The following is a 1,153,433-nucleotide window of genomic DNA, read 5'->3' on the forward strand; positions in this document are numbered from 1 at the left end:
GATTTAGTGCTTCTCGCTACAGTGCTAACATTTGCACGTGTACATGACTCTCATAGAAGCTGGGAGTGGAAAGGAAGTCATGGTCAGATTCAAACTTTCCAGGGCTCTCGTAATCATGGAGATGGAATTAATTAGCTCACCTTAAGCAGCCTTAGTGGTGCCTTGTAAAGTTCTTAGGAATTGGAGATACATTGGTCCCTATAGGCTTGATATATTTTCATGTGTCTGTACATGTCCTCCTTATTTTCTCTGCACTTCCAATATGCTTGCATGTTGACACATTGGCTTCTGTGTGAACACGCACACTGTCTTTCCCTCTTTTCTTAATACGTGCGCTCATGAAAGCAGGAATTGTTTACTGGCATCAACAGAGAACACTTTTTTCTTCATTATTTTATTGACTTCCCAAAGTCTTGGCAATAAAGTTGTCTATAGTACCTCAGCATCCAGTGGCACGTTTCTGGAGGAATATTTGTGTGTGTGTCACGCTCTCTCACATAGTAAACTCACGGGTTATATTCAGCTGCTGACCCATGGGGGGCAATAAGAAATGATTTATAACCATGGCAACAGTTGCTGTAGGAAACTGGGATCAACAAGAATCTTTCATGTCCATGTCAATGAGTGTATTAAAAATCCTCCTACTCTGAGTCAAACAAGACCATTTGTGACACTTAAAAAAAAAAAAAATTTATAGAGGTAAGTGAAATTGAAATCATATCAAGCAAAATCTCTAGGTGTGGGACTGATGGCACCCTAAGTCTTCCTGAAATGGAGCTACTTGTTATCAGAACCTAACCCCCCTTCCCCCTCCAACCTTCCTACCCCAAAGTGAATGTGTCTGATGGATGATGTCAGCTAGAACTGGTAGGATTCTGCTGTTCCTTGTTTTACTCAATTTGTGTGTTTGTGTGTTCAGTGATTTCTGTAATGCAAAATGCTTTTGATTGAACTCTTGAATACAAGCTGTATGAACTTGGTTGGTATTTGTAGTAGCTGTTTCAGTTGATGGGGTTTCCAGTGTTTGCGGGTTTAAAAGAAAAAAAGTTTGGTGATCATCCAAACTTGTGCATATGTGAAGTTTTATAATTGTCTTACATACAAGTTTCTCAGAGCAATGTATGGTTAATGATATAATTAGACAATCAGTTGGGAATTTTATACATTGGATGAAAGGCATTGGAAAGAGACAGATCAAAAGTTTGGAAAAGAGAACTGCGAGGAGTGAGGGGAGGCCAGTTTGAAAAGAATTGATGAGACCAAATTCCTGAAGAGGCCCTAAAACAGATTTTCATCCCTATGGAGAGAGACCTTTTAAGTCAACTTGTGACTCTTATGCAAAATTCTCAATTTCAATTAAATTCTGTTTTAGGTGGTGGACAATTTTCTCTTTTTAGCTGTCAATATTTGTAACCATTTAAAGGAGGTCACTACACTGTGGTTTCCCTGTGTAAGGAGCTGAAAGCCGGAGGTGCTGCAGCTTCTGGAAGGAGTTTTCTGTGGAGATGGGGGTTCCATAGCACAGCTGATGCTCACCCCTCCCTGAGTGCTGGGGTGATGATTTTGCTTACACAGATCTGTTCATTCCGACCTGGTTGTGTCCACCTCTTGTCTGCTTGATCAAACTGTCCTTATGGATTGGAACATAGATTCTGCATTCTGATACTTCCTTCTACAGCAGTGGTTCTCAACCAGGGGTCTAGGGCCCCCTAGGGGGTCACGAGCAGGTTTCAGGGGGGCCGCTAGGGTGATAGACTCAGTAGGGTCCAGGGCAGAAAGCCGAAGCTCCACCGCATGGGGCTGAAGCCTGGGGCTCTGAGCTCCACCACCCGGGGGCAAAGCTGAAGCCTGAGCAATGTAGCTTCACGGGGGCCCCAGGCAGTTGCCCTGCTTGCTACCCCCTAAGGCCGGGCCCGACTTTTATGTGCAGAAAGCCAGTTATTGTGACACAGGTGGGCTGTGGAGTTTTTATAGCATGTTGGGGGGAGCCTCAGAAAGAAAAAGGTTGAGAACCCCTGTTCTAGAGAACATAAAGGAAAAAGACAGGCAAGAGCTGTTCAAGTCCATCAGCTGGCTTTTCCTCCAGGTGCTATGTGCTCATGAGCAAACACTGTCAGGAGGAAGAACAGGTTTTTGTGCTAAATTCTTGTGGCTTTTCTAGTGGGATTTTGCTACAGAAATAGGAGGCCAGCCTTGATACGTGATTCATTGAAACAATAACAGATCAGGAAAACTGCACTGCTTGCACTTCTATGCAATTAAGAGCCTTGATGGTTATGGAAAGGACTAGGTGGCTCCTAGGTTTTTCCTAATGCTGGGAGATTGGCCTGCTAACAAAAGGGGCTGATTTATACCATTCTCCTGTGTAATGGCAGGGCTGATCTCATTATCTCTAACCCATTCTTCATGGATGGGTCTCTGACAGAACAATGACTACCTCCAGTGCCAGCTTATTGTTAGTTTTTATCTGAATGTGTTTGTGGGCTGATAAATTGTCATGGGCATGGGGTTAATCCCTGCTGACTGGTTCTGGCTTGAAAATTCCTCCTCTTCAGAACCCACCTCTGTTACTGACCTGCTGGGTGACTTTGGGCAAGTCACTTCATGTTTGTGTGCCTCAGTTTCCCCATCTGTATCATGGGGATAACGATACTGATCTCCAAGAGCTTCAAGATCTACTGATGTAAAGTGGTTCCGCGGTCCGACTGCAGGCTGCTGCTCAACCCTGTGTGGCGGGGTCCCACGGTTCAGCCCCACGCAGTGCATCCAGGTCCCGGCTGCCCGGCCCATGCCCAGGGCTCCGCTCCTGGCCCTGCTTTGGATGGTCATGTTGGGCATAGGGGACTGTGGGTGGTTTTGAGGAGGGGGCACAGTGGTTTTCAACCTGCAGCCCACATAACACATGTTGGGCCGCATATGCAGGCCACAATGATAAACAGGTTGAGAACCACTGCAATACAGTGTGTGTGCAAGGCTTTGCAGCAAGACTTGGATATACCATCAGCACTAGCAGTGGTGGCCCAGCAGCCCACTCCCATAGGGAACAGAAGGTCCTTGGTGCTGCTGCCTCACCTGTAGGGGGCAGGAAATGAAGATTCTGGCATGTCTTAGCAGACAGTGTCCATCTTCCCTTTCACCTTTTTGCTTCAGAGTGGAAGGGACCCCAGGAGTGGGGTGACACAGAGCTGGAAGATGGCAGTGGTAAAGTGGCTGGAAAATCTATATCTTGGGGCTGAGGAGGGACAGTGGAGAAGGGGCAGAACAGGGTTCAACACATGTTTGGAGTGGGCCCAGGGACCCCTGCGTAATTCTTGCCCAGCAAAAAAAAGTCTGACTGGCAGTGAGATCTGAACAAAGCTTAGCAGAGCTGTTTCCCTCCACATGCACCCAGAAGCCAAAAGGTAAGTAGTATAAAAGTCCAAATGCTGATGACCGATGATGACTTCTTCCCACCCTACAGTTTAAGGAGAAGAGACCGACTCAGAAATTGTTCAACAGCGGGAATTGGCATCTGGTTTCCCTCTGCCACCCAAAAGTGGAATTGAACCAGTTTTTAAGTTGGAAGTTCAGTTGATGTTTTCAGCTCTCTTCCAGGGGTCTTTGTTTTCTGGTTCCACCAGGGGCTGGAAGGAAAAGTGCCAAAATAACCATCAAAGTATGTTCTGTAGATTTTGAGCCTAGCTCTGCAGTCATCAGGCTTTCAAAGATCCTTAGCTGATGTAAATTGCCATACATCCATGTCAGTTACACCAGCTGAGGATCTCCCCCCCGCCCCAGAACTTCAGGGTGCTCTGCACAGTTAAACCCCTTCCAATGCGGCTTTGGCTCCCACTCTTGTGCAACATAAATCTTTCTCCTCTGGGGGGAGGATGTTGCTATGTTCTCAGAAGCCTGGAATGTTAGAAAAACAAAAAAGGGAACATAACAAGAGTGTTCAAAAATGAAAGCAGTTTTGTGGATATTTATGTGCACTCTGGAGCCCAGGAAGCTAATCAACTTCCCACAAGAGTAGGTGGGGCAGGGCAGGGGTGACAAATGTATGGACTGGTAGCTGGATCCAGACCATAAGTCATATTTATGTGGTCCACAGGACATATCCAGACTGAGCAGAATCTCACTGTTTTCATTTTAAAACAAACAAAAACTCTTCCTGGCTGCAGAGAGCACTTTCCACACATGAACCAAGTTTTGCTTGAGTCTGCAGACAGCCTGAAACAGAGTCTCAGGGAGTGGACTTCAGTCAGCCTTGGAGGGGATGCGGAGTGTCAGCTCTAAAGCCCAGTGATGACACAAACAGCAATGAACTAGGTAAGTGTGTTTTAGCAGGGGGGTGAAGCTCTTGGGAACTGGGAGTTGCTGCAGTGAGGGCAATGCAGAGGAAAGAACAGATGTGACTGTTAAATAGGGCTGGGGGAATGAAACAGTGAAAGGAGGATGAGGAAGAAACAAGGGGCCGGAAGAGCAGTGGACCTAAAAAAGGGCGTGTGTTCTCAATGAGTGAAAGTATCAGTAAAGCATGGGACAAATAACTACATCTAGTTATTACATAAAGGCAATATTTCCCCATCCCCCAATCTCTGCACAAGTCTACCACTGCCATCAGTGAACATTCTGCTGTGCACTGGGAGGAGTGTGTATCACAGAGCTTATACCCTGGCCTACTAATTAAACATGGAATTCAGCCTGCCCTTTAAATGAGTTTGACACTCCTGCTGTAGGGTGCTCCTGTGACTTGCATGGCTAATCTTAATTCCACTGCAAGTAGCGGAGAGAGAAAACAGAGGCAGACAAAAGAATGAAATCCAACTGATCTGCATGATCAATGGCTGCTGGAAATCAGCCGTACTCCATTGAAGGCAATGGAGTCGCTGGAGGGGTGCTGATTCACAAAAGCTGAGGATCTGCTCAGAGACAGAAACAATCATGAGCGAGTGACACAGAAAAGAGGGGGAAATGGCAGATTAGGCAGTGAGCTCATTTAACTTTGAGGCTAAGGTTTTTTTTCTCTCAAGGATTTAAGATTAGAGCCCTAATTACAGTTGATGAGAGATGCACTGATCATCAGAAATAGGGCTCATTGGCTTGGGTTCCAAGTGTTGTTACATTATACCCGTTGAAGGATTAGATTAGAGTAGATCCACCTGTACAAATCTTCCTTCCATTAACTTCCCCAGTTAGCTTGACTCTCTGTTGCCAGATTAGCCTCTCTTAAGGATGCTCTCATTTCTCTTGGCATCAATTCCTTCGTCAGTCCTTGCTTTATTTATTGCTTCAGTGCCAGTAGCCAAGCTGCTGGCTTGGGGAGGCAGATAAATGGCACAGACTAGAAGCTAGCTTTTAGCAGCACTTTGTACTCTAAGGTGCTTTACAAAGTAATAACTTAAGAGCTAATCTATTGGGAAGGGGGAAGAGATTTGGATTCTGCTCAGTTCCAAGTGTCAGAGCCATGAAATTCAGATCTAAATCCAGATTTCCAGAGTTGGGGCTGGGGGGAGGTTAGCTCTGTGGTTTTGTTGGGAACCATTTCAGCTCAATACCTGAGAGCAGAGCTGGCTGGCAGAGTGAAGGGGAGATGTAAGCTGTATAAGACAAATTACCTTGGATGGTGGGGAACGCAGAGATGAGAAATAGCTTAGCTCCAGCTCCACTGAATGCCTCCGAGGACGTGCTCCCCACATGTAGCCCTGTTCTTCCCTTCCTTTCAGCAGGACTGTAAATATTGCTGGAGCTGATGAGAAGTCTTAAGCAGCTGCAGCTACCTGCCCATAATTTCAAGCTCTTGTCAACAGCACCTTATTTCACTTTGGTGTAGGGACACCTGCCTGTGAGCATGATTATTTATTTACTAGGACTTCCTCATGCACCCTAGCTCATCTACACCAGCCCTAATAGGATTCTGGTGACATGCTCTGTGCAGGGCAGACTGGTTCCCCTCAGCAGCGATTAAAGTTCTGACTCTGGACCCTTGCCTACTCTTTCTTTTTTCACGCTACCAAGTGCATAGAGTATGGGCCATATTCTGCTCTAGTTACCCTGTGACTTCCTCCTCCCCCCATTAGAGATCACAGAGTGAAGCTAACAATTGGCTCGGTGGCCCTGTGATGGCAGCAGCCCCCCAAAGCCTGGAGAAGCAAGCTGCTCCTCCCACTTCTTTCTTCAGAGTGTGACCGTAGGACCATTCTCCTCTTTTCAGCCCTGCCCCCGCTCTGTTTTTCGGTTGCTCCTTCGTTTATGTCAGGTGTGAAATGTCGATTGTACATTCTTAGGTCAGGGATCTTGGGATCTGTACTGAGAGTCACCTGGTCCACTTCTGGGCAGTCTAAGGAATTATAACTGTCTAGCTAAGCGTCTTGTGCTGCCACCCATCACCCTAGATGAGCATATCTCAAGGCAACTAGTTTGGCAACAGCTGAAGTTCCTAGCAGATTTCCTGGAGTCTTGCTCTTCTCCCTTTGTAGATTACAGTACAGATAGCTCCCAGCAATTTCACCCATGCTGGGATTTCCGTTACTGTCCCAAGTGCAGTCCCGCTAGTAACATTTTTTTTTACCTGTCCGGCCTTTGGCGGACTCCATGCACTTGGGGTAATTCATTAGTCCTTTCCAGCCAGTGCTTAATCCTGACTCCTAGAGGTTTATTCACCCTTATGGCTTTGCACCTAGAGATTGTGTTGGTGTTAGATATGGCAGCTGCCAGTCAGTAAATCCCCAGGACAGCTCTGGTTCATTGCACGAAGTGGACACTACAATTATCCTGCCCAAGGATGGGGAAGACATCCCTGTGTTTTTGTACTTGGTAAGAAACAGAGGGGACAGTTGTCTCTCTGATTGTAAACTCCTCAGGGCAGAGGCTGTTGCTTTTTAATGGGCCAAACATATTGTGTACTCTTAGCAAACAGTGTCTTGATTGTTACTTATGTAATGAATGGGCAATCACCGATAACTTTCTGTGTGCAGTCCTAGCTCTGCCTTCTCTTTTAATTAAGAATGAAGATGCCTCACTTTGCAGGACTCCAAGTTCACTGACCAGAAGAAGGGTGTCTTTAGCACTGAGTAGCCATGAGGGGTTCACATGAGGGAAAGACTGCTGTGCCCATGAACCTCTGTACAAGACAAACATTTATGCTTCCTGCTGGGAGAATGTGAACTTCTTATTTCATATTTGAATCGCCATAGCGCTCAGAGGCTCCAGTCAGGAGTGGGCCTCGTTTGTGCCAGACAGGAAGATCTGCTCCCTGCCCTGAAGAGTTTATAATCTAGGCACACTCCATATGGAGGGAACTTTCACTACTAGGCCCCCCCCACTAGAAACGGGGAGACATGAGGTCTCTGTCCAAGGTTTCTTCACCCTCCCGTTTAGACCTCCCTCCCCTGACATCTATGTGGAGGAGGAGCTTCCAGGAATCAGTTGGAGATGAATCCACCAACAGCCTTGACAGGAACAAGGTCCCTCTGGAATCCTTGGAGCCTGTATAGATGCCAGTTTTACAGAGCATATTCTAGTAAGAAGATCTGCATGAAGGGGCATCTTTGAACACACCAATATCCTGCCAGCCCCACCACTACAACCCTCTGGAGGAACAACATCTGGGAATTGAGGAAGAGATGGCAACTTCTAATAAGTCCTCTTCCTCCCTGGGTAAGGTGGTGATGCCCTCTCCCACATCCTATGAAGAGGGTAGCTGAGTCCTTATAAATCCCTTGGAGGAAGTAGATGAAATACCCACCGAGCTGTGTTGTATCCTCCATACTTCTTCTCAAGGCAGGGTTGCCTTACTGATAAATAAAGCCCTATTGACACCAGCCACGACAGCATGGCAAACACCAGCCATTATTCCTCCCACCTACAAAAGGGCTGACGCAAAGTACTGTGTCCCTCCTAAGTTCTCTTCTCCCACCCCCCACCGAATTCTCTCATGGTGGATGAAGTAAACAAGAAACACAGACAACATCGCTCCAAGTCTATGCCACATGAGAAGGCGCTCAAACAGTTAGGCTACCTTGGACACAAAAGTTACTCTTCAGCTTAGGGTAGCTGGGGCTTCCCTGACACAGACCTTTGCACAACCCCATCTAACATGAAATACTACAAATTTTGTTTGAGGGTATTTGGCTGTGATTCACTGGAAGATGCTCTGACCACCTCTCAACCATGAGCGCTGCTCTACACTGACAACGTAACTTTTCAAGATCCTGAGTAGAGTAAAATGAGAGAGTCAAAATAATCCTCATACACCAGCTTGACTGAGGAAGATATGGTTCCCAGACCTGATTTGCCTGTCCCTGAAGCCAGCTCTTCACCTGCCTCTAACTCTGGATCCTCTGACACAGGAATTGGGGAAACTGCAGCATCCCAACCTTTCCCAGCTACACCTCAAGGTCTGGCTACTGGATGGCTCAAGTTTAGCAATGGACTGCTTATCCAAGGTACTGAACATACTGCTGAATAGTACGAAATAGTCCACAAGAAAGACTTCTTTGCAAAAATGGAAGAAATTCCACTAATGGTTGGATTTCACGGTGGGTCCGCACTTCTCTGTATGCTCTAGTATTGGACAATGTGTAACATGCCAGCATGGACTGGACACATTGCTATCAAAAATCTCTAATTGAAGGCACAGTGGTGTGTGTGCACACCTGGAATGGAGCACCCATAGGGATAAAACATCTCAGAGAACTCCAATTACTGTACAAGTAAGTAACCTTTCCTTTCCAGATCTGAACTCGGCAGCTCAGCCCCATCTCTAAAAGTAGTTTACAGACTAAATTTACTTCAGACTAGTTTCCTGTTTCCTGTGATGTAATGCTTCCATCATGCCCCCTTTACCAGCATTAAAAGGAACACTTGGAAGATCTCACTCCCAGCAGCAAATGAATCCATGCTACAGTGGCAAGAGATATGCCATAAAGCTGGTTACCAGATCCAAAGTGAGAGGGATAGATGTAGAACAGGAGATATCTCCTTCTTTCACTTTTGTAAGTGACCATTAATGCTAGTGAAAGGTGTCAGGTTTGACAATTTTGGAGTCTGAGGTCCTCTATCCACTGAAGAGCTGCAGAACAGGGAAGGCAGTGAAAGATTCATCCATGTGTCCCTGCTCAGATGCACGATCTGTGACTGGGAGGAACAACTGCTAGGAGCAAGAGGAGAATGCAGACTCCATGGCCCATCTGAGCTTAACCTGCCTGACAACAAGAGACCCAGTGGTGCTGGTGATTTTGTGATAGGGATACTGGTTCACCAGCAGTTTGAGGCTAAAAACTCTTTTCATACAGGCCACTGAACAGCCATCAGATGATGATGACTTTGCTCAATCCCATGACAGTAGTGAAGAAATCTGGAGAAGGAAGGCTCTGCATGCTATCATTAACCCCCTGAGCCATCCAATCCTCTGGACAAACAATATTCAATTGTAAGTCCATAGTACATATCCTTGTCATTTAATACTCCAATATTTGTGGTTCCCCTCTCACTCCTTCCCTTCCAATTAGTCCTTGAATAGTCTCTGCCTGACACCTGGTGTTTTACACTCTGGGCCCGTAGTGATTTGTTGACCACACTGAAACACCCCTGTCTAATTCCTGGTAATATACTGTTGAGCTTGTTGTAACATGCTGTGTATTACTGATTGCAGCATAGGCTGGAATGTATATCTATCCATCTCTGTATTTGGGGTGTTTATCTGATCTTGGAGTCACTGCTGTTACATGTCAGTATTGTTTATGAAGCCTGAAGGAATTAAACACCTTATTGTTTACAAGGCCATGAGTGAATGTGAAATCAGCAAGTTGACTTTTCGATAAAAATTCTTCAAAGGAATGAAGTGCTGCTAAAGTTGCACTTAATTGGTTAGGTGATGGATCTGTCCCACAAAGACCAGACATTAGGTGTGCTGAATTAGGAATATAGGACTTGCCAATCCAGATCAGACCTGAGGTCCATTTAGTCCAGTATCTCATTTCTGACAGTGGCCAGCACCAGATACTTCAGAGGAAAGTGTAAGAACACTGCAGTAGGCAGATATGGGATAATCTGCTCCCATATTACATCTCATCCTGACCTCTGAGACTGGCTTAAGCCTTGAAGCATAAAGTTTAAAATCCCTTCCAAAACCTGTTAGTATTAACTATTGTAGGCAGTGTTGTTGTAGCCATGTCAGTCCCAGGATATTAGGGAGACCAAGGTGGGTGAGGTAATATCTTTTATTGGATCAACTTCTGTTAGTGAGAGAGACCAGCTTTTGACCTACACAGAACTCTTCTTTAGGTATGGGAAAGGTACACAGGGTGTCACACTTAAATACAAGATCAAATAGTTTAGCAGAAGAAGTTAGCACATATTCTAAGGAACCAAGGTGAAGTGGCCCGTTAACACCTCTGTAGTCATAGGACAAAAAGAGGGGGTTAGTGGGGTTCAGATTGTTGTACTAAGCCATAAATCCAGTGTCTTTCTGAAGACTGGTTTTTAGTGTCTAGCAGAATAATGAATTTAAGCTCCCAGTTCGTCTTTTGGAAGTATTGTGCATGTTTCCTTTGAGGATGAGGTCAGATATAGAGTGATTGTTCTGGCCACACACCCCTAGTTGTCACCTACCACCCCACTCTGATACCCCTACAGGGTATCATCAAACTAGATCCCATACTTGATGGGAACCCCAATCCTGAAAGAAGTCTTTCCTGACCCTCCTCTTCTGGCCTTCAAACAACCCCCCAACCCCTCTGAGCTCATCACCAGAAGCAAGCTCCCCACAGAACAGGACATACCAACTCAAAGCAGCACCAGACCCTGCCAGAACAACATAAGCAAAGCCTGCAGGCATATCTCCACTGCTACAATGATCAACAACCCCCCCACAACACACCTTTCAAGATCCATGGGTCCTACACGTGCCTATCACAACATGTGGTGTATCTCATCCCTTGCACCAGATACCTTAACAACAACTGTGGGTGAAACCAGGCAATCACCATGCTCTGGAATGAACTCTCACAGGAAAATGTGAAAAGTGTTCACCCTCCGGTGATAGTGTGTTTGTCTTTTTCAAAGTGATCACTATATCTGACCTATTCATCCTCAAAGGAATAATTATTAAAGGAGTATTAGCTATTATAATTTTTGAGAGTCAAACAAGGGCTTGTTTTCACCATAGAAACTGGCTAGAGGAAAATTAGTCATGTGATTAAGGCACCCCACTGGGCGTGGGTCTAGTTTTGTTGTATAGTAGCTGGAGACTGCCTTTGTTCTCTGAGTACTGTATCTTTATACTTTGAAGAACTCTCTGTCTGTACAGACAATGGCTCTTTTGTTCTCTGCTCTTTGCAAGGAGCCCATCACACCATGCTATCTCTCCTGAAGATGACAGGAGTTTTGCTTGTTGGCTTTCTAAAATAATGATTTTAGATGAGAGTATATGTTTCACCCTTTGTACAGGAAACACAACAGGTTGTATCTCCCAGTTATGGTTGTTCTGAATGCTGAATTTGACTGTGGTCAGTAAGAAGTCTGAAACTAGATTCTTTATTTCTGCTAACTCACACATTAACAGCTTTCACCACGGTCCTTTGTTCCCTTTCCTCATGGAAGGTCCCTCTACTGTTCTGAAGCACATGCTGCACCTTCTCTCTCCAGTTCTATTCCATCTGCCTCGGGTACAAAACTGAAAATAGCAGGTATTGGCCTTTTTGTGGTATTTCTCATGGAGATCAAGAAGGGCAGAGGTGTGACTTTTTTTCTAGTTAACCAAGGTATTTTCCAAACCTCTAAAAGGTTCAGGTTTGAGACTTTTTTGGTGTGTGTGTGTGTGGGGGGGGCACAAGAGGAGAAGATTCTGTTCTTTTCATCCAAACCCATTTGCCCAGTCCTAGGAAAATCATGTACTTATATACATGGGGGAGAAAAAAATCCCCAAGAAATTTGGTGTCCAGTTGGTGCTTTGGTTCAAGTCTTTTTTTATGCTTTTTAGAACTCCTGCTTGGAGTGTCAGATGCTTAAAGGAAACAAACCCAAATCCTGACCAGATGCTGCCCATTTGCCTTATTCTCGGTTGGGTCATCCAAAGGGCAGGCTTTTAAAAAATCAACTATATAAGCTTTTAATTACAAAGCTTATAAAAATGAAGAAAGGGCCAGGTGTGAGAACAGAGCTAGCTGCTGGGCTCAGCTCAAGGAGAGGTAGAAGGAGATTGTATATTAAAATGTACACACATGTATTGAATGACTGGGTTCCAGGCAAAAATCTGGAAGTTTCATGAACATCTGAGAGAAGGACTCAAAGTGTGGGTTAGGTTTCTCCAAGGGTTCTATACAGGTCAAACTGCCTCTGAAGCCAAATCCCAAAGAAGGAAAAATACAAGTGATCTGATGGTGCCACCCCATTCAGAATCCATCTCGTCTCCGTGCAACTCTCGTATTGTATGAAAGCCAACCAAAGCAACAATGAATAACTCAGTTTAATTACACCCTCTTTTATGAACTGACTAGCATGTGAACATTTCACTACCCTTTAGGGGCTCCTCTTGGGTGCTGTGGAGTACTTGCTGGTTTGGGGAGTTGATTGGCTTATTTGTGAATAACTTATCTGACAAATGTAGCTCATTTTGCTGTCCACAAACCAATTCCAACTTTAGTGAATGGATTGATTATTCACAAATAGGCACCTGATATTTTAGATAGATGATTTTCAGCCTGTGAATTATTCTCAGGTTCACTACAACTGCCTGTTTGTTGTTCATGGTGTATGATTGGTCCCATGAATGATGTTTCTGCTTCCTAACCGACTGACTGAAACTTCTGCAACGGAAGAATAACAAACAATTAAATATCATACTTGTGGGTAGAATTTTTTGAGCAAGTAATTATCTATAGAATAAGACTCCAGTATTGTCACACTGTGTAACCCTGAAGCCTAGACTGTCTGTACAGTCAGTTTGAAGTGACAGAAACTACTATGAGCATGATTAAGAGCTCTTTTTGTTAAGAATGTTATCAGGTTGAATTATCACTGGGATTCACAGTCTGTTACTCTCCAGTTTGTAAGTTCCCAGATATTTTGATTTTATGAATTATACCCATGTGGTGTATAATTACAGTAAGGCATATATCTGTGCCATGCAAAGGGTTCTAGGTCATAGTTACATCAGAGGTAATTCAACCAATTGCCACGCTTACTCTACAGCTAAGTTGTGTGCAACAATTACATTGGTTAAATGAGGGAGAGTAGTGGATTACTTAGCCCGTTTGCCACAGTTCTTCAAAAGCACCCACACAACACAGCCAGCACAAGCAACCCCAAAACACACAGAGCCTCTCACTGTAGCGCATGCCCTTCATTCACCACCTGCACAAACCAACACAACGCTTCCAGTGTGTCACAACAGAAATAGCTGGGAGCATGGCTGAGAGCTCTCTCTGTTCAGAACATCACCAGCTGGGCCCTATGGAACCAGATGGAATGTTGGCACACAAAGGTTCTGTGGCAGTTGGAATGTGACAGTTGATCAGAGGAGGTGGGAGTAACAGCTATTGGGGAGGTAAGGGGGGGAGGGACAAAGAGGTGGTGGTGCCTGCAGCCAGAGGGCAGCTCTGTCACAAACCATGGGGAACATGCTAACTCAGCAACATTGGTCAGTGCAACGCAGCACACGGAAATGAGCCCCGAAACGCTACCTACCTATGTGGCTGTACTGCTTCTATCATTTCCTGGTCTCTAGCACACACCGCTTTGTTACTGTGTTAGCGTGGTTACTGCTGCGGTGCTTTGTGACCGTGTTTGATGAAATAGTACACAGGCGCACTGGGGTGAAGGCCTGCCACAAAATAATCTGACTCCATGCCGTACCAAAATGGGCACAAGTGAAAACCCTTCCCATAGCTACTGGTATAGGGTGGCACCGTTACCAATATCACTCTAAGCTTTGACCACCCACCATGCCAAGAAAGAAAGCTCCCCACGCTGGCCAGAGAGAAGCTACAAGAAGAAGAACATTAAGGAAAAATAAATCCGATACAGCGCACAGATGATGGATTACTTGGCCCAACTACCACACCTGTGTAACGGCACGGGCTTTCATCCTCTATTTTGCACTAAACTTCTTGAAACTTTAGGCTTCGCCAGCGTTTTCATGAACATACCAATGGTTATCCAAATACTTGCAAACAAGGAATGACAGAACATAGCCCTTCTCCAGCAATGACATCAAAGTGAGCTCACCCTGTTTATTCACAAAATATAAACTGATCTCTCTTGGTACTGTTCAGCCAGCTCTGCTGGCTTGTTATGGTTTGGTTGCTAGTAAGTGTAAGGCCTTGTAAACTGGTTTATTGTTGTAGAGTTGCTTATGAGAGATGGGCAGTGTCAACTAGGTTTAATTAGGGTTGTTTGTGAGGCAGTGTGGGCTAGTGGCTAGAGCACTGGATTAGCAAGCAGGAGGACCTGGGTTTTATTCTTGCGTCTGCCACTGCTTTGCTGGATGATCTTGGGCAAGTCACTCTTCCCTCTGCCTCAGTTTCCCCAATCCAATAAGGATACAATATTGACCTCATGTCATGTGAGAACTAGGCACATTTATTATTTGTGGTGAGATTGCTCATGTATTAAGCTGTGCACGCTTATTTTGTATTGGAGAGTTAAATGTCAGCTAAGGGGTGTGCACACTGGTTTGTTGTTGGGTTTCATGGAACTGTGTGATTGGCATTGATGGGGGTTATTTTGAGAATTTAAACACAACCAAAGCCCCAACATAAAGAAATGAATTTTGTACAAAATATAAATGAAAAAATACAAAATAGTTGATTTATATATAAAAGGTTGTCATTTTGAAGAACCCCAAAGAGCTTCACAAATGATCTGTGCTATATGGAAAATTGCTGCACATTCCACATAAATGTTGCCACTTTTTAGGTGGAACATGGCGGTTGTAATCATTATCCAGCAACATATCACAACTGTTCAGCACAGAAACAGAAAATGAAGGATAATACAATAGTGCTTCCAGTGGAAACTGTTGGGGGTATGTAGGCCAGCAGAATGTAAAGAAACATATTTCTGTTTGACCAGATTCTGGGGCTAACCTCTTTATACTTGGGGAAAGGCCATGGGCTCTTTAATGGTCACAGCAAGTTAGTACCTTAATTCTACTTCCTCACCTAAAAGGGGACACTTTCAGCACCACAGGCCCCTCAAAACATTCTGCTGGGCTTATTGATTAAGCGTTGACTCCCAGAAGAGTGCTGCCTACTGAATCACCAGCACTGCTTTCTGCAGTACTCTGGTTTTTCCTTGGAGGATTCCCAGCCAAGTATTGACCCAGCTTGACCTTGCTTCGTTTGTGAAGTCACAGCCCAAAGCAGAAGCGCTAGAAGCAAATTGCCAGAAGGGTGGTCAGATTTTAGGCCTGCTAATCATGTCACTTTCCCTTTGTAGTATAAACCTTCTACACCTTGTGAAACATAACGTCGAAAAAACATAATTTTTCCATATGGCAAAGGCAGCTTCTGGCTTTACTGTATTGAAACAATGAGTGGGTTGTAAATTCTTTTGGCTCAGCCTTAGGGAACTGGAACTTTCTTTCCACCCTTTTAAGCAAGTAAATTGGCAGGTCGCCTGGTCTCCCCTGGTCCCGCAGATCAGTTTGCCTTCTGTTTGTCAAATGCCTAAAAAAAGGAACCAATCAGATCACATTTGCCTAATGGATTTATGAATCTCCTTAGGTGCCATCAGGTCTAATTTCTTAGTGAGCTGTGACAGTTTAACACCTGGGCAATGACTGCAGAGGGGTGATGGATGGCTAGGGGACTGCAGAAACCTGGAATCATTACTATGCTACAGTAAAAGCCATAACCAAGCCCTGTGAAAATCTTCCCCAAGTGTTAATGGAACCATGTAAATAAGGATGAAGGTAGGTTTCCCTTGTGATAGTTGCAGCAAAGTTATTTGCTTTGTGGTTCATTCATTTTGCCAGATGGCCTGGAACTGTTTGTCAAGCTGAACTTGAATAGGTTTTATTTACTACTGGGCTTTATTGAACTGTGGTTTCAACCATTTTTAAAGGGATCCTTTAAGGAGGAAGGAGCTGGAGTAAACTGTTACTTCACGCAGAGTGCACTTGAGTCACAGCAATTCACTATGTGCTATGGTGGTGCCTAAATACTGTGGGGACGGCGCATTAGAAATTCCTTAATTAAAGGTACTTATTTCCATGCTAACTTTGTAGCAGATTAGGTTTTGTGTGATCAAAGATTGGAAGGTGCGATTGCATCCCTGAACAAAGCTAGCGCTAAGCAATAGCACTGATCCTGTGTGAACTAATTTGCTATGGCTCTCTGTCACTAGGAGAGGACCATGTTGTTGGAATCTGGAACAGAAGCAGTTGCCATATGGCCAGGTTTCGGCATATCAATGGATCCTTTTGTGGTTCTGCTGGCAGTGGTAAGGATAGACTGGTTCAGGAAGTAATACTGATTTCATTTCTGCTGGCTTGACTGAACCTAGGATGGACTGAAATGTACTATAAGCAGGGCTTACCTGTTGGATGCTGCGCAAACATGGATAGCAGACACCTATGTAAGACTTGTAGGGTAAAACCTGCTAAGAGTGTTAGGGGTTTCTTTTTAGAGCTTTTTTATGTTCCAATAGGCGAAAAGAGCTTTATTTAAAATAAATTAATTTGCCATGCCCTTCATCTCTACTGTACAGTCAAGGTCTCGGTATGTTTTAAAACTATAGGTGAGGCTGAGATTTTGTCATGGTTATTTTTAGTAAAAGTCACCGATAGGTCACGGACAATAACCAAAAATTCACCGAAGCCCCTGACCTGTCTCTGACTTTTATTAAAAATAACTATGACAAAATGAGGAAGGAGGAGGATCCAGCACCCACTGCTACTGGGGCTCCAGGGTTCCCCCCACCCATGGTGACTGAAAGCACAGGGTCCCCCCGCCTGTCTGCCGGCAGCAGCTTGGAGCTGTGAGGTCTGCCCTGGCAAGTTGGGAGCTGCAGGGTCCCCCCACCCACCGCCCCTGGCAGTGGCTCAGAGCTGTGGTGATACCCCTGCTACCCGCAGTGCCAGCTGGGGCCTATGGAGGGGCTCCTGCCTCCAGCAATGGCTAGGAGTTGCAGGGGGGGGCCGCTGGCTGACAGCTCCAGCCCCATCGGCCCGGGGCTGAAGTGGATTCAGTGACTTCCATGACCTTTGTGACAAAATCTTAGCCTTAACTACAAGCACTTATCACTGCAGTGTTAGAGACACTTGGAAAATGGCAATTATTTTTAGTGGGGATTTTTTTCTATATTTCCTGCAAATATTTTTATTTTCTGATCTGAATCTGAAACTGAAAAATGTTTGGTTTTCAAAAACAGCTTTTCTTTACAAAATTAAATTTGCAGTGCAACTTTTCAAAAACCAAATCTTGAATTTTCTGTTACCAAATATTGTTTGGTTTTCAATTTGTTTTTATAGAAAAAATTTAAAACTTACTCCAAAATGAAAATGTTGATAGAAAATGTTTTCATTTTGATTGAAAGGCCCTTTGTCATCAAAAAAAGTTTTGACAATAAGTTTTCTAAATTTCTAGGGCTAAATTCCTCCCTGTTGTCACTTCACTTTCATTGGAACTGCACCAGGGATTAATTTTGTTCACTGTCTTTCAGACAAAATGGTAAAGGCCACCATCATCCACCACTGATGGTAGTGGAAGCTTTGCCATTGATTTCAGTGCCCATGCAGAGCGCTGGGTCTGATCATGTCTTGGCCAATATTTCCTCCTCTGGGTCTAATATCTGAGGCTGTGCATGAGCTGTTGTGAGAGCCAGTGGTGCCATAGTTAGCTTGTTGTCATATTCTTTGGGATTCCCAGATATAAATTCTGTTCTTTGTTTGGATGAACTAGCTATTGCTCCTAGACATAAAATTGCAGACCTATACTAACCTCAGCCATATCTCACTGACTGGCCGGGATCTACTTGATTTGACTGCTGATGGACGCAGTCAGGGATGTGCTGAAAAACACTTTCAGTGCTACAGAACAGCAGCTGCCCCATTACGATCCCTGACTTGACTCAGACAAAACTGATTTTCCTGAAACTTTGCTTGATCTTGTCAAGAAGTTTGGTAACTACTAGACAAAGCTTTTAAAGTTATGTGGTTAAATCCTGGCTCTATTGAAGTCAATGGCAAAACTCCTGTTGACTTGAATGGGTCTGGGATTTCATCCATGGGGTGTTGAAAATTCACCTCTAGTTGAATTTTGAATATTTTTCTAATTCTTCTTAGCTCATTGCTCCCAAATAATTTGATCCATGAACTACAATGTTTTTGTTTTGCTGGCAGGAGGTACCTCTTAGTATTTGTGGGAGATAACAATATTAAGAGTTATAAAGAGCAAAGCTTATAGAACAATCATTTACAAATATAAACTGAACTTCAGCTTCTGGCTGAGCCAGAGATTTATTGGGGATAGCTGGGTGCCGGAGCAGCAGGGTGGAGAGAAAGGAAGTATATATTATTATACTATTTTACAGATGGGGAACTGAGGCACAGAGAGCCTCAGTGACATTCCCAAGGTTACACAGAAAGTCACTGGAAGAGCTGGAAACAGAACCCAGCTTTCTTGCATCTCAGTTTAGTCCCATCATTCTAAGACCATTTGTCCTCTTGTATATGGGTGTGGGTTTTTTGTTTTTTTATTTGTTTTTGGGTTTTTTGCCTTTTAACATTTGAGTTTAACTTGAAGTTTACAACACATTTCTACCTGATTAGATAGACTTGTTCTTTAAAGGGGGTAGATTTTATGCATGATAATGTTGATTCATCCTAGAATAGGTGAAGTTAAAATGGACTAGATAAATTAGCCAGGGTAGACAGCAGCCCCTACCTGTTTATCCTTTGCTTTTTTTTCTGGAGCAAACCTAATTTATCTAAGCCACACGAGACAGATAGTTTAATAAAACAGCACACTGTTGAATGACCAATTCCCATTGCATACTGCCTTTTCCTTGCCAGCTACTTATGATGCGATTGTTGTTAATCTACATGGCCTCTTCAAAGCATTAATATAGCTCCAGAGTCCTACATGAGGATTTCCTGCTCTGAAGGGTAAATGCAACTGAAGAACATGGGCTCTTGCAAAACAACAACAAAACCTCACTTCCTGCAGGAGAGGTGGGATTTTAAAGCCCCAGAACTGTAATTCATGTTAATGCTCACTGGTGACTCTCACCTGGGCTTCAGTGCAGTTCTACAGAAAAATAACTGACTTCACTCTGAGCAAAAAGAAAAGGAGTACTTGTGGCACCTTAGAGACTAACCAATTTATTTGAGCATGAGCTTTCGTGAGCAACAGCTCACTTCATCGGATGCGTACCGTGGAAACTGCAGCAGACTTTATATACACACAGAGATCATAAAACAATACCTCCTCCCACCCCACTGTCCTGCATATATATATATAAAGTCTGCTGCAGTTTCCACGGTATGCATCCGATGAAGTGAGCTGTAGCTCATGAAAGCTCATGCTCAAATAAATTGGTTAGTCTCTAAGATGCCACAAGTACTCCTTTTCTTTTTGCGAATACAGACTAACACGGCTGTTACTCTGAAACCGTTCACTCTGAGCAAGTTCCTCTGCATTCAGCACTTGTACTGCTGGACAGCAGCTTGCCCAGCCACCTCAAAGGACAGTCTCCAATGGCCCATCTACACTACAGAGCTGCCTAGGCAGGGGAGCTGGGTACAAGGCAGTTACAATTTGTAGGGTACATTGCACTATAACAGTGTTCCATAACCAGGCTAAATAGGCCCATGCACATAGGCAGTGCCTTGGTTAGTACTGTGCTTGTAGCTATGGCACCAGCCCTGAATCTGACTGTCAGAAGAGTATGCAATCAACCCAAGCTTGGCATTTAGGGGACTGAACATTCATATGCATCAAATGAAAACCAAAAGAACTAAATTCTGTTTTAGAAATTATTTGGAACCAAATCTTGGGAAACAGAGCCAAGCTTTGGCCTCCATAGTCCTCAGAATGAGCTGTGGGAAGTGAGAGTGTGTGTGAGAGACTACTGTTCCTCCCTTCCGCATGAGGTGTTGGCCTACTGGATCTGTGCTGTGTATACATGCACTGGCGAGGCTCTGGACAGGGCCGGCTCTAGGCACCAGCTAAGCTGAAGGGGCGGCACTCTGGCTGTTCTTGGGGCGGCACTCCTGCAGCAGCCACGGCTGCAATTCGGCAGCAGCTCCTCTCCGATGTTCTTGTTCTCTCCAGCGGCGGCGTATTTGGCAGGGATTTTTTTTGTTTGGCTGCTTGGGGCAGCAAAAAATGTGGAGCTGGCCCTGGCTCTGGACATGCTCATGTTCCCCCACTTATGAAGGTCTCCTCTGCTTTTGCTCCTAGATGGCCACATGTTTCAATTGTGATCAGACCTCAGACCCTTGTATAAGATGTCCTGGGATTTGTTCTATACGTCCATTAAAATCACGCCCACTATGATGGTTTTCAACATGAAAACCAGTTACTTTGAGACCCACTGATACTTCCCACTTATGCTAACCAGCATTCCTGTGTTCCCCAAACCAGATAAACACAAAATCTCATGTGGAATATAACTATTCTGTTATCCAGAGTGAATAAACCATGAGTAGCAGCATTTGGATCTCAATGCAGTTGACAGAGAGCTGAAGTATACAATTAGCTAATATGCAATTAACTGGATTAGCAGCCCAGGCAACCAAATGGGGTTTGCTCAAGACCATGTGATTTTCATGTATGTAAGTGGATTAGGTAGCAAAGCACTGAGCAGCTAGATAGAGTGCACTGAACCACTAAGTCTGTGATGGATGGCCACGTTCAGCGGGGCTCACATCTATCCTGGATTCACTCTCATCTCGCTGCCTCACTATTGCATCTGGTCTGTTTAGTGGTGAGTGACCTCTCCTTGGGTGTGATGGATGCTCACATGGTTGCCATTTGAAACACACACACATCTCAAAGCTGTATTCCTACTTGACTTCCCTTCCCCTTTACACCATGGTGTCCAAAGTATGGCCTGAAGGCCTATTACAGCCCAAAGGAGCATTTTAAAATGTTTGCCATGGCTGCCCTATATGATCAGGCAAAGCTCATTAACTTCAGGAACTCAAACAAGCACCATTTTCTGTTCATCTGCTGCATGAAGAGGAGAGAAGCACAAGGAAATAGGCTTATGTGCCTTCAGTGCCAGATCTTGCAGAGTGTCTAGGGCCTGCAGCGCCCATTGGCTTCAGAGGGCATGAGGGGCACTCAGCCTTTCTCAGGTTCAGACCCTTATTTTGGCAGAGAGCAAAATGGTGTAGCTTTGAGACAAATTAAGTGCAGGCCACCAAGTTCTTTGCATTTGCTAAACCAGCCCTCAGTATCACTAGTGCTAGGCACTATTGCTTGATGTGGCCAAATTAGTCTTTTACATTGTTCACCATTCAGGATTAGAGCTGGTCAGAACCCAGAATTCCCATTCTACAGGAAATTACACAATTTTGGATCTTTTTCATTCTAAATCAGAATGAAAAATTGAAACTTCCTGCAGAATGAACTCTGAGATTTTGTTTAGGGAAAAAAATCAAAATGACATTTCATTTCAACCTTATTGAAACATTTCAACTATAATATATTATAAATTATAATAAATATTTTTATTAAACATAAAAATCCAAATTGAATATTTTGACCTTATCACAATATTTCAATATTTTTTTCATCAAAAAATTCAAATAAGCCAACACTGTCTGCAGAAGATGACAATTTTGTGAAATTGAAATTTTCCTGATGGACAATATCAATCCGCTCCACTGAGCATACTGAATGGGATGCTCCTACAATTGTCCCAATCTTTGTAGCATAGAATAGATAGTGCAGACTCTGGGCCTTTTATCCCAGTACTCCTTTAAATAAGAGCAGTATCTATAAAATCTGTTTTACCTTAATCACAGCATGTTAGCATCTCTGCAGCTTCTCACCCTCCCAATCTGTCAGTTTGTGGACATTCCACAGAGAGGGAGTGTTGTCTAGTGGTTGGACGAAGAGGAATAAGGTGCGGGATGCCTAGGCTCTATTAAAACTAACTTGCTTTGTGACTTAAGGCAGGTCACTTAACTGCTCCATGCCTCAGTTTCCCATCCATATAATGCATACCGTGCATGATATCTCATGCAGGTATGGTGATTAATTATGATGATGTTTGTGAAGTGCTTCATGATAATGTTTGTAAAGTGCTTCAGCCCCACGGGAGGTGCTGGGGTTTGGGGCTTCTGCCCTGTGGGATTTAAAATATTTACCGGAGCACCACTCTGGACAGCTCTGGCTGAATTTAAGCCCCGCCTCAGGATTACTGAAAGCCACTCTTACAGATTATTGGATTATTTTGGTTTGTTCTTGAGGGTAGGGTTCAGAGAGGGAATAAATAGATGGTGGAATTCAGCTATAAACCTTCAGGGCAGGACTGAGCTGGGGAGCAGAGCATAGGGGAGACATGGACAGTGTTGTGAGCCAGCAGCCTTTTGCTCACTCTCTCCAATCACTGACAAATTCCCTCTCATTGCATAGAAGTGATCACTAGGATGATAATAGTGGAAATATTTTAAAAATAATATAAGGTTTCTTTAATCAGTTTTCCTTTTATTATTATTTCCACCAATATTTTTTCTCTTATTCTGTTTTAGCACTGGAGGCTGCTTTGGACCTCTGCTCCTACTTATTACAGAGATTGTGAGCTCTTTCCTATATGTCTGCAAAGCCCATTCACACCTACGATGCTGAATTAATAATATCATTCTGTTACTCTTGATTATATAACCGGGGGAGAGGGGGAAGGGGAAGGGGTGTCTGCATAAGCTAACCTGCTCTGGATGTGTCCACTGGGCTCTAATTAATGCAGATGTTGTGCATGCTCCCATTCCTCATGGACTCAGTTGCAGCGGCATTTTGATCACCCAGGCGCCTGTCCAATGCATAGCAGAAGTTGCTATGGGGAAAGCCCAAGGGTTCCCAATTCAGCAGAGCTTCTTGTGAACAAAAGATGCCTGTTAGAGTGCCAGGAGGTGGCTGCTCCAGCAGCGAATGGTTCTGCTGCCAAATGTGCCTTTTGTGTATGTGTGTAGGATGCAAACAATACGAATGCAAATGCAAACAATACAGTACAGCAATAGCTAAGCAGGTGTCGGGTTACAGCCATGGAAGCGGGTGTGGAGAAGGTGGTCTGTCTCCTTCACAACTGGAAAAGACCCCTCACACAGTGCCTCTGACCCAGAGCAGGCCTGTTTCCTAACAGCTCCCCCTTCTGCCTGTGAAAATGTAGCTCAGGGACTACCTGACGAGAACGTTCAAATGTTCAGTAAAAAGAAAAGGAGTACTTGTGGCACCTTAGAGACTAACCAATTTATTTGAGCATAAGCTTTCATGAGCTACAGCTCACTTCATTGGATGCATCACGAAAGCTTATGCTCAAATAAATTGGTTAGTCTCCAGGGTGCCACAAGTACTCTTTTCTTTTTGCAAATACAGACTAACACAGCTGTTACTCTGAAACCTGTCAAATGTTCAGTGGAACTTGTCCACATTGCCCACCATGAGGCGGAAGCAGTGTTCATCCATCACTGGAATCTGGATCAGGGAATATAAATGTAGCTGATCTCCTTAAACAGCGGAGGGATGTTCAGTTTGATTTTTCTGTCGGGTTGGGCTGAGGTCGATGGAGGCTGTACAAGTGGTAGAGCTAGGTGGACAGATTTGAGATTACTTTTGATCTCCTAACACTATTTGTTCATCTTATTATGAACCCTTTCTGTGGCTGCAGATATCACAGGACAGACTCCTAAGTAGCTCTCATCCATTTTCCTTCCCTTGATGTGCCAAAGGGCTATGGACGCAGGACCTTCCATGTGGAACTTAAATTCAGCATCTATAGGATCTCCTTTGTTAGGGTGTATCTATATGGGGGATTTAATACAAATCTTTTTGATACACATCAGGTATCTCACATCACACAAGTCATACCAACAGTGTGTACACACACCACCTGTTCCGTTTTCAATTCACCTTGTGTGGAGACACAATAGCAGTTTCCTACAAACTGAGAGCATAACATTCTCCCGGGGTATCCAATGGTCCTTTGCTTTGCTGTTGAGCAGTGTCCATCTTGGGACTGTTTTCACTGTGAATTGTGGGAAGCCAGTTGGGGTCAAATATTTTTTTTAAAATCCCATGATTCTGCTGTCTGCCCCATACTTTCTTTCTGGGTGGGTCACACCATTTTCAAGTTGCTGTTGGCCAGCATTGACCCAACGATGCTCCACAATGCTATGGTAACAAGTGTGAATACTCACAGGCATCTTGGGCTGTATTACCACATTTGAAACTGACGACTTCTGCACTGGCATTTGATTGTTGCATCAACAAACAGATGATGCAGGAGCAGGAGAATATTCTACAGCAGCAGCTCCTCTGGCAGCAGGAGGTTACTCTGAAGCAGTGGCAGCACGATGAGGCAGAACAGGAGGACGTTGAGTTGTTGGAACAAGAAGACGGGTTCCTGGCTCACTAGCAGAGCATGCAGCGCCATTTCTGGGCCCAGGAAACCAGCATGGGTTGGTGAGAGAGGATCATCCTACAAAGTGGGGATGACCAGCAGTGTGAAAAAACTTCGTGTTGGGAAGGGCTACCTTTCTGGAGATCTGTGGAGAAGTGACCCCTGGAGATTCAGCAACAGCAGACCAATGTGCGTGCCCCATACCCATGGAGAAACGGGTCACCATTGCCATCTGGAAGGTGGACAACCCAGAATGTTTCCATTCTTTAGCCAACCAATTCAGCATGCGGAGATCAACTGCTGGGGCAACTCTCATGCAGGTCTACTATGCTTTTGATAAGGCGCTGTCTAATGCGGTGATGAAGCTGGATAATGCCCAGGAGGCTATTGATGCCTTTGTATACATGGGGTTACCAGACTGTATGGGGGCAGCTGATGGAATTCATATGCCTGTCATTTGCTCTTCCCTCCCTCAAGCCCTTCACCAGGGTGCAGAACTTATAAATAGAAAGGGTTATCTCTCCATGGTGCTCCAAGGACTGGTGGATCACTGCAGTAGGCTAACAGACATAAATTCAGGGTGGTTTGGGAGGGTCCACGATGCTATGATTGTTCAGAACTCAGTGCTATTTAAATGAATGGCGAAAGGACTGTTTGCCCCCTGGGGTCTGTACTGGGACCAGTCCTATTCAACATATTCATAAATGATCTGGAAAAAGGGGTAAACAGTGAGATGGAAAAATTTGCAGATGATACAAAGAGATAGTTAAGTCCCAAGCAGACTGCAAAGACCTACAAAAGGATCTCACAAAACTGGGTAACTGGGCAACAAAATGGCAGATGAAATTCCATGTTGATAAAAGCAAAGAAATGCACATTGGAAAACATAATCCCAACTATACATATAAAATGCTGGAGTCTAAACTAGCTATTACCACTCAATAAAGAGATATTGAAGTCATTGTGGATAGTTCTCTGGAAAAAAAAATCCACCCAATGTGCAGTGGCAGTCAAAAAAGTGAACAGAACGTTGGGAATCATTAAGAAAGGGATAGATAATAAGACAGAAAATATCATATTGCCTCTATATAAATCTATGGTACGCCCACATCTTGAATACTGAGTGCAGATGTGGTTGCCCCATCCCAAAAAAGATATATTGGAATTGGAAAAGATTCAGAAAAGGGCAACAAAAACGATTAGGGGTATGGAACGGCTTCTGTATGAGGAGAGATTAATAAAACTGGGACTTTTCAACTTGGAAAAGAGACAACTAAGGAGGGATATGATAAAGGTCTATAAAATCATGACTGGTGTGGAGAAAGTAAATAAGGAAGTGTTATTTACTCCTTCTCATAATGCAAGAACTAGGGCTCACCAAATTCAATTAATAGGCAGCAGATTTGAAACAAACAAAAGGAAGTATTTTTTCACACAACGCACAGTCAGTCTTTGCCAGAGGATGTTGTGAAGGCCAAGACTATAACAAGGTTCAAAAAAGAATTAGATAAGTTCATGGAGGATAGATTCATCAATGACTATTAGCCAGGATGGGCAGGGATGGTGTCCCTAGCCTCTGTTTGTCAGAAGCTGGGAATGGGAGACGGGATGGATCACTTGATGATTACCTGTTCTGTTCATCCCCTCTGGGACATCTGACCCAGTATGGCCACTCTTACGTTCTTATGTGCACTGTGGACGTTACTGGTGTGGAGGTTTGTCTGGTAATTCTGGGACACTCAGCTTATCCCCTGATGCCCAGGCTAATGAAGCCATACACAGGCTGCTGCTTGAACAGAAGGAAGGAACATTTTAACTATCACCTGAATAGTTGCAGAATGGTGGTTGAGTGTGCATTTGGCCTTTGGAAAGCAGGTGGCACTGTTTATGGAATAGGTTGGTGTCATAAATGTAGAGGGAAGGGTAAATCCCTTTAAAATCCCTCCTGGCCAGAGGAAAAATCCTCTCACCTGTAAAGGGTTAAGAAGCTAAAGGTAAACTCGCTGGCACCCGACCAAAATGACCAATGAGGAGACAAGATACTTTCAAAAGCTGGGAGGAGGGAGAGAAAAAAAAGGGTCTGTCTGTTGGTATGCTGCTTTGCCGAGGATAGAACAGAAATGGAGTCTTAGAACTTTTAGTAAGTAATCTAGCTAGGTATGCGTTAGATTATGATTTCTTTAAATGGCTGAGAAAAGAATTGTGCTGAATAGAATAACTATTTCTGTCTGTATGTCTTTTTTGTAACTTAAGGTTTTGCCTAGAGGGATTCTCTATGTTTTGAATCTAATTACCCTGTAAGGTACCTACCATCCTGATTTTACAGGGGTGATTCCTTTACTCCTATTTACTTCTATTTCTATTAAAAGTCTTCTTGTAAGAAAACTGAATACTTTTTCATTGTTCTCAGATCCAAGGGTTTGGGTCTGTGGTCACCTATGCAAATTGGTGAGGATTTTTACCAAACCTTTCCCAGGAAGTGGGGTGCAAGGGTTGGGAGGATTTTGGGGGGAAAGACGTGTCCAAACTACGTTTCCCAGTAAACCCAGTTAGTTTGGTGGTGGCAGTGGTTATTCCAAGGACAAAGGATAAAATTAATTTGTACCTTGGGGAAGTTTTAACCTAAGCTGGTAAAAGTAAGCTTAGGAGGTTTTCATGCAGGTCCCCACATCTGTACCCTAGAGTTCAGAGTGGGGGAGGAACCTTGACAGTTGGAAGCAGCAGGAAAAAAGTTCCAACTGTTATAGCAGCATGTTGTGTTTTGCATAATATTTTTGAGAGCAAGGGGAAAAGCCTTACTGGTGGGTGGGAAGCTGAGGTGTGAGGACTTGCTCAAAGGTTCAGTCATCCAGTAAGGCATTCCACAGAGAACACAAACACCCATGGGCATCCTGTCAGGACTGCCTACTGTTCGTATTTTGAGTCACATGCCTGAACAGGTTAGCCTGTGGGGGTGTATTGGTATGTAGACATTGTGAAAGCTGGGGTTATTGTGTGTGGGTGGTTGAGGTTTAACATTCTCTACATGCTTTTGTAAAAGTCTGTGCATTATTTCCACTTTATTTAATGGATTTTCTGTGTTAAATGCAATGATGACCCATAAAGGTTTTACTATGAAAGAACAATTAAAAAAAAAGTTTTAATGAAACCAATAGAAAAATAATATCTTTGAATTTGGAAACACATTTAACAAACCAATCTTCTTAAGCAACCAGCTGTACACAGACCTTTAATTACTGCAACAGTGCAAACAAATCGCAAAGTGCAACTGTAAGAACATTTCAAATACAGCAATTTGGGGGGTGTGTGTGTGCATGCATAAAGTTCAAGGTGAGTATATGCCTTGCCTCTGGCTCTTGTCCACGTGGGTTCTGGGGACGAGTGCCTTGGCTCAAAATTCTCAGGGACACTGTAGGACTCTATAGAGCTGGCCTCCCAGGTGAAGGGTTCTTGGTGCCCAGAGGTTGGACCGGAGAGGTAAATGGGAGCTGCTGGGAGCCCTGTTGTGGGGATGTGGAGGTTAGGAGTTGCTGCTGATCCCAGAAGCCAGCATTGTCCAGAGGCTGAAGGACATGTCTGCATCCTAAATTACAGGACTGCAGGGCCAGCTGGCCTAGCCAGGAGGGCATTCTGGTTCAGGATAGCGTCCATAAGTTGCCTTTGCATCTCTGTCTTTTTCCATGCTCTCCTTTGCCATGGTGATGCTGTCCACGGCGCCAGCCATGTTTTCTCTGGTCATTGTGTTGCTGTCCTGGGCCACTGCCACGATCTCCTGGGAGATCTTTCTCTCTCTGGTCCTCATGTCCAGCATCCACCTCCCAGCAGCTTTGTTTTCCCTCTGTGTGACTCTGCCAAGAGCTCTGCAAACATCTGGTCCCAAGTCTTCCTTTTTCTCCCCTCAGGTTGGCCAGCCTGCCAGCAGTACATAGATGCCCCGTGCTTGAAGATCTTGCTGTTGCAGGTGCTGTGGCTTGGGAAGTAGGGAATAAAATTTGCTTTTTGTTTGTATCACAGACAAGTCATCATCGTTGGTTTTTTTTACTGTGTATATATGACTTTACCTCCCTTAAACTCTTTCTATTCTTGGGAGAACCTCAGAGCTGGTGAGTGGTCTGCATTTATGGAGGGTGCTGGGTACGTTTGGATTTCAGTCCACTGTATCTGCTTTCATGATGTTAAGAGTGAGGCGGGGTGTTTGGAGCTATATTCCAGGTTGGTTTTTGCAGTTATTTTTGTATGCTGGAGGTGCTACGATCACATTGGCATTGTAAAGTTGTGGGATTTGGGGGCAAGCTGGATAGTAATTCCCTCTACGTCCCCTTCAGGCTGTCCTGTCTTGATGACATTATGCTGAGGCAGGTGTCTAGGAGGCAGAGAATGGCCTTATTCCAAAAGACAAAGGCAGATCAGCAAGATATGCTGTGCAGTTATTCACCAGGTTGTCCCTCCAGCAGTGCTGCAGGAGTGGAAGGGGCTCTCAAGCTATGCTGGCGCACATGGGCATGTGGCTGTTCCTTATAACGTCTGAAACAAAATCAAGCTATTTCTCAGTTTTAAGTTCTGTCTCCCCTGCAGATGTGGAGAAAGTGCAGAGAAAAACAGATAAGGTCCTGCAATGATTGTCAGCTATGATGCATGTTACAGGGCATTTGCACCTCAGTGAGGAGCAGTAGAGTCTGTGCCTTGACCGGGTGTGTAGTGTGTGCACTGATATCTGATGCAAACTACGAAAACTAACCAAGTTTCTTTTCCTGTAAGCGCTGTCTCAATACACTGCTGAGTTTTGCAGAAATGAATGCTTTCCTCGTTTGAATCTACTAGTGGAGGGGGGCAAGCACAGACTGTGCCATGCTGGCAGGCGCGATTTTGAAGCATCACAAGGTGGGGGGGGGGTGGAGTTGGTGGCTCCCAGCTCACATCAGCCAATAATAATAATAATTAATAATAAAGAATAAATTGTAAAGATAGGTACTTACATACTAAAGATCCTTCCAGGGAATCTCTTTGGTCCTGACCTGGGTTTCTGGCTGTGACCTGGGCACAGCTGAGGCAGAGCAGGAATCAGGGTGTGTTGTAGCTGGGCAGGACTGGAGATGGCTTTCCAACTGGCTGTTGTCAGGGTCTTGAGTCACAAAAAAATCCTGGGCTTTAGGGAGTAGCTGTTTTCCAGCATCCTCCTGCTTCTCCCCTGATGGGTCATGCTACTCGTTCTAAGTGGTGTGGAGTGCAGGTCAGCAGGCTGCGAATAGTGTCTGAGGGGTTGTACTGTAATTGGGTAGAATCCTGTCCAGTTGATCAAAACATTGACAAGTCACATGTCTCCTTTTATTCCTCGTTTCAATATACTTTCTCCTGAGCTGTTTTCTCTTTATCCGGCACTGATCTGCATTCCAGTCTTGACCCCTCGCAGACGTCTGCTTTGCAATGTCCACAGTATGTCCCTATTCCTGTGGCTGGCCACAAGAGCTTTTTCCTGAACCAACGCTTCTCCCCAGATGGCAACGAGATCCAGGGTCTCGGCACAGCTCCAAGCAGCTATCTGAGACATGTTGTGGGGCTTCTGGGGTGCTATCATGGTTGTATAACCAGAATAGTGATACACTGGGATCCAGGAGCAAAATCTGGCTCTGCACTACCTAAGGGTCATTCTGGAAACTTGACATCAGGACGGGGGGGGACACAAGTAAACGGACAGGTTGGTAAAGGTTGACCTGCAAAGCGCTGTGGGATAGCTGTTAGAAACATGCAAAAGTGGTGGGCTGCAATTGTGTGCACATGAAAAATAGACCCAACTATTTCAATTAGAAGAAAACTTAGTCCACTTTGCAAGAGGACTCCAGAGTTAGTGTGCAGTGATGGGTTGCATGGTACATACGCAACTGTTTTAAAACTGGATTAGCTTGATTTGATCTGGTTTAAAACCTTCATGTAGACACGCCCTTAGTCTTAAGTAACACACAACAGCTAATACAAGAAGTGCTAGTTGCTGAGCCACTAAGTAATCGTGACTGCAATATGATTAGGTTCAAGGGACAAGGCAGGTACTTAAAAGTGACAGTAAACTTTAAAAAGGAAGATTTCAATAAAATGACATTAGTCAAAAAGCCTTAATGTTAAAAGAAAGGGAAGTAAAATCCTTGAAAGTGGCATGGGTGCTACTTAAACAATATTGGAGACTCAGAAGGCATTTGTGCCTGTGAGCAAAAAGGGAGTCAGGAAGACAAGGAGTAAATCAATATGGCTAAATGGCAAGGTTCGAGAGGCTATTTGAGTCAATGCAAATCCTTCAAAATCTGACCCTGGTGAAATCAATAAACAGGAGCATAAATTGCAGTAGACAGTGTGTAAGAAGGAAATTAGAAGGGCTGCAGTGGAATTCAAAGAACAAATAGCTAACGGTATAAAAGCAAACAACAAGAGATTCTTTAAGTCTATCAGAAGCAGGAAGCCTGTGAAAGAATCCGTGGATCTTCTGGATCACCAGGAATTCAAGAGAGAAATTAAGGCACAAAAGGACACTGCTGAGAAGTTTAACAATCAGTCTTCACTGCTTAAAATGTCAGGGAGATTCTTACCCTGGACCCATTCTTTTCTGCTAATGAAGATGAGGTACTATCAGAGATTGCTTCAGAACCTCATTTTCTGACACCGCAAACTGGTAACTTAAATAGTAGTAAATCACCAGGCCAGATGGTGCATCCGAGAGTTCTGGAGGCACTTACAAAAATATACAATATCTCACTCAAAACAGCCTCTGTTCCACAGGACTAGAGGGTAGCAGTTGTTGTACCTATATGTGACAAGTGCAAGTGAGATGGGGAAAAGAGAAGTAAGTTTTTCATCTGTACCGGGTAAATTGATTAAAATGATCATTAACACCCTCCCCCCATCCCCCCGCCAAAAGCTCATGATATGCTAAGGTCTAACCAGCATGGATTCTGCCAAGGTTAGCAGATGAAAGTAGGCCAAAAGACTTCTTATCACTGAGTATATGTGGGATTGGCACAAAATATTAAGAATTATTTTAATTCACCTTGTTGATTCCTTTGTTTTGAGGGAGTATACCCATGAAAAGCATTGGTCCTTTGAAGATCGGCTGTTGCTATCATTTTAATAGTATTACGGTACCACCCCTAACCAAGATCAAAGCCACAGGGTACAAAGCACTGCACATACATATAGCAAGAGACATGCCCTGCCCTGATGAGTTTATAGTCTAAATAGGACACACAGTCAAAGGATGGGATAGAGGAAGTATTGCTTTGCCCATTTTATAGTTGGGGAACTGAGGCACACTGTGAGATTAAATGACTTGCCCAAGGTCACACAACAAGTCTGGCAAAACTGGGAACTGAATTTAGGTCTTGTGAGGCTTACTGTAGTGTCTTAACCACAGAATGATCCTTCCTTTCTGTTCTATTTCAAACAGTGTGAATCTTATCGGGGGACTTACTTAGCTGGGTGATGTACCTAACAAAATACGTTTTGAGGTTAGTTTGGGGGGATCATCTAATTTTCTGGCATTCTACAATATAAGATTTTTTTTTTAAATATAGCTGGATACCAAACAATAGAGAAACTGTGGGACTTGGATGGTTTAGGGTGGTAATGTGAGATGGAACTTTTTACCTCTAGATCACTGGTTCAAACAAGTTTAGCAGTGAGAGGAAGATATTATTTGGTGTCTGTTTCATGTCCTATATCAAATGAGTTGGGGGTTGTCTCTCCAAAGCATAATAGGTAAGTGTTGTAATAGACGGGTTCTCCTGTTGCTGTATGTGATTGGAGAAGGGCTGGTAGCCCCAAGGGACAAATTAACTGTGTTGGTTTCCTCTGTTCTCCTTGTGGTGTGAATTATTGCACATCACAGAAATCACTACCACTATTCACCCCCTTGCTGGCAGTCTGAGCAGAGAAGCTAGGGACTGAATGAGCTATGGAGCCTGAATTCCCCTCTGACTCTTGGTGTAGTCCCTCCTGGTCCCAGACACGGTGGGAGAAGCTTGTACTGATGTTGCATGTATTTATACCTGGTCTGTGGATAGAGGGTTTCAGTGTCCAGGGGTGGCCAATCAGGTACCTTTCAAGAGCACTAAATTCAGCTACACATAAGTGTGTGTGTGCATGCATGTGTGTGTGTAAAAACCCAGCAGAGAAGCTATTTTGAAAACATTTCAAAGCTAGACACTGATGCGTTGCGCATGAATGAAAAAATCATTATTCTTTAGCATTAGTACTTGGCAGCACAGATGTGCCTGGCATTGTACAGAAAGAATAAAGACCCCAACTCTGATTCTGCTTTATACCTTGTGTAGCTACTGACAATCCTGCAACTGGGTGTAAAGTGCCATCGCAGGGCAAATGGAGGAGTCTGATTTAGTAGCACTTTGCAGAGGTGTCAGTAACTGTCCAAGGTGCAAACCACGGGGGAATCCAGCCCACAGTGATTAGTTAGTTCTACTCTTCCACTGATTTTTACCTTGGTGAGACTCCATTCAGTGGAGACATTCCTGATTTACACAGATGTAAGTGAGAGGAGAATCAAGCTCACAAGCCTTGTTCTAAAGAATTTACAACCTAGATAAGTCACTTGCAAATTGTATTCTGTAGTAAGTGGGGGTCTAAACCTTTCCCTCTCATTCATGAATTCTGAAGACTCCACTGCTTGACTGGGTATAACACAGCCTTTGTGTGTGTGTTTTTGGGAATCAATCACAGGCAGGCCAGGACTCTGAGCACACGTGGCTATTCAGAGCGTGTCCCTGTTCCAGAGTTTGGGTGCTGTCAAGGTCACTCAGGTACTCTCCATTCCAGCACCCTGGGAGACAGCCGACAAGCCCTGCAGGCAAAGCCTTTCCCTCACACCTCCTGCTCAAGACTACTTTAGAGAAGTCGTTGCTATGCAGCCTTGTTTGTTCACGGTATGTAACACTGTTTGCCTGCTGTGTGTGTAACCTGTAAGTGAGAGCCTGTTATCCTCACACAGAAGAGGGCTGGGCTACAGAGCTGCCATCCATACCCACAACTTTCAAAATCCCAGAGTCTGGAGCTGGCGGGGAGCTGGGATTCATTGTCGGAGGCAGTTGGGGTTTGTAGCTCCCTGAGGGATCACAAATTTAACAACATGGAAACTAGGCATCCAAAGTGAAAAGGCAACCCTGTTTGTGAAAGAGGTTAGTGAACTGCCCTGACTAATGCTTTGCTGCACTCGTGTGGGGGATGGGATGGACCATGCTGCTGATCTGTTGCATTGTGACCTGGGGTCGGGGGGGTGTGGGGTGGGGGAGCTTGCTTGGTGTGAGGGTTCTTTTCCCCGAAAGCAGCAGGTGCTCTGAAGTGAAAGAGAATTTGGGGGAAAAGTTTGGTTGATGATTTTTCCCAATAGCTTATTAATGTAACAGGAAAAAATGAGTGTCATGGAAATTTCTGGTGGGCGAATCCTTTTGGTTTAGCTGAGAGTGGGTGAAGCTAGGACACTTTTTAGGAGAGGGAGTCCTGAGATGAGTGGAAGAAGATCAGAGCTTGGATCACTTTGCAGCAGGAACTACTGTCTGATAAGCCAGGATATTTCATGCAACCTGCTGAATGAGAACAGGCTCTTCATAGCTTGGCATAGTTGTGGCTCCTGGCAGGCGGAGTCTAGCACTATCCAGAGAGGGGTAGGGAAACGCCATTAGAAGCAGGAGAATGCCCTCTTCCATTCACAAGCTGCAGAGTCAGGTCTCTTGACTAAGAGTTTTTTCGGTGGTGTTAGGTCATTATTGTGTGTAGGCAAATAGGAGAGCTTGTGTCTCCGCTTCTGACCCAACTTGATTGGTCTTTGTGGGGCCATGGAGCATCAACTGCATTTCAGACATTTGATAGAAGCATGCTGCTGTTTTCTCAATAGAACTGAGCCAGGCTCAAGCCAAATCCTCCCCCAAATCAGACCCTGGCTGAAATTCAGAGATATTTGGATCAAGATCAGGGCTCAGTGTATTTCTGGTCAATCCCAGGAAGACAGTATTAAAATCCTACCTGGCCAATAGTATAACTTGCTAGGTTTCAGTAACAGTAACCTTCATACCCCCAATGAGAAGCTGGAGGGGAGTGGGGCAAGAAAGAGGAAGCATTTTGTTTTTCCTCTGAATAAATAGATGATAGAAAATCTAGGTAAGCTTGCAGCATCTCTGGTATATAGGTGCCCACTCCAAGGCACAAGCTCTGTGTAGGAACTAGCCCAGCTCACGTTCAGCCTTTGTTTGCAAATGAGTGTATAATCAAGGAAATAAGGATCTGTAGAAACCAGAGCTGGGAAAGCTTCAGCAAATAGAAGAAGGGAAGAGACTTGCTCAAAAGCAGCTTCTTTTCCATTTGAAATCCAGAGATGTCAGCCTGTCAGAGATAGCAAATGAAGAGCCACTCAACCTCTCTAAGGGATAAGATGCAGGACTCCCTCTGCTCATTATTAGAGATGTTTGCCAGTTTCTCTCTCCCTCCCTCCCTCCCTCCCTCTCCAGAGAGAAATCTTTGCTTCATGTTTCTTTCCTTTCCTTCTTTGATAGTGTCTATGCCCCTTTCCTGCAAACTGCAGCTCTGAGCTAGGCAGTGTTGCTGGGATGATGACAGTATTACTTAGTACTTATCCAGAATCTTTCATCCAAGGATCTAAAAGCATTTTGCAAAGGTGCGTGAGTACCATTTCCATTATACAGATGGGGAAACAAGTCACAGGGATGAAGTGGCTTACCCAAATTCTACGGTCAATGTTATACAGGAGATCAGACTAGATGATCATAAAGGTCCCTTCTGGTCTTAAGATCTATGAATCTAGGAGACCATGGTGTGTCCCATGACAGAGTGGAAATTAGAACCCACTTCTGCTGTCTCCCAGCCCTGTGCTGTTAGCACTAGACAATGTTGCTTCCTTTGCCTTATCATTTGTTAGTTTTGATGCTGTGCAGTTTCAGATGACAATAGTTTGAATGTCTTTTTTTCCTGCAAAGTCTGTAAGTTGAATTGTTGAGAAGTCCAGCATTTGAAGCAAGAGCCTGATCCCTAACTTCTGCCACTGGGCCTTTCCCCTGCATTAGCTCCTGATGTAAGCTGAGACAGAGTTCAGGGATGACCCTAGGAATGTACAGAGCACATAGGGTGCAAGGTTCTGTGCTTTTGGGACTCTGACTTTCCAGGACCCCCATCCTCAGAGCGTGGGACGGAAAAGGTCTACCCTAGCTGTCAAACCTTCCCTATTCCTCACCACCACCCCCAGTGACAAGTGACCAAACTCTCCCTCCATGTTGTCAAACCTCCTCTCCTAAGTCCACCTAACAGAGGTTTCCATGGAGTCCTGGACACCAGACTTTGCAAGGTTCACTTGAGTGTTTAACTTTCTCCTGGAATTTTTGGGAACCTTGATTCCTATCATCGCATGAACTGCTTGTACCCTGTGTGATCTGTGTTGCTGAATTTCAGTGGCCAGCTGGTCGCTAAGGTGAAGAAAAGTTACCTTTGTGTCCTCCCCCTGCCCTCCAAACTTTTACTGAGTGCAGTTTGGCTGCTCTGGAAGTTCTGTGTCTTTATTCATTTTGTGTATCTTTTCAGAGGCCAATCAATACAACTAGCCACTAGTCAGTAAGGACTGCTTGTGTGAGCAAGGCTTGTAGGACCAGACCCTTAGACTGTAATTTCCTAAGGGAAGGAACTGTTTTCTTTTCTGATTTGTGCACCACTAAGCACAGTGTTGAGATGAACAAATCATATAATAGTAAGAAGGGCTACTGCACCTTCCTAATTACAGTAACATGAGGTCTGATAGACCTCTCGCTTACACTAGTGAGTGTAACTCTTGGCTGCTGATTTTACAATGGTGTAAGAGAGAGGAGAATCAGGCCCCATGCTTCACACCTGTTAACATATTGTTTGTAATAAGGAATCTCTGTTATGAAACTAAAATTTCACTTGGTTCTTTCTAACTGAATGAAATCTCTTCATGGGGATCATGGGGATTTCCCACACTTGATTATTGTTTAGGAAGGTGGAGAGCGCTTTGGGAAGTCACTTGAAGTTATCTTGAATTTACATGAGTAGTCAGAGCTTGAGAAAATACATTTAGGGACTGACTGACGAGATCGCTGAGCAAATATTAGCGACTCTCTGAGAACTCATGGAGGATGGGAGAGAGAACTGAGGACTGGAAAAGGGCAAATGTAGTACCTACCTATCTATAAAAAGGGGAATAAGGACAACCCAGGGAATTGTAGACAAGTCAGCTTAACTTCGGTGCCCAGAAAGATAATGGAGCAAATAATCAATTTGTAAGCATCTAGAAGATAATCGGATAATAAGTAACAATAAATATGGATTTGTTAAGAACAAATCATATCAAACTAATCTAATATCCTTCTTTGACAGAGTAACAAGCCTTGTGAATGGAGGGGAACCAGCAGATGTCATGTATTTTGACTTTAGTAAGGCTTTTGATATTCTCACATGACCATCTCATAAACAAACTAGAGAAATATAACCTAGATGAAGCTACTGTAAGATGGGTGCACAACTGGCTGGAAAACCATACTCGGAGAGTAGTTATCAATGGTTCACAATCAAACTGGAAAGGCATATTGAGTGGGATGCCACAGGGATCTGTCCTGTATCCAGTTCTATTATCTTCATAAATGATTTGGATAATGGCATAAAGAGTACACTTATAAAGTTTGCGGATGATACCAAGCTGGGAGGGGTGCAAGTGCTTTGGAGGACAGGATTAAAAATCAAAATGATCTTAAACTGGAGAAATGGTCTGAATTAAATAGGATAAAATTCATTAAGGACAAATGCAAAGTACTACACTTAAAGAAGAATAAGCAATTGCATAAATAAAAATGGGAACTGACTTCCTAGGAAGGAGTATTGCAGAAAAGGATCTGGGGGTTTTAGTGGCTCACAAACTAAATATGGGTCAACAATGTACTATTGTTGCAAAAAAAAACAAAACAAAAAACCAAACATCATTCTGGGATGTATTAGTAGGAGTGTTATAAGCAAGACACAAGAAGTAATTTTTCCACTCTACTCAGCACTAATAACGTCACAAATGTCCAGTTCTGGGCACCACACTTCAGGAAAGATGTGGATAAATTGGAGAAAGTCCAGAGGAGAGCAACAAAAATTATTAAAGTTCTAGAAAACATGAACTACAAGGCAAGATTGAAAAAACTGGGTTTGTTTAGTCTGGAGAAGAGAAGACTGAGAGGGGACATGGTAACCATCTTCAAGTACATAAAAGGGTGTTGTTAAAGAGGAGGATGATAAATTGTTCTCTTTAGCCACTGAGGACAGGACAAAATATAATGGGCTTAACTTGCAGCAAGGGAGATTTAGGTTAGAAACTAGGAAAAACTTCCTAACTATACAGGTGGTTAAGCATGGGAATAAATTGCCGAGCGAGGTTGTGGAATCTCCATCACTGGAAGTTTTTAAGAACAGGTTAGACAAACACCTGTCAGAGATGGTCTAGATAGTACTTAGGCTTGCCTCAGTGCAGGGGGCTGGACTAGATGAGCTATTGAGGTCCCTTCCACAGGGCCGTGCCTACCCATAAGCAAAGTACACAGCTGCATAGGGTACCAGGAAATTTGCGGCACCAAATTTCCTGGTGCCCTACACAGCTGTGTGCTGCTCCAGCCCCTGCTCCGCCCCAGCCCTTCCCCTGAGGACTGCAGCAGGGGTTGGGCGTCCTGCACTCACCGGGTGGAGGTAAGTGGAGTGACTTGGCCCCAGCCCACTCCACGCCGCCGGCTCCCAGCCGCGCCTCAGGTGAGTGCTGGGGGGCGGTTCCCCCTATCCCCCAAGGCTGGGAGCCAGGAGAACAGAGCAGAACGGGCTGGGGCTGGGTCGCTTCACTTCCCGCCACCCTGTGAGTGCAGGGTTGGGCATCCTGCACTCACTGGGCGGCAGGAAGTGGAGCGACCTGGTCCCAACCTGCTCCGCTCCGGCGGCTCGTGCTGGGGGGCGATTTCCCCCTTGCCCCCCAAGCCTGCTCCTCCCACTCCATGGAGGCCTGGGGCCAGCCTCCTTTTCCCCCACAGAGGCTTGGGGCCACACACAGCCCCCCTGCGGGGGGTGCTGCATAGGGTACCAAAATGGCTAGGGACGGCCCTGCCGTTCCAATCCTACATGTTTGTGATTCTATGAGTATAACTTAAATCAGAATCTGACCCAACATACAGAAATGGCTTAACTTTCAGGAAAGAGGCACAGCGCATTGTGTGTGATTCCACCCGCCAGGGAAAAATACACATGAAAGTTAAAGTACTTGATATTAGCACTACAACAAAATGGTTTCAGGCAAAAAGATATGGAAAAGGACACATTCTCTTCAGATCAATGAGTGTTTTGCATGAGTAGCGGTTGATGGGGTGGCCCCAAGCAGCAGGATTCCCTAAGAGATTGGTGCTGCTGCTCTCACTCGCACCACTCTTCCATGCCAGGGGAATCCCCAGCTAGGGAGTTATGGCCAATCTTTGTCCCCTTTGCACAAGGGGAGCTGAGCAGGCTGCACAACCTGGCCATGGGGTCTTCAGGCACAGGGTGTTGGTTTGATACCAGCAACGTGTCTGATACTGACCCTGGCCTTTCTTTCACACTGCAATCCATTCCCTTACACTTGAGTACATACCCACCGAGGCTCTCCTCCTGCACTCAACCATTGTGCGAATCCTTTAAAACCAAACGTAACCTTGTCCCCTTTTGGCATGTAAATGACCCAACCTCCCCCCCCCCCCCCCCCAAGATTTCACACATTCATTGTCTGTGCAGATATTTCTAGAACACCTTCCATTGTGGCTGCGCTATTATTTTGTATTATTATTTAATGTTCATAGCAGAGTAGCAGCCAGAGGCCCCAGTCAGGATCAGGGTACTGTCTCTCCCACAAAGAGCTCACAATGTACAAGAAACTACAATTTAGGGGCCCAATCCAAAGCCCACTGATGTCTCTGAGAGACTTTCCATTGATATCAATGGAGCTTGGATCAGGCCCTACGGAAAGAAAAGGTAAAATGTAATCTGTGTGCTTGTCTCTGTTGCCTCTTTGTTTCTTGCAGTCACAAAAGGTTGCAGAACAATCTGTCAGCCACCTTTGAGAAATGAATGTACTTGGCCACAGCTCTTAGTGGAAACAGTTACAGTATGTGTTATGAATACATCGTGTACAATACTCAAATAGCTCTGGTGTTCAACATCATACCTCATTAGGGCTGGCAGTCAGTACTGTTCTAACTGATGTTTGATTACCACTGAAGTAGCGGACAAGGTTTGGCTTGCAAACCAGGCTGCTCCTAACTCTTCATTTGTTGCACTGAACAAACTCCTGCTTGCAATCACTCTTGTTTCAGAGATGAGCAAACAGTTCTGCTGAAGTGAGCACAGCCCTTGCAAGGAGTCTTTTGTGCCATGTCTTTTGATGGGGGTACTGTACTCTTCAGTCTCTTGGGCTGAAAGAATTCCTCGGGACCCCTTCTGGGCATGTAACTGGGGTACCAGAACTTCAAGAAAGCCGGTTACATTTTAAATTGCATTTTCTTTGCTTGTGCTCCTTGCTGTGCTTGTGATCTGTGGATATTCTAGCAAACAAGTTTGCTAGCAGAAAAACTCCTGCAATCAGGGAATTTGATATCTGTGGAGAGCAAATTTCAAACATGTAATTTCAAGAATTTGTTCTAGAAACATTATCTTAAAGGTAGTGCTCATCCAGTCAGGGAACAGGAACATGTCATATATTCTGTGCATCTAATCAAAGCTGCTCAGATATTGACAACTTGCAATGATCTGCTTACTAACAATGACAAAGCCCGTGGGCAGAAATGATTCTGCAGATAAACTGGAAGGGTGAATGAGTTTGAAAAAAACACAAGCTGCTTATGGATAATTAGCAAACAGAAAAAAATGGTAAAACCAGCAGCTCAGCGATCTTTTTCTTTTCTTTTCTACATTGGGAGTTGGCCCTGATTCCAGTAATCGATGGCCAACCGCTTAAGCAACTGCACTGGTTCAACTCTGCAGTGTAGCTAGGGAATGCTTTTTGCTTATCCCTGCTTGAATCCAGAGTAAGCTTCAAATTGTGGGTTTGCTTGTGTCCCCATGGTCTTTGCCCCCATACAGATAAATCAGTGGCTGGCTGGCAGCTGTGAATTTGCCCTGATTTAGCAACAGCAACTAGGTTTGAGAACCTTTGAGTCATCTGTCCCTGTTGGTTTGTTGTCAGCCAGAGCTGTGACTGTCTACATTACAATGAGCAGCATTGCTATAGCTGCATTATTTCTGTTTAAGATGGGCTTCCCTGTCAGGGGAATGTCAGCAGCTGAGTCTTCATCAGATCCTCAGAGCTATCCTAATCCTACGGCCATTAACCTTTGGGGCCCAATTCAAGCCAATTCCAGTTCATAGAGAGCTTTATAGGGAGGTTAAAAGTCAAGTGTATTTTGCAACTGATCCTGTAGACTTGCAACACTGAAAAACCATCACAGAAATGGCTGGTGGGCTGAGAGAGATTTAAATAAAAATAATAACGAAAACATCTCCATTTTCATTTCATCCCAAGGAAACAAGAATCCCAGGAGGATGAACTTTTTAGGTTGTACATAGTTAGAAAGGAGTATAAATTCCTGTTTGTCCAAATGTTAGCAGGGCCTAGAAATGTTCAAATGCTGAATTTTCCTTATCTCTTTAGAAAAGGGATTTTTTAGCATTATTGTTTTGACGTCATGCAGTGCTGTTGCTGGTTGTGCGATGGAGAATGCCATGAAGTTGCTTTGTGTTCATTTTCTTCGTCCTGCTGGGATTGGTTTTATAATATCATAGACCCAAATCCTGGTCCCTGCAATGAGTCCAGTTTGAATGGATTTGAGGTGTGGGAGGTTTTTTCACATTGGACAGGTAAGGGCAGAATCCTACTCCCCGAGTCCTTTCTAAAGGCTGCAGGGCAGCAGTGGAGTCTCACCATAGCTACCGCTCTGGGTTACCCTGGCTTCTGTTGCAATTACCTAACCTCACCTTCACTCTGAAGGGAGGGGTGGATCTGTGTAATTGTGCATTGCCTGTGTAACCTTCACATTACACTAACAAAGTGGTTTGCATTTACTGAACCAGTCTTGCACACTGGTAAACTGGGGCACAGAGAGATTAAGTGACTGGCCCAAGGTTACACAACAAGACAGTGGCAGAGTTGGGTATACAAGCCAGGACCACACTCCTTTCCAGGATATTTTTCAGTCCCATTTTTAAATGCCTCAAGCTATGGGGCATCTTCTACTTCCTTTGGGAGATAATTACAGTCTAGCAGAACTTACCACTGGGACATTTCTCTCATATTCACCCTACATTTTCTTATGTTCCATTTCCGCCCACAACCCCTAGTTTATGCCCTTTGCACCACTAGAAATGATTGCTCTCATTCCTTACACACATTGCCTACACATGTTGGTCCAAAATAGCCTGAATTCTTTGATCTCATGGGCAAGCTGCAAAAGCCATGCATTTGGGTTTGTCTAGAATAGAAAAAGTGGTGGAGGTTAAGCCAGAGTTAGTTAAACATGTTTGTTAACTCTGACTTAAACTCAGGCACTTTTTCTAGTGTACACAAGTGCTTCAATAGTGCACTTAGAGAGAGCTCAGTGTCTGGGCGGGAGAGGGGCAGGGCCTTTGCTCCTGTGTTTATTGGCTGGTCTGTTTATTTTCTATTGTATTGGGCTGCAGGGTGCTATTTTAATTGATTGCAAGTTTAATTGATGGTAGGGCTCCTGGACCTCATGTACAGGCATTCTTTGTGCTATGTTTTCAATTGAAAGAATACGTTAATAAATAAATTACTTTGGCTATCCCCCACACTCCTCCTTTAGTCAGAGTTCAACCAAGCTATATGTATTTAGTTCTTTTAATGAATCGGTTTCTTTGGCTCCTTGCTGCAGTCGGCTTACTATGAGCAAAGATCTTTTCTCAATGCTTTTTTTTTTTTTAATATCATCTAAGGATGACATTTTCAAAAGCATTCGACATTGGCAAAATTCTGCTCCCATTGAAGTCAATGGGAGTTTTACCATCAACTTCAGTGGATAAAATTTAGGCCAATTTATCTTCATTTCACACTGCAATATATTGGCCAAAATGTCTAAAGAAGAGGCAGTAAAAAGTTCTGAGAGATGACAAAGTCTCTGTTATAAACTGGAGAGTACTGTCTGGATTACTGAAGCGATAGGGACCAAATAAGTAAGGAAACAGACTGGAGCAAGGCTAAATAAAATTGGAAAGTAAATCCTTTAAATTACACCACTCTTCCTGCTTCTACACAAACTACCCTTCACCCTGCTAGACTTTGAACACTATAATATTGGCTCCAAGGTGCATTAGCCCTTGGCAAGTGTGTGTATGTAAAGTGTGTGTATGTATTGGTGTGTGTGTGTGTATCTATCTCTCTATCTATCTCTATCTCTCTCTCTATATATAGAGAGAGTGTGAGTATGGTTTTGGTGAATGTGCACACAGAGGTCACCACTAAAATTCAACATGGACTGTGCAGTGGTGGTTGGCTTCACCATGCTATTTTCTACTCCGAAGTAAATACCACAAATACCAGTGGCGCAGCAAATGCTGGGTGGGACCAAGTGTGTGTTGGTCTGTTTTTCTGTCTGCTGTAGTCAGGATTGATGGATTCAGAAGAATTCAGGTTCTGGTTTGGGATCTAGCTGCAAAGTTCAGCACGAATGGGCCAAGAAGGCTGATCTAACCCCAGAGGCAGATCAGGATTGAAGCAGATTGGTGGGGGAGGGCAGGATACGGGCAGCTAGCACTGATGCTGCTCACGCTATAACTAGGTTGTGGATATACAGAAGACTCCAGCCTTCAGCTGTTAATCAGGCACCTTTCATTAATGTTCAAATTCAGTTGAATTAAAGAAAAAGAAAAGAAAATCTGCCACTCTGCCCCTTCTGCCCTACCTTATATTGGGTCACAGTCATTCCTGGTGTAACTCTACAATGGAGTTACACCAAGCATAAATTTGGCCCTTTGCCATCAAGAGTTTGAAAATGTAATTTCTGCTACACAGTCTGCTGCCTGGATGCTTCAGTGGCAACCCTTTCAGAGACAGTGCCCTACCTCTGTGCCCCCTTGCCTGCACACCTTTGGAGAGAATGGCTGCTGGAGGAATTGTACTCCCACCTGTGTGCTGGCTACCCTTTGTTTAGAAGCATTAAATGTTCTGGATTACTGAAGTGATAGGGACCAGAAAAGTAAGGGAATAGCCTGGAGCAAGGCTAAATAAAATTGGCAGGTTTGCACCAGGTGGAGATTGTGGCATTTGAATTTGGCATTGAGCCACTGTGTTAGTACTTTTAAGCTCTCCCTTGACTTTATCAGTTTTCTGATATGTTCCAGGCAAGAACACCATTAGAAAGGGAAATGTGAGGGAAAGACCGTTTGTCACCCATGTTAATGCTGCTGTTTTTCCATGCAGGCCTCTGGACGTTACAAGGAGAAGGTACCACCAGTCACAGCAGGTCAAGTGAAAATCGAAACAGGAAGTAGCCTCTCAGCTGAAAGGAGCCCTTTAGCTCATACGCATGGCAACACACGATGATTTCACAGCAGGTAAAGGACTGGATTAGATGCTAGCACTCTTTGCCTTTCGCAGCTCCACAACTGGGGATTGCTGCAATCCCATCCACTCGCTGGTTACCCAGAGGAAATTAACCGGAGTCTTGTGACTGTGCCGGTAATGCTGTCATGCTCTAGGACGGGCACCATGTGTGCGAGTGCTGTGTTCCAAACACTGTACAGTGAGCCAGATACCAGGGGGCGGTGACTGTGCTCGCAAATGTGGCAGCTCTTTTGCACTCTGCAAGAGTTTATGGTCTGTCTTTGATGCGCAAAGGTAGCGGAGGCTGGCCTGGATGAGGGAGGGGAAAAACTGCCTTACCTAATTTTGAATCTGTGTGAGTATCATGGATTAGAAAGTTTAACTCAAATATTATGGGTTTATGTAGTCTTTAGGAGCCTCTGGAAGAAGGAACAGAGAGGAGAAAGGAGAACCAAATCCAGTGAAAATATAGGGTGGAGTTGGAGCAAAGAGGGGCAAAGGAGGACATTTGAATCAAGAAATAGGTCTGCATTTGGTAGATAGGGTACCCACATGTGTTAGATGAGTTTTGGGGACTGCTAACCTGGAACACAGGCCCCCTCTAGCTAGAAACACAGAAGTTATTAATTGGTCTTGTGCTTTTCCTTTTTTTTTTAATTGTTTCTCTTGGAGGAAAAAAGCCGGGATTTGAATTACAAGGAAAGAAGGAATTTTGATCTAGTTTTGTGAACCTTCCAGATGGTTTGAGTTTTGCAAAAGCTCAACCTCCTTGACGTTCAGCAACCTTAGTCAGGCAGGGAGAGGAAATACGGGGTAGATCACTAACAAGGAATTGTGTAATTTTGCAAGGCAGTCAGATACCCGAGTAATGAGTGTCAGATTAGAGAGGCTGCAGACAATGAAGTTTTTGCCTGAGCCTGGAGTGCAGGGTTTAACCCACACTGTCTGATGTGTAATGTGTGAAAGGGGACAGCTGTTCTTTTTTTTCTTCTTTTCAAGCACCACACACTTGGGTCATTTGTACTGTTCTTAATTTAAAGCTAAGTACCGAGCCCCTGTCGCAGTGTATTGTGGGAGTGTCCCCAAAGTCAAACCCGGATACAGATCACTGCGAGGGGGAAGCATCGATTCAAACTTGCAGCTGTATGGAAGCAGATGGACGACAGCAGATGAAGGTAAGGATGGGGACAGAATGACTATGACCTGTGGCCTAGGCCGCATAGAAACGGAATGGGAGGCACTGTCTGAGCCTGGTGTCCAGATCTACCCTTTTGTTTTTCATTTACTGTGAGTGATGATTCCAGGAACTAGTTACAAGTCAGAGAATGCTGTTGGTAGAGTCCTGATCCCTTCCTCCTGTGGAATTTCCGCCATTAAGTAGATCTGAAGGTCACTGATTAGTAGCCGGGCTTTGACCTCTTGCTAATAGAATTCAGCTGCTTGTGACCATCTGAGGACTGTTTGTTGGTGCATGTTGCACAGTCCTGTTTCTAATGGCCAATATGGTCCATAGTCCTTTGAATAAAAACCACTGCCATTGGGATCCTTGAGGGCAGTCCCAGCAGAGAGGCCATGATGCTCCCTTCTCATTACTAGAGATGGGGCCCTCAGCTTCACTCTCCTGGTCAGTCAATGCAGCACTCTTCACAAGCACTAGGGTCATATTATTTTGATCCAAAATGAAAATAAAATTAAATTGATCTCTAAAACCAGAGAGAAATAAATGTCTCAAATTGACTAATGGATTCTTGATGAGTGAGGTTGACCTATTTGACTCTTGCCTTTAAATTGGCCTGCAGCCTCTCTTCACTCTGTACTGCAAGTCCAGATGAAGAAACAGTCATGCTTGTGGAGTGGAGATGGTGGCCCACCTTATCCCAGAGCTATTTCCTCTCTGGAGGGCTTGGACAGCCCCACCTTGAAACAGGATCTCAAAGAACTGGAGGTGAGCAGTGTGGCCATGGAAACTGCTCAGATCAAGGACAAGCTCAAGAAGAGGAGGATCTCTGAGGGCTTATTTGCATCACACAGAGGTAAAGCTGGGTGCCTACCTCCTGTCCCTGATGAAACAAAACCCTTCCAAGAATAGAGGGGTTAGACTGTGACACTGACAAATACTGAGTTCAATTGCCAGCAATGTCCAGGTTTTACCCAGAGTGTTGGGAGGACATATGTGGCTTGGCTGGACACAGATCCCATTTTATAAGGGGATCTGTATGTGGATGCAGGCGTCAAAACATTCTTCAAGGACAAAAATGAGGAGACTTTCCTTTCCTGTGGAGAAAAAATGACAAATTTCATCCTTGTTTATGTTACTGATTTTTGTAATAGAGCTTAACTATCTGGAGCCACTATTTTTGCTTGGTTTATATATTCATCTTGTCTATATTTCCTTTCCCCGCTTTCCTGTACCTGCTTTAATCTTTCTTTCACAGGGGTTTAAAAGTTTGTTTTCCTAATCCATATGAATCCAGATGTCAGTTTTCAAACAGTAAAGAGGAGCATAGAAAACCATCATGTTATCTGGGGTATTTCTGTGGAATTGGATGGATGTGACTGGCCCACTCAACTGCAGATGGCTGCAGCCTCTCTGTATTAATGTGTGTCTATGGGAACAGTTCTCACCATTTGGTTAACTACATGTTTAGAAGAAAGTTACCTGATTTGGAGTCACATCTCTGTTATCTTGGATCTAAAAGGTAGTATCCCTAGTTCTACATGTTTCTGATTTGCAGGCTTGCTTGACTCCAGTGGCCCCAAGGAGGTTGCCTTGAAGCCAGCTGTTTCCAGATCTGCCTCTCAAAGGCTGCTGATAACTTCCAAGCCCATGCCTCCCATTCAGAGCATCCCTACCTTCCCAGAGGTCAACGGCACAGATGAAAGGGAGAAGACGACCTTGGAGAATGGCATGGTCAGCTGGGGCTCTGGTGAGACCTACACTGAACTGACTCCAACTTCCCAAGAGGTAAATGGGCATAGAATAAGAAAACTGAACCAAACCAAATATAGTTCCTTTGCAGTTTATTTAGTGCCTGGCAGAGCTCTAAGAGATTCCTCTGATGTGGGTAAAGTCTAGGATCCTATTTGAAGTGTGGTTGTACTATGAAAAGTTACTCTGTAAAGGTGGCATCATGGAGGTGCTGTGGTTTTAGTGTCTGTACTGTATAGGAATTGGGTTGTATCTCTTTAAATAGTGCTTATCATGTTCTGTGTTTGAGGAGAAGCCACCAGAAACCAATCAGAGGCACCATATGTATGTAGTAATGTCTTGCATGTTTCAATATAGTTAGTAAACATGGGCATTTGTGACCCAACTGTGCTTCTGTGGTTTCTTATGGTTAATATTGTGTAAAGAGCAAAAGATGCAATCGTGTCTCAATGATTTTCATAGCAAAGCTGCTAAATTTAGAAGTATGAAGGTGTTTGCTTTAGCTGCCTGCCCTGCAAACTCAACCTGGAATCCAAAAGTCCATCATCAACTCAAATAAAGTTTCTAGAATTCAAGTAAGACCCTTCATTAGCTCAGTAGCTAATTCAGTAGCTGCATTGCCTTCAGTGGGATTGCACAGAGGTAACTGACTGGAACTTTGCAAACAATTCTACTAAGGATACCCTAGAAGAGATGCAATCCCGCAACCTTTCCATTAACTGTGTTGACTCTGCAAGGGTGACAGGAGTTATAGCTATGAGACCTCACTACACAGGAGAAGGAAGATGATTAGGAAATGCTTTTGGAAACAAAGGAAGCCTATCAAAAGGCCAGTGCATTGGATTTCAGTTATCTAGATACTGGGCCAGATTCATGCCTAGAGTAATTCTACTCGTTTCACTGGATTGTCATCAGGAATTAATTTGGCTCATTGGCAGTGAAGAAGATAATGGGAGAACTAAGAAAGGATTAATGTTTGCTCTCCATTCCTCCACTCTCCCAGTCACAATATCGATGACCCAGAAGGGGACCCATTCCAATAGAAATGTATGTCTGTTATGGAGATAGTACAGGATGGTTTCATACACAACACATTGCACTGTCATCAAGGTAGGCTGTTGTACTGGAGTTGATAGCTGACAATGAGCCAGATATGATAAATTAGATGAAAATCGGAGCGCACCTAGGATCCGGTGATCACATTATTGTCAGGGCTGAAAGGCTGATGAGGCTCTGTAGAAAGGGCAATAACAGGAAAAAAATGGACTTTAGAGAAGTATATTTTGACAGAATGTGAAATAAGCAGTAGAAAATTGGCTGGAGTTCAGTGGTGTATGGTAGGTGGTTTAGGTACAGCCATGGGACTGTAAGCCAAACTCATCCCAGTACAATCAGAAAGTCTCAGGGTATGTCTACACTACGAAATTAGGTCGAATTTATAGAAGTCGGTTTTTTTGAAATCGGTTTTATATATTCGAGTGTGTGTGTCCCCACAGAAAATGCTCTAAGTGCATTAACTCGGCGGAGCGCTTCCACAGTACCGAGGCAAGCGTCGACTTCCGGAGCGTTGCACTGTGGGTAGCTATCCCACAGTTCCCGCAGTCTCCGCTGCCCATTGGAATTCTGGGTTGATATCCCAATGCCTGATGGGGCTAAAACATTGTCGCGGGTGGTTCTGGGTACATATCGTCAGGACCCCGTTCCCACCCTCCCTCCCCCCGTGAAAGCAAGGGCAGACAATCATTTCGCGCCTTTTTTGTCTGCTGCCAGCCAAAGATGTAAAGGATAGATGGAGTGGGTCAGAACAAGAAATAGACCAGATTTGTTTTGGACTCATTTTCCTCCTCCCCTGTCTAGATCACACTGCAGTCAGTCACAGAGAAGGTGCAGCGAGGTTAATCTAGCCATGTATCAATCAGAGGCCAGGCTAACCTCCTTGTTCCAATAACAACGATAACTTTGGTGCACCATTTCTTATTGGAACCCTCCGTGCAGTCCTGCCTGAAATACTCCTTGATGTACAGGCACACCCTTTGTTGATTTTAGCTCCCTGAAGCCAACCCTGTAAGCCGTGTCGTCAGTCGCCCCTCCCTCCGTCAGAGCAACGGCAGACAATCGTTCCGCGCCTTTTTTCTGTGCGGACGCCGTACCAAGGCAAGCATGGAGGCCGCTGAGCTCATTTTGGCAATTAGGAGCACATCAACCACCACACGCATTATCCAGCAGTATATGCAGCACCAGAACATGGCAACGCGATACCGGGCGAGGAGGCGACGTCAGCGCGGTCCCGTGAGTGATCAGGACATGGACACAGATTTCTCTGAAAGCATGGGCCCTGCCAATGCATGCATCATGGTGCTAATGGGGCAGGTTCATGCTGTGGAACGCCGATTCTGGGCTCGGGAAACAAGCACAGACTGGTGGGACCGCATAGTGTTGCAGGTCTGGGACGATTCCCAGTGGCTGCGAAACTTTCGCATGCGTAAGGGCACTTTCATGGAACTTTGTGACTTGCTTTCCCCTGCCCTGAAGCGCATGAATACCAGGATGAGAGCAGCCCTCACAGTTGAGAAGCGAGTGGCGATAGCCCTGTGGAAGCTTGCAACGCCAGACAGCTACCGGTCAGTTGGGAATCAATTTGGAGTGGGCAAATCTACTGTGGGGGCTGCTGTGATCCAAGTAGCTCACGCAATCAAAGATCTGCTGATATCAAGGGTAGTGACCCTGGGAAATGTGCAGGTCATAGTGGATGGCTTTGCTGCAATGGGATTCCCTAACTGTGGTGGGGCCATAGACGGAACCCATATCCCTATCTTGGCACCAGAGCACCAAGCCGGCGAGTACATAAACCGCAAGGGGTACTTTTCGATAGTGCTGCAAGCTCTGGTGGATCACAAGGGACGTTTCACCAACATCAACGTGGGATGGCCGGGAAAGGTGCATGACGCTCGCATCTTCAGGAACTCTGGTCTGTTTCAAAAGCTGCAGGAAGGGACTTTATTCCCAGACCAGAAAATAACTGTTGGGGATGTTGAAATGCCTATATGTATCCTTGGGGACCCAGCCTACCCCTTAATGCCATGGCTCATGAAGCCGTACACAGGCAGCCTGGACAGTGGTCAGGAGCTGTTCAACTACAGGCTGAGCAAGTGCAGAATGGTGGTAGAATGTGCATTTGGACGTTTAAAGGCGCGCTGGCGCAGTTTACTGACTCGCTTAGACCTCAGCGAAACCAATATTCCCACTGTTATTACTGCTTGCTGTGTGCTCCACAATATCTGTGAGAGTAAGGGGGAGACGTTTATGGCGGGGTGGGAGGTTGAGGCAAATCGCCTAGCTGCTGGTTACGCGCAGCCAGACACCAGGGCGGTTAGAAGAGCTCAGGAGGGCGCGGTACGCATCAGAGAAGCTTTGAAAACCAGTTTCATGACTGGCCAGGCTACAGTGTGAAAGTTCTGTTTGTTTCTCCTTGATGAAACCCCCCGCCCCTTGGTTCACTCTACTTCCCTGTAAGCTAACCACCCTCCCCTCCTCCCTTTAATCACCGCTTGCAGAGGCAATAAAGTCATTGCTGCTTCACAGTCATGCATTCGTTATTCATTCATCACACAAATAGGGAGATGACTACCAAGGTATCCCAGGAGGGGTGGTGGAGGAGGGAAGGAAAATGCCACACAACACTTTAAGCACAGCACTTTAAAAGTTTACAACTTTAAAATTTATTGAATGACAGCCTTCTTTTTTTTGGGCAATCCTCTGTGGTGGAGTGGCTGGTTGGCCGGAGGCCCCCCCACCGCGTTCTTGGGCGTCTGGGTGTGGAGGCTATGGAACTTGGGGAGGAGGGCGGTTGGTTACAGAGGGGCAGCAGTGGCAGTCTGTGCTCCAGCTGCCTTTGCTGCAGCTCAACCATACACTGGAGCATTCTGGTTTGGTCCTGCAGCAGCCTCAGCATTGAATCCTGCCTCCTCTCATCACGCTGCCGCCACATTTGAGCTTCAGCCCTGTCTTCAGCCCGCCACTTACTCTCTTCAGCCCTCCACCTCTCCTCCCGGTCATTTTGTGCTTTCCTGCACTCTGACATTATTTGCCTCCACGCATTCGTCTGTGCTCTGTCAGTGTGGGAGGACAGCATGAGCTCGGAGAACATTTCATCGCGAGTGCGTTTTTTTTTCTTTCTAAGCTTCACTAGCCTCTGGGAAGGAGAAGATCCTGTGATCATTGAAACACATGCAGCTGGTGGAGAAAAAAAAAGGGACAGCGGTATTTAAAAAGACACATTTGATAAAACAGTCGCTACACTCTTTCAGGGTAAACCTTGCTGTTAACATTACATACATAGCACATGTGCTTTCGTTACAAGGTCGCATTTTGCCTCCTCCCACCGCGTGACTACCCCCTCAACCTTCCCCCCTCCCTGTGGCTAACAGCGGGGAACATTTCTGTTCAGCCACAGGCAAACAGCCCAGCAGGAATGGGCTATACTGAGTGTCCCTGAAGAAAAGCACCCTATTTCAACCAGGTGACCATGAATTATATCTCACTCTCCTGAGGATAACACAGAGAGAGAAAGAACGGATTTTGGTTGAATGCCAGCAAACATACACTGCAATGCTTTGTTCTACAGTGATTCCCGAGTACGTGTTACTGGCCTGGAGTGATAAAGTGTCCTACCATGAAGGACGAAATAAGGCTGCCCTCCCCAGAAACCTTTTGCAAAGGCTTTAGGACTACATCTAGGAGAACTGCAAATGCCAGGGCAAAGTAATCCTTTCACATGCTTGCTTTTAAACCATGTATAGCATTTTAAAAGGTACACTCACCAGAGGTCCCTTCTCCGCCTGCTGGGTCCAGGAGGCAGCCTTGGGTGGGTTCGGGGGGTACTGGCTCCAGGTCTAGGGTGAGAAACAGTTCCTGGCTGTCGGGAAAACCGGTTTCTCCGCTTGCTTGCTGTGAGCGATCTACAACCTCCTCCTCATCATCATCTTCTTCGTCCCCAAAACCTGCTTCCGTATTGCCTCCATCTCCATTGAAGGAGTCAAACAACACGGCTGGGGTAGTGGTGGCTGAACCCCCTAAAATGGCATGCAGCTCATCATAGAAGCGGCATGTTTGGGGCTCTGACCCAGAGCGGCTGTTCGCCTCTCTGGTTTTCTGGTAGGCTTGCCTCAGCTCCTTCAGTTTCACGCGGCACTGCTTCGGGTCCCTGTTATGGCCTCTGTCCTTCATGCCCTGGGAGATTTTCACAAAGGTTTTGGCATTTCGAAAACTGGAACGGAGTTCTGATAGCACGGATTCCTCTCCCCAAACAGCGATCAGATCCCGTACCTCCCGTTCGGTCCATGCTGGAGCTCTTTTGCGATTCTGGGACTCCATCATGGTCACCTGTGCTGATGAGCTCTGCATGGTCACCTGCAGCTTGCCACGCTGGCCAAACAGGAAATGAGATTCAAAAGTTCGCGGTTCTTTTCCTGTCTACCTGGCCAGTGCATCTGAGTTGAGAGTGCTGTCCGGAGCGGTCAGAATGGAGCACTCTGGGATAGCTCCCGGAGGCCAATACCATCGAATTGTGTCCACAGTACCCCAAATTCGAGCTGGGAACATCGATTTAAGCGCTAATCCACTTGTCAGGGGTGGAGTAAGGAAATCGATTTTAAGAGCCCTTTAAGTCGAAATAAAGGGCTTCACTGTGTGGACGGGTGCAGGTTTAAATCGATTTAACGTTGCTAAATTCGACCTAAAGTCCTAGTGTAGACCAGGGCTGAAAGAGCAACAGCTTCCCAGACTACACTGGCAAAGCAGGGGGATGACAGGAAGGATAGGCGGAGGGTGCATAGCTTCTGCAGTGATGAGCACAATAATATACCTAGATAGATGTCAAACTCTCCTCTCTCACACTCCACTGAAGCCCCAGTCAAGAGGGGAAATGAAGGGAAAGCAGTAAGAAAGGGGCCTTCATTTCCCCTCTCCCAGCTCGGGAGCATAGGGGTGCCATCAATTCTCCCTCCCTCAGATAGCTTCTTCCTCTTGACTGGGGCTTCAGTGGAGTGTGAGAGAGGGGAGTTTGACAGTGCTAGTCCACTATACAGAGCATGGAAGAAGGTGCACTTTCTTTTGTGATTAGAGTGGAATGCTGGCTGTTACACTCCCTCTAATCCCTATCTCTGCAGAGATCTTCTGCTCTGTAGCCTAACAATGAATTCCTGCCTGTGCTAACCCATGTTACCAGCCTTCCCTTCTAAACCTCACTTGCCTCTGCATAATCACTGAGCTGGATTGAACTGCTTTGTAAAGTTAGGGTGAAGGTTACTTGTTTCAGTTTGAACTTTAACCCTGTGGGCACTGGACTTTTCCAATTCCAGACTTCCCGGCAGTACTTGCATTGCAATGATGAGAAGATGAGGAAGTCATTAGGTTCTGCTTTGATTCCACCTATTCCCAAATCAGTGAGACCACCTGACAGAGACTCTGGCAATGCTCCAATGCCTCTTTCAAGCTCTCAGCAATTGGACCAGGCTGCTCTCACTATGCAGGAGTCTGCTGAGATAAGGTAAACTTCTTCCTGGCATCTTCTTCCCTTCCATTGTAGCCTCATCCTTACAGATCTCATAGATATTTCTACTGAGTTATGTGTATACTATAGATATGAACCAAAATCACTCCAGATATACGAGAGTATGTTCTAGTGGTTACGGTTTAGGAATAGGAGCCAGGATTCTTGAGTGTATGCAGATGTGGTCACGTGCAGATACTGTACCATCTCCAAAAACATATATTAGAATTGGAAAAGGTTCAGAAAAGGGCAACAAAAATGATTAAGGGTATAGAACAGCTTCCGTATGAGGAGCGATTAATAAAACTGGGACTTCTCAGCTTGGAAAAGAGGCAACTAAGGGAGGATATGATAGATGTCTATAAAATCATGAGTGGTATAGAGAAATTAAAGAAGGAAGTGTTATTTACTCCTTCTCATAATACAAGAACAAGGGGCCACCAAATGAAATTAATAGGTAGCAGGTTTAAAACACAAGAAAGTATTTTTTCATGCAATGCACTGTCAACCTCTGGAACTCCTTGCCAGAGGGTGTTGTGAAGGCCAATACTATAACGGGGTTCAAAAGGAAGCTAGATAGATTCCTGGAGGATAGGTCCATCAATGGCTATTAGCCAGGATGGGCAGGAATGGTGTCCCTAGTTCTGTTTGCCAGAAGCTGGGAATGGGCAACAGGGGATGGATCACTTGATGATTACCTGTTCTGTTCATTCCCTCTGGGACACCTGGCGTTGGCCAATGTCAGAAGACAGGATACTGGGCTAAAGGGATCTTTGTTCTGACCCAGTGTGGCCGTTCTCATGTTCTTATGTCTATTCCTGACTGCCACTGACTCACTAGACCTGAAGAAGAGCTCTTTGTAGCTTGAAAGCTTGCCTTTTTGACCAACAGAAGTTGGTCCAATAAAACCTATTACCTCACCCACCTTGTCTCTCTACTATCCTGGGACCAGCATGGCTACAAGTATACTGCAGACTGATTCACTATGTAATTTTTGGCAAATCATTTAAGACCCGCTCTTCAGCTGGACCTGAGTCTGGCCCCTCATTGTGAGGACAGAAGTTTGTATCTGCAAATACTTGTTTCTGTGACAATTTGCTGGTGCACAAATTATCAACTGGGTATCTAGTTACCAAAGTTAGAAGCCATTTCTGTAAATGTAGGCCTTGATCCCTTCTGTGCCTTGGTCTTCCCATCACAAAATGAGTCCCCAGATACCTACCAACTTCTCAGGAGGTTGTGAGGCTTAATTCACTAATATCTGTAAAATGCTTTGAGATCTTAGGTGAAAGACAACAAGTAGTATTGATATAGAAGAATACAGCTTGCTCAGGAAGGACAGGCAGAGAAAACAGGGAGGAGGTGTTGACTTATATATTAAAAATGTATATGCTTGGACTGAGGTTGGGATGGAAATAGGAGACAGACTTGTTGAAAGTCTCTGGGTAAGGATAAAAGGGGTAAAAAACAAGGGTGATGTCATGGTAGGGGTCTACTACAGACCACCTAACCAGGAAGAAGAGGTGGATGAGACTTTTTTAAAGCAATTAACAAACTTATCCAAAGCACAGGACTTGGTGGTAAATGGGGGACTTCAACTATCAAGACATCTATTGGGAAAATAACACAGCAGGGTTCAGATTATTCAACAAGTTCTTGGAATGTACTGGAGACAATTTTTTATTTCAGAAGGTAGAGAATGGTACTAGGGGAGAGACTGCTCTAGATTTGATTTTGACAAATAGGGAGGAACTGGTTTTGAAATTTTGAAAGTGGGAAGCAGCTTTGGGTGAAAGTGACCATGAAATGGTAGAGTTCATGATTTTAAAGAATGGTAGGAGGGAAAACAGCAAAATAAAGACAATGGATTTCAAGAAGGCAGACTTTAGCAAACTCAGAGTTGGTAGGTAAGATCCCACGGGAAGCAAGTCTAAGGGGAAAAACAATTGAAGACAGTTGGCAGTTTTTCAAAGAGACATTATTAAGGGCACAAGAGCAAACTATCCCACTGCATGGGAAAGATAGGAAGTATGGCAAGAGACCACCTTGGCTTAACCAGGAGATCTTAAATGATCTGAAACTCAAAAAAGAGTCCTACAAAAAGTAGAAACTAGGTCAAATTACAAAGGATGAATATAAAAAAATAACACAAGTATGTAGGGACAAAATTAGAAAGGCAAAGACACAAAATGAAATCAAACTAGCTAGAGACATAAAGGGTCACAAGAAAACATTCTACAAATACATTGAAGCAAGAGGAAGACCAAAGACAGGCTAGACCCATTATTCAGTGAGGAGGGGGGAAAACAATAACAGAAAATGTGGAAATGGCAGAGGTGCTTAATGACTTCTTTGTTCCGGTTTTTGCCAAAAAGGTTAGTGGTGATTGAATGTCTAACCTAGTGAATGCCAGTGAAAATGAGGTAGGCTCAGAGGTTAAAATAGGGAAAGAACAAGTTAAAAATTACTTAGATAAGTTTAAATGTCTTCAAGTTACCAGGGCCTGATGAAATGCATCCTAGAATATTCAAGGAGCTGACTGAGGAGATATCTGAGCCATTAGCGATTATCTTTGAAAAGTCATGGACGATGGGGGAGATGGAAAAGGAAAAATATAGTGCCAATCTATAAAAGGGGAACTAAGGACAACCCAGGGAATTACAGACTAGTCAGCTTAACTTCTGTACCCGGAAAGATAATGGAGCAAATAATAATGCAATCAATTTGCAAACATCTAGAAGATAATAAGGTGAAAAGTAACAGTCAGCATGGATTTGTCAAGAACAAATTGTGTCAAACCAATCTGATAGCTTTCTTTGACAGGTTAACAAGCTTTGTGGATGGGGGGGAAGTGGTAGATGTGTTATATCTTGACTTTAGTAAAGCTTTTGATACTGTCTTGCATGACCTCAGTCAAATGACATCTCCTTAGTCAAATGAAAAAAAGTTCCATTCAATTACGTCATGCAGTAGGGGACAGCCAAAAAATGACAAGTTTTTAAAATGCTTATATACCAATGCTAGAAGTCTAAATAATAAGATGGATGAACTAGAGTGCCTAGTATTAACTGAGGATATTGATATAATAGGCATCAGAGAAAGCTGGTGGAATGAGGATAATCAATGGGACACAATAATACCAGGGTACAAAATGAAAAGGAGTACTTGTGGCACCTTAGAGACTAACCAATTTATTTGAGCATGAGCTTTCATGAGCTACAGCTCACTTCATCGGATGCATACCGTGGAAACTGCAGCAGACTTTATATATACACAGAGAATATGAAACAATACCTCCTCCCACCCCACTGTCCTGCTGGTAATAGCTTATCTAATGGGCCATTTCCAGCACAAATCCAGGTTTTCTCACCCTCCACCCCCCCACACAAATTCACTCTCCTGCTGGTGATAGCCCATCCAAAGTGACAACTCTTTATACAATGTGCATGACAATCAAGTTGGGCTATTTCCTGCACAAATCCAGGTTTTCTCACATCCCCCCCACCCCCATACACACACAAACTCACTCTCCTGCTGGTAATAGCTCATCCAAACTGACCACTCTCCAAGTTTAAATCCAAGTTAAACCAGAACATCTGGGGGGGGGGTAGGAAAAAACAAGAGGAAGTAGGCTACCTTACATAATGACTTAGCCACTCCCAGTCTCTATTTAAGCCTAAATTAATAGTATCCAATTTGCAAATGAATTCCAATTCAGCAGTTTCTCGCTGGAGTCTGGATTTGAAGTTTTTTTGTTTTAAGATAGCGACCTTCATGTCTGTGATTGCGTGACCAGAGAGATTGAAGTGTTCTCCGACTGGTTTATGAATGTTATAATTCTTGACATCTGATTTGTGTCCATTTATTCTTTTACGTAGAGACTGTCCAGTTTGACCAATGTACATGGCAGAGGGGCATTGCTGGCACATGATGGCATATATCACATTGGTGGATGTGCAGGTGAACGAGCCTCTGATAGTGTGGCTGATGTTATTAGGCCCTGTGATGGTGTCCCCTGAATAGATATGTGGGCACAATTGGCAACGGGCTTTGTTGCAAGGATAAGTTCCTGGGTTAGTGGTTCTGTTGTGTGGTATGTGGTTGTTGGTGAGTATTTGCTTCAGGTTGCGGGGCTGTCTGTAGGCAAGGACTGGCCTGTCTCCCAAGATTTGTGAGAGTGTTGGGTCATCCTTTAGGATAGGTTGTAGATCCTTAATAATGCGTTGGAAGGGTTTTAGTTGGGGGCTGAAGGTGACGGCTAGTGGCATTCTGTTATTTTCTTTGTTAGGCCTGTCCTGTAGTAGGTTACTTCTGGGAACTCTTCTGGCTCTATCAATCTGTTTCTTTACTTCTGCAGGTGGGTATTGTAGTTGTAAGAAAGCTTGACAGAGATCTTGTAGGTGTTTGTCTCTGTCTGAGGGGTTGGAGCAAATGCGGTTGTATCGCAGAGCTTGGCTGTAGACGATGGATCGTGTGGTGTGGTCAGGGTGAAAGCTGGAGGCATGCAGGTAGGAATAGCGGTCAGTAGGTTTCCGGTATAGGGTGGTGTTTATGTGACCATTGTTTATTAGCACTGTAGTGTCCAGGAAGTGGATCTTTTGTGTGGACTGGACCAGGATGAGGTTGGTGGTGGGATGGAAATTGTTGAAATCCTGGTGGAATTCCTCAAGGGCTTCTTTTCCATGGGTCCAGATGATGAAGATGTCGTCAATATAGCGCAAGTAGAGTAGGGGCTTTAGGGGACGAGAGCTGAGGAAGCGTTATAAAATATATCGGAAGGACAGAACAGGTCGTGCTGGTGGGGGAGTGGCACTATATGTGAAAGAAAGCATAGAATCAAATGAAGTAAAAATCTTAAATGAACTAAATTGTACTATAGAATCTCTATGGATAGTAATTCCATGTTTGAAAAATAAGAATATAGCAGTAGAGCTATATTATGGACCACCTGACCAGGATGGTGTTTGTGACTCTGAAATGCTCAGGGAGATTAGAGAGGCTATTAAAATAAAAAAACTCAATAATAATAATAATTAATAATGGGGGATTTCAATTATCCCCATATTGACTGGGTAAATATCACCTCAGGAAGGGATGCTGAGATAAAGTTTCTTGATACCTTAAATGACTGCTTCTTGGAGCAGCTGGTCCTGGAACCCACAAAAGGAGAGGCAATTCTTGATTTAGTCCTAAGTGGAGCACAGGATCAGGTCTGAGAGGTGAATATAGCTGGACCGCTTGGTAAATAGTGACCATAATATAATTAAATTTAAACATCCCTGTGGCTGGGCAAAACTCCATAGCAGCCCAACACTGTAGCATTTAATTTCAGAAAGGGGAACTACACAAAAATGAGGCAATTAATGAAACAGAAATTAAAAGGTACAGTACCACAAGTAAAATCCCTGCAAGCTGTATGGAAACTTTTTAAAGACACCATTATAGAGGCTCAACTTAAATGTATACCCCAATTTAAAAAAACATAGGAAGAGAACCAAAAAAGAGCCACTGTGGCTAAACAACAAAGTAAAAGAAGCAGTGAGAGGCAAAAAGGCATCCTTTAAAAAGTGGAAGATAAATCCTAATGAGGAAAATAGAAAAGAGCATAAACTCTGGCATATTAAGTGTAAAAATATAATTAGAAAGACCAAAAAAGAATTTGAAGAACAGCTAGCCAAAGACTCCAAAAGTAATAGCAAACATTTTTTTAAATACATCAGAAGCAGAAAGCCTGCTAAACAACCAGCGGGGCCACTGGATGATCAAGATGCTAAAGGAGCACTGAAAGATAAGGCCACTGCGGAGAAACTAAATGAATTCTTTGCATCGGTCTTCACTGTTGAGGATGTGAGGGAGATTTTCAAACCTGAGCCATTCTTTTTAGGTGACAGATCTGAGGAACTGTCCCAAATTGAGGTGTCATTAGAGGACGTTTTGGAAGAAATTGATAAACTAAACAGTAATAAGTCTCCAGGACCTGATGGTATTCTCCCAAGAGTTCTGAAGGAACTCAGATGTGAAATTGCAGGACTACTAACTGTCATCTGTAACCTATCATTTAAATCAGCTTCTGTACCAAATGACTGGAGGATAGCTAATGTGACACCAATTTTTAAAAAGGGCTCCAGAGGTGACCCTGGCAACTACAGGCCAGTAAGCCTCACTTCAGTACCGGGCAAATTGGTTGAAACTATAGTAAAGAACAAAAGTGTCAGATGCATTGATGAACATAATTTGTTGGGAAATAGTCAAGATGGTTTTTGTAAAGGGAAATCATGCCTCACCAATCTACTAGAATTCTTTGAGGGGTCAACAAGCATGCAGACAAGGAGATCCAGTGGATATAGTGTATTTAGATTTTCAGAAAGCCTTTGACAAGGTCCCTCACCAAAGGCTTTTAAGCAAAATAAGAAGTCATGGGATAAGAGGGAAGACTCTCTTAGATTGGTAACTGGTTAAAAGATAGGAAACAAAGGGTAGGAATAAATGGTCAGTTTTCAGAATGGAGAGAGGTGATGTCCCCCAGGGATCTGTACTGAGCTCAGTCCTATTTAACATATTCATAAATGATCTGGAAAAAGGGGTAAACAGTGAGGTGGCAAAATTTGCAGACAATACAAAACTACTCAAGATAGTTAAGTCCCAGGCAGACTGTGAAGAGCTACAAAAGAATCTCACAAAACTGGGTGACTGGGCATCAAAATGGCAGACGAAATTTAATGTTGATAAATGCAAAGTAATGCACATTGGAAAACATAATCCTAACTATACATATACAGTGATGGGGTCTAAATTAGCTGTTACCACTCAAGAAAGAGATCTTGGAGTCATTGTGGATAGTTCTCTGAAATCATCCACTCAATGTACAGCGGCAGTCAAAAAAGTGAACAGAATGTTGGGAATCATCAAGAAAGGGATAGATAATAAGACAGAAAATATCATATTGCCTCTATATAAATCCATGGTACGCCCACACCTTGAATACTGCGTGCAGATGTGGTTGCCCCATCTTAAAAACGATATATTGGAATTGGAAAAGGTTCAGAAAAGGGCAACAAAAATGATTAGGGGTATAGAACAGCTTCCATATGAGGAGCGATTAATAAAACTGGGACTTCTCAGCTTGGAAAAGAGGCAACTAAGGAGGGATATGATAGACGTCTATAAAATCATGAGTGATATAGAGAAATTAAAGAAGGAAGTGTTATTTACTCCTTCTCATAATACAAGAACAAGGGGCCACCAAATGAAATTAATAGGTAGCAGGTTTAAAACACAAGAAAGTATTTTTTCATGCAATGCACTGTCAACCTCTGGAACTCCTTGCCAGAGGGTGGTGTGAAGGCCAATACTATAATGGGGTTCAAAAGGGAGCTAGATAGATTCCTGGAGGATAGGTCCAACAATGGCTATTAGCCAGGATGGACAGGAATGGTGTCCATAGCCTCTGTTTGCCAGAAGCTGGGATTGGGTGACAGGGCACAGATCACTTGATGATAATGTGTCTGTTCATTCCCTTTGGGACACCTGCCACTGGCCACTGTCAGAGGACAGGATACTGGGCTTGATGGACCTTTGGTCTGACCCAGTATGGCCGTTCTTATGACCTTCTCATAAACAAACTAGGGAAATGAAACCTAGATGGAGCTACTATAAGGTGGGTGCATAACTGATTGGAAAACGGTTCCCAGAGAGTAGATATCAGTGGCTCACAGTCATACTGGAGAGGCATAATGAGTGGGGTCCTGCAGGGATCAGTTCTGTTCAATAGCTTCATCAATGATTTAGATAATGACATAGAGAGTACGCTTATAAATTTTGCAGGCGGTACCAAGCTGGGAGGGGTTGCAAGTGCTTTGGAGGATAGGATTATACTTCAAAATGATCTGAACAACCTGGAGAAAAGGTCTCAACTAAATAGGATGAAATTCAATAAGGACAAATGCAAAGTATTCCACTTAAGAGAAACAATCCGCTGCACACATAGAAAATGGGAAATGACTGCCAAAAAGGGAGTACTGTGGAAAGGGATCTGAGGGTCATAGTGGACCACAAGCTAAATATGAGTCAACAATGTAACACTGTTGCAAAAAAAGCGAGCATCATTCTTGGTTGTATTAGCAGGAGTGTTGTAAACAAGACGCAAGAAGTAATTCTTCTACTCTACTCCATGCTTATTAGGCCTCAGCTGGAGTATCGTGTCCAGTTCTGGGCGCCACATTTCAGGGAAGATGTGGACAAATTGGAGAAAGTCCAGAGAAGAGCAACAAAAATGATTAAAGGTCTAGAAAACATGACCTATGAAGGATGATTGAAAAAATTGGGTTTGTTTAGTCTGCAAAAGAGAAGACATGATAAAAGTTTTCAAGTACATAAAAAATTCTTACAAGGAGGGAGAAAAAATGTTGTTCTTAACCTCTGAGGATAGAAGCAATGGGCTTAAATTGCAGCAAGGGAGATTTAGGTTGGACATTAGGAAAAACTTTCTAACTGTCAGGATGGTTAAGCATTCGAATAAATTGCCTAGGGAGATTGTGGAATCTCTGTCATTGGAGATTTTTAAGAGCAGGTTAAACAAACACCTGTCAAGGATGGTCTAGATCAATGGTTCCCAACCTTTGTGTGGGAATAGCATATTCCTATTCCCAGAAGAATGTGGCGGGTGCCAGACACCCCACCGCTGAGAAGCGGCAGCGACAAGACACCCTGCCTCCAAAATGCTGTAGAGAAACGGCAACGCTTCTCAGCAGCATGTCGGTGGCGACATTTCAGCGGCGTGGTGTCCTGCGGGCACACACAACTGGCTCGGCAGGCGCCATTGTGCCTGCAGGCACTGCGTTGGGGACCCCTGGTTTAGATAATACTTAGCCCTACCATGAATGCAGGTGACTGGACTAGATGACCTCTCGAAGTCCCTTCCAATCCTGTGATTCTATGATTCTATTAAGGCACTATGGGATGATTATAAAATTAATATACATTATAAGTATTATCCCCATTTATTAGTTTAACTTCTGTGCTTGTGAAAAACTAGCTGTCAGCCTTATGTTTGATATAATAATAAATAGTGTTAAGCTACAATTGCAATTTATATACTTCACTAAGATATTGTATATACATGTCTAGTTGCATCAGAATATACTTATTAGGTTCTTACTCACAAATTTATTTGAAGATAATTTATTTATTTATTTATTTATTTAAGAGCAGACGGGCCTAATTCTTTCCTGAGGGGAAGTTACATCAGTGGAACTGAGAATCAGGTGGATTCTCTGTCACTGGCAATTTTTAAATCAAGATTGGTTGTTTTTTAAAAAGATATGCCCTGGTTCAAACAGGAATTAATTCAAGGAAGTTCTATGACCTGTGTTATACAGGAGGTCAAACTAGATGATCACAATGGTCCTTGTTTATAATCTATGAATCCATGAATCTGTGAATCACAATCTGATCTAAAACTGGAACAGACAAAGCTTGATTCTTTTCTCTCTCACACTAGTATAAATGTGGCTGCTCTAATTTGAGCTGTAGGACCAGCCTAACATCTAGTGGAACCAAGACCATGGACTATAAAGATGTCTGAAAGTCACTAATGTGCCCCTCCCTCCTGAGCTGCATTGGGGGACACACTGCTTTCAGTCGGAGCAGGATTTGCCCTTCATGTGGCTTTACTTACTGATGGACCTAATGACCATTGTAAAGCAGTTGCCAGCAGACTGAGACCTGTGGGTTACATTTCCTGCTCTGTGATGGTGATTCTGACAAGGAACCCCTCCTCCATTAAAGTGCTCTCTCTTCCTCTATATTTCCTCATAAATTCTTTTCTCCTCAATTGTTTTAAGGTCAAGGCTAGACAGCAATGCTGAGGAGAAGATCCTTAAATCTCTGGGTATGTACAGGGCATGTATTTATTTTGTCATAAAATGAACACAGTGAGTTCTCCCCCTCACCCCCCCCATAGGTGAAATTATATAAATGTCTTACTAGAAAAACATTCCACAATCCTTCATTATTAGAGGGAGATACTTTAGAAAACTAACCCAGAGTCCAGACACTCAGGAGGAAGCAGTGAGGTGTCCTTGCCAAATGTGAATGGATCCAATAGATGACATCACATGTTTGATGGCACAGATTGAAAAGTTCACCCCCAACATCTCATAAATAAAATGGAAAGCATTTCCTCAGCTCCTTCATCTCATACACTTTACTAGATGTGAACTTGCCTCTCTATATGACCATGAGCAGTGCTTAATTTGTGCCTTAATGCTAAGCCCCAGCACCTTTGGCAGTTCGTATACCAGGCACCTCTGGGCTTGCTGCATCAGTTATGAAAGTAAAATATTGCTTGAGCCCTGGCACCTAATTGCGTGAGCGGTGTTACCTCTTTAATTACAAATTAAGCACTGGCTGTTAGTGCCACTGAAGGTTACAGACACATGAACCATTTCATACAAAATAAGAAATGCCCTCTAAACCTCCACTCTAAACTTGAACTGAACCCAGACTGAACCTTTTGTGAAATCTATACTAGTCTGAGCCACTTTGTTTATTTTTGCACTGGTAATTCCAAAACCCCATGACAGAGGTTGTTCTTGCAATCTTTCCAGCCCAGTTTTACTAGACCAAGAGGTTCAGATATGGATTCACACTGTGGAGTGATCATCTGAACTGAACTTTTCAACCTCCTAAAGTATAGTTCTAAAAATTTCATCTGTAAAAGAGGCATTTATTGTTTATTTTATCAAAGGCATTTATTAAGTCACCTCTCAGTTACTTCAGATCAAATGAGATCAGTTGACTCTTAAAAATGTTTTGTTCACCTAACTACCAACCCTGCAAACTCAACCTTGGTTGAGAGTCCTGCTGAGGTCGTTCTTTCTCATGCATCATCACTGAGAATATTCTGCGAGTTAAATTAGGGCCTCAGTTACAAGTGTGCAACCCCAGTATTTTTAGGTTGAGGCCTGAGTGACACCTTTGCTACCCCATTGCCTTCAGTGGATTTACACAGATATAACTACTGGCACTTAGTAAATAATTCTGTTGATAATGTTTGAAAAATAATAGAATCCAGCTTACCTCTCCCAGAGCTGTGTGGACTCTCCAGTGGTGCCAGGAGTAAAACATAGTAAACGCTTAATTTGGTTGCTGACATACAGCTATGACTATTAATGTAATCAGGGAGCAGATTTGCTGAGATACGAAGGTGATGTTTTTACATAACTGTTTTTCAGAGAAGAACTGCCCTTTAAAGTTAATCCATCTGTTTAGTTGATAAGACTTTGGCCTGACCAGTTAGTGAAAAAAAGTCCTGATTTTAAAAGATATCTTTTTTTTTTTAGTTTAGTTTATGGTATGATTTGATGACTTGTGAAGCAGTGCATGGAATTATTAGTTCTATGAGCCTTAGCAGCTCTGTAGGAGAGTAATTCAACATCAGGTGCCCTGTGCTATACATATAAAAGGAAACTTTGCAAAAAGAAAAGGAGTACTTGTGGCACCTTAGAGACTAACCAATTTATTAGAGCATAAGCTTTCGTGAGCTACAGCTCACTTCATCGGATGCATTCAGTGGAAAGTGTAGAAGATCTTTTTATACACACAAAGCATGAAAAAATACCTTCCCCCACCCCACTCTCCTGCTGGTTATAGCTTATCTAAAGTGATCACTCTCCTTTGTGCTGGAAATGGCCCAACGTGATTATCATACACATTGTAAGGAGAAAAGGAGTACTTGTGGCACCTTAGAGACTAACCAATTTATTAGAGCATAAGCTTTCGTGAGCTACAGCTCTGTAGCTCACGAAAGCTTATGCTCTAATAAATTGGTTAGTCTCTAAGGTGCCACAAGTACTCCTTTTCTTTTTGTGAATACAGACTAACACGGCTGTTACTCTGAAACCTGTCATTGTAAGGAGAGTGATCACTTTAGATAAGCTATTACCAGCAGGAGAGTGGGGTGGGGGGAGGTATTTTTTCATGCTTTGTGTGTATAAAAAGATCTTCTACACTTTCCACAGTATGCATCCGATGAAGTGAGCTGTAGCTCACGAAAGCTTATGCTCAAATAAATTGGTTAGTCTCTAAGGTGCCACAAGTACTCCTTTTCTTTTTGCAAATACAGACTAACACGCTGTTACTCTGAAAAGGAAACTTTCACACCCAGTCCCCTACAGTGTGTATCTGGACAGAGGTACTAATTTCAGGGGTTGAGCTGCTAGTTTTGATAATGAATCCACTTGTGGGAAATTCATTGCAGTAACCATTGTTTTATTGTTCATATTTCAACAATCCAAAACTTTTCTCTGAAAGCTTTTAATTTGCTAGTAGAGAGGAGGAATAATTGATTTTACCTAATACATGGGTGTCAGAAGGTGGAAGGGTCACATGAACACAAACTCTGTAAACTCGGGGAAGGAGGATGATTTACTCATGTCTGAATAGCTGGGAAGATATAGGAAAATGTTTCCTTTTTCACAGGGAAAATCTTAATTTTCATCCTTCTTTAGCAGTCACAGCTTCTCACCAATGGCTGTAGATTGAGCCTTCTCCCTCACTCAATAGATCTGTATTTCAAGAAATGTCATTTCTACAGCAGATGCAAAAAGCCAGAGTCCCATCAACCTGTTGGCACTGGTGTGCTGCTTGCTGCACTAATATATGGTATGTGTCTTTGGCTTATCAGAATTCAGAACTCTGGAACCCATTTTGCCTGCTCCCAAAAATGGCTTGACCAGTAGCATGAAGCCTGCTGAATATTTACTGCCATTAACAACCCTCTCCCTCAGCCAGGCCAAGGAGACAGGACCCCTATCGAGCCCTCACCTTTTAAAGGGTGATGATTGGAAGGAGAGCAATGGAAGGGTATGTATGTGTTAAGGTCATTGGAGCAGGGATGGCCTTTTTTGTTTGGTGATTGTACAGTACCTCCTACAATGGGGTCCTAGGTGCTACTGTGATACAAATAATAACTAACAATAAAAATAATGAACTTCCTCTGTCAGGGACCCTCTTCCCAGTTTGATTAGGTTAAAGAGTCAGGCATTCACAGTGTATTTTCTCTGAACAAAGGAGAAGCAGAAATTATTGTCTGGGAAATAGTGATAAGATTAAGTAGGATGAGTTCTCTGTTTCTTACGTGAATTCAGAGGTGGTGCAAGTTACCCACTGGTGAGTGTGAATTACATGTTGAGAAGGTGGAGGCAATTTCAACAATCCAAAATAATATTGGATTGTAATATCGGAAGGAACCGAGAGGGTGTGTAGGATACTGGCCTGTCTACCCAGTCCAGGAAGGAGTGGCTCCCCGGAGTCTGGGTCAGGTCCTTTTCTCAGGGCTTCAGCTTTATTTCCTCCAAATAACATAAATCCAGCATCTCAGTTGTCCCTTCCCTTCTAATGCAGGGGCCTATCCATTCTCCGCAGGTTCCCACTCTACCAGCCACCTTGTCTGAGAGTCACCGTGCTCCCGGGCCTGCAACAGGAACCAACCTGCTTCCTACAGCTCTCTCCTCTTTACTCATGGGCTTCCTGCCAGAATCTCCCTGCTCCTTGCAGCTCTCCACCCTAACGCAGCTACTTGCTGGCTTTTATAATCACCTAATCTCTAGCTTATCAGTCTGAGCTGAGAGGTAGCTGACTTCACCTGTTCCAGGTGATGCAAGGCCCAACAGCCCTTTGAGGGCCAGCGAGGATGTAAATTAAAACAGAGGAGCTTGCTTTTCCTGACATCTTCCTGTTAGCTGCTTGTCTTCCTGTGACCCCTAACCGTCCCACCCACTTGCTTTCCATCCACTCGCAGTAACTTAAAAACATGAAAATTACACCGCCTATGAATCTGGCCAAGTACCTTTTCTGTTTAATTATATGTGGGGAGGGCAATTGCTTCTGAAACTATTGGGGTGTATATTGAAGTGTATCAGTGTTTGTGATGTACCACAGTGTTTCCTGCTTTCTGTATCATTTGTGTACCTTGGTGTGTTTGTGTTGTGTCCAGATCCATGTCACAATATCGAAGTCAGCTCAGGAGAAAATGCGCCAGAAGCAAAAGAAAGAGATGGAGCTTTTGCACAGCGAGAGGGAGAAGGAAAAAGAGAGAGAGAAGGAAAGGTCCCTGCAGCTCCATGAGCAACTGCAGAACGTTGACCCAGGTGTTATTGCTCAGGAAGGTAAGTGGCTGCTAATGGCTATAGACCTGGTTCTCCACTGCCTCACACCTTGTTTGGGCATTGACACCTGTGCAAAGTGAGTGAAAAATTCTGCTCACTCCAACTGGTAGCATGTTAAACCTACTGTTCACAGGTGTAAATGAATAGTGTGTGAGGCACTGGTGTGTCTGACCCTATGAATTAGGGTCACTATATTCCATGCTTATAACCTGAGCTGCAGGGCAAGAAGATCCCTTTAGAGCAGGGGTAGGCAAACTTTTTGGCTGGAGGGCCACATCTGGGTATGGAAATTGTATGGCGGGCCATGAATGCTCATGAAATTGGCGGTTGGGGTGCTGGAGGGGGTGAGGGCTCCAGCTGGGGGTGCGGGCTCTGGGGTGGGGCCAGAAATGAGGAGTTCAGGGTGCAGGAGGGTGCTCTGGGCTGGGACCGAGGGGTTTGGAGGGTGGGAGTGGGTTCAGGGCTGGGGGTTGGGGCGTGGGATGGGGTCAGGGGTGCAGGCTCCAGATGGCTTTTACCTCACGCAGCTCCAGGAAGCAGCAGGATGTGCCCCCTCCAGCACCTATGCGGAGCACAGCCAGGCAACTCTGCACACTGCCCCGTTCGCAGGCGCCACCCCTGCAGCTCCTATTGGCTGCAGTTCTGGGCCAATGGGAGCGGTGGGGGCAGCGCTTGGGGCGGGGGCAATGTGCGGAGCCCCCTGGCTTCCCCTACGCGTAGGAGCCAGAGGGGGGACATGCCACTGCTTCTGGGAGCCATGCAGAGCCACGGCATGCTTGGAGCAGGACAAGCCCTGGACCCCGCTCCCCAGCGGGAGCTCATGGGCCAGATTAAAATGTCTGAAGGGCCAGATGTGGCCCCTGAGCCATAGTTTGCCCACCCCTGCTTTAGAGAAATAACCATAATTTCCACAGGGATTTTCTATAGAGAAATCCCACACAATTACCCCTCCCTCTAGACAACATTGCAAATTTCCCTATTGCTGAGGAGGCTGGATGAAACTCCGGTCAGATCCTGTCAGGACTGCTGGCTCAGTCAGCTGGAGACATCACTCTAAAGATATGGGAGACTGTCTCTCTACCAAGGTGTGGCTGACTATTTTCCTGACAAAGTGCTCCCAGTCTTGCTGCCTGAGCCAGCTTAGACACGATGATCTCAGGTACTTACATACCTCATCATTGTAGTATTTGAGCGCTTCACAGTCTTTAACAGTCTGAATAAAGACTGGGAGTGGATGGGTCATTACACAAACTAAAAACTAATTTCCCCATGCTAATTTCCCCCTACTATTACTCATACCCTGTCAACTGTTTGAAATGGGCCACTCTGATTACCACTACAAAAGTTGATAATAGCCCACTTCAACTGAATTTTTTTGTTAGAATTGGTAAGGCAACCCCCATCTTTTCATGTACTATCTCTGTCTCTCTCTCTCTCCTGTATTTTCCACTTCATGCATCTGATGAAGTGGGTTTTAGCCCATGAAAGCTTATGCCCAAAAAATTTGTTAGTCTCTAAGATGTCACAAGTACTCCTTGTTGTTTTTATTTATTTATTTATTTATTTATTTACTTATTTTATTTTCACTCCTATAAGGAGTTATTAGCCCCATTTGATATATGGGAGAGACTGAGGCACAGAAAAACTAAGTGACTTGCCTATGGTCATATAAGAAGCCTGTAGCAGGGCCAGGCATTGAATCCTGATCTCCCAAGACCCAGACTAGTGTCCTAACTACTGGACTATTCTTCCTTTCTAACAATAATGACAATGATACTACTAAGCACTTCTGTAGTGCCTTTCATCCAAGACTTCAGATCATTTTACAAAGGAAGGGGGAATATTATTATTATTCTTTTGCAGATGGATAAACTGATGCATGAGGTGACTTACCCAAAGCCACACAGTGAGTCAGTGGCAGAGTCAGGAACAGAATGTGGAGTTCCTGTCTCCACAGCCCCAAGGTCTATCCAATGCTGCCTTACAGATCAAACCTATGCCTATCATTGTAGCACAGCCTGCCATAATGAAGACAAACTAATTGTGTCCAAAAATGCTTTTAATCATGTTATGATCCGGAGGAGTTTTAATAGAATTGTTTCTAATTACAATACGAAGAAAGATCCTGCTCACGCAGTAACACAAATCACCCCCTACACGCACTCCTGAGAAGCTTATGTTTTAGAGGAGCACTGAAGCTGTTACAAAAGTAGTTCACGTTTTTAAAAAAATGTACTAGAGCATGGCTTACTGACTCTGATTTAATTGTATCTGATAGGCTCTGATTGTGCTGCGGCACAAACTCTAAAGAGTGCAGCAGCAGAGAAAGTTGCAAGTCAGCACTGAGCACAAGGGCATTATAAAGGTTATGTTTACTTTTTATTATTACTATTTGGTGGAGTGAATTTAATGCTGGTGAGAAGTGCTAGAATGACAGCCCCAGCGGCATAAATCCTCTATTCATCCCCAAAACAAGTGGAGGAGAAGAAATGGAAAGCTTAACTTCCCTCAGCTCTGGTAGAAGGTACTGCTGTATTTTAGTCATTGTTCCTAGTAATGCAGTTTTCAATCATGTTGTTTCTGCGTGGGGGGGCAATTAAGAACAGCGCTGTAGTACTTTTAAATAAGGGACACCCCTTCACCAATGCGCCTGCCCCCATTACCAATCCCTGGAGCCATCCAGTGCATCACTCTAGAAAAATGCTGACACCCCAAGTGCTCTTTCAGTCCCCACAGGTTTTGGCCCACTTAACACCAATGGGATCATCTCCATTACACCCAATGTGAGCAACCCATGCAGAGCCAGCGTTGGCATGGCCTTAAAGAAACGGGTCAACAGGCCATCTCTGCCTAGCATCCCCATCATCAATCATGACAGCAGCTTCATGCGGCACTCATCAGGTGAGACTTGCTGTGTCAGTGGGGTCACAAAGCTGTCATCACAATCTCAGGTGTTCTGTTCCCCTGGGAGTGAGGACTGGATACAGTTTAAAGCACAAATGGACTGAATTCTGCTCTGTTTCATTGGTATAAATCCATAGTAACCGCAGTCTAGTCACTCCAGACTGAGTGAAACTGAAGTGGGCATTACTTATGTAGCCAGTGGGAGTTTTGCGTGAAAACAAATTTAATAGGGGCCTCAGGATATGGCGCTTTACCCATTTTGAATTTCTAAAGTGTAACATTGTTTTTGGTTGTAAGATGACATCATAAAAGGGAGATGAATGTATAAATCCAGAAAAGCTGTTGTTCACTTCCTCCGAAATCACTGAGCTCAACTGCAGCCAGTCAGGATGAACTCATTTGCATATGTGATCTGATTGGTTGCTCATTGTCATTGACCTCTGAGCAGCTGCCTATCACACTGCATGACTTTTCAACCAATCATTATCCAATCACTCTCAGCGGTGGCAATATTGCCTAATACCATTGCAGCCAGAGGTGGTTGGAGACACTCAGCTTTGGCATCATGCCTAACGCACCACAAACTGCACAGTATTATTATGTCCTATAGCTTAAATATAACAGGTGATGTATGTGGGATGCTGCAGGGTGATACTGAAATTGTTTTTTCCCCCTGCAATTAATGGATAACAGACAGTGGGGGTACATAGTGACTCTGTTCTTTCTTTGTTTGATAGGAAGCTTTTATTTTATTTAGCCTACAACCATAGGACTCTATTGTGATTCTATTAAATCTTGCAAGCTAAGAAGGGATAGGCTGGGTTGGTACTTGGAAGGGAATCTTTTATAGAACACCTTTCTATGTAGGAGGGGATTTTTTAAAATGGTTGGCATTAAAGTTAATGGGGTTTTTACCGTTGACCAGTGGGAGCAGAGTTAGGCACAGAGTGCTTTTGAAATTCTCAACTTTAGTTTTTGTACCGTATATATCCTACAAACCCTAAGGACTACATATAAACTATGAGATCCTATATTTCATATATAGATATCCCCTTCAGAATCTACATTCCACCTAACCTCGACACAACATTTGCACTTTTAGAAGTCAAAAGTTTTCTCATATACAATTTAGAAGAGAAAATTTTGGCCTAAAGATATTTAGGCGTGAAATTTTTTTACTTCTAGCACTTCGGATGACAAATGGGCTTTGTGACAAAATACATTTATCATGTAAAATTTAAGATGACTAGTATATTCATCATCAACCACATTTGCTAACACTGAATCTTTTTACCTACAGTTCACATTTGGAAGGTTTTCTTTGAAACTGTAAGGGTTAGAAATTGTTTCCTATTAAAAGAAAGCTTAGATTCTGCACAGTCTATGAACAAATATATTTGATAAGACAAATGTATTCTACCCCACAATCCCTGATGTACAGTCAGTGGATAGCTCCTAAAGAACAGAAATATGTACAAGACTCAGACATTTATGAAAATCCCTGAATAATCACATTCCCAATGATATGTTAAAATATACATATATGTGAATTATCAGACTTCCATAACAAGCTGCTGTCCAGTGATAAGTTGTTGAAAAATCATTAGGATAGTATTATTTAATTTATTTGTATTACTATAGCACCCAAGAGCTCTAGTGATGGACCAGAATCCCACTGTGCTAGGGGCTAAACAAAATACTGTGAAAAACCATGGGCCAGGTCCTCCATTGAAATCAATGAAGCTATGCTGATTTATACCAGTTTAGGATGTGGCTCATATTTTTTGGTCTCCTTGTCATTAAAACAGTTATGATCCTAAGCTTCTGAAACTCATTAAAAATGAGACTGCCCATTTTAATGGTAGAAAAATTCAGACCAATAGCAATTTCAGCTAAGAAGTTAGAAGAGGCAGAAGACAAAATAAGCCCCACAATGGAACCTTGGTTGCGACCTTAACTGTGGACTTGTGACCAGCACCTGCCATATTGATATCTGTGTGTTTGATTTTTCCATACAGCTAACTCCCTGCCAGCAAACACTCTGGATCCTCCAGAGGGGGAGGAGGAGTCTGAAAGTGGGGAAGCCTTGGAGATGAGACCCTTCTCTCACCCAGAGCAAGGGCTGGTTGATGCTCTCAAGTGGCTCAATAGCAATGACTGGTAGGGAAACACTCCACCGTCAACTCCCTCCTTCCCCTCAACATAAAGGTGTGAGTGGTTGCCTCCTCCAGAGCTATGCTCAGTTTCTCTTTCAGGATCAGGAGCTTGGAGGGAACCAAGTAAAGCCAATCTTCACAATGCAATTGCTTTCCAGTAGATATAAGCAAGGGAAAGCTCTCCAGCCTGGTTCTCCTGCCCAGGCTGTAATGCTGCTATGGCTAACAGCAGGTTAACTTCATTCATTAACCTTCTCCTTTGGCCATTTGTGTAGCCACAAATAGTAATTACAGAGAAGAGATTAAAATTATAGGATAATCAGAAGATACTCCTGCCAGAAGCCTGTGTTCCCTATGTGTCAGATCCCTGCATTGACTCCCAGCCAAAGGAGATGGAGACCACTTCAGTAGTCATAAAGGCAGAAGTAGGGTTGGCCCTACAATTTGCAGGGCCTCAAGCTGCTGGGGGAGGTGGGATTGAGTCATCATGAGTTGCCTTCCACTCTGGTCTCATTGCTGGAAGCATAGGGAAGAGAACTGGGACTCTTCCCCTTAGCCTTGCTACTGGTAGCAGGGTGGGAGGGTGTTCATTTCAAAAACTGCATCCTCCCCTAGCTCTGCAAGTTATAGATCTGTGAGTAGGGCCCAAGCAATCAGTTGCATTGCTTGTGATTAAGGTAAACTCTAGGATTGCAATGCATACTGAGAAGGGAATTGCTCTGCCTATAGTCTCTCTAGGGCAAGATTTTTGGGGAGAGGAGCATGGGGTGAGAGGAGTCATTTATTAGGAAGCCAGGATCATCAGAATAAGAACTTTCCTCACTGACTAACAGGGGCACAAACAATGATATTTAACTGATGATCACACTATACTGGAATTAGCCATAGAGAGGGAAGAGGGGAGGGGAGAGGGAAGAGGGGAGGGATAGCTCAGTGGTTTGAGCATTGGCCTGTTAAACCCAGGGTTGTGAGTTCAATCCTTGAGGGGGCCATTTAGGGAGCTGAGGCAAACACTGGGGACTGCTTTGAGCAGGGGGTTGGACTAGATGACCTCCTGAGGTCCCTTCCAACTTTGATATTCTATGATTCTAAGAGAACATTCATGGATTCAGAAGCTATAGAACCAGATTCTGATCTCAGCTACGCCAGTGTAAATCCAGAGTGAATCCATTCAGTTCAGCGGAATTACTCCAGATTAACAATGGTGTAACTGAGGTCAAAATCTGCCACCCTGCATATGCTTGTATAAACACAGTTATTTGATTTTATTTTAAACCCCTTTACTTTAAACTTTCTCTTTCTCATCTGCTTCTCTTTCCTTCTCACCTCTAATCCTCCACTACTTTCTTCTTCTTTTCTTTAACAATTCCCCCCTATCCACACACAGAAAAAATGAAGGCTTTCTCTATTAAGTTAAATCCATGTACCCCATTTCTGCTGCGGCTGTCGGAGGAGGCTGTGCTTCTTGTCATTCACCAATAGGTGGCACTGTTAATTCAGTGAGCTGAGTCCTGAAACAAACTGGCAACATTAATAGGGGTTATAGAAGAAAAATGCAAGTTATGTCTCCTGAGTCTAAAGGGAGATGGAAAATCCATAGTCTGCCATGAAAATCTCTAGTTTTCTCCAGGATTGAGTCTATCATGTGGAACTAGTAAATCAATCGTACACCTTCCTCCGGCTTAGGTCACTGGGGAATTGCACACACAGGCTTCTGAAAGCATTTTTTTATTAGTAGTTTAAAAAATTAATAGGGAGTTTCTCAAAAATCCAGCACCTTTGCTTTTAGTGTCCTACTTGTGTGGGTTCAAGGGTCTATCCCCAGGTTGCAGGTGTGTGAAAGTGTGTTTAGCACAGTGCTATGCGAGACCAATGATTTGTCTCTTCTGTGTCTGTCTGTTTTGTAATTGCTTCTCAGGTCACTGAAGGAGAAAGGACTTTTCAGCATCAAATGCCTGGCTATCTGCCATTCAGAAGTCCTCTTTTGTCGACTTCATGATGTTTCCTTGGCAGTTACCAGAGAGGTAAGAAATTTGTTTTAAATGTATGTCCACACAGTGTATAGAATAAATGTGTGTGTGTGTTTTATCTTTATTTATAAATTTGCAGGAAACTGGACTAGATGTCCTCTTGAGCTCCCTTCCAGTTCTATGATTTGCTCTGTGTCTCTCTCTAGCTATTTTTATATCTATGTCTTTAGATCTCTGTCAGATATCTACATCTATATATACAACATCTATCTATCTCTATCTATGCCTACAACAGAATGCAGTGTCTCTCTCTCTCTCTCTGTCACCTCTTTGAATTAGGTATTACCATTATATATTGTACAAATGGGGAAACTGAGGCATGGAAAAGCTGATTTGCCAAAACCAGGCTGCATCATTGTCAGTCAGGATTATTAAACTCTGGCATTTTGGCTCCCAGGTTTATGCTCAGTCCACTAGACCATGTTTCTCTTTCTCTCTCTTTCTCTCTCTTTCTCTCTCTTTCTCTCTCTCTCTCTCTTTCTCTCTCTTTCTCTCTCTTTCTCTCTCTCTCTCTCTCTCTCTCTTTCTCTCTCTCTCTCTCTCTCTCTCTCTCTCTCTCTCTCTCTCTCTCTCTCTCTCTCTCTCTCTCTCTCTCTCTTTCTCTCTCTTTCTCTCTCTTTCTCTCTCTCCTCTCTCTCTCTCTCTCTCTCTCTCTCTCTCTCTCTCTCTCTCTCTTCTCTCTCTCTTCTCTCTCTTTCTCTCTCTCTCTCTCTCTCTCTCTCTCTCTCTCAGGGGTCCCTGCTGACCTTTTCTCCCTCTTCCTTCCAGTGCCTGTTTTTAGTGCCTTGCTCCATAGAAATGTTTCCCCTCCTGCTTAAGACACAAATATCTCCTTGCATATCTAGAGCTCTGGAGCATGTGTGTTGGACTCCATGAGCCAGCCAGCCTTGGGATTCCAGGGCAGTCATCCATGACTGCTCTGAACATCTTTACTTTTTATTTGATCAGTTAATTGAGAGATTTTATTGTGCTAGACTCTTCAATGAGTTAACAGCAGCTGCAAGTTCCAATTCAGCACTTGTTTGTGGCCTGCACAGCTGATTGTCCTATTACTAGGTATGGTTTGCCAAGCACACTAAACCTTCTTCCATCTGCAACAAACAATGAGAGTTGGTTCACTTCTGTAAACTCCAATCTCCATCTTCTGTCTGCAATACAAAGATCTAGCAGGCTTGAATAATAGGGGGTTAGAGGGCTACAGAGCTTATAGGTCACTGCGTTCAGATCCGCAGGATTCAAACCCCCTCCCCCCCCTTGAAATTCAGGGATGTGGGAGGCAGATGTTCAGACTATAATTTGCAGCTCAGGCTCTTCTCTGATTCTTACCTCACTGTTATCTTTAGGAAGAGGTACCTTTCTCTCTTCCTTGCAGAAGCTCATATGCAGAGATATGGGTTCATCTTTCATTTCACTCCTGTCCCAGATTTTACTTTCACAGTCCAGAAATTGCATTTTCTGGGGCTTGCATTGAACCCTTTATAGCAGGTGTGCACAAACTAATGGACCCTCCGAGCTGCATACAACAATCTTCAGAAGTTTGAAAGCTGAGGCATGCTACTGGGTCTTGGAGCTTCAGCCCTGCAGGAGGCGCCTGCCCAGGCTTGGGGTTTCAGCCCTGCTCCTGGTAAAGCCCCGGGCCCTGGCACGCATGCCCCGCGGGGCAGAAGCCCCAGCAGATGCTTTCCATAGGGCTGAAGTCTGAGATCCCCCCTTCCTGCTGGGCAGAAGCCAGAGGTGTGTGAGGGGGACACATAGGGGTCATGTTCCCCCCACCCCCAAATTTTTGGCAGGGTTTGCTGGCCTCATTTGGTCACATGGTGCCACCAGGGCCCCTCCATGCACAGTGGCTGCTGCATCTGGAAAGCTGGGATCTGTGCCTTGGCTGGAGGCAGTAACAAACAGCTGGGACCTGCAGGGAGAACTGCTGCTTTTGCTGCTGCCTCTCCCTAAGGAGCTAAAGCCAGAGGCCCTGCCCTGCAACTCCCAACTGTTTGCCGCTGCCTCACCATGCAGAGCTAACACCTGGGAGCTCAAGGGATGAGGCTGTTGAAGGAAAGAAGGGGTGTGTGCCTTGGGGCTGTAACTCAAGCTGTTGGGGGGGGGGCAAACCTTTACACTGTGCCAACCCACTCTCAGCTGGCACCAGTTGTCTTTGGCAGAAGCTTTGAGCTCCCCCCCCAGCTCCCCGCCCAAGTCTAGTAGGTGGAGAATGAGGGGGGAGGGGCCTCTGGGAGCCGCACTTTAACTATAAAAGAGTCCCATGCAGCTCACAAGTCGCAGTTTGGCCACCCCTGCTTTATAGAAATAACATAGGCTATTAAGATGGCTAGAACCATTGGACCATCCCCTGCCTTTGGGCAGCACCAATCTATCTTTCAAAAACAATGCTGTGAACTCTCAGCAGCTGATCCATTCCAGTCTATGGGATAAGGCTTTGTCATTGGGGCCCAATGCACAATAATGCTGAGCACCTGGATGCCCACTGACTTCAGAGGGAATTAAGGGTGCTCAGCATCTTGCAAGATCAGAACTTTATGAAGCTCATTTCTCCAAAGTGCTTTACCAATCCTAATGAATCCTCAAAACATGCCTGAGGGAAAAAGGGGTGGAGAGAGGGAGGGATTATTTTCTCCATTATGCAGATTGAGAAACCAAAGCAGAGACGTTAAGGGCTCAATACTGCCTTCTGTTGTGCTGAATGTTCCTTACTCCACAAGCAGTTCCATTGAATCAGGCCTTAAGTGATTTGCTCAAACCCACAGAAGGAGCTGGTGTCAGAGCCAGGGGTAGTTCTTTGCTTCCAGTCATATGCTTAGACCAATAGACTACATTTCACCTTTGATGTGGTATAAAAATCTGGTTTCCCCTTGGCCCCCTAGATACATGCAGGTGGATCTTCTTTCTAAGCTGACTCCTGTGTCCTACTCATAACTCTTCCTCCTCCAGGTTAGCAACCTCCGCTCAAAGGTGTCTCGCTTTGCTATTAGCACCCTTGGCGAGCTCTTCAGGACCATGAAGAAGCAGATGGACCAGGAGGTTGAGGAGATTGCCCGGGTCCTGCTCCACAAGACAGGGGATTCCAGCGAGTTCATTCAGAAAGCAGCTGATCGATCCCTGGGCATCATGGTGCGGAGTGTGACTCCCATGCGAGCAATGGCTGCCCTCATGGCCGGTGGAGTAAAGTATGTGACTCTTCCCTTGTCTGAGCTCTGCAATCTGACTACTTGCTTTGTGGGGAACGAGAATGGTGAAGAAGGAATTCCTTCTGCTCTGTGGTATTTCACTGCCGCTACCCATTTACATCTCCAATTATCAGGTCACCACATTGTGATGACCTACCTTCTAGCACAGTCCATCAACATTGCCCAGATGCTGTGGTGATGGGGATGTGATAGATCAGTGCAGAGCCCTGCGATGTGCTCCCTCCACTCTCCAGGTGGTGGGACCACAGCAGTTCTGGTGTGTGGCCAAAACCAAGTCTCCTGCTTAATGACCATAGAGCGCTAATCATGGGGCCACTGGGACAAACCACACATCATCAGGGCATTATTAACAAGAGAAGCAGGGACCAGACATATGTATGGCTAGAGTGTACCCACAGGAGAAACGGCATGGTTTGGCAGGGACCTGCCACACAGGGTCAATTCCTGAGAGTCTCCCATCATTGCCTTTAAAAACTTCACTTTCAGTTCAAAATGCACAGCTGAGCATCACCAAAATGCCAGCTTCAGTTCAGTGTGGCATATTTTCTTGGTCTTGAGATACAGACTTTTGTGGGAACCACTAAGCTGGCACCACTTCAAGGTGATGGTACCATACCTGGTGCTTTCAAACAAGTGCTATTCATTCCAGTAAATGAAGGTCTGGCTAAAACTGTTGGTGAGATACATGTCTGTATACCTTCTGCAGCCCTGAAAACATTAAAACACCAAATGCTCTAGGCATATCCAGGCAGAGGCTGTGTTGATGAATATACTATAGCACTGTCCCTCATTGTGGTTTTATGTCTCTGACCATTCAATGGGCTGCTGGATATGGTGAACTAAGTCTAAATGCTAGTGCACCAATATCTGTGTCAGAAAGGCATAATTGCACCTCCTCTCCCTTTCTGGGTTAATCTCAGCAGGAACCCCAAGGACCAAATGTGCCATGGAGACTTAATTCCCCTCTCATCCTTATAGGTGGTCCCTCTGTAACATAGTAGTTCTGTGTTTATAAATGGATACTGTGATCACTAATAGCAGGGTCCAAAGAGAGGATAAGAGACCTGCTACTACCAACAATTAAGGAGCTCTCTCTTGGTCAAGTGGCAGAGGCCTGTGGTTTTGGAGATGAAGGGCCATATAGACATGTACTGGTTTGATGTCTTGTCTTCAGCCATCGTAACCCCCCCGTTCGAAAGTGCGCCGCTGAACACTTATTGACTGTCATGGAACAGATTGGGGCCGAGAAACTTCTGTCAGGTACCAGAGACAACACAGAACTACTGGTCCAGACTCTGGTGAAGCTTGCTCAGGACTGCAATCAAGACACTAGGTAATGATGTTCCGTTCACCGCCAAGATGCAGTAACCTTTTGTGATCAGTAGCTGGCAAATAACAAACCATGACAATGCAAACTAAAGTAAAACAAATATAAGGAAAACAATGTAAAATAAGTATAAGGAAAGCATCCTTCCCAGCGTGTATATTGTTGGCTAAGGAAAGGTGCAGGATCCAGCTCGTATGGGTTATCAAGTAATAAAGATCCATTCAAGCATTTACATTGCATGAGGCATCCTTTATTCAAAAGGAATGCAATAGGACTAGTCCACCAATCAGTTTCATTTGGCTCCAATATGCACGTATGACTTTCTTGGGTATCTTTTGGGTGTTATGTAAAACTGAATCCCTGGCCACTTATGGTCATTGAAAGATCCCAGAGCATTTTTGTAAGATTAGGAGTGCTAGCATCCACTGTCCTGGTCAAATTCTGGTGGTATTGAATCAATGCATATTGCCTCCCTAAAGTCCCCTTGCAGTTTCTATTGGCTGTGATATTTATCACCTTCCACCCTAAACTATTGTGTGCTGTTGAACAGTTTCCATGTTCTACCACAATGGTAGCTGCTCTTTGGTCGTGAAAAACCCTCCTCTGCAATAATTTGTTAAAGCAGGTTAGACTCTTGCAAAATGAAAGCCTTTTTAAGGAACTAACTTGTTATGACCATTACACATCCTCATCAAAGGAAAATAGATTCCTTAATTATTTAGTAGATCTCCATAGAGTGAGAGGATATTTCCACATTGCTCTACTGCTCCATGACCTATTGTATGCAGCAGGCCATATTGTATAGTCATGACAATTTGAGGTAAATCTTATTCTTTATTTATATCTCTTCTGAGGGGATTAAAAATCCTTACAAAGTGCCACTAGCTTGTACTGAACATGGAGAGCATAAAATTTCAGTTTCTTTTTGTAATCCCTATCTGCCTCCTGGATAGATAAATGAAATGGTGATATTTTGAGATAAAATGTTCCTTCATTAATTTCTCCCCCTCCCCATGCTAGGTTTTACGGCCGGAAGATGCTGAATGTGCTGATGTCTCATCCGAAATTCGATGGGTATTTGAAACAGTCTCTCCCATCACATAATTTGCGGGATGTTATGGCAACAATAAAGCAGAAAGTAAGTGCTTAGTAGGAGGTATATCTCCTGTTTATATGTACTGAAAGAGCCTATACATGATCATGTACAACCTCTCTCTCTCTCTATCTCTTTCTCTGGCTCTTCTGGTTCATGGAAAGGAACTACAGATCCTGACCCAGTTTATCAGTTGGCAGTGAGGGAGGTAAAGTAGGTGGAATTATGGACACAAATAAGAAAAGAAAGTAGAAGAAAATGGTCTCCCTCACAGTTAGAAAGAAAAAGAGGGCAGGGGTGGGAGTAGTTCTCTTGAAAGTGTCAAACCTCTTTAATAGATAGGGAAGGAGATGTCCCTGGAAGATTTCCTAGAATAAGAGAGATGTGTCGCTGTCTTAATCGGAGCACATACCTACTCCAGTCAAAAAATACTAGCTCTGCACTCGTGCTGTGGAACGAGAAAGTGCTCCAAGAATCCCTACAGCCAGTAGAAAATCATCCTGATGAGCATGGGCTTTGTATTCATTTCTCTTCTAGAGAAGAACATAGGGTTGTCGAGGAGTTGGAAGAATGCCTCAGGTGGTATTCTCCCAGTATTCTGTAGGCCAGCGGTTCCCAGAGTTTCCTGCTCTTCAGCAGGCATCAGTTTGTGACTAGTTTTGCATGTGACCAGATCTAACTGACTGTCATAGGGTTTTATACTGCTGCCCATCACTGTAGCAGCTGAATGTCTCTCAGCTTGATTAGGATGGCAATGGTGAAGTCTCCAGTGGATTTCAGGGCATCTCTGGCTCTTCTCCCTGTTTGGGCTATAAAATTCTCTACACTCCCATCTGAAGAACACGGATCCTGGTTCTAAGCTGTGGTTTACACTGACTGTCATAAGAAATTATTTCCCATCTTCTCTCGCTTTTTATAGATGCATTTTTTATATATATATATATAGGGGATGGAAGACAATGTATCTGAACATCCTTCTGCCAAAGGCCGCAGGGAGTCTAGGAACAGCAGCTTGACTACTTCCCAGGACAGTCTGCCTTCCAATGAAGGGTACTGAACATTTCTTTGTTACCATTTCATTATCTTTGAGGATGATGTGCATGATGGAGTTTTCAGCCTTATTCATCAATAAACTATCTCTAGTCTAGTCTGAATTTTTTGTAGCTATTTATAAGGATCAGATCCAAAGAGAACATTCCGGAGTCAGGTGGCTGCTGCTAGTCCTGTGGCAATGCCGCACCTGCTGTACTGGGGATCAGTGTTCAAGACAGGAACTTGGTCCTTTGTGCCCAGGGCTGGCAGTGGAGCCACCAGTGTCTTTTTTCTTTTGATAACCCAATGGATTTGTTCCACTGGGTTCAACGATGGTAAGAAGAAAGAGAGCATAAGCCTCACCATTGTGTTTAGAATTTTTCCCAGGTACGTGCTGGAATTAATGAGCCCGACTTATAAGGGCCTAGTCCCCAGCCCATTAAAATCAATAGGAATCTTTCCATTAACTCGGTGGACTTTGTATCAAGCCCTGAGAGAGGAACAGTCTGAGCACAGGACTGGGAGCCAGCACTGCTGGCTTCTGTTCCCAGCTTTGCTACTGATTCTCTGGGTGGCCTTGGGTAGATCACTTTAACCCCCCTTTGCTTCACTTTCCTAATTATAAACTGGAGGTAATGTTAACTAGATGTTGCTTCCTGTAACAACAATAAGCTCTGAGGCTGAGTTATTAGAGCAGGCTCGCACTATAACCAAGTGAGCAGGAAGCACCCTGAGACTGTGTGTGTCATTGTTATACTGAAAACGTTGTTACCCAAAGGTGACATTTAGTTTTTCTGTCCCAACACCAGGTCCAGATCAGACACCCTAGCACCAGCACAGCCGGTGGTTCGTCGCTCATCTCTCCGTAGTGTGGAAGCGATGGAGCAACTCAAGGAGTTGAACAAACTCCTGATGGCCAAGGAGTTTCAGACACGAATGGAGGGAGTGACGCTGCTGGTGGAGCACTGCAGGAACAACCCCCAGTTTGTCTCCGCAAACATCGTCCAGGTCTCAAGAGCCTTTTCTCTTGTTCCCTTTCCCCATGTACCCTGCCCAGGCTGCCCCCAGTACAATCAATTCCAATCCAATTCACTCTCCATCCAATTAATTCAGGCAAGGCTGGCACACCCTTACTCAATACAGTTAATTCAGCCCCTGCCTCCAATACAGTTAATTTAAGCCTGGCCCTATCTTTCTGCAAGGTTCCACTGCTGCTGCCCCCAAGAAGGTCTTTGCAGCTGCTGCTGCTTATGGCCCTGCTGCTTTCTGCCTTCTCCTCCCCTCCAAAGAGCCAGTGAGAGGGAGCCCAGCTGTCCAGAGCTGCTCACTGTTTTCCAGGAGCCGAGTGGGGAGGTTGGAAGGAGTAGGGTGGGCTGCTATATTTTTTCGTAAGAGAGGGCTGGGAGATGGGTGTGGGACCTCCTAGCCATGAAGAGCCCACCTCCAGCTTTGTGCCCTCCCTTCCTCTTCGGTGGATAATGTAGTGGCTCAGCCTGATCACTTCCTCCTCACCTCTCCTCTACCTGAAAAAAACAGTCAGCTCCTGGGCTCCCATACTGGGACCCTCTCTCTGCCTCTTGAAGGGAAGGGGCACGGGGCTCAGAGCTGGAAGAGGAGGGTCTCCTCTCCTCTTCTGCCACCCCCACAGGGAGCTGCTGCTGCTCTCTGTCCCAGGGATCACTGCCTGAGCATGTGGTGGCAGCAGGACAGGGAATCAGAATCTGCTCTAATGAGGAGTGCATGATGCATTACACCTGGGAGGCCAGCCTGTTAGAGAGACTGATCAGACCCTGAACCACTTCTCAGACCCCTGCACTCCACCAACCCCAGGTTTTGTGAGGGTTGGATAAAACGAGACTTGGATCAGAACCAATCCTAGTTTGGTAAAGCCAAAGCTACCCCCAATTTGCCTCAGCTGTCTTCCCAAATGCTGCTGTTAACTGGTAATTGTGATTCTTCTACCCAAGCACTGAAATGACTCAAAGAAAGGCATATGTGGGGACCTTAAAGAGGTTGGCTGGCTCCCTTCAGTAAAAGGATTTCTGAACTTTATTGAGGAGAGATAAGTATTTTATCCCTCCCAGCCAACCCCACCCCAAATCCCCTTTCCCTAACACATTGGAAAATGAGAAGCTATTAAAGAAAGTAGAACCTGATTCTGCAAACAGTACTGTGCATACTGCTTACTATTGTGAGCAGTGCATGGAAGTCCGGGAGACTTCTCGCAGTAGTAAGTGCTGACTTGGAATGAAGTGTTGGCAGGATCTGGCCCATTTTTTCTGCTTGCTGGAAGCCTCTGTTTCTACATTCCCTGCCAGCCCCAACAGTGCTGTACATCCTGATTTTGCTTTTTTATTTTTGAACAGATTTTTGATACTTTTTCCCTGAGACTTCAGGACTCCAACAAGAAAGTGAACCAGCATGCGCTACAGTCAGCTGCCACCATGATCCCTATCCTCAAAGAGGGCTTACACCCAGTCGTGGTCTCCATGGTGACGGTTGTCACGGATAACTTGAACTCTAAGAATTCTGGGATTTATACTGCAGCAGTGAAGGTGTTGGACACAATGATCGCTAATCTAGGTAATATTTACTTCTTCCTGTTCCTACCGTGGGTATCCCATTGTGTGATACCTGTACAATTGCTGTTGCTCCATCTTGGAGTCAGTAAGCCACTTCTGGGCCTCAGATCAAACATTTCAGAGTAGTCCCTTAATTACCTCACTTGGCTGATGAACTCCACTCTGGTTTGAGAGAATGCGCAGCGGCTGTAGGGCTGTCCGTTAGCCTAGCAGCTTAAGTGTCCTGACTGAATTCTTCTAAATGGCTCTATAGATGGATGCTGTTTTTCACCAAAAACATGCATCTGGCTGCATTTCAGTGATTCTTCTCTCTTCTGTTTATGTTCTTAACCATACTCACACTCACAACCATAAACCACACTCACAATCATAACATCTGAGCTCTTTCCAGAAGTGCATGAAGTGATATGACTAACATCTATCATGTCTGCTTCTTTCCTTCTCCCCAGTGAGAAATTGTATAGGGATTTTTATTTTTATTTCATGTAATGTATTACATGTCTGCTGTGCTATGTCTATATTACCTCAGGCAAGATCAGAGAAGTATGTCTTGTGCTTGGAGTGGAAGATGGTGTGGTTTGTGGTGATTCTTAGTTTCTGCCTGACTTTGTTCCACTGTCTTGGAGCAGGCCCTGGAAAAGCTCCATCCTCTGTACTGGTGAGCTTTCCCCTTGCAGTGGACAGTTCAGCTGTACCTGAGGGTGGGAGTCCTGGAGTGGGGTCCTCCTCCCAGAATTTTATATGCTCTTTTAAGGTGTCCTAGGCCCACACCATTGAGTTAAAGATCAGGACTGAGATCTTGAGTTTGACATGTTACTGTATTTTGCAGCAAGCCAGCACAGTACACACAGATCAGGTGATGGATGCCTGGCACAGATTGTGCCTGGTCCTGCATGTGTGTACAAGAGTGGGGTGCATCTTTTGTGCATCTGTACAGGGTCCAAGCACAAGCCCCCTCTTCAAGTGCAAAGACCAGAGGTCTCTAGTGTAATCAGCAGTTCTAGAAACCCAAAACGGGATGGGCAGGACGTGAGGCCATGACACAAGCCCCTTCCCCACCAGTTAGTTAAGCTGGCCTATTGCACGGGATGCAGAGTGCACTTTACAACTTCCGAAGTTGCTCTAGCATTCCCAGCGATATTGCACCTGCCTCACTTTCATTTCCTCCAGGTGCTCCTGCTGGGGTGGTGCACCTCCACACTGCCCCTTACAGCACTCTTAAAGCCACAACGTGCCCCGTAGCTTGGAAAGTGCTGTGAGATCCCTGTACACGAATAAAGCCCTCACCCTATATACATGTAAATTGGTGTCGTCGTTGTTCTACATATTAACCTCTGAGTGTTGAGTTTTTGGGCCATGCATTGGGACTCAGTCTCTTGCACTCTTCCTCTCACAACTGATCTCAGATGTGCAGCCAGTATGTTCATCTTAGACAAACACAAACATCCATCTCATGCTGTCTCCCACCCACCACAGTTCTCAATCTGCCATGGTCCTAATTTTGGGATGAAAACCCAAAATGAAGGAGGAACAAAAGGAAAAACAGTAATATGGAATAATGTTTTAAAATGCTGTGAGATTAACTTTTCACCCTCTCAGCTAATATTTTCTCTCATCTCGGTTTTATAAGTCAGTGTTTCCTGATATTAATTATTCACAACAATAAATGTGAGCATGGAGGTCTGGATATCTGTTGGGGATGGGATATGGAGTTTTTGCCTCTAGGATACTAGTTCAAGTCAAGCCTGAGTCAGTAGTGAGTGAAAGTTGTTACTGTCAGATGGCTGCCTGATTGTCTGGACTGATTTGGCCAGTCTAACCCATTTGCCAGTGGATAGGTGTTTACATCACATTTGGCTTCACTGCTGGTAATTTCATTAGGGAGGGTTAAGACTGAGAGCTGGTGTACACTAGAAAATTAGATTGACCCAGCTTTGTCGCTCAGGGATGTGAAAAATCCACACCCCTGAGCAACGCAGTTATACTGACCTAACCCCTGGTGTAGACAGTGCTAGGTCGACAGGAGAGTTTCTCCTACTGACATAGCTACTGCCTGTTATGGACGTGGATCTTGTCAAGTGTAGAGTAGACCCGCCTGTAGTTAAGCAGACCTGAATCCCCATGTAAACTGTGCTAGGTCAACAGAAGAATTCTTCCATTGACTTGAGCTACCCTCTCTGAAGCAGGAGGATTTACTACAATAAGAGTACCCCTCATAGACTGAATGAGCCATAGAGACTGAATTACCCTCTCAACCGTCTGGGTTAGGGTTGAGACACCTTGCCAGTGGATGGGGGTGGGTTGGGATGACGTTTGTGCTAGCACTGTTTTTGTTGTGCCTGTTCTGTCAACAGAGGCTTTCAGTCTCCAAGTTTGTCACTATGGCATATTATTACCAGCACTAAATTCTCACATGAAAATAAATAAAATATGAGATCAGAGCAGATGTGTGTGTGATAAGAGACGAGTTTGGGTCTGAAATGAGGGATGCCCCTTGTAATGAGGGTCACTAAGAGTTTTATACATTAAAAATCAAGCTGTTTTCCTTCTGCAGAGGCACAGTCTTATACCCTGTACAGGACTCATCTTCACACCTTGGTGGACTGCAGTTTGAGTGAGCTAGGTTTGCAAATCACTCACTAGGTGATGTTCAGAGGTGCTAAGCACCCATATTTTCCATTGACTTCAACTGGAGTGATGGGTGCTCAGCTCTTCTAAAAATGAGGCCCTTAGGCACAGATCCTCAAAGGTATTTAGTCACCAGCTTCCTAGAAGAAAAAGGTCAGAGTGGCAAAGTTTGAATCTGCATCCAAATTTCCCCAACATGTTAGAATTAATTGGATCTGGACTCTTAGTTTGGTTTGTTATAAAAATGGGGTTGAGCAGTAAAACCTGGTACTGAACATCCCTAGAGTGTAGGGCCAAAGGGGTGCATGGATTTTGAGGTTATTTCTGGCCCATCTTGGCTTCCCAGGCAAGTTGCTTTGATGTTGATGTGAAGGGGACCTTGACCCAGCAGAGATTCTGCTGCACCACCTCCTAGGAAGCCCTAAATTATGGGCCTTGACTGGTTCCTTCTCCTCTCTTCAGTTCATAAATATCTTCAACCCTTTCTCTTCTTTTTTTAATCTGAAATTTATGATTTGCCAAGTTCCTTACTAGAACAAACAAGTATAAATTCAGACCTAAATGATGGCTTGTTCCAAATGTTGTTCTGTATAGGGCGAGATTACTATTGCCAATAACTACATAACCAAGGCCTGTTGTAAATTCCCTTGCCATACAGATTTATTTCAGCTATAGAAATACTGCACTGGGTGAATATGCCTGAAATATTTAGCATGTTCAAGAGGCAGGCCTTAGAATGGAATTATTAACTCTCTTTGCACCAGAGATCCAGAGCTCTTGTATAGCTATTAGGATTTGCTCACTGCTTGCCTGTCGCTGTTCCTTTGTGCATGGAAATTGTTTTTAAACCATAAGGACAAGATTGTGTCTGAGTGTAAAGCAGAGAGAATTGTGTGAGGTCAGCACCACTGTGTTCTGGGCTCTCCACAGTAGGTGGTGGACCTAGACCCCCTCTCCACACCAGCCAGCAGAATTGAGGTGAGCATATACCTCACCCTTGTATTGCGGTATCCAGCAGCCATGATCCCTGTTGGTCTTGTGTCAAGTTTAAGCATGTTGTCTCTAGGAGCTTCTCCTCTCCCCCCGCGCACCCCAGGCTATGTCTTAAATGCAACACTATAACCTGTAAGCACTGGCAAGTGTCAGTACTGGAGCTGTGCAATACACATTTGTCTATGTTCATGTAGGTTTCAACTAGAGATGGGTTCAAGCTGCAAAGTTTTTAGTATTTTAGATCCAGGGTTTTGGTTCTGCCCATCATAAAGATATGAGCTATTTGCAAAATTCAGATCCGGAACTGAATCTTATACACCCCAAAATTCAAGGATCGGGGTTTTGATTGGGATTAGGGCTGTCTGTCAATTAAAAAAATTAATTGTGATTAATTTTTTTAATTTACATTTGAAAATGTATTGATTTCAACTACGATACAGAATACAAAGCGTACAATGTTCACTTTATATATATTTTTAATTACAAGTATTTGTATTGTAAAAAAACAAAAGAAATAGTATTTTTCAATTCACCTAATATAAGTACAGTAGCGCAATCTCTTTATCACAAAAGTTGAACTTACAAATTTAGAATTATTTACAAAAAACCTGCATTCAAAAATAAAATAATGTAAAATTTTAGAGCCTGCAAGTCCACTCAATCCTACTTCTTGTTCAGCCAGTCGCTCAGACAAAGAAGTTTGTTTACATTTGCAGGAGATAATGCTGCCCGCTTCTTGTTTACCATGTCACCTGAAAGCGAGAACAGGCGTTCACATGGCACTGTTGTAGCCAGCGTTGCAAGATATTTACATGCCAGATGTACTAAAGATTCATATGTCACTTCATGCTTCAAACACCATTCCAGGCTACATGCGTCCATGCTGGTGATGGGTTCTGCTCTATAACAATCCAAAGCAGTGTGGACCGACTCATGTTCATTTTCATTATCTGAGTCAGATGCCACCAGCAGAAGGTTGATTTTCTTTTTTGGTGGTTCAGGTTCTGTAGTTTCTGCATCAGAGTGTTGGTCTCTTAAGACTTCTGAAAGCATGCTCCACACCTCATCCCTTTAGATATTGGAAGGCACTTCACAGTCTTAAACCTTGGGTCGAGTGCTGGAGCTATCTTTAGAAATCTCACATTGGTACCTTCTTTGCGTTTTGTGAAATCTGCAATGAAAGTGTTCTTAAAATGAACAACATGTACTGGACCATAATCCGAGACTGCTATAATATGAAATATATGGCAGAATGCAGGTATAACAGAGCAGGGGACATATAATTCTCTCCCAAGGAGTTCAGTCACAAATTTAATTTAATGCATTATTTTTTAACGAGCATCATTAGCATGGAAACATGTCCTCTGGAATGGTGGCCGAAGCATGAGGGGCATACGAATGTTTAGCATAGCTGTCACCTACATACCTTTAAGTGCCAGCTACAAAAGTGCCATGCAAATGCCTGTTCTCACTTTCAGGTGACATTGTAAACAAGAAACGAGCAGCATTATCGCCTGTAAATGTAAACAAACTTGTTTATCTTAGCAATTGGCTGAACAAGAAGTAGGACTGAATGGACTTGTAGGCTCAAAAGTTTTACATTGTTTTGTTTCTTGAGTAGAATCATAGAATCATAGAATATCAGAGTTGGAAGGGACCTCAGGAGGTCATCTAGTCCAACCCCCTGCTCAAAGTGCATTTATGTAACAAAAAAAATCTACATTTGTAGGTTGCACTTTCACGACAGAGATTGCACGACAGTATTTGTATGAGCTGAATTGAAAAATGTTTTTTTGATTACAAATATTTGCACTGTAAAAATGATAATCAAAAATAAAAGGAGTACTTGTGGCACCTTAGAGACTAACCAATTTATTTGAGCATAAGCTTTCGTGAGCTACAGCTCACTTCATCGGATGAAGCTCCATTGAAGATCTGATGAAGTGAGCTGTAGCTCACGAAAGCTTATGCTCAAATAAATTGGTTAGTCTCTAAGGTGCCACAAGTACTCCTTTTCTTTTTGCGAATACAGACTAACACGGCTGTTACTCTGAAACCAATCAAAAATAATATATACTTTGATTTCAATTATAACACAGAATACAATATATATGAAAATGTAGAAAAACATCCAAAATATTAATACATTTCAATTGGTATTCTAGTGTTTAACAGGGCAATTAAAACAGTGATTAATCGCAATTAATTTTTTTTAGTTAATCGCGTGAGTTAACTGCAATTAATCAACAGCCCTAATTGGGATTGTGGTGGCAAACCCTGTAGGGTGAATCAGGCCCCTTGTCTTTAAATATTGTCATCTTCACAGTTAAAAAATCGTGCTTTACAACTTTCGTAGCCTACAGGAGGTAAGTTGTGTGCATGCCCCAATCACGCTGCTAACTCCTATATCTTGGACCCTAGATGCAGTTGGGAAACTCTGGTTGTTCACAGGCATCAAAATATGAATTTTAGACAGGATTTTCCCATCTACCACCTTTGATGATCCTGGTAGCAATGCAAAGTGCTTACAAAATTGCTCAGTTGCCTATCGTAAAATCATTGCTCTTGAGACCAAAAATCCACCTGGAAACAAACTGAATTGGCTCTGAATAATCCCCAGCACCATTTATCTACCTTTACTTTGACATCTAGCTTGGAGAGTCCCCAGTTTTTGTCTGAAGGCCATAAGTGGCCCTGTACCTTTTCCTGTCTATTATCAGTGAACAGAACACAACATTCATCACCATTTAAGGACCCAGCATGATAGGTTGGGGGCTAATCAGGCCTTTATGGTGATGGGGCCTAGAAAATGGAATTTGATCTTCCCTGGCGTCCATCTCTCCCCACTTTTACAACACTTTAAACCTTTCTATTCCAGAGGATTTTTTTTGTGTTTGTTTTTTAATTTGATCCCCACTTTGTCCTGTAACCAAGAGACTGTTTTTCCTTATACATGCATTCCGATAGTGCTTAGATATGCTCCAGATGAACTCAGGGCCCCATTGTATTAGGTGCTGTGCAAACATAGCTAGAGACAGTCCCTGTCCCAAAAAGCTTACAGTATAAATAGACAAGACAGACAAACGGTGAGAGAAAGGGAGTATCATTATCTTCATTTTACAGGTGGGCAACTGAGGGCCTTTCTACACACCAGAATGCCCTGATTTAACTAAATCGGGTTCTAAATCGATGGAGTCAAACTGGGACAATTCCTTGGTGTGGACACTTAAATCGGTTTGAGTGGCTAACATTGATTTGGGCTTATTTCACTTTGTTACAGGACATTGGACTGGGGGAGAATTTCAAAGGCACAAATGACAGGTGACTAATTCCCATAGGAGGTCAATGGGAGTTGGGAGCCTAACTCTTCTCTGTGCCTTTGAAAACCTCATTCTAGATGGACCACTGGTCTGATCTGGTGTGGAAAGTCCAGTATATACCTATGATTTTTTTTAAACCCCTTGGCTGGTTTTACTTGTTAAGCTTTTACAGGGAGGCTTTTATATTTGTTTTATATATTTTATATTTGTTTTAAGTCATTTTTACTATGCTTTATATAGCGCCTTGAGCCCTTCTGCCAGGATAAATCACAGGGAAGGACTCCTCATTATACCAAAGAGTACTAATAAGCATCGTGTTAATGATATAACACCAGGTGTCCAAGGGAGATTCCTTCTAAGGAGGCTGGCACTGCTGTACTGAAAATGACATGAGAATGCAAAGGATTCATCTCATTGTGTTTACTACTGTGGCTAACACTGAGCTGCCGGTCTTGCAACCAGTAAACCAATCTAGCATTTATTGGACAGAGTCAAAGCTGAGTTACTGAAAATAGCATCACCTACTGCATTGCTTTCTCACTCCCAGCCTCCATTTAAAGGTGCCCTGTGCTGCAGACAGTTCTGAGGTAAAGCTTGTATAAATTGGTTGTTGACTCTTGCAAGCTTGCACTGTTTCAAAATATACAGCCTGTTCCAAATTTTTAATTCAAAAGAGAGCATTGCCTGTATACTGAGCACCTTACAAAATGAAGGGGTCCCAACAATAGTTTTGATGGTGAATGGAAAAGCTTTATTGAGATCAAAACTAATAACTAATATTTTGCAATGCTAGAACACCTTTCACATCAGGATTTCAAAGCAATTGTTTCAAAGCAGCAACTGACATGTAAACGTCTCTGAGTGGAACGTCGCAACTATTTAACAGCACATATCAATACCACACAACAGTTTAGGGCTGGAAGTGAAACATCTATTTGGAATTTTTGATGGACAAAATATAATTACCAGTGTTGGAATTTAGCCAGAGCTCCAGTGCCAATTACCCCAACTGTCTGCTTGCAAAAAGTACAGAGTGATCATTAATGACCGCGGTGTTATGTCTCATACAAAAGATGGCACCTAAACAATACTGTGCCCTTAAAACTGTGTTCGGGCTTTGGCTCAGTGCTAGGGTGGCCAGACAGCAAGTGTGAAAAATCGGGACAGGGTGGGGAGTAATAGGCACCTATATAAGACAAGGCCCCAAAAAATCGGGACTGTCCCTATAAAATTGGGACATCTGATCACCCTACTCAGTGCTAGGGTGACCAGCTTTCCCGATTTTATAGGGGCTGTCCCGATTTTGGGGTCTTTTTCTTAAATAAGCTCCTATTACCCCGCACCCCCGTCCCGATTTTTCACACTTGATGTCTGGTCACCCTACTCAGTGCTGATACAGAAGGAAACATGTTACCTACCGACCTATCCGCCTCACTTTCTATGGCATCTAGATATTCCATCGAGGTAGCTCATCCAAATACTACCATTCAAAAACAATTCTGCCTAGCTTGGCAGAACTAACTATTGTAGGTCACTTTGTGCAATAGTTTTAAAACAACAGCCAGGATTCTACATCAATCACAAGCTGTGGATAAAGAATTAAAAACACATTTGACAACCAAATATTGGGAAATCAGTTCTTTTAACCTCCCTGCCAAGATCTGAGTTATGGGGTCTTTTTTTCTCTCTTTCTGCAATGGCTCTTGATATCACAAGCACCTAAGACAGTTGCAGATGTCGGTGGTGATCAGATAATTTGTTCTTGCAGAGACAACACAGAATCTTGTGATGAGCTCTTGGCAGGTAAGTGAAGGAGGAACTGATTTTAAATTTTCACAGTTGTTCACTGAGTGTAAAAGTTACCTCTCTGCAGAAATACAACACGAGGCCTATGTGCCACTTACATCCCATTTAAACTGTGAGGGACTGATTTAGCTGTAGGGGGTTGGAGTTGTGCTAGCACTCTACACACTGGTGAATTTCACACATGCTGATGTGGGATCAGGATCTTTTGTTCTGAATTTGAAACCATCCCACGTTAACATCAAGAGAAGATTAAATGTCCCCCATATTCTCTTAAATTTGCTGTATTTTAGAAGGTGCAAATATTTTCTTTGCTTACAAGAAAGAGGAAACAAGGATCATGAATGTCTCTCTGTCCCTTTCAGATAATGCATTGCTTTTACAAGTATTTGCCAGCAGAGTGCATTTCATCAGTGGTCGAGCCATGCAGGACATCACGGAACACCTGTCAGGTAACAAACCGCTCAGCTGAACTGGACTTTTCATGGTTCATTTGGATTAAACTCAAAAAAGACTCTTGGGAAATGACAGATGTGAGGAAATCCCTATGCATTAACAAAGCTATAGCCCGTGGAACAGCAGGGGGCACTGGGTCTGTTCCTGTGCAGTCAATTACACCTGTGTAAAAAGTGCTTGTAAAATGCTCCTGCTCTGATCTGGTCATGTATCACATATGCTTTGCACAGGTGTAAATGACTGTACAAGATGCAAGGCAGTGGAGCATTGGGCTTTCAGAGTCTAGTTATGAATCATTGATGGGAGGTCTCAAAATTCTCTCCTAAGAAAGAGAAACTAAAAATATTCCGGCTGCCTCCTGAATGTTTTTGAAAGGGCAGCAGTGTCAGATCACAGCTAGGCCCACAGCTGCTGCTTCCTTAGGCAAATGTCTATCCCTGACAGTCTACAAACACCCACACCCAGCTATGGAACATTTTGTAGTCACTGATATTTTGCTATTCTCGGAGTCTGTTTTGCCTTTCTCACAAAGAGCTCTGGGGGAGGAGTTCTCTTGTGGCAAACATTTTGGGCTAGATCCCACAAAAGCTGGGACTACCAGCATGAGTGCAGACTGTTCATGTGAATAATGGTTGTTGCAAGGATGTACCTTGCTGGAGGTGTGAGCAGGCAATTCCTTCCTGACCCTGCAGGCTATCGGCTTCTACCCAGAAGCATGACATTGCATTTCCATTATTTCAATGTGTGTAAGTATAGTTTTATTTCCACATCAGCTGAATCCTACAAGCTAATAATGCTGCTATTTCTTGACCTATAGTCACAGCTTATGTCCAGTGGCAGCCAAGAAATGGTAAAATTGATCTTCTCAACATACACTGAAAGCAGCCTAATTATAGCCTTGCTTTAATTAGGGCTCAAACTACTGTTAATTATTCCAGCTTCTTTTAATCCAAGGTTTAATACGGTTTGCTTGTTCATTACGACTCTCTTAAGGGCATCCATATCCATGGCAAACCTAACAGGGCCTTTAAAGGTAATTTGCATAAAGTAAATCTCTCTACACACAGAATTGAATTCTACAGCAATTTAATCTCTTTTTGCAAATAAAGCATTTAAATATAAATTGGGGCCAGTTTAGAAAGAGCAGATGTTCCCTCTGGGATTTATTGGGAACAGGCAGTTCTCTTTTCTAAACTCCATGGTGGCCACTATATTTAATAGCATCTGTGCTCTAATTATCTCTTGTTTAATGAGGGACTGTAACCCTTTGCTGATTTATTACAGTTGTTTAAGTATTATTTAAGGCTGATTTTTTTAAAAAGTGAATTTTTATGCTGGTGAAAGGTGCCAGACTTATGATGCTGGGAATATGAAATCGCTTTAACCACAGAATAGCAATGTATGCTTCCCTCACACTATCACCAGATAATATGCCTCAATTTACCTCTATCAGACTGATGAGAATTCAGTCTCCAGGTCATATCAGTTCTTGGCCTCTCTGTGGAAACTGCCAGCAAAGATGCCAGGTAGTGTCAGGTTTTTGTTTGTTTTTAATGTTGCCATCTATCCAATTCGGAAAGTAAACTGAAATCTCATCTCAGGAAGGGTTAAAAGAAAATTGTCTAGTGGTTAGGGCTTTATCCTTGCATTTGGAAGACCTGGGTTTAATTCCCTGTTTCACTACAACCTTTGTGTGATCTGGGCAAGTCACTTATGCTCTATCTGTGCCTCAGTTTCCTCTCTGTAAAATGGGTATAATAGTACTTTCCTACATCACAGGTGTGTTGTGGGGATAAACCTATTAAAGATTATCAGGCATCCAGACACTGTGATCATGGTGGCTATATTAGTACCTTAGATAGCTAAACATCTTGAAACTTGGAACAGTCATTCATTATGAGTCACTAAGTACAAGAAAAATCTCAAATTAGACCTTCCCATCAGAAGCACCAATAGATCATCCATCTCTCTGATCAGATTTTAGTCCCCTGTAGGCTAGAATTTTGAAGTTTAGAGCAGACATTCATTATGGGCCACTGAGCACAAGGAAACTCCAAATTAGACCTTTGTTTTTTCATCAGAGTTCACCAAAAGGTCAACAGTGTCTCTTATTGGAGTTCAACCATTCAAGTGCCCTTTTGAACTATAATCTTGAAATTTGGTACAGCTATTTTAGACAGCTGATTACTGGAAATAGAAATTTGACACTTCTATCATATGTTATCAAAGGTTCATCTGTCCAACAGTTTACAAGAATTATATTAATTACTTCTTTAGGGCTGTCATGTTAAGAATGAGGCCTCTGATTTGGAGAAATTAAGGTAATTTGAGGTCAATAGTTCTATTTAATGGATAATATCATTTCAGTTTGCTTATAGAGAATTTTACCGTTTGCATTCAGATTCCAGACAGAACTCAGAAATAGATTTGAGGAACTAAAAATAAAGATGGGCTTCCACCTTGATTGTTAAGATGCTTTATCTTCTGTCCTGCAGCGCTTGTAGCTTCTGTATACCCTCGGAAACCCCAGGCTGTGGAACGTCACACCCTGCCTGTTCTCTGGTATTTCTTGAACAACATGATCGGAAATGGGGTGTTACCTGGTAGGAGTGGGAATGTCAGGACTGTGGTCTGCAAGCTTGCTAAAAGCCTGTACAAAGAGATGGGACGCAGCCTAGAGGATCATGCTTCCAGCCAACCACAACATGCAATAAAATCCCTCCGGGACCTTTTAGAACTCCAGTGAAGGAGGCCCAGTAGCCTTCAGGACAGTTTACAGTGTGGCACTTGATGGGGTGGATAAATGAAGTGGTGGACATTATACTGGCAATGATTTTATTCTATGTGTTTTTGGAGAAAGGAATAAGTTTATAGATCCAGATGTATATAGTATATTTTGCAGTAGAATTAAACAAATCATGTATTTTTATAAGGTTTTATTTCCTGAACTTTTGTTCCTGAGAGGTTTTACATAGATTTTTTAAAAACAAGAATTATGTATAAATGTTGTGATTTGTAATTGTGTAAAAAAGAAAATAATGTATTTATACACAGGCACATTTAGGAAGGCAGAGATGGGCCTTAGACACGGGGGGGGGTGGATGAGTGGGCCCCAGAAGCAAGAGTGAGAGGCAAATACTGCAGGCTGAGAAAATAAATTGAGTGAGGAAGAGAGAACTATGCTGCCCCTAGGACACAAAGGGTATGTCTACATTGGAGCTGGGAGATTTGCACTAGTGGGGCTCAAGCTAGCATGCTAAAAATAACAGTGTGGACCTTGCAGCTCAGGCTGGAGCTTGGGATCTGAAGCCTACCTGTCCCTCTAGGCTTGAGAGTCCAAGCTGCTACCCAAGCCACAATGTCAACACTTCTATTTTTAACACACTTGTTAGAGTGTCACTAGCATGAGTTTGCCTACCTGGGCTGAGAGGCTCGCTCTTAGCCATAGTATAGACATACCAATAAGCTTGTGGAAAGGGGGTAAAGGAGAGAGAGAGAGGTGGGGCTCTGGAAGCAGAAAAAGTGACCCGGGTGTATATCCAGATCTGAAAAATTGAGCACTCCTACACACATTCACACAACCTTGAAAGGCAGAGGGAAAGAAAGGAGGAGATATATGGGACCCTGAACACAGGCAGAGTGAGGCACATGGGGCCCATGAGAGCAGATAAATAGAAGGACCTTGAAAATGGGGCCTTGCCCATTAAGTCAGAAGGCCAAAGAGCAGCACAGAAGGACCCAGCCAATGAGGTCCATGAGTCTGAGAATTTTAAATTTCTTTATTTTTTTCATACAAGTTGTCTAACTTGTTGTTGCATTCTGTATTATCTTTCTGTGAATTACCCTTCATCCCCCATCACCGAGGTCTTTTATTACAGTAAAGAATGGGTGAAATGATTCAAACCTTCTGAAGTGTTTTAGATTAACTTAGAACTGCATATGAAATGTAGTGTAAATGTAATGTTCTAGAGCACCAGGAACTCAGAATCTTCTGGAACATTCTAGTGCACTCTCTGAGCCAGGAACCTAGTTCTGAAACATTACGGAGTGCCCTGGAACTGACCATCTTCAGAAAACTTCTAACAGCATCCAGGAATTTAGTATCTTCTGAGGTGTTCTACAGCACCTTAGAACTTGGAATTTTGGAAGATTGTTCAAAAAGTCAGGTGAAAATGGCATAGGCTTAGTGTGGTGTGTAATTGTTCTTTAGAGAAGGAGCAAGGCACTGCAGAGAACACCAAATGCCAAAATGTTGAACAGAGGCTTCTGTGGGGGAGGGATACTGTTAAAGAATGACCTGAGTTAAATAAGCAAAGCCTGCATTACATTTACTCCTTCAAGCAACTTGAGCTTGTTCACTACGCAGAGCTTATTTTAAAGTTTTGGGGGTTTTTTAGGGGTAGCATCTTCTGAGATCCCCTGTTTCTCCCTCCTTCAAACTCAAAGTGCTCTCTCCTCACAGTTCCCCTCCCTTTAGGCACACCTCCCTCTAGAGCCCTTCACTGCTGAATAAATGTTCTTTGTTTTAGCTTCTTCTTCAGCTTCTCTCTAGCCCCTGTGGATATAGTGGGAAGTTTTTGTACTTAAGAGAAAAGAAGCTTTTGTGTATAGCAAAAGAACCCCTCCCCCCCCCCCAGTCAGTTTTATTTGTTCAGTTGTAGGGTTCATGGAGTCCAATTAAAAGATAATTTATGTAACCAGCTCTTAATGTGCTACTGGCCTAGAGTGTTGCTTATGTGTATATTGTTTCACAGGGTTGATGGGAATAAAGTGTTTCCTGTCGGTATGTTGGTTCTGTCTGGTAGGGTTTTTGTGTCAGCTGTTTCACCATATGATGGGAACTCAGAACACAGAATGACCCAGTTTTGCCCCTGCTGACAAGGGGGCTCTGTGCCTTACAGAAGATGGAGCAGGGGTGCTCCCTGGTGAACAGTGGGCTAACTGCAGCTCCGCTTCTCCCTCCTCTTGAACAGGAGAACATGTGGAATACAACTGAAGTGGTTGCTTGGGAAACAGAAGAGACAAAATGCTTTTGGGAAAGTTGGGAATGGGATCCCCACCCAGGATACTAGGACTGGCACAAAGCTAAACGATGTGTTTCCTGTTTCCTTTCTGCATTTGTCAATTTATGCTTATTGTAATTTTATTACAGTAGCACCTAGAGGCCCCAACTAACATCAGAGGCCTATTGTGCTAGGTACAGCATGAACATGTGACATCCCTGGCTCACAATCTACATAATCAAGACCAAGGGTGGGGGAGTAGGAGGTACAAAGAGGTGAAGTGACTTGCCAGAGGTCAAACATCAGATCAGTGGCCAAACTGGTAACAGAACTGGAATCGCCTGATTCAGTGGCCAGGGGCCAATACACTAACCCACCCTACCTTTCTTGTTAGAACATTAATCCTTGAGGAGAAGATCCTGCTGACTGCAAATGCTTTTTCTGCTGAGTCGTTACACCAATTTACAGAACCCTCCCTGGGCTTTAGGGCCAACCTTGAGGCTCTCCCAGTCTATTTCACTGAGGTACATCACAGATGCTAATCCACTGTGGCTCCTGGAGGCTAGATGCAGACTGAATGCCCCACTTTCACCACCCTGCTAGTTCAGCAATGGAGTGATGCATTGACAGTGGCCACAGATAGCAACTTACATGCCATCCTGCTAGCCAAAGGTAAGAGCTGTTGTCATGATAAGGGAGTAAAATGGCTCTAAAAAATAGGGTGAGGAAAACTCCAGTACTCTGCTCTTTGGGTTGGGACCAAGCACAGGGAGGGGCAGGCTAATGTTCAGATGCCAGGGTGGGGATAGAGTTGTCTTGACTCTTTATTTTGTTTGTTTTCTTGTTTGGGGGAGTATTTTTACTCTGTAATAGGGATTTGAAAGACAAAGGTGAATGAATTGAAGACTGGGATCAAGGGATGCACAATATAGTAGTACATTGCTAATCCACTACAAACCTCATCATTCCTCCCAGAAATTGCTACTCTCTCCTTAGCAAACAGCAGCTATTTAGGGCCTGATTTTCAGACAGCTTAGGGTATGCAGTCACATGTCCAGTTTGTGTGCACAGTTACAGTGAAGCTTGTGCTATGCAATTAAGGTAGTGGTGCCCAAATCCATCCAACTGCTTATGAGCCCCGTTACCTGATTTGCACATGCAACTGCAGAATCCTCAGTGCATGTGAGATTTCAACAGTAGAACCTGCCAGAGCCAAGGGGACCTTTGGGGAGCAGAGGAGAAGGCAGATAGAGAGCAAAGTGAAGAACTGATAGGGGGAGGGAAATGAGAATAATGTGTCCAGGCTGGGAAGGATGGTGGGGCAGAGACACGCACTTGAGAGGGGAGTAAATATTGAGGATGTGGTTTGGGGACTTGAGAAGGCTGGGAAAAAGAGGAAAATTTTGAAAGTGTTGAAAGGAGAGAAATGGTAGGTGGGAAATGAGCGGAATGGAGGCTGGTGACCTCAGACAGAACATTTTCATGTCTTATTCAATCCAAATGACGTCTAGAGTGCAGGGAGAGGAGCACAGATGGGCAAGACCTGGGAAGTGGACTTATTTTCCAACTCTGCTGCTGAAGGTGAAGTAGCACCCTGTAAACAACCCCCTGTGCTGCCTCTCTGAAATGCTGCGAGAGCTGGAGCAAATGATTCTGGGGTGCATCAGAATGGGACTGGTTGCAAGTGGCTGAACATGCAGTATCTGTGGAATGGGGTATGTATATAGAATGTACTGGATCTGACTGAAAGCCAGCTGTTAGAAACTTGTCTCTCCACTTGGGGGAGAGACTGCATTGAGCGAGCTATTTTCATCCTTGTTATATAATGGCTGGAAATGAAGGTGCTGTTGTCTCTACCAAATTCCTGCCAGTTGACATTGAATTCTGATACTGCAATAAAGCCTTTGATGTCACTTGATTTAAGCAGAGGTAGGAAAACAGTGACAGATAAAATTAGAGCTGACTGGAATCTTGGAAACGTTTGCCGCATAGTTGAACGGTGCCCCTGTGTTCGGAGCCTCAGCTGAGAAGCCAATAACTCAGTGGGTTTGGACCATGAGCTCCCTCACCTCATCCTCCAAAGTAGTGCCCAAGGAACAGGGTTTGAGCCACAAAAGGGGGAAGTGGGTTATGGGAGGAGCCTGCATTGCCTGTGGTAATACCTTTTCTGTGGATAAATGGAGGCCTTCAGTCCCCCTGCTCCAGTCAGGCAGCACCTTTCACTTTTTAGTGAAGAAAAGAAAAACACTTCCCTGGGTTTTGCCCGTATTTGAAATAGCTGTGAATCTGCAGGCCATCTATTTTTGTTACTACCTGCCATCCCCTTCAGGAAGTGCATGCCAGCCAGTTTGTGGGGCACTTTGTGTTCAAAGCCCTGACATTCGAGTAATTGCAGCTCAGCAATGACAGCTCCATTATTATCATCTTCCCACAATTTACCTTAGCTACAGCCAAGCTGGAAACGTCTCTCTGCTAAGGAAAAAATAAAATCAGGCTTTTGACAATCTATTGACACCTCATAAAAATGAATCCCTAAGGTGTGTGATCCCAGTGTGACACTGTGGCCAAAAGAAATAACGCGATCCTGGGATGCATAAATGGAGGAATCTAAAGTAGGAGCAGAAAGATTATTTTATCTTTGTATTTGGCACTGTATTTGACCTGCACGCAGTATTAAAGGTGTGGGCATACCATGGATTTATATGGTGGCATTATGATATTTTCTGTTTTATTATCGATCCCTTTCCTAATGGTTCCTAACTTTCTGTTAGCTTTTTTTGACTGCTGCTGCACATTGAGCAGAAGTTTTCAGAGAACTATCCACGATGACTCCAACATCTTTCTTGAGTGGTAACAGCTTATTTAGATCCCATTATTTTGTATGTATAGTTGGAATTATGTTTTCCAAAGTGCATTACTATGCATTTATCAATGCTGAATTTTATCTGCCATTTCGTGGCCCAATCATGCAGTTTTGTGAAATCCCTTTATAACTCTTCACAGACAGCTTTGTACATAACTGTCTTAAATAATTTTGTATCTTCTGAAAACTTTGCCCCCTGACTGTTTACCCCTTTTTACCGATCATTTATGAATATATTGAACAGCACTGGTCACAGTACAGAACCTTAAGGGACTCCAATGTTTACCTCTCTCCCCTGTGAAAACTGACCATTTATTCCTACCCTTTCTTGCCTATCTTTTAAGCAGTTACTGATCCATGAGAGGACCATCCCTGTTATTCCACGACTATCTATTTTACTTTTGAGTCTTTGGTGAGGGACGTTGTCAAAGGCGTACTGAAAGTCCAAGAATACTATAGTCACTAGAATCACCCTTGTCCACATATTTGTTTAATGCCTCAAATCATTCTAATAGATTGTCGAGGCATGATTTCCCTTTAAGTAAGCCATCCTGACTCTTCCTCAACATATCATGTTCATTTGTGTGTCTGATAATTCTGTTCTTTAGTCCACTTTTAATCAATTTGCCCAGTACTAAGTTAGGCTTACTGGCCTGTAATTGCTAGAATTGCCTCTAGAGCTTTTTAAAAAAAATCTATCTGCCAGTCATCTGGTACAGAGGCTGAGTTGCATATCACAGTTAGTAGTAGTGCTACAGTTTCATATCTGAGCTCTTTCAGAACTCTTGGGTCCTGGGGATTTACTACTATTTAATTTATCAGTTTGTTCCAAAACCACCTCTATTGACACACCAAATCTAGGACAGTTCCTCAGATTTGTCACCTAAATGGAATGGCTCAGGTATGGAAATCTCCCTCTCATCCTCTGCAGTGAAGATCTATGCAAAGAATTCATTTAGCTTCTCTGCAACAGCCTTGTCTTCCTTGAGTGCTCCTTGAGTGCTCCTCAATCTTCCATTGTCCCCACTGATTGGTTGGTTGGCTTGCTGCTTCCAATGTGCTTACAAAAATTGCAGTGAGTTTGTGTCTTCTGCTAGTTGCTCTTCAAATTCTTTTTTTGGCCCTGCCTAATTATACTTTTATGCTTGACTTTTGAAGTTTGTGCCCTTCTGATGATGCTTTAGCTGAGGATGTTTCAGTGCAAATTACTAAATTGGTCTTTCATCAATAAATAATTTGCCAAATTCATCCCTGATGTAACTCCAGTGAGGTCAATTAATCTGACCCACTATCTCTTCGACTCATTGACTCTCCATCTTAAACTCTCTATCTCTCTCTTGTTTTGCCTATGCTTCTTTATTTCTATCCTCTAGGAATTATTTTAGAGACATTCTATAGCCTGAGTCATACAAGAGATCAGACTAGATGATCACATTGGTGCCTTCTGGCCTTCGAATCTATGAATTTATGTCTCTCTCTGCTATTATTCATTATTTAACCCTCTGACTGCATTATTTATTTGTGTCTTGGAAAAAGTGTACATGAAAGATCGTGCACTGAGTAAAACTATAAATATAGATAAAGATAGATATTTAAAATACCGGCATGTGTACTAGGTACCCAAACAAAATATTCAGATCTGAATCCCATAACATTGGGTGTCCTTCACCCAGTTCCGGATCACAGCCTACTCCTATTTGAATCTTGTACTTTGGGACTACCTCTGATGTGTACATACACAATAATAAACATTAAACATACATCAAAGGTAAAAGAGTATATCATCTATATGTGTGATACATAAAGGGGCGGTGGGAGCTCCCTTTTATGGACACCCAGCCAGCCAGTTAGCTATAAAATTCCTCTTAGTAGCTGTTCTCTATTTGCTTTACCTGTAAAGGGTTAACAAGCCCACAGGTAAAAGGAAAGGAATGGGCACCTGACCAAAAGAGCCAATGGGAGGCTCTTTTTATAATTGGGGGAAAAAACTTCCCTTTGTCTGTCTGTTGTGGCTCTCTGGGAAAAAGGGGAACCGGGAGCAGTTACGCTATGAGAAGCTTTAAGCCAGGTATGATCATAGAGCATCAGATCATACCTAGAACTACTATTTGGAACCCCCAAATGTGTGAGTAGATCATGAATGTTTAGAAAGACGTGATTAGGCTTATTTCTGTTTATTTCTTATGGCTAGTGAACTCCTCTGTGCTAACCCCAGATGCTTTGTTTGCTTGTAACCTTTAAGCTGAACCCCCAAGAAAGCTATTTTGGGTGCTTAATTTTTGGAATTGCTCTTTTAAAATCTAGCAAAAGCCTAAGTTCCAGATGTATTTTCTTTCTTTTTGTTTTTAATAAAATTTACCTTTTTAAAGAACAGGATTGGATTTTTAATTTCCTAGGAAGTTTGTGCATGTTGTTTAATTAGCTGGTGGCAACAGCTAATTTCCTTTGTTTTCTTTCTCAGCTCTTCCCCGGAGTGGTGGGGGTGGGGGTGAAAATGCTTGAGGGTACCCCACAGGGAGGAATTCCCAAGTGCGCCTTCCTGGGCTTCAAGGGGGTTTTGCATTTGGGTGGTGGCAGCCTTTACCAAGCCAAGGTCAGCTGGGCCGTAGTGGAGGGAAGCAGCTGGGCCAGTGGCTGGGTGTGTCTCTGCTCCCATCCCCAGCCTCGTCCCTGGGCTGGGGACAGAGCCGTGGCCCAGGGCCAAGAATGGGGATGGGGGCAGGAGTGGAACCACAGCCGGACTGCTGTGGGGGCCAGCAGCCAGGTGCATGGCCGGATGCAGAACAGCACCGAGGCGGGGGATGGGGCCAGGCACGGGGCCAGGAGCCAGGGCTGCAGCTGTGAGTGGGGCCAGAGCAGAGCTGGGTGGTGCTCCCTCCTTGCTCCCCCATGGGGACTGGCCCAGACCCGTCATGCTCCCCTCAGGGGGTGCGCCTGACAGTTTGGGGACCTCTGGTCTAGTTCCTTATTTTTAAAAAATTGTATTTGGTTTCATATTAGTTTAATTGGTAGCTATTGTTATCCGTATACCTTGGAAAAACCAGTTCATAACCCAGTGTGAACAATAACATCTTAATGCTAAAATCATGGCAGCCAGTTTCTGATGTTACAGGCAGGAGTGTGCCTGTGATATTTATAAATTAGGTTTTTTGAATCGCTCTGTTGAAACCTGTTGTATCTCCCATCAGTTATGGCCTTATCCTGACAGCTGCACACAGCCCAAGCAGGGATCGTTCATAGGTGGCAGAGAAGAATGGAATCCCCCATCCCAAATCCACACCGGTACTGACATGGTCAACATCACCAAGCTGGGAATTTATCTTCACAACAGCCCTCCGAGTCTTCCAGGAAAAACGGGAGTAGACAACACCTGCCCTTAAAAAAAAACAAACTAAGCAGGAAAAAGCCCCTTCAGGTCTTTATTTAATGTATCAGAGTAAAACAAAAATGAACATTTAAGGACTAGATTCTCAACTGGTATAAATGAGCGTAAGTCCGTTGACTTCAAGGCTTTTTTCCTCTCGCTGGGGATATGGCTTTTAGTTTTCAAAGGGGAAAGTGAAAGGCATTCATGGTGCATTGACCCCCTCCATCGATGATAGCATCATGAGTAGTGTTTGTGGAAATAGCAACATGGGTTGGGCTTTAGAGATGCAAAACTGAAAGCTGGGATGGTTTGGACCTGGGTCCTATTTTATGAGGAATGGGGAGAAAAAGAGGGCTTGGGAGGAATGGTTCCGGTGGCCAGTCTCTAGTCTTCAGGACTGTTATCTCTTGGCAGCACTTGTTTTAAGTCCTCTTAAATAGTAAGCCACAGAGCTGTAGCCCCATGCTATAGGGATGTCACCATCACCCCAGGTAGGCCGAGGAACAGTGCAGCCTGCATTAGGAGCAGCATCCCTATGCAGAAAGGGATCTAAATGGAGACCACAAAGGGATCCTGAATGTCTCCAGGATATTGTTATCTAACATTTAGTTAAAGATCAGGGAGCTGATTTTTGCTGGCCCCTTGGAGAGGTCCCTTAAAACAGGTTTTACTGTGTACTGGAGGGACACAGGGTGTCGGGGCACAACTACTCAGTCAAGGGGATTGGGAATTACAGCAACTGCCTAGATGTGCTTCCTGGCTTCCACGGTGCCTGAGATTTCCAATCTTCTTGTATGTCAAAGCCCAGTCCAACTATTTTGACCTTGTGAAGGTCGAGACAACGTGGCAGGGTTGGAAACTGAAAATCCGCTATTTCTCAGCAGAGCCAGTACAGTTCAGGCAGATGCAATCTGATCTTTTCCCACTCTCTCTTGCCAATAGTCGACAGCACAGACTTTTCATCCTTCCTCCTTGTTCAGAGACCCTCTGCTGAGGTGGTAACCTACAGATTACTCCCTTTTGCAGAATGGTTTCTGTGAAGTGAGACTGCTGCTGGGTAGGAGACAAAGCAATGAGGATGGGTTCAGCAAACCTATTTCGAGTAGGACTCTAGGTTAGGACCTAAACCAAGAAGTCTTTAAAATTATAACCACCATCCTTAATACTGGAATTTACTTAAAATATCAGGTGATCCTGGGAGACCATTTCAGTACCATGTGCATTGCATTGTTCCCTGGAGACACAAACCCATGCTTTTAATTGGTATTTACATGGGAGCACAGCTGTTCAGACCTGCCAAAAATATCTTGTATTTTTATATGTGGCACACAAAATGTTTGTATGAGTCATTGTACTTCAGAAGACATCCTTGCAGTGAAAACTGAGATTCCACTAATGTAGGGGAAACTGTTACAGGAGCAGATCACTTACCAGATCTCATAAGAGAAGACAATTTCCAGGAAAAATACTGAAGTTTTTCAATAAGAAGACTGTATTATCCAATTTTTTATTTGCCATATTCTTTTCTGGATTATTTTAGTTTGCCTCTACTAGATCCTCTGTAACAGGTGGCAATTTATTTGCTATGTGGATTGTTGTCCTAGCAGAAAGGTTTAATGATCAGAGTAGAGAACTTTTCTGTGCTTTTGTGTATCCCCTCTTTAAATTGGGGATAATGCTTACTTGCACCCCATCATTTTTGTGAAGTTTAGTATGTGTGTATTGTGATAGACCCCAGGCCAGTTGGGTACAGCAGAGTAGTAGAAGGCAGATATGCTGGCCACTGGATAAGCAGTTTTCTGTTCCCTGACTGACCAGAGAGGGGCTGCTCCAGGCTAGGGTGGACACATGCCTCCAAATAGCCTGCAAGGAGTTAGTTGAAGCCATTAGGCTAATGAGAACACCTGACTCCAATTAACCTGCAAAGAGTCAGGTGAGGCTGTTAAGCTAATGTGAACACCTGACTCTAATTAAGGCCCCTCTGATACTATAAAAGGGCTCACTCCAGTCAGGCCGAGGAGAGCTACAGGAGAGGCAGTGCAGCTGAAGGGCTGAGTAATGAAGACACCCTCAAGCCACTGGAAAGGGAGCCCTAAGGTAAGGGTGAAGAAGGCATTAAGAGAGCGAAGCGGGAGAGCTGTGGGGAAGTGGTCCAGGGAAATGTAGCAACTCTGGCAGTAAAAGGTCGGCTGCCAACAGCTGCTGCCATTAGGGTCTCTGAGCCGGAACCCAGAGTAGAGGGTGGGCCTGGGTTCCCCCCAACCTGCCACTACAGAAACACCTCCTGGGAGGGGGCGACAGGCCCCTGTCAGGACAGGAGGCTAAACTGGAAAAAGGCTAATGTAGTGCCAATCTTTAAAAAAGGGAAGAAGGAGGATCCTGGGAACTACAGGCCACTCAGCCTCACCTCAGTCCCTGGAAAAATCATGGAGCAGGTCCTCAAAGAATCAATCCTGATGCACTTGCATGAGAGGAAAGTGATCAGGTACAGCCAGCATGGATTCACCAAGGGAAGGTCATGCCTGACTAATCTAATTGCCTTTTATGATGAGATTACTGGTTCTGTGGATGAAGGGAAAGTAGTGGATGTATTGTTTCTTGACTTTAGCAAAGCTTTTGACACGGTCTCCCACCGTATTCTTGTCAGCAAGTTAAGGAAGTGTGGGCTGGATGAATGCACTATAGGGTGGGTAGAAAGCTGGCTAGATTGTCGGGCTCAACGGGTAGTGATCAATGGCTCCATGTCTAGTTGGCAGCCGGTATCAAGTGGAGTGCCCCAAGGGTCGGTCCTGGGGCCGGTTTTGTTCAATATCTTCATAAATGATCTGGAGGATGGTGTGGATTGCACTCTCAGCAAATTTGCGGATGATACTAAACTGGGAGGAGTGGTAGATACGCTGGAGGGGAGGGATAGGATACAGAAGGACCTAGACAAATTGGAGGATTGGGCCAAAAGAAATCTGATGAGGTTCAATAAGGATAAGTGCAGGGTCCTGCACTTAGGATGGAAGAATCCAATGCACCGCTACAGACTAGGGACCAAATGGCTAGGCAGCAGTTCTGTGGAAAAGGACCTAGGGGTGACAGTGGACGAGAAGCTGGATATGAGTCAGCAGTGTGCCCTTGTTGCCAAGAAGGCCAATGGCATTTTGGGATGTATAAGTAGGGGCATAGCGAGCAGATCGAGGGACGTGATCGTTCCCCTCTATTCGACATTGGTGAGGCCTCATCTGGAGTACTGTGTCCAGTTTTGGGCCCCACACTTCAAGAAGGATGTGGATAAATTGGAGAGAGTCCAGCGAAGGGCAACAAAAATGATTAGGGGTCTGGAACACATGAGTTATGAGGAGAGGCTGAGGGAGCTGGGATTGTTTAGCCTGCAGAAGAGAAGAATGAGGGGGGATTTGATAGTTGCTTTCAACTACCTGAAAGGGGATTCCAAAGAGGATGGCTCTAGACTGTTCTCAATGGTAGCAGATGACAGAACGAGGAGTAATGGTCTCAAGTTGCAGTGGGGGAGGTTTAGATTGGATATTAGGAAAAACTTTTTCACTAAGAGGGTGGTGAAACACTGGAATGCGTTACCTAGGGAGGTGGTACAATCTCCTTCCTTAGAGGTTTTTAAGGTCAGGCTTGACAAAGCCCTGGCTGGGATGATTTAACTGGGAATTGGTCCTGCTTCGAGCAGGGGGTTGGACTAGATGACCTTCAGGGGTCCCTTCCAACCCTGATATTCTATGATTCTATGAACTGTTCTGGAATAAGACTGTAGGGACAACAGAGACTGTGGGAGTTCTCTCACCAACTCCTTGCTGGCTTATGATGAAAAAGGCTCAGTAGACTGTATCCTGGACCTAGAGAAAGAAGGGCTATGTGGAGGGTTGCCGTGAGCCTCCGAGGCTAGCATAAACTGCCTGGAAGTGCAGGACCCACAGGGACAAGGTCGGAGCTCTGCCACAGTGTGTGTTTGTGTGCATGCGTATATACGCTGTGACAGAGCTCCGACCTTTTGTATATGTTAGAGCTATGTTAGAGCCAAAATATTATTAAAGTTTTATATTCAAAATAGTTAGGAGAGATGCATTCACCTCTTGCCTGGATTCCCCATCCTTATACTAACTATATTTCCAGGCATACACCAAAAGAAAGAAACTTTCAACAGACTCTTTGGGGGTAGAGACGGAAAACCTATTTGATCATTGTGTCCAGCCCTCTGCCATTGTAGGATTTAATTCCCAGTAGAGGATAGACCAGGTATTAAAGTGATATTATGCTTGGGAGGAAGTGAGGCTGCAAGATGGAAACGGTCCAATTAGATTAACTTCTTTGCCTCAGATTTAAAAGCTGTGCAGCTGGTAACATTTTTTAGTTGCAGGCTATACAGTAAATCTCAGCCCTGTTGTATGTAGGATCTTTTGCGTTGCTGGGGGAAAGTCAGGAAAGTTTGGTTCATAGCTTCATAATGATTGCTTTGGGGAAGGCTAGGATCATTATTAGCTGCCCTTTGCTTCAACTGGGGCTCCAGGTCCAATAGTAGTAATTAAGATTAAAAAATGATAGAACTGATGACATCTACAGTGTCCAAAGCCGTTATTTATACAATTGATTAAAGAGCAACTCAGGCCTCATAGAAAACTTTTAGAAAGCACCTTGTCTGCAGGCAGTGTTGCCTATATTTTAGCATACAGGCCCCGTATTGACAAAGCGGTAAAATAAATATGTATATATTCTGTATTGCATCTTTCATACCACTATCACCCAAAAGCCTTGACAGTGTTAAATAATTTGGTCACAGAATTAAATGTTAGCAAAGGGAGAGGAAAAATTAAGAGGCTGAAAGGTGGGAGAAGAGATTTTGAAATGAAGAGTGTCAATACAGTGGAGAGAGACAAGAAGGTTGTTCCAGGGGGCAGAAGCTGAGAGAAAGCTCTTGCACTAACAGTGGTGAGACTGTATGGAGGGACAGAGAGTAGGTAAGTGTGAGATGAGTGCTGGAGACTGGTTTTATTCTAGTATGGAAAAGTTGCAAGGTCCTTTGTCTTCGTCCCCTACTCCTGCCACCTATTCCCCAGCGGAAGTCACAACTTCTGTTTGTGACATTATTCTTATAAGTATTCATCATAAATGGTGGTGGGCCTATGATGAGTAGCTTGGATCCTGATCCAAAATGCTTGATGCTCCAATCCAGAGTTTTGGTTTGGCTGATTATATACTGTAGCTGAGGAGGACAGTGGGACAAGACCCTACTTGTACTAAAAGTGCTATGACAACTTCCATGTCTATGGAGAGGACACACAGGATCTTTTGGCTAGGTACAAAATGGTACTTAAGGACTTAACTGCGTCATTAGGTGCCCAAGTCCAATATTTAGGTACCACTGATGTTCTCAAAACCATTGCTCAGCTTCCGCCTAGCCCCAGAGGTGACTAAGTGTCCGCCAGTTGGCGTGCGCAAAGTTGCCTAAGCACAGAAGCCGCCCACAGCTGAAAAGCTGCTCAGGGCCCTCACTGAAGCCGAAGCACTGGCAGTCCCAAAACAGGATTCTCAAGGCAGTGTTCCCCCACCTAGCTTACCTGTGGGGTCAGCATTTTCAGCACATGCCTATAGGATCGGGCCGTACACAAACAATGGATGGCCAGAGTGAGTCAATTGGGTGCTTTCAGGCTCAGGTGTGTGTGTCCTAGTCCCTGTCCCAGCTTAGAACACTCACCTGGGCTGTGGGAGACCCAAGTTCACGTCTCTGCCCTAAGACTGCTTAATTGTTTATACCAACAGGAGCGCTTGAGACCCACCCCAGAATAACCCATAATCCAGTGGTCAGGACACTTACTTGAGACATGGGAGGCCCAGATTTAGGTGAGTGCTCTAATGGGGTGAATTTTTCTGTGAGACGGTGCTGCTGACCTGGCTTTGGAACCTAACTCCAGGAGAGGGTTCATGGCTGAGAATCCCAACCGGAGATAGGTGCTTCCCTCTAGCCCATCAGTCAGATGCTCAGATCAGTGGGAGTTAGGAGCCTAAGAACCTTTATGAATCTGGGGCCTTTCCTCTGAATTTCTCTCCTGTCTGGCTTAGACAGCTCCCTGGTCAGCATGCTGGCTTCTGTAAATCCCTTTTTTAGATGCCTAAGTCTCCCCATGCCTAATTCAGGGCTGAGATTCCACTAGGTAGCAGAATGCCTAGGGGTTAGCTGTTGCAACACTCAGTATTGCAATGTCGAAGTAGAATGTTGGATTTAGCGCTTCGTTTTTAAGGGCTTGTCTGGAAGGGGGGCACACACAGACATGGTAACGCTGGATGGAATTAAGTTTATCTGATGTGGAAAGAAAAATGGTTGAATCATCTCTAAACGGATTGTTTTTCAGGAAGTACTGGCGATTCCCTAACTGATGACACAGGATGGTTTGAGCAAGTCACTTGGGGTGGCATCCAGAGGGGACTTAGGCATTGCAATCCTGAGCGGCACAGCGCCTTGCTTTTAGGCACCTAGAAAATCACAAGAATACACTGCGATCCACAAAGCCGATTTAGGCACCTAGGCTCCCATACAATGAATGGGGAGAGACAGGCACCATCGACTGCGACCCACAAAACCCAGAATGCTAGACATGGAGCTGCCTACACTGGCCAATTGGAGGTGCTGGTGAGAGGAGTGTGGGCTAAGTCCTGCCTCTCTCTTGAAGATAGGTGCCTATCTCTGCTTGGCCGTTCATGAAAGGGAACCAGCTGCCTGGAGTCAGGTGGCTTAGGTACCTAAGGTGTTTTTTGCAGAAATTAGGTAGACTTCTGCCTCGCTCCACACAAAATAGTAGAGGAGGAGAAAGCTGCTGGGTGTCCACCTTATTTTTAGTCCAGTGGTTAGGGCACTCACCTGGCACGTGGGTAACCAGAGTTCAATTCCCTCCTCTCTGCCACAGGGGGGAGAAAAGGATTTGAGCAGGCGTCTCCCACCGCTCAGGAAGGTGCTCTAACCACTGAGCTTTGGGATATTCTGATGGTGGGGGGTTCCCTCAGTCTCTCCTGTTGAAGCTGATCCACCATAGACAAATAATGAGACAGTGACTGGAGCAGGGGAGCTGGATCCTGGTTCTCTCACCACCTCCCAAGTGGATGCCCTAATCACTGGGCTACAGAGTAAGTCTCTCTTTCTTACCTAATGACTATTTAGGTATTTATCGACATTGGAACAGTCATTGGGGAAGTGGAGGAGGGCGAGAGAAAGAGACAGTCTGTAGTCCACTGGTTAGGGCACACCCCCCATGCACATGTGGGAGATGTTGGGTCAAGTCCCCCTGCTCTGATCTAGGCGCTTAAATCTGGGATTTAGGCACCTAAGTACCTTTGTGGATCTGCGGCTTAATTGCTCTGTGCCTTAGTTTCTTCCCCTCTATAACATGGGGGATAACAACTGCGTCTCAGAATAACTGGCTCATAGGGATGACTTAATGATTATGAAATTCTTTGGACTCTCGGATGGAAGGAGCGCTAGAAATACTGTACAAGTACTGTTGTTATTACTATTTTATTTCATAGGGTATCACTAACTTGAGCAGTATTCACAAGTCTGTTTCTAAGAGGTGAGGTAGTTTTTGAAGCCAAAGGAAGCAATCAGCCTTGTCTATGGTGGTTTCAGGTTGTTGTCTGTAGATGCCAAGGGCCTTGTCATTTCACACTTTAAGATTTAAGCAGTGTCACTGGTTGTTGGCGCTGGACCAGCTCTCAGCCTGCTCAAGGTCAGCAGATGAAATGCTGCACAGAGCACTTACCTCATGGCTATGCAAACAGCAGCTCCCAGCTGGAAAGCTGATACTGTTTGACTCTTCTTGCAAGACAAGTGAAATATGATGAGAAGCACAGGTGCAACTTTACCTTGCATTTAGCTTCACAGAGTGTACAGGAGGGCATGGCGTGTGTCTAGAGTTAATATGGCTTCTTCTGCAATGAGGAGCCGCTTCACTGAACACATTCCGGTGTTAACGCTTTGGCTGCTGCCTCCACAAGGTGGTTGTGTTTGCAGTAACTTTACATAGAATCTCAACTGAAATTAATACAATGTTGTCAGCTGGTGCCAAACTAAGCTTAAATTAGAGAGCAAAGGGGCTAATAGGCCGGAACAGTTATTAGCTATGCCAATCCTCTCCACTCGGGATCTTTTAACCTAGGGGAACATATTTTTTGTTAATGAAGGTTCAATGTAAAATAATTGGTATAAGGGCCTTTTCCACTTAAAAAGAAACCAATATTAACTCACTGCACTTCAAAACATTTCCTTTATTTTTATAGCACAGAGTACATGTTTAACACTCTGGGTAAGAAATCAGCAAAAACCATTTTGAATAAGTATTTACACTCTTAGTATACACATATATACAGAGAGAGAGCGTATATTCACACCTATATACATATAAACTCTGGGTTACTTTACAGCAGTAAAAAATCTTACAAAAGCTAATACAATGTTATAAAACTCTTTGGTGCCAGGAATGTTGGATTTATGTGCAAAACAATAGCCAGGTAGGCTGTCAACACTGTTACTATACTGCACATCATGGCCACTCAGAACCTCATGCAGCAACAAGACTAAGAACATTAGAATGGCCATACTGGGTCAGATTAATGGTCCGTGTAGCCCAGTATCCTGTCTTCCAACTGTGGATGGTGCCACAGGGAGTGATGCTTCAGCTGGAGTGAACAGACAGGGCAATTATCGAATTGTCCAGTCCCAACTTCTGGCAGTCAGTGGCTTAGGGACACCCAGAGCATAGGATTGCTTCCCTGACCATCTTGGCTGAAGAGCCATTGATGGACCTATCTTCCATGACCTTATCTAATTTTTTTAACCCAGTTATATTTTGGCCTTCACAACATCCCCTGCCAGTGAGTTCCACAGGTTGACTGTGTTGTGTGAAGGAGTACTTCCTTATGTTTGTTTAAAACCTTCTGCCTATTAATTTCATTGGGTGACCCCTGGTTCTCATCTTATGTGAAGAGATAAATAACATTTCCTTATCACTTTCTCCATATCATTCATGATTTTATAGACCTCTATCATATCCCCATTCATCATGTCTTTTCTTAGAAGAACAGTCCCATTCTTTTTAATCTCTCCTCATATGGAAGCTGTTCCATACTCCTAATCATGTTTGCCCTTCTTTGTACTTTTTCCAATTCTAATTCATCTTTATTTGAGATGAGGTGACCAGAACTGCATGCAATATTCAAGATGTGGGCGTACCATGGATTTATATATTGGCATTACATATTTTATGTCATATTACCTATCCCTTTCCAAATGGTTCCTAACATTGTTAGCTTTTTTGACTACAGCTGCAGATGTTTTCAGAGAACTAGCCACAATGACTCCAACATCATCTTGAGCTAATTTTGACCCCTTCATTTTATATGTATAGTTGGGATTATGTTTTCCAATGTGCATTATTTTGCATTTATCAACACTGAATTTTATCTGCCATTTTGTCCAGTCACCCAGTTTAGTGAGATCCTTTTGTGATTCTTTGCTTTGGACTTAACTATCTTGAGTAATTTTGTATCATCTGCAACTTTATCACCTCATTGTTCACCCTTTTTTCGAGATCATTTATGAATATGTTGAACAGCAGTGGCCCCAATACAGATCCTTGGGGACTCCGCTATTTACCTCTCTCTATTGTGAAAACTGACTGTTTATTCCTACCCTTTGTTTCCGGTCTTTTAATTAGTTACTGATCCATGAGAGGACCTTCCCTCTTACCCCTTGATGAGAACATAGACTCTTCTTCTCCAAATGCTCATTACCCCACTACGTAAGCTAAAAGATAATCTCTTAGCTATAAGTAGTATAGGTTCTATGACACACACTTGAGCCATCAGATTCTATCCAATAGAGGGCAGTAGTATAAATACACACTAGTCAGTTCATGACAACGCATTCAGGCCAGCTCCAAAATTCTGCATAAGTTGTGTGTGTTTTCATTTGCCAGGGAGTTTCCTCCCTAATGTCCAAGACAGTGCTAGGAAAGCCCCTGAGTTAACATGTCAGCACATGCATCACATTCTCAAGGGTAAGTGGTTTTCAAGACAAAAGGCCTTATTGGTCTTCCTAGCCAGTTAGCACATACACTATACTGCCTCTAGCAGGACATGCATTGCTCCTGGTGAGTGGACTAGCAAAGTGCTCTTCCAGATCATTGGATTCCTGGACATTCTCTGCCAGCAGAAATCTTTTTGCAGAGGATATATCTACCAGCAACTTTTCTCCTCCTTGTTGTGCTATTAATCTTGGGCCAGGCCAGGACATGGTCCTTGGAAAACATAAGTAAACGCTTTTTGATAAACCTGCCATTTGTAGAATATCGATGACAGGAAATTTTAACATAAGGCCTTAAGTGAGAGAGGAAATGAAATTACTTAGTAATAACTGAATGGAATAAATGCTATTATTGAGGTCTTTTGCCTTGTCATTGGTGGAGAATGGCACGGTTTCAGTGTATTAAAAAGAAGACAGAGGAAGGATGTCTTGTGGTTAAGGCACTTGATTAGGACTCAATAGGTCAAGGTCCCATTCTCAGCTTTGCCACCGACTTCCTATGTGATCTTCTACAAGTCATCTAATTTCTCTGTGCCTCAGTTCCTCCTCTGTAAAACTGGTGGGTGAGGATAAAAATCATTTGTGTATGTGAAATGCTCAGATACCATAGTGTTGAGAGCCAGAGAAAAATCTATAAATAAGGGGTAGAATTTTACAGGGTTCTCTCCCCCTCCTCCCACCCCAGATATTACATTGTCCAAATCACAGTTGGAAAGAGGTCCAGTATTAGTTAAAAAGCTGCATACTAGTTATAAAGGGGACCCTAATCCTTTGATCAAAGATGAGTAAATACAGAATGTGTTACAAAACATGAACGAGCTTTTGTGTCAAAACCTAGAGGTCCAATAGTCTGAAAATACCCAATTGTTTTAAAAAATATACATATTGTGAAGGATTTTGGACGAAAGCTGTGGAGTCTTGGATCCAAAAAGAGTTGCTATTTCACTTGATCTAAGAAAGGGAATTCTCATACTTAGATGTTGGCGCTGCCTACCAATATCCTCTAGCTGCTTGACAGTGCCCAATCCAGCTGCCATTTAAGTCAACAGGGGTCCTTCCAGAATCTTCAGTGGAAGTGGGATAAATTCCATCTTAATTCATGGATCAAAAGGAGAACAGACCTTCCTGTGGGAGAATAGGATATGTAAAATGTGCAGTCATGTAGGTGCTCTTGGCTGATTAGGTATTACAATGTTTCTCTAAGAAGGATTAAGGTTCTTGTTCTGGGAACTAGAAGTGATGAGATTACACAATGGTTAAACGTATGTAATAAGATCAAAACCTCTCTGCAGGAGGAATGTATCTTCTTCTATTTTAAAAAAACAACAACTTTATTTTTTTATTAACTGGACTTGATTTTATTCCCTGCATGCCCATGGAACACAGAGGGTAAAGTCCTGGCTACACTTAGTCAGCGGGAGTTTTGATTCCAATGGCGTCAGGTTTGATTTAAAACAGAAGCTTTGAATAAATGTCATGTCACCTAATGTTAATTTCTGCACCTCTGGGACCATTTTAGTTAAATAGTGCAACAAAAGATTTGGCAGCAGGACCCTGTCTTTATAAAATAGTACTAATCTGACCTGTGTCTTTCCAATATTTTATTGTTTCTGGTACTAAATTTAAGTCTTTTAGTAAAATTGTAAAACACCATGAAAGAGAGAAGTAGCTGCCAAGCACCCTGCTGTTATTTAATTAGGAAGTCATGGCCAGTTTGGGTTTGCAGGTGCAATTATATTGTACTTATTTCTCTTTGATATGGTCTGAAGCCATACTTTGGAGCCTGGGACTAAGATATTTAATCACACGAGGATCCTCTGCCTTGAGCCATACCGTCCATCTTCCAAGCAGATTGTATTGTCACTCGCTGTGGAGCCCCTGGCCCACAATGTAGAGTTCAGGATGAGAAGCAGACCTGCTGGATCCCTTGAATTCAGAGAAGCATGTACTGTTCCAGGAATCACTCTCCTTTCTAGGACTCTCCTCCATGCTGCAGATAGAAAAGAGGATTAAGAAAAGAGGCTAATGAACCATGTCCTTTTTTAAAACGCTAAGGAGAGCATGTTAACCCATTAAAACGAAATGCAGCAAGGCATTCTGCAAAGACCTTCCTCCAATTCAGCTGTTTAGTACAGTACAGGTTTTCTTTCTGGTCCCTGTTTCCTGATGCCAAGTACATTGTAATCTCCTCCCACTGAAAATCTGTTGAGAGCCAAACATTGTAATATGTGACCGCATGAAAGCTACTGTGATGTGTTTGAATGTACAGATGGACAAACAGAGTCACTTACAATGAGAGAAGGGTCTGAGCTACAAAGCTGGGATCCAGATCCCCAAAAGGGAAGTTTCTATAGATATCTTATCATAGATACTTATTAGACCTCCCCCCCACCATTATTGTAGTAACTGATTGCCTCATGATCTTTAATGGTGTTTAACCTCTATGCAGCTGGAATTACTATCCTGATTTACATAGGGGGAACTGAGGCACAGGGAGGCTAAGTGATTTGTCCAAGGTCACATAGGAAGTCTGTGGTGAAGCAGGGACTTAGACCCAGGACTCCTGTGTCCTAGGCTAATGCTCTAACCACTGGATTGTCCTGCCTCTCTGTTGTGGTGGAACTAGTGCTAGATTGGTACTGGATGAATAGATTTAGCCAAGTGTATAAATAGAGGATTACGCATGAAGTTCTTATCCAGATCCAAACTTCCCCAAAGTCTGGGAGGATTCATATCCAAAGTTTTGCTTTTGGTCCTGTGTCACTGAATCAGTTCCTCTTCTTTTCTCTGAATTGAATGAAATCCAAATAGCTTTTATTTTAAGCTTCCTTCCATCTCAGCTGTTCCCATGGGGGAGGGTTTTAATCTGAGAGCAACAGTACAACCGAAATACTATTTTTTACTATACACACATGCAGACAAATCCTGCTAAGGATTAACAGGATTTGCCCGAGCAAAGTGTCATGCAAGGTATGCCTTGAAAACATGCCCACCAGGGTTGATTGTTACCCAAAGGTCAGGCTTAGAAAAGACCAAAGTAGCTCTGTACATCTACCTGTCCAAATCACATTGAGTTGTCGTGGCTTGGATACTGAAACCTAAACCCACGACTCTTGGTACTTATAAAGTAACAGTAGCTGTGCAGAGCTCTAGCTGCAGCTGTAACTGGGGCTAGTGACATGTTTAAGATTTTATCTTGATACCCTGCAGAGCTTTAAATGGGAGGTTTATACACTTGGAGGGAAGGCATTCATGGTTTTCTAATGCAACACTGGGAATGCAGGAAGACTAGCAGAGTTTCATATAAGAGTGGCCTACAATTTACAGGGCCCAAAGCTATTGATGCTCAGAATGCAATGGTGTAGAGGTAAAAAAAAGAAGTGAGTAAACTAATCGAAGCTAAACTCCCCATTCCCTAAATGAAAAGTGAGTACACTCCATTTACGTGTATTAACCCTCATCCTCATCTATATGACTGGCAGAATGTGATGAAAGTTACCTCTCCCTCTGGTCCTGCTGCTGAACAGGGAAACTGGGCTGTCGAGATGAATTGCTGGGTCACCACAGGATCCCATGTGGTTGTTTGTATTTGCTTCTGCCTAGGGCCAAGCCTGGCAGCCTAACTACAGCAAAAGGAAAATTACCAAAGTGCGGAGAAATGGAAGGAAAAATCCCCAAAAATGCATAGAGGTCTCAGAAATGGGGTAAATCATTGATTTTCCAACGCTTTTGTGTGGACTACTTAATAAGAGAGAAATCTTGTGGATCCATCTCCCCCTCTCCTACCTAGTTCACCAACTAATTAGTGATAGCAACCTCTAATAATGTAAAATATCTCTTCCCAACATAATAACATTGTGATTTTAATATCCTATGGGCTCTCCAGGACAAGAGGCATGCTCTTATTAGAAAACTGAGGCTCTCTCCTTTCGACAGTAAAAGTTCCCCCATTTCTGTCTCTCTACGATCTCAAGATTTCACATGTTAAGCCTGTTGCTGGTCCAGCACTTTACTGTCTGTCTGGGAATCAGGACAATGTAATTCTGGGGAGGAAAAAAAAAACACATTGCTCTGGAGGAGGGAAAGGAGGAACATTTTTGTGGCATGTTTCACTATAGAACCTGGCAATATGTAGCTGCCTTAAGGCTTTGGAATGTGAGAATACAGTATTATATATCCACTGAAATGTCTAATGGTTGAATGATTAACCCTTAGGCCCTTGTAAAATACCTGAGGTTTGATCAGTTTCCTAAATTCAGTGCAGTCAGTTTTTTTTGGTTAATAACAAGCTGGTAGGGGGTGCTGTACTGAAGAAGACAGAGTTTCTACTTGCTGAGAGGCAGGCTGGGTCAGGACTCTTGCCTACAGTGAGCCCTTGGTGGCTCCATTTCCTCCTGGAAAGTAACCCCTGTTCTGGTCTGCACTCCCAATGTGCCCTGCCTCCCTCTGCTGCCACTTCCTGTCCCTTCTCAGAGGCTGGCAGCCATCACAGGAGGTAGCTGTGCACATCAGGAGGCCATCCAGGTGTGGAGAGGAGCTGGCAGATCCCAGAATAAGTCCATGCAGAGAAGGAGGCTGGCAGCGAAAACAAGTCAGCCTGCTGGGAGAAGGCCACTGCTGGTTCTCATCAGGGAGAGGGTGGCCAGGGGTGTGGAAGGGCCCTTGTTAGGCTTGGTGAGGAGAGGAAATGGAAGGTGGAGGGAATGGAAAGGAGAGGTTTAAAAGAAATTTACCCGCAGCTGGGCCTGCAAAATGAACTTCCCCAGAATTTGAGGGTGTTGGGATCCAGGGTATGGTGCAGGCAGATGCCTAGTACTGACATTTGAAGGGTGAAGTTTTTTGAATTTTTTCTTCTGTTTGGGGAATGAAATGAGAAGCTGAGGCAGCCTTGTATGGCTAATGAGCTCTGAGGAGAGTGATGAATCAGAGCATACTGTACTGTTGATGAAAATGTGAGGGCTATGAGTCAGTACCTGTGCCTCAGCATGCCGAGGCTCTGATCAGTGGAACCCATTATATTTCAGTATCCTAGAGCATGAAGTGGTGGGCAGTGATACTGGGTACTTCAGCGGTGGGTAATATTCAGTGGGCAGATTCCTAAAACATCTGGCATCTGTCTGTGTCACCATGCATGCTATTATGGCTCTGATATGTATATTATGAAATTCAAAGCAGTGTCTATAAAGCTGGGGCTGGGCAATTTATTGTATTTATTTTAAACCTAGAAAAAACATTGCATCTTAAATCAGTCCAAGCTGTAAATAATGGGCTACCTCACCCTGGTATATATCTGTAGTAACTCAGTGGAATTACTCTGGATATACATTGATGTAAACGGAGAGCTGAACTGGGCTCAATAAATATTTCATTCTCCCAAAATGACTAAAGAAATTGATAGATAGTTCAGAGTCACAAAATATAAAATATTTCATGAAAAGGATGATTCTTTTAATGGTTTATTGCAGTGTCTTTTTATATTATCATTTGTGCTGTGGCAAACTGGAACACATAGATAATATGCAGTGCTGAAGCAGAAATTAACTAACAATTTATAATAGGCTGTTTTTAAAATTCATCTATAAAACTGCCAGCACTTTCTTCTCATGAGGTTTGACATAAAGCCTTTTTGAAAACATTCATTCCAGCTAACAGACATTGGAATAGACCATGCTGATTTCAAACTGTACATAAAAAAAAAAGGTGTCCTTTAGGAGATGAAATTTGCTTAGAATGTCAGCGTAGAATGTATAATAAAACAGAGTGTAGGATGCAAAACTATTAGCATTTGTGGAAGACTTCGTCATTGTTTTATTTTGGTAATGATAACCTGTGATATCATTCACAGTACAGGAGAGAAGTTGGGAGCTGACTCTGTTTTTCTGGGATCTATCTGGATTCAGTTGCCAAGCTCATTCCTGTGCTGATGACACAGTTGCGTACACACACACAAAATGCAGAGCTGGTCTTGCAAATATTTATTCAAATGAGTAGTCCAACTGACTTCAGGAGGACTGCTTGCATGAGTAAAAACTACTTGCATGAGAGGCTCAATTCTTTTGTGTATCTTAAAGCTTAATTAGCTTAAAGGTACTAAGATGGGGAAAATTAGAACAACATTTTGCACTTACATGCCATTTAATGATTGCAAAATATTTTGCCAAGAGTATATTTAGTGTCATAGGCCCTCTTGTGATTTCAGATAGAGGTTTACCCACTTTGTGGTTGAGTAAATTAAAGAGTAGGGAGGTTAAAGGCCAAATTTTTCAAAAGTTGCCACTGATTATGGGTGACTCAATTGTTGCGTGTCCATCATGTGACCTTTAGGGCCTGATGTTTTTCAGAACAGCTCAGCAATCAGAGCTCCAAGTCCTTGGTAGCCACAGGTGCCTTGTGCCTTTGAAAACCAAGCTCAAATGGTGCATCCATCAACTGAGTCACCCACAATCCGTGACCAGTTTTGAAAAATTAGATGTACATAACTAGCGCAAGGCTTCAAGTAACAATTTTATAAATAGATCTTTACAATTTAAGAGGTCCCCGCCTGCAAATCACCTGTGCTTACTGCTTTGAAATATTTAAACATAGAATTCAACTGCGGAACTGGCTAGTTCAGGGATTGATAATAGGTTGCCAATTCAAATCCAACCTAAATCCTTAGTAATCTAAAGCTGGTACCCTTTGAGGGTTATTTCATATCTTTTGTGAATTGAATATGGTGATCTGCAGTACCCTTCCAAATGGCATTCATTATTACCCTGCTTGCCAGTCTCAGCAGGCAGGACAAACAGGCTTGAATGAGCTGTGGAGAGTGACCTATCTTCTCCACCCTGACAGATGGTCTATTTAGGTCTTGGTTAAAGCAATATTGGTGGGGATGGTGGATGCATTGCTATTCTGCACATAAATAGGACAGTTTTGACTGTATTGAGCGCTCATCAAAAACTGAAAAAACCAAAGCATAAAATACAACCCAAAGTGCTTGACTTAAAGTAGAATGTTTCTCACCTTGCTTGGTTAAGTAGAGGTTCACTGCCAGCTGAGACAGGAGCTGGAAGTCGAAGGTAAACTCCTGGTCTGCGGTCAGAGAAACTTCTCTTTATGAAAGGCTGAGGGTTGGCAGCACTCATAGCCATCCTCCTCTGCTGATCCCCACACTGCCTGAGCAGCACACTGCTTTTCTGGACAAAAGCTGAAACTTCAGGCTGGCCTGCGACCTCTGTAGTGCAGTTGCTAGGTGGTGATGGAGGCTTGGCTTCAAATAAAGAAGGAGTTGCTGGGCAAAATATTGAACGTGCATTACTAGCAATCTTTGATGGAGGAAGCTGTTGCTCATCACCAGAATCCAAACTGTTTTGTCGTCCTTTGTGGGACCGCAATGGAGAGGCTGGTGGAGAAGGGGTAGTGCAGAATGGAGGTGGACTTGCCTCTCTGCGCTGAGCAGGTGGGCTTGACAACTTTCGCTGAGCTGGTGGGCTTTGTTTGCGCCCCACTGGAGGGCTAGGCAGTTTTCGTTGGTTTGGTGAAGAAGGCAGCTTCTTTTGCATTGGAGGGCTTGATACTCTGGGGTTAGCTGTGGGACTAGGTTGCCTGTGAGAAGGAGGAAAGCTTGGTTTTACGTGGTTAAAAGTCTGCACGATGTGTCTGGGATATGCAGGTGGACTTGAGAGTCGTTTCTCGGTGGGTGGAGAAGAAGGGGGTGTTCTTGTTGGGGAGATTCTTCTGACAAAAGCTAGACTTTTCTCATTTCTCCCGAGTGAATCAGGATAAATTTGATTTTGGTTTTGCACTGATGCTAAATTTGTGCCAGGCTCTTTACTTTCTGAGCAGTTTCTGTTCTGTGTTGAAACTCCACTGGGATTTTGAAGAGGTATTATTTTATGCGATTGCTTATACAGATCTGCAGCCTCTTTCATTTCATGGTCCCTTTGGGATGCTAATTTACCCTCTTGGCTGTGGATGAACATGTTAGTAGGATTTAGCTCCAATGAATATTTTCTAAATTTGGGGGAGTCCACCCCAGTGTTTCTTAGTACTTTACTGGCAGTCATGTTGGGGCTGTTGATATTTTTACTTGGTAATAAGTCAATGGAATGTAGAGAGGCTTTTATCTTTGGAGAAATGTGCATTCTCTTTGTAGCATGAAGCTCTGTTTTAGCAGGCTTTTTGGCAACCTCTGAAGAGTTCCCTTCCATTATTGTACTTTCTTCAGACTCAGAGAAGTCAAAAGAACTGTCCATTAACATTTCAGGAGGTGGTGGTGGTAGGTTCTCCAAGTCTTCATCCGTTTCTTCATTTGTGTCAGTTCTGCTTAATTCTGCAACAGGTGGAAAGACAGTTGGAAAGTTACAGTGGGATGCACTTGTGTTTGGAAGGGTCATGTCTCCTACTGGTGAAACACGAGGCTTGTGAATTAAAGGTGCCAGTACTCTCTGAAGGGGAATGGTGGGAGGAATCACTGGAAGTCCAAACTTTCTGATGCATTTTATTGGTCCTAAAGTTCTTAAATGTGTAGGTTTCACAAGGCCTTCGGAAGGACTAAAAGTTTCAATAAGTGTCTTGACAGATTTCCGAGGGGCACAGCCACCACTATTCAATTTCTCTATCCCAGGTGGCTCATTTTCTTTCCTGTACGATAAATCCTGTGTGGATACAGAGGCTTTTATAGGCTTCCGTCCCCTTCTCTCATCTGGATGACTGACAGTGTTTTGCTCGGACTTACGTAAAGGGACCTTATCCTGATTAGGCAATATGCTGAAGTTTTTAGAGAGGGATGCCTTCAGTTTGTTGGTAGACAATCTGGGTGTAGCATGTTCAGTGCCCTGCAAGTAAGCTGCTGCTCTTGGCTTCAGGATCTCCTGCTTGCCATCTGTTTCTTTGTTCCCATTAAGCTTATAAAATGTTTCTAATCTTTTGTTGAGATCTTTTTGGGTCCTTTGAAGTTCTAAAAGGGTTGGGTCTTCTGCACGGCTCCTGAGGGATTCCTCTGACCTGGACCTTCTTTGTTTAACTGAGGTTTTCCGGCTACCACTTGCTGTACTGGGTCTTGCTGTTAGGGCTGCTTTTCCACCTTCATCTTCTGTCCACTCCTTTCGTCCACATTTAGCTGGGACAAACTTGATTTTTTCACTGATTGCATCTTTCATCTTAAGTATCATCTCTTCAGTCTCTGGATTTTCTATCCTTTTGATGGATGGCCTCCTGGTTTTATCTGTTACTGCAGGTGAAGACATTGGCCTTCTAGGCAGGGTATCCTTCCCCATTTCTGATAGACTTATATTATCACTGTCATCCTCCTCTGGTGTACTCTCTTCCTGTTCATTTGCAGAAGGAGAATCTATTGATTCACAGTCTTTGAAATTTTCACCTTCCTGGGTAGCATCAGACTGGAGGGAATTAAAAGGAGGACTTTTGGTCACATTTGAACATTGGAGCCTGGTAGAAACACTTTCTGGTGTTGCCCCCAGGGAAGAAGTTGCTTCTTTGCTGTGTACAGATGGGTAAAATATATCCTTAAAATGCCTTTCAAGTGCACAGTCATGGGATCTAGTTGTAACAGACAACAGTGTGCCATTACACAGATGTTCTCCTGGTATTCTAGTGTGTTTCTGAGATGGATGATCATGTGCACAAGAATCGCAGCTTGTTTGCCTTCCAAGTTTATCAAGGGAATTGAACTCTTTGATAGATTCATTGTCTGCACCAATGCCACTGTCTTCTGAATACAGAGTCCTATCATCATCATGGGCCTGAGAGGAGACCACTGCAGAGGCTTCAAGCAATTTTATTGCCTTTAGCAGGCGTTCATCAAAGCCTTGTTTTGCTTTCAGTTTTTCTTCCAAGTTGCTGGCCGCAGACTGTAAGTAGCTCCATGTCTCCTGCAGGGCACTGGAGGTAAGGGAAGCCACTGTTCCATTTAGCAGCTGCATTTTGTTGACTGTATACTGCAGTAACTGCTGCAACAGGTCTGGCTGCTCTTTTGGATCCCCTTTTCCAGCTGGCCAGGCCAGGTTTCCTCCCACCTCTTTGAGGAGCTCTTCCCCATCATTGGCAATTTCTTCCAAGAGCTGGTTGATTTTATCAAAGTGGAACACTAGAAAGCTCACCAGCTGCTGTAAAAGCAGCTGAGTTTCGGTAGCCTGATTGGCCATACATAGGATAGCTTCATATTTGGAGAGGTTGGGATTTAGGTAGGCATAAGCATTTTGATGAGCCTTAACAAGCTGATCTGGGAAATCTACCTTTTTCTCAGGCTTGCACATAGGTAGAGTGGATTTTTCTTTGGGTTTGCAAAGATGACCCTGTTTCACTGGTTTATGGCTTTTTTGCTTCCTCCTTTTCTTTGGGGTTTGCTTTGCATTGCTTTCATTCTTGTCATCCCAAGTGAAAGCTGTTGCCTCTGATTTGCAGGAGCTTTGCTTTTTGATCTGTATGTCTTCTGCTATATGTTTTTGAGACTCAATCAGTTCAGACATGGCTATTTCAGCCTCTGTGGCTGTCCTCTCAATTTTCTTCTCTTCCTCATAAATCTTGCAAAGAGAGAGATCCTCAGATGATAAATGGAAGTTAACATTTTTGATCAGCTCTGATGTTTTCTCCTCCTTTTCCAGCTGGTGATCTTTCCCCGGAGACCCTCTCTGAGGGAACTTGTCAATATCATAACAAGTGGAGCCTTTGACCAGCAATGGAATTGAGAATGCTTGGTCTCCAGGATCAACAGGCAGGATACCTTTGGGTTTATTCAAAGGATTAGTTCCGGTTTTTGCAACATGGTTAGCAATCTCACTGTGGGAAGGTGTACAGCCCATCCTGTGTCTCTGTCTGGATTTATTTTCTGTTAAAGATATCCAGATGATCAGGTAAAGAATAGAAGACAATAAAACTTACTGTTTCATCCTGTACTGGAACATGTAATTTTTCTCCCAAGGTTTCATCAAGAATTCTCCCAGTTTTGTAGATAGCCTGGTTAATTACAATGAACTTTTCCTACTTCCCAGGATCCTGTCTTAAAAGAGCTACACACTGTCCCGGTGTATTTTGTTTCCTTTAAAGCGTTCTTCTATTGGAAACAAACCATGTGAAAGCTGTGTTGGGTTAGTGCTAGTGGATTAAGGGGATGTGCGTACCTTGTTTCTGTCTTGACAGATGTCATGTATAAATAAGATTTTAAGCTCATTAGGTTAATCCGGCATCAGCACACATGCTGCATGTGTAACGGAAGACTTTTTAAAAATACTGTATTGGTAGGCAAATTTGTATTGACGTACTGCAATAGATAGAGTGGAGGGAAAGAAGCTTTCTCCCCTCTCAAATGTTCTCCCCCCACCCCCCAAACCCTCTACAACTGGAACTTTGAAATCCAAAGGAAGAGACTGTTTCAGATAATTTCTAGAAGAAACACACTTTAACGGGGGAAAATGCCAATGCACAGACCTTTGCCAGGAGGAAGGGTGACTTTGACAGAATACAGAAGAGCTGGGAGGCACAAGACATAGAATCAAAAAGGTTAGAGTTGAGATGCCTATTAGGTTATCTCATCCAGAAATTCTCAACATTCTTCTACCTGCAAGCCGCAAGACATATGTTCAGAAGTATAATTTGTATGTTCTTACAGAATTGTACATGCCACAATACTCAGTATTCACAGTGATGACCCCACAAGCTAGCAGCATGGCTAACTTCAAGCATTCAAAAATTATGAGTCAGGCCCAAACAATCAGGAGGTTGGCTTAAAAATTATGAGATCTTGAAAAATTAAGAAATGTGGGGACCTTTTAATTTACCTTCCAGTGTCTGAGTGTTTAGGGATCAAATTTTCAAACTTTTCTTTGCAATCATGATGGCTAGAAACTTACTTTTTTTTTTTTTTTTAAGTGAAGCCTGAGATTCTCATAATCACATTACTTCAGGAGACAAGGATTTAAGGAAAACAAACAAGCAAAACCAAATTTCAATACTGGTCTAGAAACATGAGGCCCAATTCTGCAACCCATTTGAGAACTATTGATCAAACCATCTCCCCGGACTGTTCCCTTTTCATTTGTTGATACAATTACAAATAAAATAAAATAAAATATAAAAAACTCCTCAAACTAACAGCCAACCACCACCGCCACCACCATCAGACGAACACCAACAATCCATTTCTTAAAGAGAAATCAAACCAAGAAAGAAGGAATTAAAACTCCATCATAAAACAGCAGATTGTTTAATTTTTTAAAGATGGTTTCTCAAGGGTGCTCTGTAAAGCATAATTTAGAAAGAAAATTCTCCCCAACCTTATGTTAAGACTAAGGCTAAATGGATTAAGATTATTTTTTTGTTTTTACCTTCCAAACACAGCTTTCCTAGAGAAGGCAGCCATCTCCCAGTGTAATAAGGAATGGAAAAGGCACTTGCCACCCACTCTAATTACTGTGTAGCATTAGGCTGCTTTATGCTGACAGAGCCAATCATCTCCCTCTAGCAGTGTGATCGCTAACCGTCTGGATGCAGCTATCTAATCTATCTGATTTCTAATAAAACTCTTCAAGTTGCCAGGTGCATGTAATGCTCTCAGACTTTAATGAATGAGTTGTATAGGATTCACTACTGTTAGGGACAAATGCTTTCAACGTTTGTATCCTTATGGACAGAGAAGACTTTAAAGAGCATGAGCTGTGTAAACAAGCTTTGTTGCAAAAGTCTAAGCTGACCCCTAAAGGGCATAGGAGAAAGGTTCAGGGAGTTCGGAAAAATGAGGGCATGACTTATGCTAAGGTTTCACTTCAAATTAGGGGTTATGTAAGAAAACTGGAAACTGGTTGGGGGTTACCATGGTTGATGAGGCCTATAAATTAATGAATTTAGAACAATTTTATAAACTGCCACCCTTACCTAAAATCAGGGTGAGCAGACAAAGATCCTAGGCATTTAACGATAACAGGGTAATTGGCAGACTGATATGTGCATAGTCAGCCAGGGTTTGATAGAAAACTAAATAGGGATGAAATGGAATCCGAGGACAGGGATCAGGCCCATGCAGAAACCCATGACTAGAGGGAGGGAAAACACCTCTAAGAAGCATTTTTTGATGGGGAGGAGAAAGCGGTGTTCCGTATGTGGCCGGTGGGGTTACTTTGCTCGGGATTGCCCTGTCCAGGCCTTGAGGCCCAATGCAGTGCTGGAAAGGTCAGCTTCTCCCGACCTCAAAGAGTTACCTGTGTGATTAAACCTCTGGAGGGAGGGAGCCACCCGCCCAGTGCACCTGCCCAGTGCACCCAGGGCATATAATGTTCCTGCTGACACATTCACACCCCAAACCACTGCCCACATGCCATGCTGCACCCTCCTGGGTACTGATCCCTCAGATGGCCAATGAGAGTGGAAGGTGGTGGTCAGTGGGGAAATGTTTATTGGATGGAGGGATACTGGCACTGCTAAGACTATGGTTAAGCCAAGCCCCATGTTGTAATACCCATCAAATGCTCTGTATGTGAAATCTGGGTTATAGTTCCTTGTGTAAAAGCCTTCACTTTACCTACAGCAGCACTTTCTATACAGACACAGGAAGGGTCAGAGGTGCTGGCTGTAGGTGTATTGTCAGATTTCCATATTATTTGCTATTATGGCTTTAAAAGCAGAATGGGTGAATCAATACCCCTTCGCTCCAGACCGGCAAGGGACTGTGTCAGCCAAAATGCAGATGGAGTAGCTGACAGGGAGGAGGGGGTGGGAGGCTGGGGTAGATTCCCCTGCCAGTATCCAAAAGGAAGAGTATGCAGACAAATACATGAGGAGAGAGGGGATGAGACTGCCTCCTTCTCCTGGGAAGTGCCAAGAGCTACTGACTTAAAGGGAAATTCTCTTGAATCCTGAAGCACAGGCCAGGGGTGTAAGTTTGCTGCCAGTGTCTACCCTTCCCAGAGAACTAAAGGCAGTATAGAGCATGGTGAGGACAATGTCTCCAGCCAAAAGTAGAGATGCTGAGGAAGCTGCGTTGCACTGCCAAATCTATGACACCCACCCCAAGATGGGAAATGCCCTAGTAAAGGGTACAACTGCTGCCTGGGAGATGACTAAGGTAACCACAGCCAGGAAGGAGCGGGGACGACTTCCCACAGTCTCTGACTGCCTGATAGCCTGCAAAAATGTAAAAGACCCTAATCCGAGTCAAGCCACACACCTTGACTCTGTGTGTGTGGAGCAAAAGGCCACCACAGTGGGGTGGGTGATCAATACTCTTCTTCCCCCAGAGAAGCTGGGATTAGGCCACCCTCTATCCACCCTCTGCCTTCCAGGCAGCCTTGAAAAACCCTGGTCTGTGTGGAGAGAGAAGCAGGTTTCCACCCAGGACAGGTGACTGCTGGGAGCCAAGGGTGGGTGCCCTTGCTGAACCACAGAGGGGAAATACAGGCGCCGTTGCCCTGAACTGTGACCACAACATCTATATTTAGGTGCCTAACACTTTCAGTTATAAAATCTGCTTGTAACCTTTCTTTGAGAAGCAGTAATGGCGCCATTGTTTGCAGCAGGCATTTGATATTTGGCAAGGAGAAAGCGCTGGGGCCAGAAAAGAACCTTTTCTTAATCTGGTGAAATTCCATTCAGATTTGGCCAAGATATAAACTTTTAAAAGTAAAAAGTTACTATTTCCCTTCCGTTGCTTACTTTCATGATAATTTTAGCAGCATGCTAAAATAAGAGCTGAAGGTGGACATTCTAATCTGGGCTCACGCTGAAACCGTGACTGCTATCACAGCAACACACAGTTCTTAGGTTTCAGAGTAACAGCCGTGTTAGTCTGTATTCGCAAAAAGAAAAGGAGTACTTGTGGCACCTTAGAGACTAACCAATTTATTAGAGCATAAGCTTTCGTGAGCTACAGCTCACTTCCTCAGATGCTATCGGAAGTGAGCTGTAGCTCACGAAAGCTTATGCTCTAATAAATTGGTTAGTCTCTAAGGTGCCACAAGTCCTCCTTTTCTTTTTACACACTTCTTAGTAAGGTAACACCAGGAGTGCAAGTAGGGTGGTACTCTCCAGTACACAGTACCAGCAAGAGATTTTTAGCAGGTACGGAGTACTGGAAAGAGTTGAGGGGAGGCTAATTGTCTCTCCCCACCCCTGGCCCGAGCTGGGGTGGAGCTGCACTCTGCTCCTTAAAGGAGCAGAACGTGCCTAGGGAGGGCATTCATTCTTTATATGGGTTTAACAGCACAATACCTAGGCTAACAAACTTAAACAAAGGCTTTGTTTATGTTTGTTAGCATATATATTGTGCTGTTAAGTTGATCAGGAGCCCTCAAGAGGGGGAGGGGGGACAGAAGGTGTTTATACAGTGTTTTTGATTCCTGCTCCAGCCTCTGAACTATGAACATATGCTGATGGCAGCATTCCAACCAAGGGACTGAGGACTTTAAGGTAATCTGGAGCCTTCATATTTTCTTGATCCTTTGCAGATGGACTTATGAGTTGGATATGGTACAAAGACTGTTCTAGCCTCATTGATTGCTCATTTCTCCCTTGCAATGGACAAAGATCAGATGTCTGCTGACTTTCTCACAAGAGTCAGCAGCCTTTGATATCTGTGATATAAGCAGTGTAGCCCTTGCTTGAGTGGTTTTGTTCTTTCCTCACCAAATGTCAAAGCCTGTTCCCATTGAACTCAATAGCAAAACTTCATTTGATTTCAATGGGAACAGGATTTGGCCCCAAGAGATCACAGCATGTGATTTTGGTCAATTGCTTATCTGTCCAGAGACAGTTCTCAGGCACGTTCTGCCAGGCTGATTTTGATTGCCCCTCCTGTATGTTATGCTGAGGAAAATAATAAAACACTTTGGGCTGTAGTTCTATCAAGATGCACATGGCACACACAGTTCTATGCCTCTTTTCCATCAAACCCAGATGGCGCAGCATCTTTGCTTTCCTAGTGCCTGGTGGAGAGCAATACTTAGGCCTTGTCTATGCTGCCACTTTACAGCACTGAAACTTCCTCGCTCGGGTGAGGGTAGCTAGTCCCCTCATGGGGGTGGTTTTTTACAGCGCTGGGAGAGCAGTCTCCCACCACTGGTGCCGTGACTATACAGCCACGTTAAAGCACTGCCGTGCTTGTGTCCCTCCCATGAGTGCAGTACCATCAAGAAATGATTTCTGCTTGCACCACTGGGTAACACCCAGGAGCTGACAGCTTCTCCAGTAGTGGGGCAGTAGGAATTCAGCCAGGTTACCCCTCAATAAGCTCTCTCCAAACCCTTCACCTGGTTGCAGTTGCCCATCCTCCACTGGAGGAGCACCACATGGAGAAGGAACTCTAGCCACCTACCAGAGAGGGAAGAAAGAGAGTGAACTGAGCCAGGCTGCCCTGATGGCCTTCCAGAGCGTATCCCAGTACAGGGAATGAGATGCTGGGGGCCAATAGTCTTTGGCCTTCTGACAGCTAGTGCTGCAGTGCTGAAGAGGGGGGGTGTGGACAGAAATGAGAATAGAAATGTTGGCAGAAGAGAGATTATGTAACACCTTGAAGATGAAGACGAGAAGCTTAAATGTGATTTTACTCTGAAATGTGTCTATGTAAAACAACTCCTTACTCAACAGAGCAGCTCACTCATATCTGCTGACTTTGGTGACAAGTGTTCACTGGTTTTTATTTCTAAAAGTCCTGTAGAGCCAACACAGCTCTGGGAGATGGAAATAGATTCTATTCTTTCTTGCACATCATCATCAGCATTGTTTATTAAGTTCCAATCCATTCCACCTGTGCAAACCCAGTTAAAGTGTAAGCAGTGTCAGGATGAGCTCCACCCTGACATCTGGTGGTGAGGTGTGGCAAGTTGTGGAAAAGAACTTCAGGGGCCGATCTCATTTGCATAGGCACACCCACCACGCCTAGAATGAGACCATAGCTGCCCAAATGGTCACTTTGGCTGCTGTGGGATCCCCAGTGTCTCTGTTATTGGGGCAGGAAGAATAAATTGTTATTACCCTGATTATGGGAACTGTGCTTGGAACTGTACGTGGCCTTTTGTTACGATGGAGGGATTCACCATCATCTAAGTAGCACTCGCTAGGCAAGGGTCATGGGTTCCAAAACTGTGTGAAGGGAGAGAGGCTGGGGACAAGTATTAATACTTGGTGGCATGGGCCCCTTGGTGAGGGCCTTACATGCTGATTGCACTTCCTCCTCTCTCCACTGTGGAATATCAGAGCTAATTTTGATTTCATTAGAAGTCTAGTTATAGGCTGCTGAGCTCACTTTGGGCTGACAGTGCACCAGCACTGGGGCTCCCCTACTATAAGCTGAATTCACCTAAGAGCTGAAATCACTGAGTGTTGTGTTAAGTAGTGGGGGAGCCTGAAGATATATTGTGGAGCAGTTTGCGGGACGGCTGGTGAAGCAGTTCGACACGGAGCAGTGTGTGGATGGCAGGAGCTGCTTGTGGGCCGTGGAGCTGAGTGAAGGAGTTCGTGGGGCGGCTGGCGGAGCGGAGCGCAGCTGAGCGAAGGAGTTCGTGGGGCGGCTGGCGGAGCGGAGCGCAGCTGAGCGAAGGAGTTCGTGGGGCGGCTGGCGGAGCGGAGCGCAGCTGAGCGAAGGAGTTCGTGGGGCGGCTGGCGGAGCGGAGCGCAGCTGAGCGAAGGAGTTCGTGGGGCGGCTGGCGGAGCGGAGCGCAGCTGAGCGAAGGAGTTCGTGGGGCGGCTGGCGGAGCGGAGTGCAGCTGCGCGAAGGAGTTTTGTGGGGCGGCTGGCGGAGCGGAGCGGAGCGCCGCTATGGAGCTATGGGGCGGTCAGCTTCAGATCACGTAAGGTGCCTCTTACCCCCGTCCCATTTCCACCCAGGTTGGGAGGTAGAGCTCCGCCGATAAACTTTCGAACTCTGGGGCTGCCCTGACCAGGGACAGAGACTTTTGGGGCATTGGACTTTTGGGGTTGCTGGACTCAAGAACCAAAGGGAAAAGGGCATGCCCCAATTTGCCTGGGGTGGGGTTGTTTTTGCTCATGGGTTGTGTTATGAATCCGGTTGGTGGTGTTTCCCCAACATAATGCCACATTGTTTCTCTCTGTTATTAAAAGACTTTTGCTACACTCAGACTATGTGCTTGCGAGAGGGGAAGTATTGCCTCTTGGAGGCGCCCAGCGGGGGTGGTATATATTTGTCCCAGGTCACTGGGTGGGGGCTCGAGCCGGTTTGCATTGTGTTATTGGAATGGAACCCCTAGATATTGAACCCGGCCCTTGTTGCTGCCAACTCTGACGGGCAGAAGGGTTACAAAAGCAATAGGATAGTAGAGGTACCATTGAGGGCATTATATGAAGAAAATGGAGTTGCACAGGTTTAACTGAAGACAGCTTGTCTGTACAGAATCTTTACTACTGGTGATGGTGCATGACAAAGAAATAATTCATCTTGACTCTCAGATCCTAGGGTGAATTTTCCAGGCTGGCAGCCTGAAACCCACCTCTATTTTTTTTACTTCTAAGCTGAGGAAATTTGATCAGGTACCATTTAGAGACCATAAAAAAGCACCCACTCTTCTATAGAGAATGGCATTTTAACAGATCTGCTCTTCAGAGTAGAACCCAACTTTAAAAAGTTAAGAGAAGGGCATCAGAAAACTTTTAAGAAATCTTTCTCTCTCTCATCAGTAATGTTTTATGACCTTTTTAGGGAATTAATTGCAAAGGAAAGACAGTGGTATATAGTGGAGCTTATGTGATTTGCTTGCAGAAACTTAAAGGCTACATCAAATACATCTTTATTAAAATAATAGGTTAACAAAATTAGTAAGCATACTCCAAATTTATTTGGTAAATCTACAGAACTGTTGCTTCTTTCCCTTTTGCTCTTCAACTTTTGTAGCAATGTAAATGTGGGGCCTGATCATAGGAGGTATCAAGCACGCATATATCCTATCGTCGTCAAGTGGAATTGCAGGACGATAGCCTCCACTCAGAATCCAGCTTTGCACTTTGCTACCTAGGAGGTAGAATTGCAACCTCGGGCAGTTAGAGAGCTGCAGTACAGCGAAGGTATCACGTTCTGTGGAAGGTGAGTTAAACATCAAAATTGAAAATAATTTACATGTATCTTTATTACCTTTGGATTGTTCATTCTGTTTTCTTTCTCAGAGCTTCTGGTTGCTAAGCCACCTCTGTGTATTTAAAACCTCCCGTCTATCATAACTAATCTACGCTTTCTGCTTGTTCCAATAGTTAAAACAGTAAATGATGATGGTGGCAGAAACGGAAGTTTCAGGTATTAATTGCATGGAATTGCAAGAAGAGATTAGCTTTACAGATAGACTTCCATGTTCATGCAAATTAAAAAATAAATAAATAAAAGGGCACATCCATATCACCTTTGGTTGTGATTGCATCAGCTCTCACAAACCTAAGCAGGTTTGGGAATCGGAATGTAAGGCGGAAGATTTCCAAGGAAAACCCAGGTTCTGTAGGAAGAGATATTGGTGATTCAACAAATAGCATTCTTCTAAGTACTAAACCAGTGTCCTAGCATGAAGTTAGGGAACACAGTTCTGGTGATGGTGCCATCTTTTGAATATGGTGTAAAAATAAGGTCCTGACTTCATGTGGCTGTGAAGGATCCCAGAGGTCTGTTTACTCTTACGTCTTCACCAAATTCCAGTATGAACAATTACCTATTGCTTCCCTAAGTTCCCCTGGAGTTTCAAATAAGTTCAATGTTGTTCTTCATTTCCTATCCTAAACTTCTATGGAGAGTGGCTGTGCTTGGTTAAAGTTACCATATTTTACCCCATATAAAGGTATGTTTCTGTAATTTAAGTTTTTCTTTCACGTAGATACTAGCATTCATGGGAGCAAGGAGTTCGGGGTAGAAATACCCAGATTCTGCACTGTGAGAAGTAAAGTAATATTTTAATTAACAAAATGCAGTGGTAAACAGAATCTCTCCTTTATATTCCCAGCCTGTTCCTTCTCCTCTCTGATGATCAATGATTCTGCACTCCATTGTTTACAACATCACAATTCACCAAGTGGTAAGCAATTATGATGCTCCAAGCATCAGTCCATAACATCACTAAATGAGCGAGGCAGGAGGAGGCAAGATTGAGAGGGCTTTTATTTGACTACACATCCTGATGATAAGCAGTGACTGGAAAAGATATCCTGAAAAGGTACATATAGCTAAATAATATTTTTAAAATTATTTAAAATCTTGCTTCTTTTTGCCTGGCTCATATAGTGATGCTATGGCCTGATGCTTGGAGCATCATAATTGTTTACCACTTGGTGAATTGTGATGTTGTAAACAATATATATATATATATATATATATATATATATATATAGTGCTGGCCCAAGTTAAGCGTGGATTCTGTAAGGACTTTATCCTGCTCCTCTTCAGGTCTATGGAAAGATTCCCATTGACTTGAATGGTGCAGGATCAAGAGCTAAGAAAGTAGGTTTCTTGTTGCATATGTAATTTAGAGATGACCCAGGATTTAGACTGAGTAGGTTTACAGTGCTGGGTAAGCACCCTTATTCTCCTACTTTCTCTCTTCCAGCTGGTGTAGTGATTAGCAAATGATGTGGAGTCAGGATTCCTGCCTTCTACTCTCATCTCTGCCACTAATTCCTGAGCAATCTTGGGCAAATCACTTTACTTCCCTGTGCTTCATCTTACCCATTTAAAAGTGGTTATAATAATGTTTATGTACCTCACCAGGATGTTGAAGCTTAATTCATTTATGTGTGTAAAGTGCTTGAGATCCTTGCTTTTAAAGTATGATCTAAGTGCATTCTCTCTTCTCCCTTCCCTTTTCCTGTCTCTTTACTTCCTGCTTGCCCCTATTATCCATCTGTCCATGTCTTTTTCTGACTCTTGATATTTATTTTTTTAGGTCTTTAAATATAGAACATTGGTATCAATTCCCGACTTGTCCACAGCTCCAAGCTGTCTAATATGTAGTTATTTAGTGGCTTGTAATTTTCCACTGGCTTTACTTCTCAGCACCAGATCACTGCCGTATACAGTAAGCTCCTTGGTGCCAAAGTACTGGGTGAACCCAGGCAGGTGCAGTTGATTAAACTGACTGAAATGTCCTCGAAGCAATTTTGGATGGTTTCCAACCAATCCATGTCTAGTGTAAACAAGAGACATAATCTGTCTGCGTGTGGAACAGGCCAACAACATTCTAGTGCAGGCTCACACAAACGCAGTAGATGAAACAGTATCTCACGTCATATTCAGGAGAGCATATTTGCAGATGTGACTTCCAACACACAGTGATATGAAGAGTTGTCTGTAAATATCTTTCCTTTTAAAAAATACACATGGGTATATTTTGCAAATGTTAATACTGTTGAAAGATACAGGCTGAAGACACTGTATACAGCATGTCCTCATGCCATGTATTCTAGGTTAGTGCACATCAGTTCTAGTTAGCAACACTAGTCTTTTAGTAGCTACAGATTAAAAAGGATGCTAACAGTGCAGAAGTTGTGTAATGTGAACAAATGTACATTATAGGTTGATTCAAGATATCAGCAAACTAATTTAACTTGTGACTGCTTGTAAACCAGGCTTGAATTTAGGACAGCAGAGGAAGAAAGCAACTCCACTTACCTAGTCTAACATAAAGTATGGTGCTTTTTTCACTTAGTAATAAATCAAAGACTTAATTTTAATGTAGATTATGCATAACAAGAAAATCAACTGTATTTTGTAACTTCTTTCCCCCCTTCTAGCTATATCTCTAGTCTATAATTATCTGAATCATCATGGCTCACAGGACATGTTGACAAAGGAGCTGTAGCAATTTTTGTAATACTAACAGTGTTGCCTGTTAATATAAAAGGGAGTCAGGTTTAAAGAACAATTTTGGCATTGTTACTGCAAAAAGCAAGATTTAGTCCATAATAAAGAACATAAGCAGTTTGTGGTGCCAAACAATATCCCCCTGAGCCCACAAATTTAATATTTTACATTTATACTGACTTCCACCCATGTATGTCAAGGCACTTTTACAAATATTGAGTCATGCACTTGGGAGGAAAGAAGGGTGAGATGAGAGGTATTATACCTTTCTTTACAGATGGAGAAACAAACACAAAAAGTTGTTTCTTGACCAAGATAACAGGCTTCCTAGGTATATGTCACAACCAAAAATTGTAGCCCATTTCCTGGGTCTAGTGCTGTGATGTAAGTCATTCCTCTTTGCATCAACACAACCACACTGGTGTTGGCCTTAGGACCTAACAATCTTCCTACTGATGTTTGACTTCTTAGGGCTAGGTTTTAAAAGAGCTCAGCATAATGGGAGATGCTGGGTACTTTAAAAAAAAATCTAATCTCAGTTGTGTGTACTGAGCACTTGAAAAACTGGCCCTTAGTTTTGCTATCAAGGAAACCTCCAAGTAAGTCTTTGTGTATACACTGGACCACAGGTGCCAATATCCACCTCTTCCTTTTTTTAATATCTTTCCTTTCATACAGTGCCACCAATCTTGTCTGAGTTAACCTCTTGCTTCCTCCCCAAACCTGGAAGGATCATAAGCCAGGTGTGACTTTGGTTTAGCAGTGTTTATATTACAAAGACAGTGCTTTCTAAAATGTGAGATCTCACAGTACAAGGCTGCATCTTATCTGTGTTTCTTAAATATGTGAATCACCAGGCTCGTCATACCCGCCCCCCAATACAAATCTTTGACGTGCCACACTACACTCGCAGCTCTAGCACGTTTATGATTTTCTTCTAGCCTCTGTCAGCTGCAGATAAAATTCCAGCTGGGCAAATGATTTTAAAATCAGCCTGGGATGAAAAAGCTTGCCCCATGCACGGCAGCTAGTTCAGGCTTCGGAAAGGTGTCCCGTAGTTACTTGGTCTTAACATCAACTTTGTGTGTGCGTGAAAGCAGGGTCTCGTTGTGTAGCGTTTCCATGACTTCTTGTCATTCAGCGAGGAGGAGGAAGGCAGCACTTGGAAAACACATGTATGTGATGGGCATTTCAAAACCTAGAGCCAGGGCAGGGACTCCCCGCTGTGTAGGCACCGCACTGCGCCAATGGTCCAGCAGGCTCCAGCCAGCACAAACCCTTAACGCTGGAGTTCAGTAACGCCAGCTGCCGCTCCTGCCTCCGCCGTACCCCACTATCACTCCCCCGAGACTCAGGGGCACCCAGCTATCCCCCCAGCCCCCTACATAGCCCCCCCCCGTTGGAGGCGCCCAGCTCGCCCCCCCCCCCTTGGGGGTGCCCAGCTATCCCTCCCCCCCCTCCACAGCCCCCCCACCCTTGGGGACGCCCAGCTACTCCCCCCACCCCCTCCACAGCCCCACCCCAGGGACGGAGACGGGGCGGGGCGAGGGCACGTTGGCGGGCGGGGCTGAGCGTCGTGGCGCAGGGGGCGGGGCGAGGGCACGTTCGGGGGGGCGGGGCCTGTGGCGCCGGCGTCGGGCGGCCGGGGGCGGTGCGGTGCGGGGGCGCGCCGAGCGGGCTGGAGCCGAGCGAGCCGGCCGGGGTGCTCCCCTCTCCCGGTGGCGAGGGTGCGGGCCGCTGCCCGCGCGCGGCGGGGTGAGCCCCGGGCTGCGAGTGGGAGCAGGGAGACGGGGCGGGCGGCGGGCTGGTGCGTGTGTAGACGCGCTGGGGGGCGGCCGGGGGGCGTGTGGGAGGTCGGGTCCCTCCGGGTCGGTCCTGCGGGTGGTGGGGGGAGTTTACTGCTCCTCGTGGCAGCAGTTCAGTGACCAGCTGGACAAGTGTCCCCAAAGCGGGGGGTGGGGGCAGGCAGAGGTAGGTCCAGTTTCCCTGGTCGCAGTAATTCCTTGCCCGCGTAGCTCACCGCAGGTGCGGAACAGGAGGGGACAGGCGCTGGACATGCCTGGTCTCTGGCTGGGTCAAAGCGGGGCAAGGTGGATTTCCCTGACGCTGCGGTGGGCTCGCCTCCTCTGCATTCTGCTGCTGGGCTGTCTCTCCAGTTAGGTTTATTGATGAATTGCTGAGCCACGTTATTTAAAAAATGAACACCCCGCGAACACTCTCTCCTCTCGTTGTCCTCCCACCCTATGCAAGAGACTGGGCCGTGAAATGGGCTACCCGGCGTGTGTCGGGTCACAGCCCCGGAGTCCCCGTGCACTTCGGTTTCCGTAATTTTACGGGCGTGCTGGGTAGAGCTGGGGGAAAGGTTTTGGGAAAATTGTTTATTGAATGAAAAACGACGTTTTGGTCAATGTGAAGCTGATTGTCCATGAATTCCACACACACAGTTTTGGCTGTTCAAAGCAGCCAGAGGAGAAGGAAGTGGCGGTGGTGGTGATGCTGCAGTCCCTTTCTAACATTCGGACCTTTTAGTCGAGAAGTTAGGGCACACATCTGGGATGTTGGAGACCCAGGTTCAAATATCAGTTCTGGAACAGGCCCAAAACCAATACATTGAAAATTCTGAAAAAGTTCAGATTTGGTATGACCCAAACGAAACTTTTTTTTTGTTTTTGGAGCTGCCACTAAACACAAACAAACAAACAAAAACAAAAAATCAGTTATTTGTTTAGCTTTAATAGTGAGACATACAAGTATTAATATATTAAATTCCACTAAGTATCTTTCTAAGACAGGACTCACTCTGATAATGAGGTTTTATACAGTGTGTCTAGTCATATTGTTAGAGCAGCAGATTGTGTGGGCAACCCTGCCTCCTGTGGTCTCATTTTCCTTTGGTTGCAGGCTGTAAAACAGGTTAAGAATAGCTGAACTTATTCTAATTTGATTGTAGAGTTGCCATTTATGAAGGGATACATACATGTGTGTGGGAGAGGTTGGTGGGAATTTACTAAGGCAGAAAGTGTGGTATTAGAGTGATCAGGGTTTTTTTACTTGGTGGTCTGTATTTCAGCTCACTTTAGAGACCATCCAAGAAACAGTGACTTATTTCTAGGAAACAAAGTAGGCAAACTCTCTTCCTTTATAAAAAGAAAAGGAATACTAGTGGCACCTTAGAGACTAGCCAATTTATTTGAGCATAAGCTTTCGTGAGCTACAGCTCACTTCATTGGATGGTTAGTCTCTAATGTGCCACAAGTACTCCTTTTCTTTTTGCGAATACAGATTAACACGGCTGCTACTCTGAAACCTCTCTTCCTTTATAATTAATCTCTTCTCTAGCTCTAAATGGCCAATAACTTTCGACCTAAGGAATATTGTTTCCCTTATATAATGTGGCTTGCATTTTGGGGTAAATATATTACAACGTGCTCTGTTTACGTCAGTGTATGCATTTTGAGATCTTTGCGTAGCTTCCCCCAATTTATACAAATTTTACAAATTGCTAAAGTGAAGGGATTGGGGGAGTTTCAGGGAACATGTCATACTGTAGGTAAAGTAGTAGGTTTAAAGCATCAGGCTGGATTTCATATTAAAGAGGACACTTTTTAAATTTGAGAAAGTATTATTCCTTGCTACTTTATAAACCCTTTCAGGCTGCATAGATTTCGCCTTCCCATGTTTACATTGAGTATGTAGTAATGTAACATAAGATACTACTATGACAGGTTTCAGAGTAACAGCCGTGTTAGTCTGTATTTGCAAAAAGAAAAGGAGTACTTGTGGCACCTTAGAAACTAACCAATTTATTTGAGCATAAGCTTTTGTGAGTTACAGCTCACTTCATCGGATGTTCCGATGACAATGGCTGTAACTCACGAAAGCTTATGCTCAAATAAATTGGTTAGTCTCTAAGGTGCCACAAGTACTCCTTTTCTTTTTGAAGATACTACTATGTAATTCTTATACTTTATTGGATTTGATATGCACTTGGCTCTTGAAACATTATCATGTGTCTGACCTCTGCTACGTAGAAACTGCTGGCTGCTGTTACTTAAAATATTTGCTGTGTACAATACTGTTATCTAACTCTAGAGACCTATGTGTAGCAGCATTTAAATATTACTTGTGTGCATTTTCTTTGCCCAACTGATTTCTGTTGGATTTTTGAGAGGAGGAGATGAACGGCAGTTTAAAGCAACATTGTTAAGGTTGGCAGGCCCAAAGCTTACAAAATTTTTCTGAACTTCTCAGCTACCCAAAATGAAATATTTTATTAAGATTTTTTAAAAAAAGTGAATGGTACAGAGTTTAAGTGTAGAAGTTTCTGATTATCAGGGAATAATATAAAGATTATCAAGAGGTGAGAAGTTCTGTTTAAAAGTGGATGGTGTAAGGAATACATAATCTCCAATACCCCGATTGGGGGTAAAAGGTTAACGGGTCAAAGTACAGACATTGAGATATGAGGTACTACATTGCAAGAAGGCCCAGCTTCTTGGCTTGGAAACCAGTTAACATCCAAGGTGTTGAGTTTTCACATGATGGCTTTCTGCACTGTACTTTTCCCTCTATTCTTCAGAGAGCAGGCAGGATTTTCAAGAATCTTGCTCCCTGAAGTGCTTGGATATCCTGCCTGCTCACAATAGAAGAATTCTTAGGCAAAGGGATGGTTCATTGTGTACACTTGCCATCACAAATAAAAGCACATGTAGTAAGTTTTGCCTGAAAAATCTCTAGCACCATTCTAATGTATCTCCTAACCAATTTCCCCCTTATAAATGCTTTCAGTTACCCACCTTTCCAGAGGCCCACATCCAACAGGTACTTTTGAACCTTTAGGATAAAAGATTGTCAACTACAGAAGCACTGGTGCACCAAAAATCTCACTCTTCAGTGTAAAGACAAGGTCTTCTACCTGACCCTCCTTTGATTTGCAAAGACACTGTTCTTATTCTTAACCTGCAAAGGTTAGGAAATCCATGCTTGCTTTTCAACGTTCAAGGCTCTCCTGTAGCCACCTGATGACTCCTTAATTCTTCCTATCATATGCAATGATATTTCCCATTGTCCTTTGAAAACTTTCTTCAGCCACAACTTACATTGTGACAGCAGTTCTTTCCTCATTTCCTCAACTGTCCCTCAGAGTCTTTAAACCACGATTTGAGGACTTCAGTAGCTCAGACATAGGTTAGAGGTTTGTTACCGGAGTGGGTGGGTGAGATTCTGTGTCCTGCGTTGTGCAGGAGGTCAGACTAGATGATCATAATTGTCCCTTCTGACCTTAAAGTCCACGATTCTACAGACCCCCAACTTTCTGATCCTACCAACATCTTTCACTCCAGACTTTATAGGCCATCATGATGATGTAAATATGAGATTTGCTTTTCTATCATGTTCTTGATGGTTATAAAGCAGCCTCCCTCTTAAAATGTGTTCTGACTTATTTGCCCTTATTGGCTGCTGATAAATGTCTTTAATGGTGAGTCCACTTCAGATCTAAGTTGAGAACATGGCAGCCAGCAATGAACTGTGCTTGGTGCTGAAGGAGAAAAGGTTTTTACTTGGTTTAAGGTCAACATCTTCAATCCATTTTAAAAACTTACAATTTAATATTTTAGAAGGTGGATTGGTCTGAGAACATTCTGGCAGTGTGGGCCTCTCAAACAAGGCAGTGACTTTATTTAGGGAGTCATCAAAAGAAGCCCGACTAGCCTGATGCATGTGTGGTATGCATAAAACAACAATAGATACATTAATAAATAATACATTGTCAAAAGTGACCCCCCACTTGTTCCTTCTCCATTCATTCAGGAAAAAGCCTAGATAAATAGATGAATCTTAATAATAACAAATGGGCCCGGAAGCTCAACAAATTCTAGCTCTGTCAGACAAACTGAATAAGTGAATTTCTGAGTCCAGTGCCCTACAACCAGTCTTCATAGTAGAGATTGCATTAGAAGGTGCACAAACATCAGTGATGAATACATTATAAATAAGGCTATGATTTAATCACGGGTATTTTTAGCAAAAGTCATGGACAGGTCAGGGGCTAGAAACAAAAAATCCCATGACCTGTCCACGACTTATACCATAAATACCCCTGATTGAATCGTGGGGGGCCCACAGCACCAGCGGCAGTGGTGGGAAGCTCCGGAGGCCCCGCTGCCACTCTGGCTGCAGCAGAGGCGGGAGCCCCGGCCACCCCAGGACTCCTGCTCTGGGATCACTGTCCTGGCCGCCCCGGGATTGCTGCTGGGAGCCACCAAGTTGCTCCTGCTACCCCTGGGACTGCTGCTCAGGTGTTTCCCGGGGCAAGCTGCACAGGCTGCTGCTTAGGTAGTCTCCGGGGCCAGCTGCCTGGGGCTGCCAGAGCAGTGGCCAATACAGCTGGCCCTGGGGCCAGCCACACTGGCCACTGAAGAAGTTACGGAGGTCACAGGAAGTCACAGAATCCATGACTTCCTCAACCTCTGTGACAAATATGGAGCCCTTATCATAAATTCCTATATAAGAGGTATACACATTGACTTCCAAAAATGCATAGAATACTCACGGAGCTGACTGAGGAGATCGGAGCTGACTGAGGAGATATCTGAGCCGTTAGTGATTATCTTCAAAAAGCATGGAAGACGGGAGAGATTTCAGAGGACTGGAAAAGGGCAAATATACTTCCAGTCTATATAAAGGGAAATAAGGACAACCTGGGGAATTACATACTGGTGAACTTAACTTCAGTACCTGGAAAGATAATGGAACAAATAATTAAGCAATCAGTTTGCAAACACCTGTAAGATAATAAGGTGATAAGTAACAGTCAGTGTGGATTTGTCAAGAACAAATCATGTCAAACCAACCTAATAGCTTTCTTTGGGAGGGTAACAAGCCTTGTGGCTGCGGGGGAAGCAGTAGATGTGGTATATCTTGACTTTAGTAAAGCTTTTGATACTGTCTCGCATGACCTCATAAACAAACTAGGGAAATACAACTTAGATGGAGCTACTATAAGGGGGTGCATAACTCGTTGGAAAACAGTTCGCAGAGAGTAGTTATCAGTGGTTCATAGTCAAGCTGGAAGGGCATACAAAGTGGGGTCCCACCGGGCTCAGTTCTGAGTCCAGTTCTGTTCAGATTTTCATCAGTGATTTAGATAATGTCATAGAGAGAACACTTATAAAGTTTGCGGATGATACCAAGCTGGGAGGGGTTGCAAGTGCTTTGGAGGATAGGATTAAAAGTCAAAATGATCTGGACAAACTGGATAAATGGTTTGAAGTAAATAGGATGCAATTCAGTAAGGACAAATGCAAACTACTCCACTTCGGAAGGAACAGTCAGTTGCGCGCACACACACAAAATGGGAAATGACTGCCTATGAAGGAGTGCTGGAGAAAGGGATCTAGGGGTCATAGTGGATCACAAGCTAAATATGAGTGAATAGTGTAACACTGTTGCAAAAAAAGCAAACGTCATTCTGGGATGTATTTGCAGTTTTGTAAGCAAGACATGAGAAGTTTCAGAGTAACAGCCGTGTTAGTCTGTATTCGCAAAAAGAAAAGGAGTACTTGTGGCACCTTAGAGACTAACCAATTTGTTTGAGCATGAGCTTTCGTGAGCTACAGCTCACTTCATCGGATGCATACCGTGGAAACTGCAGAAGACATTATATACACACAGAGACCATGAAACAATACCTCCTCCCACCCCACTGTCCTGCTGGTAATAGCTTATCTAAAGTGATCATCAAGTTGGGCCATTTCCAGCACAAATCCAGGTTTTCTCACCCCCCCCTACCCCCATACACACACAAACTCACTCTCCTGCTGGTAATAGCCCATCCAAAGTGACCACTCTCCCTACAATGTGCATGATAATCAAGGTGGGCCATTTCCAGCACAAATCCAGGTTTTCTCACCCCGCCACCCCCATACACACACAAACTCACTCTCCTGCTGGTAATAGCCCATCCAAAGTGACCACTCTCCCTACAATGTGCATGATAATCAAGGTGGGCCATTTCCAGCACAAATCCAGGTTTTCTCACCCCGCCACCCCCATACACACACAAACTCACTCTCCTGCTGGTAATAGCCCATCCAAAGTGACCACTCTCTTCACCTGCGGAAGTGAAGAAACAGATTGATAGAGCCAGAAGAGTTCCCAGAAGTCACCTACTACAGGACAGGCCTAACAAAATAACAGAACGCCACTAGCCGTCACCTTCAGCCCCCAACTAAAACCCCTCCAACGCATTATTAAGGATCTACAACCTATCCTGAAGGATGACCCAACACTCTCACAAATCTTGGGAGACAGGCCAGTCCTTGCCTACAGACAGCCCCGCAACCTGAAGCAAATACTCACCAACAATCACATACCACACAACAGAACCACTAACCCAGGAACCTATCCTTGCAACAAAGCCCGTTGCCAACTGTGTCCACATATCTATTCAGGGGACACCATCACAGGGCCTAATAACATCAGCCACACTATCAGAGGCTCGTTCACCTGCACATCCACCAATGTGATATATGCCATCATGTGCCAGCAATGCCCCTCTGCCATGTACATTGGTCAAACTGGACAGTCTCTACGTAAAAGAATAAATGGACACAAATCAGATGTCAAGAATTATAACATTCATAAACCAGTCGGAGAACACTTCAATCTCTCTGGTCACGCAATCACAGACGTGAAGGTCGCTATCTTACAACAAAAAATCTTCAAATCCAGACTCCAGCGAGAAACTGCTGAATTGGAATTCATTTGCAAATTGGATACTATTAATTTAGGCTTAAATAGAGACTGGGAGTGGCTAAGTCATTATGCAAGGTAGCCTATTTCCCCTTGTTTTTTCCTACCCCCCCCCCCCCCGACGTTCTGGTTAAACTTGGATTTAAACTTGGAGAGTGGTCAGTTTGGATGAGCTATTGCCAGCAGGAGAGTGAGTTTGTGTGTGTGTGTGTGTGTGCATGGGGGTGGGGGGGTGAGAAAACCTGGATTTGTGCTGGAAATGGCCCACCTTGATTATCATGCACATTGTAGGGAGAGTGGTAACTTTGGATAAGCTATTACCAGCAGGAGAGTGAGTTTGTGTGTGTGGTTTTTGGAGGGGGGTGAGGGGGTGAGAGAACCTGGATTTGTGCAGGAAACGGCCCACCTTGATTATCATACACATTGTGAAGAGAGTGGTAACTTTGGATGGGCTATTACCAGCAGGAGAGTGAGTTTGTGTGTGTATGGGGGTGGGGGGGGGTGAGAAAACCTGGATTTGTGCTGGAAATGGCCCAACTTGATGATCACTTTAGATAAGCTCTTACCAGCAGGACAGTGGGGTGGGAGGAGGTATTGTTTCATGGTCTCTGTGTGTATATAATGTCTTCTGCAGTTTCCACGGTATGCATCCGATGAAGTGAGCTGTAGCTCACGAAAGCTCATGCTCAAATTAATTGGTTAGTCTCTAAGGTGCCACAAGTACTCCTTTTCTTTTTGCGAAGACATGAGAAGTAATTCTTCCACTCTACTGTGCACTGATACGATCTCAACTGGAGTATTGTGCCCAGTTCCAGGCACCACATGTCAGGAAAGATATAGACAAATTGGAGAAAGTCCAGAGAAGAGCAACAAAAATGATTAAAGGTCTAGAAGACATGAGCTATGACGGAAGATTAAAAAAATTGGGTTTGTTTAATCTGGAGAAGAGAAGATTGAGAGGGGACATAATCAGTGATGAGCTGCCAAAATCTTAACAACTGGTTCCCTCCTCTCCCCACGAGGGGGTCGTTGCCCACTCCCGCCCCCCCAGTACTCCTGCCCCATCCAACCCCCTGCATTCCTTGACGCTCCCCCCTCCCCGGGACTCCTGTTCCATCCACCTCCCTCCCCTGTCCCCTGACTGCCCCCAGAACTGGGCAGAAGGGTCTCGTGGGCCACCGTAGTGGGTGCCCACCACGCCCCGCCTCTAAGAGCCAGAGAGACCTGCGGGGAGGCGAGGTGGGGAGCCCTGGCAGTGCTTACCTGAGGTGGCTCCCAGGAAGCATCCGGCAGGTCCCTCTTGCTCCTAGAGGCCGGGTAGCATAGCTGCGGGGGAGTGGGGGGAGCGGCCACTACCCCATTGATCACATCAAAAGTGGTGCCTTCGGCACCGACTTGCTGGGTGCTCCGGGGCTGGAGCCCCCACAGGGAAAATTTGGTGGGTGCAGAGCACCCACCAGCAGCTCCTCGCCCCAGCTCACCTCTGCCTCCTCCCCTGAACGCGCTGCCCCACTCTGCTTCTCCACCCTTCCTGGCTTCCCGCGAATTAGCTGTTCTCGTGGGAAGCTGGGGAAGGCTGAGAAGCAAGCAGTGGCTTCGCGCTCAGGCCCAGGGAGGTGGAGGCAAGCTGGGGCGGGAAGCGGTTCCCCTGCGTGCCCCCCGAGTTACCTGCTGCGGTGCGAGCGGCCCACCTCGCGCCTCCCCCCCTCCGCCCCAGCTCACCTCCTGTCCGCCTCCCTGGGCCTGAGTGCTAAGCCACCGCCTGCTTCTCAGCCCTCCCAGGCTGCCTGCGCAAACAGCTGATTCGCAGGAAACCTAGGAGGGGGCGCGGAGAAGCAGAGCGGGGCAGTGCGTTCAGAGGAGGAGGTGGAGCAGAGGTGAGGTGAGGTGAGCTGGGGCTGGGCGGGGAGCTGCCGCTGGGTGCTCTACACCCACCAAATTTTCCCCGTGGGTGCTCCAGCCCTGGAGCACCCATGGAGCTGGCGCCTAAGGCGCCACTTTTGGCCGGTTGTTAAATTTAGAAGCCCTTTTAGAACCCTCGCGGGACAACCAATTCTAAAAGGGCTTCTAAATTTAACAACCAGTTCCAGTGAACCGGTGCGAACCGGCTCCAGCTCACCACTGGACGTGATAGTTTTCAAGTACATAAAAGTTTGTTACAAGGAGGAGGATGAAAAATTGTTCTCCTTAACCTCTGAGCATAGGACAAGAAGCAGTGAGCTTAAATTGCAGCAAGGGCGGTTTAGGTTGGACATTAGGAAAAACTTCCTAACTGTCAGGGTGATTAAGCACTAGAATAAGTTGCCTAGGGAAGTTTTGGAATCTTCATTATTGGAGATTTTAAAGAGGAGGTTGGACAAACACCTGTCAGGGATGGTCTAGATAATACTTAGTCTTGCCATGAGTGCAGGGGACTAGACTAGAAGACCTCTCAAGGTCCTTTCCAGTCTTACAATTCTATGATTCTGTGATTGTGATCTACTAACTTTATGTAGAATCTACCCTGTTTAAACTTCACACCTAACTATTTAGGCCTTAGTGTTCTTTTGATTGGTATATGTGACAGAACTATATAACTGATGATTATGTTACTCTTTCTGTGAATAGAAGTTTACAGAGTCACTAGCTAGATGTTTTTACTCAATAGCCAGAAGTAAGTGTAGTGATCCATAGGGATGGGATGTCTCTGTGGGTTTTTTTGTTTTTGGAGAAAACACTTTGAAATTGTGGTATTTTAGTAATATATCTAACTTTTCAGGAAGTAAACATGATTGGAAACCATTTCATTTGCATGAGAAGTTTAGGGAAGCAGAAAGTAGTAACCCTTGTGTTATGGCACCTGAATTCTTGTAAAAAGTGTTATGGTACCTTTAAGTGTGAGTGCCCAGGACCTAGGTTTTCAGTTTCTCATCCAAAAGATAGTATTTCCAGTAGCACAGTTACCCTAGCAGAATGATGGTTGTTTTGACTCAGTTCGGAGAATTAGTGCCAGCTCCTATGGTGCTTGCTAAGGTGGGTATTCTCTTCTACATTTACTGACCAAGTCTCATTTGATCCTGTTCAGTTTATAAGATTGGACTAGATTGCAGCCTGGCTAATAGAAACTGTAATTAATCATGCTGTTGACTATTTCTGTATGGCCATTTGATTTTAATCTGAGGAAGTGAGCTGTAGCTCACGAAAGCTTATGCTCTAATAAATTGGTTAGTCTCTAAGGTGCCACAAGTACTCCTTTTCTTTTTCTTTTTACTAGGTTATTCTGGGTTTAGAAAGTTGGCTGGAAGTACTGGAGGTTACAGCACGGTAAGTACACTGTTTTAAAATTTGGGGCAGGCAAGTTGGGAAGGGAACTGATATGGAGGCAGGCAGGGCAGGGAGGGGCACAGGGAAATTTAGGCAAGGCTCAGGAATGAATCAGTCCATGAGAGTTGGCGCTGTCCGTGGGAAGATTAACATGGTGAGAACACTTCCCATATTTGGGAGAGGGAGCAGGTAGATTGACTGGTTTCTTGTTTGTGGGGGCAGGAAAGGGAGGTGAAGCTTGAGATGAGAATGCTGAAGATGAGTAATAATTAGCACTTCACATTTTCATAAGGGTGTACAGACATTACACATTACAGCATGCCTGTGAACTATGGCAATATCTCTTCGACCATTTCACAGATGGAGAAACTGAGACAAGGATTTTAAATGACTTCCCTAAAACAATAAAGCCAATCCATGACAGACAGGATTACAACTTGGGTGTGGTGTTCCCAGGAGCATGCTCAAGCTACTAGTTTGTACTTATTATCACAAAACTTTAATAATTACAATCTTTTGCATGTTTCAAAAAGGAAAGAGATGAACTTCAGTGTAAATCACTGTTTATAGTTGTGTATTGTAATAGAATGTAGCCTACAGTATTTGGAGTGGGTTTTTTCTCTTTGTTTAAGGTGGCTTTCTAGAAGATGACCATAGAGGATCTCCCAGAACCTTCCCAAGAAGGAGATTCATTGATTGAAAGATATCAGTTTTTATTCCCAGGCTCTGAAACATCAGTTACTTTTTCAGTTGCAGCAGCACCAATGCCTTCGGACTGTGGTATGTATATTTATAGAAGGCAAGAGTTTGTGGAACTACTTTGAGATCATGTGCAGTGCCTGAGTTTAAGAGAGGGAAGTGAGATAAAAAGAATACCATCAATATAAAAATTATATTTCTCTTTGAAAATGTATCTACAGTTTATTACAAGTAATACCTGAAATTTCTACAAGTTAAATTAGTGGAAAAAATTATTTTCTAGTTTGTGCATTTCAAAGCACTTTGTTTTCAGTTGGTTTTGCTATTTCTTCTGTACATTCAGTCAGCGTGACCTTTCCCTGGTTTTTGTAGGCTCCTCCCCCATCAACACGGAAGTGAAAGTTGTCAAAATTTAAAAAAAAAAAGTGCTGTAAATCCACAAAAATTGGCAGGTTGACTCGGGTGCAGTGCCTGAAAATATTTTAAAATCACTTTTAAGAATTGACCAGTTTTCTAGTGAATGAGGCCCCATAACTACTCCATTTTCGAAACACACAGTGGGACTTTGTGGGAAAGAAAACTTCCATTGGAAATATTGTGCTCATTACTAAGGAGAACAGTATCACTTACATCAAGATAGTATCTCAAAAAGGCAAATTCCACTATTAAATTGTCTTTATATTCATCCTTTGAAAATAGAGTTATATATTTGAAACAGGTTAAATAAATATCATCCCATTTGATTTAGTGATTAATTGGAAATATTTAAGAAAATCTCTACCCTCCCTTCAGATATCAAGGGTGCTTGGGAGGTGTGAAAAGCTATCTTTCAATTCTGGTTTCCCCAGACATTGATTCCATATAACATCTTTATTTTACTTCCATGCTGCTGAACACTGTAGTATTCTATGTTCAGGAGAATTAATGTTCTTGAGACCAACCTCTGTTGCTGGTGTGAGGATCTGGGATTTAAGGTTTGAAGGATTGAACGTGTTGTATTTTAATATGTGAATATATATCTTTCAATACTTAGTCCCACCCTTTTTGATAGATTTACTTACTCAATGAGCCAATCATTTGTGCGAGTGATGCTGGCCTAGATTGCCTGTTTTTCCACTTCTCCCTCAAGTACCTCCCTGGTCTCTCCCATTCTGCACCCGGTATGTGGGGGGAAAAACTTCCCATCTGAATATGTAAAGGCAGGCACCACTCTATCCTACATCTTTCCTTAGAATCTTCTTGTGATATGGAGGCAGGCAGAGCAGGGAAAGGACACAAGTCACCACCATCTGGCACTAGTTAGGCAAGTGGTCAGAAGCGGGACTTCTGTTGTTCTGCTGAACTTTGTTTAAATGTAACCTCATCTGATCTCCCATACCACCTTGTTTCTGTTTTGTCCACCTGTTGAAGTCTGTCTGTCAAACCCAAATTGTGAGCTCTCTGGGTCAGGAACTGTTTTCTTTGTTACTTTGCACAATGAGGCTGGATCCATGTTTGGGGTTCTAGGCAATTCCCTAATGTAAACAATATGGAGGTTTGCTCTGTTATTTATAGATCCCTATATACGACTTGGTGTTCAAAGTTTTGTTTTTTTGTTATTTAAAGTGCAGTTACATGCTGAAAGGACTCTGTAAAAATTGAGTCGTGGGGTTCATATTTGTTCTCTAACTTTCCATAGACAAGTTGCTCAGTTTACCGGTCAAAAACATAATTTCTTTTTACTACCAGCACCACAAACTCAGTCTGGGATCTGAAAGTTTAACTTGTACCCTTTCTGGTTTGTACATTATTTAACTCTAATGCTTCTACATTCAGATAACAATTTCATCGTGCTTCCAGAGCTGTATGAAGCTATCAGGAATAAAAAGTAATAACTTTTATTTGTATCAAAATAATAAACAGATTTGAATACACACAGTGAGTCTGAACTCTACCGTACCAGCTTTATTCCAGCTTCACTCTGAAACACTGTTTTTAACCTATTATAAAACTGTAATGAAGAGAATCAGGACCAGTGAGCAGAACTGTCAATAATATAGTTATAACTTCTTCTGTCAGAGGATCTCAAAGCATTTAACAAATATTTATTTATTCCTCAACTCTATTGGAGATTTAAGTGTGGCATGTGGTATTTTCATTTTAGATTTTGGGGAAACTGAGGTAGGGGACGATGAAGGGCATTATCCTCTTTTCATTGAATGTGAAGAGACTTTCAAAAAGTCTCACAGGGCATTAGTAGTAAAAACCCAGCCCTGTTGACTTGCAGTCCCATGCTTTAGCCATTAGATTATGTAGCCTCTGTGATGAGTACAATGATACCATTTTACAGTCACCTGTTTAACCATAACCATACCAAAATGATAGTTATTGCTGCTCAGCTTGGGTACTCTCTCTGATTACCTCATTATGGTATCTAGATCTTAGCTTCAGCAATGTGTGTGTGCCTTGAGAGAGCAGGTATTGGGTAAGAACCAAGGGTATTGGATCTGCTTTTTTAGCCTCCTATCAGATCCTTTCTTCCTGAATATGGTGGTGGTTGTGCTGTTTATCTGTCAGGATTATAAAACCTTTTACTGTTTACTGGCATGGATATCATAGTTGGTGAACTGGTATACGCTTTTTATTAGTTTCTCTCCTCAGTATTTGTTTAGAATACTATAGCTTTTTTTTACCCAAATGGTTATTACGTTATATTAAAAAGTTGCCTTCCAGTACATAATAGAGAAACAACTTCCTAGCAGGTTTCAGAGTAACAGCCGTGTTAGTCTGTATCCGCAAAAAGAACGGGAGTACTTGTGGCACCTTAGAGACTAACACATTTATTTGAGCATAAGCTTTTGTGGGCAAAAACCCACTTCACCGGATGCATGCAGTGGAAAAAACGGAAGGAAGATATATATGTACACAGAGAACATGAAACAATGGGTGTTATCATACACACTATAACGAGAGTGATCAGTTAAGGTGAGCTATTACCAGCAGGAGGGGAAAAAAAAACAAACCTTTTGTAGTGATAATCAAGATGGGCCATTTCCAGAAGGTGACAAGAACGTGTGAGGAACAGTCGGGGGGGGGGGGGGGGGGAATAAACATGGGGAAATAGTTTTACTTTGTGTAATGACACATCCATTCCCAGTCTTTATTCAAGCCTAATTTAATGGTGTCTAGTTTGCAAATTAATTCCAATTCAACAGTCTCTCGTTGGAGTCTGTTTTTGAAGTTTTTTTGTTGAAGAATTGAGAGATCTGTACTTGAGTGACCAGGGAGGTTGAAGTGTTCTCCGACTGGTTTTTGAATGTTACTATTCTTGACGTCTGATTTGTGTCCATTTATTCTTTTACGTAGAGATTGTCCGGGTTGGCCAATGTACATGACAGAGGGGCATTGCTGGTACATGATGGCATATATCACATTGGTAGATGTGCAGGTGAACGAGCCTCTGATCGTGTGGCTGATGTGATTAGGCCCTATGATGATGTCCCCTGAATAGATATGTGGACACAGTTGGCAACGGGCTTTGTTTCAAGGATAGGTTCCTGGGTTAGTGTTTTTGTTGTGTGGTGTGTGGTTGCTGGTGAGTATTTGCTTTCTTGCAGTTTAGAGATCTGGAGGAGATGCATGGGAGATAATCATGGCTAACCCACTGCCTGCTTGTGACTTGCTGTGGTAGCTTTCAGCATGAGATTTTCTTGGGCCTAGAAAGAGGATAAATATAATGCGTACATTCTATTTATTCCCAAAGCTATCTGATTTGTTGGTGCAGGGTGGCTTGTGTTAAGAAGCAAGGCTTGAGTGGTGCTGAGAGTTGAGATTTTTGACAGAATTTGGGTTTGAATTAGAATTCCTAAGTGATAAACAGCTTTGAAGCTCTACTCTATTTTCTTCCCTTTGGAGTCAAGGGGACATGTGATGAAAGAAGCTTTAGAATATTGATGTGTGCGCGCCTCATTTGCTTGATCTCTTGACCCAATTGAAGTTGTGATTCTTGCTTTGTGGGGAAAAGTCGTGGCAATGCATCCAGAGGTAGTTTATACCATTTCAACTCCTCCAGTGTCACGCTGTCAGCCCTGTCTCAGAAGTGTGAGACCTGTATTTACTCGGAGTAATATCTATGTCCAGCTAGCCCTATATCTGCAACTGATGGAAGACAAGTTGACATTTGGTGCTTTCATTATAAACCTTTTAGAAGGCAGCACCATAGTAGCCTTTGGGGTGATAAAAGTTCAGTGATTTCCAGTTTCCAATCACTGGCTGAGTAAGACACATCTCGCTTCCATTCCTCCTGCAAATAATCATAGCTATCCAAATTCTTCTTTTCAGGGTTTAAAATTTTTCCCTAATAAACAGCATATTACTACCTTGTGTGCGTCGAGGACATACATTGCCATGCATAGGTTTTTAATCTGGAAGGCTGTATCTTTGATGCCTGCATTTTGGGTTGTATTATAAGTGAGTTTCAAGTTTGCAAAAGAGAATTCTTTCTGAAGTTGGTGGTTGATGGCCAGATTTTTCAAAGGTTCTGGGTACCTGCAGCCCCCATCGATTTCAGTAGAATTTCTGAACATCATGTAATGAATGCCTTTCCCTTATTATCCTGATTATTCTTTATTTCTGTGCTTCTGGATGTCATGTATATGTGTGCATGGTTTTTCTGTGATTTATTTTTTTTTGAGGAGGAAGAGGGCGGGGCGGGGAAGATTCATAACATTGAATAAGCAGGTGCAAGTTCCATCACTGTAGTTGACTCTACTAAGGGCTTGTCTGCACCCAAAAATAGCTTTGATTCAGCAGTCTGTGACCAGCCTGAAGCATGGGTAAATTTTTGTTAGCATAATTGTTGCAAACACTTGCATGTCCTTGTCTAAACTTAAAACTCGGCCCCAGAGCACCAACACAGCTATACTGATTGCTGAATCGTGGCTTTCACAAAGTGTAGACCAGGCCTCCATGAGAAGAAAAGATAAAAAGTTAAGGGAAGAGGCTGAATTTGCTTGTGATTCTGAATTTCAAATCTGCGCATCTCCTCCCTACTTCTTGCCTCAAAAAAGTTTTGAAAAGTAGATGCATTGTTGAAGCATTGTAATACCCAAATGTGCATATAATGCTTCATATCTTTTCTTAAAAAACAGAGTTCTCCTTCTTCGATCCTAATGATGCAGCATGCCAAGAAATTCTTTTCAACCCTAAAACATCAGTTTCTGAATTGTTCGCCATCTTACGGCAATGGGTCCCACAGGTCCAGCAGAACATTGATATAATTGGAAATGAGGTGAGGAATGAAGGAGGATTCCTGAACAGTTTCAGGGTTAAAGAAAAATGGTATAGTGTTGATAATGTTCAGAACTGATCTTATTCAACAGCCGAAATAATAGGTTCAAGAGATTGTTTTTGCCTTATAGCACGTAGCTACTGATCAGCATACCAGTGATACAGGCACCAATCACAGTAGAGGTGACGTTCAGCTATCTTTGCAAAAGAGAAGGAAGATCAGTATATAACTATTCAAGAAAATTGTGAGAAGGAAGCAAGGGAGGGTTGAAGAAACAAATAGAGAAGTTCTTTTTGGAACTAAAATGATTAGGATTTCCCATCTTCCACTTTTCTGTTTCCAGTAACTTTTAAAATTCTGACAAACTAAATTAAAACTAAGTCAGAAGTTAAAGGTAGGACTTCCAAAAGCATCTAAGTCACTTGGAAGCTGAAGCCTTTTTTCTTATTTCATCAGGTTTTGTAGGCTTTTCCAGATATTCCCGACTGCATTCTTCTTACAACATTATAACTACAGGTTTTAACAGGGTACTGGGGGACCAAAGGATTAAAGTGTGGGCGAGGAAGTGAAATTAGTGTTTTAAATAGATTTAGTTTTCCTGGGCTGCATTGCATCTGAACTGGAAAAGTTAACTCTTCAACACATTAAAGCCAAGCTGTTGCTAATGATGGAAAAATTATTTAAAACCTGTAAGCACTAAAGGTTAATAATGATATTTAGTCATTTGTTTCTATCCATTTTGCTGAGTTATGTATAGCCACAGTAGAACCTCAGAGTTACGAACACCTTGGGAATGGAGGTTGTTTGTAACTTTGAACAAAACGTCATGGTTGTTCTTTCAAAAGTTTACAACTGAACATTGACTTAGTAGAACTTTGAAACTTTACTATGCAGAAGAAAAATGCTGCTTTTAACCATCTTAATTTAAATCAAACAATCACAGAAACACTTTCCTTACTTTGTTAAATGTTTTTTAAACTTTCCTTGTATTTTTTTTTTTAGTAGTTTACATTTAACATAGTACTGTGCTGTATAGTGTTTGCTCTTTTTGGGGCGGGGGGGGGTCTCTGCTGCCTGATTGTGTACTTGCTGTTCCAAATGAGATGTGTGGTTGACTGGTCAATTTGTAACTCTGGTGTTTGTTACTCTGAGGTTCTACTGTACATTGCACTGGTAGTCCACTTTAGCAAACTGCTTTGCTAGTCTCCACACAACAAATGCATAAGTCCATGTGTGAAAGCAGAATTTATTCAATAATTACACCAGTCATGTGCTGTTTTTCTGCAGATCATTAATAGAGGCTGCAGTGTGAATGATAGAGATGGACTGACTGATATGACTCTCTTACATTACACCTGCAAGTCAGGGGCTCATGGTATTGGTGAGTAAAGAAAAACAGAAATTAGAAATGGAACTGTTTGCCTCGATAAATCACAGAGTCTACCCCTCTTCCGTTTCAAAATTGTTCCTTATAGTAAATTTGCTAGTGCTTGGCCTTAACTTTTGTAAACATTTTATTTGTATAGTGCCTTAATGGCTATTAGAAGGGATGATGCAGTAATTATTGTATGTATTAATACCAATTAAAAAACCTAAACATAACTGAGAGGTTTCTCACTTGGTAATATTGAAATCTCAGGCTCCTTGGGAGAGAAAAGGAATCTTTGGTTGCATTTCATGCACGTTTATAGGAAATAAGAGTGCCTTTAGCCCTCTCTTTCTTGATGACTCCTATTGGCTTCTATCAAAGTACCTTTTTACACTGATACTGAACCCAGTTCTCCACTCTGCTCCAGCAAAAGGGTGTGGGGTGGCTGATGGAGCTTTAACTTTGCTGGCAGAAGGTTTGAAAATTAGGCATTGTGGAGCCTCACTCCACCACATCCCTGGCCTGCCTCTGATGCCCATGATTCCTTTCTTGCCTAATCCGCAAGAGAGCCTTTTTGTAGCAAAATGTCTTTCTCTAGGCTTTGCTCTGTGTAGCCATAATTTGGAATACAAATGTTTTCTAATGCATTATATGTGATATCTAGGCTGGTATATTTATACCACACTATTAAACTCTTACCTAACATTTAAAACAACTTCTAAAAAAAGCTGCTTTGCAGGTGATGTTGAGACTGCTGCCAAATTCGCCTCTCACCTTATTGATCTGGGTGCAGATACTAGTTTGCGTAGTCGCTGGACAAATATGAATGCTTTGCATTATGCTGCCTACTTTGATGTTCCAGAACTTATTAGAGTTATTTTGAAAAATGCAAAGCCCAAAGGTAGGTATTATCAAGTATCAGTTTTCTTAGATAATATGCCATTCTGTCCTTCTGTTAACCCCACTGATCCATCCAGTAAATGGGGTTGTGTAGGCATAGATGAAGCTGCACTTTCCCATAATTTTTTTTTTAAAGTTATTTCTCATTCTCTTTAGTTTGCTTTTTCGGTCCATTTTCTCTGAACTGAGTTTATGCTGTAGTGCATAGGCCAGGTTGTTTTTAAAGAAGAGAGAGTATGATGGGATCAGACTTCGTAAATAGTGAATGAGAAGTAAGGGAATGGCTGGGGGGAAGGGGGGAGCGGAGGCGGAGAAAGGGTAATAGAGCGTCAGTTTACTCACCTCTAAACATTTGCTGGCAGAGTGAAAGAGCAGATGTGGAGAAACGAGCACAACTGTTCTATTTGTGAAATCTGAGGCTTTCTGAGGTGCCCTTGTGATCAAGATTCAGAAAGGAAGAAGCAGGCTATGGGGTAGATCAGTTCTGGTGAACATAACAGAAGGTGAAAAAGATGCATGCTGCTAGCAATTGGAGCCGCTATTGACGTGTTCATATGTCTCACCTCTACTGCCCATTTAAAAACGAAGCAACTAAAGTGTCATATCTGAGATAGTAGAATGGGTACAGATTGGGATGGGAGACCTCACTGGTAGTTATAAATGCATTTAAAGTTCTGCAAATAATAGTATAAATTAATAATTAAAGTCTAACCCATTATATTAATGCAAAAGGTAACTGACACTGGTTTCTGAAGCAGAAGCCAATATTACTGTGTTCCTAATCTGCGTGAGTATCTACACCAATAAACAGTTTGCGCATTGTACTAAATAAACATCCTTCTGGTTGTGCTGTCTTGTGGAATTGTCAGATGCTTCTTTTTAACTAGCTGTAATTAAAAAGACTTCATTTTAAACACTGAAAAGGTATCCTTTTATAAATATTGACAACTCAGTACCCCATTTCATCTCTTAAAACGTCATGTAGACACACAGGGTTTGTTTACCCGATCTTGTATAAGGAATTGTCAGAGTATTAATCCATAAGCATAGATGCTAGTGACTGCTTTAGCATTTCTCAAAAACAAATGGAGGGTGGGCAGGCACTCATATCTAGGGGTGCAATTAAAAGGCAAAATCCTGACTTCTGTTGTTGTAGGGAGCTCCTTTCTCGCTGAATCCCTGATGCTGCTTGAGGAAAGCCTGGATCTTTCCACAGTGCTTGAACACTAGCCAGAAGTCTCCCTTCTAATGTGCCATATCTCCTGAGAGTGTAAGGGCCACAAACTGTAGCCAGCAACAAGAGACAAACCACTATTGCTCATGTTCAGAAGAGCAGTCAGCATCATGTTGCAACAGCCACCCTCCCCCTGTCTCTTCATGACCTGCAGCATCAGAATGGCTCTTGTGCCAAACACCTGGCCTCATACTTGTTCAGTTCTCCTGCACAGCGGTTCCAAGGAAGGTCAGGGTTTTGTCCAAATAAAGAAAACATATAAACAAATAAATAACTTGCACCTCATCAGCTCCCACATGCGTAACACCCACAACCTAAGAATAATGTGATTGCCCTAAGATGTTTATAAAACAACCTGTCTGATACAGTTTATATTAGTTGACGTAATGTGTCAGGAGGTTTGGATTAGTGTAAGAGATACTCTTAACATTTTGGGAACAAGACTTAATTGGGCAGACTGTTCCATAAGAATGTGGTTGCTCTTTCATTTCAGATCTTGCAGAGAAACAAGTGTGCATGTACAAACAAAACATTTTTTTTTGTTTGTTTGCCGTGAGCTGTATGGAGGGACCCAAGTGTACCTTGGAGGGGTCCCTACTTTACCTGTTCTGGAAAAAAAAGTCACAAGATATATGTAACCTTTCAAGCAAAAGGTGTAATGAGTATGGCATGAATTTAGAGACACTCTTCCAAAGAAGAGCCAGTTACCACATGAGCTTGATTTACTGCAGCAGTAAAATGCCCTGCATGCCTCCACATAACATTCTCAATTCTAAGAATTTTAGAGTGAACCTATATAGAGAACTGGTTTATCCTCAAATTGACAAACGTATTCAGATATGAGAACTGTTTCATTCCTTGGGAATGAAATAATGTTTTTATGTGTCATACTTCTGGTATATAATCCCATATACATCATTCACAACAAACTGTATTGCTACATATTTCTTTCCCTTCAGATAGTTCCCAAGTAATGGTACAGGGCACCCAGTTAAGCTGGAAATGTGTTTAAACATGCCTTCAGGTTTTGTCTATGTACTTTTGTTTTCATATATGTTGTGACAGGTTTCAGAGTAGCAGCCTTGTTAGTCTGTATCCGCAAAAAGAAAAGGAGTACGTGTGGCACCTTAGAGACTAACAAAGTTATTTGAGCATAAGCTTTCTTGAGCTACAGCTCACATCATTGGATGCATGTAGTAGAAAATACAATGGGGAGATTTTATATACACAGAGAACATGAAACAATGGGTGTTACATACACACTGTAACAAGAGTGATCAGGTAAGGTGAGCTATTACCAGCAGGAGAGCGGGGAGGAGGGGGTGGGAAAAACTTTTGTAGTGATAATCAAGGTGGGCCATTTCCAGAAGTTGACAAGAACGTCTGAGGAATGGGGGTGGGGGTGGGGAATAGTTTTACTTTGTGTAATGACCCATCCACTCCCAGTCTCTATTCAAGCCTAAGTTCATTGTATCCAGTTTGCAAATTAATTCCAATTCATCAGTCTCTCTTTGGAGTCTCTTTTTGAAGTTTTTTTTTTTTGAAGAATTGCGACTTTTAGGTCTGTACTTGATTGACCAGGGAGGTTGAAGTGTTCTCCGACTGGTTTTTGAATGTTACTATTCTTGACGTCTGATTTGTGTCCATTTATTCTTTTACGTAGAGACTGTCCGGTTTGGCCAATGTACATGGCAGAGGAGCATTGCTGGCACATGATGGTATATATCACATTGGTAGATGTGCAGGTGAACGAGCCTCTGATCGTGTGGCTGATGTGATTAGGCCCTATGATGGTGTCCCCTGAATAGATATGTGGACACAGTTGGCAACGGGCTTTGTTTGAAGGATAGGTTCCTGGGTTAGTGTTTTTGTTGTGTGGTGTGTGGTTGCTGGTGAGTATTTGCTTCAGGTTTGGGGGCTGTCTGTAAACAAGGACTGGTTTGTCTCCCAAGATCTGTGAGAGTGAGGGATCGTCCTTCAGAATAGGTTGTAGATCCTTGATGATGCATTGGAGAGGTTTTAGTTGGGGGCTGAAGGTGATGGCTAGTGGCGTTCTGTTATTTTCTTTGTTGGGCCTGTCCTGTAGTAGGTGACTTCTGGGTACTCTTCTGGTTCTGTCAGTCTGTTTTTTCACTTCAGCAGGTGGATATTGTAGTTGTAAGAACGCTTCATAGAGATCTTGTAGGTGTTTGTCTCTGTCTGAGGGGTTGGAGCAAATGCGGTTGTATTGTAGAGCTTGGCTGTAGGCAATGGGTCTTGTGGTGTGGTCTGGATGAAAGCTGGAGGCATGTAGGTAAGCATAGCGGTCAGTAGGTTTCCAGTATAAGGTGGTGTTTATGTGGCCATTGCTTATTAGCACCGTAGTGTCCAGGAAGTGGATCTCTTGTGTGGACTGGTCCAGGCTGAGGTTGATGGTGGAAAATTGTTGAAATCCTGGTGGAATTCCTTAAGGGCTTCTTTTCCACGAGTCCAGATGATGAAGATGTCATCAATGTAGCGCAAGTAGAGTAGGGGCATTAGGGGACGAGAGCTGAGGAAGCGTTGTTCTAAGTCAGCCATAAAAACGTTGGCATACTGTGGGGCCATGCGGGTACCCATAGCAGTGTCGCTGACTTGAAGGTATACATTGTCCCCAAATGTGAAATAGTTATGGGTGAGGACAAAGTCACAAAGTTCAGGCACCAGGTTTGCCATGACATTACTGGGGATACTGTTCCTGACGGCTTGTAGTCCATCTTTGTGTGGAATGTTGGTGTAGAGGGCTTCTACATTCATAGTGGCTAGGATGGTGTTTTCAGGAAGATCACCGATGGATTGTAGTTTCCTCAGAAAGTCAGTGGTGTCTTGAAGATAGCTGGGAGTGCTGGTAACGTAGGGCCTGAGGAGGGAGTCTACATAGCCAGACAATTCTGCTGTCAGGGTGCCAATGCCTGAGATGATGGGGAGTCCAGGATTTCCAGGTTTATGGATCTTGGGTAGCAGATAGAAAACCGCTGGTCGCGGTTCTAGTGGTGTGTCTGTGCGGATTTGTTCTTGTGCTTTTTCAGGGAGTTTCTTGAGCAGATGGTGTAGTTTCTTTTGGAAACCCTCAGTGGGATCAGAGGGTAATGGCTTGTAGAAAGTGGTGTTGGAGAACTGCCTAGCAGCTTCTTGTTCATATTCTGACCTATTCATGATGACGACAGCACCTCCTTTGTCAGCCTTTTTGATTATGATGTGAGAGTTGTTTCTGAGGCAGCGGATGGCATTGTGTTCTGCACGGCTGAGGTTATGGGGCAAGTGATGCTGCTTTTCCACAATTTCAGCCTGTGCACATCAGCGGAAGCACTCTATGTAGAAGTCCAGTCTGTTGTTTCGACCTTCAGGAGGAGTCCACCCAGAATCCTTCTTTTTGTAGTGTTGGTAGGAAGGTCTCTGTGAGTTAGTATGTTGTTCAGAGGTGTGTTGGAAATACTCCTTGAGTCAGAGATGTCGAAAAGAGGATTCAAGGTCACCACAGAACTGTACCATGTTCGTGGGAGTGGAGGGGCAGAAGGAGAGGCCCCGAGATAGGACAGATTCTTCTGCTGGGCTAAGAGTATAGTTGGATAGATTAACAATATTGCTGGGTGGGTTAAGGGACCTACTGTTGTGGCCCCTTGTGGCATGTAGTAGTTTAGTGTCCTTTTTCTTTTGTAGAGAAGCAAAGTGTGTGTTGTAAATGGCTTGTCTAGTTTTTGTAAAGTCCAGCCACGAGGAAGTTTGTGTGGAAGGTTGGTTGTTTATGAGAGTATCCAGTTTTGAGAGCTCAGTCTTAATCTTTCCCTGTTTGCTGTAGAGGATGTTGATCAGGTGGTTCCACAGTTTCTTTGAGAGTGTGTGGCACAAGCCGTCAGCATAGTCTGTGTGGTATGTAGATTGTAATGGATTTTTTACCTTCAGTCCTTTTGGTATGATGTCCATCTGTTTGCATTTGGAAAGGAAGATTCTGTCTGTCTGTATCTGTATGAGATTTTCATGAAGTTGATAGAACAAGAGTGATCAGGTAAGGCGAGCTATTACCAGCAGGAGAGCGGGGCGGGGGTCAGAGGAATCTTTTGTAGTGATAATCAAGGTGGGCCATTTCCAGCAGTTGACAAGAACGTGTGAGGAACGGTAGGGGGGTGGGGGGATAAACATGGAAAAATAGTTTTATTTTGTGTAACGACACATCCACTCCCAGTCTTTATTCAAGCCTAAGTTAATTGCATCCAGTTTGCAAATTAATTCCAATTCAGCAGTCTCTCATTGGAGTCTGTTTCTGAAATTTTTTTGTTGAAGAACTGCCACTTTTAGGTCTGTAATCGAGTGACCAAAGAGATTGAAGTGTTCTCTGACAGGTTTTTGAATATTATAATTTAGTCAGTGTAAAATGCAATAAAGGGGTAATGCTAATAACCTCAACATGTGTCACTAAGTTTCGAGGACATGATGGTGGTCTACTAGATATATTTGAAGGCTTTCATTTAAAAAAAAAAAAAAGACTGGATTTTCAGAGGTGCTGAACACCTGTAGGTCTCATTGACTTTCGTTGGTGATATCGGTATTCAGCAACTCTGAAAATCAGGCCATATATGGACATGGAAATGTCTGGTTGATAGCCTAACTAGGCATGCAAATTTGCCTGGTCTTATAGATGGATTATCTTAGATATTTTACTGATAATTTCAAGCTTATATATAAAGGTACATAGTTCACATTGGTGTAGTCCCATTTCAAACAGGACTATGTTAATGCAAAATAGATACCTTTTAAAGTATGTCAGCAGGGTCTAGATGGGACAGTTAGACTGCAACACATTAGAGCACTGGTGTGCTTTGGTGTGCCATGTACACAACCTTTTTGAAGTTAGATAGCTCAGAGTTGAAAAGTTCTGTGTCCATTTTCATGGCTACTGATTCAAATTTGAACTAGATTAGTAATATCTGAAAGTCATATGAAGGTTGCTTGGTACCATAAGTGAAATGAATTGGCGTTGTGGACAAATGTCCACATCCTGAACTGGCACCCATTTTGTTAGCCTCTGTGTTGATGCCAAAGATAGATTGGATATTGAGACTGAACTCTTTTCTATTAGCTAAAAGTTATTGCTCCAAAAGGAGGTTGAGGCACATTGGGGTAATCTAGGGGAATTTGTATTATACTGTACCTGTTCTTGATTGGATTATAACATTTCATTCTGTAATCTGTCAATCTAAGACCCTTTACTATCACTAATTCATTTGCTTTTTATGAAGTAAATAAGGGAAGTGGAGGTGCAATCAGTGTTTGTCCAATAAAAAAGAACACAGTTGGCTGGAAAATACAGCTTTTTCCAAGTTTTTACCTGTTTAAACAATGAATAGAAATATAAATGTACAAGCATTTTTTTACTTACCCAGAATGCTCAGTCTTATGTGCTATCTGCTACTTAGCTATTAGCAGTTAGCGTTATGCAATGACAGGAGTTAACTAAGTTAGAAGACGGTAGTTTGTAAAGAATATATATATATGTGTGTGTGTATATATATATATGATTAAGGAGGGGTGCTACATAAAATCACCATTCATCAGCATCTGGGTTACAGAAGATAGTGCTTATTTATATGTTGAAATGTTTCAAGTAACACCTCTTCCATTCTCACTCGTGATGTTTAATTGCAGATGTGGATGCCACCTGCAGTGACTTCGATTTTGGAACAGCTTTGCATATTGCTGCGTTTAACTTGTGTACTGCAGCAGTGAAGTGTTTACTGGAACATGGAGCGAATCCTGCCTTTAGGGTAAGGTGTAAGATTTCAGATGAACCAAAAGGATGAAAAGTAATTATTTTGACTGTTTAATGTTGCTGTAGCCAGGTTGGTCTCAGGATATGAGAGACAAAGTAGGTGGGGTATCTTTTATTGGACCAACTTCTGTTGGTGATGGGTTCAAGCTTTCAAACTACCCAGAGTTCTTCATGTCTGGGGAAAGAAATCAGCGTTTCTGTGCTAAATACAAATTGGGACACAGTTAAGCATAATGGGTAACTTTAGGAGGTCCCTTGAAATAAAGTGGGCAATAAGGGATAGATTGTTTGTGCAAAAGGGGTTTGATGTGGGCCATTGAGGGTTAGCAGGCTGGTGTGTGTTAGGTTGTTGTAATTAGCCATGTCCTTGGTTTTAGTGCCTAGCAGTGTTACGAATTTAAGTTTCCTGGCTTGCCTTTTGAAGGTGCAAATTTGTCAAGTTTTCTTCAAGGATATAGTGCTGAAAGATCAGATATGCAGTGATCGCTTGTGAAAAGTGGTCCATAGGTGTTAGGGATTTTTTGTCTTTTATGATTTTCCTGTGTGAGTTCATTCGAGAGTGTAGTGATTAATTTGACTGTCATTTAAGAAAACTTGTATGCAGTGGTGTTGTAGCCGTGTTGGTCCCAGAATGTAAGAAAGACAAGGTGGTTGGTGAGAGAGACAAGCTTACACAGAGCTCTCCTTCAGGTCTGGGAAGTGTATTTAGCGTGACACTCTGAATACAAGGCTGAACAGATTGTTTAGCATAAGTAGTTAACACATATTTCAAGGGACCATTCAAGGTGAAGTGTCCAGTTAACACCTCTCCAGTCATAGGGAGGAAACAAAGGGCGGGGAGGAAGCTGGAGAGTGTGGTTATCTGAATTCTCTGTCCTCATTGGAAACCTGCATAACACCTTCAAAGGATGAGTCTGGGAGCTTACATTTGTAATTTTGCTAGATACTAAAAATCATGAACTAAACACATACATTGAATTCATGGCTTTTTACAACAATCTATAATGACCTCCTCTCCTCCCAGCTTTTCTTTTTCTTCCTTTCCCACTACGATTTGAGAGGTGTTAGCTGGTCACTTCACCTTGAATGGTCCCTTGAAAGGTTCTTTGTAAGATGTAAAAAGAACAGGAGTACTTGTGGCACCTTAGAGACTAACAAATTTATTTGAGCATAAGCTTTCGTGTGCTACAGCCCACTTCATCAGATGCACAGAATGGAACATATATAGTAAGAAGATATATATATACATACAGAGAACATGAAAAGGTGGAAGTTGACATACCATCTCTAAGAGGCTAATTAATTAAGATGATCTATTATCAGCAGGAGAAAAAAAACTTCTGTAATGATAATCAGGTTAGCCCATTTCAGATAGTTGAATGTGTGAGGATACTTAACATGGGGAAATAGATTCAATTTGTGTAATGACCCAGCCACTCCCAGTCTCTATTCAAGCCCAAGTTAATGGTATCTAGTTTGCAAATTAATTTCAGTTCAGCAGTTTCTCATTGGAGTCTGTTTTTGAAGCTTTTCTGTTGCAAAATTGCCACCTTTAAGTCTTTTACTGAGTGACCAGAGAGGCTGAAGTGTTCTCCTACTGGTTTTTAAATGTTATGATTCCTGATGTCAGATTTGTGTCCATTTATTCTTTTGCGTAGAGACTGTCCGGTTTGGCCAATGTACATGGCAGAGAGGCGTTGCTGGCACATGATGGCATATATCACATTGGTAGATGTGAAGGTGAATGAGCCGCTGATGGCATGGCTGATGTGATTAGGTACTACGATGGTGTCACTTGAATAGATATGTGGACAGAGTTGGCATCGGGCTTTGTTGCAAGGATAGGTTCCTGGGTTAATGTTTTTGTTGTGTGGTTGCTGGAGAGTATTTGCTTCAGGTTGCAGGGGCTGTCTGTAAGCGAGGACTGGTCTGTCTCCCAAGATCTGTGAGAGTGAGGGATCATCTTTCAGGATAGGTTGTAGATCTGAAGAGGTTTTAGTTGGGGGCTGAAGGTGACGGCTAGTGGTGTTCTGTTATTTTCTTTGTTGGGCCTGTCCTGTAGTAGATTCATAGATTCATAGATATTTAGGTCAGAAGGGACCATTATGATCATCTAGTAGGTGACTTCTGGGTACTCTTCTGGCTCTGTCAATCTGTTTTTTCACTTCATCAGGTGGGTATTGCAGTTTTAAGAATGCTTGATAGAGATCTTGTAGGTGTTTGTCTCTGTCTGAGGGGTTGGAGCAAATGCGGTTGTATCTTAGAGTTTGGCTGTAGACAATGGATCGTGTGGTGTGATCTGGATGAAAGCTGGAGGCATGTAGGTAAGTATAGTGGTCAGTAGGTTTCCGGTATAGGGTGGTGTTTATGTGACCATCACGTATTAGCACAGTAGTGTCCAGGAAATGGACTGCTTGTGTGGACTGGTCTAGGCTGAGGTTGATGGTGGGATGGAAAAAGGTGCCACAAGTACTCCTGTTCTTTTTGCGGATACAGACTAACACGGCTGCTACTCTGTCATTTGTGAGATGTGTATAACTACTTATGCTAAATAATCTCTTTCACAGCTAAATACAAGGTGACACTCTGCATATGCCTACACAGCAATTAAAAACCCATGGCTGGCCTGTATCACCTGACTTGGCTTGCAGGGCTTGGGTAACTGTGAGCCCCAATGTCTACACTACACCATAATTGAACAGTCCCTTAGCCTGCGCCCCATGAGCCTGAGTCAACTGACACGGGCCAGCCATTGGTTTGTAATTGCAGCATAGACATACCCACTGAATACATTTACCAGACCTGAAGAAGAGCTCTGTGTAAGCTCAAAAGTTTGTCTCTCTCACCAGCAGACCTACCTTGTCTCGTTACACTTAAGAAAAATAGCCAAACACACACACACAAAAACAAAAGTAACAACCAGTCCTGGATTTTGGTCAGTTGAAAATGTATTATATTGAGTGGTACTGCCTGAAAATCGTTGGTAATTAATTTTGGAAGATTTTCCTTTTTGGGCAGCTGTGATCTGTTATGTATCCAACCTTAGATTTCTGTCAAGATCCAGTTCTGTCTAAAGGTCAGTTTAGTCACATTCCTCAGATTTTCCCATTACTGTATGTATGCCTGTCTTTTTATTGTTTAGTGCTCCTTTGTCCCCTAAAGTAGCCATTATCACACAGCTGTACCTCTGTTCAGAAACACAGGAATGCAACCTAAGATCATCACAAATGCTGTGTATTAATCGTCTTGCCCTAATCACATGAGCCCAAACACAGTCTCTCTGACAGATCTGAATGCCGCTCGCGTATGGGGAAAGAGTCTTGTGGTGGCTGCTGAACCTGAATCTCCCATATTGCAGATTAGTAACTCTGACTTTGTCCTGAAGGAAACCAGAGTGGCTTCTGCTACAGCGGCTCCTAAGAAAGAAAAGATTTAGAGTTATGGAAATATTAGTGTGGGATTTTGGTATATTTGATATATTTATCAATGTGTACATTAAGAATAGTGCCTTGTTTGCCCTTATACTTCCAATTGTATGGCTTTAAAACAGTTTAATGGGTACCTCCTCAACTCGTGATCCCTGGAAAAAAGGAGAGATTTTGGCCACACCTATCATAGTTAATGGTCTACCACAAGCTCTTGCGTGTTTTCCTTCTACAGCTGTTCTGCTAAAAACAATAGGTCTGTGGCAAAGTATGGGTGTGCCTGGACCACGTTACTAAAGAGAGAAAATGAAAGAGCTGCTGTATTATCTTAAAATAATTCCATAAGCTCTTTGATTTGCTCATCTTAAGAATTGCATAGTGGGTCAATCTTCATACCCCATCAGTTGATAGTGTGTATACTTAAGCCTTGGCTACGCTTGAGCGTTATAGCACAATAAAGCTGCCAAGAGCTCTCCACCTTCCGACCCGTCCACGCTGGCAAGGCACGTAGAGTGCTCTGACTCCGCGGCTGGAGCGCTCCTGGTACTCCACCTCCCCAGAAGGAATAACGTTTGTTGCGCTCTTGCTGGAGCGCAACGGCGCCAGCGTGGACTCCTAATGCGCTCTGATTGGCCTCCGGAAGTGTCCCACAATGCCTGTTCTAGCCACTCTGGTCATCACTTTTGAACTCTGCTGCCCTGTTCTCAGGTGAGCAACTGTCAGACCTGCCCTTTACATTTCCTGGGAATTTTGAAAATCCCCTTCCTGTTTTCTCAGCCAGGCGTGGAGTGCTCTCATCGCGTCCTTCCAGGCAACCATGCCTCCACGCATCAGGCGATCCCCAGTATGGAGCAATGGCGAGGTGCTGGACCTCATCAGTGTTTGGGGGGAGGAAGCTGTGCAGTCCCAGCTGCGCTCCAGCCATAGGAATTACGATACCTTTGGGCAGATATCAAGGGCCCTGATGGAAAGGGGCCATGACCGGGACGCAGTGCAGTGCAGTGCAGGGTTAAAGTGAAGGAGCTGTGGAATGCCTACCGCAAAGCCCACGAGGCAAACGGCTGCTCCGGTGCTGCCCCCGTGACCTGCCGTTTCTACAAAGAGCTGGACGCGATACTTGGGGGCGACCCCACCTCTACTCCAATGACCACCATGGACACTTCCGAGCCCAGCACAGCAAGGGGGGGGAGGAGGAGGTGGAGGAGGATGAGGATGAGGGAAATGCTAGTAAGGGTGCTGAGGCGGGGAGAGACACCCCGGAATCCCTAGATGCATGCAGCCAGGAGCTCTTCTCGAGCCAGGAGGAAGGCAGCCAATCACGGCGGCCGGTGCTTGGGGAAGGACAAACACCAGAGGAGGTTCCTGGTAAGCGGCTTTTTTTTCCGGGAAGGAAGCTCTTTGGGCAAGGAGGGTTTGGGATGTTTGCATGCCTAGATGCAGAATAGCGCATTGATGTGGTCTATCACATCACGGTAATCGGCATCAGTGATCTCTTCAAAAGTCTCAGACAGAACGTGGGCAATGCACCTGCACAGGTTTATTGGGAGAGCCAGCGTGGTTCTTGTCCCAGTCAGGCTATTGTGCTATACTGTACGCTCGCTTTGGGACAGGCAAAGTATGGTTTTGTATGGACTGTGATTGCCCTCCATAAGTACGGGGGAATCATTGCTCTGTCTGGTGTGTACAATGCTTCCTCTGTTAAGTGTTGCATTTTGCCTGTATAGGTGCAACCTTGAGATCTCAGCCACTGGTGTTATCACTGGCCGACAGACTGAGAGCACTCAGGAAGAGGCCCCGTAAAAGCAAAGAAGACATGCTGCAGGAAGTGATGCAGCAGTCTGTGGAAGAGAATCGAAAGGCACAGAAGTGGAGGGAGAGTGAAAGGAGGATCCGCCAGAAGAATGGGGATTGCCAGCAGCAAAACGCGGTGCTCCGGCAGCAAAGCACAGATTGGCTGATCAGCATAATGGAGCGCCGAGCAGACTCTATCCAGGCGCTCGTCGCCATGCAGGCAGAGCACAACTACGCTCGCCACCCCCTGCAGCCCTTGTCCCAAAACTCTTTCCCTTGTGCCCCCATATCCCCTCCAACCCACTTTGCCCCACATCTGGGTTCTTACTGCTCCCAGCTGCCTCCTACACCCCTAGCTTCACCATCCACCCATGAAAACTACGACCCTTATCCACTGCACTCAACCCCCCTCAACATGCCTTATAGCCATCCTGAAGTGCAGCACTCAGTGCACAGCACTCCAGACAGGATTCCAGAGTATGAAATCAGGACATATTCAAGTCTGTGGGTGAACCGGTCCCCACCCCACCCCCTTGCCATTGTGGTATTGCTGTGTTACTTTGTTTTTATTTCAAGAAATGAATTTTCTTTGCAATAAATGGAGTTTTTCACTTTGAAAACATACTTTATTAGTGCATAAAGCAAAATATACCTTAGCCCAGGAAAGCAAAAAGCACTACAATTCAGTGTACCAAACACAGCCACTGCACTTAACTCCCGTGCAGAGCAACAGACATAACTGGTGGCTTTCAGCCTCAGATTGCTCCCTCAAGGCATCCCTAATCCTTGCAGCCCCACGCTGGGCCCCTCTAATAGCACTGCTCTCTGGCTGTACAAATTCAGCCTCCAGGTGTTGAACCTCCGAGGCCCATGCCTGAGTGAAGCTTTCACCCTTCCCTTCACAAATATTTTGGAAGGTACAGCACGTGGATATAACCGTGGGGATGCTACCTTTGGCCAAGTCCAGCTTTCCATAAAGAGAGCGCCAGTGGCCCTTCAAACGGCCAAAAGCATGCTCGACAGTCATTCGGCACTGGCTGAGACTGTAGTTGAACCTTTCCTGGCTGCTGACCAGGATCCCTGTGTAGGGTTTCATGAGCCACGGCATTAAGGGGTAAGCGGGGTCTCCAAGGATCACAATGGGCATTTCGGCTTCCCCTATGGTGATCCTCTGGTCTGGGAAAAAAGTCCCGGCTTGCAGCTTCCTGAACAGTCCAGTGTTCCGAAAGATGCGTGTGTCATGCACCTTTCCGGGCCAGCCTGCGTTAATGTCAGTGAAACGCCTAGGGTGATCCACAAGCTCCTGGAGAACCATGGAGAAATACCCCTTCCAATTAACCTACTCGGAGGCTAGGTGGTCTGGTGCCAGAATAGGAACATGCGTCCCATCTATCGCCCCTCCGCAGTTAGGGAAACCCATTTGTTGAAAGCCAGCCACAAGGTCATGCACGTTACCCGGAGTCACGGTTCTTCTGAGCAGGATGAGATTAATGGCCCTGTAAACTTGCATCAACACAATTCCAGCGGTTGACTTTCCCACTCCAAAATGGTTAGTGACCAATCGGTAGCTGTCTGGAGTTGCCAGCTTCCAGATTGCAATAGCCACCCACTTCTCCACCGTCAGGGCAGCTCTCAATCTTGTGTCCTTGCGCCGCAGGGTGGGGGCGAGCTCATCACACAGTCCCATGAAAGTGGCTTTTCTCATCCGAAAGTTCTGCAGCCACTGCTCATCATCCCAGACTTGCAGAACGATGTGATCCCACCACTCAGTGCTTGTTTCCCGAGCCCAAAAGCGGCGTTCCACGGTGGAGAGCATGTCCGTGAATGAGACAAGCAATTTTATGTCATATGCGTTACACGACTCAATATCCTCGTCCGACTCCTCACTGTCACTTTGGATCATAAGGAATAACTCGACTGCCAAACGTGACGTGCTGGTGAGACTCGTCAGCATCCTCCTCAGCAGTTCGGGCTCCATTCCCACAGACAGAAAGGGAAGACAGAGTGCACCGCACAGAAACCGTTGAAAGATGGCGCCAAATGTGGACGGAAACACAGGGATTGTTGGGATGCGAAGCGATGCATCACGGGGCGTTGGGGCAGGATCCAGAATGCCCCGCACCCCACCCCCTTCCCACAAGCCACAGTGCCAGAATGGGAAGAGGTGCTCTGTGGGATAGCTGCCCATCATGCACCGCTCCTAATGCTGCTGCAAGTGCCGCGAATGTGGCCACAGCAGTGCACTTGTAGCTGTCAGTGTGGACAGACGGCAGCGCTTTCCTTACTGCGCTCTCCAAAGGCTGGTTTAACTCAAAGCGCTCTACAGCTGCAAATGTAGCCCAGCCCTTAGATTTCATTGTCCATTTGGAACTAGACTAAGAGCATCAATGTTTTTCCATGCATAGAACGTCCTGTATTCTAAGGCCTGTCAATACTAAAGTACAGCCATGTATTTGAAGCCAGTTCATGATGCTCTCATTTGCACTTTGGGGCAGGGACTGTCATTTATCATGCTTTTTACAGTGAGTCTCAACCTGGATCTCAACCTGGTATCCTTTAGATGCTCGCATAATATAAATGCTAAATAATAATCTGACCTGGATTACCACAAGCATAGCTAAATTGTCCATGGGGCAACTGTTTTCACATACAGCCATGGCTACCTTGTTGGTGTCTGCTGTAGCTACCAAACAGTCTTTGTATCCTACCTTCTAGGAAAGTCTAGGTAGCCTTTTCATATTGCTTTGAAATAAAGTTTCCAGGCTGCATGCATGCAGCACGTGGACAGTGTGCTTTGGGATGCACCAGCACATAACTGAGAGACAGGAGGACCAGGTAACTGGGCTACAACTATGTGGGCAACTTAACCACTGAGAATGAAGCCTTGCTAGCTCCTTAGTTACGAACCAAATACTAGGCATCCGATGTTGTGAGGAGACACGAGCCATGTTCGAGCCAAGCATATCACAACCTAGTTAAAAACCTCGTCAAAAATTGTAGCATAGACCATGGTTTGGCTCACCATATCAGATTTGGTGCAAGTTGGTAATGATGGAAAGCCATTGCCAGCTAGTAGCTTTTTAGTGGGCTGCTTTTGGTCAACTAGTTCCAGGGACTGTATACGATATACTACTTTTTTAACGAGCAAATATCAATTGTATTAAGGCCACCTGGAGAATCCTTAGTTCGTGTGCCAGCGATGGCGTGGAAACTTTCAGAACATCATTGCAGTCTATTTTCTTAGTCCTTCATAACATGCACTTTAAAATGCTGTATTTTGTCTCAGTCAAATGCCTATTTAATATTTTTATATATGCATGTTTGAAAATTTTGCCTGCTGGTTACTAACAACAACAACAAAAATGGTAGCAAGGGGATTTTAAATCTTATACGTGGACTCTACTTCTGCACAGCCAAGTTTTGGCCTGTCTTTATGTTAAGTCTTTTAATTATTCTACCTTGTTTATATAGAATGATAAAGGACAGATTCCAGCAGACGTGGTTCCTGATCCGGTAGACATGCCATTGGAGATGGCAGATGCTGCAGCAAGTGCAAAAGAAATCAAGCAGATGCTGTTGGATGCAGTGCCTCTGTCATGTGACATCTCAAAGGCCATGCTTCCAAACTATGATCATGTCACTGGCAAGGCCATGCTTATGTCACTTGGCTTGAAACTAGGAGATCGTGTTGTTATTGCAGGACAAAAGGTACGTGAGCAAATTTGAAACTGCACAAGTAATCTCCTGTGAATGGGGCATTTGTAGTATGTTTGAAACTGATTTCTTATTTGTAAATGTAAAATAACTTCTGGAAGGTATGAGATGTGGATGACAGTAGAGATGCGAAAATATTTCCATTGCTGGAAAATAGGTGGAAAGGAAAATCTCCTCATGAGAAGCTGAAAGCTTATGTAGTAGTGAAACTTTTTCACTGTTGTGAAAAGCAGGTTTTGGCAGGCAAAATCTTTTTTTTTTTTTTTTTACCTGCAAACCCTTCCTTAACAGTCCATCATAATAAATAAGTGGGTCTTAGTCTTTATGGGGTATGGATCCAAAATGCTGCCAGGGCTCACAAATACCATCCTGATCTTGTGACAGGAATTTATATTGCTTAGAATTAATCTAGTTTCCATTTCCAGAAACTGGTAAAAGGTACATTTAATTCTACTTAGCAGGTTAGTTGTTTAATTTCATTGGTGCAATGCAGCTAACATCTCCTTTGATGAAACACTGCCGTGTTATAGAGGTAGGAATATAATCTAAGGAGCAATGAGTAGTACTTTAGTTAAATAACTGCAGCTCAAATTTTAATGGCTTTAAACTAGATAAGTTTGGAAACTTGTTGTTCTGCTGGTAGCTATATTGGTATATATGAAGTCATATACTTTTTCCTCTTCTTGTAGGTAGCAAGGACTTAGAAATGATTTAAAAGCAATAGGATGTTTTTAAAGATTGCCATAAGCACACATGCAAAGTTTGCTGAAACATCTATTTATAAGAGCAGAATTCAGCATTTGGGTTTTCATGCACCTGTGACAACAGTACTTGCATATTTGATTTTTCTGATATTAACTTTAGATTTATAATTTGTTCTTTTCAATTCAAAATCTTTCCCTCGCAATGTATGAAGCAGCTTCCATTTTGAATTTGCATTTGACATGTTACTGAAATTGGGTCAGGAAAGGTGACACAATCATTAGCTATACAAAAGGTATGGTAACTGAAATATATACAAGAAACTGCTTGTTCTGACAAGAGAATTAACATATGAAAGTTGTTTAGCCAGAAACTATTACACAATGAAAGCGAAGAAGAAAATAACAGCCATCAAAAATGCTCGAGCTGCAAGTCAGTAAAAGCTTCAGAACAAGAAGAAAGAAGTTTGTACTTATTTCAGTTACATACATAGAATGCTAGTTTTTATTTTGACATTGCACCAGAGCACTGAACATCTTCTGCAGAAAAGGACCTAGAGGTTACAGTGCACGAGAAGCTGGATATGAGTCAATGGTGTGCTGTTGTTGCTAAGAAGGCCAATGGCATTTTGGGATGTATAAATTGGGGCATTGCCAGCAGATCGAGGGACGTGATCGTTCCCCTCTATTCGACACTGGTGAGGCCTCATCTGGAGTACTGTGTCCAGTTTTGGGCCCCACACTAGAAGAAGGATGTGGAAAAATTGGAAAACGTCCAGCGGAGGGCAACAAAAATGATTAGGGGACTGGAACACATGACTTATGAGGAGAGGCTGAGGGAACTGGGATTGTTTAGTCTGCAGAAGAGAAGAATGAGGGGGGATTTGATAGCTGCTTTCAACTGTCTGAAAGGGGGTTCCAAAGAGGATGGCTCTAGACTGTTCTCAGTGGTAGCAGATGACAGAACAAGGAGTAATGGTCTCAAGTTGCAGTGGGGGAGGTGTAGGTTGGATATTAGGAAAAACTTTTTCACTAGGAGGGTGGTGAAACACTGGAATGCGTTACCTAGGGAGCTGGTGAAATCTCCTTCCTTAGAAGTTTTTAAGGTCAGGCTTGACAAAGCCCTGTCTGGGATGATTTAGTTGGGGATTGGTCCTGCTTTGAGCAGGGGGTTGGACTAGATGACCTCCTGAGGTCCCTTCCAACCCTAATATTCAATGGTTCTGTAAACTGTAACACTTTCACTGTCTATATGGATGGAGTTTTCTAGACTTGGAGCCCTTTAGTCTGAAAAGATGCGACTAAAGTGCTGCACCTCCAATAGGCTGTCAGAGGCCAGAGTTTGTGGATATAGATTGTCAGTGGTCCCCAAACTTTCTACCTCACACCCCCTGTCAAGGTTCCTTCCCCACTCTTAACTCTAGGGTACAGATGTGGGGACCTGCATGAAAACCTCCTAAGCTTACTTTTACCAGCTTAGGTTAAAACTTTCCCAAGGTACAAATTAATTTTACCCTTTGCCCTTGGAATTTCCACTGCCACCACCAAACTTTAACTGGGTTTACTGGGAAACATAGTTTGGACATGTCTTTCCCCCCAAAATCCTCCCAACCCTTGTACCCCACTTCCTGGGGAAGGTTTAGTAAAAATCCTCACCAATTTGCATAGGTGACCACAGACCCAAACCCTTAGATCTTAGAACAATGAAAAAGCATTCAGTTTCCTTACAAGAAGACTTTTAATAGAAGTAAAAAAGAATCACCTCTGTAAAGTCAGGATGGTAAATACCTTACAGGGTAATTAGATTCAAAACATAGAGAATCCCCTCTAGACAAAACCTTAAATTACAAAAAAGACACACAGACAGGAATAGTCATTCTATTCAGCACAGTTCTTTTCTCAGCCATTTAAAGAAATCATAATCTAACACATACCTAGCTAGATTACTTACTAAAAGTTCTAAGACTCCATTCCTGTTCTGTCCCTGGCAAAAGCAGCATACGGACAGACACAGACCCCTTGTTTCTCTCCCTCCTCTCAGCTTTTGAAAGTAAGTATCTTGTCTCCTCATTGGTCATTTTGGTCAGGTGCCAGCAAGGTTACCTTTAGCTTCTTAACCCTTTACAGGTGAGAGGATTTTTCCTCTGGCCAGGAGGGATTTTAAAGGGGTTTACCCTTCCCTTTATATTTATGACACCCCCCATTTGCCCCTGTCAGGCTTGCAGCCGGGGCCGGGAGCGGGGTTGTGGCTCCGGGAGAGGGGGACATGGACAAGAGTAAGGGGGCTGGGGCCACAGCTGGGGGCAGGTGTGGAGGGGGGGCAGCTGCTGTGTGTCGCTCCCTCCCCGCCTCCCCGTGAGGGTGGGCCTGGGCCTCAGTCACGCTTCCCCAAGCGTTCCTCCTCATCCCTCTTGGGGAGCATGCCCCACAGTTTGGGGACCTCTGGATTAAGTAATCCTATAATAGTCAAACTTAAAGGGGACAGGTAAAACGGGGGGAGAGAGGAAGGAGGCTCTCTCCCTTTCTTGCTGCTTTCTGATATATAAAGAAGGTTAGTCTGAACAGTTCTGTTTAAATACATTTTTTAAAAGGGGGAGTGGGGAGGCTTCTGTTTGCTGAATTTCTAATGTTAACACTCCCTTCCCCTCCACCCCAATGCCTTATCTGCCCTTGAAATTATAGTGATAAACTAGCAACACAAAAGATTGAAAGCTGAGTAATTGAAAGAGGGAGATTTTTTTATTTTTAGTAAGACTAATTAAAAAACCGTAAGTTTTAAAACTGATTTAAATCCGCCATCTAAAACTGTTGGGAGAAAGGACATCTTTGTTGATGAGTCAGCGCCCTGCCCCTTAAAGTAAGGCTTGTGGGCTTGTAATACACATCTGCTGAGACCAGAAGAAGTCCACTGGCAAAATCAAAGAAGACGGTCTCAATGCTCCTGATCCTTTTTTTAAAAAAAAGCAGGATCTAGATTCAAAACCAAAACAATTTTTTAGGCTTTTTTTTTTTTTTTTTTGCATCAGCAAGAAGGAATAAAGGTCATGGACTCTTTGAAAATAAATTCCTTTGCAGCTTATCTTTAAATTTTAGGGGTAGTCTGAATGTGGTGGTTTGTTTTATTTTATAATCTCCCTCCCTCATTCGGTAGAGGCCTGTATTCTTCAGGATACTTAAGCATGTGCCTAACTTTAAGCAGGTGGGTTACCCTTTGAAGTCAAAATGAATGAACCCTGCTTAGTAAGACGTGCACTGCAGTATTTTGCTGAAGTGATGTCATTGTCTAATGGTACATGTTGTCTGTGACTCATTTCTGTTGTGATAACTGCCAATAAATACTGCTTTTGTTCAATCTGAGGTGACTTAGTCCTGTCTCTTATATCTTACAACACTCACTGGCTGGCATTCTTGAAGGAAAAGGATCTCTGCCCTCAAGGAACGCAAAGGAATGTGAAAGTGGCAATCATAGAATACCAGGGTTTGGAAGGGACCTCAGGAGGTCATCTAGTCCAACCCCCTGCTCAAAGCAGGACCAATCCCCAACTAAATCAGTCAGTGTGTATAGTGATAATGGATCTGGAGATGACTTACTATCTTACATAGTATCTAATGGAAATGGTATTTATTTATTATTCACAAAGTCATTCTGTGTTGATTCTTTTCTTTAGGTTGGTACATTAAGGTTTTGTGGCACAACAGAATTTGCCAGCGGGCAATGGGCTGGTGTAGAACTGGATGAACCAGAAGGAAAGAATGACGGAAGTGTTGGAAAAGTCCAGTACTTCAAGTGTGCACCAAGATGTGGTATAACTTTATTTTCTAGATGTTTTAGAGATACTTTGAAACCTTAATTAAAAAAAAAGAAAAACATTGGTTTGATTAGATGAGGCATCTTTGGGTCGAAAAATACAAATTATTTGTCCCAGATTTTTCTATTTTGTAAATTCCTTTAATTGGTCCTAACTTTATCAGTTCTAAGTGTTGCAAAAGAAGTCACTTCTGATTACTTCCTTGAAACTGCAGTGTAGTATCTTTCCAGTTTTGCCATCTTCATTGGTTATTTGCTTTTCTCACAGCCATATTGTAATTGTTTCGTTTCTATTTGACATTTTCTCTCATAGCTTACCTGGCTTTCCACTTTGAAAGAGATTTGTTTGAGCATTCATACAGTTATGCCCTTCTTAAAATTTCTCTCCAGCATAACCCTCAAAGGAATGTGATGTAGTCTCTTTTCTTTGTTTGTCAAATTGAGGTGTGTGTGTGTTGTAAATTTGCTTGGCATTTCATTTCCACCTGTGGGATGATGCAGGAGTTTGTGCTGAGGGATGATCTGTCTCAGTTTCCAGATCAGCCACAAGCATTCTGTGTGATGCTGGGCAGAGCACTGAGGCACAGGATAGAGCAAATGATTTTCCCATCTATAAAATAGGAATAGTACTTCCCTACCTCACCAGGTGTGAGTATAACAATCCATTAATGATTGAGGCACTGAGGTACTATGTTAAACAGAGTAATCTAAGAGAGAATAGCTAGATTTTTTTTTTTGCACTACTGCTTCTCTTGTTTTACATATTGCATACAGAAAGAGATGCATGTCTTTTTTTTTAATTCTCTAGGTATCTTTGCACCTCTTTCTAAAATAAGTAAGGCTTCAGATCACAAGAAGAATTTTGTCAGAAGTCCTTCCACACGATCTACTTTGGTCAAGTCCAAGAAAATCGATGTAACGCATATAACTTCAAAAGTGAATACTGGTAAATAATTTTTTTTATAAAGCTAGTATCTCCAAAAATCAGACAGTAATTTTGCATATCTTTATGTTAAAATCCTAGCTTGTAGTTAATTCATCCTCTTGGGATAAGAAAGTAGTATGGCATTTATTAATTATGCCTTCTCATTAACTGAAGTTGTTGGTGCTGAGAGGTGTTGAGCATCTGTCACTCGCATTGAAGTAGTTTAAACTGCAGGTGCTTATTGCTCAGGATCAGGCCCTATGGCTCAATCACAGTAAAAATTAATGTTCTACCATTTGGTATGTCATTGTACTATAGCACTGGTGTGTTATGCCTTTTTACAGTCCCCTGCAGCATTATGTAACATTGATTGCTGGAAGGTAAGATATGGGACTAGTTATACCGTTGCCCAATTCTGGTAAGACAATTGTTATGTCTTTTTCTAGGGCTGAGCCAGGGGAAGCTGTAAAGTGACTAAAGGTTCTGTTCTCAGTTAATGGTCACTTTGGTGGTATAATATACTAAGGGGATCTAACATTACATATTGACATACTGTTTGGGAAAGGCTTACCATAGCACACGCTCTGAAGCTTTTAAAGCTGTTTCTGATTGGAGATGATCTCTGAAAATGTCTAAAATTGCTTTGCTTTAATTATGTGGATTTTATTTGACTTGACCAGCAGGCTGTCAAACTGTCGAGGAAAACACATTTATATGCTAGTGTATATACAGCTGTATATAAGTATTAAAATATTGTAAAAAGTATTAACACAATTTCTTCAATAAAAACCCTTCTGGCAAAAATAATTAGAAGCTATTTTAATAACTACATTATGTGTCAAGGCAATGAATTCGTTCACCTGAGAAACAAAGAACACATCTGGAAGGGAGAGATATTCTTGTGTTTAAGTCCATGGGTGGGGGCTTAGGAGATCTGGGTTTAATTCCTGGCTCTGCCACAGACTTCCTGTGTGACCTTAGTTTAGGCAAATAACTTACTCTCTCTGTGCTTCAGGTCCCCATCTGTAAAGTCAAGATAATATTCCTTTTCCTCCACCCTTTGCCTTTCTTGTCAATTTAGCTTCTAAGCTCTTGGGGCAGGGACTCTCTTACGTGTTTGTACAGTGCCTAGCATATACAAATGGGCCCTGATCTTGATTAAATGATGTAAAAATAATGCTATTAAATGGATTGTTCTATAATTTCCTCTCTCTCTCAGTCCTGCCCAGTTGGACCCTTAATAGTAAAGCAGCATGACTTTACAGGTGGAGGGGTATAAATATATTCCTACAAAATTATTAAAATCCTCTAAAACTGTTAGCCGACGGCCAAGGATGTTTGGTGAGGTGCCAGCTATGCCCGTTTATACCATCCGTGACTTTAACCGCTAGGACGCACTGTCCCTTCGCGGCGGGCAGCCCGGGCTAGGCTGACGGATGCCCCAAGGTCCTAACCACCCGTGACTTTAACTGCTAGAGCTCAGAGCTCCTTCGCAGCGGGCAGCCAGGATTGACTGACAGGTGCCCCAAGAGTTTGCCCCGTGGAGGCGGCACAACTCAACGCTAGGCTCTTAGTACTCTCACCTAATGGCCAGGCTTTAGAGCCAAAACGGCTGAGGTTCTTTAATTGTGTTGGCTGCTTTACAGTAAACCAGAGAAAACAAGTCAGGCTTATGCATAAATGGTTACCAAAATTTATTAAGCTAGATTCTAATCATGTGGTTACAAAATTGCTAGTGCCTACTTATTTAAATGTAGAGATGTTACACACACAAACAAGTTACAAAACTGAAGCCACAATCCCAAAGAAAGAAAACAAAGTATAGAGCTCTATTTCAAAATATGTGTACACTAAAGATAGGAGATCAGGTGTGGGTGCTTCTTACCCTCCTTGCATCTCTCGATTCCAGCGGTGCCAAGCCAGGATCGGTCACTCAATTCCGCGGAAAGACGAATAAGGGACAAGGCGTAGGGACCCTCTTAGCTGCAGAAGCCTTGGGAGGCTGTCACTTATCTGACCAGCAGATAGATAGTGAAAAGCACTCAAAAATCATGGTGCTGTAGGTCCCCTACTTATACCTCTGTACTCCTTTATTCTCTTTCTCCTTTCTTATGCCAAATTGAGGCTGGTCTGTCGGGGTGACGCCAGCTTTCGCAAGAGTAGTTTACACTTGCAAAGGAGAGAAACAATAAGTGTCGACTACTGGACATTTCTTTTATCAGGGTAAATATTTTCCCAACTAGGATGTTGGTGTGTGTGCATCACGCTATTTAGTAGGGGCTAAGAGCCATGTCTGTCACAGGGCCTCTGCCTGCTGTGAGCTTAATCGTTGTATCTGTTCCCAGAGGCACATTGTAGCAGCACACCTGTGCTTTCACAGCTTCAAAGGCTGTGCTGGAATATATGTTAAGTGCCCTGTTCCTGTTTCCTCCTGTGTTTCCAGCAATGCTGGTCTGAGAGGGGGGGCTGGCTGTCTGGCTACATTCCACCCCCTGATGCACCAGACTACATCCCAGATTGCAAGGTGGCGGTGATGCCAGCACCTCTTGCCCTCCTTGGGGAAATATAGAAATACCCAACAACCAAATTAGAGGATGAGGGTTCGCGGAATTGGTTAGGATCCCTTTTTAGCTCTAGGTATCTGATTTGCGTGGAGGAAAGAGTAGTTTGAATCAAACGCTTCATAATACATAAAGTTACACAAAAAACAATTACAATAATTAAAATGGTTAAAACAGTTTTCACAACCGAATGTAAAACGGGGAGAGGGAGAATCCCAAGTGTTGAGCTAACCATTGCATCCATGAGGTTTGTCCATTCTCAGCCACTGCATGTAGTGGTACCAATTCAAGTCCCAGTCCATTGGTTGAATCTAGCAAGGTGCACATCCAGCAATTGGTAGCACCAGCAGCTGAGGCGATGGTTTGGATTGCTCCCCGAAGAGGATGTTCTGGTATTGCCAAGGTGACTGGAGCCAACAGAAGGATCATGAGGGCTTGCAGGAACATATCTCTGGTGGGTCGTGTTCTAGCTAAAAAACTTATTTTAAAACCAAAAGCAAAAATTACACCTGCTATTATAAGTAATGGCAAATATATCAACAGTCCATAGTAGTCTCTAGTGATCAAACAGGTCTGCTGCATGATCCATTTTGCTGACAGGTTAGCTGGCAGGTTGCTCGGAACGATGGGACCATTCCTGCAATAAATCACATGGTCAGCCGGTCTTGGATGTGATCCAAGCCTCTGTAATGGTTATTAGCCTTTTATCAGCATTTAAGGCACTCCATACACCTTTCTCTTTATAGGCGTGCAAAACGCAGGTAAAGGTTCCCAGGGCTGGGTGTTTAATCACAACAGTATCTCCGGGAGCATACTTGGAACTGTGCAGTGGTGTTCTGGCAGGGGAGATAGATTTCCCTGTAGGGAAGAATCCCCTGCTGATTGGACTTCCTGTAGGAGTCTGTCTGTTGTTTAATCTCTGCACCACTTCGTCCAGTCTGTCTCCCCATGTGCCATCAGTAGGCTTCAAATGATTCTTTAGCAACCCATTCCAGCGCTCGACCATGCCATTAGATTGAGGTCGATATGGAAGGTGGAAGGTCCATTGGACTCCATGGTTAAGGGTCCATTCCCTTACAAGTTTATTCTTAAAATGCGAACCATTATCTGATTGGATTTCTTGAGGCATTGGGACAATTGCTGTTAAGCGGTTTAGTCCCATAACTGTGGACAACCCTGTTGCCAATCGGGTTGGATATGCAAAACCAATCCCTGAAACAATTTCTACTCCAGTCAAGATGTATTTCCACCTCTGCCTTGTAGTGGGCAGTGGTCCGACATAGTCGACCTGCCAGGTTGCCCATAGTGTTTTTCCATCTCTTAGCCTGGCAAACCTTTGTCCTTCTCCTATATGTTTTCTAGTCTCAGCACAAATAGTGCAGGCTTGTACCAGGTCTCTAGCCTGTCTGTGGGTGATAGGCCACCCCCTGATATGTGCTTGCCGCACTAACTCATCACTTCCTGTGTGTCCTAAATTATCATGTAACCATGAATATAAGCGTTCCCATTCTACTTGTGTGGTAAAGAGCTGGGCAGCTGCATCAGCTAAATTGTTTAACTGTGCAGCTGGGGTATTATTCTTCTGATGAGCTGAGACATGTCCTATAGACAGGGGTTGTTGCAGGGCATGCTGATATAACCACTTCCAGTATTCCAGTCCCCAGACTGGTTTACCTCCTATTTCCCAGTGGTTATTTTTCCAGTTAGTGATCCACTGAGTGGCACCTGCCCATACTGCATAGGAGTCCGTATATACTGCGGTGGCTCCTGCTTCACAGGCCAGTTTAATTGCAGCCAATTCTGCAAGTTGTGCTGACCCATCAATTTCAGCAGTTAGGGGTGCTGCAGAGGTGTCTGCAGGCACTGCTGCAGCTTTTCCCTTCCATTTTCCTTTTACCAGCCTGGCACTGCCATCAGTGAACCATACTCCCTCAGGCTTAGAAGGATCAAATGGGGCAGCATCCTTAATGGGAGACTGCTGTGGAGGCAGGCGGTATTCATCAGGCATTCCTACTTTCCATAGGGATTCCTGAATCATAGTGGGGTTTTGTGCAGTGTCTGCACTCCCTACCCTGTGGTGTATGTAAAGTGCCCATCTTTGGATAGTCATCTTTTGTGCTACACCAGGTGGTAACTCTTTCCCTTCCAATATAGGTTTAATGATTGGAAGAGGAGTGTGAATTGTGATGTCCTTATCCTGAGTTAATTCCTCAGTTTCTCTCAAGGCTGTGTAAGCTGCCAGAAGCACCTTCTCATAAGGCGTGTAGTTAGCCTGTGACCCTTGCCATGACTTGGAACCAAACTGAATTGGTCGTCTGGGAGCAGTGTCACTTTCTTGCCAGAGAGCATAAGACATTCCAGTGGCTCCCACAGTTAGGTACAAATGGAATGGGGCTTCAGGATGTATGGGACCCAGAGCCTGATAGGTGTGTATCTCCCCTATCAGTTGTCTGAGGGCTTCCTCATGGGCAGGAGCCCATTCCCAGGCAGCACTTTTCTTTAACAAATTGTACAATGGTCTGGCTATAATGGCAAAGCCAGGTACATGTTTTCTCCAAAACCCCAGGGTTCCCAAAATCTGTCTCAATTGATCTTTACTTTCAGGGGAGGGTGCCTGATTTAGCTCTTGCACAGTGTCATTAGACACAGACCTCCTACCTCCCATCCATACAGTACCTAAGAATTTTATCTCTTGGGAGGGACCTTGGCATTTCTCAGCTGGTAACTCTAAATTAAGGGCTTCTAGTGCTCCTTTGATTTGATTCATAGCCTCCTGTACCTCTTCTGAGGTTTTCCCACCTATTAAGATGTCATCAATGTATTGCACAGTTTGTACATTGTGTGGCAGTATAAGGTCATCTAGGACCTTTGCCAGTGCCCCATGGCAAATAGTGGGTGAGTGTTTAAACCCTTGTGGCATTCGGGTAAAAGTGTATTGTACACCTTTCCAAGTAAAAGCAAATCTTTCCTGGTCAGCTGGTTGCAAAGGGACCATGAAGAACATGTCCTTTACATCTAATACTGCTAGCCAGGGTTTATCCCAGGTTTGTATGGTGTTTACAATATCTGTTATGCTAGGGACTGCTGCAGTTAATGGTCCAGTGTTACTGTTTAGCTTCCTATAGTCTATAGTGAGTCTCCATTTGCCATTTGGTTTCTTGATGGGCCACACAGGAGAATTAAAGCGAGAGTGGGTACGAATTAAAATTCCTCGCTGTTCCAAATCTTTGATCAGGTCAGTAACAGGGCTTATGGCCTCAGCTGGGACATTATACTGCTTTGTGTTTGTTACTGTTGAGGGCGGGAGAGCAGGCGCGCTGCTAAGTAAGTTTACAGAATAGTGGGGAGGGCTTTCCTCTTCCAGGTGGGTGGCATGAGGAACAGAACTGACTCCAAAAGCCCATCTTTCCCCATTAATCCTTCCCTTCTTTCCTCTTAAAACATCCATGCCCAGTATGTTGGCATTGCCCAAAATCACCTCATATTTTCGGGGCTGATGGTGGGGTTGCAATGGGATATCCAGTTTTATCTTAACTAATGGGTAAGTTATGGTACTGCCATTTACCCCTGTAACAAGTACCTGTTTTCCGCCAGTAGGTGGCGAGCCCTGAAAACTTTCTCGCTTAATCATGGACCTTTGAGCCCCTGTGTCCATTAAGAAAGGAATAATGTGTTTGTCATTTACAGTTACATGTATCCGGGGGTCTTTTGCTGTTGTTTTCTCCTCTTTGGATTTAAGCTGGTTTATTAGGAGAGGAGATTGGCCCCCGCAAGCTAGTTTCCCTGCTCTGGTAACTCTTGTAGTTGCTGCAGCAATGGAGTATACCGGGTGTCTGCAGGTGGGGAAAGAGGAGAGAGCTGCAGAGGTGCACTGGGAGTAGCATTAGTTGTCTCCCAGTCAGCTCTTTTAAAGGTGGTGAATAATTTTAGCCGCTCTGTGGGCAGTCCATTTATCACATCTCTGGGATAACCTAAAGCCAGACATTGTCTCCACAACTTGGCTCTCGCTTGTTTTTATGTCCTTTAGATGGTGCCCCCTTGTTTCCCTGAAGGGAACGCATCTTAGCTTTGCCTGTCAGTGCTCTGATGTCTCCGAATTCTCTAAAGTATGACACCAGAAGGTTTAGCAGTGCCCGAAAGGTACTGTTATGTGCTGCAGCTTCTGATCTAAGGGACAGTGCCATAGCCCTGTGGTTACTCGGAACTCCCTTAAGCAGGGGTCTGAGATCATCTACATCTACCTGACCCTCCCATGGGCTTTCATAGGCTAACTCTTGAGGGTTTTGGCCAAGCATGCTAATAACAGCCACAGTTAATAGAGCTGTTTTTACCTCATCTATGTTGGTCCAGTGCATTACTGTGGGTTCATCTCGGTCTGCTGGGTAAATACCTCTTGCCCATCGACAAGCCAGAGACCAAAGTGTTTTAGGGGTGTTCCCCTCTGAGTGTTCCAGGAATATTCCTGCACCTAAGTTAAGGCGCTCAGTTTCTTGGGCTGTCAGGCGTATATATCCACCCCCAGTGTCCCAGAGGCGGACCAGCCACTCTATTATACCTTCCTCAGGCTTTTTAGCAAAATCTCCCTGGATTGTTTTTAACTCCATGGGAGTATATTGGCGGGTGGTAATTTTGGTAAAGTGTGTTGGAGCTTTACTCCCTTTTCCCTTTTTACCTCCCTTCTTTGTTTTTGAAGAGGTGGATGGATAATTGTCATCCCCTTCTTCATCCAGCTCTGCCCCACTCAAATTTTCCTCATGTTCTTCTGATTTGTGATGTGTGATAGCTGGTCTTAATTTTACAGAGGGACCTTCCTCCTCAGAGGAGGGGGACTCATTTGCTGAATCCCAAATGTCTCCATCCCATTCCTCAGGGTCTAGCCAGAGAGCAGTCTCAACTTTAGCCCGGTTGATACTGCGTGTTTTAGTCTCCAGTTTTTCCCTTCGTTCTATCCCTTCTTTCTCAATTAAGGGAAGTAATCTTTTCTGAAGATGTTCCATATCCCTATTCAGTGTTCTTACTCTGGTATCTAAATTCTGGCATTCCTTGCGCAGTGTGTCCCTTTCCTGTTGCAGCCTATTAAATTCTATTGCCAGACTATGATAATCCTTACAGGCAGCTTGCCAAACGTTAGTAAGCAGCCATATACAAGCACCTTTTCCTTTCCCTTTCTTCATCTTGCAGGCAGTTCTCCAGTTACAGAAATGCTGCCAGATCTCTGCTGGTTTTCCCCAATATTTCTCCAGCAGTTCTTTGCTCCACAGAGGATTTCCCCATCCCTCTTGGGTCAAACTTTTCTCTAGCTCAGGGAATTCTGTGGTGTTTATCATGACTGGTTTCATTGTGTTACTGTAGTGCAGCCTATATCACAATCCTGTTCGTGACGCCAATTTCTGTTAGCCGACGGCCAAGGATGTTTGGTGAGGTGCCAGCTATGCCCGTTTATACCATCCGTGACTTTAACCGCTAGGACGCACTGTCCCTTCGCGGCGGGCAGCCCGGGCTAGGCTGACGGATGCCCCAAGGTCCTAACCACCCGTGACTTTAACTGCTAGAGCTCAGAGCTCCTTCGCAGCGGGCAGCCAGGATTGACTGACAGGTGCCCCAAGAGTTTGCCCCGTGGAGGCGGCACAACTCAACGCTAGGCTCTTAGTACTCTCACCTAATGGCCAGGCTTTAGAGCCAAAACGGCTGAGGTTCTTTAATTGTGTTGGCTGCTTTACAGTAAACCAGAGAAAACAAGTCAGGCTTATGCATAAATGGTTACCAAAATTTATTAAGCTAGATTCTAATCATGTGGTTACAAAATTGCTAGTGCCTACTTATTTAAATGTAGAGATGTTACACACACAAACAAGTTACAAAACTGAAGCCACAATCCCAAAGAAAGAAAACAAAGTATAGAGCTCTATTTCAAAATATGTGTACACTAAAGATAGGAGATCAGGTGTGGGTGCTTCTTACCCTCCTTGCATCTCTCGATTCCAGCGGTGCCAAGCCAGGATCGGTCACTCAATTCCGCGGAAAGACGAATAAGGGACAAGGCGTAGGGACCCTCTTAGCTGCAGAAGCCTTGGGAGGCTGTCACTTATCTGACCAGCAGATAGATAGTGAAAAGCACTCAAAAATCATGGTGCTGTAGGTCCCCTACTTATACCTCTGTACTCCTTTATTCTCTTTCTCCTTTCTTATGCCAAATTGAGGCTGGTCTGTCGGGGTGACGCCAGCTTTCGCAAGAGTAGTTTACACTTGCAAAGGAGAGAAACAATAAGTGTCGACTACTGGACATTTCTTTTATCAGGGTAAATATTTTCCCAACTAGGATGTTGGTGTGTGTGCATCACGCTATTTAGTAGGGGCTAAGAGCCATGTCTGTCACAGGGCCTCTGCCTGCTGTGAGCTTAATCGTATCTGTTCCCAGAGGCACATTGTAGCAGCACACCTGTGCTTTCACAGCTTCAAAGGCTGTGCTGGAATATATGTTAAGTGCCCTGTTCCTGCTTCCTCCTGTGTTTCCAGCAATGCTGGTCTGAGAGGGGGGGGCTGGCTGTCTGGCTACAAAAACATTCCTTTTTTAACTGTAAAATATGCAGCATATACAGACAACATGATGGGATGGTGGAATAAATTTTTTTGGCAGTGATTTGGGATGACCTGCAAAAGTCATTTGACTCTTGCTGTCATGTCCATGTGGTAGACTTGCTGCTCTGTGACCATTAAAAATAATTGAACAGCCAGAATTTTCTACACACTGACATATTTCAGAAAGTTTGAAGTTCTCTGTCTGACCTTTGCTAGAAATGGGGCATTTGTATAGTATAAGTTGCATGGTTATGACTTGATCTGAAAAAGGATATGTTCCACGGAGCTCATCTTTTTTTGAAATGCCTTGTCCTAATCATATCAACTTAGACAATTAACTTAACATCCAGGCAGTTTAACATGATGTGGAAAAACTGACACCTTGCATAAAATGCTACACTTCAGTAAAATAATTACATTTGTTAGCTTAGGCCACCCACTTTACAGTTTTGCTATCTCTTTCTATAAAACAGTCTTCACTTTGGCTGTTTGGTCCACTCATAGTATTGTGAGCTATAAGACAGTTGTTTGTTAAGATTGAGCTCTGATTTATTTTCAAAAGATCTTGACTAAAATGGAAAAGGATTGTTTTCCTCTGAGGCGATGCATTCGTGACAGCAGTTTGTGATTAATCTGTTTTTTGACACAGCTGTGCCTAGCCGTCTATATAAATCCAAAAATTTGACATTTGCTTTAAGACAAAATCAGAGTAAGTTACACCTGGTGCACCGCTAGGGCTTACATGTGTAAGCAGTATGTAGTGAGCTGCCATTGTAAGATATTCTTATGCCAAAGGGCCATTTATCTTAATGTGCCTGGTGGAGTCACTTGGTAGGGTGGGAGGATAAAGTTGCAAATACAGAGCTTTCTTCTGAAACATTTCCTTACATTACTGGAGTAAATTTCTTCATTGCCTTAACCACCAATAAATTATTTGCGTTATAGGCCGTGCAAAATAATTAGTACATCTTCTATAAATATTGTAGATAGACTGCAGAGTTCTGTCAAACCTTACCTTTAATATTGTATATAGATATTTTAATGCTTTTTTTTTATTTGTACTTTTTGATATTTATATTTGTGATAAAAATATTTCCTCTTTAAATAGTCCATTAGATTTCATTAGTAATGGTCACATTAGTCCTGGTACTTATTGTGATCATCAAGGATTTTCTGTTCTAAAACGTATCTCCAGCCATGAACAATGTTCTCACGTGTCTGACTTTTAACGCTGAAATATAAAACACCTTAAAATAGAATACAGTAATAAATAATACCAAAATAATATATCATCTGGGCTAAGCCAATAAATATAATTAAATAAAAAGTCCACTTTGCCCTCATCACTAGTACCAGCAAAATTGTTCGGAAGGTTCTGTTCTCTTTGCCTAGCCTAGTGGCAGACAACCACTTATGAATACAAAATAGCTTGTCCATGAAGCATGTATTTAAGCAGCAATATTAGTTCATACATATGTTATTACATTGTTGCTATGTAGTGTAATAGGCTCTTTAATTAGATTAATATTGGCATATTCAATCCGTTTTCATAGGCTTGAAAACAAAAGTTATGAGGTTGAAACTCAGATTTGTATAAATACGTGCATACATTGAAATTATAGATTTAACAGTTGGTACTCTTATTCCAATAGTAAAAGCAAAAAAGTTTGGTTTTGAGTGTGTTTAAGGAAATCAGATGTTTGTGATTTTAAAGGATTTTTTTGTTCACTTGTGTTAACTCAGATTGCTTCAATATAAACATTTGGCAAGCAATTTGTTTATAATATCGCTTGATTGCTTTGGAGCGTTTTTTAAGTGTCAGTGGTTTAACATGATTGGTAAATTATTTTACAACTAGAAGTTTTATATAAAAATACTGTGGTTTTGTAGTACTTATATTTGAAGAATCCAACGCATTTTACGAGTACTAAATAAGCATCCTGGGCAGACCTTGGCCCCATTTCACAGATTGGTGAAGAGAGGGACGGGAGAGAGCACAGAGAAGTTGCGGCTTGCCAGTGGTCACAGAGGAAACTAGTATCAGTCAGGATTAGGACATTTTGCCAGTACTGTACCGTGTTCTGAATACTAGATATCATACCCTTCTGTAAAGATTACTAGTGTCTATAGTATGTATGTAGATTGAAATGATGGACTTGGAGGTATCATGGTTGGTTCAGGGGTCTACAAACCCAGTACTGTATCTGTTTGCATATGTGGTTTTTTTTGTAAAATTATTTATAGGTAATTGGCAGGGTATTTGTTGACCCTATTTGTTTTTTTGTCTTTTTTTGTCTCCTAGGCTTAGCTACATTAAAAAAAGATAGTAGTGCTGAATCCACCTTTTTGGCTACTGAAGAAGGAATGAAAACTATGCCTGGTAAAGAAGGTAACTAAATTCCCCTTGTTGATTCATTTTGAGCCAATTCTGGGAAGGGCAAAGGAAGTATCACGTCTCTTCCCTTCCCCTACCCCTCTTTATAGTTACTCAGATATGCTGCAAAAGCAGTGCTAATGTATACCTGCATTCTAGTTCCAAGCAGCCCTGTACACCAGTCCGCTAGGAGCAGGATTAATCTGAGTGGGACCAATGTGATGCCATTGTGAAAAAGGCTAATGCAGTCCAAGGATGAGTCAAGCGAGGTATTCCCAGTAGAGTTAGGGAAGAGTTATTACCATTATACAAGGCCCTGGTGAGACCTCATCTGGAATAGTGAGTGCAGTTCTGATCTCCCATGTTCAAGAAAGATGAATTCAAACTGGAACAGGTGCAGAGAAGGACTAGTAGGGTCATCAGTGGAATGGAGAACCTACCTTACGAGAAGAGACAAGGAGGTTGGCTTGTTAGGCGTAACAAAACAAAGGCTGAAGGGAGATATGATTCCTCTCTGTAAGTACACCAAGGGGATAACACTAGCAAGGGGAGGAGTTGTTTCAAGTAGAGGGCTGATACTGACACAAGAACAAATGGACATAAACTGGCAATCAGTAAGCTTAGGCTTAAAATTAAACAAAGGTTTCTAACCAGCAGAGGAGTGAAGTTCTGGAACAGTCTTTCAAAGGGAGTACTGGGGGCAAAAAAACTAACGTTTTCGGAGGCTGAGCTTGATAAGTTTGCTTACAATGGCATATGGCCCATTGTGACTGCTAGTAGCAAATATCTCCAGTTGCTTGAGATTGGACACTAGATGGGGAGTGTTCTGAGTTACTGCAGAGAATTCTCTCCCAGGTGTCTGGCTGTTGGCTCTTGCGCATATGCTTGGGATCTAATCGCCATATTGAGGGTTGGGAAGGATTTGAGTCGTCCCCGCCCCCCGGTCAGATTGTCAGAGACCTTGGGTTGGTTGGTTCATTTTTTTTTTTTTTGGTCTACCTCTGCAGTGTGGTGTCTGGGTCATTTGCTTGTTTGAACTAGAGTGAACGGTGGATTCTCTATAACTTGAACTCTTCAGATCAAGATTTGAGGCCTTCAGTAACTCAGTCAGAGGCTGTGGGCCTATTACTGGGGTGTGTGGGTGAGGCTGTGGCCTGTGATGTACATGAGGTCAGGCTAGATCATGATTAAGGCTGTGTGTCTGTCACGGAAGTCACGGATTCCGTGGGCCAGCTGCACTGGCCGCTGCTGGGGCAGTCTCGGGCCACTACCCCCCATGCCCCAGCAGCAGCAGTAGTTTGGGTGTGGGAGGGGGCTCAGCGTGGCAGGCACCACCCCCGCAGCTCCCACTGGCTGTTGTTCTCGGCCAATGGGAGCTGCAGAGTTGGACCTCGTGGCAGGAGCAGCGCACAGAGCCTCCCTGGCTTTCCCTCCCTCAAGGAGCTGCAGGGACATGCCGGCTGCTTCTGGGGAGCCATGCGGAGCTGAGTAGGGAGCCTGCCAGCCCCGCCAACCCTCACCCCCAGCACCAGCAGGAGTCCTGGGCTGCGCAGTGCCCCGTGGCCCCCTGGCTCAAATTTTAGTTGGGGGTATACAGTACAAGTCATGGACAGGTCACGGGCCATGAATTTTTGTTTACTGCCCGTGACCTGTCCATGACTTTTACTAAAAATAGCCATGACTAAACCGTAGCTTTAATCATGATGGTCCCTTCAGGTCTTAGTCTGAGTGATATGGTCCACTGCCAGGGCAGCATGGCATGGCAGATGCATGTATAACTCTGGAGCCCAGCCCCCTATGCCTGAGGTTCTGTCTAAGAAAACCACATCATGTTGCAGATCGTCTGTAGAACAACCTTTCTGTTGGTTTTGGTGGATCTTTTTCCCCTGTGTTCCTGCTGCTGGTTGCATGTATTCCAGTGGGAACTGTGTTCAACAAGTATCAGAATTTTGACCCTTTTATTACTTGTACGTTTGAGTGTTGAGTAACAAATTATAATGGTGTAACAGCATTTTTAGATTTGTCTTCTGTAATGTAATCATTTCAAAACCATGTTAAGTCTGTAAAAATATTATTTTTTCTTTTAAAATTGGAATCCAGTCTCTAATGATCTGTAGGTTTATAATTGGCTAGTGACTTCTGATGCTTCAGTTTTTGGGTGCTCAACCTGACAATGCAAAGGGGTCTGATTATCAGAGGGTGGATGCTCAGCACTTTATAAAAATCCAGCCCCCATCTAAGGTTTCACAACACGTATTCTATTACTATTTGCCTTTGAAGATTTTGAGTATATGCAATTATTTAAAACAAAACAGAAACCTACCCTTCATCTGACTGAGTATATTTTTTCTTGAGAAAAAAACATCCTTTTTTTTTTCCTCCCAAACGTTTCAGTTCATGAACAGTTACTAGTTTGAGACAGGGTTTCAAGATGTAGGAGCCTAACTTTAGGCATCCGTATTCCTAATGAGGCACCTAAATAATTGGCTTAATTTTCAAAAAGTGCTGAAAACCCAGCCACTTCTGACTTCAGTGGGAGGTGCTTGGTGCTCAGCACTTTCGAAAATTGGGCTACCTAATTGGGTGCCTAAATACGGACTTTAGGCATCCACCTTTTAAAATCTTGAGCTTTGAATGTTACCTTTGCACACTCAGAACCACTATTTTTATACTTTTTTAGGACTTACTATTTTTAGTTCATATTGAGACCGCCAGTATCTTAACTTCGGAGCCTTTGGTTTCTTGTACGCTTTCCTTAGGTACCCCATTCTTTAATCTGTGCTCTGGCTCTGGCTCTCAACAGTTGCACTTCATATTTTTTGACACCCCCGCTTCCCCAAGATAGAGAATTTAATTATATGAATACTGAATGTGTCCTAGCTCCAATCATCTCAAACACTGAATGAATAGAGCCTCACAACATTCCTGTGAGTCAGATAAGCAGTATTATCTCTAACTTCATAGATAGGAAAACTGAGGCACAAAGAGGGTAAAATTTTTCTTCACATTCAGTTGGTACATCTATACTTCGAGCTGGTGGGATCATTTCCAGCTTGAGGAGACATACCCATGCTAGCTCTGATCAAGCTAACATATTAAAAATAGTGTGTACCCTCAGTGTCAGGAGCTGCCCCGTGTATGATCAGAGCTAGCATGGGTATGCCTCCATGAGCTGGGAATTATATCTCCAGCTTGAGGTGTAGACATACCTGGTGTTTCTTTTGGGCAGAAAAGAAGAGCTGAAAAAGAGAGAGAGAGCTAAAAGAAAAAGTTAAAACCAGATAAATCTTATTAAATATGTTCACAAATGGGGATAAAAGTGATTTATCTCCCATTCTTATTTTATTTTAAGGATTTGAATATTAATACAGTATATAATGCATACATTAGGCGCTAGTTCACACACCATTACTCACCCACAAAAATGTCACTTTCCCTACTTCTCATCTGTTTAATAAACTGGATACTGAGTGTGAGGTGATGAGGGCTTATGTTACTAATCCTTCATTCGTTTAACAAATGTACACTAGAACGTTTACCAGCACATCAAGAAGTATTATAAAGATCTAAAAATAATCTACCGATGTGAAAATAAATGGCTAAAGTTCATGCTGTGAAGTATCAACTTTGCCTTTTAATTGGTTGCTCCCTTGCTTGCTTTGTAAATTAATGAGGTTCTTCTGTATCATGCATGCTCGTTTGATCTAGTTGACTTGTCCTTTCCTGCATACCATCTCTGGATAATTATTTGCATTACCTCTGTCAGCTTTCCTTGGATCCAGCAGTTCTTCCTCTTCTACTACCTCTTTAGAGAGCAAACAGAATCATCCCAAGAAATGGAACTCAACTAACAGCAATAAAAAGGCAGTGCCTAAAGTAGCTCCTACCTCAACTAAAAGCAGTGCGGGTACTGTATCTGTTGTATTATTAAAGAACACCTTCACAGGCTGGGAGTAGGGATGGCAGGTCAGTTAACTGTTTGGTCAAATATTCGTATAAATGTATTTGCTTTTACTTTGTCACTATTTGGGGTGATAACTTAAAGGAGGCACTTGTCAGATAGTTAGTCCTTAAATTTAAGTTTTGTATTTTTGTAACATTTTACTATTAGAAAATTTGCAGAAGAAGGTGCTGTTCTTAGTTTCACTTACAGATGAACTGCACTTCAGACTATTACTGCAACTTCTAACAACTAAGTAAACCTTAAATCCAGCATTTTTTAATTAGACTGAATACCCACTGAAGCAAAGGAATGTTTTCTCTAAGCAGCGTGTGTGGAACAGGACCTTTTGTTAAGAGCATATATGAATATTTGACCGGTCGGTTGGCTGACTCCCTGCTGAGCCATCATGATGTACGCCTCTTTTCATTTCAAAACTGCTGTTCTGCTTATTTCAGTTTTTCCCCTTCATTAAACAGGACTGAATAATGCTTCTCCGTCTACAAGAAAAAACCCTTTTGATGAAGGAGAAATTCAGCTTGGAGACAAAGTGTTAGTGGTAGGGCAGAGAACTGGCACTGTTAGATTCTATGGGACAACAAAGTTTGCACCAGGTATTTTATCTGTTCTTAAACTACACTGTAGAATCAGCGAAATGTCCTAGGAACAATATAAATGTTTGGAGCTTAATATTTAAAATAGAAATCCAGCAATTTAAGTGTTTTATCTCAATTTCACTTCATTATAATGGAATATTTGACTTTGACATGGAGCTGCCTAGCGAAATGGAGAAGATGGTACTTTAAATTGTGACTGTCACTTGACATTGCAGTCTTTAGTATTCTTACTATACTTTCTGACATTCATTTTCTTAAGGCTGCACACCTTTTTTCCCCCTGGGCTTTTATATGCCGCTGTTTTTGACCACATTGATGTCTTGCGTTACTGACGCTCTGCTAGAACATTTAGTGCTCTTCCCTTTTTAGATGTGTCATGGTGGTATATTGAGTTTTTGTTTGAATTCAGTTACTTGTCAGGACCGTTTTTTGTATTTTTATGCCCAATGAGGAGTTACCGATAACTAGAGAACTTAGGTGCTGGAAATTCCCCCCAGTATTATATAGTTAGGTGTTTTCAGATGGAGGTGGGTTGTTCTGAAGCCATAGGAACTATAACTTTTGAAAATGTATCCTTTCCAGCCAGGTTATTCTTACGCTTTCCTGTCATTTTTGAGCTCTTTCATAATCCAAACCTCTGCCTAGAACATAGCCATAAGATTGATGCAAAGAAGGTTCAATTACGCAATGTCTGCACTTAGGGTAACTGGTATATTTGTACCTCCCCTAGTTTAAATGGAGGCCCTCTTGCTTGAGATTTAAAGTGGCAATACTCTGTCTTGACACTTGGTGATATCAATATTTTTAAAAAATTGCTTAAGATAAAATGTCAGAATGAACCATCAGCAGGCACAAGCCACATTCATCATCTCAAGAAATATGTTAGGGTAAGCAATCCCCATTTAAGATGTCATTATTCTTTAACTTGACAGACTAATATAGATTCGATAGAACTTAATGGAAAAGCCAAAAGAGTCTGTTAACCTCAAATGATTATGTTCCTGTATTTAACTTGTATTGGGTGAATGGATTTCCTGACTAGCTGAGTGGTCACCATGTAAGGTGTGTTTTTTTTTTTTTTTTTTTTTAAAGAAAACATCACCATTGCAACTCTTCGCCTTTGAAACAGCCATATTTAAAATGGCAAAAAGTAGGCAACGATACAGAACGCTGCTTTCTGAGCAATTGGCAAAAACTTGATTTTTCTCTCCCTGTTTATTTTTGGTGGCAATGCAGATCTTTTTCAAATAGTTTTGTGTCACCTGCCTTTGGTGGACAGGAAAGAAGGAACTTTTGACATACTGATCCCTTGTGAATCATAGGTCACTGTTCTTATTTCTTCAGCTGATAATTAGTATTGCTCTTAAACCTATAGCACCAAATTACTTGTATTTAATTTTGAGTCTTTTGGGGCTGGACAGCATAAGGATTGCTAATAGGATACAGAATTTCTCACCTTTACATAATTAGCTGACACTTTTCACAGGTCGGTAGTGATCAAACTTATTACCATCTGATGGCTGTTCAGTAGCCTGTGTGAAATGAATTGCTGGCCAGTCCTAGTTCCTTATACACTTGTATTTGCATCACAAAATCTGCCTTGCAATTGGTAATAATTACTTCTGATTTTAGAGAGGGAAAAGGACTGAATGAGCATTGAGTGACATTCGAATCTTAGTAGTGGTCATTTGAGCTCAGGATTAAGGCATAAGTGCAGAGGAATGGCCAGTACAGCTTTGTCAATCTGCTGCTTTCAGCAGCCTTAAATTCACTTAAATAAGATGCAAAGCTTTTTTTCTTTTCTGTTTGTATCTAAATAGGCCATTTTTCTTAAAATAGGTTTAAAAGTTTTGAGTAATCAACAGTATTTCTAGGGCTATTTTTAATATAGCACTCGTATCTCAGTGTATTTTAATATAATTTAGTTAACTGTTCTTATTTTTCTTCTGTATTTTGGTGGTGGCATACATTTTGATTTGACTTAATGAGATCACTTCTGGGTAAGGGAAAACCTGTCCTGGGTTTGGTTATGTATAAATTAGTCATATGCGCAACAATTTGAGCATCTGTTAACTATTCCAAGTACAAAATTTTAATGTTACCCCGGGTAAAAGTAATATTGAAATTCCAAATCCCAACTGTAGGCTTTTGGTGTGGCATTGAACTGAACAAACCTCAGGGCAAGAATGATGGTTCAGTTGGAGGGGTCCAGTACTTCAGTTGTCTCCCCAGATATGGCATATTTGCCCCACCAACCAGAGTGCAGAGGTGAGTAATGATATCGTTTTATGTCTGTCACAAAACGTTTTCTCACTTCCTCTCCAACGGGAAACAAAATTCTGAACGAACCAAAGAGGAAAAACAATTATTCCTGCTGCTGGGGAGGTAGTAGATCCCCTTGGCTCTGAGACTAGCTTATTGAAAGAGCACTAGTATGTCACATCACCAGTGCTACATAAACAGGAAGCATACCCAGGTGGCTGTTCCAGCAACCTCACAAATTTAAAAACATTTCATTCCATCCCATTGCCTCTGTATCTAAGTGATTAAATTTAAGGACATAACTAATTAAGTAGGTGCTTTTGAAAGTTCTCATTTTAGGGCCAAATCCTGATACTGTGAGCAGAATTCAAATACAAGGATTCTGCCTGTGGATGCTACATAGCTTCCTGGTGGGTATAGATCTCTCAAACTGCAAACAGGAGCCAGAACACCCACACAGTTGGATCGCAGCCACTACCATTGGGCTTGGGGGAAGGAATACCAGAGATAAACCTGTGCTCTCTAGCCATGTGTGCTTGTGACCAGTGGATGAGCACAATGCCTGTGTCTAGTTACCACGACTGACATACCCATTCTCTTCTCCACTTCCCCTTTTTCTTCTCTTCCAGTCTTCTAGTATGGCAGACCATCACAGTGCGATGCCACACAGCATAACAAGATGATATACAGTTTCCCCCTTTCTACTGTTGAGTTATAGCACGCAGAGGAATCAGCTCTCTATCTGTAGCCTTTAGATATATGTGTGTGTGTGTATATATATATATATAGCATTTCTGTTGCTGCATATGCTCTCAGGCAAACTTTCATCCTGCACCTCAGTAAGACTTAAGATGTCTCCTCTGAGTTTTCTTGATCTTGAGCATACTGTACCTATTTCTGTATCCTTAGATACACACGTACAATTTTATAATACTAGCTGTCTGTTGACAAAAGACTTTCTGTAGTTATGTATACAAGGCAGAGGTAAGGCCTCTGTGGGACTCTGAACTCTGCATTTACTGACTTGTGGGCAACTAAAAGCTCAATCTATTTGGGATTGAAAATTTAACCAGCATGGTGGGGAGGATTCAACTCTAAATTAATCCAACATATTAAGTCTTTTGAAAAACCTTGCAACGGCTCTTCAGACAAAATAGCCCAGCAATATATTTCTTAAAGTTGAAATTGAACAATTTTAATTTGTGAGACTTAACCTATTATCTCACTTTAGATTAACAGGTTCCTTAGACTCCCTCACAGAAGTTTCATCAGGTAAAATGAATCATCCTTTCCCAGGTAAGAGTCTGCGATGTGGGTCTGGATTTGTTTGGATAGCCTGTAGAACATTTCGAGAAATTGCAGCTTCCTGGACATGCCACCCAGGTTCTTTGAATGGCCAAAGCAAAACAGACTTTTAGAGCAACCCAGATGCCCCAAGATGCATTGCTACTTGACTTCTCCCTCCTTTACAAAGCAGCCAGCAGTCACTGTCTGCAAGCAGGATTGGAGTTAGGAGACTGATATGGTATCAGTTCCTTCAGTTGCAGAAATGGAGGAAATAATTGCCTCGGGTGTCGGAATGCAACCCATCAATCCAGTGAATAAAAGTGAATTCACTTCCTTGAACAGTTCCTTTGATCCCTATTGATATATACTGGGGTTTTTGCTTGTACTTAAACAAAACAAAACCCCCCCCCCCCCCCCCAACCCTGGCTTCAGAATGGACTTACTGCAATAAATGGATATTTCCCCCTTTGTCTACTGTTGACTTAAAAAGATGTTTTGTAAAGCTCTGTGTACTCTTTATGCACTCAGTTTTATTATATAAAATACAAGGCATTTTGGCCCATCGGATAGGGTTCTAGGCTGGGACTCAAGAGCCAGGAGTTATTTTCCTGTCATGGCCCCGGACCTGCTGTGTGCCCTTGAGCAAGTGAACTTCCCCTCTTTCTGCATCTGTTTAAGCTGTAAGCAATTTGGGGCAGGAACTGTGCCTTAATATGTATTTTTACAGTGCTTGGTACGATAGGGCCCTGTGCTCAATTGCTACCATAGTACTCTTTTTACTGATGATGATTAAAGTTCTTGCCCAAAATTTTACCATCTAATACAAAAAGAAAACAAAACAGAGGGCAGTGGTTCAGACACAGAAGGGATTGTTGAGGAGATCAGAATAGGGATGATTCACAGATAATTTGGGTTTGATACAAGAGCTAGTGAATTATTTTGGCATTTTTTTCAAGGATGTTTGTTTCAAATTTTTGATTTATTTATTTTTACCTACCCCTTGTTCCTCTTCCTCCTCAAAATTCTTGAAGATTTTTTTGTTCTTATGGAATTTTTCACAACAAAATACTTACCATTTCCCAAGCACCTGTAGTTAGGTGTGGTGGGGAGGGTACTTAGCAAATGAGATGGGAGCAAAGCAAGTGGTTGTGCAAGTTTTATTTTTAAATCAAGCAGCTTAGTCACCTTATTTATTCACTTTCTCATGTAGGTTTTAGACGAAGTTTAAGTACAACTTCTGCATCTTCACAGAAGGAGATAAACAGGAAAAACTCCTTTGTCAAGTGAGTGTTTGTTTAAATATGTAGTAACTGTGCAAAACTGGCAAGCTGTAGTTTAGAATCACAGGAAGAAAGCTCAGAACTTTCTTCTCTTGACATGTGCATGTAATTGCACTGAATGGTGTGGGTTCCTTTTGATTCACATGTGTAATTTCCATTAATGCACAGGACCAGTTCTTGCAGTCTTCTTTCAGACAAAACTCCCACAGAGTTCTGGCTGAGAGGGAACGACTGCAGGACCAGTCTAGGAGAAGTGAGCCACTTTTGCTTGTCCTTGGATCTCGTGCCACCAAAATAGAACAGGGAGTGAAATTTTCAACTGTGAACTCTTCCAACTCCAGTTGACAAACTATAGCTTAAAAGAAATATATCTATCATGGAAAAAAATTGCATTCTGTCCTGTTTCTGAGGTGGCTTTTCACATTTTTTGCTTGTCTTGTTACTTTGCTTCAAATATACCATGTTAATCTAATCTGATCTGATATTTTAAAAATGAAATCTATTTTCTCCTTGGCTGTATATAATTAGATTAATTGACACTTAGATTATGGATTTTTGCAGTGGGTTTTATTATCTTTCATTGTATGAGTCTCCCAGCATCTAAATGAAAATGATCTATTTCTCATGTAGAGGTATAAATGCAGAGTGGGCTGTCATTTTGCACATTTGATCACGTCGCTTTTGTTGAAACAGTTTTCAGGGAGTTTCAGCACTTAAGTCCTAGTTCTGCATTGCAAAGCGCTATGGCCCTGTACCACTTAAATTCATTGGACAGAGCCAAATTTCTCAGTGTATTAACTATTTGTTCAGTTTTTGCACACTGAGCTTTCTGATCTCTGTTGCCATATTATACTTAGACTTACATAAGGAAAAAAGAATATGGGAACATTTCCGTTTGAGAAGGAGAATTCTCTTCAGGTACGGTACCTCACTGGATTCAGTGGAGAATTTGTGTTCTGTTCGAGTAGTTCATTCATTATTCCAAGTGTTTTACACAATTCAATATTAATGTGTTTCTATCGCCAGCATGTGCTATAACCCAGTTTTGACCTGTTAATACTGGCTGGCCCTGCTGTGTCACAACTTGATTTGGCTTAACCTGTTCATAAGCACAGCAAGTTGTTTATGCCGCTCTCTGTTAGTGATACGATTGTCTACTATAAAGAAAAGGTTGATCTTAACATATTGAAAATCAGTTCCCCTTTCACTTAGCTGATGTTATGATGTGCTGGTTCTATTTGTAAATAACCACATACACATCCTACTACTGACATAGTCTATTAAAAAGGTAAATTAAAATGCCTTTCAGAAACAGTGCACAATATAATCGTAGGAAAAAAATGCCCTTGTGTGCTCACTGAAAGAAGCCCAATTTCTTTCTCTAACTAGATCTAGAAGCTCGCTGCTGCGGCGTAGTTGGAGCAACACCACTACGACTAACACGGAGGGATCTGTGAAACTACATGAGGGGTCTCAGGTCCTTCTGACCAGCTCTAATGAGATGGGCACAATTAGGTACATTGGCCCTGCTGACTTTGCACCTGGAATATGGCTTGGACTTGAACTCAGAAGTGCCAAGGGAAAGAATGATGGATCTGTGGGTGACAAGCGCTACTTCACCTGTAAGACAAACCATGGAGTCTTAGTTCGGCCTAGTAGAGTAACCTATCGTGGGATTAATGGAGCAAAACTTGTGGATGATATTTGTTGAACCAGAATGCTTACAACCTGTGCATCAAGCGCGAGTGCAATGATCTATAAGCATTAAACCACATCCAATAACCCCAACATCATCTGCACGGAATGCTGACTTAAATTTTATCTGAACTATGAAACCTGCTTTTTTTGGTAATCTCTCTCTCTAGGCTCTAACCACCTCAAAGTCATATTCAGGAGTGGAAATCATATACTCCTATTTGGACACAGTCCCTGCCTGTGAGTTTCTTGTAAAAGCATTCTGGGTTTGATACTGCATTATTTGAATAATGTCCCACTCCCAGAAGGCCAGTATATTTGACATTCTTTTAAGTTGCTTTGTGATTCAAAGTATTTGGAAGATTTTCTTCCCTGTACTAATGAACTGATAAATCATGCTGCTGCCTTTTCATAACAAAGGAGATTGTTAAATGAGACACATTAGTCTATGCAGTATTGGTCCCAGGATATTAGAGACAAGGGTGAATGCCTGAATATATCTTTTATTGGACCAACTTCTGTTGGTGAGGGAAACAAGCTTTTGAGTATGCAGAGCTCTTTTTTTTTTCTTCTTCTTCTTCTCAGACCTGAAGAAGAACGCTGTATAGCGTGAAAGGTATTCCTCCTCCACCTTGTTTCTCACATTAGTCTGTTTACTAGACACTTTGTCCATCTCCCTGTGAGCTAGTAGTAATAAGCAGGAGAAATGACTTTTTTTTTTTCAAATCAGTTGTGAAACAATTAAGAATTTTATCATTCAGAAAAAAAACCCATCCCCAAAAAACGGTAATTGGAAGAATTTGCTGCTACAGTGCTATGCCTGTGAACAGCATAAATGAAACAGAAAAAAGACTGTAAAAAGCACAAATACACTGTTTCCGGTTTGCACTTTTCTCTGTGTGGATTTGTAAAAAGACAGCCGCATGCACTTTTCAAAATATAATGCACTTTCATCTCTCTCCTTGGGAGAGCTTTCCCCCACTGTTTGAAGATGTTCTTTTGTTTGCTGTTGTTGCAGGCTACAAGCATCATGTTCCAATGCTTATAGAACTTAGGTGGCACCACACATAGATATTGGTGACCTTATTACGTATGGTCTGCCGGAGGTACAATGCAGTATATATATGTTTTTTAAGCAAAGGTTTTTACTTTGCATTTGATATATTTCTTCATTGTCCTTCAGAGCACAGTTTCTTCTTTGCTACATTTGCCATTTATAAAATTCGTAAATTGCCTGTGAATCTTCTTAGATGTAGCATGGTAACACTTATTTAGATGCAACATGATTTATCTCAGTCTTTTAAAATAAACGCAGTGCTTTCAGAATTTTCCATGTACATCTTGAACAGCTAAAATGCAGAACATGTTTAGCATGTATTAACAATACCTTTCTTAGTGCAAGTATACAGGTTTCAGAATATCTCACAGTAAAATGGTTTGCCACTTCTGAATGAGCTGTTTCACTTAGTTGAGAAGTGTACAGCGCTTTAAATTACATTTGTAGTATCCTGTTTTTAGACTGACTTTGTGCAGCTTTTACAATGTATTTTAAATATGGCTATTTTTTCTGGGCTATTAAAAAAGGCTGCATAGTGTATTCTCATCTATGGAAGTTTTTAACTGAAGACAAAAATTGTAAATTTTGAATGTACACATTTTATTGTAAACTGTCTAAATTATAGCTTTGTATTTGAAGTTAGCAAGGTTCTGAACATCTGTATCTTCCATGTTTTATATCTATAGATATCTTTTTTCTATAATTAACAATATTCACTGATCCTTGATCTATTAATACCCATTCTTTTAAAGATAATTTGCTTTTGGGGGGAGTGTGTCACAAAACGATTGTCCTTTTTTTCCCCTTACAAATTATGTAAATAGAACAGGGAAATGGCAGCTCTAATATATAAACAGGTTTTATATCTTCATGTAGTTTATCATAATGCTGTATGGTATAGAATTGCAAGCTGGTAAACAAAGTGTATACAACTGGTCTTGTTTTTCTCCTCCCCCAATTTTGGGTAGTGCAATGTCTGTAATAACTTTAGGGCCTAGGCCACTGCTGAGACCAGAGACATTCCTGCTTTTTAATTCAAGATCTGCCTTAACCTGCCTGAGCACACTTATCTGTCCACTCTTTTCATGGCTAATGAGGATAATGCTCTTTGCACAGCTGAACTATGGCACCTGAGGTAAAGGCACAGCTACTCCTGGTTCCCACTGTTGGAGGGCCTTGCTTTCCTGTTCTTTATGCCAAAAATGATCAGCAGTGGTGATAGTTAACCTTGACACTGCAGTGAGATTAAAGAACAGTGATGACAGGAAGACTGAGATCGAACCTGGCTCTGTGATTTTTAGGCATGTCACGTTCCCTGTCTTGCTCTAGTTCCCAGGCTCTACAATCAGGGGATGATGTTTAACCTTTTCTAAAGCAATAGGTGATCTTCAGCCAAGGCTCTCAAGATCTTCCAATATGACCTTGGGTGAGTCATTTAACCTCACTATCTGTTTGGCTTGTATAGCTTTTTCCACAGCTCATTGATGACTGAGATTGAACCTGGCTCTGATTTTGTCAGTCCTGTTGCCATTAGAAAAGAAACACCATGAACTTTAAAACACATTTACTTTGCTAAATAGCCACTGCAGCTCATCTGAAAGGAGATTAACAGGACTTGCTCTTATTTTTAGGTAGGAGTTGAAATATTATATGAAATTACTTCTACAGCTTAGTGATGTAATAGTTCGCCTCAGACTACAGGCCAGGTGTGATGTCCTGCAAAGGAATTGATGATGAGATAATTATTGCAAAGATTTCAATATATAACCCAACAGCTGGAATTAGTCAGTCATTTTATTTATCTTCATGCCTTTTGATTCACTACACTTGTTTACAATACAAGTACACTATTCAATACAAAATACTCAATGACCATATATTATGTTTTTAATATCCCTGAAGTGCATAGGCCCTTCCTTTATACATAATGTTGCATAAGCTGCTGTACCTGTGATAGACAGTCGAATGAAGCATTGTTACAGACCAGAAAAGCTGGATGCAGATACTTTCCTTTGGGGAATATGGGGTAGGCAACATGTGATGTCTTTACAGGGATAAAAGGATTTTTATACGATTAGTTTTTCAAGGTTCTTTTACCAAGATGATGGTGGCAGCTCTAGGGCCCAGTTTGCAAAATTAAACTCTTCTTAACGTACAATCGACTAGTCCTGGCGTGCATTGTAGAAAGAGACCACAGAGGCTTCTGTGACAATGCACCACCTGTGCCCAGACGCAGCAAGGGAAGCAGGTGCTGCTACAGTTGGATGCGCCACTTGACTGGTTCATTACAGGCTGAAAACATCACCATTTTTAAACTGAAGACAGCTACCTTCAAGTAACCCTACCCATGAGCTCCGTGCCAGTCCCAGCAGGAAGTGGAACAACCTAAACTCAGATGGAGGCCACTGCCTTATGCTTCCTGGCCCACGTCCCCCTCTCACACAGCCACAGCCACAGCCACTTCCTTTCTCTGTTGTAATTCACCTTATAGCTGCCTGAACCTACAACACTGATGAGGTACATGGGCGGGGGTGGGCAGGGGTAAGGCTGAGCAGGTGTCCTCTCATTCCCCCTTACACACACAGCTTAGCACCCACCTAGCACCTACTGAAATTCACCAAGGAACCACTCCTTCCTAGGTCTAGTCCACATGGGAATTAGCCAGTTTCAGTGTTAAATGACTTACAGCTATGCCATAGTTATTTTTCCATTAGACTGGGTGTCTTACAGGCCCTCATGCTACCCACATTTCATTGTAGCATAAAGGTAGCTACGTATGAAGACATCTACAATGAGATAGTTTATAGTAGAATCACAAGGCCCACAATGGGGGGAATACTATGTACATGAACATTTTATATAAAACTTACTCCAAGACACACTGACTTTTAAAATACCAGTTCTGGACAAAAGTTTGTTACAAGCTTAAAATAGCATCTAGTGTTTTAGTTAGGACTCTCTGGAGACATGATGTGTCAAAGTGTTACGTAGGCTCACATGATCAGGCATTTAAAACTGAGCCTGTTTGAAGCAAGCCCTCAATTTCCTCTTCTACACACACTAGTGCTTTTGTTATTGGTATACAGCTGGAGGAACTTCAGTGAAAATACTGTGGAATTACACTGATCCTACTGCATTAGGCTTATGAACACTGAATAGCTTCAGATCCTCCAAGGGAGACTGGGGGTGCAAATAGCTAAAATAAAAGACTTGATAAATAAAAAACCTGAATATCCATCTATCAATCACTGCATGACCATGCAGATACGGAGCTCTCCACCTGTTTTTCATCCCATTCACTTGTTCTGCTAACTTCATCCCTGCTCCTTTGTAGTGCTATGTGGTGACAAAGGCAACAAACCAAGCAGCTGTTAAGTTGCCCTTCCCACCCGCTTTTAGGAAAAACTTGTTATGCATCTCTTGATCCATCGCATTTTTAATTCCTTGTCTGAACTGATTTCTGCAGAGCATTTCACAAAGCATAGCAGTGATAATCCAAGTGAAGCAGCGCTCTTACCACAGCATCTCTCAACCCCTTTAGACAAGACTATTATTAAACATTTAAAGTGACCAGGCACTGTGCAATACTGGGAGTGTGAAATGCTATTTTAGTCACAGCACAAACAGGCAGCAGCAGGGAGAAGTTTCCTTTCGTTACCCCACTACTGGGGTTAGTGTGCAGGGAAAAAAAGCCTCTTATTAAAGCCCTGATCCTGCAAGGACATTGTCAGCGGGACTACTCAGACGCTTACAATTAAGCAACAGGCTAAAAAGCATGCGTATGACTCTGATGGGGTGGGGGTAGTATATGTGTAGCAGAGGGCAGAATGTGGTCCACACAGTACTAAGCTGGAGGTCACTATAACTGGTAACAGGCACTGCTCCATGCAGAATACTGCAGTGCATCAGAGGGCTCCCAAAGACGATGATTTGGTAAATGCCTTTATACACACTGGAACAGAGAAATAGAGCAATGCCCAGAGTTTTCACTAACCCAGCAAGGGGGTGGGAAGTGAGCACAGACACACTGAAATGGGGTCTGCTGGTGTAACAATCATAATAGGAGTGGGTGGGGGGCTCAGATGGGTTGCATTGTGTATTAGCAATAAGCCACAACTCCATGTTCTGAACTCTGAATTCCAGGAGAAGTATGTCAGGAGCTGAATTCAGACCTACCTCTGTGGTTCCATGTCTTCATTGGCTCCAAAAGCAGCTCATTTCGGGTCATGTTTTGGATGTGGCTGAAACCGCTTATGGAAACTGCATGAGAAATGCTGACTCAGATTTCTGACGTTTGGGCCAAAATCTCATGCTAAAATCTTGCTCCACCCCATTCAGCCTCAGCCCTAACCCTAGCCTTGATTCAACAGATCCCAACCTCCTCCGCCTAAGCCCAGTGCCAATCTGAACATCACTGTTCTAGCCCAAAGCACTTTGCACAGAGACTATCAAGAGGAAGATTTCATTTGAGGTTTGTGCGTCTTTGAAGATCTCATCCTACCCTACAGTCTCTCCAAGAATGGTAGAAGAAAATATTGTCAGGAACTTTAAATTACAATTCCCCATTTTCCACTGACCAAAACATGCTGTTCATGTGGGCCAGCTGTAAATGGTAGTAATGGTTTTAGCTCTCATTGTGAGACTCACACATATAAGGTGATGCCCCTCCCGCAATAAAATTATAGATGCACACCACAAGCGAGAGGCAGAAAAGAAATCAGTATGTCTCCTTGCTCTTCCCCTGAATGGGGAGGAGGGAAAAAGGCTAGTCAGGCATCTGTTCATCTTCCTTTGCTGATGTTCTAAAGCATCTTTAAAAAAAATGCTACTTTTAACAGAAGCAATTGGAAAACTGTCAATAACTGGAGTTGCAGGGTCAGGCAGTCCCAGGCCTGTAGATCAATATGCTTGAAACGGACAGTCACAGTTTATTAAAATTTCAGCGACGCTCCTTTAAGGCCATACAACTACACAGACTAGGTTCTTCCCTCATCTATACACGCTGGTAGAGCAGTAAAAACTCAGAGTGGTTTCTTGTCTTGAAAGGAGTGAAAGAAAGCAGTAAGATCATATAGCTTTCCCTTGGGGTCTGCTTGAAAAAAATTCATCTGGACCCTTTTTGAAAAAGGAAAAGAAAGCTGACATGTCTAAAGAAAATTTCAGTTCCATGTGGATAATATTGCAGTGCAAACAGCCTTGATGGTACAAAGTAAAGCTCAGTCATTGGAACACATGGTCTTTCCTGAGACAGTAGAAGAATTCTTCACTTCTTGTAGTAGCAAGAGTAGTGTGAATGCAACAGTGCTAAGCTAGATGTTCCAGTGTCTGTAAGCAAGTCACTCCTCTAGTGGCTGGTCCACAGAAAGGATTAGAAACCCCAATACTCTTATAGCTCAGAAACATCCTTTTAGCTCAAGTGGAAGAGGCCTCTGTATTTGCCACCGACGGTCCTGAGTTCTGGCCCCCACTACAGCCATGACATCCATGCAGCCATGACATGCGACAGACCAGTAGCAGATGAGTGAAGTCCAAAGCACCCACAGAATCATTACAGTTCACAACTCAAACCTGCTAACATAAGCTTCATTTAAAAAAAAATTGATGCACAATTTCAACATTACACTACTAAGACTTCAGCATTATTTACCAGAGGGGTGGGGGAAGGCAGAGCAGGGACAAGAACTTCACTGCACCCATACTTTAAAGGGGGAGGTGTGTCTCAGGTCACAGTCCTCAGATATGGATCCTTTTCTGACACCCCAAAGACTGGGGTGTTTTGATCTGGGGCTCTGGTTTCTTTTGTTAGAGAATTTACTGCAAAGTGTGGATCCAAGATTGGATGCTGAACCACTCCCCCAAAGTTAAAGGTCTTGGATCGAGATCCATCTCTTCTATATTCCTTTGCTGCTGCTCCCATAGACCTATTTCTATGGAAATAGGCACCATGTATTTTAGGCAGCACGGCTGCTTCAGCAGCCCCATCGGAGTATATTGTAAATTGTTAATGTACATCTTTACAAATTAATTCAATTCTTATGTGTATCTTGTAACCACACACGTTTCATGCACAAGGTGTACAGAATGCATCAGTGCAGCTTTGGGCTTTTAACAGACTAGCAGACAAGAATTCTGTTAAAGGAACAAGGGTAACGAACCCGTGAAATGCAGACACTGCCTAGAATCCCGATGGGGGTACAAAGTCAAGCCTTCTGGTTGGAGTCGTTAGTAAAGGGCATGTCAAAGGGCATTTCAGACCTTTGTATTTCCATCTACTGGTGACTTCTCACTGCAAAGGCCTTTTCAACTTCTCTCTCACACAAGCCTGGCCCTGTAAAATTCCACCTGAATTCCACTGAACAACAAGAAGTTCCTGTAGAACACAATGCTTCCTTTCTGTAGCACAGAAAGAATTTTAAAGGGCCAGTACCGTCCTTGGCTTTGGGTCTGAAAAAAATATAAACCATCCTCCTTTTGCAGTTCATTCTCTTCCTCTACAGTTAGTTAACTTCCCATCTTACTCACAAACCAGACAGTGTGACTGGCATCTTTCCATTGCTCTGCCAATGATACTGTAATTACCGCATATTCAAGGGCTGCTGCAGACTATGTTACAGCTGTAATGCAACTTGGGAATGTTCCCCAGTGTCTTCATTCAAAGACGTTTTATCCTTTTTGTTTTGAATAAATGGTTCTTTCCCTACCATTGCCATCCGTAGGGGATTTCAAGTGTCCCATTCCACAGCAACCGGCAGCTTGGCAAGGAAAACCCCAAACATGAAACACTCAGGCAGTGAATCCTGACCATACATTTAAGCGGAGCGTACACAATTGAGAAGAAGCGCACACGGAAGGGCACGACACGACAATGACCATGCATATAAGTTTATGCAACCGAAAGCTGGGCCTTATAGTTAACGTTAATATCCCCCCTTTTTCTTAGTAGTAGTAGAGGCTCCGATGAGTTGAAGCTTCTGGGTTATCTGAAAACACAGCTTCAAAGGGTGGCACTTCAGAGCTAGTTGGCACATAATGAAAGTTAGCGCTGTCTGCTCTCTCTTGGATGACAAGGACAATACTCTCCAAGCTCAAGAGCCACACAGAATGAGAGTCAGAGTGCAGAGGGCTCTCAAGGCCCCTGATGGGCTACGTGGCTCTTGTTTCTAAGGACAGAGTCCTCATAATTGCTAGCGCAAGGTGGGGCAGAGGCTTCCAGGGGTAAGCCCTGCTGTTGGTATCCATAGTTGACGTTCCCACAGGGGAAGTGGCGGAGCCTGAAGAGAGGCACTTCCTTCACGCTGGCTGTTAGTGAAGACGGTTCTAAGAGCAGAGAGGAGCCTGGCAGCCTGCTAGTCACAACACTGGGCCCCACAGTACAGTTTCCTTCATGCCCCAAATTCTCCCTCTCGGACACCTCTTTCTCCAGCAGAGAATTGTTTTTGACGACAGGCTTCTCTGCAAACCAGGAGCCGTATGTTGGATTCCAGAGATTGGTGGGCTTATTTCTGGACCCCCTGCCTTTCTGAAGCTCAGAAGCTAGGGTGGATTGCGCATATGCCATGTTGATGTGTCCCCCTTCCAGGGCTGGTCGCACATTAACAGGGACCGGAGGCTCGGGGGCTGCCACTTTTGCCAAAGGTTTTCCAGCTGTGACGGCTGAGGGCAGAGGGGGTGGAGAAGGCAGGGCCTGCTTGTCACCCTCTCTCTTTTGGTGTGGGGAGACCACCAGAGGAGGGATTGCTTTGGGGTCTTCTGGGCGCATTGGAACCTTCTCCTCCTCCTCAATGGATGGTCCATATTCCACAGGTAAAGCGGTGGTGATAACATCGGGATCCTACAGGGGAGAACAATGAGATTCTTTCAAACTCTTTTGCCACTGCTGATATTCAGGCATTGTCGCCAATTGCCTCCTGTTTATAAGAATTGTCCTGTATCCATAGAGCATCTTTTGCCACAGAGGAGCGCAAACTTTATAAAAGGAATCTCAGGGAAATGCAACTACCACTGGGGTGGAACGTGATAGCTTTTTTTACCAGCACAGAGAAACATGGCACATGGACTTTAGTGAAGGAGGATTCCCAGGTGCAACTGAAACTGCAAGGAGAATGTTGGGATGACACAGATTGGAACACAGAATTCATACCATTCGCTTGTAATGCAGAAGCAGTTACAGCTGTGAAAATGTAGCAGCAATGTGGAGGAAGGTGGGGACTCTAGGCATGCAGGATAACATTTTCAAAAGGACCTAAGCCACTTAGGAGCCTAAGCCTCCATGGAGTCGGGCCCCTAAGTAATTTAGGCATTTCAATGGGACTTAGGCACTTTTGAAAATGTTTTGAAAATGAAGCTGTAAAAGTGTGAGAAGCTGGGTCAACTGCTTACTATTAATAGACAACCAAAAAACAAAAACGAGTTAACATCTCCACCTAATGATCTAAAAGCACCTTTCAAAAATTAATGGATTAAACCTCACAATGATCCCTCTAATTTTTCCCATCCATGTGCAGAATGAATTTTGTTATGTGCACCAATATGAAGGTGATGTGTGGCGGGGGTGGGGCCAAGGGGTTTGCAGTGTGGGAGGAGGCTCAGGGCTAGGGCAGAGGGTTGGAGTACAGGGGGTGAGGGCTCTGGGGTGGGGCCGGGGGGATGAAGGATTCAGGGTGTGGGAGGGAGCTCCAGGCTGGGGCAGGGAGGTGGGAGGGGGTGAGGGTTCTGGCTGGGGGTGCGGGCTCTGGGGTGGGGCTGGAAATGAGAGGTTTGGGGTGCAGGTTGCCCTAGAGCTGCGATGAGGAGGGAGGACTTCTCCCAGCCCTCTCTTGCTGCAGCAGCTCCATGGCTGGGGCCAGGGCCGGAGCTGGAGGAGAGGCGTCTCACTCCACCACAGCCCCGGAGTTGGGAGGGGGAGGCACCTCGCCCCGCCGCAGCCCCAGGGTTGGGAGAGAGAGGCACCTCGCCCCGTCACAGCCCCTGGGTAGGGAGGGAGAGGCGTCTCGGGCTGGGGAAGATGTGTCTCAGCCCGTCACAGCCCTGGAGCTGGGAGGGAGAAGCGTCTCGGGCCGGGGGAGAGGAGTCTCTCCCCACCACAGCCCCCGGGCTGGGGGGCAGAGATGTCGCTATTGGCCATGCCACAGCCCCACACGCCCCAAGCTTCCCTATCACCATCCCACACCTCACCCCACTGCCCCCACCTACCCCCTATTCCCCACCTCACCCCACTGCCATCTTCCATCCCACACCTCACCTCACTGCCCGCACCTCACCCCACTGCCATCTTCCATCCCACACCTCACCTCACTGCCCGCACCTCACCCCACTGCCATCTTCCAGGCCCACCTGTGTGCAGTGTGCACACCTGTGTGGCTCTGCTAATTAAGTGTGTGGCCTTTGATGGCCTCTTGCACAGCCGCGAAGGAGTGCACCTTCGAGGGAACGTAGCTCACAACACCCCAGCGGGTGGATCAGTACCAGCCCTATTTTACACATGGGGAAACTGAAGCTCAGAGTGGTGAAATGACATGCTGCCTGGCCTTGTGCAGGTCTGTGCCAAAGCTTGCAAGCCAACAGTTTCTTGACGGCTTCATTTGCGAGACCACTAGACTGGAAGAGCTGGGTTAATGAGCTGTGTACTAAAAAGGGAAATCAGGTTCAAGTCAGGAGACCCAATCCCTCTGCTTGACCTTAGAGCTCCTATAGCACTGCAGTACCCAAGAAATGTAATCTGAATCTAGATCCAGACTGCCCCAGAGTTCATCACTGCATCCAGTGTTCCAGTTCAGATCCATCTTGGCTCTAACCAAGAAATTTCGGTCTGGATCCAAATCTCTCCACAGTTCAAGGGGTCTACTGGAACTGGTGCCCTGGGTCAGATCCATCCCAGCTCAGTACTGGTCAACGTCTTAAGAATTAAAATGTGCAAAGTGGCTGTTACCTGGCAATCCTCTTGTAGCACAGCTAGGGAAGAAAGGAGTGAAAGTGCTAGAGTGCAACCTGGTGGAGTGGCTCAGGCCTTTGGCTTGCTGAGGAACTGTACCTTGATGTAGAAACAGCAGTCACAGAGTTGCTATGCCTGTGTACAGCCTCTCCTCCTGTGGGGTGTGTGCATGGGCAGTGAGGGGCACCCCGCTCTTTGGGCAGTGAGATGGAAGCATGTGTTTCTGAAGGGCAGAGAGAATCCATCACCTCCGTTTACTACATGACACTGATTTCGGGCTAACACAACATACATGTTTAGAGCTCACTGAGGTAGTGCAGTACTGCCCACTGGTTGTCTTATGCTGCAAGATGAAAAAGCAAATACCTGCGTGCAGTATTCAATCCTCTCCAGTATTATGGCAAAGTTTGGCCTGTCTTCAGGCTGGTGCTGCCAGCACTGGGTCATTATACGATACCTACAACAGCAGAAGGAGAGAAATCATGACAAGCAGGAAGGCAAAAGGAAGATTCGTTTGGTAGTTAATGAACTTCAGTTCACCATGGTCCATCAGTACCCACCCGCCCACCAAGTGTTCATTGTCACCTTCCACGAAAATTGAAAAAGTCCATCCTGCTGTGGCTTCAAGTGTAGGGGCCTATACCACTCTCCATCTGCACGCAGATAGTGCACCTCAAGGGCCAAATAGACCCTTAAATGCTGCTGGTAGGAACATGTCGTGAAATTGACACCACTGGTGAAAAAATCAGGCCTTTGCTACATATGGGGAAGACCTAACAAAGTGGCTATTTCCATCCAATCCCCTCCTCACTTCCCACAAACTTGAAACATTATGTCTGGTCCTGGGGGGAAAAACACCTTTATGGAGAGGGAAGCTGCTCTAACTGCCATTTAGAAATCAAACTGATACGAATGGGGGTATGGATTCAAAGAAGTGGTTTGGGAATTCCCACAGAGGTGCCTTGCCAGGAGTCTCTTCTACCATACATCCTTTGAAAATATTCCTGCCAAACCATGATGTTCCTTTTCCACACAGCCTTAGGTGGACCATTCAGATGAAGACAGGATGTTACTCGATGTCATACACTGCCCTTGGTGGCTAGTCAGGGAAGTATCGCCTTGAGAAACTAAATTGGAAGCCATGCTGTACTGCAGGAGATCTAGTGATAATTGTGTGCTACCTTTTATTCCAAAGGGTCCCAACACCATTGAACTGATTTTCAAAGGCACCGAGCCCCTACAGCATATTTGAAAATCAGGCCATCCAGGTAGATGTACTGCTTCACCCACCACCTGTGGGGTGGAATCTAGTGACACTTCAGAAAAATGACCTGCCCCAACTGAAACCATACAAGGAATTCACTGTAGGCAGGTTAGAACATAATTAACTGAGCCAAGGTTTTGCTACTTGTGAGCAACATCAGGGATCTTTCATGGCCACAGGTGGTCAGAACTTGCAGTTTTACATCTAATCTGAAGGACAGAGCTATTGACCAATATTTGTTAATACACTAGCCAATGGTCAATACTTCCCAAGAAGGCATCGACTACTAACCTAAAAGGGCTGACAGATAACATTACCAGTAGGGAAAAAGTCTTTGGAACTTGAGTTCATTAAGGAAGGTCATTAAATATATGGTAATAAAGCTAATAATCTTCTGGCCAGAGCAGAGTGTTCATGCACAAAATGAATTAGTCTCATACACAGGGCCAGGGCAGTTTTTGGGTGGATCCATCCTTCCTCCATTAGTTACGAACTCCAGAACTTCCTGGTTACTTTTGCTAGGATAAGGCATGTATCCAAGAGAGAATATCTCCCACAGCAACACACCAAAGGACCTGGACACAGAACAGAAGGAAAGAAGGTCAAGGACACAAGCACAAAATAGTATTGCAATTCAACGGCTATGCACTTAGAGCCATTAAAACCAGTATTTGCTTTGTGCACCCTACAGTCAGTCAACCTGCAGAATTCTCAGCTGCAGGAGAACATGAAGACAAAGTGGCTGATGTAAAAGAAGGGCTGGATGATTTTATGGGCATCAGTAACAACAGTTATTAAGCAAGCCAAGACTGTGATGTGGGTAATTAAATGTCATGCTTCAGAGTACAACTACACTGTTTGCCCAGCAGGGTCAGGAAATAATCATACATACTTTGTGTCTAGCATGTCATAATTTGATACAACAGGTGTATTATTGTGAGAGGACTTACATTCTTTTGAGGCATTGGGTATTAGCCGCTGCCGGAGGCAGGACTGTGGTTTGATCCTTTATGGCAAATCCTGTGTTCCTGAATAAACAACAATGTACTTTGCTCTTGTACAGATGACACAAGTGACCCCTAGCTGCAGAGTCCTAGCCCCATATGTTTCAGGGAATTAAAATTAGAATATTCCCTGGGTTACATCACAAGCTGTGGTCTTTGTGGCTGGGCATGGAACACTCTGAAGATTGAGAATACAACCTCCTCAGCGTTCATTTGACTGGCAGCTTGGAAAATGCCAACATTTTATGAGTTAAACACTGCAGTGTGGTTGGGAACAGAATAAAACAGCCCAAGGATCACCACATTGGTGCTGATGGACAGCATACAAGGCTACTGTGTCCTTGGGAGGATTTAACTTGTTCCATCAGCTGAGAAACAGGCTTTATACTCTCACTCCACATCCTGGGAAGGCAGCTGGTGAACATTAGTACTGGTGGCTTCACAGTCGCCTCCTCTCCCCAAACATTCTCCTGCACTCCGGGCTTCCTGACCCAGCTTCGCCTGAGCGTTTCTTTCCCAATCAGCAGTACCCCTGCTCTGTCAACACTGGCCCTCTGCTTCCTGACACGAGAGACTGCCAGCCACAGCAGAGTGAGCAGGGCTAGGCTCAGACACAAACAGTTCAAGTGACTGCTCAAGACCCTGCACTTTTGGGGGTATCCACAGCCCTTCATTGACTTGGCCAGCCCAATCTCCCTCCCACCTTCCCCTGGGACCTGGAAACACATGGCTTAATGTGCTGCATTGGGCCACGGGGAGGTGGCAATTCAGGGCGTTTCCACTTGCTCCTCTGACACTGGCTGTGTCTGTCCCTGCCACTGAAAGATGGTTTGCTCCTACAAAGAGGCTAGACTCCTTTCAATAGCATACAGCTGACACCTTCCTTCCTAGATCACCTGTTCATAACCAATACAGCATCTAAGCCAGTTCCATTGCTCTCAGGAGAAAGTCTTCATGTTGCAAGGATCCGGCTATTCGCTCCTTCATCCCCTCCACTAGATCCCTGGGTTTCAAACCTCCATCTCTTCTTCTTTTTTTTTTTTTTTTGGGGGGGGGCGGGAAGGACGGGAAAGTGTTCCTTTTACAGTGGGAAGTAGACAGTGAGTCATTTGTAAAAACAAATTATGAGAAAAAGAAGCCCACCATGTATCAGTTTTTGATGTAAATATTCCTTCCATAAAGGCCTCGGGTGGCATCCATTTGACTGGCAGCATTGCACACCCTCCCTTTCGATAATAGCTGGCCCTGCAGAGGAAAAACAAAGTGAACAGTCGGCCCAGGATTCAGAAAGAAAGTGGCATTACTATAGTACTTTTCTAATTAAAGGATTACAGTTACCAGTCTGGGGACTGGCTCGTTTAGTAAAGAGCTTGAATCGGGGCTTTTCTTATAGACAAAGGAGCATGGCAGAGATTATACTGACAAGATCTTTTTCTATTCATAGTAACAGTGGGAACAGGCATTTAATGTAGGGACAGTTCTGTGCTGTCCCTCACTTTGTGCCTGATCCCGCAACTTGTGAGTAATCCTGTGGATAGTTCCACTGGAATTACTCACACGCGTAAGTGTCTCAGAGCAAAACCTTCCTCTTTGGAAAAGCTTTTTCACTGTAGCAGGAATGACATTTCACAGCATTGATACCCACATCCAATTAAGCACCCCCCTCAAAAATAATAAAAACCTATAACAAACAAATCAACCACCAGAAAACAACTCTGCTAGGTCAGATTGGCCTGGAGTTTTTCACCTTCCTCTGCAGCATGGGGCCTGGGTCACTTGCAGGTTTAAACTAGTGTAAATGGTGGAGTCTCTGTCACTGGAAGTCTTTAAACCATGATTTGAGGACTTCAGTAACTCAGCCAGAGATTAAGGGTCTATTACAGGAGTGGGTGGGTGAGGTTCTGTGGCCTGAAATGTGCCGGAGGTCAGACCATGGTGGTCCCTTCTGGCCTTAAAGTTTATGAGTCTATGAGAATACCCCAGGCAGCATTCTTAGCATGGTAAGGGAGAAAAGCCAGAGTGCACATGAAATCCACTAGGAATTTTGCTATTACCATCAATTTTATGTAGATGGTACCCAGACACTGCGGTGATGGCTGCCAGCATAAAATCCTAACAATCTTAGCTAGACATCAGGCCCTTTGTGTCAATATCATTTAAAATTAAATCCATCAAGATCAAACCCTTGTACTGGCAGTCACAAATGGGAGCTGGTGCATGCAAACTACAGTGTGCACACAAAGTGAATGTCTGTGCATGGAGAAGTGTGTAAATTTCATAGGCTCCTTTGAAGAGGAGTAAAGAGTACTAGCAGTTAGTTGTGCCAAGTGTGCATGTGTGACAGAGGCTGTTTTGCCATATCAGAGTCCTCTTGTATTGCAGGGCTTCATGGTAGTAGGGTCTTGTTTGGTAACAAAAACCTAAGAGCTCAAATGCACTCACATCTCTAAGGGAGTGCTACAGTCCCATCACCTCAGGCTGTGAGATTCCCAGAACTCAAGATAAATAGGGTCAGCCCTGCTCAGTACTTGCATGGGTGACCTCTTAACAGAAAAACCCCAAGGTACTATAAGAAATTGTGTTGGTGATTCAGTAAGTGGCTTTCTTTCCACTGAGTCAGGAGTGAATCAATTCTCCAGCACTGTGTTAGGGGGCGCTAAGGTTCTGAGTTGCAGATGAGCTGTAAACTGATGTCCTGACCACTTGTGATCATTAAAGATTTCCTGGCACTTCTTGCAAGCGCAGCATCATTAACCCTAGTGGCCTGGCTAAATTCCAGTTTGGGTAATTACAGTCTCCTGATCTTTCCTACTTTATATGCAGTCAGTTGAGTAGATTTACTAATGACAAAAAAACGGAAGGGAACAGGGTCAATACCAAGGAGGAGGGAGATTAAACTCAAAGTGATTTGGAGCCACAGAACAAAAGGGCACACCAATGACTTATGCCAGTTAGTGCTGAGAAAGTGAAAGGAAAACAACTAGGGATGGAATCCAAGAGAAGGGGAAAATGTTCTCTGGCCATATGGAAAACTCCTCCCAGGAGAAGGCTCTGAGAAAGCAGTGAGCAGCCTGTCAATCCACAGCTTGAAAGCAAAAATTGCATCAGACAGGGAGTCATATGGGAAGGATTTCAGAAATATCCCTTTACTGGGGTTAAACAGAGCAGCACATGATGACACTTAACTAGGCACATAATCTCCCGTTCTGGTAAATTTCTGCTTAGTGACGCCATAGACTGCGTTCTATTACCTGTATATGTCCCGGGCCATTCCAAAGTCTCCAATTTTAGCTACTCTCCCAGACCCTTGACAAGTAAGGAGACAGTTCCTGGCAGCAATGTCCCTGAGAAAGAGAGAAGGAAAGCAGCAGAGAGAGAGGGAGAGAGAAAAGAAAAAAATCATTTAACCTTTCAACAGTTTTGCAAAAGCCCAAGGAAATGACAAGAAAACATGGCCTGCTTTTCTGAAGGGCTGAGACCCTTCAAATCCCAGTAAAGTCAATATCTGCAGATAACAAGCTATGTCCCACTGTTTTAGAAAAAATCTTTTGCATTTAAACATTCCATTTGCTACTTGTAATAATTCTTTAATGCCTTTTATCATCACACACACATTACTCAGTATGGCAGGAGCTGCCTGCTAACACCCCATCCTCGCAAGTGTTGTTGAGACTCTAGAAAGTTGGCAGTAAAAGATCTGAGTTGGACAATCCACCTCTTCCAACAACACACCGTCCCAATCATGAGTACTGCCCCTATATCTAGTACATCTTTGTCATGCGTAGTCACTTCTATGCCAGAGGCAGGCAGAACAGTCAGTGCTACAAGGAAAATGCTCAAACTTGGATTTCAGAAACTAGACAGACACTTGAATTACTAGAATGAAAACCGAGAGCACAAGCCTGGCAAAATCACCTCAGAGAAGTGAACTAAAAAATTGCAGCAATAAGTTTGTGGCTCCCCTGCAAAGCCATGCAACTCTGCTCCATGTGGCTGCTGAACTTTTCCAATGACCGTTCATGACAGTGGGGAGAGATAAGGGACTAACATGGCTGTTACTCTGAAACCTGAGATAATGGGAAAGCACTGATGGTTAGCACCTCGGACTTTTCAGCCAGAAGGACCACAGATTTGGCTATTCTTAATCATGCTGGATGCTACAAAACTCTCAAATTATTTCCTTAAAACTAGAACTACTGAAGATATTGAAAAGGTCTGAAGAATGTGGACTAGATTTGCATTATTTTTATGAATATTTTGTGTACCTCTATATGTTTGAGTATTGTTGTGGGGCTTGCTGTATAGAACACTATGGGTTAATTCTTAATGTACCTCTCAACACACACACAGGAACCAGGCAATGACTCTAACTCAGCTACTGGTGCCTAATGGACAGTACAGTGCTGGAATTCTACTTCCAACCCCTCTGGCGAGATGCATAAACCAGACCGACCAGGTTCAGGTGTCCCAGGACAAACAAAGGGACTTTTAAATGAATAAAAGAGTGCCTGTGAGCTCTAGGAGGAGACTGAAGGTCAGACTGACACAGAGGCAGATGCTGCAGTCTATCTCATCCAGGCCCAATGCCAGCGGAGCCTGGGAAAAGTGGGACCTATCTAAACTGACAAGGAAAGATTAAGGCATAGGTATGATAACATGCGTACAGGCCTTTTATTGTTGTAACCCTTTTAGAACATAAGAGCGACCATACTGGGTCAGACCAAAGGTCCATCTAGCCCAGTATCCTGTCTTCCGACAGCGGTCAATGCCAGGTGCCCCAGAGGGAATAAACAGAACAGGTATTCACCAAGTGATCCATCTCCTGTCGTCCATTCTCAGCTTCTGGCAAACAGAGGCTAGGGACACCATCCCTGCCTGTCCAATAGATATTGATGATCTATCCTCCATGAACTTATCTAGTTCTTTTTTGAACCCTAGTCTTGTTCTAGTCTTGGCCATCACAACATCCTTTCCCTCACTGTTTGTTGTGTTCCTTCGGTTAAATAAATAATACTTTGTTTGGAACAAGCTGTTCTCCATCACTACACTTTCATACTGGTCACAAGTGCCAAAGAGAAATCTACAGCAGCGGGCAAAACACAGCTGGAGCTGCTGACGATTCCCAGTTGGTGAATAGGGGACCCAGTGTAATAGTGGGGTGAATGGTGGAATTTCATCCTGAGAGAAGTGCAGCTGCTGGGCCTGTCTCTTGGAAAGGTACCCAGGGGGAAACTGAGCAAAGGGTCAAAGGTACAGCTGACCCTGGAACCATAACAGAGGGGATTTAAGAAATACTCCTGGAAAGAGAAACTCTGGGCCTTCAGGTCATCATTAAATTATTGATGTTTGGAAAATGTGGAGAGAGTATTGCTGTCTTAACCACATATCTGAGGCCTGGATGGGAACAACCCCTACTGAAAAGGGGACAGGTGAGTGGCTCTCTAGCCTTGCTTGACTTTGTGGCTAGAATCAGGCCCATCTCAAACATCTTACACACTGGGAGCAGTCAGTCATATGGTGCCATTTTTCATTCCAGGTCTGAACTTTAACGTGTGTGTGTCCAGGGCCAGGATGAGAACAGTGAGGAAGCACAGGATGCAAGAATGAACAGAAGGGCAATAATCAAAGCTTGCTGGAGGGAAGGCCTGCAACCTACTGTAACAAATTCCAGGTTGCTTTTGTGCAGATGACAAATAAACTGCATGCATATTGTGGCCCTGGGGATAGAGCTCAGGTTCTTTGGCACCAGGAATACAGGCCTTCCTCACTTGAGATAAAGTAGAGTCCCTGTGAATTATTACTATTTGTTGGGCTTTTGGCTCTTATATTCTAAAAACATCCAACCACTAGAGGGCAGTGGTACACAAACATATTCACTACAAGAATTACCCATACATGCTAGCCAATATATTACAATACAATACACACCCACACATACAAAGGGCAATGGTAAATAGTCCTTAATAGCAAATGGTCTTACTCACCTGTGAATGAAGTGGTTTTCTTCCAAATACTGACAGCCACATGCAATGTCGTGAGCCACATGGAGCAAGTCCAGCATGCAAAGGGAAGAAGGTTGGCTCTACCAAAAGACAAGGTACAAAGTGGAGTTAAAGCAGAAATGCTGCATGGTTCATCTTCAGAGCTATGAGTCACCACTGAGTTAGGGAGATCTCAAATGAGGGACGTGAATCAAATGCTAACACAAATACACAAGGGGATGTAAATTACTTCATACATGGCTTTCCAACTAGCATAAATGTTTCATATATGGTGCTGGCACTTAATCATACGCACAAATTGCACTAATAGAATCAGAATCACTAAATCTGATGCCTTACTGTAGTAGGTCACCTAATTCCCCTCACAGCTGCGGTAGGATTTTTTCTTACAGTGTATTCTCCACTGCTTTATGCAGTTTAGCTTTAAATGCGCTTATACTTCCTCTCGTGGGAGACTATTCCATGGTCTCAGTATTATAAGTATTTGGGTGATATTTAACCTGAATTTATCTTTGCTCAGTTTCATCCCATTATTCATACTCCCTTAAATCACCCTAAACAATCAGCCCATCCTCTTCTACTGCCCCCACATATTATCTGAGTTTCTGAGTCCCATCTTGGTACTTGCATCCTTCACATATGTGTAGATTTTTATCAATTGCCCCTTTAGTTATTTAACTTAATCTCCAGGAGCTCATCAGTGCAGGGAGCTGATGTCCTGTGATAGGAAAGGGAGCATACATTCATGCAGAACAACATGATGTACTTTGGAGAGGAAGAATTGCCTTTAAGTGACATGACTGATAGGCGGGCATGCCACCACTCTCCACACCAATCAAGCAGTTCATCTTCATGGCACCTATTAAAGAGCAGCATCTTTTAATGCTGTATACCCCACTCACTGATACACACAGCAGTACTGGTTCATCAGCACCTAGGACTCTAAACGCCCCACTCCCTTAATGAGGAAAGGTCACTAGGGTCCTGGTATGCTGCTTCCTGCCACCCTCCAGCTCTGAGCCATAGTGGACTTTAGCCTAACCAGCTCCTAGCCTCCCTGCAGTTTGCAGAATGCACAATTGAACAAGAAACAGCGAGCACTGGCTGTTAATACAGAGGTCTTAGTCTTGGCTGAAAGGGTTGGGGTAAACCCAGCCCCAAGGTACCTGAGTCTAATGAAGGCAGCACCAAAGAACTGTAAAGCACCCGGCATTATATATTGTCTGAGCAGAGGCTTACCTGCACAGCATCACGCACACAGTTAAGCAAAAGGGACAGTGTAGACTCATCTATCCTGTCTGTGTTTTTACTATACACATGGTTTGTTTAACATGCACATGTAATCACTGAAGTGCCCTAATACATAGGAGAAAAGGGCTGGGCTTTTATTTATTTGTGCATAGTGTTGTTCCCTGAAGCCTTACTTTTTGATGGAGGATCTCTTTTAGTCTTACACTGCTGATTACTGAGTGATTCATCAGCACTGAATATATGGCTAAAATGATCAACAAAAGGGTGCTGGTGTCTTTTCTTAGGGGTTTGAGCAGGGGCTGCTTCAAACCTTTCAACCCATTTAATGGCCTTTCTCCTGTGATCACGGTTCAGGAGCCAGTAGCCAACTCAATGGCTACACAGTGAATAAAAAGTCCAGTTCTTCAGGGTGCAGAAACTGACCCCTGGGCTGAATTGAGCTAAGACACAAGGCAAAGGGATGAAGGATGAAGGACGAGGGATGAAGCCACAAGCTGATTCTAATTGTGACGCTTTTCCTTCCTTGGTCAACTTTTGGCTAAATTGAAATTGTAAAGCAGATGTGACTTATCAGCCAATGACAATTTATCTGAGTAATTTGTCTGAAAGACAGAGTTTTCAGACCGTTTTGTGCAGTGAGCAATCTTGACACACTAGAGAATCCGCTTTACAGCTGTTTACCACTTTTGCTCCCCAGAGGAGAGAAAGAAACCAGCTGGAAACTGTAGCTCACGATCAGCCTTTAGAGCGAGGGGTGCATTGGAAGCGCTAAAGCGACATCTTCTGTCCCCCCGCCCCTCCCCTTTAAGTCCAACCTCTCTAAAGGTGAAGGTGACGGCAAAACAAACTCTGACTATTGTTCAGTATAATCACTACTCTGAACAACAAGCTTCAGGATACAAAGGAAAGGAAATTACTGCTTATCTTCTAAAGCCATCCTCTGATTGCTTTGCCACGTGAGAAAAGGACCAAACAGATAGGGCTTTGAACTCCACAGAAAGGAGAATTTTGCAATGTTCTCAAAAAAAGAAAAGAAGGACTTGTGGCACCTTAGAGACTAACAAATTTATTTGAGCATGAGCTTTCGGGAGCTACAGCTCAGTTCATTGGATGCATTCAGTGGAAAATACAGTGGGGAGATTTTATATACACAGAGAACATGAAACAATGGGTGTTACCATACACACTGTAAGGAGAGTGATCAAGTAAGGTGAGCTATTACCCGCAGGAGAGTGGGGTGGGTGGCGGGGAACCTTTTGTAGTGATAATCAAGGTGGGCCATTTCCAGCTGTTGACAGGAACGTCTGAGGAACAGTGTGTGTGTTTGTGTGTGTGTGTGGGGGGGGGAAATAAACATGGGGAAATAGTTTTACTCTGTGTAATGACCCATCAACTCCCAGTCTTTATTCCAGCCTAAGTTAATTGTATCCAGTTTGCAAATTAATTCCAATTCAGCAGTCTCTCGTTGGAGTCTGTTTTTGAAGTTTTTTTGTTGAAGAATTGCCGCTTTTAGGTCTCAGAGTAACAGCCGTGTTAGTCTGTATTCGCAAAAAGAAAAGGAGTACTTGTGGCACCTTAGAGACCAACCAATTTAAGCTGTAGCTCACGAAAGCTCATGCTCAAATAAATTGGTTAGTCGCTAAGGTGCCACAAGTACTCCTTTTCTTTTTGCACTTTTAGGTCTGTAATCAAAGTGACCAGAGACACTGAAGTGTTCTCTGACTAGTTTTTGAATGTAATAATTCTTGACGTCTGATTTGTGTCCATTTATTCTTTTACGTAAAGACTGTCCAGTTTGGCCAATGTACATGGCAGAGGGGCATTGCTGGCACATGATGGCATATATCACATTGGTAGACCCCACTGTATTTTCCACTGCATGCATCCGATGAAGTGAGCTGTAGCTCACGAAAGCTTATGCTCAAATAAATTTGTTAGTCTCTAAGGTGTCACAAGTACTCCTTTTCTTTTTGCAGATACAGACTAACATGGCTACTACTCTGAAACCTGGCAATGCTCTCAGTATTTTCCTGGCATTTGAGCAGCTAAGTACCACCCAAATCTATTGAGCTTATCTTACTGCTGAGAAGCAGGGAAGTACAGCCCCTAAATAGACACTGATCTTCATTAGAGGTGGGACAGAACATCCCTGGGACATCACAGACATCCTTGGGTCCATGAATCCCTGAAATTTGGGAGAATTTGGATCTGAACTTTCTGGCTTGGGCTCACCTCTGATCTTGATAACCCTCAGCTAGTATAAATTGGTAATGCTCCACAGAAGTCAATGGATTTATTCTTATTTATTATAGGCTATTTTTCACCAGCTGAGGATTTGGCCTATGTGTATAAATGTTACATTTCTTGTTTAGAGTCCAATGGAATGCTTATTTTGTTCAGCCCAGTTGAATGTTTCTTTTATTGTATGTGGTACCTTGATGCGATAGTGACAGGCAAATTGTAAATGATAACAATAAGGGAAGGACAGGGAAAGTAGGAAAAAAGGTGAAGAATGGAGAGAAAGAGTGAGGAGGAAAAGCAAGAAGGGAGAGACAAAAGGGGTAGTTATGCAGTAGGCAGTAAAGCATTACCACTGTACCTGCCAAAGCTGATTTCTCTTTGTACTTAATTTTACCTAGGAAGCTAAACTCCCTTTTCTCCGTCAGTGTTTTTTTAAAAAAACATCATTGTCTGGCTGGGTACGACATGGTTGGTGAGACTAGAAATCTGCGTGATCAAAGGGAAAGTCACTTTTGCTACAGCCTGCCCTCTGAGGGCTGGTCTACACTGAAAAAATCACACCCTGAGAGAGATAGTTAAGACGACCTAACTCCTGGTGTAGATAGTGCTAGGTTTACGGAAGAATTCCTCTGTTGACCTAGCTCTTGCCTTTTGGGGAGGTGGATTAACTACAGCAACGGGAGAACCTCTGCAGTCGCTGTAGTGAGTGTCTACATTGAAGTGCTGCAGCCATGCCGCTGCAGCCTTTAAGTGAGGACATACCCTCAGATTGTCTACTTTGAACTTCAGTTTGGGGTCACGAGGAGCAGGATTGAGTAGATACAAGCTGCATAGCTGCAGGCCAGAGCAGTTGTGCACAGGATTGGTCAAACTCCAGCATATGGGAGGGAGCCTACCAGCCAAATAAGTGAGCATCCATATTTCCAGCCCAATATTCCCAACTTTAGCATGATAACTGTTAGCCATTTGAGCACAGCACACTGCCCATCTCTGATATCACCCCAATGAGTGCAATCCCTGGCTTTGTACTTCCCGAGCCAGCAAGTACAGGGTGAACAACGGAGGCAGCATTCTCAGACCCAGCGGGTGTCTCCGGTCACCCGAAAACCACTCTGACAGCTAAAGAATGAGCTGCACTGGGACTCTTGCCTGGCAGTCCTCAAACAGGATGGTGACAGTGATACATGGCCCCAAGGGTGAGGATGGGTTCAAAGTAGAGCTGGAATGTTTGGATCCAACGTTTGGAACTTGCCCAAAGTTTAGGGATGTTGAGAACTGGAGTTCTGGTTCGGCCCAAGCCACCAAGTTCAAGTCAGTGTTTGAGCCTCCTCTTTCTCAGAGTTTGGTGGGGGGTGAGATGCAGTATTAGTGGAGGGTCTCTAGTTCAGGGGGACATGGGAGCTCCTGAAGTTGCCAGCTGGGCTACCCTCTCAAAACAATAATCCCCTACATAATATCTGATGATGTTATTCCTGAACCACCTAATGGAGCCCAGGAAGGGCAGAAGGAAGGTCAAGGAAGAGATTGGGAAGGAAGGAGAGGGGTAAAGGGAGAAGTAACTAGGAAAGAATACTTGTTACATAGAGCACAGGCACACAGAAGCTTTCCACATTTCCTCATTTGTGTGTACATCACTCTTAACTCTGTGTTTGCCACTAGCTGTCAGAGAGACTGAGCAGAACAGCTGCTGACATGGGGAGATGAAAGCACTGATGCATGGGGTGGTACTTACAAACAGTAGAAGGGCAAAAAAAAAAAAAAAAAAGAGAAAACCCTCAGCTCAAGCAATGTCAGTGATTTCATTCTATGAAGATAAAGGACCTTTTATCCTCAAAAGTGTCTGGTTTATTTTCCTGTAAGAAATAGGTCAAAATGTCTGCAGTTCACAATGAATATCCTGGGTGCTTCTCCACTAGGGCCCAGGGCATTGCAGTCTTGGCTTCTCTCTCTCATTTAATGAGCTGAAACAAGCACTACATTGTGGAGCGATGGTGGGCCCGGCCACACACCATTCCTCAGTTTCCTCTGACAGTCAGCACCTCCAGCAGCCTGGCTTGCTCTGGCGTTAGGGCTGTGGATCTGTACCGACTCAGCGGGAAACCACAACCTGCTGCTCCACTATGCTGCTTCCTGTGGCACCATATCAAGAGCAGAGCCCAGGTTGTAAAGTCTAAGATACCTGGCCTTGGTTCTGAATTACCCCTGCGCCCGGCTCTTCTTTGAGTCGAGTGCTCCAGTGTGGGCACACCTCCAGCCAGACGCCGCTTCATTGTGATGTCTGACAGGACCACAACACAAGGTGTTGCAAAGAACCAAACTCGATTCTATCCTAGAAATTGTCTGTTGAGATGTGTATTTCAAACCCGCACAGTTCTGGGTGTTTGGCCCCATAGTGTGGTCAGCAGAGACTTTCATGAGCGCTTAATCCAGGCCATGGTTTAGAGAGACCCCTTCTAGTGAGATTAAACAGCACAGGCTGTTTTTAGTCACCACAGAGTCTGTTTGAGTCCAGCAGTCTCCATAAGGAATCCCCTTTGTATGCATTACAGCCAACTCCTCTCTCTTCTCTACTGCAAGGGTCCTACAAGATCCAGAGTTTTGCTCTGGGCTCAAAGAAAGAGACAGACAATCTGACAAGTTTGGTGCTAAGCTTCCCCAACATCTAGACCTTTGCTGATCCAGTGGTTTGGCTGGACTCGAATCTATTTTGCTTAGCATCAGTAAACTTTGGCAGGCACTTTCTAGTTATCATTATACAGCATTTCCTGGTGGTTCTGGTTTCACCGGGAAAGGCTCTAAGAACACAGGACATTTTAAATAACATAGCAGCTTCTTGAACCCACCAATTCAAGGAATGAGTCTCCTCTAGCTTACATCAGTTTTATGCTTGTGTAACTCCACTGACTTAAATGGAGCTACTCCTGATTTACACCAGTGCAAACAAATCAGCTCCAGCTCACCAATGTCTTCTTTTTGGAGTGAGCGCAGGCCTAAATTTCTCCTCCCCCTTTTCAGCACACCGCTTAATCCCCTCCTTTTCCAGAAAGGGGCTGAGGGCTTTGGGACCTATTCATACTCTTTCATCCAAACTGTCTTTAGTTCTTTTTTTTTTTTTTTACTAATGTTACCAGTGGTCTGATAAAGACCTCCAGATTTTATGGGTGCTGGGATTTTAGAAACAGTTGCCATAGGCAATGAAAAAGCCACCACATTTTTAAAGGGGGTAAACACGGAGGAAAGCTCACAAGTGAAACTACTGACTCTTTCCACCTCAGCCACTGAACTCTGCTTAAATTTGTCAGCTTATTGGGGCAGGACCATCTTTTTGTTCTGTGTTTATACAGCACGTAGAACAGTGGGGTCCTGGTCCATGACTGGCGCTCCGAGGGGCTACTGCAGTTCAAATAAATAAAACAACAACAACAGCTTTTAGTCCCTACTAAGTGGTATTTGAACTAGTGATCCAGCGATGAAAGGCTCTGCTCCCTTAACCAACCCTCTACACAAGAGGGTTGGAGACTTTTTAGCGAGATTATCTGGTGGACACCTCGCCTCCCATTTGCTGTCACATTGTAGCCTTGTGGCAATTGCGGACATGGCAAAGTGCCATTGGGGAAGTATTTATGTGATTTAAGGGACTCTGGTGTGATAAATGTTACATATTTTAAAAAAACAGTAAACCCTACTCTCTGCTTTTCTTCCCCCTTCCCATCTGATCTGTTCCTCTTCCTCCCCCTCCTCCACGGACATGCTGCTCCTTCACCAATTGGCCCATCTCCCCGGTCCCATGGGTATATTATCTGGCTGCCTTGTGTCCCCCTCTTCCTTACATGTTCCTCTCCTGGAGTTGTCTGGCAGCTTCAGACCCACTGGTGGCTCAGGTTCCTGACTCAGGGTGGCTTCTCTTTCTCCTCCTTTCATAGAGCAATGGGCTTTATCAAAGGCTAGCTAGACTGGCTCTGCCTCCTAGTACTCAGAGAGCCTGGAGACCTGTAGAAGTGACTGGAAACTAGGAGAAGGATTCAGCACGATGTGACCAGCCAGCTCTCTGCAGGCCACCAGCAAGTGCTCTGTGGATCACACATGTCCCTGGAATACAGTTTGGGAACTGCTGCTCTAAAGCATCCAGTCTCTCAGAAAATAAACAGGTTCTAATTATGTGGACACAGCATGTTATTAGGGAAAAATTACTGGTGGCCATTCCCAATTATTAATAGATCAGTGGTGTGAGCGTGCTTTAGTTTAGCTACTTGTAATGCTTGGAGAGCTCTTAGGAGAGGAGCCAGGAAGAACACCAGTGCAGTTAAACAAGGAAGAAATGGCAGGGAGAGCAAGGCACAGGTTGCAAAACTAGTGGAGAAAGATAATTTCCCCCATCCCACCTTACCGGTCGAGGCCGCGTTTCCCTCAGGAAGGATTTCAGGTCCCCTCCAGCCATAAGCTCCAGGAGGATGAAGCGTGGCAGTGCCTGCAAGCTGACCCCCACGCAGCGCACAATGTTCTGGTGGTTGAACTTGCTGCGGAGAAAGCGAGACTCAACGGAAGGGCAGCTTTGAACCAAAAGGCACCTTGATGTGGAGAGTCAACTTGCCCTCCCACAGAGAAGCTGGTTATCCAGAGGAAACAATGTAGCTGAAGGGGTGCTGAGTCAGTCAAATGCAGGTATGGTCTGTGATGCTGCCAAGTCTAAGGTATCACCGTTGGTAGACCTAATTAGCAACGCTACTGGTTTGAAGACACTGGCCCCAGGTCTCTGTTAGCCTGCCTCTGTTCTTGGAGTGGGAACGGAGCATGGGAAGGATGCCCCCTTTCAGTCCCCTTTGCACTCCCTATATTCTGGGTCTGGCACAGCCTATGGGCCCTGGGAAGCAGAGAACAGCCACAATTCACTGTGCTGTGGGCATGCGCCCTCCTCACCCACGTCTTCTACCTCCCCTCTGACTTCCCTATGCCTGGACTGGGAGTAGGGTTGTTCCAGCAGCAATACACAGACATGGGAGTCAGTTATGTAGGGGGTATTACCCAGGGTCCTAATACCACCGTTTTCAATGCCGCTTTGTGTCCCCAGCTCTTAGTGGAATGGAAAATTGGCTGTCTGGGATCTGTGACTCTGCCACTGACTCTGTGTGGTCTCTGTGTGGCCCAACCTAAGACAAACAGGGCTGGATCTTCTCGTGTGCTGAGCTCCAGGTGAATGGGGGAGGTAATTATGCTTGAAAACTAGGGCCTTGGTGTTCCAGGTTGGGCACCCAGACCTTAAAGCATCTAAATTCAATGGACCGTTTTAAGAACATTAGCGTCAACCTTTCTGAGCCTCAGTTTCACAATCTGATTTTTAAAAAAGAGAGAATAGTGCCCACCTGCCATTGTCAAGCACTTTGATAGCTTTGGGTGAAAAGTGCAGTATGAATGTTTTAACATCATTATACATCACAGAACACTTTTCATCTTATAGGACCCGTGCTTTGCCATGCATAGCCCACATAAGCCCTTGGTTACCTTTTATTAACACACCTGATAATAAGAGCTTCCATGAGGAAATCCAGCTCATCTTGCTCTGAACACATCTCTGGCAATGTCTGGAAAAGACCGGATAAGAAGGGAGAGAGAGGTTTTAGTCTCATGATTGTAGAATCCCAGAAACATACACAGTCTGCAGCGATCCCCTTCTCCTCACAACAAACTCTCACACCAAGCTAACTAACATGCCATTTTCAGACTGGGTTGTGAAGCCCTGTTGGCAGGCATGGGGGATTGGCCATCAGATCAGAACATTGGTCCATCAAGCCCAGTATCCTCCTCCTGGCAGTGGCCTATAGCCAGATACTTCAGATGAAGAAGAAACACCGCATAATGCAAACAGTTAATTGCACAATGTTGTATATATTGGGGACTCTATTGTGTTGAGTGTGATATAATGCCTAAACAGATTCTTTCCCGACCACTACAATCAGCTACTGCTGTACTGGAAATCTGCATTTGATGCTAGTCACCTTGATTTCAAGGATGACGTCAACAATCATAGTTTGTACTAACGGGTCTTCGGGTGACTCCACAGACCAATTTGGGAAGAACAACATTTACCACACTGGCCACAGAGCCATTTGCCTAGTTGTGCTGCTTGCTGTTTCCGTGCTTGGTACTATGCTTCCAGCTACGCAAAGTGATTCTTCTCAAAATTGTGAACACCCACCCTTATGGCTGTGGCACCATGCAATATGATCAATTGCCAGTTGCTCAAAGGTTGAGTCAGAAATGTTTGTTTTGGGGCAGATTTGGTTTGAGGGTGACTTTGAAGCGTTTCATCTGCCCTCCATGCTTACAATTCCTGGAGCTTAACTGGGGATATGCAACTTGTTATAATAAATGGGTCTCAGGCATATGAATTACATGGACAGTCCATCTCAAGTGTGTGCAGATCAAATGAGCTCAATACCAGCCGAACCAGCTTTTGCCAGGAATTCTATATTAGAAACCCAGTCCTGCCATTTGATGCCCAGCAATCCTCACTGGTGTCATAAATGGAAACTGTCAAGATTTTTATGTGCCATTGATAACAGGTCCATGTTTTTCAATCGTAGCGCAAAGTTTTGAGGACAACAGCATTATAGACTTTGATTTTTATCTGTAGTCATGCTAGCGAGATAAGTAAACTGCTTGATGGCTTGGAGTGTGGCACCTTCCAAGATCATTGATGGGGCGTGGTAAGGTTGTTGAGGAGCTGGCTAGTATATAACCTCGCTTTTCGTTCTCTGACAGTGAGGCCAAAGTTACAAGCCACCCCAGCAAAGTGCACTGGGCTCTAGTAACCCCGCTGCTGGAGCTCATCATTACCAGCTATGTGTTAGCTTCATTTACAGCTATGTCAGACATCACACAGAACATGGTCAGATGGTAATAGATGCAAGCTGACAGCTTGGAAATAAAGTTCTCTGTAATGCAATTTCTCATTTGGATAAGGTTGAATCAGCTGGATTAATTTCTCTGAGATTCTAAAATAAACAATCTTGTTGATGGACATGATGAGCATGGCTAGTGGTCGGGGCAGGGGATTGTGAACGATGCAACATGGCCCAAGGCAAAGATAGGGCATTGGACAAGGGAGTCAGTAGATCATGTACAACAGGCACAGTGATACCTACTGTCCTTTGTAAAGGGCTTTGAGATGTATGGATGAAAAACGCTATGTAAAAGCTAGGTATTATTACTCTGCCCAAGTGACCCAACAGAAATCATCTCACCTGTTCTGTGCCTTAGTGTCCCCATCTGCAAAACAGGGACAATACACACCTATCTTCTAGAGGTGTTGTAAGGCTTAATTTATCAATGTTTTTATAATGCTTTGGGGCCCCTGGATGAAAGGTGCACAAAGTGTTATTATTGTGATTACTCACATATTGTCGCTTACCTTCACAGCCACCTGTAAGGGACTGGGGTCACTCGGGATCCCCACCACCTGACCTTCATATACTTCGCCAAAGGCTCCATGGCCCAAACCCCTGGATAAACCAGAAAAGATAAGGAGGTTTTAATGCAGAGCATGCACACTGTAATGTTCTGATCACAGGAAACGGAACATGGGTATAGCTTCTATGACAGTAAAATATGAAGAACTGAAACTTCATTCTTGGCCAGGCTATTGGTAGCACCCTGCACAGCCATTTGTGGGAACATGGCTTGATTTCCAGTCTCGATTTTGTCTATCTTTGACCTACACTGTAAAAACTGCTAGGGGAGGTGGCCCTCAGAAGTAACAGCTTGTGGATCCTTAATGTATAATAACCCATTTCCAAGTCACTTATAACTCAGAGGAAAATAATTTTGAATGCTTATGGATCAATGTCCTAAAAGATAAAGCACAAGATGGGGTATTAGTAAGTGTCTGCTACTGAGCACCAAATCACACCAGGGCTTCTTATATACCATTCTACATTGTGTAGGAAAAAATTCTACATGATCACGAGAGATTTCAATGTGAGTGACATATGCTGGAGGAATTCTTTATTAGACTTTGTCTTAACAGATGAAGAAGAACTGATCACAAAATTAAAATTAATGGTAGCTTAGGTACAAGTGATCATGATTTGATCACATTTATCATGTACAAGCAGAAAAAAGTCCAGACTAGTAATATAATATAATATATATAAACACACACACCTACAAACACTATCTATGTGTGTGTGTGCGCACGGGCGCATGTGCTCTTTAATAGGATCAGTTTTATAAAGGTGAAAAGAATACTAAATCAAATTAGCTGGGAGGAAGAATTTAATTTGAAAAACATGAATTATAATAAAGAACACCTTACACTAGATGCCAAAATAGCCAAAATCACACAATTGAGGAAGAAAGCTGTACTGGTAAAAATTTTGACCTGGTTTAGAAAGGAAGTGAAGGCAGCTATAAAAAAATAAATATAATATATATAATTACAAATGGAAGAAGGAGGAAGTTGGTAGTAATGAATATACATCTGAAGTTAGAAATTGTAGAAAATTGACAAGGGAAGCCAAGGGACACAAGGTGAAATCTGTGGCCTGCAGAGTTAAGGACAATAAGGATTTAAAAAAATATTAGGAATAAAAAGAATCCTGACAATGATATTGGTCCATTACTAGATGGAAATGGTACAATTACCAATAATAATTCAGAAAAGGCAGAAGTGTTTAATAAATATTTCTGTTCTGTATTTGGAGAAAAAACAGATGATATAGTCTCATCATATAGTGATGATAACACTCTTTCTATTCTACTAGTGTCTGAGAAGATCATTGAACAGAAGCTACTAAAGTTGGACATTTTAAAGTCAGCAGCTCTGGATAACTTGCATCCAAGAGTTTTAAAAGAGATGGCTGAAGAGCTTCCTGGACCATTAACATTGATTTTCAAGAAGTCTTGGAACACTGGGGAAGTTCCAGAAGACTGGAAGAAAGCTAATGTTGCACCAATTTTTAAAAAGGTTAAAAAGGATAGGTCTGTCAGCCTGACATCGATCCTGGGCAAGATAATGGAGTGGCTGATGCGGGACTTGATTAATAAAGAATTAAAAAATTAAAGGGAGGTAATGTAATTAATGCAAATCAACATTGGTTTATGGAAAATAGATCCTGTCCAACTCACTTGATATCTTTTTTTTTTAAATTTGTTATGCTCAAATAAATTTGTTAGTCTCAAAGGTGCCACAAGTACTCCTCTTTCTTTTTTTTTATCAGATTACAAGTTGGTTGATAAAGGTAATAATTCTGATGTAATATACTTAGACTTCTGTGAAGTTTTTGACCTGGTACCACACAACATTTTGATTAAAAATTAGAATGATGTAAAATTAACATGGCATACATTAAAGGGATTAAACACTGGCTAACTGAGAGGTCTCAAAATATAACTGTAAAAGGGACATCATAATTGAAAGGGTTTGTTTCCAGTGGGGTACCACAGGGCCCTATACTATTTATGTTTTTTGGCCCTATACTATTTAACATTTTTATCAAGAACCTGGGGGAAAAAAAATAAAATCATCACTGATAAAGTTTGCAGATGACACAAAAATTGGGGGAGTGGTAGATGATGAAGAGGACAGGTCACTGATTCAGAGCAATCCAGCTCAGTTGGGAAACTGGGCGCAAGCAAACAATATGCATTTTAACATGGCTATACAGTATGTAAATGTGCACATCTATGAACAAAGAATGTAAGCTGGGGAACTCTATCCTGGGAAGCAGTGACTCTGAAAAAGATTTAGGGGGTCATGGTGGGTAATCAGCTGAACACAAACTGCCAGTGTCACACTGTGGCCAAAAGAGCTAATACAATTCTGGGATGCATAAATAGGGAAATCTCAAGAGGTGTGTTTTACCTCTGTATTTGGCACTGGTGCAACCACTGCTGGAATAGTGTGTCTGGTTCTGGTGGCCACAGTTTAAGAAGGATGTTGATAAATTTGAGAGGATTCAGAGAAGAGCCACGAGACTAATTAAAGGGTTATAAGACAGGTTTTCTAGTGATAGACTCAGAGAGCTCTCTCAAACAAAGAGAAAGTTAAAGGTTGACTTGATTACAGTCTATAAGTACCTACCTGGGGAACAAATATTTAATACTGGGCTCCTCAATCTAGCAGAGAAAGGTATGACATGATACAGTGGGTGGAAGTTGAAGCTAGACAAATTCAATCTGGAAATAAGGCATACATTTTTGACAGTGAGGTTAATTAACCACTGGAACAAGTTACCAAGGGTCATCTCCATCACTGACAATTTTAAAATCAAGATTGGATGTTTTTCTGAAAGCTCTGCTCTAGGAATTACTTTGGGGGCAGTTCTATGGCTTATGCTATACAGGCGGTCAGACTAGATGACCACAATAGTCCCCTTCTGGCCTTGGAAACTACGAACTATGCCCAATGAAGCCAATCTACTGGAGTTAAAGTGTTGGCACAGTAGTACATAGCATTGTCCTCTTACGCTAGTACAAGAACAGGTTTTAATTTCAGTTTACTTGCTGTGTATCTCAAAAGTGAGCTAGAAAAGATGGGCCTATCACGGATACACTGTTCATTTGATAGTCATACTCTAAATCTGCTAACAACTCCTCATACAATTATATATCTCACTTAAAGAAAGCATCAAACGAGAAGCTGTGTAGTACAGCGCGCTATGTAAGTGCTAAAAACGATTACTATAGATGTTAACAAATTATGAAGAAGGTTTGAAGTTTAATTATGAAACAAGATAGAGAAAAAAGCAAATAAATAAATATTACACTCCACTCATGCACATTTTCTCCATTGTGCTCATTATAGAAGTTTTGTGTCACCGCTTATTCTGGTTTTCAGTTAATGAAAGTTAAAGCACTAAGTGCAACAGCCGCCACATCACGTGGGCATTATGGGCTCAGCTACACAGCATAACAACACCACGGTGAATGTAGCGGAGATGGAAGCTGCTGGACTGACAGCGCTGGAATCCCCTCTTCAACCACGGAGGGGTTCAGCTTTGGCAGAGGCAGTGCAAGCCCTCCCCCGATACTCCTGTTCCTCAAAGCTGACATGGAGGGGGCTTTCTAGGGGTGCTGTCTTGCAGTGGGATGCCGAGTCATTCACTTATATGGCACTGGCTTGAACCAGGCCCAGACTGATGGCCAGTTCGAATGGCTGCTGGGTGGTCTGCATTCCATTAAGCAGGTGGCCTCATTCCAGTTCTAAATGACACCTCTGTGGATGGTCTCAGCAGATCATAGAGAGTGAACTCCCCAGATCATGGTCCCTACTAGATAAGGTGACGGTACATGCCTTGTGGGCGAGGGTGGGAAGCTTATGCTATTGTTGTCCATGCTGTACCTGTTCTGTAGATACAGTTCAACTTAGAGTGGCTTTACTCTTTGCCAGGATAAAGAACATTACATTCTCTGACTATCAGGTGTCAGCCCTGGCAGCTCACCCACACTGCAGAGTCAAATTGCCTGTGGCTTGACTGAAAATATCAATTATTCCCAATAAGTGTCAGCCTGAAACATTGTTCTCTGCAACACTTACTCACCCTTTGTAAAATGGGGATATAAAACCGAGCTCTATGGCTCATAAACCTATCCCTCCTCCCCCATCAATTCCCAGCTGCTTCCTTTACCCTCTGTGGCTTGATACAAACTCAGTGATCCCATCACAGCCTGTGTGACAAAAGCATTTGGCAGCACACAGTGCACTGGGAAGTCCTAACTTGTGAACAGTGAGATATTAGATATGACAGAAGAGCCCTGCAGTACCTGACAACACAGTGAGGGTGGTAGTGGATGTTGTGGGCTTCATCTGTTGTATCTCAGGGAGGATTTTGGAAATACAAGCTCCTGAATCTCCCACACCCTCCTGCTTCTTAATCCTGTCTTTTGGCTTTGTGTCTAGGATCATGTAATATCAGAGTCACATCATATCCTCTATGGGGGAGGACTATCCTGCAATAGCAGCGGGGTTGGACTCGATGATTCTGCAGGTCTTTCCTAGAGATGATCCCCAACCCAAGTCCCCCTAATCTTTTTAAAAGTTCTGTTCCAGATCTTAATGTGGCCCAGGCCCATGGATAGACTTCCCCATCTCTGGCTTTTATAGTCCAAATGCCACTGTCGGGTAGCATCTAGATTCTCATCACTCACTGCCAGGAATACAGTCACAGGCTTCTAAGGAACCTCCTCCAAACCTCATGCTCCCTATATTACATCAGTTAATATTTGGTCTAAACACCAGGGGTATGCCACAAAGTGTTTGAGAGCCTGGAAGAAAGATGTCTGGGGTCTGAATTACTGGGCTTCATGGTTATAGCTCTTCAGTTCCTTCTAAAAGACAGAAGATGAACAATGAGCCTATGAAAGGCTAAGGAGACCAGTCCCCACAATGGTCATGGAATACCCTACCCGCCATAGCTCTTTTGTGTGTCCAAGAGTAGGGACAGGTGTGTGAATGTATAGAAAGAATGAGAATGTGAGAGAGAGATATTGTGTGTGTGTGTGTGTGTGTGTGTGTAAGAGACAGAGTGTATACGAGTGTATGGGGTGAAGTATGGGGAAGGCAAACAGATGAGCTTACCTTATGAGGGAGATATTTTTCCGAGACACCTCTTTGAGATCACTGATGGAGGTGGTCTTTCCTGCAAAGCAGTAGTTAGGATTGTAGTCCGTCATAATAGTGGAGGTGCGCAGCCTGCTCAGTTTGTACTCAGGGCTCTGTAATTCCAACTGCATAGCTTGCAGCTCTTGATGTTTCCGGCGATACACTAGAAATAGAGCACAGTGAATCAGAGAGGCAGACTGCCCTGTGAACATGAAGGCAACCAATACAGAACATATGTGCTGAGGAACTGGTCTAGTGTTTAGACTCCAATAAATCAAAATAAATGGGGGCATTGTCAACCATCTGTACTTCGCGTACATGCAGAAGTCTAGGTGCTTCTCCAAAGCTCAGGCTGAATTTATCCAACTTGTTCAGTTTAGAAATTAGGCTAAGAACAAGCTCACTTATGAGTCTTCCAGTATTTCTTGATTTGAAGAATAGGGTGAAATCCACAAACAGTGAACTCTGAAGTAACAAATCTGTTTTGTTAGAGATTGTCTGGGCTTCAAAGTATCCAGATCCAACTTTCCCAAAGTTCAAGGGCATTTGGATGCAGGGTTTTGGTTAAGAGCCTAGCTTATGAGGAAGTTGAATAAAAGTCCATGCTTAGTTGCGTCGTATCACAATGTTCACACTGAAATCTCTTTAGAAGTAAAATCTCTCCCCTCACAATGAAGTTATGTAAATAAAATGACTTCAGTTTATGAAACTCCCTCTTGATTCCCATAAGCATGAAGAGAATCTAGCGTGTAAGTGTAAAATTTTTAAAGACATCCATCCACTTGATCAAATGTTTCTAAACCTCAGGCATGGTTCAAATTTGGGGGAAAGCTGAAATCAGTTCTTATAGTCTCAGAATCAACTCACTTAGCTGTTACGTTAGCTTTCCATGCCTGTGAAATACAGCATTTCTTAGGAAATCACAGACCAAAGCTAGTCTTGCTGTGAAAGTAATTCGAGTTGCACATGTAAGTTTACAAAGTAGGGCCCAAGCATGGACAGGCCCAATAGTAATTTTGCCACTGACTTCAATGGGAGCGAGACTGGGCCCAAAGACTGTGGCTGTACTGGGTCCTATGTCGGCTCTGATAGATAAGTCACTGAGAGGAAGAGTTTAAGGGGAAAACATCCACTAACAAAGGGGGATGGGTTTAATGACTTATTATCAAGCCCTCCTAGTTCTCCTTTCACCTTATCATTGCTCTTGCTTTGATTGCTTGTGCTCTCATTCTGCTCATGAGAATGATAGGAATGGCCAGAAAGAATTTGGTTATTCTTCTATTCATTGAAAAGTAATTAGATCCTTAAGGGGATACTGTCAGAACAGAAATTGTACATCTGAAACCATGTGTATGTATTAATAGCAACATCTGAAATTCTTAAACTGAAATAACTACACAAATCTAATTTACTAGTCACCATCTGACCTTCTCTGTGTGTGTATTTTTAAAAAGCATTTCCCTCAGTGTGGACAATGGAAAGACTGGCTAGTTTGAATAACTGGTTCTCACGCATTAGCACAATAATCCTGGTAAGTTTAGAGTAGGAATATAGGCATGGGATTGTTTAAATAAAAATTTAAAAAAAGATGTAATCAAAATTCTAACAAAGGCCATGAACATCCATGTCTTACTAAACCATAATTTGTAAAATTGGAATCTAGGCCAAGGTTTTCAAACTTGGGTAACTAAATGTAAGTACCTAAATACATATTGTCGATACCCTAAACTAAAAGAGGACTGATTTTTTTTGAAAGTGCTGAGCACTCACAGCTCCCTTTAAAATTAGTGAAAATTGGATATTGTGGTCTGACATTTTTACACCCCCAAACCACACAACAGTCTCTCTTTAAGGATGCAATCATGAGAAGTATTACAATGCTGCAGTCAGTCACTGGAAGGACCTTGCCACTAGCTAGTAAAGAAAAGGAAGACAAAGATGGTATTTTAATTATACCTGGATATCCATTTGCTGCCTGGTGAAATATAAAGTGTAAAACTATTGCTCAAACTAAATCCCCCCCCGACACACACTTTTTCAACTTTCCCTTCACAAGGAAAAATGTCCCTAAATTGGTTGTTTTGCTTAAAAACATTTATCAAAAAAGAAAACAGATAAGTTTTCATTAAAAAAAAACCCAACACAGCTTAAAGCCTGAGTCCTCATGCCAATGTTCTTGGCTCTGCTAGAAATGGCTCAGGTGAGAAGCACAATATGCTGCAACTTTTGCTGCTCTATGCACATTTCGCTTTATGAGAAACTCACCTATCATGATCCCGGAAAAAGCCAGAATGAGGGCAGCAACCAGTGCTGAAGTCACGACAGACAAAACCAAGGAGAGGGGGAGATGAGCCACGGGGTCAGCTGAAAGAGATGCATAAGGAAGGGGGAGTTACTTGTTTTAACTGATCTCCCTATGGTCAGGCCAGCCGACAGCAATTCCGGGCCTCAGGGCAGGACAGTCAATGGGCCCCCATGGATGCACAAGCCCCAGATGCGGTCCGCTTTGGGCGCTGCTGCTCCTGCGCCGGCTGGTGCCCAGCAAGCTGCCGCAAACACTGCTATGCGCGCTCTTCCGGCACGGCCAGGGATTGCACATGCCTGCCTGGTAGGGCCGCCAACTGTCTAATTGTGCAAACCCAAAGAACCTTGCCCCACCCCCTAGCCCGCCCCTTCCCTGAGGCCATGCTCCTGTCCTGCCCCTTCTGAAGCCCCACCTCTTGCTCACTGCATCCCCCCTCTCTCTGTCGCTCGCTCTCCCACAGCCTCACTCACTTTCACCAGGCAGGGGGTTGGGGTAAGGGCTCTGAGAGGGAGTTTGAGTGCAGGAGGAGGTGAGGGGTCAGGCTCCGAGAGAGAGTTTGCGTGCGGGAGGGGGTACAGGTTCTGGGAGGGAGTTTGCGTGTGGGAGGGGATGTGGGGTGCGGGCTCTGGGAGGGAGTTTGGGTACAGGGTGCTGGCTCTGGGCTGGGACAGGGGGTTGGGGTGCAGGATGGGGTCAGGGGGTTGGTGCTTACCTCGGGTGGCTCCCAAAAGTGACCTGCACACCCCTCTGGCAGTGGCTCCTAGACTGAGGGGTCGGGGGGTCTCTGCGTGCTGCTGCCTGCAGTTCCCGGCCAATGCGAGCTGCGGAATCAGCGCTCAGGGCGGGGGCAGCGCGCGGAGACCCCCTGTCCCCCCAGGGGCCGTAGGGCCGTTCCATCTGTTTCCGGGAGTGGTGCAGAGTGAGGGCGGGCAGAAAGCCTGCCTTAGCTCCGCTGTGCTGAACTGCTGGCCGCGGCTGGGGGCCTCTGGGCCCTTTTAAATCGCCCAGGCCCCTGGGCAATTGCCCCCTTTGCCCCCCCGCCCCGTCAGTGGGCCTCCTATTGTCATTTTTTAATGTAATATTTTTTTCTGTCCCTCCTCCCATTCACTCCATCTGTCGCTCTTGCACTGTGGGAAACAGAGGAGAACCTCTGCTGCAATCAAATTCCAGATCTCTGACTTCCAATGGCTCATTGTTTCACTTTCCTCAGTTAAGTTTGAACCATAAAAACAGATGGTTTCCTATCAGGAAATTAACACACACACTCACTGGATATGAAAGCAAGGCCATAAAAATAGGGCCAGGGTAGTGGTGCGGGGGTAAAGTTAAATTGTCGAGCGGCCTGAGTGGCACCATCAATGCGAAGTCATAGGGAAAGCAGGATGAGGACGAGTGCAGTATATCATCTGCTAAATGCACCCATTCTTAGGCAGAAAGAACAGCTGACTATTGGTGGGGAAAATCCTACTACATGGATGCAGTGTTAGATGGTTTGTAACACCCCCCCGCAATATCTACCATTTAATAATACTTATGGAGCACTTTCCAATCAGGGATCACAAAGGCAAATGATGACCATCACCACACCCATATAAATACATCTGACTATCCCCATTTTACAACTGCAACATAAAGGAGGCTGCAACATAAAGAGGATGAACAATTTCCCCAACTCAGTGGCAGAACTAGGAATAGGACCAAGAACCCTGGCTTAGAGTTCCTCGCTCTACCTGCTGGACTCAGTACCTCTTCTGAACGTACATATGTGGGGAAAGCCCAGAACTGGAGCTCTGAGTGTAAGCAGGGCAAATATACTCCACTCTGCTTACCTATGCTTTGCATTCAGCTCTCAAATGAAGCACTGACTGGGACTCTCCTCATTGCTTTCCCCTCTCCCATGATGTTTGCTCCTCCCTCTGCCTCATGCCTGTGACATGTCATCTTTGGCTCTTGGGAAACCAAAGCTTAGGGTTGAGTTTGACTGGAAAATTCAGGAGTGCCATTTCAGATTTCAATGGCGACGGGGCAACTTTCAGCAGAGGCCATGGGGCCACTTAGACCCCTGGAAGTTCTTGGGATTTTTGAAGGATAAAAAGTAAAAATCCAAAATCAGTAAGTTCCCTTCACAGTTGCAAGGGTAGAGACCTCACTATTCTTTTCCTAGGAAAAGCTGAGACTCTGAAGCACAAGACAGCAGCCCCCAATGCACCGTTGGGCCAGGGGCACTTCAACACCCCTCTAGGAGCCGATGTTCTGGCCACCTTCACCAATCACAGCATCTAGCCCAAGCACTGGGGCCAATCAGCAGTGAGGGCGTGTAGCACCACATGAGGTTGGAGCAGAGCTGCAGTTGCTTCAGCCCAGGGGACAGGTGGGTCCCTGGAGCTGGGTTGGGTAGGTCAGGGAGCAAGCTCTAAGCTGCCTGTGGGTCTCTGGCTGCTGAAGGTTTCAGGGAACAGAGCAGGTCTCTGGGCCTGGAGCCCGAGCTACTCTCCAGGGCAGCCCCAGGTGCAGCCCACAGGACAGGCCCTAGGGGGCTCCAGCCCCCTGCAGGTACTTGCCTTCCTCCTGGGCCATGGGCAGCACCTTGAAATTAACACGTGGCATGAAGCATAGGTGGGGAAAAAGAGCAACTCTCCCCCCACCCCCATACACCCCTAAATAGCAAACTTGGGGAAATTCCTTCTTTGTTTGGGGTGAGTGAGTGAGAGTTAATTTCAGATCAGGGCTTCTTTCTCTGATCTGTGCCAGACACAGTGTCAATGTAACCAAAGGCTCTTTAAGGGGCACTCACACCCCCAGATCACATATCTTGCCCCTTCAGTGCAAAATATCACTTAACTGCTTTGAGCGCTGCCCAGTGACCCAGGTATATAAGGCAAAACACATCAGCAGTGCTGCCCCATGTGCCAGCTTCCTCGCCACTGAAGTGCACTGCATTTTCACTGCAAATGCCAGCAACAAAGGGGATAATTAACCAGGTTGCCTTGCAGTCCAGGTCATTAAAGAGACTTTCACTATGTATTCACTCATAGACCTACCCATCCCAAAGGAGCCCCTTCCTCCCTGCACCTTCTTACCTACACAAGAGACGCCATCGTCAGCCAGGTCTGTCCCAGGCTCACAGAAGCAAATGACCTTTTGAGTCTCCAGATCAACACGGCACTCATCAAGCTCACAGTGGCTGCAGTTGAGGTGCAGCTTAATAGCCACCTCTCCATGCCCCTCTGTCACTAGGGAACAGATGAAAGAGGCTGAGTTGTTATTGTAGAGATGACCCAAGAGCTTTCCGCAGACAGCGACAGGAGAACTGCCGCATTATGGGATGGGAAATGCACAAGTGTATGGTGCCCACGTGCCCCATATCGGGTGGAATGGGCCCTGTGTGAAAAACCTTTCCTGACTGCCATTCACCCCTCTCTGCTGACTGTATTCCCACTTCTCACTGGTACCTGCATTAGGGGAGAGGAGACTGAAGGAATCTCAGCTAATAGTTTTCATTTACAGAAAAAATCCCTCCGCTAAGCTGTCTTGGACACCTGCACTGTAGCCATGTTGAAGCAGCTACGCTGGTGCAATGTGGCCACACAGCCCCACCCCCTTCAGTGAATCCTGCAATGCAGCAAGGCGTCCCGCCAGCTTTGTATTGCCTCTACAGAGCACAAGGGGCATTGTGGGGGCAGGCCCAGGGCATGCTGAGGCCAGGAGGAAGTGTTGCTGGAGCAGTCCTGTGCTCTCCATGCTACAGCAAGCCCCACTGGGGTTATGGGAGTGGGGGGGAGGAGATACAAGTTAGGTCAGTCCTCAGAGTTTTCTAGTCTGTGCTGGGGCTTAACCATCCACAGCATCCCCTATTGACCCACTGGGGAAATCAAGTTCACATCTCAACTCTTGGGGCCAGCACAGACTGGGAAAGCTGCCACGGTAGCACACTCCATCTGCAGGAACTGGGGGAAGTGCCTCACTGCCCTCTCCAGCAACTCTCTCAGTCTGACCTAGGAGAAGCTTTAGTGAGGGAAGAGCTGAGCACCGAAACATTTCTCATAAGCTCGCTCTCAGCTTCCAGCACTAGCAGAAGCACAACATATAAATCACAGGCTGACGGCTGGGGGAGAGGGGCCTGCTGGATCATCTCGTCCGTGCTCCATCCAGGACTGGAATGTGGTTGTAGATTGTTGTACACCAGACATACTCCAACTTCTTTGACTAACACTCTTTTATTTCAGGCAGCACACCTATCCTGGCAGTAGCTCCACAGACCCACACTTGCCAACAGCATACAACGCAACACTGGAAAGCCAACAAGTGTCCTTGTTTAACTTTCTGCCTACTCCCCCTACTGGCTGCCTTATTACACACCTTATAACAATTTGTTCCCTACAGTATTTCTTGGGTTCATTGTCCAGTCCAGTTTTAAACGACTTAAGAAACGAAGCTTCCACCACTTCTCACTATTAGGAAATGTTTCCCCAACAGCCTTCATTTTTTTCTTCACTCCCTTTCATCTCCTTTTTCCTCATTGGACTACACTAAACAACTTCTCTCCTTCCTTGGTGTTCACAACCACACTAATCTACATTTTCTACCTAAGGATCTCAAAGCTTTTCCAGACACAGCCTACTCCAAACAGGAAGGAAACTCACGAGAACTGACTCCTGATTGATATCAATACCTTTTAGTGCAGGGGTGTATAAAGTACCCAGTGAACTAATAAAGGACACACCATCCTCCCCATCCATCTCTGGGTCATTGTCCGCTGCAGCATTGCCACCTATGTCAAATCAGAAGGTACCTTAACATACAAGTGGTTCATTAGATCTAAAATACAGTTAAGAATTGCAACATGCAACAAAATTCACAGTATGAAGCATCCAAATGAAAAAGGGCAATTAATCAGTCAAAATATCCAGCTGGGATGTTTAATGGATGGTGGAAAGGTTTAGCGGATAGTGGTATGGACTACTGGCCTTTCACTTCTAGGATTTCAGCTTAATAACGTTTGTGGATCTTAATTAAGCAAATTAATCTTTCACCTCAGTCCCAAGGAGACCATTGCCCACTAAGCCCAAATATCACCTTTAATCATTCAGATGCTGTGAAAAACATACAAACAGATCGTCCTATGCATTCATTGGGCTAGCAGCCTGGACTATGCCAGTGCATAAGGGTTAATTCATCGCAGTTGCTGATCAGGCTGTGTACTCCACCAGCACTGGGAGTAACAATCATCTGATCTGCTCTCTCTCCTCTACACCCTCGGGCCAGGGTGGTCCACCAGCAATGGGGGACAGAAGGAGCTTGGATGGGAAATGTTCAAGTGTGCCTTGGACAAGCAGAGGGTCTCAGAAGTGGAGCGGTAGACCAATATTTTGATCTGTTAACATGCACAGATGCCCTTCCTCCACCCCAAAAAGAGATGGTTGTTTTTCCACTTTCATCACCTTTGGCAGGAGAGAAAATAGCAAACTGCAAACAAAAGTATCTCACATAAGGCATTCTGTTGAAAAAATCGTTACACATAATATCATCACAATCCAGGTGGTCAAGCTAGAAATTCAGGCTAATTACTTCCTTGCAGTATTTTGACTCTACCGCAGCCCTGATTTCACACCACAGTGGTGGATAACCAGGAGTAAGAAGTCCACCACCACTGAAGGGATGGGTGGCCACAGGGACCGATTATGGGTTGTGGAGCTGTTCACCCTCTGATGATGGCTTTCAGTCTGGCCCATATCGGTAGTAATTCTGTGTCGTTACCATCTGGTGGCTGATCTGGAGCCTACTGGAAAGGAATTAGGGGCCTCCGTTCAGTTCCTTGTTGACGAAAGCCACCATCATAGCTGTCATTAATTGGCCTCCCTTGTGGCAGACTTAGCACAAGAGCCAAGGATTGGACTATGGAGACCGAAACACCTGCCTTGCCCTTCGAGGTGATTCCTCTAGGGTTGAGGCATGCTGGTCTTAGGGCAGTGTGGAAGAAGTTTAGATTGCCACTGCTCATGCTGAATCTCCTTTAAGGCTATGTCTACACTGCACTGTTAACCCGGTAATTGGCACCAGGGTCTGAGCGTCTGGGTTAGCCCTGCTTGGGTGAGAGCACCTCCACAGCAAAGCCATATCTGGCTATTTCCACACTTGTCTGTGTGTGTCTGGGGGAATACCCCATGGTTTTTCATGCTGAGACACTCTAGGATTTCTTTCTCAGCCAATTGTGGGAGAATCTGTCTCTCCCTCAGAGGGAATGGTGAGAAGGGCATTAGAGGACTCAAATGATTTAGCCTGTGTCCTCACTGAACAGTATGTGGGTTTCAGCCTGAGTTAAAGTGGAGTCATGGCTCTCACCACCCCTCAAGCTGGGTCAGCTAGCCTGGGCTTAAAGCACCTCCAGACCTGGATAAAGGGTGTTTTTCCCCCCTACATGGATAGTAAGTGGGGTGAAGACTAAAACCCGGGTTAACTCTGCAATGTAGGCATACCCTAAGTGTAAACACTGGCCATCAGACTCCATGGCAAAAGCCCTCAGATGCTGGTTTTGACCACAGGAATGCAAAGCTTATGGCTCCTGCTTCTTCAGCATCATGGCCAAGAAATGAAAAGCTCAATATACAGTTATGAGTCAAGAATCACAGCAGGATCTTGATGGCATAGTTTTCCACAATGCAAAGCCAGAATTCCAGCTGAAGAACTGACATCCGGCTATTTGCTTAAAGGCTAAACAACATAAGTTCATCCAGAGCTAAAAAGGCAACACACAGACATCCTATTACATAACAATCATATATGCTAGCTATAGGAGAATTTCTGATCAGTGTTTTGCTGACTATTAGCACTAAAGGAGGGGAAGGGACACCTTGAACATGAAGCCACTTTACCTATATATCCTCCGCCTCCTCCACCTGAGGAGCACCCCCCTCCACCCCCTCCGAAACCCCCTCTTGTCTCCCACCCCCACTTCTTCATGGCCTGGGGGCAGGATTTTCCTCCAGTAGCACCTTCCAGCAAGGACTTTCCTGACCACAGGAAGGAAGTGTTATCATTCCAGCCACCTCCACCACCTGCAGTTAAGAAAAGAGAAAGCATCCCACGTAAGTTTCTGTTACATCCAAAATATATATATCAGCAGAATGAATGCTCATTCCAAACATGTCAGCTGCAAGGGAGATCACCATATAGTGGTTAGAGAATGGGACGGGAGTCAGGACTGCTGGGTACTAATCCCAGTCTGCCACTAACTGGCTGTGTATGACTTGTGACCACAAACTCTCTGTGCCTCTTTTCATTCATCTATAAAAGAAGTGCAATACTGTAATGAGATCTGGTCAGGAAATGGTATTTTTCCATGAAAAATTTAAAGAGATGAAAAATTTGAGATGGAGGGTGTAGGGGGAAATAGGATTTTTAAAATTTTTTTTGGAGGAAATTTTCCAGTATTTTCATGAAAAACGAACCCAAAAATTTTTTGGTTTTCAAAAGGTTATTGGTTTTCAAAAAATACTGAAATAATTTTTTCACTAACCCCCCCCCCCCGAAAATGTTAAAAGAAACATTTTTCTGCAAATAAATTAATTAAAAATGCAATTTTTCTTCACCACTTTTTTTGACTAGCTCTAACTGTAATGGGCCATTTTCAGAGTAGCAGCCGTGTTAGTCTGTATCCGTAAAAAGAAAAGAAGTACTTGTGGCACCTTAGAGACTAACAAATTTATTAGAGCATAAGCTTTCGTGAGCTATAGCTCACTACTGTGTAAGTGCTCTATTGCCCTCTACAGGATGAAATCAGATATTCTCAAGTGTGTGTCTTTGGTCTCATATTGGTGACAGCTAACACAGAATCTCCTTTAGGTTGACTCTAGTTGCTAGCACTTTTTGAAGCTGGAGGAAATCATTTAAGCATATCCTTGCTGTTGTTGTAAAGTTCCTGGTGGCCAGAGTGTGCAGCACAGTGAAAATGGGGAAGTTGGACTGACACCACTACAACTCTTTAGTTCGCTATACAAAGCCGGAATAACTTGAGTTTGTGTAGTGGTGGGGGTGAATAGCTTCCTCAACACTGAGAAGTTATATGCAGAAACCTGAGCTCAGGCTATGGGAAGTAGAGTGGATGAAGAAGGAACTAACTTTCTATTACTCCGTCACCAACCTGGGATCTGAAATAGGTTTTTAAAACAAACATTTAATTATCTTTTAAATGAATGGACCACCCAACACAAACCATTTTTCTTGAAATCATTTTTCTTGAAATTCTGACTCACATTTCTACTACCTTGAGATATCTAATTTTCTGATATCAAAGAGTTTGTGCTTATACTCTTTAATAGTCTAAAATACTACAGCGATTCTTACTAGCGCTACTGGTGCCTTTCATTTGAGGAGCTCAATGTACTTAACAAATAGTAAATAGTTAAAGCTCACAACAGCCCTGGAGGTAGAGAAGCATTATCCCCATTTTATAGGTGGCCAAACTGAGGCCTAGAGAGGTTAAGTGACTTGCCACAGGCCACAAAGTAAGTGGATGTCAAGAAGAGAATTAAGAGTCCTGACTTCCAGCCCTCTGCTCTCTAAGCAGTCCCCACTATATAGCATTCAGTTTGGAACATTAAAAAACGCATTTCAGTGCCTCAATTCCCCATCTGTAAATTGGGGATACTAATACTTCTCTCTTTCAGACAAGGATTGGGGTGAGTTAGTTTGAAATTGTACAAACTACCACATCCATAAGCACTCAATATTGTTAATTGTGATTTTGTTTATTTTTGCAGGGTTCATGATGATTGAAGGTTCAAGATTCAAAGTGCTGGACATTACAGAGCTATGGAAGAGGCTTTTCAGTCTCAGGAAACAAAACAAACAAACATATGTAAATTAAAGTGAATTTCATGCTTGGGAAAGGTGCCAGACTGACAGTCTGTAAGACTGAAGTCCACTAACCACAGAATAGTACAATCCGAGAACAAAACTAGACAATGCTCTGAAGGGAACAATCCGGCCTTGGCAAGGAGATGTACTGGATGACAATAGGTCCTGTCTATCTCTGTTTTTTATGATTCTGTAAGCAGAGACCATAGAAGCACAAACTACTCATAGACAGAGAATGCACTTGCCCTGACGTGAGATGGTGGTCCCCACCTCTGTGGCTCATTCAGCTCTTTTTGCAGGGACTGCTATCCAGGCTGCAATATAGCCTTGTCTGCATTAGCCTGGGAATCTGTATTAGCAGCTATGCTGTAGAAATTCTACATGATTTCCATGTCTACAGGGATGTCTTCCCTGTGGTGACAAGTCTCACATTTTCGCAACTTATGTTCTGTCCCTCAATGATTTCCTGAGACAAGGTGGGTGAGGTAATATCTTTTCCTGGAGCAACTTCTGTTGGTGAGAGAAACAAGCTTTGGAGTTTACACAGAGCTCTTCTTCAGGTCTGGGAAAGATTTTCTGAACGGAGTAAATGTTCCTTACCTGCAGCTCCTGAATTTCCATTCAGCCCTGGAACAGATGAATCATTCTCCAGCCTTTCTGGATGAAAAGTATCTGTTTTGGCCCTGTAGGCCCTGCCACCACCTCCTGCTGCAATTATCAAGGGGACTGGCTCTCCATTCTCCATCTTAACAGGGTGAATTGAGAAATGAAGCTGGGGTTTACGTTGTGTCAGACATGCAAATACAAGTTCATCTCACATGCTAGTTACTTTATGTTGCACTAAGCAAGCCCCTAGGACTGCTGAGCAGTCCAAATTACAATTGCATTATTCACGTACCTGCATCCAAAGATAAATGGATACTACTAATCGTACCATGTTCAGTGGAGAACAGCTGCTCCGATGGCTATATGTATTGTGCACGCCAGTACTCATGGCTCTTGTAAAGCACGTAATGTTACCCTGTATGATGTAGTATATCAATTACGAGAGCTCTAAGGTACGCTGCTCTTGTAGTGCAGTACAGCGGCTCCACTTTGCAGGGGATTACCACTTTGGGAGTTACTTGAGTATGCAGAGTTACTATGATATAGTGCAAGTCTATTGATTTGAAGCATATTGAGAACACACAAAATTGGGATTTGGAATGAATGCTGATTGTAGCCAACTTTTGATAAAATGTAAATGATCTGTAGTGGAGATCAATGGCCTTTGACTGAAAAGCTACATCTACAGCAGAGCATAAAGGCTGATCCCAGTTGTTCATATGCCATAGCACAGCAGAAGTCAAAGGCTACAGGGCCTTGTGTATTTTGTAATTCCACAGCTCAAGAAACTGCCATGGAATTTACCCCTTGGTCGGAACTGTGCTCCAGAATCTCAGGTCACGTTAAGAAAATTATATTTATAATCCTCGTGGGTGCAAGGTAAACCTTAAAATGGGAACAGAATGTAAACTGATGCAGAGACCCTGCCTGAGTCAGCAGACAGCCTTAGCAAAAGCTCGAAGAGGTATGAACAGGGTCATTCAGTTCAATCAGGGCTCAGGACCTCTGTGCATATACAGCCATACCTTGTAAATATAAGTTATATTTAAGCTCACTTTAAGGCTTGTTTACACTGTCGGAGCGATTTAAAGGGTCCTTAGTGTAAGTAAAAATCAGGCCCAGAGAGTTCTTGGTGCTCCAGGTACGTTGTAGGGGGCACTTACTAAACCAAGGGTGGCATTCACGTAAAAGTCTAGGCAGTGTGCAGCATTTTTATGTAATAGGATATAATGGCTAAGTTCCCATACCTTAAATATATACGTTGCTCCTCCCCCTCCACCACCTCCTCCTGCCCATTCATGGACACTCCTGTTCACTCGAATCTCCTCTTCAATCACATTATTCTCTCCAATGCATACTTTCTGTATAACATGGTTAGTCTGCAGATAGAACAGCAAGTCTGAGTTCAGACAAGTAGCCCCGCTACACACACAAAGTAAGCTCATCAGCTACAAAGGCCTCATATTCTTCCCTCCCCTGCATTTGCAAACCAATGGCCTAAATGTGCTTCCACCAAAACCAAAGGGAATTTTGCTACTGACTCCAAAGGGAGCAGAAGCAGGCTCACAGTCTCCTACAAGAGTGTCGCCTTTTGCTCTGCTACTGGCCAGAGGAATCTGTGGCTTTTTAAAATTGAGTCCTTTTAAAATGAATCCAGTGCTGTCACAGACGCCAACCTTCCAAAATGCTGGGGGGTGCTCAACCCCCGGCTCTATCCCAGGTCCTGCCCCCACTCCATCCTTTCTCCCAAGGCCCCCGCTCCACTTCCTGCCCCTGTTTTGCCCCGCCTCTTCCCACGCAGTTCCACCCCCTCCCCCGAATACGTGGCATCTTCACTCCCCTCTCCTAGCCTCCTGCACGCCACGAAAGAGCTGTTTGCGGTGGGCGGGAGGTGCGGGGAGGGAGGAGGGGGCGCTGATCTGCAGGGCCCACCAGCGGGCGGGAGGTGCTGGGGGAAGGGGGCGGTGCTGATCGGGGGGCTGCCAGTGGTGCTCAGCACCCACCATTTTTTCCCCTGTGGGTGCTCCAGCCCCGGAGCTCCCATGGAGTCGGCGCCTACGAGTGCTGATCAAAAGAGGCAAATAGACATCCCTAGAAACTGGTGTCCTATATTTATCCACAGGAGAGGTATGGCATAACCTAAGGGCGACTCTACTCTAGTGCTAGGGGGTATGATTTCTCTACTCGTGTGCACGTACTCAGGGATGCTGGAACAATTTGTACAGTGGGGGGTGCTAAGAGCCCTTGAACCACACTGCAAACCCTGTATAGGATGGAAGCCACTTCAAGCCAGGGGGTGCGGTAGCACCCTTAGCACCCCTGCTTCCAGCACCGATGCACAGGTGCATGCCAGCTCCCATCGAGCTAGCTTAAGTCTAAATGGCAGCATAGCTGTGCTAGCCTGGGAAGCGGCTGAGCTGTGCAGAGAAGAAACCTGCCGGAGACCTGGGGGTATGTATTCGGCACAGCTCAGCCACCCTTCCATTGCTGCTGCTACCATAGCCACACAATGCTACTCATGCTAGCTCAAGTACGTGTACACAAGGAGGGGAATCACACCCCTAGTGTGTAACATAGTGCAGATGTAGCCAGTGCGAACCCCTCCCACTTCCTCCTACGCGTAACAACAATAACTTGGTTTTCACCGAGCACTTTTAACCCACAGATTTCCATAGGCTTTACAAAGGCAGGTAAATATTATTACTATCTGCATTTTACAAATGGGGAAACTGAGGCACTTAGCAATGACATGACTTGCTCCAAGTGACGCAGCAAGTCAGTGGCAACCAGGAATAGAACCCAGGTCTCCTGACTCTAAAGTCCAGTGCCCTAGCCACTGAGCCCGACTGCCAACATGTTTCAGTCCTTTGAGGGACCAGCTACCAATCAGTGCCAAATGCCATGACAAGTTTTGTGGTGGACACTTGTTCATTAGGCAATCAGCTGAGTCCACACCAACTCATTTCATACAGACCAACTGAGAGCCATAATGACCATCCTTAACGTAGGAGAAAGAACAGTAATTTGGTGACTAATTATGCATCTGTGGTTCACACCTGTTGTCCCGCTAAAGTCAATCAGAACACTGTTGTGTGTGTCCAGTGAGCATGACTTAGCTCTGGGGATTTACACTAGCTGGAGCTCAGCCATTAGTTATTTTACTTTCTGGTTGTCATGTAAGTATCTGTCTCTCAATTTCAATCTTGTTATTTATACTGGGCTCAACACTGGGGTAATGAGCCTTAATGGAAATATTTACAGATAATATTTGTCTAAATATAATCCTCCCTCTGTATCTTCCAACTCTCGCACACAAGTATTTTATTGCGGGAGAAGAACTTGATGCATGCATCTTTCCAATTTAGAACTGAAGTGTTTTGTTTACCATAAAGTGGACGCAAAACTTGGCTGCCGAGTACCATAGGCACAATTAAAAATCCACTGCAGGCAAGAATTTGATTCAGAGTTGGAAGGGGATGATTAATAAAATGACAAAGTGCAATGATCCAGAGAGACCAGTAAATTACAATTGGATTAAAAAAAACCACACCTTCATTTGCAAAGACATAACTGATTACAATCCAATCAAGTAAAAGTCCCTTCCACAAGTCAATGCAATATCTTTGCTTCGATGAAAGAATTACATTAGCACTCAATAAATCCTCGCTAAGATTACAGTGGCCTGTAATTTAATGACTCCATATATTATATTGCACTGGAATGATCTGATTATACATGCTAAATGAAAGTCTGAGTTAGGACACATCTGATTCTAAAGGGCTCTTACATTAACCGTGTGTGTAAGTAAGTGCATGTGTGTGTGGGAACATTATTCCAGTTTTAGCATTTTCTGCAATATTTGGCTTTGGGGCCCCCAGACCCTTTCACTTTCCTGCCTGTATCTTCCTTCCCTTCCCTGCTCAAAGTTTGTAATGGGCAGCAATGCTTTGGTTTCGTGAACCCCAGCCGCATAACAAGTGCCATCGCCAAGAATCCTGCAGACTACTAAATGCCCAGATCAAAAGCTGTGGTGAAATTTCACAGGATAATGCTTAATTTTCCTCCATCAGGGCTTCCATCTAAAGAAAAGAATTCTCAAAAGTATCTTCGCTACTGCAGCTCTTAGCAGTAGTAATGGAAAGTGATCATCTTGTAAGCAATTTGTAGTGATTCGTAGTAACAGTGGAAGTTGGATTGATTCAGTAGTAATGCATTCAGCCCCCCCCCCCCATGCACAAACAAAGCCTGAGCAAATGGGGTTTGTGTGGTGATCCGTGTAGGATTTGAGGGGCCCATATCAAAGATGGAGATGAGTTTGGAAGGAAGGGAAAACCCCATGAGGCCAAACTTGCAGAGTTTCTCCCAATTAGTCTGTTGGGGAAAGCACGGGTGAGGTTGTCCCATCCTTTCTATAGAATGAGAAAGGGATTTGGTACTTAAAACCAAAGATTACCTGAGATGCACGCAGATCCACTGGGGGCCCCACTATTTCATGGTAGGACTGCAACATCAGGCCCTTACGGGTATGTCTACACAACAATGAAACACCCACAGCTGGCCCAGGTCAGCTGACTTGGACTCAGGCTACAGGGCTGTACAGTTGTAATGTAGATGTTCGGGCTTGGGATGGACCCTGGGCTCTGAGACCCTCTCCCCCCACAGAGACCCAGGGCTCAGGCCCCATAGCCCGAGCCTCATGAACCTGACATGGGCCAGCTACAGGTGTTTAACTGCAGTATAGATATACCATTAATATTAAAGTCACTACCAGAAATCTTGTATCTGTAGTTTGAACTACTCAAACCAAAATCCCTAACTTCAGACAGTGGTAATATTAAAGATCCCAGTGCTGGAAAAAATTCAACACAGGCAGAAATGGCAATCACTTACACTAGGGCAGGCATCTTCTCCTTGCTGGCCCACCAAAATGTATAAGGCATCATCCTTCTGGAGGTCAAAAATCCCCAATACGGACACACCATGGGACCTCACCATAGTATTTTTCCCTCCTTTCCCACCGGCTGCTCCATAGCCTGAGATGCTGCAATGAAAAGAAAAGATAAAAGCCTGATACCAAATTGCTCCAAATGGGTGAAAGCAGTGTAATGGAATGCTAAACCATATTACACTGTTCAGCCAGGAGGTGGTGATGTGTGTAACATACCTTATTTAAGCTAATGTCAGTACATTAGAGCTTACAGTGAACACATCTGGCATGTATCTTTCTGAGAAAGGAAAGGCTCTGTGGCTAGACTGTATCTGGTGCAGATAGTAGCAGCCCTGTAAACCTACTGTGTACCAGGTGTGCATGGCATGGTGTCAGGAGTAAACTAGTGCCAGAGGAGAATAGAAACAGAAGGAAAGCAGCAACAAAAGTTGCAAACAGAAGGAACAAAGCACCAAAGATTGCAGGATCTCATCTACATCCTGCTCTTCGATGCCCAAGAGAACTTCAGCTTTGAGAAACCTTCACAACTGACAGACTAGAAGCAGTATTTTGCAAGGTTTGGAATTGCTACCAAACCCCACAAGGAAACCGAAGACTACGAATATGCTCTTTAATTTATCCTATGGGAAAGCAGGCAGAGCATATCTTTAAATCCTTTGATTTTACTAAAGACAGTCACAAAGAAGACTATGAAAGGATTCTGGCTATATTTGATGCATACTTTATACCCCAGAGATATGTGGTTTATAAAAGAACATGTTTTCACCAGAGAATTCAAGGTCCAGGGAAAGCATTGAATGTTTTATAAGAACTCTGCATGCATTGGCTGAAAACTGCAATTTTGGAACTGCAAAACATGAAAATATCAGGGCTTGTCTCCACTTACTGGGGGGATCGATGCATAGCAATCGATCCACTGGGGGGGTCAATTTAGGACGTCTACTGAAGACCCGCTAAATCGACCCCTGATTGCTCTCTCGTCAACTCTGGTACTCCAGCGAAACGAGAAGCATAAGGTAAGTTGATGGGAGAGTTTCTCCCATCGACCCAGTGTTGTATAGACCCTGCAATAAGTCGACCTAAGGTATGTCAAATCCAGCTATGTTATTCACATAGCTGGAGTTGCATAATTTAGGTCGACTTAGCCCCGTAGTGTAGACCTGCCCTCACAGACAGGATGGTTATTAACAGATAAAAACCGTTCATAGCAGCCACAAGTTAAGAGATTTAACCCTAAGCACAGCTATCCAGATAGCAAAGCAGTCTGAGCAGTGAGACAGCAAAACCAAGAGCAACTTGCCAGACTTGAAAAACAAGAAACTAGCTTCGAAGCAGTTAACAGATGCAGCCTGAGTGCTACAAGTCTTTACCATAAGACTGCTGAGACAAAGAGAGAATTCCCAGCTAAGAGGCACAAATTACCGCCAAACACCAAAGTCTGACAGCCTTAATGCACAAGATGTGGAAAAATTCACATCTCTACAGATGATGCATGTCCAGCCAAAGGCATAAGGTGTGATAAATGCACAAAATTATGGACATTCTGCAGTTGTTTGCTGCATCAAAGGAGTTAGGGAATTCACTCGTATTACAATCAAAAGCCATTATTTCTGGGATCTATCCCTTGTGATAACATAGAGCCTTCCTGGAGAGTGAAACTGAATAGTCCAGTAAAGACTGTTGACTTTAAAAGTGACAATTTTTCATCGATGACAGACACTCAGTTAGAAAAAGGATGGACAACTCCAGCTGTCAAAAAGAGAAGAATTCAAAACAATCAACAAAAAACAATCAACAGAGCAAACTCTATAGATGGCAGATGCAGAACAAGATGGTGACTCAAGGATTCCAGACCAACTACTGCCAGTCATTGCAACTAATGCACAACCAGAATCACGTAATTAGAAAACCAGTGAGATTCACAGACACTTAACAGACTGATCGGATCTGAACTTCAAAGACAGTGTAAATTTGGTAAATGGTAGGAATCTAGAACTTAAAGGGGGAGAAGTAAGGGAATGCTAAACTGTATTATACTGTTAAGCCACTAGATGGTGCTGTGTGTAACATACCTTATTTAAACTAACCTCTGATTTACATGGCAGAACATTAAAGGCATTTATAGTGAACACATCTGGTGTCTCTCTCTCTCTAGGAGAGGAAAGCTTAGGGTTGCCAACTTTCTAATCACACAAAACTGAACACCCCTTCCCCGAGGCCTCTCCCCTACCCTGTCCCTTCTCTGAGGCCCCTCTCTCACTTACTCCATCCCACCTCCCTCTGTCGCTCACTCTCCCCCACCCTCACTGGGCTGGGACAGGGATTTGGGGTGCTGGAGGAGGGTGAGAGCTCCGGGGTGGGGCTGGGGATGAGGGGCTTGGGGCGCGGGAGAGGCCTCCAGGCTGGGGCAGGAGGGGTATGAGGTCTGGGCTGGGGTAGCAGGCTCCAGGCAGGGCCAGAAATAAGGGGTTCAGGATTTGGGAGAGGGTTCTGGGCTGGGGCAGGGGGTTGGGGTGTGTGGAGGGGTGAGGATTCTGTCTGGGGGTACAGGCTCTGGGGAGGGGATGAGGAGTTTGGGGTGCAGGAGGGGACTCCAGGCAGGGATGAGGGCTCCGGCTGGGGGTGTGGGATCTGCGGTGGGTTGGGGATGAGGGGCTTGGGATGCAGGAGAGGATGGGGCAGGGTGTTTGGGTATTGGGGGGTATGGGCTCCAGGAGGGAGTTTGGGTGTGGGAGGGGACTCTGGGCTGGGCAGGGGGTTTGGGTGCTGGAGAGGGTTCGGGGTGTGGGGTCCCAGCAGTGCTTACCGAGGCTCCCAGGAAGCGGCCGCAGGTCCCTGCAGCCCCTAGATTCATGAGTGGCCAGGGAAGCTTCACGCGCTGCCCTAGTACCTGCAGGCACCGCCCCTACAGCTCCCATTGGTCATGGTTCTTGGCTAATGGGAGCTGCGGAGCCGGCCGCAGGGCGGGGACAGCACGTGGAGCCTCCCTGACCACTCATTCATCTAGGGGTTGCAGGGACTTGGCGGCCGCTTCCAGGAGCCACACGGTGCTAGGGCAGGCAGGAAGCCTGTCTTAGCTCCGGGCCCCTGTTGTGGTGCCCACCAGACTTTTAATGGCCTAGTCGGCAGTGCCAACTGTAGCTGCCAGGGTCCCTTTTCGACTGGGCGTTCCGGTCAAAAACCGGGTGCCTGGCAACCCTAGGAAAGCTCTGTGGCCGTCCATATTGGGTACAGAAGCCTGAGCTGCTAGTAGCAGCTCTGCAACCTACTGTGAACAAGAAATACATGACAAGCAGCTTCTAAGAAGAATCACAGGAACTACAGATGGAACAGAATTGATCCCTTCCCCAGTCAATAGCAGACTCCGTGATTACACTTGTAAAGAACATCAGCCAATTATTATTATTTATTTGTACTGCTGTAGCACTTAGGAGCCTCAGTCAGGGAATCAGGGCTTCGTCGTGGTAGGCACTATACGAACACATAACAAAAAGATGGAGTCTGCTCCAGAGAGCTTACAGTCCAAGTAAATCAAGATCCAAAACCTCCTTGGAAAAGCTGGATTGTGAACTCTGAAGATTCATGTTCTCTGCGTATCCACAGAACAAGTCCAGCCAGAGCAACAGCAGTGCAAGCGTCTCTCACTTCTACTCCACAGTAAGAACAACTGATGCCGAGCAAGGGCTCGAAAACACAACTTCGTTGTGTAGAGAGAGTCCTCTCTGGACTGCACACTCCTTGCTAGCTTTAGAGTTGAACACAGGGAGAGAGAGGGCGACGAGGGGCTATAAATATGAGATTCAACAGGAGGAGTCTCGAGGAAGCAGACAAAGAAACTGTTCCAGATGGCAGGGGCTGCAAGGGAGAAGGCTCTTGCACCAACAGTGGCAAGACTGTGTGAAGGGACTGAAGGAGCATAGAGAGAGACTGTGGCTGGAGCAAGTTCAAGTGTATTTTGACAAACAAGGCAGGCAGAGTCATCTGACCTTTATATTTAGTTTGTAATGCACCTTCTCAAGGTGGTGCTCTGTCCCCCTTGAGTGGTGTCTGCTCCACGTATAAAGGGTAAGGAGTAGAGTTGGTCAGGAATTTTTTGATAGTATATTTTTGGCCATTCATTGAAAGTGAAAATTTTTCATGGGAAAGGGTTGGTGTCAAAGAATTTCCTGTTTCGAATTTTTTTTCAGAAAAAGTTTCAAAATCATCAAGACACCCTGATTGGCATTTCCACAATGAAATGTCCCTTTTTTGACTGTAAGAAAAGGCTTTTCATTATGAAATTAAAATTAATTTATGTAAAAATATATTTTTTTTACACAAAAAAGGGTTGAAACAAATGAAATGTTTCAAAATGATCAAAACAAAATGTTTTGATTGACCCAAACCAGGGTTGGTTTTGTTTGTGTCATAAATATAAAGGGAAGGGTAAACACCTTTAAAATCCCTCCTGGACAGAGGAAAAATCCTTTCACCTGTAAAGGGTTAAAAAACTAGGATAACCTCGCTGGCACCTGACCAATATGACCAATGAGGAGACAAGATACTTTCAAAAGCTGCGGGGGAGAGAGAAAACAAAGCTCTCTCCATCTGTCTGTGTGATGCTTTTGCCGGGGACAGAACAGGAATGGAGTCTTAGAATTTAGTAGGTAATCTAGCTAGATCTGCATTAGATTATGATTTCTTTAAATGGCTGAGAAAATAAACTGTGCTGAATTGAATGGATATTCCTGTCTGTGTGTCTTTTTGTAACTTAAGGTTTTGCCTAGAGGGATTCTCTATGTTTTGAATCTAATTACCCTGTAAGGTATTTACCATCCTGATTTTACAGAGGTGATTCTTTTTATTGTTACTTCTATTAAAATTCTTCTTTTCAAGAACTGAATGCTTTTTTTCTTTGTTCTTAAGATCCAAGAGTTTGGGTCTGTGGTCACCTATGCAAATTGGTGAGGATTTTTACCAAACCTTCCCCAGGAAGTGGGGTGCAAGGGTTGGGAGGCTGTTGGGGGGGAAAGACGTTTCCAAACGGGCTCTTTCCTAATAAAATAAACCTGGATAAACGTTTGGTGGTGGCAGTGGAAGTCCATGGGCAAAGGGTAAAATAGTTTGTACCTTGGGGAAGTTTTAACCTAAGCTGGTAAAAGTAAGCTTAGGAGGTTTTCATGCAGGTCCCCACATCTGTACCCTAGAGTTCAGAGTGGGGAAGGAATATTGACAGTTTGGATGATCAGATGGCAATTTTTTTTTTGAGATTCTGGCTTTTTGTCCCATTTCAAAATGGGAAAAAATATTGAATTTTCAGATTAGAGGAAACCTATTTCCCACCCAGTCCTAGGGAAGAGCCTGCTACAGCCTTGGGCTTTTAACTCAATGAGTAGAGCCTCACATTTTGAAAACCAGATGTTCCAGATACAATCCCCACTGCAGACAGCCCACCCAAAAATGTCACATTACAATTATATCCCTCAAATCCTCCCTCTTTTATGCAAAATAATAATAATAAATATGCTCCTCCAGAGCAGCATTCATCCAAGGACCTCAAAGTACTTCAGAAACATTGAACTAAGTCAGGCAACTTCCACTGTGAGACAGATATGAATTATTATCCTCATTTTACCAGTGGGGAGATTGGGACACAGAGAGCCAAATTTCAACCCAGTGTACACAGATGAGTCTCCACGGACTTTAGTGGCATTACAACCACTTACATCAGGGTGGAATTTGGCCCAGCGAGGATAAGTCAACTGTCCAGAGTGACAGCTGATCCTCAAGCAGAGTCAGGAATGCAACCCAGGGGGAGCTCATTCCCTACTCCAACCACTAGATGTATCTTCTTCTAATAAAACTAATCTAATTACTTTATTTAAGAAGGAGAACCGGCTTTCCTTTAATCCCCATTCCTTCAATTTGGGCTCTGAACTTTGCCTGACATGGCACCACATGTAAATGGAGTACAAACAGCACCATACATGGCACAGGACTGCTCTGTACTAGGACTGCTTCCCCAAAGGGCCTTAAGCAGCTTGTGCAGCCAAGCTTCACGTGCTAGTTACTAGTGTGAAAAAATGAGGCTTTGAGATTTTGCTCCGAGGCAGCCAGCATGAAGTGAGCATGATGCTGGAGCAACTGTGGTGCGCCAAGTGCCTCAGAAAAAAGATGAGATCCTTGGAATGTGACATAATTATGTTGGTGCCACTTTTTGTAACCAAACCAACCATTCCTCAACAAGGCCAGGAGAGAAAGTGAGGGACACTCCCTGGGGTCCCCTGAACAGATGCTGCACAGACCAGGAGATTACTGAGCTGATTTGCAGCAGGACATTGTAATGGCTAATGAGATGCACCATGAAGCAAGGCAGACTGGCAGGACTAATCAGCTGCAATTAGAAGCCATATTTTTCTACATCTGAATAGATTTTGCATACAAGCAATAAAGTCAGGAAGTGCGAGAGACCCCATTAGTGGCTCATCCACAGGCTGCAGGCGAATGTGAGCAGCAGATGCATCACCACGGCTGCTCCCCATTCATCAAAGGAGCCAATTGCTGTTCAAATAAACAGGTTTCAGAGTAGCAGCCCTGTTAGTCTCTAAGGTGCCACTGGTACTCCTTTTCTTTTTATTTAAATAAACAGAATGTTTAGTCTTTATAGTATGGATCCCTGCACCAATACAGAGATCACAGGTGCATGACGGGGTGGGTGTTGGCTTGCAGTATAGAGGCCGAAAAGAGACAGACAACAGCCCAGGAAATCCAGAGGAGGGAATAATTTACATTTCCTTCCTGCCTTCCTTTCTTTTGGCTTTTATTATATCATGACTTGTGCACATTGAGGAAGATGTGAGTCTTTAGGGGGATCTGCATGAAAGGACAGGACAGTGGATAAGCAAACTGGGGATGGAGATGCCATTCCACACAAAAGCAGCAGTGTGGAGAAAGAAATGGAGATGATTTGGGGAGAGGAAAAATGATCAGGATGTCAAGGCTGGACCACTGCATGATCAAGAATAGCCTCTGTCATAGGATTCCAGTCCCACATGGGACTTGGAAGTGCCAGGCACCAGTTAAAATGACAGAGTGGGAAATACAGTGAACCTGACTGAAAGGATCTTTTAGGGTGTGGTTCTAAAAATGGGTGAACATGCATGGAGGATGGGAGTGGGTCTTATTTTTTCCTCATCCACTCCCCCATCTTTGATCATAGCCCTGGGTGTGAAGGGATGGAAGATTTCATAGTAAGCTCCAGAAGGAAATTGGATGATAAAATACATATTGTCTTGTTTTGCCTGATGCTGCTGGTCTTTGCAGTGTAAAATCCAACAGGGGCCAAATCCAGCTCTCCTTGCTCACATGGGCAGCCCATTAGGGCCTTGAACTGAAATAGCTCAGGTCTGTTGACCTTCAGGGCAGGCTGCAAGGCTTAGCTGTCTATTCAGAACTTTGGTGAGGGTGGGTTTTGCTGGGGGCTGCTGTTCATGTCAGAGGGGAGTTTTGCTGGGGAATGAACTATCCTTCTGCTACTGTTTTTATTCTGGTAAGTTGTGACCCTGGAAATGCCTCAATGCCAAAGGGCAGAGGGCCCACTATACCGTAACTCACATCAGGCCTGACACACTCACCACTCCCAACACAGTTATCGTAATATGTATCCAAAATATGTCATGGAAACTATCATATGTCAACTGGTGACACGCTGGTCCTTGAAAATCATTTTGTGACGTAAGTACAGGTTGTGTGCAAAGAATTATATCTGTGTTGGAAATATGGTCTTAAAATGTGGTTTGGGAGGCAATGCGTACAGCCAACCTGCCCTAGCCAAAGGAATGTGGGTTTACTTATCTGGCTGGCTTGATTACAGGCAGAGGACAACAAAAGTATGTTTACATATAAGGTAAACAAAGCTATCAAGCCAATGAGCGAGGAAGGAGACAACTTAGTAAGCCCAGCAGGGGATAGAGTCTGCTCTGCAGGACACCTTCCTGGCTCTTGAGGCAGAGACAATGGACTTTGGGTAATATAAGGAGACCAAAAAGACATTCTAGTTATCTATCATGCAGGGAACCTCTGAGCCTGTGAAAGTTGGATCCCCTAGTCTGAGGGCTAGAGATCCTGGGAACTTGATGTAAGTGAGAAAAATGCTTAGGAAAAGATTGTAACTTGCTAAAGCTAAGTTTGTCACTAGAAAGAAAAGGAGTACTTGTGGCACCTTAGAGGCTAACCAACTTATTTGGTTAGTCTCTAAGGTGCCACAAGTACTCCTTTTCTTTTTGCAAATACAGACTAACACAGCTGTTACTCTGAAACCTGTCACTAGAAAGTGTGCTTTGTTTGTAACTATACCTGTCTCTTCTTCTCTTGCTTAATATCACTTAAATCTCTGTTCTTTGTTAATGAACTTATTTTTGTTTTATTATTAATTTATCTTAGTGCTGCTATAATGAACTGAGTTCGTGTTTTCAGCTAGCTTAACAGACAGGTGTATACACTGTCTCTTTGTAGGCAGCGAACTTAACTTCTGTAAGCGTCCTGTGAGAGGGACTGGACACGGCAGGGAGACGTCTCTGGGGAACACAGGAACTGGGGTTCAGTGACAGTGACTATTCCCTGCAAGGCAAGGTTTAGACTGGCAGAGTGTTGAGAATTGGCTGGTGAAGCAGACAGACTGATGTGGCAGGGAGCTGTCTCAGAGTCTAAACTCCAGCAAAGTTCACTCTTATTGGTGCTGAGAGGAAACACAGTTGTTTAGGTCTGGGTGTCTTGAGAACAGAATGTCACAAAAGTATATTTTAACTTGTGTCCAAAGTGCTGAGCGGATTAGATACACCCTTTTTAATATCTATTAGATAGATCAATATCAGGATTGAGGGCCTCAACCCTGCTCCGGCTCCTTCACACTGGGTGAAAGGGCTGGAGTGACAGAAAGTGGCTGTAAAAGCCCCAAATCCAGCAGCCTTTTCTCCCTTGGTGCAGGCTGTGTGCAGACAGCTGTAAGGCTAACTTCTACAGATCCTCCTTGCACAGCGGGCATGCTGGGGGCTAGGAGCAGGAGGGATAAATCAGGGGCAGGGATGTAGCATGCAGTGCTATTCTGGGCAGCCTTGGGAAGCTGTTGTAACTTGACATGTCCCCAGGGCTGTCTAGGTTATGCTGGGGGCCTGTCCAGCTCCTGCAGAAGTCCAGGATCAGAAGGGCACAAAGATGGTTTGAACCACAATCGCACCCCCCACCCCACCAATCCAACTGGCTGCGAGTTCTGTGCTGCATCTTTAAGGGGTGCGGAACAACATCTGACTCCAGTTGTAGATCAGGAACTAAGCTAGTCTGTTAGCCATTAATTACTTACACAGACCCTAAAAGTGTGCCAGGGGTTTTACAGACATGGAAGAAGACAGGTACCTACACTGAAGAGTTGGAATTTTAAATCTACTTGCAATCTGTACTATGCGGCAAAATCAGCCTGTAGTTGCTGCAGACTTTTGGATCTTCCTTGGGCTGTGTGATATTAAAGAAATGTCAGGTTTATGTGTTTAATTTATTGCCTCACCTCTTTGGGGTTATATTTTATATGCATATTCACTGTATGCCAGCCTTGAAAAATTCTACTCACCCACGCACTCAAGGCAAGTCATTTTTTTTGATGGGTGAGTAAAACATCATTAGTTTTTTTTTTCCCCATTATCATCAATCCTCAGGGTAATAGGTGTGCAAACAGATTTTGTGCCTGGCCCAGTCAATTTCACAAGGCTGCCCTCTTGTTATTTTGTTGGTGTCCCCTGACATTGAGGATTGAGATGCGTCCCCAATACTGAAATTCCTTTTCAATAAAAACAAAGAAGTTTAAAAAATAATAAAAGATCTGAATGTGTCAATGAGTGTCAAGCAGAACTCTACCCTTGTCTTCAGAGGGGAGTTCTGCTTAAAAATCCACTGCAGAATAATTGATTTGAATGGAGAGTTCTGCTTAAAAAAAAAAAATCGACAGCACAATATGGCCCAATGTTATTGTTTAGTTACAGTAGGTTCAATTTTGACTGTGCCCTTTTATCAAGGGCCAACAACTTTTTTTTTTCCAGTCGCAGCAGCCTGATTAAATTATTTTGAACCATGTCTGACTATCTCTATTTGTTGACTAGAGTGTCGCCAATTAAACAGGCCTCTGTTAAATTTAAACTGCTAATTTTAGCACTTCTGTAGCAGAATTGCCTGTTGGATAAGCCTGGAAAGGTCAGGCTAACAAGCACAATTTGTTCAGGATAGCAAATACCCATATCAATAAAAATTCACAGAAGAAAAAGAAAGGGACCCAGTTATTAAAAGTATCTGGTAGTAAGTCACTTAAGTTTAAAAAAATTGTCTTTACATTATAAGCTACATCGTAGATTATTAAAATGAAAAAAATATATATTTCTGGCCCCACACCATTGGATATGTTTATTTACCAGTTTGCACTTCTCTCAGCTCTTGCAATGAAAGAAGGAAACTAGATAAGTCAGTTTCACTTTTGTTTCTACTCAATGTCACTTTTGGGATCTCATCCACTAGCACAAACCTGCCATTGCACACATTGCAGGAGAATTATTACTTGTTAAAAAATGTGTGGAAACATTTCTTAAATTGTACATTTCATAAAAACTTGTTTCTAGCAATCAAAAAATTCAGGGCCAAATTTCATCAGTTAGTGTATCGATGTACCTGTTGTGCTGCCCATCATTCCACTGAAATTAGTGGGATGTGCATGTGCTTTGGGTTATTGAGCAGCAGTTCAGGTTTGGTGGAGGCTAGTTATGGGCTCCTGACCTCTGCACACACATTACTGCTCTCAAGTGGATGGGATGTCAGACCTAATCCAGGGTTTATAGGTCTGCTCTACTCACTGAACTAATGGAGCAGTTCCGTTACTTCAGGAAGTGCTACAGAAATCAATGTGAAATTAATGTCATTTAGCTGGCAATGGCAGAGTTTGCATATGTGGTTAGAGCACATGTATGTCAAATGCTTGAGCTGTCAATCTCGCTTTCTCATTTTCTTTTTTATCATCATTGTTTTTACAGGACTCAGAGGTGGACAGACACTTCGCAGATCAACAGACAAACAAACATATGTTTCCTGCCCTGAAGAGTTTATTTAATTTTGGTATGTGCACATCTCGATGATTCTATTAAATTAAAGGTAGAACAGACAGTGATCCATATAGCTAAGGGAAAGGAGGACTTGTGGCACCTTAGAGACTAACAAATTTATTTGAGCATAAGCTTTCGTGAATTACAGCTCACTTCATCTTATATCTAAGGTTGCTCATCACTTCCCATATAAAACCCCTGTTGTCAGTTGCTTATAACTTTACCAGACTGTAATAATTTGAGCTGAAATTTCCCATGCTTGGTCTCTGCCTCAGGCTGATTTTTAAGTTTCAGCAAAACAGTTCAGCTCTTCCTCAGAACAAAGCAGGGAAAACAGACAATTTTGCCGTTATTATTTTTTTTCCAACCATTTATTTGAAGCACTCTTGTGTCTCCATTCTTTGGATCACAAACTTGAAATTTGGCAGGGAAGTACCCCTTGGGTCAGAGATGTGCCTTTTGCTGTCCCCATGAAAATCCATCCACATTTGGCCAAGTTCTACTATTCTGAGAATAGTCATCTGATGTGCTCAGGACATATTTGGAGCTGGGGGAAAATTTCAATCTTGTCAGTGACATGTCATGAAAATGACAGAGTCTCTCACCTGTAGGTATTGGTTGCTGGCACTCTCCAGATCTGCACACCTTGAAGAATTCCTTCAGCCCCCACTATAACACTGAGATTGGAGTTCCTGTAGGCGTCATTGCACTGGGTCTGAGTGGGTCCCTGCGGTCCACTGGCACCACATGTGGTGAACAACCACTGATCTAAAATAAAGATACATGTAAAATACACTTTGAATATATGACAGTCTCACTGTCATTCCCTTTACTTGCTCCTGCTTGGACTGGAACCAAGAGGAGAATCGCGGAATCTGTTTTTAAGGGAGAAAGGATAGTCATTCACAAGACTCCGCATAATCTAGTACATCATAACAATACTTAGCACTTATGCAGTGATTTTCTTCTGTAGACCTCAGCCTCATAATGAGGATTATTACCTCTGTTTTACAGAGGCACAGGAAGGTAAAGTAATTTGTTCGAAGTCACACTACAAGTCAACAGCAGAATGAGGAACAGAACCCAAGTCTAGTGCACTGTCCCCTGGACCATGAATAATGTGTGACCCATAAATAACTAGACCATTGCAATTTACCCCCTGCTACCCTACTGTAGTTTACTAAATAAGGATATACAGTACTCAGTTACTGGGACCTGAATGAGAAGACTGAATAATTCTGGATAACTGAGATTTTGGATAATTGGGGAATTTTCACTGTAATTAATACAAAAGCAATCATAACTCAGTTTCAGCTAACAGAGAGTTTGAGATAACTGAGATTTATATAACCAGACCCTCAGGCACAAATCAACATAGCTCCACAGTAATTATTTTCACCAGCTGGGGATTTGGCCCTGTGTGAATAGATTTGTGCATAGATTTGTACAGTAGAATCTTGCTAATCTTCACATCTCATAATTCACGCAGATGAAATTGCAGTACCTCCCCATTTCTCTGCAAAGTTTCACCACCAGAGCCAGCACTGTTATGCGGCCTCATATTATTAAGACCTCATTAGTTTTGCAAATTATATATGCAACATTCGCTAATGTACTCCAAAGCATTATATATAATCAAAACTAAGTGGACAAACTGCATTTGATGCATGTATCTTTGGTTTCTCGGGGGTGGGGTGTCTTTACGTATATGCTAATTCACAAAATTCAGTAAATTCCATTAGTAAGATTCTACTGTCATTAAAAATGAAAGATTTAAAATATTTTTTCAAAATATCTGCCACTGTGACTTTGGGCAAGCCAATTCACCCTTCTACTGTGTCTGCAGTGTCATTACTTTTCAACATTTCCACCAATTCATTACAACATATGCAGCTGCACTGGTGGTAGCAACAGAGGAAGTGTTAGCTTAGACCGGCTGCTGGCATTTTAACCACTCTGGATCTAAGTCAGAGCTGGACTAGACAGGATAGTCAAAACACCATTAGGTGGTTTATGCCAGCCATTTCACTCTTGCTATTACTGGTGGAGTTTCACTGGGGGCTTGGGGAGGGGGGTGTTTGAAGAAAATGCCAGCATAGACAAGGCATAAGTGCCTCGACTTCCCCCTTGTAAAATGAGGATAATAATAATACTATGGTGAGGCTAAATTGATTAACGTTTGTAAAGCTGTGAGATTCCCTCAGTGAAATAGAGCAACAATTATTTCTTATCACAACAACTGTTTGGGATTTGACATAGAAAGGATCAAGATATATAGCGCAGAAGAGCTATCTACAAATATGGCTTTTTTCAGGAGCACATCACAATTAACAGAATTTATCCTCACACCACCCATATGAGATAGGGAGGTATTATCCCCATTTTACAGATGGGGAACTGAGGCACAGGATAGATTAAGTGACTTGCCCATGCTCTCACAGGAAGTCTGTGACAAAATCTGGAAGTGAATCCAGGTCTCTTGAGCTCCAGTGGTCTATCCACCTGACTATCTTTTCTAGGCTTAAGACCTGTTCCAAACACATTGAAGTCAAATGGAAGTTTTCTATTGACTTCAATAGGCTTTGGACCAGGGCCTTAAGAATAAAGTATCCTTTTTCTTGATGACTTTCTTAATCCAGAGCCTGAGCATCTTCAGGAAACATTGCAAAGCCATCTCTTTGAGAAAGCCTTTCCACCATATGTGGTGCTCACAATATAAACATCCCCTTCTATTCCCAACCTCCTCCCAATTATCCCACCTCCCAAAAAATCCCTATCTCAAGAAGTTTTGACCCTGGAAAGGGAGAAGTGCCAGAGACACCACGAAGTCTGCTGGGGACTTAGCACCTTCCATGCAAAGTCAATAGCAAAGATACTACAGCTATGGGAAGCAGCATAAAACACTTTAAATAGATTAGATAGATCAGAAGATTATATGGATAATGGGGGGAAAACAAAAAACAAAAACTGGGGAAGAGAACCTCAGAAAATACGATCTCAGGGACTAATGGTTTCTAAACAGAATGTTTATCAGAATTTTCACACAATGTTTCTGTGGATCTGATCCTTCAAATACTGACAGTCTTACACCAGAAATTTGTTATGTTCATTTGCTTCATTGCCAGAAAGAAAGCTGAGGCCTCTCCTTCCAAGTATCGTAGTGACTTAACATTATAATATCCCAGTGGGCTAAGCCAGCTGCACTGAAGCATATGCTTAGGAAAATGGGTAGGTGAGCATCTTAGTTTGGAATAATAAGAAACAGCTCTTATCTTGCTGGTGAAAATCTGTCTGCACATGGAATTATTCAGGAACAGGGTAGACAAGCCCTAAAGGTGGTGATTAATGCTATTATGGGAGTGACTCTGGTAATACCTGTGTTCAGTATGGACTAGAGGTTACCAGAGCCCTGAGCAAACTCAGATGGAACTGAGCACTTGTGCAGTTAACTAAGCATTGTGTTTTCTCTCCTGTGAGCCTCCTATTATATCAGTCTCCAAAAAGCTGATGGACTGGGGAATGCTAGATCACAAGAAGTTTGTTTTACAAACCCGATGAATTTTTAAAAACCAGAGACTCAAAAGTTTGGATTTCCGATAAGAAGCCAAAGGTCTGGTGGCTTCTCTGAACTGAGTGGAAGTTCCTCTCTTCTCTTCCATAGTTTGGACGAATATGGATGAAGCCCAAGAAGATACAGTGGAGGCACCAAGCCTGCACTGGCCCCTGAGGGTAGGCTGCTTGGGACAGTATAGGTCTTTTTGCATCTCTAATTTCTATGAATCTTTTCTCTTTCTGAAGAAACCTACACATATGAAGATGAGTTGCACATCAAACATAATGGGTGGCATCCTGGCTCCCTTGAAGTCAGTGGAGGCTTTTTACCATTAACTTCAAAGGGGCCCGGGTTTCTCCTAATATTCACTGCCAGGTGTTTTCAGTATTCCCTCTTAATCACTACCGTCGTGACTTACGAACCACATGCTTCCTCCTAGTTCAGAATCTCCTTCGTGTTTGATACTGAAGGCCAGTCCAATATATTACAATTTTACTGCTGGATCAAACAGGAACAGAATATAGCCGGGGGGGGAGGTAAAGAGTCAATCCTGGTTTAAAAAGAATTAAAAAGATGATGGGTCTCAGAAAGTTTGGATCTAGCCTAAACTCAGACTTTTTCCCCACGAAACCCACACTGATCTAAAAATTTATTAAATATAGCACTTGCCCGAAGTCTTAAATAACAAAACAAGCACCCAAGGTTCTCTCAATGTCTATACAACCTCAGAAATGGTCTTTTTCCAGTAAAAGTGGCTATTTCCTCCCTGTGTGTTACTGATTTCCTCCAGTACCAGAAACAACTGCAACATACTACATGAGCCATTAAAAACTCTCAGAAACCTATTTCCACAGGTTGTTGCATGTCATGGCAATTTAGAGTAATTCAATTTTGAGCACAACTTTGATCTCCACAGATGAAACAGCAACACTGAAACACAACCCTTTAAGCAACTGGGATAACAGCGTAACATTTTCTACCTGCATGCAACCATAACGCGGTCATGTAACATACAGTATAGTTCTCTTTTGTTCTGCAGTGCATGATGGGGTAGTTCCTTCAGCACACCATAATTTTCCAGTCTGTGGCTGCCAAAAAGTAACATATTCTGGTCTAAATTTTCCAAAGTGACTAAGGATTTTGGGTCCCACTTTGGATACTTTAAAGAGGCCTGATGTCCAGAAGGTGCTGAGTACCAATATGTTGAAAGTCAGGACACCCAATAACAGAGGCATGCAAAATCACTAGTCACTTTGGAAGATTTAGGCCTATATTTTTAGGACCTTCTGTTGTACCCTCTGGACCTGATTCAAAAATCTTGGATCAGACCGCTAATTGGGTTAATAATCTGAAACTTTCAATTTAAGAAAAAAATGAAATAAAAAACTGCACTGAGAATCAGAGCCAAGATAATAAATTATAATGAATAATTTATACAATCATTAATCTCTTTTTCCTGTCTGAGACTGGACTTGTCATTTCTCAGACTTATTTATTGTTCAAAATTATTTGCCAAGTAGTTTCTGGGAATAATTCTTGGCCTGTAGCTTGTTTGCTAGCATTAAAATGAATTTTTTGATTGCATGCAAAGGCCACGTGGTATGTTTTTTGGTATACTTGTTTTTTGATTGGATGAGCATTAACTCTTTGAATCAGGTTTCCATTATGATTAATCATGATTACAAATTAAAAAATCTTTTTCTGGAGGACATGATTTTGCTCTACAAAATGGCATCCTCCATGCTCTCTGGACTCCTGAGAGGAAATTTTATTAAAAAGGGATTGTGCCAGGAAGAAGTTTAGGAACCCCTGATATAAACAGATGGCTGGGGGCAGAGGCTAAAAAGATTCTTGACCTGATTTTACAGTGGTGTCTTAGTCTCTCACCAGCTTGGTGTGCATATACACTTTTGGTGTGCTAAAGCAGGGGTGGGCAAACTTTTTGGCCTGAGGGCCACATCGGGTTTCTGAAATTCTATGGAGGGCCGGTTACGGGAGGCTGTGCCAGGTCCCCCACCCCTTATCCGACCCCCCTGCTTCTCGCCTCCTGACGGCCCCCCCGGGACTCCTGCCCCATCCAACCCCCCCAGTTCCCTGTCCCCTGAAGGCCCTCCCGGGACCCCGCCTCATCCACACACACCCCACTCCCTGTCTGCCACCAGACTCCCCGCCCCTGACTTCCCCCAGCCACCCCATCCAACCCCTCCTCTCATTCCTGACTGCTCCCCCTGGGACCCTGGCGGCACAGTGAGTGGAGGCTGCGGGGGAGGGGGGAATAGTTGGGGAGGGGCCGTGGGCTAGCCTCCCGGGCCAGGAGCTCAGGGGCCAGGCAGGAGGGTCCCGCAGGCCGGATGAGGCCCGTGGGCTGTAGTTTGCCCACCTCTGCGCTAAAGCCTGCATACACAGTTGAACTATTCTAATCCTAGCATGTGCAGGCAATAGAATTTTCACAGGCCAAGAACTATTTATCCAAATGGGCCTTGGGTATGAAGCTTCTGTCACCTGCAAATGGAGGGGTGACAGTCTATGACTTGCATATACCAGGGTTAGTGCTCCCAAGTAGATGCACATGTGTGTGCAGGGCAGTCCCTAGACCAAATGGCGTTCCAGGCAAGGTATGTCTTCCGCGGCCCCCTATATTTGTTAAATCTTTGAATACCTTATTTTTTATTGCATTTGTAGCCCATTTCACAACTTTGACGTACGATTTGCATGCATGATTTATAAAAGACATATAAGACAATAATTCATACAAGACAATAAATTTGCAAGCTAGGATCTGTAAATCTGTATTTGTTCATGCCATATATAAGCAAATAAAACAATCATTTCCTCTAAGCTGATAGAAACTTTTTAAATTTTAAGAATAACTGAAATATACTAACATCAAGAAATTGAACTGTGCACCAACACTGGGTGGACCAGTATTAAATAGTGAGTGTTACCGTAGGTGACAGCCTTAGAATGTTAAACCTAGTCCTTTAGTTCAAAAGGTTGCTTTTCCTGCCTTTGACCTTGCCAACTCAAGTCAGTGATCTAGTTTGTCAGGCTTTGCACCTCGTGTCAGATTCCAGTCTCAGCTTTATTCAATTGCTCCAGTTCCCTCAGGGCGTCGTGAACCTCAGTCACTTGGTACCTCCCTGGCCTTACTCTGTCAATGTGGCTCTGCCAGCGAGTGTCGCTTAGCGGCTTCACAGTCAGATTTATAACATTGTCCATGAGGATCTTCCACCTGATAGCTGATGCTGAAAATATGACGTATGTCCTTTGCAGTACTCCGAAGAGAGGTACTGAATCTAAAGATGATGACTCTGCATCTGACAATAACTAGGCTGAGGGAATGGCAGCCACATGGCACGAAGAAAACTCATGGATTCAGCATCAGAATCTTTGCCGGGATGCCACAGTTTCTTCCTTTCATGTTCGCACCATTGTCGTAGCCTTGGTTGCGGCCATCCTGAAGCTTTATTTTACTCTCATTCGAAACATTCATAAACAGTTCTGTTAGGCCTTTTCCAGTAGAGTTGTCCACAGACTGGAAACAGATAAAATGTTCCTGTACTTGGATACAGTCATCCTCGTCATCAATAAATCTTATTGTAAATGACATCTTTTCACTGTGACTCATGTCGGGATTTCAGTCCATTATTACAGCATAGTCCTTTGCTTTGCCAAGCCATATCAATATGTTATCAAGCACCTTCCTTGCCATAAGATCAATCAATTTGTTTTGAATTGCTTTGCTCCAGGAATGGTCCATAGCTTCCTTACGAACTGCTTGACGTAGGTGCTCACGTGTGACTTCATCATATCTCCCAAGGAAATTACCATTATGTTCAGTGAACAACTTATCCAACGAACCCGGAAAACCAAATTATTCTTTGCGAGAAAGAGGAAAATTGAGATCAGACATTCAAGCACATTCCTCCAGTGCTGGGTTTCTACATTAACAATGCTCTGGCTTTCTGCTTCTATGTATTTATTCAGCTTGAGCCTGGACTCGACCTCCATCCATTTGGAGTAGGCCATAAAATGGCCAGGTGACTTTTCATGTTGCTTCAGAACACCAGTTAAGTTATGCCAGTAATTGTACCCAGAAAATGCAAGCAACGATTTGGTATTCTTGTCAAATACTTAGCAACAAAAAACTGAACACTTTGTCAGTTGATTTTGAGTAAACTAGCCAATGCTGATTCAGTTTCTCACCATTTTTGAGCACTCTTTTGCAGTGTGACTTTGAGAAGTGTTACTTCTGCTCATTTACTGGAAACATCATATTCTCAGTTTTGCCTGGCCTGTTCAAAACTGTACAATCAATACTGGCAGAGTTTAGGATTGCTGGCCATAAAGCAGGATCTGATATATCAATTTGTGGTGTGCAATTTTTCTCATTGCTGTTTCTGTCATCATGCAAGGCTGATTCTTATAGTTTCTCTCCTTTTCATGTAAACCAGGTTTTTCTTTGTCATTACTCTCCTTTTCCTGTGAGCCACATTCTTCTTTATCATCACTCTTCTTTATGCTGCCAGAAGAACTGGATGATTCTCCATCACTTTCCTCTCATTCCCATTCCTTATCGTCCAGTAAATCTGCTAATTCCTTAGTAATAGGACTTCCATCATTTACGCTTCGCTCCTCAATTTCTTCTGCACTGGGATGATCGCTACTGCCTAAAGCCCGGTCTACGTTGTTCTGTTTCAGATACTTTCCCATCAATTTTGCCCCTTGCTGCAAAGTAGATTACAATTGAGATTTTTGCTTCCTATACTGAGCTCCTGAAGGCTTCTTCACGGGCATCTTTTATTTTCTCTGGGAGAAACAGACAGCATTAGGGAGAGCAAAAGTCTATGTTCCGTAGCCTTAGAAAGTCATCATACATTACATGTTAAGCATGATAAGAAAAGTAACAGTATTTCTTTTATATTGTTGCATTCGATAGATCTCTGGTATTTCATTAAATATGTCCTTTATTAGTCGCAACTTACACTCTTCAAGTATTAAAACACAAGTACACTTTCACAATTACACAATAAAACAAGGTTCACAATATCCCAGCTGGGCTCTCACTTGGTTTTTATATCTCACTGACTGACTGGTGAAGCCGCGCCCCTTATATACGTGTGTGGGCATGGCTGACAAAGTTCTAGGAGATTCAAGGAAAATGCAGTTCTCAGAAAGTATGGAAGGTTCCAAGAGATTCTACAAAGGTCCAGAACATTTTAGGAAGTTAATGAAAAATGAATCCCCTAACCCTGAAATATGTTACTTCAAACATTCTATTTTCCCTTTTGTCACTAACAACAAAAATCAGTTGCCTGGGTCACCTGCCCCTAAATGCGGACCTGTATGTGCATATGTGCATACATGTGCAGAAAGTGCGCTCACAAGGTGAGGAAAACATTTCAACATCCGTAGGTATATTTGTTTCAATATTTTTAATTTTACATGGCAACAAATATAGCATTTATAATCCCATTTTCTGTCTCTAACAATTCCCGAGTGCTCACTTATGTTTCCATTGGTGTTTGAGTCAGCAACATCCCTAACAATAATGATATATTCCAAGTCTATAGTGCTTTTCATCCACCAGGACCCCCAAATATTGTACCAGTTATTATATGTTATATGCACAGAAATCAAACATGAACCAATGAAATGCAGCCATTCCAGAAATGAAACACTGCAGCTGGTTAAAGGCTCACAGCAAATCCATGCAACTGTTTAGTACAAGAAGTGAAGAAGAATATTGAAAATAAATTGAAACTGCGCAGGGAATGTCTAGGTACTAGAGCTGGTAGAAAATTTTCCAACTGAACAGGTTTTGGACAGAAAACGCTGGTTTGACAGAATCCCCATATTCCGTAGGACTTGAAACTTTCAATGGAAACCTGGCAGGCCTGCCTAGTTTCCTGACAGCTCCCCGACCTCTCCAGGAACCTGCCTGATGGGCTACTGTGGACCTAGGCTCCCTGGGTTTCCAGGCTCCTCAAGAGCCCACTTGGTGAGCTGCTGGGGAGCTAGGACCGGAAAGTTTTGAAAAATTCCTGTTTGGTTCTTTGGAAATGGATTTTTTTTTTGAAAATGTCCTTCCCATGGACAATTTCACATATCTGATTTGTCCAAATTTAAAACTTTTTTGGGGGAGCAAGTAGGGGAATGCAAAATTTTCCACAGGAGGGAAATTCTGGTTCCCACACAACTCTAATAGGTAATGTACTGTAATTAACCAAACTGGAATTCAGCCAGGCTGTGGAGGGTAGCACCCCTGACGCTGGCAAAAAATGTGATGGGATTTTCAATGTTCAGAATTTGTAGGTCGGGCACAATCACAGCTCAAGGTAGCACAGACACAGGCATTCTAAAGAGTAACTTTATCAAAGAACGGGACTCAGAGGAAGAAAGAACAAGGCATATTTGCTCTGCTGGAGTGGAAAGCAATTTCACTGCTCACAAATATGCCAAACAAGTGTAACAAAAATGGCAATAAGCATCTTAGCCATTCCTCAAAGGCATAAATACATTAACTGGCATCTGTTGGCTCAAACCAGCTAAAGTTAAGGGTAAATAGATTTATTCAGCCTTGAGATGATCACAAACTCACTGTTCCCACATGCTCCATATCCTTATTGTAAGGGGACTGTTGCCCCCTTACTAACATTCAGTGGGGTGTTTTGGTTGGCTAGCTCCCAGTACTAAAAGGGGAAGGGTCTATGGGAAATCAGGACCCTGAGACTGATAGTCCCCAGGAACAATGGGAAGAGGCCAATGCTCCAGGTCAGCCTGAATGACAGGGCGGGCAAGCTAATCAGGGAGTCAGGAGGCCAGGGAGGTCCCATCCTCCGTGTGAGCTGGATTTGCCTGGGTCAGACAGACCAGGGCCGAGCTAATGAGAAAGCAGGTGCCCCAGCTAAGCTGGGGAGCAGAGCTGTGCCAGATCCAGAGGGACCAGAAAAGCAGCCCAGAGAGAGCAGACCCTGTCCTGGGAGCAGAGCTGCAGCCCCAAAACCAGAGGCACAGTCCAGAGAGAGCAGCAACCAGAGCCAGAGGGGCCAGAAAAGCAGCCCAGGAAGCAGGTCAGTACTGGGAGCAGAGTCACAGAAGCAGCCTGCAGAGCTGACTTGCCCTGGGAGGAGAGCTGTAGCAACCAGAGGCAGAGGGGCCAAAGAAACAGCCCAGGGAGCTGGAGGCAGAGCAGCAGCAGCAGCTCTGAGGCGGAGTGGTAGAGCTGGGGCTGGAGCAGTCCGGAGCTGGGTGTGGTGAGCAGCTGGGGAGAGTGAGGGAGACCCTGGGCAGCGGGCCCAGCACAGGGAAATGCCTCAGCCAAGAGGGTCTGCAGGCTAGGCTTGTATCGTAACCCCGACAGCGCGGGGCGACACTGGGAAGAAGGGTCCTACCACTTAGAGCCTGAGAGCGTGTGGCCACCACCAGAGCAAGTGTCCAACCCACAGCATCCCTGCAGCACAGCCAGGGCCTGAGAAGGAGGCCTGGGACTTACAAGGAACAGACTGTGAACTGCCCTGACGTTCCAGAGACACTGTTTGTGATGTTCCCTGCCACAGAGCGGGGTGATGTGTTTCCTTTAATCTTCCCCATTTTTTCTTACTCTTTTTAAAATTAATTGTTGATTAAATACGTTACATTTGCTTTAAATTGTATGTAATGATCAGTGGGTCAGAGAAGTGCCCAGTGCAGAGAGAGTACCCCGGAGTGGGGACACCCTAGCCCCTGTCCTAGGTGACCACAGCAGGGTTGGGGGTCGAGCCCCCCAGGAATCCTGGGCCCAGCCTTGTTGGGGTTACAAGGACTTTGCCAGACAGGAGAGCGGAAGGGGAGTCCTCAAGGGCAGGGAGGCCTCTAGGTAAAGGAAGTGGGAGCGAGGACTCAGATCCTTTCGCTAGCCTACTTCACTGAGGTAGTGCAGAAGCCAGGAAAGTTCCCCACAATAGCAGGACTACTCCCCCGCTTACATTATCTGTATTTCAGAATTCAGGTGTAATGCATTACTGAAAGATTTCAATTCTTTTCACACAGTGCATAAGCAGTCCATGGAACTCACTGTTACAACATATCAAGGCCAAGAGACCATCCACACTTAATGTTAGATAGAATAAACACATATAAGGAGTATAAGCTCTCATGCTTCAGGGCACGTCTACATTGCAATGAGGCATTTGCGGCTGGCCAGTGCCAGCTGACGGGCTTGTGCGGCTCCACGGTTGTTTAATTGCAGTGTAGACACTCAGATCCTCCCACCTTGCAGGGTCCTTGAGCCCAGGCTCCAGCACCAGCCTGAACGTCTACACTGCAATTAAACAGCCCCCTACCCTGCATCAGCTGGGATGGGCCAGCCGTGGGTTTTTAAATGCAGTGTAGATATACCCTAACTGAGAAGGGCTAGAAAAGAATTTCACCTGTGGACAGGTAATTTTGTAATTGTCTTTCAGAGATCTTCTTGCATCTTCCTCTGAAACAGCTGTTGCTCAACAAATAACACAATGCCACAAACCACAGAACAACTAATATGCCCCAAGTATTTGTGAAAACATTCACAAATCCCCTCTGATATTTCACCAAGCAACTGAAGGAGGGACTTACAGCGGAGCTGGATTGCCTATCTCAATCTTAACTAACATTTTGCAGCCAGTGACATACCATAAAACATGGAGCGATACATCCTCACCTCAGTGCATGAGAGATTTTTGCTACTCACTCCCATTAATTCCAGTGGTCATTCTGCGCTGAAAGCATCCAGATAAAATATACTGCATCAATTCATAAGAAACATATTTAATACTGTGAAAAGAGGAAGCTTTTCAATTTTGCTTTACATTAAGTGGTTTAATAGTGACTTGGTGACTGGTAATGTGAGACCTGCGGCCATTACCTTTTCTAGCATTAAGAGTGACACGGTTAACATTGGGGGCAAGACGTGAAAAAATGGTGTTAAAGAGCAGTGTTGGCTTTGCTCACATTTTTAGGTTCCTGTATCATTAAGTATGTCTGTCTACTAGCACGTTTGTCGGTAAGACTTTTGTTGATCGGGGTGTGAAAAAACCACCCCTCTGACCAACATAAGTTTCGCTGACAAGAGTGCCGGCGTGGACAGCACTATGTCAGCAGGAGAAGCTGTCCCACCGACACAGTTACCGCCGCTCATTGGGGGTGGTTTAATTATGTCGTCAGGAGAGCTCTCTCCCGTTAGCATAGAGCGGCTACGGGGGAGACCTTACAGCCGAAAGCCAAAGCTGAGCCACTATAAGTTCTCTAGTGCCGACAGAGCCTAAGTAGTGATACATTATTGGGACATAAAAAGACAAGCGAATACTGTGTTTTGCATTACGGGGAAGTAAGCAAATCTTGCGAGTGATGTTGGTATCAGTACAGGAAAGTCTAGACAGCCCTCTTCTTAGACTCTCTCTCTCAACTATTTATATAGCATCAATCTCTATCCATCCATCCATCCATCCATCCATCCACCCTCACCAACCACTCCTCTTCAATCTATCAGTCCTCTGAGGAAGGAGAACAAGGCAGAGGAAGACCTGAAAATACTTCTCAAATCAACAGAGTGGACAGCGTTAAATCATAGGTCTAAAAAGTGTGAACTGCCCAATTCATCTCAGCTGCGTGGGTAACTCTGGAGAGTAGTAATTTCAATTTAACTGCACAGTGATATGTTTTGATCTTTTCAACAGAAGCATCCTGCTGAACTGGCATTGTGGGTGTTGTCTGAGTACAGTGCCTCTACTGTTTCTCCTCAGTTTAACCCCTGGGGGAAAGCAAATGTGAAGGACGAGATAGTGTAAAAGTTTTGTGTCTACAGAGGGTCGGACCACCACCCCCACTATTACTTTCAACACACTTTCCATCACTACTTTGCTACTATTTTCGGGGCGGGGGGAGGCTGCTTGTTCACTGAGTTTACTTCTGCTTAATATGGAAATGCAATTCTGCAGACATCTTTATTGCATTATACCAATGGTGCAGTTGGTATAATTGCATGTGAAGAGCCAACAAATGTAATTTTCTTCTGCTTAATACTTGCTCCGTTGCTCCTTTCAGCTCCTTCATCTGATTAACTAATATGACTCAGAGTTCTTCCGAGAAACACCAGAGCAGTATCCTATGCAGAACTTTCCTCTGATGCAAACTGCAAAATCCCTGTAAACATCAGCTGTCATGGGAAAGACTGAAGCTGAAGGAAAAAGACAATCCAGCTCAAATCACAATACAACCCATTGACATTAGCCAGGGGCGAAAATTGGATCATGCAGTTGCTGATGGACACACAAGTAGTGTGACTTGAAAAAAAGTTCACTTTTTTGTTGTTCAGTGATCTGTCATTTGTGTCTGTGTGCCATGGCACTTCTGAACTGTGATTGGGACCAAAAGAGAGGCTGAAATATTGGAAGAGAGGCTATTTGTATGGTATTTGCAACCTGTCCAGGAGCACCAGAAATCTCGTGATGAAAACCTAACCACTGTCAGTTCTGCCATCAAGCCCTTTTCCTTCTGTCTCTTTTTGCCTACCCAGAGGCCCATTTCTGTTTCTTCCTGTTTCTGGTCATTTGTTTACTGTGCTAATAATTCATCACTGGCCTTTTGCAACCTTCTGCCACTTTCAACTTTGTGTCTCCTCCTATGCCTGAAATTCCCACAATCTGGCCTTGTCTACACAATAAAGTTGCAATGGTTTAATTTAAATTGGCTTTTAGCTGGACACCGATTACAGTTTAAGAGTGATATATTTCAATTTTGCTTAAACTGGTACCTAACTGATTTTAAAGCAATCCAGAATAAATCTGTTTTAAACAAAAATAAGTGTCCACACTGACACAAGTTGAATTAAATTCGTTTAAAATGACACTTTTAGTTAAATCAGTGCAACCTTCTCATGTAGACAAGCTTGCTCTTGGCACCACCCTCTCCTCCTGAGAATTCCTTCTCAAAAAAGCTTCTGCCACAAAGCCTTTCAACAAGAATCTGCCACACAAACAGTGGCCACTTCTTAAATTAAAAATAAAAGGATCTACACTGCTGTGTGATCAACCAACCTTATCTGGTGCTTTGTGTCTGGACTGGACTGTTTGCCTGTGTAGACTATGTGATCTTAGTGATAGGGATTATGTCTCCGTTATATAGAGCTCTGAGCAGACAATCACCATTCATCTAATAACCACCTCAGAAGTACCTGAGGGAGATGAAGCAACAACTCTGACAAGTTCTCTATGAACTTTGTGTCATAAACCTGCCTCCCCCAGGATCATCAGCCATCACAGAACTCTGGGACTTTCAGCACCAAAACAGCCCTTCAACACTTGAGGAAGAGGAGTAACTGCACTAGCTGGTAGCAGTACGGGGTTCTCATCATTTATGTGAACCAGATGCTAGGGTAGGATGCAATGCACTTAGTCAGTGTGTTCACATGATATTGCTGTCATAGACAATGACTGGGTGCTTCAATATCATTTATAGTAATTCTGTGCTACTACCATCACACCCTTGCCAACCCACAGGGTCTAAGGCATGGAGAGGCTCCAGCCATGCTGAACAGGAGTAGGAATTGAGAAGGTCTTTTGCTGTGTACTAGTCTGAGAATGGATAGGGATGGTTTGTGGTGATGAACATTCACTAATTCTGCTGGAACAGGTTTTCCTGAACAAGATCAGAATCAGCAAAGAGTGTGGGCTAGAGGCCGCTCTGAGTTACCCAGGTGTAATCCAGAATAGTGTTGGTGAAGTCAATGGAGTTACTCCGGATTTATATTCATGTAACTGAGTAGCAGCACCTCTTACACTGAGCTTCCTGCTATATGAGCTGGGTCAGTTCAGGGAGTTGAGACTGTAGTTTTATTGTCTCTCTAGCTACAGAAACATAGTTCTTTGTTTTAATCTGACTGGTTAAAAAGGAAATATTACAGTCTGTGATCCATCATACAAGCCAAAGATCACATTAGCTTTAACTACTTTTGGCTGGGCTCATCTTGATCAATGCACTCTTAGGGATGTCACGGTGGTGCTGATGCTGTGGGTTCACTTGCACAACTGTAAACATGCAGTCATCAAACTAATGGCCCCTGACAGGCTCAACCTGAGGTTTCTTAAATGTATTACTGGGATGCAGGAAGCAAGAGATAAAAGCCAGGTAAAATGTAGAGGTCAGGGACCTGCTTCTCTTATTGAACAATGGGACACAGACACTGGAAAGTTCACCCAGAGCAGAGGCTCTGTAACACAAGAAGCTCAAAGTGGCTGATGTTGGGGCACCTGGGAGATGTACTGACTTAGTGCATCTGTGTAAAAATGGTTCCTGTGAAGTTCCTTCAAGAAGTTATTTCTGTTCTCTCCTGGAGGAGCCCTTATAGAAGAAGGGGGTAGTACCACTGTCTACCCTCTCCTGGGTATGAATTCCAGCTCTGGGATAGCTGTTCCCACAGGTGCAAAGAGGTGAAGATTGCCACCTCTCTGCACATAGGAGCTATTCAAGGTCCAGGTGCCAGAAGCCATTGTAAAAAGGGCCAGGAATAGCAATGTTGGTAAAAAGTAGGGACAGGCAAACTGGCTTGGATAACATAAGTGACCTGAACCTGCAGCCAAGACTCAAAACAAACCTTTTCTGAGGTTCAAAGCAGCATGGGTACCCTTCCCCCACCCTCCCCCAGGCTTTCTCCCATTATTTTGAGTTTCCAGGTACCTCTCTGAATTTCAAGATATCAGATGGATCAAGAAGTTGAAGAGTAAGAAGGTCCTATTCTCACAGTATCTTCAGCCCAGAAAGAAGCTGGAAGTAATGGAATTTTTATAGGGAAGCCTGTTGTCATGAGATTCCCGGCTCTATTTTCCAGACTCAAGAGGCTCAGATTAACTCTGGATGCAAATTTTGGACACTTACCTAACTGAACCCGAGCGCCAAACGTTCTGAGGTTCATCCATTGCTAATAAAAAGAACAACAGGCCTTATTGTTGTATTTGTGGAATTGGTTCTTCATGAAGCAGCTCTTTGAGGGCAAGCTTGACTCTCCCCAAAAGGGAGATTGGTAAGAGAGTGGCGATACGGTGGCTGAAATGGCTCCATTCAGAATGGATTGAGTTTTTAACAGTAGGGTACTTGGGCTTTACAGATGAGATCTTGATGTGGCTCATTACAAAGGGAAGTGAGAGGAAAGAACAAAGTGATTATAATACTTGAAATTCTTCTGTACCATAACATCGAATAGTTTCAGTCTTACCTAAAGCACTGGGTACCTGGGGACAAAATGCAGCACCATGTGCCAGCTATATTACCATGCAAGCACTGATATTCCTATGGACAGTCAACCCTGTTGATTCTTATATGGTTTCTATCAGCATAGAATCTGGACACCTCACAAACATTAGTAAGTTATTCTCACAACACCTCTGTGCTGTAGGATAGTAGAATTATCCCCACTTATACATGGGAAACTGAGGCACAGAGAAATTAAAGGTAAAATTTTCAAAGCACCTAAGTGGATTAAGAATCTAAGTCACCTTTTCAAAAGTTCATTTTAGGCTCCTAAGTACCATTGATTTCCATAAGACTTCGTTTAATAAGTGATTAAGTCACTTTGGAAATGCAGCTTAGGCTCCTAAATTGCTTAGGAGCTGCTGAAAATGTTCCCCTTAGTGACTTGCCCAAGATCACACAGGAAGTCTGTGCCAGCCCCAGAAACTGAACTTAGATCTTGAGTCCTAGTCCAATTCCTTAACTCTCAGCCTTTGTTCTTGCATTCTGCTGCTGTACAGTGCTTGCTATAGAGAATAGCAACACATTCCTTCTGTTGATACTACTCTAGCGTACATGAGCTGCCTGCTGGGAAGGAGGAGGTGTGAACAAATCCCAGGGCTTGTTAACAGGGTTTATGAATCGTGTACCAGCTAGGGCCCTGTGTTCCCCAACCTGCATGGGGAAGGGTATCTGGCAGCAGAAAGGATGGCATTTCAAGTTGGCAGATAAATAACTTGTTAATAACTCTGATAGTCAGGGAAGTCAGCTGCCCATGCAATGGACTATAGAAACTCAAATGAATCCCTGAGAGCTTGTCTCTCCTGGGATCTCCATGACCCCTCTGCCAGTGCTCAGGAAGAGCAGGGATCTGTCTGATTTGAATGCAGAGGGGACAAAAGATGGTGAGAGGGGAAAAGGAGTCTGCTGAGACTGAGAATGGAGATAGAGGAGGAGAGAAACTGTGACTATAACAGGCTGGGTTATAAGGAGACTGGGAATGGGAACTGGGAGGAGTGGAGACTGGGATTGGAAGTCAGTGATGGAAATGTGGGGGAATAGAAGCAAGTTGGTGGGCTGTGGTGGGGGGGACACTGAGATTGGACAAGGAACTGTGGAGAAAGGGGAAGACTAGGTCTGGCTGAGTAAGGAAACTGGCACTAGGAACAGGTCTTGGGGGGAACAGGAGTGGGGGGAAGGGAGATAGATCTCACAAGCAGCTGGGGTGTGGAGGGAGAACTGGGCAAAGAGATTGGAACATGGAGCCGGGAAGGGGGTGGGAAGGACAGATGGTGTTTGAATGGAGAGATGGGAGGGACCAGGAGACTGGGACTGGGTTTGGGGAATGGGAGAGACTAAGAGTAGGAGGGAGAGACGGGGCCTCAGTGAGCCTGGAGAAGGAGACTAGGACTTGCTGGGCAAGGAGTCTGGGAGAAGAAGCCTGAGGAGTGGAGACTGGGACTGGGTATGTAATGAAAATGGGACTGGGACCAAGGGACAGGGGCAGAGAAGAGACGGGACAGGGACAGGTTGGAGGGGACAAGGCAAGAGAAATTAGCAGGAGACTACACTCCCTTCCAGAATCTAAAATTGAGCCAGAGATTCCTGAGACTCACCATGCCTCTGCTATCAGCAAATATCGGGGAACCTCACTGGCAAAGTGCATCTCATCCCTCTCTGGTGCTGGTATCAGTACTTGGTTAGCTCAAATGACAGAGGTTAGTGTGGTGGACTTAAAGGTTCCAGACCTACTGAGGGTCCACGTGCATGTCAAGGTGATGCCACATAAAGGAATTAATTTTCTTCCAGTTTGTTTTTTTAAAAAAACTAGCAAATTACGTCGAAAAAAAAATTACCATAAAAGAATATTGTTCTGGTTGCAAAATCAAGAACTCAGAAGTTAGGAAATGCCAGAATTAAGGTTGCCTGTGCAATTTCAGTTACAGTGTCTCATGAGTAAGATACGTTTCCCATTCATTGTACATTTTTCTCCCCCACACAACATAGCCAAGTAGATGAGAAGAATTTGGACCCAACATACCTAACCAACCATGAGAACTGCTGCATCTTAAAACTAGCCTGAGATGATGTCTTTAAAAAATCTCTCACTTTTATTTTAATCTAGTGCCAAAAAGAGGGGAAGTGAAATGAGCTGATGCAGATACATTAACTAGTGAGGTGTGTGACTAGACCAGGATGGATTGGACTAGCGATGTGGACTTCGCTGTATATTTTGCTTTGAGTATGGCTTTTTTCCCCAAACGATCAAGAGTCCAGACAAATGTACAGTTTCAAAGTGACCATTATTCGAGTTTGAGAAGAACCTCCCCCCACCCACGTTCCTTTCTTTTGCAGCTCACAAACCAAATTAATTATAATTAACAACCTAATGATGCTTGATTTCCTCTGATCTGTTCGATTTGCCAGGGGCTTATAAAAGGCTTTATTGTTTTCTTTGATAATAAACTATACTGGATTCCATTGTGTTTAAAATCATAGAATCATAGAATCTCAGGGTTGGAAGGGACCTCAGGAGGTCATCTAGTCCAACGCCCTGCTTAAAGCAGGACCAATCCCCAATTAAATCATCCCAGCCAGGGCTTTGTCAAGCCTGACCTTAAAAACTTTAAGGAAGCAGATTCTACCACCTCCCTAGGTAATGCATTCCAGTGTTTCACCACCCTCCTAGTGAAGAAGTTTTTCCTAATATCCAACCTAAACCTCCCCCACTGCAACTTGAGACCATTACTCCTTGTCCTGTCCTCTTCTACCACTGAGAATAGTCTAGAACCATCCTCTCTGGAACCACCTCTAAGGTAGTTGAAAGCAGCTATCAAATCCCCTCTCATTCTTCTCTTCTGCAGCCTAAACAATCCCAGTTCCCTCAGCCTCTCCTCATAAGTCATGCGTTCCAGACCCCTAATCATTTTTGTTGCCCTTCGCTGGACTCTCTCCAATTTATCCACATCCTTCTTGTAGTGCGGGGCCCAAAACTGGACACAGTACTCCAGATGAGGCCTCACCAATGTCGCATAGAGGGGAACGATCACGTCCCTCGATCTGCTCGCTATGCCCCTACTTATACATCCCAAAATACCATTAGCCTTCTTGGCAACAAGGGCACACTGCTGACTCATATCCAGCTTCTCGTCCACTGTCACCCCTAGGTCCTTTTCCGCAGAACTGCTGCCTAGCCATTCGGTCCCTAGTCTGTAGCTGTGCATTGGGTTCTTCCATCCTAAGTGCAGGACCCTGCATTTATCCTTATTGAACCTCATCAGATTTCTTTTGGCCCAATCCTCCAATTTGTCTAGGTCCCTCTGTATCCTATCCCTGCCCTCCAGCGTATCTACCACTCCTCCCAGTTTAGTATCATCCGCAAATTTGCTGAGAGTGCAATCCACACCATCCTCCAGATCATTTATGAAGATATTGAACAAAACTGGCCCCAGGACCGACCCCTGGGGCACTCCACTTGACACCGGCTGCCAACTAGACATGGAGCCATTGATCACTACCCGTTGAGCCCGACAATCTAGCCAACTTTCTACCCACCTTATAGTGCATTCATCCAGCCTGTACTTCTTTAACTTGCTGACATTTAGCTGAAATCTGCACGACTGTGAAAGCTGAGTGCCCTGGAATGATTCTCAGCCAGAGAAACTCCCTACCTGCAGGACCAGAGATGGGAACAGTGCTGATTTGGAGGCTCTCCAGAATCTTTTGTTCCAATCTGATCCTTTTCTGGCTGTCTCCTTTGGTGAATAGATTGCTCGAGTCTGGAGCCGCATCTCGAGATGTCTTCTCTCCATCGACTAGAACACAAAAAAGCCACAGTCTGGTTTATGACTGCACAAAAAAGCCACACTCTGGTTTATGACTGCACTCCATATCTCGGCAAATGGAGGTAAGATACAGCTGGTGGCCACTCTGCCTGGGTCAAGAGTCTGCCAGCCACAGGGCAAAACAATATTAAAGGGAGGGCAGAAGGGCATTTTATTGCTGCTGTGGGAGTTGAAACAAACGAAGGAGAAAAGGAAGTGGGAGGAAAGCATGCTGAACAAAAAAGCAAAGCAAATGAAGCTAATAAGCTGAAATAGAGAACTGAAAGGGACACAGTCTAACAGAGTGGGTCTTACCAAGATTTAGGTGCTAAAATGGTAGATAGGTAACAATATATATTTGCTATTTAAAGTCTGGCAATCTCATTGTCACATCAGTTCCTGTTCTAGATTGCAGGAAGATACTGGGATAATTTAACACACTTACATATTAAATAATTAGCCACATATGAGGCTAGAGATGGGCCAGTCATAAACGCTGAATCCAAATCTGAACTTACCCAGAGCATGGGGTGATTCTGTAACCTGGTGTTTTGGCTGGGCAAGCTATAGATATTGGGCCAGCCATGAAGTTTGGGTCTAGATCCAAACTTTCTTTGAAGTTTGGAGGACAGCTTAGATCCTGGGTTTTGATTCAGACCTATCTTTGTGTGAGTCAAATGAAACTGCCCTATTCCAATAAGAACACTTCACTTGATGGTCTTACGAAATTAGGGTCAATCACAGAATACCTAGGTTTACCTCTTTTCCCAGGCAGCATCCAATTTCTATTCATTTAGTCAAGTTTATTGTCACAGATAACAAACCAGCTAAGGAGGAATGTTTTGCATCCACAAATTGGCATTTGAGCCATATTGTGTAGACAGGTGATGCCACCATCTGGATTTGTAATGGACACTTCTCCACCGTATGTCTCATTATCAATTCAAATGCAAAGTCAACGCTCAAGAAAACTGATAAAACGTAGTGAAAGAGTCTCTTTCATCTGCACACAGGTACAATTTCAGGGATTTACCCTGATATTTCTGGAAAGATTTAGAAAACAACTGTACCCCTTCACCCGATCACAAATAAAGGCTAACAAGAGGCACACTTACTTGTTAGATAACAGTCCAGGCTAAGAGACACATTGTCAAAAGCAATAATGGCATCGGATTCTTCTTCCCATGAAGTGATGATCTGAAGCCAAAACCTGTACAGATGGGGGTAAAGAAAAGGGATCTAGTTAAGTTAAGGAGATGCGATTCCAGAGTTATCCAAAAATAAAAGGATAAGTTTTAGAAAAGAGAAAACTTCTCCTTTGACATAGGATCATGCAATCTTATAGTAATGGAGAAAGAATAGTGAACCCTGCCTTGCAAAGGTCAATTGGGTACTATGTTGATGGCGACTGTAGAAATACCTAGATAGATACAAAGGGGAGTATGCTTATACTTTTGTTGCAGAAGGCAAAACTGAGGCACAAGGAGAATAAGTGTCTTGTCCAAGCTCAGACAGCAAGTTGGGGAAGAACCATGAACAGAACCCAGTTCTCTTGATTCGCAGTGTAAAATTTTCAAAAGCACTGGAGTGACTTCAGAGCATAGGTTCTCTTTTCAAAAGTGACTTAGGCACTTTGGGCTGGATCCACCATGATGACTTAGGCTCAGCAATGAACTGCCTAATGTTTAGGGGCCCTGCTGCCTACTGGGATTCACAGCCCTAAGTTAGGCTCCCTATTCAATACATGTGGAGAGTTAGGTGCCCAAGAAGGGGATTCACAAAAGCCAGCATGCCACGTGGGGAGCTGCCCACGCTAGTAAATAGGTAATGCTGAGGAGAGGAGTGTGGTATAAATCCCACCCTTCAAAGGCGGTTAGATGTCTAACTTCAGGCCAGAGGGAGGCTTATCCCTCTATTCGAGATTCACAGCTGTGAACCCTTTCCTGGAGATAGGTGCCTAAGCCAGGTCAGGCCTTTCGTTCAAAGAAACCAAGGAGGATGTGATCCAAACCCCTCCTCTGCCAGATGAGGGATTTAAACCCAGGTCTCCCACCTCCGAGGGGGTGTGCCCTAACTGCTGGGCTTATGTACAGTGACTTCCATTCTCTCTCTGGCCCAATCCATATTTGTTATATCTGACCCAAATTCACAAGCAGTTTTGGTTCCCTAAGAAATGCATTTTTCAGCAACTTAACTATTCACTTAAAAAAAAATCATCATTTCTAAACCTGGGTGAGTGCTCTAACCACAGGGCTAACGGGTATAAAAGGAGAACCTCCACCACCGCTCCCTCTGACCATGTTTTGTGAGAGGCCCCATCCAATAGGGGACTTCTGAGAAAGCCTTCTGCTTTGGGCCCCATAGGTACGACAGGCAGGAGGAGGTCTACTTTGAGGAACATGCCGGGGCTTAAACATGAGTTAGCCACTGGGCGTCAAGACTTGGGCTGTCCTCTAAACTGGAATATACATTTACCACTGATTCATCACAAAAGGAAATTCAGAATCTCTAACTCAGATCTTGCAAGACAAATGACAGAAGAATTTGCCACTTGCAGACTATAGGAACCGTAGAACTGTTTATTTTAGTGCAAAAGAGACTGAGCATACATTTGCATTAAATCCTTTCATGCTCCCAGCTGGCCTTCAGAGGGGAGATAGGAAGAAATATCATGGCAAATTCATTTTCAATTATTTTTCAAGCCAACTGATATAGCAAAAATATTAATTTACAATAAATATTTCCAGTTCTATAATATATAGCCAGTGTAATGATATAGGGTACTCATGGGCTTAAACGGACTCTTAGAATCTAAGCTGTGCAATTTCATCTGTTCCTGCTGCTTATCTGCCACCTGGAGTCATAAGCCTTTCCTTAGGACACAAGAATAATTTCTAACGGTAACCAACCATGACACTGGGACAAGATGTTGGTCTCAAAGGTTGTATCAAGGCCACAAAAAATGATACCTTCAGGTGAAGACCGAGTAGCAAGAGAATATGAAATCTGAAAAACAGGAAAGATCTTGAGCCAAATTCTCTGCCACTTCCTGATTCTCTGCCTTATCCCCAGCCCAGGGTAGAACAGTCATAGGGCTGGTCTACCTTGTGCCACTTGTCTATGGTCTCCGAGGGTATATGTACAATGCAATTAAAACCCCATAGCTGGCCAGAGCCAATTGACTCTGGCTCCTGGGGCTCAGCCCAAGGGGCTGTGTAACCACAGTGTAGATGTTTGGTCTTGGGCTGCAGTCAGAGCTCTAGGACCCTCCCACCTTGCAGGGCACTAGAGCGCAGGCTCCAGCCTGAGCCCAAACTTCGACACTGTAATTAAACAGCCCCTTAACTCAAGCCCTGCGAGCATGAGTCATCTGACATGGGCCAGCTGCGGGTTTTTAATTGCAGTGTAGACATACTCAAAGAGACTATTTGCCAAGCTGGGTTTAGCTGGGGTGAAGCCCACTCCACCTACTTCCAGTCCCCACCACTGTCATCCTTCCTGTGCTAGGGACCCTGGGGACAGAGGCAAAGGATCTGGCACAGCCAGGAATCCACAAGCAGCAAAGTTGCTGGTGGTCTCTTTGCACCACCTGAGTGACACAAAGGGAGTGAAACAGAGTAGAAATATCAGCCCCCTTATCTCCAGGCAAATGCCCTGATCAGAGAAGAGTCTATTTATTTCTGTACTCTTTATTCCTGCAAATGCAAAAACTGTAATGCTGAAGTTTCTCCCCTCAGCATGAAGGGGGCGATATGAGCTGTACAGAGAATGTATCAAAAATAGACTTATTTTTAAAATGTTCTGAAAAACCAGAAGCAGCAGCTGTTTAGAAGAGGCTGATTGACACTGGGAATGGCATATATTCTGAAGGAAAAACATTGCTAACAATCAGAGGGAACTCAATCAGATGTCAAAACACAAACATGTTTTCTGAACTGAACTACCTTTATCACCTAGGAAGCAACCGCTCGACCTAAATAACTCCTGAGAGAAATCACAGAAGCATATTCCTTTCCCACCCCATCTTCTGTGCTGCAACAACCTGGTACTGCCAGAAGCTCTGGAGGTTTTTAGTCAATCGCCTGAAGCCCTAATTAATACAGGCACGGGGGTAAATCAAGGGAAAGCCTTGCCCAACATGTTTTGCTTTTGCAGTCCACAGTGATGCAAGCACACACACATAGACACACACACACACACAGGCCTCTCTCTGCCCACCCATCCATATCTTTCTGTTTGTTCCAAAGCTGAAACCCCAACATGCTTTGAATAAAATAATCAAAGTATTCCAGGTACTGGTGTAAAAATGAACACAGTGACACTAGGCATCCCAAATGGCTCACATTCCCCTCACTCAATACTTGGCACAACACATATAGCATTTAGGGCACAGGACTGAGTGGCTGGAGACTTGGGTTATATTACAGGCTGCAGCATTGACTCACTATGTGTCCTTGGGAAAGTCACTTAGAGCTGATCTAAATGGCATGGTAAAATGTTCTAAAGGGGTGTGATTTGGAAAGCACTTTAATGTGTTGTGCTCTAAAAGGTATCTAGTCTGCATTAATGAGCCCACCAGCAGGGTCTACATGGGGACAACTAAAGCACAACGGGTTAGAGCATTTTGTAAATCACACCTCTCTAGAGCACTTTGCTGCATCACATAGACAAGTCCTTTATCATGTACAAATCATCCTCAGTTTTAGATAAGAACACTGCACATCTCTCAAAGGGGGAAGTCCTTAGCTGTCTGTTGCACAGCCACAGGAATCTGCGAGGACTACAATCAGGAGGAATGGAGCATACTCACCACCATTACTGTTGCCTTGGCTGCAGAATCTGCTGCACCCAAAGAAGCCTGCAAAGCTGATTGAGAAATGAGGCAGCTCTCTGTGATGAGTGAGTAACCTTGTTCTCTGGAACCTTCTGGTAGCTTGCTCACAGACTGAGATATTGCCACCTAGCTACAGAAGTCCTACCTTGACAATGGATGGTAATTGCAATGTGAAGTTGTACATTTGCTGAAGAATAAAAGTCTTTCTACCAAAACAGTCAAGCTTTTGGGCACCTTTGTCTCTGAGTTAGCCTTAGCCCAGCCCTGCTGGCTCTCTTCATTCACCACGGCCACTACCAAAGAGTCAGGGGTAGACGGAAATAGTTTTCCGTATTTTCAGTTTTTACCAATTTCCACTGATAAATTACCAATTTCTTTATTAAAAGGAGTTTGGTTTTTACTGATTTACACCCGTTTATCAATCCACTTGGTATTTTTGTGGGTACTTATTTTTGTTAAACACTAGTGCTTTACGCGACTGTTGTTTCCTGCAGTGCTAGGATTGAAGCAGTTCCACAGTGTAAAACGCAGAACACCCACACAGGAGAGGTCGGCAAATCAAACAACATGAATATCGTGCTATGATTTGCTCACAAGGAGATGCTGCCCACCTATTTCTCTTGAGTCCATTTAGTGCGGCACTGAATTGAAACAATCCTCCCCAGAGAAATAATTCTAATGCCCCATATCCACCTAGTTACCTCCTTTAGTGCCAGTCTCCTTACAGGTTTGGATGGACAGGCCTGGGTTCTTCTGCATCCCCACACAGCTAATTCTGCCCTCTCTGTGGCTGGCTCCAGACTACCCCAAAATGGCTTCTCCCCACTGCAGGGTTCCCAGGGGAGGGTCGCGCACTCCCTAGTGGTCAGACTAGTGGTCGAGTTCAGGATCCTGACACAGGGAAGAAAGGAGAGCAGCAGAATACGGACCCTGGACTTCAGAAAAGCAGACTTTGACTCCCTCAGGGAACTGATGGGCAGGATCCCCTGGGAGAATAACATGAGGGGGAAAGGAGTCCAGGAGAGCTGGCTGTATTTTAAAGAATCCTAATTGAGGTTACAGGGACAAACCATCCCGATGTGTAGAAAGAATAGTAAATACGGCAGACGACCAGCTTGGCTTAACAGTGAAATCCTTGCTGATCTTGAACACAAAAAAGAATCTTACAAGAAGTGGAAGATTGGACAAGTGACCAGGGAAGAGTATAAAAATATTGCTCGGGGATTCAGGAGTGAAATCAGGAAGACCAAATCACACCTGGTGTTGCAGCTAGCAAGAGATGTTAAGAGTAACAAGAATGGTTTCTTCAGGTATGTTAGCAACAGGAAGAAAGTCAAGGAAAGTGTGGGCCCCTTACTGAATGAGAGAGGCAACCTAGTGACAGAGGATGTGGAAAAAGCTAATGTACTCATTGCTTTTTTTGCCTGTCTTCATGAACAAGGTCAGCTCCCAGACTACTGCACTGGGCAGCACAGCATGGGAAGGAGGTGACCAGCCCTTTGTGGAGAAAGAAGTGGTTCGGGACTATATAGAAAAGCTGGACGAGCACAAGTCCATGGGGCCGGATGCGCTGCACCCGAGAGTGCTAAAGGAGTTGGCGGATGTGATTGCAGAGCCATTGGCCATTATCTTTGAAAACTCATGGAGATTGGGGGAAGTCCCGGACGACTGGAAAAAGGCTAATGTAGTGCCCATCTTTAAAAAAGGGAAGAAGGAGGATCCTGGGAACTACAGGCCAGTCAGCCTCACCTCAGTCCCTGGAAAAATCATGGAGCAGGTCCTCAAGGAATCAATTCTGAAGCACTTAGAGGAGAGGAAAGTGATCAGGAACAGTCAGCATGGATTCACCAAGGGCAAGTCATGCCTGACTAATCTAATTGCCTTCTATGTTGAGATAACTGGCTCTGTAGATGAGGGGAAAGCGGTGGACATGTTGTTCCTTGATTTTAGCAAAGCTTTTGACATGGTCTCCCACAGTATTCTTGCCAGTAAGTTAAAGAAGTATGGGCTGGATGAATGGACTATAAGGTGGATAGAAAGTTGGCTAGATTGTTGGGCTCAACGGGTAGTGATCAATGGCTCCATGTCTAGTTGGCAGCCGGTATCAAGTGGAGTGCCCCAAGGGTCGGTTCTCGGGCCAGTTTTGTTCAATATCTTCATAAATGATCTGGAGGATGGTGTGGATTGCACCCTCAGCAAGTTTGCAGATGACACTAAACTGGGAGGAGTGGTAGATACGCTGGAGGGTAGGGATAGGATACAGAGGGCCCTAGACAATTTAGAGGATTGGGCCAAAAGAAATCTGATGAGGTTCAACAAGGACAAATGCAGAGTCCTGCACTTAGGACGGAAGAATCCCATGCACCGCTACAGACTAGGGACCGAATGGCTCGGCAGCAGTTCTGCAGAAAAGGACCTAGGAGTTACGGTGGACGAGAAGCTGGATATGAGTCAGCAGTGTACCCTTGTTGTCAAGAAGGCCAATGCCATTTTGGGATGTATATGTAGGGGCATTGCCAGCAGATGGAGCGGCGTGATCGTTCCCCTCTATTCGACTTTGGTGAGGCCTCATCTGGAGTACTGTGTCCAGTTTTGGGCCCCACACTACAAGGAGGATGTGGAAAAATTGGAAAGAGTCCAGTCTGCGGAAGAGAAGAATGAGGGGGGATTTGATAGCTGCTTTCAACTACCTGAAAGGGGGTTCCAAAGAGGATGGCTCTAGACTGTTCTCAGTGGTAGCTGATGACAGAACAAGGAGTAATGGTCTCAAGTTGCAGTGGGGGAGGTTTAGGTTGGATATTAGGAAAAACTTTTTCACTAGGAGGGTGGTGAAACACTGGAATGGGTTACCTAGGGAGGTGTTGGAATCTCCTTCCTTAGATATTTTTAAGGTCAGGCTTGACAAAGCCCTGGCTGGGATGATTTAGTTGGGGATTGGTCCTGCTTCGAGCAGGGGGTTGGACTAGATGACCTCCTGAGGTCCCTTCCAACCCTGAGATTCTATGATTCTATGATTAGCTCTTCTTCTCAGGCTTTCCCTTGTCAATCATTTGACTCTACCCCTTCCCCCAAGCAGGCATACCTGCAATCCTTCCCCAATCAACAGGGGCCCCTGTTGTTCTATATGGTGCCTCTCCTCTCTCCCTCTTGGTTGCTTAGCAGACTCGGGATCTGCCCTTGGCTTCCCCTACCAACCTGGGACAGTGCGCCTTTCCCTGAACGGCCACCACACAGAGTCCCAGGAAACTAGCTAAGCTCCTTGGGAGTTACAGATAGAAAAGGTAAACATGGGGCAAAACCGCAAATCTGTGCCTGAATACGAACAGGAAAATCAGTGCTTAGAAATTTTCAAGAAAAGTAAAGCCGAGAGCGAAGAGGATGCCTTGCGCTGCAAGTACGGTAGCATTGAGGTCAGTGCTCGCGTTGACAGACTAAAGGAGCATGTTGAACGCAAGCAACACAGGAAGCTTAAAGAAGCGAGTGAGCTTCGGGATAAACAGTCAATATCAGGAGCTTTCACCAGGGCTTTAAGGAAAGAGAGGACACAGCACAACTGTGTCAATGAATTTGCACGTACTCTCTGTTTCACTGGACAACCACTGTTAATAGCTGAGGGGCCTACTGATAACTTTGTACGACAATACTGTCCAGCAACAAAAACCCGTGCTAATGCAGACAACCGCACTCGTAAGTATCTGAAAGAAAATGATGCTTTAATATCTAAACTGATGGAACAATTTGATGGAAATATGGTGTCTACTCAGATTTTTGACGAGTCTCTTGAAGCTTTGGACTGCCAATTCTTGGCCTTTTTTTTTCTTTTGCTTTTTGATTTCAAAGAGAATAAACCCTGCATTGTTTTGTGCTGATGTGACATTCATCTCCTCTGCTGATACCTGTTTCATCAATGTAATAACTGATATGTTTGAGATGTACCAGCTAACTTGGGAAAACGTGGCCACAACTAACACAGATTCTGCTTCCTACATGGCTAAATTTGCAAGGGAGATTAAACTCAATCAGAAATTGGAGCTGCCACATATTACCTGTCCAGCTCATCTGATTAACGTTGAGCAGTCAGCAGCTACTGCTACGGAAGAAATGAAAGATGTGAAATCTTGACTAACTGGATTCAGAGCCATTTTCAAGGACTCAGACAAGTTGAAGGCTTTGTTTTACACAGTGTGAGACAAGCACAGAGCCGACTGCCAATTACCTACCCCTGTTGTGCCACAACGGTGCATGAGCTTGTACTTCGCTACCTGTCATGTAAATAACACGTGGACAGTGCTAATGCATCTCATAAATCATCCTGAGTTTATTGGTTCTAAAGCAGAAATTCTGAAGAGACTGGCAAATAACCAAAATGACTGCCAGCTTCTGTGCACCAAGCTAATGTTCATTGTTGAAAATTTGGAATAACTGTGTGTTGCACAGAAAACATAGTTTTCTCTGACCACTGCCAACAGGTTTCCAATACAGATATTTACCGGATCCTGACAATCAGAATCTCAGCTGAATTGAGCACAAAAGCTGCAGGAGAAATATATGGCGAGAAAACCCAGCTGTTTCTGGCAATCCTTCTGACCCCAGAACACAAGAAAACCAAAAAAGCGTTCAAAACCTTCAACCCAATGCTCAACAAGCAATGGGAGATGACTGTGACCCACAGTCTGAACCCTGAAGTGTTTGGTGCCAAAGATTATTTTTGGAATGTCATCCAGATGTTGCACCCCTTTCTCAAAGTGAATTTTGCAATAGACTATGACTGTTATGCCAGAGGGTTTCAACCATTTGCCACTAAAGATGAAATTTCAAATCTGAAAGGCACATTTACTACTTACATGAACATGCCTAACACTGACAATATGAAACTGGATGTGCTGGCTTTTTGGAACAGCCATCAAGACACACTTCCCAACTTCAGCAAAGTGGCATGGTGAGCTTTGAGTGAACCCCCTGGATCTATAGATGCAGAGCACATAATTTCCAACTTGGACTACCTCCAAGACAGCAAGAGGCTCAACATGAGTGAGGATACTGTGAAGAAATTCATGTGGATTTCTGGAAAAATGACTACCTCTGAGAGACAAAAAAAATACTTTTGTACATAAAAAAAGTTTCAATTATATTGTATATTATAAAAGTTTTTTTGGTTCTTTTTTCACCCTAATTTTTCCCAATATTTTTATTTTTAACCTGATTTCATCCTGGTTTTAATTTGGAAAATAAACACTGAAAAATTCCTGGATTATTATTATTATTATTTTACAAATAAAAACTGAAAACACAGAACTCTAGATGTAATAAAACTATTCAAATCCCTGAGATGGAACTTGGTATTTATGTTTCATTTGTTTGGCCACATGGGGAATGGAGGATGGGGTTTGCCAGAGTGTTTTGGCTGGCTGCATAATAGCCTCATTGATAGGTAAGGACTATCTTTCCTTCTGAAGTGGGGTGGAAAATGTTGATCAGTTTGTGGGTATTCGCCTCCACTAGAATACCCAGATAAGCTGCCATTCTCCTGAGGAGCCCCTGATATACCTTGAAGTCATCTAGTACCAGAGCCTCATCAGGCAATGAGGAGGATATCTGAAGGGAAGACAAAAGAAAGAGCTCCTGAGGCTGTTCCTGTGCTACCGTGGCAGGCTGCAGCTCCAAAGTAGGTTGAAGTAAGTCCTGAGCTTGAGAGTCCAAAGGCTGTTCTGTACAGACTTTCACTCCTCAGTACTGTCTGTATGGGTGATGTATGACACCTCCAGCATCCAGATCTACAATAGGGCCACTGAGGGGGCTGGTGCGGTATCAGGCCCCAGGCATATCTGGCCCTAGCATCACAACCCCTGGCTGAAATCTTCTGAAACCCATACCAGGGATTACGAGAATGGGATCAGGAGGAAGTTCTGGACTCTCAGCATTGAGATACCTGAGAGCCTACCTTGGGGTCCAATGGACACTCTGAGTATTCCAAGACCCATGGTGGCACAGTACTAAAAGGGGTCCTAGGTGACCAAGATCTGGATCTGGCTTCCTGGCTGCTGGTAACATACGCTGTGTGGGAGCTGGTACCGGACCACAAGAGGTGAAAGGAGCTGGTACCAAGCCTGAAGCTGGTGGCCCCACAACAAAGCATTCAGGTGCCAATGGTCTTGGCAGCTGTGCTGGTGTTGGAAGAGGGACTTCACTCTGAAGGAATGGGGATGGTGGTACTGACAGGCATAACAAATCCCTGGCCATGGCATAAGCCTCTGGCGTAGTCATACAAACACAGGGTGCTGACCCACAGTGATCAGGAATGATTACTCCATTGCCGCCAAAGAGGTCTTGACAGTCCCAAGAAGGGCACTGCAGTTGATGGTTCAGATCTCTCTGTATGCACTGGTACCAGGAAGTGGCAAGACAAAAGGCACACTGTGGGTATCGGCATGACATTCTGCAGAGGAGTCTGATCTCTGGACTTCAAAAAAGCTGATGCCGACGTCTCCTTATGTTTCCGAAGCTGGGACGGCTCTGAAGTCTTGGGCCTTGAAGAAGACTGTCCCGGTGAAGGGGCTCTACTGCAGCTCCCTCCTGCAGGCAAAGCTGGGCGAACACTTTGAGAAGGAGTCATTTAAGAACTTCCCTTGAATGACCAAGTGGGGTCCGATGCCCATCTAAGAGTGGTCTCCATCAGGATGTAATAGACACATTCCTCCCTCAGCTTCTTTCTCTTGGTCTCAAAACCAAAACAAATAGAGTGCCCTATCTCTAACATGACCCTCACCCAAGCATTTGAGACAGTGCAAACAAGGGTCACTGACGGAGTTGAAAAGCTTTTGTTCAAAGAGAACACAATTGCTCCGACCTTGGATGGTACAAAGGAACTAAAGGTGTGGGTGGGAAGGCTCTGATCTTTATATACTCATTTCAGAGCATGAGGAGTTTGACAATAGTTCGGGCTGCCCCTTCAAGTATCGCTAGGAAAAATATCTCTGGCACCAGTGCCTGGGACATGCACACACCTACAGTGTAATGGGCATATGCAATCACTCGAAGAAGAACTGAACTCTTTTCACTCAGTCCTACAGGAAATATCTGGGCTACCTACCCAATATGTATTTCTATCAGGAAAATGTGTGCGTTAATATGGTCTGCAGTTTGTGTGGAGTTTTCACAAACGTTTAAAAACATTTTGGCATGAACTGAATGCAGGTGAAAGATGTTATATTGACAGTTGTGAGGTGTTCTGCTTGTCTACAGAATAGACATCGCTTAGGAAATGGCAGTACAATCCTCCTCCACAGCACCCCAACATGCCTTGGTACTAAACTAGAGGACTATCTGGAATTCAGTCGCTGTGGCCCTTCACCTTTCTTCTCAGCCTGCCAAATGAATGCCAGTTAGAGAGGTGACTTTTCATTTCACAGAGGAGACAGAAAGGCTCTTCATGCCAGTTTTCAAGCCAACTTTTGCAGACTCAAGAATATTCAGATAGGCCCTTAGGGCCACATTTCAAAGGTATTTAGATCCCTAAAGAGGGAAACTGAAAATCCCACTGAGAGCCTCTCTCCTTCTTTAGGCACCTTTGAATTCTGACCCTTACTGTTTCTGGAGTTTTGGGTGATTGGCAGGGCTGAATCCAAGTTCTTCATCCTTTGAAGTCTGCTCTTCACTGCCTGTTATAGTCATGTCTCATCAGTTTCTCCTGGCAGTACAGAATTGTTCTGATTATGGAGAGAGAACGATCATCTAAGCTGGCCACATCAGAATTCCAGTAAATGCAATAAGTTAATGTCTTTTGTTACACTTCACTGGAGTTAATGCTAACCATCATTGCTAGAACTTGGGCTTCATAGATTTAACAGATGGCAGAATTTGTCCCATTGTGTTCACCAGACTTCCTGTATGTTCCTGTAAATAGGTTGATCGTCTGGTCTCTATTTGTCAGTGATAGAAACACTGAACTTCTTTTATTCACCTGTTCTAGGCCCAGAACTCTTATTTTCTTAACTACATAAGGAGATATGAACAAGACCGGAATTTGTCTCAATTCAAAGGGGGTCTGTGACAGATAGCTGGGAAACAGTAATCGATATAGTACTCTGGTCACTGCAACAACAAGGAGTTGCTTGGAAGTAGCCCTGATTAGGAAGAGCTGTGCCTAACTGCTGGATGGGGAGGGGCTGAGGAGAGCCCAAAAGGCTAATTAGCCCATTACCCACGAGATAAAAAAGACACAGGAAGGGAAGTGCTTGTGGGGAAGACAGAGACTGGCAGGCTTTTGAAAGGCAGAGCAGGACAGATGTCTCAGGGGGGAAGATACTTGGCCAAGGAGGGGGGGAAATGAAGGTGAGCTAAGGATTGTAGGATACGGTCAATACAGAGCTGCTTGAGTTTGTACAGATTGCTGGGCAAACATAATGGAAAAACACATGCAGTGTTTGACCAGAAGGTGATCTCCAAGCAGTTTGTAGCTTGAAAAGAGACAAGAATGGGACCCCACACTTTCACATTTAGGAGCTTGTCCAGGATCTATAGCTGGCTTGAGGGTTTTGAAGCCTTGACCAGGAGAAGACTGCAGTGGCTGGGAAACTGCAAGAAGTGCTGCAGAAGACTCTGTAAAGCTTCCAACAATCCCACTACATAGAGAGCCAGGCCTTGTTTGCAGGCAGAATAGCAAAAAAATCTGCAGGACATTATGAGAGATCAAGCCCAAAGGGCAACAGCAACTTCTAGAGAAGGTGGTGAGTCCTGTGGAAGGGGTGCTAGACCAAGCAAGAGATGATTCCCAGATCCAGATGCAAGGAGTGTGAGTGTATAGGGTCCCAAATGGAAGAACCATGCAAATGTCAGACACCTTCAGATCCACCATGATTACTGTGGGATTATGTTAATCTCATTTATTTCTTTTCTAAAACAAATGGAGCTTCAGTGAAAACTTTGTCCCCTGAGACCAGCATGTCTGCAACAAATAGTTCATCTTTTTTTCTCTCTGATTTAATGTCACTATTCATTTAGAAATATGATGTCTCTCAAATTCCATTGAAACCCATTCATTAGTCAATCAACATTTCAATCATTAGCTTCAGTGGTTTTAGCTTAATGGGCTAATTAAGAGAAATGTAATCAAAACTGAAGACGGAGATGTCATATTAGTGAGAAAAAAATATGGATGACTTTTCTCTCCCCTTTCTGCACAGGAACATTGTCACTAATGTAATACACTCTGAGCCCGATCCAATGTCCATTGAACTCAACGGTAAGGCTCCCATTAACTTTAATAGGCATTGGGATTAAGTCCTAAAGGCAGTGACTGTTGGCATGCTCAAAGGTTGTGGATTAACATGGACTTGTAAAAAGAAAAGGAGAACTTGTGGCACCTTAGAGACTGTATTTGTAACAAATGTATTTGAGCATAAGCTTTTGTGAGCTATAGCTCACTTCATCAGATGCATTCAGTGGAAAATACAGTGGGGAGATTTATATACACAGAGAACATGAAACAATGGATGTTACCATACACACTGTAAGGAGAGTGATCAGGTAAGGTGAGCTATTACCAGCAGGAGAGCGGGGGGGGGAAAAAGCCTTTTGTAGTGATAATCAAAGTGGGCCATTTCCAGCAGTTGACAAGAAAGTCTGAGGAACAGCGGGGGTGGGGGTGGGGGGGGAAATGGGGGAATAAACATGGGGAAATAGTTTTACTTTGTGTAATGACCCATCCACTCCCAGTCTTTATTCAAGCCTAAGTTAATTGTATCCAGTTTGCAAATTAATTCCAATTCGCCAGTCTCTCGTTGGAGTCTGTTTTTGAAGTTTTTTTGTTGAAGAATTGCCACTTTTAGGTCTGTAATCGAGTGACCAAAGAGATTGAAGTGTTCTCTGACTGGTTTTTGAATGTTATAATTCTTGAAGTCTGATTTGTGTCCATTTATTCTTTTATGTAGAGACTGTAAGTGAATTAATGTTCACATTGTGCCTTACAAACAGAGATGCTTTTGAACAGAGATTGCAGATGATATTTGAAAAAAAAAACTAACAACAAAAAAATCAATGCTGACAATTGTGCCATGAGTTTGCTGCTTATTAAACCTGCCTTGGCAGCATCTGCACATGAATTGCAAATGCTAGTCAGACAGTTTTATGTTTGCATGCTGAGTTCCATTACAGGAACAACATGATGGTCGTTAGTGGTTTTAATGGCTTGAGTCCTGGAAAATCTTAGCTTGAGAACAAGAGGAACTTCTTCGTTTCATTAAAGTGCTGGTGTCCTTCTTGTCACTGCTTTTGTCCTGTTCAACCCTAAGGCTATGTTTAAAATGGTTCCTCTGATGCATGGCAGGTGGTGGAGTGTTGGATAAAGATAAATTAATCTTAGCTGATTTATGGGAATATCTGATGATATTCCATGGGATTTGCTTTCTTTCTGAAGCAGACGGGAAATGTTTCACTAGGTGGACAGGAAGACTAGTTCAAATCTCCCTTTTGGGCATGGGCAGCCACCCTGAGCCTGAGAAGGAGCCAGAATTTACCAGTGTATATTGCCAAAGAGTCACACTAATATGTCAGCAGCCCCCCATCAGCTTCCCCCACTCCAACCTGCAGCGCCTCCTGTCTGCCGGCAGCCCCACCAATCAGTGACTCCCACTCTCTCCCCATGCCTTCTGCCTGCCATGATCAGCTGTTTCACAGTGCGCAGGAGGCTCCGGTGGAGAGGGGGGAAAAGTGAGGGCAAAGCAAGCTAGGGGGAAGGGGTGGAGTGGGGGCAGGGCCCGGGGCAGAGCAGGGGGTTGAGCACTGAGCATTCCCCGGCACACTGGAAAGTTAGCATCTATAGCTCCAGCCCTGGAGTCAGTGCCTATGCAAGGAGCCGCATATTAACCTATGAAGAGCTGCATGCGGCTCTGGAGCCACAGGTTGGCCATCCGTGCTTTTGAGCAACATCAGTTGATCTGACTGTAGGGTAACGCTTTATTTAAACTTAAACCACACTCACAGGAGACGATGGTGATAGCTCAAATACTTGAGGGTAAGAGATGAGAAAGGCGATCCAAGACCAAGCTGAATTCATTTTCTTTGGCCTGAGTCAGAAAGTATGGATTCAGAGAATATTTCCCCAAATAGTAGGAGAGTTTGGATCTGAGTTTGGCTGAGCCTATTATAGAAACAGGCACCCATCTATGATCTGGATCCCAATTCCTCCCAAACTCAGGATCTTTAAATCAGGGGTTTCACTTCAGACCCATCAGTATTTGATCTTAATCTTACCTTCTTACTTCCTCCAACCCTGACTGAGTAGTTTAAGGATTCTGTTGAAATCATTTAGACCTTATTTATACAGGGAAGTTTATCAGCACAGCTATGCACGTATAATTATACTGGTATAGCCACGCTGGTAAATTTCCCTGTACAGAATAGCCCTAATTCTCTTTTGCTTCCATCATCTAAATTGAGATCATATTCCACAGGTTTGTTATTTTTTGTGTATAGTAGTTCTGCTCCTCTTTGGGGAGAAGCAGAGAACATTTTATCTGGAGTGGAGAGCTCAGAAAGCCTGCGTTTATATTAAGTCCCCACAGCTCCCTCCTTTTAATAACAACTCAGAATCCCAACAGTGCTTTTAATGTCAGCTCACAGATACAGTACAGGTAACCAACAGCCAGTCTCCTGCAGCTCTCTTCATGCTATAGCCTGGAATGGTTCATAATCATTACTACCAAAAATCCATTCCAGTCAAGGATGTCCGAGAAAAGGAACACATGAAAGTCACTACACGTACAAACATACATTCAGAGATAGAGACACAGAGAGTCAGAACGTACAGATAATGTTTCTTACTTAAGAATGGTATTTCTCTGAAGGCCAAGGTCTCTCTCTAAGTAGAATAATTATTGTTTGTCCTGCACAGAACTGAAGTACCAATGGAATAGCAAACTTTCTTACCACTGACCCCAGTTGCCTTAATAGCTTCCATAGCACAAATGTCACACTGGTAGCACTTACCACAGAGAGAAATACTGGGAAAATGAGGAAAGAGATACCCCCTGGTTGGAATGAACTTGTTTGGAGAAATAGAGGCATCTCAGTAAAGCAAAGCTAAAAAGAATTTTCATTCAGAAAGATTTCAGAGTAACAGCCGTGTTAGTCTGTATTCACAAAAAGAAAAGGAGTACTTGTGGCACCTTAGAGACTAACCAATTTATTTGAGCATGAGCTTTCGTGAGCTACAGCAAGTGAGCTGTAGCTCACGAAAGCTCATGCTCAAATAAATTGGTTAGTCTCTAAGGTGCCACAAGTACTCCTTTTCTTTCATTCAGAAAGTTACCTATGAGCCAACAATAAAAGGGCAGCTGGGATTCAAAATTGTTATTAAAGGGGAAGGTGCTGTAGGGAATAAACATACATGCACCATTTCTATCACAGGCATTGTTAATACACCTATTACCAACTGTGTTTCAAAAGTAGGGCATTAGGATGAGTGAAGAACATTACAAAACAGCAGTGGGTGGGCATTAGAGACTGTCCTTCCTGCCACAAAATATACTGTTCTATATTGAGGAAAAAAAAAGATGTTTCACACCCTGTGCAATAACTGCAGTTCTTGGAGATGTGTCCTCTATGGGTGCTCCACTTTGGTTACTTCAGGGGCATGTGCACCACCATGTGCCTCTGATCGGAGATCTTCATTAGCAGCGTCCGTTTGGCCTGCACATGTGCTGTTGAGATCCTCATACCCCTCGCTGAGGTTATATCAGGCTGTGTGGGTAACCTGCCCTCAGTTGTTTCTGCCCTCAGTTGTCTCAGAAGGAAGCTTCGAAGCAGAGGGGAAGGAGGGTGGGTCGTGGAGCACCCATACGGACACACATCTCAAAGAACTGCAGTTACTGCACAGGGTGAGTAACCTCTCTTTCTTTTTTGAGTAACATCTGTGTTGGTGCTCCCATAAGGAAGAGAGCGCTTTGGAGTTGAGTCCATTACAGAGGAAAGAACTGCATTGCCAACTGCTGCCTCAGATAAAGAGGCATTAACTAAGGAATAGTGTCTGGAGAAGGTATGTTCCGAAGACCACATAAGCAGCCCTGCAGATCTCAGAAACCGGGACATCTTTAAGGAGAGCCATATATGTAGATTGTGACCTCATCGAATGAACTGACATGCCAGCAGGATATGCTGAACACCTACCTGCATGAATGGTTCTTTTACTGTAGAGCTCTCTTCCTCATCATCTAAATTTGACGCTGAGGAGAGGCTGAATGTGTTAGGCATCTAAGAGGCTGTATGGAACAACGGATGTGGGCTTGTCTACACTTGAAATGCTGCAGCGCTGCAAATTGAACAGCTGTAGCGCATCGGTGTACACACAACCTATGCTGCCAGGAGGGGCTCTCCCATCAGTTTAGGTCAGTGGTTGGCAACCTGTGGCCCATCACGGTAATCGGCTTGCGGGCCGCAAGACATTTTGCTGACGTTGACGGTCTGCAGGCACGCCCCCCCCGCCACTCTCAGTGGTCGTGGTTCGCTGTTCCTGGCTAATGGGAGCTGCAGGAAGCAGTGGGCCGCTTCCCGCATCTCCCATTGGCTGCAGGGGGCTGTGCCTGTGGACAGTCAATGTCAGCAAAATGTCTCTCGCCCACAAGCAGATTACCCTGATGGGCTGCTTGCGGCCCATGGGCCACAGGTTGCTCACCACTGGTTTAGGTAATCCACCTCCCTGAGAGGAGTCTTCTGTCTACCTCATGCTGTTTACACTGTTAAGTCAGCTTAATTATGTTGCTGAGGGGTGTGTGTGGATTTTTGACACTTGAGTGATGTAGCTTGACTAACCTAACTTTTTAGTGTAGACAAGGCCTGTGAGTGGCATGAGAAGCTGAACGACCCAGTCAGACAGAGTGACATGAGCTTGCCACAAAAAAGAAATTATGAGCTTTCCTTGTGTTGTTTGGGCTTCCCCCCGACCATTTTCTAAACCCTCTTGAAGAGGCTGAATTAAATTGAGGGAATACCTACTAGACTCAGGAAAATCTGGACAGCAAGAATCAGTGTGAAACATAATAGAATAGCTGGGTGAGCTAACAGGAGCTTTGAGATAATCCCAGTATTGCCAACCCTAAATATTCAAAATCATTAATCAGACGCCCCCCCCCCCAAATCATGGGATTGACTTAAAAATCATGAGATTAAACCCCCTACATTTTGGGGGTTTTTATTTGCCATCTGGCTTCCGAGACTCCAAGATGCACTCTAGTTATATTTTACAGCTTCTCTCAGTAACTCTGAGGTCTAGAAACTTAAAAAAAAGAAAAGAAAGAAAGAAAGTAGAGATTCTCATTTGATCACTTGTCTCCAGAAGTGGAAGCTGTAAATAAAACACCAAATATTGTGAAACTGGTGATAAAATCACAAGAGTTGGCAACACTGTCATTGGTGCTCCAAAATGCCACAATATCCCTGCTCAGCTGCTGGAAACAGGGGTGCTGGAATGTGGGGGGGGGGGGCAGGGCAGGGGGTGATGGCCCCATTACTGGCAGTAAGGGCAAGCAACAGGGGCAGGGGGCAGAAAGGAGCGAGCAGAGGATGGAGTCTTGGGGGAAAGAGGCAGCATGGGGGCAGGGCCTTGGGGAGAAGGGGCCGCACAGGGGGTGGGGCCACGGTTTGGGCACCAGTAGTTCCCCGACTTTTAGGGACCTTCTGTTGCCCCCGGCTGGAAAGACATCCCTTCCAAAGCTGTTGCTCGCAGATTGATTTCTGACAGACAGCCCAATCCAACACCCAATGTTAAACTTACCAGCCTTGCTAATGGCTTTTATCTCTTTGTAATAAACTGAACCGTAAGCCTGGATCCTGACACTAAATATTAGATGGTTAAATCTAGATGACAATTTTGTGGCTTGAACCCATGTCTAATTCTGACAAATTACCTTTAACTCCAATGAAAAAAAGCACATTTTATTTGCCTTAAGGGTAATAAGAATGGGGATATGTCTCAGCCCCTGATAGTTTCATGCTACATTAGGCCTTTAATGGAAAACAGTTATTCCGCCTTCCCCCATTCCCAATCACTTCCTAGCCTTCGATGTGGGGTTAAGGGATAGGCTGTGGCACTGATCTTCTCTAGGAAGGGAAGACAAAGCACCAGTTAGATGATATGCTTCAGTGTAGTTTAATTAAATCCATCTGGGCTGGTGGCACTAGAGTGGTAAATAACCCAGTTTAATGAAAGGTGATAGATTGATTTGGGATGTAGGGTGCTTCTATCTGTAACAAGGAGAGTGCTACTATTATTACTGATAGCTCTGCAGCTTTGCTGCTGGGGAATCAGAAATGAACCCCTCCTTTCCAGAGTCACAGCCACTTAAAACTGACCCCAAATGTAGGTTTTGTAACCCTAAATAATAAGCGATGGTCACATAAACACCACCCTATACTGGAAACCTACTGACTGCTATACTTACCTACATGCCTCCAGCTTTCATCCAGATCACACCACACGATCCATTGCCTACAGCCAAGCTCTACGATACACCCGCATTTGCTCCAACCCCTCAGACAGAGACAAACACCTACAAGATCTCTACCAAGCGTTTTTACAACTACAATACCCACCTGCTGAAGTGAAGAAACAGATTGACAGAGCCAGAAAAGTACCCAGAAGTCATCTACTACAGGACAGGCCCAACAAAGAAAATAACAGAACGCCACTAACCATCACCTTCAGCCCCCAACTAAAACCTCTCCAGCGCATCATCAAGGATCTACAACCTATCCTGAAGGACAACCCATCACTCTCACGGATCTTGGGAGACAGGCCAGTCCTTGATACAGACAGGCCCCCAACCTGAAGCAAATACTCACCAGCAACCACACACCACACAACAAAAACACTATCCCAGGAACCTATCCTTGCATCAAAGCCCGCTGACAACTGTGTCCACATATCTATTCAGGGGACACCATCACATCAGCCATACCATCAGGGGCTCCTTCACCTGCACATCTACCAATGTGATATATGTCATCATGTGCTAGCAATGCCCCTCTGCCATGTACATAATAAATGGACAAAAATCAGACGTCAAGAATTATAACATTCAAAAACCAGTTGGAGAACACTTCAATCTCTCTGGTCACTCGATTACAGACCTAAAAGTGGTAATTCTTCAACAAAAAAACTTCAGAAACAGACTCCGACAAGAGACTGCTGAATTGGAATTAATTTGCAAACGGATACCATTACATTAGGCTTGAATAAAGACAGGGAGTGGATGGGTCATTACACAAAGGAAAACTATTTCCCCATGTTTATTTCCACCCCCTACTGTTGCTCAGAGGTTCTTGTCAACTGCTGGAAATGGCCCACCTTGATTATCACTACAAAAGGATTTCCCCCTCTGCTCTCCTGCTGGTAATAGCTCACCTTACCTGATCACTCTCGTTACAGTGTGTATGGTAACACCCATTGTTTCATGTCCTCTGTGTATATAAAATCTCCCCACTGTGTTTTCCACTGCATGCATCCGATGAAGTGAGCTGTAGCTCACGAAAGCTTAGGCTCAAATAAATTTGTTAGTCTCTAAGGTGCCATAAGTCCTCCTTTTCTTTTTGCGGATACAGACTAACACGGCTGCTACTCTGAAACCTGATGAAAGGATTCAAATTTAAAAAAGCCCCATACCAAGATATGTTCCTATTTTTTATTTTTCCTATTGCCAATGGAAATAATTTAAATAAAACATTTCCCAGCACTGCTTGCAACCCAAATGTTTTAGACTGTGCTAATGCATAAGAGCCAGAATGTGGAAATGACTTGAAACTCACAAAAAAAACAAAACCTTAAATGACTAGTCTTGTCTGATTGGCTGGATCCACAAAGATATTTAGGTGCCTAAATCCCCACCCTTTTTTTGGCACCACTGTAATCCACAAAACTCCTGCTTGGCTGCTGCCTGAATTTGTAGGTGACTAAACCTACTCAGCACTTATGTTTTTGCAGTAAAAATTCCCAGGGTGCCTACTTTTCTACCTCTGAGCATTTCTATCTCTCTCTAGGCATCTGCCTGCTTATCTCCTGCTTAAGACCCAGAGTGGTACACTAATTATGGGAAGATAGGTGGAGGGGAGCCTAAGTCACATGTGGAGTTCAATCTAGTAGGAGTGCGTAGATGCCACCTAACTCCAGACATGACAGCTGGGGAGAGGAGGACCACCACTCTTATAATTGTTAGCCCAGTGGTTAGGGTATATTCATGTGGGAGATCCTCAGTTCAAGTCCCCGCTCTGCACGAGGAGGAGAAGGGATTTGAACAGGGATCTGCCACCTCTCAAGTGAGTGCCCTAACCACTGGGTGACAGAGTGATTCTCATTCTCTCTCACCTAATTAATAAAGTGGAACAACTTAAACTAGAAAGACTGAAGAAGCTGCACATCAGAATATCCAATAGCCCCATGATTAAGGCACTCACCTGCGAGGTGACAGATCCCTGTTCAAATCCCTTCTCCTCCTCAGGCAGAGGGGGCACTTGAACCGAGGATCTCCCATATCCCAGGTGAGTATCCTTAACTACTGGACCAACAGTTATAAGGGAGGTTGGTTGTTCCCCTTCCTAGCTGTTTTGCGTGGAGCTAGATAGTTGCTGAGTGCACCCACTGGACTGGGCCCTACACGTGAGTTAGGCAGCTGAACTCCTCTCTTCCCCAGTTTGTGGATTGCAAGCAGAGATAGGCACCTCTCTGCAGCCCACACTTAGGAATCTATCTCAGAGAGGAGCAGGACTTAGAACATTGTTGACGTCTCCCATTGGCTGGCTTGGGCTGCTCCTTGCCTACCTAATGTGCTGGGTTTTGTAGATTGTATTCTAAGTGGCCATCTCTCCCCATTCATTGAATAGGGAGCGTAGGTGCCAAACTCAGGCTTTTTGGGTTGCAGTATTGTTCCTCATTTTGACACCTCCTTATCTATTGTTCGGAGTGGACTACATCCACCCTGATTGAACTGGCCCTGTCAACACTGGTTCTCCATTTGTAATGTAACTCCCTTCTCTTCATGTGTCAGTATATTTATGTCTGCATCTGTAATTTTCACTCCATGCATCTGAAGAAGTGGGGTTTTTACCCACGAAACTTATGCTCAAATAAATCTGTTAGTCTTTAAGGTGTCACCAGACTCCTTGTTAGTATTGTTCCTGTGATTTTCTAGGTGCCTAAAAGTTAGGTGTTACTATGCTCTGTCCCTTTGTAGATCCAGGCCACTGTCACAGTCAAATGAAATGCAAAAGGCAAACAAAAATCATAAGCACTGAAAAGTAGATTGGATTTTAAACATTATTTCACTTCTTATGAAAAGGTGAAATTTGTAACGTAAGAGATTATATAATTATTTTTAACCTGACAGTCACCCTTTAAATAGTGGGACAGCACATGTGAAAGTTAGTAGGGTTTGCCTCCTTGCAAGGGAAACTGAAGAGGATGGTTGATATTTGGACAATGGAGAGAAGGAAATTCAGACATTTCCCCCATACAACAAGAGGTTTTTGCCACAACCTGTTTCTTTTATTTTTATCATAACTAGGTTGGTAGCATGTATTTCACTAGGACCTTTATTTCCTTTTCTCACACCCAACAGAAGTATCACAGGCTGTGGAAATGCATTTCAGTCCCTCTAGTGCCAATACCATTCTAGCTACTTCTCATACTGTTTGGCCTTGATGTGCCTGACATTCCTCTGCCACAGCGCTTTGCAGCATGAGTGGGGAGGGCAAACTTTGGCTTTATGTCCTTGTCCAATCTCCTATTCTTATGGATAGAGTTCCAGGATTTTTAATGTCCACATGGAATAGATAGGACTTCAGCTGTGAAGGCCTCAACTGGATGATTCCTTAAAATCTAAAAAGATAAGACAAACAAAGGATGGGAGAAAGGAAGTACTATATTCCCATTTTACTCCAGAGATTAAATGTTTTGTCCAGGGTCACACAAGCTGTGGCAGTCTGGGAATGTAAACTAAATCTCTTGAGTCCCAATTCAGTGTCTTCTCTGTAAAACCACTCTTCCTAGCCCAACCAAACCACTGAAATGTCACAGTTATGGTCCTGTGCCAAAGTATATATTTTTTCTGAGGCAGTGTGAGACAGATCAGGCATTTAGTAGATACCTGGATCCAAAGACGGACGTGACCTAACTTCTTGGACACTTTCTTAATGCTTCTTTGAACACCATAAGCCTAACTTTGAGTTTCTTGACTAAGCAATTTTTGAGTAAACATGTTGTCCCTGGTGAGAATTCATGCCTCTGAGCAGTTTTAGGTAGGTATTGTTTAGTTATCAGTAGAAATTTCCATGCAGGTTTCCACACACAGCATGCTCGCTCATGTCTCCTGTACAAGAGGTATACTGGCCTGGTGTGTGCTATTAAAGAAGTAAGCTTCAGTTGGATGTTTAAAGGTGCTGCACCTCCTGAACGATACTATAGGGTGTCACATTTTCAGGTATTCAATACAGACTCCCTCATAGAGACAAACCAGTTAAAGAGACTGAAGATATGTTTACACTTCGTGGTGGGAGGTGTGATTCCCAGCTCAAGGAGATATACTTGTGCTACAGCTGATCAAGCTAGCACGCTAAAAAGCCAGAAGTGTAGCCATGGCAGCACAAGTGATGGGAGGGCTAACTACCCCGAGTACAATCCCGTCTGAGACGCTAGTACGTACTTGGGCAGCTAACCCCTCCTGCCACTGGTGCTGCTGCAGTTAGACTCTATTTGCTGTATCAGAAGTAGCACAGATTTATCTTCTTGAGCTGAAAATTAAACCTCCAGATCAGAGTGTTGACTTTGACATACCATCAGCCAGAGGATGCAGACAGGTTAGATTTCAGCATCAGTTATGGGTTTGTTTCATCAGGTACTTCTTCTGGTTCATTAAATACATAAGTTATACTAAAACCTTCCTCAATCACCATTAAAATACTATATACTGCAGTTTCCTTTAGCAGCACATCTGTATCTTCAGCTGTGCACTTCCTAAACTGTGAGTCTCTAAGCACTTCAGACTTCCTGAGAAGCAGGTCTCAGGTGCTGGGAAAGAAGAGGCCTGCAGGAATTTCTGCAGTCTTTCCAAGCCTCACAGGAACCTTGCATCCTTCCCAAACAAGACTTGCACTGATTTATACTACATCCATTTTAAAAATTGATTTTAATTAGCACAGTATAACTTCTGGGTGTATACAAGGCCTAAGACTTTCTAAGATGCATCAAAACTCTGAAGCCTCCTCAGAGCCCTTGATCTTCCTCTTCTAACCCCTCCCCTCCCATCCCTTCAATGGACTCAACAGTGTTTCCATCTGAACACTGGGATTTGAGGGTGCTCAGCACCTCACAGGAAAAGCTCAGAATTTTGCAAGGACTTATTGACTTACCACTGGACCTGGTTCCCAAGATCAAAATATCCTATCTTATTCCATCTGCCATGAGAGAAAGTTTAAAGCGCACATAGACATAACAGGAGGGTAGAGGTACAGATTAACTCAAGTGGGAGGCATTTCCATGGCAGCACTTAAGTAAATAATAATTCACAGGAATAATAATGGGAAAATACATTCCTTCTTCAAAGGAAAACATAGCTTAAGGGAAGGAAGCAGCCAGGTGTGCCACCAGTGGTGGCTGCACAATAAGGCTAATGTTGATGTTTTAAAAATCTTTAATGCATCCATATTAATTATGCATTTGATGATAAAGTAATGGCTGCGCACTTTTGTACTGGCACCCTACACACATTCCCAAGACCCAGCTAGATAAAAAGACACAACTGCATCATGTTTTTCAAGCTAACCCTTTAATGAAATCTATTTTTCCTAGGGCAGAGAGCTTCAGAAAGGGCAGAGAGTTCCAGAAAGATCAAAGACTTTGATCCTTACCACATAAAAAAGAGATCTATATTGTGTCCTAAAGATCAGAGCAATGGAAGGTGACTATATAGGTGTCTCCTCTATGAACAGCACACGTTGCAGTGCATTTGAAATAAAAGTAAACAAATCAGACAGCATCCCTTTGAAGGAGATCTGCAGTCGACTGATAAAACAATACTCTGTGTCAGGGCCTGCAACTAGCCTGCTTACCTGCTAGCTTAAGCCTCAGACAGTCTAACAAGTGTAACTGGGCCCCAACTGAGCCACCTGAATGACCCATCTGCTCAATAGGCTGAGACGATAAGGAGACCTGCTCTTAAGATCAGCAACAGAGCACTGGCTGCTGAAAGCGTTTGCAAATATTGCCTCAGACCCAGTCCTGCTTCTGTCTTGTCTCATTCCAGCTAATTCAGCTCTGACCCTCAGCTCCGATTCCTGACCTCTGGGTCTCACCCTCGGCTCCAGCCACTAGGCCTGACTCCAACCACTTGTCACAACCCGCCTGTGTCCTAGTCACATGACACTCTGCAATTTAGCACAGGTTGTCATGTGGACATTTTACGGTATAAACGTCCTATTGGTGAGAGAACCAATATGTGAAAGTTAAGCAGAACTAACACCACTGCCAGGAATGAGATGACGCCTTATTAGAAGTAGACTGCTATTGTTTGGTGCAGGGGGGTAGAATTCTCAGTCACATCCAGGTTCTAGTTTTGTGACTGGCCCTTCCACGTTGGACTGAATTAAATCCCAGATCCAAACATGCCCTGAAATTTGGGGAGTTTGAAATCTGGAACTAGAACTGAATTATACAGCCCAGGCCCAACTCTAGTACAATGTCAATAGGGTCTTTCGTCTGAGGATCTAAACATGCTTTGCAAACAGTAATGAACGTGAAATATTACATCCGGTCAGGGAAACCAAGGCACAATTTAAGTGGCTTGCTCAGGGCCACACACTGATTCAGTGGCAGAGCCAGGAATGGAACCCAGGAGTGCTGACACCTAGGACTCTGTATGCAGTGGTGTTGTAGTCATGTCGGTCCCAGGAAATTGAAGAGACAATATCTTTTACTGGACCAACTTCTGTTGGTGAGAGAGACCAACTTTTGAGCTTATGCAGAGTGCTCTGCTCTAATCTCTCACTGATGCATACTCCCTACCCATAACAGAATGTCCCAATGGGAGGCAAAGCACCTCCCTCCCTCTCAGAGCTGAATACTCTGTTTCTAAGAGTTGTCAGGCAATTTTGGATGCTAACCAGCTGCTGCTGAAGTGCCTTCTCATTGGGAGGGAAGCAAAGGATGAGAAGAAAGAGGAGAGGCTCCCACCTGTCTGACACGTCAGGAAGAGATAAAACCATCCACTGCCAGGCTCCCAAACCTTCACTGTTAGTGAAGTGCCAGAACGTCCTGCTCTGTTCCTTCCCCGTTTTGTTCTCGACAAGGACCAGGGAAATATTTCCAAACAAGAAGCCGTGGATGAGCCATGACATTCGGAGCTGCAAGGAAGAGAACATATAAGAAAGCAAGCAAGATACGTTAGTTATCCATAAATAAACTAAATCCCCAATTCTTCTCTTTCAGTTCCTTCTTTCCCTCCCTCCAAATCCTTAATCCTTCTTCCCTGATGTTCTTCTCCCCCTCTTGGCAAAGGGGTATATATATTTGGGGCAATATTGTTGTGCAGAGGTATTTGGTGCAATATGCTAGTAAAGATACAAGAAGTTAATGGAAAATTTGTGGGCCTGATTCACATTTACACTAAGGCCCCTTGTACACCATTCTGATAGTGCAAAGGGGTCTAAAAAGTGGGTTCACATGTAATTTATACCCGTTTTAAGGTCCCTTTACAGTGTGTGGTATAAATAGCGATAGTTTAAATGAAAGTCAGGCCCTTTATACCCATCTATATATCTTAGAATACATGGGTACTTGGTGCAGGATTCTTACACTCAGGTAAGTATTCAGGTGTTTTATATTCAGTTAAAAAATTAGAGCTCAGTAATTCTCAAACCACATTTGGCTCTTTACATGGTTATTTCTCTTATCTCCTCCAGTCTGGCTCTTTGTCCCATGTTTTGGCTTATGAACTATGGTAAAATTTAGTGGTTTAGCTGGAGCCTATGGGTGAAAGCCTGGCCCCACCAAAGTCAATTGCAAAACTCCCATTCACTTTAATGGGCGCCAGTTTTCACCACATCAACTGCTGGTGACGGGGCACTAAATGGGGAGGGTTCCGAATTACTACAGAGAATTATTTCCCAGGTGTCTGGCCGGTGCATCTTGTCCACATGCCCAGGGTCTAACTGATCACCATATTTGGGATTGGGAAGGAATTTTCCACCGGGTCAGATTGGCAGAGACCCTGAGAGTTTTTCCCCTTCCTCTGCAGCCTGGGCCATAGGTTATTTGCAGGTTTAAACTCATGTAAATGGTGGATTCTCTGTAATTTGAAGTCTTTAAACCATGATTTGAGGACTTCAATAACGCAGCCACGGCACGGGTCAGGGGTCTATTCCAGGAGTGGGTGGGTGAGGTTCTGTGGCCTGCAATGTGCAGGAGGTCAGTCTAGATGATCACAGAATCATAGGACTGGAAGGGACCTCAAGAGGTCATCTAAGTCCAGTCTGCTGCACTCATGACAGGACTAAGTATTATCTAGACCATCCCAACAGGTGTTTGTCTAACCTGCTATTAAAAATCTCCAACAATGGAAATTCCCCAACCTCCCTAGGCAATTTATTCCAGTGCTTAACCACCCTGACAGTCAGGAATTTTTTCCTAATGTCCAACCTAAACCTCCCTTGTTGCAATTTAACCCCATTGCTTCTTGTCCTACCCTCAGAAGATGTTAAGGAGAACAATTTTTCTTCCTTCTCCTTGCAACAACTTTGTATGTACTTGAAAATTGTTATGTCCTCCCTCTGTCTTCTCTTCTTCAGACTAAACAAACCCAACTTTTTTCAATCTTCCCTCATAGGTTGTGTTTTCTAGAACTTTCATCATTTTTGTTGCTTTTCTCTGGACTTTCTCCAAATCTTTCCTGAAATGTGGCACCTAGAACTGGACACAATACTCCAGTTGAGGCTGTATCAGCGCAGAGTAGAGTGGAAGAATTATGTCTCGTGTTTTGCTTACAACACTCCTGCTAATACATCCCAGAATGATGTTTACTTTTCTTGCAACAGTCTTACATTGGTTTCAGAGTAACAGCCGTGTTAGTCTGTATTCGCAAAAAGAAAAGGAGTACTTGTGGCACCTTAGAGACTAACCAATTTATTTGAGCATAAGCTTTCGTGAGCTACAGCTGTAAATTGGTTAGTAAATTGGTGAGCTACAGCTGTAAATTGGTTAGTCTCTAAGGTGCCACAAGTACTCCTAGTCTTACATTGCTGACTCATATTTAGTTTGTGATCCACTATGACCCCAGATCCCTTTCTGCAGTATTCTTTCCTAGGCAGTCAGTTCCCATTTTGTATGTGCACAACTGATTGTTCCTTCCTAATTGGAGTACTTTGCATTCATCTTTACTGAACTGGTATCATCTGCAAACTTTATAAGTGTACTCTCTATGCCATTATTTAAATCATTGATGAAGACATTGAACAGAACTGGAACCAGAACTGATCCCTGTGGGACCCTATTCGATATGCCCTTCCAGCATGACTGTGAACCACTGATAACTACTCTCTGGGAACAGTTTTCCAATCAGTTATGCACCTATCTTATAGTAACTCCATTTAGGTTGTATTTTCCTAGCTTGTTTCTGAGAAGATCATGCGAGAGAGTATCAAAAGCCTTACTAAAGTTAAGATATGCTACATCTACTGCTTTTCCCTTATCCATAAGGCTTGTTACCTTGTCAAAGAAAGCAATTAGGTTGGTTTGACTTGACTTGTTTTTGACAAATCCATGCTGACTGTTACTTATCACCTTATTATCTTCTAGGTGTTTGTAAATTGATTGCTTAATTATTTACTCCATCTTGCCGGGTGCAGAAATTAAGCTGACTGGTCTGTAATTCCCTGGGTTGTCCTTATTCCCCCTTTTATAGATTGACACTATATTTTCCCTTTTCCAATGCTCTGGAATCTCTGCTGTCTTCCATAACTTTTCAAAGATAATCGCTAATGGCTCAGATGTCTCCTCAGTCAGCTCCTTGAGTATTCTAGGATGCATTTCATCAGACGCTGGTGACCCAAAGACATCTAACTTGTCTAAGTAATTTTTAACTTAGTCTTTCCTTATTTTCGACTCTGATCCTACCTCATTTTCACTGGCATTCACTATTTTAGATGACCAATCACTACTAACCTTTCTGGTGAAAACCAAAACAAAAAAGTCATTTAGCACTTCTGCCATTTCCACATTTTCTGTTATTGTTTCCCCCCCTCATTGAGTGATGGGTCTACCTTGTCCTTGTCCTTCCTTTTGCTTCTAATGTATTTGTAGAATGTTTTCTCGTTATCTTTTATGTCTTTTGCTAGTTTAATCTCATTTTGCATCTTGGCCTTTCTAATTTTGTCCCTACATACGTGTGCTATTTGTTTATATTCATACTTTGTCATTTGACCTAGTTTCCACTTTGTGTAGGACTCTTTTTTTGAGTTTCAGATCATTGAAGATCTCTTGTTTAAGCCAGGGTGGTCTCTTGCCATACTTCCTATCTCTTCTACACAGTGGGATAGTTTTCTCTTCTGCCCTTAATCATGATGGTCCCTTCTGACCTTAATCTATGAGTGTATGTATGTGGAAACCCCCAGTACCTCATATATGCCGTTGGAGCAGTGCCTTTTTAAAAAAAACAACCCAAAACAACAGATAAGTTTAAAACATGGACCGTTTTCTTATCACTTTTATGTTCAGTGCACATGTACTTTATTATAAAAGGACGACTTTAGTACTTGTGTGATCCATAACTCTAAGGCTCACTCTCCCTTTAGACATGATCTAATAGATACAAGTTAAACCTGACAGCTTTTTCAGTGATGAACTCTCCTATATTCAGGCAGCAGCAGAAACAAGTGCAGAATGACTGCAATAAGAGGGTGTCGCTAGCAATTACATGCTTGTCCCCTAGATATTCCTTTCAAAAATTAGTTTTTCCCTCCTTCTCTTCAGGTTTTTATGGACTTTCCAATTATGATCCAGTGATATTTTGCTTTTTATTAATTAAAGTACTGTATGGAGAACAGTCTCAAGCATTTTGGTTACATCTAATGTAACAAAGTCCCTTAGTGGCTCTTTATCTCTGTAGATAAAATTATTTCCTGGCATTTTCTCGTTTTAGGACTCATTTTCTCTCATTGTCAGGAATGAAATATAAATCTTTGCAATTTGGTCTGGTCTCAAAATCTCTAACATGAACACTGCTGTCTAATTTTCTTTGAAATAACCCCCTCAAACTCTCTGCTTATAAAGAGCTTAATAAGAAAAAAAAATACTGCATGCAGGGGCTGGATTTATGCAGCCATCACAATAATCAACAAATGTGAGGCTGCCCAAGGAATGAGTTTACTGAGGCTACGTTAATGATGGATTTCTGGACACAAGAGAGTATTCACAGCACTGAGTCCTGATTCAACTCTCATAAAAAAAACCCTTCATAATTTTGTAATGCTTCAAATCCAGCACAGAACCTAACTAGGGAGGTTAGGTAATTGCACCTATATTTTTATATGGTAATACTATTTGTTGTCTTGATAATATACATTTTCTCCATTCTCTATTTAGCTAGGTTACAGAATTAGAAAGGCTAGCAGTTATCATGCTTCAGGGAAAAAGCTGGTCAGTAGTTGTTTTACCCCTCCCCATGACTTGACACTGTACAATTAGCTAAGATGGGGTTTGTATGTGTGCATTATGAGAGCATCTTTGCCTGAGGCATCAAGTCTATGCAGAGGTCAGATTTGGGCATGGGGAGGATGAAGTGGTGATGCTGATGATGCTGAATTGAACCTCTGGCCACAGTCCCAGAGCGTGAGGTATTTCACTGCTGATCATCCCAAGGGACCATGAGATCACAGAATCATAGAATATCAGGGTTGGAAGGGACCTCAGGAGGTCATCTAGTCCAACCCCCTGCTCAAAGCAGGACCAATCCCCAACTAAATCATCCCAGCCAGGGCTTTATCAAGCCTGACCTTAAAAACCTCAAAGGAAGGAGATTCCACCACCTCCCTAGGTAATGCATTCCAGTGCTTCACCACCTTCCTAGTGAAAATGTTTTTCCTAATATCCAACCTAAACCTCCCCCACTGCAACTTGAGACCATTACTCCTTGTTCTGTCATCTGCTACCACTGAGAACAGTCTAGAGCCATCCTTTTTGGAACCCCCTTTAGGTAGTTGAAAGCAGCTATCAAATCCCCCCCTTATTCTTCTCTTCCGCAGACTAAACAATCCCAGCTCCCTCAGCCTCTCCTCATAAGTCATGTGTTCCAGTCCCCTAATCATTTTTGTTGCTCTCTGCTGGATGCTTTCCAGTTTTTCCACACCCTTCTTGTAGTGTGGGGCCCAAAACTGGACACAGTACTCCAGATGTGGCCTCACCAAAGTCGAATAGAAGGGAATGATCATGTCCCTTGATCTGCTGGCAACGCCCCTACTTATACAGCCCAAAATGCCGTTAACCTTCTTGGCAACAAGGGCACACTGTTGACTCATATCTAGCTTCTCATCCACTGTAACCCCTAGGTCCTTTTCTGCAGAACTGCTGCCGAGCCATTCGGTCCCTACTCTGTAGCAATGCATGGGATTCTTCCGTCCTAAGTGCAGGACTCTGCACTTGTCTTTGTTGAACCTCATCAGATTTCTTTTGGCCCAATCCTCTAATTTGTCTAGGTCCTTCTGTATCCTATGGCTACCCTCCAGCGATCATCTAGTCTGGCTTCCTGCATATCCCAGGTCCTTAAATTTCACTCAGTTACCCCAATAACTTTGTGTTTGGCTTCAAAATTAACACCTCATTTAAATGAATGGGGGCAGCTCATTTCTTTTACAGCTACCGGGTTTTCAGGCCTCTTGTCTCCACACTTAGGAAGAGGACCACACTGAGAAGACTTCTGTTTGCAATTGTAAGGACCAAAGCCCCAAGGCCCTGTTCTTCTTTCATGCCAATACAGTGCCAAACCTTGGACTTCACATACAAGGTCACTGCCAATCTGACCTGGGGGGAAATTCCTTCTTGATCCCGCATACAGTGATCAGTTAGACCCTGTGCATCCATCTCAGGGGATGTTGTGGCTATTTCCTATTCTGTGATGATTCCAATGGGTTGGCATCACAAAGTGATCTGAATCATGGGTATAGGCCACTGCCAGTGGCAGCACACACCACCGGGCTAGATACCATTATTAATTTTTATTCATAGTTTGTACTACAGTAATGCCCAGAGGTACAGTCAAGATCAGGAACTCATTGTTGTACAGTGTGTAGGACAAAGAAGCAAGAACAGAGTCCCTGTCCCCAGAGAGTTCACAACTTAGAAGCGTGACAAGATGTGATAGGTGGATTAAACTAGAGCTGGGCGAAATATTTTGGATGAATAGTTTATTCACCCAAAAATGAAGTTTGGAGTTGGCCAAAGCTATTCACGAATGTGTGTCAAGTTTGCCAATTAGTTTTGACCAAACAGAAAATGTAAAAATGTTTCAATAATATCGAAAATATTTTTTTGCTAAATGAAACCAAATGTTTTTTAGGCATAACAAAATGTTTCAACTCAGATTTTTTTTAAAACTCTTCTATTCGCTGAAATTTTGCAAAATGTCATTTTCATTCAACCCAAAACAATTTAAGTTTTTTTTAAATGCCAGTGAACCAAAAGGGACGCAGTGTTTTTGTAGTCATATTGGTCGCAGGATGTTAAAGAGACAGGGTGGGTGAGGTAATATCTTTTATTGGACCAACTTCTGTTGGTGAGAAAGACAAGCTTTTGAACTTACACTGCGCTCTTCTTCAGGTGTGGGAAACCAGTGAACTACCTATCCATTATTTGCCCAGTTCCAGATGAAACAGACAAGTGGGGATGAAGGGAGGAGCATGAAGACAAGGTAGCATAAATCAAACATCTCTTTGCATAGGATGTAGTGGCTTCCAGCTTGCCACCTGCCCAGATACTTTTAGCTCTCTAGAGCAAGGCAGGATGTAACACTTCCTGGTGTGGTGGCTGTACTGTTGCTGGAGACGTAATGCCTGTTTCAGGGAGGGATGCTGCAGGAGAGAGGGGCTTTATGTTGGTGTCCTGTTGTAGAAGCCCTGCTGCCATTCCAGTGAAATACAATCATCTCTCTTCTGCTGCATCTTAGTGTCAGGTGAAATGATCCTGCTGCTGTGAAGTACTTAACATTCCTTCAGGTGATTAGAAACTTCAGATTATTATACTACGAAATTGTAATGATAGCTTTCTCTTGCAGCCCATTGGATTGGAGTTTGGCGGTGATGTAAACCACTTCCTTCTTGGCTCATCAGAAGTAAAACTTCTGTGTTGATATTTTTGCATATTAAATGAAAGAGGTGAATTTGAAACTGAATTGATCAACCTTTCCAAGCCAATGATTTTAATCTATAATGGGGAAAAGAGTGTATCTTTGTGATGCAAAGACCAGTTCCTCTGCAAAATACCTTGAGACTTCAAATATGAACTTGTGAAGCCACTTCATTGTGCCATTCTGACTACAACAGTTTCAGGCTCATACACAAAGTCTTGAGTAGCCCAATATACCACCACAGGAGCCTTCTAGCTTCCACATTCTCTGAGGACCAGCCCGGCAACAAGAGTCTGTAGAATCTGAAGTGATGAAAGAGAGCACCTTTGGCTATAGCAAAACTGAAAGCTGAAGCAGTCAGTGAATTGGAATGGATGCACATGTCAGCTGTTTGAACGAAAGGAGTAGTTGGAATCAGATGTGAGAGAAACTCATTGTCGAAGTGCATCATGCAGACTGTAATGGACTGGCTCTGAATGAATTGACTGGCATGGTGCTCAAATGGGAAACTTTGGCTGTGATTTTTATGGTTTCTAAGCTTCACAGCAGGATATTCCAGGTACTTTCACACCTGCTGAAATGAAATGGAGCAGATGATCAGATGGATGCCCTAGTTAAGACTTCTGAATGAGGCTGGCAATCATTTTATGGAGTAAGGCATCAATGATGGCAGATGAGTCCTGACAACAGAATGGTGGCACATTTTGAAAGAGCTGAATCCGTGCTCTTGGTAGCATATCCCTGCATTATTCATCAAATGGCTCCTTGGGTCCTGGACTGGCAGCAAAATATGCTGAAGCCAGAAACACCATTAAGGAACTAATTAACCATCTCCGGTCGACGCTGGCTCATCAGTGTCTTGTATTCTGGATTTTGGAGCCCTGCTTCAGATGCAGATTAGCTGCTCATATGCAACCTCACTGACTCAGTAAATGGAAAGCTCTGAAATGATTAGGAGGAATTAAAAGAACAAGTCTGAGGTTAAAATTTAGTATATTGAGGCAAAATAACTATGCTGCATTGCAGACAACAGGCCACCAGGCAAAAGGATGTCATCAGATAGTCCACAAGTTTCGTTAGAGACAAGGGGGACCTTCAAAATGGTCACGGTAGACACTCATTTCACCTGAGCAATTGCGCAAGATTTATTCCTGTTGATACTAACATGTCCTGGGCCATTACGTAGGAAGACAAAAAGAAACATTGACGGTAGGTTTTGTAAAACCAGATGGTTAATCAGTCCAGGCCAACCAGGAATTACTGATCATGAGGCATGTGCAATGTATTAGCTTCTTAAATGCAGAAGAAACAAACATATTGAGAGTCACTTGGGTCCTCACCAAGACTGTGTCCGCTTACATCTGCGAGACTCTGGTACAAACTACTTCCCAGACAAACTTCTGGAAGACCATGAGAGACAATGCTACATGCTCACAGCACCAGGCTTCTAAAGGGAAGATGGCTCAATGGCAATCTGGAGTGTTGCAGCCCCTTTTTCCATTCTAACTTGCAATGACCTTCAATATCAGCATTATGGCTCCACCAATCAGGGAGGCAAGGCCTGGCATCAGCAAAGATTGTTGAAGAATGGGAGAAAAGAGGGATATACAATGATAGCTAGCAACAAAAGTAGCTCAAAGGCAGACCGAAAGGAATCTACCCATGCCTCCCCTTGGAACTGCAGGAGTTTAATCCCATTGGATGCCACCCCCTCTAACCTCAACCAGCACATACATGCTAGAGGTTGACATATTGTGAAAAAGCAGCATGACTTTGACAGTTGCTGGCAGGGTTTTTCGCTGCCTACAATGTTTAGTGCAGGTATCCTTGAATGTTAGCTATCCTGCACAAATCAACTGCCGATTCTTGCATTTCAACTCTGTGTTGCCATGGCTCTTCTTTTGTGGGCAGGGAACCATGAAAGTTGCCTTCAGATGTGAATGTACTAGCTCACTAACTGGAAGCTAGGTATTAAGGAAGCTCAGAAGAAATTTTATCATGCTCAGGGTGGAGTGGACTTACTGAAGCAAAAATTGAAGCTACAGGCTGAACACATTTAACACAGCCATAGATGAGTATAATCCCATGTGGCAGACACAGCTCTATAAAATCTGAGCAATTTTTGTGCGTGAATGTGAAGCATCACATTGCTAGCATTGGCAATGACAACACTTTTTTGCATACTAGAAATGGAACATATAGAAAGAAGCACATTTCAAGCTATGAGCTTTAGAAAGATAACTATTTGGACCTCAGCACAAATTCTGCTGGGCCTCTTGTGAGTATCATGCAAGTATCATGAAATTCCTGGACTATCATGCTTCTGGTCAGGCCAGTGACTCCGTGAGAGTAGTTTCTTTTGCAACATGTTGGCACTTCTGCTTTCAGTCTTAGATTGGATGTGCAAGCAAAGAGGCTCATGGAAATGACAAAATGATAATCCACCTGCTTTGATTGTTCAATTCTAGTGGGGTTGAGTGGGTCCCCCCCCTTCATTTTATCTCGATCATCATCATTGTTTAAAATACTCCTCAACTTTCATCATTTCATCTCCATGCTCTGGTTTCATAATGGCAAAAATGAAAGCACAAGTTGCATTTGTCCTTGGGAGAGAGAAAGGGGCCTCATTCCACTGAAAACCAAAATGAACAGGGGGAACAATTCCTCTACCAGATCACAGGGCACCCATCTTGTCCTTCGGAAATCCCAGAGATACTGGAGATCACCTGATGAAACAGGGAACAGGCAGCGATGGAAGCAACAAAAGAAGGAAAATGAAGCGTGTATTCACCACTTCCAGGTATTTAAAAATAACACCCTCAAGATTAGAAAGGACTTGGGCAATGTTCTGCAAAATGAAACATGTTAAAGGAAAGCCAGAAGTGCTGGAGACATCTCCCTGTAGCATTTTTCACACTCAAGTGTTCAGAGTCAATGTTATTAACACGTGTCCTGACTTATTTAAAACTCCAGGAGCAAGGGAAAAAGAGAAAAATGCACGATTGGTGCTTCCAATACAGCTGCTCTGGGAAATTCAATAGGAGCTCCCATTATTTATTTACATATCAAAGAAACAGGCTGAAAATGAATTTAGTGCTGGTGAAAGAAGCTGGATCAATGGCATTGGAGGATGGAGCCTTCTTTGTAGCCAGGGAGGATGGATAAAATCAGCACAAACTTCTTCACCAATGTGCCACAGTTCTTCTCTGGACAGTCCACATTTGGGTGTAAGAGGAAAGTTGAGACTTTCTAAAACAAGTTTGGTTAACTCTGGCACCTAAAATTGGCTTCCAGCTTCCACCTCCAGGGAAGGTACCAAAACAGCCTCAGAAAAGGGTTCTCACTACATTACAGACATGCAGGAATCTGTTCTCACTGTCCCACAGCACAATTTTGCTACTTCAAAAGGTTTAGCTCAAAATCAAATGAACAACTAAATTAGTGGGTGCTTATCTGAAGAGACTGGCCCCACTTACTCAGCCTCAGCTTCCTGTAAGAGAAAGTCAGATCTCTTTATGGGACTGGAATACATTTTTCGTACTGCACAGGATGACGCAGTGAGCACAGCAAAGGGAGAGCAAGCAGGACTCTGGAATGTGAGCTGCACTGACAATGGGACAGTGAGCAAGAGCTCCACCTATGGGAGCAAGCAGGACTCTATGGGAGTTTTCTGGGATCTATTGTCCCTCATGTATCATGAATAAATTTGTCAGAGAAATTCTGGTTGCGAAAGAACCCAACCTGGTTGAGGCATGCCAGGTTGAGCTGTCAGCACTGACCCGTAGAACAATTATATCTAATGCCTGAACTTGAGCCAGCCCCATTGGGAAGTGACTGAGAGGGAAAAAATAGGAAATGCATTATGTTATTTCACAGCCACTTTTCTGACTAAAACTCCATTATGAGAAAGATCATTTGCACCTATTGGCGGGATAAATAGGAGGGAACGTCTCCTTCCTCTCCTTATGTTAGGCTGAGAAGTGGCACTAAATTATTCTGATCGCAGAAAGATTGTTCCAGTAAAATAGAATTTGAAGCTCCCAGGGACGTGTTGAGAACAGAGGCTTTTACACGATTTAAAAAGGCAAGAGACAAAACCCCTCGTCAAACTCCTTCACTCTTTATTACCAACAGCTGCAATGCTGCATGTGTCCGGATGCCTTGTAAGTGCCAAGGGGAGTAATGGAGGTGGGACAGCATGTGAGCAGATACAATAGATGGTAGCTTCCCCTCAGCAGCAAGTTTAATTATTTGCACTATCGTAGGCTCAAGAAAAAAAATTATATATATGGGGAAATGATTTCCCCCAGCTTCCTGCAGCAGGCAGGTTATGAAAAATATTCACTCTTGCTGGTTTATGACAAAAGGAGGCCTTTAAATATTCAGATCCCGTACATGCCTTTGGAATGGGGGAAGAAAAGGCAGAAGGAGTCTCCTACAAAAGCAAGAGTGCAAGAGCATGCAGGGAACGAACTAGCGTTCATTTCTCTGCATGAAGTAAGATGCCTTCAAGAAGTGAACCAAATCAAACATTAAATCAAAGAAAACCCCTTCCTCTGGGTGTCCCAGAACATCCCGTCTTCTTTCTTCCTGTATAGGGACTGGAGCACACACAGTCTTTGTTTCATGTCTTACACAATACTTAGTACATTATTAGTGCTTAACAAATACAGAATGATCTATATTTTCAAACATGACAAATGATTTTGGGTGTCCCAGATTTTTGGGTGACCGGCCTGAGATACTTTAAAGGAGTCTGATTTTCCAAAAGTAGAGTGTCAAACCCTTGGAAAATCAGAACCTTTTGTGGTGTCTCGTTGTGCAAGGCACCCTAAATCACTAACTACTGTTAAAAATGTAGAACAATAAATAAACATCACTGCTACTATCATGCACTATATGAGTGCAGACCACTGGACATGTGATGTCTCCAATCTACACGCATCCCTTGGACGTATCATTATCTAAACCACAATTTGAGGTTATACACGATTTACTCAGCAATGCTAGTTACTCTGTGTGACCAAATCCTGCAGTTCTCACTCACTCCTGGCTCAGGAAAGTCTCCCACCGACATTAATGCCACTTTCACCCGAGTGAGGGCTCAGCTCTGAAGTGCAGAGCAACCTCAGCTTCTGTTAACTTAGCACTTGCAAGAACAGGGCCTAAGCAAGGAGTAGTGGGATTGCGGTGGGGCACGATAAAGCCCCGGTTGCCTGAATACTGGATGGCGATTAGGAAAGTGCATTCTGCACCTTCTGAATAGATTAGGAGCCAGTCTTGAACACACTCCTAATGCATATGCATCACTACAGCTGCCTCTGATTTCTGAAGACAGAATGTCTTTGGGTGGTGTTGCTGGCACAGTGCACCTCTCGATCCCCCTTCTCGTTGTTACTTTGGCTGCTTAAGCCACAATATAGCCCTTCATCTCTGTATTAACAAAACACTGGCTGATCAATGCATTAGTGTAAATACATTATACTGGGTTACATCCACAATGTAAGCTAGTCAGGCTTCATTTTTCATAGAGTCCAGTTTGTGGGTGCTTTAAGAGAGCATCCAGATCTCAACGGTGCACACAGATCCACAAAATGGGCATTTGCATGTCTGTGCGCCAATCTGAGCCTCCAAATGGGAGATTTGGATGATCTGCCAGTAGTGGTGTTTGAAAACAAAGTTTGGAAAACATTGTGGGAGAAAGAAGAGATTTTAGGACTTGCCTCACAAGGAGAATTCCTAATTGGAGCTGGAAACACAGCGCTGGTCATGATGGTTGTTTCTGCCACTGGGACCTCACTGGTGTTTAGCAAGAATGCACAACCTAGATAAAAAACAAAAGAGAAGAGCAGACATGCTGTTGCCACTAACTTCTGGATGCAAGGTTTGTAAAAGGCCCATCAGAACATTCCTCTAAGAACCTTATCTAGTCTGGTTCCAATTGTGTTAACTGGTCCCTGTTTCAGGGGGATAACATATGACAAAAGGCATTTTTCAATTTAGTTTGGATGCAGTCAATACAGCTTCCCATACTCTGGGGCCCTATTCGGGAAACATATTTAAGTGATCTGGCTATCTTCTTCACACACATTATTTTTCTGCGTAATTTGGGATTCATTTTCTTTGCTGGATCCACAACAAAATGCATGTTAAAAAAATTAATTTTAAGTGAATCTTCATGTTGGTGAAATATACCAGATTAATAGCAATGCAGTTGGAGTCCTGTCTGTTCCTTTAGGCTAAAGGTCACTCATCGTAACAAGGACTGCAGGAGGAACTGGAAACACAGATACTTTCTTGCAGAGGGCATAGGGAGTGGAGGAAAACGCAAAGGGAAATTCTTTGCTCTCTCTCTACACAGAGCCAGAGAGGGCTGAGTCTGTGGGAACGATCAGTGGGTCAAAAATGCGGACAATGCAGCGGCTGCAAGCTTCCACATAAGCTTTGCTCCCCCTGCCTTGGGACAGGAGTACTTGTGAAAGACGAGAGATTAGGCTGCACTGAACCCTGCCTACATGGTGTGGAGAGGATTCCAGTTCTGTCCTCACCCTCCCAACTCCTATATGCTTCCCCTACAAAGAAACCTAGTTATGTGGCTTGGGTTGAATTTCACCATTGCAGAATAGAGAAATCATGAAGCAGCAACACTTTACTGTTCGCTCCCCAGGGTGCCCTCTCTAGCTCTCAGTTATCTTACTTAGCCATGCCTCTTAATTTCTTTGTTCTCTGCAATATTGTGGGGCAGGTCATCCACTGGTAATGAACTGGCATAGCACCACTGCAGTCAATGACTCTACCCCAGCAAAAGAGCTGGCCCTTAACATTTCACTTTGTCGGTGTATTATTCAACTCTGAACAGCGTTTTTGGGATAGTGTGTACGGCAGACACTACTCTGTCTTATTACTGTTTTCCTTTAGTGGCTCTGCATCTAAGCAATAAATGTCTCCTCTGATTTATACTATTGTATGAGGGAAAATGTTCATGGAGGCAGGTAGTTCGTATGCCACATTTCAGCCTGGTCATAGTTCAATGCCCAGGATATAAACCACTGAATACTGTGGGTTTATGAGAGCAATGTTGAAATTGTAGGGGGAGTGGAGGGGAGTGTTTGTGTGTGTGTGTATTGGGGGGGGGATTGAGAGATGATGGGGCAAAGAGGACACGGGATGAAAAGGAAAGAAAGGGATGGTGGGGAGGAAGGAAGCAGAGGCAGGATTAAGAGAAAGTAAATAAGGAATTGTGGAAGGGTGAAGGATCTGGCTGGCTTGGCAGGGTGGAGGCAGGAGGATGTGAAGAGGATAAAAAGGAATAAGGACTTATCTGAAGTAAAGTACAGAAGCTTGGGACACCAATCTCTAGTGACAAGACAGACAGGACAATGACAGCTCCAGTGGTCTCATGCTCAGTGTTTAAGGTGGAAAGATAGGTTTTGTTTCACTGAAAGCTGAATATAAAGGACTTATGAAAACAAGACAAGTGCAAATCCTGTGTTCTGCACCGAAAAAACCCTCCCTCTCTGTCTTTAGCATATCTCCACCCTCTTTGTTACCTGCCATTCATTCCCTGAATCTCCTGGTACACCCTCATACCTTCTAGTGAAGGGAAGTGGCTGTACTCCAGGTTTCCGATCTGCCATGAAGGAGTGAGAGAGGCGAGAGAGCCCTGGGTCCAGCCGCAATCCCCTTCTTCAAAAGAACAGTAAAAGCCAGGGGGGAGCTTTTCTGCAAGAGGGAGAATCCAAAAAAACACAGGAGAGCTGATGAGTGGATTCCTGGGCACAGCAGAAGGAAAGCAGTGAATGTTCTCCCAGGGTTATTTTGGAGCAGGCTGACTCTTCCCATCTCCAAGTGGCCATTTGCTGTTGCCCATCATGCCATGGGTGACAAGGTGACAACACTTCAAGGTGTGACTGTTGGCTGAAAGAGAGGGGCAAATCCCTGAGAGTCTGGACACTCAGGTTCTAGTTTCAACTCCACCCCTTATTCTGCTCTGATCTCAAGCAAGTCATTGCACTTCTTTGTGCCTCAGGTTCCGCATCTGTGAAAGGGGGATAGTAATACCTCCCCGACTTTGGAATGCACTTAGGGATGAAATGTGAACATTTTATTTGCAACCCTATTTGCAGTTTTGAAGCTCCCTCTTTCATTTTGTTACTGGCTTGTGCTTTTTAACAGAGTTCTGCATTGTAAGTCCCAATGTTTTATTAGTCACTGGCTTCCTGTCTCTATGGTCTGGTCTACGCTACAGAGTTAGATGGATGCAAGGTAGCTTACGTTGACCTAACTGTAGTAGTGTCTACACTTAAATTTCGCACCTGCCACTGTATCTTCCCCGGTACGCTGACCTAATACCTCTACCTCCATGAGCGGCATAGAATCAAGGTTGATGTAGTTAGGTCAATGCAGTGTCAGTGTAGACACTGCCTTACTTATGTCAACAGTTACTGGCTTTCAGGAGCAGTCCACAATACCCCACATTGACAGTATAATTGGTACAAGCACTCCTGGTGAGAGGACAGACAGTCCCTTAGCCCATGCCTTGTGAGTCCGAGTCAGTTGGCACCGGCCATCGCGGGGTGTCTAATTGCAGGGTAGACAAGATATTAGACTACACACACACACACACAAAGGTGAGTAAAGCAGAGTAATAACCCCTTTTAGCAGGAGTGAGAGTGAATAGCAACTACACTTCAAAACAGCACTGGGGTTACACAGGGTGGTTTGATTAGCGGCACAGAATGACCGGATTAGTTGAGTGATTGAATTAGCTGCTGACAAGTTGCTGTGACTCAAGCTGTTGCACCTCCACTTCTTTACTTCAGCCCAGCCCCTGGATAGGCCAGCTAGCTCAATCTTAAAGCACCACTTTGCGTAGCCAATAAGTTCATTTTATCATCCATTATCATTGCATAGCTTTGAGATCTGGGACCTGTGTCTTGGGTTGTTCCTTTACTGCTCCCACTGGGACCATTAGGTCTGAAATTACAACTTGTGATTTTTGTGTGTGGAGACGAATTAGGGGTAATACTCGAGTTACAACTCCAGCCAATTGTGCTAGGAAGACACACCCACAGACACTGAATGCGGAGCAAGGAGTCAGAGGGAAGTGATTTGGTAAAGGTCACTGGCAGTGCCATTAACTCTTGCAGGAGAAACACAGGATCCTGAACATGTATCTTGGCCAGAAAGTGAAGGAAGGATGGATTCTCCATTATGTTGTTTGAAAATGTGATTTCAATATAGCTCACATAATCCTGCTAGCGACTGGGGAGCTGTGAAGGGCAATTGAAAAAACCAAAAGTGAATGCAGTGGTGACTGACAGCCCTGAAACCAAAACTACCTATCTTCTCATGTATATTTATTTAAAGTATCTATGGCCCTCATCACTGCAGTATCTGAGTTCCACAAGATTTAATAAAATGCTTCCTTCTCCCACTTCTTCATTTGCAGGAGTAGTTTAAAAGATCATTTCCTCAATCCACCCCCGAAGTTTTCTGTTTATACAAGAAGTATCATCTTGTCAGAAACTGTACAAGAGGCCTATCATCAAGATGCTGAGCACTATCAATACCCATTCACTCCATAAGGATCACAGGACACAGCTCCTCACAGGATTAGGCCTTAAACTTCTCTGCTCTCCCAAAGTGCCTCACTGCTGACATAGATATGTTAAGAGGGTAGTTCAGAGTCCATGGCCTATTCAGTTTTTGGTCTCTCTCCAGGAGGCCAGTTAGTCAATGCTGTGATGATTGTGTCTGTGATGTGAACATCTGATTTTCTAGGTAGGAATTGGACTGAGAATCACCAACTCATTCCACGTTGGCCACCAACAGTCATCACATGTCCATGGCTTTCAAGAGGGACTGCTCGGGCTAGCTTTGAACTTGGGACCTACAGTGGAAGTGAAAATCTCCTTATCCCATAGCCATCCAATCTACCATAAATCAAACCTTTAAAAGTACATTTTTGGTTTTGCCTTTTAAAGTCTCCAGATTTGTGCAGCCTTCCCTACACTCTCTAACTAAGAGGACAGAAGCTTCACTTGATTATTTCACCATCTCGGCCTCAGGCTGGGATCTAGATAACATGACAGAACCAGGTGTGCCCTGAATTCCTATTGTAACAGCTCAGTGTGGTGTCTGATTGAATGCATTTTCCTGTCTGGGAGACTGTAAACAAGCCCAAGCAGCGGGGGAGACATCTAAGCAACAAACCCTGCCTAGAGGCTAGAAAAAGCTGTAGCTCAGCTCGTGATGCACAATAGCAATAGAGATGTGTAATAAAAGCTATTACTACCACAGTGCATAACTGTCCTCCTCCTCAAATATGTCATTATGAATTGCTGAATGTCCTGCACTCTAGATGTGCTGCATTCTCAACTAATATTGTTTAATGCTTGGTATATGTAGAAAAGCGATGGCACCCATTTATTGCCATTCCAAGGAAAGCTTTCAGGATAGAGCCATTCTAAACACGTTACCCTGATTCTTGGGATTTACACACAGCAGGCTCTCGTTAGCATTACACAGATTAGTGAGGGCTATATGCACTGCGCAGAGGGAAAAAAAAACCTGGATTGAAAAGGTAATATCCACATACACATTGCATGTTTCTGAAGTCCTTAGCTAGGCATAACTCACATTGTCTTCAATGAGAGTTCTGCTTGATTAAGGAGAACAGGAGTTTTATGAGGGTTGGTGAAACCTACTGTATTTGATAGCATTAGAGACAGGCAAACCTCAAAAGGTTCAAACGACAGTGGGTATGTCTACATCACAACGTAAACTTGAGCTTAACCTCGGGCTCAAACCTAGCCCCCCTTGTTTCTACACTGAAATTGTGCTAACTCAGGGCTTGGTCCCAGTGTCTCAGGACGTGCAGGGTTCAAGCACGAGTCAAGCCAGAACCCAGGGTTCAAGCCCTATTGCTTTACAGTGTAGACACACCCCACTTGACTCATGTCCCGGGAGTCCACCAGAAGTATCCCACAATTTCATGGACTGACTTCCTTAGTTCTCTCTATCCCAACAATCTCCACTTGACAACTGAAAACAGAAGCCACCGCCCTTGGCATGGGTGGGGGGTATCGTAGGCCAGGGGAGGCCAAGTCTTCCCAAACAGCAAGGTGTGGCCCCGCCTATGCACCACCCTGAGTCCGCCTCCTGCATCTTGCTCTTTCCCTGTAGCCCTAGCCCAGACTGCTCCTCTTCCCATCTTTGCTAAGATTCTCCCCCGAAGAGGGTTGGGGCGAGAGTGGGCCATCTGGCTGGCCCGGGGCTGCCCAGTGCTCTGACTAGCCAGCCCGGGCGGGATGGCCTGGAACTCGGGGCAGCAGGGGTGGGGCTCTTCTGGCTATGAGTGGGGAGAGGAGGGCAAGGCCAGGGGCTAGCCTCCCCACAGGGGGGGTTCATGCACCACCTATGTCCCTTGGCGTACAGCAGCAACTCAGTGAGTCAGCATTAATCCACTGTCTTCTGATCAGCGAGCTGCAAGCACACCACTGGAGAACCTCCTGGGTTTGCAGTGGAGACCAGACTGAACAAGCCTTTTACAAAGCGTGCTGCTTCATGGTCTTGGGCACACAGCCAGATTTTGGTGAATCTCTGGTGCAAGGCCAATAAAACTGTGGCCTTCAGCAAAAGCACCAGGAATGATCATGTGTACCAGCAGATAGCTAAGAAGCTGGCAGTTTTTCCAGACTGGTGATCAGTGCAGGGAGTGTATTAAGAAGCTGAAAAGCGAGTACCAGACAACCAGGGACAAGAACCGCACCTCGGGCAATTCGCGATCATCATGCCCATTTTATGAGGAGTTGACCAGGTCCTAGGCACTGCACCCAACCATTCATGACGACCTAGTCAGTCTGGATGGTGCTGGGCTAGCCCCTGAATCCAGGCAGGAGACTGATGGGAGCCAGCAGCAGGCTCCAGTGAGGAATATGAAGTGACTCTGTTTATGAAACCAGTCCCAGAGTAGGCTGTGGATCAGGACCAATAGTAAATTCTAGGTCCCTACTTGGAAGAGCTGTTTGACGCATCTCATCCTGAAGAACACTCTGCTAGTGAGCCTGCAGCAAACCCAGTGGAGACAGAAGCTGCTTCAGAGCCCGGTAACTTTCTGACTCCAATATAGTTTATTACTACAGTAATGTGAGAGATTTCTGCTCTAAGAAGCACTGCAATAGTTATGAGAAGCCCTGGCTACCAGCATGTATCTGCTAAAGGTGGATTATATCACACCACCTTAGCACCCTCTTCCCCCACCTCCCCTCTACCATATAGAGTTCAAAATGGCACCTGGGAATTTGAAACATTAAAAAACAGCGTTAAAGAGTATTTTCACTGCAGAGTCACAGATGTTTGCTAGGGTCATTCATGTTTTCCTTGCAGTAGTAAGGGCTTGAAATTGGCAGCTTTGTAATCAGTCCACAGTCTGTGGAGCAGCCTGGAAACAGTGAATTCAGTGTGTGCATTTGGGAAACCGTTTTCTACTTCCTAATCTAGTCCATTTCAGTTAGAGGTAGTCCATGAAGTCTGCAGGTCACAAAATCACTTCTCCCAAGTGTGAGTGGGGTGTCTGTTTTTGTCCAGAACTGTGCTGGGTGTGAAGAGGAGGCAAGCTATAGAGTTTGGAGTGTTTGCATGCAGCAATAACAAGCTAGGCATGTGGAAGCTAACAGAGCATCCTGTTAATTCCCTCATGGATTCTGACACAATCGTGGTTGCGGATAGCTGCAAACTTTTCCTGAAGCTGGAACTCCAGATCGTCAGCCACACTGTAGGGAAGGGCATATTTTCCAGGCCCTCCTCTATAGCTGACTAGCCCACTCCACCCATACAGGAATTACTGGTGAAATCTTATATCACGTGCTATGCACAAGGTCAGACTAGATGATCATTATTGTCCCTTCTGGCCCTCAATAAAATTTATGAATCTTTACTGGCTATGGAAGGAAGTTTCAGATCTGGGTCAAAGAAGCCTCTAAATGTGATAACACTTAAAGCATCCAATAGATCTTTAACACTGTCGCCTACATATTTTTTCCCCGTTACTACTTGGTCTGCCAAGTTCCATCAGAAATGAAGTGCAAAAAGGGACTATCCATTTCACCACAATAAAGAAAAAAAAGATTTTCTTGTAATGCCAAATGGCTTTTTTGGTGGAGATCGGAATTCTGTCAGATGCAACCCTTTCAATGTAAAGAGGGGGAGAAAGGTTTGTAACTTAGCAAAGGTTTATGCAAGACAGGAGAAGGCAGGGCACTTTTACAGAGAGCATTGCATGGCAACATGCCAACTCACCATTTCTTCTCTGGGTAGCTTCTGTTGAGTCATATCCATCACCAATGCACAGATAAATCAGCTGGTTTTCCTCACAGAATTTCAGTTGGATAGCATATGGGGCCCAGTAGAATTACCTATGCTTTGCAGTCATTTGGTCACTCTGACTGAAACCTGAAATACACATTTCTAGTCCTGATGCTAGGAACACTCATTCCCCCACAGACATAAATGCACATTCCTCCACCCACACACAGAGTGGAGTTTGAGTCACCAGAGCCTGAAATGGGACTTGAGCCCTATAACAAACTTTCCCTATTCTTTTATTTAGCAACACAGGAATGTTAATTTAAAAGAATGTCTTTCCCTTATCTCCAACTCCTCTCCTGCTTCTCCTAGAACAGCTGCTTTTCAAACTTCAGAGTGACTCCCTCTTCAGGTATGAGGGCTACATTGTGAATGGGGGAGAGTTTTGATCAGTCACAGGGGTGATGTTACCCTTGGGAGTTGTTTCCCCCACCCCAGGGTTTTCAGGTGTGTAACTGCAGTCCATACATCATAATCCATAGCACACGTAACTGGGTTAGCTCATCTGGCATCAGAGAATCTTCAGCCTTTGATTTGCTATTCCCTCACCCGTGGAACCACGCATAGACAGCACTCTGAGATGAAGGATGCTCTTGAACCAAAACCCCAACACCTCCTGCACCAGAAAAGTACAGATCTAAACTACTGGGGGTAAATTCTTTGCTTTCGTAAAACAAAGTTGTGCCAATTTATGCCAGAAGAGAATCTGGCCTTTCATCTCTGTCTTGCATCATAGCAGCCACATTACCTAACTGGCTGTATTACATCAGGGGGCCAGTGGCTGCCTTTACAGCAATTTCCAATCCTTGTGTATGAATTTGTCAGAGAAGACATAGGATGATCCACTCCCTGAAATCTTAATTTGTTCTACTTCTTTCACTCCCCCATCATGATCCCTGTGATGACCACAAATGCAGAGCTTCAGCCCCCCCCCCCGCCACAATACTATCAAAATAGAGAGAACAAAAGACATAAACCAGCTTGATTAGATGCCTCCAGGTTCCCTATAATCACAGGAAGTTGGTCTTGTAGGATCCCTCTGGCTCAAGTGATCCTAACATGATCACAGGATGACTGGGGGAGAAACCAAGTTTCCTGCCCATATTCAGTAGGGGAAATTCCTTTACAAGCACACTGTTGCCAATCTGTTACATCTATACATATGACCCCAAACCACCATGGTTTGGCATCTGATTCCATTTTGATTCTTTGAGGGGGTGGGGTGGGTCTCTTTTCCCCGAAAGACTGTTTGATTAAAAATCAAACACCAACATTTCTTTTCTCCAGGGGTCCCTAATTCTACTTACTCTACAAAGACTAGTTGGCTGTATGCAGAAGAACCACCATGACATTTTCTTTGGCCATTAATAAGTAAAGAGGTGTTAACAGACAGCAGGCTTTAGGGCTCATTTTGAAAAAAGCAAAGAGCAAAACAAAACACAAAAGAAAAACAAGAAAAGGCAAAATGAGTATCTTCAAAACCAAAAGAAACGGTAGAAAATCACAAGACCTTGAACTTCATAAAGAGAGACACCATCAGTTAATAATTTGGCTTGACCCTTTCTGACAGTTCTTTTGTGTATGTGGCAGCAATGCCCAGGGAAAACATAAAACAAAAACCCCAACAACCTACAACAATGATTCATTTTTTTCCATGCTTGAAAACATTGATGAAAATGTTTAAGTTGTCAGGACTAAATGACAACCTTAATGATGAAAAAGATTTGGTACTTTGTGTGTTGGTCTGATAAACCGATGTAATTGATGTGTAAAATGTTTGATCGTTTTTTGTTCTGCAAAAGAACCTTATGCCAACAATAGGCATTGCCCCATATGGTCAGGGCAGCTCTGCAACAGCAGAGAATTTAATAATAGAACTGAATGGGCTAGTACTCATGAGCTAAGCAGTGAGTCAGTACTTAGATTGGAGAACCCAGTTGTGATGGGGTATACAAAGCCTACATTTGGCCTGAAGGGGCTAAAAGGCAATAGGGGGTTCAGGTAGCCTCCTGAACATGCTTTAACTGGAGGAGTGGGTTAAAAGGCACCGAGAAGCCCAGGCACAGGGGGCGGACAGGTAGCAGGAGAGAGAAATCCTTCTTCAGGAAGCCAGACAGCAGGCTGAGTCTCGAAGAGAACCACAGAGTGGGTAAGGCCCACAGGCAGTACCTTCTCCAACCATTGCCCGCTTTGAGAACCAGCAAATCCTTGGTCCTTTTGACTCTTTAAGTGACTGACTGGACTTCAGGGGCCATGCCCCAAACTGAAGGGTCATATAAGTAGGCAGTAGCCCAGAGCAGCAATCAGACTCGCTGCTTGGAGGACCCTTCCAGTGTTGGTTCCCACCTGGCCCTGGACTGGGACCTGGTGGAGAGGGAAGGCATCATTCCCCATACCACAACCCTTTTGGGGGTCAAGGCCAAGCTACAGGTGAAAGGCCAAAGATTCCCAGCTTACAGTCAGGGACAGGCACATCTAGTGCTCTTTTAGAGAGGGCAAAGAGCTGGAAGTCAATTGCGCTAACCACTAGGTTTTTCCGAAGGCCGGGCAGCCTATCACACCAATGGAAACCTAGGTACTGGAGGAAGTGACTCTAGAGGTGGCACTCTTCTCACACCCTAGAATGAAGGGTCACAGTATTATTGAGGATGCTGTCTTTCAGAGGAGAATACCTGTGTTATGTTGTTGTGGTCAAACCCAAAATTGTCTATTATTCCCTCCCCAAGAGCTGGAAATGGGAACTCAGACATCTTGGCTAAAGTCTAAGGTAGTTAATTATATTCTGCTCATGTTTTACTCTCATGGTATTTTCAGCTGGTCATAGTGGGCCAAATTCTCCGCCTGCATAACCCCATTGACTATAGATGTCGACATTTCAATGGTGGGTGAAATGAGCCATATATGGTGTATGCATTTCATGTCACTGGGAGAGGGGCATTGGCTGCTTGGCCCGCTGACCCACCATGGTGTGGGATCTGGCAGCTAGAGGCACAACCCACCCCCTAGCCAGTTAGTGTGTGCATGCTGTGGCTGGCCAGAGTCGCTAGCCAGAGGTGCATCCTCCTTGCCAGAGAAACAATAAACATAGAATCATAGAATATCAGGGTTGGAAGGGACCCCAGAAGGTCATCTAGTCCAACCCCCTGCTCAAAGCAGGACCAATTCCCATGTTCCCATAGGTCTGTCCTATTCCAGAAGGATGGTTCTTGGATCGGAATAACAGTCGGTACAGCTCTACTTCCCATACTACAATGCTCCTAACAGTACAGACAGGATTTCATGCACAGCAGATACAAGACATAAAACACATACATAGATGATCCATTTATTGGGCTGGGTAAGTAATGTAACATCCTGCTAGAAATGAAGTGAAATATAGTCAATGGTAAAAAGAATTCTAGTAGGCACCATTTATTGTTTTTAATTAAATATTAAAATACAATAAAAATCCCATTACATTTTTTTAAAGCTACACTTGAAGGTTTTTAGACAAAAGGGGGATTTTTTGAGATCTGTAAGTGAGAAATTTTTAGGTGCATTTTAATTTTAATGCAGTGTTTCAGAGAAGGGACTGGATGGCTCAGGAGACTGGTAATGTGAAACACAGCTTTATTTAGGTTGCCAGTTCAAATCTGCTTGAGGTCAGCAGTGATGCTACATACAATGTTATCATGAAGACCTGTTTGCTGTGAACCAGTGGGTATGTGAACAGTGCAGCTGGGTGTGAGCCTCCCAACCCGGGAAGACAGACTCAAGCTAGCATGCTAAAAATTGTGTGGATGTTGCAGTTTGGAGGGCAGCTCAGGCTCTCAAGCCCACCTGACCCCCTAGGTCAGAGCTCGGGTGGCTAGCCCAGGTCTCTGCTGGATCTATAATATCTATACACTGCTATTTTTAGGGCCCTAGCCTGAACTGAACTAGTGCAAGGCTGGTACGCTCACTAACAAATTCCACCTCACATGGTAAAAACTCTAGTGGTCATGTCAAAAGTTAACCATTTAAAAGCTGTTTGGTAGCCTATAAGAGCTATGTTGGTGATCCTAGTTCAGATGCCAGTTATCCATTGCATAAAACTTATGATACCATTGATTTGACTGGCACGCTTGCTAGCAGTAAAGAGGGTGGAATTCTCCATGGTCTCCCATGTTACTCCTAGGCTAGATATACAGTAGGATCACTTTGCCAGTGTAGGAATACCAGTATACTATACCGGCAAAGCATGCCAAGTGTGGACAGAGTTTATATGGGCAAAGTTTCACTTTTGCCGGCATAACTTAGTCTAGTTCTCCAGAAGAGAAGTGAGCTATACTGGCAAACGTGCAGTTTCATCACTATATCTGCAACTACACTAGAGACTTCGACCAACACAGCTATATTGGTCAGGGATCACACCTCATCACACCCTGACTGACCTAGTTATGCCAGCAAAAGTCTGTAGTTCAACCTGGCCCTAGAGCTGGTCCCACCAAGTCAGGATTGAGGTACACAGAGGGCAGCACAGGAGAAGCTTCCCCAGGTTGCTGTCCTTGATGTACCTGTTTTGTGGAGAAACAGAAGAATTCAGTCTCCACGACTGTCAATCCAGCACCTTTCATTAGCACTGAATTCACTTTAAAAGGTTGAGAAGAGTCAGTGTGAAGTAGATACAATGCATGAGGTCACATATTTATCTAGGACTTGTCTTACTACAGTAACAACTAAAAAAAAGACCATGTATGGCAAAGCCCATTATATAGATGTCTCTGGAACAGTACAACCATTGATGAAATATGCAGGAGTGCAGAAATTGTCATCAAAGGCTATGACTATACTGTGAGCTAAGGGTGTGATTCCCCATCTCACATACACATTCTTGCACTGGCTCTCATTGAGCTAGCACAAGTATAAATAGCAGCACAGACACAGCAGCCTAGGTAGGAGCAAGGGAGGCATGGCTAAGCTGTGCCGAGTACATAACCGCTGGTTTTCAAGTTGGTTTCCACTTGGCATGGCTCAGCTATGCCTCTGCTGCCTCTACCCGTGCTACCGTGACTACACTGCTATTTCTATTGTGTTCGCTCGAGGAGCGCCACTGCGAGTATGTGGACAGGAGCAGGGGAATCCCACCCTTAGGTTGTAGCATAGACATAGCCTTAGACTACAGACTGCCCAGGAATGGGGAGGAAGGATTGACTAGTGGTCAAAGCATAGGACTAGGAGTCAGGAAACGTAGGTTCTTTCCCAGACTCACTCTGTGACCTCAGACAGGTCACTTCCTCAGTTATAAAGTGGGGTTAATATGCACTTTTCACGCCTGTATAGCTATTTCCCACCCCCAGTTTTGTGATAGACTTTGAGATCCTTGGATGGCAGGTGCTATCAGAGAGCAGCTTTATGATTCTGTGGGCAACTGGTATAAAAACCAGAATTACCCTGTATTTCTAATCAGGATTTTGGGACTGCCAAAGTAGTGAGAGTGCCTGAGGAATCCATCTCAGGTTTTACATGAGACCTTGTGCATGCCAGTGAAGAGACACTTGCCCAAATAAATTTGTTAGTCTCTAAGGTGCCACAAGTACTCCTTGTTGTTTTTACTTTGAATGCGGATAGTCAATTCTAGGTAGACATCTAGATGTGTCCTACAAGACTGTTGTTTCTCTGCCTATTAGCCTTCATGTGTTCATTCAAAGCTCCTGTGATTTGGGAAGCAACATCTAGCTCCCATTTTCCAGAATGGAGGTGAAAGGATGTAAACTGGGGGTCAGAATTTACTCACTGCACATATCTCCCTCGTCCTCTCCCTCTGCGCAGTCCCTGATGAAATCACATGCCTGTCCCAGTTTGATTACTGTTCCATTCCAGCAGTTGAAGGAACCCTGTAGGGCCATTTTGGAGCCAGAAGGAGATCCTAGAGAGAAGTAAAATTAGTCAATTAAGATTGCTGCACCCTCTTTTCCAGAGTACCCTCTTTTCCATATCCCTACTGCAGTGTCTGCTGGGATCCCAACCACATGGCCACAGAATCATGAAAGTTAGAGATGCAGAAGACTTAATGGATTACCCACTCCACCCCTCTGCAAATACAAGAACGTTCCCAGCAGTGCATATCATCATGACAGAGGATTAGCAGTTCTGCCCTTTCTTACCTTCTCAGTCTTGGTCACCATAGTGTGTTCATTATGTTAGAGCAGCTTCTCATTTGTCCTTATGCCCAACAGTCCGTGTTAAGTACTAGATAGGTACAGTTCTCAAGGCATTTTCAGTGTTTTTATGTGGGGCGGCAGAGCTGATACTTTAGAAAAACGGTTGAATTCCTACTGTCTGTGTTGCTGTACTTCTGAAGAACGTGGTATGTCAAACAATACATGTCATGGATTTTTAATTGTGTGAAAATTTCCTGCTAGCCTGACAGCCCTGAAGATTGAGGTGCTTTCTCTGAAGCTCAGGAACAGCAAAGGGTTGCAAACAGTGCGAGCTTCTTCTACACCATCCTGCCAGTATGCCTAACCTATGACATGGAGGCATCATACTTCTAGGAGTTAGAAGATAATTTAGCATCTGTTGTCCTGATCAATCCTTGCCTCTCTCTTCCCTCCCCCCGACAGCAGAGAGTACCAACAAGGAGGCCAGCTGTGATGTGAACCACCATTTACTGGGATGTGAAAATCATCAGCTCATTTCATATAGGCTAAACAGTGTTTAGCCTATATGAACTAAAGCTTTTTAGTTAGTGCTGAGCTAAGCTGCAAGATTTTATAGCCTAATGATAATTCCCCTTCTGACATCTAGACAATGTATGTTCTGATGTGGGCAACTTGGCCACCACAAGGTAGAACTGATAGTAATGGTGGAACTGGAGTTGCGCATTAACGTACATTCCTTGTTTAAGACTTTAGTTACCATATACCCTACATCCTAGTCAGCAAGCATGTCAAATTATTCTAAAGAAACATATCTCAATCTTCTAGCCTGCTTTAAGTACCCTTACTTTACTGTATCAGTTATAACACCTTGCAAGCAGAAGGGCTCAAAGAGAAGGCCAGACTGTGGGTCAAATTTTGCTCTCATTTATACTAGTGAGTACCTCCAAAATATTACTAGTAAATCCAGAACTACACCTGCAGTTACATTCTATTAACTTCCATGGAAATAATCCTGATTTACACAGGTGGGTGAGAGCAGAACTTGGCCTGCTGTCTATTGGATTCACTTCACTCATTGCTGCAAAGCAGGAACATAGCATGGATGGGCCTGGGGCAACGGACTGGGAGTCAGAAGACCAGGGTGCCATTCCTGTATCTGTTGCTAATTTGCTTTGTGACTTTAAGAAAGTCATTTCCCATCTCTGTGCTTCAGTTTCACCATCTGTAAAATGAGGGTATACTGACCTCCTTTGTAAAGTGCTTTGAGATCTAGAGATGAAATCAGAAAGGCTAAGGCACAAAATGAGTTACAGCTAGCAAGGGACATAACAGGCAAGAAGAGGAGGTTTGTTAAATACATTAGGACGAAGAGAAAGATGAAGGAAACTGTAGGTTCTCTACTCAGAGGGGAAGGAGAGCTAATAAGTGATGACAAATAAAAAAGGCTGATGTGGCCAATGCCTATTGTGCTTCCGTCCTCACTAAAAAGATGAATGGTGACCAGAAACTCAACACAATTAATATTAACAACAAGGGCGAATGAACGTAAGCAAAAATAGGGAAGAATAGGCTAAAGAATATTTAGATAAGTTACACATATTCAAGTCAGTATGGCCTGGTGACATGCAGCCTTGGGTACTTACGAAACTAGCTGAAGCAATCTCAGAACTGCTAGCAATTATCTGTGAGAACTCATGGAGCATGGGAGAGGTTGCAGAGGACTGGGAAAGAGCAAACATATCACCTATCTTTAAAAAGGGGAATGAAGAGGGCTAGGGAATTATAGACCAGTCAGCCTAACTTTGATATGTGGAAAAATACTGGATTAAATTATTAAACACTGAATGTGTAAGAATGTAGAGGATAATAGGGTTATAAGGAATAGCCAGCACAGATGTGTCAAGAACAAATCATGTCAAACCAACTTAATTTCCTTACTGGCCTAGTGGATTGGGAAGCAGTAGATGTGATATCTTGATTTAAGTAAAGCTTTTGCACAGTCCCACATGACATTCTCATGAGTCACCTAGGGAAATATATTGTAGATGGAATTACTATAAAATGGTTGCACAACTGGTTGAAAAACTATATTCAAAGAGTAGTTATCAGTGCAATGGCTTGTTGTCAAACTGGTAGGGCATACCTAGTGGGGTCTTGAATAGGACAATCCTGGGTCTAATGCAATTCACTATTTTCATTAATGGCTTGGATAATGGAGTGGAGAGTATGCTTATAAAATTTGCAGATGACACCAAGCTGGGGGTTGGGGGTTTGCAAGCACTGTGGAGGACAGGATCAGAATTCAAAACAACTTTGACAAATTAGGGAATTGGTCAGAAATCAACAAGATGAAAGTCAATAAAAACAAGTGCAAAGTACTTCACTTAGGAAAGAAAAATCAAATGCAAAACTACAAAATAGGAACAAACAGGCTAGGTGGTAGTACTGCTGAAAAGGACCTGGGGGTTATAGTGGATCACAAACTGACTGCGTGTCAACAATGTGATGCAGTTGCAAAAATGGCTAATATCATTCTGGCATGTTTTAACAGAAGTGCCATACATAAGACACAGGAGGTAACTGTCCCATGCTACTCGGCAATGTTGAGGCCTCAGTTGGAATACTGTGTCCAATTCTGGGCACAGCGTTTCAGGAAAGAAGTGAATAAACTGGGAAGAGCCCAGAGGAGAGCAAAAAATGTTAGGACAGATTTTCTAAATATCTTATGAGCAAAAATTCAGAAATGCTGGGCACGTTTAATTTTCAGAAAAAAAGATTGAGAGGTGACCTGATAATCGCCTTCAAATATGTTAAGAACTATTATAAAGAGAACCGTGATCAATTGTTCTCCATTTCCACTGAAAGGAGAACAAGTAGTAATGGGCTTAATCTGCACCAAGGGAGATTTAGGTTAGATATTAGGGAAAACTTTCTAACCATAAGGATAGTTAAGTTCTGGAACAGGTTTCCAAGGGAGGCTGTGGAATCTCCATCCTTGGAGACTTTTAAGAACAGGCTGGACAAATACCTGTCAGGGATAGTTGAGACCACTTGGTCCTGCTTCAGTGCAGGGGGCTGGACTTGATGACATCTCCAGGTCCCTTCCAGCCCTTCATTACTATGAAATAAGGTATATAAGAACAAAGGAGTATTATTCTGTATTGTAATGAAGCAGCTGTATGTACTGCTATGCTGTAAAACAACAGCTTTCAGAGGACTGAATAACTTCTTCTGCAACTACAAGGGGAACGGATGTTGGCAGGACATTTATTTACCAAAGTGAAAATCTGGCCAGGACACCAAGATCAATACCTCAACTGTTGCAAACGTGCAGTGAGTTCTTTAATGGACTAGAAGTGACCATAACCTATTGTGCCCCTATTAGTACAAGCTCAGAGGGGAAAAACAACCTACTGAGTTAGTTCTTGTAGCACTTGCATTTGGTTGTTGGTTTTTTGTTTTTGTTTTTTTGGTGCGGGGTTGGGAATTTCTACCCAAGAACTGTCTAACCTTAAGCTTCTTGGCATTTGAGAGCTGGCTACCTCATCTGGGTGTTCTGGCTAAAAACACAGTATGCTTATCATGGCTGTTTAACAAATCAATTTATTTCTCATTATTATACAGTATACAACACACACCACCTTGTCCTCCTGTGGCCCTTTTAAAAGAAGCTTCAGATACCATTTCTGTGCATCTTCTTTGGAATCTAAATCTGAAGCCCAGGTCTCCTACCTCCTAAAGAAATACAAGTCTGCAGTTTGTGCTCTCTATGAGTGAAACGTGCAACCCATTTTCCAACTTCAAATACTAGTAGCTCAAAACATACTGGTGCTTCTTTCTGTAAAGGGATACACCTAGACACTTGTATCATACATTTTTTACAAGGACCTCAAAGAGCTTTAAAAAAAAATGGTTACCTAGATGTACTTAGATTTTCAGAAAGCCTTTGACAAGGTCCCTCATGAAAGTCTCCTAAGCAAAGCAAGCAAAGCAAAGCAAAGCAAAGCAAGAGGGAAGGTCCTCTTATGGATTAGTAACTGGTTAAAAGATAGGAAATGAAGTGTAGGAATAAATGGTCAGTTTTCAGAAAGGAGAGAAGTAAATAATGGTGTTCCCAAGGGGTCTGTCCTGGGAATAATGCAGTTCAACATATTCATAAATGATCTGGAAAAGATGGCAAAGTTTACAGATTACCCAAAATTATTCAAGATAGTTATGTCCGAAGCTGACTGTGAAGAGTTACAAAGGGATCTCACAAAACTGAGTGATGAGACAAGAAAATGGCAGATGAAATTCAATGCTGATAAATGCAAAGTAATGCACACTGGAAAAAATAATCCCAACTATACAGGTAAAATGACGGGATCTAAATTAGCTATTACCACTCAAGAAAGATCTCATTGTGGATATTTCTCTGAAAACATCCACTCAATGTGCAGCCACAGTCAAAATAGCGAACGGTATGTTAGCATCCATTAAGAAATGGAAAGATAAGACATAAAATATCATAATGCCACATATAAATCCATGGTAGGCCCACACCTCGAATACTGCATGCAGTTCTGGTTGTCCTATCTCAAAAGATATTTTAGAATTGGAAAAAAGTACAGAAAAGGGCAACAAAACTGATTAGGGGTATAGAATCACTTCCATGCGAGGAGAGATTAAAAAGACTGACTTTTCAGCTTAGAAAAGATATGACTAAAGGGTGATATGATAGAGGTTTATAAAATCATGAATGGTGTGGACAAAGTGAATAGGGAAGTATTATTTACCCCTTCACATAACACAAGAGCCAGGGTCACCCAATGAAATTAATAGACAGCAGGTTTATTAACAAGCAAAAATAAGTACTTCTTCACACAACACAGTTAGCCTCTGGAACTTGTTGCCAGGGGATGTTGTGAAGACCAAAAGTGAAAGTGGGTTCCAAAAAGAATTAGATAAATTCATGGAGGATAGGTCCATCAATGGCTATTAACCAACATGGTCAGGGACGCAACCCCATGCTCTGGGTGTCGCTAAACCTCTGACTGCCAGAAACTCAGACTGGATGATAGAAGATGAATCATTCAGTAATTGCCCTGTTCTGTTCATTCCCTCTGAAGCATCTGTCACTGGCCACTGTCAAAAGACAGAATACAGGTTTAAATGCACCACTGGTCTGACCCAGCATAGCCATTCTTGGGTTTAATGAGAAGGGGTAGAATAAGCTGTTATATGTTAAAGTGGAACAGATCTCTGCTTGTACTGCACTGTCAGTCTTAGGTACGGAGAAAGGGGCAGCATATGTAATTCAATGTACAAGCATGTGATGTGGAAGGCTATGAATTTGAGAAGCTTCTATAAAACAAGGACTGTTCAAATGTTTGTGACTCCCTTACACTCCCAAGGAAAAGGCCTTATACTGTGTTGAAGCATCAATTAATTTCCTACCAATGTTATCGGCAGTTGTGCTATGTAGCCAACAATTACAGCTCAGTCACCAACAGTTCTTACATCTGACAGATGTTGTTATCTTCTGTGACATGGACTGGTGGGTCTCAGTCTAGTTCCTGGTGGATAAGTGCCCATCTGATTTACCGTCTCACTCTTGCAGTTGCTCTGCACATCAGGGTTGGGGCAGTGGTTACAGGAAGCTCACACTGCTGCTTTCTGTGCCTCTCCTATTCTGTGGATAAAGAGACTTCAGTCTCCAGGGCTCTCAATCCTGCACGAGGACTATATTCCTGTATAATGTCTCTAAACAAAAGCTAACTGTTGTAATGATTATATTGTTTCTGATTTTGACTTGACAAGGATTTGTAAACTTGTTAAAACTTCCTAAATAAATCACTAAAAAAACCAACCCAGCAGTGAAGATGTGGTAGCACAGGCTTTAGCATGGGCTGTACACGCCCACCCAGAATCCTATCAGACAGACATTGCTTGCCTGTGCCAGGGTCTACACCCATGCATCTTCACTGGTATTTTTAGCTGTGCTAGGTGGATTAAAGCTAACATGGGTATGCCTACCCGAGCTGCAATCTCACCTCTGATTGCAATATAGACACACTCTAAAAATGGCTGGACCTGGGCCATTTGCTTTTTGCTTCAGCTCTGCCTTCTTTACCCCTGCTCCTCCTGTCTCTGCACAACCTATCCTGCCTTCGAAAAGAGCTGTGTGGAAAGTAAGCCCTGATCCTGCCTGGGGAAAGTCCTATTCTAGTTAAACTACAGTATTAAACAATTACGTAAACTGGAGCTGTGCCCCCAAAAATGAAAAACCAGCTTGAAGCAGCCATGTATGAGTTTAGCAGGCTCGAACAACTCACCACAATTGTTACAGTGAGAGGTCACCTCGAAAGAGCCTACTCTCCAGAAGCACTATGATGGGCAGTTGCTTCCACAGCATAGGAGGGCTGGCTGCTTTCCCAAGAGGCTAACTCTCTCCTGCTACGTGGATTCCAGCCCCAGAGCTGGAATTTACTAGGCTCCTATCACAATGCAATGGCATTAACAGTGAATGGGGTTAGGAATAGAGTGATGCACATAACTGGCTTTTTTGGTTCGCTGGCTGGTCAAAAAATTTAAATGATCAGGGAAAAAAGTTAGTTTCAGGTCAACCCCAAACAAAGTTTTTCAGTGTTTCAATTGAATCCAAACGTTTTTTAAAAAGTAGTTTGGTGTAGAACAAAATGTTTTGTTTGACCCTGTAAATGGACATGCCTATTTTGGAGAACCTCTCTGGCCAGTTATGGCTCTACTGAAACTTACCTCAGTTTCCCCTTCTATAAGGTAACAATGATGTCACTTTAACAGCCCAGTCAAGGAGAAGCCAAAGTCTAATTAACTTAATTGCACCTCCATTTAATAAACCACTCTGAAAAGAGCACTTGAACTGTGGGTTAAGCTCTTACCTTGGAGCCCAGACAAAACTTAAATGTCCCAAAACCACAGTCTCTGAGTCTGGACAGATCAATCCTCAGGAGCTGGGGCCAGGATTCTCCCTTGCCAGTTGTGCAGCTTCTTCCCAGCCCACCCTGCTTGTCTTTACTGGCTTTCAGCTTCCTCTACCAGTGGCTCATTCAGCTGTAAGGTCCCAGGCTTCTCTGCTGCCTGGAGAGCTTTGCAGTCCCTCTCCCTCTCCTTGCAGCTTCCTTTGTTGGGTTTTTGTTTGTTTTTTTTTTTTTTTGGTAATAGGGAATCAGCCCTCTTTAGCCAGCTAATTAAGACCCACACCACCCTCTCAGGTGTGGTGGGCAGGGCTAATGGATTGGGGCAGGGCTGGCCAGCTGCAGCCCTCAGGCCCATAAGGGGCAGGCCACCCCTTTACAGACCTAAAATGAAACATTTCATTTCATTTCATTTTAAAAAACTTTTTACTCTATTTTTTAAGGAAATTGCAGAAATTTCAAAATGAATCATCATTCCAAATAGAAAAAACAAAAAGCTGTTTTTCAAAAATGTTGAAACTAAATTATTCAAAGATTTTTTTCTGATTAAAACCATTTGGTGAATTTGACACATTCTAAATGTTTTGGTTGACCTGAATCTGGATTTTTGGTGGAAAAAGTTTTGCCCAGCTCTAATTAGATTACCAAATATTGCAGCTAAACCCAGAGCCAGGCCTTTTGCAGGTTCTCCCTCTCTTTGAGTGGTTTTAAGATATCAGAAGCCGTCCACGGAGGGGTGAACTGGAGTCTCTCATTTCTTGGCAGAGTCCCTTGTTGGAGTCCCCTTTGATCTCTTTGACAGCTAAGTGGCCATAAGTTATGCAGCATGATAAGCCTGACTTTGCATACTGTAACTCTTCTGGGGAGCTAGCCTCTTGGATTCTGCCTTGGATCAAGGCTGGATGTTTTTCGGAAGATACACTTTAGTTCAACCACAGCTTGTGGGCCTGAAGCAATAATCAATTCAAGGAAGTCCTATGGCCTGTGTTATGCAGGGGGTCAAACTGGATGTTCACAATGGTCCCTTCTGGTCTTAAAATGTCTGAATCTATGAAAGTGGATAGATTTATAGAAGAATGCACCTGCTCTCCAGCGTCTCTGCTTCCTACTTACAACCAGAGACCCTCCCTCCCCTGTAATACCATGCATCACGGACCTGCCTTTCAAGAATGTCACATCCAAAGCAGGCCATTGTTGCAAATTCCCTATTACAATTCCTACCCACTTTTATATAACAAACATAAAATCAGAGACTGAACCCAAAGCCCCTTGGCAGAATGAGCCATTGTTTGCCTGACTCATCCACGCTTGCTAAACAACAAAGCTACATCATGTTCCTTGATACTACAGGGAGTTGAGAGTCGCTGGTGATTCAATTAGATGTGCGCTTGATACTTCTATTTATATTGCCTGCCAAAACTAAAAATTAATGAAGCATGTAGAAAAACAACCCCTACTTCTTGTCAAGCTCATTTTATGGTGCAAATAAATTCAGAAGGGGAAAACAAACAAATGCCAAACCTTTTTAATAAAGGGTCCCAGCTCCTAAACAGGGTGCTCTGTGTTATTGACAGCTCATAGTTTTTGATTGCCTTACAGCAATTCCGGCTTGCAGCACGCAAGCTATGCACTGCACTTGTATGTCTGTCAGAATCAAGACATTCCTACAGACCAGAACTGTACATACAGGAACAAGACAAGTGGGTGGAACTGGACAGCCCTGCGGGTCTATCAGCAAGGACTCCATTTCTACAGTGCATCTTCCTTTTTGCAACATGCTATCCCCTGCAGAATCTACAGTTTGGAAGTTCCTACAGACACAGCTTAGAGCCTTTCCCATGTCTGAATCGAACCCCATCAGATTTCACAGGCTACACTGGCAAGTTTCTGCACCACAAGTTATACCACTTTTATTAAAATGCTGGAATTAAACCGCTGTTGTGTGTCCACACTGTGCTCCTTGTGACGCTGGAGCGCATCCACATTAGCAGCTCTTGCAACGGCAAAGACAGCAGTGCATTGTGGTAGCTATCCATCCCACTGTGCAACTGGCTGCCGGGTGCTTTGGGAAAGGGTTTGCAATGCCTCCTGGGGCAGGCACAGCATCACAGGATGCAGGTTTCTCAATCCCAGTGTTCCATGGGCATCCTACTACATTACCAGCTGCTTTTCAACTGAAGGGGTGTGTGGGTGTGTGTGTGTGTGAGAGAGAGAGTATGGAGCCAGGGAGAGAGAGAGTGTGTTTTGGGGGACAGAGAGCGTGTCCGCATGCTGTCTTGTAAGTTCAGACAGAGACAGGAAGCAACCAGTCCTGAGGCAGGGGGAGGGGAAAACCCTGACAACACACACACACACACACACACACACGTCTCTATGTTCAACAGCACGAGCATTCCACATTCATGGTTTGCTTTGTGTCCCGGAGCAGATCAGCACAGCACACAAAGGCTGACAGAAACGGTACTTCGAAAGCAGAGGGGCACATGTTTCCAGGGCAGCTGAGATCAAAACAATGAGCAGAGCAGTCACTTGAGGCATTATGGGACAGCTCCAGAGGCCAAAGGCAGCGCAGAAAGCAATCAAGTGTCTACACTGGCAATAGATTGCTGGAGCCTCGGCGCAAATAGCCTTATGACTCTCATCAAGGTGGATTTTTTTGCAGCACTGCACCTGAGGAGTTTCTGCGCACAAAGGGGCTTGGCAGTGTGTACAAGTCTGCAGTTTGAGCACAAAAAGCTGCTTTACTGCGCAGAAACTTGCCAGCGTAGACAAGCCCCAAGTGTTGGACTAGGTCAGTATGGAGATCTCTAGGGGAAAACCAAGGTGTTGCAGGAAGTGACTTTGGTGACTCAGTAGGTGGTTCTTCCTGTCAAGTAAATATTAAATCAATGTCCCAGGATGGTGTTATGGAGCATTGTGTTGCTATCTAACTAACACATAAGATGAAACACCAGGCCCTAAGCACTTGCAGCAGCATTAATATTATCTGTTCACATGAGATTTGAATTAGCTCAGATTTGCATTATGTGCAGATACCTGGGCTTGTAGCATAGGTCACAGAACAGAAATAGCATGATCACAGCGGGGTGAGTTATTAGACTCAGTTCAGTGGCACTGCATGAATTATTCCCTTCTGCTATTTGCATATTCAGTGTCTACACGCACAAGGGATGATTGGACGAAGGAGGAGAAGATTTAGGTACCTAGAAAAATATGTACCAAAAAGCATCCCTCCCAAAATTATACCTTAAATGATCTTTTTGTTTGTTTTTTTAAATGGAGGCATTTTTATTTATGTTAAGGGGGGTTAACTAACTTTTAATTAAAATGTCTATTTGATATTAAAAAAGACATTAATTTGGCTTTTCATTTTCCAGCCCCAGTCGCTTCATCCCAGGAGAGCCTTCGAGACAAGGATTGCTGAGTCTTGTGCAGACCCCGACTAACATACAAAAGATGACTGGGGGAAGAAAAATGAATGATATCAAATAGGCATCAAAGTAAAATTTGTGGGAGACATCCTTTATATTATACAGCAATGTTTGTGTAGCTGTTGGTATCCATAAATTATACTAGTCATTAAGCTGTACAACAGCCGGCTTGGTGCCTTATAAATTATTATTTAATCAGCAACATTAAAAAAATGGCACATTTCAAGGAAAGGAGAAAACAAACAATGGCTTGGGGGCCCTGCACAGACTTAGAACCTCACAGGTCCTGCTTCCAATCACTTCCTAATTTGGTAAATATTGGAATCCACTGCCAGGCTCTGGACATGAATGACATGATTTGAACTCATCCCTGATCATACAAATTTGACCTAATCTCTGTGAAGCTGGGCAAGTGAGAATTTCCTTGCCATCTTGGTCATGGGAGTAAAAAAGGAGATGCTGAAATGTATCCAGACATTTATGAAGATGCCCTGAAGTTTATATATCTACCATGGTGCTGCTGCAGGATAAATCCAAGGGCAGCAGAGTCATATAACATGTGGATGTAACACCAACAGAAACTCTTGAACCATCAGTTCCCATTGCTGCCAATCTCTTTTTGGACCAGCACATCCATATGCAGTAGGGAAAGGATTAAATGCAGAAGAGTCTGGATGAGTGCACAGAGTAATAACTATCAGCCAATGGGACCTGCAGATATTCAGTCCTTCTGAAAAGCAGGCCCTTACTTCTCTGCAAACATGAGTAAAGTGTGCAAGAACCCAAAGTGAAGGAACACACTGCTGAACTTTTATGGATGAGCAAGTGCTTGTGTAACGCCGACAAACCCCGGTTGTCGTCAGGCAGGATCGAACCTGGGGCCTCTGGAGCTTAGAGCATGAGCCTCTACTGCATGAGCTAAAAGCCAACTAAAAGCAGACTCATTAATTGCTCTCTCTTTAAGTGGTCTCAGTGCCACTAGATGGGACAGAATACTACACCCAGAAGGTGTGTGGGTTACATACTTCCCCTAGCTGAGGGAGCACGTCCCAAGCTTCAGAGACTTCCCAGTTGAAATCCCAGATGAGCTCCCACTTGTAACGCCAACAGATTCTGGTTGTCGGCAGGCAGGATCGAACCAGGGACCGCTAGAGCTTACTGCATGAGCCTCTACCGCATGAGCTAAAAGCCAGCCACTTGTCTTTTGGCTCATGCACTAAACTCCAGAGGTCCCCGGTTCAATCCCGCCCACTGACGCCCAGGGTCTGTCGGCGTTACACTTGCTAAGATACTCCTCAGCGGGAGCCCCATACTATCCATTTAAGGCAGTGGGAACATAACCATTGGTTTCAGTGGAAGCAGGAATGGGCCCAGCACTTGTTACTGCTTCCATTCTAAGAGGCAGGAGCACAGCTCTGTATCAACCCATTCCATTGTGCATTAATGTGTCCTGGGTAAAAGTTTTAAATTTTATTTGTACGTGTAAGTGGCTTCTGAAACTACCTACATGTGAAGCTTTCCTTGATTAGCTTTCCCCACACTCTTCCCAAATAAAAAGAGAGATTTGTATGATATTTAATTAACGTGTCTTCAAAAATATTTTAACAGGCTAGCTCTGCACTCTAATTTACTTCTCCTCAGCTAAGACATGCCACTTAAAAAGATTTCTGGATTTTGAAGCCCCTACTCTGGTAAGTAAAACTGAAGCCCTCCTTGATTCTCCTTGTGTCTTAGGAGAATTCATCACTGGCTTTTCAATTTCATTTGCTTCTTTCTTTGGCAGTTCAGAGATCTCTGAATCAGAGGTGTTTAAAAACAGAGCATATACGGATTTAATGTTGGCATTAGACATGGAGAGAGTGTGTACTGTCTAGTGCTTCGACTAAATATGGTGTCAGGACTCTTTTCTCTTATCCAGTTCTGCCACAGACTCATTGTCTACACTGTCTACACTCACTGTCTACACTGTGTCACTCACTGTCTACAATGCAGCTGGGTGGTATGATTCCCAGCATGGGTAGACATTCATGCATGATTCTGCTTGAGCTATCACCTAAAAATAGCAGTTTGGCCATGATAACCGTGGCTCGAGCTAGCCATCTGAGCACATACCTAGGGGTTGAGCAGAACTGTACTCTGGCAGCCAGTCACCCGTGCTGCTGCAGCCAACACAGCTAAGTTTAGTACACTAGCTCAAGCAGAGCTAGCCTGTGTACCTGTACCTGAACTGGGTACTCTCAACTACTGTGTAGAAATACCTTGGGTGACTTTGGACCTGTCACTTTATCACTCTGGGCCTCCAATTCTCAACCTCTAAAAATTAAAGATAATTAGTAAAGTCTGGTGGCTGGAGACAGCACATTTGCAATGGCAGGCTCCAAATGCTGGGAAGCCCTAACTGAAGAGATCAGGAGGAGCCCTACTTAAACTATGGTCAAGGCAGAATACAAGACACACCTTGGTACAAACACCCAATGACAAGAGAGAAGAATGACCTGGCAATGTCTCAAAGAAAAGAAAAGGAAAGTGAGGAAAGTAATAGAGAGTGTAGAGGAAAGAATGGATTAGGGAAATAATTATAACCCCCCCCCCCCACACACACACACACTAAGCAATGTCATCAAATCAAATGGCAGAAAGTGGGATGGGAAAAGGGAAGGACGGGGGCAGGAGCTGTGATGAGAGGTATAGGAACAGGCCAGGGAATACATAGGTACAAGAGTCTATAACCACTAAAGAACACAACTCTCCAGAACTTGGAATTGAACCCATCATTGCTGAGTCTCAGCCTTCCTTTGCTGTATAGTAATTATCTGTGAAGACCACTGTTAGAGAGTGCATCTCCCTCATCCTCTAGTGGAAGGTCCACACAGAAGATAACTTCCTACTGCTACCAGTTGTTAAATTAGCTAAAGAAATAGAGGACTGTGCTGTGGATATGAAACTCCTAACCCCGCTGATGATCTATGATTCAATTTTTGTTCATGCAATTTTTAAGTTTTTAAAAAGACGAGGAAATTATACCCCAACCCCTCCCACACCATACAAACAAAACGCCCCACCCAAAACCAGGTTAAAAGATCATTAAATTTGCAAAGTCAAGCACTCAGAAGTTAAGAAATGCCAGAATTAAGGATGCCTGTGCAATCTTAATTTGACCCCTTTGAGCATATGTATTGTGACAGAGTTTTAAATTACACATTTTTTTCCCCACAGGACCCCTGCCTCATTCAGTGAACAGGCTGGACCTACTCTTGGGGTAGAACAAGGCTGTGCAGTAAAGGAGACTGTTGTCTGTAGAACTCCTGCCTTTTTTGTTGCAGAGTTGGAAGGTGTATAGTTAATGAGGCAGGGAACTGCAGGAAGAGAAAGGGCAATTTCATGGTGAAGGCAATTGATTGATACCCTGAAGAACTGGATTCTATCCCCTTCCTCTGCCAAAGAGTTCCTGTGTGCTACTGGGCAAGTCACCTAAGCCAAACTCTTCCCAGGTGATTACTAATTCTGTGTTCTTCATTTTCTGGGTGCCCAACTGGAGACCCCGGGGCTGATTTGCAGAAGTGCTGAGCACTCACAGCTGCAACTGAGATCAATGAGGGCTGGGCTTTGAACATATAAAGTGCTATACAAATGCTTTCAAAAAATCAGGCTTTCGGTCTCTAGAACTGGGCATACAAAATCTGACGATTTGGCATGAATTTGTGAGTCTCAGTTCAGAGTAAAATGGGGAAAGCAATACCATATCAACTCAGAGGGGTGTTGTGAAAAATCAATTCATTATTGTTTGTAAAGAATGAAGTAAGAAACTACAATGAGAGCACCATTAAAGTTCTTTAGATGAAGTTTTTCTGGATGTAATAACACGTAGCTTTCTTAAAATTATAATTAAATAAGGAACTATAACATATAAGTACCTATACTTTACACTTTTCCCTTTTTCAATTAGGAAATTTGGCTGACAGGCTAAATTTATCTTCATTGTTCTTGAGAAAACAAATAATTGAATCTAAAACCACTTCAGAGCATACTTTCCTTTTAATCTTGCACAAAAACTAAGTGGTTTTATTATTTTTCTTAGGGCTCCCCATAAAATACTTCATTTTCTTTTGTCATTTGCTTACTAATCACTGAACTCAAACACCACATTGGAGAATTAATAGTAATCAGCAGCAAACAACAGCAACTGCAACAGAGAGTTCTGCAAAGAAAGCAATGTCCCCCTCTAGCATGTATAACCATTTATTCACTGGCACCTACACAGTTTACAGCTGTGGAGAAATGAATGCTGCTCACACCCACACTCCTGGTGAAATATGGTGTGTGTAGATCTTTTAGAGGAAAGTGAAAGAACCCCATAACAAACAGTTTGGAATTATGGAATTCTAATTATGGAACAGGAAAAGAACGGAAATTATGGAAAAGAACAAACTGGAGTCTTGAATATGACCCACCTGGAACTGTGAACTTTGGTGTTCAGGTTCAAATGCCCAGATCACCTTCCTACAGATTGTTTCTCATTTCAGAGGGAAACAGTTGTCTGATTCCCTCTTCTCTGTAGGACCACTGGAACCCAATTAGCTAACACTAAACACCTTGAATGCCACCAGGCAACTCAGTGCTAACCAAAACAAATCACAGAGCTCCATATTATATAACAAAGGAATATCCTAAAAAAAGTTGGTAAAGCATACTTTTCCCCCTTTACTTTTCCAAAATAGAAACTCCAAAAGATTGGTCCAACTTTCATTAACACCCCTGCCATCCTCTCAGACCTCTCCAGTTCTCCAATCTATTTTACACAGCTGTTAATTTAGCATGGGGTTAGCTCTAATTGAAGTGGTTAATAATCACTGGAAGATAAATGCTGCTTGCAGCGTGGGGCTGATGCTTACAGAAGCATGAAGTGGCCAACTAAGATCTCCAGATTTATTTATAGAAAGCAGTGACAGGCTTGAACACTGGTTTTGTCTCAATGTCAACCAAAGATATGGAATTGCACACAAAATAAAATAGAGCCATGAAGAAAGAAAGCATGAAGCGAACGCTTCAGAAAAGAATAATACAGGCCAACCTACAACTGGAACTAGTAAGGATCTGAATGAACAGTCTGACTGCAGTTGCCTTTGACTCCAAGAGACCTTGTTCAAGTCCTGCTCAGATCATTAATGAAAGTGAGTTTTGTCGATCTTATCCTGGTTGACTGGGGCATCATAATGCAAACAGCAACAACACTAAAAGCTATGTAAGTGCTAAGTAGAAATATCATCCATGGGTCTCAAAGCCTTGTAGAAAGATATTCTAATTTTACAGATGGGGAAATGGAGGCATGAACTGGTTAAATAACTTACTTCAGACAACACACCAAGACAGTGGTTTAACAGTTGCCAGGTCCCTTGACTCCTATTCCAGTGATCCATGCACTGGATCGCAGCTGTCCCGGAAATAAAATAAATTCATAGATAGCAAAGGTCAGCTAAGATTGCTTGTCTCTCACAGTCCTACCCCTGTATTATTCCCTCTATTAATGTCTTTCCCACCTTTTTCTGAACCTTGTAATAATGGCTCCTCAGCCACCTCCCTCAATCATGTTTTTAGTGGTTTCCCATATTGGGACTGAGGTGCATTTTAAGACATGATGTAACAAAATCTACAGACACAGAGAAGCATCTCCATAACTAGCTACATTGAATACAAGCATCTTCATAGATAGAACTCAGCATCTTTTGCTCATAAAATGCAACCTTCTTCTAGCATAATTAAAAGCACCAGCTCTCCATTAGCTCTCAATAGTACTGCATTAAGGTATGCCCTTTGTGCAGATCAGCCCCTAGGGAGCAACGTAATCACAGAAGCTAAAGCATATGCAATTCCATGCAACAGACAGGAGTGGTGTATTTACACAGCATGCAAGGGATTGGCCCTGGAATGGAATACCAGAGGGTGTTACTGGTAAGGACTGATGTGCACCATATAAAACTGTGGAAAGGAAGTTTCCTTCCTCTATGTCTGTATAAACCACCTTCATGGACCCAATTTCCACCTCTCTCTAAAATGGAGTGACAACAGTTAGAGACTCAGGCATGAGTGAAATGAAATCACATATGACCATTTGCTATTAGGGAAGAGGAATGTCTTTGGTCACAGATGGTAGGTTTGCGGCTGGAAGGATGTCTGTCTGTTCTTGCAGGCTGTTCAGCTTTCAGCTCCGTTAATGAAAAAGGAAATCATTGTAGCACATGCCGCCGCTTCTCTGCACTGGAGAATATTGATGCTGTGGGTGGATGCTATCGCTCACTAGTTACACTACCTGTGCCTCTACAATCCAAAGCCAACTGTCAAGGTTCCTCCCCCACTCTGAACTCTAGGGTACAGATGTGGGGACCTGCATGAAAAACCTCCTAAGCTTATCTTTACCAGCTTAGGTCAAAACTTCCCCAAGGTACAAAATATTCCACCCGTTGTCCTTGGACTGGCCGCTACCACCACCAAACTAATACTGGTTACTGGGGAAGAGCTGTTTGGACGCGTCCTTCCCCCCAAAATACTTCCCAAAACCTTGCACCCCACTTCCTGGACAAGGTTTGGTAAAAAGCCTCACCAATTTGCCTAGGTGACTACAGACCCAGACCCTTGGATCTTAAGAACAATGAACAATCCTCCCAACACTTGCACCCCCCCTTTTCTGGGAAATGTTGGATAAAAAGCCTCACCAATTTGCATAGGTGACCACAGACCCAAACCCTTGGATCTGAGAACAATGAAAAAGCATTCAGTTTTTTACAAGAAGACTTTTAATAAAAAAATAGAAGTAAATAGAAATAAAGAAATCCCCCCTGTAAAATCAGGATGGTAGATATCTTACAGGGTAATTAGATTCAAAAACATAGAGAACCCCTCTAGGCAAAACCTTAAGTTACAAAAAAGATACACAGACAGAAATAGTTATTCTATTCAGCACAATTCTTTTCTCAGCCATTTAAAGAAATCATAATCTAACACATACCTAGCTAGATTACTTACTAAAAGTTCTAAGACTCCATTCCTGGTCTATCCCCGGTAAAGACCAGCATATAGACCGACACAGACCCTTTGTTTCTCTCCCTCCTCCCAGCTTTTGAAAGTATCTTGTCTCCTCATTGGTCATTTTGGTCAGGTGCCAGCGAGGTTACCTTTAGCTTCTTAACCCTTTACAGGTGAGAGGAGCTTTCCCCTGGCCAGGAGGGATTTCAAAGGGGTTTACCCTTCCCTTTATATTTATGACACACCCCCCAAATCTCAGCTAGGGTGAAACACTGGCTGGGATTTCTTCCTGGAGCTCTAGGAAAAACAGAGTTAATAAGACACATGCATCTCTAAATATACTACCAAGTACATAAAGACTAACAATATTTTCCACATCTCAAGGACGATTTTAACCAGTTGATTCTGGGAAACTTTCACGGGAGAGTGCATCAGCCACTTTGTTAGAAGCTCCTGAGATGTGTTGGATGTCGAAATCAAAATCTTGGAGAGCTAAACTCCACCGAAGAAGTTTTTTGTTAGTTTCCTTGACGGTGTGAAGCCACTTCAGTGCAGCATGGTCGGTTTGCAGGTGGAAACGCCGTCCCCAAACATATGGGCGTAGCTTTTCCAGAGCATAGACAATGGCGTAACATTCTTTTTCAGTGACTGACCAGTTGCTTTCCCTCTCAGACAGTTTTTGGCTGAGAAACACTACAGGGTGGAATTCTTGATCAGGTCCTTTCTGCATTAAAACTGCTCCCACACCACGCTCGGACGCATCTGTGGTTACTAGGAACGGTTTGTCAAAGTCTGGGGCCCTTAGTACAGGGTCAGACATGAGTGTCGCTTTAAGCTTGTTAAAGGCCTTCTGACACTTTTCGGTCCACTGAACAGCATTTGGCTGTTTCTTTTTGGTTAGGTCTGTCAGTGGGGCAGCGATTTGGCTGCAGTGCGGTACAAATCGTCTGTAATAACCGGCCAAGCCTAAGAAGGATTGAACCTGTTTCTTTGACTTTGGGACAGGCCACTTTTGGATAGCATCCACTTTGGCCTGTAGGGGGCTGATAGTTCCTTGACCCACCTGGTGTCCAAGGTAAGTCACTCTGTTTAGGCCTATTTGACACTTCTTAGCCTTAACAGTTAGTCCTGCCTCCCTTATGCACTCAAGGACTTTTTGTAGATGTTCCAGGTGGTCTGCCCAGGAATCCGAAAATATGGCCACGTCATCAAGGTAGGCGACTGCATATTCTCCTAATCCCGCTAGGAGACCATCTACAAGTCTTTGGAAAGTGGCGGGTGCATTTCGCAGCCCGAAAGGGAGTACATTAAATTCATACAGCCCGAGATGTGTGATGAAGGCTGACCTTTCCTTGGCAGATTCATCTAGCGGTACCTGCCAGTACCCCTTGGTTAAGTCCAAGGTAGAGATGAACTGGGCCCGTCCCAGTTTCTCTAATAGTTCATCTGTGCGTGGCATTGGATAGTTGTCTGGGCGAGTTACAGCATTTAGCTTACGGTAGTCCACGCAAAAACGTATTTCCCCATCTGGTTTGGGAACTAGAACCACTGGAGATGCCCATGCACTTTCAGAGGGGCGGATTACACCCATCTGTAACATATCCTGGATCTCCTGTTCTATAGCAGTTTTAGCTTGAGGAGACACCCGGTAAGGTTGGACCCTAATTGGGTGAGCATTACCTGTGTCAATGGAGTGGTATGCCCGTTCAGTCAGTCCTGGGGTGGCTGAGAATGTTGGCGCGTAGCTAGTGCACAGCTCCTGGATCTGCTGTCGCTGCATACGCCCAAGGGTCATGGAGAGGTTCACCTCTTCCACACCACCAGCACATTTCCCTTCGTAGTAGACACCTTCAGGCCACTCAGCATCGTCTCCTCCCTGGGCTGTAAACTGACAAACCTTTAATTCTCTGGAATAAAAGGGCTTTAGAGAATTAATATGGTACACCTTAGGCTTTCGGTTGGAGGTGGGGAATGCTATGAGATAATTAACAGCTCCCAGGCGCTCCTGGACCATGAATGGCCCTTCCCACGATGCTTCCATTTTATGGGCCTGGAGCGCCTTTAAGGCCATGACCTGGTCTCCTACTTTGAAGGAACGCTCTCTGGCATGTTTATCATACCAGACTTTTTGCTCTTTTGAGCATCCTGTAAGTTTTCTCTAGCAAGGGCTAAAGAGGTTCGGAGGGTGTTTTGTAGGTTGGTTACAAAGTCCAGAATATTAGTTCCTGGAGAAGGTGTAAATCCCTCCCATTGCTGCTTCACCAACTGCAATGGCCCCTTAACCTCACGGCCATATACAAGTTCAAATGGGGAAAACCCTAAACTGGGATGTGGTACAGCTCTGTAGGCAAAGAGCAACTGCTGCAACACTAGGTCCTAATCATTGGAGTGCTCATTTACGAATTTACGTATCATGGCCCCCAAAGTTCCATTAAACTTCTCCACCATGCCATTTGTTTGATGATGGTAAGGAGTGGCAACCAAGTGATTTACCCCATGAGCTTCCCAAAGGTTTTTCATAGTTCCTGCCAGGAAATTAGTCCCTGCATCTGTGAGGATGTCGGAGGGCCAACCTACCCTGGCAAAAATGTCTGCTAGTGCCTGGCACACACTTTTAGCCCTGGTGTTGCTTAGAGCTACTGCTTCCGGCCATCGGGTAGCAAAATCCATGAAAGTCAGTATGTACTGCTTTCCTCTGGGTGTCTTTTTCGGAAAAGGACCCAGAATATACACAGCTACTCGCTGAAATGGAACTTCAATGATGGGGAGTGGTTGTAGAGGGGCTTTGACCTGGTCTTGGGGTTTTCCCACTCTTTGGCACACCTCACAAGACTGGACATAGGTAGAAACATCCTTGCCCATTCCCTCCCAGTGGAATGACCCCCCGAAACGGTCTTTGGTCCTGTTCACCCCAGCATGGCCACTAGGGTGATCATGGGCTAAGCTCAAGAGCTTGGCCCGATATTTAGTTGGAACTACCAACTGTCTCTGAGGATGCCAGTCTTCCTGGTGTCCACCAGAAAGAGTTTCCTTGTATAAAAGTCCTCTTTCTAAAACAAACCTGGATCGATTAGAAGAGCTGAGAGGCGGTGGGTTGCTCCGTGCCGCCGTCCAAGCTCTCTGGAGGCTTTCATCTGCTTCCTGTTCGGTCTGGAACTGTTCCCTTGATGCTGGAGATATCAGTTCCTCATTGGATTGGGGACATAGGCTTGGTCCCTCTGGAAGCGATATAGGGGATGGAGCTGTTTCTGTTGACTGTGAACCGCTCTCCGCTGGTGCACTATGTTGGGATTCAGGCTCCGGCTGAGCCTCTTGTGTAGGGTTATCGGCTGCTGCCAGTTCAGGTTCGGTGGGGCCCTCTGGTGTTGAGGTTGCAAGTACTGGATTCAGTGCTGACACGGGGTCTGGTGTTGGTTGTTCGGCTGGTTCCGGTTCTGGGACTGGATCCACTACTGCTGTTGCAGACATTGGCCTGGGGTCCAGGTCCATCACCTCTGACCGGGTCCTGATAGAAGTTTCCGGAACAGAGCTAGGCCTCACGGCTTGTTTAGCCTGGCTGCGGGTGACCGTTCCCACCCTCTTGGCCTGCTTCACATGATTGGCCAAGTCTTCCCCCAACAGCATGGGGATGGGATAATCATCATAGACTGCAAAAGTCCACATTCCTGACCAGCCCTTGTACTGGACAGGCAACTTGGCTGTAGGCAAATTGAAAGAGTTGGACTTGAAGGGTTGAATCGTCACTTGGATCTCTGGGTTGATTAAATTGGGGTCCACTAAGGAAGCATGGATAGCTGACACTTGTGCTCCGGTGTCCCTCCACGCGGTGACCTTCTTCCCGCCCACACTCACAGTTTCCCTCCGCTCCAAGGGTATCTGGGAGGTATCTGGGCCTGCAGACCTCTGGGGTGATTCTGGTGCAATGAACTGTAATCTGTTGGGGTTCTTGGGGCAGTTGGCCTTTACATGCCCCAGCTCGTTACATTTAAAACATCGTCCAGCTGACGGGTCACTGGGGCGAGGTGGGTTGCTGGAGAACGGGGTGGTGAGACGATAAGGGGTCTGGAGGGTTCTTTGGGAGGTAGGTGGGGCTTTGGGCGGCCCCCGGTAATAGGGTGTGGTCTGGGGTGGTCCCTTCTGGTCTCCGCTCCAACTGCGACCAGTTTTCTTCTTCTCTGCCACCTCCACCCATCTGGCTCCAATCTCTCCTGCCTCGATTACAGTTTTGGGTTTCCCATCTAGGATGTATCTTTCTATTTCCTCAGGAACACCCTCTAAGAACTGTTCCATTTGCATTAGGAAGGGCAAATTTACTGGAGATTCAACACTTGCTCCTGATATCCAGGCATCCCAATGTTTCACAATGTGGTAGGCATGTCGGGTAAATGACATGTCTGGTTTCCACCTTAGGGCTCTGAACCTCCAACGAGACTGCTCGGGTGTTATCCCTATTCTGACTCTCGCCTTGGATTTAAACAGTTCATACTTGTTCATGTGTTCTTTAGGCATTTCAGCTGCCACCTCAGCTAAGGGTCCACTGAGCTGCGGCCTCAGCTCTACCATGTATTGGTCAGTAGAGATGTTGTACCCAAGGCAGGCCCTTTCGAAGTTTTCTAAGAAGGCCTCAGTATTGTCACCTGCCTTGTAGGTGGGGAACTTTCTGGGATGGGAAGTGGTACCTGGAGAAGGATTGCTAGGGTTTGTTGGTATATTCTGCTGGGCCTTTATCCTCTCCACTTCCTCCACATGCTTCCTCTCTTTTTCCTTCTCCTCCTCCACATGCTTCCTTGCCTCCATTTCCCTCTTGTGGGCAGCCTCCTGTACCTCCTTCTCCAGCCGCATGAGTTCTATCTGTCTTTCATGTTCCCTTTGTTTTTCCTCAGCCTGAAATTTGGCTAATTCCAGCTGTAGTCGAGCTGAGGATTTGGTCATTCTAACCTCTCTGTTTTTAACTAACTTTACACCCGAGGTTTAGAAATAAACAAACAAAACGTGGCTGTAAAATTTTGCTGTGCTGGAATAGAATACCTATTCTCTGATAGTGACTGTCAGCCTACAGAAAAAGACAATTCCCTTGTCTCTGCTCTGGGCCCAAATCAAAGCAAAAAACCTCCAACTACTTGGAAACCTGCTTACCAGCAGCCCAAAGGAAAAAAAAATCCTTTTCAAACCTGTGCTCCTTGTAAAACAAACAAAATCCAAATCCTAAAAAAAACCCCTGCCTCTTTTGTCTCCAGGCAAATGGGTAGAACACACACCCCCTATTTACTTTTAGGAAGAAAAGAAAAAAAAAAACCTCTGGGTTGGAAGACTGTGAATTTCGCTGCAGGAGTTAAGTACCCTGCCTCCAGGCAAAGAAAACCTGCAATTCACGAAGATAATCCCCTTTTGTCTCTGCTTGGCCACAAAGCAGAGAAAAACCAAGCTGCTTTCAGTTTCAAAGCTGCTTTCTGGACTTCCTTTCCACAGGGAAAAAAAAATTCCTTTTTAAAAGCTGTATTTCTAGTTCAAAAAATCTCAACTGGATCTCAAAATGATTTCAGGTTAATCCCACCACTATGCCACCATGTCAAGGTTCCTCCCCCACTCTGAACTCTAGGGTACAGATGTGGGGACCTGCATGAAAAACCTCCTAAGCTTATCTTTACCAGCTTAGGTCAAAACTTCCCCAAGGTACAAAATATTCCACCCGTTGTCCTTGGACTGGCCGCTACCACCACCAAACTAATACTGGTTACTGGGGAAGAGCTGTTTGGACGCGTCCTTCCCCCCAAAATACTTCCCAAAACCTTGCACCCCACTTCCTGGACAAGGTTTGGTAAAAAGCCTCACCAATTTGCCTAGGTGACTACAGACCCAGACCCTTGGATCTTAAGAACAATGAACAATCCTCCCAACACTTGCACCCCCCCTTTTCTGGGAAATGTTGGATAAAAAGCCTCACCAATTTGCATAGGTGACCACAGACCCAAACCCTTGGATCTGAGAACAATGAAAAAGCATTCAGTTTTTTACAAGAAGACTTTTAATAAAAAATAGAAGGAAATAGAAATAAAGAAATCCCCCCTGTAAAATCAGGATGGTAGATATCTTACAGGGTAATTAGATTCAAAAACATAAAGAACCCCTCTAGGCAAAACCTTAAGTTACAAAAAAGATACACAGACAGAAATAGTTATTCTATTCAGCACAATTCTTTTCTCAGCCATTTAAAGAAATCATAATCTAACACATACCTAGCTAGATTACTTACTAAAAGTTCTAAGACTCCATTCCTGGTCTATCCCCGGTAAAGACCAGCATATAGACCGACACAGACCCTTTGTTTCTCTCCCTCCTCCCAGCTTTTGAAAGTATCTTGTCTCCTCATTGGTCATTTTGGTCAGGTGCCAGCGAGGTTACCTTTAGCTTCTTAACCCTTTACAGGTGAGAGGAGCTTTCCCCTGGCCAGGAGGGATTTCAAAGGGGTTTACCCTTCCCTTTATATTTATGACACCAACCCATGGTGGGAGCAGCTCTTCATTCTTCTGTGTCATGCTGTGCAGCTGGGGCTTGCTTTGCCCGAACGAAATTCCAGAGGCAAGACCACTGATGGGTTGGTGACCTCAGACATCAAACAAAGTCAAGAAGAAGGGCCCTTTCCTGCACATATGCTCTACATTAAACCTTGAACACCCCTGAAGGACACATAGATCTGGAATGTTTACAGAAAAAAACAAAGTTATTGGCCAACAAAGTGGCAATCAGGTCTGTGTAGTTTTATGCTGAGGTTTGGAGAAAAGACTAAAGGAACTAATTAGGTCTAGTTTGGCTAAGAGACAGCATTAAGTGAGATGAGATGAAGCCTGCAAATATTTGAAGGATCATCAAAGAGGGAGAGGGATCTACCTACCTATATTTATAAAGTACCTATCGCCAAGAGTATCTGGGAGAACTAGGATGAAGCTAAGAGAGAGAGCATTTAGGCTGAGTTTCAAAAAGTACTCCCTGATACAGACCTCTATTAGGCTGTGCAATGGATTCCCAAAGCTGTGGTGGAAACCTCATTGCTTAGAACATTGAGAACTAGACTGGGGAAAGTCAGGGAAGAAAACACTGTAAGGAACATCCCTGCCTTGGGCAGGAAGTGGACCAGATATGATCTCATAGGTCTTTTCAATGTATTTATTCAGTTCAAGACCAAGTCAGGGCTAGGGTTCATTGGCACAAAGATCTCATGAGTTGTTCGGGATTCCAGCCCTGAATAATAGAAATCTTGTGAGATCAGCCATCTTGGGGAACACAGGTCTTTCCTGGTTTAAAATCTGATCCCTAAATGACATCCCTTCTTAAACTGCCCATGTTCCCTCCTCTGGCGTAGTTCACTTATGCTGTGTCCAACAGCAGCAAATACCTGTTATATATTCTATAAAGACAGTAGTTAAAATACCTGACTTCTAGCTCTCCTGTGGTGTTAATTTAATAGGATGGAGATGCAGTTCACTAGCTATAATGAAGGTCTAAAGATAAGTATTCACACACCTGCAATATCTCAAAGCCTTGGAACTTTATCTATAATTCATAGAGATTTTACATTCAGAAAGTTCAGTGAAATATTGGCAAGAAAATTAACTGCCCTGAATTTTGTACTTAACCAAAGAAATGACACTGGCCTCATCATCCCACTTTGTGAGATTACTTTATGAGCAGCAGCAGGATTCTTATGAAGGTGGAGTTGTATTAAAAGCCGTCAGCTGTGTGTCAACTAAACCCTCCCACTCCAACCCCAGTGTAATTACTGTTCCTTTTTCGTGAGCAATATAGTTTAAACATCCGGTCACTGCAGTGTCCCAAAGAAGATAGAAGTGCCTCCTCCTAGCATCTAGTAGGGATAAAATCAGTGAGCCACAGTCCCAAAGCATTAACACATCACAAAGCCCACTGAGCTCAGTGCCAGCAAGTTCTTAATGGGTAATGGTCATTACATTCACTAAAGAGACAAGCTTCCAATGGACCTGTACAAAACCAGCAAATTTAGAGCTTGCAAAAAGCACCGGATTTACAGTCCTGCTGACCAAATCCCTGTCTACAAGGCAGCTACAGTACAGGCAGCAGCAGTGCAAGCTTTCTCTGCACTGAACTCCTCGACTCTGCTTTTAATGAATGCAAAAGCACAGATGCAATGCCCATTTCCATTCAGTCCAGTTTTAGTGCCAGTTGTGACAGCAGTTTCTGTAAACTACTCTTAGAAACTGGATTGAAATGTATAAACTTATTTCATGAAGGCCACTCAACAGCCTGCAGATAAGTCATGGCTTTCAGTCACCACCCGTTTTACAGTCGGTGAGATGCATGCTGGAAATGGGGAAGTGAAAGACTTAGCATCCCACTTCCAGTCCCTTAAGCAATCCATTTTCGTTCTTTGGTAAAACTAAAGCATTAAATATGAAAAGAAGAGAGACAGTGAAAGGGAGTCAACTGCAGCAAGTCTCCATCGCTTCTCTTAGGCACTTCACCAAATTAGCCACCATATATTTTCTCAGCTTGTAATAGGTCAGCTTGTAATAGGTTCTTGAATTGTCACCAAGAGGCATAACTACCGGTTAGGGCATCTGAGAGTCAGAAGTCCTAAATTCAGTCACTTACTTGCTCTGTGACCTTGAGTAAATCAGTTTGCCTCTCTCTGTGCCTCCATTTCTTTGTCTGTAAAAGGGAGATGATATCACCTCACAGGGGGTGATGGGGGGGGGAAGGGCGGGGGTGTTGTTGTGAGGTTTCATTATTGTTTGTAACACAGAGAGACACTCAGATGAAAGGTGTTCTTCTAAAGACTGCAAATGCAAACAATCAGTGCTCAGTATGACATTGTCACCTGAATCCTTGCCACATGCTTACACAGCATCTGTTTGATTAAGTCTCTGGGTCCTTCTTGTTATTGCGTCTTTTGTTTGTAAGAAACACCCTTCCTCCCAAAATCACTCCCACACACACTGACTCAAACACTGCACCAAAAATGCAATTGGTGTACATGTGTCAGCCACCAGCATGACTATGATGTCATTCTCCAAATTACACAAATGTCTCAAAAGTGTAAATATTCACAAACCACTAGTTCAACCGATGGCACCCCCAGGCTTCCATGGCAGAGCAAAACACTGATTATTATTTGTACAGTGCTATGTAAGTGCTGAGTTATTGCTTTCTCAGCAAGCAATGGTATGGAAATTAGAGTTAATGTCAAGTTTACATTAAAAATTACATTGACAATTATTTGACAGATTAAATTGATTTACATGCATTTTGTAAACTGATTTGGTGCTCACTGATTAATGCAATAAATTAGAGGCTTACAAATCCCATGTGTGATTATATAAATCACTGCCATCAGCAATGTATACTGTGTCAAACTTCTTGTTTGTGCATCAAAGAGACAATGACTTGTACAACATCAAAACTGGAATCAAACATCAGAGCCTTTCTATGGAATAATGGACAGAACCCTTGATATGTGATCAGAATTATCCCTAGACTTTGTCATTGGAGCACATGGTGATATGACAATTGCTGAGTTCTGCTCAAATTTTCAGTGAAAATTGCTTTTCATAACAGGAAAATGTAGTGCTGTGGGACCACCAAGGTCAAATCTGGAAACAAGCTTCTCCCAAGATTGTGTGTTTGTATCCAGAGATTTGCTTTGGGATTATCTCTAGAAAAAAGTTATTTCATCTAGAAAGTTCATGTAACAAAAGTGTCCCTCTCTGTGATCACTTTGATGCACAGTACAATACAGGTCAGCTCGCAAAAGCAAGAAGGAACACTGCAGATGTAGGCTAAAAGCTTTTATAAATCATCAGCACAAACACTAGGAGAACTAAGAGGGACATATTTCCCCAGCCTTTTGCCATCCTTTGGATGTCTCCCTCAGTGCAGCTGCAGATCTCATGTATTTTCACACTTGTTCCCTGCAATGTACATGGCTATATCTGTTATAAACACAAGAGCTGTACAAAAGTTGCATGACAAAGCTGAAATTATGCAATGCTCGCCCTGTTCAGAGGTCATATTACAAATTCCGCCAGGCGTCATCCAAAGATCTGATAATGTTCATTTACCTTTCAGGAGAACCTGGTCGGATTTAGTTTTCACACTGGAACTCACAGTTTTGAAACTCCAAACCAGGTGCAAACCTCTGGTTTCACCCATAAACATGGTTATTGGTTTAATTCAAACCCAGAACTCAAAAAAGAACCTCAAAGGGTCTAAATACACATGAATTGAGTTTGATACAAATCCCTGAGAACCAAAACTACTGAGTTTTGCTTGCCTCTGGTAAGCAGCACACAGTATCAGCGATGGCCTAAAGCATACACTAGGTGGCAGTATAGCAAACCATAACAATTTGGCAAAATCTTCTCCCACCTGTAACAGCCCAATCTGCTGCCACCCACCTTCTGTATTTGGTTACAATTTCTCCTTTTCCTGAAATCAATGGCAAACAACAGGCGGTGAAGGACAGGAGGCTAAATGAAGGCAGGAATGTGATCATCCATCATTAATGCACGCTTCTAGCATGTTTATCTCTTGTTAACACACCACCCATGCAGAAACAGCGATCATCATGGTTTACAAATTAAGGACCAGATCTAAAGCTCATTGAAGTCAATGGAAAGACTCCCACTGACTTCAGTAAGCACTGGATCAGGCCTTAAGTGAGGAGGGATCAGATGGCGACAGTCCTTTTGCTTAACATTCTAAATATCTTTGTGAGTAAAACTTAGCATTGTAGGGTACAAATTAGTAACAGGTGACCCTCAAAAAGGGTCCAGAGGTTTCATCATAATGTCTGAATGCTCTTCAAACTGTGACTAGATACCCTGCAATGTAAGGTTTCCCCCTTGGAGATTTCTATAGCTCAGGACTTCTGCTTCCTCATGAAAAAAAACAAAACAAAACTAATTTTAAACAAATTAACAGGTCTTATTTTTTTGCATTAAAAAAGGTCCACAAGGTTTTGCTTGGATTTGACTTTGGGCCCAAAATCTGGGTTGGCTCTTTTATGTAAATTGGTTCACATTTCCTAGTCACGAGTTAATTACACTGAAATCTAAGTATAATTAGGCTTTAAGAAGGAGAAGCATTTAGTTGTTGGCCCCACCTATGTTACAACTATAACTTTGTCAGGGAAACTGATTACAGTACAGGTGCCCCATGGTCTGTTACAGCACAGTTAAAAGTTGTATTCTCGATGGGACATAATGTGTTTCTGTAAGCTGGTTACAAACTGGGCAGCTCAAGACCTTAGTCAGGTTATAAGGACACAATTTGCTTTAGTTAGCACTACAAATTTTAACCAGATTGTAACTGAATCCCTGACTTGGTTATAGCTGTAGCACTGATGGTTCCATTATATATTTATATGGGGAAATGTGCAGCAATCTTTACAGAGTTGGAGCATAGCAGCAAGCTAGCATTTGTGCTCTGTTTCTTAAACTATCACTTTTACATGTCTGATTCCATATTAATTACTTCTCCAAAGTAACTAGCACAGCAGTGGTTCAAGGTCTCCCCCAACCCCTTACTTGAGATGGGCATAGATCAGACCCGAAAACCACCCCCATTCCCTCAGGCTTTGGGAATATTTGTAAGCAGAGCCAACTCTGGACCTGAACTATGTATCTTGAGTCTCCCTCTAAAATGGGCAGAACTGGAATATCTAACCCAAATGCCCTTAAGCTTTGGGGAAATTCTGATAGTGAATCAGAACTTCACAAATGAGGCCCATCTCTGATTAAAGCTAGAGATAAGAAAAGAGCCCAGTTGTATGAAGCAAAGGGTGGCAGCTTTTCTGCAGAGAAGTATTTAAAATTATTAAAGTGTGACTGAGCCTATAAATAAGACACTTGTGACAATTTTATATTTAGATAAACAACGTCCTGCTTTAACTACTACTAATAAAGATGCCACATCAACTGCCACAATGTAGTATAATATAATTTCCCTGTCTGACTCTTAATGGCATATTATAACTAAAATGTCCTGCCAGTTGAAATTTAGGCTAGAACTCAATGATCTTAAACAACTGGATTTGAAATGACTAACTCCTGAATGTAATCAGATATCCACGCAGAAGGAGCACCAATTAATGTCCTCAGCAAAGGCTGCGTATAATAATATAGGTCTTAACATCACTTAGAGACAATGTTGTTAAAGGCTGTATTAGGGGATGAAGTTACAGTCCCCACTTAAACAAAAATGACAGGGTCATTCACAGGGGTATAAAAATAAGCACGATAATGGGAGTGAGTGAACTGCACCTCCCGGTAATGGAGTAATTGGAAAGTGATACAGCTCTTCTCAATGTTCTTTGAAAAGGAGCAAGGGATTGGATATCCAAAGTGTAATTCAATTTATGTAGATTTTTCAAAAAGACTGACAAAGGCTCCCATAAGGGAATATAGTTAACAGAAACCAAAGCTTTTTAGGAGCTTAGTGCTTTTAGGGCTTTCGAGAGGCAGCATAAGCTATGAGACTCGGTGTCAGACATGCCTGAGTCCCTTGGTGGCCTTGGGCAAGTCACCTGTCAGGATTCTGACACAGGCAGTCAGGACCAATGGTCAGAGCAGGGTCCAGCCTGAGGCTGGGAGTAGCTGAACAGTTTGTAGTGAGGTTCCAAACCAGAGCCATACCAAGTGTCAGAGTCCAAGTCAGGGTCTGGGTCAGGAGGCAAAATCCAAATCAAGCGGAGGTCGAAGCCAGAAGTTCAGGAGCAGGAATGATGTGGCAGTTACAGGAAAGCCGCGCTGTTGCCAGGACACATCCTGGAACATCCCTTGGGTTTATATAGGGCGTGGAGCTAATCAGGAGTTATGAAACTGCTGCCTGTGAGACGCCTTGAGGTGGGGCTTCCCATGGCCTTTGTCTGCAGCAGGTCGTGTGCAGGGGAGCACAAGCTGGTTACACCTGCTGCTGGATGGCAGCATGGAGATGCCAGCTGCCAGGCAGGTTTTCAGGCCTGGGTTCTAAACCCTTGGGGCCTTACACTAAGCTATTTATGCCTGAGCAGTCTCATCTGTGAAATGGGAATGTTGCCAGCTCAGTAAAACACTTATGCACATGCTTAAATTCCACTGAAGTCACCCTCCTCACTTGTAGGCCCCTTTCATCTCTGATTTTGTGAGCGGATACCCCAGCTGGAGATCGGGATTCAGTTTCTGGATAGCAGCTGAAATGAGTTCAACAGGTCTAGTTCTTAGACCCCATTTGCACACATTGCCAAACCACCACATCATGGCGCATAGGTAGTGATGTTTAACTCAGGAAAGGTTACAGACTGGAACTGAAGGGTGCGTTGCAGGGCACAACAGAGGTGATCTGCCAGAGGTGTGTGGGACAACCTTGCACAGATCCTGCCATTACTATATGGTGTTCTAAACCAGCACTATTAGTCCTGTACTAAAAAATCATTCACAAAGATTTTATGGCCTTACCCTCAGAGGCTCTGAACACCTCCTGCAAGGTTTATTACTATAAATTACGTATGTAGCACCCAACATGGGGCACAATCACTTTGTTCAAAACTTGGTGCCTGATGTTGTCTATTAAAAGCAGAGAAGTGATGGGCAGGTTTTTTATTCATTCTGAGTATAAAACACCATTGACTTCAATAACAGCAGAACATGGGCAGCGGGTAATGGAGGCTGGGGGTGGCTAAGCCTCCCCAAACCTTGGGCTGCTGCGGGGGGGGCGGGGCGTGCGGTGGATTGACTACTGCACAAGCACACAGGACCCGTGCCCAGGGCTCTGTAAAAATCTCCCCCAGCCATGGCCCCAGGGCTGGAAGAACTCTTGCTCCCTGCTGTGGCCACAAAGCTTTGGGGGTGGGGGGCTGGAAAAGAGTGAGAAGAGGGACAGGGCCTTGGGAGGAAGAGGCGCTGTGGGGATGGGATGGGGGCAGGGCCACGGGGGAAGGGGCAGAATGGGGGAGGGGCTTCGGGCTCTCAGCCCCCCTCTGTGGGCTGGACCAAGCTCTGACTCCCCCACCCCACCCCAGAACAGGGGGCTGAGAGAAGCGAGCGGAGGAATTGCTTCAGCCAGAAGAGGTGGGGCAGGGGGCTAGCCTTCCCAAGAGGAAGCTCCACCCACCACCCAGGGAGCAGAATTAAACCATCCCTGAACACTATTCGAAATTCCACTCTACAGTTCTTCAGCACAATTCTCCTACTCCTCCTGGCTCTCCTTTTGATGGATGTTCAAGGGTGTTTAGGTGCCTAATTCCCAATCATTTAAATGGGTGTTAGGTGCCTAAATACCTTTAAAATCTGGTCCTTAGTCTCTCTGTGCCTCAGTTCTGCATTTTCAAAATAGTATTTCCAAACCTTGTAGTTTTGGAAGAGTAAATATAGTAAAGACTGTGAGGTGCTTAATTAGGGGGCCTATAAGTATCTAAGATGAGATAGATCTAATCTAAGGAGCTCAAAAGCCATAAGTGTGAATGAGATAAATGTCCTTCTATGCAGTTTGGGGTTTATTCCTTGGTAGTTTAGTCCAGGCTAACACTTGTGGTGACACTAAGCCCTATGGACTGTGTTAGCTTCTTTGAGAGTTAGATCCACAGGTGTCCAGCAGGCTATAATTTGACACTGATCTTTGCTCAAGTGCAAACAAACAAAACCCAACTCATTGTGTCAGCAGAATTTGTCCCTGAGCTGATCAAAATGAGGAAGCCTCTGCATGAGGTAAAGATGAATAAATAAGGAGAAAGAGACATCTCTGTTGCCTGGCTGTGTTAGCTGGAGAAGAGATTGTCCTTGTTTCATTTATTAACTCTCACATGCACATTATATGAACACCTGCAGCAATGAAACCCACACAGGTCTGAGGGAAGATGCCTTCACTGGATGATGTAGCTGCTGCTGTGACCAGCTTTACTACTTTGGTGAGCAAATCTGAAAGAGAGCAATTTTCAAATGATGTGTGATGAGTCCCAGAGGTGAGGCATCCGATTATACTTAAACACACTCTTAGCTTAGCCAACGTTTAGTATTAACCTAAGACTCAAACTATTCTTTCCCATTACTTGAGTCAAATCCCTCAACTCATACTTGCTACCTATTCCTTATTAAGGTGTCATTCATTTTTACTGCTGAGAAAAGGCTCAGTTCTGTACTTGTTTCATTTAGTCCCCAAAACAGATGCAAATCAGTGTGGAAAGCCAGGATAAATTTGCACCCACATTGTGGCTATCCATGACCCTAGTATGCATGCACGCACACATGCAGTCCCCTTAAATGACTCCTGCTTCTAGAGGAATAGTCTATAGAGTGTGCCAGTACTAAAACATCTTTGGAATTTCTAAACCTAATAGATGACAATTTCCTAACTCAAGAAGTATTGCAGCCAACACAGGGAAATGGTATATTAGACCAGTGTTTCTCAAACGTGGCCACCAGGGGGTTTTCCTGCAGCCAGGGCAGTTTCCTGTGCAGCATCAGCCCCTCACCTTCCTTCCTGCCTCTCTGGAGACATAGGTGGGACACACAACGCTTAAGGAGCAAGGTGAGGCGGCAAGGATGGGGTGAGAACAGCGGGCGGGAGGGATGAGGAGGCAAGAGGTGTGTGGCGGAGGAGTAAGGACGCGAGCAGTGAGGCAAGCGGCAGGCGTGGCGGGGGCAGATGGGGGAGCGAGGAGGCGAATGGTGAGGTGAGAGGGTGTTGAGGAGACGAGCTGCGAGAATCATAGAATATCAAGGTTGGAAGGGACCTCAGGAGGTCATCTAGTCCAATCCCTTGCTCAAAGCAGGACTGATCCCCAATTAAATCACCCCAGCCAGGGCTTTGTCAAGCCTGACCTTAAAAACCTCTAAGGAAGGAGATTCCAACACCTCCCTAGGTAACCCATTCCAGTATTTCACCACCCTCCTAGTGAAAAAGTTTTTCCTAATATCCAACCTAAATCTCCCCCACTGCAACTTGAGACCATTACTCCTCGTTCTGTCATCTGCTACCATTGAGAACAATCTAGAGAACATCCTCTTTGGAACCCCCTTTCAGGTAGTTGAAAGCAGCTATCAAATCCCCCCTCATTCTTCTCTTCCGTAGACTAAACATCCCAGTTCCCTCAGCCTCTCCTCATAACTCATGTGTTCCAGTCCCCTAACCATTTAGGAGGCAAGTGGACCCTGGCAGAGGAATAAGGAGGCGAGCGGTGAGGCGAGTGGCAGGCATGGGAGGGACAAGGAGGTGGACGGGGGTGTAAGAAGGCGAGGGGGGCCCCTGGCGGAGGAGTAAGGAGGCAAGCGGTGAGCCAGCAGCAGGGTGAGAAGGGCAAGTGGGGGTCTGGCTGCGAGCAGGGGAGTGAGGAGGTGAGCGGTGAACCACCAGCGAGTGGGAGTTTTTGCGATGGGGTGTCTGTGGCAAGGGAGTGAGGAGGCAAGTAGTGGGTGGGGGAGCGAGAAGGGACACAGGAGGAGAGCAGGGGGTGAAGAGGTGAGCGGTGGGCGCATGGGCAGTGAGTGGAGCCCCCCTTTGGGGAGGCTAGTCCCTGACTGCACCCTTCTGCCTGCGCTCCCACCCTTGGCAGCTGGAGCCCTGAGACAACCCCGTGCCCGGAGCCAGAAGCCCCCTGCCTGGGAAAGCCCAGAGTGCCCCCCACAGCCAGAGGATCCCTGGGCTGGCTGAAGCCCTGAGACCTGCCCCCCGCCACCTCTCCGGAGGAGCCCCAGGTTGGCCGAAGCACCCCTCATCCAGAGGAACTCTGGGCTGGCCAAAGCCCCAAGACCCCCCTCCCCCCGCCACCTGCCCGAAGGAGCCCTGGGCCAGCCGCAGCCGTGACTCCTTTCTCCTCCCCTCCCCAGACTCAAGCCTCCCAGATATGTTTTTCATTATTATTTGGACTTCTATTATGTGAAAGCATTTTTAAACTTACTTCAGAATCGTTATACAGAAGACCACTTTTACCAGAAAAGCAAAAGAAATAAAAATAAAAAAAGACAAGAAAGTGCAAAGCATCTTATTTGTGTTTCTATTCCATTAGTTTCAGAATAGAGATAACTGTGCATGACTTTTATTACTGAGTCTACAAAAAAAAAAAAAACCCAAAACCTTACATAAATAAATTACAATGATTTGGATGTATATATGTGCATATTACTTTATTAACTTTAGGAAAAATAAATAATTTTAGGAAATGTGTAAGCACGGCCACCACCACCACATTTGTTGTGAGAACCCCTGTATTAGACCATGTCCTAACAGATATAGAAGAACTGATGACAGAACTAAAAGTTAACGGTAGCTTAGGTACAAGTAATCATGACTTGATCACAATCTCATTTACATGGGGAAGTGAAGGTAGCTATAATATATATAAAATGGAAGAAAGGAGAAGTTGATCGTAATGAATATAAATCAGAAGTTAGGAACTGTAGAAAACCGATAAGGGAAGCCAAGGGACACAAGCAGATATCTATGGCCTGCAGAGTTAAGGATAAGAAGAAGATTTTAAAATATATTAGGGACAAAAAGAATCCTGACTATGGTATTGATCCATTATTAGATGGAAATGATATAATTATCAATAATAATGCAGAAAAGGCAGAAGTGTTCAATAAATATTTCTATTCTGAATTTGGGGGAAAACACAATATAATACCATATGGTGATGATAATACTCTTTCCATTCCACTAGTATCTGAATGGATCAGATACTGAAGTTAGACATTTTAAAATCAGTATGTCCAGATAACTTGCATTCAAGACTTTTAAAAGAGCTGACTAAGAAGCTCACTGGACTGTTAATGTTGATTTTCAATAACTGTTGGAGCACTGGAGAAGTTCCAGAAGGTTGGAAGAAAGTTATTGTTGTGCAAATTTTTAAACGGGTAAATGGGATGACCTGAGTAATTATAGGCCTGTCAGTCTGACATCGATACTGGGGAAGATAATAGAGTAGCTGATACAGAACTCAATTAATAAAGAACTAAAAGAGGGTAATGTAATTAGCGCAAATCAACATGAATGTATGGAAAATAGAGCCTGTTAAGCTAACTCAGTAGCTTTTTTTGATGAGATTACCAATTTGGTTGATAAAGGTAATAGTGTTCACATAACATACTTAGATATCTGTAAGGCATTTGACTTGGAAGCTCACAGCATTTTGATTAAAAACTAGAATGTAAAATTAACATGGCTCACATTAAATGAGTTAAAAAGTGGCTAAGTGATAGGTCTCAAAAATATAAGTGTAAATGCGGAATCATCATCGAGCAGGTGTGTTTCCAGTGGGGATCCATTCTTGGCCCTATGCTATTCAACATTTTTATCAATGACCTGGAAGAAAGCATAAAATAATCACTGAGAAAGTTTACAGATGACACAAAAATTGGGGGAGTGGTAAATAACGAAGACGACAGGTCACTGATTCAGAGCAATCTGAACCAGTTGGTAAACTGGGCACAAGCAAACAATTTGCTTGCTAATACAGCTAAACGTAAATGTATACATCTAGGAACAAAGAATACAGACCATGCTTACAGGATGGAGGACTCTATTCTTGGAAGCAATGACTCTGAAAAAGATTTGGAGGTTGTGGCGGATAATCAGCTGAACACAAGCTCCCCGTGTGCCGCTGTCATCAAAAGAGCTAATGTGATCTTGGGATGCATAAACAGGGGATTCTTGAGTAGGAGAAGAGAGGTTATTTTACTTCTGTAAAGATTCTCTGCAGATCCTTGGTGATGTGAATGGTTAGAGTTCCAGTGACTTAAATGGAGTTATGACTGTTTTCACCCACAGAAGATCTACCCAATCAGCTTTACAGTATGTCCTCAAGGTTAACCAGTTCAAGCTCTTTCAAAACAAAAGACAGTAAGCTCCAAAGCTGAAGTCCCTTTATAGAGAATGCTCTGCATGTAGCGCCCTCTCTTTTATAGAGGGTGCTGCAGCTCAAACACCTTCAATGATCAAAACCGTGGCAATCTGGTCACTCTTCAAAACTTCATGGTTTTGCCTCAACTAAATAAAGTTACTTTAAGTTCAATATTACCTACACTCCCCTAAAATTACTGTGGGGAATAGTTTGCATACTGTAAATACTGGGGTTAAGTCACTTCACTATCTAAGCCATTTGGCTAGTTTCTAAATGGGTTTGGCTATGGTATCACTGTTTATTACCACTGCATATAATAAAAACATCAGATGAGTTAACATTGGGAAGAAAATTTAATCTTGATTTTCCTGATCTTTCAGTGCTTGCTTTCTCAACCTTCATGTTTCATTAATGCTAGTATACATATATCTCCCCCTCTCCCCGCCACCCCACAGACTTATGCAATAAAGGGCTTCAAGGCTTTGCCAGTGGCTCTATATCAATCAATATAACTAACAGTGATAATACTACCGAACTACTGAACTTTAATATTTCATCCTCTATTATTTACTGTATGTTACGACCTCTGTGCTGGTGGAATTATTGCTTGCAGCTGTAAATGACATCTGAACATTTCAGTACACAATTTGTGCCTGAGTGCATGTGTAGTCATGGTTGTGACCTCTGTGAAAATGGTTACTCCAGGTTGTGGCATACACAAAAAAAACAAACAAGGGCAGCTCAAACCTCTTCAGAAATATGACAAAGCTGAAGTATCAGCCATCACCTCCCAAATGCAACCATGCTGCAAACAAATAGCATTTATCCTGTATGTATGTTTATGCACCTCCACTCTCCAAGAATGTGACTACCTCAACTACAACCTTTACAAGATAACTGATTTGTCCACCCCTAGCAGCTTCATCTGTATAAACTAGTGTCCACTACACCTCATAATTTCTTAAGGCAGATAATCATCTCCACAAGTGTTAACTAATGTATCCTAGCAAGACTCTCATCCTTTTATTCTTGTTATGAAGATGATGATGCACCACCAGTTACGTCCCTGTGCACAATCCACTTACATTAGAAATGCCTAATGAATTGGACTCTTACTCCAGCTGAGTCATTCAATTGCACAAGACCTCCTGATTGTGGAAAAATTTGGGTGTTTCAACTGGAATTTAAAAAAGGATTCTTAAGAGCTCTTTCATGTAATAATAGCTGACTGGTAAAGTAAATATCTTTCCACCCAAGTGTGAGTTTTGGATCAATATGCAACACTAGTTGGGGCTTTCAAAGGCTGAATACATAAAAGCACTGTACACATCATTTATGGAGGTGCTCTGTCACAGTACTTCAAGAAAGTATAGCATACACTTTTCTCCCTTCTTACCTCCACAAAAAGGTGTGTGTCATATCGCTATTCAGTAATGATGGAATTTTTAAAAGCTTCTTAGTCAATTAGGAGCTTTCAGAGATCCACTGCACCCCTAAATTTCTTATCTCTTGTGCAGGTTGGTTGCTCTTCCTTTGGGCAGCCATCTCTAAAACCAAAACAAACCCATAGCACAATACATCTCTGATACTAACCAAGATTTTCAAAATTAACAAGTGATTTTGGGTGACCAACTTATGACACCTTAAAGGGGTTTGATTTGCAGAAAGCACTGAGCACTCACCCTCTGAAAGTCTCAGGTTCATCACCCCAAAATCTAGGCATCCTGTCAGTCACTTTTGAAAATCTTGGCTATCTCCCTAATTTCAGAATGCAAAATGAACATATTCATTGAAAACAATGAAAGTGTATGTGTGTGTGTGTGTGGGGGGGATTTAAAGAGCTCAAATTCTACATAGAAAAAATGGACATGGATTTTTACTCATTATTTGTACTGGCACTGAATTCATATTATTTCAGGCAATTTTACATATAGCGCCACAAATGATGTTGTGCCTGAATTGTAGCTCACTGTAATTGCATGTCCTAGATTAACTTGACAGTCTTTGGGGAAAGGATATTGTGAGGATTTTTTGAAAACATTTTGTAAATATCTGTGTACATATATGCTACTTGTGTAACCCTTCTTCCCGTCAGAGTTGGCAGCAACAAGGGCCGGGTTCAGTATCTAGGGGTTCCATTCCAATAACACAATGCAAAACCGGCTCAAGCCCCCACCCAGTGAGTGACCTTGGACAATTATATACCACGCCCACCGGGTGCCTCCAAGAGGCAATACTTCTCCTCTCGCAAGCACAGAGTCTGAGAGTAGCAAAAGCCTTTTAATAACAGAGAGAAACAATGTGGCATTATGTTGGGGAAACACCACCAACAGGATTCATAACACAACCCATGAGCAAAAAACCCACCCCAAGCAAATTGGGGCATGTCCTTTCCCTTTGGTTCTTAAGTCCCAAAAGTCCAACAACCCAAAAGTCTCTGTCCCTGGTCAGTGCAGCCCCAGAGTTCGAAAGTTTATCTGCAGAGTTTTACCTCCCAACCTGGGTGGATATGGGGGCGGGAGGGGTAAGGAACACCTTACGTGGTCCAAAGCCAATTGCCCCACCTCTCCATGGGGCTCCACTCTGCTCTGCCAGCCATCCCACAAATCGCTCTGCTCTGCCAGCCACCCCATGAGCTGTTCCAGCCATCCCGCAAACTGCTCCGCTCCACCAGCCTCTCTGCTCTGCTAACCATCCCATGAGCTGCTCCAGCTGTCCCACGCGCTGCTCCTCAATATATCTTCAGCCCCCATCACTACTTAACACAACACTCAGCAATTTCAGCTCTTAGTAAGTTTAGCTCTTTTGTGATTTCAGTTTGTAGTAGGGGAGCTTCAGTGCTGGTGCACCATTGGCCCAAAGTGATTTCAGCTCAGCAGCCTGTAACTAGACTCCTAATGGAATCAAAATTAGCTCTGATATTCCACAGTGAAGAGAGGAGGGGGTGCAATTAGCATGTAGGGCCCTCACCAGGGGCCCATACAAACAATTATTAATACCTGCCCCCAGCCTCTCTCAATTCACTGAGTTTTGAAACCCATGTCCCTTGCCTAGCCAATGCTACTTAGTTGATGGCGAGTCCCTCCATCATAACAAAATGCCAAGTACAGTTCCAATTCACATAATCAGAATAACACCAATTTATTCTTTCTGCCCCAATAACAGAGAAACTAGGGATCCCACAGCAGCCAAAGTGACCACTTGGGCAGCTATGGGCTCATGCTAGGCGGGGTGGGTGTGCCTATGCAAATGAGATCAGCCCCTGAAGGTCTTTTCCACAACTTGCCACAACTCACCACCAGATGTCAGGGTGGAGCTCATCCTGAGTCTGCTTACACTTGGAAATAAGTAATGATGGTAATCACAGGTAACAACGCTTCGGTTGTAAAAGCAGTGGACTGGATTTTTAGTAAAATTAGTATTAAAGATGGGCCTATATCAGAAATTAGCGCTGAATGCTCCTGAACATCAGAGAAATTTCTGGGTATAATGGTCCAGCAGGTAGCATACAACACTGGAAGGCAGATAACCTAGGTTCTATTCCTGACTCTGTTCCAGATTTACTGAGGTACATTGGGTGAGTCATGCCACCAATTTGGGCCTCAGTTTCTATCTGTCTGTCATATGGGAATAGTTATCTTTACCCCTCTTTTGTAAAACCATGTGTGATTTATTGATGAAAAGTGCCATACAGGCTTAAGGCTGATCTGAACCTTACGACTCAGGTCCAGATTTAGCCATCCATACTCCGGCTGACTAGCGCCTTATTTCACAAGTAATCAGACTGAACTAACAAGGCTACTATGCAGAGTAAGGTACTATTCAGCCTAAATACAGGTAGTGGACTCTGGCCTTTAGTATCTTTTTAGTATTTTAAAGATGGTAATTTTCATAAGGGTCATCTTGTTACTTCTAAGGGCTGTCAAGGATAAAGATATTAATTTAGGAACAGAACCAAAGGGCTCTGAGATACCTTATGAAATTACCTTTTTGACCTATGACCCCGGGTAAGGGTATTGTGGCCCTTCTTGCTATTTTTGAAAGAAAAACAAGATGTACAATTTCAATGGGTTTTGTTACAACTTAATAAAGCGAACTTAAAAATTAAACAAACTTCACTAAAGATAGCTATAAATCCTACTAATTCTAATTCTAAATACTAATTGTGTTTACTAATTGTTAAACACAATTATATCTAAGTTATAACTGACACTCAATTAATAAATCAACAAATTGATAATATGGAATGGAGTCACCAATGGACCAGATCACTGAATGAACACAACTGAGATTTGAATTATGAAGTTAACATATCATATAGCCAATTATTGTACATACTTAAGCCTGGAAACTTAAAGAGACATGGTCTGCTTTGTAGCCCTTTAAAGCAGTACCTAGACTTCTTCAAAGTTGCCACTTTCTGAATGATTTCTACTAGGGCTGTCATATGTCTGTTTATGCTTCAACCACTATTCCAGAGGACATGTATCCATGCTGATGACGGGTTCTGCTCGATAATGATTCAAAGCAGTGCAGACCAACGCATGTTCATTTTCATCATCTGAGTCAGATGTCACCAGAAGAAGGTTGATTTTCTTTTTTGGTGGTTCAAGTTCTGTAGTTTCTGCATCGGAGTGTTAGTCTTTTAAGACTTTTAAAAGCCTGCCCCACACCCCGTCCCACTCAGATTTTGGAAGGCACTTCAGATTCTTAACACTTGGGTTGAGTGCTGTAGCTATCTTTAGAAATCTCACATTGGTACCTTCTTTGTGCTTTGTCAAATCTGCTGTGAAAGTGTTCTTAAAATGAACATGCTGGGTCATCATCTGAGACCGCTATAAACATGCAATAGATGGCAGAATGCAAGTAAAACACAGAGCAGGAGACATAAAGTTCTCCCCCAAGGAGTTCAGGCACAAATTTAATTAACACTTTTTTTTCTTTTTTTTACGAGTGTCATCAGCATGGAAGAATGTCCTCTGGAATGGTGGCCAAAGCATGAACTAGCATACGAATCTTTAACACATCTGGCATGTAAATACATTGCAATGACGGCTACAAAAGTGCCATGTGAACATCTGTTCTCACTTTCAGGTGATATGGTAAATAAGAAGCGTACAGCATTATTTCTCATAAATGTAAACAAACTTGTTTCTTTTAGCGATGGGCTGCACAAGAAGTAGGACTGAGTGGACTTGCAGGCTTTAAAGTTTTATATTGTTTTCTTTTTGAATGCAGTTATTTGTACATGACTCAACATTTGTAAGTTCAACTTTCATGTTAAAGAGATTGCACTACAGTACTTGTATTGAGTGAACTGAAAAGTACAATTTCTTTTATTTTTATAATGCAAATATTTATAATAAAAACAAATATAAAGTGGGCACTGTACACTTCGTATTCTGTGTTGTAATTTAAATCAATATATTTGAAAATGTGAAAAACATCCAAAATATTTATTTTAATGGTATTCTATTATTGTTTAATCATGCGATTAATAATGGGGAAGAGATGGCCAGCCCTCTGTGGAGATAGAGGTGGTTAGGGACTATTTAGAAAAGCTGGACGTGCACAAGTCCATGGGGCCGGACGAGTTGCATCCGAGAGTGCTGAAGGAATTGGCGGCTGTGATTGCAGAGCCATTGGCCATTATCTTTGAAAACTCATGGCGAACCGGGGAAGTCCCGGATGACTGGAAAAAGGCTAATGTAGTGCCAATCTTTAAAAAAGGGAAGAAGGAGGATCCTGGGAACTACAGGCCAGTCAGCCTCACCTCAGTCCCTGGAAAAATCATGGAGCAGGTCCTCAAAGAATCAATCCTGAAGCACTTGCATGAGAGGAAAGTGATCAGGAACAGCCAGCATGGATTCAACAAGGGAAGGTCATGCCTGACTAATCTAATCGCCTTTTATGATGAGATTACTGGTTCTGTGGATGAAGGGAAAGCAGTGGATGTATTGTTTCTTGACTTTAGCAAAGCTTTTGACACGGTCTCCCACAGTATTCTTGTCAGCAAGTTAAGGAAGTATGGGCTGGATGAATGCACTATAAGGTGGGTAGAAAGCTGGCTAGATTGTCGGGCTCAACGGGTAGTGATCAATGGCTCCATGTCTAGTTGGCAGCCGGTGTCAAGTGGAGTGCCCCAAGGGTCGGTCCTGGGGCCGGTTTTGTTCAATATCTTCATAAATGATCTGGAGGATGGTGTGGATTGCACTCTCAGCAAATTTGCGGATGATACTAAACTGGGAGGAGTGGTAGATACGCTGGAGGGGAGGGATAGGATACAGAAGGACCTAGACAAATTGGAGGATTGGGCCAAAAGAAATCTGATGAGGTTCAATAAGGATAAGTGCAGGGTCCTGCACTTAGGATGGAAGAATCCAATGCACCGCTACAGACTAGGGACCGAATGGCTAGGCAGCAGTTCTGCGGAAAAGGACCTAGGGGTGACAGTGGACGAGAAGCTGGATATGAGTCAGCAGTGTGCCCTTGTTGCCAAGAAGGCCAATGGCATTTTGGGATGTATAAGTAGGGGCATAGCGAGCAGATCGATGGACGTGATCGTTCCCCTCTATTCGACATTGGTGAGGCCTCATCTAGAGTACTGTGTCCAGTTTTGGGCCCCACACTACAAGAAGGATGTGGATAAATTGGAGAGAGTCCAGCGAAGGGCAACAAAAATGATTAGGGGTCTGGAACACATGAGTTATGAGGAGAGGCTGAGGGAGCTGGGATTGTTTAGCCTGCAGAAGAGAAGAATGAGGGGGGATTTGATAGCTGCTTTCAACTACCTGAAAGGGGGTTCCAAAGAGGATGGCTCTAGACTGTTCTCAATGGTAGCAGATGACAGAACGAGGAGTAATGGTCTCAAGTTGCAGTGCGGGAGGTTTAGATTGGATATTAGGAAAAACTTTTTCACTAAGAGGGTGGTGAAACACTGGAATGCGTTACCTAGGGAGGTGGTAGAATCTCCTTCCTTAGAGGTTTTTAAGGTCAGGCTTGACAAAGCCCTGGCTGGGATGATTTAACTGGGAATTGGTCCTGCTTCGAGCAGGGGGTTGGACTAGATGACCTTCTGGGGTCCCTTCCAACCCTGATATTCTATGATTCTATGATTAACCTCAATTAATTTTTTTAATCACTTGATATCCCTAATTTCTACAGTTATTTTTTTCCCCACCTCATCTCTCTGTCTCTCTGATCGTATGTCTACACTGCAGTCAGTATGTGTCATTGCAGCACATGCAGGCATACCTGTGCTAGATTTAATCTAGCTAGTGTGAGTGCCAGGAGCGGTGAGGCTGCAGAAGCATGGGCTTCAGCATGGGCCAGGCCACCTGAGGAAGCACCAGGGCCAATGGTGAGCTGGAGCCGGTTCCCACCGATTCGCTAGAATCGGTGGTTAAATTTAGAAGCCCTTTTAGAACTGGTTGTTCTGTGAGGAACAACCAGTTGTAAAAGGGCTTCTAAATTTAACTGGCCAAAAGGGGCGCCTTAGGCGCCGACTCCATGGGTGCTCCAGGGCTGGAGCATGCAAGGGGAAAATTTGGTGGGTGCAGAGCACCCACCGGCAGCTACCCACCCCGCCCCGCCCCACCCCCAGCCCAACTCCGCTCCACCTCGTCCCCTGAACGCGCCGCCCTACTCTGCTTCTCCGCCCCCCCCCCCCCGCCCCTCTCCCAGGCTTCCTACAAATCAGCTGTTCGTGCGGGAAGCTGGGGCGGGCTGAGAAGCAGGCGGTAGCTTCGCACTCAGGCCCAGGGAGGCGGAGTGGGTGGGGGCGGGGGGCGCGAGGAGGGCCGCCAGCACCACAGCAGGTAACTGTGGGGGGGGGCGCGCAGGGGAACCGCCCCCCACCCCAGCTCACCTCCACCACACTTGGCCTGAGTGTGAAGCGGCCGCCTGCTTCTCAGCCCTCCCAGGCTTCCCGCCAAACAGCTGATTCGTGGGAAGTGTGTGGGGGGGGGAGCAGAGCGGGGCAGTGCGTTCAGGGGAGGCGGCAGAGCGGAGGTGATCTGGGGCTGGGCACGGGGTGGGGAGCTGCCAGTGGGTGCTCTGCACCCACCAAATTTTCCCAGCCCTGGAGCACCCACGGAGTCAGCACCTAAGGCACCACTTCTGATGTGATCAGTGGGGGGAGCGGCTGCTCCCCCTGCTTCCCCCCAGCTATGCTCCCCCGCCCCTAGGAGCCAAAGGGACCTGCTAGATGCTTCCTGGGAGCTGCCCCCAGGTAAGCACTGCTGGGATTCCCCACCTTGCCCCCCGGCAGGTCCCTCTGGCTCTTAGGGGTGGGGTGGGCACCCACTACGGTGGCCCACGAGACCCTCCTGCTCAGTTCTGGGGGCAGTCAGGGGACAAGAGAGGGGAGTGGATGGGGCAGGGGTCCTGGGAGCGGGGCGTCAAGGAACATGAAGCGTTGGATGGGGCAGGAGTCCCGGGGGAGGGGCAACGACCCCCTTGTGGGGTGAGGAGGGAACCAGTTGTTAAGATTTTGGCAGCTCATCACTGCCCAGGGCCCTTGGCAGGGCTGTACAGTCCGTGCTGAAGCCAGTGCTGCCGCAGTTTCACTCCTAGCAGTACTTGTGCTAGCTAAATTAAAACTAGCGTAGATGCGTGCCTGCGTATGCACATCACACAGTGTAGACATACCCTACGATGCAACAACCCATAATTTCTCCTGTCAGTACAGTGGTTTGTGCAAACCACTTTTGACACCTCAGGGTTACACAAAGTGATACAGCTAGGATTTATGAGAATTAGGATAAGCACTTGCTGTTTCTTTGACATGCATATGCACATGCACGTGCCCTCTGTCTCATTCACACCTTAAAAAGTGATGGGGAGAGATCTTGCCAGGCAGTCTTTTAAAAAAAAAAACGGGGGGGGGGACACAAAAATGTAGAAAGTTGCTTAGACAAAAACACTGTCTCTTTAGCTTGCCTGGTCTTCAAAGCAAGACCGCAGTTCAGGGATCAGGTGATGTCATTGCTAGCCTGGGTACCTTACATTGGCTCTTGGGCTTCCTCAAGCACTTGGGTTTCATCCTTTCTGTGGGAAGTAGGACTGCAGCCCTCGTTGGTGTTGTGGTGGCCTGGAAGGATCACACCTTCTTCTGCATGTACCTGGATTTTTAAGGTTGCAATTCCAATTTGCTTTATCCAGTGGCACCTCCCTGGAGATCTTCTGAGCAATACATGTCACCAACCACATGTGCTCCAAAAACATAGGATCTACAGAAGATTACTTCATGGATGCGATTTTCAGACCCCTCTTCCTGTGTGTGTGTGTGTGTTGGGGTGGGGGAGCAGTACAGATGGTCAAGTCCTTCTGGTCTCCCACACATTTTGAATGTCTACAATAACCTAGTGATCATTTATGGTTACTTATACATTATCCGTACTTCTAATCCTACATTTAATATCATTCAGCACATTTAAAAATATGTTTTATTTTGTTTTTAACTGGTAATAGAATTGGGAAACCAGAATTTTATCTAGGCTGATGGGATGAAGCAAAAGTGCTCTCTTAAGCTTGATTAGTATAAACCTTATTTGAGCTGAAGATGAGCTAAGAGTTTGCAAAACCAAATTGAAATTTATGCACTAAGCCCAACTCCCCCAAACTGAGGTGATTATTATATACTAAAGTTTAAGAACTAAACAGGAAGAAATTTCTGTCAGATACTATTACATTTCTATTTACCCATACATTACTATTAAGGAGCTAAGATTCTTTGGCCAATCTGATCATTTGATTGCTTGAACATTTGGATACTGACATTTTCCAAGAGTTGTTTCATTCACTGAGTTATCCTCATCCATTTTCAGTGCCTGTTTGTAAGGGACAGCATCATTCTCAGATTCAAGGAGAAAAAGGGCATAAGGCCACTCTGGCAGCTTTTTTTAATCTCAGCTGCTGACATTGCTCTATTTCTGCATCATCCCCTGACACCTGAATTGTGCCTAATAACTCTCTCTTCTGACACATACCCCCTTTCATGTTTGTTTGCCAGCCTGCCAACCTGGTTTAGTAACTTTCTTCACTGATTCATCTTGGATCTAACTGAAACATTCCTGGCATTAGGGACTAACTTTCATCCAAACACCTCATTTATCGTTGCCCTTGATCATCTTACAAACTGACTGATTATCCCTTGTGTGTGTAATCATTTTGCTTAATTAACTTCCCATTGTTATGTATGTGCTTTCCTCTGCATTTTTAATATGGCTGAATGGAAAACAACAATTCCATTTCTCTAAAATTTTTGAGGGTTCAAATATGTTTTCCAAAATCAGGCAGTGCAGGGACTTCAACCTTGTTCTCTCTCATGCCGGGTGAGAGCCCTAGCCACTAGGCTACTGGCTATTCTAGTGTGTCTTTCTTTCCCTGCCACCCAAAACTCCATCTGGACCTGAGAAAATTTCATTGAAGCCAATGCATGAGTCCAAAAAAAAATTAGGTTTTGAAAAATAGACATTTTAAAAAAATTGTCAAAAAATCCCTGACCAACTACTATTTAACCAATAAGCTGCTTATTCACCATGTCTCTCACTGATTAGTCCTGATCAATTTGCTTAATTAATTGCATTTAAAAAGAATTATTGCTGCCTGTGAAGGGGGACTTGCCACTGGAGTGCCTCCTTGTGGCTGAGTGTTGCTCTCCATATCTACCAGTGCCACTTTGGTTCTCTTCCTGGCCGGAAGGCTGAGTCACAGGTCACGATTTAAGTTCTCCCCTTCTAGGGCAATCAGATAACCATCATTGAACATCATTGTGTGGCTCATTAGGAAGGCGATATGATGACACATCATAAGCCATAAGTTACTTGTAATAAAGCAATACACGTTGACAGCAAGGCTTTTATGGAAACCAAAGCCATTGCACTCGAGGAAGCTTCTGCTAGGAATGATGTCGGCTCCTGACAAACACTTGTGCGACCTCACTGACAGAAAACTCATTCGCTCTGTGCAGTGTACTTCAGTTCTGCTCAGGTAATCAATACAGAGGGGGAGTGCACAGCAAACTGGAGTGAACATTTCAGCCAGCCGCTAAATGCACCCCCAATTTCTGTGGATCCTGACATTAAGGCTGCTGCAAAGTTGACCCATTCTGCACATAATGATCCTGGAAAATTCACAGTCAACAAAATCCACAGAGATGTAAGGAAGCTTCAGGGAAATAAGGCAACAGGAATCTGTGGAAATCCTGCAGAACTGGACCAGCTATTTTTCTGTGGCTGCAGATACTGTTCAATATTATCTGGAGAATGGAGTTGATCCCGTCCAACTGGCAAACAGGCATTATTTTACCTCGTTGGGAACTCAAAGGCAGTAAATAAGACTGTTGTTAACTAATAATTGCAGTATTACTCTTCTAATGGCCCTAGGGAAAGTTTTTGCTTCTGTCTTGTTGGCCTGAGCTGCTGATATCTGAAGAAGCAAGAGAAGAACACAACATACTGGCTTCACTCCTGGCCATCCAACAATTGAGCAAATCTTCACAGTGTGTCAGCTTACTGAGAAGGCACGAGATTTCAAGCATCCCTGTCACACTGCATTTATGGACATTAAAGCCACATCTGACTTCGTTGTCAGGGAATTGCTTTGGCTGATCTTGAAACTCATAGGCCTCTCTGACAAGCTCTTTAGAATGTTTCATCTCTTATATGATGATTCCTTAAGCTGTGTTCTCTTAAATGGGGGGGCGGGGGAGGGAGCATCTTCTTCCGAATTAAATCAGGCATTCAGCAAGTATGTGTTGCCACACCAGACCTCTTCAATAGCATTAGAGTACATGCTTGATCAGACACTACTTCAAAGTATTTTAGGCATATGCCGTGATGATAAAAACCTCACTGATGTCAATTTTGCTGATGACATACCTCTAGTCGTCAAATCAATGGATGAGCTAATTGTGGCACTTAAAGCCCTGGAAAGCTCAGTGGCAAAAATGGGCCTGAAAATTTGGATAAAACCAAAAGTCTTCCCATCAGTCACTTCAAATATGTTGTTGGTTCTAGTATCTTAGTGAGAGACCATCCAGTCAAGATTGTTGGTGATTCCACCTACTTCAGCTCTGTTGTCAATAACATGGGTGGCATCAAGAAAGCATTTGAAATCTGCACTGGAAAAGTGACATCAGTAACGTTTTGAACAAACCCAACAGCCTGATAAGTCAAGAAACAACACTGAGGACATAGAATGTTTCAGTGGTCAGTATTCTGATGTATGGGACTGAAACATGGCCCCTCACTGTCAAGATTGAAAAGAAGTTGGACGCCATTCAGATGAAGCATCTCTGAATGATCAAAAACATCAAATGGTACAAATTGAAGTTGAAAGAAGAGCTCTATTTTCTACATAGGTCCCACTCTCTCTCACTCACTCAGTGCTCTCTAAGGTGGTACAGTAATCTGCTCTGAATGCCTATCAACTTACCAGAGAAAAATCATCTTCCACTTGAACCCAATGAAAGCAGGATGTAAAAGACCCCTTGAAGATTTAAAACATGATGGCTGGATGGTGTCAGGCACCTGTCCCTCACCAGCATAGTACACTATAATGTGCCAGATTTTGCTCAGGATAGAATATTTGTGGAGGTGCATAATATGTTTGCTGGCCTCTAAGCTGTCCAACTGACAGCATGAGAACTAACCAACCAACCAACCAACCTAACCCTAACCTTCTATGGTAATGGAGTCCAACAAACCCAAGTCCAAGACCTTGTTTCAGGTTTTCAGCCCTGATTCTGTACCCCAGGGTTCTCACTCCATTTTCTCAGGGCTCTCAGCATTTCTTGTCCCCTTCTCTAGCCTCACTCTAACTAGTCAGTGGCTGGTAGGAGAACCTAGCGCCCTGCCCGCCCCCCCGCACTGGATTCCAGCCCAGGGATCCTGTAACCAGCAGCCAAGACTGTTCCTTCCGACTAGTTGCTGCTGCTTCCCAGCTTCTTCCTACCATGGCCTCTCTCAGGCCTTCTCCTCCACAACCTCTCTAGGTTCATCCAGGACTCTCAAGGGGTCTCCCCTTGAGTCCCTCAACCAAATCTCAAACGAAATGTACAGACACAAATCCATCTTCTGCCCTCCTTAGGCTTGACTTTTCATCCCCCTATAGCTTCCTTTACATTGTTCCTTAGCTAAGCACCTCCCAGGGCTCTCTCCCTGGAAGTCCAAATCCTGCCCTTCTTTCAGGAGACATCACTAGAGTCTGCTCCACCACAGTGGCTGTTCTATGCCTTCCTTGGCTGCTTGCCAGCCTTCTCCACCCAGGTGAGGTCCCATGGCTTACCTGCCTCTGGGTTTTCTCCTCTCTTTAGTCCCATAGAGTGACTGCAGAGTTCATTACTCTCTACCTGAAGTCCTTTTCTGCTTCAGACTTCCTTTCTTTATCCTAACTACCAGTCTCACCTCTGCAGCGCTTCATCAGTTAAGCCTGACCCACTCTCCAGGTGCAGCCAGGTAACACAACTGGCCTCTCAAGTCCAAATTACACTTTTGCAGCCTGTGTGGTGTATGCACCCAATCACTGCCCCATCCCAATCACCTCCTAACTTGTCTACCATCAACTATCTAATCACTCTATGACCGGTTGGATCACAGAAACCCCATTGGGAGTGCCAACTGATGCTCTGGGACTACTTCTGAGCCTGCTTTCCCTGACATCTTGGGACTCCAGAACCTTGCCCGTTTGAGCCAGACATGTTTGCCTGCTGCAAACACAGACCCAGGTCTGAACCACATCCCCTAAAAGCTGCAGGTTTATCTGAAAACAGCTTAAGAAGTGTTCCTGTCTCCAACACTCAGATGCCCAGTTCTCAATGGGGTCCAAACCCAAATAAATTCTTTTTACCCTGTATAAAGCTTATACAGGATAAACTCAAATTGTTCGCCCTCTATAACACTAATAGAGAGGTATGCACAGCTTCCCCCCCACTCCGAGGTATTAATACATACTCTGGGTTAATTAATAAGTAAAAAGTGATTTTATTAAATACAAAAAGTAGGATTCAAGTGGTTCCAAGTAATAACAGGCAGAACAAAGTGAATTCCCAAGCAAAATAAAATAAAACATGAAAGTCTAAACCTAATACAGTAAGAAAGTGATTACAGACAAAACCTCACCCTCAGAGACGTTCCAATAAGCTTCTTTTACAGACTAATCTCCTTCTAGTCTGGGTCCGGCAATCACGCACACCCCTTTGGTTACTGTCCTTTGTTCCATTTTCTTTCAGTTATCCTTTTGGGGTGGAGAGGCTAACTCTTGAGCCAGCTGAAGACAAAATGGAGGGGTTTCCAGGGGCTTAAATAGACTCTCTCGTGAGTGGTCTCCCTTCCTCCCCCTGTGTAGAATCCCAGCTACAAGATGGAGTTTTGGAGTCACATGGGCAAGTCACATGTCCACGCATAACTCAGAATTTTACAGGTGGTAGCCATTGTTCACATGCTACCTTGAACATCTTCAGGTAGACTTCTTATGTGGATTGGAGTCTTCCAAGATCCATTGTCCATTAAGTGTCTCTTGACTGGGCACTTAACTTGCAAATTCCTTTCTAAAGAAGCTGACCAAATCCCTTACTAAGGCTACTTAAAATCAAAGAAGCACACAGCCAATATTCATAACTTTGAATACAAAAATGATACATGCATACAAATAGGATGAATATATTCAGTAGATCCTAACCTTTGTAGAGATGTGTTACATGGCATATGTAGCATAAAACATATTCCAGTTATGTCATATTTACATTCATAAGCATATTTCCATAAAGCATTATGGGGTGCAACATCACACACTCCCCCCTCCAAACCTATTACTCATGCCCCAAGATTCACATTCACTCCCCATTATCTACCTCTGTGCCTCTGGTTTTATTATCCTCTTTCTCCTTCTCTATCTCACCTGTCCTCTTACTTGAGTCAGTTCCCTCCTTTCCCTTTTTCATGTTGCTGTCATCAACTGTTTATATGATCACCATCCAACTTCCATTCTGACTTGGACTCCTGGCTCTCCCCCTTCCTAGCATCACAATCACCACCCTCTTCCTCAGTAACTTCACCTTTCTCCACTGACACATGCAAGCCCACTCAATGCCCACATTCAGCCCCACTGAAGCCAATGGGGGTCCATAAGAAACAGGGTCCATCTGCTTGTACCAGAGTGCAGGGCCAGGGTATATATCATTTTAAAAACCAAGGCTTGCTTGAACTAATCCTTTTATCCAGCCCATTGAGCACTTTGGAGATTTGGATGAAATGAAACAGCTGAAATCTATCCCTGATTTTGGTTTTGCAAAGTCTAAAATCAGGCTTCTTGTCCCACTCTCTGTTTAAAACTAGTAGACTTTTCTGCAAACGTAATGGTTAAAAAGAATAAAAGAATAAAAAAGTGAACTAGATTGTCATCTATTTGTGCAACAGAGCAGATCATATAATTCTTCTTTTGAATGTGGGGCAACATCAGCTTGAAATAAGGGCTTCATCAGCAAGGCATCTCTCTGCTTCCCCATTTCCCAAGTGAGAATGGAGAATCCTACGACCATGTTAATAAATCTGAACAGTTAAAACATCACAGGAACTAAGTGGCAGCAATTAATAGTGATAAAAATAAGTTCAATGTGGGGAAAGCAAATTACAGAGTTAATTTTCTTTCACTGAATCAACAGCTTCTGTGTTAGAGTAAGCTTTACTTAAGGGTGAAAGGTCAAGATAAAATCATATAAACTGTTAAAAAATAGTGTAAGAGGCAATTGTTTAACATGCTAATAAGTACTGAGCACTAACAACTGCCATCAAATACACAGTGGGAGCGGAGGGTCACTCAGTGCTTCTCAGGGAGCTTTCAGTACCTCCCAAGATCAGGAACTATCTTCTTAGGTCATTGAAACAGAATGTTTAGGGTTAGATTCTCAAGAGGGGGGAAGCCAAGGATCCAGTTGTGTTTCCCTGATCCCAAGCCAACTGACCCCAGTGCATGTCAGATGAGAAACCTTACACCAGCTACACCATACCTGGCTTCTGCCCCCAGAATACCCGACTCTCAGCCTTCCCCGTATATGCTGTGGATAAGGAAAGCATTTGGCATAGGAGGGTTACACCAGCATAGAGTTCCCCACATACTGTAGTGATAGGTGCCTGAACACCCATTGTTTCATGTTCTCTATGTATATAAATCTCCCCACTGTATTTTCTACTGAATGCATCCGATGAAGTGAGCTGTAGCTCATGAAAGCTTATGCTCAAATAAATTTGTTAGTCTCTAAGGTGCCACAAGTACTCCTTTTCTTTTTGTGAATACAGACTAACATGGCTACTACTCTGAAACCTGAAAAATAGATGCCTTTTATATACACATTCATAAAACTTCCCCTCTCCAGTGAGCTCAGAAATGTTTTATTTTTTTCTGGTCAATAGATAATTATATTACATAACCATCACTGCAGCCACTAGTTGATTTATAGGGCTGCAGAATCTTTACAATGGTTATTATATGAAATGATGGACCCCTAATTGAGCTATTGTGTTTCCTCTGGCAGTCCATGGAAAAATGTTTTAAGACTGAACTTACGTTTTTTATTGTTCTGGTCATTAAAATTTAACAATATGGAAACAAAAAAGAAAAAGGAAAGGACCACCGGTGTTGTGGATTTACTTTATTTAGCCTAAAGAGACTCAGAAACCACAGTGGAAACTATTCAACAGTTGCAGCTTCATTCCAAATGGCCACTGCATTCTCACAACTACAGAGTAGCTCTGTCCACAGCATGACATCCCTAATGGATCAAAATTCTAGAGTGCTCGAAATTATTACCGGCACAGGACATAGAATCAGAATAATCAGTACTGCTATACTTGGGAGTGAAGGTGAGCAGAGAAGAAGTTGACTGCCAATGCTTTAGAAAGCAAACAAACAGCAAAGACTTTCCAAAGACGTACTTAGGCAAATTAGATCCACAGGAGATCCACTCAATAGAACTATAAGAATAGCTCAGCCCACTATAAGGAAAAAACAGCCAATCTGCCAAATTTCTGTTTTAAATGCAGGAGACCTACAACTCGAACCAAAGTCCATTGAATGCCACAGAAAGACTCCCACTGACTTCACTAAGCTTTGGGTCAAGCCCTTAACTTGATAGTACCTCAGTAGTAAGGGTGAACATCCAGTTAATTCTTTGCTCTGAAAATCCCTTATTACAAAAGGGATGCCACTTTCTCACTTCAAGATTTAGGGCAACTGGATGACACTGGGCAAGGCCAATTCTTCCCATCTTCACACCCATGCAATTCTTTTTGTTTCAGTGGAGCTGCATGGCTGTAAATATGAAGGCAGAATTTGATTTTGGGTCTGTAATAATACATGGACAGAGATGCTGTTCTCAGATGCAGGATTCCCCCTTTCTTCACTCAGCAGTTTGTATAAAAGGCTCACAATATGGTCTGTGCTCATTTGCTCTGTTCCTTATCAATTCTCCTGTCAGATGGGCCTTGAGCAATGGATCTACAGACCATACCAAAAGGGTGTGTCTGCTTCCACTGGAAGCAGGAATCTTCTCTCTCTGTCATATAATTAGAGTTGAGGAAATCATTCACAGCGCATAATTTGATTAATTTAGACTCTCTCCATAAATTTTCTGCAAGCAACTTATAATACTCTCAAGTGAAATTGTTACTAGAAAACAATTCACTAGACACTTTCTATGAATAATTATTGACCCCTAGATTTGTTGCCAGCATTTTGTTGTGAGGCTTTAATATTTACAATTCACACAGTGTAAGTTCTGATCAGACACATTTGTCACATGGTATTGCTTCAGTTCCTGACTGGATAAGGGTAACTCTTACAAGCAGATTTTTCCGGTAGGCATACTCCCATTTATGAGTTAGAATTAACTTTTGAAAAAATGCTCACCGTCATTCGCTTCAATTCACTGACTCCACAAACACCCCTGCCAACATATTCATTTGCTAGAAAATTTGTAGAAAGTGAATGCAAACAGGGCATAAACGCAAGTGAAACAAACTCAGTTTTTATTTGAATGAATATTCATGGAATATACATTGACTTAATAACTCAGATCTGTACTCAATCCTGATTGGATCCAGCCATTATAAGATTATTGTTACTCCCCTTTGTGCTAGACATCCAGCAAAATCCATTTGCCAATTACAGTTTATTCAGAAACCCAGCTGTCAGATTACTTATCAGGGGAAGCATGGATAGTCCCTTCACTGGCTGCTTGTAGTTTTTCATATTGATTTCAAAATTGTTCTCTTGGTTCTTTATTTTGCCATCCTTTTTTCCCCACAGGAATGTCATTCCCTGGGGTCAAATGCTTTTTCTCCTTCCTCTCTCATCTTAAGGTTTTCTACACTGATTTTTTTAGATATATAACAACTTTCATCTTAATTTTTAGAAAGTTTTATTTAATTTAACCTGGAGATCCCTATTTGCTAAGCGGCTGAAGATGTTAACTGAACCACTCTCTTTCCCCCGCGCAACAACAAAAATATATTAATATATTTTTCCAGGTTGATTTCTAAGCATGAAAACTGGAAAGCTAAGTGTTTCCTCCTCTCAGACATGCCATGTATCTGAGGAACTACTTTTAACTGACACTGAATAGAACTAAACATTGCACACGTTTCATAAGCATTTCATCTCCTTCTGTTCTTAAATAAAAATAATTAATAATGTTCAGTTTCCCTGATTAAGAAAAATGTCTTCTCATTTACTTACAATTAAGTACTTTAAATTCATTAAGTTTTTAACTTACCAAATTAATTACTTACCAAATGCAATAAAATATTAGTAGAAAATCATTAAATACCATTAATACATCAATACATTACTCAGGAAATTAACTTTTTTTTATTACTAGAAATTGCCATTAATTACAAAATATTGCTATACCAATTACAGTACACTGTACTCAGAGAACGGACAAGTTCTTTCAGTAGATTTAATGTCAGCTGCTACTTTTCTGCAATTGTAATAGGTAAGTAATTTTTATTTATTTGTTCATGCGTGTGTGCTTTGGAGGCATCTACTGTTCTAAATGGTAAATGTTACTTTTTTAAGATTAAGGGACTGCTTATTTTGCTCTACACACTACCACAATCTGCTTCATATTTAATACAGGATATGGCAGCCATTCATTATTATGGAGAATGCTACCAGTTTCAGGACCTGATCCAAAAGCCACTGAAGCAATGGGCATTGTCTTTCCATTGATGTCTATGGGCTTTAGATCAGAACCTGACACCCTAATTCAGGAAAGCATCCGTAATCAGGAATAGTACTTAACCACGTGCTTAAATCTCACTATAGTCAATGAGACTTAAACATGCTTCAGAGCTCTTCATGAATTGAAGTCAATGGGACTGAAGTGATACATGAGAGAAGTGGTAGTGGTAGTAATAAATACAGGTTAGAACAACAAGATGACATAGTGAAATAGATTTGTTATGTGCACTTCTGGATGGTATGACATAGCAAACTTAAAAAGCCCCCAAACTGTTAGATTTATCCTCTCCCTTGTTATTGTGACTTGAACAAAGCCAGTTAAGTATCTGCATTCTGAGGCTTGAAGGACCTCAAATGCAGTTAAGTGAAAATGCTTGTGGTTTTCTAATGCGTTCTAGGACTGGAGGAGAAGGAGGGTAGGGAGATCCAGAGCACAGTGAAGACATAGTACTAACACAATATGATCCCGTGGGACATCATTAAACTTGAGTTAAACATAGGGTGACCAGATGTTGCGTTTTTAAAGGGACAGTCCCGGTTTTGGGGACTTTTTCTTAAATAGGCACCTATTACTCCCCACCCCCGTCCCGTTTTTTCACAGTTGCTATCTGGTAACCCTAGTTAAACAGGAGTTTTAGTTGATCAGTTTAGAAAACTGGGGTTGTACTCTAATAACCTACTATTGCATTGCTTGCCTCTCCCCATCAATGGTAAAAATGTTGTTCTCTGTTCTGCTAGTGCAAAGCTGGAGTAACTCTTTTGGCTTGCGCCATCTTTTCACCAGTGGAACACAGATCAGAATTTGGTCTGTGTTTCTCTTTTTTTCAATTCTTTTTCTGCCCTTTATCATCTTATTTATCCACTGGACCAGGGGGATGAGGTGGACGAGGCTTTCTTCCGGCAGCTACTAGATCGCATGCCCTGGTTCTCATGGGTGACTATAATTTTCCTGATATCTGCTGGGAGAGCAATACAGCGGTGCATAGACAATCCAGGAAGTTTTTGGAAAGCGTAGGGGACAATTTCCTGGCGCAAGTGCTAGAGGAGCCAACTAGGGGGGGCGCTTTTCTTGACCTGCTGCTCACAAACTGGGAAGAATTAGTAGGGGAAGCAAAAGTGGATGGGAATCTGGGAGGCAGTGACCATGAGTTGGTTGAGTTCAGGATCCTGACACAGGGAAGAAAGGTAAGCAGCAGGATACGGACCCTGGACTTCAGGAAAGCAGACTTCGACTCCCTCAGGGAACGGATGGGTAGGATCCCCTGGGGGACTAACATGAAGGGGAAAGGAGTCCAGGAGAGCTGGCTGTATTTCAAGGAATCCCTGTTGAGGTTACAGGGACAAACCATCCCGATGTGTCGAAAGAATAGTAAGTATGGCAGGCGACCAGCTTGGCTTAATGGTGAAATCCTAGCAGATCTTAAGCATAAAAAAGAAGCTTACAAGAAGTGGAAGGTTGGACATATGACCAGGGAAGAGTATAAAAATATTGCTCGGGCATGTAGAAGTGAAATTAGGAGGGCCAAATCGCACCTGGAGCTGCAGCTAGCGAGAGATGTTAAGAGTAACAAGAAGGGTTTCTTCAGGTATGTTGGCAACAAGAAGAAAGCCAAGGAAAGTGTGGGCCCCTTAATGAATGAGGGAGGCAACCTAGTGACGGAGGATGTGGAAAAAGCTAATGTACTCAATGCTTTTTTTGCCTCTGTCTTCACGAACAAGGTCAGCTCCCAGACTGTTGTGCTGGGCATCACAACATGGGGAATAGATGGCCGGCCCTCGGTGGAGAAAGAGGTGGTTAGGGACTATTTTGAAAAACTGGACGTGCACAAGTCCATGGGGCCGGATGAATTGCATCCGAGAGTGCTAAAGGAACTGGTGGCTGTGATTGCAGAGCCATTGGCCATTATCTTTGAAAACTCGTGGCGAACGGGGGAAGTCCTGGATGACTGGAAAAAGGCTAATGTAGTGCCAATCTTTAAAAAAGGGAAGAAGGAGGATCCTGGGAACTACAGGCCAGTAAGCCTCACTTCAGTCCCCGGAAAAATCATGGAGCAGGTCCTCAAAGAATCAATCCTGAAGCACTTACATGAGAGGAAAGTGATCAGGAACAGTCAGCATGGATTCACCAAGGGAAGGTCATGCCTGACTAATCTAATCGCCTTTTATGATGAGATTACTGGTTCTGTGGATGAAGGGAAAGCAGTGGATGTATTGTATCTTGACTTTAGCAAAGCTTTTGACACGGTCTCCCACAGTATTCTTGTCAACAAGTTAAGGAAGTATGGGCTGGATGAATGCACTATAAGGTGGGTAGAAAGTTGGCTAGATTGTCGGGCTCAATGGGTAGTGATCAATGGCTCCATGTCTAGTTGGCAGCCGGTGTCAAGTGGAGTGCCTCAGGGGTCGGTCCTGGAGCCAGTTTTGTTCAATATCTTCATAAATGACCTGGAGGATGGTGTGGATTGCACTCTCAGCAAATTTGCGGATGGTACTAAACTGGGAGGAGTGGTAGATATGCTGGAGGGCAGGGATAGGATACAGAGGGACCTAGACAAATTGGAGGATTGGGCCAAAAGAAATCTGATGAGGTTCAATAAGGATAAGTGCAGGGTCCTGCACTTAGGATGGAAGAACCCAATGCACAGCTACAGACTAGGGACCGAATGGCTAGGCAGCAGTTCTGCGGAAAAGGACCTAGGGGCGACAGTGGACGAGAAGCTGGATATGAGTCAGCAGTGTGCCCTTGTTGCCAAGAAGGCCAATGGCATTTTGGGATGTATAAGTAGGGGCATAGCGAGCAGATCGAGGGACTTGATCGTCCCCCTCTATTCGACATTGGTGAGGCCTCATCTGGAGTACTGTGTCCAGTTTTGGGCCCCACACTACAAGAAGGATGTGGATAAATTGGAGAGAGTCCAGCGAAGGGCAACAAAAATGATTAGGGGTCTGGAACACATGACTTATGAAGAGAGGCTGAGGGAACTGGGATTGTTTAGTCTGCAGAAGAGAAGAATGAGGGGGGATTTGATAGCTGCTTTCAACTACCTGAGAGGTAGTTCCAGGGAGGATGGTTCTAGACTATTCTCAGTGGTGGAAGAGGACAGGACAAGGAGTAATGGTCTCAAGTTGCAGGGGGGGAGGTTTAGGTTGGATATTAGGAAAAACTTTTTCACTAGGAGGGTGGTGGAACACTGGAATGCGTTGCCTAGGGAGGTGGTGGAATCTCCTTCCTTAGAAGTTTTTAAGGTCAGGCTTGACAAAGCCCTGGCTGGGATGATTTAATTGGGTATAGGTCCTGCTTTTGAGCAGGGGGTTGGACTAGATGACCTCCTGAGGTCCCTTCCAACCCTGATATTCTATGATTCTATGATTTATTTTCAGCTCTCCATACCAAAATTATCCCTAGGACAAGAGATAGACAAGCTATTTTTAAAAGTACTTGCCATGTCATCAATTTGCAGAGATGGGACTGAGCCAGACAGGTCTATCCAAAATCTCTTCAAATTTCAGAGATCCAGCTTCAGTTCTGAAGATTTGGCTCTCAAATGGGAAGGGATATTTTCCAATTCAGGTGCAACCAAAATCTCAGTTCTAGTGATGTTTTTGTCCAAGACTGGAGAAATTATTATTTATATTATCAGAGCACCTTGGAGTCCTAGTCATAGACCAGGACCCCATTGCGTTAGTCTCGTGAGTTGAGATTTGACATTCAAAATGACAGAAACTTCGCAGGAGAAGCATCTCTCTCAAAATATCACTTATTTTGTGGATCAAATTGTTGAGAGATCTCTCTACCATTAAACCCCAAACCCCTACCTTGAGTCAAACCTCACCTTAAGTCTAATTCAGATCCAGATCTTTATCTTCCTCAGTACTCTTCTTAAAAATGGTTTTTGTTTCTTTATGTTTAAATATATGCAATTAAAAAATTATTCTTTAGGGAAAAAGAGACTCATTTAAGTCATTGGACAATTGCTTGTTAATAGTTTTTCTCAGAATGTTATTTTCGAAACACTTCTATCTATAAAGCACACTACAATGGTCATTGTGGCATCTAAGCACCTAAGCTGCTGATTGGATCCAAACAGCTGCAGAAAGATTATATTTAGGTTTATCCTTTCTTATTGCTTTTCCCGTTTCCCCCTTGCCCCAACGTCATCACCCTCTACTGTTCATTGCTGTTTTCTCTCTAGTAAATGGATATGGTAGCAAATGTTAAGCTGCCTATGAAAGACTTAATTACAAGCAAATGAAAAAGAACAAGTGGTCTTATTCCTGGTGGATTGTATACAGTACAGTGTATGTTTAATGAGTAGGGTTGTAGTCAGCCATTCAAAATCCATGCATATAATTGCAGATTCATTCCCCTTCTGGCTCACAATATATATTGATAGCCCCAATGGTAGAAATCAGTCACCTTAAGAAAGGTATCAATCCCCCTTCAAAGCAATTGAAAATGTTTCCTTTGGGTAATACTGTATGTCCACTGCCACTGATATTAATAATTCAGAGGGTCACAATGCCTTCTATTGCCTGATTAGGGCTAAGCTAAGGCTACTTTGCAGTTGTTGCATGGACTGTTAGCTCCAGGAAAGGACAGCTTGTGAAAATATAATCTGAATCAGTACCAGCAGGTTATCATAAAATCATAGACAGATAGGACTAGAAGGGACTTTGAGAGGTCATCAAGTCCAGCCCCCAATGCTGAGGCAAGATCAAGTAAACCTCCTAGACCATCCCTGACAGGGGTTTGTCTAACCCAGTGGTTCTCAACCTATTTACAATTGTGGGCAGCAACATGTTATGTGGGCTGTTCAAAAACCCAGTAATGGGGATTCCACAACCTCTCTTGGAAGCCTATTCCAGTGCTCAACTATCTTTATAATTAGAAAGTTTTCCCTAGTAGCTAACCTAAATCTCCCTTGCTGCAGATTAAGCCCATTACTTCTTGTCCTACTGTCAGTAGACATGAAGAACAGTTGATCACTGTCCTCTGTTTAACAGCCCTTACTATATTTGAAGACTTATCAGGTCCCCCCTCAGACTTCTTTTCTCACAACTAAATATGCCCTTCCTCATAGGACAGGTTTTGTAAACCTTTTATCATTTTTGTTGCTCTCCTGTAGAATCTCTCCAGTTCATCTACATCTTTCCAAAAGGATGGTGCCCAGAACTGGACATAGTATTATGGCTGAGGCCTCACCAATGCTGAGTACAGTGGAACAATTACCTCCCATGTCTTGCATACGTCACGCCCGTTAATATACCTGTGACAGTCTACATTACTCTGGTCACCACTTTTACAAAATTATGATAAACCTTGTACAAAATATGCCTCCTGAGTAACAATTGAGCATCATTTTCCTGTTAAAATGTGTGTATCAACATTGTATATGGTGATATTAGATTTTGCTATATGTTTGTAACTGGAGCAGGTTGTAATTCTGGAGAACACCCACAGTCTAGCTCTTCAGAGACAACAAAGGGGTGGCCATCACCCAGCCAGGTGCTAAGAGACCATTGAGTGCTTAACTTGTCATTCATCAGCAGGAGAGTTGTAAACAAGAAATGTACAGTTCACCTGAAGGACAGCCGGCAGGTCACACATGCTATGGAACTGCCTGACCACATAACCCAGCAAGGACTTTTCCAGTAAAAAGTGTCAGGATATAAAAAGGGGGAACAAAGGCCTCTGGCCACCTCTCTCTCTCCTCCCCCCCGCCTTCTCCCCCTCCCCCCGCCATCTCTAATGCAACAAGAATGCGTGAAAGACTTTGAACTGGGGAGATTGGTTCCAGGCAGGGAAGCGAATCCAGCCTGTGTACTAATAACCAAGAACTGCTTGCAACATTCAAAGTGGTGAAAAAAGCTGTTCACTTAAAATTTTTCTTAGCTTGGTAAAGGTTTAGGAATAAGACTATTTCTTTTGTAATCAGTTCTGACCTTTTATGGCTGTATCACTTATCCTCACTTAAAATCTAGCTAGCTTGCTTCAGTTAATAAATTTGCTTTATTCTTTCATCTAAACCAGTGTGTTTTGATTGAAGTGATTGGGGGAACCTCTGCTCAGTTTAAAAAGGGCTGGTGCATATTCATTTTCTTTGATAAAATGATAGACTTATGAGCTTACACTGTCCAAGGGGGTCTTGAGCAGTGTAAGCAGCACATTTCTGGTTTGCAAGGCTGGGGCTGAGGGATATGCATGTGTTGCCATGTATCTGTTCATGATTGGCTGAGAAAGCATTCATGTAACTTTGGGTGTGCCTTTACATGCTGACGGCTGTATGGGAGCAAAGCCTGGAGAGGCTGCTTTTCACTAGCAAAGCAGTGTGAGAGACACCTTAGTCTGGAGAATTAAGAGGGCACCACTGTTCAAAAGTCCAGTTTGTATCCTGGGGAGGTCACAATACCCCAGAATTATATTAGCATTTTTTGTAGCTGCATCACATTGTTGACTGATATTCAATTTGTGATCCATTATAACCCCCAGATCCTTTTCTGCAGTACTACTGCCTAGCCAGTTATTCCCAATTTTGTAGTTTTGCATTTGATTTTTCCTTCTCAAATGTAATACTTTGCACTTGTCTTTGTTGAATTTCATCTTGTTTATTTCAGACCAAGCTCATTTTGAATTCTAAACATGACCTCCAAAGTGCTTTCAACCCCTCCCAGCTTGGCATCATTCATAAATTTTAGAAGTATATTCTCCACTCTATTATTGAAGTCATTAATAAACACATTGAACAGTATCAGACCCAGGACTGATCCTTGCAGGACTTCACTAGATGCATGCTCCCAGTTTGACAGTGAACTACTGATAATGACTCTTGGAGCACAGGTTTCAGAGTAGCAGCCGTGTTAGTCTGTATTCGCAAAAAGAAAAGGAGTATTTGTGGTACCTTAGAGACTAACAAATTTATTTGAGCATAAGCTTTTGTGACCTACAGCTCACGCACGAAAGCTTATGCTCAAATAAATTTGTTAGTCTCTAAGGTGCCACAAGTACTCCTTTTCTTGTTGGAGCACAGTCTTTCAACCAGTTTTGCACCAATCTTACAGTAATTAAATCTAAACCATATTTCTCTAGTTTGCTTATGGGAATGTCAGGGGGGACTGTGTCTAAAGCATTATTAAAATCAAGATATATCACATTTACAGCTTCCCCCATCCACTAGGCTAGTAAACCTGTCAAAGGGGGAAATTAGGTTGGTTTGGCATGATTTATACTTGACAAATCCATGTTGGCTATTACTAACAACCCTATTACCCTCTTGCTGCTTACAAACAGATTATTTAATAATTTGTTCCAGTATCTTTCCAGGTATTGAAGTTAGACAGCTGGTCACCATTATTTCCCTTTTTTAAAGATAGGTACTATGTTTGCCCTTCTCCAGTCTCACCCGTCGTCAAGGAGTTCTCAAAAGATGACCGCTAATGGGTCTAAGATTGCTTTAGCTAGTTCCTAAAGTACCCTAGGATGAATTTCATCAAGCCCTACCTACTTCAATACATCTACCATATCTAAATATTCTTTAACTTGTTCTTTCCCTATTTTGGCTTGTGTTTCTCCCCCCTTGTTGTTAATATTAATTGTGTTAAGGACATCGCCACAGTTTACCTTCGTGTCATGAAATCATGGGGTAGCTTTTCTTGTTGAAACTAATTATTGAAGCACCTAGGTGTTTGATTGAGCATCAGCCCCCTCTTATTTTGTCTTCGGTGCCTAAAAACACATTCTTTTTAACCTTGACACTGCTGAGCACAGTCCTCTACTTGAACCAGCTGTGCTGCGGTTCTCCATTATCTTCATTGGGATATAGAGTCTATACAGTACTACACATTCAGCAGCACAGCAGGACCATTCCGCCCGGATGTACCTTGCATGTTCAGCACCACGGGTTTGCTCTGCCTGGAACTGATAGCAGTTTACTATGTATTTGTACAGCGCTAACACAACAAGGCTCTAATTATAACTGCGCTTTTGGGCATGGCCATACAAATAATAACCAAAATTATGTACAGTCATAAATAGATTTCTCTGTCCTGGAGAGTTTGAAAAAGGAAGATGTTTAAATCAACTTTCACCAATTTTCCTAATACTTATTTTCTAGACATATTTTAATAAAATCCACAAAGACCAATAGGCTAAGTACTACCACTAATAATACTCCTCATTTACATAGAATGCCTGAGGATTCCAACATGACTCACAAACCGCATACATACAGCTAAATTGAAATGTGGCCACCTCTGGGGTGAAACACTGAAGTGAAGGGCTTGAATTAATGATACGTATTTAATGGAAGTGCTATCATTAAACTTTCCAGAAAACTAAAATATCTTGTACTGCACTGAATGCTTAGGGGTGACTTAGTTAGCTGCAATAGAACTTTCTACTATATAAAGAAGATTTGTATTACTGACAAAAACTTTTTTGCCTAAAAAGGTAACAAGACACAAGTTAGAAAGAATGGAATACTCTACATTACCTGCACTGCAGTTCCTCATTGCAAAGGAGTCCATGGCTGCTACGCTCCTGTTCCCACTAGCAACATATTCCAGAGAGATTCGAAAAGGTTTCTTAAGGTGTCCAACTCTCTTCTGCAGAAGCACCCATCTGGTCTCGTCACAAAGCAAAAGGAAACAACACAGGACAAGAGTGGTAAGAAAGGAGGCTATTTTACAAGAAGCACATGTCCAAACATAGCAGGTCCACCCATGCCTTATCATACTGTCCCCCTATGATGCCCCACCACTGGCCTTTGCTTCCTTCGACTGCAAAAATAAACCTCTAAGAAAAAAATTTCCACAAAGCGGAGATGTCATGACATATGAACATCATCTGCTAATGATGGGTTCTCTCTCTCTCTCATCTGCCACACTTCGCAGCTCTGACATCACTTGCAGATGTCTTGCGGCTGTTTAAAAGGAGCCCAACTTCCTTTGCAAAGTGAGCTGTGAAATCTGTCACACACATGCACGCCTTCTCTAAATACCACTTCTTCCTGCCTTCCACCAACAAAGTCTGTTATACAGATTCAGGCAATAAGTTATTCTCAGGGGCTTGCTGAATAGCTGTATTTCCCAGACTTTATATCTGTTTGATGTAATGCATTTTGCTTCTGTGTGGCTGGTTGGAACTCCAAATGTGTATGAGTTTTAAAATTAAAATGGCCCATTTCCCTGTCTGTACTGTTCCCTTAGTTTGTTCTTTTAACTAGGCTATGGCCCTGGAGACTATGGGTCAAATAGTCTATGTGTAAGGCAATGTAAGTTACATGTTGCTAAGCAAGTGTAAGTGGGAACAGTGGAGTCTGAGTCTATCTTGGCATAATGTATTCACTGAAAGGCTGGAAGAAAATTAAAGACCAACCCCTTACATGCATACCTCTCACCCTTCTACTTGTTGTTTTTGCTCCTGCACCCCACTTTCCCAGCCACTCAGCATCAAAGTTACACTTACTTAGATACCGTGGCACTTACTGAACATGTAACTTTCAGCACCTTAGCACATGACCCCATATTTGGTCCTGATATTGTATGTCTACAGGACAGGTATAAACACCCTTGGTCACTGTGTAGAACAGGGGTGGGCAAACGTTTTGGACCGAGGGCCACATCTGGGTATGGAAATTGTATGGACGACCATGAATGCACACGAAATTGGGGTGCGGGAGGGTTCTGCCTGGGGGTGCAGGCTCTGAGGTGGGGCCAGAAATGAGGAGTTCAGGGTGTGGGAGGGGGCTCTGGGATGGGGCAGCATCAGCAGAGGTGCGGCCTCTGGGTTGAGCTGGGGATGAGGGGTTTTGGGTGCGGGAGGGTGCTTCAGGCTGGGACTGAGGGGTCTGGAGGGTCGGTGGGGGGTCAGGGTGCAAGCTCTGGGTGGTGCTTAACTCAAGTGACTCCCAGCAGCAGCAGCATGTCCTCGTTCCGGCTCCTACACGAAGGTGCAGCCAGGCAGCTCTTCTGCATGCTGCCCTGTCCACAGGCTGAGAACCACGGCCAATGGGAGCTGCGGAGGCGGCGCTCGGGGCGGGGGCAGCATGCGGAGTAGAGCCCCCGGCTGCCCCTACGCGTAGGAGCCATAGGGGAGACATGCCACTTCTTCCGGGAGCCTTGCAGATCTGCCGCTGACCCTGATCCCTGGCAGGAGCACCGGAGTCGGGCAAGCCCCAGATCCTGCTCCCCAGTGGGAGCTCAAGGGCCGGATTAAAATGACTGGCAGGCCGGATGCAGCCTGTAGTTTGCCCACCCCTGGTGTAGAGGTTGCCAATAAAGACACCAATTAATGCCAGTTGCAAAGGATGTTTTGTGACATGAATATCCATACTCTAGGAGCTAGATTGGACCCACCAACTCATTTCATGTGAGTCTGTTCAGTGCCCTCGATGATGGTAACTTTTGGTCACTACCCATTTGGCCATATTCAGACCATTAATACAGATGAGAAACTTTGTAGCCCTGCTGTTTAGGCCTCTAAGCCATCCAGTTTCCCTGGTTCCTTAAATCTCCTTTCACAGATTATTCCAGGATACCAAAACAAAAAATGGATAAAAGCATATAAGATTTTCTTTTAAGCTTATTGTAATTGGTCATCTGGAGACAATCAGAACAGGTGTCCCATAAAGCCTGTTAGAAAATTCCCAATACACTGCAGCTGCAATTGTTTTTGTTTTTTTAAAAAAAGAACAAAAACATATTGTGCTTCTTTAGATCACTTTGAAACAGCAATATTAGGCATTTTTGAGGAACATTATAACTATTTCAGATTAACTTAATGGGGTCAGTGGCAAGAAAGTTTAGAAGCAGTTGCTCTTTTCTAACTGCCTCTTGAAACAGAGAAGTTTCCGTATCAAGATCCCGAATTGCTCCATTGCATGTTGGTTTGTTATTATGGTGTTGTCAAGTGGGCTGGACACAGGAATTTATCTCTCTTTAGTAAAAAGAGAATCAGAGCAGATGGTTTTGAGAAAAGAAACAACGCAATTTACATGCATTCTGCAACCAGATAAGAACTTGCCCAAATGCTGATGTACTTTTCAAGAGACATTACCAGCTTGACAGTATCCCTAAAAGGAAATAAAACCATCTCTCTCTCTCTCTCTGTTACAGTCTTTATTTTAATGAACTCATAATAATGCATGTGTGCAGCACTGCCCCATGTTGTGTAGAATTAGATTAATGGATTAACTGTGTATCACAGGTCCTACATTGTTAATAACTAAAATAAATTTGCCTTTAATTCCAATAGTTATAGCCAGTGCTTTTGGAGCAAGAAGATATGAGTTCTATCTCCCATTGTCACTATAAGGTTCCAGATGGCCATGGAAAGCTGCACAACGACAACTGCAAAGTTCTCAGGAGGTCTTGGGTCTGCTAGAACATCTTAAATTCTTTCCCCTTTTTACTAACACCACTTTAGATTACTGAACTCTGATTTTTTTTTAAATAAGAAAAATCTATTTTTAAGCATTAATGCCATTTAAGTCCTTTTTTGCTCGTCACAGCATGAATAGTGACACTAGACTGGTCAGTTATATTTCTTGTTTATGATCAGTTTCACTTTCTGGTTATCATGCTCCAGCCCAATAGTTTTGTTTTGAGGCTTCTACTATAAGATGACATTTACATCAAACTAATCTTCATTTATTCTCCTGCTTCTGGAATGTAGAGTACACACTTCGGATCACCCATTTCCAGAGAGCCCAGTCTCCTGCCAGGATTGCGTCCTGCTCTATATTAAGGCTGAGGGGGGCAAAGTTGGAAGCCATGACATCCGTCCAGCAAGGCTGTGTGCAAGTTTTCTCCATCCAGCTTTTGTTGGATCAAACATAAAGCTAGAGAATTTGTATGGACTCCGACATATGGAGCAGATGGCCAAACTACCTGAGCCAACACCATCACTTTGGGAGACGCTGGAGGCTGGTTGGTCTGATGCCTGACCTCCTCATTTATAATGTGATGAAGCCACCATATGCCTTCAATACATCATTGCTGCTTCATTTTGAAAGTGCCCAGCTGGTGCATTTGCATCCCTATGGTGGCCCAGAGCCATACAAAAGGACAAAAGCCACTGCTGCTTGATAGATACACATCTTAGTCTGAGCTGATATGTGGTGTTGACACTACACAGGCTCCCAAAAGTGTGCATAACACCCATAGCCTTGCTGATTTGATGTTTCATGTCAGCAAGGCAACTTCCCTCCTTGGTGTCAACAGAGCCAAGATGTTCAAATGAATTGATTAATTCAACTTCTTGTCCATCAATTACGACGGGTAGGATAGAGGTCCATCAGCCACCTTCATCAGTTTATTGTAGAAGACCAGTTGACTTGAAGACCAAGCTTACTTGCTTCTTCCACATATAAATTCAGGGCATTGATCAGATTAATTCATGAGGATGCAAATATAGCCATGTCATTCTCATATTCCAGGTCTATTATGCAGAAGTCATGCAGTACCACCCGGGTATGCAGCTAGTGATGGCTTCCATCGTTTGGTCAATAATGGGGTTGAACAGATCATTTGGGGGCAGCCACACACATTGGACGGATGCTACTGCTGTGCTCAAACCAATTGGACATTCTACAATCTAAGCAGTCACAGCTCTCACTTTGGCAATGCATTTCTACAAGAAGATTGAGGAGCTTTCCAGGTACACCAATAGCTTTTCAGGCACAGCCAAAGGAGTGACAATCAAAAGAGTCAAAGGCAGCTTTTAAATCAATAAAAGCTATATACATCTTATCCTTCCTCCTACTATTCCCTGCAAAATGAATCCTGTGTTCACTGAAATTAAAGAAAATCAAATCAAATAATGGAAGCATTTTTATTCATATGCAGTTTTTTAAACCACCTCTTTTCCCACCCATCCCTTTTTAAAAAAAATATGGAGACTAAAGCCATCTCACCGGTGTCCCTTTAATCTCTAAAAGATAACTAATTTCTCTACAAGCAGGATGAACCAGCTTTGGACATAATTTACTCTGAAAAATGCAGGAACATCTGTATGTCATGAAAAACATTCCTCACCGTTTCAAAAGACTGATGGATTTTAATTCCAAGTACACAGTGGCCTTCAACAATGATTTCCATTTCTGGGCTACTGCTAACCCTCCGGATAAATGTGTCAAGAGTTTTAGGAATTGCTTTTCTGAGTTACTGGTGCAATAACTTCAGTTTGAAATTCTCAGGCCTCCCATAGTTTACCACTGAAACTTTATTAACTTTCAGAGCTGTGGCCAAGCAGGTATTTTATGTCACTGGAATTCAAGACAGGGGAAGGGCAGGCTCACTTGAAGCCAGATTCATTACAAACTGCTTCAGAGTTTGTAGTGCAACTTCCTAGAAATGGATTTTTGAGGTTCAAGTAATCTGTGTAAAAATTGGGTAATTCTCAGTCCACTTCCTAGTAGAGAGGTGGGCACATCACAAAAAAACACTATAAATATGGCAGTAACTAGCAGATTTATCAGAGACATCAAACAAGGAGTGAATGACCCAATGGAAAGAAGTTGTCCTCATGCCTAGAAGTGGATCGTTATAAAGGAACGTTGGCGGATCAGAATGGGAGAAGATTCACTGTCCACAGTGTAGTTGTTCTATAAATACAGGCGAGACATCAGGCTCCAGATCTATCACACTGGTATGTTTTTACAGCACTACATTTGCTCTAAAATCTAAAAAAAAAAATCCCAAACAAATAACCTTCACCCCCACCCTTAACCTGCAGCAGGCTATGCTGTAGGGTAATTTATATCTGCTAGTAGGTTAACTATTTGCATTTCTATTACAGCAGCCTATATTTTTGTGACACTTTAGAAATCATTTTATCAAGGTAGCAGTAAGGGGCTTAAACTATTATTTAGGCAAGAAGAGGGGAAATATCCAAGGTGGAGTCATGCTCAATAACTGTTGGACATGTAACTCTCTCCGCTCCTACAAACAGGATACAGTAAAACAAGATGCAGATTCACATAACACCTTTTATTTGAAGGATATCCTCTGAAGTGCTTTACAAAACAATGAATTCAATACTGGCAAGTCTACAGCTGTATGGACAAAGGCCTCAGCTGCTGGGCACACAGCAATAACTCACATGCAGCAATGAGTATTAAAACCTGTTTTATCAAGAGAGGACACCAGGAGTATCTCCCTAATCTTTATCCTATGAGCTCTTTAGTGTCTACCTTGACACATATCAAATAGCAGAAGAGACCACAATTTAATGTCTTCTAATCTGAATGACGGCACTGTTCACAGGACAGTGGCTCCCTCTCCCTGTCCCGCTATTGCATTGGGAAAAATCCCAAGTCCTGGTCCAGGCTTGGGCTCTGAACATTGTTGCTCAAAGATGGCCAAGCAAGACTGACATTGAGCAATGACTGCTATCCCTCCTTAGACACAGTGGGGCCAAATTCAACACTTTTGTAATTCCAGTAGAGTCATTAGAGTTACACCAGGGATGAATTTGCTTCAGTGGTTTTAATATTTAGAATATACACAAGAGCTCAACGTGCAGATTAAGAGTGTCATGATTTTCTGACATTGCCCAAGAATTTGAGCAGAGCAAAACCCTTGATCCAAATATTCTCAAACTTTGGAAAACTTCAGACCCAGATCCAAACTCTGCCACCTAGGCCCATGTCACAGTTTGAGAGGAGCAAGTACTTGTAGAAGGGCTGGACTGGACTCCACTCCCTTAGAGTTCATTAGTGCCGGTTTTCCATAGTCAGAAGGATCACTGCAGGACTAAAAGAGAACCTCAGTCCTCCACATGAGCCAAACACATTGCCTTCTCTACACTCTTTAGGAAGAAGAGAACAGGCCTGGGAAAAGAATGCTGGGCACTTTCATGGCATTGGTTGCACAGCACCAACCACAGCGTTAAGTCTTTATGGTCACCCCCCAAACTATCCTAAGCGTTCCCACAATCCCAACTGTCCCCAAACCTCACAGTTACAATCCAGCTCTTTTTTAGCTCCCAAGCACTAGTTTTGCTTATACACAGCATCAGTTTCAGTGGACATAGTAAGATTTTTTTTTTGTAAGAACTTGACTTTTGGGAGATATTTATAATTTTAGACTCCCTACAATTGGTTCACAAAGTATTTAATTTGGGGAGGTACATTACTCATTAATTATGACTAGTGCATTAAATGTCATTTTGCTTGCTTCTTTGGATAACATCAGCATCAGGCTGTTTGAGGGCAAGCAGTCACGATACTTTCTGGGAGGCAGAGTGTTCTGAAAAAATGATCAGCTAGAGCCAGAAATGGAATCTCAAGCTAAAAAATGCATGTCCTACATATGCCAGGCTGACTGCATGGTTAGAGAATTTTGATAATCCCTGCCCCAGATGTATGTGCACACACTGGTTTGTTGGGGTATCTGTCCCTCAGTTTGGAGGTGTAATAAAATACTGAACTCTATCAATGATTTTATCCTCAATCCCCCATATATCTGCTCTTCTTGCACAATCACTTCGTGACTCTTCCCAAGACTTCTGTGCATGAAGGGTGAAATTCACTCTTTTTCAGAAAGCCAGCACATAGCCCATGTCACTACTTATGCCCTCAAAAAAGGGGCTTAAGCGTTGCATCGTCCTTGTACTGGCCATTTGAAGTGGATGAGTTTCAACCAGAATGCCCTTCCAGTTTGGGTCTGGCAAGTCACAACTTTGTCATTATCCAGGATAGCATCCCTATTGAGGAAAGCACTTAAGCATGTGCTTAAATGTTTAAGTGAGAAGCACAGGTTTAAGTGCCTCCCTGAATCAAGGCCTCAGATCTCTGCTTATGGCTCAACTCTTCTACCTTGATCACAAAATAAACAAAAATTTCTAAAAAAAATAAAAATCTCCACAGCTAAACTGAATATCAGCAGAATCTTATTTCTGAAACCCATGTCCTTCCTCACCTCAACCCCCACTCTTGTTTTTTAGCCTATTATGTCATGCCTATTAATAGAACCTATGATTTTCAGGACAGGGACTTCACCCATTTCTTTTTCTTTGGTTTTGTTTTGTTAAACTGTTCTGCACACTTTTGAGAGCTGTAAAATTAAACGCAACAACAATACCTGCAGTTAGAGTATTTCAAATCAAAACACACATACAGCATCATGAAGGTACTTTGAAAAAGTTAAAACTTGCTACTTAAAAATGATATCTTGTGAAGGAGAGGATTAAAAAGACAAAATTCTCACCAGGATCACTAAAGAGATTTTTCTTCCCACCTTCTACTAGGGGAATTTGGGAAAGAGATTAACTATGCCCTTCCAACACATGGTTCCATGAACAAAAGTGGTTTATAGCAGTCAATAATCCTCCAGACTCAAGTCAAGCTGTGTCTGCCAACAGATATTGCATTAGGTATGAACAAATTAGATCTATTTGGGCTGCAGCTGAAAGAAAATGAAAAATATTTGCAAGTGATTCCTCTTAAAATTCCAGGAAAGAAAAAATAATATGAATGAACCACAGAAAATTCTGTAGACATTTTTCCCATTAGCTCAAACTGTATGCTAATGTTACCCTGCATTGCCCTGAGATTATTTTAAATGATCCGCATTACATTTATTTCAATGAATTGATCTTAAAACTACTTAAAATACAAGAACCTGTACATTGGTTAGCTATTTTTGGAAAAGAGCTATTTTCTAAAGAGGCAGTTAGTAATATATTGCTGCCTACAGATGCAACATTAACACAGAAGGACTCCCTCCTCCGCAAATCAGAAATAGTGTATCGAACTCTTCCATTTGGAGAACACTTGGATAAGGAAAGGAGGAAAATGGGCATTTATTTCACTATGTTTCAGTTAAAACGACTTGTCTCACTAGCCCCTGTTCCATCAACCTTTTACATTTAAAAAAAGTCATAATGGATAGTGATACCAATTTAATATAGGATTTAATAGCAGGTGATAACATTTTGTAGAGAATTTAAGCCATCCTATAGGATTCTATAGAAGGAATCCTGCTGTCTTCTAGATAATTTTTAGAATATTATCTATAGAGCCCTGCTTAGGCCCTGATCCAAAGCCCATAGAAGTCAATGGAAAGATTCCCACTGACTTTAACAGGCATTGGTTCAGACCATTAGTTTCCATAGGAATCTTTTGTTAGCCCTATTAATTTCTACAGGACTTTTTGCTAAGGGATGTGCTGGAAGGGGTTCTTGGAACCTTCTAGGAGACCTCTGTTAAAATTCTGCCACAAAACTGAAGGAATGGCTGCAGAGATATCCTTGCTTTTGTTCCTTCAAGGAGAAGTCCTATATTATTTTTATAGAGATTAAACTACTAGGGTTCTACAGAAATATAATAGGGCCCGACAGAAATTACTCTATACTCTTTGCTCCTGGTTTACAATCTAGGCCTAGTGCATAGCTCCTTTGCTTTAGAAACTGGGCATGAACAAGATTGTGACTGAGTTGCAATCTAATATTTCCTTGCTTGTGGCAAGGAGGAAATAATTTGAACCATCCCTTTGGAGCTGTCACATTAGACTATTGCCTATAGTCACCTACATGCAAGGAAAGGGGTTCAGCAGTCTGGCAGTAGCTGCTTTCCTTCCCCATGTATGCTCTCATGTTGTGGGGGATCCTTACACCCCAGCCTTGCATGGCTAGGGAGGAGGGCTCACAGTTAAGCCCACAGAATTTAATAGAGAATGACATCCCTTCCACAGGGTTTGTGAACCATCCCAAATGATTATATAGTAAATATAGAATTTTTTTTGTAAATTCTATATGATGACACAAAACAAACAAAGTTCACCTGTAGGAGAACTATCCTTCTCTATTCAATTGTATAGGGCCTTTTTTCACTCCTTTTTTCATGGAGTTTACCCCTTTCTTGAGAGGCTGATGAAGAATCCCTGCCAGAGAGATTACACTAATTATTTTTATTAAAATTACCTACACAGCACCTGGAACTCTACAAAACAGTCTCCTTGCTCTGGAGAGTTTACAAACTATGGCCTCACTACTGCAGAGACTTAATCACATGAGTAACTGAAGAAATAGAGCCTCAGAGTTTAACTCTCATTGAAGTAATTAGGAATATTTTAATGGACTTCAATGGGCAGTGGATCAGATCTGGAGTTAAGATGAGAACAACAAGAAAAGAGAAATCAGGGAGAGAATGAGAGGCCAGAGGGATACGGGTGAAGATAATAGTGGTTGTTCAGATGAGGAACAAACTGATTTTCAAGAAAATAGTTTGGTGCCATTGGAATGGAACAGATTTCACTAAAGGGAAGGTATTTCTAGAAAATGTCCTTGACGAATATTTCAAGACGCCCATACAAGGTCTTTGTCTATGAGCATTCCAGTTTATACAAATTCAATATTGTGCTGCACTAAGCAGAGTACATACATGTCTAGCAAATGTGTTATGTTGGCCAAGTGTGATTGCCTCCTTCTTTGGTTATGAGAAAATATTTTTTTCAAATTCATGAGATTTTAGTGTGTTTCTCTAATGCATGAGGGCTCTTCAGCTCCACCTCCTCTTGCACTCTTCCTCCCATTTACTGGTTATATTTGCTTTAATGAAACAAACACAGAGATCAAACTGAATTCTGTAAACAGACTGCAACAAATTGCTGGCGGTATGTAAGCCAAGACTACTAGGAGCCACACTTCATTTCTATAACCTCTTACATCTTCAGAGTACTGTACAGACATCAGCCAATGATTCCTGACAACTCCTCTATGGAAGGAAGCAAGTATTATCCTCATTTTACATGTAAGAAAATGAGGCATAGAAGGTTGATGGCAAAGATGGGATGAGTATTCAGGAATTCACAATTCCTAGTCCTATGCCTTGGATAAGAGTAATTACATTTCATGCTTCAGGAAATAATTTAATTGCCCTTGTGGTGTCAGAAAAAAATTCCATCCCCTCAAACTAATGGACAGCATTGCATAATTTTCTAGGAGCATTTTTGGCAGGAGTTACACTTTCCTCTGATTCAACATACATTAGACACTAGCAGGACCCTGGACTAGATGGGCTACTGACCTTATCCAGTCTATAAATTCCTATGTTCCTCTACAAAGAATAATTTAGAACCAAGGTTATGCAAAGTATGAGCAGAACAGCCTTCCCTATCTTCCTAGACAGAACAAGGAAATGGGACTATGTTCACATACAAACCATTTTTCCCCATGAGCAGTTAGTCTGGACAGATATTGAAGGGTGTATTTCGGAGAGTGTCCTACTGTTCAGGGCGATCTCATGCTGTCCAAGAATCTAACAGAGTCTTATTTCCATTGATGTAAAAAACAATCTTGCTTTCATTACAGACATGGACCAAAAGCCAATATCAAGGCTTCAGAATGGAGTAACATGAGTCAGACTCCAGAAGAGAAGACCAATGGCAGGGCTATTTTGAAATAATTGAACTCGCGCAGCATCTGGATGACCAATTAAAAGGAAATTGTCATTATTGAGTGCAGAGGTGAAATTTCAGACTGGGGCTAAAGTGGAGTTTAAATGTCACATTAGCTCAGAGTTTATGGGCCAAACACTATAATAAAATATTTTAGTGCTGGAAAGCTGAATGAATGAGAGCAAAGGTTTTTCTTCAGAGAATAGATATTGCACATACCTACTTTGGGTATCCCTTTGGATACATCAGTGTGCAGAGGTTAGTGGTTTTAATAATATAGATTTCAGAACAGTATATCAATGAATTGGATCAGTGATGAAGTGGAGAACTGCTTGGCCCAGAGAATGAGTAAGAGGATAGAGAGTCGTTCATCTCCAGATGACTCACTGAAATCCAGCCCAGATCTGTAAAGAACTCTTGACAAAGCCATTACCGTCTGATGCCATCCCTCCCCAACCCATTACTTTAGATATCTCCCAATGCATAGTTACAACACATTGGCTCTTCTTATGATCTGAAGAAGCACCTTCTGCCAATTATTATTTGTATCATGCTCAGAGATATGCTAGGTATGGTACAAAGAATAAATAAGTTAGACAAAGTCCCTCACAATTGAGAATGTAGATATGATGCAAAGTGAGAGTAAGCACCAACAAGAGAGACCTGGTGGTGGGTGGAGGATGTATATTTAGTATGAACAAACAGTTTTCTTTTTTTAATTGAATTTATTTAGTTTTTGCAGGCTTTGGGGCAGAATTTAGTCTTTAGCATGGCTTTGAATGAAGTGAGGGTTATGGCTTAGAAAGCTGTACATCTTCTTACTTATGTAGAAACCATGCTTTCTATCCTGTTGTTATAGATGACTTTTGTTCGTGTTACATATCTTATAGGAACAAAACTTCAATAAAAATTCTTGGGGAAAGAAAAAGAGGAAATGAGAGAGATGATTGTATAAAATGTCCAAGTGACTCATTCTAAGAGGTAGAGCTAGGGAAGTCAACACCTACTAACCATAGCAATTGGCACACTGGAGATTAGACAGGGCCACCCAGAAAAAGTGAAAATTGGACTCAGATTCCAAATTAAATGCAGAGAGAGAGAGAGAGTGTGTGTGCATGCAAGGCTCTCTGTATCATCCATTCTTCACGGGAGAGAATGTTCTTGTAACTGGCAGTGAGAATATTTGTGATGACAAGACTAAATATTTTAGGCCCAAATTGAAAAATGGCTATTGGTTTTCAGTGCCTCAATTTCTGAGTTCTTAATATGAGACGTGATGGGTTTGATTGTTCAGATGCATTGTTCCTGTTGTGTTGACTTCATCTGGAATTCTGGATGCTTCTAAAATGCAGTCTCAACAAACCTCAAGGTGCATATCCAAAAAACAGAAGGCAGACAAAATCAGGGACCACTTTTGAAAATGTGGGCCAAATTTTTGAGATGTTTCCAAGCCACAAATCTGAGATCTGGCTTTCTCCTGAGTTTGAGAACGTTTGGATCTGGGGTTTTGGTTTGGCCCCATATTTTTTAGTTGATACTTGCTCTGCACACTGTTTTCAGAGTAAACAATATAACCTCTAACTAGTACTATGCCCTGAAAACAGATTCAAAGATGTGAAAGTGCCATTTATTGGCCAATGAAAGTCAGATATAAAGATGTCTGAACTGAGAGACTCATTTCCTCAGGTTAATATTGCAGCTGAAATTTAAGGTTGTTTGGATGGTGATTTTAAAACAACATGAAAAGGTTACGATTGTCCTTAGTGTTTAATGCTAAACCAAACCATTTCCATTCATGCATACCCCCAATGTAGTCATTCCATCAACACTATTTCCTCCTCAGTATTACATCTAGTACTTTTTCAGTTATAATAAATCATTTATTATTACTGAAGTACTTACAACACACAACTGAACACACTGATTGGGATAGTTTGCGTCTTTAAGCACAGCCCTGAGAAGGGATGGTGAATAAGTTACGCTATCCCAGGAGTATCCCCAGAAGGCACTGTGATTACAGAGATACTTCTGATTCCTGGTTCCTCCTCTACTTTCTGCTACCTGCAGCTGTGAGGGATGGCAAGCTAGCCTATATCAGCAGCAAAGTACAACACAGCATACCTTATGCCAGTTCAGCAGCACTAGCCAGCAGGTAGAAGGGATGGAGATACCCATCCTCTGCCCCTTACTCAGGGTGCAGGGAGAGGTGGAAAAAGGAGGCTCTGCCACTGCCGACCTGCGTGAAATTTGAACAAATCATATCACCTCTCTGTACCTCGGCTTGCTATACCATCTGTAAAATGGGGATAATACTAACTACTTACCGTACATGGGTATTGTAAGGGTTTGTCTATACAACATTTGGAGTGAGCCTCCCAGCCCAGGTCAACAGAGATAGGTTAGCAAGGCTCACACTAATGCTCTAAACAATAGCTCTATAGACAGCACGTTGAAGTTTCAGCCCCCATATCCCTTGGTTTCAGACTGAAACCAAGATGCAACTTCAAAGCCCCATCTATACAACTCTTTTTAGAGTACTAGTGTGAGCCCTGCTAGCCCAAGTCTGTTGACCTGGACTGGGAGGCTCTCTCTAAAATGCTGTGTAGACATATCCTAAAGGTTATTCACCGATGGGTAAAATTCACCCCTGTGCAGAGGGCCAGCAAAAGGGCTAGGCAACATTTAATTCCCACTCAAACCCTATTTTGAGTGCTTCAGTGGAATGGTTTGTCTGCATAGCGATGAAGTGCTTCAAGCTCCTAGGATGGAAGATGTCACAGAGATCCAGAACATCAGTGGTGCAAGTAGGGCAGTATGCTCTGGTACGCTGTACCAGTAAGATATTTATACTGGAAAGACACAGGAGGAGCAGAATGTCCCCCTCCAGCGCTGCTGTATTACCCCCAGCCCCACCCCCAGCCTTTCCATGCAGCTGCATCTTCTGAGTCCTGCTTGGGGTCTGTACAGCAGCCCTGCAGGAGGACAGGACTGGGTGTGGTACAGCCGCGCCGAAGGAGCTGCCAGCGTAGGGCCACCCAGTGGCCCCATGTTCTGTTCCTTTCGCCGCTGCGGTTCTGGAGAGCCTTGTGGTTCAGAAGTCTGGTGCAGCAGGAGGAGGACAGAGCACCCCCCCACCCCAAGTAACATGGGATGGATCATGGGGAGGGAAGAGGGAGAGCGCAGGCTCCCGGGCTGGGGTCACGTGGGAGGTCACGTGCCCCTCTCTTTAGCTCGTGCAGCATACCAGTAAGAAATGAATTCTACTTGCATCACTACAAAACATCATGCAGCATGTACTACTGGCTTAACTAAGGATGATATAAAGACAGAGTAATAGCTTCAACTGTGAATTTCCTAACATTTTATCAGCCCCTTCATGTTATCACTAAGATACTTTTGTTTACTATTTCCCAGAATTGCTTCCTTGCAGGTAAGATTCTCTAACTTATTGCTCCCCTCCAGCATAAAGCTACCATACCCTGGATGATCTAGTCTGAAGTGAAACACATCTAATTTAATCTAACACATTAATCTCTGCAGCTCCCCCACCTTATCTCCCACACATTGCTTGCTCAGTACATAGAGGGGTTTTGCCTTTTTCATCAATATTAAAATTTATATTGACTCTAAAAGTCTCATGCTGACCTCTAGTTTTCCTTAACAAACATAACCACAAAGCGCTCAGGTTCTGAGTCTGCCAGGAAGAACAATCAATACTGCTGAATAAAAATTCACCTATGGCTCACAGTAGCCCTTGCCTCTGCCCAACTCAAAGGTTTCATGCATTTTCAGCTCGTTAGCAATTCCTAGATGATGGAAAGTTCAGCAGCCTCTGCACCAATCTGAATACATTTTGGATGGCTACTCTGTGCTGAGAAATACCTCTAGCTATATAGACAGCACTTTGAAGTTTCAGCCCCCCTGCTGCACCTTGGCTTCAGAGCATGAGCCACAATCATAAGGAGCTTTATGCTGACTGAGTCTGAAGGGTGTGGTGGTTTGAGGAAAGGGCCAGGAACAAAAAGACCCTTAGGCCATATCAACATCAGAGCACTGGACTGATTGTTTTGCACTCATAGACGCACCACAAACTGAGTGCATCCCCATCAGCCACCTCTAACTGGATTAGGATTTTGCCTTGTGTCCATGCCAGGGCTGCCTTACACTGATTAAAGTGCATGTAGCTATCATCATGATGGTCAAATTGTTATTTGCAGCCAGCAATCCACAGCTGGCAGGGTGAACAATGGCTAGGGTGGATTTAGTGGTAAGGGTTATGGGGGTAGGGAGGGCAGTTGACTGGCTGAGGACTTCTGAGACTGATGTTCACCAGCTGAGGGAATTGACTGCTCCAATTATGCCAGTGGGATACGTCCACACTGGCACTCAGTCAATTGATGATTTACCTCTGTAAGTTATCATCAGGGTACCTGCCATGGATTGTAGCCTCTTTGACAATCCCAACCCCTGTGCAAATAGCAGTGAGAGGTATAGCCTCTGTTTCCACTCACAAGCTATAGAAGCTGGCAGGGGACCAAGGGAGCCTGCACGACAGCCACACAGCCTGACCCTGTGTTAGGTAGATTTTACCTCCTCAACTATTCTGCTCCACCTACATCCAGCGCTGAACCTTGTGCAATCACTTACATTCATGCAAAGTGAGAGTCAAACACTACTCATCCAATCTAGTACCATTTTACACCCACTTTGCACTAGTGTAGATGACAGCAGATGATGCAGGGCAATGGAGAATCATGCCCTCAGGTTTTGCAGGTGAAGTGAGTTTCTCCCAAAGTGCATAAAGAGGAACTTTCTGGTTTAAGAACAGCATTTTGTTTAAAAAACAAACAAAACGTATAACACATTTAAAACCAGAGCCAAATTCCCCTGGTCAGGTCTATCGTGCAGCAAGTGGCTGTGTTTGAGAATCACATCTATAGAAAGACCACACAGCACACAATGGATCCATCAACATTTTTGAAAGGTGAATGAATAAAGGATTTAGGAACTAGAACAGTTGTTTCAATTATGGCATGGGGAGCACAAGCCCTGGGCATTCAGTACTGCTGAAAGCTCATGAGCTGTGGGGAAGAGAGCTATCTTTATGGATCATAATGAAAAGAGCAAGGCCCTTCATATATTCAAAGCAAACAGATAGCAAATGCTTTGGTGGCAGTGGGTTGTTTTCTAATTCAAGCTTCCAGAGTTTTATTTCTGCTTTGCAAAGATGAGCAAACCCTCTTTCTGTGGATTGCAAAAGAAATCAGCCACCCTAATACTGCGTTTGGCTGTTCCTAAGAAGATTTTGACTTCCTGCTTAGCAAATATGATTTTAAACATGACCTTCTCTGCTTCCTCAGTTGGTAACTTGAAGGGGTTAGTGGATGTGATATAGCTGTCTCCAGCAGGCAATGTCCGGTGTTAATAGTCCCATCATCACATCTAGAGCAATCATGAACCTCTGTAACTTATGAAATATTACATTTCATGCTTACCAATGTAGACCATGTCAATTCAAAAAGTGGCCTTGGAAATTTTGGTTCAGTCAGATATCTAAGCTCCTTAATAGGAAAAATTATACAGAGAATAATGAAGGTGGCTGTACTGAGATACAGGGAAATTATTCCATTGAGGGATTCTGGCTAAATCAAAGCACAAAATATACATTATATACAGAGTAGGTAGATAGATCAACCTCAGTTCACTAAACTTTGGTTCAATAAAGTTTGGTTACCTTCATCAGGTTGCACTGATAAAACTTAACTTACCAGTCAGCCATCTCTGGGATGAAATGTAACAGCTATTAACAGATAGGGTTACCGCCTCTGAGGTACAAAAAAAGGCATCATCCAGGATGATCCAGAGCTCATAAAACTGGACAACTGGCAGTGTGTGCTGAGCACCATTACGGATTTTCTGGCACAGCTCTCTCAAAAAAAGGATGATCCTGGGAAAACCTGGATAGGTGCTAACCCTATTAACAGAGCACAGCAACACTACACAGCACTTAAGGTCAAGTAGTGAAACAGAAGTGGGGAAATTCAGGGAGGGAGACTTTGATTCCCCAACCTATAATTTGGCCAGAAAAAAGGCCTTAGCTCTCCTAAAACTGGCACGGGATCTTTAATTCTCATAAATTATCATATCATAGGGAGGATCTAGTTTTATGCCTCTTCTGATGGATGTTGTCATCCCATTTTTGGGATGACTGTTTGAAGCCCTCAACACACAGCACATCCAAACTCCACAGTGATTGTCTGCAAAGAAGGTGGGGGTTCAGAAGGGCGAGCAGTGGAGTCTATGAACATCACAGGTGCTCTCGCCAAAAAACATGCTTAAGGGGTCACAGCTATTACAGGCTGGGGCGGATGTAGTAAGTGTAGCGATTTGTCTGTGCAGTTGCCTTGTCTCTGGAATGGGAGGGGCAGATCCCATATTCACACAATGCCCCTGCATTGTACCTCCATGCAAATCCCACTTACTCTGGCTCCACACAAGGGATGAGAATTTCCCGCTTAGAGGGACCCTCTGATTCCCTGCAGCAGTGCCATGAGGAACAGCTGCCAGGTACCCTGCTGAGTACATGCTAGATCAATAGCTTAATTAGTTAATGGCTACACAGTACTCTGAAGATGAAAAGTACAATATCATTATTAGAGGTAACTCCTTTGGTCAAAGCACTTTCACCTCCACTGCTTCATTCTTTCATGCACCTTGTTGAATTATGGATATTTCTGGATCAATGGTACTGAAGGTTCTGCAGTATCCACCTCTTGAATCTTTATTCTTGAGCTATGTACTCGCTACTCCAAATAAAATCAACCCCCTGTATGCTGGGAAGCTGACACAGTAATACAAATGCAGAATATTTGAACAATTTATTATAATAATCTATTCTTTGCCCCTTCTCCATGATCAATCCTATTTGTGCAGCCCTTTGAAAATGCAAAGGGCTATGGACTGTTATTAAAATTTCAGTCTAAATGATTCAATCCTTGCTCCTCTCTCTCAAATTAATCTCAAAATGGAAGAACCACTTTCATTGTTAAATGTGCCAAGTTTGTAATGAAGTATCTTGCAGCCTTTGGAATCTCCCCAGAGACATACCCTTCAGACTCAGCCTACTGCTATGTGCATGGTTTATCTCAGAGATTTTATGGATTTAGGCTAGAATTTTGCAGATTTTTTTTATAGCCACTAATGAAGGACAAAACTCAAAATGTTTTTCAAAGCTTTGGTTAAACATCCCAGTGTTTGGATGTTGCTTATCTGAAATTTGTCTGTGACTGGGACATCAGAGAGTAGAATGGCAGATCACACACAAGCCAGAAAGTGTGTGAGATAGCAAGTGAGTGAAAGAACATGAACCAGGGAGAAAGCAAGAGCAAAAGCACAAGAGAGCAAGTGAGCCAGAGAGAGCTTGTGTGGGAGAAAACAAATGAGAGTAGGAGGCCAGAGAGCACACCACAGAGCCAATGGGTCAGAGTACACCAGAGGAAGTGAGTCAGAGTGTGACAGCACGAGTGCACTTGTGAACTGTACAACGTGCTCATAAGCCAGCAAAAGACATGGCAGTGTTCCATCTGGGTCAAAAATACCCCATGTCTACCCTCACTTACTGTATTTGAATACTTCCACTACCAGATGAAACTATGAATTGCAAAGATCTGGGAAAGTGAAAGGACGCAGGCAAATTAAACCAAACATTTTTGAACTTCTGAAATGGTCTGAGGTTCAGTCTGGGCTGGCTCTCTCTTCATCCAAACTCGTTCACTCATCCCTACATCCCCCACCCCCACTCCCTCAACTCTTGAGCATTGGGTTCAGCATTGCAGCAAGGTGAGCCCAAAGCAGGGAAAACTCCTGTGATACTTCACATTCTGTGAAGGGCACTAGAGAACATATGTAGTCGATCATCATGAATAAAGCCATTTAGAAAAAGGCCTGGTGACCCTTCTATGTGGGTGAATAATCAAACTGAGCGAATTATCAGCCAGAGGAGACTGCAGCTATTCTTCTTCTGCCTAGTCTTTATGAGCAGCCTTACACTTACTTGTGACCTTCATGGAAACATCTCTTGTTTTATACCAGAAAGAGAAAATAACCACAGAGTTTCAAGGTCCAAGCCAGAAATCCAATATAAAAACCTATGGGAAAGCAAACACTAAACAAACAGGACTTTTAATAATTCAACATCATCAGTGACTCTGTGGATCCAGTACAGAAATTTCTGGCAAAAATGGAATAAGCAAGCAGGAGATCTTGTCCTGAAATATAATGCATGTCTAGGAGTGGGCAGAACTGCAAAAGCTTTCATTCATTTGGTTAAAGCACCCTGTAGTTGAGAGACCAGACAGCTAGAGGGTAGGGAGGTGCCTTACTTCTAGATCACTTGTTTTAATCCCGTGAAGAGTTGGTATTGAACAAAAATTGTTGACATATGATAGCTCTTTGATGGAAAGAGCAGTGGTCAGAGCCTGTTACTGCCAGATCTCCACATTATTAAAACTGGCATTAGTTTTCACCCTCTTTGAGCAGTGAATGGTCATGAAGGTTGAACTATGCTCTCCCCCCTACAGACAAGTGTTTAAATGCTTTCAAAAGTAAATGCCTTAGAAAACTACTAAACATTGAATGAAATGAAAGTATAACACTTGCCGAGATTCATCAGCTAATCCAACCACCCCTTATCTCTAAAGTTATCCAGAAAAGAATGTGGAAATATTTGGGACATAGGTGATGAATGAAGCCGGTGTTTCTACCATAGCAGGCACGGATAGCTGGACGAACATACAGAAAGGTCCACCTGAAAGAACTGAACATTATTCTGATACAGAAAACATATGGGACTTAACATACAGAACATGTGAAGAGAGGCCCAGGATAGACTGAGTGCAAGCGGGTTTGGGCTTTGTTGGTGCCCTACACACCATCTGAAAGCACACGAAGGATTGAGGTTCAGATCAGGGGTGCTGGAACAATTTTTATAGTGATGGTGCTGAGAGCCATTGAATCAAGCTGTAAACCCTGTATATAATAGAAGCCACTTCAAGTGAGGGGGTGCAGCAGCACCCCCAGCACCTCCTGTGTTACCCGAAATTGGGCCAGCTAGTAAGCTTAGGGAGGACTAATGACCCACCAGAGTTTGGCAGAAAGCAGCACATTTATTATACTGATAGCTAAGCTCAAAAGAAGGGGGTAGGGGTCACACTGCACACACTCATGCTCCCAGGACAGACACAGCACTGGAGATGTCAGGATCCTTCAAGGTAAGTGTCCCACAGCACAGCGATGGACGGTGCGATGAAGGTAAGTTTTCCCGAGGCACGATGGAATGCAACGCGGTGAACCACTGGCCAGGCTGTCCGGGCGAAGGGCCTTCATGGGAGGTACAATCTTGTGAGTGCACTCCTGAGCACATGGCCCCTTCCCCTTTTAAGGACCTGCTCCTTATGGCCTGCGACTAGAGATGACTTGGCCAATGTCTGGTTGGTCACACTCCACCTCGGACAGTGTCCATGCATTGGGTGTGTGATCGCTGCCCAATCAGAGTGCCAGACACCTTGTCTACCTGAGAGCTCTTCTGATCTTCCAGCTGCTTAAGCAGCCCATTCATCCCACAAGCATTCCAGGAGGGAGGGGGAGGGGGAAACCCACTTTACAGGTATTTAAAGAGGGAGAGGAGACAAAAGCTGGGGGAGGGGGAGAAGGAGGTGTAACAGACCCTTTGAGCATACAGGTTATACATAGCATACAGATCACTGCTCAGATTCTCCCCACTAAATATTTTCCCCTCAAATCAGGGTGGAGCCATATTGGCAACCTCATAGGCAGTCTCAACAGAGGTCTGAATGGCTGAATTGACTAACCCACTTTCTTGCCACTAAAAGTAGAAGACTTCAGTCTCTAAAGCAATCAATTCCATGATATTTCAACCACACTAATAATACATAAAAAAAAATAAAGCAGCAGCTAAAGCTTCAGATGTGTATTGGAAGCTCTGAAACCTACAGAACTGTACTTGAAAAGTAAGGAGAACAAAGTGTTGCTTCTGGCGAGAAATACTGTGCTGGGTTGGCCCTTTCACTGACAGCTGCAACCAGGAAGTGCAGAGCCATATGACCATGACAAATTATTAAACAAGTATTAATAATTTTTCAAATTTCCAATTTTTTTTTCAAATTTCCAAGCCTTGAGTGGACCCTTCTCATATTTGAACCAATTCCTCCCTCCTAGTCCAGACCCAGAAAAGTAGATTCTTGATGGGGCCTCTTACTCCTGTGATCTACAATGCTTTCTCCTACAGCATTCTCTCTACGGAGATTCAATTCCCATCTCTTCCATTACAGAGAGCATGGAAAAGCAGCTGATTCATTCACATTCACAAGAGGTGGGTTTTTGTGGGAACAACACATGAAAGCAACAGGCAGCCAAAAATGTTTTTCCAGGGCTTTGGCAAATTCTTTCAGTTAAGCCTGTTAAAAGAAATAATAAGTGCAAGTTGATAGTGCACACCGAAACATTTGGCTTAGTTGACAACTACAGCTGCTGGCAGATCTTAATGTGATGAACACTTAAAGGCTTCCTCTAAAATGCCACCAATGAGCCACTGGAGTTTCCATTGGCCAGTCAGTGAGGGAAAAGTCTTCAGAGGCACCATTAACCTTTACTCTCTGATGTGGAATAAAGACTTTAAGTCATCATTACTAGCAGTCTTTAAGCTTTCAAGGAAAAAAAAAAAATATATATATATATTTAGTTACATGTTAGAAACAGGTTTTCCTTTCAGGGAAAGAAAAAAAAAAGGAGGGAAATTCAGATGAAATAAACACTCCTAGGACACCACAGAAGCGCACACAGGAGCTGAAGGGTGAATTTTCTCACACTCCAAACTTCACTGTGCAACTACTTTAGAATCATAGAATCATAGATAAAGGAGTTGGAGGCGCAAGTGGTGTTCTCGTCCATCCTCCCCGTGGAAGGAAAAGGCCTAGGTAGGGACCGTCGAATCGTCAAAGTCAACGAATGGCTACGCAGGTGGTGTCGGAGAGAAGGCTTTGGTTTCTTTGACCATGGGATGGTGTTCCATGAAGGAGGAGTGCTGGGCAGGGACGGGCTCCATCTTACGAAGAGAGGGAAGAGCATCTTTGCCAGCAGGCTGGCTAACCTAGTGAGGAGGGCTTTAAACTAGGTTCACAGGGGGAAGGAGACCAAAGCCCTGAGGTAAGTGGGAAAGCGGGATACCGGGAGGAAGCACAGGCAGGAATGTCTGTGAGGGGAGGGCTCCTGCCTCATACTGGGAATGAGGGGCGATCAACAGGTTATCTCAAGTGCTTATATACAAATGCACAAAGCCTTGGAAACAAGCAGGGAGAACTGGAGGTCCTGGTGATGTCAAGGAACTATGACGTGATCGGAATAACAGAGACTTGGTGGGATAACTCACATGACTGGAGTACTGTCATGGATGGTTATAAACTGTTCAGGAAGGACAGGCAGGGCAGAAAAGGTGGGGGAGTAGCACTGTATGTAAGGGAGCAGTATGACTGCTCAGAGCTCCGGTACGAAACTGCAGAAAAACCTGAGTGTCTCTGGATTAAGTTTAGAAGTGTGTGCAACAAGAGTGATGTAGTGGTGGGAGTCTGCTATAGACCACCGGACCAGGGGGATGAGGTAGATGAGGCTTTCTTCCGGCAGCTCACGGAAGCTACAAGATCGCATGCCCTGATTCTCATGGGTGACTTTAATTTTCCTGATATCTGCTGGGAGAGCAATACAGCGGTGCATAGACAATCCAGGAAGTTTTTGGAAAGCGTAGGGGACAATTTCCTGGCGCAAGTGCTAGAGGAGCCAACTAGGGGGGGCGCTTTTCTTGACCTGCTGCTCACAAACCGGGTAGAATTAGTGGGGGAAGCAAAAGTGGATGGGAATCTGGGAGGCAGTGACCATGAGTTGGTTAAGTTCAGGATCCTGACACAGGGAAGAAAGGTAAGCAGCAGGATACGGACCCTGGACTTCAGGAAAGCAGACTTCGACTCCCTCAGGGAACGGATGGCCAGGATCCCCTGGGGGACTAACTTGAAGGGGAAAGGAGTCCAGGAGAGCTGGCTGTATTTCAAGGAATCCCTGTTGAGGTTACAGGGACAAACCATCCCAGTGAGTCGAAAGAATAGTAAATATGGCAGGCGACCAGCTTGGCTTAATGGTGAAATCCTAGCGGATCTTAAACATAAAAAAGGAGCTTACAAGAAGTGGAAGGTTGGACATATGACCAGGGAAGAGTATAAAAATATTGCTCGGGCATGTAGGAATGAAATCAGGAGGGCCAAATCACACCTGGAGCTGCAGCTAGCCAGAGATGTTCAGAGTAACAAGAAGGGTTTCTTCAGATATGTTGGCAACAAGAAGAAAGCCAAGGAAAGTGTGGGCCCCTTAATGAATGAGGGAGCTAACCTAGTGACAGAGGATGTGGAAAAAGCTAATGTACTCAATGCTTTTTTTGCCTCTGTTTTCACTAACAAGGTCAGCTCCCAGACTGCTGCGCTGGGCATCACAAAATGGGGAAGAGATGGCCAGCCCTCTGTGGAGATAGAGGTGGTTAGGGACTATTTAGAAAAGCTGGACGTGCACAAGTCCATGGGGCCGGACGAGTTGCATCCGAGAGTGCTGAAGGCATTGGCGGCTGTGATTGCAGAGCCATTGGCCATTATCTTTGAAAACTCGTGGCGAACCGGGGAAGTCCCGGATGACTGGAAAAAGGCTAATGTAGTGCCAATCTTTAAAAAAGGGAAGAAGGAGGATCCTGGGAACTACAGGCCAGTCAGCCTCACCTCAGTCCCTGGAAAAATCATGGAGCAGGTCCTCAAAGAATCAATCCTGAAGCACTTGCATGAGAGGAAAGTGATCAGGAACAGCCAGCATGGATTCACCAAGGGAAGGTCATGCCTGACTAATCTAATCACCTTTTATGATGAGATTACTGGTTCTGTGGATGAAGGGAAAGCAGTGGATGTACTGTTTCTTGACTTTAGCAAAGCTTTTGACACGGTCTCCCACAGTATTCTTGTCAGCAAGTTAAGGAAGTATGGGCTGGATGAATGCACTATAAGGTGGGTAGAAAGCTGGCTAGATTGTCGGGCTCAACGGGTAGTGATCAATGGCTCCATGTCTAGTTGGCAGCCGGTGTCAAGTGGAGTGCCCCAAGGGTCGGTCCCGGGGCCGGTTTTGTTCAATATCTTCATAAATGATCTGGAGGATGGTGTGGATTGCACTCTCAGGAAATTTGCGGATGATACTAAACTGGGAGGAGTGGTAGATACGCTGGAGGGGAGGGATAGGATACAGAAGGACCTAGACAAATTGGAGGATTGGGCCAAAAGAAATCTGATGAGGTTCAATAAGGATAAGTGCAGGGTCCTGCACTTAGGACGGAAGAACCCAATGCACAGCTACAGACTAGGGACCGAATGGCTAGGCAGCAGTTCTGCGGAAAAGGACCTAGGGGTGACAGTGGACGAGAAGCTGGATATGAGTCAGCAGTGTGCCCTTGTTGCCAAGAAGGCCAATGGCATTTTGGGCTGTATAAGTAGGGGCATAGCGAGCAGATCGAGGGACGTGATCGTTCCCCTCTATTCGACATTGGTGAGGCCTCATCTGGAGTACTGTGTCCAGTTTTGGGCCCCACACTTCAAGAAGGATGTGGATAAATTGGAGAGAGTCCAGCGAAGGGCAACAAAAATGATTAGGGGACTGGAACACATGAGTTATGAGGAGAGGCTGAGGGAGCTGGGATTGTTTAGCCTGCAGAAGAGAAGAATGAGGGGGGATTTGATAGCTGCTTTCAACTACCTGAAAGGGGGTTCCAAAGAGGATGGCTCTAGACTGTTCTCAATGGTAGCAGATGACAGAACGAGGAGTAATGGTCTCAAGTTGCAGTGGGGGAGGTTTAGATTGGATATTAGGAAAAACTTTTTCACTAAGAGGGTGGTGAAACACTGGAATGCGTTACCTAGGGAGGTGGTAGAATCTCCTTCCTTAGAGGTTTTTAAGGTCAGGCTTGACAAAGCCCTGGCTGGGATGATTTAACTGGGAATTGGTCCTGCTTCGAGCAGGGGGTTGGACTAGATGACCTTCTGGGGTCCCTTCCAACCCTGATATTCTATGATTCTATGATTAGTGAAAGGGTTAGCACATCCCAGGGGTTTCACACATCTTAGCACAAATGATCTGGCTGAAAATTATTTGCTGTTTCCTGTTTTAAAATGGGTCAGTCATTAAATAAGAGAAAAGAAACAATATGTCAGTGACTTAGGTGACCAAAACAATGACACAAACGGTCATTAGTCAAAGAAAACAGTTTGCAAACAAGCCAATGTGAAAATTATCTGTCCAACTTGTCAGCAAATATTTAGGAATAGCCAATGAGAGCTAACTGAAAAGGAGCTATATATATAATTAATATTAATTATGGCAAATAGGGAAGGTCTCTGAGGGCCAGTCTACACTAAAAGTGCTACATTGGCACAGCTGCACGATGCAGTTGTGCAGCTGTAGCACATCTGGTGAAGACGCTCTATGCCAATGGGAGAGAGCTCTCCTGTTGGCATAATTACTCCAACCTCCACAAGAGGCATTAGCTTTATCAGAGGGAGAGCATCTCCTGCTGACACAGCGCAGTCCACATCGGCACTTAGGTCAGTGTAACTTGCGTCACTCAGGGGGCTGGCTTTTTCACACCCCTGAATGATGTCAGTTATATTGACATAAGCAGTCATGTAGATCTGCTCTTACTCACTTTAGCAGTTTGAGCTCCCATATAGAAATTAACTCAAGCTGCTAATCTGAGTTAAAAGCAGAACCGTCATGTCTCCATTGATATTTTAACCAGGGTTAGCTAATTTGAGTTAAAAAAATCTCAGTTTTTGCGGTGTAGACATACCCTATGTTTTTGTACAGCAGCATCTAGCACAATGGGATTCTAGATGCTACTTCAGGGCAAACAGTAGCCAACAACTAAAAGAACAAAATGTAAGAATTGAACTCTATCAAGGCTGCTTCTTTGGGTGTAGTAGATTAAGGATGCTTCAAAACATAATTAGTTCCATGAACCAAGATTATATGATCCAGAATACAAGGGAGCAGTAAGCAGATATGAGCCTTGCAATTATAAAATGTATTCTGTATAGAAGGTAAAAAGAATGTTACAGAGAACTAACCAAAAGGGTAAAAAATTAATTTAAAATGATTCATTAAGATATTAGTATACAAAGGGCCACAAGAGCACAGGAAATAGACTGAAATGAAAATAGAAAAGGATAAGGTTACTCACACAAAAATAGAAATATTCCAAGTAATACAAAAATATTAAACTTTCTTAAAGCCAAGAGGTTTAAGATATCTTTCTGGGGCAGAGTGGCAACTGGTGACGTGATTAGTAAAATGAGTGAGAACACAGGAGTTTTAATTCAGTTTTTAATTAAGAAAAAGTTGGCTCTGTTGCCAATTTCAGGTCAATTATGGGAAAAAATGATGTTCACTTATGAAATGATACTGGGCCTTAAATATGTATGTATGAAACAGAATGTAATAATGGGGACCTTAGAGTTTGAGAAAGATGGCTAAAGATCCTTGCTCATTTACAGGCCTGTTAATTTGATAACTGTAGTATGCAAGATCTTGGAAAAAATTTTGAAGGAGAAAGTAGTTAAGGACATTGAGGTCAATGGTAATTGGGACAAAATACAACATGGTTTTACAAAAAGTAGATTGTGCCAAACCAACCTGACCTCCTCCTTTGAGAAAGTAACAGATTTTTTAGACAAAGGAAACGCAGTGGATCTAATTTACCTAGATTTCAGTAAGGCGTTTGATATCGTGCTACATGGGGAATTATTAGTTAAATTGGAAAAGATGGGGATCAAATATGAAAATTGAAAGGTGGATAAGGACATGGTCAGGGAGACTACAGCGGGTCCTACTGAAAGGTGAACTGTCAGGCTGGAGGGAGGTTACCAGGGGAGTTCATCAGGGATCAGTTTTGGGACCAATCTTATTATTACTGACCTCAGCACAAAAAGTGGGAGTGTGCTAATAAAGTTTGTGGATGATACAAAGCTGGGAGGTATTGCCAATTTAGAGAGAAGATTTGGATAACCTTGTAAACTGGAGTAATAGTAATAGGATGAAATTTAATAGTGAGAAGTGTAAGGTCATGCATTTAGGGGTTAATAACAAGAATTTTAGTTATAAGCTGGGGACACATCAATTAGAAGTAACGGAGGAGGAGAAGGACCTTGGAGTATTGGTTGATCATAGGATGACTATGAGCCGCCAATGTTATATGGCTGTGAAAAAAGCTAACACGGTCTTGGGATGCATCAGGCGAGGTATTTCCAGTAGAGATAAGGAAGTTTTAGTACCATTATACAAGGCACTGGTCAGACCTCACCTGGAATACTGTGTGCAGTTCTGGTCTCCCATGTTTAAGAAGGATGAATTCAAACTGGAACAGGTACAGAGAAGGGCTACTAGGATGATCCGAGGAATGGAAAACCTGTCTTATGAAAGGAGACTCAAGGAGCTTGGCTTGTTTAGCCTAACTAAAAAAAAGTTGAGGGGAGATATGATTGCTCTCTATAAATATATCTGAGGGATAAATACCAGAGAGGAAGAGCAATTATTTAAGCTCAGTACCAATGTGGACCCAAGAACAAATGGACATAAACTGGTCATCGGGAATTTTAGACTTGAAATTAGATGAAGGTTTCTAACCATCAGAGGAGTGAAGTTTTGGAATAGCCTTCCAAGGGAAGCAGTGGGGGCAAAAGACCTATCTGGCTTTAAGATTAAACTCGATAAGTTTATGGAGGAGATGGTATGATGGGATAACATGATTTTGTCAATTAATTGATCTTTAAATATTCATGGTAAATAGGCCCAATGGCCTGTGATGGGATGTTGGATGGGGTGGGATCTGAATTACTACAGAAAATTCTTTCCTGGGTATCTGGCTGGTGAATCTTGCCCATACGCTCAGGGTTTAGCTGATCGCCATAGTTGGGGTCGGGAAGGAATTTTCCTCCAGGGCAGATTGGAAGAGGCCCTGGAGGTTTTCTGCTTTCCTCTGTATCATGGGGCACGGTTCACTTGCTGGAGGATTCTCTGCTCCTTGAAGTCTTTAAACCACGATTTGAGGACTTCAATAGCTCAGACATAGGTGAGAGGTTTTTCGCAGGAGTGGGTGGGTGAGATTCTGTGGCCTGCGTTGTGCAGGAGTTCAGACTAGATGATCATAATGGTCCCTTCTGACCTTAATATCTATGAATCTATGAATTTAAGGAGACAATCAATTGAATGAGAAATACACAGAGGGCATGTCAATTTCTCAATATATTTCCTACTTTTTTTTTTTAATCTTTTCTGTCGGCAACTAGATATAATTACATGTATAGGTCGTAAAGCTCCCTGGGGCAGGAACTGTGTGTAAGCTGATTCCCAACTGTTCTAACAGAAATAAATAAATACATTAAAATAAATAATAAAATACAAATTAAATATGGTGCCCAGCACTTTAGAAATACCTGGATACCTAGTTATGACTAGAGCTGGCTGGGAATTTTCCACTAAAACAGAATTTTGTCAGAAAATGCCAATTTGCCAAAACTGAAATGATTTGTGGCACCATATCAGGGTTGATGAATCACCAGCAAGTTTCCCTATGAAACCTTCCTAGCTTCCTGACAGCTCACTTGGTGGGCTGCTGGGGAGATCAGGCTTCCAGGATCTGCTGCTTCAGGGACAAGCCCTACATGTGGACGACACTGTGGTTGGGGACTCCAGGCTCTCTGCTGTGGAACCAAAAGCCTGAAAGCCTGGGGATGGCGTTGCCACAGAGCTGAGGAATGAAAGCCCTGGCAGCCTCTGACTGAAATTGACATGATTTTGTTAATTTTGCTGCTGCCCACCATTCATATTTTATTTGGTACAGCACATTTTAATTACAATTAATATGACACACATTAAATGGTTAAAACTAGGTCAATAGGTCCCAAAGTGTAATTGTAAACAGGGAATCGTCACTGAGTGGGTTGTTTCTAGTGGGGTCCTTCAGAAATCAGTTCTCCCCCCTACACAATTTAACATTTTTATTAATGACTTGGAAGAAAACAAAATCATCACTGATAAAATTTGCAGATGATACAAAAATTGGGGGAGTGGTAAATAATGAAGAGGATAGGTCACCGACACAGAGTAATCCGGATAGGTTGGTGAACTGGGCACAAGCAAAAAATATGCATTTTAATATGGCTCAGTGTACATGTATACATCTGGGAACAAAGAACATAGGCCGTACTTACAGGATTGGGGGGACTCTATCCCGGGAAGCAGTGGTTCTGAAAAGGATTTGGGTGTTGTGGTGGATAATCAGCTAAACATGAGCTCCTAGTGCAAAGCTGTGGCCAAAAGGGCTAATGCAATCCTTGGATGCACAAATGGGAATCTGAAGTAGGAATAGAGAGGGGTTTTTACCTCTATATTGGGCACTCATGCAAGTGCTGTGAAATACAGTATCCAGTTCTGGTATCCACAATTTAAGAATGATGCTGATAAATTGAAGAGGGTTCAGAGAAGAGCCATGAGACAGATTAAAGGATTAGAAAACATGCCTTATAGTCACAGACTTAAGGTGCTCAATCTATTTAGTTTAAGAAACAGAAGGTTAAGGGGTGACTGAATTACAGGATATATGTACTTGCATGGGGAACAAATATTTGATAATGGGCTCTTCAATCTAGCAGAGAAAGCAACAACATGATCCAATGGCTAGAAGTGGAAGCTAGACAAATTCAGACTGGAAATAAAACATGAATTCGTAGTGAGGGTAATTAACCACTGGACCAATTTACCAAGAATCATGGTGGATTCTCCATCACAGGCAATTTTAAAATCAAGATTGGATGTTTTTTCCTAAAAGCACTGCTGTAGGAATTATTTTGGGGAAGTTCTCCAGCCTGTGTTATACAGGAGACCAGACTAGATGACCACAATGGTCCCTTTGCTTTGGAATCTATGAATGTATGAACAGAAAGCCAAGAAAACTGTAGGGTATAGACTAGATACAGTTAGAGAGGGAGACTATAATTATCTGGTTTGGAATTTAGTCAGGACAGCAGAAGTAACTCTTCAGATAAGCCTTACACTTGACTTTGACCCTGACCTTCCAATGAGCTCTATGAGCAAACGTGTTTATTCACACAGACTCATTATCTTCAATGGGGTTTTATATGGGTGTATGGGTCCACCCCTGTGGAGCTCATTGCAGAATTGGGGATCTTGTTTATGTCTCACTTGCAAGCTGTGTATTTATCTGTGCATGCTCGCCATGTTTAGAGGTGCTCAAAGTTTGACACAGCTGCTCATCATTTCAGAAGAGGAAATATGATTGTTTCATTAATTGAAGGTTGTTTAAAAAAATATCTAATTTTATGTATCATGGAAACAGATGCAATTCCACTTGTAATAAAAAGGGTAGAGAAAAAGTTGATGGTAACTGTAATCGTGCCTGGTGAAGAATGGGAGAAATTACAATTCTCAGCTCATCATGCAGGAAAATGTGTTTAGAGAAATATGAGATCTCTGATCTACTGAAAATGAAATTAATATTGATTATATTTGTGTTTCATGATTTAATTGAATGAAATCATAGAATGCTCATAATTTAAACTTGGTTTTTAATGTTTTTCATTTCTTGCCTCATGTGTATAAGTGTGCAGGGGTTGAAAGCAGTACAGATGCAACATAAATATTTCAAGCATCAATGTTCATGACCTGTCTTTTTGGCCTGGTTCTAAATCAGTCAGGAAGTTACAAGAGGTTTAGATCATTAAAGTTTGCAAAGTACTGGCAGAAAAGAATATTTAAAAATATTAAACGAATATTTATCAAAGCACCACTTAGAATACACAGGAAATGCATTGGTTGGGTCCAGTCACATGCAATGCACCCAGAGGTCAAAGCTACCGAACATACAGCAAGAGATATTTTACATGGAGTTCAGAGCTAAAATAGAGTGGAATAGATAAAAATACTGTCATCATTATTATTTATTGTTCATAGAACTGCCATGATCAAGACTGGGGCTCCATTGTGACAGACATGTAAAATCATAGCAAGAGACAGTCCATGCCCCTAAAGAATTTACAATCAGACAGACAAGACAAAGGTTGGGAAACAGAGATATTGGGAGGGGGAGTGTCTTGCCAAAAGGCACACAGCAGGTCAATGGGAGAACTGGGAATAGAATCAAAGTCTGCTCTCTTTCAATCCAGTATTTCTCAACAGTATTTATCAGCATTAATCTGCCATTTCTTGTCACATTTTTCTCAGCATTTCTCCCTCCTTTAATCTTTAAATCTATTAAGCTTGTTGTTCTATTTTTCTTAATTTTTAATTAAAGATGGGGCCACATTACAGATTTTCTACTGAAATTGGAATTTTCTCAATTGTCAGTAGTCTTCACAATACAGGTTCCACTTCAGCCTCCTGTGCCAATACACTCAAAGCTGCTAAATTCTGGTCCAAACCTCAACAAAGTACCAGGGGGTTTGGTTCTAGGGTTCTGGCCCATTTCTGCTAACATTTTTAGTTCAATTTGGTGTCAGACTGAGAACTCTGGAGCCTGACACTCTAATCATCTACAAAGCAAGTATAGCACGAGCAGCAGTACTGCAAGTGTTCCCATGTTACCCCATTAAGCTGCCTCAACCGTAACCCTGGAGGGAACTATTCTAGGGTGAGAAGGTAGGTCAATTTCCAAGACCCCTTCAGAGCATGACCCCTCTGCTCAGATTGCCAACAAAGGTGCCAACTAACACCAACACTGATGGTGTTTTTTGGACCTGGACACTAGTGTGTGTTTTTATATTCTTTTGATCAAAACTCTATTAAAATATATGAGTTATAATGAATACATCTCCCTTAAATGACTTCATCTGGCCCCTTCAGCTAACAGTAAAAAGTTATGGTAGAGAGAGAAAAAAAATCAACAACTTTCAGTTATGCTGCATTGCACCAGCACAAATCATTTCTAAACAAACTAAATTAGTTCTAATTGAGCAGCAGATGTCCAATCCTTGGTCTGGAGCTGGTGTACACTAATTCTTTTAATCATGAAAATCACCAGGACAGACTCACTTATAAGGACTCTAGAACTAGCCTAGTATATTGCGCTGTCAAGTGAGGAATAAAACAAATACATCCCATTAAAACCTTCATAATTTATCTTTTGCATGAGGGTGGTCACCTGTTGGGAGAGTGCTTCAAATAGTAAAATTCTGTCCTCTTGTGAGCTCTAGGTTGCTAATCAGTATTAATTAGCAAATCTTTTGTTAACTTATTTCCCTAGGATAAATGAAGAGGCTGTATATTGGTACTATTAAGCTTCATACAATAGAAACATAGAAGATGCCCCACCAGAACATAGGAACGGCCCATCTAGCAACAAGGGATACTGTGGACTTTCACATCATGAAAGTGAAGTTTGCCCCTGTCAAGGTTCCTCCCCCACTCTGAACGCTAGGGTACAGATGTGGGGACCTGCATGAAAACCTCCTAAGCTTATCTTTACCAGCTTAGGTCAAAAAGTTCCCCAAGGTACAAAATATTCCACCCTTTGTCCTTGGATTGGCCGCTACCACCACCAAACAAATACTGGTTACTGGGGAAGAGCTGTTTGGAAACGTCTTTCCCCCCAAATACTTCCCAAAACCTTGCACCCCACTTCCTGGACAAGGTTTGGTAAAAAGCCTCACCAATTTGCCTAGGTGACTACAGACCCAGACCCTTGGATCTTAAGAACAATGAACAATCCTCCCAACACTTGCACCCCCCCCTTCCTGGGAAATGTTGGATAAAAAGCCTCACCAATTTGCATAGGTGACCACAGACCCAAACCCTTGGATCTGAGAACAATGAAAAAGCATTCAGTTTTCTTACAAGAAGACTTTTAATAGAAATAGGAGTAAATAGAAGTAAAAAAATCCCCTCTGTAAAATCAGGATAGTAGATACCTTACAGGGTAATTAGATTCAAAACATAGAGAACCCCTCTAGGCAAAAACTTAAGTTACAAAAAAGATACACAGACAGAAATAGTTATTCTATTCAGCACAATTCTTTTCTCAGCCATTTAAAGAAATCATAATCTAACACGTACCCAGCTAGATTACGTACTAAAAGTTCTAAGACTCCATTCCTGGTCTATCCCCGGCAAAGGCAGCATAAAGACAGACCCACAGACCCTTTGTTTCTCTCCCTCCTCCCAGCTTTTGAAAGTATCTTGTCTCCTCATTGGTCATTTTGGTCAGGTGCCAGCGAGGTTACCTTTAGCTCCTTAACCCTTTACAGGTGAGAGGATTTTTCCTCTGGCCAGGAGGGATTTTAAAGGGGTTTACCCTTCCCTTTATATTTATGACACGCCCCCCAAATCTCAGCTAAGGTGAAACACTGGCTGGGATTTCTTCCTGGAGAAGGTGTAAATCCCTCCCATTGCTGCTTCACCAACTGCAATGGCCCCTTAACCTCACGGCCATATAAAAGTTCAAATGGGGAAAACCCTAAACTGGGGTGTGGTACAGCTCTGTAGGCAAAGAGCAACTGCTGCAACACTAGGTCCCAATCATTGGAGTGCTCATTTACGAATTTACGTATCATGGCCCCCAAAGTCCCATTAAACTTCTCCACCATGCCATTTGTTTGATGGTGGTAAGGAATGGCAACCAAGTGATTTACCCCATGAGCTTCCCAAAGGTTTTCCATAGTTCCTGCCAGGAAATTAGTCCCTGCATCTGTGAGGATGTCGGAGGGCCAACCCACCCTGGCAAAAATGTCTGCTAGTGCCTGGCACACACTTTTAGCCCTGGTGTTGCTTAGAGCTACTGCTTCCGGCCATCGGGTGGCAAAATCCATGAAAGTCAGTATGTACTGCTTTCCTCTGGGTGTCTTTTTCAGAAAAGGACCCAGAATATCCACAGCTACTTGCTGAAATGGAACTTCAATGATGGGGAGTGGCTGGAGAGGGGCTTTGACCTGGTCTTGGGGTTTTCCCACTCTTTGGCACACCTCACAAGACCGGACATAGGTAGAAACATCCTTGCCCATTCTCTCCCAGTGGAATGACCCCCCGAAACGGTCTTTGGTCCTGTTCACCCCAGCATGGCTACTAGGGTGATCATGGGCTAAGCTCAAGAGCTTGGTCCGGTATTTAGTTGGAACTACCAACTGTCTCTGAGGATGCCAGTCTTCCTGGTGTCCACCAGAAAGAGTTTCCTTGTATAAAAGTCCTCTTTCTACAAAAAACCTGGATCGATTAGAAGAGCTGAGAGGCGGTGGGTTGCTCCGTGTCACTGTCCAAGCTCTCTGGAGGCTTTCATCTGCTTCCTGTTCAGTCTGGAACTGTTCCCTTGATGTTGGAGACATCAGTTCCTTATGGGATTGTGGACCTAGGCTTGGTCCCTCTGGAAGCGATGTAGGGGATGGAGCTGTTTCTGTTGACGGTGAACCGCTTGCCACGGGTGCACTATGTTGGGATTCAGGCTCCGGCTGAGCCTCTTGTGTAGGGTTATCGGCTGCTGCCAGTTCAGGTTCGGTGGGGCCCTCTGGTGTTGAGGTTGCAAGTACTGGATTCAGTGCTAGCAATGGGTCTGGTGTTGGTTGTTTGGCTGGTTCCGGTTCTGGGACTGGTTCCATCTGGGTCTCTGGGACTGGATCCACTACTGCTGTTGCAGACATTGGCCTGGGGTCCGGGTCCATCACCTCTGACCGGGTCCTGATAGAAGTTTCCGGAACAGAGCTAGGCCTCATGGCTTGTTTAGCCTGGCTGTGGGTGACCGTTCCCACCCTCTTGGCCTGCTTCACATGATTGGCCAAGTCCTCCTCCAACAGCATGGGGATGGAATAATCATCATAGACTGCAAAAGTCCACGTTCCTGACCAGCCCTTGTACTGGACAGGCAACTTGGCTGTAGACAAATTGAAAGAGTTGGACTTGAAGGGTTGAATCGTTACTTGGATCTCTGGGTTGATTAAATTGGAGCCCACTAAGGAAGCATGGATAGCTGACACTTGTGCTCCGGTGTCCCTCCACGCGGTGACCTTCTTCCCACCCACACTCACAGTTTCCCTCCGCTCCAAGGGTATCTGGGAGGTATCTGGGCCTGCGGACCTCTGGTGTGATTCCGGTGCAATGAACTGTAATCTGTTGGGGTTCTTGGGGCAGTTGGTCTTTACATGCCCCAGCTCGTTACATTTAAAACATCGTCCAGCTGATGGGTCACTGGGGCGAGGTGGGTTGCTGGAGAATGGGGTGGTGGGACGATAAGGTGTCTGGAGGGTTCTTTGGGACGTAGGTGGGGCCTTGGGTGGCCCCCGGTAATAGGGTGTGGTCTGGGATTGTCCCTTCTGGTCTCCGCTCCAACTGTGACCGGTTTTCTTCTTTTCTGCCACCTCCACCCATCTGGCTCCAATCTCTCCTGCCTCGATTACAGTTTTGGGCTTCCCATCTAGGATGTATCTTTCTATTTCCTCAGGAACCCCCTCTAAGAATTGTTCCATTTGCATTAGGAAGGGCAAATTTACTGGAGATTCAACACTTGCTCCTGATATCCAGGCATCCCAATGTTTCACAATGTGGTAGGCATGTCGGGTAAATGACAAGTCTGGTTTCCACCTTAGGGCTCTGAACCTCCGACGAGAATGCTTGGGTGTTATCCCCATTCTGATTCTGGCCTTGGATTTAAACATTTCATACTTGTTCATGTGTTCTTTAGGCATTTCAGCTGCCACCTCAGCTAAGGGTCCACTGAGCTGCGGCCTCAGCTCTACCATGTACTGGTCAGTAGAGATGTTGTACCCAAGGCAGGCCCTTTCGAAGTTTTCTAGGAAGGCCTCAGTATCATCACCTGCCTTGTAGGTGGGGAACTTTCTGGGATGGGAAGTGGTACTTGGAGAAGGATTGCTAGGGTTTGTTGGGATATTCTGCTGAGCCTTTATCTTCTCCATCTCCTCCACATGCTTCCTCTCTTTTTCCTTCTCCTCCAGTTCTTTGGCCCTTGCCTCCATTTCTTTGTCCCTTGCTTCCATAGCTCTCCTCTGAGCAGCCGCTTGGTGTTGTTCTGCCTCTTTCGCTGCCTCCCTTTCTTGTTCCTTCTCCTCCTTCTTCAGCCGCATGAGTTCTTTATATTTATGACAGCCCCTGTTCAGAGAGCCAGCACAAGACCTATGCACTTAAGGTGTTACCTAGAGTGCAGGAATGCGCTCTAAAGAGGTATGAAGTCTAAAGCAAATCAATACTGTGCTGGTCAATTTCTCCAGGTAGAAAAGCCTTCAGTATAGACAAAGCCTATGTCATCTAAAACATGTTAGTTAATAGGTTTTCTAACATGGTGGATTTTCCCAGTGTAGACAGAGAATAAGCAAAAGGATCTTTTTTCTATATACCTTAGAATTTTGAATACTGTGTAGAATTTATATTTATATATTTTTTCTTGATGTTAACAGAATAAATTAAAGTAATTTTTAAAAATAATTTTGGATTCCTTAAGGGAGAAAATGTGCCTTTATCTTTATTTTCATTAAAAAAAATTAAAACAGGAAAAATAAAATGCTGAAATATGCAATGTAAAGAAAACATCTTTTCTTTTTAATGACAGCTTCCCAAACACACACACAAATAGGAACATAATGCAGAAAAATTAAACAGGTTATTATTGGCTTTTTAGATTTTGGGGACCAGTTGCTCTGATTTAATGTTTATTATCTTTTCCTATGCCTGCTAAAAATTGCAAAGCCAGATGGATACTGAATTGTGTTTTGTGTTTCACTGTGAAGCGGCAGGGAAAATACAAAGCATGAATCAAATATCTAACAAAGAGAATGCCCTGGGAAAAAGCTGCTGGTTTCAAAAGTAACTTATTGGATTATGAAGTTACTGGATGAAGAGAATCCTACTGCCTGTGGATTTAACGTGTCAATTTTTGGTGAAAAAATAATTCAGAGGAAAGGCAGGTTTAGCGCAGTTTGCAATTAGTGTTAATTTACCATTCTATTTTCTTAGCGGACTTGAAAATTGCAGAGGGATGCACATGGAGAAGGTGTGTTTGAGAGCCTGAGGAAAAAAGGGGTGAGTCTCAGATGATTTAAACATTCAAACACCACCACTACAAAATGAAAATTTCCATGCTAACTCAGCAAAGGTCAACCTTTTCAAAACTGAAATGTGTGAACCTCCATTTTGGGGTTCAGCATGAGATACCTTGGGTCTGATTTGCACAGAAGCACCCGCAATACCCATTGACTGATTAAATCATAGGGGACAGCTCTCTCCCCCTCCCCAGTTTTCACTATCCTGTTTATCCCCCTCAATGCTGCTGTAGGACTAATGCACTCCAATTCATGGTCCCACTCTCAGTTTGATTTATGTGGCTTCGCAATGCCACCTAGGTGCTTTGACTGTAAAGTTCTGATGGGGAAGACACTAGACTGCCTTGCACTTATGAAAGTGTCAACAGATTGGTGGAATTGGAACTGCATTTTCTCCTCCCTCTCCCCATTTTCTCTCTCTTCTTCATTCCTTCCTCCTCTCTCACTGCCAATGGTCTAGGAGCAGAGCATTGAGTGGATTAACTTTAATTTAAAGTTACTGGGTAGGTGTATTGTTTAAGTTACATCCTAAAATACCCCCAAGCACTAAATGCAATTCCAGCGCCTCTGTTATTAAAAAACCATTAAGATGCTGATTTTGTCGGACTCTTGAGTGGTAGCATAAAGGTCAAGAGCAAAAGAAAAAAGAAAAGTTTATGAACTTTCCTGCCTCTTTGTTAGGCATAAAGAGGCCACAAACTGTTTTCAATAAACTAACAGGAAGAACAATAGAAACCTCTTTTATTCCAGAAATATTAGGTCCCAGCTTTTGATGGAATATTGGCAGCCTAGTATGTTATGACATCACAAGAGACCAGAGTGATAGATTTTCAAGCCCACAGCTGAGTGGGGAAGGGATATTTAGTCAGGTACACTTTTTGTTTATTTTAGCAAACCCCATTTATTTTAAACTCCTGGCAAATAGCAGTGGGGAGAAAGCTCTTGGTATGAGATTTAGGGCCCCACCCCGACTCATTTAAAGGCTGAGGAAGCTACAGTTCAGGTGACTACTGAGATATTGGAAGGTCCTCTAGCCAAAAAATAGAGGGAGGGAAATAAGGGAATTATTTTTCTAAGGCAGTGGTTCTCAACCTTTCCAGACTACTGCACCCCTTTCAGGAGTCTGATTTGTCTTGTATATCCCCAAGTTTCACCTCACTTAAAAACTACTTGCTTACAAAATCAGACAAAAATACAAAAGTGTCACAACACACTAATACTGAAAAATTACTTACTTTCTCATTTTTACAATACAATTATAAAATAAATCAATTGGAATATAAATATTATATAGTATATACAGCAGTTTAAACAAGTCATTGTCTGTCTGTAGTGTTTTTATATAGCCTGTTGTAGAATTAGACAAATATCTAGAGGAGCTGATGTACCACGTGGATGCGCGTACCTAGTGTTGCCAGGCATTCATTTTTTTCCCAGAATGCCCAGACGAAAAGGGACCCTGGCAGCTCTGATCAGCATCACTGGACAGGCTGCAAAAAGTCCAGTCGGCAGCACAGCAGGGCTAAGGCAGGCTTCCTGCCTGCGCTGGCTCCAGGCAGCTCCTGGAAGTGGCAGGCATGTCCCTGAGGGCTGTAAGCGCAGGGATGGCCGGGAAGCTCTGCGTGCTACCCCGTCCTGAGCACCGGCCCTGTTGCTCCCATTGGCCAGGAACTGCAGCCAATAGGAGCTCCAGGGGCAGTGCCTGCAGGTGGGGGCAGCGTGCACCATGTGGAGCCACCTGACTACACCTCTGCCTAGGGGTTGGACATACCGGCTGCTTCTGGGAACAGTGCAGAGCCAGGGCAGGCAGGGAGCCTCCCAACCGGAAGCTGCTTGACATAAGGGCCTCCCGGCTGGAGCCTACACCCAGGTCAGATCCCCCTCCTGCACCCTAACTCCCTCCCAGATCCCGCATCCCAACCCCCTCCCCCAGGTCAACCCCAACCCCCTGCCCCTCTCCCATGCCCAAACTCCCTCTCAGAGGCCTCACCCGCTCCCACACCCCAACCCCAGCCCTAAGCCCCCTCCCGCACCCAAACTCCCTCTCAGAGCCCACATCCCTAACCCCCTCCTGCACCCCAACCCTCTGACTCAGCTCCCGTATCCCTTGGCCCCAGCCCAGAGCCCCCTGATGTATCCCAAACCATTCATCCCCATTCCCAGCCCACACCCATAACCGGAGCCCTCACCCCCTCCCACACCGCAACCTCTGCCCCAGCCCAGAGCCTTCTCCCACACCCTTAACCCCTCATTTCTGGCCCCATCCCAGAGCCTGTACCCCCAGCTGAAGCCCTCACCCCCACCTGGGCCCCAACCCCCTGCCCCAGCCCAGTGAAAGTGAGGGTTGGGGAGAGCAAGTGACAGAGGGGAGCTGGAGTGAGTGGGGGTGGCCTCAGAGAAGGGACTGGTCAGGGGTGGGGCCTCGGGGAAGGGGCGGGGCAAGGGAGTTGAGTTTTGTGTAGTTAGGGAGTTGGCAACTCTACGCGTACCCCTGGTTGAGAACCACTATTCTCAGCTTCTTTGTTTAAAAAAAAAATCCTGGGGTGGAGGACAACTTTGAGGCTGTGCTTAAGGGAACAGTAAGTGACACATACAAATCCATGCTTCCCTTTATTACAGTTCCCATATTCTGGCTCCTACTAGATCTAAGTGAAAGTTTTCATCTGAAACTTTTTTTTGGCAAAAATATTAGATTTGGCAACACAGAAACATTACACAAATTCATATCAGTTTTGCAGAATTATTCATGTTGGAAAAGTCCCCCAAAATTCTGAAAAAAATGCACAAAACATTGTGTTTCATGAGTTTCAAAAGGAAACATTTTGATTGTTTGGTTTGAAATTACTTTTCATTTCAAGATTTCCTTGAATTTTATATTAAAAAATTCAAAGACATTAAAAATGGTCACAATCAAATCAAAATGTTTCGTTCAACCTAAAGTGATTTTTGTGTTTACCTATTCATTTTACCAAATATTTTGGTTTTGGTGCAACCCAAAACTACATCTCCCCTCCAATGTTCTGAAATTGCCAGTGACCTGCAAAATCCATTATTTGCACAACCTTTGCCCCTACCCAGGTGTTTATGTGTTTCTCTAATGGAGAATAAGGGATTTAAAAGAGCCATAACATGCTAGGAGTGGGTTCTCTCGTGCAGTAGTAGTGAAAGGTCAAGGTAAGGAGAGAGACGGACTGAGCAAGAGAGGGGCATGCCTCTATCAGCACAGCCTGTAGACAGCCATGGGTAGGCTACTGTAAATTAGAGCAGCCCCCCCAAGACAGCCCTAGCTTGCATTAGTCTTGGTTTTGTCCATGCAATAATCCAGAATCTTGGTGTTGCAAAAATGGCTAAAAGCCCTCCCCCAAACGGTCCAGATAGCACCTTCTATGCCGTGCCACTCAGGAAGGACAGCACAGATTCTGCCCCATGTTTCATTGTACAATCTTTATTTTCTTCTCTAATGTTTCTAATGTCTTCTCTAATGTCTGAGTGAGAATGAGAAGACAATATGGATGATGTCTGTGAAGCCATTACAGTTTCTGCTTTGATCTACTTCAAGGCTTTTATACCTTCAGTGACACTCACTTTGGCATTTCCTCAAGTTTACATTGATTTCTTGTTTGTTAGTTTTTCTTGTTTTCTTACTGAGAGCTCTGCAGGGCAAATTCAGGCACTCATTTTTTTGGAGTCTTGACACAATCTAACATGCCTAAAGCATTAGCTCAATGGGATTCTAATTTTTTCTATACATAATAATGCAAGAGCAAGAGGATCCATCCTATGTTATGTGCTTTTATATGTACAGAGAAAGTGATCCTATTTCATTCTCTTTCTGAACTTTTCAACTCTGCTTCTAGCTCAACAAAAAGAAAATAGTGTCATCTTGTCTTGTCTTGTGCCGATTGCCAGATTATCTGGGGGTTATAGACTGTTGGAAGGTGCAAATGGGTTCCTCTTGAATGGATGATCTTTAATTGTTTAGGTTTCGTTTGCACAAAAAGACTGAGTTCCAAGAAAGGATGGTCTTTGGGGGGAGCAGAGGCAAGTTAAGAAGTTGATGTAAATGATTTTAAGAAAATCTAAAGGGAATCTAAATCAGAGTAATTTACACCATCCTCTCACTCCCTCAATCTGCACATTATCCCAACTCCGATTCCCTTGGACTCTTACTGATGTGTAACTTACATACTCTGATACTCATTATCACTGAATTTGACCAACTGAGTAAGCTGGTAAAACTCCTATAACAAAGAGCAAGAGGAGAGGAGCGTAGCAAGGAAAGCAACTAACAAGAGGTTATAAGGATGTGTCAATCTCAATTTACACCTTATTACATGTACTGCTCCTTAACATGTAAGTCATACAAACTTACACCCAGTTACCAATGTGTAAGAGAGTCTAAGTTGATCTAAGATAGTCTAAGTTACCATTTTACACCTTACCTCTGGATTTGGCCCTCTGGTACAGATACAAATTATACGATCTGATCCTGCAAGGAGCTGTGTCTTCCACTCCCACTAAGGATGCTCAAAACCTCACCAAATCAGGGCCAGGAGGCATAAAGATTAATCATCAAAACTCTGTGTTCTTAAGAGTTGTTAGTAATTTTTGGATGTCAAGACAGATTTTGATAATGCTGAGGCAGGTCTGTGTAGGTAGGGCCTGGCCTAACAGCAGTAATTAAACACATGCAGGGAGGCCTTATTCTTGGAAGGTAGGATGATGGGGAGAAATGAATTAAGCTGAAAACAGAACATTCGTGCTAAATAAGAAAGTAAATAGGTCAGTAGGCTAAGAAGACAATGTCTGAGCCGGTGTAAGATAAGAGGGAGGATATCCAGGGAACCGTTTACTACGAACAATAGAACAGTGGCCAAGTGTGCAAATGTGTGCAGTATTACTGATGATCTTTCTGTGAAGATAAAGGATATAATACTCTGATCAAGTCATTCATACATTATATAAGAAATTCAAAAACAGAGCAATAATTCACAATGACGCTCTGATTCAATCTAAACCAACTAGGCTAATCAACTTGTTAATTGATCACTTAAAAAAGGTTCTGTTGGCAGGACTAGCAGACTCAGAGGACTGGTATGGAAATAAGGAGACCTGTGTTCTTGGTCACTCGTTCAAATTGTGGTCCAGATTGTTCTCCCCTATGTGGAAAGCTATAGGAGGGGACTTCAAATTCTACATGGAATTCACAGTAGAGATTAAGGGCATGTCTACACACAGACATTATACCAATGTAAGTATTCCCACATAGTTAAAGCCATACATCCCCCCCTACTGTGGATGCAGTTAGACAGGTATAAAAGGGAAGGGGAGTTGTATCTAATATACTGATACAGCTGTGTCCTCACTAGGGATGTTGATCTGGTATAATTATTTCAGTATAAAATCATATGTCTAAATTATATCAATACAAAATCTGTATGCAGATCAGGTCTTAATTGTAGCATAACACTTCTTCCCACACTGCGGCAGATTCTGCTCTCAGTTTTTCTGGTGTAAATACAGAGTCAATAAAATGAAGTCAGTAGTTTTACTCTAGATATAAGCTTGTGTAAACAAGAGCAGAATTGGGCCCAGTTTCTATATAGTTTTGCTTGAGAGTACACACTTGCCGAAGTTAAAATTACATTGTGCAATAAATAAAGTTGCTAAATTGTCTGCCTCTGTCCTTATGATTTAATATTTTAATTCTGTATCTCTCACTTTACAAAACAAACAGGTCATTTATCTCAAATGAGAAGATATGAGATCCAGACTTTGCATTCCTTACTCCAGTAGAATACCAGTTCATCTCAGTAGGATTCCACAGGGCTTACGTGGGAGTTTTGCCTGAGTAGGAACTGCAGGATTTGGCCCATAATGATATAGAAATGGAAAAAGAACATTGCTTTCCAGGCAGCCTAAGGGAAAACCCTTGTTGCCTGTGACATTATGGAATAAAAGGTCAAAATCCATTTGCATGGCCGGTAGCAGTGCCAGAAATAATAAAGCAAATCCATTTAATTTTCAAGACTGACATTCTTAGCTTATACCAAAAGCCAAGGTAGTAATGAATGTTCTTTCTTTTTAGCTATTTCTTGACTTTTGGTGGTTTTTTAAAAATCAGAATACACTGGATTAGGCTGGGGTATTTTTAGTGCTATTACAACTAGAATGTTAGCAACTTCCACAGCAGTAGTTGAAGTTAGCGAAGCACTTCCATTACCAACACCTGTTTTCATTTGGTCACAGCACTGGCTATACTGCCTGAACCATAGGCACTGACTTCCTCTCTACCTGGGGGGTGCTCAATCCCCCGCCCTGTCCCAGGCCCCACCCCCACTCCACCTCTTCCCCCAGACTCCACTCTCACCCCGCCTCTTCCCGCCCCCTTCCCGCCTCTTTCTGCCCCCTCCCCAAGCGCACCCCATCCCTGCTCTTCCCCCTCCCTCCCAGCGCCTCTCTGCATGCTGTAGAACAGCTGATCATGGTAGTTGGGAGGCGCTGGGAGGCCATGGAGGGGAGCTTGGCTGCCAGTGAGTGCTAAGCACCCGCTAATTTTTTTCTGTGGGTGCTCCAGCCCTGGAGTACCCATGGAGTCGGCACCCATGGCCTAAACTACAGAGCGGGCAACTCACTGAAACAGCCTCAGTGGGTTCACACACAGGAAAGGTAGTGCTTGTCCTGGCCCAAGCTAGTCAAAGCTGTATTCATTTGAGATGCCAAAGTGAGATTCCATTCAAAGTGGAGTGTACACATCTCCAGAGCAGATTTTCCTCATGGAAAATTTTGATTTTGCAGAAATTGCATTTTTGGTGGAAAATTTCTGATCACCTTTATTAATTACATTCTGATCCTTCAAAATTACTTGTGTAGTTTAAATGGATACCATTTTCTTCACTTCCTTTCAAACTGTTGCACAGTGTTGCATGTAATTACAGACTGTGTCATAAGGCAAATACACAAGGGGGCTAAATGTACATTGCACAGCCACTCTTAATTCTGACATTTCCTAATGGTTAAGTGCTTGACTTTGCAACCTTAGTCACGGAGGTGAGTGGGAGTGAGAGAGTGTAATGAAATCACAGATAAAGAGAGGAGGGTTCAGAGGTTTGGGGCTGACTCAAGATAATAGGTTTCAAGTTTGGATTAAGTGGTTATGAAATCTCATGAGATTTTGGCCCAAAATGATGAAAATCTCATAAGACTGGGTGACTGCATGAAATACTTGCCACCTTGGGTTGAATTCTAATGAGATCTACTGTTCTCATAAGATTCTGGCTATATCTAAAAGTGGAAAGTATCCCCCTTCTGTGTTTGGATCCGATTCAGAACCAGAATTGTAGAGCTGGGTTGGATTTAGTGATTCTAATACCATCCAGTTAGAGAAGAAACTCTGTTAGCTTATAACAAAGAACTATCTGTTCTAAATAGGGCACAGGACCATAAGGGAAACTGTAAGGTTGACATATTTATATTTCACCTGTCATCCCAAATGATCACAAAGTGCCTTACAGTCTATCTACATGGATCACTTCACTTGCCAGTGAAATACAGCCACCCTGAGTGAAGCAGCAGCCATTCTGCTCCAGAAACACTACACAGCTTCAAAGAAAGTGAAAGATAATTTATTCAACTGAAATCACAGAGTGGATTTTAGGTAGGTCAGAATGTAATTGAGTTTGGAATTTAACCAGGTCATCAGGGACCAAGAGCCTCCTTGGAGCATGCCTACTCTTGAGAAGGGCATCATGGGATCTCTTACCTTCACATATGCTAAAGGCCTCAATTTCATGACTCATCTGAGAAACAGATCATTCCTTCACTGAGAAGCTTCTACCACAAGCGTTGTGAACCATCTGTCACAGCAAACACCACAGCTTTCCAGTGGAAATAAAGGAACCATTGCATAACTAAGATGTGCTTTATAAAAATAACTCAAATGTCTACCTATCAACTAAAATCTCAGAAGCACTTGCTATGATTGCACTAACCAAAGCCTGCTTTTAGAAAGTGTTTCCTTAATCCTTAGAAGATGGTCATCATCAGGCAACTCTGCAGGATCCCTGGTCATTTAGGATCTCGTTCAAATCCTCCTCCTTGTTCTTCAAATCCCATGCAGACTTGCCACAGCCCACCTCTCAGGCTTTGTTTTTCTCTACTCCTTTTCTTGCTTCCCCCATCAACCTAGAACCTCCCAATTCTCTATCCCTCCACCAATAGCGGTACAAGAGCCTTCTTCTGTGCAGTTCCTGCCATCTGGAACGGCTTTCATATTCCAGGACCTCATCAACTCTGCTTCTCATTTGAACTGGCATCCTTTTTCCTTCACATAACCCTTTTGTTACTGCATCACTTAATGCTGTGAAATAGTTTGGAATATAGACGATACTAAGTTAAATAAAGATGTATCAGACAATGAAAACTAGAAAATAGGAGCAATTTCTAAGAAAATATTCATGAGATATGTATTCCTTTATTCTGATAAAATTCAAGATTTCACTGAAATTGTTAATTACATTTTTTTTCTTTCTTTCTTTTTTTTTTTTACCAGCTCCAGTAAAAACTAAAACTCTGGGCAAAACAAGTTTGTCACCCTCTTAAATAAATAAATAAAGCAAGATTCAAGAGCAGATAGCAGGAACAAAAGACCAGAGTCTTAGACAAAACATTCCAAAGAACTCCCTGTTTTTCTTAATGAGCATAACATTTCTGATGTCTTCAATTCTCTGCTCATTGAGGTATTTAACCGTATATGGTATGAGGTATCTGAGCGATCCCCTGAGAGGAGCTGAAGTCAGTGGGAGCTGTGGCTGCTCAGCACCTTACAGGATCAGGCCTAAACCAAATAATATATTATGACTGGACAGGTTGTGGCTAGCTTATGTTGCAAAGTAGGTGTTTGGGGTGAAGGGAAGAAGTAGGAGATTCAATAACTCTGGTTCTTGTACAACCTTGTGGAAATCCCTTCAAGGGTTTGGTTCATGATCTGAAGAATAAATAGTGTAAACGGATATTATCCCTTAAAACGCTGACCTTTTCCTCATTGCTATCTCTGAACAGACGGCGTATTTCCAGAGTCTCCAAATGGTTAACAAGATGCTGCCAACAGACCTCCTCACTCCTTTATGAATGATGTACTGTATATCTAGATGAATAGTTCAATATTTAAATGTGTCCCATAAACATGGAATATAGGTACCATGGTATCTTTGGGGAATGCCAATACAGGCAATCTTCCAGAGACCAAGAGCATTGGGTTGGTGAGAGCTGGGAGTACTTCCTTTGTGTTGTTTGATAGTTGAATAAATTGTGCACATCTGAGGTACACACATAAACCCCCTCAGACAGGATATGGAAGCAACATAGGAAACAGCTTATATTTCCAGCTTTTTTCTATTATTTGTCAATGGTGAGAGGCAGGAACAAGTTAAGCCAATATATCCCAGAACAATGTGATGTTTTGATGCCGTATCACAATGTTGTGCCACTTGCATGCTAGCAACTTCATGCTCTGGAAGTCCCTTCAGAGTGAAGGTCTCAGATCAATAAATCAGCCCTCATTTTCTAACATTTAAAAGGCAGGCCTTCTTGATTGTGCTTCATTCAACTCCAATACCAGCAAAGCACTTTTAATTTCATGGACATGTGTTGTGTATACAGTTGGAGAATACCATCTTCCAAAAATACCAAGAAGTTTTGGTTGGGGTGAACTGCTGGTAAAAAGAATTGAAAAGACTGAAAGGTTTGTGTGTGGAAGGCGGGGGTTGGGTGAGAGACAGATAAAGAACTGACATTTAATTTGCAGAGGCTACTGAAAAACTACAGTGTTGTTTTCAGCTGCTGGAAAAGACAGACGAGCTCATTAGCTGTATTCCCAAGTCAAACATTTGTCTCTTTCCATCAGGCTGGTAACATTATCAACTATGTCAAGAATCTAATAGACATCACATGCAGCAAGGGAAATTAATCACAAGACAGAATGGGACAGATTCAGATCTCAATTACTCTGGTGTAAACCCAAGGGGACTCCATTTAGTTGAATGAAATCACTCTGGATTTATACCAGCGTAACTGAGAACAGAATCTGGCAGGGACGCCGGAACAATTTGTGTAGTGGGGGTGCTCAGAGCCATTGAGCCAAACTGTAAACCCTGTATATAATGGAATCCACTTCAAGTCAGGGGTGCAGCAGCAGCCGCAGCACCTCTAGTTTCAGCACCTATGGAATCTGGCCCATGTCACACTTTTTTTCTCTTTATATCTCTACACTTCACAGAATAATTCTAAACAAGGCTAAAAATTGACTTGAAAAAAATAACATTTTTTCTTCATATTTGTATTTTGCCTGGGACATATTTATCCTTGAAATAGGGGGGAAATGGTGCTTTGCTTTTGATCCAAGTTTATTTAAGAATACAACACCAAGCAAGACTAGGCACTAATGGACGATGATATGGAAATATTCTCTGCACTTGATGATTAATTGTCCTCCAATTTAAAAGATTAATTGTGAAAATCCACAATCTTCCCTAGAAAATTTAAAATGTGTAAATAAGTGAGTCACAAGACATTTTACATTATAAAGCTCTTTCCCAGATAGATATGTGGCTACACAAGTTGCATAAACCCTCGTTGTCAATTTAATATCATATAAGAACACAGAACATAAAAATGCCAGACAAATGATCTATCTAGCCTAGTATCCTGTCTCTGACAGTAGCCAGTGCCAGATGCTTCAGAGGGAATGAACAGAACAGGGAAATTTCAAGTGATCTATACCCTGTCATCCAGCCACAGCTTCTGGCAGTTGGAGATTTAGGGGCACCTGGAGCTGGTGTATTCCTAACCATCTTGGCTAATAGCCATTGATGGAGCTTTCCTCCATGAACTTATCTAAATTCTTTTTTGAATCTAGTTATACCTTTGGCCTTCACCACATTCCCTGGCACCCAGTCTTTTATGGAAGCTGTTCCATACCCCTTATCATTTTCGTTGCCCTTCTCTGCACCTTTTCCAATTCTAATGTGTCTTTTTTGAGAGGGGGTGACCAAAACTGCACACGGTATTCAAGCTCTGGGCATACCATGGATGGATATCGTGGCATTATGATATTTTCTGTTTTAATACCTATCCCTTGGTTCATGGTTCCTAACATTGTTAGGGTTTTTATTTTTTGACTGCCACTGCACACTGAGTGGATGTTTTCAGAGAACAATCCGTGATGACTCCAAGATCTCTTTCTTGAGTAGTAACAGCTCATTTAGACCAAATCATTGTGTAAGTACTGTTGGGATTAGGTTTTCCAGTGTGTATTACTTTGCATATATCAACATGGATTTTCATATGCTGTTTTGTTGTCAAGTTATCCAGTTTTGTGAGATCCCTTTGTAACTCCTCACAGTCAACTTTGGTCTTAACTATCTTGAGCAATTTTGTATTGTCTGCAAATTTTGCCACCTCACGGTTTACTCTCCATTTCCAGATCATTGATGAATACATTGAACAGCACAAGGCCTTGTACAGATGATTTGGGGGTCCCACTACTTACATCTTTAAATGGTGAAAACTGACCATTTATTCGTAGCCTTTGTTTCCTATCTTTTAACCAGTTACTGATCCATGAGAAGACCTCCCCGCTTACCTTTATCCAAGGAAAAATGAACAGGTTTATTCATTTTTCTTTCAAGAAGGATGGTCTTGTGATTAAGGCACTGGACTGGGACTGAGGAGAACTAGGTTCACTTCCCAGCTCTGATACAGACTTCCTATGTGACCTTGGGCAAGTCACTTCATCTCTGTATGTCTCAGTTCCTTGACTGTAAGATACCTCCCTTTCCCCTTCCTTTGCCTAACTTGTTTGTTTATATTGTGAATTCTCTGGGTCAGGGCCTGTCTTATTTTGTGGATGGTCAGCACCTGGCACAATAAGACCCAGTCTCAGGTGGTGCCTCTGGAACTACTGTAATAACGTATATATTATTACACGATGAAATGTCAAAGACTGAAGAGAGAAATTCTCATTCAGTTCAGCTCCTGTAGTCCTTGTTCTAAAGCATCACAATTACCCCACAAATAGAAGAGTAATCTCATTAGTTAGTATGCCCAGGGAGCTCCAAGATTCTTCTACTAATTAATTTTACCAGTATTTGGACAGCTCCTATTACCCGTTTTTCATGACATACTTAAACTCAAAGGCTGCATACATAAGGAAGAAAAGCTGCAGCAATATCTCTCCCTCTCAATCTTTGCAGGGGCTATTCACAATTCCAGTTCTTTTTCTCCTGGAACAAACATTCAACTCCAGGCTAGCTCCACGAGTAGCACTTACCTCCCCAAAGGAAGCTGGAAGAGGCAAGGGTGGGGCCATACCCCAGTGCCACCTCTTTCTCACTTATCAGCAGAAGTGCCTTTTGCAAAGTGTGTTGCAAGAATCACTCGTCTGTTCCCCATTCTGTCCTGCAGTGTTCCTGGAGACAGTGCACCCAAAACCAAGCTTCATTCAGTTCTTAGCGATTATAGGAACTCTCCATGGGGAAGCTTAACCTTCAAGTTGCCCCTTACTATCGCCAGTGGCTTAAAGCCACATTATGGCCTACAGTTTTCATAATGGGGGCTTCTGAGAAGGATCCAAACCATCTGAACTACTAGAGTCTGCAAAACTGAGATGGAATTTTATGAGAAGAGGCTCTCTAATGGGACCCTGTTTCTGAAAGGACCCAAAATATCCCCAAGTACAGTTCTAACAATTTCAACTTCATGTCACAGAGGGACCCAGGTGTCCAAAAATGAAAAAAGTAACTTCTTTAAAAAAATTTAACAAAATATTCTCAAACCTCCATATTGTGGTTTGAGTTTGGAGTTAAGTTTCAAGTCAGTTCTTATTTTACTCGAAACTGTTCAATCATTCCTCCCAATCATGGATCATAATTGCTCTCAATACACTTGTCAAGAATAGAAAAAGAGATTAGTTAAATCACCCGGTGCTTACTTCTCCAGTTACCAAGTTGGTCTCTCTTGTGCAAGACCATCTCCCTTACTACCATTGTTAGAGAACAACTGGGCATAAGGGACATATGAAGATTCAGGCTTAAAACGCTTTAATTTGTTAGTGATTTTGAAAGTAACTAAACATTCCATCTTCCTAAAGCCTTGGGGAGTTGTTGCTCTAGAAATCCCCTTTCTCTCTCAACTAAATTGAAGAGCGTAGATGAGGAATATGGGATGTGGAACATTTTGATGTCCCCCCATAAATCCTTTTTGGCACTTTGATATATCTTAGTACAATCGTACACAAAAATGCATTTCATTGCCTCCAGGCTCTGTAGATTTTCAGTCACTGAGGCTTTTTGTGTCACTTCATAGAAGGGAAAAAGAAAAGGAGGACTTGTGGCACCTTAGAGACTAACCAATTTATTAGAGCATAAGCTTTCGTGAGCTACAGCTCACTTCATCGGATGCATACTAGAAGGAGAAGATCAGCAATATAGAAGAGCCAAATTTTCAGCCACAAATTTTAATGTTGTGCCTGAAAAAGTTCATGTGCTTTGTGGGCACAAATGGAGTTTTCAGAAACAAACATTTTGCATGGACTTCTCTGGGTGCAAACTCAAAATCTGGTCCTAAGACTCGGAAACAATTTAGGTCCTATTCTCGCAAAGACTTAGATACATGTTTAGAATTAAGCACATGAGAAATTCCATTGACTTCAATGGAAGTTGGACCAAGACCTTATAAAAGAGTAATCAGTGGATCTCTTGCAGTTTTTATTATGTGATTTACAATCGCATTTGCTTGGGGCAACCTTACAAGACAGGAGGAACTATAACAAACAGTGAGCCCGGTAGGTCAAGCTTGTCTTAATTATTTATTAAATACAAAGTAAATCATCAAGATCCTGCTCTGAAGGGGCTTAAAAACCTCCACAGAGATGCTGAAATGGGGCATTTTCAACTCCCATTGACTTCGATGGCAGCAGAGGGTGCATATCACATAGCAGGATTGGGCCCCAAATTTGGTGAAGACCCATTTTACATTTTTGGGCCACAATAACCTGGTTTGTTACTAGTGCACCTTCTATAGACAATATTTTGAAAAGTTTACCCACAATCTCTAAGGAACCATTAAAAATTATTGCTGTTCCAAACCTTGTTACAGCCTGGTCCAGTGCAGTAAAACATTATTTTTGTGCTGAGAATTTGTGCCATTTCTGCCTAGAAAATCAAATGAATATTGTATCCTAAAGTTACAGCACCAGGAAGCCTTTGTATATTGCTTTAGTTTAATTAGAAGGCAGTTTACATATTCCTCAGCCTCAAAAAAAATTGGTCCCCATGAAAAATTTAAACACGGCTAAAGTGCCCACTTCCATTTTTATTTCCCCTTTCTTTAAGTTACTGTTTAAAGAAATTACAACAAACTCAGGCATTTTTGTAACCAGAACCTTTCATTCAAAGATCACAGAGCTCTTTACAACCATCAATTAATTCTCAACACCCCTTTTGAGATGGGCGTTGTTATCCCCATTTTCTGGAAAGACAAATCTGAGATACAGTGAGTTGCTCACACCACAAATCACTGGCAGAACTGGGAATAGACCACAAGAATCATGACTTTTAGCCCTTTGCTCTTGCTACACTCCTCCTCTAAACTACCAATCCACTTGATAGGAAGATGGACTTTTATTCTGACTTCCAGCTATGGCCAGTATGACTTTTCTCTTTATTTGGTTCACAGCTTACCTTTAAGAAAAGCTGGTAGGTGAATGAACAATTGATAACACAGCAAAGTAGCAGAAAGAAGCTGCTGAAAAGGCAGAGTCAATTAGGAACTGCGTCTACTTCACCTCCACTCCTTGTCTCCCCCCTCCCCAAACCTTAGGCAATTAAAGGGGCAGATCTCTCTGTCACAAGTCCAACTATCCAAACTCACTCTCAGATAAGCTATTACCAGCAGGAGAGTGAGTTTGGGGTGGGGGGGGCGGAGGGTGAGAAAACCTGGATTTGTGCTGGAAATGGCCCAACTTGATTATCATACACATTGTAAGGAGAGTGATCACTTTAGATAAGCTATTACCAGCAGGAGAGTGGGGTGGGAGGAGGTATTGTTTCATGGTCTCTGTGTATATAATGTCTTCTGCAGCTTCCACAGTATGCATCCGATGAAGTGAACTGTAGCTCACGAAAGCTTATGCTCAAATAAATTGGTTAGTCTCTAAGGTGCCACAAGTACTCCTTTTCTTTTTGCGAATACAGACTAACACGGCTGTTACTTTGAAACCAGAAGAGTAGAGAGTTGCACTGATTTCTGGTACCAGTTATATCTCAAAATGATGCATACAAGGGGAGAGGGGGAGGTTCTCAAGAGAATTAGGATTACTAGATGACTTTACGGATGCTCAAAACATTGTGGCTAGTTACTATATGCTGAATACGTTCCCCCGCCCCTGCCGCCCACTCCAGTAATACATTTAGGTACTCTACTTCCCTTTCAGATCAACTTCAACTGAAGATGGACTCAAACCACAAATCAGATCCGGATGCAGGGTAAAAGTTTGGGCATGTTTAGATCCAGTTTGCTGCTTCCAGCTGCTAAAGTGAGAAAGTCTGTATCTTCATCCAAACTTGCTCAAAGTACAGATGTGTTTGGATCCCAGAGTTTTGCTCTGAGTCCATCTCTGCGTTCAGCAAATTACTTCTGCATAAATAAACTGCTGTGACATTTTCGGTCAAAAGGAAAAATAACTACAAAGAGATCCAGTACAGTCCAATAGAAAGGGCAGGGAACCTGGGCTCTGCCCCCGGCTCTGCCACTTGGTCGTTATGTGACCTCAAGCAAGGTATTTCACGTTTGTGCTTCAGTTTCCCCATCTTTAAAATGGGATTAAAATGCTTATGTACCATAGTCAAACTGCTTTGGGATCCAAGGATGAAAAGTGCTATAGAAAAGTTTTAGGAGCACTTCAGTGATTATTTGAAGAAAGTTAAACTTGGACTTGTGACAGGGAGATCTGCCCCTTTAATTGCCTAAGGTTTGGGGAGTGGGGAGACAAGAAGCTGCCCACCTTGCCCCAGAGAGAAGCCCAGCAGGCAGGTGCTGAGAATCAGCTGATCAGCACTGCATAATTGGCCCACACTCAGCTGGGCTACACAAAGGGGGAAAACAGGAAAGGGGGGTTGGTAACCAGAGCAGGAGGCTGCATGCAGGCAGACCCTGTGAGGCCCCTGCGCAGGGTCAGAGAGGAGTGTCCCCAGTAGCTGCCAGAGGACTCCAGTCTGAACCCCTAACCAGAGTGGTGTTTATGTTACTTTTTGAATACTTTTCTCTCTCGTTTGTGAATAGAGTAGATAGAGCCCTGAAGAAAGGGACAGAAAACTAACCTTGGCATGGCTGATTGTCTATTCCCAGCTAGTGCCCTAGGACACCAATGTACGTGACTTCAACTAGTACTCTTAAATCACACACCTTTTGCATTCGTAACCGAAGTCAGCACATTTTTAGATGGCATCCTAAAACAAACCATTAGAGCACAAAGCAGTTTGAGCTGTTTGAAAGAGATACTGCAGAGATAAGTTTAGCTCACAGAATGAAAATGCAGACATTTCTCTGTTGAACTATCCAAATACCATATTAAAACCAATAAGCAAAGATCTCTAAAGGTTTCATTCAGAATAAATGGCTTTCATAGAACATTTCTCTTGTACACGGATATTCTTTACAGTGGATAATTTACTTTGTCTAATACAGGACAGCAACTTACTAGCCACAATTATACATTGTATATTAAAAACAATATATAGTGGGGAATAATGGACATTTAATTAAAATATAAGTGCTGCAACTGAAATCCAAATAATATAATAAAATAATGAGCTTAAATTTTATTTCCATTTCATTGTAGCCCAAGGTCCAGTGTGCATCAGCAGCCATGGTGGGAGCTAAAAGTTGTGGACTACAAACTGCTGCTTCTTCCCCTCCCCCCGCAAGCCAAACGAGATTTTTTATTGTTCTTTGCCCTCCTAGGCCAGCAGGAAGTTTTAGCACTGAAGCTGGGAGGATGAGGCAAGCAGAGAGGAAGCTGCTGGACTGTAATCTTGTTCTGTGTTTCCTTACAAAATAACACTTTGTTCCTGGTGGTTTGTCTGAGTGCGTCTGGTACGAGGTGAACATGCTCTGGCACACGACGCAGAGCACATTGAGGAACCTTTGGCCTGGTCCCCTCAAGCTGTGTAAAAAGTCGCAAAGGGAGACCTACCCTATCTTGAACAACCACAAACTGGGATGGTGAACATGAGGGGGCAGGGTTATATAATGTTAACAGAAACTAAGGGCAACAGATTTTTATTTAAACTTAAACTGAAAAAAAACAACCTCTCCCCACCTCATATGTATAGACTGATTCATTTCCATACTACAGCGATGCTACGAGAAACAACTCTGACAATTCTTAGATTCCAAAGCCAGAAGGGACCATTGTGATCATCTATTCTAACCTCCTCTATAATACAAGGCATAGACTTTACCCAAAATAATTTTAGAGCATACCTTTTAGAAAAGCCTCCAATTTTGATTTAAGAATGGTCAGTGATGGAAAATCCACCATGAGCTTTGGTGACTGTTCCAATGTTTAATTACTCTCACCATTAAAATTTGATGCCTTATATCTAGCCTGGGTTTGTCTAGCTTCAGTTTCCAACCATTGAATTGTGTTATACCTTTCTCTGCTAGATAGAAGAGCCCATTATTAAATATTGGTTCCCCTATAGGTACTTGTAGACTGTAATACATTCACCACTTCAACCTTCTCTTTCTTAAGCAAAATAGATGGAGCTCCTTGTGTCTATCACTATAATGCATATTCTCTAATCCTTTAATCATTCTCTTGGCAATTCTCTAAACTATCTCCCAATTATAAATATCATTCTTCAACTGTGAACATCAGAACTGGAAACAACATTCTAGTAGCCACCACACTACTGCCAAATATAGAGATGTAAAATAACTTCTTTATTCCTGCTTGAGATTCCCGTTTAAGAATCTATAAATTGCATTAACCAGTGTTGCAGTAGGAGCTCATCATGTTCAGCTGATTATTCACTGCCACCCCCAAATCTTTTTCAGATTCACTACTTTCAAAAATAGAATTCCCCATTGTGTAAATGTAGCCTACATTCTTTATTCTGAGATGTGCACATTTACATTTAGCCATATTAGAACACATTGCTGGTTCCACCCAGCTTACTAAACATTCCAGATTGCTCCGTATCAATGACTTGTCCTCTTTATTATTTACCACTCCCCCAATTTTTGGGTCATCTGCAAACTTTATCTGCAAAAGTGATGCTTTTATATTTTCTTCTTCCAGATCATTGATAAAAATGTGGAATAGTGTAGAGCCAAGAACTGATCCTTGCAGGACCTCATAAGAAACACACCCATTCGATGATGATTCCCCGTTTACAATTCTATTTTGAGACCTATTAGGTTTGTCAGATTTTGATTAATTTCATGTGTGCCATGTTCATTTTATATCTTTCTAGTTTTTTAATCAAAATGTCATGTGGTACCAAGTCAAATGCCCTGCAGAAGGCAAAGTATATTACCTTAACACTATTACCTTTATCAACTGAACTTGTAATCTCATAAAAAAATCAAGTTAGTTTGACAGGATCTATTTTCAATAAACACATGTTGATTGGCATTAATTATATTACCCTCTTTTAGTTCTTATTAATATAGTCCTGTATCAGATGCTCCACTGTCTTGCCCGGGATTGATGTCAGATTGAAAGGCCTACAATTACCTGGGTTATCCCATTTACCCTTTTTAAATACTGGCACAAAATTAGGTTTCTTCCAGTCTTCTGGAACTTCTCCATTGTTCCAAGACATTGCAAATTAACAGTCCAGTGAACTCCTCAGCCAGCTCTTGATGGCAAGTTATATGGACCTGCTGATTTAAAAATGTCCAACATTAAGAGCTGCTGTTTAACATCATTCTGAAATATTAGTGGAATGGAAAGTGTTCAGATGGCTTCATCATCTGTTTTTTACTTACATACAGAACAGAAATATTTATTGAACAGATCTGCCTTTTTGGTATTATTATTTGTATAATTCTACTATTTCCATTTAGAATTTAGAACTATGGAAACTTACCATTCATTGACAAGCAATGTTCAGATTGTTCCTAAATTTAAGCCTCTTACAAAGCAGATGAACCCAAAGTTAGCTAGATGAAAATGCTTCAAGGGTCAGTCTGATACAAGTGTGATTATTAAAAAATTATTATTTGTATTGTACTAGTGCCTATGAGCTCCAGTCATGGAGCAGGACCCGCTTTGTGCTAGGTGGTGGAGTTAAGGGGTTGAGAACCAGTAGTATCAACAGCTTCAGGGATGCCCCACCTTCCATTGTTACATTACACATGAGGAAGCAAAATGCACCGTCAGTGCTGCCCTGTACAAAATCTTTCAGGTATATCCATGTATTGAGAATGATGGAACTAAAGTGCATATCCACCTCTGCTCTATATAGCAGTTAAATAAAAACCAGTGTTTTTGAGAATACTGTTCAGCTACTGCACATGAGGGTATAACCATTGCTTTGGTGATTGTTTAATGAGGCCAGTTTTCTACCCTAAAGGTACAGATAACTTCTGTTAACGTCAATGGCAGTTATCTGCATTTATCATAAGTAATACAGATTGCTCAGGATTTCACATGAATGGATTTCAGCCATAATTGCAAACTTGGATGCCTAAATTGTGCCTGCACCAGATCCCAAGGACCACATTCAAAATTTAAATTTGCATATGCAAATGAATGGCAAACAGATGCTCATGTGTATGACTACTTGTTTATTATGCATTTACAAAGTAGGTTTAATAGGCATAACATAGTTATCCAGGTCTTAAAATTGTATTTGCTGCCACCTCTTGTGATTTTATCACGAGTCTTGCAGTATTTGGTGTTTTTCTCCAAGCTCCATCTTCCAAGTAATTATGTCAGAATCTCAGCTTTCACTTAAAGTAGTATGTGTCCAGTCCTCAGAGTCATGGAGAAAAGCTTGAAAATGTGACCAGAGCTCAGAAACCAGAGACAAATAAAAAGGAGAGGTTATTCACCTCTGACTATAGTTATTTTAGATGTGTGTCCCTGTGGGTGCTCCACTGTAGGTGCACATGTGCCTCGTGCCTTCAGTCGGAGATTTTAGGTAGCAGTGGCATTCAACCCACACATGCATTCTGCACTGCCTCATTCTCTGCACCGTGGCTAGCTAGAACTGCATAGGTGAACTGCCCTCAGTTCCTTCTCTGCTGGAAAGTTCCATAACAATTAACTCCAAAGCAGAGCAGAAATAGGACAGGAAGCGGAACACACAAACAGACACATGCCTCAAAGAACTACAGTTATTATACATGGTGAATACCTTCTTGTTCTTTGAGTAGTGTCCCTATGGATGCTCCACTTCAGGTACTCCTGAGCACTATCCTCAAAGATGGGGGGGCTTCGGAGTCAAGTCCAAAACTTAAAACATTAAGGTAGAGCCAAACACAGAATCAGAAGCCAAGTCATGAATCACTGCATAATGTTCAAAAAGGCATGTATGGAGGTCCAACTTGCAGCTTCGCATATCTCAGCAATGGGAATGTTCTTAAGAAGAGCTACTGAAGTAGAAAGAGAGCTCATTGAATGGGTTAGTACTCTAGAAGGGGTTGGAGATCATGAGACTGATAACAAAAACTAACAGCTGGATTTCCATCTACTTTGTATGGCATTGGAGATCCCTTAGACCTGTCCTCAATAGACACAAACAACCTGGAAGATTTTCGAAGGGCATGTCTGCTCTGCAATTAAAAAGCCACAGCTGGCCTGTTCCAGCTGACTCAAACAGCCCCTTAGCCTGAACCCCACAAGCCTAACTGCAGTGTAGACATTTGGGCTCAGGCTGCAGCCCAAGCTCTGGGAACTCCCACCACACAGGGTCCTAGAACCCAGGCTCCAGCCCAAGCCCAAACATCTACACTGCAATTAAACCACCCCTTCGCCTGAACCCCACGAGCCCCAGTCAGTTGGCACGGGTCAGCAATGGGTTTTTAATTGAAGTGTAGACATACCCCAAAAGGCTTAGTCTTTCTGACATGAAGTCTACGTAACTCCTGATCTTCCTTATTCAGGTGTGGTTTAGGAAAGAAAACCGGAAGGTGAATAGACTGGTTAACGTGGAAATCCAACACCACCTTCAGTAAGAATTTGGAAAGTTATCACAATGTAACCTTGTCCTTGAAAAATACGGTGAAGGAGGAATATGCCATCAGAGCCCCTATCTCCCCAGCTCTTTGAGCAGAAGTAATGGCTACCAAGAAGGCCGTTTTCATAGATAAGTCAAGAAAGGAACAGGTTGCCATTGGCTCAAAGAGATCTCTCATAAGGCATCGAAGCTCCAAGATGAAGTTCCAAAAATGGGCTAGAATGTTTGATTCATGGAAAAAATTCCCCAACACCTTGAGAAACCACACAGTCATTGGATGCGTGAACAATGAAAAATCCTCCGCTGGGAAATGGAAGGCCGTAAGGGCTGCCAAATGTACCTTAATGTAATTCAAAGACAAACCTGTCTTTTTCAGTTTTAGGATATACTCTTGTATATTTGATAGTGAAAAGGATGCAGATGAAAGATGTCTCAGGTCACACCAATGGCTGATCTTGTCCATCTTTTGTAGGTAAGTATTATGAGTAGACTGCTTTGTGCTATGTAATATTACTCTTCTCACTTCCTCAAAATAGGTTGTTTCTAATCCCACGAACCATTGATCAGCCATGCTTTGAGGCAAAGAACCCTACGGTTGGGGTGAAGAATTTGACTGGCATCCTGAGAAAGAAGATGGAGAGTCTGGAGGATGATTGGCTGATGAGCAGCCAACTGGATGAGATAAGGAAACCATGTCTACCTTGGCCATAGTGGAACCAGCAGAATAACTCTTGCCTTGACTTTCCTTATTATCTTGATCAACACCATAGATATTAGAGGAGTTGGCAGAAATGCATAAAACAGACCCAACATCCAACAAAGGAAAAAGGCATCTCCCAAAGGATGGCATCCCAGTCCACCTCTTAGCACAACTGGAAGCACTTCTTGTTTTGGTGAACAGGTCTATCTGCAGGATGCCCCAACACTAAAATTCCATTATACTCCAATGCATATTTATCTCCTATTTGTGATCCTAAGAGAAGTGTCTGCTGAGGGTGTCTGCGGTGATGTTTTGAATGCCCAAAAGATAAGCTATCACGATGATACTGAGACACTGAAATGATTTTGTATGCACGATTCCAGAGTCTCATGGCTTTGGTGCAGGGGGAGGGTGATTTCGCTTCCCTTTGATGGTTGATATAAAACATGCATGACATATTGTCTGTCATGATCTTCACAATTGCCCCTGCCCAATGGCATCAAATGGAGAGAGGCATTTCTGACTGCCATGAGTTTCAGCAAGTTGATGTGTAGAGTGCTTTTGTGAGATGACCACGAATGTGAATGTCAAGATGTGCTCCCCATCCCAACAGAGATGCATCTGTCATTACTACCATTGGAGATGGTTGAGCAAAGGGGACTCCTATGCAAATGTTGTGAGGATCTTTCCACCAGTTGAGGGACTTCTTCACAACAGTAGGAACTGACAGTAGTTTGTTCAAACTTTCTTTGCTTGGCGAATAAACAGTTTTGAGCCACTCCTGGAGGCAGTGCATGTGCAACCTTTTGCGGTTTATCACTTACATACCAACTGCCATATGTCCCAACAACTGAAGATAGCTTTTGACCAATGTCTGGGGGCTGATTTGGACCATAGTGATTAAATTCAATCAGATTGTAAACCTGTGCACTGGGAGGTAGGCTTTGGCCATTACCACATCAAGCCACGCTCCTATGAATGCCAATCTTTGCACTGGGGCCAAGGTGGACTTCTGAATTTTTAACTGAAGCTGGATGCAACCACCGCTGCAGCCCCTGTGTAATCAACCACCCTCCTCCCCAAGTTCCATAGCCTCTCACCCAGACACCCAAGAACACGGTTCAGGGGACCTCCGGGCACACAACCACTCCACCCCAGAGGACTGCCCAAGCAACAGAAAGCTGGCATTCAATAAGTTTTGAAGTGCAGTGTGGCCTTGTCCTTCCCTCCTCCCGCACCCCACCCGGTGCTTCCCTCCTGCCCCACCCCTCCTGGGCTACCTTGGCAGTTATCTCCCCATTTGTGTGACAAATTAATAAAGAATGCATGAATTTGAAACAACAATGACTTTATTAAGAAAAGGAGTACTTGTGGCACCTTAGAGACTAACCAATTTATTTGAGCATAAGCTTTCGTGAGCTACAGCTCACTTCATCAGATGCATATCGTGGAAACTGCAGCAGACTTTATATATACACAGAGAATATGAAACAAAACCTCCTCCCACCCCACTGTCCTGCTGGTAATAGCTTATCTAAAGTGATCATTAGGTGGGCCATTTCCAGCACAAATCCAGGTTTTCTCACCCTCCACCCCCCCACACAAATTCACTCTCCTGCTGGTGATAGCCCATCCAAAGTGACAACTCTTTACACAATGTGCATGACAATCAAGTTGGGCTATTTCCTGCACAAATCCAGGTTTTCTCACATCCCCCCCACCCCCATACACACACAAACTCACTCTCCTGCTGGTAATAGCTCATCCAAACTGACCACTCTTCAAGTTTAAATCCAAGTTAAACCAGAACATCTGGGGGGGGGGGGTAGGAAAAAACAAGAGGAAACAGGCTACCTTGCATAATGACTTAGCCACTTCCAGTCTCTATTTAAGCCTAAATTAATAGTATCCAATTTGCAAATGAATTCCAATTCAGCAGTTTCTCACTGGAGTCTGGATTTGAAGTTTTTTTGTTTTAAGATAGCGACCTTCATGTCTGTGATTGCGTGACCAAAGAGATTGAAGTGTTCTCCGACTGGTTTATGAATGTTATAATTCTTGACATCTGATTTGTGTCCATTTATTCTTTTACGTAGAGACTGTCCAGTTTGACCAATGTACATGGCAGAGGGGCCTCTTGTTTTTTCTTATCCCCCCTCCCCCAGATGTTCTGGTTTAACTTGGATTTAAACTTGAAGAGTGGTCACTTTGGATGGGCTATCACCAGCAGGAGAGTGAATTTGTGTGTGGGGTGGGGGTGGAGGGTGATGTGAGAAAACCTGGATTTGTGCTGGAAATGGCCCACCTAATGATCACTTTAGATAAGCTATTACCAGCAGGACAGTGGGGTGGGAGGAGGTTTTGTTTCATATTCTCTGTGTATATATAAAGTCTGCTGCAGTTTCCACGATATGCATCTGATGAAGTGAGCTGTAGCTCACGAAAGCTTATGCTCAAATAAATTGGTTAGTCTCTAAGGTGCCACAAGTACTCCTTTTCTTTTTGCGAATATAGACTAACACGGCTGTTACTCTGAATGACTTTATTGCCTCTGCAAGTGGTGATCAAAGAGGGGAGTGGAGGGCGGCTGGCTTACAGGGAAGTAGAATGAACCAAGGGGATGGGTTTTCATCAAGAAACAAACAGAACTTTCATACCGAAGCCTGGTCAGCCATGAAACTGGTTTTCAGAGCTTCCCTGATGCGCAGCGTGCCCTGCTGTGCTCTTCTAACCGCCCTGGTGTCTGGCTGCATGTAACCAGCAGCCAGGCGATTTGCCTCAACCTCCCACCCCTCCATAAACATCTCCCCTTTACTCTCACAGATATTGTCGAGAACACAGCAAGCAGTAGTAACAATGGGAATATTGGTTTCACTGAGGTCTAACCGAGTCAGTAAACTGCACCAGCAAGCTTTTAAACATCCAAATGCACATTCTACCACCATTCTGCACTTGCTCAACCTGTAGTTGAACAGCTCCTGACTACTGACCAGGCTGCCTGTGTACGGCTTCATGAGCCATGGCATTAAGGGGTAGGCTGGGTCCCCAAGGATAACTATAGGCATTTCAACATCCCCAATGGTTATTTTCTGGTCTGGAAAGTAAGTCTCTTGCTGCAGCTGTTCCCACAGACCAGAGTTCCTGAAGATGTGAGCGTCATGTACCTTTCCCGGCCATCCCATGTTGATGCTGGTGAAATGTCCCTTGTGATCGCGCAGTGCTTGCAGCAGCATGGAAAAGTACCCCTTTCGGTTTATGTACTGGCTGCCTTGGTGGTCCAGTCCCAAGACAGGGATATGCGTTCCGTCTATCGCCCCACCACAGTTAGGGAATCCCATTGCAGCAAAGCCATCCACTATGACCTGCACATTTTCTAGAGTCACTACCCTTGATAGCAGCAGCTCAGTGATCGCGTTGGTTACTTGCATCACAGCAGCCCCAACAGTAGATTTGCCCACTCCAAATTGATTCCCGACTGACCAGTAGCTGTCTGGCGTTGCAAGCTCCCACAGGGCTATGGCCACTCGCTTGTGAACTGTGAGGGCTGCTCTCATCTTGGTATTCTGGTGCTTCAGGGAAGGGGAAAGCAAGTCACTAAGTTCCATGAAAGTGCCCTTACACATGTGAAAGTTTCGCAGCCATTGGGAATCATCCCAGACCTGCAACACTATGCGGTCCCACCAGTCTGTGCTTGTTTTCCAGGCCCAGAATTGGCGTTCCACAGCATGAGCCTGCCCCATTGCCACCAGGATGGCCAAATTGTCGGGGCCCGTACTTTGAGATAAGTCTGTGTCCATGTCCTCATCACTCTCCTCACTGCGCTGCTGTCGCCTACTCGCCTGCTTTTGCAGGTTCTGGTTCTGCATATAGTGCATGATAATGCGCATGGTGTTTAGGGCAATCACAACTGCCGCGGTGATCTGAGCGGGCTCCATGCTTGCCGTGGTATGGCGTGAGCAGGAAAACACAGTGGCAGTGGAAGCGGCAGGTGGATGACAATGCTGACAGCAATATGGTGCCCGCACGGAAAAAGAAGCAAAACAATTGTCGGCCGTTGCTTTCACAGAGGGAGGGAGCGGGGAGCAAGGGGTAGGCTGGCAGCAGACAGTGCTGCTGCCTGGGAGAGCAGCCTGAGGCAGAATGGCCCCCTCAAGGATTGAGCTCACAACCCTGGGTTTAGAAGGTCAATGCTCAAACCACTGAACTATCCCTCTGCCAATATTCCAGGCAAGACTGACTCTCCATTAGACAAAACTTAAAGAAGAGAATGACCTGAGTCACTCCCATCTATGTGCAGGTGCCCCTGACAGACTTTACCGAGGTCTGCCAGGAGCACGCACGTCAACCCAGGCACCCCTGACAGACTTCACCGAGGTCCACCAGGAGCACCCATGTCTGCCCAGATGCCCCGACCGACCTGACCAAGGCCAGCCAAGAGCACCCAGGAGACGACGAGGATGGCTACTAGTCGTACTGCACTATCTGCTGCCACAAGGCAATGAGCTGCTGCTGTGTAGCAATGCAGTCCCACGTCTGCCATCACCCAGCAGACGTACGGTGACGGTGAGCTGAGCAGGCTCCATGCTTGCTGTGGTACGGTGTTTGCATGGGTAACCCATGAAAAAAGGTGCAAAATGATTGTCTGCCGTTCCTTTCATGGAGGGAGGGAGGGAATGGGGGCCTGACGACATGTACCAGAACCACCCGTGACAATGTTTTTTGCCCCATCAGGCATTGGGATCTCAACCCAGAATTCCAATGGGCAGCAGAGACTGCGGGAACTGTGGCATAGCTACCCACAGTGCAGCGCTCCAGAAGTCGACGCTAGCCTCAGAACTGTGGACGCACTCTGCCAACTAAATGGTCTTAAGTGGGGACACACACACAATCAACTGTATAAAATCGCTTTCTAAAAATTCGACTTCTATAAATTCAACCTACTTTTGTAGTGTAGACATACCCTTAATGTTTTTCATCAGCCCTTTTAATGGTGGGCAGTATTGTTGCTGGAGTATACCAGTTTACTTTTGCAGGATCCAGTAGAGCCTCTTTAATAGATAAGACAATTCAGGCAGATGACTCTCTATGCAAAATATCTAGCAGTTTATGTTAGGATTCCTTAAGCTCCTCAAGTGGTATTTGTAAGGAGTCTGGTATCTTTTTAATAAGATCCTGGAACTGCTTGTTGTCATCAGTCAGGTATGATGGGAGAGACATGATTGCTTCATTTGGTTGGCAGAGAAAGATTTTTGAGGAACACGAGGCTCCTGCTCCTCAAAAATCTCTTCTTGTGGTTCAGGCTTTTTAGAGACAGGATGCGGGAGGGAGGAAATGTCTACCCCATCATGGCAATGAGTGATGCTAAGGGTTCTAGAGAATTGTTGATGGTAGCCCGCCCATGGATCCCAGTACAGCCAATGAGGGGGCCCATATAGAATAGGTGAGGGCATCCAAGAGTGCTCATACACCTGGGATGGAGCTTGAAGGTGTCTCTCTAAAATATGTTCCATCTCCCTAAAAGTGACTGGAAAAATACTCCTGATTGTGAGGAGGAGAGCCCTGAACAGAAATTTAAGAGACCGATGAGAAAGCCCCATCATCTTCAATGTCACTTTGTAGAAAAAAGGTAGTGATTCTGTCGGTAATGGTTCTATGTCTGAAGACCTGGAGGTGCATGGTACCAAGAACGGATTGTTACTTAAAGAGGAGTCAGACATCTCTGTCACAACAAGGTCTCATGAAAATCTGAACTCCTGTAGTACTGACTTGGTGGTTGGTAGCAAGGCAGCAGCCTGAGCAGAGGTTACTGAGGCAGAGAGAGTGGATGGTACTGTAGGCTTTATGTGCTCTTTATGTGTGTCTGCTAAATGATAGTCTGGTCTTCTGTAGTACCAAAATGGTAGGTACCAAGGGCCTGGCTGATTCTACCAGAACCAGCTTAGAAGAGGTAGTCTTCTCCTTGCCACCTCAATCCCCTGATGATACCAATGATCTTATGAAGCCAGAACCCTTAAATTCTTTCGGTAAAATGGTGCTTGCAGTACCTAAGGAACCTGTAGCCTCATGGGTACCAAGTTGGGAACTGACGGGTGCCGAAGTATTTCTCTCAATCAGTGATGAGGGTTTCTTTGAAGTAGATTACCTACCTGGGGAACCTGAGCTCCATTTCCTACAGTCATTTTGAAAGGATTCTTGAGTCTTCCACTTAGAAGCTCTAGGGAAATGCTGCACTGAAGAGGTTGAGGTGGTCAACTTGCTCATAGACCAGTATATGGGAGGGATCCCACTGGCCTGGGTCAGAAGCTAGATGAAGGGTAGGAGGTGCAACTTAGTCTCCTGGTTCTTTTTTGGTGCTCGATAGGAAGGCCAGGCAAAAGTTACACTTCTGGGGAATGTGCGACTCCCCAAGATAACAGAAACACTGGGAGTGCCCATCACTCACTAGGATGGCCTCCCTGCATGAAAAGGCACAGGGAAAAAAACGAAGAGACAACAGTCTTTACAACCATTTTTTAAATGATTTAACTACTGTTAACTACTACTCAAACTGACTAAGCTAAGAAAAACTAAGAAAAAAACTACAGTTGAGATAAGCTCAACTCAGACACTGTTGCAGCTCCATCTTGGATGGAAGCAGTTAAGAAAGAACTGAGGGCGGTTCACCCGTGCAGCTCTATCTAGCCATAGTGCATAGCGCATGTGTGGGCTGAATGGGCACTGCTACTTAAAATCTCCGATCAAAGGTGCAGGCGCAGCGAAGTGAAGCATCCATGGGGACACTACTTGAAGAACCCAACATTTGTTATTTTTAACTAGTCAATATTTTTAAGCCAACATCATGATTCTAAGGGTTTGATTCATGATTTTTTTAATGCCTAGGATTGGCTGTATTGCTAAAATGAGTTTTTTAAAACTAAGAGACACTGCTGTGCTAATCCATAATGAGAAAGTCCCTGTCCTGTACAGCTTACAATCTAATTACTATTAATGGTTAGGTTGTTAGTCATTACAGAATTTGGCACAGGAACACAAGGTGCAGATACCAGCTATTGCAAGGAGCCCTTTTTTACAAAGTCAATTTCCTATTTATACCTACTTTAAAGAACTGAAACTTTTCAAACCATTTTGACTAAGGAAGCAACCTGACAATTAACCTCCAGTTCAATTGTACACATTGAGCAATAGTTACCGGTATTCAGATAGATTTTTTTTTCTTTTTCCTGAGCTACCTAGTTTTCATCAAGTTCACTTTGAGTTTTAACACACGTGTGGCACTTTGTGTGTGGGGATTAATGGTGCGCTTGATTTTACTTCTTGTTGGTTGGACTTTCCCATTCTGCAGCATTTCTTGCATGACACAAAACAGCTTTGAAATGATCTGTTAGACGGTTAGCCAGTACTCAGTGCTGGGGGAATCCACTGACCTACACCTCTGGAACAGATGGGTAACTTTTAACATCTCCCCAAAGCATTTTAATCAACAAAGAGCATTAGTAAATCAAGTCAGATATTTCCTGAAGCCATGGCTGATCAGGCTGGCATCTTGTCCCTCTGGTCAATGAGAACACGGTGAGGTTAGCAGTTGCTCAACCATATTTGCTGGCATGCCAGCATCTTTATATGGCTCATTTTACCACCATTGATGAGGGGACCCCCAGGCATTCTCCTCCTCAGGTTTACCCTCACAGATCACGGTGGTTTATGAATGGGGCTCAATAAATGAGGCAGAAGAGAAGATAAATACACTGCTAGGGGCAGATGTCTTGTGCTGAAGCTGATCAGTCACAACAGAGTTTACACACCCTTATGCCATAGCTTTGCAGGAGGTAAAGAAACAGGTCTTTGCTTCTCCTACATCATATTTGTTTCAAGATCTATAGAGTCTGGTTAATCCCCAGTGCAGGGGGATTCTCTGGTGGCAGAGAGTCAGTGTACAGGGTACGGGCAGAGCATCCAAGAGCTAGTGTAGCAGCTTCTATGCCACACTCTCCCCGAGCTAACAGAGTAGGTGCCATGACCAGAGCTTTCCACAATGACTTCCATCACTCCATGATGATATACCTACGGTTCTGGGGGAGAAAGACAGGCAGGGAGTGTAAGAAAGGGAGCTGGGGAACTGGAAGGTGAAAGCACTCATTTTCTTAATCTATTGAATGAAAGAAACTAAACTTGAGAGAGAATATTCATGACAGGTTAGTGCTCTGAACTAATCATATTTAATTTAATTACCTTAAAGGTGAATTTCAGTCTAGGATCATTTACATAAAACACTAGTACTAATATTTGCAAATTGCAGTCTATTAAAATCTCCTGTATAATCAGATGAAAGTATAATCAGACTAAACACCTATATCTTATGATTAATCCAAAGTGTATAATAAAGGGGAAAAACCATCATCCTTAATTAAACTAGGAAACCCTTCTCCATTGCACAACAACAAGAGTCTAAGGATACATTGGAATATTGAATTGTTACATGAAATTGACAACATTAAACCCACCATGTTCCTCTGTCTCAGGGTGTGAAGTGAGCTTGCCCTCTGTATTGAGCTGCCAGTGTATGTGTTTTAACTTACAGCTCTTTTGGAAATAACTAACATATCAAATAGACATAGATTTTGCCAGGTCATTCATCCAATTAGTCCAGCATTTTGCCTGTAGCACTGACTAATGCATGATGCTTCAAAGTGAGGGAAAAAACCCAAATCTTACAATGCACTAGGCAATTTGTGCATTACTGTAAATGGATAAGAAAAAATCCTTCCTGACACCTGTAGGGTATGAGTTTATACCTTCAAACATGATGTTTATATATCACTATATCTATCCCCTTCACGGTGCCTTGAGAACCTAAATTCTGAATTTCTTGACTTCAGGGGGATCACATTTATGGATGGTGATTTATTAAGTATAATGTTATAAAATAGAGATTGATGCAAACTACAAAACTGGGATTCCGATCTGGATGAAACTTATCCAAAGTTCAGGGGAGTTTGGCTCTAGAATGTTGGTTTGGACCCATCATCAATATAAAATAAAATATCACCTAACAGAAGAACACTGTGCTAAAAAAAGGTGGAGGGGGATGTAGTGAAGTTGTCATCAAGGGATTAGCTGGGTTACTCAGAGTATTTTGTGTGAGAGATACGCTTCACTCCTCCCTTACTTCCTGTGTAGTTTGGAGGGCACTTGACTCCCCTAACCCCGCAGTTTGGGCTGGTCTACACTGGTAATGTTAAAGCGCTGCTGTGGCAGAACGTGGTTTGTGTCGTCACGGCAGAGCACTGGGAGAGAGCTGGTGCATTGTCTACACTGGAGCTTTACAGCACTGAAACTTGCTGCACTCAGGGAAGTGTTTTTTCACACTGCTGAGCGAGAAAGTTGCAGCGCTGTAAAGTGCCAGTGTAGACAAGCCCTCAGTTATGTAGTTTAATAAAGCAACATGTTCCTTGCCTGCAGTACTATAAGTAGTGTTTTTTGCACACTGAACAGTCTCTTTACAAAAAGGACTCACAGTATAGTTGTGGTTAAAACCAAAGATCTAGAATTCAAGAGGTCTGGATTCTGTTTTCAGATTTGCCATGGATTCATTGTGGGACTTTTGCTGAGGTATTTAGGAGAATCTGAATTTGCAGAACTAGCATGGAAAAATCAATGAGATTTCCAGTCCTTTCTGGCTTGGTCAGAGGCCATGCATAACCATTCCTGTAGTATGTCACCACCTCAAATCTTCACCTCTGTTCAGAACCCATGAATGAAAATAATATTTGAGGAAATAATCTAATCCAAACTTTTCTGAATCTCAGTAAAGTATCAGTTCAGTTTTCAGCTGAGGTACATGCATAGGTCAGGTTTCGTTTTCTGTGAACAGGTTTATCTGTTTGTTTTCCAATGAACTCCAAAAGGAATCTGAAAAAAGCATGTCTGCTTTGGTTAAGAGTTTATCACCCTTTTTGCGAATGAAGAAAAAAACAAAAAAGTGAGAAGATTCTAAAAGTGAACTGTTGGCTAGGTAGAGGTATAAGGTAGAGGGTTTTAGTTTTGTAGAGCATTGGTCCATCTTTTATGGGAAAAGAGGGTTGTACAGTTTGGATGGCAGCCATCTCAGTAGGATGGGGACAGATTGGCTGGAGTAGTCAGGGAGGTGTTAAGTTAATAATAAAAGGAAAGGATGAACAGAAGGAAGACATCAGCCCTCATTTAGAACAAAATCAAGATATTGAGAACAAAATTAATCAAGTAACCAAAGGACATGAAGGGAAGAGAGTCTTTAGTTACCTATATACCAAGGAGCCTGGGTAACAAACAAGAGGAATTGGAAGTGCTCATTTATGAGCATAAATTCAATCTAATTGACATAACTGAAGCTTGGTGGGATGATTCACATGACTGGAATGTTAAAAAACAATTGTTTTAACTTAATTAGGAAGGACTGAGTAAGCAAAGAGGGAGATTTGCACTCAGTAACAAAAATAACATTACCTGTTTCACAGTCACTGACAACTTGGAAGAAAATTATGTTGAAATGCTTAAGGATCAATATCCTAACAATATCAGCTACAGACCACCAAATCACACTAGGAACAGGATGGCTGGCTTCTAAGCATCTACCTACCATATAGTGTAGGGAAAAAAAAGAAGTGATCATGGAGGACTTCAATCTGAATGATACATGCTGGAATGCTAAAACATTCACAGAATTTTTAAATATTATATATGACAATTTCTGAACTCAAAAAGAGTTGCATCCAACATGGGAAAATTCTATACTGGATCTTTTCTTGACAGATTAAAAGAAATTGATCACAAACTAAAAATTAGTGGTAGCTAAGGTATAAGTAATGTGACTTGATCACATTTCAAATGGGCAAACATAATTAAGTTTAACCCAGAAATATTTACACTGGGGACTTTAAGAGAGCCATTTCACAAAGCTGAAAACAATAATGAGTTAAATCAGCTGGGATGAAGACATTAAATAGAAAAGTGTTAATGATCACTGGGTATTATTTAAAAAAAATTATATTAAGTGCCCCAAAAAACACAATCGAATAAGGCTGCACTTATTAAAAAACAACCAGGCTTAAACGGGAAGTGAACACAGCTAAAACATAATTAAAAAAACAAAATATAACTAATGGAAGAAAGATGAGGTTAATAGTAATGTTAAATCACATGCTAGGCATTGTAGAAAATTGATCAGGGAAACAAAAGGACACGAGAGAAATCTATGGCCAGCAGAGTTAAGGACAATAAGGAGGAGGGTTTCTTTTAAGTTTATTAGGAACAAAAAATCGTAAAAATGGTTTTGGTCTATTGCTAGATGGAAATGGTAGAACTGTCAACAATAATGCAGAAAAGGCAAAATTGTTCAGTACATACTTCTGTATGTGGGGGAGGGAATATGATGATGTAGTTGTAGCATCATGGTAAGTATGAAACACTTTCCTTTCCAACAGTAACACAAGAGAATATTAAATAGCAACTACTAAAGTTACATATTTTAAAATCAGGTCTACATAACTTGCATTTGATAGAGCTGGCCAAGGAGCTTGCTGGACTGTTAATGCTGACTTTCAGTAATTCTTGAGACACTAAGAAAGTTCCATAAGGCAGGAAGAAAGCTAATGTTGTGCCAATATTTGAAAAGGATAAATGTTATTACGGTTGTACAGATCCCAAGGGCCAAAAGAGTTAAAGGTGTTATACACTTTTTCAATGTCGAACATTATAACAGGGATACAAACGTTTGAGGGATTTTCTACACCAAAAAGCAGTCATTCTAACATTGAAAGAATATTGATCCAACACAAGAACGAAAAAAACCAAAAATCAAAACAAGTATTTATTCTGAAACTGAAATTGAGCGATTATGCAAAATAATCTGGGAGCGGAGATGAGCTGCCAAGATTTTTCAAAGACTCTTTTCAAGAACCCCAAAAAGGGGAAAAAATGGGTGGCATAGTTCATTACCTCATTATTTTGTCCACCAATTAGGCCTAATATCCGCCACACCGATTTTAGTCCATTAATTTCTTGCCCCACATCTTCTTGTTTATTAATTCCAATCTCATCACAGTCCTTGAATCATATGAGTAGGTCTTCTTTGTTTGGAATAATTGAGCCTCTCGGTCTGATTTTCTTGTACTACTTCTTTACATTCTTAATTGAAAATAATTTGACCTATTTTCCATGCTTAATTCCCAAACAGGCAAAACATAGGCTATTGTGACATTTCATATACTTTTTACTGTTGAGCTTACAGTTAAAGATAAAAATTTTAAGCCCAATAATCATAACATGACCAGGATAATTATAGACCTGTCAGCCTGACATTGATCGTGGGCAAAATAACGGAGTCCCATATAAGCCACCCCATTAATAAAGAATTAAAGAGGTTAATATAAGTAATGCTAATCAATATTGGTTTATGGAAAATAGGTCCTGTCAAACAAACTTGACATTAACTTCTTTTATTTAAATGAGATTACAAGTTTGGTTGATAAAAAATAATAGTGTTGATGCATTATTATTTAAACTTCTGTAAGGCATTTGACTTGGTATTGCATGACATTTTGATTAAAAAGGATGACGCAAGCTTACCAAGGCACACTGATTAAAAACTGGATAACGGATAGGTTTCAAAATGTAACTGTAAACAGGGAATCATCATGGAGTGGGTGTGCTTCTAATGGGATCCCATACGGATCATTACTTGACCCTAGGCTATTTAACATTTTTATCAGTGACTTGAAAGAAAACAAAATCATCACTGATAAAGTTTGCAGATGACCCAAAGACTGGAAGACTGGTAAATAATGCAGAAGATAGGCCACTGATACAGAGTGATCTGGAGTGCTTGGTAAGCTGAGTGCAAGCAAACAATGTTTCAATATGGCTCAATGTAAATGTATACATCTGGGAACAAAGAACGTAGACCATACTTACAGGATGGGAGACTTTATCCTGGGAAGCAGAGACTCTGAAAAAGACTTGGGGGTTATAGTAGATAATTAGTTGCACATGAGCTCTCAGTGCAAAACTGTGGCCAAAAGGGCTAATGAGATTCTTGGATGCATATACAGATGAATATGCTGTGTTGCTGTAGCCCTGCCTGTCCCAAGATATTAGCGAGACAAGGTGGGTGGGGTAAAATCTTTTATTGGACCAAGTTCTCAAGCTTACACAGAGCTTGAGAACTTCTCTCACCAACAGAAGTTACTCCAGTAAAAGATATTACCTCACCCACCTTGTCTCTCTGAACAGGGGAATACTGAGTAGGAGTAGAAAGGTTATATTACCCCTGTATTTGGCACTGATGTGACCACTGCTGGAGTACAGTTTTGGTGTCCTCAATTCAAGAAGAATATTGATAAATTGGAGAAAGTTCAGGGAAGAGCCATAAGAATGATTAAAGGATTAGAAACCATGACTTATTGTGATAGACTCAAGAAGCTGAATCTATTTAGCTTAACAAAGAGAGGTTATGGGGTGACTTGATTCCAGTCTGTAAGTATCTATGTGGGAAATAAATATCTGGTAATAGACTCTGTAGTTGTAGCTGTGTCAGTCCCAGGATATTAGAGAGATAAGGTGGGTGAGGTAATATCTTTTAGAGAATGGGCTCTTCTGTCTAGCAGATAAAGGTATTACAATATCCAGTGGCGGGAAGCTGAAGCCAGACAAATTCAGACTGGAAATAAGGCTTAATTTAATAGCAAGGGTAATTAACCATTGGGTCAACTTACCTGGTGGACTCTCCATCACTGGCAACTTTTAAATCCACTTTGGATGTTTTTCTGAAAGATCTGCTACTACAGTTCAAACAGGAATTATTCTGGGCAAGTTCTATAGCCTGTGTTATGGAGGAGGTCAGATTAGTGATCACAGCAGTCCCTTCTGGCCTTACAAATTATGAATTTCAGGATCCTGTTTCATACTTTTGGGAGTGTTGGAGCAACCGCATCTTATCTGCTTAAAGTATTCATTTACAGCTAACACAAAAAATAGAACTACCAAGTTTAGTCTTGGTATTCAAGGGCAGAGCAGCTGTCAGGAAGCTGAAATATCTGGTCTTTGATCATATAAATCTGATTCAGGTGTGGTGATCACAATGAAATCTGGTGTAAAGAAACAACGTAATGTTACAACACCCCCCCCCCAAAAGAACCACCTCAGGGTCCAGAAAAGTTCCACAGAACAAACATCCAGCTAATGTAACTGTAAACTGAGGGAGTTACCTATGGGTTAGAGCTGAAAAGTCCTACTCAAGTACCTTAAAGCACTAATTATGTATGAATTAAACCCTCTGCCACTAATAACTTTTCTACTGCTCTAATTTTACACTTTCAATGCACACAAACTTCCTCTATCTCTGCTATTGCCCCCAAGACAACTTCTGTCAGCAGCCGTGCCTCTGAAATTAACACATACAATTTTATTTTATTAAGTCCATGATTTAGTGATTTTACCATAGCTGTTGAAAATGTACATGATAAAATGTACTTTCTGGTGGTTTCATTTAGAAAAACCTGATAGAAACTGCAGTAAGCCTGGGCACAGTTTCATGTTTCTCTTAAAAATGGGGACAGGGGAAGGAAGGGTTCATATTTAGGTGAAATATCTCTATATTCATCTCCCCCTGAACCTCCATCTGCCACATGCTGTTTACATCAGGGGATGTAAGGATATTACAATACTGGCTTCACATAGTCCCTCATTCCACATATTTCACAGCACATTAGGAAAATGAAATATAAAAAAAGAGGACTGCTCTTCTAGCTGATGACTTGGGGCCTAATTCCAAAGCTACTCAAGTCAATGGAAAGACTATCAAATTAAACAGGTTTTGGATTGAGTCCTGAAAAAGCAGGAAGAAAATCAGATAATAGACCATTTATTTCTATATATTAGTAATTTATGGGCTTTATGTCCGTTGCACCACTCTTCTCGGCACCTCTAAGTGCTTCATAAACATTTCTGACTCAACCTCACAACACCCATATTAATAACTTAAGTATTATCTAGTACTGGGTGGATACATTCATTTGTTTTGACTCTGTTTGCACACTCTTTGCGTTTGCTTTCTCAGAATTTTCTGGCAAATTAGTTAAGTGGCAGGAATGTTCATGGAAATAATTTTAAAGCAAACATTGGAGCACATACATGGAAAGTGAATTTTAAGGCCTATATTTTCAAGACTGAATAGTCCCGTGGGAAAATCCAATATTTTGACATTAATTTTCATCCTGATTTGGGATGAAAGATCAAAATATTGAATGTTTTCATGAATAAAAAGTTCTGAAAATTTTTGATTTGGAAAAGTCAAAGCATTTCTTTTTGGTTTGTTGAATCAAATCCAAACATTTTGTTTAGAGTCTGACATAAAACTCCATCTGCCTAAGAAGCTGAAGTGTCTTAGGGGAGTTGTAGTTCGTGTGTCATGCCCCAGCTCTCTCCTGTGGGACTGGCCCCAGGGCTGGACTACATCTCATGATGCACCTCAGCCACAAGACTCCTATGATAACCTGATCGAGCTGTATGTCTTCATTCAGAGTTAACCCTGGTAATTGACACCTGGGTCTGAACACTCAGATTAGCCTAGCTTGTGTGTGAATGACCACACAGTAAAGCCATACTGAAGTTACTGAGTCCGCACTGGTGTTGTGTGCAGCTATGCATAACTTGAGGACTTCTGGAGTCATATCCCATGCTTCTTAGTGCTACAGTAAGTTGAGCTGCTCTATGACTCTTTCCTGGTCAATTGTGGGAGAACTTGTCTGCGCTTGTGGGAACACAAGGGAATTGTGGGAAGGCACTGGAGGACTATTAGCACTCAAATGATTTAGCCTGCATCCTCACTGCAAAGTTGAGTGTTACCAGCCTGATTGAGAACAGCACTGTTTTAAGCCTATAGCCCCAGATAAGCTGGCTAGGCCAGGTCAAAAACATCACAAAACATGGGTCAGAGGTTTGTGCATGTGGATGGCAGGTAGGTTAGAACACCAACACCACCAGTCATGAGAGGTGAAGTCCATCTAAGGAGCCCAGCCCAGCCCATAGGAAAGAATGGGGGTATGAAGCATCCAAATTACCATACCCAGGAGACACTACAGCACCTTAGGCTAACAAAGTTAAGTGAGAAAGCAACCTGAAGCTGAACATTTTGGTTCAGTTTCCCCTGCAAGAAAAAAAACAATTTTAGCAAAAAATAAATAAATCAAAAATCAAAATGTCTATTTTACAAAAAATCCCCAACCAGCTTTACTAGCTATTTCAAGTGCCTCAAGTTTTGGGTGCCCAGTGTGAGACACCTTAAAGGGTTCTGAATTTCGGAGGACAGATTCTCTGTAATTTTTGAAAACTGGACCCCCTTAGGGGCTCGGAAGTTGGGCACTCAACTGAGATGCAGCAAAATTAATAGCCACTTTTAAAAATTTAAGGCCAAATTTATAAATGCAAGTGATACTATCCGTAATTTGATTTTAAGAATTATCCTCATCCAGTCTCGAAACAGAAACATACCACACAAATTAGGTGCCCAATAAAATTCAACAAATCCGGCTTGAAGAACAAGCCCACTGTTGATTCACAGCGGCATGGAGAGAGGCATGAACATATAACACTCCTGTTCCTTCAAAGCAGCCAGGAGAAGGGTAAAGTGGGTGGGAATGCTGCCAGTGCTGCCTCCTCCTTCCAGCACAGTGACAGTATCCTAAGGCTTTCTGATTGGCCAAGCACACTATTTAGCCCTGGAAGCTGTCTGGGCAACCACTCAGACTTCCAGACTCCAGACCTCACCTTGTCTTCTGATCTGTGGTCTCCAATTCCAGCCTAAATCTGATCCTGACTCTTGCCTCCTGATTCCAGCCTGGTACTACCTCTCATCTCCAGTCTGAACCCGGGCCTGACCCTGACTCTTGTTTATTAAGCCGAGCTCTAGCAGTTTCTTCAACCCCTGCTCACTGACTACTATCCTTGACGCGTGGACCCCAGCCAGCCTCTAACCGCTGCCCCGGTCCCTTACATCAGTTAGTCAAGGTTGACTATCAGCACTCCAAATGGCTGGAAATTCAGTTTAGATAATCACCCAAAAGAGAAGATGCTTGCCAAAGCTCAGCTGAACCCCAGACAAAATTGGGCTTCAAATCTCCCACAGAGAGACTCTGAGAAGGTCTCTCAGCATTTTTGCTTCCTACTTTTTCAACTCAACCTCTTCTTCTCCAGTAAGGAATCCTACAGAAATGTGGGTTCCTCTTCAGCTTGTAAGTCCATAATTACTGTAAAACTGCCATTTGGTCAACAAGATTTACATTTGAATAGTTCTTAGCTAATCGTAAGTAATGGCAAATATACCATGAGGAAAAGAGTATTTTTTTGAATATACGCTACCTCCTGTATTGTAAAAGGGGCTATTCACATAGCCAGCATGATTGGCTGAAGACCAGAGCTGAGCAAATAACTGATTCTTCAGTTCTCTGCAGTTCCAATAGAAAAACAATTGGTTGGGGTCAAAACAAATTTAAAATTTTCAAAAAAAAATTCAGTGAATCAAAGAAATCTGTTTGGGGTCAAACAAAACATTACAAATGATTTTATTGCCACTATGAAGAACAAGCCCACTGTTCTTACAACACCAGAGGACAACAGGGTGATAACTAATATAGATCTGTCAAGAACAAATGATACCAAACCAATCTAATTTCCTTCTTTGACAGGATGACTGGCCTAGTGTATAGGTAGGAAGCAGTACAAATGATATATCTTGATTTTAGTAAAGCTTTTCACACTGTTCCACACGACATTCTCATAAGCAAACTAGGAAAACGTAGTCAAGATTAAAATTATTAAAGATGAGTGCACAATGGATTGAAAAACTGTACTCAGAGAGTAGCTCTTAATGGCTTGCTATCAACAGGGCATATCCAGAGGGGTCCCACAGAGGTCTATCCTGGGTCTGGTACTATTCAATATTTTCATTAATGACTTGGCTGATAGGCTAGAAAGTATGCTTATAAAATTTGTAAATGACACCAAGCTGTGGTTGCAGCCACAAAACACCTCTCAGGGATAGTGTAGGTATACTTGATTCTGCTTCAGCATAGGGGTGTGGACTAGATGACCTCTCAAGGTCCATTTTCCACCCTACATTTCCATGATTCGATAAATGACAACGCATAGTCATCGGGCCTGTGAAAAAGAGCAAGAATGACTCTAGACCTGTGGGTGGTTAGGACATTCCCCTAGAATGAGGTAGTCCCAGATTCAAAGCTGTGATTCCCTCTGAAACCTTTTTCACTTGGCTTACCTACAACACTTTGTCCAGTTCTGGGAGAACCCTCAATACAGTTCTCTGGTCAAGCTCAGTTTGACCACAGCTTGTCACTCAGATTATTTTATTAAGCATGTAACAACTCTTTGCCCACACTGGCCGTGCTCAGAGGTAGGGGGTTTAGGCATAGGGTGATACCACAATTCCAAACCATTTCACACTCCACATAGTTTACATACATCTTTCTTAGCTACTGGTACCTGTACTACTTGAATGTAAAGCTCACTCACTTTGCCCATTGCATAAAACAAGGTTATCAGTTCAAGGTATTTCTGCCTACTTTGTTTACTATAAACATGCCACAATACTTAGTTTAGTTAGTTTCTGCTTCCCTTCTTTACTAAAACATATTCACAAGAGGAGGTTACTCACCCTGTGCAGTAACTGACGTTCTTCGAGATGAGTGTCCCTGTGGGTGCTCCACTCCAGGTGTTGGTGCAACCCTGCGCCTTCACCGAGAGATTTTCACAGCAGTACTCATAGCATGGTTGTATGGGCCATAACAGGGCAATCATAATTACCATGGCATGATCTGTTCGTATCTTTGTCAAAACTCTATGGAGAACCGGTATTGGGGAAAAAGCATACATTAAGCGTTAAGCCCATGAGATCTGGAACACATCTTCTAGGGAATGTTTGCCCAATCCTGCTCTGCAGCAAAATTCAGGACATTTCTCGTTCTTCACAGTTGCGAAGAGGTCCAGGGTTGGATAGCTCCAAACACGGACTATATTGCGTACGATCATGTCATTTATCTCCCATTCATGATCCCAGGGAAAACATCTGCTTAGTTCATTCGCAATGGTATTCAGGGCTCCAGGAAGATAGGTGGCTGATATCTGGATGTTGTTCGCGAGGCACCAGTTCCAGAGCTTCATGGCTTCTGTGCACAGCAAGTGAGATTGAGCACCTCCCTGCCTGTTGACGTACATGCATGCAGTGTTGTCTGTTATTATCCGAACATGTTGGTTCTGAATGAATGGGAGGAAGTGATGGCAGGCATTGCGTATGGCTCGCAGTTCTAGGACGTTTATGTGCAGGGAGGCTTTGGTGGAAGACCATAGGCCCTGGGCCGTGCGGTGGGACATATGTGCTCCCCATCCCGTGAGGGACGCATCGGTAGTCATTATGAGTGATGGGGAGTCCTGAGCAGAGGTTGGAGGGAACTGTCCACCATCGGAGGGAGTCTTTGACTGTGACGGGTCTGGATAGAGGCTTGTTTAGAGCGTGTACACTTGGGTATGTAAACTGTGGCCAACTAAGCTTGGAAGCACCTCATGTATAGGCGTGTGTGTTTGACTACGAAAGTTCACAAGGCCATGGGCATAATAGTTGCAGGCAGTCTCGTGCAGTGACCTGGGGACTGTTGAGAAGTTTTGTAAGCAGGAGTTTTATGGTGTTGAAACGATCGAACGGGAGAGACACTACTCCCGTTCGGGAATTGAGGTGCGCTCCTATGAACTCCAGTTGTTGGGTAGGAGATAGGGTGGATTTGTTTTTGTTTATTTGTAGGCCAAGGGAAAGGAAGCAAGCGAGGGTAAGATGCATGGATCGAAGAGCTTCTTCGAGTGTTGAGGTTTTGAGGAGACAATCGTCGAGGTAAGGAAATATTGTAATTGCCCATTTCCTGAGGTGGGCAGTAACCATGGCTAGGAGTTTGGAAAAAAAGTCTGGGGGCAGTATATAGGCCAAAGGGCAACACCCTGTATTGAAAATGTGTCGAACCGAGGGTAAAACGAAGAAAACGTCTGTGGGACAGATGCATAGTCACATGAAAATAGCCGTCTAGGTCGAGGGCTGAAAACCAATTGCCCTGCTCCAGCACTGGGATTATGGTGGTGAGGGTCACCATTTTGAACTTTTGCTTTTTGATAAATTTGTTTAGCTGCCTGAGGTCGAGGATTGATCGCCATCCCCCGATTTTTTTTTTTCTGTTAAGAAGTAATGGGAGTAGAAACCTTTCCCTCTGTGTTGTTTGGGCATGATTTCCACTGCCCCCAAATGAAGGAGATGATGTACTTCTTGGAGAAGCAGTTGCTCGTGAGAGGGGTCCCTGAAGAGGGTTAGGGAGGGTGGGTGGGTGGGAGGCAGGTAGAAGGATAGCCAACAGCGACGACCTCTAAAGCCCACTGTCGGTCGTAATATTTTGCCATTGATGGGAGAATGGGCGTAGGCGGTGACCAAAAATAGGGGCAGGCGGTGTAAGCCCTGAAGTGGGAATATTGTTTTCTATACCCTCGACCAAGACTTCAAATTTACTTATTGGTCCGAGTGGGTTGAGACGCTGCTGAGGAGTTGGGATGGCGGCATTGGTATCTGGGTCTCTAGCGTTGCTGTTGCTTATGAGATTATGGAATTGCTGGGTGTATGTGGGCTAGCATGGTCACTGGTAAGGCCGGAATCTATATTGTCGCCTTCTGGTCAGAGGGGGTTTGAATTCCTAGAGACCGGAGAGTTGCCCTGGAGTCCTTCATGGAGTGGAGTATGTCATTTGTGATGGAGGCATATAGTTTGTCACCATCGAAGGGGAGATCCTCAATGTTACTCTGGACCTCTCAGGGAAAGGAAGAGGACGAGAGCCATGATTCTCGGCGCATCATGACTGCTGTGGCAGTGGACCGTGCTGCAGTATTGGCCATATCAAGGACAGCTTGAAGAGCAGTGTGGGAGATGATTTGTCCCTCGGAAACTATGGCTGTAAATTGTTGTTTCTTTTCTTCTGGAACGTGATCAATAAAGTCCATGAATTTATTGTAATTTTTGTGGTCGTACTTTGCTAGAATGGCTGTATAATTAGCAATGTGAAACTGCAACATGGAAGCAGCTGATCTTACTTCCGAGCAGATCTAATCACTTACTGTCCTTGTTGGAAGGAGTGGAGTGGGGAAACTGATATTTGTTCTTTTGGTTAACAGCATCTACTACCAGCGAGTTTGGCGCTGGGTGAGTAAAAAGGAATTCCGAGCCCTTGGATGGAATAAAGTATTTTCAGTCTGCTCTCTTACAGGTAGGCAGGCTTGCAGCCAGGGTTTGCCAAATGGACTTGGAAGATTCTAAAAGGGCTGCATTGATAGATAATGCAATTCTAGAAGAAGAGGGCTGCAGGATGTCAGTTAGCTCATGCTGCTGTTTAGGGACTTCCTCCAAGTTAATTCGTAACTCATTGGCAACTCTTTTAAACAGGTCTTGAAATTGAGAAGTCATCCGAACATGTCACGGGAGGAGGAAGCAATGCTTCATCAGGTGGAACAACTGGTTCTACTGAGTTAGAGGCAGGCCATGCTTGCTCTTGCAGTTGTGACAGGGCTGCCTGGTGTCTGGAGTCAGTGGCAGGATCGTCAGCTGGTGGTACCAAGCAGGTCTCACTCCTAGCTGCAGTGGTATAATGAGTGTGGTCCTGAGTATAAGGAGCCCAATACTGCCCTGTGGCAGGAAGGGCATAGATGGTGCCATCCAGGGGTTCATGCACCATGGGGCAGGACCCTCGGGGTAGGACAAGGCAGCTTTTCTATGACCTCTCTTGATTGGGGTCTGTGGACGGGAGATCTGATAAGATGAAAATTCTCCCTGCAGCCCAGATTCCTCATCACTGGAGGAAAGTTGTGCGGACCTTGCCTGAGTGTCCAGAGAGAAGTAGGTGTTAAGTAGGGGTGATTGCAAGATAGGGGACACCAGGAGGTCCCTTGAGTGTGTGAATTGCAGTGCTGCAGTGCCTCTGTGAGGGGAGGGCTGAGCGAGAGGAATTTGTTGTGAGGAGGGATTCCTCTGCACCAGTGTCCTGAGCGTTCTGTCACTGCCGGCTAGTTCAAAGGCTGACGGTGCCGGGAGAGTGAGAGGAGCCTGCGTGGGGTCAGACAAGCTAGTATGCATCGGCACCACTTCTATTGCGGTGCCAAACGGTGAAGTGAGAGAGGCAGGCCACTGAAAGCCTGAAGCCTCGGTACCGGAGGTTAGTGGGGCCACCGCAGCCGCAGGCAGGTTGAGCCCAGTGCATCAAAGGTACTCAGCCAAGGGGGCGAAGCAGTACCCGGAGAAGGCTTCTCCCTGCGAATAGCCTTTGCGGATGAGAGAGATTGATGTTTTTTTGAGGTTTTCCTTTGTCTCTTTGAAGCGGGGGGCAGGGGGCTGTGGTGTACAGCAGAGTCAGAGCCTCGGTCTGAGGCTGGTCTGAGAGATTTTTGCAGCAGGAGTAGTTTTAGCTGCAGCTCCCTGTCTTTGTGTGCCCTGGATTTCAACTTGCTGCAGTGGGTGCATTTTTGGGGGATGTGGGATTCCCCCCACACATTTACTACATTTAGAATGGCCATCTGAAAGAGGGATGGCATCATTACAGTAAGAGCAGTGCTTAAAACCTGGAAAGCCAGGCATGTCGGAAGCGGCTGCACTGACAGGAACAAAAAGGTGTTGTTTTTTTTTAAACTGAAGAGAAGAGAAGGGAAAAAGGGTATCTAACTATTACTGGTAAGCTAAATTAAGAGGGAAAAATGTTGAACAAGGGAGAGAAGAAATTCTCTAACGAGTCTGCTGCACTCCGTCTCAGGCCGGGGACGGTAGAGAAGGAACTGAGTTCAGCAGTACTCATACTGGTCGTGCACTCCTACTATTAAGGTACACTCGGGGGGGGGCGGGGAGGGGGAGGCACAGGCGCTGCGCGTGCATGACCGGTACAAGTACTGCTGTAAAAATCTCCGAGCAAAGGCGCAGGGACTCACCAACACGTGGAGTGGAGCACCCACAGGGACATCTCTCGAAGAAGAACAGGTAGTTCTTTCAGCAATTACTTGTTCAGACTTGTCTTGTCTTAACTTGGGCCTGCTCCTGTCAGCTAAGCCAGCCCCATATTCCACTTCTTTTCATTTTCTTTTATGTTAGCATTTATTTCATTTCCATCATAGTTCTCTTTCTGTGCTTGTTTTTTTTCATTTTATTATCCAGCAACACAATTCCCATGATCACAACAGTTATTATCTGAACTCCCATTAAGACTAAACATGAGGTATACACAAGGGGGTGCTAGCTCACCCCCTCTGGTGTGGCCCACCAGGGTGTTTCCACAGCCTATACAGCATCATGCCCAATTTGTTGTTGCTCGGCTATCAATCAGGTAATGGGCACCAATGGCTGTATGTTTCTCTTTACTAAACCGGTTGTGTTAATGGACAAGGGAGATATGGGTACAAAGAGATTAGTCACTAATGATTCCCATTCAGTGTTGGCCATCACTTTCTCCATCATGTTCTCCTCAATCCATATGCTTGGCCATAGGGCATGGGTCCCAATCTGAGTCAGAAAGGTGAGGTTTAGACAAAACCCATCCAGTTTACCATGGCATGGCTCTGTCCCAACTGAAAAGTGGTAGTGATACCATGTGTGCATTGGGATACCGAGTCATACCAACTCTTTCATTCTCTCCTTGGTGACCAGTTGAGCCCAACCTCCCTCTGAGGTAGATGTTCTTGTATTGAACATTCACAGAACTATCTATGCTAGATTCTTTGACAACATGCAGTGTTTATCTCTCCACTGTCCCTGGTCGCCAACTTAACATTAGGATAGTGCTGTCTATATGGTCCATTCTCAATAGTACCCATACTGTTATCATATAGGTTTCAGAGTAGCAGCCGTGTTAGTCTGTATCTGCAAAAAGAACAGGAGTACTTGTGGCACCTTAGAGACTAACAAATTTATTAGAGCATAAGCTTTAGTGGGCTACAGCCCACTTCACTGGATGCATAGAATGGAACATATAGTAAAATACATACACATACAGATAAACTGGAAGTTACCATAGAAACTGTGAGAGGCTAATTAGTTAAGATGAGCTATTATCAGCAGGAGAAAAAAAACTTTTGTAGTGATAATCAAGATGGCCCATTTAGACAGTTGACAAGAAGGTGTGAGGATACTTAACTTAAGGAAATAGATTCAATATGTGTAATGACCCAGCCACTCCCAGTCTCTATTCAAACCCAAGTTAATGGTATCTAGCTTGTATATTAATTCAAGCTCAGCAGTTTCTCTCTGGAGTCTGTTTTTGAAGTTCTTCTCTTGCAAAATTGCCACCCTTAAATCTTTTACTGAGTGGCCAGAGAGGCTGAAGTGTTCTCCTACTGGTTTTTGAATGTTATGATTCCTGATGCAGATATGTGTCCATTTATTCTTTTGTGTTGAGACTGTCCGGTTTGGCCAATGTAAATGGCAGATGTTAAGGAAAAGTTAGCACATGTGACTCCATTTTGGTTTGGGGCCCATCATTGTTTAAATGCCAGCACATCATACACCAGGAGGAGTAATTCTTAGATACTGAATCCCTGTGAAAATCCTCCTCCTTGTCTCCAGCCTGCCTTGACTCCCAGTATCTGGTTTTTGTCAGTCTCTAACTCCCTGTCTCTTGGCCTTGATGTGAGGCCTCCCATCCTGATAATAAAAGTTACTGATGCATAGCTTTAGGACCATGCTGTGTAATTAACATACTGGTATAGCACGAGGAATGCACCAAGCAGGGATAGGTGGTAGATAAGACAAGGGTTTGTTTATTGGCTAAGGTTTCCGATGCACGAGGGCAACATGCTTTGCTAAAAAGTATATAACCTTTGTATAATTTGCATTCAGGGTCCCCTCCTGGCTAGCAGGGGGGCACCACGCTCGAACGTAATAAACTTAGTGTCTTTTGGGAACTCTGCAGTTGTGGACTTTGTTTCTGTGCCTCAGCCTAGATTCGAACTGTGCGTGTCCTACCAGGTGTAATTCGTAGCACTTGTGTGCGTGTCCTACCAGGTGTAATTCGTAACACAGAGGGGCATTGCTGGCACATGATGGCATATATGACATTGGCAGATGTGCAGGTGAATGAGCCCCTGATGGCGTGGCCAATGTAATTAGGTCCTATGATGGTGTCACTTGAATAAATACGTGGACAGAGTTGGTATCGGACTTTGTTGCAAGGATAGTTTCCTGGTTAAGTGTTTTTGTTGTGTGGTTGCTGGTGAGTATTTCCTTCAGGTTGGGGGGCTGTCTGGTAAGCGAGGACTGGTCTGTCTCCCAAGATCTGTGAGAGTGAGGGATCATTTTTCAGGATAGGTTGTAAATCTTTGATGATGCACTGGAGAGGTTTTCGTTGGGGGCTGAAGGTGACAGCTAGTGACGTTCTGTTATTTTCTTTGTTGGGCCTGTCCTGTAGTAGGTGACTTCTGGGTACTATACTAATTCTCTAAGACTCCCTAGTCATCTGGGAATAGCAATGGCACAGTACCATTATTAATTTTTCATGTTGCTCAAGGACCAGGACCTTCTAGCCTTACAAATTGCAAGTGCTCTTCACAAATATTATACATTCCCTTTTCTACTAGTGTGGTACAGATCAGTGTGCCGTTTAACAATCTTGACCACTCGCACCCCCCCCCACACGCTTTATTTTTCTATTCCTTGAGTTAAATGCATAACACGTTTAGTACCAAATATGATGCAAGCAATTGCTTGAGAAACATTATTAGTCAATGAGTCAATAATAGTAATTACAGATATATTAATCCATTTCAAAATGTGTGCAATGGAGTGCATATTACTAATAGTCAATACCTTCGGCTGAAAGGTTAAAGTACTAATTCCTTCTCCTTTTTTAATGGTTTGCCCAAATCCATCAGTTCACGAGTTAATTTTAAAGTTTAATCCCTCAGTGTCTGCAGAATTCCATAAGGAGACCCCAATTCCTGTTCTACTCAATATAGTTGCCAAAGTATTTCTCTTCTTTCTATTATTTGTAAGCCCTTGTTGTGTGAACGTTCACAATAGGTAGTTTCAGCAATTATTTGTTTGGGCTTGTCTTGTCTTAACTTAGGCCTGCACCTGAAAGCTAAACCAGCCCTATATTCAAATCCCTACTCCAGAACAGGGTTTTTGGGGTTTGTTTGTTTTTTTTGGCCAAAACAATTTGGTGAATGCGTACCAGATTTGTGAACAGTTTTGGCTAAAAACTACATTTTTCAGCTAATAAGTTTCACCCAGCTCTACTGAGGATTATTAAGGGGATATTTCAAACCTTTTTGAGCCCCAAATTATATGAAAAAACCAAAAACAACAAAGAGAAGAGGGGGCAAATGGTAGAAAGAGGAGAAGGTTATAAATCCCAGTAAATTCAGAAAGGTTTCCATGACATTAACATTTTAATATAAACATTCGCTTGCATTGTTGTGAACATAAATGGTAGACATTGCTAGTGCTAGAGAACAAGAAAATAAAAATTACTAGAGCATAAACAGGAAGTGAAACTAACCAGTCTTGATTCACTGTCCAAGCTGAGAAATAAAAAACAGAATAATAATAATAAAATGAAAAGTGTTTAAAACGGTTTCAGTAATCTAAGTTAGTAATACACACACAGTATGCCTCACCTGTATGTGTACGTACATGTACATACACACACAGTGATTTTTATATTTGATAGTCTCCCACTTCTATACCATCAGGGCTATAAATCAAACACATCCAAGTAGAATCTTAAACAAAGATGCCCGGCAAACCTGCTATTTGAATTTCAGACATAGGGATGTATTCTTCCATCCCCACACAGACGGGAAAGGAGAAAGATTTATGCATTTGACTGCTGTTAGAGTTAATGGTAATTACACATGTAAATCCCCTATGTATCCCAAGGACAATAGACTCCTCCATCTGTAAAAGTATGCATTTAAATTTATAGGGTAGAACTGAAATATCCAGACACATAAAATCTTAATTATGGTTACAGAAGAAATACTAAATACATCATTTCCCCCATTATATATACAATTATCATTTGGAATATTAGCTAAATATGTAATACTAATTTGTAACTTGAAATATTGTTAATGCTCTTCCTTTGAGAGCCCTAGTTTTTTAAAATACAGTAAAAAGTACTTTTATTACTCAAGTTTTCATTAAAGAAATGCAATAGCACATATCCCCGATGCACATTGCCATTCAGTGTGGCAGGTTAATGACATGGACTTTTTTTTTTTAAATCAGTGCACTGATATTAAGACAGATTTACTTTGCAGCGAATAGTAGATGACTGGGAAGCTGTTCCCATTTCTCATTTTGATTAATGAAACTGAGACAGTCTCCCCGCCACTCCCCCTTCTTCTGTGGTTGAAAACATATTGAGTTTATGCTTCTTCCACTCTGTTAAAGATTATTTTAAAATTCCATTCTCTAATAGATGGATGGACCCCCTGTACCATTGATGGCTTTTTCAAAGTGGAACACGGATCAACAAAGCCATTTTTCAGCAGTGATTTCAGCATGGAGGAGGTATAAGGGCTCTCAGATACAGCACCAAATTCTCTGCTTATAAAGAATCTGAAAGCAATAGTAAAACTCAAGAGAAGAGACTGTAACAGAGTTGTGAAGGGGGGTGAGGATGAGAGAGAAAGATCTAATTCCTGAAGTCCTTTATTTGAGCAAAACCGCCACTGCCTTCAGTGGGAGTTTTGCCAAATCAGCACTTCAGGATTGGCAAGGGAATATTAAAAGTTGTGAACCCCAGCTCTGAGGTACTGGACCAGATGCTGACCTTACTCCATTTCTACACTGATGTAACTCCACTAATTTATTGGAGTTGTTCCTGATTTAGATTGGTGTACCCTAACAGAACAAGGCCCAATAAGCAGTACAATTTTTTTGCATTTATGTAGTGCTTAAAAAAAAAAAAACTTTACAAAGCATTATTCTTCCAATACTGATGCACAGAGAAGTGAAGTGACATTCTCAAGGTCACACTGCAAGTCAGTGGTCATAGAGTCAGGCTCCTGTTAGCCCACCTTGTACTTTGTCCACCAGACCACAGCTGCACCAATCTGCAATGTTTCCACAAAACGCAGCCTGAACCTTTTGTGGATTTTAACACAGTTGGTGTCTTTCTACATTCTCTTGTCCACCTCCACTTCCTGTGGTCTCTATCAGGATCATCAAAATACTGCAAGAAAGGCTACTTCTGAGCCAGAGTTAAAAATCCAGAGGTAAGACTCTGTGCTCTGATTAAGAGGAATAGCACAGAACCCACAGCCCAAGGAAGGAAGTGTCTTAAGTGGCTTTAAGCCACCTTCGTACTCTCCGGATCCATGGCTGCTTTTCGGGGGCTGGAGAAGGCCCCAGGCATAGCTTAGACAGTCCTGGGAGCCTCTCTAAGATACACCAGGACCAGGAGGTTGATGTATGGGCTGCAGCACTGCCCAGAATCTCTTCAGTGCTATGTTTCATGTCCCTGTCCCCTCTTGCCCTGGGACACCTCCTATGCCAGAGTTTGCAAAGGAGTCCTCTGAGGGCAACCTTACAGGTGTCTTCCACAGTGCCTGTGGTTTGTGGGGGGGGGCAGGAAGAGCTATCTGGCTGGATAAAGAACTTTTAGATCCCATTTACACCACTCCAATTCTTTTACTCGGCTTAAAAAGGAGCTGGAGCATGAGTGAGGCCCTCACCCTAAATCTAATGAACTGCAAAACATGGGCTCTTCAAAACCCAGATCTGAATGAAAACTTTACAACTTGCATCCATCTCTGCTTAAAAAGTTTTAATTAGAGCCTGAAAACTACTGAGGTTTTGAGTGTGTCAGGCAGTTAGAAGGAAGAATTTTATCCTTTTTTAAAGCCACTCGATCCTTAATGCTACTATCCTGTATATGTAAACACCATTTTAAAATAATTCTGTGACTCTCTGGGCCAGACCCTGTCTTCCTGTTCTTTGTACAGTGCCTGGCACAGTGGGGATCCCAGACTAGGTCTGACGGGCACTATGATAAAACTACTAAACAACATTCTACATAGCTGGAGATAGATGAGGATGGGCAGGCTGTGGCCACCAGGGGGAAGATGACTGGGAGGAATTCCACACAGCTAGAAGTTTCAAATCTATACCAGATCCACAGTGTGAAAATGCTGGAAGATACCTCACCAAATGCAGTAGGTGCAAGGGAATAGAGAGATGTCCGGGACACATGAGGGTTGCCAGGCGTCCAGTTTTTGACTGGAACGCCCAGTCGAAAAGGGACCCTGGCAGCGCCGGTCGGCACCAGTGAGCGGGCCGTTGAAAGTCCGGTCGGAGGCGCAGCGGGAGCCCAGGGTTAAGGCAGGCTCCCTAAATGCCCTGGCTCTGTGCTTCTCCCAGAAGTGACTACCGGGTCCCTACGGCCCCTAGGTGCTGGGATGGCCAGGGAGGACTGTGCACTGTCCCCATCCTGAGTGCTGTCTCCACAGCTTCCATTGGCTGAGAACCGCAACCAATGGGAGCTGTGAGGGGCAGCACCTGCAGGCAGAAGGGCAACATGCACCGCGCAGAGCCACCTGGCAGCTCATGCGCCTAGGGGCCATAGAGACCTGGTGGGTCGCTTCTTCGGAGCATTGGTAAGCGCCACAGGGATCCCGCACCCCCCCCCCCCCACAGCCCAGAGTCTCCTTCTGCACCCCAACCCCCTGGCCCAGCCTGGAGCCCTCAGCCTCCCCACACCTCAACCCCGTGCCCAGAGCCCCCTCCTGCACCCCAAACCTTTCATTCCCAGCCCCACCCCAGAGCCCACACCCCCAGCTGGAGCCCACCCCCCCTTCCTGCACTCCAAACCCCTTGGTCTCAGCCCAGAGTCCCCTCCTGCACCCCAAACCCCACATCCTTGGCCCCACCCCAGAGCCTGTGTCCTCAGCCCAGAACCCATACTCCCTCCTGCACCCCAACCTCCTGCCTCAACCCAATGAAAGTGAGTGAGCGAGTGAGGGTGGGGAAGAGCGAGCGATGGAGGGAGTGGGGATGGGGCGAGCGGTTGTGTGTGATTAGACAGCTGGCAACCCTAGACACATGTGGATGGCATTTCAGACCAATCTATAAGAAAATCAAGCTTGCCCATGAAGAGTTCTACAGCCACCCAGGAAGAGAGATGATCCTTGCTGAAGATCCAATATTCAGAATTGTGAGAACATTCTGCAAGAGACAGGTAAACAACAGGACAGTGTGGTGCCTTCCCAGAGCCAAGATATGAGACTTCATTCTAAGATTAGATAGGCAAAGATCCATAGGTGATCATTTATACTGGCACTAATGACCATGCATTTTAGGTTATCTTGCAGAAAGTAGATGACTTCAGGGAACTCGGAAGCATGGTGAAGAAGAATATAAAAGAAATCCTCTCTGATATCCTTCCTGTCCTACAAGCAATGGAAGACAGAAGTCAAAAGATACTGGAAGTGAACTGCTGACAAGGTAAGTGGTGTAGGATTTTGGTTTATAGAACATTGGTCCACCTTTATGGGGAGACCAGACTGGACAGTTTGGATAGTCTCCATTTCATGAGGAGATTGGTCCCCCTTCTATTGGGCAGGTAGGCTAGAGTAGTCAGGAGAAGATTAAACTAATAGCATTAGGGGAGGATGAAAAAGCATGAAGGTATGAGCATTCAGCACAAAATCAAGATGTTGAGAACAAAATTAATCAAAGAACCAAAAGACAGAAGAAAATTTTTTGAATTGCCTATACACCAATGCTAGGAGCCAGGGTAACAAAAAGGAATTGGAATTGCTTATTTATTAGCATAAATTTGATCTCGTTGCTATTACTGAAACCTGGTGGAATGATTTGTGTGACTGGAATGTCAAAAAAATCCGTGGTTATAACCTATTTAGGAAGGATCAAGTGGGCAAAAGAGGAGGGAGAATGACAGTGTCAAAAATGATAACTTGAAAGAAAGTGAACGTTTAGGTATCAATGTCCTAACAGTTAAAGCACAAGATGGGGTAGTAGTCCATGTCTGTTACAGACCACCAAATCACACTAGGAAACAGGATGACTGCCTCCTTACACACTTCTCTATAATGTGTAGGGAAAAAAGCTGCATGATCGTGGGGGAATTCAATTTAAGTGACGCATGCCAGAGGTCTCATGCTACCAGTAGTAAAAATTCTTAGAATTTCTGAACATTATAGAAAACAATTTCCTAACTCAAAAAGTGCTGCAGCCAACACTACTACTAGGACTACGTCCTAACAGATAAAGAGAAATTAGAAATTAATGGTAGCTTAGGTACAAGTGGTCATGACTAAGGCTACGAGTTTGTCACAGACGTCATGGATTCCGCACCCTCCATGACTTCTGCAGCGGTCACTGTGCCTGGCTCAGGGCAGCTCAGACAGCCCCTGCATCAGGTGCACCGGCCGCTGCTGCGGCAGTCTCGGACCACTGCACCCCTGTACCCACTTCAGCAGAGTTTGAGTGTGGGAGGGAGCTGGGGCACGGGACAGGGTGAGGTGGGCTCTGGGTGGCGCTTACCTGGGGAGCTCCCCAGGAGTGGTGACATCCCCCTCGCTCAGCTGCTAGGCAGAGGCGTGTCCAGGCAGCTCTGCGCACTGTCGCAGGCACTGGCCCTGCATTTCCTGGCCAATGGGAGCTGCGAAGCCTCTGCCGTGAATTTTTGTTTACTGCCTGTAACCTGTCCATGACTTTTACTAAAAATACCTGTGACTAAAATGTAGCCTTAATCATGACTTTATCACATTTATAACGTGCAAGCGGAATAAATTCCAGACCAGTTGTGTGTGTGTGTCTGTCTCTATATCTGCACACACAGCACTTTTATAGGGCCAATTTCAAAGCTGAAAATAATTGAAAGCAAAATCAACTTGTGTGTGTGTGGGGGTGGTGGTGGTGGTGGTGGTGATAGACTTTAATCAGAAAATGTGAATGGTAATTGGAAATCATTTAAGGACCCCTTACTAAATGCCCAAAAAGCCACATCAAGGAAGGCGGCCATGCAGGTTAAAAAAAGATCTGATTTAAAGGGGACATGAAAGCAGCTATAAAAATAAAAATACATAACACAAATGGAGAAAGGGGAAGTTGATAGTAATGAATATAAAATCAGAAGTTCGGAACTGTAAAAAATTGGTAAGGGAAGCCAAGGGACACAAGGCAACATCTATGACCAGCAGAGTAAAGAACACGAAGGAGATTTTTAAATATATTTGGAACAAATAGAATCCTAACAATGGTATTGGTCTGTTACTAGATGGAAATGGTAGAATTGTTAATAATAATGCAGAAAAGACAGAAGTGTTCAATAAATATTTCTGTTCTGTATTTTGGGGAAAAAAATCATCTCATCATATGGTGATGATGACACTCTTTCCATTCCACTAGTATTTCTGGAGGATGTTATACAAAAGCTACTAAAGCTAGACGTTTTTAAAATCAGCAGGTCCAGACAACTTGCATGTAAGAGTTGTAAAAGAACTGTCTGAAAAGCTCACTGGACTGTTAATGTTGATTTTCTATAAGTCTTGGAGCATTGAGGAAGTTCCAGGAGACTGGAATAAAGTGAATATTGTGCCAATTTTTAAAAAGGGTAAACAGGATGACCCAGGTAATTACAGACCTGTCAGTCTGACATCGATCCGCAGCAAGATAATGGAACAGCTGATACGGGACTTGATTAATAAAGAATTAAAGGAGCATAATATAAATTTAAGCCAATAAACACGAGGTTTATGGAAAACAGATCCTGTCAAACTAACTTGAAATTTTTTCTTTGATCAAGTTTGATTTATAAAGTCAATAGTGTTGATGTAATGCCTTACAGAAGTTGAAGTACTTTTCACTTGGTACTGCATAGCATTTTTATTAAAAACTACAAGAATATAAAATTAACATGGAATACTTTAAATGGACTAAAAGTTGGCTAACTGATAGGTCTCAAATGTCATTGTAAATGGGGAATTGTTGAGTGGGTGTGTTTCCAGTGGGGTCTTGCATTCATCAGTTCATGCTATGCTATTTCACATTTTTGTTAATGACCCGGAAGAAAACAAAATCATCACTGACAAAGTTTACAGACAAAACAAAGATTGGGAGTGATAAATAATGAAGAGGATAGGTCATTGTCATAGAGTCCTATCCAGGACCAGTTGGTAAACTAGGTTCAAGCAAACAATATGCATTTTAATATTGCTAAATGTAAAATGTTTACATCTAGGAACAAAGAATGCAGGTCATATTTACATGATGGGAGACTCTGAAAAAGATTTAGGAATTGTGATGGATAATCAGTTGAACAGGAGCTCCCCCCATGAGATCCTAGGATGCATAAACAAGGGAATGTTGAGTAGGATTAGAAAGGTTATTTTACCTCTTTATTTGGCACTGGCACGACCACTGCTGGACTACAGTGACCAGTTTGGATAGCCACAATCCAAGAAGTATAATTATAAATTGAACAGGGTTCAAGAGAAGAGCCACTAGAATGATTAGATAAAAACATGTCTTCTAGTGATATATAGATTGAGCTCCTTGAGCCTATCTTAAAGAGATGTTTAAGGCATGACTTGATTACAGTCTGTAAGTACCTACTTGGGGAACAAATATTTAATACTGGGCTCCTCAATGTAGCAGAGGAAGGTCTAATACAATCCAACGGCTAGAAGTTGAAGCTAAACAAATTGAGAGTGGAAATAAGGTGCACATTTTTCATGTTGAGAGTAATTAACCCTTGGAACAATTTAACGAGAGTCATGGTGGATTCTCCATCACTGACAAATTTTAAATCAAGATTGGATGTTTGTCTAAAAGCTCTGCTCTAGGAATTATTTTGGGGAAGCTCCATGGCTTGTGTTAACAGGAGGTCAGAGTACATGATCACAATGGTCCCTTCTATCCTTGGAATCTATGAATAATCATCATTAATAATGTGCCATTGAGAAAACGTTCTGGGAATTTAGAGTGTGTAAAACTCTTCCAAACTCTAGCAATCCATCAAAATCTGTTTTGAAATACAAGGCTTAGTCACACCAAAAACAAAGCAAGGAAATCTCCCAGCAGTGAACTCATGCATGTGGCAACAATGGAGCAGCTAACACAACATTCTTTATTATAAGTAATTAAGAAACACCACAGTAAAGGATGACATTAACCTGCAGAGGTCATTAGTGTGGCAGGCCATGCCTGTACAGTACTCTTATGTTAAAATGAATACAGCTTGTAAAGCACATTATATTATGAGTCAGAGGCTCCTTATTCAAGCATAACCATAGGGTAAATTATTGTTATAAAAGACAAAGGACAAAAGCCATTAAAAAAGTCAGTTCTGTGTGAAAGCAATTGCATTAGTCCTAGAAACAAACAACATTAGGAGATGCAGTAAATTTAATTCTTGAAACCAGGATATTTTATGGACAGCTTTTGTTTGACTCATCAGAAAATATAATGAGGTCCTTTTATAGCAAAATCAGTCATCGTCCCCCCCACCCCACAGAGTAACTTTGCAGGATCTGAAACAACCTGGGACTTTCATTCTTTCCCATAGTGTTTCACTGTATCCAAGTTAATTAAAATAAGCAATTTGCAAAGTAATATCAATGCCAGGCAAATTAATCATACAGCAGATATACCCCAATTTTCCAACATATTCTATCCCTAAGTACAGGAGACGTACACAGACCATTGCTAATGTCTATGGAACATACTGCTTAAAGGTATTTCTACACTAGCAACTGTACATGTATGCATGCTCATGGCTGTGTCATAACCCCCTATTGTCCACATCTAAACTGCAGAAGCACATGCCTGAAGGTGAGCAGAGGGTCAGTAAGATAGCATGCTGTGGGGTGTTGGTAAGTACATGCCTCAGGCTCTGGCACAGCCCCATACTCATGTTAGTTTGCAGTGCAGACGGAGGCAAAAGAGCTCCAACCCTCTAGTTTCAGTAGTCCTCACCTCCCACCCCCACCATCCTACAAAGCACTCAACCCTTTTCTTCCTGACACTTACCCAAACTATAAAGGACCCTGTGATGTTGCACTACATATGCTTTATGAAAATATGCTTATGAATGTGAATATAATTTAACTGGAATATGCTTTATACAAAAGGTCTCTTGTAAGGTATCATTATGAAGCTTATAGTCTACCGAGTGTGTTCATCCTATTCGTATGCATGTATCATTCTTGTATCTGAAGCTAGAAATATGAAGTATAACTCCGAGGTCCTACTGTAACTATGCAAAGTGGGGGCCATTAATGGTGGCTTAGAATCTTGATGGCTCCCATGGACTAGGAAAATTGGTTGTAAATTGTTTATTTACTTGCAAGCCTTCCTATGTACATGTGGGCCAGACAGTGGGTAATGAAGAATGAGGTCTCACAGGGACATGTGACCATGCTACCTGATAATGAAATCCATCTTAAATCTGGTACTTTTCCATTTAGAAGGAGGGGTGGGGATGCAGAGAGACAAAAGATCCCTGCCTTGTGCAAAAGCCATAAAGAGGGGGTGGAGCAGGACAAAGGGGCTGCCAGTCATGAGAAAACCCTTAGTCACCACCTGAGATGGCTGCTGGAACTAATAAGGACTGTATCAGGGGAAAGGATTGGGCCCAGACTAAAAAGGAGTCTAGTCTGTGAAAGAAGCTTATGGGAACATCTCTGACAGTGAGACATTACCTGTAATCAGTTTCTTAATGTATTAGGCTAAGACTTGCGTGTTTTGTTTTATTTTGCTTGGTGACTTATTTTGTTCTGTCTGTTATTACTTGAAACCACTTAAACCCTACTTTTTATACTTAATAAAATCACTTGTTGTTTATTAATGAACCCAGAGTAAGCGATTAATACCGGGGGAGCAAACAGCTGTGCATCTCTCTCTATCAGTGTTCTAGAGAGCAGACAATTTATGAGCTTACCTTGTGTAAGCGTTACACACAAGAAAATGGACTTATTTGGGGTTTGGATCTCATTGGGAGCTGGGTGTCTGGGTGCTGGAGTCAGGTAACCTGCAGAGCTGTTTTCACTTGAAGCCTGCAGCTTTGGGAGCGTGGCCCGGACCCTGGGTCTGTGTTGCAGCAGGCTAGTGTGTCTGGCTCAACAAGACAGGGTTCTGGAAGTCCCAAGCTGGCAGGGAAAACAGGCTCTGAGGTAATTTCAGCACATCGGCTGACATCCCAAGGGGGTCCCTGTGACCGAACCCATCACAGTCCCTGTTACACCGTTTTTACTGAGTAGCAATGAACTGCACAAACCACATCAGAATAGCTTTCCACTGTACTGTCTTGATTAATACAGGTGAACACGGATCCTGCTTGGAAAGCAGCTTCCTGGGCTGCCAATCATTCCGGGGTGCTGATCAATGGGTGGTTGGAGTGCCCCATCCTCCATGACTATGTCTAGAGTGACAAGAACATACACCTGCACCAGGAAATTTCACTGAGGCTGCAGCAGGTGAGCGCTGAGCAGACTCTGGTCCAGTACCAGGAACACAAAGCACTTAAGGTTCCTGGAGGGCAAAAGACTTGAACAATCACTCCAGGAGGACTCATCATACATGCCCTTTCTACAGCAAGCTGGAACAGATGCTCTCAAGGGCTCCCAGTACAGAGCCTGAAGTAGCTCACAACCACCACCCTTAACCCTGCCATCTGGTTGTCTGACAGGATGCAAATGAGGGTGAAGCAGCAGCAAGGACCATGGGTGATGCCCCAACCTGGAGCATGAGATTTTGCACCTATACCCAAAACGAACCCAAGGAGGGCCCTGAGCCTCAGCAGGAGCAAGAGCCTGAGGCTGGTAAATTACAATGGATCTCCATCCTTTCTGCCAATATCCTCTCATTACAGATTTTAAGCCCAGGCCCTGCTCTGCTCCAGCCTGAAATGGTCCCAAAGCTAGACACAGATATAAAAAAAATAAATAAAAAAAAAATCAATGATTTTATTGAGTTCCAGTTAACTATTCTGATGACCCTGGCTGAACCTATGTCTTAAAAACAGATTATTAATGAACAATCATTGTGCCCGTGTGTCTGTGCATTTCTTGGCCAGCAGTCAGGCAGCACAGGCCCAGCACCACACAGTCTCAGGGAAGGTAGGTAGGGAGTTTAGAAAAAAGTCCTGGCTGGGAATGGGACAGTTGTAGAAAACTTGTAGTTTGTCTAAAGTTTCTAAGAGCTGTCTTTTGTCCCTTGGAAGATTACACAGTTTCAGTGCTTCTCTCCCTCGCCCCACTCCACCCTCCATACCCTGACAAATGGGAGCTGCACAGAACAGGGATGTGGGTAGGTCTGGGAAGTGAACATTTTAGTTGTTTGAGGAAAAGTTACTCACAGCAGTCCTTTGTCCCTTCCCCCCCAAAAACCATCACTATCTCTGGTGTCTGGACTCTCCTGCACTGAGCCATGCTGCACAAGCCAGGGGAAATGAGGGTGGGAGAAGGGTCTGGTCTGGAGTGTGGCTAAACAACTAACTGCACTTTATGGCTCTTATGGAACACTAATCCCAGTACTGAAACTGGTCAAGTTTTCAATTAGATACAGTATTCCTCACTTCCTTTCAAACTGTCCCATGGTGTTGCTGTAGTTCATAATCCATTGGAGTTTTCAACCTTTCCAATTTGCAATTCAGTCATAGCTTGTGATTGAATCCCTACAGGAAGAGAGCTTCCAAAACAAGGGAAGAATTTGTTCTACTCCAACCTGTAGATAAAAAAACCACACTGGCTAAGTGCAGGAGGAGATCTATACATTTGATATTCACAGTCTAAGCTTGTAGCAAGAAAAACTAATCAGATATTCACCAATTTAAAAAAATGATTAAATTGAGTACAGATGAAAATAAGTAAAAAAGGCAGCAGGGTTTTGTAACTTCTAATTTCCCTGCTCACTGAAGCTTCCTGTTTTAAAGCAATTACATGCAGGCATCAAAAAGCAGATGAAATTGGTGGTGGGGGATGTGTGTGTGATTAATTTGAGAAGAGAGGCATTCCCCAATTCATTTAAAGGCTGATGTCTGGAGTGGGGAGGGATAAATCCTTCAGAGAGCATTTTTTGGGGAAAAAGGGCAAGTGCAAGGCTGACCAACCTGTGAGGAAGGGAGCGCCATCTAGTGGTTAGAATAAGAAACAGAATTAAGAACTAATGAGTTCTATTGCTGACTTTGCCAATGATTCGCAGTGAACTCGGGCAAGTCACTTTATCTCTGTATGTTTTGATTTATCCTTCTGTGATATCTGTATAACACCTGTCTATCTCAGTAGGGTATTCATGTTTCTAAAAGACTTTGAGATCATTCGATGAAAGCTGCTACTGCATATTACAGGCAGGGCAAATAACACTGCCTGGTAAGATTGCCCAACACTTCCTATTATGAGACCCTGCTTTCAGTTGCTTATAATATTGGCAAACTTTAACCATTTGGGTTGACATTTTCCATGTTAGTTGCCTGCCTTAGGATGATTTTTTGTGGAAAATGTCAGCCTAAATGCTTCAGCAGTTTCTGAGAGTGAGGCTAAGGAAAATATGCATTGGTTTATCCAGGTTAAAAAAAAATGCTGGCAACCTTTTCTTTGAAAAGTTTCCCCCCGTGTTTCAGAGTAGGAACTTGAAATGTAGCAGAGGGGTGGCCTTTGTATCAGGAAAGTGCCTTTTATGTCCCTGTGAAAGTCTGCTCAAATGTGGCCAATTTACAAGCCTTGGGGAAAAGAGGAAATTGCAGTTTGCACATACACAGTAGAAACTTCTCAGCTTTTAGCAGCTAAAAATCTCCAAAGATTCTATGCTCATTGAACATCCTCCATCCTCTCTCAGCATCTAGCAGGGCTTAATTTGTGCCAGGGCTGAAGAGGAGCTGAGGTGTGGTGTAGAGGGGAGTGGGACTGGCTGAGCAAAGAGAAAGACAAGGAATTAGTGGGGAAGCAGAGGTCAGAGATGGGATGAGGAACTTGAAAAAGGAGATTGGGATTGGGGCAACTGGAGGCCAGGGTGGATGAGAGACACAGAACAGATAAGCAGATGGAAGATGTGGAACTAGGATTGGCTGGGCAAGCAGACTTGGGACAATCTGTGGGAGGGAGGGGAAACCTGAGAATGACTGGGAGTCGGGGGAAAGACTGGGCATGGAAAAGGGAGTCTGGAAAGGTGACACTAGGACTTGCTGGGCAAGGAGACGAGGACTGGAATGAGATGCCTGAGGTGTGGAGATTGGGACTGGATAGGTGAGAAGAATGCAATTGGAATAAGGAGCCAGGAGTGGGGAAGAGGCAGGACTGGGACAGGGCCAGTTTGGAAGGGTTGTGGGAAAAGGGGTCACCCTTGGAGGGAACAGGCAGAAGAGTCTTGTGCCCATTACAGAACATGCCTCTCTGGAGCCTGAAATAGAACCCAAGTTTCCCAAGCCCTCACCAGTCCTCTGCTGTCAGAAAATACCTGTGAAAGTGTCCCGTTCATCTTCAGGTGCTGGTCCTCAGAGCTTTCCACACAAATATTAACAAATCTTATTCATAATCTGTCCCAGTTACTTTTAGTAGACCCATTTGTGTTAAGTCAACCTTTTACTACCTGTATATTTATTATGTGAAGTTTCAAAAATGGTAACCACTCAGTATAAAATCTACTGGATTCTCAGATAAGATGGTTTGTGATTTTTTTTCCATTAAAAGGATTCCCCATACGTTATAACACTAATGTTGGAGATCTAGCTCAACAACCACACACCTGGCTGCTAGTAATATTTGGATACATAAATTCTTGGCTTAAAGCTAAATATCCAAATGATACCACCTTTAGCAGCATCTATGATATTCAGGGGAGAAAAACGACAAGGACAGACCAAAGTATAGACATTTAAGTACACAAACTGCTTCCAGAGGGAAGAACCACATCAATTTATTTAACAAAATAACAACACCTAACTCTCATAGATAGTGCTTTAGACATACAAGAATGCTAAAAAGGCTACCTGTTTATATGCTCTAGGTACTCCTGACATGACTCAGAAATACACTCTAAAAGTAGCAGTACAACTCAAGATAAGCTTCACCACTGAGCCACCCAACTGAAAAAGTCAATTCCCTCTCCCTCTTGAACAATTCCCCACTCTGACCATTCCCCTCTCCCCACTTTCAAATGCCCTAGGAAAAAAGATGAACTTATCTACAGTTCTCTGATAATAGAACACTGTGGGGACAAGGAAAGGGAAAAGAAGATGCCCCACAAGCAAACCATTTCAAAGTGATATAGGGTGAAATCCTGGCCCCAGATCTCCCATTGAATTCAACAGGGTCAAGATTTCATCTTTAGTGTTGATGCTGGCTTAACCCTGGAAACTGAAATCTTCTCTTTACCCATGAGCAGGTATAGCAGGGACAGTGTCAGCTTCCCCTCAGACTGCCCAGCCGTGCACCTTAACACTGACGCACAGGGTAGGAATGAAAAGGGACTTCAGACTGTACGGCCCATTGAGTCTTTGGCATCCTTTGTGAGTAGGCCAACAAGGAGGCCAGTTAATGCCAGTTTAAGGTGGATACTGGTCGGTTAAGAACTGAGACTCCTACCATCTTGCTTGACACTGGATGTTAAATGATAACTTTTGGTCATCACTGCCTTTGGATGGTTTTGAACTCCTGACACATGGATGACATTAGTGGAGCCTATCATCAATCCACTGACCCCTTTAGTCTCCTAAAGTAAGTAACTTAAAGGGGACACTGTAGAAAGTTGTTAGATGTGAGAGGACTGTCCTTCTGTTCCTCACAGTCCTGCCGCATTAAGCTTATGTCCAGATGGATCATCTCACATGAATGTTATATATTCCTTATAAACTGTACATTTGGCTAGAGACCCTTAGGATAATCAGTCCCTTAAAATAGTAATCACTCATCCAATTCACTTTGAATACAGGTAGCAATCGTATAATTGAAATAATCTTATAAAATCAGCCAATCACCTTGCACTGAGTTTTTGGATTTTTCCATCTTTTTCTCCAGTGAAAAGGATGAAAATTGTTTTATTCAGGTCAGTTCATTAAAAAAAAGTTCTTAAAATCATTTCTCTCTTTTAGTATAATTTTACTCCACCAAAGAGGTAAGTTAAAACTGGTCACTGTGATCTGTGAGTGGTTGTATCATTTAAAATAGACCATCTGCAACACTATGCTATGCTTTTCTACTGTGTTTCTTACTAGACTCAACAAAGATGTAGAAACTTTTTACAATCTCAGTCAATGTTTAGGTTTGGGGCTGATATCCTGTAGGCTCTCCCTCATGCAGAACTCAGCAAGGACCACATGATGGTACGCAACTGGTTCAAATGCTGGATAAGAATTGTTTTTTTCTAGTTCCAAAAAGTCAAGTTTAGTCTCTTTGTGATCTCAATCCACTAGCATGACTGACACACGATAAATTCAAGGATGATCAGAAAGAGCTCCAGTTATTCTCAATCAGCTAAACATTTATTGCTTCTTTCTCAGATGGAAAATTAGGTTTAATCAAGCTATTACTGAAGGGGACTAAAACAGCTACATTCAAGCGCTCTCTGCTGAGAAAAAAGTCAGAATACTAATTGCTTCTTGTAAATAATGGCAACTATAGTTAGGATTCAGAAAACTAGATACCCATAGAGAAACGATCCTTAGAGATCCTATGTGATCCGTGCAAACAGCTAGTACAGAGGCATATACTTCAGAATGCTAAGGGGATGGACTTCACAATCTCTTACGTTGTTCCTATTTAGATAATGCATCATAAATGCTACTATGCTTTTGCCATACCGATCTATTCTTTGAATAAGCATAATGCAATTTACGGAGCAGAAACGCTTCTATAAATGGTGCAGGGCTCAGAAACTCAACTCACAGGGGAAAAAAGCTAGTGTATAGAGTCAGAGGTTGCTGGGATTTTATCAGCAAAAAAGAAACTCCTGTGCAGTAGCCCTACACAGTTTTAGGACTCTTCATGGCAAACAAAAACAAAACAGTCATTTGACAAAATGTTAGAAAGTCTGTTAACTACAATAATATTGATTTGCAAGCACCCCGTACACATAGTTTTTCATGTTTAGCTCTGAAAACACCTTATAAAAAGGTGTTAAGTATCATTGTCTGCATTCATAGATGGCGAAAGAGTCACAGAGGTTAACAACTTGCCCAACATCATAAAACAAACCAGTAGCAGAGTCTGAAATGGAACTCCAGGTCTCTTTCATAATAGGCTGAATCAAATCCCTGGATTCAAATATTCCTGAACTTTGGGCTGTTCCACTTCCAGGTCAGAACTTTGAAACTTTTGCAAGTCTCTGTTGCAAACTCCCTGCTTCATTTTTTATTCTTTTAAGGATTGAAATTGAATTCTGACCTCTTAAGTATATTTAGTGCTTTCATTACAAAAGATCTCAAAGCCCCTTTCTGAGTCATGTCAGGAGCACCTAGAGCATAAAGTATGTATAAAACAAAAACACTGAATTAACAGCACACTAATTCTTTCAGAGCCACTGCAAGGGGTGCAGGACTTCATGTTTGTCTATTGTCCAGCAGGCAGCATTAACTGGATTATAGTTTCTTGGCTGACTCACAGGGAAGAGTGGTACTTGGTAAATCCTGTACTGTACTCCTTGCAGCATTCCTGGTTTACCTAGGATATGTAGGAGATTTCTATGCATTCAGCAGCCTTGGCCCTGCTAAGATTGAGAGCGCTGTCAAAACCAGAACCCAGGGTTGCACAGCTGCAGAGTTGATTCCAGAGAACCCGGGAGCATATTCTTAAAGAAAAGCTTAGCTAGGAGATAGAGAGCAATTATACTACAGCTGATTATAAAACTTTGCTAATGGTAGAATAAGAAAGAGCTTACTTAAAAAGACAGGAAAAATAATGTGGGAAAAGATTGGCAGTATTAATGAGGAATGTTGCCTAATCTGCAGAACGAAATGCTGGAAGTTGTTTGGCTGTAGGAAGCCAGACTGAGTGTCCTAGAGTTACTGATTGGAATTTTATATGGCAAAGGAACATTTAATGCAGGAACCATTAAAGAAAATGCAACTGAAAATAATCCTAGCTTGTCTAAACAGATATAAGCACAAAAGGGGCCAGTGCAGGGATGTAAAGATTAGTACAGGATGAAAGGAGGAGGGTTTTTTTGGTGTTTTTTTTTTTAAAACCAAAATATAACCCTCAGATAGAAAGGGAGATCTATACAACAGGAAGAATTGAGTTTAAAAAATAATCTTAGAAGAAAAAAAGATACTGGAAAGTCAGAAATATTGCAGTCAAACAGAACTCTGCAAATAATTTTGCTGGACACAAACATTTTTAAAAGGTTAATGAGGGGAACATTTTCATGCACAGTATTTGAAAGTGGGAAAGAAATCGTTTAGAGTGATCTAAGGAGGTATCATTAGGAGTAACAGGATAAAATTAAGCAAAGAAATTTTGGGGCTGAACAGAAAGGACAATTTCCTAGTGGTCAGATCCATTAGAGTATGCTATAGCACAGGGGCTCTCAACCTTTCCAGACTGGACAAATAGATCAATCATGTTTGGTTTGACTGGACAAATAGATCATATGCTATACTTTCTGTTGCCTCATTGGACGAGATACCATAGTGATGAATGCCATACCTATGCAGACAGATTCTCAGAATCATGTTTCCAGAGCAAATCCTCAAATTAATGAGTTCAAAAACTTATTTTCCACTAATATTATTCATTTAAAATTTGCTGTTTCCACAAGCATTCCTGCCAGCAGACTCATTAGCTAAAAAATCCACAGAAAACTAAAACAAACAGTGCAAATACAACCAGCACAAATTCTTTTTTATGCAAGCGAATCATTATGGAACACTGAGGTATATGCTGAGTTCTAGTTAAGGTTAATTGACCAGGTAGGAGGGGAGGACCTTCATGAGCAGTCCCATGCTGTACCAGTTCGAGGAATAAACTGGGATTCTGCCTGCAGGAATGACAATCCAGCATTTTACTTCACCAGCAGTAAAAGAAATAACATATTTAAAGACATAGTTCCAATACTGAAGTGACAACTTAATCTACACAATCTAGTGCTTGAGTCTCATTGGAATTTAATTCTTTCATGGCTTGAGGCATTTGCACATGAGGTTTATGATTTCACACAAAGCTTTGAAGGAGTGCATTTCAACCTAGCAGCTCTCACAGGACTATGAATTCAATCACTTTAGCCACTAAAATAAGCAAGCAGGTAATACTTCCAGGTGCCTCATTAGACATAGTTGTGTCTTTTCCTTTACTAAGGCTGGGATTTTGATAAAAAAATGTTAGATGGAGATGAACAGAGTTTCCAAATCTAAGAATAGGTTATAAAGAGGGTGGATTCCCTAACAATGCCAAGGATTGTTTCTCCTGGAAGGAGAACAAAGTCTCATGATTTTCCTTGGCATTTCATTTCTGAGAGATTGGCTGAGTCTCTGCATAGCCGGTGGGAGGAGACTAGAACTGGAAAAGTTACAGGACTTCCAGTTTTCTGTCTGCAATTGATTGGAATTCACCCATCCCTTTTTAAATCACAAATTAGTAGTGGGTAAACAGGTTAAATTCAACAAACACCCAAATATCTGGATTCTTATCTGAACCTCTTGGTTTGGCAAAATTGAGCTGAGCTTTAAAATCCCAGACTTTAAAACAGATTCGATTGGGGGCTCTGAAAACCACGTTACTTATTTTGGGGTCAAAATACAGATTTGGGTGCTAAAATGGGCACCTAAGTGTGAAAAATTTGATCTTAACCTCTCTGTGGCTCAGTTTAATCATCTGCAAAATACAGAAAATGCTACCTTCCTTCTTCACGGAGTGCTGTAAGGCTCAGTGCTTGTATACAAGGTGCAGCAATGAGCACTACAGGAGTATGATTTCTAAAGCACACTAGTGTTCTAAAGCACAGTCTCCATGGGCCAATAAATGCACAATACGTTAGTGTAGACAAGCCCTTAGTGTGGGGCTGTAAAGTGGTTTGAGATATTTGTGGGAAGAGAGAGGGTGAGACACCAAATAGGTTCGTATTACCACCAATAAAAAAAGGAACTAGCAAGGGGACGTTTCTTTTAAGCTGAAGGGCTTCAAGAATGTAAATTTCTTTCTTCTCAGCTTGTGGAGCTATCAAAGAGACCAGTACAGCTTTTTTTTAAAAAAAGCAAAAAAACTACTACAAGAAATAACCTTCAGACTTCAAGGCTCTAAGGTCAAATCTGGCAGATGCTGGTGGTTCCTTCATTTATTGCTCTTGACATCAGTGAAATCCATTTCAAGTGAAGTTATATGCACCAGAAAGGGAACAGGGGTCGGCAACCTTTCAGAAGTGGTGTGCTGAGCCTTCATTTATTCCCTCTAATTTAAGGTTTCGCATGCCAGTAATACATTTTAACGTTTTTAGAAGGTCTCTCTCTCTAAATCTATATTACGTAACTAAACTATTGTTGTATGTAAAGTAAACAAGGTTTTTAAAATGTTTAAGAAGTTTCATTTAAACTTAAATTAAAATACAGATCTTATCAGTTTAGTGCAGTGGTTCTTGCAAGGTGCCCTTTCTGGGGGTGCGAGACATGCGAGATTTTTTTTTTTAGAAGGTAAATCATCGAAAACACAAATTAAGCACAGGCACATAAGTACAACTACTTTGTTTCATCAAACCTATGTATTTATTAACATTATACTATAACGATTACTGTAATATACAAACCATGTTTTTAAGCTAAGTTTTTAAGCTAATTGTAGTGTAATTTTTGATAAGGGGTGAGAACATATTTTGAGAACTCCAGACTGAGTGGGCTGAGCAGGCCCAGGTGTAGTGTGTTAAATTGCTCTCCAGAGGAATGTGCTACGTACCGTGTACTACTTACAGCTGCCAGTCCTGATGCTCTGAGCAACATGGTAAGGGGACAGGAAACGGGGGTGGGGTCCCAGGAGAGGGCAGTCAGGAGACAAGGAGCGGGGGGGGGGGGTTGGATGGATGGAGGGTTCTGAGGGGGCCAGTCAGGGGGCAGGGGGTCCCGGGAGGGGGTGGTCAGTGGACAAGGGGGGGGGAGGGGGTTGTATGGGTCAGGGGTTATGAGGGGGGCAGGAAGTGGGCTGGCTGTTTGGGGAGGCACAGCCTTCCCTACCCTGGTGTGTGTATTACATTTCTCCCCGTAGGAATGTGCTACTTACAGTGCACTACTTACAGCTGCCAGTCCTGGTGCTCTGCAAGTAGCACATTCCTATGGGGAGAAATTTTACACACTAGACTGGCAGACAGAACCCCCAGACCGGCGGAGGGCTGAGTGGCTCAGCCCACCGCTGGTCTGGGGTTCCGTCTACCGTCCCTGCTCAGCCCACTGCCGGCCTGGGGTTCTGTTCACCCATGCCGGCAGTGGGCTGAGCGGGGGCAGTGGCCGGGACCCCGGCTGGCAGCAGCGTGCCAGTAAAAATCTGCTCGTGTGTCGCCTTTGGCATGCGTGACGCAGGTTGCCGATCCCTGTCCTAGGCTTTTTCAGGCAAGATGAGAAGAGAGGGGAGGAAAGGACGGTTAAATGAAGTTAAGTGAGAGATGGGAGGTGACTGTTGGGGAGATTTATGCAGCAGTTTTCCGTGTGTTTGTGCAAGTCTGTTTAATGTATTTTATTAAATTCTGTGCTTTTTATCATGGGTACACAGAGAGAGAGATCAAATGACTTGTCTAAATCCGCAGAGTGAGTCGGCAGACAAAGCCAGAATTAGAACCCAGAAGTTCTTCACTTGCAGGAGATTCTCACATTGCTAGAATATACTGCTTCGCTAAATATGCTAATATGATTTGAAAGCATAAATGCCATCTTCTCACCTGCAGTATTTAAGAGAAGAAATCCCTCTTTGAAAAAGTTAATGAGAAAGGATTGCCTATAGTATTATGCAAGCAGAAAAAGAATACAGTACCTATGGCTAGTGGCATTTGATACAATCAGAAGCCACAGGGTACCCTGGGGAGGAATTGCATCAGCAAGATGGAATAATGGATTTCTTTATTACAAAGGATCAATAAGTACTGCACAGATTCTCCTTCCCTTACCTTTTGAAGCTGCTTCTTTACCATCAGAGAGACAACAGAGCAGTACAACAGAAGACAGAATAGACTGACATCAAAAAATGAATCCACAAAGTCAAATCAACTAGCTCTCTTACTGCACAACAAATCCAATTCCAACAGTGTACAGTAATGTATCACTCCCATAGAAACTTCCTATAGAATTCAGCCAATACTGTTCTACTAAAGTTACTTCAAAAACCTACAGAATTTAGTGGAGAATGAGAGCCTTTCACTATATGGCATAAACACACACATCCTAGAGTTATGGAACAGGGACGTAATCTCCATTAATTTATAAAGGATGTTACAAACATTCTATAGTGAAGTTATCTACTATTATATTGCATAAGGCTTTTGCATAAAAGGTGAAGAGGCTTCCTTATTCTCAGCCTATTCCCAGCCTCAGAAGCCAAGCTCCATTATCCATGCACTGTTCAAAGTGTCTATCATTCTTGACCCATTCTTCCCACAGGGGCTCTTCCACCCTCCTCGTCCCATCAAAATGCATTGCTATACAAATCTGTTTAGTTTTCTTCCTATGAAAAGGATGACAACTTCAGTCAAACAAAACAAATAAGCAAGAAATACAACAGGCAACACGCATGATAATCGGTGTAATGTAGTGACTCTTATTCTGTGATCCAGCAGTTTGTATGACTCCGCAGTCCCCGGAAGTACACAATCCACGCTAAAGGCAGTGAAAGGAGGTGAGAAGAGCATAATTTACCCTGTCCAGCAGTCTTTATGCACACAGAATACCCATCAAATTCAATGGGAGCATTGTGCATGAGGACTGCAAGGCTGGGATCTTGTTTGCAAACTGCACATTGGATGCAGTGAAGAGGGCAGTTCCTCCCATATAGCGTTAAAAAGGTTTCATGGTTTAACACTTCTACTGTTTAATGCCTACTCCACAACCTGCCAACAAGCAGCTTTGGTTGGTTGGCTCGCCCCCTAATCAAAGAGTAGTATCTGACAGTACTTTCTTCTCCCTCCTGTAAATTTACATGAACTGTGAAGACTTTATCAGATATTAATGTGTGTAATTCAGGCTACAGGGGGGAAAAAAGAAACTAGCTGACATTATGAGTTGCTTGAGAGATAGAAAATCTGACTTGAAATTAATCTATCATCAGGCTGCCCTTCAAGTGCATTAAAACTTGTTTTCTCTACCTATTATGGGGCCCGATTTTCAGGTAATCTGGGGGTGCAGACAGGTAGACAGACACCTAATTACCATCATTTGGTGGTTATCTGTGGGTGAAAAAAACTGGAGGTTGACTACTGGAAGTGAGTGAGCTTTTCCCACTGGTGCTGGAGGATTCACGGTCACTTATAGAGCTGAGATCCTGGCAGCTCATCTCCTTTCTACCCTTGAGGAAAGCAGAGGGGAAATCAGTGCTCACCTACAATGGTGATGAGTAAGGATATGATTTGGTCACGGATTCCATGACTTTAACAGACCTCTGTGACCCAGCTTCAGCCCCCCAGAGCTCGGACAGCCAGCTTCTCTTCCCGCCCCACCATGGGCTTTGGTTTCAGCCTTGCACTGCAGGGCTCCAGCTTCCATGACTTGTGGTTTATTGTTTGTGTCCAGCCTGTGAATTTTAATAAAAATCCCTGCGACAAAATCTTAACCTTAGTGATGAGCATGGTATAAGAACCTACACAGAACAGAAAATCTTAATAGAGCCTGTCCTAATTACTCAGTGCTCCTTGCTCCATTTGATACCAAGGCAATAGGTACTTCACAAACATGAAAGGTAGGTTATTTGATAGCTGTATTAGGAAGAGTGGGAATTTGCTCTGCCTGACGCTCGGGAAAAGGGAGTGGACGGTCAGATACACACACCTTGGGAAAGCTATCTGCGGGGCCGCGCTGGGCTGGCTTCAGCTCATGAAGAGAGGTTTGAGTGAAGAATTGCTGTACTGCTAGCACAGACAAGTATATTATGCTAATACAGTTTAATAAATTGGTAGCCATCTAGGATGCATAACTTGGCAATTTGGAACTTCTCAGCAACAGCCAAGATACTATTCAGATCCTCCTGCTCTAAAGGGACCGTTCCCCATCACTTCAGCAAGATGATGTTCCATTAGCTGTTAGCAGTATAGTGCCTAGGGTACGTAGTTGAGCAGTTCTGATAGTCTCCAGTAGATGCCAGTGACACACACACACATATGGTTCGTTTCACTAGTTCAGACATGCTTTTCCTACCACCCCCAAATTTAATTATTCTCAACATTTTCTTAATTTAAACGGTGAAAATTGAAAGTTAGAGAGCCTACGTGCAGTACCGCAAAGCGCCGTAACACAACAGTATACCTTACAGACGGGGAGCACTAGTGGCATTGCCAACACAGGCTGTACTTCTGCACAAAGCATGTTTATTAGCCATGACGCAGAATAAAAGCATCTTCAAAGAGCCGGGGAAGAAGACAGCTGCTGCAGCTCCCCTAGTTACATTTCCCCAGACATCAGGAGTAATTTAGAAGTTGGATAATATTGCTGGAACTAAGCACGATCTAGATCTGCACACTAGCTCTCCTCCTCAGTTTTAAAGACCATGTATAATAGTAGAAATATAACCATTCAGCCCACTCCTGAGAGTCAGGTTGTCTCCAGTTAGATTTTTTATTGCAAATTCTCCTTTTCTTACGGAAAAGCATTGAGTTTGTTTTACCCAGTAATCAGGCAACCACCATGTCTTGTTACTGGCATAAGCCAGCAGGACTGGATATAATAATCACTCTCTCTAATCTATTACATTAAACAAAGATAGTTTAAGATGCTTGGTACAAATTATGTTTCTTAATGCACGTTCTGGGGCACAGAGGTGAAAATCAATAACTAGAACAGAGGGAATGTTAGCTTCATATATATTCCGATTACATTCTAAATTAAACAATCACCAGCGCATTTAACCATTCAGAATACATTTGTTCAGCTACGGTCCTGCTGTTTTGGTGCTAGCTGCAGCCTAAGAAAATGCATATACAAAGTCTGACAAATTGAGACGTCACTGACAATTAATCTTAATTACACCAGGAGGAAATATTTCAGCCAATTGTAGTCCAGAAAGATCTAAAGCTCTCCTTGACAAATGGCACTGAAATCCCTGGTGTCGCAAGAGCTCATTTTTTTTTTTTAAAGAGACAATTAACGGGTGTATAAAAAATACGCACGTGCACACAATCAAGGGACCAAAAGTGAAAGCAGTCTATGGAAGGCCCTCTGCACAGTCTAAGCACAGTAGTGAAGGGAACGGGGAAAGAAGGGAATAGGTATGGGAGAATGATTGTGCAGGTAGCTCTGAACCTTGGAGTGAGGGAGTCTCCTTGTGTCTCTGCATAGGCCTACTATTACCTGGAACTACGGCACAATGGGTGAAATTCACCCCATACAGAGAACCGGCATTAGGCCTTTGTGTGACCCACAACCACTGAGCGTGGTGCTCTGTCCCGCTCTAGTGGTGGTTGAGCCATCTACAGGGGCTAATCAGCATGGATACAATTGTGTCATGGTAAAATTATGCATAATTCATGACAACAAATAGATAAATTTCAGGCTATGGTCATGACAACGAAAAATTGCATAACAACTGAATGTTACCATAAATAAGCATTTATTGACACAAACTTTATAATGGTTCTACTAAACAAAATGTAGTGCTTGTCTGCAGGAACATTTAGTTCGTCATAAGCTGGGGTGTGAATCTACCCTACAGTAGCCTGCCGCAGACCAACTGTTCCTGTGCATCAGGCTGAAGGCGATTTAGTCCTCTTTGAAATAGGAGGCGATCCAAGCACATTAACAGTTTTTATGTTGGAGCATGGTGTGACATAAGTACCAATTAAGTGCACAGACCTTGTACTGCAATACAACGTTCTTTTGATAATGTAGTATCAAAACCAGCAAAAGCAATATTCCAGTTTAGAAAGGGGACCTACCCATGTTTCTCTTGACTTGGGGCCAACAGGATTTCACGGCTACTTTCGTCAGCAGGGAGAAGCCGAGCAATATAGTTCCCGCTTTGTTGGAGATGCCTGTACACAGACACCTGCATAGTGCATTGCTCACTGTTGCTCCTCAGCCAGGGGCTCAAGATGATGGGGCTCATGCTTTCTGATGTATTGAGGAACAGGAATGAACCTAGGGGAAAAAAAGGGAAGAAGAGTTTAAAAAACAGTGCCTTTCACACCCCACGATAGTCCACACAGCATCTTACAAACTGCTTCCTCTGAAAAAAGAAAAGGAGTACTTGTGGCACCTTAGAGACTGACAAATTTATTTGAGCATAAGCTTTCATGAGCTACAGCTCACTTCATCGGATGCATGCCATCCGATGAAGTGAGCTGTAGCTCACAAAAGCTTATGCTCAAATAAATTTGTCAGTCTCTAAGGTGCCACAAGTACTTCTTTTCTTTTTGTGGATACAGACTAACACGGCTGCTACTCTGCTTCCTCTGAAAATCAGTACTGAATTGAAGCAATGATTGACCCATTGCTTGACATTTAAAATGTATGTAGAGTGGACAACACCATAGAAAATTTTGCAGGGAAAACACTACATTTGCAGGTAATTGGACTAGATTAGGATTTATCAAACATTTGAGAGTTTTCCTAATAGAGAGACTCTCTTGTGGACTTCCCCCCTTCAAATTTCTCATGCATGTGATTTAGATCCAAAGTTTGTGGCTCTGATCTTTCTAGATTATATTAATTATATTATTATATTAATCTTTCTCGGTTATATTAGAGCTCTGTCAGTGGCCCCATTTGTATTCACACCCTAAACAAAGCTTACAGTGATTATGTTTCCTGTATAAATAGAAAGCACAAATTCATCAGCTGTGCTCTTATAAACCATACAGTATATTCAAAGCTATTCATGTCAGGATAAATGCTTGGTATTTTTATTGCTTCAGCCATTTATTCTGACATATTAACTTTATATGCACTTAATCCACATGAAAGGTTTGATTATTATCTGGTACATCAACTACCTTCATTTAATCCTATTTCAATAACATCTCAGACTTACCCAGGGGGACAGAGCTAAATGAACTCTCTGCAGATTAAAGCTCACCTTGAGTAAGCAAAATTACCCTCTTTTGGCAGATACCAAGTTACCAAATATTCCATAGAACAAGCACTAGTCAAATAGAAAAGGGAGCCAGTCTTTGACATAGAATATTTTCTGATTTACCATATGCACTCATTATCCTGTGAGACAACATGGAAATTCTACTTTGCACTAGAGAAGACTCGTATCTCCTGGCAGTGGTGGGGCAGAGCAAGGGCAGCAGCTTCAGCAGATGTAACTGAGCATGCTCAGTCCATGTGAGCATACTCAATACAAGCCAAGCAGCGAATATGGGGGTGGGCACATGACCTCACATGTTCCCCCTGCATTGCCTCTGCTTTGCATTCCCATAAGGCTTTACATCACAGACATCAAAAAGCTTTCTAAAGTAGGCATTAATGTTCACAATAACTCTGCAAGTTCTGTATTCCCATTTAACAGATGGAAGAAACTGAGGCACAAAGAGGCTGAAGTCCTATCGAAAGTGCTCACTAATGTTAGGTCCTTTACTTTCTCAGATGCCCAGAGTGTGACAAGGGCATGATTTTCCAAATGCTAACCACCCATAATACAGGTAAGTACCTCTGAAAATCAGATCCTAACTATCTAAAGTTAGGCACCCAATATCAGTGAGCACTTCTGAAAATTTTCAACTGAACAACTTGCCTAAGGTGACACAGTACATCAATGGAAGAGTTGGGAATAGAACCCAGCTGTCCTGACTCCCAGTTCATTGCTCTGACAACTAGACAACACTGTCTCCAGAGGTAGATTAGCTAGCATATACTTGACATCGATTTTAGCTAGCAAATATCTGTCTTGAAAGCAGCATTGGGCAGTAAAATGTCAGAAATAGTTTCCTCATGACAGAAGATTCCATGGGCAGCAAGTAGAGAGAGAGTGAATCCGTGAATTACTGTTATTCCTTTAGTGTCAGATAGTGTTGTCTAAGGAGGTTCAAGTCTTCTCACTACCTAGACCAAATACATTTCCTAAAGTTTAAGGGAGTTTATTTGGCTGATCAGTAAAGAGATGGTAACTGTATACATCACCCTTGTGCTTCCCCATCTCTCTCTATAGTTGAGAGCAACAAGAATTACAGCATTAAATCTCATAGCTTTATTTTTCCACCCCCACAAGAACACTGGGATCACAGTGACATGAAAGAGAGCAGAGATTTCTACTCATGGCAGAAAGACACTAAACCCTGCAATAATTGCTGATAACTTGCCAGATTCAGGGAGCCATTTGCTAATCTTATTGCCTTGGGATGGGGAGTAGGATTTTAAAGCTATCACAAATTAGAAGGCAATTTTGGTTCCCTCACTGCCTACTTGCAGTAGGTATGGGAAAAGTTCTTCCAAGCAAGCATCACTCTTGTGCCCAGGCTCAAGGCTAGACTTAGAATGTCAATGAGACTCTCAAATAGGAAAAGATACTTACTGGTTGCTCTGAGGTAGATGTTAGGCAGTCACTACTCTCCTTCGTTTGTGCTGTTAACAACAGGAGTTTCTCCCCCAAAGCACTTGCTTATTGTTTCACCTATGCTCAATTCTACCTATTAACTGAAGTGTGCAGTTCTGTTGACATGAAGGTTACAGAGCCGTACCGATGGAGCAGTCCATACACAGCACTATGCGGCGACTGCACTGAATGATCCCATGCTGCACTGTTCCCAAGTGAGGGCTTGAGAGTCATGCTGGAGGACCTCCCCATCCTCCCCAAAGCAGTGCTCTTCTGACCAGTACATAAACGCACTAGGGAAAGCCTCTTAATGTGCTTTTGTGGAGGCTACCCAACAAACAGAGCACAGGAGCTGTAATGTACCATTTTTAGAGGATGTAAACATATCTTGGTTTCTGAAAGCACAATTCCCTCAAGGGAAACAGTGTCTGCTGCACTTACTTTAGTGCTGCTCTTACTGCTATTCTACTACATAAACACTCAGAGAAGCACTCTCAGAATTCTGTTTGGCTGTGGTGCTTTTGGAATTTCCAGAAGGTGAGAAGTGATGGATTTGCTGTGAACACATAGCAGATTCTGGAAGCAAAACGTGTATCCCACTGTAGATTTTAAAGATCCCTGATAACAGACTATACATAAGATTTCTCCATTCGGAACAAAGCATTTGGTCCATCAGCTCCCACTTCCTGCAGTGACTAATACCCAATGTCTCAGAGGAAGACCCCATCTCCCCATAATACATCTAGCCAATTAAGTCTACCCCTTGCTAAGGTTATGTCTACACTAGAAACACAACTGTAGCGTAGACACTTACTACTACAATGAAAGAGGTTCTTCCATCACTTTAGTAAATCCAGCTCTGAGAGGCAGTAGCTAGGCCAACTGAAGAATTCTTCCATAGAGCTAGCAGAGTCTACACTGGGGCTTAGGTCAACTTAATTACATCACACAGGGAGTGAAATTTTTCAAAGCCCTAAGCAATGCAGTCAAGCCAACCTAACTTTGTAGCATATACCAGCCCTTAGACTTCACAATTTTATTATTTATTAATATTATGCAGATCCTTTTCAAAGCCACATTAACACACATGAAGGATAGGTCCAAAAGTTCAGACCAGTACGATTCCAGGTAAATTCAGTAAATCAGTAGGAATGTGTCTAAAATCCTTCTTAGGTTACGGATTATAACTTTTCTGAGGAGCCATTATATAGCAGTGATGTTTTCCTATTAATTGGGAATGAGAGGGAAATATACTGTTTTCCACCTGGTGGGTTCCCAGGCAAAACTGGGTTCTAATCTGTTTATCAGTTTTCCAGTAAGAGGAAGTCCATGTGGCAAGCTGTATCTCAGATTATCGTGTAGGTCTTTAGGGTTGTAAGATTTCATCAGTAATTTTCTTGGACTGCTATTTTCCTTTATCAGCTTACAGCTCTAATGAGGCTCTCGGGGATCTTGCAGGGGGAATTACTAAGAAAGAGCACTGCAGCTTCAAACAAACTTCTACTGACAGTTGGGCACCTAGGGAATATAAACTGAGATGAAAGGCCCCTTCATAGAACAAGTTGTCAGTATCATGGTCTACCACTTGTAGGATTTTAAAAAATTAATAAAGCATGGTATATTGCAGTAACCCATATTTAATACTCAGGGGGTGATGTGAAGAGTTTGCAACTGGTGAAGATGATTAAAACACTAATGCTTCAGAATCTTAGGATACGGTATACTCACTAGTGAAACATTGCAGAAGCATGCATAACTAGTCACCACTTAAACTAGAGTTGACACTAGTTATCATGCCAGCTGAGTGCTGGGATTGAATAGATGTAATCCCCTAAAGAAATATAGCAAATACAGTGTCTCAAATCCAGGGCCACTTAGCTCTGCATGACTCTCACCATGCTGCTCAGTCACTAGGATCACTCAGAACTACCTGGGGGCAGTGGGGACAGAAAGTCTCCTGCACCAAAAGAATGAGCCACAACCACTCGAGCTAACCGAAAATCTCCTCTAGCTGTTGCAATTTAAGGATTTTGACACTTGGTTGAGCCATTCTAATTCTATCCAGCAGAGGGCAGTAGTAGACATCTCACACACTTTCACTACAATACTTTATTATTTAATTGTGCCTTTCATCCAGACAAATTCCAAAGTGCTTCACAGCCTATATCCTACAATCACACACCCACTGCTGAAACAGTGCAATTTTTGAGTTAGAATGATTATATGCTAGTAATATTACTCAGCCGGGTTTCTCTCTTTTGTTTTAAATAGTGAGGGGTCTGCATTGTAATACCAGCTCCTAAACTTCCCCATCTCCAGCATGTCCCTCCCCCTGAGACACATTATCGGAAAGTCCTAAATATCAATTTGCTCAGGCTTCTGATTTGTATCTGCACTATTTCTCCATCTTTCTAATATTTGCAGTCAACCCATAATGGGTTTCTCCATCTTTGTTGGTTATTTCCTTTTACAGTGTCTGTATTAATTGTCTGTCACTCCACACCTTGCAAAAAAAGATATTTAAGAATAAGCACAAGAGAATTATTGCAACTGACATTAAAGTGTATTTATAGCACCCTAATGATTGCAACATTCAATAGAGGAATAAATCTTGCACTAAGAATTACTGCCTAATGGTTGGAGGTTTGTTTTCAGCATTTTAAAATTCATATTGTGAGAAGGAAATGACAGCTCAAGGGATTAGTAATGGCATATTGTTGTCTTCACTGGTTCAAATTCAGCCAGGATTATTTGGGACTGAAAGTAATATTTATTTGTTAAGAATCATCACCGGAGTGTTCAGTGCAATATAGGACACAAACGTTGTATAAACCACAGTACTTATCCCCAGGAGCGTACAAATGAAAAGACTTACACCGATTAGACAAGAATGCACTAGAAGATACAGACCAAATCGTTACCACCTGGCAGTTGTTTGATGGCCTGTGTGAACTGAACTGTTGGAACAGACCTAATCTACCGGACAGAAATTCCACTTTTCCTTTAGAGATACCAATGAGTGATTGTGCAAGGAGTGTGAATTCATTTCTCAAAACTGGTCCCTTCAGAACAGGATTGAGGCACATTGGTAGATAAGTATACACCGTGAGATTTTTTTTTTTAATCTGTAAATATGCGAGAGAGAGAGAGAGAACGAGAACAAACACTCCAGGACTGGGCATTGGGAATCTAACAGTGAGCACGAAATTCATTTTTATCCATGAAGTCTGAAGAGTGCACAGGCTCAGGAGAGCAGAGCAGACTCACAGGCAAATTACTGTTTGGAGCTCTTTTTGCTCACTATTTTGAAGGCATATTGCTCATTGTACAACCGAAATTTACCTAGACCCCATGCTAACCTTCAGGTATTTCGCAGTACTTCATCTTTGCCACTAAAAGGCAACATCAATGAAGCAAAGTTACAGACAACTTTATTTGTGCTAGAGACATTAATCCCACCCCATTGAAAGTGAAATCTTAGTTGGAAAAGTAAATTTTTCCAAAAGGCATTGCAGAGCTCCCCCTCGGTGATTTCTGTATCAAATGTGCACAGGTTGGACAGAAGACATCTGCAAGGTTTGAAGTTAGAAAGACATCTTCTGTCCAACGTGTGCACATGTAGATGGAAGCATTGACATCAGAATCACCTCCTGCAACTCTGACCCCTGCCCTTTCTGGCTGGTAGAAGAGTGTAGAGAACGTTTAGTATCCCTTCTAATTGTTAACACCACCTTTGATGAGGAGAATTACCATCCATTGTAAAAAAAAGCACTGTGGGTGGACTAAAGTAACCATCACTACGCACTTTGCCAGCTGCCACTTAGTCTTCAATCTTTTTTAAAGCAAGCTAATTGAAAACAAACAAACAAACACCAGTCATCAATCCGTCCTCTCAGTTGCTTGTATCCTGGATTCCTCCCAGTCAGTCTTCAAACCAGGATACAGTAGTGGCATACTGGTTGCTCTGGTGAATGATCTCATGTCCATAAACAAGGGAAATATATCCATACCTTCTCTGAGGGACCTCTCTGAAGCAGACACCAAGCATGGAAGATTTCAGCCCAAACAGAAAAAGTTACAGTGGAAAACAAGGGGGTTATAATGAGAAGCGTTATCATAGGGGATGCGAGTTCTCCTTACAATGTATCTGTGGGGCCAGATCCTCAGCTGGTGTAAACAGATATGGCTTCACTGAAGTCAATACTCCATGATGTTTTAAAACTCTTCAGGATGAAGGGGGTTATACTAAATTTACATTTTTAGTTATGTACTTAGGGGACTAAAAACAAGAATTTTTGATATAAGGTGGGGACTTAGTTGGAAGAGACAGGGGAGGAGAATAGGGTGACCAGATAGCAAGTGTGAAAAATTGGGACGGGGGCTGGGGTAATAGGTAACTATATAAGAAAGCCCCACATATTGGGACTGTCCCTATAAAATCAGGACATCTGGTCACCCTAGAGACGAAAGAGTTGGGTGTATTGGTGGATCACAGGATGACTATGAGCTGTCAATGTGATGCGGCTGTGAAAAAGGTTAATGCAGTCCTAGGATGCATCAGGCAAGGTATTTCAAGTAGAGGTAGGGAAGCGTTAGTACCATTATGCAAGGGAATGGGGTGAGACCTTATCTGGAATATTATGTACAATTCTGGAGTCCTATGTTTAAGAAAGATGAATTCAAACTGGAACAGGTGCGGAGAAGAGCTACTCAAATGATCAGAGGAATGGAGAACATACCCTATGAAGGGAGACTCAAGGAGCTTGACTTGTTTACTTAAGCTAAAGAAGGCAGAGGAGAGATAGGATTGCTCTCTATAAATGCATCAGAGGGATAAATATCAGCAAGGGAAAGAAGTTATTTAAGTTCAGCACCAACGTGGACACGAGAACAAATGGATATAAACGCCATCAACAAGTTTAGGCTCAAATTAGGTGAAGGTTTTTAACCATCAGAGAAGTGAAGAACTGGAACAGCCTTCCAAGGGGAGCAGTGGGGGCAAAAAAACCTAACTGACTTAAAGACTGAACTTGATAAGTTTACGGGGAGGAAGATATGATGAGACTGCCTACAATGGCATGTAGACAATCTGTGACTGCTAGTTGTAAACAACCCCAACCACCAGTGATAGGACACTAAATGGGGAAGGCTCTGAGTTACTAAAGAGAATTCTTTCCCAGGTGTCTAGTTGTTGGGTCTTGCCAAAATGCTTAGAGTTCAAATGATCACCATATTTGGGGTCGGGAAGGAATTTTCCCCTGGGTCAGACTGGCAGAGACCCTGGGTTTTTGCCTTCCTCTTCAGCATGAGGCATGGGTCACTTGCAGGTTTAAACTAGAGTAAGTGGTGGATTCTCTGCTACTTGAGGTCGTTAAATCAAGATTTGAGGAATTCACTAACGCAGGCAGGGGTTATGGATCTGCTACAGGAGTGGGTGGGCGAGTTTCTATGGCCAGCAATGCGCAAGAGGTCAGACTAGATGATCATGATGGTCCCTTGTGGCCTTAAAATCTATGAGTCTATTATCATACAGTGATAGCCACTAAACAGGCCAGTGAGCTCAAGGGCAAAAGTAAAAAATAATGGCAAGCATGAGAATTTATAATGAAGTGGGCAGATTGCGTTACTTGAAGAAAATAACTAAACCAATACACCAAAGCCAAATTATATATACACCCAGTGAGTCTCCTTAGACTCAAGTTACATTAAAGTGTCCCAAGTAGCAATTCAGAGACATTTCCTCTCTAATTACCAGAGGCCAGAGTTTTGTTAGTTTAACTTATCGTCTGGAAAAGCAAAGCCCAAAACAAAGAGACTAACTTAATCTGATCACCATTATAAAGCAGCAGTTTTATAACCTTTTGCAAAATTGATAGATTTTTATTCTGAACAAACTCCACCTTACTGCTAAAAGGATTTTATTACCTTTCACATATTAGTGCAATACTACACCAGATTAAATTAAAGCCTTAAAAACCTATTAACAGTCAATGTTTATTGGGGGCTGTACAGAAAAAAAAAATGTCAAGCCAATGAATGGAGCTCTATAAAACAACAGCTTTGAAAAGCAGGGACATGGGAGCAGGCAACAGACATGGAAGAGGTGGAGGCAAAAAAAATCATCTGGGTTGCACCATTGAGAAAAGGCATCGGTATGGATCTCTGTAGTTCTTGATTGTCTAAGGTTAGCTGTGGGATATTTCAGTCACTAAAGCAAACCACTGAAATGTGCTTAACTATAAGTATGTGAATATCCCCACCAACATCAGTGTGATTCCACATACTGTGACAAAGCTCTGTCCTTGCCTCCATGGGTCCCGCATTTCCTGGTGGATTTTGCTAGCCTCAGAGGTTCACTGTGACCCTGCACGTAACCCTTCTTTCTCTAGAGACAAGGGTCACAGTCTACTGAGCCATTTTCATCATAAGCTAGCAAGGGAGGTGAGGAGAAGTTATCCTTCCTTGCACAGTCTCTGTTGTCTCCCAGTCTCAGTGATTAATCAGGGGGCAAAGGTGCAGGGGGGAGCCCAGGCCCACCCTCTACTCCGGGCTTCAGCCCAGGGACCCTAACAGTATCAGCTATGGTAGCTGACTTTTTAGAAACTTGACAGGTACAATTCCCTGGGCTACTTCCCCCACAGCAGCCCTCACTTCCTCAAGCTCCACTTCACCCTTACCTCAGGGCCTCCTTCCTTGTGCCTGATAATGGTGTCTGCTACTCAGCCTCTCCAACAGCACAACTTCCTCCCACAGCTCCTGACATGCACACCCACCTGACTGGCTGGGAGGCTTTTAACTAGTTTCAGCCAGCCCCTGATTGGCTTCAGGTGTCCCAATCAACCTAGCATTCTCCCTGCCTTCTGGAAAGTTCTTAATTGGCCCCAGGTGTCTTAATTGACCTGGAGCAGCTTCCATTTCACTTAACCTGGTACCAGGGATTTGTTTAGCCTGGAGCTAATATATCTCCCACTACTTTTCTATAGCCATCTGGCCTTGCCCCATCACAATACTAAAAGATATGCATGTGCCTACATGTTTTGCTGCATTAGGACCTAAAACACATGATGAAAGCTTGCTATGAATTATTACAAACCACTGAGCAGAGCTATTCCTATTCTTTGAGTAATGGTGAAATCCTGAACCTAATGAAGTCAATGAGGCCTGATGTTACCCATAATACAGTGCTTTGTAGGCATTTACCATGTTTCACATAATGTCAGAGCAATTAATGAATGCCATCACAAATTCATACCAGGTGTAGTATTATACCCATTTTACAAATAGGTATCGTGAGGCACTGAGAGGTTCAGTAAGGTGTTGTATGATTCAAATGAGCCTGAGACTAAAAGTGGAAATGAAATCCTAGAGCCCCAACTGTTAGGCTCTTGCTTTGACTAGATCTCACGCTGACTCTCAGTGAGTCATTTCTAATTATCTAAAGATAAAGATAAAGATTCAGGAATTATTTAAAGCAAAATGAAGATATAAAATCAAGGAGGGCTCTCTTCTCCCATTGACCTTGCAGGGAAATTTCCCTATGTAACATTCCTTTTGTGTACAAGGCAGCTACTCATATAAATCCCTTCATGCATTTGACAACCTATTTGCCATGACCCTTGCAAACTTTGGCAGTGCTCCAGGAACATCAGCTTGAAAAAGTGAGGGGGGGGGGAGAAAATACACTCCAATCTCTATTAAGGCCCCCACCTATCCCCCAAAAGTGAGCCTAAAGCTTGTATACATAAGTGAGAAGCATCAAAACTCAGACACACACACAGCTTCATTCACAGCTTTCCCGTGTTGCCATGCAGTTAAAGAGTAGTGCATGAACTGAATATGAACTCAATATAAAAGCCTGTTTTTACATCCTTACTATTCATGCATTTATGGTTTGTATTGCAGTAGTACCTAGAGTCAGAGACTGAGGTGCTGTACATACATAAAAGAAAGACCACCCTTGCCCCAAAGAGCTTACAATCTGAAAAACGGACTTTAAGACTAAGATTTCTAAAGCAGAGAGAAAGAAAAGGGGAAAATTTAAATTTCCAGCTATTGCCTTCAGTAATAGGAACTAGAACCAGATGCTGTTGTGGCCCAATTCCTAAATAATTCAGTAGCGAGTTTGCTCCCAGCTGAGAAGCAGTGAACTGAAAAAAGTAGTCAGTTAATTAAAAACTTAAAATTCAACACTGAAATTAAACCTTCCTAGTGACTGATAAAAAAGAATTTAAAGAGTTCAGTCTTGCACAGCAGATCAGCTATCATGCATTTTCTGCTTTGTTATGGACAAAGGTAAACACCAAGTCACTCTCAGGTCTGCCTTTCAGAGAACAGATGAGAGGAGAGGTTGCTTCATCTTGCATTGGGAAGAAGAGGCAACAGAGAAAGCTAAGTAGTATGTGTATGTTCTGTCAATACAAACAAAGAGGCAGCAAATACATTTTCTAAAGCAGTGGTTCTCAAACTTTTGTCCTGGTGACCCCTTTTTCACATTGCAAGCCTCTGAGTGTGACCCTCCTTAAAATTAAAAACACTTAAATATATTGAACACTATTATAAATGCTGGAGGCAAAGCAGGGTTTGGGGTGGAGGCTGACAGCTCGAGACATACACCCCCCCCCATGTAATAACCTTGCGACCCCCTGATGGATCCCAACCCCCACTTTGAGAACCTGTTTTAAAGGCTTCACCGTCCCTGTGTGCATGTTAATGGGAGAATAAGAAAGGAAGTCTAACGCTGTACCTCTAGTTATCACTTTTCCTTTGAGAGTGGTTAGTCATTATGCTCAGCAGGCTAAGAGCTTTAAAATTAAGGAGGCTGATGGCAAACCAACACACAGTTTCTGAACTGACTCATTGCTGGAACAGACTGAGCATTGCAACAAGTCGGACTGTGCAGCAATGTCACTATCCTCCTCATCTAATAAGGAGCCGTTATTGTGAGTTATTCCCTTGGAGAATGAGACGTGCAGCAGGAGAGGAGTAAAAATCAATACCATATACTCATCCGCATAGCCTCCTATTTTGTGTTAGGATTTGGCTGTACAAGTAAAGGCTGCAGTATTGTCAACCCCAAGAATTAAAAAATCATGAGTCAGACCTCCTTAAATAATCATGAGGTTGGCCCTAAAATTCAGGTTTTTAAAAAAATCCCTTTTTTGGCCTCTCCTTGTTTTTTGAACTGCCCTATCTACCTCCAGAGCATGTGCACATGCATGCCTCTCTCTCAGTTACAATTACCAAGTTCCCAAGATGTGTACAGTGAGGTGATTCTGTACTCTACTGCAGGCACACTTCGCTACCCTCTTCCATCCCTAGGGGTCAGCCACTGCAGGGTCCCCTTCTCCCCCTTCCCAGGCCTGATGAGGGTACTTCCAGGGGGTTCATCACGCCCTTCCCCAGGCCTAGTGTTACAGGGAGGGAGAGGAGCAAATAGCAGATTGCAGGGCCGCCCAGAGGGGGGGCCAAGTGGGGCAATTTGCTCGAGGCCCCCCATACAGGGTGGGGGGCAATTTCGACAGAGGGTCTTTCAGTCCCTCTCTTCCTCATCGGCGGCACTTCGGCAGCAGCTCAATTGCTTTGCTTCAGTCTTCTGCAGCAATTTTCTTTCTTCGGCGGCATGACTTGGATTTTTCTTTTTTTTTTTCCTTCGCCACTTGGGACGGCAAAACTAACTTTTTTTAAAATGGAAGGGCTCCCCGAAATTGCTTTGCCCCAGGCCCCCTGAATCCTCTGGGCAGCACTGGCAGATTGACCCATTGTCCATGGGGGCTGAGTGTGTCAACTCAAATTGATATTCTAAACATTTAATTTAACCCAAACAAAAGTTGTTTTTCATTTGTTTCAGAGAGAAACACACAAACAAACAAAAAAATCAATTTGGGTTTGAAATGAACCAAATGTTTAGGGAATTTTTCAGTTTGGCTATCAAACTGAAAAAACAATTATTCACTCAGCTCTAGCTGGCAACTCCATATCCACCCTCTCCTACCCAAAACCCCCCAGAGAGCTCTCAACTGCTTTCTGCAGATGCTCCAGTTGGTTGCTCTTCTCCAGGATGCAGGGAGAGCAGCCAGAGTGATTTTCCTCAGCAGGGCTGAAATTCATGAAGCTTTTCCCATTGTTGCGAGCCAGCCTCCGGCCCTGACCAAAATTGTGTTACGCTTGGGAGGGTTGGCAACACTGGGGTTGGGTGTCCACTTTCAGATATAGTAGGATGTGCCTGATGCAAGTCCCCTGCCAAACTTTGGGGGTGTTCAAAGCAGTGATTCTGAAATGAATCTTTGCAGTGAGCAGAACAAAAACAATGGGTCAAAACATACCTGAGACTGTGGGGACTTCTAAATCTATATCTGAATTTTACAGGATGTGCTTATCTTTAGAGAAGACATGACCCAAACCCTCTTCTCAAATTAAACATCCATACTTTTCTGGATATTTGAAAAATCCACACCCCGCTGGTTTTTTTCATGCCATGATATATGGAATCATAGTTCTTCTTAACCAGGAGTTGTTCATTAAAGAAAACAACTACTTCTACAGACAGGTAAGTAGGCCCCACACAGCTTTCTTTCCAGGTTTGTTTCCTTAATTTACCAGGGTCCACGTCCTGTTGGTCACCCTATACAGCATAAATAGATATCTAGTGTCTCTATAATAATCTCTTCAGTTTATCCAAGAGATTTCAGAGAGGAGTTGATCATAGTCTACAAGTATCTACATAGGGAAGAAATTTCTGATAGGTTAAAGTGATGTCTACTAGCAGAAAAAGGCACAATGAGATCCAGTGTTGGAAGCTGCTGTTTGACATATTAAGAGTAGAAAAAAAGGAACTTTTTAACAGTGAGGGTAATTAACCATTGGAACAATTTACACAGGGATGTGGTGGATTATCCGTTATTTGTGGTCTTTAAATCAAGAGTGGATCTCTTTCCAAAAGATCCACTCTAGCGCAGTGGTTCCCAAACTTGTTCAGCCGCTTATGCGGGGAAAGCCCCTGGAAGGCCGGGCCGGTTTGTTTACCTGCCACGTCTGTAGGTTTGGCCAATTGTGGCTCCCAGTGGCCGTGGTTTGCTGCGCCTGGCCAATGGAAGCTGCTAGAAGTGGCGGCCAGTACGTCCAGCAGCTCCCATTGGCCTGGAGCTGCGATCGGCCAAACCTGCAGATGCAGTAGGTAAACAAACCGGCCTGGCCCACCAGGGGCTTTTCCTGCACAAGCTTGGGAACTACTGCTCTAGCGCAAACAGAAATTATGGGCTTGATGCAGAAATTACTAGGTGAGGTTCTATGGCCAATGGTATGTAGGAGGTCAGACTAGATCAGGGGTGGGGGAGACTTTTTGGCCTGAAGGCTGCATCTGGATGTAACCCTTCTGCCTGTCAGAGTTGGCAGCAACAAGGGCCGGGTTCAGTATCTAGGGGTTCCATTCCAATAACACAATGCAAAACTGGCTCGAGCCCCCACCCAGTGACCTGGGACAAATATATACCATTCCTGCTGGGCACCTCCAAGAGGCAATACTTCCCCTCTCGCAAGCACGTAGTCTGAGTGTAGCAAAAAGCCTTTTAATAACAGAGAAACAATGTGGCATTATGTTGGGGAAACACCACCAACAGGATTCATAACACAACCCACGAGCAAAACCCACCCCAAGCAAATTGGGGCCTGTCCTTTCCCTTTGGTTCTTGAGTCCAGCAACCCCAAATCACCCAAAGTCCCAAAAGTCCAACAACCCAAAAGTCTCTGTCCTTGGTCAGGACAGCCCCAGAGTTCAAACGTTTATCTGCAGAGTTTTTACCTCCCAACCTGGGTGGAGATTGGGGGTGGGGAGGTGTTAAAGGGCACCTTACGTGGTCCAACACTGATGGCCCCACCTCTCCATGGGGCTCTGCTCCATCAGCCACTCTGCTCTGCTCGCTGTCCCGCAAACTGCTCTGCTCCGCCAGCCGCTCCGCTTGCTGTCCCGCAAACTGCTCCGCCAGCCGCTCCACTCACCGTGCTGCAAACGGCTCTACCATATAGCTTCAGGCTCCCCCACTACTTAACACAACACTCAGTGATTTCAGCTTGTAGTAGGGGAGCCACAGTGCTGCTGCACCATTAGCCCAAAGTGACTTCAGCTCAGCATCCTGTAACTAGACTCCTAATGGAATCAAAATTAGCTCTGATACTCCAGAGTGGAGAGAGGAGGAAGTGCAATTAGCATGTAAGGCCCTCAACAGGGGGCCCATGCCACCAGGTATTAACACCTGTTCCCAGCCTCTCTCAATTCACAGAGTTTTGGAACCCATGTCCCTTGCCTAGCGAGTGCTACTTAGTTGATGGTGAGTCCCTCCATCATAAAAGGCCAGTTCCCTATCCTTGATTCCCATAATCAGGGTAATAACAATTTATTCTTCCTGCCCCAATAACAGAGACACTGGGGATCCCACAGCAGCCAAAGTGACCATTTGGGCAGCTATGGCCTTATTCTAGGCAGGGTGGGTGTGCCTATGCAAATGAGATCAGCCCCGGAAGTTTTTCCACAACTTGCCACACCTCCCCACCAGATGTCAGGGTGGAGCTCATCCTGACTCTGCTTACATGGGTATGAAAATTGTATGGTGGGCCATGAATGCCCGGTGGGGGAGGAGGACTCTACAGGGTGTAGCATGGGATGCTCTATAAGGGATGTTATCGAGGTGGGGGGAGGAGGGACTCATGGGTGTGACACAGGGGAGGGGAAGGGGGGCTCTACAGGAGGGATACTGGGAACTCTTAGGGGCCCTACCAGCAGTGACACCAAGGCAGCCATACCAGTACTGCCACGGGTGGAGGCAGCCTAGCTGGGACGGGTGTGGCCCCGGGTGGTTTTGAGGTTCTCGAGTGTGGAGCCATAGGATATCGGGAGGGGATTGGGCATCCTGCCACATGGGGGCGGGGATGGGGGTTGCCGCATGGGGGCAGGGTTCCAATCCCAGAAACAACACAGGGAAGTCACACCTGCGCAGTGTGGCTCTGCATGCCGGAAGATGGGGCTCATCAAGGGAATTGTGAGTCGGGTGCTGGGGACTGCCGGACGGGTGGAGCAAGCCCCCTACCCTGCTCCCCGGTGGGAGCTTGAGGGCCAGACAAAAACGTTTAACAGGCCAGAAGCAGCCCGCAGTTTGTCCACCCCGACTAGATGATCATAAGAGTACATTCTGGCTTTAAAATTTAGGAATAATCACAAACAGATAATCACAATGGACTAGGCCAATGCTGAAAATGAAAGACCTTGCCCTTTGAATGTTTTCTAGATTCACCTACCAGAATTTGGAAGTATCAGAAACCCACATGACACCAAGTTCTCTTAGGATTTTCAACTTAATTTTTCTGAGAAACTGTTTGAACTAAATATGAAATACTGGGTAGGTGTGAAGGGGAAAGTTTTTCAGTTTCACTTAACTCATCAACATTTAACCTTAAGGAACCAAAATTAGTCCAAGATAACTGCAAAAAGAACAATGTGATCATGGAGCATTGGTGAAGGGAAGAATGTGGAGAAGGACACTTGCAAATGTTGGGTAGAAGAACTGTATAGGAAAAATTTTCAAAAGCCTCAAAGTGCCATAGGATCCTAAGACCAGACTTTCAAAAGACCTTAGGTGCCTAACTCACTGAGGCACTTAGCCTTTTTAACAGTCAAAATATTATACAATCATTGACAGATTAATCCTCAGAACATACCAAATCCATTTTACAGAGGGGACCACAGACACACAGGTGCAGTGACTGCCTAAAGTCATGCAGTAACAGTAGCACAGCCAGGATTAGTAACAAACCTGGCTCCCAATATTGTGGTTATTCATTCACACAATGTACATCATTTGAGTTGATTAGTTTCACATAGTTCTTGTTGGCTAGCTAGCTAATTAATATGTGTTTTAATTCTCTATGTAGTGGACTGGGGTTGGAAAACCCTACAGAAATTGCACATATGAAGGAAGGGTTGAAAAAGACATCCAATTTACATTTCCATACTGTAGGAGCCTCAGTTATGGACCAAGACCCCTTTGTTCTAGGCACTGTACAAACAGAACAAAAAGACAGTCCCTGTTCCAAAGAACTTGCAATGTAAGTATAAGATGAGAGGTGATACAGACAGATGAGGGAGTACAAGGCACAACCAGACAATATTGGCCATATCAATACTGAATTTTACAGCAAGAGGAATCAGTTCCACAAATCAAAATGTTTGCCCTGTAATACAAAGCTGTATTTCCTGCCCATCAGACTGAGAACCCTGAGCCTATCTTGTCATTGTTCGTTACCCTTATTTGGGATATATCATGACTAAATTAGAAAATAAAATCATTGGGGAAGGGACCACTTTAAAATTCCTAGCACACTTTTGAACTCTGAGTAAAACTAATAACCTCACTAAAATATCAAGGCCACTACTCTTCCATCACAGGACACCACATCCTGCTCTCTTGACACAGGCAAACCCCCTGGGGTTCAATGTGGGTTTTGCATGAGTAAGGACTGCAGTTGCTCAGACCTTTGATGAACACTCTGGATTAAAGACTGTATCTCTTTCACTCTGAAACATAAAAATTTAGCCTTGGGGAGATTTGGCCACCAAATGGGACATGCTGTTCATTTGTATCTGCTATAATCGTGCCTTTAGGATGCTCTTTAAATCAATTCCACTTTTACAAAGTGATTTTTTTCCCCCAATAATGAACTTGGGGGTCATGCAGCCCTGAATGAAAGGACAACCTTCCCCTAGAATCCAATTAAGTAGAATTGATTGTAGTCAGTCCAAACTTTTTTTCCCCCTCCCCTTCTTCCTTTAAATCTATAAAAAGAATATGAAAAAGGAGACACACAGGAAGTCTCCCCACACCAAAGTAGAAAAGACCACTAAGAGTCAAAACTAGAAAGCTGTGGACATTATGTTTGTTTTAAAGATACTGACTCTTCTAACTATACTTAGATAATTTCAGTAAGAATGGAAAGTGACTAAGGAGATACATTCATGTGTCCAGACTCTTCATTCTGCTAGCTTATCTTTCGCTCACTGACATTCTAAGTTTGGCCTCAGGTGATTCAAGATAACAAGAACTGCTGTCTCATTCAAAGGGCCCCTTTAGAAGGGGCATTGCCACCTCCCGAGCACCCCCTTACACCTAAGTGTGGGTCTGCTGTGGCCTGCCTCAGTTCCACCCCCTCCTCAAGTAGGTAACAGTGATGCCACTTGAGCAGCCAGACAAGAAGCCAAGCACTCTACTTTACAGGGGTATCTCTCCCTTTAATTAAGCCTTCTGAATGGAGCACTTGTACAAGGGTTTAAAGACTCTTACCTCAGAGAACCAGAGAAAAAAAGTCCCACAACAAAAGTCTTTTAAGTTCCAGCAGCAGCTCTTTCAGCTGTAAGGCCTCAGGCTTCTCCCCTGCTGGAGAGCTCTGTAATCTTTCCCCCACTTGTTCAGGGTCTCTCCGTCTCCCTGCCTGGAGAACATTTTGCAGGCTTTCCCTTGCTTGTTCAGGGTCTCTCAAGATGTGTCTGCCCAGAGAGCTTTTGCCTAGTACAGGCCACTCCCTAGGAGCTCCCCTCCTCTGGAGATTCTTTTCTCCTCAAGTGCCTTTTTCAACTGAGTTTCTAAGCCTTTTATTAAGCTCCTTACTTAATTAACTGCCTTCCTTCCAGCTGTGTAGGCAGTTAACTATCCCCAGGTGGACCTGGGTTGGCTCATTCCCTTCAGTGAAGCCTGTTCATAGGTAGGCTGGGCATCTGACACCCCTGTGACAGACTCTTACCAAATGGTAGTTCTATACCCCAACTCAGTAATTGTAACCAGCAGATAACAGGACTGACACAAGGTGACTGGATGACAGAGTGGCTTAGACATAGGAGATGAAACCTTTCGCTACTGGTTCAAATCCAGGCCAGTACCTGGTAGAGTTTGAAAGTTGTTTCTATCTGAAAATTATTTTCAGTTAGTGGTCCCATGCCACCTCCATTACCACTGTTGGTACAGGAGCAAGATGCATTGGCAAGGCAGCATAAGTGAAGCTTGCACTACTGCTGCTGTGCTGTTGTTCTGTAGATACACACACAACTTCACCGCCAGATTAGCACCTTTCACCAGGATTAAACTTGCCAACTCCTGTCCTTGTACATAAGGAACACAAACCTGAAGAGTGACTCCTTGGAAATTTAAAGAGACACAGGGTAAAATTTTCAAAAGCAAAGTCACTTAGGAACCTAAATCCCACTGATTTACAGTGCCTAAGGAGTTTAAGTCTCTCTGAATGACAATGAGAATTAAGCTCCTAAATCACCTAGGAGCTTTTGAAAATGTTACCCAGTGTCTTTATTTTTTTAAATAATGTTGTTACTAGCATGATCGATTATTAAAATAGAAGGGATTTTACAATCTAATTTACTTTTACACCATGTATGCTGTTTGTTTACTTTTTGCATTTCATTCAGAAGATGTATTTCCTTTGTCTCTCTAGCCCAATTCACTTTCCTGTTCTGATGCACTAGCACAAGACTACAAAGACTTGGAGCACAATGAGGACATTTAGATCCAAACAAAATGCTATTTTTATTGGCTTTCAAACAAAAAACTTCATGGCAACATTTCTATCAATCATACATTTGCTAAAACCTTGTTTATACAAAGCCTCATTTCTGGGGCTAAATCAATCTGACAGTCTCCCTTTGAGGGTGGAAGAATAAACTGCCATAGGAATAAGCAAGTAGTGGCAGCAGTGATGTAAACTTAAAACACAGCAATGAAGAGTAAATACTGAGTTCTCCTATTTCTTACAATATCTAACCCTGTGGGATTTACCACAATTGCTCCTCGATAAACTCCACTCCGCAGAGTCACATGTTATAGGCTGTTATGCAATTACTGGTAGTGATTCCAGAAAGGATGTCTCCTGCAACCTCTTTCATCTCTGCCCCTTTTTTGCTTTCAATGTAAATGTTACAAGGTCTTATGCAGTAGTCACTCAGTGCTGACACCATGTCACCACTAAGGCACTCAAAACTCAAGAAAGACATTGATCAATTGGAATTATATTGGGGAAGTTTATGGCCTGTGCTATACAGGAGGTGAGACTAGATTATCACAATTGTCTCTTTTGGCCTTAGAATCTATGAACAGGTTTACATCAGCGCACATATGCCATGCATGTCAGCGTGCACATTTTACAGTTCCTGTGGACAACATTTCTTATGGCAACTGGAAGCTTTTCGAGATACTCCATAAGTCCTTTTTTAACAGCATAAGGACAGATCTTGCTGGCTAACTACAACTGCTGTATTAGTGTTCATGTGTGCTGCAGCGTAGTATTAGGTGCACCTATTATCTCTCGAGTGCTCTCCGTTGCTTATTTATGTGTTATTAGTACTATTTCAAACAGGAAAGGCCAATTTGACCAGAATATAGGCCAGAATCCTTAATGGACATGAATGAATGCTAAATAAATAATAGTGGGTGTAGGGAGCCAGGGTGTCTCCCCTCCGAACCAGAGGGTAAAGAGCCACCCTTGCAGCCTGAGTGGGCGGGGCCAGGCCAAGCTTCCGCCAATCCCTGGAAGGGGAAGGGTGGGACAGGAAGTACAAAGGGCGGGGCCCTCTGCCCAGTGAGGACAGCACCAGGGAGGGAGGGAGACACAGGCTGCTGGTGGCTCCCTCGTGATCCTGCTGCTGACCCAGGCGAAGCCCTGGTCAAGGAGGAGCCTGACCGGGAGGAAGGCCTGTGGCAACCAGGGCTGCCAGCCGCTGAATACCCAGAGGACCTGGAGGGGCCTGACGGCAGCTCGGTCCAGCGTGAGTCCGATACCGGTGGGGAGCGGGAGTGGCCCGCAGCGGAATACCCGGACAAGATGGAGGGACTGGAGCTGCCCGCAGTGGAATACCCAGAGAAGATGGAGCGACCCACCTGAGAGACCGGGTAGGAAGTAGCCCAGGGGCCGAACTACACCGTGGGGTGGGAGTGTTTGGTCAGCGGGCGCGGATGGCCCCGCTGACCCAGCGGCGGGACTTTCGCCTCTCGCCACTGCCAGGGCCCTGGGCTGGAACGCAGTGGAGTTGGGTGGGCCTGTGTTCCCCTACCCCGGCGCTCCCCTGCCGGAGGGGCGCGCTACTGACTCGTGCTGGCGCTCCCCTGCCGGAGGGGCGCACTACTGACTCGTGCCGGCACACCTTCCCCGCTAATTCCCCAATGCCCGGAAGGTGTGGCTGAGGCCTGCCATGGAGACCATAGCTCTCCATCGCCCCTAGGGGCTCAGAGGACCGACACCTGTCACAAGTGGTGGAGAATTCAGGCAGGCGATCCTAACCCCTGCCGAAAGGGGTTAGTGCGAGGGCGCCTCTGAAGCTCCCCTACTGGAAAGATGGAGATGGAAAGGCTTATCAAGTTCCTGGCTGAGAGCCAGCAACAGCAGCAGCACCAACTCATGCAGCAGCTGGGCGCCCACCAGCAGCAGTTGCTTCAAACCCTGGGGGCCCAGCACCAGGAACAGCAAACCCAGTGCTTCTAGCAGCTTGCAACCCTGTGGTCGGGCCATGGTGGTGCTCAACCAGAGGGGGCAGCCACCCCGACCCCTCCCGCCCCACCGATCCGTCTGGCCAAGATGGGGCCAGAGGATGACCCGGAAGCCTACCTAGTGACCTTCGAGCAGGTTGCCTCAGTGGCTGGTTGGGCGCCTGACCAATGGACGACACTCCTCGCCCCATATCTGACGGGGCTAGCCCAGAAGGCTTACCGTGGGCTCCCAGATGATGAGGCCCACATTTATGCTCGAGTGAAAGCGGCTATCTTGGATGCCTTCGACATTACCCCGGAAACCTTTCGGCGACGGTTTCGGGAAAAGGTCTACCCACGGGGCGCCAGACCCCGGGCGGTGGCCCAGGAAGTGAAGGACGCGGGTACCCGATGGCTCCAACCCGAGCGTCGAACCGCAGCTGAGGTGACGGAACAGGTCATCCTCGAACAATTCGTGCACATCCTCCCACCCCAGGGGAGGGCTTGGGTGTTACGGCACTGGCCACAAAGTCTAAGCTCAGCCGTCGCGCTTATGGAGGACTTTCTTGAGGCTGAGGCCCCGATAGGACCGGCCGCCCGCCCCCCAAACCCGGTACCCAATGCACAGAAACTTGAAGGAGAGGGCCCACCTCCCAAACCAACGCACCCCACCGTACCTGATGACCAGAAGGCAGCAGGACCGAGTTTTCCCGACGGCCCGAGTCAACACCACTCTCCGGCCCTGGATGCTTAACCCGACCACCAGGCCCCGGCCCACTCTGCGGCCCCACTGGTGCCCCCACGCGGCCGGCGTGCCCAGAGGTAGGACCTTGTTTCCGATGTGGCGAGTATGGGCATCTGCAACGGGGCTGTCCTGCAATGGACTGCAACTTTGGCCTGGTGTGCGCCGGGGAGCGACGGGCCCGTCTGCCCTCCGTGGCCAAACTGACAGCTCCCATGGAAGTCGCCGGGGTCCCTGTGGTGGGTCTAGTCGATTCGGGCTGTGGGCAGACCCTTGTCTGCCAGGCGCTCTTCTCTGACACCAAGCGGACCATCGGGGAAGTACGGATTCAGTGCATCCACAGAGATGTAAAATCGTACCCCACAGTGTGGGTCCCCATCACGGTGCACGGAGTGACTCAGTTGATGAATGTGGCGGTAGCGTCATCCCTCGCCTATCCAGTGATCCTGGGCCGTGACTGGCCAGACTTCGTCGAGGTGCTCCAATCCCTACCCACCAAAGAGGCGTTCGAGGGAGCCCCGCCTGAGAAGAAGACAGGACCTGACTCAAGCTCCGACCCTGGAGCTGAACCAGGCCCCACCCCCGGGCAGGATGGCCGGGAAATGGTGGGTCCCCCTCCTGACCTGGTGGACTTTAGCCAAGATCAAAGGGAGGATCCTATGCTCTGGTTTGCCTATGAGCAGCTGGCCCGGGTGGATGGTGAGGTCGTGGAGGCACAGCGCATCACCCAGTGGCCCAGGTTTGAACTCAACCACGAGCGGCTCTACTGCCTTGACCGAGACCCCCAGACCCAAGAGGTCCGGACCCAGTTCGTGGTCCCCTGCATCCATCGTCAGGCTGTCCTGAAGCTTGCACATGACATCCCGGCTGCCGGCCATTTAGGACAGGAAAAAACTGCGGCCAGGGTCCTGGCCAGGTTCTTCTGGCCTGGCATCCACCATGAGGTGAAGGAGTATTGTGCGTCGTGCCCGGACTGCCAACATGCAGCCCCGGCCGGGGTACGGAAGGGCCCCCTGGTCCCGTTACCAGTTGTAGGTGTCCCATTTGAGTGGGTAGCAATGGACCTGGTCGGGCCGTTCTCAAAAAGCAAGGCAGACCATCAATACATCCTCGTCCTGATGGACTACGCCAACCGCTTCCCGGAGGCCATCCCCTTAAGAAGTATCACAGCCCGCACTATTTCTGTGGAGCTCGTGAAGATCTTCGCAAGGGTGGGCCTCCCACAGGAGATACTCACTGATCAAGGGACCAACTTCACGTCTAAGCTGTTCCGCCAGGTATGTGCCCTATTGGGGATTAAGAAATTGCAGACCTTGGTCTACCATCCCCAGACTGACAGGTTGGCCGAACGGTTCAACCGGACCCTGAAGGGGATGTTGCGGCATTTCCCCACCCAGGACCTCCACCAGTGGGACCAGCTGCTCCCTCCTTTATTACTGGCGATTCGAGAAGTCCCACAGGCGTCCCCGAAGTTCTCCCCGTTCGAGCTCCTCTATGGGCGGTGACCCCGCAGGGTGTTGGGCCTCTTGAGGGAGACTTGGGAACACAACCCGTCCGCAACACAGGGTCTCTTGCAATATGTCTTACAACTGCAGGGGCGGCTGGCGCGGGCAGGCGAGCTTGGGAGGGAGAACTTAAACACCGCCCAAAGAGCCCAGGAGCAACACTACAATCGGGGCGCCCAGGCTCGATCCTTCGGGCCAGGGGACCAAGTACTCCTCCTGCTCCCCTTGGAGGAATCAAAGCTTTTTGCCCGCTGGCAGGGTCCGTATGAGGTCCTCTGCCAGGTTGGGCCAGTAACTTATGAGATTCGGCAACCTGGTCACCGTAAGGAAAAGCAGATTTATCATGTAAACCTCTTAAAACCTTGGTGGGAGCAGGAAGGGCTCCTAGTGGCCCCATATCCCCCGAACTGGAACTGGGGCCCCAACCACCCGAGGAATCGGATAATGGTGAACCCCACCTAGCAGAGACACTCACAGTCGAGCAGCGAGAACAGGCACTCTGCGTAGTGAGGGCATTCCCCAAGACATTCACCACGAAACCCGGGCGGACTACGCTCACCTACCACGTGATCCAGACGGAACCTGGGGTGGTGGTCAGAGAGACAACCCGGCCATTGCCTAGGCGAATGCGGGAGGCCGTAGAGGAGGAAGTCCAGGCGATGTTGGAGCTGGGTGTTATTGAGCCCTCCCAGAGCGAGTGGCGGAGCCCCGTCGTCCTCGTACCGAAGCCTGATGGGAGCCGGCAGTTTTGCATTGACTTCTGGAGGGTCAACGCCATCTCAAAATTTGATGCCTATCCAATGCCCCATGTCGATGAGCTCCTCGACCGGCTCGGGGAGGCCTGTTATATCACCGCTTTAGATCTCACCAAAGGGTACTGGCAGATCGCCTTGGATCCCAGGTCCAAGGAGAAGACCGTGTTTGCCACCCCTTCAGGGTTATACCATTTCACCCGGATGCCTTTCGGCCTACATGGGGCCCCGGCAACCTTCCAGCGTTTGATGGACCGGGTGTTGCAACCACACATGAAATACGTGGCGGCCTACATGGACGATGTGGTCATCTATGGCAATAACTGGGAAGAACATCTTAACCAAGTAGCAGCAGTCCTCTGGGACCTCCGCGCAGCTGGGCTGACGGCCAACCCGAAAAAATGCTGAATCGGGTGGGAGGAAACCACTACCTGGGGTACACCTTGGGCCGGGGACAGGTCCTCCCCCTCATCGGGAAGGTCCAAGCACTCCAGGAATGTCTGGTGCCGACCACGAAGAGGCAAGTACGTCAATTTTTGGGCTTAGCTGGTTATTACCGGTGGTTTGTACCCCACTTCGCAAGCATTTCGGCCCCGCTAACGGAGCTCTTGACCAAGGACAGTCCCTGCCGGGTGCATTGGTCCAACGAGTGCGAGACGGCCTTTCGAACTATCAAAGACCGGCTGTGTAGCGATCCAATACTCTTCAGCCCCGACTTTCATCGTGACTTTATTGTCCAGACAGATGCCTCAGGCGTTGGGCTTGGGGCGGTCCTCTCGCAGGAGGTGGACAGGGAGGAACACCCGATTGTTTACCTCAGTCGAAAGCTGTTCCCCAGAGAACGGAACTACTCCGTCGTGGAGAAAGAGGCCCTAGCCGTTAAGTAGGCAGTCAATGCTCTCCACTACTACCTCCTCAGGGCCCCCTTCATACTGGTTACGGACCACAAACCCCTGAAGTGGCTTAATAAGATGAAGGACAATAATGCCAGGCTGATGCGATGGTATCTCGCTCTGCAGCCCTATGCCTTCACGATTCACCATCGGGCGGGATGAGATGCCAATGCGGATTTCCTATCCCGCCTCGGAGAAGGTGAGGACGCCAGCTCTGAAGAGCGGGAGCTGGATTTGAGGGGTGGGGTATGTAGGGAGCCAGGGTGTCTCCCCTCCGAACCAGAGGGTAAAGAGCCACCCTTGCAGCCTGAGTGGGAGGGGCCAGGCCAACCTTCCGCCAATCCCCGGAAGGGGAAGGGTGGGACAGGAAGTACAAAGGGCGGGGCCCTTTGCCCAGTGAGGAGAGCACCAGGGTGGGAGACAGACACAGGCTGCTGGTGGCTCCCTCGCAATCCTGCTGCTGACCCAGGCGAAGCCCTGGTCAAGGAGGAGCCTGACCGGGAGGAAGGCCTGTGGCAACCAGGGCTGCCAGCTGCTGAATACCCAGAGAACCTGGAGGGGCCTGACGGGAGCCCAGGCCAGCGTGAGTCTGATACCGAGGGGGAGCGGGAGCAGCCCACAGTGGAGTACCCGGAGGAAATGGAGGGACCGGAGCGGCCCGCCTCAGAGACTGGGTAGGAAGTAGCCCAGGGGCTGAACTACACCATGGGGTGGGTGTGTTTGGTCAGCGGGCGCGGACAGCCCTGCTGACCCAGCGGCGGGACTTTCGCCTCCCACCACTGCCAGGGCCCTGGGCTGGAACGCAGTGGAGTTGGGTGGGCCTGCGTTCCCCTAGCCCGGTGCTCCCCTGCTGGAGGGGCACGCTACTGACTCGTGCCGGCGCTCCCCTGCCGGAGGGGCGCGCTACTGACTCCGGCCAGCACACCTTCCCCGCTAATTCCCCATCGCCTGGAAGGTGTGGCTGAGGCCTGCCACGGAGACCATAGCTCTCCATCGCCCCTAGGGGCTCGGAGGACCGACACCTGTCACAGTGGGTTATTAGCAAAGCTCAAGGTCTCAGTCCTTCCTTACAATAAATAAATACTACATAAAATATACGAGCAAGCATTTGTCATGCTGACCCTTGGTCTTTAAGGATGCACTACGAGCGAGGGTACACTTTTCTGATTGGTAGCTACACTGCAGAACTAGTTCTGCATTTCAGCACCCCATGGGCAAACTTTTTCCATCTCCACAAATCAGATGGAACTATCAGGCCAATAAATTTGGTCAACCCAATCGGCTGGCATCTAAATATTGCTGCAGCCCTCATTTTGGACAGTTGATAGACTTTATTCCCTTTCCACAGCTCGGGCAGTTTCCCTTTAAATGCTTGCCTTGAAGGGAAACAGCCTTCCTCTTCTAGCAGCATTAGGCATTGAACAGCGAGAATGGATACGATTCCCACAAGTAAAACAACATAGTTATCCTTGATTCCTGGCATTCTTACAAGAGAATCAGCTGAATGGGCAGCAGAGAAGGATAGTGGCAGATGGAGACAACCTAAGCACTGATAGAACATAAAAGGCACGTTCTATTAGCTGGTTTCCATCTCTTCAGAATTCTATTTGGAATTGGAGGCGAGACCAGGATTTTTATAGATGCCATGGAGGATGGAGAAATCTGGCTGAGATCCTAATAACCCCCACTGAAAAACTGACTGAGGCAAAAATTCAAGCACTCCTGAATGCCAAGCCAAAGATTCTGGCCCTGATGCAGAGTGACCAACTCTTGATATCCTATACTGTTACAACACTGGGATTTCTGAGACTGTAAGCAAAAAGAAGTATGTTTTATATATGTCTACTCTACAGTCATTTTAATAAGCATGCACAGGAGATTGTATTGAGACAAGCAGGGGCTTTTAACCAAATACTCGGAAGGGACATGGGCACATTGTTTAAAATGAGTAAGTCCTCAGAGTTCTCTTCACTAACTGGAAGCCTTGTTGCCAATGTCAGTAGAAAGACCAAGACCTGAATGTACTATAGAGATCTGACCTCCAGATCAGGTTTGAGGCACAATGGCAGGACAGTGTAGGGAAGCATGCACTGTTGCTTCCTATTTTGTATCTGTCTGGTGCACAAACAGATGACTTTGGTTTGCAGAGCTGTCAGTTTGGACTCCCGAGCCCAAGTCATGCATGCACACACCAAAGGAATAACAGCACCAAACACTCTCAGCACCACCCAGAAGGTAAGGCAATGGTGTATATGCTCATTTTTTTTCATATTAGTACATTCTTTTAATCTTAAAAAATGAATTTTATAGTCCTTTGCAAATTAATCACAAACCATGGAAAGCTCTGAAATGAGTGAATGATTTCCCTTAGTCTGGAATAGTAAACAGCTATAATGTGGTAACTGTCTTTCGTCACCATCCAGCATGACAGGCCAAGAAAATTGTGTTCCTTGCTCTCTAAGGAAATACTGTGAGCCAGCCACATACAGCTGGATGGAAATCTGATCACAGGATAGTTCTCATTTCACATAGAAGCAATGACACACTGGAATGACTATTCTATATAAGTATCAACTGCCTGCTTGGCATTGTACAGAATACAGGCAGTGCTTCAGATGCAGTGATGCTGCATAACAGAGGAAGCCAAAGATAGAAGATGGGAATCTTGTCCTGAAGTACTTACAATGTAGACACCCAACACAAAGTGTGCCAGGAAACCCACAGGGAAAAAAAAGCTATCTTGGACCCTCTTTTTGAGGGGGGAAGAAATGAGTTTTGAGGAGGGATCTGAGTGACTGGGCTACCTGAGACAGGAAGAGAGTTCAAGGTGTAAGACAAGAGCGAGAGAATAGTGGGAGGTGAAGAGGGATTCACCAGCAGGAACAAGGTGGACTAAATATTTTGTTTGCTTTATGATGCCGAATTATATCTGGACAGCGAAGGCAAACATCAACAACTAATAACTATGCAGTTAAGGGACTGGGCTTAGCTTGTCACAATGTAAAGTTCTGAGAAATCTGAAGAGACACTTTTTGTCAAGATTGAGCAGTCCAACACAAAGTAAAATTCTAACACTGCATGATCAAACATTGAGTAAGGGATAAGTATTTTTGCGCTCAACCACACGCACAGAAAGTAACAAATGCAGTGGAACCCCAGTTTGACTAAGCTCTTGTAGAACACAAAGTTTGTAAAATTGGGGCAGGGAAAAGGTGGAATGTAAAATAAACCACAAAGATGACAATAGTGGAAGTATTGTAAATTCATTCAGTTAATATCAAGCACAATTCATTCAAATATTCTGTATTTCATCTTGTCAAAATGTATCTCAGCCTAATTAAAATCTAATGAATTAATCTAGTTCAATTAAAATCTAATGGTTCTCTACATGATTGTATATAACTAAAATATGAAATCCATAACAGATGTTGGCTTCTTTTGATCATTTATTTTCTCTGCTGCCTTCAAACAGAGTTGCTTTAATCAGAGAAGCTGTCCCTTTGATTCTTTAGCCAAGAAAAGCATTTCCCAGCATTCAAGGGCATACTCCAGCACCTGCTGAGGTGTCAGTGGCAAACTTCCAGTTCTCGTCAATAAAAGTAGGATCAGCTCTTGATAGTGGTCACCGCACTTAGGATTGTATTCAGCCTATGGTTCTCAAACTTTTTCATACTGTAAACACGCCCTCCCCAATCCCGATCCCAGTGTCTCCCTGCAGCTTCTCAAAATAAAGCACCACTGTGAAACAGTGTTAAGGAGAGGTTTCAGAGTAGCAGCCATGTTAGTCTGTATTCGCAAAAAGAAAAGGCGTACTAGTGGCACCTTAGAGACTAACCCATTTATTTAAGCATAAGCTTTCGTGAGCTACAGCTCACTTCATCGGATGCATGAAGCTCACGAAAGCTTATGCTTAAATAAATGGATTAGTCTCTAAGGTGCCACGAGTACTCCTTTTCTTAGTGTTAAGGAGACAAGATGATATAGTCAGTGTAATGCAATGGGTGGGGCTGGTCAAAAACTGTCAAAACTTTCTCAAGGGAAAGTGAGGTGATTTTTTTTTCCTGAAAGGTGTTTCCTTTCCATGGAAAGTTTGTCTATTTATGTTTGAAAAACTGAACAGCCAAAATCAAAACAGTGGCTGTGATGACTGTGATGCAACTCCCGTGATACAAAGCCTTTCCTCGCCAAGAGAGGAGACCATGTATTTGAGAAGAGATGTAGTTTGACTAGGGAGCCTAGTCTATAGGGGAGAATGGGCAAATGGAACACCTGAGCTACAAATCCCATGGAACACCACAGTGCATTCTGGAATAAAAATATTTTAGATTTAGATTTTTCATTCAAGAGTCAACATTTTCTATGAAAAAAAAAAAACAGAACAGTTCTAGCAATGGGTCACTTGCTTGGTTATGTCCTCACTGTAGTGCCTGCAATACTGTTGGTACTATACAAATAATGCCACAATTCAGTCCTTGGCCTCTTGAGACTTCTGTTAAGGGTGTCAATTATGGTAGTGTGTTTTTGTCATGTGGACACTTATCCATTAGCAACTGGGTTGCAACCACAATTTATTTCACACCATTTTAAAGCCAGCAACTAGCAGATTTGGGTCCTTGTAATTCAGGTTCTCTTCATTTAATCTGTCTCTTTCTCCCCTGTTGCTTCATATCCTACCCACCTTTCCTTTATAACCAGGCTGCAAAAGCCCATGACTTTTAGCTTGATGCTGCTGCTTCAGGAACACAAGCAGCAAGAAATGTCTCTGCCCAGGTGCCAGTGGACACTTCTTTAATTCTGCCAGGTACAGAGAACAATCACGAGGTGCCATCAAAATGTAAAGGGAAAATTGCCATTACCATTTTACCACTCTTCCTTAATGGGACATTTACCGAGGATTCCACATAGAAATCTCTTAGACAATTTGAAAAAATAAAAGACCCCTTCAATCCCTATCGGCCCCCCTTCTCACTCTCTACAATGAACACACCACTCTCCTTCCAACATGAATATGGATCCCTGCTTTTCCATCAGTAAAAGAACTATCTAGACGGCTCCCTCCCTCTCTTCTAACACACAATTTCTCTCTCTCTCTCTCTCTCTCTCTCTCACACACACACACACACACACACACACACACACACACACACACACACACACACACACACCACTCCCTACCTGCCTCTCAGTTAGTTCTCCTCTTGGCCTTCCACTCCCACAACACAACACCCAGTAGCAAGAGACTAACTGAAGCAGGTTCAGATGGGGAGTCTAGTAAAAGGAAGAGTTTTCAGCAGCACACAGACAAGTTGGGGATAGGAAAAAACTCCCTCTAGACCACAGACCTGACCCTCCTACTTCCAGAATAGCACCTCCTGGGGCCATAATTCCAAACTCTTAAATAAAATCATTCCCAGGTATTCCCCTGACAACTAGCCAGTTTTCTAAGGGTTAAACCTTCTCAGTCATATGCATCTTCGTTTAGTTCTCCTCCAGTCTATGGATCTTACACAAACACTGCATTTTAGGCCTTAGGCAAAGGCATTACTTTACCAAGCTATTTGTCAATGTATCTTATTCTATGCAAGCATATACAGATGGTCTATATTAAAAACACCCTCAGGTTTTTCAAGCAAGCTACTGTCTTGCCAGTCAGCTCCTGTTATCTTACTATGCTTGGTACACTCACGTCAACAGGCGATTACTTTGTGCTACCTTGATAACAAGCTGATTATCCAAACATCTGAAAAAATGGCCTTCTGTAAAATTACATTGCAGCTAATGAAGAACAGATGCTTCCCTTAAAGGAAAAAGAATACAGAAACCTGGCTATCAGGCATGCGCTGCTATCTGGCTGGTATCTGGCTACTACTGTGAAATTAAAAGGATTGAAGTCCCAGAAATTATGAGTGTCTTCTTTGGCTGTTGGGAAATTACTCACATAGAAGTCACCTCAAATCCAATAAGCTTTCCTCAAAGTTTGATTGTAATTGAGATTATAACTCTTACTTTAATCACTGCAGGAAAAAATACAAAAACACATGCACCAGACAAAACCCTAATTGGGGATAATAAGAAAGATGAATAACATATGGCTGTTTGTGTAGGTGCAAAGACTTTGTAATTTCTAAATTAAATTAAAGGGGGAAAAAAACACAGAGAGGTGGTCATGAACAGAATACCCAAATTGTGGCAAAAACAAACAAAACCTTTTTAAATTTAGACTAAACTAAAGTCAAGCCTATGACTTTGAACAGCAGCAATTATTTACACAAGATGTCCGATGATTTGGGGAATCTGTACAGTTTAGGAATTCTGGTTGACATTGTGAAGCTATTATGAAATTGCTGCATCATGGAAAGCCCCCGTTTCTATGTGTGTCCACCATCGTTGACAAGATTTAAGTACATCACAACCAGACCAGGGACAATAGCCCATTGTTAAGGACTATCAGCCCCTGGGTATGCCTTACCTGGGGCGAACAAGAGAGTAACTGCATCCTAGGAGAAAACACTTCTCTCCAACTTCCCTCAAGAGGAGGGGTTGGGGATTGAAGAGTGGAAAGTTAGCAGCAGCAGAACAAAACTAAGACATCAATGTGGTGATGCTAGCCTTTAAGAAAGGCTTACAGAGAGAAGACAATAATACACAGGAAGTTTTGGGCAACGGAGGGAGAAAGGCGAGATCAGTCAAGGTCAGAGATGGTGAGGGACTGAAGACTCCATGTTTCAGAATACAAGTCAGACACTGAAGCAGCAGGACTGTGGACAGCCCCAGATGATCCTGTCCCAGTCCAAAGGATGCTACAGGCAGGGACATGCATGTAGGGTGTGTGTGTGTATCATATGATTCAATAAAGAGCAATGAGTTTAGAATACTGTGCAACATCTCTGTGTATTATGTTACACTATTCACGTGCCCCTTGAAGAAGTAAACTGTGGGCCCAGAATAGCCATGTAGCTGGAGGTGTAGGACAGTGTGTTTAAGCTATGAGGGGTAAGGAAGTCTGAGGGTACTCCACTGGTTCTCAGAGCTGAGCAATGGGCTGTGTGGTTGCAGCTCTCAGGAGGAGGTACTAAACAGAGAATCTGCACCCCAAGAGTGTGCTTAGAAGTCCCAAAATAGCTCTGTTCAGACTCTGGAGGCTTAAAAAATCTGGGGATTCAGCAGTTGGATCCACTCACCACAGCCTCATCAGTAGGGCTCAATCAAATTCACAGCCTTGAAAAATGCATCATGGACCGTGAAATCTGGTCTCCCCTGTGAAATCTGGCTATTGAAGGGGGTTGCAGGATTGCCACCCGTACTTCTGAGCTGCCTTCAGAGCTGGGCAGCCAGAAAGTGGACAGCAGTGGCTGCTGGCTGGGTGCCCAGTGCTGAAGACAGTGCGAGCAGCAGCACAGAAGAGAGGGTGGCACGGCATGGAGGTGGAGTTGTCATACCAAGGGGCCAGCCTTATGGGTGGGTGACATGGGCACCCACCCAGGGCACCATGGGCAACCCCCCCACACACACACATACAGCCAGCCCAAGGCCCCTTTAACCTCCAAGTGCTGGGCCCAGAGCCAGAGGTGCCCCAGTCAGGGGCTTCTACTGTGCGCCGGGCTCCAGCTGCTAGTCCTGGCTGGACTGGGGAGGGATGGGACTTCCACTTTCCCTGCATTAGCTGATCCTGGAAACAGGTCAAACCCACCTCTGGGAACTTCCCCCGGCTGCAGGAAACTCCACGGAGGCTGTCTGGAAGCCTACTCTGAAGGCCGCACTGCTGCCAACAGCAGCACAGAAGTAGGGTAGCAATATCACATCCCCACTGCAGCAGCCTTGTGACCACCCCCCACAGTTACACCACCATGAAATTTCAGATTTAAATATCTGAAACTGTGAAATTTAAGATTTTAAAAATCCTATGATTGTGAAATTTACCAAAATGGACTGTGAATTTAGTCAGACCCTACTCATAAGTGACCAAGAGGGAGCATTCAACTGGACCAATGACAGCATAAACCTGAGAAAATTGGGTAATATATAACATAAGAATTAACATTTTGCTCTTCTGTAGCACCCTACATCCAAGAATCTTAAGGAGTGCTTTATAAAACATTAATTCCTCAATACCTCTGTGATGCAGGTGAGTGTTATATAGGGATTTACTTCACCTAGCACTAAAAGGCAGCCATCTCTGAAGTGGAAAGCAGTAGCTAATTAATAGTCCTCAGTAATACTACACAATAGTTTAGGATGTGAAGAGAAGAAGAATTTTGTCTCGAACTGAAATAGAGGATTTACTGGAGATGGGGGAATAAAACTGGCTCCCACTCCAGGATCTTAACTTCTTGCTTCTGGCATGACGGAATAATCTACTGCACAGGGAAAGTTTGTCTGCATGAGAGACAGAGCCTTCTTGGGGGCTGGTCCATGATTGGAAATCAAATACTCAGAAACTAAGAATGACATCGTACTTCATCACTCTACACTCCAAATGCAAAGCCCACCTCTTGTACTGTGCCTCCACAAATAACATGTATTACACTAGCTTTACACATATGCGTCTTTCCCTCTATGGAGAGGATTAGAGAACAAACCACAACAGATGCTCACCACTTTGTGTAGTTTAGCTTCGGAAGGAGCTCAGACACTGTGGTGATGCAGTGCAATGTAAGTACCTGAGCAGAACAAAGGAGAATGAACATCACTAAATTTAAATATAATCTGAATCTAATCACAGAAAACTGAAGTTTGCCTGTTGCTGAGCTCCCCATTCAACAAATCCTAAACAATCCTAATTGTTTAAAGAAGCTTAAACAAATAAGTAACCTGAAATTAATCTTTATGAAACAAAACTGAGATTATTAACAGGTAAACAGCAGCATGCCTCTAGGGCACCATACCGCTGCCAGTAAAAATCTCATTATCCTTCTAAATTCTGTTTACTAAATAAATGAAATTAAATATATGTTAAATAAATAAGTAAAGAACCAATTTATTTATTCCATGTTCATCGATATCATCAGTCACAAACGCACGTGTACTCCAACCAGAGGTAAAAGGGGATGATGGATGAACCTTGCAGGCCTGGCTCTGTTGGGTACATTGGGGAGTTCTTATAGTGGATGCCGTTACTACATTGATCTCACCCTCTATTCTAGCCATTACTGCCCATCTGCTTCTCTTGCTGCATCTACACTCTCCCACACTGCTCATCTACCATCTTACAATTCCTCTATCTCCACCATGAGATTTTCCCAGCCTCCATTTGACCTGGTTTCCCTGTTGCTATTTCTCTATCTACTGATGCTGCTATTTCCTCATTACATCCAACTGCTCAAATTCCTTCATACATCCATTCTCCCTCCTGTTGCTATTTTCCCCATCTATCCTCTCTTTTCATTCCTGCTTCCTGACCTTCTGCGACCCTAATAGCAAAGGGCACACTCTGCACATACTGTTGTTAGAGTATTTAGCCAAACAGCATCTTCTGAGGTATCATATAAAAACCGGCGACACACTGGTCATTAATATTATTGCATGATGTATGTACAGTGGGTGTGTGAAGAATTATGTATGTGTGCTGGAAATATGGTCTTAAAATAGGTTTCAGAAGCAGTGAATAAAAGAAGCTTGTCTTAGAGAAAAGAATGTGGGTTTACCTGTCTGGGTCAAGCTTTGTAAGTTGAGAGGACAATGAAAGTACATTTACATATAAGTCAAACAAAACACTCAAGCTAACAGGTAGAGGAGGAAACAGTTTAGCGAGCACACCAGGATACAGATTCTGCACCTCATGGAAGATTTCTTGGCTCTTAAGCAAAGGCAATGGGTTTTGGAAAATAGAAGGGAAGCAAAAAGACATTGTAGTTATCTGTTCCTTAGGGATAGGGCCCCCATATGTCCCGTTTTGGAGCCCTGTCCCAGCCATCTCAACATTTTTGGCAAAAGCGGGCATTTGTCCCATTTACTGTTGCTGATTTGATCAGTTGGCAAGAGCAAATGGGACAAAATGCTCACTTTGTCAAAAAATTAGGATGCAGAAAAACGTGGGGGGGGAGCAGTGACGCCAGCCCCAGCCTCGCGGGGAGGGAGTGGGGAGAAGGCCTGGGCCAGCCCTGCACAGGGTGGGGCCTTGGGCGAACAGCTGGGGCCAGCCCCACAGGGCAGGGCGGGGGCACTTGGATTAGTCCCACTTTGTGTCCTGTTTTCCCTTTTGGGAAATATGGTCACCTTACATAGGGAACCAAGGGGACAGCACCCTCGGATTCCTGTGAAAATTGGATCTCCTGGCCTTGAGGACTAAAAACACTGGTAACTAGATGTAATTGAGAAAACTGCTTAGGCAAAGACTGTACCTTACACTTCTGAAATGTCCCTAGCCTCTGTTTGCCAGAAACTGGCAAAGGGTGACATAGAACGGATCACCTGATGTTTATCTGGCATGAACCACTGTCTGAAGACAGCATACTGGGCTAGATGGACCATTGGTCTGACCCAGTATGGCCGTTCTTATGTAAATAGATATTCTAGACCACTTGGTCCTCGAATGAGTCCCTCACTCTAAGATCAAGAAGAAGAAACCCTCCACAATTTATGTGACTCTTGGAATTTGAGGGGCAGATGTTCGCTTGGTGTAAATCTGTGATGTTTCATTGATGGAGTTACACTGATTACAGTAGTTGAGGCTCTCTCCCCAGATATCTAAAAACATCTTACATACTGAAGCAACAAGAAAGAGGAGACATCTTTACTACAGAAGATGACCGCAGAGTTGGAAAGATATAATGCTCACAACAAACCCAAAAATATTCAAAATCTGGGCATTTTCCCATATTTCATTGTGAAATCAACACTATTCTCTTCACATGCTAAAATAGCACTATTTCGAAACAAAAATTATTCACACTGTGCAATTCTGCTATTTCACACATTTTTGCAGGCATTTTCAATATTTTTCCTAAAAACAAACGTTGGGGGACAGTGGCAGCAAAAACAAGAGAAAGCAATTTGGAAATAATGGTTCCTACAAATATCTCTAATTTCAGTTTGTTTCCTTCTACAGAAATGGTCTCATGTCCTGTAGTCAAATTATTGTGTGTTAAAATGGTATACAAATTATTGTAGAACCCTATAGTAATTTTTTAAAAAGCTTAGCAGGAAGGTAAACTATAGATAAAGACAGCAATTACATTTCCAGCAAGAAGGCCATTAAATTGAAACAATCAATCCCAACACAGGGTTAGAGTTACACGTGAACTCCAGCCCTCAAGAACAAAACAGACATTAAGGTTGACAAAAGACAACACAATAAAAAACAGATTATTAGAGTCAGACAAGTTGGGAATTGAAAGCTCCTTCAGCAACACCTCAAAATCATGGAACGCTAATGCAGAAGGGATGTAAGAACAGGAATATAAAGGTGCACTTAACAGAACAGAGGTACAGGGGATGGAAAGTGAAGAGACGGAAGAGTACTAAACAAAACAATATTCCAGTGAGCCATCCTTGAGACTCAGTTCTAAAGCAGTTTTCATGATCGCGCACAAACAGGGACAATAAAAGTCTCCAGGGAATTTCTCCCCATCCTCTGATCTGCAGAATGTTTGAACAGGGTAAATTGCTTAATTAATTTTTTTAATAGCAATCATCACTGTAGGACACAAGGAGGTTATAGAAGAAACATGCTCCAATGTTTAAAATTAGGTTCAAGGCCTGACCCAAAGTCTACTGAAGTCAGTGGGAGTCTAACACACATGCACCCCCTCATTTCCTGAAGTCACTCTACGGCACCCTGCCTCTGTTTGCCCCCCTTTGAAAGCCCTCTAAGAACTCACTCATTTCAAAGTTAGTTCAAACATTCCCCTCCTGGGGTCCAATATTGAAGTCAAGAGGCTTTGGATCAGGCCCTTCCAATAGTATCTCTATGTGAAGGGCTGTGCTTCAATGTGCTTGTACAGTGCTCAGTACTATGGATCCCCAGACTCCAATTGTGCCTCCTGGACACTACTGTAATATAAATATGAATAAATATTTCTGGCTCTGCCAGCAACCTGCTCTGCAGCCTCTGTTTTTCATGTATTTCTAAGGTGCACATCACAGGGATGGAATGAATAATGCATAACAATTTATTCCATTAATTTAGCCACGAATTGTCTGCAAACAGATGGAAGATTTTACAAGTATATTCAATGTTGGAAATTATTTGAAGAGTGTTTTGTGTGAACATATAGATTACTCCTCAGTTGTTTGGATAGAGTACGGCTTAGAGAACTCAGTATTCTTAATTCACTGTTTGAGCTGTGATGTTTGGACTTTACTGCATATCTGCACCATGACTGGAGGGAGTATTAACTCTTGGAAGGAAGCACTTCTGTGCCAGGAGCAAACAAATGAAGCCAGCACTGTTTTCTGCTGACCAAGAGAAAAATAAAGACGGCAACTCGCTCTAAAGAGGAGTTGGGCGTGAACAACAGGAGGCAACAAGAGCAGGAGAAATTTTGCACCACTTTACTAAACAGTTTTAGTTAGAAATAAGTAAGTGAGCAGCCAGCAGTCTGAGGGTACATTTTGCAGCAGCACCCTGACTATACAGCCCAGGTGCAAGACAGATCACTCAGCCTGTATGTGAGGATTTCTATTTATTAGGTGTGGCTTTCCCTTTTGTTCTCCGCACAGACACCCCTACAATCCATCTGGACTAAGGGTATGCCTACACTACCTGCCGGATTGGCGGGCAGCGATCAATCCAGCGGGGGTCGATTTATGACGTCTAGACTAGACGCAATAAATCAACCCCCAAGCGCTCTCCCGTCGACTCCTGTACTCCACTGCCACGAGAAGCACAGGTGGAGTCGACGGGGGAGCAGCAGGAGTCGACTCACCATGGTGAAGACACCACAGTAAGTCAATCTAAGTACGTTGACTTCAGCTACATTATTCACGTAGCTGAAGTTGCGTAACTTGGATTGATCCCACCCCCCAAGTGTAGACCAGGCCTAAGACTATAAGGTTCCTTTTAAAACCCATCTTCACTGTGTCCCTAGTTAATAACATGGCATAAGCAAGCATTGATTTAATTTCATTGACTGATAGTAGCTGGGGAGGTGGGGTAGGGGTGGTGATGGCAGGAGCCAACTCTCTCAATTGTTTTTAAAATTTTCGGAAAAGGACTGAAAATCTTGAAGGGTGGTCACCTATATCTAGCTGGTAGGAGGCATTCTGGAGTGAATGTAGCATACATAAAAGATGCCCAACTGCCAGTCCTGAAGATTGAAATTCACTCCTATTCCTCAGAACACACACATGGCAGAGGTAGCAACAATGCTTAACAAAGCCTTCCCACCCACTGCTTTGCCAGCCATTGCAAATGGAGTTTGTGGTAGAGGGATGACAGGGTAGCTTGAAGTACATGACCCATCCAAATCCTTGGCCTCTCTGCTCAGACTGCCAATATGGCAGCCAATTAATACCAACTTAGGATGTGGACAAATGTCCATTGGAAACTAGACTGAGCCCTCCAACTCATTCCACATTGTCTATCAAACATCCTACCAATGGTAATGACACTCAGCCGCTAATGACTGGCTAGATTTGAACCAGCGACCTTGAGCTGAAAGATTCCAAATCCCATTACCTATCTCTTGTCTTGCAAATGCTTTTACTGCTAGGAAGACCGAATGCTTCTCTGATCAGTTTGTCATTCCATTCTCAAGTGCACATCCTTTTTCTGAGGGGGCGGGGAGGAATAAGAGGGGTGCATTCTCTAAGGGCTTTGTTTTCTTTTATGAACCCTACTTGGGAAACGATGGAGGTATCAAATGGAAGCACTGGCTGATCACATAAATCAGACTTCACTTAAGTAGTTAATGTCCACCACGACTGGTGGGAGGGAGGAGAAAGAGGGGATACAAAATTAAGTGTTCATTCCCCGAGCCCAGCACATCTTTTGTGGTCCAGAAGCATTTGAAAGAATATCAATCAACACAGAATATGAACTGACAAAGTTAATTCAGTGACTAGCTGTTTCATTTCAGTTGTGCCTTTCTCAATCTCCTCAGCCAGGTAACATGGCCTTTCCTTGAAAGTTACACAACAAATCAAATAAGTGTGTGTCTTGGGGGGGAGGGTACAAAATTTATTACTGCCTAAAAGGGAAGGTGACTCATAAGAGAGTGACGTTAACAAAATGACAGCATGAGAGAGGGCTCTGAACTGGTTCTAATGATCTAATGACTAATATCGTCCATTAAGGAAAGCAAGGCCAAGATCTCTCTTGCTGATTAACGTCATATCTTATCCATGTTTTTAATAAAAGTTTTAATATATACTGCTCCACAGCAATCTACATGTTTAATTAAAACCCTGAAAGCTCCCAGAGAATGTTCATTTCACTTCACCAGATGAAATACTGAACTGTCTAATGCATACTAGGGTTCTGGCTGCAGCCAGAGGAAGAAGAAAAGAGAATATTACTGTACTAAATATAGGAACAGCACCTGTTTTAAACCTGACATCTGTTAAATATGGAGTGTGAAACCTCTAGACAAGTAAGTAGATGACAAGAATTTTTAATAGTAATATTTTGTGATGTAGATGTTTTATTAATGCTTGATAAAAGTACATTATGCAAAATACAGATTTTAAAATTGCTTTCGGATCTTACTGGTTGCAAAGGTGCTATATAAATATTGAAGGCCAAGTTCTGCTCTTACAGCTAAACAGGTGTAAATCCAGAGTAACACCATTCAATTTAATGGAGATACACCAGTGTAAATTTAATGTAATTGAGAACATAATTTGACCATCAGTTATTCTATATACTGTATATTTATTATTAAAATTTCTTTTTAAACCCTTCAACTCTAAACCAAGGTGGTGAAGAACCTACCTTTTTGGTGTCTGACCAAACAATACACATCATCAATACAACAATACTAGTAACTAGAAATAACTCAGGCCAGCACTCTATCAATGCCTTAGGTAAGGAGATAGTATGCAAGCCATCATAAAATTTATTGTAGCCTAATTACAAAATCTATTTTCAATTAAACCCACTCATAACCTCCTGCACAAATTGAAAATGGAGGCCACTTGCCGAATGCTGTGTGACTGACTTATTTGAATGCTGACAGGCCAGTCAATGCATTCAGAAACATGCCATGACTGTTTTACTGCTACAACGATAACTACACTCTGGTATCTGAGATACAACATTTATTTTCTTATATTATAGGGAAATAGTGTGGTAACAAAAATCATTGTTTGGTAACTGTGATCAAATATTAACATTGCAGTGCTAACCACTGTACAGGACTTTATAAACAGTGGGGGTGAGAAGGTTAGACAATAGGGGTACAGTTTGGGGCAGATCAATATTAACCTAATTCAAATAGGTTTCTTTCCCCACAAACTGAATACAAATCCAAGATTCTACACATCCATAACTAACTAAAACACTAAGGGTTAGTTTCATCAATCCTCCAAGTCCACTTTGTGATACTTAAATAATGTCAAGTCAATGGAAATGGGCCACAAATGGCCAAAGAATTCCCCCTACATAGGGGAGCTTTCTGCTAGTATAAGGCTAAAGGTGGTGGCAGAGGCAGTTCCTAGTCCAGCAGCCCCTCTGGTATAGGTGGAGGGAAAGTGTGCGCTAATGGTGAGGTGGGGGTGTTCCAAGGATGTGGCAGAGCAGAGCTCTGCTGTGCACAATCATCCCCTGGCGAATGGTCTTTGAGGGACTTTATGCCAGTGGCATAACTTAGAGCTGCTCCTCTGTTGTATGCAGGGAAAGAGCTTCCTGAGCTTCTATGCAAGGCCCTCATCCCCATTTTCATGTTCAAGTCCCTCCTGAAGACCCATCTCTGTTGTGATGTCTATAAGAAACTTAATGACAGTGTCATCCTTGCGGTGTAACTAGGGCACATTTTATATATCCTACTTATATATGTACATTATCACAGTTGTGTATTTGTTGCTTCCCTTCCATCTAGTACCTTCCATCTGTGTTTACACTGTGAACTCCTCAGGACTTGGGGCTTCTTCTTCTCTTCGAAAGCTCCTAGCGCATCACAGGTACTACCAGAATTAAATAGTAATAGTAGAAGAGCAAGTCTACGGTAGACATGACTGTGATGCTTCCCATGGTACCCAGGGTTGTGAGGCACCCCACTTTGCTATTGCCTGCCCTTAGCATGAAGAAATCTTGTCCATGCCTGCCATGTATCAGCTCCCTGACTACACCAGCATCTGGCAATGCAAGCATTCCTCCCCCACATTCAGGCCACGGCAGGCCTCACCTCCTCTCTACAAGTTAGTGAGTCCTCCGAGCATTTCATGTACTGTCCAGCCCCTTATCTACCAAATGCTCAGAATTACCAGGCCTGCTGTTCCCAAAGGAACAGTACACACCAGCTTACTAGTTATACCTTAGAATGCAGCTTTGCTGTACAAACAGAACTTAGATATATTTATAGGGAAAACAAGAATAAGTTTATTATCAAAGAAAGAGATTAAAGAGATTTTGACTAAGAATACATATAAAACAAAATCATAACACTTTCTAGAGACTAAACTTAACTAATAAATTATTCTCCTGTCTAAAGAAGCTTACATAACACGAAGTTCTCTCCAGTGTTTTCAACCAAGATTAGCTGAGATCCCTTTTCCATGAAGTAAACTTGCAATTCATTTACTTCCTAGGTGAAGGATGCCACCATGTCTACTTTGCTCCTCAAATATATCAGAACAAACATTTGATGTATACCTTACCGTAGAGATCTCCTCTCCCTCACTGCTTACCTCTGCCTGTTCTGAAGTTCCCTCCAGCTCTACATTAGCATTTGAATTAGAATGTTAATTGTTGCCCATTGTGAACCAGACAATACTCGATTTACTTGTAAACAGATAAATGGATAAACATCTCTTGCCTAGAGAAAAACCTGCTATTCACCTCTCCTGGTTACCAACCCCCACAGTTGCATATCTCCAGAATATAATTCTCAGTATATATACACATAACTCCTTACCCAATATCTATACAGACATACATTTCACCATCTGACAGGTTTCAGAGTGGTAGCCATGTTAGTCTGTATCAGCAAAAAGAAAAGGAGTACTTGTGGCACCTTAGAGACTAACAAATTTATTTGAGCATAAGCTTTCATGGGCTAAAACCCAGTTTCATCGGATGCATGCAGTGGAAAATACAGTAGGAAAATGGGTGTTGCCGTACACACTATAATGAGAGTGATCAATTGAGGTGAGCTATTATCAGCAGGAAAGAAAAACCTTAGCTCACCTTAATTGATCACTCTCATTTCGTGGGTATGGCAACACCCATTTTTTCATGTTGTGTGCGTGTGTGTATGTGTATTATATATATATATATATATATCTTCCTACTGTATTTTCCACTGCATGCATCCGATGAAGTGGGTTATAGCCCACGAAAGCTTATGCTCAAATAAATTTGTTAGTCTCTAAGGTGCCACAAGTACTCCTCGTTCTTTTTACATTTCACAATGATATTGATGACCAGTGACACAGGCTTTTATTAGAGACCTCACATGACACCCTTTGGTGAAACAGACTATAAATACCAGACCCAGGGGATTCCCAGAACCCTTAAACATCTCTTATGCCCTCTGCCAGTTGGTATCAAGAGATCTGTGGGTAAAAGTTAGTTTTCCTGATGTCCTTTCAAAATTACACCAGGGGAGCAGACCAGCCTCTCTGATAGGAAGTGCTGCAAATCTCCCATTAAGAGACACAGGAATGGGGCTAATTGTCTGTCTGGTTCTTGAAACAGGAAGCACTGACATTGTTATAATTTGGTGATGTGCTAAAAGTAAACTCTACAATCAACCTTTGCACTTTGATTTTGGCACCTGAATTTTGTTTCTGCAAAAGCAGACAGAACAGTCTCAAAGGTTGGTTATGTGGTGGCAAATCCAAGAAATGCTATTTTGTTCAATGGCCGGGTACCAAAGGGAAAGATAATTTGGGGAAAGTTGCCTGTGACTGGCTAAGAGGATTTTTTTTTTTTTAAGAGTAGGAGTATTCCATTTGGTGTAGCTCAATTGACTGTATGTCAATAACGGCTGTTTTTTTTGTTTATGTAACATGTCTTTTCAGACTAACTGATACAATGGGTAGGCTTTAAGAGCTTTTATACCTGCCATATCATGCTTTGAGCCCTGGATGAAATAACAAATTTATGTGCAAAGTATTTGTAAGTAATGTAATTGCCACACATTTTAGTCCTGTCTCTGTTTAACTGACTGGATAAATTGTGGATCTCAGGCATTGTTCTCTTCATAGGGAGTGCTTTTCAAGCAATAGAAAATACTCCATTTCCCCAACAAAAAATAAAAATTAGTGTTAGTGAAAGGGTCTGGGTGGACAAGTCCAGGTAACAGAATTCTCTGCCCACTGAAAATATCTCGTGTTGGCACTGGACAGCACCATTACAATCTCCCCCCATGCTGTCCCACCAATGTGTCTCAACACTGATCTTGGCCAACTTCTGGGGACAGGAGTGGAAGTCATTCTCTCTGCTCATTCAAATCCTTGACCTCACTACTGTCGCTGCCTACATGGATGGCAAACAGCAACAATTATGGCAATGGTGTTGCTGTTCTGGACACCATCCCTCACTAACAATTGGAAAGAGACCAAAGACGGATGCTGTCATAAAAATAAAGGGAAGGGTAACCGCCTTTCTGTATACAGTGCTATAAAATCCCTCCTGGCCAGAGGCAAAACCCTTTCACCTGTAAAGGGTTAAGAAGTTAAGACAACCTCGCTGGCACCTGACCAAAATGACCAATGAGGAGACAAGATACTTTCAAATCCTCACCAATTTGTACAGGTGAACACAGACCCAAACCCTTGGATCTTAAGAACAACGAAAAATCAATCAGGTTCTGAAAAGAAGAATTCTAATTAAAGAAAAGGTAAGAGGATCACCTCTGTAAAACCAGGATGGTAAATACGTTACAGGGTAATAAGATTCAAAACATAGAGAATCCCTCTAGGCAAAACCTTAAGTTACAAAAAGACACAAAAACAGGAATATACATTCCATCCAGCACAGCTATTTTACCAGCCATTAAACAAAAGGAAATCTAACACATTTCTAACTAGATTACTTACTAACACAAGTTCTGAGACTGGCAAGAGCATCACACAGACAGACAGACCCTTTGTTCCCCCCCCCCCCCCCGATTTGAAAGTATCTTGTCTCCTCATTGGTCGTTTTGGTCAAGTGCCAGCAAGGTTATCTTAGCTTCTTAACCCTTTACAAGTGAAAGGGTTTTGCCTCTGGCCAGGAGGGATTTTATAGCACTGTATACAGAAAGGTGGTTACCTTTTTGGAAGATATGCTTTTGTCAAACAAGTTATGGGGCTCAATGCAAAGGTAACTGGATGAACTTCAGTGGCCTGTGTTATACAGAAGGTCAGACTAGATGATCTAATGGTTCCTTCTGGCCTTAAAATCTATGAACTAATTCATATTATACAGGCCACCAAGCAGAACTCATTGTCCTCTGATGTTCAACCACTACCAACATGGTTTGGGAGAGAAAAGACCTATTTACTCCCTGCCAGGGCAGCATTGATCGCTAGAGTACATTGAATACCAACTCCATTCACAGGAGCAGTTTGTAAGTAAAACCCTGGGTATGATAGGCAATATCCAATAGAGTACTGCATTACTGACCTCTTAAAAAACATGATGGATGCCCTTGCAAAGATCTGGAAGTGCATTTCAGACAAGCACTCAAAAGGTGTGGTACTTATATAAACCATCTGACCCTTCATAATCTACAATACTGGGTCAGAAACACTCAGAAATGCTCTAAGGCTTAATCATTTCAGCACTTCCACTACTGGTGCTGTCTGGAACCAGAAAGAATAAAGATATGTTAAAAATTTGGGGGAGGAGGCAGGGAGGGGAACCAATCAACACAGGAATGTGAAATTACAATACATGATCTGATCATAGGTCCAGCACTTTTGATGTCTTGCCTTTGGCAGTAGCCAATAATACAAGATGCTTCACAGGAAGGCCAAACACCACCACCACATATAACCCAGCAATAGAATATTGATCATGGGGAAAGAATTCCTTCCTGATCTTAATGAACACCTATTGCCACAAAGTTTGAGACTGACTTGCCCTGATACGACTGTCCAAAAAAAAAAAAAAAGTCATCTTGCATATTGGATCTGATCCTGGACTTCTTATTCAGCAAAACACCCACAGACGCCAATGGGAATGTTGAAGGCACAGGGGCAAGGTCTAGTCCTTTATCTGAGTGAGTTCACCCATTTGTTGCATTTAGTCCCTACATAAACTGCCCTGCTGCTACTATACATAAAGGGATTTATTTAGATTTATTGTGCCTATCAATCCTTAAGCTCTTACAACTGTTTCTAAAATTTTATACACTAAATCAAATATATCAAGACAGTTAGAATGATCTCACTCACAGGCCCTTCCCAACCTTAAAGCAAGGCATCAAAATGAAACATTTACAATATGTCAAGAATATACTCTGCCCAGCTGTAGAACAAGAACTCCCCTCCAACACATCCAGTCTAGATTAACCCCCAACAAGTTCCTTGCCTCTGGAGAACAGGAAGCTAGTGCAGCATGCTATGGTATGCCTAGGTGGTCAGTGAATCTGAGCTCTGGCAAACCAAGAAAAGAAGGGAATGTTAGAGTGAAGGACATCGTACGCAGAACACCCTGCCAAAAATACCCCTTCCTTTCAAACCCAGGGGTTAGCACAGTCCTCTTATGGTCACAGCTGCTGCAGTGTCAAATGTGGGAAAGACACAATCTCTCCAATAGACAGAAACTGAATCACTTGAGATTTTATAGGTCAACAATGATCCAATAAAGTTAACATGGAAATCAACTGGCAACCAGAGCAGAAGTGCAATGTGCTCTCTGGGTGAAATGGCATTTTATGAGTACTCCACCAAATTCTGCACTAGCTGCAATTTCAAGATGTTTTTAAGGTGCAGAGGACAGCAATTATCTAACCTGAAGGGGGACAAAAATGGTGGGGAAAATAGTATGGGATTATGTAATTAAAGACTGTATCACTATGTATATACACCAGGGGCCAAATTAAGGGTGCACAGACTACTGCCATATGCACACATACAGCACTTTCCAACTGAGAACCTCAATGTTCTTAACAAGCATTTAATTTAGCCTCACCGAGTATATAGAGTATTATTTCCTTTTAACGATGAGGAAACTGAGGCACAGCAAAGTTAAAATGACTTGCCAAAGTTCAGTCTGTGGCACACCAAGCAGAACTGGGGTTAGAATTTAGACATTTCTGACCAGCCCTTCCTCTGCCATATTGCTTTCTGTGTACAATAATTGAATCATAAACAGGGTGCTAAGTAAAGAGAACTATACGATATGGTGGACACTATTTTTAAGTAGTGTGATATCTTTCTTCTAAACCAGTTTAGCGTTTGTTTCGGAAAAAGCCTTTCTTACAGCAAACAGAGTCAAAGAATTTTGGTTTTATAAACAGAAAATTGTATTGTGCAAGTATTAGAGAAAATTAAGTCTTTAGATTATGCTTATTTTGTAAGCATTTAAGTTTCAGACTTTATTGTTCTTAGGGAGGGAAATGATGACAAAAGAATAAATAAGGACACAGTTCACTGGGGGAGAAAATATCCCTTCGGCCTCCACAGAATGGGTGAGCAAGCCTGAAAACTTTCACTTTGCAGTTAAGATGCACAGTCTGACCATCTCTAAAACAGATGGCAGCCCATGAAAGTATATCATTTAAGGAGGAAGTGCTGCTGATAGAAGAGGGCTGGGTGTATGGAGACATGGGAACCTTCTTGCTCTGCTGCAGTGATTGGTTTGGAGAGTCTTTGTTGGTTACTTCCCTGTGTGTCTAGCTCACAATAGTCCAGGGATGTGATCCCAGAGTGTGGGTTTTCTGGGTTAGTGCTAGAGCTGATTGAAACATTTTTTGACAAAAACCCCTTTCCCTTGAAAAATGCCAGTTTGTCAAAATCAAAATGTTTTGCACAAATGTATAGGTTTCAATGAAAATTTCATTGGGAAGGTTTCTCAGATCCAGGATATGATTTCTGGTCAAAACCAAAGAGAGAGAGAGAGAGACAGACAGACAGACAGACACCCTGCTCTGCTCCTGGGACAGTGCAACTACTGCTGTACCCATTGCCCAAGGTAAATTACAAGGTGCCAACCTAACCCTGTGGGATTTCATAGAGAATGATATCTCTGCTGTAGAATTGCATACAATCCCATACAGAAGAAAGATGATCATTCTTTGTTAAACTCTAGAAGATTTTCATAAGGTAAATAAATAAAAGAAGATTCTGTTTAAAGTATCAAACTAGCCACATGCAGATTGTGCTACTTCAATGTATTTCACTTGCACCAAAAATAAATCAATCTTGCTGACTGTGCTGTTTTTGTGACTCCATTGAAGAATTTTTTAGAAGTTGCTGCCACTCTATATTGATTTTATATAAAGTCATTTAGAATCTCTATCTTGCTGTATCCAGTAAGAAAAGGATTTAAAAAAAAAACAACCAAAACCACAAACAGGAAGGAATCAAACTTTTTAAAAAGAGACACTGACAAGATGAAAGTTACATGTTAATAGTTACACAGGCATAGATTTTTTTCCCAACACTTTTATTAATTTAAAGAAAAACTAGAATTGAGATCATTTTTCATCATTTATGCCACTTAATCTTTGCACTTCTTTCCCCAGAGTCAGTGAATGTAGACTAAGCAGTTTCACTTTCCCATTAATAATGTGTTTCATCTTTTAGTTCTTTTTGCCCTAGTAAAATGATACTGTACGTGGGTTCCCAAGCCTTGCAGAGTCATGTTTCAATTATTTAAAAATGTTTGTTGAATTAAAAAAATTTTAGATACAGACACACTCTCTCTCATATATAAAATATGTTCTCATACCTACACATGACCTACATCACCCCTGCTGTACTAACCCCCCGCCATTTTATCCTACTGTGGGAAGGGCTTGCACTTGATAGCCAAGTAATGCCCCTAAACCTGGCAGATCCACAGGTATCTATGGATGCCATGTGAAAAACTAGTGTCGCTGTACTTGCTCTTGTCACCAGAATCCCCTTCCCAGCTCCCTTGCAGCCTGACTCCATTGGGATAGCAGATGAGATAATGTGCATCCCCCAGCCCCACCCCACTCATTTCTCCCTTGGCTCTCTGAGGCTCCACCCCCTTGATGCACATACTTCAGGAGGAATGTCTGGTCCTATATTAGGGCTTGGAACTGAGCCCCATCAATTCTCCTACAAAACCTAATTTTTGAGCACAGATCTGTTTGTATGTTAAAATAAAGACAAAGCAACCTCTGCACTGGAGAAAGTGAGCTTTCTGGGAAACAGGCTCTGTATACTGGCATGATTTCTTTCCAAAATAAAGTTTACCAGCAATGATTTTGGCTTTATATCAACATTATATATTGCAAACTAGTGCATCTGTATTGGAAAAACAAATGGTTTTACTTTAGCAGTCTACAACATTTACTAGAAAACAAAATTATCAGAAGTAATTTCCCTCCTTCCCTAGTAACTCAGTTGCTTATTTCTTGTAAACCTGGAGTGTAGACTCTTTCCTTTCTATAAGCCCCATCTTACTGAGCAGCTCCATGGCTCTGAGTAAACACCCAGGTGAAATTCTGGCCCCATTGAAGACAATGGCAAAACTCTCACTGATGCCAGTGGGGCCAGGATTTCACTCCATTTAATTAAGGTCTAGGGCCAGGTTTTTAGAGGTGTGTAGGTGCCTTTGAAAATCCCACTAGCCATCTATCTGTATATTTAGATGCCTAAGTACCATTAAATGTCTGGTTCCTAGTCTATAGCAGAAGTCTGTGCTATAACTTGATCTTGTTTTTCAAACCTACCAGACTGCAGTATAAAATATTTAGCAGAATGTTCTCTTACAACATTCAAATTAAAGCTTTTCTCTAACTTGAATGGAGTGTTACACAATTGCAGTATACATTGTGCTTTTCTTCTGAGGAAAGATTAACTAATGTGATGTAACTCAATGTTACTCAAATATGGGTATAGGCATTTTGTAGCATAAACTATGTATCTGTTTATGAAAGTATTATATATGGGGTAGTTAGATTCACTTTTCAGTTGAAATAATGTACTACTCCTGTTTGATCCCTTTTATCTGTGTTCCCTGAAAGTGGGGCAATAAAAACCTTTAACTGTTTTGTTCTCCAGAAACCTTAGGGCTTGTCTACACATACTGCATTGCAGGATGTCTGGTAAAGATGCTCTATGACAATGGGAGAGAGTTCTCCCATCAGCATAATAAAACCACCTCCGCGAGCAGCGGTAGTTATGTTGGCAAGAGAACGTCTCCCACTGATATAACATTGTTCACACCAGCACTTATGTCGGTGTAACTTATGTCACTGGGGGGGAGTATTCACACCCCTGAGCAACATAAGTTATGCCAACGTAAGCTGTAGTGTAGACACAGCTTCAGATTTCTTGTTCGGAAAGTCTAATAGTGATATGTATGCCATTATAAAAGGTGTCAACCTTTGAGTAATGTGTGCCATAATGAAAGCTGTTGTACTTAAATATAGTTCTAACAAGTACATAAAACATCACAGTAATTAATAAAACTGGGATGCAAATGAAAGGCTTCTTTCAGTTACAGAATTTATCCCACACCTCACAGAGATTTGGAGATTACTGCAAGAGAAACTGGTAGCTTCTCACTATTCCAGATTGGACCTAGAATGAAGGGGCAAGAGGAACAGGAAGCTGCATCTAAAAGGACACTGTCAAATAGTTTTAAATATAAAGGGTAAAACATGCTCTTGAAGGTGCAATGGTGGAGAATCCCCTGGCAATGGAGCTAACTTTGTTCTGCAGAGTAAGGTTGGGGGGGGGGGGGCGGAGAGGCAGGACTGAGTGGTGACATGTAGAGAGTGTTGCCCCGCATACCTGATAGGCAGTTTTGCTGTGTGCTTCAGAAAGTGGGGAACGGACATGTAAAGGGAAGGGTGAAGCAGAGTCCCGAGGATCTGCTACTACTATAGACATCATAAAAAAAAATCCTCATGGTATTTGCAGCCTGTCTGCAAGTGATTACAAAAAAAACCCCACAACACAAGTTTCAAGATTTGTGGGTTCTACACATGCTTACCACAAGATGTTGTGTACCCCATGCAGGTGATCAAATGCCCCATCAACAACTATGTGGGTGAAACCAGACAATCACTATGCTCTGGAATGAATCCACACAGAAAAAATGATAAGACAAAAAGATACCATATCATCTGTAGTTGAACACTTTTCACAAAGCAATCATTCCATATTGTATCTTTCAATACTTTTCCTTAAAGGAAACCTGCACAACACCTTCAAAAGGCAAGCCTGGGAACTTAAAAACTCATAACTCTGTTAAGTTGGTGGGTTTTGGCATCTAACAGGGACGCTGATTTTACGGCTCATTACAACAATTTGTAACACACCACACTGCCTGCTACCCTTAATTGCCCACTTCAAATCCTTCATGCATAACAATCTAATCCCCACCTGCCCACTTCAGGTCAAGTGACTTAATTGAATGCTCCTTACTCCTTTTTGCTTAACAATTTGTTCCAACTTGTATTTAGCTCAGAAACTCTGCTTGCTTCTTTCCCTCAAGCTGAAGAAGAGCTCTGTGTCACTCGAAAGCTTGTACCTTCCAGCCATAGAAGTTGGTCCAACAAAAGATATTACCTTGATTGTCTGATTTCAGAGTAGCGGCTGTGTTAGTCTGTATCGGCAAAAAGAAAAAGGAGTACTTGTGGCACCCTAGAGACTAACAAATTTATTTGAGCATAAGCTTTCGTGAGCTAGAGCTCACTTCATCGGAGGCATTCAGTGGAAAATACAGTGGGGAGATGTTATATACACACAGAACATGAAACAATGGGTGTTACCATACACACTGTAAGTAGAGTGATCAGGTAAGGTGAGCTATTGCCAGCAGGAGAAAAAAAAAACCTTTTGTAGTGATAATCAAGGTGGGCCATTTCCAGCAGTTGAGAAGAACGTCTGAGGAACAGTGGCGGGGGGGGGGCGGGAGGGGAACATAAACATGGGGAAATAGTTTTACTTTGTGTAATGACCCATCCACTCCCAGTCTTTATTCAAACCTAATGTAATGGTGTCCAGTTTGCAAATTAATTCCAATTCAGCTGTCTCTCGTTGGAGTCTGTTTTGGAAGTTTTTTTGTTGAAGAATTGCCACTTTTAGGTCTGTAAACGAGTGACCAGAGAGATTGAAGAGTTCTCTGACTGGCTTTTGAATGTTATAATTCTTGATGTCTGATTTGTGTCCATTTATTCTTTTATGTAGAGACTGTCCAGTTTGGCCAATGTACATGGCAGAGGGGCATTGCTGGCACATGATGACATATATCATGTTGGTAGATGTGCAGGTGAACGAGCCTCTGATCGTGTGGCTGATGAGATTAGGCCCTATGATGGTGTCCCCTGAATCGATATGTGGACACAGTTAGCAAAGGGCTTTGTCGCAAGGATAGGTTCCTGGGTTAGTGTTTTTGTTGTGTGGTGTGTGGTTGCTGGCAAGTATTTGCTTCAGGTTGGGGGGCTGTCTGTAAGCAAGGATTGGCCTGTCTCCCAAGATCTGTGAGAATGATGGGTCGTCCTTCAGGATAGGTTGTAGATCCTTGATGATGCATTGGAGAGGTTTTAGTTGGGGGCTGAAGGTGATGGCTAGTGGCGTTCTGTAATTTTCTTTGTTGGACCTCTCCTGTAGTAAGTAACTTCTGGGTAGTCTTCTGGCTCTGTCAATCTGTTTCTTCACTTCAGCAGGGGGGTATTGTAGTTGTAAGAATGCTTGATAGAGATCTTGTAGGTGTTTGTCTCTGTCTGAGCGGTTGGAGCAAATTCGGTTGTGTCGTAAAGCTTGGCTTATGCTTATGCTCAAATAAATTTGTTAGTCTCTAAGGTGCCACAAGTCCTCCTTTTCTTTTTACCTTGTCAGAGATTTTCAGCCCAATTCTGAAGCCTCAAGAGGGATGGAAAGTTCAGAAATGTGTCAAGGTCAGGTATGTACAATGCACCAGATCTTTAGAGGTACTAATAATGAGGGGTTGGTACCATTTGCTTCTGATTAGCAGAACATCTGAGCATATAACTGTGATCACCATCATAAAGTCCACTAAGGACTTTGCTATTGTAATTAATTTTATGTGACAGGTGCTAAGTCTAGACTCACAAAGGGATTTAGGCACCACTGGCATTTACAAAACCACTGCTCAGCTGCTGCCTAACCCTGTAGACACTTAAGTTTCAGCTAGTAAAATCCCCATGGCATCTAAGTTTCCGCCAGCGGGCATGCACAAAGCAGCCTAAACTTTGACACTGCAGAGTTGCTTGGCACTGTAAGTCACTCCTAAACCCCAGTGGGATTCTCAGAATAGGCCTTATCCTGGCCATTTCACCTATGGGAGTCCAATCTGGTAGTCTTCACTCAGAGCACACTTAACCTGCACAAAGGTCAGAATTTGGGGAGCTGGCTCATGGGGTGAATGTCCCCCTCAGAATAGCCTATAGCCCAGTGGTTAGGTCTGAGAATTGGTGGGAGAACTTTTTTCTTGGTTATAACTGAGGTTTGCACTGGAAAAAAACAGCCCAGAAAATGGCTTCCAGATATACATATGAAAATTTTAACAAACAAACAAAGGGAAAAAAGCCAGCTTTTCTCCCGACGCTGTTAACAACCATTAAACACAATAGTTGTTAGAAAGTATCCTCCTATCACAAATAAACTCAGAACCCAAGTCTGTTCTCCCTTCAATTTTCTGTGCAATGTAATAAAATCTCTCTTATTAATTATCAGCTTCATCATCAACGGACAGTCTTAATCATGAGTGTCTGCAGTTCAGAACACTGTGGCAGTGTTGACAGGGAATTTTGCATTTCATGTAATTGGCCAGGTAATTAGAATACAACATCCTTAATTGCACAATTACCAAAAGCAAACTGCATAGCTCACAACACAAGATTGTTGGGAGGAGCCGGGGGAAACAAGCCAGGCTGCTGAGTGCCTGTTTTCACCTCATCACAACATATTTAAATAAATACTACAAGTGGCTTGCTGCCACTGCATTCTGCTGTGAGATTACTGAACACAAACCACAGCTCCCTTCATTCTAGCTTGTAAAAATATATTCAGGAGAATTGCACAGACTTCAGGACATTAAAATCCATTAAAAAAGAAGCCAATCCCCATAAAAGGATTTTGGAAAGTGAAAAGAGCCCAGCAGCCTGCCAGCAACACAGAGGGCCAGAGCCTCAGTTGGTGTCAATCAGCAGTGCTCCACTGAATTCAATGGAGCTACACGGATTTACAGAAAGCTGAGGCTCTGGCTCATCAAGCTCAGGTTGGGAAGCGACGGCAGGTTGAGCATACCCCAGACCTGAGGAGGAGTTAGACACATTGTAAAATAATAATCACAATAATACAAATTAAAGCACTCAATCTTAAAGGAAAAGGGAAGGAGGCTGTCTGAACACGGGCCTCCCAACTCATCAGTTTAGATACTAGAGTGATGGATGCACTAGAAATACTGAGGAGATCTATATACCAATGTGCAGTGGCAGTCAAAAAAGCTAACAGAATGTAGAAACCATCAGGAAAGGGATCGATAATAAGCCAGAAAGTATCATAATGCCGCTATATAAATCCACAGTACACACCTTGAATACTGTGTGCCGTTCTGGTCGCCTCATCTCAAAAAACAAAGATATACAGTATTAGAATTGGAAAAGGCACAGAAGAGGGCAACAAAAATGATTAGGGTTATGGAACAGCTTCCATATGAGGAGAGGTTAAAAAGACGAGGTCTATTCAGCTTAGAAAAGAGACAACTAAGGGGTGGATCTGAGAGAGGTCTGTAAAATCATGAATGGCGTGGAGAAAGTGAATAAGAAAGTACTGTTTGTCCCTTCACAGAACACAAGATCTAGGGGTCAGCCGATTAAATTAATAGGTATCAGGTTTAAAACAAACAAAAGGAAGTGCTTTTTCACACAAGGCACAGTCAACCTGTGCAACTTGTTGCCAGTGGATCTTGTGAAAGCAAAGTATATCTGGGTTCAAAAAAGAACTAGATAAGTTCATGGGGATAGGTCCATCAATGGCTATTAGCCAAGATGGTCAGGGATGCAACCTCATATTCCGGGTGTCCCTAAACTTCCACCTGCCAGAAACTGGGACTGGATGACAAGGGATGGATCTCTTGAAATTGCCCTGTTCTGTTCATTCTCTCTGAAGCATCTTGCACTGGCTGTTGTCCAAAGTCAGAATACTGGGGTAGACAGAGCATTGATCTGACTCAGTATGTCTGTTCTTATGTTCTTCTAAAGAGCAAGCCTTAGTCTATATTACAAACTCTTCCACCCCCCTGTGCAATGTAGTTATACCGACCTAACCCCTGTTGTAGACAATGCTGTATCTATGGGACAGCCTCTCCTGTTGACATAGCTCCACCTCTTGGGGAGGTCAAGTACCTACACTGACAGGAGAAGCTCTCTCATCAGCATAGGTGACATCTCCACTAAGCACCACTGCAGTGCTGTAAGTGTAGACAAGCCCTCAATCTACAATGAAGCAATGTCAGTAGAGACTATTTATCTGCCTCTCTCTTCCCGTGGCCTGGAGAAAGATTAAGAGCCACAGCAATTATCCTCTACAGGGAAGAGGCCACATGTGGGGTTGATAATCTACTGTTCATGTAAGGAATTGCAGCAAGAACAGGCAGCAAACAAAAGTCATGAAACCAACAAATTGCCTACTAAATTGCACTATTCAGTCATGCTGTTTTTGTTTCTTCCCTTCCCATGTCTTCAGACCTATCTGTACAGAAACCAGCATACTGTGATCACTATACAGAAAGTAAATAATTAGAGGGAGCCTTGGGATCCCAAACAGAACAACATTCAACCAGGATCAAAAATAATATCCACCTAGTGGAAGGGGGGAAAACACTACACATCACAGTTAGTCACCTGTTCTACAGCAGTAAGGTTTCTCTTCACCCAAGAAGTGTGGTGAGTGAAGCAACTCATTTATATGTAGTTTGGAAACCACATGTTAAGGCCATTTGTTATCACTGCAGGTCAGTGGTTAGAGCAGGGAACTGAAAGCCAAGACTCCTATCCTCAGCTCTGTCCACAGCTCACTGTGTGCCTTTGGACAAGTCACTTGGCCTTTCTGTCTCAAGTTTCTTGTATGTAGAATGAGTCTAATACATTTGCACATCTCACTGGAGCATAATGAAGATTAATTCATGCTTGTAAAGCACTAAGATCTTTGGATGAGAAGCACTATTCTAGTACAAATTATTATTCATCTGGATGAAAGGTTTTCTGTCAATGGAACATTATCTTTTGTTCTGCCAAGCTAACTGCCTTACACTCTCTCTGCTGGCATTACTCAAGTTGAACTTTTCCTTTTCATGTCATTTGGCTACTGCTTTTTTTGTGGATCACAGTTTAACACTGATTACTGCATGCTACTGAGAGAATTTTTAAAATTTGTCTTCATTTTAACCCTCTCTCTGAATCAGGATGAACCCTGGATGTGAACAACTCTAAACTTCTGTCCTTTGAAATCGACCTCTAGATCCAAGCTTTACAGCTTGTTTCCATTCCTATCAAACCAAAGAAAATGTTCATAAGAACCTGTGACAACCTTATTTTCAGGAGTACTGTGCGCTCCCAAATACAGATGAATTTAACGAGAGCAGCAGATGCTCTGCACCTCTGAAAAACCAGTCCCTCTGCATGCTAAACACAGTGGGTCTGATTCTGACTTTACATGGGTTTTACACAAGTAGAATTCTACTGACACCAATGGAATTGCTCTTGATTTACACAAGGATGAGAGAAGAATCAGGCCTACTGAATTTCACATAAAGCTAGTCAGAAAGTTCTCCAGGCAAGACTACCGAGTGGTGCCCCATCTGTCAAAAAGTCTCCTTAATCCAACTCACCCTCTTAAAAATTTGAATGGCTTGTTGCTGGATACTATTCAACTGGAAACTGGCGCAATATCCAAAGTGATAGGATAGGAAGAAGACTATGACTATGTTTACATCATAGCTTCTGGGCCTGCTCACTGGGGCAATTGCTGGTAAATCCAAGTAGCAGTAGATCCTATGGTCCTGCTCTGTTTCTTTTATGACCCCCGCTCCCAAAGTCCTGTCTAGTGAGGAGACCCTTTGTAGCTGGGCTCTGTAACATGTTATGGATGTGCATCTGTCTGCATGGGCTCCCTAGATCCTGCCACTTGCAGTGGAAGTACAATGGATAATTTCTGTGGGGCACCCTCTCTGCCCCTGGAACAGAGGAGACTAGGGGTGGGTAAAGCCCTCCCCCTCTTTTTTTTTTTTTTTTTTAATTAAAACTATAATGTTGGGGCTTGTCTATGTCCCTGGAAGGCAGTCAAATTTGGGGACAAAATAATGATATTTAAATCCTTTAACAAACAAGCACTGCAGAAATCTGCTTCCCTCTTTGGCTGGGCAGAACAAACAAAGGGAACTTTCACAAGGAGAAACTAATTCAATTGCTTGTTGCCTTAGTGTTCTGGGTACATTAAACTTGCACAATATGATTCCCTCTGGAAGAAGAAGAAACCCTGAGCCAGACATAATCATTAGGCAAAAGCAGTCATGTTTATATTGTTCAGATATAATCAGAGTCTATTTGTCCTCCTCAAACTAATGTTTGAATAATAGTAGTTCAAAAGATACAGTTTTTCCATCTTTTTGTGAGACTAGAAAGATAAATACTGAACTCCTCACTTCTGCAGAAGGCTCAGTTTAGCAGAACGGAAATTCCTGTACTACATCATAAACAAGTAACAACATGATAATAAATATACTGTACAAAAACCACAAGCCACTTTAGAGGATTGTGCTGGTTCTTGCATACACTGTGTCACACACAGAGCACACAAACCTAAAGCCTTTCAAATGCATTAAAGATATAAACACTGGGTAATCAGCAGTCTGTTTCAATTCCAAGTTCACATAAATTCACCAACACAGATATTTGGAACCTCCACAGTTTATTTAATAGATTAGGATCAAAATATCCAACTGCTGTTTTGTTCTTAAGCACAACTCCATGAACTTCTATGGGGCTAATTTGACTTACACCAGTTGAGGATCGGGTCTCAGCTACATTTAAAATGTTTAGCACACATGATCAGTCAATGAATTTGCTACAAGCCAAGGACTACAACTTTATTTGACTGTGTATTTATAATGGCAAAAGGATAGAAATGTCTTGATGCTCAGAGATGCTGAGCACCAGAAGCACCCATTGACTTCAGTGGGATTTATGGATCTCAGCACTCAGTCCACTTCTATTTTGGTGCCTAAATATGAATTCAGCTGCTTTACACTATGCACCTATGTTATCTGGCCATTTTTTAAAAACAAAAATATATTTAACAATAGCATTTGCTTGTACTTTCCTTGGTAGAGAAACAGAAATTGCTTGACATTTGAATTAGAGAAGTAGTAAAACCATGAAATAATGATTAACACTTCACATTTATAGATGTCTCAAAGCACTTTACAAAGGAAGATATTATTATCCCCAATCTACAGATGGAGTAATTGAAGGTCAGAGAGGTTAGGTAACTGGCCCAAAGGTTATACAGCAAGTCACTGGCAAAGCTGGGAATAGAATCCATGTTTTGTGAGCCTCATGTCCTATTCCTACCCCTATATCAAGTTCTAAAACTGCCTCTCAGTTGGTCGGCTTTGGTTTCACACTACACGAACAGAGAAAGCATTTTAGAATATCATGGATTGTGTTTTGGGCATCTCTGACCATAATACTTTGCTTCCATAGAAAACGTGGAACTGGGGCCTCTGCACAGACTGTACTATTCTCATTAGAATCTAATCATCCATCTAAAAAGAAAAGGAAACCCAGAATTTCTCTCTCCACCACCTCACAGAGATAGCCTTGATAATGTAAACCAATACCCTGATGGCTGGCTAATCAATTTCTGCTGAGAACAACAGAATTTAAGATGGGGCCAACTTACAAAGTTCAGATCTCCCAAAAGTTCCAGGAGATTCAGCTCCAGGATTTTGGTACAAGACCATCTTTAAATAGGACCAAAATTAGAGCAAAAACTCCCTCACACATATTAATTGTATATTAACATTGTAGCACAGTTCTTCAGTAACACAGGAAGATGCTGAGTGGCATTCAAAATTGTGCATTAGCAGCATTCTGGCATCTACTGGAAAGATCCATTGCCAGCCTGCTGACTTCCCAGCCTGCCCATGCCCACTGCCAATGTGAACTTTCTGGACCCACAGACTTCAGCTGCTTGCTGAGATGAAAAAAATTTGTAAGTACATTCAGGGTGGCTTTAGTTTCTTCAGTTTCCTAATGATCTTCCTCCTCCAGGAGGGCCCTACTAATCCTAACCCCATGAGACCCTCAATGCTCTTACCCCTTCCATCTTCTATTCCAATGATGAAATACGACTTGTTCTCAGCTGTAATGCTTGGCAACCCCCATGCCAAGGGGTGCCACATTCACATGAACCTAGGACTTGCTCTGTACATAGGACCTTGCACTGTAAAGAATCATGCCCAATGCATACTTATTTTTCATTCTGTATGGAAAAACAGGGGCATCTGTGTAGCTATTTCCATTGTCCCATTGTTTGTATAGCTACAAAAAAGCTTGTGACTTACAATCATAATTATAACACAACTAACCCTATTTATCCTCAGTCTCCAAGCCATAGCCATCAGGCTTAACAGACCCTGGCATGTCTCCGTTAATCTTTGCATTTGAACATGCCTATCTTTCAGTTCTATTACTGTAAACCTATTTACTGTGAATGAGATTGGTCTGCGACAGCAGGTGCCAAATGCTACTAGTCCACAGGCTCTTTCACAACAAGATTCAACAGACTTGGAAACGAGAAGCGAAAGTTTAGTCCAGAAGTGAGCTGGGTTTTAATTACTTTCTGAAATCATTGTAACAGGGCTACTCTAATGCATTTACCAACAATTAGCTCTCAAAGCCCCAACAGCTGCACATTGCTGATGCTCTCCAGATGCAGGCAAAGGAATTAAATCATGGGATAATTCAATTGGAAAATTGGGTGTAATTATGGAGAATGCAGAGTCTACTAGACTCCTTGTGCTGATTGGTAGTTACTTTAAAAATAGTGAGGTGGTCTGCACAGTACACACTGTATATAAATAGGTAGCTATGTTTGGAGAAATCTCATTTAGTTTCATGAAGATATGGATTTAACATTGTTAAAAATGTATTTGATGACATTAATATGAATCTATCCTCACTACCCAATTCCGGGCAAGGAACAGAATGGTCCAGTATCATTTTCAGATGGGATAGTATACTATTCACTTATAGCACCTTCCATTTGGAGGAACTCAAAGCACTTTCCAATATTCAAGTGAGGTTCTGCTGTAAAAACAATGTAAACATGGCCTTTACTTTCAACTGATTGCAATGAGGTGTGCATCCAATCAAGTCCGTCTGCTTTGTTAACTAACAATTTTTTAACTCCTAGCTTTTGAGAGAGTAGCTAGATTCCATTTAGCTCATGAATTACCTGTAGAATTGTTAAGTTACAATTAGCAATAGAATTGATGACTGCAGAAGTTCCAGTCACAGAATATTCATTAGTGTTGATGATGCAAAAACCAGAAAACTTGACTTAGCTTTTAGATTCCACATTAAGGTTGCAGGGCTAGCAGTTAAGAAAACCATCTTTTCACTTGTAAACTGAGCAGATTTACTCTTGAATCATTGACACACAATAATCATGTAAGCTGACAACACATTTGGCCACCCTCCTTTAACAAAAGTTATTTTTCTGAGTGAAACCCTTTAGTTTCACAGTATCTGACTGAGGCTTGATCTACACTAGCAACTTATGTCAGTATAACTATGCTGCTCAGGGGTGTGGAAAATGCAAACCCAGGGGCCCTGAGTGACACAGTTATACTAACCTGACTCCCCATGTGAACAGCACTATGTCATCAGGAGGGCTTCTCGGGCAGATGGAGTACCTACTCAGATGGGAGAAGCCCTCCTGTGGGCATAGATAGCATTGTCCCTGAAGCACTGCAGCCACATCACTTCAGCCTTTTAAGCCCTGAGCTTGCTAAACATGATCACAGTTTTACTCATGGGTAAACACACAAAGATGAGTTAACACACACACAAAGATTCCACAATCATCCCGAATCAGTGGCAGAGATAGGAAGACAACCTAGAAATTCTGAATTTCAGTCTCCTGCTCTAACCACAAGAAATACTGTCTTAGTAATAGTTCTTATGTCCATTTATGATCATAGTAGTATAAATAAAATTATACTATATTCTGTATGGTAAGCCAAAGAAATATTTTCCAGAAAGTCTTCATTTTATTCCTTTAAAAATAAAGAGTAAATAAAAAGTATCTTTAGGCAATAAAGCATCAATTATTCTTAAATGGTTCCAGTAATCAATCACCCAACAGCAAATCTGGAGTTATTTTTGGCACTATTAGCAACACAATGATAATGAAAATTGATTACAAAGTCACAACCACTCATTAAGTTGCTGTCAATTGGCCAAAAAAGTACATTGCTCGATTTTATTTTTAAAATAGTGGTGGTAAAAAAAAAATCATCAATTAAAGTGACATCTGGTAAGAGAAAGATGACAAACTGCTCACTTCTTTCACTGCTAGCCTTTAAGCCAATGAAGAGGGGAAAAAATCTTTATGGGGTCTTTTGTCACTTTTCAAGCAGAAAAACTCCATCCTGTCTAATCGCTGGGAACACGTCACTAGCCTCCAGGAACAGTGTCCAGAGAAGGGTAGGATTCAAACTGCAGAGCACAGGAGCTAAAAAGACACAACTTAACAGATGAAATGTGCTCTAAGGGCTTAACCATTGAAGCTGCTGAGCACTCCGCTCCAAACCAGCAAAACTCTAAAGCACATTCTTAATGATAAACATAGAAAATGGCCCCACCAAATTCAATGGGCCTACTCGCATGCTTAAAGTTTAAAGACATGCTTAAATATGGCCTATCCGAAGAGGAAATGAAAAAAAAAAGTACACTTGGGCCCTTTTTTGTTTTTATATCACAAAAATCCAAGGCCTGAATTAGTTTTTTTTTTTACTTTCAGAAAGAAATTTATGGACTTCCCTGTTTTGTTGAAATCACTCTAAGGGAATCAGATATGTGGACTAAGAGCTCTTTCAGCTGTCAAGGGAAGGGATATTGATATTTTATCTTTAATGGGAAAACTTTCCGCCCAACTCTTTGTCCGGCATTTGAGTTGAATAGTTATTAACAAAAAAGAAACCAGACTTTTAGACACTCTGGACAAAAAATATTTCCCTTTTCAATTACTCTTGGCAATTACTTTCAATTACTTGCTTGGTACCTAAGATGTAATAGACCTGCTAGGTCTCTGGTCACCCACAGAATCCTCTCTGAGGGAAAAATGTTTAGACAAGACCTGAATTTCTAATATAACTGTGGTGTATTGAAAAGTATTAAAATTGTGATCACTTTAAATTCTCAGGGATTTTCCTGGTCCTGCTTGCAGGCAGCGGGCTCTGTAGGGAAGAGCGTGATTGTAGGCAGGTAGCTCAGAGTAAGGTGAGGTGAGTTGTCTCTCTCCATTTTAGGGAGCAGACTGCTTTATCTCTCTCACTTTTGGGGTACTGTGTGTTCTCTGAATTCAAAGAAAAAAAGTAGTTACATTGCAACCCTCCATCAAGAGTATTTTATGTTTGTCTAACTTCCATTTGTATGTTATGAACATAAGCAGCAAGCAGCCTTTCAGACCACATTCATACATCTTAAAGAAGCAAAGAGAGCACTAAACCTGTTGTTTCCCCCTCTCTCCCAACTTTGTAGCTCACTCTCAATGATGAGTGCCTGTTGTGCAGCATTAGCCAAATACACAGTATATATTTGTAATGTGCATGGCACATCACACTGTTCTATATTACATGCACAATATTAATATTGTACACATCATATATGAAGATTAGGTAGTTAACGTAAGTAGTATAACTGTGGACGGTGTTATGTTCCTTGGAATAGACAAATAAAAACATGTCAGAAATAAAGTGTATGAATGTACAGCTAGGAGGTACCTCCAAGGCTCCCCGACACGTGGAATGTGGTATTGAAAACAAAGATAAGGAAGGTACAAGAAAACAAGATAAGAAACTATTACATACTGGCAGGTTGAGTCTTGGCTGACATATAGAAAGCTTTTATCGTATAAATACAGGATAAACAAACACAGGTGGTCTGCTTTGAAAGTGTGCTCTCAAGACTACGTAAGGTGAATATTGTGAGATTGCTTCCCTGCTATGTGTATCTCCTTTTCGTGCTGCACTCCTTTGTCTTCAATAAACTGAATACACTTGGCTATTTGGTGTCTCAGGTATTTTTGATATTGAACCACTAGTGTAGTCAAGCATTTGGCCAGACCTAGTCAATAACAGGTGCTCTGCCAGGCCTGCCTCCTATTTACCTGGACACTCTCTGAATCTCTATAATGCTTGAATTAGGAGACTGGGATTTGGAGCAGCCCATGCTTTACTGTGGTAGGAGTGAGCATATCTAAATGAGAGGTGGTGGACAACTGAAGCCTTTGGCCCATATTATGTCTGGCTTGCACGAGAGAGTCAGAGACGTTAAGAGGCTCACACCCAGTAAGTCTCTGTGCAGGCACCAGACATAGTCCAGTATTTTTGCTGCTCCACTCCGCAAAGGGCTGATTCATGCTTAAACGGACAGTGGAGTTAATCTTCCCAAACTGAAGAGAGGAGAGGCTATGGTATCATGACAATTCCTCCACAGCCAGCCATCTGAGCTGGCTCTACTTTGTGGAGAGGGAAGTGCCCGGCACACCCAGCAGAAAGATGAAGCAAGGGCCACTCTTGTTATTAACCCAGTGTAGGCAGACACAGTGGAGCAGTGCCTCTCCATAGTATCCCACCATACTATCTACCTGAAAGCTATAACCTCCTCCTCCTTAGTCTGATGACTTGAAGCAGCTGCCTTCCCCCACCTCCAAAATTGGGAATCACTGAACTAAGCTAACAAACAGGCCCATTTTGGAGGGGGTAGGTTACTTCAGTGTGATTAGCAGAATGACTTCCTGCCAACCACTTTGGTTCAGCCAGTGTGCTCAACATGGCTGCTCTTAAAGGAGAGAGGAGACTGTTAGAGTTCAGTGCCACAGAGTTCAGTTAGAGTTCAGTGCCACAGAGGGGAAAAGAAAATGGGATGGTGCTTTTTTGGAAAGTAAAGGAAAATGAAGATTTTGGTCATTTTCACTGGAAAGAAGAAAAGGAGTGATTTGTTGTCCACTGCTCTTTCCAAAGTTTGTATTGTGACTAATGAGGTTCTTCTGGCTATAAAGGAGTGTTCAATAACTCAGCCCAAAAAACATTTGGCTACAGTGATAAAAATGGCATATCAATTACACAGCAAGTTAATTTATTTTTGCCAGTCCCCTTCTCATCAAGTCATTCTCACCATATTGAGCATTTGTTTCCATTAACTGAACACTTGGGATATGTTCTCTTTCTAGTCACCCCCACTCAACGTAATGCCCCCAGAAGTCATAGTGGCATACTCAGAGGAGTGCAGTACCAGTAAGGACACACTAATTTGAGTTTGGATGCTTGTACACACCCAGGCACTGATCACCTGAGTTAACTCTTCACTGAAGACATACCTGGAGTCCGTGGCAGAGCTGGGAAGCAAGTTGGTCCCCCTTCCCTTACCCCTAGAGCTCATTCTTTGTGACACTAAGGACTACATTAGAAATTTGCCAGGAATCCAAATCCAATTATACACACACATAGCCACAGTCCCCCACGCCCTCCAGTGTTTAAGATAAATAAATAAGTAAACCCACACCCTCAATGTATTTCTTGTTCCTGAATCTGCTTTGATCCTAGAGATAAACTTGAACCAAAATCCTGGATTTGAACAATCATGAACTCTGAGGAAGTTCATATTCAAATTCCACAGTGAGTCAGACTCATCTCAATTTGATATAGAAACTGAAATTGCTTGAGCTTTTTGGCAGGAAAAAGCAACTGTTAACCAGCTTTGTCCTACACCCTGCCTGCAAAATAAATGCTAGTTGCGGGATGCATTTTCAGACTCTGTGAGCCACAATTACACTTTGGCTTATTCTTTGGTCTCACCTTGCCTCAGAGTTTTAAAGTACTGTATATCTTAATGATTAGGATGTGGTTCAAGTAGATGACAGGGAGCCAGGCATTCTGGAGTCTATTCTCATTTCTACCACTGACTCACTATGGGATTGCTTAATTTGTACCTCAGTTTACTTAACTGTAAAGTGGGCATAAGACCTACCTATCTCAAAGCAGTATTATGAAGCTTAATAAATAAGTGTCCATAAAGAAACTTGATATGAAGAGTGCCAAGTATTATTCATTCAGATGCTGCCATTGATTAGTAAACAACCTCATTTATGATGCACGTGTACTAAGCAGTATTTAATAGGATCTGTCCTTGTTTAACAGATACTCCTTTTACTACACAAGCCAAAGGAGAAAGTCAATAAATTTAATAGAATCTACAGTTTCTAAATAAAGACATAGAATATCTCATTGTATTTGTTCCAAGGCTCTTTCCTTTAATCATTAGTTTGTCACAGAATAAATTGAAGAGGAATTAAATTATCTAAATCATCACCTCTTTGGAAGCTTTGAGCTTAGTTTAGGAAGACACATGTCTGTCTGTCCATCTGAAAAATGGAACAGTGTCTTCAGGGTTGAAGTGCTTCTGTTTTATTTTGTAGCTAGATACCAGAGTCTGACAACATGGCCTGTTGTTCCCAAATGTACAGAGTTCAGTATGGAAAATTCCAAATTGTGTATGTCATAGCAACTTCCATCTGTGATGAAATGACCTTACGGCAGCACATGAATTTGTTCAGGCAGAGCCTGACCTTGCAGTATCAAAAGCTGTCACCTCTTAGGAGGAGTCAGAAACAAAACTCCAGTTCCATTCACAGCTAAAAACTTTGAGTGACACCCAAACCTGGAATTGGATCTGAATCAGATTTTTAAAATGAGGCCAATTATCTTTACAGTGAGCTGAACCAAAAATCTCAACTTGGAACATCCTTGAACTTTGGGGTGTTTAAGACCCAGATCAGAATTCCAGGTCAGCTTAGGCCCGTCTCTTTGATAAATGAAATTACTGTGATACACGTGAAAAGGATTTGCAAACTGACCTCCATTATACTTTTAACACACCTTGCAAGGCTCCAAACCTCAAGAGATTGGAATCTGTGGCATATAGCAAAATGCTTCACTTCATTTTCCTGACTTTTCCACTTCCTTGCTGGAAGAACAATGAAAGCAAGTTGGCCGGTGCTACAAGAACCATATAGAGGAAGTTATTGTAGTTGCTTGTCCAGCACTTGATCACAACTAATGGCAAACACCAGAGGTTTCAGAGGGTCCGTTTGTATACTTCTGAGTCTGCAAAGTTGGGCTAGCTGTCTTACTTGTGGTTGAGCCAAAGATCCTACGAGAACAGCTTTTCATAGGATGTTGGAGATTTCTGCTTCCAACCAGACATGGAAAGAGCAAAGATGTGAAACAATGAGAACAAAAGGGTAACTGAACTTTTTGAAAATCACAAGAGAAATGTCATTTTGGGTACAGTTTGAATTCATGGGTTCCTGGCTCACTCATCCTTCCTTTGATGCCTGAATGTTTGTAAATCAGAAAAATGACTGTTTCTGGATTAACATATCAAAGGATTTTGTTTTGAGTGTCTTTTCTTTATTTCAGCCAGAAAGGGGACAGAATGGCGACTTAGCCTCAAGATTTATTCTCTGTGTCTGTGGTTCAGAGAGGAGCCTTGAGGACAAGATGAGTCAACACCAGCTCTACGATGTCGATTGACCTACATTTCCGTGAGGAAGACCAGGCTGAGTGACTCATTTGCAATAAGATAGTGGTAAAGATCTCAATGACTACAGATTTTGCACTGATCAGCATAAAAATAAGGTCCTGCTACTTTGTTTTTTTGAGCATGTGTGGGCTGGACTGGATATTGATCAAATAATGACCTCTTTTCTAGGCAGTGGTCGGCATTCCAGAACAAAGTTTGGTGTACCATGGCCTGTCAGAGATCCCACAGAAGACCTACAAATACACAGTGGTGGGAAGAGACCTAGAACTACTTAACTCCCCATGCTATAAGGAGAGGTGAGTTGATGTCTTGTTCTGTAGTAGTTTACAACAGTTTTCTTTGATGGTTCCTGTACAGATGTGTATGTAGGGAATAGGGCTGACAATGGAACTTAGAGGCCAAAGGGGTTTTGAGTTCCTTATGGAGAGCTGGGTGCCTAACACAATATGCTAAATAAAGGGCAACATGGCCCAACCTAGGGATGGGGTAAACCTTTAAATATCCATGCGTCAGTAACAGGACATTGCAACATTTGTGTCACTACATGGAAGGAGAAGATCCCCTTCCTAGATCCCAGCCTGAGTCCAAGACCCCCAAGGCACTACCTTTAATCCACTCTGGAACCCTTGGAATGTAGCTGACGCACTGATACATGTAAAGATGGCTGCTGTTGGGAAAAAGTTGGTCAGTGGATCTTATTCTATCACAGTTACTCTCAAAATAAATAAGTAAAAGAAGAACAGACTCATCTGAAGGGCCAAATCCCGCTCATGTGAAGCCAGATTCATTGACTGATTTCAGTGGAGTTAGCATTCTGGATGAATTTGGTCCATTAGTTACAAATCAATTTAAAGAATGGGATTACTCACATGAATAAAGTAAACAGGATTTGGCCCGATGCCTATATATTCTCCATTCAACTAGCATTTTATACAACAAGATGAGACCAAACTTTAGGAATAGTTTATAAATCACAACTTACAATGTACTTATTCTTGCACCCATGGAAATGGCTCTGAGTGATGCAGTGCACGCCTCTCACAGTATTAAGAAAAATATAAAAAGACATCTCAAAAGACAGAATACAGATGCCTCAATTACACTAACCTCAGCATCTTACCTTTACTTTGCAGTCTTCATTAGTCACTTAAACGGGATTAAAATAAACATAATTGGTCTACAGTGTAAAACGAATACATATTTTAAGGCAAAAACCCAAGGACCAAATAATTACTTTGGTGGTTCCCTCACCCCCTGCTCATTACTTAAAATATATGAAACTGGAGATATTAGCTATAACCACATTAACAATTTCCCCAAGGAAGATTTAACCTCAAAAGGCATATACATGATGTCTTGGGTAATATTTTTGGTGATGCACTGCTTCCCAGAGGCACTGAAGTATGTAAACTCCAATTGGAAAGATATATTATGAAGCATCTATATTGGCTTTTGCTTTATGGATGCATTAATGGAAAGAGCAATAATTTGCCCAGAAAGCATCTGGTATGATACCATATGTAGAAACATTCAGAATATGTCAAATGCACAGTCTTCCTTTACCCCAGTGGGCTTCTTTAGATTAGGGAAAGAGATTAAATTGAAGTTAGCTAACACACACTGACCTAATCACAACCTTTTCCCTACTGTAGACGCAGGTTAACACCCTTTGCCTGAATTTATCAGGTCAAGTTCACCCTAGGTGGGAGTCTGGCCTGCTATCACATGCATCTTACCTTTTGGAGTTCTGGGACTCTGCCTTACCCTTATGCCTATGCCTGAATGGACATTTAAATGTACTTGGTATAACACAATAGAAAAGAATCTGTTTTCACTTGCCATTAAAAGCAATAAAGAATAGATTCTAATCCAACCTCCCTTGTCAATTTACTAATGCTTTTACTAGCCTCAAAAAAACAGGGCTGGAGAAAATCCCTTTGATATTCTGTACATGCTAAGACCATCAAGGGTGCAATATGATGCTAAAATACTCCATGGTCACAGAAGTTCTAGGTGTTAAACCCCTCATGATTTTATAGCTAAGGCATAGGAGATGCAAGCTCTACTCTCTGCTTTGTCATATTTAATTATGTACTTTATTAAATGTTGCATTTTGTTGACACTTTGATATGTAGTAGCTGGTGTCAGCACAGCAAAACAATCTAAAATAAGTACTTGGAATAGTAGTAAAGCAATTGCTAATAATTCAATGATCATTAATTCATTTACTCAGTGTTCTGCTTCCTTATGTAATGTATGGGTGTTCTTTTTGCTTATAAATAGTGCATTACGTAAAGAAAAAAGTGTGCATGTGTGCAAATGCAGTGTTGGATAAAAGGGACTGATTTGATAGCTATGCAGAATGAATCCTACACCATCGAAGCCAATTGCTAAAATCTCATTAGCTTCAGTGGTGTGAGATCAAGCCCATAATCTCTATTTAGAAAAAGAAAGCACAGACGGCAGTAAGGCAAGCTTGCTCTATGCTGCCCCTCTAATGTCTCTGTCAACCTTGACCATGCGGGTCCACCTCTAGATGAGAGAGAGAGAGAGGAGTTAACTTTTCATAGCCATTCAACCCTCATTCTCTTCCGAGACTGCCCACAACAATGCCAAATCCAGCAGTGGTCAAGTACTATTTCCATCCATTCAAATCTGCTAAGTAGTTTCTATAACTACTTTGTAAATTATTGTGTAGTCACAGGTAATGAGCAAATCATTAATTTTACTGTGCATCAGAAATTAATATATCCTGTAATTTTTCTCTTCAGTTTTGGCAGTAGAAGATGCTTCATTTCAGATGAATTCCTTGTAAACCTTAACTGAATTAAGCAATAAATGAGCAAACAAATAAGATTTCCAAGCCAACAAACCCACACCCCCATTCATATTCAGTATAAATATATATACCTATTATATAATACTCACATTTAGAAACAAACACATAGCTCTACAATGAGATAATTTAGCCTCTTTAAAGCAGGCTCATTAAAATGAAATAATGTTGCAATAACAAAGCACAAGTGTATCACTAACTAGGAGGGTAGGCTGCAGAATGCCAAGAATATCCAGTCCATTTTGTCTGTGAAGAGGGAGCATGAGCTGGGGATCTGACAGTTATGAAAAGTGGCATCTTTTCTTCATTGCACTTTGGGGGTTTGGCATCAGGAGTTTGTGTTTTTAAAATCAGATGCATTTTAGTATTTTAATATTGCATATGTTCCTATGGGGCTGTCAGATAGTATTTGATATGTATATGCTGTCATGTTCAGTCTCCGAACAAAATCTGATCTGATGTAGAGCTGGTGGAGCTATTCATTACAAGCAATATCCATTATAAAAATCTAACCTCTTCTGTTTATGAGGAGCTTGTGCATCAACCCGGTGAATATCTTTTCTTTGCAATAGTATGGATGACTGATTTTCAAACTATGGGTTGTTTGCAAACAGTTTGCCTCATCCATTCACTATTTGTGGTGTGTGGTTGATCCATTTAAGTCATACAATAATATTTCTGCTTCCTGATTGAATGACTAAATCTTTTAAGCAGAAGAATACTTAATAGTGAAAAATTCACTCCTGGCTGGATCACCATTTGGGCTCACATTTGTTAAAGATTAGGATTTGCATACGTTTTCATGAATACCTGATGCCATCCTAATGTTTACAAATAACTAACACTGACCTCACAGATCAAATGTAGCACTTATTCACAAAAATATTCATAAACCATTTTTTAAACTGTTTGACCATCTGGATTAAGTCCTAACAAACAAAGTTGACCTTCGTTTTTCCCTTCAGTTAGGAAGGGTGGTGCAATATGCACTCAGAGGTAAAAGGTCTTTTGTTTGGTTTTTAAAGCAAAGCCTTTCTCTGATGAAAAATGCCTTTTCAACAAAATCCAAAATTTTGATTCTGTCAAAGTTTTTCTATTTTTGACATAAATCAATTGTATTGCATTTACAAATAAAATATTTCATGTTGGTTCTCAAAAATGAAGAAATGTTTTTTCAGCACTAAAAAGATTACTCATACAGTCCATTTCTATCAGTTCAAGCCTCATGTCAAAGCAGGAGGTTGTGGACCAAAGTCAGTTGTTACTTCACCCATTAATATCTCTTCTTCATTTGTCTATCTGGCACAAGTCCACCTGGTTCCTTGGGTATTCATCCTTTATTTTTTTCCCATTGATGAATGTGCTGATATTTCTGATTGTATTTACACTGGAAAAATGTTGTACTACTTAAAAACCCTGCAAAGGGGGGGGAAACTAATTTCTTGCTAGCACATACTTTGATGTATACCATCCCGTTTGGTTAATATATAATATTTTGTTCCATATCATCACTTTTTCATCTCATAGCATCTTCCTCATTTTTCTCTCCCCTAGGGGCAATAAATTAAAGGCAGTAGGCATTTATACTCCAGTAGTTCATTATCTTTGATTGCTAATATTCTCACTGCCTGGGTCTCATTCCACACCTTCTAGATCCTTTGCTCTCCATTTTTTCGACAACATTGACAAAGAAGATCATTCAACTAATAAAATGTGTGTGTGTTTAATTCTTATTTTACCTCTAATTCAAGGTAGCCTCAAGCTAAAAGCCATAAGTTAGGGTATTACCCTCATTTGTCTTCCTCTGATAGAAGTATAATCACATTTACATGGAAGAACTTTTGCAAGTACTGTTCAGTCTTCCAATATGGTATAACCTTGATATGAAACACTCATCTAAAAGGGGTTGTCTCCCCCAAATCTATTCATATAAAAGACAGATCTCCAAGTTCTGTGGCTTAAGCCTGTTAAAGATCTGAATCTGAAGACCTGGAGATTTGAAAAAGATTTGGATTTGGATCCAGTTTGCATTCTGTCTGTTTGAATTTAACTGTTGATCCTTCTTCCACAGGTAGATGAGCAGGAGGGAAGGCTCAGGGGTGGTACCGGGAGTGCAAGGAATCTTTGCTTTCTCCTTGTACACCTGACTCATGGGCCAGCCATAATTGTAGTCTTTGAACTCTGAGCACACAGTTATTGCTCCCTGCAAGTGCACCAGGATATACACCCTCCCTCTCTTCAAATAGTGTTGGAAAAAGGCAGAGCCTTGATCCCGTCTGGATCTGGAGAGCGCATGCAGCATCTTCTTATGAGGTGGTACCAATGGCACACAGAAGGATTCTGCCTTTCTGGGAGGCACTGTACATTCCTGAGGCACAGTGTTTCCTGGAGCTCTTGATGTGGTGGCCCAGTACCAATCCCCCTCCCCATCAACCCTCCCACATATACACACCTCAGGGCTGTCTCTGAATGGCATTCTCAGGCATAGGAAGCTTGGATCTGGATCCAGAGTTCAGACACAGAGGTTCTGGTCTGGCCACAACTTGATTTTTGATGGAGAGAGAAATCTCTCTGTCTTACTTGGGATATAACAAAACAGATACAGTAGAACTTCACTGATCTGCAAACCCAGTCATTTTAACCAAAAATCTAGTTGTCTCATGTGCCTTCTTAGCAAGGATTTAACAGCATGGATAGCACTGCAGCAAGATCTATTACTAATATTTCACTACAAAATATATTGCTGTACATTTGCTGGTAGAGTATATTATAAAGTATAATAAATAATTAAATATTAATCATACTTGTCAAAATAAATGAATACTTTCTGTGATACAGTATTCCTGAATATTTTATGGCATTTGCTTATTCATGAATTACAAAAAATGTGGTAACCCACAAAGGGTTACCTAGTCACTAATATGCATATGGGCCTGATCCTGAGCCCTACAAAGTCAGTGCAAGTCTTTCCCATTGCCTTCAGTGGACTTTGAATCAGGCTCCTACTGAAATTTAAATATAATAAGGCTCTGAACCTGCAAAGACTTACACATAAGCTTTAAGAATGTGAACATCCCATTGACTTCAATGGAGCTATCTGCTTGCGAGAAATTAAGCATATATATATAAAACTCTTTGCAGGATCGGGACCTAAGCTTGTAGATTCACAACTGATTGCATGGTCTTGGACATGGCTGGCTGATCCACTAACTGGGGGGAAAATCCTTTAGTGAAAAGCTTGCTGTATAACTGTAAATACAAAGCAATGAACCACTGGTATTCCCTAATACATACACTGAAAGGTGCCTCGTTTACAAATATCCACTAATTTTCTGTAGCAAGAGTGTACCTTCAGAAGGTTTTAATAATGTAATAACTAATAACACAATAATTACTAGCACCTTTCTTCTGTGAATCTCAAAAGTGTTTTAAAAATGTATATAAATGCTATTACCTCCATTTTTCAAAAGGGGATACTAGGGTTGACAGAAGTTTGTCCAAATTCATACATTGAGTTTAAGTCACAGCTGGGAATATTGCTTCTCAGTGTCAAATATTATCAGTGAATTTCTACTAATCTTTATACATAAAGGGAGGATAATGGAAGGAGGCTTGGGATATTTGTCTTGATTAACAGGAAATTCACTTGACATGACTTGATAGTCAAGTGACAAGGATGAGTTAAAATGACTCAAAATTGGGTTATGCTATCTGCTTATTTACTTCTGTTCATTACAGCTCATGAATGGAGATGAAATGGGACTCACATAATTGGAAGTATGTTGTGCAGAAAACAAACAGTGGGGGTTGGAATTACTGTGCTTAGTTATTTCAGATTGAAACAGACCACACAAAATGTCTCTGTGCCAAGCAGCTGTAATTAAAGTGATATAAAATAGAAAGCTGGGAGTGTAGAATTTTCAAATCCATCTTCATATGCAAAAGAAGTTACAGTCATTTGGGAACTGCAAGGAACCTCAGGAGGTTCTGCAAGGGCTTGAGTCACCACAAAATGAATGATTGACTATCCTCAATTTGTCTATTTGTTTAAAAACCCCAAACAAATCCAAGTCTGACTCCATCAACTGCACAGGCTCTTACTCTAGTCCCCTCCCCAAATCAACCACATGACTTAATTCCCCCTCTAGCACGGGTTGGACTTTAAATCTCAGTCCAACTCTGAAACATTTACACCAACTTGAAAACAAATCCTTCAAAGACAAATGTCTAATTATTCAAAACTTAATAATCACAGAAGCAGGATCCAGAACACATTCATAGATAGAGAATTTACTCCCTTGAAAACTACACCGATGACACGAGGGCCAGGATTTCACCCAAGTGTACGTCTATGGGTACGTCTACGTTGCAATTAGATACCTGTGGCTGGCCTGCGCCAGCTAGCTTAGGCTTCTGGGGCTTGGACTAAGGGGCTGCTCAACTGTGGTATAGACGTTGAAGCTCGGGTCCTGAGCTCTGGTACCCTCCCATCTCGCTGGGTCCTGGAGCCCAGGCTGCAGCCCAAGCCCGAACTGCAATTAAGTCTACGCTGCAATTAAGCAGACCTTTAGCCCAAGTCAGCTGGCACAGGCCAGCCAAGAGTTTTTAATTGCAGTGTAGACATACCCTAAAAAGGCCAGGATTTCACCCACTGAGTTAAACTCTTTTTCCATGCCTTCAAGGCCCTCTCTATATCTTGAGCTTCTTATCCTATTGGGTTCCTTCATTCTCTCTCTACTCCACCAACTATTCCAGCCTCATCACACCTCCCATTTCTGTCTCCATGTCTTCCTCCCCACTGCCTGTTTGGTGTGGAACTTCCTCTCAAAGCAGTTCACTGAGCAACCACCCTTCTCATACTAATCCTCCTTAAAGTCCCATTCAGCCAGAATTTCCATTAGAAGTTAAAGGAGAAGACTTTAAATATTTAACACCTTCATCTAAAGCATCCCATCTCTGGTTTACCCAATGCATCCTGCTTTCTGTGTATCTCTCTTTGATGCAGGACTCTATTTTGTGCATTGCACTTAGCTAGGCTACTTAAATTCCTCTCATTACTGCTATTCTTCCTTCTCTTCTCCCCCCCCCTTCCTTCCTATTGTTTGTTACAATCCAATTTAAGACAAGATGCAATGAATATAAGCTTCATCATCCTATGTGTTTGTATAGTCTCTAGCACAATAGGGTCCCAATCCTGACATTTCTTTCATCAGTCCAGTCTTTCTACCCATCCAAGATAAATCTCTTAAATCAATCTGATAACTCAACACAAGTAAGGTTGAAGGAATGGGCACTAAAAGCTGATGCATAAAGAATACTTTTTGGGAAGCACATGGGAAAGCATAGTACACGGTGAAGATAGAACAAACAAACATGTCTTTCTGAGACTAATACAAAGGAAGGTTTCAGAGGAAAAACTTTCCCCAACATTTGTTTGGATGTGTCCCTACTTTCCTCTCCCATTTGTAGTTCCAGCCACTTAAATGACACCCTGACTTTTAGCAGTGGCAGTTTTCAAGCAGGTACCCACAACAGGTTGAAGGGGGGTGGGATTTTCCTCTACTCTTTTAGGATTAAGAAGGCAAAGTGCATCTTGCTGATCCTTTTGTCATTTATAATCGGAATGAAATATGCTGCTGGTGTCAGGTTTGATTAAAAGCAAAATTAAAAAAAATACCCAAGAGAGGTCAAAGAAGCCATCTTTGATTCAAAAGAGCGAGAAAAGAAAATTTATAGACTTTTTACTTTTCCTACTTCTAGATCTCTTTATTTAAATGTACATTGCTTTATTGATGATAATGTCAAATGCTTAGTATTTATTTTCTCTCTAAATAGCTTCAATGGAAAAAGCTTAAATCCTAACAAGAAAATTGTCTGCACTGGCTTGCAAGAAAGACAATAATGCAGAACACATGGATTTTATTCTCTGCTCTTCCACTGACTCACAGAATGACTTTGAGCACGTCGAACTCCATGTGCCTCAGTGTACCCCGAGTGATGTGAAGTAGAATTCATCTTTCTCCCCCATCCCCATCAATAACCTCAGAGGAAAGGTGCTATAGACGTGTAAAATATTATTATTCAACTCCAAGTGCAATGTCCCGAGTCCAGTCTGGTTCAGATTTTTACAATCCCAAAGCGGATTTCAATCCAGTCTTATTTTGCTTCCTGTAGACAGAGCAATTCCCTTAAGTTCACGTGCTGCTTGCCACAGAGAAAGGAACAGAATTGTACATTGTATAGGGTGTGGTATCTAGAAGCACACCACCATTATTTTAAGGAGACTAAATATACTTGCTCATCCTACCTCTTGGTGAATCCTCGGAGTGATCTCTCTCTGGTCCACGCAAAAGGTTTAGCTCCTCTGCACTCACTCTGTGCCAGGTCCTGTTGTGGTTTTCTTTGTCCTTCAGTGGAGGAGAATATTCCAGCTCACAAGGCAATTCAAAATTGCAGTCAAATACTGTTACAGGAAAACAGACAGTATATACAGGGTTAATAAAACCTAACTTCTCCCCTCCTAATCAGTCATATTTCTTACATGAGTTAGGACTTATTTTTATTCATGTTTCTCCTTGTATTTTCTCCCTTTCCAAGTAAAAAAGGACACAGGAAAGGACAGATCAGATCAAATGATAGATAGGAGAGGAGTTCAGAATGAACCAAACTCTAAAGGTGCCTTGTGGGGTGAACAGAGCAGAAGCAAACTAAGAGGAAGGGCCAGAGGCCACCACATCTCTTAGGGGGAAAAGAGGGCCAGCAAAAATTTTCAAGCAGGAAAAAAAATTATCTACAGTGGGGTAGTCAACAGACTGACTGTGGGCCAAATCCAGACCACCACATACTTTTGAAGAGACCCCAAGATTATTTACTTATCATTATTGTTGTTATATTTTATTATTTGCTCTGGAGTCTGGACCTTGACTATACCTTGACCAAGAAATTTGGACTTCGAAAAAAATAATTGGACTACCCCTGATTAGAGAACGGTGACTGGATATCTCAGAGATTGAGGAAAATTGGATATAGAGCTTTTCTATTATAGGATGTCAGTTCAAATTCCACCCAAGTCAAGAGAAACTCATTACAATCTGAAGATTGTTCAGTGGTCTATGAATTGCTGGTCTCAGACCAGCTCCTGGAGGACCGGGGTTCTGCAACACACCAACCGTGAGCACAACTGGTATATTGTATGGCAGTCTGTGGTTAAATGATTCATGAGTGTCTGAAGTGACCTTTCACTCACAAAAGTGGTCCTTCCAGGTGAGGCACATTTGTGCAGCAGTGGAGGCTTGATTTGCTGATGAGTGTCCTTTGGGACTTAACCACCAAAGCTCGCTACCCACACCTTTCACCAGCACTAAGCTCTCTTTTAAGAACAGACTTTTCTAAGGATGCTTAAAACTGTTGGTGCAATTAAGATTCCTTTCTCTGAATACAGTATTTTCACCATCACATTATGGAGTAAAGTTGTCCAAGACAACATCGTAAAGTGTGGAATTCATCTCCAAGTACTATGTCCAATGATTTTTCCTCCTTTATTTTTTGAAAGCCCCTCGTATGTTGACTTCCCCAGACTTGGTCTGCAGTTAACAGTCCAAGATTTTGGGTGAGACTTGTGCTTCTAAATAACTCAGCACCAGATTTGTAAAGATGTGTATGTGCCTAAAGATAGAGACAAGCACCTAATGGGATTTTCCAAGCATCCAAGCACCTAACTCCCTTTTGAAAAATCCCATGAGGCACTTATCTGCATGTTTAGATGCCTAAATACCTTTAAAAACTGGCCCTTAGATATTTTTGAAAAGCCTACTCTTAAGGCCCTTTAGGAGGAAAATGCTGTTCTCTGGAGATTTTCTTTAGTATCCACTCTCATGCCACTATTGTGAGATTAAAACAAATCATTTAAATTGACATTAGTCAAACTAAGATTTTTTTTTAGACTTCAATTATGTTCTCTATTAAGCATCTAATTTCTTCCCAGACTGCATATATTTATGCAGTTCAGACAATTTTCCTGCTGGTATAACATCTTTTAATCCTAAAGTTAATAGTATTGTCTTTTCTCTATACTTTCAGATAATCCACCTCCTTAATGAGGAAATGGAATCAGTGAGGTCTAATGTTTGTTTTTTTGTTTTTTTACATTCTTCTTTCTGAATCATGTGTTTTGTCAATTCCTTTGTCACACCACTGAGATAATAAATGTAACAAATCCATGGACATGCACAACACACAATAGCCGCAAGAATAGAACTCAAGTCCTTCTGTTCCAAATGTGTTGGCTCTATCTCTAGAGTTAGACGATAACATTTTAGCAATATAAAGGTTATGATTAAGGCTACAATTTAGTCACGGAGATCGTGGAAGTCACGGAATATGTGACTTCCGCGATCTCCATGACTTCAGCCTGCGGTGGTCGGGATCTGCAGGGTCCCCCACTATCCACGGGGACAAGGAGCTGAGAAGTTTCACAATAAAATGCCCCCCTGTGGGGTCCCCTGGGTAAGCAACAGCACTGTATATTGCCAACACCTTCATATGCGTGGAAGGAAGGAAAGGGTTAACTCGATGATCCAGCTAGGCCCAAAGATAAGGAACGAAACTGCAGCCCAAGGCCAGCACACACAAACAAGCTCTCTGCTGCCAAACCACCAGAAGCCTTTGTCTCAACCCCGGCCAGCTGTGAGCAAGGATACCTGAGCCAGATAGAACTGAAGGGGTTGCAAAACCAGTAAGATTGCGAAGGCCAGTGAGTTAAAAAACAACCGCCTCGCGACCCTGAAACCGGTGTGTTTTGGGGAAACTAAGGGAGCCACGGAAGACCGGTTCAGACTGGTACCGAGAGCATGGGTGGGGTGAATGTCCCTGGACGAAAATGCCCCCTAAAGAACCCAGGGCTTAAAACCCTCCCGAGAGCTGAAGCAAGTCAGAGATTTACAGCGAACCCTCGATGACCTGTGCACAGGACAGAACTCTCGTCTACCCTTCCCCCTCTTCTTCTTACATTACACCCAGGCTTGACCAGCCTTGGGTTGTGCATGTGTAAGTATGAAAGTGGGTTAGGGCTCAGGCACTAATGCTTTCTTCCTCTCTGAGTGACATGGGGCACACCCAGCACTCACCGCTGTTATTTGGTTAATAAAGCTTTAAACTTAGTCACTTGGTGTGCTCCTTCATCTCCTTCCCTAAAGATCCTGTGGCCTCAGCCTGATCACCTGAAGCCCCAGGCAGATTGGTAACATAAATCTGTCAAAGTGAACCCCCACTGCCTCTGGCATCCTCCAGAGCTCCAAGCCACTGTGGGGTACCCCTGAGCTCCCATCTGCAACAGGTGGCGGGGCTGCCAGTGGTGGGGGAACCCCCAGAGCTCCTGGCAGCCACAGGCTCCACAGCCTCCAGCTGCTGCAGGCGGCTCCTAACCCCTGCGCAGCTGCCCACTTCAGACAATGTGGGGACCCGCAGATTCACATTTCATCACGGATATTTTTAGTAAAAGTCACGGCTAGGTCATCACTTCTGATAATTTTTCTTTTTTGCCCAGGACCTGTCCATGACTTTTACTAAAAATATCCATGACAAAATCTGAGCCTTAGTTATGATATAGTAGAGCAGATTTGATTCCATCCAGCAGGGGATGCTGTTGTACATGCATGCTGTTAGGGGGCTTATTCCTTCACCCACTTACTTCCCTGGTCCTTCTCGCATGAACATAGAGCAACAATACCTGAAGTCCAAAGGTGCAAACAATTTGATGTTTATTGGGGTGAACTTCCAGCAAGCGTGATTACAGTTTCCTTCATTAGTATCCCCCTTCCCAGCTCTGACACCATAGAGCCTTACTTGTGTCCCTCTGCCCATTCCCCCCCTTAGCAAAACATGATTCCAATTCCCCCACCCCCCACTTCCTGATTGACTGCAGACTATATAGTAAAACTTGAGTTCTGCTTAGCTATACCTTAACCAATCATTTTACTGAAATTTAACTAACCAGTCCTAACATATTGTAACATGATTATTTAACAAATTATATCCCACCACCTTAATTAGTTTACACCCAGCAAAATTAATTATACAGCAGACAGAAACAATCACAGAACCAGACAGAGATTATACAGACAAACAACAGGGAAATGGGGACTACAGTGACAGAACAACAGAGAAATGAGGATTTCACATCCCAGCTATTGATAAGTGAGTTATTGCCAGACAGGATGCTATCCAACTAGGTTTCCTTTTACATCTTCTAGGCACTTCCCTTTCTCTGGAGGTGACAGGCATTATCAAGACAGGATTGTATTCCTAACAGCCCAATAGCACCTTATTTCAATGTGACTAGTTTGGAATGTGAGGATGTGACTGTTTGCTTCTGAGCTTATGGCTGCCTCTGCTGCTTAGCCAAAGGCCTTAGCCTAAGAACAGGGCCTCAGACCGTCACAGTAAGAGAAGGCCCTTACACCAGAAGACAGTGATTTGATTCTTTCTTTTATACCTCTGTAACTAGCTAAGTGATAAGAATACACCTAAATTAGAGTATAGGCCTTTACAGACAGGCCTGAATATCTATATCCTAACACATGCGACCCAGTTTTTACAACACTGCCACCAAACTTCCTTAATTTCCTGACATTTTTAGTAAATCCTGGAGAATGGAAAACGATCTATAAAATACAAGAGTCTCTTCAGTTTTGTGCCAACACACAAAAAGACATGAGAAGAGCCAAACAGCTTTGATTTAATATTAGTCCTGCCTATGCCAACACGAATGAAAGGAGAGAGATTTAAAAGCATGTGACTTTTTTGGTGAGCTGGTTCTGAACTCCTGTCCTTTTCCATCAATCTAAACTATTTATCACTACCAACATTTATATATGCCCCATACCATAGTTTCTGGGGGCACCATACTTATTTGCGATACCATATACATTTATAATTTGTATTATGGCATCTTCAAAAGCCCCAACCAGAATCAAGGCCCTATTGTGCTAAGTGCTGTACAAAACATTGCAAGAGTCCTGCTCTTTAGAGTTTACAGTAAGGCTCCAATCATGAAAAGCACATACATAAGTATTAACTGTACATATAAACAGTCCCATTGAACTTTAATGGGACTTCTCACATGTGTGAGAAGTTACCCTCCTGTCTAAATGTTTCCAGGCTCAGTGCCAAATTTGAGACAAAATGCAAGGTATAAGCACAGGAAACAATAGGCGGAAGGAGGACATGGATGACACTATTACATATGGATTTTGTATGTCTTGCATATTTTGTGTAATATCATCTGCTTTTTCCATTCCCCACTTCCCAGCATTTACATTATAAATCTCCCTTTATCAGCATGCACAGCTTGGCCAACAACTGTAAAGAAAAGGAGTAAAGAGCTGACCCATGACTGAAACTCATCATGAAATGAAAAAACTTTGGCTTTCTAATGTTAGAAGGTCAAAACTGACCCCCTTGGGTGGCCCAGGCCAGAAAGGATGCATGGAAAGGATCCTGACACAAGGAAGAAAGGAGAGCAGCAGAATACAGACCCTGGACTTCAGAAAAGCAGACTTTGACTCCCTCAGGGAACTGATGTGCAGGATCCCCTGGGAGAATAACATGAAGGGGGGGGGTGGTTTTTAAGAGGTTTCCTTAGAGGTTTTTGAGGTCAGGTTTGACAAAGCCCTGGCTGGACTGATTTAGTTGGGGATTGGTCCTGCTTTGAGCAGGGGGTTGGACTAGACTGAAGTCCCTTCCAACCCTGATATTCTATGAAAGGACAGCCATTAAATTAACTGGCCCATGCCCCCTCACCCATCTTCTCTTACACACTATCAAGACATCACCACCTGCTTCCACTGTGCTAGTGATGCCACCCTTCATCTCTCATTTGTTACAATTTTCAAACAGGACCTCTGTGTTTTCTCTCATGCCACCCCTTAAGCATAGAAGCTGCTCCCTGTAAATATCCACAAAGCCACCTCATTGTCCTCCTTCAAACCCTCCCCTACTGGGATGCCTACAGAAACTTGACAGCAGCTAGGCTGCTGGTGTGCTGAGACCTCTGCTTATGCTGTTCAGTTTTATCTCACTGTTTCCTTATGCTCCCCTTCGGTTTGTAATCATCTGTTGCCTTCTGTTTTATAATTAGACTGTAAATGCCTCAGGACCGAAACTGCCTTTGCTTTGTGATGGTAAAGTACCTAGCACAGTGAAACCCTGGTCTATGACTGGGGTATCCAAGCGCTCCAGTAATACAATTCAACAATCAATCAATCAATCTCCCCAGTAGTGTGCCCCCTCATGGCAATTAAAGCTGCCTGTCAGCAATGGGAACCCAGAGGAAGGGCTGGGGATGACAATCACATCGGTCTTCCCTTGTGTGGAATCCTATGGGGCGCAGGGATGTGTATAACATATACCTCCTTGGATCAGCCTGGCTGAATGCAGCTCAGAACAAGATTTAAAATAGATCATTTTGCATAGTAAGATGCTGTGTTTGACTCATATGCACCTTTAAAAAGTTTCTGATTTGATTAAGCATTCATATCTATTTAGGGGACTTATACACGCATTATCACGATAGTATCCGACCATTTCACAAGCTTTAATGAATTTATTCTCACAATGCTCTTGTGCCCTAGGGAAGTACTAACTCTTCTGCAGGTTAGGAAATGAGGCACACAGGGATTAAGTGATTTGTCTTCACACAGGAAGACAGTGGTATTGAAATTAAAACCCGAGTACTGAGGAAATTGAAACCAAATCTCCCAAGTCCCAAGCCAACAACCTAATCACAGGACCATTCTTCCTCTCAAACCAAGTTAATGATCAGTCCACAATGTAGAGTAAATGCTTTTCATATAGACTATATGTAAGCTCATTTACAAACTGTTCTTGAGTTGTAAGGAACCTTCTTTGGTAGCTGCTGCAGGACTATACCACATCTACAAGCATAGCGTTCCTTATAACATCTAAGAATCCGTTCCTTCCACAAATTACTTCCTTCCACAAATACAAATTACTGGTCAATTTTTAATGCGCCCACAACAGGTCTTTCACCTCTCTTTTCTGATCTTTGTATTATGTTTAAATCCTACACAATGCTGTGTGTGTGTTGAGCAGTGTAGGAAACAAATTGTTTGTTTTTGGAGTTTATTTGACTAAATAAGCCATCATTTCCCTTTTTCAAACACACACACACTGTAGGAAGTAATTAAATTTAGTAGAACCTACAAAGATTTTTTTTTCCAAACTCCCCTTCCATCTCCTCCTCCAGCCACTCCCCAAATAAGACTAGATATTGAGCTTTAGAAGGTGGCAATTGTGCATACTCAGGTTTTTTTGCAATGAGACTTTCACAAAGATTTATATCCACAGGTATCAGTTTATCCATGCAGTAGTTATATGGATACTATGGATCATAAAGGCTCTAAAGGAGATGCTAAGTCCAGTAAATCACAAAGCCACTTTTAAAATATAGCGTAGAAGTTGAAGGCTCACTATATCTTCCAGTTTCTTGAATGCCCAGGCATTTTATAATAAATCTGTTATATTATTATAGTTTTAAAATGGAAAATAAATAACCTTGGTTGCTTACAATCAAATAAAGGTAAACACCCACCTGTTTAAGGTTTTGGTTGTAGCCATCAGTGTGTATATCACAACTTGCTGGCTATATAAGGAAATGCCAACTTACCAAATCTGGCTAAGAAGATAAAGCAAGTCACTACCTGATTGAGAAGGTAGGAAATTGTAATTGAGAAGTGATGTTAAGACCTTGTGTATATGTTTTATATCTGAACAGTACCTAGCAAATGGGGCCCTGGTCCATGACTGGGGCTCCTAGGTTCTACGATAATACAAATAAATACACAGCAGATAGATGTCATCTATTCATCTCAAAAGATGATGGTGAAAACGCCAAAGCAGTTTTGTTGCTACGTGTCATGCTGCAGCATCACAAGTTATTAAAAAGTCCAGTTCTTGAGTGGCAGTCCTTGTCACAGATGGTGCAGGGCCAGAAGATGAATCTGGTGCACTACTGCGGCTAGGACACCTGCTGTAATTTCCTCTTTGTTCTTTTCACGTTTCTCTTTCTTGACCACCTCTCTCCAGCCTCTGACTCCTTCCAGCCCTTGTATAGTACAGCCCTCCAGCACCACCCTCCAGTGTAGCCTGTTGCTAGCTGCCTCTTTGGAGCTTGTAATGTTGATGTTGGAAGTTTTCAAATCACTATTGCAAAACGTCTTTGAACCTGAGCCTACAACAGCCCAGTGACCTTAGATCAGCCACACTTTTTCCATGCAGTAGGTCCTTTAGAACGTGTCCATCATCCATCCAGTACAGATAACTAAACCAATGAAGATACCTGTGTTTAAGAACAGTAATTAGGTTTGGCAATTTTGCTTTCTCAAATACTATGGTATCAGGAACTTAAGTTTCTCACTTGATATTTAAAATATGAAAATGACAGCGGGTTTGAAATGTGTTTAGCCTTCTCTCATGCCTGCTATACAGCAGCGTGCTCAGGACCATATTGAAGTGTTCTCAGGACACACGTCTGGTAAACTCATATTTTAATGTTCAATTTCAATTTCCTGTTATCCCACATGTGCTTGGTCCATTGACTAAATGTGGTGGCTGCCTTTCTGAAGTGAGCATTAAAACTTTTCTCCTAGAGATAGGTTAACCAATATAGTTGCTTCAAAATAGAATTTGTGCATAACTTGCAGCACACTGCCAACTATTAAAACTTCTGGTATAGTCAACTTATGTTTGCTATAATCATGGTCTTCTTTAAACTGGTAGTTAGTCCAGTATCATTACAAACTAACACAAAGTTATTGCAAAGCTTCTGGAGCTCCTGTTAACTATGCATGATGAACAGAAATAAATAAATAAAAATAATTCGGGATTTGCACTGGCATAACTATATCTATGTTAGTTATGTTGGTGTACATTTTCCAATATGAATGGCAACTACCGCCATTTTAGTTATGCTAGTGAAAGTTTTCTATTAAACAAAAAAAGCCTAGTAAAAAGAAAATATAAACCAGATCTCAAGACCACCACCTTAAAAGTAAGATCTACTGGAAAATATCCTTCTATATGGCAGCTCCCTTTCCTTCACTATCCAGCACACACACACGTTCATTATGGGGCAGCTAGTGTAAGGGAAACCAGAGTTGGCTCTTTGGAAAGAACAAGGATTTATACAAGTAAGTTTTCATGTTCCAACTCCCCCGAAGAAAGGTCTTTTTCCATCTCCTCTCTTTCTGACTTTCAGGATCAGAGCCCCCCCTTGGATCACCATGTTTTGAAATGGTATGATCAAGGATTGGTTTATCCCTTCTCTGACTAGGGTAATCAATAAGTGTGAATGCTATACACACTCAGCCCTATGCTTATGCACAAATATATCAACTGGGTATTTAAACATCTGTCCCATACATCATACTTTCAGATATAGGCATCTAAATCAAAGATCTTGCCTACACTGGCAAAAATTTGACTAATTCATGTCCAACACCCAACAAGTGTGGCTCTATTAGTTGTAGTAATGGCAGAAGCTAGAGAATGGATAGGGATCAAACATTCTTACCACGGTAGGTTTCTTTTAAAATAAATACTGTATTGACATTTATTCATTGGGGAAGAGATATAATTTAAATTGTATAGTGGAGAAACGCTCTGCTGAGTGAGCTCTGGGACCTCCATTAACACCCACTAACCTCTATATTCTCAGTATCTAAGGCCTATAAAGCTTTTAAATTCATGATAGGGAAACAAACAATTAAGTTTTCAGTTACTAATCTAAGAGAAAAAGGAAGTTCCTAAAGCTTTCCCAGTTCCTCTAGGTATAGATGGCATGGTTCAGCCAGTTTTAGGAGTCTGGGGGCCTCCTATAAGGTTAGTCTTGAATCCCATTTTCACTCATCTACACCAGAAGAAGAAGAATCACCCCATGATTCTTCAGTCATGTTGTCACAGTGCAGGGAGATGTCAGGTTAAGACAGTGGTGTGTGGCAGTGGGCTGTGTAGTGGGCCTAGGGTGAAGGAACTTCCATGATTACTGCCCATTTGCTGAGAAAATGCTAGACTTTGTTCTCCATGGCTATCAATTTGACAGCTTGTAGGAGCACTAGATGCACTCAGAATTAACATTACGCCTTCAGAATTAACCTTACGCCTTACAGGAAAAAACAGCATTGGTTGTAGGACAGACCCATGGGAATTAGGCCTGTCCCATAAATGTGTTGGGATGGATGGCAAACCCCCTCTAGCCAAAGTCCCATCTCCACATCTTAGGGAGGGCTGGTATTGCAAATGTCTTGCAAAAAAGTTAGCATTGTCTTGGGGTATGTCTGCACTGCAATTAAAAAATGGTGGCTGGACCATGCCAGCTGATTTGGGCTCATGGGCATGTTTAATTGCAGTGTAGGTACTCCTGCTTGGCCTGGAGCCTGGACTCCAATCCCTGTGACAGGGAGGGTCTCAGAACTTGGGCTGCAGCCTGAGCCCAAATATCTACTCAGCAATTAGTCTCCTCGCTTGAGCCCCACAAGCCTGAGTCAGCTGGAATGGGCCAGCTGTGGGTGTCTAACTGCAGGGTAGACATACACCTTTAGGGTTATGGGAAAGCCATCCCATAAACGAAGGATACTCAAAAAACAGAGTCAAGGTGAGCCTCTCTATTTCCTTCTCCTTCCTAGCCTGCAGCAACATAGTTGTGTTGCTGTAATATCTGTAGCGTAGACATAGCCTCAGTCACAGGTAGGCCCCATAAAGGGCCAGCTACCTTGTGACATCATCCACCCTCACAACCCCCCTCCCCATTTTTAAAATGAGAGAAACTCTTATCCCCTACCTCAATGGATTTGAGCACACTCTGAACATGTTAAGTGCTAGATCTAAAATGCCATATGAGTTTAGAATAATAAGATCCATCTGTTTTACAAATTTCAGAGTAGCAGCCGTGTTAGTCTGTATTCGCAAAAAGAAAAGGAGTACTAGTGGCACCTTAGAGACTAACCAATTTATTTGAGTACAAGCTTTCGTGAGCTACAGCTCACTTCATCGGATGCAACACAAAATGCTCAAATAAATTGGTTAGTCTCTAAGGTGCCAGTAGTACTCCTTTTCTGTTCTACAAAAACACTGTAAACTGCTGGCAATAAAATTCAGAAGTCCTGACTTTAAGCCTGTGCACTAATCACTAGGACATGTTGCCTCTATCTTTGCAGAAGTAAAGATAGAGAACTCAACTCTGCAAAAAAGTCTTTAAATTAATCCAACAGTAGCAAATAACATGAGTGCCCACTTCTTAGATTAAACAACACAGCCACTAATTTGTTTGTTACGACGATCTCTAAACTGACAGCAGTCACTTTATCTCTTCCCTATTCCTTTACGTGCATTGGAGACTCAGTCACCAAAATCTGTGACAGCTACTTTGTTCATTCAAAATCAGACTACAAAGAAAAGGAATCAGGATTCCTTCATCAATCAGCTATAAGCACAGTCTGTCAAGACATCTCATGGGGGAATGAAACAGCCAACACAGATCTCATTTCTATTCCTCCAGCCATAAGAAAGTGACAGATTAGGTATGTCCAGCTATGGTGCATGTGCTCAGAGCTGGAAATATTTGTCCACCAAATCTCTCATGCATACAAGACAAACATCTCTATGAAAGGGAATTTCTAATGCACGTTCCGTATAAATGTCTAAAGAACTGATGCTAAAGAGGTTTGTTAGGAAACTTATATTCCAGTTGACTCAACAAAGTAGCAAGATGTGAACTGTCATATTTTGACAAGCCCTAAAAGTGGATTCCTTGCCAAAAAAATTAGGGTGGTCTCTAGGGAAAATGAATACCAAAGGAAAAAAGAAAAAGGCAATTTGTTATCTTACTGTATAGTACTTCATACTTATATAAGTCATTGCATAAATTGCATATTGTCATTGGAATATTGTCTGCAGATGAAGGAGAACAAAGGGACAAGGAGAGAAAGATTGTTTTCCTGGATTTTGGTCCTCCTATCCTGAACAAAAGGAACATCTAATCCCAGTGTGTGACCAAAGAGCCTCTTAATGACAATTGGCAAGGGAGTGCAGAGGGGTTACCAGAATCTCCTGATTCTGGTATATACAAAAAGGGTCTCAACCGGGCTTGGTTGAAAACACTGAAGAGAATGTTGAGTAAGATAAACTTCTTTAGATAAGAGAGAAACTTGTTAGTTAAGTCTAGTCTCTAGAAAGCATATTTGATTTTTTCTACATGTAATATTAGTTTCCAATATTCTTACTCACTATCACTTGCATCTATTCTTTACGAATAAATATATTTATAGTGAAAACAAGATTTAGTATAAGTGCTGTGGTATTAAGCAAAGTGCTGGTCTGGAGTTGAATGTTACAGGCTAGTTTGTACCTTTGGGAACAGCAGATCTGGTAATACTATGAGTGTTCGGTGGATAAGGAGCTGAACACTTCACAGAGTTCTCCGAGTACTTTCATTTGGTGTGTGCCCATTGCCACCTGTACAGAGAGAGCAAGGCCTGCAAGGGCCTGGAAGATAGTGCTTCTGCTGCCAGAGGCTAGTGGTTTCAGGGAGCTGATCACAGCAGGCTCAGACAAGGTTGCTGCATGTTAAGGACAGGTGCTAGCAAGGTGCCAGCCAATTTGTGTACCTCTGGGGAGCTTAATATGCTAGACAACATATGCTTAAGAATGCTTGCTGATCCCATATTCTTCAGCCCCTGCCATGTGGGAGGGAGAGAGAGCATCTTGACAAGGAGAAAGAATAAAGGAAAGCCTAAAAATCTAGACGCTTAAAAATTATTCCTGTCCCTTAAACAACATTGGGCTCCTATAAAATAAAATTAAAAAAAAAATCTCACTTCTCTGTAGGACAGGTGAAATTTTGTATCTCCAGGGTGGTAGGTGAATAATCAATGCTCACATACAGCAGCAAATCTGGAAAACTGCTAGTACTGATGAGACACAGAAGGAAGAGTATTGTAAAAGCTTCCTATTGAAGTAACCTCTCCAACAGCCTGAGTGGATGACCACCTCTAGGGACAGTTGAATGTAATTTCACAAATGTGATGAAACATTTGCTTGCAAGAACTATTGCAGCCAATTCAACAGTGTTTTTTGTTTTTTGTTTTGTTTTTTGTTTTGTTTTTTGAGGGGAGGGGAGTTTAGTTTTGTTTAGGGGTTTTTTGTGTGGTAAAAAAATTAATTTACTCAGTCTTTCAATCTAAGAAATTGATCCATTAACAGGAGCAACAGGAAAAAAGTAATTAAGAAAACTAATATTTCTCCACCTCAGCAATGCCAGTCACTTAATTAGATGGATCCCATCAGACTATTAGACAAACAAAATTTTAATAGAAGTTTTATTAAACATTCACTAGTAATCTTAAATTGTGCCACAATGCTGCAAACAGTGGCACTTTTTTCTAGGAGAGGGAAGGACAATGCTCTAGCCACTAGTGAAAGAGGACGGTTAGGTTTTATTTCACACTCAGTAATTTACTATGTGACCTGGGATGGCTCACTTAACCTAGGAGGAAGGATGTGTCAGTGGTTAGGCCACTACACTAGCACTCAGGAGATTTGAGTTGAATTCCTTGCCCTGCCCCAGCCATCTTATGTGACCTTCTCTAAGTCATTTAGACATTGCGGCACCTAGAAAAATCACAGGAACAATATTGCAATCCACAACACCTGAGTTAGGTGCCCAAGGGTACTTCTACATTGCACTTAAACATCCGCGGCAGGCCCATGCCAGCTGACCTGGGCTCAGGCTAAGCGGCTATTTAATTGCAGTGTAGATGTTTAGGCTCGGGCTGGAGCCCAGGTTCTAGGACCCCCTAGCCCAAGCAAGTTACAGCCACAGGTGTTTAATTGCAGTGTAGAGATACACTAAATTCCCTACACAATGCATGGGAAGAGATAGGTGTGTCTTAAGCCCCACACTTCTCACAGAGATAGGCACCTAAGTCCGGGCTTCAGGGTGGCACCTATCTCTGCTAGCAATCCACACAACTGGGGGGACATAGCTGCTCTGACTAAGTCATGTGCGGGGCTTGATCTGATTGGTGTGGTTAGAGTCCACTTAGATTTACATAAAACAACTGGGGGAGGGGAGGCCCTCCCTTTAATCATTAGCCCTGTGGTTAGGGAACTCAGTTAGGAAAGAGAACAACTTCAACAGCAGAGATTGAGGGAGCACTACCTCAGAATATCACATAGCCCAGCAGTTTAGGCACTCACCTGAGAGGGGACAAACCCCGTTCAAATCCCATCTCCTCATCAGACAGAGTAGGGGATTGCACTGGTGGTCTCCCACTTCTCCGGTGAGTACTCAACCACTGAACTAACAGTTATAAGGAAAATTGTCTCTTTCTCCCTCACCTACAAAGGTGCTCTATGTAGATCTAGGCAGCCCCTGAGTTCACCGACTAGATCAGGCCCTGCACATGACTTAGGTGGGGGAACGCCTGTCTTCCCCCAGTTCGTGGATTGCACTGGGGCTTAGGCATCCTAGGACCTAGAGCGAGGCAGCAGTGTACATGCCCAGAGAGGCAGAAACATAGGCACGTAGGAAACTTTTACTGCAAACATTCAGGCACTGAGTGAGTTTAGCAGCTTAGGCAGCAGCCGAGCAGTTTTGTGAATCACAGTGCTGCCTAAAAACGGGACTCAGGTGCTTGAGTCTCAGAGTTAGGCACTTAAGTACCTTTGTGGAGCCAGTCCTTTGAGGAGCTCTGTGCCTGAGCTCCTCATCTTTAAAATGGGGATAACACTTCCCTCACTCACAGGGGTGTTCTGAGGATAAATATATTGAAGATTGTAGTATCTGAGCATCGCACAGTGATGCAGAGCATATGAAGCAGATTAACCACTCTGTCCCTCAGTTTTCCCACCTGTAAAATGGAGGTGCTTACTCATTTCATATGAGTGAGGTGAGACTTAATGATTTGCAAAGTGCTTTGAAATCATAGAAGGTCAAAGTATTTCTCCCTTTGAATGCTATCTGAATAAACCACTAGGTGTTATAGTGCAAACCCATCCTGAGCAAACAGCTAATCAAAGGGAGCCAGTGAAGGACACCAGCATACTGAGATTTGGGGTAACTTCCAAAGGAGACAGAGTTGGGGGCAAGAAGGACCTGGTGATATTCAACATTTTCTCTTTTACATTTAAAAAAAACAACCTTCAAGTTTGGATAGATGGATGGATTGGCTCTGTCAAAATGGAGATTTGGCTGAGACCACCTCCTCACATCTGGACTCAGTGACACTTTGCCATTTCAGAGAGCAAAGGAACTGGGACTGTGAAGAGCTGGGTTCTGTTCCCATCTTTGATAATGATTTCCTTTGTGACTTGGTGCCCTTTAGACAAATAGAGAGGGGTGTGTGGGTCATAACACAGAATACCAAAGGCTTCCCTCTCCCTCTGGCAGGGAGAAACTATACTAAAGTCTCCAGCCAGGGAGATTCAGATGAACAATAAATAGGGCCCTGACTAGGCTGCTTTCAGTCCCTTTACACCTCAATTCCTCTTGTTTTGTTCCCCGGGGGCTGGTGTAGTGGCTCAACTTCACACAGAAACATGGACCACCCAGTCCCCAAAATATAGTGATCCTGGGTTACATGGGTGTAGCCAAACCAACTGTCCTATAGGTATTCCAGGTTGCTAGATAGTGCCTTGGGGTCCACTGCAGTCCAGGTGTAAATTAAAGCAGACCCATAGGACAGAGCAACCTCTGGAAATTCCAGAGCTCCCCAGGTGCAATGGTGACAAAAAGCGATCGGCCCCTCTTCAAGACTCCTCCTACTCTTCTGAACTGCACATCCTGAAAGTGATAGGAAATACTTGACCCAAATTCAGAACTATCTTCAAATACTATCAGTAAATTAGTTGAGATTTTTAAGAGCTTTGAAAATATAAAGCATTATAAATGTAAGCAGAGTCTGAATAAGCTCTCCCCAGACCTCTAGTGGTGAGCTATGGAAAAGGACTTCAGGAGCTGATCTCATTTGCATTAACACACCCACCCTGGCTAGGTGCTCAGCATGATGGGATTGCTCGCCCAAATGACCACTTGTGGCTGGTGTTGGATCCCCAGTCTCCTTGTTATTGGGATAGGAATGATAAAGAGTTGTTATCCTTGTTGTGTGAACCGAGGGCAGCAGAACTGTATTTGGCATACCCCGATGAGGGACTCACCCTCAACTGAAAATAGCACTTGCAAGGCAGGTTCCAAAGCCCAATAAATTGAGATAGGGTGGGGATAGGATTTGTACCCGATGGTGCAGGCCCTGTTTAAGGGTCCTAGACCCCATTAGACCCTTCTCCTCTGCACTGTATAATAAAAGAGCTAATTTAGACTCAATTGAGAGTCCTGTTACATGCTACAAAGCTGAAATCACCGATACTTAAGTCTAAATATTAGACGTACTATTACAAGAGACTGCCTAGTGTGCACCAGCAATGAGGTTTCCCACTAACAGCTGAAATCACAGAGCTGAAATCACTGAGAGCTGTGTTAAGTGGGGTGCCCTGAAGACATCTTGGCAAGTGGCCAGGCGGGCAGCTGGTGGAGAGGTGCAGTCAGCAGGGTGGCTGGCAGAGAGGCACAGCCAGTGGCCAGCTGGAAGGGAGGTGCACAGCCATCAGGACAGCTGGCGGGGAGGGCCAGATCACAGTGGCAATCGGCCGGCAGGGCAACACATATAAGGTGCCTCCTTGTCCCCCCTTCCACACGGGGTGGGAGGTGAACTGTGCAGATGAACCTCTGAACTCTGGGGCTGTACTGGCCAAGGACGGTAACTGTGAGTGGGGTGGGACAGGCACATTAAAAGGACTTTGGAGTTGCTGGACGTAAGACCCTGAGGGGAAAAGGACACTGCCCAACTTACTTGGGAATGGGTCTTTTGCTTATGGTTTATATTTATGAACCCTAGTTGTGGGGTTTTCCCAAATTAATGCTGAGTTACTTCCCTCCTTTTATTAAAAGTTTTTTGCTACATTCAGACTCTGTGCTTGTGAGAGGGGAAGTATTGCCTCTTAGAGGCGCCCAGGGTGTGGTGTGTAATTGTCCCAGGTCCCTGGGGTTGGGGCTCAAACTGGTTTTGTGTTCTACTGTTGAAAAGGAACCCCTAGATACCGAAGCCGGCCCTTGTTGCTGCTGGCTCCACCTGGCAGAAGGGTTATATACGAAAATATTGTTCTCTGCCAATTCTGGAGCACTGAGGAGGAATCATCTTTGTGTAACATATACAATTGATTTCCTGCCATTCATTGCAGAATGGTGGGTTGGGCATTGATAGAACTTCATCCAGACAGATTATATAATCAGCCAAAAGCCATTTTAAGCCATTTTAAACTTAGATACAGTACATTTATCTACATGTGATTCCATTAGATGGAACCAATCCACATGATTTTAGGTTCTTAGAACAAACCCTTCTCTTGGAATGATATTTCTGAGAAATTTAAAGAGGTTAGGATGAAGTAATAAAGGATAAATGAGAAATCCTCCTTGAAGCCTCTGTGAAAGCCAAGGTGGGGAAAATTTGCTACTGTCCCTTCTAAAATGAAATTGGTGCGTTCTCATCAGTCACGCAGATACAACAGCTAGAAGCAGATATTGTATGCCAGTACAAATAATATATATTGCACAGCATAAAAGGCTGCAACATAAATTTGAAGATATATGGAACTCCTTCATATAGGTCGGTCAAACTTTTCCCTCAAGCAGATAATTACAGGCTTATGGTGAGTAAATCTTATTAGCCTCTCTCCACCTTATCTCTTCTCATGAGAAACTGCTGGTGGATATATCCTCCTTCAGTCCCTTTACTAAATTGCATGCTGGATATATCTTTACTCAGTCCTGCCCTGACTAGGAAAACACTGGCATATCATTCTACTGTATGACGACTGTGGTTTTACATCATCGTTAATTAGGTCATATGAGAGAACAGTCTGAACCATAATCCCAGATCTGTCCCATTCCAATCCTGCCAAGTCAATTAAAAGTGTAGTGGTTATGACCAAGCAATCTGACCTGCTAGTGTGGATCCTTCAGTTCATGCAGAGCCTCTCTGATAGCAGGGGGACCATGGCTATTTTAACATGAAGAGTCTTACTTTAAATGTTTTGAACTACTGATACAGTATTTATGTAAAGTTGCATGGGAATAGAAAATAAGCCTACTTACCATGCTGTCCTCTGTGAGGGAAGAAAGGGGAAGCATCTTTCATGACCCAAGTTAAATTCCAGGCAGAGAAATCAGGGGGGAGAAAAGGAATATTCATGGGAGATTCCAAAGTGCTCAGACCTTTAAATAAAAGAATAAATGCAAATAAATACAAAATAAACAACAGGCTGAAGGATCCTAAAGTGTTTTAGAGACTATATGTAATAAGTGCTGATATGCACAGGACATAAAGAATACCATATCCATTGAAAACTGAAAATTCAATTATATATAGTTATGTTTCAATCTGAGGCAGATTCATAGTAGGATTTAATAGTTTCAGTGGCTGAAAGGATATCTTTTACCCATTTATGTGCACAGGGAGAGTCAGGATAAATTGTTTGTTTTACATATGGAAAATGAGAATTGTTGCTCAGCAGAATTGTCAACACTACCCCTCTATATTTCCAAGCTTTGCTTTTACCTCAGAGTGCTTTAAGCTTTGTGTGTGCATGTGTATTTGGTACCTGGAATCTTGCACATAAAGCAGGTGAATTCATGTTCTATTGAGTTCTTGCTGCATAAATTAAAATGTTTGAAACAAGTCTGCAGGGATTTAGACTCTTAAAATGAACAAGAACAGGTTACGATGGTCAATTTTATCCATAGTACTCTGCAAGACCAGGATGACTCTACGCATGTGAGAAATGGTGCCTGAATTATAAGGCAAGCCTGACAGGTGCAACAGAATTCCAGGGGTATGGAAATGTGTCAATTCAAGGGATTCAGAGTTTCCCTGTCACAATTTTTATGTTTTCTGAAGATTGCAAGGACTTGATTTGATCTCACTCACACTGGTATAAATTGGGAGTAACAATGGCATAAGCAAGAGGAGAATCAAGTGCTAACCTTTCATATAAAGACACAGTGTGTGCTAACTAACTCTATTGATTGCAACAATAACCTTTAGGATATAAACTGGCTTCAACACAGTATTTTTTTTGTCACTCATACTGGAATTGTAGACAAAAGTTTAGTTTCCTTGATGGCTGAATTATATCTTGACCCTTTGCGAATTTATGGTAAAATAACTGAATACTATATATTATTGGGTGGAATTTAGCAACATAGATATTGCCAGAGTAGATCAGACCCGTGGACCATCAAGTCTAGTATCCCATATTTAACTGTAAATAAAGGAGTAATCTCCCTACATACAAACATAATACACAACTATGCAATGACTTAGCTCAGGATAAGGGGGCTTGTGTCTCTATCTAACCCCAGGTGGTTAGTGGTTGACTTATGCCCTTCATTGAGACTTTATCTTGGTGGTAATGTAATGAAATCCCTGAAATCTGACAACAGGCCTGTTTGTTGCTAGGGTCTGACTATTTCAACAATTTTACTGTCATTAGACTAGTATTGCTGAATTTAAGAGTATAATATATTGAACAAATTAAGTTCTTGAAGTGGCTGACTCCACTAAACAAACAGCCAAACAAATAAACGTAATAAGAGTGTGTCACTTGATCTGGGACTGGGTGATCAATAACTATACTCCCTGTCACATAATAGGGTAAGCAACCATCGACGCTAAAAAATGTGGAGAGATTTAGCATCCTACTTCCAAATCATCTGCTTCATAAGGACAAGATCTTTGAGGCCTCTTGATCTCTAAAAGCCTTAAATGAGTGCAATTTTTGTATACATGTTCATGATAGATAGAACAGTGGTTGTGAATCCCTCTGAATTCTCAAAAAGATCAGATGTTGATCTGAAATTTGTAGCAGGCCTCCATCTCTCTCTCTCTCATACACACACACACACACACACCTCCCTCTTACAGTGAACATCATTCAGCTGCATTTCCTACCAGCAGAGTTAAGTCACTGTTAACATCCTGACCAAACTCATTTGGCATACTATACTTTACCAACCCAAAATCATAACACCCAAACATTCCCCCAGACTCCTCACCTTCACAACAACCTCCCTGTCAGTTATAACCCACCACTGCACATATCCCCTTCTTCAGATTCATGCCACTCTAACTCCAACCTCACCTCGATTGAAATATATCTTACTAATGCACTTACTTTTACAGTAAAAGTGTGTAATGAGTTTTTTCCTATCCTAATTCTGGAGTCAGAATTAAAATGGTCTCTGAGCAGGGCTAGATGACAGTACCAGGAGGCGTGAGCTGGATCAACATCGTGCATCGACTAAAAGGGACAGAGAGACTTTTTCCATTGGACCATATGAACTGGAACCATAAACTCACTGAATGTTAAATCTCACCAAATAAGGGTCAATCCATCCTCATCATCATATCCATTCCACACCTGAACATAGCTATTATATGAACAACATACAGACATTGAGATAGGAGGGTACTTTGACCCATTAACCTATTACCCCCAATTGGGGATATTGCAGATTATGTATTCCTTATGCCATCCAATCTTAAACTGAACTTCGCACCCCTTGATAATCTGTACGTTATTCCCAGATAACCAGAAATTTCTATGCTTAAACTCTGTACCATTCACATTTTTTTTAAACATCATCTTAATAAAATTTTTAAGCCTAAAGATACCTGAGCCCTTCTACACTAGCTCTTCTACTATTGCAAAACTGAAGAGAGTTATGCCAATGGTAGTACAATAATTCAGGATTTTATACAAAATTATATAGTGTAGACACAGCCTTGAGATTCAGTTCAACTCATCTTACCCTAATGATCTTTTTGTTTCCCTGTACCCTTTATAATCCTTTATACAACTTTATCTCAAAGTCTTTGCTTGGATTATAGGCCTTAGTACAAAGGCAAGAAGATTCTATCAGAAGTTATGAATCCTTCCCAATTAAGTCATCTTCAGAGAAAGATGATAGGTAAAAGGTTTTTGTATAGACAAGAGGCCATGCTCCTCAATGAGGAATTAATGATTTGATTTCAGGTAAGAGTCACAGGTCAGGAGAAAGAAAGGCCTTTCCTCTTCTACTTTATTGCATCTCCAAGGTATTTCATGTCCTGAAAGGTAATTACAATAAGACCTACAAATCAAATAAACAAATTTCTCATGCTTTTATGAGTCTCTCGAGAATAATCCATAAATAAATTATTTTACTGTCATTTTAAAGAATAAAATGTTTTTGCTTCCTTAAGGGAGCAGAATCTGAGCCAAAATGATTTGAGGAATCTTCCTCTAACTCTTACAGAACATGCCAACTATCCTTTCTGGTTCATTGTGCCATGGTGCTTTACCACTTTTCTATAGCACCAACACTAAGCTTTTAAATAAATAAATGAATTAGCAACTGGAAGCTGACAGCACCATTTTTAGTAGCCAGAAGCTTGGCAGGATATAATCAACTATAGAGAGGAGGCACATTTCAATACAGAGGTTTAACATTCAAATTCTTCATTTGCATCTTTGGCTATCTTTAACATGTCTGCCTAAAGGAGCTTTCAGGGCCAAATTCTGACTTTGGACACTTGAAGGGAATTTGAATTTTATTCAGCTAACTGAGAGTTTGGATTTAAAAGGGTTGTAGTTTACATTTGCTGAAGTCAGGACTTGATCATGTAAGTCTATATGCAATGATATGTACATTATATTTTAAACATACATATATACAGGGAGCAAGACAGCTGTTCAAAATTATTCATTCAATGCTTTTTTTTAATTAAAAATGGCTTTTTAATATAAATTTTCTAATTTTCCAATTCAATAAAATGAAAAATTAAAATTGTTTTCCATTTTTGTTTTTCTTCCCCCTTTAACGCACAGACACTCCCCCCCCCCGACTTTTAGAAAGAAAGTGGGGGGACAAAACCAGTAAATACATTTTAAAAAATTGAGGGGAGTTGTCAAAGTTGGCAGGGGCGGATTTACCATGAAACGTACTGTGCCCTGGCATAGGACCCCCCCAATGACAGGGGGCCCCAGGGCCGGGCACTCAGGAAGCCTGCTCCATGGTGGAGGCTGGCTTTCAGCACCCCACTATTAAAAGTGTTCTAGCGCCATTGGCGTTAAACCTAATTGGGTGGTCCATGGCCCACCCAGGCCCACCTGTAGCTACGCCCCTGCTCTTTCAGACATTTTTAAATCTGCCTAAAATCAAGATCAGTTTTTTAAGCAATAATGAAGTGACACTATGAGTCTGGCAATCAAAAATGCAAAAAAATGAAGGCGAGGCAAGATGACAAATCTAAGCAAAAAGACAGTTTGTCATCTTATTTTAAAAAGCTTGACGTATTGAATAGCGGATATTCATCAAAAAGTATGGGCGAGGAAACATCTGAATTGTCTGATCACTTGCCGAGTTCTGGGGATACCACGACGTCTGCAAAAGTTGAACAAGTGGACTCTGACGCGTCAATGAAACTACAAAATATTGGTAATTTTGTCGAAGTAAGGGAAGAAACCTACCCTGAAGACATTGCATTATGGCCAAAATCTGTTTAATTGGATATGATAGAATTTTTCTTAGTAAATAAACCGAAAAACATAGGTAATATGGAAAATTTGAGAAAAGAGTATGAGGTTGGAGGACAAAAGCAATTTAGAGGTCTTCATGAGTCCCATTTTCTGAGGAAGAAGAAAAAGGAGACGACAGAAATGAGAAATTGGTTGATTTTTTTGGAAACCACCAAGGCAGTCTATTGTTATGTTTGCAAATTATTCCCTGACCATAGTAAAGGGAAACAAACATTTGTCAACAGGCACTCTAATTGGAGAAATATTGCAAGACATATTGCTGATCATGAAACTTCCAAAACTCATATTAATGCTATGTGTAAGTTTGTTCAAAGGTGTAAAGTATCTGGAAGAATTGATTCTGTGTTATCGGCTCAGTTTGAAAAGGAGTGTTCTTATTGGAGGAAAGTGCTGAGATCTGTTGTTGCCACGGTCAAACTCCTGTCTTCTTTGGGACTACCTCTAAGACGACATGATGAGTCATCACTGTCAAATCGAAAAGGTAATTTTTTTTAACATGCCTTGAATATCTTAGTGAATTTGACAATTTTCTCAATGAACATTTGAAAAATTATCAGAATTGTGGCTCAGGGAAGACCAACTTTTTAACGCATCAAACTTACAATGAATTCATCACCATAATGGCAGAGCAGCTCAGAAACCAATTCACTGATGAACTAAAGGATGGCAAGTACTATTCCATAATAGTCGATTCAACACCAGATGTGAGTCATGTAGACCAATTAACATTAATTTTAAGATATGTGACTGGCAATGGTGAAGTTGTAGAGCGATTTCTTTGTTTTGTCCCACTAAAATCACACACTTCTGAATGTCTAGTGACAACTGCTTTGGAAATCATTGCAAATTTAGGTTTGGACATCAAAAATTGTTATGGGCAGAGTTTTGATAACGCCGCAAATATGGCAGGAAAATATTCAGGTCTACAGGCAAGACTGAACAACGCAAATCTCTCTGCTTTATTTATACCATGTTCCAGCCATTCCTTAAATTTAATCTGTGGTGCTGTAGCCAAATCTTGTGAGGGAGCTACCCATTTTTTTTTACTTCATTCAAAACACGTATGCATTTTTTTAACCTGTTTCCACTCATCGATGTAGTCTACAATCAGGCTTGGAGCAGGCAAATGGAACAGATTTGACAGTCAAAAGAATTTGTGACACCAGGTGGTCTGCTCGTTAGATGCTGTTTGGCTTTGAAAATGAGCTATGATGTTATAAAGAAAACCTTATACATAGCCACATCAAATTCTACAAAACCACATGCGAAAACTGAAGCAAAATCCTTAGCAGAAAAGTTTGAAAAGTACGATATTGCTGCTTTTACTCTTTTGTGGAACCATTTACTTCAAAGAATTAATGCTGTCAGCAAATCGCTGCAAAAGGTTGATACAAATTTATTGAATGCTGCACAATTGTTAGCCTCAGAGGCAAGTTTTGTCATGGAAGTTCGAAATGACTATAGCGCGGTGGAAGCAGAGGCACTAACATTAACAGAAAATATAGGTTCCTCTGATATATCTGATGAGAGGTGTAAAAAAACCAGGAAGTTATTTTTTGATGAAACTAGAGACAATGAAATCAATTTAGAAGGTAAAGAGAAGATCATCATTGAGACAGTCAGTGTTATTTGTGACACAGTAATAGTGTAATTGCAGAGTAGAGGTGTGTTCTAAAGAAAACTGTTGATTTATTTTGTGTGTTTTTTGACAGAAGTATGGACGAAAATGCTAAAAGCCACTACAGTAAGAAATTAAGTGAATTCTACTGAGAGGATATAGACATAAATCTTTTTGAAGATGAAGTGAAACATTCCATTCATTTTATCAAAAATGATGAGGTCTGTGCTTCGAGATCACCAGTTGATTTGTATAGACTTGTACATGACTGTTTGCAGGCAACCTTTCCAAATGTAGAAACCATTCTGAACATATTTTTAACAATACCTGTCACAAAAGCTTCTGGCGAACATTCTTTTTCTGTATTGAAACGAGTTAAAAATTATTTGACAAGTTCAGCAATATTGGCAATTGAAAGTGCCTCTTTACAAAATATTACTTATAACGACGTAATTGATGATTTTGTAAAGAAAAAGTGTAGAAAAAAAGCTATCTGAATAAATATTTTTTTTCAGATTGAATAAGTTTCTTCAGAGGAAGTTAACTTTTATTTTTCCATTCATGCGTCATCTATACTTTCTATTTTACACATTTTTCATGTTAGCATAATTCAAATACAAGCTTTCATCTAGACCAGATGTTCTCAAACTGTGGTCCGAGAACTCCATTCAGGAGGATTGAGGAAAGGTTATGATTTTTTTTTAATAAAGCGCTCTTATCCAAAGCACTTTACAATAGTTAGCTAATGGTATGAACAATATTTGGAAAGATCATTAAGTGGTCCGCCAAGACCCTCAGCACTTTTCGAGCGGTCTGTGGAAAAAAAAGTTATACTACAAAAACAGTCAAGGTACCTCACTTTATTTTCATTTACTTCCTATTACTTATAATATAGGAGGAGGATGAAGAAAAAAAGAATGAAAAACAGGGGGCGGGGGAGATAGCCAAGAAAAAGAACATTTTCTCTTGTGTCCCATGGGGGCAGCCCCAAAAATGAAGCTGAGCACAGGGACCCACTAACTCTAAATCTGCCATTGAAAGTTGAAAAGTTTAGAATATTTCTTTAATGTTTAACAATATTAAAATCTTGAATTTTTAACAAAACACCCTGCCTATTTTTTGACCAGTGCACTCTCTCTCTTTCACACACACAGTTAGTAAAAGTCTCCATAGAAATACCTGCTTAGTGCTACCTGTTGATACTGCCTTATTACTCTACCTGTGATTGTAGTTATCTCAGATTGCTAAAACTTATTTACAGTGATGACTCTTATAAAACTTAGATTCTAGAATCAGCCAAACTCCACATTTAGAATGTTTCAAGGACGTTGTGGAAAACATACTGAGAAAAAATGAAGGTATCAAAATATCTCTCGGCCTTGGAATAGACAGGTACTATCGTGTTTCCTGCTACACAAATTTGACAAGAGCTAGGTCTCACCTTAATTCTAACTTACATATTGTATTCACCCTTAAGTTACTGGCTAGTTCCAGCTGACATACTAGTAAGAAGCTGGTTTTTTAGGCTTCTGGAGGGGTGTACCAATCATATTTTAAATGCTCTGGGTCAAATTCCCCTCTTAGCTACACCTACAACTTAGAGTAATAGAGTTTAAGGCCCTTTAGTCTGACTTCCTATAAATCACAGGCCACGAACACCCACCACTAAACCCAATATTACAAATTAGACCGAAGTATTACAGCCCACAGGACTCTAGACTATTATGTGCTACAGGGAGAGAGTAGGAGGTACCGAGGTGCACCAATGCCCGAGTCTCCTACAGCTGCAGGGAAATGATTAAATGGCATATACGCAGATAGTCATGGCAATCCCTGAACCGTCAAGCTGCAAACAAAGGTGAAATCTTCTCAAAGGTCACTGCCTATCTGACCTGGGGGAAAAATTCTTTCCAAACCCCATATATGGTGATCAGTTAGACCCAGGCACGTGAGCAAATAGTAGTCAACCAAGCACCTAACAGAGAGAATGCACAGTGCCACACAAGACCAACAGCCACCCTGCCCCATGTCCCATCTCCAGCCATAACCATATTTGATGTGTCAGAAGGAGGCAGCTATCACATTCGAGGGTGCAATTCATACTAATAAGGGATTGTATCACCACCTGTCCTGCAACCTAGGGTGCCTCACAATGCTCTGCAGCTGTAGCTCCCAACTTGGGCCTCTCACAAACAGCATAAAGGTCTCGCCTTGAGTATCTGCATATAGCTGCAGCCAGCCAGCAACAGTTCAGTCACACTCTGGCTTCCACCAGCCTTGGTCACCACTTGCTGGGTGACCCCAACAACCCCTTCCCCTCAAAAACTATACTGGGGGAAAATCCCCTTCCTGACTGCAACAGGTGGCTGGCAGAAACCCTGAAGCATGAGCTTTTAGGAACCTAACACAAAAACCAGAAGTGATGCCCAGTGTCCCCTGCCATCACAAGCAACCCCATCATATAATCACACTCAAATTTGTCCATCACTCTCTTAAAACTAAAGTTGTTTATGCACCCCCACCCCAACTCCTTTTGGGAGGCTTTTGCAGAACCTGACTCCTTTGATGGTTAGCAACCTTCTTCTAAATTCCATCCTGAATTTGTTCATGGCCAGTTTACACCCATTTGTTCTTGTCCACCATTTTTCTTCACCTTAAATAGCTCTTTACCCTCCCTGGTGTTTACCCTCCTGATGTATTTATAGAAAAAAATTATATCCCCTCTCAGCCTTCTTGCTAGACTCAGCAAGCCAAGCTCTTCTAGTCTTCTCTCATAAGATAGGCCCTCTGTTCCCTTTATCATTCAAGTAGCTCTTCTCTGCACCTGTTCTAGTTTGAAATAATCTTTCTTGAACATGGGTGGCCAGCACTGTACACAGTATTCCAAATAAGGTCTCACCAGTGTCTTTTACAATGGCATGAGTACTTCTCTGTCTCTACTGGATATTCCTTGCCTAATGCATGCTGGGATCACATTTGCCTTCCCCACCCCCCACAGTTACATCACATTGGTGGCTCTTAGTCATCCTGTGATCAACCCGTACACCTAGTCTCCTGTGTCGCTTCCTACTATGAGCCCTTAACCTGTAGCAGAAACTCTTATTATTAGATCCTAAGTGCATGACCTTGCATTTTGTACTCCTGGATTTCATCCATTTCTGTCACACCAGTCTTCCAGGCCATCTAGATCTTCTTATGTAATATTCCCACCCTCCACGGTATTGATGATGCCTCCCAACCTTGTATAATCAGCAAATTTCATTAGCGCACTCCTACTTTTTCTGCCAAGGTCATTAATAAAAATATTGAGTAAGATTGGTGTTAAGACTGATCGTTGAGCAACTTCACTCGCAACCTCCCACTCATCTGATAATTAATTTTCCAGCACAACCCATTGCCTTCTCCTGTTTAGCCAGTTCCTTACCCACTTTGCAATTCTTGTAGTAATCCCCACTTTTCTAATTTAACTAATAATTTCCCATGTCAAATGCTTTACTGAAGTATATTAGATCTAATGCATATTCCTTATTTAAAGATCATCAGTTATTTTTTTCAAAGACGGAAAACAAGTTAATCGGCATGATCTACCTTTGCTAAAACCATGTTTCATGGAAGTAAAGGTGAAGTAACGTATGTAATTATTCTTTCCTTCACAATTCATTCTAAAGCCTTGCATACTACTGAGGTCAGAGTAACAGATCTACAATTGCTTGATCAGTCCCCCTCTTTTTTAAATATAAATACAAAATTAGCTATTCTCCAGTTATATGGAACTACCCCTGAAGAGATAGAATAAAAATCCTTCTTGCCAGACGAGCAATCTCATGTGCCAGTTATTTCAGTATTCTGGGAAGGAAGTTATTCTCTCACCCCCAACTCTTTTGATGAGGTAATTTCCCTTTCCATACACTCAGTTCCATCAGCCTTCCCGACTTCATGCCCATGTTCCATATCATCATCCTTATAGAAAACCAAGACAAAGTATTAGTTAGTATTTGAGCCTTAACTAGATTATCTTCAATCTCCTTGCCATTCACCCTGCATAGCTGTCTACCCTCATCCTTCCTTAGTCTCTTTTTATTTCTATAACTGAAAACCCTGTTTATTTTAATTTCCTTGGCAAGAGCTAATTTAACTGGACTTTTGGCAATTCTCACTTTATTCCTACATTTTCTAATTTCCAAGTTATGGCTTTCTTTGCTGATCAATCCTTTTTCCAGTCCCCATAGGTTCTGTGCTTAATCCTAATCATCTTTTTGAGGTCATTATTCAGGCATCTGGGTCTGGAGCTTTTCCCCATACATTTTTACCTTTTCTTGGGATGAAAATTTCAGGCAGTTTTTATATTGTTGATTGGAAGAAATTGCAAGCCTCCTCCACATTTAAATCCTTGAGTTTTCCTGTTCAGTTGACTTCTTTAATTCCCTTAATTTCCCAAAATACGCCCTGGGGGAATATTACAAAATTATTCATATGTTTAAATGAAGCAGAGGATGACTTTGGTGGCATACATAACTCTGTTTTCCATATGATTGATCACAATAATGTTTGTAGAAAGTGGAGGTCTTATAATTGTGTAAAAAGAAAATGAAGTGAGCTGTAGCTCACGAAAGCTTATGTTCAAATAAATTGGTTAGTCTCTAAGGTGCCACAAGTACTCCTTTTCTTTTTGCGAATACAGACTAACACAGCTGCTACTCTGAAACTTATAATTGTGTGTTCGCAAATATGTAAATAGAGCCTAATTCATCCTAATGTTCACGCTGCCATCTTGAAATCTCCAATTTTTCTCCTCCTGCTGATAAACATTTCAGTCGTCCATAAAAGTAGAGAGAGAATATCATGTGACCAAGGTGACCAATCAATCACACACTGTGAACAATAGTGAATAGTCAGAGTGAGATCACGAATAAACCACAGATTGAAATATATTAATATAAATTATCTGTCAAACCCTTTTGAACGGCAAACAAAATCACTAAACTCACGATCTGTTTGTGGTTAAATCACAAAACAAGGAAAGGCACAAAATTCTTAAGATAAATGATTTGCTCTGAATAGTTGGCCAGCTCTACTTACACCCACGGATGGGTATAACACCAGTCAGCGTGTATTCCTTAATTTTACAAACCTTTCTAAAGTGAAAAAAATGTTCAGTGACAGCCTGTCAGCTCATCTTGTTCAGTTGGAAAACATGTTTAATAATGTATTATGTTATAATGATTTTGTGTCACACTCTACAAGACTGACATGCACAAACAAATAGTGTGTCAGATAATCTGTGCTGGATTGTTGTTTAAAAGAAGGAATGTGCAGGTAGCATTCAGTGGGCGATAGCAGATGTATACAGATTTTGGGAGTTCACTGGAACACACTGAATGAAGCACAGACAATACTGACTGACAACCATAAACTGATGAGAAACCTGGGAATAGTTTACATGTCTTATTTAAAATATATTCTGTTAAATTAACTGCTTGTAACACTACAAATATACTGTAACTCTCTCCCCTTAAATGTTGATTTTTGTTGGTTTTTTCCCCCCACTTATTTGTAAGGCTGATGAAACTTTTCTGTCAAAAAAAATTTTAACTGAAAATTTAGGTTTTCATAAAACAAGATGTCTGCTTTACATAGAGCATTTGGGTTTTCTTTATTGAAAAACCAGAATACCCCAAAACTGAAATATTTTGATTTGGAAATGCTGCCATTGTGTCTCATGGGAATTATAGTTTTAGTTGTCTCATATCCCCATTATCCTGTATGGTCCAGGCTTCCCATCTAATCTATATCTCTCCTGATGCATTGCCAGAGACTCCCATGATGCACTGGCTCCTCTCTCCAAGAAGGGAGACCATGGTGCATTGTGGGAGGTTATAGTCCAACCAGGAAGCCAGGCCTACAGAGGAGAATGTGAGCACAAGGCACCTGAACTGTAATGCTCATGAAGAATTGTGGCAATGTTTCCAAATTAAAAGGTTTTGGGATTTGTCAGATATTTTTTTTATTTCTGCTCCCCCCTCCCCAAAGAAAATTTAGATGGAAAGAAATTTTGTTTGTTTGAAAAAAAAAATTGTGGATTTTTTTTCCTCCTCAGCCAGTTCTACTTAACTGTCTCTAGATTATGAATTATTTGGAATGGGGGAATCATGTCTTTTTCTGAATGGAAAGCATCTAGTACACTGTAGTTGCTACCAAAATAAAGTAGTGAACACGTATCCTACCCAGCTCAGTCTAAGGGCTTAAAAATATAGTACCAGATCCTCAACTGGTCCAAATCAGCATAGCTCCAGTAACTTCATTCATTTTTGCTAGCTGAGAATTTGTTCCATAGTGTGTCTGGGAAGTGGTCATGGGATGTACATCCTTACATCAGTGAGTCAGATCCAGCCTAAGTTAGCAGTGGCTGAAAATTGTTACCATTCCATGTTTGATGAATGGCCTTTTTAAATAAACTGATAATCTCTATACACTTCCTAGTGGACAAAGGCCCACATCTAACACCCTTGTTGGTGATCTCAGCAAAGAGGCCAAGCACTAAATGATGAAGATTGAAGACCTCTCTCAACTAAAGATTATCCTCCAGGTGGATGTTGAGATATACTGGCATGGCAATGTGGGAAACTTGCACTCCTGTTGACTATTCTGTACCAGCTCAATCTACGGATTCATTGATCTGGCACCTTTTCACCAGCACTGAATTATTTGAGGGGAGAAAGCCTGTGAGAGCCAAGTTTAACATTTCTAAATTTGGAGGAGGAGCACTTAGCATCAGCTTTTAGATGTTATAGAATCATAATTAAAGATAGAAAGGATTTACTAGGTCATATTGAGCAAAAGTAGTTCTACAGTTTGGGTTAGGCTGTTATTCTGCATGGGCAAATTGGTAAGGGGTTATTTAAAAAATGAGGGGGGGGGAAATGGCCTTATTAACTAAAAAATGAACCAGACCCAACCTTTAAACACATAAAGGTGAAATCTTGGCTTCATTGAAGTCAAAGGGAGTTTTGCCCTTGACTTCAATGGAGCTGGGTTTTCACCCATAAACTTGTAACCTGATACATAGGCCAGAGAAAAAGCTTCCCATAAGCATCTGTGCTTTTGGTTTCTTAACAAAACTGCCCAACATCTTAGGATTCATATCCCATGTCATGCCAATGGGACTTAAAATTGTAATCAAAGCACTTTCTTCCAGTTTTACGTGATTAAAAAAATTAAATGTTTTGATTTACTATCACTAGCACTATCACCGCCCCCTCCTTTTATTTTTTTTAAAAGGAGACTTTATTAGAGTTTAATCTATTCATTTATCACCCACCACTATATAAACTGAGCACCACACACATCCCTGTGAGTAAAGATAGTGTTAATATATCAGTTTTACAGATGGGGAAACAAACTGGAGATTAACCCATCACACAAGAAGTCTGTAGCGGAGCTGGGAATAAAACCAGATCTCCGAAGTCCCAGTTCAGTGTCTTAGCCATAAAACTATACTTTCTTTCCTCTGTTACTAATACTGTTGCAGGCAAATACTGAAAGAAATGTTCAAGCTTCATTACTTATAATGTTCATTTACTTTTGTCTGCAGTCAGCTTCACTTTCAGGTCTCTAGCAGCTGTACAAGGCAGCAGTGTTTGGGTTACAAGTAGTGCAGAGAAATTTTTGTTTTATTTTTAAACTTTTTTTCCCACTGGGATTTGTAAGACTTCTCAAAACACGTCTGTTAGTCTCTAACTTTTTTTAACCTAGAGATTTTACAAAATCTAGATGAAATTTGACATGACAACATCCCTTTAAGCATATACAGCCATATCAATTATTCATGCTAGGCATGATTTTTACTACACTACATTCTCAGGGGAAAAGTGCACAGAGGAAAAAAGTGTGGCAGCTTTGAGGGTTCCTGAGCCATTCTGTCAGCACAGGGATGGAGGACTCCAGGAGCCTGGTGGAGAACAAGTTCTGTATTGTACCTTTCAAATGAATCTTTGTGCACTCTCCCTAACAAATACTGTCACCCAAGGGGTTGGAGAAAAAACAGTTACTTACCTTTGGAAATGGTTGTTCTTTAAGATGCATTGCTCGTGTTCATTACATGCTAGGTTTGTGCACGCTCACGTACACATTTGTTTGAATTTTTTGCCTTAGCGGTATCTGTAGGGCCGGCTCTGGCACCCTCTGGAGTACTGCACTCATGCACAGGTATATGAGGCTCCGCCAGCCCTATGCCCTTTGGTTCCTTCTTGCTGGCAACTCCGACAGAGGAGGCAGATAATGGAATGAACATGTGCAACACAGCTCAAAGAACAACAGTTACAAGAGGTAGGTAACCGTTTTTTCTTCTGCGAGTGCTTGCTCATGCAGATTCCATTCTAGGTCACTCACAGGCAGTATCCCCGGAGGTGGGCTCAGAGTTCACGGTCATGTGGCTTGCAATACTGCTCTACTGAAGCTGGCATTGTTCCGGGCCTCCTGGGTGCTGGCATAATAGGATATGAATGGATGATGTTTATCTGAAGAGAGCGATCTTCCAGTGACCTGCAACCTTACATGATGAGGTTGCAAACATGAGCTCCCTAACCCAGGTCTGAAGCACTGAAGACCAGAGTCACTGAAAGGGACAGGACCACAAAAGGAATTCCTTCCAACACTAAGCTGGGGTCTGACCACCATTCCAGGGATGACCTGATGTGTTCCGGTACCATGACCATCTGGTCCAGATCATGTCTGTTGGGGATGTAGACTGATGCCAGTGACTCTTGAAGGGGTCTGAGATGAAGCCACGCGTGCCAGACCATGTAATTACAAGCCACCATGTGGCCCAAGAGCTTGAGGCACATGCGGACAGTTGAGAGAGGGTGGGCTCTCACGTGGGAGATCAGGTCTGACATGGTCTGGAAATGGGTCTCTGTCAGAAAGGCACTGGCCTGTGTAATTGAATATTGCTCCTGTGAACTCAATACGCTGAATGGGGGTCAGAGTTGATTTCTTCTAGTTTATTAGCAGACCCAGGTCACGACAGGTGGAGTGCACCAAGTCAAGGCTCTTTGCACCTGGGCCTGCAACCTTCCCTTGATGAGCCAGTCATCGAGATAACGATAAAGCAGTACTCCTCAACACCTCAGGTAAGCAGCCACTGGAGCCAGGCACTTCATGAATAATCTCGGGGCAGATGAGAGGCTGAAGAGTAGCACCATGAATTGGAAATGGCGTTGGTCCACCATGAAACAGAGAAACTATCTGTGCCCCTGGAAAATGGAAATATGAAAATGTGTCCTTCAAGTCGAGGGTGGCATACCAGTCTCCTGGATCCAGGGAGGGGATGATGGAGGCCAGGGAGACCGTGCGAAACTTCAACTTCTTGAGATATTTCTTGAGGCAACGCAGGTCCAGAATGGGTCTGAGGCTCCCTTTGGCCTTTGGGATTAGGAAGTGTCAGGAATAGAACCCTTTCCCCCTCATGTCTTGAGGGACCTCCTCTACTGACCCTAGTCGGAGAAGAGTTCCTACCTGCTGAATGAGGAGTCGCTCGTGAGAAGGGTCCCGGAAGAGGGATAGGGAAGGAAGGGTGGGATGGTTGAAAACGTCAAGGCGTAGCCCAAAGATATCGTGTTGAACACCCTGTGGTCCGAGGTTACTCGAGCCCATGCAAATCGGGATGTAATCGGTTCAAAAATAAATTGCGGGGTGGATCCTGGAACTCAACCGGGACACCGTCCTCATGAGCACCATCAAAATGTCTGCCATGATCCTCCCTGATGCCTTGCAGGACCAGACTGGGAAGGTGAGTGAGAGGAAGAGGGACGACATCACTATCTTTTCCCTTGCAGCGCCTTACCGTGGAGGCCCCAAAGACTTTGATGGTGGAAGCAGCCAGAACTGCTTCCTTGCAGCCTGCAGTGTGTAAAGGCCCAGAAAGTGGAAGGTGTCATAAATATAAAGGGAAGGGTAAACACCTTTAAAATCCCTCCTGGACAGAGGAAAAATCCTTTCACCTGTAAAGGGTTAAGAAGCTGGGATAACCTCGCTGGCACCTGACCAAAATGACCAATGAGGAGACAAGATACTTTCAAAAGCTGGGAGGAGGGAGAAAAACAAAGGGTCTGTGTCTGTGTGATGCTTTTGCCGGGGACAGAACAGGAATGGAGTCTTAGAACTTAGTAAGTAATCTAGCTAGATATGCGTTAGATTATGATTTCTTTAAATGGCTGAGAAATTAAGTTGTGCTGAATAGAATGGATATTCCTGTCTGTGTGCCTTTTTGTAACTTAAGATTTTGCCTAGAGGGATTCTCTGTGTTTTGAATCTAATTACCCTGTAAGGTATTTACCATCCTGATTTTACAGAGGTGATTCTTTTTACTTCAATTAAAATCCTCCTTTTCAGAAACTGAATTTTTTTCATTGTTCTTAAGATCCAAGGGTTTGGGTCTGTGGTCACCTATGCAAATTGGTGAGGATTTTTACCAAACCTTCCCCAGGAAGTGGGGTGCAAGGGTTGGGAGGATTTGGGGGGGGAAAGACGTTTCCAAACAGCGCTTTCCTAATAAAAATAAACCCAGATAAACGTTTGGTGGTGGCAGTGGAAGTCCAAGGGCAAAGGGTAAAATAGTTTGTACCTTGGGGAAGTTTTAACCTAAGCTGGTAAAAGTAAGTTTAGGAGGTTTTCATGCAGGTCCCCACATCTGTACCCTAGAGTTCAGAGTGGGTAAGGAACCTTGACAGAAGGTAACCCAAGAGTCCTTCAGGCCATGCAGCCTCACATCAGTCCTGCTCCGAAAAGAACATTCCTTTTGAATGGAAGATCCTGATTGGACAACTGCATTACCTAGGAGAGACTGGCGGATTGCAGCCACGAACTGCACCTCATGACCATGGCCATGGCCATGGCTACGGCTACATCCTGGCTGCCGAATCAGCCACATCCCATACCATCATGAGAGAACCCCTCACAATCACCTTGTATTTCCCCAACCTTGTATTTCCCCAACAGGGCTTGGTGAATAGAAACCTGGGGCTGGAAACTGGCTGTTGAATAAACTTTTCTTCCAAAAAGGTCCAATCTCTTTGCTTTCTTATTTTTAGGCATGGCACTTGCCTGACCTTGCCTATCCCTTTCATTAGCTGCAGATACCACTAGTGACCCAAGGGGTGGATGGGTGTATAGATAGTTGAATCCTTTGGCAGGGACATAGTACTTCTTTTCCTCCTGTTTTGGTGTTGGCAGAATAGAGGAAGGGGTTTGCCAAAGGGCCTGAGCTATATTCAAGACCCCTTCATGCACCGGCAGTGCGACCCTCATTATGGCTGCTGCTGTTAAAACATCAAATAGGGTGTCGGCTGGCTCTGCCAGCTCCTCAGCCTCCAAGCCCAAGATGGATGCCACCCTCTTAAGTAGAGCATGGTGTGCCCTAAAGTCATCTGGAGGGGCCGAGTGTGAGGGGCCCATCACAGCCTGATCTGGGGATGAGGATGGCACCATCAGAGATGGGGCTGGGGCACTCTCCCCACATTGGGGCGGATTCTCGTGGTGTTGGCACCGTTTCTCTGCCCCGGCATCAGATCTGTGCTATGATCTGAACTCGGCGCCTACATCGCGGTGGGTTGTTTCTCCAAGGTGGTCAGAGAGGAGTGGTGTGAGTATGGCACCGGCATAATTGGAAGAACCCACGGGTTCCAATTGCGCCATCAAGCTGGTCAGTGGCCCTGTTGCCACACGGCCACCACAGGTTCCATGCTGATCTCCAGTACCTAGGGTAATCGCTGCTTGCACAGCGAAGGGCTGAATTCCTGATCCAACTTAGATGAGTCTCCTCTCAGGGACCATGGAGGCATGGGTGGTGGGTAGCTCTGCCTCCCCTGGAACTGCTGCGCCAGACACCCAGTTGCGGGTTTGGTGGAGGAAGTTTTTGCTTTATGTCCCATGCAGGTTCCAGGGTGGCTGAGGAGATGGCATGTGCTATTCAGCTTCCTGGGTTCATCAGTAATTTCCCAGGACTCCAGAGAGATTACTGATGAACCCAGGAAGCTGAGTAGTACATACTGCCTCCTCAACCACCCCGGAATCTGCATGGGGCATATCTAAAGCTCAGGTTCTTCTTCAGAAAGAGATGCTATCATGCTATAGTTTTCCCCAGGCGGCTTGGTGTCCGAGAAGGGGAGGAAAGGACGGGGAGGTGCCACATGGCTGCGGCTGGCCCAGGGCTCCTCCAGGCAAGTGGTGGGGAGGTGTTCGGCCGGGGCTCCTCTGGGCAGGTGCAGGGGGGCAGGGCGCCCAGGGCTCCTCCGGGTGGGGGGCGGGCTCATTGCTCTGGCCGCAGGTGGAAGGGGCGAAGCCAGTGGCTAGCCTCTCCAAAAGAGGGGCTCCATGCACAGAGGAGCCATGGAAGCGTGAATCTGGCAGCTGATGCCAGGAGCAGGAGACCAGTGCTGAACAGGCGGTGACTGATGCCACTCCGGAGAGCAGTGCCAGGTCAATAGGGATTGATGGCGCAATGGTGGGGAGTGGCCCTGGAGAGTTGGTCACTGGTGCACTGAAGACCTCTTGTGGGATGGTGACTTGTGCCGGGGCATTGGTTGCCAAGAGGAAGGTCGGTACTGGGAAGGCAGAGAGCAGTATCTAGAGGCAAGTGATCCCCACCACATCAGCGGAGACCGTAATCGCAGTACTGGAGACATGGGTTGTCTGGCCGGAGACCACGGCTGCGGAGCCAGAGATCAAGGTTGCAGTGTAAGGGAACGGTGCCTCTGCTCTGGAAACTGGTGACCGCTCTATTGCCCTTTGAGGCAGACCCCTGGCTGGCTTACCCTTGGATGAGGGAGCCTTAGCGGTGTCTGCTGCCAGACGCGCTGCAGGCGATGCCTGGAGGGCCATAAGGTCCCTAGTCGCCTGAAAGGCCTTGGGCATCAAAGGCACTAACAAGTACTGGGGACCCCTGCCGCTCCCTGGAGTCGGGCTGATGGGTCCTGCCAGGGAGGTGCCCCCTTGGAGCTCCGGGGTGGGCAGGCAGCCCGAACATGGTCCTTTACTCGACACCCTTTTCCCCTCTTTACTGGGTGTCGGGGAGTGGCCACACTGTTTCTTCTGGCACTTTTCAGGCACTGGTGAGGGGGAATGGTGACAGGAGGAATGCTCCACATTGACGCTGATGTGCTTGAAGTTGAATTGGAGGAGGATAGCTCCAACACCAGGCAAAGTGCAGCCTCCATGAGGAGGTTCTTTTTGGGTCCTTGGCCTAAAAGTTTTACAAATCCTGCCCTTCTCCGTCACGTGCAACTCCCCCAAACACTTTAGGCAGCTGCTATGAGGATCATTAACAGGCATGGGCTTGTTGCAAACTAAGCACGGTTTGAAGCTGGGGGATTGGGGTATGCCCCATCCCTGGGAAAAGATCGCTAACAGGGACTCTAACTACTAAACACTATACAACACTATACAAGGCTAGCTAACTAATGAGAACTACATACAGACAGTCCCCGACTTACGCAATCATTCCATTCTGGAAAGCTTTGCATAACTCGAATTTTGCGTAAGTTGGAAATGTATACCCGAACGTTACGCAAAAATTTCCACAACTCAAAAATCCTATTTTTGGCTTACGGAGCTTTTTCTATAAGCGCGAATTTGCATAAGTCGGGTCTTGCGTAATCTGGGGAGCGTCTGTACAGCAAAGCACAGAACAGAACCGCTACTGCACTTGCAGATGCAAGAAGAAAGGCTCTGACAAACTGTCATGGACAATAAGAAGGAACTGAGGGCGGAGGGCCGGCAGCACCTCATATCAGTGCATAAGCACGGGACTCCAATGGGTGCCAAGGCCAGCCCTTCAGATACCGCTAAGGCAAAAAATTCCGACAATGGTGCACATGGGCGCTCACACACCTAGAATAGAATGGACATGAGCAAGCACTCGAAGAATTATAGAATCACAGAAGGATTAAATAATAATATAATAGAGACCTAAACAATCTGTAGCCAACAGACCATATCCCTTTGGACACGTGTATACCTGCTCAATGCAGGCAAGTATTTTAACCCCAACTATGTTATTATTCATTAAGAGCTTAATCTACAACCCACAGATATCAATGGGAGTCCTTCCAACCAACTTCACAGTGGGCACTGGATAAGGCCCTAAAGGACTTGGCATTTATGTCTTTCATCTGAGGATCTCAAAGCACTTTTCCAATATTAGCTAGTGAATTGTTCTCTAAATCACACACACTAGGATCCAGCAGGACAGTGGGGTGGGAGGAGGTATTGTTTCATATTCTCTGTGTATATATAAAGTCTGCTGCAGTTTCCACGGTATGCATCCGATGAAGTGAGCTGTAGCTCATGAAAGCTCATGCTCAAATAAATTGGTTAGTCTCTAAGGTGCCACAAGTACTCCTTTTCTTTTTGCGAATACAGACTAACACGGCTGTTACTCTGAATCCTGCATTTGCTCACCTATTTACATGCATAAAGTTACTCATGTGTGAGGATGTTTGCTAGATGGAGATCCAGCTATGTAACCTCTAGAAAGAGCAAATAAAAATCTACCCATTTTACAAGGCTGGGACTTTCAAAAAACCAAAATAGCAGGCATCTTGACATAGGCTTAATAATTTGTTATGCTTGCTAACTTCAAACTACACAGTGTCTGTATCTTTGAATTAAGCACAGCTATTTCCATGATTAAAGCTTACTCCTTTCTGGAGTCTATCTCAAAAAAAGACTTTTATCCTTGTTTCATCCGTTTCTAAAAATGGGATCAAGACGGTATGTCTACCAAAAAAGCCAAACAACTCTTTCCCCCACCTGCCCCCAACATTTAGGGCCACCTTTTATATTCAAAGCAAAGACTTGCTAAAATGAACACACGCCCACACTTGTGGGTGCAGTTACCATGAGTGCTTATGCACGTGGGGTATTTGTACACTGAAATGGACAGATGGTTTAATGGCCATTTGCATGCCATTTGCATAAATGATCTGGAGGATGGTGTGGATTGCACCCTCAGCAAATTTGCGGACAATACTAAACTAGGAGGAGTGGTAGATACGCTGGAGGGCAGGGATAGGATACAGAAAGACCTAGACAAATTGGAGGATTGGGCCAAAAGAAATCTGATGAGGTTCAATAAGGATAAGTGCAGGGTCCTGCACTTAGGATGGAAGAATCCAATGCACAGCTACAGACTAGGGACCGAATGGCTAGGCAGCAGTTCTGCGGAAAAGGACCTAGGGGTGACAGTGGACGAGAAGCTGGATATGAGTCAGCAGTGTGCCCTTGTTGCCAAGAAGGCCAATGGCATTTTGGGATGTATAAGTAGGGGCATAGCGAGCAGATCGAGGGACGTGATCGTTCCCCTCTATTCGACATTGGTGAGGCCTCATCTGGAGTACTGTGTCCAGTTTTGGGCCCCACACTACAAGAAGGATATGGATAAATTGGAGAGAGTCCCGCGAAGGCAACAAAAATGATTAGGGGTCTGGAACAAATGACTTATGAGGAGAGGCTGAGGGAACTGGGATTGTTTAGTCTGCAGAAGAGAAGAATGAGGGGAGATTTGATAGCTGCTTTCAACTACCTGAGAGGTGGTTCCAGAGAGGATGGTTCTAGACTATTCTCAGTGGTAGATGAGGACAGGACAAGGAGTAATGGTCTCAAGTTGCAGTGGGGGAGGTTTAGGTTGGATATTAGGAAAAACTTTTTCACTAGGAGGGTGGTGAAACACTGGAATGCGTTACCTAGGGAGGTGGTAGAATCTCCTTCCTTAGAAGTTTTTAAGGTCAGGCTTGACAAAGCCCTGGCTGGGATGATTTAATTGGGGATTGGTCCTGCTTTGAGCAGGGGGGTGGACTAGATGACCTCCTGAGGTCCCTTCCAACCCTGATATTCTATGATTCTATGCAATATCACAGTTTCTGACCATGCAAATAGAAATAGACATTTATATTCTTGGATCGGGGGAAGTGGGGGCTATAGTGCTCAGACGATTTCCTCTCAATGCTAATGCAACTCCTTTTTACCAGCACACCAATTCCTGTTGACCCCCTTCCACATTTATGAATTTTCCTTAGAACAAGGATCTTGTTAACCAGTACTTATAATACCAAGGGAAAAAAATGGCAGATCTGAAGTTGAGTGATACAAGAGCACAGCTATTCAAAAAAAAAATTTTCAGGAAAAACTTCCAGAAAATTTACCTCCTCACACTGATTTTTGGTCAAGAGAAAAAAAGTTTTGATGAACATTTCCTGACAAGCTGAGCGTGAAAGAATCTCAGAAGTTTCAAAGGTTCAGTGAGGATGATCACCAACAAATACAGATGTTCATCTGAATCTTTCTGGTCTGCAAAAAAAAAAGTTCAAATTCCATGAGACCAGAGTGTCTATGGGACCTTTTTAGTACTTATATTTCTATCCTGATCGGCAACAAGACAGCAAGTATTGCCTTTCCCATGGAATTTCATCACTTCTGGTTTGGTCTAAATCAGGAAGGGTTGAAACAAACACATTTTATCATATATCCATCTAAACTGATATAGATGCACATTCTGTCATCCCCTCCCCTCATCTCTCTACATTTACTTGGACCAAACCTGACCTTTTAAAGTTTCTCTCTCCCCCTCTAGTACTACATTAAGCTTAGCTTAAAAGAAAAAGAATACATATTTTAGAAAAAAAATTTTCTACTAGTTCTAATACAGAACTTGAGAGACTTTAAAAGGTTCAGGTTTGGCCTGAATGAATGTCTGAGAAGAGTCTTTACTTCATCCCAGGTGATTCATTCAGTACCTGTGCAAACGCAGACTAAAAGATTACTTTGTCTCTTCATTATTTTCCTTCCTAAACTCATTTTCAGCATATTCCATGTTACTGCTATGTATTTTTCTCTCTTAAGCAAAGTAACAGCATTCTCTCCCCTACCCCTTTCTTCTTCTTCTACAGTATGTGGAAAAAGAAAAGGAGTACTTGTGGCACCTTAGAGACTAACCAATTTATTTGAGCATAAGCTTTCGTGAGCTACAGCTCACTTCATCGGATGCATACCGTGGAAACTGCAGCAGACTTTATATACATACAGAGAATATGAAACAATACCTCCTCCCACCCCACTGTCCTGCTGGTAATAGCTTATCTAAAGTGATCATCAGGTGGGCCATTTCCAGCACAAATCCAGGTTTTCTCACCCTCCACCCCCCCACACAAATTCACTCTCCTGCTGGTGATAGCCCATCCAAAGTGACAACTCTTTATACAATGTGCATGACAATCAAGTTGGGCTATTTCCTGCACAAATCCAGGTTTTCTCACATCCCCCCCACCCCCATACACACACAAACTCACTCTCCTGCTGGTAATAGCTCATCCAAACTGACCACTCTCCAAGTTTAAATCCAAGTTAAACCAGAACATCTGGGGGTGGGGGTAGGAAAAAACAAGAGGACACAGGCTACCTTGCATAATCGGAATATGAACAAAAGGCTGCTCGGCAGCTCTCCAACACGAGTTTCTACAAGCCATTACCCTATGATCCCACTGAGAGTTACCAAAAGCAACTACAGCATTTGCTCAAGAAACTTCCTGAAAAGGCACAAGATCAAATCCGCACAGACACACCCCTGGAACCCCGACCTGGGATATTCTATCTACTACCCAAGATCCATAAACCTGGAAATCCTGGGCGCCACATCATCTCAGGCATTGGCACCCTGACAGCAGGATTGTCTGGCTATGTAGACTCCCTCCTCAGGCCCTACGCTACCAGCACTCCCAGCTACCTTCGAGACACCACTGACTTCCTGAGGAAACTTCAATCCATCGGTGATCTTCCTGATAACACCATCCTGGCCACTATGGATGTAGAAGCCCTCTACACCAACATTCCACACAAAGATGGACTACAAGCCGTCAAGAACACTATCCCCGATAATGTCACGGCTAACCTGGTGGCTGAACTTTGTCCTTACCCATAACTATTTCACATTTGGGGACAATGTATACCTTCAGATCAGCGGCACTGCTATGGGTACCCGCATGGCCCCACAGTATGCCAACATTTTTATGGCTGATTTAGAACAACGCTTCCTCAGCTCTCGTCCCCTAAAGCCCCTACTCTACTTGCGCTATATTGATGACATCTTCATCATCTGAACCCATGGAAAAGAAGCCCTTGAGGAATTCCACCATGATTTCAACAATTTCCATCCCACCACCAACCTCAGCCTGGTCCAGTCCACACAAGAGATCCACTTCCTGGACACTACAGTGCTAATAAACAATGGTCCCATAAACACCACCCTATACCGGAAACCTACTGACTGCTATTCCTACCTGCATGCCTCCAGCTTTCACCCTGACCACACCACACGATCCATCGTCTACAGCCAAGCTCTGTGATACAACCGCATTTGCTCCAACCCCTCAGACAGAGACAAACACCTACAAGATCTCTGTCAAGCTTTCTTACAACTACAATACCCACCTGCAGAAGTAAAGAAACAGATTGATAGAGCCAGAAGAGTTCCCAGAAGTTACCTACTACAGGACAGGCCTAACAAAAAAAATAACAGAACGCCACTAGCCGTCACCTTCAGCCCCCAACTAATTCAGCCTCCAACGCATTATTAAGGATCTACAACCTATCCTAAAGGATGACCCAGCACTCTCACAAATCTTGGGAGACAGGCCAGTCCTTGCCTACAGACAGCCCCGCAACCTGAAGCAAATACTCACCAACAACCACATACCACACAACAGAGCCACTAACCCAGGAACTTATCCTTGCAACAAAGCCCGTTGCCAACTGTGTCCACATATCTATTCAGGGGACACCATCACAGGGCCTAATAACAACATCAGCCACACTATCAGAGGCTCGTTCACCTGCACATCCACCAATGTGATATATGCCATCATGTGCCAGCAATGCCCCTCTGCCATGTACATTGGTCAAACTGGACAGTCTCTACGTAAAAGAATAAATGGACACAAATCAGATGTCAAGAATTATAACATTCATAAACCAGTCGGAGAACACTTCAATCTCTCTGGTCACGCAATCACAGACATGAAGGTCGCTATCTTAAAACAAAAAAACTTCAAATCCAGACTCCAGCGAGAAACTGCTGAATTGGAATTCATTTGCAAATTGGATACTATTAATTTAGGCTTAAATAGAGACTGGGAGTGGCTAAGTCATTATGCAAGGTAGCCTGTGTCCTCTTGTTTTTTCCTACCCCCCCCCCCAGATGTTCTGGTTTAACTTGGATTTAAACTTGGAGAGTGGTCAGTTTGGATGAGCTATTACCAGCAGGAGAGTGAGTTTGTGTGTGTATGGGGGTGATGTGAGAAAACCTGGATTTGTGCAGGAAATAGCCCAACTTGATTGTCATGCACATTGTATAAAGAGTTGTCACTTTGGATGGGCTATCACCAGCAGGAGAGTGAATTTGTGTGGGGGGGTGGAGGGTGAGAAAACCTGGATTTGTGCTGGAAATGGCCCACCTGATGATCACTTTAGATAAGCTATTACCAGCAGGACAGTGGGGTGGGAGGAGGTATTGTTTCATATTCTCTGTATGTATATAAAGTCTGCTGCAGTTTCCACGGTATGCATCCGATGAAGTGAGCTGTAGCTCACGAAAGCTTATGCTCAAATAAATTGGTTAGTCTCTAAGGTGCCACAAGTACTCCTTTTCTTTTTGCGAATACAGACTAACACGGCTGTTACTCTGAAACCTGTCAGTATGTGGAAAATGTACCTTTTTACAATGCACACAATCCTTCTTGCTCCCAGAGTGTAGGATAATAATCAGAACAGTAATGTATGAGACACCAGGTATTTTTCAATGAACTAAAGCCCTCATATTTACCATACCTGCAACTGTGCTCCACCAATCATGGCTCCTAAAGGAGGCCAGGTGCATAAATATAGTGATTTTTTTTTAAAAAAACAAACTCTCCCACTTGTATACACCATCCTTAATTACTACTACTACTGAGACAGGAGGTGGAATCTATGCTTATAACACATGCTCAAGCTACAGATATTTTTATTTTATTTTATTTCAGAAGGTGGAGAAAGCTACTAGGGGAGAGGCTGTTCTAGATTTGATTTCGACAAATAGGGAAGAACTGGTTGAGAATTTGAAAGTCAAAGGCAACTTGGGTGAAAGTAATCATGAAATGGTAGAGTTCATGATTCTAAGGAATGGTAAGAGGGAGAACAGCACAATAAAGATAATGGATTTCAAGAAGGCAGACTTTAGCAAACTCAGGGAGTTGGTAGGTAAAATCCCATGGGAAGCAAGTCTAAGGGGAAAAACAATTTACGACAGTTGGCAGTTTTTCAAAGAGACATTATTAAGGGCACAAGAGCAAACTATCCCACTGCATAGGAAAGTATGGCAAGAGACCACCCTGGCTTAACCAGGAGATCTTCAATGATCTAAAACTCAAAAAAGGAGTCCTACAAAAAGTGGAAATGCGGTCAAATTACAAAAGATGAATATAAACAAATTACACAAGTATGTAGGGACAAAATTAGAAAAGCCAAGGCACAAAACAATATCAAACTAGCTAAGAACATAAAAGGAAACAAGAAAACATTCTACCAATACATTAGAAGCAAGAGGAAGACCTAGGACAGAGTAGGTCCATTACTCAATGAGGGGAGAAAAGACAACAACAGAAAATGTGGAAATGGCAGAGGTGCTTAACGACTTCTTTGTTTCAGTTTTCACCAAGAAGGTTGGTGGTGATTGGACATCTAACATAGTGAATGCCAGTGAAAATGAGGTAGGATCAGAGTCTAAAATAGGGAAAGAACAAGTCAAAAATTACTTAGACAACTTAAATGTCTTCATGGCCTGATGAAATGCATCCTAGAATACTTATGGAGCTGACTCAGGAGATATCTAACCCATTAGCAATTATCTTTGAAAACTCATGGAAGACAGGAGACATTCCAGAAGACGGGAAAAGGGGCAAATATAGTGCCCATCTATAAAAAGGGAAATAAGGACAACCCAGGGAATTACAGACCAGTCAGCTTAACTTCTGTACCCGGAAAGATAATGGGGCAAATAATTAAGCAATCAATTTGCAAACACCTAAAAGATAATAAGGTGATAAATAACAGTCAGCATGGACTTGTCAAGAACAAATCATGTCAAACTAACCTGATAGCTTTCTTTGACAGGGTAACAAGCCTTGTGGATAGGGGGAAGTGGTAGATGTGGTATATCTTGACTTCAGTAAGACTTTTGATACTGTCTCGGATGACCTTCTCATAAACAAACTAGGGAAATACAACCTAGATGGAGCTAATATAAGGTGGGTGTATAACTGGTTGGAAAATAGTTTCCAGAGAGTACTTATCACTGGTTCACAGTCATGCTGGAAGGGCATAATGAGTGTGGTCCCACAGGGATTGGTTCTGAGTCCAGTTCTGTTCAATATCTTCATAAATGATTTAGATAATGGCATAGAGAGTACACTTATAAAGTTTGTGGACGATACCAAGCTGGGAGGGGTTGCAAGTGCTTTGAAGGATGGGATTAAAATTCAAAATGATCTAGACAAACTGGAGAAATGGTCTGAAGTAAATAGGATGAAATTCAATAAGGACAGATGTAAAGTACTCCACTGAGGAAGGAACAATCAGTTGCACACATTCAAAATGAGAAATGACTGCCTAGGAAGGAGTACTGTAGAAAGGGATCTGGGGGTCATAGTGGACCACAAGCTAAATATGAGTCAACAATGTAACACTGTTGTAAAAAAAGCAAACATCGTTCTGGGAATGTATTAGCAGGAGTATTGTAAGCAAGATACGAGAAGTAATTCTTCTGCTGTACTCTGCGCTGATTAGGCCTCAACTGGAGTATTGTGTCCAGGTATGGGCGCCACATTTCAGGAAATATGTGGACAAATTGGAAAAAGTCCAGAGAAGAGCAACAAAAATGATTAAAGATCTAGAAAACATGACCTATAAGGGAAGATTGAAAAAATTGGGTTTGTTTAGTCTGGAGAAGAGAAGACAGAGGGGACATGATAACAGTTTTCAAGTACATGAAATGTTGTTACTAGGAGGAGGGAGAAAAATTGTTGTTCTTAACCTCTGGGGATAGAACAAGAAGCAATGGGCTTAAATTGCAGCAAGGGCAGTATAGGTTGGACATTAGGAAAAACTTCCTAACTGTCAAGGTGGTTAAGCACTGGAATAAATTGCCTAGGGAGGTGGTGGAATCTCCATCACTGGGGATTTTTAAAAGCAGTTTGGACAAACACCTGTCAGGGACAGTCTAGATAATACTTAGTCCTGCCTTGAGTGCAGGGGACTGGACTAGATGACCTCTCGAGGTCCCTTCCAGTTCCGTGATTCTATGATAACACAGGCAGAATATCTGACCTGCAAAATCTTAATATTGTATTTTTTGGTACTAAAGATACAGGTGAGAATTCAGTGGCTTTTTTTTTTTTAAAGCTCACATTTGAAATTCTTTATTTTCTTAAAACACCCCCTGCCCCACCCCACCCCCCACACATGGGAAATAAAATGCAAAAAGCAGCATTAAGGTGGAGTTGTCAAATTACACAAGAGCTACCAAACTTGGAGCGTCTCCAATAGAAACTGTGACTTAGCCATACTGCATATACAGTCCATATGCTTAAAAAGACATCCTGGCTCTAGAAATATTGCCCATTTTAAGTACGGGAATATCTCCAAAACCTGTCATCTCTCTAAAACTGGAATGCACTTTTAAAACGTACCCACTGTGTGAAGGCACTAATGGTAATGCTCTATAGAATTATATGAAGCACTACATATACACAATGGAAACAAATTATGATTGCTGGAAGGAAGCAGAATTATGAATTTCCTGCCTTGTGTGTATTTAATATAATTTATTTGCAGCATTAGACTTTTCTGTTGAGAAGTACCGTTGCAAAGAGACAATGAACTTACAAGATGTTTCTGCAGCAGAGAAAATACAGGCCATTTATTATTGGTAGGAAAGTTGCTTTATCTCTAGAAATAGCAAAAGGCTGAAAAGACTATTTCAATCTAAAATCCAGCTGTCTCGGCAGTAACAATAAAATTTCATTCATATTCCATTTACCGGGAAGGATGCCAATGTGCTTATATTGTCTATTTTCACTGCAATATTTTATGTTTCTTGAGGTAAAGGATATCATCTCTGGCTACATCTGTGGGGTATTTAAATATGTGGAAGCATTTCTCAGGAAAAAGTTTTGCAAGTGCTACTGAAATGAAGGCCATAAAACACCTGAGTAAAACATGAAAAGCTCTTATCTTTACTCAGATAGGCATCTTCGAATTGACTACAAATGGCAGTTGTAGAAGGGAAAAGTACCTCATCATTTTGTTTTTCAATTGGAAAAGAAAAAAAAAAGAGAGGCACTCTAAAGTATATAGGAGATATGCATTTTTGTAGTATGATATAGTTTTGCTCCGTACAACACCTTTTATCACAAGATTTTAAGCTCTAACTAATCCTCAGCAATTCTGAAAAACTAGTGAGTGTTATAATGAACAGCTACCACTGCCCTCTACTGCATGGAATCAGAACTGCTCACTTCTGTGACATGCTATATTGGTACCAGCTCATGGAGGTCATGCTTTAGCTCAAGCAGCAGAAGTTACACCTAAATTGTCAATTATCATCATCATCTGTATTCTGGTAGAGCCCAGAATGTGCTAAGAGCTGTCCATGCACCCAAGAAGACAAACTACACAAGATGTGAGAGGGTGGTGGTCAAAATATATACATTGTTTAAATGGGGTGAGGGGTGTGTTCTTTAGTGAATATCCCTGACTTGTGCCAACTTTTATTAGTTAGGTCAAAGCTAGCAGTGCTGGCTGGAAGAAGAGGTGGGGGAGAATTTAAGTGACAAGAGCACATAAGTAAGGAAGGGTAGAGTTGTGAAGAGCTTTATGGGTGAGAACCTGAACTTGATGGGATGAAGCAGCTTGTGAGGGGAAATTGTTATAGTATTGGATACATTTTACAGATGATAGGGAAACTGAGCCACAAAGAGATTTGCTCAAGTTCTCACAGCAAGCCAGTAGCAGAGCTGAGAATAGATGCAAGTATTCTTGCCCCCCTCCCCAAGTCTCCTGCTCTGGCCATCCATCCAGACATGACGGGTGACTTTAATGTGCCTTACCGAGAAGAAAATGCTGTTAATCTGGAATAGAGGCAGAACACGGAAAGTGCTTTCACTATTCAAAAAATAAATGGCCTTGCAGGAATATCCAGAAGGGCAATATGGTATTTTATTCTGAGCTGTTTTTTCCCCCTGAGTTTATGACTGTCTAAATCCTTTCCTGCATAAGTGAAATATCTTAGCTCCTTTTTCCCCTTAGATCCTGCACTGTTTGAAAAGAATTTCCCAAAGTGATTACCTAAAGTTCTGAAAGAGAAATGATTACAAATGGTTGAGTTAACTGCTCTGGACAGCCTCATCAGTCATCATAATGTGGTCTCAGCACAACTCTCGTCAGGACCAGCAACTTGTCATGACAGATGACACCTCTTTAAGGAGACTTCCTCCCTTGGTTTTTCCATCTAGCAAACCCTCCAGGCATAAGGTGCTTGCAAATAAAGGCTCTTAAGGAATAATCAGGGAGGAATCATTGCTAGCCGTCACGAGTGAGTTGGTTAGTTGTTTTCTTTAGTGGTACCTTATTTTGGATTCTTGGAGTGTTTTTATTTACATGTATGTCTTGCAAAGTGCTTTTGCTTTTAAGATGAATTCAGTGCCGATTAAAGGTACCCAGATAAGAGCAATGAGACTGAACTGTGTAAAACAAAGATAATATGGATCTACCTCATGAGGGTGTTGTGAGGATTGGTTCATTAATGTTTGTGAGTTGCACAAACTATAGACATGAGCACCAGAGAATTGTCTATTAATAAATAAATGCCAACTTGTTTATGGTTCAATTGGTAGGTCAAGGGACTGGGACTCAGGATACCTCAATTCTATTCCCAGCTCTGCCACTTATCTCCAGTGGGATCTTGGACAAGTTACATCATCATTCTGTGCCTCAGTTTTCCTACCTGTAAAATGGGAATGATGACATTTACTGTGCATTGAGATCCTAGGATGAAAAGAACTAAATGTTTATCTGAAGGAATGACAGAGGAGAAAATTCAAAATCTCATTCTCACTATGCCATCTACTTTCACCCTTCCTGCACTGATTTCAGCAATAAGAAAAAAAGCCAAATATTTTAACTTTACAAGAAGAGCAACTGCCTTTCTAATGCCATAGATCCTATCCCTATGGTAGAACAGAACAAACAGTTTGTCAGACTCAGTCCTTGTTTTCCGTTTGTGAATTGTCCATGGACAGATCACAATTTTGATTAACATATTCGTTTTTTGAAATTACTCACCACATGTTTTACACGAACATAGCCAGTGGGGCGGGGGGAGGTTGTGACTAAGTATTGCTTCAGCTATTCACCATCCGGCCCTGGGTTACACTTAAAATTTAGATTAAACTAACCACATTTCTTAGAGGGTGAAAAATTCACAGCTCTGATCACTGTAATTAAGCTAAAAACTTACCCTGGTGGGGAAATATCTACATCGGCGGAGGTGGATTACACAAATCAACAGAAAAACCTCTTCTGTTGCTGTAGCAAACATCTATAGCTATGCTGCTATAGCTCTGCAACTGTGCCTCTGTAGCCCTGGTAGCATAGACAATCTCCTGGTCTTTGAAATGCATACTGTTTGGAATGGTTACTAGAGCCGTGTGGGAACCGGAATTTCCATTTTGTGGGAAATTCTGTGATTCTAAATTTGTTTCTGTTGGGAATCAGAAGGAAACCAAAGAATTTCAGAATTTCCTGTAAGACAAGATTTTCAACAAAAAATTCATTTTAGGTCAATTAAAACATTCTGTTTCAATAAACATCAAAACATTTCATTCTGATTTTGACTTTTTAAACTTATATATTATAATTTAGAATATAAAACAAATTTCATAACAGTTTAAACATTGCATTAGAGTAAGGTCTAAATGCTTCATTTTGGAAAATGAAATTTTGTTAAAATTGATGCATTCCTGTGGAAAATTTCAATCTTGATGAAATGGTCCATCAGAAAAATGTTGACCAGTTCTAATGGTATGTCTCTGTTCCACAATTGCCTAAACATGACTTTTGGGATCGTGTTTCCAGTCTGAATACTTAGTCAAAACTAGCACTTCCTATGAATACTGTATTCTCCAATAGTCGCTTAGCATTAGCTGTTTTGGAGAACATCCCTATCAATAAATTTGCTCCCCTAGAGTAATTAGCAAAAGTGAACACCAAAAGGAAAGCAAACACAGCCAGTGAATTCACTTGAAAATTCAGATGAAAACTACACTGTTGGCCACAGACTACACATGAACAAATTTGAAATGAAAATTATATTTTTGATTATTTTAGAGGATGAGAGGAACCATCCATAATATATCCTGGCACTACCACATAAAATATTTAATACTAGTACTAATAATTAGGGCTGTTGATTAAACTCAAAAAAATTAATTGCAATTTTAAAAAATCACGATTAATTGCACTGTTGAACAATAGAATACCAGTTTAAATTTGTTAAATATTTTTGGATGTTTTTCTACATTTTCAAATATATTGATTTCAGTTACAACACAGAATACAAAGTGTACAGTGCCCACTTTATATTATTTTTATTACAAATATTTGCACTGTAAAAATGATAAAAAAAAGAAATAGTATTTTTCAATCCACCTCATACAAGTACTGTTGTGCAATCTCTTTATAGTGAAAGCGCAACTTACAAATCTAGATATTTTTTTGTTACGGAACTGCACTCGGAAACAAAACAATTTAAAACTATAGAGCCTAGAAGTCCACTCAGTCCTACGTCTTATTCAGCCAACAGCTAAAACAAACAAGTTTGTTTACATTTATGGGTGACATTGTAAATAAGAAGCAGGCAAAAGTGTCACCTGAGAGTGAGAACAGACATTTGCATGACACTTTTGTGGCCAGCATTGCAAGGTATTTACATGCCAGATATGCTAAACATTCATATGCCCCTTCACGTTTTGGCCACCATTCCAGAGGATATGCTTCCATTCTGATGACGCTTGTTAAAAAAATAATGCATTAATTAAATTTGTGCCTGAACTCCTTGGAGGAGAATTGTATGTCCCCGCTCTGTGTTTTACCTGCATTCTGCCATATATTTCATGTTTATAGCAGTCTCAGATGATGACCCAGCATGTTGTTCATTTTAAGAACACTTTCACTGCAGATTTGACAAAAGGCAAAGATGGTACCAATATGAGATTTCTAAAGATAGCTACAGCACTTGACCCAAGGTTTAAGAATCTGAAGTGTCTTCCAAAATCTGAGAGGGATGGGGTGCGAAGCATGCTTTCAGAAGTCTTAAAAGAGCAACACACTGATGCAGAAACTATAGAACCCGAACCACCAAAAAAAAAGAAAATCAGCCTTCTGCTGGGGGCATCTGACTCATATGATGAAAATGAACATGTGTTGGTCTGCACTGTTTGGACTGTTATCGAGCAGAACCAGTCATCAGCATGGATGCTTGTCCTCTGGAATGGTGGTTGCAACATGAAGGGACACATGAATCTTTAGTGCATCTGTCACAAATATCTTACAATGCCAGCTACAACAGTGCCATGCAAATGCCTGTTCTCACATTAGGGTGACGTAAACAAGAAGCGGGCAGCAGTATCTCCTGCAAATGAAAACTTGTTTGAGCAATTGGCTGAACAAGAAGTAGGACTGAGTAGACTTGTAGGCTCTAAAGTTTTACATTGTTTTATTTTTGAATGCATTTACTTTTTGTATATAATTCTACATTTGTAAGTTCAACTTTCATGATAAAGAGATTGCACTACAATACTTGTATTAAGTGAACTGAAAAATACTATTTCTTTTGTTTTACAGTGCAAATATTTATAATAAAAATAAATATAAAGTGAGCACTGTACACTTTGTATTCTGTGTTGTAATTGAATATTTTTGAAAATGTGGAAAACATCAAAAAATATTGATATCAATAGCATTCTGTTTTTAACAGAGTGCTTAATTTTTTGTTGCTTGACAGCCCTACTAATAATAAAAACAATTGGGCTTATATTTGAAAGTTTCCACCTACATCTACGAAGGAGCTACTAACTCCCATGTCTGTAGAATCCACTGATACCTTTGAATGAAAGGCATTCGAGGAACATAACATATTATTTTATCCCCCTTTTGACTGTGTGTTGTTTGAAAAAAAACCAAAACACTTCCTTTTGTTTGCTTTAAACCTGCTGCCTATTCATTTCATTTGGTGACCCCTAGTTCCTGTGTTATGAGAAGGCATAAATAACACTTCCTTATTTACTTTCTCCAGTCATGATTTTATAGACCTCTATCCTATCTCCCCTTAGTCATCTCTTTTCCAAGCTGAAAAGTCCCAGTCTTATTAATCTCTCCTCATAGGGCAGCCATTCCATACCCCTAATCATTTTTGTTGCCCTTTTCTGAACCTTTTCCAATTCCAGTACCATTTTTGAGATGGGATGACCACATCTGCACGCAGTATTCAAGATGTGGGAATACCATGGATTTATATAGCAGCAACATGATATTTTCTGTCTTCTCATCTATCCCTTTCTTAATGATTCCCAACATTCTGTTTGCTTTTTTGACTGCCACTGCACATTGAGTGGATGTTTTCAGAGAACTATCCACAAGGACTCCAAGATCTCTTTCTTGACATAACAGCCAATTTAGACCCCATCATTTTATATGTATAGTTGGGATTATGTTTTCCAACATAATTTTATTTTGTTGCCCAGTCACCCAATTCAAACCTGCTATATTGGATTACAGCACAGTAAACCCCACATAATGGTATAGGGTGACCAGGCAGCAAATGTGAAAAATCGGGACAGGTGGCGGGGGGTAATAGGAGGCAATACAAGAAAAAGACCCAAAAATCGGGACTGTCCCTATAAAATCAGGACACCTGGTCACCCTATAATAGTATCATAGCATCCTTTCTCCCCCTAATTTACCTGCAGTAGAGAAAATCGTGTTGGCTCCCAGATACATTTTGAAAGTGTTGGGTTTTGCACAAAAATCCCTCCGAAACTTAAAAACACTAATATAAGGTACTGCAGTTCTTAGAAACAGCCCCTCAGACTTGCACTCAAGCAAAAGTACTTTGCTGCAAATAAGTAACTTGGACATTTTTAAGGACATTGATAAAATGAGATCCAGGCAAGGTTAAAAAAAAAAAGGCAGTATATTTTTTTCCTTACCATCTCAAGAAAAAGAATCTGTTTTTCAGCCAAGGTGTCTTACAAAAGCCTTTGACAAAAATTGAAGCATATAATAACCACACTGATGCATTGTGGCTTGTAAAGAGAGAGAGACAAGCAATTTGGGAAACTTTTTAAAATCACAGCTACAGGAAGATCAGATGGCTCAAGGGAATGTAACAGATTCTGGAGCTTTTCACTTCTTGGTCACTAGTTTAATGCAGCTTCACAAGGGAACAACCAGAACATAATTGCCAGCTAATAGCATTTGGTGATCTCTGTGGACCACTGTCCCCATCACATAAACCACCTTCATAATTGGAAGATCTGTTATTAGTCTCAGCAGAGAAGCCAAGGATTGAACGAGCCATGGAGAATGGCTTACTCTTTTCCCCCTAGAAATGAAGTCCTTCCAGGTCAGGACTGAAGCACACAGATGGCGAAGCTTGCACCACCACTGCCCGTGCTATAGCTGTTCCAGGGAAGGAGGGAGGATTTCATTCTTTAGAGAATAATCAGCCAGGTACCTTTCACCAGAACTAAATTTACTTTAGAATATCTAAGGGAAATAACTGTGGTTTTGAGAAGGGTGAACATCAGAGGTGGAAATTACTAATCTGAAGTTCTACATTGCTGAGCAAGCAAGACAGCAGCAGATTTCTGCTTTTCATGGAAGGAAAAGCATACTCTGTCCTTGCTCATAAGAATCTCCCTGTTCTCACCCCCAACACCCACAATCTAGTTATCAAGAGAACTAGTGCACAATTTCCAATGTCTTCTCCTGTCATCAAGTTGCAAAAAAAAATTTGGACCTGGTCTTCTGTTTGTCACTATCTCAGTAGCACACCTCTTCACACAGATAGGTTGATCAGAAATCCATCTCACTTGTCTCAGGAATTCACATGATTATCTTCCAGCGCAGACTGCATGAATTGCAAATTCAGTTTCTCTACTTTGGGCTTCAAGCTTCCAGCAGTTCTTTTGCTTTCTGACCATTTTGTTCGGGGGGGGGGGGGGTTGGAAATTTACCCTCCAAGGATTCTACCCTCTTCACTATTCTGAAATGCAACTGACCCTGCTTCTCAGGCCATGTCTACACTAGCACTTCAGTTGGCAAAACTTTTGTTACTCTGAGGTATGCAAAAGCATGCCTGAGCATGAGTGCTTATGCCAGCAAAATTTATGTGCACAGCACTATGTCAGTGGGAGATGCTCTCCCATTGACACAGATGCTGCCGCTCATTGAGCTGCTTTTATTATGTCGACAGGAGAGCTCTCTCCCATCAGCATAATGCGGTTACACAAGAGCTCTTACAGCAGTGCAGCTGTATTAGTACAATTGTGCTGCTGTACGCTTCTAAGTATAGACAAGACATCAGTGTGTTGGTCTCTTTACTGTCGCCAACCTGATTTAACTTGTTGTTTATGTCAAAAGCAGCTGGAGTTTGGAACCTTCTACATTTACTAGAGGTGGGCCTGAACCGCAACCCTAGCTCTGAACACCCTTGATTTTTGAGGTATGTACAATTAAAATCCAGGATGGAACCCTGTAGTTTGGATGGCTCTGTAGTGTTTCAGAGCCAATTGTTATATGGCACAATGTCATTCTTATTTTAGTCAGAAATGGGTTTGCCACAAATCTACCACTGCTGGCAGGTCATTCACAATGCAGTAATCAAAACCCAACCTGTCATTTTCAAGTCCATTTTTGTGAGGCCTTATGAATGGACAATCAGATGTATTTGGGATAAAATAAGAAACAATCTTAACTTTTAATGAGATCTGAAAAAAGCTTGTTTAATTTTCCCCCCTTTTCTCCCCCACGCCGCATTGCTTTTCGTTTGTGCTGCACCGATGTACATTTAGATTTTGATCAGTAACAAAAGCAGAAGTGCCAGAACACGGAAAGAAATGTTAACATTTCTAGTCCAATTTTGCAGACATTAGCAGTTCAGAGCAGTCGCCAAATGATCACTTCTGTAGCCAAATTGAATGAAATCTCCAAACCTTTTAAAAGCAGTTCCACTCTGAAAAGGAGCTCCAAAAAATGGGGCATGATGGGGTTATCTATTTATGCTCTTAATGATTTCCAGATGAGATGTGCACAGTTTGCAAATCAACATTTTTTTCTTTAACTGTCAACCCTGCAAACTTAACCCAGGATTCTAGAGTCAAACTGGGCTGTTACTATCTTGTACACCATAACCAATAAAAAAGATTCTGCAGGCCAAATTATGCTTTTAGTGAAACCATGGGGTTGCACAGGTACATAACCGACTGGAACTTGAACAAAATTCTACTTATGTTGTGTAAGAAGGAAAAGCATCCAGCTCACTCTCCCATAGTTGAAGTCAAAAGAAATAAAAATATATTATATTGCGACTAACGTTAGCAGAAATTAGTCTGATTGCACACACAAAGCAGATCTATTGGCTAAGAAAGTACCATTTTTGGATAGTCACTCTTGAGAGCTGAACAGCATTTTAACATCATTAGTAAACTACATTGAGTCAAAAATCAGAATTTATTAGCCTTCTACAATGTTTGGCAGGTAAACAGGGAAACAAAAATATTATGCCCATTGTGTCCTAAACCTGTGCAGCAAAAACAAAGCATTCCACATTCCCAGCAATGTTAGGGCAAGTAGGCTGGCCTGGAGCAGAAGCTGAATTCACCACTACCTATAGCTACCACAGGGGAGAAAGCCAGATTTTTCTAATGAATATAGCCCTTAATGTATTGGCAAAACATCAAGGAGATACTTTACTAAATAAAAAAAAATCCTCTTTGTAATATAAGCAATATCTCTGCCAGTATCACACTAATGGCTCAGCTCCAGGCAATAAAGATTTAGTATAAAACCCAGTACTACTGGGACATACTCCAATGCTTGCACCCTCTAACAGATTCAGAAAAAAAACACCACACTTTCCTTGTTCCAAAGTCTGGAAAAATCAATATGTGGGTTTTGGCCTAGATCTCATCATATAAAACATAAACAACAAACACACACAAACAAAAAACCCACAATGTTAACTTTTATTCCCTGATGTTACAACTTCACTGGCTAAAATTTCAAAATGTATGAACCTCAAAACTTACTCAACTTCATATTTAATCCAGTGTCCTCCTCTTTCTTTTCTTTAGACTGAAACAAGGATGCATTCAAGATCTCAAGAGGTTGTCTACCCTCAGCCATTGATAAGGATAAGGACAGTCAGAGTGGTGGATTTCTCTAATTCCAAGGACAACTCTAACTGTGAAATTTTCACAAGGATATACCAGGCTAAATTCATTTCTGCAGTGACTACCACCAAGCCCATGGAGTTACACAGTGGATGAACTTGAATTTATTTTTTCAGCTCAGACTATGTTCATTAAAAGATTTGTGAACTTGTGAATCAGGGTGATATGGGAAGAATTATGTTTTTGCATTTAAAAAATTGTTTTATATTAAAACAGCAAAAATCACAAAATTATTTTGGGAACAAAAATTTCAGTTGGACGCTGAAAGCAATACCCTAATACTACCAACCATAAAACGTAACTTAATACAATCAATACCATTTGCTCGTTAATTTCTTATTTGGATCATATTTACAGGAAAACATTAGTAACTGAAGTAATGGTAAATTAAATGGAAACCACTCGCACAAGGAATTGATGAAACCCATACAGTTAGACAAAAGACTGATGATAATAAGTAGTGCCTTTTATCTTGACATCTTAAAATGCTTTATAAAAGGTGGGCAAGTGTCATCAGCCCTATTATCCCAGTCCAATGCACTAGTCACTAAGACATAGTGCCTCTCTCTATTCTGAGAGCAATGGAATCAAATCAAATTCATTTCTGGTGAGCATGAGTGGGGACAGGCCTGTCCTCCATTTTGTATGCCTGTTTCCATTTTGGTATTCTGTGTTGAAAACCAGTTTGATCTTGTATATGCACAGCCAATTGGGAAACCTTTCCTACCTACGTGGGGTACTTGACACTCCTTGAGAGCTATTAGGAAAAAAAAGAGACACCAAGATGGAGGGCCACTGATTTAAGAATGACTCAACTGCTGGCCCACCCTTTATGATACAATGGGTCTCTGAAAGTGAAGCCTGTGTGGAATGGGATGTGGTGCCTCTGAGTGGAGCACATGGCATAGAGAGACACACACCCTATTTAAGCGCTGAGTTCTGTCATATAGGTCTGACCAACACCAGATGCAAGATGACTAGCACCAGAAGAAAGCCCGGGCTCCTGGCTCGAAGGACCCTGACCAGACCCTGGACTCACACGATTGGTGAGTTGAGACCAGGGGAATTATGTTCAGGACTGTTGTGTTGTTTTCCAAAGATCTGTAATACTACAGTGCTGTTTAAGAATAAAAGGTGTTTGTAGTTAAGCAACTCTGTCCTAAATTCTTGTATGTTCCTTGCCTGCCTGCACGTTGTCCCTGAAGGAATTAATTGGGAACCCAACGCTCCCACAGCCATAGGGAACTCTGGGGAAATGTGTCTTAGATACCTAGGGCTGTGGCACTGATTCTAGGGTCAAAGGCAGCCAGACTCTGGTATCCCGCTGTCCAAGAAGAGTACCAGACAGGGGGTTTGCACCCATCCTCGAGCATGCCTAAGAGACCCAAAGCTAGGAAGCGTGATCAGCCACTACCCAGACCTGGGGGCTTAAAAACATGTGGCAGCCAGGATTTTGGTCTCATTACAGCCAACTGCTGTCTAGAGCCAGGTTGCAGGAGGAGGGAGTATCAGCAAATTTCAGTTTGCTGCCTTCTGTGTCCTGTGACCACAGACCCTTTTGCTGAGTACACTCCTATGTGTGGCATCTATTATTTTTTGTTTGTTTAGCACCTGTGTACTCATGAATGATGTAGCTTAAGCCCTGACCCAGCAAAGTACTTAAGCCCCTGAGTAGCCGCACAGGGGATGGTTCGCATGCTTAAAATTAAAATTGTATTTAAATATTTTATCTTGGGGCCACAATGTATAAATTAATAGCAGTAATTTAGTTATCTAAATAGGGATTATCCTCTTTAGTAACATGAAGGTTGGCTAATTGTGGAAAAAAATTGACTGTTGTGATACAGCGTGGCCAGATGGTAGCAGGAGAGTGTTTGGGTTTTTTTGAAGCAAAAATTTTAAAAACATGACACTTTATACATTCTATAGTAAGATTTAAAAAGTCAGTGTTTAGTCAACTGAGAACAAAGCTAGTAGCCAAATTCCCGTGTTTTATTCCCAGCTCTGCTATAGTCCCGTGTGGCCTTGGTCAAGTCACTTCCTCATCTGTAAAGTAAGGATAATTATTTTGATTTACCACACAGGAGTGTTGGGAGGGTTACTGGGTATAAAGCACTGTGAAAGTGTAAAGTATTATCATACAATTCAAAACAAATTTATAAACTTAATAGCAAAAAATAAAAAATTTAAAAAAATTTAAAAAGAAAGAGTCCCAGTTGTTAAACACCAAGGTACAAAGACCAATCTGAACTGCCTAGATGCATTTGCTTTTAATGGAGAGAATAACTTTTCCTTCTCTCAGTAATGAATGTATCTGCAGTGCTAGCATACCTCGGGGAATAGATGTTTGGCTGGGTACTTTGGGATACATAATATTCCTATTTACAGGTGGGGAAAACAATTTAAATGATGTGCCCAAGTTCAAACAGAGTCAGTATCAGAGCCAGCACTAGAATGCAAGATTTCCTGTTTCTCAGAACGATGCCCCAGTCAGACTTCTCATAGCTTTGGAAAAACACCTTAAGCTCTTTGGGTGTTACAAGTGTAAGATATTATGTTCTTTTTAAGCAAGCATTCAGTTAACCTTAGAGAAATACAATACTCCATAGTCACTCCTGAAGAGAGCAAAACCTGAATCCTAAAACAACCTTAAAACCACAATAAGCTGAATTTCTCATTTGTTTTTACTACTTTGGCATTATTAGGTTGGTCCCAAAAAATCAAAAGTAATTCCACACCTGGAGCTTAAACTCAAATAATAATAATAAATGAGTTTCATTTGATCTGTGCAAGCCTGCAGTGTGTTCGAGGAAAGCGTCAGGGCCTCAGGCATTATTGGGATATTGGCAGAGGCTGTTCCCTGAATTATAGAAAGAAGAAAAAAAGATCACTGTTAGCATTTGCTGAGGGCTGTTGCAGCAGATTACGTTTGGATCAATGAGTTGCTTGATTATCCTACTTCACTCCTGAGCCTCTTTCAAGGCCTCAGTGTTACCAACTGTGAAAATAAAAAGACAGCTTACAAAGCCGAAATTACATTCTGCAAAAGCGTATGCTTAGTTTAGAGACAAGGTGTAAAATTTTCAAAAGTGCTTAAGTGGCACAGGAGCCCACACCTGATTTTCAAAAGAGATTTAGGCTCTCAGAACTATAGTCACATTGAAAGTCAATGGGACTTAAGCGCCTAACGTTCAGATTTACAAAGGTATTTAGGTATCTGAAGATGCAGATAGCACCTTTAGAATATCCCACTAGGTGCCTAAGTGAGTTAGGTGCCTAACGTACTTAGGCCCTTTTGAAATTTCCAGTAGGTGCCTATCTGCGTCTTCAGGTGCCTAAATACCTTTGTAAATCTGACCCTCATCTCTTAAATCACTTTGGTGGCAGCTTTGAAAATTTTACCCAAGAAGACTGATTCTCATCTGTGACCCTGCCCCTGTGCACCACTTCAGTGGTGCGCAGAGGCCAGAAACAGCCACATCTCCCAAATTGGGGAATCCCCAGCGTTTTGGGAAGGAAATCTCCTGCTGACTTAGATGACAAAGATGGTTCCTCCACAGCCACTGATATTGGGTGCAGGAGAAGGCATGGCCTGAGTATTACAGCAGTTCACTGATCCTGAGCTGGTGACCCGACCCTGAGGGGCCATAGCCAATCAGTGTAGCTTAGAGCAGCCCAGAGGCTTTTCTAACATGCACTACAGAAGCAACTATACATTAGCAGAGCTCTGCAAATTTGCAGATCTCTCTTCCGCGGGTGCGAGATATCTGCAGCCCATTTTTGCGGATCATGGATTGGATGCAGATACAAATTTTGTATCTGCAAAGGGCTCTGCTCATTAGGATTAGGACATAGTTATAAGCTTATTTGAAGCCCATTTTTCAGCTGCACCCAACAGATACTGAGCATAGCTAAAAATTTGACCCTATAAAAGTTGAACAGCAATGAAGATATGCCCTCCAATTTTGGAAATGTTCTGAAACAACCACAACACTAGCTACTTGAGACCCCAATTTCACTATCATGTCTTTTGTTACAATATGGTGATATCTTGAATTTTAAACTCCAGTAAACTATACCCTGGATGACCATCCCACAACACAGAAAACCTCATCTTGTTCTGATGTTGGACAGAAAATACTCTTGAGTTTTACCTGATGGATTTTTTTAATATAATTTTATTTTTTTAAACCAGATTCTGCCAAGCAGTTAACATATTCAGGACTATTGGATTTGCAGATCAGATCCATGCTGCATCAATTCTGATATCCCTTTCCCCAAGAGAGGCCACTCCTGAGGAATCTGGGGAAAAATAAAATAAGAATTTACCAGGCCAGAATGCTGTACATGGGGGGAAATATTCCTCTCCAACCCCAAGACAAATTTATGCCCTGCATCTTTTTTCTTTAAGAGATAAACCCTTTTTGGTTTTGTAACAGATTCCTAATAAGAGTGTTCTAGGATCACTCTCTTATTTGGCAAAGCTCTCCCTTTTTGATTGCATGAGGCAATGGAATCTGTAGTTGTATAAACACATTACAGTTGGATGACATGATGAACAGACCCATATATTTGTATAACATTACAAATGAAGATCGTAATATTTTACTGCTTTGTGACTAAGAAGCCATTGTTACATCCATACATTTGTCTCTCTGCACAAGATGTCCATTGCTCCTAAGGGTGCAAATAAAAAGTTTGCCAAACTAATAAAAAAATAGTAACAGCTGTTATCAACAGCACTTTCTTCTACACAAAAAGCAAGAACAAAAAACCCTTACATATTGCAAGATATGTATCTTGACTATACTCAAGACACAACTAAGTGAACTAGGACATAGGACTCCAGGGTTCTATTTTACTGCCAGTTCTGCTGCCCACCATCTCTAGTTCCACCTCTGTGATGTTTTACAAGTCATTTAACCAGATTCTTTCTAGTTCAGCACCTTGTGTAGATATTTAAACCAATGCAAACAAATATACAATGGGTGTAAAATGCTACCATTCCGATTTGGGAGCATTTTACACCAATGCAAAGCTCATGCACAGAGGGTGTAAGTGACCACATAATGTGTGGGTCCAAAATGCATTTAGCCATCTGTAAAAGTTAAACATCCAAGCTCACAGGGGCACTGTGAAGCGGTTACGATCATCAAATGAAAGGCATTTTTTTTAAACAATACTACTACTAATGGCACTATGCAGGGATAGATTAACTAGAGCTAATAAAGGACTCAGCCCAGCCACAAACAATGCCCCACCTTTATTTATAGATTAGTAAGTATGCAACTGATTTCCTGTCGTCTTCCTTCATCTGCAAAACACACAAACACATTGTCATACACCTCTGTGCTGGTTCCTGGTTCCAGCTGGGCCAGAATCTCATAAACAGAGCTGGATGAATAATATACACAAGCCATGTGATCTTTTTTCCAATCAATTGACAAACAAGGCTTGGATTTCCAAAGGACACTACAGAAATGAGGTTCCCACATGCCACTGAATTCCCTGTACCCAGGTGACCTATACTATTAATTATTATGATTTTTTAGCATTTGACCAGCTCTACAGTTAATCTAACGATATTATCACATCAATTATCCATGGCTTTTTCTATTTTTCAGCAATTTTGGGTGTGGGGGGAGAGGAAGAGGGTAGTTCCATCCAATTATTCAACCAGCTTGACACAAATAGAGTAGTAGGCTGTTTCAGACACCAGCCCAGTTTTCCAGACCAAACTATTCTGGGTTATTCAGATTAGGGTTAAATAAATAACAGTACTTGAACATTTTAGCATTGATTCTGCAATCCAATTTGCACAGCTGAACCCCTTGTAGAGTCACCAAGCTCCTTATGGACATAGAGTCCAGCTGCAGAATGAGAATGGAAATTTGTGCCCAATGTTGCTAGGTAATTTCCAACAAGTCTAAATTGGCCCTGTGAGTAAAATTTACCTTACACTGTGTGCAACCCAAATGCTGCAGCAGTATGCTAGTGCATGAGAGCCTGAAAGTGAAACTTGTGTAGTTCCACAGTCCAAGCTGAACAGAGCGCAAAAAGTAAACAAATAGCATAAAGAGTGAAAACTAAATGAGATTTTTAAGACATGTTTCAGATGGAATAATCTAAACTGCGATGTGCCCTACAGGTAAGGAATTAGGTGGATCCATCAAGTGAGGAGATGGAGGCTAGGCAGATTGGGCTTCATCTATTAAGGGGAAATTGGGAGCTGACGCAGGCCCCAGTGCAGGCTCAGACATCCCTGAAAGCTGCCCTTATTTGAATCCCTGTTCAGTGGCCTCTATGGATAGGTCTACCTTGTAGCTAGGAGCATGGCTCCCAGTGCTGTTATATATACTTGTGCTAGATCTACTTGAGTTAGTGTGTTAAAAATAGCAGTGTGGATGTTGTGGCACAGGCAGCAGCTCAGGTTAGAAGCACACAAGTCCGGCTTGCCTGACCCCGTGGGTCCAAGATGGGGTGGCTAGCCCAAGCCATTGCCCGAGTGGCAAGGTCCACAATGCTATTTTTAGTATGCAAGCTTGAACAGAGCTAGTGCAAGTCTATCTACATGGGCTGGGAGGCTCACTTAAGGCTGCAGTGTAGATAAAGCCTATGAGCCATTGCACAGGTACTGAATCACCAGATGGTGATTCTCCTCAGACCATTCTCCTCCCATCCCTGCTGTGCCCTCTTCATGGCAGGGGGACTCTTGAGGAGGCAGCACAGTGTCCCCTGCATGGATGATATTCATTAGGAAAAGGGGGCTTTACATCTGCCCTACAGCCCCTTTGCACCTACTATCATTACGATAATGATAAATAAGGCCCCTTCTTTAACTACATTATTTTTAAACCTGACAAGATCCGTTGAAGAGACTCAAATACGGAGCCCATCTCTTGTACGTCCCGGTGCCAGTCACAGATCATAGACCCCATCCTGAAACACATTCAAACCTTCATGGTGTTTCCAACCCCATCCACAACAGGAGTGGAAAGTAAAGAACAAAGGCTTTTTAGGTGATTTTTCATTGTGCTTTAGTGTCTAGCCTTCTTTTGTGAGGCTCTGACTGAAGCTAAAGCAGACAAAGGATTATATGAGCTAAGAACATTTGGCATCCTTAACATGAGCTACAGCTGCCTGCACACTGCCAAGGAGTATGCTGCTGTTGGCTCTCCGTGGAGTGCATGTCAGATCTGTGGAGCAGCCAACTGAGCCCTCCAACAAAATATACTAATAATGTATGAAGAGAAAGTAATTCTTGCAGACGAGGAAGGCTATGTGCAAGAAAGGGAGAGACAAGGAACTGAAAATAGATGAGACTGGAGAGAAAAATACAGTTCTCTTAGGCTGCTGTGAAACACCCACATGCACACACACTTTAAAGAGAATGAGAGAGAAAAATGTATGGCCTGATTTTCTGGAAGTACAGCACAGTATTCCCCAGAATCCAAGGGAAGGTGCAGGGACTCAGCAATTCTGAAAATCAGACCAATGCTCTCCAACATTTGGGGTGGGCAGGGGGAGGTAGCTGCCCCAAATAGTGGGGTTCTGAACTCTTTCTAGTGCCTTCGAAGGGCCAAGGAGGAAAAGGAATAAGAAATGAAGGGAAAGGAGGAAAAAAGAGACTCTGGGAGGGAGATAGAGTGGGAGAGGACTAAGCAGCCTGAAAAACAGGTATATTTACTAATAAAATCCTTGATACAAGTCCTAGAAAAGAATCAGCATTGTATCATCCAAAAAAAACCACACCTGCTATGGAGTATACAAAATTAAGGGTCTGATTCTCCATTGCCTTCCACTTTCTATAGTCAGTTATGCATGCATAAAGTGGGTGTAAGAGGCCACAATGGACCAGCAAGTTAAATCAAACTATTTCCACTTCTTGCTGTGTTTGAAACAACTGTAGTTAAGAGCCTAACAGTGAAACAGAATAATTAATGGCTTTTGTTAGGAGTTAAATTCAATGACATGAGCAGGAAGGCTGAAGCAAGGAACATTCAGGCTGATTCCAGACCTCTACCTGCATAGTTCCCCTAACTCCAAATTCAGTGATGAGAGGACAGAAACATTAAATCTTCAAAATGCCCATTGAGTATGTCTATATTGCACTCTAGATCACAATCAGCTCAGGCTCGCCTCTATGAGATGCAATTGCACCTCCTGAGGCAGTGTAGACATACCTACCAGCAGAGGTTAGCCTGTGGGCACTTACTAGCAACTTATGGGGACAGCTGTTCTCATTCCCTCTCTCCTCCTGTTAAAGGAGGGATGGAGACTCTTGACTGTTTCTCTTCAGTTCCTACCTGTACTTGATCAACTTCTAGCCTCTCCTCTCTATTAGTATGTAAAGTATCCCATTTAATAAATTCTCCCCTAAGGGATGTATCTGTCCAAACTGTGTGTTCCGCTGCACCTGTCAGCTTTCCCCAGCTATTAGTTTAAAAACGCCTCTATGACCTTTTTAATTTTACATGCCAGCAATCTGGTTCCATTTTGATTCAAGTGGAGCCCATCCTCTATAGACTTCTCTTTTCCCAAAAGGTGTATGTGTACACACACACACACACACACTCACTCTACATTAGCAGTTCCCACTAATCCTATTTGCCCGGGTTAATTTTCTATTCGCCTTCATTTAGTAGGTTTTTCAAGCCCTGGCAAATTTGAACCCTTAATTATACGTTAACTATTCACTGTATACCAATTGACTTTGAATTGCTAGTGTATAAAGGGAAAAAGTCAATTGCTTTTGGCATTCAGTCAAATTATTTTCCAAAGCATATTTTCCCTGTACAGATATTTCACTTTCATTGGGATAAAAATCAGATGGTCTGAAAATCTCCAGTTTAAAAAAATATTTAATTCTAACACTTAAAAGTTAATTCTCCTTTCACCATGCTGAGTACTTTCATAAAAGCAAAAATTATTAGCAGCATTATGTGACCCTTCAGAAATAGGCCTATTGTTCAATAAAACTGACCTCAGCAACAATTGACCTTAACATTGCTCAACCGTTGGACAGTCATTTATCTTCTGATCTCCCTTCAATGAGCCCTGTTGCTGAAACAGCTAATTCATCAACCTGGAAGTTTAGTTTAACAGCATGATGCAGGCATTTCTTTTCTACTTATGCCATAAGGGCACACAGTTTTAGAATGACTCAAGAAAATGCGTCTCATTCCTACTGAATGGGGTTTGAAGAGCAGCCATGTACCAATAAGTGACTCACATTTGGCACTTCCCTTGAAACACACATTGAGAACCCTGCTGAAACAAAGCCAAAATACGTCTTCTTTAAACAAACAAAACCCCTATGCATTTAAAAACTACGGGCACAGTTACAGTTTTGCAAATTAATGTACAAATGTAAGACATTATATATAAACTCCATCCATCCATCCTCACTCTCTTGCAACAGAAGCCAACCATCCCTACATCATGCACATTTCCAGTGTAGGCTACAACCTTTACAAAATTAACAGGCTCTGTGGAATTATGAAATTACTAGTGGCTGAAAGCTTGTGTTGTCACAAGGGTGCAATGTGTTTAAAAAGCCAGAAATGGGGGCTCTTATTTCCATGTTGCTGTGTTAACATGTTCACCATTGTTGATGCACAGAGCAGCCCCCTGGCTGCAGGCACCACCACCTCTTTGTCCCCCCTAGTAGCTGTTACTCCCACCCCCTCTGAACAACTGTCACATTCCAACTGCCACAGAACCTTTGTGTGCCAACATTCCATGTGGTTCCCACAGATCCCATCGATGGTTGAACCTGGTGATGTTCTGAACAGAGAGCTCTCAGCTATGCTCCAAGCTGCTTCCAGCACGTCACACTGACTCAATAGATATTCTAAGCTTCAGAGTGACATGCAGACAGAATGAGAACATTGCAAGACGTGCATTGATTTGTGGGGGTGGCAAATCAGGGGTTGTGTATTGCAGTGAAGGGCTATGTATGTTTGGGGGTTTTGTGTATGCTGGTCGTGTAGTTGCATGCATAGTTGTGTTGATTTGTTTCTTGGAGGTTTGTGCTGGAAAATGTGAGATGCGTGCAGGTGGGTGCATGGATATGCCAAGCAACTCACCATCTGTGCAGTCTCCCTCATACATCAAATTAAACTGTTGCATACAAATTATCTGTAGAGGGAGAGTGACAATTGGATGAGTTATGTCTGATAACAGTTGAACACATTTGGCATGACATAGCTACATGCCTTACTGCAGATTTACACCGCATGGGTGGAATTTGTGAAGTCAAAATGGTAGCAGACTGAAACCCAGTGGTGATTGAACCTGGAAACGTGAACAAAGAGAGCCCCCATCCATGCTTGTAGCTGTTTCCATGGTTTCACACTGACTGTGCAGACAGTTTAGGCTTTATTGTGACATTCCTGGAATCTTATCCTAGAGACTAAGCCCATTGAAGTTACTATTTGGCTCGCCTGTGGAGTGAAGAGAGGAATTGGGACACTTTTGGGGAGTTGTTCATGTATCTTGTCAAAGGGGAAGGTACAATGGGTAGGAGGGTGATAAGAAGCTGAGCAGCACGGTTTATTGATCTTCAGCTCAACATTCAAAGTTACTAACTCAAGTGCAATAAGCAGTGCCCCCAGCCCCTCCAACCTTGCAGGTCTCCAAGGATCTGCATGGAAGTCCCTTGCCTTCATACTAGCTCTGGACCCCAGTGACACCCCCAGCCTGTCTCCATGGCAACTCTGCTCCAGTAGATCATGGGGAGAGATGCTAGGTTAGAGGGTGGGGGATTCTGAGGAAGAGCTAATACAGCCCAATGGTAGTTTATCTTTCTTGGGTAATTTCTAAGGGGCCAGAGAGGGGACAATTAGCACCTCTCCCACTAGCCTGTTTCATTCACAAAGAATGAAGCTCATTGCAAGTTAAGTTGAAAAAGTGAAATTTCCCTGTGCACTGCTCTGTCCATCTGACTGAATTGCTTTCAGCCTAATATCCTTACTCCAGTTCCACTGATAAGAATACATCTCCCCTATTTTAATATAAATATTAATAATAAATAATGTATGCTCATCGGGAATCCCAGAGCATACAGACAAGTCCCCACTGGGTCCACAATGTGCAGGCAAGGGGAAGGGAATGTCATTAAAGAATTGCATTGTTTTTAACAGGATAACATTTAGCAAATGAGGAAAGGTGGTGGTAGAAGCGGCCTTGTGGATAAAAAAGGAAGGGACAGATGAGAAAGTAGTAGTACATGTGCACTCTCCCTCAAGAAAAGGGTAAAAGGATTTTGAAAATACGAAGTGTAAGATATACTCTGGAACTCGGAGCTCAGCTATCTTTGCTCTTAAATTTATGAAGGGAATATTGTCTCATGACAGTAGTAGGGGTTAGTCCTGCATTATTCTTAGTCACATACCTGAAAATAAGCCATTTGATGGAAACAATTTTGATAGTGTTATGTGCCCATCCATTTCTGCTGTTATTTTCTAAAAAATAATAATCCCTGTTGATTACAACGAGACAAAGTATATGCAATGGGATGGTATATGACTGACCACCATAACCACAACCACTGACATGGATATTTGGTCCTGAAAACACCAGATGTCTCTATTTTTCAGAGCTGCTGAACACCTACAACGCCAACGAAAGTCAATGGGAGCTGCAGCTGCATAGTACCTCTGAAAAGCCCCAAAGCCAAGGCCTTGATTCAAACTAAAGCTCCCCAACTCATGTGGGACCAATAGTTCCAATGGATGCTGAGCCACCATCTGCAATCTGCCCTTTTCTAGGGAAAGGAAAATTCAAAAGGACTGTATGCAGCTGCTCTTGCTTGCTTCATCCAAACTGTTCCAGCACCATGGAACAGAAGCTGAAGTGGAGATGGCTTGAGATAACAGTGTAATGGGAATGCTCCATTCTCTGACAGCTGCACAAGATGTTGAAAACACTAAACAAATGACACTGGTCTTGTCTTTTGACTTTATGGTTTATGTCATTAACTCTAATTATTAACCATATTTTTAAATTCCATAGCTCCTCCCACCCAAGGGTTTCAAAACACTTTACGGACATTAGTTGATCCTCACAACACTTTTGTGAGACAAATAAATATAATCATTCCTGTTTTATTGATGGATAATGTGGTTTGTCCAAGGTCACACAAGAGTCAAGGGCAGAGCTGCAAATAAAAAACAGAAGTCTTAATGTCTAGTGCCCGTTATAACTATTAGACCATACGACCTTGCTACAGTAAAGTCAAGAAGGGTTTTAAGCCTTGCCACTTGCAAAAAAAAAAAAAAAAAAAAAAAAAGCTGCTACCTATTCACATATTAATTAAACAGGATGAAACTGATGAAATCATTAAACTCTGAAATAAGTCAAGTCTTCCATTTATCATGTTTCCCACACCTGACCGAGGACCAGGCTCTCTGCTGTGATGTTCACTCATAATGTAAATCTGACAGACACCTATTCTTTCCAAAAGAGTTCTACTTGGTCTCTCCTTGTGCCAATTATGAAAGTGCTGTCTGCTTTCCCATGCAAATACTAACATTTCTGCTACTAGTGCGTCGTGCCCCGAAAACCAGCTGGTGAAATCAGAGTGCACCTGAAAGAAGGTTGGTAAAAAGGCTGCAGCCCTGATGAATTGTCTGTGTATATTTATTCCAATGTGTGATCAGCTGCACAGGGTGGAGATGCGGCGTCTTTGTTGCCTCTACTTCTATTTTACAACAACAGCCTTAGTAGCTAGCTTAGAAATCCTATTACAGAAATGAGAAACCAGCGCAATGTGTGCGCTTAGCACTGAAGCTTAGCAGTTCACCAAGTCATACAGGCAAGTGGCTCAGGTATCTTGTCAATTTAGTTTAGTTTTCCCCCAGCTCTGCCATTAGCAGCCACTCTCCAAAAGGAGATTCATTTTGTATACAAAACAGCCAAGAGGGACAGTATATATGAGAGTACTAATATTGCTGAGCTTGCACACAAGTTATTATAATCCTAGTCAGCCATAGCTGCGGGGAAGCTGTACCATTCTCTATGATGTCGTACAACCTTGAAGGAAAATTAGATGACTTGTTATAATTATGTATCATTTCTATTAGGAGAGTGACCTATCGAGAGTGCTCCTATCAGGACTCAGGCTCCACTGTGTCAAGCACTATACACACATGTAAGTCACATGGCCCCTGCCCTAAATGGTTTACAATCTAAGAGAAGCAACATGCAGGAAGTGGGAGGGGATACATCCAAAGGAATACTTAAGTACCACAGGCAGTAGTCATTTTGGTGGTTCACTAGGTGGCATTTTTTTCTCTGTATTGCTGCCTAACTAAAATCCCAGCATGGCATAAGGGGTAGTGTGATGTAGGAAATGTCACCTTTCAGAGGAGAAGATAAACTGAGTTCCTGACCATTAAAGAAATGCCACAGCACTTATTTTTAAAACTGTAGTATTAACCCTAGTCCCCCAGCCAAATTCCACTTTCAGTAATTATCTACTATCTCCGATCATTGTGTATCATAGCCTAATAACGTATGGCAATGGCTACACTAGAGAGCCACTCTAAGCTGATAGGAGAACTCTTCTGTTTGCTTAATTACTCCAGCTCCCCCGAATGGCAGTAGCTATGGATTTGTCTACACTAGCACTTTTGTTGGCAAAACTTTTGTCGGTCAGGGATGTGAAAAAAACACCCCCTGCCGACAAGTTACACCAACAAAAAAGTGCTAGTGTGGAAAGCGCTGTGACAGCAGGAGAGCGTCTTCCTCCAGTATAGCTACCGCTGCTCATTGGGGATGGTTTAATTATGCTGGCAGGAGAGCTCTCTCCCGTTCATATAGAGTAGCTACACAGGAGACCTTATAGCAGTGCTGTACCACTGTAAGGTCTGTAGCGTAGACTACTTCTCCCACCGACATAAGCTCTCCAGCCAACAGTGCTGTCCACACCAGTGCTTCTGTCAGTGTAACTTGCATCAGTCGGGGGATAGGGGGTATTCATACCCCTGAGAGACATAAGTAATGCCGACCTAACCTGAAGTGTAGACAGAGCCTTAGCAGCTGCTGCATTCCACTCCACAGGTGGCTGCTTTTCAATGGTGGTGGGGGAAAAAGGATTCTTGATTATGCATAGTTTGTAAGGAGCTTAGATGTTGCTTAGAAATGCAAGCTGTATTGCTATTAAGGTATGTGGTTTGTCATAGGAAAGAAATGGGGAAAAAAATTAAAGGTTGCCAAAAGAATGCAAAAAAATCTTGAGTTAAATTGAATCACTCCTCACCAATGGTGTACATTTTAAAATAGAGAGATAATACCTATATATTAGTGGGGTTTTAAAAAACAATGTTAAACTCAAATAGGAAAAAATCAGTAATATATGTTTATGATATTAATAAATTGTAAAAATGATAGTACGTCGTTTTGATCAAGCTTGTTATTCATTTCTTAAATTACATGATTTTAGATCTTTCTTGTCATCTTTAATTATATCTACATATAAAGAAAAGGAATACTTTGTAGAAGTGCTGTATGTTGCTATGGCTTAGGAAGACAGTCCTGTATCAGTTACACTTGAGTCATGGTTGGAAGTGTTCTAGCTCTTATGGTTATAAAAACCTAAATTTCTCTCCCCACCTGTCCTCGTCCCCCCATGAAAGCTAAAAGTGTTGTAGAGGATTGTTGAACAGTCATGACTTTTTATTTGAATTGCAAAACTAAAGGAATCTCACAATCCATGACAGTGTAGGGGAAAAGACCAGCCTTAGTTACTAGCAGCTTCCATCTGTGGATACCCACAGAGAATTATGAGAAACGGTAGAGGAAAAGAACACTCTACCATAATTTAAATTCATAACAGAAAATATGAACACATTTGATTGTTTTATGCAGTCTTTAGTGCCTGGAAGCACAACTCATAATAATTTAACGGCAAACAATATAAGATTTATGGTAATAATTTAGCATCTCTTAAGCAAGAATTTGGCTTACCTATCTTGTATGTATGTAAAACTAAAACCTGAAACTACAAAGACAAGACAAGATGAAACTACAGATGTGTTTACTAGTGCCTTCAAGAGATATCAGCTTTGTTCAAGCCCAAATGCAGGGATTTACCAACTCTAATAAGAATCACTTTAAAAACATTTGTACAGTGCTGTATTTTACATGACTATTCAGAAAATGAATAAAAACGCTTACACATTTGTTTTAATGCACACAGTTTTTTGGAATGGCGACAGTTTTTTTTAACGTACCTTGTTTTATTAGACCAACTTCTGTTAATGAAAGAGACAAGCTTTTGAACTACAAAGAGCTCTTTATCTCTCTGTAGCTCGAAAGCTGGTCTCTTTCACCAACAGAAGTTGGTCCAATAAAAGAGATTACCTCACCTACCTTGTCTCCCTAATATCCTGGGACCAACATGGCTACACCACCACTACAAACAACCTTGTTTTATTGTAAATCCAAACACCAGAGCACTGCATGTAATCTCATCTGATTCTGAAGGACTATACTAGGGAACAACCCTAATTCAGCAATCAGCAAACCCCAGCTTGTCTGTGTGTACACTTGGGGGGGGTCTATACTGGTGTGGTTACACCAATTGCTGAATCAGGGCATTTCCCAAATTAAGACAAGGCCTAATTGTAAGTGAAAATGACCAATCATTTAATGCAAAGCTGAAGAAATGGGTTTCCTGTAACTTTAAAACCGCTCTTAAGTGATAATTTTACAGGATTTGATTCTGAACTCAGATTGCTGATCCCATCAGTGACAGTGCAAACATCACCCCGTCTTCTCTGCCAAAAGAGCTTCAACTCTGTTTTTAGGGGCCACTACAGAAGTTGAGAGGTGATGAGGGGACTTCAGTCTTCATGGTTCATTCAGGCCTTGACCCAAAGCCCAGTGAAATCAATGTAACAATCCTTATTGATCCAGAGCCCATAGAAGTCACTCTCAAGTCCTTGGCCTGTCTTTCAAGACTAAACAAGAGGGTCAATTAGTATCTATTTGATAATAGGAACTAGGCTAAGACCACCAATTCATTTTACATAGACCGCAAAAGTCAAAGGGTAATAAAGACTTTTGAACATTTCTACTGTGACTGAATAAACGTTTTGTGCTCTCCACTAATGACTAGTCTGCATCGAGGATAAGAGCCTCCTACCAGTACCACCTAATTGAATTATTTCTTTCTTTCAAGTGGTAGAGACATGCTTTAGCACTGAATGCCCAGGGTTCCGTACCAGTTGATGACCCATAGAGTGGAGACAAGGGCTGTTTCAAATCTGGCCTTCAAGAGTGTAACAGTGCCTTATTGGTAAAAAGTTCTAAGTATCATTATCAGTCCCCTCTGCTATCCAGTCCCTCTCACCTAACGTCTATTTTATGGTGAACAGATAAATGATAAATCTCCATGTTCATGCTAACTCACCCCCTTTGTTCTTGTTCTGTCCCTGTTCTTCAACCTGCTGTGCAAGGACAAACCAATGATGGCAAATATCACATGAAAGTGAGTTATGCAGCAGAGACAGTTTTTCCGGTGCAACTGACATGAATATTTGAATCCAAGGTCAGGGATTAATCATTAGTCAGTAAAGATCCTCACAGTTTGCTGTTTGTTTCAGAAAGCCAAAAGCTTATGAACCTTGTATTTGTTTTACCTTTGAAACATGCAAAGTGAGAGTTTTAAAAAAAGCAAATTATTCAGAAGTTTTTGCCTAAGCACAAAGATTTCACTTTCTTCATTTGCTTGCAATCATGTCACTCCCTGCTGCCCTCCTTGACACTTTTGACAATATTGCTCTCAATGAAAAGGCACATGCCTCCAAAACATTTTTATCTGCTATATTATAAGGTCCTGAGCAATGTTCCCTCTAATTTTTGACAGGCCGTGTGTGCAAAAAATTTCTTATGTGCAAATTGTTGTGCATGCAGTGTTTTGCCATGTGCGTGGGGTTTAGGATCTGTGCTTAGAGGGAACAGCTTAGAGGGAACAGTGGTCCTGAGCTATGATCTTCAATTGTGCATGAAACCACAGCATTTACTACATTACTCAGAAAAGAAAAGGATGCAACCCATTTAGCGGACAAAATGTTACACTCAAATCAAAAGCAAGTTCAACAAACATCAACCTCTCTTGCACTAGAAATACATCTATCTTTTAAGGAGTCAGACACATACAAAATTACATTCTTTTTAAATTTGTGTTCAACTGTCTGCATTGAATAATTTCACATAGGACTTTTCATGCAGTCAAGTGTCCTTATACTACTATATACACAACAATAACTCTTTCAAAGAAATTTTCTCAATAAATTTAAGTTCAATTCAGCTATCCCAAACAAACAGTATTTGTATTTCCTGATTTACTCAAGATCTGTGATAAACACACTGTTTTGTTAAAAAGAAAAAAATGATCCCAAACATGAAGGCTTCAGGGGGGACATATAGGCTAACCCAAAATTCATTGAAATCATTGTTAGTCATTCTATCAACTTCAGCGGGCTTTGGTTCAGGGCCCTGGTGAGGGGAACTAAGTGACTCAGAGAACTTGTAATTATTTCTTCCCTTCATCATGGTTTCCTATTTGGCCCAAGCTGAGAGATACATAGTCATCATTCTTTGAGAAGTATTTAATCTGTGCAGGCATGCAACAAGTTCATTGCTATGATGTCTGAGTGTTTAGTCAGTGGCCACAAGGCTTAGCATTCATAAAATGCTTTAGTTTTTCAAAGTGCTACAGAAATATTAATTGATCCCCACAATATCCCTATGTGGTAGGTGTTAATTTCACTTTACAGGTGTGGAGATTAAAACAGCGATTAAGCAGTTGCTCAAGGGCTCACATAAAGTCAGGGGCACACCTAGAGATATTTTTCAGAGTAACAGCCATGTTAGTCTGTATTCGCAAAAAGAAAAGGAGTACTTGTGGCACCTTAGAGACTAACCAATTTATTTGAGCATAAGCTTTCGTGAGCTACATTAGTTAGTCTCTACGGTGCCCACAAGTACTCTTTTTCTTTTTACCTAGAGATATTGTATTTCCCCACTGAAATACAGAGAGTGATGTAGTGCTGCAATCTATTATGATTTATGGACAAATAGGAAGGACAAAAATAAAGGAACAGTTTAGGTCATTTAAATAAAAATATTAGAGGACTTGTGGGATCTTTTCAGATGATGATGCCAGTTATGGCCCAGTAGAAAGCAAGGTGGACATCAAAACGTACCCATTAGGTAGGAAATAATTCCAATAATTCTTGCTTCTTAGAGTCAGTTTTGTATGGCTAGTAATTCAGTTTTATCCATGTGACCATGTTTTCCACTCGTACCAGCAACTGTAACACCTTACTACTTATTCATAGCTAAAATAGTTCTCTTTTAGCTCAAGTGGTACCTCCCGTCTTTTTTGTGCTCTTAGCCTCAAGCCTCACTGGCAAGCATGGTGTCTGAATACGAATGGGGCCATGGTGTATTACAAATGAAAGATAACTCCAAGCAAAACACATCATCAGTATGACACATTCTTTGTAGTAGGAAACTAGACTGATTCTGGAAATGCTGATTTCAATTACGCCAATTTTCTGGTGGGAAAATTTTTCTGTGAAAAAATTTCAACCAGCTCTATAAGAAACATGGAAGGAATAATGGACTTGGCTTCTTTAGACCGAGGTAGAAGGTTGCAAAGCTTCCCCATTCGGTTGCTCAATATAATGTTTTTCCTCTCCGTATTTAGACACAAACTTGAAAATAGGATTGTTTTCACTGGAAAATGTAGCTTGGTTGTGTATGAAATGAGCCTATCTACAAATAAAAGGTAACTTCCAATTTTTTAAAAAATTGGAGTTTTCAATGATTGTGAATATAAAGTTAGCCATTCCATGAAATCAGGGGAAACTTGCATATGAATGGGATAGAATTGCCCAAAATAAAACAAGGGACATTTCAGAGAGAGATTTCAGGGATTCATTTTCACCACTTTTGCACAGTTCTCTGGATCCCATCCTGGAAAGCCCTTAAGCATCTGTGAATTCATCCCTATTCAAGACACTTAAGCACATGCTCAAGTGCTATCTTGAACAGGTACGCTTTCTGAATTGGGGCATCAGACAGCAACAATGAGAAACTCACTAAGAAATTGCTAGCTCTCCTGTTTAATTGTGATGGATATTACATTAACTCATTAAAGTCAGATGATCTAATGTGGCATTAATACAAATACAATATGTATAGGGGAAATCTATTGTCATTTAGTCATTCATTGATTTGCCATTAAAGTGTACCACTTATAATTTATTTAAATGATTTGCTGCATTTTTTTTAACAAGCGGAAATAATATGCAATTCATACTCTGCCAGACTCCTATGGTCTACAGAAGCAATGCCAGCAAGAAGCATTTCTTAGATTAGGTTGAACATAGTGATTTGTTGTCCTTGGAAAGACAAAGGCCATGGGGTTCAAAACTGGGTGCCTAAAACAGGCATCTAAATTAATATCTAGATGCCTAAATAAATGGCCTGATCACAAGTGCCAGTTTCCTCCTTGCCTTGGGGGTGATCAACCCCCACCCCACCCCATCCCTGCTTGGCCTCTTCCCACCCCTGTGCTCTGCCCAAAGCCCCATCTCTTCCCACCCAGTTCCGCCCCCTCCCCGCTCCTCCCACTCCCCCCCACCTCCTGCACACTGCGAAATAGCTGATCATAGCAGGCAGGAGGTGCTGGGAGGGAGGGGGAAGTGTTGATCGGCAGGGCCGCTGGCAGGCAGGAGGCGCTGACTGCCGGTGGGTGCTAAAGCACCCACTAATTTTTTTCTAGAAGTGCTAAGCACCCATAGCTTTCACTAATATCAACAGGAATTGTAGGTGCTCAGTGCTTCTGAAAAAAATCAGGCCACTTAGTCCCCAGTCTTACAAACATATGTGCATGTGCTTAACTCTTACTACTGTAAGTAGTCTCATTAAATTCAAGGGGAGCATTCACAGCTGTCAAGTTTAGCATGTGTGTAAGTGTTGCATGATCAGGCGTTATTTAGGTGTCTAAGGTTGGGTACCCAAGTTTGAAAATTTTGGAGGCAGTGTCACAATAGTACTACTATACAGTAGTAAGTGTAGATCTGATGTAGTTCAAGTTCCAAACCAAACTAGCTAACAAATCAATAGACTGGATCATCAGCCTAACAAAACTATCTGAACCTTTCAAGTTCGCCAACTTCGAGCCACACAATCTCCTCCCACATGAAAATATTTGCAAGGGAATGGAAAAAACAAAGCCACAAAGCCATAGTCATAATAATTACTAGCCCGTGTATATAGGATATGGTAAAGGCTCTCAACATAACAGTAAATAAAATACTGGTACAGAACAGATTTTCCCTCCATACTTCTCTTCAAACCTTCTTTCCCTATCTCTTAGGTAAAGACATACAAACACAAACACACACAGGTGGCAGGACCTATAGGCCTCCAATCAGGGACCTGTCATGTTAGCCATTGTACACACACACCCCAACACCATGAAAAGGCTGTGTCTCACTCAGAGAGTTTACAATCCAAGTTACATGTACACACAGTGTTGCCACATGCTCTGTTGCCAGTTCTTCTTGTTTTATCTTGAGTTTCTTGATATTTAATTAAAGCCCCTGGACCTCGAGTCATGTGATTACACAAAAATCTCAACTTTCACTTAAAAAAAGTTTCTAGCTCATGATTGTAGAGAAAAATCATGGAAGTGTGACCCAGTTCCACGTTAACGGTTCAGAAGCTAGCAGGGAATAGAAATAGCCCCCATTTTTGGTTTAGATCTCATGATTATGGGGGCCTGACCAAGATTTTTTGAATGTTTGAGGTTGGCAACACTGTTATAATCTGGCCAAGTAAACACCAGCAAGTCAAAAAGCAAATGCAAGATCCAGCAAACAGATCAGAGTTCAAGGATCCTGACTCTCTTGCAGAATCCCACTGAACTCAATGGAATTCCATACAGAAGCCATGTTTCAGAGATTTTTATTTTAATGCCTGGTAGTACCATGATGACTATCAAGTTTAATTCCTTCAAAACACCATAGAACATTACCCAGTCATTTCAGCATCAAGCCCATAAACTTCTTTAAGCTACAGCATATATTTTAGAAATACATCCAGTCTTCATTTACAGGCAAAGTGCTGGAAAATCCACCACATCTCTAACTATTGGAACAATTTACCTAATTACCCTGTTAAAAACCATGTACCTTTTTTCTACTCTAAATATGTCTAGCTTCAGCTTCTAACAACTGGGATTTCATCATGCCTTTTCTTATTAGGTTTAAGATCCAACTACTACAAGAAATCCTTCTCATGTAGATGTGATCAAGTCACCGCTACACCCCATCTCAGATAAATTTTTGAGCTACTTACTTCTGTCACTATAAGATATCTTTTCCAGATATCACATCTTTCTTGCAGCAGTTTTCTGAACCCTTTCCTAGTTTTCTACATTCTTCTTGAAGTGTGGATGCCAGAACTGGACACAGTGTTGCAGTAACCTTAGGGTGACCAGACTGCAGGTGTGAAAAATCGGGATGGGGAGTAATAGGCGCCTATAGAAGAAAAAGCCCCAAATATCGGGACTGTCCCTATAAAATAGGGACATCTGGTCACTCTAAGTAACCGTCTCACTAATACCTTATATAGGGGTAATACCACCTTCTTATTCCTACTTGGTATTCCCCTGCTTATGCATCCAAAGATAGCATTCACTCTCCAATTTACAGCATTAAACTGGAAGCTTATGTTACAATGATTATTTACCATGATCCCCGAATCTTTTTCAGTGTCACCTCATTCCAGGATATTGTCTCCCATCATGTCAGTGTGACCAACATTCTTTGTTGCTAAATGCATGATCTTGTATTTGGCTGTATTAAAATTCAGATTGTTCAAATGAGTCCTCCCTACCAAGCAATCCAGGTTGGTCTGTGTAATTGGCCAGTCCCCATTGTTATTTCCCACTCCACAAATTGGTGTGTCATCTGCAACTGTTACCAGCAATGGTTTTATATTTTCTTCCAGACCAGATCATTGATAGAAATATTGAATAGAATTAGGCAGAGAACAGATCTCTGTGGAACCCCACAAGAAATCCCACAAGATGATTATGCCCCATGGACAATTACTTTTTGACATTTATCAGTTCCCAGCTTTTTAATATGTGTTACACTGATTTTGTATAGTGTTAATATTACACACACCTCAGAATGGCTTGTTGGACTAGACCAAATGCCTTTCAGAAGTCTAAATTCATAATCAAAAAGTGATATCAAGTTTGATTGAAGAGACCTACTTACCATAAAACCATATTGACTGGCATTAATTATATTACCATCAGTACCTACTGATCTGTTGAAATACTGAACCACAACTAGTAGCATAGTGTGAGATTTTCAGAAGTTCCTAAGTGATTTAGTAGTGCAAGTCTAATGGATATTCAGTGGTACTTACATTCCTAAATCACTCAGGGGCTTTTGAAAAAATCCCACACTTATTTGTTTATGCACCCAATCAACTAAGAAAATCTGCTCTAAATACAGAATTCAAGCACTTCTATATCAAATAAGATTAACAATGTAAATCTCTACTTGTGACTAACATAAGGATAAACAACTCAGTGTAGTAGGCTCTTTCCTAACAGGATCATGAAACAAATTTACCACCATCTACTAGGAAATGATCAAGCAAAACTAAGAACACCCATGCAACCAGTGCAGATTTCATCAGTTTCAGCTGCCAATTTCATTCAGGGTGGAAAAAAATTACTAGAATAGACAAGCCAATATTAAGCAAAAAGCTCACTGAATATACCAAGAGCCAATTTAGAGCCTATCAGCCAAGCAAATGACAAGATTGCAGTCTTAAAATTATAGTAAGAATGAATTGATTGTGCCTCCCTGGGTTTCACGATGACCTACAACAAAAGAATGGGTTCATTTAGCACCGTTTTCTTTTTAGCCGTACTTTTTTTTTTTTTGGTTGTCATAAGAATTTAGTTTCAGGAGTGGACACATTTACTCTTCACATGCATTGCCTCAACGCTGTGTGCAGAAACCAAAGCTGCAGACCTTGATTTTCAATATTCATAGCCATTCACCTCTGTCTTTTCACAATTCAGTCCAGATGTAAGAAAAGAAAGGAAGCAGCTATTGTGGACTACGATATTCTGAGGCATTGTAAAAAACAAGTGATGCTCTGTGCACTGGTGAGGAGGGATGATGTGATATTGCTTGAGATTCCATAGAAGTGGGTAGCGTTGTAAATCTAAAGCCAGGCCCTGCATGAGTACTCACATGAGCTGACCCACTGAGGTCAGTGGAACCATTTGCCTGAGTTAATGGTTTGCAGGATGAGGCCCCTACAAACTGCTTTATACAAAATTTAGGCATGTGTAGGACTCAGTCCAAATCCTGGTGAAGTGAAATGAAGGACTCCATTGCGGAGAAGGGATAGTTTAGTGATTTGAGCATTGGCCTGCTAAACCCAGGGTTGTGAGTTCAATCCTTGAGGGGGCCATTTGGGATCTGGGGCAAAAATTGGGGATTGGTCCTGCTTTGAGCAGGGGGTTGGACTAGATGACCTCCTGAGGTCCCTTCCAACCCTGATATTCTATGACTTCAATAGCAGTCAGATCAGGCCCTTGAGCACTTACACAATATACCAAGTGGCAGACATGGAGGTTTAAATGCACTATTTGTCCACAGAACAGGTAGTGTAATGACAGCAGCAGAGCGCTTTGAAACACCAGTGATGTAATTCAGCTTCGTTGTGGCAGTTGCACCTTGTGATGCGAACTAACCATTCTCTCTTCACATGTTAGATTTTTTACCCCTTTTTTGGAGACTGCTAAGAAGAATATTATAGTGCCAGCTGTTGTGATAGCTTATGGGATGATTAAGACACAAAACTAGGCATGGAAAGACCTATGTTATCATCCCAATTCTGCCACAAACAGATTATTTAGGGCCTGATTCAAAGTCCAAAGTCAATGGGAGTCATGAAAAGACTTCAACGGGCTTTGGATCAAGACCTTAGGTCTGGTTTACACTTAAAAATTAGATTGACCAAGCTACATCACTCAGGGCTGTGAAAATAATTGCACCCTGAGCACCACAGTTAGATTGACATAACTACTGGGATAGATGAGGCTTGGTCAATGAAGGAAATCTTGCATCATCCTAGCTCCCACCTCTCAGGCGTGGTGGATTAACTACACCGATGGAAAAAACACTATGTGCCACGGCAGCACAGCTTCAGTGCTGTGGCTGTCCTGTTGTAGCAGATGTAGTGTACACGTGGCCTTACTAACTGATCTATCTTCCAGTGAAGTCAGCAGAAAGGCTCCCAATTAACTTCAGCAGGAGTTGAATTGGGCCTTTAACCTCTCTGTGCCTCATTTCTCTTGGGTTCCACCTGTAAAATAGGAACATACCAAGTCCAACCACACTGTACTTGAACGCCTAATATTTTAGGTGTGGCATGTCCACTAGCCACTAGACTGAGTGGCAGCTCTTTTTACACAGGCTACTGAACAGCCACCAGACAGTAATGATTTCCATTCACTATTGGCCTGGTGTGGTTTCCTAGCATACTAACAACTTAGAAGTGAAAGTATCTGGATTTTATTACCAATAGACTGAGGCATCCAGCCTTCCTAAATGCATATTTCTACTTTGGATTCGAATATTCTTCTTGATTTATTCAACAATTGGTATTGTTTTATTTCCATCCTCCCTGTGCATTTACTGGTGGGAAGTTATCATGCTGTTATCAAATTGCAAATAAAGTCAGGATATTGGATCACAGCCTGCAGAACTCATCAGATGTAACAATTCAGGGAGAACTCTGTAGCACAGATTGGAAAAAGATGACAGAATTTTGATGAAAAATATAGCAAATACAATGTATCCCTAGCACAATACCATAATCTTTCATAAAGAACCAATCATACTTAGAATACAGTCCACAGAAGTGATTCTCAGCATTTTTAAGCAATTGTACCAGTCCATCAGACTAACAGCTTGGCTGCACCAGCCAGCATTTAAGTTTAAAGTTTCACCTATGTTGTACTCAATGGGATATTTCAGTGGACAGAGACTGCAAAATCAGGTCAAAAATACACTTTCAGATGAACCTAACCTGTCACTTATGTAATTTTCCTGACAATTAAAAAAAAAAAAAAAAAGACAGCCTAAAGATGTGAATTGTTAGCGTTGAATTTACATCTCTGGAAGTAGAAATTATCTATTGAACCCCATAAAAGTTAGACAATGGGAAGCAGCAGTGCAAGCTTCCTCCCCTTCCCCAACCTGTTCTTATACTGCTTCTAAACCAGTATCACCATTTTACAAAAAAGAGGGAAACTGAGGCCTACAGAAATAAAGTAACTTGAGTTAGTAGCAGAGATGGGAACAGAATGCAGGACTTCTGGTTGCCAACTTGAGTGCCTTATCCACTGGTCCATATAGGCAGCTATCCTGCTAAGGTACCTCAGTCCTGACCATGTGTGGCAAGAGTTCTGAAAGAACTCAAATATGAAATAGCAAAACTACTATCAGTAATTTATCACTTAAATCAGACTCTACCAGATGACTGGAGGACAGATAATGTGATGTTGATTTTTTTTAAAAAAAGGCTCCAGAGGTGATCCTGCCAATCACAGGCCAGTAAGCCTAACTTCAGTACCAGGCAAACTGATTGAAACTACAGGAAAGAACAGAATTATCAGGCACCTAGATGAACACAACATGTTGGGCAGGGCTGTTCTGAGCTATTCTGGGGCCCTCCGCAGCCCCTCTGCGGGGGGCGAGCCTCAATGGGGGGGAGGGGGGAGGGAAGGGCTGGCTCCACGCCTCCGCGGGGGGGCTGGCTTGGGGGGCAGGGGAAACTGGCCCCAGCACTCACCGGCAGCACAGCTGGGGCTGGGTCGCTGCACTTCCTGCCGCCGGTGAGTGCAGGCCCAGCCCTGCTGCAGGCCTCACAGGAGAGGGGGCAGGGTTGGGGCGGAGGAGGGGCGGGAATGGAGCAGGGGCAGGGGCCATGCGGAAGAGGCAGGGCAGAGGCTGGAGCGGCCACCACTGTGCAGGGCAGCGAATTTCCTGGTGCCCTACATAGCTACATACTTTGTGTATGGGTAGGGACGGCCCTGATGTTGGGAACAAGTCAACACAGCTTTTGTAAATAGAAATCACGCCTAACAAAACTATTAGAATTCTTTGAGGGTGTCAACAAGCATGTGGTCCAGGGGACATAATGAATATGGACTTTCAGAAAGCCTTTGACATGGTCCTATACCAAAAGCTCTTAAGCAAAGTAAGTAATCATGGGATTAGCAACTGGTTAAAAAGACAGGAAACAAAGGGTAGGAATAAATAATCAGTTTTCATAGTGGAAAGAGGTAAATGGTGGGGTCCCCCCAAAGAATGGGACCTGTTCAGTGCTGTTCAACATATTCATAAATGATCTGGAAAAAATGGTAAACAGTGAGGTAGCAAAGTTAACTATCTTGAGTAATTTTGTATCATCCACTAAGTCCACAGCTGACTGAAGACTTACAAAAGGATCTCAAAGAACTGGGTAACAAAATGGCAGATGAAATTTAATGTTGATAAATGTAAAGTAATGCACCTTGGAAAACATAATCCCAACTATGCATACAAAATGATGGAATCTAAATAAGCTGTTACCACTCAAGAAAGATGTTGGAGTCATCGTGGATAGTTCTCTGAAAATATCCGCTCAATGTGCAGCAGCAGTAAAAAAAAAAGCTAATAGAAAGTTAGGAACCATTAGAAAAGGGATAGATAATAAGACAATAAATATCACAACGCCATTATTATAAAGCTATAGTATGCCCACACCTTGAATACTGTGCACAGTTCTGCTCACCCCCATCTTAAAAAAAAAAAAGATTGGAAATTGGATTAGAATTGGAAAAGATGCAGAGAAGGGCAACAAAAATGATTAAGGGTATGGAACACCTTCTATATGGAGAGAGAGATTAAAAAGAGATGACTGTGGGGCAATATGATAGAGGTCTATAAAATCATGAATGGCGTGGAGAGCGTGAATAAGGAAGGGTTATTTACCCATAACACAGGAAACCGGGGTCACTCAATAAACATAACAGGCAGCACGTTTAAAACAAACATAAGGAAGTACTTCTTCACACAATGCACAGTCAACCTGTAGAACTCACTGTGAGGGGATGTTGTGAATGCCAAAAGTACAAATGGGTTCAGAAAAGTATTAGATAAACTCATGGAGGATAGGTCCATCAATGGCTATTAGCCAAGATGCTCACAGATGCAACACCATGCTCTAGATGTCACTAGGCCTCTGACTGCCAGAAGCTGGGGCCACTGTTCATTCCCTCCAAAGCATCTGGCACCAGCCCCTGCTGGAAGGCCCAGTATGGCTATTCTTATTTTCTTTTGTTCTTTACAGATGAGCTAATAGGGCTTATGCTAGCACTAAATTGGGCTTTAGCTGTGTGGCCAACCGCCATGACCATCCTGATGGACTCCTTATCAGGGCTGTGGGCAATTTACAGTGGTAAGTCTGACAGCAGAAATGATATTCTTAATGAAGTATTGCTGCTAACAACTGAATTTGCACAATTAGATATAACCATAGTGATGGCATGAATCCCAGTGTATGTAGGGATAGCAGGCAACAAATTGGTGGACAAATAGGCAATTAATATGAACAAGTAAACTGGAATTTAAACACCTAATAAAAAATGAACTAAGGAAGGAATGGAAAGAACTGTGGGCAAATGAAACAAATGGGAAAAAAATCCAAGAAATATGCCCAACAGTTGACAAAATTAATATAATCAAAGGCCCTGAAAACAAGAGTGAAGTGGCTAGTTAGAATTCTAATAGGGTACTGTGGATTAAATAGTAATTTATTCTTACTTTATTTCTCATAACACAAGAACTGGGGGTCACCAAATGAAATTAATAGACAGCAGATTTAAAACAAATAAAAGGAAGTATTTCTTCACACAACGCACAGTTAACCTGTGGAACTCCTTGCCAAGGGATGTTGTGAAGGCCAAGACCATAACATGGTTCAAAGAAGAACTAAATAAATTCATGGAGGATAGGTCCATCAATGGCTATTAGCCAGGATGGGCAGGAATGGTGTCCCTAGCCTCTGTTTGCCAGAGGCTGGGAATGAGCAACAGGGGATGGATCACTTGATGATTACCTGTTCTGTTCATTCCCTCTGGGGCACCTGGTACTGACCACTGTTGGAAGACAGGATACTGGGCTAGATGGACCTTTGGTCTGACCTAGTACGGCCATTCTTATGTTCTCTTATGTAATTAACATGCACAAAAATGTATTATGAGCAACACATAAGGTCCAGGAAATGATAGATCATATCCTTTGATATTGTAAAGGCTGTACCTGTGAAAGGAGGTGTTTCTACAGAAAACTCAGAGGCCTTAAAGTAACCGAATTTTCTTTATTATATATATCAAAAAAAAAAAAAAAAGAGGAAAATGAGCCCTACCCCCAACAAAAGGCTTTTTAAAAACACCAGGAAGGTGAGACTCTAAATCATGAAAAAGTACAGTGGATGGCGGTCTTAGAATCAGGAAGCGAGACAGCTAAGCCAAAAAAGGAAGAAGAAAGGGGCTGCAGGAAAAGAGTCTGCAGTCACTATGAGAACAGAGAGGTGTGGAGGAAGAAAACCTGGGGGAGGAGCAGGAGAATAAGCACTTGGCTCCTAGCCCTGAAAGAAGGGTCAACCCAGAGAAATTACAGGGAAGAGAGCCTGACAAAGGCCAGAAAGGAAGAAGCCCAGGGAAACAGCAACAAGGAGTGGGACAGTGAAGCCCTTGGCTGCTGGTTATAGGGTCCCTAGGCTGGAACCCATTGTAGCAGGAGGGCCCAGGTTTCCCTCCCAGCCACTGGCAGGAGTCCAGAGAAGTGGACAAGGACATTAGAAAGCCCTGAGGCAAGTGTGTGAGAACAGAGACCTGGAATTGGGGCCAAAGACCCTCTTGTGAAGACATTGAACTGTTTTGCATTGGGCTGTTACCTCAGAAGGGGTAGACATTAATATTGCGAGCTAGCCAGAAGGAAGAGTTACGGAAGAGAGGCCACCACAGCAAAGGAGCAACTGTCAGCACGGGGAAAGAGAATGAAAAACAACTGCTACCCCACACCTGGCCAGGAGGAGGTGCTCCTGCAGTGACTGAGCTCTGTAACAGTTTATTAAAAGATTTTTCTTGCATTCCAGTTATAAACAGGGGAACCAAAGAATGGAGGAACATGACAATATTCTGTAGTGTAACAGGGTGCTTCCCAAATTTGCAGTTTCGTCTGTTTAAGATTTTACCCCTTTTTCTTCCAGTGGGGGAAAAAAATGCAAATAATTCAAATAATCCACAGCAGCACTGGAGATCCAGACATGCAATCTAGTTCCTAGTGCACAAGAATCAAAATGAAACTGACCAGTTTATTTTCATAGTACACTGAAAGAAATATAAAAAAGTAAACAGATAGTGGAAATAAAAGTTATTGTATTTTTATAGCATCCTACCTTTAAAAAAAATCAAAATAAACTTTTTAAAATGCGTTCACTTACTAAAATAATATAGTAAATTATTGAAACTGAAAATTTTCATTTTTCAAATATATTACTTCGAGCTTGACAGTCTCTCATTAATACTACAAATGAGCTAGGCACAAACAATGAGCGGTAACTCCAGGGAAGTGAAATTAGCCTAGGTTAAGTAATAAGCAGTAATGGCAAATACATAAATGGATCAAGATGCATAATAAGCACATGTAGCAGAAATAGAAAGAACAAAGTGGATCATATTTCAAGGGGAAGGAGAATTAGAGAGTAAGGAGAGGAAAGCCAGGAAAAATATAGTATTTTTCCCATTACCACAGGACCATATCTAGAGGTTGTATATCAACGAAGAAGGCTGTTAGAATATTACAGAATGGAAATAAAATCTGTAAAATATATGCAGCGTTACTCAAAGGCATTTTCAAGGAGGATATTAGCTGTATGTGTTCTGGCTATAGAGTCATGATTTAGATAACCTCAGGACTGATGAGACAAACATACTAGGGAGCAAACAGAGAAAAAAGTAGATTCCCAGCATGTGTCAAGAATTGCGAGTAACGTCATCTCCAAATAAAGTCAACAGATTATAACCGAGGACACTGTGCTGGAGGTCAGTGTCAGATTATTAACACCATCACCACATACTAGGAAATACCTAATGGTGGTATAAACAAGTGTCTTTCCCAACCTGCTCTAAAACATGATCCACACATTGCATTTAGTCTAAACTTACCCCCTTCCTAGTATTTATTGTTAATTTTTTCCCCCAAAGGCAACAACATTCATCTTAGGATCTCCTACGGTTGCTCCCTCAGGACTGCTCAGTCCAGACAATAGGTTTCTCCCTGCCTCAGATCCACACCCTTTCTCCCCCCCGCCCCCTTTATATATAAGGTGGCATTAATGAGCCACTTTCTGCAGTTAACCAGCAGAACCAACATGAGCTAATAAGGCAGGTTCATAGGAGCATTGCCTCTGTTTTACACATGGGGTAGTGGTTCTCAACCTGTGGCCCATGGGTCGCTTGCAACCCAATCAGCACAGAGCTGTAGCCCATGTGACATCCTCAGGGCCATACAGGTAGTATTGGATGCAGCCCATATAATACATTGTGAGCCACATATGCGGCCCACAATGGTAAATAGGTTGACAACCACTGGGTTAGAAACTAAGGACTCAGTCCTGCCACCCTTACTCTCATTTAATAGTATGTACTCTGAGTATTCCAATTGATACTATTATTATTTATTGCAAGGGTGACCCATAGTTATTAACACAAGTGCCTTGAGGCACTTTAGGTGACTATTCACCAAGCAGTCTGGCCACAGAAGTGACAAACACAAGCCCAAAAAGGACAAATCCTTCCTAAGCCAAGCACAAGTTAATTGGGTTAAGGCAGTGATACTCAGACTGAGGCTCTCAAGCTACAAGTGACTCTTTAATGCGTCTCCTGCAGCTCTTTGCAGCACATGGATATTAAAACACTGTGTGATTTAACTATTAACCAATCTAACTTATTAAATCAATCAAGATGCTTTTAGTATGTTATTAGCCAATTGTAGTTGATAAAATAATGTTTGGTCAGATACTGAGAGATATTTATTTTATATATAACTAAATATTTCCCCATCATACTGTTTAAATATGAATATATAGCACTATAGTAAATGAAAATGAATTCACACTACTGTGGCTCTTTTGGGTAATGTTTGATCACTAATTTGGCTCCTGAACCACTGAGGTCTGAGTATCATTGGATTAAGGGACAAGCCCTCTCGTCTGAAAATTCAAACAAACATTCTTCAAAACTACTTACAGTGTAATTTCAACACTTAAAAAAGTGACTCTGAAGAAGAAGTGACACCATGGGGTTTCATATTAATTGTGCCTCATTCATTTTCAGGTCTCATTTGCTCATTTTGCAGATAAATGTTTGCAGGGGCTTTAAGCCTTACCTGTCAGCTCCACAAGCTAATTCTGGGTTCTTTTCATCTTGCACACCACAATCACTAACTGGGGTTCTGCTGCCCATATTAGACCCTCACCTGTTCCTGTGCAACCTAAAGTCTTTACATTATGCCCTCTGTGACACAGTCACACAGCCAGTACTGGTTAACAGGGTTGCATAGTTATCTTCAAATTTTGCCTTCAGTGTGATAACTGTGTATCTCCATTAGCCTTACGTGGATGTATGCAGGTGTCACTGAGGGCATAATACAAGACAATGGAGTTGCACAGGTATAACGGAGTGCTTAGCGTGCGTCTAAAACTGAAGCTGATCCACACAAAGGAAAAAAGCCAGTTTGACTGTTGGGATCCCAGGGTAAAGTATGTGGAGCTGGCAGATGCGAAAGGAAGGAGAATTGCCATCTTATTTACAAAAAGTGAGCTTATTTAAGATGGAAAAAGTAGTGAGACGCTACGAATAAGGAGCCCCACAGTGCTATTTCTACCGGGTAAAATTGCATTTTAATGGCCACATAAATTGTAAAAATAATAAGCAGGTATTTTTCCACTGCACATTCTTTAAAGTGCGGCTATGAAGGATGGGCTACATACAGAAGGTGCCCATGAAAACTCAATATTTGCTGCTCCGCACTAACTGAAATACAACAAGATCTCATTTTCTAAAGATAGGAAGAGATCACATGTTCTGCAGGCAGATACTCTATCTGCAGTGGTGAATGTGGAGGTTTTAATGGCACCCACAATTTGACTCAAAACTCTGCCCATCCCTTGATCCAAACATCAAACAAATAGATGCTGAGGATTAAAAAAAGGTTCGGTTAGTTGTTTTTTCAATTTCATGAGCCTCCATACTTCCTGGCCTCAGTAGGGAGCATGATAAAAAAAAAAAGTAAGTGTTCAAATAGCCCTGCGAAGATTGATGTATTTCTGACCTGCTCAGAAGCAGAAACTAACGAGTCTCATGCAAAGCCTTTTTTCCTGAGATTTTCAGTCTGATCTGGCACAAATGAGCATCTCTGATTAGTGCTGGGAAAATACTTCCAAAAATCATTTGCGACAAATTCATGTTCACTGCAGATTCGCTTCCCTTTTTGTGGTCTCTTTCTGTGACTATTCTAGCATGCACATTTACTGGCAGGAATGGTCACTGGAACAATAATTTTTAAGTGAATAGTGGGATGGAAAATTGAGGTAAAACTAATTTGTAATCACAAACATTTGCACACTGGAAACCTGAACCTGCTGGGAAAATACCATGTGACCGGTGTTTGCAGTCAAAACAGAACTATACCTTCACATCATCAAATATTTCACCAATACATGCAGTGAAGAGCTCAGTCTGAAACATATTTGGATAAAACAGTCAACAAATAATTTTGAAAGAACAAGTTTATGGTAGTTCCAACTGCTTGAGGATAAGTAGTGGACATCAAAAGAGATTGGATTCCACAAATAAGTGTTTGCTGTGAACAGTTAAGCCCAAATTTAATCCTGATTATATGGAAATAATTCAGATGAGCATCAGAATTTATGGATGATTTCTGACAGCTTCTGAGTTTTGTCTATTGTTCACTGCAGCTATCACCAGAAATAAAAAAAAATCAATTGTGAAAGAACCTTTGGAACTTTACTACTGCCCTTATCGGATCCCCGTGCATCTTCTGGGTCATCTTAACGTTCTGACCACATTTTATTTTTTATATAAAGTGACTTACCATTTTCAGCCTTTCAAACTCAGCACAGGTGTGGATGAGTGAGCTGAGTGCTGTTTTGCCTCATGCAGCACTAATAAAATTGTCAAGTTCACATTTTAAGTTCTTTACCATGGGCAATTATGTGTGAAACAGGAAAAAAAAACAACAATTTGATTTTCCAACAGCATGAGTTCACCATGCTGGCAATTAGAAAAACATATCTTGTTTTGACTTGCTATGCTGAACAAATTTGATAAGTCACTGACTGAGAATTGATATAGAGTTCCAAGTTGTTATAGAATACATTCTTTTCAACACAGCACTAAGATTCTTGACAGGGAACTTGCCTGTCCTTCCAAACTCTGATTACATATCCAATTTCAAGTAAGAGACAATCTGCTTCTGATTTGCCCATCCACCTAAGTATCTAGGCATTACATACAAGAATTAGTAGAAGCATCACTGCAGTCCCATTTGGACCATTTTCTCTATCCTTCCCCAAGATACCATATCTTTTTGATGGATCACATTAGAGAGGACATACCACTGAGTACTTCAGCAGCTCTCTTTAGACAAAGAAGATTACTGTATGCAGTGTTGTTGTAGCGATGTTGGTCCCAGAATATGAGAGGGACAAGGTGGATGAGCTAATATCCTTTATTGGGCCACTTTCTGATGATATGAGAGAGGCTTTCAAGCTTACACAGAACTGCTCTTCAGGTCTGGGAAATGTACTCAGGCTACGTCTACACTAGAAACTTCAAAAGCGCTGGTGCGGGAGCACTCCCACAACAGCTGTCAAGGTTCCTTCCCTACTCTGAATTCTAGGGTACAGATGTGGGGACCTGCATGCAAGACTCCCTAAGCTTATTCTTACCAGCTTAGGATAAAAACTTCCCCAAGGTACAAACTTTGCCTTGTCCTTGAACAGTATGCTGCCACCACCAAGCGTTTTAAACAAAGAATAGGGAAAGAGACCACTGGGAGACATCTTCCCCCAAAATATCCCCCCAAGCCCTACACCCCCTTTCCTGGGGAAGGCTCGATAATAATCCTCACCAACTGGTACAGGTGAACACAGACCCAAACCCTTGGATCTTAAGAACAATGAAAAATCAATCAGGTGCTTAAAAGAAGAATTTTAATTAAAGAAAAGGTAAAAGAATCACCTCTGTAAAATCAGGATGGTAAATATCTTACAGGGTAATCAGATTCAAAACAGAGAATCCCTCTAGGCAAAACCTTAAGTTACAAAAAGACACAAAAACAGGAATATACATTTCCTCCAGCACAGCTTATTTTACCAGCCATTAAACAAAAAGAAAATCTAATGCATTTTCTAGCTAGATTACTTACTAACTTAACAGGAGTCGGAAGGCTTGCATTTCTGATCTGTTCCTGGCAAAAGCACCACACAGACAGATAGAACCCTTTGTTCCCCCCCACTCCAGATTTGAAAGTATCTTGTCCCCGCATTGGTCATTTTGGGTCAGGTGCAAGCGAGGTTACCTTAGCTTCTTAACCCTTAAGGGTTTTGCCTCTGGCCAGGAGGGATTTTATAGCACTTTATACAGAAAGGTGGTTACCCTTCCCTTTATATTTATGACAACGGCACTTTGAAGTGTGCGTGTGGTCTCCCAGCACTCCTGGTAATCCACCTCCATGAGGGGATTAGCGCAGCTCCCAGCACACGGAGCCTGTCCACACTAGAGCTTTAGAGCACTCAGACTTACTGTGCTCAGAGGGATGATTTTTCACACCCCTGAGCCAGCAAGTTAGAGCGCTATAAAATGTAAGTGTAGACAGGCCTGTCAGTGTCACAGCAAAATACAAGGAGGAAAAGACTAGTTAGCATAAGTAGTTAACACACATTTCCAGGGACCATTCAAGGTGAAGTGGCCTTTTAACTCTTCAAAAGATCAGATACCAAATATGGGTCCTACAATAGAAGACATTTTTAATAAAGTGAACTTGAATCCATATATGTAGCAGACCTATACATACATATACCACTCCGCCTAGTGGGAAGATTTTCTAAGGCTACTTTAGATCACTCTGCCAGTGTAAAGGAGCCTTAAGGAGAAAGTAAGCTATATTTACGTACAATTTATATTATTATAGCATTGTTAATCAGCTTCAGTGTAAGTGAGAGACTCAGATGCAGTGTCTCTTCCCAAGCATTGAAAATGTGTCTTTTTTTCTTTTGTAGCTATCTAATCTATAATAGTCTATTTTTAATAGCTATTATGCTGTCATTCCCCACAAATCACTTAATCTTAAATTCACCTCTATAATTCATAGTTTGAGCTAATAGAATTTTAGTGAATTGAATACCATCCCTCAAGACTGACTCACATGAATAATGAAAGCCTGAATAAATACAGACAAATGAAACTGTTTGTATAAAATTGTGGCGATATTGGGCCAAACTCCTTTCTCTGTTGCAAACCTATTGAACAAAGATACTGGAGCTGTGGTAAGGTACACAGGCCTGGTAAATAGTTCGTTACAGTATTACTCTTAGTGTCAACACACTTGCAGTATGTCCTACACTGCAAAAAAACCCAAAAACCAAATCTGTGGCCGAGAGTCTTAGAGCCCAGCTCTGCAGGCTCATGGGGTTGTGCTATGACGCTAAAAATAGCTGTGTAGATGTTCTGGCACAGGCAGAAGCCTGGGCTCTGAAACCCACCCCTCTGCCTGCCTAGTATTCAAAGGCCAAGATTCAGCCTCATCCAGAACATTTACAAGCTATTTTTAGTGCCTTAGCATGAGCCCAAGTCTGTACAACCTCGGCTCTGAGGCTCACTGCCATGGGTTTTTTGTTTGTTTGTTTCATGTTGCACTGTAGACAAAGTTCCCATAAATCCTGGTACAAATTAACCACACATTGACTGGACTGTGGACCACTTCCCACATTCCCAAAGGCAGTAGATCTAGCATTAAACCCATGGGATGACCTCAGGGATGCGAGCTCCTTCACAAGTTCAAACTTTGGTGATAACCTCAGAAGATAACAGGCATGATTAAAGAACCACGGACTCTCACCAAAATGCATTGGCGTGGTGATTGCCAAAGCCTTCAGCAGGAGAACCTTAAGCAAGATCAGCGCCAGAGATATCTTCACCCAACCATTACTTAAGAATAGGGGACACGGAAGCTGGATAAAAAGAAGCCTGTGGAACAGATCAAAAATTATCCAAAGGAGAAAGGCTTAGCTAAAAACATATCCTCAAAAATACTTATTCATGATTTTTCTTCCCAAAGCTGTAAGCCTTAAATGTAAGCCTTTTCCTTCATTCCTTGTTCCTTTTCCTTCTGTAAGTACCAAATCTTCTTCTGTGCCTGTCACTGAGAGATGCAATGTTAAATGAATTGCTGCAAACTAAAGAAAACAGGTTTTTTTTTAAAAATTCTCCCAATTATTCATTAAAGCACTTTAGTACCACCTTTTCTGATGGTATAATCCATTTTTAATTAGCCAGGGTGTAAGGCATCCTTTGTCAATCACTGATAAAATGTGAGAAATTCTCTCATACCATCACCTGAATGCAGTTAATGCCTCATCTGTTGTAACAAGCAGGTCTACCCACTATACTCTAGTTGTATCTGGTTTCAGAGTAGCAGCCGTGTTCGTCTGTATTTGCAAAAAGAAAAGGAGTGCTTGTGGCACCTTAGAGACTAACAAATTTATTTGAGCATAAGCTTTCGTGAGCTACAGCTCACATGGTAACAACCATTGTTTCATGTTCTCTGTGTATATAAAATCTCCCCACTGTATTTTCCACTGCATGCATCCAATGAAGTGAGCTGTAGCTCACGAAAGCTTATGCTCAAAAAAATGTGTTAGTCTCTAAGGTACCACAAGTCCTCCTTTTCTTTTTGTTGTATCTGAACAGCCTTCAACAGTTCTCTAGTACTTCATAAGCATTTGGATGCTGCCTTAACTACAGTGGGTATTTGAAGCCATGTTAGCATCTATCCAGAAAGCTATGGCTAAACATACTTCTTGTTTGAAAGGTGCAAACATGGTTTCAATTCTTAGTGTAGAGGGGTCTTAGAACCCTGAAACCCAGTTTTAATACAATTGTAGAGTTTTAATACAATATTTAATACAATATTTACAATTGTAAATACAATGAATTTAAAGACTTTTCTACACAAACATTTAGTTCACAGAAACCTGGGATATGAATCTACGCCACACTAGCTTGTCCCTGTGGACGTGCTGACAAACATTAACAGTTCATTAGGGCACTTTGATCTTTGGGAGTAGATCAAAGCACACTAACAAACTGTTAGTGCCCGTCAGCAAGGTCCACGTGAACAGTTAGTGTGCAGCAGATTCACACCCCAGCATGCAGTGAACTAAACATTTGTGCAGACAAGCCCTAAGGCAGTGGCAAGCACATTATTTATTTAGGCGAGTTCCACCAAATGCCCAGATCAGAAGAAGCTTGTCTCAAATGTGGATGTCAATTAGTTCCACTTAATTTACACACTGCTTTTATGACAAGTAAATGTAAAGCTATGGGTAAACTACTCAGGGGCGTACGTGATAGCTGCCCTCTTGGCCAACACAGACATTCTAGCTGGCACTGTAACAGACTCAGATCCCCTGCAGATAGGACATAGAAGGGGACCCATAACTAGAGCTGTGCAAATTACATGTTTTTCAGGTCACTGACAATTCTGAAGAAAGTCCAAAAAAAGATTTGTTGTGGATCAAACAAAACGTCTTGTTCAAACCAAAATAAAATTTTGTTTAGATAATCTAATTTTTTTTAAATCAGATATTTAAAAATGGTTAAGGAAATTTTGAAATGAAGTCAGAGAATTGAAGGCCAGAGGGATCACTGGATCATCTAGTCTGACCTGCTATAGATCATGGGCCACCACCACCTAGCAGCCACACACTAAAGCTCACAATAGCACAGAATTGATTAAGTGAGATATACCCACGCCACATGTTGCACAGGAAGGGAACACACCCCTCCTGCAGTCCCTGGCAATTTGATCAGGAGAAAAATTCCTTCCTGTCCCTAAATATAGTGATCAGTTAGAACCTGACGATGTGAGCAAGAACCAGCCAGCCAAGAACCCAAGCGTTTGTGCTTGGTATCACCTCAGAAGCCGACCTTCCCCATCCAGTGTCCCATCTCCAGCTGCAGCCATCTGTGATGCTTCAGAGGAAAGACAGCCCCACACACACACCCCTCAGAATACAATGGGGAAGAAAAAGGCCCTTCCTGACCTCTGCAGGTGACCACTCTGAAAATGCAACAAAACATTCTGTCTAAAAACAGAGAAAACAAAGTGTTCCGATCTTTCAGGGTTTTGTTTTGAGGATTGTTAGTTATTTGACAAACAATTGAGTGAAAATTTACATGAACTTGTAATCTGTATTTTTGCCGTCCCACAAAGTTTAGTGAAAAAGTTTCACCTAGTTCAACCTGTAACACACACACACACACACACTTTATTCTCCCTCTGTTCTCTGTGGCTGCAGAGAAGTAGCTGGCACCCCACAGGCACCCTCTCTTCCAAACCATCTGCAGCAGCAGCAGGAGAACTTCTACAGTTTGTGAATGTTATAAAGTGCTTTATTTATGTTTTGCTGGATGAAAGGTGCTATAAACATGCAAGTGAGTTACCCTATTAGTAAAGAATTAAAGCATGGGCCTAGGTTTTCAAAAATGGGCACCTAAACTTCCAAATCCGAAGTCCTATTTAGGCACCTAAAAAAATGACCTGATTTTCAGAGATGCTGAGCACCATCAGCTTCCATAGCCATCAGTTTGGTTCCCATCTCTAATATTTACATTCACAAATAGTTGCTCTACTTTTTAAATTTTAAAGAAACAAGTTTCAAGAAGTCAGTCTCTGTAGTGTAATGGCTTGCAAATGCTATCTGAGATAGCAGGCGTCCCCTCTATATATAGTATAGAAAGTAACTGTGGCAGCTATGGCTAAGTGTTGGGTGTTTAATAGCAGCTACTATTTTTAAAATAGCTTCTTGTAATTAGAATAAAGTTTATTCAAATGTATGTCTGGTGTGACAGATACTACCGGGGTGGGGAGAAGAGCAAAACCTCGATGGATAGATTTACCCATCTTTGCTTTGAGTGCCATTAGAATAATTTGTCCATCTTAACCATGTTTCCTGAGTGCATTGTAATTAGGCAGAATGCAGATAAAGAAATGTTGTGCAACGTGAGATTGAGGGGAAAGTGTAAGGTAGACAGCAGTTCCTTCCTATCATTGCTTAATCCAAGCCAGGATCTAAGGAAAAAACACTTTTTGGCAGAAAAGTGAAAACATAGATAAAAACCAAAATTTTCACCCCAAATATTAATGAAAATGATTTTTTTTTTGTTTTCATTGAAATTTGTGAGGCCATTTTGCTAACAGCTCTACTAACGTCGTTAGGCTGAGCAGATGGGTGAGGTAATATCTTTTATTGGACCACATTCAGCAAAAAGATATTACCTCACACACCTTGTCTCTCTAATATCCCGGGTCTGGGACCAACACACTTACAACAGTGAATACATTAGGCAGAGCAGGCTGTTTCACTGTTGGCCTGAGTGAGAATGACAGGATTGGTCAGGGACCTCACTTAAGAGCCCCTTCTATACTCATTACAGCCTACTCCTGTCTTGTCTCTGCCATGAGGGACCATAGTAACTATGAAAACTGAACAGTGATGGTAGCAACTTTGTGCTGGGCTGAGACAATATTGTTCACAAAAGAATCACAAGTGTGTCTAATCTGTGAGATGCTCAACACCCTCAACCTTCCCAATGAGAAGCAAGGTACTCAGCATTTTGAAATATGACTGACTTACAGGTGCCTTAAACAACGTACTGTGCATGTCTTCCAAAGAAGAGCAACAACATGCATCATTAACACCTGACAAATATGGAGCTGCTCAAACAGTTTTATCAATGGGCAATTTTTCTTTATTTCCTGTTTTAAAGTGCCTAACCTTGCTTTATAGTTTTTAGACCAGTGTGAAATAATTCACACAGACTGGGATCCAACAGCCAAGGAGATATTCACAGAAAGAGACGCTACTGCTAAAATGATATAATTCCTGACCTTAGTACATGAATACTGTTGCAGTGATATCTGTTTCTGAGCCCACTGTCGGCTGGGAGACAAAAAAAAGGGGGGGGAACCAAACCCAAAAACTAAGCAACCAAGAAAGTTCACGAATTATTATTCATCTCATTAAACTGTTTGTATAAAATTGTGGCGATATTCATCTCATTAAATGGCAAGATAATTATTTCGACCTAAGGGGAAAAACATTTTCCCTAAGCAAATATGGAAATTGTTACAGACACCATACCCCACATTCTGATCTTAGTTACACTTGTCAATCCAGAGAAATTCCACTTCAGAGTCCGCTCAGAGTTTACGTTCAAAGTGTGCAGAGGCATCTCTGCGTGGCCGCTTAGCCCACCACCGTCTGCACACAAACACTTTGCACAAGTAAAGGCTACAAATATGTTGAAGACCATGGCTGACAACTTTGCTTCTCAAGCACAATGGAACTCTCCACAGTAAGGGTAAAACTCTTGTGTGCAGGAGACAGAACTTTCTCAAGGGCTGGCCTGAAACTGTTGAATGAACTCCCACAAGTAGTAAGGACTATCATAAACCTCTCCACCTTCCAATCTATGTGCAAGGCACATTTCTTTGATCTTGCCTTTTCTAACACATACACACACACACACCCTGTATATTTTAAAAAATAAACACACCTAAAACAAATAACTTGACTGCACACACTTTTCCCCCTGGGGAGAGGATAAGAGAACAAATGTGAGATGCATAGTCACGCTGCTTAATTCACTTCTGGAAGACACTCACATAGTACTATGGTCATGAGCATGGAATAAGAATCTGTATAGAATAGAACCAGATCAGTTACTCAGAATTCAGATGAATATTAGTGACTCATTATAGCACTATTCCTCTATATCTGCTCATGAGGTGACTTTTCCAAAGCCTGACCTTGTCTTTACACTAGCAAGCAAGAAATGCAGGATTAGCTGGAGAAAAGAAAAGGCAAAAAATAAAGTGGCAGGTGATGGATGTTATTTTACTGACGATTGTGTTTAAGGCCTGCTCCCTCCAACGCCGTGACTCTCCAGATAAGAAAACTGCTAAAGGGAGATGGAGGCTTTTCACCTGCAAATCACCAGTTTGAATCCAGTGCATGACAGCAATGACTGAAAACAGTTGCCAACTGAGGACTGTTCAGTGCCCTATGTAAAATAAACTGGCGGGTCCCAGTCCTGTTCTTGGATGGATCAAATATCCACATCAGAAGAGCCCAATACCATAATTGGCCATCTGCAAATTTTGAACAGGGCACAGAGCCATTACTCACATCTCACTCCTTAGGGGTGGCACCTCCAGGGCAGGGCTGAGGCACAATGGTGGTATGTGGGAAATTTGCCCTTCTTGTGCCTGTACTAGTCCATCTGTGGATAATTAGGAGATCTGGAACCTTTTACAAACACTTTATTTTCACAAAGACCAGGTAAGGATAGTGCCACTTAACAAGAAATTGCTAGAGAGGCAGGATAATCTAGAGGTTAGGATCTCATCCTAAGCTCTGAGACACCCAGGTTCAGCTCCATACTCTGCCATTCCTCAGGTCCTTATGTCTTTCATAGGGATAATAGTACTTCCTTAACTTACATGGGTGTTGTGAGGATAAGTACATTGTGAAGTACTTCGATACTATGGTAATTGGGAGCCATACAAGTACCTTAGATAGAAAAAAATTGCTTATTTTCTTCCCCATGGTCTTGATTATTTGTAAGTAGCTCAGGATTTGTTTACACTTCATTTCTGAATGAGGATGAAACTAATCTGAAAACATTTGCCTAATTGAACCATACTAAGGTTCCTCGATTATTCCTAATTCTCTAGCAACCCTCCACTCTTCCCACTGCAAATCCCCTCTAACTAAACCAGCTATAACTCCAGAAAATAGACAAGATCACTCATCTACACCATTCCTAAATTTATCTTTATCGCAACTGCTGCAGAGTACAGGAGGTTACATGGGGAGGAATAAAGACTGTAGGCACTCAGGTACTAAGGTGATGAGCCAGATAAGTTCTCTGGACAGACACAAACCAAAAGCAGAGTGTTTCCATTAGTTCATTGGTCAAACACCAAATATTAAGCCTTTTTAGGAAGTAAAATAAAGCTGAAAGGTTTCTCAGTCTCATTTCAGACTTTTTGATCAGACTAGGGCAAATGACTTAATAGATTTTAAAGGCTAGAAAGGACCATTATGATCATCTAATCTGACCTCCTGCATAGCCCAGGCCATAAAGTCACTCAGGAAATTTTGTTTGAACTATAGCAACTTAAGACCTCCTATCTTGATTTCAAGATTGCAAGTGGTGGAGAATCCACCATGTCCCTACATAAGTTGTTCAAATGGTTAATTACCCTCACGGTTAAAAATTTGCACCATCAGACGCTGGAATAATTTTTCTAGCTTTGCTCTTCAGCAGTTTCTACGGTGTGGTTCTGCCATTTCCCTTAACCGAGGCTACTGTTGTATATTAGGACCACAGCAACAATGATAGGTGAAGTGACTCTTCAGCACTGTGTTTAGAGGTCGCTAATAAAGTCTGGAGGTGCTCTACAAATTTATCCAAATGGAAGACCCCCCTCACACGATGAATCTGAGATCATTCCCTATGGTGGAATAGTTGGCTGGATGTAATGATCCATAAGTGCCTACTGACAAGGGGTAAGTTATAAGGCGACTTTAAAAATGGGAAGCAGTATATTTGTTTTTAATGTTAAGTTTGTGAAATAGCCCAGGAGGGGGAACAAACAGTTATACTAACAAGCCACACACAACGGTTTATCCAGTTGAGAACACTGGACAATCTCAGCTGGTTGTTCTCACTTGTGCTTTTATATTACAATTTTAGCATTCACACGATCATTCAGGCTTACACAAACCTCATGCAATATTAAAATGTTTATGCTACTCCTTTCTGCACTTGAAGCAGCAGCAGCAACACTGTTCCAGTGTGCAATGAATGAGAAAAATAAGGTTCTGAGTCTCAGGAGAAAACTGCACCCCAGTCGAACAATGGTCTCCAAACCATCCCACAGTTCAGAGCAATAAATTCTGTAGTGGTTCATACTGGTCACATTGCACCATTCCTGCCCTTTGCAGCTGCATTTTGAAGCTTGTTTAGCACACTGATGCATCAATAAAAGCAGAGACTGTGCTTTTATATTTCAAAAAAGTATCTTTTAATGCATCCTATTCCTAAAACAACAGGATTCATCTGCATATTGCAAGACCAAGGTTAAGAAAGGCATGTGACTGAAGAAGCATGCCTTTTGGACAGAAGCAGAGCTCTACAGAGCCTCTTGATACTTCATGAAATCCCAGTCTTATACGCAGCCAGCCTTTGGATGAGGATCTAGACATGAACTCCACTTCATTGCATGTTGGCTTAGCTTTGCTAATGTGCTTACAGGTAAACAAAGGTCGAGTCTGCCGTAAAGTGTAACTGGGCCATGATGAAGAAAGATGATCTTCAGCCCCCACCATGCTAGATATGCCACTGGACTGGGGTTGCTTCTGAGATGCATAGATATGGGAGGCAACTAGGGGAGTGTAGAAGCATGGAGAGGAGTGGCTGCTGTGGCCCACTGCATCCCTTATATGGGTTTCAAGCCAGTGAATCTGTGCTGTTTGCATAGCCACCGGACACCTACTTCCCCCTGATGTTACCCCAATCCTGCCGGCATTCTGGCACAAAGAATAAGAGAAACAGAGCTCTGTTCCATGGCACATGCAGAGAGATCCAGTCTGCCTTAGTGGGCCACTTCGTAGCCCCCTATAACTGCAGAAATGTAGCATTTCCATTGTGTTAAAAGCTCAAGCTTCTATTCCTTACTTATTGAAGTCAGTGGGAGCTTTTCAGGAGTAAAGGATTCAGGACTGAGCCCATAAAAAAACCACATGGCCCCATTACCAAACTTGTGCTGCTAGCTCCGTGCAGTTGCATATCGATTAGCTCCATAATTAATCTGCCCAGCAAAATGACATCCACACATTGCTCTGGACAGTAGAGGTGCTCCACCTAAGTGAGTAACTGGGATTCACAGGAAATTCTCTCTCTTTGTCAATTATTTTCATGTGGTGTTTTCTCATTAACTATTTAATTCAACGTCTAAATGTTTTTGTTTTCTTTAAAAAAAAAAAGCAAGTTTAACACTGATATCTTGCAGTCATCTGACAGAGGCCCATTTAAGTGATCAGTTACATTCCATAATTACAACGAGGAGTCCGGTGGCACCTTGAAGACGAACTGATTTATTTGGGCATAAGCTTTCGTGGGTAAAAAGCCCACTTCTTCAGATACAGAAGTGGGTTTTTTACCCATGAAAGCTTATGCCCAAATAAATCTGTTAGTCTTTAAGGTGCCACTAGACTCCTTGTTGTTTTTGTGGATGCAGACTAACACGGCTACCCCCGATACTTGATACCACAGTTAGTAGTTCTGCCATTTCATATTTGAGTTCCTTCAGCATTCTTGGGGGAATACTGTCTGGTTCTGGTCACTTATTACTGTTAAATTTATCAATTTGTTCAAAACCTCCTCTACTGACACCTCAATCTGGGACAGTTCCTCAGATTTGTCATCTGCCCTACACTGAGGTGGCAGTAGAGGAGGTTTTGAACAAATTGATAAATTTAACAGTACCATCTGATCATGGTAACTTACTATTCACCCAAGAGTGTTGAAGGAATTCAAATATGAAATGGCAGAACTACCAACTGTGGTATGTAACTGATTGCTTAAATGGGCCTCAGTATCAGAAGACTGGAGGCTAGCAAATTTAATAAAAAAGTTTCCAGAAGTGGTCCTGGCAATTACAAGCCAGTAAGCCTAACTTCAGTGCTAGGCAAATTGGTTGAAACTATAGTAAAGACCAGAATTACCAAACACCTAGATGAACATGATATGTTGGGGAAGAGTCAGCATGACTTTTGTAAAGGGGAATCATGCCTCACTAATCTATTAGAATACTTGGGTGGTGGAGTCATCCACAAACATGTGGACAAGGGTGATCCACTTGATATAATGTACTTGGACTTTCAGAAAGCCTTTGACAAGGTTCCAAACCAAAGGCTTTTAAGCAAAGTAAGAAGTCATGGGAGAAGAGGGAAGTCATGGGATCAGCAACTGATTAAAAGACAGGAAACAAAGGGTAGGAATAAATGGTCAGCTTTCCCAATGGAAAGTGGCAAATAGTGGGGTACCCAAAGGATCTCTACTGGGACCTGTGTTGTTCAACATATTCATAAATTATTTGAAAAAGGTAGTAAACAGTGAGATGGCAAAGTTTGTAGATTATACAAAATTACTCAAAATAGTTAAATCCAAATCTGACTGAAGACTTGCAAAGGGATCTCACAAAACTGGGTGACTGGCAACAAAATAGCAGATGAAATGCCATGTTGATAAATGCAAAGTAATGCACAGTGGGAAACAATTCCAACTATACATACAAAATGATGGGGTCAATTAACTGTTACCACTCACGAAAGATCTTGGGGTCATCGTGGATAGTTCTCTGAAAACATCTGCTCACTATGCAGCAGCAGCCAAAAAATGTTAGGAACCATTAGAAAAGGGATAGATAAGACAGTAAATATCACAACACCACTATATAAATCCTTGGTTTGTCCGCACCTTGAATAGTTTGCGCAGTACTGGGCACTCCATCTCAAAAAAGGTATTAGCAGTGGAAAAAGTACAGAAAAGGGCAACAAAAATAGAGGTGTGGAACAGTTTCCATATGAGGAGAGATTAAAGAGAGACAACTGAGGGGTGACATGATAGAGATCTATAAAATCATGAATGGTGTGGAGGGAGAGAGAGAGAGAGAGAGAGTTATTTACTCCTTCCCATGACACAGGACCCATGGGCCACCCAATGAAATTAATAGGCAGCAGGTTTAAAAACAAACATAAGGAAGTACTTCACACAATGCATGGTCAACCTGTGGAACTCATTGCCAGCGGATGTTGTGAAGGCCAAAACTGTAAGTGGGTTCAGAAAAGAATTAGCTACTGTCACAGACAGATCCATCAATGGCTGTTAGCTAAGATGGTGAGGGACGCATGCTCCAGGTGTCTCTAAACCTCTGATTGCCAGAAGCTGTGACTGGATGACAGAGTATGGATCACTAAAAAAAATGTCTCTGTTCTCTTCATTCCTTCTGAAGCATCTGTCACTGACCACTGTTGCAATAGGATCCTGGGCTAGACAGACCACTAGTCTGACCCAGTATGGCCATTCTTATGTTCTTGTCATGCGCTAAAGATTTAAATCACAAATAAAACCAAGCTAAACATTATATAGTGGGCATTTGAAACAAAAGCTTATGCTCAAATAAATTGGTTAGTCTCTAAGGTGCCACAAGTACTCCTTTTCTTTATGCAACTACTTGTGTGCTTGAACAGAGGTAAGGCACATAAGCATGATGCAGAGTATACCCTTAGCGGATGCCCTTCAGATATCTCTGTGTCTAACATTAATGCAAGAGAACACTTTTTAAAAAGACACTCTCAAACTAGTTAACCTGCTCCCCTCATACCAGTCCAAAATAATAATAGGTAACTTTCCTAGAAGATACCTCTTATATTATTTTCAAAATCTATAAAAAGAAACACAATGCTAGGGTCCTTGTTAATGTTTTAGAATATTTGGGTTGCTGAGCACCCAAACAATGTAATTCTTGTTAAAAAAAAAATCTATTAAGAAAAACGTGGGTATCTTTGATTTTAATAACCATACGTAACAAATCAGCAGCCCCTTAGGTCTTTGCTCTTGTCATTGTGCTGCCCACTATTGGCCATGTGGAACTTCATGATGACATTGGAGATAGTTTTAAAACAGCAGGCTCTGAGTTCTAAGCAAAGACTCCTTCACGTGTGCTAACAAAATCTCCCAGGCTAGCCAGCAATACAGGGCCAGATGCACATTTCCATCCAGGAAAGGGCAGCAGTGAATTTTTTCAAACGAATAATTTGACTGAAAAATGCAGTTGCGTTTGACCCAAAATCTGTACGTGAATTTGATACAAATTTCAGCAAAAAATAAAAAAGCAAGGCAAAGGAGGAGGCAGCTTCATTATAATTATTAGTCCAGTTAGAGCACTCACCTGCGATGTGGAAGACACAGGTTCAATTCCCCCTCTGCCTGATGCGGCAAAGGGATTTGGGCATCCCATGACGCAGGAGAGTACACTAACCAGTAGGCCCAAAGATATTTTGGGGGCAGGGCTCAATCTCTCTTGTTGAAACTGTTCCACTGTGTACAAATAGTCAGTGGAGCAGGCACCTGAATGTGGGTTTCCCACATATAAAAGTGCCCTAACTACCAGACTATCGAGTCTGTCACACTCTTTTCCTTGCCCAGTGACGATGAATAGTGGCAAATTATAATGAACAACCAGACAGGTGTTTTGATTCACTGAAGTTCTCTTTTTCGGGGGAGCAATTTTTGGATTAAGTTTAAGCCAAAGCAATGACAATACTCCTTCCTCCTCCTCCCTCCACCAATGATTTTTGGAACAGCCTACAGACTGAGAAGTCATTCACCCAGCTCTGGTTTGAAAGCAGAAGATTCCACAAAAGGAAAGAATGAAATGCATGACAAGACAATATGCAACATTCCTGGGTCATTCAGCCCAACAAACAGAAGAGAACAGTTACAGAAATCCAGCAATGGTTTTTCACTGGTTCTAGGTATATTGCAACCTTATTTAAATTTTCCACAGATGATTAAAAATCATTAGAAATACCATGCTGTCTTCAGACCTCAAAATGTTTACTTTTCTGTTTCTTTATATTTGACCCATTAGATAGTCCTGTTCAACTCAGCCTTATTCAGCATCCACAATTTAATAGTCCAAAATTATTATTTGTGAGTAGCACATGCAAGATAAAATAAGGAGTATGAAGCCCCTCTTGTATACTGGGCCTCAAGAGTACTAAGGGATAAAGAATGCCTGAAAAAAATAAAACCCAGATTCACAAAAATTTAAGATACAAACTCAATCCATTAATCCATCTGCGAAAAATGCCTTTTAATCCTGTGCGCCTTGAGTTGTAGAAGTAGTTAGATTAAATGAGAATGCTTTTATTAAAAAGCACATTTTATAGTCCCCAGATCATTAACAGAATGTAAATGAAGACTTAAAATTCACATTTCGATTGGAACCATGTTACCAGGTGATCCACCTAGCCCAGGGGTGGCCAACCTGAGCCCGAGAAGGAGCCAGAATTTACCAATGTACATTGCCAAAGAGCCACAGTAATACGTCAGCAGCCCGCCATCAGCTCCTTCCCCCCACCCTCCCAGCGCCTCCCCCTCTCTCCCCACACCTCCCAATCAGCAGTTTTGTGGCGTGCAAGAGGCTGGGGGGGGGGAGAGGGAGGAGCGAGCAGGAAGGGGGGGCATGGGGGCAGGGCCTGTGGCAGAGCCAGAGGTTGAGCAGTGAACACCCCCCGGCACATTGGAAAGTTGGCACCTGTAGCTCCAGCCCTGGAGTCTGTGCCGATACAAGGAGCCACATATTAAACTTCTGAAGAGCCGCATGTGGCTCCAGAGCCACAGATTGGCAACCCCTGAGCTAGCCCAAAAGCTGGTACAGGAGGGCACAGGATATCTCATGTGGATGGTCCTGACCTCATGTAAATCCCTGGGGATACACCAGGCATTGGGGAAGCCTATAACCACTTTTCTGCAGGGAGCAAACCCTCACTCACCCCCAGAGATGGGCTATGGTAGAGAATCTCTCCGAGGGAGTGCTAGTGGGCATTCCCCCCCCCCACACACACACACACTGATTTTACTGTGGCAGAGGATGATCTGGCTTTTCACAGCATTGACAACCTCAAGCTTTCAAAAATAATGAGTCAGATCCCCAATCATCATGAGAACAACAATCATGAGATTCAAAATCCAACTGGATAAAAAAAAATTACTTAAAGACCTCCCCACCCCAAAATATCAGTTTCTTTATTTAAACCTTATTTTTAATTTAAATAAAATACAGCTTGTTTTTTTTAAATACATCTACTGAAAACTTACTATAATCTATTACAACAAATGTTAAATAAAATTTAAAAATATTAAACAGGACTGGTTTGCTGCCAAGTTTTAAAGAAAGTCAAGCCACTGAACTGGTGGAAGTCACTGGCTAAGCACCTGGAACTAGATTTTTGTCAAGATGCCAAACCTCTTTTTGACAGCAGTAGCCTCTTCTGCAAGAGCAGAGAGAATATTTTCTTCATTTCAGTTTGTTTAGCTATTTCAGTTCTATTACTATAGTTCATTCAAAAGTTAAGAAACCAATTGGGAGTTGAAAAAGCAGGAAAACTTGTTTTCCTCTTCCAATCTATGAATAAAAATTAGGTGTGAGAATAAGCTCTATTTCCTTTTTTGAATACATCAGTTTTAAATGCAAAAGCACGTTTTGATGAACTATTTTCCCACCATATTTAAAAGATCATTTTATTTAACTAAACTAAATACAAAAAATTAAAATGCTTTTCTTTGGATTTTTAATTCAATTTCCATCCAAATTGTGCTTGGCACAAATCATAAGTAAAATGTTAATTTTGCAAGTAGAAAATGTATCATTCACCATTTTCTAATATAATGAAATATGTAAAAATTAAGAATCTGAATAAATGCAAGTTAAGCTAAAATAAATGTGTCTAGATATAGTGTGTACACCTGTTTAGCAAAAAGGAGCACCAAATTTAGTGTAAAGGCTACCTTTTTTTTTTTTCCCCCCCAAATCAACATGTTTTAATGGTTACCAACCAGGGAGAATTTACCTCTCTTTACGAAAAATAACTAAAAAAGGACAAATATACAAGATTAAATGTGATGATTTAAATCAAGGTTTCCCTGTTTGCTGATTTACAGCATGATTAAAATCAGTCATTTAAATTGCTTTGATTTAAAAGTCAATCCATCCAGTTTAAAACTAATACAGTTTGGGTTTGTTTTGGGTGTCTTCCAATCCCTCAGGATTTTCATCAGCCTTTTCTCTGCATGTATGAGGACTAAAAACTTATTTTTATTTTTAATCACAGTCAGGACTCTCACATGGTCACACCACACCAGGGACCTGGGACTTTAAGAAAAAGAGCAAATATTGCAAGACCCATGATAAATTCATGACACTTGTCAGCCTAGCTAGAGCAGTGCCACCCAATCCACTCTATAGCTTTTGGTCACCAGCTGACAGATGCAACCCATGACACTCCAAGAACATGAGTTGCTTCAAGGCATTGGCATTTGACACAGTATCACTAGGATGGCATTCAGAAGGCCTTAATGTCTCTCTAAATTCAACCCTAGGAAAGTGCTATAATACTTGTAACTAAAACATCCATGCATTTATATTGCCTCGGCTTGTCTACACTTACTGGGGGATCGACACATGGCAATCAACTCCTGTACTCTACTGGATCGAGAAGAGTAAGTGGAGTCAACAGGAGAGCATCTCCCGTTGAGATCACATAGTATGGATCCCGCAGTAAGTAGATCTAAGCTACTCAAATTGCGTAGCTTAGATTGACTTTTCCCTGTAGCGTAGACAAGGTCTGGAGGCAAAGCGGCGCAGGCTTCCTGCAGCTCCCATTGGCCAGGAACAGTGAACCGCAGCCACTGGGAGCTGCGAGCAGTCGTACCTGCGGATGCCCAGGTAAACAAAGCGTCTCATGGCCCGCCAGGGGCTTACTCTGAACAAGCCGTGAACCAAGTCTGGGAACCCCTGGACTAGATCATCATAATGATCCCTTCTGGGCGTTGGAATGTATGGAACCTTAGTTAAGGCTCTCTCTCATCAATAAACTAAACCATAAAAAAAAAATACAGAAGACAAAATTAAGGATTAAAAGGCTGAAAAGCCAAGCACTCAAGTTAGGAAATGACAGAATGAAGGTGGCCCATGCGACCCTAATTCACCTCCCTTGTGAGTATGTATTATGATAAAACTTTTAACTACACACAAAAAGTTTGGTTTAAGTGACTTGTATAACATCACATAGGAACTCTGTGCCAGAAATAGGGATAATACCAAGTCCCCAGAGTAGCAGTAGTTAGTGACTACCATTATGCATATACACAAGGGGGCCAAATTAAGGTTGCATGTTCATTTCATAAAGTGCAAGTGCTTGACTGTGCAACCTTTTAATCCTTAATTTTGTATTTTCTAATTTTTTTTATTGTTTTGGTCATTGATAAAAGCAACCTTAACTAATGTTATGTGTAGGTTTTGTTTGTGAATTTTCTTTAATAGAAAGATATTTTATGATTTATATATAAAACATCTTTAAACTACAGCAATATAGTTCATTGAATGTTGACACACCTATATCACATAAACAAGTAATCATTCATTCAATATATATGTTTCAGTATTGGATGGGGGAGAGAGAAGAAAGTTTTCATGTCATGGAAAGTAAGAAGTACTTGAAAAGTACTTCACAGTAGTATGGAAAAAATAGATACACCTTTTAAAATAAAGTCATTTAGAAGCTGCAGTAAAACATAACAGAAAACTGAGCAGGGAATCAACTATCGTTTCCCCACTGTTTTTTAAAGATAAATATTCAGAGAGACAAAGCCCCTCCCCACCCCCAATTGTAAGAAGCAGATAAACAATATCCATGGAAAAGGAGGCCTTAGTTTTATGTAACCTTTTTTTGAAGAAAGTCACAAACAATTATCCTTTGGAAGGAAGCTGTGTAATTTACCCCATTACAATTCCAAAGGAGCACAGCAGGAGCATACCCAAACCCATTCTGCTTTCATTACAGCTCCCCCTGGGGACCCTTCTCTGTAATAATATTAGGACAGTGAGAGAAATCAGTTATCAAAGGCAGCTGTTGCTAGAACAGCCAGGGCAACAGTGACTCCCCCCAGGTCTGCAAATCAACTGAGGGAGGGAGTGATGAGTGGCTGCTTACCTGTGATGTCACAATGTTACTAGTTAGGCAGCAGCAGGGGGCAACAAGTGTGCATAGGGAGCAAGGGGTGAGGTGATCTGGAATTCTGGTTTTCTCAAGTTCCCCCAAAAAACCACCAACCACTCACAAACACAAAAAATGCACATTGGAAACCATTTCACATGCATTAATAGTAGCTGAAATTTGGTTCAAACCCTCCCTGACATGTTGACAAAGATAAAAGTTGGGGGTGGAAAAAAGGCGACACTAACGTGTAGATCCTGTAAAACTGAGTTCTGAGGCAATCGCAACTATGATCTCAGTAGTGAGACCATACTATAGGAAAACAGTATAATCCCTAACACCACTCTGCTTCCTTTCTCATCTCTAAAGGGTGTCTGCTCAGACCCTTCCCCAGACACACACACAGAGCTTGCATTCCTACAACAATTTTTTTAAACATCATACATATCCTCACACATTGTTAGAGCTGTCCTATAGATATCCATGGTACTTGCATTTGAGAAAGGAAGTTAGAAACATGAACATGTGAATTTCAAACTAACCTTCAAACATAAGAAAATTATGAATCAGCATTTGCAAATCAAGTAGGACAAACTCAGCAGTGGAAGATATTTTATTTTCAAGCTCTTTTTTTTATTTTAAAGCAGCATAAAATATATCATAATAGTAAATATGTTATCCTTTTTAGAAGCTGGAAAATAAAGTCTCTTCAACTGGTAAGTTTGTCCTATTTGCTTTGGAAAGCAATATTTTCTCTTTCACTTTTAAATATAAATGAATATATACTACTTCCTTACAAACAAATCTATTTGTTAATGGCATGGTAGCTAAGCTCTAAGCTGCTAGGGCAGCTGACAAAAATAGAACTGCAATGCAAAACTATAAACATTCCCTTGTGTGGATGATGATGAAATTTACCAGACATCCACAGTTTGTGAAGATATCCAGCCATTCTTCTACGTAAACAAACATGAATATCCAATTAAAGTCTCTCCATGTCACATTTTTTTCCCTTCGTGAATTTTCTGTATCTTGATCAAAAAAATATTTATGTACTTTGGATGCTGCAGGAAGTTTCTAAGCAAACAAAGAGTGACCAAACCCAACATGCATTTTTCCATCCCCTTTCACAGCAACTGGCAAAAAAAAAAAAAAAAAAAAAAGGTTATCATCCCCCACTGAATCTTTTGAGTTTTTGGCACAAATTCAAATATTTTTCCCTCCAAAACCCAAAATATTTCAATTTGAAAAAGCTACTGTGGTGCCTCACGGGAGTTGTAGTTCAGATGAGTCATGCTCCCATTCTTCTCTGTAAATTGGGCTCCAGGGTCTGACTACATCTCCCATTATGCATCACACCTCTTTAGTCAAGGAAGGCAGTACATCATGGGAGATGTAATCTGGCAGGGGGCCCCGTCCATAGAGAAGAATGGGAACATGTTGCTACTTAACTAGCAAATCCATGAGGCACCATGGCAGAATTTCCAAATCAAAAAATATTTCAGTTTCGGGGCATTTGGTTTTTCTGTGAAAAATAATGTTTTCTACAAAGTAGACGATCCTGTGAAAAATTGTGTTTACTTAAACAAAATTCCATCAACAAACAGTTTTAATGGAAAATTTTTGACCAGCCCTATACTGAGCTAATGCAACCCATAAGAGTCACCTTGGGAGGTTTAAGCCTTTCGTAAGATGATGCCACATAAGCTACATACAGTAGGTTTCACAGTGCAGCGTATAGTTATCAAACTTTGTTCTCCATGTACCACACCTTTAAGTTTCTCACAAATGCCTCCTCTGTGCAGCAACAGCTGACATTTTGTTCTCAGAGCTGCTATAGCCTGATAGACAAAGGAGAGAGACTGTGCCCTCTTACTGAGCTTTCCTCCCGACCCCTTGCTACTTCATGGTTTCTTGTTAATCTAAAATAAGAAGTCCTTCAGACTCAAGGTATATGGTGGCTCTTTAAGTATGTAATAACATAGCATCCATCACTGTTGCCTTACAACACCCACATCCAGCATTAATAAGATACAACAGTAAAAATAAACTTGTGTGCTCTGGAATACTGGACACATTGACATCCACACCTATGTCAAGTTACAGACCAAGATTCTTGGAAGTTAAACCACAAGGGGGCAGGGTGTGTTTGTTGTTTAACTTATGAGGAAATCCAGAACAAAAAAAAATCAACATTTTGGCTTTGGGGCCTTAATCTGAAGTGGATACTTGTCCCATATTTCCTGTGTTTAGAGAAGGAAAGTTTGCTTTAATCGTAGATGTGGCTTCCTGACCCAAACATCAAATGCATTCCAAATCTAAATTTGGATCTGAATTCTTTTGCTGGGACCTCTCTCCAGTATTGCCAACCACAAGTGTTAAAAAAATTATGAATGAGCAAGGGACCCCCAAAATCATGAGATTTTGTAAATTATAAATGTTGGGTTCTTTTAAAACACCTGGTTTCTGAGCTTTTCAGGTGCACTCATTACACTTTTTCAAGTATTTTGCTGAAACCATGAAGGCCAGTGACTATTTTATGTCTTTTAAAATAAAAGCTGAGATTCTGATGCCATCTCTTGATTCCAGCACTTGGGGCTTTAAGAAAAATAAAACCCACCAAATAATGCAAGACTTGCAATAAAATTGGAGGAGTTGGCAACACTGTGACCTGTAACTGTTAAAAGTTATTCTTCTTGGTGAAGCTTCAAAGTACTAACTTGTATCTGGGCTGCTGCTACCTACTAACATGGGCATAGTTTTGGGGCAGAAGGCATTGCCCCCCGCCCTCCAAGACTGGAAGCCTCAGTCAGGCACAGAATTTGCCCCCACATATACAGCCCCATTGTCTTGACTGGAGCTTTCCCCCACCCCCAAATATAGAAGTCAAACTAGGCCTATGCCTACTAGATGGCATCAGACCAGCTCAAATGTGACCATTTTGCCATCTAGTGACTCAGTTATAGAGCACATATAAACCCTACAGTTACTGAGACTGTACACAAAAGAAGATGACTCAAGTGGGAGAAGCCTGGGTTCGGAGAACGGAGGATTGTGGATATCATCTCTAGATATCATCTATCCCAAATTTTGCAGATTCTTCCTTCGGGTTTTACCAAAGTCATCCCTCATGCTTTCCAAAGATATGGGAGGGCCACTTTGAGGCATTACTTTGAACATAACTTTGGGGACCTCGTTCTGAGAGGTGATCCTGTTTTTCTGCATTATAAAGTGAAGCTATTAAATCATAATATTGAGACAATGAGTGCTCTACAGAACAAAATGTAATAGGGGATAAACCCAAGTTCTAGCCTCACTGCTATATGTATGCAGCTTGGCTAGCAAATATGGGTATACAGAATCATTATGAAGAGCCGAGAACCTCACAGAACACACACACAAAAAAACCCACAATGGTACAGCACATTCAGATTGCTAGAAAGCAAAACCTAGATTATAATTAGATCTAGGTACATGTTTTAATGTTCTAATTACACAACGATGACAGTGTGGCAAAATATGAAAAATTGAGAACCACTGACCAAGCAATTTTAAAGGCTGGATAATGTTTTCCATTTTTCATTTAAAAAAAATAAATAAAAAAAGACTTGAGCTTTTTGTTTCCAAGGAATAATGAAATGGGGATCATGACAGACTAATCCCCATTACAAATAAATCAGTGAAACTATCTAAAGAACATACAAAGGCTCTGTTCCTACAAAAGGCTCAGTGCCCACACACTGAAGTTTTTCCATAACCTGGCTTCAAATTACACTTAGATTACAAGTATAATGCTGCTGTATTCTCTGGAAATGGAGTTTGCAGCCTGCCTTCAATATAGACTCCTTGCGGGAAAACTGCCCACATCACTAACATACCGTACACCAGGGGTCTCAAACATGTGGCCGGCAGAGTTATTTGCTGCGGCCCACCAAGCTGCCCCCCCCACCCCGAGTTATTTCCTGCAGCCACCAAGCTCCCCTCCCCTGCCGCCTCCCCTCCCCTGCAGCGTGCTGCATCCCCGCTCCTCTGCCTACCTCCAGGCACTTCCTGCTGCCAAACAACTGTTTGGTGGCTCTTAGTGCTTTTCAGGGAGGAGGAGCAGGGACCCACGCGCTCAGGGAAGGAGGCGGAGATTTGGGGAAGGGGTTGGAATGGGGGGCAGGGAAAGGGTAGAGTGGGGAGGGGTGTCAGTGATGCCGCCCTCTGGCCAATGCACTAGTCCTCATGTGGCCCTCGTGGTGATTTGAGTTTGAGATCTCTGCCATACACCATATGACTTTCTATACATCTGGCAGCTTCTACTCAGGAGGGACCAGGACTGGGCAAACAGGGAAAGACTATTGGAATGTAACTTTTTCTTCCGAGATATGAAATTCCCCTTGGAATTAATTTATTTGTATTTAAATAATTTATTGACCGTTATGAAGGAGCAGAGACAAGTGTTATTCCATACAGAGTTAGACACAAATAGAAATGTACGTACAGAATACTGCCCACAAGCCAAATTTATAACACACAGTCTTTGCTTTGGGCCACAATAAAATAAGTAGAGATGAGCAAAGGAGGGGCAGTCTGGGTTTTGGCAAAGCCAACCCCCCAAATGGCATGTTGAGGAATGGTTCATGTGCGCATTCCCCTTGGTTCTCACTCTTTTTGATAGAAAGGAAGAAATAGTTCAGCTAAAAAGGTTTGGTTAGACCCCCCCACACACACACCTCTCTCTCTTTTTTTTTTTTATTAAAGGTTTGATAAGAAGCAAGAAAGATGCATACAAGGCATATAAGATCAAAACTACCAGATGTGTTGATTTTAAGCACATACTTAGGTGTTTTGCTTTATAGGGTCCTTACTGAGTATCTTAAAGGATCTTACGGTAAACGTTGTCCCTCCTCGCCCCTTCTTTGTTTATTACCCTCACTTGAGGGCTACTTCTGCTCCTAATGAAGTCAGTGAAAAGACTTCCATTGACTTCAGTGACATTGGATTGGGCATTTGATGTCGTGTGAGGCCTTCTCTAATTAAGCTTTACTGAAGCTTTCGGTGAAGCAAAATAAGTTATACTGATATAAAGTGTCATATATGGATATACCTGCAATGACACTAGGGCTTACTGGCATAAGTATACAAAGAATTAAACAAAAAATAACCCTACCACCCAAATGAAACACCTATACCCCTTGCAGACAACATTCTGCTGATCAATCTTTTTAAGTGTAGATCAGGCCTTAAACTAGAAGCTCTTTGGGGTAGGGGCCATGTCTTTACTTGTTTCTGTGAAGTGCCTAGCAACATTTTGGGTGCTCAAAAATGCAAAAACATCATCAAGAAACTTCAGTGTTCTAAAAGAAGTTCTATGTATTTTATGGAAAAAATATTGAAAACAGCACAAAAGCTCCTAATCATCAATATTTACTTTATACCAAGCACTCTCTTCAAAAGGACACAGCACTGCCTTGCTCTTCAAAGCCATAATCACAGCACCAGACAGCCAATGGAAAGTGACACCAAAAAAGCAGCACCCAATGTTATACCAGCATTAGTCAGTCATGTCTGCTTCCTGTGGGCTCATTTCCTCGTTGTGTGAGCAGACAGAATCGATACAGCTCCTACTTATATACTTCACTGTTGCATCTCAGTGCTTTGATTTAAGGAGCACCTGAGGAATAACCTGAGGCATAACACTGACAATGTAAGACCTCACCCTTGGGTTATGCCATGTGAACTGAGATCTCCTTACCATCAGGGCTCACAATGCCTTAGCTTAGCTTTACTTTATGCCACATGGGTTTAGCTATGGTCTGATGAACCCTGAAGATAAGGATATCTCAGTGCATTCAGCACAGTCTAAAGCTAAGCTGTGGCATGGTGAACATCAGTGAGTTTTATCCATGGTCAGTGAAACCATTGATCATAATTTATTGTTTGAAGGTGGGGAGAAGTTAATTTGACCTCAGAATTCTTGACCCTTTTATTCTTAGAGAGGATCAGGATGTGTTGTAAAGCAGACTTAATAATGTGAGGGACTTCTGCATTCAGTCATTCTCTAGCTCTCTGAAGAAATATCCATTCTGTCTCAGATCCCACAGCACGGAAGGAGATTTGGGAGGGAAAGGAGAATTAGCACAAGAGCACTTGATTATTTTAAGTCCACATTTCCCCAAGGGTCTGAGAGGGCACTTACTGCCTACCAATTGACAGTGAAGACCAAATAAATTGTATGCACATTAGTTTAGGCTTTGTCTGTTAACACAACCTACCAAGCACTAAGATCTATTTTAAACAAGCTAATATTGTTACTACTTATCACTGACGTATATATTGCTTACAGTATTTGAGACGCTGGATTTCACAAGAAATCCTTGATTAATAACCAACATGTAACCTTTGATTAATTAGCAGATATCCCAGTATAACATCCTTGAACTTTCAGGTGAATTAGTGTAAGAGCTCCTAAAAATTAATTACTGTATATCAAATCAGACAAATATGTGAAAGAAAAAAAAGTGTCAGTAAGAGGGAACAAGGCATAAATCTTTACTCCATGCAAAAGGCTATGAAAAAGTAAAAGTAGTTGTGGTTCTATCAACCTTCAGATTTCTGGTTAATACCCAAAATATTAGAGATGCTTGAATCTCAGTTGATTTGGCAGTTCACTTCAGTTCCAAGAGACTCTTACCCATACTTCTTTGATCTGGAAATTAGCCTGTAAATCTGGCAATAGGATCTGTCTTGCAAGTTTTCTATTATTCTGAGTTTTGGCTTAGCCAGAAATCCTATGAGACCAGCAGCCAGTGTGTTCATGGACTTGGACTGAATAGGAAGTCAGAATCACCAGGTTCTCTTCTCTACTGCTTGTCTTGTCCTGCATTCCACATCTATGCAACCTACCTAGCTCATGGGAGCGTTCTGAGGCTTTGTGAATTTGTAAAGCATTGTGAGATCCTCAGATAAAAGAGTGAAGTATTACTTTCCTGCAATATTTTTGCATTTCCAGTTCCAGTCTGGATCAAAATTAGAAAGGGTAGAGACATAAAAAGGTCACAAGTTTCAAACCTCAAAAGAGCTTACATTAGGTTTAGTGTGGATGAACTAACTGATGTGTGAAAGGGAAGGTAAGTAACTTCCACTATATGGAGATCCACTCTCACTCTGAACTGATTTTAATGAAATTCTTCATATCATTTGTTGATCCATTTGATGCAAATGTAGGATTTTGATCAAACCAAGGCCATACTTAAGGACAGGAACCTGAATGAAAATCCAAGGAATCAGTATATAGGAAGCTTATTTCTTGAGGATTATCTCATTTCTAATTTTAGATTCACAACATGCCTGGGGCACCAGATTCTGTCATATTCAAAGAATGCTGTTTAGCCAAAGTCTGACCTTGGTTCAAGGAGCCCAGTGTATCCATTCATTGACTATATGTTGGTCTAGTCAAACCTCAACATCATTTTGTGGCAAATGCACAGTTATTTGACCTAGTGAAGAATGTTAATTGCTTCCCCTCATAGTGCCTCGATACCCTGTTCATTTCCTTCTATCATTGTCTTTTGCCATGCTGCATGGAAAAACTGTCCACGCTCTATTTAGTAATCCACCATCCTCGCCTCTTTAAATGCTTCTTAAATCCCCACTTCTTCCATGTCACTTTTAATTTAGATTATAGGTTCTTCAGAGCAGGAATCTAGCATACATTTTTCAAAAGTGCAGTCTTTATTTGTTCACTTAGGCACCTAGTAGACATTTGTACAGCATCCAAACAAATAAAAATAAAGGGGGGAGGGGGAGGGATAGCTCAGTGGTTTGAGCATTGGCCGGCTAAACCCAGGGTTGTGAGTTCAATCCTTGAGGGGGCCATTTAGGGGATCTGGGGCAAAAATTGGGGATTGGTCTTGCTTTGAGCAGGGGGTTGGACTAGATGACCTCCTGAGGTCCCTTCCAGCCCTGATATTCTATGACAACTGCTTGTTCCTAGTGCCATAAAAACAAACACATAGTCCCTTAGGAAAAGCACCAGTTCCCCAAAGCTTCTGTGGGACTAGAACAGTAAACTCCCTAAAAGAAATGCCTTTTAAGCCTAATTTTCAAACAATGAGACCTGCATACAAAAATGTGTGCTGGCAATTGCATATTTACATTTGCCACCACAATTATGCACTCATACAAATGGCTAGCAAGGTCCCTAATTTAAACATTTTCAGGCACAAATGTAGGTGTAGACCTGCAGATGCATTTTTACCTGAAGACCTGAAGTCTTAGTTTTTCCTTAACCATGAAAATAATGCCAAAAATAAAAAGATCTGGAAAGGTATTTGTGGGACAAAGTTACTAGTGCAAACACCCAAAACTGAGAAATAGAAGCATTTTTCTTGGGTGACATTTCCTAACCTGTTATAAGATACTTTGGCATGGTATTGAAGAGTGTGTGGATCAGCAAGTACCAGTTTTCTTGTTGAGAAGCAGCTGGAAGCAACCAGGGGTGCTGAGAGCCATTGAACTAAACTCCAAACCCTGTATATGATGGAAACTACTTCAAGCCAGAGGCTACTGCAGCACCCCCAGTTCCAGCACCTATGGAAGTAACTAATAAAATATAACTCATTATCTTGAAACAAGAGCTTGATAAAGCATGGTGGATAATAAACTTGTAAATGCCAAGTAGGGGAGTTTATGAACAGAGGAGACTGCATTGCACCCTTAAACATGGAGTTTAGCATAAATCTATAATAGGCCCAAAATGTAATTAAAAAAAACTGAACTATTACCTGAAAATAAGACAATGAGCAAGTGTTAAAAATTAAGGAAGTGGCATGGCATTTTTTCCCCCTCCATATAACTTGAAATTTCTGGAAAATGCTAGTGAACAAAATTTCTCTCTCATTTTTCTGGAATTTTCCATTGTGAAAACAAAACTGATTTTCTGACCAGCTCTACATAAAACGGATAATGCAGATCATGTAGTGTATTGAATATATATTGTAGTGGATACTACTACTACTCCTGTGGTATAGTTCCTTTCCTCAGGACATGCTTTAAAAATATTAATCACAACACCTTAGTGACATAGTTATTGTATTGTATCTATTTCATAAGTGAGGCACAGAGACACTAAGTGGCTTACTCAAGGTCACACAGTGAGGCAGAGGGTCATGATCCCCAATTCTCTGCTCTATACAGACAACACAGCCCCTGAATTACCTCATCAGGTGGCCACATCCCAGAATTGTTCACTCAGTTCTTACACCCCAGGCAAAAATTCTCCCACAGAGTCAAAGAAACTTCAGGATGTGGCTCAAGCATACCACTATCAGGCAGGGAGATGTATCACATGTTCCAATAGGTCTGTTTCATCTCTAATTTCTATGGTTCCCTAGCCAGATGCTGGATAAAACACATTCTATGTGTACCACTTAATGAGATGGCAGCTTGATTCTATGCCTGAGAACATACACAAGCATATACAAAATCAGAAGTCTCTTACAATGGCCCGATCCTAAAAAAAAAAAAAAAAAAAAAAAGGGGGGGGGGACACAGCCAGTGGGGCTCCATTCAGGCATAGAGGGCTGCCTGTGCACATCCCTTTCCAGGATTGGGGCTTGTTTTAAATAATTAAATTGCTGATTTTAATCATGTTCTGTGTTTATACTTTTTACCTATTTTTCTAAAGAATGCCAACCATGAAGAATCTGTCTATCATTATAAACATGTTGTTTTTGCCTTTATTCTATATTTGGTGTTTCTTTTTGCTTATCAGGAGGATACACAATATCTATACATATTTATATAGCGTACATTTATTGAGATTCTTAATGTTTACATTATGTTAGAAAATGGTAAATTATGCCTCATTTATTACATAATTTTTGTTGTGATGTGTGCCAAACTCTATTTGGATGGAAAAATCAAATTCATTTAAAAATGCACAAAAACAATGTTTTGGGTTTTTTATTAAATAAAATATCTTAAAATGTGCTGGTTACATAAAAAGTTTAGTTTTAAATGTAAAACATGTTTTGATAAACTGATATATTAAATAAAGAAGTTTTGTTAGTTAATGAATTGATCTCACTGTTTCTGGTCACCATGTCCTTCATAATTTTGGAACTAGTAGATCTTATCCTCTCACGCCTAGTTTTTGTTCACATATTAGAAGAGGAGAAAAAGCAGGAAAGCTTGTTTAAGTCCAAATTGGTTTCTTAATTTTGAATGAATCAGTCACTGAACTGAATTAAATAAATGAAAAAAGCTATGGCTTTCAAAAGCAGGTTTAGAATTTCAGTGAACTCTAGTTATAGGTGTTTAGCCAGAGACTTCCACAAGTTCAGTAGTATGACTTTCTTTAAAACTTTGCTGCAAACCATGTACTGCTTAATTTAATTTAAATTTTAATAGTTTATGCTTAAAAACAGGTTGTCAATTTCAAATTTAATTTTAAGTAGGAAACCTGTACTTCATTTATTTAAATAAGAATTCAGTTTTAAAAAAAAAAAAAAAAAAAAAACACACCATTGATTCTAACCACTTTGATTGGCAGGGTTTACCCTTCAGCCCTGAAAGAGAAGGGAATAAATGGACAGACACACGCCAAGAGAAGTACTCTTAGGACCTAGATTGACAATGGGATACTGCCATAGAGGCCGGGCCAGCCTTTTCGGCAAGCGAGGAAGTTTAAACAGAAAATGTCCTGCTTTTCAGAAATGCTATTAGCTCTTGTACAAGAGGGAAACTTCTACAGATTCAGAAAATAGCCACCACAGATGTGTAGAACAGTTAGAAAAGAAACCTAAAGGCAGGCTGAAAGAATCAGGAATTTTAACCTTCTTTTACAGAAGCTCAGTAAATGTTAAGTTATGCTTTTCCTGTACCCCACTCTCTTTAGTCTATTTTAGGACATGTTTAAGCATTTTAAAGTACAAAGAAAAGGAGAGCAGAAGAACAGAGTGGAATAGTCCTTTGTACACTGCAACATTTTCACAAAAATATACATGCCAAAACAATATATTTGAATGGTAATTTTGTAACACCATGTCCATATGCATATCAACTCACATCCCTTGAGACTTGCTGTATTTCTGTTGCCAATTCAGAAATGATTCATTTGATTAATAAATTATATACTTTATAAAGTATAAATTATACTTTGAGGCCTGAATAGCTCTTGGAGTAATTAATTATTAAAAAGCACATAAGAACAGTGGAAACTGGGTTAGTTGACTAGCATCTAAATATGTTAAAGAATCAGGCCCTAAGTTAATGTCTCACATGGACATCAACTTCTAGATGCTTTGGTTATAGAGCAAACACCTTTCACGTTCCAAAATGGTTGAACCATGCTTGTCCAAAACTTAAAAATAAAATAAAATCACTTTTCAGGTACGGCCTCTGCCCAGAGGCAGAACTTTCTGAAACAAAGCAGTTGGAATAAAAAACATTTCGCATCTTAATAGCAGAAGTGGCAAGAGATACAATTGCCTAGTCTTTTGAGATCTTGAGAGAAAAACTATACACTCTGTGCATGCGTGTGCGCACACACCACTATTCAGAAAGAGAGACACCACAATAATCAGTTCTTCCAGAAAAATGCATCCACCTCTGGCTTGTGTGCGCGCACAGATAAACAACTGCTGCACTCCATTAGCACAAAACAGTTTATGGCAGGAATCGAATACCATTTCAAATTGAAATCCAGCCCATTTCCAAAAGCAAGGGTATTTGTATACTTGATTCTCAATAAGTTTAGTGAACTGAATATGCCCTTGACTAAGATGTTTTCTCAATTCCCTTTCATTCCAACTTTCTAAAAGCCAGGCATGTTCCAATGATTGATTAAATTGATGCTGTCTAACTTGTTGGCTTTGTCTCCATCACACTTCTCCATAAATACATACAAATCATGAGCATGCAATGATTTAGCAATCACTGAATGATGAAGAAATCTGACACACATGGTTTATAGATCAGTGGTATAGCTCTGGAAACAATTGCTTGTTCAATGAATCAATCAATGGCTTGATTTAGAATCAGTGACAACCCTTCAGAAATCCCAATTGTGGCTCTGCGAACACTGCCACACACCCCTTAACATTCACTGAGTTGGCTTCAGCTCTTTGTTATTACAGGGGTCCTCAGCTATAATTGACAGTGCTCATTAATCCTTCCATCAGTGTCTTATAGCACGGATCCTGTCTTGGGAAAGAGTGCAGAGAACTGGTTATTCAACTGCTCTAGAAATCAGTCTCTCCAAAAGAAAAAAGGAAGCACTTTATCATGAGTGACTTCCTGTTACAAAGCAGGCATAAAGCTTAAATATAGTATTTGATGGAAAATCCATCATCCTTTGAATACTTCTAGAAATATAAACATTAAATCCTATCTGAATCTCATGTACTTCTAAAGTGTCTGTTACCAGAGTCTCCAGGTACTGAAAAAGGCAAGTAAGATTTGCACTGCAATGTTAATACAACAGATTTCTTAGTACATTCTGTTCTTCAATTCTCCCATATTTGCTGGCTGGTTGTGAGGAGGTGTATACCTGCGTGGGCATGTATGTGTATGCAAGCACAGGCTCTTTCACTGCACACTTACATTTACTCGTCTGCAGTTACTACAGGAAGTCTTTCACCTTTTTGCTAATTTTGCAGAATGCTCTGAAAATCGTCAAGCTTGACCTTCTTACAGTATCTTGTTCTCTTAACAAGTCTCTACCAATCATGTGCAAACAGATTGTCCAGAGGCTCATAACATGGACAGATTAGGGTAGGTTTTCACAAGGATGGCAAAGGCATGTCCCTGATGCAAAGGCCACCCCTCTGCCAAATTTCAACCTCCTGCTCCATAGCGCATAGGAACTTGAACTTCTCAACTAAATGGCAGTCAGAGTTAAAAATACATGTATATCTTGGCAAGACTATATTTTTTTCTAATCTCATTCTTGGAAGTGTCAACCATTTTAGCTGAAACTCTCCAAAAGGCAGCCTTAGGCAGACACCCACCATAGGAAATTTCAGCCCAAACTGTTAAAATTTAGCAAAGTATAAGAAACTAAAAACAGGGTCTTATGATGAGAAGCATTGGGCAACTTCAGCTGTGGGCAATGCTGCCCACAACTCCTATAAATATATATATTAAAGCACTACTACCATATACTGCATTTAAGTGAACAAAGTTGGTTCTCATTGGGCAAGTTTGGCAACTTGGGCTATGCTGGAGGTTTGGACTGTCACATACTTTATATTCAAGACATGCTGCACTAAACTAATGGCTCAATTCTTTCATTTTATGGATCACTATGCAAAAGAATAAGATTCTTTCATGGACCGCTACCCACCACTCAAAAATGGTCCTTGGTGGTCCACAGAGAGACGTGCTCGAGCACAACTGGAGATCTTCAAACTTAAGTCCAGGAACCACTGCACTGGTTTACTCGCTAAGCTCTGCATGAAAGGAACTCTTTCACTTCAGGGTTTAACACGATCACACAATTGCTTCCATTTTATCTCTGTCAAATATTCCTTGAAATTTCATGAGCCCTGTATTTCAGGATACTGTAGCATGAAAGAAGCAAGAAAGAAAAAACGTATTTCTGCAGTCTGGGACCATAGTGAGCTGTTCAGCCAACTGTAAATATTTTGAATTCAATTGCCCCTATGCAAGAAAGGGTAGGAGAAAAATTAAATAAAAATCAATGGTCATGCTTTATAATACTAGATGTTTTACTTTTTCCAGGGCTTTGATTATAAAATGCAGCACATCTGCTCAGTCAGTGCATCTCGTGCTTTATAGTAGTTCTTCCACTTTGCTGCCCTCCACCTTTCTTCCATAGTGCTAGGACATTCTGGGGCAAAACCGCATGGAAGCCTGACAGCTGGCGGTGTAGTTGCAGCATGACAATCTTTGTTGGAAAGTGACACTGTATGGGCTCTTCTCTTTAAAGGAAGAGTGGACAGGAAATGGAATACAGAGCATAAGCTTGAATCTAACAGAGGTCAATAGCACCGACAGGCAATTGACCTCTGGCGGCTGTTCAGTGGGCTGTGTAATGTTTAATGGTGGGTTCAGCCAAATGCTTTACGGACAAGCATTTACACCGTAACACGAGCACTGCAACTCAGAGGACAAAGAGTGCATGAGCTAAGGGGAATGAATTTCCTTCTCACTCCAAAGGATAGTCCCTCCACAGCAAAAGTGGCACACAACAGTCAGGAAGCGTGCATTGCCAGTGCCTGGGTTGTAGCGCCCAACTTTGATTGGAAAAGATTCATAAATACAAGCAGTAACTGTCGCTCCTATCACAGGTTCACAAAGTAGGGTCATACTACCTGTGTATCAGGAAATGTTGACAGCTGCTGGGTATTTGTGAATATTTTCATGCATCATAAAAGTTTCAGGACTTTTGACACATGATTATTTAGCTAAATAATCCATTTGCTACTCTTCTGTTTAAGACGTTTCACAGAAGGAGCAGGCACACTATGATAGAAAAAAAATTACCTAAACAATAAGTGATTTAGGAGCCTTGGCACCACTGAAAATCAATGGGAGATAGGAACCTGCCAGCTGTTTCCAAAAGCACCCAAGTCACTTTGGAGCTTTTGAAAATTGTACCCTATGTGACATAGGTGACCAATCGTGCATCAAGAGTGACAAATAGCTAATGCACACAGTTCCCAAACAATCCATCGGCTGAAATTTGTTCAACTCTTTGGCTAATATTAGTGAATTAAAGCTTCTATCAACAACAAATGACAATGACCTGGTGTGACTGGCTGCTTCACTCACCGCTAGGCTACGCTGGCACCTCCCCCTGCCTGTTCTGGGAATAGTTCACCAGGTCGATGCCCCTTCCTGCAGCCCCTCTCTCACTCCCTGAGCTGCTGCTGCCGCCCCTTTGTGACAGAGCCCTCCAGCCAGGTATCCACATATTTTCCCCTTCTGGGGTACCAAAGGGTTCCTTCAGTGGTCCCAGGCAGTCTTCCCGTTCACCACTACATAATACCACTGCCTCAGTGGCTGGCAAGAGAACCCAGGTCCACCCTCTACTCTAGGTTCCGGCTCAGGGACCCTCTAGCCAGCAGTCAAGATCTGTTCCCCTTTAAACCTTACTGCCTTTCCCTGAGCTCTCTCTCTACCATCTGCCATTCCCCACTCTGTGGGGTTTGCCAGCCACCTAACTCCCCACCGAGTAACTGTGGGCTACCTGTTCCTGTAGCCTCCAAATTCTCCTCCCTTCTCCCAGAGGGTGACTGCGGACTTTTACAGAAGCCCCCTCAGCTGCCAATTTCCTGTCCAGCCCAGCTCATTCCTCCTCAGCTGGGCTCCCTCCCTCAGTCATGGGATTGCTTAGCCACCTGATTCTCCTCAGCTGTGGCTTCTTGGGTTAATTAGCCCCACTTCTCAATCTGCCTTAACCCTTTCAGAGCAAGTGTGGGTGAACATCCCATCACATCTGGAAGAATTTGTTACAGAGTGACCCCTGTTTTAAACCACCGAATACTTGGCTAATACAATACTTCAGACAAGCCCACAACAATAGCCTGGAGGCACATAAAGCAATGATGCGTGAAATAATAATCTTGTACTCCTCTCATAAAAAAAGAAATTGCCCAAATGAGGGCCAGTTCACAAACACCCTTCACACACAGAAATAGGGGCTAAATTCACAATGAATAATTCAATCAACTCTAATCAAATGACTTCTATTAGCACGACAGCCCAGTGCCTTGCAGAAGCCCCCTCATTTACATAACTTTTCATCTAGAGCTAATGTAGGGACAAAGAATAATGACAATATATATTCATTAATGTAAAATGAGTTTTAGTTCACATAAAAGGTCCTGGATTGACAGCACTGATTCAGTATCCTGAACATTTACTTTTTATCCTAAGTCATGTTCCTCTCATTCTCAAACAGATTACAACATTTTTGGTTTAACACACAATATGTTAATATTTCCCACTGAGCAGTGATTCTTTGACTTGCATTTTTTACTGAATGGAATATCAAAACACAAGATAGTTTACATAAATCTGCTGCAATTATGCCTTTTTAATTATGTACATAACCATCACTGTTTTGAAAGATGCCATCGCATTCCAAATGCATGAGCTCTGGTACCTGTCACTGTCACTTAAGTGTCAGACCTGTAACATTCCCATCAGTCCAGCTGAGATGCAGGAGAGGAGGCAACCTTACCAGACAAAATATGCAGGGTCCTCATCGCTTGCATTTTTCAAACTGCCATTTATCTACCTTCATGCTCCCCCTCCCCCTCATGTCAATCCTTTTTTTGCACTATATTCAAAAATCACAAGTTAATTAACAATTCATTATGGTACTCCATAAACATCCCTCATTCACTACAATACTGAGTAGCATAGTCTGTAAGGACTTGTCTACATGCAGAGTTGCACCAATTTAAACTTAGGGTATGATATTAATTTACTTAAACTGGTGCAAAAACCTATGTGGGCATGCTTATCTTGGTTTAAGCCAGGTTTATTTCAGTTCGTCTTAAATTGATTAGGAAAAGATTTAAGCTAAACCCAAGTAAGACACACACGGAAATAGTGTCCATGCAGTGGTTTGTGCTCTTTTGACTGGTGTAGAAAAGAGCTGAGTGTTTGGGGGACAAGAGCTTGTTATTAAGACAACCAGAAGTCCAACTTTTCAACAAGCTGGTTTACAGAGTACCTGTCCAGGAGTAGGGTGACCAAACATCTTGTTGAATTTTCCCTATAGCAGTTCAGGCATGCTCTCTTTACCCATACAAACTGGGCAGAAAATCTTCCCTGTCACAAATGTGCTTAAGGCTGGTATACCTGAAGAGACTGTTTTCAAATTCTCCCCCTATCCTCCCCTGTACAAATATACATCTTAATATCCATAATGTTATGTCCTCAAGACATCCCTCCTCAGATTCCTCCAGTGCCTGGAAAGAGTCTTGCTCTTGTTTTAATAGCGTGCTTAATAAATAAATAAATACTTAGCTCTTCTAGAATGCTTTCTAGCCACTGATCTCGAAAGCTTTACAAAGGAGGTGGGTATCATTATCCCCATTTTACAGATGGAGAAACAAAGCAAAAAGGGAAAGTTATTTACTCAAGATCATACAGGATGCCAATGGCAGAGCTTGCTAAGGAGGTTTTCCAATGTACTGGTCTCCTGACTCCCCATCCAGTGCTGCCTTCACAGGAATTAGTTAAAAGACAGGGAACAAAGGGTAGAAATAAATGGTAAATTTTCAGAATGGAGAGGAATCAGTCCTAGGACCAATCCTATTCAACTTATTCATAAATGATCTGAAGAAAGGGATAAACAGTGAGGTAGCAAAGTTTGCAGATGATACTAAACTGCTTAAGATAGTTAAGACCAAAGCAGACTGTGAAGAACTTCAAAAGGATCTCACAAAACTAAGTGATTGGGCAACAAAATGGCAAATGAAATTTAATGTGGATAAATGTAAAGTAATGCACATTGGAAAAAATAACCCCAACTATACATACAATATGATAGGGGCTAATTTAGCTACAACTAATCAGGAGAAAGATCTTGGAGTCATCGTGGATAGTTCTCTGAAGACGTCCACGCAGTGTTCGGCGGCAGTCAAAAAAGCAAACGGGATGTTAGGAATCATTAAAAAAGGGATAGAGAATAAGATGGAGAATATCTTATTGCCCTTATATAAATCCATGGTACACCCCCATCTTGAATTCTGAGAACAGATGTGGTCCCCTCATCTCAAAAAAGATATACTGGCATTAGAAAAGGTTCGGGAAAGGGCAACTAAAATGATTAGGGGTTTGGAATGGGTCCCATATGAGGAGAGATTAAAGAGGCTAGGACTTTTCAGCTTGGACAAGAGGAGACTAAGGGGGGATATGATAGAGGTCTATAAAATCATGAGTGGTGTGGAGAAAGTGAATAAGGAAAAGTTATTTACTTGTTCCCATAATATAAGAACAAGGGGCCACCAAATGAAATTAATGGGTATCAGGTTTAAAACAAATAAAAGGAAGTTCTTCTTCACTCAGTGCACAGTCAACCTGTGGAACTCCTTGCCTGAGGAGGTTGTGAAGGCTAGGACTATAACAGGGTTTAAAACAGAATTGGATAAATTCATGGAGGTTAAGTCCATTAATGGCTATTAGCCAGGACGGGTAAGGAATGGTGTCCCTAGCCTCTGTTTGTCAGAGGGTGGAGATGGATGGCAGAAGAGAGAGAGAGAGACCAAACTGTCTCCCAGTAGATAGAGATTAGAATCCTGACCAGGATGGTGGAGGTCCCCTCCTTTTTAGATGTTCTAAAGAGCCCATTCCAGGTTCTACATGCCAAGATGAGGCTTGTAGCATTTACAAAGTGCTATGTAATGCAGACTTGCAGCCAGGTTCTTAGGGTATGTCTACACTACGGAATAAGGTCGAATTTATAGAAGTCGTTTTTTTGGAAATCGGTTTTATATATTCGAGTGTGTGTGTCCCCACAGAAAATGCTCTAAGTGCATTAAGTGCATTAACTCGGCAGAGCGCTTCCACAGTACCGAGGCTAGAGTCGACTTCCGGAGCGTTGCACTGTGGGTAGCTATCCCACAGTTCCCGCAGTCTCCGCTGCCCATTGGAATTCTGGGTTGAGATCCCAATGCCTGATGGGGCTAAAACATTGTCGCGGGTGGTTCTGGGTACATATCGTCAGGCCCCCGTTCCCTCCCTCCCTCTGTGAAAGCAAGGGCAGACTATCATTTCGCGCCTTTTTTCCTGAGTTACCTGTGCAGACGCCATACCACGGCAAGCATGGAGCCCGCTCAGGTAACCGTCACCCTATGTCTCCTGGGTGCTGGCAGACGCGGTACGGCTTTGCTACACAGAAGCAGCAACCCATTGCCTTCTGGCAGCAGACGGTGCAATACGACTGGTAGTCGTCCTCGTCGTGTCCGAGGTGCTCCTGGCCACGTTGGCTGGGAGCGCCTGGGCAGACATGGGCGCAGGGACTAAATTTGGAGTGACTTGACCAGGTCATTCTCTTTAGTCCTGCAGTCAGTCCTATTGAACCATCTTATGGTGAGCAGGCAGGCGATACGGATTGCTAGTAGTCGTATTGTACCATCTTCTGCCAGGCAGGCAAGAAATGAGGATGGCTAGCAGTCGTACTGTACCATCTTCTGCCGAGCAGCCATGAGATGTGGATGGCATGCAGTCCTTCTGCACCGTCTGCTGCCAGCCAAAGATGTAAAAGATAGATGGAGTGGGTCAAAACAAGAAATAGACCAGATTTGTTTTGTACTCATTTGCTTCCCCCCGTCCCCTGTCTAGGGGACTCATTCCTCTAGGTCACACTGCAGTCACTCACAGAGAAGGTGCAGTGAGGTAAATCTAGCCATGTATCAATCAGAGGCCAGGCTAACCTCCTTGTTCCAATAAGAACGATAACTTAGGTGCACCATTTCTTATTGGAACCCTCCGTGAAGTCCTGCCTGAAATACTCCTTGATGTAAAGACACCCCCTTTGTTGATTTTAGCTCCCTGAAGCCAACCCTGTAAGCCTTGTCGTCAGTCGCCCCTCCCTCCATCAGAACAACGGCAGACAATCATTCCGCGCCTTTTTTCTGTGCGGACGCCATACCAAGGCAAGCATGGAGGCCGCTCAGCTCACTTTGGCAATTAGGAGCACATTAAACACCACACGCATTATCCAGCAGTATATGCAGCACCAGAACCTGGCAAAGCGATACCGGGCGAGGAGGCGACGTCAGCGCGGTCACGTGAGTGATCAGGACATGGACACAGATTTCTCTGAAAGCATGGGCCCTGCCAATGCATGCATCATGGTGCTAATGGGGCAGGTTCATGCTGTGGAACGCCGATTCTGGGCTCGGGAAACAAGCACAGACTGGTGGGACCGCATAGTGTTGCAGGTCTGGGACGATTCCCAGTGGCTGCAAAACTTTCGCATGCATAAGGGCACTTTCATGGAACTTTGTGACTTGCTTTCCCCTGCCCTGAGGCGCATGAATACCAAGATGAGAGCAGCCCTCACAGTTGAGAAGCGAGTGGTGATAGCCCTGTGGAAGCTTGCAATGCCAGACAGCTACCGGTCAGTTGGGAATCAATTTGGAGTGGGCAAATCTACTGTGGGGGCTGCTGTGATGCAAGTAGCCCATGCAATCAAAGATCTGCTGATATCAAGGGTAGTGACCCTGGGAAATGTGCAGGTCATAGTGGATGGCTTTGCTGCAATGGGATTCCCTAACTGTGGTGGGGCTATAGACGGAACCCATATCCCTATCTTGGCACCGGAGCACCAAGCCGCCGAGTACATAAACCACAAGGGGTACTTTTCGATAGTGCTGCAAGCTCTGGTGGATCACAAGGGACGTTTCACCAACATCAACGTGGGATGGCCGGGAAAGGTGCATGATGCTCGCATCTTCAGGAACTCTGGTCTGTTTCAAAAGCTGCAGGAAGGGACTTTATTCCCAGACCAGAAAATAACTGTTGGGGATGTTGAAATGCCTATATGTATCCTTGGGGACCCAGCCTACCCCTTAATGCCATGGCTCATGAAGCCGTACACAGGCAGCCTGGACAGTAGTCAGGAGCTGTTCAACTACAGGCTGAGCAAGTGCAGAATGGTGGTAGAATGTGCATTTGGACGTTTAAAGGCGCGCTGGCGCAGTTTACTGACTCGCTTAGACCTCAGCGAAACCAATATTGCCACTGTTATTACTGCTTGCTGTGTGCTCCACAATATCTGTGAGAGTAAGGGGGAGACGTTTATGGCGGGGTGGGAGGTTGAGGCAAATCGCCTGGCTGCTGGTTACATGCAGCCAGACACCAGGGTGGTTAAAAGAGCACAGGAGGGTGCGGTACGCATCAGAGAAGCTTTGAAAACCAGTTTCATGACTGGCCAGGCTACGGTGTGAAAGTTCTGTTTGTTTCTCCTTGATGAAACCCCCCGCCCCTTGGTTCACTCTACTTCCCTGTAAGCTAACCACCCGCCCCTCCTCCCTTCAATCACCGCTTGCAGAGGCAATAAAGTCATTGTTGCTTCACATTCATGCATTCTTTATTCATTCATCACACAAATAGGGGGATGACTACCAAGGTAGCCCAGGAGGGGTGGTGGAGGAGGGAAGGAAAATGCCACACAGCACTTTAAAAGTTTACAACTTTAATATTTATTGAATGACAGCCTTCTTTTTTTGGGCAATCCTCTGTGGTGGAGTGGCTGGTTGGCTGGAGGCCCCCCCACCGCGTTCTTGGGCGTCTGGGTGTGGAGGATATGGAACTTGGGGAGGAGGGCGGTTGGTTACAGAGGGGCTGCAGTGGCAGTCTGTGCTCCAGCTGCCTTTGCTGCAGCTCAACCATACACTGGAGCATACTGGTTTGGTCCTGCAGCAGCCTCAGCATTGAATCCTGCCTCCTCTCATCACGCTGCCGCCACATTTGAGCTTCAGCCCTGTCTTCAGCCCGCCACTTACTCTCTTCAGCCCGCCACCTCTCCTCCCGGTCATTTTGTGCTTTCCTGCACTCTGACATTATTTGCCTCCACGCATTCGTCTGTGCTCTGTCAGTGTGGGAGGACAGCATGAGCTCAGAGAACATTTCATCGCGAGTGCGTTTTTTTTTCTTTCTAAGCTTCACTAGCCTCTGGGAAGGAGAAGATCCTGTGATCATTGAAACACATGCAGCGGGTGGAGAAAAAAAAAGGGACAGCGGTATTTAAAAAGACACATTTGATAAAACAGTCGCTACACTCTTTCAGGGTAAACCTTGCTGTTAACATTACATACATAGCACATGTGCTTTCGTTACAAGGTCGCATTTTGCCTCCTCCCACTGCGTGACTACCCCCTCAACCTTCCCCCCTCCCTGTGGCTAACAGCGGGGAACATTTCTGTTTAGCCACAGGCAAACAGCCCAGCAGGAATGGGCTCCTCTGAGTGTCCCCTGAAGAAAAGCACTCTATTTCAACCAGGTGACCATGAATTATATCTCACTCTCCTGGGGATAACACAGAGAGATAAAGAACGGATGTTGTTTGAATGCCAGCAAACATACACTGCAATGCTTTGTTGTACAATGATTCCCGAGTACGTGTTACTGGCCTGGAGTGGTAAAGTGTCCTACCATGAAGGACGCAATAAGGCTGCCCTCCCCAGAAACCTTTTGCAAAGGCTTTAGGACTACATCTAGGAGAACCGCAAATGCCAGGGCAAAGTAATCCTTTCACATGCTTGCTTTTAAACCATGTATAGTATTTTAAAAGGTACACTCACCAGAGGTCCCTTCTCCGCCTGCTGGGTCCAGGAGGCAGCCTTGGGTGGGTTCGGAGGGTACTGGCTCCAGGTCTAGGGTGAGAAACAGTTCCTGGCTGACGGGAAAACTGGTTTCTCCACTTGCTTGCTGTGAGCTATCTACAACCTCATCATCATCATCTTCTTCGTCCCCAAAACCTGCTTCCGTGTTGCCTCCATCTCCATTGAAGGAGTCAAACAACACGGCTGGGGTAGTGGTGGTTGAACCCCCTAAAATGGCATGCAGCTCATCATAGAAGCGGCATGTTTGGGGCTCTGACCCAGAGCGGCTGTTCGCCTCTCTGGTTTTCTGGTAGGCTTGCCTCAGCTCCTTCAGTTTCACGCGGCACTGCTTCGGGTCCCTGTTACGGCCTCTGTCCTTCATGCCCTGGGAGATTTTGACAAAGGTTTTGGCATTTCGAAAACTGGAACGGAGTTCTGATAGCATGGATTCCTCTCCCCAAACAGCGATCAGATCCCGTACCTCCCGTTCGGTCCATGCTGGAGCTCTTTTGCAATTCTGGGACTCCATCATGGTCACCTGTGCTGATGAGCTCTGCATGGTCACCTGCAGCTTGCCACGCTGGCCAAACAGGAAATGAGATTCAAAAGTTCGCGGTTCTTTTCCTGTCTACCTGGCCAGTGCATCTGAGTTGAGAGTGCTGTCCAGAGCGGTCATAATGGAGCACTCTGGGATAGCTCCCGGAGGCCAATACCATCGAATTGTGTCCACAGTACCCCAAATTCGAGCCGGCAATGTCGATTTAAGTGCTAATCCACTTGTCAGGGGTGGAGTAAGGAAATCAATTTTAAGAGTCCTTTAAGTCGAAATAAAGGGCTTTATTGTGTGGACGGGTGCAGGTTTACATCGATTTAACGCTGCTAAATTCAACCTAAAGTCCTAGTGTAGACCAGGGCTTAGAGGGCTTAGCACCATTGAATTCAATGGAGTTATGCAGGTGTGGGGGGCGGGAGGGCTGTGTGCTCTTGCTACAGTTCTTGGCTTTATTTAAGCAATTTTGAAATACTACCAGCCAAAAAAAATGGCTTCCTATTTTTGGCTCCAAGTACTTCCTCTGCTCATGGAAGTGATCCCTGGCTTCTTTTGGGAATGCATGTCTACCATAATCCCTCTCCACAATCCCTACAACTATCTTCAATGATTTGCATCATCTGTATTTAGCTGCACCCATAGATTCTTCATCCTTCTGAGCCTGCAGTAAGCCTCAGGTGTTTGTCTATGGACTCTTCAGGAATGAACTATAAGTAACTGGCATTGCTGACTGCTATCTAGTACTCCTCTGTGAAGGGAAGAGCCAGATTGGAGCAGGGCAGTGCAGGCTGCAATTGTATCTGCCAGAGAGCAGAAACCTACTTTTTTGATACACGTACTCAGACACCAGAAAGTAAAGTAAGCAGCCAGCAGGTGGTTGCTAGACAGGGAAGTAGGTAAACGTAGGAAGATCATGCAAACTACACATGCTGGGACAATGTATTAACAGCCTCACAGCCATTAATCTAAAGCATCCCCTAAAACACCTTGGGATCAGAAAGTCTCATAATGCAATGAGGCCATTTGTACGGCCTGTTCTCCACCCCTACTGCTGATTTAGTGGCATTCATAAGCCTATATTGTTTCCCACCTCAGCCACTGAAATAGGCTGACATGAAGTAGTGAATGACTTCAGCATATATCCACTTCTGGAAATATATTGTTCTGTATAGGAACAAGTCATCAACACTACCCTTGTAAAGATCTGTAACGTTCTTTAGCTTCAAACAGACAATAGTGTTTTTCCCACACTCTGCTGAACTCATCAGCTGATTTAGCATTGCATGGCGCCTTTCAGGGCCTCAGAGAATTCTGCTTCTTACTTAAGTGTGCTGTGCCAGTTTGTTACTTACATACTGCTCGATCTGCTGACCTCATCCTGGTTTGGTTCAGGCTCTCAGGAAAGCTAAACATGAATATTTCTCTTACATATGAAATTAATTCAGTTAGACCCAGTTACGCTGCTGACTTGCAGTTCTCACACTACTCACAGATGCCTTTTTAGCATTCTGGGACTTATCAGTGTGCTCGGCAAATGTTCACTCCTTGATATCCATAGGCAGCAATCCAGTATACGTGTGAAACAAGAGTCAGACCCAATGACTATCCCAGAAGATGATTTTTAAAAAATAATAATAATAAAAAAATAAGACACCAGTTCTACCTTGACTGGCTGAATATTAATCTCATATTAGCTGCAAAACTGTATGGGTCACATTGCACTTACTTTATGGGGCAAATTTTCAAAGCATCCTGAGCTCCTATTAAAGTCAATTGGAAATGGCATGGCTAAAAGCCTGCATAATATTTTGAATGTTTGGACACTATAAATTTTACTATTTCCCTCATTGCCCTTCTGAGTCCTCTGCTCTGTCAACCCCCTATTTTAAAGGTCAAATATAATTGGAAATTGTGTTTCATTTGTTCCTGGAATTTGAAAATCTTAATGATGTAGGTTTGTAAAGCTTATTCCCTCTTTGTTTTTACATCAGAGCTGAAATTGTAGCCCTATCATATGCTCAGATACCATAGCAATGGGCACAGTATGCAATCCTAAAAAGAATCTTTTCTTTGGTTACATGCCAAGTAAGATTTCATTTACTTTTGAATTTCCCCGACTCCGGGATGATTATGTGCAAGGTGCCATATACACATTTTGTATCATATCCTAAAGTGAAATATTAGAACAAGAGTTTGATAGTACACCCATCTAGAATAAATTTATTTACATCACCCATTAATGAACCATACAGGCACCATACAGAACAACCAATGTTGTGGTATCCACTATAGCATGCCAGTTTGGGGGTATAAAAACTGGTTTGAGGTTATGGAAAAACAATAAACAGCTCTATAAAATGTCTCATTTCAGCAGTTGTGTTGGAGACAGAGTATATCCATTAGGGTTCAGTTGGTTATGAAACCATCCAAAAATCAGTTCACCCGCAGAGACAAAATTTATTAAATGGTCATGACATATTCCTCTGGTCCTTTTGATATCTCATAATGACACTGACATATGGAAGACTCATATGGCTGGTTCCTTAGCCTATAACACCACTAATACTTCAAAGTTTGTTAAAGTGACAATTCAAAGCCATTTGCTTCCACTTATGACAGGAGGAAAAGTCTTTTTTTTAGACACAACTCATCTTACATGATGGATGAAAGACTGAAAAACTGCTCACTGCTTTCCAGGTATCTCTCCGTGCATCAAGGGACTCTGAAAGTTGCTCAATGTTAAGTGTTGAAAGACACTTTAGAATTCAATAACAGTTTCATTAAAATAGATCTAATAAAGTAATGGTGTCTGGAAAGCAGGATTTGGGATGTTACTCTAGTAACAATAAGCGTTGATATGAAAATTAAATGTATCCATGAGATCATCTGAGGAGGTGGGGTTTGATTAGACATCAGGGTAAGGCCAGGTCTCAAGGCAGAATCAGGAGACAGGTTGTTCAGCATGGAAGGAGTGTAAACTCTTTTCCTGACATCAATACAAAATGGTGAACATCTTGTAAGGATCATTTGTCTTGTAAGATCTGACATGCAAAATTACATAAAAGGCCATTGACAAGATTATCGCCATATCTGAAGCAGAAAATAGGATCCTGCAGATTTTAAATCCAATTTAAAATCACAACTGTAAAGACCTAGTTTGACTCTAGAGATTAGAAACAACTCCTCCCCCTGAAATTTGGGGGGGGAGGGTGGGAGATTTTTAGCTTCCCAGTTGCGGCCATCACTGTATAACAAACATTATGGCATAGATCCTTGGATGCATCCAAGGAGCCAACAGCACAGATCAGAAGGGCAAGTACCAATGTGGTCTTTGCACTCCACCATCTTGAGCAGGCAGTGCACCAGTCCAGTCCCCTGGCATAACAGAGGCTATGTCTCCACTGCGCACCTTACAGCGGCACAGCAGTGCCACTGTAAGGTATGCAGGGTAGTCACTCTTTGTTGGCAGGAGAGAGCTCTCCTGCCGACAAAATAAAACCACCCCCAACAAGGGGTGGTAGCTTTGTCGGCAGGAGAGAATCTCCCACCGACAAAGCGCTGTCCACACCAGCGCTTTTCCTTGGTAAAACTGTTGTCGGTCAGGGATGTGGTTTTTTCACACCCCTGACTAATGAAAGTTTTAACGATGGAAGTGTAGTGTAGACATAGCCTTAGAGTAGAAGGTCTATACCATACCTGGAGTGCCAGTCACATTAGGGTTCCCAATGTTACTAAGCTGAGCCTCAACAAGGCTCCCTCCCCCACAGACAAGGTTTAAATCTCTTAAAAAATCTCTGTCTGTTTCTTTAGGCTAATCATAACAAAGGATACTTCAACCAAACTGCTTCCTAGCCTGCTTCATCTCACTCTCTCTAACATGCACACACGCAAACCCAACAGAAGCAGATACTTTATAAATATCAATATGCCCCAGGAGGCCCTCTTTTCTTATTTTCCTGCAATTTATATTTTTCAAAACTCACTCCATAATTTTTCTGGCATCAAAGAAGATAACAGAATTATTTCCTCCTCCTTCCCAAGAGGAGCAATATTTTTAACCAGCCAATTCAAGCTGGCTAGAAGCAGGTCCAACTGATGCTAGCTGGAAGAAAAATTTCTGGAAAATGCACCCAGGAAATGCAACCTCAAGGTGGCTGAGTTTGTTTGTAAGGAGTGGAGTAGAAAATAGAACGAGTTAGGACCATCATCGTTCTCTTTTCTACAGATGTTACATTTCTCAGCTTTCTAAATAAATACTTTTCTAAAGGGCTACCATACTTGTTAATTGTCGGGCTGCCATTATGTATTCCACAGGTGTCTGAGAAGGATGCAACTGCAACACGTCCCATGAACAGCCTATCCATCTCTCATCCTAATTATCTCACTTACCTTGCATTCCCCTGGTCTTTCTGTTGGATCCACCTGTTGGCTCATTCTATACTTATATTGTAAGTTCTATGGCACTGGAATCATGTTCAGGTTATAGTTATGTAAAGTGCCTAGTACCATACAGCCCCAATCCTTAACTAGAGTCTCCAGATGCTAATGCAACACAATTATTAAACAATTTCACTGGGCTGTTAATGGAGGATGACAGCAAAGAAGTGTTAAAGGGTTAACATGCTGGCCTTGTAAGTGCTAAACTAGTCTGGTTTAGCAACCAAACACCTGAGCTCTTCTTTAAAGTACTTTGAGAACTCATGTGTGACTCAGGACTCAATGATCTTGTCAAAAGTCTTCAGAGACTATCCTAATGAGTCCCTTGCTTTGAACATTGCTTTATTCTGCAGACCCACATGGTGAGCAGCCAGGTATATGGGAACACAATAAATCTGAGCATGACATTCCAAGCTACAGAGATTTCCAAATAGATGGACTATACAAAAAAAAGGAGGGGGACATTAAGAAAGTGTAGACCATGAAGGGAAACAGAGCACAACTTTGTCTGCCCCAGAAGAGCAGCCCAAAGAATTTATTGTAAGTGGAAAGGCGATGTTCATTACTGTCTTCAGTGGAGCTGGAAATTGGGTTGTGGCCTCTTCAAATTAAATCCCACAACTATAGGCAGAAGTGATTTTGTAAAATCACACGTGACATTTGTTCCAGTTTGAGAGGGGATGGGTCAGGCTTCATGGATACCTCAGAACTTCATACCTGTCATTATGCAGCAAACCATGGCCATTTGAAACATCACATGATAGCAGGACTGAACTCAGCAGCATCTGCTTCAAGATAACAGGCCCCCCAATAACTAGTCTAAAAGGAAAAACTCTTAGTGGGATGAGACCTATGACACACAGCTGATCCTGTCACGTCGAGGGCAGCATGCACATTCATTCAAACTATCTAATACATCGCAGCACGTACAAAAAGAGGGAGAGGGAACAAACTAAACTGTGTAAAGTGTTAAGAGATGAAAGACTGGAAGGATTAAAATCTATAGGAGGTCAGAGCTTGTTACCTAACCCGAAATATCAACACAGAGATATTCCCCAGCTATGTAGATAAGATAACTCATTCAGTTCATCCATAGCACTACAGGCTAGACCAGGGGTAGTCAATTATTTTTTGTCAAGGTCCAAATTTCTTGGTCAAGGTATAGTCAAGGTCCAGACTCCAGAGAAAATAATAAGCAAATAAAAAGATTTCGGAGTCCATTCAAAAGCATCAGGTAGTCTGGATTTGGCCCATGGTCCGCTTATTGACTATCCCTGGGTTAGACCCACATTTACCTCCATCCCACACAAATTTAGGGTGATCTTAACTTTGATTAATGTGACTATTGCACATGAAAATGCAGGTTCATGAGAGCATGGAAATGCGAGTGCTGCCAAAAGAGTGTCACCTTCCAGAACTCAGCTCCTGGCACAAAGTTTTCTTTGGCCCCTCATTTTGGGTTTATGTCCTTCTCCTTTCAGCTCCAGTAGAGCACGCAATATTAAGTAAAACAAAAATATATTTATGGGATGGAATGGTGGCAACTAAATATCTTGGTATATGTCTCCATTTACTGAAAAACACAGCACCACATAAACTGGCAAACACAAAACAGGAAATCAGTTATTGGTTCATATTTTTAGTGTGACATTTTTCTCTGCATGTTAGTTAGAAAATAGGCTTCTTTGTAGTTTTGTCGCTTTTCGAGGTCAACTTTTCCAAGTGCTGAAATATTCATCTCCCTCCCTCTAAAATTACAAGCCACTTCCCTGTATAGCCAACACACTGCTCATCCAGTAGTTTGTCCCCTTGCTATTGATCATCTTTCAGGTTTGCCGTAGATATAGAACTAGTCAGAATACCTATTACCTGGCAGCTTTTCCTTGAGTATCTCCTAAAAAGGGGTTATATGTTCACAAAAGGCCTACAGAAACAGCCCTTAGTTAAGCCACATATTCCTCCTGCCAAGGTAGATCTGCTTAGGGCCAGAATCTGCCACTTTCTCATGCTGAAGAGTACCTTACGCTACAAGTGCTCTCATTAAAGTCACCCTGTACTCAATGAAGCTACTTTTGGGATAAATTCCTATTCACTAAGAGTTAGTGTATCACAATTTGGATTCTTATCACTCAATCCAAACATGTCCTTAGGGTTTTTGTCCCAGGTCAAATCCAAAACTGGAAAGATGCTGTTTTTCTGGATCCAGTTCAGAAAAGGATGATGTAGCAGAAGATCTTCCAAGACTTCTGAATCTTGGCGAGTTCTTAGCACCACAGTCAAGCCCCATTCCGATCATGACTCTCTGAGGGCAGTTTGAGAGAAACACTTAAAGCAATCTCAGTGTGATCGGATGAACCCTGCAACTTGTCTGAGGTGAGACAGCAAAATTCTAAGATTAACTTTGTTAGATGCTGCAGAGAGTCAATGGATGGATGGCACTTGTCCACAAACAAGAGGAAATCATTCATCAGTGCCACCAGTTCCATCTGTCCTATATCCTGCCCCAGAGCCAGATTGGAATAGTTCCAGGATATTGGCAGTAGCTATGTAGGGTTGGCAACGTCCCTTAGTGAGCTTGCATATTGGCTTGCTCAGGAATGGGACTTAAGATGTGTCAGCACCAAATTCACTTGCAAATTCAGATGTAAACTAGGCTTTAGTTTCTTGCCTAAGGAAACAAATAGATACCTTAGAGATCACATTATTTAGCCCTGGTCTATATACGACAACGCATGTTGGTATGACTATGTTGCTCCGGGATGTGGAAAATCCCCAACCCAAAGAGAGACAAACTGACCTAACTTCCGGTATAGACAGCGCTGTTGACTGGATGGCTTCTCCCATTGATATAGCTACCACCTCTCAGGGAGGTGGAGTAGCTCCACCCACGGGAGCAGCTCTCCCACCAGCGTAGGGAATGTCTTTACTAAGCGCTACAGCTGTGCTGCTGAAGCACTGTAAGTGTACACAAGCCCAAAGTCCCTCGGCTTACTCAGAGGATCAGACTTGCAAAGTTCAAGGCATGTGCACAGATGAATACTGCCTATCTTTATATATGAAGATCATGCTTCAGCTGAGACACAGGACTCCGTATTGTACATTGAATGGAAGCTATTGATAAAGTTACTGGAAAGCTCCATGTGAAGCTGACCCAAAGGAGTAATGGGATGAAAGTGAAGAAGTTTAAGATCTCAGTAAAAGATCTCCCTTATTCTAGCAACCAGAACAAATCGCCTCTAAATTATCGCAAGCCTTAACCAATAGGTCCATGAGCTTTGATCTTTCCCCAGAATATCAATATGTGATAGATTCTTCTGGTTGTCTGTACTGCAAGCTCTAAGGAACTTTGCAAGGATAAAGTTAACCCACATCTTTTTATTTTACCAGAAGACAGAATCTGAACCTCTGTCTTCAGAGGTATAAAGCTTAAGTGGAGGCTAGAATGTTATCAACAGGATTATGTGACTATCAATGCCCCTACATTTCCTTTTTATTACTATTATTGTACTGTAAGTCCTGTCCCCCACCCCACACCCCTGCTAGACAAACTACTTCCTCCCAACACCAGACCCTAGGGCTCTGGCACTTCTCCCTTTGTTTGTGCCAGGATCATCTCCCTTCTCCTTTAGGGAACTTTTTATGGGAATGCAGCTCCCCTCACATATGACCCAAATCTCTGCCATGAGAGGCCTCAGATCCAACAGAAGACCGGCTTAGGAGAACAGCAAAAGCTAACCCTCTAGACTGCAGCAAGCCAGACTAAGCCCAAGCCCTTCCCCCAAGTCAGTGACTAAGCATTTAAGAACAAGGGCTTTCATTATCCCCGATGCACATTTGACAAGCGCAAGGACATTACAGGGTCAAACACAAACCCAGCACCAGTGTTTTCTCTGTTTACTAAGTGCTGGAGAAAGGTGCTGGATTTGACACCTTGAACTCAGTTTATCCACGCAAAAGATACGCACAATATGCCCAAACCCTCATTCACTGGGGGGCTAGCGGTAGGGCTCAGAAGATGGTTCCCTTCAATCTTTTGGCTGGTGACATCTGAAAACGGGTGGGGAAAACACACTCAGAGGCATCAGCAGGGCCAGTTTACAGGAGAAGGCCATTATTATTGTCTGATAGAAAACACACCAGGCAATGCTTGTGTGCCCTGTCTCCCGCAAGAAGCATCCACCTCTCTCTGCTGAGACTCAGTTATTTTATGCAGATACCCATTTCCTGGGAACTTGGCTGAAACCCATCAACTCATTTCACACAAGCTTCCCAGCAACCATGAGAGAGAAACAGCATTCACATGCTAACTGGTAATTTGAAGATAAAAAGGCTTTATAAATTCCTTAGTCATCTAAGACCTGTTGAAGTAAATGGACAAATTTCTGTTGACTTCAGTGGGCTCCAGACCAGGCCCCTAGTGTGGTCCTTCATACAAACTCAAGACACTTAGGAGCCCTGATTCTCAAGTTTACTTTAAGGATGATATAGGGAACAGAAATTCCATTTACATAATGTAGCTTGAATTTGGGACTTGGGTCCTGTCTGATTCTGTCCCTTCCATCATTCCTCTAGTATCATGACCACTACTTTATTCACAGGACTCTACACATCATATTGAAGTGAAATAGTGCCTATCAGAGGAAATGATGCCATCCCCTTTGATTTCACTTTCTCAGTTCAGTCCCGATCCCAGTGAGTAGTCTAGTCACCAGCTGCACATCTGCCTGATAGCTTTAGGGAACTTTCTCAAGTAATATCTCCTGAATTTCTTTCCAGGTACTATGCTCCAGCTCTTTACAGTTTAGAGGATATTGCTCTATTTATTCTCAGTTTCATATCCCTCTTTATGGTTATCTACCATCATTGCCATCTTTCAAGTCATTGTACTTTAGGATAAGCCCTTCTGCATCTGATTACTGCTCTGCTGCTTATTACTGGCTGTTTTCCCCTCTAAAGTCAGAATTATTTTACCTGCTTGCAGACTTCACTTCCACTACACAATTACCCTAGCCACAGAATCCTAACAATGATCTCTGAGCCATCACTAGTTAGATTTCACCAATACCGTTGCCCACCATCACCCTGGCGAAACCCTTCAGAGCTACCACCACCCTGTAACCTTAAAAGTTATTTGCAAAGGAAAAAAATATTGGATTGTGCCTTTTATTTGCTTTGTTAGGATATATAAAGACCTGGATTTTTTTATTCCCTACCAAAATATTAGTTATTCTGCTTTTTATTGTTGTTTATTTAACCGTAGAGAGGAGTTACATATGTGTTAACAAAAGACAATTTCAAGCTAATTGAGAGGGGAATTGATTTTTATTTAATCAAAAAGAAAAGGAGTACTTGTGGCACCTTAGAGACTAACCAATTTAATCCATCTTTATTTCCTTTTCTATTTGTTCTTTTTGTCTGTAGCTTTCTCGTGCCCTCCATTGTCTGAAATCAGTTGTGTTTCTATTTTATTCTAGTTCTGTTGCTTCCAAATGTTTTGCTTTCCCATACTCTAACAGTTATATGTCATCAAGACTCCAGGGTTTTAGTCTCAGCCCTATCACTGAGTCAATGTGTGGCCTTGAAGAGGTCACTTAACCTCTATGTACCTAAGTTTGTTTCCATGTCACAGAAGAATAATCATTTAGCTACCTCACCAGGCTGTCAGGAGACCTACAGTCTTCCAAGCACTTTAAGGACCTCAAAGGGAAGGCGCTCCAGGATTGCTTAGTACCCATCTTCCACAAATGATTCCACTCTGAGTCCCTGGGACTCTTAATCCAGTGTTGCATTGTTTATTTCCTAGCCAGCATTGTGTATTTCATCAGACTAGAAATCTCCCTTCTCATTAATCTTGCTGAACAGCTCTCCTCTCCAAGCTCTACTACACACGATTTGGGATTCCTCAGTCCTGAATACCCTTCACGTGGAAAATCGGTTTTAAGTGTCCCCATTACTCACATATTTAAAGATGTCAAAGCAAGGCCACCATGCAACTCCCAATGCATTTTAGAACTCTGTGTTCACACCAAAAAAGGCAAAGAGAGACAAGCAGGCAGCATCTTACTAGGATAGTTACCACTCAGGCAGGCCTAATACAGAAAGCTATGGAAAGGGCCAGCACAGGCAGGAAGAAAAAGCTGACTAGAAAACCTGATAAGTTTAAAGCTGGGTGAATATCAAAAGGTTCCATTTGAATAAGTAGTCGGGTTTAGAACTGGATTCTTCATCTGAGGTTTTAATGATGTTGAGAAGAGAACTTTGTGCATTGCCCATGCATGGAATCTAAGTTATGTTTCCTCCCTCCAGCCACCACGATTTGTATTAGACCATTTTACCCTTAAGCTGTAGGGCTTCCATAGCATAAGAACTCAACTCCCTGAAGCTTTGCCTGGAATTTTTCTGAAGTTAGAAAAAGTCACCTTTACGTTCTCACACAAACATATTTTCATGCCCTTCCATGTCCCAGATGAGCCCAAACATGCCAAATTGCAAGAAATGGAGGGTGGAGATGCTTGGATCCAGGCACATCTTCACAAAATCCCATGAACAATGTGCTTCCTTTATTTCCATCTGGACCAGAATCAGGCCATACTGAAAAGCTCTGGAGAAAGTTTGTGCACATGGGATATCCTGACTAGTTTTGTAGATTCAAGAACTTCCGATAATTTGGATAAGCTTTAGATTCAAGTGTTGAATTTTTCTTTATATAGAATCTCTAAAAACTCTGACTCCACCCATCATTAGAAAAGATATGTATGACCAAATTAGCTTCAGGGACTATCCCTTGGCCATTAGATAATTTATTATATCCCCTTTGCCAGGACAGGATTGTTCCCTGTAGCATATTCATTTATGCACTGCTTTGTCCAATCCAGTTTAAATGAATCAACCGATCTGCCTCTCTCAAGAGAAATTGACATTCTTGACAAACTCCTTAAACACTAGCGATGTAGAGGGAACTAGAGAAGACCAGTTCCTTTAAATTGCTTTTTCTTCAAGTCAGTATATTTTATATTGTTTTATAGCCAATACAAAAAACCTGCCACTCCAAATAGGTTACACTGGTGATAAACTTCAATACATTAAGTCTTATGCATAGGCTGTTTTTTGAAGACTTAATATAAGCCATACTCATTATCCATAAAGTAGTATTGAATCAGGTCTTAAAACTTTATGCAGCTTTTGTGTGTGGAAATAAGAAAGGATTTTCTATTGGCAAGGCAGGGGAGGAAAAGTCATGCCCTGTGGCTGATCCAGAAATGCTCAGATGATTTAAAACCTTAATTACTCCTGGAAAGTTAGCACTTCAAATGTTATCATTTGCACTTCACTCTGAACTCAGCAGAGTGGAATGAATGGGGATGCAGTTATAAACTGAAAAGAACCTTTTTTATTATTATTATTTTTGGAGAGGACACCATTAGGAGGAGCGTGAGACATAGGATGCTACTTTTCAAGTGAATTCAGTGCTGGTGAATGGTGTCCTATTGATGGAGCGAGAAATTGGAGGTCTAGCCTTATAACAGGTACAGCATCGCAGGCTCTCTCGCAGAGCTCTATTAATGAGGCTCATCCCCAGTTCAACCTTGCATAATGCTTACTGCACGCCTGGGGGCTTCCAAGAACATAGTACAATGCACACAACAAAAGATGCCAGCTTCAGCCTCACAAAAAAAGCCTCTTTTCAAAAGGAAATAGGAGGGCCTTGTTCAGATGGATCCCCTAGATATTCTTTAGGCACTAATAAGAGACAAAGTCTTGCAAAAATTGCAGGTCCTTGACAGCAACAAAAAAGCTTTGCTTCCTTTCACACTCAAGACTGGAACAGGGCTTTTCACAAGTACAGCCCTTTCAATCTCTGTAGGTTTGGCAGCAGAGAGGCCTGATATCAATTAACAACAACTATCTACCTACATATACATTACACACACTACTGTAGAGAGGGAACTCTTGTTCCTGAGGGCAAAACAGCAACCTCCAGGGTGCTCTAAAGCCTGACGCCTGTGTGGAGCCACTGTTGATGTCAGGATGTGGGTGCAGAGGTCAAAAGGGCACCTTCCACATTGAAGGTGAGGTTCTGGCCTGCAGGGACAGAGAAGGAGCTGCTGTTTGTAGTCAACAACGAGCGGTGCCTGTATTTGTGTTATGTGTTCTTTCAGTATAAATAACCAAGTTGTTCAATACAAGCTCTTGTTGCTTTAATGCATAGATCACCACATCTCTCCCTGCCTCCAGATCCCACTGCCTAGTTCTATTGTCCCATAGCCCCACCTCTAAATCAGCAACTGAAGCCACACCTTCTCATTCCTAAACAGGAGGAAAAATCTGAAGAGTGTTACAACCTTACAAGCGTGGCAGGAGTCATCCCTTGCCACTGATCCAAGCACAGTATTCCACGCTGCAGTCAATAAGGAGCTCAGTGGAAAACCTGATGGTAGGCTGTGTTTATCTTGTAATGAAAGAGGTGCCAGGGCTCAAATAATATTTTTATTTTAATAACTGATGCAGCAAGCCCAGAGGTGCTGGGACTCAGGCCTGGCAAGCCGCAGCACAAATTAAGCACTGATGGTAGGATAGAATGCCAAATATATAAACCCTTTAAGGTAACCTTCAAAAGGGAAATAAAAAGTTGGTTTGTAGTTTTAGGCTTTTGTTTGTTCGCTCCTTTGTGTATTCTAATAAACACCTGATTTTTTGGTTTAAGCTTTGCTTGCCTTTTATATCAGGTAAGAACAGGATCGTGCCTATCTTGCTTCTCCCAAAAGACTGTACAAACAGCTGGAGGAGTTTTCAAATGACCTCAGAGGTACCCTGAAATTAAACTTCATTAAAAGGGAAGGCAAGAGAATTTTTTCAGACTGTTCAAAACTCATTTGCCTGTTTGGCTTTGTTGATATCGATTTAATTCAAACAGCTGGGAGAACAGTTGGATTTTCTCAAGACATGAATACTCCTGCCTCTCTGTTAAGGGCTGAGACAACTTGGAATACACATATGAAATCCAAAACAAGTCCTCCAATAAAATTAGGGAATACCAGGCAGAGAAGGAGAGGAGCAAAGTGAGAGGTTGTCTGTGAATGAAGCAGGGAAGAGGGTTAGAGTAGCATGGGGTTTCTAGGAGGCCTTTGGGGCTGGAGTTATGCTGTGTTTTGGGAGCATACCCATCAGCCTTCAAATCCGTCAGCCAAGACTTCAAAGTATGACAAATGGCTGAAATGTGGGATAGCTGGGTTTTATTACACACATCATAACTGACAGATAATGGGATTATTTTTGGAAATCTAAAACCTATTTTCAAGGGTCTTTCTTCACTGTGTGAAAGAAATAGACCTGTTTTGTGTTTTGAAAGAAATAGACCTGCTACTGGTGGGAGAGTTGAGCAGGAGGGCTGTTCCTGTCCAGGAACCTGGGTTATGTGTTTCTGTTAAGCTTATATAAAATCATTAAATTGTTTTTATTTAAATGTTACATAACACCATAATGAGAGGCTGCTGTAAGCTGCCACCTGCCACTATCTGACTGTCTCTCTGCAGTCCAGAGTACCACCTTCCCAAATAGACAATAGCCTTTGACCTGTGCAGTCACATCCCGAATTATAACATGACAACAGCAGATGCTCCACACAGATGTGGGGTTGCAAAGAGGGTCCCCTGCCAGGGATTCTCATGGGATACCAAGAGAGGATATTTGGGGATCCAGGCTGCCTCCCTTACAGTTAAGACTGATAGTCTTCCCACTTCCCCACACATTTAATTCAGCCCTTCCACCCCTAATACAGAGAATTAAGCCACCCCACACCAACACGGAGAATTAAGGCCCAGCCCTACCTCTCTACACAGTTCCATTGCTGCTGTCCTAGGCCCTTGCTGGTCTCTTCAAGGAACAGAGAGGAAGCCTAGCTGCCAAAAGCAGTTTTCCAGCAGTAGGGGCAAAGTTGGAGGGAGCAGGGTGAGCCAGTACATCTTCCACAAGAAGGAAGGGATGGAACCTCCCAGCCTGTAAAAGCCCTCTTCTCTTGTGAGCAGACCAGCTGCCTACCCCTTCGTCTGCTTAAAACCAACTGTGGTCTCCCACCTCTCTTCTGCTTGTACAGGAGTGAGAGAGGATTGGGGGCCTAAAGTTGCTCTAAGGGAGTCTCCTCAGACTTCCCCTACCCCCACAAGCAGGCTGCTGCTGCTCCTCCTCCTCCTGTAGCACACCACCATTGCTTGTGGTGCAGGGCATGAAAGTCTACTGCGATGAAGAAGGTCTCTCATTAGGTGATACACCTGGGAAGCATGAGGGACAAGCAGGACCATGTGGGTGGCAACCTAGGGGAGAAGTGAGGTTTCTGGCAGGAGAGCCCTGAAGGGGGAGAAGAGCTGCCCCCTGATAAGCCACCTATAGTTTCTCAGAGTAACAGCTCTCATGTGAGAAACTAGAGGTGGGAGCATGTGTCTCTCCCCTACAAGTAAGTAAATATGAAAGGGAGCCATGCCAATTGTTAAGGCTGAACTCAGTCTCTGTGTAAAACAGAGGGAGCTGAGACCATCTTGACGTGCAAGTCTCCAAACAATCTTATCTATGGACTAACTATCAGACTCTCCATGATGTGGCAGTTTGGAGAGCAACCACTACATCTTTGGGCTTTGAAGAATTCTATACTTTTCAAAGTTAAAAAGGTACACTAAGGAAATCAAGCAGAGGATTATCAGGAAATATTTGCCAGGAGACATATTCTGAACTGTCCATATGTAGAGGATACGTGGGATTCCTTTTCTTAAGCATTGTATTAACCTTTTGCTGATGGAAAGAGATTGCTGATCAAGAGCTAGATGAGGTCAGTGCTGCAATTATATTTCATATCCCCTTCAAACACGTCTTTTTCAGTATGAAAGAAAAGAGTTGATAAAATGATTTGTTGCTGAAATTGAGTCTTTTAGAAGAATAATTAACCTATAATAACTATTCTGGCCTCGTCTTAAGACCCGAAAAGTAATCCTTTCTCATTAGCTTCAAGTTTAATTAGCATCAATAACGAAACCTCCCTCAGAAATAACCATACCATCATGCTCCCTAATGACTACATAGTTTAATACACAGTGCTACTAACAAAGGCCATAGGGCAGTTTCTGAAGACAGAATTTGAGGCCCCCAACAGAGCAAAGTTATCTTAGTTCCTCTTGAGAACACAATTTAAATCACAAAAAAATAAATCTGATGCGGAACATACCCAAAAGAAGATTTGTCTAAGAGGTAGGAGCTGAGAAACAAGGTTTTTTGAGGGGAGGGGTGTAGGATCTAGGCAGGCATAGTTTGGTGTTTAGAGAACAAGATGGTGGGGTTCTATTCCTGACTTGCTATATAATCCTGGGCAAATTACAGAGACATTCTATGGTTTAATTCTCACTTCTTGGCTGGTTGGTGAGAGTAGAGTGTAACAGTATTTGACATTCTCTATGAGAAGACTATCCTGCACTTGCAGGCTGGTTTAATTATCTAACAAAGTTTTTTCCATCCTTAAATTTTATGAGCAGTCTGTAAAATGGGTATAAATACTCAGTATTGTCACAGGGCTTCTGAGGCTTAATTAGCACCTGCAAAGCATTTAGAGATTCTCAGATGAAAGGCATTCTAAAATGCAAGGCATTTTGGTCCATGCAATTATGCCTTTATTTAATGGGAGTTGGTAGAAGTGAGAGAACCCAAGTGCATGGATTCTAATCTAAGTTCTTTAAAAAAGTCAGAACTTCCATATGCTCAAGTGTGTCATAAACCTTATAGTGCTTACGGCTAAGAGATTGGAAAAAAGTGACAAAAAACATTTGAAGACATAACAGCACTAAAAATAGTGTGAAAAGAAGGGGGGGGGATCTATATTTGCCAATGCACATGGCATTGACAACTCCACAGGAACTTTGCCTTCTACTTTGCAATATATATATATATATATATATATATATATATATATATATATATATATATGAAGTATAGATTTACCTCTCTACAATTAAAACAAAAGGAACAAGTACATGGGGCCCCCCTATAGCACTCAGCAATGACAACTTATGCATCTGTTCTATACAGGGGGCAGGCCTTAGGGAAAATGGTACCCTGGGCAAACTTGCCCCTGACTCCTGTAGGTATGGCACCCCCCTGGGCTCCCCACCCTCCCTTCCCATCTAACCCCTGCACGGTGGTCCCTTCACCCTAATGCCTGCTCCCCCTCCTTCACTCCTAATCCCTACACCCCCTTGACTGCTCCCCCCCCCCGAGCCCCTAACCCCTGCATTGTGCCCCCTTTGCCCAGAACCTTGCATCCCCCTCCTGCACCCACGTGGAGAAACTGACCTGGATACACAAAGCAGCTGGCATTGCTGCTCACTCGCCCACTGGACTACTGCTCCTCTGCCCCACGCAGCCCTAGGGGACTGTGGGGGTGTGGGGGAGAGAGCAACGAGCGATGTCGGGGCTCCCTGTATCCAGGTCACTTTCCCTGCGGGCTGTGTAAAGGGAGGGCAGGAGAGCAGCAGCTCCTGATGCCTCCACACAGCCCAGGTGGGGAAGTGACCTGGATGCAGGGAGCCCTGGTGTGGTGTTGGGGGGAGTGTGTGTGCCTGAGTGAGTGAGAGTGCGCTGTCTCTTTATGCAAAAAGAACAGGAGGACTTGTGGCACCTTAGAGACTAACCAATTTATTTGAGCATGAGCTTTCGTGAGCTACAGCTCACTTCATCGGATGCATCGGATCCTTTTCTTTTTGCGAATACAGACTAACACGGCTGTTACTCTGAAACCTCTCTCTTTATGGAAGCACTCAGGGTCAGGAGCCTGAGCCAGGCTCGTTAAGACACAAGCAGCTGCCAGCAGCTCCGGCCCCGGAGAGTACATCCACATTCCCCCCGTCCCGTCACCCCAGCTTAGTGGAGATCGGGTACACGGGGAGGGGGCCAATTCACCATCAGCCCCCCCTTTCAGAGCAGACAGGAGGACGCTCCCAATCTGGAGTGGCCAGGGGCAACTGCAGGGATGAGCCCGGGGGAGGGGACAGGAAGAGCAGTGACTCCGGAGCACCTGGCTCTGGCGGCTGGTCGTCCAGCTGCCCCCTCCCCCGTGCTGCTGCTCACCTGCCAATAGTGACGTGTCTCTGCAGCAGGTCCCATAGGAACCCAAAGCGGCGCACAGCGCCCCCTTCGGCAAGCCACCCTGGGTGGGGGGGCCCATACAGCCTACCCCAAAGGCCGGCCCTACACATCACCTTAGCAAGAGACTATCCTCACCTACTCAGTGTGATTAGAAGCTCTCTATCCATGGTCTACTTCCTGGTCACCTGCTGCAGAATCACATCCTTCCCGCAGGCCCAGCCCATGAGTTAAAAATGAGATTGCAGTTTTCTCCAGGTGCATAAAGTTGCAGGTGTGAAATCTGAGAGCTGCTTGTTACAGGGAAGATGTGTGCGGGAGGCGGCTGCAGCTGTTCACTTGACTACAATATGTTAAGGCATGGGAAATCCAAGTCTGAAACAGACTTAGCACACCTCTCCTTCTTGGACCAGCATGGAAGTGCAGCCCCCTTTCCCTTACTCACAGCTTATGGGTTGCTTGATTTTGCTGGGACCAGAACGGGAAATATCAGTGGGAACCTATTCTCATGGTGTTTCCAGCAATTACCAGAAGTCTCATGTAAAAAGTCTATTTTCTGAGATTGCCAGCTCAGTTTTGCCCTCAAGTGGTTCTGATGGTTTGAAGCCTTCAAATACCACTTCTCAGATGGGCCATGGAATCTCAATCTCTCCTATTTAAATTGTTCCAGTTTAAATCAGTAATTAAATATTACTTGGCCCAGAGAAAGAATGATATTCAGGTGACCTAACCACTGAGCTGTAGTGGTGCCAGATCCCTGGTCAAATCCCTTCTCCTAAACAAACAGAGGAGAACTTAAACTAGTTGTCTCCCATACCCCAGGTGAGCACTCTAACCATGGCGCTGAAGATTAAACATTTGCCAAAGTCCCACACATAGAAGTCAGACAATATATCCAAGGCCCAGCTCCACAGACGGCTCTTAGGTGTGGCAATGGTGACCACTGCAAAGCCAAACAGTTAAGTGCCTAGAAAAATCACACCAAACACCACCTCAGCAGATTTGTGTAGCTAAAAGGTGGCCTCTGAGCATACCCACTGGATTAGGCTCCACATGAGTTAGGCAGAGGAACACCTATATTCGCCTGGTTAATGGATCACTCTGGGGCTTAGGTGGGAGATAGGCATCCAGATGTCGAGAGTGAGGCAGCAGTGTGAGGTAGAAATACAGGTGCCTAGGGAACTGTTACTGCAAAAATTTGGGCACTGAGCAAAATTGTGTGCCTACAGGGTCTTATTGGAAAACCCGGGAGATGTTTTCAAAGGCCCCTCCCCCAGCCAAGCAGGAGGACCACTGGACCCAGGGACCAAATGAATGCAGGGGACGACTAATGAGAAAAACAAGGACTGAGGTGAAGGTCATAGGTCCAAAACGAGGGTACCGGCTGGGGACACCTAGCAGAGAATCCCGGACAGCGCCCACTGCTCCTCAAAGCTGTCAAGGGAGCCAGCGGATGCTGCGCAGTGGAACACTGCCCGGATGTGTAAAGGGTGAGGCAGCAGCCCAGTGGGAGTTTCAGGGATTGCAGTGGTACCTAAAAACATGACAGGGGTGTTGTGCCGAAATACCTCTGTGGAGCCAGGACTGAATGCTTCAGTTTGGTCCTAAAACAGGGTGAAATTTCAGAGGATTGACTTCCCCCACCCCAAAAGAAGAAATATGAATTTGTTATGCCACAGCAGGCATGGTAGACAAAAAAACTGAGATTACACTGAAGTTTCTGAGGTTTCCTATCACACAAAAGTTAGGTGTGGGGAAGATGTATTCTGATTAGCACTGGAAGACTGTACATCTGACTGGTTTTTTCTACTTAGAACTTACAAAACCTTGGAGTTCAGACTGTAAGATTCATGCTTTCTCTGTAACAGCCTCATGAACAATAAGGCTTTGTGCCAATATGATGGCAGCTTTCCTTTAAGGATTTCAAAAGGTGATTAAAAGTTATCCCCACTTTACTTATGGGGAAGGTAACACACAGATAGATGCCGGACTTACAGATTTGCCCAGTGTCACACAGCAAGTCAATGGCACAACTGCATACAGAAAACCCACCTATCCTGACTCAAGTTGAATGCTCTAGCCACTAAACAATACTGCCTCCAGCATGATCTGTCTTTGTCACACACTCCATGATGACCCACACCCCCAGTTAATATAGTTGCATGCAGAGTAAGTTAGCACAGAATTTGATTCTTAGTTTCCCCTCTGTGCAGCACCTTGACATTCTCTGGCAAATATGTGCTATGTCAATGCAAAGTATTATTCAGTAATCTGTTCTTGAAAATCAAGGATCATTTTCACCTTCAATAAATAGATTTTCCCAAGCTTGCCACCACCTCTGTACAGTACTTTGTTTCTTTACAGTGCCTATTCTATGGTAATAAATTGGCTAATTTAGTATACCACTCCCATCTACTGGATGCAATCAGAAATACTTAGTGTGTCAGAAGCCCTATATTGCTAGCAGCTAAAGGGGATTCTCTTTTAGTACAGTTGACAGGGGTTATAGCTTCAGGAAGATCTAAGGTCTGGCCATGCAGTCACAGTGAATTTCTGAGCAACCATGGTGTGCAGCATAGTGACAGCCATGAAATTTCTAGACAGACACTGTCATAAATCAAAATCCTTATGTATATGAGACTTTATTCTCAAAATGTGTTTCTTGCCTAAATATTTAAACACATAAATAACCTCCAGCCATTCCAACTTGTCATTTTAAGCTTCCTGACATTTATTGTTTGGAAGAGAAGAAAGGTCAGACTTATCAAATCTGCATTTATGCTTCCATGACATTTTTCTCCAACCAAATTTTTCTGAATTAGAGAAACAAGACAAATGTGGCACATTTCAGAAAGGACCTTTCTGAGCTAGGCACTTCAGTCTGTACAGAGGTACTTATCTCTGAAGATGATTCAGAAGGACAGTACTGTGATCCAGGAGATAGAGAAGGATTTAGAAGTCAAGAGACCTGGGTTCCAGCTCCGCCATTGAATTGCCATGTGCCTGGTCACTGTGCCATGGTCACTGAAGCCAAAAAATTTTAAAAAGTGTCTAAGTTTGGGTGCCTTAAATTTTGAGTGACCAGCCTGGGGCAGTTGGACCCTGATAATCAGAGATGCTGAGCCTCTTTGCTTCAGTTGGAGTTGTTGCAACTCAGCAGTTCTGAAAGAAACCAAGCCCAAGGTGTCTCAGTTTGGGCATGCAACAATGGAGGCACCCAACATTAGCCAACACTTTGAAAAATATTGATCTTAGCAACTGAAGCAAACAGATGTTATCTATACCAAGTGTGACGGGGCAAGGCCAGATGGCTATAGAAAAGTAGTGGGAGCTAGATATATTAGCTCCAGGCTAAACAAATCCCTGGTACCAGGATAAGTGAAATGGCAGCTGCTCCAGGTCAATTAAGACACCTGGGGCCAATCAAGAACTTTCCAGACAGCAGGGAGAATGCTAGGTTGATTGGGACACCTGAAGCCAATCAGGGGCTGGCTGAAACTAGTTAAAAGCCTCTCAGCCAGTCAGGTGCATGTGCATGTCAGGAGCTGTGGAAGGAAGTTGTGCTGTTGGATAGGCTGAGTAGTAGACACCATATCAGGCACAAGGAAGGAGGCCCTGAGGTAAGGGTGAAGTGGAGCTTGAGGAAGTGAGGGCTGCTGTGGGGGAAGTAGCCCAGGGAATTGTACATGTCATGTTTCTAAAAGGTCAGCTACCATAGCCGATACTATTAGGGTCCCTGGGCTGGAGCCCAGAGTAGAGAGTGGTCCTGGGCTCCCCCCACCTTTGCCCCCTGATTAATCACTGAGACTGGGAGACAACAGAGACTGTGCAAGGAAGGATAACTTCTCCTCACCTCTCTCGGTGGCTTATGATGAAAATGGCTCAGTAGACTGTGACCCTTGTCTCTAGAGAGAAGGGTTACGTGGAAGGTCACAATGAGCCTCTGAGGCTAGCGAACTCTGCCAGGAAATGTGGGACCCACGGAGGCAAGAACAGAGCTTTTTCACACAAGATATAGATAACATGGAGATAATGATGCTGATCTTCCTATGAACTCTGTGGATAAGTGCAAAATACCATTAGTCTTTTCTCACCTCTTCTTTCTATAGCTGATTCACATGTGTACAGCTCACAGGCAGATCATGATTTCTCAAATAATGTTCACACAAGATGCACTGTGAACCAAGTGACCTGACTAAGTTCCGATACAATTCAAACACACTATGCAAAACAGATTTATCAATTGACTCTGATTTTTGAGCAATGTCTTTGCATTTGTAGAATAAAGTGTTCAAGTCTCCCACCACCCCTGGTGAAGGAGATATTTATTCCCCATTTTTACAGCTGGAAGAAATAGAGCCACAGCAAGGCAAGCAGGGAAAATGTATTAAGAGCATGCTGTGAATATTCATGCAAATAAAAAACCGAATGTGCTTTATCTATATTTGTGCCCCTTTTGTGTTTGCTTGCCATAATTTTAGTGCATGAGTTCACTGGCAGGAATGTTCATAGGAGCTGTGAGTTTTAAGCAATAGCAAAAGGAAATTTGCAGAAAGCAAAACTGAAATCAAACACATATATTTGCATCAGAAACTGATTTTAATGAGTGCTGCCCCAAGTGCAGACAAGAAAAGCCCCCATTTGCACTGGTTGAGCTTACTTTGGCTTTAAGCACTGGTAAATCCAACTGGTGCAAATTGTGGCTTTCCTTGGGGTTTGCACTGGTGCAGTTACAATGCCTGCCAGCCACTGACTACTGAACCCCAAGTCTAGACAAAGAGTCAGGAACTAGGGACGAACCACTTGCTCTACAAGGAAGCACTTCAGAAGCTGTGCTGCAAGGGGTTGATCCACTGAAGTTAATGGGCGTTTTACCATTGACTTAAGTGGGAACAAAATCAGGTCCCAGGTACCTCGCTGGGATTTAGGAGAATGACTGACAGACACTAATGAGAAGGTGATTGAACCCCCCTACCTCCTCCCTGCCCTTAGGGCAGCTGAATTCACTATTGCCCAACCCCAGATTTGTTGTTGGGAAGCAAATAGCAACAAATAGTAAAGTAAAGACAAAGGTACAAATATGAGTGAACTCCTGACACCACTGAAATCCTTGGCAAAACTCCTATTAACTTCAATAGGGACAGTATTATACCCACACAGTCCAGTTTTCATTCACACAAAGGCCAATTTAAAAAAATAATTTTGCATCCCTTTCTCTCTGCCAAAATGATGTAAAGGGCCTTAGTGTAAATGAGAATCAGGCCCATGGCAGCAGCACCCCGCAGCAGTACAGTTTAGTTGCTTGGAAAGTGTCAGTATTTCAATAGCTCTGCTAGGGACACCGCTATGTAGTGAATGCTGAGAAGACAGCTGTTGTTTCAGACATGACATGTGGCAAGTTAGTATAATTCCATGTGAAGACCACAGAGCAGGAGAAATGTGTCTCCCGGCCAGGGAGGGATAAGTTATGCATGTTATTTAAAAAAATATAATTGGAATTTTAAATCTATTTTATGAATGGAAGTACTTTGGCCTTTTGAGGAAGGCATGAGTCATTTTCATCCCACTGTGCCCCCTTTTTAATGAACATTTCCCACCTTAGCATATGTAAGTAGTAATTAATCACAGGAAGTTATTTTACAGGCATCACAGCTTATTAAATCTTCTGACTAGACTCCCAAGAAACCCACTTAACATTTGTAGACCAGGTGTCCTACTGTAAGTGTGCTGACTACCTGTGATGTTAATATGTGAGAGAATGTCTGCTCTAGTAATTAGAGCATAGTGGATTACCTGCGTAGCTGTAGATCCATTGGTCATGCTACTAGACCTCCTCTAAACTACCCTGCTCCATGCTGCCACCATGGTGTCTTCATGTCTGTTCACTGCATGTAGGGGGACATTCACTCCCTGCAAAGAGAGCCAGCACAAGGCCTATACACTACTTAAATCCCACTTATGTCCAGGCGTGTATTCACCCCAATTGCAGTGGAACTGACATGGATCAATCTTACACACAACCTGCATAAGTAATCTGTGGCCAGTCTCTGTGGCACCACAGAGCAGATGATTTAGGGTTGATTCAAGGAAGGGTTAGTAGCATGGCCAATGCATTCACAGCTATGCAGATCCACTCTAACTTCTAGACCACATACCCTATCATGACTACAGAAGGCATAAGTAGGTCTTTAGTGATGCATAGGTGATAAATAGACCTTCTATTAAGGGTGAAATTTCCATGTCCATGGAAGTGGGGCAGTAATTTAGCCCTGAGAATTTTTGCAGGCATATTTTGTGGAAGTTCCTGTAAACTTTATGGTTTGTCTACTGAACAACAATGGTTCTCTTAGTACCATCCTTTATTAATTTTTTCTCTCCCACCCCCACCACAATTCTGTGTGGAAACATCTCTTGGCAAGACTTGTTAAAAAGGGGGAGGGCTAACTCACTAAATAGCCTTGAGTGGGTGGGACAGTTAAAGAATAAAGCAAAGCCAAACACAGTTTAGCCACATCTGGCTCCCTCCCCATCTAATCAAAATTTAATCTCTGACCATTTGGCAAAAATATTTAATTATGTCTGTACAGGTGTGTCTACACTGCAATTATACCTGTGGTTGGCCCATGGCAGCTGACTCGAGCTTGCAGAGCTCCGGCTAAGGGGCTGTTTAGCTGCAGTGTAGATATTTGAGCTCAGGCTGGAGCTCAGGCTCGAGGACCCTGCAAAATGGGAGGGTCCCAGAGTTCAGGCTGCAGCCCAAGGCCAAATGTCTGCACCACAGTTAAACAGCTCTTTAGCCAGGGGTGACAAATTCTTCCTAAAAGTGGGGGGGGGCGAGGACCCCCCCTTCCATGACCATGCCCCTACCCCTTCTCTTCCCCCAAGGCCATGCCCCCCAGAGCAACTGGAAGCCAGAGCCAGGTTGGGGGGCCCAAGAGAAGCCCCCAGCCTGTGGCCCTGCCCCTGGGTCCCTCACCCAGGGCAGATGGAGGGTCCTCGGCTCCCTACAGCTGCCTGCACAGCTCTTACCAGTCTGGCCTGGGGTTGAGGCCCTGGGAGATGAACAGCTGCAGCTGGACCATGGAAAAAGCCACCCAGGCAACTCTGGAGATCCAGGGATCCTCCATCTGTCCTGTGGGATGGGGACATGGGTCAGGGACTGCTCTTGGGTGCCCCACCCCAGGCAGGTGGAGAGTCTGATGCAGCTCCCCGGGCTTCTTGGGCTGCTCCTACCTGTGTAGTGGTAGGAGTGGGAGGGCCATGACCTCTTAGCCCCCTGTGTTCCAGTGCCCCCACCTTTAGCCCGAGCCCCACAAGCTTGAGTCAACTGGGTGTCTAATTGCAGCATAGATATACCCTATATGAACTACAGTCCTGGGCATCTCCGTATTACGGTGAGGTAATGAAAACACATGAGCTATCTTGGTATAAAATCCAAGTGGAGCCAAGGCTCTGTAGTTTTTAACCATGGTCAACACTTTCCCATCACCTGGCAGGGACCTTGCCAAGCCACATCATGGTAAAAGCCTTTTCTTTGCTAGGCTTTCACACTGAGATCACTAATACATATTGATCTCCAGTAAAAACAAACAAAAAAAAACCCCACACCTTCCTATGGCCTTTTGTATTGTAAAACTTCTTAGGGTTTGCCACCTAACAGGGGCTAAACCTTCAGCTGCCTTTTCTTCACTAGGAGTGTAACACCAGTTAGCTAACATGGATTCGCTTAACACAGGTTAAAAATAACTTTATTCCTACTGAAGACAAGCCCAGACACTGCAGCTCCCATCACTGCTCAAATCAGTGGAGCAAAATTGTGGCGAAACCATGTCCCCAGTTTCAGGTAGGATCTTGGCCACAGCAACACTGAGCTGTGTAAGAAACTGCAAACAGGCAGCTGGGCAGAGGGGAGGAGGGAGCTGAGCAGAGGGAGATTGATAGTTTATTTCGGGTTAGGGGTTACTGGAATGGATTGAAGGACCAACAAGCCTTAATTGTTGAGACTAATATCTCGGGGCTTGCCCTCTAGCTCAGGCAGTGGTGGGTACCTCACCATGTAGCACAGAAACAGTCATTTTGTTGCATGAATGTGGAGCATGTTAACTCAGGCTCAACCAGGGCTTTCTTCTTAACCAGTGAAGACAACTCCTTTAGCAATCTCTTCACTGAGGGGAAAAAAGTTAACAAAACCAGCAAGATAACTAATCTGGGCTAGTTGTAACACTGTTAGGTCTCAGTGGAGACAGCAGAGAGTTTTACTATGATGTAGCTATGTGAGGTCAGCCACAGTGGGAGGGGGAGAGAATCCTAGCTAGCTACATCATAGTAAAAGCTACCTGTGTTTGGTCTCCATTAGGATTTTACAGCCAGATCAATGACCTGTTTTAGTTATCTCGCTGTAAGGAAAAGCTCCCTTTTTTTGGCAGGTCCGTTCAGACCAGGCTTTGAAAGCCCAGTCTGATTTCACTTATACCAGTGGAAATCTGAAGAGGGTCCCCTGAAGTTAGTTTCAACAGATTTAAACTGCTGGCCCATTTTTTCAGTTTATGAGCTCAGAGCTGGCTGCTTCAGCATTGCGCTTCAAGTCCCAGTAGTGACTTGTCTTTTCAGACTCTACACAAGTATAGTCTGCGGTCCATTAAATAAGCTGCCCAACTACTCTCCCTGGGACAAAGTCTTTGGCTGTGCTGCCCATTGGGGCTTATGTTCTTTCTGTAGACGACAATGAAAGAAAGCTAATATTGGGGCTTAAATAATTGTGGGTAATAAGAAGAAATCTCCTTTACTGAGGCAGAACAAAGAGCTTTTATCTGAGGGAGTGAGTTGCCCTTACCTAGCTTGCTTTCAGAGAACTGAGAGGTGGACGCAAGAATTTATGCTGCACTGTTTCATTAGAGCAGTATGAGTGCTAACAGAGCTGTTGTCCTCCCTACTGCTTTGACCTTTGCAATGCCAGTTCACGTTAGACTCCTTGGATTCAAAAGGATGAAGTTAATTAAGCCCCACTTTATATCCAACTGAAGGAGAATCAACGGCATGCTCATGCCTTATAGTTGTTCTGGGCATTTGCTCTCACTCTGTGTCCCTTCATCATATTAATGCCTCATTGTATTGGTATCAAGTGTATCAATGTTTTTGCTTCGTTGTGGTTGGTGATAGAAGAGAACCTGGAAACCACTTGTTTCACTCCATTGAGTTTTGCCTCCGTTATTACCAAATACATACCCTATTTCTCCACTTTATAGACCCGGATCCTGCACTGTTTAGGTCAGTGGCAGCATTGCCATTGACTTCCAGGAGATCAGGACTACACTATGGGTGAGTCGCTGGACTTCGAGTCCTTGTGTCTGAATGAAATAAACAAACTCAACCTGTTTAACAAAACAGCTGGATGCTTTCTACATAATCTTCCCCACCGCGATCATCCCCTGACACATTCTGTTCTACTTAAGCGTCCCAAAAATCAGACAAGAGGAAAAAGCTCCAACTCGGATTGATTTTTCTTTACAAACAATCAGGTGGGTGGAAAAGTGAGGAATGTAGCATTTTGCGCCCTACTGCTTCTTAGAGGGATACAGCCCATTCGTCAAAACCAGGATTAACCCCACAGCAAGTCTCTAGTTTCTTTCCCCTCTTACTTAATAGAAGGCGGCATTCTCTGGCCACTAGTCCCACTGGAGCTGGGGGAGATAGGAGAGCAGGGAAATCTCGAGCGAAGATGTTTAAGCAAGGCTATATTATTGAATCAGCAGGAAACCTCTCGTAGGGCTCCCGGGGTGTTCTGGGGCCAGCAGAGCGTGTGGTGGGAGACTTCCAGGGAGGATGCCCCAGGTATTTATTTTTGACCAAGGCCATTTGATGCAATCTAGTGCGGTCCCAACACAACACGCTCTTCAGACGTGTCTTTGAGGAACCAGAGCGACAGGTCCCCTTTGCAGAGCTAGTTTAGTCGTGCCCAGAGGGATGGTACTCTGGAGGCGCAAGGAAGCCCCCCCCCTGCCAACTCAGAAGGTGTAAACACGGGCTGTGGGGAGAGAACAAGGACTTGGATCCCGTCATGTTTTCCAAACTTTCCCTAGCCTCAGTGTAAGGGAGACGCTAAATGGGCAGAATAACTGTGGCCCGATCAGCCCCCAGCTCAAGGGGAAGTTCTCAGGGCTAGGTGGAAACATTGAGCTTATACGGGTGCAAGTCATAACGCCAGGGTCTGCGACGCAACTGCTTACCTCTCCTGGAGATCTGAAAGAGAAGGCGGGGCTGGGAGGCTCTGATCGCCGCGGATAAGCTGGTCTCCCTGCCCAGGAATGCCGCCTTCCTCTCGGGCATCAGCCGGATTCTCAGCCTTCCTTCTCCGGAGCGGATCCACCAGCTGAACAGCTCCGTGAGGTTAAACTCCAGCTCGCCCGCAGCTGGCTCTGCTTCTTCGCCCGCTGCCTGGGCCGGGTCCCAGGCGCAGCCATCCCGCAGGCTCCCCTCTCCCACCTCCAGCACCAGCTGCTTGGCTCGGCGGAGCTTCCGCACCGAGCCCCCTTTCAGCACCTTGGACAGGGCTCGAGCCCGGGCTGGCTGCTGCGGGGATCCGGCCCCGGGAAGCCAGGAGTTCGCCGCCCGAAGAAGGGGCGAGCACTCCAGCACCAGGCTGCAGCGCGCCCGGAGCCAGCCCACTGCTTCCCCTCCGCCCAGCAGCAGGTCCCGCAGGTAGGTCCGGAACAGGGAAGGGACGATGAAATCTACCGCCAGGCTCTTCCTCTGGAGCCGGGAGAAGCTGGGGGGTTCTCGCTGCAACGGCTGCCCAGACCGGGAGCCGGCGAGAGGGGTCCTCTCTTCCAAGCTCAGGGCTGGGGGGAAGGAGAGGAGAACGGTGGCCACAAAGAAGGGGGAAAGGCTGGCAGCTTTCATGTTAGCATGTGATGGGGGGAGAAGTCACTGGGTTCTAGGGGATCCCCCCGACTCAGTCACCAGCTGGATTCACGGGGGTTCCCGGGTGATCCTCCGACTTTCTCACTTGCAAGAGCTCAGGGGAGCCACTGGATCCCTCTACTCCGTCACCAGCAGGAGCTGCAGGGAGCCAGGGGAATCCCTGGATCGCCTCCCCTTCCAGGAGGTGCTGGGACTGCTCCCTCCCGCTCGGGCACCCCCGGGACCCACTGGATTCCTAGCAATGCCTCCTAGTGGATCACCAGCCAGATCCAGGTGAGCCGCTGTCCTCTCTCACTGGAGCCCGCCGCTGGCCGGATGCGTGTGTCCGAGCCCGATGTGCAGACGCGAAGGGACGGGTGTCTCTTCTCACACTCCTCCGCACATCTGCACTACACGGCCATTCACAAGGGCGGCTGAGCGACAGGCGTGTGGGCTGGCCCGCTCCCCACCCCCTCAGCAGCGCACACCTTCCCCAGCGGGCAGCCCCAGCTCGGCTGCTCCCCTGGAAGGCAGGGCTGTGTCTGGGGCCGGAGCTGTTCCCATCCCCGGCTAGTTGCAGGGAGTCTCTCGCGCGCCTCGGCTGCTCGCTGCGACACTTCTTCTTGCCCGACCCTTTGCAGGAGCAAACCCCAGGCTGCACTTCAGGAGCTGCCCAGCTCCTGTTCCCCGTTCCCCTCCCCTGTCACTGGCCGGAGACACCCTGCTCCAGCCCGGCGGGCTGCGCCTGCAGCGCTGAGCTGGCCCTGGCCTTGGACGGCTCCTGGTGGCTTTCTGGAGTGGCTGGCTGCTGGGGGGGAGACGGGACCGCAGTTTGCGGGGGTCCCTCTCAGTCTCAGCCCGGCTCTCCAGTGCCTCCCCTCAGCTCCCTTGGCCAGCTCCTGCTGGTTTTCTGGAGTAGCTGTAGCGGCTGGTGGGGCGGACGGGCTCAGCTACTGGGTCCCTCGGCCGGGTCCCTACGTCTCACTCCTCTGGGCACCTTGAACCATCCCATTGGTGGAGCCGCTGCGAGCGTCCGTGGAGGGAGGGGGCGGGAGGCTGGGTGAGGGGCTCAGCAGCTTCAGGCCCCTCCGGCAAGCTGCAGCCGCCCGGCGGTCTAGCGTGGCCGCCGCCGCCACTCCTGGCAGTCCCTGGTTCACAGCTGCCTGGCCCGCTCGCGGCTGCTGCGAGGGTTTTTTACAGGCTCCAACTACCCGCCACAAGCCAGGTATTACCCTGCCACCGCTGACGTCACGCCGGAGTCCTGCTCCCACCAGCCAATGGCGTGTCCAGGGGACATTATTATTCAAATGATCTGAGAGAGGGAGGAGGCTCAGGAGGGCGGGGGAGCGCCTTCATTGAGAAAAGCACTACGACCCCCGCTCCGTGTGACTGCTGGCGGGCTGTTGGAGGCAAACGAGGGCCTTTGGCGGGGAATTGGCAATAATGCACTTTCCCTGCCTATGCATCAAAAGATTGAGCGGATCAAGTACAAGCACAGCAAGTTCACGACTCGAAAGGAGGAGATCGGCGAGAAGAGGCGTTTAGTTCACCACCTCTGTGATCCGCACCGTTGCATTTCATCTGCGGAAATGACTTTTAATGACAAGAAATTGTACTGGGGTGGGAGGCGAACAGATTCCTCTAGTGCAGTGGTTCCCAAACTTTAACAAGCTGTGAACCCCTTCCGCTAAAATGTCAAGTCTGGCAAACCCTCTCCTAAAAATGAATATTTCCAGGGATTTTCTTCTTCACCTGAGTATAAATTATAAAAGCAGTAATCTTGGAAATATAGAATTTGTTTTTTATGACATGCTTATTACACACTAGGACAGCTCTGTCCACCATTAGGGAATTTTTTTCCCTAGAACCCCCTGTAACATTTCATGAACCCCAGTTTGGGAACCACTGCTCTAGTGAAGAAAGCAGTGCCATGTGGTCTACTGGAGCGAGTATGGGACTGGGGGTGGGAGGAGATCTGGGCTCTCTTCTCACTACTGCTACTAATTTCCTGTGTGACTTTAGGCAAGTGTCAGGTTGAGATTTTAAGGCAGGTGTTTTCAAAGGAGCCTAACCTCTGTGTCCCCATTTCCACACCTGTCAATAGAGTGCAAGCTCTTACTTTTCAGTCTTTAAAACATCTGTAAATGTAGCATTCATGCCTCCATAGCAGAGGGGCCCCCTATAAGACCCTCTATGCATCATGTGATGAGTAATAGCCTCTTCAATGGGCTGAATTTCACAGTGATGGTTATTTAGATTTATAAACAAGAGGGATTATTTGTAATTCACTTTGAGATCCTGGAAAGATTTAAATGTTGGAAAGAGGCTACTGGTCTTGTTTTGTAGGTTGACCCCTACATTGAAAGTAAGAGTTAAAAAAAGTTACTCACATCCACCCTAATTGAATTGGCCTCATTAGCACTGACCCTCCCCCCCCACACACACTTGGTAAGGCAACTCCCATCTTTTCATGTGCTGTATATTTATACCTGCCTACTGAATTTTCACTCCATGCATCTGATGAAGTGGGTTTTAGCCCACACCCAAATAAACTTGTTAGTCTCTAAGGTGCCACAAGGACTCCTCATTGTTTTTTTTATTAAATGTGTTTTTCAAAACTAGAAATGTCAGAATTTGACATTGTTTGGCTTCTTTTCTTTTCAGTTATTCCCCCACACACTTCATCTCCTATTTGTCCCCTTCCTCTCCTATTCCCCCCTCCCCCACCATGTTATTAAATGCAATAGAATGAATGATGTCCAGGGCTGTTTGAAAGAAAAGTGAAATATCCCTCCCCCACCTTCCATTCTCCTTTTTCCTACTCTAACTCCTCAAAAGTTGAAGACGTTTCCCATTGCATTCAGAAGGAAACACTGAAAAAAATTGGGGGGGAATCAGTTTGGAATTAAAATAATTTCAAAGATTTATGAAGCTATTTTCCTTTTTTTGGCCAGCTCTAAGTGTTATACTGTAAATAGCGTAATTATGTTTTTTGATAACCAAGTATTACTCATTTTACTGGAAGTTGTCTGCATGAATTACTTATTGCCCTGTGTTTCATACTTAATGCATGTAATTTTATAATCCAGGTATTACATAGTAGTTACAGTGTAATTATTCTGTCACATAGTTAGTTCTTTTGGCAATTTAAAAAAAAAAGTGTTAGTTACAGGTATTGCAAAGCATAATCACAGATTAACCATGCTATAATTGTAGCGCAAATAGAGGCTGTAATTTACAGCCACAGTATTATAAAAATATAATAAGCATCTTTTCTACACATGAGCTGAAGAACTAGGATCAGTCAGCATAGTAACACTCAGTTATATAATATTTTTAATACAAAAAGCATACTGGTGCCATATTCCAGTCTTAAGCCTTTAAACTCCCTTAACCAAAGCCTATTAAAGACAATGGCGGTCTTTCCATTGACCTCAGTGGGCCCTACAATCCCCACAGCTTGTAACTTTCACTGTTTTAGGTTTCATTAGACTCACCCAACATGTGACTTACAATTGCTTACCCATCACTTCTGAATTTGGCTTGTAGTATTTTAGGGCCTGATGATGCATCCATTAGAGTAATTAGCAAAGCTCATATCAGGCTTTTGCCATAAAAAGATTTTTTTAAAAAATGTGTACCTTAATACATTCAAAAAGATGCAAGCACATAAAACTATTCTGGTTGGGTTTCCCCCTCCCCCACCCCCTATTCAGCATCCTCTTATAAAGTAGCTGCTAGAATCACTTTAATGTCTGCATTAGTGAGACTTGAAAAATCGATCCTCAAACTTGTCCCATTCCACCAAATTATTTTAGTCACCTGTCATCTTAGTCACACCGAGTGCTATACACTAGCAAGTTTCTTACAAAAATGGCAATTGGAGAAAATGAAATACAATGCAGTGGAAGAAAATGTTCTAAAAGTCTCGTTGACTAGTTTATTATAGGCTGTTTGCTTGCTTGCGTGAATCAGATTTCCATCAAATAAAGATTCCACTAGGGGACTTTTATAGCTTTCATTCCGCATGTGACAGATATGGAAATTTCCTGTCATGTCCTGCACAAGCCTTATTGAATTAAGTTAATCTTAAGAGTTGATTATATTAAAAAATGCAAATATTTATGCATTATTGGGGGATTGCATCTAGCATCTCTAAGGGGGTTACATGGCCCATGTAAACCATGGGAAGCAGTATGAGCTCAAAAGGAATATTTGAAACAATGGGCCAGATAAGAATGAACTTATATACTTAAATAGGTTCCCAGGAAATATCTGGGGGGATGAATATGCAAATGTACCCCATCCAATTATGCAAGAGCTCTGCCTTTTGAAGCATCATCCTGAGGAGGGGACCTTTGTCTGCTGATTGCCTGTTAGGAGAGGACAAGATCAAAGGCCCAAATCATATAAAGGAGGGACTCTAAGGTTCATGAGGGTTCTTGTTCTGAAAAAGATGTAATGAATTTATAACCACAAACGAAAATCCTGCGTAGGGTCTGAAGGACTGACTCCTACCAGATCCCTTGTTGCAGTTGGGGGTGATAGCTTGTAAGCTTATTAGCACACATGTAGTTTCTTTTATTGTTTTAATGTTTTCTCTGCAATACTTATGTGTTCAGAATTGTGCAGCCTGGAAAAATCCCAGTCAGGAGGGAGAGAGATTCGCTTCTCTGCCCAAGAAAAATGACAGCTGAGAGACTGGGAGCCTAGAAGTGGGTACCCTCACTGGATGATGGAACGAGAATACAGGTGCAGTTGCCCTGAACTATGACACCTCAGGTTTCAGAGTAGCAGCCGTCTTAGTCTGTATCCAGAAAAAGAAAAGGAGGATTTGTGGCACCTTAGAGACTAAAATTTATTTGAGCATAAGCTTTCGTGAGCTACAGTGAATGCATCCAATGAAGTGAGCTGTAGCTCACGAAAGCTTATGCTCCAATAAATTTGTTAGTCTCTAAGGTGCCACAAGTCCTCCTTTTCTTTTTATGACCCCTCAGTGTTTCCAGTTATTGATCATCAAGCACAGGACTTGATCCTATGCTCATTGAAGTCAATGGCAAATTCCCATTGGTTATAATAGTTCAGGATCTGGGCCATAATGCAGATTTTCAACACAGCCAATAAGTATTTACAGAAAAAAATGGATTAATTCGATTATTCTAACTTCCCATTAAGCAAGATCATGTCTCCCAAAGTCTATTGTTTACTCTGTTACATAGAGACCATTCATCACTACTCACCGCCTTTTGGTCAGGTGTGGTGTCGGCAGGGGCGGCTCTACCAATTTTGCCGCCACAAGCTATTGCCGCCGAATTGCTGCCGCAACAGCGGCGGAGCTGCCGGACTGCTGCCCCATTCTCAATGCTGCCCCAGGCACCTACCTGGAAAGCTGGTGCCTGGAGCCGGCCCTGGGTGGTCCGAGCTCTCTTGCTGGGCTAGCACCCCTTGCCAGTGGTCACTTGTGATGCATGGCCAGAAAGGGTTAAGCATCCTATGGGATAAATGACTCAAATTCAACCCTTAAAAACATATGGGGAGATAATGTTTATGTTTTTGTGTATTTACATATATTGTTAGAGGTCAATGTAATCAAACAGTCCCTGTCTATGCTGTATTCTGTTAATTCAGAGATCAAAAGAACATCTTAGCATTTAAATTAACTGTAAACATAGGCCAGTGGTGTATTCATCTCTCCTTGAAATGTATAGCAAATCATCTGTGAATGGTGGAAAACCAAGCAATTGCCTTACGTTCATCTCCGAGTGGTGGTCACAAGAAGGCCTGAAACTGTATAAAAAATGGCTTGGGTCCTGATCCTGTCATCTCAGATCTGCTTGAGGTTTCATGCAGGGGAAGCCTAAGCCACAAGGACGGAGATCCCAGTTCTGACTGGACCACCCTGAATACAAACATTGGACTATAACCTTTGAACTAGAGCTGTCAAGCAATTAAAAAAATTAATTGTGATTAATTGCACTGTTAAACAATAATAGAATACCAACTATTTAAGTATTTTTGGATGTTTTCTACATTTTCAAATATATTGATTTCAATTACAACACGAATACAAAGTGCACGGTGTCCACTTAATATTTAGTTTTGATAACAAGTATTTGCACTGTAAAAAAACCAAAAGAAATAGTATTTTTCAATTCACCTCATACAAGTACTGTAGTGCAATCTCTTTATCATGGAAGTTGAACTTACAAATATAGAATTACATACAAAAAACCTGCATTCAAAAATAAAACAATGTAAAATTTTAGAGCCTGCAAGTCCACTCAGTCCTACTTCTTGTTCAGCCAATCACTCAGACAAACAAGTTTGTTTACATTTGCAGGAGATAATGCTGCCTGCTTCTTGTTTACAATGTCATCTGAAAGTGAGAACTGGCATTAGCATGGCACTGTTGTAGCTGGCATCACAAGATATTGTGATACAGCATGGCCAGAGGGCAGCAGGAGAGTGTTTGCAGCAGGACTATTTAGAAAAGCTGGACGTGCACAAGTCCATGGGGCCGGACGAGTTGCATCCGAGAGTGCTAAAGGAATTGGCGGCTGTGATTGCAGAGCCATTGGCCATTATCTTTGAAAACTCGTGACGAACCGGGGAAGTCCCGGATGACTGGAAAAAGGCTAATGTAGTGCCAATCTTTAAAAAAGGGAAGAAGGAGGATCCTGGGAACTACAGGCCAGTCAGCCTCACCTCAGTCCCTGGAAAAATCATGGAGCAGGTCCTCAAAGAATCAATCCTGACGCACTTGCATGAGAGGAAAGTGATCAGGAACAGCCAGCATGGATTCACCAAGGGAAGGTCATGCCTGACTAATCTAATCGCCTTTTATGATGAGATTACTGGTTCTGTGGATGAAGGGAAAGCAGTGGATGTATTGTTTCTTGACTTTAGCAAAGCTTTTGACACGGTCTCCCACAGTATTCTTGTCAGCAAGTTAAGGAAGTATGGGCTGGATGAATGCACTATAAGGTGGGTAGAAAGCTGGCTAGATTGTCGGGCTCAACGGGTAGTGATCAATGGCTCCATGTCTAGTTGGCAGCCGGTATCAAGTGGAGTACCCCAAGGGTCAGTCCTGGGGCCGGTTTTGTTCAATATCTTCATAAATGATCTGGAGGATGGTGTGGATTGCACTCTCAGCAAATTTGCGGATGATACTAAACTGGGAGGAGTGGTAGATACGCTGGAGGGGAGGGATAGGATACAGAAGGACCTAGACAAATTGGAGGATTGGGCCAAAAGAAATCTGATGAGGTTCAATAAGGATAAGTGCAGGGTCCTGCACTTAGGACGGAAGAACCCAATGCACAGCTACAGACTAGGGACTGAATGGCTAGGCAGCAGTTCTGCGGAAAAGGACCTAGGGGTGACAGTGGACGAGAAGCTGGATATGAGTCAGCAGTGTGCCCTTGTTGCCAAGAAGGCCAATGGCATTTTGGGATGTATAAGTAGGGGCATAGCGAGCAGATCGAGGGACGTGATCGTTCCCCTCTATTTGACATTGGTGAGGCCTCATCTGGAGTACTGTGTCCAGTTTTGGGCCCCACAATTCAAGAAGGATGTGGATAAATTGGAGAGAGTCCAGCGAAGGGCAACAAAAATGATTAGGGGTCTGGAACACATGAGTTATGAGGAGAGGCTGAGGGAGCTGGGATTGTTTAGCCTGCAGAAGAGAAGAATGAGGGGGGATTTGATAGCTGCTTTCAACTACCTGAAAGGGGGTTCCAAAGAGGATGGCTCTAGACTGTTCTCAGTGGTAGCAGATGACAGAACGAGGAGTAATGGTCTCAAGTTGCAGTGGGGGAGGTTTAGATTGGATATTAGGAAAAACTTTTTCACTAAGAGGGTGGTGAAACACTGGAATGCGTTACCTAGGGAGGTGGTAGAATCTCCTTCCTTAGAGGTTTTTAAGGTCAGGCTTGACAAAGCGCTGGCTGGGATGATTTAGTTGGGGATTGGTCCTGCTTTGAGCAGGGGGTTGGACTAGATGACCTTCTGGGGTCCCTTCCAACCCTGATATTCTATGATTCTATGTTAGAAGGGAGCCTTAGAGGGAAGAAAGTTTGCTATAAATTAATTAAAGACCCTGAAGCCAGTCACATGATAAAACCCCCCTGCTTCAGTCAGACAAGAGGAGGAGTTGAAGCAGAGTGGATTGGTGTTGGAGTAGAGAGCAGTTTGGAGGGAAGCAGAGGAGAGTTTGGAGAAGTGCTGTGGTGGGCTAAGAAGACCAAGACCCTAGGTAAAGGGACACCTGGTTTGTGCAGAGGGAGGGCAGGAAGCCCCACAAGCTGAAGGGCAGGAGAGGGAAGTAGCCCAGGGGAAGGAACTGCTAGTTCTAGTGGTTTACCGCTATCCCTAGGGCCTCTGGGCTGGGATCCGGAGTAGAGGGGGGTCCGGGTCCCTCCCTCTCCACTCCCCTCCTCTAGGACACTAGTGGGGTAGTTAATACCCCAGTTCAGGGGCAAGAAACAGTGCCCTGAAACCCCCCCCCCACACACACACACAAGAAGAGAAAGTGCGAGGCCCATCATAGTAGTGCTGGCAATTTGCCACAATATTTATGTGCCAGGGTGCTAAAGATTCATATGTCCCTTCATGCTTCAACCACCATTTCAGAGGACACATGTCCATGCTGATGATGGATTCTGCTCAGTAACGATCCAGAGCAGTGCAGACCAATGCACGTTCATTTTCCTTATCTGAGTCAGATGCCACCAGCAGAAGGTTGATTTTCTTTTTTGGTGGTTTGGGTTCTGTAGTTTCCGCATCAGTGTTGCTCTTTTAAGACCTTTGAAAGCATGCTCCACACCTCGTCCCTCTCAGATTTTGGAAGGCACTTCAGATTCTTAAACCTTGGGTTGAATGCTGTATCCATCCTTAGAAATTTCACATTAGTACCTTCTTTTCATTTAGTCAAATCTGCAGTGAAAGTGTTCTTAAAATGAACAACATGTCCTGGGTCATCATCAGAGACTGCCTGTAGTAAGAGGAGGCCCTGAAACATAAACTCTTGTATCAGAGGCCCAGTCTGAGGCCTGAAGCCTGAACCAAAGTACTTCCAAGCAGTGTTAAGCAGAGCTGGGCTGTGAGCCAGAGGTAGGTCCCACTCACAGAAGTTGATAAGAAAAGGTTGTTAGAAGCACGTGCATACACACATAAGTGCTAATGAGAGGAACTTGCACCAAGATGGCATCAGAATACTCCACAGACATAACAAGGAACAGGCAGGTGCATCTTAAAGACAGGGTCAAAAGGACAACATGATGGATAGATTCGTTTGAACTATGATGAGTAATAAAAGTAGGTCCGGGAGTGCACATCTTTGTCCAGCCTATGGGGCAGTGGAGAGTCCCACCACTGACTGAGCTGTATCCATTGCCAGGGAGCACAAATTTGTAGTATGCCCTGTAGAGTCTATAGGGAACTATTGCTGTGCTTCATTTGACAATAAACCTGGCTCAGGTTCCTTCGTACCTTACTAGAGTCTGTGGTTTTGGGGGGTTCTCTCGGGGTCTGCTGTGTTAGCTATCTGCGCAGAGCTGGGGCAGCACACAGAAGGAACACGCACGCAGCTGACTGTTATCATCGAACAAGAGCAGAGCACCACACCGGTAGCTACCGACAACACTGCCGTAGCACAAAATATATGGCAGAATGCGGGGACATACAAGTCTCCCCCAAGAAGTTCAGTCACAAATTTAATTAACACCTTATTTTTTTAACAAGCGCCATCAGCATGGAAGCATGTCTTCTGGAATGGTGGCCGAAGCATGAAGGGGCATATAGATGTTTAGCATATCTGGCACATAAATACCTTGCAATCCCGGCTAGAAAAGTGCCATGCAAATGCCTTTTCTCACTTTCTAGTGACACTGCAAATAAGAATAGGGCAGCATTATCTCCTGCAAATGTAAACAAACTTCTTTGTCTGAGCAACTGGCTGAACAAGAAGTAGGACTGAGTGGACTTGCAGGCTCTGAAGTTTTACATCATTTTGTTTTTGAGTGCAGTTATGTAACAAAAAAAAAATCTACATTTGTAAGTTGCACTTTCATGACAAAGAGTTTGCACTACAGTACTTGTATGAGATGAATTGAAAAATACTATTTATTTTATAATTTTTACAGTGCAAATATTTATAATCAAAAATAATACACACTTTGATTTCAATTACAACACAAATATATATGAAAAGATCGAAAAACATCCAAAATATTTAATACATTTCAATTGGTATTCTTTTGTTTAACTGTGCAATTAAAACTGCGATTAATCACAATTAATTTTTTAGTTAATCACGTGAGTTAACTGTGATTAATCGACAGCCCTACTTTGAACTATTTCTGAAAGAACTCTTGCATCCACAAAGCTCACCATCTCTGCTATGAATGAATCTTAACACTGACTCATGTCTGTATGTATGCTGTTCTTTTAACCAACTCTCTCTCCATCTTCTTTTTTAATAAATTTTAGTTTAGTTCATAAGAATTGGCTGTAAGCATGTATTTGGAAAAGGTCTGTAATATCATTAACCTGGGAGGTAATGTGTCCAATCATTTGGGATTGGTAGAACCTTTTTTATATGATGAAATAAGATTTTTAGAAATCCTCATCGCACCTGACTTGGGTGTCTAGGTGGAGGCCTGAGGCTGGGTTACTTTAAGGGAACTGTGTTTTTGACTTCTGAGTAACCAGTGAGGTATAATAGAAGCTGCTTTGTGCTGGCTTGGTAAATCTAAGTATTGGAATATCCACCAGCTTTGGGGATTGTCTGCCCCATTCTTTGCAGCTCACCCTAATTGAGTGATCTCAGCTGGCTCTCCTGGGATTCTGGCCACACCACTCCAGCAGTGCGGCAGTTTCTTGGTCAATAACTCAGCCCTCCAGCCAGACCACCACCATCTTCACTCCACCCCTTCTGCAACTCCAGTTGTCCCAAATAAAGTGTCCAAAAACATCTTTAACAAACACAAAAGTCCTTCTGCCCTCTTTGGGGCTCATCCTAGGCCAGTCTTTGGCTCAGTTTGCTGTCTCCTTGCCAGGCAGGACAACCCTTACAATGGGCCTGTACCCACCCTCCCCTTTCTTGGGGCTGGTAGGGGAGCCCAGTTCCACCCTCTACTTCAGGTTCAGCCCAGGGCCCTATACTACACAGCTAGGTTTGCTCCTTTATCTCTGTTGCAGTTTTTCCTGAGCCACTTCCTACCTCATCTCTTGCTTACCCTGTGGGTCTTTTCCCTGGTCAGTTAGGGTCTCTCCCAGGCCTCTCTGCCTAGAAAGATTTCTTACTCTCTCCCTGCTTGGAACTTCCTGCCTGGCTCTCCTTCCACACAGGCTTTGTCATCACTTAGGGCTGGCTCCCTGTCTTTACTACAGCCACCTCTTAGGGGAATTTTCTGATTTCCCTCAGGTGGGGCTCATTCTGTGATCAAATTGGCTTAGCCCCAGGCTCTGTAGCTCACAAAGCAAGCCACACTGTTATTCTCTGAAAAATATTCAAACTATTCAATGATCTCCACAACAGCTGGGAAGTCAAGGTTGTGTGAAAGGTGTCAGTTTCACCTCACTGGAAACAGCAGTCTATTTATCCACATAATTAGTATAGCATGTGGCAGTCCAAGCTTCCTCCCACACTGCCTCAGTCTCATTCTGGGGGCACCACATCTAGAATTCAGAGGCTAGCTCAGACACCATACCAGGGGCACCAGAATGGGGATGGGCAAGGGGGCCATGGCCCCACCACTTTTTACTGGCCGTAAGGGCAAGTGATGGGGGAGGGGGTGGAGAGAAGTGAGTTCTTGGGGGAAGAGGTGGCATGGGAGCAGGGCCTCAGGGGAAGGCTCAGCGTGGGGGCAGGGCAAGGCCATGGTTCAGGTGCCAGTGGCTCCCCTACATTTAGGAAACTTTCGCCACTCTTACCCATTCCAGCTCTGACCTCTCATAGCAGCCATCTATTATCTTTTGGAACTTGACTGACAACAGCCACTTATTTCACACAAGTCCAATGAACAACTGTTAAACTTCTGGTCAATACCACCCTGGGATAGATTTGAACTTGTTATCTCGACGTCTTACTGAGCCATCCAGCCTTCACTTCCTCCCCACAATGGGGGTATTTATATTTTGAGAATTCACTGAAAATTACCAAGAGAGAGTTCTATCTATTTGAAATCAAGACAGTCATGCTGTGCATGCATGTGTTTGGAGGGAGCAGTTTCTGCATAGGATAAAGGAGGAAAGAGTTCATAAGTTCTAAGGCAAGAAGGGACCATTGTGATCATCTAGTCTGACCTCCTGCATAACACAGGCCATAGAACTTCCCTGAAATAACTCCTGGGAGGAAGAATTCAAACAGAATATGGAGTGTCTTCATTACCATCACTGTGCAGGCCTAAAACCACAAGAGTCCTTGATGTTTATATGTCCCTGCTTCACAGGGAGTTGGATTGGATTTGTGTGACTGGGAGTTTCTTGCCAATCTTGGCTCTATGGCACACCCGGGAACATTGACTCCCCTGCATATGAACTTCAAGCCTGCAGTTCCACCTCCTCCCAGCACAGTGAAACCACACCAATTCTGCTGCTCGTAGGGTCTTCTGCACCTACAGTTGAAGAGCCGGAATTTCCCACATTAAGTCCAATATTCTGGCAACAAGTAGCCAAAAATTCTGACACGATATACCTGAGAATTTTGCTCTCAATAAATCCTTTTTGTTCCTCTCTTTTATCTTTGGCATATAGGATATTAAGGGAAGCCTTACACTAACATAATCAGGTTTCAGAGTAGCTGCCATGTTAGTCTGTATCCGCAAAAAGAACAGGAGTACTTGTGGCACCTTAGAGACTAACAAATTTATTTGAGCATAAGCTTTTGTGGGCTACAGCCCACTTCATCGGATGCATAGAATAGAACATATAGTAAGAAGATATATACAGAGAACATGAAAAGGTAGAAGAAGAGGCTAATTAATTAAGATGAGCTATTATCAGCAGGAGAAAAAAAATTTTGTAGTGATAATCAAGATGGCCCATTTAGACAGTTGACAAGAAGGTGTGAGGATACTTAACATGGGGAAATAGATTCAATATGTGTAATGACCCTGCCATTCCCAATCTCTATTTAAACCCAAGTTAATGGTATCTAGTTTGCATATTAATTCAAGCTCAGCAGTTTCTCGTTGGAGTCTGTTTCTGAAGTTTTTCTGTTGCAAAATTGCCACCTTTAAATCTATTACTGAGTGGCCAGAGAGGTTGAAGTGTTCTCCTGCCAGTTTTTGAATGTTATGATTCCTGATATCAGATTTGCATCCATTTATTCTTTTGCATAGAGGCTGTCCGGTTTGGCCAATGTATATGGCAGAGGGGCATTGCTGGCACATGATGGCATATATCACATTGATAGATGTGCAGGTGAAGGAGCCCCTGATGGCATGGCTAATGTGATTAGGTCCAATGATGGTGTCACTTGAATAAATATGTGGACAGAGTTGGCATCGGGCTTTGTTGCAAGGAAAGGTTCCTGGGTTAGTGTTTTTGTTGTGTGGTGTGTGGTTGCTTGAAAGTATTTGATTCAGGTTGGGGGGCTGTCTGTAAGCAAGGACTGGCCTGTCTCCCAAGATCTGTGAGAGTGAGGGATCATTTTTCAGATAGGTTGTAAATCTTTGATGATGAGTTGGAGAGGTTTTAGTTGGGGGCTGAGGGTGACGGCTAGTGGCATTCTGTTATTTTCTTTGTTGGGCCTGTCCTGTAGTAGGTGACTTCTGGGTACTCTTCTGGCTCTGTCAATCTGTTTTTTCACTTCAGCAGGTGAGTATTGTAGTTGTAAGAATGCTTGATAGAGATCTTGTAGGTGTTTGTCTCTGTCTGAAGGATTGGAGAGCCAACAATCAATGATGGCTCAACAATGTCTGAGCTGCTTTTTCACTCTTTTTTTAAATTGATCTTTAACTCAAAAAGTGATATGGACAATTGGGAAGTAATGAAGACCCTGTCCCCACAGCTGCTAACAAAAGCTATGTTAGGAAATACTTGGAAAAAATATGAGAGATCTATATCAGCAGGGCTGGATGATACACATCCCAGGGTTTTAATTTAGCTAATGAATTGACTGTATCACTGGCAGTTGGTTCTGAAAAGTCAAGGGGAACCTAGGAGATCTTGGAGGATGGAGAAAAAATTAAATGTGGTGCTGATCTTTATCAAGAGGGGCAAAAAGTCACCTTGGTTAGGCTACATTCTAGCTCTAAAAAACTGGAATAAAATGGAAGAGACAGTGGGCCAACGCCTGAGATGACTTCAGTGGAACCACCCCAGTTAACACCAGAGTCTGGACCACTGAGAACAAATATGCTGCAAGTCCAGAGGATAAAGGAACCACAGGTGCTAAAGAGCACAGGCTTTATCAGGTTGTACCAGACAAACATGATTACTCTTCTAGGCTCAAATGACTATTGTACAGTGGTTGGAGGGGATGCAGTAGATTTTTAATATACCTTGACTTTAGTAAACATTTGTCACAATAAAGCAAGAAGTATTACTAGATCTGAGTCCTGTCATGCAGACAGGACCATAGCAAATTGTAATGTGTTGAGGAGAGGGTTGAGTTATGTCTACACTGCAATAAAACACCTACAGTTGGCCCATGTCAGCTGACTTGGGCTGCAGGGCTGTAAAATAGCAGTGTAGATGTTCAGGCTTGGGCTGGAGACTGGGCTTTGTGACCCATGACGGGGAAGGAGCCCCAGGCCCTTTAAATCACCGCCAGAGCTCTGGGCGGTGCAGGCCGGGAAGCACAGAAGGGTTGGCTGGGGGAGTCTGACCCCAGCCCCGCCCTTTCTGCCTGAGGCCCCACCCCTTCTGGGGGCCCAGAGCCGCCCCCTCCCCACCTTGCCCAGGAGCCCAGCTGCCCTGTGTACCAGTAAGTCCTTTAAGTTACTTTCACCCCAGGATTAATAGGACTGGGACTTTCAGTGTGGAAAAGAGAAGACTAAGGGGGATATGATAGAGGGCTATAAAATCATGACTTGTGTGGAGAAAGTAAATAAGGAATTGTTATTTACGCCGCATAACACAAGAACTAGGGGTCACCAAATGAAATTAATATGCAGCAGGTTTACAAAAAAAAAAAGGCAGGATTTTTTCACACAATGCACAGTCAACCTGTGGAACTTTCTGCCAGAGGATTTTGTGAAGGCCAAGACTATAACAGGGTTAAAAAAAAACCTAGAAAAATTCATGGAGAATAGGTCCATCAGTGGCTATTAGCCAGGATGGGCAGGGATGGTGTCCCTAGCCTCTGTTTGCCAGAAGCTGGGAATGAGCTACAGGGGATGGATCACTTGATGATTACCTGTTCGGGTCATTCCCTCTGGGGCACCTGGCATTGGCCACTGTCGGATGACAGGATACCGGGCTAGATGGACCTTTGGTCTGACCCAGTACGGCCATTCTTATGTTGTGATGTTCAGTGTTAAATTCACAGATGGTACTAACTTGGGAAAGGTTACATACACAAGTAAGAACAGAAAAATAATACCAAGACTGTGACGCTGGCAAACCAGGTGCCAGCTCTTGCCAAGACTAAAAGCATTAGGTAAGAATGGACAGATTCATACCTGAAGAGCAGACCAGTTCACCTATGTGTTAGTTTTGCTTAAAATGGGTATTAGTATTATAAGAATGTATTTAGTGTTTAGACTCTATGAAAAGCTTGTAAATTGTTCCATGCATTAATCTCACTTGCAATGTCTGTATTCCATGCTACAAGATAGTATGTATGTTTTGCATTACAACTTTGAAAATGTTTGCTCTGAACTTGTGAACCCATGCACAGGAATCATCCCTTCCCCAATCAACCCCGAAAAATAATCAGATGGGCCATCAAGGAACATCGCAATACAAAGGATTGGTTAATGACTTGCACCTTGAAAACTCTACATGCAAGGAAGCTTCCTGTGGGCTTGGAGGCTGAATGAAAGGAAATAAAACAAAGACACTAGAAAATTTTCCATCTTTTTGGCTGTTTGAACTCTGACAGAGCTAGAGACACCAAACTGAAACCAGAGATCCCCAGGACTGCCCTGAAAGACAGTTTGAATTAACAGATCACTACAACTCTGTCACATTTAGGATTTAGACGGGAACTCATTTGTGTGTATATGTTTCCTTGCTTTAACCTATAAATAACTCCCTTTTTCTTAAAAAGAAAAGGAGGACTTGTGGCACCTTAGAGACTAACCAATTTATTTGAGCATGCTCAAATAAATTGGTTAGTCTCTAAGGTGCCACAAGTCCTCCTTTTCTTTTTGCGAATACAGACTAACACGGCTGTTCCTCTGTTCCCTTTTTCTTAGTTACTAAACCTTTAAATAGTTATTACAGGATTGGCTACAGCCATTGTCTTTGGTGTAACATCTAGTGTACCAAGTGATCTGGGGTAAGTGACTGGTCTCTTGGGACTGGAAGCAAACTGAATATGGTGTGATTTTTTTGATGTAAGTGACCATTTATAACTGAGACCAGTTTGTCTGGGTGGCAAGATAGAGGAGAGTCTAAGGGGACTATCTGACTCCATAGGTAAGACTGGTATAGTGATCCAGAAGTTCACATTTGTTACTGGCTTGCTGAAATCTAATTACAGAACACACCACCAGTTTGGGGTGTCCCTGCCCTGAGGTAGGCACCATCAGTCATGAGCCACTCCAGACAGTGTGACAAAGACTAATAATATGGGCAGAAGTAATAAAATGAAAATCAGCCTTGGAAAGTGTAAGACGGTTCAGGTGAAATAACCCAGACCAGAGAAGAGTTGAAGAATGGTCATTGTGAGCTAGGTTTAGGGAAGAAATTGGTATTATTTGAGTGCCATTACTGTGCACGGTGCTGTACAAATGGGGAGGTTCCCCCTCCCCCCCGCAAGGCATTCACAACTCAGATTGTGGACAGGTCATGATGATTTGTGCCACAGTCATACCTCAGGGCCCCAGTCAACATAATATACAAAAATAGTCCCTGCTACAGAGAGTTCACAGTCTAGGGCAGGGGTTCTCAAACTGAGAGTCAGGACCCCTCAGGGGGTCACAACGTTATTACATGGGGGGTTGCAAGCTGTCAGCCTCCACTCCAAACCTGCTTTGTCTCCAGCATTTATAATGGTGTTAAATATATAAACAAGTGTTTCTAATTTATAAGGGGGGGGTTGCACTCAGAGGCTTGCTATGTGAAAGGGGTCACCAGTACAGTAGTTTGAGAACCACTGGTCTAGGGGCTCGTCTACAATAGAAGTGCTACAGCGGTGCAGCTACACCCATATAGAGGGCTCTCCCGTTAGCATAATAAAACCACTTCCGCAAGAGGCGGTAGCTATGTCGTCAGGCTTATTCACTCCCCTGAGCGACATAAGTTATACTGACGTAACCTGTAGCATGGACAAGCCCTAATGGTGACAAGATGCAACAGGTGGATGAAAAGACGAGGAGCCCGGGAGACAAAGGTAAGAGTAAAATGAGCTTCTTTTTATGTAATAAGCAGTAGCTTAGCCATTTCGGGAGGGCAGTTTTCTGTAGGCCTCACAGCAGAAGTTAGGCTTACGGAGGGATCTGAAGGAGGATAAGGTGGATGCTTCATGGATTCCCTGGCCTCTGACACACACACACACACAATAGAATAATCAGAGAATGTGCTCATTTCAAAGCAGCATAGCGATCACCTTTTTTAGTACCAAGCATAGGGGGCAAGTAGGCAGACAACAGCACCCAACAAACTGGACAAGAGCTTACAATGGGATATGGCATTATGAATTGTTCTAGGGGCTATAGAAGCAAAGATATAACCTCATGGAGCTGACAGCTAACAGTCCCTCTGTATGTGGCACGTAAAACACTGCATACATTCAGTCCTTACTGGTTGCTGAAGCTGAAATGCCTGTTCAGGTGTGTTGGACTGAGAAGGAACAAATTAAGGGCCAAATTCTACATTTTCTTATTCAGGCAAATCTCTCATCCTTTCAAGAGCATTTGCTGTCTACTAAAATTTGATTTATAACAGGCCCAGCTCATTTTATTATTAGTCCCCCTATCAGTGTTCAGAAGAGTGAGACTTCTGAAGAAGAGTGAGAGAAGTCTGTTTATCAAGGTCTTGTACTTTGGGGGTGAAATTTACACTGATGCACCTCCACTGATTTCAGTGGAGGTACTCTGAATTTACACTGTTGTAATAGAAAGCAGAATCTGGCTTCGCAATGTTTTTTGTAGCTATTCTAACTCCCAGAGACAGAAGCAGTGAATTAACAATGCACATTATTTCTTTCACTGCTCTGCATAAAACACCTACCTTTTCACTGGATCTACAGTAGATTTTCATGCACTGGGATAAAGTATAATAGCCTCTCTCACTACATTCATTCTTTCATCTATCTCATTATGGCAATTAGTGTATTTCCATTTTGAACAAAGATCCTGCCTGAAAGCAATCCAGCTGCTAATGTCACAATTACTGTTTCTTTCTGTTGGACCAATTATAGGTGATAATGTTACTATTTGACAACGTTTGTGTTCTAATTAAGAGCATGACTGCAAACTGGGTGCTCAGTTCCAGCCAAGCTGCTGCTCTTTCATCTGCTGTTGCATTTAATCACTGTTTTTTATACATCCCTGGCATAGTGCAAGGAAAATAAGAATAGATTGGTCATTCTTTGTATAAAAGATTGCTTCACCTTCATCCAGACTCATCCCTTCTCTTCCTAAATGACTCAAGCATTCTTTTGTTGTATGTTTGGTATCTTTGCCAAGGACAGAGCCAGTCAGAGATGTAAGAAGGTGCCTTTGATTGACAATTTTAATCCCCCACTTAATGCCCAGATTTTCAAGTGTCAGCAGTAAACCACTGATTGTTAATATCACCCAGCAGCAGGGTGCATCAGCACAATAGTTTGCTCATTAAGGAAAAACAAATAAATGATGAACATGCCTCAGGCTGTTAAATAAGACACACTAGCCTAGAAGCAGGATCTGGGGCAAAAAAAAAAAAAAAACTGAGTAAGAGAGACTAGCCCATTCAGAATTGAAAAATGCCACCATTGTTTGTGTTTCAAATCTTTCATTGTTTTATCTTTGGTGTGATGTAAAATAGGGTAGGAATATTTGATAATTTTAACTCTTCTGTAAGGTCTGATCTACACAACAGACCTATATCAGTATAACTACATCACCCAGGGGTGTGAAAAATCCATACCCCTGAGTGATGTAGTTATACTGACCTAACTCCCCACATAGAGAGTACTTTGTTGGCAGGAGAGCGTCTTCCACTAACATAATTCACCTCCCTGAGAGGCAGAAGCTAACTGTACCAGGGGGAGCACTCTCTCCTGTCAGCTTAGTGCATCTTCACTAAAGTGCAACAGTGGCATTTTAAGTGTAGAATTGCCCTTAAATCTCCTCCCTTCAGTGGGCCATAGTGCAGTTGGTCAGATTTAAAGCCAGAGCAGGTGTGTGGATCTATTTGGAGGTAGGCATGCTCCAAGAGAGGGTAGAGAGAATATGGATAGGAAGTGAATTTAGGGGACAGATTTGGTGTGGATGAAGAGTTCTGTAACCCAACTAAAGACACATTGAAACTGCACTTGTCTGTGTTGCAGACTTTGTTTTTGTAGGCTTGGTCTCATCATCAATAAGGAAAATCATCATCAGTAGGATAGTTTCTCTGAGTGTGCATAGATCAATATCTGGGCACAAACATTTACTTGCCCTGCTCTTCTGACCTGGAATGAGATGTTTGTGTGGGAGGAAAGGGAGCCATTTCATGGTATTTTCAGAGCTGGCCAAAATATCAAGACCACTGGTCAAATTAGGAACATTCCAGTTTCACAGATCCTAGAGAGGTATTCATCAGAGGATATTGTTTCTTAAAGAGCACCCAGTGATCCAGATTTGACTGAGTTATACCAGAAAGTCAAAGAAGTTACACCAGGGATGAATTTGGTCCAACATTAGGGTCTGATCCTACCCTTACTGACATGAACAATGGCTTAAAGAATCAGTCCATCCTTGACCTACTTCTGCTCTACAGTAAAGCAGCACAGCGCATAATGAATAAGACAAGTCAGTTCTTTTTTCCAGGACTGTGAAGCAAGTCAGCAGTGGATGGAACAATTTCTGGATTCCATACAGGCTGTGATACTCAAACCTCTCACGCTCTTAGAGTGGAACAAGTACACTGAGACGACACAAACAATTTCTATACGGGTGTCCGAGATCACATCTGTTCTTAAAGCAAATTGAGTGAACATCACCTTTGGGTACTACAAGCCGCAACTCAGGCAAGTAGGCACATCTGACCGTCCTGCTGCAATTTTTTTGGTCAAACGATCACAGACCCATCCATGATTTTTCCCCACTTTCCACCCAAAAACCAGTCACGGGGTCTCACCTGCTGTCCACAGAGCTATTGTACTCCGGCGTCAAGCAGTGCAGTGAAAGGCTGAGTCGCAAGGGTTCAGGCCCACAAATGTAGGGAGGAGACTTTAGAAACTGTTGGTGAGTGGGGTGCAGAGCTAGGGCATTAGTGCTTAAGTGGGGCTGAAAAAGGCAAGACATCTATCCCATTTGCCCAGCCCTCATCCCACTTTCTGTTCTGCCCCGTAGCCACACTTCTGCTTTTCCTGAAACTCCTGGGGCTTTGCACCTCCCCCACCCCAGCCTGAGAGGGCTGAACGGAGGGCCTCTTCCCCTTCCCAGGCTAGGTTTTGCAGCAAGGCACAGGGGAGGAGGACAAGAGCCACCCCTTTGCTCTCACCACAGGGTGGAGGGGCCCTGAGCAACTGGGGTCCTTTCACTCCCACTCAACCGGTGTTGGCTCCTGAAGGGATGGGGTCCAGGGAATACTGCCTGCTTCCTGCAGCAGCTTTTTAGTGACTGCTGTTCTCCCAAGAGGCGGGGCAATAGGGGAAAACAGCCAGTCAGAAGACATGTCTCCCTCCTCCATTAGGGCTGACACTGTAAGCTTCTCGGTGCCCTGGCTCCCCTTATAGAGATGCTGTGACCTATCTCCATGAGGCGCATTCTAGGGGCATGCAGCATAATCAGCAGGTTGGCTACAGAACATGACTACACTGAATGTAGGGGGTGTCTCTGGTTTCTCTCTGTTGGACTGCCTATGCTCCACCCCCCACAGCTCAGTGACTCCACAAGAGAAGGTGTCTGCAGGCTCTTACCTGCATCGTTAGGGAGCGGTGAGTCACTCCCAAGCACTTTGACAGGGAGTAGTAGTGACATTGGCTGTCCACTTAATAGATCAACCAAACATCTGGAAAGCAGGGCCGGACTAGTGCAGGGGCTTTAGGGGCTGCAGCCCAGGGCCTTGGGCTAAGGGGCGGGCCAGAAAAAATAAATCCATAATTATATACAATTCAGTGGTCACCAACCTGTCCATCGTGATCAACTGGTCAATCCTGGAGCCTCTGCCAGTCAATCGTGATCTCTGGGCCGCTAAAAGTTCAGTGGTGCAGCAGGGTTCAGGCAGGCTGTCTGCATGCCATGGCCCCACGCTGCTCCTGGAAGCAGCCAGCTGTTGGTATGTCTCTATGGCCCCTGGCAGGGGTGGGGAGGCAGCTCCGTGTGCTGCCCCCACCTCCAGCACCATCCCTATAGCTTTCCATTGGCTAGGAACACTGCAGAGGCAGCGCTTGCAGGTGTAGGCAGCGCATGGAGACACGCTATCCTCTTCCCCGCCAGGGGTAGAGACGGGCCAGCAGCTGGCTGCTTCCGGGAGCATCATGGGGCCACAGCATGCAGGCAGCCTGCCTGAGCCCTGCTGCACTGCCGGCCAGGAGCCACCAGTGGTAAGCGCCTCCCAGCTGGAGCCTGCACATCACACCTCCTCCTGCACGCAACCCCCTGCCGCAGGTCAGAATTCCCTCCTGCACCCAGACTCTCTCCCAGAGCCCACACCCCTCACCCTCTCCTGCACCCCAACATTCTGCCCCAGCCTGGAGCCCTCTCCTGGACCCAAACTCCCTCCCGGAAAGAAACTAATATAATAGCTATTCTAAGGTAAGAAGTAGGCTATTTTGAATTAACTTAACTATATTCTACATGTTTTAAGACTGAAATGTAACCACAGAACGGCTTTATGTTAATTAAAAGGCAAGTTTAGTATAGCGTTAATAGCCTCCATGCCATAATTGTGATCATTTTGTTTTAAATTAGGAAAAAGACTTGTATACAGGAGCCCCACAAAATCTAATAGCCCAGGGCCCACAGAAGAGTTAATCCGGCCCTGCTGGAAAGCAATGTAAAAGAAACTGGGTTTAGTCCCATACCTTGTCAAATGAAAATTCTGTATTTGCCAGCACTTTTTGAGACCCGCCAACTCAGATAGCAAGAACAGGTTGGTTGACTGCAGAGGACTTTCTTTCCTATGTGATAAAACAACTGAAGTTGTGGACAGATATATGTGGAATGTGCTTGTGGTACTTAGTGTTGATTGCAGTGATGACTGTTAACTACTTGGAGTCCAACTAACTTACATAACTCTGTGATGCTTGAACCTGTTAATTTTAATCCTGTAAGTAAAGCTGTAATAGAAGCCCTTGGCAAGTTCAGGTAATCAAGATAATGTATCCGGTTTTTATTCCTGACAGTGCTACATACCTGTTTAAAGCATTCCAAAGATACTTGAAACGTGATCAACACTGTCAAACTTAGGTGCCTAAAGTTAGACACTTATGTCAATGGTCTGATTTTTCCAAGATTTGTCACCAGCAAACTTCCTCTGACTTCAGTGGAAGCTGTGAATGATCAGCACCTTGGTCGATTGGGCCACTCTTATTTAGCTGCCTAATTTTATTAGCCTAGGGCCTGACTGTCAGAAATGCTGAACATGTGTCACTGCTCCCATTGACTTCAAATAAAGATTTGATTGCTCAGCAGCTTGGAAAATGAGAACCCTATGCTCCCAAATCCTGTCCATGCCAAGTACACAGTACAGCTACTCATTCCTGCTGGTGACCAATGGAGAAAAACTTTTTTTCAAAAGCAAGTGATCTAGAATAAGTATTATATTATACAGGCATGCATCTGATGAAGTGAGCTGTAGCTCACAAAAGCTTATGCTCAAATAAATTTGTTAGTCTCTAAGGTGCCACAAGTACTCCTGTTCTTTTTGTTATATGTTGCTTCACTGCATGCCTAGCAAAAAAAAAAGGGAAGGTTCTGTGTGTTTCTAGATGAAACAGGAAGTGTCCTCAGATGTACTCCCAACACTTGCCATGTGTGCTGGAACAGTTGATTTCAGGCAATACTCCTGACCATTACAGACAATACCTTGAAGTCAACACAGGGGTTGATTCTCTCTTGCACCTTGTGCAGTCATTTATATCTGTACAAAGCATGACTACATTTCTACATTCTGACTTGGTAGTGTTTACAGCCAGTTTACAGAGGGATAAATGCCTGCACAAGATGCAGAGCAGTGGAAAATCAGGCCCATAGGGTGCTGAAAAAGCACAAAACTAAATTCAACAGTTCTACATTCCCAAGAGCATTGGTGGGATGGGACCAAGAACTTAGAGAAAACCGTGAAGTTCTATAACTATATGTTAGAAAAGTTATGGACACCTTAACAAAGTCCTTAAAATGTCAATCACACCTTGCTTTGATTATCTGCAAGACCTTGCTGCTTGTACACCCACAGAAACTGAAAACACCCCATACACACTTATTAAAAAAAAAAATAAGCAAAAGTTCACTAATGATGTGGATGAATCTGCCAGAAATGTTTAATCAGCCCTGCAACTGTTTTTTTTCCAAATCTCATGGAGGTTTTGATCCACAGAAAGCCAAAACTTTTATGGTGGGGAACAGAGATATATTTGAATTGTTCTCAGTGTTTGAAGATAACAGACCTGCACAGGGAGTGTTTGCAGCCCACATGCATACTTTGTCCGAACTAACTCACATTAGTCCAGTGCTGGCGAGGTGTGAACTGAATTTTAAGATTTACAGATCTTTCATCTGTTGAATGAAAATGCCTTTTTACCAGCAAACTATGCTTCTGCAGAGCGTGCCTTTGCTTTGTATAAAGATGTCCATAGAGATGACAGGAGAACTTTAAAAGTATGTAATCAGGCAATGTATAACAAGCAAGACACTGGTTGTTATGTTTTATACAAATATTGTATTTAGTGTTATGTGCTGCTTTCAAATTATGAAATAATTTTTTTAAAAAACCACTTCGTCATGTGATGATAAAGAATTACATAAAAGGGTCACAAACTCTAAACAAGGAACTTCATTTAAATAATGAATGCAGCATTATGCCTAAAGCTACTGTTTATCTCAGTTTCATTAGGAAAACTTCCCCAGCCATCTTCAGTCTGCATGTTTACAACAGATATAAAGAAACAGTACACATTTACTCAGATTTTTCTAAGTGACGATAAACTTTATGTAAATGAAAAATATTTTTAAAGCAAGTGTTATAATTTTTACACCTTTACACCACCACCTCCATATTTGCCCCATGACGAACAGCTTTGTTCAGACAGACAGAATGGCCAACTTCTATGGTCAGATTTTGTAATGTCTGTACATATCAACGAACATACACACACAAGTCCTCGCAAATACCTCGCTATGGGGTGTGAGGCTCAGCAGTTACCAGACAGAGAACACTACAGACATATTCTTGACTATTAGATCTAGTATTTCCTCTTTTTTATTCTTACTAAAAGTAAATGGTGCCTAAAATTGTGTTTTCCCCATGTTATTCCCCACCCCCCAAGAAGTGTTTAATAACAGAATAGCAAACAATATTGGTAATGCATAATTTATTAAGTGAACACAGTAATAAAACTCTCCCTTAAGAATACGGTGCTCATGTCAAGCTTTTTCAAGGTTTCCCTTTTAATCTGTATGAATCTGCTGATAGCCATCTCCATACCCGCACCCGACAAAGGGACCAATTGTACTGTAAGAAAAGCATGGCCACTTAGCCCTTCATTTTTGTCACTGTGCTGTACAGCTGAGCCATTCAGAATTACATGGCATCAGTAGGCAGAGAGTCCAGATCCTCCTGCTCCAGGGTAGAACATGTCCAAGCTCCAGTCCCAAAAACCTAATATCTGATACCTGTTTGAGCAATTTTGATTCTTCCCACTTGAAAGCAGTTTTATACAACATATAATATTACCTCTTATAGACGTTACATACAGCGACATATACATCCATACAGACAGCACATTGTCTCTGTCAATGTTCTCAACGGGGAATCAGGTAAAACTCAGTATTGATGCTGGGCTGAGTCCCTCTGCGTTGTAGCTCAGATATATACTGCTTGAGTGCTGGGTATATGTAATGTAGCCAATTCTTCTGCCGGATGTGGCGGTGGGAGGGGTGGATGGTCATGCAGTAATACCTAGTAATACCTCCTGATTTCCAGGCCAGTGTCAAATCCACTGGATCACTCTGCTTTCCTGGTCAAAGTCAAAGGGAGCTGCAATAGGTGCTCAACATCTCTGAAAATCAGGCCCCATGAATTAAAAAGTGGGCACCTAAAAATTGAAGCACCAAAATTAGAGGCCACTTTTGACTCTCAATTATTTATCTATAGCCCTACAGGAAACCTGTGACAGAGCAAGACACAGAAGCAAGCCTCCTCATTCCTCTGGTACTTTGACCACCAATTCATCCTTTTAATCTTATTTACACGCAGAAGATTCTACACTCGGCCATAGCCTGCAATGCAGCTTTCACTAACATCCTTCAGGCTCTGTGGAAGGCATAGACACAAATATAAATGTGCCAATGTAACCACTGACTTTACTATTATTAATAGGGTCCAATCCGCTGCAACATCAACCTTGTCTCTCCAGATAGGCAATTACAGCTGTTTTTCTGTCATTAAACCAGTTTTAATGGGTGCAGCCAATGGACCATCTATTATCATGAATGCAATTACTATCTCTGTCATGATCAATATTTGCTTACACTGAGTTAGGAAAGATATTGAAAGCTTATAGTGCATTTAAATGGCTGTTGATGCTAAGACAATGGGGAAGCTTGAGAGCAGTGAGAAATGTTACCTAAAATAAGTACAGCCTCTCTTGACATTCCTCAAGTCATCCGTGAGATGAAATGCGAGTTGATGATCCTCTTCTCTGGCACTGATACCTTGAACTCACATCAAGGAGGCAGAGGCTCGGCTAATCTCTCAGTGGGGTAAGGTTAAATATGAGAGAGGTTAATTGACTGGTTCTCCAATATCATGAGGAATGTATTAGAAGAGGCAAGTCCACTGGGAATTGGACTGAGCATATCCTCTCCTCCCCGCCACCTATACACACATACTTTATTCACAGGGGCTGTGGAACAGCCGTCATTAGGTAATAACTTTTGGGCTACTGACAACCTGTGTTGAATTTAAACTAGTAAAATAGAGCAGGAAGGCTCTGAATCATATCACTGGGCCCCTAAGCCATAAGTGAAGAAGCTTGGCAACATGTGACCTCCAAAAGAAGAAGGGGGAATGTCCGGGTTCCAGCAATGCAGACACAGGTAACTAACCGCTTTCATCTTCTCTCCACAGGTACCATTGAAGAGAGTGGACCAGATGATATGTCTGGGGGGAGAAAGCAGAAGGAGACTCCCCTGGTTAGAAGGCACGAGATGCACTGTCCTGAGATTGGGGGTTCCACGACCACCACTCCCAAGAGAAGGAGGCGGGTGGTGGTGGTCAGGGACTCTCTCCTCCGGGGGACTGAGTCATCTATCTGCCGCCCTGACCGGGAAAACCGAGAAGTCTGTTGCTTGCCAGGGACTAAGATTCGCGATGTGACGGAGAGACTGCTGAGACTCATCAAGCCCTCGGATCGCTACCCCTTCCTGCTTCTCCACGTGGGCACCAATGACACTGCCAAGAATGACCTTGAGCGGATCACTGCGGACTACGTGGCTCTGGGAAGAAGGATAAAGGAGTTTGAGGCGCAAGTGGTGTTCTCGTCCATCCTCCCTGTGGAAGGAAAAGGCCGGGGTAGGGACTGTCGAATCATGGAAGTCAACGAATGGCTACACAGGTGGTGTTGGAGAGAAGGCTTTGGATTCTTTGACCATGGGATGGTGTTCCATGAAGGAGGAGTGCTGGGCAGAGACGGGCTCCATCTTACGAAGAGAGGGAAGAGCATCTTTGCGAGCAGGCTAGCTAACCTAGTGAGGGGGGCTTTAAACTAGGTTCACCGGGGGAAGGAGACCAAAGCCCTGAGGTAAGTGGGAAAGCGGGATATCGGGAGGAAACACAGGCAGGAACGTCTGTGAGGGGAGGGCTCCTGCCTCATACTGAGAATGAAGGGCGATCAGCAGGTTATCTTAAGTGCTTATATACGAATGCACAAAGCCTTGGAAACAAGCAGGGAGAACTGGAGGTCCTGGTGATGTCAAGGAATTATGACGTGATTGGAATAACAGAGACTTGGTGGGATAACTCACATGACTGGAGTACTGTCATGGATGGTTATAAACTGTTCAGGAAGGACAGGCAGGGCAGAAAAGGTGGGGGAGTAGCACTGTATGTAAGGGAGCAGTGTGACTGCTCAGAGCTCCGGTACGAAACTGCAGAAAAACCTGAGTGTCTCTGGATTAAGTTTAGAAGTGTGAGCAACAAGAGTGATGTAGTGGTGGGAGTCTGCTATAGACCACCGGACCAGGGGGATGAGGTGGATGAGGCTTTCTTCCGGCAGCTCGCAGAAGCTACTAGATCGCACGCCCTGGTTCTCATGGGTGACTTTAATTTTCCTGATGTCTGCTGGGAGAGCAATACAGCGGTGCATAGACAATCCAGGAAGTTTTTGGAAAGCGTAGGGGACAATTTCCTGGTGCAAGTGCTAGAGGAGCCAACTGGGGGGGGGGGGAGCTTTTCTTGACCTGATGCTCACAAACCGGGAAGAATTAGTGGGGGAAGCAAAAGTGGATGGGAATCTGGGAGGCAGTGACCATGAGTTGGTTGAGTTCAGGATCCTGACACAGGGAAGAAAGGTAAGCAGCAGGATACGGACCCTGGACTTCAGGAAAGCAGACTTCGACTCCCTCAGGGAACGGATGGGTAGGATCCCCTGGGGGACTAACATGAAGGGGAAAGGAGTCCAGGAGAGCTGGCTGTATTTCAAGGAATCCCTGTTGAGGTTACAGGGACAAACCATCCCGATGAGTCGAAAGAATAGTAAATATGGAAGGCGACCAGCTTGGCTTAACGGTGAAATCCCTAGCAGATCTTAAACATAAAAAAGAAGCTTACAAGAAGTGGAAGGTTGGACATATGACCAGGGAAGAGTATAAAAATATTGCTCGGGCATGTAGGAATGAAATCAGGAGGGCCAAATCGCACCTGGAGCTGCAGCTAGCAAGAGATGTCAAGAGTAACAAGAAGGGTTTCTTCAGGTATGTTGGCAACAAGAAGAAAGCCAAGGAAAGTGTGGGCCCCTTAATGAATGAGGGAGCTAACCTAGTGACAGAGGATGTGGAAAAAGCTAATGTACTCAATGCTTTTTTTGTCTCTGTCTTCACTAACAAGGTCAGCTCCCAGACTGCTGCGCTGGGCATCACAACATGGGGAATAGATGGCCAGCCCTCTGTGGAGAAAGAGGTGGTTAGGGACTATTTAGAAAAGCTAGACGTGCACAAGTCCATGGGGCCGGACGAGTTGCATCCAAGAGTGCTAAAGGAATTGGCGGCTGTGATTGCAGAGCCATTGGCCATTATCTTTGAAAACTCATGGCGAACGGGGGAAGTCCCAGATGACTGGAAAAAGGCTAATGTAGTGCCAATCTTTAAAAAAGGGAAGAAGGAGGATCCTGGGAACTACAGGCCAGTCAGCCTCACCTCAGTCCCTGGAAAAATCATGGAGCAGGTCCTCAAAGAATCAATCCTGAAAGACTTACATGAGAGGAAAGTGATCAGGAACAGTCAGCATGGATTCACCAAGGGAAGGTCATGCCTGACTAATCTAATCGCCTTCTATGATGAGATTACTGGTTCTGTGGATGAAGGGAAAGCAGTGGATGTATTGTTTCTTGACTTTAGCAAAGCTTTTGACACGGTCTCCCACAGTATTCTTGTCAGCAAGTTAAAGAAGTATGGGCTGGATGAATGCACTATAAGGTGGGTAGAAAGTTGGCTAGATTGTCGGGCTCAACGGGTAGTGATCAATGGCTCCATGTCTAGTTGGCAGCCGGTGTCAAGTGGAGTGCCCCAGGGGTCGGTCCTGGGGCCGGTTTTGTTCAATATTTTCATAAATGATCTGGAGGATGGTGTGGATTGCACTCTCAGCAAATTTGCGGATGATACTAAACTAGGAGGAGTGGTAGATACGCTGGAGGGCAGGGATAGGATACAGAGGGACCTAGACAAATTGGAGGATTGGGCCAAAAGAAATCTGATGAGGTTCATTAAGGATAAGTGCAGGGTCCTGCACTTAGGACGGAAGAACCCAATGCACAGCTACAGACTAGGGACCGAATGGCTAGGCAGCAGTTCTGCGGAAAAAGACCTAGGGGTGACTGTGGACGAGAAGCTGGATATGAGTCAGCAGTGTGCCCTTGTTGCCAAGAAGGCCAATGGCATTTTGGGATGTATAAGTAGGGGCATAGCGAGCAGATCGAGGGACGTGATCGTCCCCCTCTATTCGACATTGGTGAGGCCTCATCTGGAGTACTGTGTCCAGTTTAGGGCCCCACACTACAAGAAGGATGCGGATAAATTGGAGAGAGTCCAGCGAAGGGCAACAAAAATGATTAGGGGTCTGGAACACATGACTTATGAGGAGAGGCTGAGGGAACTGGGATTGTTTAGTCTGCAGAAGAGAAGAATGAGGGGGGATTTGATAGCTGCTTTCAACTACCTGAGAGGTGGTTCCAGAGAGGAACTACCTGAGAGGCTGTTCAGTGGTGGCAGATGACAGAACAAGAAACAATCAGCTCAAGTTGCAGTGAGGGAGGTCTAGGTTGGATATTAGGAAAAACTATTTCACTAGGAGGGTGATAAAGCACTGGAATGGGTTACCTAGGGAGGTGGTGGAATCTCCATCCTTAGAGGTTTTTAAGGTCAGGCTTGACAAAGCCCTGGCTGGGATGATTTAGTTGGGGTTGGTCCTGCTTTGAGCAAGGGTTGGACTAGATGACCTCCTGAGGTCTCTTCCAACCCTGATCTTCTATGATTCTATCCCTGTCCCAAGTGCCTGAATAGAGTAATGGATAGGCCTATTCTCCCTTTCCCAAACACACAAAATAACTTATAGGGACAGTTAATCAAGTTCCTAGTGTGGAAGCAACTATGCTAGTGCCCATGTTAAGCCTTAGTGAATCCGCGGTGAAAAAGAGTATTTTCAGAAGCCTGAGCAGGTGGAGAGAGACTGAGCAGGATGTTCATACAATTATCAAGAGTACTGTGGCTTCTTTTGGGGGCTTATTAATCACCACACCCAGTAGTTAGCAGGATTCCACTGTAAGTTCTGCTCTTGGACTGATAGCCACAGTTTAAAATATATATATATATATATATATATATATATATATATATATAGGAAGCTTTGTTTCAGACCCTTGTTGAACAGCATTGCTCCAATGTTTCCTGGCTTTACAACCTTAACAAAAGACAAATGGGGACCTTCAGCACTAGATGATTATCTCCGTTAATATGCAGTGTAATGCTCTCACCACTTTTTTATATTCACCAATTTAAAAACAATTTAAGCTGCTGTTGCCTTCAGCGCTTTGGCAAGAAATAGCCTCCCTTCCACCCCCTCACCCCCCCACACACACTGACCTAGTCAGCAAAAAGTCAGTGCAGTTTACTCAGGGCCTGATCCTGTGAGATGCTGAGTAAACTCTGCTCCCAGGAAGGCAGGAGTGGCCCTTAGAGATTAACTGTTAGATTACTTCAATTTTCCTTTACTTCAGACACACAAATCTTTTTGTTTCATCTTTTTCTTAAGTAATCATTAATTAACACCCCTACCCCAACAGCACATTTAAACAAAACAACCCGCTCCCCTCTCCCCCCGAGTCCTTTTGCATTTGAGTTACTGGGAGCCATTGGAGTTAAATATCCAATATAAAAGCCGGTTATATCCAGGGGTGCGGGAACAATTTTTATAGGGGGGTGCTGAGAGCCATTGAACCAAACTGTAAACCCTGTATTTAATGGAAACCACTACAAGCCAGGGGGTGCTGTAGCCAAGCCCCCTCAACCCTGCTGGGCATGCTTCAACTGCCACTGCAGTATAAAAGGGAGCAGCCCAACTCAGTCAGTCTAGGTAGACTACTGAGGAGGAAAGCCTCACCTTGCTTGCTCCAGCCAAGGAGCAGCTGGGATCCCAGACCATGGGAGCAGGAGATGCTGAGGCCCAGACAGGCACCTGCGGATGACCCAGGGAAATTGTAATCATTGCCTGAGGAGCCCAGAACCCTGACTTCAACTGCAGGAGTCACAGTCGGAAGTAGCCCAGGAAGGGACTAGCCAGTGTCCCTTCAGCAGTTGGAGTGTTGTGGGCAGATTCCCTGCCGACTTAGTGGTGAACCCATTCGCCACTACCAGGGCCCTGAGCTGGGACCTGGTGGAGCAGGGAGGGCCTGGGTTCCCCTCCCATCCCTGCCCTGCTGACCCTGGCCATTGGAGCGTGCTTCCCTGCAGCTGAGGGGCATCCTGCTGACCCTGGCCATTTGCCTTTTAGTGCTGACCATTGGACCATGTAGCCCTGAGGCGGAGGACAGCCATATAGACTAAATATGGGGCTACCACGCCTTTATCCCAGCCCCAGGGTGATGGGGTGTGCTTGCCCCATGACACCTGCCTACACTGTGAGTTCCCCAGCAAGTCAGACTGCCTAAAGGGGCCTGCTGTGCTTTCTCCTCAGAGGCTATAAACAGTGTAATTGCCTATAAGTATAAAGTACCACACAGCCCTTTCTGAGCAAGCACATTTATGCTTAAAGTAAAAACATTACAGAGAAAGCAGCCAAACAATAGAAGAACATAAATGCATATGAATAAGCTTACCAGAGATCACTCCCAACTCCAACAATGGCTCCAACCAGTAAACTGTTCTTCAGACCCCTCCAAGGAGATTTTCAGTGCTCACAAGTTCATAACAGCTGTTATCTCAGAACAAGCATGCTCATGAATCTGAGAATCATTCCTTTATGCAGTTAGGGCCTCTGATCTGCAGAGACCATGAACAGGTAATCAGCCAGACAGTGGCTCCCTCCCCAGAGCAAAGCTTCAAAAGGTTGCATCTTTGCATAGACAGAGGGTGTAATTTGAATTCAGTTTGCCCCAGGTATTTCCTAGGGACCCCACTTAGCTTTGTTCTTTCTGACACATCATTTAAAATAGTCCTTGGGAGCTCCTAACATTTCCTATGGTCTCAATTGGCCACATCTTTTCCCCCAGCGATGTAAAATACAATCCCTCAGTAATCCATAAACTTTGTATTTCTAATACAATGAACTCCCAAGATACCTAAACTTAATTCAATAAGGTTTGCCCACAATACTGCAGGAAATTGCCATATCTGTCATACTCTAACATGGAAGAGGCCAGGCATTCAGTCCCTCAGACCACAGATCACCTGAAATTCTTGCAGGTCATAGGAGATTCATGGGCCTTACGCACAGAGAACCTGTGCCTCTGTGCTACTGTCTGGTTCCCTCAGCTCCCTGTGGCACCTTGACAGCAGGGACTGAGAGTCCAGTGCATCCCCTCTACGGCAGTTGCTGCATGAATGCCTCTCCAGGATGGAGATCCACAGCATGAAGGGGGGAAACCTTAGACTTGTCCAGCAGTAATTTAATCCTCTTTGCCTTGTGGGCTTTTGCACCTGCTGCCAAGTGCAACTTACTCCTCACCCCTCACACCCAAACCTTAAATCTGGATCCCAGAGGAAGGGCTTCAGAGGGGGACAGGGGTGTCAGGGAAAGGGGGGACATTTTGTGGAGGCAATACTCTGCTTGCTGTGTCTCTCCAGGCCAAGTGGGTGGGTGCATGTGCAATGCTGACAGATCCCCAGTCGTCGGCGCACGGGATCGAATCGGGGACCTCTGGCGCTTGGTGCATGAGCCTCGACTGCATGAGCTAAAAGCCAACTGGCTCTTAGCTAAGGCTGTAGAGCAGATTCATTTTCTCTCTCTCTCTAAGTGGTCTCGGTGCCACTAAATGGGACAGAAGCCCACACCCAGATGGGTTACATATGCTTCCCTACAGGCACAGAAGCAAAGTCTCTAATGCAAGAAGTGCCATCATACATATTTAGCGGTTGTCTGAACACTCATTTCTCCATACTGGGGATGGAAACTAATTTCACCCCTCAGGGTCTGTGGAGCTCCCAAGTGCTTTGGACTTGAGGTGAGTATTTAACATTAGGAAGGCCATAATGAAACTGATCACTCTTCATTTTAACCTCTTCCTTAAGAAAGCACAGCTGATCTGGCAACCCTTGCTCGCACAAGTAGTCCCATTGACTTCAAAAGAGATGCTCACATGAGTAAGAGCTAAAGAAACTGGCCTTTATTTTGTATTCCAACTGTCAGGCAAACGTCATCTCTAAAATGCTCAGCAGAACTCAGTGGTGCAGCTACAGAGATAAATAAGAGCAGAGAAAGAGGGGAAGAGATAGAGGTAAGGGGAAAGGAGAAGCTTTCAGATGAGATGGAGAACTAATGAAGCAGAGAGATACAGGAAAGGCTGTTCCAGGTGGCAGGAGCCATAGAGGAGAAGGCTCTTATCCCAGAGTGTGTGGCAGGACAGAGAGAACAAGCAGTCGCTTGATGAAATTAAAGGGCAATAGATTTAGAAAAAATAAAATGAAATACTTCTCGGCACAGCATGAAGTCAGTCTGTGGAATATGTTGAAGAGAAGGTCATGGAGTTAAATACTGAGGCTGGAGTTTTATAAGGGTGTTTTTGATCATGTTATGACTACTACTAACATGCAGTGCTATGCCCCCTAAAGTAAGAGTAATCGAATCTCAAAGCTTCAGAGCATAAACCTATCATTTGCTGGGGTCAGCAAGTAATGTCCACCCCATGGTAGAAATGCTCTGCTTGGATTCCATAATTAGCTAGGACCATTATGGGAGTTAGTCACCTTCTTCTGAAGAACTGAATATTGACCCCTGCTGGAGGCAGGATCCCAGAATGGACTGACCATTGGCCTAATCCAGTGTCAAATCCTATCTATATTTTATTTGGATGCTATTCCTCTTTGCCAAATGTTCCCCTCCCTGTTCAAATTTGTTCAGTTCTTCCTGTACACAGTCAGAAAGGGAAGTTACCGGGTCCCTACTGGAAAAGCTGCACTCCTCAATGATGTGGTTGCTAAAGCCAAGAGCTGAGCAAACCATGCAGGGTTCATTTCATGCTGGGTTTTGTGAGTTGAGCCCTGCAGGTCAGTTTGTCTGGGACAGGCACGAAGCCAATTACTGCAGTCTGGAGTCTGATAAGTGCCACCTTTAATTTCTTTCCCTAGTGGTGCTTACTGGAGCTCCTCTTTTCTCTCGAACAGCCCCGGAACCCACCCTATCTTTAATATCTTAAGGGTTCCTGGTGGGTGGCTCCCACTTCTTCCTTTTTCCTTGCAGGTGTCCCATGAAAGTTTCACAAATTGAAGATGGTGCGGGTTGGCTTTTTTTTATTTTTAAATTTGAATTTTTGAAAAAAATGGGAGGGAAAATTTTAAAAAGTTCATAAAATGTCCTTCTTTTAAAAAACCAGCTACATAAACATCCTTTACTCATGTCAGACTTTGCACCTGTCTTTGACTCTGACTAAGGATGAATGCAAGTGTTTCTTTCACACAGCCCTAGCTCTGACCAAACATTGACTGAAGGAAATTTTTGATGAATAAATGTTGTACATACACTATTCCTATACTGCAAGCTCATAACACCTAGAGGGGAAAATCTTCTTTGGATACATAAACAGGGGAAACTCCAGTAGGAGTGGAGAGGTGATTTTACCTCTGTATTTGGCACTGGTGTGACTGCTGCTGGAATACTGTGTCCTGTTCTGATGTCCATAATTCAAGAAGGATGTTGATAAATTGGAGACCTTTCAGAGAAGAGCCATGAGAATTATTAACAGATTAGAAAACATGCCTTATAGTGATAGATTCAAGGAGCTCAATCTACTTATCTTAACAAAGGGAACGTTAAGGGGTGTCTTGATTAGTCTATAAATACCCACATAGGGAACAAATATTTAATAATGGGTTCTTCAGTCTAGTAGAGAAATGTGTAACATGATCCAATGGCTGAAAGTTGAAGCGAGACAAATAGACATAAATTTTTAAGAGGAAGGGTAACTACCTGAAACAATTTGCCAAGGGTCATGGTGGATTCTCCATCACTGACCATTTTTAAATCCAGATGGGATGTTTTCTAAAAGCTCTGCTGTCGGAATTATTTTGGGGAAGTTCTATGGCCTGTGCTGTATAGGAGATTAGACTATCACAATGATCCCTTGTGGCGTTGGAATCTATGACTCTATCAACACAACCATCTGTTAGTGACTTTTAATTAATCAAATATTTTTAATCTTTCTTGATAATATTATGAAATATAACAGGGTTTCTACTGTTTTTTCCCCCACCTGTCTGGAGATTAAAATAGTTCCTGTGTATTCTCTTTCTGTGATAACTCTGCTTTGTGGTGCATATTAATGGTACATCTTACTTTTAGCAAGTATAAACATGTAGCTGCATAGTACTGTGTTCACGACCTTCATGCTTGAGACAGTAGGGAAAGTAGCTCATTAGTTGTCCAACATTCTGCTGGAGTGTTGTGTTCTCAACATCAAGGAAGCAAAACAAAAATGTAAAATGGGAGAATATGAAACTAAAAACCATATTAAAAAGATCCTTTCCTAGTGTGTGATGCTATGACATGGGCCTGCATTTCCAAAAGTGACTAGTGATAATGAGTGCCTCAGGCCCAACTTGCGACTCCTTAAAGGGGCCTGGATTTGAGGCTTTGGCTACACTGGAACTTCATCGGTAAACCTTTTGTTGTTCAGGGGTGTTAAAAAAACACACACCCCTGAACGACAAAAGTTTCGCAGATGAAAAGCGCCGGTGTGAACAGGCTGGGGTGGAAGTTTTTTGTCGGCAGGAGATCTCTCTCCTGCTGACAAACAGCAGCTACACTGCATACCTTTTAGCAGCACGGCTGTAGCGGCATGGAAAGGTGTGTAGTGTCGACAAAGTCTAAGAGGGTGGAGAGCCCAGTTGTCAGTCCCTCTCTACAGGCCTCACCGCTCATACAGTATCTTGGGGGAGGGGGGGCGAGGCGGTGCGAAAGAGGATGGCGCTTCTTCCCTTCCAAGGACTGGTTGCCCCACACCTGGATAGTTCAGTGGGTAGCCTCTGAGATGCCTAACCTCAGGGTTACAGAAGTTAGTCCTGTAAAAGATACTACCTCACCCACTTTGTCTCCCTAATATTCTGGGACCAACATGGCTACAGCAACACTGCAAACTAAGCTCAGGGTTGTGGGCTTGAGCCCTATGGTGGTTGCTTTGCTTTCTTCGACCGTCTTTTTGTTCTGTGTTTGTACAGAGCCTCACAGTGGGGTCCTGGTCCATGACGGCTGCTAGGCTCTATGATAATAAATAATTATAACAACAATGCACACAATTTTTGTACTGCTATAATTATATCAGTTTGAAACTGGTGTAAAGTGGTACAACATCCTACTGTGGAGGACGTTACATAGGGATAAAGGCGCTGATACTGGTGCAGCTTATTACTGTATGTCTAGGGCAATAAACTGTAACCAGTACACTTATGCTGGTACAAATCTGTGTGTAGACCAGCCCCCAAAAGTTTAACTCTATTTGCCTTGCACACGGCAGAGTAATAGGTCCCATCACAGGCCCCTCCCTGCAGAATAATTTGAAAATGCCAACTGAATAAAAATAAAATTTAAAAGAAAAAAGAACAATCTTCCTGTGAAGGAACAAGAGAGAGTCATTGTCTCTCTCTGCCACTCCATGGATTTATTTTGTTCCTCAGATTATAGTATCCTCATCAGTGAAACTTCCAGTTGCTGATCACCTCTCCGGCTCTAGTCTACAAACACCCAGATTTGCAACAATAGTTTTATGGCTGAGGCACTGGACTAGCGCTCAAGAAAGAGGGTCAGTTCTTGGCTGTGCCACAGACTCTCTACATGGCCTTGGGAAAGTCACTTAGGGCTTGTCTACATGAACATTTAGTTTGTAACAAGATAGGGGAGGGTGAAACTACCATGCACTAGACTGCCTGGACTGACTTTCCGTGGGGACCAGGCTGACCGGTGTTAACAGTTCATTAATGTACTTTGATCTAGTCCCGTTTCAAAGAGGACTGAAGTGAACAAATGAACTGTAAATGTGTATCAGCAAGGTCCACAGGGATGGTTAGACCACAGCAAGCTAGTGCAGGGTAGGTTCACACCCCCGCTTGCCACAAATTAAACGTTCCTGTAGACAAGCCCTAAATCTCTCTTTGTGCGTCAATTCCTCATCTGCAAAATAGGGATAATAAAGTGCCTTTTCTCTCTCTCACCTATTTAGATCATACCCCTGAGTGACATAGTTTTACCGATACAAGTTGGTAGTGTAGACCAAGCCTCAGAGGGGACTGGCCTGGGTATTTCAACAACCAGAGCCAGCCAGAACACTTTGGTGCAAGCTGTGGAGTAATATTTTTCTCCTTTCCCCCCACATGTAACCACTTCTGACCATGATGATCACAACACTGAGCACAAGGCCATCCTAAAGATAGTGGGGTGGGCCAGTGAGGTTATTCTTTGCCAAATTGTACTGACTCATGTTACACACTGTGTGTGTGTGTATAGGGCAGGGGCAGAATCTGTACAGTAGGTTCCCCCCACCCAAGTGTGCTGCCCTAGAAATGAAGCTCCAATCAGTTTGCATGACTTATCAGTTTACTTTTTGAAGGAAAAGGGCTAGAGTCTTGGGGTCAAATTCACTGCTGGTGTAAATTGGCCAATCTCTGAGATCAATAGAGTTGCACCCATTTACATTAGTACAGTGTTTAGCCCTTGATTTAAAAAAAAAAGTTAGCCAAGAATCCCCTACATAGGACTAAAAGGCTAGCTCTGTTAAAAGGGAGGGGTGTCAAGTGAAGTTCTGGTTTCCAGAAATCTGAGTTTGAGATGGCTCTCAATTTCACCCAAACTGGTTCACCCTCCCCTACTAAGTGGGCCTTCATGAAGCCAGAAATGGGATCAAAATTGGCCATGTAAGAACATTCCCCAATGCAAACTAACAAAACAACTATAAAAAGAAGTCTTGTTTTACGACATGCTCCAATGGTACTGCAGCATTCTGCCGATGTGGGCATATTTTCTAACACATTATGCAAAAACAAGTCAGGGAAGATGCTGAGGATTGTAATTTTCTAATTTAATTCTGCCATTTCCAGTAATGGAAAGCTATACTCCGCCTATTTATCTTCATAAGTGACAGATGCATTTCATTAAAACTTCCTTAAATAATTTCTCATGGCATTCAAGAGGGGGGGGGAAAAAGGCGCGAGAAGATATCTATTTTGTGAGCACACACACACTGATGTTTTGAGAACTGTTAAACACGCAAATGATCTATGACATCGCCTTAAACAAGTCAGCTAAAAAGACATTTGTCTCGTATTTTTAGAAATGTTGATGCCTGTTGAACAAGTTGTGAAACAATACGACTTTTCCTGTGACTGGGTAATAATATATTTATAATAGCAGCCTACATTTGTATAATACCTTCCATCCTGAAGGATCCCAGAGTGCTCTGCAATGTAGAGACACAGGCAGATGCTTCACCTGCTACTGAAATGCAGCCACTTTTGGGGTAGCATATGGCAGCTGTACAGCCACTCTGTAGCATAGGTTAAGCCAGGACATGAAGAATTCTATATTCAACTGACATGGAGTTTAAATAAGTTCAAAACACTATTACAGTGGAAGCAAATACACATCTTATTCTAAGGACATGCCAGAAGCTTGATCCTGGAGAACCAGAACCTCTTCCAAAGAGGTCACCATTTTGAATCAGCGCAGTTCAGTGTGGATGGCTCTTATGTGGCCTAAGTATTGTAGAATGAATGTGAGGCCTTAGGCTGGAGCTGAATACATGCAGAGAAAGCACTGGGAGCAGCTGAGGAGCAGGAGCTGGAAAAGAGACATCTGTGACTTTTTTGCTATTCCCATCCCAGCCTTTAGGGCTGTTTCAAACTATGCAAGCTTGTAACAACCCCCAATGGGCCATTAGGCCAGTGGAAAAGTGCAGCTCATGCCAGCTATGTCTCTGATCCCCTCTAGCATGCCTCCTGCACTGGGAGGGCTGGGAGAGCATGGCTTAGAGCCATCTGTGTCAGAGGGGACTGCTCATCTGCCCACTTAGGGGAACATACAACCTGCTTCACATTGCCAGAGTGGCACAGAGGTGCTGGAGTGGCAGTAGGGTGACCAGATAGAAAGTGTAAAAAATCGGGACAGGGATTGGGGTAATAGGTGCCTATATAAGAAAAAGCCCTAAATATTGGGACTGTCCCTATAAAATCAGGACATCTGGTCAGTCTAAGGGGCAGCCAGGGTCTGACCGTAGGCATCCACATCACAAAACCCACCATCACAATTGGCATTCTTTTGTTGCATGGTCAGTTGGGTCAGTAGAAAGGCCCAGGACCACGTGGGCCATGGAGAATGAATTGGCCTCTAGAACAAGAGAGAGAACCCTTTCTGATATAGGGGTGGAGTGCATGGGGCAGGTTTCAGTGCCTCTGCTGATGCTGCTTGTGCTCTGAGGTCATCTCCTTCAATCCCTAGGGCTGTCAGGCTGGCAATTTTCACCAGCACTACATTTACTTAAGAGAAACTAGAGCGAAGCGAATAAATCCCAGTGAAGAATTTATTCAACAAACTGCTTCCTTTTCTGTTTGTGAATCACTGAGTCAGTCATGATTTCCTCAGACTGTTGTTCAGAATTATTCTCTGAAAACTTTCTATGAATTATTCTTGCTCTGTAGCTTGTTGCTGAACAAGCCTTGGTGAATATTTGAAACTGATTTTGTATTTGAAGCTAATCTTGGACTAGACACATGGCATTGTTTCTGTTCTCTGATTCGAGGACTGCAACTCTTACAACCAACTTTCTGGTGCAAAAATTCATGTTTAGGAGTCAAAATTCACTTTTTCGCAATATTTGTGGTTCCTGTGAACATGATTCCTGCCATGAATGGGTTTGGGATGTACACCACCTGGGGTCAGTAAGATGTCATCCCCCACTGCATTGTATGGCATGACACAATTAGACTTTATAGCTTGGCTCACAGCCAGAGCTGGGGTTGAGGCATGCTTGGTGAAACTGAGAATGGGGTGTCAGGGGTGCAGTACAAAGGTGACCACCTTAAGGCATCTCTGTGTTACTCTGATCCTGGTACCATAAATGTTGGGCTATACCATAAACAAATGTTGGGCTATACCATAGCATAAATTACATTAGCCTGATGGCTGCTTTAAACTACATTGGCTGGCAATGGCCCCAGGCACCCTTCAAGCAGCAGGGGGATTAAAACCTAGTTTAGACACCCACCAACCATCAGCAACTGGGAAGAAGGGGGCCTAAGATCCACTTCAGCAGCTCCACACCACCAGACGAGGGGGTGGGGGGAATCTTCAAGAGAGTGGAGCTACTGGGTTTACAGAAGTTTTGCACACTGGCCCAATGCAAACCTGCACAGGGAAGGATCTACTCTGCCCATTTAGGCTGGGAGTTTCAAAGGACCTTAAGGGAGCAAGTGCCCAAATCTCATTGAGATCCATTAGGAATTGGGCATCTAACTTCCAATCTCCTTTGAAAATTCCAGCCATAGGTATTCTCTGCCACGCACACCACCATGCTATCTGAAGCCTCTCAAATACAGGACACTAGCACTGAGATTGCTGTGTGCAGAGTGCTAGCAGCACAGTGGTTGCATTTAAAACTTCCCAATTTTGTCTTAAAGATCATTACCTGAGTGTTTGTTTATATATTAATACAGGGGATACCTAATGGAATGGGGCAAACTTGTTGTCAGTCACTCTACATTCAGGAATAACTACTGCTGATGCTGAATCATATGAGATTTGGGGTAATTGAGTCCTGATGAGTCCAATTAACTCTGACCAAAAGAGGGTGCGAATATTCGTTTGGACCACAGAGAACCAGGACCTCCTCTTCCTTAGAGGCAAATGTTCAGAGCAGCCAAGCTTGGAGGTTTGGAAGACTATGGTGTGAAGTTACCAGAAAAGCTAAGCTTCAGGAAAAGGAAAAATTTGGCCCATCGCATAGGATCTGATGTTCTGCTGAGGGTGGGGTGGGGACTTGGCCCTTTGACATTGAGGCAATTCTTGTATGGGTTAGCACAGACTGAGCATCTTCCATCCATTGTAACCAGTTTGTGATGATCACTGCTTCCTCCCCTATCCTTGTGACATTGCACAGATGACTAAGGGCTGTTGTTCAACAAAGCCATTGCATATCCTAACAGCTACCAAAAAATATGGAGTAAGCACAGTTAAAGAAGGGAAGAAGAGATCCACGTTGCAGTTTATCACTCAGCAGTGTTGCTCCTGTGTTGTGTTGTCATGTAAGACCAAGAGACCCCTTCAGAGGAAAGCCTTCAAATTAAAGGAAAAAAGAACTGCCAGCTTTTTTGTTTGTTTTGAAATAATTTCTGTGCTGCCTCTGATTCATCAAGGCACTCTTGATGCAACTCAGGAAACGCCTTTAAGGGGAGGTAAGCAGCCGTGAAGACCACATGATGCACTGCTCTAGTAGTGGCATATGCAGGATGTGGGTTCATGGTGGGGAGGGAAAACTAGTTTCCCTGTGACTCTAAAATGCACTATAGAAAGAACACTCTTTAGGACAGAACCTGCTTTCATGCAGGAAGGCATATTCCACCATGTCTCTTGTAAAGAAAGTACAGGAAGAGGATAGGAAGAGCTCAGGTATGCTTTTGCCAAATGTATGCAATAGACAGTATCATAGCTGAGAGCAGTGGGTCAGTTAAGATTTGCCATCTGATCCCCTGAACATTGCGCCTGTTTCTCAGCCCTGTTAGGGCCCCAGTCTGTGCTCCATAAGGAGGCTATAAAATAGGTTAATTGGCCAACTGAGGATCCCCCCAGTATGACTGATCCTCAAGGTGGTCCCCTGGCAGGGGAGGAGAAAAGAAGCATGCCCTATGCTCCTGCAATCCATAGTTGTTAGAATGCCCCTTTGGGGATGGTGGTAGCTAAGTACAAGGTCGAACAGTTACTTCTCAGCCAAACTGGGCAGTAGCCAGCCTTAGGATCAGAGGTAGGTGGGGCATAAAGGTGGTGTAAACACCATTTGTCCCTGCTCTTCCTGGGTCCTGAGCCAAGTGTAGATCAGCCAAACTAAGAATTTAGCCCATAATCTTATCTCCGTCCTGATTTCTAAATAACTGCCAGGCACAGCAATAACTCTTCTCCATGCCAATGAACAGATGCATGTAGTAATATCTTACATTGCCAGTGTGACTTTCATCCCAAAGGAACCCAAAGTACTTTACAAACTCCGTGCAAGACACCTACCGCTAAAACGCAACCACCTTGAGGTGGAATATGGCAATTTTTAACAGAATAGTAATGTACTGGGCCAGATCCTCAGCTAATATAAATCAGAGTAGCTTCATTGGCTTCTAACTTTTTGTGATTTAAAATCTGTATTGTTATGAACCCTTTGGAGGAGCAAAAAAATGGCCAAGTTTCTGTTCTCCTTGCTGTTAATGACACTGTAATAGATTCAGGGCCCTCCTTTCAGTCTCAGTACAAGGGTAACTAACTTTAGTCAGTATGATGCACTTTGTACACTGATTTGAGGCTGTATATTTCCCCTCCAAAGTGAGGTTAGACAAATTAATGCTATTTCATGGTGATTTTTCTTTTTTAAAATACTTCATTTTTTTTTAACTAACAGGAATGGAAAAGGGAAGGATAGAGAATTCAACAGCAACTATGGCAAAAAGTCAGATTTTCCTTTGCTAATACAGTTTTAGCAAGATTCCAAATTCTTATTATCACCTTATGTAGTATTAGGCCTGATCTAGATGCTCAGAATCTGTGGGATGAGGGTCATAAGTAAATAGATAGATCAGGCCCGCGTCATTATAGGATCTACGTGCCTGCTTCCATGAAAGTCAGGGGAGCACTACTCACATTGTGATATAAATGTGTGAACAGGATCCAAGGACACAATTGCAAAGTACAAAATCTGAGCTGATTTGTTTTTGTTAAGATACAATATCGTTTTACAATCCTGGTAACAATGCTCCACAAGGCTTAGCATTAATTTTCTTGGTAGCAGAATCCAGAGTCACATTCATATGTCACATGAAACACCAGAGTAAAATGTCAATAAATAAATTCTTACATTAAGGTTATGGGCCAAGTTCTGCTCTCATTTACGAATTGTAAATCCAGAGTACCTCAACTGACATAGGTGGTCTCATTCTGGATTTTCACTGGTGTGAACTGAGAGCAGAATTTGACTCTGTAGGTTAAGAATTCTGTGCCATGTTTTGTCCTCTTACATATTTCTTTGTCTATCCTGATTTATCGGCCTCATCCTCAGCTGGTGTGAATGGATACAGCTCTATTGAAATTGGCATTCATTTAAAGCAATTAATGATCTAGCCCCATATCTGTAATTTGTTTTTGTGTTATGTCTGTCATTTTCATGTTTAAGTTATTAACAACATATAATGGATGAGAGATTGTTGTACCAATAAAATAAAAACCAGCAGGATCTTATTAAAGGGAAAAAGGCAAAATACCACATTTACTGTGAATACAGAAAGAATCATAGTAAGCAGTTAGTTATAGTTATAACATTCCATTCAATCTCAAATTTATTCTCACATTCATTCATACAAACATACACACACACACACACACAGGTTCTGCAAGGTTGTTATCATAGTTACCAGCCTTAGAGTTGCTCATGCCAAGCCACTGGCCAGGTGGCCTGGACATGAGGAGGGAGCAGGGCCTTGTCAGATGCTCATCTGATGCTCCTGGAAGTTGGTTTACAGAATCAGACCCCAAAGTTCTCACTTTTTAGAGTCTATTTTTATAGGAATTTCTTCCTATGCCAGTCTATGGGAATTGCTTCATCATGCTGTTGCTGAATCAATCAGCAGATAGCACATTCCTGACGGCTCCAAGATGTTATCTTGTTCTTTGGTTCTCCCATTCTTGAGGCTGTTGGGTGGATTCCAGTCTGCCCTCTGGGGGGTCCTCTGGTTATTTCCACTTGACGCCTTCTTCAGCCGATGGACACTGGATTCTTAGGCTGGCACCTCCCTGATCATTCAGTTATTATCCACACCAAGCATCCATCCACATACATCCTCTATCTCTATTTTAATCACAATTGTTAATACAACAAAAGGGTGGGGAGTCTCTGGGTGCTGTTTCTGTTGTTAGAGTATTGCTTTGAGTCTCTCTCTCTGTGAATTGCTTTGAGAACAGACTCTGTCTTAGAATGTACTAACACAATTAGCAGCTTGCAAGTTTCACACATAGAGGGAGAGAAACAGTACCAAAAACCAAGAGACCTCTTAATTAGTAATACCCTGGAATTTGAACTATGGGGAATCAAACTCATTTGTGATTTTAATACAGAACTTCTTTAATATGATCCAACAAGATCTTTAAAAAAAAAAAAAAAAGCTTCTCTCTATTTTCATTGCCATATAAGCCCACTTTTAAAGTCCTGTTCTGGAGTCTCTCTCAATAAGTGCCCTTCCCCTTCTTTTGCTTCCTGGCGCTTTTAAATTGGGCTCCATATTTTCTCCAGTGTTGCTATGCAACCTTGTAGTTTGCATACTGACCTTTCATATGCTGCGGTTTGGATCACCAGCTCCAGCCAATACATTATGAACACACAGTTACACCCTCAAGGTATCAGAGTAGCAGTCATGTTAGTCTGTGTCCGCAAAAAGAAAAGAAGGACTTGTGGCACCTTAGAGACTAACAAATTTGTTTGAGCATAAGCTTTCGTGAGCTACAGCTCACTTCATCGGATGCATGCAGTGGAAAATACAGTGGGGAGATTTTATATATACAGAGAACATGAAACAATGGGTGTTACCATACACACTGTAACGAGAGTGATCAGGTAAGGTGAGCTATTACCAGTAGGAGAGAAAAAAAAAAACCCTTTTGTAGTGATAATCAAGGTGGGCCATTTCCAGAAGTTGACAAGAATGTGTGAGGAACAGTAGGGGGGGAGAATAAACATGGGGAAATAATTTTACTTTGTGTAATGACACATCCACTCCCAGTCTTTATTCAAGCCTAATGTAATGGTGTCCAGTTTGCAAATTAATTCCAATTCAGCAGTCATAGAATCATAGAATATCAGGGTTGGGAGGGACCCCAGAAGGTCATCTAGTCTAACCCCCTGCTCGAAGCAGGACCAATTCCCAGTTAAATCATCCCAGCCAGGGCTTTGTCAAGCCTGACCTTAAAAACCTCTAAGGAAGGAGATTCTACCACCTCCCTAGGTAACGCATTCCAGTGTTTCACCACCCTCTTAGTGAAAAAGTTTTTCCTAATATCCAATCTAAACCTCCCCCACTGCAACAGTCTCTCGTTGGAGTCTGTTTCTGAAGTTTTTTTGTTGAAAAATTGCCACTTTTAGGTCTGTAATCGAGTGACCAAAGAGACTGAAGTGTTCTCCGACTGGTTTTTGAATGTTATAATTCTTGACATCTGATTTGTGTCCATTTATTCTTTTACGTAGAGACTGTCCAGTTTGGCCAATGTACATGGCAGAGGGGCATTGCTGGCACATATCACAATGGTAGATGTGCAGGCAAACGAGCCTCTGATAGTGTGGCTGATGTGATTAGGCCTATGATGGTGTCCCATGAATAGATATGTGGACACAGTTGGCAACGGGCTTTGTTGCAAGGATAGGTTCCTAGGTTAGTGTTTTTGTTGTGTGGTGTGTGGTTGCTGGTGAGTATTTGTTTCAGGTTGGGGGTCTGTCTGGAAGCAAGGATGGGCCTGTCTCCCAAGATTTGTGAGAGTGATAGGTCGTCCTTCAGGATAGGTTGTAGATCCTTGATGATGCGCAGGAGAGGTTTTAGCTGGGGGCTGAAGGTGACGGCTAGTGGCATTCTGTTATTTTCTTTGTTGGGCCTGTCCTGTAGTAGGTAACTTCTGGGTACTCTTCTGGCTCTGTCAATCTCTTTCTCCACTTCAGCAGGTGGGTATTGTAGTTGTAAGAATGCTTGATAGAGATCTTGTAGCTATTTGTCTCTGTCTGAGGGGTTGGAGCAAATGCGGTTGTATTGTAGAGCTTGGCTGTAGACAATGGATTGTGTGGTGTGGTCTGGATGAAAGCTGGAAGCATGTAGGTAAGTAGGCTCAAGTGCAGATCCTACCTCTCCATAAATAGTTTAATGAGTAGAAAATAATGCAAAACTTCTCAGTCATTCAACACAAGAGTTTGATGTATTACAACAGCTATGTTTTCAGCTCACATACTATAGAGGAAAAACTTTTACTGGGATTAGAGATTGTGATTAGTATGGAAATATTTTCTGAATGTTTCCATTCCAACAGTCTGGCCTGGATGGTGCTATTTTCTCCAGCAGCACATATTACATTTATTTCTAGACTATCTTGCCAAAGCTATACCCACTACATGCGGTGCTATTGCCAGATCTTAACTGCTCAGTGGGGTTGGAGTTGTTCGGTTGCTATATGGATGGGAGACTTTCCAAAGAAGTTCAGTGGGTGACTTGAGAGTTGGTGCTTCTGTCTGCCACACTCACTATCCTGGAATGTGCCAGGGTTGCTGAAGGTCTCTTTGGGTTGAGATGTCAAATAAGGGGTTGTTAAAGATCCCATGGTTTAGTTTTTGAGGGATAAATGGAATCAGACACCTACCACTGGTGATTCATGATTATATAAATAGGTTTAAACTGGCGGGGGGGGGGGTTTGAAGGAGTTCACTCCCTAGATAAACATAGTGACCTTATGTATGTGTGAGCCAGATATTAATCAGATATTTTCTGTCTGGGTCCTATAGCTGTTACTATCTCATTGTTGTGTGAACTGAATTGGTAGGTTTCTCTCCAGTTCCCAATGGACCCATGTCCAAATCTCACAAACACAAAAAAATCACCATTGATGTTTCCTAGCAGTTTCAAGAGAAAGTTCAGTCTCCATAGTCTTAATCACCCCTTAGCCTCTCTTCTCTATATTGGAGGGAATCTCTCCATGTCAGGAGAAACGCTAGGGGAATCTTGTAAGCCTTCTGTTCATGCTGTACCTGCTCTATGTATAAAGAGAAGACATCAGTCTCCAGGGCTGTCACTGACGCATGTTGCACCAGTGCTAACAGTGAAATTCACTCCTGGGCAAAAATCCAGCACAGGGTCTATGGCAGGGGTTCTCAAACTGGGGGTTGGGACCCCATGGAGGGGAGGGGGGGGTCGCAAGGTTATTACATGGGGGGGATCATGAGCGGTCAGCCTCCACCCCAAACCTCGCTTTACCTCCAGCCGTGGGGTGGGGGAGGTGTCACACTCAGAGGCTTGCTATCTGAAAGGGCTCACCAGTACAAAAGTTTGAGAGCCACCGGGCTATGCTACACGTTATTTAAGTCCTCCTTAAGCCATCAAAATAGTCTAAGTATTCTATGAAGTGCCACACATGCCTTATGCTGGCCCTCTGCGAAAGGGTGAATTTCACTCAAAGTTCACATTAATAGCAGCAGCCTGACTCACCACTCTGTTATGCCAGTTTTACATTAGTGTGACAGATTAGCATAGACAGAATCGGGCCCCCAAAGTCTAAGTGCTTCTCGGCTTTGCTGTATATCGTAAATACTTCCGGATCAGCATAGAAGAAAACCAGTTTAACTTCGCTGAACCTGCTTCTCTTCAGTCCAGCGCATATGGAATTACATTAATACATTCAAAATGGGCTAATGCAATTGTTGGGTTCCTGCGTCATGGGTCAAATTTCACCTCACTGTGCGTCATTCAATTTAAACCAATTAAAATCATTTTTACCAACAAAAGAAACATTTCTTAAGCAAGGTCCTGCTCAGAAATGGAAAAGTTGGCTCAGACACTCACTGGCACAATGGCTCGCACATCAGGTCATAGTTCCTATGTGTTACACTGCCGCGTGTGGGTCAAGGCAGCTGGCGTGAGCTATCGCTACCTCAGCAGCGATCTTGAGACAGAAGCAGCCACAGCAAGAAGTAGCTGTACTGACAGCATGTGATCTGTGGGGAGAAAATGACTGCAGGGGTCTGCAGGACTTGCAAAGGAGCAGAGATGTGGTGTCCCTTCCTTTGTTAGATTCAGCACATAAGGTGAATTCTTGGTACTTACCTGCATGGGACATACAGTACTAAGGGTCTCTGGGTTTGCCATGGGATGGTTGCTCATTAGGGTCACAGCTAATGACATTTAAAGTTCTTACTCTATTTGCAGATCCTCACTGTGGTTGGTTTCACAGCCCAATAATAATACTGCACTGGAATTGTACAGCACCTTAAATATAAGCCTCTCAAGGCACCTAGGGCCTGATCCAAAGGTTGACTGACTTCAGGGGGATTTGAACAAGGCTCATAATAAACATTCATTAATGTAGGTAGCTTCACAGCACCCAAGCACATACTAACATCAGTCTTACAAAGCTTGGAGTAAAGCAGTTTTGGTGGCACATTTCTGAAGAGGCAACCAGAGAGGCTGACAGTAGCAGCATCTTCAATGGAGCTACACTGATTTAGACTAGCTGAGAATCTGGCCCTTGCTCTTTGGCAGTTGGTCTAGAGCCAAAAAAAAGCTTAATTTTCAAATAATGAAATTCTGCAGGGACCTAGAGAACTTTTCAATGGGTCTTCATCCATGATCACACCTAAAAACCTTCTGTTGTGCCTACAAATGGCGATCTGGGTACGTCTGCTGGTGACCCTTTCTACCCAGAAAAGCAAACTGACACTCACACAAATGGCTACATGCACACCCCTTCCATGTACATTTCTGGAGGCCTGTCATAAGTGTAAACGGAAGGGTAAACCCCTTTAAAATCCCTCCTGGCCAGAGGAAAAGTCCTCTCACCTGTAAAGGGTTAAGAAGCTAAAGGTAACCTCGCTGGCACCTGACCAAAATGACCAATGAGGAGACAAGATACTTTCAAAAGCTGGGAGGAGGGAGAGAAACAAAGGGTCTGTCTTTGTGCTGCCTTGCTGGGGATAGACCAGGAATGGAGTCTTAGAACTTTTAGTAAGTAATCTAGCTGGGTACGTGTTAGATTATGATTTCTTTAAATGGTTGAGAAAAGAATTGTGCTGAATAGAATAACTATTTCTGTCTGTGTATCTTTTTTGTAACTTAAGTTTTTGCCTAGAGGGATTCTCTATGTTTTGAATCTAATTACCCTGTAAGGTATCTACTATCCTGATTTTACAGAGGGATTTTTTTACTTCTATTTCTATTAAAAGTCTTCTTGTAAGAAAACTGAATGCTTTTTCATTGTTCTCCGATCCAAGGGTTTGGGTCTGTGGTCACCTATGCAAACTATTGAGGCTTTTTATCCAACATTTCCCAGGAAAGGGGGGAGCGGTGCAAGTGTTGGGAGGATTGTTCATTGTTCTTAAGATCCAAAGGTCTGGGTCTGTAGTCACCTAGGCAAATTGGTGAGGCTTTTTACCAAACCTTGTCCAGGAAGTGGGGTGCAAGGTTTTGGGAAGTATTTGGGGGGGAAAGACGTTTCCAAACAGCTCTTCCCCAGTAACCAGTATTTGTTTGGTGGTGGTAGCGGCCAATCCAAGGACAAAGGGTGGAATATTTTGTACCTTGGGGAACTTTTTGACCTAAGCTGGTAAAGATAAGCTTAGGAGGTTTTCATGCAGGTCCCCACATCTGTACCCTAGCGTTCAGAGTGGGGGAGGAACCTTGACAAGGCCCATTCATAATGTGGCTTTTAATGTTTAAACCTGAGCCTGGTGTGGTCACAGTGAAGATACAAGGAGAGGGTGCCCCTGTAAAATCAGGATGGGACAGTGCTTGGAGTCCACAGGGGAGACAGCTTTATTTTATGTATGGAACTAAGCTACAAAGCTTGGATCTGGATTCTGAGCACCTCAAAGTTCAGATCCAGATTTTGGTTTCACCCATTATAATAAAGGCAAATCTGATCTGGATCAAAGTTCAGATTCAAACACCTCAGTGTTCAGATCCAAGGTTTTGTTTATTGGCCCATCTCTACTTATTCACGTTAAAAGCTTATTATAGTACAATTCTTGAACATTCTTCTATATGGAGAATTTATAGGGCCAGATCCTCTTCTGGTGTAAATCAAAGTTACTTCATCACTTTCTATGGACCAACTTCAATTTAGGTCAGCTGAGGATCTCCGAAGGCTCCCTAAGTCTCTTAATTATGCAACTCTACCTTCTTTTCTGTAATCTGCTTTGCAACAAAGCACCCTCTAGCTCCTTCCTAGTGGCAAATTTTTATCATTACAACATGCTTCCAAAATTAGCCTAATCAGTGAGCAGGTTTTGGTGGAACGCATGGAGTTTGCCATCAGCACACATTCCCATGGACATACTTTTAATGCACTGCATAAAAATATGAAATGTAAGGATTTAAGCAAAAGCTGAAGAGTGAGCTGTGAGCTCTCTGAATAAATGTCTGTTTTCAGCTGAAAAGCTGTTTGAGCAGTTTTTAATTACACTTTGGCAAGTTTTAGACGAATAAAAAGACAAATAGGTAACTATTGATGATATATGTATCTACATTAAAGCAGTAAGTCCTCTAATCATCCATTCTACAGCTGCCAAGACAATTATGTACATTTAGATGAGGTGCAGACAGGACCCTTATAGCAAAGATCATAAGGAAACTGGGCCAGCTTTCAGAATTATTCATACAATAGCTATCTGATACAGCTCCTTGCTTGGGAAGGCTCTGCGAAGACTCTCAACTCACAGACTGGGACAGTTGGTTTCATTAAAGTTGAGAAAAGATGATTAAGGGGAGGGACCTAACAAGTCTCCAAATAAGTCAAGAGCTGTTGCAGAGAGGATGGTGATCTACTGTTCTCCATGTCCCCTGGAGGTAGGACAAGAAGCAATCTGCAGCAAGGGAGATTTAGGTTAGATATTAGGAAACCTTTCTAACTGTAAGGATACTTAAATTGTGGAATAGGCTTCCAAAGGAGGTGGAATCCCCATCACTGGGGATTTTTAAGAACAGGTTAGACAAAGATCTGTCAGGGATGGTCTAGATATATTTGGTCCTGCCTCGGTGCAGGGGGATGGACTAGATGAGCTCTCAAGATCCCTTCTAGCCATATGTTTCTATGATTAACAATAAGCAATAAAGCAGGCAGGCAGAATTGTAGGAAACAGATCTTCACTGAGCATGTATTGTTACATACTAAGAGGCCCATGTTTGTCTAGTAGCACACTGGCGCAGCTTGCTTTTCTGAGCCCCTGGTGTCACACCACACTTGGTCCCTCCTGGAAAACTGACCCTTTTTCTCCAGTTCCACTCACACTGTATTTTCCCCTACAAAAGTGGGACTGCATGGGGAAGCACTTGCTCCTACTGGCAGCAGAAGCTGAGAGGGAGATCACGCTCTGCCTCACACTGGATGCTTAGAATCCCCTTCTCATATGGGGTCTCACACAGCCTAAGGTCAACTCCACAAGGCAGCAGAGCACAGTCCAACCTTTATTATCCAAAGGTCTTTCCAAATTGAACCACGTGAGACTGACGGAACTCCTTCCCATAAAGATTATGGAAGAACTCCTCTGCTCTGTAACCAGTATGGTGACCTCTTACCCTCATATATCTGGCGGGTCAAGTTATCTGACTGAGCTCCTGATAGGACCCATCCTTTTATAGACATTTGTAAAATACCTTGTAATCATGAGAGCGATGCCAGCTGAAATCTTAAGAACATAAGAGCAGCCATAGGGGGTAAAACCAAAGGTTCATCTAGCCCAGTATCCTGTCTTCTGACAGTGGCCAATGCCAGGTGCCCCAGAGGGAATGAACAGAACAGGTAATCATCAAGTGATCCATCCCCTGTTGCCCATTCCCAGCTTCTGGCAAATGCTACATGTGCTTGAATCATTGTCTAGTGAGGTTTGGATAGCTGGCACACAACAGCTATGTTAAAATAATTCAGTATTCCTATCTTCCTGGACACAAAAATAGTTCTCTAGGGGCTAATAATTTGTTTACTGGCCTGTGAAAAAAATTGCCACACTTCCCTTTGCTTAATAAAAAGCTTAAAGATTAGCATATTCCTGGGATCAATATGGCTACAACATTGCAAAAAATAAAACATTGAACATTTTGAAACTTTTTCACATTTTTTCAATACAAGAAGTTTGTCACCCTTTCCTGGGAAAAGTTTTGGATTCAACAAATCAGCACCTTGCAATAAAAAAAAAGTTTGTTGAAGAGTTCTCAACCATCTCTAGTCCTGGATGCACTATATCAGACCCTAACAGAGCCCAGTGGCAGAGAGGGAGGGACACAAAAAAGCAGGAGCAAGAGGTTCTTTTAAAAGTCTCTCAAGCATTTGTGAAATAGTTTTTTCAGGAACATATGTGCCATAAACAAAAGATGAGATGGTGTGGAGTGGTATGGTATAAAGGTTTTATCATCATTTGTTTGCAAAGACCTGCATAATGCATGCGAAGTACACTCATTTTGCAAACCCATATTTTAGTTCAAGTGATAGTAAGGCGGTAGTGCTAAAAGTCCTGCAACCAATCACATCTAAAGACTCATTCAGGGGGATGTTACAAAAGACAGAAATGCTGTCTGTAGGCTCAGTTGCTGGGAATGAGCCCTCGTAACAGGAAGAATATGTAACCCAGCGGCGTATTAACGCCTAGGCTGACAAGGCCTAGGCCTAGGGCAGCAAATTTGCAGGGGCGGCAAATTTATAATAGCAGCCAGAGGCTGCTTCCCCCAGTGCCGGTTCGCCCCCTCCGCCCCCGGCCCCGCCCCAACTCCACCCCTTCCCCGCCCCCATTGCTCCCCTTCTCCAAATCCCCGCTCTGGCCCCGCCTCCTCTCCTGAGCGCACTGCATTCCACCTCTTCCCCCCTCCTTCGCGGAGCTGTTTCGCGCACAAGCACTGGCAGGGAGCAGGGAGAAGCAGGACCCGGCGGCGCGCTCAGGGGAGGAGGCGGAGCGGAGTTGAGCTGTGGCGGGGGGGGCTGGGAGCTGCTGGGGGGGGGCAGCAATTATTTCAGGGCCTGGGGGCTGCAAAATCATTAATCCGCCACTAATGTAACCCACTGGTTTAGTAGGTTATATGCTGCCCCAAAGAGGAGAACAGCTGCAATGGAGATAGTCCTTTAGCTCAAGTGGCAAAGGTCTGTGCTGCAGATCTGAAGGGCCCAATTTCAAATGCTGCTGACCACTTGGGTGGTGGTGATCATTACAGTGGCTTATGATAGATTCCTCCTCCCCCCCAGATTTCGTTCATGTGCATTGAATGAGCCGGGGTTCTTTGCAAAAATAGTATGCAATCTTGTAATTAAAGACTACATACAGACAAGAGGTGGAGGCGGAAATTTTAAGGTTGCACAGGCAACCTGGAATGCTGGCATTTCCTAATTTGTAAGGGCTTGACTTTGCAACTTCAATAACTAACTGTCTTTTAGCATAGGTTATTTATTTTTAGTGAAATCATATAAAATTCCTTATGCTACTAGCGTCTTCAGTTATTGCTGCTGAAAGATTTTTTAAGGAATCAAGTTCTCCTACCACCTTTGATGCCTTCTGCACTTCAACACAACTTTGATCTTCAAACTAGCTTGGCTAGTTTTCCTTCCCATTGGAGTGGCACAATGTCATTGGGTTTGGTGTCACAGGCCCTACAAAATGTTGTCACTGCCATTTTAAAAAATAAAATATTTTTCAAAATTCGTAAAGACATTTGCGTGATCAGTAGGTTTGACAGATCACTCTTTAAATATTGGTCCTGAAATTACATGAAAATTTCATTTCAATTATGCTAAAAACACCCTGAGATCATGTTAATCCCTAAGGCCATCATTTCAGTCCTATGGGGACATACACACAAGCTGGCTATGTCTATTATACTGACTAATTCCTTCTATGCTCCTTCTGTGCATAGCTGTGACTGACACAAGACTGGTGCTGCTTTCAAATGTCCATGGAGCATGACCTCAAGTTAATATGTTGAATGATGAAAGAAAAAGGATTCATTTAGCATGTGAACTCTGCATCAAGACTGCCAGAAGCACTGGGCACATACAAATTGCTATTTTGTCAGCAAGTAGCGCTTGGCTGAGCTTTTAAATATTCCACTTATTCCAAACCTTCATCCTCGAAGCTGTGACAATTGAAAGAATAGGAGAATTGAAAATAGGATTTCATTATTTTCTGATCTTAACTCCATTGTTTAGATAAGAGGTTTGGACCAGGATGTTCAGAGCAGTTCATGACCTCCTAGCAGTTCTAGCCCACACTGCATTCTCTAAAGTATTTGTCTAGCCTTTTCAGAAAGTCTTTTATAAAAGAGGATTGGATGGCTCAGAAGATTGACTGCCAGATACACTGCTACTGACTTATAGGTCGCTGGTTCAAATCTCACCTGGACCAGCAATGTTAGGAAGCTAAAGTATCTGCAGGCTGTGTGATGTCCTAAAAGCTAGTTGATTTGCCAGTCTTGTTCCAGGAAAGGAATCTCCAGTCCAGAAACCACCTCTGTAATTGGCATTAGTTGGTAGAACGTGTATAGAATTTCTATGTGGGTCAGAAAGCTGGATCCTCTTACAGGAAGACTTGGAGGGGATAAGGCACTCCATATGCCCTGGCAGTGCCAAATCCTGAGCATAAAGTGGTTTGACTTTGTGCAAAACGTTAGTCTTGCCAAGATCTAGCCTTCCTTCAATTGTTCATTACATTAAAAAACAGTGTGTTCTTCAGCTACGTTGCTAGGCTGCACAAAAACACCCCAGCATACTGTGCTCTCCAATCAACATGCAAAGGGTTGCATGCCTGATCCTACCTGGGGCCACCCCAGAGATTTGTGAATTCCCAGGACTGAGCCAGATTTGGGAACTTCATTACATAATGCTTGGTGTAATGCCATGAACTGAGGTCATTCTGGTGGCACAGCCATCCCCAAAGACTATACGTGTTTGATAATAGGTAGAATGGCTAAGAATTACACAGGGCATAGAGACTGAGCTCCTTTCTCATCCAAGCAGCTGTTGCAGCTGTCTCCAGAGCAAAGCTTAGGTCTCTCAGCAGGGCAGTGTTTGCCTCTGGTGCAATCTGTGCTATAGAACATAGCTAATCAGAAGACGTCAACTTTCAGAGATGCTGAGCTAGAAAAAAATCTGAAAAAAGTTTTGTTAAATTTGTGCGAGATTTCAGCCCTGCCAATTTTTCTATTAACTAGTTGGTCACATTATTTGAAAAATTGGGAGAAAAGTGCATTTTTTTCTTTCTAACACCACCTTTTATAAGAGACAAGTTTGCTAAAAAGATATTTTAGATCTTTTCAGCAGTCACTCTTATTGTTGCCTTTGATGTGTTTTCCCCAGTTAGGGTTGATTCTGAACCTGCATTCCTGCCTTGAAGCTTCTATGCAGTGTAAGTGTTGCCGTATAGGTCCCAGGACACTAGCAGCAGTGCAAGTAGGGCAGTATGGTACACCATACCAGCAAGATATTTATAGTTGGTGTGGGGTACTGGAAAGAGGAGCAGCAAAGCATGCTTTCCACGTTCTGCTCCTTTCCCCACTGCGGTTCCCAGGAGAGCCCTGAACTGCAGGGCTCTCCTGGGAACTGCAACAGTGAAAGGAACAGAACGTGGGGCCACCAGACAGCTCCATCCCAGCAGCTCCTCCGGCATGGCTGCTGTACGGCCCCCATCCCGGTTCTCCGGCGGGGCTGGCTCCCATACAGATAGAAGAGACCCTTCCCAGAAGGACTGGTGGCGGCACAGCCATGCTGGACATGCCGCGGGTGTGGCATCCCCATGTTCTGTTTCTTTCACCGTTGCAGTTCCGAAGTCTCCAGTGCAGCAGGAAGAGGAAAGAGCCCTCCCCCGGCTCCGGTAAGGGGGGTGGAGTCCCGTGGAGGGTCAGGTGAAGAGGTCATGGGCCCTCCCCCCCTGGTAAGAAATGGATTTCTCTTGCACCACTGGATATTAGACAAGGTGGGTGAGGTGATATCCTTTACTGTTGGTGAGAGAGACAAGCTTCGAGCAGAAGTTGGCCCAATAAAAGACATGACTTCACCCACCTTGTCTCTTGAAGTCTGTAGACATTTGGAGTATGCAAAAAATGCAGGATTAGACATAACTACCATATTTTCTGTGCAAAGAAACTTAGTAATATTACCATCTGCCCAGATCCTCAAAGATATTTGGGCAGCCAACTCCTATTGATTCCCAGGGGCTTACTGTTCACCCCCCATTTACTCCATACCAGGGGCCCCTTTTCTCCCCCATGCTGGGGCTGTGTGCATGATCCCATTTTTCTTCCATTCCCACTATTATTCTTCTGTCTGGGAGACAGTTAAACATGCTGGCACACTAGATGTCCTATCAGGAAGCTGTGCAGAGATGAGATGGAATATTCTTATGCCAGAAGGCATTAATGGGAGACATCAACCATGTTTTTTTGGTCTACCAACAATTGCAGAGGTGTTTGAAACTGTGGCTGTGCTAATCAGATGGCAGAGGTTCCACAGGCCTCCTGCTTTTTCCTTTTGTTTTTCTAGTTTTCCTCAAAAAAATCAATACAATTCTGGCCACTGATAACTAGGACATTCCTTGACATTTTGGAGTTTATCAGATGCAGTGTCCAAAATCTATAAGATTACAAACAGAAATGCTGTTCAGCTGAGTGTATGGCTTTCACAGGCTCAGCCAGGGATGTTGACTGGAAATCTTCATACCATTCAGCAACCCTAGTAGGGATGAACATTGACTAATCCTCCATAATCATACACAGAGCAGCTATTCCTGTGTATATTTTTCCTAAGGGAATGTGTTCCTTCCAAGAGTGTCAAGCAGCAACGGCCTCTTGGATGGAAAACACAATATTTGAAAAATCCCAATGTGCAAGAGATTTAAATGCACAGTTGCAGTGATACACTTGCATTTATTTGCGGCTGTGCGTGAAAGCCTACGTCATCTGATTCCAATATGCAGCAGTGACATACCACACACAAAGAGTCATGAATGTCTCATAAGGGGTAGATTAGCCTTTGAGATAAAAAACAGCTCGTACATATTTTATAATGGAACTACAGAGTGTTAAAGTCAGCAGCAGAGAAAAGAGAGAACAGGAAGTATGTCCTAGAGGGCTTTGCAAATTGGATGGGATCTTCCTAATGGCTTTGCAGGTGCCACAAACAGTTTGCAGTCAGATGCAGCTAAATGGTATGAATGGGAGAAGGGAATGGCAGCTCAGCAGCCCAGGAGAAAGACTAGATTTGTGGAAATCAAAGAATCTGCTGCTGTAAACTTGACTCACACTGCCATCTTCTGGCTGTGCTGGTCCCTGTACTTCTGAGACACAGACTCCAGCATTCTTAATACAAAATAATTTGCTGTGTTTTCTGCCTATATTGGTTATGGGCCCAATTCAGAGTTCGTTGATATGAATAGGAGTATTTCTGGTGATAAAGGGTTTGGGATCAGAACCTATAAGTATAAGCAAGAGGAGTGGTCCCACACACATCAACCACTGGAATATAAACATGAGCAAAAGGTTTGCCAGGGGTATGTTGCATTATGGACATATATTTTAATAAATCCTAATATTAACTTTGTTAAAAATCCTCCACTACAAAGTCACTCCCTCTGTAGACAAGTGGGCTCCCCTCTGGTTTTCCCCCTTGTGGCTGAGTGTGGCACAGCAGGCTTTCCTCATCTAACACCCCCCTTCCCACAGTCACTTTTCTCCTCTGCTGCTTCTTGTGATTCAACCCCCCCAGCCAGGTCATTTACAATCCCCACCCTCACCTCCTTCCAGGCAGGGCCAGATATAGGGGCAGGCGACCACCTTGGGTGCCAGGCTTGGAGGGGCACTGAGCTCAGGGTGCTGTTTTTGTTGTTAGTGACAAAAGGGAAAATAAGACATCTAAGGTAAAATGTTTCAGGTATTCTGTATGTGGATTCATTTTTCACTAATCTCCTAGAATGTTCTGGACCTTTGTAAAATCCCATGGAACCTTCTAACAGTACTCAAAATGGAGGGGGGCATGCTGAAGACGCTCCTTGCCTCAGGTGCCATTTGGTCTAGGGCTGGCCCTGCTTCAAGGGTAATGGAGAGTCCAACAAATAGTTGCAAGAGCTTGTGTCAGACTGGCCCTTAGCCCAGCAGTCCTACACCCCTTGGGTCAGAGTTTCAGAACCTCTCTGCCTCTCTAGGTTTATCCTTCTTTCAGGGTAAGATCTTACAGGGTTCTGCCTGGAGTCCTCCAACAAATCATATCTGAAAATATAAACTTAAGCCACTTCTACCCTCCTCAAGCTTGAATTTTTGTCCTCCAAGTTTCCCCTGTGCTCTATTTCTCAGTTGAATACTTCCCTGGGCTTCTTCTCTGGAGGTAAAGGACCTGCCCTTGTCAGAGCTCGCTCCTCCAGTGACTTTGCTGTCTCACTCATTCCGTCTTGTGAGAATTCTCTACTCAGGTGAGGATCCCAGAACTAACTCCCCCCAGGGATTCCTCTGTGACCCTGTCACTCTCTCCGCACTCTACTGCCAAGATAGGGACTTCAGAGTTCTCTCCCTGCAGCCCCCTTCTACTCTGGGCTTCATCTCCTCATAGTAATAGAATCATAGAAGATTAGGGTTGGAAGAGACCTCAGGAGATCATCTAGTCCAATCCCATGCTCAAAGCAGGACCAACACCAACTAAATCATCCCAGCCAGGGCTTTGTCAAGCCGGGCCTTAAAAACCTCTAAGGATGGAGATTCCACCACCTCCCTAGGTAACCCATTCCAGTGCTTCACCATCCTTCTGGTGAAATAGTTTTTCCTAATATCCATTCTAGACCTCCCCCTCTGCAGCTTGAGACCACTGCTTCTTGTTCTGTCATCTGCCACCACTGAGAACAGCCGAGCTCCATCCCCTTCAGGTAGTTGAAAGCTGCTATCAAATCCCCCCCTCACTCTTCTCTTCTGCAGACTAAATAACCCCAGTTCCCTCAGCCTCTCCTCGTAACTCATATGCCCCAGCCCCCTGATCATTTTCATTGCCCTCTGCTGGACTCTCTCCAATTTGTCCACATCCCTTCTGTCGTGGGAGGACCAAAGCTGGACACCATACTCCAGGTGTGGCTTCACCAGTGCCGAACAGAGGGGAATAATCACTTCCCTCGATCTGCTGGCAATGCTCCTACTAATACAGCCCAATATGCCATTGGCCTTCTTGGCAACAAGGGCACACTATTGACTCAGATCCAGCTTCATGTCCACTGTAATCCCCAGGTCCTTTTCTGCAGATCTGCTGCTTAGCCAGTTGGTCCCCAGCCTGTAGCGGTGCATGGGATTCTTCCTTCCTAAGTGCAGGGCTCTGCACTTGTTCTTGTTGAACCTCAGATTTCTTTTGGCCCAATCCTTCAATTTATCTAGGTCACTCTGGACTCTATCCCTACCCTCCAGTGTATCCTACCTTTCCCTCCAGTTTAGTGTCATCTGTGACCTTGATGAGGGTGCAATTAATTCCATCATCCAGATCATTAATAAAAATAAAGATGTTGAACAAAACCAGCCCCAGGACCAACCCCTGGGGTACTCCGCTTGATACCAGCTGCTAACTAGACATTGAGCTGTTGATCACTACCTGCTCAGCCCAAACTAGCCAGCTTTCTATCCACCTTATAGTCCTTTCATCTAATCCATACTTTAACTTGCTGGCAAGAAGGGGGGCATGCTGAATACTGTGGGAGACTGTATCAAAAGGTTTGATAAAGTCAAGATATATCACATCCACTGCTTTCCCCATATCCACAGAGTCAGTTATCTCATCATAGAAGGCAATCAGGTTGGTCAGGCATGACTTGCCCTTGGTGAATCCATGTTGACTGTTTCTGATCACCTTCCTCTCCTCCAAGTGCTTCAAAATGGATTCCTTGGGGACCTGCTACATGATTTTGTCGGGGACTGAAATGACCCTTTTTCAAATATGGGCACTATATTTGCCTTTTTCCAATCATCCAGGACCAACCCCGATCATCATGAATTTTCAAAGATAATGGCCAGTGGCTCTGCAATCACATCAGCCAACTCCCTCAGCACCCTTAGATGCATTACATCCGGCCCCATGGACTTGTGCATGTCCAGCTTTTCTAAATAGTCCTTAACCTGTTCTTTCACCACTGAAGGCTGCTCACCTCCTCTCCATACTGTGTTGTCCAATGCAGTAGTCTGGGAGCTGACCTTGTCTGTGAAGACAGAGGCAAAAAAAACATTGACTACTTCAGCTTTTTCCACATCTGTCACTATGTGGCCTCCCCCATTCAGTAAGGGTCCCACACTTTCCCTGACCACCTTCTTGTTGCTAACATACCTGTAGAAACCCTTCACATAGCTTGCTTGCTGCAACTCCAGTTGTGCCTTGGCCTTCCCGATTACACCCCTGCATGCTCTAGCAATATTTTTATACTCCTCCCTAGTAATTCCTAATAACCAGCCAGCTCCTCCCCAAGTTGTGACTTATATTTAAGTGGGCCTGTCCAAACCTGTGAGGCAACTAGGTGCCATAACTGAGAGCTCCACATCCAGTTAGCTCTTGCTGAGCCAGTGTGGGGTACACACCCAATCATACCCTATTGCAGGTTCTCAAGCTGTGGGGGAGGAGCAATTCCCAGGGGGATCCCAGACAGGTTTCAGGGGGCCATAGTTCCCCCACCCTCCCATGTGTTTATTGCCTCTTCTGTATTGCTAGGTGAGAAGAGAAGTCCCTAAACATATAGCATGTGTGCATGTGGATGCTTCTTCCTGTTGGAGCATGGGGTCCCAGGACAGCAAAGTTCATATTCTTTTTTCCTTCCTGGACTGCTATGTGTAACAATATTTTCTACTAATGCGCTTGCTGGGCTGGAGACCAATATTTGTTTTCATCTGTGTACACAGTGCTGTGTTCATTGATCTGTAAATTGGTCCAAAAGAATAATGTGATTTTAAAATATTGCTTTTATAAATCACAACATGTTTTATACAATTTCCAAATAGAATTTGCTTTTAGAGTTTCCTCCTCTGAACTTCTACTGAATGGTGCTTCAGAGAACATCTCAAGGAGGCCATCAGCCCCTAAATACATTATAATCCTTAGGCTACTGCAGCAAGTATGAACTCAGAACTTCTGGGTTCTAGTCCCAGGTCTGCCACTAAATCATTAATTGATCTCGGGCCAGTTGCTAACTTCTGTATGACTCAGTTTTCCCCTTTGTAAAATGGGGATACTAATACGGCTCTGCCACATGATGGAAGGGAGTTTACAAGGCTTAATTCTTCAATGTTTGGTAAGGGTTTTGAGATCCTCAGATGAAAAGCTTTAAGAGTTATTACCTACAAGGATCCTGCAGTCTATGCCATCATAAATGCAAACAGCGGGTGGGGGGGGGAGGCATATTTTGAAAATTACAATGCCTTTGTGGCACAGCAGGAGAATGCCAAATCCTCCTGTTTGGAATATAGTCTAGCCTTTGTGTGTGTCTGTTTGACATAGGAGAACATTAGCTTCAAGGTGTAACTTCGCTTACACCTTCAATGTGAACTGAAGTAAGCAAAGTGACATGTTGACTAATCCACGTAGCTGTTTCCCATTTGTCTCCTTTAATTTATCTATAATACTCCGTTAGTTTTGGGGGATTAGGCTGTGTCTGAAACCATCTGTAACATCTAAGTTGCTCTTCCATATCCATATGCAATAGGTGTGATCATCCCATTTTCTGTTTGTCAACCCTTTGAGGGCTTTGAACAGGCAACTCGTAAAAAAAACACACACACCAATACAGCAAGTACAGCTTGGTCAGATGATGAGTAAGAGGGGATATGATAGTCATTTGCATAAGGACAGATGTGAATCCCAAGGGCCAGACAGTTCTGAGATTCATGGGTGAATCTCAGTCCCTCTGTGTAGGAGGGGATAATCACCTCACTGGCCCTTTGGAGGGCTCTCTGGGGGGCATGGACTCCATGCAGCAGGAGGGGAATAGAGTTGGGGAAGGATCCAAAGGGAAGCCCCTTATCCTCCCTCAAAAACAAATGAATATGGCCCCAGGCCGGATGAACATTTCTGCACATCTGCCCTGCAGGAAACCCACCCTCCTGCCAACATCAGGAGCCATTTCAACCAGGGAAGAGGGAGATGCCTTGGTATTATGGCTCCAACAGAGTCATGCCACCAGGGAACAGAGGTGCCACATGTGGACCAGAGCCACTGTTGGGGTAGAGAGCCTCCATGTGGGCTCTCCTGGTGTCTGCAGGCTACTTTTCAGTGGGGAGGGAGGGAGGGACAAACCCTACCTCCTGGTGTGACAACGAGCGGGAATCGCTACCAAGCAATCATAACTGACATTTCTCACTAAAAAGTCTCCTCCCGTGGCACTCCACATGGGGATGATCTGGCCCCAAGGAGAGAGGAGCTGTTTAGGCAGTGCTACAGAGAACAGGAGGAGAAGAGCAAGATAAATAGCAAGTTAGAAATCCTACTAGCTGATCCCGCACCATTGAAATTGGTGGTAATTTTGCCAAAAACTTCAATGGGAGTAGTATCAAGCACTGAAACTGTGTAGCTATCTCCAGAGAAGGCAACAAGGACACCCCAGCCATGGACTGGCTAACCTAAAAATCCACCTCCCTTTTCTCCAATTGTATTACTATACACCCACACATCCCCTGAATTTTATAAAGTACTGTGCAGCTGCCAGCCTACTAAGGCTTAAACATCCACCCCTGCTGCTTAGCAGAGCGAGAACATGAGGGAAAAGAGTTAAGCCCGTTTTCAAGTAGGTGTTGTGCAGATCTAATTTCTTCCCTGCAGTTTAGGCTAATGCTGCATCAATTTTCTGATACTCTGCAGCCTCCTTGCTTCTGCCTACTTGACTTTTTTACATGTTTTGCTCAATGTTTAGACTTTACTTTCAATTGTTTTCCTGGGTCCTGTGCAAACCAAATTAGGGAGCGGATATGTTTCAGGACGGACATCTGTGGCTAAGATCAGCCTCGCATTGCTCTTAATACAAGCCCTAGCTAAGCTTGAAGAGTAGTTATAAGTAGTCTCTCAAGATTCCCACTCTGCAACATGCCCATTAAAGATGCTCTCTAATAGCTTCCAAATCAGTATATTTCATGTACTAGTACATCCAGACCACCATATTAAGAGAACATTAAGGTTGCAAATGGAACACTCAAAAGTTAGGAAACATCAGAACTAAAGTTGCCGGTGCATCCCGAATTCAAGCCCCTTGTCATAATCCATATGCACATGGTATTTACTTACATTGATCACACTTCTTTTTCCACAGGTTCCCCTCCCTCAGTCAGTGCACAGGAGGGACAGGGCTTAGTGAATGGGCAGCTGTCCAATACTTTTTAATCCTTATTCAGTGTGTGGCCCCAGGACTATTTTCCTCACATCTAAATCCTGCTCGGAATGCAGAACTATTGATTTCCCTGGAGGCTTTTAGATGGCGCTCATCACTAGAGTGTGCAAACAAACATTAATGATCTTCCCCGCAAATGCCCATTTTATAAACAGATGTGGGAACTGAGGCACAGAGAGATTAAGGCTAACTTTGTCAAAAGTATCCACTGACTTTGGGTGCCCAGCTTGAGGTGCCTAGGGCCGAATTTTTCAGAGAACTTAGTATTTCCATAGCACTGTGTATGTTCAAAGCACAGCTCCCACCTCCTATTGTTTTTAGCTGCAGCTGAGAGCAATCACACTTCAAACCCTGCGGAGGTCACGTTGGGCACCCAGTGGACGAAGAACTCAGTTAGTGGCCAACTAAACATTTTGACTTTCCCCAGCACCACATAGGAACTCTGTGGCAGGGAGAGAGACAGAATCCAGTTCTCCAGGGCAGCACTGAACTGCTTTACCCATTAGACCACCTTTTCTCTTTGTTCAGTTCTCTGCTTCATTCACTACACATCTCCCAGATCCCCTCCCTGCCCTTCACTTATTTCTCCCCTTTTCTACAGCTCCTGCCCGTCACCCTTCTCAGCTCCTGTCCTGTCAGCTAGCTCCTGCACCCGCAAACACAACTACCTCAGCCCCCCTTCCCACAGTTCCTGCCCTTCCCCCCGCCCCCAGTTCTCATCCCACCAAATTCCAGTCATACTGTGTACTCCTCCTCCATGCTGTATGGTAGCCAACAGCAGAGACTTGGAGAGCTCAGGAGAGGCAGTCAGCCCTGCATAAGCATGCTCTGTCAGATGATGCTTGCACAGTCTAGTCAGCACTGTGGGTAGGAGCTGTGTGGGGATGGAGCATGCTCAGTCATTCTGTGGGGAGGGCACATGTTCAATCTGGTTGGCACATAGAATCTGTGAGGGGACAGGGTGTGCTTAGTGAAGTTAGAGTCTTTCCAGAACAAGCCAGCCTGAAGCAGACATCCAGCTTGGCAAATTTCAGCCCAAACAGTGGAAATCTGGCAAAGTTACAAACAACCTACAAAGGTTCTTAAAATAGAAAAAGTGTTCTGCAACTTTAACTTATAGGCATTGCTACTAGCTCTACCTATAATATTTGCATATAGGGCCTGAGCCAAACCTCACTACAGCTAATGCAAGGACTCCCATGGACTTCAATGGGCAATGAATCAGGCCCAGAGTGTGATGTGGATAGGTGGCATCTTAAGCTTTTCTTTCCACACTCAACTAAAAATGCCTGAGAAACAACAGTCATCTAATATTCCTTAGTCACCCTGGTTGGAGCTCTCCATGGTCACCTCATTGTGTGTATATGGAGTTGGCCTTTGTATCTCCCTTCTTCCTTTGAGCTTTAGTGGACACATGAGCTGACAACTTTGTTGCTGTTGTATGTGCCAGGAATGTCAAGCAAAATGCCCCGTTAGTTTGAGTGCATGTAGCAACTACATACCTCCAGTGTGGTTCTTCAAAGGACCTTCCAGGTCCTACTCTTCAGGAATCTAATCAGTACCACTGGCATCTGAGGACTGGATGGCAAGAAACAAAAGAACGTACACTTCAGGCCAAGGCTAGAAAAGGAGCCAGTGCGTCATCACATAAATTAGTTATGACCCCTTTGGGAGGGTGTGACCCACAGGCTGAGATCCACTGCTCTGGTGATACTGTTGTCCCCCAACAGAACAAGCTGTGAAAGTCAAACTTCCCTGCTTAGAAAAGCATTCCCAAAAGGTGAGGGAGGGGCACAGAGGTCATCTTTCTACAGCCTTCTGCTGTAGAGACCAGAAAGTACAAAGCATGAAGTGGGACATTTTGCCAAAGAACAAACGTGAGGAACTTGCTGGATTACTCAGAGGACTGAGTAAATGACTAACATCTTTACTTGTTTTCATTTAATTCTCTCAAGACATCTTGGCAAGGTGTGGAGAAGCATTTACAATACAGAGGTTGTGATGCTGGGAGGTGGGGCAGAAGTGACTAACACTGTCACAGGGTGCACTCACTGCTAGGAGTGCCTCCTCCTGGCCACTCTGGGAATTAGCTTCTTCCAGATCCAGGTCCCCCTTACACTTCTCACTTCATATCCTACTGCTGCCATGTCTCTGGGTGCACCTTCTTTGTGACATGACCCTCTGGCCTGGTCACTATACATGTTGCCCCTTCCATGGTACCAAAGTCTTACAGGGAGGCTGTCCCAGGAAGTCTGCCACTTCCTCAGTGGCTAGTAGGGGAACCCAGACCCACTCTACTCCAGGCTCCAGCTCTCAGATCTACCCTCTACTCCAGGCTCTAGCTCAGAGACCCACAAGTCAGCAACCAAAGTCAGCACCCTCCTGAATCTTGCTGCGTTTTCCCTGAGCCTTACCTTACCTTCTGGCTCTCCCCACTCCTCCAAGGAGTAGTTAAGGCTACTTACTTCTGCAGCCCCAAACATACCTCCCAGAGAGTGACTGCAGACTACTTCCCCCGAAACCTCCCCTTATGGCCAACTTCTTGTCTTTATAAACCCAGCCCAGCTCCGTCCTCCTCAGCTGGGCATCCTCACTCAGTTTAGGGATTACTTAAACCACCTGAGTCCCCTCAGCTGTGGCCTATCTGGTTAATTGGCCCCCTGCTTAGCTTACCTTGCCTTTCAGGGTAAGCGTGGAGTCAGACCTCCTGACAGCAATTCCAGGCCCCAGGGCAGAACAGTCAATAGCCCCCCTAGAAAGGGATGGCTGAGATTTACAACACTACTTTTTATCCTATTGATAACACATTAGAACCCACTATGCATAAGTTGTGGTGTTGCTTGATCTAGTTAACTATTTTTGTTTTCAGTTACAGTATTAAACACATTGTGAGCCTAAATATAAGAAGTAGAATTTGTTAATTTTGAATTATATATTTAAACACATTATAGAATGAAATTTTAAATTAATCAATCGTGATTCATGTGTAATCTAAAGACAAGGAAAAAAGCTGCTATTCAAGATGTAACTGAATATCGCCAACAAAGTTAAAGTATACAATAATAAAGCAAATATTTAAAAAGATTTTTTTAAAAAACACTCTAATAATATCTGAATGCAGAAGGGGTCCTAAAATGCTCCAGGAGGCCAAGGGGACGAATGTCTCTGACCCAGGCTTTATCTCCTGGCCGGCCGCAGACCTGTTCCCAGCCGGAACGCATGGCCGGTTGGAGGACACTTGGCCATTGCACAGCTGTGAGGTGTGGCTCATGGCGCCCCCATGAGCCACACGCCCCTTCTGGGCTCAGATCCCAGTGCAGGCTGCAGAAAAACAGGAGGGCAGCATATTGAACCCCTGGCCACTGAGGAACCTGTGTGGGCGCCTGGCAGAGCGAAGGAGCTGCAGTCCTGGCCCCGCACCTCAAGGAAGCCAGGCTCCTCTCCAGTCTGCACTTGCTGCCCAGAGGACGGGCAGGACGTGACGTCATGAGCCAGAACTAGTACCCAATTGATGGATCATGGGAGTAACACCCAGACACTGTTCCCTCTAAGCTGTGCGCATGTGCGCGCGCACTCAGATCCTAAACGCCGTGCTCATGGCAAAACACCGCACACATCAAAATTTGCATAGAAGCACAATAATTTGCAAAGATGACATTTTCTGAGCACACGGTCTGTCAAAAATTTGCACAGAAGAAATTTTTTATGCACACAGCCTGCCAAAAATTAGAGGGAACATTGCACCCGGATGCCACCCGGGCTCTTTTAAATTGCCAGGCCCCTGGGCAAATGACCCCTTTGCTCCCCCCTTCCCCGGTTGATGAGCCTGTGTATGGTGAACACCAATGCACAAAGAGCTTGAACCTGACAAGCATTATCAGCTAACAAGACAAGAGAAATTTGGAGCTGGAGATTGACTTGAGGAAATATGAAGAGAACTTACTTACAGCGTACGGGTGAGGGAAGAGCTCTTAAAACTGTCTACTAGAGTCTAAACACCAAAGAGAAATGGGAGGAATACTGTATGTCCAGTGGGCTATCACTAGGAGAGCACAAGGGTGAACTGAAGCAAAGAGAAAATTTAGGCTGAATTTCAGAAAAGATTTCCAGACAACGAGGTCTGTTAGGCTATCGAACAATTTCCCCATGACAGCCCCATTGCATGATTCATTAAAAAAAATCAGACTGAAGACAAGAGAAACTAGAGAACAACTCTACATTGGCAGTGTGAAGATGCTTCTAGTAAAGGCCAATCTGAGTGAATTTTAACCCTGAAGCTTAAATCTGGAGTCAAACTTTGGGAGTGCTTGGAACCAAGGTTTTGGTCTCCCCCCACCATCCAACCCGATCTCCAGAATATCAAGGGCAGTGAAGAAGTGGCTGCACTGGGGCCCTCCAACTCTTGGGAAAAGTCAGAGCAAACAAGTTTTTGGTGTTTTTGGTGTTTTACTAAACAGACAGTGAAGTATAACATTTTAACACTTTGGAGTCACTGAGCCCGTTTTCAGGCATTTGTGCTTCCTATTTGCATGTTCACTCTGAGTAGATACACCACTAGAAACCAAGGTCTGAAGTATATTATATGGTCAAAAACAGTTTGAAAAATGTCAATGTGGTTTTCATCCTGCAAAGGCAAAACAGAGCCTTTTTGCAAAATAAATCCAATTTTTAAATTTTCCTTTCCCCTTATGTTCCCCAAATTTTTCCAATGAGGGTAATAAAATCAGTGATGTCCAGGGTTTGGGATTCCTCCCCGGCTTTTCCTCCCCCCTGCCCTTTCTCTCTATTTTTCCATTAGCCATTCTGTAATTTTTCAAAAGTTGAGGAAGTTTGAGGTCAAAACCTATAACCTTGCAAAGGGAGACTTAGGGATCGGAGCAGAGCAGAAAGGGCTTCCTGCTCATTTCCAATAAGTGGATTAGTGGTGGGAAAGACAACACAGGAGTTATTGTGGAGGACAGAATTTATTTCCTTAGGCAGGAAGAGCCTCAAATTGTTCAGCTGGTTGGTTGATTTTATTTGGGAGATGCGAAATGAAAGTGTGTGAGGAGAGAGGGTCACTACTTATTTTGGGCATCAGCCATCACTATCATGACCATAACTGGTCAGGACCTCAGTCTGACAACTCATTCAGCTAAAGCTCTCCAATACATCGCTACGCTGGGGTTTTTGGATTAGTACTGGTGACAGATTGGATCACAGAAACTACCGTGGGAACTGATGTGCTGAGACTACTTCTAACCCATTTTTCCTGCCAGCTTGGAACTCCAGAAACTTGTCTTGTTTGAGCCAGACATGTCTGCCTGCTGCAAACACAGACCCAGGTCTGAACCACATCCCCCAAAAGCTGCAGGCTTAACTGAAAATGGCTTAAGAAGTATTCCTGTCTCCAACACTCAGATGCCCAACTCTCAATGGGGTCCAAATCCCAAATAAATCCATTTTACCCTATATAAAACTTATACAGGATAAACTCATAAATTGTTCCTCCTCTATAACATTGATAGAGAGATATGCACAGCTGTTTCCCCACCCCCCTCCAGGTATTAATACATACTCTGGATTAATTAAGAAGTAAAAAGTAATATTATTAAATACAAAAAGTAGGATTTAAGTGGTTCCAAGTAGTAACAGATAGAACAAAGTGAATTACCAAGCAAAATAAAATAAAACATGCAAGTCCATGCCTAACACAGTAAGAAACTGAATACAGATAAAATCTCACCATCAGAGATGTTCCAATAAGCTTACAGCTTTACAGAGTAGCCTCCTTCTAGTCTGGGTCCAGCAATTAATTGCACCCCCACGGTAACTGTCCTTTGTTCCAGTTTCTTTCAGGCATCCTTTGGGGGTGGAGAGGCAATCTCTTGAGCCAGCTGAAGACAAAATGGAGGGGTCTCCCAGGGGTTTAAATAGACTTTCTCTTGTGGGTGGACACCCCTCCCTTCCCCCAGCTACCAGATGGAGTTTTGGAGTCACATGGGCAAGTCACATGTCCATGCATGACTCAGAACTTACAGGTAGCAGCCATGGTTCACATGCTACCTTGAACTTCCTCAAGTAGACTTCTTATGTGGACTGGAGTCCTCCAAGATCCATTGTTTGTTAAGTGTTTCTTGACTGGGTACTTAATTTGCACATTCCTTTCTCAAGAAGCTGAACAAATGTTTGACTAAGGCTACTTAAAATCAAACCATTACACAGACAATATTCATAACTTCAAATACAAAAATGATAAATGCATACAAATATGATGAATAGATTCAATAGATCATAACCTTTACAGAGATATGTTACATGTCATATGTAGCATAAAACATATTCCTGTTATGTCATATATACATTCATAAGCATATTTCCATAAAGCCTTGTGGGGTGCAATGTCACAACTGGCTCAAAGGAAAAAGCAACACTTATTGATCACCATCAGCACTTCATGCAACCCCTAACTATTTCTTGAAGATCCACAAGCCAAGCAGGCCTACCTCAACCCCACTTAGTTTGTGAGCTCAGATGAGCACTTAGATAATATGGTAAGGGGTGCTAAAGAAACCCCTTTGCTAGATCTACAGCTCAAGTATGGCTTCAATTAAGAGGGAGCCTCTGGAGAAAAATTATCAAAGAAACAGAGGAAGGAGTTAGTTAAATTAAAATAAAATGGTAAAGATCCAGTTTTGTAATTATTATTAAGCTACAAGGGGAACCCCATTCAAGCAGTTCAGATCATCCAATTAAGATGGCTCCATGGATTGACCATGTTGGAGGTGAAGAGAGTCCACGATAGGATAGGAAGAAGTGATACTCTGTTGAAATCCAAATCCACAGGAGCAATTACACAAAATCTCTTAGTAGGCAAATTTTAGGGGAAACTTAAAAGCGAATTGTAAAAACAGCCTGACCAAGCATGAGGCAGCAGTTTATAGAATATCAGTTGCTATGCCTGGGGGACAAGATGAGAGAAACATGCCCAGAACATCATACAGCCCTGATAAAAAAAATAGTGAATTTCCCCAATGAATGCAGCAAGGTTACCAGCAACATCAGGTCACCAGCAACACAGCCAAATAAAAGGATTTACCCAGCCCCTTCCCTCAGGCAGAGGGTGGTGGTGAAGAAGACTCACATTCCAGAGGCCAACGAGAGTTCAAGTAGGGGAGGGGTGGATTCTTGTTGAGCATGTGCTTGAGGATTGATGCCTTATTGTCATAGCCACATAATATACTACCAAAAGGGGATCTGGCCTCCCACCTTCCCAGAACTCAGTCTCTTCCTGCCTTTGGCCTAGGGAGAATGATTAGTCCCCATTTTAGGTTTTCCTAGGCAAGTTCTCTCATGGGTTGGATGGCCAATGGCTGGGATCCACAGGGGGACTTAAGCACTGGGACACTGAGCTTTACGGTACCTCACCGTTAGGTGCCTAGAAAACCACAGGAACAACCCTGCAACCCACAAAGCTGAGTGAGGTGCCTAGGCCTAGGCTCCCTCCACAATGAATGTGGGGGAGAGAAAAGCACCTTAGAATGTGATCCCCAAAACACCCATGCTAGGCCCGGAGCTGCCTAAGCTAGCCAATGAGAGATGCCAATGAGATGGGGTTGTTTTAAGCCCTGGCCCTCTCATGGAGATTGGTGCCTAAATCCGGGTTTCAGGAAGGTGCCTCTCTCTCCATAATGGCAGGTTTCAGAGTAGCAGCCGTGTTAGTCTGTATTCACAAAAAGAAAAGGAGGACATGTGGCACCTTAGAGACTAACAAATTTATTGGAGCATAAGTTTTCGTGAGCTACAGCTCACTTCATCTGAATGCATCCAATTAAGTGAGCTGTAACTCATGAAAGCTTATGCTCAAATAAATTTGTTAGTCTCTAAGGTGCCACAAGTACTCCTTTTCTCTCTCGATAGCGGTCTACAATTGGGGACTAGGAGTCAGGTGACTTAGGTGCCTCTTGTGGGAATGAGTTAGGCACCTGCCTTGCTCCACACCAGGTAGCTTGCTGAAAAGGTGGTGCCCACCTTATCAATTTTAATCCAGTGGCTAGAACACTCACCTGGAATGTGGGAGACTCCGGTTCAATTTCCCCTGCTGGAAGAAAGGATTTGAGCAGGGAGGGCTTCCACCTCTCAGGAACTTGCTCTAACCACTGAGCTGGAGCACCCTCCATCTCCAAACTCTTCCACTGTAGATAAATACTTAAGTAGTCACTGGATTAGAGAGAGAGAATGACTCTGTAGCCCAGTGGTTAGGTCACCCATGGGTGAGACCCAGGTTCCAGTCCCCCTGCTCCAAACACTCTTTCATTATTTAATCCACAGTGGAACATCTTCAGCAGGAGAGACTGAGGCATCTCCACATCGGAATAGCCCTAGCCCAGTGGTTAGCACACCATCCTGAGTGGTGGGAGACCTCTGTTTAAATCGTCTCTACCTTTTCTAGCAGAGAGGGGGAGGTCTCTGTCTTCCACAGCTCAGCTGAATGCTCTATAAGTTATAAGGTGAGCACCACTTCCTCCTCTGGCAGGATTTTGAATGGGACCTGATCCACTAGGTGGCCCCTAAACACCCCTAGTGGATTGGGACCTGCATGCAACATAGGTGGCTGAACACGTCTTGTGCTGGTTCGTGACTTGCTCTGGGGCTTAGGCAGGGGATAGGCACTCAGACACTTAGAGGGAGGCAGCAGTGCACATGCCAAGAGGCAGAAACATAGGCATCAAGGAAATTTTACTCTGAAAACATAGGCAACAAGTGAGTTTAGGTTAAGCAGGAGTATAGTGGATCGCAGGGGAGCCAAAACTGGGAGTTAGGCACCTAAACACTGTAGTGCATCTAAGCCTATGTGCTTAGGAGAATGGGTACAAATCACTCCTTTGGAAAGGGGGCTGTTGGAATTCTGTGTAGACAGATAATTCAGGGAGGCCCAAATCAATTAGCAATCTGCCAAAAACCTAGCCCTGGTATTTGTATATACATTTACCTACATGTGTTTGATCAGAATTAAATAGACATATGTATAAGTAGGACCACAACTCAGCATACCCCCTCCTGGCTAGGATTGGCATTGCAGGACCTTCTCTCTCAGTCACTTACTTCCAACAGTGGTTCATGTCCTTTGTTGGTCTGGTTCTTTTAGTGACTCGGCTCTCCAGACAGCATCACATACAGCCTCACCCCTTCCAGGGTTTCAGTGTCTCAAACACTGTCCAATACAATACTGGTCATCAATACTACATCTCCCACCCCTGCTAAAATGCTCTTTAATTCCACTCTTCTATCACAGCAAGGGGTCCCCAGGTTACTTCCCAGAAGAGTTTAACCAGCCCAAACACAACTTAAAGCACTTCTGCACATTCTGGGCTTATAGTTCATCAAGCTCTCCCCGGATGCCTGTTCCACATCCAGAACACCAAGACATAGGGCTGATAGGGTTGCAAACCCTCCAGGATTGCCCTGGAGTCTCCAGGAAGTAAAGCTTAATCTTTAATTAAAGATTATGTCATGTGATGAAACCCCCAGGAATACATTCAACCAAAATTGGCAACCCTAAGGGCAGGCTGCATATCTGTGCCTACCCCATAGGTTTTTCCACAAAGAGAGGGAACTTTAGCTTATAACTGTAGTCCTCCCTTCTAGATGCCCACTCTTTCCTTTGTGAAGCACCCCAGGAAGGGTTTAATAAGGAATTGAATCGGACACCCCTCCAGGTACAACAAGTGGGCTAAATGAGCTTTCAGGCTCTTGTTAACCCTTGTCTACCAAGGTAGGATTTACACACTCCATCATAGCATAACTGTGCGTTTTGCCATTACCTTTCTGACAGATGTGGCTTGTTAGTTGTGTTTTCTTGCAATGAATAAAGAGGGCCAGATTCTTTCCTGTACCTAGATCCACTAAGCGGAGGAAAGAGTGTGGCGAGTCAGGAAACTGGTAACAGTTCCCTAATGGTTATCATTCATTTTGGCTGGTTTGGCCCTTGCATAGGTTAGAGCAGCCAAAAGCCAAGGTCCGTTTGAAACATTCCGTAAGGGACTGAACACTAGCTGTGAATAGGCAGAGGACAGTGAGCCAAGCCCTGCCTACTCCCTATCTTGATCCCCCCCTTCCCCAATTTGTCCCCTAGGCGAGGGCCTAGAAGAGGGTGGAACAGCGACTGGGTATGCTGGCAGTGAACAAGCCGAGAGCTCCCAACACCATGAGGATTCTCAGCAGGCTAGAATTAGCTGCTGTACTTCCTTATTGAACACAGAGATCTGGCGGTTATTTGTGTGTGTGCAGGGGGAGGGGGGGAAGGGGAGGGAGGTTGCACTTTGGACAGCCCTGCTGTAATACATGAGCCAAAAGTCTCCTCACAGTTCCACCCATGCAACCCTATTGACTGCAGTGGGCTAGAAGTAGGGAGGCAGCGTGGCCAGTGGACAGAGCATAGAGCTAGAAAACCAGTGTACTTTTACCAGCTCTTCTTCTTGGCTGGGTCATTTAGCCCCTCTTTGGCTCAGTTTCCCTATCTGTAAAATGGGATAACAGTGCTTATTTATCTTTGCAGCATGCTTAGAGATCTATAGATTAAGTAAAGAACAAAAGGAGAGTTTGTGTCTGTAGCTAAATAAATACATGCCGATCTGTGATGGGGTTTTCGCCCCACACCAGCCCTGAAAGGGTTAAGGAAGTTCAGAAAGGGCCAGTTAAAGTAGGCCCCACATGAGTGGACTAGGCTGGAGGAGAAACCCCTGATTAGAGGGTGAAGCTCACCTGAGCAGGTGTGAGCTGGGCTAATATAAAGCCAGGAAGCTGGCAAGTTACTTTGCAACAGAAAGGGGGCTGGTAGAGAATTCTTTGACCCCAAATGAAGTCACTCTAGAAACTGCAGAAGCATGTATTAGAGAAGGAGAATGGATACAAAGGCGGTGGGGGAAGATAAAGGAGTAGGAGAAGATGATGATGATATCAGCAAGAAAGAAAACCCAAGAAAGGAAATAAACCAAAATGTTATAATTGTAAGATTCCTATTCAAAGAAATAAGATTAGATTATGTTAACCCTATGAAAATAGCTGACTGGATTTTTTTTTAAAAAAGCGTAGGGGATATTGTAAGAGCTAGGAGGCTGTGAAAGGGTGATCTTTTCTTTTTTCATTCGATTAAAGAGCAAACTGATAAACTCCTAAAAATTAAAATATCAAAAGTTAAAATAAATTGTCAGCTCCCAAAGTATTTTCCTGGAATATAGGGGGTAATATGTAGTGTGCCATTATAGCTGATAACCAATAGCATAGGAGAAGATGAAGTGTTTAGTAAGTGACTAATTAGTAAAGGAGGAGGAGAAACCAAACCAGCAGCAGCTGTACTGATTACATTTAAGGGAGGGACTCTTCCTGAAAGAGTAACACTAGGGCTTCAGATATTCAGAATCAAGCCATATATCCTCCTGCCCATGGTATGGGCATTTAGCAGCTGTTTATAAAGGGAAAATAAGATGCAGTAAATGTGGGGGAGAGTATTCCTATGAAAACTGTAGAGAAGCAACAAAGATCAAATGTAGTAACTGGGGTGGTAATCACAGCCCAACGTATAGAGGGTGAGTTGCAGCAAGGCAAGCTAAAGAGATACAAAAATTGTGAATAACCTGTCTTATGCAGAAGCTGTAAGGAGATTCTCAAAGCGTCAAATGGAGAGGGAAGAGACAATCGGCACAGGAAAAGGTGAACTGTCAGCACAGCCTCATTCTACAAAGAACACTGTGGAAGGAATAAAAGCTATACTAGTAATGAAAAAAGAAATGTTTATTGCATTTATGATAGAAGTGATACAACATACATCACAAACTGGAAAAAATGAATAACAGCAAGTGTGGTGGAAAATACTTTTGAATTAGCAACTTGTCAATGGACTGCATTTGTGCAAGTTTGAATTAAATGAATGAAGAAATATGACTAGTATGGGGATCTCAATCTTTTGCTGGAATGTGCACAGTCTGATAGCACATGGTCAAGAACTAAAAGAAAATATCCTGGAAATGAAAACTAAACCAGACATCTTATGTATCCAGGAAACATGGCTGGTTGAAAAGCTTGCTTTTAAATTCCCAGGGTATATTGCCTTTAGGCAAGACTGAAAACTAGGAAGAGGAGGAGGCATTTGCACTTTCATCAGGGAAAGATTAAACTAAATAGCAGAGAAGGAAGAAGAAGCCTAGACTATAATGCTGTTGAGATCCCAATGCAGAAGAGTAATATTTCTTTACAGATTTATAATGTATATAACCCATGTGGAAAATTAGAAAGCTCAGAGCTACAAGAAATAGTGAAGAATGAAAACACCATATATTATATGCTGTGACCTAAATAATCATAATAAATTGTGGGGAAGTAAGACAACTGATAAAAATGATGCATTCTTAGAAAAGTTCATAGATGGAAATAATCTAGTGGTTTTAAACAATAGCACTTCAGCTAGATTTAATACAACAGATGCTACATTTTCCTGCTTAGACCCGGGAATTATAACAACCTATATTGCAAGTAAATGCAACTGGGAAATAAATAAGGAAGAAGGAATGGGAAGCAATCATTTCCCTATGCTTATTGCTTTTCAAGGGCAAGGTAAGGTTGAAGGTAATGGAAAATTACGCACTTGGAATTTTCCAAAAGCTAATTGGGAGATATTTACAAGTGAATGTACTGAATTTTGTTAACCATTGTGAGTGATAAGAGAGAATCTCAAAGACAATGTAACAAGTGATTAATAGCAGGAGTTACTGTAGCCATACCCTAGGATATTGAAATACCCCAAAAATAAAAGCTCACTTCCATGGTGGAATGAGGAGTGCAAAATGGCAGTTAAAGAAAGGAACATAGTCTATAAAAACACAAAAAATACAATGAATAGTGAAGACTTAATGACATATAAAAGAAGTAAGGCAATAGGACAAAGAATTGGAAAAGGATCAAAGAAAGAATTGAAGAAAATACTGTGGACGGATAAACAAAGATATCAAGACATCAAAAATATAAAGGCAAATAAGAGAGAATTGAATTCAGACTAAAAGTAGCCACATATTGGGACTGACAACACAGATAGAAGTTGTGATAATGAGAAAGTAGAAGTTTTAGCAGAAACTTTCCGAGTGGTGAATAATGATGAAACCTAAGTGAGGATTTCTACCAGATTAAAAGACAATGCATTGAAGAGAATCATGATTTATTATGTAATTGGGGTAAACATGAAGATACTCTATTGAAAGAATGATTTTGTGTGTGTGAATTTGAGAAAGCTATTGATATCAGCAATAATACATCCCCAGGTAAAGATGATATATGTAACATAATGTTTAAATATCTCTGAAAGCAGTTTGAGGGTTATCTTGGAATTGTTTATCACTATAGGGGAAAAAGGAGTGATACAGGTAGGTGAAAATATGAAGTAGTGATTCCAATATGAAAATCAGGCAAACTATCCACAAAAGTGGATGCCTATAGACCAATTGCTGTTACATCCTGTCTGCATAAAATTACAGGGGGAATGAAAGATTGGCTGCCTATTCGGAAAACAATGGCATTATAGATAAGGTGCAGAATGGTTTTAGGAGAGGAAGATGTACCATTGATCAGATTGCTAAATGAGAAACTGAAATACAAAAGTAGTATGAGACACAAGGGTTTCATGATAGCTGCCTTTCTAGATAGTGGAAAAAATGTATGACACGCTCTGGAGGGAAGGCTTATTGTACAAAGTAGGTGTACTGGGATAAGGGGAAGAATGTGCAGGTAGATTAGAGAAGTTTTCAGTAAAAGTATTATGTAGGTTAGAGTGGGGAAAGTTATGTTGAATACATCATATCAAAAATGGTTCATCATGAGGAAGTGTTATCAACCCAACATTATTTAATATTATGATAAATGATCCCCCAAACAAGTAAGTGTCATTCTAGGTTGGAGTCATTTTATTAGCAAATGATTGTGCTTGGTGGGTTAGGACCAGGAATATTGAAGTGGCAGAAAGGAGAATCAACATGTATTACGAGAGACCTCTGACTAGAGAAATGCATGGGGTTTCATGTTCTGCATTGCTAATACCCAAGGATTGCTCTTTACAAAAAGGAAAGTTACAAAGTAACAAATAGATGTAGTGTTAAGGTTTGTATTCTTAGGGGTACTATTTGATACTAAATTACTTTTAAAAGATCATATAAACTGTGTTAAAGATAAATGTACAGGAAGAATTAACCTGCTTAAAAGTCTTGCTGGGAGTAATGGGGGGAGAGGAAATAAGAAAACACTGCTGATGGTACACAGAGCCTTAATCAGATCAGTTATTGAGTATGGCTGCCAAGCTTTTGGGTCAGCATTAAATGCAGAACTAATAGAAGTCCATGCACTATGAATTGCATGTAGTGTATTTGTTACATAGAATATCAGGGTTGGAAGGGACCTCAGGAGATCATCTAGTCCAACCCCCTGCTCAAAGCAGGACCAATCCCCAATTTTTGCCCCAGATGGCCCCCTCAAGGATTGAACTCACAACCCTGGGTTTAGCAGGCCAATGCTCAAACCACTGAGCTATCCCTCTCCCCTACATATAGCATCTAGTGACATGCCAGTTACACTATGAATGGAACTACTGGCTCTAACTTTCTGGGCCAAAGTTAATGGGAACTGCAATGATGAAGGTACCAAACAAATGTATGTGGGCTGTTGGGAATTGGATAGCCAAACGGTAGCACATGGTGTTAGAACTCCACATGCCGTTAGAGGTAAAGTGTGGGTGCAGGAGTGGAAAGACAAGGAAAAATTGAACAAAGTCAAAACTTTTAGTTATGTGAAAATTAGTTATGGATGGAAAGTCTCATGTCCCAACTTGGATTTAGATTTATTTTATAAATTTATGGCTAAAAAAGAGACAATAGGCATTAAATATGAAGTGTACCAGTCTATGGAGGAGAAGTGGAATCAGTTTTGTTAAATATATACACATGGGTCCAAAGAAGAAAAAACAGGAAGAGGTGGGGATGGCATATTGTACACAAAAAATTGGAATTAGTACATCTAAAAGAATATCTGACTATTTAGGTGTCATGATAACCAGACTAGTAGCAATAATGCTAGCATTGGATTGGAGCTGGAATGTGTGCTCAGCAGGAGCGGTCATTTTTTCAGATTCAATCTCAGCCCTGATTGGGGTGATCAGATGTCATGATTTTATAGGGACAGTCCCGATATTCTGGGCTTTGTCTTATATAGGTGCCTATTACCCCTCCACCCCTGTCCTGATTTATCACACTTGCTATCTGGTCACCCTAGGCCTGATAGCAATAAAAAAAGGGTGTCTCCATATGTAGAAGTGATTTAATTAATGAAATCATATGTCTACTAACAGAGTTAGTACAACTGGGCATACATGTAGCATTAGCTTGGATCCCAGTGCATATTGGGGATAACAGAATGAAATGTGTGGACAAAGGAGCTAAAAACTCTGTAAGAAATGGAAGGACTAACATAGAAATACCCTTAAACAGGAATTCATAAGTTTAGTTCAGAAAAAATTACAAGAGGAAGGGCAAATTTGGATTAATGAAAAGAGAGAGGATGATTTTTTTTAATTGTGCCCTAGAATTGAGTACGACGACATACTTCAGGGCTTGGCCAGGACTAATGAAGGGCTTTTGTTTAAGGTACTAACTAGTTGAAAGAAAAATCTGTTTGGAATAACTAGACACAAAGATGGACTATGTGCACTCTACTCTAATGTGGAAGAAACAATTGATCACCTTCTATGGGTATGTAAGGGCTTTGATAAAGAAAGGGAAAAGCTTTCTGAGAGATTTAAATGACTTAAGGTAAAAAAACACATTACATTGTGTGATTTAAAACATCAGGGAAATGGAGTATTATCAAAAGGTGCTGTTACATTATCTGAAAGACACAGGCAGAGTGAGAAGATATAAACCGCTGAGTAGTGAGGAATTATAGTTAGTGATGGCTATAGACTATTCATTCAAGTCTGCTTTGCCACAAAAAAAGGGGAGGAAGAAAGAAAGAGGGTTGCAGTGAGGAAGTGGGGAAGGAGAGAACCGAGGCAAAGAGTGGGTGCTGGAAGACTAGTCCTGAAAGAAGGGAGGAGGAAAAAAGCCTATGGGAGGTGGAGTAGGACACAGCCCAGGGAGAGAGTAGTAAGGCTGAAGTCTAAGAAGACCTTGGCTGTGTGTTATAGGCTCCCTGAGCTGGAATCATAGAACCATAGGGTTAGAAGGGACCACAAGGGTCACCTAGTCCAGCCCCCTGCCAAGATGCAGGATTTGTTGTGTCTAAACCCGGAGTAATGGGTGGGACTGGGTTCCCCCAACCAGGCACTGAGGTAGTCCCAGTGAATGAGAAGACTGCCTAAGACAGTGGGTCCCGAGAGACTTTGAGAACTCACACCCCCAAGAAGGGGAAACTACAGTGACCAGGCCGGAGGGCCAAACGACGATAAGGGAGCATTTAAGTCCCAAGACGGAGAGAATCAGAAAGTGACAGAGTGCAACTGCAGGAAGGGGTGTTGGCCTGACAGAGCTAATCCCCAGACATGGTCAGAAGGAGGCACTCTAGTGGTGAGTAGAGAACCCCATGACTCTCCCACAAAAAACCTACATGCTTGTGATGTTATGCACATTTAATCTCTGAAAATCAGCAACTGGCACAATTAAGGTTACAGGTGCAACCTTAACTCTGCCCCTGGTGTGTGTGTGTGTGTGTTATTTTTAATGACATGATTACATACCATTTCATAAATAATATATCAGGCAATTTTTGTTGTACAACCTTAATTATTACTTCTGAGTCTGTTGTCTCCAATTAATCTATTCCAGTGTGGAAGAACATCACTCCATCCATGAATCAGCAACTCCAGAGGGGAAACTAAATACAGCCACATTCTTAATGTACGGCAAATCGCTGTCTTAACACTCGGTTAGTGTTCCACAGCGCATTGAGTTATTGTCCTCTGATTTCAGATTAGTCCAGATCTAGTGCCCCGGTAGAAGAATTAAGGAGTAGATGAAATAAGATGTGTGCCATCAAGCTTCCAGAACAGTGCAGGAGCATGTTGCCATCACAGCCACTAAGGCAGGAACATGAGAAGCAGTCGGTGTCTCATAACCTGCTTCCCTTTTCATGGGGAGCTACATAAGAGGAGGGGACCAATTTGCATATAGCGGAAGGGTTCCGAGATGTTCCTAGAAAGAAAGCAAAGGAAAACCATTATTTCACTGTGATTTTTAATGTGTGATCATGATCAGAAATAGAACAGAGGCCAGCATCATCCTACTCTACATGTTATTCATGGAATTTAACACCAGAAGGGACCACCGGATCATCTAGTCTGACCTCCTGTATATGACAGGCTATCAACACCACCCAGCATCCATGCCCAAAGTAGGACAGCCCTCAAGAGAGTAAACTATTATGTGCCACAGGCAGGGAACTGGGGGACTGAGGTGCCACCAATGCAACAATGGATCTTCTCATCTAAATATTTCACGGCTTGACTAGTGATGGGAATTCCCCAAACAACTGAAGGGCCACATCCTGAAATCCTTCTTTAGTCCTTACTCATGGAAAATTCTCCACTGAAGAAAATAAGTTGGATATAAAGGGAAGGGTAAACCCCTTTAAAATCCCTCCTGGCCAGAGGAAAAATCCTCTCACCTGTAAAGGGTTAAGAAGCTAAAGGTAACCTCGCTGGCACCTGACCAAAATGACCAATGAGGAGACAAGAATCTTTCAAAAGCTGTGAGGAGGGAGAGAAACAAAGGGTCTGTGTCTGTCGGTACACTGCTTTTGCCGGGGATAGATCAGGAATGGAGTCTTAGAACTTTTAGTAAGTAATCTAGCTAGGTACGTGTTAGATCATGATTTCTTTAAATGTCTGAGAAAAGAATTGTGCTGAATAGAAGGACTATTTCTGTCTGTATGTCTCTTTTGTAACCTAAGGTTTTGCCTAGAGGGATTCTCTATGTTTTGAATCTAATTACCCTGTAAGGTATCTACCATCCTGATTTTACAGAGGTGATTCCTTTACTTCTACTTACTTCTATTTCTATTAGAAAAGTTGTCTTGTAAGAAAACTGAATGCTTTTTCATTGTTCTCAGATCCAAGGGTTTGGGTCTGTGGTCACCTATGCAAATTGGTGAGGATTTTTACCAAACCTTTCCCAGGAAGTGGGGTGCAAGGGTTGGGAGGATTTTGGGGGGAAAGACATGTCCAAACTACGTTTCCCAGTAAACCCAGTTAGTTTGGTGGTGGCAGTGGATATTCCAAGGACAAAGGATAAAATTAATTTGTATCTTGGGGAAGTTTTAACCTAAGCTGGTAAAAGTAAGCTTAGGAGGTTTTCATGCAGGTCCCCACATCTGTACCCTAGAGTTCAGAGTGAGGGAGGAACCTTGACATGGTGGCAGAATGGTGGGATTAACCTGAAATCATTTTGAGATAAATTTGAGATTTTTTGAACTAGAAATAGATTTTAAAAAGGATTTTTTTTTCCTTTGGAGCTGCTGGAAAGCAGCTTGTTTTTTCTCTGCTTTGGGGCCAGAGTGGAGACAAAAGGGGATTATCTTTGTGAACTGCAGGTTTTCTTTGCCTGGAGGCAGGGTACTTAACCTCCTGCAGGGAAATTCACAGTCTTGGTAAACCAGAAGTGTTTTTTTTTCTAAAAGTAAATAGGAGGGGTGTTCTATCCATTTGCCTGGAGACAAAAATGGCAGGGGCTTTTTTTTTTTTTTTTTTTTTACAAAGAGCACAAGTTTGAAAAGGAATTTTTTTTCCCTTTGGGCTGCTGGTAAGAAGGTTTCCAAGTAGTTGGAGGTTTTTTGCTTTGATTTGGGGCCAGAGCAGAGACAAAGGGAATTATCTTTTTCTGTAGGCTGACGATCACTATCAGAGAATAGGTATTCTATTCCAGCACAGCAAAATTTTACAGCCAAGTTTTGTTTGTTTATTTCTAAACCTCAGGTGTAAAGTTAGTTAAAAACAGAGAGGTTAGGATGACAAAATCCACGGCTCGACAAAAGCTGGAATTAGCCAGATTTCAGGCTGAGGAAAAACAAAGGGAACATGAAAGACAGAACTCATGCGGCAGGAGGAGAGGGGAAAAGAGAGGAAGCATGCACTGGAGATGGAGACGGTGAAGGCTCAGCAGAATATACCAACAAATCCTAGCAATCCTTCTCCAGCCATTCCCCATCATTGAAGTTCCATTTCAGCGAGTAGCTGTGGATATTCTGGGTCCTTTTCCGAAAAAGACACCCAGAGGAAAGCAGTACATACTGACTTTCACGGATTTTGGCACCCGACGGCCAGAAGCAGTAGCTCTAAGCAACACCAGGGCTAAAAGTGTGTGCCAGGCACTAGCAGACATTTTTGCCAGGGTAGGTTGGCCTTCTGACATCCTCACAGATGCAGGGTCTAATTTCCTGGCAAGAACTATGGAAAACCCTTGGGAAGCTCATGGGGTAAATCACTTGGTTGCCACTCCTTACCACCATCAAACAAATGGCATGGTGGAGAAGTTTAATGGAACTTTGGGGGCCATGATATGTAAATTCATAAATGAGCACTCCACTGATTGGGACCTAGTGTTGCAGCAGTTGCTCTTTGCCTACAGAGCTGTACCACATCCCAGTTTAGGGTTTTCCCCATTTGAACTTGTATATGGCCGTGAGGTTAAGGGGCCATTACAGTTGGTGAAGCAGCAATGGGAGGGATTTACACCTTCTCCAGGAACTAACATTCTGGACTTTGTAACCAACCTACAAAACACCCTCCGAACCTCTTTAGCCCTTGCTAAAGAAAACTTATGGGATGCTCAAAAAGAGCAAAAAGCCTGGTATGATAAACATGCCAGAGAGCATTCCTTCAAAGTAGGGGACCAGGTCATGGTCTTAAAGGTGCTCCAGGCCCATAAAATGGAAGCATCGTGGGAAGGGCCATTTACAGTCCAGGAGCGCCTGGGAGCTGTTAATTATCCATAGCATTCCCCACCTCCAACCGAAAGCCTAAGGTGTACCATATTAATTCTCTAAAGCCCTTTTATTCCAGAGAATTAAAGGTTTGTCAGTTTACAGCCCAGGGAGGAGAGGACGCTGAGTGGCCTGCAGGTGTGTCTTATGAAGGGAAAAGTGCTGGTGGTGTGGAAGAAGTGAACCTCTCCATGACCCTTGGGTGTATGCAGCGACAGCAGATCAAGGAGCTGTTCACTAGGTACGCGCCAACGTTCTCAGCCACCCCAGGACTGACTGAACCGGCGTACCACTCCATTGACACAGGTAATGCTCACCCAATTAGAGTCCAACCTTACCGGGTGTCTCCTCAAGCTAAAACTGCTATAGAACGGGAGATCCAGGATATGTTACAGATGGGTGTAATCCACCCCTCTGGAAGTGCATGGGAATCTCCAGTGGTTCTAGTTCCCAAACCAGATGGGGAAATACTTTTTTGCGTGGACTACCGTAAGCTAAATGCTGTAACTCGCCCAGACAGCTATCCAATGCCATGCACAGATGAACTATTAGAGAAACTGGGACAGGCCCAGTTCATCTCTACCTTGAACTTAACCAAGGGGTATTGGCAGGTACCGCTAGATGAATCTGCCAAGGAAAGGTCAGCCTTCACCACACATCTCGGGCTGTATGAATTTAACATACTCCCTTTCGGGCTGCAAAATGTACCCGCCACCTTCTAAAGACTTGTAGATGGTCTCCTAGTGGGATTAGGAGAATATGCAGTCGCCTACGTTGACTATGTGGCCATATTTTCAGATTCCTGGGCAGACCACCTGGAACATCTACAAAAAGTCCTTGAGCGCATAAAGGGAGGCAGGACTAACTGTTAAGGCTAAGAAGTGTCAAATAGGTCTAAACAGAGTGACTTACCTTGGACACCAGGTGGGTCAAGGAACTATCAGCCCCCTACAGGCCAAAATGGATGCTATCCAAAAGTGGCCTGTCCCAAAGTCAAAGAAACAGGTTCAATCCTTCTTAGGCTTGGCCGGTTATTACAGATGATTTGTATCGCAATACAGCCAAATTGCCGCCCCACTGACAGACCTAACCAAAAAGAAACAGCCAAATGCTGTTTAGTGGACCGAAAAGTGTCAGAAGGCCTTTAACAAGATTAAAGCGACACCCATGTCTGACCCTGTACTAAGGGCCCCAGACTTTGACAAACCATTCCTAGTAACCACAGATGCGTCCAAGCGTGGTGTGGGAGCAGTTTTAATGCAGAAAGGACCTGATCAAGAATTCCACCCTGTAGTGTTTCTCAGCAAAAAACTGTCTGAGAGGGAAAGCAACTGGTCAGTCAGTGAAAAAGAATGTTACGCCATTGTCTACGCTCTGGAAAAGCTATGCCCATATGTTTGGGGACGGCGTTTCCACCTGCAAACAGACCATGCTACACTGAAGTGGCTTCACACCGTCAAAGAAAATAACAAAAAACTTCTTTGGTGGAGTTTAGCTCTCCAAGATTTTGATTTCGACATCCAACACATCTCAGGAGCTTCTAACAAAGTGGCTGATGCACTCTCCCGTGAAAGTTTCCCAGAATCAACTGGTTAAAATAGTCCTTGAGATGTGGAAAATATTGTTAGTCTTTATGTACTTGGTAGTATATTTAGAGATGCATGTGTCTTATTAACTCTGTTTTTCCTAGAGCTCCAGGAAGAAATCCCAGCCAGTGTCTCACCCTAGCTGAGATTTGGGGGGGGGGGGGGGCGGGGGTGTCATAAATATAAAGGGAAGGGTAAACCCCTTTAAAATCCCTCCTGGCCAGAGGAAAAATCCTCTCACCTGTAAAGGGTTAAGAAGCTAAAGGTAACCTCGCTGGCACCTGACCAAAATGACCAATGAGGAGACAAGAATCTTTCAAAAGCTGTGAGGAGGGAGAGAAACAAAGGGTCTGTGTCTGTCGGTACACTGCTTTTGCCGGGGATAGATCAGGAATGGAGTCTTAGAACTTTTAGTAAGTAATCTAGCTAGGTACGTGTTAGATCATGATTTCTTTAAATGGCTGAGAAAAGAATTGTGCTGAATAGAATGACTATTTGTCTGTATGTCTCTTTTGTAACCTAAGGTTTTGCCTAGAGGGATTCTCTATGTTTTGAATCTAATTACCCTGTAAGGTATCTACCATCCTGATTTTACAGAGGTGATTCCTTTACTTCTACTTACTTCTATTTCTATTAGAAAAGTTGTCTTGTAAGAAAACTGAATGCTTTTTCATTGTTCTCAGATCCAAGGGTTTGGGTCTGTGGTCACCTATGCAAATTGGTGAGGATTTTTACCAAACCTTTCCCAGGAAGTGGGGTGCAAGGGTTGGGAGGATTTTGGGGGGAAAGACATGTCCAAACTACGTTTCCCAGTAAACCCAGTTAGAGTTTGGTGGTGGCAGTGGATATTCCAAGGACAGAGGATAAAATTAATTTGTACCTTGGGGAAGTTTTAACCTAAGCTGGTAAAAGTAAGCTTAGGAGGTTTTCATGCAGGTCCCCACATCTGTACCCTAGAGTTCAGATTGGGGGAGGAACCTTGACACCTTCTTTAGTCCTTACTCATGGAAAATTCTCCACTGAAGAAAATAAGTTGGATCCTTAGAGTAACCCATCTCCTAACTCCAATGGAAGTTTTCCCTGAGTAAGAGGATTTTCACCCCCAACTTAAACTTAGTTCCCAGAGTTCTAGTAAACAGCCTTATTTATTACCCTGTCATCCTCTTTCACCTGTCTCCAATCAATCACATTCCTACAATTAAAGGCTTCACATTGTTTTCCTAATGGCTCCACATCTGTGAATCAAAAGCATCTCAATATCTTGAGCGAGTAGCAGAGCAATAGCTACCTGCTTCTCCTCGACTGAGGGATAGTCCTTGCTCAGCAGTTGGTCTGCTTGCTTTCTCTTCTAGCATTTGACTAAAAGTCATATCCACTTAAAGATATATGCATACTCATCCCGATATTGTCCTTATTACTCCTCCTGGCTGAGGACTTTAATCATGTACTGTAGAGCCACAAAGGAAGGCAAATCATCATACCTTACTATGGGAGGAAAAGGTTCTGTTGTTTTACCCTGTCTGGGATAAACTTGATTGCATAGCATCTGGACCATTCACCCTTGTATATCCTTATCTGCATTCCTGGTGGATTTTCCTGCATCTCGTATTCATGGCTCTCCATTCCATTTGTTTTCCTCCACCTCCTCTTCCATGGCCTGCCTATTGGCTTGTTCGTAGGTCCCTGCTTTCATGTGCTCTTCCCCTTCCTTCTCTTCTATGTGGTCAGGAAACATCTTTCTATTTGCTGCTTTTGTAATGGCCAGTCACAAAGCACTGCAAAAGTGCTTCTGTGGCATATTCCCTTCCTGTGACTAAAATAAAGGGGAAAGCACAGGCCTTTTTGGGTCCCGGGGCAGACCTCATTCTGGCTTGAGTTGTGCACAAGAATATAAGCAAAAAATAGATCAAGATGCATGTTGAACTGGCATCTCTCCTATGCACCTACATGAACTGCCCCTGCATTCTGAAATGCCATCAAAGGGATGGCTTTGATTCTGTGGGTTTTCCATGGGTCCTTCCCATAGTAATAGAGAAAGAAACATAGCCAGGGAAAAGGGAATGGGATGTTCAAAACCTAATCTCTCCATATGAAGACTTCAGAATCATGCCTAAATAATTTATTAGGGAAGCAAATGTTATCCTGGCCATCAAGTGGAATAACTTGTGCCCACCTCCGCAGATGTTGTTAGTGTCCGTGGGAACACAAGAATAATTCTGTGATGCAGGCAAAGCTTTCAAGCTCATTGTCACTCTGTACAACATTAGCAGTAATCTGCTTTCCTCCGTTCTCAAAAAGCCGCCCCCCAACCCTTGCTCCCACCTGCCTCTCACCAGCCTCTGCCCCATCTCCCTTGAGTTCCAGTCTTATAGAAAGTGCCATATACAACTGCTGCCTTGGGTTCCCCTCCTCCAGCTCCATACCAGATCCCCTCCAGCCTGGCTTCTGCTCTCTCCACTGCATTGACAGTGCTCTCACTTAGGTCTCTAAATGGCTGGGGGTGTTTGACATTTTTCATATTTCGATGAAATTCCAGGATCCAGACAGGAAAAAAAAATCAGGAAAAATTGTCCCTTTACAGCCTTTCCTTGGGTCATCCTAACTGCTCACATGGCTCCAACTACCAGTGTTATACCAATGGGTTGCAGGTCTACCTATCAGCTCTTGACCTGTGTCCCTCAATCAAACCTCTCTCACCTCAGCCTCACCTCAGAAGTGGCACTGCCTTCAGGATGTCTCCTAATCTTTCCTCTGAACCTTCCTCCCCTGCCACTCCCTCCATTTATTGTGACTGAGAACATCGCCACGCGCACCATCTTGCTACTTAGATTCTGGAAAGGAAAATAGGGTTTGCAGGACTGGATTAGACCACTGGTCCCTCATGTCCAGTATTGGCCTCTAGCAGCGTCCAATACTTATTGTATGGTGAAAACATCACAATGCACCTGACCATAGCACTCTGCTGTACAGCCGAGTCAGAGAAACATCCTCCCCCATGGAGATGGATAATCTTGTTAAAACTGAATCAGATGCCAGTGGGCAGCTTGGCCTGCATCTTCCACCCTTAATGGTCTATGACTCATCTAATTAAGGTGATCAGTTGTTTGGAAAAAACAAAGCAATTTCGTGCCTCTAGTCATTAGTCGGACGTGAGCGAGGATTTCTTTCCCTTCTTGGCTGTCTTCATTTTCTGTACAGCCATGCCTCATGATTCAGTGCAGCTCCGGAAGGACCAGTGACTGTGTGGGCTGTCTTTAGAAAATACATAGGTTTGAAAATAAGTGTCTGTTTGTCTAACTTTCATTTCTCTTTGTTAAAAAAAAAATGCACAGTAACAACAAAACCCCTGTTCCTTGGCAGGTTGACTCAACCACCATTATGCTCTTTGCCACGCTACAAAATTATTAACCCACCTCTATGCAGTTTATTACTTAGAGCATACACAGAGGGGGCACACAGCGTTTTCAGACATGGTGCCACCAAAAGGAATTTTTATGGACCATGAAGAACAAGCAGCTTTTTGCAGGGCTAGGAAGAAAAGTTATTTCATGCACACAAATAAAACAGGATTTTGCTAAGGCTGCTGGAATACGGATATATATATGTTTCATGCAGCGTATATGCTGTTGATTTTTACACTTGTTTTATTGTTGGCTTGCAAGGTCTGTTGATTAGTGTAGAGGCAAACAAAGGGACAGATCCTCAGCTGGTGTAAATCAATGGAACTCCAGAGAGCTATATCCATTAATGCCAGCTGAGGCCCTGGTCTAGTGTGCCTGTTGTTAATATCTCATGTGTGTTGGCTTTTGTTGTTGAAGAGTACTTAGAAATTACAAATTAAAGGCGCCGAGAGTTTTGGCCTGGCCGGTTACCTGGGGTTATTTTAAAATTCAACCAGTTGTGTCAAATGCACATTTCAAAGGATCTCCATCACAAAAGCCCTCCAGACTTAAAATAAAACAGCCATCCCAGAACCCCTTCTATCTTTAAGAAATAAACACATCTATAACATATCCATCCTAACCCTCAGCAGATCTTCAGCCATAGTATACATCCTTTCCCTAACTTCCACCCCAAAATAATCTCTACCAAAATCTTCCCCAGGAAAAGCCTGGGAGAACAGGTGACTCTTGCAGCTTATCCTGAAGGCCACCAATGCCCTGATCAGTAAAACCCGTAAGTCTGAGCTTAGCTTTAAGCATAGCAATAGTGTCCTATGCTATTGTTACTATTACTTATTATTTGTTACCGTAGTGACTAGGATGCCCATGGACCACCACACTGTGGTTCATATGCCTTGGGTTCTCCTCCTGCCTTAACTGTCTGATGGCCGATGGCATGAGTGTTTGTGTTTTTTCAACCCAGATCCTAGTGGCCAGATAACAACATTATTAAATCTACTGTCACAATAAGCAAAAAATGTTCCTTTATCAGTAGCTTCAGCAGAGGAGCCAATGAATGGGCCAGGGAGACTGAACTACTCTCTCCTTCTAGGTTAGGGTTCTGCCATATTGATGACTATGGGAAACCATCATAGGGTATTTAACAGGAGAAACAGTATGAGAACTTGAGTAGTGAAATGAACCATTGGGTTCATCATGTGATTTGCTAGCTACTTGTTTTCAGACCCAAATCGCCATCCTGTCCTGCTCCCAGCCACAGACTTCAGGAATATTTCACAAGTCAAACTCCAAGGAAAATAGAACTGAGATTGTAATATGAGTTATTTTCTTTTTCTATTTTAAAAATAGGGTTGTTTTTTTTAATATGTTCCAGGGAATACAGGAAAAGCATTATTGTAATAACACAAGGGAAGCAGCTGGGCTGAGTGAATGTTTATATGTTTCAGAAGGGAAACAAAATGAATGAAGTGTATTCCTGGCAATGAAGCAGAATGATAGACAAATACTAAGGTGCCCTCTGCCCCCCAGCCTGCTTTGAAAGAGAAGAGAGGGAAGAGTTGGTAAAGGAGGGAAGATGGTCTGGTGGGCAAGGCACTGAACTGGGATACAAGGGGTAAGGTTCCCAGCTGTATCACAGATTTCCTGTGGGACCCTGGGCAAGTCATTTATACTTCAATTGCCTATAGTGTTCAATGATTTGGGGTCCCCAGACCGAGATGGCCAGGGCCTGACTTTTCAGAGATGCTGAGCAGCTGGACATTTTTGAAAATTTAGACTGGGATTTGAGTGCCTACTGTTACAGAAGCGTGTGCGTGCTCTCTTTCTCTCTAATGTATATATGTAAATAGTTAATATATAAGGGGTCAGTAGATGGCACTCAGAAATATGTAGCATAGTGCCTGGGTTTTGTAGGAGCAATACAAAACCATGTTATGCATTGTAGATCACTCCCCCGGCAGCTCTTAACAAGTAGTTTTTAACACCTAACTCCCTTAGGTTCCTTTAAGCTTTAAGAACAGAAGAATGGCTACACTGGCTCAGACCAATGGTTTGTCTAGTCCAGCATCCTCTTTTCTGACAGTGGTTGATGACAGATGCTTCCAAGGGAATGAACAGAACAGGGCAATTATCGAGTGATCCATCCCCTGTCATCCAGTCTCAGCTTCTGGCAGTCAGAGGTTTAAGGACACCCTGAGCATATGATTGTGTCCCTGACCATCTTGGCTATTGACAGACCTATCCTCCATGAACTTATGTAATTCTTTTTAGAACCCATTTATATTTTTGACCTTCACAACATCCACTGGTAACGAGTTCCACAGGTTGACTGTGTTTTGTATGAAGGACTTTGGTGCCTCAAGTCCTCCTTTTCTTTTTGCAGATACAGACTAACACGGCTGCTACTCTGAAACCTTTCTTATGTTTGTTTTTAAAACCTGTTGCCTAATAATTTCATTGGGTGGCCCCTAGTTCTTGTGTTAGATGACGGTGTCAATAACACTTCCTTATTCACTTTCTCCACACCATTCATGATTTTAGAGATCTCTATCACATCGCCCCTTTTCTAAGATTAACAGTCCCAGTCTTTTTAATATCTCCTCATGTGGAAGCTGTTCCATACCTCTAATTTTTGTCTCCCTTTTCTGTGCTTTTTCCAGTTCTATCTTTGTTGAGATGTGGCAACCAGAGCTGCATGCAATTTTTAAAGTGTGGGCATTCCATAGATTTATATAGTGACATTATGATATTTTCTGTCATCTTATCTGTCTGATTCCTAATGGCTCCTAACATTTTGTTAGCTTTTTTGACTGCCGCTGCACATTAAGCAGTATTTAGGGAGAACTACCATGATGAGTCCAAGATCTTTCTTGAGAGGTAACAGTTAATTTAGATCCCAACATTTTGTCTGTAGAGTTGGGATTTTTTTTTTCTAATGTGCAGTACTTTGCATTTATCAACATTGAATTTCATCTGCCATTTTCTTATCCAGTCACCCAGTTTTATGAGAGCTCTTTGTAACCAGGGGCAGTCAACTTTGGACTTAACTATTGTGAGTAATTTGTATTGTCTGCAAACTTTGCCACCTCACTGTATACCCCTTTTTTCCAGGCCGTTTATGAATATGCTGAACAACTCAGGTCCCAGTAGAGATCCTTGGAGAACCCCACTATTTACTTCCCTCCAATGTGAAAACTGACCATTTATTCCTACTCTTTGTTTCCTATTTTTAACCAGTTACCAGTCCATGAGATGACTTCCCTCTTATGCCATGACTGCTTACTTTGCATAAGAGTCTTTGGTGAGGGACCTTGTAGTCACAGCCGGCTCTAGGCACCAGCAAAACAAGCAAATGCTTGAGACGGCACATTTCTAGGGGTGGCATTCCGGCGCCAGCCATGCCGCCCCTAGAAGTGTGCCCCCGCCACCCCAGCTCGCCTCCGCTCCGCCGCCTCCTCTGAGCGCACCCCCCGCCGCTCCGCTTCTCCCCCTCCCTCCCAGGCTTGCTGTGCACGAAACAGCTTCTTTCACACGGCAAGTCTGGGAGGGAGGGAGAAGCAGAGCAGCGGCGCCCCCGGGGGAGGTGGCGGTGGTGGAGCGGAGGTGAGCTGGGGTGGGGAGCTGCAGGAAGCAAATGGGGGGGGGGATGCAGCATGTCCAGGGAGGAGGCGGGACCAGCCCCTGAACGCGCTGCCTCTCCCTCGCCTGAGAGGGATGGGGGGGGAAGCGGAGCAGCGGCATGTTCAAGGAAGCAGGCGGAGCAGAGGTGAGCTGGGGCGGGGGAGCTGCAGGAAGCAAATGGGGGGGGGGATGCAGCATGCCCAGGGAGGAGGCGGGACCAGGGATTTGGGGAAGGGGTTGGGAAGGGGCAGAGTTAGGGCAGGGAAAAAAAAAAAGCAGGGGCAGCCAAAATCTTAGAGCTGGCCCTGCTTGTACTTGTACTCAGAAAGCCTTTGACACATTATCCACTGGATCACCTTAGTCCACATGTTTGTTGACCCCCTCAAAAAATTCTAATAGATTGGTGAGGCATGACTGCCCTTTACAAAACCCATGTTCACTCTCCCCCAACATACCATATTCATCTGTGTGTCTATAATTCTGTCCTTTACTATAGTTTTAACCATTTTGCCTGGTACTGAAGTTAGGCTTACTGGCCTGTACTTGCCAGGATCTTCTCTGGAGCCTTTTTAAAAAACCTGCATTAAGTTAGCTATCTGCCAGTCATCTGGTACAGAGGCTGATTTAAGTGATATGTTACATGTCACAGTTAGTAGTTCTGCAATTGCATATTTGAGTGCCTTCAGAACTCTTGGTTGAATACCATCTGGTCCTGGTGACTTACTACTATTTGTTTAATCAGTTTGTTTCAAAACCTCCTCTATTTACCCCTCAATCTGGGACAGTTCCTCAGATTTGTCACCTAAAAAATGGCTCAGGTGGGGGAATCTCCCTCACATCCTTTGCAGTGAAGACCAATGCAAAGAATCCATTTAGCTTCTCCGCAACAGCCTTGTCTTCCTTGAATGCTCATTTTAGCACCTTGACTATCCACAGAGATTCTATGGTACTCTTTGAATCATTTAATATTTTTACGATATTTGATTCTATGCTTTCTTTCATGTATAGTGCCACGCACGCCCCCATCAGCATGGCCTCGTCTGTCATTCCTATATATTTTGTACCCTGGACTTACTGTGTCCAATTGATTATTATTCCACCAAGTTTCTGTATTGCCTACTATATCAATCTCCTCATTTAATACCAGGCGCTCAAGTTCACCAATTTTAGTGGTTAGACTAACATTTGTCAATATTTAGTTGTCTGCCTTTATGGGACTCTTTCATTTGACTGTTTCTCTTCAGTTCTTACCTGTACTTTACTAACTTCAATCCTCACCTCTACTAGGATCTAGAGTATCACCTTTAATAAATCCTCCCCTAAGGGATGTGTCTGTCCGAACTGTGTGCTCCTCTGCACGTCAGCTTTCCCCCAGCTCTTAGTTTAAAACTCCCCTATGACTTTTTTAATTTTACATGCCAGCAATCCGATTCCAGTTTGGTTTAGATAGAACATGTACAGACTTCCAGTACAGGGTCCTCCTTTCCCAAAAGATTCCCCAGTTCCTAATAAACCTAACTCCCGCCTCCGGACACCATTGTCTCATTCACTCTGTAAGACCCTGCAGTTCGGCCTGTGTAAGTGGCCCTGCATGTGGAACTGGAAGCATTTCAGAGAATGCTACCATGGACATTCTAGACTTTAATCTCTTATCTAGCAGCCTACTTTTGGCCTCCTATCTTTTCCTATGATTTAATCTCTCTAATCTTCAATTCCCCATCTATAAAATGGAAAGAATGCTTCTTTTCCTCACAACGGTGTTGTGGAGATGACTTCATTGTTTGAGATGCTCAGATATGAGGATGATGAATGCCATCAGAGTTACCAAAATAGACAGACACCATTCAAAGAGACGGTGTGACCGTCCCAGGCTGCCAATGTTGTGTATGTGTCATACAGGGCAAAAATAACCATAACGGAATTAGAGAGGAGTGATCCAGTACAGATAAATTAATGCACACATATCCTGTTAAACTTTTATCCAAAATCCAAACTCAAGGGGAACATTCATGGAGTTCAGAAAAAGTTAGGTAAAAACCTTACTTTTCAGTTTTGTGCACCTTTGTGCAACTCACAACAGGGGCCATAAGAAGGGATGCAGAGATTCCATGAAACAGGCCAATTCTCCAGTATTGATATAGTGGAAGGGAAGTACTGTACATCACACAAGGAAGAGTCAAGAGTTGTGACTGTGCAAGAAACTTCCATATTTCTAGGTGCTTCTTCACTGTCTTTAGTGGAGCTACTCCAATTTACACCATCTGAGAATCTGTCCCAGTGAGGCTGGATTATACTGGCTTGCTGAGAACCCTTCTGCTCTTCCCCCTCATGGAGCAAGAGATCCATTGCCTGCTTTTGAGAGAATAGAGTCTTTCTTCCTGTGATTACTCAGCTCGGAACTAGAACAGGCTGATTGGGATGGGTCAGTGCCTGGACTCCAAAGTAAAAGCAATAGGCTGCCCAAAAATATAGTGGATGCACCACAAAACATAATTCTGCATTCAATAAAAAGGAAATTGTGCTGTTTGCATGAATCCCCTGGATCATGTTTTTATCTGGTTAAACAGGAGGCCAGATGATGGCTGTACTCAGACTGTCCTACACCCCAACTAAGGGCTCAGAGTGAAAGCGAAGAATAGAAAGCAACACACTTCTCTAGGGAACCGCTGAGGTTGCTAGATTTCTTGCCTTACCAATGTTTATAGAAAGGAAAGAGTGACACCTGGTGGTTAGAGGCCTGAGCTACCTTTCTATTGTGCTCTGTTAAAACATTTTTATCTGGAATTAACTGCAGCAACTCCAGGTCATCTTTAAAAGTAGGTAGGGAGGTACTTCCTATGTTGCTAAAGAAAATCCACAAGAACAATGCTGATTTGTCTGTGTATGATAGAGGATGTTTCTTATCTTGGTTGGTCCCACTGCATGCTCTAGGCTGAGCTAATGCATCTGCATTTCTGCTTCCGTCATCTTTAAAGGTTTGGGTTTTTTTTTCTAAAATGTTAAGTAAATTGGGGGACCCATGAAGTGTTCCAGATTAAATACTCTAGAGCCTTAAGGCCTCTGTGTATCCTCAGGATGATTAGAGCCCAGGCATTTGTAGCTCAAGCTTCCTCAACACTGCTTCTTTTGGCAGTGTGTCTCAATGACTAGAGGTGATTGGAATTGCTTGTATCTTCCTAGTGATTATGGAACCCATTGGTGAATGTGTGTTACAAGTCCATTCTGTGCTGAATCCACAGAGAGTATGAGTCCGGTACAGCCCCACTTAACTAGCCCCATGTTAGTAAATATTAACTTTTTATGATTTTGTATATTTTGCAATCCTTCTGCCAGGTGAAGCCAGAAGCAACAAGGGCCAGATTCAGTATCTAGGGGGTTCCTTTTCAACAATACGAAACCAGCTTGAGCCCCCACCCAGTGACCTGGGACAATTACACACCACCCCCTGGGCACCTCTAAGAGTCAATACTTCCCCTCTCGCAAGCAAAGAGTCTGAGTGTAGCAAAAACTTAATAAAAGGAGGGAATTAACTCAGCATTAATTTGGGAAAATACCTCAAGTAGGGTTCACAAACACAAATCATGAGCAAAAGATCCACCCCCAAGTAAGTTGGGTAGTGTCCTTTTCCCCTCAGGGTCTTAAGTCCAGCAACCCAAAAGTCCCTTTAATATGCCTGTCCCTTCTCTGCACCCCACTCACAGTTGCTGTAATTGGCCAGTGCAGCCCCAGCATTCATAGGTTCATCCACAGATTTCACCTCCCACCCTGTGTGGAAGGCGGGGTGGGGTAGGGTGGGGGTTAAGGAGGCACCTTATATGCTGCACTGCTCAGGCACTCACTCATCACCCCAATTGCCGATTGCTATGCCTTTGCAGGGCTCTGCTCTGGCCCTCTCCAGCAGCCACCCTGCGAGCCACACCTCTCCAACAGCTCACCAAGGTGTCTTCAGCTCCCCCCCCTACACACACACACACAAACACAACACAGCTCTCAGTGATTTCAGCTGTGAGTGGGGGAGCCTCACTCCTGATGCACACTGGGCAGTCTCTTGCAATAGAGACACTGTCCCAAAGAAAAAATTCAGCTCTGCAGTCTGTAACAAGACTCTCAATTGAGTCTAAATTAGCTCTTTTATTATATCATGGAGAGAGAAAAGATCAAATGGTGTCTAGGACCCTTACACAGGGCCCACACCACCAGGTACAAGTACCTGTCTCCACTCTCTTTCAACTCACTGGGCTTTGGAACCCATGTCTCCTGCTTAGCAGAGTGCTGTTCCATTGAGGGTGAGTCCCTCCATTGGGGTATGCCAGGTACAGTTCTGCTGCCCTTAGTTCACACAACAAGGTCAGCACCCTTTATTACTCCTGCCCCAATAACAAGTGATCATTTGGGCAACCAGTCCCATCATGCTGAGCATCTAGGCAGGGTGGGTGTGTCCATGTAAATGAGATCAGCTCCTGAAGTCTTTTTCCACAGCTCACCACTGGATGTCAGGGGAGAGCTCATCCAGACTCTGCTTACATCTTAAAATTAGTTATTCTTTTATGGGCTAACCAAAATCCTTTTTATATTGTGCATTTAGTCCCCTGTACCTAGGAAGCTGAAAGTTCTGCCCTTAACCCGAACTTAGTACTTGAGCAACACTCAGGAATTTATGTAATTATATATTAACTATAGCTAATTATTGCCCATGCCTCTAAATCCAGATGTCCAGGAAAAAGGACCTCTCAAAATGAATGAAAGGTGTCTATGGAAGTATGTTATCATAAAAAAGACTGGGTAATCAATAAGGGTGCCTTATGATCCAGTTATGTTCTGTGATTGATAACTGGTATTTGTTACAGATGTTTTCTGTGACGAATGAAATAATGACCCATTGAAAGATGTTTAACTCACTAGGAAGTACTTGTTGCAACGGGTGTTCTTAATAATTAGGTTAGAAATCCCTTTAGCTTAGCAATCATGTAAACAATAAGTTTAAAGAAATGCCATAAGTAACTAGATAAGATGAGATACTGAAAACAGAACACATAGTGAAATTAATTGTGGGATAATAATTTTCCCCTCTTTCACTCTATAAAAGGAAAGGTTTGTGGAATTAGACAGGGATGAACCCTGCCAGCATTGGGGTGCCATCCTTTCACTTTTACAAAGAATGGGATAGTATGTTTCCTTTCTGTAATTCTGTATACTGCTATATTAATCTTTGACAGATAATCTTTTATTCGATTATTCCATTTGAGCCTGTTTTTGACAATTTTGTATTATTAAATTCAAACATGCAACACCTGAAATGTTTTGATGGGTCTGAATCTGATTTTTTAATTTTTTTATAGTTTTCATTCTGGGGGAAATATGAAAATTTCAATGTTTGTTCCAATTATGAAATGTTGGAATTTGCCATGGAACGGAAATTCTATTTTCTGACCAGTTCCGTTCTTAGCGCTTGTCTCACTATACTTCTGCCTCCTTTATGTTCATTCATTGTAAAAGGCTTCCTCCTGTATTCCTACCAGATGTATGCTGTCCCGTGTTCAGTGTTTCTCTTGCATACTGAGTGTTCACTCTCCAGGATGGGTCCTCACAATGGGAATCAAACCTGTTATCTCTGGACCGAAAAACATGAGCCTCCTGAACTAAAAGACCCAACTCAATTGGCCCAGGCTGTAGCAGGCTCATCAGCCCCTGTATGTTGCCCAGCCACCTCTAGAGGGGGCAGAGCACCATACTGGGTGGATATGGGTAACACACAGACTCCACTGCTCACCACTGCCTTTGGCTCTCTAGGTTGGCTGGGCCCCTAATTTCCTCTATCATTGTTGAATAAAACTCAATAGATTTTTCCTCTGACCGATATGGACACAAAAGACACCAATAAGTCTGGTCACCTGCGCCTGTTTTACAGAAAGCAATTACCATTGAATGCCATCAGAGGTGGGAAAGATGTAGATGGAAGGGCATGACAGGCAGGTAAGACAGACACCTCCTTATCTTTAAGAATTGAAACTGACATGAAGTTAGGGCAACCCAGCTCCACTCAGAAAGGCTGGTGCTAGTCACAGCAATGTAAGGACTGCAATACTCCAGCAACATCCAGTCAGATGACAGGATCAGCATGTGGAAAGCAACCTTCTGTTGGTCGTGGGTGGAACATGAAAGGTTGGGGTTCAGTACTGATAAATACCCACATGCTTGGATGCAAGTGGGACTAGCTCCTGGGTTCTCATTTTTGTTTTCCCTCCTTTCCATTATCATGCACAAGGCAGTGCTCACCTGTGGTGCAGGGGAGCTGAGCAGAAAAATTGACACCATCCCCCACCCTGATTCATTAGCTGCTTGTGTGTGGGGCAATGCACCCAAGTTGGCTGTAGACTCGTCAGTCACAGCAGTACCCAGAGACTCAGCAGCCTCTACATGGATCTATTTGTGTGGTGGAGGATTGTGCTGGATTGGGAGGGGTGGGGGGGTGCTTACTGGGAGAATGCATGGAAGGTGAAGTGGCAACATTATTATGGAATATAACATATGCTGGTAAATCTGAAGGTGGAAAGGAATTGGGATGACAATCATGTAATGAGGGATTTCATGATTCTAAGGAAAGGAAGAAGTGAACGCAGCAGAATAAGGACAATAGACTTCAAAAAAGTAGACTTTAACAAACTCAGAGAACAGGTAGGTAATGGCCCCTGGGAGGTAAATTGTAAGGGGTAAACTAGTTTAAGAGAGCTGGCAATTTCTCAAGCAGATGCTACTAAAGGCACAACTGCAAACTATCCCAATGCTGAAGAAAGATAGGAAGACTAGTAAGAAGCCAATATGGCTCCATCAGGAGCTCTTTAATGACCTGAAAATCAAAAAGGAATCCCACAAAAAAGCAGAAACATGGATGAATTGCTATGGATGAATATAAAAGAGTAGCACAAGCATGTGGGGACAAAATCAGAAAGGGTAATCCACAAAATGAGTTTCACCTAGCAAGGGACAGAAAAGGCAGTAAGAAGAGTTCTCTAAATACATTAGGAGCAAGAGAAAGACAAAGGAAAGTGTTGGTCCTCTACTTAGAGGGGAAACAGAGCTAATAACTGATGACCTCAAGAAGACTGAGATGCTTAAGGCCTATTTTGCTTCAGTGTTCACTAAAAAGGTAAATTGTGACCAGACACTTAACACAATTAATTAATAGTAACAGAGGGAAGGATCACAAACCAAAATAGAGAAGAGCAGGTTAAAGAATATTTAGGTAAGTTAGATGTAATTAAGTTGGTAGGGCATGAAGCAACCTCAGAACTGTTAGTGAATATCTTCGAGAACTCATGAAGGACAGGTGAGGTCCCAGAGGTCTGGAGAAAGGCAAACATAGTACCTAACCTGAAAAAGGAGGAACAAAGAGAACCCAGGGAATTATAGACCAGCCAGCCTCACTTCCATACCTGGAAAGATATAGGAACAAATTTTTAAACAAGCATAGAGGCAACATACCAGCAGAGAAGGGATTAGAGAGTGCCTTTGGGCCCAGCTAGCCCCAGCCCACTATGCCTGCAGCCAATGCCGAGTCTGGAGAAAGGATAAAAGGGGACAGCCTGTCTCAGCTCTGGGCTGACTGGCCAGGAAGGACGGTGGAGCTCTGCCTCTTTGCACAAGGAAGCTTCCCTTACAGAATTGTGGAGACAGACCTGCCAGCCACAGCAGCCATTGGGGAAGAACTGCTAGATCCCAAGGATCAAGTAACACTTAAATCAGAGACTGGTTGGAGAGCCAACCTAAAGAAAAGAGCAGGGATGCCCTTCTCCTGGAAGACTGGGGATATGACCCAGTATTGAGTATTTCAGTATCTTTATTTACTTATTTTTGTTATATAACATTTTGGGGCTGAGCCCCTCAACCCTGCCCAGAAGGGGAATGAGACTGAAGGGACAATTAGCTGATGGGTTAGAGCCTGCCTCAGTGGACACCACTGATATAAGCTTCTTTCCTCTCAGGAAGACCACAGCCATGTCTGGGCTCCCAGAAGGTCTCCTAGGGGATGCTGCTCTAGCCACACCACTACAAATCCATTTATAAGCACCTATCGGTAATAGCCAATATAGATTTGTCAAGAACAAATCTTGCTAAACCATATTGGCCTAGTGGGTAGCAGGGAAGCCATAGATATGCTATAGCTTGATTTTAGTAAAGCTTTTGATGCAGTCCCACATGACATAAGTAAACTAAGGAAATGTGCTCTAGATGAAATTACTATAAAGTGGGTGCACAACTTACTGAAAGACTGTACTCAGAGAGTAGTTATCAGTGATTTGCTGTAAGACTAGGAAGGCCTATCTAGTAGGGTCTCAGAGGTCTGTCCTGGGTCTGGGTACTAGTCAATATTTTTATTAATGACTTGGATAATAGAGTAGAGGGTATGCTTACATAGTTTATGGATGACATCAAACAGGAAAGGGTTGCAAGAATTTTGGAGAATAGGATTAGAATTCCAAAGGACTTTGACAAATTGAAGAATAACTGGCTAGGTGGTCGTATTGCTGAAAAGGATCTGCAGGTTATAGTGGATCACAACTTGAATATGAGCCAACACTGTGATGCAGTTGTTTCCTGCTGGGGTGTATTAACAGGTGTGGCACATGTAAAATTTGGTAGGCAATTGTCTTGATCTACTCAGCATTGGTGAGGCCTCAGCTGGAGTACCATGCCCAATTCTGGGGAGATTTTAGGTTAAATTTAGGAAAAAACTTTCTAACTGTAAGGATAGTTAAGCTCTGAAATAGGCTGCGGAATCCTTCTCATTGTCTAACTTGTACTTAATCTCCAATCACCTCTCCAGGATGATGTAGCTATACATGGTTCTGCCTCACTGCAGGAGGCTGGACTAGATGACCTCATGAGGTCCTTCCAGCCCCACATTTCTATGATTGTCACTTGACAGATATGGGCTCTTACAATCTGCTGTGAATTTCATCAGCTCAGCTGGTTGGCAGCTCCTTCAGGTGGCCACACTGCAGGGGTTTACATAAACCAGGGTGTAGCAATGCAAGACTCACAACCTCTCCTGCTGGTCATCTCAGGAATTAGCTCTTTCCAGCCTTCAGAGCACCCTCTGCAGGCCAGAGTCTCACCTGCCACTGGCATCCATGTCCCCTCCCAGACCCCAGTGCCCTTTACCCTCAGGTGCTGCCCTATCACTCTGGGTCTCCCCTCCCTGGGGAACCCCATGCTCTAAACCCACCTTGCCTCAGTGGCTACTGCCAGTCATCATTTAGCCCCCACTCACTGGGGCAGACTGCAGTCTATAACGGCCACTCATTATTGGCAAGGGTTTAGGACCTACTGCCTTTGCCTAACTCTGGCCTGTCCCTTTGCAACTCCAGTACCTTTTCATAGGCCTTTATCAAGGCCTGCAGCCTGAGTTCCCCAGCACTGCTCCACCTCAGGTACCTTGCTCCCAGGCAGCTAGGCCTTCCCACTCCAGTGCTAGAGTAAGACTCCTCCAGTTCCTGCCCCACAGCCCTCTTATGAGGGCCAGCTGGGCCCTGATTAAGCCAGCCACACCTGTGGTCAGCTACATAGTCAGCTTCCCCCAGCTGTTCTTAATCCCCTTTCCCAGCCGCAGCCCTCTCCGGGGCTGCTTTTACTATTGGTTCTCCCAAGGCTGTTTTAACCCCTACAGGGACTTGCCCTGAAAACAGAGGCATTCCTGACTTTCAGGGACACACGGTTATTACCCAAATTCTTTACAAAATCTGAGATTGTGTTATCTATTCACATGAATGCCCACTGAGGTGTGAGCATGGGGTACTGGAGTCACCTTGTGGTGGCTGGAACCTGAAATAACAATGTTGGGGGCAGTGGAGTGGAGAGGAGTTAATCAGTGGCAAAATGTTTTGCCGGCCTAGCAAAAAAACTGCTAAGACTGGTGATAGGCATCAGCTCTCGCTTGAATAAAATCTCCAGTCAGTTGACCGGGCTACACTTTGCTCAGCACTGGCGACCGCACAATGTTGAGTCTCCCCCTGAAATTTCAGTTTGTAAATATGGGTTCCCTGGCACTCAACAGGGAAGTTTCGTCTCCATCCATCGCTCCACTGCAGGCAGCTTTGGTGCTATTCAGAAGAGTTCAGTCTTTCAACCTCGAGTGCCAGTGGCCAGTCACGTTGGTGGATTCTGGCAAGCTGGTCTGACTCTCCAAGGCCTGATCTAGGCCACACCTAGTATGGACACATTTATACTGGAGTAAAGGTGCCGTGTACCAGTATAGTTTATTCCCCTAAACCTTTATACCAGTGCAGCTATGTCCACACGAGGGGGGTGCTTTAACTGTACCTGTGTGGTACAAGTATTGTGTGTAGACAAGCTCTAAGAGGTAAGTTTATTTTTATTTTTTCTTTATCTGGGGAAGCTGCATGACACAGGGATTCTTGCCATACTCTCCTTTTTTCACATTTTGTTTTGGGACCCTTGTGGGCAGAGCTTTGGAAAGCAGGATGGGAGCCCCCCTCTTTTGCCTCTGAGATCCCCTAGGGGTGTGCCCTTCTCATTCTGTGTGTGTGTGAATGTGAAATTTTTAACGCTCTGCTCTCTCTAAACATCAAATCCAGCAAAGGTGGTTCACCCCGAAACGGATCTCTACTCCATGAAGGACCCATGCCAGAAGAGGAGAGCAGGCTTTACCAAAAGAAGTTACTCACTGTGGAAGCAGGATGCATCTGGGGCCTATTCTGGGAAATTATACTAGGTTTCTGAATCCTGGAGGAATTATGGAATAGCCCCCAGAGAATCTTGAGAATTTCCCAAAGTAGGATTGTGGGAGTTTTGAGAGTTTGACTTCTTCTCCCACAATCCCCAGGAACATGCCGGAGATCTCTGTGTGTGCTTATTCATCTACAGTGTACTGCAGTTTGAAGCAGTGCTAGGAATTCTGGGATACGTGCCTAGAAGAACAAGATGGAGTCACGTCAGCTCCATTGGAGCTAGCTAACTTGAGTAAATAACAATTTAGCTAACTGTAGCGTACACATGGTTCCTATCAGTGAAGCACTTGATCTTGCCAACATTTTCCCAGAGCACAAAGGCATCTAACCTTTGTATTCATCATTTCTCAAGAGTTCTCTTGCTGAAGATGTAGTATAGTGTAGCTACAGCTCAGCTAAAGTCGTGGAAAAGGCTCCTATATAAAGGCAGCAATTCGTGATTGGACTGTTTCACTAGATGGATCCAGAGACAATTTCCTTTCAGTGACTCTGTGCTAATAGGCTGCCATTAGTCCCAGCTAGCCTAGAAGAGTCTAGTTAAAGGAAGTCAAAGCTAAAGTAGCAGTCTGCCTAGGGTGCCCAATTTTGGCTGGGAAAGTCCCTTTTTTAAGCCCTGTCATGGCTGCCCCAACTTTTTTGACAAAACTGGGCATTTGTCCCATTTGCTCTTGGCAACTTGATCAATTGGCAAGAGTAAGTGGGACAAATGCCCACTGTTTTCAAAAAGATGGGGTGCAGAAGAATGTGCAGGGTGGGGAGTGGCAATGCCAGCCCCGGGCAGTGGGGAGGCCAGGCTCAGGCGGGGGGCAGGCAGGGCTCAGGCGAGCAGCAATGCCAGGCCCAGCCTTGTGCGGGGAGGCGAAGGCAGGGCATGGGCCAGCCCTGCACGATGTCCAGTTTTCCCTTTGGGAAATATGGTCACCCTAAATCAGCCAGTGAGTCAGGAGCAGGGTTAAGCTGTATAAAAACCATGAAGCAGAAGCTCCAAGGAGGTATGTTAGGGCCTAAAAAAAACTGGAGCTCGTAAAAAAAGAAAAGAAAAATAAAGAAATAAAAAACCCACAACTTGTTTCATTGAAATGAAAAATTGCAACCAGCTGTACATTTGGTCAAAAATAAAAGGGGCGGGGGAACCACAAGATTTCATCAAAAATTATTCCCCTTTTTAATTGAAATGTGGAATTCTTATTCTATTTTTGTAACAGCTCTGGATGTGCTCTGCCAATGGGAAGCTGTAACTCCATGCACAGGGTTGGTTTGCTGAAGATTTTGTTTCCATTTTATTTGGCTGGTGACCTTGTTCTCCACTTTGTTCAATGCAAATGCATAAGAGAGGTGCAACCCTTTTCTGGCCTTGTTATAGGCCCCGATTCCGCAAAGCATTTATGAACATATTTAACGTTAAGTATGTTCTTAAGTCCCATTGAAATTAGTGACTTTCCATTGACTTCAATGGGATATAAGCATGTGTTTAAATGCTTTGCTGAGTAGGGATGGGACTATGCAGATGTTTAAAACTGAGCGTTGCCTTAAATCCTGTGCTGAATCAGGGTCTTAATTAGCAGCCCTGAAGAATTATAGACGAGTCAACCTAACTTTGATATCCAGAAAGATACTGGAACAAATTGTTACACAATCCACTTGTGAGCTCCTAGGAGATAAAGTGATAAGGAATAGCCAGCATGGATTTGTCAAGCATAAATCATGCCAAACCAGTCTATTTCCCTTCTTTGCCAGGATAACCAAACTAGTGAATAATGGGGAAGATGTAATATATCTTGATTTTTGTATGACTTTGAATGGTCCCCCATAACATTCTCATAAGCAAAGTAGGAGCGTATTTTCTAGATCATAAGTTTTTAAACTGGAGGGCACAACAAGGTTATCAGGGGAGTGCAAGATGGGATGGAGGAGCTGCAGCTGGCTGGGTGCCCAGGCCATGGCAGGGCAGCAATAGGGAGAATGCATAGGGAGTCCTCAGCGGTGTGGGGGGTCCCTGCCCAGCCCAGCCCCGCCCCGCCCCAGTAGCAACCTGCTGCTTTCCCTCCGACCTCTGTGTGTGCTGTCCCACCCTGCTGCCTGCTGGGGCCTGGACACCAGGCTGCCTGCAGCCCCCCATATTTTAAACTCTCCAGAGCTTGTGGGAGCGAGAAGCTCTGGGTAGTCGGGAGGGAAGGTGAAGAGCCCTGGTCCGCACTGTGCTGCACTTCCATGGGCTTCACGTAGGATTGAGCCAGCCTGGTCCTGACACTACCCCAGATGTGAGCAGCCCACTTTCTCCATGAGCCACTTTCTGCCCCACACAGGCGACAGTTGGCAATGGGGGGCGGTAATGCAGGGCAGGGAATAGGACTGTTATGTGGCTCCAATGGAGAAGGGGGAGTGCAGCAAAAAAAGTTTGGGAACCTCTAGTCTAGGTGAAATTACTGAAAGGTGGGTGCACAACTTTTGAAAAACTGTCCTCAAAGAGTAGTTATCAACAATTCATTGACAAAGTGAAAGGATGTCCTGGGGCATGTGGGGTCCTGCAGGATCTGTCCTGCTTCCAGTACTGTTCAATATGATCATTAACAACTTGGATAATGGAACGGAGAGTATGCTTACAAAATCTGTTGGCTGACACCAAGCTAGGAGAAATTGCAAGCACATTAGAGGAGGACATTAGAATTCAAAATGATCTTGACAAATTGGAGAATTGGTCTGAAGCTAACAAGATGACATTCAGTAAAGACAAGTACAAAGTACTTCATATTAGGAAGGAAACATTAAATGCAAAATTTCAGAATGGGAACTAACTTGCTAGACAGTAGTATTGCAGAAAAGGATCTGGGGATTATAGTGGATCACAAATTGAATATGAGACAACAATGTGATGTTGTTGCAAAAAACGCAAATGCCATTCTGGGATGTATTAACAGGAATGTTGTATGTAAGCCATGGGAGGTAATTATCCTGCTCTATTCAGCCCTGGTGAAGCCTCAGCTGCTGGTGTCCAGTTCTGGGTGCCACACTTTAACAAAGATGTGAACAAATTGGAAAGAGTCTAGCACAACAAAAATGAGAAACGGTTTAGTAAACCTGATATATGAGGAAAGGTTGAAAACAAATGGACATGTTTAGTTTGGGGAAGAGAAGACTGATGGGATACCTAATAAATCTTCATATAGGTATACAGGTTGTTATAAAGAGAATGGTGATCAATTGTTCTCCATGTATGAGGGAAGGACAAGAAGAAACTGGCTTAGTTTGCACCACGAAGATTTAGGTTAGCTACTAGGGGAAAAATTCTTACTATAAGGATAGTTGAGCTGTGGAACTGGTTACCTAGGGAGGTCATGGAATCCCAGTCATTGGAGGTTTTCAAGAACAGGTTAGACAAACACTTGTCATGGATGAACTAGGTATACTTGGCCCTGCCTCAACATAGAGGGATGGCGTGGATGACCTCTTGAGGTCCCTTCTAGCCCTACATTTCTATGATTCTGCATTAGCTGGTATCTTGTCATTTGCACCTGGGACTAAACCAAATCAGAATGGTAGTGTCACCCCCTTTGCACAATTCTGAATGACTACTCAAGGTGCAAGGCACGAGAGAGTCCAATCCTGAGTCCCTTCTGGAAGATGGTCTGTCTGGAAGAGTCATCTTTTTTGTCTCTAGCCCTCAGACATAACTGTTGACTTAGTAATATAAGAATGTTACTAGCCCTGCCTAAAGGAGATAAGCGTGACTCAAATCCACCCTGGCCTGTGTGGTAATTTTCACCATGTTACAAGTGTCTCTGTCATAGGGTGGCTGGCCTCTGGGAATGAAGCTGGTCCAGACCCTCGTGCCAGAACAGGTGCTCCCAGTTTGGCCAAATAAGAGAGGAGGGCAGCTTCTGAGGCTATAAAGGACCAAGGAGAATCTGAGAGAGAGAGGGAAGGAGACTTTGTGTGTCTGGGACCTGGGGAGACAGGGCTGCCTGGGAGTAGTAGCTTGGCGGGAGATGAGAGCTGCTAGAGCCAGAAGGTGGTTCCTGGGGGAAGGCTGAAGGCAAGAAGAGCAGCAAGAGGGGTTTGCTGGCTGATCTCCCCAAACCAGAGGGGCTTCAGACAGCTGAAGGCAAGAGGAGCAGAAGAGGGAAGCGCCTGCTGGCTCTAAGCCAGAGAACCAAAGCCGAGGGCCAGAGAGGGCTGAAGTTGAGAACCAGTGGAGAAGCTTACCCACTGATGTCTCCACATCAGACAGCTGGACCCAGGGGGTTAGTGAGAGGACAAGGGGGAGTAAAGGATGCTCCCTGGTGAGGATGGTCTTCCCAGCTGGGAAGAGCAGGGTTGCATGCCAGCTGAAAGGGCTGGAGTGGCTGTCCCAGGACAGAAAAGGACCAATAAGGATCCTGGATGTGGTGGAAGACCCCAGAATATGGTATGGAAGGAGTCTCAACAGAGAGACTGGGGAGGGTAGGTGGGTCACTCTCGGTAGAGCAGGGTTTTAAGGACTACATGGATTGGGGGTGAAATGTAGTATGTTTGGGACTTTTTGTTGGGGATTAATTGATCAATATTTTTGACATAAATGAACCCTAAGGAGGGTATTATTGGGCCTGGCATAGAGTCCTTGGGTTACATGAGAGGGGAAACTGAGGCAGACATCTCGGTTGTGTCATGGTCGGTTGCAGAGATTACTCCAGTTGGAGCTGCCCTTTGACAATCCGGAGTGAAGGTGATACAATGCTGACTTCATTTCTCCTGCTTCTCTAGTTTCTGTTCCCCTTGGCAGCCAATTCTTTATCCCAGCAGAAAGATAGGTCATGCAAGTAACAGAATCAAGAAGGGGCAGTAGTTAACAGCATGCAGCTTTTCAGTTCTAGGTCACAAGTTCAAATCTAGTCTTGATCAGTAGTGCTCAGAAGTTGTTGCAGTTTGATGGCTGTTGAGTGGCCTACAGAAAATCAGTTGGTGGTGTCAGTCCAGTTTCTGGTGGACAAAGGTCCACATCATCAGTCTCACTAATTACGCCAATTAATGGCAATCTCAGCAGAGTGGCCAGTGAACCAACTTCTGTATCACTACAGCCCATGTCGGAGCATCTTTTGCATTCCCATTCTCAGAGTACTATCATGCAAGACTACATCTTCCTCTACAATGGCTCCTGCCACACCTGGAGCACTGATCTTAGTCTTTTTGGGTCAGTAAATCAATTTTTTTGCTCACCTCTCCCCGACAGATAAACAGTTCCTGTCATACTCACTATGCCCAGGGCCAGCTGAGGAACTGATTATTTGAAATATACCTCAAATGTAAATATTGTGTGTGCCGGGGATCTCCAGGTACCTCCTGCTGAAGAAGTCCAGCTCTGGTACTTGTTCCTGTCAATCCTGGGGACTGTCTTTGGTTTCAGAGGGAATAGGACCAGGAACTTAATTTAAAAATAAAAAGCTGAAATTCCCCTTTACATTTTGGTTTCCCCCTACTCAGGGAACTAGGGACCACAGGTTTGTGCAAGGCCACCTGGGGCAACCAGAAACTTACAGTTTGCAATCCTGTAGAAGTCAGACACTGTTTGCCTAAAACACTCCAGTCAGCAGGTCCTGATCCTGCTGGGAAAGGGTTAAGTGGATTTTAGAGACTCATACTGGTTACTTCCCCTGTATAGAAGGAAGGTGGGAGTGACTCTTTGGGGAGAGAAGACATGGGCTGGGGGCTGAGCAGTCCCGAAGGAGGAACTCCAGGAGCAGCCAAGCCTGTGAAGGAGATGTGAGCTGAATTTATTGTCTTATTGTTGATTGCTTGGTTAGTGAAGCCAAATCCCAGGAAGGGGATAAGTTTGTGGACTGCAGATTGGGAAAGCAGCCTGTCTGCATCATTATACTCCCATCAGATGAAAACAACTGTCATAACCAAGCTGAGCTGAACTCAAACCAGTGACCTAAAGGTGAAAGATTTCACATCCCATTGCCAATTCCCTGAGTCATCCACTTACCTTCCCTCTGCATTCATTTTGTGTTGATCCGCCTTCAGCTGGTGGTGATGCTGTGATGGGTGGTTACATGACATCACACAGGATCATCATCTCATGACACATCCAGGTGTTACAAGGCCATGTAGAAATGACTTTGTTCCTGAGATTACATTCAAGGGGATCTAATATTCAGCATAAGATAATCAAAGACCAAAAGTAGCTAAAACAATAGGAACAGCTCCTGCCAGATATTCCTCACCTAATAGGCAATAAAAGACACATTCAGTTTATACTGCAAGTTTATTACAGTAATACAGTCAGATTAAATAATCTTCGTAGTTGATATAATTATATCAGAGAGAATATAAATATTTTAGTTTCAATACAGGCAATCATTTCATTTTTCCGTGCAGAGAGTAATATACAAACAATCATATGGAATAAAATTAAACAAAAGAGAGAAACCTAAATTACAAAGTATGGCTTTAATCTATAAGAAAGTTGTTTCATATGATGAACATTCATTTGTATTTAAGCTTGGCTGGATTCAGTTCAATCAGTAAACATCAGCATTTGTCAGTTTCACACTGAACCCAAAAACGGACAGAGGAAAACAAATGGCCATCAATGCTAATGAACATTTAGAGACATTAAAAATATTTTTTAGACAAAAACATAAGAAGTCCTCAGGGGACCTGGCCCTTTCCTGTTAGTGGCTGTACAACGGTATCTAGAAGCAGGAGTTCTCAGGCCACTGAATTTCTCTGGCAGCACAGAAACAGGAGCCTGCTTGTTCGGCTACATAGCAATAGAAATAAAAGCTGGGGATGTCTGTTTAAAAGATTTTATTTCGGTAAAAAATTGATTCAAAAATAGATGGTGATGCAATAACAAATCCATTGCTGCCCAATTACACCTGTCACTGTGCTCTAACCCAGGGGTAGGCAAACTATGGTCCGGGGGCCAATCTGGCCCTTCAGACACTTTAATTCGGCCCTCGAGCTCCCGCTGGGGAGCGGGGTCCAGGGCTTGCCTTGCTCCATGTGTGCCATGGCTCTGCACAGCTCTGAACAGCGGCATGTTCCCCCTTCGGCACCTACACAAAGTACGGCCAATGGGAGCTGCAGGAGCGGCGCCTGTGGATGGGGCAGCGTGCAGAGCCGCCTGGCCACGCTCCATGTAGGTGCTGGAGGGGGGACATGCCGCTGCTTCCGGGAGCTGCTTGAGGTAAGAACCCCCTGGAACCTGCACCCCTGACCCCCTCCAGCGCCCCAACCCCCAGCTCTGATCCCCCTCCTGCCTGCCAAACACCTTGGTCCCAGCCTGGAGCACCTTCCTGCACCTCCAACCCCTCATGCCCAGCCCCAGCCGGGAGCCCACACCCCCAGCTGGAGCCCCCGCATCCCACACCCCAACTCCTGCCCCAGCTGGGAGCCCCCTCCTGCACCCTGAACTCCTCATTTTTGGTCCCACTCCAGAGCCTGCACCCCCAGCTGGAGCCCTCACCCGCTCCTGCACCCCAACCTCCAATTTCATGAGCATTCATGGCCTGCCATACAATTTCCATAGCCAGATGTGGCCCTTGGGCTAAAAAGTTTGTCCACCCCTGCTGTAACCCATTGCCACTTGGTATTCAGAGACAGAGCTCCCTCTTCAAGAGCACAGGCCACTTTAGCTGATGAAGAAACTTCCTTAGCTGCAAGCAGTAACTTAGCAGGGCTTACGAGACACTGTTTTCTTGATTTAAATAATTTATAGGCTTTCTTAAGGTATCGATCACTGTAGGATCCAACTATCTCACAAACACTGATGAATTTATCCCAGAAACTCCTCTGTCAAGAGCAGCTCAGGCCATGAAAGGGCAGTGATCTATATACACACACACACAAACACAAGCTAGGCCTTTCCAACTATATTCATAGAAACTGAAATAAGTTAAAAATCCTGTTGAGCCTACTGATAATCCAGAGCGTGGTACAAATTTCTCCCCCCTCCCCCTCCTCTTCTCTGTCTCTTTTATTCTTTTGCCAAAGTTTAAAAATAAAGACCTTAAACTACACTCATTCAATGCATTTTTAATGCCAAATGAAAACTTTGCTACATGGCACCAAGTGCCCTTTTTGTTGTTGTTTGTTAAAAAAAAAAAAAATACGATCACTAATGTACTTGTCATGCAAGTGCAGGGATTTTTTCCTCTGGAAAGCTTCAAGGCTACGGGCTGATGGGTTGGAGGGATTGTTTAACAGATCTAGAATTTAGTTTTGCTCGTGAGCAGGCTTAAGGAGAACAATGAATAGGGAACCTGATTTTCTGTCCTATGTCAATGAAAATTGTGATGAAGTTGAGGTAGATTTGGCTGTGTAAGGTGTAATATCCTACAGAGAACGAAGACACACAGGAGATCAAACAGATAGATCAATGCAAAGGATAGGCAAACGAGCAGGGGGAAAAAATCCCCGCCCTTCCATCAAAAAGAAATCCCATCCAGGATTGTTCCCTTGTCATGTCCTGCCTAGTTAGCAACACTACAAGCTTCTCCCCTTGGCCCGTCAGTGTCCATTAACCCTGGCCCAAAGAAACCCCCTCTAGAGGTCAAATGGTGAATCAGGCTCCAGGGCCCACCCAGTTCTTGATCACTCTGCTAAGACTACCAACAAAGGGGCAAATTGGAGGCAACGGTAATGATTTCTTTGATGTGGATAGCTGCCCATCAAGAACTGGGCTGAGAACACCAAACTCATTGCACACAGGGCAATGAACACACATCAGATGGTAGCGACTTTCAACCAGTACTGACCTAGGCTGCTGTAACACCATAGTATGAGCTACAGGAGAATTCCTTTCGCTGCTGAAAGGAGGCGTCTTCTCCTTGCTGCAGGCCACACACAAGCATCACAATGCCCTTGAACCTCCTGCCCCGGCCAGTTTGGCGAACTGAAGATATCTGCATAGACTGGAGCAGTGGGGAACCTAAGCTCTGACCCTGCAGTGTGTGAAATTGATGCCTGTTCACAGGGCCTGTGCACCATTTAAAGCTCACATGTGCCCAAAGCATTTGTTCTAGCCCTCTGCCAAGGGGTAACTTTCCCTCTGTGTTACTGGAAAATATCATATTGCGCACACCATCAATCCCTACAATCTGTGTTTTGTGTAGAAACAACCCACCCACCCACACCAGCTGGAGTGGATTTTCTGAAACTCTGTTCTGCACGGAAGGTCTAATGCTATCAGAGAGCATGAACATACCTAATGAATTCCCTTCCACTGTTCTTAATATGGAATTTCTGCTACTGGAGTTTAATTAGCATCTTAATAATATTCCCACCCTCCGCCTCTCCCCCACTGACATCCAAATTAGCTGCTGCAGCTCCAGCGTGGATGAGCTGGATGGATCTGGCTCCCACTGACTCCAGAGGCAGCAGGACACAGCCAGCTCTTAACAGCTGTGCTATTGTTCTGTCAGTTCAGCAGCCTTGGAGGGGGAACATCAGTTTTGTCTCCTCCCCTCCCTCCCTGTGACACTGGGGGCTGATGACGCCTTAAGGCTGGAGGTGCCTGCACACTGTCCATGGACTGGCAGGATTGGCAGGGCAAGTGCTTATTATGCTAATCTGCCTTCAGCTTGGCTCCCACTTCCTGGGAAAAATACCCCGGAGCTGTGACAGCCTTCAACTCTGCCAGCATGTGCTGCAGGGGCAGTGTCTCTGCAAAAATAAAAAAGGGGGGTTGAGGTTTACACTGAATTCCACTCCCACCAGTCACCCTGCCCAGCAAGGAATACATCGAAAAGGAACTGTTTGTCCTTGGAGATGCCATTGAGGCACAATGTAACAGGAGGAGAGAGGCAGGGAAATAGATTAACCCTTTCACTGCTGGTCTGCCATTGAAAATGCTGTGCTGGTATTTTCTCCGCATACCAGTGACGATAAAGGGGTGTTAAGCTGCACGTATCACACTCAGCAGCACAGAAGGTGCCATGCCCTGGAAACAGTACGTTCAGTAGCAGAACCTGAGCATTCTATCCGGATGTGCCTGATACATACAACAGGGACACTCCATGTGAACATATCCTGTACAGTCAGCAGCCCATCAGGGGCACCTCACCTGGGCGTAGCCAGTACGTTCAGTATCAGGCTGCCCAGATACCCAGAGCATTATAGCAGTGGTGCCCTCAGGACATTCACTGCCAGTGTCAATGGGGCTGCATCCATTGACGCCAACAGAGAACATGGCTCAGCATTTTACTGTCTGAGATGTAGGTCATCTATAAACGTAACAAGTGGTCTATTCAGTGTGCTAGGTGGCACAACACTCTATTGCACACCATTTCTTGTTCACAACCTCGTGAATCATGAGGTAATGTGTAATCATGCCCTTTGCTTACCACTGCATATATTTTAAAGAGCTCAACCATGCACTCTCTATCACACCCTACAAATATGTGGGAATGTGTTCCTTTTGCGGGCTGGGGACTCGAGCAAAGGGTTAAATTGAAAATGAGACCACTTTGACTAAAATAACGTTATTGTATAGCTAATTAAGGACTATGCTGCGAAGGGCGTCGGAGTGGCCTGCTGCTAGGCCATGATTTCACTAGTCTGCTTTGATTGTGGCTAGGGGTGTGGGGAGTAGCATTCCACACCGACAGCAAGATACTGACTGATTAATAAGGGGAGTCCTGCCTGTGCTTTTGGGAATTCAAGGCAGCCGACATCAGCTTCCGGGCCCAATCCTGTGAACACCACCTGTCTTCAGCTCCCATAGCACGACTGGGCCCTATATCTGCGGCTTGGAGGATGAATGACCTAATCTGCCACGCTGGTGATTTATAGCAGCAAAATACCACCTCCCATCTTCAAGTAATTAGCAAATGCAGGTGGCTTTGATATAAATCTCCAAATCAAGGCACAGCTGTAACTCTCTTGGGGACACCATCACTCCTGAAAACAAAAGTCCTGGGGAACTAATGTCACGCATTAAAGATGGACTTCCACTCACTGGTATTGCCAAGATTTGCATTTTTTCACTGAACAGCATGAAAGACGGATCCCGCCCCACTGCACAATTCTATAGAAGCTTCAGCACGGGGATAGCCTTTAACCCTCTCACTCCCAAATAAAAAAAAGGCTGCCTTCTCATCAGTATGCTGCCTGTCTTTATCCTCTGAGCAAGAACACAGACTCCCTGACTCTAATTGAGGAAATGCAATAGTATTCTGCAGCACTGACTCAACACCACTGCAGTAAGAGTATTGTGAGCCACAGGATTCCTGATCTTCACTGGAGCAGAAAGGAAACCTGACATCTCAACCCCGTTGGTGGTTTTTACAGGGCTGGTTGAGTACAGTTCCATCGTTTGCAAATCACAATGGACAGGCCATTCTTTTTCACCGGCAGAATTTACACAGGATACTGTTAATATGTTGGGAATTCAGATACACTGATTTCAGCTGGCCGTTAAAAAAACTGCTTCAATTAAACTTAACCCTTCACATGCACCACAACAGAAAAAGAAGAATTTTGCTTTCAAAAGTGCTGTGCCTGCAATCAATTAGAAAAACACTGAAAATCTTCTCATAAAATATTGGATTTTCAAATGGGGTCTATGGGAGGTAGGTACCAAAATCTCATTGAAATTCTAGGGGTGGTAGGTGCCTAACTCCCTTAGGAGCCTTTGAAAATCCATTCCCCCCCACCCCCCGCACACAAAAAAATATAGTCAAGGAAAAACATTTACCACATTTTTTGTCTGTAGTTTTTTGCCATAGGAAGGTAGGGGCTTTAGTGCCTGAGGTATAGGTAGTTCCTGGATGCTTTTAGGAAAGTGTGAAGGTGGGAGAGACTGGAGAATAGTTTGCATAGCTTGCAGGTATAAAGAACCAGGTGTGTTCCCCACCAGGCTGTTGAATTTGTCTTCCCCGAGCAAAGCTGTCCAGTGGTCTGGATGATCCTGCAGAACTTTCCGCATCTTAAACTGTGGGTTAGGCATGAAGAGCAAGAGGTAGTCGAGGCAGAGCTTTTTTGATGCCACGTTGACTTTGGAGTCCCACATCTGCTCCAGGATGACATCCAATGGGGTGAGCCCCTTGCTGTCCTCGATCCTGGGAGAAGCCCCATTTCCTAGGAGGATGAGGACGGTCTCTGACCTCAGCAGTTCGCAGGCAAGGTGCAGCGGGGTCTTGCCATCTTCCAGATGAAAGCAGCCAGTCCTGTTGATGTAGGAATTTAGGCTGGGTAGCTTGTGTGCAATCTTGATGATCAGCGCCAAAATGTCCCTCCTGTCGTATGTGACTGCCATGGCCAAATGAGGGGCAGAGGACGGGCAATAGCAGAAATGCTCTCCAGGCACCTTGAGAGCATCCTCTGGAAAATGAGACAGCAGATACTGGGCATAAGGCAGGTGATTATGCACCACTGCATAGAGAAGGGCTTCCGAAGGTGAATATGTTCTCAGGCTTGCATTTTCCTCCCAGTAAAAATATTCCATAGTTCTCATATCTTCCAGCATCCACACCGGTTTGTGGTCTCTCACAGCCTGGTAGAACATATAGGATAAGAATTTACAATGCCTGCTCTGTTCATCCTGCAGGCTGGCCTGGTTACTGGCCATGTCTCAGCAAATAAACAAGACCTGCACACAAGCTCGCTCCAGAATGTAAGATTCACTCACTTTGAATGCAGATCCCGATGCTGCTGCAACCTTCAGCCTGTCATTGCAGCCCAGACTGCACTAGCTGGAATGCCTTGGCTTGAACATCTCCACCCATTCATTGTTTTTTCCCCTCATTGCAGTGGTTTTGTTTAGGTAAGCACAATCCCACAGGCTCAGTTAACCCATGCCATGCAATAGATGGTTAGTCAGTGCATTCTGCTCCATGCACAGCACAGGTTAGAACGCTGTCAGACTAGCAGTGATTTTTATAGATGCAGAGCTACATAGGAGAGACTAAAATTAGCTTTAGAGGTGAGGCAATTTTCTGTCTGTGTTTGATGCCTACCCAGATCAGCTGATATAGTGCAGTAAGCACAATATGCATTTATTCATTTGTCTTTGTCCCTCGTACTTCTACAATTCCGTATATAATAAATGTATATTGATACTATATAATCAATATTGAGTACCATATATAATTTCCATATACTGATTGCTAGCTATATGGTTATAAAGTGACTTCTATTTACTAAATACTGTTATGGGTGACGCATTAGGGGACACTGATAATGGTTTGTCTATTAGAGGTCATCAATCCTTGAGGGGGCCATTTAGGGATCTGGGGCAAAAATTGGGGATTGGTCCTGCTTTGAGCAGGGGGTTGGACTAGATGATCTCCTGAGGTCCCTTCCAACCCTGATATTCTATGATTCTATGATGCATAAGCCCATAGGCTGAAACTCTACATAGAATGAGTTGAAGACACCATGCAGTAACCCCATCCAGAGTCATGAAGGATATTGGATAGTTAAAGCACTTCCCTTTGTCCGGCAGTTAAAGCTCTGAGGTTCCTTTGTGTTGCAAAGCAGATGCATGAAGAAAGGATTAATGTCCAAGCCACCTTTCTGTCTAGACCAGCTAATCTGAGGGGGATCCTTGCACTTGGGGTTTCCCAGATGTCCATGCAGGGGAGTTTGGGGCTGTGTGAGACTTGGGTGAGGTCCTGGGAAGAGACAGAGGCCCAAGGCAGATGCTTCTGGGACAAGACAGAGGTGCCTGACCGGAGGTTTCTGCAAGAGAGTGTGACCTGTGTGCTGTTTGTTACCACCTGTGTTCAAGGAAACAGGATTTACACGCATTGGAAATAAACAAATTATACTGAGAAAATACCTGACTCTGCTTCGTTGATTTCTGCTTTAAACAGGACCTGACCTGCAAGGTCCTGAATTCTGTTATAACTTGGCAAAGGGGCAACAATCTACACTGTGTCCATATTGGGAGACTCAACACACAACGTTCAGATCTGGATTTTGAATAGCCCAAAGTTGCAAGGTGTTCAGGTCCAGGGATTTGGATCATCATAGGATAAAATTAGGTCCATTTGCAAAGTTTGGGTCTGGATCTGGGTACAGACTGCAACCTCCCAGCCCACAAAATTCAGGGACATTTAGATCCTGGGGTTTGGTTCAAGCCCATCTCCTGTACAGTGTATACATTTAATGTTTTGGGTCAGGTTTACACATTTTGAGTGAGCAATTGCATGCCCAGTTTGTGTTCACAATTAATGTGACTGTGCATGCAAATACAGCTAATTAGATATTTGCATGCGCCATTATCCAGTTTGTATGTGTAACCCACACACCTTCTAGGTGTGGTGTTCTGTCCCATTTAGTGGCACCGAGACCACTTAGAGAGAGAGAGAAAATGAGTCTGCTCTACACCCGTAGCTAACAACGAGTTGGCTTTTAGCTCATGCAGTAGAGGCTCATGCACTAAGCTCCAGAGGTTCCCAGTTCAATCCTGCCCGCCGACATCCAGGGTCTGTCGGCGTTACAAGTGGGGGCTCATCTGGGATTTCAACTGGAAAGACTCCGAAGCTCGGGACACACTTCCTCAGCTAGGGGAAGTATGTCACCCACACACCTTCTGGGTGTGGGGTTCTGTCCCATTTAGTGGCACCGAGACCGCTTAGAAAGAGAGAGAAAATGAGTCTGCTCTACAGCCTTAGCTCACAGCCAGTTGGCTTTTAGCTCATGTGGTAGAGGCTCATGCTTTAAGCTCCAGAGACCCCAGGTTCAATCCTGCCCGCTGATGACCAGGGTCTGTTGGTATGGTATGTTGGACGTAGGTGCATGATGGAGCAAACATATTTTGTGTGTCCAGTTGTTTACCCAAACAGTCTGAAAAATCAGGCCATTAGCATACAAGCCCCGTGTAACAAACTGGTCTGGTTAAAAGTTAAAGTGTTAATACATTACATGTTTATAGCATCTTTCATTCAACGATCTCAAAAGACTTTGCAATCATTAATTCATTATGTCTACAACACCCCAGTGAGATAGGTAAGTATTGCCAGCCACATTTTATAGAGGAGGAAACAGAGGTATGTGCACAAATGTTTTATGACTTGCTCAGGTTTACACAGTAAGCCAGTGGCAGAACTGGGAGTAAAGCCATGAACTCCTGAGTCTTTTCTCCATGCTCTGACCACTGGACAACCCTCCCTCTCTGAAACTCAGGCAGAAGTCTGGAGCTAAAGACAAAGTACAATGTTTGTAGTCTCTTCTATTATGTGGGTTATTATAGGGTGTTCAAATGTGTTCACCGGGTGAAAAACATCTAAACAAAAACTATTCTGCAAATAGTATTGTCCCTTCCCATATAAAATACCAGGAGAAGGAATAATTAGTCTCTGAACTCTGTGGCTTATGAATAGACACTGTTGTGCCATCAGGGTGAGGGAAGAGATGCCCAGGGGACAGAGGCATGTCCTGGGAAGGAACACTGGGGAGAAATGGGGCCAATTCTGTGGCAGAGAGATTATATATTGGGCCCACCTCCGCGCTTCCTTAAGCTGCTCATCTATTTTCCCCGCCATCCTGCTGTCTGCTATAGGCAAGCTCTCTGCATGTTGCATGCTCCTATCTCATCCAATAGTCTATGCGAGCTAGAGCTGGGTGGACTGTTTGATAATGCATCTGTTTTGAGGTTGCAAAATAAAAAATGTTTGCAAAACAGAAGTAAATCTCTAAAACAAAAACATGCAAGGTTTCTTACAACAAATTTGAGTGCAAAAACTTGGGCTACTATCCATGAGTGCAAACCAAACCAACCACAAGATTCAAGGGAGGTGGCGGGGATGAAGTAGAGTTGTTTTTTGCCTTTTGAGCTGGGATTGGTTGATCAAGCAAGACGTGTCACATGGTGTTGTTTCTGGTTTCCTGATTGGCTGAGCTGTATTCCACAGGGTTAGCAGAAGGCCATTCTGACTCAATTTCACAGAGGGCGCAGCAGCAGAAAGGAGTTTTATGCACCTCTGTATGTCGAAGGGGACAGGGGAAGATTTTTTATCCTCACCTCCTAAAGACCAGCTAAGATTTCAGTTAGAACATGGCAGCCACCCTTGAGAACTCCAGATAGGAGAATGGTCTTCCAATTAAAGCTGATAGTCATCGAGATATGTGGATACTGTAGTGTACAGGAATTGGCAGAATCCTTTAAATTGTCTTGTCTGTTTTAGAAACCAGCCAGAGCTGCAGCATGTGTCCATACCCAGGCCTGGCATGTTGTATATAATTAGTATACATGGTTGTACAGACCCCACCATGCCATTGTGGTTTCTTTGTGCTATTATTGTTGGGTAAAGGCCAAAAGATACAGCAGGTGAAGATTCCTTAATCCAGGAATACAGTGGTACAGAGAGTGGCAGAAGAGGCCAAGTGAAACGGAAAGAGTAACTGCAGGCCATAAGCACTGGGACCGTGAGTAACCTACTCACTTGGCCAGGAGCATTGCTCACGTGTATATTGATTCACAGGGTCAACGGGAATAAATTGCTTCCTGCCATTATGGTGTTTCTGTCTGGTTGTGTTTTTGTTTAGTCTGTTCGGCTGAGACAGTTTCATGATGCAGACATGCCAACTCTCAGGAAATAATCGTGAGAGCCGTGATTTCTAAGTAAAAATTAAGCCTGACTCATGATCTCACAATAGAACTGTCAACAGTCAGGAAACTTCAGCCACGAAAAGGAATTTATGTAGGTAGCTAGTTCTTGTGTGCCTATGTATAGTTACCAAACACGGTTATGCAGAACCCAGCTGCGCCTCTGTGGTTTTTTTTATAGTATTGTTATTGTGTAAAGAGCAAAAGGGAAAACAACTGGGGATGAAGAAGCAGCCACTAGGACTGTGTGTCAACTGCTTTTTTAAATGAAGCCGTATCTACGGAGGGGCTTAGGTCGATCTAACTACATTGCACACGCACAATTTTTTTCACAGTGTGAGTGATGTAGCTAGGTCAATCTAATTTTTACGTGTAGACCTGGCCTAAGGCTCAATTGACCCTAAATCGTGCACTAGAAGCTGCATCAATGGAAACAGCTACTAACAACGTCAGGGAGCTGCGACAGCATTGTGCAATCTGTGCAACACACAAACTGTGGGTCACACAGAAAGCACTACCAGAAGACTACTCAAGGACTTTCATTGTGGGAAACAGTCTCATAATACAGATGGTTGGTTCAAGAACAAGTCCTTTATGAACTTCCAGATATTGGGACACATATGGAAAATGTGCACATTAGTGAAAAAAACACAACCACCACCTTGTAAGGATCAAAGCAGAGGACTGTATAATCATCAGCTTGCAGATGACAACATCGAGTCCACTGAGAATGTTGTAGCATCTCTACAGCTGTTCAGTTTCGACAAACAATGCTATTTGGATTTCTTCACAAGTGGAAGGAATGAGCTTGAAACAGGGTCTGCTGTTTCTGTAATTTCATAGCAGGATTATCAGACACTGTGTAAAAAGGTGAAGTTACAGAAAACCTCTGTCTTGGAAAAAACATATACAGTACAGGGAAATTCTTGCTATCTTGGTTGTTATTACAGGAACTGGCCAGCATACTAAATCTCTGTGTTGTGTCCCGCATTATTTGGCAGAGAATGGCTGAGAAATTCAGCTGGCAAAGCATAAAATGGCTGCAAGTTTAAAAAAATAATATATATGATCCCTGGCCCAATACAAAAAACAGCTGAACTGAACAGTTTCCTGAGTCCTAGTCAAGTGCTCTATCCACTAGACTGTCTTTCTGGCCTTAGGACTAATCAATATAAAATGCAGGACAGATCCCTATGCTTGCGCTGGAAGTAAAAAAAGACTGCCGGACCATTCCTGTCCTTTCTTGACCTGTGTATATGAGGTGCTGGAACAATGTTTAATTGTGGAGATGCTGAAGGCAGAAACCATGTATTTGGGTTGTTATTAATACTTCAAGCCAGGGGGTGCGGTAGCACCCCTAGTTCCAGCACCTATGTGTGTGTCTATAACAATAGCATACTATCAACGTGTACATATGACTATCTGTACCTCACTCTATTCCTCCCTGTGTATACCTCCACGGAGGGCCGCCCTGATATGTTCATGAAATCATGAATTTTTGAAGGGTAGTGGATCTGGGAGACATTGTGCAGAATGTTGAGGTCCATAAATTTCACTAGACATAGTAAGGGTTTACAACGGGAGAGTTAACGCTGAAGCTCTCAGTGTTAAATTTTGCTGCATGCAGTAAGTATCATCAGTTATGGTGGATTTCCATGAGAGCATGCCACATGGAGCCGCTACTCCGCAATTCTACTGTCCTCTGCTAGCCTGGTTTGCATATCTGCATGCGTGTGTTATTAGCACAACAGTTTGCATATCTGCATGCGTGTGTTATTAGCACAACAGAGTTGCCAGCAGCGCTGCAGTGTGACAGACCACATCACAGCAGTTCTCCTCCATGGCTTATTCAAAGATTTAATGCCGTGGAGCTATATCAATATTTCCAAAATTGGCCATGATGCTGACTTTGTTGCAGTAAATTATTAATAATAATCTTAAACACTTATTGCACTCTAAAGGATCCCATACAAACATAATCCCTGATCTCACAAAGGGATCTATATAGGAAGACCCTTACACCTGCACAGAGTCCCACTAACTTTGCAATGATGCAGAATCAGGGTTTTTAATTGATATGCAGAGGGATCACTTCATCCACCAAACCTGTCTGAAATGCAGCAACCTTTGGTGGGGGGTGAGGGGAAAGGAGAGTAGCCATCAAACAGTGAACAACAATGACACACAACAGCTCAAGACAGTAGGTGAAGAAGAATCTTCAAACAACTTGTAACTGTAGAGGCAATTAAAGGAGCGAGAATGCCATTGCCAAAGTTTGGAATCTGGCCAGGACACAGGGGCCAATACTCCCACTCTGATTAAAAGGTCATGGTGCCTTTAAGGACCACAAGTGGTCAGGACCATTGCTTCAGAACTCATCAATAATGGGATTTTTGTTGTTGTTGCCTGTGTTGTATTTCCCAGGATTCAAGTAAAGCGTGGGAGGCAGGGCACAGCTCCCCCTCACCTGCTGAAAGCGAAGTGGGTCTCCCTTCTCTCCCTGGCTTAGATAAGCAGTGCTCCCACACAGCTCTCCCTCCTCCTTGATATGGTCAGACTTCCCCCTCCTTTTTCAACCGCCTTTAACCACAGTTCCAGCTGCATTGTGGTGTAGAATGCTGGCCCCCTTACACTTCTCTCAGGGTGTTTTTCCTTCTGCTTATTCTTCCCTATCAAATCTCAAATTCCCTGTGTTGTATGGAGGTCAGAGAATGAGACTGGGAGAATGACATCATAATAGGCTGACACCTGAGCTACAGCATCCAGCCCTCAAAGAAGTGAGGTGGAGACGCTGAATCTTTCACAAAGAGCTCTTCTCTCCTAACCGTTTGTCAGGAGTATGAGTTAAATGTGTTTTGTCTGTTGCTCCAGTGAGAGGGCCCAGTGCTAAGGGCACGCACCCAATAAATATCTAAAATAACTCCAAAGGGAGAGTTAAAAGCACTGCTAACTCTAATTGAATGAACGCATGTCATGTATCCCTCAGATACAGTCTAGACAAGTCACAGTCTATATCTGGAGAATAAGATGCCAGCTTGGTTCAGTCAGCTACAAAAAACAAGCCTGATTTTATTACAGCCTTTTAAAATGCTTTTGAGACCTGATTTACACAGCGTCTGCCCAAGATGTACTGAAGTTATGATCAGGTGACTTTCCTCCCACTTCACGGTGGCCTGTTTGCTTACAGTCCTGGTACCTAACCTATCTGGAGGATACTTTCCCCACAAATGATGTGTAAATGTCCAGAATACCCTGCTCAACCCAAGAGCATAAAACCCTGAATGTTAAGTTGTGGCAATACTTTGATGATTTATGACTACAAATAAATTAAATCACCCAGTAGCTCTTTCTGTCATGAAGGGAAGGGGCCATGCTGCAGCTCTGCTTTGATGTGGGCTCCTCCCCGTCTAACAAGATAAAACATGGGGTGACTAGTAGCATAGATCCCTTGCTCTGCTAATCTGCATGCCACTTCCAAGGCTGAAGATTGAGAATCCAGCAAGACACAAACTCATTTTGTCTTAACACAAACATAATTAACCCTGTGGAACTCACTGCCATGTGATATCAAGGACGGAAGTTTATAGGATTCAAAACAGATTAGATACTTTTTCTTTTTAAGCTCTTTGGGGGTAAGAACTGTCTTTGTTACGTCTTTGTACAGCACCTAGCGGCCCTGGTCTGGGACTGGGGCTCTTAAATGCTACAACAATATAAATAAAGTAATAATATTAAACTATAGGTTTGTACAGTTCCTATCACAATGGGGCCCTACCTGGTTGATACTTTTTAGTGCTACCACAATTTAAATACTAAATCAACTCTCCATGTTAACACAAGGCAACTACCAAATGCTGAGCATTAGAAAACACAACCTCCTATAGCGCTATGATTTTACAATTGCCCATTAAGAATCTTCTTGCACCATCCTCTCAAGCACTAGATGCTGGCCACTGTCAGAGATAGGATACAAGGCTGAGTGGACTATTGGACTGAGCCAGTGCAGCAATTCCTAGTTTCCTATGCCTCACTTTGAACATTGCCGTGTTTCAGACCCCATAGGTGGCTCCCTCAAGGCAAAAAATTTCATTCCAATTGTCAGTACAGAAAATGGTCAGTGTATATCCCAGACAGCAATAAGAACGACAGAAATGCCTAGAAATTAAGCTTGTCCAGGATCCTTCCAGAAGTGATTGACTTTATTATCTCCAGCATTGGGCCAAAAGAACTGTGCCGGGATAATAATTCATTCCCTGAGCAGAACACTTGTCATTCCTTAGCCAGGGACAAGGACAACCTGCTGCTGCTGCTACTACCAGCGGCTGATTTAATATTTAAGTGAGCTGTAGCTCACGAAAGCTCATGCTCAAATAAAATTGGTTAGTCTCTAAGGTGCCACAAGTACTCCTTTTCTTTTTGCGAATACAGACTAACACGGCTGTTACTCTGAAACCTGCTAGCGGACAGCTGATCATCTCAAGCTCCTTCTTATCTATGGCTTAGTGTGCTTCTGCAGCTGGGCAGTTAAACTCACTCAATAGGTGCATTAGTGGCAGAACCAGCTGATGTAAGAGCAAGGAATTCAAAATGCAGCTGAAAAATAAATGTATTACGGAGAAGCCTTTAGAAGTTTCAGACATGCTAAGTATCCGAGAGTTGGCAGGTTGTTTCCAACTCATTCTCGTGGCTAGGGGGTGGCCTAGGAGTCAGGAAATCAGGGGTCTAGTCCTGACTGCCATGGTGACTCAGACTTTAAGGCTGAAAGGACCATTGTAATTATCTAGTCTGACCTGCAAATTGCAGGCCACAGAACCTCACCCACCCAGTCCTCTAATAGACCCCTAACCTCTGGCTGAGTTACTGAAGTCCTCAAAGCTTGATTTAGAGACTTCAGAGAATTTAGTTACAGAGAATCCACCATTTATTCCAGTTTAAACCAGCAAGTGACCCATGCTGCAGAGGAAGGCTAGGTATGTGTTAGATTATGATTTCTTTAAATGGCTGAGAAAAGAATTGTGCTGAATAGAATAACTATTTCTGTCTGTGTATCTTTTAGGTAACTTAAGGTTTTGCCTAGAGGGGTTCTCTATGTTTTTGAATCTAATTACCCTGTAAGATATCTACCATCCTGATTTTACAGGGGGGATTTCTTTATTTCTATTTACTTCTATTTTTATTAAAAGTCTTCTTGTAAGAAAACTGAACGCTTTTTCATTGTTCTCAGATCCAAGGGTTTGGGTCTGTGGTCACCTATGCAAATTGGTGAGGCTTTTATTCCAACATTTCCCAGGAAAAGGGGGGTGCAAGTGTTGGGAGGATTGTTCATTGTTCTTAAGATCCAAGGGTCTGGGTCTGTAGTCACCTAGGCAAATTGGTGAGGCTTTTTACCAAACCTTGTCCAGGAAGTGGGGTGCAAGGTTTTGGGAAGTATTTTGGGGGGAAGGACGCGTCCAAACAGCTCTTCCCCAGTAACCAGTATTAGTTTGGTGGTGGTAGCGGCCAGTCCAAGGACAACGGGTGGAATATTTTGTACCTTGGGGAAGTTTTGACCTAAGCTGGTAAAGATAAGCTTAGGAGGTTTTTCATGCAGGTCCCCACATCTGTACCCTAGAGTTCAGAGTGGGGGAGGAACCTTGACAGTCCCTGAGTGTACATTCAGAGTCACCTATTTACTGGCAAAAGTATGTTTTTACTGCAGATAGCACAGCAGTGCCAATGCAACTATGGGAGAGCGAACTGAATTCTATTTTTGTATTCTAAAAAACCAAAATATTCTGCAGTAAATCACCCAAACTGTGCAGCATCCCTATTGTAAACGGTCCGATTTTCGACAATGACTGTTGTGCTTTTTTTTTTTTTAAATGCCTCTCTCGCTCTCATGTATGGCATCTGCAGAGTAACAGTCTATAGCTGCAGTTGGAGGTCCATAAGCCAATTCAAGGCCTCCTCAGTGACATGGTGGATATCATCCAATTCACCTTTGAATCCCTATTTGGGGCACTAAATGGCACTGCATATCATGAACAAATCTTCCCTACATTTTGATAGTAGAATCTCTATTACTAGCAATTAGACCTGTGTAGGAACCAGAATGTCCATTTCATGGGAAATTCCATTATTTTGAAATTGTGTTCTGAATCAGAATGAAAATGAGGAATTTCAAAATTTTCCACAAAACTAATTTTTCACATTTTTTCAAGTTTTCGATTTTGACCTTTTAAAAAAATTTATAATAGAAAATAAAAAACGTTTTTCAAAATGAAAAGTTGTTTTGAAACGTAAAAATGAAACATTATATTGCCAAAATCTGAAAAAGGAATGTTTCAACCTTGCTTACATGCTTTTTTTTTTTTCCTTTTTCATTTTTTCTCCTCTAAATTTCTCAAAAGCAACATGTTCCCATGGAAAGTTTTGGTTTAGATAAAATAGCATTTTCTATTGTATAAGAAAACATCTGTTCCGCAACAACACATTTCATCAGAAAACTTTCAACCAGCTCTACAGGCAAATGATGAAAAAGGCAGAAAGAACCCATCCTGAGTCAGATCTTAGGCTTCATCTATGCTTAAAATTAAGATTGACATAGCTACATCTCTCATGGGGTGTGAAAAATCCACACCTGTGCACAGTAGCTATTAATGTCACCAACATTGTATTTCAAAAATACAGGACTCTTTCCTTAGCACTCCTATAGGTACCCACAGGGGACAGAGGTGGGGTCCTCAATGCCACAGGGGGCAGGTGTACTAACCATGTGGCAGTTCAGGAAACCTTCTGCTCCTTGCAGCAGTCAGGCAGTCTTGGCTGCAGGGATCCAGCTCCGGAAGTGAACAGGGCAGCACTGAAGGGCCAGGGTCAGGAGGGGAATGGAAAGATGCACCCATGAGTACTGGCCCCCTGCTGACTCCAGCCCTTGAGCATGGCCCCATCTGTTTTCCCTGTGCAAGCTCTGTCTGTCAGGGCAAGTGCATGGGGCTATGTGCCCTGGAGCTGTGCTGAAGGGTGAAAGTCGGGAAGAGGCTCTGTCTGGCAGGGCAGTCAGTACTTCTGTTGTGTAGCCTTCCATTCCCCACTCACAGAGTCTCTGCCAACCGCCCCAGCAGAAGAGCATAACTGCTGGTTGGTGGCAATTGCTGCAGCAGGGGAGCGAGGCAGGCAGGGACCCTGGTCTGGTAGCTGAGACCTCTGGCACAGAGCCCTGTCCACTTCCCGTGCTGGGCAGAGTGCTCTCCTGACTCCAGCCTTTCAGCATGGCCCCATCAAGTCTTCGTGCCCCCCAATAACCTTATCGCACCCCATAGTTTGGAAACCTCTTTGATATAGGTACATTGGTTCAGGGACCAATTCTGCATTATTACAATCGTCTAATTTTACAAACCTTATATCCTTGGAAGGTAAAGTAATAATAAAACTGGCTTTGCATAATGATTTTTAAACATTTTTAATATGTTGAAATACGGGATAAAAGCCATCCCATACTGATTTAGTGCGGGACAGGCAATTTTCTATTTAAATAAGGGCCGTCCCTTGTAATATGGGCCTGTTGTCAACCCTAGTAACTATGCCAACCCAATCCCCAGTGTAGAGTTAGCTAAGCGGATGTAAGACAGCTTCAGCTAAAGTAGCTCCCATTGCTCAAGGAGGTGGAGTTTACACTGATGGAAAAACCTCTTCTGTCACTGTAGGAAGCACACTATGGTACTGAAGCAGCATAGCTATAGCATCTGTAGTGTAGACGAGCCCTTAGAGTTTACAGGGCTGGCAATTAGAAAAACCTTTCTAAGCGTGAGCTTCTTCATTTAGAAGTTTAAACTGGTCTTCTGAAATGAGAGAAATGGAAACCATACAGAAAACCAAAATGTGGAACCCCAGAAATTCATTTTTACAGTCACTTTTCTGAGCATTTCCTCAGGGTGTCTCATTTCCTCAGAGAATCTAATAAACATTCCAAGCACAGTGAGTTACTGTACCTTACTGCAAGGGGCTGAAACCAGTCCAAAACATCAGTATGGACTGTGTTCCTTAATGGACCATTAGAGAATCCACAGTGGGACAGATACAGCCCTGCCAGAGGAAACCAATTAGGCGTCATTCTTCCACACCAGCTGTAATGCAGACAAATGAAGGGACGTGCCCTGCATTAATATCCCAAAGCTAAAAGCACTCCCTTCTTCCATTAGCACATAGTGTATTCCTCTCTGAGTCTGCCCTGTGGCTTGAATGTATAAAAATAAAGGTGTGATTGATTCGGTTGGGGAGGAATGCTGTGCATTCAGACTCTCCCTGCTCATTCTCTTACCATTAATGGTTCCAGATGATTCCTCCTTCCCCATATACCTTTTCAAACAGGGAACAGATTGGAAAAAGAAGTACTGGTATTCCCCACTCTCCATCCATGACCTATGTTCCATCCTCTCATGACACCAAAATGATATACCACTCCCAGTCCATTATGCAGATCTTCATTAGATAATTGTCCTCCTCCTTGCTTTGATCAGCAGTGGAATGGCTAACAGTGTTGAATTTTAAATTCTAAATCACTGGGCTCCAGAGTTAACACCACTGAAACAAATAGGGATCATTCCCACCTCTCAAAACTATTGGTTCAGATGGTCTGCAGACTCTGGCAAGTATCACTGCATTGGTTTACAAACAGTTTATGTTCTGAAGGTTACCTCTGCTGGAGATTTAGGGTGGGATTTTCAAAAGCATTCCATATTGGCCTGACTCTTCTCCAATAGAAGTTTATTGGGATTGATAATGTTCAGGCCCACTGAAAATGAGGCCATTTATCATGAATTTAGATACTTAATTTTAGACTCTGAGATTTGAAATTGTTGGCCTTGGTGGTTGTGTCAAACACCTGACAAACCTCCATCTGTTCTCAGGCTTAGACAGAGCTATTGCATCTGTTAACAGTAAAATCTGAATGTACATGAGTCACCCATCAACACGCCCTGTGGAAAAACATTGTAAAAGCCATGCCAAAAATGTGCCATCTGTGTGCCAGAACACAATCACATTTATGTTCTAGCCTGTTAAATACAGCCTGAAAATCATTACATAAATAGGTAGAAATATTTAACACACTGTTGCTTCACAAAATTCAGTGTTAACTATTGTATGCGACCCATATGTTTACCTTACTCATCTGTAAAATGAGGATTTCTCTTCATAGGGGACAAAGATACGCTTTCTTTCCAAAGTTCAGTGATCCTCCAAAGGCTAGATTGAATGCCCTGTACCCATGTTGTCTTCCCACACAGCTCTGCTAGGGTACATCAATCCAGCTGAGCAGCTAGGTAAGTACTATTACAGGACACACTGACGACACAAACATTAGATGTAAGAATATTTTAGGCCAAATTCTATTTAGGAACTTATTTGGCCTCCTGGCCCCATAGTATATTAGCACTTCAGAGACATTCATGGATCGTTGCACACAAAACCATCCTGCGGTAGAGCAGTACCATTATCCGCATTTTATAGACAGGGAGCTGAGGCACAGCAGCCTGGATTCACAAAGACACTTAGGCATTGCAACACTGAGTGTCACAGCAGCTAATTTTCAGCCGCTAGAAAATCACAGGAACAACATTGATCCACAAAACCCCTGTTGGGCATCAGGGTCCCTCTACAATGCCTGAGGGGAGAGAGGCACCTTAGAATGAGGTCCACAAAAGCCAGCATGCTAGGTAGGGAGCCCTGTAAGCTAGCTAATGAGAAATGCCGGAGAATGTGGGGGGGTGCTAAACCCTGCTACTCTCAGGAAGATAGATGCCTATCTCTGTTTAGCAATCCACAAATAAGAACCTGTCACCTGGAGTCCAGCAGCTTTGATGCCTAAGTGCTTTCTTTTGGGAATGGGTTAGGCATGTGCCTCACTCCTCACAAAATGGTGATGTGGGGGTGCCCAGTGGTTACAGCACTCCCCTGGGATGTGGGTGACTCAAGTTCAATTCCCTCCTTTATGCTAGAGGGGGAGAAGGGATTTGAATGGGAATCTCCCACTTCTGAGGAGAGTGGTCTAACCACGGAGCCATGGGATATTGGGCAGAGGAGGGGCTCAGTTTCTCCTGTTGAAGTTGTTCCACTGTGGAAAAATAATGAAAGAGAGAGTGATTGGAGCAGGGGAGCTGGACCCTGTGTCTCTCACTTTGTAGGTAGTAGTCTCTCTCTCTCTCTCTCTCACACACACACACACACACACACACACACTCTCATACACACACACAAAATGAGAATGACTTTGTAGCCCAGTGCTTAGGGAACCCACATGGGAGGTAGGAGATCCTGGATCCCATTCCCTGCTCTGGTCACTTTCACTTTTAAATCCACAGTGGCACAGTTTCAACAGGAGAGACTAAAGGAGGCCCACATGATAATATCCCACAGCTCAGTGGTCAGAGCACCCTCCTTAGAGGTGAGAGACCCCAGTTCCAATCCCCTCTCCCTCTGTAGCAGGGAGGGAACAAACTGAACCTGGTTCTCCCACATACTAAGTAAGCGCTCTACCTACTGGGCTAAGGTTATAAGGTGGGCCCCACCTCCTTCTCCAGCCAGATTTTGAATGGAACTCGGTACAATAGGCAGCCTCTGAGTGCACCTACTGGACTGGGCCCCACACATAACTTAGGTGGGCCGAGCACCTGCCTTACCTCGGGCTTTTGAATTGCTCTCCGTTTTGAGGGAGGAGATAGGTGTCTAGGTGTGTAGAGGGAAGCAGCAGTGCTTATGCCGAGAGGCACAAATATAGGCATCAAGGGAATTTTTAGTCTGCAACCTTAGGAGCTGAGTGAATAAACACCTGCAGAGTTCAGTGGATCACAGCAGAGCCAAAACTGGGACTTAGGCATCTAAAGCCAAGACTTCGGTGCCTAAGTACCTTAATGGATCTGGGCCAGAGAGACTGAGTTGCCCAAGATTAGAGGTGGCCAAACATTCATAAACAATTAAATAAAAAAAAAAGTTAAGGGGCCAAATGTTACCAATCCGTTTTGACCAGCTCTGCTGGCCAAGGACAAAGTTCATGTCAGAGCCAGGACCTCTTGAGTCCCCATCCACTGGCTTAATTACAAAACCTCCTTCTGCCTTATGCCAGTAAGTAAGTTAAACAGATGTGAAATTCACTCCTCTGCAGATGGTTAGCAGAATGCCCCAGCATTTCTACTAACCCCATGGGCTTAAGTGGCATATAGGTCTCTTTGCTGGCCCTCTGCATGGGGGTAGGAAACAAATGACATGGTATCTGCTATGGATTTAGTTTTTCTTCATTTGAATCACTTTTCTGAGACCAGCCAATGCAAAGTTGCATCATTTAGTTCCCATCTGTTGCATTTTTGGTAACAAAATATCAGTGTCACCATGACTTTTCCCAACACCTAGTAAATGATGTGGTGAAGAACACAGTTTTCCAGAGTTAAGGTGAAAGGTTTTTAAGCATTTCACATGGTGTGCATGGTATCTGTTGGCAGCCTGCACCCAGAAGAGTTTATACACACACTGCAGGGGAAACAGGATGTCTCTGTCCCCAGAGTCTTCCCAGAATGGGGGACCCTGCATCACCCTCTTTGAGAGGGAACCAGGGAGGATATCCTGCCCAATTATATCTCCCCGTCTCCCTCCTGGCAACAAACCAAAAGGGGTGGAGGCAGGCAGGTGACTATCACTCCACTCCTCAGTGGGAGTAGAAGAGGCAGCTTATTTCAGCCCAGCCAGACCTGAGCTTCCAGGGACAATCTTTCTTCCCCTTGCAGCAGCCTGCTTTCATCCCTTTGAGAGTAGGAGTTCCTGCCTTCTCCCCCGTGTGGCGCGACAATGGTAAAGAATCACAGAAAGAGTCGCTTTCTTCTAACTCTGAACAAGGAACCCGATTAGAATTTAAAACAAACTGTATTATTACTAATACTACTCGCTCTCTTTCTGCTTTGTTGCACTGCTTCTGTCTGTAACTTTCCCCAGTTCCTCTCTTACCTAGCTTCGTGCTACAACCTGAAAGAAACAATACAAATAGCCTCACAAACTGCAAGTCTTCTTAGGATTTGTCTTCACTGTGGTGTTAGCTCAAGGTATAACTCAAGTGCTGTCCCTAATCCAATTTCTGTCCACACACAAAAATCTCTAGCTTAAGTTCAGTGGCATTTAGCAGCATGGACATTGTGGCTTCAGCGGAGTCTTGGGCTAGCCACCTTATCTCAAGCCTGGGAGGGATTGGATGAGCTTGAGCTCAGGTGACTAGTCAAGTCTCTGCCCAAGCCACAACATCCACCCTGTTATTATTAGCAGGCTAGCTTGAGCCCCACTTAGGGTTGCCAACTTTCTACTCACACAAAACCTAACACACTTGCCCAACCCCCTACCCCATCTCTCCTCCAAGGCCCCACTCCCGCTCACTCCATTCCCCCTTCCCTCTGTTGCTCACTCTCCCCCACCCTCACCCGCTCGCTTATTTTTACCGGGCTGGCTCAGGGGTTTGGGGTGCAGGAGGTGGTGAGGGCTCCGGATGGGGGTGTGGGCTCTGGGGTGGGGCTGGAAATTAGAAGTTCAGGGTACAGGAGGGGGCTCTGGGCTGAGGTAGTGGGTTGGGATATGGGAGGGGGTGAGGGCTCTGGCTGGGGGTGCAGGCTCTGGTGTGGGGCTGGGGATGACGGATTTGGGGTGCAGGAGGGTGCTCTGGGCTGGGGATGAGGGGTTCAGAGGGCGGGAGGGGGATCAGGGCTGTGGCAGAAAGTCGGGGCATGGGAGGGAGTGAGGGGTTCAGGCTCTTGGCAGTGCTTACTGCAGGCGGCTCTCAGAAGCAGCGGCATGTCCCCTCTCTGGCTCCTATGCGGAGGTGCGGCCAGGTTGCTCTGCATGCTGCCCCATCTGCAGGCACTGCTCCTGCAGCTCCCACTGGCAGCAGTTCCCAGCCAATGGGAGCTGCGGAAGTGGCTCTTGGGCAGTGCGCAGAGCCCCCTGGCTGCCCCAATACCTAGGAGCCAGAGCGTGGACACGCCACTGCTTCCAGGAGCCAGGCAGAGCCTGCAGGGAGCCTGCCTCAGCCTCACTGCGCTGCCGACCAGACTTTTAACCGCCCGGTCACCTGGGCGTTCCAGTCAAAAACAGGACGCCTGGCAACCTTAGCCCCACTAGCGCCAGTCTGTCTGCCCAGGCTGGGAGGCTTGCTCCGAGCTGCAATGTACACATGCTCTCAGGCCCCAGGGGGTAGTTCAGGTTGAATCTCAAGTGCTGCTGACACTTGAGTTAGTAATGCTGTGGGGATGCAGCTATAGGCTACAGTTCCAATTAGCAAAACTCCTCATCTGCTAATCCAATCCAATCCCCCTGTGTAGCTCCAGTGTTCTTTTGCACTGTGGTCACTCTTACTTGAGCTAGGGTCACTTGAGTGGAGTAACTAAAATTAACTGTGTCAGCGAAAACCACCCCTTAGGCTGCCACTGCTATTGGAAGCAGCAGTGGCCCCACTGTCTTCAATGTAAAAGGTAACTTCTGAAGATGCGAAAAAAGGAGAAAGTCCCATAAAAGCTCAAGTCGATTCATATTTACTTCTAAGACCAAGACTGGCGTTTACTCTCTTCAGCCGTTACTCTGTAACTATGGACAGTCAGTAAAGACAAAGCGTGAAGCCACTGTTACCAATCATATCGTGGATTATTTAAAAGAATTTTAGGAGCCCAGATTTTCAAACCGGCCCAACTTTGCACCTCTGGTGAACGGTGTTTGTAATTTTATGACTAAAAAAAATTCATGAACAAACCTACGCAGGCAACACTGTGCCCTCAAAGCTGGAGGCCCGGTTTGAAAATCAGGCCCTACAAATTTAATTTGCTTTTTCACCATTTATCCCATTGGTTTACTTTGCGGTAAATCCCTCATCATGGACAGGGAAACTGGGTGGGTTAGTTTTATCATCTATTTATGGTCAGTTTTAATTTCTAAAATTTCTAAAAATTCTAAAATCCAAAGTTTCCCTTTGGGTGAAATTCATTCCTGTGCAGATGGCAGAACAAGGCCTGTGCATCAATTAAGACATATTTACACTTTATTTTGATGAGTTAAGGACACATAGCGGTGTCCAGGCTGCCTACTGGCCATCAAGGAGAATTTCACCTCGAGGAGATATAATCTAGAAAGAATAAAAAAGCTTCATAAAGCAAAGTTGCCTTTTTCCTTAACATATATGTGATGGGTTTATTTTTCCCATGTCATCTATGATCTTGAATTATTTGCTTGTTAAATCTCTCTGTATAAGGTTTTCCTATAAACATACATAAACAAACACCCAACAATCATCAAGCCATGAAATCTGTTTCTGTCACTTGACAGAAGGGATATGCAGAGGGCTGACTTCCAAGTCTTGATTATCACATTATCCCTGGCTAAGAAAAACAATGAACCAACTTTATCTCTGTAAAAAAACCCCAAACAAATGGCATCACTATTCAAATGTGGGTAAATATTTGTAGAAGAATGTATGAAAGCTGTCACTCCCTCCAAATATCCACAAGGTGGTGCTATGTAATAAAATTTAGGTGCAGAGGCTCTTACAGGACTTGAGGGTAGTCAGCAAACCAGATCCAACCTTGCTTTTCAGTATCTATTGTATCCCTATGCCAAATAACTTAGTCTTACAAAAACTAATCCATCTTCTTTCTTCTTCCGGGAGTCACTCCTCCAGCAGCCCCTAGCAATTCAGTCCACAGAACCTTAAAACTCAGAGTTGGAAAAGACTGTATTCCGGTCTCCTAGCCAATGAAAGATTGTTCCTTATTGAATGTCCCAAGCAATGGGTCTTCTACTACTTTCCTTCAGGTAGGATTCCACAGTCAATAGAGCTCAGTCTCAGCCTGGAGTCATCCACCATCAGGATATTGCTAAATTATATTTGTCAGAGACAACTTTTATCTCTGGGACTTCATAAAATACTTCCAAAAAGCTAGTTTGTTTCCTTTGGAATGGACTAGATTGCATCAAGTGGCAGCGATCTAATAAAATGCTTTTCTGTCAAGGATACCTTTCCTGCCTGCCCCAACTTCATATGCAAGATGAACACTGTGCTGTTATCAATAGACTCAGGACACTTGTCAAGAATTAAGTCCATCTACACATTTCCAGCAAATGCACTTAATAAAGATTTGTTTGCCGGGGATGCGGCTTTTTGACTTGGTTAAACAAATGAATCAGTTCTCTAGCAGAGGTGTAGTGATGCTGGGGAGATCGGGAGCGTCACTCTGGCACCTGAAATTCAGGACAGTGGTGCTCCAGCACTTCAGAATTTCCCCCTCCCTGAGCTCACTATATCCCTTCAAGGTTTGCGCTCCTCTCCAAATCATCTGTTGCACAGTTGCCCTAGGAGATCCTGTGGGTGGGCAGGATCTGAGGGGCATAGGTGGTGGGTAGCTAGGGCTAGAGGGGCTTAGCCCCTCCCCCAAATCTGAATCACCCCGCCACTCATACACACAGCCCATCTCTGCCAGCAAAGCCCCGCCTCTTTCCATGACAGCCCCAGCTTCACATTGAGCCGCCTGATTGCCCAGCAGCAGGAAAGTCAATTTCTGAAAGCACATGTATACAGAGCAAAGAGGAGAGGGGGATTTTTGTGGGAACCCCTACTTCAAATATTGGCTGGACATCACAGGTTATATTCCGTTTTAATTTTCCCACTAGAACCGAGGCTACCAACTAACTTCACAACATAACACTCCACTGGCCCAGTTGTGAACTCCTTGTGACAGTGCTCCCCATATTCTTCGGAGTGATATTATTATGATATGATTATGGCATAATTATGATGTATTTTATGCAAGATAAGTCATATGAGGTGTCATTGGAAAGGTTATGATTTACTGGATACGATTATCCTATTTGTATGCATGTATCATTTTTGTATCTGAAGTTAGGAATATTGATTATACATCTGTATTACAAATGTGTTTACACCTGGGGAACACCCACTAGGCAAAAAGATCACAGTCTAGATGGCTGGCTGGGAAGGGCCCATTTACTCTGAGCGGCCATTAGAGAAAACAGTAGGCTTTAGAAGAAGCTTATCTCCCACCTGGGGGCCTTCCTCACCATACTGCAGACAACCACAGACTGCTGTAACACTACAGGGACATGTGACCAGGTCACCTGGTGCTGCGCTCCATCTTGGGATATCAGTGTTTTTCCACTGACTGGCGTGGGAATCAAGCTTGGAAACAAATGGTTCCTGCCATATGCAAAAGCTATTTAAGGCAGGGGAGTGACATGATCAATATTCTTCCCTGACTCCCCACCCAAAGAGACTCCTGGAAACATCTGAGGAACAAAGGCTGAACTGGGGGAAGTGCTGGACCCAGGCTAAAGGGATATTTAGTCTGTGAATGGAACACCCAGGGATTCCAAGCTGTAAACCAGTGCGGCTTGCCCTTTAAGAATCTGCAGCCCGCTTGTATCATCACTTAGGGTGAGGGTTTGCTAGTCATATCCAATCTATGTAGTATATTAAGCTTAGTTTGCCTGTTTTGTTTCTTTGCTAGGTAATCTGCTTTGATCTGCAGATTTGCTCTCACTTATAATCACTTAAAATATTTATTTTTGTAGTTAATAAAATTATGTTACGTTTTAATCCAAAGCAGTGTGCATTTGATTAAGAGCTTTGGGGAAAATCTCAGCTTGGTTACCACAAGTGTGCATGGTCCTCTTCACATTGAGGGAGGGGCAGTCAGGGTGTTAAATCCATATACTGGCCAGATTTGACCAGGTAGGATGGTACTGCTCTGGGATCCTAAGCTGGGAGGCTGCTGGTTAGAGAGCCTGCATGTAACTGCAACTGGGTGTGCCCCTATCTGTGTGAATGCTGGTGAAAGTGCAAGGTTGAGAGGGCTTTGCAACTTGTCACCGCAGCACAGTGTGAGAGGGAGCCCAGGCTTGTGGGTCAGAGGACTCAGTGGTACTCCAGTTCCAGGTGGGAACCTGTCACACTCCTTACTCTGGCAAAGCCCTCACTGATATCGGTGAAAGTTTTGCTAGAATTCGGTTGTGTGCTGATGGTCTGTGACCAGTCTCCAGAATCCTCCAATTCTCTTTAGGTTCTGTGCTCTACGGGTCATGCTACAGAATGTCTACTAAATGCCAGATCATCTGTGAAACTAGTGACTCCTAAATCATGCAAAAAGAAAAGGAGTACTTGTGGCACCTTAGAGACTAACCAATTTATTTGAGCATGAGCTTTCGTGAGCTACAGCTCACTTCATCGGATGCATGCCGTTGCATGCATCCGATGAAGTGAGCTGTAGCTCACGAAAGCTCATGCTCAAATAAATTGGTTAGTCTCTAAGGTGCCACAAGTACTCCTTTTCTTTTTGCGAATACAGACTAACACGGCTGTTACTCTGAAACCTAACTAAATCATGCAAATATCTTGTGTCAACAACACATTAATAACATTAGGTAAGGATGCATGCTGTACTCATAAAAGAAAACGCTGTTCAGCAGAGCAAGGAGTCAAAGCCATCAGATAGAATTAAAGCTCTTTTATTAGTTTAAGTTGTTCTTCTCAGGCAACGCTATCTGGGGAACTATTCATAATTCTAATGAAATTCATAGAATAATCCAATTGGAACACCTGATAGCACCTGAGCCATTGGCAGTTCCTGACCTTGTGGCCTGGAGAAACGCAGAAAAAAAATTGTGTTAACTTATCCTTTGGATACAGTGGGCTCAGTTTGCAAATGTTGGTGTCTAAATTGTATCTGTAAATCAGAAGCTTGCCAACAGGCAATTGCATGCACAAAACAGCTAAATAAGCATGCAAATGGATACTTATAGCCCCATTTATTACTAATTTCTATCTGTTGATGGAGTGCCAGCAATGTAGTAGGCAAGACAAACAGGAAGAAGAAAGTTCACTGCCTCAAGACTACAGCCTGCGTGCCTCATCCTGCAGGCTGTTCTGTAGAGGCAGAGCCCTGAGTCCATGCATCGCTCCAAATGGCCTCATGCAGGCTGTACACAGGTTTGTGGGTCCATTTGTGCAGAACAGCTTGCAGGATCAGGGCCTAGCTGGTCAACATTCCGATGAAGCATGGCAATCGGGGTACAGCAGAGCGACAGAATGGTGGAGTCAGCCCTGGTCTTTTTGCTTCCACCTTTTTGTCAGGATTTTGTTTCTCATTCTTTGTCATCTTGTTTTATGAAGACATGCCTGAGAGAAATACACGGGGTTATCAACCCAGTGGGAAAAGCCTCTTTAAGGAGGGACTCAAAGGAGGAGAGAAAGTGGAGGCATGTCAGATGAGGGGAGTTCAGGCATAGCAGGGCCATGCAGAAAGAGCCAAGACCAGAGTGTTGACAAGGACAAAGGGGGGATCCATTTTCCTGGCTCCGCACTTTGATCTCCTTCCTTGCATCCCTCTACTGGCCCCCCTTTTCCACAGCATCACTTTTTTTTTTTAAGTCCCTTCCTGACTTACCTCCACGAAACCTCTCTCTCCTATGCTATCAAGACATTATTATCACTGTATGTGTAATGAGCCCAGCCAGTTGATGGTGTCATCATCAGCCAGGTAGCAAGCCAGTAGCCCACCATCAAAATAAGTCAATGGGCACTGGTCAAGGATATGTGACAGTCTGAAATTGACCGCAGCTGCACTGTGGGTCATTAGAAAAACCGCATTTAAAGAGAGTGGCTGCACAGCTGCCCTGTCCTGTTTGATACTGTTCAGAGATGACCACAGGTGCCTTGGTAGATCAAAACCTGGTGGACAGATGGTTGGTCAGTGACGAGAGAGTGATTAACGACTGTCATCACTGAGCACTCATTGTGCCAAGCAGATTCCACCGTCATGTCCTGTGGTGGCATAAATGACCATAAAAGGCGTCTAGAAGACAGGCAAGCTGCTGGCGGGGGAAGACAGGGGAGGGTTTGAAGAGATCTGCATACAAAAGCAGGTCGCTATTCTCTCAGATCTTAGGCAATAGCATATGGCACGAAGTATTGGTAGCCATGGCAATGGAGTAGCTCATAAAGTCCCGGTAACAATAGGCATAGCTTTGTTAAGCTCTACATCCACCAGCCTTGTGTGAGAGGACATGAAATCCTGTCTCTGCTCTGCAAATGATGCCAGGCTCCATTGCTCGTTATTTAAATTTACCAACCAGCACCTTCACTTTTTCTCATGCTGCCCCTTACGCATGTAAGTAGCATCTCATAAACATCTGCAAAGCCATCCCACTGGCCGCCTTCAAATCCCTCCTGAAAATGCCTCTGCCACCATGCCTATAAACATCAGTTATTCGGCTGGTGTGCTGAGACCACTGCCTGTCACACTGACCAATATTCCCTCACTGTCTCCTAGTTCACCCTGTTGGTCAGTCGGTATCCATCTGTTGTCTCTTGTTTTATACTTAGATTGCAAACTCTTTGGGTGAAAAACCATCTTTCACTGTTTGTACGGTGCCTAGCACAATGGGGTCCTGGACTGTGACTGGGGCTCCTGGTCCATAACTGGGGCTCCCAGCTACTACAGTAATACAAATAATAATGAAGGAGGGCAGTGAGTCATGTGGCTTGGGTAGAGTGGAGAGGGAAAAGAAGTTAAAAAGCTCTTGAAGATTTGTTAGTATTATTCTGTCTGGAACAATTCTACTTTGACCAAGGTGACCTATTAGATTCCCCCCCTTCCCATCTCTAATTGTATTATGATTTTATAATATGGATCTATTTGGTGTGGAAACATCGACCAGGAAGGTTAAAGGGGTCAGTCCCTCAGATTTAAAGCATCCATTTGTTAGATATCTAAATGAACGGGCTAAGCACTGGAGCATTTGTTGGGGGGCTATTATAGCTGAATTGTTTTCTGGGCTGCTTATGAGCTGTTGGCTAATAGGGTGGAATTTGATTTTTTACAGAAGTCTGTGCAGATGATTTTCTTGGAAAAGATTCTGAAGTGTCTGCCTGTCCAGCAAATGGGACGTGATGTCCCTGCAGTGTCTGATTAATCCCTTGCCAGGCAGCAGCGTTGGGACTGAAAGTGGAAGCCTGTGGCTCTTCTATTAATGTTTTCAGTGCTAGCATGAAAGAGTCAGAATAAGAAGCAATGGCACATTCATATTAGAGACAGACTCAAACCGAAGTCCCCAGATGTGAATGTCATTGAGCTTTGGGGTATCTGAAATCCAAACGTGGATCCAGATCTGAAATTCAACAATGGTCATGGTTATTAGGCTCAAATAAAAACTTCATAGCCAGAAACCATCAAGCTGAATTGTTCAAATTTCAGGCCCAGATTTTCTGACCGAGGCACATTTGTATTAACAGCTGGGAATAATGTGATGAAACTGAGCAAAGGAAAACTTCTTTCCAGTGTGATCTCCAAGAACATGGAATAATCTCAAAAGGGAAATGATGGAAGCCAAACCACCTTAATTATATAAAACTTGACTGGTCAAAGCACTGTGAGATAAACCATAGGTAACAATGGTGCCCTTGAAAGGGCAGAAATGGGGATGGACTAGAAGATTAAGAAGTATTCTCCATATCAAGTTTCTATGAATCTGTGAATAGTTCATTCTGAAGCAAGATGTTTACCCTTCCCATCTATTAACAGTTCCTGTGCCCTCTCTCCATTCTCAGGCTATGAGAAAGATCTATGGGGAGACTGCTGGGAAGTTGAAGGGATACAGTCTTTCATCTCTAGGACGTGATCGTTCCCCTCTATTCGACATTGGTGAGGCCTCATCTGGAGTACTGTGTCCAGTTTTGGGCCCCACAATTCAAGAAGGATGTGGATAAATTGGAGAGAGTCCAGCGAAGGGCAACAAAAATGATTAGGGGACTGGAACACATGAGTTATGAGGAGAGGCTGAGGGAGCTGGGATTGTTTAGCCTGCAGAAGAGAAGAATGAGGGGGGATTTGATAGCTGCTTTCAACTACCTGAAAGGGGGTTCCAAAGAGGATGGCTCTAGACTGTTCTCAAGGGTAGCAGATGACAGAACGAGGAGTAATGGTCTCAAGTTGCAGTGGGGGAGGTTTAGATTGGATATTAGGAAAAACTTTTTCACTAAGAGGGTGGTGAAACACTGGAATGCGTTACCTAGGGAGGTGGTAGAATCTCCTTCCTTAGAGGTTTTTAAGGTCAGGCTTGACAAAGCCCTGGCTGGGATGATTTAACTGGGAATTGGTCCTGCTTTGAGCAGGGGGTTGGACTAGATGACCTTCTGGGGTCCCTTCCAACCCTGATATTCTATGATTCTATGATTCTCTAGGTCACCACTGTTTGAAGTTGGCTCAGTTTGCCAGTGCAAAGCAACAGTTTTCACTTCCCATCTTGACAGATGGCCCATGTGAAAAGAATCTGTGGTCTCTCTCCAGTCAATAGTGGACAGGGGTCCACATTAAAAAAAAAAAAAGCACACCGCCACCAGAATCAATATATATTGGCATTAATTAGCACCAGCAGTAAGGACAAGGACAGAACAGACCATAAAAATGTATGGGCATTGAAGGGGCAGAGGCAATGGGCCAACCTCCAATACAATCAGAGTCCAGGGCCTGAAAGAGTTTGCTCTCATTATGAAAAAAAGGAATGGGCCAGTAGAGGGCACCTCAGTATCAGGGAACTCAACTAGTCTGTTAACACTGTGCAGGCAGGGGCTGAGGTGGCAGAGGTTCACTCTGTCCTAGAGGGGTCTGAGACAGTGGGAACCCCACTTCGACATCAGGGGTTCATTTCAAAGGCACCTGTTGTTCTGTGCCCGTCCCTGTTCTGCTGGAACAGTGTGCCTGGATCATTCCTGTTCAAATGCTGAGTAGAGAGCAGTGTCACTCTGGTGTCAATGAGATGCTTCATTTAATGAGCTGCATTAAAAAGAGCCAGTCTCTCTGGAAACTGTGTCTGCCCAGACACCAGGGGCCGTGAAAGGAGCAGCTGTCTCCCCGCTGCCATTCAGCACCAGCTGGCTTTGTTTGGGCTGGGGTTCTGAGAATGGCCACAGAACCTTTCAGGCAATGGGAAAAGCACATTTTGTTTTTCAAACCAAAACCATACAGTGGCACTTACGGCTCAGACAAACCAGCTCTTCCACCCAAATACTGTGCTGTATCTACAGTGTTGCTTGGGCTCCAGAACCTGCTAAGAGGACAATAATTGATTTGCTAAGGCCATCCCAATCCCAATGATATAACAAAGCAACAATGGCTAGCATTTGTGGTGGGTGTTCCCATCTGATGGCTGTTTGGGGATTTATGTGAAGTGAGTTGACGGTTCTCAATCCAGTTGCTAGGGACAGTGTCCAGATTACATCTTTACATTGGCACCATCATTGGCTGTTTTAGTACAAAGGACAAGGACTGAATAGAGATGGAGAATAATAACACTTTCTGTACCAGCCAACCTGCCATGTTCATGCAACAGCTCGGTGACACAGCCAGGAACAAAATCTTTTTCTTTTTATCCTGCCAACTATGCCACACTGCTTTCCATTGCCATATAACATGTAAGAAGTTACCATCACCTGGAAGCAAAAATAACTGACCCACTGGACAGTGACATATTCAAACATATTGAGGAAATCAGACATATTATCTGGCAGAGGTCAGTAGTACACATACATACTAGCCAGCACATTACATTCACTGAGCCCTACTCATTGATGCTCTAAAACTAATCAGACCAGTTCCAGAAGGTATTCCAGATTTACTTCAGAATATCTGAGAGCAGAATTTGTCCCATAACTCTTAAAAAGAGGGATATATTCAAGTAAAACTTCCTGTGTCATCATCAGGTCAATTAAAAAATGAACTGGATCTTTTTCAGGGTATCTTAATAGCTTATAAAGAAAAGGAGTACTTGTGGCACCTTAGAGACTAACAAATTTATTTGAGCATAAGCTTTCGTGAGCTGCAGCTCACTTCATCTGATGCATGCAGTGGAAAATACAGTGGGGAGATTTTATATACACAGAGAACATGAAACAATGGGTGTTACCATACACACTGTAACAAGAGTGATCAGGTAAGGTGAGCTATTACCCGCAGGAGAGCGGGGGGGCGGACGGGGGGGGGACCTTTTGTAGTGATAATCAAGGTGGGCCATATCCAGCAGTTGACAAGAACGTGGGGGGGGGGAATAAACATGGGGAAATAGTTTTACTTTGTGTAATGACACATCCACTCCCAGTCTTTATTCAAGCATAAATTAATTATATCCAGTTTGCAAATTAATTCCAATTCAGCAGTCTCTCGTTGGAGTCTGTTTTTGAAGTTTTTTTGTTGAAGAATTGCCACTTTTAGATCTGTAATCGAGTGACCAAAGAGACTGAAGTGTTCTCTGGCTGGTTTTTGAATGTTATAATTCTTGACATCTGATTTGTGTCCATTTATTCTTTTACGTAAAGACTGTCCAGTCTGGCCAATGTACATGGCAGAGGGGCATTGCTGGTACATGATGGCATATATCACATTGGTAGATGTGCAGGTGAACAAGCCTCTGGTAGTGTGGCTGATGTGATTAGGCCCTACGATGGTGTCCTCTGAATAGATATGTGGACACAGTTGGCAACGGGCTTTGTTGCAAGGATAAGTTCCTGGGTTAGTGTTTTTGTTGTGTGGAGTGTGGTTGCTGGTGAGTATTTGCTTCAGGTTGGGAAGCTGTCTGTAAGCAAGGACTGGCCTGTCTCCCAAGATCTGTGAGAGTGATGGGTCGTCCTTCAGATGCTTGATGTAGATGCTTGATGATGCGTTGGAGTACTCCTTTTCTTTTTGCGGATACAGACCAACAAGGCTGCTACTCTGAAACCTGTTAATAGCTTATGACATCTAAAGTCAAAGCATTTTTATCAGTCAGTTGCAAGGATTTGGGATTAGCCGTTGGAATATAAAATGACCTCAGTAAAGGGTGGACTCATACATACATTTTGCAGACACATATCTACCTGGGGCAAACCACTATAGAAGCCAACTTCTCAATCATTTACAGCTCAGTAGCACAGGCAAGCTGCATGCTGCTCGTCTTAGGACAGTCACTCCCTTTCAGGCTCACATATTAGCTAGCAGTGACTTCCAAAATGCTAATGTGCATTTGCCAAAAGATCATTTTGTGCAACGCATCACTGTTGCTTGGTGTATAGCAGCCCCACAGCCATTTGTCTGTCAGGCCCATTTATCAGATGATGTGATGCCAAATCCAAGAAGTGATAAGGATGTTTGTTTGGCAATCACAATCTTTTTGTTTGTTAAAATAATTCTTTTAAAGCAGTTCTTTAAAATAGTTTGGGGCCAAAATATAAGTTTTGAGAAAAACAAGGATTTAAATAAAAGAAAAGGAGTACTTGTGGCACCTTAGAGACTAACCAATTTATTTGAGCATAAGCTTTCATGAGCTACAGCTCACTTCATCGGATGCATACTGTGGAAAGTACAGAAGATCTTTTTATACTCACAAATCATGAAAAAATGGGTGTTTACCACTACAAAAGGTTTTCTTTCCCCCCAAACCCCACTCTCCTGCTGGTAATAGCTAATCTAAAGTGATCACTCTCCTTACAATGTGTATGATAATCAAGGTGGGCCATTTCCAGCACAAATCCAGGGTTTAAGAAGAATGTCTGGGGGGGTGGGTAGGAAAAAACAAGGGGAAATAGGTTAAATAAATCTCATTATGGAGGCACTGATGGTGACCCAAAACAAAATAGCTGTCTCTTCAGATAGAAGATTCCTTAGACTACTAAAGATAATCACATCTCATTTTTGAAGGTGCAAACTGATTTCCTTCCTGACAGCAATGTTCCTTTTTATGTGCCAATAGTACATGTGGGCAGTGGTCTGACCTAGTATGTCAATCTTGTGTTCTTACAGTATGAAGCACATGTTTTTTGGAAAAGATTAGTGCTCAGAATATTGCTGTATCCTTAGCTGTGCTAATGAAATGGGTCATAGATTTTAAGGCCACAGGGACCATTATGATCCTATAGTCTGTCCTCCTGCATAACACAACCCATAGACTCTCACACAGTACTTTCTGCATCAAGCCCATCATTTCTATTTGAGCTACAGCATCTCTTAGGTTATGTCTACACTGCAATTAAAAACCCACAGTTGGCCATGCCAGCTGGCTCAGGCTTGCAGGGCTCAGGATACAGGGCTATTTAACTGCAGTGTAGACGTTTGGGCTCAGGCTGGCCCTGGGCTCTAGGACCCTGTGAAAGGGGAGGGTCCCAGATCCCGGGCTCCAGACAGAGCCCAAATGTTTATACTGCAACTGAACAGCCCCTTATCCTGAGCTCTGCAAGCCAGAGTCACAGGTGTTTAATTGAGGTGTAGACACGCCCTTAAAATCAAGTGTCACTGTCTGGGACAAAAGCTATGAAAAATACTTGATTGCCTCTTTAAAGGGAGACAACCTGGATCCCTCCTGATAAAAACTATCCTGTTCTAACGTCTTTCATTTTTAATACATTTCTGTGTTTTGTGAGAGTAGCAACTACAGACTCAAGTGTAATAGCAATGGTTCTCTACAGCCTGTTGTCTCTATATTTTGGTCTCAACATGTGTGAAGGCATTGAGTAAAGCTCTGGGCCCTAAGGAATCATTGCAGTAACTGTGCCCAGTGCCAGCAGTGGTTACTGAGCTGCCCTCCTCCATGAATAGCCAGTCACTCTACTCTGCTTCAGAGTCACACTGAGCAAATAAATGCTGGGAGAACATACATTAATTGTACCAGGGCCAAGACTGTGAATTATGTGATGGCTGCTGCTATATATGTGCCAAGCACCATGGCTGTTATAGTGATGCACATTAACCCTGCAGAACTACAGTTGATAGAAAGACAAATCTAAATGAATGGCCCTCTTACTCTACAGTGCACAATGTGGGGGATGATCCCAAGCTACTACATTCAGATCCAGACCAGGATTTCGAACAACCCCAAATTTGTCTGGTATTGGTTTACCTAATATAGAGAGCTCTCCATATCCTGGTTTGCATTCTGAAGCCCCCTCCAAAGAACAGGGTGTTCCTATCTGGGATTTTGGCTTGGGCCCATCTCAGACTCTAGCACAAATTGAGGAGAATTGTTAGAGAATTTGGTTAGCCCTCCTCTGCAGATTAAAGCAGGATTCTTGTATCAATAGGATCCTGGCCCTATGAGTAGTCCATACTGATCAGTGACTCAGAGGCAGCATAGCAGATAAGGGCAATTGCTTCTCATCAGCTACCAGCTGAGTGGTTTCACTTGGGCAGCAAGATCAAGTACTGAGGAATGGGAGAAGGACAGGTCTACTGATGGGGTAGAAAGGCTAGGAGAAGAGGCTGTCAAGGAACAGGAACATTTTTTTGGGTGGAGGCTTGTGTCGGGTGGTAGACTGGCTTAAATTCAGGTGGATCTGAGCCCAAATTTAAGCTTAATCTGTTCATAGTTCCTTTACTGTAACCACACAAAAACAATTGCAGAGGTGTTATACAATGAAACCTTCTCTTTGTGAAAAGCCCTTAAGAGCAGCTGCTTTCCTGTCTCTATACAATGTGCACTCTGTTCACCAAAAGTTTCCTACCTAAGCTCTGGAGGGATTATTAACTGACTGTACTTGGACTAGTCACTACAATTCATCTCTGACACTTCCAGAACAAATATATGAGTAGTAACACATGTACCTTCAGACTGAAGACACCTCAATTGCCCCAGGTAGAGTGAGTCTAATTGGAAGCAATGAATGTATTGATACTAGCAAGGTCCTCCTCTAAAATGAAAGGGAGGAGTCCCCTGACCAGCTGAAAATGGAAGAAGTCATTATTCACTGGAGTTTCACTCTTTGTATCTTGGAGCAATGCAAAGTCCATCATAACCCCGAGGAACGGACTACTTCACTGATGAGGAAGTTCTCACCTGATCAGCTCCTCAAAGTGTATCAGCCAGCTCCTCAAAGTGTTTCCCTCTTCCATTCTGCCTTCCTTTAACATCCAACATCAGTTCAGACTGGAGTCTTTGGAGGTCCCCTGCATAGCTTTTGAGAGCTAAATAACTCACACAATGGGTGTGACTAGTGGCCAGAGACTAATCTGGTTGCACAACTGTTTGAGAACCAGACTCCTGTACAACCACAAAAAGTGTTTATTATCTGTTCTATAAGGCAGGGTAGCATCAAAAAACAAAACTACCTAGAGTTTTCTGGGACTGGAGGTCCCCACCCCCTAGCACTTTGTTTAAATGAAATTCACTCCCAATTTGTGTTGTTCCCTGCTATCAGATCTTAGCCAGGCTTCTCTTTCTTCCCTAGCTTACAAAATATTATAGTTTAATTTTTACTAGTCGTCCAACATGCTGGGCAGATGTGATGGAGGGTATCACTCTGTGTGTCAGCAAACGCTTTTACAATAGGTAGCCAGCTAAGGAGATCTGCCACTGTGTTTATTTTTCACGAGCCCCTGCTGAGCAATTTGTGCAGGCAACAGCCTGCTCTCCAGTTAGCAAGAGCAGCATGAACATTAATTGCATACCTGTCTGCTGCAGCAATGTCACAAGCAAGATGGGAGGGAGGGCATCTGGCATTATACTGAGCTTCAAGCTTCTATACTCCACCCCCAGCTTTTAACTGTTACCCACAGGTTATCATATGCATCCCTCGTGAAGGCATTATCAGCGGGGGCACTCTGTCCTGACTGGATACATTTTCAGTTAGGTCCAGACCCACCAAAGGGACTTAGCTGTTGTGATGCTCAGCATTACAGCACCTATCTTTTAGGTGCCTAGAAAAAAAAAAATCACAGGAACAATACTGCTAGCCACAAAGCCTGCATTAGGCATCTAGGCTCCCTGAACAAGGACTGGGGAGAGATGGGGCCTTAGAATGCCATCCACAAATCCAGCATGGGAGCCGCCTAAATTAGCCAATGGGAGATGCTAGTGACAGGGGTGTGCTATGTCCCACCCCTAAATCCAGGCTGCAAGGGAGGCGCCTATCTCTGCTTATGAGTCACAATCCAAAGGAAGATAGATGTTTGGCCTCCTAGGTTGCATGCAGGGGCCCATCATGAACTGCCAATGCCACACAAAATAGCTGGGAGTGGGAAAGAGGAGGAGGCCCACTTCCAAGGGCACTGGAGCCTTCCCAAAAGTGGGGGTGGGGAGGGGTAGGGGCTCCCTGTCCCAAGCCTCACGCCTGTCCTGCACCAAAGGCCCTGTCCCCAGCCAAGCTGCAAGTCAGAGCTGCCTGTGTCCCCACCCCCAGGCCTCCCACCCAGGGCAGGTGGAGGGATCCAGGCTCCCCCACAGCTGCCCGCATGGCTCTCCCCGACCCAGCTTCAGCCAGGGGTGGGGCGTGGAGCTGCAGCCCGGCCATGGTAAGAGCTGTGCAGGCAGCTGTGGGGCACCATGGTGAACCCACAACCTGCCCATGGTGCAGGGGTCCCGAGCAGCCCCCAGCCCAAGTCCCTGCCCCCTGCACCCCTGCCCCTGTGGTTCTTACCATTGCCGGGCTGTGGCTCAGAGGCCCCCACCCCTGGCCGGAGTTGGGTCAGGGAGAGCTGTGCGGGCAACTGTGGGGAGCTGGTATGGAGTCACAGACCCTCCACCTCCACCTGCCCTGAGCTGGGCAGGGAGCCTGGGGGCGGGGACATTGGTCAGGGGCTGCTCTCAGCTCCCCAACACTGTGGAGGGTCTGCATGGCTCCCCAGCCAGGCTCCACGCTGGCCTGGATAGGGCATTGGGCCCTGCGGGGGAACAGGAGGGAAAGGGGCCAGGTCTGCTCGGGAAAAGTGGACGGGCCAGGCCCAGGGCTGGCTCCAGGCATCAGCTTTCCAAGCATGTGCTTGGGGTGACATTGAGAATGGGGCTGCAGTCCGTGTCCTGCAGCAGGAATTCGGTGGCACCTCCACCGCTGTTGCGGCGGCGGCGGCCAATTCGGCAGCAACTGCTTGGGGCGGCCAAATTGGTAGAGCCGCCCCTGACCAGGCCCATCCACTTCATAAAAGTGGGAGGGCAACGGCCCCTTGGTCCCCCCCGGTTCCAGCACCACTGCCCACTTCCCTCATAGCCTTTAGTCTACTGGCTAGGGTACTTACCCAGGATGTGGAAGATCCCCTCAGTTCAAGTCCTTTCTCCTCTTCAGGAGAACTAAGATCTACCCTCTCTTAGATAAGTGCCCTAATCACTAAGCTATAGAATATTCTGAGGTAGGGCCTCCTTGGTCTCTCCAATCAAAGCTGTTTCACTTTCAACAATTAAATATTAGTTGACCAGAGAGAGCTGGACTCACTTTCAATACCTGTGTGAACCCCTGCTCCTCATCAAGCAGAGGGGGACTTGAACCAGCAGTTTCCCACATCCTGGGTGAGACTCCTAACCGCTGCATCTTGAACAGTCATTTACCCCATGCAAAATGAGTGTGAAATGCTACTGGATCAGAGAGGTAGCATTTTACACTCATTTCACACCGTGATTGCACAAAGTGCAAAGCCCTGGAGAATCAGGATATATAGTGAGGGTTCATCTTGCATAAAAACTCCCACACCTTGTTTGAGGGAACAATGCCAGTGGGCTATGATACTATTTTACAGTGAAATCTGTACAAGAGATCTTTCTTATTAGGCAACATCCTATCTTAGAAAAGTGTCCCAAATTACCCTCAAATGGACTAAGTACAGTTCTGCTTCATCTTTAGTAGGAGGCCACCTTCATTAAGCAACCAATTATTGTCAATCCCTTAAGCCGTTGTGTAAGAAAAGTTTCTCCAAGATGGCATACGTATTTCCAAGATGCATCCCTGCAGTACCTGGACCTGCTCTGTTAAACTAACTGAAGCTTGGAACACAAAACTGCTTGCATCCAAAGGTAGAATCATACATTAGGCCAAAGAACAGAGAAATAGATAGTACTAAGAAGTTGTGTAGGATTAGCCCAGGGCCACAAAATAGGTGGCTAGGGATGGTTTATTCAAAAGTGTGATAATCAAAATGGAAAGAGTTATGCTACCCGAAAGAAAAATAGGAATAAGGGACCATAATTAAGGAAGCCCTATAACCTGAATTGATCTAGCAACACGTACAGGCAATAACACAACTGTGTTTGTTCACGGGCATGTACAGTGAGTCACTGCACACAACCCCCTCTTGAGATCCACCCTAATAACTCGGCAGAGAGGCTGATGACAACTATTAGTAACAGGGATCTGTGCATGTGGGTTGCTTGTGGAGGACTCTATGGCAAATTTCCATGACTTATGTATGCATCACTGTCCTAAAAGTTAGGTATGTAGGAAGTAATGTTATGCCTCATGTGTTATCAGTAGGCTTTAATGGCACCCTCAAGTAACTGGGAGCTAATTAAGGATGCTGTGGAACTCACCTGCTTTATATATGGCCCGTCTCTACTTTCACTGACTGACGTGGTGCTGGACAGCGTACACTAGCACGGCTTTTTGACATGGTTTCAGACAGGTTTGGGTTTGGAGGCATTTTTTAATCCAGGCCATCTGTTGGTTCAACACATCAGGCCTGTTCTGTTTGTTCCTTACTCTCCTGTTCTGCTGTGCACATCTGGATTTAACCTGCTTACTTCCTCTTTTAGGGGACAAGGGATTTGAACGAGATCAGTCAAACAAAATTCACTTGTTAGCCAACTCAGATATGAATCCAGGTTTCCTACAGCTGACATGCCAATGCATTTGCTCCCCTTACAGAACTCCCCTTAAAATGGAATTAAATGACTATTGAGGAATCTCAGTTTAAAGGCATATTCAATTTTTTGAGTACTTCATTGGGAAACATTCAATCCAAGCTCATCTATCTGTTAGTATAGTGATGCTATTTTTATTACATTGCTTCCTAAAGTTTGATTCAATCCTGGACATTAGCTTTAGCATCAACTTATATACAAGTAGGATCTGGCCTTATTTTGCTCTAAGTCCCCGCTGTGGGCAAGTTTCCAAAGAATTAGGCTCCATTGCTCATCCCCTGTGAAGTACTGTGCAATTTTCCTCGCACTCCCAATTACTTCAGCGTGTTTTTTGCCATGTCAGTCTGACGTTCCAGAAGAGCTGCCTCCACAGAAATAGCTCTGGGTAGAACCCAACACAAGTGCCAGATGCTCCCATGTCATTTCACGTCATGCTTGCCCATGTATGGTTATTTCCCCTGACCTTGGGAAATGGTTCCAATGGCTGAGTCAGTTCTTCATTTTAAGGCTAGGTTTGAGTGAGATTTGTTTCTTATCGGTTGTTGACTACGATTTCTTTAGAGCCTTTCCAGGTACAGGCGGGATCTATCCTTATGGTGTTTGCTTTGAGTTGTTGCTTGGTTAGTTGGCCAAAGTTTGAATGGCACTTTGAACATGAAAGCACCTCAGATGTGCTAAGTATTAGCACAATCTCTTCATGTGATGTGCAATGGCAGCTAATATCAACAGGTGGCTTGATCATCCTGATATACTGTGCCCCTGTTGGTGCATGCAGGGCACAGTTCAAGCACCAAAGCTGTGCACTCAGGTTCTTTCAGTGCTATGCACTGGTAAATTATTCAGAGACTGGGGGCAAGGATAGTGAAGTGGCTTGAGTAGCTTCTGCCAAGCCTGCGCACCATATGCTGCTGGGCTATTTTCTGCTTGGCTAAAAGGGATCACCCCGGAGAATAGCCAAGTGGCAGGAGAAGGGATGAAGGGCTTATCCCAGAGAATAGCCACACAGTGGGGTGGGAGGTGGTGTATGCTGCACATCCACCTGAAAACCGCAGCCCTTCCTTTTAAATGTGAAACCCAACCCATTGCTTGCTATAGGAAAGGATGGATCTGCAGTTTGAAACCATTCCCACATGTTATGCAGAAGAAACCAACCCCACGTACCCTGTACCTTACCATGGCTGCCTGGAAACCGAATTCTGTTGCCCAGCCACATGTGATGTGTCACCATACTGGCAGGCACTCAATATAAAAGGCAAAATGCAACTGTGTACCTAAAGCACATGTGCTGTCTGCTGTGAATTGCTTGATTCACTGTGAAAGAGTATCCCTTTTGTTCTCAGAAATATATCATCTTAAATTTTACTCTCCCTTTTTATTCCCCCCACAGGTGCAAATGTTTCTACACTCCCCCTATCATCTCCATCCCTGAGGTTCTCGCAGATTAGAAGGCGAATAAAATGCACTTGCGATGACATGTTTTCCAAGCTCATGCAGTCCTCCCGCACTGACAGGGCACAGCTTAATGCGTGGGGGAATTCAGTGTTAGAAGCCAGGAAAGCATTAAGTGAGCGCGAAGAGCAGAGGCAGGAGTGCAAAGAGCGGAGGCAAGAGTGCGATGAATGGAGGCAGGAGGCGAAGCTGAGGCTAATGGGAGAGCAAACGGACATGATGAAAGAAAAGGAGTACTTGTGGCACCTTAGAGACTAACCAATTTATTTGAGCATGAGCTTTCGTGAGCTACAGCTCACTTCATCGGATGCATACCGTATGGAGTGGAAATCTATTAAAGTCTGCTGCAGTTTCCACGGTATGCAGCCGATGAAGTGAGCTGTAGCTCACGAAAGCTCATGCTCAAATAAATTGGTTAGTCTCTAAGGTGCCACAAGTACTCCTTTTCTTTTTGCGAATACAGACTAACACGGCTGTTACTCTGAAACCGGACATGATGAAGCGTCTGGTGGAGCTGCAGGAAAGCCAACAGGAGCACAGACCCCTGCAGCACCCATTGTACAACTGTCTGACCTTCTCCCCAAATTCCATATCCTCCTCACCCAGACGCCCAAGATGTGGAGGGGAGGCTCCGGGCACCCAGCCACTGCACTCCAGAGGATGGCCCAAACAACAGAAGGCTATCCTTCAAACAGTTTGATTTGTAGTATAGCTTCAAAAAGCAATGTGGCCTTGTCCTTCCCTCCTCCCCCACCCCACCCCACCCCACCTGGACTACCTTGTCAGTTATCTCACTTTTTTTTTTAATTAATAAAGAAAGAATGCATGGTTTCAAAAGAATAGTTACTTTATTTCGAAGGGGGGAGGGAGGGTGGTTTGGTTACAGGGAATTAAAATCAACCAAGAGGGGTGGGTTTGCATCAAGGAGAAACACACACAATGGTCACAGCGTAGCCTGGCCAGTCATGAAACTCGTTTTCAAAGCCTCTCTGATGCATAGCGCGCCTAGCTGTGCTCTTCTAATCACCCTGGTGTCTGGCTGCTCAAAATCGGACGCTAGGCAATTTGCCTCAACCTCCCACCCCGCTGTAAACGTCTCCCCCTTACTCTCACAGATAATACGGAGCACACAGCAAGCAGCAATAACAATGGGAATGTTAGTTGCGCTGAGGTCTGACTTAGTCAGCAAACAGCACCAGCAAGCTTTTAAATGCCCAAAGGCACATTCTACCACCATTCTGCACTTGCTCAGCCTATAGTTGAACTGCTCCTTCCTACTGTCAAGGCTGCCTGTGTATGGCTTCATGGCTTCATGCCTGGGAGCAAGGGGTAGGTTGGGTCCCCAAGGATAACTATTGGCATTTCAACATCCCCAATAGTAATTTTGTGGTCTGGGAAGTAAGTCCCTTCTTGCAACTGCTCGAACAGCCCGAAGTTCCTAAATATGTGAGCGTCATGCACCTTTCCTGGCCATCCCACGCTGATGTTGGTGAAACGTCCCTTGTGATCCACCACTGCTTGCAGCGCCATTGAGAAGTACCCCTTGCAGTTTATGTACTGGTTGGCAAGGTGGTCTGGTGCCAAGATGGGGATATGCGTTCTGTCTATCGTCCCACCACAATTAGGGTACCCCATTGCAGCAAAGCCATCCACTATGACCTGCACATTTCCCAGAGTCACTACCCTTGATAACAGAATGTCAGTGATTGCAGTGGCTACTTGGATCACAGCAGCCCCCACAGTAGACTTGCCCACTCCAAATTAATTCCCGACTGATCGGTAGCAGTCAGGCATTGCAAGCTTCCACAGGGCTATCGCCAATCGCTTCTCAACTGTCAGGGCAGCTCTCATCTTGGTATTCCTGCGCTTCATGGTGGGGGAAAGCAACTCACAGAGTTCCAGGAAAGTGGCCTTACACATATGAAAGTTTCGCAGCCACCGTGAATCATCCCATACTTGCAACACTGTGCAGTCCCACCAGTCTGTGCTTGTTTGCCTGGCCCAGAATCGGCGTTCCACTGTATCAACCAGCCCCACTGCTGCCATGATGTCCCAATTGCCACAGTCCATGTTTTCAGGAACGTCTGTGTCCATGTCCTCATCAAAATTCTCCTCGTGCTGGCATCTCTTAGCCCGGTTCTGCATATACTTCAGGATAATGCGCGAGGTGTTTACAATGCTGACAACAGCTGTGATGACGGTGAACAGAGCAGGCTCCATCCTTGCCATGGTATGGCATCTGCAGGAGAGCAGAGTTGCCGCGGAAGTGGTGGATGACGGCAGTTAGCAGACCTACTGCAACGTCTGCTGACAGCAGCACCCAGGACACAACAGCCGCAGTGACAGTGAGCTGAGCTGAGCCGGCTCAATGGTTGCCGTGGTCTGGCATCTGCACAGAAAAAAGGCGCGAAATGATTGTCTGCTGTTGCTTTCATGGAGGGAGGGGCGACGGACGACATGTACCCAAAACCACCCACGACAATGTTTTTGCCCCATCAAGCATTGGGAGCTTAACCCAGAATTCCAGTGGGCAGTGGAGACTGCGGGAACTGTGGGATAGCTACCCACAGTGCACCGCTCTGTAAATCGACGCTAGCCACGGTAGTGAGGATGCACTCCACCGACTTAATGCGCTTAGTGTGGACATACGCAATCGAGTGTATAAAATCGATTTCTAAACATCCACTTCTATAAAACTGACCTAATTTCATGGTGTAGACATAACCTTAAATCCAGCTCATGATAATTAACTCTCTTCAGACCACTCTAGATTTTAAGTGGACCAGTTTAGTATGGACTAAAGTACAATTGCTTTGTTCTGACTAGAGGTTTGGAAGGTGTTAAATAGATCTAGCTAGGTAACTCCATCTAACATCATGTTTACATCTTAGTCTGGACAAGGTCTGTGTGTAGAGTGCCTAGGCACAATGGGGCCCTGATTGTGACTTGGACCTATAGGCACTAGCATAACACTGTACTACTAATAAATAACTAGCAATTTTTTACACGTGTCACAACAACAGATGTCCAGGAAAATGACTAACACTGATGTAATATCAGTAGTGACGGATTAGCTAAAGGGAAATATTGATCAAAGGAATTCTTGTGCTGATTTTTTTTAATGTTTATGTCTTCCTTCCTATCCCGACACCTCAGAGATAAAAAATTTACCCCACTCCAGGGTGGGGTAAATGGTGGCAGTTACATAAGTTTCATTTATTACTGTATATTATATTTGTTAATTGATTTTATTCCACTGCCCCTGTGGATTTAAATTAGCAGTGACATTTAATCTTAGTCTGTTATACCTACCCTGTTTCTTTAAATTGTTAAGTAAATGAGGGTTGGCTCTAATTTAAGTGTCTTGGATGAATATTATTTATAATTGGTATGTTTGAGTTAGACTCATGCCACATATTATTATTATTAGAATAGGTTTATTTCTGGAGGTTCCCAAGGCACGCCATTGAGTGTGTACAGGGGCCAGCAGGTGGAGGCATTGCCAATTTTAACTTCCTTGAGGAGTAAAGGGACTGCAGCAGAGGGCTGGATATAGAGTTTCCACTTATCTAACATCACCACTGGGATACTCAGGATCTCCTTTAATGTCAACAACATCAGGCACCCAGGCACAGAGGTGAGTGTTGCCTGCTCCCAAGTAACCCAGGGAAGAAAGGGGGGTTACATGAGCATCCTATGCACAGAGCCACTGTGAAATAAGAGAAGTGAGCCAACCGTTAACGTGAGCTCATGCTGTGCAAGCTCCCCACCTGTACACCTCAATTTAAACCTGTAACGCTCCCTGCTATTCTGGCTCCAAACTATCATGTAACTCAAACCTGGACTGCCACATCCCTGCTTATCCTGCTCTGGGCCTGTCCTGAACATAGCCAATCACACATGCTGAATGATGCTATGTCCTATTCTTTGTGATACAGACACCTGAATACACTGGATGTTAAACTGAACCCACCACACACATTTCCCTTGGCACATCTGCCAAATTTGAGCCTGGAGATCTCCATAAATGAGAGGCCCAGTATCAACCCCCTGACCCAACATATGATCTTACCTCTTCCACTGGCTCAGTGGTCAACTCTGAGAGGGTCACCGTGACTTGCCTAATTTCCTCATGAAAGTGGGGATAATCCTGACCCTGCTTTGTAAAGTGCTTTGAGATCTTCAGATGAAAAGTGCTATGTAAGTGCAAAGTACCATTGTTATAACTAATTTCAGTTGGAGGAAGTTTGTCCGGTTTCAGCTTATCATACCTAGAAAAAATTCCTTCCAGATCCCCTGTGGTGATCAGCTTTTTGCAGTTTATTATCACTATTACTTTGTCACGTAGGCTGACAAATATTAGTGCTGCTCATACAGTCATACAGCTAGCCTCTGACCTGATAGCAACCAAGTGCGTGTTAAACATTTTCTATCACTAGCTTAAGACTTCTCACTGGATTTCTACAGCCTCCATTTTGAAATTAATTATTATGTAAAGATGATGGTCCCACTGGGATTTGATTGTGCCTGGTTAGAGAATGGAAGGGGGCGATGGGGGCTCCAGCTGTCAAGGAGCTTTTTTCATTCTATTGATTGATTCTGATTATAGACACTAGCAGTCCCATGTCTTCCCTTCCATAATGCTTGAAAAAGCACGGTGAGGACATTATTAATCAGACAAAGGTAAATTCACCTTCATGCAATGAGAAAAGGAGTACTTGTGGCACCTTAGAGACTAACCAATTTATTTGAGCATAAGCTTTCGTGGGCTACAGCTCACTTCATTGGATGCATGTTCCCCAGCATGCATGCCATTTTGTCTGCTGGGTGCAGGACTTCATACAGAGTACTACTGAATCTCCCCCTGTTGCCTTTATACTCTGTGTCCCTCACAGCAGGTAGCTCCACTCAGACCTTTCCATCTGGCTAGCATGGCAAGCTCCTTCCCCGGTTCTAACCTTTGCTCTCCTGCAGGAGCCACTCTGTGCACATCTAGCCCTTGACTGAGCTCAGGCCCCCATATAGTCCCCTGCAGGCTTGGTTCCTAGTCACATGTATCCACTACCTGACCTCTGGACTGAAAGGTAAACTAGCCACAGGTGAGGCTGAAAACCCAGGACTCCCTTAAAGGGCCAGCTGACCCTACACCTAGCTACAGAATGAACCAAGCAATCCGGACCTTGCTGGGTAGGGTCACCTCTGCCTGACAAGCTTTAACTCAACACCCCTAGGGCCTGATTTTCAGTGGTACTAACTATTTAGCAGTTAGCAACCAATTTCATCTGGAGATGTAGGCACTTAGCACCTCTGAAAATTGAGCCCAGAGTCTGTCAGTTGGGACCCTACAAATTGGAAGCACCCAGAATTAGGTGAGACTTTTGGAAACGTTAGTCGGTGCTGCTCTCTGCCTCGGTTTCCCCCATCTGTCAAATGGGGATATACGTACCTTTCTTTATAAAATACATTGAGATTGGAGGATGATAAGATCTATAGACATGTTAAGTATTATTAATGAAATAATCATAATCAGTACTTACTAAAACAAAATCCTTTCCTTTCATTGTATTCCTCCCCTGAATGACAGTATTTCTAGCATAGACACCGTAAACACTGTTCAGTGGAAAACATTACATCTGCTCTATTTTCTGTCTTCCGTCCTTATCAGAATTGTTATCTTCTTGTCCAGACAGTGTCCTACAGCAATTTGTCAATCCCTTTTTATCCAGCACTTCATACACCTCCTGATTCAAAACAATTTCTGAACAGTATATCTCTGTCACTATTGTTTAGAAATTCCTTCCCTCCTCCTTCTCTTGTCTCGGTTATAATGCAATCCATGAATAAGGGACTTTTTTGTCCCTACAACTTTTTGTATTTAAATGTTGATCCAATAGGAGATCACATAATCTTTCTTTACTTCTATCATAACAGCCACCACCTCACCACCATGCCACTACTATCTCAGCGGATGTTAGAAAGGAGCTACTAAATTTACAGGGGCGGCGAGTTATATGGGCCCATGGTGCCCAGGCTTCAGCAAATTCAGGGTCCTGGGGGGCTCATCTCCACCAATGTTTGGGACCGGGTCTCTCCCCCGGTCCCACCTTCCGCCCCCACGTGCCTCCCCCGGAGCATCCCCCAGCCCAACCTGCTGCCCCGGCACGCCTCCCCCGAGCATCCCTGCCTGCCGTGGGCAGCGGGCAGCTGCCCCTTGCAGCTCCGCACTGCTCTCCCTCACCAGCCGCTGCCAGCTACAAGGGAGCGACACGGGGGGCAGGCTGAGGCGGCGGCTGCATCTGCGGAGGGAGGAGGTGCACGGCAGCCATCTCCCCCCCCACCCCCACAGCAGGTGACTCAGAGTCGACTCCGAGGGGGGGCTTATCCTGGCTGGACATCCTGAGCAGCAGCCTGGGGGGCCTTGGGTGAGTGTCATGCTAAGTGCCCCCCCCCCTTGGAGCTCACTGCTGCCATCAGGGAGAGGGCTGGGGGAGTCCTCCTTTCTGGCCCCCTGCCCCAATCTTGGGGCAGCCTGCCTGCTGCACCCCAAACTCCTCATCCCCGGCCCAGCTCCACACCCCACACCCCCTCCTGCAGCCCAAACCTCTGCCCCAGCCCAGAGCCCGCACCCAGCACCCAAACTCCCTCACAGAGCCTGGACCCCACACCCCCTCCTGCACTCAAACTCATTCCCAGAACCTACCCCCCCTCCTGTACCCCAACCCCCTGCACCAGCCCAGAGCCTGCACCCAAACTCTCTCCCAGAGCCCACACCACTCCCGCACCCAAACTCCCTCCCAGAGCCCAGACCCCCTCCTGCATCCCAACCCCCTGCTCCAGCCAGAGCCTGCACCCAAACTCCATCCCCAAGCCCGCACCCCTCCTGCACCCAAACTTCTTCCCAAAGCCTGCACCCCAAGCCCCCTCCCACACCCAAACTCCCTCTCAGAGCCTTAGGCAGGTGTGTGTGTGTGTGTGTGTGTGTGTGTGTGTGTGTGTGTGTGTGTGTGTGTGTGTGTGTGTGTGTGTGTGTGTGTGTGTGTGTGTGTGGCGGGGAGACCTGGACCCGTTCTGGGTACCACCAAAAATTATACAAACCTGCCGCCCTTGTAAAGTTAGACACATTTAAATCAGCAACTCTGGAGAACTTGCATCCAAAGTTTTAAAAGAGCTTGTTGAGGAGCTTGCTGGACTGTTGTTATTGTAGATTTGCAATATGTCTTGAAACAACAGGAAAGTTCCAGAACAGATAACGTTGGGCCATTATTTAAAAAGGGTAAATGGGGTGACTCAGGCAATTATAGGCCAGTCAGTCTGACATCAATCTCAGATAAGATAATGACGTGGCTGATACAGGACTCAATTTATAAAGAACTAAAGGAGGGTAATCTAATTAAAGCCAATCAATATTGGTTTATGGAAAACAGATCCTGTCAAACTAACTTGATATCTTTCGCAATCTCATTTAAAAAGTTTGGTTGGAAAAGGTAATAGTGTGATGTAATATACTTAAATGACTGTAAGGCATTTCACTTGGTATCGCACAACATTTTGATTAAAAAACTAGAATGATATACAGTTAACATGGCATGCATTAAATGGATTAATTAAAAGCTAGCTAACTGATAAGTCTCAACATGTAATTGTAAATGGGTAATCATCATCACACAGGTGTGTTTCCATTGGGGTCCCAAAGGGACTAGTTTTGGCCCTATGCTATTTAACATTTTTATTAATGACCTGGAAGAAAACAAAATCACTGATAATGTTTTCAGATAACAAAAATCAGTGGAGTGGTAAATAATGAAGAGGACAGGTCACTCACAGGGTGATATGGATTGCTTGGTAAATTGGGAGCAAACAAACAATATGTATTTTACATCTAGGAACAAAGAATGCAGGCCATACTTATGTGATGGGGAATTTTATCCTGGGAAGCAGTGACTCTGGAAAAGAAGGATGTTGATAAATTGGAGAGAGTTCAGAGTCAAGAAAAGCCACAAGAATGATAAAAGGATTAGAAAACATGATAGATTCAAGGAGCTGAATGTATTTAGCTTAAACAAAGAGAAGGCTAATGGGTGACTTGATTATAGTCTATAACACCTACAAGAGGAACAAATATTTAAAAATGGGCCCTTCAGTCGAGCAGAGAAAGATATAACACAATCCAATGGCTGGAAACTGAAGCTAGACAAATTCAGAGTGGAAATAAGTCATACATTTGTAATGGTGAGTAATTATTACTCATTGGAACAGTTTACCAAGAGTCATGATGGATTTTCCATAACTGGCCATTTTTAAATCAAGATTGGATGTTTTTCTAACACACCTGCTCTAGGAATTACTTTGGGGAAGTTCTATGGCTCATTTTATATAGGAGGTGAGACTAGATTATTACAATGGTCCCTTCTGGCGTTGGAATCTATTAATAGCATCATTCTAAATTACTACCAGGAATATTTTCCATATTAACTGGATCAGTACTGCACTGTTAATGATAATAAAATATATTTATACTGCACCTGTCCATCTAGAAGGCTCCCAAAGCAATTTATAAACTAGAGAGAGAAATTTCCTCACACATCACTGAGAAGCAGCCTCTTCTGCAGTGGAACATAGCAGCAGTTTAGCTACACAATGCTACACAACAGTATAAGATGGGGACTGAAGGATTCCATATACAAAACAAAAAGGGAAATTTTAAATATACAGTTTAATTAATCAAATTAGAAGGTAATGAATCATTAAAAGTAAATGAGACTTATGCTCCTACTAAGTGCCTAAATCACTTTTGAAAATGGGATCTAGCCTCCCAAATCAATTAGGTATTTTTTAAAATTTTACCCAACACCTCTGTTTTTGCAAAAAGTGCCATGGATTTTAATGATCACAAGGTGGTTAGAACTTCACTTTTTCACCTCATCTAAAATACATTTTGGGTCAAAAGAAATGTTTCATACAGTCAAAGAAAAGTAGGACAGGAAGGGACAAGCCCACCATGCACCCTGGGTATGCATACTGAACCCCATGCCACCACATCTACTTTACAGCTCTTGTAGCCCATGCTGGCTAGATTAAAGTTACAATCACACCTTCCACAGTATAAACATATCCCAGACTTCACTTGCAGTGTAAATGTATCCCAGATGCCACCACTTCCTGCCTGCCAGTGATCAGCTGTTCAGCAATATTTAGGAGGTGATGGTAGAGAGGGGAAGGAATGGGGGGGAGGGGACAGAACGGGGCAGGAAGAGGTGGGGCAGGGCCAGAGTAGGGCAGGAAGAGGTGAGGTGAGCAGGGACATCCTTAGGAATTATGGGGCCCTACGCAGTATTATTAAACTGGTGTGCCTACGCCCAATGGCAGCCCAGGTTCGCAGCCCGGGGCGGGGCGCAGGGCGGAGGGGGACGAGGCAGCAAAGGATACCAAGCCACTCGGCCCGCTTCACAAGTCACAGTTCCCCTCAGAGACCCCCGTACCCTCTCCCTCAAGCAGAATGCGCGGCACCGGCACATTCAGCTCTGTGAATACGGCCCCTGCATAAGGAGGCTGCAGTGCGCACTGGGTGTGCGGGAGCCGACCCACTCTTACCTGCTGTCATGGGCAGTGGGTGAAGCTGCCGCTTTGGGAGGATAGCTCCCCAGCCCACCTCTTCTGCCTGTAGCCCGCCCATACTCCACCCCTGCTCTGCCCCAGGGCCTTGCCCCCACTCTGCCCAGGCCCTGCCTTCTCCCCACTGTCTCCCTTCCCCTGTCTGATCACCTCCTTCCAGCCAAATCCCTGAACCCAAATGAAGCAAATGACATTTGAAAAAAACACTCTTCTGCAATTTCTTTCTAAAGAAAATGCAGCATGTTTTCCACTTCCTGCCAGAAGGTGAAGACTGGACATGTAGAAGGTACCTAATTAAAAGCACTAAATTTGGGAATAAAAAATGTTAGTCACAGGTTTTTTGATATACTCTGAAGTTTGTCAGAGATTTATTTGCAAAAACTTTGTGGTAAGGGCAAGTCAGCTGCCCTGCTGAATACAACATTAACTATTATAGAATACATGACGCAGCTCTTCTCTGTTTTACATTTTCTCCATCAGTATTTCTAAGCTGATTTTATATTTTATGTGTACTCTTAAGCCTTCATAAAGTAATCATTCCAGATTACTACATATTTAACTCACTGAAACAAAGACATTTTTTTAAATTAATCAGTCACAGAGGTTTAGTGTGTTCATAACAATGTTCATTGCTTTTAGAAAAAGGGAACACTAATTTACTTTGTGTGATCTCCATAACAATAGACATGTTTATGAAATTTCACCAACTTTAAAAAATATGTTTCCAAAGATTTTAGGCATAACAAAGGATTTTATATCTTACTAATGTACTGATTTGGCTAGAGGGTTCTCTTAAAACTAGTTCATCAAACAGAAGTAAAGAAAGGGAAACTCATTTGTCCAACTATCCAGCAGGAAAGGGGTCTTGTTCCTTTAAGGGCTCCCTTCAACAGGGGGTGAAGGGAGAAAGGGATGGACAGAAAGGACAGGAAGACTTGAGAAGCAAGTTTTTTGTACTATAGTAATTAAAATTAAAATGTGTATTTTAGATGAGGGTAGTCTTTTGAAGGATTTATTTTAAAAAACTATATGGCTGAAGATCCAAGCATTTAGAGCTAAAGATGAATACTCAGATTGTGCATCTAAAAATCTATGCAAGGTTTTTTTTAGAGATGTGATTTTATCATCTTCAGCAACACACTTATGAAATATTTTTAAAGCAAGCTTTAAACTAAGGTCCTGTAGACTAACACGTTCTGAGTAAATATTACAATAATGCACAACTGTTCTTGTCAGTAAATTCAGAAACAGACAGTATATATCTGGGGGTTGGCAAATGCCTGTTAAATGGCTTCATTACCACTTGAATGGCTCTTTAACAGATTCAATGTTGTGCTAATAGTCTGGCAGGCTGGAAGGCTTTTTCACTTTTAAGTACTAGATCCCCTCCGGAGGAAGACTCACCAGGCTGCAGCAGCCAGCTGTAGTGGGACCCTGCAGGAAGGGTCAGAAGAGGGATAGGTAGAAGCAGAAGGGTGGACACTAAGACCCAGGAGTGCCCCACATTTTCAGGTGCCCTGCGCAGCCGCCTATGCTGTGTATGCCTAAGGACAGCCCTGGAGGTGAGGGCGTGGGGGAAGGAGTGGAGTGGGGCGGGGTGGAACAGGGGTGGGGTGGGGACGGGGCCTGGGGCAGAGGGTGGTCGAGCAGCGCTCGGGAACTATCAAGGTCGGCACCTCTGCACTGCAGCGCACAGCTTCCTTCTAATAAATGCTCCCTTCTTCCGCCCTCCCCATATCCACCCTTCTTTCTAAGCTCCTTTCCAAAGCAATGTAAAAACCCCAGTCCCTGGTGCCATCTGTCAAGCTACGCTAATCTGTCCTCTGCTCAGCTCATGGTCAGTTTGGCTCATCTCTGATTGATGCAACGATCCTTTATGTTACGGAACACAAGGAATTTACTTGCGGTACCATTCGTGGATTGATACTTTGATTTTCATAAAATAATGTAATAATTATAAACATTACATTGTTCTCAGAGATGCTTTTCATCTGCAGGTGTCAAAGAATTTTACTGAGGATTAATTAATTGAACCCTATAACAGAAGTGTGAGGCAGGTTAGCTTTAGTTTCCTCATTTTACAGATGGGTAAATGAGGCACAGCAATATCAAATGACTTGCCCAAGGACATACAGTGAGTCAGGAGCAGAGCTGGGAATAGAATCCAGGAGGCTTGGGAATAAAAACTTAGTCATCAGCTCTAAAACACGAGATCACACAGCCTCTCACTTTGCCATGCCAGCTCTTCTTTTGTCTTTGTTTACATTGATTTCCATGGCAAGTTTTCCAAGACTGTGCAGCATCAGCTATGGCTCAGAGAAAGGAGAGACTTTTTTATGATTAAGGCATTGGACTTAATATAGCTCCAGGCTCCATCCCTGTGAGAATCTGGAACAAAAGCCCAGATACAAAGCTCACATCCATTTTGTGATACACAATAGTGGAGGCTCAGACCAGCCTGTTAATTAACACAGGAGCTTAGACCACTTATTTCCTCCAGCTGCAGGAGGTAAATGGGACCCCTTGCAGCCTCTTAATAAAGGGACACCGAAAAGGAGAAAATATTAGAAGGGAGCAATTGCATCAGCACTTTTGTTGTCCCCATGCCACTAACTGGCCGATTTTGACAGCTTGATCCACTCCCTCACCCCGCTTATATAATCTAAATAGTGCAAAGAACAGACAGGTAAACAGAGATGAATATGCTCAACACCCTTCTGGGAGAAGTTGTCCAGACTCTAAAAGTTTGAACAAACGCGGGGTGAAAGTAAGGCAGTACGGGCTGGTACGGCGTACTGGGGAAAAGTGGCTGCCAGTACCGGCCTGTACCTAGCTGACTTTAAAGCCCTGCCGCAGCAGCGCTATAAGTACCCTGCGTAAAGCGCTGCACCCCCCCCACCCATTGGCGGCAATGGGGCCCAGCAGGGACACCAACGAGGGGGCGCAAAAGGGGCAGCGACGTTAATGCACTGCCACGACAAAGGACCCTGCTTAAAGCCCTGCTGTAGCAGCGCTTTAATGTCATTGCCGTCAGCCGGGGGTGGGGTGGGGGGGCGAAGTGGCACAAGAGGAACACCTGCCCAGGGGCCACGATTTAAAAGGGCCTGGGGCTCCAGCTGCCGCTGCTGCTACTGCTGGAGCCCTGGGCAGCGCGGGGCCAGGCAGCACGGATGAATGTAAATCACAAGATTTAAAATTATTTTTCCCCCTTGAGTAGCTTGGGAATGTTGGAGACCTTTTAGGTCTTATCTACACAAAAAGTTGGACTGCTTTATTTATACCAGTGTAGTTAAAGTGATACAATTGCCTTAGTATGAAAGCAGTTATACCAATATAAGAGTGCTTGTATTGCTAAAACTTCTTCCCATGTGGGAAGAGAAATAAGCTATACCTGTATAAGGTACCTCTGTAACATTGTCCACAGTAGAGACTGTACTCATATAATGATTTCAGTTTTAAAAAATCACACCCCTCGCCAAAATAGTTACACCTGCACAAAATCTTTGAGTAGACAAGGCCTTAGAACTGGCAGAGAAATAATAGATGCTACAATAGTTTGCCTAAATTCATAGCAGAGCTGGGGAGGGAAAGGACTTGGAACTACTTCTGTATGATGTCTGTGATAAATACAGTGTTGTAACTGAGGCAGCATGGTCTAGTGCAGTGGTTTTGAAACTTTTTTTCTGGGGACCCAGCTGAAGAAAATTGTTGATGTCCGTGACCCAACGGAGCTGGGGATGAGGGGTTTGGCATGTGGGAGGGGCTCAGGGTAGAGGGTTGCAGTGAGGGCAGCAGGGTGGGGCTGGGAAGGAGGGGTTCAGGGTGTGGGAGGGGGCTCTGGGCTGGAGCATGGGGCTGGGGTGTGGGAGGGTGTCAGGGCTCTGGGCTGGGGGTGCAGGCTCTGGGGTGGAGCTGAGGACTGGGGTGCGGAGTTGGGGTGCAGACTTACCTCCGGCAGCTCCTGGTCAGCGGCACAGCTGGGGTGCAGAGGCAGACTTCCTGCCTGTCCCAGCACCGTGGACCATGCTGCTCCCCAGAAGCAGCCAGCAGCAGGTCCGGCTCCTAGGCGGAGGCACACAAGCAGCTCTGTGTGGCTCTCGCCCACAGGTACCGCCCCCAGCTCCCATTGGCCGGTTCATGTGTGGAGCCGGTGCTCAGGGAGGGGGCAGCATGCAGAGCCCTGTGGGCCCCCTGCCTAGACGCCAGACCCACTGCTGGCCGCTTCCAGGGCACAGCACGGTGTCAGAACAGGTAGACACTAGCCTGCCTTAGCTGAGCAGCACTGCCGATGGGACTTTTAATATCCCGGTCAGTGGTGCTGACCAGAGTCGCGAGAGTCCCTGGGTGCCATGCTTTGAAAAACACTGGTCTAGTGGTTAAAGTACTGCAGTTAGGACTCTTGTGTTCTGTTCCCAGTCTGTACCGCAAGCTCTCGCTGTGCACTCGGAAAATTCACCTATTGTATTGGGTTAGCTTAACTTTATTCAAATACTTTACAATGGTTATTAAGGTGCAGGCTAGCAGATCTGAAGCCCTGTTGGCTGGCCATGTTTTATCTCAGGAGGGGAGCCTAAGGCTAAAGGCCTTGTCTGTGGCATAAAAAAGGGATATTTTTCAGTCAAGTTAGCTCTGTTGAGTTAAGTTAACTTCTTTGAGAACCCTCCTCGCCACTAGCCTTAATGTGGATGTATTTTATTTATGTTTTAAAACTTTTAAAAATGCAGTTTTTAAAAGACACCCACCCATCCAGTGCTCACACAGTTTAACACCTTTAGAAATGCTTGAGCTGACCATAGTAGCCTAGGCTCCCATCTTAATTAGTGTTAAGAGGGCTTTTCGTTTGGGTTAAGCTAACTTGATTGAGCATATAAGATTAAAACAAAACACAGTAGGCTGGTGCAACCTCAGGGCACTCCCTCATGGGCTAAGATGGCCCTGTAGGCACCCTGCCTCAAGTCCCCAAATAATTCACATACACCTGGAATCTTTAAAAGAATATTTCTCCTTTTGAAGGAGGGTGGTGGTAGAAGGGGTGTGTTTAATTTGTTCAGAGTGTTCAGATCCTCTTTTAGTGTCAGAGATTGCACAGCCCTCCCTCTTGGGCCTTTTTTTGCCCCGTCCACACCTCCCTGTCCTTTAGAATTTCTCCTTAGGTTCCTGTGGTTTCACAGCCATCCCTCCTGAGGTCTGTTTGTTTCAGGTTCAGTCTTAGCCTCCCGAGCCTGTAGCTCACCCCTCAAATCTAAGGTGTCACAGTCCTCCTTGCTAGGACTGTGGCTTTAAGGTCTGGCCTCCCTGGCCCATAACTCACCCCTCAAACTTAGGGGTTGCACAACCCTTCTTCCTAGAGCTATGTGCTGATTCCATTCTTTTCTCTTGTTTTCCTCTCCCAGCAGCCACTGGCTTCAGAAGCTCCTCTTCTAACTGGCTTGGAGCCTCCCTTTGACGCCCCTGCTCAGTTATCTCTAATCAGTCTGTTAATCTTTCCCCAATACCTGTCTGTTCTTGGCTGGGAGAGAGGGGAGCCTTATCGCTCCCTCCCGTAACTCTACAAGGTTCCTGGTCCTGGGCCCCTTAATTAAAGGAACAGTGGTCAAGGTTCTTCCTGCAGCTTCCCTTTCCCAGTCACTGACTGTCCCTGGTACCAACTTCCTCTCTTCAAATTACTACTTCAAAGCCTTCATCCGCTTTCACTGGACAGTTGGTGTAGGGTAATTAGCTACTCTGGCCTTATATACACACACCCATTTTGCCTGACAAGCCTCAGTGCCTTGGCTTTTCCATCTCTAAAATGGGGTTAATGTTTCTCACCCACTTTTCAGCCTCCAATGAAAAGATGCTATAAAAACATAGTGTTATTCTTTAATCTACTAACAAAGTGACAGTTTGTTTTCAAACCTGTTGGCTTCTCAAGGTCCTTAACTGCGGGGGACGAGGGTGTAAAGATTACCTCCTTCCACTACATCTTGATGGGTAACTGTCCGTTGATACCACCTGGCCTTTATGGTGCCATCATCACCTTTGGAGGCACTTCCCATAAACATCCACAGGGCTACTCATAATCTACCTTCAAACCCCTCCTCAAAACTCACCTGTGCTATGAGGCCTAGAAAAAACTTGACAACAGTTAGGCTGCTGGTGTGCTATGGCCTCTGAGCTCTGCGTATCACCAGTATGGTTTCACTGATTCCTTGTACTTCCCCATCTGTCTGTATCCATTTATTGTCTCGTCTTTTATTTAGATTGTAAGCCTTGGAGCTACAATCTAAAGGTGTTAAACTGTATTTGTTTTGTGTTTGTACAGGGCTTTTAGGGGCAATGGTAATACAAATAAATCATCAATCATCATCATGCCACTGATGCATAGCCAAGGCTTTGCCTGGTGGTCTGGCACTTTTGCCCAGTGGATGTCCACCCCTTTCTCTTTGCCATTGCTTTGAATTATGGGACACTATTTGACTTTTAAATGTTTTTAGCTATATTATACATTTTATGTTTTATGTTCACGCAGCAGTCAGCTGTGCAGAGGGGAGAATTGGTGGCTTCATTTTGGCATTTTTCTTGTCAAGTAAAAATTGTCCAATTTTGAAAAGAACTACAAGATCTAATAAAAAAGGGGTTTGGACTTCAAAGGAGAATTGTGAAGTTGGCGAGTACTATGGTTTTTGTGCAAAAAGGATGCACAGTGTGGTGACACAGTCCAAACACAGTTTCTGAAAAGTGTGATTTTTAATTATTTGGATCTTTTTCCAAGAACAGGTGAATACTTTCAAAAAGTCAGACTCCTCCAGCGGAACTTTCCACTTTTCTTTATTTCAAGCATACTATTTTGGCTGCAGAGAGGTTTTAAGGACATGTCAAAGGCAAAAGCCTTAGGCAAAGTTATCTATGGATCTGCTATTAGTGCCTCGATAGTAGAGTAAAAATCCATGGCCACCTAGGACTTCACAGGTGCTGCTATGCTGCATACCAGGGCTCCTTAGGACTTTTAGGTCCTTCTTCTCCAAAAGTGCAGGTCCCTACCATGTGTGGTAAAGGAAAAGCTCTGATAGCTGTAAACAGCATAGGATCTATGCCATATTCTGATTCTATCCAGATTTATTCCAGTGATTATAAAATAGTGCCCCCTCTCTAGCCCCTGTAGGCTGCTGTACTATACTGACCTCCTCTCTGTACCATGGGCAGAGCCAGGGATGGGAGTTGGTGATGCTGTAGAATGGAACACTATGGGAGATTCTGTTCCCTACATCTGGAACAGCCCATAAGCAGCTCTCTGGAGGATGCCCTAATTTATGCCAGAAGCCGCATCATTCCTCAAAGCAGCCTAGGATTTTGAGAATGCAAAGATGGCTACCTGGCTAAAAACCTTCTTTGCCCCACTCCCAACATGGATTACCCCTCAATCTGTATTTTCTAAAACATTATTACAAAGATCTGTCATTGTTTCAGTCTCTCCATATGCAGTGAATGAGGCTGGTGTCCCCATCTCTCTCCCGTTGATCTGCAAGTCCCTGCACAATGCACAGCAGAAGTGCAAGTTTATAGTGCTCCAGCAGAATTGTGAGCAGAGGCTATGCCAGGGCATAAATACATCACTAAGCCTTCTCCTCCACAGCAAACTATAGTAAATCTCAAGCCCCTCACTCACCCACTCCCATATTTGCAAGCGTGCCGGGTAAAAGGGGGTAGGGTGTCCGGAGAGAATGAGAGTAGACAAAGACTTAAGCATCATCCTTGTCTATACTGAGGCACTGTATAGGCTGTCCTCCTAGGCCTCATTTCTGCTACTCAGCAGGAGTAACCTGGTGATCAATGCTCTCATTAATGTGGACTGGATTGCCATGCATGCCTTGTGTTGCATAGATGTTTAATTTATGTGCAACACTTTTCATCTGTGCCTGGCAGGACGATGTGCTCTGAGGATCAGCCATTTTGCAGACAGTACATCCTGTTGGGAAACACACAGGAAATGCATCTCACAATACAATTCATATCCCTTATTATAAGATGGGAGAACTAGAGTGTCCCAAATTAAATGAGGATATTGATATAATAGGCATCACAGAAATGTGGGGGAATGAGGATAATAAATGGAACACAGTAATGCTAGGGTACAAAATATATCACAAGGACAGAACAGGTCATGCTGATGGGGGAGTGGCTCTATATGTGAAAGAAAACGTAGAATCAAATGAAATAAAAATCTTAAATGAACCAAACTGTACCATAGAATCTCTATGGATAGTAATTCCATGCTCCAATAATAAGAATATAGCAGTAGGGATATATTACCGACCACCTGACCAGGATGGTGATAGTGACTGTGAAATTCTCAGGGAGATTAGAGAGGCTATTAAAATTAAAAACTCAATAATAATGGGGGATTTCAACTGTCCCCATATTGACTGGGTAAATATCACCTCAGGATGGGATGCAGAAATAAAGTTTCTTGACACCTTAAATGACTGCTTCTTGGAGCAGCTAGAACCCTGGAACCCAAAAGAGGAGAGGCAATTCTTGATTTAGTCCTAAGTGGAGCACAGGAACTTGTCCAAGAGGAGAATATAGCTGAACCGCTTGGTAATAGTGACCATAATATAATTAGATGTAGCATCCCTGTGGTGGGGAAAACATCACAGCAGCCCAATACTGTAGCATTTAATTTCAGAAAGGAGGACTACACAAAAATAAGGAAGTTAGTTAAACAGAAATTAAAAGGTACAGTGCAAAGTATGAAATTCCTGCAAGCTGCATGGAAACTTTTTAAAGACATCATAATAGAAGCTCAACTTAAATGTATACCCCAAATTAAAAAACATAGTAAGAGAACCAAAAAAGCACCACCGTGGCTAAACAACAAAGTAAAAGAAGCAGTGAGAGGCAAAAAGGCATCCTTTAAAACAAGGGTGGCCAACCTGAGCCTGAGAAGGAGCCAGAATTTACTAACGTACATTGCCAGGGAGCCACAGTAATATGTCAGCAGCCCCGCATCAGCTCCCCCACCCTGCTCCCAGCGCCTCCCACCCACCAGCAGCCCCGCCGATCAGTGCCTCCCACTCCCTCCCCACACTTCCCAATCAGCTGTTTCATGGTGTGCAGGAGGCTCTGGGAGGGATGAAGGAGGAGCGAGGGCACTGCAGGCTCAGGGGAGGGGGCAGGAAGGGGCGGAGTGGGGGAAGAGCCTGTGGCAGAGCCAGGGGTTGAGCAGTGAGCACCCCCCGGCACATTGGAAAGTTGGCACCTGTAGCTCCAGCCCCGGAGTCGGTCTACACAAGGAGCCGCATATTAACTTCTGAAGGGCCGCATGTGGCTCTGGAGCCACAGGTTGGCCACCCTTGCTTTAAAAAGTGGAAGCTAAATCCTAGTGAGGAAAATAGACAGGAGCATAAACTGTGGCAAATGAAGTGTAAAAATATAAGTAGGAAAGCCAAAAAAGAATCTGAAGAACAGCTAGCCAAAGAGTCAAAAAGTAATACCTAAAACAATTTTAACAACATCAGAAGCAGGAAGCTTGCTAAACAACCAGTGGGGTCACTGGATGATCGAGATGCTAAAGGAGCACTCAAGGACGATAAGGTCATTGCGAAGAAACTAAATGAATTCTTTGCATCGGTCTTCACGGCTGAGGATGTGAGGGAGATTCCCAAACCTGAGCCATTCTTTATAGGTGACAAATCTGAGAAACTGTCTCAGACTGAGGTGTCATTAGAGGAGGTTTTGGAACAAATTGATAAACTAAACTGTAATAAGTTACCAGGACTAGATGGTATTCACCCAAGAGTTCTGAAGGAATTCAAATGTGAAATTGCAGAACTACTAACTGTAGTTTATAACCTAGCATTTAAATCAGCTTCTGTATCAAATGACTGGAGGATAGCTAATGTGATGCTGATTTTTAAAAAGGGCTCCAGAGGTGACCCTGATAATTACAGGCTGGTAAGCCTGACTTCAGTACCAGGCAAACTGGTTGAAACTATAATAAAAAACAAAATTGTCAGACACATCGCTGAACATAATTTGTTGGGGAAGAGTCAACATGGTTTTTGTAAAGGGAAATCATGCCTCACCAATCTACTAGAATTCTTTGAGGGGGTCAACAAGCATGTGGACAAGGGGGATCCAGTGGATATAGTGTATTTAGATTTTCAGAAAGCCTTTGACAAGGTCCCTCACCAAAGGCTCTTAAGCAAAGTAAGCTGTCATGGGATAACAGGGAAGGTCCTCTCATGGATTGGTAACTAGTTAAAAGATAGGAAACAAATGGTAGGAATAAATGGTCAGTTTTCAGAGTGAAGAGAGGTGTAAATAGTGGTGTCCCCCAGAGGTTTGTACTGGGACCAGTCCTATTCAACATATTCATAAGTGATCTGGCAAAACAGTGAGGTGGCAAAATTTGCAGATGATACAAAACTACTCAAGATAGTTAAGTCCCAAGCAGACTGTGAAGAGCAACAAAAGGATCTCTCAAAACTGGGTGACTGGGCAACGAAATGGCAGATTAAATTCAATGATGATAAATGCAAAGTAATGCACATTGGAAAAAACAATCCCAACTATACATATAAAATGATGGTGTTTACATTAGCTGTTACCACTCAAGAAAGAGATCTTGGAGTCCTTGTGGATAGTTCTCTGAAAACATCCATTCAATGTGCAACAGCAGTCAAAAAAGCTAATAGAATGTTGAGAATCATTAAGAAAGGGATAGATAATAAGACAGAAAATACCATATTGCCGCTATATAAATCCATGATATGCCCACATCTTGAATACTGCATGCAGATGTGGACACCCCATCTCAAAAGTTATATTGGAATTGGAAAAGGTTTAGAAAAGTGCAACAAAAATTATTAGAGGTATGGAGCAGCTTCCGTATGAAGAGAGATTAATAAGATTGGGACTTTTCAGCTTGGAAAAGAGATGACTAAGGGGGGATATGATAGAGGTCTATAAAATCATGACTGGTGTGGAGAAAGTAAATAAGGAAGTATTATTTACTCCTCATAACACAAGAACTAGGGGTCACCAAATGAAATTAATAGGCAGCAGGTTTAAAACAAACAAAAGCAAGTATTTTTTCACACAATGCACAGTCAGTCTGTGGAACTCTTTGCCAGAGGATGTTGTGAAGGCAAAGACTATAACAGGATTCAAAAAAGAACTAGATAAATTCGTGGAGGATAGGTCCATCAATAGCTATTAGCCAGGATGGGCAGAGATGGTGTCCCTAGCCTCTGTTTGCCAGAAGCTGGTAATGGGCAACTGGATGGATCACTTGATGATTATCTGCTCTGTTTATTCTCTCTGGAGCACCTGGCATTGGCCACTGTCAGAAGACAGGATACTGGGTTAGATGGACCTTTGGTCTGACCCAGTATGGCCATTCATGTTCTTATGCTCTTATCCCTTGGGAAACTAAACTCAATTTCATTATTTTAAATTCAGTAATTCAACTACTGCTAAATTTACCATTTTAAAACAAATTACATCATCTTTGAAAATAATTGACACTTCACACCTAAACTGTACATCCTTTCTGAGCAGTACATAACGCACTGAAACACTGGTCTTCAGCCAAATCTCTGCACTTACTTAATTCTGAGAGCTGTCTTTCCCACACAAATATACAATAGGTTGTTTGTAGTTCTTTCATATTTCGATAGTTATTTGGAAGATTAATACAATTATATCAATGTCTCCACCCTAGTTAGAACTCTTTGGTAGTTTAGTTTAAAAGTAATATGTGGTTTTATAACACTGATATGAGCCATGTTTGTGCCAAATGAATTGATGTACCTTTCACTCGACAATGTTACCAACTTTGATTCCTTTATTTAAAATGCTGTTCTCACCACATTTTCTCCTTGACTACTTTGCAGAAATAAGAAGCTCTTGTACTGATGATGTAACTGCTGATTTGTGTCAGCAAGTTCCAGCATTATAGCTAAATAAATGCAAAATGATTTTAATAATTTTTCATTTGTCTTTCTACGCTTCTTTCCATTGGAGGATTTCAAAGTTCTTTACAAATATTAATTAATTAATTGTCAAACCCCCCCCCCCCACCCCACAATGAGGTAGGAAATTATTATTATCCTCACTTTACAGATAGGGATCTGAGATACAGCTAGTTTAAGTCACTTCCTGAAGGTCACATGAGAAATCAAAGCTGGGAATTGAACCCAGATTGCCTGACTTCTAGTTCTAGAGCCTCCAAAGTATGTAGGCACCTAAATATCTCAGAGAATCTGGGCCCTAGCACTTTAACTGCTGCCAGGGGACCATGCTGCCCTCACAACCCCAATCAGGACAAATTATTTCTATTTGTTCCAAAGTTTAGATCCAAAATGTTTTAATTTTAAAAACATGAGTTTGACCCTAAAAAACTCTGAAATAGCTTTTGTAGTATAGTGGAGACCCCTGTATCTAAAGAGAACAAATTGGGTGGGGGAGGCATGCAATTTATTTGGGCGATCAAAGGATTTTTAGGGTGACTGATACCACTGGAGAAAGAAGGGACCACCCCTATTTTCAGATGTCCAGGGTTTTCAGATACAAGTAATTTGGATGATGGGAGATTTCAGATGTCAAGGTTTAGATGATGGGGGATATTGACCAATGAGGGATTGCAGCCAAGAGGGGATTTTGGATCAGAGGATTTCAGGCGGTGCAGTGGGATTTAGGGGAAGAGCGGTGTGGGTGACGAGGACTGGGGATGAGAGGGATCTGGGCTATATGGGGGGATTTGGGGGTAAAAGGGATGTGGGTGACAAGGAAGGGTTCGGGTGGTGACGGGGTGGGGGTGACAGGGAGGGGTTTGGGTGGTGACGGGGGTAAGAAGGGTGTGGGTTATGAGGAGGGATTCAGACAGGGTTGGGGGCAAGAGGAGTGTGGGTGATGAAAAGGGGTTCAGACAGTGAAAGGAGATTGGTGTAACAGAGGTGTGGGTGACAGGGAGGGGTTCAGGCCGTGATGGGGATTGGGGGTAAGAGAGGTGTGGGTGATAAGGAGGCATTTGGGTGGTGTTGGAAGTAAGAGGGGTGTGGGTGATGGGGAGGGGTACACGTGGTGATGGGAGGTTGGGTGTAAGAGGGATGCGGGTGACGGGGAGCTGTTCACATGCTGATGGGGGGTTGGGTGTTAGAGGGGTGTGGGTGACAAGGGGGTGTTTGGGCAGTGACAGGTGTAACAGGGATATGGTGAAGGGGTGTACGGGCGGTAACGGGGGTGTTTGGGCGGTGATGGGGGTAAAAGTGGTGTGGGTGACGGGGTGTTCGGGCGGTGACGGGGGCAAGAGGGCTGTGGGTGACGGGTTGTTAGGGCGGTGACGGGGGTAAGAGGGATGTGGGTGACGGGGCTGTTCGGGCGGTGACGGGGGTAACAGGGACTGTGGGTGACAGTTTGGGTGACGCAATGAGTTTTTCAAGCGGATTTTTATAAATTATACGAGGAGTGAAAGCCCTGAGCGCGGCCCCGTGACCGCACCGCCTCTACCCCCGCCCGGCCACCGGCGGCAGCGTCACACAGCGAACGCCCCGCCTCCAATTGACCTCCCCCCAACGTGGCCTCACTCCGCGTTGTGAGTGGCCCGGGCCAGCAGGGGGCGTGGCCCTTGGCCCAGGGGAACGGTCATAGCGGCCGTGGGCGTGTCTCTGGCGGGGACTGACAGGGCAGGGGCGGGGCTTCTGGGGCGGAGTCAGATGGACCGAGACCGAGCGGTAGCGCTCAGCTGAGGGGAGACGCCAGACGCCGACCCGCTCCGGCCGCCCGCCCGCCTGCCAGGTAACCGCCCCACGGGAGGGGGGCGAGGCCCGTCCAGCCCTCGAGAGCGCGGTGGGCTCCGGTGTGAGGCGGCCCCGGGCCCTGACTCCCTCGGTCCGGGTGTGGGGCCCCGCTTCCCTCCTCCCAACGGCGCTCTCCGTCCGTCCAGCGGCGCAGGGCCCCCAACCCAGCCACAGCGACCCCCGCCCTTCCCTAGCAACCTCCCGTCTCCCCGGCGGCACCGTCACAGCAGCCCCCCCCCCCCCACCGCCGGGTACTGCCACAGCAACCCCCACGTACCCCCGCCAACAACCCCCTCCCCGTACCGCTGCAGCAACTCCCTCGTCCTCCTGTACCCCCGCCGAGCACCACCACAACCCGCCGCCCAACAGTTCCCGACCCCTGTACGGTCCCCCCCCCCTCCCCAGCACAACAATCACCCCGGCACCACAAAGCGCAACACAACTTCCTCCCCTGCCCCAACCGGCGCCACAGCAACCCTCCGCCTCAGCACGCACCAACCTCCCTCCGCCAACAGCCCCCTTCGCCTTCACTATCCATAACAGCTAAATAATTATCCCCCATTCCCAGCAGAGCAATACGGTGTCCTACAGCACAGTACACCCCGCACAAACAGAGGTTGGCTGTGGCTATTAGGGGAAGCTGGCTTGCGCCACGGGGGTAGCTTCATTTCCTGTAGTGAATGTGGTTTAACTTTATTACTATTCTATCCACACACACACACAGGCACATATATATAACAGACAAACTACCCCGCCAACAAGAATCACTCCTAACCCCCCCCCCCCAACCCCGCAAGATAAATAGTACCTGGAGAATCATTCCTAGGATTTATCATTCCCTGGCCCCAAATTTAAGAGGTATAGAGAACTCTCTTGGACCAGTTACCCCTTTGTTCCTCCAGCTCAGCAGTAACACATTTCCTCCTCCAGCAAACCCTCTAATACACCTTTCAATTAAAAAAAAAAAAAAAAGTGGTGCAGAGTGAAGTGTTTGGATCAACTCATCCTCCCCAGTGTAAATAGTTTCAGCTACATAGTCTCTTGGGTTAATAATCTTCCTGTCCAGCAGCAATTGCCTCTGTTCATGACCAATCCGCCCATAAAGTAAATATAGGGAGCACCAGACCTGGGATCTGTACAAACACAATAATACTGCTGAGTGTCTAAATGATGGGTGGGGACAAGAACGACTGCCTGTGGGATTGCTACTGAGGGGGTTGTTCCTGCTGCCTCCCCCTTGGTAGTATGGTACCTGTGACTCAGGCCCACAGGACTTTTGTGTTTCATGTCAGCTGTTTCCTCTTATTTGTTGTCAAATTGCCTGTGCTTCTGGTAGAGCCTCATTCTCAAACCAGACATAGGCTGAGCCTTTACTTATTGGCTCCCAGCAGCCCACATGACCAGTATCAGCTGTTGGACTGCTCTCTTGCTCTCCCCCGCCCCCCTTTTGGTTTTCTTTGTGTACAGTTTAGGTTTAGATAATAGAGGCTGTGCACTGTATGTTCTGGGGATTGGGGCTATGAGCGAAGACAGTAGCGCATGCTCTTGCAATCTGCAGTGGCTGCTCGGTGAGGAGGATTCTAGTGCTGCAGTAGTTATGCTGTTGCTCTAGCCAGAGCATAGCTCACTGCCAAATATAGCAGCAGCCTGAGTGACTAAAAACATTTATCAGAGGGGAGCAGGTTCTGTGCCTTTTTTTTGGTCTTCTAGGGTTTGGTTCTCTAATAGACATCACTCGAACAGTCCATATTCAGTAAACTGTATATGAAACAGGAAGAACTGAAACAGAATAATCTTAACTTGCTTTTGAAAAGTATTGTGGCAAGTGCAACTGCAAACCTTGTGTATAAAACATGCCTTATTTCAAAACTCCCTTCCGTGTGTGTGTGTGTATATATACATACATACATACATACACACACACAGTTTTACCATTGGGGGAAATTCTGAGGTAGTTTACATCCACAGTTTAGGTTTTCTTTTAAACAAACAAAGTTAATAGAAATAATGTAATGATTTAAAAAAATTGTAAAACTTTATTGTGATTCTATGTGCAAATACAGTTTTTAGGAACAAAGTGACAGTTTACATTCTTTAAGGGAAAAACACATGTGTGCGGGAGGGGATTTAAACAATACCTATAGTCTTTGCAAGCCAAAGGTGGGACCCTGACAGTATCATTGACTAAAAACAATTCTGAAATTGTTCTGTTCTTCACTGTCTAAACTGAGTGAAGTGAAAATACCAAAAAAGTAATTTTATTCTCCAACTTCTCTAACGTTCTTTGATCTGATGAGTTATGTATTAGTACCACAATTAAGGAAACTTATTTAAGAAGATTGTCAAACATTAATCCCTTTTATGCAGGCACTACAAATGGCAAACAGAAAAATACATATTTTTATAGCATCCAGGAGGGCTTATCATGCATGTTATCACTTCTGTAGCTTCAGGTGATGCTCCCATCTGTTTAATCATTAATATAGTTGTTTTCTTTGGTTATTGTGACCATGTATTATCTAATGTGGATATAAACTTGCTGATTTCCCTTTTCCCCTTCTTTCCTCCCATGTCCCTTGCCCTCCTGTCATGTGACCCTGTGTAGCTTGCTTATGATACAACATTCAGATGCAGGAAGTCGTGGAAGGCTGTTATGAACAACAATCATGTTGAAACAAAGTGCTGTCTTGCAGGCAAACCTATTTCCTGACCTTTCAAACTTTAGATAGTATCTTGTGGCTATGTGAGGCCTCATACAATCCAAAAAGACCTCAATCCTGGAAATGGTTCTGCATGAGTAAATCCAGTTGTCTGCACAGAGCCCTATTGAAGTCAAAACAGCTCTGTGTGGGTCTAACATTTACCTACACAGAGCCATTTTTAACATTAGGGCCTTAATGATGTGCGGCTTTATGTTTCTGCTTCTCCTGTTCCCCCACCCCACCACTTTATAAAAACCATTATTTGTTTAAAAGCATCTTTTTTCTGTTTATGCCTTTCTGAAGCCTCATTCCATCTGTCATGGGAGATGTTGAATCAGCCTTAAGTAAACCCCGTGTCCTTATTTGACAGCTGACTCTTTTTTTTTTTATATGAAACATTCCGTTTCCTCAGTGCTAGAATGATCTTGGTCATCTGATTATTAAGGATTTCACTGCAGTCATATTAAAAGCCAGTTTTATCTAACAAATTTTATATTTGGATCTCTTTCGTCTGACCTGGATTCTCAAGAAACTAAAATATTTATTCCAAGTGTTTTAATTCTGGAAGAGATTTTAATTGAGGCAGTGAGGGAATCAAAAGCAATGTCTGTATATAAACACAATTTATAATGCCTAAACTAGTATGAGAAAACCGATATGGTTTTGAGTAATATATGGCATGCTTGTTTCTTTTTTTTTAAAGGGTCTATTTTAAAACAGTATAGTGCTAGAATTTTAAAAATGCTTTTGTTGCATCCTCCATACACAGAGCAAAATGCAATATCAAGATTAGATTAAGGAAATAACAAAGGAAATAAAACATGCATAGTGTGAATGACATAGACATGTACAAGATATTGTCCTGTAGTTTGTCTTCTAGTGGTGATTACTGGAAATTAAAATGTTATCTTTTAACCATTAATCATCTTTTCTAATGTTATGTGTCTACAGAAATATCCTTTGTAAACTTCTGTTACCCATTACTTCCCCTCTTCTAGTTTTCAAAATATTGAAACATAAACTACAAATTTAATTCACCATAGATTGACTTTTTCATAAGTGGCTTCAGCCATTGTGTGGGGTGAGAAATGTAGGGTGTGCCTGAAAGCTCCATCAGACAGGTAGGATAGCAAGACCAGAAATGTTACTAGTAGTCTCAGACAAACTTGCCAAATATTGTACTTCCCTTTTCAGTCTTTATTGGGAGCCACTACAATTTTACAGCAATATTTTTAAAGTTAGACAAGTTTCCTCTCTAAAATAATCAATTTGTGTGATTTTTTGGGATTTTTTTTTCTTGCATTGGGGACCTAGTTAGCATGGTATTATTTAAGAATGACTTTAGGTGTACAGGTGAAATATTACACGATGAAGTTTTGATTACATGACTCCTTTAAATTTTAGTGTCTTTATCTACCCTAAAATCTTCCAGTGCATAAGTGAATTTTTAGTGGAGATACACTGTAGAAATATCTAAGTCCCCTTCCTGCCAGTGGATGTCATTTTTGCATGTTTATATGTGAATACAGTTCATCTTTTTACCGTTTTAACTAAATGCTTATTTTAAACATGTCTAATAAAACATTGGTGTTTTCAGAGTGAAGATTAGTACTATTTGAACACTGAAGTTGATTAAATATAATTCAGATGTCTATTTTTATTTAAAATGTGTAATACTTTGTGAAAGTTGCTGAGGGGTTGCTTCTGGAGACTAAAGTTCACTATTCTTTTTCCTTAAATTATTTTCAAACTGAATACAAAATAATAATGTTTGTACACTTAATTTTTGCTCATCAAAGGCACTTGAAAAATCAGGGAGGAAAGGCCATCTTGTGGTCAAGTGGGATGAGACTTAGGTAATTTCTGGCTATGGACTTGCTGTGTCACATTGGGAAAGTCACTTCATCTCTGTGTCTCCATTACACATCTGTAAAATGGAAGAAATATCTCTACCTTGCCTGGGATATTGTGAGGACACATACGTTAATGTCTGTGATGTTGTGCTGGTGTGGGGGGCGATAGAGAAAATGGTACTACAAATAATAATGCAAGTCAGCTGAGCTATCTTCTAAGTTCTTTGATACAGGCTGTCTTGTTTGCAACATCGAACACTATATTGATGCACTAGGGCTATGTCTACGCTTACTAGTAGATTAGCACTGCTCCAATCGATGCAGTGGGTGTCAATTTAGCGGGTCTGGTAAAGACCCGCTAAATCGATGGGAGAGCGCGCTCCCATCGATGATGTACTCTGCCTCCTCAAGAAGAGTAAAGGAAGTTGGCGGGAGAGCATCTCCTATCAGCCCAGCACAGTGTAGACACCGTGATAAGTCGGTCTAAGCTATGTCAACTTCAGTTACACTACTTTGGTTACGTGAATAACGTAACTTGGGTCGACTTGCTGCAGTAGTATATACCAGCCCTCAGATAAAAATGCGAGAATACTCGTGCTACCCTGTCAAAATAACCTGGAGAAATTACCTGTTAGGCCTGTCTGCAATAGGGAATTGTACTATTGAAATTTGCACCAGTGCTGTTGAATAAGTGCAAGTTGCAATTGTACAGAGCATCCACGTTAGCCATCCTGTTCCAGGAGGTTACAGTGCAATGCTTCTGGATGCAGTGCTCCCTGCAGACGTTGGAGGGCCTTTGGATCATGGCCTCTACCTTAAAATTCCTGGCTCAGCTTTCTAGAGCACGTGCATAATGTCTAATAAGTCTGTTATAATGTTCCACTGCCTGCTTCAGCTTGTTCTGTCCGGCATAAGGATGCATGCATCATGAGGAGCAGGGTTTATACCCTGCTAGCTGTAGCCAATGATTTTAGTTTATTATCCACTTATTGTGTGATGTTATGATTAATCAATATGTTATAAGAATATGAGAACAGCCATACTTGGTCAGACCAAAGATCCATCTAGCCCAGTATCCTGTCTTCTGACGGTGGCCAGTGCCAGGTGCCCCAGAGGGAATGTACGGAACAGGTAATCAAGTGATCCATCCCGTCACCCATTCCCAGCTTCTGGCAAACAGAGGCTAGGGACACCATCCCTGCCCATCCTGGCTAATAGCCATTGATGGACCTATCCTCCATGAATTTATCTAGTTTTTTTAATCCTGTTATAGTCTTGGCCTTCACAACATTCTCTGGCAAGGAGTTCCACATGTTGACTGTGCATTGTGTGAAAAAATACTTCTTTTTGTTTGTTTTTAAACCTGCTGCCTATTGATTTCATTTGGTGACCCCCTAGTTCTTGCATTATGAGAAGGAGTAACACTTCCTTATTTACTTTTTCCACACCAGTCATGATTTTATAGACCTCTATCATATCCCCTCTTAGTAGTCTCTTTTCTAATATTCATTGTATGTTAAATAGAGTTAATTGATTGATCCGTATTTAGATGGAATCATGTATTAGATATAAGTAAGAAAAGCTGAAATGCAAGAACTTGTAGGTTGAGGCCTGCAAGACTGTAGCTTAGCTATTTTAGGCCTTGGAGATAATAGAAATGCTGATATAAGTAAATGACTGAAAAAGAATCCAGTGCCCTAAGATTATGGGAAAAGAGGTACCAAGTGGTGGTAATGCAAAAATCTAGCTGGAAGATTAATTCTAAATTATAAAAATTCTGTAAAAGCACATCTTGTCTCCAACATTTGTCTTAACCACAGGATACAGGGGGTAGGTCAATGTTAATGAGACTAAAGAGAACCTAAACAGCCTATAGAATTCTGGGTCCCTTATGTTTCTAGGGGACACGCACCAATAAGAAAAGAGAGGGTTGACACTTCCATGTACGTGCACAGAATGTAGGTATAGACAGAATCACATTATAAGAAAGGGTGCCTGGAGCTGGGAAAATTGAGCTTCCAATGGGAAAACTCCAGCAGGGACTACCCTATATTGGTGATCAATCCATGAGACCCATCAGACTCTTACTCACATCCTCCTAGATGGTGTTATGTCTGTAGTTATAATGGGTGCATGGATATTTTTAGGAATTTTATATGCTGTGACATTCCTAACTTTGTTGGCAACTTTAATGAAACTGCTAAAATATAGGTTTCAGAGTAGCAGCCGTGTTAGTCTGTATTCACCAAAAGAAAAGGAGGACTTGTGGCACCTTAGAGACTAACAAATTTATTTGAGCATAAATTTGTTAGTCTCTAAGGTGCCACAAGTACTCCTTTTCTTTTTGCTAAAATATAGTGGACCTTGTTCTTGCGATTGTATGTTACTTGCCTATGGTTTCATGTGTTCCTATTCTAGATCTAGAACAAACAGATAACTCTGTTGAACTTGAAACTGTAGCCACCAGAGCCGAACCCATTGTGGTATAATATAACCATGCTAAAATTAACATTAAATAAAAGATTACATAGCTCATTCACTCTCAGATGTCATGATGGAGGATTACTCGCTCCCACTGTACTTGCTGTTAGCCTGACTGGGCCTGGAGTGTATTTTGATGAGCTTTGGCACCTTTGGGTGGCAGTGTTAAGAAGGTAAGGAATTGTCTTTATTTTCTTTCATTTATCCAGTAATTCTTGTTTGTTTCTCTGTACTCTTTTGTGTTGCTTTGTTTTGTAGCTTACCTGCTAGTTTCCTTCTCACTTGTATTTTTCTCTAGGATACAGAGGTGAAATGATCTGGGCTTGATTCCAGAGTGAATACATCTTTTGAGCCTCTTCGTGTGGCTCAGGGAGTTTCTCCCCCACCTAAGGGAATGTGGCTCCTGTCGTATGCACCACTTCTCCTCAAGGGAATGATTGAGTGCTGGAGGGCCACGGGAAGGTAAATGAATTACTTGGGAATATGAAGACAGAAGGTCTGTTATTATTGCATCTCCTTTAATTAGCAGTCTTTCGGTTTTCTCTCTCAGATTTCAAGAGTGGTTGGAGATGGTGCTGAGACAGCATCCAGACTGCTGGAACAAGCCCTGGTAAAGTGAGTTTCTGTGTTCAGGTGTCTGCTGTCAAATCAAACATCAGAAGTTGGTGTATTTTCTGGGGATTCTCTGTGTGACCAAAAATCTCTCAGTTGTTACCACGCTTTTAAAAGATTAATAAAGTTTTATTTTGCATTATCTCTTTCTGTCATCTCTTGGTTGTGTGGGTGGAATGGGTAGAGCAAACATCTGTGAAGTACCCCCTTAGGTACTCTTGAGTCAGTGTGCGTCCAGAAGGTGAATAGCTTGATGAGTGACTATTTGCTCTGAGCTGATACTTGCAATTCACTTCATAAAAGTTGCTATCAACTGCTACTTTGATCAAGCGATTAAAAGTTTCATATTTGATTACTGACTCTGAATCACTTGATTCAGAATACTGATATTCACTTGAATATTGTCCAAGTAGTTGTTTTTTCTGTTAAAATTTGTAAACTTTTCCATAAGGATGTTGCATCTCTTGTGCACATTTATTAGAAGGTGAGGAACGACTGGAGGCTGCATAGCTGCTTTGAGGAAGGGCTTGGGGATAAGAAGTCTCTACCTATTCCTTAGCGTCTGCATTTTGGGTCCTTCCCTGTAAATGTCTCTGATACCTGTCTCTGGTGCTATTTATAGCTTCCTCAAGAACAGCATGGAACTGGCATGATTTTTGATAGCTCTACTGCTGCCTCCGGGGTTATGAATATCAGCAGAGAACTTGAACTACTATGAGAAGTCCACTGCAGCTGTTTGTATATAGATGCAGGGAGACAATGCTGGACTGGTTTATACTCTTCTGTCATTGGAACCTTGGCTTTTGTAACTGGAGGTCTAAACTTTTTTCAACAAAGGCATTTAGTTTCTGCAGAATTAAAGCCTTAGTCTCTCTTTCACTGGAGAGAGGCGTCCCACTCCCACCGGTGAGTGGATTTTTCAGACCCTATGTGTGCATGAGACAGTGAATAAATATACACCCATACCTCTTACATGGGATGTGAAATCTGAAAAAAATAAAATTTTAGACCAATTATCTTGGGTGATATTGTACCTTCCATTTAGGGACACTGGATGCTAGTCTGGAAGGTATAAAGGCAGCTTTTTGCCTCTGCTGTATGGGTTCAAGACATACTTGACTATACTCCAGACAAATTCCTTTGCAGGGCTCAGCATCAGTATGTATGAAAGGGCAGCTAGCCTTTGTCCACAGCAAAATATCCCCTCAACTTGTGTGTTCTGCAGGTAAGTTAGTGCTAAACTGGTGCTTACCTTAATTTTTTCAGGGAAGCGTCTCAAGTCCAAATTCAGAGTTTTCCTAGGGTTTTCCTGCTCCTTGATAGCAATACAGCTTGTCCAGGATACTCAAGATCAAATCAGCTTTTTAAGGCCTTTCTTTTAGCATTCATTTTGTAATTACTACTGTATTTCACGTTAATTTCTAGATTTATATATAACCTAAAGAACTGTGCATGAGGTAAACTTTAGAGCGGTTCAACTAGACCTCATTTACTTACTAAAATAATTGGATTTTTATCAAGTAGTTATAAAATCCGGAGCCCAAATAAGTATTCCAGATCTTTATCCTTGCAATAAGGCTAAAATTTGTAATGGGGAAGATAGGTGTGTGGATTTTTAAAATGTTAGAAACTGTAGTAAGGATTACATTAATTGCTAGTCATAGATTTTTAGGGACCCTTATGGTTATCTAGCCTGACCTCTTGCATAACAGGCCATAAAACCTCACGCAGTAATTTCAGCATGAAGTCCAAAACTTTTGTCTAAGTTACAGCATTTCTTCAAGAAAGACATCCTGTCTTGACCAAAACTTGGTGATGGAGAACCGCATCTCTAGGTAAATTGTTCTTTTGGTTTAATTACCCTTGCAGTTAAAACTGGGTGCCTTATTTCTAGTCTGAATTTGCTTAACTTTACCTTCCAACTGTTTGTATATCATTATGCCTTTTTTCTGTTGTATTAAAAAGTAGTCCATCAGAAATCTCTTCCCCGAGTAGGCACTTGTACAACATGAACAAATCACTTCTGAACCTTCTTTTGGATAAACTTTAAATAGGTTGAGTTTCTAACTATAAGGTGTGTTTTCTAGAGCTCAGATCATTCTTGTAATTCTTTTCTGAGCCCTTTCCAATTATTCAACATCCTTAAGTTCTGGAACATGGTGTCTATTTCACTAATGCTGTGTGTAGAGGTAATATCAACTCCCTACACTAGCTGATATTTTCTGTTTATATTTCCAGGGATTACATTAGCCCTGTTAGCTACAGCATTGCAATGGAGGTTCATGTTTAGTTGGTTGTCTCCGCCAAGTCCTTTTCAGTGTCTGTTTTCAGGATGCAGTCTCCCATTTCCTTTTGTTCCAAGACTTTTTTTTCCATAAAGCCATGTTGATTAGCATTCGTTATGCTATCATCTTGAATTCTTTACTGATTACATCCTGTATCCACCTTTCCATGCTTTTGACCAGGATCAATGTCAGGTTAACTGGCCTGTAGCTTCCTAGGATATCCCATTTGCCCTTTTCAGAATATTGACACAGCGTTAGCTTTTTTTCAGGTCCTCTGGAACTTCCTCAGTATTGCAGGATATGTTCAGAGAGCTCATTGGTCAATTATTTTAATGCTCTTGGATACAAGTTATCCATTTTTGCAGACTTAAAAATGTTTAACATTAGTTGCTCTTTTACATGGTTTTTAGTTACCATTCGACTAGAGCATTTCATTATCATTGTAAGATATGAATATACCATCCAGCTTCTTTCCAAATACAGAAGAAAAATATTTACTGAATACTTCTGCCTTTTCATGATGATTTTGTCATTCTTGTTCAATGTTAGGCCTATACCATTTGTGGGATTTCATTTGTTCCTGATTATATTTAAAGAATTCCTTCTTGTTGTCATTTTTAAGCTTACTGGCTATGGATTTTTTCACAGCTTCCTTTAGTTTACTTTATCAATTGTCTTCATTTCCTGAGTACTGGCTTGTACTCTTTGCTATCAGCTTCACCATTTTTCCATTTGTTACAAAAATTTTAAACTCTTTTATTGCTGCTTTTACCTCCCTTCTTTTACCAAGTAAGATAAAACCGTGCTAGAAAGGGATATCTTGCCACTTAAAATTCAACTGTAATGTTGAAATTGTTTTATCAAGTAGAGACCTGCTTTATTTACTCTTTAAAAGAAGCACAGTACATGCTGACTGAAAAGGAGATGCAGAATCTAACGCTGTTACCTTGAAGTTATATATACTTAAATACTGAATAAGATTTTTGAGCAACATGTAATTCAAACAAAATTTTAATACATAAAACCTGTGGTAAAATAATTCTGTTCAATAATAGGCTGCTTATTTCATTACCAAACAAACCACATTACCATACAAATTGGCAATACAAAGCAACAAGAAAATCACTGCCATCTACTTTAAAAGTATGTTTTAGGTGAGAATGGATGAGATTTTTGTGTTTAATTAGTTTGTTTCATGACTGTGAAGCAAATTATTTCAGTTTAGGAGATAGAACCTTTAGAAATGGAAATCTGAAGTGGGAAAATATTTATCTTTAGATTCACTATATCAGATCAGACTAAGTGTCCAAGTTGGGTGTCCTGTCTCTGGTTGTCCAATGTATGATCTTCACAAGAAAACCAAACACCATTCCTCACACAGAATGAATTTGGTGCATTATGTACGATGCAGTAATAGGGGAAGAGAAGGTAGATATTCTCTTCTGATTCTTCTTGGTAACTGCTTCTTGACCTGAAACATAAAGAAAGCAGTACTTTAACTGAGCTTCTAGAAACAAAAGTTGTTTGGTTGTAAAGCTTCTTTAAGAGAGAAATGGAAATAAGATAAATGATTCAGTAACAGTCCACTTTAAAATGTATTCCTCTGTTTAATGCAGGTTATCCTTCATTATCTGCTTTTGCTGTTTGGGTATCTTCTATGCATAATTAATAGCTAACTTTCAATATCTTGGCAACATCAACACAACTAACTTACTTTAGCTCCTTTTTGCAGGTTAGGAGAATTGCTCAGCTGCTTTGGTGATGGTGCCTAGAAATACCCAGGGTAGACACAAACATTTTAAGCTATCCATTTTTATTTAAATAGAAAATGTTTATATACAAGCTGTCTACTTCTAAAGCCTCTGGAAGGTGGGTTGTTTATGTGAAATAGCATCTGAAGCTTAACTACACTATTATGTATACGAAGCTATAGTGTTGCCAGGTTCTGCAACAGGCAGCGAAGTATTGCAGCCCAATCTGCTTTACTAGAGGAACTAAAGCATCCTGGATGATTTTTAGCATTGTGTGTAATAGTGAAGCATTACTACATGGTTGTATGTGACAAATTGTGACAAGCTTGGTACATGACTAAGAATTAAAGTAACTTAGAAAAATTTATCTGTAACCATCCTGCTGATTCACTATATTATCTGTGGTAATACTAAGTGATGTATCCAAGTGTTGACTAAGATGGATGAGTTTTATTGGAATGGCATGTCAGGGATTCAGTAGAGAGAATACATTCTAAAATGGGGAGGGAGCATACGGTTTTGAATACAGGAGCCACAATCATTACAGCCTGAGGCTGTGGTTCGCAGTTGTAAGTTACTGCTCTTCAGGCTCACTCACTTAGTACATCTGATTGTACTTCCATTCCCTCCTGGTTCAGAGCACTCCAATATGTCCTGCTGTGCTCATCTCCTGCTGTTGTCCTACTAGCATATGGCAACAAAAGGAGGAAACGGCCACAGGCAATTGTGTGTAGAGAGGCTATGCTGTGGAATAGCTGTTTTGCAGAAGACTGCAGCTGTGAAAATGTCTATTACAGTATTGAGTACTTTTCCAGGACTGTACTACAAGTGTTGAAGGGGCACATTGTGATGACTCTTATTTGTATTACAGTAGGGCCCAGAGCTCTACTGCAATCAGATTGGGGCTTCACTGTATAAGGTACTGTATAAACACCAGTACAAGGACAGTCTCTACCCTGAGGTGGTTTCTCTTGCACTGTCTGAATGGTGCTTCACAGCTTTGTTTGGCTTTGGAGACTGCCCAGGGCTCTGATCCTGCAAATAGTCTTGATGTTGCTAACTTTACAATTGTGAGTAGTACTGTTGAAATCAATAGAATGAGAGACTAGTCCAGTGCTTAGTGCTTGATCTGCAACAGGCATCCTGTGTGACCTTGAGCAAGTCACACATGTCTACCCAGCAATAAAACACCCATAGCTGGTCTGGCTCAGATGACTCAGGCTGCAGAGCTATGACATTGCAGTGTAGCTGTTTCGGCTTGGGTGATCCCTCTAAGTAAAGTTTATGCAAGATGTGAGGAAAGTGACATGGAGTCTGTTAATGAAGAAAGCTCTATGCTGTTTCTTCCCCCACTTGGTAGCTTAATAGCTTTGTTTACCAAATAAGTAAAAATGGACCTTCCTGAAGACCGGGCTAGTCAGAGAATCAAACACATGTTCCTTTGTCTAAGGCAGACCTGTTCACCAGCTCCCTGATTTAAACACATTTTAAACATGCCTGGTTTAATCATACTTTAGTCATAATCCTAGCCTATATCCATACTTTTAATACACATTGTGTATATGCATCGTGCAAAAATATTAATGATTAGGCAGTTATGAGTTTTCAAATGATACCTCACAAAGCATGTTTTGTGCAAAGATTATTACAATAGTGTGTAGGGTGTGAATATAGGGATTCTTAGGGTCACAATAGGCATTCACTGTTTTGGTATAGAATTGATCATATACTCCCACATTTGATCCGACTTGGCTAGAGACTAGTCAATTTCAAAAGACAATAGTTGCAGCAGTATTAGATTTAGGATTCCTACAAGCAAAACAACGTTATTCTAAAATTAACTTTAGAGCTCCATCCACCTCATATTGAAGACAAAGGAGGTTTTGGTAGCGACTTCAGTGGAAATTGGATTGGGCCCTTACATACATTACCCAGAGTACTTTACCATCTCACAAATGCAGTATTGGCTGATCTGGATTTGGAGTCTGGAAACAAAGTTAAAACTCTATGAAAATGCACAGATCCCATTTTCAAAAGCCGTTTTTTGACTTGCATGCAATAGACTTAAGCAGACATTTAAACAAACAGGGCTCACATGCTTTGTACTACAAGGGCATTTTAGAGAAGAGGTTCTCAAACAGTAGTGACTGAAGCATTGATAGGCTGTGTAGTGCTGTCATATAGTGCTAGTTCTTTACTTCTGCTGCTAAATACAGCTAAAAATACATTTTTCCTAATATTACTGTTCTATATAAATTGCTGTAGATCATATAATAATCAGTGGGCTGACCACTTCCTTCCATATTGATAGGTTTCAGAGTAACAGCCGTGTTAGTCTGTATTCGCAAAAAGAAAAGGAGTACTTGTGGCACCTTAAAGACTAACCAGACCTGGTTAGTCTCTAAGGTGCCACAAGTACTCCTTTTCTTTTTCCATATTGATGCCAGTCATGTACTTAATGGGAGGTGAGGTGTCTGAGACAATCTTAGGTTACCTTCCATACTATGAAAATGTTTGAGAACCAATGACTTTTTCTTTCCAGTTTTGTTAGGTAACTGTACACACTATCTTCTTCTTTTTAATATAGTAAACATGTATGGTTGGATAGTCATGGAAATTTTCTATTTAATGCTACCTTTCCCTGTTAATTGCTTATTCTTAAGGAAGAAAGTGTATTTGCTTTTAAAACATAACTGCATCATTGATCAAAATGCAACAAAACAGTGTCAGCATTTGTCTAATAACAAAACAGTATAAAAGTGCAGTGAAGGGCATTTTTTCTTTTTTAATGAACAGATTTGTTGCAGGCTTCCAAGGAGATTTATAAATGCTAATGAGAATAACTTCAGTATTATGATAAATATCTTGACTTATTATTTATTTGTATTACCATAGCACCTAGGAGCTCTAGTTATGAACCAGGACCCCATTGTACTAGGTGCTGTACAAACACAGGACAAAAAAACAGTCCCCACCTCAAATATGAGACGAACAACAGATGGATACAGACAGACCTATGGGGGAGTACAGAGAAACAGTGAGACAATACTGGTCAGCATAACAGTGGCCTATATAAGAGGTCAATACCCTTTGATATGCTGTTTACATTAAGATATCACATATTTATATAATGAATTTACATGTACTAGAAGAGAACCTTAAAATCAAATAAATGCTTCATCTAGACTTGAAGTACTGATGATTTTTCTTTGGACTTAAAACAAATACATCCTTGTTACTTTCTAAGGTTCAGGTAAACATTTTATTTTTTTGATAGGTCATGGTACCTCTCAGTGAATAGAGTGAAAACCTCTACTTTAAGTTCTTACATCATCTTATTGGAGTGCCTTACAAGTTTAAACATTTTTCCCAATTATCTTGGGTATCTGAAGTTGCTCTGCCATCTAACATTTCCTTACTAAATGAATAAAATAAAGACACACTAAGTTAAAAGAAGTTTGCATGTTATTTTGAAGTTAATGAGATTTGTGCTCCTTCTAATGAGCTCAGAGAGAATTCCACTATTGTAGGCCAGCTGCTGAGGAAAATGTCCTCCCATGCTCATGAATCCCACATGTCTGATAGTTCCTGAGTAATTGTGTGAAATCATGTTTGCATATTGAGAAAGCAGTTTTTCAGGTAATTGAGGCCAGTTTGTGGAGGACTTGGAATATCAGGATTTGATTTCTCCCCTCACTCATGGGTAGCAAATGTAGAGAGCAGAGTATGATCTGCTTTCCAGCACTCTGTGTTGCTGAGTAGCTGCTGTGTTCTCAACTGACTGAAGCTGTTGACCCTGGTAAAGCTCCACTCATAGGTATGATAAATTGCAGTAATCGGGAGATAATGAATGCTTGTATCACTGTGGCCAAATCAGTTTGGCAGACAAGGGTGCAGTCTTCAGGCTACCCATAGATGGAAGATGGCACTTTTAAACAATTTAGTTATTTGAAGTATCAAGGAGTCCAGAAGGACCCCAAGACTTAACTATCTTAAGGATTGGAGGGCTGATTCTTTTGCTGGAGGAGGATGGTACGGATGTGGCAAATCCTTTCAAGCATCTCCTTCCCCCTACCAGCATAACCTCAATCTTGCCTGAATTCAGCTTCAGCCTACTATGTTAAACGCCCAGGCTACCTATGTTAAACACTGTTATGCACACTTTCTTGGTCCTCCTTGAAGTGTCTCGGGCAACTGACTGTGTGGGATTTTCATACCCAGTGCAGAGACAACTCAGTTATCAAATCAGTTGAATTGGCCATGTATCAAGTCTGATCAAACTCAGAAATGCTTTTTTATAATGGAAGTGTCAAATACCTGTACTGACATGATGGTGTAGCTATGACAACACAAATGTCACTGTAATGACTGTGATGGTCACCTTCTTAAAAACAAACTCTTATTTTTGTTCTACTAAAAATCTGAAGGAAATGAGATTAAAAAATCTGGTTTTAAAATTAAGGGTTAAGGATTCAGCTCGAGCCACATACAAGTAAGGAAATTAAGACCTGAGGTTGCTCTGGGTTTCTGTGCTTCTCCCCGCCCCCTTCAAATATTGTGTGGGGGTGTAAGCTGCACGATATTGATTTAAGTCAAAGGGAGAGATTTAGTTAAAAGCTGCCCACCACTTGGAAATTTTAGAGTTCTGATCTGCCAGCTGTATATTTACTGGTTTCTTCATAACGCATTCCTGAAAATTATAACATTCTGCTGGGACAAAGAAGAAAATTTAGGAGAGCCCCTCCTGATTTTGGTTAGGTTCTTAGTCGCTATTTCCATCAGGGTTAAGGAATAAAGGATGAACACAAACTGTAAGTTCAATATTTTATAGATCATAAAGAGTTTGTGTATTCATCAGCTGAATTGCCCTGCAATGTGTTCTGGCTGTATGTTAGAGGAAGTCTTATGTTAATTTGCTGTATGGATGAAATATCTCTGTTTGCTTTCAGGTCTTGAGTCTAAATTTAAGAACTCATAAAAATGGGCAGAATTTTCTTGGACCATATTGGTGGCACTCGTCTGTTCTCTTGTGCAAACTGTGATACAATCCTGACCAACCGCTCTGAGCTCATATCAACTCGATTTACAGGGGCCACAGGGAGAGCCTTCCTTTTTAATAAGGTTGGTAAGAAATTAGATGCTGAGAGAGAGATCTTCTTGCTTTTGAAAATCAAGTTTGTGGGGGGCTAAGAATCCATCATGTTAACTGTTAAATCTTCTTGGATTCAGTCGACATCCTGCTGTTGTGATTTTTTGTTTAAAGGGTGTTTGGGGGTGGGGGGTGTTGGTGTTTTTTTTCCTTTCTAAGTTGCTCTTTAGGTCATTGAAATTTCACCATAAACTGCCTAAACTATTGCAGTTAGTGCTTAAAAGGCTACAGGGAGGATTGTGAATTTAGTATCTTGCCAAAGTGCATGCAGTTAAACTCAAAGTATTCTGAATTCTATAATGTAAAGTTCAGGTTCATTGTAATAATACTTTTACGCAGGGTTCCAAAGAGATTTACATTTATTTTTTGTCTAATCTATTCCAGATTTTTATACTGTGCCCATTGCTATATCTTTAAACTTCACAACACCATTGCAAGTGTGTAGATAAATACTGTCCCCATTTTACAGGCATGTATAGTGATGTAGAAGTTGGTATCTTGACTAAGGGTATGTCTACACTGCCCACCGGATCGGCGAGCAGCAATCGATCCAGTGGGGGTTGATTTATCGCGTCTAGTCTAGACGCGATAAATCAGCCCCCAAGTGCTCTCCTGTGGACTCCTGTACTCCACCACCGCAAGAGGTGCAGGTGGAGTGACGGGGGAGCGGCCGCAGTCGACTCTCTGCGGTGAAGACCCCACAGTAAGTCGATCTAAGTACGTCAACTTCAGCTATGTTGTTCACGTAGCTGGAGTTGGGTAACTTAGATCAATTTCCACACCCCCACACCTCCCCCAGTGTAGACCAGGGCTAAGATTGGCAGAGTTGGGAATGAGAATAGAATATGGCTCGGGGGGGGGGGGGGGGGATATTTATGTAGAGACCAGATTTTTTTAGGCTGACTCTGACTTAACACAAATTTTCTGTGCTTTCTCAACAAACATGGCCAGGTGATCGGGGATGTATTTTCTTGAAATTGACCATCAGCAACCAGACCTTGGTAACGCTTTTTTGTCAGCATAGTCCTCCCAGGTACAGGCAGAAGTGTCTTCAGTTAGTTATGCGTGGTTTCAGAAAGCACTACTGTGGTATGTGTTGAGTTCTGTCAGTAGGTCATATATGCAAGTCGTCTTCCGTATACTGCACATGTGTAAGGAAAGACAGCAGTAAATCTGTCCTCATACTAGTCCAAAAAGTGTTGGATCTTTGGGTCCAAATTCTGTTTGAGAAACAGTGAGTTTTGGCTAAGGCTTTGATTGTTGTTCTCTGCAACCCCAATTTGCATCATTGTAAAGTATCAGATTATTTAAATGGAATCTCCATTACAGTTGTCATAGACATTGCTTTTTTAACAAATTATTTACACTATTTCCACATGTTTAGTTACCTAAACAAGTTACAGGTGGATTTTTTTAACTGCTAGGATTAGGGAAGGGAAGGCATGCATTTGTACCAGCCCTAAAAGGCATATGCTTGTCAGCTCACTCAGTTTCTTTCTCAGGAGGTGGGATTTTCAAAACTACCAAAGGGATTTAAGAGCCCAAGTCCCATTGAACTTTGTTGAAAGTCAATGGGATTTATACTCTTAAATCTCATCTTAATTTTTTCCCTGAAAAACAGCTTTTAACTCTAATATTCCAGTGACTAAATTGACCGATCCATTCCTGTCACCACACCCATTGCTAATAATGAGTTTGGTATCAAGAAATTACTTCTGACATCAAGGGGTTACTAAACTATCGGATTGTGAGTAGCTTTATCTAATTGCTATGCCTTAGTTGGGCAAACTAAATACTTGTGCTTTTTGTAGCAGGATCTCGCTGTGCTTGAAAAACAAAGTAGGCTCAGAACACCCTTGTGAGGTTGATCTTTGCAAGCTCTGCCCGCACAGGCAGCAGAACTTCGATAGTTGCATCTGTTACGTTTCAGCTCCCAATATGCACAGTGCCACAGGCTCTTCACTTAGACGTTTTGTACTTCAACAGAGGTGCCTTGGATTTCCTAGTAACTGGAATATGGCTTTAAGAGTCTTGCCTTCGATAGGCTTAACCCTTCTCATCCCCTTTATATTTTTCTCAGGTGGTAAATCTGCAATATAGTGAAGTTCAAGATCGGGTCATGCTCACTGGCCGCCACATGGTTCGAGATGTGAGCTGCAAGAACTGCAACAGCAAACTGGGTTGGATCTATGAATTTGCCACTGAAGACAGCCAGCGCTACAAGGAAGGCCGTGTTATTCTGGAAAGAGCTTTGGTCCGAGAGAGTGAGGGATTTGAAGAGCATGTTCCATCCGATAATTCCTGAAGAGACTTCGGCCTCTTTCCTGGTTTTCTTCAGTGAAACTCAAAAAATAAAAAATAAAATAAAAAAATAACAAAAAAATTCTACTTATATACACTGTCACCTTAGCATCAGAGTTGGATTCATTGAACTATGGACTGGGAAAGATTGTGAGAGTATTTCAGATGGAAACTTCCTTTCTTTATTCCTTTAATTTTTACTTTTCTCCCAACAGGTGTTTGTAGAGAATGTCGAACAGATGCTGTAATTTTTTTCTCCTTTGTGTTTCAATCTCTTAGATCTGAGATTGTATCTGCAGCTAACAGTGGGGTGAAAGGAAAATAATCTGGTTATACCTTTTGTTAGAGAAATCAGTGGTTTTTAGTTCATATAAACTGATACATCAATAGAAAATTATTTTATGTCCAAAGGTGTCTTTTAATTTACTTTCCAATTTTTGACCTAAGTTTTTAACTTTTTTTTACCCAGTCATTTCACCAGATATACTAGTTTAAGAAAAGAGATCTGAATTTGTGATGAGTGTGAAAGGTTCAGTGTTGGTACGGCTTGTGCTGGCCATTGTGCCATATTCTTGTTGAGGTTGATCGGTAGCACAGAGCCCATACTTTCTTGTCATTCTTGACCCAAAGATGTCACCAGTCTTCATTTATTTGTAAAGTCCCTTTCACCATGTAACTGCTGATTGGAAGCTATTTTTGAAATAGGGCAAAACTGCTTGGCTTTTTTTCTTTTAACTGATGTAATTTATAAGCATAGTAATAATCTAAAGTAGTAATTGTCTGTTTAGTCTTGTTGCTTTAAAAGTCAGAAGCTGTTTGTAATGATGGAGTTTACTGAGTAACTACTGTTCCAGTAGTGAATGTGGTTTTTTCCTTTTCATCTCTTTACTAACCTCATTAAGTAGACAAAGCTATTGCAAATCTTAATTCTTGTTCATATGGTTTTTTTTTTTTTTAAACCCAAGACTTTGTGTTTTAAAACACAGCTACAGGGTAGGAGGAGGAGAATGCTAGCATGTGCATTCATGCGTACAATCTGCAACTTCTTTAAACAGCTTGTTTTCAAATGCTGCTTCTGGTATTGAAACTTGTATCTCTCAATTTTATTGCATCTTTCTATTGTGATGTTAGACCTTTTTTTGTCTTTCCAACCAGCAGAACAGGCTTGCCTGGTTGTAATTACTGACTTGATTCCTGCTTCCTTCCTGTAGAAGTCAACTATTTTAAGATATTGAAATCTTTCTTATCTCTTGGTGAAAATGTTCTCCATTACCTTTCTTAAGGGTGCCCAAACATTGTGACTTGGAACCACACTGACAACTTGCTAAGAGCCCAATGGCTGCACCTAATTTGAATGTTATGTACTGTTCTTTATCAGAAATAAATATGCATAGATATAGTTTCTGCCTGAACTTATATTTTTTGTTAACCAGCAACTAATATTTGTTTACATAGTTTGTTAGTGGAGTTAAACAGAACAAGGAATCCATAGGCCCTATCTCTGTATCTGAAACAGCAGACAGATGAGTTGCGGGGGGGGAGGGTAATATTCCAGAGGGTTCCTTTGGACATTGGGCTGTGCTTTGGCCACCCCATGGCTTAAATCTGTCACCTATTAACTTAAAAGTAGCTTTACTATAGAACTATGTCACTTAGAGGGAACACAGTGTAGATTCACATACCAGAACTCTTTGAATCAAGGTACATAAACAGTAGTGTAACTTGTGCCTCAAGTGAGCCAGCTCTTCATGAACCCAAAAATCCCCATTGGAGTGATTCTCTGCAGTACTGTGTCCTTTTAGTGTTACAGTACAATAAAATGTGTTTCGTCCTGAATTGTCTCCCACCAGTGTGGTGTTTTTGCCTTTGATTATTTGCAAAATTCAGTGCTTCATAGAATCAGTCAATTGAGCAAATGACTGCAGTTCCACAATATAAGATAACAAGAAATGGTTCAACCTCTCATGTTGTCTGAGCAGGTGGCAATGAGAGCACAGCCAAGGAGTACTCAGGATTTAGCACGGTGGTTCTCAATGCAGCACAATCAGCACCCATCTGTGGCCCATGTGACATCCTCCGGGCCATAACTAGGATGGAGTGGGAGGAGCACCAGCCCAGGATGCAGAGCAGGCCAGGGGCCAGGGGGGAGGGGAATGGGGCAGTGCAGGATCAGGCCTAGCAGCAGCAGTGCCCCCCAGCAGAATTGGGAGGAGGCTAGGGTGCTCAGCACCCCGCTGTGCAGGATTGCAGGTCCAGTTACCCCAGCTGGAGCAGGCTCCCTGGCCCTAGGACCCTGGTGGGCAGGGCATGCTGTATCGTTGAGGTAGGAAACTAATGAGCACGGGGAGGTGGTGCAGGGACTAGGGCTGCAGGATGCAGCCCATGCATGAGGGACAGATTCTACATGGGAGGACTGGTAGCTGGGGGCAATCCCTGGATGGAGGGGTTGAATGCAATGAGGGTAGTCCTTAGGGGTGCTGGGTGAGGTTGCTGCGGGGGGGGGGCGTACCTAGGTGGGGGATTGGGTGCATGGGGGGCAGGCCTAAGTTGGGGGTGCATGCTACACTGGGCAGGGCTCCCCATCGTCACCAGCAGCCTCTGCAGCCCTGCTCTCCAGTTACTCGGTCCAGTTGCAGCACAGAAGTGAGGGTGACAATTTACCATGCTGTGCCACCCTGACAAATATTTTTTCAATGTTTTGACTTATTTTGCTAATGCTTTTGGTAGACATTTGCCATTGTTGAAGTGAAAAGTACTGTATCAATTTGAATCCAGTATGCTGCTCATATGCAAAACTCAAATAATAAAGCTTCCCTCAAATGGCTAAATTACAGTTCAAATTGGTTGGCTCTTAACTTTCTAGGCCAGTGGAATTAGGAATGTGTTTTAGAAAGAGTGGATGCATATTTGTTACCTCCAGGCATGGATGATTGCAATGTTCTATACAGTAGGTAGGGCTGACACCAAAGAGGCATTCACTACTAACGGGGAAATTTGAGACCACCTCAACCTGATGATTCCTATGCTGCACTGGCTCCCAGTCCAATGTAGGATCCCATTTAAGGCCACAAATGTACCAGGTCTCTCTTCTGTTGGGTGATTTACCTCAATTGCTGTGATTCTCAGGGATACCAGGAAATAAGTGTGTTTGCTGCTCTGAAACTCGCAGCAGCTGGCCCATGCCTTTTGGCTCTCAAACACAGTGTGCTGCTTCAGCCCTGAATGAGAAAGCAACTACAAAGAGGAAGCAATTAGCTAGTCGTCTTCAAGTAGGATCCCTAGGGGTGCTCCACCTGTGCCTTTGGTGATTTTTCATAGTAGTGTCCATTCAGCATGCGTGTCACTCAGTCTCGTGCCCTGTGCCATTGTTATATAGCACTGCATGGGCAAACTGCCCTCAGTTCTTTTTCAGCTGCCTCAGTCATTAAGATCTCTAGAAATTTGCCCAGGACCGACAACTTCACCTCCGTTTTCTTCTGATGCTCCACCATTTCATGGTGAATTGGAGGAAGAGGATTCTGAAACTTTGCCTTGGGTCTCCCAAATATCAGTACAGGGCTCTCCTACTTATTCTATAGACTAGAGGCCCTTTTCCAGGAGTCATCCAAATACTTCTGACCTGGCCCAGATAAACATGGTTTCCTTACCTGATACAGCTGGCTGTTTACTCACTCACTGATCATTCTCCAGGCCATTCCACATCTACTCTCCCAGGAAGACAGGAAGATTCTTCACCCCAATCTCAGAGTTCTTTATCTCAAAGCATGTCTGGTCAATGGTTCACTGGATGAGAAACAACCGGCCCAGAAGAGTAAAAAGAATATTGTTACACAGTAGAAAATGGTCTGTTCTTCGAGTGATTGCTCATGTCAATTCCAATCTGGTGTGCGCATGCTCCCTGCATAGCAGCGGGAAAATTTTTCCCCTTGCAGTATCTGTTGGGTTGGCCTGGGTGCCCCCTAGGGTCGTGCCTTCATGGCACTCAATATAGGGCCCTGCTGACCCACCACTAACTCCCCTAGGTTTAAAGCCTGCAAGGACTGTGGCAAGTCTATGCCCAGGAGCGAAACCGCATGCTTCGTGTCTGAAGTGTTTGGGGGAGAGCCACCTGAAGGAGTGCTGCAGGATCTGCAGGGGGTTTCTCCAGAGAACCCTTAAAGACTGGGAGTAGCGCCTTAAGATCCTTCTGATGGAGGCCGTGCGCAGTCCACAATTGGACCCTGGCTCAGCAGAGCCGACTCAAAGTACCTCCTCCTTGATGTGAAGTGCACCAGTGGCATGCAAGCCAGTGCCGAGAAGGACTCCTCTACAGACCCTCGGCACCGCCACAGCTCTGCCGGCAAGATACAGGCCACAGGGAGACTCCAGTCTCACTCTAGTGCCCCAAAGGAAAAGGAGGCTGGAGAGCGTCCGTTCTTGCCCAGCCAAACCTAAAGAGCCTGCTGCCGTGAGACCCGAGTCAGGCCACACCGCTGCCCCACTGCCTACCAGGGTCATGTCGACTCCTCCTCCTGCTCCCACAAAGGTTCAGTCGAGACCGGACCCCCCTGCTTTCTGGCCTGACACAGCCGAGAGCTGCAGCTGCCCTCCATGCCAGAGGCATTTGAGCTGCTCGGGACTTGCTGGAGCTCACGCTGCCGTCTTCCTCCATAAGGTCTGACAAGTCTCTGGTGCAGATTCATCCACCGGTGCCAGCAATGATGGTATGGCACTCCCCATCGCCTGTGCATCATTCCCCAGCACGGGCCGCCCATACAGGGGACCTACACCTGTCCCCCAGTCCACGGCGCCGCTCACCAACACCTATGAGCACTGCTCCTCCATGATCATCCTATTCGGAGTCATCGGAGGCAGACTTGTATCCTCCAGCAGAAGCAGGAGGACCAGGTCCCGGTGTGACCGCCAGCCCTACCCTGTGCCATGCCAGGCCCTGACCCAGTGGCCCTTCTGGACGCCCAGGGCATTTCACCAGACTCGGGGGTTGCACTCCACATCAGTGTCGGTGGCCTCGGCATCCTTTGTGCCACCACAGGCGGTGGCGGCCTCAGGAGCATCGGCGTTAGCGCTGCCCCAGTCAGCAGCTGGGGCTCCGACACCAGCGGCCCCCTCAGTGCCGATGTTTCTGGCACCGATGTCCACAGTATCCACAGCACCAGCACGAGTGGCCTCGGTGCCATTGGCCTTGGCCCTGGCGGCTCCCGCTCCACCTGCGGTGTCTGCACCATTCCTCCCAGTGCTGGCGACACGGGGGCATTGGGCACCGCGAGACCGCCTCGGACCAAGGACAGTGAGCAGGGCCCGCTTCCTGCAGGGCTCTCATCTTCGTCCTCCCCAGACGAGGCGGTGGTGGGCAAGTCAATGGCCTCGGCTTTGGAAGTCAGCAGGATCTTGCTGCAATGGGTGGCACAGAACCTGGACATCAAAGGCAAAGGAAGTGGTGGAGGATGCCGACTCTCTGCCCTCCTCGCCCCCTCCGGACCTGCCTGCAATGCCTTGTCACTGATCAAGACCATCAGTGATACAACCAAGACATCATGGCAGACACCAGCCTCTTTTCCTACCTCGGCAAAGAGGAATGAGAGGCGGAACTTCATCCCTTCCAAGGAGTACAAACATTTATATACCCACCCTCTGCCAGACTCCCTGGTCATGCAGCCAACCAATGCAAGTGCCAGGGCTACCAGGAGCCCTCCCTGAAAAACCGAGAGGCTAAAAAACTAGATCTGTTCAGGAGGAAGATGTATTCAACTGGGGAGTTGCAGCTCTGCATCTCAAACCAGCAGGCCATTGTTAGCAGGTATAGCTACAACACCTCCGGAGCAATGGCCAAGTTTGTGGAGCTGCTGCTGCAGGACTCACACGCAGTGTTTTCTGTACTGGTAGAAGAGGGCAAGCTCATCGCCCGTGCCTCCCTGCAAGCGGCCCTGGATGGAGCGGACGCAGCCACCTGCACTATGGCTACAGGGATAGCCATGAGGAGGAGCTCCAGGCTCTGGCCTCCCCTACAAGCAAACCATACAGGACCTCCCCTTTGAGGGTTTGGCCCTCTTTTCTGAAAAAACTAACACGAGGCTTCATCGCCTGAAGGACTTGAGGGCGATGAAGTCCATTGGCCTCCATGCCCCCGCTACACAGCAGAAACGTTTTTGGCCACAGTCTCTGCCATGGTTCTACCAGCCACACAGTAGGCAGGATAGTTCCTAGCAGAGGAACAGAAACAACAGGAAGAGGCCTCACCCTTCCTCAGTCCAGGGCTCTGGTCAGTCAAAGCTGTCTTCAGGCCAAAAGTAGGCCTTTTGAAGGCATGCTTGAGGACGGCGTACCAGCACAGACACTGGATCCAACCAGCCTTACGTTCTTGTCCAGACTGTCCCCTTTCTACCCTGAATGGGCTTGTATTACATCAGACCACTGGGTACTCTGCATAGTAGAAAGGGGATACTCCCTCCAATTCTCTGCCCTCCCTCCCTTCCACCCCCCCTTCCCTGTCCCTCTTCAGGGACCCTTCTCATGAGCAACTCCTAATAGAGGAGGTGCACTCACTCCTAGCACTGGGAGCAGTAGAAGAGGTTCTTCAGGAGCTGAAAGGCAAGGGCTCCTATGCCCAGTATTTCCTATTACCGAAAGCCAAAGGCGGCCTCAGGCCTATCCTAGACCTGCAAGAGCTCAACAGGTTCATGAAGAAACTGAAATTTCACATGGTCTCTTTGGCCTCCTTTATCCCTTCCGTGGATCCAGAGGACTGGTATGCTGCCCTTGACTTGAAAGACACATACTTTCATGTTGCAATCACACCACCCCAAAGAAGGTACCTCAGGTTTGTGGTGAACCGCAATAACTATCAGTTCACAGTCCTCCCATTCGGCCTCTCAGCGGTGCCTCAAGTATTTACCAAATGCATGGCAGTCATGGCCGTGTTCCCCTGCAGGCAACAGGTTCAGGTGTTTCCGTACCTCGACGACTGACTGATCAAAGGCCGCTACAGGGAGCAAGTGGAGGCACAAGTCGGATTCGTAACACCAACTTTCAACAAACTGGGCCTTCTCTTGAACATGCAGAAGTCAACTCTGTCCCCGGTTCAGCAGATAGAGTTTATCAGGGCAGTCCTGGACTCCATGCAGGCCAGGGCGTACCTCCCAGAATCGCGGTTCCGGGCCCTGGGTGACATTGTTCGAAGTCTCAGGCAGTTCCCTACCACAACTGCAAGGAATTGCCTGAAGCTTTTGGGACACATGGCTGCTTGTACCTATGTGGTACAGCATGCCAGGCTCAGACTCCAGCTGCTTCAATCATGGCTAGCCTCTGTGTATTGACCAGTTTGGGACAGTCTGGACAAGGTCGTCACCCTGCCTCGCCTGACCCCCATCTCCCTCCTGTGGTGGCTCGACCCGCAAGTGGTATGTATGGGAGTTCCTTTCACCAGACCTCAACTGTTCCTCTCATTGGTGACAGACACGTCAGCCTTGGGGTGGGGTGCACATCTTGGAGACCTCAGGACACAAGTCTGTCTGGTTTCAGGCAGAGCTTGCTCTCCACATCAACGTCCGAGAGCTGAGAGCAATCCACCTAGCACGCCAGACCTTCCAAGTTCATCTGGAAGGGAAATGTGTATCGGTTATGACGGACAACACCACAGCGATCTTTTATATAAATAAAGAGGGGGGTGCACACTCCTCTCCTCTGTGCCAGGAAGCCCTTGAGCTGTGGAACTTCTGTGTAGCTCATTCGATACACCTGGAAGCATCCTACCTCCCCAGAATACTGAATGAGTTAGTGGATTATCTCAGCAGGTCGTTCCATGGCCACGAGTGGTCCCTGCTCCCAGATGTCACAAACTCAATCTTCCCACAGTGGGGCTCTCCCTAGATAGACCTGTTTTCTGCACGACGCAACAGGAAGTGCCAGCAATTTTGCTCCTTCCTGATTCACAGCCCGCGATCCGTCACGGACGCATTCTTCCTTCCCTGGGAGGGCCACCTCTTGTATGTGTTCCCTCCCCTCCCTCTCATTCACAAGGTGCTCCTCGATGTTTGAAGGGATGAGGCCTTGGTGATATTGATAGTTCCAGCTTGGCCCCATCAATACTGGTACACATCTCTCCTCGGCATGTCTGTGGAAGCCCCAATCACCTTGCCGCTCTTCCCGGACTTCATAACACAGGATCACAGCCATCTCCAGCACCCGAACCTCGAGTCGTTGCACCTCACAGCACGGAAGCTCCATGGCTGAACCCAAGGGAGCTCGCTTGTTCGGACCCAGTCAGGCAAGTCCTCCTGGGCAGTAGAAAACCTCTACCAGGGCTACCTACTTGGCCAAATGGAAGAGATTTTCAGTCTGGTTGGCGCAACGCTGTCCGTGACTGACATTCGTGTCCATACCCCTTATACTGGACTACCTTCTCCACCTTAAGCAGCAGGGGCTGTCCATGTCATTAATAAAGGGTCACTTGGCCGCCATTTCTGCCTTCCATCTAGGCACAGAGGGCCAGTCAGTCTTTTCCGACCCTATGCTCAGCCGTTTCCTGAAATGTCTTGACAGGCTATACACATGTCCCACAACCGGTCCCAGCCTGGGACCTCAATCTGGTCCTTCCTAGAATAATGGGGCCACCTTTTGAACCACTGGTGACATGTTCTCTACTGTACCTCTCATACAAGGTGGTTTTTCTGCTAGCAATAACTTCAGCCAGGAGGATGTGCACGGCTGTAACATCGGAGCCTCCTTACACTGTGTTCTATAAGGACAAGGTTCAACTCAGGCTGCATCCAGCTTTCCTCCCTAAGGTTGTTTCCCATTTTCACATATACCAGGACATCTTTCTCCCAGTTTTTTATCCTAAGCCGCACTCAAGCAGCAGGGAGCAAAAACTTCACTCGCTGGACGTTTGTGGGGCGTCCGCTTTCTACGCTGAGTGAACCAAACTGTTCTGGAAGTCCATTCAGCTGTTTGTCATGGTCGCGGACAGAATTAAAGGGCTTCCAGGCTCCTCCCAAAGGATTTTGTCATGGATCATGTCTTGCATCCAGGTGTGCTACGACCTGGCGAAGGTACCAGCCCCTCCGCTTACAGCTCACTCCACCAGGGCGCAGGCTTCATCAGTGGTGGTCCTGGCACACCAGGAAATATGCAGAGCAGCGACGTGGTCCTCCATTCATACTTTCACATTGCATTATGCAGTTGCCCAGCGGGCCAGAGATGATGCAACCTTTGGCAGAGCGGTGCTCCAGTCAGCAAACATTTAAGCTTCAACCCCACCTCCAAAATTTAGGCTTGGGAATCATCTGATTGGAATGGACATGAGCAATCACTCGAAAAAGAAAAAATGGTTACTAACCTTCTCGTAACACTTGTTCTTCGAGATGTGTTGCTCATGTTCTTCCAATACCCACCCTCCTTACCCCTCTGTCGGAGTAGCTGGCAACAAAGAACTGAGGGGGTGGTGGGTCAGCAACGCCTTATATTCAGCACCACGAAGGCACGACCCCAGGCCGACCTGATGAATACCACAAGGTGAACATTTTTCCAGTTGCCATGCATGCGGCGTGAGCACGCACCTGATTGGAATGGACTTAAGCAACACATCCTCAAGAACACGAGTTACAAGAAGGTTAGTAATCATTTTTTCACTTTACATACTCTCAGAAATGGATAAGATTTGTCTGCCGGTGTGATCACAAACATACTCCACCGACAACCTCATCGCTGCCAGAGATACAGGGCTGTATTCTATCACTCAAAAGCTCCGGGCTGTTGCAAAGCTCCATTAGAGTCCTCATAGTAGCCATCATGGCTTTCCATGCTCCAAGAGAGTTACCCCATTTTGCTCACCTAAGAACAAGGGAGGTTCCTCAAGGGGCTTGGAAATCTCTTTCTACCAATCAAGTGTCATAGGCCAGTTTTGGACCTCAATCTGGTTGTTAAATGTGTTACAAGACTACAATTTGAACCACTCCTCCCTTTATCAATGAAAACAGCATTCCTGACAGCCATCACATCGGTGTGATGGGTTGGGAAAATAAGGCCCCTTATAGCATATCCCCCTTTTGCAATATTTGTTAAGGATAAGGTCACGTTACGACCACACCCCAAATTTCTAACAAATTTCCTATGAATTCTGTATTAACGAACCTATTCATCTGCCAATTTTCCATCCTAAATCTCACCTATATAGATGAGGCACTGTTACACACCCTTGACATCAGGAGAGCCCTGGTTTTCTATCTTGATAGGACTAAACCCTTCAGAAAGACTCCCAAATTGTTTCTCTTGCTCGCAGATAGAACAAAAGATTCTGCAATCTCTAAACAAAGACTTTCCAAGTGGCTATCTGACTGCATTAGTTTTTGCTACGAATCTTGTAATCAGAGATGACGTGGGGGGGAGCGGGCAGGGTCGGCCCTCCCCCCAGATTTGCTGCTTGGCTTGTACTGAGCATGCTCACACAGACTGAGCATGCTGAGTAACACTGCTAAAGCAGCTGCCCTCGCTCCGGCCCCCCCACCCCCTCCCTCACACACTCTATCCAGGTCACCTCTGCTTGTAATATTCAAGCACCTTCTGACTTAGGAACTCATTCTGCGAGGTCCATTTCCATCTCTACAGCCTTTCTCGGAAGTGTTCCCAGCATTGAAATATGTAAAGCCGCAACTTGGGCTTCTGTACATATATTTGAACGCTATGCAGTAGCTCACGACTCTGCTTCCAATACTGTGTTCAAATTGGCTGTACTTTCTTCCATACCGGACTCAGCTCCAAAGCCGTCTCCACCTTAGAGGGAACTGCTCAGTAGTCACCTAGAGTGGAGCACTCATGGGGACACTACTCAAAGAAGTGGTTACTCACCCTGTGTAGTAACTATTGTCCTTTGATGAGTCCCCATGGATGCTCCCTAACCATCCTCCTTCCCCTCTCCTTCGGATGTTTCTGTTATAGGGCTTCGCTGTAGAGAAGGAAGTGAGGGCAGTTCACCCGTGCAGTGCTATATAGCAATGTGATGGGGTACAAGACTGAGTAACGTGCACTGGCAGAACAGACACTGCTATGAGAAATCTCTGATCAAAGGCGCAAGTCGCACAAGCGCACCTAGAATGACGCACCCACGGGGAGTGGCGGACGACACATCTCAAAGAACCATAGTTACTGCACAAGGTGAGTAACACTTCTGCGCTTATTTGTCTCAGCTTCCTTCGTGACACTGCCCTAGTAAGGAGTTTTGTAATCTTGAAACCTGTTCAGTGGGAATTGGGCTAAGACTATTAACTTTTCTCCTCGAAACAAGCCAGCAGCCTGGAGCTAGTTTTCCTGTTTGTGCCCATTTTGTATCAGTAGTGCCCTAGCTTATATGGGTATTGTGACGGTTTGGGACATCTGTTTACAATTGATGAATTCTGATTAATTTAATGACCTTTATGTATAACTATAATCCTCAGTGTATTGAATCAGACACTAGCCAGCAAAGACTGGCCACAGAACAATTAAGAGTAGTTAACATTGAATGACTCTGCCATGGCAGAACAATGTATATGTTAAAGAGACTGGCCAAGCTAACGGAAGTTGGTTCTGCCCAGGTTGCCTGTGTAGTAGCATAAACTGCTCCCTGGCAGAATTTCCTAATGTGACGGCTGCAGTTTGTGCCACTACACTGGCAGAGAGTTTGGGTTGGAGGAGCCTGGGGAAAGGGGAACAAAGAGAGGTGTTAGACACTGCTGTTGAAAAAGGGCCTTGCTCTTTGAGCTGGGGTGAACCTGTTGAGTGCTACCTGAGCAAACCAAGGAGAGATCAGCATGGATTAAACAGCTGAGGAATCAATGCAGGTAGCATTCATTTCAGTTTCATGGCACAGTTGCAAGATCGGAGGAGGAGGAAGAGTGAGAGTCTGTGTGTGGCTGGCTAAAGGGTGACTTTGCCCTGAGGAAACACTGACTAGATATCCCTCCTGGACAGAAAACCACAATGTGGTGTTTTCCTAACTGCACCCTGCAAAGATGAGAATAGAGAGAAGGGGCCCTTGTGTCTTGTGCTCATTTACAAAAAAATCCTGGCAAGAGAAAATAACTCTGTTTTGTTTGTTCAGTGGGCTACTCTTACTCACTGCTGCCCTGTGATGGTAGCTTACCCATAAATATGCTCTGAATCCCTCTTGGATTCCAGGTGCCATATTCATTTGGGGGTGCATTATTTATAATTGGTACAGCTCTGAGGCATGGCAGGGTTGGATTAACCTTTTGTGGGCCCCAGCACCAAACATATTTGTGCGCCCCTATGTCGTCAGTGTGGGCCTGGTGTGGAGGTGCCATAGTATACCTGGTACTGAATCTCAGAGACATTTTTCATTTTGATCACACTCCTCTACATGACTATATGCCTTGCCATACCCAGCTCCCTCAGCCCCCAGTTTTTCTCATTGAGCTGTACACCCATGTGGGTATACCAGTGGCCACAGTGAGCAGAACTTCCAAAGTGATCAGGGAAACTCTCCACAGATTTATCTCCTTCCTCATTCAGACCTTCTGTAGCCATGTCTGCAGTACCACCCTATGTCACCAGTTATCGTGTGTGGTCTTAGTCTCAGCTCAAAGTTCCAAAGCCAGCAGATACCTGATCAATTCTGACAAATCCCTCCCTCAGCACCCATCCTGCCATTTAAGCAAGCCACTTGCAAACCCATGTCCCCGAAGTGAGGACTTAGGCTGGTGTCTTCAGATTCCCAAGGGCTTTCTCCCTCTGCTCCCATCTACATGATAGTCTACTACCTGATCACCACTACCTCTCCCCATACTTTTTTCCTTTCTACTTTGGACATGCTCCCTAACTAGCTGGGACAATTCTCCTGCTGCAAGCCTGACCTGCTTCCTCTTTCTCTGCTTCCCTTGACATTCCTTTCCTACTGGTGACCTCTGTTCCTTGAGGTTAACTCCAGTTTCTTTATCTGCTTTAGCTTAATGGCCCCAGTAGTCAGAGCCACCTGCCGCTTCTCTGGCTATAGCTATAGGGCCAGTTGCCAGAGGCCAGCCTTAGATAGCTACAGCTACTAGTCAAGGGAGGGGTGGCTATTCCAAGGCTGAGCATGCTTGAACCTTGCAACGGCAGCACAAGGGACTCTAAATCCTCAGCGCTGGCCCTAGGCAGCTGTAGACTCTGCAGTTATGCACTTCTCTCCTCTAGGCCATGGCATTAAGTACCTGAGATGCCCATCACTTGCAGCAGAGGCCACCAATTCCCATGCACCCCTCAGCTAGCACACAGTCATGCAGAAAGTGCAGCCTGAATGATTTTGGAGGCTGGGGTGCCAGGAGTTCCCCATCGCTGAGCAGCAGCTCTGCAACAAGCTCACATGCCCCCCCTCCGCTGTGGGACCAGGACCCTGTGTATAACCAGTTCTGTCCAAAGCCTCTTGAAGTGAGTGGAAGTCTTTTCGTTGTCTTTAATGGGCTGTGTATAGAAGCAAAGGACCTTATTCTAGACTCTAGGAGCAAAGTGCATTCTATGCTGCACTGGTTTACTATTGTAACAGGAAGGTCTCACATGACCGAGTGAATAAACAACACCTCCTACAGCACCTAACTTTTTCAGAGAGGCTTCCCACCCAATTACTAAATGTAAACCTGCTTCTCTTACCAGGGCTGAAAAGATTAGGACGTATGGTCACAAAAGCCAGGCACTTCTGAATTCAGCAGGAATTTTGGATATGCACAGAACACAGACAGGACTGGTTTGCGCATGGTTATAGAACTGCAGTAAAGTGGAGGAGCAATGTTCAGTTTGTGTGATTGGAGGATATCTGGATCCATATTATAAGACTATCCTACATAAATGTGGAAAAGCTGAGGTGTCTTTTTTATTCTTTTGTTCCACTCTGCGTTTCTATGGGGAATTTGCCAATGTAATATTACTGTCTTCCTTTTAAACAAACAAAATGAAAAAAAAATGGTAATAGCTGTTGAAAATAGCAATTCCAGTCCTAGTTAGTACTGGGAAGACCCCAGCATTTGTTGCTCAATTTTATCCTACTTTTTCTACAGCAAATTACAGTGGATCAGCAGATTTGATTTGGGAGAAATGAAGTAACAGCTGCCCAAATTGAGCTTGAGCACTCCTGAATTTTGAGGGTGTTCAAATCTGGAAGTCAGGTGCTAGATTCCCTTTCTGAATATTAGGTACATCTGGAAAGGAAAAGTCAATTTCTACTTGCATTGCTCAGAAGTGGAAATCCTCCTGTACTGTATCTGAAGCTGCCTGGGTCCTCCTCCCCTCCCTTACTTTTCATTTTAACGTCTGGTGGGATCCACATACCTCCCTTGACAGATTTCAGAGTAGAAGCTGTGTTAGTCTGTATCCGCAAAAAGAAAAGGAGTACTTGTGGCACCTTAGAGACTAACCAATTTATTTGAGCATAAGCCTCCCTTGCTAGGCTTCAGAGAGAGAGGTGCACTGTCCATTTAGTCCACCCAATTCCTTCTTTGGGGGCAGCCAGGCGAGGTCACACCAGCATCCCTAATTCAGTCTGGGGAAGTCTTCTGAGGGTAATATCTGGGCCAAAGCCTTCTACTCCTTGTTCCCCATTCACAGTGCCACCCCCTTCTAGCAGCCAGCTCTCCATTCACAGCAAGCTGCAGTGCATAGGGTCTCACAGCTACCCCACTCCCTACCCCGCCCTTTCCTGTTGCTAGCGCCCAAAGGAATGCTGGGAAATGTAGTTCCTTCCCTGCTCCAGGGCCAGCACTATAGGCAGGGAGCTGGCCAAGAAACTACAGTTCCCAGGGCCCCATGGGTTCTCAGCTCCCAGGCTGGATCCCTGCAGCTCCGAAGCTCCATTTCTGCAGCACTGCAAAGGGGGGAGGAAGTGAGTGTTATGGGCTCCCTTCTGAGCTTGGGCCCGGCGCTATGGCGTCATGGTAAATCCAGGACTGAGGCACGGTTGTTATATAGGGAACCTATGTCATGTAACCAAGGTTGCTGATTGGTCTAGTCTTCACAACAACCTCAGATGTTGAAGCAGTTCACGACCTCACCCCTCTCCCCCATCCTGTCACACAGGGTTTCCCGGGGGAGACGACACATACCCTAACCTTGCCTACCTACCTTTTGCTGTTTGCAAGTAAGATTGCTCATAGCCTTACCTGCCTCCTGATACCTTCCCTCCCAGGGATCTTCAGGAGGAGGGTATTTCTTGGTGTCCCACCCCCAGTCTATTAAACTGTAGGATCTTCAGGGAAGTGTACTAGGCCCAACCCCCAATGTTAAGCTGCAGGGTTGTTGAAGAACTCAGATACTATGGTAAAATGGGGGGCCCTAAGTACCGTAGTTATTCTATAGATCGGGGTGGCCAAACTGCAGCTCAAGAGCCACATGTGGCTCTTCTACAGGTAGAATGCAGCTCACGGAGCTCCCCACTTCCCACCCCCCTATTCTCTGCCTACCAGACTGCGGGGGGGGGGAGGGCAGAGCTTGGGGCTTCTGCCCTGTGGTGGGCTGGTGGGGCTAGGGGCTTTTAAGAACGGCCATACTGGGTCAGACCAAAGGTCCATCTAGCCCAGTATCCTGTCCTCCAACAAGCAGGGGAGAGGTTCATGGCATAGGCTCCAGCTTCCCCTATACACGGGGGGGGGGGGTACTTGACCTCCACCCAGGCCCTGCCCCCACTCCACCCCTGCCCCCAAGACCCCGCCCCTCCTTTCCACCCCCTCCCCCGAGCACACTGCATTCCCGCTTCTCCCTCTCAGAGCTGACCTGCATGCTGCAAAACAGCTGTTTGTGGCAGGTGGGAGGCGCTGTGAGGGAGGGGGTAGAGTGATCAGTGGGGCCATCGGTGCAGGGGAGAGGGAGGAGCTTGGCTACCAGTGAGTGCTGAGAACCTGCTAATTTTTCTGCGTGGGTGCTCCAGCCCTGGAACACCCATTGAGTTCACAAACTATGGTTCACGGGGCTTCAGCAGGAGTGGGGCTGAAGCCCTGGGCCCCAGCAGGCGCCTCCCATGTGGCTGAAGCCCCGGCAGGTGTGCCCCGGCTCTCGAACGTCTGAAGATTGTCATATGCGGCTCAGAGGGTCAGTAAGTTTGGCCACCTCTGCTATAGATAGATTGCATCTCTTCCCATGTAGTGCTGCCACAGATGTGATCGGCAGGGGCTCCCAGGCTGCAGCCCCTAGATTTTGAAAGACAGGTGACTGCTGGCACAGCAGTTTTTACACTGACCCTTCGGCTTTTAAATTCACTCTCCCACTTGGCCCAAAATAGCTAAAATTTGTAGCCAGCCACAAAATACATTTGAAATAAGCAAAAAGAAAAGGAGTACTTGTGGCACCTTAGAGACTAACCAATTTATTTGAGCAAGAGCTTTCATAAGCTACAGCTCACTTCATCGGATGCATACCGTGGAAACTGCAGCAGACTTTATATACACACAGAGAATATGAAACAATACCTCCTCCCACCCCACTGTCCTGCTGGTAATAGCTTATCTAAAGTGATCATCAGGTTGGGCCATTTCCAGCGCAAATCCAGGTTTTCTCACCCTCCACCCCCCCACACAAATTCACTCTCCTGCTGGTGATAGCCCATCCAAAGTGACAACTCTTTACACAATGTGCATGATAATCAAGTTGGGCCATTTCCTGCACAAATCCAGGTTCTCTCACCCCCTCACCCCCCTCCCAAAAACCACACACACAAACTCACTCTCCTGCTGGTAATAGCTCATCCAAACTGACCACTCTCCAAGTTTAAATCCAAGTTAAACCAGAACATCTGGGGGGGGGGGTAGGAAAAAACAAGGGGAAATAGGCTCCAACCCCTCAGACAGAGACAAACACCTACAAGATCTCTGTCGAGCTTTCTTACAACTACAATACCCACCTGCGGAAGTAAAGAAACAGATTGATAGAGCCAGAAGAGTTCCCAGAAGTTACCTACTACAGGACAGGCCTAACAAAGAAAATAACAGAACGCCACTAGCCGTCACCTTCAGCCCCCAACTAATTCAGCCTCCAACGCATTATTAAGGATCTACAACCTATCCTAAAGGATGACCCAGCACTCTCACAAATCTTGGGAGACAGGCCAGTCCTTGCCTACAGACAGCCCCGCAACCTGAAGCAAATACTCACCAACAACCACATACCACACAACAGAACCACTAACCCAGGAACTTATCCTTGCAACAAAGCCCGTTGCCAATTGTGCCCACATATCTATTCAGGGGACACCATCACAGGGCCTAATAACATCAGCCACACTATCAGAGGCTCGTTCACCTGCACATCCACCAATGTGATATATGCCATCATGTGCCAGCAATGCCCCTCTGCCATTTACATTGGTCAAACTGGACAGTCTCTACGTAAAAGAATAAATGGACACAAATCAGATGTCAAGAATTATAACATTCATAAACCAGTCGGAGAACACTTATCTCTCTGGTCACGCAATCACAGACATGAAGGTCGCTATCTTAAAACAAAAAAACTTCAAATTCAGACTCCAGCGAGAAATTGCTGAATTGGAATTCATTTGCAAATTGGATACTATTAATTTAGGCTTAAATAGAGACTGGGAGTGGCTAAGTCATTATGCAAGGTAGCCTATTTCCCCTTGTTTTTTCCTACCCCCCCCCCCAGATGTTCTGGTTTAACTTGGATTTAAACTTGGAGAGTGGTCAGTTTGGATGAGCTATTACCAGCGGGAGAGTGAGTTTGTGTGTGTGGTTTTTGGGAGGGGGCTGAGGGGGTGAAAGAACCTGGATTTGTGCAGGAAATGGCCCAACTTGATTATCATGCACATTGTGTAAAGAGTTGTCACTTTGGATGGGCTATCACCAGCAGGAGAGTGAATTTGTGTTGGGGGGTGGAGGGTGAGAAAACCTGGATTTGTGCTGGAAATGGCCCAACCTGATGATCACTTTAGATAAGCTATTACCAGCAGGACAGTGGGGTGGGAGGAGGTATTGTTTCATATTCTCTGTGTATATATAAAGTCTGCTGCAGTTTCCACGGTATGCATCCGATGAAGTGAGCTGTAGCTCACGAAAGCTCATGCTCAAATAAATTGGTTAGTCTCTAAGGCGCCACAAGTACTCCTTTTCTTTTTGCGAATACAGACTAACACGGCTGTTACTCTGAAACTTGAAATAAGCAGACTTCCTGGTGTTCAGCTGACAAGAGGCTCTGCAATGTGGCAGAAGCCAGCCAGCAGATGGTGCAAGGGTTGAAAGTGAAACAACTGAAAGAGAAAGGAAAACAGGCTTCTAAAGAGGGGGGAGGGGGGAGCATAAAAAAACTTACTGATGTGGACAGACGGACAGGGAAATCTTTGTTTGTTTGGGCTGGGTGAGGATTTCACACATGAGTCGCTTGTTCTTCCCATGCTGAAGGAAGTTCGAAAGGTAAATTTTCTGTCTGGCTTGTGCAGAAGTGAGATTATATCCAAGCAAAGCAGGGTGTCATCTTTTTCTTAAAATGCTTCTAACAGCCTTAAGGTCCTTCACAGAAGCAGAGCTTGATCATTTCCAGTTCCGGTTAGACTCCTCATTCCATTGAGAAGGTAGGGAATGTAGAATGAGAACTATGTTTCTGGCTTTGGTGCATTTCAGTGAAGATGCGGCTTTTCCAAGATGTAGTACGTTTGTGCTTTTCAAAATGTGCTGTTCTTTCTGTGTTTAACAGCATCAGTAACTTGCGTAAGAGAAGGTAAAAACTGGAGCCGGGTTTGAGCTACAAAGTTCAGCTGCAGATCCAAACCTCGTCAGAGTATGGGGGTGTTCAGATCCAGGGTTTTGATTCAGTCCAGGGTAGAGACAAGAGGCTTATCATGACATTCAGCTATGGGGGTGTTGGATCTGGGCTTTTGCTCTGGGACTGTCTCTATCCTCTGCATTAAATAAGGTAAAAGTTTTTAAGTCTCTAAGGCAGTAAGTCTGTTCAGTTTCTCGGCTTTCGCTATACAGATTGGATGTCACAGTTCTTCTGATTTCATGACAAATATTGCAGCAGGCATGTAAAACTGAAGAGGGCTGCTCCTTTCCTATTCAGAGAATATACAGCCCAACAGCAATCACTAATCTATCCTGGTGACAGTGACTGTAACAATTATTCTGAAATCGGCTTGGGGATGCCCTATTCTAATTCTTTCAAGAGTCTGAAGATTGTATTCCAAGCAGAATCTTAGGGTCATCCCAGACGGAGAGTGCAGAGGGAAGGTGGGGAGGGAGAATATTATGTTTCACAGATATATCTTGGTCCCTGTGCACAGCCCAAACAAATGGGATTGTTCAGAGGAGCTGTGCAGGGTGATGCCCGTATCACCTCCAACCCGTAGGCAGGGCCTTTGCTGTAGTGTCCTTGGTCTGTTAAACTACCCCTAGGTGGGTTTTGGCCAATATATCCTTCTCCACTAGGGTGACCAGATAGCCAGAAAAATCGGGGAGGGGGGGAGTATAATAGGAGCCCATGTTAAAAAAAGTCCCAAATATCGGGACTATCGCTATAAAATTGGGACATCTGGTCACCCTATTCTCCACCCTCATACTCCCTCCCCCCCCCCCCCCCCCCCCCCGGCCTGCTTTGGAGGCCTGTGCCCTAGCTGCTAGGCTTTATAATAGTGCATGCTCTGAATACTTTTCTAGAATACAAGTACAAAGATACAGCTTGGCTGCTGAGGAACTCATCAGAGGTGGGGTGGCTAGATGGAAAACAAAGTGATTTATTTAACGTTTTTATTCTTTCATTTGCTCTGTATTAAGATCCCTTTTCAGTATAAATGAATATAATTATTCTTATTGCTACTAGCATTAATTCTACTAACCATATGAAATCTAGGAAATGATCATGTTTATCCATCTTTCAATAACTCTGTAGAATTAAGGATTTGTTGTTTTGCCTTCGAAATATGATAAACTGTCTTTTGACCTTTCCCAGCACTGAGCCAGCTGCCTGAAACGCTTTGGGCCTGACTCTTCTCTCGCCCCCACTGGTTTAACACTCACATAACCCATTGACTTCAGTGGAATTATTCCTGATTGCCAGCAGCATGAGAGGAGAATGCATCTTCAGCTTTGTTATTCTGAGGAAATAAAACTCAGTGGTTGCTGAGCTGGCAAATTTCATTTTCATTTGGAGTTCTTTCCAGTGATGAAAACACGCATCTCGTGACCTGTACAGTAAGTGGCTGTTTCTTGGATGCACCCCCTGGTTCTCTCCAGTGAGTTGTGTGTGAATCTTGCTGTATTATCTCAGCTGTAATTTCCCCCTCCAGCCCCAATCAGATTTTTAAAGGAGCGACTGAGGTTCCCCATGGATTATAAGAATTCAGCACAGCCTCTTTTCTTTCTTATAGAAACAGGACAAAATCAGAACCTGATCTGAGGCCGTAGGAGTAGTGGTTCAGATAAAATAAACCCTGAACCCAAAGCACTCATGATTTATTTTTTGGGCATACAACCTAAAGTAAAACCAGGTTTCTCTGTTCACTCTGACCATAGAGTCATACAAATGAAGGGTTGGAAGGGACCTCAAGAGGCCGTCAAGTCCAGCCCCCCTGTGCTGAGGAAGTTTGAACATCTCTCATGGGTGTTTGAACAACCTGTTCTTAAAAATCTCCAAGGAAGGCGATTCCACAACTTCTCTTGGAAGTGTATTCCAGAACTTACTATCCTTATTGTTAGAAAGTTCTTCCTAACAGCTAACCTAAATCTCCCTTGCCCCACCACTACTCCAGCCCAAAGGAGGCTGACCCAACCCCAGCTACTGCTTCATCCCTGGGGCCACTGCTCCAGGAGTCTGGGGCCAACCAGCTGCTCTGGTGGTCCAAGGGTCGCTGCTCTGCTGGCCCTGGGGCTGACCACTGGACATCTGCTCCAGCCTTGCCACTGCTCTTGTGGCAGGGGCTGACAGCCGCTGCTCCAGCGCTATGGGGGCTGACCCAATGCTGGTTGCTGCTTCAGCCCTGGGGCTACTCCTCCCTCAGCCCTGAGGCTGACAGTTGCTCTGGCCCTGCCCCGGAAGAAGTCCCAGAGGTCTCAGAAAGTCACGGAATCCGTGACTTTCATGACAGAATCGTATCCTTAGTAATCATACTTAGCGCTTATATACAGAGCTTCTCAACCAAAGATCTCACAGCACTTTACAAAGGTAGGTAAGGATTATTATCCCCATTTTACACACAGAGGTACAGCGTTTAGCTGACTGGCCCAGACTCCCATGTTAAACCAGTAGCAGAATCTCAACTAAAAGTCAGGTCTCCTGACTCCCCAACCCATCCTCTAACCATTAGATCACACTGCCATCCCCAAAAGGAGGTATAAGCCAATTGATTTGGATAGTATGAGAACCAGCTGAACCTGGTGCAGTAAATCAGTTCTCCCTTTGAAACAGTCCCCTACAGGCTTGACTCTCTTTGCAGGCTGGGGCCTAGCAGGTATTGTTGGATCATAGAATCATAGATGATTAGGGTTGGAAGAGACCTCAGGAGGTCATCTAGTCCAACTCCCTACTCAATGCAGGATCTAATCCCCAACTAAATCATCCCAGCCAGGGCTTTGTCAAGCCAGGCCTTAAAAATCTCTAAGGATGGAGATTCCACATCATGCTTTTGCTCCCTTTCTAATGTTTCTGGGCTTCCCCATTTTGTTGTGCCCCGGGGTATGTGACAAACCACTGAGCCTCCAGAACCATTCAGATCTCCCATGTGTTATGGCACCATTTGGATGATTGTGTATACTGCACTTTGTGGTGCATTCCATGCATTCAGAGACAGTCCCTGACTGGTGTAAATGGGCATAGCTACACTAAAGTCCACAGAGATTTAGGCCAGCTGAGGAACTGTTTATTTCTAGTGTGACTCATCAGGATGACTGTAGCCTTCATCAGCTTGCTAGGTCCACACTATTATGTGGGGGGTTTTTTTTGTTTTTTTTTCAATTACCTTATTTTCTTTAAGGCAACTGACCTTCATTGGGTGCAATGACGGAAACGTACCAAGACATCCTGCTGATGATCTTGGAGGAGCTGGTAGAGGAACAGAGAAAGAAGTTTAAATTGAAACTCGGTGACGCTGAACTGAGGAAGGGCTATGCAAACATTCCCAAGGGACGTCTGGAGAAAGCTGACGTAACAGACATGGTTGATCTGCTGATTAGATACTACCAAGAGGAGTATGCTGTGGAGGTGGTGATAAACGTGCTGGATCACATCAATGATAAGGATCTGGCTGAAAGGTTGAGAAGAAAGTCAGCTGAAGGTGGGTGGTGATTAGGATGATATCTAGCCCCTGTCTGTAAGTATAGATAGAGATGAAAGGTAGGAGCTGGATTCTGTGGCAGCCCCATGACATTGCAGTCCTGGTGCAAGCTGGCCCTAAAGCCACAGGAGATTGTCCTGGTGTAGGGTGATCCTTCAGGGGCACAGAGCCTTGCCTTCTCCAATATAAACACATAGCAATGTCTATGTTTAAAAAACAAATCCCCCAAAACAAGACACTCCACTGCACATCCAGCTTCCCCCTGGAGAGAAGATGAGAGAGAGAATGAACCACACATGGGAGATGTTAGCCATCTCAATGCACTACTGGAAGATGCTCTGATGCTGTAATGATGAGGGAGGTATTAGAACCTAGACAGAATGCAATAGTGGCTCCTAGGCTACCTCTGCTGGCTGCTAACGAACATTTTGGCTGGGGCTTCCTTGAACCCTAACAATCCCTAATTGAAGATGGCCTTAAGGGCCAGCATGACAAACTCCTTGCTGGATTGCACCGTGTATTTTTTAGACACAGCTGCGGCTCTGAGCCCATATGTCTGTATCATTATAGAGTTATCATAGATATGACATATATACTCTGTTGAGAGCATGTCCAGGAATCAAGACATGATAAAGTGTGTCTTTTCTTTCAGTATGGAAAACCAGACCTGTTTCTGTAAAGCCCCCTGACATCGGTAAGTCACTGCCCCAGCAGTTTGTGCACTATCCTATTTTTGTTTTAACACCAAGAACCAACAAAGTGATATGAAATGCAGTGGCACTTGTGTGAATGTGCTTGAATTCAGTGCAACTCCATTTACAGTAAAGTAAAATGGAAGGTCAGAATACATTAAAATGTGCAGCTCCCAAGTCTGCTTAAACTGAAACTTCCTCTTAGACTGAAGTGGTTCAGTGGAAACAAAATGGATTTTCTCTAAGAGAGTTCTACTGGACCCAAACGTGCCAGGTATTTGCACAGTACAGTTTGTCTAGGTGTAAATCTGAAATGGATTTTGGGAAGATCTCTGGTAAGGAAATTGGATCCACGTCTGAGCTTTGCAGATTAAGCCATCTTTACTGTAAAATGTCCTCTAAAAATGACTGTTTCTGTCATATTGATATATTTAGGGATATGTTCTTAAATAGACTAGAATACCGATAAACTGTTCTCTTCTCTTTTCCAGACCACAGAGCAAACTATGTGGCCTCCGTGAAGGAAAAATTTAGAAGAGTGAAGGATTATAATTCCAGGCCAGGAGAATGGGTGTCTTTGGAAGACCGCTACACAAAGCTCTTTATAGTAAAAAAACACCGTCAAGCAGAAGATAAAGAACATGAGCTACTGTCTAGAGGAAAAAGACACATGGAGATCATGAGGAAGCCGAGCAACTTTGCGGACTCCCATGTTAATGTGGAAGATCTTTTTGACACATTATCAGATGGCACAATAACGAGAAAAGTGATCTTACAAGGAATAGCAGGGATTGGAAAGACTGCTACAGTTAGCAAAATTATGTACGATTGGTCATCTGGCAGGCTTTACCAGGGCAGATTTGATTATATTTTTCATTGGAGCTGCAGGGAGCTGAACCAAAGAACAGAAAACCTGAGCTTAGCTCAATTAATTTTACAAAACTGGGGACATCCAAAGCCAGAGATAGGGGAAATTTTGTCTTGCCCAGATAAAGTCTTGTTTGTCATCGATGGCTTTGATGAACTCAGGTTTCCTGAGGATTATGATAAAAGTAAAAGCTTATCCTGTGATTTGAACACACCTCACTCAACAGCAGCAGCTGTGGTAGAAAGTCTCCTCAGCAGCAAGAGCCTTTCAGAAGCATGCCTTCTTGTCACAACAAGACCCTTAGCCGTAGGAATGCTGGAGACCCATATGCAAAGTGACCTCTGGGCAGAGATTGTGGGCTTCTTGGAGGAAGACAGAAAGGAGTTTTTCAAGAAGTTTTTCAAAGATGAAGAGAAAGCAGCCTCTGCCTACAGTTATATCCAAGAAAATGATGTAGTGTTCACCATGTGTTTCATCCCCCTCATCTGCTGGATTGTCTGTACAACCCTGAGCCTTCAATTGAGGCATAGTGAAGTGCTCGATCAGAAGGTGAGCACAACCACCGAAATATTTACCTATTTTGTGGACAGTTTATTGCAGTCCCATGGTCGTGCACAGACATCCACACAAGACCTTTTTCACAACCTTGGATCATTGGCCTATGCCGGTGTGAGGGACCAGAAAGTGCTGTTTGATGAGAGCATGCTGAAAAAGTGTAACTTGGAGGTGTCAAAAGGTCCATCAACTTTCCTCACGGAATTGCTGCAGGCAGATATTTTTGTGGAAACTATCTATAGCTTTGTCCATTTGACAGTTCAGGAGCTGTTTGCCGCCTTGTTCACCTTCTGGAACAAGGAGAAAGCTTCTGAGCTCCTGAAAGAAGCCTTTGTGGAGAATAAAAGCCATTTGATCTTAACTGTTCGCTTTCTGTTTGGATTGAACAATGACAAGTCACTAAAGCCTTTGAAAAGGTACTATGAAACCTGCATGGGCATTTCAAAGGATGAGCTTCTGAAATGGACTAAGAAGGCGCTTCTTATTTGCCAGGAACAGGGCGAGCAGAACCATCTCCTCCTGGAGCTGTTGCATTGTTTGTTTGAGATTCAGGATGAGGAGTTTGTCATAAGTGCTTTGGAGGAGATCAAGGAAGTGGTCTTCTTGGAAAACAATCTAGGGCAGGATGACCAACAGGTGATACTGTACAGTCTGCAGCATGCCAAGGAATTCAGTCAGCTGAAATTGGCCAGTCTGAAAGAGAGAGACATGATCAAACTGGTTCCGTTGCTAGGGAAATGCAAACAGATCCAGTAAGTACCATCAATGTGACCAAACTTTAGCGGAGTTCACAATATTCTGATCTCACTTGTCTCAGTGTGAACAAGGAGTAACTTCACAGAAGCCAGTGGAGTTACACTGCTATAAGTGAGGTCAGAATCAGGCCCAATAACGTTGTGAAGGTGAAACACACAGCAAAATTTGGCCTGAAAAATCCTTGTTACTTGCCGTTATATATGAGCCAGCAAGTAACCTCACAGCATAAGCTGAGTTTTCAGGGTTTGCAGTTAAAGAGCGCCTCCCCGCATCTGAACTCCTTGGGTATGTCCACTTTGGAGTTGGAAACATCCAGACAATACACCAGCTCTGTTCGTGCTCCTGCGCTAATATTAGCAAAGTATCCAAGCCCGCTGCCTCTCTGGGCCCATTCTTGGGGGACTAGCTCATGCCGCCACCTATGTCCCAATGTCCACATTGCTATTTTTGGCATGCTAGCTTGAGAAAAGCTAGCATGTGTCTGTCTACTGGGCAGAGGGACACACTCCCAGGTGCAGTGTAGACATATTCATTGAGAGACAGTAAGCATGGAAAGCCTCAGTTTCATTTTTAGTCTCTCTTCAGAGAGCTTCATATTAAGACCCTTATCCAAACATATTCAAATATCTGCTGTCTTCTTCTCTTCACTTGTCTGCACTGCACGTCCTTCATCCCAGCCCAACCAAATCCTCCTCCTTTCCTTCCCAGCCTTACCCTTCTCTCTTCCCAAATAGCGCTGCAGCTCCAATGCCTAGCCTCCTGTTCCTTTTCTGTAACCCCCAAGTTCCATGTCCTCCTCCTCCCAATCCCTTACCCCGACCAGGACTCCTGCCTCTTCTGGTCCCATCATGGGGTATCATCGGCTCCTCAGTCTCTCTACTCAGCCCAGATCCAATTGTTAATTAATAAACTAAATACTGTGCAGTGCTCCTTCACTCTGATATTTTCTGTATCTAATATAAGACTACTACATATTGTACTCTAGACCAAAACTCCATGGGAGTCTATTGCAATCATTCCTGTGATAACATCCGTCTCCGTGCTGAATGGTCTTCCTGATTAGCAGAGCATCTACTCCTGTAGCCTCCGGTATAGATACTAACACTGCTAAATCTGTTTTTCTCCCTATAGTTTGAATGCCTCTGGAATCTCATTGTCTACGGTATACAAAGTGTGTGCTTACCTTTCACAAAAGCTTAGAATGACCAGACTGCACGTGGAGCACGAAGAAGAAGATGAAATGTATTTTACAGTGGAAGCAAGCTGTGAAAGGGACCCTTGCACGTAAATAGAACTATTTGTCTTGCTCACTCCAAGAGACAATCTAGAGAGAGAAATCATTAGCGGCAAACACTGCAGTATGGCTTTGGACAGTGAAGGTAGAATCATATGCTATTTTTATAAAAGGCAGCCAGAGCAGGATAGTTGTGCTCCTTTGATATCTGATGGCAAGAGAGTTGAAAGAGAGGCCAACAATAGTGTACTTTCCAGTTCAGCAGTGGATAGTAGGACCTAGCCTTTCCATATGTTGTCCCTTTCACACTCATGTGGGATAAAAGTGATCATGAAATTAAATTCATGATTCTCAGAATGGTAGGAGGGCAAACACCTCAGCATTATGTCAACGGGATAGCTTCTCCTGTTGACATAGCTACCGCCTCTCGGGCAGGTGGGTTAACGACACCAACGGGAGAAGCTCTCCTGTTGGCATAGTAGCATCTTCACTAAAATGCTACATCAGTGCAGCTGCTCCGCTGTAGCACTGTATGTGAAGACAAGCCCTTAAATGGCTTCGAGTTGAAAGGGCCTGATGAAATACGTCCTACAGCGCTAAAGAGATCTCTGAGCCATTAGCGATTATCTTTGAGAACTTGTGGAAGACAGAATAGATCCCAGAGGACTGGAAAAGGGCAAATATAGTGCTAATCCACAAAAAGGGGAATAAGGACAACCCAGGGGATTTTAGACCAGTCATCTTAACTTCAGTACCCAGAAAGATGAGCAAATAATCAATTTGTAAACACCTAGAAAATAACGTGATAAGTAACAGTCAACATGGATTTGTCAAGAGCAAATCATGTCAAACTAACCTAATATCCTTCTTTGACAGGGTAACAAACCTTGTGGATGGGGGAGAGCCATAGATGTGGTATATCTTGACTTTAATAAGTCTTTTGATGCTGTCTCACATGACTTTCTCATAAACAAACTAGGGAAATACAATCTAGATGGAGCTATAAGGTGGGCGCACAACTGGTTAGAAAAGCGTACTCATTCGTCAGTGGTTCACAGTCAAGCTGGAAGGGCGTATCAAGTAGGGTCCTGCAGGGATTTGTCCTAGGTCTGGTTCTATTCAATATCTTCATAACTGATTTGGATAATGGAGTACACTTATCAAGTTTATGGACAATTCCAAGCTGGGAGGGGTTGCAAGAGCTTTGGAGGACAGGTTTAGAATTCAAATTAATCTTGACAAACTGAAGTAATGGTCTGAAATAAATAGGATGAAATTCAATAAGGACAAATGCAAAGTACTGCACTTAGGCAGGAATAATCAGTTGCATAAATATAGGGGAAATGATTGCCTAGGAAGAAAGACTGCAAAAAAGGATCTGGGGAATATAGTGGATCACAAATTAAATACGAGTCAACAATGTAATACTGCTGCAAAAAAAGTGAACATAATTCTGGGATGTATTTGCAGGACTGTTGTAAGCAAGACACAAAAAATAATTCTTTCACTCTACTCAGCACTGATAAAGACTCAATTGTCGTATTGTGTCCAGTTCTGGTCACCATACTTTGGGAAAGATGTGGACAAATTGGAGAAAGTCCAGAGGAGAGCAACAAAAACGATTCAGGGTCTAGAAAACATGGCCTATGAGGAAAGATTGAAAAAGAAATGGGCTTGTTTAGTCTCAAGAAGAGAAGGCTGAGGGGGGACATAACACCCTTCAAGTATGTAAAGGTGTTATAAAGAGGAGGGTGATAAATTGTTCTCCTTTACCACTAAGGACAGGACAAGAAGTAATGGGCTTAAATTGCAGCAGGGGAGATTTAGGTTAAACATTACGAAAACCTTGCCAACTGTCGGGTAGTTGAGCTCTGGAATAAATTGCCTAGGGAGGATGTGGAATTTCCATCATTGGAGATTTTTAAGAACAGGTTAGACAAACACTTGTCATGGATGGTCTAGATAAGACTTAGTCCTTCCTCAGTGCAGGGGACTGGACTTGGTGACCTATTGAGGTCCCTTCCAGTCCTCCATTTCTATGATAAACTCACCTCTGTATGCAAAGGGACAGCCCTAGATTAGTGCACCATGTAATTCCACTGAAGCCTTATTTTGGTGGGTTTAGATAGGATTTACTTGACGTGTAGACCTTATGCTGGCCCTCTGCACAGGGGAGAATTTCACCCAGTGAACTCCTGAGTTCTGATCCCAGCGCTGCTGAATCACTGCAAGGGGCCCTGGGCAAGTTGCTTAACCTCACTGTCGCCATTTTGATTTGTCCATAACATGAGATGGATCTGTCATGAAGATTAATGCCCGTGAAGTGTGTTCATGATGGAAAGCTCCATATATGTATGTGATACATGTTATCATCATCTCTGTATTTTAATGAGATGCCTAGTTCATGACAAAGTTTATCAGGCACTAGTCCCAGTGGACAACCCCATCTTAATTCTGCCAATGCATCACAACTTGATAAGGCTCAGCGCTTCTAATGGCCTTCCTCAAATGCAACATACCCTGGTGGGGTACAGTTGCTGTGTCATAGCTTGCTGCATGTTCACTCAGTCAGTGAAATTCCCACCCCATGCAGGGAGCCAGCATGAATCCTGTGCACCTCCTCATTCCTATGCACAGGGGTGAATGTCATGCCTAGCTAGTGTTGGTCTCATCAAGATCACAGAGCTGTTTTGAATAGCAGAGCAACGTAAAGAATCATAGAACTGTAGGTTTAGAAGGGACCTCAAGCTGCCAAGATGCAGGATTTGTTGTGTCTAAAAGAAGTGGTATTCTAAGTCATCATTTTGTTTTATTTGTCTTTGTAGTGAATGCATATGATGATGTTAGAGGTGACCTTCTTGAAAAGGAAAAGAAAAATTGGACTTGTGCCCTTTTTTGCCCACTATTTTTCCAAAAAAGTGCATTTGGATTTTTGTCCTATGCTTGCATTTATTTTGGAAATATCCAGATATCAAATCTAGTTCTTCTCAGGTTTTGGTGGATGGACCCATTGGAGGTCTCAGAGATATGGATAGTGATTCCTTTCAGCCCTTGCTTGGTGGGACTGGGGTATTAACAAAGAGAAGTTTGCTTGCGCATGTGTCTCTGGGTTTGAATTAAATAGCTGTTAGTTAAAAGTCTGTACTTTTATTAACCTGAATTTTAAAAAAAGTCACTTCCTCTCTCAGTGAGTTTTCACTTGCATGGTGTCTTTAATGGCATAAGGCTAACAGCACTCCAATTGACCATAGATCTTAGAGGAAGAATTGGGTAGACAAGATCTAAATTTTGATGTCATGAAAAAACATGAAAAAAACATTTTTCATTTCAAAACACTATATGGGTCTCTTTCATATATAAAAAAATTTTTTTTGAAGGCCACTAGCCCAATTCTCCTCCCCTCCACCCCTTCCTATTCCTTTGCTGGTCACCTCTGAGCAGTAAAACCATTCAGTTTTGTATTAGCCAAGTGGAGATCAGACTGGTTTTGTCCTGACATCTCATTTTATTTTCCTACTCTGTTAAAACCTCTAAGTAAGGTGATCTCATTCTGCTTACAGAATAACTTTAGATAACCTTCCTGAAGACACTGCCATTGCAATTTGTGACCACGTTATTCCAGCTCACCCTGGCATTGTCGCCCTTGATGTGAATAGGATTCAGGGAAGTGAGGAATTTGTAAAAAGCCTGAAGAATAGTCTTCTGGACTCGGACTGCAGACTGGAATCAGTGGGGTAAATGGACATTTGTCATTTCAAGTTATCAAACAGACTCACCATATCCTTCCTCTCATAGAAACTGAGCCAGGTTCTTCCTGATGATAAGCATCCATTTATTTTAATTTCATACTTAAGGACCGAGGCAGGTCATCTTGTGACGGTCAGGAAGGTGTTTACAGATGGTTTGATTCAATTTTATTTTCTGCCAAGCTTCAACATTGAGAACCCCAGACTCCAGGCTTTCCAGGACATCTGCCAACATCTTGCTACTCACCGTAGCCCGAGAAAATTCCTCTTATTCCGAAGGTATGAGGAGGATGAAATACACTTTGGATACGAGGCAAAGGATGAGGAGAAGAGTGGCAAAAGGTATGTTTTAATTGATTCATCTTCCTTTGTCTCTTGTTGAAATAATATGTACCGGGGGGAGTGTCACTGGGACAGCAAGAAGTGGATCTAGCTTTAATAAAACATCACAGGGGCTTTCTTTATAGAGGGTTTACATGTATTTTCATCCTTCCCTGAACTAAGACAGTACGTAGCCAAAGCCTAAAAAAAATGGAGAGATTGAAATTTGGATTTCACAGCCAGGCGTTTCAGTGTGCAATCATCTCAGATTTGGTCTCAGAACATGAGGGTTAACAGTCGCAGCATCCAGATTCAGAATGCGTGTAGCATTCAGCATGAAAATGGACTGCCTAAAAGTTCCAGTATCCTGCTCTCAACTTCCTGGTCTGATTATCCTGGTTTTAGTTCATAAGGTAGCAGTCCCAGTTCACAGACTTCAGCCTGACCCTCATACATAAGGCACCCCTGTTTCAGACTACAACATACCCCTACCCTGATTGGCCCAGACGCCACTTTCCTCACCAAGCCTCGTGTATTTTTTTCAGGATCAAATCAGGGCAATTAATTCCTGCTTTTCCTGGCTAATTGTTGTCATGGCAACCCCCCATTTATTTCCAGGTCTCAGCACTCTCAGTCTCTGGAACTCATTTAATTCCCAAAGAAAGGGGAAAAAGAACTAGCACAGGAAAATGCTGCAGAATAAATAGATATAAAGAACAGGGGATGAGGGAGGGAGAGATCAGACAGTCTCTCAAACTCCATTTGTATCCATTTACTCAGGCCTTGTCTACATTACACAGTTCTTTCAACACAAGTTATGCCAACATAAAGCCACTACTTTAATTAAACCGCTGTTGCATGTCCACACTATGCTCTTTGTGGAGGCGGAGTGCATCCACACTAGCAGCTCTTGCATCAACACAGAAAGCAGCATGCTGTGGGTAGCTATCCCACTGTGCATCTGGCTGCAGGGTGCTTTGGGAAGGATTTCTCCCCCTCCCCCCGCAGCAATAGCCTGCCCTGCCTTCCTTGCCACAGCGTTCCTAGTGCTGGGGAGAGCAGGATTCCACATTAATGATTCTGTGATTCCCTCCAAGTTCTCCCACAGCTTCCTCTTCCCACAGACCAAGATGATCTACCCCTGTCCTGTAGTCCAGGCATGAATGCGTTTGCTGCCAGGAGCCAGAATGCCCAGCTGCTGGACAGTAGCTATGAGAGCTCTCCACACTGAGGAATGTCAACACGTCCCAACACTTCCCCAGGGTTTTGAAAGGGGAGGGGCGCATGCCTGTGTAGCTGGATACAGGGCAGCGGCATTCAAAACAGTGAGCAGAGTGGTCACGGCGGGTATTGTGGGATACTTCCTGGAGATCAGTTACAGTGACTTAACAAATGCAGAGTCTACACTGTTGCTTTGTCGCCCTAACTTTTCTGCAAAAAGCTCTATGCCAACAAGAACAAATGGATATAAACTGGTCATCGGGAAGTTTAGACTTGAAATTAGACAAAGGTTTCTAACCATCAGAGGAGTGAAGTTTTGGAATAGCCTTCCAAGGGAAGCAGTGGGGGCAAAAGACCTATCTGGCTTCAAGATTAAACTCAATAAGTTTATGGAGGAGATGGTATGATGGGATAATATGATTTTGTCAATTAATTGATCTTTAATTATTCATGGTAAATAGGCCCAATATCCTGTGATGGGATGTTAGATGGGGTGGGATCTGAGTTCCTACAGAGAATTCTTTCCTGGGTATCTGGCTGGTGAATCTTGCCCATATGCTCAGAGTTCAGCTGATCACCATATTTGGGGTCGGGAAGGAATTTTCCTCCAGGGCAGATTGGAAGAGGCCCTGGAGTTTTTTCGCCTTCCTCTGTAGCATGGGGCACGGGTCACTTGCTGGAGGATTCTCTGCCCCTTGAAATCTTTAAACCATGATTTGAGGACTTCAATAGCTTAGACATAGGTGAGAGGTTTATCGCAGGAATTGGTTGGGTGAGATTCTGTGGCCTGCATTGTGCAGGAGGTCAGACGAGATGATCATAGTGGTCCCTTCTGACCTTGATATCTATGAATAAGGTGGTTTTATTTTGTTTGCTGCCAAAAGTAGCATTGTTGTATGTCCACCTCTAGCTTGAGAACATCAAGTGGGGGGCAGTTATGTTTTTTGGAGTCATCTAGTTGAGGTGTGGTGCATAGAACCAGATTTCTGAACTTACAGTCACGTCTGAAAGGTTGTTTAACATTAAAGTAAAAATACCTGACCAGGACGATTGGTCTGCAATAATCTTTGTTAGGATCTTCAGAAGCTCTAAATAATGATCTTTAGTTCAACGCAGTGCTGATGAACTTTGCCAGACAGTACCCCAATACAACCACCAAACAGTGCAAAGTAAATTCTTCATGAACTGGACTCCTTTCCCGTTGACCTTCTGTAGCATTAGCATGTCTCCTAAGGCAGTATATAACCCAGGCCCATTCAGTGAGGTGATTTGTCACCTTTTAGTGATGACTGACCCACATAGCCAGGTTGATAAGCCTGCTTCATCTTGGGCTAACAGAGCGAGATCTTTTAGCTCCGGCGCCAGAGCTTATATTTGTAAGATCCAGAGGTTGTTGATTTGATCCTTGCTTATGATGATCCACCCAGGGGCACAGCATTACCACTGGTGTGTCTTCCCAGACACCAGAGGTGCAGATTACGCCCCTAAAGCACTTGAGGCATTGACACATTTAACGAGGATCTTATATGTACTTCCAGCTTTAACTTCATCTGAGCAATACGGGGTTGGTTGGTTGGTATTTGGTATAGTGATACATAAATGTAGACCTAGAGAGATTAGAAACATGGACAAAATATAATCAAGTGAGATTCTATTTGAAAACATGCAAATGAATACATCTGGGGGAAATAATCTGAAACAGAGATATTCAGTGGGTGGGAAATGGTAATGCTAAAAGAGACTTGAGAGGGAAAGGAGAGCAATTTAGACATGAGTTTGTGATGTGATAGAAAAGGGCAGTGTGATTTTGGGGCTGCGTACGCAGAAGCATCATACCCTAGGATTTGCAGACGCTGCACTTGTTTAGATTTGTAACTTGAGTCAAAGTAACGTTATTGTTATGAATAATAGTTATAAAATGATGTCATTTCTACTGCCTCTTTCGCCAGATTATCTCAGAGCGGTTAATTGAAATGGAAACCGCTGTGGAAGAAGAAATGGAAAAGCCATGCAGTAATTCTTTTAGCACCTTTTTTCTATAGTTATAATGTAATCTTGTTCACTTTCTTTTATCCAGACTCCAAAAGAAAAAGAAGAATGAAAAGAGAAAGGGAAAGAATGAGGCACAGAAAAAGTGTTTTCCCTGGCCATGTTTAATAAGGAAAACGGGAGAGAAAAAGCAAAAGAAAAAGGACTGCATGTAAATATTCCCTTCCCCTTTTTCATGACTCTTTCTTGAAATATTTTCAGTAGTTCACTGTAATAAGATAGAAGCCCCTGAATATATTTACCCACAAAGGGACAGATACCAGATCCAAATGAGAATAAACGATATACTGTTGTAAGGAAAAAATAAACCGTAGAAGGACTCGAATCAAACCCATGAATGAACTTCAGGGAATTTCAAACCTGGTTCCAAACTTCATGATTTGTGCCCATCACTATATTAAGTAAACCTGAATCCAGGATCAGGAATGCCACAAACTTTGGCAACATCTAGATCCAAATTTTGCAGTTCAGTCCCATCTCTGAAATAATGGCAGAGAAGAAAGGAAAAATGTTTGTTTAGTTATTTTCCTTGGTCAGATTATTATTATTATTTATTTACAAGTGTGCCCATGATGTGCTAGGTAGAGCTGGGAGAAATTGTTTGAACAAAACTTTTTTTTGGCAGAAAACACAGATTTGGAGAGACAGAAACATTTCATCAATTCATTTTGACATATTTTGTTTCAACATTTTCTAAACAAAATGTTTAATTTTTTTCGTTTAAAACAGCTTTTCAATTCAAATTTCCTTTTAGTATTATTTTTTAAAATATGTTAAATGCTCAAAAACTAAACAAAATGTTTCATTTTGGGTTGAATGAAACCTGAAATAATTGTTCAACCTGAAATAATTTTTTCCAGCTTTTCAATTTGCTAAAAATTTTATTTTTGGCTCTATCTGAAACTACTTTTTCCCCAGTTCTTTGGAAATGCCAGTGAACCAGAAAATCCATTATTCTCTCACCTCTTGTGCTAGGTGCTTTCTAGACGTACAAGAGGAGCTCACAGACTAAGGTCAGACAAACAAGTAGACAGAGGTCAGGGACTGGGGACAACAAAATGGATTTTCTGTACAAATCAATAAGATTTGCTAAAAGCAGTGTGGCTGGTGTGTTGTAAGAGGGACTTGAAAATGGAGACGGCAGGGGCCTAGCATGAGTTCAAGGGAACTGAATGGCATGGAGGTGATTGTTTGAGGTGGATGGACAAAGGCAGTTTAACTGGTGAAGTGGAGGGAAAGGAGATGATGCATATCTTGACAAGGGAGGGCCACTCTATACAGATCCTTGAAGGAGGATCATGCATCATGTTGGCTCTTCCTCTGTGGGTTCTCTTCCTGACTCTGCTATACTATCTGTGTGACTATGGGTTTTCACTTATGACAAGATTTTCAGAAGTGTCCTATAATTTTTGGATGCTCAGTTTTTGGGTGCTCAGATTGAGACCCCCGAAGGGCCTGATTTTCAGAGGAGCCAAGTGCCTATAACTCCAGTTGACGTGAATAAGAGGCTGCGGGTGCATGGCTGCTCTGAAAATCCGGCCCCAAGTGTTCTAAGTTGGGCATCCAAAACAAGTGGCCAATTTTGAATATTTTGGCCTTTACTGCTTTGTGCCTCTGTTTCCCCAGCTAGTACGCACTTTGGCAGAGTGTTTAGAAATCCTCAGATGGGAAGTGCTACTGGTGGGAAAAGAGTTGTTGTTTCTATTTATTGTTATAACTTTTAGTGTTAAAATCTGCTTTTTCCACTAGTGCTGTCCTCACCTGTCTCCCTGAAGAGTATTTTCTTGAGCTCACCATGTGGGTCACCTCCACGTTCACTCCGCTAGCCCTGTGCCTGGATGAAAATTCCATCAATGATGAGCTGATGAAAACAATATGTGAAAATCTGAACAGTACTGATTATCAGCTTCAGTCACTGAGGTGATCAGAATCTTCTAAGGTATCTTCCTGGTATCCAGGATAGGAACATAGGAATCTGCCAGAATTGCCAGAACCAGACCAGTACTCCATTTGGTTCAGTAGCCTATCCCTGGCAGTGACCCGTACTAGATGTTTCTGAGGGCTGAAGTTTATACCAGCTAAGGATCTAGCCCCCAGTTTGACTTTCATGAAGGTCTTACACAGTAAATACTCGCCAGTGGGAATTACTCTTGAGTTGTTCATAATGAGAAATCCAGGGGTTGGTAGGGGGTCTAAAAAATAGATGTTCATGTAAGTTCAAAATATCTGTTACAGCAGTCATCCCTCTCCAGTTTGAAGTCTGGACTATCTCTGTCTATAGCTGTCTTTCAGTCCAGGGCTTGTTTAATCTTTCCTCTTTGTATGTTTCTTTTTAAAGCCTTCGCTCTTGCAGCATAACTCAGGAGAGCATGGCTAATATCTGCTCACTATTCCTCTGCAACACGGCAGTCTCCTTGGACCTTCAGAGCAACTCTGTGGGGGATGAAGGAGTTAAACTACTTGCAGTGTGCCTGAAGAGTAAAGGTTGCTGCCTAGAAAAACTGAGGTACAGTTGGAGAGAGATGCTCTGGTGTAACTGTTGATATGGAAAATGAGGCACTGTAACTAGCGCGTAAGGTGGTATCCATTGGCTTCAAAGCATAGTTACTAATATAGGCCCTGGTCCTGCAAATATTTATTCATGTGCTTAACTTTACCATCCATTTAAATGGGACTGCTCTTGGTAGGCCAGATAAGCATGTGCCTGTGGCCTGGTCTACACTAGAAAATAGTTGGCTTAACTATGTCTCTCAGGGGTGTGAAAAATCCCGCCCCCCAACCCTGAGCAATATAGTTAAGGTGACCTAACCCCCAGTGTAGACAGCGCTAGGTCGATGGGAGAATTTTTCCATCAACCTCGCTACTGCCTATCGGGGAGGTGGATTAACTACAGCGACAGGAGAATCCCTTAGTGGCTACCCTGAGTGTTTGCAGGATTGGGGCCATAGTCTAAGAAATGAAGAGCCGGATGATGGCCGGCAGAGAATTTGCTGTGTGGACAGGAGATCTTTTGCTGGCCAAGGCTGCCTCCCTCCTGGCAGAAGGATTCTGGGGATAGGGCATGGGCGGGATAGTGTGGGGGAGGCAGGGCGGAGTGAAGGCCTTCTGCACCCATTCCTCTGAGAGCTGAGTAGAAGACACACATCAGTCCAACTTTTCTTTCATGGTTATTTCAGCTTATCAAGTGCTGCCCTCACAGAAGACTGTGTTCCTGCCATCACCTCTCTGTTTTCCCGGAAGAACACCCTGATTTGGCTTGACCTGAGCTTTAATCACCTCGGAGATGGTGGAGTGAAAGCCTTGTGCTCTGCCCTGAAAGATAAGGAGAGCCATCTTGAGAAGCTAATGTATGTCCAGGCTCCATTCTTTTTCCTTTTGATTTTGTTGATGCCATAAAGAGTCCCGGGTGGGTTGTTTACAAAACTGTAATGCACTCCGTAATTCTTCATTTTCATGATGGTTTCAGTGATTTCAGGCAGCAATTAGGTTTTCAAACTCTCTGATTCCGAGTTTTTCCTCTTTCTTCCTATTGCGTAGCCTTGAACACAATGGCATCACTAACAACTGTGAGCAGGAGCTCATCCAACTCATTGAAAACACCCTGTCTCTGAAATATCTGTGCTTGGATGATAATGAGTTTACATCCACCTCCAAAGCCCACATCTGTGGCGTGTGGAACAAGTATCATGATGAGGAGGAGGTGGAGGAAGACTGACTGTGAGTCGCAGGTGCTGCACTCAATTCTCCCTTCTTGGCTGTGAAGGTAGGTGCAGATCTCAGGAACTTCAGTATGTTACACAAACATGGTGCTAAGGAAAGGTACCAAAATGAAACCACTGGGATGTTTACAGTATATTCTTTACACACTGAACAAAGTACAATACAGGGTGCAGCAGTGCAACCATTTCCTATACAGCTCTGCCCATGAGCCTCAACCCTGGCATGGATGGAGCACCTCTAAGGATGAGATGGTTACAGTGTCCGTGCTCACCCAGCCCTTGGCTTTTCTGATGTGACTGGCATAAATGGTGCCAAGCGGAGGTGATGGAAGAGAGAACAAAGGGGGCAAGAGGAAACCCACCTATACAAACCCAGAAATTAAAAACTGAATTTCAGAAATGACCTTATCAAGTGTTCTGACATTTATAGAAGGCAACTTTGAAAACTACAATCTCCTCAGAGCTGCAACCTGGTGGTTGTTCACTACACTAAAAGAAACTAGGGCAAATAACTCTTGCCTGTGAGTAAATGTTTACTGGTTCTTGTGTAATACTGAGCAGTACAGTGTAGTACAAATAGTTCCAAAATTAAAGGATAATGCAAGACATCACCTGTTTCATGTCCAATTTCCAGATTGTGAGCTGGCTGGGGCAGGGACTGTCTTTATGTCATTTGTTTATACTGTGCCTATTACAAAGGGGCCTGATTCCTCACATGGGAGTTTAGGAGCTACTGCACTAGAAATAATAGTATAGCCATGCAATAATCAGTTATTCAGTGTTTTAATGCAAGGATCAGGCCTGGATTAGGTCTCTCTTGTATATTCCATGCATGATCCTAGCACTCCGCTATTTCCCACAGAGGGGGCCAAAGGAGTGGAAAATCTGGTCCTTTGGGACTGAGATAATGAGGCCTCATCTTCCCCTCCCTCTGACCTCACAAAATCCTGTGAACAAATCTTGTGGGGCATATGGCATCCAGGGGTTTTAGGTGGATGTTGCTGGGGCGTGAGTTGTGGGCTCTTTGCAGCTTTGTTCCTTAGAAGCCCACGGAGATTTCCCACAGTAAATTAATTCTGCCACTCTCAGGGTTAGTTCATGCAAACACCTGGTCTGTACTTTTGGCCATTCCCCCATGTCTCCATGAGGGCACTGAGCCAGGAATGAGCAGCAGGGCTCTTTAGAGATCCATGCTGCCACAGGGATCAGGGTCTCACTTCCCAAGGCTGCCCAGAAACCAATGGGATTATCATACATCCATATGGTAAGAAGGCCACTCTGAAGGTGCCTCACCTTGAACTCATGTTGCAGAATAAACTCTGTGACTAGCATGGTTGCGGATCTTTCTCACTATGTGTGGCCTGGTAGTTGTGTTTTCTCAGTACGGCCTGGTCTAGACATGGATTTTTTTTGTCAGTTATGCACATTAGAAAAAACTGCCTTGAAAATTGGTATATCTTAGGTCATTTTTAGATTCCCTGGGATTCTATATTGTGTGAGCATTTCGTGTACCGTGTGCTGAATAATAACATGAGGATTCCGTTCTTATTAAACTAACCTGGCTCTTCATTAAAGCAACTGTTTATAGAATTACTCCAGCCACACCTTAACATTTCTAGCCGTGTGCACACAGACTGACTTCCCAGTTTCTCCTCCAAACTCTTCTCTCCTGCAACCTATTCACCTCTCTCCATGGTCCATGTACGTTGCTACAATGAGAATGATAGATTCCAAGTCCAGAAGAGACCATTGTGATCATCTAGTCTGACCTTCCATATAACATAGGCCATAGAACTTCACCCAGTCATTCCTGCAACGAAGACAATCCTACAAAGAATCAAACCCAAGAATATTTACAATAAAAATAAATTCCTTAATGTTTTGCTTTTGACTGTAACTCACAGCTCATAAAACAGCATAGTCTATAACCTCTGCAGATCAATACAGTCTGAGACCTCTAATGCCTTGTAAACTGGAACATTTAATGGGATTAGGACTAAAATGTACCAAGGCAGCTAATTTTTCATTAACTATTAATATTAATAGGCTCTTCTAAATGTATTTCACAAGTTTCAGTAACAACCTAGTAACTTGGTATGGCATTTTAGCAATTTATAATCCCCTCCTGTAACAGGGATCTGAATTAATCTTTATACATCTCATTAGTTTAGCCATCACAGATCTTTTACAAGGCAATTGGCTTTCAGCAGCCTTCATTTAATTTAATTTATTAATATCTCATTTATATTTCATATATGTTGTTTTAATTATTAAATCGCTTCATCTCAGAAACATAATTCTGTTATACAGCACCTACTCTATGCTTTTAGAGCCTGAAAAAATTTTAAAGGCATTTTTGAAACAAGAGAAGGTTTTTGTTTGTAAAATCAGATCTTAATTTTGAGCCAGAGGTTCATGAAGTTTTTCTTAGCAAATGAAATTGATTTTTGTTCTTTTTTAAAAAAATTTTCTCTATTCTATATATAAAATTTTATAATAGAATTACAAAAGTGCAAACTATACAGGGCAGAATTATCATTTGTAGAAGTACCATTAAACAGCAAATACAGATATTTGGGTGTTTGGGGCGTGGGGGTGGGGGAGGGGAGTGACCAGTAAATAGTCTTCTCCGATAGCACTATAGCAATATTCATATCTGCTATCCAGTGTAATAATTATTATTATTCATTTCAGTGAATAATCTGAAGTACATGCCATTAAGAAGAATAATTCATGTTCATAGAGCAGCCTTCATCCCAAGAATGCCAAAGCAATTACAAACAATGCACCATGAGTCCTGCTCATCCTCTTCTTCCCATTAGTTCCACTAACCTCAATGGAACTAATCACGTGAATAGAGGCTGTGGAACTGGACAGGATGCTGGGACAGGCATATAGGGTTCAGCTGCCTTATTCTGGTGTCCTGTTGTAGAACCCCACTGAAAGATGTAGAGCTGTTTGCTAACAGATGTTGGCAACCAGACCAGGTGGGGTCCCATCAGCTCTAATTATGGAGCATAAGTACTGTAATTCCAGAGTGTCTCTGAGGCAGAAGAGAATTAAGGATAGGAACAAAGTGGTCCTGCAGAGACAGGAACAGCCAAGCTCATCTTGAGATTATATTGTCAGTTAAATGAACAATAAAGACAAAGCCAAGGAAAGGGGTATGTTTGGACAATACCCAGGGCGATTGCTGTGTTAGGAGCAGGATGGGAATGCCGTCCACTTAAACAGATGCTACACACAGTACCGCTGAAATGAGTCCATCTCGGGGTCAGGGGGGATGCAAGATAGGGTATCAAACAGCACACACAACATTGCACAACAGGGCAGAGAGGGAAAGTTGTGACCATAGAGAACCAGGGAAGCGCCATTCCAAAAAATGTCATGAGATCTGGAGGGTCTGTTTGTTGTACCAATAAAATAAAAACCAGCAGGATCTTATTAAAGGGAAAAAGGCAAAATACCACATTTATTGTGAATACAGAAAGAATCATAGTAAGCAGTTAGTTATAGCTATAACATTCCATTCAATCTCAAATTTATTCTCACATTCATTCATTCACACACACACACACACACAGGTTCTGCAAGGTTGTTATCATAGTTACCAGCCTTAGAGTTGCTCATGCCAAGTCACTGGCCAGGTGGCCTGGACATGAGGAGGGAGCAGGGCCTTGTCAGATGCTCATCTGATGCTCCTGGAAGTTGGTTTGCAGAATCAGACCCCAAAATTCTCACTTTTTAGAGTCTATTTTTATAGGAATTTCTTCCTATGCCAGTCTATGGGAATTGCTTCATCATGCTGTTGCTGACTCAATCAGCAGATAGCACATTCCTGACGGCTCCAAGATGTTATCTTGTTCTTTGGTTCTCCCATTCTTGAGGCTGTTGGGTGGATTCCAGTCTGCCCTCCGGGTGGGGTCCTCTGGTTATTTCCACTTGACACCTTCTTCAGCCGATGGACACTGGATTCTTAGGCTGGCACCTCCCTGATCATTCAGTTATTATCCACACCAAGCATCCATCCACATGCATCCTCTATCTCTATTTTAATCACAATGGTTAATACAACAAAAGGGCGGGGAGTCTCTGGGTGCTGTTTCTGTTGTTAGAGTATTGCTTTGAGTCTCTCTCTCTGTGAATTGCTTTGAGAACAGACTCTGTCTTAGAATGTACTAACACAATTAGCAGCTTGCAAGTTTCACACATAGAGGGAGAGAAACAGCACCAAAAACCAAGAGACCTCTTAATTAGTAATACCCTGGAATTGAAACTCTGGGGAATCAAACTCATTTGTGATTTTAATACAGAACTTCTTTAATATGATCCAACATAATCCCCCTTTTGACACTAAGATTTATAATCGTCAGTGTCACTTTCTATGTAGCCTATTCAAGAGAAAGTACTGTGAGGCAATTTGAGTTTGTGATTCCAATTCATGCCACATACATGATCCTGGTGATGTATCTTTACTACAAGGTTCTGGGGCAACAGGCAAGGTGAGGCACACCCACTTTTGAGGAGTCCATTCGGTACAACCTCTAGTGTCCAATAGCTTCCCTCCCTCCCCAGCCCACTGGCTCAAGGTCCAGGGTAGCCAAAAGGATCCCATGTGTAATATGGGTAGTGGGTTAACCTTCAATACCTTTGCCTCCAGGGACTGTTGGTGTGCAATTTTGACAACAATTTCTCCCATTAACAAGTCTGGTTTACAATAGTGGAAACATATTGCATCCATTCATATTGATAAGTGTCAAACAATGATCTCTTTCTTTTTTAACAAATGCATCAAACCCTTAATATTTCCCAATATGACCCAGAACATTTTGTGTTCCAAAGTAGCTAGTGCAAGTATCTGCATTTCAGTGCATCCCATAGCTATGGCTGTGTAGTTTCCTATTTCTAATATTTTTTTTTTCTTATGGATAAGCCATGTGGTAGTATTAAGCCATTACTAAAGATTCCATTGGCCGTTTAGGTTACCCAGACCAATTTGGACTAAGTCTACATTGGCATGTACTTGTTTTTGTATCAGGCTGTCCTGTAGCTGGGACAGAAAGCTTAATTTATTTTTAAGTTCCTGCAGGTCTTCAGTATTTTTTTTTTAAACACACAACAGTGCTAGCAACAACACAAAACACAAGACAAAACATAGAACACAGAACACAGAACACAATTTCTATTGTGACAGTAGATTCATGGTATTGGGTTGCTTTTCAGCTGGCATCAGCTTTTCCTGATTTTCTGAAAGACAAAAAGAACATGTTTCTACCCCTTTTGGGGTGGCAGATTATTGCTTAAAATATTTCTTTTACAAATACCCTTGCTGATTGCAGGCAAAACAGAGAAATTGCCCCCATATTTTCCTGTTTTTGTTCTATAGGCAGGCCAGGTTTCAAAGGCTTTTATCTTTTAAGGGTTATGGGGAAATTATCCCACTGTTTAGTCATTAAATCCCTGAGTTTTCCTTCTTATACAGCAGACCAAGTTTATAATGTTTTTCCTGCTGTGTTAAGCTTTAAGTTTTATTTACAGGTAATAACTGAGAAGCATCATTACCATACGACCTTAAAGGATTTTTTGTTACAGGGATACTTATTATCATTATTATCCCATGCCTTTTATTTAGACAATTTGTTTGCTGACCAGGTATGTCCTTTATCTGCAGCTCCTTTGTGCTGCTAGTTCTTTCCTTCCTTTATCATTTAGGTCATTTGCATTTTCACAGAAACTTCCTGCTTTTGGATTTAAAGCCATCAGCAGCTCAGAGACTCTATCTTAAAAGGGACACAATCAACTTTCACCAGAGTTTTGATTACTTTTAACTTCTGCTTCCAAAACACACAGCAATCTGAAAAAGAAAACCCAACCTATTGTGGCTCCCTTTGGAGCCCTAATAGCATTTTAATTAAGTAGCATGGTATGTTTGCATTTCTTTTGCCCCTTCTACAATATACCCTGCACATGTTCTGGGGCAAATGCACATTCCTTCCATAGTTTAACTTCTATAACATTATCCAGATCCATTTTTACATAAGGTGTCACTATTTCTTTTTTTGCTTACAGAGTTTTCATGTACCTTTATCAAAGTGACAGTCTGATTACTCAGTGTTTCTAACATTGCTCCTTTTTGTTTTGTGCACCTCACCCCTGCTGTTGCTTCAGAGAGGCACTGTCTTTTTTAATTTTTTTTTTTTTACTACAACTCTCATCTGCTATTTTGTTACAAAAACAAACAAACAAAAAACAAACAAAAAGAATCCAAAAATTTTTTTTTTTATATTCTCCTGATTTTGACTGCCCTGCTGCAGCCACAACTTAAAAACATTTTAAATTTTGTAAAGCATTGAGTTACCTTTTAAGGGTTAAATGCCAAATCCCAAAGCCAAACAACACTAATTACCTGTGTCTAGCAAAAAGGTCTGTCAGTTTTGCAACTTTGAATTAAAGAGTCAAATGGATTTTTAGTGGCATTATTTAAAACAAAAACAAAACTAACTGGTCCTTAGAACTTTACATATTTACACACACACAGACAGATACATACACATTTTCTTTTCCTTAACATCCCTTCCACACTGCTCTGTTTTTTACATCTTACATTCCCTTTATACATTTGAGGCAGTTAAGTTCCAATAGAACCCTCTTATGTTCTTTTAGCAAATTTGACTAAATTGTCCAGTCAAATGATTTTAATCAGATAGTTTATTTTTGCCTGGCTAATTTACAGACATTCCTTTGGAAAAGGGCCCATTTTTCTTTCAGAATGGCTGCAAAGAAACCAAGAATGCTCTTTCTCTAACACTTTTCCTTTTTAACATTTTCGGTTAAAAGTTGTTTGGGTGAAATACAAAGTTTAACTGCTTAATTCCCTCCAGCCTCTGCAGAGTTAGAACTTTTTTTTTTTTACTCTCTTTTCTCTTTGTAATTATGCCTGGGGGTGCCATACATAGGACCTTCTCCCCCTTTACCTGCCTCCCTCCAGCCTCTGCAGAGTTAACTTTTTCACTCTTTTTGTATTCCTGGAGTGCCTCTTTCACTATTTTCAGCTGGCTTTGGATATTTGTAGGCAGCACCTTCCAATTGTCTGCTCCCTTTTCCATTTGTGCCTTTTCCTCTTTACATGAAGACAAGCGGAGGGAAGAATCCTTACATGCCTCCCACAACAACCAAATTGCTGCTGCATCTCTTTTGGCAGCACTAGAAGGTTTGTATATGAGGATATACTGAGCCAATCTATCCTCTAGGTCCGAAATAGTGCAGACATCAGCTAGGGCTTGTTTAGTCCAAGGACTGTGCCCAAATTTTTGAAGGATTTGTTTAAAAGGTGTAATTTCTTTAACAAAAGGTGAGGTTGGAGTTCCTTCTGACTCCATTCCTCCCTCTAGTACTGGCTTACCCTGTTTTCTTTTAAACATCTTAACATGGATATTTCAATCTCTTTGTCACTGCTGGTATTACTTAGCAAGTGACACAGCCTAGATTCTGAAATCATAGCTTAATCTATGCGTTTTTCCCCTGCTACCTTCCCGGAGGCCAGCAGGTCCCCTGCTACCTTCCCAGAGGCCAGCAGGTCCAGTTAACCTATTTCTCCCTGCTACCTTCTCGGAGGCCAGCAGGTCTGGTTAACCTGTTTCTCCCTGCTACCTTCTCGGAGGCCAGCAGGTCTGGTTTAATCTGTTTTCCCTACTACCTTCTCGGAGGCCAGCAGGTCCCCTGCTACCTTCTCGGAGGCCAGCAGGTCTGGTTTAATCTGTTTTTCCTGCTACCTTCTCGGAGGCCAGCAGGTCCCCTGCTACCTTCTCGGAGGCCAGCAGGTCTGGTTTAATCTGTTTTTCCTGCTACCTTCTCGGAGGCCAGCAGGTCTGGTTAACCTAATAGAAATGCCTAGCTCACTAGAGCTGGCGGTGTGCACACCAATATTTACAATAACTGAGGTTTTTTACCAATATTCCCCCTTTCGCAATTCTCCACCAAAATGTTGTACCAATAAAATAAAAACCAGCAGGATCTTATTAAAGGGAAAAAGGCAAAATACCACATTTATTGTGAATACAGAAAGAATCATAGTAAGCAGTTAGTTATAGCTATAACATTCCATTCAATCTCAAATTTATTCTCACATTCATTCATTCATACAAACATACACACACACACACACACACACACACAGGTTCTGCAAGGTTGTTATCATAGTTACCAGCCTTAGAGTTGCTCATGCCAAGTCACTGGCCAGGTGGCCTGGACATGAGGAGGGAGCAGGGCCTTGTCAGATGCTCATCTGATGCTCCTGGAAGTTGGTTTGCAGAATCAGACCCCAAAATTCTCACTTTTTAGAGTCTATTTTTATAGGAATTTCTTCCTATGCCAGTCTATGGGAATTGCTTCATCATGCTGTTGCTGACTCAATCAGCAGATAGCACATTCCTGACGGCTCCAAGATGTTATCTTGTTCTTTGGTTCTCCCATTCTTGAGGCTGTTGGGTGGATTCTAGTCTGCCCTCTGGGGGGTCCTCTGGTTATTTCCACTTGACACCTTCTTCAGCCGATGGACACTGGATTCTTAGGCTGGCACCTCCCTGATCATTCAGTTATTATCCACACCAAGCATCCATCCACATACATCCTCTATCTCTATTTTAATCACAATGGTTAATACAACAAAAGGGTGGGGAGTCTCTGGGTGCTGTTTCTGTTGTTAGAGTATTGCTTTGAGTCTCTCTCTCTGTGAATTGCTTTGAGAACAGACTCTGTCTTAGAATGTACTAACACAATTAGCAGCTTGCAAGTTTCACACATAGAGGGAGAGAAACAGCACCAAAAACCAAGAGACCTCTTAATTAGTAATACCCTGGAATTGAAACTCTGGGGAATCAAACTCATTTGTGATTTTAATACAGAACTTCTTTAATATGATCCAACATGTTTTTTGGCACGGAGAGTGGCAAGCAAAGACCTAATCTGTGTGTAACCACTGTGACTGCCTGCGTGTATTTGGGGATTTGAAGGTGCAATAGCAGGAAGCGTGCCTCCGGTTGCACGTATTCCAAGCCACCTAAGCATTGAAAATCAGGCCTTTGGTGTCCATGTAGCGGAGAAAAGACTTGATATTTTTAAATATCCCATCTGAAAAATCCACAGGGCGTGCACTCAACTTACTGTATCTACTTCAGGCCAAGAACGGGCTGAGTCCCCCTGCTGTGATTGGTGCCTGAGGTTTCATGGAGTCTAGGGATTCCAGCTCTGATGCTGAGACCACCAAGCTCCATCCTGGAGAAAGATCTTCCTCCTCTCTCAGGAGTAATGTTCAGGCAAGAAGCCCAATCCTGCACCCATTGAGGTCAATGGGTATTTTGCCATTGACTTTCAATGAGAGCAGTATGGGACCTGCGGTACTGCGTGAGAGACAACAGCAAATGAATACATCTCTGTAACAATGATAGGGTCAGCTCCTCCTCTCCTGCAGGAAAACCAGGTGGGAGGAATTCTCAGTAAGGGTCCCCTTACAGCGTTTCCTGTCAAATTGCTCCATTGTGGGTTTCTATCCTCCCTCCTCCTACAGAATAGGCAGGTGGTTCCACCCTTGGGACCAGCAAATCCCTTGACAGTCACCAGACATAAAGAGCCACTGCTGCAGTCTTTGTTCCTCTACACTGCCTCCTGGCCCCCGGCTGCTCTTCCCTGACTCCCTGTCAGCAGCTTCCTCTAGCACCCTCATCAGAAGGCGTCCCATTCAGAAAGGAATGTTGTCCTAGCTGTGTCATGTTCTGAGCAGAGTTCCCACGAGATTGGGGGACGGGTGTGTGTGTGTTTCTCGCCACCCTACTTCCCCTCCCACTGTGTACAGATCCTCAGACCTAAGAAGGGTTCTCTGCAGGGCCCGGGGCAGTGTGGGGACAGGTGTGGTGATCCATGCCAGAGATTCCCTCTGTATGGAGAGCTGGGGTGCCTAATTGTCTTAACCCCTGCTAACAGGCTGTACTTGCTAATCATGAGCGTGTCACTGTGCATTAAATCAGCTAGGGATGTGAGTCTCCCTTGGGAGCTATTTGCCATGATGTGAGTAACCTCTGTCAGCTAAAGCCCTCCTGGAGGGAAAGTTTTTAAACAATGCTGTGTGTTCTATCCTCCAGTAGCAAGCAGGGCAATGAGCATGTTCTTCCCACGGTCACTTGCTGCTGTAGACCAGCAGTTCTCAAACTTCATTGCACCGTGACCCCCTTCTGACAACAAAAATTACTACAGGACCCCAGGAGGGTCATGGGGGACCAAAGCCCGAGCCCCACTGCCCTGGGCAGTGGGGGCAAAGCCAAAGGGCTTCAGCTCTGGGCAGTGGGCATTTAACCTGAGTCCTGCCACTCAGGGCTGAAGCCCTCGGGCCTCAGCTTAAACCCCGGGCCACAGCAAGTCTAATGCCAGCCCTGGCAACCCCATTAAAACACGGTCATGACCCGCTTTGGGGTCCCGACCCACAGTTTTAGAACCACTGCTCTAGATAAAGGTTAGTATCAATGAATAATATAAAGAGAGAGAATCAGGGCAGCAAGAAAATAACACACAAAGGACCAAGTTCAACTCCCAGTGAGATGGGTGTAAGTCTGAAATGATTCCAGAGTGACTGAGCATTGAATGAATGGAACAAGCAGTGGGGTGACTCCAGAATTACAGCAGTGTGACAAGAACGTGATCGGGCCTACAAGTGGTGAATGATGTTAGCGCTCTCTGTGCTGAACTGCTTCTGGCTGTATTTTGGCACTTGGGTTGTCCTGAGCAGGGTGGTGAGAGGCAGTGTCAGGGAAAGCAGCCATCTACAGTGTTTTATTTAAAGGGACATTATCAGTTTAGTTTAGGCCCCAAGTTTTAAATTTTGTTTGGGGAAAAAATGGGGAAGAGGGTGGCAGGGTTACAAAGGCTGACAAAAGTCACAGCTTGAGTTGGCATGGCTCCACTTCTAGGGGTAGCCTCTGGCATAGCTGTGCTAGGCAGGCAGCAGTCTAGGCCATCATATCTACTAGGACATCATGTCTACAAGGACACCACCAGAATAGACTGAGTGTGTTACTCACCTGCCAACAAGCCACCTCCTGCTTGAACTGTCCCCTGGAGTTTCTGCCCACCTGGAGTTCCCCTGTTTCTGTTGGTACCTCTGGCCTTAAAGTCTATATGTGCCTAACATTATGATCATCTAGGTTGACTTCCTAAATGTCACAGGCCATGGAACCTCACGCACCCACTCGTTGAATAGCCCCTAATCTCTGGCTGAGTTACTGAACTCTTCAAATCATGGTTTAGAGACTTCACAATTTATTCTAGTTCAAACCAGCAAGTGATCTATGCCCCAGGCTGCAGAGGAAGGTGAAAACCCTCCAGGGTCTCTGCCAATCTCACTTGGGGTAAAATTCCTTGCCAATCCCAAATATGGCGATCAGTTAGACCCTGAGCATGTGGGCAAGACCCACCAGCCAGACACCTGCTAAAAAGAAAAGGAGGACTTGTGGCACCTTAGAGACTAACAACTTTATTTGAGCATAAGCTTTCGTGAGCTACAGTGAATGCATCCAATGAAGTGAGCTGTAGCTCACGAAAGCTTATGCTCAAATAAATTGGTTAGTCTCTAAGGTGCCACAAGTCCTCCTTTTCTTTTTGCGGATACAGACTAACACAGCTGCTACTCTGACATCTGGTAAAGAATTCCAATAACACAGAGCCCTCTCCATGTAGTGTCTCCTTTCCAGCCGTTGGACATATTTGCCAATAGCAGATGTGGCTGTGCAATATAGGCAACCTGGTCACCTGTGACAGGTGCCTTTGAGTATTAAATACACTGCAGAATCCTTGGGCTTGAACTACATTGGCACCTCCTTTGATCACCACTACAGCCAGCACAAAGGACCTGGGAGTTAAAAACACCTGCTGTACCCAAGTGATGAGGGGATCCCTTTAGAACTGGTTTCAGAGTGGTAGCCGTGTTAGTCTGTATCAGCAAAAACAACGAAGAGTCCTTGTGGCACCTTTGTTAGTCTCTAAGGTGCCACAAGTTCTCCTCGTTTTTTCTTTAGAACTGAGGACATGACAATAACAGGGCTGCTGAATTGGGTGGGTGACAGGGAAGAAGGGAGCAGGGGCTGATTGATCTGGGGAAGGCATCAAATCCCATCTTCACCTAGGAAACCGTGGGTCATCCACATCGAGCCCCCACGTCCATTAGGCACACCAAGCCATGACACAGACCTGCAGGCAATGAGAACGAGCCCATGTGCACTGCTACTTGGTGGCTTCTGCAGCAACCTCAGCTCCCACGCTTGAGACTTTTCTAGTGCCAATGACGTAAGTTGTAGATTCCCCAGGGAGCGACAGCAGTGAGCTCTTAAAATAAGCGGGATTGAAGGCCTTTATGATCCAGAGTGAGGTAAACTCTTGAGGTAAACAGGTCACAGCCATGATAGCTTTGCTTTTGCATGGCAATGTCATACCAAAAGCAAAGCTGGGTGAAAGAAGCCCAACTGCTCCCTCTGCTGCTCATACCCAATATCTCATGGAGTCATGGCAAGAGTTTTTTTCATGCAACATACCTGGCTTTAAAAGAGGCACTTTTAATCCATGTGCCTTTTAAATGCAGCTGTCTGAATATCATTTGTAATACCTGGGAAATACATTCTGGAATAAGATTAAATTAAATTAGAAAAAAAAAGTGATCTATGCCCCAGGCTGCACTTGTGGACAGTGTCATTCTAGCAAGAATTATAGCAACACCTTCCAAAAAATAAAAATAATAAAAGAAAATACTTGAAAAATGTTTGTGCTTCTTTTGAGGGGTTTTCAGCCAACTCCATTCTTCAGTCCTTGCTCTTTGCTGAGGAAGGTGCCAACCAGTGCCAACTGAGGTTGTTTTGGTGATGAGTAGGCTCTTGGCATAGACTCTAAGTAACATAGTGACACCACCAAATTCTGACGTGTAGGCCCCTGAACAATCTTCTGATGGTTGGGCAGATCTTTGGGTCTGGCCTAGCTCTGCTCAGCGCTGAACTCTGGGGGGGCATAAGGGTTGCCATATGATACCTTTATGTTCTTCCAATCCAAGGGGCTCCCATAGGCCAGTTCAGCACCCCGCCCCCCCATGCAAGGCAGCTCTAACCTTCAATAGCTAGTAAACCCCCCAAAGCGTGGTTACACCAGCAAGCAATTACTAGATGCTACTGCCATGCCCTCTTCCAACCCTAGCACCACACTTCTATTCCAGGGAGGCTGGGAGAGGGTTTCTATGGATACTTTTCCATTAGGAACAGGACTGAGATCCAATCAACTCATTTCACACAAGCACTGAGCCAGTGATGGCTTTACCCTGTAAAAGTCAGAGCTACCATTTGTTAGTGAAAACTTCCCCCCTCCCTCTCCTCTTCCCAAGATGGAGGTTTCTCTCCATTAACAATTTCATCTATGCATTACAGTTCTGCAGTCCAGGTCTTCCCTCTACAGCAGAGGTTCTCAAACTGTGGCCATTGGACCACCATCGGTCCGCAAGCTCCATTCAGGCGGTCCGTGGATAGTTCCCTCTAAGGTGCACGCCTGGGTGGCAGCACATGAGAGAATGAAGGGCCACCCACCTAACTAGTGGAGCAGTGCAGGCCTGGCTCCACTAATTAGGTGCCTGGACCCTGGAGAAGACGCACATGTAAGATGAGGTGGTGGCCTTGAGGGGAATGTGGGGTAGGTAGGAAGGGCCAGTGGGGTGAGAACAGGGGGTGGGGGGAATTTGGGACATGCAGGGCTGCAGAGGCCAGAGAAAAGTGACTTTCCCTAGCTCCAGGGCTGCGCCTGCCAGGGAGAGACCAACCTCCTTCCCAGCCTCAGCTCTGTGGCTGCTATGGTGGCAGGGAGACCCCCCCTCCTTCCTAGCCCCAGCTCAGGGACTGCCGCAGTGGGGGAGAGAGGGCACATCCATCGCATTAGAAAGGTAAGCCTACTGATATTAAAATACGAGTTGTGTGCTTTTATTTGTAGAACAAAAAAAGTTATTATTATTAAGTTTTTTAATGTAGTGCTTTTATCCAAAGCACTTTATAATAGTTAGCTAATGATACAAACAACATTTGGAAGGATCATTAAGTGGTCCTCTGAGACCGTCAGCAATTTTCAAGTGGTCCGCGGGAAAAAAAAAAGTGAGAACCACTGCCTTACAAGACACCAACATTGCTATTGATTTCAATGGGATCAGGTTCAAACCATTTAACCAAATGCCAGGGACTAGCATCCCTCTCTGAGATTCTGGGTATTCCTCCCACCTCCAGGATACAGGTGATCAGGCCCCAGGACAGCACAGTCCTGGCTATGCTGTATGTAGAGCATGTTGCCGCTTGTCCTGCAAGAGGCTGCTTTGTTATAAATGGTTCAGAGCCCCTTGGATTGGTGTAAACAGCTCTTTTGCCAGCCAGCCCAAGCAGAGTGGAGACCACTGTTGAGCAGAGGGCTGTACTCTGTCCAAGGTAACAAAAGCCAGCTCAAACTATTGCATAAAATTATTCAGAAAACGGTACAAAAGGGAGAGGGGAAGATGGGATTGGTCCAAACGACAAAGGCTGTTGATGCCGCCCAGTGACTGTGTTAAGGTAAATGAAAAGATAATGAACCCAAATTGCGGTGTTGGAAATTAGACCTAACTGGTGGGTAAAATAATGAGGTTATTCTACTCACCACTCCCTTTTGGGGTCCTTTAAAAAAGACTTTGTGGGGGGATCAGAACACCAGAGACAGCTGGACTGAAAGGAGCAAGTTTCACCCTCATGGCTGCCATCCCCATTATCTCCTGGGATCCATCACAACATGGTTGGGCTGTCATCATATGGTTCCTGAGAAATGTTCTGCGCGGGCCAGACCAGAGAGAGGGAACCGCTGGCATTGCCACCTCCATCAGCTTTGGCTAAGTCCCGAACAAGCCTGAAATGTGAGACTTGGGTTCCTGCTGTCTCCATCCGCCCCTCCCCCTCTTCCTCCTGCCATCATTTCCTTTCCCCACCTTACTTCTGCTCTATCCTCTCTCTCTTTTTGCCTCTTGTTTAATAAGACTCTGGGTTCGCCAGCCAACACGGTCTCGTTCGCGACACTGCTGTGAACTAGAACTTGGCAGCCTGAGACTGGTGTAGGTTTGCCAGGTCTCAGCGTGGCTGAGAAGACCGCGTGCCACGCCCGTGTTTCTCCAGCAGTGAGGCTGCAAGTACAAGCCAACACCAGAGACGCAAGCGGCACTGTCTTCCTTTGCTGCTCTTCTCTCTTCCCTTTTCATAGAATCATAGAATACCAGGGTTGGAAGGGACCTCAGGAGGTCATCTAGTCCCACCCCCTGCTCAAAGCAGGACCAATCCCCAGTTTTTGCCCCAGATCCCTAAATGGCCCCCTCAAGGATTGAACTCACAACCCTGGGTCTAGCAGGCCAAAGGTCAAACCACTGAGCTGTCCCTCAGTGGGTTTGTCTCATTTTGTCATCGAGGAAATGGGTTCAGGCTTTAACAACAGCACCAGCCCATTGCAACTACATTTTTCTCCGAAAAAAGGAAGTTAGGAGCCTGAATACCTTTGACGATCTGGGTCGTATTGCCAGCCGCCATTTAAAGACTGTTTTTTCCTTATAAAAAACTCTCGCCAGTTAAAGGGAAAGGGATGCTGTTTAAATAAAAGCCTTAATTAATACTTTACATTTCAAATGCCACAGCTGTTTTCCCTTCTTTTTTTGTATCTTTAATAAAGGGTTATCAAAAATGTAACAGTGGATGTTGCCATGGGAATAAGCAGGCTAAGAGCTCTGTACCGGAAACCCTGTTTCACTGTTCAGTGTTGCACAGTGACCGGGTCACGTTAACATCTTCGACCTGCTAGGTCCATTTATTCTATTTATCTAAATTAACACAACAGCACTGACAATGGATGCCTGCCTAATATGGCTCCGTGGTTTTGCAATAGCTGTAAAACAACTGAATAAGAATTAGGAAGTAAACATGACTGGATATTTGTGTGAATTCCTCTTAGCTGCCCATCACCTCTTCCCTAGCACATGCAGAGAATTTAATTTTGAAGGCTGAATCTTTCTTTCCTCCGCCCTGCAAGTATTTTACTTTCTACGTCACCAAAGTGTCTCAACACTCCTCTACCAACTGCACCATTCTCTCCCTTCTGGAACCAATAATGTTTAAATGCTGGACATTCCAAACCGCATTCCCCCGAATCCTCCAGCTACTAGCTCTTTGCCGGCATTGGATTTCCCCTTGAGGCTCTAAGGAGACCAGTTCTAAGGCAAGCATTTTTAGCTAAACAGGATTGTTTCTGGTTACTAAAACTCAGGGGGGAAATCACAGACTGACAGATGTTGCAGAGTCCTTAAACCGTCCTGGAATGTGGTGGTTTTGAGTAAATGTTATTACTGGTAATGACTAGTTGATGTGAGGTTATGGTATAATTTATAGTCGCCTTATTTTAACTTTGATCACAGCTGAACTAAATCTCTGAAGTCAGCTCTGTGCCTTAATATTAAGGCCCAGCGGATACAAATCTTTCTGCTGAAAGATGCAGTGGGGCTACTTGTTTAGCTCAGTTTCAGAGCTCACTTAAGAAGAGCTGTCTCGTGGCTAGCACAGGAGGTGGGGAGTCTGTTCTGGGGTCTAGTCCCAGCTCTGCCACTGACTTTCGACGTATTCCTGAGCAAGTACTTAATTTCTAGGTATCACTTTCCCCAGGTGTAAAATAAATCTAATACTGGGTCACAAGGGTTTGGGGAGTGAATTATCATTATTAGTACTAGTTAGATAAAGCCCATTGTCCTAATAATGTTCTAGTGACTCTGCTGAGCCACTGAAAATGTCTTGCAGTGTAATTCATGCTGCTAGGGGGCTGGTGAGGAGCCAGCGCTCACAAATCACTGGCTGGTTCTACCCACTCCCAAACTAATACAGCTACAGCCACAGGAAAATAACCTTTCTGTTCCAACCCTTAGGAGGAGACTGTGACATGAAGTGTGGCTGGGCCAAACTCTGGTCCTACTGAAATTAGTGAAATCAATTTACCACTGACTTCAGTGCAGGTAGGATCTGGCCCCGGCCTTTTGAATACAATCCAGTCTGGTGACAAAGGCCTCTGCAAAGGTGAAGGTGTGATAAGATAAGGGCTAGCTTTTCTTCCTCTCTTTCTCTCTCTGTTCTGCTGAGTTGATTCGAGCAGGATCAAGCCCCTGTGATAGTGAGCTCATGTGTTGTGCGACTGGGATCTGGCTGGCAACACACATAATGCTGGCTGGCAGGTGACTATGTTAAATCCAACAAGCTCTGCAAGCTTGGATCAGTCTAAGTCTCCCAAGATGCGTCACTAAGACACTTAGGGTCAAATTTATCTCTGCATTTAACTGCTGAAGCCAAGATCATTATGCCCAGGATGACCTTGGCCCACTGTTCCAGATCAACATGCAATGTCCAAAAACCTGATAACTCTGCTGCTTTCGATGTCTGGATTTCTAACTCTATTTGTTGAATAGCTTGTCATGAGCCTTCCTTAACTGGAGGGACTTTACCTTTAAACAGCCCAGAGAAAGCTGTGCTCTACATAAGCCACACCCAGAAAGAAGGTAACCAGAGCTCACACTGCTGCTGGCTGGATTTAGGAGAGAGATCTCCATGGAGGAGGCCAGATACTGTTATATGGGAGGCCCTTTGAATAAGAATCAGTTAATTATCCTGTTCATCATCCTACAAGGAAGCAGCCCTTGTGGTATATACTGAATATATGCTCGTCTCATCTTCACGTCAGGAGGCAGCAGACAATTTAAGAGGTAGCTCTGCATTACCCACATACCCCCAAGCACTGTGTTTACAGTCTCTCTTCTGGGCTATATGTACAATATATTGGAATTTCCTGTCCCAGGATTTCTTGAATGGAGCTGTCAGATGGGGGCACACCAGGCTTGGTGAAGGAGCTCCCAACTCCCCCATCATGTACCTCTGATTTCTCACTAGGAGCTGAGGGCCCTGTCTACACTACAGAATTAACTATGCTTGAATGTGGTTGTGAAACATGTTTACAGCCCAACTGTTATAACATGGTCTCTTTTATCTTATGCAATGAGAAAAATCTCTGTTATAACCATGTTGAAGGACCATGTTTTAGCCTGAATATTTACCGGGACTAATCACTGTTCCAATCACATGGATTTTTCAGTCCACACAGGCAAGAACAAAATATTCCCTTGTTTTAATAAACCACTTAGCCTGCAACCATGTTTAAAGATGGTTGGTATTGCAGGATAGAGAAGAGATTCTGACTACGTACACAGTGGGAACACAACCCTGCTAGTCATGTTTAAATGATCTGCAGGATTTAACTGGTATCCAAGACGCAATGTGGACTGGACCAAGGCCCAGGCATCAGGAACCTCTCAGTTCTAATCAGCTCTGCCACTGTGTTGTTGGGCAAGCCACTTAATATCTCTGTGCTGAGTCCTCTGTGGGTTCATTAGTTTAGGTTGCTTAGTGGTTTGAGAACATGGAGGGCTACGTATTATTGTCCAGCATGTTTCTCTTGACCAGTCAGACCTATGCTAGGTAGGCTGTCCTGCACAGATCCCGCCACATAAGACTGGTTGACAACATGGTTCTCCAAACAATAACCCTGTCCAAACTGACCAGGGAAAGCATGCCAGCAGCCTGCTAGCAACAGCCACGTTGACATGCTGCTGCAGCTAACGCTGTTCTGATCCAGGGCAGGGGCTTGGGGCATCTTCTGGTCAACTGATCTGAACCTGAGCCTTCTGCCTGAAGACAAACTTCACTAGGATAAAACAGCTGAAGTGAGCAAGAAAAGAAATGTAAAGAAACAAAGACCGCACAGTCCCTGAAGAGCTGCCCCGTCAGAAACAGAGTCACTCCCAGAGGTCTGAAAAGTAGGTTGAGCTGTGACATTTCAATAATAATAATGATGATAATGATAAATTATTATTATTCTCAGCTCCTATATATCAGTAGGTCTCAAACCCCTTTATGAAGCAGATTAGTATAATTATCTCCAATTTACAGACATAGGAAAGCAAGGCACAGGGAGGAAGTGACTTAACTAAGGTCACCCATTGACCGAGCCGAGAATAGCACCCAGGCCTCCGATAGGCTAGTCCAGTGTGCTAGTCACTAGGCCATGTACACTCACTCAAGCTAGCAGCAACTCCAAACCAAACTCTCCAAGTAGCTCAGCTCAAGGTTGCAGGTTCAGTGCCTCCTGGAGATGAGCCCAAGCATTGAAGCTAGGAGCCAGAGCCAGAGCCAAGCCCACGCTTCTCCAGCCTGTGGGGAGGTTTGGATTCAGGGTTCCAGTTAAACCCATTATAGAGATGGCCCATGCTGTGTAGTTGGGATCCTGAGTCAAACTTCCTCAGGGCTTCAGGGAGGTTTCAGATCAGGTGTCCTGATCTGCACTCCTGGCTAGCCCTAACTGGCGACAGGCACAAATCCAGCACCATTCCAAGCTTTTGTGGCTTTGATTTCTTTGCCTGCCAAATCCAAGACAACTGGCCAGCTCAGATTCCTTCCTCCCTATTCTGGAATCAGGTCTCTGCTAGACTAAGGCTGCCAGCCCCAATCACAGAACACACTGAGCTCACTGCATATTGAGCCAGGTAGCTGCTCATGTGATTGGCCCTCCCTGCTGCCCCTCATATGGAGAGGAATTATCCTGCTTCTTCCCAGAGAAAAAGACTCCCTATCCCCTAAGAATGAGGGCAGAGATCTCCCTGCTCCCCCAGAGAGGAGGGGAGAGGCCATCCACATGCCCTTCCAAAGGACAGAAGGTAAGTCAAATGGCAGCCCTGCAAACCAGGCCAGTGTCACTTTAATGAAGTTTCCCTGGCATACATGCAGAGATGAGCAGCTGCTTTGGAAACACTTCATCTCCCCATTTAGTAATTAGCACTAGAGTCATTAAAAAGCTGAGCATGTTACCGAAACTGCTCATTAACTCTCAGGTCCCCACAGGACCAGCCACTTAGTGCCTCACTGGTTCCCCCACAGGATAGGTTTGAGCATACACAAGTCTCTGACGTACTGTACTCTCAGCTATAGAGACAGAAGAGCTGTGTAACTAATAACACCTGTTTGAACCTGCTTGCTACAGCGCAGTTTGCAGTCCATGGTGTGACAGTGAATGTTTAGAGATGGGCCTGTTCTCCATGTGTAATAATAAGGAAGCGTTGCCCTTTCCAGCTGAAGATTTTAACATAATTTTACACCAGTGCATAAGTATTATCACCCTCATTTTAGAGACTGGGAGTCCAAGGGATTTGGCCCAAGTGGCACAGTGAGCAATGCTAGGAATACAACCAAAAGCACTGTCTTCAAGTGATGGGCTTTAACCACTAAACAACACTGCCTCCCAGCATACAAGGTCTTTGTTTGATGTCAGTGGCAAGGCTGGCGTTTGGTTTTGCAGGCCCTTGTAAGAAGCAGGTGCTTGTCACATTTCCCCACACATCAGGCTCCGATCTGCTCTCATCCTTCCCCTTCCCTGCCTCCCACCCTGACAGCCTTCTGTAATGTGTACATGGACCCAGCTATTTACCTAACAAGCAAGCAGCTGAGGAATGGTAGTGGACAGTGCGAGGCAAGAGGGGCATGGCTGAAGCTCACTCTGGATAATATGCGCCTACCATAGGATGGGGAAAGTAGCTGGAAGATGTGGTGAAGACTATATCTGCCCTTTTAACTGAGCAGGTGTGTCCACCAGGTGTTACTTGAGCTCACTGTTGGTGGGGAGGGGAGTTTTTGCTGTTAGACAATGGGCTAGCAGCAGTGACCAGACTGACTTTTCAATCCCTTAGGCCAGCTACCTGCGTACGGTCAGCTGTCTACTCCCCACTTTTCTTCTATGTGCCCCACACTGAGATGACTCTGATCAGCACAGAGTGGTGGCTGGAGGGAAGATAGCAGCACTTTAAGCCTTTTTTCAATCAAAAAACATTTTATATAGTGTTCTTGAATTATCTAATGGAACTCATTGCCACAGGAAATTATCAGAGTCAACATATAGAATGCCCTGCTGTAGGATACTAATAAAGTTAGCCCATGGAACACACTCTTAGAGACCAATTAGGGCTCATAGTAAAGGATATTACTGAGATTAACCCATAGAACTCACTGTTGCAGCATGTTTTGAAGTTACCTTGTGGAATTCATTTCAACATCATATTACTGAGGTTAACTTGTGGCACTCACTGATGCAGGATATTACTGAAGTTAACCTATGGTGCTCATTGAAATGGGATAGCACTGAGGCTAACCTATGGAACTCCCTGCCACAGGATATGTATAAATGCAGCTTGGAACTCAACTTTCACAGTGCTTAAGACTCTTACATTTTATGGAAGTGCAAATCTGACCTGGATTCACACACTACATCTTGTGCCTGTGATTTCCACAAATTAACTTCAGTTTGACTCTCAGATCAGAAGTTTTGATTCTTCCCAGTATATAGATAGGAGTCAGCTAATATATTGTGACATAGATCGAGTCCTGGATTGAGGGCTTGGAGGAAGGATGTTTTGGTTTGGGTCCATCCCTGCTGTCAAACACCCTTGACATTTATGGATGTTCCGCTCCAGATGTTCACCCTGTGTCCATCTCCAGTATTTAGATCTCACATGAGAGAAAGAGGGACAGAAAGGCAAATGTGCCTAGTCTTTTAGCCAGCTGTGATGAAAACATAGTGCTTATTCATCTCACCATAAGAAACCCATTAAAAAGGGAAAGGGGGCAACTCTCTGGGTCCATCTTAAAGTCTTTACATGGGCTGTGGCACCTTTTCACTTCTACACCACAGGAAAGCACAACAACACTTTAGGTTCAGAGGAGGGCAGGGGATGCGAGAGGTAATATCACATCCAGTTTTCTCTTTTAAACACATGGCAACTGACCAAGCTTCCTGTTCCATTTGGTATGAGCACACTAAACACCAGTGACCCTCCAATACGGCTGACCATATTTTCCAAAGAGAAAACAGGAGACCCCCAACCGCTCACCTGAGGCCTTCCCTCCCCCCGCAATGTGAGGCTGTTGCCCGTGGCTGAAACCCTGCTTCTCCCCGCTGGTTGCCTGTGGCTAGAACCCTGCGGGGGAGGCCCTCAGCGGCCTGTCGGCCATCACTGGAACCCTGCCGCCCCCAGGCTGGAACACTGTCTCCCCTCCCCAGCTTTGCCTCCCGTGCTGCGGAGGGCTGGCACCTCGTTCCTCCACACTGCATGTGTCCCGTTTGCTCTTGCCAACTGATCATGTCAACAAGAGCAAACGGGACAAATGCCTCCTTTTGGAAAAAAAAGGCAGGACGGCCAGGACAGGGCTCAACAAAGGGACTGCCCCGGCCAAAACAGGCCATATGGTCACCCTATCCAATAGCCATCTGCACACTGCGGCTACCTTTTCCCATCAGGCCGTGGTACCCAATAGCAGGACACGCTGAGAACCTGGGCACCCTTTAAAGGCTTTAGACATAGGGAATGGCACAAAATGATCTATTCCAAATGGCCCCAAAGTAAGAACCCCACCAAACAACAGCTGGTCAAGCTACAGAATCAGGACATGAGAGCTTTTCAATTTCCTATTTGTGGATGCACAGATTTGTTTATCTTGGGTCCCCCTGTGTTGGCCTTCTAGGATCAGCAGCCAGATTTTTGCAGCCCTTGATGAGAAGTTGTGCCGTACTGTTTTCTTTATCAGGAATGGCCACCCATTTCCTCTTCTCTCTGCCTCCTTCCTCCTCCCCTGCCCCCAACTGACATGGGAATTCCACTTCTGTGTATTAGACACGCTCTTTGTCTTTGTGTCATGTAGTGCTGTGATCTAATCAGATCTCACAAGCTGAGCAAGGTCGGGCCAGGCCATAGCATCAAATGCCCTCAGAGAACACCAGATACTACAAGAAATGGTGGTGATGCTGGTGCTCTCCCCTCTGAGTCAGTACAGGACCCGGTGTCCCAGTGTGGTGTCAGTGGTCATTATGCTAACAAAGGGACCGATTTTCGGGTGAGATGTAAAACGAAGGTCCCGTAAAGATCCCATGACTATTTGCACAAGAGTACGGATGGCAGGCCTGGTGCCCTGGCCAAATGCCAATAAGGTAATTACTATTTATTTGGCTTCCCTAAATTCCTCTAAGAGTTTCAACTGGAGGAACTACTCCCCCACCTACCAAATTTATTCTCAGAGGTGGCTTCACTTCATTGGTGGGTGAGAAAGGAGCATGTACACAATCCATACATCACTTTTACAGTGCATCCTGTGGGATGAATGGTTTTATATCCGTGTCAACTGTTGTTACTATACGTTCACAGCCCACTTTTTCAACTTCCAGCCCCAAATGCTCTTTTCAGGAGAAGAATGCAGGTGGTTTTCCTTTTAGCCTAAAATTATCTACTTTAGTTCTAAGACATCACTGAAAATGGACTTTGAGCCACAGGTGCGGGCACCTTCCCACAACCACAATCCTTCTGTTCCCCTTTTGGTCAAAAAAACTGTGTATCTTTTGTACAAAAAGAAAAGGAGTACTTGTGGCACCCTAGAGACTAACAAATTTATTTGAGCATAAGCTTTCGTGAGCTACAGCTCACTTCATCGGATGCATTCCTGGCACATGATGGCATATATCACATTGGTAGATGTGCAGGTGAACGAGCCTCTGATTGTGTGGCTGATGTGATCAGGCCCTATGATGGTGTCCCCTGAATAGATACGTGGACACAGTTGGCAACGGGCTTTGTTGCAAGGATAGGTTCCTGGGTTAGTGGTTCTGTTGTGTGGTGTGTGGTTGCTGGTGAGTATTTGCTTCAGGTTGGGGGGTTGTCTGTAAGCAAGGACTGGCCTGTCTTCCAAGATCTGTGAGAGTGATGGGTCGTCCTTCAGGATAGGTTGTAGGTCCTTGATGATGCGTTGGATACTCTCAACTTGTCCATCACTGTGAAATGGCCAACCTGCTCTGTTGGTGAGGTGCGTAACGCACTTCTGCTGTAGCACCAAAATGTAATTGGTCTGTCCTTTAGATTAAAAAAACAAGGCAGGAGGGCTGGTGAATGGATTATATAGTGAAACTCTAACTAAACCAAATCATCCTAGTTGTTGCAAAGCCACATGTTCCCCAGGAGGGGGCACACACTTGCCATCCAAGGCTGCTGCAGCAAAATGTTAGAATGCACCAATGTTTGCAAAGAGAAGATAAACTGGTAAAAGAGCCAAATTTTATGCTGGCATAATTCCACTGGAGTCAGTGGAGTTATGTTAGTAGAGAATTTGACCCATTATATGTACCGGGGAAAGGCTTGATCGGTCTATCTTAAGCAGAATTTCTCAACAGCAGTTATAGCTCTAAGGGCCTGATCCTGATCTTACTAACACCAAACTAATCAAGGGAAAAGTTTGTTGGCTTTCAGTGACGTTAATTTGATGTCCAGCTTGTGTAAATGGGACAAGAGGCAGCCCCCCAAAGCTGCATTTCAAGGGAAGAATCATGTGTTATTTTCCTCACTGCGTGCCCTAGACCCATGGCAGCCCCGGAGGGGAACTAGAGGGAAGCAATGCAGCTCCCAGCTGTCTCACTCCCCACCTAGGCTCCCACAGAGAAATCCCCAGACTTTGCAGGGGAGGGTGCTGACAAGAGCAGCACCTTTTCTGCTTTGTACCCCCCTCCTCCCCACCCTGTCCTCTGACCTCAGCAAAGCTCCATCCACATGAAACCCAGGAAAGGGGCGTCTGCACAGTGCAAAGAAAGTGCCATTGAGGAGGCACACTGCTCCCCTGCCCTGCACAAGCAAGGGGAGAGCTGCGCCTGGTGTACCCAGCCCAGCTTAATGATCTGCATCCTTGCATTGTTTTCAAGAAGGAGCCATTTGAGAACATCTTTATTCTAGTGTTTTGAGTAACAACACAGATAATGAAATGTTCTCACCACTAGAGGGAGCTTTTGTACTAATGTAATCCATGTAGGTTATGCAAAAAGAAAAGGAGTACTTGTGGCACCTTAGAGACTAACCACTTCATCTGATGAAGTGAGCTGTAGCTCACAAAAGCTTATGCTCAAATAAATTGGTTAGTCTCTAAGGTGCCACAAGTACTCCTTTTCTTTTTGCGAATACAGACTAACACGGCTGTTACTCTGAAACATGTAGGTTATGTCTACACTGCAATAAAACACCTGCGGCTGGCCCAGAGCTTGGGTTGTGGGGCTATAGAATTGCAGTGCAGACGTTCGAGCTCAGACTGGAGCCCTGGCTCTGAGATCCCACAAGGGGGGAGGGCCCCAGAGCTAGAGCTCCAGCCGGAGCCCAAACATCTATAGTGCGATTGTATAGCCCTGCAGCCTGAGCCCCATGAGCCCAAGTCAGCTGACATTGGCCTGCTGTGGGTGTTTCATTGCCATGTAGACACACCCATAGTGGCTGGTGTACACAAGAGGTTTTATGGGTCCTGAATAGCCCTCCTGCCCCAACTCCCTCCTTAGAGAAGATAGTTGGCTAGCTCAAGGAGTTGAAATGCATGCATTTAACACTGGTGATTTCAGGTTCAAAACCCTCATGTCAGCCAAAGCAGCATGCGTTCTCTTTATAGAATAGTACTTGATGATACTCATCATTGCACTTTACACAGCAAAAGAGACAATTTTCTGGGGGTGGGAGGAGGAAAAACAGCAATCCCCAGAACGATGGGTGCCGAATTTCCAGGGCTCCATTGGCCAGATAGTTAGAGCGGCTGTTGACTTTCTGATAGCCATTACGTTGATGGAACTCATAAGCTGCTCCCTATTTTCTGGGACTTGAAGATTGTGGGCGTGAAAGGCTGACACGAGCACAGAAGTAAGTGTGAGGCCAGGTCTACAGTAAAACGTTAGGTATATCCAGCTATGTCGCTCAGGGGTGTGAAAAATCCTCACCCCTGAGCAATGTAGTTAAGCCGACCTAACTCCCAGTGTAGACAGCGCTAGGTCGACAGAAGAATCTTCTGTCAACCTTGCTACCACCTCTTGGGGAGGTGGATTACCTGAGCCAATAGGAGAACCACTTCTCTTGAGCAGGTAGTGTCTATATTGAAGTGCTACAACTGTGCCACTGTAGCCTTCCAAGTGCAGACAAGCCCTCAGTTAGCTGTGGTTGGTAGAGCTAAATCAAGGTTAGAGAATGGCCCCAGTCACAGCATACAAATCCAGACCTGCAAAGAGGAAGGGTTTTGGTGCACTTCCATCCCTGGTAAAGATGTTACATATGCAGCATGCCTTTCTCATCTCTTCTGGACAGGCAGATTCGGTATTTATGCCACAGTCATCATCACTATGGTATCAGAGCGCACTTCTCCCAGCTGGGTATGCAGTTAACTGGCCTATTCTTTTAAGCAGGAAGCTGAGGATTTTACTGGATTACTTCTTGCCTCCCTGACAAAGGTAGATCCCTCTACATTAGGCTGAAGGTCATTGTTAGGCATCATAGTTCCCATTAATTGACCCCAGCAAGAACCTTTCACTAAGTGTGGAGGGAACTTTAGCCTCTGTCACTATTGGCCTCGTTGCCAGTGCATGCATGAACACACATACATGAGATGGGACCCCACCAAACCCCAGGATCCCAAACTCTGGGATCCAATCGTTGCCTCTGGTCCCTACTTCTATAATGGGCTGAACAAAAACCTCCAAATCTAAAGATACCAAAACTTTGGAGGAATTTGAGTCCAGATTTGGATCAAAATTTCCCAGCCTAGAACCATCCCTGCCACTCACTCGCTCACTGGCTGGGCGGAAGCAGCTGACTAACGCTCCCCAGTGTCAGAACCGTGCTGCTGCAAACATTATTCATATCGTGCTTGTCCATGGACAATAAAGTGTGTCCACTGATGGGTGGGGAAAGGCTGTTTTATTCTCCATCATCCCAGCCAACGGGTCGCAAAGGAAAAATATATGTATTGAAAATCGTTAACTGCAGCTGCCACGTGCTCCTTATCTGCTTCTCAGCTTTTGTTTTCTTCCAACCCTCCCCCTTGGGCTCTACGCTCTGCCTTCTCTTCTCTGTGTAACACGCCCTTTGGCTTCTTCTGCTGCTACTGGCAACTTGGCACTACATTTCCACTGTTCCCTAGTCCTGGAAGAGCTTCTCTCCTCCAGTTTCCTTGGGGATCTCTGTCTCCTCCTTCAGGTCCCTTCTTGAGACCCATTTCTTTCGGCACCACCCCCTCCCTGCTCTCAGCTCCAGTGCGCTCTCTCTCTTCCTTCCTCCTCCTAATTAATAAACGGAGACCAGGAAATAGAGAATGACTCAATGGTCTGAATTCTTTGTGTGCTGCAACTCCCCAGAGCCACTTTACCTTTTCCCCAGGTTTGCCCTCCTCCATGGCTGGTTGCCATCTCTCCTTATATTTTGTGTGTCATTTAGGACCCAGTCTGGCTAGCATTGACCTCCTGCTAGCTCAGGGATTGGGACCTTTCCTTGTTATCTCTCAAGTTCTCACCATACTATTGATGCTATCCAAGTGCTAAGTATTATGTGACTTACAGTCAAGTGAAATCAGCAGCAAAATGTCCATTTATTTCATTGGGATCAGGACTGGGACTTTAAACTGTAAGCTTTATGGGACAGACATGCTGATCTTTGGTCCATTCTCCATTATGCAGCAGATTATCTGCTGTGGTCAAGATCTGTCTGGGGCAGCAGAGGATGGGGGGACCTCAGGGAGCCAGTTATACCAACTAGAACAATTTACCAAGGGTTATGGTGGATTCTCCATCACTGACAGGTTTTAAATCAAGACAGGACATTTTTCTAGGAATTATTTTGGGGAAGTTCTCTGGCCTGTGCTATACAGGAGGTCAGACTAGATGATCACAATGGTCCCTTCTGGCCTAAGACTATAGATCTATGAAGAGCTCTCTGCTCAGTCCTGCTCCAGCACCAGCTTTGGCATCTGGCAATGTTCCCAAAGGACTGCAGCCACGGGTAGCCCTCCCCTGAGACGCTCTCTTCCCTGGCGCAGCACAGGAGGGGTGGCACAGCAGACAGCTCTGCAGGCTCTGAATCCTGCTGGGGACTCCTCTATGCCAGGCAATCACCAGCTGGGGAAAAGGTGGTTTCTTCTCCCTTTCTACCAGCTGAGTGGCACACAGGGAGCAGAGAAGTAGGTTTGCTCCAATATAAAGCAGTTTTTACACTTACAATACTATAGTAACTAAACCAATAATAAGATGACTAGATAGACACAAGCAGTAACCCGGACATTGCTGCAGCACTTTGGGGGCTTAAACCTTCTGGAGGCTGCCGCCATAAGAGAGTGATGCAATCCCACACAGTCTAGATATGTCAGCAGTGCAGCTTGCGTAGATATACTGTAACACACGGAAAAGTGATGTGATGATGCATGTTTGAGTAAGCCTGGTGACACATACTGAGGGAGGACAAATACACACACACAAAGGTAGGCAGATAGTATATAGTGAGTTAACTGTAAGTACGAGTGTATAAAGTCCCAGTCAAAGAGTGTGTAATATTTCTTGTGCTCCAGGCCTGATTCTCACACTGCGAGTCATCATTTGCACTCGTGGAAGGTGGGTGTGAAATGCTGCCGTTCTGATCTGGCCCTGTGCCTTCCCCATGTGCTGGTGCAAATGACCACAGTATTTTCCAGGCAACCAGGAATCAGGCTCTTTGTGTTTCAATCCACCATCCTTGGCCTCCAAGAAATCAATAAACCCCCAAGAAACAGTTATTTTATAGTGTAGAAAATAAATCCATGTGTTGCTCTTAAGCCCCCTCTGCTGGATCTGAAAGTAGCAGGTAAGTAACACACACCCTTGCCGGGGATCCGTGCTGCTGACTTCCTCGGTAACGGTCTGGCACTTGCAAGGGAACAAATCAAAAGAGCCGTGTTTGGTTTCGGCTTTCTTTGAAACGCTGGAGGAGATAGAGCTTCCCACAGGGAGCAAAACTAACATGTTTAAACTTGTTTGACAATCAAGATGGAACAAAAGGAAAATCAATTTAAAAAACGGACGAGCACAGGGTTATTTTAGGTTTCAAGACGAGGGGCCTGATCCTGCACATACATCTATCGGTCATCTCTCTTGGGTTTTCTATAGTAACTATCGCTGTGGTGTGTATGGCCTCAATTCAGCAAAGCATTTCTGCACATGCCTAACTTTCAACATGTGCTTAAGTGCTTCACTGAATCAGGGTTTTGTTGAAGGGACTTTATTGGTCTGCATAGCCAGTAGTATTAATCACATCTGCAAGGGCTACAGAATCAGCCTCCAGCCTTGTATTCTTCACTTACTGTGAAACAAAGCAAAGGGGTTGGTTACAAAAGTGGCTCTTATTTCTGTCCCCTTAGTAGCATCTCTAGCTACTACAGATGCTGCCACCAAATAGCACCAAGGCACTCTGGTTTGCCAGAATTACGTTCCTTGCCTTATTCCTCACCCAGGCCATGAAATAACACTCTCTCTATCCACCTTTTGATTCTGTTCCCGCGTGATCGCCGGCTGAAATACAACAAGGATGTCCAAACGCTGATCTTGTTTTAAATTTCTGCAGGCTGCAGTGACACTCAAGCAGCATCTGGAAGTCACTGGGAAACATGATGCACTCCAAGCCACAAGACCCGCTTTTCCAGGGAGATATATAGCTTGACGCACTCTGCAGTTGAGGAGCTTTACAAGAAGGGGAACGTTTGCCTTGGGACAAACTCAGGTAGGGCAAACCGTGAATATTGTAATGTGTGGAGACAGTAAACATGCTATATGCTTTCTTCAAAGTGCCAGTTGCAACTTGCATGACAGGGTTATGGTTATTTTCTCCCATGATACTAGAGAAATGAGTAAAAGAGAAGCAGATGATCCATGGTCTGATCAGAGAGGATCTAACAGTCTGAACACAAGAATGGGAGTTAGGAACTCCTCTTGAGTTCTAATCCCAGTCCTGATGCGGCCTCTTTCTGTGGCCTTAATTCAACTATTCAGAAGGACACTGGCAAGTCCAATCTGGCCCCAAATTTAAATTTGTTAAAATAACTTTGTACAAAAGACCCAGACTCATGATTTTGTTTCTAAACTCCACTGAAGGGTTTATTTTTTCACTAAGAAATTTTCCCTGCAGTATTTGCAACCCTGACTGGGAGACACAAATGCCAAGTTCCATTCCCAAGTCTGGGGAGCCCTCTGGGCCTTGTTCACCCCATCTCTAAAATGGAGCTTGTAAAGTGTACCTTCATAAAGCGTTTGCAATCTAAGCTTTAATGTTTGAGTTCCCAGTAATATATTCATTATGATCATTTGTCATTTCCTGGTCAATGCACTTTCTGGCTACCACGGACTTACATATTGCTGCATTAGAAGAACAGTTAAATCCAAAAAGTCTGTTTCCATTAACATTTTAACTGTAAATGTCATGAAAACACTTGGAATAGTATAAGGTGTGATAAAGTTTTGGATTTTATTTTAACAAATCCTAAACTTGAAGTCTGAATAAACTACCTGACCTTGCCCCTTTTATTTCTCAGCTCTACAAATGCTCTACACAGGAATACTATTAGCCATTGTTTTCTGGCATGTTTCTCATGATCCTTTTATTGGCCAATTGTTACTGATTTGTAACATCACGGGGAATTCCTGTTTGTATTTGCTTGTGTCTTGTTGCATTATATTTTCCTGAAAAACAAAATATTGTAAAGATTGATCAAATTAAATTAAATTATCAAAGCAGCAACAGTAGGGACTAGAGCTTACTGGTATAAATCAATAGAGTTACATTAAAAATCAATTTACACTGACTGAGGATTTGAGCAGCATTGATTTGCACTGGCTAAGGATCTGGCCCCATGGGTTTAAAGGAGTGCAACAATGAGATGAAGGAATCTGGGAGCCGATGATTAGACAAAGAATAAAGAACTGAAAATGTTTCTATGTCAGGCTCCCTTTACTTGAACTGCCTGTCCACCAAAGTCAAATCATGGAACTGTTAAGGTGTATTCCATGTTTATCACTGGGACATGGGAGGTGGACTGTGTTTAGTTCTCATTTTCATGTAAATCAAAATTCTTTGAGCCTGGTTCTTCTCTCCCTGAATACTATTTTACTCCTGTGCAATGGCATGGCATTCACTGGAGCGCCTCCTGTTTTACACTAGCGTAAGTGGGAGGAGAATCATATTCAAGGATGTAATAAAAAGTGAGGAAATTACTGAGCAATGGAAGGGTTAAAGGCCTTTCTTTTTTTTTAATTGATGTGTTACGGCTTGTCTACACAGGGAGTTATTGTGGAATTAGTTTAATTCACTTTAACTTTCATTCAGAATTACAATGGTCTTAATATGGTTTAGTTTAATTCAACTGAATTAAAACTAAACTGAAGGAAGGCCACTTTAATGAAGAATGAGAGTGTTCACACAGAGGTTTAATGAATTTGCTTTAAATTCACACCTTTAGTTAATTTGGATTCATTTTCCTAAGAGGTTCCACGTAGAGAACCCTAAGGATATATATGGCTTTTAATATCTATGCAGGATTTTTCTACCTACTGATTATATGGGGCCAAATCCTGAAGTCAGTACTCAGACAAAACTCCTGATGGTGTCAGTGCAAGGGCTTGTCTACCCTTGGAAATTTACGCAGATTAAAGTAGGGTGTGAATCTAATGTGCAATAGCTATTCCTGAATAACTTCATGTGTTGACACGAACTTTTAAGTATCTGTTTTCATCAAGCAACACAAATATATATTTTTAGTGGTCCATGCTCTCTTAGACCCAGCCCCTGGCAACCCCCTTAGAACCAAACGCTACCTAAAGATCCCTGTACCTATGGCGTGGAACAGGCCCAGTCTAATCTGACTTAAGGCCTGGGGTTCCCTGCTCTGCTTTTTCTATTAAAAAAACAAAAACAAAAAAACCAACCCAGCCAATGAGAGGAGAAACTGCTTTCTAAAAAGTCAGGGCTGGATTGAATTATTTGTTCCAGCCTTGTCCTCTGTCTAGAGTCAATCAGTTAGATTAATCACAAAACAGCCCTCAGTCAGCTTGGTACTTGAGAAATCAAGAACAAAAGACCTCAATCAGATGCTGCCATGGGAGCTAGGCCCAGAAGGATTAGGGGGAAGCCACAGAACTGAAGTGCTGCTAACTAAAGAAGCATTATTGACACAGAAAATTCAGTGTGTCTGGTTTAAATGGGACACTTTCTTTTTCTTCTTTTCTTCTTTTGTTATGTATGGACAACTCCATACAAATGGACAAAACCAGACTCTACATGTGTGCATGAGAGAGGCAGGGAGAAATTTCTGACGATCCATTAGAGGCAATTGAGAAAGGGCCCGATATGGAGAGTCCTCAGCTCCTGCTGGAGGCCAGGGTAGATCAGGGCACTTAGGGCCTGATTTTTAATGGTATTTAGATGCCTAAAGGGTCAGGCACCCAACGGGATTTTCTAAAGCACCTAGGCACCTAACTCTTATTATAGTTACCTCAGTACTTTTGAAAATCCCACTAGGCCATCTCCCTGAATCTTTATGTACCTAGTGCCCTTAAAAATCTGGCCCTTAGAATCTCACTAGATTGGGTCCTGGGTGTACAAAGTCAGTGACTATAGAATTGCATCTGTCTATCAGACCATTTGGTTAGGAGCAATTGGAGCGTGGGCCTGATCCTGAGCACCACTGATTTGAATGGGAATTGCTCGCCTGCACTGATTGCATAATCAGACCTTTTGATTGTTTTAGACCTGTTTTAGTCGGCTCAACTCATTGGCTCCAACATTTAAAAAACAAACAAGGCCCAAAATCTTATTCATTGTTCATGAAATCAGTTGGATTCCTATTGCTGACCTTCACTGGTGCCCATATGTTCTGGGGGTGGTGATAAAGGTTAAACTGATTATATTCACTTCAGGGTGAAATTCACCTGTGTGGAGACAGGCAGCATGAGGTCTATGCACTGCTTAAGTCCCATTTAATTAAGTTAAGCCTAGTGCTACCCTTTTGCACAGGGGTGATTTTTCACCCACCAGAACTTAAATCTGTTTGGGATGGTTTGATCAGTTCCTCATAATTTTCTTTAACCTGGCACAAAGGAGAGATTGCTGGCTCCTGATGCAAAAAGACCATTATATAATATTAAACTAGGCTATTCAGCTGTCTGTCGGGCCCAGTGGAAAACACGCACACGTATGGTTTTGGGGTGAATGGGTGGGGCAACATTTGGTTTTAAACCCAGCTTTCAAAAATTAGAGTTTTTAGGCTTGTTTAGTCACAGGGGGTAAAATTAGGCTTGTTTAGTCACAGGGGGTAAAATTCACCCCTGTGCAGAGCCACTTCAACCCTATTTAATATCTCCTTTTATGGTTCGAGGGAGATTAAGTGGTGCACAGGCAATGTGATGGCCCTCTGTTTTGGGGTGAAGTTCACCAAAAGTGAGATGATGTGTTATGGACAGAGTGCCAGCCCTACCTCAGACTCCTGTTACCTTAAAACAGTCACATTGCTCCTGGAAACTAGTGGGCAGATGGCACTCTCAGCACACTGGTGTAAATGCAGTAACTCCATTAGCGCCTGTGGATTGGTACCCAGGTAACCAAGAGCGGAGTCTGGCCCAGCCTTTGTGTTTGTGTGTGTATGAGTGAGGGAGTGTCATTGACGTGGAGCGGAAAAAACCCAGCACCAGCAACGATTCCTTCCGCCAACAAAGAAGCATAACACATTAAAAATAAGATCCAACATGAAGAGCCAGGGTGAAAAAAACAAAAACTCAGCCCAGCAATTTGTGATCACGCAGCTCTTCCTCCTCCCACCTTCCCATGGATTATTTTAAACCTTGCTCCTATCCAGATTAGGCAGCCCAAAATAGAAACCAATAGTGCTCTCTTCTCTTCAGCGTCTACTTGGAGGCAGCAAGGTAAAGAAAGCAGGGGAGTAAGGCAGAAAGCTGAAAGGCGGTGGAGTGGCCGCTGTGATTGGTTCTAACAGCTCAGTCTGGGGGAGAGCCAGGCGGATGGACCGGACAGAGATGATGGCGCTGTGCTTGACTAGCTCGTGGGCCTGTGCTGCCAGCCACCCTTTCAATGAATGGGATTTTTTTTTTTAAAGGAGTGAGAGTGTAAACGCCGCACGCAGACTCACTACCAAAGCACTTAGCACATGCGGAGCCGCCCCGATCTCTGGTTTCCGTGCAGAGCTGCACGCTTGCAAACCCAAAGACGCCGCCCAGGGGAGAGGGGCTCGGTCGCATCCCGAGCGAGAGCGGGGCTGGGCTGGGTAACAAGCTGCGGCGGCGGCGGCAGCCCGAGCCCCGCTGCGTCCAATCGGCGCTCGCCAGCCCGGGCTCCCAGAGCGGCCGCTCGCCGCGGGGCTGGAAGCTCGAAACCATTCATGATTTTGGTGACGTCACCCAAGGGAGGGGGCGGGCGCTCTGGGCAAAGCCACGCCCCTTCCTCTATATAAGCGCCTTCCCGGGCCGCTGGGGCGGCTCAGGGCTGTAGAGGCGGCTGGCAGCGCGTCCTTTGTCTTGTGGGTTAAAAGCCGATCGGCGCGTAGCCTCCCCGCCGGGCTGCTCTGCCCCTGGCCGTCTCGCACTGCTCTCAGGGAAAGCCGCTGGGCCCTTACGCGCTCCCTGCTTTCGCATCCCAAGGACGCGTGTCAGCCTTGGCGGTAGGACTTCATGTCTGTATTTTTCCCCATTCACTGGTGAGTACCCTCCGGCGCGGGTCCCGGGGGCGCTTGGCTAAGGCTTTGGAAGGGGGGCGGGGGACATTCGTCCTGCAATGGCTTTGCAGGCAGAAGTCCCAGTCAAGGTTGTGACGGGAGGGGGAGGTGTGAGGGAAAGGAAACAAAGGACGTGGGCTTGGGGGCCGCAGTAAAGCGTGCAGAAGGGCTAGGGGAGGTTGGCTAGAAGACGTGGCCTGATCTTGCTCCTACCCGCCCCAGTCACGAAAATCTAGGGGGTCTGGGAGCTTGTGCTGGGGTGGGGTGGGGTGGGGGGGGCGTTGGCTGGTTTGGAAGCCCCCTTGAGAGCGGATGCGTGAGCTGCCGCCAGGGCTGTGCCGGGGAGAGGGGTTTTATTCACGGAGGGAGTCTCTGGGGCTGCAACAGGCGCTAGCAGGGGCCTGAGCCTGGCAGGGGCGTGGGAAGGGAAGGGGTGTTGCAGAAGCGATCTGGCTGCCGTGGATCGCACATGCTGTAGCGGCTGCAGTGTCCCATCCTTACACGCGCACACACCCCGCGGTGGCTCGCTAGCTCCTCTTCATCCTCTCCCTGGCTTGGGAGAAGAGCGCGGGCGGGACCGTGCGGGGATCACGCCGGGGAAGGCAGGTGGAAATGCTTTCCCGGTGTGTGTTTGTCCAGCAGCTGGAACTTGCTAGGCGGTTTGCAAATCCCGCACCCGGTTACCATCTTCCTTGCGCTGAGCCTGGCCAGCGTCAGCCGCTGGGACCAGCAGCGAGGGCAGAGGCGATCAGGTCAGCTGCAGAAAGTGACCAACACCTTGGCTGCAGCTGCTCATCCTAACTCCCATTTCCTTCCCTAGGGAGACAGTGTAGCAGCCTTGCCCTTGCCCTGCATCCTCCCCTCACTCCCACCTCAATAAATCCACAAGGCCAGACTGTGCTCTGTTATGCCAGAGTAAACCACTGAATTCAGCAGTTACTCCTGTGATGAATTTAGGCCATTGGCCTCACTGCGGGTTCCTCTGGATTTACACCTATATAACTGCGGGCACAGGCTGGGCCAGGCTCCCGTATTGCCTGTACACTCCTTTTCAAGTGCATCCTTTGAACAATCAGTGTGCAAGTCCATTTGAGGACTGAAATCCGAATAGCCCTGGACTAGAGCTAAAGCAGATTGTGTGGGAACTTTAGTGAGCTTGTCACTTTTAGCTGCCCCATGGCTACCTCACAGTAGTACGTTGAAGTTGAGGTCCTAAAACCCTGCTTTTCAGTTGCTTATGGCTTTCTTCTCCTCCATTTGGGCTGAATTGGAGGGGTTGCTCAGGTCAGAACACTGGCACTTATGTTGCCCCTCCAACCTTTCTTTCCAAATTAAAAATCACCCTACTTAATATCCTTAATGTTGCTTCTGGGAGTTGTAAAAGGACACTGAGTTAAGAAGCCTTCCTCCCCTGTTAATACCTTGTATTCTTAGAGCTGAGAGTTCTAAACATCTGACTACATTTCACCAACACTCTTGTTCACTTCCTTTCTTTTTGATTCCCTCGATGAAAATAGACACTGTGGCTCTTGCAGTAGTTTGGATTGCAAACGCTTTGGGGGAATGGTTGCAGGCAAATGTTGTTGTTTTAGTGCAGTTTAAGACAGTCCTAGAAACATGCATGTAGATACTGGATTTTGCAAAAACCCTTGTTTTTACTAATCCTGTGCTGACTAGCTAGTATCCTTCTAACCCATTTAGAGTTGGAAAATAGAGAGCTCCAGCTCATCAAACAAATGGCTCTGTGTAACTTCTCTCACTCCCAGGGCTGGTGTGTTGCCGCAGAGGCTAGGAAATACACAAGCTACTATTAGCTTAGGCTAGGGAGGTTGTATACTAATCTGCAGTGCACTTGCAGAGATCTCCCATCAGCAAGGTTCTTGTGTGCCGCTTAGTGAAAGTTTGGAAAAGAACACGGTCTTTTCCAGCTCTCTACCAGTTACTGTATGGGTGACACCTATGGTGGTGCAGCTTCACAAGTTGTCATGACTGAGTGGGGTATATGATATAGTGAAACCTGCATCAACTCTAATGCTACAGCTTTCACTGCTGCTACTTCCAAGAGCTGGTGCATCATATGGTCTCACTTTGCCAATGTGAACAAAGCCCTTGTCTGTGCTTATCATTCTAGATCTGTTATCTGTGTATCTTGTGCTTTGGGATGCTTTTGAAAGCCTTAGGTCTGCTGGTTCATGTATAGTAAGCTGGAGTGGCATTGGGAGGGCAATGTGAACTAGTCTGAAGTGACTTCATAGGAGCAAGGTGCAACAGATGGCCAGTATTTTGGTGACAAATGTGAGTTGACTTGTGTGCGCAGATACAAAGTACTGCGGTTATAAATAGGCTTAAAGAATAGCATAACGTAAAATAGAGGAACCACAAGCTGTGAAAATCAACTTCACTTTCTCAAATTGTCGAACTGGAAACTTCATTATGACTGCAAAAGCAGAGCTGGAATTGGCATATCTCCTACTCAGCCAGTGTGGAACTAAATACCTGAGGTAGCAAAATAAGTCAGTAGGGGTTAAAATGGATTAATTTTTAAAGCTGGGTGGGGGAAAACAGGAAGTGCTAGTGCTTGGTGTGATGGGTGTTGGTTTGTTTTTTTGTTTTTTTTTTAAACCTACACTTAAGGATAGGCTTGGAGGAAGTGGAGTTAAACTTTATCAGTCTTGGTGAAATCTTGTGTTGCTCAAAGTGAGAGATCCTGCAAACTACTTTTTGGGTGCATGATATCGTGTACTGATTCTTTAGGTGAATAATTTTAGATCCCTTATGAAGAAGGGGATGGGGGAAGAACAGAAATAGGATTCAGTGGTTTAGCACTTAGGTTCTTATATCTGTGACTAGCTCTGCAGCAATATAAAGCTTTAGTTCTTTAGATACCACATAATTTTGTTCAAGGACAACTGTGATCTAATGGCTCCATAAGAGCTGAAAAAATATCTCTATCTTTGTTTCCAGCCCTGATTATCTGAGATCAGCTGAAATGACTGAGGTGATGATGAATACTACATCTATGGATGAAATCGGGCTAAGCCCCCGCAAGGATGGCCTATCATATCAGGTAAGGTCTCTATTGACTGGACAGCATTGTTGGCTGGTTAGGTAAGAACTGTCCAAGCTAGGTTGAAAATTTCTAGCCTAATGTACCTTTCCATATCTGAGCTAATAAATCTTGCCGTAGTGAGAACAAGTCAGTGGTCTAGAATGTTTGCTTGGCAGCAATTTATCAAAATTTAATTTCAATCTTAATATCTGATTGTATTAACCGAGTACCTCTTTGTTTTTTACATAATCCTGATCATGTAGCATTCTTGGAGGGGGAGGGGTTATGCCAGGGGGAAGTTTCCTAATCAGGAATTTGGATAGCCCTAGTGGACAATCTAACCCTGGAGTTTCTTTTGACAGAGCTGCAACTTGGCACACAAGCAGTCTGCCTAGAGCAGATGGGAGGAGTTATTTGTGGCACTTCAGTCTTTCAAGATAATTCTTTGTTTATACTGAGCAGATAAGGCTATTTTAAGCTGTTTGCATGTGCCCTATGAGACAGTCTATTTCCCCATTCTCCCCAAAAACCCTTAATATGAATACTCAGTGATATAAGTTCCTGGCACTTCAATAACCTTTGGTAGGAGGCTATAACTTAAAATGACTGCGTTAGTAGAACTAGCTGGAAACTGGATTTTTCCATCCCACAAAAATTGCAAAAGCCAAAATAGTGAAGTGTTTTGTGTAAAATAATTAATAAAAAAACCTCCAAATAACAGGGTTCTAAAAAAATTTTATTAGAAAATAAAGCAAATTTTAAAAATCAAACTATGTTATGGAAAATCTAAACTTTTTGTTCCAAAAATATCAACATCCTGCTTCACTGTTTCTGGAAACTTCAGTTTTTCAAAGCAAAGTTTCATCAAAATTGATATAATTTTGCAAAATGTTTTGGTTCCGCTTAAGCAGCATCTTCAGATGTGAAACTTTTTTGACAAAACTTTCAACCGGCTCTAGTGACTAGCTCTGATATATGAGCCATTAAGACAATATTGGTGGGGTGGTGAGCTCTTGTATGACTCTTGATATTAGCCTATTGATTGACCAACATTTCAATGCTTGTCTCAATCTATTTTCTGCATCACCTTACATGTGCAAAGGATGAGCATTTGGATAATTGTACCTTCCCAGTCCTCTCAAATGGAGATTATTCACCCTTTAACTACCCTGTGGGAAACTTACTATTAAAGTTTGATATGTGAGCTTGTGCATGCAAGTGGCTGGCTTATGTGTGTGCCTGATCTGTGCATAACAGGGCAGTTTATAAAAAATAACTTTGCACTTGCAGATGCTGTTACAGCTACTGTATGTGTAGGTTTTAAGTATGCATGCAAATTGGTGCACCGTTGCACGCCTAGCTCTTGAAAAGGGCCTTAAATATACTAGCATAGAGTGCATCAACATGTTGGATCCAACCTAAACCAACCCTCTGGACAGGGAAAACGTGGCGTGTTTGGTTTGGTTCCACGTGCTGTGCTCTGTTTACATGTCTGTATGTGAAATAGCTGTTTGAGTGGCTCTAAAGGTTGTAAGGATGCTCATGAGTGAGTTGGGGCTTCTAGAGAGTAGGCACACTTCAACAAGAAGAGTCTTCAAACCCCACTTCATCATGGTAGCACACAACCAGCCATGGCAATAATGATGTTAATAGGTCACCACAGGAAACCAAACAGCCAATCAGGCCAATAACTCCCTTCCTCTAGGCTCCTCTTAAACTGTCCAGACAGATCTGGAGGTTTTGGAGAACTAGTCAGAATCTAGGTGCCCTGTTTGTCCTAACCATATTGCGTGAGCATTAGCAATACTAGGACCCAGGTCTACACTCCACACTTACTTCAGTTTTCAGAGTAACAGCTGTGTTAGTCTGTATTCGCAAAAAGAAAAGGAGTACTTGTGGCACCTTAGAGACTAACCAATTTATTTGAGCATAAGCTTTCGTGAGCTACAGCTCACTTCATCGGATGCATACCGTGGAAACACGGTATGCATCCGATGAAGTGAGCTGTAACTCACGAAAGCTCATGCTCAAATAAATTGGTTAGTCTCTAAGGTGCCACAAGTACTCCTTTTCTTTTTACTTCAGTATAACTGTTCCTTTGGGGTGTGAAATATCCACACCTTTGAGCGGTGTCCTTATGCTGACCTAACCCACAAATAGACAGGACTGTCTCAGCGGGAGAGCTTCTCCCGTCAACATAGCTACTACCTCTTGTGGAGTTGGCATTATTAAGCCGACTGGAGAGCAATCTCCTGTCAACTTAGCATCTTCATCAGAAGCTGTGCAGTTGTGCTGATGCAAGTTTGTAGTGTAGACCTGCTCTAGTAAGTGTCTCTATTTAGACCCTAACATGGGGGGGGTGGAAACTGGTTGGATGCAGCATTCAAGTTGCTGGGAGTTCCACTCACATTTGCAAGTTGCATTTAGTACTAAGCATTGCAAATTACTGTAACAGCAAAGTGTTGTTGGCTCTCAGAGCTCTTGCTTCTCTGTAGTGGTCTGGTCCTATTCAAATGCCTGCAAGCTTCTTATTCGTGTGTCTACACTTGCTTGGCCTAACTGACAGCCTAGTTGACTGTAAGAAGCTACTTTCTCCCTCTGTTAGCGTACAGTCCTTGGCTGGCTGGGTTGAGTGAAAAGTGGGTGGTCACCTTTTAGTAGGACACTAGCGACATGCTGGCAATCTTCAGAAGCAAATTGTTATATGAACAATGTACACAAGTGTCCTGCTTTATTTACATTCCCTGTAAATCAGGTTACAATGGGGAATGAAGGTCTAGATTGTAGCCCTCCCACTAATGCACTGGCATGGAAACTATTTGTCATATTGTGGTTTGGATTACTGAATGTGAACAGTGATAGAAAATAAAACAGCCTTGTACAGTTTAAAGTAAAATCAAACACTAAGAATGAAAGAGAAACCCCCCTAACAGGATGCAAACAAAACCACTAGGCTCACTGCTTTCTGTGACTGGCACGGCTGACCCACCCCTCCTGCTGATTGTGAAAGATTTTCTATATGGGAAACTGTACACTAGTCTATTGAGTGCCTGAGCTTAGTATTTTACAAGTGGACAGGGCTAATGAAGCATGAATGCTCCTGCAATACAAGCAACATTGTTCTAAGCTACAAAATCTTCTTCTACCCATCTTGCAGAGTTGAATTCCAATTATAAGAACCGCAGCACTTGGACATAAGAGGCAAGGACTTGTAAAACCAGAATTGGAGCTCTGTTGGTTTTAGTATTTTCTTGGCTGGTGGACGTATGCAGTCCCTTAATTTCAGCATGACTCTTCTGTACCAGTGTTCAACTTAGTTTTGGATTGTGGTGATGAGCTTGACATGGAGTTGTAAATCTAACCATGGGTCTCTAGATCCCTGAGCATTTAAACTGGTCCCTAGTTGGATCCTGATCCTAGAAGGGGACTGTTCTTTGGAAGGTGGCCCTTACCAGTAGAAAACTCATGAACTAACTTGCAAGATTTTAGTGCCCTTAAATCAGAACCTTGGTCCTAAAGTAAATGAGCATAGATTTGGTACTCAGCTCTGTTTTGAAATGCTCTTGTGATCACTGGAAAACTATAAAAGGCTCTGTGCTAAGAGAATGTAAACCTAGAGTTCAGCAGAACTTTGCAGGAAAGATTAACCAGTGATTTCTAAACTTTATTGTAAGACTCCTGCTTCTGTCCCGCACCAGCTGTTGTGCTCTGTAGACTTAAAACACTGATCTCTTCTGTACTCCTGGCAATAGAGTATCGCTTCTGTCTAGATATACAACTGAACTAATGTACCTCATGAGTCCAGTGCATGTCAGGAAAACTAACGTATCCTGGTAAGTTTGCTCTTAAATTAGCAATGTGAAGGCCTGACTTCCAGAAGGATGAGGCAAGCATGGTCTTTTTGTAGATGTCTATACCTACTTTGCATGTGCTGTTGTACTCACATTGGCCCAAATTCTCCATTTGTATGCAATTATATGTACACAAACGCATCTCAGTTGTCAACTTTCTGTTCCTTTGGCTTTAATGATAGCTAGCATGGAACTATACTTAAATGCAGCCAATAGACTGTCTTGGAGAGTTTTAAGCTAATGCACTTAAAACTCTTTCCTTGTAGGACAAAGTTTTTATTAATACATTACCTAGTCAGGAAGATGGCTCAGCCGCCAGGTTTGAAGGGCCAGAATAGAAGCAGGTGGTGAAAGCAGAGCAGGAGTCTGGCACAATAAAAGCATATCCCTATGGGAAGCCTGGGCAAAATATATCTGAAAAAATGAAGTCAGACTGGGTCTTGTGACTGCAGTGAAGAGCTATTTTTGGATCTCTAATGGCTGTCCCATAATTCCTGTGGGAATATTAACACAGTAACTCATTCAAATGCAGCTGATGGAGCAAGATGCCCCTCCTACGGAGACAAATGTGCACATGAAGAGTTTCATTCATTTCCAGTCTGGCAGCCTTGTGCGAGTCCTGTCTCTTTACAGCCAGTTGGAGCTAATGTACGGTGCCCCTTCTTCTCTCTCTCCCTGCCCCGAGAAGGGCTGGTTATCTGAAAAAGCCTAATAGCCACCTCTCTGCTGGCTCACCGTCGCCTAATGTCATTCCACAGCAGCGCAAATGATGTGGGTGAGAACAAGGCTCTCAAGACTAAATTAATCATTTTTGCTGCACTGTTGTCAAAACAGTGCCTTGACCTGAATCGCTCTTAATTTCTTGGAATGGTAGCTGGGGTTGAGCACAGTGAAAACATCTTGATGCCTGAGGCAGCTGTACTGAGCAAGGAGTGTGCCAAACTCTGAGCCAAGAGTTCTTTCCTGTGGACTAACTGCCCTGGACAGGTGACTGATTTATGTCTAAATGGGATAGGCATGCAATGACTGAGCTGGCTTAGTCACATCAGCCCTGCTCTGGTGGTCCTGGGAAGCTCGAACCCCTTCAGTCATGGTATTTTCATGGTGGGATCCTAGCACTGGCTAGGGATCTGATCTGTCTGATATGTGTAACCCTCACGCACATGGCAGAGACTTAGAGGTTTCTTCCCCTCATTGAGACTAGGGCTTCTCACAGCACTGTCTACCCATGGAAGCCAGCTCCTCTTTTGTTCTGCTGGAACAAAGTTGATTTTCAATAGGAAAAGGCAATATTGGGTGTTGCTAGCTGACTCCATATAGGGAGTCACACTAGTATTACAGATTGGGTTGTAAATCCAGAGTAACTCCACTGACTTCAGTGGAGTTGAACTGATGTTGCTGAAACTAGATGAGTAATGAGTCAGATGTGAGGGGTTGTAACCCATGGACAAAGACACATGTATTGCCAACCTGATGGCTAATGGGGAACTTAGTATGCCTTCATATTCATCTCTTGTGTCTTATAAGACACCTTTATACTAAAGTAAGGAGGGCCATATCTGTACTGAGGCAATCCTGTGTTGGAACTGATATCCGTGCACTGTGTAAAACTGTCCCCGGAAGGGATTCATTCCACTGTATAAAATGAAAGCCTGGATGAAAGAACTTCACCTGTTACTCAAATCCAGCTGTGCATAGTACAGGCAGTGGCTCAGGAAGTTGCACTGGCATGTGCTGACACATGTCTACTGCATAGATCAGGCTAAACACTTAGGCCTAGGAGCACAGTAGTGCTTCAAATGTTAACGAATATGATCAGAGCTAAAAAGGATAGAGATGGAATTGTTAGAACTAAAGGTAACTTTCTTGTAAACCAAGGAACAGCATTAAACTGAAACCCAGGATGATAAAGGGACCATCTGATCTCAAGACCTCCATGTAGAATTTCTTACCCTCCCCTATGCAGCTTTTGCAAGGGGAGATCTGTTCTCCTGATTGGCAACGTCACCCACAAACACCACTTTCCTTACCACTTTTCATCAGTCTGGACACTTGTCTATGCTATCCTGAGTAGTCATGGCAGTAACAGGTGCCCTAGCGTTTCTTACCACTTACCTCTAAAGAGAAGGATAATCCAATGTGAACTTTCATCCTGTCTCTCAGAAGGGCTATTGTATGTTCTGCTTCTGGGGATGGGAGAGTGGGTTAACTTTTCCCTTGACCGCTGTCCATTCAGGTTTGAAATAAGATGTAGTTGGTCTCGGGCTTCTTCAAGAACATCTAGCTTCTAGTATCATAGATACTACCATCCTTAGAGGTAGAGCCGTGTGCACCCTTGAATTCCATTAGACTGGGTTCTCTGCTGTGACAGTAGTGAAGGATATCCCACTGGATGCAGACTGAAGTGCCAACGTCAGAACATAAGTCTCCTAGAACTGGTGTCCATACCCATATAACATAGGTGGTTAGACATGTATGGCTCTGTCCAAGGCAGCAACTGGCTTCATTTGGGAGTATCTTTTGTGTCTGGAGGGAGCTATATTCTCCCACCAGTGCATTCTTGCTAACAACAATTTTCAGGGTGTCTGGGGAAGAAAAGACCCAGCAGCTGGAGTCTGATCTCTGTTACACCAGTGTTGATCCGAAGTTAACTCCCTCTAAGTCAATGGATGTTGCTCTGGATTTACACCAGCGTAACTTTGACTGGAATATGGGCCTCTGTATCTAATGTTGTGATCCTTCCAAGTCTCCCATTCGCCTCCCAGAAAGCAGGATGTTCATGCTGCTGTCTCGTTTTGTACTGACAATAATTAGCCCATCGTGTACTGTTAACGACACTGCATCTTACTGTCCAGTAGTATCTGGTTTCTTTATTAGCATTTCTCAGCTTCTTGCAGTCCTGCATGAAGTTAGCAGCCAAAGGTTAGTTTAATTATGGCAAAGCTCTGCTGCTCTAGGGTGCTGGGAAAGGGCTCTGGCACCATCTGCCTTTCCGGGGTGTTAAATATTTTCCATTCTCTGTGCCAAGCTCTCAATCTAGGAAGTCACTTTTGGGTCACCTGGCATGGAGATCTACATGGATGACCTTAAGTTTGGGGCTTCAATTTCTGGTATTGCCTTTCAGTTCACCTTCTAGGCGAAAGGTGAGAACTCGGGTTGCATGTACCTGAGCTGGTGCTGAATCTACTGTGGAACAGAATGGGATTGCCAAAAGACCTCTGAACAAAGTCTGGATTTGAGAAGGCAAAGTATGCTGCATGTCATAGTTAAGGCAGCAAACCTATTACTTGCCCTCTGCAGCCTGCAAAGATGTGTCCCAGAGTTCTTTGCATAAAGCTTGGAAGCCAAGACTTGTGATTCAGTGACCACAGTTGCTGTGATTGCATATTCAAAGTTGTATGCAGTCATGTAGATGGCAGGGGAAAGTTAGCCCATCACAAACGCTCTTCTGTAGCATTTTTGGATGGTGGAAGGTGCCAAAAGCTCATGTCCTACGCTGATCTTAGCTCTTTAACTCCAAGACTCTCTAGTGAAGCATGTAAGTACAAGCTTTAATATCCACACTGTATGAGCATTCACACTGCATTTCAGGACAGGATTTTGAGTGCCATGAGCTCAACATAAAACCTGCAGTGAGTTATGTGGGTGCAGATTTCCCTTTTCGTTTCCCATTCCTGCTCTGGAGGGACATCCCCCTCAGGCTATTTCAGCCTATGCTGTATTTCAGATCATACAGAGTTCTGGCTGAGGAGGGTGGGTAAAGAAGTGATTCTTCTCTTCTGTACAGTGACTGGGAATCTGCCTCTCATTTTGGAGTGGCTAGGGGTCAGAGTGCATGGGGTAATTTGCCTGATCTGTTCCCTAAATGTAAGTGGCAGTCTTATTATGACAAACCTTTTTCTTTAGTTCCCACAATAAGGGCAATAAGCGAGGCTATCTGTCACATGCTAGGAAATCTGGCTTCATACGCTTTTTCCATTGACTGTCCACACCCTTGGAAAGGGTAATTGCGACATCTCCTTTTTTGTGCTGCCTCTGATTAAAAAGCATGACTTAGTGGAAAAAAAGCTTGACCTCCTTGAGTTCAGCCTCTCGTGCAGCTGTTCAAGATAAGATTGTGCTAGTAAGAAAATAAAGCTGAACACCACATTTGGGGATGTTTGTTTGTGAGGAAATGACTCGCTCCTTGGCCTCTGAGAGACCCAATCTGTCAGTCTATTTTCAAAACTACTCCATTTGATCTAATGCAGCTAAAATGATAGCAGCCAAAGGTTAGCAGTATAATAATTAAGCTGTTTTCCTACAGTGTAGGCTATTTTAGTGGCATTATCAGCATATATAACCTACTATAATACACTTTCTTTCCATTGCAGCCCTCTAAACAATACAGTGTCAAGGTTCTCTGTATTCCAAGTCTGGGGAGTTAATACTGAAAGTTCAGTTCTGTCTACAGCTCTTAAGCAATGAATTGGATGTCTGGGATTGGCCTGGCTGAAGCCACTAAATTGTATGAGACCCAGTTGCTGTATGGCTTGCTCTGGGAATGAGTAATAGCACAAAGCACACACCTGCAACTGCAACACACCTGTTAACATCACAGCATTCATAGGCCTTGTCCATACTATACTCCTCTTAGCTTCCTAGCAGTGCACTGAAGGACCTGGCTAAGGTGCCCTGGAGCAGTGTGGGAGAGCTGGAATTAGACGCCCCTCTGCCTTCCTGCCTACTGCTCGCCTAGGCTGCCTGTCTGAAATGTGGCTTTTTGTTTTGATCCATCCCTGACTGGCAGTCTCTAGTGGCCATACTGAGGCTGTTACTTCACTATCTTCTCCCAAAGTTAGTCTTTCCTTTCCCTCCCTTCTTTAGTAGCCATTTAACTGCTACTAAACTGGCAGGAACTCAGGATTAGGTCCCAAAAAGTTTTCCATTATCTAAAAAATAACACAGCTTAAATCCTGTGAAACCCTGAGTATTCTGAACTATGCTTCCTTTGGCTCTTGAGTCCTGGCAGTGAATCTCAGAATACTCAATGGAAACTGATCTGCAGAAGGGGTTAATTGACTGCCATGTTACAGCATATCTCTAGTAGCGCCATTGAAGAGGTTAGGCCAAATTTTCCAAGAATGTCTACTGGGTATGGGTGCCCAAGATAGGACTGGAAGGGGACTTGTTGGATCACTTTGTCCAGCCCCCTTCCATTGCAGGCAACACCATCTTATAGTCCCTTTCATAAATTTATCAAGCTCCATCTTAAAATTAGGTAGATTGTTTGCTCCTGCTCCAAACTCACAAGAAACACCTCAGGCTTCTGACTTGAGCATTTGCAGTTCCAATTGTAGTGGCAAATGCTAAGTGTTATTAAAAAAACACAAACAGGCCTTGCCTCTCAAAAAATGAGGCATTCCAAACTAGTGGATGCTTCTGAAAATGTAGGCATTGGTCTAAGTGAGGCACTATTCTAATCTCCTCTGAAAGCCTCAGGAAAATGGAGTAGCAGTAGTGACTGCTGTATCATATTTTGAAGACTAGGTTTTATATTTAATGATGCGCAAGTAAATGCTTAGTTGTAAACAGGACAGGAATTTTTGATAAATGGCTAATTGTTTAATTATCCACTGGATAATCAGAGTTGGTAGCTGTCCCTCTTTTTCTACTACAAATTCTTGTCTGTGTGAACTGGGGGGTATTAAAGACATCCATTGGTAACCCCCAATTGCACTGTATTGCTCACAAGCAATAGTACTTTCTTGCCTCTTTCCTGCTTTGAAGGTTCAGTAAACTTGCCATTTGGTCTCTAACTTCAAGTACTCCTGCAACACACTACTACAAAAGCAGGGTGCTTTTCCTAGGTTGAGTTTCTGCCTTGACACCTAGCACTGACAGTATATTCTGCTCTAGAAAACCACCTGGGTGCTCTCCCATCTCCAGCATTATCCTACCAAAATGGCACCAGTATTTGGGCTTGAGTGGTCTGCTGGGGTTATCAAAGGGTGGGATCCAAATGGAAGACAGCAGGAGGTCCAAATCAGCTTTAGGACTGGGAAATGCATCTCAGGAACTTTCAGAGCAATAGAAAATACTGGCCTTGTAGGACAATCTGAAACAAACCCCATAAACATTGAGGGATAGTTTATTCTAGCCTCTAAATTTCATCCTATGACTCCTGCATACTGTCTCCTAATCCTGGAAATGTTCTCTAGGTGGACTTATCTTTACATTTCAGTAAAAGAGCCACTTTCTCCATGTTGACTCTGAACAAGCAGTCTTAAATAGCAGGTCCAAACCCTTGAGGCAAAAAGACCAAGAAGCAGAAGAGCTAAAATAGCAGAGCCTGTTTTCACAATATTTCTGGCCTGACCAAAAGCAGGAAATGCAGACATCAGATTCTCATAGCAAGGTTTTTAGCTCTGGCTGCAAATTCATGAGCATTGGCAGTAAGCAGTGAATCTCTGGGAGGCTTACTTGATATAAGTATCTGAAAGTATAGAGATGTCCATCTTGAACTTTACTCCAGCAGCCTGTCCAGTTTGGAATCCCTCAGACAGCTGCCCTGGCCCGTGTTTTTTTTTTGTTTTTTTTTTGGGCAGCATTCTGGTTTTTCAGGTCCTAGCCTGGCTCATGAGTTTTTCTGAAGCTAACCTGCAAGTTCAGGAGTTTTCAGAATTTCATTTATGGTTGACTCTGTCCCTTGGAACCTGACCTCTTGAGATTTGGCTCTTGATAGTTGTGATGCTCTGTAAGCTGCTAGCCAATATCAAAACGCTAAAAGGTACTAATGAGGCATTCCTTTTTTTGTTTCAGATTTTCCCTGACCCCTCAGACTTTGACCGTTACTGTAAGCTGAAGGACCGCCTGCCTTCCATTGTGGTGGAGCCAACAGAGGGGGACGTGGAGAGCGGTGAGCTGAGATGGCCACCTGAGGAATTCCTTGTCCAGGAGGAGGAGGAAGAAAACTGTGAAGAGGCAAAGAAAGAGAACAAAGAGCAATAAATGGCAGCTGAAGAAAATACAAGGGATTGTATTGTCTTGAGGGAAGCGCCACACCTGTTCTGAAGGTCTTTTTTTCTTAAGAAAAGACAAAGTTCAATTTTGCACCTGCAAGATCTTAGGTTTTTTCATATTCTCTGTGTCGAGAACTGAAGCCCTCGATGTGACAGACTCTCCAGACCTTCTGAGGAAGGAAGTCATGCAGAGAAAAATGTTTGCTGTTCTCAAGATCACTCTCTGATTATATTTTTTTTTTAAATTTTTTTGTTAAGACTGAGAGGCGGCAGTGAAATTCCAAGGCCCTTGGTGGCTGGTGAACAAGCAGGGTTGTTTAATGAGTTGTGGGGAGGGTGGGAATAAAGCGAAATGTAAACTGCAGTAGTGTTGAGCAAGGAATTGCCTCTGGCTACAAAAGCATGAGACTAAAGTCTTCATCTCTTAAATTTTCCTTTCTTATAAGCTTCTGTTTGTGTATCTGGAGTGGAGGGGAAATGTATGGTGACATGTCCCAAATGGATGCTCTGCTGACAATTGCTGGGTGGCATAGAGAGGCAAAGGGGCTTGTAGTCTTTGCCCAGTTGCACATCTCCTGAAGTTACACAAGCATGTGTAAGAGTAATGAATTTCTTGTGTTAACTATCAAACCTGATCCCAGTCTTTGCCCAGAAGATATTTTCTCTCCTTCTCTTCTCTGTCTGCATTTAATCCTTGTAATGCTGAACAACTCAGCTGGCAGGGTCAGTGTGTTCTGCTACTCTCCATCTGTTCTGCAAGATCCTCATTCCTCTTGCAGATTAGCATGAGGTAACAAAGAAATTTCGCAACATCTAAATCTACCCGAGATCTTGTTCTAGAAGTAGTTAGGATGTTTCTCTCCTGCTAGCTGAGCCTGCTGTAGGAAGAGACAACTCATGGTGCATGAAGCTTGCAAGGTGAAGGGGCCACCTGCCTTCTAGATGATTCTGGGGCTGCATGGTTTCAATCTCAAACATGCTGGGTCAACAGTCTGATCAAAACTGGCTGAGTAGAGGGACATGAGGAGAATCTGCAGGGAATTGGTAGGTTTGGGTTTTCTTTATCAGCAGTGCTTTACCAGAGTTCCAAGACCTGGCAATGCTGGCAGACCAAGATGCTTGCAAAAATCAACTCCATAAGAATGGATGAAATTGAAAATTTGCACAAAGTCAGAGAAGAATGTTGCCAAAAGTGAAATCAAAGAGGCAGTCCTAAATCAAATAGCTGACTTGAAAGGATAAGATGGGGGTGGGGAAATGATTCCTCTCTTCACAGTATTTCATGGCTTTGGAGTGTTTTGGACAAAAGGATGTGCTTCTGATTGCAACAAAGTATTAGTAGGGTTTAATAAAGGGCAAGCTGGTTTGTAAGGTCTAAGGTATCCCATGCAACTTGTTCAGTGCTGAGTTCTGTCTGTCTTACCTGACCTTTGTCTACTAGGGGAACTGGTTGAAAGGCAGGCTGATTTGCCACTTTCCACAAAAGTGGCAATCCAGCAACTTTATGGAAAAGCTCCAGGGGGCTCCAAGGCATCTGTTGGGGAGCTGACAAGTCTAAGAATAAAGTGCTGGTAGTTTCCACCTTAAAACAAGTCTGGAGACATTAAAGGAAGAAAGACCGATGTTAAGGCCTTAACCAGACATTTTGATAAAACCCAGTGCATCCCATCTGCTAATAACTGGTTCAATTAAAAATATATTTGGACTGTGTGTGTATATGTGTGTGTGTGTATATATATATATATATATTTGTATCTAATACCTCATGAGTAGTTTAAACGCTGGTGGGGGTTGGGGGATTGCTTTTAACATATCGGCAGGATTGTTTTAGTCTTTGTCTTGCTTGTGATTAAAGATAATGGCAATAACTTACCAGCTCTGTTACAATTTCAGACAGACCTGAGGGATTGGAGACTGATTCTTTTTTGCATTGTTCGGACTAGTACCTATGTAGAATGCAGCTTGTCTCTTCCTCCTTTTTAGCCGCAAAGAACCAGTCTGTCTGTCTGTCTCTCTTGTCCCCCCCTCCCCCAAGGTTTGGTGGATGCTTTGTCATCACTGACCTCTCATCATGATCTAGTGATATCATTTTTAAACTGATGGATCCAGCTGTTTGTATCTGAACATCTGTTCTAGTCTTGCTGTCTAATGGAATGAACTTGTACACCTGTATACCAGCCAGTCTCCTTTTTTTTAAAACTGTTACTAGTCTCCAATCTGTGCCATCATGCTGAGACTTGTTAACAGAGGTTACTACGTGGGTAAAAGGATGGAAATCCTTATCCCCCAGATGTGAGCAGAAGTGTCTGCCGTAAAGACTGGCATATTCCTGTCTGCATCCTCTTCTTTTTTTATGGTATTGTGTATTTCTATTTGTCAAATGTATTTGAAGAACAAAGCACTCCAGTAAAACTCCTGTTGTCTGATGTACATTCTATTTCTGTAATTCTTTTTTGAGCCTCAGGGAGAAGCTAGCTTTTTTTTTTTCAAACTACTTTTTTGTCACTGTGACAGTTGTAAATAAAGTTTGAAAATGCTTTCCAACTTGGTGGCTTTTTTAAATTCTGCTTACAGAAAAGTGGGTTGGGATTTCAGGTTTCCCAGGAAGCAACCTTTCACTTTAAAAGCAAGGCCATATTATGCAAAGCACTTAGGCATGTGTCCCAGTAAAGCTGATACAATTTAAGCATATGTTTAGACTTACCCGGTAATTATAGTTCTTAAGGGGCTTGTTGAGCTAGCACCTAAATCACTTAAAAGGATGAAATCAAGGGACTTGACTCTTCTTTGCCTTGCACCTCTGCAAAGAACTAAGGGGTGGGGGAATTTGCAAAGGGACTTGGGCATTGCAAGTTGGGCACCTAGGAAATCACAGGAACACTGCGATCTACAAAACTGAGTTGGGCACCTAGTGTCCCAATCCAACAAATGGGGAGAGAGACAGGAGCCTAAGAACATGATCCACAGTCTAGAAGCCAGTATACTAGGTCTCTCCATGTCTAAGTTAACCAATGGGAGATGCCCATGTGCTAAGCCCTGCCCCTTTCTCAGAGATGGATGTCAAGGTGTAAGCAGGTGCCTAGCTCTGCTAACAATCCATGAATGGGTGTGTAATTTCTTGTGGGAACAAGTTAGGTACCTGCCTCACTCCCAAGGAGGTGGTGGTGATGGTCCTACTGCACCCGAACTTTAACATGGTGGTTAAGCACTCTCCTGGGATGTGAGAGATCCAGGTTCAATTTCCACCTGCCTCTACCAGAGCGGGGAAGAGGATTGCAACTGAAGTCTCTCACCTCTCAGGGCAGTGTTCTAATCACTATGGGATATTCTGATGTGGGGCTCCTTCAGTATCTCCTGTTGAGGCTGTTCCCCTGTGGATAAATGAGTGACTGGAGCAGGGGGCCTGGACTTGGGGTCTCCCCCTTCCAAATGGTGTCCTAATCACTCAACTACAGCTTCTCTCTCACCCAATGAGTGTTCCTCTGTGGATAAACAAGTGTGTGCTCATGGAAGACACTCTGTAGTCTGGTGGTCAAGGCACCCAGCTGGGCTAAAAGTTCCCAGGTGTGGGCACCACCAGTCTTCTCCAGGCTTTTTAATGGGACTCAGTTTGGTAAGCATGCTCAGAGTACCTACTGGATTGGGCTGTTTGTGTTCACCCCCTTAAGTCACCCAATCTTCCCCAGGGTTTGTGGATTGTTCTGGGGCTTGGTGGGGAGACAGGTGTCTGGGTGCTTAGAGTGAGCCAGCAGTGCTTGTGCTGAGGCAGAAACGTAGGTGTTGGCCTGAGGGAACTGTGGCCTCTAGCTGGTTTGACATGACTTTTGTGGACCATAGTGGGGGACTCGGGTGCCTAAGTAGTCTTGTGGATTCTACCCTAGATTTTTTTTTTCAGAGGCACAAATGGCACTTGAAAGTCTGAGTTGAACCCCACACTCTTGGGACATCCACCCCAAAGTAGTGAGAGTCGAGAACTGGGCACAATCTGAAGTGCTCTTACTGACTGACAAATTGCTTGTAAGTGTAAAAGCCAAATCCATCTCCTTACCCAAGTCTGTCCTGATACCTGTATGTTACACTTTCACCCCTGCTGCTTAGTTCAAAGCACAGCAACACTACCCTAAGAAGGCCACAGAACACACACACACACATGGACTACAGAGACAGTAATCAAGGAAGGCATTGGTTGAAGATTAGGGCTGTCAGCTGTGCTGACCCTTCAAATTCAACAGGCCTGCTATATTACTATATGGTTGTTACTGACCCAGCTACAACACCATTAAAACGTGTAGCACAGACTCCACCTTAATCATTCTGTGACCAGACTAAAGCCTTGGTCATATCCAAAAATGTTAGCTGTCTGACTTTGTTGAGCTGGGACCCTTAAATGGAATCTCTCTCTTTTAGACAGCTTTTCTTGTATCGGAACATTTTAATTGCAGGTAGGTTACAACCAGATTGCCAGGCTCAATTAACTGAGAAGGCCCTCTGTGCTTAATGGGGCTAAACTTTGCACTAGGAAATCCAGGTGTTAAGGGCCAAACACCCTCTGAAGTCTAATTCCTCCAAGAAGAGGGAATTTGTAGTTTTATTGGCTGGGTATATAATGGACTACAACCAAATCTCCTCAGACTAATTGGCCTGTGACTGGAGCATTAACTTTACACTAGACTGGTTTAAAGATACTAACTTGGGACCTGACACTAAAATTAAATGCTTAGGAATTAAGGACACACTTAGAACTAAACCCCAGTTTAGAGATGCTTAATGCTTTCTTGCTCCTGTGATGTGGATATTTGCGTGAGTGCTTCTAGTGGAAAAATGTCAAGTTTGCTCTTTCCTGATGGGACTGTGGTTTAAGCCTCTTTCCGAAGTGCCCCATTTTAATTTAGTTTTTCACCTCTCCTTAGGCCTTCAAATTCTCTCCATTATAGCAATGTTGCAGCAATCTCTGAGATTACTTGGGAAGCTGTATTTTCTGCACCAGAATATTGGTTCTCTGATGGCAAAGCACAGAGCTGGTAAGGATTAGAAATGAGGGAGGAAGGAGCTGGGAGCAAATGAATGTGCTTGCCTGCCACGTTGGTGCACGTGAGCTGAAATTGTTCTCTGGCTCAGATTAGAACACCCCGGATTGTGTGTTGTTCCATAAGGGTGCATTTTAATTCTTTACCAGCACCGAAAAGGTGGCCTGTCAATCTGATCGGGTGAACATCATTTGGAGTAGAAGAACTGACCTGGCGGAAGTCAAAACTAAAATGGGCCTAGCAGAACTATGCTGGGGGGGAGGAAGTCTATTATATGGTGCTTGGCTTTAGCCAGTGTAGTCACTGTCCTCCTTGTGCGAGCACCACCAAATGGAAACAGAATTGGCCTGCTGTCAAATAGGTGGCCCTTATCATGCTGGTGCTTTCTTACAAATAGAGTGCATGTTCTAAAGCTACTCAGTGATTGCTTCTCCCTCTTCCCTTTTGTTTAAAGGTTTAATTCCTTCTGGAGGGAAGGGGAAACAATGGGTAGGTCTACCTAGCAATTAAACACCTGTGTCTGCTGACTCAGGCTCAGAGGATTTGGGCTGCAGGCCTGCAAAATTGCACTGTGGGCCTGGGCTCTGGGATCCTCCCCTCTCGCCGGTTCCTAGAGATCAGTCTCCAGTCTGAACCCAAATGTCTACACAGCAATTTTACAGCCCCGTGGCCCAAGTCAGCTGACTCAGGCCAACCACAGGTGTTTAATTTCTGTGTAAATATGCCCTGTGTGGCTACCATTTCCACTTGAAGCATTAATTCTTCTGAGGGTAGTGCATTTAACTGTAAGGCAATGCAAGCAAATAGCTATATACCACTGAGTTAACAAACACTATTCCTTGTCTTGGCCTTTATCATGCATTCATTTTGCCCCATCTTTGAAATTAGTGGCATGTGCATTTCCAATGTGGTGCTGAGCAGATGAACTTCCACTAGATTTGCTCCCTTTTGTGTGCACCTGGCCCCTGCAAAGTGCTTGGGTCAGTAAAGTGAAGCAGTTTTGCTTCACCACCATCCAGGGGTTCATAGCCTGCTAGTGCAGGTAACGATATCTGCTGTGGTATAGAAGAAGCATTGAATCAGGCTTCTACTTAGCAGCACTTAAAGAGCTAATACCCTCTCTTTGGTAATGAGTAGGGGATAACCCCAAATTCCTGTCCTTGACAAAAAGTTCATAATGGTCTAAAGTTTGTATTTGAGCTATTGAGAAGCACATCCCCATACTGCCTTGGCATTGCTTTGGCAGATCTTGAAGCACAATTAAAAAAAATACTTTAGTCTAATAATCTGCAACTAAATGAAAGCCAAGGAGCAATGCATTTTAATAGACATGCTTCAAGCTCTCCAAAGCAATCGAACAAACCCAACTTGTATACGTAAACTGGAGCAACTACTAAACCCTCAATCCTTTTCAGAGTTTTTATTTTCAGCTCTGGCATGTTCCAGATTTGGACTGGGTGATTGCTTTCTGTTTATGTTTGGCAGGATGGGAAAGGAACAACAGTGAGAAAATAAAAAGTTTAAAAGCTGAAACTGGCTCCCTTAACTGAAGTTTAATTATGCACAAATCTGATCCGAACCATCCCACCACAGCTGTGCATGATATTTCAGAGTAATTTTGCTTGTCAAGGATAAATATTAGCTGACACTTATGTAATATTTATCACCCCTCCCAGTTTAGAGATATGTATCCATGTTTTACAGTTTAAAAAACAAGCATAGCTGTCTTTCTGTGCTGTCGCTAAGTCGGGTGTATGGTGCTGCCATCATATATGAGATAGATCTCTAAGTTTCTATAAGGACATCACCTTGGTGTCTGAGAGATTCTCCTAGATAAAGACCAGGACTTGAGGGGCAGGAGATGAGAGCTCTGTTCCCAGCTCTGACACTGCCATCCTGTATGATCTTCAGCAAGTCACTTAGGCCAAGAGCCACAAAGGTATTTAGGTTCCTAACTTCCAGTGATTACAATGGAAGCGATGACCCTAACTATTGTGTGGATCTCAGCCTTACCTTCCTTTGCTCAAAACCAAGCTCAAAGGGGTCTTTAGGGTAAACCAACAAATAACTGTGACAGGTATTGAGATGCTCAGGTGGGAAGGTGCCACTGATGGGCCAGGTACTGTGGTACATCATGAATACCACATGCTTGAACCCCTGATGGAATTGCTGCCCCAAGAGAGCTTTGGGAGGCAGCATGCCCTGGAAGCATCAGCTGTAGACAGAGAAACAGGTGATCTGGGTTCTTCTCCCAGCTAGGCCACCGCCTTCCTGTGTGAACTTGGATTAGTCACTCTGCTGGAAGGTATTCTAAGAGTCCACTCACTACACTCAGAAGTGTAGGGCACTGACCCTTCTGTGGCATTTCCAGGTCATTGCTAATAAAGCATTTACCTTGTGCTGCTACCACCTGGGCCTGCCTGTGCTCATTATCCTTGCCTACATCCCAACACTAGTCTCTCTGATCTTTCTGTGCTTCATTTTTCTTGTCGTGAAGCTATGGATAATACCTACCTTTGTAAGGAAGTTTGAGATCCTGGCATGAAAGGGACCAGGTGTAGGTAAGTGCAAATTTGTAATAACAGAAGTGAAAGTTTGTGAGTGCTCCTTTGAGGGTATAAAGATTTTGTGCTCAACCTGGTGTAAGGCAGAACAGCTGGGGAGTGAGATGAGTTCAGAGGCTAGTTTTGCAAATGGTGGCTAGAGTCTGTTAGTTTACAAATCTAGAGATCATGTTAATGTAATTTGTCTTGAGTACTTTATGAAGACAATTGTGTCCAGACTTACTGTGGAGGGAGGCTGAGAGCTGCCCTAGAACAATAAAGTGGGAAATGAGTGTTGTTTTATACATACAGCATCAGGAATGAATGTCAAAAGGTTTGGTGGTTCAGTTTGGGTGCTTCTTTGAACTTTCTTATATCCCTATGCTTTGGAAATGGAGCTGGCAAGGCAAGGAGATTGTCCGGACTTGTTGGGCTTTTCTTTGGGGGAAAGGAGACATTGGGGATGGAAGGCAGGGCTATATATCAGAAGTGACACACACACTTTGATCTTTCTCATGTTGTTTCAGTTTTACCTTAGCACCTGGAAAAACTAAAAAAAGCCCTAGCAGCGTTAATGTTTTAAATCCTCCACAGAAAGTTCTAACCTTGATTCAGTGCAAATGTGAGTGAAGGTCCAGATAGGTTCTTATTGTATCTGACCAGATTCATCCAACCCTAATCAGGGGTATGTCATGTCAGTGATCCAGTGCACACAGAGGCTACAAAGTATTGTTCAGGACAATTTATTTAGTCTTTCCAATGTTCTTTTTAGTTAAGCTGAAAGTTTGTGTGGAGGGGATGGAGGAAGGGGTCAATTAGCCCTGGTTTCAGATGCAAGTGCAGTTCATAATGCTGCATGGTCACTTGTGGTGATACTTGAAACAATTCAGAAAATACTAACAGCTGTTTTTTAACTCTCTGATGTGGTTAGAAAGCTCAAAACCAGAAGATTGACCAGCTTGAGTGTGGGATGTGGGGGTTTATTTGAGGGAGAAACTGAAAGACTATAATGGGCCAAGTTCATGCTGGGTGAAACTCCACTGAAATAAATGAATTGCGTTGAATGGGGCGTCTGTTAAGGCTCGGTGCTGAGCTCTTGACTTCCTGATGTTTGCTACAACGTGCCACAGTGGTGGAGAGCTTTCTAGTGAAGTAGAATAGCTGTTCACTGAAAAATTGGGAGGGGTCCATACCACAGATGTTTGAGAAGAAGCATTCACCACAATGAGGATGTTTTTTTCCAGAAAGATTTAAGGAAGAGGGTGATAGGCTCCAGAGCCTCTCCCCATTAGGTCACCAGTTTCATGGCAGGGCAGGGCACGGCAGTAGTAACTGAGTGACTTTATCACCTGATGGTTGTTTGATGACCCTTGTGAAATAAATGGGCAATTTCACCACAGTTTCCAGTGGATGGAAGTGCGCCCCAGTCTTTATTCTCTAAGCCAGCACCTCTCACTGGCAAGAAATCCAAATAAACAGAACCACCAATCTACAAGGGGAAGGGATGGGTATTGTTTTTACGGTTGTGAATCAGGCTTCATCCCACCAGTGCAAATATTCTCCACTACCCCATTGTTGTAAGTGCCTTGCTAGCTTTGGCTGTGGTGTGGTTTTTTCCATGTACAAAGAGCAGCAATAGTCTTCGGGTCAGAATTACCTCTATTTTGCACTAAGAAAACAGTGAAAGAGTACAAAGCTAAGGTCCCTGTGTGTGTGAGAGAGAGAGAGCACAGTGTGTACGTCTCCTCTGAAGCAGGTGGCCTCTGAATACACAAAGTCAGCAAGGAGAAGGGACCACCTCATCCCGAAAAGGTTCAGAAGGCAGAAAAAAGTCATAAAAAGATACAAGCTTCATAAACCCGTTTGTGAGACAGTGGAGTGGGAGCAGTATAAGGAACATGGTGGTGGGGAGAGGAAAGCCACAAAGGAAGTGTATGCTGAGCACTTGCTCTCTACCAGAGCTGTAACTACACAGTGTTACCGTAGCAGCGACCACCAGCTTCATCTGATAAATATAACCAAGGAAGTAAAGAGCATAAGAGGAGAGCATGTCATAAGCCAAGCATGAAAATGTCACAGCAGCTTTGGTTTTATTTTCAATACTTCCTTCTTTCTTCTGCACTTGACTTGTTTATGAAGCCCGATATTTCCTGCAGAATCGGTCTGTACGTGTGTAATGCTATCATTCTCCTTCTCCCAAACATTGGTATGACCTACGTGCTTCCCTGACTCCAGGCATTCATGAAAAATACCCTGTTGGAGTTGGTGGGACTCTCATGAGCAGGGAATGCCCCCAGAACGAGGGCTGCAGCCTGCTTGCTTGAAGGAAGAGAAACACCAGGGGCCAGATCCTCAGCTGGGGGTAGGCAGCACAGTTGCATTGACTTCAGTGGGGTAGCATCAGTTGATATCAGCTGCGGTTCTGCCCCCTTCCTCCCCCCCACCCGATGTACAGAGGTGCCCAGAACTGAACCAGGAAGGTGCAGTCAAATTGGAAGGAAGGAAGGAAGGAATCTGATTACAAAACTCACTTATGGCCCAGTCTACACTTCCAACTCGAGCTATGTTGCAGCTGGACTAGTGGACAACAAAACTGCAATCACCTGCTCTGTCATGACGGGTTGTTGTTCCTCAAGAACCCTGATTGGCCACTCTTTTCCATCATGGTTGATGCCAGCACAGCTGCATTATGGTTGCCATGTCATCTCTGGACATGCTACAGAGGGGCAAGACCCCATCTATACTTCAAGAGGCCCATTATATCCATTTTGCAGTTAGCAGGGGGAAGGCCTTGAATATGCTGACAAATTGAATGACACGGTACCTGGTGCACTGTAGCTGCAGTGCAGGGAGTGCCTCGTTCGGCCGGCAACAGAGTGCCTTGTGGGTCCAAACTGTGTTTCTTTGGAAACCCCTTCAAACAGGGTCACAAGCCCCACTCTGCAGAGGGCCTGTCTCTCATGTTCCAACTCTGAGGCAGCTCTTTACCCTTCCCCTGGCCTCTTAAGTAACTGGACACATTTTTAATGGGTCAGTTTAATCCATTAATGCTCCAGCCGATGCTGTTTGTGACACTCTTGTGAGGAGGGGAATTAATGACAGAATTAGAGCAGGATTTAGACTGTTAAACGTGGCCTGATGGAAAGGGAGGACGGGGTAGGAGGTGGAACACAGTGTGAGCTACGTATGTCATAGAGTGCAGCTCTTCTCATAGGACACGCGGGGGCTTGTCGCTCCAGCCAAACCTTGATTTATTATCCCTATGTCTGAGTGGGAAGGAATTTAAATAGTTACCATTCTTGTGACCAGGCTCTTCCAACCCCCCTCCCCCCACCTTGTTAATCTGAATTAAAATGGAGTTTGCCAAATAATTCAGAAGTCTTGAAGTCTTGACAGAGATTCATGGGATTCATCATAGCTGGGTGTACAATCTGGGGGTACATGGGGGAGGGGGAATTTGGGCCTGTGATCTTGGTCTGCAAAGTAGGTAATATGGATGGGAGTTATACAAACCACCCCCTTCAAAACTAAACATGCAAGGGGTGACCTTCTCTGCAGAAGGTCAGGGGTTCCTCAGGACATACCTCCACTTGTGCTTTGTTGAATTGGTGCCTTGGCTTCATCCCATCTTGCAGATGGCGATCAACATTGTCAGCAGTGTGCTGGGCAAACCCATCTAGCCGAAGCCTGAACACACCCTTGTGTTTTGCGTCCAAAAGTTCGACTCATGCTCAAAAGCTGTCAGATTCATTTTCCACTGTGGAAAAAGGGGAAGGGTTAAACAGCTCGGGGTAGAGGATGTGGGTGGGGAGGGGGGAAATGGAGCAGGGAAGTGTCTGAAATAAAGACCAGAGAGGGGGGATGAGAGAAAATCCAATGACAAAATACACATGGCATGTACCTTCCTGTGCCATCTTCAGTTTGGTGGGGAGGGAGAATCCCTCATACAGGCCTGATTCAGGAAAACACTTAATCACATGCATAACTTAAAGCATGTGCTTAGATTGCATTGACTTCACCGTGTGCTTGAATGCTGTCCTGAATAGGTATGTTTTCCTGAACTGGAGCCATGTAGCAAAGGCCTCCCTCTAGCTAGGAAAACATATGTTTTAAATATAAATTCCCTCGGGGATAAATTAGTTTTAAGTACAAGAAAGAAAAGGTTCATGAACTCAGGTTCATTTAGTGAACCTCTGATCCCAACAAGAGCTGGAAAGATTTGTGAACCCTTGAACTTTGTGAGGTTCTCCCTTCCCAAGCTGTGAAGATCAGTTAGGTCCATGAAGATTAAAAATACTCCCCTCCTTCCAGATACAGTAGGTTTGAAGGGCTCAATCCTGCAAACTAAATCCTGCAAGTCTAAACCATTGCATGGGCACACACATGACTTGACTCACTTGAATAGTCCTATTGAGGCCTATGGGTGTATGTGGGCTTGAGTGGAGCAAATACCATTTGTCGACCCTCCACACACAGGTGAGTTTCACTTCTAACAAATGGCAGAATGGCACAAATCTATTGAGAGGAAATTCACTGAATAAATTATTCACTAGGAATTATCCTCTCTGCTCTTATTCTGAATACATAAATGCTGCAGCCTTAAGTAAATATTTCTCTTTAGTATTAATCCACCATCAATAGATTCCCCTCTGGATTATTAATTATACCTGACACTTATATGGGGGCCTGATCCAAAACCCACTGAGGTCAGTCAGAGTCTTTCCTTTGCAGCAGGTCTTGTTGGATCATTCTCATAGAGCAGAGGTGGGCAAACTACAGCCCGTGGGCCACATCCGGCCCGCGGGACCGTCCTGCCTGGCCCCTGAGCTCCTGGCCCGGGAGGTTCACCCATGGCCCCTCCCCCACTGTTCACCCCCCTCCCCCACTTAGTTACGCCGCTGTGCGGGCAGCAGGGCTGTGAGTTCCTGCCGCTCTGAGTGGCATGGTAAGGGGGCGGCGGTGGCATGGATGCACGGCAGTCAGGGGGTTGGGTAGGGGGTTCCAGGGGGTAGTCAGGGGACAGGGAGCAGGGGGTGGTTGGATGGGGCAGAGGTTCTGGGGCCGTCGGAGAGCAGGGGGGGGTTGGGTAGGGTGTGGGAGTCCCAGGGCCTGTCAGGGGGTAGGGGTGCGGATAGGGGTCAGGGCAGCCAGGGGACAGGGAGCAGAGTGGGTTGGATGGGTCAGGGGTTCTGACGGGGGCAGTCAGGGGGCGGGAAGTGGGAGGGGATGAATAGGGGGCAGGGGCCAGGCTGTTTGGGGAGGCACAGCCTTTCCTACCTGGCCCTCCATACAGTTTTGCACTCCGATGTGGCCCTTGGGCCAAAAAGTTTGCCCACCCCTGTCATAGAGCCTATTGCCAGATGATCTTCAAGCCAGATCCTCCACCAATGAAGAAAACAGGAGTACTGTTATTGTCTTAATGAGAACAGGATTTAGCCCTTAATTAATGTAAGCTTTGCAATACCACCTGGAGGTAGGTAAAGAACTGGTAAAACAAGTATCTGTGTTTGTATAATGCCTAGCACAGTGGGGTCCCAGTCTATAACTTGGTCCCCTAGGGGCAATGGTAATATAAATAAATAATAAACAACTTCTTTTCATTCACTCTTCAGCTGGCTGCAGATTCAGGAGTGGAAACTAAAGTCCTTGTGTGTGGTGTGTAAAGCAGTTTGCTCTCATACAATATGAAAGGCACTATAGCAAGGCGGTAGCATCATTAATGGGAGGGGCACTTCATATATCAGTAACTAGAAAGAGAGGTAATAACAGTGCTTCTGAAATTTTATTTCACCTCTTTCTATCTAGCTTCCTTCCCAAGTGCCGGATCCTGCAGATACTTCAGTGAAACTACTCACATGCTTAAAGTTACTCTGTGTGTGTATGCAGGATTGGGGCCTATTTGTTTCAATCCGCTGTCACATTCATGCAGAGAAAAGCAAACTCTGGGAACTGACTGCCAAATTTTTGGCTGTGACCAAAACAGAGCAAGGCCTGGCATGAGAAGAGGTTACTGACAAGAGCTGATAACAAGCTGACTTTGCTAATTACTGTTTTTAAGGCCAAAGTCATCGGAAAAAATGACTAAAATTACTTTTCGCACACCAACAACAAGAGAAAAGCTTACTGGAATGTCTGAGTCATTATTCCAACTACTCTTAATTATATAGAAATGCATATTTTATACACTATATTACTTATTATGAATGTACATAGATGCTTCGGAAAGCGCAACAGTTATTATTATAGACCCAGCTGACTCTGGGTTTGGTGAACCGGCTGAACTGAGATGGTGGTGGTTGTGTTTTGAGGGTGTAAGGCTTAAATTGCAGCAAAGTTTCAAATGAGTAAACGGAACTTTTTGCAGATACAGACTAACACAGCTGCTACCCTGGAACTTTGAATGTGTCTCAGTTTCTGGCTGGGCTGGTTCACAGCGCGGGGTGAGCAGATTGGGGTCAGTCCGTCTGTCTGACTCATTCACCCCTCACAGTGTGTCTCTTTGTTCTGCATTTGTATCGCACCTATCACAATGGGGTCCTGGTCCATGACTGGGCCTTTTAGTGCTACCAAAATGCAGTACAATTGTATATATATTCTGGGCATAAAAGAAATGTTCTAACTGGGTGAAAATCTTCTCTGTGCAGAGGACCAGCACAAGACCTATGCACCAAATATGGGTTTAGGTGGGACTGAGGCCAGGTCTACAGTAGAAACTTTTGCCAGTCTAGTAATGTTGGTTAGGTGTGTAATTTTTCTGCAACATTCTTACATCAGCAAGGTAGAATAAGACACAGTTGTACTGGAATAAAGGTGTTTCTGCTGGTATAGCACAGGGCTGACTGTCCTTAACCATGAATAACAACCATTTAAACATTCGAATCAATAGTAAAGAGAAACCATGATCAAAGGAAAGTGAAACTAAACCTATAAACCCCAATTTCCCCTTGAAAAGAAGCATCAACAAACTAGCCAGTGCAAAATATCAAAGAGCAAAAATCAAACAAGATGTTTAGCTGGAGCATTCAGCCACTTTTCTTTCTATTGCTTCCTTGTTCCCATTAAGGGCCTGATCCTGCAAACACACGTAAGGTGCCACAAGTACTCCTTTTCTTTTTGTGAGTAACTTCGTTCATGTGAGTGGTCTGACTGAAGCCAGTGTGGAAGCATTTGCAGGACTGGGATTTAGATGATAAATTCTTCAGGGCAGGGACCTTGATATCTTAGGGCTTGTCTATATGACAGAACCAGACTGATATAATTAAACCACTCTAATTATACCACTATAACTTCCCATGCAGGTACTCTTATTTAAGTGTAGCATATACCGTTTTTAAAGTGAAATAAACTACACTAGAAACAGGCCCTTTTATACTGGAATAAGGGTGTCTAGGGGTATGTCTACACTTAAACTGCTACAACGGCACAGCTGCAGCACTTCAGTGTTCACACTGCCTACTCAACAGCAGAGAGGGGCCTCTCATCACCTCCCCGAGAAGCAGTAGCTATGTCAAAGAAAGAATTCTTCCCTCCACCTAGTGCTGGCTATCCCGAGGGTTAGGTTGGCATAGCAATCTCACTCAGGGGCATGGATTTTTCACACCCCTGAGAGACACAGCTATGCTAATGTAATTTCCCAGTGTAGACCAGTCCTAGATGGGGAGCTGTACTGGAATAACTACAGCATAACTCATTCCAGTGTAGTTCTGCCAGTAAATTTCCCTGTGTAGGCAAGCACTCCTTGTCTTTAAAGCCCCCGGCACATTGATGACAATATACAATCATAGGGCCAGATCCTAAGCTGGTGTAAATTGATGTACTTCCACTGAAGACAACTTACAAGCCACTTTGCAACAGCGCGGATGTGGCCTGGGATATTTAGGACTTATATTGCACATCCCATTTTCAAGGCACTTTACAAACCTTGATGCAGGGAAGCCCTTCAGTATGTCCTCTAGTGCCATTGGCACCGGTCAATGCCTCTTGCTCCCCACTTCTCTTGTAAAGGACTCACACTTCAGTGCACGTGCCTGATGTTTATCAGCAAGGGATACAGGGAGCTGAATCCTTTCACCAGCAGAACTTTCGGAGGCCAGAGATGATGGCCCAGAGCCAGTGCATTGCTAGCTCCCAGGAACAGCCCCATGTAACTGGTGTCATTTATATTCTTGTTTTTCCTGGGTTATTTTTGCATCTATGTGACTGGGCTTTCACAATAAAGCAATAAAGATGCTGAGGCCCTGGTTAAGAAAAGAGCCATGTGAGTAAAGTAATGTAGCTAGTATCTTGAGTGCAGTTACAGATCGCTGCGAGGCACAAGACTGTGGAAAACTCCAGCATAGAAAGGGTTAGGAACGCAATTGCATAATTCCTTTAATGGGTTGTTTTGTCATAGGCCATATCATAAACAGGCAGGCACAGAGGAGAGGGGGAGGAAGAAAGATTCCTTAGTCAGACTGAAGCAGGACTGGGGCTGTAATTCACTGCTGGGTGACTAACTTAATTACCTGCTTTTTGCAAATTCTCCCGCTCCCCCTCCCAAAGTGGTTTGTTTCTTTTGTGGTTTGACCTCTTTTACTCTTCCTTTGTTCTAACCACCCCTCCCTGTCCTGATTATAGACACTCGCCCCCTCCTACCCAGAGCCAACGCTTCCACACTGTTCTGCAAAGCAGGAAAAAGAAGGAGCTCCCTGTATGCACCCAGGGCTCCAGCTGCATTGATAAGAAGAGGTGGGTTTAAGATGCTGGAATGGAATGTCTGGGCGTGTCTGGATTTGCAGGGCCTGTTTCTCAAGGTCAACGTTGGAGCTGGATCCAAGCTTTTCCAGGACCATTGCCTTTTAAAACATACCTGTAGTATTTATGGTAACGGTCCCAAGCCATGCAACTAAGCCCTGGTCTACACTAGGACTTTAGGTCGAATTTAGCAGCATTAAATTGATGTAAACCTGCACCCGTCCACACGATGAAGCCCTTTATTTTGACTTAAAGGGCTCTTAAAATCGATTTCCTTACTCCACCCCTGACAAGTGGATTAGCGCTTAAATCGGCCTTGCCGGCTCGAATTTGGGGTACTGTGGACACAATTCGACGGTATTGGCCTCCGGGAGCTATCCCAGAGTGCTCCATTGTGACCGCTCTGGACAGCACTCTCAACTCAGGTGCACTGGCCAGGTAGACAGGAAAAGAACCGCGAACTTTTGAATCTCATTTCCTGTTTGGCCAGCGTGGCAAGCTGCAGGTGACCATGCAGAGCTCATCAGCAGAGGTGACCATGATGGAGTCCCAGAATCGCAAAAGAGCTCCAGCATGGACCGAACGGGAGGTACGGGATCTGATCGCTGTATGGGGAGAGGAATCCGTGCAATCAGAACTCCGTTCCAGTTTTCGAAATGCCAAAACCTTTGTCAAAATCTCCCAGGGCATGAAGGACAGAGGCCATAACAGGGACCTGAAGCAGTGCCGCGTGAAACTGAAGGAGCTGAGGCAAGCCTACCAGAAAACCAGAGAGGCGAACGGCCGCTCCGGGTCAGAGCCCCAAAGATGCCGCTTCTATGATGAGCTGCATGCCATTTTAGGGGGTTCAGCCACCACTACCCCAGCCGTGTTGTTTGACTTCTTCAATGGAGATGGAGGCAATACGGAAGCAGGTTTTGGGGACGAAGAAGATGATGATGATGATGATGATGAGGTTGTAGATAGCTCACAGCAAGCAAGCGGAGAAACCGGTTTTCCCGACAACCAGGAACTGTTTCTCACCCTGGACCTGGAGCCAGTACCCCCCGAACCCACCCAAGGCTGCCTCCTGGACCCAGCAGGCAGAGAAGGGACCTCCGGTGAGTGTACCTTTTAAAATACTATACATGGTTTAAAAGCAAGCATGTGAAAGGATTCCTTTGCCCTGGCATTCGCAGCTCTCCTGGATGTACTGCCAAAGCCTTTGCAAAAGGTTTCTGGGGAGGGCAACCTTATTGCGTCCTTCATGGTAGGACACTTTACCACTCCAGGCCAGTAACACGTACTCGGGAATCATTGTACAACAAAGCATTGCAGTGTATGTTTGCTGGCGTTCAAACAACATCCGTTCTTTATCTCTCTGTGTTATCCTCAGGAGAGTGAGATATAATTCATGGTCACCTGGTTGAAATAGAGTGCTTTTCTTCAGGGGACACTCAGAGGAGCCCATTCCTGCTGGGCTGTTTGCCTGTGGCTAAACAGAAATGTTCCCCGCTGTTAGCCACAGGGAGGGGGGAGGGTTGAGGGGGTAGCCACGCGGTGGGGGGAGGCAAAATGCGACCTTGTAACGAAAGCACATGTGCTATGTATGTAACGTTAACAGCAAGGTTTACCCTGAAAGAGTGTAGCCACTGTTTTATAAAATGTGTCATTTTATATACCGCTGTCCCCTTTTTTTTCTCCACCAGCTGCATGTGTTTCAATGATCACAGGATCTTCTCCTTCCCAGAGGCTAGTGAAGCTTAGAAAGAAAAAAAAACGCACTCGAGATGAAATGTTCTCCGAGCTCATGCTGTCCTCCCACACTGACAGAGCACAGACGAATGCATGGAGGCAAATAATGTCAGAGTGCAGGAAAGCACAAAATGACCGGGAGGAGAGGTGGCGGGCTGAAGAGAGTAAGTGGCGGGCTGAAGAGAGTAAGTGGTGGGCTGAAGACAGGGCTGAAGCTCAAATGTGGCGGCAGCGTGATGAGAGGAGGCAGGATTCAATGCTGAGGCTGCTGGAGGACCAAACCAGTATGCTCCAGTGTATGGTTGAGCTGCAGCAAAGGGAGCTGGAGCACAGACTGCTGCTACAGCCCTTGTGTAACCAACCACCCTCCTCCCCAAGTTCCATAGCCTCCATACCCAGACGCCCAAGAACGCGGTGGGGGGACCTCCGGCCAACCAGCCACTCCACCACAGAGGATTGCCCAAAAAAAAGAAGGCTGGCATTCAATAAATTTTAAAGTTGTAAACTTTTAAAGTGCTGTGTGGCATTTTCCTTCCCTCCTCCACCACCCCTCCTGGGCTACCTTGGTAGTCATCCCCCTATTTGTGTGATGAATGAATAAAGAATGCATGAATGTGAAGCAACAATAATTTTATTGCCTCTGCAAGCGGTGATTGAAGGGAGGAGGGGAGGGTGGTTAGCTTACAGGGAAGTAGAGTGAACCAAGGGGTGGGGGGTTTCATCAAGGAGAAACAAAGAGAACTTTCACACCATAGCCTGGCCAGTCATGAAACTGGTTTTCAAAGCTTCTCTGATGCGTACCGCACCCTCCTGTGCTCTTTTAACCACCCTGGTGTCTGGCTGCGCGTAACCAGCAGCCAGACGATTTGCCTCAACCTCCCACCCCGCCATAAACGTCTCCCCCTTACTCTCACAGATATTGTGGCGCACACAGCAAGCAGTAATAACAGTGGGAATATTGGTTTCACTGAGGTCTAAGCGAGTCAGTAAACTGCGCCAGCGCGCCTTTAAACGTCCAAATGCACATTCTACCACCATTCTGCACTTGCTCAGCCTGTTGTTGAACAGCTCCTGACTACTGTCCAGGCTGCCTGTGTACAGCTTCATGAGCCATGGCATTAAGGGGTAGGCTGGGTCCCCAAGGATACATATAGGCATTTCAACATCCCCAACAGTTATTTTCTGGTCTGGGAATAAAGTCCCTTCCTGCAGCTTTTGAAACAGACCAGAGTTCCTGAAGATCCGAGCGTTATGTACCTTTCCCGGCCATCCCACGTTGATGTTGGTGAAACGTCCCTTGTGATCCACCAGAGCTTGCAGCACTATTGAAAAGTACCCCTTGCGGTTTATGTACTCGGCGGCTTGGTGCTCCGGTGCCAAGATAGGGATATGGGTTCCGTCTATGGCCCCACCACAGTTAGGGAATCCCATTGCAGCAAAGCCATCCACTATGACCTGCACATTTCCCAGGGTCACTACCCTTGATATCAGCAGATCTTTGATTGCATGGGCTACTTGCATCACAGCAGCCCCAACAGTAGATTTGCCCACTCCAAATTGATTCCCAACTGACCGGTAGCTGTCTGGCGTTGCAAGCTTCCACAGGGCTATCGCCACTCACTTCTCAACTGTGAGGGCTGCTCTCATCTTGGTATTCATGCGCCTCAGGGCAGGGGAAAGCAAGTCACAAAGTTCCATGAAAGTGCCCTTACGCATGCGAAAGTTTCGCAGCCACTGGGAATCGTCCCAGACCTGCAACACTATGCGGTCCCACCAGTCTGTGCTTGTTTCCTGAGCCCAGAATCGGCGTTCCACAGCATGAACCTGCCCCATTAGCACCATGATGCATGCATTGTCAGGAATGTTCCCCGCTGTTAGCCACAGGGAGGGGGGAGGGTTGAGGGGGTAGCCACACGGTGGGAGGAGGCAAAATGCGACCTTGTAACTTTCAGAGAAATCTGTGTCCATGTCCTGATCACTCACGTGACCGTGCTGACGTCGCCTCCTCGCCCGGTATCGCTTTGCCAGGTTCTGGTGCTGCATATACTGCTGGATAATGCGTGTGGTGTTTAATGTGCTCCTAACTGCCAAAGTGAGCTGAGCGGCCTCCATGCTTGCCTTGGTATGGCGTCCGCACAGAAAAAAGGTGCGGAACGATTGTCTGCCGTTGCTCTGATGGAGGGAGGGGCGACTGACGACACGGCTTACAGGGTTGGCTTCAGGGAGCTAAAATCAACAAAGGGGGTGGCTTTACATCAAGGAGTATTTCAGGCAGGACTTCACGGTGGGTTCCAATAAGAAATGGTGCACCTAAGTTATTGTTCTTATTGGAACAAGGAAGTTAGCCTGGCCTCTGATTGATACATGGCTAGATTTACCTCGCTGCACCTTCTCTGTGAGTGACTGCAGTGTGACCTAGAGGAATGAGTCCCCTAGACGGGGGAGGAGGCAAATGAGTACAAAACAAATCTGGTCTATTTCTTGTTTTGATCCACTCCATCTATCTTTTACATCTTTAGCTGGCAGCAGACGGTGCAGAAGGACTGCATGCCATCCACATCTCATGGCTGCTCAGCAGAAGATGGTACAATATGACTGCTAGCCATCCTCATCTCTTGCCTGCCCGGCAGAAGATGGTACAGTGTGACTGCTAGCAATCCGTATCGCCTGCCTGCTCACCATAAGATGGTTCAATAGGACTGACTGCAGGACTAAAGAGAATGACCTGGTCAAGTCACTCCAAATTTAGTCCCTGCACCCATGTCTGCCCAGGTGCTCCCAGCCGACGTGGCCAGGAGCACCTTGGACACGACGAGGACGGCTACCAGTCGTACTGCACCATCTGCTGCCAGAAGGCAATGGGTTGCTGCTACTGTGTAGCAATGCCGTACCGCGTCTGCCAGCACCCAGGAGACATAGGGTGACGGTTACCTGAGCGGGCTCCATGCTTGCCGTGGTATGGCGTCTGCACAGGTAACTCAGGAAAAAAGGCGCGAAACAATTGTCTGCCCTTGCTTTCACGGAGGGAGGGAGGGAAGGGCGGGCCTGACGATATGTACCCAGAACCACCCGCGACAATGTTTTAGCCCCATCAGGCATTGGGATCTCAACCCAGAATTCCAATGGGCAGCGGAGACTGCGGGAACTGTGGGATAGCTACCCACAGTGCAACGCTCCGGAAGTCGACTCTAGCCTCGGTACTGTGGAAGCACTCCGCTGAGTTAATGCACTTAATGCACTTAGAGCATTTTCTGTGTGGACACACACACTCGAATATATAAAACCGATTTCTAAAAAACCGACTTCTATAAATTCGACCTTATTCCGTAGTGTAGACAGACCCTAAGGGCTTGTCAATGGAGGGGAGGGGGAAGAGACTGGAATAGCTATTGCTGAATAACAACTCCTCACTAGCTCACAGGGCGGATACCCTTATTCCACATGGAAAAGTGCCTTTCTGCAGTTTAGCTTAATTCACTTTTGATGTGAACTAACAGAACCCGCACACAGGCACTCTGCTGGGGTATGTCTACACAGCAAGTGAAGGTGTCCCTGTAGCACAGGTCGGCATACCCACACTAGCTTTAATCTACCTAGTTCAGGTAACCGTTGTAGTACAGACGTGGTGGCATGGGCTAGCTGCCCAAGTACAAACCCGCTAGGGACCCTGGGTATGTACTCTGACAGCTAACTTGCACTGAAGCCTTTGCCGTCACATCTACACTCCTATTGTTACTGATGCTAGCTAGAATAAAGCTAGCACAAGGTTCTACAATCACAGCATCACTTGCAGTGCAGACATACCCTGACTATAGAATAAGAGTGTCCACATGGGTCACTACCAGTGGTGCTGGAACCCTTTTAATAGTGGGGGTGCTGAAACCCAGCCCCCTTACCCCTGTTAGCCCCCCGCCCCCCTAGCTGGGGCTGGGAGCAGTGCTGTGTCTCCGAGGTGGGGGTGGGACCCAGACAGAGGCAAGGGGGCAAAGGCTGGGGGCGGGCACAGGGCCAGGAGCAGAGCCCCGGACAGGGGACCTGCAGCTGGGACCCCAAGAGCAGAGCCCCAGGAGTGGGAAGCCAGATGCACGGCCCTGGGCACAGGGCCAGTGGCCGGGAAGCAGGGCCGGCAGCTGGGACCCAAGCCCTGGACACAGAGCCAGTAGCCGGGGTGCAGGGCCAGTGGCTGGGACCCAAGTCCTGGGCGTAGGGCTGGGGAGCGGAGTCCCAGGCATGGGGCCAGGGAGCAGGGCCGGTGGCCGGGACCCAAGCTCCAGGCTGGGGAGGGGAGGCCTGGGCATGGGCCCAGCAACCCCGCATAAAATCTGGAGTGCTGCCGCACCTCCTGCCCCCTAGTTCCCACACCTATGGTGACTACTGTGGAATAGTTATTGCACTTTAAATTCACACCCTAGCTATTTTGCACTAACTTCCCCATGAATTCCCTGTGTAATCAAGCTCCTGCAAGAGTGACCTGGCAGTGTTTGGCACTGTAAGTCTTTCTACACCTCTGTATCTTGTGCGATTTCCAGCCCAGTTCTGCATGCCCAAGATTCAGATAATTTGGAGCATTTTAGGGAAACAAACAAATGTCTGGGTCCTTAGCCAATCCAAGCTGCCAGAAATCTGAGAGTTGCTCATTCCCAGTCATTTTATTGTCCTGTTTCTGAGGCATGGGAATAAAATCTGAAGGATAGAGACTACAGAGGGGGCAACCCATAACATTGCTAACGAGGTTGAGCAGATTAGAAGATAAGTATCAGTACTTTGAAATCCTCAGACAGAAGACACTTCACACTCATAAATTAATTATTTAAGCCTCCCAGCACCTCTGAGAGGCAGGCATTATTATCCCAATTTTACAGATGGGGAAACTGAGTGATGGAGCAGTCAAGTAATTTCCCCATGGCCACACAGTGAGTCTGTAGCACAGCCCAGAAGAGCATCCAGGTGTCCTGATTAGAGTGGTGTGAAATGTTTTGTTACAAAGTGAAACTCAAGCCATAGGAAACTATTTTCATGTGGGGCATAAGCTGGCTTGTCTGTCCCTACCAGAACCAAGCCCAGCAGTGAGATTCTTACCGCGTACGTAGGCTATTGAGATCGCTGCTATTCACACTCACTCCACTTAGGCCACCCTCCCAGCCGCTCTCCCTGCACTTGCTGACAATATCATTAGCAGGGAAAAGTTCAAACTGGGTCAATTTGCTGCTGACATACTTGGTGGTTCAATGTAAGGTGCTCCGCCTAACATCCTGCAGCCACCCACTCCAGATTCCTGGCCAGGATGTTAGAATACCTGATGGAGAGACTGCCTCATAGACTCCATTCCAGGTGCTACACTGAGCCCAGTGCACGCTGGGACAGGACTTTAAAAGTTTAACCGGTGCTGTGTGTAATATCCATGCACTGTTCTGGCAGGCTCATTAGAGCTCCTAGTTATGTACTTGACTATTCAAGACCCGGTGCTTTGATGTAAAGATGTTCCCCCAAGTGACTGGGAACCCCTGAAGAATCTGACACAGAGGGATGAAAAATTCTGATAGCCAGAATAAGCAGATTACAAATTCTAGGTAGGGTTTAGCCACACAGCTCTATTACTGCCCATCCACCACTGATGGATAGGAAGCTAAATGCTCTGCAGGAGAAATAAGCAGCTGAAATCTGTCCATTGGAACAAGACAATGGATGATGAGCCATGGAGACCAGCAAAAATTCCCCAAGCTGCATAAAACGTGCAGGGGAAGGAAGATGATGCATCACAAGGTGGTATTTCTTTTCAATTTAGTCTCCTAGTAAAATGATAGCTATTTGGTGGGCTGGATTCTTCCCTCACTGATGCCATTGTAAACTCCACGTAACACCACTGAATTCAAACCTTCATTGCAACACGTGTATTGTTATTGTTACCGGCAAGAGGAGCCCGATTGGAGTTCAAGAGGGTTACTCTAGGTTTGCACTGGTGTAACTGAGAGAGAAGAAGGTGGCCCTGGGAGAGAGAGAGTTTGCAGATGCCATTAGTGTCATAGACTAGACGTGCTGACAAGACGTCAATGAGCCCATTCTGATGTGGGCAGGAACCTAGGGAAGCACTTTTTGAAGAATGGCTCTTTTTGATGTCAGAGAGAGAAATGACATGACCCTTGCGATACAGATGTCAAGTACGCTGAGCTGAACTCACATCAAAGATCCTTACTGCGAGTGGGGTGGGGTGCGGTGGGGGAGGGGATAATTTGTCTGACTAATACCACCTGTTCCATGGGGCTGTATGGCTTAACAGATCCATCTGCCAGAAGTGGGTCTGAAGTGGAGGAAGAGAGAATTAGCTGGGGCCAGCAGCCTAGCTCTGTCATCTAGTAGAAAAACACTTCTGTTCTGAAGAAAGGAATGAGAAATACAACTGATCTCCCCAATGATGCAGGATTTCTGTGTGTTGTGTGGACTTCTGCTAGGCCTGTGTGACTGGAGGGGGAGGAAGAAGGAGGGAGGCCTGAGCAGTGGGTGAATGTATCTGAGCATAAGGGACTGCGGGGCTGCAGATATTTCAGTGCCACTTCTGGCTGAATCTGAGTGACACTTGCAGTGTGGCTAACTATCATGAGTACTGTGGTGATTGGTGTTTTTGGTTTTTTTTTTCTTTAAGCCTTGCCTTGAGGAGTCATGTCATTACATGAGACTCTCATCTTTCATTGAAAAATAAAAGCATTTTTAGCCGGTGTATTTGCAGAGAAAAGCTTGACAAATGACCCCAGAAGGCGAACAAAAAGAACCCCCAATAATTGGCTTAAAAATCATGAGTGTTTGGTTTTGTTTTGTTTTTTAATAATCTCATGGTTTTTGAACACTTGGGGCTGGCAAAGGCCTAACAGGTGGGGCCGGATGTGAATGAAGCACACACTGGTTGTGTATATCTTCTTTGGTCTGAGGGGGATCAGCTGGGTTTCCTTGAAGGACAGAACGGTTGTTTATAATTTGCATTGTGACAGAGGCTGGAGGTACCAGTCAGTTAGATTTTTGACCCATTGTGCTTGACACTACACACACCTGACAAAAAGATGGTCTCTGCCCGAAATGCTTACAATCAAAGTGCTCTGGAAGGCTGACTCTGGGCATGCAGTCCTAGGCAGGCCAGCAGTGTCCTCCCCCACTAGCTTACACTCACTTGCAAAAGCAGGTACCAAGAACACTCTGCTGGCCTTAATATTTTGCTGTCCTGAGTGACCTCTGGTGTGTGCCTGTAAGGCTGTGTAGAACTGGTGTGTGCATGTATCATTCTGATTGAAGATGGCAGGGATGCCCTGAAGGTACCAGGATCTGGAGCTGACGTGTCATTTCGGCATGCTGTAGTGACCTCAGAGAAGCCTGCCATGTGTGTGTAATGAGGGGAGAGGTGTGTGGAGGGCAGGGTGTGTGGGGCAGATGTCTGTGTGTATCATGTGAAGCACATTCAGCTGCTGCCCTGAAGGAAAATCCCGAGCTCCTGACCTGGAAAGATTAGAGGCTGAGAACACGATGAATGAATAAGAGAACGGCTAGCTTATTGACGGTTAAGACTATGAACCAAATCCTCTGCGTCTGTGGGCCCAGTCCTGGCCCCATTAAAGCTGGCCAGAGTGGGGAGTGCTGAGCCCCTCCAGGATTGGCCCTTCTGTGTGACCTGGTAAAAGAAGAGAGAAAATGGGGTGAGGTACGGCTTGGGCTTGACTCTCGTGTTTTGGATGGGGGCAGGCTGTGACTGTTACTCTTGTTCGGACCATTGTGGGTTTTAATCCATGCAGGCAGTGCCCTGAGCCTCGGAGAGGTACTTTCCTGGTGGTACCACTACAAATCAAACTGAACGATTAAAATAATCAGCCCAAGGGGGTAAGGGTAAGGGGGCAGGGGAAGGACAAGGTTCACATAAAAGCAGGACACGGGTGTACTGCCTTGTGTAACACACACGTTGTGCAGGTTCCACGCCAGTAGCCGATCCCTCACTCTCAGCACTGCTGTGTGGTGTTCTAACCTCTGGGAGAGAGGGAGTGACGCTGTGATGATAGTTATGGACGGGAGCTGAAGACACAGGCAGTTAGTAACTGCAGGGTAACTAAACACTATTGAATTTGCTGAGTGAGTGTGTGTGTGTGTGTCTTTCTCCCACCTCCCCTTTTCCCCTTCCCCCCCGACCCCTTAGTGCAGTCACCTTCTGTTTGACTCTCTATCAAGTGTTTCTTTTTATTTTTATATCATTATATTTTCCATCATATGGCAGGGCAGGAGCCTCCTTATTCGCTTTGCTTCTTTCCCTGAGAAGCATCATTATCACCCCGAGAGAGATGTGCACTCAGCCCTGGCCACAAACAAGGCTATAGGTGAATCATCAACGTTTCTGCTTTTCAGCAAAGTCCTAGAAAAGCCTGTGCAAATGGGGGCAGAGGGGCCTACTTGCATTTCTGGGTGTGTGCATGTGCAGCAGTGCTTAATGTGTAATGAAAGAGGTGCCAGGCATGGGCGGCAGGCGAACCCTCTCTTTGGGGAAGCTAGTCTGCTGGCCCCACCCCTTCTGTCTGAGGCTCCACCACCCACATGCCGGAGCTCCGAAACCCGCCCCCTATAACAAGGGGAGCCCTGAGGCAGCCCCTGAGATAGAGGAGCCCCGGCTCACCCACCCTAGCCACCCTGTGCCAGCCCCCCATCCCAGGCCGAGCCGAGCGCTGTGTCAGGCCACTCCCTCCATGCCAGGTCGAGCTGCACCCCTCCCCCCAGTGCACCACACCAGGCCGAGCCACTCCACCCACCGAGTGCCGAGCCGGGCCTCCTGCCCCCGAGTGTCGAGCTGAGCCAGCTGCCCCAGTGCCCGACCGAGCCGCCTCACTCCGCACCCACCACTTGCTCACAGTGTCCCTTCTCACTCCCCCACCCCTGAGGAGAAGCCACGCAGCAAGCAGCATGGACCTGGGGGGAGGTGAAGTGCAGGTAGGCAGGTGGCAGCCGCAGCAGGCGGTGGGTGGGGGGGCCTGGGGAAGGCGCGGGGCTACTGCAGCCTAGGTGTCCCTTGGAGGCAGCTGCACCAGGGAAAGCTTAGCCTTCTTTGGCCTATTATACCCGCCGTCCATGGTTTCAAGGCTCAAGCAATTTTTTTACATTCATAACCGAAGCAGCAAGCCCAGAGGTGCCGGGGCTATGAACTGCCACGCCCAGAGGTGCCGGGGCTATGAACTGCCACGCCCAGAGGTGCCGGGGCTAACCCCGGCAAGCCCTGGGATGGATTAAGCACTGATGTGCACATATGAGCATGTGTGTTCAGAGGCACATTAGTGAGTGAGTGCACGTGCATCAGTGTGTTTATGAAGCTATTTATTTCTAAAGTGCCTTTCCCCATAGTATGCAGGGCTCAGACCGCAAGGGTATTTAGGTGTCCAAACCCCACGAGGAGTTCACTGCCTGATGACCTTTGAGGATCAGGGCCTAGGTGCCAGGTGGGTGCATATGGACATGTTTGGTTTTGTGCAAATGTGTTTGAGCCCATAGAGTATTCAGGCTGATGCATGTGTTTACATGCATATACAAGTGTGTGTGCATTTCTTTGGGCGCATCTGTGCTTATGTGCATCATGCGTGTACCTGCTTGTGCAGTTGCTAATGGATCTCAGAATTTGCACGCACTCTCGGAGAATGTTAGAGTAGGTGAGGCCTGGATTCTATTAGAGACTCGCAAACCATTTGGATAATATAAGAACTGACCTGAACTTTTGCCCTAAACTCTAACTTGGACCACATTTACGGATCAAAAAAGGTTTTGTTCATCTCAACTTCTGGGTTCAGAGTGGAGACCATCAGACTTCCTGGGAAAACCTGTCCTGGTGAGATTCCCAGCCCTGCTGTGCAGCTCTGAGAGGTTCCCAACCCAGAGAGGCTGAGAGAGCCTCACCCAGCACAAGGAAGGAGAGTTCCCTAAGATTATTGCTTGAAATCTCTATTGTCCCTCTCCCCCATCCCCATCCCCCGGAGGTGCTTTGTGTTTCTGACAGCTCAGTTGTTTGGACCCCTCTGCCAGCTTAGCTTACTATAGCTTTTACCACAGGTTGGCCCTGCAGAGGATCAGCTGAAGACGCATGGTAACCAAACACTGATGAATTTGCTCGGGAGAGAGAATAATAATAGTTAGCATATTATGGCTTCAGCGCATGGTGCACACACCAGCTAAGTGATCCACACAACATCTCCAGAAAGTAGGTCAGTATTATCCCCGTTTTATGGATGGAAAAACAGACACAGAGAGGCTGCGTGACGTGCCAGAGGCAACATGCTGCTTCAGTGGCAGACCCAAGATGAGAACAGAGTTGTTTCTGGCCTACTTCAGGCAGTTTGTACAAACGTTCCACACCCCGCCCTGCCACTCCCCTTCACTCCTAATCTACAGCTCCCCCTGCTTTGCCAGTCCTTCCTCACCCAGGTTGGCAGAACTAATGGATCTCAGGTCTACAGCTCCCCCCTATTAGTCAAGTCCTACTCCAAACACCAGCTCTGTCAACACACCTCAGTTCTGACCTCCAGCATCCCTGCTGTTCCACTCTTGGGCTCATCACCACCCAGCTCTGCAAATGTACCTGGGCTCTGAAAGCGATCCACTCCTCCTTTGGGTAGTTCATTCCGACCCCCGACAAACCTGGCAATGTGTCTCTGCTACCCTGCACCTCCTTCTGCTTACTCCGCTCCTGGGCCTGGTGAGCAGAGTCTAGCGATCAGCTGCTGAATTGTGACAGGTTTGGGTGGCAGTTTTGTGATGTGAGCAGGAGGCAGGATGGTCTCTCCCCCACTTATTTTCCGTTCGGAGGCATCATTTTATAACTAGGTATGAAGCCCTCTTACGCTCCACATCCTAGGCTCTGGCTGTATCACTCCTTTCCCATCTCATTACCTGCCCAGAAGCAAAGGAAACAGACTTTACCATGGGGAATGAGGGCTGAGCTATGAAATCAGGCTTCAGTGCATGGGTATAGATCCTGCCTCTGCCGTGCATGAGCTGCCATGAGTCCAGGGAACTCTGCAGCAGCCATTGCTGTTACAGGCAGCAGATTCAGGCACCAAAGGCGGCGGCTCTCTTCACTTGCAAGCCCTTCATTCCGGTGTCTGCTGTCTGTCCTTCTGCAGTTCCCGGAGGTGTGAAGACATGCTGCAGTAGCAGGGGAGTAGCAGACTGCAATGGTGGCCTCTTTTGTTGTCTGCCCACACAAGCTGGTGGCTGTTGGGGAGGGAGGATGTTTGAGCCATCAAGGATTGTGGGTGCAGGAAGGGGAACAGCATAGGAGCCACTAGGGACTGGTGTGGTGGTGGGGAAGGGGAAGAGGGCTTGAGTGGATGACAATGGGTGGGAGGGGGGAGGAAGATGGGATTGTGTGTACTTTAAATCTAGGCAGAGGGAAACCGCATTTTGAAAAAAGTGCTTAAGGGCTCATCTGCCACAGCACTGCCAATTCCACGCCCTACAACAAAGGGCTTGTTGAAAAGAGGTGGAAGGAAAAAGGAATTAAAAGAACTTGGAAATTCTTAAGATTCTTTCCACTGGAAAATATGTCTCCACTTATCAGTCAGTGTCAACAACAACAACAGACACCTGCCTTTAAACGCTGAACAGCGAGAATCAGGACAAAGGTAATTTAAGGCCTCAGCTAGCTTATAATTGGCCAGGTTTCAGTTCTGGCTCATAGCTAGGAGCAGGAGAGCTGCCTGTCATTAGTGTATGTATATGCATAAGAGATGGCCCTGAGCTGGAAGACTAGATCAAGACACCTCTGAACCGATGTGTGGTCTGAATTTTGTGACTTGGGCACTCTGGCCCATTTCTTACAGCTGTCTCTCTGCATAGATACAGTGTGCAGAGGCACATATGACTGCGTGAGTGAGGTGTATGCATTTTAGCTGTTTAACAAAAATAAATAAATAAATGATGTTAAAAGAACACTAAGTTTGCAATCTCGAGCTCTCAAAAGTTAGGAAATACCAGAATTAAGGTTGCCCGTGCCACCTTAATTCAGCTCCATTGTGCATATGCATTATAATATAGTCTTCAATTACATGATCACATACTATTATTTCCTCATTCAGTGCTTTGTGCATTTAATAAGCAGCTATTCAGTATTTTGTTTTCTTCTCACTGTTCAATGTGTGGCCCTTTGCCTTATTTACTACACATCATCCTGGTGTGAAGATAGAATTGTTAATTCCTGATGGGCTTTTCTGTGCTGCTCATCACTGTGGTATCTGAGAGCTTCCCAGACAATTTATTTTCACAAAACCCTTGTGAGGTGAGGGGTTGTGTGATCCCCATTTTACAGATGGGGAACTGAGGCACAGAGAAACTAAGGTCCAAATTATCCACTAATTTTGGATGCTCAGTTTGAGATGCCTAAAACCTGATTTTCAAGAGTACTTAGTATTTTATAGCACTTAATATGTTCAAAGCACAGCTTCTATTGACTGCAGTTGCAGTTGTGACTCCTCAGTACTTTTGCAAATCATACCCTAGGGGCTCAAGTTGGGAATTGCAGAAAAAAAGGAACATAAGTGGCCACCTGGAAAAAAATTGGTTTAAGTGACTTGCTCAGCAGTACATAGGAACTCAGCAGCAGAGGCAGGGATAGAATCCAACTCTCTAGGGCAGCATTCAGCTGCCTTAAGCATGAAACTGTCCTTTCTCTTCCAGAATTCATTTGCTACACACCTTCCAACTTCTGCAACAAATAAAGCACAGGTCCTACAGACAACAGTCTCCTTTGCTACACAATGCCGAGTCATCCCCAGAGCAGGTCCATCCTGTGCAGTGAACTAGGTCATTTCTAGAATGATGTGCGCGTATGTATTTATGTCTTTAAGGCACAGCCCTGCGTTGAATGCCTTGCCAAGAGAAATTGCCCCACAGGAGCTCCAGGAGACATTGGGCACGGCTACCCTAGAGAGTTTACAGCGGCACAGCTGCACCGATGCCGCTGAACTGCTCTATATTGATGAGTGAGAGCTCTCCCACGGGCTCAACTACACCAGCCCCCGCAAGCAGCAGGGAGAAGCTCTCCCGCCCATGTAGCACGGGCCACACCAGTGCTTATGTCGGTGTAACTTATGTCACTCGGGGAGCGTGTGTGATTTGTTCACACCTCTAAGCGGCAAATGTTATGCCAATGTACGTTGTAACATAGACGTAGCCATTGTGTCTCCTCAGATAGACAAATCTGGCCAATGCCCGGGCTCCTTTGGAGACTCTAACATTGTTGTAGGCACTAGCTTCACTTTGGGCTTGAGCCGATGCCCTTTGAAATCAATGGCAAAGTTCCCACAGATTCAGTAGAGCAGGATCAGGCCCTTAGTCCTTGTGCTCAAGAACTGGGCCTCGTCCTGGCTCTTTGCACCCCATCTTCCAGCTGCTCAGCACGGTCTGGCCTTTTAGTATGTAAATTACTAGACAAGCATCTGTGTAACTCTGCGTGCTGTGTGTGTATTAATACAATTGTGTGCTTTGTGTTCAAGGCGCTGTACAGACATTAATCAATCTTTGCAACGTTACTGAGTTAGGTAGGCAATGTGCTTGTAACCAAGTTGGTCCCAGGATATTAGCGAGACAAGGTGGGTGAGGTAATATCTTTTATTGCACCAGCTTCTGCTGGAGGCAGAGACAGGCTTTCGAGCCATCCGCAGCTCTTCTTCAGGTCTGGGAAAGGCACTCCCAGTGTCACAGCAGCATGCAAGGTGGAACGCATTGTTCAGCATAAGTAGTTAGTACATATTGGAAAGGACCATTCAAGTTAGAGTTGTCCATTAGGTAGGCAGGCAGGCAAGTGTTATTCCCATTTTATAGATGGGGAAATTTAGGCAGCAAGGTGAAGTGACTTGCTCAAAAGTCCATGCAGCAAGGAAAGGATACAACCTGCTGACTTAAGCCCCTGTGCTCATTCCTCCTGAATAACCCATGCCCCACTTGGATTCTGTGTTCTGATACAGTCGTGATGATCCCAGGCATAATGATTCCCTGAGAACGACGGAGCTATTTTCTATTGTTCGCATAAACAGCGTGGTTGTTGAAACTTTCTCTCTCCTACGTAATGTGTCCACTCCAAACTCATGCCAACAAAGTCTGGGCATGCCTGGCCTACGTTGGCCACCAGCTCCTCCTTTTGGATCCTAATCCCTAGGAAATGCCTTGCCTTCTAAACCTTAATGCTTATGTAGAATTTCTTTATGGGACTTTTCCACTCAGCTCACATTCAACCCAACAAAGCCCTGCCCAGGGCTGCTTGGATTACTTCACATCCTTCACTTCTGCCAGTCCTTCCAGTTCTTCTTCATTGCCAGGTCCCCCACCCACTTTCCTTCTTGCATCTTGGTATCCATATACTAATATCAAAGGCCAGAGGACAAATCCAGATGTGAGAGTAAATTTATTCTCTCCCACCTCCCCTCAACTATCTGATTACTGCACAGCTAACTTTAGCAGAAGTGGGCAGGAAGATAGGGTTGCTAGTGATGAGAGCAGAAGACCAATAGGCAGAACTCCTAGATTCTATTCCTGGCTCTGCCTCACTGAGTGACCTAGGGAAAGCTGCTTCCTTTCTTTCTAGCTCATTTTCCCCATCTGTAGAATGGAGACAGTGAATCACCTTCGTAAAGCACAAGGAGAACATCAGATGAAAGGCTCTGGATAAATGCAATGTGATTATTATAATGAACATTTATGCTGACCGCATTCTTTCTACTGCTGTTGCTTTTCCTTAAAAGTGTTTAGTAATAAGGTCAATGGGAGTGAGACCTTTATTTACATCCTGTTCAATTCTGAAGCAAGAAAATCCCTGTTGAAATCAATAGAAGTTCACAAGGCCGTCGCTTCTGAAGTCCTTGCTCAGGTGATTAACACACTGGACTGGTATGCAGGAGGTCTGGGTTCCTTTTCTGGCTCTGCCAGAGACTGCCTGTGTGACCGGGGGGCAAGTCACTTCCCCTCTCTATGCCTCAATTCCCCATCGGGAAAATGATACTGGCCTCCTCTGTGAAGTGCTTTGAGATCTGTGGCTGAACAGCACTATGAAAGAGCTAGAGAGACAAGGTGGGTGAGGTAATCTCTTTTATTGGACCAACTTCTGTTGGGGAGAGAGACAGGCTTTCAGAAGGAAAACTCTGTGCAGCTCAAAAGCCTGTCTCTCTCACCAACAGCAGGTGGACCAGTAAAAGCATGGGCAGTGGGTATAATAGGCCAGGGGAGGCTAAGCCTCTCCAAACAGGATACAGCACACCTCCCTTTGGAGGCACGCCGCCAGCCTGCTGCCTTTGGAGTGCTGCCGTCGCTCTGCCCCGCGGCCCCGCTCCTGCGTCCTGCTCTTCCCCTGTGACTCTGCCCACGCTGCTCCTCTTCCTGCCCTCGGTCCACCTTTTCCCCCAAGCTTCCCCTGCCCCGTTTGTTACTCACACTTCTCCGCAGCTTTACACATCAAGTTAATTCACATTTAAACACTAACACACATTTCAATCTAAGGCTAATTAAGTACAGGACATGGACAGATGAAAACAATGCAATCAACATCTCTCTTCATTTCTATCAGCACAAGTGAATTGCCCTGAATACATGCTGACCCACTCAGCCCTTCTTGGATACTCAGGGCATGGGTACACTTGCAGATGTAGAGCACTTTGAGTTAAACCAGCCTTTGGAGAGTGCAGTAGGGAAAGCGCTGCCGTCTGATCACACCGACACCTGCAAGTACACTGGCATGGCCACATTTGCAGCACTTGCCACGGCATTGGGAGCAGTGCATTATGGGCAGCTATCCCACAGAGCACCTCTTCCCATTCTGGTGCTGTGGCTTGTGGGAAGGGGGCGGGGATTGCAGGGCATTCTGGGTCCTGTCCCAATGCCCCGTGATGCATCGGTTCGCATCCCAGCAATCCCTGTGCTTCCGTCCACATTTGGCGCCATCTTTCAACGTTTTTTATACTGCGTGCTCTGTCTTCCCTTTCAGTCTGTGGGAATGGAGCCCGAAGTGCTGAGGAGGATGCTGATGAGTTTTGCCAGCATGTCACATTTGGCAGTCGAGTTATTCCTTATGATCCAAAGTGACAGTGAGGGCTCAGATGATGATATCGACTTGAGTAACGCATATGACACGAGTTTGCTTTTTGGCATTCAGAGACATGCTTACCACTGTAGAACGCCGCTTTTGGGCTCGGGAAAAAAAGCACTGAGTAGTAGGATCACATCGTCATGCAAGTCTGGGATGACGAGCAGTGGCTGCAGAACTTTTGGATGAGAAAAGCCACTTTCATGGGACGAAAGCTTATGCTCAAATAAATTGGTTAGTCTCTAAGGTGCCACAAGTACTCCTTTTCTTTTTACGAATACAGACTAACACGGCTGTTACTCTGAAACCTTTCATGGGACTGTGTGAGGAGCTCGTCCCCACCCTGCACCTCAAGGACACGAGATTGAGAGCTGCCCTGAAGGTGGAGAAGCGGGTGGCTGTTGCAATCTGGAAGCTGGCAACTCCAGACAGCTACCGATTGGTCGCTAACCAGTTTGGAACAGGGAAGTTGACCGCTGGAATCGTGTTGATGCAAGTTTGCAGGGCCATTAATTGCATCCTGCTCAGAAGAACCGTGACACTGGGTAACATGTGTGACATTGTGGATGGCTTTGCACAAATGGGACAAGGAGCACAGTGGCTCTCCCCAGAAACCTGCGCAAGCACATTTCCCACATTCTGAGACCTTTGAAGAGATCACTGAGGCCGATTACCATGATGTGAGAGAGCACATCAACGTCCTATTAAGTATCTAGGCATGCATGCAGCCCTAAGCCTCCTCACCCCAAGCACCCGCACCGAATAACTTCCTTCCCAAAATAAAAGCTGCTTACCAGGAACCTCCTCTGGTGTTTGTCCTTCCCCAAGCACCAGGCGCCGCGACTGGCTGCCTTCTTCCTGGCTTGAGAGCATCTAGGGATTCCAGGGTGTCTTCCTCCACCTCAGCACCCTCGCTCCCGCTTTGCTCCTTCTCCTCCTGCCTTGTTGGACTGGCCTTGGAAGTGTCCGTGGTGGTCGTTGGAGTGGAGGTGGGGTTGCCCCCAAGTATCACGTCCAGCTCTTTGTAGAAACAGCAGGTCGTGGGGGCAGCACCAGAACAGCCGTTTGCCTTGTGGGTTTTGCAGTAGGCGTTCCGCAGCTCCTTCACTTTAATCCTGCGCTGCACTGCACTGCATCCCGGTCATGGCCCCTTTCCATCATGGCCCTTGATCTCTGCCCAAAGGTAGTGGTAGCGCAGCTGGGACTGGACAGCTTCCTCCCCCTAAACACTGATGAGGTCCAGCACCTCGCCATTGCTCCATGCTGGGGATCGCCTGGCGCGTGGAGGCATGGTCACCTGGAATGATGCCCTGAGAGCACTCCACGCCTGGCTGAGCAAACAGGAAGGGGATTTTCAGAATTCCCAGAGAATTTAAAGGGCGGGTCTGACGGTTGGTCACCGGAGGGCCAGGCAGTAGATTTCAAAGTGGTGACTAGAGTGACTAGAATAGGCAACACTTCTGGAGGGCGATCAGAGCACACTAACAGACCAGGGCATCCACACTGGCACCACGGCGCTCCAGCGGGGGCGCAGGAAACATTATTCCACTCGCCAAGGTGGAGTACCAGGAGCGCTCTAGCCACGGAGTCGGAGCGCTCTACGTGCCTTGCCTGTGTGGACGGGTCGTGAGCTAGTGCACCCGGGGCTCGTTTAATGCACACTAACTCGCAAGTGTAGCCAAGCCCTCAGATACAAATGAATCACCCTGGTGCTCTGGTCTGAGCTGGTCTGTCTGCGACACCGAGCTGGTAACCTCTTTAGACAGCATCACAGTATTCTTATTCTTTCTCCCACCGTTTGTCTACTTGGACTGAAAGGCTCAGATCCTCATAGGTATTTAGGCACTTAACTCCTATTTCAGTGAGGCTTAAGCGCCTCAGTAGCTTTGAGGATCTGAGCCCAAGCGATTTAAGGCAAGCTCTATCTCTCACTGTGTGTACGGACAGTGCCCCATTCAAAGGGGCCCAGTCTCAGCTGTGGCCTCTACTGCAATACAAATATTTAATGACGAAGGACTTCTGCATTTGGCACTTAATGTAATCAGTTGACTGATAAACCTACAGAAAACTGAGACCACTGCCTGAATCTCCATCCTTATTTCATGTTACATTGCTATATTGAGGACAGAGGGCTATATCCTAAAACTTTGCATTCCTTCCTCTCAACTGATGTCACCATACTGTTATTTAAAATGTTTTTTTTTATTCACTAATCAAACAATCATTCCCAGACCCCTCCATTGAACAGCTCCTGCTAAAAGCTGTAACATAATTCAGCATCACCTGGTCCCTGTAATGTTACAATCATTTGTCAAGGCTCATTTGTTTCAAGGTCTTCAAGTTGTAAAGCCTGGGAGGGTTTTCACTTGGTCTTCAGGAATGTTGGCCCTGTGTCAAGGCTGAAGGAAAGGAAAAAAGAAGAACCACAGAGAAACAAAGGCAAATGTAGTTCCATGCAAAGGGGCATATTAAATAGTTAGTGTTAAAAACAATGAAACCCACAGGGGGAAAAAAAACAAACAAACTCATGACCACTCACCACTTCAGTGTTGCCAATTCAAGGAAAACACTAAAAATCGAGTGGGGGAATCAGTCTGTTGCTTTCCATTTTAAAAGGAAAAGTTCTAGCTCTCATGGTAGCCTAGAAGAGTTTGAAAAGGTGAGCTGAGTACATGCTGAAGGCTCGGGAACCAGAAACCAAATAGAAAGAATCCAATATTTACTGATCTTTTAAAAAAATCATTATTTTTAAAACAGTTTCTGGGGGCCAGGCTCATGTCTGTTGCATGTTTGGGATTGACAACACCGGACCCTTGCCCCAATAATGATCCACTAGAGAGGGCAGCCTTCAAGTGTAGCCATTGCTCCAGAGGTAGAATAGGCCTTTCAATCTTGTGTTCCAAACCTGTTGGTTTGCCCTGCCTACTCTGTCTATTTGAACCAGTAATTTAATTCTTCATCGTAGTGACATGGTTGACCCTATGGATGATTTGAGTCTACACACAACATGCATGTTGCTTGGTTAGCAGCCTTGGCAACTGTGTGTTTTGCCTCTGTCAGTGCCCTAAGCCCCTACTTGGTTGTCTTTCCATCCAGCCCACTATTATTGCTCAGTGTAGAAACTGTTACACAAGCCTGAGTAACCTGGTTTTCCTTCCATCTGTCTGTGAAGTAGGACATCACAGAGTGCGTGTGCTGAAGGTGCTGTTCTGGGCCACATTTTAGGTACAGAGTTCTTTGGAGAATCTGACCATAGATATCACAGTGGGGAATGATGTTGAGACCGCAGCTCTTTTGAAAGTCTGGCCCTTATTTAGGTGGCTGAATGGGAGCTCAGCTCCAAGATCTGCCCCCACTTGTTACTGCTGAGCACTTTCAATCTGTCTGATCTGTGCACATACCCTCTGGGAACCCCTGCTGAAACACTATGGCAGAGCCCCAAAGCACAGGTAAAAACATGCTCACGCAGCATTGCAGACATGGATGCACGAACACTGAGATGGGGCATATTGTGAAAAACTGCATTGTGGATGCCACTCCATTGTGGATGTTGGTTATAACTGCGTATAACTTCCCAGGGATATCCAGGGTTGTGTGGCACCTCACCACCACCTGCCCTTAGCATGCAGCAGTCTTGTCTGAACCTGCTGTGGATCAGTTCCCCGAAACCACCAGCCTCTGGTAGCACAAGCATGATTTTCCAGGGCCTTGCAGCCCCTTATCCACTGAAAACTCACAGAATTACCAGGCCTCAAAGAATACAGATTCAAGGAATGGTGAGTAAGAATATTGGAAACCAACAGTTACATACAAAAACATTTCCCACCAAAAGTTTTCTCCAGGGTTTTCAGTCAAGCCTGGTTAAGACCCTTTTTCATAAAGCAAATGTGCTGTTTACTTCCTCAGTGAAGGGTGCCAGGGTATCGTCTTTGCCTCCCCCAACTCTAGTGGAGCAAGCCTTGAAAGTGCACCTCAAGATTAAGTTCTCTCCCCCTTTCTTTCTCTTCCTGTTAGTTTCTTTTGGAAGTTCTGACAATCCTCCATTTGTATTCAGGTCAGGCTGGTGCTAGGAGCCCCCTTCTAATGGGACAATACTCAGTTTACACATAAACAGACAATGGCAAAACCTCTCTTCTGACAGAAAACCTGATTTTCACCTTTGCTGCAGATTTGTACCTGGACGCAGACTTTAAGAACATACTATGTGTGCATATGCATACACGCACATGCCTGTTTCACAAAGACATTGATGACCAATGACACGCTGGCTTTCATTTGAGAAATCACATGATATTGTTTGGTAAACTCCAAAATACGTACCAGACTCAGGAGATTCCTGTAGCCCCTGGGCACTTGATCTGCGCCCCTGGCCAGTTGGCGCTAAGAGGCTCCTGGGTCACACTAGCTCAGACTAGAGCACCACATTGTGGTTACAAAAACACAGGTATGCTAGTAGAATAGCGAAGACTTTAGTCACATGAGTAATCCTACTGAATTCAATAACACTTTGTATAGGTATTACTCATGTGAGTCAGGGTTCCAGGATCTGGAGTCAGCAAGGAACTGATTCTCCAGGGCCAGGCAGGAACCTGTGTTCTGGTTTAGTGGAGAAGGAGAAAGGTAAGCGAGGAACAGGGACGGGGGCAGAGAGAGAATACTCCTCATAGTAATTAATGCCTAGCTGTTATGTAATGCTTTTATCCATAGGTCTCCAAGTGCTTTACAGAGGAGGTCTGCAGTACAGAGCAGTGAAGTGACTTGGCAGATGCTTTGGAGACCTGGATTCTATTCCCAGTTTTGTCACTGGCCTGCTGCGTAACTATGGCCAAGTGCCCTGTCCCAACCACAACGTGGATCTAGTTGTATTATCTAAAGCAGAAAAAACAGATTATTTTGAATTGCGAAGCTGCAAACTCACCTGTAGGTTGTTAGTGACTCAAACTCCACCAGGACCCCTAGATGGGAGTACAGTCCCATAACTCAGTTAGTAGTTATTCTATGAACAAAGCCCCCTTTGCCCCTCAGAAAATGTCACAGGGTTTTTATAAGGCCCATAAATCTTCACAATAGCTGATAGGGCTGGGCTGACACATCAAGGATCCTATGGCTTCCAGTTAGCCTTTGTTCAATCACATGAATGAAGCAATTGTACCAGTCCTCATTTCTCAGAGCTATGGCTCTCCTAGGGCTGGGCTGACACATCAAGGATCCTGTATCCTATGGCTTCCAGTTAGCCTTTGTTCAATCACATGAATGAAGCAATTGTACCAGTCCTCTCATTTCTCAGAGCTATGGCTCTCCTAGGGCTATGGACGGACTGAAGATAATTTTGTCTAAGGATGGATAAACTATGGAAAGTTTAGGTTTGGTTTAGAATTGGATAAGGATCTAAAGCTTATACTGTTTATTTGAACCTTACTTAGCTTTAACCAAATCTTCAAAAGACTGATTTCCAGAGGAAGAATAAGCTTCGTCACAAAGTTTCTTGTCCTCCTTGCTTTAGGTTTCTGTCTATGAAATTGTGATGCATCAGTTTTCCTGTGTACTGCCTCTTTAAAAACCTAAGCACCTCCCTCATGCACACAGAGCTTGACAGTCGTTTTGTTTCTCGGAGTGCCTGTAGCATGTTACAGTGGAGATGTATACACTGTGCTCTCTCCGGGAGACTTTTTAATTTTGTTCTTAAACCAAAGTAATTTTAGACTGAAAGAATGTGTTTTGCTCTTTGTGTATGGAAATATAACAGGGTTGGAAAGGAAATACAATGCCATTAAAACATCTGTTCTAATAGTGTTTTGCCGCATGAGCTTTGATACCTGGAAAGCTAAGAGCAGCAGTACCTCAATACAAATACTAAATAATTATCATCATCATGATGCAAGCAAGGTACTATTCAGCGTACATAAGGGTATTACAATCTGGTCCTTAGTTTGTAAGCTCTTTGGGAGGCAAAGGGGGCCTTTGTTTTGCATACATAGCACCTAGCATAGAAGAGCCCTGATCAGGGCATTTACCCACTATCTCAATATAAATAAAAAACAATCAGCTGGTGCGGTTTGTTTTGCTTTTCACTGAAACTAAATGGTCAGTTTCCCTTTTTGGGTCTCATGCACTTTTGCAATGCTGTTGTGTATTTGTGTTTACAACATCAAAAATGTTTTTAATGAAATTTTAAAGAAGTGAAAATATTTCTATTCCTACTGGGACAAAATCTTCAGTTCACATTGAGTACACTTCTGTTTCTGCAGACCCACATCAAAACAAATACTCTAAAGTGGCATTAATGTTAGGTCAAAGAAAACAAACCAAAAAAAGAACAAGAGTCAAGTTTCCAGGACAGAGCACAGTGTGTTTGTCTTCTTTGTAAAAGACTAAAACAACAATCAGAACAAAGTGACTGCTGGCTCTGCTTACAGGCAGGGTTCTTAGAATTTAATAGGGCAGCACACAAAGAATAAAAGCTTCACAGTTCCAAGCTACCTAGTCCTCAGAAGTCATCTGAGTCAGTGGCAAAATTCCCATTGTCTTTGATGAGGCCAGGATTTCACCCTCTAGCCCTTAATACAGCCACCATTTGTTTGGTTCGTTTCCTAGACTTCAAGCCTAACTGCCTGTGTCCCTTTCACTGGCAGAGGCTTAGGGTATGTCTACACGACGGAATAAGGTCGAATTTATAGAAGTCGGTTTTTTAAAAATCGGTTTTATATATTCAAGTGTGTGTGTCCCCACAGAAAATGCTCTAAGTGCATTAAGTGCATTAACTCAGCGGAGTGCTTCCACAGTACCAAGGCTAGAGTCGACTTCCAGAGTGTTGCACTGTGGATGTCTCCGCTGCCCATTGGAATTCTGGGTTGAGATCCCAATGCCTGATGGGGCTAAAACATTGTCGCGGGTGGTTCTGGGTACATATCGTCAGGCCCCCCTTCCCTCCCTCCCTCCATGAAAGCAAGGGCAGACAATTGTTTCGCGCCTTTTTTCCTGAGTTACCTGTGCAGACGCCATACCACGGCAAGCATGGAGCCCGCTCAGGTAACTGTCACCCTATGTCTCCTGGGTGCTGGCAGACGCGGTACGGCATTGCTACACAGTAGCAGCAACCCATTGCCTTCTGGCAGCAGATGGTGCAGTACGACTGGTAGCCATCCTCGTCATGTCCAAGGTGCTCCTGGCCACGTCGGCTGGGAGCACCTGGGCAGACATGGGCGCAGGGACTAAATTTGGAGTGACTTGACCAGGTCATTCTCTTTAGTCCTGCAGTCAGTCCTATTGAACCGTCTTATGGTGAGCAGGCAGGCGATACGGATTGCTAGCAGTCGTACTGTACCATCTTCTACCGGGCAGGCAAGAGATGAGGATGGCTAGCACTCATACTGTACCATCTTCTGCCGAGCAGCCATGAGATGTGGATGGCATGCAGTCCTTCTGCACCGTCTGCTGCCAGCCAAAGATGTAAAAGATAGATGGAGTGGATCAAAACAAGAAATAGACCAGATTTGTTTTGTATTCATTTGCTTCCCCCCCTCCCCCGTCTAGGGGACTCATTCCTCTAGGTCACACTGCAGTCACTCACAGAGAAGGTGCAGCGAGGTAAATCTAGCCATGTATCAATCAGAGGCCAGGCTAACCTCCTTGTTCCAATAAGAACAATAACTTAGGTGCACCATTTCTTATTGGAACCCTCCGTGAAGTCCTGCCTGAAATACTCCTTGATGTAAAGCCACCCTCTTTGTTGATTTTAGCTCCCTGAAGCCAACCCTGTAAGCCGTGTCCTCATTCACCCCTCCCTCCGTCAGAGCAACGGCAAACAATAGTGCATCTGAGAGTGCTGTCCAGAGCAGTCACAATGGAGCACTCTGATGGGGCTAAAACATTGTCGTGGGTGGTTTCTGGTTACATATTGTCAGGCCCCCGTTCCCTCCCTCCCTCCCTGAAAGCAAGGGCAGACAATCGTTTCGCGCCTTTTTTCCTGAGTTACCTGTGCAGACGCCATACCATGGCAAGCATGGAGCCCACTCAGGTAACTGTCACCCTATGTCTCCTGGGTGCTGACGCGGTACGGCATTGCTACACAGTAGCAGCAACCCATTGCCTTCTGGCAGCAGACGGTACAGTACGACTGGTAGCCATCCTCATCATGTCCAAGGTGCTCCTGGCCACGTCAGCTGGGAGTGCCTGGGCAGACATGGGCGCAGGGACTAAATTTGGAGTGACTTGACCGGGTCATTCTCTTTAGTCTTGCAGTCAGTCCTATTGAACTGTCTTATGGTGAGCAGGCAGGCGATATGGATGGCTAGCAGTCCTATTACATCATCTTCTGCTGAGCAGCCATGAGATGTGGATGGCGTGCAGTCCTTCTGCACCGTCTGCTGCTAGCCAAAGATGTAAAAGATAGATGGAGTGGATCAAAACAAGAAATAGACCAGATTTGTTTTGTACTCATTTGCCTCCTCCCCTGTCTAGGGGACTCATTCCTCTAGGTCACACTGCAGTCACTCACAGAGAAGGTGCAGCGAGGTAAATCTAGCCATGTATCAATCAGAGGCCAGGTTAACTTCCTTGTTCCAATAAGAACAATAACTTAGGTGCACCATTTCTTATTGGAACCCTCCATGAAGTCCTGCCTGAAATACTCCTTGATGTAAAGCCACCCCCTTTGTTGATTTTAGCTCCCTGAAGCCAACCCTGTAAGCCGTGTCGTCAGTCGCCCCTCCCTCCATCAGAGCAACGGCAGACAATCGTTCCGCACCTTTTTTCTGTGCGGACGCCATACCAAGGCAAGCATGGAGGTCACTCAGCTCACTTTGGCAATTAGGAGCACATTAAACACCACATGCATTATCCAGCAGTATATGCAGCATCTGAACCTGGCAAAGCGATACCGGGCGAGGAGGCGACGTGAGCGCGGTCACGTGAGTGATCAGGACATGGACACAGATTTCTCTGAAAGCATGGGCCCTGCCAATGCATGCATCATGGAGCTAATGGGGCAGGTTCATGCTGTGGAACGCCGATTCTGGGCTCGGGAAACAAGCACAGACTGGTGGGACCGCATAGTGTTGCAGGTCTGGGATGATTCCCAGTGGCTGCGAAACTTTCGCATGCGTAAGGGCACTTTCATGGAACTTTGTGACTTGCTTTCCCCTGCCCTGAGGCGCATGAATACCAAGATGAGAGCAGCCCTCACAGTTGAGAAGCGAGTGGCGATAGCCCTGTGGAAGCTTGCAATGCCAGACAGCTACCGGTCAGTTGGGAATCAATTTGGAGTGGGCAAATCTACTGTTGGGGCTGCTGTGATGCAAGTAGCCCACGCAATCAAAGATCTGCTGATATCAAGGGTAGTGACCCTGGGAAATGTGCAGGTCATGTGGATGGCTTTGCTGCAATGGGATTCCCTAACTGCGGTGGGGCCATAGACGGAACCCATATCCCTATCTTGGCACCGGAGCACCAAGCCGCCGAGTACATAAACCTCAAGGGGTACTTTTCAATAGTGCTGCAAGCTCTGGTGGATCACAAGGGACGTTTCACCAACATCAACGTGGGAAGGCTGGGAAAGGTACATGACGTTCGCATCTTCAGGAACTCTGGTCTGTTTCAAAAGCTGCAGGAAGGGACTTTATTCCCAGACCAGAAAATAACTGTTGGGGATGTTGAAATGCCTATATGTATCCTTGGGGACCCAGCCTACCCCTTAATGCCATGGCTCATGAAGCTGTACACAGGCAGCCTGGACAGTAGTCAGGAGCTGTTCAACTACAGGCTGAGCAAGTGCAGAATGGTGGTAGAATGTGCATTTGGACATTTAAAGGCGCGCTGGCGCAGTTTACTGACTCGCTTAGACCTCAGCGAAACCAATATTCCCACTGTTATTACTGCTTGCTGTGTGCTCCACAATATCTGTGAGAATAAGGGGGAGACGTTTATGGCGGGGTGGGAGGTTGAGGCAAATCGTCTGGCTGCTGGTTATGCGCAGCCAGACACCAGGGCGGTTAGAAGAGCACAGGAGGGCGCGGTACGCATCAGAGAAGCTTTGAAAACCAGTTTCATGACTGGCCAGGCTACGGTGTGAAAGTTCTGTTTGTTTCTCCTTGATGAAACCCCCCGCCCCTTGGTTCACTCTACTTCCCTGTAAGCTAACCACCCTCGCCTCCTCCCTTCAATCACCGCTTGCAGAGGCAATAAAGTCATTGTTGCTTCACATTCATGCATTCTTTATTCATTCATCACACAAATAGGGGGATGACTACCAAGGTACCCCAGGAGGCGTGGTGGAGGAGGGAAGGAAAATGCCACACAGCACTTTAAAAGTTTACAACTTTAAAATTTATTGAATGCCAGCCTTCTTTTTTTTGGGCAATCCTCTGTGGTGGAGTGGCTGGTTGGCCGGAGGTCCCCCCACCGCGTTCTTGGGCGTCTGGGTATGGAGGCTATGGAACTTGGGGAGGAGGGTGGTTGGTTACACAAGGGCTGTAGCAGCAGTCTGTGCTCCAGCTCCCTTTGCTGCAGCTCAACCATACACTGCAGCATACTGGTTTGGTCCTCCAGCAGCCTCAGCATTGAATCCTGCTTCCTCTCATCACGCTGCTGCCACATTTGAGCTTCAGCCCTGTCTTCAGCCCGCCACTTACTCTCTTCAGCCCGCCACCTCTCCTCCCGGTCATTTTGTGCTTTCCTGCACTCTGACATTATTTGCCTCCATGCATTCGTCTGTGCTCTGTCAGTGTGGGAGGACAGCATGAGCTCGGAGAACATTTCATCGCGAGTGCGTTTTTTTTTCTTTCTAAGCTTCACTAGCCTCTGGGAAGGAGAAGATCCTGTGATCATTGAAACACATGCAGCTGGTGGAGAAAAATAAAGGGACAGTGGTATTTTAAAAGACACATTTTATAAAACAGTGGCTACACTCTTTCAGGGTAAACCTTGCTGTTAACATTACATACATAGCACAAGTGCTTTCGTTACAAGGTCGCATTTTGCCTCCCCCCACCGCGTGGCTACCCCCTCAACCCTCCCCCCTCCCTGTGGCTAACAGCGGGGAACATTTCTGTTTAGCCACAGGCAAACAGCCCAGCAGGAATGGGCTCCTCTGAGTGTCCCCTGAAGAAAAGCACTCTATTTCAACCAGGTGACCATGAATTATATCTCACTCTCCTGAGGATAACACAGAGAGATAAAAAACGGATGTTGTTTGAATGCCAGCAAACATACACTGCAATGCTTTGTTGTACAATGATTCCCGAGTACGTGTTACTGGCCTGGAGTGGTAAAGTGTCCTACCATGAAGGACGCAATAAGGCTGCCCTCCCCAGAAACCTTTTGCAAAGGCTTTAGGACTACATCTAGGAGAACCGCGAATGCCAGGGCAAAGTAATCCTTTCACATGCTTGCTTTTAAACCATGTATAGTATTTTAAAAGGTACACTCACCGGAGGTCCCTTCTCCGCCTGCTGGGTCCAGGAGGCAGCCTTGGGTGGGTTCGGGGGGTACTGGCTCCAGGTCCAGGGTGAGAAACAGTTCCTGGCTGTCGGGAAAACCGGTTTCTCCGCTTGCTTGCTGTGAACTATCTACAACCTCATCATCATCATCATCTTCTTCGTCCCCAAAACCTGCTTCCGTATTGCCTCCATCTCCATTGAAGGAGTCAAACAACACGGCTGGGGTAGTGGTGGCTGAACCCCCTAAAATGGCATGCAGCTCATCATAGAAGCGGCATCTTTGGGGCTCTGACCCGGAGCGGCCGTTCGCCTCTCTGGTTTTCTGGTAGGCTTGCCTCAGCTCCTTCAGTTTCACGCGGCACTGCTTCAGGTCCCTGTTATGGCCTCTGTCCTTCATGCCCTGGGAGATTTTGACAAAGGTTTTGGCATTTCGAAAACTGGAACGGAGTTCTGATTGCACGGATTCCTCTCCCCATACAGCGATCAGATCCCGTACCTCCCGTTCGGTCCATGCTGGAGCTCTTTTGCGATTCTGGGACTCCATCATGGTCACCTCTGCTGATGAGCTCTGCATGGTCACCTGCAGCTTGCCACGCTGGCCAAACAGGAAATGAGATTCAAAAGTTCGCGGTTCTTTTCCTGTCTACCTGGCCAGTGCACCTGAGTTAAGAGTGCTGTCCAGAGCGGTCACAATGGAGCACTCTGGGATAGCTCCCGGAGGCCAATACCGTCGAATTGTGTCCACAGTACCCCAAATTCGAGCCGGCAAGGCCGATTTAAGCGCTAATCCACTTGTCAGGGGTGGAGTAAGGAAATCGATTTTAAGAGCCCTTTAAGTCAAAATAAAGGGCTTCATCATATGGAAGGGTGCAGGTTTACATCAATTTAATGCTGCTAAATTCAACCTAAAGTCCTAGTGTAGACCAGGGCCAAGGCTTAATCCAAAGAGAAATAGTCCTGGCAGCCACTACAGCACACAAACTGGAGATAACAGCTAGAGCACAAATTGGAAGGGCTTTCAAAATCCATTGTCAGAGTAAACTGGCCAGAAAGATCTCCTCTCCCACTATTAACCAGCTTGACCCAAGACTGCAGAAGGACCACACTGTTCTATCTTATCTGCTTTGCATACAAACCAAATCTTCAGTCCCACTAGGCTCCAGGCAGTCACCTCAGCACAGCTGCGCTGCTGCTCCTCCTCCTCTTCCTTCCTGGTTCAATCAACCCCCAATCCAGGGACTGGCATTCATGGTTTCTGGCAGGTTTCCAGTTTGCCCCTATCAAACCCTATCTGATCTTTTCCCCCTTGCTCCTTCTCAGCCTTCTTGTCAGGCAGCTTCCCTTCTCTTCTCCTCTGGGTCTCTTTTCCCCAACTGGGTGCACCCAGCTATTTATAGAGACAACCCTGCTATCCTCTAGCTAGGCTTTATTTCTAATTAGGCCTGCCCCATCCTCCAAGTGCACCCAACCTGGTTAATTGGCCTCTAAGGCCCATATTAACCCTTTTGCAAGATGTGTGGGGTAAACACCCTCTCACGGTTACAATGACTCTTCATGGGTTTGCAGGGGAGTGGTCTCCTTCTCTCACGAGTGACTCCTTACCTTTCCTCAGTCTCCCCATGAAAAGCCTGGCATGTCTGCTCAGATTGATATGCCTGGCATGTGGTCCCAGATTCCAGGTCTACCATGAAATCTCTTTTCAAGACTCACTCCTCTCAGCCTCTCAGCGCTGACCTCTGCTGCACCATTCCTGCACCCTTTGGGACTCCATCAAACATTATATATATAACCTGAAAGATGTGTATGCCACAAAACCCTGATTATCATGGATCTTTCCTTTTGTACCCACCACACATCCCTTTGTCCATCTTTCCTTGCTGTAGCTTTAAGCTCCCTGGAGATTGTTTGTAAAGCACTGCACTCTCCTCTGGTGTGATCGTTAGGATCATTAGGCATTAGGAAGCCTGGTTGCTGTGGATGGGAGATTGTGGGAGCTGTCCATGCCCTGTTTGCCCTTTGGATGAATAGAAAAGCTGACTTTCCACAGACTCAAAGCATTCTGCGCCAGCTCTGTAAAGGTCATGGAATGTGGCTATGCTACCAAGAGACTCCAGTGGAAAGCTCCCTCTCTGCTTCCTCCCCTCCTCCATGCTGAAAGGAAACCCAGGGGAGTAAGAAACTACCTTTGAAGTGTTCGATAAGCTCTCTATCTCTCTAAGTGACTAGTTGGGAAGGTAGGGGTGGAAAGGGTGGAGACAGTGACTGTTATCCCTTTGGCTTTGCCTCCCAGCACAGCCCCATCCTAGGTAAGGTGCCTGAGGCAATGTGGTCTGGTGGGATGCTTTGTGCTCTCTTCATCTCCCCCCCCGAACAGATTAGAACAATGTAATAAGGTGATGAGCGCTGCCACGACAAAAAAAAAATAATTCCCCTTTGATGCACACTAAAAGAGAGGTGGAAACCACCCCGGAATAGAAATGCAATTCTCATGTTCCTCCTAAATGGAGGCTGGTAACAAAGAACTGAATCTTTGAAATCCAAGTGGCCTAGCTTAACTCTTCCCCTGCTTTTTGATTTTTTTTTTAAACGAGTGAGTCATACACGCTCAAATGTGGGAGAAAACAACTGGGTGCAAGAATGCAGGGATGGAAGGAGCATTGCCACAGAGCAGCGTGGGAGCACGGGACTGAAACAGCAGGGGACGGCGTGAGGCAGGGGCATTGGCAGAGCTGCCCGGGGGCCGAGGGCTGACGAAGCAGCCGGGTTTGTGAGACAGTCTGGAGATGCGTTGGCAGAGCTGGGAAGAAAGGAGAATTGGAACAGCAGGGTAAAGGCTGAGGTGCCTCAGTAGGACTGTGTGGGAACTGAGAAACGAACACAGCCAGGAATATTGGGGGACATGGGGCAGAGCTGTCTGACAGGAGGTCGTACAGGGCCTGCCTGGCCTGTACCTAGCTCTAGCCATAGCTCCTCATTCGCACTTTCATGAGTGTTACATTAACCTGCAGATAGCCCCCCTCCCAAAATGTGTTTTCCTTTGCATACTGAACAGTGGGCTATTGTCACGTGAACTCTTCCTTCCTGCTGGACCCCGATTGCCTCAGAACAATTGTACTGGAGCAACTACTAAAGTCAATAGAACATTAGATTAGGAAGCACCTTGCATGTTAGTGAAGTGCTGTTCCTGGCTTCTGGTGGAGTATTCTGAAGCACATCTGGATGTGTTGGGTGTCTCACGGCTGTACTCATTGGAACAGGCCTTGACTTAAAGCAGGACTGTCAGTTGGGATTTTAGCTTTCAAATACCTTGTGCATTCAGGGAAATCCATTCGCTCTTCACTTGTTTTTCATACCTGTTTGTGATTAAACAAAGGCTTCATTCCTCGTGGACCATCTGTTCTTTTTCTTTCTATCCAGCAGTGAAGTTTTAGTGTTTGAATTTTGGCCATCAAGTGGCTCAGTGAATTGCTGAGTCTGTGTCAGTCAGTGGTACGGTGAAGGGATGGTGCTGAGTGTTTGAAAACCAGTGCTGCAGAGAGGAGGGGTGAGCTTGGGGTTTAGGCCTGGGACTGGGATTGAGGAGATCTGGGTTTAATTCCTGTCTCTGCCACAAACTTCCTGTGTGACCCTGGGTAGATCACTTCATTTCTCTGAGCCTCGGTTCCCCATCTATAACATGGGGATAATAGCAGTTAATTTATCCCATGCGTGTCTGTCTTGTCAATTAGAATGTAAGCTATTTGCGGCAGGAACTGTCTCTTAATCTGTGTTGCGCAATAATAATAAATTGTATAATAAACCATAAGAAAATCACTTATGCTTGACAGAGAGCTCCAGCTATAGACAGGGACTGTGTCCAAAACTGAAGCCAGCTGCCTGTGACATTCACTCCCAAGTGGAAAGCATATGGATTGGAAAGAGGTCCCTGAAGAGTGAAGACTAGGGCACTAATGAGGTGGTTAGACAGCTCAGGCAATGCGACTGCTTGCCTGCTGTGTTTTGACGCAAAGAGCCTGAGGGAGAGAGCTTGGCAGCCCCCTGGCCAGAGCAAGGAGAGCAATGATAATGACGTCAGAACAGTGCGTTCCTGTCTGTAGGACTTCCCAGTGCAGGCAGCTCATCTTTCAGGCACCAGCATATAAGTAGCTGCATAGTTTCCATTGAGACTGTGATGGGCTGCAGCGTCACATTCACATGCACATACCTCCCGGGTGTGACTGTTCTCCAGGGTGTTCATGAGGCAGCAGCTCTCCGGGTTTGCCTAGATTAGGCAAGGAGGTCGGGGTTAGCAGCTAACCAGGACCTATTCCTTAGTATAGGTGTGTAGATTGATATCTTTTACCTTGACATAACTGGCTTCTCCTAGAGTTGACTTTGACCAGCTAAGCAGAAGTAAAATGTGGTACCCTACATTGATGGAAAAGGTCAGGGTTAGCTAACACATGTTTAACTAACCTCAACCTTCTTTCCCGAACTAGACAAACCCTCCAAGCACTCACTATCAACAGAGAAACCATGACTTGTGTTGTCCCTTGAAATTCAGAGGGTGCAGAACTATGGCTTGTTTTCAGAACCGTCACAGTGGAAGGCTGTGTGGTCTAGAGGGCAGGGCACTGCATAGGGAGTTGGAGATTTGGGTTCTAGTTCCATTTCTGCTGTTGCTCTATGACCTTCAAGTATATGATGTTACCTTTCTGCACCTCAGTTTCCCCATCTGTAAAGTGGGGATTGTGACACTTTCCTTCCTTTGTAAAGCACTTTGGGGTCAATTGATGGCAACCACTATATAAGAGAGAAGCATTGTGATTACTTCTATTGTATTGTTGGTAATACCAGGATCTTTTCCTCGCTACATGCTTAAAATGAGCTCCGTCCCGCCAAACCTGCCTTTGGTATTAAACCAGTGAGCATCATCTGAGCAGAGGCAGAGACAAAGCTTCCTGGAAGTTGCATTCCTGAAATTATTGTTTTACATGGAGATACAGGGGTGGCACTTGGACTTGCCACTTTTTAAACTTTGAGCTTCTGGTTGTGTGGAACATCTCTTGTGTATGGCTGTAGGGTGCAACTGCAGAGATCAGAGGTTCTCCTCCATGTTGGAAGGCCGTGCTTGGGACTCTAGGGGGCAGATCAGAGAGTCATAGGCTGCAGCAGACACTAGGATCAGGACCCTGAGCAAAGACAGTCACTCTGGAGTTCAGACCAGTGCTTCACCCATGTCACTAACAGATAGTGGCATGCCGGATCTCAAACCTTCCCGCTGGGGCAGGCAACACTGTGACCTCTGACATCTGCCCTCGGTAGCGGGGTCAGTGTCATCTGGAGTTGCTGTGCTAATACCATCAATGGAAATCAACTGCTAGAACTCTGCAGCAGGGGACCAGTTCAACTTAGCTTGACAACCCATCAAGAGGTTCCATGGGCATCTTCTTGACCTACTGAGGCTGTTTATTCACTCTGGCCCCGCATCATCATCACAAGTACCAGAGCTCCTCTCTTGAATTGTTGTAGGGCTCATCAATGTCATCATTCCAAACCTGGCCATCTGAGAAGTGGATCATTTACTGCTTTCTACCTTGTATGCAGGGCAGTAGTAACTGTGCCGGTCCCAGGACCTTAGAGAGATGGGGTGGGTGAGGTAATATCTTTTATTGGACCAACTTCTGTGGAGCACATGCAAGAAAGAAAACATCATCCCCAGAGGTCTCACCATCTGTAACACTCTCACCGCTACATACAACTCCAAATACGCTGAACACAGAAGTTGGTCCAATAAAAGATTATTACCTCACCCACCTTGCTTCCTACCTTGACAAGCAAGTGGTAGCTAATGAGAGTGTGAACCAAACCCCAGGCCCATTAGCTGCAGCAGACTCCCTTCAAGTAAGACAGGGAGAAAAGTGAGACTCGGTGCCCCTTTTCTCCAGGGCTAAGTGAGGGTTAGCTATACCAGGAGTGCTTGTTTTTCCACTGTACTCTGCTTCTGAGATACATATTAACCTCACTAATGTCCCTGGAGGGGAAGGAGCAGGGTTTAGCAAACAAAGTCTTGTGAAAAGGGAGAGCCAGAAATAGAAAGGGTTGAGAATATAGAAGGCCCCTGGCAATGTCTTCCTCTGTCGTGGAAGAAAGATTTTTTTTTAACGATAAAAGACACATTCTGACTGGCTTCACCATAGCCCCAAGCAATCAGAGGGATGTGCAGGCCCATCAGCTAGGCATTTTCCCATTACATAATAAAGACCTGCTCAGAAAAGAACCAGAAAGGGGAGAGAGGAAAACAAACAAAACCCCCAGCAGCTACAACTAGACTCTTCCCCTCTTCCCCGCCCCGCCGCAATATTAACACTTCAGCAGCACCTTTCATCTGCAGATCTCAAAGCACGGGAAAAACCCTAATTAACTGAGCCTCACAATATCACAAGTTAAGTAATTTGTTCAAGGTCAGTAGCAGTGCTGGGAACTGAATGCCCAAGACTTCTGGTCAGTTACCCATCTTTATTCTGATGCCTCCTTGTTTTCTCCAGGATGGTGTAGCATACAGCAGGCATACAACCTCATTAGAAAACAGGCACACCTCTGGTATGCAAGGATTCAGAGCAATTGCATGATGTTTGCAAGGAAACCCAGAACTTCCCTGCTTTTGGGTTTCGTTCCCAACTTGAAATTCGTCTCAGGATTGTGAACTTTCTGAAAGTCCCACAGGTTGGATTATGGGTTTGCATTGAAACTTATTCTTTCAGTGCGAAACCAGCTGAAATTGTGGTGGTTTGGGCTGAGTTTTGCCTCGAGGGGTTTTTGATTTATTTGAACCTGAAACTCAGTGAGAACCTTTGGAGAGAGGGAAGGTTTGAGGGGAAATGCAGGATGACTGAAAGGGAATAAAATGTGGGATGCTCACATGAGCCTCTGCAATCCACGAGGGCTGGATTTGACACAGCTGTGAAAGGAATGCAAACATGCAGTTTGATCTGCAATGAGCTCCCTTACAAGTTTTAAAGGATTATGAGACCTGTGGAGTTCTGTAATGATTAGTTCTGTGCTTGTAACAATATGGGTCACTTTGTTTTTTTCTCATGTTACCTGATATCCCATATGCAGTGGTTTTTGGTAAACGGAACAGGTCAATAACCATTTCGAGAATGTTTGTGATTTAAAAAAAAAAAAATGGGTGGGGGTGGGGGTGAGAGGAATTAATGAAAAATGGCTCCATTACTCTGAAATGGAAACTTCTTTGAAATTTCAAAACCTTTTATGAAAATAGCCTTTCAGTTTTCAGCCAGCTGTAGTCTAACATAATATTTAGAAATCCTTGTGCTAACTTCACCCAGCCTTCTCTGAATACATCACTCAAGTGTTGCCTTAACATGGTGGCATTTGCAGGATCCGGCCCTAAACCTTTACTCCTGTGAGTAGACCTCATTGGGATTACTCAACCAAGTAAGCAATATGTCTGCGAGTACGTGTCTGCAAGATCAGACTGTGACATTGTATGCTTTTTGGGTCCAGGACCCTGGATTAAAGTCTCACATCCTTTTCACCACTGTAACTTCACCCAGCTACATGAAAGCAGTATTCATACCATACTTTTTATTTGCCTATTAAGCACATATCTTTCAACCAGCCAAGGCTCAAATGTGGAGCACAGTGTGTGACTGAGATCCAAAATGAGAGACACAAAACAAATGATTCATGCAGGAAATTCAAAATGCTGTGTGATTCACTCTTTTAGTGTAAATGGCTCTTTAGGTATCCTCAGTTCTATGATTTTGCATTTCTGAGGTAACTAATTTTCAGCAGTAAAGTGGTAGGACACCAGATGCATATGGCACATAGATAACTTTGGAACTAAGAAAAGGAGTACTTGTGGCACCTTAGAGACTAACCAATTTATTTGAGCATAAGCTTTCGTGAGCTACAGCTCACTTCTTCGGATGCATCCGATGAAGTGAGCTGTAGCTCACGAAAGCTTATGCTCAAATAAATTGGTTAATCTCTAAGGTGCCACAAGTCCTCCTTTTCTTTTTGCGGATACAGACTAACACGGCTGCTACTCTGAAACCTGTCATTATGTTCGGAACTAAGGCCTCTTCTACACCTAAAATTTAGGTCAACCTAATTATGTTGCTCAGGTGTGTGAAAATTTTATATACCTGAGAAAGGTAGTTAAGCTAACCTAAGCCCCTGTGTAGAATGCTTTAGGTCCACTGAAGAATTCCATTAACCTGTCTAGTGCTTCTCGGAGAAGTGGGTTTACTACACCAACAGAGGTACCCCTTTTGTCACTGTACCAAGTGTCTGTGCTACAGAACTACAGTCAGGTAGCTGTGCCGCTGTAGAGTTTCTGGTGTAGACAAACCCTAAGAAATGAGGGACACTTGAGTGGTACCTGTGTAACCATTATGTGCACTAATGAGGCTATGTAAATAATAGCTAATAGTGCTATATAAATAGTAGAACCTTTGATCTTGAAGTATTTAGCAATGTATATATCAGCAATTTGCAGGGAGCACTTAGCAAGAGAACAGACCCCTTGAGGAAGGGATCACTAGGAACAGTGGGATAAAACTGAGCAAGGGGAAATGTAGGCTGAATACCAGGAAAACATTCTTAACAATATGATCACTTAGACTGTGAAATGGGGAAATGGCAGAATCCCCTGCACTGGTTTACTCAGGCTTGGGATGGACAAAACACTTGGGAATGTTCTGTAGAGAACAATTCCATTCAACATTGTCAGGGAACTGGGCTGCAAAATCATTCTAGTGAGTCTTTTCTAGTTCTAATCCTATGGGGATCTGTGCAGGGGGCAGGCAAAAATCTCTGTTTTGTCCTCCCGCATACAAATGTAAGGGCTTGAATATACTGAGAAATTATTTCGGCTTAAGGGAGTGCGTGAAGGTAAAGTGGAATGGGTATTCTTTGATTAATTCCCTCTTATCCCAGAATAAAAGCATCAACACATGGAGTTGATCAGGACTAGTTAATGATGAATAGCCATTCTGGAATAATTTAGACAAGTCTAAGCCATATGCTTTTCTACTGCAATATGTTATTATTTAAGGAAAGAAGGAAGAGCAGCAGCAGCAGGCTAGAGAAGGATGGAAACATCTGTACTTCCATTCGCATGCAGAGAGCTGAGCTGGGGACACAACTCCAAGGACCCAGAAAAATTCAGAAGCTAGGTGGTGATAACTGCTGAGCATGCTCAGTAGCTGTTTGAAGCCTGTGTGGAAGTCACTGTTCAGCCCAGTTCTGCTTGACTCAGTGTGTCCCTAGACCAAGAACTGAGCTAAGCACAGCTCACTGTGGGGAAGTAGAGGCAAGGCAAGATTTTAGGCCTGGTCTGCACACAGATTTTGTACTGATAGAACTGATTTGGTTTGGGGTGTGATATTTGCCGAAAATAGTTTTATAGGTATAACGTCTGCATGCACACCGCTATAAAGATGCCTAATATACTGGTATAGTTTATTCCTCTTCCTGCATGGGAATAGCTATACTTGCATAAGCCCACTTATACCTATATAAGTATTAGGGTTGCCAATTTTGTTTGGCTGTATTCCTGGAGGTTTTATCACATGACCTAATCTTTAATTACAGATTAATCTTTATTTCCTGGAGGCCCCAGGACAACCCTGGAGGGTTGGCAACCCTAATATCTATAAAAAGAAAAGGAGTACCTGTGGCACCTTAGAGACGAACCAGAAGAAGGCTGAGGGGAGATAGGATTGCTCTCTTTAAAAGCTTATGCTCAAATAAATTGGTTAGTCTCTAAGGTGCCACAAGTACTCCTTTTCTTTTTGCGAATACAGACTAACACGGTTGTTACTCTGAAACCTAATATCTATGTCTATACTACACCAGCATAGTTAAAATGGTACAACTTTTGTGTATAGACAAGGCCTCTGAGAGACAGAGGAGGAATGGGAATTCTCAGGGGACTCATCTGAATGACAGATGGTGCAAAGCATCCAGAAGAGCATGGTTGCTTTCATTGTAAAGTTGTGGCTACAGAATCATAGAATCATAGATTTTAAGGTCAGAAGTGACCATTATGATCCTCTAGTCTGACCTCCTGCACAATGCAGGCCACAGAATCTCACCCACCCACTCCTGTGAAAAACCTCTCACCTATGTCTGAGCTATTGAAGTCCCCAAATTGTGGTTTAAAGCCTTCAAGGTGTAGAGAATCCTCCAGCAAGTGACCCATGCCCCAGGCTGCAGAGGAAGGTGAAAAACCCCCAGGGCCTCTGCCAATCTGCCCTGGAGGAAAATTCCTTCCTGACCCCAAATATGGCGATCAGCTAAACCCTGAGCATCTGGGCAAGACTCACCAGCCAGACACCCAGGAAAGAATTCTCTGTAGTAATTCAGATCCCACTCCATCTAACATCCTATCACAGGCCATTGGGCATATATACCACTAATAGTCCAAGATCAGTTAGTTGCCAAAATTAGGCTATCCCATCATACCATCTCCTCCATAAATTTATCAAGCTTAGTCTTGAATCCAGATATGTCTTTTGCCCTCACTGCTCCCCTTGGAAGGCTGTTCCAGAACTTCACTCCTCTGATGGTTAGAAACCTTTGTCTAATTTCCAAGTCTAAACTTCCTGGTGGCCAGTTTATATCCATTTGTTCTTATGTCCACATTGGTACTGAGTTTAAATAATTCCTCTCCCTCCCTGGTATTTATCCCTCTGATATATTTATAGAGAGCAATCCTATCTCCCCTCAGCCTTCTTTTGGTTAGGCTAAACAAGCCAAGCTCTTTGAGTCTCCTTTCATAAGACAGGTTTCAGAGTGACAGCCATGTTAGTCTGAAGTGAGCTGTAGCTCACGAAAGCTCATGCTCAAATAAATTGGTTAGTCTCTAAGGTGCCACAAGTACTCCTTTTCTTTTTTCATAAGACAGGTTTTCCATTCCTCGGATCATCCCAGTAGCCCTTCTCTGTACCTGTTCCAGTTTGGATTCCTCCTTCTTAAACATGGGAGACCAGAACTGCACACAGTATTCCAGATGAGGTCTCACCAGTGCCTTGTATAATGGTACTAACACCTCCTTATCTTTACTGGAAATACCTCGCTGGATGCACCCCAAGGCCACATTAGCTTTTTTCACGGCCATATCACATTGTCGGCTCATAGTCATCCTGTGATCAATCAATACTCCAAGGTCCTTCTCCTCTTCTGTTACTTCCAAGTGATGCGTCCCCAGCTTACAACAAAATTTTTTGTTTTTAATCCCTAAATGCATGACCTTGCACTTTTCACTATTAAATTTCATCCTATTACTATTACTCCAGTTTATAAGGTCATCCAGATCTTTCTGTATGATATCCCGGTCCTTCTCTGTTTGGCAATACCTCCCAGCTTTGTGTCATCCGCAGACTTTATTAGCACATTCCCACTTTTTGTGCCAAGGTCAGTAATAAAAAGATTAAATAAGAGTGGTCCCCAAACCAATCCCTGAGGAACTTCACTAGTAACCTCCTTCTAGCCTGACAGTTCACCTTTCAGTGTGATACGTTGTAGTCTCCCCTTTAACCAGTTCCTTATCCACCTTTCAATTTTCATGTTGGTCCCCATCTTTTCCAATTTAGCTAATAATTTCACATGTGGAACCGTATCAAATGCCTTACTGAAATCAAGGTAAATTAGATCCACTGCATTTCCTTTGTGTAAAAAATCTGTTACCTTCTCAAAGAAGGAGATCAGGTTGGTTTGGCACAATCTACCTTTTGTAAAACCATGTTGTATTTTGTCCCAATTACCATTGACCTCAATGTCCTTAACTACTTTCTCCTTCAAAATTTTTTCTAAGACCTTGCATACTACAGATGTCAAACTAACAGGCCTGTAGTTACCCGGATCACTTTTTTCCCCTTTCTTAAAAATAGGAACTGTGTTAGCAATTCTCCAATCGTACGGTACAATGCCTGAGTTTACAGATTCATTAAATATTCTTGCTAATGGGTTTGCAATTTCGTGTGCCAGTTCCTTTAATATTCTTGGATGAAGTTTATCAGGGCCCTCCAATTTAGTCCCATTCAGCCGTTCGAGTTTGGCTTCTACCTTGGATGTGGTAATATCAACTTCCATATCCTCATTCCCATTTGTCATCCTACCATTATCCCTAAGCTCCTCATTAAAGACTGAGGCAAAGTATTTGTTTAGATATTGGGCCATGCCTAGATTATCCTTAACCTCCACTCCATCCTCAGGGTTTAGCGGTCCCACTTCTTCTTTCTTTGTTTTCTTCTTATTTACATGACTATAGAACCTTTTACTATTGGTTTTAATTCCCTTTGCAAGGTCCAACTCTATATGGCTTTTGGCCTTTCTCACTTTATTCCTACATATTCTGACCCCAGTAAGGTAGCTTTCCTTGCTAGTCCCTCCCATCTTCCACTCCTTGTAGGCTTTCTGCTTTTTCTTAATCACCTCTCTGAGATGCTTGCTCATCCAGCTTGGTCTACAACTCCTGCCTATAAATTTTTTCCCCTTTCTTGGGATGCAGGCTGCTGATAGCTTCTGCAACTTTGACTTGAAGTAATTCCAGGCCTCCTCCGCCTTTAGATCCACAAGTTCTTCAGTCCAATCTACTTCCCTAACTAATTTCCTTAATTTTTTAAAGTTAGTCCTTTTGAAATAAAAAACCCTAGTCACAGATCTGTTTTTGTTTATCCTTCCATTTAGTTTGAACTGAATTAGCTCATGATCGCTTGAACCAAGGTTGTCCCCTACAACCATTTCTTCTATGAGGTCCTCACTACTCACCAAAACCAAATCTAAAATGGCATCTCCTCTTGTTGTTTCAGCAACCACTTGGTGAAGGAATCCATCAGCTATCGCATCCAGGAAAATCTGAGCCCTATTATTATTACTAGCACTCGTCCTCCAGTCTATATTTGGGAAGTTAAAGTCTCCCATGATCACACAATTCCCATTAGTATTTACTTCATTAAAAACATTAAAGAGGGCTCTATCCATATCCAAATCAGATCCCGGCGGTCTATAGCACACCCCAAGCACTATCCCAGGGGAGGCTCTAGTAGCTTTCTTCCCCAATGTGATTTTTGCTGAGACAGACTCTGTCTTATCCATTCCATCACTTCTTATTTCTTTACAGTCTATCTCATCATTGATATACAATGCTACTCCACCACCTTTGCCTTTATTTCCATCTTTCCTAAACAGCACATACCCTTCAGTACCCGTAGTCCGGTCATGACGACTATTCCACCATGTTTCTGTTACCCCGAAAATATCTGGTTTCACTTCCTGCACCAGTAGCTCTAGTTCCTCCATTTTGTTACCGAGGCTCCTCGCATTAGTGTACAAACATCTTAATTTTTGCTGTTTGGCCTCGCTCACATTCTGTGCCCGATTAGACACAGACATTCTACCGCCAGTATCACCTATGAGACTGGTATCTACACTGCCCTTCCTCCTTACGTCCATTCTCCTACCCACGGCTGTATCCTTTCTTACTTTGTTTTCTTCCCTCTCAATGTTAAAATCCGGGGTGGAGATTACTTGGACCTCTCCCAACCATCTCCCCCATATTCCTAGTTTAAAGCTCTCTTAATCAGTTGTGCCAGCCTCCATCCTAGAAGTTTATTTCCCTCCCTACTCAGGTGAAGTCCGTCCCGAGAGAACAGTCCTCTGTCCATGAATGCTTCCTAGTGGCCATACATCCCCAAACCCTCCTTATAGCACCACTGCCTAAGCCACCTGTTGATCATCATAATCTTGTCACACCTTTGTTGCCCTTCTCTAGGAACAGGCAGAATCCCAATGAAGATCACCTGAGCCTCGATTTCCTTAAGCATCTTCCCCAGCCTGACATAGTCTCCCTCGATACGTTCCAGTGAGAATCTAGCTGTATCATTTGTTCCCACATGAAGGACAATCAGTGGATTCTTTCCCGCTCCCGTTAGGAGCCGCTTCAGGTCCACATCCCGTATCTTAGCACCCAGCAGACAGCACACCCATCTGTTCTCTGGATCAGCTTTGGTTACAGACCTGTCTATTCTTCTAAGTAAGGAGTCCCCAATCACATAGACCTGCCTTTTCCTGACGATGGTGCGATTCTCCGGTCTATCCCCTGTTCCCTCTGGCTGCAAATCCTCTCGTTTCCTATTATCCCTTACAATTCTCTGCAACCCACCCCGTATCCTCCTGGGGCTCATATTTGGCATTGTTATCTTCATTGACTCTTCCCCTCTTCCTGTAGGACTAGCTGCTTTTCTCTTCTTCCTTGCCCTCTCACCTTCAGTGACCACCTGCTGTGCCCCTTCTTCATTTTTCAACTCTGCAAACCTGTTCCTGAGCTCTGTTTTTCCTTCACTAGCCCGTCTTTTCCTCGGAACAGACAGAATGAGGAGAGTATCCATTTGCAGACGACTGAGGCCTTGTACATGAGTGAGAACATAGTACTAAATGAACTAAATCTGTTTAGAAAGTGATAATCTATTGAGTTAGTTGTTGAGAAATCAATTAAACTGACACTCTTCAGCTGAAATAAGAGCGTCCTGCAAAGGAGTGGCATCAATGTAACTAAATCCGTTTCTAACCCTATACTGTCTCAACTCTGCAGTATTCCTTTAACTTTTGTATTTGTCACTTTCCCTTTTAATATTTGGGTAAAAACAATTGTACTGTCAACAATTTTGTTTAGCTTTAATAAAAACTTAGTAAGTAAATCTCTGAATCATGGTCTGTAAAGCAGAATACATTCTTCCCTTACCAAGAGGAAATTAATAAGGTGAATTGCTGCGTGCAGGTACAAAGGAGCAAATATTTTTAGCTTTTCCATTTAACACAAAAGTGAATCTGGATTTAAAATCCACGGAATAAATATAGAATCAGAGAACGGATCAGGTGGTCTTTGGAAGTCCTGAATCCTTTGTGTGATGTCTTGGTTTAGAGTTTGTGGATAACGAGAAGACAGTTATCTGATGAGACATGAGTGCTCTGATCTTCCTGTATTGCATCCACTTAGCTGAAAAAGGAGGGCTTGGAAAATTGGTTATATCTGGCCCTTAAACTGTAGCAAGAAAGTGCAAGTTCTTAGATCAGGCCTTCGACTTCGATGGTCGATTGATCTGGTGGCAGCAGCAGTCTTGTTCGCGTGCCTAAGACTAAGTATAAACACAGTCTGATTCCTGAAATGGTTAAAGTTACAGCGTGGGAGGCTGTTGCAAGTCCTTCGCTACTTCAGAACACATATAGCTCTTGATGATACTGGAAACGTGTCCACAATAACACATCATCCCTCGACCACTCAGTCCACTGATCATTCTGTGTGCACCTGGCCTAGTAGACCTCAAGCCAATTGTTAGAAGTGGGTTTTTAATTTTGTAAACATCTTTTACACTTCTTAGACACTGGTTCACACATTTACTAAAGCTGCATTCAAAGAAAATATGCAGGCTAAGAACCATTCCCTGAAGTCGTGTCTTAGGAGAATTGCCCAAGGTATATTTATAGCATATGTGCATAGCTGCTGAAACACTGAAATAGTCTCATTACCATGAGAGACATGACTACGGAGGCACAGGATACCACAGAGTCATGTATGCACTTCATGATCAGCTAGAGGGGACCAGCTGGCTCAGGAGTTTGTGATGGCATCTAGAGACTTTCACCTCTAAATTGCCAGTTTGAATCCAGTCTAGGTATAAAAAGAGTGAAAGTCAACACCATTTGAAGGCTGTTTGGTGGCCAATGTGGAATCGTGCAATGACATTGTCAGGGTTCTCTCCCCACTCTGAAATTTAGGGTACAGATGCAGGGACCCACATGAAAGACCCCCTGAGCTTATTTTTACCAGCTTAGGGTAAAAACTCCCCAAGGCACAAATTTCCCTTTGTACTTTGTATTAGGTAAATGCTGCAACCACCAAGTGATTCAAACAAACATTTAGGAAGGGCCATTTGGAACCCTATCTCCCCCCTAATATCCCCAACAAGCCATACACCTCCTTTCCTGGGGGGGCTTGAGAATAAACAAGATGAGCACAGACCAACCTTGGGTTTTTAGGGACACTAAAAACCCCAATCAGATTCTTAAAGAAAACAGAACTTTATTAAAAAGAAAAATAAAGGAAACACCTCTGTAAAGTTAGGATGGAAAATAATCTCACAGGGCAATCAGATTCAAAACACAGAGGGTTTCCCCTCTAGGTAAAACTTTAAGGTTACAAAAACAGGGATAAACCTCCCTCTTAGCACAGGGAAAATTCACAAGCTGAAACAAAAGACAATCTAACGCATTTCCTTGCTATTACTTACTATTTCTGTAAGATTAGATGCTTAGTTCAGATATGGCTTAGGGAGATGTATTTTCCCTGTCCTAGTTCCTCACTGACCCCAGAGTGAACAACGAAGAGAACAAAAGCAAACCCCCGCCCCCACAGATTTTGAAAGTATCTTCTCCTCTCATTGGTCCCTTTGGTCAGGTGCCAACCAGGTTACCTGAGTTTCTTAACCTTTTACAGGTAAAGGAGGGATTTTATGCTACCCTTAGCTATATGTTTATGACAGACATCAATCCAGTTTCTATTGGAGACTTGTTCCCATCCTAGCAACCACTCTCATAACTTTAAATCAGCCATAAAAAGGATGCCAAAGATTGAATGGGCATGGTGGCTGAACTATCCCGTCACTCCTAGAAATGATCTCTCTAGATCATTGTGGAGTCATGCTGGTGATGAACTGTCCAGGGATAGATAGAAAATTTCATCTCCAGGCACAGCGATGGCATTTTTCCCATTATAATGAGAGATGATAGTTGCATTCAGTCCTTGGCTTACCTATTAAGTCTGCTGCGGTGATGTCAATGGAGCATCTGTTCATTCCCAGCTGGACTGAGTCAACTAACTCATTGCACATAGGTCACTGAACAGTAACTTCTGGTCCCCAGTGATAAGAATTTCCTTTGTTAGAAGGCTGCTTACCAAAACACAGAAATACAAAATGAGGGTACTCGTGTCACATTTTAACCTATCATGCTGGATGTCTTAGGTGTCATGGGTTTCACAGCAATGCCAACAGGGTGGTAACAGTATGATGACCATTATTGTGAGGTACTGTCATCAGCTATGAAAATATTGCCACAAAATTAGACTTCATGTTTTCTACACTGGGGACACCAAAGTAACAATAAAACCAGCCAGCCATCACTTAGATTCCTTGCAGCCTGCCAGAAACCTTTAGAAGCTCAAATTTTCTGATGGGAACAGACTACGACAGGAGGCACCAATTGAAAAGAATGAGTGTAGCATACACACAGGAAACTTGAGGTGGTGATGCTCATCCATTCGTCGCATTCTGAATTGGTGGCAGGGAACTGACAAACGTTGGCAGAGCCAAACCATCTGGTCTTGGTCCCTATGTGAGTCAGTGGGGCAAGGATTTTATAGTGGTTTAACAAACAGTAAATGGGATTTGCTTTTACAAGCTAGGCAATGAATTATTTGCCCTAAAGTAGTTATACCTTTTGCTGGAAATTCTCCTGCTTTCTCAACACCATCTTGCCCACCTCGCAAATGCACTCTCCCTTTCCTCTCCAGGTTCTAGTAACACTTTACAGGTAGACACTTAATTTCATTTTATTTTGTTGACTACTAAAACTACCAAATAGTGTTGATCTTGGGATTGAATCAACTGACCAAGTCCTAAAAGTGAATGCCCAACTCAGAGACACTCAAAAGCCACCCAGAACTACTGACCAAAAGAGCGTAGGGTGGGAAAGTGGGGAATCAACCCAAAAATAACTTGATCATTCTAGTCATAAAGGGGTCAAGCACTGGTGTTAAAAACCTTTGTGGAAATGCACAGAAATCTAGGTTAGTTTGGCTTTTGCTGCCTTAGAAAGTTCTGGCTTTGATATGGTGTTTCTTCGGACAATGATAGAAGTGCATTGTGATGTTTGTAGAAGGATGCAGAGAGGGAGAGAGACTGGGGTGATGGGAAATTAGAATCACATTTGCCTATATCAGCAATTGATAGTTACAGAGATCCATAGGCTGATGTACACCGGGCACGTACGTCAGCATAGGAAAAATCCACACCCCTGCAAGACATAGCTATGTTGATGTAACCCCGTGTAGACAACACTACGCTGACGGAAGAACTCTTCTGTTGACCGAGCTGCTGCCTGTCAGGGAGGTGGATTTCCTATACCAATGGGAGACCCCCTCTCATCAGTATAGGTAATGTCTACACTGAAGTGCTGCAGCTGTGCCAGGGTTGCATTCCAAGTGTAGACAAGCCCTAAGTGTCAAACTTATATGGAGGGTGGGGGCCCAAGAGCAGATCCTAGGCTGGTGTAAATTGTCATAGCTCGACTGACTTACTTCAACTGAGACCAGCCTAGAATCTGTCCCCAGGACTCTACAGTAGCAGTCCAAGACCTGTAGTGAATGGCAGGGTTACTGCAGGGCTTGAGATCATGTCTGTAGAATATGGTTGCATAGGGCTTTTTAAAGGAATGACTGCATTGTGTTTTGTTTTCCTTTTAAAAAGAATTTTCCCTTCCTCCCCTTATACCCTTAAGGCTAAGTTCTACTTTAACTTACATCCGTGCAACCATAATGACATCCGTCTCAAAAAAGAATTTAGTCTTTCACCTGTAAGCACCATTACACTCAAGACCTATCAGTCCTGGCCTACCCCAGCCAATGATTAAGTGACCTAAGGGTTCAACCCGGGTAAGGGTGAGAAATGGGGTTTCTGAGACTTTCCCTCAGCCCTTCATTCATTATTCACTTACTATCCAGTCACCTCTTCTTCTCTTTGCTCCCTTTGGAGCAGATGCATCTGTGCACTGCACATCAACATTTCAGCTGGCTGCTTGGATTCCAACACGCCGGCATCACCCAGGGCAGGAGTCATCTCTAGCACAGACGTCCTGTGTGACCTTGGGAGAAATTCAGGCCCCATTGAAGGCAATGGCAAAAACTCTTATTGACTTCAACAGGGCGAGAATTTCAGCAAATACATCCAAAGTTATGTTGTTGTTTTTCTGCGTTTTCTCATTTTCAGTGGTTTCCACTGAAAGCTCCTTCCATGTATGTGCCTGATGGCTCCTTATGAAACCCAGCTCTCTTCCCTGCCTCCTCCCTACACCCCTTTCTTGGTGTATCTGTCTGTTCCTAATGAAAATGGCTTGACACGCACCAAACAAATCCCAGGCTCTTCTCTTCTGTCTGCCTTCCTAGACAGTGCGCCAGCTTTGGGAGTTACGTCATAAACTGGAACAAAGATGGCTCCCTGGGTTTTGGGCCTGATCCACATAAATTGACCTCTGGGTGCTTGGGGAGTATTTAAAGCAGCATGTGAGAGAGGTTTTTAGCTCAGTATTGACATTCCTCCATTATCAGCTTCCAGAGCATGTTGCTTATGCACCCATCTCGAGCTGTCAACAGTACTGGCAAGTGAAGTTCCTATCTCTTATCAGTATGGACAATAACATGCAGGCTATAGTCTGTCTTGCAGGGATGTTCTGCTGCCTTTAGCTGCTTGTCTCTGCTCCCTAGACCACCTTGCCTTGATTATTCCCCAGCTGTTGCCTTCCCCTGTCTGCAATTGCATACGCTTCACTCTCCTTTCTTAAAAACTCCTCCTAGGAGCAGCTATTGGAGTCTAAAATCCTTTCCCTTGCCTACGTTATTCCACCTCTTTATGAGGGGATTTGGGTGAATTTTCCTTGCCGTCTAATAACTTCCAGAGACAGGCTTACAGTGGAGCGCTCTATCTGAACAGGTGCAAGGGCTTCTGGCATTTGTTGTTTCAGTGGCCGTGCTGGCTCCGGGGAATGGTCTATGCTGCCACTTCTCATTGCCCCACCTGTGTGGAGAACTCTGGCTGGCTACCATTCCTCAAAGGTGAGGATAGAACTTGGAATTGCTGGACTGAAATACATAAGCCTCTACTGCTTGAGCTAAAGGCCCCAGTTCCCTTAGGCAAAGCTGCACCAGGCTCATGGACCTGTAGCTAACGCCCAGCCACCACTTGAGGGTGACAGAGTGCCACACTGAATGGGTTTTACTTTCCCGCTGACCAGGGAAGCTCATGCTGACCTTCAAAGGAGGAGGAGCTTCAGAGGAAGCTCTGCCATCCTTGGAGATGAGGGATATCCCAGTTGTTGCACCACTTTAACTATATATGTGTGTATATAGCTTTAGTTAAAGTGACACAACCCCCTAAGTGTGGACAGTTATACGGTACAAAGGGCCTTACACTGGTGTAGCTTATTTCTCTAAATTTAGGGAAATTCTGCCACCTTTACTCACAGTGAGTAGTGTCGTGCTCCAAGAATAGTCCCACTGAAATCAGTGGGTCTATTCACACAGTGAGGCACCAAGAACTCCCAGGTTTGATGCACTTGCTTAATTTCACATAGTGTATGTAACCCCATTGACTTCACTGGGATTCCCGTCAGTGTATGAAGTTAAATGCAGGTGTCAGTTTTTACAGGATAAGGGCCTAAGGAACTACTCCAAGGGCCAGATTTTTCCGAAGTGCTCAGCTCCGATGGACACTTACAACGAGGACTTTCTGAGATGTTTTGAAAATCTGGCAACACGTGAGTAAGGATGGCAGAACCTGACCCTTATGGAACCCTTTGGAGAGACTGATTGAAATGACTAAGCTGTTAAAAGAGCTTTGGGATTTGTTGTAGAGATTAGAGAAGCCAAAGTAAATGTGGAAGATAACACATGTTTACACACACGCACTTTCATAAGTTTTTTTCCCCGAAATAGCCACTTGCATTTTATTTATAGCTATTCTCTCATTTCCTCTGTGACTGAGCTGAATATTTACATAAAGGAAAAAAGGAGAGCCAATGAATAACCATGGCATGTGCAGGCTGGAATCATCATTAGACCTGCCACTGTGGATAGATATCTGGACCAAACAGAGCACCAGAATTAGCAAGTATCATTTAACTTTGTGAAGTTTTTAACTCATGCTGGGCAAACCTCAAAAAGTTCAGAGGTTGATTTCCAAGCATTGAAAAAATACAGGGCCCACAGTCCTTATGCAATGATTACTCAGTCCTAAGTTTCTTTGGCCCATGTAGACTCACAAGGCTAGATTGTGACGTAGTTGTACCTTATACATGGGCCATATTACTGTAGTATCTGGTCATCTCACAATATTTAATGCATCTATTTGCACAAGACCTCTGTGAGGCAGGGCAGTACTGTTATCCCTTTGTTACAGATGGAGAACTTAGGCATGGAGACGCCAAGTGACTTGCTCAAGATCTCAGGCAGAGTCTGCTGTGGAGCAGGGAACTGAACACGTCTCCGGGTTGCACTCAAACCAGGGACCATCTTTCCTCTCTTGGACTTGGACTATATGCCAACACAGAGAACTAAGAGAAAAGAAGCACTTACACTCCTGCATGGGCTTTCTGGAGCTTGTCCAGGTGCCCAGGAGCTTGTGCTGCATGATGCCCCGCTACTCTCCTCCCAGAAAGGGTGGCCAAGGAATGGTGGGGAACGGGAGCCAGCAGTGGAGACTGGCAGGAAGTGGGAAGAATGGAGGGGATTATGCCTTAGAGGTTCAGTTGGAATTTTGGACTAAGATTCCCTGCAAGCTCTTATGGGCCTGTAGCGGGGTGGTCACCCCACTTCTGCCTGGAAGGACTTAAAGCAGCCAGGAGAGGGCTGTGCCAGAGAAAAGCTGGGCTGATGGGGAAAGCAGCCACAGCTGTAGTCAGTGCAATCATGGCCCAGCTGGCCCTTATAAGAGGGCAGTGGGCCAGAAGCAAAGAGAGTCTCCTCTAGCTGTGGAGATGGGCCTGGCTGCTGGGGAGTGTACCAGAGGTAGAGCAGGGCTGGGGGAAGGCCAGAGGAGCCGGGGAGCTCCAGCCTGGAAACCCCCAGGCTGCAGGCCTAGTAGAAGGCCAAATAGGTACTGGGGTTGCAGAGGGCAGCCCAAGGGGTAGGCAGAGGCAGCAGGTACAAACCCCCCTTGCCTGTGATGATTGGCTTATATACTGCAGTCTGCCCCAGTGAACGGGGGCTAGATGGTGACTGGGCAGTAGCCATATACTGAGGCGAGGTGGGGATAGTGGGTGAGGGTTCCCCTGGGAGGGGGAGACCCAGATCTGTGGGGGGTACTGCAGGGGGCAGCACCCCAGGTAAAGGGGCACCGTGGTCTGGGAGGGACATGGGGACCAGTGGCAAGCGAGACACTGGCCTGCAGAGGGCGCTCTGGGAGCTGAAAGAGCTAATTCCCAAGGATGACCAGCAGGAGGTGCCACAGGGGTGAGTCCTGACCGCTACAGGGCCCCTGAGAGAGGCAGGGTGGTCTACTGGGCTGAGCATGGAGCCAGTCCTGAGACACATGTGTAGAGGTTACTTTAGAGTCACAGGATGTTCTGCACAGAAAGGGCTTTGCAAAACTGAACCCCCCCCTAGTTCAAATCCTGGATTTTCCACTCTTGCTTTATGGCCTGGAGCAAGTCACTTCACCCCTCTGTTGTAACTCCCTCAGAATGGGAATGACAACATTTACTCACCTCACAAGGATGTGGTGAGGACTGATTAATGTTTGTAGGGTAAGATGCACCCCGCCATGCCGCCTACATAATGCTGACAATGCTTACTTGCACGCATTCGGTTAAATCCTCAATGGAATTGAGTGAGGCCTCGCCTGCCAGCGAGCTTTACTAGCACAAATGCTGGTGGAAAGTGAAATTAAAAACTAATTTCAGTATTCTCACCAGAAGTGCTTGTGTAACCGAATGGAAAGTGTGAGTTGCTGACCCCTCTCTGCATCGATTCACTGATGATGAGGCTGGTACAGCCCCAAGTAGGGCCTGTTGCTGCTTTAGCTCAAGCTGTAGCAGCTCATGCTTTCCCCTGTTTCACCTCCAGTGTGTGGCCCATGAAGGCAGCTATTACACTCGTATATTTATACACTGAGGGAACAGAAACGACCATGTGGTTTATCTGACCAATCAGAACTAAGGACCATGGCTCCAATTTCGAATAGTCAGTCTGTATTTTGTCTGTGTTTTAATTCAAACAGATATTCACCCAACTGATTTGAGTAACAAATTATTTTGAAGAAATGGTGATCTCCTCATGGATATTCTCATGCAGAAGATGGGGATAAATTTTGTCAAATAGTTTGTTGGTTGGGAATTATTTGCTCTCCTGCTTATTCTTATTCTCATTTTGATATTTATTACATGTGAGAGCATCTCTAATTGCTGCTACGAGACAATGGTAAAGGATCACAGAAAAGGTCACTTTCTTTAAACACTGTACAAGGAATTTTATGAGAATAAAGAAAACAATATATCTCAAGCTTCCTTGCTTTCCTCCCCATTTGCTTAGATCCTTCCCTCAGCTCCACCCTCTCCTGGCTTCCTGGTACAATTTTAAAGAATCAGTACAGCTATCCTCAAGAGTGTTACATGAGGACACACTATCACCTTGTTGCAGTGTCACACCGAGAAGACTTCATGACAATCAATTTGGGGCTCTTCACCTGTCCCGCCAAGGAGGACTCTAGTGGGCTCTGGGTGTGTTTCTGTTTTACGGTGAGTGGCAGTAATCCTTATTCTCCTCCTTTACGACTAATTCAGTCACCACCCCCTCTGCCTCTAGGGTTGGGAACATTACATTTCATCATGATGGAAGTGGTGACGGTGGTGTCACAAGCTCTGGATTGCAGTGTCACAAGGGTTAAAGAGAGAGGCGAAGAGGCAGCTAGCTATAAAAGAGAAGCCTTGTTCTCTTTAGTGCACATAAAAACCTTGGCAATTGCCAATGATGGAAAAGGAAACAGAGGGGAAAGGACACGACAGTTTAATGTGGTCTTAGAAAAATAACAAGTTTTTTTAACTTTTTATTCTCGCATTTTTAGTCTTATGTAACACAGCCCTAAACCTTGGACAGAAATAGCGATCCAGTTTCTTAACAGCCTGGTTTACAAAACTCCCACGTTTTAAACTCTCCAGGCTCCTCTGGAGCAGAGGGCTGTCAATCAGATCAGACACTGCTTGCATTAAAGCCAAGTTTCTCTTTGTTTACGCAGAACTCGCTGCACTTGGTAAATGGCGTTAACTGCAGACCAGTGGCCTAGCTCTGAAGAGCTGACGGTCAAAATAACATGAATGGGTCTGGTAAAGTCCAAAGCAATGTATCTGGGTCACACATAAGCAAACTAAGTGGTGTAGAGCTAACATTATGCTTCCCAATTGTCCACTGCTCATAGGCAGGGAGCGAGGGGAGTAGATTACTATTATTTACTATGATCGGCTCTTCCCCAACCAGAATCAGTGCCCAAACATACAAAACCCAATCCCTGTTCCTCTGCGGCCTTCGGTGCTGGCCATGTCATGCATCCTGGTTCCCAAACAAGGCCTGTCCGCATTACCAGTGTAATTACCAGTCTCTGCCATAAGCCCAGGAGCTGAATGGTATGGAGGTTCAACCCCCTTCCCAGCTGGGTAGGTAGGACTGAGGCCTACTTGTCCCCATGCTGCTCACAGCTTGCACTGGCAGAGCCTGCACTGGATTTGTTCTGTAGATAAAGAGGGAACTTTAGGTTGAATGGCGTTCATTTTTTCCCCCTTTGCACTTTGAGCAGTGGTGGTTGGAGATGAATGTCAGACCATCCCCTCTCTCTCCAGCTCTCCCTTGGCAGCAGAGCTGTGTGTGGTTGAGGACAAGCCTGGGCAGGTAGGCAATACAAATTTGTTTGCCAAAGGTAACACTGTGTTGCAGTAGCACAGGTTTGCTCTGCTTGGCCCTGATCCACTGAACACCTTTGTTTTCTCAATACAGTGCAAGATGGAAAGGGACCACAATAAAAAATAACACATACTCCTCAACAAAACTGTGCATACAAGTTTCTTCCTGAAGCTGGCCACCAGACACAGTAATTATTGAAGTAGTTCAAAGTTCAGACCCATCATGGGATGCGCTTTATTCTTTCCTTGTTCCATTGGGCCTCGGTGCTCAGAGCACCTCTTTATCTGTCCTCTGGTGACAGGGGCAATGTCAGCTTGGCTGGAATACACATGGCAATCAGCAAGTCCATGAAATATGCAATGGTGGGTGGTGGTATTGGCAGCAGGTGTGGGGGGAGGGAGAGGGGGGCACCTAGGAACAAATGTTCTGTTGAGATGCTGATTAATTCTGAGAAAGCCAGGGCTAACTTGCTTGTCTCTGAATAACTCATGAAAACAAGCAGCTTCATAATGCCTCTGTATTGGTGATCCATGTCCACAAAATGTATTCATTAAGCAATCTTTTCAAACAGTTAAACTCTGGAGACTTCAAAGCCTCAGAGAGAAAAAACAACTGCCTGGAACTGACTTTCCACTGTCAGATAAATGGGAAATTGTATTCTGAAAGCCTACAAATTATTCTATTAGGAGTCGTCTTCAGCCACAGGAGACTACAGCAGTGTGTTTATGAAAAGATTTATTTTCAATGCAGAGGACAACATGCCTGGCCATGGCTGGAACTGTCATACAGCTAGAGACATGAAAGACAATGAGTGGAAAATTTTCAAGTTCTCTATCCCTTCAGGACATCTCCTTAGTATGTGATCATATGTCACATCTCTCTCTCTTACACCCACATATGTATCTTTCATGTCTTTAGCCATATGGGTGTTCCAGCCCTGGACAGGCATGTTATCCTCTGCATTGCTCAAATAAAAATAATCTGTCCACAAACATATGATATATGAAGTATCACCACGTAATATTGGAGAGGAAGGAAGAGCTAGTGATTAGGACACTGGACTGGGATTCTAGAAACCTGGGTTCAGTTCCCAATTCAGACACACGCTTCCCGTGTGACCTTGGGCAAGTCACATAATCTACCCTGTGCCTCTGTTCCCTATCTCTAAAATGGAGATAGCACTGCTTTCCCTCACAGGCATGTTGCAAGGACTGAATCCATTAAAGATTGTGAGGTAATGTGGGCTGTCACAGGGTGACACTGGCTCTTTAAGAATAAGCCACCTCACTGAGTGACATAAGTTACACCTTCCTAAGCACTGGTGTGGACAGCCCAATATCCATGGAAGAGCTTCTCCCTCTAATATAGCTACCACCACTCATTGGAGGTGGATTAATTAAGTCGATGGGAGAGCTCTCTCCTGTCAGCTTAGAGTGGCTACACTAGAGAGTTTACAGCAGCATAGCTACATCGGTGCAGTTGTATCGCTGTAAGTTCTCTAGTGTAGCCATAGCCATTCTATTTTTTCCACAGAACCCTACTCATTCATTGCACAGGATGGACCTGCTCTGGGGATGAAGCATGGTTGCATAGCGAAGCGGACCATGGTATGCAGGGACCCCTGCCACCTTTGCTGCAAAAGTTGGATGGGGCGTTGTTTGAGTGAATGAGACAGAAGGACTGCAGAAAGAGAGGATGGTTTTTAGACAGTTGAATACCACAGTGTCGAACTGGATTCTATCCCTGCCTCTGCCATAGAGTTCTTTGTGGTTAAACAAAACTTTTTCCCAGGTGATCACTTATTGTGTGTTCCTCATTTTCTGGGTGCCCAACTTGCAACCGTGGGGTTTTATTTTAAGAAGTGCTGAGTACTCACAGCTGCAACTGAAATTAATGGGAGCTGTACTTTGAACATATAAAGTGCTAGGTGACTGAAATGAGGCACCCCAAATTAGTGGGTAATTTTGACCTTAATCCCTCTGTGCCTCAGTTTCCTACCTGCAATATGAGGGTAATACCACCCTCTCACTTCACAGAGGTGTTGTGAAGATAAACCCATTACTGTTTGTGAAGCAATCAGAGACTATAATTGTGAGCATTATAGAAAAGCCTATGAAGAAATTAATAATTGTCTTCAGAGCAGGGTTGAATGGTGAGTAGTAAACAAGGCATTTGGCCACATGTTGAACAATAAGGAGAAAACAAAATATTGAATAGCTGCTCATTACATGTACAGTGCACTCAATGAGGCAGGGGTCCAGTGGAAAAATTCATATGCAATCATGTAATTAAAGACTGTCTCATAAACATACACACAAGGGGGCCAAATTAAGGTTGCACAGGTTACCTTAATTCTTGCATCTCCTAACTTTTGAATGCTTGACTTCATAACCTCAATAATATTTTTAATGTTGTTTTTGGGTGTAATATGATATGTATAATATCATAACATGATACCTTACATAGAGGTTTGATTATATGCACCACATAAATGACATCCATGAACATAATTGTACACACATGTATCTATTTGGATGGGTATATTTTAGGTACATGTGTGCATGTATAAACAATATAGATGTATGAATTTTTTAAAGTGTATCTTCGCTCTATGTGTGCTTGTGTATAAATTGCTGGATTTACAAGGATCTGCGCCTTCCTGGGAGCTCAGGTCATATGCTCAAAATTTCATGCCATTCCATGCATCACTGAATGTGTTTTTAGGCCTTGCTTGCAAGGAAGCAAGACAAAGAGTAAAGGAGGCAAATCTTCTGTAAAGTCTTTCATTGGTGATCTCTCCCAGATGTCACTATTGCTTTGAGCTTGCACCATCACCAAGTACATACATGTCTGTCTTTTGAATTAGATTGTAATCTTGTGTGCGTAGCACCGATCACATTGCCAGTGCTCAAAAATAATCTCTCTCCACTGGAGTCCTATAGTGCACCAATTACTAAGCCTGTCCCTATGACACACGCTGACAGAAGACTTCCCCACAGGAAAGGAAGATGCTCCATGTGATTGGGGTCTTGTCTCAGGCTGGCTGGCCCTTTAGGCAAACTGGGCCTAGGACCTAGCAGTTATCTCTCAACCAATCTCAATCTGCTCTGTAGACAACTGCTGAGGTACCATTCAGCAAACTTGTTTTTAAAAGCCCCGTGTAACTGAGCTTTTTCTCAGCAAGGGAAAAATCTACGTGCTTGGTCACATTTCGTCCCACAATGCACTGCACACGTTCTAAACTTTTTATAGAAACACTTTTGGGTTGTTTTTTGTTTGTTTGTTTTATTTTCATCTGTGGGGATTTATCCCACCAGTTGGTCTAATCAGCTCCCAAAATTGACTGATTATGGGAAGCTGTGCAGAAAAAATAACTCGTGAGAACCGGGAAAATAGAAGCTTGGGACAGGCAGGCTATTAATAAAAGCTCATTCTGCAAAGCCCTGCAGTTTGAGTTGGATGCATTGAACAAGCAGAAGGAGCTCCTCCATTTGGGTTAAGCTCCTATAAAAATGATGGCAATGATTACTAAGCTTCCTCCCCCCAGGTTGGCTTTGTGGGCATCCAGTAGCACTGAGTCCCAAAGAGCCTCAAGACTGCAGGTTGATTTGACAGTCTGAGGTCGATGCCCTTGATAATAGGGGAGGTTACTGAGGAGACCAGTTCCTTCCAAGCCTGCGCCTCATCTTACAACCCCTCAGTCTTGCCGGCTTTAAGCTTTAGCCAGTTGCAGTTCATCAAGGTGATGGTCTCAGCTAGGTATTGAGAGATCCGGCAGATGGGGCTTTTGCTGTGTGATGGAAAGGCAAGAGAGAGAGAGCAGAGTCATCCCCAGGGTGCGGTCCGTGTGTTTCCTAGATGGCTATTAGTATGATTTTCCTGACCACTGTGAAGATGGGCTATCTTGCCTGTGATCTGTGCTAACCAAAGTGTGCTCCAGATTCTCCCTCTGTGCAATTTATCATGCCATGCTTTAATAGCGCAATCCCGCCTGGAGGAAGGAAAGCGGTACTAAAGCCCCACTAGCATCAAGAGTGTTCAACCCAGTTTGAAATTAGCACCATTCTGGTCCCAATGTGGACAGGACCTAAACATAATTTAAAAAAAGAGAACCTGTGGGTGGGTCAGAACCCCATGTGCAGCTGAACAGCCCTGCCCCGTAAGAGGTTTTCTGCTTTCCCAGTCCGGGGTCACCTCGAGTCCATCTTGGGACCTAGCATAATTTAGAGTTGCCAAAGGTTCACTGGCTGGAACAGTTCCATAGGGATTGCCAGAGTGTAGAGGCATGTTCCTTCCCACATCGACACCCACCCACCCACACATAGGGGGCCTAACAGAAATCATGTCATATGTCCCCTATGGATTCTTCTGCTCCAGCTTCACACTGCCTGAGCATCAGGGGCACTGGAACAATTTGCATTGTGGGGGCGCTGAGAGCCATTGAACCAAACTGTAAACCCTGTACATAATAGCGGCAAAGAGTCCTGTGGCACCTCATAGACTAACAGACGTAGTGGAGCGTAAGCTTTCGTGGATGAATACCCACTTTGTCAGATGCATGCAGTAGAAATTTCCAGAGGCAGGCATAAATATGCAAGAATGAATCAGGCTAGGGATAATGAGGTTAGTTCAATCAGGGAGGATGAGACCCTCTTCTAGTAGTGGAGTTGTGTACACCAAGGGAGGAGAAACTGCTTTTGTAGTTGGCTAGCCGTTCATAGTCTTTGTTTAATCCTGAGCTGGAACAACACTTCCTCAGCTCTCGTCCGCTCACGCCCCTTCTCTACCTACGCTACATTGATGACATCTTCATTATCTGGACCCAAGGGAAGGAAACCCTGGAAGAATTCCGCCACAATTTCAACAGCTTCCACCCCACCATCAACCTCAGCCTGGACCAATCTACATGGGAGGTCCACTTCCTAGACACCATGGTGCAAATAAGTGACAGTCACGTTAACACCACCCTATACCGAAAACCCACCAACCGCTATGCCTACCTTCATGCCTCCAGCTTCCATCCCGGACACACCACATGATCCATTGTCTACAGCCAAGCGCTGAGGTACAACCGCATTTGCTCCAACCCCTCAGACAGAGATCAACATCTACAAGATTTTCACCAAGCATTCTCAAAACTATGATACCCGCATGAGGAAATAAGGAAACAGATCAACAGAGCCAGACATGTACCCAGAAGCCTCCTGCTGTGAGACAAGCCCAAGAAAGAAACCAACAGAACTCCACTGGCCATCACATACAGTCCTCAGCTAAAACCTCTCCAACACATCATCAGTGATCTACAACCCATCCTGGACAACGATCCCTCACTTTCACAGGCCTTGGGAGACAGGCCAGGCCTTGCCCACAGGCAACCTGCCAACCTTAAGCATATTCTCACCAGCAACGACACACCGCACCAGAGAAACTCTAACTCAGGAACCAATCCATGCAACAAACCTCGATGCCAACTCTGCCCACATATCTACATCAGTGACACCATCACAGGATCTAACCAGATCAGCCACACCATCACCGGTTCATTCACCTGCACATCCACCAATGTAATCTACGCCATCATGTGCCAGCAATGCCCCTCTGCTATGTACGTTGGCCAAACTGGACAGTCCCTACTTAAAAGGATAAATGGACACAGATCAGATATTAGGAATGGCAATATACAAAAACCTGTAGGAGAACACTTCAAACACACAATAGCAGATTTAAAAGTAGCCGTCCTGCAGCAAAAAAACTTCAGGACCAGACTTCAAAGAGAAACTGCTGAGCTTCTGTTCATTTGCAAATTTGACACCATCAGCTCAGGATTAAACAAAGACTGTGAATTAAACAAAGACTGCTAGCCTACTACAAAAACAGTTTCTCCTCCCTTGGTGTTCACACCTCAACTGCTAGAAGAGGGCCTCATCCTCCCTGATTGAACTAACCTCATTATCCCTAGCCTGATTCTTGCTTGCATATTTATACCTGCCTCTGGAAATTTCCACTACATGCATCTGATGAAGTGGGTAATCACCCAAGAAAAATTATGCTCCAATATGTCTGTTAGTCTATAAGGTGCCACAGGACTCTTTGCCACTTTTACAGATCCAGACTAACACGGCTACCCCTCTGATACCTGTATATAATGGAAACCACATCAAGAAAGGGGTTGCGGCAGCATCTCCAGCATCCCTAGTTCCAGCACCTGTGCTGAGCAGCACAAAGCAGCTGTACATAGCTGCTGGAACTAGGGGTGTGGGGGTGCTGCAGCACCCCCTGACTTGAAATGGTTTCTCTTATATACATGGTTTACAGTTTAGTTCAATGTCTCTCAGCACTCCCACTATAAAAACTGTTCCAGTGTCCCTGCATTGTATGATAGGCTGAGAATCTGGCCCCTCTTGGAATGTGGGCTTCCTGAAGAGACGTCCCTGATCAGTAATGGAATGTTGTAACGTTTTCCCTTTCATATCTATCTTTCCATGTATGGCGTGTCATTCCCACAGCTGCTTTTAAATTCTTTGAGGAATAAAACCGAGTGCCTTGGAAATGCACACGTGAAATATACCTTTAGTAAAGGCAACCCATTCAAAACAATGCATTCTCTATACCATCATCTTGAAGACCAGCCTGTGAATGAATTTCCTCCCTTCTGACATCAGGATGCTATAAATATAGCAAAAGGCTATGCTTACTGTGCCCCACAGCTTCCAGTCTGATTTAAAAAGAAAATTGTACTACTGCCAAATCAGAGAAACCTAGCAGTAAACTAGCAATGGAGTCTTGTGTGACTTTTTCATGGTGAAGACCAGAGCATGTCCCACTGTGAATTACACTGGACTCAGATAATAAATGGATCAGACAAATATATATGGGGGCATATAGTGAGTAGGGGTCTGGGTATTTAATTTCCCTTCCTCAAACCAAGATCTATAATATACTTCCTGATCTGTGTGTGTCTTTCAATAGCTTTGTGGGGGTTTTTTTCCCCCCTGCTGGATACTTTTGGATGTGGTTGTACTAGCCAAACATTTCACAGTAGCTACAGCAGAGATTGTTTTACAACTCTGAGATGAGAGCACAGAAGGTGCCATAAACTATCCAGCAAGTTTGTTCTGTCAGCGGGTGAATATGTTAGCAACACTTCTCTGCAAGCTGAAACAGCATCAGAGAAAAGCACATTTCTTCACAGCTGGAACGTGGCAGAACAGGAGTGGGTGGGTGTGGCTTGCTTTTATTTTATTTGGACCTGTTATGAAAGAAAGTAAGGGAGCTTCTTAAACTGCTGGGGCTTAATCCAAGTGGACCTAGCACAAATCCAGCACAGGGTCTTACCCACTTTTCAGAGTTCTCTCCTTTAGGCTTCAGTGTACCCCATCGATATGCTGACAACCTAAGCAGCTGCAGAATTAAAGGGCTAGGCAGAGGTTAGACCAGAAAGTATATGCGCAATTACACTTTCTCTCCCGCTGAGAGAAAAACAGAGTTAGACCCTTGAGCTTTTCCCAAGCAGAACCCAACTGTTCACTTAAGACTTGCTGACTCTGAACTGGACACTTTGCTTACACAGTCCCAAGAGTGAAGATGAGCTAATTAAGCCTCATAGTTAAGAGCAGTATCCATTTTACAAGGGAAAATGCCTCTGGAGAAGCATGCTGTGTGTCACATGGTGTCACAGTCGCTGCCTGTGGAGGCAGTGGGTTCTTTTTAATCCCCCGGGGTGAAATTTCCCTGTGGCACGAGGCGTAGGCCCCATCTAAACCCTCAGGGCTTAAGCAGGACTTACGTGGTGCCTAGGCCTTGGACTGGCCTTCACAGTGCCGCCAACTCACATGATTTTATTGTGAGTCCTGCCATAATTGTTGTGTTTCTTAAAGACTCAGCTCCTGGAGTCATGTTACAAGGTGGCCACCCTCCAGCCGGATTAGGGATGGGACCCAATCTGGTAGGTGTGCACAGGGGCCCTGCATGCAGTTTAGGCAGATGAACACCTGTCTTCCCAGATGTGTATAGTACTGGGGCTTAGGTGGGAGATAGGCAGCTGGATACTAAACTGGGAGGAGTGGTAGATACGCTGGAGGGCAGGGATAGGATACAGAGGGACCTAGACAAATTGGAGGATTGGGCCAAAAGAAATCTGATGAGGTTCAATAAGGATAAGTGCAGGGTCCTGCACTTAGGACGGAAGAATCCAATGCACAGCTACAGACTAGGGACCGAATGGCTAGGCAGCAGTTCTGCAGAAAAGGACCTAGGGGTGACAGTGGACGAGAAGCTGGATATGAGCCAGCAGTGTGCCCTTGTTGCCAAGAAGGCCAATGGCATTTTGGGATGTATAAGTAGGGGCATAGCGAGCAGATCGAGGGACGTGATCGTCCCCCTCTATTCGACATTGGTGAGGCCTCATCTGGAGTACTGTGTCCAGTTTTGGGCCCCACACTACAAGAAGGATGTGGATAAATTGGAGAGAGTCCAGCGAAGGGCAACAAAAATGATTAGGGGTCTGGAACACATGACTTATGAAGAGAGGCTGAGGGAACTGGGATTGTTTAGTCTGCAGAAGAGAAGAATGAGGGGGGATTTGATAGCTGCTTTCAGCTACCTGAGAGGTAGTTCCAGGGAGGATGGTTCTAGACTATTCTCAGTGGTGGAAGAGGACAGGACAAGGAGTAATGGTCTCAAGTTGCAGGGGGGGAGGTTTAGGTTGGATATTAGGAAAAACTTTTTCACTAGGAGGGTGGTGAAACACTGGAATGCGTTGCCTAGGGAGGTGGTGGAATCTCCTTCCTTAGAAGTTTTTAAGGTCAGGCTTGACAAAGCCCTGGCTGGGATGATTTAATTGGGTATAGGTCCTGCTTTTGAGCAGGGGGTTGGACTAGATGACCTCCTGAGGTCCCTTCCAACCCTGATATTCTATGATTCTATGCTTAGAGGGTTGCAGCAATATGCATACTTAGAGGCAGAAACGTAGGTGCCGAGGGAGTTTGGGCACCTACAGTGTTAGGCAGGAGTTCTGTGGATCGTAGTGGAGCCTCTGTGCCTCAGTTCCCTGCCTGTAAAATGGGGCTAATAGCACTGCCATGCCTCACATACACTAAAGATTGTGAGGTGCTCAGGTCAGATACTATAGTAATGGGCAGCAGCTAAACACCTAAAATATCTATCTAGATAGACTCCAATGGACTCAGGGTCCAGGCTTAGCAATCACGTTAGGAGGAGTCAGTCACAGTGTGGGCTCTTTCCTGTGTTAGCTAGGGAGAGAAATGATGTGTCAGCTTTAGTTATTTCCCTCTGGAGACAACAATGAACAACTGCCGGAGCAATTGGTCAACAGGTGACTAGCTCACAGAGTAGGAAAATATGATTTGATACAAGTTTCATACAGGGATATAATTCATGGCAGCAGCTTAAATACCAGCCCAAGTTATGCGTCTGCCACTAAATCAACAGTTTGATTCTCACCTCGTAATAGCTCTAGCCATATGAGCTGTAACTGACTTTTTCGCTAGATGCGTTTGCAGGACAGTATGTGTGAACTCAGCTTTACAAAGGACTTCTGTTTGCTGAAGGATTTTCTTTCTTCTCCATATTTGCAGCCCACGCTCCAGCGTGACTCCCAGCAGCTGCTGGGACAATGAAAGCGCTGACCAACTGCAAGGGCACAGCTGCATCACGGAGCACGCACACTTGTCTACTGCTTTCAGATGGGCATTTAAGGGCTACTGGAGAAAGCAAACAGCAACAGAGAGGAGGCATTTTGATAATTAAGGGTGAGGGCTTTCTGAGGCTTCCTACGATCTTAAATCTCCATTAAAACACCAGTGTACACTTTCATTAGTAATATGCAAATACAGTGACTGCTTTGTGTACAGGGTCTACGGCTCACAGGACAAATCTTCCATTTTGGGGCTAGACGGCTGTAGGTTCAAGTCCCTCGCTAGTGCATAGGCTCATATGCACTATAGCCATTGCTGTAAATTTAGAGGGTAGTGTCACTAGCAAAAGCCCTGTCCTTAAGGGTGACACCTTGAGCTGCATTGTCCTCTGTTCACCCCCAGAAAGCAAATGAGGCATATGATGTCCTATTTATAGCTGTATAAAACCTGTCCAGGTGCCATGGTTACTGATGCTGCCATCAGGACAAATCTTCTTGAATTCCATCATCCGTATATTAAGGAACTTTTCTGGGTTTCCCAAACCTGCTAGAGCCCCAGGCTCCTCAATCTGTGTTTCACCTTTGGGCTGAAATATGCCAGGTCTAACTTTACCGCTCTGGCTGTCACTAGATTATTTAGATCCCTCAATTGATTTATCATAACTTCAGCCATTGCATCTGTCCCCATTTATTATCCTATATATAACCAGATGGAACTACCAGACTGTCTCCATGGCAAGAATGCATTCTAGGCCACAGGTGCCTCTTTGTCCTGATTAAAAAAAAAAGTTAGAAGCAAGTGTCAATTTGAAAAGCAGAACATTGAAACTCTTTCAAAACATGCTGGCATACTTTTGACATTGAGAAGAGTACACCTCGTGGTTCATTGCCTGGATCGAATCAGGAGAATCATAGATAGCAGGAAACTGAACCTTTGCTGTTTGGACCTGGAAAAGACAATGCTGGACACTTTAGAAACTTATACTTATAAATTCCACCCCCGCCCCCACCAGATATAACAACAGCACTTCGAATTCTTATAGCACCCTTCATCCAAAGGTTTTTGAAGAGCTTCCTCAGTGCTTTGTAAAAGACTCAAACACTCCAGGGAGACTATTATCCCCATCTTAAAATGGGTAACCTGAGGCACAACAATTTTCATTTGCTCCAGCTCACACAGTGAGTCAGAGATAGAGGTGAGCCTAGAAGCGAGGAATCCTGTCTCTTGGCACATGGCTAAAATATGAAGAAAGGAACCCTTCCCATCTATGATGGTATAAATCCTTGGTAATGTAAATCCCCCTTAAATGTGGTGTTGCTAGTAATCCTACCAAGGTGGCACATGCTGCTGATGAGGTTGTGAAGGAGGCTGAGATGAAAACTACTAATGAATTGTTATGATTAGCAAGGTAAAACTCTCCAAAAGGGAGCAAGTATGGGCCAGCGATTAGGACACTGGACTGGTGACCAGGACAGCTAGGTTCACTTCACCTCTTAGTGCATGTGTTTTCTCTCCCTCCCCTTGTCTTGTCTATTTAGATTGTTAGTTCTGCAGGCCAGGTACCCTTTTGCTCTGTATGTGTTCAGGGTCTGGCAGAATGATCTCAGTTGAAGCCTCTAGGGGCTAATATAATGCTAACAATAACCCAAAAAGCATTTTGTAAAGAGTAGGGTTGGGAATAAGCAAGAAAAGTTGTGTTAGCCTCATCAGTGTCACAGCTGGGTTGTAGGCGGTCAGACTGAGTGTCCATGGTCACAAGACAAGAGTTTAGGAGTCCGCTGGGTCAGGATACCAGGAGGGCAGAGTCTGGAGACAGCCTGGAGGTCAGAACCACAAAACAGATGCTGGGAGTCACGCCAAGTCAGAATGCCAAGAAATCAAGGAGCAGGGTGCATAGGGCATGCAGTCCAGAACAGGGTGGAGCCCAGTCATTCAGATAGCTTCCTGGTTCTGCTGCTGGCTTAAGTAGGGCCAGTCATCTAGTCAGCTGCTCTGGGACTCCGCCAATAGGACTGTAGGGGTGGAGCCTCAAACTAGGACTGGGCTTCATAGGTTCCCAGGTAGGTGAACGTCAGCAGGCTGCCAAGCAGAGGGCTAAAGCCTTGCTGTGCCTGCAGACACAGGTTCAAGACTGGAGGGTCATGCCAATCAGGGGCTGGGTTCATGAATGCTATTCTACATCGATGGGTTCTTTGGATTCATAAGCTGTTTTATAGTTCTGGGCTAAAACACAGCTAGAACCTTCCCAGGAAGTCACTGAAAAAGAGATTTGAGACCCCATCCAAACTTCATGTGTGATGCCGTATCCTAAAGGGTTGCTATGGGACTGCCATCCTAGGACTTTTGGATGGGGGAGGACATCACTCTTCGTGCATCTTTGAACTGATGTTGGATTTCCTCCCCTTACTTTTATACTTGTATGTTTTTTTTGCATTTACAGACACCCACTGGCTTGTGGCTGAAATTTACAAGCACTTTGTGGTCTGATGGAGTTGAGTTTAAAGTAGCAGGGCATGTAGCAGATAGCAATGGGCTGACTGTGAAAAGTGCACAGATTCAGTTCAGCTAACCACCCAAAGGTTTTCATGTTTATCCAAACCTACTGATTCTGACCTCCGGCAGAGTTATGGCAAAGCAAGTAGCTCCTGAGAGGATGGTCCAAATTTAGAGTTGTCTAATCTGGTGGAGCTCTTTTTGGGCCACTATGTGGGCATGTTACAACAACTTAGACTCTCCTAGCCCCAGACTTATGTCCTCTTGCATCATCTCTAAATCTGGCACAATCTGCGTGAATATAAATCTTCTTCAACGTATAGAAACCTCTTCCCTTTGAGATGATCCTGGGCTTCGGATCTACAGGTGTAATCCTAGTGCAGAATATAGCCTGGGTGACCACTTCATCTCTCTGTCCAGATCTACCATCACATCTTCCTGTTAGAAATGTTGGGCCTGCTTCTTCTCACACTTCTGTGGATGTAAATCAGGTGTTATGCTTGTATAAAACTGGTGTATGGGGTGAGGCAAGTCAACCCCTTTTGAGTAGGTCCTCACTTCTGTCTGTTACTCACATCCAAATAAACGCACACCTGATTTCCTTCTTCTGTTACCAGCTTATGCTGAATGATGTCTTTCCACTTGCCCAAATTGTATTCCTCTGTATTCATCCTTAAAATTAATCCTTTGATCAAGTCAAAGGCATGAGTCCATTGTGCCTGTCAAGCTCTGAACACAAACACCTTGCATAAAAGGTAATAAGCCCCCATGATTACCTCTAAAACCTTTGGTGGAATCAGTCCCTTTTAATATGTTAATTACAAATTCACTCTAGGGGATCCTTTGTTTTCTGAGAGGTTATAATGCTTTGATTAGAGGTGATATACGTGGAATATAGAATATCGCATGAATAAACCATTCCTACATTGACATAGGGCTGAACCTAAATGAGGGTAGAGAGGTTATAATGTGGTAGGGAATCATAGAATATCAGAGTTGGAAGGGACCTCAGGAGATCATCTAGTCCAACCCCCTGCTCAAAGCAGGCACAATCCCCAATTTTTTTTTTTTTTTTTTTTTGCCCCAGATCCCTAAACGGCCCCCTCAAGGATTGAACTCACAACCGTGGGTTTAGCAGGCCAATGCTCAAACCACTGAGCTATCCCCTCTCCTCTGGGTGGAAGCTCCCCTGGGTGCATTTTTCACATTGTTGTAATCTTTCTTGCATTGCTTAGGGACTATGGGACTGGCCTCCAAGCAGTGATGTATTCAACTATGTTCTGTCCTGGCCAAGGATCAGGACAACATTGGTCAAAAGAGAGAAAAGGGCTCTATAGAGTTTAATAGAAAAGATTTTTCTGTGTGACTCGGTCATGTATTTCAGAGCTGCTCCCTAGTTTTGACTTCAATATCCACCAGGCCTTCTTGAATGTACTCCATTTATCTATTTGCTGCCAGTATCCTATGCTGACTAAAGGGGTGGAGGCTAACTTTACTTGAGGCCCTTAGGCGGAGGGGGTTAGGTCTCAGCCCATGGCAACAGAAATGAGTTAATCCATTGCTGCCCCCAAGTGCGACAGTGTTTCCACTGGTGATGTTTATGCGAGGTAGTGCGCATGCTCAGCAGAGAGCGATTATGTAGAAAGGAATGGTGACCCAGTGAGGTGTAATTAGTGTAGCCGTCACATAGGAAAAGAACATGTTTGTACAGATTATTTCCAATTTTCAGCGACACCTGCTCACTTGCTTTAACCAGATTTCTCAGACAGGGACTAATTAGCACTACCTTGGAAGCTCAGCTCTCTCTAGGCAGTAGCTTCGCCTCTGGACTGGTATTTCTTCTGAGGGAAGCTGCAATAAATGCTATATCAGAAACTGATAAAAAGCAAGGAAGGATTTTAATGCCCTAAAACTAAAAGAAGGAGAAGAAGTTCATCTGCTCTGGTTTGGAACTGTGCTTTGCTCTTCCCTACAGCAGCAAGAGCTATGGTGTGAATTTTCTATCCTGCTTCCTGCACTTACTGTAATGGGAAAAAAATAAGAATAAGTATTTTACATTCATATAGGCCTTTTGGACTAATATACAAACAGGAGGGAGAGATCACTTCGCTTGCTGCTGAAATGCAGCCACCTCTGGGTTCAAATCCAGGAGCTGTTTAACAGCACAGAGCAACACTACAGAATACTTAATACCATATTTACAGTGCCAGAAGTTAATAATTCACTTAATTACATGCAAAATGAAAGGTGCCACTAGTATTCTGAGCATTAGATTCCTCTTGCTAAGTGAATAAAGGGCAAGAGGATGCATGAGTTTTCATCTTTCAAAGCTCACGTACATGCAGGCCTATGATCACAATGGTGAGTTATCAGCTAGTTTATGGAAGTTAATTATGATGATACAGCCCACAAATCTAACTAATCACTGTATTAATCTGTTTCAGAGTAGCAGCTGTGTTAAAGCCGCAAAAAGAAAAGGAGTACTTATGGCACATTAGAGACTAAGAAATTTATTTGAGCATAAGCTTTCGTGAGCTACAGCCCACTTCTTCGGATGCATGCAGTAGAAAATACAGTGAGGAGATTGTATATACACAGAGAACATGAAACAATGGGTGTTACCATACACGCTGTAACAAGAGTGATCAGGTAAGGTGAGCTGTTACCAGCAAGGGGGGGACCTTTTGTAGTGATAATCAAGGTGCGCCATTTCCAGCAGTTGACAAGAACATGTGAGGAACAGGAGGGCGGGAGTGGGGAATAAACATGGGGAAATAGTTTTACTTTGTGTAATGACACATCCACTCCCAGTCTTTATTCAAGCCTAAATTAATTGTGTCCAGTTTGCAAATTAATTCCAATTCAGCAGTCTCTCGTTGGAGTCTCTTTTTGAAGTTTTTTTGTTGAAAAATTGCCACTTTTAGGTCTGTAATCGAGTGACCAAAGAGATTGAAGTGTTCTCCAAGAACTTTAATAACACCTTAATTAAACCTTTCAGGATCCTGTGAAGTAGGCAAACAGTGTTATGATACTACAGATGGGTAAATTTGAAGCACAGAAAGTTTAAATGAGCTGTCCAGGGATGCAGAGCCAGGCAGTGGTTGAACCTACAAACCTCGACCCTCCATCCCTGGCTGTAAACACTAGACAACTGCACTTTTTGTAAAGAAAACCCACTTTAAACAGACCTTTTGTTGGAAGTAATTCTCAAGAAGTTGATTCAGATTTACTGTGATGACTGTTTGTTTCCACACAAGCATTCTTTTATTACTGCAAAATTCCATGTGGTGTTGGTCACACCCAAAATGTCAATGTAAGCATAAACACCTTTTTATGCTGTAGCCTAGCAACAATGCAGTTATAAGCATTGGCTGAATTCTCTCAACAGGTTCAGGCCTGGGAGATGCCTCCCCATCGCGGCATGACTCCAGAGAGGTAAGGAAAAGCTCTGATAAAGAACCCCGAGAAACCCTCGCTTTTTTTATAGGCTATAACAAGCAAGTGGTGTCATTGCTGATTCTTGGACCTTAGCTAAAGCCAGCTGAAGCCATTTAGAGCTACACTCTGCTCTCTTAGCCATATTTTTTCCCAAAGACTGGACTAAGCATTTCTAACCAATTATTTACTGAACCTGCGGCCCAAGTAACCATGTTTTCTTTATTTCCCAAATATGACAACACTGCTATTCCAAAGGGTCTCTACAAGTTTCACATAAACCATCCTTTTTTTCCCCTCAGGAATTCATTTTTTGGTCACTTCTTTTGACCTATTGCTCATGCTAATCTCCGATAGTTCACTCATGTCTAACGTGGGCCTATACTCCTATACCTTTCGTTTTCCTGGGGTGCGTATGGCGATTGTCTTTGAGTGAGTAACTAGCAGGCTCCCTGCAGTTTGATTATTATGTCTATGCACTGTGAATATCACTGGATATTTCTAGGGGGTCAAACTTAAGGGTCAGAGATGGACCCATGCTGCAAACTTCCACCCCTAACCCTACCGTTCAGACATGTTCAGATCCTGACTTTGGTTTGGGGGCCATCTTTACACACCAGGGCTCAGAGTAATGAGAAGAAATCACACACAGGGTGCCTCCCATATTTTAGTGAATAGAAGTAACATTTCTTAGTTTCTGAAACATTATAAATATCTTTCCTTTTAAAGACTGATCTCCTTTAGTTTCTAGTCAGTAGTTTCTAGCACTGCAGATCTGAAGAAATGGTTTGTCTTTATAAAAAGTTGGGGGTTTTTTGGAGGGGGGGGTTGACTGATAATATAAGCTTAGATGAGTCATTTTAATTTTGTCAGTAACGAGAATTATTCATGGTTTCATAGTTTATGGCCAGAAGGGGCCATTAGGTCATTCAGTCTCCCCTATATAGCTAAGCCCATTACTTTTCATCCAGTCACTCTTGTATTGAGCCCAATAATTTATATTTTACTAAATGTAACTTCCAGAAAAGCATCCAGTCGTGATTTGAAGACATTAAAAGAGGGAGACTCCACCACTATTTTTCCATAATTGCATTCCAGCTCCTGTACCCTAGAGACTTGATCCTGCTCCCACTGAAGTGAATGGGACTCTCCCCCGGGGCTTAAATGGGAGCAGGATGAGACCTTGGCAGAATGTCCCCCTGTTGGGGATGCTAACCCTTGAAGGGATAGGAGGACTTGTGACACCTTAGAGACTAACAAATTTATTTGAGCATAAGCTTTCGTGGGCTACAGCTCACTTCATCGGATGCATAGAATGGAACATCTAGTAAGAAGATATATATATGCATACAGAGAGCATGAAAACGTGGAGTAAGAGGCTAATTACTAAAAAAGCCAGTTGAAACTTTAAAAGGACACCCTGGAAACCTTTCTGTTGTAGTAAGTTCAGGAAAAGTTTATTTTTACAAAACTTATATTTTGCCACAAATTAACATCTCCTTTTAACAGACCCTTTCCATCTTTAGTGTCTATGATTTGTATGTAACAATTTGATTCCTGTAATTATGATTGAATATTAACTGTATACATTATCAGCAGGGCACATGTTAATGGATTAAGAGCTGGCTACCTGACAGTCTCCCCCCCCACAAAAAAAAAAAAAAAAAAAGAAAAAAAAGGGGGAATTATCATTAATTGGGAGGTTGCCTGTGGAGTTCTGCAGGGATCAGTACTAGGCCCAACACGGGTCAGCATTTTCATCAGGGATCTGGAAGTAAATATAAAATCACTGTTGATAAAATCTGCAGATGACACAAAGATTGGTGCAGTGGAAAATGATGATTAGGAGGACAGAGCAGTCATTCAGAGCAAGTCTCTTTCCCTCAACAGCAAACACAACCAGTTTCCCCTATGTTCATTTTAAGTCGTGGAATAATACATTTTAAAGATCTTCAGCTGTAACTACCCAAGGTGGTGTTTGTAATATAGTCAGCGAAAATTGTTTCCTTATTTTGTATTGTACTAAACGTGGTTAATCTGACACAGTCACCTTAAATCAAGCAGTCAGTCCCCAAGAGCCCATGCAGATTGGTTCTCTAGGCTGTATTCTCAATCTGTCCAGGCTAGTTTAAGTGACTCCATTTACTGGTTACCACCCCTCTTTCTCTGAGCTAGGGTTCTGAACTCCTCCATGATTTTATACATTGAGCCAAAAATCTCTTTGCTCAGTTTCATCCCATTGTCCTTAGTTATACCCCCATGGTGCTTGTATTCGTCAAAACTTAGCATTATTCTATTTAGATCCTTATACCACCCTCATCACCGTAGTATGCCAGCACCTTCCAGGAGTGCATTAAGCAACGTGATGCTCTCCTCAGGGGAAGTACACACTTTCCATACTCCCCTTTCCTTGCCTCTGGCCTTGGCCACACTACTAGGTTTTTTATTTTTTTTATTTTAAGAACAAAGATAATAGAAATAGAGGCGTTCAGACATGGCTCACAAGAATGATGAGGAATATGATAAAACTCATATGAACAGAGATGGAAAGATTGGTACTGTTTAACTTAGAGTGGAGATAAATAAGAGGGGTCTTGATAAAAGCATGCAAAATAGAGAGAAGGCACATTGGGAGCATTTGTTCTCCCTGTCTCAAGAACAAGGTGACTTACAAGGAAATTGAAAGGTGGTCAATTCAAACTAATAAAAGGAAATATCTTTTCACCCCATGCATGGTTAGTATGTGGAACTCATTGCCACAAGAGTGAGCCAAGCAGGATTCCAAAAAGGATTAAATATTTATGAGTAATAAGAACAACCAGAGTTATAGCAGTAAACATTTTAAGAGCTTTCAAAGGGGTATAAATCCTTAAACTGTGGGGCATAAGCAAACCTTAATTACTGGCAATTTGGGGGAAAGTTAGCCAGAACTGCCTTCAACAAGATTTCTTCCTCTGAAGCATCTGGAATTGGCCAGTGTCAGAGACAGGTACTGAAATAGGTGGACCACTCATCTGAGCCAGTGTGGCAATTCTTACATATCCAGGTTTGATAATCTGTCCCCATAAACCCTAATATCTCTGACCTTTTAGGAAGTAGAAATCTTTATTCCACAACTGACTTCATTTACTTTGAAGTGTTAATTTAACATACAGAAATGAATCTCTAATCTTGTAAAGCAAAGTAACAGTAAGTTGTTATTTAACCAAACAATCCCCAGGAGGGACTTTAGAAGAACTAATTGCATTTAAAAAGTTCTGGAAAAAAACCTGCAGGTAGCCTCACAAATGCTTAAGAAAACAAAGTAATAGGCTTGATTCTGATCTTGCAGAGGTGTAAACCAGGAGTAATTCTGTTGAAATCACTGGAGTTACACTGGCATATAATCAATAAACTGACAGCCACTGATACACTGATTTTATATTTTTAAAATGCCCTATAACTATTTAACCAACTTTTATTTTTCTGTATAATCTATGGCATATGTACTAAAGAAATACCCAAAAAGTGACTGGAATGGGGGCAGAAATTCAAGAAAGATCCTATGGAATTATGTCTGAGCCTTGATTAAGGCAGTGCGAATATTGTGGAGAAGGAAGAATCCTTGTCCGTTTCCCCTCCTCCCCCCATGGACCCAGGCTAGAGCCAGGCATAATCTGATATTTTAAAATTTCTCCATGGAGCTATTTTATTCTATTGGGTGCCTGCACTGTCTTTAAAGTTGCATTACAGAGTTCTGTCTTTAACAGGAGCTTTAAACCTTTATTTTGTGGAAATCTCACTGAGATGGCAAAAACCTAAATAGAGAACACCAACTGTGAGCACTATTTGAGTTTTTCGTGGTGATTTGATTTACAAAAATGCATTGAGACAGAGAAAATAAAAGGCAAAACCTTGACAGTCACATTAGCAGCATTAAGGCAAAATAAAGCTTGGTCTACGCTACAGAGTTACAGGTTTCAGAGTAACAGCCGTGTTAGTCTGTATTCGCAAAAAGAAAAGGAGTACTTGTGGCACCTTAGAGACTAACCAATTTATTTGAGCATGAGCTTTCATGAGCTACAGCTCACTTCATCGGATGCATACCGTGGAAACTGCAGAAGACATTATATACACACAGAGACCATGAAACAATACCTCCTCCCACCCCACTGTCCTGCTGGTAATAGCTTATCTAAAGTGATCATCAAGTTGGGTCATTTCCAGCACAAATCCAGGTTTTCTCACCCTCCGCCCCTCCACACACAAACTCACTCTCCTGCTGGTAATAGCCCATCCAAAGTGACCACTCTCTTCACAATGTGTATGATAATCAAGGTGGGCCATTTCCTGCACAAATCCAGGTTCTCTCACCCCCTCACCCCCCTCCAAAAACCACACACACAAACTCATTCTCCTGCTGGTAATAGCTTATCCAAAGTGACCACTCTCCCTACAATGTGCATGGTAATCAAGGTGGGCCATTTCCAGCACAAATCCAGGCTCTCTCATCCCCACCCCCCACACACACCCCCGGAACACACACACACACACACACAAACTCACTCTCCTGCTGGCAATAGCTCATCCAAACTGACCACTGTCCAAGTTTAAATCCAAGTTTAACCAGAACATCTGGGGCGGGGGGTAGGAAAAAACAAGGGGAAATAGGGTACCTTGTATAATGACTTAGCCACTCCCAGTCTCTATTTAAGCCTAAATTAATAGTATCCAATTTGCAAATGAATTCCAATTCAGCAGTTTCTCGCTGGAGTCTGGATTTGAAGTTTTTTTGTTGTAAGATAGCGACCTTCATGTCTGTGATTGCGTGACCAGAGAGATTGAAGTGTTCTCTGACTGGTCTATGAATGTTATAATTCTTGACATCTGATTTGTGTCCATTTATTCTTTTACGTAGAGACTGTCCAGTTTGACCAATGTACATGGCAGAGGGGCATTGCTGGCACATGATGGCATATATCACATTGGTGGATGTACAAGTGAACGAGCCTCTGATAGTGTGACTGATGTTATTAGGCCCTGTGATGGTGTCCCCTGAATAGATATGTGGGCACAGTTGGCAACGGGCTTTGTTGCAAGGATAGGTTCCTGGGTTAGTGGTTCTGTTGTGTGGTATGTGGTTGTTGGTGAGTATTTGCTTCAGGTTGCGGGGCTGTCTGTAGGCAAGGACTGGCCTGTCTCCCAAGATTTGTGAGAGTGTTGGGTCATCCTTCAGGATAGGTTGTAGATCCTTAATAATGCGTTGGAGGGGTTTTAGTTGGGGGCTGAAGGTGACGGCTAGTGGCGTTCTGTTATTTTCTTTGTTAGGCCTGTCCTGTAGTAGGTGACTTCTGGGAACTCTTCTGGCTTTATCAATCTGTTTCTTCACTTCCGCAGGTGGGTATTGTAGTTGTAAGAAAGCTTGACAGAGATCTTGTAGGTGTTTGTCTCTGTCTGAGGGGTTGGAGCAAATGCGGTTGTATCGCAGAGCTTGGCTGTAGACAATGGATCGTGTGGTGTGGTCAGGGTGAAAGCTGGAGGCATGTAGGTAGGAATAGCGGTCAGTAGGTTTCCGGTATAGGGTGGTGTTTATGTGACCATTGTTTATTAGCACTGTAGTGTCCAGGAAGTGGATCTCTTGTGTGGACTGGACCAGGCTGAGGTTGATGGTGGGATGGAAATTGTTGAAATCATGGTGGAATTCCTCAAGGGCTTCTTTTCCATGGGTCCAGATGATGAAGATGTCATCAATATAGCGCAAGTAGAGTAGGGGCTTTCGGGGACGAGAGCTGAGGAAGCGTTGTTCTAAGTCAGCCATAAAAATGTTGGCATACTGTGGGGCAATGCGGGTACCCATAGCAGTGCCGCTGATCTGAAGGTATACATTGTCCTCAAATGTAAAATAGTTATGGGTAAGGACAAAGTCACAAAGTTCAGGCACCAGGTTAGCCGTGACATTATCGGGGATAGTGTTCTTGTCGGCTTGTAGTCCATCTTTGTGTGGAATGTTGGTGTAGAGGGCTTCTACATCCATAGTGGCCAGGATGATGTTATCAGGAAGATCACCGATGGATTGAAGTTTCCTCAGGAAGTCAGTGGTGTCCCGAAGGTAGCTGGGAATGCTGGTAGCGTAGGGCCTGAGTCTACATAGCCAGAGTCTACATAGCCAGACAATCCTGCTGTCAGGGTGCCAATGCCTGAGATGATGGGGCGTCCAGGATTTCCAGGTTTATGGATCTTGGGTAGTAGATAGAATATCCCAGGTCGGGGTTCCAGGGGTGTGTCTGTGCGGATTTGATCTTGTGCTTTTTCAGGAAGTTTCTTGAGCAAATGCTGTAGTTGCTTTTGGTAACTCTCAGTGGGATCAGAGGGTAATGGCTTGTAGAAAGTGGTGTTGGAGAGCTGCCGAGCAGCCTCTTGTTCATATTCCAACCTATTCATGATGACAACAGCACCTCCTTTGTCAGCCTTTTTTATTATGATGTCAGAGTTGTTTCTGAGGCTGTGGATGGCATTGCGTTCCGCATGGCTGAGGTTATGGGGCAAGTGATGCTGCTTTTCCACAATTTCAGCCCGTGCACGTCGTTTACCAGCAGGAGAGTGAGTTTGTGTGTGGAGGGGCGGAGGGTGAGAAAACCTGGATTTGTGCTGGAAATGGCCAAACTTGATGATCACTTTAGATAAACTATTACCAGCAGGACAGTGGGGTGGGAGGAGGTATTGTTTCACGGTCTCTGTGTGTATATAATGTCTTCTGCAGTTTCCACGGTATGCATCCGATGAAGTGAGCTGTAGCTCACGAAAGCTCATGCTCAGATAAATTGGTTAGTCTCTAAGGTGCCACAAGTCCTCCTTTTCTTTTTGCTACAGAGTTAGGTTGACATAAGGGAATTTATGTCAACCTATGTCAGGGCACATCTACACTTGTCATTTAAAGGGCAAAAAGTCTCTTTTTTGCGCAAAAACCATGGGAGTGTCTACACTTGCCAATGACTTTTTGCGGTGAAACTCAGAAGTTTCACCACCAACAGAAAACCACCTCCGCGAGAGGCGTACAGCTCTTACCGAAGATCCTTTTGCAGTGATGTGCAAGTGATGTACATTCTTCCTGTGTAAACAGCTTTTAGCCTCCGGAGGATATCCCACAATGCCTAGGTGACCACTCTGGCCAGCAGCTCTGCTGCTCTGATGCCAGGCAAACAGACATCCCCCCCCCGCTCCAAAGCTCTGGGAACTTTGAAACTCCCTTTCCTGTTTTGTTTGCAAGTACTCATCTGGCCAAGTGACCATGGCTGCTCTATGGAGCAAATGATCCCCCGCTTGGACACCCCCCCTTCCCACAAGACCTATTGTCACAATGGAGAGAGCTGCACTGTGGGATAGCTGCCCTCCGTGAGCTGCTGTCATCAGCGATGGAAATGCTGCAAATGTAAACAGTCTCTGACGCTCCGGTGCTTTTCTTTCACCTGTTCCCTATCACCTGTGAAATTGACAGCGCACAAACTCTGCAAGTGTAGGCATAGCCTCAGTGTCTATAGCCTTGCTCACGCCAATGTAAGTGCCCTGCTACACTGATATAATAACTCCACCTCCACAAGAGGCGTAGGGCTTATGTCAGTGTAGTTAGGGTGATGCAGTGTCTCTGCAGACACTGCGTTCCTTATGGCTGTTGACATAAATTGACAAGAAAGCTCGCTCCCAGCTCCCCAGCCGGGCTGCTTCCTGGTCTCTGCTCCAAGTTGGGCTGCCACCTGGACTCTCCGCTTGCAGCCAGGGCCAGCTCTAGGTTTTTTGCCACCCCAAGCTCCGAGAGTGCAATTGCCCAATCCAAAAAAAAAAAAAAAAAAAAGATGGCTGGAATACCACCCCTGGAACTGTGCTGCCCTAAGCATATGCTTGCTTTGCTGGTGCTTAGAGCCGGTCCTGCTTGCACCATCTTGCAGCTTCCAGGAGGCGAGAAGCCCTGGGCGGCTGCCCCACCGTTCCTGCTGGAGCGATTGGAGAGGCGAGAAACCCTGAGGGCGGCAGGAGCTGGGAAAACCCAAACGGACTTTTTTCAGCTTTCCTGCTAGAGGGCAGTTGTCAGTTTCACAAGGGAACACACCAGGTCACTTCACCTCCCCTCCAGCTCTAGCCAAGGTGGAGAGGCACTGAGCCCAGGTACTGAGTCTCCCTGCCTGTCCCCACACCTTTTCCTCTCTGTCCCTGACGCTGGTGGGGAGGTAGGGATTCTCCAACCTTGCAGCTGGTGGGGGGCTGAGAGACCCAGAGTTGGGGTGCGCAGTCTGAAGGGCCCTCCAGACAAGCATTTGTCAATTATACTGACTGAAAGGCAGGCAGCCGAGAGCTGTCATTTCGATATTCCCAGGAGAAAATCAAGTGTGTTTTATTTCCAAAACTGAATTTTTTCAAAGAAAATTTGCTTTTGCCAAATGGCCATTTTTTCACTGGAAAATCATTCCTATTGAAACTTTTTTCAACTAGCTCTTCCTAAGTGCTGTATGCACGTACTTAACTGCTTTGCAGATTCTGGCCTCATGCAATGTGACTAGCAGCTGTTAGTCTCTTCTGTCATCATTATAATATAGATGGTTCCATACAAATGGCTCTTTGAATGCAATGTGTTTTCTGAGAAGCCACTCCACACACGCATACATTGATGCTTATATCCTTCCATGTGCTTTTGAGATGTGCACTTGCTTTCTCGACTGGATGGCACAATGGGGAGAGATAAATATAATAGCTTTTGAATAGGTGCAGGGCTTTCAGGCAGACGTGGCTCATTCAAAGCTACACTAAGCATTTTACTTTGCAAGGTTCCAGAGAATGACAACCCAGCGAGATAATAAAAAGTGAAGCAAACTCTAACAGAAAGGAATGGGATGAGCTGTGTGAGTAATTAAAGGTTACACGATACAGTTGCCTGATTTGCACAGATTAATACAGTCACATTTGCATTATGTAAAGGATAATTAATATGCTGCCTGCTTACTATTGATTATACCCATCGCCTGGCATGTGTAACAAAGCAACAATGGGTGAAACAGGCAAACCTCAAAAAAGCAGCTCTGTAAGCTCTCGCTGTCACTGCATCTTAAGGACACTGGGAATTGGGACTCCTGAGTTCTATTCCCATGTGGGTCACACATTCTGTGCCTCAGTTTCTCCATTTGTACAATTGAGAAACTACCTCCTTCCAAGGGCATCATTAATGGTTTATGAAATTCTTCCAGACTTGAATGAAAATGGACTATAGAAGTGAAAAGTAGTAAAACTACTCTAAGAAATCATGCCTTCCATTATTGTAATGTAAAAAATTGCAAGATTGACTTAATATCAATAATATTAAACCTACACAGATCCAAAGAAAAGCTTAGGATGGGATAGTTTAGATATGGTCTGGAGGCTAAGGATCATTACCTCTTGAAGTTGCTGGCTCAAAACCAATGAGGCTGGAATATGACCAAGAGTCCTCATTAACTGACAGGAAAGTGAGTTGATCTTTATAGTCCACTTTCTTCTGGACAAGCATCTAAGTTGTTGGCACCAGTCAGTGACCTTGTTGGAAGGAATTCAAGGATAGCAGAGAATTCAAGGACAGTATTGTATATATGGAGACTAAATTCCTCTTTCAACCCCAGAACTAGTTCCTACAGAAGAACACTGCGGCAGCGTGGAGTAAATTTACATTGGCCCTCTGACATGTCATTCCATATTCTTTATGAAAATATGCTTATGATATCAATATGACATAACTGAGATGTACTGTATGCAAGATGGCTCGTGTGAACTATCATTGGCAAGGTTATGATTTACTGAATGTGATTATCCAATTTGTATGCCTGTACCATTTCTGTATCTGAAGTTAGGAATATGGACTATGTATCTGTATTTCAACTATGCTACTTTGGGAGGCGCCCACTGCTAACACTTCAGGTACAACAATGGAAAAGCCAGACAGGGCGGATTGGCCATCAGCGAGGACATTGAGCTGTGAAAAGCTTGGCCTTCCTGTGGACGCTCCATACTGCCACTGACTCATGGACGCTGTGATACTACAGGGTCAGGTGGTCCTGTTACCTGATACTAAAACGTTACCTGGAACTTCTTGTAACTTTCCACTGTAAGGGAAGGGGGAGTCAAGTTTGGGAAACAAAGGATTCCCACCTTATGTAAATCCCTATTTAAGGGTGGTGAGGAAGGCAAACAAGACTTTTCCTCTCCATGGCCTGTCTGCCCAAGAAGAAAGACTGCAAAAGGGAAGGCAAGGGGGGAGTCCAGACTGAGACGGGGTCCAGTCTGAAAAGGAATATAACTGGAACTCTGAACCACAGAAACTTTGCAAACTGCCTGCAACAATATCTAGGGAGAGAAATACTATTTGTAACCAATTTTTTTAATGAAACTTAGTTTGCATGTTTGATTCCATTTGCTTAGTAATCTGCTTTGTTCTGTTTGTTACCCCTTTTACCACTTAAAAATCTGCCTTTTTTAGTTAATTTGTTTTGTTTGTTATTAAACCCAGTTTCTGTAATTTCTAACAGGGGGAGTGGGAGCGGACAAGAAGTGTGCATACCTCTCTCCACTTTGAGGGAGGGAGTGAATTTCATAGTATATCTTTGGGTCTGCAGTCCAAGGGAGGTGGACATCTGAATGCTGGAGCAAAGCCCTTAAGCTGAGTCCTCCCAGAGCTGATCCTCAGTTGGGTGTTGCCCTGCCTGTCTGTGTGTTAGAGGAGCTTTTAAGAGCCTGGCTCAGCAAGACAGGTTAAAGTGGACCCATACTGGCAGAATAGGAAGACTCAATGGTATCTCAGCACCTCAGGTGGCTTCCCAAGGGGTCCAACCCATCACAGGCCCTCTCCCTATTCAGTGGTCAGAGGATGGGCTGTCAGTCTGGCACCTTTCCCTAGCCCCTAAATTCACTATCAATCTGAAAATGAGTGAAATAAGACTCCTGTCTTCCTGAATTCACATGGTGACTGCTGAGTCTTGTAATAGCCTGGTATTGAAGATTACGGTTAGCATAACTTCCATTACCATCCACGCACAAGAGCTGTCCAACATGATGTTGAATTGATATATCAGTTGTTCGAAGAGAAAAAGACAGCACTGTACTTTCAGTTGTGGCTGCTGTGATTGATATGCTGCCTGCGTGTTTCTGATCTTTGCACAAGAGGATTTAGAGGTTGAGCAAACAACAAATCTGACTCATTTAGTTAAGAGGAAAGGGAGAGAGAACATTTTTGCAAATGTTAAGTGACCAGGTTGCATGTTAAATAGGGCTATTGGCTCTGAAGAAGAGAAATGCACAATGGTCCAGCTCCACGAGATGCAATACAATTGACTACTTTTTAACCTGAGTGTTTTTGATATGTTCAGTGTACCTAATTTTACATATGTTATATCAAGTTTGCCATGGCAAACTTACAAGTATTGTTTCAGAGACTGGAATTTCAAACCTGTTTTCATTAGTTGCTGGGGTCTGAGCCTCCGTTAGATTATCAGCTTTCTTTATTAAATGAGAGGTGCTAGATTGTCCTCGCTGAAGACTGAAATCCTCTATTTGTGAGTCAGGTACAGAATATGCCATGACAGTGGAACTTTCCACATCCACCACCCCACAATGTTGCCTTAGACCTGCACCAGAGGTCATTGTCCACGTCCCTTGAATCAATAAGGGAATGCATTAGATAATGCCAATTGTGCGGGGGGGCTGAAGTGGTAGTTCTAATAGATTGGGAGAGAGATGCTGTCCCTGTGGTATTTCCAGCCCAAGTGGAAGGAAGAAGGAGCAGCAATCTCCCAAGAAAAGCCCCTTCTTGTACAACCTCCAGGCCAGTTGTCGAGATTCAAGAGATTGGAATAAGTATTCAACTGTTGGCTGCTTATTCAAAGTTTCAAACTTCTTGAGGTTCATCCATCACTAATCTCTCACCTTATCAAGGGAATATTATACATGTGGTGACTTCTTGAATTGATCATTGTTGCCTTCCTATTTCTGTGTCTTTTTCAAAAAGCTTTCCCTGTTGCACCTGGGTACCCTTTGGAAGATCTCCCCAGGTTTTTGTACTATATATTTATTGTTAACTTGACTGTGATACACCATAAGTTTCAGACACACTATGTGCTGGAGGTGGCTATTGGGATGCACAAGCAACCCTACCAGTGGCAGGAAATAGATTCTCTGTTAACCTTCTGCAACATTTGGCAGGCATCAGTTATTGACTATAATGGTGGAATGAGGGATGCACAATAAAGGGCCTGATTCTGCAGTCCTTTCACAGGCAAGGCTCCCATTGAAATCAATAGGATTTTTGCCACAGATTGGGCCAAAATCTGAGCCAACCTGAATCACCCAAAATGAGAATATATTTAGTGCTCTTTGTTGAGGTTCAAACAACTCCTTTCTAAAGGTTGTTTTCTTACATTTTCATTCTCCTCTGCACTTTCAAGTTGTTGCCAGGCTTGCAAACAGAAATGCCAAAGTACCCCACAAAAGGTTGTTGCAACTCAGTAGTTATGTAAGTATAATGCAGCTATGTTGTGATTTTATTTCTATATACTGCACTCTGAAATGTAGAGGAGTTCTCTAGTCGCCTGCAGGGACAGTGCCTTGGAGGCAGCTCAAGATAAGAGTGTATTTTAGAGTGAGTTGTACATGGTGCTCTCTCTCTCTCCTGGGGAACTTATTTCTGACTCTGCTCTTACACTAATGTAATTCCTCTGACGCCAATAGTGATGCCCCCCCCAAAAAAAGCTTGTGTAAATGAGATCACAATCAGGTTCTTAATGCTTTTTTCTTTGCTGGTATTTTTTTAAATCACAAATGAAGCTTGTCTAGATTGAAGATACATGTTTGGACTGGTAAGTACATTGTCATAATGACAGCTGGTTGGATCAGCCCTGTATACCTTGGATTCAGCCCTCTTTTGTATTTCAACTCTCCACAAGCTGATCACAATTTCATTGTTCGTATAATTTTTACAAACAGGTTTCATCCTATTGGATTTTTCAAGAAGTAGTCATAGCAAGTGATACATGCAGAATTCGATGTCCAGAATTGGAGCTCGGTGATTGGTTAACTAAGTCACATGGCATGGTTTCTGTTCCCAAGTTGAATGACCTAAAGTAAATATGTCTGGCATGAATATTCTCAGTTGTGAGCAGGCACCCATGTTCTTACGAACAGAGGGACAGATCCTCAGCTGATGTAAATCAAGTAGCGTCATTGACTTCAATGAAGTTTTGTTGACTTACCAGCTCAGGATCCATCTCTGAAGCCACTCCCCAGAAGTCCATGAAAGCACAATACACCTGTGTGAATGTCCGGGGAAAAGAGAGCAAGAAAGCATATGAACAAACAGCAGAGGCACTTGTGGATGCTTTTCCCCACCATCCCCTTCATGGCTGTAAGATCATTTTAAGCCAGTCTAATGCTTTACAGGTAAAAGCTAACTTGATATAATACTGACTCTCTGGGTTCAAGAGAATTTTTGAAATATGGCGCTGGTAAGTGACAGAATTAAAAGACTGAGTATGAGTTTCTTCAGAAGTAACTTTCTGCTTCAAACTGCCATTGGGTTAACTAATTAGAACTAGAATTCCTGGTGCTGACAACTTGCAGCCTTGAGGGGCTTCAGTCTGCGCTTAAGCCACTGCTGCCAAGCCAACCATTTGTCTGTTGATGAATTGTTTTTTAAATGTGTTGCTGTTCCTATTAAATCATTAAGGGGCAGACATTTAAAGGTATTTAGGCTCCTACAGATGCAGTTAAGTGCCTAGCGGGATTGTGAAAACTACATAGGCGCCTAACTGTAGGCACTTCAGAAATCCTACTAGGCACCTAACTGCATCTTTAGGAGCCTAAATGCCTTTTAGAAATCTGGCCCTACCATTTAGGTTAGATATTAGTAAAAAAAACTTGCTAGCTGTACAGGTAGTTAAGCTCTGGAATAGGCTTCCGAGGAACGTCATGGAGTCCCCATCATTAGAAGCTGTTAAAAACAAGTTGAACAAACACCTGTCAGGGAGGGTCTAGGTTTACTCGGTCCTGCCACAGCGCAGGGGGGATGAACTGGATGACTTCTTCTAGAGGTCCCTTCCAGCCTTACCTTTCTGTGATTCATCAGTTTTCTCCCCATTTTAGAGCAATTGCCAAATAGTCTCTCATAGTCGGGTAGCATTACCTGAGCTGTGAGGAAAAGTTCCCTTTGTTGGACTCTTAAAAAAACTACATGTTAAGCAAAAAAACCAAACAACCCCACCGTGTGTAGGCTTTCCCGCTGACTTTCAACAAGACCTAGGCTCCTGCACGCCTATGTCATTTTCGAAAATGGGAGTTAGGCCCTAAGTTACTTCAGGACTTTTGAAGATTTTTACCTGGGATCCTAGTATCCTTGGGAAAAGAGTCATTTTAACAAGGAAACTCTCCTTTGGAAGAACAATCTTGTGGTTGAGGCACAAGCTTGGTATTCATGAGATCTTGGCTGCATTCCCAGCTTTAACACCATTTACTGAGTGAACTTGGGCAAGTCACTTGAGGCCCAGTTCCTCAAAGGTTCTTAATCTCTCCGTGCCTCCGTTCTCCATCTGTAAAAGGGGGATACTAATGATTCCATTCTCACCTCTTCTGTCTTGTCTATTTAGATTACAAGGTCTGTAAGGCAGGGCTGTCACCTACCATATGTCTGTACTATACTCGGCACAATAAAGTTTCAAATTCAGTCTCACCCTGCAAGTGCTGCTACTAAATATAGTCTATCAAAAAGTTGATTCCCCCCCGCCCCATCCCAATCTGAGGGCAAAAAGTGGCCCTTTTGTTGTAAAGGGCTTCTCTCTGCACTCCCTCCCCCCACGCTCCAGTTACGCTGGGGGAAAGAGCAATGTATTCAGCTTGGTGCTTAGTCCCCCCCTTTTGGTAAAACGTATATAAAAAAAAACATTAAAATCTCAAATGTCCAAAACATCCCCCAAGCCAAAATCCACCATTTGTTGCATTGCTTTGTCCCTCCAGCTGCTGCCCTCCACTGCAGGCTTTGTGTCAGAAGGCAACCACATTCAAGGGCTGCCCTGCCTACCAGGCACATCACTTTGAAGGTCCAGCGTTGCGGTGGAAATTCAGATGCGTGGGGCAGAATCTGAAGTGTCGTTTGGTTTTATACCCCCTTCCAAAGGCTGCACCTGCAGTAGCAAAGTGTGGCCCACACATTCACTATGTTGGTTCAGTGAGTACTGATTCTGGTTGCTGAGTCACTCCTGACACTTCTTACAGGCCCTCTACGGTCTCTCTTCCAAGTGCTGATCGAGACCAGCTCTGCTTAACAAGCGGAGAAAATCCCAATCCAAACGGGTACAGCAGCACTTTTTCCTTTTCTTTTCTTTTTTTTTTTTTTGGCACATGGATTTTTTCATGGGGACCAGTTACCCTACAGTCTAAACAGAGCCTCGCTGGAACTGGATATCCTGTAACTTTGCCAGAATACATTCTCTGGTTACTTAAGTGGACAAACACAAGTGGTTTTGTTTAATGGTATTAAACAGAAGAGGATAATGTTACCTTAGGGATCAAGTTGTAGGTTTTGTACTTGGTGACCTGAGCTGCAGGAGCCCCTCACAGCCAGGCCTCACGTGGCATTTCAAGGTGGATGATGATGTATGGACTTGTCTGGTATGGGAGAAATTTACAAGGGAGGAAAGTTAAGAACAGAGAAGGGATGGATGAAACATTTAAAATAAAAACCATCTATTCACAGCTTCCTATCAGACTTTAACCCACCTTCCTCCTGTTTCAGCTTAAGCCCTTTTTTTTGCACTAGAGAACAAAAATTCACCTTTCTGATCTTCCAAGCGTGAACTGATCCCATTCCAGCTTTGGCACCCAGTCCAAAGCATGCAAACCCACTCAAAGATAGGAAAGGCTTTAGTGAAAAAGCAGAAAAACCAGGCTGGTTGCTATACACTTCCTCATACTGATCCCCTTCTAACCCATTATGGATTATAGAGTTATTATGAAGGTCCCAAGGTTCGTAAGAAGCATTATTTATGTGAAATTAGAATGAATGAATCCCAGGCTCTGTCTTTGCAGAAGTGAATCAGGAGCTGGTAAGACAGAGAACACCAAGAAGGTCATTCAATATTTGGCTCATGTTGCTTCTTCACATAAGAGTAAAAAAGACCAGGTAAGTGCCTGTGTTCACTACAAGGATGCTGCACTGCCATGCTGAGCACCTACAAGCTACGGTACGCTAGGAGATACCTTGATTAATACTGGCTGAATAAAACATTAGGTACCAACTTGTGCACAGGGGAGTGGGGAGATGATGAACTATGGAGGGGCCATGATGCTTTTGATTCAAGAAGTAACTGGGTAAAGAAGCCAGCAAGGCTGACTTTTAGCCCTTTTAGGAATGGGAATGGGAATGTGTATGTATGTGTATATATATATATATATATATATATATATATATATATATATATATATATATATATACACACACTATATATAGTATAATTCATGCATATTCTGTGTGACTTGGTGCAACAGGCTTGTAAGCTACAGTTTTAGGAGGCTACATAGACAACTTTTATTCCAGCATTTCATATCTTTTGAATGCTTGATTTTGCAACTTTAATGTGCTTTTAACTTTGCTTTTTTATCATTTAATTTCCTAGGTTTTCTGAAAATGTACATATCTAAAAAAACAAAAATTCCATTACGTGGAACCACATTGGTCTTCCACTTGGGTCATCAGCAAGTTGGGATCTTCAGATACACAGCACAGTCCTCTACTATTTGAAATAACAGAGTTTTTGGTGGCAGTAGAAGGCTGTTATCTATGTGAACCTGCCCCTAGAGGGGCATGGGGGCACTTTGCTAGTTGGTTTCATATACATGTTTGCTGACAACAAGGATAGTTGAGGCTCAGGAATCCTTGGTTCAGTTCCAGATTCTGTAGGGGAGTACTCTCTAGTGATTAAAAACTCTTCTATTCCTGTCCCTCCTTCCTTCCCTCCCCAACTCCTGCCCTTGAATGTAACAGAAACCGCATCACAAGACTTAGGTCATCATCCTCTAGCTTATCACTTCAAAACTGCAACCAAGACCTGATGTTGTCACTTACAGACATATAGGACTAGAAGGGACTTCGATAGGTCATCTAGTCCAGTCCCCTGCACTGAGGCAGGACTATCTATTATCTAGACCATCCCTGACAGGTGTTTGTCTAACCTGCTCTTAAAAAGCTCCAATTATGGATATTCCACAACCTCCCTAGGCAATTTGTTCCAGTGCTTAACTACCCTGACAGGAAGTCTTTCCTAATGTCCAACAAACCACCCTTGCCGCAGTTTAAGCCCATTGCTTCTTGTCCTTTCCTTAGTAGATACGAAAAACAATTAATTACCCTCCTCTTTATAACAACCTTTTACGTACTTGAAGGCTGTCCTCATGTCACCCCTTAGTTTTCTCTTCTCCAGACCAAAACCACCCAGTTTTTCCAATCCTTCCTCAGAGGTCAGGTTTTCTAGACCTTTAATCATTTTTGTTACTCTCCTCTGGACTTTTTCCAATTTGTCCACATCCTTCCTGAAGTGTGGTGCCCAGAACTGGATACAATATTCCGGCTGAAACCTTATCAGTGCTGAGTGAATTGGAAGAATTACTTCTTGCATCTTGCTTACAACACTCCCGCTAATACATCCCAGAATGATGATTGCTTTTTTCACAGTGTTAAATTGTTGACTCATAGTTAGTTTGTGATCAACTATAATGCCCAGATCCTTTTCTGCCTATTCTGTCCTAGGCAGTCCTTTCCCATTTTGTATGTGTGCAATTGATTATTCTTTTCTAAGTGGAGTACTTCGCATTTGTCCTATTGAATTTCATCCTATTTACTTCAGACCATTTTGCCAGTTTGTTCAGATCATTTTTAATTTTAATCTTATCCTCCAAAGCACTTGCAACTCCTTCCAGCATGGTATCGTATGCAAACTTTATGTATTCTCTATGCCATTATTCCAACCATTTATGAAGATATTGAACAGAAGTGGAACCAGGACAGATCTCTGCAGAACCCCACTCAATATACCCTTCCAGCTTGATTGTGAGCAATCAATGATGACTCTGAGTACACTTTTCCAGCACTTCTGCACCCACATTATACTGGTTCACGCAGGCTGCATTTCTCTAGTTTGTTTATGAGAAGGTTATGTAAGACAGTATCAAAAGTCTTACTAAAGTCAAGATATGACATCTACTATTTTCCCCCATCCATAAGGCTTGTTACGCTGTTAAAGAAGAAGATTAGGTTGGTTTGACATGATTTGACTAATCCATGTTGATTGTACTTATCACCTTATCTTCTAGGTGCTTACAAATTGATTGTTTGATTATTTGCTCCATTATCTTTCCAGGTAGAGAAGTTAAGCTGACTGGTCTGCAATTCCCTGGGTTGTCCTTATTCCTTTTTATAGAGTTACTATATTCACCTTTTTCCAGTCCTCTGGGATCTCTCACATCCTCCACGAGTTCTCAGAGATAATTGCTAATGGCTCAGATATCTCCTCAGCCAGTTCCTTAAGTATTTTGGAGATATTTCATCAACCCTACCAACTTGAAAACATCTAACTTATCTAAAGAATGAGGAGTACTTGTGGCACCTTAGAGACTAATTTCAGAGTAGCAGCCATGTTAGTCTGTATCCGCAAAAAGAAAAGGAGGACTTGTGGCACCTTCGAGACTAACAAGTTTATTTGAGCATAAGCTTTCATGAGTTACAGCTCACTTAATCATGAAAGCTTTTGCTCAAATAAATTTGTTAGATGCATCCGATGAAGTGAGCTGTAGCTCATGAAAGCTTATGCTCAAATAAATTTGTTAGTCTCTAAGGTGCCACAAGTACTCCTTTTCTTAGAGACTAACAAATTTATTTGGGCATAAGCTTTTGTGAGCTAAAACCCACTTCATCAGATGCATGCAATGGAAAATACAGTAGGAAGATATATATACACACACACAGAGAACATGAAAAGTAGGTGTTGCCATACCAACTATAACTAGACTAATCAATTAAGGTGGGATCAATCTAAGTTACGCAACTTCAGCAGGAGAAAAAAACTTTTGTAGTGATAATCAGGATGGCCCATTTCCAACAGTTGACAAGAAGGTGTGAGTAACAGTTGAGGAAAAATTAGCACAGGGAAATAGTTTTTACTTTTACCCATCCACTCCCAGTCTTTATTCAAGCCTAATTTAATGGTGTCCAGTTTGCAAATTAATTCCAATTCTGCACTCTCTCATTGGAGTCTGTTTCTGAAGTTTTCTTGTTGGAGTATTGTGACTTTCAGGTCTGTAATTGAGTGACCAGGGAGGTTGAAGTGTTCTCCGACTGATTTTTGAACATTATAATTCTTGACTTCTGATCTGTGTCCATTTATTCTTTTGTGTAGAGACTGTCCGGTTTAGCCAATGTACATGGCAGAGGGGCATTGCTGGCACATGATGGCATAGATCACATTGGTAGATGTGCAGATGAACAAGCCTCTGATGGTGTGACTGATGTGATTAGATCCTATGATGGTGTCCCTTGAATAGATATGTGGACAGATTTGGCAATGGGCTTTGTGGAAAGGCAGTCAGACTTGATGGTATATCTAATGAACTATTATTACACTTCAGGACAAGAGCACAAAAGTGGCTGCTTGACTTCGCACTGCATCCGTGCAAGAGTTGATACCGAGGCTGTTGAGACAGGCCCAAGTGGTTGCACTACTCAAACCACATAAAAGCCCTAACTCTGCGAAGAGTTTCTGACCAGTATCTTTACTCCACTCTGCTTACAACCAATGTGAGTACATGATAATGGGTAGAACAGTGCCATTAGCAGACAGGCAGCTGACTGATGACTGAGCTCATTTCCCTCCAAGATGTTTATGCTGTGGCTAAGTTGTAAACCTAACTCAGTACATCAAAGACGGTTTCAAAACCTACAAAGTTGCAGGGGCTGTGTTTTTTTGATCTGTCAGCTGCTTATGACATGGTGAACCATTGTGCACTTCTACTGAAAGTGGCAAGAATTCAGAGAAATAGCAAGATAATCCAGGACTCCTCCTTCCTGTCTGAGAATCAACATTTCTGTGTTGAGATGGATGGTGGGAAAAAATTGATGGAAAAAGTGGAATGGATTGCCCCAAGACTCAGTGCCATCACCCTTGCTGTTTAATGTACGCACAAATGACCAACCAGAATTCCTTGGTGTGTGAAGATTCAGTTATGCAGATGATCTTTGCATTGCCACAAGACTTAGGTTCCATGTCACATGTAGCCAATGCCGAAGTTTGAATAGTTCTAGTGATAATCACAAATTTCCAACATGGCTTCATATTGTTTCAGTGAGGGCTGAAGTGATCCCAAAGTATTGTAAAGTTTAGCAACTTCTGAGGTGGAATGCAGCAGTGATTTAAGGCTCATCCAAAGCCCTCACTGTCAATGGAAAGAGTCTCTTTGACTTCAGTTTGCTTTGGATAAAGCCCTAAGAGTACAGTATCGTGCAGTAATTCAGGCCACAGTGTGAAGAAGAATATCATTCCCACGGAACCTGTTAGATCTCGCATGGCTCATTATGGATATATTTTAGGTATGGGGGTAGTGAGTACAAATTTCAGGTGTGTGTGTGTGTGTGTGTGTGTATGTATGTACACATACACTCAGATAGCCAAGCTGAAATGTCTGGTCAAGGTACTCACTGGAATCCAGAACACTGCAGCAATGCAAAAGGAGGCTTTGATTGATTAGCTAACAGAAATAAAGCAAAGGACCAGATCCTCAGCTGGCAGGAGCTCCATGGACTCTCATAAGGTCATACCAGTTTGCAGCAGTAGGGAGTCTGGCATAAGTCTCTCTATAGAGGAGCATAATGAGCGTGGAGGGCTGCTGAACTGCACTGTCAACCTAGCAAATGGCACTGTCAAGGGCATTAAACCATTAAATGAGATGTCTCCTTGACTTCTAAAAGAGCTCAGCTCAGAATTAAACGCTGCACTCCCAGAGCAGAAACCTAATGAACTTTTGATGAACTGGGATAGAGGCAGACAGTTGCCTCTATTGAATCAGTGTCCTAGAAGGCTGGCTTTATTAATGAATGTTTTATAGACAGAGAGACTGGCTGAATCAGAGATTTCAGACATGAGCTGTGTGGTTTTTAAATTTTATTTTAATTGCATTTTCAAGAGTTCACAGGAGAAATCTGTGAAGGGTCAGAAATGGCGAGGCTTAGGAAAGAATTTCAGGCATCTTTGACCATCTCAGTCTTAGACTCAGTCATGACCGTTCAAGAAATGCTGATAATGGGATCTTGGAATTGCCTTACAGGATTAGAAGCTGCCCCTTTTATTTGCTGAAGAGGATCCATATGTACATACGGAGGGGACTGTACAAGCTCTTTTGGGGGTCAGCAGAAGCAGCTCACCCAGTTTCCATGCTGTGGCAAACCACCGTGAGCCTTAAACAAGTGCTGAGGTGGTTTACAGGGGCTGCTGTAGGAGATGCACAATTACCCCACTGCTGTTCCTGTCTGATTGGTGGGATTTATATTTAATCTGGAGCCTAGTCAAGTCTTGTGAATCCCTCGGAGTAGATGGAAATTGCTTCCTTTTTGTCTGGAGATGAGGGTGGAGAAAAGCTGAGCTGCTTTGCTGACTCAGGCCTGGTCTCCACCGAGGGGGGTGATCGATCTAAGTTACGTAACTTCAGCTACGTGAATAACATAGCTGAAGTTGATGTACTTAGATCTACTCACTGTGGTGTCTTCACTGAGGTGAGTCGACAGCTGACACACCCCCATTAACTCCACCTGCGCCTCTTGCTCCGGTGGAGTACCAGAGTCGACGGGAGAGCGCTCGGTCAACCCCCGCTGGATCAATCGCTGCCCGTCGATCCAGCGGGTAATGTAGACAAGCCCTCAGTTAGACAGGACAGCTGGCCTAGTTAACCTTAAGTGAGACCCATTAAGGTTGCATGTTAGAGAGCTGTCTCCAGGAGGGTTTTACCTAAATGAGGACTTAAAGATTTGGTCTCTAATGCCTAAGATCTAAGTAGAATGATCCCTATCTAATAAGAATGCCAGGCAACTTCTGGGGCTATGGGAAGTTAGGAGCCTAAAAATCTTTGAGGATTTGCACCTTTGTTTGTATTTAATCAGACTTACTAGAGAGAGAATGAATAGGACAGGGAACCTAGGAAGCTGGGACAGAGACCTCCTGAGGCAAAGATATTGGGGGCCTAACTAGGAAACAGAGCTTTGCACTCTGCCAGCCTCAGTCTCGTTATCAATAATGTCAGCACTTTTAAGAGAGCAGGGGAGAAATATATGACAGCATATTTATCATACAGGATCAAAACATTAGTTCATCTAATCTGATATTACAAAAGGAAGGCAACAAAACACAAAACCCCATCATGCATCTTATTATATATGTCATATTGTACACGGGGAAAAGGAGTTGGGAGGAATTTCCTTCCTGACCCCTGCAGGCAACTAGTTTACACCCTGAAGCATGGAATTTAGTTACCCTCACTTTAGCAGCATAACCACAAATGGTCTTCTTGTTCACATAATTGCAGACAATGGATCTTGAGATAAACTTGGAGAAAATCTCAACAAGTATTTAGTGGTACATCATGATGACCACTTTGTCTTAGGTTGGCTGTTAACTGTTTTAGGCACCTTACACAAAACACAGTAGAAACAAACAAGTTCTGCTCTCAGTAATACTGGCATAAAGCCAGAGTGACTTCACTATATTCATTGGAATGGTAGTGTGAATGGTACTGAGAGTGGAATTTGGCCCTAAGTGTCTAACTGGCCTTTTCAGCATGTAAATATTTGCTTTGCTTTACCTTCACCTTCAGGTACTCAGTTCAGTAACCCACCAAATAGCAACAATGAACACAATGATTGTTCACGATCACCTTATGTATTGTTTTACTGCCATTAATCACATGCTTCTGTCATGCTGCTTTTTATCCTGCTGCTATGTTGAGTGATTTGTTGTTTGTGTACACAGTAGTGGCAATTGTACCTCCAAATTAGGTGCTCTCTTGCCACTAGGTTTTTTCCACCTCTCTCTGCATGCATCTGGCCTCATTTTTCACAAATGTGTGAGAGTCATTAAGCGTGTAAAAACGAGCTCTTGATTTGCAGCTGCAATTACACCCACTGTACCCACAAACTAAAAATCACTCCAGCTACTGTCAGCATAAAAAAGGGCATGATGTAAGCAAAAGTTCACTGACATTAACACAAGAGACAAGGTAATTGTGTCCCACGCTATTTACTCTTTGTTCTTTAGTACTATTTGATGGGCTGCTTCAGAAAGTTCCTGAAGATTAAGGAAAAGCAAATCAGGTATTTGCATGCACAAACTACACAGAACCAGATCCTGAGGTGCTATAACTAACTCAAGCCATGCAGCTGAGAATTTGGTCCATAGGCCCAAGGTTTTTTTTATACTACACCAGTATTAATCCAGTCACATCATTCTAGAGTCCAAACTCCCATCAGTGAAATGACTGGATTTTCCCTGGTGTAACAGTGAACAAGATCAGGCCCATAGCTGTCTATTTGCACATGCCAACAGCCAGTAGGTGCATGCTATCTCAGTAATTTGCACACACATAGCGGAGGTGCACAATTGTGCATTTGTGTTTGCATGCCTGGCTTTGAAAATTGGGCCCCCAAAATCTAAAATCAGATCAAACATGCTGTGCTTTCTAAAATGAACATGGGGGAAGGTTAGATGCAATTTAAAAGGGGCAAACTCTGATTTCCTTTTAAAGTCAGAAATGAATGAAATGCTTCCCCAAAATTGAGACCACAGAGCCATATCCCGAGGATCCCTTCTGTCTATGTAACTCCCAGGCTCCAGAAGGCCCAGTCCTGTAGATCGAACAGGTAAGATGGCATGTAGGGGCCCAGACACGCACTAAGAAGCTGCACTTAAAATATGAGAGGTGTGTGAGGTCTTTAAAAAAAAAAAACTTCCTTCAAATAATAGCACCCGCTAACCCACTATTTTATGACTTCAACAAGAAGCTAAAGGGGAAAAAAAAAAAGGTATAAAAGAGGCAGCAGCGAGTCTAAATGAAACAAACAGAATGAGGTTTCCTAAGGTGAGCTTTGCTAGAGGAGGAGGCTGTAAATCATCATTCTACAAGGCTGGCTCAGGGGCTGCTGCAGCAGCAGAAGGAGGGAAGGATGACTCGTGGGATATCAAGGAGGGACCAGACTCAGGCTCTTGCTTTCCTAGCCAGCAGGTCTGAGAGCTTGGCAGAGGAGGCAGAATGCTCTCCGCTCCTGGGGCATGAGAGGAGAGTGGGATTTGCATCACTCAGCTGCAAAACCTGCTGCCTAGCCAGAAGCCCTTTCAGAGACGTGCTAACAGAAGTATGACGTGGCTCCGTGAGGGCTGGGTATGTGGAGGTTGTGTTTGTGCATGTTCTCATATTAGAGGGGGCCCTAGACAAAGCCCAGAGCTGAATACTCCTGAATTGAAAAGGACAGGAATTTTCCAACCCTGTTTTTCAAAGGAAAATGATGATTCATTGATTCAGCTCAAACTTTTTATGGGAATGTACTAGTTACAATGAAACTTCTTCCTGGACAGGTTCTCTAATCCAGGTGAGAAAGAGAGAGATCCATATCCATCACAGTATAGTCACATCTCTGAGTTGGAGTGGTACATCGTGGATCCCAGATGAGTACCCTAATCACTTGGGTATTAGCTATGCTGGAATGTGTCTCTGGTGTGGGTTTTATTTTATTTTTTTAAATAAAATAATCTCAAAAGGTCTCAGTTTTGTCCAGTGTCAAATGGACTATTTCCTGCTCAGCTGTACTCCCAAAGCTTTGGGAGGATTGGGAATATGGATCAAATTTCCTGGCTTTCAGCGCCACAGGGCCAAGGGGAGCATGTTGCTGAGGTAAAACTCCCTCTGTGTGCATAAATTGAAAGGATCGTGGGGCCTTTAAAATTGGAAGCTTAGATGTTGCAGATTACTATAAAATGCAGAAAAAGCGTGGAGAGAAACTAAAATCCTGGGATCTGCAGTTTTTCCTATGCCCCAATTTCTACCTATTCCTGACATAAAAGTATCTCCCCCATGGAGGATTTGGCTGTGTTGCCAGGAGACACTTTCATAATCTCTGTGCAAATTGTCCCAGCAGCAGCCAGTGTCTGTCTCTGCCCTTTAATCAGGTCTGGCAGGAAGTATATGCAGTGATGTTCCGAAGGGGCAGGCTTTATTCTGTTGAAGAAACTTTAGCAGATGCCCACTGAGCATGCTTGTGTAACAAACCTTGTTCATGAACACTACAGGCTTGTCTACATTACCCACTGGATTGGCAGGCAGCGATTGATCCCGGGGGGGCTTGGGGGGGTGATTTATTGCATTGAGTCTAGACATGATAAATCGACTGCTGAGTGCTCTCCTGTCAACTCCGGTACTCCATCAGGGCAAGAGGCACAGGAGGAGGTCACAGGAGAGCATCAGCTGTTGACTTATGGCAGTGAAGACACCGTGGTAAGTAGATCTAAGTACATTGACTTCAACTACATTATTCACGTAGCTGAAGCTGCGCAACTTAGATCGCTCCCCCACCCCCGCATGTAGACCAGGCCTTACACTCATCAGGAAGAGCTGAACTAGGGATCATACTCTGAGTGCCCCAAGGCTAGAGTACCCACAGGGGAAAAATGGTGGGTGCTGAGCATCCACCTGCAGCCCTCAATTGGCTCCCCCACAGCACATCCTGCCCACCAGCAGGCCCCATAGATCAGCTGCTCCCCTTCTCTCCCAGCACTTCCTGCCCACCACTATCAGCTGTTTCATAGCATTCAGGAGGCTTTGGGTGGGAGGAGCAAGGAAGTGGAGTGCTCAGGGGGAGGGAGGCAGAACTGGGCAGGAAAAGGTGGGGCAGGGCTGGGGCCATGGGGTAAGGGGTGGACTGGGGGCAGAGCACCCCCCCCCCCTGCATTTTGGAAAGTCGGCACCTGTGTCCGGGATCTACCATCTGAATTAAAATAGATCCTTAGGGTGAGAGCAAGTAGGAGGTGGTTATAATTACTGTGTCCATACTACTAGGGGGACACCTGAATTAGGCCAGTGTATTACGCTCAGAAATAGAGCTGTGCAAACAAGTAGTTTTTTGGTTTGCTGGCAATTCTGAAAATGATTTCATTTAAAAAATTTTGCTGAATCAAAAAAATTGTTTCAGGTCCAACAAAACGGTTTAGATTGTATTTAAAAAAATAAAAATGCTTAATTACAGGAGATTTCTAAAGGAAATGTTTTGAAAATGTCAACTTTTTAGTTTACTGAAACAATTTGGAGAAAAACACATATCCCTCCCAAAAAAAGTTTGTTGGAAAATTTCACCCAATTCTGCTCAGAATGATTTCCCCCCCACCCCCCCATTTAAATTAGGTGGGGTTTTTTTGTAATAAAGTTTTCCTATTAGGGGTATGCAAAGCAAACATCCTTTATGAGGACAAGTTCCAGGCCAGGTTTCACATGTCGCTCATTTTTTTCCTGTAGCCCTGCTTTGGGTTTTGTTTTTAAAATATACCTAAGGATGGAATTTTATATTTTTGGTAATGGGAAAGTGTAACTCCCCAGCCCCCACCCCCACCCCCCCAATTACTCAAACAGCTGAAGGGAGTTTGCTCAAACTTTCCAAAACAACAAACCAACCTCCAGGCAAAGACCAAAAATGGAAAATTTCAGCCTTAAGGGTGAATATTTCAGAAAGCCATGAACCTGTGAAAATGGGTTTGAGGGTTCACTCCTTTCCTATTAACTAGTAGGTGCTACTATAGTGTAGTATTGCTCACAAAGGCACAAGTCTGAGCCAAGCCTTGGATAGCTGATCCAGTCATGTTTTTCCCACTCCCACCTTAAGGGTAACCAGTCTCCTGTGAGGGAGATACCACCCAATGCTGGTTAAGTATGTCGGGGAAAAGAAACCAAGAGAGATAGGGAGAGTGGCCAAATCTAGAGATGTGGCATGTACATACACATTACATATAAACACGTGCACCTACATACATTGCTGAACCCTTCTGCATATAGGCAGACTCATAACCTTCCCCCACTTTACACACCCATGGTCATCTCCACACATTTGTCTTCAAAAATGTCAATTCCCAAGTCTGACCTGCTGGGAAATGAGTGCATCAAGTCTACTATAGTTTCTGCCCAAATCATTTCCCTGGTATCCTTCCCCCCCCCACCCCTGCACTGCATTCTGAAGATCATACAAATGTATGCCTAGGAAGCAGTGCCGAATGACTTCCTTAGAGAAACGTGCTAGATAATATGGGAAAGACATGAGTAACAGAACCTTTTGAGAGCCGATAGTATTTCTGTGGAAACATTTCTATCTGTGGGAGCCTGAAAGAGGAATGATTCATATTAAATATGAATGTGCCAGAGAACTGGGGGAGGAGGGTTGAATGAGGGGGAGACACGCAAATCTGAGCCCAGCAGTCCCTGCCTGTAAGAGAGGAAATGATAAAGCATGAATCTTTCAACAGCCATATACAATCATCAGAAGTACTAATGAGTGAGTAATACATTGCGGAAGAACGCAAACTAGAGAATAAGGAGTGCTTGGCAGTGTCCGCTTGGCGGCAAACACGGTTTGTGAGAGGGTTAAGATCAAGGGCGAGCAGCCACAAAAGCTGGGTTCCACTCCTAGCTCTTCCGCTGACTTCCTGTGCAAGGTGGAACAAGTTTTAACCCCCCCCCCCCGGGCTCAGCTTTCCCTATGTATAAAATGACCCTAAGACTTTCCTGCAAGGATTGGTGTGAGGCTTAATACATTAATGTTGGCCAGTAGCTGCCACTTAGGAGGAGAGCTGAGCTGTCAGCCACCAGCGGGAGAGGAAAGCCCAGCCCAGCAGCAAGGAAGCATAGGGAGAGGGATAGTACAGAAGCACATACAAAGGCATGGAAGATGGAGTGAAGTGGGAAAAGTGGACAATCGGACTTTTTAAAAAAAAAGGACAAAACCCTTCTCACATTAAACACAGCAAATATGTCATGAGGCTGATGGGACTTGTGCTCCCAACTCACTGAGACTTTTTGACAATCCCACCCTAAATCCTTCCCTGATGCTACTTTTCCCTGTGAGCAAATGCTGCAGCAGCCACAAGGATGTTTAGGATCACGCTTAGGAAGTGTAAGACTTAGTCTCCACTTAAAAGTTTTATGGTCATTGCTGTGTTGGTTGGGGAGAGGGAGCAGATTTTTGCTGACATAACTATAAAGGTAAAAACCCTAGTACAGATGCAGTTCTATCAGTATAAAAGTGTTTACATTAGTATGGATTATGCTGGTTTCTCAAATCAGTGTAACCTGTACTTCTATACTGGAATAGCTGCATCAGCACTAGTGGGGTTTTGCTGGTTTAACTATACGTGCAGTTAAACTAGCAAAACTTTAAAGTTTAGACAAAGCCTATGAAAAGTCAGGACAAGATGACTGAGCCTCTGATCTAAGGCACTAAAATATTAGACTTTTTAAAATTAAACTAAAAGAAAATGTTTATGGTTAATGTAAGCTGCAGAACGAACAATTACTAGAGTATAAGACATCTACATAGTTGAAAGTGGCAAGAATCCAAAGCTCATCTCTTTAGGCTGTCCTACAGATTCCTATTGAAGGTCAACAGTTCAGAGTACTCAAAGCTTTAGTCTCATGAAACAAAATGTATACGCATATATTTAATGTACGCTTGAGACACCTCCCTCACTTAGTGGCTCTTGAGAATCCCACCCTTAGTCTCTACAAGTATTTTAAAGGCGTAACAGTGGCTTGATTGTGTCAGGTGTTGCCAGGGGGCACAGCTAAAGCTTCTGGAACCTTAGGTTATGTCTACACTGCAATAAAAAAAACTCATTGCTGGCCTGTGCCAGCTTGTGGGACTTGGGCTAAGGGGCTGATTAATTGCTGTTTAGATGTTTGGGCACAGGCTGGAGCCCAGGTTCTGGGACCCTCCCACCTTGCAGGGTCCTAGAGCCTGGGCTCCCACCCAAGCCCAAATCTTTACACTGCAAACAGCCCCTTAGTCTGAGGTCCTTGGTCAACATCAGCTGGCACGGTCTTCCCACAGGTTTTTATTTGCAGTGTAGACATACCCTTAAATGAGTTCAGTTCTCAAGTGGTTCAGGACCTGAACTGGTTTTGTTTCCAAAGATTTGGCAGCAAAGCATCCTGGCTGGTTTTCCTGGAGGCTCAAACTCAGTAGATTCAAGTCTGCAAAGGGAAGCCCTGACCACATAGCCCTAGCCCAAGGGCCACCTTAAGTTAGCTTCTGTGTAGTTACTTTTCATATCTAGGGAACCTATGGGGGCCAATTCTGCTCCTGGTTCTGGCCGCTAGACCTTGCTTTGTAAGGTCTGTAAATGATCTGCAAGGGGACAGGGAGGAACGCCTCCAGTGCAGGAGCGCTGGCCTTATGCTACCCTCTCCCTTGCAAGCCCCAGTTTACAGGATCTGTTGAGGGCAAGAGGGGCAGTGGCCATAGCATGCAGTTCTGTGGGGGACTATGATCCACAATGCAGCCCATAGGCAGCCCTGAGGTGGTTATTCTAAGCTAAACCAACCCCAGGGGCTGCTTTAGGTTATGTCCAGGATTGTTTTGGACCGAATAGCAGCCTGGAATCTGAGGGTATGTCTGCACTGCAATCAGAGGTGTGACTGCAGCACATGTAGACATAACCCACACTTGCTCGCTCAAATAAAAATAGCAGTGAAACTGTGGCAGCATGGGCTGTACAATCCCACCCAGGACCCTGGATGTGTACTCCAGCAGCTAGCCTGTGCTTCCGTAGCATCACTGCTCTTGTTATTTGAGCTGGCTAGATCAAAGCTAGCTTGAGAATGTCTATACATGCGATAGGCATACCCTGGGAAGCACAAAAGTGGCTTAAAACTCCCTTTGCCCCACTCCCCTAGGCTGCATCTTCTGTTATGGACCTCCCCATAGATAAGGGACAAAAGATCTGATCTAGTTACTACGTGTTTATTCTTGTCAGCCTTTGCTAGAGACTTTTTGGTTTTAATGAAGGTGCTCAGATCTCTCAGGATGGGGGAGTGAGACAGATTTGGGCCAAAAAGCTCATTGCACGCTCTCTATTTGCCTTTGGTTGTGCTCCTGTGCATCTGTGCTGTAATTGCATCTGACATCCCCTGAGGTCTCTTATTGCATGCTCGAACAGGGACTTTTTGCTGCACACTATATTTAGGTTACAGATTTGCATCATCAGTATGTGGGTCTTAGTGAGCATAAAGCTCACTTGTTGCACCAAACATTTACCAGCCATATGGTTCTGACAGCCCTTGAATTTCTGTGTGTAATGTGCTGGAGGATGCTGTGCTGGAAGAGAAAAAAAACAGCTGTCAAAAATCCATTTGACATTTAAAAAAGGAAGTTATGAAAAAAAATGGAGTCACAGAGCTGGAACCAGAATGGGGCACATTCCAGCTTGCACTTGAGTCAATGGACTTCAGTTGGAGTTGGATAGGATCCCAAATCCAATCACCACACAGGTTTTGGGTACTAGAAATCAGAACCTGGATCTGAATTGCACAGGTACCCCCAAATCTTTATAACAGGCAGCACTCCCTCCCCCACTCTCAAGGGCCAACTGCCCCTGCACTGTCAGAGGTTTAAAATCCAGGTGTGCATGCTGTGGCTAGAACATAATTTAAAAAATTCCTGTTGAAGTGGATTTTTCAGAGGTACTGAACACACAGACATCCCATCAACTGCAACTGAAGTTGTTAGGCACTCCCGACTTCTGAAAAACAGGCTCATTTTGTTGCTTATCGCTAAGACACCTTTTTAAAAAAGGAATGTATATTTCAGCTTAAACTCCTTTATAGGGTCTTGTGGCAGGCCTGGTTCCACACCACCCTATTGTGGTGGGGGGTGGATGGAGCATCCACACCTTATCACTCACAAGTTCACAGCCCCGCCTCTGTGGGCAGCCAGTTGCAGTCTAATGGCCTCCTTCCACACAATCACCCCTTGGTCAGGGTAGTGCAGCCTAGCAGTCAGAGTCCAGGTAATTCACCCCCAAGCAACATGGCAGTGTGGCCCAATGGCCAGGGTCCATATAAAGCCCTCCCCATGTGGAAGCAGTGTAGCCTAATGTCCAGAGTCCATATGATCCCCTTGCAAGCAGGGTCTTGCAGCCTAGTGGCCAGAGTCCAGGTAACTCACTCCCTAGCATCAGGGCAGCATGGCCCAATGGGCAAGGGCCATACAAATCACACCCCATGTGGGAGCAATGCAGCATAATGGCCAGAGTACATACAATCCCCTCACAAGTAGGGTAGTGCAGCCTAGCAGCCAGAATCCATAGGATTCCCACAGTGCAGCAGGGGGACCCAGGCCCACCCTCTTCACCAGGTCCCAACCCAGATAGTGGCAAGTTCCCCTTGCCACCAGCTCAGCAGGGGATCCACCCACAACATGCCAAGCATCTGTGTGGCTCTAACACTGTTTGCCTCTGAAGTTCCCCTGGGTCACATCCTACCATAAACACTGGGTTCTCCGCTTCAGGCAGTCCTCTCTCAGGGCATCAGGGTGCATCCCAGCTTAGCTGGCCTCTGTATCCTGGTGCGCTGGCAGGCCATTCCACCTCAAGAGCTAGCAACATACCTTCTCCCCCTCTAGCATTCAACCCAGACTGAGCAGCTCTGCAGGCTTTTATACCTGTTCTCCAGCTGGAGCATGTCCAGCAGAGCTTCCGGGGCATGGCTTCCTCTGCTAGGAAGGAACGGTTAACCCCTGCGGTACCAGTGCGGGGCCACTCTGCCCCATCACAGGTCTCTTTCTAAAAAAACCACACACAAAAACCCCACTCTTTACAAGAAAGCATGCGGGTGACAAAATGGAAAAACTAGTTACCAGTGATTCACAGATAGATCATAAAAATATGTAGCTATTGTTCCTTTATTTATGCCCCAGCTGGGAAGAATTGTTTGGGAGAGGAAGCAGGAAGATAAACAAACATTTCCAACATGCAATAGTGAAGGCTCCATTCCAAATTTGTCAACCCCCTGAATACAGCTATTAGACCCTCATTTGCTGTGTGTACATTCCTAGCCAGAGCCCGGGAGGTCCCAGGAATTGAGTTGGAGTACAGTTAAATGCAAGTCAGAGCTGGGTTTCTGCACGTAGACACACACACACACATATAGTGCTTAAGGGGAGTACAGTAGACGGCTCAAGGGATGTCTATGGGCTGTAATGCCTTTCACCTCTAGATCACTGGTTCAACTGCAGATCATCAGGAGTGGGAACATAACATATTATAACATTATTGACTAGTAGGCCACTGATTTACACCTGGCCTGTGTCAGTAGAAGCTGGACATTATTACAGCTAGAAAGTCTCATTTCTCATGGAGGTCATTGTTTTGACTCTGGCCCTGCTGGTTGGAAGTCAGGACCACCTGATAATGGCTGGTTAGTGGCTCATATGAAATAATCTCGATGCTGTCGGTGGGGTTCCTACTAGAACACAAAAATGACCATTTAATTGCCACCGTTCATGATAGTCTCAGTAGAGAGGCCAAGGACTGAGCTTGGTGTGAGGACAGCAATACCTTAAGTGGAGCTAGAGAGAGTTGTGATGGCGCATGACTTACATTTTCTTCTAGCCCTCTGAATGTGTATGTTACTCTGATGTAGATGCCTGTTCGGCTTAGGCCTGGTCTACACTAGAAAATTAGGTTGGTACAACTCGGAGCTGTGCAAAATGCACACCCCTGAGCGACATAGTTAAACTGACCTAATACCCCATGTAGACACTGGTAGGTCAATGGAAGAATTCTACCATCTCACTAGCTATTGCCTCTGGGGGAGATGGATTAACTAAACCAACAGGAGAACCCTCCCATCGGTGTAAATTGTATCTATGCTGCAGTGCTGTACCCGTGCTGTTGTAGCATTTCACGTGTAGACAAGCCCTTAGACCCTTTAGACTAGATTGACTGCCTTACTCGCTTGAGATTCACACTCAACTCCCCAATATGTAATTTACACCCCCCCCTTTACACCTTACCTCTGAATCTGGCTCACTGAGTCGGAGTGTAAGGAAGGAAAACAGCTTCAGCTCCATTATTTAGAGCAAAAACATGAAAGGGGTTATAAACACTCATCCTTCAGCACATAAACCAACCACTCAGGGCTAGGATTAGGAGGAAACTTCTCCTACGGGCAGGTTGTTCCATAATTGCCTGCTTTAGGGGTTCTTTCACCCTCTTTTAAAACATTTGATGCTGGCTGGCCACTGCTAGAGATGGGACACTGGATGACATGGACCCCTGGTGTAATCCGGCATGCTGGTTCCTTTATTCCTACACACAAATTCCCTTCAATCTAAATGAGAACGTCTTAATTTAAAGGTTTCAGAGTAACAGCCGTGTTAGTCTGTATTCGCAAAAAGAAAAGGAGTACTTGTGGCACCTTAGAGACTAACCAATTTATCTGAGCATGAGCTTTCGTGAGCTACAGCTCACTTCATCGGATGCATACCGTGGAATACATACATACATACGGTATGCATCCGATGAAGTGAGCTGTAGCTCACGAAAGCTCATGCTCAGATAAATTGGTTAGTCTCTAAGGTGCCACAAGTACTCCTTGTCTTAATTTAAAGCCTCCCCTGGGTTTGATTTAGCCACTGGCAAAAACTGATTAAGACAAAGTGCCTGTGACAACATCACTTCTAGGGCCAATTCTGCAGCTGGCGTAAATTGGTATGGGGCCTTTGGCTTCAATGGAGCTACATTCATGTACACCGGCTGAAGATCAGGCCTCCAGTGGGTCAAAAGAAAATCCAGCCATGTGGGATCTTAAACACAGAGCCTGTGAAAAGACCTCGCTATAGCTATTTAACCCCACAGGTGCCCTACGGGGCCCCCCCACTCCTTACTGATCTTGCTTTCTGTAGTGGTACAGCAGGAGGAAAGCAGGACACATCACATCTGTCTCGGGGCCACAAAAATGTTATTTTGCTGTATCTATGCTGCACGATGGCCAGGAGGCACAGAGGGGGAGTAAGTTGCTTGAATGGCCACTGTCTTTATGCTCTTTCAGAGGCATCAGCTTGCCAGCTGGGAACATAAAGCGAAAATGAGCGGTGGGGCTGGTTCTTTTCCTGTGGTGCCAGGGAAGGGGCCATGAATATATATCCCACAAACTGTGCCTCACGATGAAAATCAGCAAAATAATTACATTCTCCCATTCCTCTGGGTTAGGATGAGCCATCGTGTATGTACTGAGTGACCTAACCAGCATCGTTTTCAGGAACCTTCACTTTTCTAGACTGAGTATAGTAGTTACATAAATGGCAAATGTTGTCTTGCTGGGTCAAAGCATCCAGATCTGAACTGTCACTCCAAACGGTCACGCTACTGTATTGTGTTGCCTTTACACTCTCTTCTGAAGTGAGAGAGAAAGACAGCTGTCCTCAGTCCGACTTAGTTGCCTAGATGCAGAAATTTTTCAGTATGTGTAAACTGAAATTTACAAGACACAAAGTTGTTGGGGTTTTTTAAATTACATTTGATGTTTCTGAGTTTTCTGAGCCAGAACCTCACCCTTCTGGTAGGTGGAGGAGACAGCTTCATGGGTGAGACCAGAAACCCAGCTCCCATCTTCCATTTGTGAAAATTTCCCAGAGGTGTCAACAAATAAACTGGAAATATCCCTGAGCTATCCTCAGCGCCAGACAAGCCTGACCTTTGGGGCATGTTCAGAATCTGAACCTAGATCTGGATCTGAATTTTGTAGCTGTTTGTCTATGAGCGATACCAACCCCCTGAACTGTAAGGTGTTTTTGATCTCAGATCTTAAGCTTGTGTAAACTGTCCAGCGCTCCATTGACTGAAATGAACCTATGATCATTTACACCCGTTGAAGATCTGCCTCCCTGTCTGGATCAGAATTTTGCACATCAGACACAACACGAGCATAAAACAAGGAGAAGGACGCGTGGAAGCAGGGAAATCCTACGCCCCTTCCCCCAGCCCAAAGCAGTCACAATGGAGCCGGCTCAACCAACTCCCAGCACCTCATGTTCATGTCTGACTTTGTGATATCAGGCTGTATCATGATGCGCATATGTAATGCCACACAAGGAAAAGAACAGCTGCAAACAGCCTGCACTCTGGGACCAAATCGGCAGGAAACTGGGCAGGGGAAGGGGGAAGTGCAGGGAGAGATTCTTCAAATTCATCTAACTTTGTGGACAAGAGCAGAACCCAAAGCACTTTCTCAACCATACAATGGTGTTGAAATGCAGCCACCTCTAAGGTACAGGGAAAAGTGGAGAGGGGAACTGTTGGAGAGAACCCCCTACTCTTAAAAGTTGTGTCCTCGGTGGTTTAAATGTCTTTGTTTTGTAAGGGCTCAGCAAACGGACAGACACCCATCCCCAAACTACATGGGGCTCAGTTTATCTATCTCCAAAGAGTAGGGTTGACCCAGCCCTAACGGGGTTTGACGCTATGGTTTGAAGGAGCTGATTCCTTTCCTTTGCATTGGGGTAAATCCTGATCTACTTGAAGCCAGTGGCGAAACTCTCATTGATTTCAGCAGACCCAAGCTTGAGCCCTTCAACTGAAGGTTTCAGAGTAGCAGCCGTGTTAGTCTGTATTCACAAAAAGAAAAGGAGGACTTGTGGCACCTTAGAGACTAACCGATTTATCTGAGCATAAGCTTTCGGATGCATTCAGTGGAATTGAATTGAAGGTGCATCAAGCAGATACCCTCATTGAGCTCCTGTCCCCAGCCTTATTGAGAGCTCCAGCTCTCCCATTTTGTTCTCATTTAACCATGGTCCGGATTAACGCCACCTCCTTTCAGCTGGAAATGGCTGACGAATGAAGACCCGTGAATGTTCATCAGCTCCTACATTATGCAGCATGTGGCTAAAAATAGCCAGCATTACAGGTCTGAGCCCAACTTTGTTGGGAGAGATTCATACGACAGACTCAAAAAGTGATTCATCATTCAGTGGCCATGGCAACAGCCATTACTAATAGAGGCAGTAGGATGTCAGCGGCATGGCAATGTTCAGTGAGTGAGTGAGTGCATGATAACCCCATCAGAGTGCACAGCAACAGAACTGACTGTCATTCCAGTAAGCCACATACTTGATTTCCCTTCTCCTCCCCAAATCCGCAGTCATTAATACCTGTCTGCTAAAAAGGAAGAGACTTCTACAGTTGGTTAGCTTGGAAAAAAAATAAGAAAAAACATTGTTGCATTTGCAACCAAGGGAGAAAAAAATAGCCAGAATCTAGGGGCTGCCATTAAAGATGACATGCAAAGGATTATTTTTTAAAGACTGGACTTGTGGCCTTTTGTGTTTCTTTATTATTTATAAAGAAGGTCTAAATGTTTTTGTGTTTTTCTTTCCTTCTTGTTTTTAGCCTTAGAAATATTAGGAATATCAAGTGCGTCATTCCATGATTTTGTTGGAACACTTTTGGAGTTATTATAAGTTTATTATGAATTCGTGCACTTCAATAGAAGGGACAGGTAAGTTGAATCTTTGCCGAAGATGTTCTTTCCCCCAAAATGTTCATTAGGCATTTGAGTCAAAAAGTTCCTAACTATGCCAAACAAAATCCAAAGTGTTTTAAACAAAAGTGAGAAAAATCACTTCCCCTCCCAATTTCTTAGTTTAGCTCTTTTATGTCATCATTCTGTTAGTTCTGCAGTTGTCATAGAATCTTTCTGAGCTGATAGACAAGACCTGAATTTTTGATAGTTTAAAAAAAGTCGGAAAAAATCGAAATTAAACTTGCAGGACTTCATTGTAAATAATTTTTAAAGGGAATGGGTAGCACAAGCCCAATATATTTCCCCCCTTTGTGGGTCACCTTTAAAAAGTTAAGATTTGACAAGAATTACCATATAATGGTTTTGGAAGTATCACTCTTTTCCACTCTATTCTTACAAGAGGCAAAAACTGAGGTATTTCAGAGTAACAGCCGTGTTAGTCTGTATTTGCAAAAAGGAGTACTTGTGGCACCTTAGAGACTAACCAATTTATTTGAGCATAAGCTTTCGTGAGCTACAGCTCACTTCATCGGATGCATACCTGTAGCTCACGAAAGCTTATGCTCAAATAAATTGGTTAGTCTCTAAGGTGCCACAAGTCCTCCTTTTCTTTTTGAGGTATTTCAAACACTGTTTGCATTATGAAACAAACAAAAGGGACTAGAAATTTTTATTTCCTCAGTTTTTTGGAGTTTATATTCAAACAACCTCCTAAAGGGACAATTTCCAGAAAGTGAATCCATTGAAAATCAGCCCCCTTTCAGATCTCTCTAGTTGGGTGTCCAAAAATGACCCCCCCCCCCCCCCAATTCACTAAACCCATAAAAATACATGAACACTTTTCCATTGTTACTTTTCCATGTATGCAATTGTTGAAGTTGTCCACAGATGTGTTATGCAATTACAAATGGCAAGGAAAGTGGTTTATTAAAATGAAATGGAGCATGTGTTCCCATGATTGCAAATAGGTGGGGATAGGTCCATGTGATCACGAATGTGAGTGGAGGAGATTGACAAAGAAAATTTCTGTTAAGATGTGGCTGACCCTATTATCTTGTTCTTGCTTAGCAAGCTAAAACTGCTAACCCAGTTTCAAACTAACTAGACCACGTAAAGTAACATGAGAGATTTCTGCATGAGCTGCTATTCTTTATCTTGATCTATGTCTGCAAGTGTTTGATAGTGTGATACCAAGAAAAAACAGAACCAAATGAGAAGGCCTTTATCTTTTACTTTAAACAGAGATGGCCCTAAGCTACAGTATTTGGATCCAGATTTCGAACACTCCAAAGTTTCGGGCTGTTTAGGCCTGGAGTTTTGGTTCAGTCCCCTTGGAACAATAGAGGACATTAGAAAAATCCAGATCTGAGTTTGGATTTCAAGCACTTTCAAGCATTCTGGCATGCTGAGATCTGGGGTTTTGGTTTAGGCCCATCTCTGCTTTAGAAACATGCTCAGGAAAGGTGCCTGTTTTCTCCTGAAAAAAGAAAAGGAGTACTTGTGGCACCTTAGCGACTAACCAATTTATTTGAGCATGAGCTTTCGTGAGCTACAGCTCACTTCATCGGATGCATACCGTGGAAAATACAGAAGATGTTTGTTTTTATACACACAAATCATGAAAAAATGGGTGTTTATCACTACAAAAGGTTTTCTCTCCCCCCACCCCACTCTCCTGCTGGTAATAGCTTATGTAAAGTGATCACTCTCCTTACAATGTGTATGATAATCAAGGTGGGCCATTTCCAGCACAAATCCAGGTTTTCTCTCCCCCCCCACACCTCTCCCAAACAAACCCACTCTCCTGTTGGTAATAGCTTAGCTAATTATTTATAATTAGCTTATCTGCACTGGACAGTCTCTACGTAAAAGAATAAATGGACACCAATCAGATGTCAAGAATTATAACATTCATAAACCAGTCGGAGAACACTTCAATCTCTCTAGTCACGCGATTACAGACATGAAAATTGCGATATTACAACAGAAAAACTTCAAATCCAGACTCCAGCGAGAGACTGCTGAATTGGAATTCATTTGCAAATTGGATACAATTAACTTAGGCTTGAATAGAGACTGGGAGTGGCTAAGTCATTATGCAAGGTAACCCCTTGTTTTCCTAACCCCTGCCCCCTTCCTCAGACATTCTTGTTAAACCCTGGATTTGTGCTGGAAATGGGCCACCTTGATTATCATACACATTGTAAGGAGAGTGATCACTTTAGATAAGCTATTACCAACAGGAGAGTGGGTTTGTTTGGGGGGTGTGGGGGGGAGAGAAACCTGGATTTGTGCTGGAAATGGCCCACCTTGATTATCATACACATTGTAAGGAGAGTGATCACTTTACATAAGCTATTACCAGCAGGAGAGTGGGGTGGGGGGAGAGAAAACCTTTTGTAGTGATAAACACCCATTTTTTCATGATTTGTGTGTATAAAAACAAACATCTTCTGTATTTTCCACAGTATGTATCCGATGAAGTGAGCTGTAGCTCACGAAAGCTTATGCTCAAATAAATTGGTTAGTCTCTAAGGTGCCACAAGTACTCCTTTTCTTTTTGCGAATACAGACTAACACGGCTGTTACTCTGAAACCTGTTTTCTCCTGCTAGCCTGTTTATTATAAAGTTTAACATGTGTTACAGTGACAGCACCAGTTGGAAAATGACTTCCTGTTGCTTAGAATTCATTCTTGGTCATTTCTCCCATTTCCCACTTTGGGACAGAAAACGAAAGGAGTGGAAGGGAAAGAAAAATTAAAGAAGTCAAATCAGACGTCATTGTGAAGCAGTCACCAACCACAGCTTTCAGGGCCCGGCGTTTTAACGGTCCCCCTTTCATACAGGGATGGATTTAACGACATGTGTTAAATGATCAGTTGCTTGAAATGAAAAGCCTCTGTCAC

The 1,153,433-nt window shown here is 43.7% G+C and overlaps 10 protein-coding genes across 24 annotated transcripts; 6 read left to right on the plus strand and 4 right to left on the minus strand.

Moving 5' to 3' along the window:
- Positions 1 to 301: 301 nt before the first annotated feature.
- TOGARAM2 (TOG array regulator of axonemal microtubules 2) lies at positions 302 to 96,619 on the plus strand. Of its 4 annotated transcripts, none has more exons than XM_073338625.2 (20): positions 302 to 699; positions 44,045 to 44,178; positions 45,208 to 45,342; positions 45,967 to 46,200; positions 46,903 to 47,132; positions 53,456 to 53,643; positions 63,489 to 63,535; positions 66,332 to 66,510; positions 67,643 to 67,814; positions 70,542 to 70,715; positions 72,737 to 72,878; positions 74,793 to 74,898; positions 77,851 to 78,086; positions 79,282 to 79,440; positions 80,455 to 80,572; positions 81,474 to 81,577; positions 82,369 to 82,567; positions 83,926 to 84,142; positions 93,251 to 93,337; positions 95,837 to 96,619. In XM_073338625.2, exons 2-20 carry the CDS (start codon positions 44,151 to 44,153, stop codon positions 96,085 to 96,087), a joined length of 3,006 nt encoding a protein of 1,001 aa, XP_073194726.1. In that variant the 5' UTR covers positions 302 to 699; positions 44,045 to 44,150; the 3' UTR covers positions 96,088 to 96,619. The 4 variants fall into 4 exon arrangements, with proteins under 4 accessions (XP_073194726.1, XP_073194731.1, XP_073194727.1 ...); XM_073338626.2 differs by lacking the exon at positions 302 to 699 and adding an exon at positions 15,760 to 15,895; XM_073338628.2 differs by lacking the exon at positions 302 to 699 and adding an exon at positions 33,646 to 33,725.
- A 19,526-nt stretch (positions 96,620 to 116,145) lies between these two features.
- Positions 116,146 to 125,466, minus strand: PCARE (photoreceptor cilium actin regulator). The gene is made up of 2 exons (XM_073336695.1): positions 121,667 to 125,466; positions 116,146 to 116,651 (listed from the first exon to the last, which is right to left on the minus strand). Exons 1-2 carry the CDS (start codon positions 125,464 to 125,466, stop codon positions 116,522 to 116,524), a joined length of 3,930 nt encoding a protein of 1,309 aa, XP_073192796.1. The 3' UTR covers positions 116,146 to 116,521.
- A 12,606-nt stretch (positions 125,467 to 138,072) lies between these two features.
- On the plus strand, positions 138,073 to 203,546 carry CLIP4 (CAP-Gly domain containing linker protein family member 4). Of its 2 annotated transcripts, XM_073338632.2 has the most exons (17): positions 138,073 to 138,191; positions 148,444 to 148,493; positions 149,126 to 149,273; positions 154,322 to 154,461; positions 155,749 to 155,842; positions 156,570 to 156,731; positions 163,626 to 163,744; positions 172,437 to 172,673; positions 177,049 to 177,184; positions 177,997 to 178,134; positions 189,556 to 189,642; positions 193,394 to 193,534; positions 194,047 to 194,181; positions 196,329 to 196,452; positions 197,678 to 197,742; positions 198,944 to 199,016; positions 200,403 to 203,546. In XM_073338632.2, the coding sequence occupies exons 3-17, from the start codon at positions 149,141 to 149,143 to the stop codon at positions 200,722 to 200,724; spliced, it is 2,106 nt and encodes a 701-aa protein (XP_073194733.1). In that variant the 5' UTR covers positions 138,073 to 138,191; positions 148,444 to 148,493; positions 149,126 to 149,140; the 3' UTR covers positions 200,725 to 203,546. The 2 variants fall into 2 exon arrangements, with proteins under 2 accessions (XP_073194733.1, XP_073194734.1); XM_073338633.2 differs by lacking the exon at positions 193,394 to 193,534.
- LOC144930425 (uncharacterized) lies at positions 168,203 to 169,919 on the plus strand. Its single transcript, XM_078852252.1, has 2 exons — positions 168,203 to 168,539; positions 168,899 to 169,919. Exon 2 carries the CDS (start codon positions 168,988 to 168,990, stop codon positions 169,561 to 169,563), a length of 576 nt encoding a protein of 191 aa, XP_078708378.1. The 5' UTR covers positions 168,203 to 168,539; positions 168,899 to 168,987; the 3' UTR covers positions 169,564 to 169,919.
- Positions 203,547 to 208,891: 5,345 nt separating the features above from the next.
- On the minus strand, positions 208,892 to 747,803 carry ALK (ALK receptor tyrosine kinase). Its single transcript, XM_073336696.2, has 30 exons — positions 747,131 to 747,803; positions 605,473 to 605,592; positions 587,554 to 587,709; positions 512,320 to 512,521; positions 402,159 to 402,286; positions 337,831 to 337,962; positions 326,298 to 326,429; positions 324,431 to 324,531; positions 311,549 to 311,718; positions 285,620 to 285,714; positions 284,352 to 284,495; positions 264,491 to 264,653; positions 252,714 to 252,864; positions 249,071 to 249,202; positions 247,818 to 247,962; positions 245,234 to 245,416; positions 243,034 to 243,132; positions 241,442 to 241,594; positions 239,802 to 239,807; positions 238,322 to 238,420; positions 236,033 to 236,219; positions 230,867 to 230,957; positions 228,973 to 229,037; positions 227,846 to 227,975; positions 219,949 to 220,046; positions 217,216 to 217,308; positions 215,108 to 215,209; positions 213,401 to 213,535; positions 212,063 to 212,153; positions 208,892 to 209,596 (listed from the first exon to the last, which is right to left on the minus strand). Exons 1-30 carry the CDS (start codon positions 747,801 to 747,803, stop codon positions 208,892 to 208,894), a joined length of 4,881 nt encoding a protein of 1,626 aa, XP_073192797.1.
- LOC144930369 (uncharacterized) lies at positions 705,268 to 719,484 on the minus strand. Its single transcript, XM_078851928.1, has 3 exons — positions 718,781 to 719,484; positions 717,751 to 718,192; positions 705,268 to 705,271 (listed from the first exon to the last, which is right to left on the minus strand). The coding sequence occupies exons 1-3, from the start codon at positions 719,355 to 719,357 to the stop codon at positions 705,268 to 705,270; spliced, it is 1,023 nt and encodes a 340-aa protein (XP_078708054.1). The 5' UTR covers positions 719,358 to 719,484.
- A 110,308-nt stretch (positions 747,804 to 858,111) lies between the features above and the next one.
- LOC140908822 (ankyrin repeat domain-containing protein 9-like) lies at positions 858,112 to 863,697 on the minus strand. Its single transcript, XM_073336697.2, has one exon. It carries the CDS (start codon positions 863,411 to 863,413, stop codon positions 862,523 to 862,525), a length of 891 nt encoding a protein of 296 aa, XP_073192798.2. The 5' UTR covers positions 863,414 to 863,697; the 3' UTR covers positions 858,112 to 862,522.
- A 59,086-nt stretch (positions 863,698 to 922,783) lies between these two features.
- YPEL5 (yippee like 5) lies at positions 922,784 to 943,427 on the plus strand. 7 transcript variants are annotated; one of them, XM_073338644.2, is made up of 6 exons: positions 929,995 to 930,102; positions 930,228 to 930,391; positions 930,480 to 930,544; positions 937,473 to 937,656; positions 939,527 to 939,698; positions 941,807 to 943,427. In XM_073338644.2, exons 5-6 carry the CDS (start codon positions 939,558 to 939,560, stop codon positions 942,029 to 942,031), a joined length of 366 nt encoding a protein of 121 aa, XP_073194745.1. In that variant the 5' UTR covers positions 929,995 to 930,102; positions 930,228 to 930,391; positions 930,480 to 930,544; positions 937,473 to 937,656; positions 939,527 to 939,557; the 3' UTR covers positions 942,032 to 943,427. The 7 variants fall into 7 exon arrangements, with proteins under 7 accessions (XP_073194743.1, XP_073194740.1, XP_073194745.1 ...); XM_078852256.1 differs by having other exon boundaries at positions 930,228 to 930,544; XM_078852257.1 differs by having other exon boundaries at positions 930,228 to 930,544; positions 937,473 to 937,628.
- A 16,839-nt stretch (positions 943,428 to 960,266) lies between these two features.
- LOC140909417 (NACHT, LRR and PYD domains-containing protein 3) lies at positions 960,267 to 980,024 on the plus strand. 5 transcript variants are annotated; one of them, XM_073338635.2, is made up of 13 exons: positions 960,267 to 960,562; positions 961,936 to 962,177; positions 963,956 to 964,255; positions 964,908 to 964,949; positions 965,439 to 967,122; positions 968,258 to 968,410; positions 971,921 to 972,094; positions 972,290 to 972,448; positions 975,726 to 975,848; positions 977,447 to 977,617; positions 978,036 to 978,203; positions 978,874 to 979,044; positions 979,235 to 980,024. In XM_073338635.2, exons 3-13 carry the CDS (start codon positions 963,979 to 963,981, stop codon positions 979,410 to 979,412), a joined length of 3,300 nt encoding a protein of 1,099 aa, XP_073194736.2. In that variant the 5' UTR covers positions 960,267 to 960,562; positions 961,936 to 962,177; positions 963,956 to 963,978; the 3' UTR covers positions 979,413 to 980,024. The 5 variants fall into 5 exon arrangements, with proteins under 5 accessions (XP_073194736.2, XP_073194735.2, XP_073194739.2 ...); XM_073338634.2 differs by having other exon boundaries at positions 960,267 to 960,404; XM_073338638.2 differs by lacking the exon at positions 971,921 to 972,094 and having other exon boundaries at positions 960,267 to 960,404.
- A 33,855-nt stretch (positions 980,025 to 1,013,879) lies between these two features.
- Positions 1,013,880 to 1,030,548, plus strand: LBH (LBH regulator of Wnt signaling pathway). Its single transcript, XM_073338645.2, has 3 exons — positions 1,013,880 to 1,014,122; positions 1,017,105 to 1,017,207; positions 1,027,842 to 1,030,548. Exons 1-3 carry the CDS (start codon positions 1,014,097 to 1,014,099, stop codon positions 1,028,028 to 1,028,030), a joined length of 318 nt encoding a protein of 105 aa, XP_073194746.1. The 5' UTR covers positions 1,013,880 to 1,014,096; the 3' UTR covers positions 1,028,031 to 1,030,548.
- Positions 1,030,549 to 1,153,433: the final 122,885 nt, after the last annotated feature.

This window comes from Lepidochelys kempii, chromosome 3, assembly GCF_965140285.1.
Source record: "Lepidochelys kempii isolate rLepKem1 chromosome 3, rLepKem1.hap1, whole genome shotgun sequence".
Lineage (NCBI taxonomy): Eukaryota > Metazoa > Chordata > Testudines > Cheloniidae > Lepidochelys > Lepidochelys kempii.

Excerpts from the sequence above, each read along its gene's own strand:
- LOC144930369 (XM_078851928.1), bottom strand. The coding sequence starts at position 719,357 with ATGCAGAGCTCATCAGCACAGGTGACCATGATGGAGTCCCAGAATTGC. Across the intron at positions 718,193-718,780 it reads AGCAGGCGGAGAAGGGACCT|CCGCTGCATGTGTTTCAATG; the intron begins CTGGTGAGTGTA and ends TTTTTTCTCCAC.
- TOGARAM2 (XM_073338625.2), top strand. The coding sequence starts at position 44,151 with ATGGCAACACACGATGATTTCACAGCAG. Across the intron at positions 45,343-45,966 it reads ATGGACGACAGCAGATGAAG|CCTCTCTTCACTCTGTACTG; the intron begins GTAAGGATGGGG and ends ATTGGCCTGCAG. Across the intron at positions 80,573-81,473 it reads TGGCAACAATAAAGCAGAAA|GGGATGGAAGACAATGTATC; the intron begins GTAAGTGCTTAG and ends ATATATATATAG.
- LOC140908822 (XM_073336697.2), bottom strand. The coding sequence starts at position 863,413 with ATGGCCAGTAACCAGGCCAGCCTGCAGGATGAACAGAGCAGGCATTGT.
- LBH (XM_073338645.2), top strand. The coding sequence starts at position 1,014,097 with ATGTCTGTATTTTTCCCCATTCACTG. Across the intron at positions 1,014,123-1,017,104 it reads GTATTTTTCCCCATTCACTG|CCCTGATTATCTGAGATCAG; the intron begins GTGAGTACCCTC and ends CTTTGTTTCCAG. Across the intron at positions 1,017,208-1,027,841 it reads AGGATGGCCTATCATATCAG|ATTTTCCCTGACCCCTCAGA; the intron begins GTAAGGTCTCTA and ends TTTTTGTTTCAG.
- LOC140909417 (XM_073338635.2), top strand. The coding sequence starts at position 963,979 with ATGACGGAAACGTACCAAGACATCCTGCTGATGATCTTGGAGGAGCTG. Across the intron at positions 964,950-965,438 it reads TGTAAAGCCCCCTGACATCG|ACCACAGAGCAAACTATGTG; the intron begins GTAAGTCACTGC and ends TCTCTTTTCCAG. Across the intron at positions 977,618-978,035 it reads TATCAGCTTCAGTCACTGAG|CCTTCGCTCTTGCAGCATAA; the intron begins GTGATCAGAATC and ends TTCTTTTTAAAG.
- CLIP4 (XM_073338632.2), top strand. The coding sequence starts at position 149,141 with ATGACCATAGAGGATCTCCCAGAACCTTCCCAAGAAGGAGATTCATTG. Across the intron at positions 156,732-163,625 it reads GAAAAATGCAAAGCCCAAAG|ATGTGGATGCCACCTGCAGT; the intron begins GTAGGTATTATC and ends GTTTAATTGCAG. Across the intron at positions 194,182-196,328 it reads GACAACAAAGTTTGCACCAG|GCTTTTGGTGTGGCATTGAA; the intron begins GTATTTTATCTG and ends TCCCAACTGTAG.
- LOC144930425 (XM_078852252.1), top strand. The coding sequence starts at position 168,988 with ATGCTGCAGGAAGTGATGCAGCAGTCTGTGGAAGAGAATCGAAAGGCA.
- YPEL5 (XM_073338642.2), top strand. The coding sequence starts at position 939,558 with ATGGGCAGAATTTTCTTGGACCATATTGGTGGCACTCGTCTGTTCTCT. Across the intron at positions 939,699-941,806 it reads GAGCCTTCCTTTTTAATAAG|GTGGTAAATCTGCAATATAG; the intron begins GTTGGTAAGAAA and ends TATTTTTCTCAG.
- PCARE (XM_073336695.1), bottom strand. The coding sequence starts at position 125,466 with ATGGGCTGTACACCTTCCCACAGTGAGATTGCTAACCATGTTGCAAAA. Across the intron at positions 116,652-121,666 it reads CCTCTACTTAACCAAGCAAG|CATGGAGGAGAGTCCTAGAA; the intron begins GTGAGAAACATT and ends TTCTATCTGCAG.
- ALK (XM_073336696.2), bottom strand. The coding sequence starts at position 747,803 with ATGAAAGCTGCCAGCCTTTCCCCCTTCTTTGTGGCCACCGTTCTCCTC. Across the intron at positions 285,715-311,548 it reads CTTCCTGACGTGTCAGACAG|GTTTTGGCTTCAGATCATCA; the intron begins GTGGGAGCCTCT and ends CCATCTGTACAG. Across the intron at positions 249,203-252,713 it reads GAGAAGATGCCTGCCCTAGT|ACTAACCATGTTATACAGAA; the intron begins GTAAGTGATTGC and ends TTCTATCTGCAG.